The sequence below is a fragment of the Nycticebus coucang genome, chromosome 6, assembly GCF_027406575.1.
Source record: "Nycticebus coucang isolate mNycCou1 chromosome 6, mNycCou1.pri, whole genome shotgun sequence".
Classification (NCBI taxonomy): Eukaryota; Metazoa; Chordata; class Mammalia; order Primates; family Lorisidae; genus Nycticebus; species Nycticebus coucang.
In genome coordinates, this window is record NC_069785.1 from 97,407,023 (window position 1) to 98,560,455 (window position 1,153,433).

The 1,153,433-nt window shown below is 40.7% G+C and overlaps 3 protein-coding genes, 4 non-coding genes and 12 pseudogenes across 7 annotated transcripts; 10 read left to right on the forward strand and 9 right to left on the reverse strand.

Moving 5' to 3' along the window:
- The first annotated feature begins 212,913 nt into the window (after window positions 1-212,913).
- On the forward strand, window positions 212,914-213,020 carry LOC128589370 (U6 spliceosomal RNA). The gene has a single exon (XR_008380962.1). It is a non-coding gene; the product is annotated as a U6 spliceosomal RNA (small nuclear RNA).
- Window positions 213,021-273,531: 60,511 nt separating this feature from the next.
- Window positions 273,532-276,194, reverse strand: LOC128588806 (eukaryotic translation initiation factor 3 subunit E-like; annotated as a pseudogene).
- Window positions 276,195-331,907: 55,713 nt separating this feature from the next.
- Window positions 331,908-838,393, forward strand: LOC128588807 (tolloid-like protein 1; annotated as a pseudogene).
- Window positions 332,737-332,832, reverse strand: LOC128589550 (uncharacterized; annotated as a pseudogene).
- LOC128587696 (serine/threonine-protein kinase RIO2-like) lies at window positions 430,189-462,097 on the reverse strand (annotated as a pseudogene).
- LOC128588460 (mitochondrial Rho GTPase 1-like) lies at window positions 514,337-516,693 on the reverse strand (annotated as a pseudogene).
- Window positions 648,877-650,123, forward strand: LOC128588461 (mortality factor 4-like protein 1; annotated as a pseudogene).
- On the reverse strand, window positions 689,183-689,319 carry LOC128589489 (small nucleolar RNA SNORA2/SNORA34 family). The gene has a single exon (XR_008381055.1). It is a non-coding gene; the product is annotated as a small nucleolar RNA SNORA2/SNORA34 family (small nucleolar RNA).
- Window positions 698,339-699,938, forward strand: LOC128588457 (tripartite motif-containing protein 60-like). The gene has a single exon (XM_053595272.1). It carries the CDS (start codon window positions 698,345-698,347, stop codon window positions 699,758-699,760), a length of 1,416 nt encoding a protein of 471 aa, XP_053451247.1. The 5' UTR covers window positions 698,339-698,344; the 3' UTR covers window positions 699,761-699,938.
- Window positions 737,735-739,140, forward strand: LOC128588458 (tripartite motif-containing protein 75-like; annotated as a pseudogene).
- Window positions 742,650-742,756, forward strand: LOC128589322 (U6 spliceosomal RNA). The gene has a single exon (XR_008380917.1). It is a non-coding gene; the product is annotated as a U6 spliceosomal RNA (small nuclear RNA).
- Window positions 750,498-751,918, forward strand: LOC128588462 (etoposide-induced protein 2.4 homolog; annotated as a pseudogene).
- Window positions 828,269-828,376, reverse strand: LOC128589543 (small nucleolar RNA U13). The gene has a single exon (XR_008381093.1). It is a non-coding gene; the product is annotated as a small nucleolar RNA U13 (small nucleolar RNA).
- Window positions 838,394-909,515: 71,122 nt separating the features above from the next.
- Window positions 909,516-912,640, reverse strand: LOC128588808 (tripartite motif-containing protein 43-like). Its single transcript, XM_053595600.1, has 4 exons — window positions 912,561-912,640; window positions 911,645-911,667; window positions 911,030-911,127; window positions 909,516-910,009 (listed from the first exon to the last, which is right to left on the reverse strand). Exons 1-4 carry the CDS (start codon window positions 912,612-912,614, stop codon window positions 909,516-909,518), a joined length of 669 nt encoding a protein of 222 aa, XP_053451575.1. The 5' UTR covers window positions 912,615-912,640.
- LOC128588809 (tripartite motif-containing protein 43B-like) lies at window positions 912,624-916,493 on the reverse strand. Its single transcript, XM_053595601.1, has 3 exons — window positions 916,083-916,493; window positions 915,349-915,444; window positions 912,624-912,791 (listed from the first exon to the last, which is right to left on the reverse strand). The coding sequence occupies exons 1-3, from the start codon at window positions 916,491-916,493 to the stop codon at window positions 912,624-912,626; spliced, it is 675 nt and encodes a 224-aa protein (XP_053451576.1).
- A 4,101-nt stretch (window positions 916,494-920,594) lies between these two features.
- On the forward strand, window positions 920,595-922,742 carry LOC128588810 (forkhead box protein K2-like; annotated as a pseudogene).
- Window positions 922,743-932,752: 10,010 nt separating this feature from the next.
- On the reverse strand, window positions 932,753-934,248 carry LOC128588459 (serine/threonine-protein kinase RIO2-like; annotated as a pseudogene).
- A 2,057-nt stretch (window positions 934,249-936,305) lies between these two features.
- LOC128588812 (cyclin-dependent kinase 16-like) lies at window positions 936,306-940,267 on the forward strand (annotated as a pseudogene).
- A 121,802-nt stretch (window positions 940,268-1,062,069) lies between these two features.
- On the forward strand, window positions 1,062,070-1,062,345 carry LOC128589119 (ragulator complex protein LAMTOR5-like; annotated as a pseudogene).
- Window positions 1,062,346-1,153,433: the final 91,088 nt, after the last annotated feature.

The window sequence follows — 1,153,433 nt, forward strand, 5'->3', positions numbered from 1 at the left end:
CTCCTTCTTCTACAGCACCTTTGCATGGTACTGCAGGCATCAAACATTAGAGTCACCTGACTGGGCTTTCCTATTTCCCTGGTCTGGACAAGTATATAGATCTTAGGAACTGTGACTTCTCTCAGGTTCTCTATTCAGGCCTTAATTGTACTGTGGTTGGGGAGGGGGGCTAATATACATATGGGTTTTTACTTGGCCCTGTATTACCTATTGAGTACTGTATCTGATTATGAGTGCAAGTTGTCTTCTGGGTGTTTTTGCACTTATAAAAGCTATAAAGGAGTCACCCTTTGTCCTAGCTCAGTGGTGTGGGTGCACTGATCACGTTCCTCCTCCCCTTTTCCCAAAGTCCAAAGTTCACTTAAGACAAGTCCTGCAAGGAGTTTCCTTAGGCTTCAGCCATGCATTGATCAGCCAACTCCAAGTATGTGGCAAGAGCAGGGCATGTTGACTGTCTTAAAATTTACCTTTGCTTCCCATCATCCATCCAGCTGTGAGGAATCCAGGCAAGGATCCCTTCCATCTTCACTGCCATGCGTGTGCTCAGGATGATGGTGTAGAGTCCCTTCTACCTTGGTTTGAGGTGGACTGGGTTCTCATACTTGACCTAGACTTGATCCCCTTGATCTCCCAGAGGGAAAGGATGTACAGACACAAAAAGATTAAACAGAACCCAAGTTCCATTATATACCCAAGTGGAGATCTTCCTTGCTACTCTTCCTAGAGCTTCTAACGTGCCTATTCGATTCAGTATCTTCCAGTTTTTTTAGAAGTCCATGCTAAATTGCAGAGGATTGATGGAGGCCTATTTGAATAAGGTCAGCGGTAAGCCCTGTATCCAATTAAGCTTTGTTTCCTGGCAGAGTTTACTGATTCCTGCTCTTATGGCCCTGTTCATGCACTCCATCCTGCCCAAGCTTGAGGCCTACATGTCACATATAGTTCTAGGTTATATTTAAAGCTTTAGCTATCACTTGCATTATTTCTGTTATGAAGGCTAGTTCATTGTCAAATTTAAAGCAGAGTGGTTAACCTAAATTGTGGGATGATTTCTCTGGGTAACATTTTTGTTACTTCGGGAGTCTTCTTCGTCCTGGTGGGGAAGGCTTCTACCTGTTCTAAGTATGTGCAGACCAGAACTAGTAAGCACTTATTTCCTTTATATCTGGACAAGTCAGTGTAGTCCATTTGCATGTCTTTAAAAGGGGCTTCCCTGTTTTACTGAATTTCAGGTGTCAGGGACAGTCCCTGTCTAGCATTGTGTTGGTTGCATGCCACACAATGATGGCTGACTTTCTTGGCAAGGGTGGCCGACAGGAGAATGTAAAAGCATCTCTTCAGAAGCCTCATAATTTTCTTTTGCCTCTGTCCTAAGTGCATGGCCTCATGCATGCAACCTATATAACCAACCTTGGTAAGCCAACACAGTAAGCTTTGATATTCAGTGAGGCATGAGTTGGTCAACCAGTGATACTCCTTGGTGTTCTTAAGAGTGACCACTGCGTGTGATACCCAGACTCTTAAGTTTTGTCCCAAAGTCAACTTATCAGCCTCTTGCACCAGCATGAGAGTGACTTCAAGTGTTATTAGGCATGGGGGCCAACCTTTCAAGACCCTGCCAAGTTGCTTAGAGAGATAAGCAACTGGTCCTGCCTAGGATGCTATATTCTGGGTGAACACTCCCTAGCTGTTCTATTTCTTACTGATACCTATAGTTCAAAAGGCTTAGCCATGTCAGGGAAGTCTGGTACCAGGGCCTGCCTCCAGTTTTTCCTATACCCTCTTAAAGTCTTTTGGTTTTATGGATTTCTACTCAATTGGTCTGTTTTCACCCTCTGTAGGAACATCATACAATGGTTTGTCCAGTCTGTATATTTCACACAGTCTTTCACAGAAATTCTCAGTACTTTCATCTGGCTTCTGCATGACCTCAGCCACTTTGCATATGTTTCTGGCTTTCTGTCTTCCTTACCCTGACAGGGATGAAGTCAAGGTTGGGGTCAATGTAAGAGAATGAAACCATTTACCAGTAACTTACAAATATCTGCAAGTTCTGGATTTCAAGGCTAACGTTTACACAATGAGAACATTACTATTCCTATTTACAGACTTAGCACAGTTCTTAAGATAGTATCTAGCTTTCAGAGTTTCTACAGAACTCATCCAAAGTTCTGGACAATTCAAGTGAATATTTCTGAACATCAGTTGGGTGTGGGCCCACTTATAAGGCCATGGTGCAGTCATAACATTTACTGGGAAATTCTCATTCAGGTTCCATATCTTTCCTGAGGTATCTATATAGATACAGCAGATAATGTTTAATACTGCACACATTTTTCCAGTGTAGCCAATAGACAATCTTTGTCGAGTCTTAAGGCTTCAGAGCAAATATAACTACTGTATATAATTCTATACTCTTTGGCCAGTCTCCTAGTCTCATTTAACAGATCAGTTTAGTAAAAAAGCTTGTGACATTTTATGAGCTGGAATTGCAGATAAGGCTGACATCTAACACAGATGGGCCACAGTTTTGTTTTTTTTTTTTTTTCCCTTTTGAACTATTTTTCTCTAATTTCTCACTTTACTAAAAACATTTTTTTTTAATTTTGCAACAAGCCATTTATTTGCAGCTATAATCCGCAAGCAATCAACCTATTTAAACAAAATTATTTAATTTCTTTTAAAGGCTTGAAGTATAAAAATTTATTTCATTTATTTTATTTTATTTTTTATTATTAAATCGTAGCTGTGTACATTAATGCAATCATGGGGCACCGTACACTGGTTTTATATACCATTTGACATACTGTCATCACACTGGTTAAAATAGCCTTCCTGGCATTTTCTTAGTTATTCTGTTAAGAAATTTATATTCTATATTTAGTAAGTTTTACATGTACCCTTGTAAGATGCATCATAGGTGTATTCCCACCAATCACCCTTCCTTTCACCCATCCTCCCAACACCCCTCACCTCCCCCTTCCTTTTCCCCATATCCTTACGTTATAACTGGGTTATAGCTTTCATATGAAAGCCATAAAATAGTTTCCTAGTAGGGCTGAGGACATTGGATACTTTTTCTTCCAATCCTGAGATACTTTACTAAGAAGAATATGTTCCAGCTCCATCCATGTAAACATGAAAGAGGTAAAGTCTCCATCTTTCTTTAAAGCTGCATAATATTCCGTGGTGTACATGTACCAAAATTGATTAATCCATTCATGGATCGATGGACACTTGGGCTTTTTCCCTGACTTAGCAATTATGAATTGGGCTGCAGTAAACATGCTGGTACAAATATCTTTGTTATAATGTGATTTTAGGTCTTCTGGGTATATACCTAGTAGAGGAATTATAGGATTGAATGGCAGGTCTATTTTTAGATCTCTAAGTGTTCTCCAAACATCTTTCCAAAAGGAATGTATTACTTTGCATTCCCACCAGCAGTGTAGAAGTGTTCCCTTTTTTCCACGCCGACAACTCTGGTCTTGGGATTTTGTGATATAAGCTAATCTTTCTGGAGTTAGATGATATCTCAAAGTAGTTTTGATTTTCATTTCTCTGATGATTAAGGATGATGATCATTTTTTCATACGTATATAGGCCGTGCACCTGTCTTCTTCAGAGAATTTTCTGTTCAAGTCCCTTGCCCAGCCTGAGATGGGATTACTTGTTCTTTTCTAGCTAATACTTTTGAATTCTCTGTGGATTCTGGTTATTAAAACTCTGTCAGAGACATATCCTGCAAATATTTTCTCCCATTCTGAGGGCTGTCTGCTTGCTTTACTTACTGTGTTCTTGGCTGTGCTGCCAGTAGTGTATTTTTGAAGCTGCTTCAATTGCCCAGGGGGGGTCCTCCTCATAAAATATTCACCCAGATTACTTCAAGAGTTTTCCCTGTGCTTTCTTCTATTATTTTTATAGTTTCATGTCTGAAGTTTAACTCTTTAATCCAGTGAGAGTCTATCTTAGTTAATGGTGAAAGGTGTGGGTCCAGTTTCAGTCTTCTACAGGTTGCCAACAAGTTCACCCAGCACCATTTGTTAAATAGGAAATCATTTCCCCACTGAATGTTTTTAATTGGCTTTTCAAAGATCAAATAATGGTGAGTAGTTGGGTTCATCTCTTGGTTCTCTATTCTGTTCCATACATCTACCTCTCTGTTTTTGTGCCAGTATCACTTTCTATTTACAGTATAGTCTGAGGTCGGGTAGCGTGATTCCTTCTGCTTTGTTCTTATTTCTAAGTAATATCTTGGCTATTCAAGTTTTTTTGTGATTCCATGTAAAACGAATTGTTTTTTCGAGATCTTTAAAGTATGACGGTGGTGCTTTAATAGGGATTGCATTAAAATTGTATATTGCTTTGGGTAGTATGGACATTTTAACAATGCTGATTTTTTCCAGCCATGACCATACTATGTTTTTCCATTTGTTAACATGTTCAACTATTTCTTTTGTTTTAGTTTCATAGTTCTCTTTATAGAGTTCTTTCACGTCCTTTGTTAGATAAACTCCCAAATATTTCATCTTCGTTGGCACTACTGTGAATGAATAGAGTCCTTAACCACTTTTTTCAGCTTGACTATTGTTGGTATATATAAAGGCTACCGATTTATGAATGTTGATTTTGTAACCTGAGACTCTCCCGTATTCCTTGATCTCTTCTAAGAGTTTTTTAGTAGAATCCCTGGTGTTTTACAGATATACAATCATATCATCTGCGGAGAGTGAACGTTTGATCTCTTCTGACCATATATGGATACCCTTGATCGCGTTTTCTTTCCTAATTGCAATGGCTGAAACTTCCATTACAATGTAAAAAAGCAGTGGAGACAATGGGCAACCTTGCCTGGTTCCTGATCTGAGCAGAAATGATTTCAATTTAACTTCATTCAATAGGATATTGGCTGTGGGGTTGCTGTAGATGGCCTGTATCAGTGTAAGAAATGTCTCTTCTATACCAATTTTCTTAAGTGTTCTAATCATGAAGGGATGCTGGATATTATCAAAAGCTTTTCCTGCATCCATTGAGAGAATTGTATGGTCTTTTTTTTTTTTTTAATTAGTTTATGTGCTGAATTATATTTATAGATGTACGTATATTGAACCAGCCTTGAGACCCTGGGATAAAACCGACTTGGTCATGATGCATAATTTGTTTGATGTGTTGCTGGATTCCGTTTGTTAGGATCTTGTTGAATATTTTAGCATCAATATTCATTAGTGATATCGGTCTATAATTTTCTTTTCTTGTTGGGTCTTTTCCTGGTTTGGGGATCAGGGTGATGTTTGCTTCATAGAATGTGTTGGGTAATATTACTTCTTTTTCTATATTTTGGAACAGGTTGAGTAATATAGGTACTAGTTCCTCTGTAAAGGTTTGGTAGAATTCTGACGTGAAGACACCTGGTCCCGGGCTAATCTTTTTAGGAAAATTTCGTATGGTTGATGCTATTTCAGAATTTGATATAGACCTGTTCAGCATTTCCACTTGATTCTGGATAAGTCTTGGAAGGTGACATGCTTCCAAGCAGTGGTCAATTTTCTTCAGATTTTCATATTTCTGAGAATAAAGTTCTTGTAATATTCATTAAGGATTTTTTGAATTTCTGAGGAGTCTGTTGTTATTTCGTCTTTGTCATTTCTGATTGATGAAATTAGAGATTTTACTCTTTTTTTTCTGGTTAGGTTAGCCAAAGGTTTATCTATTTTGTTGACCTTTTCAAGAAAACAACTTTTTGGTTTATTGATCTGTTGTATTATTCTTTTTCTTCAGTTTCATTTAATTCTGCTCTAATTTTGGTTATTTCTTTTCTTCTACTGGGTTTGGCATTGGAATGCTCTTACTTTTCTAGTTGCTTGAGATGTCCCATTGAGTTATTCACTTCATCTCTTTCCGTTCTCTTGAGGAAGGTTTGCAAGTGCTATAAATTTCCCTCTTCGGAATGTCTTTGTAGTATCCCAGAGGTTCTGATAATTCATGTCTTCATTCTCGTTTTGTTCCAAAAATTTGGCATTTTTCTTCTTAATCTCATCTATGACCCAACTATCATTCAGCATAAGGTTATTTAACTTCTATGTTTTTGTATGAGTATGCAGATTACTGTTGTTACTGAATTCAAATTTATTCCATGGTGGTCTGAGAAGATACAAGGAATACTTTCTATTCATTTAAATTTACTGAGGTTAGACTTGTGAACTAAGATGCGATCGATTTTGGAGTATGTTCTGTGGGCTGATGAGAAGTATGTGTATTCAGTTATGTTGGGATGAAATGTTCTGTAGATGTCAGTTAAATACAAATTTTGGATAGTTAGGTTTACATCTGAAATTTCTTTGCTCAGCTTCTTATTGGAGGATCTATCCAACATTGCCAAAGGAGTGTTAAAATCTCTGACTATTATGGAGCTGGAGGAAATCAAGTTGCTCATATCTGTTAGTTTGTCTTATAAATTGAGGCTCACTATGGTTGGGTGCATAAATAGAAATAATTGAAATCTCATCATATTGAGTATTACCCTTAACAAATAATGAGGTGACCATTCTATCCTTCCTTACCTTTGTTGGTTTAAAGCCTATAGTATCTGCAAATAGAACTGCAACACCTGCCTTTTTTCTGATTTCCATTTGCCTGAAATATGGAAGACCATCATTTCACCCTGAGTCTATATTTATCTTTTAAGGTAAGATGAGATTCTTGTATGCAGCAAATATCTGGCCTGAGTTTTTTCTATCTAGTCAGCCAACCTGTGCTTCTTTAGAGAACAGTTTAAGCCATTCACATTAATGTAGAATATTGATAAGTCTGGTAAAATTTTGGGTATCGAGCTTTTAGAAATTCCAGTAGACATTTTTAATCCTTTTGCCACTGTGGAAGTTGGAGTTTGATCAAAAGTTTCTGAGTCAATTTACTTTTGTGGTAGAGGATTGGGCTGGTCATTTTGGAGGCTAGGTCTGAGAATATCCTGAAGACTTGGTTTGGTTATGACAAATTTCGTCAACATGTGAATGTCATTAAATTATTTATTTTCTCCATCATAAATTAAACTCAGTTTAGCTAGATCCAGGATCCAGGATTGAAAGTTATTTTGTTGTGGGAGATTAAATGTCAATGGCCACCATCTTCTAGCTTGAAACGTTTCAGCACAGAGATCTTCATTCATTCTAATATTCTTCCCTTTGTAGGTCATGGTTTTCTTATGTCTGGCTCCTTTCAGAATTTTCCCCTTCATATTAACTTTAGTGAAGTTAATCATGATGTGCCTGGGGGATGTCTTATTCGGGTTGAGTCATGCTGCGGTTCTGAAATTGTCCTGCTATCTAATTTCAGAATTTCTTGGCATGTCTGGAAAATTTCCTTTCATAATTTCATAGAGATGAGGCTCTGTGCCTTGCAAAGCCACTTCATTGCTTTCAGGGATTCCAATGAGGCGGATATTAGCCTTCTTCAAATTATCCTGGAGCTCTCTGAGGGAATGATCCATTTTTGCTCTCCATTTCTCTACATCTTTAAGAGTTTGGGAGCATTCAAAAGCTTTGTCTTCAATGTCAGTAATCCTTTCTTCTACTTGCTCCACTTTTTTATTGAGGGATTCTACTGTATTTTTTATATCTTGGAGGGCTGCAAATGCTTACTTCAATGTGTCAAAATCTTTGGTGGTTTTGCCTTTAAATTCTTTGAATTCTTGAGACAACTTTTGAATTTCTCCTCGAATTTCTAATTTCAACTTTGAATTGCTCCTCGAATTTCTAATTCCAACTTTTCCTATATCCTATTAATCTTGTTTGCAATCCAAATCCTGAATATGATTTCTGACATCTTGGCCATCTGTTTATGAATGGGGTCTTCAGTTACATCTGCCATATCTTTCCTTGAGGGGGGAACTATCTACTCTGGTTATTCATGTTACCAGAGTTTTTCCGCTTATTCTGCTCCATGATTATTTTACACCTTTTGACTAGATGAGTAGATAAAGTAAAGTTGGGTTCAGTGCTCCAGGAGTAGTGATTAGCCACCCCTTTGTCCAAACACTGGTACTAGCATCTGTACCTTTTCCCCTGGAGCTTTGCTAAGGACCCATACAGTGCTATCACCTGAGATACTGGGGACTTACTTGGTGTGGTGGGGCTAAGTGGCTCTGTCTTGTTTTCATCTGGTCTCTGTCCGACTCTAGTGAAACAGTTACTCAGGGTTGAAGTCTCAGCTGTGGAAAAATACCAGCAATTAATTCACCCTGCTCTCCACAGGCAACAATTGGAAAAGGAAAATCAAACATTCCTACATCCACACACCCAGGGTATCACTTGGATAGTCCTCAGGTGATTGTCTCAGTTCAAAAGGTCCAAATCAGTTGTCTCAGTCAGCGCCTGTCTCAGATGGGAGAGTGTAAAAGGTCTCTGGCAACTAGATCGCAGGGGACTGCTGAGAACTCAAGTCAAATATGACTTGCTTTGGTGCTCTGTGAGGTCAGGAGGACCCACCCAGCAAATAGATTAGTCTGGGAAGGTTGATGCCTCCTTTCCCGCCTTGCATCTCTGTCACACCCAGTCACTGATAACCCCACAGGACTGTGACCCAGTTGGCTCCAAAGAGCAGACACTCTAAGGGGTTGCACCTGCCTGAATCACAGGGAGATCTATGTCTCCTAAGACAGGCCACTGCTCTCTGCCACTTCTGCCAGTGGGAGGTCAGGCCTGAGAACCTTGGGCGCTTGATGGAGGTTGGGGCTGTTCACTCGGTTCCAGCCCCGCCCCTGGTTGAGGTTACTGACAGACCAGAACAACTTTGCGGAATTTGTTTCTGTCCCGGCTAAATTCCTGGGGCCTGCATTTCTGTCCCAGATCTGTTCCGCCAGTATTTGCCACCTGAGATGCCCAGCCTCCTCTGGTTGCCCAGAGAAACAGGGGATGTGACTCTGGAATATCCAGGGGTGAGCCCTATTGTCACCAAAAATGGCTGCCGCTATGCACCTCAGGGCACCACTGCTCCCGTGTGGTTCCCTCTCAGCCAACCATCCTCTCCTTATTTCCATGAAGCAGAATCAGCCCTGACCAGCATCAGTCCAGGCCCTGTCCACTCCTCTCGAGAAAACACCCAAAAATCTGGACTCCTTGAGGACAGGCCTCCAGACTAAAAGAACAAATGTTTGAAGCTTGGAGGGCACATTTGAACTTGATTCCAGGATCTGATACCTTAGAAAGTTTAACAATGGGTTTAGCAGACCTTAACCTGTTGAAGTGGGTAAAAACTTTCAAGTGTCACTGGTAGCAATTGTTGCATTGCTCTTGGTATTACTACTTTATTTGTTCTTAGTCTACAGATGCATTCGAAATCTGAAAATAGTATTTTATATATGACACATTTTGCTCATCCATTCATCCATTGATAGACATTGGAGTTATTTCCAAATATGTATTTTCTTAATATTTTGTTGCAGTTGTAAGAAGCACAGGGTCAATGCACAACACTCATAAGATGTGCTACAAGGGATGACTGCATGAAAAAGTACGTGTAACGTGGCACAGAAAATAACCAAATCAGCCGCAAAGTGTGAGATTGTGTCAGTTACGACAATGAGTACATTGTGTGATGCTAAGCAATAATTTCAGCATTAATTTCTTTGGAAATGCACATTTCTCATATATTATTCTTAAAATTTGTCTGTTATTCACACAATGCAGCTACAAAAATGATGTAGTTGGCCAAATCACCTACTTTCAAATATTTAAAAATTTATGTAATTATAACTTCAGATGTGTATTCAGAAATTACATGGTAACTTTAAAATTTGTTGTGATAATATTTATTTTAAAATACACATTTTAGGCTTGAAGAAGAAAATTTCAAGTTGAAAGTCATCATCCGAAACCAAGCAGGCAAAATGGAGCAGCTCCAGGAGAACCCGTCAAGTGCAAGATCAGTACGTCACACTGGAAAGGGGTTTCGTGTCTCTGAGACTCCAGCTTCAGTATCCATCATGCAAAATGCTGGGGACCAGAAGTGTTTCATAGTTTGGAATATTAGAATATACTTCATAAAATATCTTGGGTCTGCTACAGACACCAAGTTCTTATCTTCCTGTTAAATTGGTATTGTGTTACTTAGATGGGAGAATTAGTTCAGTGAATCATTCCCTGGTGAATGTGCAATATTTAACAACCTACCAAAGTCTCAAAAAGAAATTGGGTTTGTGGGTGAGACTGGCAGGGATAAATCCTACACTGTGAAATATCTTCCCTCTTTATTTCTTGCTCCTAGCAGAAGTCTTTGGCATTCACTCTCAGCTTGAAGTTCTTTTACAGAGGCCTGAAATTGGGTCTGGATATCAATCATCGTTTTTTCTTTATTATCAACTTTGTCCTGAGCATGACTGAGTTGCTATTGAAGCAATGTATTTCTGCTTCACAGCTGAGCTAATCGCTCCTCTGCCAGTTCCTCCTTGGCGAGGTACCTATTCATTTCACGTTGTTCATTGTGATATTTTAGCTCCATTTCCTTCTTTTGAAACACTGCTTGGCTGAGATCTCTTTGCATACCTTCTAAGGCCAAAGTCTTTTGTCTGAGAATATCTTTTGTGTTACAGAGCTCAACTTCTAGGCTGTTGAATTTTCTTTCAGGTTCACCAAGTTTTTGGAAGAGAATATTCGAGTAAGATGTCATATTTTCTTTTACAACAGACCACTCATCTCTTTCTTTCTGGTAGGCGAACTCCAAGTCCTTTTGTGACTTCTGGCTTTGGAGGAGATCACTTAGAACAGAAGAAAGTTCGTGAAGGTGTGACTGGACCTTGGTTTTCAGTTTTTCCTTCTCTTGTTTCTCAAAATCCAGTTCATACTTTAGCAGCGTGTTCTCTGATCAGAGCATCCTGAGCTGTCCGCTCTGTTCAGACATTGCTTCTACTGATCTTTCCTTAGTCAGTTTTATGCTATTGCAAAGACATTTTATAGTTTCAATGTCCTCCGAAGTTCTGGTTTCTTTTCCTGAGTCTGTGTTTTTATAATGTCAACTTCCATTCTTAGCCTGTCAATTTCATCCTGCAACAGCGATTTTCATACAACAGATCTTTATCTTTTTTGCTGCTCTGGGAAATATGAATAACTATTCATATTTCGTGAAGGTGTGACTGGACCTTGGTTTTCAGTTTTTCCTTCTCTTGTTTCTCAAAATCCAGTCCATACTTTAGCAGCGTGTTCTCTGATCAGACCATCCTGAGGTGTCTGCTCTGTTCAGACATTGCTTCTACTGATCTTTCCTTAGTCAGTTTTATGCTATTGCAAAGACATTTTATAGTTTCAATATCCTCTGAAGTTCTGGTTTCTTTTCCTGAGTCTGTGTTTTTATAATGTCAACTTCCATTCTTAGCCTGTCAATTTCATCCTGCAACAGGCGATTTTCATACAACAGATCTTTATCATTTTTGCTGCTCTAGGAAATATGAATATTCATATTTTGTGAAGGTGTGACTGGACCTTGGTTTTCAGTTTTTCCTTCTGTTGTTTCTCAAAATCCAGTTCATACTTTAGCAGCATGTTCTCTGATCAGAGCATCCTGAGCTGTCCGCTCTGTTCACACATTGCTTCTACTGATCTTTCCTTAGTCAGTTTTATGCTATTGCAAAGACATTTTATACTTTCAATGTCCACCGAAGTTTTGGTTTCTTTTCCTGAGTCTGTGTTTTTATAATGTCAACTTCCATTCTTAGCCTGTCAATTACATCCTGCAACAGGCGATATACATACAACGGATCTTTATCTTTGTTGCTGCTCTTGGAAATATGAATATTCATATTTTGTGAAGGTGTGACTGGACCTTGGTTTTCAGTTTTTCCTTCTGTTGTTTCTCAAAATCCAGTTCATACTTTAGCAGCGTGTTCTCTGAACAGAGCATCCTGAGCTGTCTGCTCTGTTCAGACATTGTTCTACTGATGTTTCCTTAGTCAGTTTTATGCTATAGCAAAGACATTTTATAGTTTCAATGTCCTCCGACGTTCTGGTTTCTATTCCTGAGTCTGTGTTTTTATAATGTCAACTTCCATTCTTAGCCTGTCAATTTCATCCTGCAACAGGCGATTTTCATACAACAGATCTTTATCTTTTTTGCTGCTCTGGGAAATATGAATAACTATCCATATTTCGTGAAGGTGTGACTGGTCCTTGGTTTTCAGGTTTTCCTTCTCTTGTGCTCAAAATCCAGTTCATACTTTAGCAGCGTGTTCTCTGATCAGAGAATCCTGAGCTGTCCGCTCTGTTCAGACATTGCTTCTACTGATCTTTCCTTAGTCAGTTTTATGCTATTGCAAAGACATTTTATAGTTTCAATGTCCTCCGAAGTTCTGGTTTCTTTTCCTGAGTCTGTGTTTTTATAATGTCAACTTCCATTCTTAGCCTGTCAATTTCATCCTGCAACAGCCGATTTTCATACAATAGACCTTTATCTTTTTTGCTGCTCTGGGAAATATGAATAACTATTCATATTTCGTGGAGGTGTGACTGGACCTTGGTTTTCAGTTTTTCCTTCTCTTGTTTCTCAAAACCCAGTTCATACTTTAGCAGCGTGTTCTCTGATCAGAGCATCCTGAGCTGTCCGCTCTGTTCAGACATTGCTTCTACTGATCTTTCCTTAGTCAGTTTTATGCTATTGCAAAGACATTTTATAGTTTCAATGTCCTCCGAAGTTCTTGTTTCTTTTCCTGAGTCTGTGTTTTTATAATGTCAACTTCCAGTCTTAGCCTGTCATTTTCATCCTGCAACAGGCGATTTTCATACAACAGATCTTTATTTTTTTTGCTGCTCTGGGAAATATGAATAACTATTCATATTTCGTGAAGGTGTGACTGGACCTTGGTTTTCAGTTTTTTCTCTTGTTTCTCAAAATCCAGTTCATACTTTAGCAGCGTGTTCTCTGATAAGAGCATCCTGAGCTCTCCACTCTGTTCACACATTGCTTCTACTGATCTTTCCTTAGTCTGTTTTATGCTATTGCAAAGACATTTTATACTTTCAATGTCCTCCGAAGTTTTGGTTTCTTTTACTGAGTCTGTGTTTTTATAATGTCAACTTCCATTCTTAGCCTGTCAATTTCATCCTGCAACAGGCGATTTTCATACAACAGATCTTTATCTTTTTTGCTACTCTGGGAAATATGAATAACTATTCATATTTGGTGAAGGTGTGACTGGACCTCGGTTTTCAGTTTTTCCTTCTCTTGTTTCTCAAAATCCAGTTCATACTTTAGCAGCGTGTTCCCTGATCAGAGTATCCTGAGCTGTCCGCTCTGTTCAGACATTGCTTCTACTGTTGTTTCCTTAGTCAGTTTTATGCTATTGCAAAGACATTTTATAGTTTCAATGTCCTCCGAAGTTCTGGTTTCTTTTCCTGAGTCTGTGTTTTTATAATGTCAACTTCCATTCTTAGCCTGTCATTTTCATCCTGCAACAGGGGATTTTTATACAACAGATCTTTATCTTTTTTGCTGCTCTGGGAAATATGAATATTCATATTTCGTGAAGGTGTGACTGGACCTTGGTTTTCAGTTTTTCCTTCTCTTGTTTCTCAATATCCAGTTCATACTTAGCAGCGTGTTCTCTGATCAGAGCATCCTGAGCTGTCCGCTCTGTTCAGACATTGCTTCTACTGATCTTTCCTTAGTCAGTTTTATGCTATTGCAAAGACATTTTATAGTTTCAATTTCCTCCGAAGTTCTGGTTTCTTTTCCTGAGTCTGTGTTTTTATAATGTCAACTTCCATTCTTAGCCTGTCAATTTCATCCTGTAACAGGCGATTTTCATACAACAGATCTTTATCTTTTTTGGTGCTCTGGGAAATATGAATAACTATTCATATTTCGTGAAGGTGTGACTGGACCTTGGTTTTCAGTTTTTTCTCTTGTTTCTCAAAATCCAGTTCATACCTTAGCAGCGTGTTCTCTGATAAGAGCATCCTGAGCTGTCCACTCTGTTCACACATTGCTTCTACTGATCTTTCCTTAGTCAGTTTTATGCTATTGCAAAGATATTTTATACTTTCAATGTCCTCCAAAGTTTTGGTTTCTTTTCCTGAGTCTGTGTTTTTATAATGTCAACTTCCATTCTTAGCCTGTCAATTACATCCTGCAACAGGCGATATTCATACAACGGATCTTTATCTTTGTTTCTGCTCTTGGAAATATGAATATTCATATTTTGTGAAGGTGTGACTGGACCTTGGTTTTCAGTTTTTCCTTCTGTTGTTTCTCAAAATGCAGTTCATACTTTAGCAGCGTGTTCTCTGAACAGAGCATCCTGAGCTGTCTGCTCTGTTCAGACATTGTTCTACTGATGTTTCCTTAGTCAGTTTTATGCTATTGCAAAGACATTTTATGGTTTCAATGTCCTCCGAAGTTCCGGTTTCTTTTCCTGAGTCTGTGTTTTTATAATGTCAACTTCCATTCTTAGCCTGTCAATTTCATCCTGCGACAGGCGATTTTCATACAAAAGATCTTTATCTTTTTTGCTGCTCTGGGAAATATGAATAACTATTCATATTTCGTGAAGGTGTGACTGGACCTTGGTTTTCAGTTTTTCCTTCTCTTGTCCTCAAAATCCAGTTCATACTTTAGCAGCGTGTTCTCTGATCAGAGCATCCTGAGCTGTCCGCTCTGTTCAGACATTGCTTCTACTGATCTTTCCTTAGTCAGTTTTATGCTATTGCAAAGACATTTTATAGTTTCAATGTCCTCCGAATTTCTGGTTTCTTTTCCTGAGTGTGTTTTTATAATGTCAACTTCCATTCTAAGCCTGTCAATTTCATCCTGCAACAGGCGATTTTCATACAACAGATCTTTATCTTTTTTGCTGCTCTGGGAAATATGAATAACTATTCATATTTCGTGAAGGCGTGACTGGACCTTGGTTTTCAGTTTTTCCTTCTCTTGTTTCTCAATATCCAGTTCATACTTTAGCAGCGTGTTCTCTGATCAGAGCATCCTGAGCTGTCTGCTCTGTTCAGACATTGCTTCTACTGATCTTTCCTTAGTCAGGTTTATGCTATTGCAAAGACATTTTATAGTTTCAATATCCTCCGAACTTCTGGTTTCTTTTCCTGAGTCTGTGTTTTTAAAATGTCAACTTCCATTCTTAGCCTGTCAATTTCATCCTGCAACAGGCGATTTTCATACAACAGATCTTTATCTTTTTTGCTGCTCTGGGAAATATGAATAACTATTCATATTTCGTGAAGGTGTGACTGGACCTTGGTTTTCAGTTTTTCCGTCTCTTGTTTCTCAAAATCCAGTTCAGACTTTAGCAGCGTGTTCTCTGATCAGAGCATCCTGAGCTGTCCTCTCTGTTCAGACATTGCTTCTACTGATCTTTCCTTAGTCAGTTTTATGCTATTGCAAAGACATTTTATAGTTTAAATGCCCTCCGAAGTTCTGGTTTCTTTCCCTGAGTCTGAGTTTTTATAATGTAAACTTCCATTCTTAGCCTGTCATTTTCATCCTGCAACAGGAGATTTTCATACAACAGATCTTTATCTTTTTTGCTGCTCTGGGAAATATGAATATTCATATTTCGTGAAGGTGTGACTGGACTTTGGTTTTCATTATTTCCTTCTCTTTTTTCTCAAAATCCAGTTCATACTTTAGCAGCGTGTTCCCTGATCAGAGTATGCTGAGCTGTCCGCTCTGTTCAGACATTGCTTCTACTGATGTTTCCTTAGTCAGTTTTATCCTATTGCAAAGACATTTTATAGTTTCAATGTCCTCCGAAGTTCTTGTTTCTTTTCCTGAGTCTGTGTTTTTATAATGTCAACTTCCATTCTTAGCCTGTCATTTTCATCCTGCAACAGGCGATTTTCATACAACAGATCTTTATCTTTTTTGCTGCTCTGGGAAATATGAATAACTGTTCATATTTCGTGAAGGTGTGACTGGACCTTGGTTTTCAGTTTTTCCTTCTCTTGTTTCTCAAAATCCAGTTCATACTTTAGCAGCGTGTTCTCTGATCAGAGCATCCTGAGCTGTCCGCTCTGTTCAGACATTGCTTCTACTGATCTTTCCTTAGTCAGTTTTATGCTATTGCAAAGACGTTTTATAGTTTCAATGTCCTCCGGAGTGTTGGTTTCTTTTCCTGAGTCTGTGTTTTTAGAATGTCAACTTCCATTCTTAGCCTGTCAATTTCATCCTGCGACAGGCGATTTTCATACAACAGATCTTTATCTTTTTTGCTGCTCTGGGAAATATGAATAACTATTCATATTTCGTGAAGGTGTGACTGGACCTTGGTTTTCAGTTTTTCCTTCTCTTGTCCTCAAAATCCAGTTCATACTTTAGCAGCGTGTTCTCTGATCAGAGCATCCTGAGCTGTCCGCTCTGTTCAGACATTGCTTCTACTGATCTTTCCTTAGTCAGTTTTATGCTATTGCAAAGACATTTTATAGTTTCAATGTCCTCCGAATTTCTGGTTTCTTTCCCTGAGTCTGTGTTTTTATAATGTAAACTTCTATTCTTAGCCTGTCATTTTCATCCTGCAACAGGAGATTTTCATACAAGAGATCTTTATCTTTTTTGCTGCTCTGGGAAATATGAATATTCATATTTCGTGAAGGTGTGACTGGACTTTGGTTTTCATTATTTCCTTCTCTTGTTTCTCAAAATCCAGTTCATACTTTAGCAGCGTGTTCCCTGATCAGAGTATCCTGAGCTGTCCGCTCTGTTCAGACATTGCTTCTACTGATGTTTCCTTAGACAGTTTTATCCTATTGCAAAGACATTTTGTAGTTTCAATGTCCTCCGAAGTTCTGGTTTCTTTTCCTGAGTCTGTGTTTTTATAATGTCAACTTCCATTCTTAGCCTGTCAATTTCATCCTGCAACAGGCGATTTTCATACAACAGATCTTTATCTTTTTTGCTGCTCTGGGAAATATGAATAACTGTTCATATTTCGTGAAGGTGTGACTGGACCTTGGTTTTCAGTTTTTCCTTCTCTTGTTTGTCAAAATCCAGTTCATACTTTAGCAGCGTGTTCTCTGATCAGAGCATCCTGAGCTCTCCGTTCTGTTCAGACTTTGCTTCTACTGATCTTTCCTTAGTCAGTTTTATGCTATTGCAAAGACGTTTTATAGTTTCAATGTCCTCCGGAGTGTTGGTTTCTTTTCCTGAGTCTGTGTTTTCAGAATGTCAACTTCCATTCTTAGCCTGTCAATTTCATCCTGCAACAGGCGATTTTCATACAACAGATCTTTATCTTTTTTGCTGCTCTGGGAAATATGAATAATTGTTCATATTTCGTGAAGGTATGACTGGACCTTGGTTTTCAGTTTTTCCTTCTCTTCTTTCTCAAAATCCAGTTCATACTTTAGCAGCGTGTTCTCTGATCAGAGCATCCTGAGCTGTCCGCTCTGTTCTGACATTGCTTCTATTGATCTTTCCTTAGTCAGTTTTATGCTATTGCAAAGACATTTTATAGTTTCAATGTCCTCCGAAGTTCTGGTTTCTTTTCCTGAGTCTGTGTTTTTATAATGTCAACTTCCATTCTTAGCCTGTCATTTTCATCCTGCAACAGGCGATTTTCATACAACAGGTCTTTATTTTTTTTGCTGCCCTGGGAAATATGAATAACTATTCATATTTCGTGAAGGTGTGACTGGACCTTGGTTTTCAGTTTTTTCTCTTGTTTCTCAAAATCCAGTTCATACTTTAGCAGCGTGTTCTCTGATAAGAGCATCCTGAGCTCTCCACTCTGTTCACACATTGCTTCTACTGATCTTTCCTTAGTCTGGTTTATGCTATTGCAAAGACATTTTATAGTTTCAATGTCCTCCGAAGTTCTGGTTTCTTTTCCTGAGTCTGTGTTTTTATAATGTCAACTTCCATTCTTACCCTGTCAATTTCATCCTGCAACAGGCGATTTTCATACAACAGATCTTTATCTTTTTTGCTGCTCTGGGAAATATGAATAACTATTCATATTTCGTGAAGGTGTGACTAGACCTTGGTTTTCAGTTTTTCCTTCTCTTGTTTCTCAAAATCCAGTTCAGACTTTAGCAGCGTGTTCTCTGATCAGAGCATCCTGAGCTGTCTGCTCTGTTCAGACATTGCTTCTACTGTTGTTTCCTTAGTCAGTTTTATGCTATTACAAAGACATTTTATAGTTTCAATGTCCTCCGAAGTTCTGGTTTCTTTTCCTGAGTCTGTGTTTTTATAATGTCAACTTCCATTCTTAGCCTGTCATTTTCATCCTGCAACAGGCGATTTTTATACAACAGATCTTTATCTTTTTTGCTGCTCTGGGAAATATGAATATTCATATTTCGTGAAGGTGTGACTGGACCTTGGTTTTCAGTTTTTCCTTCTCTTGTTTCTCAAAATCCAGTTCATACTTTAGCAGCGTGTTCCCATATCAGAGTATCCTGAGCTCTCCGCTCTGTTCAGACATTGCTTCTACTGATGTTTCCTTAGTCAGTTTTATGCTATTGCAAAGACATTTTATAGTTTCAATGTCCTCCGAAGTTCTGGTTTCTTTTCCTGAGTCTGTGTTTTTATAATGTCAACTTCCATTCTTAGCCTGTCAATTTCATCCTGCAACAGGCGATTTTCATACAACAGCTCTTTATCTTTTTTGCTGCTCTGGGAAATATGAATAACTATTCATGTTTCCTGAAGGTGTGACTGGACCTTGGTTTTCAGTTTTTCTTCTCTTGTCCTCAAAATCCAGTTCATACTTTAGCAGCGTGTTCTCTGATCAGAGCATCCTGAGCTGTCCGCTCTGTTCAGACATTGCTTCTACTGATCTTTCCTTAGTCAGTTTTATGCTTTTGCAAAGACATTTTATAGTTTCAATGTCCTCCGAAGTTCTGGTTTCTTTTCCTGAGTCTGTGTTTTTATAATGTCAACTTCCATTCTTAGCCTGTCAATTTCATCCTGCAAAGGCGATTTTCATACAACAGATCTTTATCTTTTTTGCTGCTCTGGGAAATATGAATAACTATTCATATTTCGTGAAGGTGTGACTGGACCTTGGTTTTCAGTTTTTCCTTCTCTTGTTTCTCAAAATCCAGTTCATACTTTAGCAGCGTGTCTCTGATCAGAGAATCCTGAGCTGTCCGCTCTGTTCAGACATTGCTTCTACTGATGTTGCCTTAGTCAGTTTTTTTTTTTTAATTTTTTTATTAAATCATAACTGTATACAATGATATGATTATGGGGCATCATACACTCACTTCATAAACCATTTACACATTTTTATCACAGTGGTTAACATAGCCTTTCCGGCGTTATCTCAGTTACTGTGCCAAAACATTTATATTCCACATTAACAAGTTTCGCAAATACCCCTGTAATATGCACCACAGGTGTGATCCCACCGATTCCCCTCCCTCTACCCACCCCTCCTTTCCCACTTCCCCCTGTTTTTAAGTTGTAGCTGGGTTATAGCTTTCATGTGAGAGTCCCAAATTAGTTTCATAGTAGGGCTGTGTACATTGGGTATTTTTTCTTCCATTCTTGGGATACTTTACCAAGAAGAATATGTTCCAGCTCCATCCATGTAAACATGAAAGAGGTAAAGTCTCCATCTTTCTTTAAGGCTGCATAGTATTCCATGGTATACTTATACCACAATTTATTAATCCATTCGTGGATCGATGGGCACTTCGGCCTTCTCCATGACTTAGCAATTATGAATTGGGCTGCAATAAACATTCTGGTACAAATATCTTTGTTATGTTGTGATTTTTGGTCTTCTGGGTATATGCCCAGCAGAGGAATTACAGGATTGAATGGCAGATCTATTTTTAGATCTCTGAGTGTTCTCCATATATCCTTCCAAAAGGAATGCATTAATTTGCATTCCCACCAGCAGTGCAGAAGTGTTCCCCCCTCTCCGCATCCACGCCAACATCTCTGGTCTAGAGACTTTGTGATATAGGCCAGTCTCACTGGAGCTTGATGATATCTCAAAGTAGTTTTGATTTGCATTTCTCTGATGATCAAAGATGATGAGCATTTTTTCATATGTCTGAAGGCCGTGCGCCTGTCCTCTTCAGAGAAGTTTCTCCTCAAATCCCCTGCCCAGCCTGCGATGGGATCCCTTGTTTTTTTCTTGCTGATGCGTTTGAGTTCTCTGTGGATTCTGGTCATCAAACCTTTGTCAGAGTTATACCCTGCAAACATCCTCTCCCATTCCGAGGGCTGTCTGCTTGCTCCGCTCACTGTGTTCTTAGCTGTGCAGAAGCTTTTTAGTTTGATCAAGTCCCAGCAGTGCATTTTTGAAGCCGCTTCAATTGCCCGGGGGGTTCTCATGAAATACTCACCCAGACCAATTTCTTCAAGGGTTTTCCTGCATTCTCCTCTAGTATTTTTATAGTTTCATGTCTTAAGTTTAAATCTTTAATCCAATGAGAATCTATCTTAGTTAATGGTGAAAGGTGTGGGTCCAATTTCAGTCTTCTGCAGGTTGCCAGCCAGTTCACCCAGCACCATTTGTTAAATAGGGAATCTTTTCCCCACTGAATGTTTTTAATTGGCTTGTCAAAAATCAAATAGCGGTAAGTAGCTGGATTCATCTCTTGGTTCTCTATTCTATTCCAGATATCTACTTCTCTGTTTTTGTGCCAATACCATGCTGTTTTGATCACTATCGATTTGTAGTAAAGTCTGAGGTCTGGTAGTGTGATTCCTCCTGTTTTGTTTTTATTTCTGAGTAATGTCTTGGCTATTCGAGGTTTTTTCTGATTCCATATAAAACGAAGTAATGTTTTTTCAAGATCTTTAAAATATGACAGTGGAGCTTTAATAGGGAGTGCGTTGAAATTATATATTGCTTTGGGTAGTATGGACATTTTGATAATGTTGATTCTTCCTAGCCATGAGCATGGTATGTTTTTCCATTTGTTAACATTTTCAGCTATTTCTTTTCTTAGAGTTTCATAGTTCTCTTTATAGAGATCTTTCACGTCTTTTGTTAGGTAAATTCCCAAATATTTCATCTTCTTTGGCACTACTGTGAATGGGATAGAGTCCTTAACTGCTTTTTCAATTTGACTGTTGTTGGTGTATATAAAGGCTACCGATTTATGAATGTTGATTTTGTAACCTGAGACGCTGCTGTATTCCTTGATCACTTCTAGGAGTTTTGTAGTAGAGTCCCTAGTGTTTTCCAGATACACAATCATATCATCTGCGAAGAGCGAGAGTTTGATCTCTTCTGACCCTATATGGATACCCTTGATCGCCTTTTCTTCCCTAATTGCGGTGGCTAAAACTTCCATTACAATGTTGAAAAGCAATGGAGACAATGGGCAGCCTTGTCTGGTTCCTGATCTGAGTGGAAATGATTCCAATTTAACTCCATTCAATATGATATTGGCTGTGGGTTTGCTGTAGACAGCCTCTATCAGTTTAAGAAAAGTCCCTTCTAGACCAATTTTCTTGAGTGTTCTGATCATGAAGGGATGCTGGATATTATCAAAAGCTTTTTCTGCATCAATTGAGAGAATCATATGGTCTTTGTTTTTTAATTTGTTTATGTGCTGAATTACATTTATAGATTTACGTATATTGAACCAGCCTTGAGACCCTGGGATAAAACCAACTTGGTCATGATGTATAATTTGTTTGATGTGTTGCTGGATTCTGTTTGTTAGGATCTTGTTGAATATTTTTGCATCTATATTCATTAGTGATATTGGTCTATAATTTTCTTTTCTTGTTGGGTCTTTTCCTGGTTTGGGGATCAGGGTGATATTTGCTTCATAGAACGTGTTGGGTAGTCTTCCTTCTTTTTCTACATTTTGGAACAGGTTGAGTAATATAGGTACTAATTCCTCTTTAAAGGTTTGGTAGAATTCTGACGTGAAACCATCTGGTCCCGGGCTTTTCTTTTTAGGGAGGTTTTGTATAGTTGATGCTATTTCTGAACTTGATATGGGTCTGTTCAACATTTCCACTTGATTCTGGTTAAGTCTTGGAAGGTGGCGTGCTTCCAAGTATCGGTCTATTTCCTTCAGATTTTCATATTTCTGAGAATAAAGTTTCTTGTAATATTCATTAAGGATTTTTTGGATTTCTGATGAGTCTGTGGTTATTTTGTCTTTGTTGTTTCTGATTGATGATATTAGAGATTTTACTCTTTTTTTCCTGATTAGGTTGGCCAGAGGTTTATCTATTTTATTGACTTTTCAAAAAACCAGCTTTTTGATTTATTGATCTGTTGTATTATTCTTTTGTTTTCAATTTCATTTAATTCTGCTCTAATTTTGGTTATTTCTTTTCTTCTACTGGGTTTGGGGTTGGAATGTTCTTCCTTTTCCAGTTGCGTGAGATGTCCCATTAAGTTGTTAACTTCCTCTCTTTCCGTTCTCTTGAGGAAGGCTTGCAGTGCTATAAATTTCCCTCTTAGAACTGCCTTTGCAGTGTCCCAGAGGTTCTGATAGCTTGTGTCTTCATTGTCATTTTGTTCCAAAAAATTGGTGATTTCTTTCTTAATCTCATCTCTGACCCAGCTATCATTCAGCATAAGGTTATTTAACTTCCATGTTTTTGTATGGGTACGCAGATTCCTGTTGTTACTCAATTCAAGTTTTATTCCATGATGGTCCGAGAAGATGCATGGAATAATTTCTATTCCTTTAAATTTACTGAGGTTAGACTTGTGACCTAAAATGTGATCAATTTTGGAGTAAGTTCCGTGGGCTGATGAGAAGTATGTGTATTCAGTTTTGTTGGGATGAAATGTTCTGTAGATGCCTGCTAAATCTAAATATTGGATGGTTAGGTTTAAATCTAAGATTTCTTTGCTCAGCTTCTTTCTGGAGGATCGATCCAACACTGCCAAGGGAGTGTTGAAATCTCCAACGATTATGGAGCTGGAGGAAATCAAGTTACTCATGTCTGTTAGAGTTTCTCTTATAAATTGAGGTGCATTCTGGTTGGGTGCATAGATATTAATAATTGAGATCTCGTCATATTGAGTATTACCCTTAACAAATATGAAGTGACCATTCTTGTCCTTCCTTACTTTTGATGGTTTAAAGCCTACTTTATCTGCAAATAAAATTGCAACACCTGCTTTTTTCTGATTACCATTTGCCTGAAATATGGATGACCATCCTTTCTCCCTGAGTCTGTATTTGTCTTTTAAGTTGAGATGTGACTCTTGTATGCAACAAATATCTGGCTTAAGTTTTTGTATCCAGTCAGCTAACTTATGCCTCTTTAGAGGACAGTTTAAGCCATTCACATTGATGGAGAGTAAGGATAAGTCTGGTGGAATTTTGGGTATCGAGTTTTTCAAAGGTCCAGTGGACATTTTTAATCCTTTCGCCAGTGTGGAAGTTGGAGTTTGATCCGAAGTTTCTGAGTGAGTTTACTTTTGTGGTATAGGATTGGGTTGGTCATTGTGGAGGATAGGTCTGAGAACATCCTGAAGAGCTGGTTTACTTATGGCAAATTTTTTCAACATATGAATGTCATTGAAGTATTTAATTTGTCCATCATAGATGAAACTCAGTTTAGCTGGATACAAGATCCTGGGTTGAAAGTTTTTTTGCTTTAGGAGATTAAAAGTTGATGACCAGCCTCTTCTTGCTTGAAAAGTTTCAGCAGAGAGATCTGCAGTTATTCTAATATTCTTACCTTTGTACGTTATAGTTTTCTTTCGCCGGGCTGCTTTGAGAATCTTCTCTTTCATGTTAACTTTAGTGAAGCTAATTATGATATGTCTGGGAGATGGCTTATTGGGGTTGAATCGTGCTGGGGTTCTGAAGCTGTCTGCTATCTGAATTTCAGATTCTCTAGGCATGTCTGGAAAATTTTCTTTCATAATTTCATGTAGAAGGGCCTCTGTGCCCTTGGCTGCCACTTCATCAGTCTCTGAAATTCCTATAACTCTTATGTTATTTTTTTTTCGAATTATCTGAGAGCTCTCTGAGTGAGTGATCCGTTTTTGCTCTCCATTTCTCTTCCTCTTTGAGAGATTGGGAGCGTTCGAAGACTTTATCTTCAATGTCAGAAATCCTTTCTTCTGCTTGCTCCATTCTGTTACTGAGGGATTCTACTGTATTTTTCATATCTTTGAGGGCTGTAAGTTCTTGTTTCAGTGTGTCTAAGTCTTTGGTGGTTTTGTCTTTAAATTCGTTAAATTCTTGAGACAGTTTTTGAATTTCTCCTCGAATTCCTAATTCCATTTTATTAATCTTGTCTGCAAACCAAATTCTGAATTCGACTTCTGACATCTCAGCCAGTTGTTTATGAATGGGATCTTCAATCACATCTGCCGTATCTTTTCTTGGGGGGGTTGATCTATTCTGGTTATTCATGTTACCAGAGTTTTTCCGCTGATTCCGCCCCATGGTTTACTCCCTTTGGTTTTTCCCCTGGGGTTTTATCAAGGGCCCGTACAGTGTTGTGGCCTGAGAAACTGGGGCCCTGTCTGGTGTGGTGGAGCAAAGTGGTTCTGTCTTGTTTTCAGCTGGTTTCTGTTCGATCCTATTGCAAGTTCTACTCTGGCTTGAAGTCTCAGCTGTGTGGAAAAATCAGCAATTAAGTCACCCCGCCTGCCCACCTCTGGCCCCAGTTGGAAAAGGAGAATCAAACCTTCCTACAATCGCACACCCAGGGCACCACCTGAAAAGTCCTCAGTCTATTAGCCCAGTTCAAAAGGTCCGAATCAACTGTCTCAATCGGCACTTATCTCGGGTGGAAGGGTTCAAGAGGTCTCTGGGAACTGGATCACAGGGGCCTGGTGACTCCTCTGAGACAGCTCACCCCAGTGCAGCGTGGAGTCAGGAGGAGCCACCCTGCAAACAGAGCAGTCTGGGAAGGTTGACGTCTCCTTCCCCACTTTGCCCCTCCGTCGGACCCAGTCACTGGTATCTCTGCAGATGGCTAACCCAGTTGCCTGCAGTGAACAGACACTCCAGGGGTTTGCACCTGCCTGAATCGCGAGGAAGTCTGCCAGGCCCCCGCAGACTGCCGCTATCTAGCAGGAGGAGATGGGGCCTGACATCTTTGAGTGTTTGATGCAGGTGATGGGAAGGAGGTGTTCACTCAGGCTTACCCCGTCCCTGATGGATGCTGCTAACAGAACAGAACAGAACAGACAACTTTGTGAGGTTCTGTCTCTGTTCCTGTCGTCGCCTACAGGAGACGGGCTGTTTTGAGTTCAAACGTCTTTGCTGCTGGAGAATTGCGTCTGAACACCTCTCTGGGTCGGCCCCGCCCTGGAGGCTTCCGGGTTTGTGAGCCGTGTCACCGGTGGCCTCCTCTGGTTGCCCAGGGAGACAGGGGGTGTGGCCTCAGAATATCCAGAAGTGAGCGTTCTGCCGTTAAAGAAAAAATGGCTGTTGATCTACCTCCAGGGAACTGCTGCTCTGTTGTGGGCACTCAGGCGACCCTTTTCTCCTCTGTCCCGCGCCCCAGAGTCAGCATTGAGCGGCCGCAGTTTGTGCTGGGTCCACACCCCTTAAGAGATCCCCCAAGAATCAGAACTCTTGGGGGATGGGCCCCCAGACCCGGATTGGGAGTGGGGCGGGGGGAAGCTAGAGTTTCATTCAGTTTCACGCAATACTACGGTCCGGGGAGGGCTCCTGCACTGCACCGCAGGGAAGTGCCGCCAAGGCTTGATTTCCCCTCAGCAGAGTGCCCTCTCCTCGCTCACGTATCCCAGAGTCAGCGCCGACCTGACGCCACTCAGGCACTGTGCACTCCCCTCGAGAAATCACCCAAGGAGCCGAACTCCTGGGGGATAGGCCCTCAGACCCCGAGTGAGAGTAGGGGCTCTCAGCTCTCAGCGGGGAGGCCAGAGTCTGATTCAGTCTTGGGCCCCGTATGCCCGGGGAGGGTTGCTGCACTGCACCGCAGGGAAGTGCCGCCAAGGCTTGATTTCCCCTCAGCAGAGTGCCCTCTCCTCGCTCACGTATCCCAGAGTCAGCGCTGACCTGACGCAGCTCAGGCACTGTGCACTCCCCTCGAGAAATCACCCAAGGAGCCGAACTCCTGGGGGATAGGCCCTCAGACCCCGAGTGAGAGTAGGGGTTCTCAGCTCTCAGCGGGGAGGCCAGAGTCTGATTCAGTCTTGGGCCCCCTATGCCCGGGGAGGGTTGGTGCACTGCACCGCAGGGAAGTGCCGCGAGGCGTGACTCCCCCTCAGCCCGGCGCCCTCTCCTCACTCGGCGCGCCTCAGAGTCAATGCTGACCAGTCGCAACTCGGGGACTGTCCACTCCCCTTGAGAAATCACCCAAGGATCCGAAGTCCTGGGGGACAGGCCTCCAGACATCAGTGGGCGGGAGGGGAGCGCCGGGGATTCAGGGTTGCCGGCAAAGGATTCCCAAAGTTTTATTCAGCCCTATGTCCGGCAGGAGAACGCCACGGCACCCCAGTAGGGGAGGTAGGTCCAGTTTTTAGAAGGTCTCTCGCGTGGAGTGTAGTGGGAGGGGCTTTAATTTCTGCCGGCTTGTTCAATTGTGGGGCTCATGAGCCGGTCTCATGGGGGAGGGGGACTCCCGTCCGCTTGGTGGTGGATTTTGTACCTTTTGTTTGCGTCCTTGTGATCACAACTTGCCTCAGCGGTGTTGATGTGCGTTCTTCAGCCTTCTCTCTTGGTGAGGCTCAAGTCCACCAGGATACTTACAAAATTCCTGTCCCTTAACTATCCTTATGGACGGGAGCCTTTGTTGAAAGCTGGCTTCAGTCCGCCATCTGGTCTCCCCCCCCCCCCCCCCGCCTTAGTCAGTTTTATGCTATTGCAAAGACATTTTATAGTTTCAATGTCCTCCGAAGTTCTGGATTCCTTTCCTGAGTCTGTGTTTTTATAATGTCAACTTCCATTCTTAGCCTGTCAATTTCATCCTGCAACAGGCGATTTTCATACAACAGATCTTTATCTTTTTTGCTGCTCTGGGAAATATGAATAACTATTCATATTTCGTGAAGGTGTGACTGGACCTTGGTTTTCACTTTCTTCTTCTCTTGTTTCTCAAAATCCAGTTCATACTTTAGCAGCGTTTTCTCTGATCAGAGCATCCTGAGCTGTCCGCTCTGTTCAGACATTGCTTCTAGTGATCTTTCCTTAGTCAGTTTTATACTATTGCAAAGACATTTTATAGTTTCAATGTCCTCCGAAGTTCTGATTTCTTTTCCTGAGTCTGTGTTTTTAGAATGTCAACTTCCATTCTTAGCCTGTCAATTTCATCCTGCAACAGGCGATTTTCATACAACAGATCTTTATCTTTTTTGCTGCTCTGGGAAATATGAATAACTATTCATATTACGAAAAGGTGTGACTGGACCTTGGTTTTCAGTTTTGCCTTCTCTTGTTTCTCAAAATCCAGTTCATACTTTAGCAGCGTGTTCTCTGATCAGAGCATCCTGAGCTGTCCGCTCTGTTCAGACATTGCTTCTACTGATCTTTCCTTAGTCAGTTTATGCTATTGCAAAGACATTTTATAGTTTCAATGTCCTCCGAAGTTCTGGTTTCTTTTCCTGATTCTGTGTTTTTATAATGTCAACTTCCATTCTTAGCCTGTCAATTTCATCCTGCAACAGGCGATTTTCATACAACAGATCTTTATCTTTTTTTCTGCTCTGGGAAATATGAATAACTATTCGTATTTCGTGAAGGTGTGACTGGACCTTGGTTTCCAGTTTTTCCTTCTCTTGTTTCTCAAAATCCAGTTCATACTTTTGCAGCGTGTTCTCTGATCAGAGAATCCTGAGCTGTCCGCTCTGTTCAGACATTGCTTGTACTGAACTTTCCTTACTCAGTTTTATACTATTGCAAAGACATTTTATAGTTTCAATGTCCTCCGATGTTCTGGTTTCTTTTCCTGAATCTGTGTTTTTATAATGTCAACATCCATTCTTAGCCTGTCAATTTCATCCTGCAATAGGCGATTTTCATACAACAGATCTTTATCTTTTTTGCTCCTCTGGGAAATATGAATAACTATACATATTTCGTTAAGGTGTGACTGGACCTAGGTTTTCAGTTTTTCCTTCTCTTGTTTCTCAAAATCCAGTTCATACTTTAGCAGCGTGTTCTCTGATCCGAGCATCCTGAGCTGTCCGCTCTGTTCAGACATTGCTTCTACTGATCTTTCCTTAGTCAGATTTATGCTATTGCAAAGACATTTTAAAGTTTCAATGTCCTGCGAAGTTCTGGTTTCTTTTCCTGAGTCTGTGTTTTTATAATGTCAAATTCCATTCTTAGCCTGTCAATTTCATCCTGCAACAGGCGATTTTCATACAACAGATCTTTATCTTTTTTGCTGCTCTGGGAAATATGAATAACTATTCATATTTCGTGAATGTGTGACTGGAGCTTTGTTTTCAGTTTTTCCTTCTCTTGTTTCTCAAAATCCAGTTCATACTGTAGCAGCGTGTTCTCTGATCATAGCATCCTGAGCTGTCCGCTCTGTTCAGACATTGCTTCTACTGATCTTTCCTTAGTCAGTTTTATGCTATTGCAAAGACATTTCATAGTTTCAATGTCCTCCGAAGTTCTGGTTTCTTTTCCTGAGTCTGTGTTTTTATAATGTCAACTTCCATTCTTAGCCTGTCAATTTCATCCTGCAACAGGCGATTTTCATACAACAGATCTTTATCATTTCTGCTGCTCTGGGAAATATGAATAACTATTCATATTTCGTGAAGGTGTGACTTGACCTAGGTTTTCAATTTTTCCTTCTCATGTTTCTCAAAATCCAGTTCATACTTTAGCAGCGTGTTCTCTGATCCGAGCATCCTGAGCTGTCCGCTCTGTTCAGACATTGCTTCTACTGATCTTTCCTTAGTGAGTTTTATGCTATTGCAAAGACCTTTTATAGTTTCAATATCCTGCGAAGTTCTGGTTTCTTTTCCTGAGTCTGTGTTTTTATAATGTCAAATTCCATTCTTAGCCTGTCAATTTCATCCTGCAACAGGCGATTTTCAAACAAAGGATCTTTATATTTTTTGCTGCTCTGGGAAATATAAATAACTATTCATATTTCGTGAAGGTGTGACTGGACCTTGGTTTTCAGTTTTTTCTTCTCTTCTTTCTCAAAATCCAGTTCATACTTTAGCAGCGTGTTCTCTGATCAGAGCATCCTGAGCTGTCCGCTCTGTTCAGACATTGCTTCTACTGATCTTTCCTTAGTCAGTTTTATGCTATTGCAAAGACATTTTATAGTTTCAATTTCCTCCGAAGTTCTGGTTTCTTTTCCTGAGTCTGTGTTTTTATAATGTCAACTTCCATTCTTAGCCTGTCAATTTCATCGAGCAACAGGCGATTTTCATACAACAGATCTTTATCTTTTTTGCTGCTCTGGGAAATTTGAATAACTAGTAGTATTTCGTGAAGGTGTGACTGGACCTTGGTTTCCAGTTTTTCCTTCTCTTGTTTCTCAAAATCCAGTTCATACTTTAGCAGCGTGTTCTCTGATCAGAGCATCCTGAGCTGTCCTCTCTGTTCAGACATTGCTTCTACTGATCTTTCCTTAGTCTGTTTTATGCTATGGCAAAGACATTTTATAGTTTCAATGTCCTCCGAAGTTCTGGTTTCTTTTCCTGAGTCTGTGTTTTTATAATGTCAACTTCCATTCTTAGCCTGTCAATTTCATCCTGCAACAGGCGATTTTCATACAACAGATCTTTATCTTTTTTGCTGCTCTGGGAAATATAAATAACTATTCATATTTCGTGAAGGTGTGACTGGACCTTGGTTTTCAGTTTTACCTTCTCTTGTTTCTCAAAACCAGTTCATACTTTAGCAGCATGTGCTCTGATCAGAGCATCCTGAGCTGTCAGCTCTGTTCAGACATTGCTTCTACTGATCTTTCCTTAGTCAGTTTTATGCTATTGCAAAGACATTTTATAGTTTCAATGTCCTCCGAAGTTCTGGTTTCTTTTCCTGAGTCTGTGTTTTTATAATGTCAACTTCCATTCTTAGCCTGTCAATTTCATCCTGCAACAGGCGATTTTCATACGACAGATCTTTATCTTTTTTGCTGCTCTGGGAAATATGAAAAACTATTCATATTTCGTGAAGGTGTGACTGGACCTTGGTTTTCAGTTTTTCCTTCTCTTGTTTCTCAAAATCCAGTTCATACTTTAGCAGCGTGTTCTCTGATCCGAGCAACCTGAGCTATCCGCTCTGTTCAGACATTGCTTCTACTGATCTTTCCTTAGTCAGTTTTATGCTATTTCAAAGACATTTTATAGTTTCAATGTCCTCCGAAGTTCTGGTTTCTTTTCCTGAGTCTGTGTTTTTATAATGTCAACTTCCATTCTTAGCCTGTCAATTTCATCCTGCAACAGGCGATTTTCACACAACAGATCTTTATCTTTTTTGCTGGTCTGGGAAATATGAATAACTAGTAGTATTTCGTGAAGGTGTGACTGGACCTTGGTTTCCGGTTTTTCCTTCTCTTGTTTCTCAAAATCCAGTTCATACTTTATCAGCGTGTTCTCTGATCAGAGAATCCTGAGCTGTCCGCTCTGTTCAGACATTGCTTCTACTGATCTTTCCTTAGTCAGTTTTATGCTATTGCAAAGACATTTTATAGTTTCAATGTCCTCCGAAGTTCTGGTTTCTTTTCCTGAGTCTGTGTTTTTATAATGTCAACTTCCATTCTTAGCCTGTCAATTTCAACCTGCAACAGGCGATTTTCACACAACAGATCTTTATCTTTTTTGCTGCTCTGGGAAATATGAATAACTAGTAGTATTTCGTGAAGGTGTGACTGGACCTTGGTTTTAAGTTTTTCCTTCTCTTGTTTCTCAAAATCTAGTTCATACTTTAGCAGCGTGTTCTCCGATCAGAGCATCCTGAGCTGTCCGCTCTGTTCAGACATTGCTTCTACTGATCTTTCCTTACTCAGTTTTATGCTATTGCAAAGACATTTTATAGTTTCAATGTCCTCCGAAGTTCTGGTTTGTTTTCCTGAGTCTGTGTTTTTATAATGTCAACTTCCATTCTTAGCCTGTCAATTTCATCGTGCAACAGGCGATTTTCATACAACAGATCTTTATCTTTTTTGCTGGTCTGGGAAATATGAATAACTAGTAGTATTTCGTGAAGGTGTGACTGGACCTTGGTTTCCAGTTTTTCCTTCTCTTGTTTCTCAAAATCCAGTTCATACTTTAGCAGCGTGTTCTCTGATCAGAGAATCCTGAGCTGTCCGCTCTGTTCAGACATTGCTTCTACTGATCTTTCCTTAGTCAGTTTTATGCTATTGCAAAGACATTTTATAGTTTCAATGTCCTCCGAAGTTCTGGTTTCTTTTCCTGAGTCTGTGTTTTTATAATGTCAACTTCCATTCTTAGCCTGTCAATTTCATCCTGCAACAGGCGATTTTCAGACAACAGATCTTTATCTTTTTTGCTGCTCTGGGAAATATGAATAACTATTCATATTTCGTGAAGGTGTGACTGGACCTTGGTTTTCAGTTTTTCCTTCTCTTTTTTCTCAAAATCCAGTTCATACTTTAGCAGCGTGTTCTCTGATCAGAGCATCCTGAGCTGTCCGCTCTGTTCAGACATTGCTTCTACTGATCTTTCCTTAGTCAGTTTTATGCTATTGCAAAGACATTTTATAGTTTCAATGTCCTCCGAATTTCTGTTTTTTTTTCCTGAGTCTGTGTTTTTGTAATGTCAACTTCCATTCTTAGCCTGTCAATTTCATCGAGCAACAGGCGATTTTCATACAACAGATCTTTATCTTTTTTGCTGCTCAAGGAAATATGAATAACTATTCATATTTCGAGAAGCTGTGACTGGACCTTGGTTTTCAGTTTTTCCCTCTCTTGTTTCTCAAAATCCAGTTCATACTTTAGCAGCGTGTTCTCTGATCAGAGCATCCTGAGCTGTCCGCTCTGTTCAGACATTGCTTCTACTGATCTTTCCTTAGTCAGTTTTATGCTATGGCAAAGACATTTTATAGTTTCAATGTCCTCCGAAGTTCTGGTTTCTTTTCCTGAGTCTGTGTTTTTATAATGTCAACTTCCATTCTTAGCCTGTCAATTTCATCCTGCAACAGGCGATTTTCATACAACAGATCTTTATCTTTTTTGCTGCTCTGGGAAATATGAATATTCATATTTCGTGAAGGTGTGACTGGACCTTGGTTTTCAGTTTTTCCTTCTCTTGTTTCTCAAAATCCAGTTCATACTTTAGCAGCATGTTCTCTGATCAGAGCATCCTGAGCTGTCCGCTCTGTTCAGACATTGCTTCTACTGATCTTTCCTTAGTCAGTTTTATGCTATTGCAAAGACATTTCATAGTTTCAATGTCCTCCGAAGTTCTGGTTTCTTTTCCTGAGTCTGTGTTTTTATAATGTCAACTTCCATTCTTAGCCTGTCAATTTCATCCTGCAACAGGCGATTTTCATACAACAGATCTTTATCTTTTTTGCTCCTCTGGGAAATATGAATAACTATTCATATTTAGTGAAGGTGTGACTGGACCTTGGTTTTCAGTTTTTCCTTCTCTTGTTTCTCAAAATCCGGTTCATACTTTAGCAGCGTTTTCACTGATCAGAGTATCCTGAGCTGTCCGCTCTGTTCAGACATTGCTTCTACAGATCTTTCCTTAGTCAGTTTTATGCTATTGCAAAGACATTTTATAGTTGCAATGTCCTCGAAGTTCTGGTTTCTTTTCCTGAATCTGTGTTTTATAATGTCAACTTCCATTCTTAGCCTGTCAATTTCATCCTGCAACAGGCGATTTTCATACAGCAGATCTTTATCTTTTTTCTGCTCTGGGAAATATGAATAACTATTCATATTTCGTGAAGGTGTGACTGGACCTTGGTTTTCAGTTTTACCTTCTCTTGTTTCCCAAATCCAGTTCATACTTTAGCAGCGTGTTCTCTGATCAGAGCAACCTGAGCTATCCGCTCTGTTCAGACATTGCTTCTACTGATCTTTCCTTAGTCAGTTTTATGCTATTGCAAAGACATTTTATAGTTTCAATGTCCTCCGAAGTTCTGGTTTCTTTTCCTGAGTCTGTGTTTTTATAATGTCAACTTCCTTTCTTAGCCTGTCAATTTCATCGAGCAACAGGCGATTTTCATACAACAGATATTTATCTTTTTTGCTGCTCTGGGAAATATGAAAAACTATTCATATTTCGTGAAGGTGTGACTGGACCTTGGTTTTCAGTTTTTACTTCTCTTGTTTCTCAAAATCCAGTTCATACTTTAGCAGCGTGTTCTCTGATCAGAGCATCCGGAGCTGTCCGCTCTGTTCAGACATTGCTTCTACTGATCTTTCCTTAGTCAGATTTATGCTATTGCAAAGACATTTTATAGTTTCAATGTCCTCCGAAGTTCTGGTTTGTTTTCCTGAGTCTGTGTTTTTATAATGTCAACTTCCATTCTTAGCCTGTCATTTCGTCCTGCAACAGGCGATTTTCATACAACAGATATTTATCTTTTTTGCTGCTCTGGGAAACATGAATATTCATATTTCGTGAAGGTGTGACTGGACCTTGGTTTTCAGTTTTTCCTTCTCTTGTTTCTCAAAATCCAGTTCATACTTTAGCAGAGTGTTCTCTGATCATAGTATCCTGAGCTGTCCGCTCTGTTCAGACATTGCTTCTACTGATCTTTCCTTAGTCAGTTTTATACTATTGCAAACACATTTTATAGTTTCAATGTCCTCCGAAGTTCTGGTTTCTTTTCCTGAGTCTGTGTTTTTATAATGTCAACTTCCATTCTTAGCCTGTCAATTTCATCCTGCAACAGGCGATTTTCAGACAACAGATCTTTATCTTTTTTGCTGCTCTGGGAAATATGAATAACTATTCATATTTCGTGAAGGTGTGACTGGACCTTGGTTTTCAGTTTTTCCTTCTCTTTTTTCTCAAAATCCAGTTCATACTTTAGCAGCGTGTTCTCTGATCAGAGCATCCTGAGCTGTCCGCTCTGTTCAGACATTGCTTCTACTGATCTTTCCTTAGTCAGTTTTATGCTATTGCAAAGACATTTTATAGTTTCAATTTCCTCCGAAGTTCTGGTTTCTTTTCCTGAGTCTGTGTTTTTATAATGTCAACTTCCATTCTTAGCCTGTCAATTTCATCGAGCAACAGGCGATTTTCATACAACAGATCTTTATCTTTTTTGCTGCTCTGGGAAATTTGAATAACTAGTAGTATTTCGTGAAGGTGTGACTGGACCTTGGTTTCTAGTTTTTCCTTCTCTTGTTTCTCAAAATCCAGTTCATACTTTAGCAGCGTGTTCTCTGATCAGAGCATCCTGAGCTGTCCTCTCTGTTCAGACAATGCTTCTACTGATCTTTCCTTAGTCTGTTTTATGCTATGGCAAAGACATTTTATAGTTTCAATGTCCTCCGAAGTTCTGGTTTCTTTTCCTGAGTCTGTGTTTTTATAATGTCAACTTCCATTCTTAGCCTGTCAATTTCATCCTGCAACAGGCGATTTTCATACGACAGATCTTATCTTTTTTGCTGCTCTGGGAAATATGAAAAACTATTCATATTTCGTGAAGGTGTGACTGGACCTTGGTTTTCAGTTTTTCCTTCTCTTGTTTCTCAAAATCCAGTTCATACTTTAGCAGCGTGTTCTCTGATCCGAGCAACCTGAGCTATCCGCTCTGTTCAGACATTGCTTCTACTGATCTTTCCTTAGTCAGTTTTATGCTATTTCAAAGACATTTTATAGTTTCAATGTCCTCCGAAGTTCTGGTTTCTTTTCCTGAGTCTGTGTTTTTATAATGTCAACTTCCATTCTTAGCCTGTCAATTTCATCCTGCAACAGGCGATTTTCACACAACAGATCTTTATCTTTTTTGCTGGTCTGGGAAATATGAATAACTAGTAGTATTTCGTGAAGGTGTGACTGGACCTTGGTTTCCGGTTTTTCCTTCTCTTGTTTCTCAAAATCCAGTTCATACTTTATCAGCGTGTTCTCTGATCAGAGAATCCTGAGCTGTCCGCTCTGTTCAGACATTGCTTCTACTGATCTTTCCTTAGTCAGTTTTATGCTATTGCAAAGACATTTTATAGTTTCAATGTCCTCCGAAGTTCTGGTTTCTTTTCCTGAGTCTGTGTTTTTATAATGTCAACTTCCATTCTTAGCCTGTCAATTTCAACCTGCAACAGGCGATTTTCACACAACAGATCTTTATCTTTTTTGCTGCTCTGGGAAATATGAATAACTAGTAGTATTTCGTGAAGGTGTGACTGGACCTTGGTTTCCGGTTTTTCCTTCTCTTGTTTCTCAAAATCCAGTTCATACTTTAGCAGCGTGTTCTCTGATCAGAGAATCCTGAGCTGTCCGCTCTGTTCAGACATTGCTTCTACTGATCTTTCCTTAGTCAGTTTTATACTATTGCAAAGACATTTTATAGTTTCAATGTCCTCCGAAGTTCTGGTTTCTATTCCTGAGTCTGTGTTTTTATAATGTCAACTTCCATTCTTAGCCTGTCAATTTCATCGAGCAACAGGCGATTTTCATACAACAGATCTTTATCTTTTTTGCTGCTCTGGGAAATATGAAAAACTATTCATATTTCGTGAAGGTGTGACTGGACCTTGGTTTTAAGTTTTTCCTTCTCTTGTTTCTCAAAATCCAGTTCATACTTTAGCAGCGTGTTCTCTGATCAGAGCATCCTGAGCTGTCCGCTCTGTTCAGACATTGCTTCTACTGATCTTTCCTTACTCAGTTTTATGCTATTGCAAAGACATTTTATAGTTTCAATGTCCTCCGAAGTTCTGGTTTGTTTTCCTGAGTCTGTGTTTTTATAATGTCAACTTCCATTCTTAGCCTGTCAATTTCGTCCTGCAACAGGCGATTTTCATACAACAGATCTTTATCTTTTTTGCTCTTCTGGGAAATATGAATATTCATATTTCGTGAAGGTGTGACTGGACCTTGGTTTTCAGTTTTTCCTTCTCTTGTTTCTCAAAATCCAGTTCATACTTTAGCAGCGTGTTCTCTGATCAGAGAATCCTGAGCTGTCCGCTCTGTTCAGACATTGCTTCTACTGAACTTTCCTTACTCAGTTTTATACTATTGCAAAGACATTTTATAGTTTCAATGTCCTCCGACGTTCTGGTTTCTTTTCCTGAATCTGTGTTTTTATAATGTCAACATCCATTCTTAGCCTGTCAATTTCATCGTGCAACAGGCGATTTTCATACAACAGATCTTTATCTTTTTTGCTGGTCTGGGAAATATGAATAACTAGCAGTATTTCGTGAAGGTGTGACTGGACCTTGGTTTCCAGTTTTTCCTTCTCTTGTTTCTCAAAATCCAGTTCATACTTTAGCAGCGTGTTCTCTGATCAGAGAATCCTGAGCTGTCCGCTCTGTTCAGACATTGCTTCTACTGATCTTTCCTTAGTCAGTTTTATGCTATTGCAAAGACATTTTATAGTTTCAATGTCCTCCGAAGTTCTGGTTTCTTTTCCTGAGTCTGTGTTTTTATAATGTCAACTTCCATTCTTAGCCTGTCAATTTCATCCTGCAACAGGCGATTTTCAGACAACAGATCTTTATCTTTTTTGCTGCTCTGGGAAATATGAATAACTATTCATATTTCGTGAAGGTGTGACTGGACCTTGGTTTTCAGTTTTTCCTTCTCTTTTTTCTCAAAATCCAGTTCATACTTTAGCAGCGTGTTCTCAGATCAGAGCATCCTGAGCTGTCCGCTCTGTTCAGACATTGCTTCTACTGATCTTTCCTTAGTCAGTTTTATGCTATTGCAAAGACATTTTATAGTTTCAATGTCCTCCGAATTTCTGGTTTTTTTTCCTGAGTCTGTGTTTTTGTAATGTCAACTTCCATTCTTAGCCTGTCAATTTCATCGAGCAACAGGCGATTTTCATACAACAGATCTTTATCTTTTTTGCTGCTCAAGGAAATATGAATAACTATTCATATTTCGAGAAGCTGTGACTGGACCTTGGTTTTCAGTTTTTCCCTCTCTTGTTTCTCAAAATCCAGTTCATACTTTAGCAGCGTGTTCTCTGATCAGAGCATCCTGAGCTGTCCGCTCTGTTCAGACATTGCTTCTACTGATCTTTCCTTAGTCAGTTTTATGCTATGGCAAAGACATTTTATAGTTTCAATGTCCTCCGAAGTTCTGGTTTCTTTTCCTGAGTCTGTGTTTTTATAATGTCAACTTCCATTCTTAGCCTGTCAATTTCATCCTGCAACAGGCGATTTTCATACAACAGATCTTTATCTTTTTTGCTGCTCTGGGAAATATGAATATTCATATTTCGTGAAGGTGTGACTGGACCTTGGTTTTCAGTTTTTCCTTCTCTTGTTTCTCAAAATCCAGTTCATACTTTAGCAGCATGTTCTCTGATCAGAGCATCCTGAGCTGTCCGTTCTGTTCAGACATTGCTTCTACTGATCTTTCCTTAGTCAGTTTTATGCTATTGCAAAGACATTTTATAGTTTCAATGTCCTCCGAAGTTCTGGTTTCTTTTCCTGAGTCTGTGTTTTTATAATGTCAACTTCCATTCTTAGCCTCTCAATTTCATCCTGCAACAGGCGATTTTCATACAACAGATCTTTATCTTTTTTGCTGCTCTGGGAAATATGAATAACTATTCATATTTCGTGAAGTTGTGACTGGACCTTGGTTTTCAGTTTTTCCTTCTCTTTTTTCTCAAAATCCAGTTCATACTTTAGCAGCGTGTTCTCTGATCACAGCATCCTGAGCTGTCCGCTCTGTTCAGACATTGCTTCTACTGATCTTTCCTTAGTCAGTTTTATGCTATTGCAAAGACATTTTATAGTTTCAATGTCCTCCGAATTTCTGGTTTATTTTCCTGAGTCTGTGTTTTTGTAATGTCAACTTCCATTCTTAGCCTGTCAATTTCATCGAGCAACAGGCGATTTTCATACAACAGATCTTTATCTTTTTTGCTGCTCTGGGAAATATGAAAAACTATTCATATTTCGTGAAGGTGTGACTGGACCTTGGTTTTCAGTTTTTCCTTCTCTTGTTTCTCAAAATCCAGTTCATACTTTAGCAGCATGTTCTCTGATCAAAGCATCCTGAGCTGTCAGCTCTGTTCAGACATTGCTTCCACTGATCTTTCCTTAGTCAGTTTTATGCTATTTCAAAGACATTTTATAGTTTCAATGTCCTCCGAAGTTCTGGTTTCTTTTCCTGAGTCTGTGTTTCTATAATGTCAACTTCCATTCTTAGCCTGTCAATTTCATCCTGCAACAGGCGATTTTCATACAACAGATCTTTATCTTTTTTGCTGCTCTGGGAAATATGAATAGTCATATTATGTGAAGGTGTGACTGGACCTTGGTTTTCAGTTTTTCCTTCTGTTGTTTCTCAAAATCCAGTTCATACTTTAGCAGCGTGTTCTCTAATCAGAGCATCCTGAGCTGTCCGCTCTGTTCAGACATTGCTTCTACTGATCTTTCCTTAGTCAGTTTTATGCTATTGCAAAGACATTTTACAGTTTCAATGTCCTCCGAAGTTCTGGTTTCTATTCCTGAATCTGTGTTTTTATAATGTCAACTTCCATTCTTAGCCTGTCAATTTCATCCTGCAACAGGCGATTTTCATACAACAGATCTTTATCTTTTTTGCTGCTCTGGGAAATATGAAAAACTATTCATATTTCGTGAAGGTGTGACTGGACCTTGGTTTTCAGTTTTTCCTTCTCTTGTTTCTCAAAATCCAGTTCATACTTTAGCAGCGTGTTCTCTGATCAGAGCATCCTGAGCTGTCCGCTCTGTTCAGACATTGCTTCTACTGATCTTTCCTTAGTCAGTTTTATGCTATTGCAAAGACATTTTATAGTTTCAATGTCCTCCGAAGTTCTGGTTTCTTTTCCTGAGTCTGTGTTTTTATAATGTCAACTTCCATTCTTAGCCTGTCAATTTCATCCTGCAACAGGCGATTTTCATACAAAAGATCTTCATCTTTTTTGCTGCTCTGAGAAATATGAATAACTATTCATATTTCGTGAAGGTGTGACTGGAACTTGGTTTTCAGTTTTTCCTTCTCTTGTTTCTCAAAATCTAGTTCATACTTTAGCAGCGTGTTCTCTGATGGAGAATCCTGAGCTGTCCGCTCAGTTCAGACATTGCTTCTACTGATCTTTCGTTAGTCAGGTTTATGCTATTGCAAAGACATTTTATAGTTTCAATGTCCTCCGAAATTCTGGTTTCTTTTCCTTAGTCTGTGTTTTTATAATGTCAACTTCCATTATTAGCCTGTCAATTTCATCCTGCAACAGTCGATTTTCATACAAAAGGTCTTTATCTTTTTTGCTGCACTGGGAAATATGAATATTCATATTTTGTGAAGGTGTGACTGGACCTTGGTTTTCAGTTTTTCCTTCTCTTGTTTCTCAAACTCCAGTTCATACTTTAGCAGTATGTTCTCTGATCAGAGCATACTGAGCTGTCCGCTCTGTTCAGACATTGCTTCTACTGATCTTTCCTTAGTCAGTTTTATGCTATTGCAAAGACATTTTATAGTTTCAATGTCCTCCAAAGTTCTGCTTTCTTTTCCTGAGTCTGTGTTTTTATAATGTCAACTTCCATTCTTAGCCTTTCAATTTCATCCTGCAACAGGCGATTTTCATACAACAGATCTTTATCTTTTTTGCTCTCTGGGAAATATGAATATTCATATATCGTGAAGGTGTGACTGGACCTTGGTTTTCAGTTTTTCCTTCTCTTGTTTCTCAAAATCCAGTTCATACTTTAGCAGCGTGTTCTCTGATCAGAGTATCCTGAGCTGTCCGCTCTGTTCAGACATTGCTTCTACTGATCTTTCCTTAGTCAGTTTTATGCTATGGCAAAGACATTTTATAGTTTCAATGTCCTCCGAAGTTCTGGTTTCTTTTCCTTAGTCTGTGTTTTTATAATGTCAACTTCCATTCTTAGCCTGTCAATTTTATCCTGCAACAGGCTATTTTCATACAACAGATCTTTATCTTTGCTGCTGCTCTGGGAAATATGAATACATTTCGTGAAGGTGTGACTGGACCTTGGTTTTCAGTTTTTCCTTCTCTTGTTTCTCAAAATCCAGTTCATACTTTAGCAGCATGTTCTCTGCTCAGAGCATGCTGAGATGTCCGCTTTGTTCAGACATTGCTTCTTCTGATCTTTCCTTCGTCAGTTTTATACTATTGCAAAGACATTTTATAGTTTCAATGTCCTCCGAAGTTCTGGTTTCTTTTCCTGAGTCTGTGTTTTTAAAATGTCAACTTCCATTCTTAGCCTGTCAATTTCAACCTGCAACAGGCGATTTTCATACAACAGATCTTTATCTTTTTTCCTGCTCCGGGAAATATGAATAACTATTCATATTTCGTGAAGGTGTGACTGGACCTTGGTTTTCAGTTTTTCCTTCTCATGTTTCTCAAAATCCAGTTCATACTTTAGCAGCGTGTTCTCTGATCAGAGCATCCTGAGCTGTCCGCTCTGTCAGACATTGCTTCTACTGATCTTTCCTTAGTCAGTTTTATGCTATTGCAAAGATATTTTATAGTTTCAATGTCCTCCGACGTTCTGGTTTCTTTTCCTGTGTCTGTGTTTTTATACTGTCAACTTCCATTCTTAGCCTGTCAATTTCATCCGGCAACAGGCGATTTTCATACAACAGATCTTTATCTTTTTTGCTGCTCTGGGAAATATGAATACCTATTCACATTTCGTGAAGGTGTGACTGGACCTAGGTGTCAGTTTTTCCTTCTCTTGTTTCTCAAAATCCAGTTCATACTTTAGCAGCGTGTTCTCTGATACGAGCAACCTGAGCTATCCGCTCTGTTCAGACATTGCTTCTACTGATCTTTCCTTAGTCAGTTTTATGCTATTGCAAAGACATTTTATAATTTCAATGTCCTCCGAAGTTCTGGTTTCTTTTCCTGAGTCTGTGTTTTTATAATGTCAACTTGCATTCTTAGCCTGTCAATTTCATCCTGCAACAGGCGATTTTCATACAACAGATCTTTATCTTTTTTGCTGCTCTGGGAAATATGAAAAACTATTCATATTTCGTGAAAGTGTGACTGGACCTTGGTTTTCAGTTTTTCCTTCTCTTTTTTCTCAAAATCAAGTTCATACTTTAGCAGCGTGTTCTCTGATCAGAGCATCCTGAGCTGTCCGCTCTGTTCAGACATTGCTTCTACTGATCTTTCCTTAGTCAGTTTTATGCTATTGCAAAGACATTTTATAGTTTCAATGTCCTCCGAATTTCTGGTTTATTTTCGTGAGTCTGTGTTTTTGTAATGTCAACTTCCATTCTTAGCCTGTCAATTTCATCGAGCAACAGGCGATTTTCATACAACAGATCTTTATCTTTTTTGCTGCTCTGGGAAATATGAAAAACTATTCATATTTCGTGAAGGTGTGACTGGACCTTGGTTTTCAGTTTTTCCTTCTCTTGTTTCTCAAAATCCAGTTCATACTTTAGCAGCGTGTTCTCTGATCAGAGCATCCTGAGCTGTCCGCTCTGTTCAGACATTGCTTCTACTGATCTTTCCTTAGTCAGTTTTATGCTATTGCAAAGACATTTTATAGTTTCAATGTCCTCCGAAGTTCTGGTTTCTGTTCCTGAGTCTGTGTTTTTATAATGTCAACTTCCATTCTTAGCCTGTCAATTTCATCCTGCAACAGGCAATTTTCATACAAAAGATCTTCATCTTTTTTGCTGCTCTGAGAAATATGAATAACTATTCATATTTCGTGAAGGTGTGACTGGAACTTGGTTTTCAGTTTTTCCTTCTCTTGTTTCTCAAAATCTAGTTCATACTTTAGCAGCGTGTTCTCTGATGGAGAATCCTGAGCTGTCCGCTCAGTTCAGACATTGCTTCTACTGATCTTTCGTTAGTCAGGTTTATGCTATTGCAAAGACATTTTATAGTTTCAATGTCCTCCGAAATTCTGGTTTCTTTTCCTTAGTCTGTGTTTTTATAATGTCAACTTCCATTCTTAGCCTGTCAATTTCATACTGCAACAGGCGATTTTCATACAAAAGGGCTTTATCTTTTTTGCTGCACTGGGAAATATGAATATTCATATTTGGTGAAGGTGTGACTGGACCTTGGTTTTCAGTTTTTCCTTCTGTTGTTTCTCAAACTCCAGTTCATACTTTAGCAGTATGTTCTCTGATCAGAGCATACTGAGCTGTCCGCTCTGTTCAGACATTGCTTCTACTGATTTTTCCTTAGTCAGTTTTATGCTATTGCAAAGACATTTTATAGTTTCAATATCCTCCAAAGTTCTGCTTTCTTTTACTGAGTCTGTGTTTTTATAATGTCAACTTCCATTCTTAGCCTGTCAATTTCATCCTGCAACAGGCGATTTTCATACAACAGATCTTTATCTTTTTTGCTGCTCTGGGAAATATGAATATTCATATTTTGTGAAGGTGTGACTGGACCTTGGTTTTCAGTTTTTCCTTCTCTTGTTTCTCATAATCCAGTTCATACTTTAGCAGCGTGTTCTCTGATCAGAGAATCCTGAGCTGTCCGCTCTGTTCAGACATTGCTTCTACTGATCTTTCCTTAGTCAGTTTTATGCTATTGCAAAGACATTTTATAGTTTCAATGTCCTCCGAAGTTCTCGTTTCTTTTCCTGAGTCTGTGTTTTTATAATGTCAACTTCCATTCTTAGCCTGTCAATTTCATCCTGCAACAGGCGATTTTCATACAACAGATCTTTATCTTTTTTCCTCCGCTGGGAAATGTGAATAACTATACATATTTCGTTAAGGTGTGACTGGACCTAGGTGTCAGTTTTTCCTTCTCTTGTTTCTCAAAATCCAGTTCATACTTTAGCAGCGTGTTCTCTGATCCGAGCAACCTGAGCTATCCGCTCTGTTCACACATTGCTTCTACTGATCTTTCCTTATTCAGTTTTATGCTATTGCAAAGACATTTTATAGTTTCAATGTCCTCCGAAGTTCTGGTTTCTTTTACTGAGTCTGTGTTTTTATAATGTCAAATTCCATTCTTAGCCTGTCAATTTCATCCTGCAACAGGCGATTTTCATACAACAGATCTTTATCTTTTTTGCTGCTCTGGGAAATATGAATCACTATTCATATTTCGTGAATGTGTGACTGGAGCTTTGTTTTCAGTTTTTCCTTCACTTGTTTCTCAAAATCCAGTTCATACTGTAGCAGCGTGTTCTCTGATCAGAGCATCCTGAGCTGTCCGCTCTGTTCAGACATTGCTTCTACTGATCTTTGCTTAGTCAGTTTTATGCTATTGCAAAGACATTTTATAGTTTCAATGTCCTCCGAAGTTCTCGTTTCTTTTCCTGAGTCTGTGTTGTTATAATGTCAACTTCCATTCTTAGCCTGTCAATTTCATCTAGCAACAGGCGATTTTCATACAACAGATCTTTGTCTTTTTTGCTGCTCTGGGAAATATGAATAACTATTCATATTTCGTGAAGGTGTGACTGGACCTTGGTTTTCAGTTTTTCCTTCTCTTGTACTCAAAATCCAGTTCATACTTTAGCAGCGTGTTCTCTGATCAGAGCATCCTGAGCTGTCCGCTCTGTTCAGACATTGCTTCTACTGATCTTTCCTTAGTCAGTTTTATGCTATGGCAAAGACATTTTATAGTTTCAATGTCCTCCGAAGTTCTGGTTTCTTTTCCTGAGTCTGTGTTTTTATAATGTCAACTTCCATTCTTAGCCTGTCAATTTCATCCTGCAACAGGCGATTTTCATACAACAGATCTTTATCTTTTTGCTGCTCTTGGAAATATGAATAACTAGTCGTATTTCGTGAAGGTGTGACTGGACCGTGGTTTCCAGTTTTTCCTTCTCTTGTTTCTCAAAATCCAGTTCATACTTTAGCAGCGTGTTCTCTGATCAGAGAATCCTGAGCTGTCCGATGTGTTCAGACATTGCTTTTACTGATCTTTCCTTAGTCAGTTTTATACTATTGCAAAGACATTTTATAGTTTCAATGCCCTCCGACGTTCTTGTTTCTTTTCCTGAATCTGTGTTTTTATAATGTCAACTTCCATTCTTAGCCTGTCAATTTTATCCTGCAACAGGCGATTTCATACAACAGATCTTTATCTTTTTTGCTGCTCTGGGAAATATGAATAACTATTCATATTTCGTGAAGGTGTGACTGGACCTAGGTTCTCAGTTTTTCCTTCTCTTGTTTCTCAAAATCCAGTTCATATTTTAGCAGCGTGTTCTCTGATCCGAGCATCCTGAGCTGTCCGCTCTGTTCAGACATTGCTTCTACTGATCTTTCCTTACTCAGTTTTATGCTATTGCAAAGACATTTTATAGTTTCAATGTCCTCCGACGTTCTGGTTTCTTTTCCTGAGTCTGTGTTTTTATAATGTTAACTTCCATTCTTAGCCTGTCAATTTCGTCCTGCAACAGGCGATTTTCATAGAACAGATCTTTATCTTTTTTGCTCTTCTGGGAAATATGAATATTCATATTTCGTGAAGGTGTGACTGGACCTTGGTTTTCAGTTTTTCCTTCTCTTGTTTCTCAAAATCCAGTTCATACTTTAGCAGCGTGTTCTCTGATCACAGCATCCTGAGCTGTCCGCACTGTTCAGACATTGCTTCTACTGATCTTTCCTTAGTCAGTTTTATGCTATTGCAAAGACATTTTATAGTTTCAATGTCCTGCGAAGTTCTGCTTTCTTTTCCTGAGTCTGTGTTTTTATACTGTCAACTTCCATTCTTAGCCTGTCAATTTCATCCTGCAACAGGCGATTTTCATACAACAGATCTTTATCTTTTTTGCTGCTCTGGGAAATATCAATAACTATTCACATTTCGTGAAGGTGTGACTGGACCTTGGTTTTCAGTTTTTCCTTCTCTTGTTTCTCAAAATCCAGTTCATACTTTAGCACCGTGTTCTCTGATCAGAGCATCCTGAGCTGTCCGCTCTGTTGAGACATTGATTCTACTGATCTTTCCTTAGTCAGTTTTATGCTATTGCAAAGACATTTTATAGTTTCAATGTCCTCCGAAGTTCTGGTTTCTTTTCCTGAGTCTGTGTTTTTATAATGTCAACTTCCATTCTTAGCCTGTCAATTTCGTCCTGCAACACGCGATTTTCATACAACAGATCTTTATCTTTTTTGCTGCTCAAGGAAATATGAATAACTATTCATATTTCGTGAAGGTGTGACTGGACCTTGGTTTTCAGTTTTTCCCTCTCTTGTTTCTCAAAATCCAGTTCATACTTTAGCAACGTGCTCTCTGATCAGAGCATCCTGGGCTGTCCGCTCTGTTCAGACATTGTTTCTACTGATCTTTCCATAGTCAGTTTTATGCTATTGCAAAGCCATTTTATAGTTTCAATGTCCTCCGAAGTTCTGGTTTCCTTTCCTGCGTCTGTGTTTTTATAATGTCAACTTCCATTCTTAGCCTGTCAATTTCATCCTGCAACAGGCGATTTTCATACAACAGATCTTTATCTTTTTTGCTGCTCTGGGAAATATAAATAACTATTCATATTTCGTGAAGGTGTGACTGGACCTTGGTTTTCAGTTATTTCTTCTCTTTTTTCTCAAAATCCAGTTCATACTTTAGCAGCGTGTTCTCTGATCAGAGCATCCTGAGCTGTCCGCTATGTTCAGACATTGCTTCTACTGATCTTTCCTTAGTCAGTTTTATGCTATTGCAAAGACATTTTATAGTTTCAATGTCCTGCGAAGTTCTGGTTTTTTTTCCTGAGTCTGTGTTTTTATAATCTCAACTTCCATTCTTAGCCTGTCAATTTCGTCCTGCAACAGGCGATTTTCATACAACAGATCTTTATCTTTTTTGCTTCTCTGGGAAATATGAATAACTATTCATATTTCGTGAAGGTGTGACTGGTCCTTGGTTTTCAGTTTTTCCTTCTCTTGTTTCTCTAAACTCCAGTTCATACTTTAGCAGCATGTTCTCTGATCAGATCATACTGAGCTTTCCGCTCTGTTCAGACATTGCTTCTTCTGATCTTTCCTTAGTCAGTTTTATGCTATTGCAAAGACATTTTATAGTTTCAATGTCCTCCGAAGTTCTGGTTTCTTTTCCTGAGTCTGTGTTTTTATAATGTCAACTTCCATTCTTAGCCTGTCAATTTCATCCTTCAACAGGCGATTTTCATACAACAGATCTTTGTCTTTTTTGCTGCTCTGGGAAATTTGAATAACTATTCATATTTCGTGAAGGTGTGACTGGACCTTGATTTTCAGTTTTTCCTTCTCTTGTACTCAAAATCCAGTTCATACTTTAGCAGCGTGTTCTCTGATCAGAGCATCCTGAGCTGTCCGCTCTGTTCCGACATTGCTTCTACTGATCTTTCCTTAGTCAGTTTTATGCTATTGCAAAGACATTTTATAGTTTCAATGTCCTCCGAAGTTCTGGTTTCTTTTCCTGAGTCTGTGTTTTTATAATGTCAACTTCCATTCTTAGCCTGTCAATTTCATCCTGCAACAGGCTATTTTCACACAACAGATCTTTATCTTTTTTGCTGCTCTGGGAAATATGAATAACTAGTAGTATTTCGTGAAGGTGTGACTGGACCTTGGTTTCCAGTTTTTCCTTCTCTTGTTTCTCAAAATCCAGTTCATACTTTAGCAGCGTGTTCTCTGATCAGAGAATCCTGAGCTGTCCGCTCTGTTCAGACATTGCTTCTACTGATCTTTCCTTAGTCAGTTTTATGCTATTGCAAAGACATTTTATAGTTTCAATATCCTGCGAAGTTCTGGTTTCTTTTCCTGAGTCTGTGTTTTTATACTGTCAACTTCCATTCTTAGCCTGTCAATTTCATCCTGCAACAGGCGATTTTCATAGAACAGATCTTTATCTTTTTTGCTGCTCTGGGAAATATCAATAACTATTCACATTTCGTGAAGGTGTGACTTGACCTTGGTTTTCAGTTTTTCCTTCTCTTGTTTCTCAAAATCCAGTTCATACTTTAGCACCGTGTTCTCTGATCAGAGCATCCTGAGCTGTCCGCTCTGTTGAGACATTGATTCTACTGATATTTCCTTAGTCAGTTTTTTGCTATTTCAAAGACATTTTATAGTTTCAATGTCCTCCGAAGTTCTGGTTTCTTTTCCTGAGTCTGTGTTTCTATAATGTCAACTTCCATTCTTAGCCTGTCAATTTCATCCTGCAACAGGCGATTTTCATACAACAGATCTTTATCTTTTTTGCTGCTCTGGGAAATATGAATATTCATATTTTGTGAAGGTGTGACTGGACCTTGGTGTTCAGTTTTTCCTTCTCTTGTTTCTCAAAATCCAGTTCATACTTTAGCACCGTGTTCTCTGATCAGAGCATCCTGAGCTGTCCGCTCTGTTCAGACATTGCTTCTACTGATCTTTGCTTAGTCAGTTTTATGCTATTGCAAAGACATTTTATAGTTTCAATGTCCTCCGAAGTTCTCGTTTCTTTTCCTGAGTCTGTGTTTTTATAATGTCAACTTCCATTCTTAGCCTGTCAATTTCATCTAGCAACAGGCGATTTTCATACAACAGATCTTTGTCTTTTTTGCTGCTCTGGGAAATATGAATAACTATTCATATTTCGTGAAGGTGTGACTGGACCTTGGTTTTCAGTTTTTCCTTCTCTTGTACTCAAAATCCAGTTCATACTTTAGCAGCGTGTTCTCTGATCAGAGCATCCTGAGCTGTCCGCTCTGTTCAGACATTGCTTCTACTGATCTTTCCTTAGTCAGTTTTATGCTATTGCAAAGACATTTTATAGTTTCAATGTCCTCCGAAGTTCTGGTTTCTTTTCCTGAGTCTGTGTTTTTATAATGTCAACTTCCATTCTTAGCCTGTCAATTTCATCCTGCAACAGGCGAATTTCATACAACAGATCTTTATCTTTTTGCTGCTCTGGGAAATATGAATAACTAGTCGTATTTCGTGAAGGTGTGACTGGACCGTGGTTTCCAGTTTTTCCTTCTCTTGTTTCTCAAAATCCAGTTCATACTTTAGCAGCGTGTTCTCTGATCAGAGAATCCTGAGCTGTCCGCTGTGTTCAGACATTGCTTTTACTGATCTTTCCTTAGTCAGTTTTATACTATTGCAAAGACATTTTATAGTTTCAATGTCCTCCGACGTTCTGGTTTCTTTTCCTGAATCTGTGTTTTTATAATGTCAACTTCCATTCTTAGCCTGTCAATTTCATCCTGCAACAGGCGATTTTCATACAACAGATCTTCATCTTTTTTGCTGCTCTGGGAAATATGAATAACTATTCATATTTCGTGAAGGTGTGACTGGACCTATGTTCTCAGTTTTTCCTTCTCTTGTTTCTCAAAATCCAGTTCATACTTCAGCAGCGTGTTCTCTGATCCGAGCATCCTGAGCTGTCCGCTCTGTTCAGACATTGCTTCTACTGATCTTTCCTTAGTCAGTTTTATGCTATTGCAAAGACATTTTATAGTTTCAATGTCCTCCGAAGTTCTGGTTTGTTTTCCTGAGTCTGTGTTTTTATAATGTCAACTTCCATTCTTAGCCTGTCAATTTCGTCCTGCAACAGGCGATTTTCATACAACAGATCTTTATCTTTTTTGCTCTTCTGGGAAATATGAATATTCATATTTCGTGAAGGTGTGACTGGACCTTGGTTTTCAGTTTTTCCTTCTCTTGTTTCTCAAAATCCAGTTCATACTTTAGCAGCGTGTTCTCTGATCAGAGAATCCTGAGCTGTCCGCTCTGTTCAGACATTGCTTCTACTGTACTTTCCTTACTCAGTTTTATACTATTGCAAAGACATTTTATAGTTTCATGTCCTCCGACGTTCTGGTTTCTTTTCCTGAATCTGTGTTTTTATAATGTCAACATCCATTCTTAGCCTGTCAATTTCATCCTGCCACAGGCGATTTTCATACAACAGATCTTTATCTTTTTTGCTGCTCTGGGAAATATGAATAACTATTCATATTTCGTGAATGTGTGACTGGAGCTTTGTTTTCAGTTTTTCCTTCTCTTGTTTCTCAAAATCCAGTTCATACTGTAGCAGCGTGTTCTCTGATCAGAGCATCCTGAGCTGTCCGCTCTGTTCAGACATTGCTTCTACTGATCTTTCCTTAGTCAGTTTTATGCTATTGCAAAGACATTTTATAGTTTCAATGTCCTCCGAAGTTCTGGTTTCCTTTCCTGAGTCTGTGTTTTTATAATGTCAACTTCCATTATTAGCCTGTCAATTTCATCCTGCAACAGGCGATTTTCATACAACAGATCTTTATCTTTTTTGCTGCTCTGGGAAATGTAAATAACTATTCATATTTCGTGAAGGTGTGACTGGACCTTGGTTTTCAGTTTTTTCTTCTCTTGTTTCTCAAAATCCAGTTCATACTTTAGCAGCGTGTTCTCTGATCAGAGCATCCTGAGCTGTCCGCTGTGTTCAGACATTGCTTCTACTGATCTTTCCTTAGTCAGTTTTATGCTATTGCAAAGACATTTTATAGTTTCAATGTCCTGCGAAGTTCTGGTTTTTTTTCCTGAGTCTGTGTTTTTATAATGTCAACTTCCATTCTTAGCCTGTCAATTTCGTCCTGCAACAGGCGATTTTCATACAACAGATCTTTATCTTTTTTGCTTCTCTGGGAAATATGAATAACTATTCATATTTCGTGAAGGTGTGACTGGTCCTTGGTTTTCAGTTTTTCCTTCTCTTGTTTCTCTAAACTCCAGTTCATACTTTAGCAGCATGTTCTCTGATCAGATCATACTGAGCTTTCCGCTCTGTTCAGACATTGCTTCTACTGATCTTTCCTTAGTCAGTTTTATGCTATTGCAAAGACATTTTATAGTTTCAATGTCCTCCGAAGTTCTGGTTTCTTTTCCTGAGTCTGTGTTTTTATAATGTCAACTTCCATTCTTAGCCTGTCAATTTCATCCTTCAACAGGCGATTTTCATACAACAGATCTTTGTCTTTTTTGCTGCTCTGGGAAATTTGAATAACTATTCATATTTCGTGAAGGTGTGACTGGACCTTGATTTTCAGTTTTTCCTTCTCTTGTACTCAAAATCCAGTTCATACTTTAGCAGCGTGTTCTCTGATCAGAGCATCCTGAGCTGTCCGCTCGGTTCAGACATTGCTTCTACTGATCTTTCCTTAGTCAGTTTTATGCTATTGCAAAGACATTTTATAGTTTCAATGTCCTCCGACGTTCTGGTTTCTTTTCCTGAATCTGTGTTTTTATAATGTCAACTTCCATTCTTAGCCTGTCAATTTCATCATGCAACAGGCGATTTTCATACAACAGATCTTTATCTTTTTTGCTCCTCTGGGAAATATAAATAACTATTCATATTTCGTGAAGGTGTGACTGGACCTAGGTTCTCAGTTTTTCCTTCTCTTGTTTCTCAAAATCCAGTTCATACTTTAGCAGCGTGTTCTCTGATCCGAGCATCCTGAGTTGTCTGCTCTGTTCAGACATTGCTTCTACTGATCTTTCCTTAGTCAGTTTTATGCTATTGCAAAGACATTTTATAGTTTCAATATCCTGCGAAATTCTGGTTTCTTATCCTGAGTCTGTGTTTTATAATGTCAAGTTCCATTCTTAGCCTGTCAATTTCATCCTGCAACAGGCGATTTTCATACAAGAGATCTTTATCTTTTTTGCTGCTCTGGGAAATATAAATAACTATTCATATTTCGTGAAGGTGTGACTGGACCTTGGTTTTCAGTTTTTCCCTCTCTTGTTTCTCAAAATCCAGTTCATACTTTGGCAGCGTGTTCTCTGATCAGAGCATCCTGAGCAGTCCGCTCTGTTCAGACATTGCTGCTACTGATCTTTCCTTAGTCAGTTTTATGCTATTGAAAAGACATTTTATAGTTTCAATGTCCTCCGAAGTTCTGGTTTCTTTTCCTGAGTCTGTGTTTTTATATTGTCAACTTCCATTCTTAGCCTGTCAATTTCACCCTGCAACAGGCGATTTTCATACAACAGATCTTTATCTTTTTTGCTGCTCTGGGAAATACGAATAACTATTCATATTTTGTGAAGGTGTGACTGGACATTGGTTTTCAGTTTTTACTTCTCTTGTTTCTCAAAATCCAGTTCATACTTTAGCAGCGTGTTCTCTGATCAGAGCAACCGGAGATGTCCGCTCTGTTCAGACATTGCTTCTACTGTTCTTTCCTTAGTTAGTTTTATGCTATTGCAAAGACATTTTATAGTTTCAATGTCCTCCGAAGTTCTGGTTTGTTTTCCTGAGTCTGTCTTTTTATAATGTCAACTTCCATTCTTAGCCTGTCAATTTCATCGAGAAACAGGCGATTTTCATACAACAGATCTTTATCTTTTTTGCTTCTCTGGGAAATATGAATAACTATTCATATTTCGTGAAGGTGTGACTGGACCTTGGTTTTCAGTTTTTCCTTCTCTTGTTTCTCAAAATCCAGTTCATACTTTAGCAGCGTGTTCTCTGATCAGAGCATGCGGAACTGTCCGTCTGTTCAGACATTGCTTCTACTGATCTTTCCTTAGTCAGTTTTATGCTATTGCAAAGACATTTTATAGTTTCAATGTCCTCCGAAGTTCTGGTTTCTTTTCCTGAGTCTGTGTTTTTATAATGTCAACTTCCATTCTTAGCCTGTCAATTTCATCCTGCAACAGGCGATTTTCATACAAAAGATCTTCATCTTTTTTGCTGCTCTGAGAAATATGAATAACTATTCATATTTCGTGAAGGTGTGACTGGACCTTGGTTTTCAGTTTTTCCTTCTCTTGTTTCTCAAAATCTAGTTCATACTTTAGCAGCGTGTTCTCTGATGGAGAATCCTGAGCTGTCCGCTCAGTTCAGACATTGCTTCTACTGATCTTTCGTTAGTCAGGTTTATGCTATTGCAAAGACATTTTATAGTTTCAATGTCCTCCGAAATTCTGGTTTCTTTTCCTTAGTCTGTGTTTTTATAATGTCAACTTCCATTCTTAGCCTGTCAATTTCATCCTGCAACAGACGATTTTCATACAAAAGGTCTTTATCTTTTTTGGTGCACTGGGAAATATGAATATTCATATTTGGTGAAGGTGTGACTGGACCTTGGTTTTCAGTTTTTCCTTCTCTTGTTTCTCAAACTCCAGTTCATACTTTAGCAGTATGTTCTCTGATCAGAGCATCCTGAGCTGTCCGCTCTGTTCAGACATTGCTTCTACTGATCTTTCCTTAGTCAGTTTTATGCTATTGCAAAGACATTTTATAGTTTCAATGTCCTCCAAAGTTCTGCTTTCTTTTCCTGAGTCTGTGTTTTTATAATGTCAACTTCCTTTCTTAGCCTTTCAATTTCATCCTGCAACACGCGATTTCATACAACAGATCTTTATTTTTTTTGCTGCTCAAGGAAATATGAATAACTATTCATATTTCGTGAAGCTGTGACTGGACCTTGGTTTTCAGTTTTTCCCTCTCTTGTTTCTCAAAATCCAGTTCATACTTTAGCAGCGTGTTCTCTGATCAGAGCATCCTGAGCTGTCCGCTCTGTTCAGGCATTGCTTCTACTGATCTTTCCTTAGTCAGTTTTATGCTATTGCAAAGACATTTTATAGTTTCAATGTCCTCCGAAGTTCTGGTTTCTTTTCCTGAGTCTGTGTTTTTATAAAGTCAACTTCCATTCTTAGCCTGTCAATTTCATCCTGCAACAGGCGATTTTCATACAACAGATCTTTATCTTTTTTGCTGCTCTGGGAAATATGAATAACTATTCATATTTCGCGAAGGTGTGACTGGACCTTGGTTTTCAGTTTTTCCCTCTCTTGTTTCTCAAAATCCAGTTCATACTTTAGCAGCGTGTTCTCTGATCAGAGCATCCTGAGCAGTCCGCTCTGTTCAGACATTGCTTCTACTGATCTTTCCTTAGTCAGTTTTATGCTATTGAAAAGACATTTTATAGTTTCAATGTCCTCCGAAGTTCTGGTTTCTTTTCCTGAGTCTGTGTTTTTATATTGTCAACTTCCATTCTTAGCCTGTCAATTTCACCCTGCAACAGGCGATTTTCATACAACAGATCTTTATCTTTTTTGCTGCTCTGGGAAATACGAATAACTATTCATATTTTGTGAAGGTGTGACTGGACCTTGGTTGTCAGTTTTTCCTTCTCTTGTTTCTCAAAATCCAGTTCATACTTTAGCAGAGTGTTCTCTGATCAGAGCATCCGGAGCTGTCCGCTCTGTTCAGACATTGCTTCTACTGATCTTTCCTTAGTCAGTTTTATGCTATTGCAAAGACATTTTATAGTTTCAATATCCTGCGAAGTTCTGGTTTCTTTTCCTGAGTCTGTGTTTTTATACTGTCAACTTCCATTCTTAGCCTGTCAATTTCATCCTGCAACAGGCGATTTTCATAGAACAGATCTTTATCTTTTTTGCTGCTCTGGGAAATATCAATAACTATTCACATTTCGTGAAGGTGTGACTTGACCTTGGTTTTCAGTTTTTCCTTCTCTTGTTTCTCAAAATCCAGTTCATACTTTAGCACCGTGTTCTCTGATCAGAGCATCCTGAGCTGTCCGCTCTGTTGAGACATTGATTCTACTGATATTTCCTTAGTCAGTTTTTTGCTATTTCAAAGACATTTTATAGTTTCAATGTCCTCCGAAGTTCTGGTTTCTTTTCCTGAGTCTGTGTTTCTATAATGTCAACTTCCATTCTTAGCCTGTCAATTTCATCCTGCAACAGGCGATTTTCATACAACAGATCTTTATCTTTTTTGCTGCTCTGGGAAATATGAATATTCATATTTTGTGAAGGTGTGACTGGACCTTGGTGTTCAGTTTTTCCTTCTCTTGTTTCTCAAAATCCAGTTCATACTTTAGCACCGTGTTCTCTGATCAGAGCATCCTGAGCTGTCCGCTCTGTTCAGACATTGCTTCTACTGATCTTTGCTTAGTCAGTTTTATGCTATTGCAAAGACATTTTATAGTTTCAATGTCCTCCGAAGTTCTCGTTTCTTTTCCTGAGTCTGTGTTTTTATAATGTCAACTTCCATTCTTAGCCTGTCAATTTCATCTAGCAACAGGCGATTTTCATACAACAGATCTTTGTCTTTTTTGCTGCTCTGGGAAATATGAATAACTATTCATATTTCGTGAAGGTGTGACTGGACCTTGGTTTTCAGTTTTTCCTTCTCTTGTACTCAAAATCCAGTTCATACTTTAGCAGCGTGTTCTCTGATCAGAGCATCCTGAGCTGTCCGCTCTGTTCAGACATTGCTTCTACTGATCTTTCCTTAGTCAGTTTTATGCTATTGCAAAGACATTTTATAGTTTCAATGTCCTCCGAAGTTCTGGTTTCTTTTCCTGAGTCTGTGTTTTTATAATGTCAACTTCCATTCTTAGCCTGTCAATTTCATCCTGCAACAGGCGAATTTCATACAACAGATCTTTATCTTTTTGCTGCTCTGGGAAATATGAATAACTAGTCGTATTTCGTGAAGGTGTGACTGGACCGTGGTTTCCAGTTTTTCCTTCTCTTGTTTCTCAAAATCCAGTTCATACTTTAGCAGCGTGTTCTCTGATCAGAGAATCCTGAGCTGTCCGCTGTGTTCAGACATTGCTTTTACTGATCTTTCCTTAGTCAGTTTTATACTATTGCAAAGACATTTTATAGTTTCAATGTCCTCCGACGTTCTGGTTTCTTTTCCTGAATCTGTGTTTTTATAATGTCAACTTCCATTCTTAGCCTGTCAATTTCATCCTGCAACAGGCGATTTTCATACAACAGATCTTCATCTTTTTTGCTGCTCTGGGAAATATGAATAACTATTCATATTTCGTGAAGGTGTGACTGGACCTATGTTCTCAGTTTTTCCTTCTCTTGTTTCTCAAAATCCAGTTCATACTTCAGCAGCGTGTTCTCTGATCCGAGCATCCTGAGCTGTCCGCTCTGTTCAGACATTGCTTCTACTGATCTTTCCTTAGTCAGTTTTATGCTATTGCAAAGACATTTTATAGTTTCAATGTCCTCCGAAGTTCTGGTTTGTTTTCCTGAGTCTGTGTTTTTATAATGTCAACTTCCATTCTTAGCCTGTCAATTTCGTCCTGCAACAGGCGATTTTCATACAACAGATCTTTATCTTTTTTGCTCTTCTGGGAAATATGAATATTCATATTTCGTGAAGGTGTGACTGGACCTTGGTTTTCAGTTTTTCCTTCTCTTGTTTCTCAAAATCCAGTTCATACTTTAGCAGCGTGTTCTCTGATCAGAGAATCCTGAGCTGTCCGCTCTGTTCAGACATTGCTTCTACTGTACTTTCCTTACTCAGTTTTATACTATTGCAAAGACATTTTATAGTTTCATGTCCTCCGACGTTCTGGTTTCTTTTCCTGAATCTGTGTTTTTATAATGTCAACATCCATTCTTAGCCTGTCAATTTCATCCTGCCACAGGCGATTTTCATACAACAGATCTTTATCTTTTTTGCTGCTCTGGGAAATATGAATAACTATTCATATTTCGTGAATGTGTGACTGGAGCTTTGTTTTCAGTTTTTCCTTCTCTTGTTTCTCAAAATCCAGTTCATACTGTAGCAGCGTGTTCTCTGATCAGAGCATCCTGAGCTGTCCGCTCTGTTCAGACATTGCTTCTACTGATCTTTCCTTAGTCAGTTTTATGCTATTGCAAAGACATTTTATAGTTTCAATGTCCTCCGAAGTTCTGGTTTCCTTTCCTGAGTCTGTGTTTTTATAATGTCAACTTCCATTATTAGCCTGTCAATTTCATCCTGCAACAGGCGATTTTCATACAACAGATCTTTATCTTTTTTGCTGCTCTGGGAAATGTAAATAACTATTCATATTTCGTGAAGGTGTGACTGGACCTTGGTTTTCAGTTTTTTCTTCTCTTGTTTCTCAAAATCCAGTTCATACTTTAGCAGCGTGTTCTCTGATCAGAGCATCCTGAGCTGTCCGCTGTGTTCAGACATTGCTTCTACTGATCTTTCCTTAGTCAGTTTTATGCTATTGCAAAGACATTTTATAGTTTCAATGTCCTGCGAAGTTCTGGTTTTTTTTCCTGAGTCTGTGTTTTTATAATGTCAACTTCCATTCTTAGCCTGTCAATTTCGTCCTGCAACAGGCGATTTTCATACAACAGATCTTTATCTTTTTTGCTTCTCTGGGAAATATGAATAACTATTCATATTTCGTGAAGGTGTGACTGGTCCTTGGTTTTCAGTTTTTCCTTCTCTTGTTTCTCTAAACTCCAGTTCATACTTTAGCAGCATGTTCTCTGATCAGATCATACTGAGCTTTCCGCTCTGTTCAGACATTGCTTCTACTGATCTTTCCTTAGTCAGTTTTATGCTATTGCAAAGACATTTTATAGTTTCAATGTCCTCCGAAGTTCTGGTTTCTTTTCCTGAGTCTGTGTTTTTATAATGTCAACTTCCATTCTTAGCCTGTCAATTTCATCCTTCAACAGGCGATTTTCATACAACAGATCTTTGTCTTTTTTGCTGCTCTGGGAAATTTGAATAACTATTCATATTTCGTGAAGGTGTGACTGGACCTTGATTTTCAGTTTTTCCTTCTCTTGTACTCAAAATCCAGTTCATACTTTAGCAGCGTGTTCTCTGATCAGAGCATCCTGAGCTGTCCGCTCTGTTCAGACATTGCTTCTACTGATCTTTCCTTAGTCAGTTTTATGCTATTGCAAAGACATTTTATAGTTTCAATGTCCTCCGAAGTTCTGGTTTCTTTTCCTGAGTCTGTGTTTTTATAATGTCAACTTCCATTCTTAGCCTGTCAATTTCATCCTGCAACAGGCTATTTTCACACAACAGATCTTTATCTTTTTTGCTGCTCTGGGAAATATGAATAACTAGTAGTATTTCGTGAAGGTGTGACTGGACCTTGGTTTCCAGTTTTTCCTTCTCTTGTTTCTCAAAATCCAGTTCATACTTTAGCAGCGTGTTCTCTGATCAGAGAATCCTGAGCTGTCCGCTCTGTTCAGACATTGCTTCTACTGATCTTTCCTTAGTCAGTTTTATGCTATTGCAAAGACATTTTATAGTTTCAATATCCTGCGAAATTCTGGTTTCTTTTCCTGAGTCTGTGTTTTTATAATGTCAAATTCCATTCTTAGCCTGTCAATTTCATCCTGCAACAGGCGATTTTCATACAAGAGATCTTTATCTTTTTTGCTGCTCTGGGAAATATAAATAACTATTCATATTTCGTGAAGGTGTGACTGGACCTTGGTTTTCAGTTTTTTCTTCTCTTGTTTCTCAAAATCCAGTTCATACTGTAGCAGCGTGTTCTCTGATCAGAGCATCCTGAGCTGTCCGCTCGGTTCAGACATTGCTTCTACTGATCTTTCCTTAGTCAGTTTTATGCTATTGCAAAGACATTTTATAGTTTCAATGTCCTCCGACGTTCTGGTTTCTTTTCCTGAATCTGTGTTTTTATAATGTCAACTTCCATTCTTAGCCTGTCAATTTCATCATGCAACAGGCGATTTTCATACAACAGATCTTTATCTTTTTTGCTCCTCTGGGAAATATAAATAACTATTCATATTTCGTGAAGGTGTGACTGGACCTAGGTTCTCAGTTTTTCCTTCTCTTGTTTCTCAAAATCCAGTTCATACTTTAGCAGCGTGTTCTCTGATCCGAGCATCCTGAGTTGTCTGCTCTGTTCAGACATTGCTTCTACTGATCTTTCCTTAGTCAGTTTTATGCTATTGCAAAGACATTTTATAGTTTCAATATCCTGCGAAGTTCTGGTTTCTTATCCTGAGTCTGTGTTTTATAATGTCAAGTTCCATTCTTAGCCTGTCAATTTCATCCTGCAACAGGCGATTTTCATACAACAGATCTTTATCTTTTTTGCTGCTCTGGAAAATATAAATAACTATTCATATTTCGTGAAGGTGTGACTGGACCTTGGTTTTCAGTTTTTCCCTCTCTTGTTTCTCAAAATCCAGTTCATACTTTGGCAGCGTGTTCTCTGATCAGAGCATCCTGAGCAGTCCGCTCTGTTCAGACATTGCTGCTACTGATCTTTCCTTAGTCAGTTTTATGCTATTGAAAAGACATTTTATAGTTTCAATGTCCTCCGAAGTTCTGGTTTCTTTTCCTGAGTCTGTGTTTTTATATTGTCAACTTCCATTCTTAGCCTGTCAATTTCACCCTGCAACAGGCGATTTTCATACAACAGATCTTTATCTTTTTTGCTGCTCTGGGAAATACGAATAACTATTCATATTTTGTGAAGGTGTGACTGGACATTGGTTTTCAGTTTTTACTTCTCTTGTTTCTCAAAATCCAGTTCATACTTTAGCAGCGTGTTCTCTGATCAGAGCAACCGGAGATGTCCGCTCTGTTCAGACATTGCTTCTACTGTTCTTTCCTTAGTTAGTTTTATGCTATTGCAAAGACATTTTATAGTTTCAATGTCCTCCGAAGTTCTGGTTTGTTTTCCTGAGTCTGTCTTTTTATAATGTCAACTTCCATTCTTAGCCTGTCAATTTCATCGAGAAACAGGCGATTTTCATACAACAGATCTTTATCTTTTTTGCTTCTCTGGGAAATATGAATAACTATTCATATTTCGTGAAGGTGTGACTGGACCTTGGTTTTCAGTTTTTCCTTCTCTTGTTTCTCAAAATCCAGTTCATACTTTAGCAGCGTGTTCTCTGATCAGAGCATGCGGAACTGTCCGTCTGTTCAGACATTGCTTCTACTGATCTTTCCTTAGTCAGTTTTATGCTATTGCAAAAACATTTTATAGTTTCAATGTCCTCCGAAGTTCTGGTTTCTTTTCCTGAGTCTGTGTTTTTATAATGTCAACTTCCATTCTTAGCCTGTCAATTTCATCCTGCAACAGGCGATTTTCATACAAAAGATCTTCATCTTTTTTGCTGCTCTGAGAAATATGAATAACTATTCATATTTCGTGAAGGTGTGACTGGACCTTGGTTTTCAGTTTTTCCTTCTCTTGTTTCTCAAAATCTAGTTCATACTTTAGCAGCGTGTTCTCTGATGGAGAATCCTGAGCTGTCCGCTCAGTTCAGACATTGCTTCTACTGATCTTTCGTTAGTCAGGTTTATGCTATTGCAAAGACATTTTATAGTTTCAATGTCCTCCGAAATTCTGGTTTCTTTTCCTTAGTCTGTGTTTTTATAATGTCAACTTCCATTCTTAGCCTGTCAATTTCATCCTGCAACAGACGATTTTCATACAAAAGGTCTTTATCTTTTTTGGTGCACTGGGAAATATGAATATTCATATTTGGTGAAGGTGTGACTGGACCTTGGTTTTCAGTTTTTCCTTCTCTTGTTTCTCAAACTCCAGTTCATACTTTAGCAGTATGTTCTCTGATCAGAGCATCCTGAGCTGTCCGCTCTGTTCAGACATTGCTTCTACTGATCTTTCCTTAGTCAGTTTTATGCTATTGCAAAGACATTTTATAGTTTCAATGTCCTCCAAAGTTCTGCTTTCTTTTCCTGAGTCTGTGTTTTTATAATGTCAACTTCCTTTCTTAGCCTTTCAATTTCATCCTGCAACACGCGATTTCATACAACAGATCTTTATTTTTTTTGCTGCTCAAGGAAATATGAATAACTATTCATATTTCGTGAAGCTGTGACTGGACCTTGGTTTTCAGTTTTTCCCTCTCTTGTTTCTCAAAATCCAGTTCATACTTTAGCAGCGTGTTCTCTGATCAGAGCATCCTGAGCTGTCCGCTCTGTTCAGGCATTGCTTCTACTGATCTTTCCTTAGTCAGTTTTATGCTATTGCAAAGACATTTTATAGTTTCAATGTCCTCCGAAGTTCTGGTTTCTTTTCCTGAGTCTGTGTTTTTATAAAGTCAACTTCCATTCTTAGCCTGTCAATTTCATCCTGCAACAGGCGATTTTCATACAACAGATCTTTATCTTTTTTGCTGCTCTGGGAAATATGAATAACTATTCATATTTCGCGAAGGTGTGACTGGACCTTGGTTTTCAGTTTTTCCCTCTCTTGTTTCTCAAAATCCAGTTCATACTTTAGCAGCGTGTTCTCTGATCAGAGCATCCTGAGCAGTCCGCTCTGTTCAGACATTGCTTCTACTGATCTTTCCTTAGTCAGTTTTATGCTATTGAAAAGACATTTTATAGTTTCAATGTCCTCCGAAGTTCTGGTTTCTTTTCCTGAGTCTGTGTTTTTATATTGTCAACTTCCATTCTTAGCCTGTCAATTTCACCCTGCAACAGGCGATTTTCATACAACAGATCTTTATCTTTTTTGCTGCTCTGGGAAATACGAATAACTATTCATATTTTGTGAAGGTGTGACTGGACCTTGGTTGTCAGTTTTTCCTTCTCTTGTTTCTCAAAATCCAGTTCATACTTTAGCAGAGTGTTCTCTGATCAGAGCATCCGGAGCTGTCCGCTCTGTTCAGACATTGCTTCTACTGATCTTTCCTTAGTCAGTTTTATGCTATTTCAAAGACATTTTATAGTTTCAATGTCCTCCGAAGTTCTGGTTTCTTTTCCTGAGTCTGTGTTTCTATAATGTCAACTTCCATTCTTAGCCTGTCAATTTCATCCTGCAACAGGCGATTTTCATACAACAGATCTTTATCTTTTTTGCTGCTCTGGGAAATATGAATAGTCATATTATGTGAAGGTGTGACTGGACCTTGGTTTTCAGTTTTTCCTTCTGTTGTTTCTCAAAATCCAGTTCATACTTTAGCAGCGTGTTCTCTGATCAGAGCATCCTGAGCTGTCCGCTCTGTTCAGACATTGCTTCTACTGATCTTTCCTTAGTCAGTTTTATGCTATTGCAAAGAAATTTTACAGTTTCAATGTCCTCCGAAGTTCTGGTTTCTATTCCTAAATCTGTGTTTTTATAATGTCAACTTCCATTCTTAGCCTGTCAATTTCATCCTGCAACAGGCGATTTTCATACAACAGATCTTTATCTTTTTTGCTGCTCTGGGAAATATGAAAAACTATTCATATTTCGTGAAGGTGTGACTGGACCTTGGTTTTCAGTTTTTCCTTCTCTTGTTTCTCAAAATCCAGTTCATACTTTAGCAGCGTGTTCTCTGATCAGACCATCCTGAGCTGTCCGCTCTGTTCAGACATTGCTTCTACTGATCTTTCCTTAGTCAGTTTTATGCTATTGCAAAGACATTTTGTAGTTTCAATGTCCTCCGAAGTTCTGGTTTCTTTTCCTGAGTCTGTGTTTTTATAATGTCAATTTCCATTTTTAGCCTGTCAATTTCATCCTGCAACAGGCGATTTTCATACAAAAGATCTTCATCTTTTTTGCTGCTCTGAGAAATATGAATAACTATTCATATTTCGTGAAGGTGTGACTGGAACTTGGTTTTCAGTTTTTCCTTCTCTTGTTTCTCAAAATCTAGTTCATACTTTAGCAGCGTGTTCTCTGATGGAGAATCCTGAGCTGTCCGCTCAGTTCAGACATTGCTTCTACTGATCTTTCGTTAGTCAGGTTTATGCTATTGCAAAGACATTTTATAGTTTCAATGTCCTCCGAAATTCTGGTTTCTTTTCCTTAGTCTGTGTTTTTATAATGTCAACTTCCATTCTTAGCCTGTCAATTTCATCCTGCAACAGGCGATTTTCATACAAAAGGTCTTTATCTTTTTTGCTGCACTGGGAAATATGAATGTTCATATTTTGTGAAGGTGTGACTGGACCTTGGTTTTCAGTTTTTCCTTCTCTTGTTTCTCAAACTCCAGTTCATACTTTAGCAGTATGTTCTCTGATCAGAGCATACTGAGCTGTCCGCTCTGTTCAGACATTGCTTCTACTGATCTTTCCTTAGTCAGTTTTATGCTATTGCAAAGACATTTTATAGTTTCAATGTCCTCCAAAGTTCTGCTTTCTTTTCCTGAGTCTGTGTTTTTATAATGTCAACTTCCATTCTTAGCCATTCAATTTCATCCTGCAACAGGCGATTTTCATACAACAGATCTTTATCTTTTTTGCTCTCCGGGAAATATGAATATTCATATATCGTGAAGGTGTGACTGGACCTTGGTTTTCAGTTTTTCCTTCTCTTGTTTCTCAAAATCCAGTTCATACTTTAGCAGCGTGTTCTCTGATCAGAGTATCCTGAGCTGTCCGCTCTGTTCAGACATTGCTTCTACTGATCTTTCCTTAGTCAGTTTTATGCTATGGCAAAGACATTTTATAGTTTCAATGTCCTCCGAAGTTCTGGTTTCTTTTCCTTAGTCTGTGTTTTTATAATGTCAACTTCCATTCTTAGCCTGTCAATTTTATCCTGCAACAGGCTATTTTCATACAACAGATCTTTATCTTTGCTGCTGCTCTGGGAAATATGAATACATTTCGTCAAGGTGTGACTGGACCTTGGTTTTCAGTTTTTCCTTCTCTTGTTTCTCAAAATCCAGTTCATACTTTAGCAGCATGTTCTCTGCTCAGAGCATGCTGAGATGTCCGCTTTGTTCAGACATTGCTTCTTCTGATCTTTCCTTCGTCAGTTTTATACTATTGCAAAGACATTTTATAGTTTCAATGTCCTCCGAAGTTCTGGTTTCTTTTCCTGAGTCTGTGTTTTTAAAATGTCAACTTCCATTCTTAGCCTGTCAATTTCAACCTGCAACAGGCGATTTTCATACAACAGATCTTTATCTTTTTTGCTGCTCCGGGAAATATGAATAACTATTCATATTTCGTGAAGATGTGACTGGACCTTGGTTTTCAGTTTTTCCTTCTCATGTTTCTCAAAATCCAGTTCATACTTTAGCAGCGTTTTCTCTGATCAGAGCATCCTGAGCTGTCCGCTCTGTCAGACATTGCTTCTACTGATCTTTCCTTAGTCAGTTTTATGCTATTGCAAAGATATTTTATAGTTTCAATGTCCTCCGAAGTTCTGGTTTCTTTTCCTGTGTCTGTGTTTTTATACTGTCAACTTCCATTCTTAGCCTGTCAATTTCATCCGGCAACAGGCGATTTTCATACAACAGATCTTTATCTTTTTTGCTGCTCTGGGAAATATGAATACCTATTCACATTTCGTGAAGGTGTGACTGGACCTAGGTGTCAGTTTTTCCTTCTCTTGTTTCTCAAAATCCAGTTCATACTTTAGCAGCGTGTTCTCTGATACGAGCAACCTGAGCTATCCGCTCTGTTCAGACATTGCTTCTACTGATCTTTCCTTAGTCAGTTTTATGCTATTGCAAAGACATTTTATAGTTTCAATGTCCTCCGAAGTTCTCGTTTCTTTTCCTGAGTCTGTGTTTTTATAATGTCAACTTCCATTCTTAGCCTGTCAATTTCATCCTGCAACAGGCGATTTTCATGCAACAGATCTTTGTCTTTTTTGCTGCTCTGGGAAATTTGAATAACTATTCATATTTCGTGAAGGTGTGACTGGACCTTGGTTTTCAGTTTTTCCTTCTCTTTTTTCTCAAAATCCAGTTCATACTTTAGCAGCGTGTTCTCTGATCAGAGCATCCTGAGCTGTCCGCTCTGTTCAGACATTGCTTCTACTGATCTTTCCTTAGTCAGTTTTATGCTATTGCAAAGACATTTTATAGTTTCAATGTCCTCCGAAGTTCTGGTTTCTTTTCCTGAGTCTGTGTTTTTATAATGTCAACTTCCATTCTTAGCCTGTCAATTTCATCCTGCAACAGGCGATTTTCGTACAAAAGATCTTCATCTTTTTTGCTGCTCTGAGAAATATGAATAGCTATTCATATTTCGTGAAGGTGTGACTGGACCTTGGTTTTCAGTTTTTCCTTCTCTTGTTTCTCAAAATCTAGTTCATACTTTAGCAGCGTGTTCTCTGATGGAGAATCCTGAGCTGTCCGCTCAGTTCAGACATTGCTTCTACTGATCTTTCGTTAGTCAGGTTTGTGCTATTGCAAAGACATTTTATAGTTTCAATGTCCTCCGAAATTCTGGTTTCTTTTCCTTAGTCTGTGTTTTTATAATGTCAACTTCCATTCTTAGCCTGTCAATTTCATCCTGCAACAGGCGATTTTCATACAAAAGGTCTTTATCTTTTTTGCTGCACTGGGAAATATGAATATTCATATTTGGTGAAGGTGTGACTGGACCTTGGTTTTCAGTTTTTCCTTCTCTTGTTTCTCAAACTCCAGTTCATACTTTAGCAGTATGTTCTCTGATCAGAGCATCCTGAGCTGTCCGCTCTTTTCAGACATTGCTTCTACTGATCTTTCCTTAGTCAGTTTTATGCTATTGCAAAGACATTTTATAGTTTCAATGTCCTCCGAAGTTCTGGTTTCTTTTCCTGAGTCTGTGTTTTTATACTGTCAACTGCCATTCTTAGCCTATCAATTTCATCCTGCAACAGGCGATTTTCATACAACAGATCTTTATCTTTTTTGCTGCTCAAGGAAATATGAATAACTATTCACATTTCGTGAAGGTGTGACTGGACCTTGGTTGTCAGTTTTTCCTTCTCTTGTTTCTCAAAATCCAGTTCATACTTTAGCAGCGTGTTCTCTGATCAGAGCATCCGGAGCTGTCCGCTCTGTTCAGACATTGCTTCTACTGATCTTTCCTTAGTCAGTTTTATGCTATTGCAAAGACATTTTATAGTTTCAATGTCCTCCGAAGTTCTGGTTTCTTTTCCTGAGTCTGTGTTTTTATAAAGTCAACTTCCATTCTTAGCCTGTCAATTTCATCCTGCAACACGCGATTTTCATACAACAGATCTTTATCTTTTTTGCTGCTCTGGGAAATATGAATAACTATTCTTATTTCGCGAAGGTGTGACTGGACCTTGGTTTTCAGTTTTAACTTCTCTTGTTTCTCAAAATCCAGTTCATACTTTAGCAGCATGTTCTCTGATCAGAGCATCCTGAGCTGTCAGCTCTGTTCAGACATTGCTTCTACTGATCTTTCCTTAGTCAGTTTTATGCTATTGCAAAGACATTTTATAGTTTCAATGTCCTCCGAAGTTCTGGTTTCTTTTCCTGAGTCTGTGTTTCTATAATGTCAACTTCCATTCTTAGCCTGTCAATTTCATCCTGCAACAGGCGATTTTCATACAACAGATCTTTATCTTTTTTGCTGCTCTGGGAAATATGAATATTCATATTTTGTGAAGGTGTGACTGGACCTTGGTTTTCAGTTTTTCCTTCTCTTGTTTCTCAAAATCCAGTTCATACTTTAGCAGCGTGTTCTCTGATCAGAGCATCCTGAGCTGTCCGCTCTGTTCAGACATTGCTTCTACTGATCTTTCCTTAGTCAGTTTTATGCTATTGCAAAGACATTTTATAGTTTCAATGTCCTGCGAAGTTCTGGTTTCTTTTCCTGAGTCTGTGTTTTTATAATGTCAACTTCCATTCTTAGCCTGTCAATTTCATCCTGCAACAGGCGATTTTCATACAACAGATCTTTATCTTTTTTGCTGCTCAAGGAAATATGAATAACTATTCATATTTCGTGAAGGTGTGACTGGACCTTGATTTTCAGTTTTTCCTTCTCTTGTACTCAAAATCCAGTTCATACTTTAGCAGCGTGTTCTCTGATCAGAGCATCCTGAGCTGTCCGCTCTGTTCAGACATTGCTTCTACTGATCTTTCCTTAGTCAGTTTTATGCTATTGCAAAGACATTTTATAGTTTCAATGTCCTCCGAAGTTCTGGTTTCTTTTCCTGAGTCTGTGTTTTTATAATGTCAACTTCCATTCTTAGCCTGTCAATTTCATCCTGCAACAGGCTATTTTCACACAACAGATCTTTATCTTTTTTGCTGCTCTGGGAAATATGAATAACTAGTAGTATTTCGTGAAGGTGTGACTGGACCTTGGTTTCCAGTTTTTCCTTCTCTTGTTTCTCAAAATCCAGTTCATACTTTAGCAGCGTGTTCTCTGATCAGAGAATCCTGAGCTGTCCGCTCTGTTCAGACATTGCTTCTACTGATCTTTCCTTAGTCAGTTTTATGCTATTGCAAAGACATTTTATAGTTTCAATATCCTGCGAAATTCTGGTTTCTTTTCCTGAGTCTGTGTTTTTATAATGTCAAATTCCATTCTTAGCCTGTCAATTTCATCCTGCAACAGCCGATTTTCATACAAGAGATCTTTATCTTTTTTGCTGCTCTGGGAAATATAAATAACTATTCATATTTCGTGAAGGTGTGACTGGACCTTGGTTTTCAGTTTTTTCTTCTCTTGTTTCTCAAAATCCAGTTCATACTGTAGCAGCGTGTTCTCTGATCAGAGCATCCTGAGCTGTCCGCTCGGTTCAGACATTGCTTCTACTGATCTTTCCTTAGTCAGTTTTATGCTATTGCAAAGACATTTTATAGTTTCAATGTCCTCCGACGTTCTGGTTTCTTTTCCTGAATCTGTGTTTTTATAATGTCAACTTCCATTCTTAGCCTGTCAATTTCATCATGCAACAGGCGATTTTCATACAACAGATCTTTATCTTTTTTGCTCCTCTGGGAAATATAAATAACTATTCATATTTCGTGAAGGTGTGACTGGACCTAGGTTCTCAGTTTTTCCTTCTCTTGTTTCTCAAAATCCAGTTCATACTTTAGCAGCGTGTTCTCTGATCCGAGCATCCTGAGCTGTCTGCTCTGTTCAGACATTGCTTCTACTGATCTTTCCTTAGTCAGTTTTATGCTATTGCAAAGACATTTTATAGTTTCAATATCCTGCGAAGTTCTGGTTTCTTATCCTGAGTCTGTGTTTTATAATGTCAAGTTCCATTCTTAGCCTGTCAATTTCATCCTGCAACAGGCGATTTTCATACAACAGATCTTTATCTTTTTTGCTGCTCTGGAAAATATAAATAACTATTCATATTTCGTGAAGGTGTGACTGGACCTTGGTTTTCAGTTTTTCCCTCTCTTGTTTCTCAAAATCCAGTTCATACTTTAGCAGCGTGTTCTCTGATCAGAGCATCCTGAGCAGTCCGCTCTGTTCAGACATTGCTTCTACTGATCTTTCCTTAGTCAGTTTTATGCTATTGAAAAGACATTTTATAGTTTCAATGTCCTCCGAAGTTCTGGTTTCTTTTCCTGAGTCTGTGTTTTTATATTGTCAACTTCCATTCTTAGCCTGTCAATTTCACCCTGCAACAGGCGATTTTCATACAACAGATCTTTATCTTTTTTGCTGCTCTGGGAAATACGAATAACTATTCATATTTTGTGAAGGTGTGACTGGACATTGGTTTTCAGTTTTTACTTCTCTTGTTTCTCAAAATCCAGTTCATACTTTAGCAGCGTGTTCTCTGATCAGAGCAACCGGAGCTGTCCGCTCTGTTCAGACAGTGCTTCTACTGTTCTTTCCTTAGTCAGTTTTATGCTATTGCAAAGACATTTTATAGTTTCAATGTCCTCCGAAGTTCTGGTTTGTTTTCCTGAGTCTGTCTTTTTATAATGTCAACTTCCATTCTTAGCCTGTCAATTTCATCGAGAAACAGGCGATTTTCATACAACAGATCTTTATCTTTTTTGCTTCTCTGGGAAATATGAATAACTATTCATATTTCGTGAAGGTGTGACTGGACCTTGGTTTTCAGTTTTTCCTTCTCTTGTTTCTCAAAATCCAGTTCATACTTTAGCAGCGTGTTCTCTGATCAGAGCATGCGGAACTGTCCGTCTGTTCAGACATTGCTTCTACTGATCTTTCCTTAGTCAGTTTTATGCTATTGCAAAGACATTTTATAGTTTCAATGTCCTCCGAAGTTCTGGTTTCTTTTCCTGAGTCTGTGTTTTTATAATGTCAACTTCCATTCTTAGCCTGTCAATTTCATCCTGCAACAGGCGATTTTCATACAAAAGATCTTCATCTTTTTTGCTGCTCTGAGAAATATGAATAACTATTCATATTTCGTGAAGGTGTGACTGGACCTTGGTTTTCAGTTTTTCCTTCTCTTGTTTCTCAAAATCTAGTTCATACTTTAGCAGCGTGTTCTCTGATGGAGAATCCTGAGCTGTCCGCTCAGTTCAGACATTGCTTCTACTGATCTTTCGTTAGTCAGGTTTATGCTATTGCAAAGACATTTTATAGTTTCAATGTCCTCCGAAATTCTGGTTTCTTTTCCTTAGTCTGTGTTTTTATAATGTCAACTTCCATTCTTAGCCTGTCAATTTCATCCTGCAACAGACGATTTTCATACAAAAGGTCTTTATCTTTTTTGGTGCACTGGGAAATATGAATATTCATATTTGGTGAAGGTGTGACTGGACCTTGGTTTTCAGTTTTTCCTTCTCTTGTTTCTCAAACTCCAGTTCATACTTTAGCAGTATGTTCTCTGATCAGAGCATCCTGAGCTGTCCGCTCTGTTCAGACATTGCTTCTACTGATCTTTCCTTAGTCAGTTTTATGCTATTGCAAAGACATTTTATAGTTTCAATGTCCTCCAAAGTTCTGCTTTCTTTTCCTGAGTCTGTGTTTTTATAATGTCAACTTCCTTTCTTAGCCTTTCAATTTCATCCTGCAACACGCGATTTCATACAACAGATCTTTATTTTTTTTGCTGCTCAAGGAAATATGAATAACTATTCATATTTCGTGAAGCTGTGACTGGACCTTGGTTTTCAGTTTTTCCCTCTCTTGTTTCTCAAAATCCAGTTCATACTTTAGCAGCGTGTTCTCTGATCAGAGCATCCTGAGCTGTCCGCTCTGTTCAGGCATTGCTTCTACTGATCTTTCCTTAGTCAGTTTTATGCTATTGCAAAGACATTTTATAGTTTCAATGTCCTCCGAAGTTCTGGTTTCTTTTCCTGAGTCTGTGTTTTTATAAAGTCAACTTCCATTCTTAGCCTGTCAATTTCATCCTGCAACAGGCGATTTTCATACAACAGATCTTTATCTTTTTTGCTGCTCTGGGAAATATGAATAACTATTCATATTTCGCGAAGGTGTGACTGGACCTTGGTATTCAGTTTTACCTTCTCTTGATTCCCAAAATCCAGTTCATACTTTTGCAGCATGTTCTCTGATCAGAGCATCCTGAGCTGTCCGCTCTGTTCAGACATTGCTTCTACTGATATTTCCTTAGTCAGTTTTATGCTATTTCAAAGACATTTTATAGTTTCAATGTCCTCCGAAGTTCTGGTTTCTTTTCCTGAGTCTGTGTTTCTATAATGTCAACTTCCATTCTTAGCCTGTCAATTTCATCCTGCAACAGGCGATTTTCATACAACGGATCTTTATCTTTTTTGCTGCTCTGGGAAATATGAATATTCATATTTTGTGAAGGTGTGACTGGACCATGGTTTTCAGTTTTTCCTTCTCTTGTTTCTCAAAATCCAGTTCATACTTTAGCAGCATGTTCTCTGATCAGAGAATCCTGAACTTTCCGCTCTGTTCAGACATTGCTTTTACTGATCTTTCCTTAGTCAGTTTTTTGCTATTTCAAAGACATTTTATAGTTTCAATGTCCTCCGAAGTTCTGGTTTCTTTTCCTGAGTCTGTGTTTTATAATGTCAACTTCCATTCTTAGCCTGTCAATTTCATCCTGCAACAGGCGATTTTCATACAACAGATCTTTGTCTTTTTTGCTGCTCTGGGAAATATGAATAACTATTCATATTTCGTGAAGGTGTGACTGGACCTTGGTTTTCAGTTTTTCCTTCTCTTTTTTCTCAAAATCCAGTTCATACTTTAGCAGCGTGTTCTCTGATCAGAGCATCCTGAGCTTTCCGCTCTGTTCAGACATTGCTTCTACTGATCTTTCCTTAGTCAGTTTTATGCTATTGCAAAGACATTTTATAGTTTCAATGTCCTCCGAATTTCTGGTTCATTTTCCTGAGTCTCTGTTTTTATAATGTCAACTTCCATTCTTAGCCTGTCAATTTCATCGAGCACAGGCGATTTTCATACAACAGATCTTTATCTTTTTTGCTGCTCTGGGAAATATGAAAAACTATTCATATTTCGTGAAGGTGTGACTGGACCTTGGTTTTCAGTTTTTCCTTCTCTTGTTTCTCAAAATCCAGTTCATACTTTAGCAGCGTGTTCTCTGATCAGAGCATCCTGAGCTGTCCGCTCTGTTCAGACATTGCTTCTACTGATCTTTCCTTAGTCAGTTTTATGCTATTGCAAAGACATTTTATAGTTTCAATGTCCTCCGAAGTTCTGGTTTGTTTTCCTGAGTCTGTGTTTTTATAATGTCAACTTCCATTCTTAGCCTGTCAATTTCATCCTGCAACAGGCGATTTTCATACAAAAGGTCTTTATCTTTTTTGGTGCACTGGGAAATATGAATATTCATATTTGGTGAAGGTGTGACTGGAACTTGGTTTTCAGTTTTTCCTTCTCTTGTTTCTCAAACTCCAGTTCATACTTTAGCAGTATGTTCTCTGATCAGAGCATCCTGAGCTGTCCGCTCTCTTCAGACATTGCTTCTACTGATCTTTCCTTAGTCAGTTTTATGCTATTGCAAAGACATTTTATAGTTTCAATGTCCTCCGAAGTTCTGGTTTCTTTTCCTGAGTCTGTGTTTTTATAATGTCAACTTCCATTCTTAGCCTTTCAATTTCATCCTGCAACAGGCGATTTTCATACAACAGATCTTTATTTTTTTTGCTGCTCTGGGAAATATGAATATTCATATATCGTGAAGGTGTGACTGTACCTTGGTTTTCAGTTTTTCCTTCTCTTGTTTCTCAAAATCCAGTTCATACTTTAGCAGCATGTTCTCTGCTCAGAGCATGCTGAGCTGTCCGCTTTGTTCAGACATTGCTTCTACTGATCTTTCCTTACTCAGTTTTATGCTATTGCAAAGACATTTTATAGTTTCAATGTCCTCCGAAGTTCTGGTTTCTTTTCCTGAGTCTGTGTTTTTATACTGTCAACTTCCATTCTTAGCCTGTCAATTTCATCCTGCAACAGGCGATTTTCATACAACAGATCTTTATCTTTTTCGCTGCTCTGGGAAATATGAATAACTATTCACATTTCGTGAAGGTGTGACTGGACCTTGGTTTTCAGTTTTTCCTTCTCTTGTTTCTCAAAATCCAGTTCATAATTTAGCAGCATGTTCTCTGATCAGAGCATCCTGAGCTGTCCGCTCTGTTCAGACATTGCTTCTACTTATCTTTCCTTAGTCAGTTTTATGCTATTGCAAAGACATTTTATAGTTTCAATGTCCTCCGAAGTTCTGGTTTCTTTTCCTGAGTCTGTGTTTTTATAATGTCAACTTCCATTCTTAGCCTGTCAATTTCATCCTGCAACACGCGATTTCATACAACAGATCTTTATTTTTTTTGCTGCTCAAGGAAATATGAATAACTATTCATATTTCGTGAAGCTGTGACTGGACCTTGGTTTTCAGTTTTTCCCTCTCTTGTTTCTCAAAATCCAGTTGATACTTTAGCAGCGTGTTCTCTGATCAGAGCATCCTGAGCTGTCCGTTCTGTTCAGACATTGCTTCTACTGATCTTTCCTTAGTCAGTTTTATGCTATTGCAAAGACATTTTATAGTTTCAATGTCCTCCCAATTTCTGGTTTATTTTCCTGAGTCTCTGTTTTTATAATGTCAACTTCCATTCTTAGCCTGTCAATTTCATCGAGCAACAGGCGATTTTCATACAACAGATCTTTATCTTTTTTGGTGCTCTGGGAAATATGAAAAACTATTCATATTTCGTGAAGGTGTGACTGGACCTTGGTTTTCAGTTTTTCCTTCTCTTGTTTCTCAAAATCCAGTTCATACTTTAGCAGCGTGTTCTCTGATCAGAGCATCCTGAGCTGTCCGCTCTGTTCAGACATTGCTTCTACTGATCTTTCCTTAGTCAGTTTTATGCTATTGCAAAGACATTTTATAGTTTCAATGTCCTCCGAAGTTCTGGTTTCTTTTCCTGAGTCTGTGTTTTTATAATGTCAACTTCCATTCTTAGCCTGTCAATTTCATCCTGCAACAGGCGATTTTCGTACAAAAGATCTTCATCTTTTTTGCTGCTCTGAGAAATATGAATAACTATTCATATTTCGTGAAGGTGTGACTGGACCTTGGTTTTCAGTTTTTCCTTCTCTTGTTTCTCAAAATCTAGTTCATACTTTAGCAGCGTGTTCTCTGATGGAGAATCCTGAGCTGTCCGCTCAGTTCAGACATTGCTTCTACTGATCTTTCGTTAGTCAGGTTTATGCTATTGCAAAGACATTTTATAGTTTCAATGTCCTCCGAAATTCTGGTTTCTTTTCCTTAGTCTGTGTTTTTATAATGTCAACTTCCATTCTTAGCCTGTCAATTTCATCCTGCAACAGGCGATTTTCATACAAAAGGTCTTTAACTTTTTTACTGCACTGGGAAATATAAATATTCATATTTGGTGAAGGTGTGACTGGACCTTGATTTTCAGTTTTTCCTTCTCTTGTTTCTCAAACTCCAGTTCATACTTTAGCAGTATGTTCTCTGATCAGAGCATCCTGAGCTGTCCGCTCTGTTCAGACATTGCTTCTACTGATCTTTCCTTAGTCAGTTTTATGCTATTGCAAAGACATTTTATAGTTTCAATGTCCTCCGAAGTTCTGGTTTCTTTTCCTGAGTCTGTGTTTTTATAATGTCAACTGCCATTCTTAGCCTATCAATTTCATCCTGCAACAGGCGATTTTCATACAACAGATCTTTATCTTTTTTGCTGCTCAAGGAAATATGAATAACTATTCACATTTCGTGAAGGTGTGACTGGACGTTGGTTGTCAGTTTTTCCTTCTCTTGTTTCTCAAAATCCAGTTCATACTTTAGCAGCGTGTTCTCTGATCAGAGCATCCGGAGCTGTCCGCTCTGTTCAGACATTGCTTCTACTGATCTTTCCTTAGTCAGTTTTATGCTATTGCAAAGACATTTTATAGTTTCAATGTCCTCCGAAGTTCTGGTTTCTTTTCCTGAGTCTGTGTTTTTATAAAGTCAACTTCCATTCTTAGCCTGTCAATTTCATCCTGCAACACGCGATTTTCATACAACAGATCTTTATCTTTTTTGCTGCTCTGGGAAATATGAATAACTATTCTTATTTCGCGAAGGTGTGACTGGACCTTGGTTTTCAGTTTTACCTTCTCTTGTTTCTCAAAATCCAGTTCATACTTTAGCAGCATGTTCTCTGATCAGAGCATCCTGAGCTGTCAGCTCTGTTCAGACATTGCTTCTACTGATCTTTCCTTAGTCAGTTTTATGCTATTGCAAAGACATTTTATAGTTTCAATGTCCTCCGAAGTTCTGGTTTCTTTTCCTGAGTCTGTGTTTCTATAATGTCAACTTCCATTCTTAGCCTGTCAATTTCATCCTGCAACAGGCGATTTTCATACAACAGATCTTTATCTTTTTTGCTGCTCTGGGAAATATGAATATTCATATTTTGTGAAGGTGTGACTGGACCTTGGTTTTCAGTTTTTCCTTCTCTTGTTTCTCAAAATCCAGTTCATACTTTAGCAGCGTGTTCTCTGATCAGAGCATCCTGAGCTGTCCGCTCTGTTCAGACATTGCTTCTACTGATCTTTCCTTAGTCAGTTTTATGCTATTGCAAAGACATTTTATAGTTTCAATGTCCTGCGAAGTTCTGGTTTCTTTTCCTGAGTCTGTGTTTTTATAATGTCAACTTCCATTCTTAGCCTGTCAATTTCATCCTGCAACACGCGATTTTCATACAACAGATCTTTATCTTTTTTGCTGCTCAAGGAAATATGAATAACTATTCATATTTCGTGAAGGTGTGACTGGACCTTGGTTTTCAGTTTTTCCCTCACTTGTTTCTCAAAATCCAGTTCATACTTTAGCAGCGTGTTCTCTGATCAGAGCATCCTGAGCTGTCCGCTCTGTTCAGACATTGCTTCTACTGATATTTCCTTAGTCAGTTTTTTGCTATTTCAAAGACATTTTATAGTTTCAATGTCCTCCGAAGTTCTGGTTTCTTTTCCTGAGTCTGTGTTTCTATAATGTCAACTTCCATTCTTAGCCTGTCAATTTCATCCTGCTACAGGCGATTTTCATACAACAGATCTTTATCTTTTTTGCTGCTCTGGGAAATATGAATATTCATATTTTGTGAAGGTGTGACTGGACCTTGGTTTTCAGTTTTTCCTTCTCTTGTTTCTCAAATCCAGTTCATACTTTAGCACCGTGTTCTCTGATCAGAGCATCCTGAGCTGTCCGCTCTGTTCAGACATTGCTTCTACTGATCTTTCCTTAGTCAGTTTTATGCTATTGCAAAGACATTTTATAGTTTCAATGTCCTCCGAAGTTCTGGTTTCTTTTCCTGAGTCTGTGTTTTTATAAAGTCAACTTCCATTCTTAGCCTGTCAATTTCATCCTGCAACACGCGATTTTCATACAACAGATCTTTATCTTTTTTGCTGCTCTGGGAAATATGAATAACTATTCTTATTTCGCGAAGGTGTGACTGGACCTTGGTTTTCAGTTTTACCTTCTCTTGTTTCTCAAAATCCAGTTCATACTTTAGCAGCATGTTCTCTGATCAGAGCATCCTGAGCTGTCAGCTCTGTTCAGACATTGCTTCTACTGATCTTTCCTTAGTCAGTTTTATGCTATTGCAAAGACATTTTATAGTTTCAATGTCCTCCGAAGTTCTGGTTTCTTTTCCTGAGTCTGTGTTTCTATAATGTCAACTTCCATTCTTAGCCTGTCAATTTCATCCTGCAACAGGCGATTTTCATACAACAGATCTTTATCTTTTTTGCTGCTCTGGGAAATATGAATATTCATATTTTGTGAAGGTGTGACTGGACCTTGGTTTTCAGTTTTTCCTTCTCTTGTTTCTCAAAATCCAGTTCATACTTTAGCAGCGTGTTCTCTGATCAGAGCATCCTGAGCTGTCCGCTCTGTTCAGACATTGCTTCTACTGATCTTTCCTTAGTCAGTTTTATGCTATTGCAAAGACATTTTATAGTTTCAATGTCCTGCGAAGTTCTGGTTTCTTTTCCTGAGTCTGTGTTTTTATAATGTCAACTTCCATTCTTAGCCTGTCAATTTCATCCTGCAACACGCGATTTTCATACAACAGATCTTTATCTTTTTTGCTGCTCAAGGAAATATGAATAACTATTCATATTTCGTGAAGGTGTGACTGGACCTTGGTTTTCAGTTTTTCCCTCACTTGTTTCTCAAAATCCAGTTCATACTTTAGCAGCGTGTTCTCTGATCAGAGCATCCTGAGCTGTCCGCTCTGTTCAGACATTGCTTCTACTGATATTTCCTTAGTCAGTTTTTTGCTATTTCAAAGACATTTTATAGTTTCAATGTCCTCCGAAGTTCTGGTTTCTTTTCCTGAGTCTGTGTTTCTATAATGTCAACTTCCATTCTTAGCCTGTCAATTTCATCCTGCTACAGGCGATTTTCATACAACAGATCTTTATCTTTTTTGCTGCTCTGGGAAATATGAATATTCATATTTTGTGAAGGTGTGACTGGACCTTGGTTTTCAGTTTTTCCTTCTCTTGTTTCTCAAAATCCAGTTCATACTTTAGCACCGTGTTCTCTGATCAGAGCATCCTGAGCTGTCCGCTCTGTTCAGACATTGCTTCTACTGATCTTTCCTTAGTCAGTTTTATGCTATTGCAAAGACATTTTATAGTTTCAATGTCCTCCGAAGTTCTGGTTTCTTTTCCTGAGTCTGTGTTTTTATACTGTCAACTGCCATTCTTAGCCTATCAATTTCATCCTGCAACAGGCGATTTTCATACAACAGATCTTTATCTTTTTTGCTGCTCAAGGAAATATGAATAACTATTCACATTTCGTGAAGGTGTGACTGGACCTTGGTTGTCAGTTTTTCCTTCTCTTGTTTCTCAAAATCCAGTTCATACTTTAGCAGCGTGTTCTCTGTTCAGAGCATCCGGAGCTGTCCGCTCTGTTCAGACATTGCTTCTACTGATCTTTCCTTAGTCAGTTTTATGCTATTGCAAAGACATTTTATAGTTTCAATGTCCTCCGAAGTTCTGGTTTCTTTTCCTGAGTCTGTGTTTTTATAAAGTCAACTTCCATTCTTAGCCTGTCAATTTCATCCTGCAACACGCGATTTTCATACAACAGATCTTTATCTTTTTTGCTGCTCTGGGAAATATGAATAACTATTCTTATTTCGCGAAGGTGTGACTGGACCTTGGTTTTCAGTTTTACCTTCTCTTGTTTCTCAAAATCCAGTTCATACTTTAGCAGCATGTTCTCTGATCAGAGCATCCTGAGCTGTCAGCTCTGTTCAGACATTGCTTCTACTGATCTTTCCTTAGTCAGTTTTATGCTATTGCAAAGACATTTTATAGTTTCAATGTCCTCCGAAGTTCTGGTTTCTTTTCCTGAGTCTGTGTTTCTATAATGTCAACTTCCATTCTTAGCCTGTCAATTTCATCCTGCAACAGGCGATTTTCATACAACAGATCTTTATCTTTTTTGCTGCTCTGGGAAATATGAATATTCATATTTTGTGAAGGTGTGACTGGACCTTGGTTTTCAGTTTTTCCTTCTCTTGTTTCTCAAAATCCAGTTCATACTTTAGCAGCGTGTTCTCTGATCAGAGCATCCTGAGCTGTCCGCTCTGTTCAGACATTGCTTCTACTGATCTTTCCTTAGTCAGTTTTATGCTATTGCAAAGACATTTTATAGTTTCAATGTCCTGCGAAGTTCTGGTTTCTTTTCCTGAGTCTGTGTTTTTATAATGTCAACTTCCATTCTTAGCCTGTCAATTTCATCCTGCAACACGCGATTTTCATACAACAGATCTTTATCTTTTTTGCTGCTCAAGGAAATATGAATAACTATTCATATTTCGTGAAGGTGTGACTGGACCTTGGTTTTCAGTTTTTCCCTCACTTGTTTCTCAAAATCCAGTTCATACTTTAGCAGCGTGTTCTCTGATCAGAGCATCCTGAGCTGTCCGCTCTGTTCAGACATTGCTTCTACTGATATTTCCTTAGTCAGTTTTTTGCTATTTCAAAGACATTTTATAGTTTCAATGTCCTCCGAAGTTCTGGTTTCTTTTCCTGAGTCTGTGTTTCTATAATGTCAACTTCCATTCTTAGCCTGTCAATTTCATCCTGCTACAGGCGATTTTCATACAACAGATCTTTATCTTTTTTGCTGCTCTGGGAAATATGAATATTCATATTTTGTGAAGGTGTGACTGGACCTTGGTTTTCAGTTTTTCCTTCTCTTGTTTCTCAAAATCCAGTTCATACTTTAGCACCGTGTTCTCTGATCAGAGCATCCTGAGCTGTCCGCTCTGTTCAGACATTGCTTCTACTGATCTTTCCTTAGTCAGTTTTATGCTATTGCAAAGACATTTTATAGTTTCAATGTCCTCCGAAGTTCTGGTTTCTTTTCCTGAGTCTGTGTTTTTATACTGTCAACTGCCATTCTTAGCCTATCAATTTCATCCTGCAACAGGCGATTTTCATACAACAGATCTTTATCTTTTTTGCTGCTCAAGGAAATATGAATAACTATTCATATTTCGTGAAGGTGTGACTGGACCTTGGTTGTCAGTTTTTCCTTCTCTTGTTTCTCAAAATCTAGTTCATACTTTAGCAGCGTGTTCTCTGATGGAGAATCCTGAGCTGTCCGCTCAGTTCAGACATTGCTTCTACTGATCTTTCGTTAGTCAGGTTTATGCTATTGCAAAGACATTTTATAGTTTCAATGTCCTCCGAAATTCTGGTTTCTTTTCCTTAGTCTGTGTTTTTATAATGTCAACTTCCATTCTTAGCCTGTCAATTTCATCCTGCAACAGGCGATTTTCATACAAAAGGTCTTTATCTTTTTTGCTGCACTGGGAAATATGAATGTTCATATTTGGTGAAGATGTGACTGGACCTTGGTTTTCAGTTTTTCCTTCTCTTGTTTCTCAAACTCCAGTTCATACTTTAGCAGTATGTTCTCTGATCAGAGCATCCTGAGCTGTCCGCTCTGTTCAGACATTGCTTCTACTGATCTTTCCTTAGTCAGTTTTATGCTATTGCAAAGACATTTTATAGTTTCAATGTCCTCCGAAGTTCTGGTTTCTTTTCCTGAGTCTGTGTTTTTATAATGTCAACATCCATTCTTAGCCTGTCAATTTCATCCTGCAACAGGCGATTTTCATACAACAGATCTTTATTTTTTTTGCTGCTCTGGGAAATATGAGTATTCATATATCGTGAAGGTGTGACTGGACCTTGGTTTTCAGTTTTTCCTTCTCTTGTTTCTCAAAATCCAGTTCATACTTTAGCAGCATGTTCTCTGCTCAGAGCATGCTGAGCTGTCCGCTTTGTTCAGACATTGCTTCTTCTGATCTTTCCTTCGTCAGTTTTATACTATTGCAAAGACATTTTATAGTTTCAATGTCCTCCGAAGTTCTGGTTTCTTTTCCTGAGTCTGTGTTTTTATAATGTCAACATCCATTCTTAGCCTGTCAATTTCATCCTGCAACAGACGATTTTCATACAACAGATCTTTATCTTTTTTGCTGCTCTGGGAAATATGAATAACTATTCATATTTCGTGAAGTTGTGACTGGACCTTGGTTTTCAGTTTTTCCTTCTCATGTTTCTCAAAATCCAGTTCATACTTTAGTAGCGTGTTCAATGATCAGAGCATCCTGAGCTGTCCGCTCTGTCAGACATTGCTTCTACTGATCTTTCCTTACTCAGTTTTATGCTATTGCAAAGACATTTTATAGTTTCAATGTCCTCCGAAGTTCTGGTTTCTTTTCCTGAGTCTGTGTTTTTATACTGTCAACTGCCATTCTTAGCCTGTCAATTTCATCCTGCAACAGGCGATTTTCATACAACAGATCTTTATCTTTTTTGCTGCTCAAGGAAATATGAATAACTATTCACATTTCGTGAAGGTGTGACTGGACCTTGGTTTTCAGTTTTTCCTTCTCTTGTTTTCATAATCCAGTTCATACTTTAGCAGCGTGTTCTCTGATCAGAGCATCCGGAGCTGTCCGCTCTGTTCAGACATTGCTTCTACTGATCTTTCCTTAGTCAGTTTTATGCTATTGCAAAGACATTTTATAGTTTCAATGTCCTCCGAAGTTCTGGTTTCTTTTCCTGAGTCTGTGTTTTTATAAAGTCAACTTCCATTCTTAGCCTGTCAATTTCATCCTGCAACACGCGATTTTCATACAACAGATCTTTATCTTTTTTGCTGCTCTGGGAAATATGAATAACTATTCTTATTTCGCGAAGGTGTGACTGGACCTTGGTTTTCAGTTTTACTTTCTCTTGTTTCTCAAAATCCAGTTCATACATTAGCAGCATGTTCTCTGATCAGAGCATCCTGAGCTGTCAGCTCTGTTGAGACATTGCTTCTACTGATCTTTCCTTAGTCAGTTTTATGCTATTGCAAAGACATTTTATAGTTTCAATGTCCTCCGAAGTTCTGGTTTCTTTTCCTGAGTCTGTGTTTCTATAATGTCAACTTCCATTCTTAGCCTGTCAATTTCATCCTGCAACAGGCGATTTTCATACAACAGATCTTTATCTTTTTTGCTGCTCTGGGAAATATGAATATTCATATTTTGTGAAGGTGTGACTGGACCTTGGTTTTCAGTTTTTCATTCTCTTGTTTCTCAAAATCCAGTTCATACTTTAGCAGCGTGTTCTCTGATCAGAGCATCCTGAGCTGTCCGCTCTGTTCAGACATTGCTTCTACTGATCTTTCCTTAGTCAGTTTTATGCTATTGCAAAGACATTTTATAGTTTCAATGTCCTCCGAAGTTCTGGTTTCTTTTCCTGAGTCTGTGTTTTTATAATGTCAACTTCCATTCTTAGCCTGTCAATTTCATCCTGCAACAGGCGATTTTCATACAACAGATCTTTATCTTTTTGCTGCTCTGGGAAATATGGATAACTATTCATATTTCGTGAAGGTGTGACTGGACCTTGGTTTTCAGTTTTACCTTCTCTTGTTTCTCAAAATCCAATTCATACTTTAGCAGCATGTTCTCTGATCAGAGCATCCTGAGCTGTCCGCTCTGTTCAGACATTGCTTCTACTGATATTTCCTTAGTCAGTTTTTTGCTATTTCAAAGACATTTTATAGTTTCAATGTCCTGCGAAGTTCTGGTTTCTTTTCCTGAGTCTGTGTTTCTATAATGTCAACTTCCATTCTTAGCCTGTCAATTTCATCCTGCAACAGGCGATTTTCATACAACAGATCTTTATCTTTTTTGCTGCTCTGGGAAATATGAATATTCATATTTTGTGAAGGTGTGACTGGACCTTGGTTTTCAGTTTTTCCTTCTCTTGTTTCTCAAAATCTAGTTCATACTTTAGCAGCGTGTTCTCTGATGGAGAATCCTGAGCTGTCCGCTCTGTTCAGACATTGCTTCTACTGATCTTTCCTTAGTCAGTTTTATGCTATTGCAAAGACATTTTATAGTTTCAATGTCCTCCGAAGTTCTGGTTTCTTTTCCTGAGTCTGTGTTTTATAATGTCAACTTCCATTCTTAGCCTGTCAATTTCATCGAGCAACAGGCGATTTTCATACAACAGATCTTTGTCTTTTTTGCTGCTCTGGGAAATATGAATAACTATTCATATTTCGTGAAGGTGTGACTGGATCTTCGTTTTCAGTTTTTCCTTCTCTTGTACTCAAAATCCAGTTCATACTTTAGCAGCGTGTTCTCTGATCAGAGCATCCTGAGCTGTCCGCTCTGTTCAGACATTGCTTCTACTGATCTTTCCTTAGTCAGTTTTATGCTATTGCAAAGACATTTTATAGTTTCAATGTCCTCCGAAGTTGTGGTTTCTTTTCCTGAGTCTGTGTTTTTATAATGTCAACTTCCATTCTTAGCCTGTCAATTTCATCCTGCAACAGGCGATTTTCATACAACAGATCTTTATCTTTTTGCTGCTCTGGGAAATATGAATAACTAGTCGTATTTCGTGAAGGTGTGACTGGACCTTGGTTTCCAGTTTTTCCTTCTCTTGTTTCTCAAAATCCAGTTCATACTTTAGCAGCGTGTTCTCTGATCAGAGAATCCTGAGCTGTCCGCTGTGTTCAGACATTGCTTTTACTGATCTTTCCTTAGTCAGTTTTATACTATTGCAAAGACATTTTATAGTTTCAATGTCCTCCGACGTTCTGGTTTCTTTTCCTGAATCTGTGTTTTTATAATGTCAACTTCCATTCTTAGCCTGTCAATTTCATCCTGCAACAGGCGATTTTCATACAACATATCTTTATCTTTTTTGCTGCTCTGGGAAATATGAATAACTATTCATATTTAGTGAAGGTGTGACTGGACCTTGGTTTTCAGTTTTTCCTTCTCTTGTTTCTCAAAATCCAGTTCATACTTTAGCAGCGTGTTCTCTGATCAGAGAATCCTGAGCTGTCCGCTCTGTTCAGACATTGCTTCTACTGATCTTTCCTTAGTCAGTTTTATGCTATTGCAAAGACATTTTATAGTTTCAATGTCCTCCGACGTTCTGGTTTCTTTTCCTCAGTCTGTGTTTTTATAATGTCAACTTCCATTCTTAGCCTGTCAATTTCATCCTGCAACAGGCGATTTTCATACAACAGATCTTTATCTTTTTTGCTCCGCTGGGAAATATGAATAACTATACATATTTCGTTAAGGTGTGACTGGACCTAGGTGTCAGTTTTTCCTTCTCTTGTTTCTCAAAATCCAGTTCATACTTTAGCAGCGTGTTCTCTGATCCGAGCAACCTGAGGTATCCGCTCTGTTCAGACATTGCTTCTACTGATCTTTCCTTAGTCAGTTTTATGCTATTGCAAAGATATTTTATAGTTTCAATGTCCTGCGAAGTTCTGGTTTCTTTTCCTGAGTCTGTGTTTTTATAATGTCAACTTCCATTCTTAGCCTGTCAATTTCATCCTGCAACACGCGATTTTCATACAACAGATCTTTATCTTTTTTGCTGCTCAAGGAAATATGAATAACTATTCATATTTCGTGAAGGTGTGACTGGACCTTGGTTTTTAGTTTTTCCCTCACTTGTTTCTCAAAATCCAGTTCATACTTTAGCAGCGTGTTCTCTGATCAGAGCATCCTGAGCTGTCCGCTCTGTTCAGACATTGCTTCTACTGATATTTCCTTAGTCAGTTTTTTGCTATTTCAAGGACATTTTATAGTTTCAATGTCCTCCGAAGTTCTGGTTTCTTTTCCTGAGTCTGTGTTTCTATAATGTCAACTTCCATTCTTAGCCTGTCAATTTCATCCTGCTACAGGCGATTTTCATACAACAGATCTTTATCTTTTTTGCTGCTCTGGGAAATATGAATATTCATATTTTGTGAAGGTGTGACTGGACCTTGGTTTTCAGTTTTTCCTTCTCTTCTTTCTCAAAATCCAGTTCATACTTTAGCACCGTGTTCTCTGATCAGAGCATCCTGAGCTGTCCGCTCTGTTCAGACATTGCTTCTACTGATCTTTCCTTAGTCAGTTTTATGCTATTGCAAAGACATTTTATAGTTTCAATGTCCTCCGAAGTTCTGGTTTCTTTTCCTGAGTCTGTGTTTTTATAATGTCAACTTCCATTCTTAGCCTGTCAATTTCATCCTGCAACAGGCGATTTTCATACAACAGATCTTTATCTTTTTTCTGCTCTGGGAAATATGAATAACTAGTCGTATTTCGTGAAGGTGTGACTGGACCTTGGTTTTCAGTTTTTCCTTCTCATGTTTCTCAAAATCCAGTTCATACTTTAGCAGCGTGTTCTCTGATCAGAGCATCCTGATCTGTCCGCTCTGTCAGACATTGCTTCTACTGATCTTTCCTTAGTCAGTTTTATGCTATTGCAAAGACATTTTATAGTTTCAATGTCCTCCGAAGTTCTGGTTTCTTTTCCTGAGTCTGTGTTTTTATACTGTCAACTTCCATTCTTAGACTGTCAATTTCATCCTGCAACAGGAGATTTTCATACAACACATCTTTATCTTTTTTGCTGCTCTGGGAAATATGAATAACTATTCACATTTCGTGAAGGTGTCACTGGACCTTGGTTTTCATTTTTTCCTTCTCTTGTTTCTCAAAATCCAGTTCATACTTTAGCAGCGTGTTCTCTGATCAGAGCATCCTGAGCTGTCCGCTCTGTTCAGACATTGCTTCTACTGATCTTTCCTTAGTCAGTTTTATGCTATTGCAAAGACATTTTATAGTTTCAATGTCCTCCGAAGTTCTGGTTTCTTTTCCTGAGTCTGTGTTTTTATAATGTCAACATCCATTCTTAGCCTGTCAATTTCATCCTGCAACAGGCGATTTTCATACAACAGATCTTTATCTTTTTTGCTGCTCTGGGAAATATGAAAAACTATTCATATTTCGTGAAGGTGTGACTGGACCTTGGTTTTCAGTTTTTCCTTCTCATGTTTCTCAAAATCCAGTTCATACTTTAGCAGCGTGTTCTCTGATCAGAGCATCCTGAGCTGTCCGCTCTGTTCAGACATTGCTTCTACTGATCTTTCCTTAGTCAGTTTTATGCTATTGCAAAGACATTTTATAGTTTCAATGTCCTCCGAAGTTCTGGTTTCTTTTCCTGAGTCTGTGTTTTTATACTGTCAACTTCCATTCTTAGCCTGTCAATTTCATCCTGCAACAGGCGATTTTCATACAACAGATCTTTATCTTTTTTGCTGCTCTGGGAAATATCAATAACTATTCACATTTCGTGAAGGTGTGACTGGACCTTGGTTTTCAGTTTTTCCTTCTTTGTTTCTCAAAATCCAGTTCATACTTTAGCACCGTGTTCTCTGATCAGAGCATCCTGAGCTGTCCGCTCTGTTCAGACATTGCTTCTACTGATCGTTCCTTAGTCAGTTTTATGCTATTGCAAAGACATTTTATAGTTTCAATGTCCTCCGTAGTTCTGGTTTCTTTTCCTGAGTCTGTGTTTTTATAATGTCAACTTCCATTCTTAGCCTGTCAATTTCATCCTGCAACACGCGATTTTCATACAACAGATCTTTATCTTTTTTGCTGCTCAAGGAAATATGAATAACTATTCATATTTCGTGAAGGTGTGACTGGACCTTGGTTTTCAGTTTTTCCCTGTCTTGTTTCTCAAAATCCAGTTCATACTTTAGCAGCGTGTTCTCTGATCAGAGTATCCTGAGCTGTCCGCTCTGTTCAGACATTGCTTCTACTGATCTTTCCTTAGTCAGTTTTATGCTATTGCAAAGACATTTTATAGTTTCAATGTCCTCCGAAGTTCTGGTTTCTTTTCCTGAGTCTGTGTTTTTATAATGTCAACTTCCATTCTTAGCCTGTCAATTTCATCCTGCAACAGGCGATTTTCATACAACAGATCTTTATCTTTTTTGCTGCTCTGGGAAATATGGATAACTATTCATATTTCGTGAAGGTGTGACTGGACCTTGGTTTTCAGTTTTACCTTCTCTTGTTTCTCAAAATCCAATTCATACTTTAGCAGCATGTTCTCTGATCAGAGCATCCTGAGCTGTCCGCTCTGTTCAGACATTGCTTCTACTGATATTTCCTTAGTCAGTTTTTTGCTATTTCAAAGACATTTTATAGTTTCAATGTCCTGCGAAGTTCTGGTTTCTTTTCCTGAGTCTGTGTTTCTATAATGTCAACTTCCATTCTTAGCCTGTCAATTTCATCCTGCAACAGGCGATTTTCATACAACAGATCTTTATCTTTTTTGCTGCTCTGGGAAATATGAATATTCATATTTTGTGAAGGTGTGACTGGACCTTGGTTTTCAGTTTTTCCTTCTCTTGTTTCTCAAAATCCAGTTCATACTTTAGCTCCGTGTTCTCTGATCAGAGCATCCTCAGCTGTCCGCTCTGTTCAGACATTGCTTCTACTGATCTTTCCTTAGTCAGTTTTATGCTATTGCAAAGACATTTTATAGTTTCAATGTCCTCCGAAGTTCTGGTTTCTTTTCCTGAGTCTGTGTTTTATAATGTCAACTTCCATTCTTAGCCTGTCAATTTCATCGAGCAACAGGCGATTTTCATACAACAGATCTTTGTCTTTTTTGCTGCTCTGGGAAATATGAATAACTATTCATATTTCGTGAAGGTGTGACTGGATCTTCGTTTTCAGTTTTTCCTTCTCTTGTACTCAAAATCCAGTTCATACTTTAGCAGCGTGTTCTCTGATCAGAGCATCCTGAGCTGTCCGCTCTGTTCAGACATTGCTTCTACTGATCTTTCCTTAGTCAGTTTTATGCTATGGCAAAGACATTTTATAGTTTCAATGTCCTCCGAAGTTCTGGTTTCTTTTCCTGAGTCTGTGTTTTTATATTGTCAACTTCCATTCTTAGCCTGTCAATTTCATCCTGCAACAGGCGATTTTCATACAACAGATCTTTATCTTTTTGCTGCTCTGGGAAATATGAATAACTAGTCGTATTTCGTGAAGGTGTGACTGGACCTTGGTTTCCAGTTTTTCCTTCTCTTGTTTCTCAAAATCCAGTTCATACTTTAGCAGCGTGTTCTCTGATCAGAGAATCCTGAGCTGTCCGCTGTGTTCAGACATTGCTTTTACTGATCTTTCCTTAGTCAGTTTTATACTATTGCAAAGACATTTTATAGTTTCAATGTCCTCCGACGTTCTGGTTTCTTTTCCTGAATCTGTGTTTTTATAATGTCAACTTCCATTCTTAGCCTGTCAATTTCATCCTGCAACAGGCGATTTTCATACAACATATCTTTATCTTTTTTGCTGCTCTGGGAAATATGAATAACTATTCATATTTAGTGAAGGTGTGACTGGACCTAGGTTCTCAGTTTTTCCTTCTCTTGTTTCTCAAAATCCAGTTCATACTTTAGCAGCGTGTTCTCTGATCCGAGCATCCTGAGCTGTCCGCTCTGTTCAGACATTGCTTCTACTGATCTTTCCTTAGTCAGTTTTATGCTATTGCAAAGACATTTTATAGTTTCAATATCCTGCGAAGTTCTGGTTTCTTTTCCTGAGTCTGTGTTTTTATAATGTCAAATTCATTCTTAGCCTGTCAATTTCATCCTGCAACAGGCGATTTTCATACAACAGATCTTTATCTTTTTTGCTGCTCTGGGAAATACGAATAACTATTCATATTTCGTGAAGGTGTGACTGGACCTTGGTTTTCAGTTTTTCCTTCTCTTGTTTCTCAAAATCTAGTTGATACTTTAGCAGTGTGTTCTCTGATCAGAGCATCCTGAGCTGTCCGCTCTGTTCAGACATTGCTTCTACTGATCTTTCCTTAGTCAGTTTTATGCTATTGCAAAGACATTTTATAGTTTCAATGTCCTCCGAAGTTCTGGTTTGTTTTCCTGAGTCTGTGTTTTTATAATGTCAACTTCCATTCTTAGCCTGACAATTTCGTCCTGCAACAGGCGATTTTCATACAACAGATCTTTATCTTTTTTGCTCTTCTAGGAAATATGAATATTCATATTTCGTGAAGGTGTGACTGGACCTTGGTTTTCAGTTTTTCCTTCTCTTGTTTCTCAAAATCCAGTTCATACTTTAGCAGCGTGTTCTCTGATCAGAGAATCCTGAGCTGTCCGCTCTGTTCAGACATTGCTTCTACTGATCTTTCCTTAGTCAGTTTTATGCTATTGCAAAGACATTTTATAGTTTCAATGTCCTCCGAAGTTCTGGTTTGTTTTCCTGAATCTGTGTTTTTATAATGTCAACATCCATTCTTAGCCTGTCAATTTCATCCTGCAACAGGCGATTTTCATACAGCAGATCTTTATCTTTTTTGCTCCTCTGGGAAATATGAATAACTATACATATTTCGTTAAGGTGTGACTGGACCTAGGTTTTCAGTTTTTCCTTCTCTTGTTTCTCAAAATCCAGTTCATACTTTAGCAGCGTGTTCTCTGATCCGAGCATCCTGAGCTGTCCGCTCTGTTCAGACATTGCTTCTACTGATCTTTCCTTAGTCAGTTTTATGCTATTGCAAAGACATTTTATAGTTTCAATGTCCTCCGAAGTTCTGGTTTCTTTTCTGAGTCTTTGTTTTTATAATGTCAACTTCCATTCTTAGCCTGTCAATTTTATCCTGCAACAGGCTATTTTCATAAAACAGATCTTTATCTTTGCTGCTGCTCTGGGAAATATGAATAACTATTCATATTTCGTGAAGGTGTGACTGGACCTTGGTTTTCAGTTTTTCCTTCTCTTGTTTCTCAAAATCCAGTTCATACTTTAGCAGCGTGTTCTCTGATCAGAGCATGCTGAGCTGTCCGCTTTGTTCAGACATTGCTTCTTCTGATCTTTCCTTCGTCAGTTTTATACTATTGCAAAGACATTTTATAGTTTCAATGTCCTCCGAAGTTCTGGTTTCTTTTCCTGAGTCTGTGTTTTTATAATGTCAACTTCCATTCTTAGCCTGTCAATTTCATCCTGCAACAGGCGATTTTCATACAACAGATCTTTATCTTTTTTGCTGTTCTGGGAAATATGAATAAAACAAAGGAAATTTTCAGGTACTTCTCAATAAGATGACATATTATTTTCTCTGAAATTAAAGTGTCACATACAGATAATGAAAAGATTGCAGTCAATGGATGTCTAACTGGACAGAAAGTCATATCAAAATCTTAAACCATAAATTCCTAAAAATTCAGACATTTGTAACAAAGAACTCATGAAAGTGAAAAGGGAACCTTTTAAGAATTCTTAAGAATCTCAGAATCAGAATAGCCTTTTTGTGAATTACTACAAACCCAAAGCATAAAAAATTAGTATCTTTGGCTACATTAAAAAGTTGGCTTCCCACTATAATATCTAACCTACACACCATCTCATGGTAAGAGTCTTCGTTCTGCATATGTTTGGACAAATGAAATTTCTCCAAGTTTCTCCAGGGTCACAGCAACCTCAAACCTTGAGGCTCAAGTGATCTTCTTTAATCAGTCTCCCGAGCACCTGGGACTACAGGTACCTGCCATGGTACCTGGCTTTTTTCTTTTTTTTCTTCTTTTAAATTGAGTCTTGCTATTGCTCAGTCTGGTCATGAACTCCCCCAATTTTTTGACTTCCCCTTTTTGCCCTGAGTATAATCTATATATTTTCTAATTGTGTAACATTTTTGTGGTCAGTGATGAGTATTACATTTCTTGATATGTTATAAGTCTGACATGGTATTTAATCATTTCTACATACATACACAAATTTGTTTAGTTATCACAATTCTGAAAAGGAGTGGATAAAAATATAAGCAATCTGAAGATTTCCCCCCAAATCTCCTGACTGTACCTCTGCTAGAGTTTCTCTACTGAATTGCAATTACCCCTGTGGTACAATTACAAATATAAATACAAAAGAGTCCTTATGTTTCAAAACACTAATGATAAATTAAGTTTAATAAGACTCTTCTTACAAAATTATGAGTTTATGAGTTTATTTGATATTGCAATAACTTTCGTTTCTTGTTTGTGTTTCAAACAGTAATAAATGTGAAATATTGCATTATTTTAATAGAAACAAAATAGCTATCATCTGTAAGTATGTATTATGCTATTATTTTCAAAAGTTCTTCATACAAAAATGAAATACAACTTGGAGGCCAAGATTTAGACTGAGTAATTTTTGTGGTAAGTGTCAGTACATTTTAAGATGAAGTAACCTTTCTGGTTTTATTTGAGACATAAATAACACATACAGGTGGTCATAAAGTCTGTGTGCAATTCAAAATCGTGTGCAATCTAAAATCACACATGGACTTTATGGCCAGCCTGTATATGAAATGGAAGAGATATTATACGTGATATTGATGTAATGAAATTAGAAATACAAGATTGTTACCAAAGATTAATTTACCTCATTCAAATTATTTCTGAGACTCTTCACTTCCACATCTTGTGCTCTCAGACTCTGTTTGAGCTGTTGTTTCATTTTAACTTCTTTCATATAACGTTTTTTCATCATTCTTAACCTTCCCCTCAGTTTTTCACAGACTACATCAGCATCTGTTCTCTTTTTCTTCTTTTAAGGATAATCTGCAGTTAAATATACTAATCTTAAACTTATTTTGTTAGAAACTGAATAGTTCCTCTTATCATCTGGCTCTTCTCATATTTTATTACCCTAATAACATTTCTATGTTCTTAAATGTTTTTCCTGAATGATTATCAGGCTTCAATTTCTTTTTGGTCTCCTTCAAGGGACATACCCATTTGAAAAGCAGGCCGGAAAGAACATCCTGCTAATTGGTAAATCTATATTGCTAGTCATGCAGGTAAATATGAAAAATAATAGTGGAAAATATTCAGTAAATTGACAAGTGACCAACTGCAGACAGATAATTTAGAGTTAACCTGTTAAGAAGTCACTGACTATACACAAGATTACAAATTAACTAGAAATAAATTTTCATCTAGGGCAGGTATCCCTAAAAATGAAGTGCTGTGTAAGAGAACACCTTCAGAGGAGTTCCATACAGCATTCATCTGCAGATTGCTACAATCCAAGACTAGGCTAAGTCTAGGGTAGTCTAGTCTTACCCCAAACTTCTTTTCGTTTTTTCTTTTCGATTTCTTTCTTTCTTTCTTTCTTTCTTCCTTCCTTCCTTTCTTTCTTTCTTTCTTTCTTTCTTTCTTTCTTTCTTTCTTTCTTTCTTTCTTTCTTTCTTTCTTTCTTTTCCTTTTTTTGAGACAGACTCTCATTTTTGTTGCCGTTGGTAGAGTGTGGTGGCATCATAGTTCATAGCAACTGCAAATACTGGGGCTCAAGTAATTCTTTTGCCTCAGCCTCCCAAGTAGCTGGAACTACAGGCACCTGCCACAATGCCTGGCTATTTTGAGAGATGAGGTCTCGCTCTGGCTCAGGCTGGTCTCAAACCTGTGAGGTCATGCAATCCACCCACTTCAGCCTCCCAGAGTGCTGGGATTACAAGTGTGAGCTACCATGCCTGACCCTACACTTTCCAAGTTCCTCTCTTTGAATAATACTTTCAAATTATTTTGTTGATCATTATTTGTTTTATGAACAATTTAAAAAACCCTTTTGAAACAATATAGGATAATATAGGCAGTCCCTGTGTTATAAACATCTGACTGACATGTAACTTGCACTTATGAATGGATGCTATTACAGGTATTTCAAATTACATGCAAATTAACCTTAAGAGCAAACCTATAGAACCTCATTCATCACCCGAGGATTTCCTATGTGTGTTTTCATCCATGGGAGAGAGTGGCAAGGTCCTGATCCTCCTACATCAGGCAAGTTCCACTTCTGAGCCAAGTCCCCATCCTGCCTGGTGCAAAAGTGAACAAATATTCTTCCTACAGTCCTAAGCCCCAACCCACCCTTCTGTCTGCTGGGTTGTCTTAGGGACATCCCTTGCCGAGGCCATAGTTCTTGGCGAATTCTCTGACAGGGCGATGCATTGTGTGGGCCACTGAGCGGTGACATGGAAACAGTAGAACTGCACTCTAAATTTGGTATGGGGAGTTATGATATCTCCTGACTCCTTTTCTCACCAGAAGAGACACTTCCTCCCCACCACCTCTATCCTGGGAACTCTTAGTCAGAACTGCACATGGATTCTTGCTCACTGCCTACGTTGCCACCCTCTGAACTTGTTTGAGGGGGTCTCCAGCTGCTGATGTATGAGCTGTTGGTTCATCACTTATTTGTCTTTGTTTGAGTGGTGGTGGGGTATTGGATCAGAGAGGGGTGCATTCAGTGGTCTGTATGTGGATTCTCCTCCTCTAGCTATTGCAGCAGGAGAGAGGGTCCATAGGTGTCTTTAGCCAACAGAGATTCTGGCTAAACACTGAGATGCCTTAGCATCAGTTAGAGGGCTGGCTGACACCAGGACAGAGACAGGTTCTGTTACCTTACCAAACCAGCCCTTACAGACTCCAGCTGCAATTTGAAAGGGAGTTTTGTAAGGCCATAGGGGAAAGTCCACAAGCAAAAGCTCCAGCTCATTGGGGAAGAGATGGTTAGCTTCAGTTTCTGGAGACTTCTGATATGGTTGTAACCTGCCAGTTTTAATCGCCAAATAGGGAAGTGTGGTGTTACCTCAGGGTCCCAAATTAGATTATGTCCAATATTCAAGGACAATCTATCATTTCAACTAAAAAAGAACAAATAATATATATATATTTTTAAATGAAAATCCTCATGGGGTGGAACCAGAAGAAGAAATCTGGCCACATGAAAAATTGGTCAGAGTATGTCAACTCCCCCAAGAGTTTAAAACTCTCCAGTACAAGGGAGATACAGCAGAAAGAAACATGCATAGAGAAATTGGTAAAATGTCAGAAATAGGATACAGAATATGGATGGAAAATAAGATGATTGCAATTGAGGAGAAGATGAAAACACAAATCCAAAATATAGTCCAATATTTTTCTAAAGAAATTAATGAATTTAAAGACAAAGTCACCACAGATATGGACATAATAAGGAAAGATGTAGCCAAGCTTAAGAATTTAAGAAGGCATCCAAGGCGTTTCAAAACACAGTAGATAATAATAGAGTAGCTATATCCCAGTTATAACCTAAGAATAGGGAGAAAGGGGAAAGGGAGCGGAGGGAGGGGTAAGGAGGGGGACTAATGGGATTACACCTGCGGTGCATCTTACAAGGGTATATGTGAATCCTAGTAAATGTGGAATGTAAAGGTCTTAGCAAAATAACTAAGAAAATTCTACAAAAGCTATGTTAACTAATGTGATGAAAATGTGTCAAACGATCTATGAACCAAGTGTATGGTGCCCCACGATCATACTAATGTACACAGCTATGGTTTAATAAAAAAAAAAAAAAAAGAATGTGGAGAGGAAAACATTTCAGAAACTGAAGACAAAACTTTTGAACTATCCAAATCTTTCAAAGAAAGGCAGATAAAAGCACAGAAACAGAATATTCCCTGAGTTAGGAGATCACTACAAAAGATCAAGCATCTATATTATAAGGTGGTCCTAAAGGCACTGATGCCCTACTCCATGACATTATGATGGAGAATTTCCCAAACATTTCAAAATATGCAGAAATTCAAAGAGAAGTTAGTTTCAGAACCTCAGCACAATTCAATCCAAACAAAGCATCTCCTAGACACATAATTAACTTTGCCAAAGTTAATATGAAGAATAAAATTCTGCAAGCAACCAGGCATAACAAAAGTCTTACCCACAAAGGGAAAAAATATCAGGATGACCACAGATCTATTAGCTAAAACTTCCCAAGCCAGAAGAGGATGGTCATTGGTCTTTAACCTTCTTAAACAAAACAATTTTCAGCCCAGGATACTATATCCTCCTAAACCAAGTTTCTTTTGTGATGGAGAAATCAAATATTTTACTGACATGCAAATGTTGAGAAAAATTTGCCATAACTAGACTAGCTCTACAGGAAGTACTCAGACCCCTTCGTCATAATGTCCAGCATGATGGTCCATTGCCAAAGTACACACTCACAGAAATTAAAGAATAAAGCCTAGCTTCCACCGTGGCACAAAGGATAATAGTAATCTCAACCTCTGAAAATCAAGATGAGCAAAACTCCACCACACCTATCAATTCTCCCAATACATGTGAATGCCTTGAGTTCTGTTCTAAAGAGGCACAGGATGGCTGACTGGATGCAAAAACTCAGGCCTGATATCAGTTGTCTCCAAGCAGCACACCTAACCTTACAGGATAAAACAAGACTCAAGATGAAGGGATGAAAAACACTAATGCAGGCAAATGGAAATCAGAAAAATGCAAGGGCTGCAATCTTATTTATAAATACAATTGGATGTAAACCAACAGAAATAAGGAAGGACAAGGATGGACACTATACACTAGTCATGAGAAGCATACAGCATGAAGAGATTTTAATAATTAACATTTACACACCCTACCTGAATGCTCCTGAAAAATATATCTTCCTGCACAATTGATAATAGTTAGAGATTTTAACTCTCCCTTGACAGTACTGGACAGATCTTCCAAGCAGAAACCAAACAAATTAATAACATAAATGCAACCCCCAAACAATTGGACTTAATTCACATATACAGAACGTTTCATCCCAACAAAACGGAATATACATTCTTCTCATCAGCCCATGGATCAATTCAAAACTGATCATCTCTTAGGACACAAGTCTGACATCAAAAAATTGAAAAAAAAAAAATAGAAATTATTCCTTGTATCTTCTTGGACCATCATGGAATAAACGTTAAACTCAACAATAACAGAAATCTTCATGGAAACTGAACAACCTTATGCTGGGCAATAGTTGAGTCAAAGACAAGATTAAGAAGGAAATCAATAGATTTCTTGAACAAAATGATAATGAAGTCACAGCTATCAAAACCTGTTGGATACTGCAAAGGGGGTCTTAAGAGGTAATTTTATAGCATTAAATACCTTCATGAAGAAAACAGAAAAAGAATTAAGTCAATAACCTAGTGGGTCATCTCAAGCATCTGGTAAAGGAAAAACAGTCTAGCTCCAAGCCCAGCAGAAGACAAGAAATAACTATAATGAAAGATGAATTAAATGAAATGAAAGCAAAAGAATCTTTCAGAAAACCATCAAAGCTAAAAGTTGGTTCTTTGAAAAGATTAATAAAATTGACAAACCCTTGGCCAGACTGAGAAGAAGCAGAAAAGTAAGATCCTTAATAACTTCGATCAGAAAACATCCTCAATGATTACTGCAAAAAATCTATTCCCCAAAGTATGAAAATGTAGAGGAAATGGACCAATATTTAGAATCATAACACCTTCCTAAACTCACTCAGGAAGAACTAGAAATGTTGAATAGACTTATATCAAGAACTGAAATAGCATCAACTCTACAAAATCTCCCAAAAAAGAAAAGCCTTGGCCAGATGGGTCACACCAGAATTCCACCAGACCTTCAAAGAGAAGCATAATCTATTCCAAAACATAGAGAAAGAAGGAATCCACCCTGAAATGTCCTATGAAGCAGATGCTACCCTGATTACAAAACTAGGAAAGGACCCAATCAGAAAAGCATAGGCCAATATCATTAACAAATATTGATGCAAAATCATTTAGTAAGATCTTAGCAAGCAGAATACTGCAACACATTAGTAAAGTTCTACATCTAGGGAATGTAAGTTTGGTTCAACATACATGAATCTATAAATGTAATTCACTACATAAATAAAATCACAAAGACCATATGTTTCCCTCAATTGATGCAGACAAGGCTTTTGACAGCAACCTTTCTTTATAAGAAAACTTAATAGGCGTAGGTGGGACATTTCTTAAACTGATAGATGCCATTGACAAAAAGCACACAACCAGTATCATATTGCATGGACTAAAAGCATCTCCACACAGAACTGAAACTAGACAGGGATGCCAACTGTCACCACTGCTATTTACCATAATGCTGGAAGTCCCAGCTGATGCAATCATGCAACAAAAGGAGATGGAGATCAAGGGTATTCAAATGAAAGAAGAGAAGGTCAAATGCTCTCTTTTTGCATATATGATCCTGTTCTTGAACAACCATAGGGACTCACTACGAAGTTCTTAGATGTGATCAAGGACCGTAGCATCATCTCAGGGTATATAATCTATACCCACAAATCAGTAGCCTTCAAATATATCAGTTAACAGTCAAGCTGAGAATCCGATCAAACACTATAGAGTCTTTATAGTGGCACCAAGAAGATGAAAACCTGGGAACATATCTAACAAGGACGTGAAATATCTCTCTAAAAAGAACTATGAAACCCCAAGAAAAGAAATAGCAGAAGATGTTAACAAATGCAAGAACATACCATGTTCTTGGCATTGTTAAAATGTCCGTACTACCCAAAGCAACATACAGATTTAAATGCAATACCCATCCAAGCACCAATGTCAGACTTTGAAGAACTTGAAAACAATAGTACTTCATTTCATTTCAAACCAGAAACAAACCAAATGGCCAGTACAATTCTTAGAAATAAGAACAAATCCAGAGGCATCATGTTATCAGACTTCATAGTGAGCAAGACTACATGATACTGGAAAAAAAATAGACATGTAGATCTATGGAATAGAATAGAGAATCTAGAGATCAATTCAGCCATATGTCATCATTTCATCTTTGATAAACCAAACAAAAGCGTGCACTGCAGAAAAGAATCCCTATTGAACAAACACTGCTGGGAGAACTTGTTAGCCGCATGTAGAAGGCTGAAACTGGACCCGCCCCTCTTACCATTGACAAAAATTGATTCTCACTGAATAAAGGATTTAAATTTAGACACAAAACAATAAAAGTTCTAGAAGAGTGTGTGCGGAAAATACTTGATGAAAGTGTCTTGGGAAAAGACTTTATTAAGATCCCCTTGGCAATTGCAGCAACACTAAAAATAAATAAATGATACATGATCAACCTAATAAGACTTTAAACAGCTAAGGGCACAACTACAAAACAGACAGCCTTCAGAATGGGAGAGGATATTTGCATGCTATGAATCTGACAAAGGACTGGTAATCCTAATCTACAGAGAACTAGAATTAATCAACAAGAAAGTAGCAAGCAATCCCGTTTATGAGTAGGAAAGAGACTTGAACAAAAACTTCTCTGATGATGACAGATGAATGGCCAACAAACATGTGAAAAATGCCCATTGTCCATAATCATCAGAGAAATGCAAATCAAAACCACTCTGAGATATTACCCAACCCCAGTAAGAAGAGCCCACATCACAAAGTCTAATCTACACATGCTGGTGTGAATGTGGAGAGGAGGGAACACTGCTACACTGCTGGTGGGATTGAAAACTAATACAGCCTTTAGGGAAAGAAGTTTAGAGAATTCTTAAAGAGCTAGAAGTCAACCTTCCGTTTGATCCCACAATCCCGTTACTAGGTATCTTCTACCCAGAAGAACAAAAATCATTTTACCACAAAGACATTTGCCCCAGAATGATTGTTGCAGCTTAATTCACAATTGCCAAGTTGTAGAAGCAACCCAAATGCCCATTAAAACATGGACGGATTAACAAACTTTGGTGTATGTAGACCATGGAGTACTATTCAGCCATAAGAAAAGAGGGAGACTTTATGTTTACCTGGATGGAGTTGAAACACATTCTTTTTACTCAAGTATCTCAGGAATGATAAAAAAAAAAGTATCCAATGTGCTCAATATTAATATGAAACCAAGATATAAACAACTATAGGTCCACATGAAAGATAAAATGCAAATATAGTGTAGTAAGGAGAATGGGTGAGAAGGAAGGGGGAAGAGGAAATGTGGTTGGCTGGAGGAGGGAGGGAAATTGGTGGGATCTCACCCAGTGTGCACATGTGAAAATGTTCATCATACACTCTGGGTAAGGGCTCAACTACAAATACAACTTTACCTCTGAAGAGAGAACAGTGCAACATAACAATTTGGACCTTCATATTAATTTGAAATAAGAAAGGCAATTTGTCCAATTTGCCAAACTCAAGCTTTAATAGAAGAATACATTCCTTTCTCTAAATCTGTGAAGACACTTATATTTTGGGCTTTATAGATAAGCATATAAACTATGTAAACTCATAAACCATCTAGAAACATGTTTTGCCTTCATTTAAAAACCACAACAATTTTGAAAATATACTTTTTCTTCTCAAGGAATTTTAGAACTAAATTTAAATTTTTATGGTTAAAAACAAAGCTTTCCAACAGTCCTTACCTTAAAAGTACACTAGCAAGTGCAAGCAAGATTAGAGGCCAATAAAGGAAGGCATCACCATAAATCATCTATTGTGGAAAGAGGAACACATGCACTGTCCAGGCCTGCACATGAACCACTCAGACCCGAACTCCGCTGAGGGCTCTCTGGGCCTGCTGGCTCCAGCAAGGCTCATGGGCTTTCTTAGCCAAGAAGCAAATTTGTATTATGGCCCAATATTATGGTCAGTATTTTCTAAGTTTGTTTTCTAGATGGAATGAGTGGATACAAAATGTTTTATTGAGAATCGGGTTCTGGCAGCTCGAAGCCAAACCCCTGCAGGGGGATATGAGGTGTGTTGCCCATTACAGTAAAAAAGGAAGAAGAACAGCAATATATTTTATGAATTAGAACTTCCAGAGTTAAAAAGAATTTCAACCAAAATAAATACATTTCCAAAATAAAAAAATAAATAAAAATCTGTCTGAAACTCAAGATGCCAATTAACTCTTTACCCTCAATCAGTTTCCTAACTGAATGGTGATAAGTAACTATTCTTTTAACCATTGTTTATTACTCCAAACTCAACCTACTGCTCTGTTGTGCCCTTCTGTCCATCTGATCTTTCCTCTTCTGTCTAATCTGGATTGAATTTATTGCTGGGCTGTTCTCCAACCAGATCCCTGGGCCTTTCTCTATCTGTCTCCCTCATCCATGAAGGGGAATCTACAATCACACCAGGTAGTAAAAGGAAAACCCACAGTTTTAGTATGGTTTACGCCATTACTCTGTAGTATGCTGTTACTGAAAAGGGTAAGTTATAAATGTTGGTTTTTACTGATGAGTATTAAAGCTTAGTGAATGCTAAACAAATTGTCTATTCATATATTCTGGGTCTTCCAGACCGACGTACATATAAGGGATGTCAGGATGAAAAGACTGTAATCCATTCTTTTAAAGTCCCAAGTTCAGTAAGGAAAATAGATACACAAAATATGTACACAAACTGATTAGAGAAGTGTTCTAATGTAGGTATAAAAAAGAAATTTACTAACACTTGACAGCGGGTATTTAATTCTGCCTAGTGGGAGTAGAGATGGAAGGCTTCAAAGGGGGTAAATTGAGATGAGTCCTAAACTTTGAATCAATAGGGCATTCCAGATGGAGGGCACAACATGTGCAAAGGACAGGAATGCCTGGCCACTGGCATAGGCTTAATAGGAGAGTGAATGGAGCTATAAAGATAAAATGGGGACAAAGTGTGAAGAAACTGACTCCTAACATCCAGATAACATGAAGCAAAATGATATGTATATTTTGACACTTAAAATGAATATAGTTTATTGTGCGTTAATTATATGCACATATTTCAGTAAGGTTGATTAAAATTAAATCAATTAAAACATAAAAAAGAAAAAAACACATAAACTTCTGTAAAAATTTTTTTTTGGTGGAGAAAAATGGCCAATTCATGTGTACTGTTTGAGTTTTAAATTCATTTACACTTTCTTAAAAACAATTTAGAAGGATCAAAGTCCCCTCTCACTACATTCCTAGACTTTAGCCAAATAATTTTACATCGAAAAGATTTAGTCAAAGTTAATAATTAGAAATGTACAAAGAGATTTATATAATGTTCCTTGCAACATTAATTATAATACAAAAAATTAAAAATATGGAATTCAATTTTTTAATAAATATTGAGATTACTAAATGCTAGACTTCTATTTAGTCATTAAAATTATGATTTAAAAGAATATTCATGTAATTATTAGTACACATATCGACAGTTAAGAAAGTGTTATATTATAAAAAGTTGTCTACATATTTCAGTTTAAAGGAAAGAGTACAAACTACACTACTTTAAAAGTAGAAAGTCATACCTCAAATTGCGGAGTTCTTGTCCCCATTCAGTGTTTTGGTGTTCTAACTATGATTTTACGTCTTCTGTTACAGAGAGCTCCTTTTGTAGGTCAGAAATTGCATTTTCCAATTTTTTAATTTTTACTTTAAGTTGTTCAGAGTGACTTCCTTGATGTTTTATTATTCTTTCACAGGAAATAAATGCTTGCTGTATTTTCGACACGCTAACAGTATCTAGATCAGGTTGAAAAAAGAGAGAAATAAATAGATGAGTCCTTTTGGAACACAAAGTACTACACATTTCAACATTCTTCATTTATACACTGATTATACACACACACACACACACACACACATCATACAATGTGAAAGACTAAGTCCTGCAGATGAAACAGACAAGATCTCAGCTGGGCGTGGTGGCTCAGGTCTGTAATCGCAGCACTTGGGAAGCTGAGGTGGGAGTATTGCCTGAGCTCATGAGTTCAAGAACAGCCTGAGCAAGAGCAAGACCCTCATCTCTAAAAGTAGCTGAGCATTATGGCAGGCCCCTGTAGTCCCAACTATCTGGGAGGCTGAGGCAAGAGAATCACTTGAACCCAAACGTTTCAGGTTAATGTGAGCTACGACACCACAGCACTCTCTCGAGTGTGACAGAGGGAGACTCTGTCTCAAAAAATAAATAAATAAATACCTAGAAGACCCCTGATCCTAGTTAGCTTAAAAGGTAGTAAAGAACAGACAAAAAAGTGATAATTATAAACCCAGACAGAATCTGTAAGAAAACAGCGTTCTATGGACACACAAGAACATTTGATGCATGCTGAGCCAGGCAGGATTTCTTTGAGGAGGAGATGGCTACACTGGGAAATGAAGCTGAGAAGAAATCAGTTAAGCCCAGGGGGAGAGATGCATTCCAGCCAGTGGGCAGCAGGCACTGCAGCTCTGCTGCCATCTGTGTACAGCCAAAGGGGAGCAACAGGTACTGATTTCCTTCCTACCTGAAACAACCAAAACAAAAACAGATAAAATACATTAAACAATGATTTTCAAGATAGTTGAGTTGAGGCAAGGAAAAGATCGATCCCTGAACAATGATTAATGAAACAATGAATGGAAACAGGAAACAAAATAAACATGAGGAACTCCCTCTGTCCCTTTTTTCTACCCTGACAGAATTTCCAGGCCGTTACACAAGGTGGAAAAACTGAGTTGGAGTTTACCAGACTCCCTGGGTTGCAGCGATAAAGCTGAGAGTCTGGTAAAACCAAATTAGAGATCCCAAGAAAGAACCATGGAGGGGAGAGAGGAGGACAGGGAAAAACAAATGAACAGACAAGCTTGTTGATATGCAAAGATCCACTCAGGTACTTAACAGAGGAATAAACAGTGCTTGTATGCTAAGAAACTATCTGAGACCAAGGGAAGAAACTATCCAAAATGTGAGGAAAAAACTGGACTTCACAAGTCATTAGAAAGGTCTTGCTTAAGGAGTGGGGGATTATTAGTAGTTCAAATCATAAAAGCAAGACCAGAAAGGAGCAAGCTGTTTAAAGTAACTCAACTCTATCTAAATAAAAAGTGCCAGAAGACAAGTAGAGAAATGGAAGACTTTTTGAAAACAAAATTACCCTTAGAGAGATTCACATTATGCTGTGAGAGATAAAAACTGCACTTGATAGAAATACACAGTTACGAGATCACAAAAGAAAACACTCATAAATGTGAAACATCTGTGAATTACAAGAAAACTTAAAGCATCTCATATATAAACCCCCCCAAAGAGGTGGGAAACTAGAAAAAAATTGCTGAAAAAAATTGGCCAAAAATTTCTAAACTTAATGAAAACATAATCCCATATATTCCTAAAGGATCTGGCCAGGGAGGAAATGAAAGTACACTGTCATCATTTTCTTATTGCCTATATGACGTGATATACTAGTCTCTAAAGGCGGACTGTCATTCAGTCAGAATCATATACTGGAAACCCTAAGACAACCACTAAGATAGTAAAATAAGGAGGTATAGCTAGTCAGCCAAAAAAGAGAAATACAAACCTAAATTATAAATATTTACTTGACTAATCCAAACACAGTAGGAAGAAAAGAAGAGAAGAAAAAATTAAAAACAAAAACATGAAAATAAAAGAAGAAAAGCTATGGTGGGGATTTGCACCAAACATCCTAGAAAAAAAGATACAATTTCACACAAATTCTTCCCCTAAAATAAAGAGGACTACATCCCAATTCATTCTACAATGCTAGCATTACCCTGAATCAAAACAAGGCAATGACATTACAAAAAGACATCTCCTCATGAGCATACACATAAAAATCCAAGCATTATGGAAGCAACCAAGATATCACCAACTGGTGGATGGAAGCCTCTGGTGCAGCCACACGGTGGGACATTACTCAGTGCTGACCAGAAATAAGCTGTCGAGTCATGAAAAGACATAAGGAACTTTAAATGCAAGTTAACAAGTGAAAAAAAAAATCTGAAAAGACTACATCTGCTTTGATCTCAATGACAGGACATTTCTGATAAAGGCAAAACTATGGGTAACAGTAACAAAAATTAATGTTTGTCAGGAGCTGGAGGGGAGAGGAAGGGATAAACAGTGGAGTACAGGGGATTTTTAGGGCAGTGAAAAGAATGCATGATACCACAACAATGGATAGGTATAAATATGCCTTTGACCAAACACATGGTATGCGCAGGATCAAGAGTGAACTTCAGGGTGAACTACAGACTTTCGGTGACTGTGATGCTGCAGGGGAGGCCGCACTGCTCCGGTGAGGGGTGCTGCTAGTGGGGTGGCTGTGCATGTGTGAGGACAGCAGGCCTATGGAAAACCTTTGTACCTCCCGCTTGGTTTGGCTGTGAACCAATTTCAATGCAATCACTATTAAAACTCCACTGTCATACTTTAAAGACCTCAGAAAAACAATACTTAGTTTTATATGGAATCACAAAAAACTTTGATTAGCCAAGACATTACTGAGAAATAAAAACAATCAGGAGGAATCATGCTACCAGAACTCAAACTATGCTATAAAATTATAGTGATCAAAAATGCCTCAAAAAGGCACAAAAACAGAGAGTCAGATGAATGGAACAGAAGAGAGGACCAAGAGATGAACCCAGCTACTAACCATCATTTGATCTTTGACAAGGCAATAAAAAACATTCATCGGGGAAAAGACTCCATATTTTACAAATGGTGCTGGGTGAACTGGCTGGCAACCTGTAGAAGAATGAAACTGGACCCACACCTTTAACCATTAACCATGATAGATTCTCACTGGATAAGAGATTTAAACTTAGGACATGAAAATATAAAAATACCAGAAGAAAGTGCAGATAAAACACTTGAAGAAATCAGCCTGGAAGAATATTTCATGAGGAACAACCCCCCAGGCAATTGAAGCAACACCAGAAATACATTACTGGGAACTGATCAACCTAAAAATCTTCTGCACAGCCAAGAACACAGAATATAAAGCAAGCAGATAGCCTTCAGAATGGGAGAAGATAATTGTAGGTTATGTGTCTGACAAAGGTTTGATAACCAGAATCCACAGAGAACTCAAATGTATTAGCAAGAAAAGAAAAAGGGATTCCATGTCACTGTGGGCAATAGACTTGAATAAAAACTTCTCCGAAGAAGACAGGGGCATGGCCTACAGTCACACGAAAAAGTGCTCATCATCCTTATCATCAGAGAAATGCAAATCAAAACCACTTTGAGATATCATCTAACTCCAGTAAGATTAGCCCACATCACAAAATCCCAAAACCATAAATGTTGGTGTGGATGTGGAGAAAAGGGAATACTTCATAACTGTTGGTGGGGATGCAAACGAATACGTTCCTTTTGGAAAGAAGTTTGGAGATCTCTTAGGGATCTAAAAATAGACCTGCCATTTGATCCTTCAATTTCTCTCCTAGGTGTATATCTAGAAGAGCAAAAATCACTATAACAAAGATATTTGCAGCAGAATGTTTTTTTTTTTTTGTAGAGACAGAGTCTCACTTTATGTCCCTCGGTACAGTGCCGTGGCCTCACACAGCTCACAGCAACCTCCAACTCCTGGGCCTAAGCGATTCTCTTGCCACAGCCTCCCGAGTAGCTGGGACTACAGGCGCCCGCCACAACGCCCGGCTATTTTTTGTTGCAGTTTGGCCGGGGCCGGGTTTGAACCCGCCACCCTCGGTATATGGGGCCGGTGCCCTACCGACTGAGCCACAGGCGCTGCCCCTGCAGCAGAATGTTTTTTGCAGCCAAATTCATGATTGCTAAGTGACGGAAGAAGCCCAAGTGCCCATTGATCCACGAATGGGTTGATAAATTCTGGAATACACCATGGAATATAATTCAGCCTTAAAAAAAGATGGAGGCTTTACCTCTTTCATGTTTACATCGATGGAGCTGGAACATATTCTTCTTAGCAAAGTATCTTTAGAATGGAAGAAAAGCTATCCAGTGTACTCAGCCCTACTATAAAACCAATTTATAAGCACCCACACTTCCATATGAAAGCTATAACCCAACTGCAGCCCAAGATGAAGGGGAAAGAGGAGGGGGAGGGGAGGGGGGAGGAAGATTGGAGGGAGGGTAATTGGTGGGACCACACCTATGGTACATTTTACAGGGTACAAGTCAAATATACTAAGTGTAGAGTCTTAACACATTAAGAAAGTGTGCTGAAGGCTATGTTAACCATTCTGATTAAAGTATTTCAAATTGTATATAAAACCAGCACATTGTACCTCATTATTGCATTAATGTACACAGCTATGTTTTAATAAAAATTTAAAAAACTCTAAACAAAAATTTCCACATCAAATCCAATGATACCTTAAAAGAAGAATGCATTATAAGTAAATGGGCTTATCAACCAGGAACACAGGTTGATTTACTAATCACAAAGCCCTATTATTCACCACATTACAAACCGACAGAAAAGAATCATGTAATTGACTCAGTAGTTGCAGGCATTTGAGAAAATCCTGATGAAAGAACACTCTCAGCAAAGGAAGAATACAAGGGAACTTCTTCAGCATGAAAAAAGCACCTCTAATAACCCTACAGCTGGCAGACATTATAAAGGAAATCGGAATCCTTTCCGCAAGGCCAGGAGCAACACAGGAGCGTCTGCTTTCACCGTTGGGATGCAGCGTTGTAGTGCAGATTCCAGCCAGCGCAGTGAGGCAAGAGAAAGAAAGAAAATGTATCCAGCTAGAAAGGAAGAAGTAGAAGTAAAACCGTCTTTATTTGCAACCAAGATCCCATAATAGGGGTGGGTAAACTCCTTCTCCTGTTTCTGTCAATACAGTTTTCCTGGAACCTAGCTCTGTTCACTGACGCAGGCAGCGTCCATGGCTGCTCTCACACTACAATGGCAGAGCTGATTAGCTGCAGCAGGGACTGCTTTGACACAGGTCTGAAAATTTACTGCCTTTAGTAAGAGAGTAGTGGAAGAAGAAAAGGTTTGGTCTATGTAGGAAATCTCACCGAAGCTAACAAACAAGCTACTAGAAGTTTCAGTTAAAAAACCAACATGCAAATATCCACTGTACTTGTATATACTAGCAATAAACCATCAAATCAAAATTTAAAAATATATCATTTACCACTTCATCAAAAAAATGAAATACAATCAAATGTCAGATGACAATATATGGCTAGGTTCATGTCTTGCCCCTCTATTCTGTTCCATAGTTCTACATCTCTATTTTTGTGCAAGTACCTGCCAATCTTGATCACTACAGACTTGGAGTATAGCCTGAAGTCTGGTAGTGTGATGCCTTTAGATTTGTTTTTATTTCTAGAAATTGTATTGGCTACTTGGATATTTTTCTGCTTCCATATGAAACAAAAAAACTATTTTTTTCATATTTACACAAATGGCCAACAAACACAGGAAAAATGCCCATCATTCCTATTCATCCATAATCATCCCTAATGCAAATCAAAACCATTCTGGGATATCACCCAAAGTAATCTATAGATGCAAGGTCATCCCCATTAAAATACCAACATTATTTTTTCACAGAAATCTCCAAAATAGTCCTAAGCTTCATAAAAAAAAAAAAAAAGAAAAGACTCTGAATAGCCAAAGCAACTTTAAGCAATAAGAACAAATCAGAAGGCACCAGTTTATGAGAATTCAAACTTTGCCACAAGGCTATGTAATAAAGAGAATAGCGTGGTAATGGCACAAAAACAGAAACACAGACCTATGGATAAGAAAAGAGAACCCAGAGATAAAACTATTCTCATATGTGCAACACATCTTTAATAAAACAAATAAAAACACACACTGGGTAAAGGAATCTCTCTTCAAAGAATGGTGCTGGGAAAACTGAATAGCCACACGCAGAAGACTGAATCAGGATCAGCACCTCTCATCACTCACAAAAATTCTTTCATCATGGATAACAGACTTAAACCTAAGACATGAAACTGTAAGAATTCTGGAATAAAATGTTGAAAAGCTTTTCTATATATTGGCCTAGGCAAAACTTCATGAAAAAGATCCCAAAGATGGCTGGGCAGAGCTCATGCCTGAAATCCTAGCAGTCTGGGAGGCTGAGACTGGTAGCTTGCCTGAGCTCAGGAGAGTGAGACTCCACCTCTAAAACTAGCTGGGTGTTGTGGCGGGCACCTGTAGTCCCAGCTACTCGGGAGGCTGAGGCAAGAGGATCACTTGAGCCCAAGAGTTTGAGGTTGCTGTGAGCTGTGACACCATGGCATTCTACCTAGAGTTACAGACTCTGTCTTCAAAAAAATCATAAAAAACAAAACCACAGGCAATCACAGTGATAAAAAAAGTATTAACAGAAGGGACTTGATTAAGTTAAAAGCCAAGGAAATAATCAATAGAGTGAACAGAAGACCCACAAAATGGGAGAAAATTTTTGCATATGCTATACTAGGACAAAGGACTAATAACCAGAATATATAAAGAAATAAAATCAGCAAGAAAAATTAAACCACTCTTTAAAAAAGTATGCAAAAGGTAAGAATAGAAGCTTTTTGAAAGACAAACTAAAGACTTATAAACATATGATAAAATGCTGAAAGTCTCCCCATCATCAGGAAAATGAAACTCAAAACCAAAATGAGGTCTCCCCTAACCCCAGTGAAATTGGACATTTTATTTGTGTGCAGTTTACCAAGTGTCAGTTACACCTTGTGAAAGCTACTGCTGGCGGGAGCAAACACCTAAGACAGTGGCTGGGGCACAGAGAGAAGGGCATGATGTGAAGCAGGATAAAGCTAGAGCACTGAGATCTTTAACTTTCTCAGTAGTAGCTCTGGGTTTTAAGGAAAGGGGAAACAAGATCAGATCAGAATTTTTATAAATATAGGCTATGGTTTACACTGTTTGGGGTGGTTGCCTGGCTAACTACTTGGTGCTTAGACCCCTCCAAGTTGTTGATTCCACCCATCTCAAAAATGTCTTCAGAGGCAGGTTTCACAAATTCTCCCTGCAACAGTTCCCCTGAAGTGTGGGGTATCCTGAACCTGCTTTAGGTGCAGGATGGCTGCCTGAAGGCGAGATTCAAATCACCGCACTTGGCCTGTGCGAAAAGGTGCCTGGGGCAGTCGCCATTTCCAAAATTTCAAAATATGTCTGGTTCCTGACTGGTTATGTTTCGAAAAAAGCTCTGATAACTAGAATCCACAGAGAACTCAAACTTATTAATAATAAAAGAACCAGCGAGAGACCTGAACAGAAGCTTCTCTGAAGAAGACAGGTGCATGGTCTACAGACTTGAAAAAATTCTCATCATCTTTAATCATCAGAGAAATGCAAATCAAAACCACTTTGAGATGTCATCTAACTCCAGTAAGAGTGGCCCACATAACAAAATCCCAAAACTACAGATGTTGGCGAGGATGTGGAGAAAAGGGAACACTTCTGCACTGCTGTTGGGAATGCAAGCTAATACGTTCTTTTTGGAAAGAAGTTTGGAGAACACTCGGGTATCTGAAGATTGACCTGCTGTTGGATCCTGCAATTCCTTTACTAAAAATATATCCAAAAGAACAAACATCACTTTGCAAAAAAGATATTTGCACCATATCATTCATTGCAGCTCAATTTGTGATAGCAAAGTCGTGGAAAAAGCCCTAGTGCCCATCGACCCATGAATGGATTAATAAATTGTGGTATATGTATACCATGGAATACTATGCAGCCTTAAAAAAGATGAAGACTTTACCTCTTTTATGTTTACATGGAGGAACCTGGAACATATTCTTCTGAGTAAAGTATCTCAAGGATGGAGGAAAAAGTATCCAATGTACTCAGTACTTCTGAAAAATCAACTTCTATTTACTCACACTTTCTTATGAAAGATGGAACACAACTATAGCCCAGAATGAAGCAAAGAAATGGATTGTGAAGGGGTGGTGGTTGATAGAGGGAGGGTAAACAGCGGGAGGACACCTATGGAGCATATATCCATATGTCAAATATATCAAGTGTAGAACATAAATGTCTTAACACAATAATCGAGTAAGTGAGGTGAAGGCTCTATCAATTAATTTGATGTAAGCATGTCAAATTTTAATCAACACATTGTGCCCCACATATGCATAAATGCATTCACGATCTTTGTGTATATGACTTAATAATAATAAAAAAAGAAGTATAGGATATGATGCACAGGAGACCATGGTTTTAGGAGGTAGGTAGCAGGGAAAACATTTCTTAGGGGACTGCAGTATTCCAGGTGGGACATGAAGGCAAACTGACTGTGGGGAAAGGCATAGGAGGAATGGGGAGTTTAGTAGAAGACCGTAAGTGCCACTTACAGTGAGAAAAGCACAGTGGAATCATCTCAGCTCCTTGGCCAAGAGTGTGCAACATACACTGTAGTTCTCATTCTGTTTTAAAGTGAAGTATATTTGTGAGATGAACGTCATTCTAACGTGTCAGTGCTCTGTGGAAGTGCTAAGCAAAGTGTGCACGCACTACTATCAGATACATGAAAAGGCTGTGGACGGGTCCTACCTTTACAATGCATTGCAAGTTGTTCAATGAGCAAAGCACAAGTCTTGGGATTAAAGGCAGGCAACACCTGATCCTCTGAGGCCATTTCAGATGACCAATTCAAGTCTGCAAGGTGATCCTGGGAATGTAGTTGAGTTTTTCCCTGTGAAATAAGTGACATCATTTCAAAATATCCTTCAAATAATTATAGCATAGGCTAAAGGTAGAAAATTGGTAATTGCCCATTTTTTTGTATGAGCACACAGACGTACTTCTTCAAATAACTGATTTTGTAAAATGGCTATTTATGATTACTATTCCTTAATATTTTTTTCAAAGAAAATTTCTTCAAAAAGAAAGATTCTCTATTTTTTTACTTTATATTTTATACTTTATTTTTACAGTAATATTTCTGATAATTTGTTGTTTAAATAATACCTTGTTCTTTTTTTTTTTATTGTTGGGGATTCATTGAGGGTACAATAAGCCAGGTTACACTGATTGCAATTGTTAGGTAAAGTCCCTCTTGCAATCATGTCTTGCCCCCATAAAGTGTGACACACACTAAGGCCCCACCCCCCTCCCTCCGTCCCTCTTTCTGCTTCCCCACCCCATAACCTTAATTGTCATTAATTGTCCTCATATCAAAATTGAGTACATAGGATTCATGCTTCTCCATTCTTGTGATGTTTTACTAAGAATAATGTCTACCTTGTTCTTTTCATGAGATGTTTTCTTTGCAGGCCTAAGAAAAGAAAAAATTCCTTTCAGAGAAATAGTAAACAGTAATACTAAAATGCAAATACATCTACAACTATTTTTTATATAAAATCTGTGTAGTTCTAATTTCAAAATTAAAAACTCATATTCAAAACAAGAATTTGGGACAGTAGAAGATGGGTTTACGGTATAGTATGACCATTAATTCAAAAACAAATGTTTATACTTCTCAGCCTGTTGCAGATGTGGTTAACTTCTCATTGTCCATGCTTCTGTATAGAAGAGAAAGGTACATTCACATTTCCAGAGTCCTTCAAAAAGCCTTCCTCCACATTTCCATCTCCCGGAATCACAGGCAAGTGTGCTTGGTGTATAGGTAGACCTATGACCTGCCTCTCCGACAACCCTGATCTTTCTCCTAAGACAGGCAGGCAGACAGCCCAGGAATGGAGACACATAATATCCTAAGTCTCTAACAATTTCATCTTCTGTGCTACAGTAGTATTTTTGGTTGCCTTTTGAATTAAATATTATAATTCCTTAGGATTTCAACAGAGACTAAGAATCTTATTATTTCTAGCTGGGCAAGGTGACTCACATGTTATCCTCTGGGATAACACACTAGGAGGCCAAGGTGGTAGTTCACTGGAGCTCAAGGGTATTAGAATAGCCTGAGCGAGAGTGAGATTCCATCTTCACTAAAACAACAACAACAACACTAGCCAGGTGCTGTGGCAGTTTCCTGTAGTCCCAGCTACTTGGGATGCTGCAGCAGGAGGATCACTTGAGCCTAATGTTACAGTGAGCTGTTATGAAACCTCTGGAGTTCAATAAGCCTTTTTTGTTGTTGAGTGATGGCAAAAGGGTTATGTCCATTATTCAAGAATAAAAATCACTGTCATTTAATTTGTCAGTTGAAAATTCCAGCACAAATTATGAAATTAATGTGCATGAGTGATTTTTAACCTGATAAATATGGCTTGACTCGTGTATTGTTCGAACAAGCTATAAACATAAGGCCAGTTACAAGTCCTAGTTGAAAAAGCCCAATTTCATCTAAATACAAACATATAAATGCATATGATAGATTTTTTCATGTTTTCAGAAAGATTTTCCTTCCCATAAATGTTTTGTAAAATTGGTTTGACAAATACTTTTGTGAAAGACTCAAATTTATGATCTTTTTGTTTTATGTACAGAACTCCTTAAAAATATTTTTCTACATACTGAAACATTTTAGTTTTATTATTAGTTGGTAGATTTAAAAAAACTAACTCATGAAAATTTACATAGTAAGCAATAATAAAAATAATCCCACATACAAATATTTAGAAGCAGTGAACTGAAAAGCTAGTATGGCATAAAATAGCTGATCAAATTTAATATGTAATTATAAAATGATTTAACTCATTAAACTTAATTTTTAAGTTTAGTAGGACCATTGTTTCTTAATTCATCATAAAGATTTTGAGTTGGCAGTTTCCATATGTGAAATTATTCTGAGCTGTTTTGAGTTTCAAATATATTTTAATACATATTGTGCCGTGAAATGCAATTGACTATAGAACCCTGTCTACACACACACACACACACACACACACACTCCCTGTAATATATAGTCTATGTAATATATATTCCACATACTGCATAATCTATTTCTTCAATATGCATATATATTGCCTGAAGATATGAATAAATTATGATATACCATTCATATTAGACCTGGAGGTACTAGTTAATGATAGAACTATGAAAAGACTACTAAGTGACTACATATCACTAACATAATAAACGATATAATAAAATGTCAATAATAAAACATGGTAATGCTTTCTGAAAAGAAACTACATACATATTTTCATTACAACAACATATGGAATTAGTGATGTCTTCCATAATACATCACTAATTAATTAGTGATTAATTTTCACTAAAGGTAAAATCTTGATATCCTATGTATACAACTAGATCATTAAAAACTATGAATCTGTCAACATGCAGATATATTGTTGACTTTATTAAACCATTGCTTATTAATGTCATTATTCATCATTGCTGGGTTTTTTTGAGTATGAGAACCAAAAATCAAAGAGATATTAGGAGAAAAGTATGTGGGAGGGAAGATGGGACTTAAAGGGATGTACATTATACAGTTTGTGAAGCACATGGAAAAATGTAAATATTAGTTCTCTAAAAAACCCGTAAATAAACAGAATAGAAATTACAGATTAAAGTCTTGTCCTTCATACAAAATGAAAAATAATAGTTATATTTATAAGTACGTCCTATAACAAATAATCCTAAATTTTATGACAAAAATTGCTTTTGTTAAAAAAGCAAGTTCCCAGGTGGTACCTTTGGCTCAAATGAGTAGGGCGCCGGCCCCATATGCCAGAGGTGGCAGGTTCAAACCCAGCCACGGCCAAAAACTACAAAAAAAAAAAAAAAAAAAAAAAAAAACAAGCAAGTTCCCTGAACTGATGTAATTATAAATAGCTGATGTGCACAAAGACATTTCAAAATGTGGTAGGTGAATGTCTTATTAAAATGATCCTAAATATCCTCTATTGTTTTCTCAAATTTAGAATAAAGTATTTAACATGCTGGCAATTTGATGGAAAACTCTCAGAAAGCTATGAGAATAATTTACTTATCTAAAATATTTTCCTTTTCAGAGAATATGAAAATTAAATGCTTTTAAAAAATATATATTCTCATATAGGATGAGTATCCCTTATCCAAAAGCCTTGGGACCAAAAGTGGTTCAGGCTTTGGATTCTTGCAGATTTTGGAATATTTATATTATACATATACTTACCTGTTGTTCAGCATCTGAAATCTGAAATGCTCCAATGTGCATTTCCTTTGAGGGTCATATCAGTGCCCCCAAATTTCCTATTTTATAGCATTTCAGGTTTTTGGATTAGGGATGCTCAACCAGTATATATGTTTTCAGTACATGTGTGTGTACATATAAAAGGATAGCAATTCTGTAACTTGTTAATGCTATGATTCCTCCTTTCATTCTGAAGTATTCTACACGTGACTACCTTAGACACTCCGAAATTCATTTTTCCTTGATTTTATCTTGAACTAAAGCATATTATGCATATACTAATTGTAAAAAATGTATTGAGATAAAATTATGTAAGTGCTGCCATTTTTTTTGGACATGTGAACAGATTATTGGCTAAAAATCCTTACCCTAATTTTCTGTGAATTGTTTTCAAGTTACTCTTTAAAAAACAGCACTTTTTCATCATGTTTTCAAAAAGATATAATAGAAGTTAAATCAGGAATCCTAGATTCTCCACTAAAAATTCAACTAACTAGATATTGACTCTTAGACTAAACTATCCAGCCCCTCTGGACTTCCGTTTCATTATAAGATTGTCCACCTAAATCATTAACTGTCACTTTCACTGAAATCCTGCTCCTTGTCGCCCAGTCCACAGGCCTAGGGAGCCACCACTTAAACCAGGACGGTTTGTCTCCTTTTTTCCGCCACCACTAAAACCCCAGCGACAGAAACCCACCTGAGCACCCAAACAGGGAAGAGCGCGGTCCCCCAGCAGCCAACTAAGCGTGCACGCACGAACCGGCTGCTCTGCGGGAGCGGGAGGTTGGCGGGCAGGCTGCGCAGTTACGGTTGAAGTGATCCGAGGAGATCTTCCTGCCGGTTGGCGCAGCGGGCGGGGGGCGTTGCGCGCGGGAGGCCCTGGCGGGCGGGAGGCGCTGCCTGCTTGCGATCCTCGCGGTTCTGCCTGGCGGTTGGTGCGGGGGACCGGGGCCGTGGCGCGCGGGAGGCCCTGGCGGGCGGGAGGCGCTGCCTGCGTGAGATCCGCGCAGTTCTGCCTGGCTGTTGGTGCGGGGGGCGGGGGGCGTGGCGAGCAGGAGGCGCTGCCCGCGGTGGTGCTTCCTCCCGGCTGGGCGACATCTCAGCATCTCTACCTCCAGCGTCCAAGTCGTGGCCGCAGTCTTTAGCACACCCTCACGCAGGCTGCCTACGGGAGAAGCGCGTGCATCCAGGTGGCCCTGCAGGCCCACGGCTTGGTCCTCAAACTGGGGACGCCCTGACCGTGTAGCTTCCACCTCCAGCGCTGACCGGGAAGAGGCGCTGCCCCCGTCTCCTCTCGACCCGCTGCTGAAGATGGAGCCGCCCTTAGCGGTTGGTGCTGCCAGGCCTACCTGGGGAGTAGCGTCTCCAGAGCATTTCTTTAAAGTGCCAACTCTCCCTCCCCTACTTCCAAGACTGTGACTGTGTCCCTCAGGGCGAGGTGTGTTTTTACCTTGACCCCGCTGCAGGTGATTCTGAGGCTGCTGGCTGTGTGCAGGACTTTGGGAAGCCCTGTTCTCCACCGGACTAGCTGTAGGTTCTTGGAGAACCAGGCAGGATTTGTGACAGCTAAGGAGAGAGGGAAAGGCTTGCCTGGAGCCTGGATTAATCAGGTGACACGTGGGATGCAAAACCCTTCTTTGATGTCCTCTCACCACAAAATCTGAATTTGGACTTGTCATGAAAGTAACATCCTGCTGCTTCATCTTAATACAAACAAAACAAGCATTTCCTAATGACCCACTTTTTACACTGAGGTGAAATTTGGTGCTGGTTAATGCACTTTGGGATTTTTCTTTTATTGCCACATAATTGCAGGCAGTTTTTTGCTTACAAGCAAGAGTTTAAGGATTTTAAAATCCAGCTTGTACTTACTCTGCTTTCAGCAAAACACACAAACGTGTGTTTAGTCATTTACAACTTTACAGCATTGATGAAACCTTAACCATATCCAAAAATATTTTATTTTCTGGAGTAAAAAAGTGACAATGGATTTTCTATAACATTTGTTTTTGTTTCAGCATTTGGCATCAACAGCATTTTATATCAGCGTGGTATATATCTATCTGAAACCTTTACTGGAGTGCAGAAAAATGATTCACCTTGCTAGTAAGTACTGATTTTGATGTGGCAGAACAACTAAAAGGTATTTAATCATTGGTAAACCATTTGACTTTTGCAGACCCCCTAGGATCCACCTTTTCCAGGATCCCAAATAGTCATTTTTCATCTGTGTACTCAGAAGAGTAAAACATACAACTGTCTCAAATACAGTCATTCTCATGTGGGAGGAAGTAAATAATATATACAGAGTGGCCATAAAGTTCATGTGCAATTTAAAACAGTGTGCTGCACATGAACTTATGGCCCCTTTAATTGTTGTACCCAACTCAAGTGTAATTATAGGGAAAACACCAGCACACTGTTCGAATGGAGTATGGGGTGAGGGTTCACACCTGAAAATTCTTGGCACCTGCATGATGAAAGAAGGGAGTTTTTATACCTTTCTTTCATTTGGGGTTCGGGGGTTTGTTTAGTTACCAGGGGAACTGAGGATAGGAATGTGGTTTTACAAGGGTCTATTGTAACTCTGGGCTAATCTCCTGCCTCCACAAGATATGTTTGCTTAACAGCCCATTTCTGCAAGGCCTATGTGCTGAAGGGGGTGCTGAAAGGGAGGAGGAAAGACAGTGCAAATTGGGGTCCACTTGGCCTTTCATTTCCCCCACGGGTCTTATGCCCAGTCAAATCGTTGATTGATCTTGTGCAGGAATTTGCCTGTACCAAGTTCTTATTATTATGAATTTTACTGTGGCTTATTTGTTGTTTAATGAAATTTATTATCTACTTGAGGATATATGGTCTTATGAGACGTTCTAATAGGAGGAAAGTAACTGGTCAGGTTAGGCTGGTGACTAAAATAGGCACCCAGGGTTTTAATGAAATAAACTTTGGAACCAGGACTGGGAATTATCTCACTCCTTCTTCTACAGCACCTTTGCATGGTACTGCAGGCATCAAACATTAGAGTCACCTGACTGGGCTTTCCTATTTCCCTGGTCTGGACAAGTATATAGATCTTAGGAACTGTGACTTCTCTCAGGTTCTCTATTCAGGCCTTAATTGTACTTTGGTTGGGGAGGGGGGCTAATATACATATGGGTTTTTACTTGGCCCTGTATTACCTATTGAGTACTGTATCTGATTATGAGTGCAAGTTGTCTTCTGGGTGTTTTTGCACTTATAAAAGCTATAAAGGAGTCACCCTTTGTCCTAGCTCAGTGGTGTGGGTGCACTGATCACGTTCCTCCTCCCCTTTTCCCAAAGTCCAAAGTTCACTTAAGACAAGTCCTGCAAGGAGTTTCCTTAGGCTTCAGCCATGCATTGATCAGCCAACTCCAAGTACGTGGCAAGAGCAGGGCATGTTGACTGTCTTAAAATTTACCTTTGCTTCCCATCATCCATCCAGCTGTGAGGAATCCAGGCAAGGATCCCTTCCATCTTCACTGCCATGCGTGTGCTCAGGATGATGGTGTAGAGTCCCTTCTACCTTGGTTTGAGGTGGACTGGGTTTTCATACTTGACCTAGACTTGATCCCCTTGATCTCCCAGAGAGAAAGGATGTACAGACACAAAAAGATTAAACAGAACCCAAGTTCCGTTATATACCCAAGTGGAGATCTTCCTTGCTACTCTTCCTAGAGCTTCTAACGTGCCTATTCGATTCAGTATCTTCCAGTTTTTTTAGAAGTCCATGCTAAATTGCAGAGGATTGATGGAGGCCTATTTGAATAAGGTCAGCGGTAAGCCCTGTATCCAATTAAGCTTTGTTTCCTGGCAGAGTTTACTGATTCCTGCTCTTATGGCCCTGTTCATGCACTCCATCCTGCCCAAGCTTGAGGCCTACATGTCACATATAGTTCTAGGTTATATTTAAAGCTTTAGCTATCACTTGCATTATTTCTGTTATGAAGGCTAGTTCATTGTCAAATTTAAAGCAGAGTGGTTAACCTAAATTGTGGGATGATTTCTCTGGGTAACATTTTTGTTACTTCGGGAGTCTTCTTCGTCCTGGTGGGGAAGGCTTCTACCTGTTCTAAGTATGTGCAGACCAGAACTAGTAAGCACTTATTTCCTTTATATCTGGACAAGTCAGTGTAGTCCATTTGCATGTCTTTAAAAGGGGCTTCCCTGTTTTACTGAATTTCAGGTGTCAGGGACAGTCCCTGTCTAGCATTGTGTTGGTTGCATGCCACACAATGATGGCTGATTTTCTTGGCAAGGGTGGCCGACAGGAGAATGTAAAAGCATCTCTTCAGAAGCCTCATAATTTTCTTTTGCCTCTGTCCTAAGTGCATGGCCTCATGCATGCAACCTATATAACCAACCTTGGTAAGCCAACACAGTAAGCTTTGATATTCAGTGAGGCATGAGTTGGTCAACCAGTGATACTCCTTGGTGTTCTTAAGAGTGACCACTGCGTGTGATACCCAGACTCTTAAGTTTTGTCCCAAAGTCAACTTATCAGCCTCTTGCACCAGCATGAGAGTGACTTCAAGTGTTATTAGGCATGGGGGCCATTCTTTCAAGACCCTGCCAAGTTGCTTAGAGAGATAAGCAACTGGTCCTGCCTAGGATGCTACATTCTGGGTGAACACTCCCTAGCTGTTCTATTTCTTACTGATACCTTTAGTTCAAAAGGCTTAGCCATGTCAGGGAAGTCTGGTACCAGGGCCTGCCTCCAGTTTTTCCTATACCCTCTTAAAGTCTTTTGGTTTTATGGATTTCTACTCAATTGGTCTGTTTTCACCCTCTGTAGGAACATCATACAATGGTTTGTCCAGTCTGTATATTTCACACAGTCTTTCACAGAAATTCTCAGTACTTTCATCTGGCTTCTGCATGACCTCAGCCACTTTGCATATGTTTCTGGCTTTCTGTCTTCCTTACCCTGACAGGGATGAAGTCAAGGTTGGGGTCAATGTAAGAGAATGAAACCATTTACCAGTAACTTACAAATATCTGCAAGTTCTGGATTTCAAGGCTAACGTTTACACAATGAGAACATTACTATTCCTATTTACAGACTTAGCACAGTTCTTAAGATAGTATCTAGCTTTCAGAGTTTCTACAGAACTCATCCAAAGTTCTGGACAATTCAAGTGAATATTTCTGAACATCAGTTGGGTGTGGGCCCACTTATAAGGCCATGGTGCAGTCATAACATTTACTGGGAAATTCTCATTCAGGTTCCATATCTTTCCTGAGGTATCTATATAGATACAGCAGATAATGTTTAATACTGCACACATTTTTCCAGTGTAGCCAATAGACAATCTTTGTCGAGTCTTAAGGCTTCAGAGCAAATATAACTACTGTATATAATTCTATACTCTTTGGCCAGTCTCCTAGTCTCATTTAACAGATCAGTTTAGTAAAAAAGCTATGTGACATTTTATGAGCTGGAATTGCAGATAAGGCTGACATCTAACACAGATGGGCCACAGTTTTTTTTTTTTTTTCCCCCTTTTGAACTATTTTTCTCTAATTTCTCACTTTACTAAACACATTTTTTTTAATTTTGCAACAAGCCATTTATTTGCAGCTATAATCCGCAAGCAATCAACCTATTTAAACAAAATTATTTAATTTCTTTTAAAGGCTTGAAGTATAAAAATTTATTTCATTTATTTTATTTTATTTTTTATTATTAAATCGTAGCTGTGTACATTAATGCAATCATGGGGCACCGTACACTGGTTTTATATACCATTTGACATACTGTCATCACACTGGTTAAAATAGCCTTCCTGGCATTTTCTTAGTTATTCTGTTAAGAAATTTATATTCTATATTTAGTAAGTTTTACATGTACCCTTGTAAGATGCATCATAGGTGTATTCCCACCAATCACCCTTCCTTTCACCCATCCTCCCAACACCCCTCACCTCCCCCTTCCTTTTCCCCATATCCTTACGTTATAACTGGGTTATAGCTTTCATATGAAAGCCATAAAATAGTTTCCTAGTAGGGCTGAGTACATTGGATACTTTTTCTTCCAATCCTGAGATACTTTACTAAGAAGAATATGTTCCAGCTCCATCCATGTAAACATGAAAGAGGTAAAGTCTCCATCTTTCTTTAAAGCTGCATAATATTCCGTGGTGTACATGTACCAAAATTGATTAATCCATTCATGGATCGATGGACACTTGGGCTTTTTCCCTGACTTAGCAATTATGAATTGGGCTGCAGTAAACATGCTGGTACAAATATCTTTGTTATAATGTGATTTTAGGTCTTCTGGGTATATACCTAGTAGAGGAATTATAGGATTGAATGGCAGGTCTATTTTTAGATCTCTAAGTGTTCTCCAAACATCTTTCCAAAAGGAATGTATTACTTTGCATTCCCACCAGCAGTGTAGAAGTGTTCCCTTTTTTCCACGCCGACAACTCTGGTCTTGGGATTTTGTGATATAAGCTAATCTTTCTGGAGTTAGATGATATCTCAAAGTAGTTTTGATTTTCATTTCTCTGATGATTAAAGATGATGATCATTTTTTCATACGTATATAGGCCATGCACCTGTCTTCTTCAGAGAATTTTCTGTTCAAGTCCCTTGCCCAGCCTGAGATGGGATTACTTGTTCTTTTCTAGCTAATACTTTTGAATTCTCTGTGGATTCTGGTTATTAAAACTCTGTCAGAGACATATCCTGCAAATATTTTCTCCCATTCTGAGGGCTGTCTGCTTGCTTTACTTACTGTGTTCTTGGCTGTGCTGCCAGTAGTGTATTTTTGAAGCTGCTTCAATTGCCCAGGGGGGGTCCTCCTCATAAAATATTCACCCAGATTACTTCAAGAGTTTTCCCTGTGCTTTCTTCTATTATTTTTATAGTTTCGTGTCTGAAGTTTAACTCTTTAATCCAGTGAGAGTCTATCTTAGTTAATGGTGAAAGGTGTGGGTCCAGTTTCAGTCTTCTACAGGTTGCCAACCAGTTCACCCAGCACCATTTGTTAAATAGGAAATCATTTCCCCACTGAATGTTTTTAATTGGCTTTTCAAAGATCAAATAATGGTGAGTAGTTGGGTTCATCTCTTGGTTCTCTATTCTGTTCCATACATCTACCTCTCTGTTTTTGTGCCAGTATCACTTTCTATTTACAGTATAGTCTGAGGTCGGGTAGCGTGATTCCTTCTGCTTTGTTCTTATTTCTAAGTAATATCTTGGCTATTCAAGTTTTTTTGTGATTCCATGTAAAACGAATTGTTTTTTCGAGATCTTTAAAGTATGACGGTGGTGCTTTAATAGGGATTGCATTAAAATTGTATATTGCTTTGGGTAGTATGGACATTTTAACAATGCTGATTTTTTCCAGCCATGACCATACTATGTTTTTCCATTTGTTAACATGTTCAACTATTTCTTTTGTTTTAGTTTCATAGTTCTCTTTATAGAGTTCTTTCACGTCCTTTGTTAGATAAACTCCCAAATATTTCATCTTCGTTGGCACTACTGTGAATGAATAGAGTCCTTAACCGCTTTTTTCAGCTTGACTATTGTTGGTATATATAAAGGCTACCGATTTATGAATGTTGATTTTGTAACCTGAGACTCTCCCGTATTCCTTGATCTCTTCTAAGAGTTTTTTAGTAGAATCCCTGGTGTTTTACAGATATACAATCATATCATCTGCAGAGAGTGAACGTTTGATCTCTTCTGACCATATATGGATACCCTTGATCGCGTTTTCTTTCCTAATTGCAATGGCTGAAACTTCCATTACAATGTAAAAAAGCAGTGGAGACAATGGGCAACCTTGCCTGGTTCCTGATCTGAGCAGAAATGATTTCAATTTAACTTCATTCAATAGGATATTGGCTGTGGGGTTACTGTAGATGGCCTGTATCAGTGTAAGAAATGTCTCTTCTATACCAATTTTCTTAAGTGTTCTAATCATGAAGGGATGCTGGATATTATCAAAAGCTTTTCCTGCATCCATTGAGAGAATTGTATGGTCTTTTTTTTTTTTAATTAGTTTATGTGCTGAATTATATTTATAGATGTACGTATATTGAACCAGCCTTGAGACCCTGGGATAAAACCGACTTGGTCATAATGTATAATTTGTTTGATGTGTTGCTGGATTCCGTTTGTTAGGATCTTGTTGAATATTTTAGCATCAATATTCATTAGGGATATCGGTCTATATTTTTCTTTTCTTGTTGGGTCTTTTCCTGGTTTGGGGATCAGGGTGATGTTTGCTTCATAGAATGTGTTGGGTAATATTACTTCTTTTTCTATATTTTGGAACAGGTTGAGTAATATAGGTACTAGTTCCTCTGTAAAGGTTTGGTAGAATTCTGACGTGAAGACACCTGGTCCCGGGCTAACCTTTTTAGGAAAATTTCGTATGGTTGATGCTATTTCAGAATTTGATATAGACCTGTTCAGCATTTCCACTTGATTCTGGATAAGTCTTGGAAGGTGACATGCTTCCAAGCAGTGGTCAATTTTCTTCAGATTTTCATATTTCTGAGAATAAAGTTCTTGTAATATTCATTAAGGATTTTTTGAATTTCTGAGGAGTCTGTTGCTATTTCGTCTTTGTCATTTCTGATTGATGAAATTAGAGATTTTACTCTTTTTTTTTCTGGTTAGGTTAGCCAAAGGTTTCTCTATTTTGTTGACCTTTTCAAGAAAACAACTTTTTGGTTTATTGATCTGTTGTATAATTCTTTTTCTTCAATTTCATTTAATTCTGCTCTAATTTTGGTTATTTCTTTTCTTCTACTGGGTTTGGCGTTGGAATGCTCTTACTTTTCTAGTTGCTTGAGATGTCCCATTGAGTTATTCACTTCATCTCTTTCCGTTCTCTTGAGGAAGGTTTGCAAGTGCTATAAATTTCCCCCTTCGGAATGTCTTTGTACTATCCCAGAGGTTCTGATAATTCATGTCTTCATTCTCGTTTTGTTCCAAAAATTTGGCATTTTTCTTCTTAATCTCATCTATGACCCAACTATCATTCAGCATAAGGTTATTTAACTTCTATGTTTTTGTATGAGTATGCAGATTACTGTTGTTACTGAATTCAAATTTATTCCATGGTGGTCTGAGAAGATACAAGGAATACTTTCTATTCATTTAAATTTACTGAGGTTAGACTTGTGAACTAAGATGCGATCGATTTTGGAGTATGTTCTGTGGGCTGATGAGAAGTATGTGTATTCAGTTATGTTGGGATGAAATGTTCTGTAGATGTCAGTTAAATACAAATTTTGGATAGTTAGGTTTACATCTGAAATTTCTTTGCTCAGCTTCTTATTGGAGGATCTATCCAAAATTGCCAAAGGAGTGTTAAAATCTCTGACTATTATGGAGCTGGAGGAAATCAAGTTGCTCATATCTGTTAGTTTCTCTTATAAATTGAGGCTCCCTATGGTTGGGTGCATAAATAGAAATAATTGAAATCTCATCATATTGAGTATTACCCTTAACAAATAATGAGGTGACCATTCTATCCTTCCTTACCTTTGTTGGTTTAAAGCCTATAGTATCTGCAAATAGAACTGCAACACCTGCTTTTTTTCTGATTTCCATTTGCCTGAAATATGGAAGACCATCATTTCACCCTGAGTCTATATTTATCTTTTAAGGTAAGATGAGATTCTTGTATGCAGCAAATATCTGGCCTGAGTTTTTTCTATCTAGTCAGCCAACCTGTGCTTCTTTAGAGAACAGTTTAAGCCATTCACATTAATGTAGAATATTGATAAGTCTGGTAAAATTTTGGGTATCGAGCTTTTAGAAATTCCAGTAGACATTTTTAATCCTTTTGCCACTGTGGAAGTTGGAGTTTGATCAAAAGTTTCTGAGTCAATTTACTTTTGTGGTAGAGGATTGGGCTGGTCATTTTGGAGGCTAGGTCTGAGAATATCCTGAAGACTTGGTTTGGTTATGACAAATTTCGTCAACATGTGAATGTCATTAAATTATTTATTTTCTCCATCATAAATTAAACTCAGTTTAGCTAGATCCAGGATCCAGGATTGAAAGTTATTTTGTTGTGGGAGATTAAATGTCAATGGCCACCATCTTCTAGCTTGAAACGTTTCAGCACAGAGATCTTCATTCATTCTAATATTCTTCCCTTTGTAGGTCATGGTTTTCTTATGTCTGGCTCCTTTCAGAATTTTCCCCTTCATATTAACTTTACTGAAGTTAATCATGATGTGCCTGGGGGATGTCTTATTCGGGTTGAGTCATGCTGCGGTTCTGAAATTGTCCTGCTATCTAATTTCAGAATTTCTTGGCATGTCTGGAAAATTTCCTTTCATAATTTCATAGAGATGAGGCTCTGTGCCTTGCAAAGCCACTTCATTGCTTTCAGGGATTCCAATGAGGCGGATATTAGCCTTCTTCAAATTATCCTGGAGCTCTCTGAGGGAATGATCCATTTTTGCTCTCCATTTCTCTACATCTTTAAGAGTTTGGGAGCATTCAAAAGCTTTGTCTTCAATGTCAGTAATCCTTTCTTCTACTTGCTCCACTTTTTTATTGAGGGATTCTACTGTATTTTTTATATCTTGCAGGGCTGCAAATTCTTACTTCAATGTGTCAAAATCTTTGGTGGTTTTGCCTTTAAATTCTTTGAATTCTTGAGACAACTTTTGAATTTCTCCTCGAATTTCTAATTTCAACTTTGAATTGCTCCTCGAATTTCTAATTCCAACTTTTCCTATATCCTATTAATCTTGTTTGCAATCCAAATCCTGAATATGATTTCTGACATCTTGGCCATCTGTTTATGAATGGGGTCTTCAGTTACATCTGCCATATCTTTCCTTGAGGGGGGAACTATCTACTCTGGTTATTCATGTTACCAGAGTTTTTCCGCTTATTCTGCTCCATGATTATTTTACACCTTTTGACTAGATGAGTAGATAAAGTAAAGTTGGGTTCAGTGCTCCAGGAGTAGTGATTAGCCACCCCTTTGTCCAAACACTGGTACTAGCATCTGTACCTTTTCCCCTGGAGCTTTGCTAAGGACCCATACAGTGCTATCGCCTTAGATACTGGGGACTTACTTGGTGTGGTGGGGCTAAGTGGCTCTGTCTTGTTTTCATCTGGTCTCTGTCCGACTCTAGTGAAACAGTTACTCAGGGTTGAAGTCTCAGCTGTGGAAAAATACCAGCAATTAATTCACCCTGCTCTCCACAGGCAACAATTGGAAAAGGAAAATCAAACATTCCTACATCCACACACCCAGGGTATCACTTGGATAGTCCTCAGGTGATTGTCTCAGTTCAAAAGGTCCAAATCAGTTGTCTCAGTCAGCGCCTGTCTCAGATGGGAGAGTGTAAAAGGTCTCTGGCTACTAGATCGCAGGGGACTGCTGAGAACTCAAGTCAAATATGACTTGCTTTGGTGCTCTGTGAGGTCAGGAGGACCCACCCAGCAAATAGATTAGTCTGGGAAGGTTGATGCCTCCTTTCCCGCCTTGCATCTCTGTCACACCCAGTCACTGATAACCCCACAGGACTGTGACCCAGTTGGCTCCAAAGAGCAGACACTCTAAGGGGTTGCACCTGCCTGAATCACAGGGAGATCTATGTCTCCTAAGACAGGCCACTGCTCTCTGCCACTTCTGCCAGTGGGAGGTCAGGCCTGAGAACCTTGGGCGCTTGATGGAGGTTGGGGCTGTTCACTCGGTTCCAGCCCCGCCCCTGGTTGAGGTTACTGACAGACCAGAACAACTTTGCGGAATTTGTTTCTGTCCCGGCTAAATTCCTGGGGCCTGCATTTCTGTCCCAGATCTGTTCCGCCAGTATTTGCCACCTGAGATGCCCAGCCTCCTCTGGTTGCCCAGAGAAACAGGGGATGTGACTCTGGAATATCCAGGGGTGAACCCTATTGTCACCAAAAATGGCTGCCGCTATGCACCTCAGGGCACCACTGCTCCTGTGTGGTTCCCTCTCAGCCAACCATCCTCTCCTTATTTCCATGATGCAGAATCAGCCCTGACCAGCATCAGTCCAGGCCCTGTCCACTCCTCTCGAGAAAACACCCAAAAATCTGGACTCCTTGAGGACAGGCCTCCAGACTAAAAGAACAAATGTTTGAAGCTTGGAGGGCACATTTGAACTTGATTCCAGGATCTGATACCTTAGAAAGTTTAACAATGGGTTTAGCAGACCTTAACCTGTTGAAGTGGGTAAAAACTTTCAAGGGTCACTGGTAGCAATTGTTGCATTGCTCTTGGTATTACTACTTTATTTGTTCTTAGTCTACAGATGCATTCGAAATCTGAAAATAGTATTTTATATATGACACATTTTGTTCATCCATTCATCCATTGATAGACATTGGAGTTATTTCCAAATATGTATTTTCTTAATATTTTGTTGCAGTTGTAAGAAGCACAGGGTCAATGCACAACACTCATAAGATGTGCTACAAGGGACGACTGCATGAAAAAGTACGTGTAACGTGGCACAGAAAATAACCAAATCAGCAGCAAAGTGTGAGATTATGTCAGTTACGACAATGAGTACATTGTGTGAAGCTAAGCAATAATTTCAGCATTAATTTCTTTGGAAATGCACATTTCTCATATATTATTCTTAAAATTTGTCTGTTATTCACACAATGCAGCTACAAAAATGATGTAGTTGGCCAAATCACCTACTTTCAAATATTTAAAAATTTATGTAATTATAACTTCAGATGTGTATTCAGAAATTACATGGTAACTTTAAAATTTGTTGTGATAATATTTATTTTAAAATACACATTTTAGGCTTGAAGAAGAAAATTTCAAGTTGAAAGTCATCATCCGAAACCAAGCAGGCAAAATGGAGCAGCTCCAGGAGAACCCGTCAAGTGCAAGATCAGTACGTCACACTGGAAAGGGGTTTCGTGTCTCTGAGACTCCAGCTTCAGTATCCATCATGCAAAATGCTGGGGACCAGAAGTGTTTCATAGTTTGGAATATTAGAATATACTTCATAAAATATCTTGGGTCTGCTACAGACACCAAGTTCTTATCTTCCTGTTAAATTGGTATTGTGTTACTTAGATGGGAGAATTAGTTCAGTGAATCATTCCCTGGTGAATGTGCAATATTTAACAACCTACCAAAGTCTCAAAAAGAAATTGGGTTTGTGGGTGAGACTGGCAGGGATAAATCCTACACTGTGAAATATCTTCCCTCTTTGTTTCTTGCTCCTAGCAGAAGTCTTTGGCATTCACTCTCAGCTTGAAGTTCTTTTACAGAGGCCTGAAATTGGGTCTGGATATCAATCATCATTTTTCCTTTATTATCAACTTTGTCCTGAGCATGACTGAGTTGCTGTTGAAGCAATGTATTTCTGCTTCACAGCTGAGCTAATCGCTCCTCTGCCAGTTCCTCCTTGGCGAGGTACCTATTCATTTCACGTTGTTCATTGTGATACTTTAGCTCCATTTCCTTCTTTTGAAACACTGCTTGGCTGAGATCTCTTTGCACACCTTCTAAGGCCAAAGTCTTTTGGCTGAGAATATCTTTTGTGTTACAGAGCTCAACTTCTAGGCTGTTGAATTTTCTTTCAGCTTCAACAAGTTTTTGGAAGAGAATAATCGAGTAAGATGTCATATTTTCTTTTACAACAGACCACTCATCTCTTTCTTTCTGGTAGGCGAACTCCAAGTCCTTTTGTGACTTCTGGCTTTGGTGGAGATCACTTAGAACAGAAGAAAGTTCGTGAAGGTGTGACTGGACCTTGGTTTTCAGTTTTTCCTTCTCTTGTTTCTCAAAATCCAGTTCATACTTTAGCAGCGTGTTCTCTGGTCAGAGCATCCTGAGCTGTCCGCTCTGTTCAGACATTGTTTCTACTGATCTTTCCTTAGTCAGTTTTATGCTATTGCAAAGACATTTTACAGTTTCAATGTCCTCCAAAGTTCTGGTTTCTTTTCCTGAGTCTGTGTTTTTATAATGTCAACTTCCATTCTTAGCCTGTCAATTTCATCCTGCAACAGGCGATTTTCATACAACAGATCTTTATCTTTTTTGCTGTTCTGGGAAATATGAATAAAACAAAGGAAATTTTCAGGTACTTCTCAATAAGATGACATATTATTTTCTCTGAAATTACAGTGTCACATACAGATAATGAAAAGATTGCAGTCAATGGATGTCTAACTGAACAAAAAGTCATATCAAAAACTTAAACCATAAATTCCTAAAAATTCAGACATTTGTAACAAAGAACTCATGAAAGTGAAAAGGGAACCTTTAAAGAATTTTTAAGAATCTCAGAATCAGCATAGCCTTTTTGTGAATTACTACAAACCCAAAGCATAAAAAATTAGTATCTTTGGCTACATTAAAAAGTTGGCTTCCCACTATAATATCTAACCTACACACCTTCTCATGGTAAGAGCCTTCGTTCTGCATATGTTTGGACAAATGAAATTTCTCCAAGTTTCTCCAGGGTCACAGCAACCTGAAACCTTGAGGCTCAAGTGATCTTCTTGAATCAGTCTCCCGAGCACCTGGGACTACAGGTACCTGCCATGATACCTGGCTTTTTTCTTTTTTTTTCTTTTTTTAAATTGAGTCTTGCTATTGCTCAGTCTGGTCATGAACTCCCCCAATTTTTTGACTTCCCCTTTTTGCCCTGAGAATAATCTATATATTTTCTAATTGTGTAACATTTTTGTGGTCAGTGATGAGTATTACATTTCTTGATATGTTATAAGTCTGACATGGTATTTAATCATTTCTACATACATACACAAATTTGTTTAGTTATCACAATTCTGAAAAGGAGTGGATAAAAATATAAGCAATCTGAAGATTTCCCCCCAAATCTCCTGACTGTACCTCTGCTAGAGTTTCTCTACTGAATTGCAATTACCCCTGTGGTACAATTACAAATATAAATACAAAAGAGTCCTTATGTTTCAAAACACTAATGATAAATTAAGTTTAATAAGACTCTTCTTACAAAATTATGAGTTTATGAGTTTATTTGATATTGCAATAACTTTCGTTTCTTGTTTGTGTTTCAAACAGTAATAAATGTGAAATATTGCATTATTTTAATAGAAACAAAATAGCTATCATCTGTAAGTATGTATTATGCTATTATTTTCAAAAGTTCTTCATACAAAAATGAAATACAACTTGGAGGCCAAGATTTAGACTGAGTAATTTTTGTGGTAAGTGTCAGTACATTTTAAGATGAAGTAACCTTTCTGGTTTTATTTGAGACATAAATAACACATACAGGTGGTCATAAAGTCTGTGTGCAATTCAAAATCGTGTGCAATCTAAAATCACACATGGACTTTATGGCCAGCCTGTATATGAAATGGAAGAGATATTATACGTGATATTGATGTAATGAAATTAGAAATACAAGATTGTTACCAAAGATTAATTTACCTCATTCAAATTATTTCTGAGACTCTTCACTTCCACATCTTGTGCTCTCAGACTCTGTTTGAGCTGTTGTTTCATTTTAACTTCTTTCATATAACGTTTTTTCATCATTCTTAACCTTCCCCTCAGTTTTTCACAGACTACATCAGCATCTGTTCTCTTTTTCTTCTTTTAAGGATAATCTGCAGTTAAATATACTAATCTTAAACTTATTTTGTTAGAAACTGAATAGTTCCTCTTATCATCTGGCTCTTCTCATATTTTATTACCCTAATAACATTTCTATGTTCTTAAATGTTTTTCCTGAATGATTATCAGGCTTCAATTTCTTTTTGGTCTCCTTCAAGGGACATACCCATTTGAAAAGCAGGCCGGAAAGAACATCCTGCTAATTGGTAAATCTATATTGCTAGTCATGCAGGTAAATATGAAAAATAATAGTGGAAAATATTCAGTAAATTGACAAGTGACCAACTGCAGACAGATAATTTAGAGTTAACCTGTTAAGAAGTCACTGACTATACACAAGATTACAAATTAACTAGAAATAAATTTTCATCTAGGGCAGGTATCCCTAAAAATGAAGTGCTGTGTAAGAGAACACCTTCAGAGGAGTTCCATACAGCATTCATCTGCAGATTGCTACAATCCAAGACTAGGCTAAGTCTAGGGTAGTCTAGTCTTACCCCAAACTTCTTTTCGTTTTTTCTTTTCGATTTCTTTCTTTCTTTCTTTCTTTCTTCCTTCCTTTCTTTCTTTCTTTCTTTCTTTCTTTCTTTCTTTCTTTCTTTCTTTCTTTCTTTCTTTCTTTCTTTCTTTTCCTTTTTTTGAGACAGACTCTCATTTTTGTTGCCGTTGGTAGAGTGTGGTGGCATCATAGTTCATAGCAACTGCAAATACTGGGGCTCAAGTAATTCTTTTGCCTCAGCCTCCCAAGTAGCTGGAACTACAGGCACCTGCCACAATGCCTGGCTATTTTGAGAGATGAGGTCTCGCTCTGGCTCAGGCTGGTCTCAAACCTGTGAGGTCATGCAATCCACCCACTTCAGCCTCCCAGAGTGCTGGGATTACAAGTGTGAGCTACCATGCCTGACCCTACACTTTCCAAGTTCCTCTCTTTGAATAATACTTTCAAATTATTTTGTTGATCATTATTTGTTTTATGAACAATTTAAAAAACCCTTTTGAAACAATATAGGATAATATAGGCAGTCCCTGTGTTATAAACATCTGACTGACATGTAACTTGCACTTATGAATGGATGCTATTACAGGTATTTCAAATTACATGCAAATTAACCTTAAGAGCAAACCTATAGAACCTCATTCATCACCCGAGGATTTCCTATGTGTGTTTTCATCCATGGGAGAGAGTGGCAAGGTCCTGATCCTCCTACATCAGGCAAGTTCCACTTCTGAGCCAAGTCCCCATCCTGCCTGGTGCAAAAGTGAACAAATATTCTTCCTACAGTCCTAAGCCCCAACCCACCCTTCTGTCTGCTGGGTTGTCTTAGGGACATCCCTTGCCGAGGCCATAGTTCTTGGCGAATTCTCTGACAGGGCGATGCATTGTGTGGGCCACTGAGCGGTGACATGGAAACAGTAGAACTGCACTCTAAATTTGGTATGGGGAGTTATGATATCTCCTGACTCCTTTTCTCACCAGAAGAGACACTTCCTCCCCACCACCTCTATCCTGGGAACTCTTAGTCAGAACTGCACATGGATTCTTGCTCACTGCCTACGTTGCCACCCTCTGAACTTGTTTGAGGGGGTCTCCAGCTGCTGATGTATGAGCTGTTGGTTCATCACTTATTTGTCTTTGTTTGAGTGGTGGTGGGGTATTGGATCAGAGAGGGGTGCATTCAGTGGTCTGTATGTGGATTCTCCTCCTCTAGCTATTGCAGCAGGAGAGAGGGTCCATAGGTGTCTTTAGCCAACAGAGATTCTGGCTAAACACTGAGATGCCTTAGCATCAGTTAGAGGGCTGGCTGACACCAGGACAGAGACAGGTTCTGTTACCTTACCAAACCAGCCCTTACAGACTCCAGCTGCAATTTGAAAGGGAGTTTTGTAAGGCCATAGGGGAAAGTCCACAAGCAAAAGCTCCAGCTCATTGGGGAAGAGATGGTTAGCTTCAGTTTCTGGAGACTTCTGATATGGTTGTAACCTGCCAGTTTTAATTGCCAAATAGGGAAGTGTGGTGTTACCTCAGGGTCCCAAATTAGATTATGTCCAATATTCAAGGACAATCTATCATTTCAACTAAAAAAGAACAAATAATATATATATTTTTTTAAATGAAAATCCTCATGGGGTGGAACCAGAAGAAGAAATCTGGCCACATGAAAAATTGGTCAGAGTATGTCAACTCCCCCAAGAGTTTAAAACTCTCCAGTACAAGGGAGATACAGCAGAAAGAAACATGCATAGAGAAATTGGTAAAATGTCAGAAATAGGATACAGAATATGGATGGAAAATAAGATGATTGCAATTGAGGAGAAGATGAAAACACAAATCCAAAATATAGTCCAATATTTTAATAAAGAAATTAATGAATTTAAAGACAAAGTCACCACAGATATGGACATAATAAGGAAAGATGTAGCCAAGCTTAAGAATTTAAGAAGGCATCCAAGGCGTTTCAAAACACAGTAGATAATAATAGAGTAGCTATATCCCAGTTATAACCTAAGAATAGGGAGAAAGGGGAAAGGGAGCGGAGGGAGGGGTAAGGAGGGGGACTAATGGGATTACACCTGCGGTGCAACTTACAAGGGTATATGTGAATCCTAGTAAATGTGGAATGTAAAGGTCTTAGCAAAATAACTAAGAAAATGCTACAAAAGCTATGTTAACTAATGTGATGAAAATGTGTCAAACGATCAATGAACCAAGTGTATGGTGCCCCACGATCATACTAATGTACACAGCTATGGTTTAATAAAAAAAAAAAAAAGAATGTGGAGAGGAAAAAATTTCAGAAACTGAAGACAAAACTTTTGAACTATCCAAATCTTTCAAAGAAAGGCAGATAAAAGCACAGAAACAGAATATTCCCTGAGTTAGGAGATCACTACAAAAGATCAAGTATCTATATTATAAGGTGGTCCTAAAGGCACTGATGCCCTACTCCATGACATTATGATGGAGAATTTCCCAAACATTTCAAAATATGCAGAAATTCAAAGAGAAGTTAGTTTCAGAACCTCAGCACAATTCAATCCAAACAAAGCATCTCCTAGACACATAATTAACTTTGCCAAAGTTAATATGAAGAATAAAATTCTGCAAGCAACCAGGCATAACAAAAGTCTTACCCACAAAGGGAAAAAATATCAGGATGACCACAGATCTATTAGCTAAAACTTCCCAAGCCAGAAGAGGATGGTCATTGGTCTTTAACCTTCTTAAACAAAACAATTTTCAGCCCAGGATACTATATCCTCCTAAACCAAGTTTCTTTTGTGATGGAGAAATCAAATATTTTACTGACATGCAAATGTTGAGAAAAATTTGCCATAACTAGACTAGCTCTACAGGAAGTACTCAGACCCCTTCGTCATAATGTCCAGCATGATGGTCCATTGCCAAAGTACACACTCACAGAAATTAAAGAATAAAGCCTAGCTTCCACCGTGGCACAAAGGATAATAGTAATCTCAACCTCTGAAAATCAAGATGAGCAAAACTCCACCACACCTATCAATTCTCCCAATACATGTGAATGCCTTGAGTTCTGTTCTAAAGAGGCACAGGATGGCTGACTGGATGCAAAAACTCAGGCCTGATATCAGTTGTCTCCAAGCAGCACACCTAACCTTACAGGATAAAACAAGACTCAAGATGAAGGGATGAAAAACACTAATGCAGGCAAATGGAAATCAGAAAAATGCAAGGGCTGCAATCTTATTTATAAATACAATTGGATGTAAACCAACAGAAATAAGGAAGGACAAGGATGGACACTATACACTAGTCATGAGAAGCATACAGCATGAAGAGATTTTAATAATTAACATTTACACACCCTACCTGAATGCTCCTGAAAAATATATCTTCCTGCACAATTGATAATAGTTAGAGATTTTAACTCTCCCTTGACAGTACTGGACAGATCTTCCAAGCAGAAACCAAACAAATTAATAACATAAATGCAACCCCCAAACAATTGGACTTAATTCACATATACAGAACGTTTCATCCCAACAAAACGGAATATACATTCTTCTCATCAGCCCATGGATCAATTCAAAACTGATCATCTCTTAGGACACAAGTCTGACATCAAAAAATTGAAAAAAAAAAAATAGAAATTATTCCTTGTATCTTCTTGGACCATCATGGAATAAACGTTAAACTCAACAATAACAGAAATCTTCATGGAAACTGAACAACCTTATGCTGGGCAATAGTTGAGTCAAAGACAAGATTAAGAAGGAAATCAATAGATTTCTTGAACAAAATGATAATGAAGTCACAGCTATCAAAACCTGTTGGATACTGCAAAGGGGGTCTTAAGAGGTAATTTTATAGCATTAAATACCTTCATGAAGAAAACAGAAAAAGAATTAAGTCAATAACCTAGTGGGTCATCTCAAGCATCTGGTAAAGGAAAAACAGTCTAGCTCCAAGCCCAGCAGAAGACAAGAAATAACTATAATGAAAGATGAATTAAATGAAATGAAAGCAAAAGAATCTTTCAGAAAACCATCAAAGCTAAAAGTTGGTTCTTTGAAAAGATTAATAAAATTGACAAACCCTTGGCCAGACTGAGAAGAAGCAGAAAAGTAAGATCCTTAATAACTTCGATCAGAAAACATCCTCAATGATTACTGCAAAAAATCTATTCCCCAAAGTATGAAAATGTAGAGGAAATGGACCAATATTTAGAATCATAACACCTTCCTAAACTCACTCAGGAAGAACTAGAAATGTTGAATAGACTTATATCAAGAACTGAAATAGCATCAACTCTACAAAATCTCCCAAAAAAGAAAAGCCTTGGCCAGATGGGTCACACCAGAATTCCACCAGACCTTCAAAGAGAAGCATAATCTATTCCAAAACATAGAGAAAGAAGGAATCCACCCTGAAATGTCCTATGAAGCAGATGCTACCCTGATTACAAAACTAGGAAAGGACCCAATCAGAAAAGCATAGGCCAATATCATTAACAAATATTGATGCAAAATCATTTAGTAAGATCTTAGCAAGCAGAATACTGCAACACATTAGTAAAGTTCTACATCTAGGGAATGTAAGTTTGGTTCAACATACATGAATCTATAAATGTAATTCACTACATAAATAAAATCACAAAGACCATATGTTTCCCTCAATTGATGCAGACAAGGCTTTTGACAGCAACCTTTCTTTATAAGAAAACTTAATAGGCGTAGGTGGGACATTTCTTAAACTGATAGATGCCATTGACAAAAAGCACACAACCAGTATCATATTGCATGGACTAAAAGCATCTCCACACAGAACTGAAACTAGACAGGGATGCCAACTGTCACCACTGCTATTTACCATAATGCTGGAAGTCCCAGCTGATGCAATCATGCAACAAAAGGAGATGGAGATCAAGGGTATTCAAATGAAAGAAGAGAAGGTCAAATGCTCTCTTTTTGCATATATGATCCTGTTCTTGAACAACCATAGGGACTCACTACGAAGTTCTTAGATGTGATCAAGGACCGTAGCATCATCTCAGGGTATATAATCTATACCCACAAATCAGTAGCCTTCAAATATATCAGTTAACAGTCAAGCTGAGAATCCGATCAAACACTATAGAGTCTTTATAGTGGCACCAAGAAGATGAAAACCTGGGAACATATCTAACAAGGACGTGAAATATCTCTCTAAAAAGAACTATGAAACCCCAAGAAAAGAAATAGCAGAAGATGTTAACAAATGCAAGAACATACCATGTTCTTGGCATTGTTAAAATGTCCGTACTACCCAAAGCAACATACAGATTTAAATGCAATACCCATCCAAGCACCAATGTCAGACTTTGAAGAACTTGAAAACAATAGTACTTCATTTCATTTCAAACCAGAAACAAACCAAATGGCCAGTACAATTCTTAGAAATAAGAACAAATCCAGAGGCATCATGTTACCAGACTTCATAGTGAGCAAGACTACATGATACTGGAAAAAAAATAGACATGTAGATCTATGGAATAGAATAGAGAATCTAGAGATCAATTCAGCCATATGTCATCATTTCATCTTTGATAAACCAAACAAAAGCGTGCACTGCAGAAAAGAATCCCTATTGAACAAACACTGCTGGGAGAACTTGTTAGCCGCATGTAGAAGGCTGAAACTGGACCCGCCCCTCTTACCATTGACAAAAATTGATTCTCACTGAATAAAGGATTTAAATTTAGACACAAAACAATAAAAGTTCTAGAAGAGTGTGTGCGGAAAATACTTGATGAAAGTGTCTTGGGAAAAGACTTTATTAAGATCCCCTTGGCAATTGCAGCAACACTAAAAATAAATAAATGATACATGATCAACCTAATAAGACTTTAAACAGCTAAGGGCACAACTACAAAACAGACAGCCTTCAGAATGGGAGAGGATATTTGCATGCTATGAATCTGACAAAGGACTGGTAATCCTAATCTACAGAGAACTAGAATTAATCAACAAGAAAGTAGCAAGCAATCCCGTTTATGAGTAGGAAAGAGACTTGAACAAAAACTTCTCTGATGATGACAGATGAATGGCCAACAAACACGTGAAAAATGCCCATTGTCCATAATCATCAGAGAAATGCAAATCAAAACCACTCTGAGATATTACCCAACCCCAGTAAGAAGAGCCCACATCACAAAGTCTAATCTACACATGCTGGTGTGAATGTGGAGAGGAGGGAACACTGCTACACTGCTGGTGGGATTGAAAACTAATACAGCCTTTAGGGAAAGAAGTTTAGAGAATTCTTAAAGAGCTAGAAGTCAACCTTCCGTTTGATCCCACAATCCCGTTACTAGGTATCTTCTACCCAGAAGAACAAAAATCATTTTACCACAAAGACATTTGCCCCAGAATGATTGTTGCAGCTTAATTCACAATTGCCAAGTTGTAGAAGCAACCCAAATGCCCATTAAAACATGGACGGATTAACAAACTTTGGTGTATGTAGACCATGGAGTACTATTCAGCCATAAGAAAAGAGGGAGACTTTATGTTTACCTGGATGGAGTTGAAACACATTCTTTTTACTCAAGTATCTCAGGAATGATAAAAAAAAAAGTATCCAATGTGCTCAATATTAATATGAAACCAAGATATAAACAACTATAGGTCCATATGAAAGATAAAATGCAAATATAGTGTAGTAAGGAGAATGGGTGAGAAGGAAGGGGGAAGAGGAAATGTGGTTGGCTGGAGGAGGGAGGGAAATTGGTGGGATCTCACCCAGTGTGCACATGTGAAAATGTTCATCATACACTCTGGGTAAGGGCTCAACTACAAATACAACTTTACCTCTGAAGAGAGAACAGTGCAACATAACAATTTGGACCTTCATATTAATTTGAAATAAGAAAGGCAATTTGTCCAATTTGCCAAACTCAAGCTTTAATAGAAGAATACATTCCTTTCTCTAAATCTGTGAAGACACTTATATTCTGGGCTTTATAGATAAGCATATAAACTATGTAAACTCATAAACCATCTAGAAACATGTTTTGCCTTCATTTAAAAACCACAACAATTTTAAAAATATACTTTTTCTTCTCAAGGAATTTTAGAACTAAATTTAAATTTTTATGGTTAAAAACAAAGCTTTCCAACAGTCCTTACCTTAAAAGTACACTAGCAAGTGCAAGCAAGATTAGAGGCCAATAAAGGAAGGCATCACCATAAATCATCTATTGTGGAAAGAGGAACACATGCACTGTCCAGGCCTGCACATGAACCACTCAGACCCGAACTCCGCTGAGGGCTCTCTGGGCCTGCTGGCTCCAGCAAGGCTCATGGGCTTTCTTAGCCAAGAAGCAAATTTGTATTATGGCCCAATATTATGGTCAGTATTTTCTAAGTTTGTTTTCTAGATGGAATGAGTGGATACAAAATGTTTTATTGAGAATCGGGTTCTGGCAGCTCGAAGCCAAACCCCTGCAGGGGGATATGAGGTGTGTTGCCCATTACAGTAAAAAAGGAAGAAGAACAGCAATATATTTTATGAATTAGAACTTCCAGAGTTAAAAAGAATTTCAACCAAAATAAATACATTTCCAAAATAAAAAAATAAATAAAAATCTGTCTGAAACTCAAGATGCCAATTAACTCTTTACCCTCAATCAGTTTCCTAACTGAATGGTGATAAGTAACTATTCTTTTAACCATTGTTTATTACTCCAAACTCAACCTACTGCTCTGTTGTGCCCTTCTGTCCATCTGATCTTTCCTCTTCTGTCTAATCTGGATTGAATTTATTGCTGGGCTGTTCTCCAACCAGATCCCTGGGCCTTTCTCTATCTGTCTCCCTCATCCATGAAGGGGAATCTACAATCACACCAGGTAGTAAAAGGAAAACCCACAGTTTTAGTATGGTTTACGCCATTACTCTGTAGTATGCTGTTACTGAAAAGGGTAAGTTATAAATGTTGGTTTTTACTGATGAGTATTAAAGCTTAGTGAATGCTAAACAAATTGTCTATTCATATATTCTGGGTCTTCCAGACCGACGTACATATAAGGGATGTCAGGATGAAAAGACTGTAATCCATTCTTTTAAAGTCCCAAGTTCAGTAAGGAAAATAGATACACAAAATATGTACACAAACTGATTAGAGAAGTGTTCTAATGTAGGTATAAAAAAGAAATTTACTAACACTTGACAGCGGGTATTTAATTCTGCCTAGTGGGAGTAGAGATGGAAGGCTTCAAAGGGGGTAAATTGAGATGAGTCCTAAACTTTGAATCAATAGGGCATTCCAGATGGAGGGCACAACATGTGCAAAGGACAGGAATGCCTGGCCACTGGCATAGGCTTAATAGGAGAGTGAATGGAGCTATAAAGATAAAATGGGGACAAAGTGTGAAGAAACTGACTCCTAACATCCAGATAACATGAAGCAAAATGATATGTATATTTTGACACTTAAAATGAATATAGTTTATTGTGCGTTAATTATATGCACATATTTCAGTAAGGTTGATTAAAATTAAATCAATTAAAACATAAAAAAGAAAAAAACACATAAACTTCTGTAAAAATTTTTTTTTGGTGGAGAAAAATGGCCAATTCATGTGTACTGTTTGAGTTTTAAATTCATTTACACTTTCTTAAAAACAATTTAGAAGGATCAAAGTCCCCTCTCACTACATTCCTAGACTTTAGCCAAATAATTTTACATCGAAAAGATTTAGTCAAAGTTAATAATTAGAAATGTACAAAGAGATTTATATAATGTTCCTTGCAACATTAATTATAATACAAAAAATTAAAAATATGGAATTCAATTTTTTAATAAATATTGAGATTACTAAATGCTAGACTTCTATTTAGTCATTAAAATTATGATTTAAAAGAATATTCATGTAATTATTAGTACACATATCGACAGTTAAGAAAGTGTTATATTATAAAAAGTTGTCTACATATTTCAGTTTAAAGGAAAGAGTACAAACTACACTACTTTAAAAGTAGAAAGTCATACCTCAAATTGCGGAGTTCTTGTCCCCATTCAGTGTTTTGGTGTTCTAACTATGATTTTACGTCTTCTGTTACAGAGAGCTCCTTTTGTAGGTCAGAAATTGCATTTTCCAATTTTTTAATTTTTACTTTAAGTTGTTCAGAGTGACTTCCTTGATGTTTTATTATTCTTTCACAGGAAATAAATGCTTGCTGTATTTTCGACACGCTAACAGTATCTAGATCAGGTTGAAAAAAGAGAGAAATAAATAGATGAGTCCTTTTGGAACACAAAGTACTACACATTTCAACATTCTTCATTTATACACTGATTATACACACACACACACACACACACACATCATACAATGTGAAAGACTAAGTCCTGCAGATGAAACAGACAAGATCTCAGCTGGGCGTGGTGGCTCAGGTCTGTAATCGCAGCACTTGGGAAGCTGAGGTGGGAGTATTGCCTGAGCTCATGAGTTCAAGAACAGCCTGAGCAAGAGCAAGACCCTCATCTCTAAAAGTAGCTGAGCATTATGGCAGGCCCCTGTAGTCCCAACTATCTGGGAGGCTGAGGCAAGAGAATCACTTGAACCCAAACGTTTCAGGTTAATGTGAGCTACGACACCACAGCACTCTCTCGAGTGTGACAGAGGGAGACTCTGTCTCAAAAAATAAATAAATAAATACCTAGAAGACCCCTGATCCTAGTTAGCTTAAAAGGTAGTAAAGAACAGACAAAAAAGTGATAATTATAAACCCAGACAGAATCTGTAAGAAAACAGCGTTCTATGGACACACAAGAACATTTGATGCATGCTGAGCCAGGCAGGATTTCTTTGAGGAGGAGATGGCTACACTGGGAAATGAAGCTGAGAAGAAATCAGTTAAGCCCAGGGGGAGAGATGCATTCCAGCCAGTGGGCAGCAGGCACTGCAGCTCTGCTGCCATCTGTGTACAGCCAAAGGGGAGCAACAGGTACTGATTTCCTTCCTACCTGAAACAACCAAAACAAAAACAGATAAAATACATTAAACAATGATTTTCAAGATAGTTGAGTTGAGGCAAGGAAAAGATCGATCCCTGAACAATGATTAATGAAACAATGAATGGAAACAGGAAACAAAATAAACATGAGGAACTCCCTCTGTCCCTTTTTTCTACCCTGACAGAATTTCCAGGCCGTTACACAAGGTGGAAAAACTGAGTTGGAGTTTACCAGACTCCCTGGGTTGCAGCGATAAAGCTGAGAGTCTGGTAAAACCAAATTAGAGATCCCAAGAAAGAACCATGGAGGGGAGAGAGGAGGACAGGGAAAAACAAATGAACAGACAAGCTTGTTGATATGCAAAGATCCACTCAGGTACTTAACAGAGGAATAAACAGTGCTTGTATGCTAAGAAACTATCTGAGACCAAGGGAAGAAACTATCCAAAATGTGAGGAAAAAACTGGACTTCACAAGTCATTAGAAAGGTCTTGCTTAAGGAGTGGGGGATTATTAGTAGTTCAAATCATAAAAGCAAGACCAGAAAGGAGCAAGCTGTTTAAAGTAACTCAACTCTATCTAAATAAAAAGTGCCAGAAGACAAGTAGAGAAATGGAAGACTTTTTGAAAACAAAATTACCCTTAGAGAGATTCACATTATGCTGTGAGAGATAAAAACTGCACTTGATAGAAATACACAGTTACGAGATCACAAAAGAAAACACTCATAAATGTGAAACATCTGTGAATTACAAGAAAACTTAAAGCATCTCATATATAAACCCCCCCAAAGAGGTGGGAAACTAGAAAAAAATTGCTGAAAAAAATTGGCCAAAAATTTCTAAACTTAATGAAAACATAATCCCATATATTCCTAAAGGATCTGGCCAGGGGGGAAATGAAAGTACACTGTCATCATTTTCTTATTGCCTATATGACGTGATATACTAGTCTCTAAAGGCGGACTGTCATTCAGTCAGAATCATATACTGGAAACCCTAAGACAACCACTAAGATAGTAAAATAAGGAGGTATAGCTAGTCAGCCAAAAAAGAGAAATACAAACCTAAATTATAAATATTTACTTGACTAATCCAAACACAGTAGGAAGAAAAGAAGAGAAGAAAAAATTAAAAACAAAAACATGAAAATAAAAGAAGAAAAGCTATGGTGGGGATTTGCACCAAACATCCTAGAAAAAAAGATACAATTTCACACAAATTCTTCCCCTAAAATAAAGAGGACTACATCCCAATTCATTCTACAATGCTAGCATTACCCTGAATCAAAACAAGGCAATGACATTACAAAAAGACATCTCCTCATGAGCATACACATAAAAATCCAAGCATTATGGAAGCAACCAAGATATCACCAACTGGTGGATGGAAGCCTCTGGTGCAGCCACACGGTGGGACATTACTCAGTGCTGACCAGAAATAAGCTGTCGAGTCATGAAAAGACATAAGGAACTTTAAATGCAAGTTAACAAGTGAAAAAAAAAATCTGAAAAGACTACATCTGCTTTGATCTCAATGACAGGACATTTCTGATAAAGGCAAAACTATGGGTAACAGTAACAAAAATTAATGTTTGTCAGGAGCTGGAGGGGAGAGGAAGGGATAAACAGTGGAGTACAGGGGATTTTTAGGGCAGTGAAAAGAATGCATGATACCACAACAATGGATAGGTATAAATATGCCTTTGACCAAACACATGGTATGCGCAGGATCAAGAGTGAACTTCAGGGTGAACTACAGACTTTCGGTGACTGTGATGCTGCAGGGGAGGCCGCACTGCTCCGGTGAGGGGTGCTGCTAGTGGGGTGGCTGTGCATGTGTGAGGACAGCAGGCCTATGGAAAACCTTTGTACCTCCCGCTTGGTTTGGCTGTGAACCAATTTCAATGCAATCACTATTAAAACTCCACTGTCATACTTTAAAGACCTCAGAAAAACAATACTTAGTTTTATATGGAATCACAAAAAACTTTGATTAGCCAAGACATTACTGAGAAATAAAAACAATCAGGAGGAATCATGCTACCAGAACTCAAACTATGCTATAAAATTATAGTGATCAAAAATGCCTCAAAAAGGCACAAAAACAGAGAGTCAGATGAATGGAACAGAAGAGAGGACCAAGAGATGAACCCAGCTACTAACCATCATTTGATCTTTGACAAGGCAATCAAAAACATTCATCGGGGAAAAGACTCCATATTTTACAAATGGTGCTGGGTGAACTGGCTGGCAACCTGTAGAAGAATGAAACTGGACCCACACCTTTAACCATTAACCATGATAGATTCTCACTGGATAAGAGATTTAAACTTAGGACATGAAAATATAAAAATACCAGAAGAAAGTGCAGATAAAACACTTGAAGAAATCAGCCTGGAAGAATATTTCATGAGGAACAACCCCCCAGGCAATTGAAGCAACACCAGAAATACATTACTGGGAACTGATCAACCTAAAAATCTTCTGCACAGCCAAGAACACAGAATATAAAGCAAGCAGATAGCCTTCAGAATGGGAGAAGATAATTGTAGGTTATGTGTCTGACAAAGGTTTGATAACCAGAATCCACAGAGAACTCAAATGTATTAGCAAGAAAAGAAAAAGGGATCCCATGTCACTGTGGGCAATAGACTTGAATAAAAACTTCTCCGAAGAAGACAGGCGTGCGGCCTTCAGACATATGAAAAAATGCTTATCATCTTTAATCATCAGAGAAATGTAAATCAAAACTACTTTGAGATACCATCTAACTCCAGTGAGACTAGCCTATATCACAAAATCCCAAGACCAGAGATGTTGGCGTGGATGTGGAGAAAAGGGAACACTTTTGCACTGCTGGTGGGAATGCAAATTAATACATTCCTTTTGGAAAGCGATATGGAGAACACTTAGAGATCTAAAAATAGATCTGCCATTCAATCCTGTAATCCCTCTACTGGGCATATACCCAGATGACCAAAAATCACATCATAACAAAGATATTTGTGCCAGAATGTTTATTGTAGCCCAATTCATAATTGCTAAGTCATGGAAAAAGCCCAAGTGCCCATCGATCCACGAATGGATTAATAAATTGTGGTGTATGTACACCATGGAATACTATGCAGCCTTAAAGAAAGATGGAGACTTTACCTCTTTCGTGTTTACATGGATGGAGCTGGAACATATTCTTCTTAGTAAAGTATCTCAAGAATGGAAGAAAAAGTACCCAATGTACTCAGCCCTACTATGAAACTAATTTAGGGTTTTCACATGAAAGCTATAACCCAGTTACAACCTAAGAATAGGGGGAAGGGGAAAAGGGAGGGGGGGGAGGTAGGTAGAGGGAAGGGGATTGGTGGGATTACACCTGCAATGCATCTTCCAAGGGTATATGTGAAACTTGGTAAATGTGGAATGTAAGTGTCCATGCACAGTAACTGAGAGAATGCCAGGAAGGCTATGTTAACCAGTGTGATGAAAGTGTGTCAAACGTTCTGTGAAGCTAGTGAATGATGCCCCATGATCATATCAATGTACACAGCTATGATTTAGTAAAAAAAAAAAGTAGAATAGGGATGTTCCCAACACAAATAAATGATAACTGCTTGAGGTAATAGATACTCCAATTACCCTGATCTGATTAATTCACACTGTAGTCCTGTGTCAAAACACTGCATGTAGCCCATAAACATATATAACTATTATGTACCCATAATAATTAAAAATTAAAATTAAAAAAAAAGAATCTGTAGCTAATATGAACTTGTGAAGGAGAAAAATACATACAGAATGGATGAAGCCATGGAATGGAGAAAGCAGAACTGCAGCTCACTAAAATACAGAAGGAAAAGAAAAGAGCTGTCTGATAACGTGAGTGATATTCCTGTGCCAGCCTCCCTCGCATCCCCAGTGTCAACTACGGTATAGACCCTGCCCCGCTCACAGGTTCTCCACTCTCCTCCCTAACCAGGGCGAACGTCCTCACAATCAGCACCCAACACTCAGGACACCTGAGCGGACTCCATTCCTAACCAAAGCCTTACAAATACGTCATCCGACTGGTAATTTACTTTGAAATAACTTGGGATGGATAGCTTGTGCAGCCTAACTTTTGTATAAAAGGTGATTGCCATTTAATTGACATTTGAAGTCTCCCAAACCGGAATCGATATTCTAGGACAAGAGTAGAGTCACTGAAGATTCAGTCATGAAAATCTAACCAGGATAGTTTATTCATTAGTATGAAGCAGTCAAATCACTGGAAGAAAGAACAGGCACCCCACAGCCCCTGTGAGAGCTGTTTGATCTTGTGTCATCTGTTTTCACAGGGAACTATCCATAATGACCAGAGGAGTGACCAGATTTGCCTTTCCACCAAGGTTCTGGAAACCACAGCTGGCCGACATTAACCCACAAAAAATTATCTTCATAAAGTACAGGATATGTGTTCAGTAAATCAATTACTTAATAGGTAAAAATAGTTTACAGTATTCTACCAAATGCAATATTTCAAGAAAACTGTCATTTAACATGGAAGATTACATGTGAGTTTTTTTTATTAGTGTGTCATTAAGACTAATGTTAAAAAACACCTTATAAACACAGACGATCAATCTCAGATTTTAATAAACAAAATAAGATTTATTTTCCTAGATTCCCCTTCCACAAATCTTTCCCAACATTTTAATAGAATTCATCAGGTTTATTTTTCTACATTTTTTCTCTTTCTCATTCTGAAATAATGATTTTACTTTAATGTAGAGTTAATTATTCTCTTTTCCCCTCTAACAAAAATAGGACTTTATACCTCATATCTTTAAAATAAAACCCTTGATTTCTTTGCTTACATTGCATAGTTATTTTTCTTATAAATTGTAGTAGTTTTAATTCCATAAATTAGTTAGAATTTGTAATCCTTATAAACCTTGATTTTTGGTACAAACTAGGAAGCAATTGTGAACTGTCTGTCTCAACCAACGTTCTTGACATGAACTTCACTTAAACATTTCTAAACACATACATTTACTCATAGTACATTTTCTCTTACGTAGTAACAGACTAAATTATCTTTAGTTCCTCTAAACAGCATAAAAACAAGATGTCAAAAGTAGATAAACTATGTTCAGCAATTAATATTTCAGTATTTTATCTTACTTGGAAATAATTTAGGTTTCCAGTGAATATGTCACTTAATTTAACTTATAATAACTTCAGATTTAAGTTACCGAAAAATTCTTGACACTATTTTTAAGTAGTATATTAGTAAAACATAATTATTTTTATTGCAAAAGTTTTTTTATGAACTTATATCCCATTTATATTTGTTTAATTCATAATTTTTAACAATTATTCTAGAATTACTCATTAAAATTACATGAGACACTAAACAAAGGTAGACAACATCTTTTATACATGTTTCACTTCTCTTATTGACAAATGAGGTATGAATAAAAAAAATCATGGGCCAGTGCCTGTGGCTCAACGGAGTAGGGCCCTGGCCCCATATGCCAGAGGTGGTGGGTTCAAACCCAGCCCCGGCCAAAAACTGCAAAAAAAAAAAAAAAAAAAAAAATCACAGAAGCAAAGAAACTAAAAAGTTAAGTAGGATTCTATTTACTTATTTATTTTAATTTCCATGACTGACATGAATCAAGGAATTCATTTGTATTCATTTTATTGCACATTTTGACCTAAGTTAGCTTTGTCTTTTATGATCTTAAACATCTGGTAGACATAGTATAAACTAGGTTGACCTAAGGGAAAAAATTGTATTGCCTGCATCATATTTAATGCAGGCCATTCTGAATAGATTTTAGTTTGTGTTTTACCAACACTTTTTTTTTTTTTTTTTGCAGTTTTTGGTCAGGGCTGGGTTTGAACCTGCCGCTTCTGGTATATGGGGCCAGCACCCTACTCCTTTGAGCCACAGGCACCACCCTGTTTTACCAACACTCAGAAAGCTAGTTTCATTTACCAAGTATTATTTCAGATGAAATACCCTGAAAACAAATCAAGGTTTCTTTTATGCTTTAAGTGTATTGAGACTACTTAATTTATATGAGTGCTCATGTGTAGTGGATAGAATATATAGTTAGCAGGAATTCAAAGAGAGGGGTTTCTGTTGGCTAAGAAGAACCTGTGGGAGAAGCCTGATCCAGTGGAGAGAACAGAGGTTCTTTAGTAAAATCATTAATCTATTTTGAATAGATTCAGCTTTCAATTAAAAAAAAAATCATGGGGCACCATACACTTGGTTCATAGACCGTTTGCCCCACGATCATACTAATGTACACGGCTATGATTTAATAAAATAAATAAATAAATAAATAAAAATCCTTCTTAGCAATGTTGAACTCCCTTTACCCTTTACAAATGTTTTTAAAGCTAAAGGTACCTATCCAGTTATACAACAAATAAACCTTTTATGATTTAAGCACAGAGGTAGAATGTAAATTGTTGCAACCTTCCCCAAAGTCAGAACCATTAACAATGACACCCAAAGGAAAGATGACCTTTGTTGTTAACAGAATACCTGTGTTGTGAAAAGAACAGAGGTTAAGATCACAAAAGCCCCTCATGGACTAGTGTGTTTTTGTTAGAAACTCCCAGGAGAGCTGGCAGGGTTGAACAAAAAGAATGCTTGGGCCACCAGCCTATCCAAATGGCTCCCTAAAACAAAGGGCCAGGGCACCACCCAACTGACAGAGACCAGAGTGAATATTCTCCATGGAAACAAAGAGAAGCTCTCGGGGCACAAACAAGACTAAGAGGAAAAGGTATAACCCAGCTACAACTTAACAATAGGGGGAAGTGGGAAAGGGGGGTGGGTAGAGGGAGGGGAATCGGTGGGATCACACCTGTGGTGCATATTACACGGGTATTTGCGAAACTTGGTAAATGTAGAATGTAAATGTTTTTTCACAGTAACTGAGATAACGCCGGAAAGGCTATGTTAACCACTGTGATAAAAATGTGTCAAATGGTTTATGAAGTGAGTGTATGATGCCCCATAATCATATCATTGTATACAGTTATGATTTAATTAAAAAAAAAAGAGGTAACTGTTCCCGAAAGGAAAGGACTAGTAACAAATGGGTACCTCAAAACCAAATCTGATCAAATTATCCTGTTAATCTGAATTTGGAAAGGAAGATGACAAAGAGAAATTTTTACTTTTGTCTCGAGCAGGCGCTGCAGACAGAAATCCTGGCAAGCTGACCTTGGTGAGAATTTTTACTTTCACCAGCTTTTTGTCAGTTGTCCCAGGGTCTCACCTGCAGACTTCAGAGTGAGTAGAAACTCCCCACATTGGTGCCAGAAACTACAGGGGAGGAAGCTTTCTTTTTTTTTATTCATCACAAGGTTTATGGCTGAGACTTCTACAACAAAAGACAGACTAACAAGGGTAAAATGTTCACTTATTTAAGATAAGTTTAACAAAACTTATTTAGTATAAGTTTAATTCCAATTGTCTAAAACATAATTTGAATACTGCTTTCTTCAGAAATAAAGATCCAAAGAAATGGGGAAATTGGTTTATTTTTAGGGACAGATGGGCTGAAGTGTTATCGGAAGGCATGATGTATTAGATCCTTCTGTATGTCCCAGCAGCTTCATTCTTTTCTAAATGTAGGGATGATCCCTCTGGAATTAGGGTTGTCATGACCTACTTTAGAGGACAGTCAGAAAATTCTTTTTTTTTGTGTGTGTGTGTGTGTTTTTATTTTTTTTTATTTTTTTTATTAAATCATAACTGTATACATTGATATGATCATGGGGCATCATACACTTGCTTCACAGACCATTTGACACACTTTCATCACAGTGGTTAACATAGCCTTTCCGGCGTTATCTCAGTTACTGTGCCATATGGCTTGCTTGAGAGCTAAGAATGAGAGAGGAGAAAAGTGACTTTCTTGCTCCTGCTGTTCTCTCCGATGTGTCACATTTTAGAATAGCATATCCTGAACCCCATTGGTACAAAAATTATCATCTTGAATTGTGACAATGTTGGCATTCACCTTTTTTTATATACTTTCTTTAAGCCTGGACTAGGTTTAAGGTCACAAACTTAAAATCTACTACAAATCAATGCTACATATTTATTTATTTATTTTTTGCAGTTTTTGGCCAGGGCTGGGTTTGATCCCACCATCTCTGGCGTATGGGGCCGGTGCCCTACTCCTCTGAGCCACAGGCACCACCCTACGTATTTATTCTTAAGCTCTTTCTGCTTCGGCTTCTCTGAGTAGGAGGAAAGAATGAAAGCATGAAAAATACGAGGTGACAGAGCACGTGGTGTAAGTCCTAGCCACTGGGTACAACTAGGCTCATAAGATTTGCTGAGAGTGAGACTTTCAATACAGAAAACAGAGATGTTAGCATCAGCAAATTAAGATTACAAGGATGAAACATTATTGTCACTGGTCTTGAGTGTCAGCCCTCCTTATTGATGTGATCTTTCTGCAGTTGATGTGGAGACCATGCAGAATTGATTCAGAGCAGCTCATTATGAGCCAAGCACTACTGTCAAACGTGTCTCTAGTGTATCTTTATCCTGGCAACATCGAATCCTTTTGAAAACTTAAGAGATTTAACACAGTCTCCTCTTCTAGCTATTACTATCGTTCACATTTTGATAAATTAAGTTTCTTGTGATGACTCTCTCATGTGAGTTATGAAGTGGTGATGAGTTATGATCAATTCAAAGACAGATATTTGAAAGGAGAAAATGTTTGACAATAAAGAAGATTTATCTATGGAAATAGATCTTACATAGTGTCACCTACCATTTTTCTTTACACAGGGAGAAGGTATATTTTTAAAGCAAAACAAAAAAGTGAGTAAATATTCTGACACATAAGAATAGTATGAGCATAATTTTATCATAATTTCATATTTATTTATTTTCCATTTTGATTTTTACAAATAATATAACAAATGTGGGGAGTGCTCAGTTTAAGAAAATGGAGATTACAAAAGAAATTTTTAGAGTTGGTTATTTGAAAGGAATAAAACAATGCTTTATTAGAAGATAAGGATAAAACTAATGCTCAGAAATTTGTGAAGCAAATAAAACTTAAGAATGCTATATAATTATCTACTTTATTTGATGAAAGGGAGTGGTGTTTTAAGGTGAAACAAAATACTATTACAGTTAGGTAATAATTTATATAATTCACATTAACTTGTAAAATCTGGCCTGTTATGCTTAATAAGTACCTGACAAACATGTTTGAAACCCATTAAATAGAAAATTAAGATTTATATCTAGGAATATATGTAAAGATTCAATAAATACAGTATATTATGTATACCATAGTTTGTGTCAAGAAATACCATCCTACAAGTTTATATTGTATTGTAGGCTATCCTTCTTTGCAAAGGCTGAAATAATAATTTAAAGAACATGTAATTTACATGTTAGACTCAATATGTATGTAATAGCATATTATAATTACAAAAAGCAGGCCAAAGTACAAAAATACTGATGATTTGATTTTGGCTTTTTGGAACTTCAAGAAGTCAAAAATATACTAACTTATGGAAAGGAAGTTTTGAGACTACAAATAATGTATTAAAGGAAGTTCTATAGTAAGAAAATAGTATATAGAGAGGGTTGATGATGATATTCTGGGATAAATTCAGAGAAGGATACAAGGTTGGGTATCTTATAAGCTGCCACGGGTTGAAAATTTACATTAATGAACGGCGAATCTCTCTGGTGTTAGGAAATTAAGAGTCTTAACTTTAATCTCATATGCTTAGACCTCTGTTATTTCAGTGGTCCTTTTAATCTGACTGCCTTTAGTAACTTATTTTTTGGTTTATGAGGCAGTCAATTCCAAATGACTATAAAGGGAGATATAACTCAATTAACAAAAAAAAAAAATCAACTTTGGGAACAGAAAGTGGAATTAATCATAGGAAATATTCCTTTTTTCCTCTTTAGTTTAGAATAATGTAGAGTTTGAGATGCATTTGTAAAATGTACATAAAAGCTATTGAAGAAACAGAGCAAAATGGGCTATATCCAAACCCTTCAATTATTGTCCCCCAGAGAAATTCCAAACTGAATAACTATTCATACAAAGAAGGACCTTCATAGGGGCCAAAAAAGAAAAAAAAAAAACAAAACCCAAACCAAAAAACTAAGAGAACACTGTCATGTACATTAATTTACATTAATGTAAATTTTCAACCCATGGCAGCTTATAAGATACCCAACCTTGTATCCTTCTCTGAATTTGTCCCAGAATATCATCATCAACCCTCTCTATATACTATTTTCTTACTATAGAACTTCCTTTAATACATTATTTGTAGTCTCAAAACTTCCTTTCCATAAATTAGTATATTTTTGACATCTTAAAGTTCCAAAAAGCCAAAATCAAATCATCACAGTACTCAGCTTTGGCAGAATAACAAGGAAATAGGCATTGAAGAGGGTAACAAGGATATTCTCACATTGTCTCCCCTGACCCAATCCCAGGCAAGTCAGCACTGAGAGAAAATCTGTGTCCCTAAGAGAAAAGGAGGAAAATGACTATGAGGTTTTGCATCAGAACTCACGACTGCCCTTTCACAGTGGAGCACAACATGGTGCAGACTTCAGCCAGTGTCCACAAGGGAAGCATGTGGACCAGCCCCAGGTCAGGCAGGAGTCCTCTCCCCCAGCAGAGGGATGTTGGGTTCTGTCCAGTTTTACCATGTTCAACTACAGTGGCTGTAGTTGGATGGAACATTATTGTCAGTGGTGTGACAGAGTGTCACCTATCATTTTTAGACCTTCAGAAAATTTACTCACCCTTATTATGAAACTAATGTAGGACCTTCACATGAAAGCTATAACCCAGTTACAACCTAAGAATAGGGAGAAGGTGGAAAGGGAGGGGAGGGAGGGGGAAGGTAGGTGGAGGGAGGGGGATTAATGGGATTACACCTGCTGTGCATCTTACAAGGGTATATGTGAATCCTGGTAAATGTGGAATGTAAAGGTCTTAGCAAAATAACTAAGAAAATACCATGAAAGCTATGTTAGCTAGTGTGATGAAAATGTGTCAAGCAGTCTATGAACCAAGTGTATGGTGCCCCATGATCATACTAATGTACACAGCTATGATTTAATAAAAAAATAAATTATAATAATAAAAAAAAGAAAATTTGAGCAGCAGTGGGGCCACAGTGACTACAGGCCTTGGGCAATCCTTGGAGCTATACTGGTCTCAGAAGAAGTGGGCTTGAGGTGTGACTTAGTGAGACACAAGCAGCAGTGACCACAGGAATGCCCATATATCCTCTCCTCCAACCGTAGGCAATATAACTTGGGTAGAGACTCCTTCTGCTTGGGGAAAGGAGGGGAAAGAGTACAAGGCACTTTGTCTTACAACTTGGGTACCAGCTCAGCCACAGTAAAATTAAGCACTAGGCAGATATTTTAAACTTCCAGTTCCAGGCCTTTGCTCTGGCATGGCATTTCTAGACTCTCCCCAGGACAAGAATACCCACATCACCTCTTTCCCAACTTAAGGTAGCTGAAGACAGAGAAAGACTTCTTTCACTTGGCAATAAGAGAGAGAAGATACAGAGAGACATCCTCAAAGCCTAAGGAATACTCCCTTATCTTCCTCAAATCTATTAAGGCTGCATATCTTAATAGTATTACTGGGCTTTGGGAAATCCCTAGTACTGAAAAAGCTGCAGCGACTACAGGCTTAAGTAATACTCAATCTACTTTAAATTCTTGAAAATCTCTCTCCAGAAGGATGATACAAACAATCGAAGATTGCAAACATTGGAATAAATGCCTAATTCATCAATACAGAAATCTTAGAAAATGTCCACCAGTATCAAGAACATCAAGGAAAATTTGATCTCAGCAAATGGACTAAATGACTTATCATTCCTAGAGTGACAGAGATATGTGAGCTCTCAGACAGAGAATTTGAAATAGCTGTCTTGAGAAGGCCCTCCAAAATTTCAAGATAACACAGATAAAGAATTTAAAATTCTATCAGAAACATTTAACAAAGAAATTAAAATAATAAATAAATTCAAACAGAAATTCTGGAATAGAAAAATTTAATGGGCAAAACTAAAAAAGACATTAGAGGCCTTCAATAGCAAAACCAATCAAGCAGAAGAAAGAATTAGTGAGCTTGAAGACAAGATATATAAAAATACACAGACAAGAAAAAATAATAAAAATGCATTAAGTATGTCTATAAGACATAGAAAATAGCCTTGGAAGGGCAAGTCTTAAAATTACTGGCTTAAAGAAGAGGCAGAAAAAATGATTGGGATATAAAGTTTATTTGAAGAAATAATAACAGAGAACATTCCATACCTAGAGAAAGATATGAACATCCAGGTATAAGAAATTCAAAGACCAAGCAAATTCAACCCCAAAAGATTACCTCAAGGTACATAACATTTAGTCTTTCAAAGGTTAAAAACAAAGAAAGACCCCTAAAAGCTGCAAGAGAACATAAACAAATGTCATATAAAGAAGCTTAGACATATGTCCAGGAGTAGACTTGTCAGTGGAAACCTTTCCAGTCAGGAGGGAGTAGAATGACATATTAAAAGTGCTAAAGGGGGTGGGGGACACATTTCCTGTCTTTTCAATATAGAATATTATCTCCAGCAACATTATCCTTCAAACATATCTCTTCCCCAAAAAGTAAAAGATGAGGGATTTCATCAATGTCAGACTTGTCTTACAAAAAATACTCTTAGAGGAAGGTCTTCAACCTGACATATAAGGACACCAATGAGCAAAAAGGAATCATCAGAAGGCATAAAAGTCACTACTGGAAGAAAGTACATAGACAAATACAGAAAACTCTCACACTGCAATTGGTATAAATGAGTGGTATGTAAACCACTCATAACTTTAGGAGGAAGACTAAAAACAAACATAAGAAAAATAATAATGACAACAATTTGGTAAGAGATACGTGATATGAAGCTATGGAGAACAAAAATATAAAAATAGCTGGAAAGAAGTTAATTTGTAGATATTTTTTAGTTTTTTCTTTATTTGTGCATTTTTCTTTTATTTGAGATAAGAATTAACTCGTCACCGATTTAAAATAGTTGGTTGTAAGATTTTTTTTTTTTTTTAAGAGACAGAGTTTCACTTTATTGCCCTTGGTAGTGTGCCGTGGTGTCACAGCTCACAGTAATCTTCAGCTCTTGGGCTTAGGTGATTCTCTTGTCTCAGTCTCCGGAGTAGCTGGGACTACAGGTGCCCATCACAATGCCGGCTAGGTTATAAGATTTTTTTTTTTGTGAGTCACAAAGAAACCACAAAGCAAAAAACAATAATAGATGCACAAAAATTATAAAACAAGAAATTTATGTATACACCCAAAGGAAGGCAGGAAGAAAGGAAAAAAGAAATAATAATAATAAAAAAAAAACAGAAACAAATGACAAAGTGGCAATAGTAAATCCTAACATATTAAAAATAACAATGAATGTAAATGTACTAAATTCTCTAATTAAAAACATAGAGTGGCTAAATGAATAAAAAAAATGAGATTCAACTTCAGGCTGTCTATAGGAAAATCACCTTACATATAAAACAAATATAGACTGAAAATGCAAAAAGTATCCAAAAAGATATTCCAAGCAAAATAAGAGCAGGAGTAACCACACTTACATCAGATAAAATATATTTCAGGACAAATGTAAAAAGAGATGAAGAAAGTCATTATAAAAAGAGAAAGGGGTCAGTTAAGCAAAGGGTATAAAAATAGTAAATATGTATAGACATACAATTAACATTGGAGCACCCAGATATATAAAACAAATATTACAAGAGTTAAAAAATCTGATAGACTCCAATACAACAATATTGGGGATTTCAACACTTCATTTTTCAGTATTGAATAGAGCATCTAAACAGAAAACCAACAAATAAACATAAATTTGCGCTATAAAAGAAATGGACCTAAAAGTTATTTGGACACAGAGCACTTCACCTAATAACTACAAAATAGACAATCTTTTCATAGGCACAAAGATTTTTAATGATAACCTGTATGTTGAGCCACAAAACAAGTCTTAAAAATTCAGAGAAGTTGAAATTATATCAAATATCTTTTTGGCCACAACAGAATAAAAAAAGATATCAATTACATATTAGAAACTGTACAGGATACATGCAAATTAAACTATATGCTTCTAAGTGATGATAGGTCAATGAAAAAAATAAAAAGAAAATGAAATAAACCTTAAAACAAATAAAAATGGAAACACAACATACCAAAACCTATGAGATACAAAAAAGTACTAAGAGAGAAGTTTGTAGCAATTAATGCTGACATCAAAGAAGTAGAGACTTCTGGCTCAGCACCCATAACTCAGTGGTTAGGGCACTGGCCATGTACAGCAAGGCTGGCAGGTTTGAACCCAGCATGGGCCAGCTAAACAACAATGACAACTGCAACAAAAAATATCTGGGTGTTGTGGCAAGTGCCTGTAGTCCCAGCTACTTGGGAGGCTGAGGCAAGAGAATCTCTTAAGCTCAAGAGTTTGAGATTGCTGTGAGCTGTGACATCACGTTGACATAGTGAGATTCTGTCTCAAAAAAAAAAAAAGAAAAGAAAAGAAAAGAAAGAAAGAAATAGAGACTTCAAATAAAACAACTTAATGATTCATCTTACAAACTAGAAAAGCAAGAGTAAATGAAACTCAAAATTAGTAGAAAAAGAAGAAATAATAAAAATCATAGCAAAAGTAAATGAGAACAAAACGAGAATATAAATTAATAAAATGAAAAGTTTTTTAAAAGATAGAGCCAATCAATAAGACTTCATTTTATTTTTAAAAAATTTTAAATTATGAATAAGGTACAGATATTTTGTTACATGTATACATTCTACTATCTATAAAGCTTAAGAAAGGGCATTGTGTGCTTGTCTTGAGAATAGTGTTCATTGTATCCAGTGGGTAGGTTTTTATCACTTATCTCCTTCCCACCCTTCACATTTTTTTTGTTTACAATGTTCCTTCTTTACATGTCTTTGTGTCATGGGTACCCATCATTTAACTTCCACTTATTAGTAAGAACATGTGGTGTTTCTTTCCACTCCTGGGACACTTAGTATAATGGTCTAAAGTTGTGGCTCATTATCATCTTTTTTATGTCTGAAGAGTACTCTGTTGTACATATACCACCTTTTCTTGATCCACTCATGAACTGATGGTCACTCAAACTGCTTTCACCTTTTCACTTGTGCATTGTGACAGAGATTTGAGGGCAGTTGTCTTTTTGATAAAATGATTATTTTCCTTCGAGTAGGTAGACACACCATAGTGGGATTGTTGGATCAAATGTTAAGTCTATACTTATTTTTTTAAGGAATCTCACAGTTCTCCCAGCACCATCTATTGAATATGGCTTCTTTTCCCCAGTGCATGTTTCTGTTTTTTTTTTTTTTTTTTTTTTTTTTGTCTAAAATCAGTTGTTCACGGCTATAGGGTTTATTTCTGTGTTCTCTATTCTGTTTTACTGGGTCTTTGTCTTTAATACTGGTATTATGTTGTTTTGGTTATGATATCCTGTGGTATAATTTGATGTCAGATAATATGATGCCTCCACACTTTTTCTTTGTGCTTAGGGCTGCTTTGGTTATTTCAGCTCTTTTTGATTTCAAATGAAGCTTATTATTATGTTTTCTAGATCTGTGGGATATTTTGCATCCCTTTCCCTTTGAGTCTGTGAGAATCCTTGTGAATTAGATGTGTTTCTTTGAGACAACATATATTTAAATTACATTTTTTTCATCCCTTCAACCAATCTTGTTTTTTAAGCGAGACATTAAGGCCATTCATATTCAGTTTATTGTTGATATGTAGAGTACTGTCCTATTCATCACGTTGGCTGATATCTGTTTTGTTTTCTATTTGTGCTATTCTTTTCTAAGAGATGTGAGCTTCAACTTTTGAACATATATACACTGGTGGGTTATCTATTGTGCTGTTCCATGTATACAGCACTTTTGCACATTTCCCATGGAGACGGTCTAGTAGTGACATATTCCATTAGTGTTTGCTTGTCTGGAAAAGTGTTTCTTTCTCCATCATTTATAAAAATTTACCTGACTGGATTCTTAGCTTGCTGTTGTTTTGTTTAAGAAAGTTAAAAATTAGGCCCCAGTCCCTTCTGTCTAGTAAAGTTTCTGCTGAGAAATCTATTGTTAGGATGATTGATTTTCTTTTGTATGTTAGTTGTTGCTTTCTTCTTGCAACCCGTGAATTTTATCTTTCATTTTGACATTGATCAAGTAAGTGATTATGTGTCTTGGAGATGTGCTATTTGCTATGAATCTTTCTAGTGTTTAGTGACCTAGTGTTCAATACTTATATTTGAGTATCTGAATATCTGAGGATATCATGGAAATTTTCTTTCGTAATTCCCCCCCAAAATATTCTTTTTTGCTTTCCTTCTTCTTTTGGATGTCTATATGTTGTTTATTAACTCATTTAGATAGAGTTTCATACTTCTCTAAGTTATTGTTCATCCTTTCTTCTTCTTTTTTTCCTGCAATTTTGACTGACTGACTTTATTTTGAATGCCTTGTATTAAACTCTGAAATTCTTTTTTTCTGCCTGGACTAGCTTGTTGTTGAAGTTTTCTGCTATGTAGTGAAATTCCCTAAATGATTCTTTTGTTTCAAGTTCTGTTACATCTTCTGTTATGTTATTTGTCTCTTCATTGACTTTTCAATTTTTTTTTTTGTTATTGTTGTTCTGAAAAAATTTTGGCTTCTTTAAGTTAGTTTTCAACTATCTCTTCAATCTCATTCATTGATTTTTCATCCATACTCTGAATTCCATTTTTTTCTTTTCAACAATATCTTTTGGGTTGGGTCTTTTAATGTACATCTATTATGATCCTTTGGGGATATTGAATAAGCTTGCTTTTTTCAAGTGGCCAGGGTTTTTTTGCTAGTTTCTTCACATATTAACCTCTTCTCTTGAGGCAGACAGGTTTGCAGTGTACTTTGTGCCTTTTATGAGAATTCTCCTACACAGTGAGAAAGAGGAAAGGACCCCAGATATCATTTTTGTTATTATTTTTTTTTTTTTGGTCCTACTCTTAAATATATAAAGCAGGAGAGGAGTATATATAATGAGACCTATTATACAGCTGTTCTATGTTATCTCATTCCCCATGATTGTCACTGTCCATGTTGGTGTTGGAGGATCTTTATGTGGAATTGTGGGCTATTCCTCAAGCCACTTTTGGAAGCTCAGGCATAGGGCTGGGTGATTCCTTCTTCATGGATGCTGGCATTGTAGAAGATAGCTCTGCCCAAATCTCCCCAAGGTTGGGGCAGGGGCAGATGAGTGAGCTTAGCTAGAATGTGGTTATGAGTATCAGAGATCTGGGCTTTCACTCCACCTGGGTCCAGGTGCAATGGTGCCCCCTGTGATTAGCAGCCCTATGGCATTTGATTGTGCAGGTGAGTCCTACCAGGTGGTGGCATGTGAGTCAAAGGGGCACAACTGTTGGGCTAAACATTGGTGCCAGAACTTCATGGATGGGACAGAAACCCCAGTGTCTAGGCAGCTGAACTCAGAAGTGGTTCAGGAGCCATGGTGATCAGGCTGTGTGGTGGCATAGGAGCCGTGGAGGTTGGGCCTTAGGGCAGGCCACCTAGTGGCTGAGGTTCTCTTGCTGCATAGGTTATATCAAGACAGTAATCATGGGGCATTTCCTTGCTCTATTTCAATTTGTGGGGTGGAGGAAGTTTTGGTTTCCTGTCACAAGGTTCGCAAGTGTTTCTGCTCTTATTAGTTCCTTCCAGGCTTGACAGGGTGATGTGGAGGTGGCTGAAGCAAAGCAAAGTCCTGTGCAGACAAGGCATGCTGGTCCCAAAAGTTCAAAATCTCATTAGCTGCATTGACCTGGGCATGTAAGGTACTTGGTGTCTACTTTGCTTCCTCATTTCCAACAAAATGTCACTGCACAGTCTCCAAGCAATTCCCTGACAAGTCAGAGGTTTGTGGTGGTTGCAGTGTCTAAGTAGGGGAGACTGGAGTCCTTGGCTTCTCTCTCCCTTTCCTCTACAGTATTTGAACACTTCCTACAGGTGCTTTCTGATCTTCCTGCTTAGATCACCCCCATCTCCCTGCCCTTCACTATGATTTTCTCTCATCACTTCTTTACTAATTTTCAATGCTCTTCCCAAGAAGATCCATCTGAAGGTGGGTATCTACTTACAACATTTGAACATCTTGAGGGCCTTGTGCGTGGGCTGCCATACTGGCCCCTTTATCCCCAAAGGACATAACTTTAGCCAGACCAAGAAAAAAGAGAAAAGACACAAATAAATAAAATTGAAGATAAGAGACATCACATCTGATATCACAGAAATTCAAAGGATAAATGGATACTATTAAAAGCAATTATTTGCCAATACATTGGAAAAACTAGAGGAAATGGTTAAATTCCTAAATACAACCTACTAACATTGAACCATGATAAAATCCAAAATCTAAATAGACCAGTAACAAGTAATGACATAGAGGCATTAATAAAAAGTCTCCCATCAAAGAGCCCCTAGGACCTGATGACTTCCCTACTAGATTCTACCAAACATTTAAAGAATTAATAACAATTCTACTCAAACTATTCCAAAAAATTGAGGAGAAGAAAATACTTTCATAGCATTCTATAAGGCCTGTTTTACCCTGATAGCAAAACCAAAGAGAAAAAAATAAAACTTCAGGCCACTATTTGTAATGAACATGATGCAAAAATCCTTAATAAAACTCTGTCAAACTGAATTCACCAACATTTATCATGATGAAGTAGAATTCATCACAGGGATGCATGGATGGTTCAATATATACAAAACAATAGATATAATACCCCATAGCAAGGAATGAAGGACAAATACCATATGATTATTTGAATTGATGCCAAATAAAGCATCTAATAAAATTCAATATGTCTTCAAAATAAAAACTATCTAAAAATTGAGTAGAGAAGGAGAATACCTCAACAAAATAAAGGCTATATATTACAAACTCAAAGCCAGTAAAATACTGAATGGGAAAAAGTCAAGAGTCTTTTTTTTTTTTTTTTTTTTGGGGTTTTTGGCCGGGGCTGGGTTTGAACCTAGCACCTCCGGCATATGGGACCGGCACCCTACTCCTTGAGCTACAGGCGCCGCCCAGAGTCTTTTTTTTTTTTTTAAAGATCTGTAACAAGACAAAGATGCCTACTTTCACCACTTTTATTCAACATAGTACTAAAAGTCTTGGAGAAATTAGGCAGGAGAAGGAAATAAAGCACATATTTTTTAAAAGGAAGTAGTCAAAATACCCTTGTTTGCAGATAATATGATCTTATATTTAGAAAAATGTAAAGACTGTACCCAAAACTCTCAGAACTAAGCAACAAATTCAGTAAAGTTTCACTATACAAAATCAGCATGCAAAAATCAGTATCACTACTATGGACAATAGCAAACAGCCTGAAAAAAGGAAAAAGAAGAAAGCAATCCATTTACAAATAAAGTAAAATATTTAGGAATAAACTTAACCAAAGAAATAAAAGATTTTTAAAATAAAAACTTTAAAAGTTTGTTTGAAATAAACTGAAAAAGCTGCAGAAATGAAAAGATATTCCATATTCATGAATTTAAAGAAATCAATTTTGTTCAAATGTCCATATTACCCAAAGCAATCTCCATATTTAATGCAATCCCTATCAAAATACTGATGACATTTTCACAAAAATTGAAAAGGAAATCCTAAAGTCCATATAGAACCAAAATATCCAAAGCAACCCTGAGCAAAAAGAACAAAGCTGAAGGCACCACATTACCTGGGTTTAAATTATTTTACAAAGCCATAGTAACCAACCAAGGAAGGATGGTACTGACACAAACGCATAGAACAGTGAGACAGAATAGAAAACCCAGGCATAGGTCCCTGTATTCACAGTTGATTCATTTTTGAGAAAAGTCATTAGAACATGTTTATATGCTGCAGAAAGAAAATCTTTTCAGTAAGTTATGCTGAGAAAACTCAATTTCCATTCTTCCACAGTAAGAATGAAACTAGAGCCCTATCTCACCATATACAAAAGTCAAATGAAAACTAATTAATGAAAGACTTAAATGTTAAGGCCCGAGTCTATAAAACTATTAGAACAATTTAGGGACATGTTTTAGGATATCCATCTGGGAAAAGATTTCTTGAGTAATATCTCAGTGGACAGGTTTCCAAAGAAAAAAATGGACAAATGAAATTGCATCAGGCCAAAAAGCTTCTGCACAGCAAAGGAACCAACTAACAAATTGAAGAGGAAACCTACAAAATGAGAGATAATATTCGTAAACTCTTCAACTGACAAGAAATTAGTAGCCAGAATCTATAAGAAACTCAAACAACTGAATAGCAAAAATCAAATAATCTAATTAAAAATGGAAATAAGATCATTAGAGCTCATAGGCATTTCTTGAGAAAAAAAAAAAGCACCTACAAATGACCAACAAGTATATGATAATATGTTCATCATCACTGGTCATTAGAGAAATGCTAATTAAGCAAAAATGTTATATTATCTCACCCCAGCTAAAATAGCTTTTATGGATGTATCCAAAAGAGAAAAATAATAATTCTGAAGTCTTCTTCAGAAGACATCTTCAGATGTGGAGAAAAAGGAATGGTCCTGTAGCATGGGAGTGTAAAGGAGTATAATTACTTTGAAAATGTGTAGGGTTATTCTTCAAAAATATACTCTACCACATGATTCAGCAACCTGACTTGGGGAATACATCCAAAAGAAAAGAGGTCAGTATAGAGAAGAGATTTCCGCACTCCCGTGTTTATTTCATTACTAACCACTATAGCCAAGAGACAGAATCAACCTAAGTGTCCATCAATAGATGAACAGATAAAAAAAAAATATGTAGTACATATCGCCAGTGGAATGTTATTTATTTTTTATTTTTTTAATCAAATTAGGAACGTTTATATTGCACTGGTTAATATAGGCCTCATCTTGTTTATTAATTATTGTGTTAAGACATTTATACTCTATACTTAATAGATACAACATGTGCCCTTGCAATATGCGCCATAGGTGTGGAATATTATTTAGATGCTAAAAGATTAAAATCCTGTCACTTGCCACAACATGGATGGAACTGGAGGACATTATGTGAAATAATCCATCCACTGCAAGATAAATATCACCTGTTCTCACTTGTGGGGGAGCTGAAAAGTCAATCTCACAGGATACGTAGAGTAGAATTATGGATAGTTGAGGCTAGAAGGGGGTGGGGTGTGTGAGATAAATAGGGGATGCTTAATGGGTACAAAAATACAGTCAGGTAGAAGAAATAATATTTAGGGGTTCATAGAGAGCCATAGAGTGATGACAGTTAGCATTAATTTATCGTATATTTCAAAATAACTACAAGAGTGGAATTGGAATGTTCCTAACAAAAAGAAATTATTATCCCATTTACCCTGTTATGATTATTGCACATTGTAGGCTTGTATTAATATATCACCCATGCCCCATAAACAACAAAAAACTATCAAATAAACATTCTTCATTTGAAATTAAAGAAAAAGAAAATTATAAATATTAAAAACAAACTATGAGACAATGTGTATTAAATTGATAACAAGGGATGAAAGGTATACTAGGAGAAAAACTTTTGACAAATTGAATTTAATGAAGTTTATTGAGCACTGGAGGATTCATGAATTGCGCAGCAATTAACACCCAAAGGGCTTTGCTCAGCAGCAAGGGCAGTGAGGTTTTACAATCTGAATACAAAAGTAAAGTACACAAATTGCTTGATTGGTTACAGTGAGGGCATTTGCCTTATTTGGACAAGTTCTGACCAGTGAGCTGTTCATGATGGACTGAAGCAAGACTGCTCGAGATCGGGGGACCCCACCTTTCTGTTTTAAAAATATACTCCCAAGTTAGGTTTCAGTTTCTTTATGTACTTAGGTGGCTGCCCAGTATGTAGAAACTCAAAGGATAGCAACAGCCCATGAGACCAGCTTCCTGCTTACTCAATATAACAGATGGTTACAGTTGATTGGACTGTATAAGGCAGAAAAAAGTCTTCACCCATCGTGGGGTGTGTGCCTGAGGCCTCTATAACAAAAAGACAGATTAACAAGAGAAAAGTGTATACATTCAATTTAAGTTTTATATGACATGGGAGTCAGGAGTCGTAAGAAAGTAAGACCCAAAGAAATAGGGTAACTAGCATTTTTTCTGGACAGTCGTTCAGAAGAGTGATTGCAGGAGAAAGGGCTTGATCGATAGTAACAAACCTGGGGATACAGCAAGACCCTAATCTGGGTTCTTCTTGGTGTCTCTGAGTGTTTGAGGACAGAAGCAATTCTTTTCTCTGGATCTATGGAGGACCCCACCTGAATGAGGGTTTTACGATCTATGTTCATCAGAAAGTCAGCTAGGTTTTGTGGCCCACCTCAAGGGATAAAAGGTGAGGGGGGTTCTTTCTATTGTGTGTACCCTGCTTCTGCAGTTCCCTCAGGGGCCAAGGTGCCCTGTTGTGGGACAGCGTGTCCTGGACACCATCAGGCCTTATCTATAACATTAGAATGTTGTCAGTAAAAGCGCCTTTGCATATTTGTATGTTAGAAAAGAAAAAGAAAACCAAAGAGTGCTTGTTTCATTGTTCTCTTTTCTGTATTTTTTTCACAGGTTTACATGGCTTAAAGCATCGTATAAATAGCTGTGATTTTTAAAATGCAATTTAAAGTAACAACAATAACGAAGCATTTTAAGATGCTTTTGCTTTATCAGTGCTACAACTGGTATCAAGAGAAGGATAAATGCAATTTTGCTGTCTCCGTTTAGATAACCATTGGGGAGTGGAACACACTGAGAGTGTTTTCTGAACACTGTTGAAGGAAGATTTTACCTTAAAGCTTTTATGAGGGCTTTGTATTGCTAAAGGGTGGAGTGCTACAGTAAATGGATCTTTGCTCAGAAGAACCATTAATGAATCTCTGCATATGTTATAGTATCCCAAGAGCTGAGTCTGTGGTAGGGGAAGAAACTCATGAATTATTCAGCATAATAGAGTATGAGAAATTGTGCACTTCAGAGAAACCAGAGAGCAGGTGGAGGAGGCTTGAGATGGGAGGAAGAGGTCTCTAAAAAAAGATGTCTATTATTATGAAATCGTGTGCTGCTCTGTGCTGGAATTCTCTTTAATACCTTTACATTTTCAGAAAATGTCTGCAGTATACAACTATCTTTTGTGAGGAAATGCTTTTCCCTACCAAAAAAAAAAAAAATACCCACAAATCTTTTGTGAGGAAAATCCAACTAAAAGAGGCTTTGTTTCTTGTTTTGTTCCTTGCAGAGGGGAAAGGCGGGACCAGTCACCAGGGGTGAGCCAAGAGTCATGTCACATACTCATCAGAAGCGGATGATCAGAACACGAGATCATCAGAAGACCTCAGAATAATACCAGTGATATTGGAGTGGAAAGGGACATTGCATGTCCTTCTTTGAAAATAAAAAATGAAAACTGAAGATGGCTATTGTCTTGGTTATGCATCAACACAATGTTTGAGGGTATTTATATATTTATTCCTACAAGAGGAAGAAGATAAAGTGAAAGGACCAAGCTAACTTCATTTTGTTCAAACTAACTCCATTTTGTCTCACAGCCTTCACTGACCCCACTTTGCCCCACAGCCTTCAATTTACAGCTGCAGACCAAAGGTGATAGGCAACCTGCTTGCAGACCAAAGGTGATAGGCAACCTGCTTCCTCCTCCACCCCTGCTCCAGTGTGTTTGCCCCCGAGCGATAACGGCACCCACTCTCAGCCCCAGTAGTAGTAAACCTTTCCCCTAAGCCCCTATTCCTCCCCCCATTTTCTTTTCTGTATCCTTAAAACTGCTCTTCCCTCTGTGGTAGGGGCTTCTCTGCCCTCCTGCTGTGCCAGGAAGGAGAAGCCCAGATTAGAGTCTGTGAATAAACGGCTCTATTGTTTTTGCATTGGACTTGGGCTCCTTAGTGGTCTTTGTGGGGGATTTCAAGATCTGGGCACAACAAAAGGAGCACTACATACCAAGATTTGCTAGTTCACTATACGGAGAATCAGCTTGCCAGCCTTGCCTACACCTGTCAAATAAAATAAATCCAGACTTAGTGAGGGGAGGAGTTTATTGGAAAGGATTACTGCAAAGTGGTAGTTGTTGGTGTAGAGAACTACTAATGTGGAAAGCACTGTGACCATAGGTCTGTCAAAAAGTGAATTTATCTTGTAGGAGGAAAGAACTGCTGTAGAGAAGTAGAATGCAGTAGGGGTGGCAGATCTGAGAGTAGATCAAAGAGCATTTTACCTGGAGGCCAGCTTTTTGCAGAGGAGGAAGTTTTCTTAAGGTGGTTAAGGAAATGCTGCCTCAGGCTGAACCTCAGCCCCAGTTCAGCCGCCCGAGTGAAGGAAAGAAGCTGAGCCAAAGTTGTGTTACCGAGCTTTGTTCCCATCAATCCGTGGGTGCCGACAAAGATTTTGACCTGGAGCAAATGCCATTCAAGCTCCTTCTGAATTCCCTGCTTCACTCAGCCTCACCTCTGCTCTTCCACGTTCATCTCTTCATTATCTGTATCGGCAGGAATCTGGTTGGAACAGTTGAACCAGAACTCCCCACTCTGGGTATCAGATCACTCTCCATACAGGATCTGTTCCTGAATCTCCACCATCCCCAAGGGGAAGCCTGATCACCTTGGCCTGCTTTCAACAAGAATCCCCTTAGGTCAGTTTAGACAAAAAAGCATATTTTGGAGTGGCATATTCTGGTACCCTTCACTGATTTTCTAGAATTGAAATAAGGATAAAAGCAACATAGATAAATTCTTTTTTTAAAGAGTAGATGTGGCCATTTATTTATTTTTATTTTATTTTTTTGTAGAGACAGAGTCTCACTTTATGGCCCTTGGTAAAGTGCTGCGGCATCACACAGCTCACAGCAACCTCCAGCTCCTGGCCTTAAGCCATTCTCTTGCCTCAGCCTCCAGAGTAGCTGGGACTACAACACCCGGCTATTTTTTTGTTGCAGTTTGGCCGGGGCTGGGTTTGAACCCGCCACCCTCGGCATATGGGGCCGGTGCCCCACTCACTGAGCCACAGGCGCCACCCAATGTGGCCATTTATAAGGATACATTATTACCTGTTAGGTATGACTTTTACCTTTGAAGTAGTCAATCCCTCTAAAATATTTTTTTAAATATAAAAAAATGTTCCTGATAATCAATACTACTTATTTATTAGCTAAATTTAGAAGATTATGTGATTCCAAAAGATGTTTGAATCATGTATTGAAGTTATTGTCTCAAAAGTTTAGTATGTAAAAACTACTGAGTTATCTTCACATAACTCTTACAAATAAGTCCTTTAAAAAAGAGGAAAACACCATGGATGTACATGAATAATTCAAGGATAAAAGAAGAAAATTAATAAACAGTAGTTGATAAAATAACTAATAAAATTAAGCATTTTTCGTCTAGAATTTTAGATGTATTTGCCTACTATTCATTTTTACAACCATGTGTGAAATTCAGTAAATTCTTTATAATAATGTGTTGTTTGAAGATGCTACTTTGCTTATTTGAGGAGAATAAGTTTAGAGATATTTTATATTCAGAAAGTTATTTAGGAATTTTATTTTCACTTTTATAAAAGCTGTATATATTATTAAATTTGAGGGTTTTCATCCCCTGTATATAAAATAGGTAAAAGGAAAATGAGGTATTTTTGTTGGAATAAAATCAAACATGTAATCAGGGGAAAGATTAGAGAACATTTTAAAATAAAATGAATGATTACTTTGGAATATTAAAAATAATCATGCTTATAATATCTCTTAATAAAATATTACAGATTATAACAAGATTGTAATATCATTTTATTTATAAACGTCTGGGTCTGTGTGCTATATTATGTATAACAAATTAGCAAATAGCAGAGTAAAATTTAGATATGGGCAGAGGCCATGTTAATTTGCATATTAAATTCAGGTGTGACGAGAATGGGACAGATGATGACTGTTTTCTGTTTTGACTTTAAATGTTTGCAAATGTGTGAGTGCATGTTTGTGATGGATTTAAACTCAGAAATAAATCATCTTATGAAGACATCTAAGGAAGGAAAAATAAAGCCTAATTTCTAAAAATGTCAGCCTATTTATGCAGTAGAAATATTCAACATATTGGAATATGTCTTGTTTTGGCCAAGAAATTCAGATTTGAGATAATATAACCTTGGAATCCCTTTTGCCCTGATCTTAGAATTGATTCTTTTTGTTCAGTTCTGTGGCTCTAATTTGGTGCATTCATTTATCTGTTTAAATAAGTGTTTGCTGGGTTCCTATCATAGTTCAGACCCTGCACCGTATGCTGGGACAACTTACGGAGGCAATGTCTGTATACTCAATATGTTGTTATGAGTGTGTAAGTTACAGGTGGTTGGATGAATGGAGTGATGGGCAGATGAACTGAAGCTGTCGAGCAAACACATTTTCTGTGACTTCCAACATGCCTCCCTCTGCTGTGTTTGTCTTTGTGGTGACAGCATTCTCTGCCCCAGGCCAGATCTCCATATGCCCTCTGTAGGTCACACCCCTTGGCACAGCACTTGAAGCGCCCACAAATTATAACCGCTCAGTGGTACATTAAGTGATCATTTAATGATTTGTATCTTCACTTATTTCATCTTTAAATGTTTATGAATTGATTACTCTGCTCTACGAATCTTGCTGAGCCATGGAATCCACATCTTCATGGACCAGAGTTGAGTAAAGCAATGTGGACTTTGAGCAAATAGTTGAGTGTGAGGAGAATTAAAAAGAAGTTTAGGGAGCCACAAAAGCTCAAGTAACTGTGAGGAAAAAGATACATGAAAAAAAGCTGGACTTACCTAGAGGTTACTGAGGTTATGAGTTGACTGGTGATCAATGTAGAAAGAACTTTTCAATGAACACCAAATGTGAAAGGTCAAAGGTGGGAATAAAAGAATGTTTGTGTATGGGTAGCATTTAGAAAATGGTCATATAGTGCTAGGAAAGTTTAGGGAGGTAAGGCTGACATTTGGTCACAAGAAGCCCAACTCTGCCATCTCTTCCACCATGGAAGCTCCATGAAATTTTGTGATGTAGAGAACCAGGCCTGTCTTGTTTAAGGCTATATTCCTATTTCCAGGTACAGTGCCTGGCAACCTGCAAACACTGTCAAATAAAAAAATAAAGAAAATTTTGATATTATTTCATCTGAGCAACAAATTTTACATTGAAGTAATAAACTGGTACAATTGTATTTGTAGATATAAAAATATATGCCCAGAAGGATAATTACTGACATATAGTTTCTGCTTATTGAGGTTCAATAATCTACCTCCTTCACTTGTAAATTTGTTGTATTGCTATAGTAACTCTTACGTGGAATGAAGATTTATTTAATTTTCTCATTATATAAATATATTAAAATCTGTTACCTATATGTTTCAGAGGCTATTTAAAATATCCCCTATACTTTCTTTATTGTATTTATAAATGATTACCTAATGCTTTGCTCTCATTCACATCCAATTTCAAAGTGAAAAATTATTCTCTTGAAAACAGTCTCCCTCCATATTTTACAGCTGCCAGTGTAATTTCTTGTCCTCCACCACCAAATAAACATAGGCCCTAAATTTTAAATACTAAATTTGTTTTGTGTCTAAATGTTTCATGAATTTTTTTGAGACAACATGCAGCCTTTTACTTGTTTTCACAATTACTTTTATTTACTTTTGCAAAATGTTTACCATTAGAAAAGTGTTATTAGCCTGTAATAGTTTCCAGAACTTAAATGCTTAAAAAATTATGTTCTTAACCCGTGACTCCTTGTTAGGCTGCAGAGTACTCATGGCCCCCAGGATATTGTCTGTAAAATGCTCAAGTTCTGTATGTGCATATCTTTATCACATTTGCTCGCCAATGGGTCTGTCACCCTTCATGAAACAATTAAGAAGCCCTGTTGTAAATAAATATGTTTTTCTCCAAGGTTTCATACATGCAAAAAACTTTGCTTTAGAAAATTGATTTTTTTCCCCTCACCTATTCAGAAAGCTAATTTCTCACTAAGACTGAAGCAACGCAAGAGGTTGAAATGAAGGAAATTCCACATTTGGAAGGTCTCGCTTTTGCTTTGGTAATGTGGGAAAGCATTCATCCCTTCAGTTTTTAATTAATATCATGTTCCAACTTGGTCAGAGATTAGCGATCTTTAACCAGATGTTTTAGACAGGTGACTTGTGTCAGCTTACCCATAATCCCCATGGGACCATAACAAGAAGAATGTTATTAGTAATTAACTGTCAGGTTCACTTAAAGTAGTCTTAAATAATTAACACATTATTGCTTGTTCAGACTTGCCTCTCAGAGACTGGATAACACCCAGTCTGTTCCTTTTCCTTCTCTTGAGTCTCTGAATCACTTTTTGCTTTTCTTTGACAAAATGCTAGGCACCCTGCTAGTATTATTTTTTTGGAAAAAACTTCCATAACCTTTAACAAACTACATGGATGGCCCATTCACCACAGAGCTATTCTCCACATGTAGAAAGTGAGTCTGAGTAATGAGCGTGAGGGAAGACAACAAAGAAGCCTTTGCTCTTCTGTACCGTGTCCTGCCTTAGCTCCTCCCGGGCCAACGGGGAGGAAATTAGGCCGATTATGTACAATACAGCATATCACAAGTTCACATCACTTTCAAATCATTGTATAGCAGTATGCTTTCAGCAATTTTAATTATTTTTATACACAAAAATTACCTGTTGGCATTCAGGATCTGCAAGCCTGCAGTTTGCTTGTCTGGTTTGGGGAGGTTTATGTAGAGATTCTGCAAGGCAGTGAAGTTATGGTAGGTCTTCATTACAAATACTGCTTATAAAGATAAATATTAAACAGTGTTATTTGAATTCCTTGCCATAATTAAAATAGGTGAAAGTGATTCTCAAGACTTTATTTAAAAAAATACTTGAAAAGTGAGAAGAAGAAAAAACAAAAACTCATGCAGTCAAGTGAGAGGAGACTTGACGTGTTCAGGGTGTACAGTAGCATCTCATCCAGCTGGGATGCTTATGATCCAAAAGGCAATGTTTTAATCTCACTAAAGAGCATTTTATTGCATGGCAAAAAGGTCAGGGCACATTCTCTTCTGTTAGTTTAGTCCTAAAACTTCACACTTAAAAAATCCTTGGCATTTTTGAACTTCTGTTTCAACCCTGATATGTTTGTTTGTTTGTTTGTTTGTTTGTTGAGACAGAGTCTCACTGTACCGCCCTCGGGTAGAGTGCCATGACGTCACATGGCTCACAGCAACCTCTAACTCTTGGGCTTACGCGATTCTCCTACCTCAGCCTCCCGAGCAGCTAGAACTACAGGGGCCCGCCACAATGCCCCACTATTTTTTTGTTGCAGTTTGGCTGGGGCTGAGTTTGAACCCACCACCCTCGGCATATGGGGCCAGCGCCCTACTCACTGAGCCACAGGCGCCGCCCTCAATAGAGGGAAGGCAGAAATGGTTAAAATATATATGCAAATATGCTTAACCAGAAATTAGGGAATCACAAAATGAAATAACAAATACAGTGATTCCCTAATTTCTCGTTAAGCATATTTGCATATACATTTTTAACCATTTCTGCCTTCCCTCTATAGATTGCTTATTCATTTTCTCAGTAATTTTTTGATTAGCTGTAGTTTTTGGTATATATGTATATTTATATATAGTCTATACATTGCAAAAACGTTCTTTCTCTTGGTTACTGATGTACATTACTAATTTGTAGCACTTTTGCAAAATTGTAATTTTAATGGAGTAAGATTTAACAAGCTGCTTTCTTTATGTTAGACAATGTATTTGGTAGTGGGGGAATAGGGGTTATTCCCAGAGGTCATGAAATTTATCTTCATTTTTATTAAAAGTTATGAGGCTTTGTTTTTAAAAGGAGTTGTTTACAATATCTTTTAAACTTTTTATGTTTTTCATTATCAGGTGTACATAATAATTGTGGGGTGGGTGTGATGTTTCGATACCAGCCATCCGATGTGTAATCAAATCAGCATAATTAGGGTATCCATGAACTGAAGCATTTATCATTTATTTGTTTTAGAAGCATTCCAATTCTATTATTTTGGTTATTTAAAAAAATACAATAAATTATTGTTAACAATAGTCACCTTATTGTGCCACCGAACACTAGATTTTATTTCTTCTAACTGGATGTTCATACCCTACAGCCACAATTTCCCCCCCTCCCTGCTCTGTATTTACCGTTGCCAGTGAGTTTTATACTGTCTGATTGTTTCGCGTCGTTGTTAACACACTCTTTTTCAGAGTCAAGAACTCCCTTATCTTTCTTGTAGGGACAGATCTAATGTAACAACAATCCCTCAGTTTTTGTTTGTCGAGAAAAGTATTTCTCCTTCATGTTGGAAGGATGTTTCTGTGTGTTATAATATACTAGAATGGAGGATTTTTTTTTCTTCAGCACTTTAAATATGGTATTCCACTCTCTCCTGGCCTGTAAGGTTTTTTTCCTGAGAAGTCTACTGCCAGATATATCGGAGTTTCTTAATATGTTGTTTCTTTTATTTACTTCCTCTTGTACAATACTTTATCCTTGACCTTTGATAATCTGATTATTAAATGCCCTGAGTTGAGTCTGCCTGGTGTGCCATGACATTTTCATGCCTGGATATTGATATTTTTCTCTAGATTTCAAAAATTACTTGTCATTATTTCTTTGAATAATTTTTCTACCTCAGTCACTCTCTCTACCTGCTCTTCAAGGCCAACAACTCTCAGATTTGCAATTTTGAGTTTATTCCCTAGATCTTGAAGGTATTCTTCATTCTTTTTTATTCTGTCATTCATTCTCTTTTGACTATATATTTTCATATATCCTGTGTTCAAGGTCACTGATTCTTTTTTCTGCAAGATCAATTTTGCTGTTGAGAAATTCTGGTCATTTTTCAATTCCTCAATTAAGCTCTAAAGCTCCAAGTTTTCTGCTTTCTTGGTTATTTCCATCTCTCTGTTGAATTTCTTTGTTGGAATTCTGAATTCCTTCTCTGTGTTATCTCCACACTTTCTGAGCTTCCTGAAGATAGCAATTTTAAAGTCTCCGTCTGGAAGATCACATCTCTCTATGCCTCCAGGACTGACTGATCGCACGGTGCCTTACTCGTTCCAGTTGACGACATCAAGTTTTCCTGGACGTTCCTGATGCTTGTGGAAGTTCACTGGGCATTTGAGATTTAGACTTCTTTTTTCCGCTCTGAGCTGTCCCAGCTTGTTTATGGCCTTCTCTGGGAGGCTTTCCTCATGCTCCAGGGGCACAGCGCACAGTGATTCAGGCCTGGGGTCACCCTCGCTTTCTCAGCTCTCGGGGGCATCCCGTGCCCGGTAGCCCTGCGACCCCTGCAGCCTCCTGGGCACTGCCCAGGCCAGCTTGGGCGCAGCGAGGATGCACCCTGGGTGCCCCGGCTTCTTGCTCTCTTCCTTTACTTGGTCCTGATGAGGAAGAGTCTCTGGCTGGGCTGCCTGGAGCTGGTCAGGCAGCCGACGGCGTTGGGCTCACCTGCAGCCCTAGCCCGCTGGGTCTCACCGAGCTTGGGGGGACTTGCCTGACCAGGCCAAGGTGTCCTCAGGAGTGCGCTGCTTCAGGTGGGTCCTTCCCTTTAGGGAAAGTTTCTCCTTCTGGTTCGGGGTGGGTTTAGAAGCACTGTCCAGATGCCTGGAGCTGAGGACTTCAGGCATCTGCCTGGGCTTCACTTCACTGTGGCTGAGGTAGCATCCGAGCTGCCACTAAAATACTTGAACTTATTATTATGTGGTCTCTTCCCTGTCCTTCCCTTGAGCGGGGTCTCCTGCGAGCTGCACTGCCCGGAGTTGGGGGTGGCGGGTTGCAGCCCCCAGGGCTGCATGGCCGGGGTCTCCCGAGGTGGCGGCCCCCGGGCCTGCCTCTGAGCTCAGCGCAAGCTGGGGCTCCCCCGGGGACCTCGGAACCCTACTCCGGGCCTGGGCTGTCTCAGTGAGCTGCCGGGGAGCCCGCTGGGACTGGGGTTTCTGCCTCTTGGGCTGATTTAAATGCTCCCCCATGGGCACACGCACCACTCTGCCCTGTGCTGCGTTCTGCTGTGACCGGGGAGCCCCGAGTTTCAGCACAACATCCCAGAGTCAGGTTCTGGGGTCTCCGTCCCCCAGGCACACAGATTCCGTCCCTGCACAGCCCTGCCAGGGGTCGGGGGGAAACAGGTCAGGCAATGGACGGCTGTCTCCCCTGTTCTCAGAGTCTCCTCTTTGAAATAATGTTAAAACCAGCTGCTGTGATTGTTCACCTAATTTTTTATTTTTATAACGGTGCTCACTTGAATGCACAGAGGTTCAGTTAGCTGCTCCTGTGCAGGAATTCCACTGGACGGTTCTATTCAGCCCTCTTGTTCCACCTCTGCCCTTAAAATATCCTGAACTTATTATTACTATGTATGTACGAGAACTGAATCATATTTTATTTTTTTCAACATGGAAATACAGTTTCAGGGCGGCACCTGTGGCTCAAAGGAGTAGGGCACTGGCCCCATATGCCAGAGGTGGTGGGTTCAAACCCAGCCCTGGCCAAACAAAAAATAGAAAAAGTGCAAAATAAATAAATAAATTAATTAATTAAATTAAATTAAAAAAAAGAAATGCAGTTTCATCATCCTATTTATTTTATAGGGGGTTCTTTCCTTATTTATTGGTATGCTAATTCTGCACATGCCAAATTCCCACACACATATTTATCTGTTTGGGGGCCCTTTCCTGTGCTGTACTATATAGTATAATTTGATATGTATTTCTTTATTGGTCTAATATAGCAATTCAAATTGTTTAGCTTTACCGTATGTCTTGACAACTGGCAGCCTTTCTCCTTTAAATTCCCTTGCCTTTTCCTATCTCTTTACTCTGCTTTTGGAATTCATTTGTCATTTGTCCAGTGCTGTGTGCTTATATGTTTGCATTTTGATTGAAACTCCCACTTCGTGTGAAATTTGAGTAAGAACATTGCTCTTACAATATTGTACTGTAGTACTTTTCTTTTGCGCTATAACCGATCACAACCAACTTTCTTACTTAGAACAACACTCATCACTTTTCTTACCTTGGAGTTCTGTAGACCAGAAATCTAGCCTGGGATGACATAAGACATCAGGATATTTCAAGGCTGATATCAAAGATTTAGTTAACCTGATTTCTTATCTAGAATCTCTAGGGGAAAATATGCTTCCAAGTCTATTTTTTATGGAAGAATGAATTCCTGGTGGTTGCAGCCCTTAAGGCCCCTGCTCTTACTGGCTGTCAGCTGAGTACCGCCTTCACCTCCTTGTGGCTGTCTGCATTCCTTGCTAAATGGGCCCCAGTGTCTTCAAGCCAGTGAGGGCACATCAAATCTTTCTCATGCTTTAGACTTCTTGACTCAAGGTTAGAGGGCTCTTGTGATTAGCTCATTTAGATGACACCCCTCCCTATTTTAAGGTCCGCTGACTCCTGAGTTACATCTGCAAAATTCCTTCACATCCCTAAGTTCTATCTACTCTCCTTGGTTAGTATAGTTTAGGTACATGCTTTTAACTGTGGTCCCCAGGGTGGTTCAAGGCAACTTCCCCGGGACTCCAGACTGCTGAAGTCAGAAGTTATCTTATGACTCACGTTGAGGTGGAGATTCAACTGTGGAAGCGCACACACACACAAACACACACAAACATAAGCACACTGAACCCCTGAGGAGCAAGGCTGATTTCTACTGGGATATGTAGATATCATCCAAAAAGCTTAGGGGAAGTGACCAGTCTGTTTACATCACCCACAACACACAAGTTCAGTGGAACTCTGGACTAGCTATTTCGCAAAGCGTCTGAATTGACCGCAGGTCTGTATCTACTGGTAGACCTGGCTGTTCCACTAGGCTAATACTCCCCATCCTCCCCCCAAAGCTGTCCTCTGCGAGTGTCCCTTTGCCTTCTCTCAGTCTTGGGCTCAGAGGAGTAGGGAAGTAAAGAAATGGCAGAGGTGGCTCCGTGCCCATAGCATCATGTTTATGGCACCAAAGCTGGCATGTTCAAACCCGGCCTGGGCCTGCTAAACAGCAATGACAACTGCAGCAACAACACCAAAATAGCCAGGCTTTGTGGTGGGCATCTGTAGTCCCAACTACTTGGGAGGCTGAGGAAAGAGAATCGGTTAAGCCTGAGAGTTTGAGGTTGCTGTGAGCTGTGACGCCATGGCACTCTACCAAGAACAGTATAGTCATACTCTGTCTCAAAAAAAAAAAAAAAAAAAAAAGAAAGAAAGAAAGAAAAGAAAAGAAATGGGAGAAGTGGCAGAAGTCTGACAGAAATATGTGAGTCTCACTTTTCCTCTTTTCCTTCAACTCTGTTCCCTCCAGCATTTGGGAGTACTAGGCTCCGTCACATGTCAGAGGGGTATTAGAGGCACTGCTTCCTCCCGACTGTTACTGTGGCTCCAGTCCGATGTGACACATCATACTCCTCTGTTGTCTCATCCAGATATTCTGACTCAGGAGTGCCAAGCTGGCTGTCATCACTCCGGTGTGGTACAGAACTAATGAACGTCAACTAAAACAAGACACGTGAGTGAGGAGTTTGACTACAAGTTCCGAGTAATTGCCAATGTGACTGTCCAGGTGTAGGCCAGAAGCTATGATTCTTTCAGACATAAATGTTTTCCAGAAACCACAACAGGCAGGGCATGAAGTTTCTGCATAGTAAGTGTGGCATTGGATCCTTCCAGGAAGAGTGTGAGCCAGGTAGCCCTGTGTTTTTTGTGGACTCACAACAAAAGCTGATGTTTTCTATTATTATTTGAGGCTACTGTGCTTTCCTTGGTACTTCATGAGGCAAGGGAAAGCCTCAGCCATTCCAATACTTTAAAAAAATGCTACCTTGCTTCATAATCCCACCAATCTCCTAGTACCCTCTTTTAGATCATATCACCCTTTATTGGTGAATTAAACCAGTGCCAATAATAAACTCGAGATCTCCAAACTTAACACATCATGCTGGACGAATCTCCCCCTGTATAGGATGAGGAGAATTGCTTAGATTTTGGAGAAGGTTTGAGACATTTTTGCAGACCTTTGTCATTCAACCATTCTGGGTGCCCCTTCCATGTTCTTACATAAGTAATTATCCTTTGGTTCTGAGGTGGGAATGCAAACCTCCCATGGAATGACACTCACAGCATGATGGCATTCCGTGTTATTGGGAGAGCTTTGGATACTAATCACAGTCTCCCATCTTCATCCATGTGTCAACCAATCTGGACTCTTGTGTCTTTTCCAGGGAGTCAGGAACCAGCCTTACCTGTCTAATGGGCTGGGATGATGTCTAACACTGGCAAAGTAGATTATGACATGCAGAATTCACAACTTCAAAGAACAGTACTAAATTTTAAAGCAATTGTTAATTTATCCAAAACAGTTCACTTGCAAACTAGCTTCATGAAAGGAGTTTGGCTTTTTGCATAATAGAATAATTTGTGATTTCAAACTTTCTCTATAAAAATCAGCAAACGTCAAGTGTCAAAGGCAAACAGAACACTGATGTGGTAGATCAGAGCCAGGAGCTACTTGTCCAAGTTCTTTTTTTTTTTTTATTGTTAGATTATACAATACATTATACATTAGTGCAATCAAGGGGTACATTGTGCTGGTTTCATATACAATCTGAAATATTCTCATCAAACTGTTCAACATAGCCTTCATGGCATTTTCTTAGTCATTATATGCAGACATTTGTATTCTGCATTTAGTAAGTTTTGCCTATAGCCATTCTAAAATGCATCATAGGTGTGACCCCACCATTACCTCCACTCTAACCTCCCCCCTCCCTTGGCCCTTTCCCCATATTCTTGTGCTATAGTTGGGTTATAGCCTTCATATGAAAGCCATAAATTAGCTTCATAATAGGGCTGAGTACATTGGATACCTTTTCTTCCATTCTTGAGATACTTTGCTAAGAAGAATATGTTCCTGCTCCATCTATATAAACATGACAGAGGTAAAGTCTCCATCTTTCTATAAGGCTGCATAATATTCCATGGTATACATGACCACAATTTGCTAGTCCATTCGTGGGTCGATGGGCACTTGGGCTTCTTCCATGACTTAGCAATTGTAAATTGGGCTGCAATAAACAATCTGGTACAGATGTCTTTGTTATATTGTGATTTTTAGTCTTCTGGGTATATACCTAGTAAAGGAATTATACGATCAAATGGCAGGTCTATTTTTAGATCTCTAAGTATTCTCCAAACATCCTTCCAAAAGGAAAGTATTAGTGTGCATTCCCATGAGCAGGTAGAAGTGTGCCCTTTTCTCCACATCCACGCTTACATCTCTGGTTTGGGATTTTGTTATGTGGGCTACTCTTACTGGGGTTAGGTGATATCTAAAAGTAGTTTTCATTTGCATTTCTCTGATGATTAAGGATGATGAGCTTTTATTCATGTGTTTGTAGATCGTGCATCTGTCTTCTTTAGAGAAGTTTCTCTTCAAGTCCTTTGCCCACCCTGAGATGGGATCACTTGTTCTTTTCTTGCTAATACGTTTGAGTTCTCTGTGGATTCTGGTTATTAAACCTTTATTGCAGGTATAACCTGCAAATATCTTCTCCCATTCTGAGGGCTGTCTGCTTGCTTTACTTACTAGGTTCTTGGCCATGCAGAAGCTTTTCAGTTTGATCAGGTCCCAATAATATATTTTTGATACTGCTTCAATTGCTTGGGGAGGCCTCCTCATAAAATATTCACCCAGGCCAATTCCTTCAAGAGTTTTCACTGCACTTTCTTCAAGTATTTTTATAGTTTCATGTCTTAAGTTTAAATCTTTGATCCAGTGAGAGTCTATCTTAGTTAATGGTGAAAGGTGTGGGTCCAGTTTCAATCTTCTACAGGTTGCCAGCCAGTTTACCCAGCACCATTTGTTAAATAGGGAATCTTTTCCCCACTGAATGTTTTTAATTGGCTTGTCAAAGATCAAATAATGGTAAGTAGCTGGATTCATCTCTTGATTATCTATTCTGTTCCAGACACCTACTTCTCTGCTTTTGTGCCAGTACCATGCTGTTTTGATCACTATGGATTTATAGTACAGTCTCAGGTCTGGTAGCGTGATTCCTCCTGCTTTGTTTTAATTTCTGAGTAATGTTTTGGCTATTTGAGGTTTTTTCTGATTGTATGTCAAAGAAAGTATTATTTTTTCAAGATCTTTAAAATAAGACAATGGAGCTTTGATAGGAATTGCATTAAAATTATATATTCCTTTGGGTAGTATAGACATTTTAACAATGTTGATTATTCCCAGCCATGAGCATGGTATATTTCTCCATTTGTTAACATCTTCAGCTATTTCTTTTCTTAAAGTTTCATAGTTCTCTTTATAGAGATCTTTCATGTCCTTTGTTAAATAAACTCCCAAGTATTTCATCTTCTTTGGCACTACTGTGAAAGGAATAGAGTCCTTGACTGTTTTTTCAGCTTGGCTATTGTTGGTATATATAAAGCCTTCAGATTTATGGTTGAATTCATAGCCAGAGACATTGCTGTATTCCTTGATAACTTCTGAAAGTTTTGTAGTAGAATCCCTAGTGTTTTCCAGAAATACGATCATGTCATCTGCAAAGAGTGAATGTTTGATCTCTTCTGACCCTATGTGGATACCCTTGATCGCCTTTTCTTCCCTAATTGCAATGGCTAAAACTTCCATTACAATGTTAAAGAGCAATTGATACAATGGGCAACCTTGCCTGGTTCCTGATCTAAGTGGAAATGATTTCAATTTAACTCCATTCAGTACAATGTTGGCTGTGGGTTTGCTGTAGATGGCCTCTATTAGTTTAAGAAATGTCCCTTCTATACCAATTTTCTTAAGTGTTCTGATCATAAAGCGATGCTGGATATTATCAAAAGCTTTTTCTGCGTCAATTGAGAGAATCATATGGTCTTTATTTTTTAGTTTATTTATGTGCTGAATTACATTTACAGATTCACGTATATTGAACCAGCCTTGAGACTCTGGGATAAATCCTACTTGGTCATGGTGTATAATTTTTTTGATGTGTTGTTGGATTCCGTTTGTTAGGATCTTATTGAGTACTTTTGCATCAATATTCATTAGTGATATTGGTCTATAATTTTCTTTTCTTGTTGGGTCTTTCCCTGATTTAGAGATCAAGGTGACATTTGCTTCGTAGAATGTGTTGGGTAGTATTCCTTCTTTTTCTATATTTTGGAAGAGGTTTGTAATAAATATAGGTACTAGTTCTTCTCTAAAGGTTTGGTAGAATTCTTATGTTAAGTCATCTGGTCCTAGGATTTACTTTTTAGGGAGATTTTGTGTAGTTGATGCAATTTCAGAACTTGTTAATAGGCCTGTTCAACATTTCCACTTCGTTTTAGCTAAGTCTTGGAAGGTGGGGTACTTCCAAGTATTGGTCGATTTCTTTCAGATTTTCATATTTCTGAGAGTAAAGTTTCTTGTAATATTCGTTAAGGATTTTTTGAATTTCCGAGGAGTCTGTTGTTATTTCATCTTTACCACTTCTGACTGATGAAATTAGAGATTTTACTCTTTTTTTCCTGGTTATGTTGGCCAAAAGTTTATCTATTTTATTGATATTTCTCAAAAAACCAACTTTTGGATTTATTGATCTGTTGTATAATTCTTTTGTTTTCAATTTCATTTAATTCTGCTCTGATCTTTGTTATTTCTCTTCTTCTCTGGGTTTGGGGTTGGAATGTTCTTCCTTCTCCAGTAGCTTGAGATGTCTCATTAACTTATTAACTTCTTCTCTTTCCATTTTCTTGAGGATGGCTTGCAGTGCTATAAATTTCCCTCTTAGGACTGCCTTTGCAGTATCCCAGAGGTTCTGATAGTTCGTTTCTTCATTATTGTTTTGTTCCAAAAATTTGGTGATTTTTTTCTTAATCTCGTTTATAACCCATCTATCCTTCAACATAAGGTTATTTAGCTTCCATGTTTTTGTATGGGTATGCAGATTCCTGTTGTTATGGAGTTCAACTTTAATTCCACGATGGTCTGAGAAGATGCAAGGAATAATTTCTATTTTTTTAAATTTGCTGAGGTTAGATTTTTGGCCTAGGATTTGGTCAATTTTGGAGTATGTTTCATGGGCTGATGAGAAGAATGCGTATTCAGTTTTGGGGGGATGAAATATTCTGTAGATATCTGTTAAATCCAGATGTTGAATGGTTAAGTTTAAATTTAAAATTTCTTTACTTAGCTTCTTTTTGGAGGATCTATCCAGCACTGCTAAAAGGGTGTTAAAATCTCCAACTACTATGGAACTGGAGGAAATCAAGTTGCTCGTGTCTGTTAGAGTTTCTCTTATAAATTGAGGTGCATTAAGGCTGTATGCATAAACATTAATAATTAAAATCTCATCATACTGAGTATTACCTTTAACAAATATGAAGTGTCCATCCTTATCCTTCCTTATTTTGGTTGGTTTAAAGCCTATTGCATTTGTGAATAGGATTGCTATGCCTGCTTTATTCTGCTTTCCATTTGCCTGGAGTGTAGATGACCAACACTTCACCTTGAGTCTACGTTTGTCTTTTAATGTAAGGTGAGATTCTTGTATGCACCAGATATCTGCCTTGAGTTTTTATATCCAGTCAGTCAACCTGTGCATCTTTAGAGGACAATTTAAACCATTCACATTAACTGAGAATATTGATAAGCCTTTCAAGAGTCTGGTGGACATTTTTCATCCTTTTGTGACTGTGGAAGATGGAATTTGATCAAAATTTTCTGGGTGGGTTTACTTTTGTGGTGGAGGACTATGCTGGTCTTTATGGAGGATAGGTCTGAGAATATCCTGGAGAGCTGGTTTGGTTATGGCACATCTTCAACATGTGAACGGCATTAAAGTATATAATTTATCCATGATAAATGAAACTCAGTTTAGCTGGGTACAGGATCCTGGGTTGAAAGTTATTTTGTTTTAGGAGATTAAAAGTCGATGACCATCCTCTTCTAGCTTGAAAGGTTTAAGCAGAGAGATCTGAAGTTATTCTAATATTCTTCCCCTTGTAAGTAATGGTTTTCTTTCATCTGGCTGCTTTCAGAATTTTCTCCTTCATATTACCTTTAGTGAAATTGATTATGATGTGTCTGGGGGATGTCCTATTTGGGTTGAGTCGTGCTGGGGTTCTGACACTGTCTGCTTTCTGAATTTCAGAATTTCTTGGTATGTCTGGAAAGTTCTCTTTCATAATCTCTTGAAGAAGAGACTCTGTGCCTTGTGAAGCCACGTCACCACTTTCAGGGATCACTAAAAGACAAATATTGATTTTCTTTGAATTATCCCAGAGGTCTCTGAGAGAGTGATCTGTTTTTGACCTCCATTTCTCTTCCTCTTGGAGAGTTTGGAAGCATTCGAAAGCTTTGTCTTCAATGTCAGAAATTTTTTCTTCTGCTTGCTCCATTCTGTTACTGAGGGATTCTACTGTATTTCTCAGATCTTTGTGGGCTGCACCTTCTTGTCTCAATATGTCAAAATCTTTGGTCATTTGGTCTTTGAATTTGTTGAATTCTTGAGACATCTTTAGGGTTACTGCTTGGAATTCTAATTTGGTCTTATTTGCTATCCAGATCCTGAATTTGATTTCTGACATCTCAGCTATTTGTGCATGGGATCTTGTGCTGTGTCTGCCCCATTATTCCTTTGGGGAGTTAATCTAGTCTGATTATTCATATTGCCAGAGTATTTCTGTTGATTTTGCCTCATGATTGTTTTTCACCATTGCCTCTGGCCGTCCTCAGATTTGGGGAGGTGTCTCTCCAAGATTATACCCCAGCACGGTCACTCTATTGCTGCTCGATCTTTGCAGGGAACGGCCAGCTAGGGAGTTCTGGTTGTGGGAGCAGCTCTGGGGTGTGATACACCTGGATCCAGCAACAGGGCGGGGGTGGGGAGTGCACACGGTTCTGGGAGTGCCTGGCACCCAGTGACTTTGGCACAGAGGGCCCAAGGCTCCAGCAGTCTCTGGTGAGGAGAAGAGCTCTGCACAGAGGCAGAGAGGGCTCCAGAGGGCACGTGGCTACCAGAGTCCCTGGCCAGACGAGAGGGCTGGTGTGGAGGCAGGGAGGGTATGGGAAGGAGAACGTGGGGTTGCGCAGCTCCAAGTTCCTGGTCAGGGTGTGCAGAGGCCCTGCAGGCACGGGTCACCGGTCGTGGTGCCGCTGGTATGGATGTCCAGGAAGGTGCCGGTCATGGTCGCTGCATAGCTCTTACAGAGGTCTGGTGGGCGCCGCTACTTGTCCATGTTCTTACACAGCTGTGATAGTTAGACTGGGGCTCTGACCCCAGAAAACCTCAAGAAAGGGCCTAGATCATCCCAAGCATGACTCCTGAAGTGGAGAGCAGCAGTGCAAGACACTCTTCCTTTGTTGCCTGCAGATGTGAGATGAAAGCTCACAGCCAGTACAGAGCAGGGTCAGCCCATGGACGGGCTTATGTCACTCAGAATCATGCAGGTTTTGAAACCCTGTAGCCCAAGGACCAATGTCCTTCTGATGTGGAACCCTGAAAAACTCTGACAGGACCCTAACTGTACTGCCTTGTAGCCACAAACCAGAGCCCTCTAACTGCATTCTCTGGGGCTTTCCTGAGTACAGGTTGAAAGCCGTGCACCTTCTGCTGCTTCAGCTTTCAAAGTTCCTCCTGCTATTAGGTTGCTCCCTCTTGTTTGCTGAGACAATTGATAGGCTGATAATTCATCTAGGATTTTTCATCTATTTTCACACAACAATGCCACTTTCTAATTTTCTTAATCAGAAAGCTTTGTCAGATGTTAATTTTAATATCTTACTAGGTTATTAAAGTGTCTTGAATAGATGTCCTAATTTTTTCAACGTCAGGAAAAATCTGTGGAATAAAAAACAAATCTATACAATATAGGAAAAATACTGGACTTGATATTTTTTCCCAAATGCTTTACAAACCTCATCTAGGCCTTATGACTTGAACTTAAAGTACTATTTTAATTTATAATTAATTTATTAAATAGATTAATAGCTATTTAATTTTTGTCTAATCAGAATTGATTCTATTGAATCCATTTCATCTGCTTTAAAATTATTTTTAATGGCTGAATGGTATGTGTATACCATAGCTTGTTAATCCATTCCTGGGTTGGTGGGCATTTAAGTTGTTTCCACACTTTTGCAATTGTAAATTGAGCTGCAATCAACAGTCTAGTGTAAATGTCCTTATGATAAAAATTTTTTTTTTCTTCTGGGTAGATGTCTAGTAATGGGATTGTGGGATCAAATGGGATATCTAATTTGAGTTCTTTGAGGATTCTTCATACATCCTTCCAAAAAGTTGTATTAGTTTTCAGTCCCACCAGGAGTGTGAAAGTGTTTCCTCCTCTCTGCATCCATGCCAACATCTGCACAACTTTGAGATTTTTTGATGTGGGTCATTCTCACTGGGATTAGGTGATATCTCAGGGTGGTTTTGATTTGCATTTCTCTGATAGACAGGGACAATGAACATTTTTCAAATGTTTTTTAACCATTTATCTTTCTTCATCAGTGAAGGTTCCATTTCTATCTCTTGCTTGGTGGTAGATGGGATTGTTGGATATTTTTTTGTTGATTAATTTGAGTTCTCTGTAGAGTCTAGTTATCAACCCTTTGTCAGATTTGTACACTGCAAATATCTTTTCCAATTCTGAGGCTTGTATTTTTGCTTTACTTGTTGTGTCCTTAGCTGTGCAGAAGCTTTTCAGCTTAATTAAATCCCATTTGTTGCTTTTTGCTGTTGTTGTGATGGCCACTGAAGTCTTTGTCATAAAATTTTTCCCCAGTCCATCATCATCAAGACTTTTCCCACAATTTCTTCTAAGATTTTTGAGGTTTCATGCCTTAGATTTAAATATTTTATCCATCTAGGTCAATTTTTGTAAGTGGTGAAAGATGTGAGTCCATTTTTGGTATTTTACATGTGGTTATCCGGTTCTCCCAGAACCATTTGTTGAACAGGGATTCTTTTCCCCAGTGTATGCTTTTGTTTGGTTTATCAAAAATCAGATGGCAGGTAGAGACTGGTTTCATCTCTAGGGTTTCTATTCAGTTCCAGATGCCTATGTCTCTATTTTTGTGCCAATACCATGCTGTTTTGGTAACTGTGGACTTGTGATGCAGCCTGAAGTCTGGTAGGGCAATTCCTCAGGCTTTATTTTTATTAGTAAGAATAGCCTTGGCTATACAGGCTTTTTTTTTGGGTTTCAGCATCTCAGATTCATTATGACCAAAAGCAGGCCCTTGATACTTGCCATCCCTCCAACTGTTCACATTTCAGTGAAGAACACTTCACATCCAGTTGCTCAAGACAGAATTCTAGGATTCTTCTTTTATTTACCAATCCCTTTCAATTACACCTCCATCTCTCCACTTTCAAGAGCAAGCACCGCTGAGAACATTTCTCTAAAATACAGGTCATGCTTCTGCATTGTTCTCATTCACAGTTCTATCATGCCAGCCCAGATCACAATATTCTTCCTTTGGGACTACTGCGATAGTTTCATAATGGTCTCCTAAATTCTGAAAAAGAAATATTTTATGTGATTTTTTTTTTGTATTTTTAGTTCAGTAGATATAATTTTCTGGTAAACTCCCATAATAATTTTAATAAAACCCAAACTAGTTAAGGTCTAGGTCCTATTGTGGTTTGGCCCCTGGTTACTAGTACATCATCATGGAACTCTGCCCTCGCCCAGCTTTTTCCTCTGTCTCAAGAGTAAACCATGCCAAAAAAAAAAAAGAAAAAAAAGAAATTAGAGTCCTGGGGGGAAAAAAAAAAAGTAAACCATGCAGATCTCCTTTGATTTATTCTTATTTATACTCCTAAAGCCAAAGGCTATCCCAACTACCTGAAATTTATTTTGCTCATAACCTCTGCCTTTCACAACTCCTACCTCCCAATTCTCATCTATCTACGTGGTATACAGTTTTATGCAGTTTTTTCATTAAAACTTTTCCTCTCCCATCGCTACCTCAGTTCTGCCTATTTAACGAAACCGTAGCAACGTGAAATTCCCCTTCATGAAAGTCCTTGCACTTGATTACTTCTTCAATATGTATGATCCTGAAGGCCAAGGATCCTCTAGGTCTAATTCAATTCGCTTTTGTCAATGTCCACCAGAGTTCTGGACAGAGTAGTAATATGAATGAATAAATAAATAAATACAATGAATAAACAACAAGCAGAGTTTTCTTATTTTTGATGGATTGTCTGAAACTTATGAAGGGAAGACAAAGATTTGAGGAGGGTGGAGAGGTATGGTTGCAAGTCACATAAAGTTCATTTACTTACATTTTGTGTATATGTGGATAATACAATATTATATATGTATGTGTATGAACATGTACATATATGTACATGTATTTCAAATATGTAACAATATTCATCTCATGTATTATATATTAATACATACACATACATATATTGTGACCTATCGTGTGTGTCTATATCTATTATGTGTGAACGGAAGGATGGAAGTAGATTGCATGGGTGCAATTTAAAATAGTGTACAATTGGGCGGCACCTGTGGCTCAGTCGGTAGGGTACCAGCCCCATGTACCAAGGGTGGTGGGTTCGAGCCCGACCCCGGCCAAACTGCAACCAAAAAATGGCGGGTGCCTGAAGTCCCAGCTACTCGGGAGGCTGAAGGCAAGATAATCGCTTAAAGCCCAGGAGTTGGAGGTTGCTGTGACCTGTGTGAGAGCACGGCACTCTACGGAGGGCCATAAAGTGAGACTCTGTCTCTACAAAAAAAAAAAAATAGTGTACAAATAAAATTGATCATTTAAACATTTAAATTTTAAGTAAACACTATCTGTATTCCAAATAGTCAAGAATATGACTTTTTTTGATTTTTACTTTAAAAAAATAGCATGTAAATATAAATATCATGTTATTAAAAGAATAAAATTGCACGCAAACTTTATGGTCCCCCTGTACGTGTGTGTTATGTATATGTATATATATGGCAGAAATTAACAAAAGGCAGTTATTTTTCCATGTTTTTTTTAATTTAAATATTAGAATATAAAATTACTGTGTATATCTGTGATTTTCCCTTGAAACTAAATTTGACAAGTGTAATCATTAGACCAAAAGGTAGCAACATCTGACACCTATTGAGAAATCGCCTTTCTGAAAATTTTAACACTATGCAGCTTCTCTTGAGAATCTATGATGGGGTTCTAAATGAATACTTTGTGTTTCAATTTCTACCTTTATACATCTTTACTAAATGAATAAGTAGTATTAGTACTTTCAATTTTATTTCTTTGATAAATTGAAGCTTGAAGATAATTTAATGTGTATTAGAGATCCCTGTTTCTTTTGAGTAGCTTTTCTTTTTCATTACTTTTTTTTGCTCGTGATGTTTATTATTTCTTAATAATATTTAAGAATTCTTTACATATTTGTGTTATTTATAAAAAGTATATTTTGGTGATCATTCATGTTTCAAATTCCTTTATAGTTTTCTGTTAAATTTCATTTGCAGTGTCTAGAAAGTATAGATACTTCCTTTTTACATGAAATCTATTATTTCTTTACGATTTAATTCTTCATGTTTAAGATTATAATGAGCATCCTTAGTTCAAGATTAAATATCATCTTTATTTGTTTCCGGTCCATTTCTTGTTCCTTTCTTGCCATTAATTTACTTTTACACCTTATTAAATAGCATTGAAAGGCAATGGAAAATTCTGGAAGGAATGAGAAGGAGTCAAAATATTTTAAGAGTATAATGATGACTGAGGTAAATTTGAGCTTTTGAACTACATCAAGGAAAAATAATGTGGTATATATTATATAGTCAATTTAAAGATGTAACTAACTTGATCATTCTAAGCTGAAGAATTCTATAGATGTGAAGGTGGATTTATTGCCCTCAAATCTGAAAAATGGCCTACATTCTTCTTGAGATTATTTCTTTCATGATTAAAATACATTTCTCAGCGTTATCACTTGCTCTTAGATGGTAGGCAGTAGAGGCACATATTTGGTAATTTGTAGGCAAATGTGGAAAGAAGTTGCACAGCTTTTGGAATATGATAAAAGTCACTTTAATATTTAAAGACTGAAATGGAAGGTTCAGAAATCCTCCAGATGTCTTTGGATTGAGCTTTACTTTAGCTTTGTTCCTGGAGGCTATGATGTTTAAATATGCAATTTACAATTTCTAAAAATTTGTATAAAAGCAGGTAATTATAATTTTATATACAACATGTAATAAAATTTCATATTCACCTTTCCTCTGTCTTATGACCCTTTTATTTGGCAAACCTTCACAGGGCTGTGAATTATTGTACTTGCCTTATTCAAATAATAAATTCAGTTTATCTGGTAAAAGCAGATGCTAGATTCAGTAATTATCACATAAAACAGAGCTATACATATGTATGACTTTATCAGGTAAAACCAGGTACTGCATATTTATCCCTCAATCCACAATGGCTTCATATTATAAATTTATGACTTCTTGGTATCCACTACGTAAGGTACTCCCAGCATTCTCAAATAGCAAGTCATACTTTTCTCTTTCTTTTGGGGTTATGGTGGATATTTAAATATATATGTGCTTGAACATATATATTTATGTATACTTTCATATTACTTTCAGCTTATAAACCACAAGAACCCAAAAGATGGTAATGGAATAAAGAGAATGAAAGAAAGAAAGAAAAAAGAAAGGAAAAGCCTCTCTAAACCTGCATAAAATTCAAAATGTTCCTGCCAAAGGATCATTTGTGTCTTGAGGTTAACAAACATGGAAATTGAAAATGCTGAATTGAGACACACAGCACCTCTACATAAAATAAGAATGCTTGCTGGTGACCTTGAGGCATAGCATTTTAAATATTTTATGCACTCTTCTTCAGGGGAATCAACATAGGTAAAATTTGTTGAATCTCATGTAAAATCTGCTAGGGTACTTTTAATATTTACAAAAGAAAAAATTGCTTTTCTTTCCTTTATAAAGGAATTAAAAAATAGCAATTTAGTTGCTTTTGCCTTATCATACCTGATTTTGGAAGTATAAGGAATGGCTATTTTTACAGTATAAAAGTAACCCCAGAAACATTTGGAACAAGAGATTTTTCACATTTTCAAGCCATTAGTGGTGCTGACTGGATGAATTCCAAGGTAACTATAGCCAAAGGAAAGAGTGCCACTCACTTTTTTCTTCTGTTCTAAAAAACTCTGACAGTCACCCCCATTCCTTGCTTTCAGATGATGACCTCATTTTGCACTTCCCTGAGAAAGCTGCAGAAAATAGACAAGATGTCCTTGGTCCTCACCACCCGCTCGCTCTGTGCCTGAATAACTTTCCTACGGAACTTGAGTCTCATTCCCTCTGACCACCTAACCCACTCTGCCTTCTGTTTTCTGCATTGAGTTTTTTCTTCCTAATAATTCATATCAAGGTATTTATATTTCTTTGATATTAAAAAACCCTTTTGACTTTCTTTCCCTCACTGGCATCATGTCTTTTTACCTCCTTGTTTTAAAGAAGATAATGAGTTATTCATTTTTACTATTTCCCACATCTCTCACTACATTCTCTCCTGAAGCCACTCTAGCCACCCCAGTTAGGCTTTTGCCCATACCCTGTAACAAAATTCTGACTCCATATTCTGATGTTTTGTGGAAGCTCTTCCCCTTGTGTGGGACAGCTGGTGAGAAAGGCTGCATGCTGCCTTCCGTGGTGTCAATGGAAGCTGGGAAAGTCCCATGTCCAACCCCCTCTACACAGCGTGACCCCCAAACCTGTCTTCTTTCTTTGCTCTCTTAATCCACTCTGAATCAGCCTGGAAGGCCTTCTCTGCTCTACCAAGGAGCCATGTTACAGGAATAAACCTTTCACACCCTCCTGGTCTGTGTGTGGTGTCATGAGGACATTACACTCCTGTGACTCTGTTTTGGTTGGCTTCTAACCTAAGAAAAACCCCAGACCAGATGGATTAACAGCCAAATTTTACCACATTTACAAAGAACAGTTCATTCCCACACTTCAGAAATTAGGCTGAGGTGATGTTGAGAAGGAGAGAACCCTCTCCAGCTCACTCTATGAACCAGTGTTACCTTGCCACCAAAGCCAGGAAAGGGCACAACAACAACAAGAACAGAATTATAGACCAATATCTCTTATCAATATAGATGCAAAAATCCTCAAGAAATGCTAGTAAACTGAATTTAACAACATATCAAAGAAATGATCCACCATGACCAAGTGGGCTTCACCCAGGGATGCAAGGATGGTTCAACATATGTAAATCAATTAATGTGATTCATCAATAAACAAAAGCAAAAACAAAGACGACCTGATCATCTCAATAAATGCAGAAAATGCATTTGATAGAATCCAGCACCCTTTCATAAAATCTTTCAACCAAATAGGCATAGAAGAAACATCTTTCAAAATTACAAAAGCCATATATGTCAAACCCACAGCCTCCTCATGCTGAATGGGGAAAAGTTGAAATCATTCTTACTAAGAACTGAGATGAGACAAAGTGCTCACCTTCACTACTTCTATTCAACATAGTGCTGGAAGTTCTACCCAGAGCAGTCATGCAAGAGAGACAAATAAAAGGCATCTGAACTGGGAAAGAAGTGGTCAAACTATGACTCTCAGCTGACGATATGCTCTTATATCTAGAAAACCTCAAAGACACAACCAAGAGACTCCTGATATTGATAAATAAGTTTAGCAAAGTCTCAGGTTATAAAATAAATGTACACAAATCAGTAACATTCCTATGCACCATTATTTGTCAAGCTGAAAGTCAAATCAAAGACTCAATACCATTGACAGTAGCCCCAAAGAAAATAAAATGCCTAGGACTATACATCGCCAAGGAGATGAAAAATCTTTGCAAAGAGATAGAAGTGTTGAGGAAAGAAATTTCAGATAGGTCAGGTGTGGTGGCTTACACCTGGAATCCCAACATTCTGGAAGGCCAAGGCAGGAGGATCACTTGACCGCAGGCATTTGAGACCAGCCTGAGCAAGAGCAAGACCCATCTCTACTAAAAATAAAAAATTAGCTGGGCATTGTGGTCAGTACCTGTATTCCTAGCCTCTCAGATGCTGAGGCAGAAGGATTCCTTGAGCCCAAGAATTTGAGGTTGCTGTGAGCTATATCACCACACTTCACAGTACTCTACCCTCAGCAACAGAGTGAGACTCTGTCTCTAAAAACAAAAACAAACTAACAAAAAAAAAACCTAGTAAAGGAATTATAGGATCAAATGGCAGGTCTATTTTTAGGTCTGTAAGTATTCTCCAAACATCCTTCCAGAAGGAACGTATTAGTGTGCAAAGACCAAAAATCAAAATACAACAAAGACGTCTGTACCAGAATGTTGATTGCAGCCCAATTCATAATTGCTAAGTCATGGAAGAAGCCCAAGTGCCCATCGACCCACGAATGGACTAGCAAATTGTGGTACATGTATACCATGGAATATTATGCAGCCTTAAAGAAAGATGGAGACTTTACCTCTTTCATGTTTACATGGATGGAGCTGGAACATATTCTTCTTAGCAAAGTATCTCAAAAATGGAAGAAAAAGTATCCAATGTACTCAGCCCTACTATGAAACTAAATTGTAGCTTTCACATGAAGGCTATAACCCAACTATAGCACAAGACTATGGGGAAAGGGCCAAGGAAGGGGAAGGGAGAGGGGAGGTTAAGGTGGAGGGAGGGTGATGGGTGAGGCCACACCTACGGCCCATCTTAGAATGGGTACAGGTGAAATGTACTAAATGCAGAATACAAATGTCTACATACAGTAACTAAGAAAATGCCATGAAGGCTACGTTGAACAGTTTGATGAGAATATTTCAGATTGTATATGAAACCAGCACGTTGTACCCCATGATTGCACTAATGTACACAGCTATGATTTAACAATTAAAAAAAATTGAAGATCACACAAACAAGAGAGTAAACAAACATATCATAGTCATGGATTGGTAGAATCAACATTGTTAAAATGTCCATATTACCCAAGGCAATGGACAGACTCAATGAAATCCCCATCAAAATAATCCACATCAAAATACTGACATCATATTTAACAGATCTAGAAAATATAATTCTGCTCTTCACTGTGAACCAGAAAAAAGCCTGAATAATGAAAGCAATCTTAAGCAAAAAAAAAAAAAAAAAAAAAAAAAAAATCGTAACTCTACCAGATTTCAAATTACAATACAAAACTGAATTTTTCCCCCCTTAGGTATGTGCACAAATTATCTTTTTTTTTATTGTTGGGGATTCATTGAGGGTACAATAAGCCAGGTTACACTGATTGCAATTGTTAGGTAAAGTCCCTCTTGCAATCATGTCTTGCCCCCATAAAGTGTAACACACACCAAGGCCCCACCCCCTTCCCTCTGTCCCTCTTTCTGCTTTTCCCCCCCCCATAACCTTAATTGTCATTAATTGTCCTCATATCAAAATTGAGTACATAGGATTCATGCTTCTCCATTCTTGTGATGCTTTACTAAGAATAATGTCTTCCACTTCCATCCAGGTTAATACGAAGGATGTGAAGTCTCCATTTTTTTTTTAATAGCTGAATAGTATTCCATGGTGTGCATATACCACAGCTTGTTAATCCATTCCTGGGTTGGTGGGCATTTAGGCTGTTTCCACATTTTGGCGATTGTAAATTGAGCTGCAATAAACAGTCTAGTACAAGTGTCCTTATGATAAAAGGATTTTTTTCCTTTTGGGTAGATGCCCAGTAATGGGATTGCAGGATCAAATGGGAGGTCTAGCTTGAGTGCTTTGAGGTTTGTATTTATTCATTTATTTATTTATGTATTTATTTCAGGTTAATGTAAGGGTACAAACAACTAGGTTATAGTATTTGCATTTGTTAGGTAGAGTCCCTCCAAAACTGAATTCTCATTTCCTCAAATATGTTTCTTATAGTTTTCTTCGTCTCTGTAGATGACAACTCCAATTCTGACAATTCTTTTCAATTGTTCAGACCAAAACATTGAGAAACATTTTGTTCTTTTTCTCATGCTCCCTGTCGATCTATCAGTAAATCTTATCAGCTCTACCTTCAAGTAATAGTGGCATCATAAAACTTGAAGCCTTTTCAACTTAGATGGTCACTTCAAGAAAAAAAATGCAATAGCTTAAAAATAAATTTAGTTACAAAAGCAAGTATTTATTTGTAGTAGTGAAGACATCATAATGTACTATAAATTTTTTATGACTGACCAATACAAAACATTATTAAACAAAGAAAAATAAAATAATGCTTTTATTAAGTAATACAATGACAGACCTTTACAACATTTTTCCTGTAACAAATTCTGACTTCATGCTCTTTGCTAACCTTTTCCTATGATGATTCTCAAAATCTTTTTAAGCAGGAGAAAAAGAAAGTTCATTCTTCCACATAGCAATTTATTAAAAGTTTAAAATTATCTTCAGTTTGGGAATAAAGTTTGTGAAATTTCAACTTTACAACACACTTTTGGCAATGCTATATATTTACTAAGTTTATAGAACTGCTTGCCTTCTGGAACAGTCTATATAATTTTCTTCTAATATGACAAAAAAATTCAGGGATTCTCAATTTTTATGTAGTAATGTTTATGTACTTTTTGAAGAGATGATGTTATTATCCAATTGACATTGATGCCCTTATGTTAGTGGTGAGTTATGAATTTTACATTATTCATTGATACAAGTATTTCATGCAGATGCATAAAATATGACTTTGAAGAAAGTTACACTCGATATTTGTAATAATGTTGTAAGTTTCTGACCTACAAATACAGAAATTATGATAAATTCTATAGCATTCTCTTCCTATTGAAAGTTTTTACAGTTTTGTATTCCATAATGTCAAATGCTTTTCTGACAGGCTGAACTTCTTTTTTGGACTACGCATCAATGAGAACAGAATTCTAAACTTAAAAATTTACATGTCTCCATCTTTCCTTAAGTCTGCGTAATAAGACTTTACCTCTTACATGTTTACATGGATAGAGCTAGAACATATTCTCTTAGCAAAGTATCTCAAGAATGGAAGAAAAAGTATCAAATGTACTCAGTCTTACTATGAAACCAATTTATAGCTTTCTTATGAAAGCTAAAACCCAATTATAGTCCAAGAAGAAGGGGAAAGGGGAGAAGAAGGGGAGGGAAGGGGGAGGATGGGTGGATGGAGAGTAATTGGTGGGACCACACCTACCGTGCATCTTACAAGGGTACATGTGAAATTTACTAGGTGTAGAACATAAATGTCTTAACACAATAACTAAGAAAATGCCGTGAAGGCTATGTTAAACAGTTCGATGAGAATATTTCAAATTGTATATAAAACCAGCACATTGTACCCCATGATTGCATTAATGCACACAGGTATGATTCTTTTTTCTTTTTTTTTTTTATTGTTGGGGATTCATTGAGGGTACAATAAGCCAGGTTACACTGATTGCAATTGTTAGGTAAAGTCCCTCTTGCACTCATTCCTTGCCCCCATAAAGTGTGACACACACCAAGGCCCCACCCCCTCCCTCCATCCCTCTTTCTGCTTTCCCCCCATAACCTTAATTGTCATTAATTGTCCTCATATCAAAATTGAGTACATAGGATTCATACTTCTCCATTCTTGTGATGCTTTACTAAGAATAATGTCTTCCACTTCCATCCAGGTTAATACGATTAAGAAAAATGGAGACTTTACATCCTTCGTATTAACCTGGAGGGAAGTGGAACACAGGTATGATTTAATAAAAAAAATTTACACGTCTCATATTTAGAAGAATTTTCTATAGACTGATTTCTAGCTCAAAACTCGTTTTTCCTTCTCCCTGACCCTCCACTACTGTTTTCACCCACTGCCTCCCATGTGAGGAGCCATGAGACAGACTCAGTTCATAAACCAAGCCTCCTGGGGAAGGAGCCTATGAATGGTACAGTCCCTAAACCTAAAGCTTCCTCAGTGTCACAGGAAATGTGCATTTGTGTACTTTACAAACCCAGACTCTTACCAGCTGTGTCACCCCACGGCTGCCAAATAGCATGCTTTCTGGTCATCAGGTTTCCCTCCTGGCCAGTCCACATGCTGCCCCTGCACAGGAATGAGATGAGCCCTGGATAGCCCATTTGGCTCCTAGTGCACCTGCGCTCAGCGTCCTCTTGCCACTTGGCACCACAGTCTGCGCACGCACAAAATTTGCAGTCTGTAGCAGCAAGTTCCAAGATATTTGCCAGTTCCCCGTGCCCTCTCGTCCCCTAGCACAGTCCCTTCCCTCACTCTGCTCCTACCCCAGCCTGCTCGTCAGTCCTGGGATGCAGCCAGGAACAGGCCGTCCTCGGGGTCTTCACACTCCCAGTTCTGGCTGTTGGGAGCTTCAGCCTCTCGCTTCTTTGGCACCTTTATTCTACAGTGGCTTCCTCAAGGACAACTTCCCGCTGACTTCAGTAACCCAGTCCTTGTCCCTCTTTCCTTTCCTGTTTCATCCTTCTCCTTAACACTTATTTCTTTAACATACACATATCTCATTTATTTCACTTGTTTTAGTTATAGATAACCTAATTATTCACAAGTGATTTATAATTAAATTAAAAGTTGACTTATTAGCTTGTTCACTCATTATTTTACTTTCTCTTTTCTTCACAAGAAATTAATTTCCGTGAAACTTAGGACTTTTCCTTTATTTTGCTTTCTATCCTGGAACAGCAAAGTATCCGAAGATGCAATTTAAATTCCAGACCTTGAGTCTAAATCATGGAAAATTTGTTTTATATTACCCATATCTGATCTGACAGTAACATGCCAACCAAAAGGCAGTAAACAGAGTTGCATTTGTCTGGGCCATGATAAATATTCTCATTGTATATTACAGCTGGTAAAGAAAATACACTTTGGCCAACAGGCCTTTTTCAAAACAGCTCTATGTTGATTAGTAAAACCCAAAATATCTCTATAATCTTTGTAGTGTGAATACTGCTTCTATTTCTCAGCAGTACCTTCAGTGAGTGCTTTCTATCTATAACGTGTTGGTTTAGCCCTTCAAAATTCCACCCATCCGTGAAGCCTCATATCTAAGTCAGTTTTCTCAAAAGGCTTTCTCTAACAAGATCATCTTTTTTCCTCTGGATGAACCAGTTATCATACTTAAACAATTTTACTAAACAAATCATCTTCAATGAATTTCTGATGTATTTTATGTTATCATTGTGAACTCTTACCAAGATGTAAAAAACAGGGAAAAATAATAATAAAAATGTCTCCAGGACAAAAACCCATGTTACTTGGAAATAAGTTTTATATTTTTTATATATTAAATTATTTGAATGTCTGTAAATGTTTCATCCTAGATAATTTAGTTATGGGAAACACAAATGATTATTAATAATACTCACTCCAGCGGGACCCTGCCTGGAGTCACAGCCTTCTCTTTGTGTTGGGAGAGAAGCAGAGTGTGCTGGGAAGCTGCAGAGATAACGAGGGAGCCCTGTTAACACCGTCTGCACTTTCTGTGCGGTCATGTGATGTTTCAAGACAAGCTCAAAGGTTTAAACTCTTTTAATAAGAGGTTACATTTTCAATATTATGATATCATATTTATCACCATAAATACAGCAGTTAGCATTGTGTCAGCCATATAATTGGTGCTCAATGAATGTTTCCTGAATATAAATTACATGAACATAAATTCATTCAGTGAATGAATCAATTGCTCTTATCTTCAAAATTTTGTTCCTCATGTTCTTTTAGTCATCATAACAATCCTCACACTGTCACTAATATTTAGGACTATTACTAAAAGGTGTGGATACCCAGTAGTAGTGCTCCAAACACTTATTAATTACCTTTGAGATTTTTTTCTTTCTTCCTTCCCTCCCTCCCTCCCTCTCTCCCTTCCCTCCCTCCCGCCTTCCTGCCTTCCGGCCTTCCCACTTTCCCACCTTCCCCCCTTCCCTTCCCTTGCCTCCCTTTCCTTCCTTCCTAACAGAGTCTCCCTCTGTTGCCCTCTATAGAGTGCCTGTCATAGCTGACAGCAACCTCAAACTCTTGGGTTCAGGAGATCCTCCTGCCTCAACTTCACCAGTAGCTGGGATTATAGGCCCCAACTACCACACCCTGCTAAATTTTCTATTTTTAGTAGAGATAGACTCTGGCTCTTGCTCAGATTGGTCTCAAACTCCTGAACTCAAGTGATTCACCCACCTCAGCTTCCCAGAGGGCTGAGATTACAGGTGTGAGCCACTGCACCCAGACAATCTTTGATATTTTTCTCCCCCCATTCTCTTTCATTCTTTTAAATAGTTAAACTACACCCCCATTGCTACAGGATATAGCCAGGCTATGATATTGTACATACTATGTTCTTTCACTCTTATTATTTTGTCTTAGTTGTACAGATAGCTACAACTTTAAGATTCATCAGCAATGCTCATTTTAATATTCTGGTGTCATCCGTAAGGAGTACCCATAAAAACAAACATTCTTGACTTCTTTCATGTCTATAACATTTCAACTGTGCTTTTTGTACTTAAAAGTCAGTTTTTGGGGGATATAAAATCCTTGGGTTACAATTATTTTCAGTGAGTTTCTTAAATATGCTGCTTCTATAGAGAAGTGTTACGATAATCTAATTTTGATTAGATTATCAATAAAGTCACAATATATTTTTGCTTCATTGTCAAAGGAGCATTTTCTTTCCCTTAAGGTTAATCAACATCCTTTGATGACATTTTGATCTTGACCACTTGGGATCAGTATTCTTAGTTAAAAGATTGTATATCGGAGAAAGCCTTACTTTTGATTATAGTATTTCATGTTTATATATGTTCCTTTGCTTTGATGTTGTGCTCCAGGGATTTATATTATTTTGAATATTCTTTGTCTAGCTTTGATATTTGACACTTTTTCTGAAAGTTATTTTTGAATTTTTATTTTTTTAATTATATCTTTTTAGCTTCTATTTCTCTTAAGTATTTCGCTGTCACTTTTGTTTTCTTTTAATTACTTCTAATTTAGTCTTAATTTCTGTAATGACCATTTTATATTTTTAAATCTTTCTGAGTTCTATTAACTCTGAGTTTTTAAAACCTGTGTCTTTTTTTAGGTCACATATCATTCTTTTGTCATGTCATTTGGCTGATTTCAGAAGAGCAAGCTAACTTTGTGACATGGTTTGTGGGTGAGATTAGGCTTTCTGTGCTTGGCTTATTTCACTTAATGTAAGGACCTCTAGTTCCATCCATGTTACTGCAAATGAAAGAATTTCACTCTTTTCATGACTGATTAATATTCCACCATTTGTAGGTACCACATTTTCTTTATTTAGTAACTCATCCATAGACACATTGACTGACTCCATGTCTTAGGTATTGTGAATAGTTTTGCAATAAACATAGGTGTGCTCATATCTCTTCAATACACTAATTTCCTTTCTTTTGGATATATGCTGAGTAGTGACATTTCTGGATAACATAGCATTTTTATATCAGATTTTTAAATAAGAAACTCTACACTGTTGCACATAACATCTGTAGCACTTTATGTCACCACTTACAGTGCAGTGTTCTCCCCTCACCACTCCCTCTCTAGTATTTGCTGTTTCTTATCTTGATAACAGGCATTTCTAACTGTGGTGATACGCTATTTCATTGTGGGTTTGATTTGCATTTTTCTGATAATTAGTGTTGTGATCATTTTTTTGTATGTGTGGCCATTTATATTTCTTCTTTTGAGAAATGTCTGTTCATATTTTTTGCCCATTTTTAAATCAGATTATTTACCTTTCCCATTGGGTTGTTTGAGCTCCTTATGTATTCTGGTGATTAAGCCATCATCAACGGGCATTTTGTGAATATTTTCTCCTATACTGGAGGTCATTTTTTCACTTTGTTAATTTTTTATTTTGTTTTATTTTGTCATGCAGAAATGTTGCAAAAAACAGTATTCCATTGCTTTCTATGACTGAATAACATTCCATTGTGTGGATATATCATCTTTGTTTATCTAAACATTCCTCAGTTGATAGATGTTTTAGTTGTTTCCAATTTTTGATTGGTATGAGCAATACCTCTATGAGTATTCAGGACAAGATTTTGTGTGAACATGTTTTATCTTCTCTTGGGTATGTATTTAGGAAGGGAATTGCAGGGCATATGGGAAATGTGTGTTTAACTTTTGAAAGAGCTGTCAAACTGTTTTCTACACCAGCTGCACCATTGGGCATCAGACCAGTACTAAGCATTCTCTCTCCATATTCTTGAGAACATTTGTTATTTTCTTTGTTTGTGCCTGTGTGTATGTGTATAAAAATGCTAGCAGATGGGAAAGGGTATCTTGTTATGGTTTTGATTTGTACGTCTCTAACTGCTTATGGCATTGAGTATAATTTCACATCATCTCATATCCATTTCTGTATCTTTTAGAGAAATGTCTATTTCAATATTTTTCTCATTTTAAAATTGGTTAAATGTTTAAGTGTCTTTTTATTGTTGAATTGCAAGAGTTCTTTATATACTGTGAATAGTAAACCCTTCTCAGAAATATGATCTGAAAATACATTCTTCTCTTCTGCAAGCTAGCATTTAGCTTTCTTGCTGGTGTCCCCTAATGCACAAATGTTTTTAATTTTGAGAAAATCCGGTTTGTCCTATTTTTTCCCCTTCGGTTCCTTGTGCTTTTGGCATCATTAAAAAAAAAAAAATGCCTAATCTCGTGTTATATAGATTTAGACCTAAGAGTTTACTAGTTTTAGCTTTTATACTATTTAAGTCTTTTGTCCACTTTCAGTTAATTTCCATATACAGTATGAGTTAAAAATTCAAATCCTTTCAATTACATGTGGATATCCAGTGGTCTCAGCACTATTTATTGAAGAAACTATTCTTTCCCTATGTAATATTCTTGACACTCATGAAAAATCAATTGATCACAGATCTATTGGTGAATTTCTAATTCACTGGTCTTTAATTTATTTCCATATTGGCACTGCACTGTCTTGAATACCAGAGCATTGTAATACATTTTGAAATAATGAAGTTTGAATTCTCCAAATGTGACTCCTTGAAAAACAGTCTTGTCTTTCCATATGATTTTTAAGATCAGCTTCATTTATGTAAACAAATATATAAAAAATAGCAGTTAGAATTTTGATAAGGTTTATACTGAATCTGTATATTAATTTAGTAATATTTTCATCTTAACTGTGTTAAATATTCACCTTCCCTGGGCCTGATTGACAAACAAACAAACAAATAAAAAATACTAAATGTTACTATTCAGGTATGAGAGATGTCTTCATTTATTTAGTTATTCTTTCAGTTTTTACATTATTTTATAGTTTTCAGTGTATAAAATTTAAACTTCTTTTTTTTTTTTTTTTTTTGGTTTTTGGCCGGGGCTGGGTTTGAACCCACCACCTCTGGCATATGGGACCGGCGCCCTACTCCTTGAGCCACAGGTGCCGCCCTAAACTTCTTTTGTTAAATAGATTTTGAAATATTTTGTTTTTTCTTAATGTTTTTGTAAATGGAAGTGTTTTTAAAATTCATTTTTATATTCTTTACTGTTTGTGTATAGATATATAACTCACTTTTGTACATTTACCTTTTCTCCTGCATTTATTAGCTCTTATAGTGTATTTACAGACTCCTTAGGTTTTCTACATATAAAATTTTATTATTTTAAAAGAGAGGTAGTTTTATTTCATCTGTTCCATTCTGAGTGTTTTTCCTTTCTTTTATTCTTTATTAATTTTCCTGGCTGGAACATCCAGTATAATGTAGAATAGATGTGCTACCAGTGAAAGTCCTTGCCTTATTGATTTAGGAGAAACACTTTCAGCATTTATTATTAAGTATAATGTCATCTGTAGGTTTTCTAATATATGTTCTCTATTATGTAGAAAGGTCCCTTTTTTTAAAATTTCAGAATGTTACAGGGGTATGTATGTTTTGTGTACATACTTTGTTTTACAGTACATAGTTTGTTTGACCTTTCAGGTCAAAGTTATAAGTGTGCCCTTCACCCAGAAAGTGTGCATTATACCTGTTAGGTGTGAATTAATCCACTACCACTACTTAATTTCCATTGAGTTTCAAGTGTTGATCAATTATTTCTAATTTAGTATTAAGTACACATGATGTCTGTTTTTTTTTTTGTTTGTTTGTTTGTTTTTGTAGAGACAGTCTCACTTTATGGCCCTCGGTAGAGTGCCATGGCATCACACAGCTCACAGCAACCTCCAGCTCCTGGGCTTAAGCGATTCTTTTGCTTCAGCCTCCCAAGTACTGGGACTACAGGCACCCGCCACAATGCCCAGCTATTTTTTGGTTGCAGTTCAGCCGGGGCCGGGTTTGAACCCGCCACCCTCGGTATATGGGGCCGGCACCTTACCAACTGAGCCACAGGCGCCGCCCGATGTCTGTTTTTTCATTATTGTGATTCTTCACTTAGAAAATAGTCTCCAGGTCCAGGTCCAACCAGGTTGTTACAAAAGATTCTCACACACCACTTTTTTATTGCTGAGTATTACTCCATGGAAAACGTGCCACATTTTATTAATCTACTTGTGTATTGCAGGGCATTTAAATTGTTTCCACATCTTTGGAATTGTGAATTGTGCTACTCTAAACATTCAAGTGAAAGCGTCTTTATGATAAAAAGTCCTATTTTCCTTTGTGTAAATACCTAGTAGTAGAATTGCTGGATTGAATGGTGTTTCTACTTTTAGTTCTTTGACGTATCTCCACACTACTTTCCATAGAGATTGTACTAGTTCTCAGTCCATCTTACTCCTAGTTTGTTGAGTATGTTATGAAAAGACATTGGATTTTGTGAAATGCTTTTTTTTTATACCTATTGAGATGATAATGTGGATTTTTCCTTTTATTTTATTAGTATGGAGTATTATATTGACTTTCATATGCTAAAGTAACCCTTCCATTCCAGGAATAATTTTCACTTGGACATGTTGCTATTCATTTTACATAATCCTTTTCTTATCTTGTTTATAAATGTAGATGTCATTTAAGTTATAATTTCTACTGAGCACTGCTTTTACAGTATCTATACTTTTTTGTATGTTATATTTTGGTTTTTCTTCATCTCTGATATTGTTTAATTTACTTTGTGAGACTTATCATTATTCAGAAATATGTTGCTTAATTTTCATATATTTGTAATTTTTTCCCAAATTTCTTTCTGGTATTAACCTATCGTGTTTATTTCAATTATGGTTAGGAAACTACATTTTAAAAATTTAATATTTTTAAATTTTATTTTATGGCTTAAAAAATGGTTTATCCTGGAGACTGGTCAATGACCACTTGAGAAGAATGTGTAATCTGCTGTTTTGGGGTAGATTGCCCTGCATATATCTGTTATGTCTAGTTGATATTTAGTGAGGTTCAGATCTTTTATTTTGTTCCTGTTCTTCATTCTAATTCCATCATCTGTCCCTGAATAAATAGTATTGATACCTCAAACTATTGTTGTTGAATTATCCCTTTTCCTTCATTACTATTATTTTTTCTTCATGTATTTTAGGACTTCATTTTTAGTTGCATATATGTTTATAATTGTTGTATCTTCTTAATAGATTGACTCTTGCATCGTTATATAATACCTTTCTTTTTCTCCAGTGCAGTAAGCATTTTTGTATTTCTACACTAAAGTTTATTATGTAGTCTATAATTAACATAGGCAGTCCGAAACTTTTTTGTTTGAATGGATTTTCTTTCTCTTTCAATCTTTTTAAATCTCAGTCTACTTGTGTCTTTGAATCTAAAGTGTTTCTTGTTGATAACATATTAGACCTGTTTAAAATCCATTCTGTTATTCTCTGTATTTTAACTGGAAAGTTTAATTCATTTACATTTAATGTGATAATTACTATAGAAGGACCTATTTCTGCTATTTCACTCTTTGCTGCCTCTTAATCTCACATCTTTTGGTTTCTCTTTCCTCCTTTACTGCCTTCTTTTGGAATAAATAGATATTTTCCGGTGTACCAATTCATTTTAATTTTATTATCATTGCTTTCACTATTTTTTAGGTTATTTTCTTGAGAATTGTAAATGTCATCTTAAATTATAACAATCTAGTTGGATTAGTAACAATTTTATTTCAATAGTATATAAATCTTTACTACCATATAGATTGGTCTCCTGCAGTGCTATTATCATCCTTATATACTATGAAGTTACAAACATAGACTCATAATGATTGCATTATATAGTTATCTTTTAATTTAGATAAAATAAAACAAAAATACTTTTATGCAGTCTTTTTTAATTTACCTATGTAGTTACATTTATTCTTATTTTTTCATTATTTGTTCACATTTTATTTTAGATTAATATAAGAGTATATGCAATTAGGTTATATTGTTTACATTTGTTTAGAAAAGTCACTTATTAAAATGTATATTTGAGTTAATTTCTAGTATTCTTACATTCCAACCTGAGTATCTTTCTTTAGTATTTGTTGTAGGGCTGATCTGCTAGTGATAAACTATTTTTATCTGGGAATATTTTATTTTTTCTTCATTTTTGAGAATGGTTTTGTCAGACATGGAGTTCTTGCCTGAAATTTTTTTTTCTTTTGTTTCTTTGAATATTTCATTCATGTTTTCTGTCTCTGTGTTTGTTAATGTAAAATTAGTTATTAATCTTATTGAGGAGTATGTAATGATTAGATTCTTTCATGCTGATTTTAAGATTCTTTAATTATATTTGGATTTTAACAGCTTAATTATGATATATCTAGTTATGCATATCTTTATATTTATTATAATGAGTACATTGAGCTTTTTTGATTTGTAGATTAATATTTTTCATCAAATTTGGAATTCCTTTTAGGCACTATTTTTTCAAATTTTTTTTCTTCCCCTTTCTCTCTCCTCTCCTTCTGGGACTCTCATTATACATAAATAGGTACACAGGTCTTTGAGACTTTGTTTATTTTTTAAATTCTTTTTTAGTTTCTGTTCCTCATCTGGATAATCTCAATTGATCTATTTTCAATATTTTTCTGATTCTTTATGTGTATGCTTGATTCTCCTGTTAACACTCTCTACTAAATTTTTCTTACCAATTCCAATACTACTCAATCCTGTAATTTCTGTTTAAAATTTTCATTATTTTTATATGTTTATTAGCACTCCCTAGTTCTTGAGACACATTGGTCTAATACTTTGTTCTTCTTTAGACATTACTTTCTTAGGTCACTGAACATATTTAAGATACTCAATATAAATTTTTTGTCTTAAAAGTCTAACTTCTGGGTTCCCTCAGTGACAGTTCTACTGACTATTTTTATTCTTCCTCAATATGGGCCACGACTTCTTATTCCTTTACATACCTAATCCTTTTTTGTTGAAAACTGAATATTTTGAATATTATTATTTGGTAACTCTGGAAATTAGCTTCTTTTAAAAAGATTTTCAAAGTATTTATATACATCTCATTTCTCAGTCTTTCCCCTCAAGTTTGAATTAGCCTAGTTTTTTAAATTTTTCCTCAACTGTTGTTTTTATCAAAACAAGCAGAAATAATTAAAGCATTTGCTTATAAATATTTTAAATATATGCAGCCTCCCATTTTCTTCTGGGTAACAGTTTTAGTACTGAGCAAGCTCTGAGTCAAGTGAAATAAAGATAAATCCTCTGGGCCAATTATTCAAGGAACCAATGTACCATGACAAAATGAATAAATACATTTATCTATGAATGAGTTCCATTAACTCCTATGGTACTAGGAATGTGAGCTATTACTTTCGATGCTACTGAACTGGAAAGTGAGTGACAGGAATGCCACATATCTTGTTGTTTATACCAAGATTCAGTTGTTTATCTCGAGCAAGCATTCTTCAGGCTATTGTAAACCTTTAGCTAATCTTTGGTATTCACTCTAATTTATACTGACAGCTGTTCTCAGTTTTTCATTTTTTTTTTTCTGTTTGTTTGCTTGTTTATGTTTTTGTGGAGTACAATTTCAGGATTTCCTAATGATTAAAAATTTCCTAAAGACTAAAGTTTTTTTACTGCTAACTTTTTTTTTTTCTTGTAGAGACAGAGTCTCACCGTACCGCCCTCAGGTAGAGTGCCGTGGCGTCACACGGCTCACAGCAACCTCTTAACTCTTGGGCTTACGCGATTCTCTTGCCTCAGCCTCCCGAGCACCTGGGACTACAGGCTCCCGCCACAACGCCCGGCTATTTTTTGGTTGCAGTTTGGCCGGGGCTGGGCCTGAACCCGCCACCCTTGCCATATGGGGCTGGCGCCCTACTCACTGAGCCACAGGCGCCGCCCTTTACTGCTAACTTTTAAACCATAATTTAAATAAGTTTATAAATGATTATACCATTATTAGCTAGTAATTTATTTGAGAGATATACAGACTTTAAAAAATTAAGGATTAATATACTATAATTAAACTAAACTGATACAAAGCACCTCTTTTTATGTTCTGAAAAAGATATTCTATTTTCATCCTTCTTGAAACATTTGTTTGTAGTATCTTTAAAGATCAAAGACTTCCAGTACTTTGAATTTATATCAAAAATTTTTGGAAAAAGAATTACAAGATCCTAGTTCTTTTCAATATAATAATGAAGTAATAATAAGTATCAGTCGGTCATTAAAATGACCACTGAACAGAAGAATTAATCCTGTTCTGCAAACTTTGAAATATAAGGCACAATAACTCAGTGGACACGTGGATAACCAAAAGAAAAAAAAGATTCAGAGCCAGGGATGAAGAATGATGAGTAATAGCTTTATTATTTGTTTAAATTACTGATTTAAGAGAGGAAAAACATTTGCTAGAAGAGATTGTAAGATGGGTAGTTTCCAATTTGATACTAAAATGAAAAAAAAAAAATTTTCAACGGTGGTGTGTGAGTGTGATGAAGCAGAAACACGCTCCTTGTAATAATAGGTAGCTCCATGGAATTATGATAGTTACAAACAACCAGTGAATAATATTTTAAACAGAAAAAAATAACAAACCCATTGCATTAAAAATAACTATAAAAATCTGATACATGTATTTCTGCTTCTAAGAGTGGAAATAATGAATGTTTGAATAGGTACTATTGAATGCCCTTTTAAAATGAATGTAGCAAATCTTGTGAACACTCCAGAGATTTCTTTTCATTACTAAAAGTCATATAGATATATAGGCAATTTAATTATGTCAGCTCAAGCAGTGTGCATTTTTATATCATGAAAAGAATAATTTAGACTGCATATTTTTATATCATCACCTTTTCATTGTTTGGAAAGACAGCAGAGCAGTACAATTTTATACTTTTCTGTTCAGATTTGCTCTAATTTGATTAGATATTCAGATATTACCTACATGATTAACACAAAACCTGTGAGATGGTATCAATTAACATGTATCAGAAAATAAAGAGACCATAGAATTATTTATGCAATCAGAATAATATAATACTGAACACACACACACACAGACACAAACACACACACACACACACACAAGACATCATAAAGATCCCAAAGGGAACAGAACTGAAGTACATTTAACAGAAATATATTAATGTCTCAAAATGTTTCCTAAAGAAATGTCCTTTGGGAAGAGTATGAAGTAAGCATTTAATACTTGTACTTAACACTTCTTATGTATAAATATATCAACATTACTATCCTAGGAGAAACTGGTTATGGTAAATGAATAACTGAATGTGGTGTTTTTCATAAAATATTAAATATCATTATGAACACAAACTTGTAAATGCAAATAAAATATGCTCTGCATAACAGTGTTTTTTTTTTACATATATTCGGGGATATCAGAAGCTAAATTGCTTCTCTGCAGTGCCTGGTAGCAAGTTGGGGATAACCAGTATTCTACATGCTCTCCACACCTTTCTCTAATTTTGGAGTTATTTGCAGAAAGGAAAATCAGAATCAAAATATGCTAATATGTCTTGTTATGCAGAAATGTTGAAAAACAAGTATTTTTAATAATTAACTTGTTTGTTCTGTGTGATCGATACATGTATATAACTTAGATTATACTGGTCATTGAAAAAGTAGAGAAATCCAGTTATGACAAGATTATAGTATACTCCACTTATGTTAAAAATTGCATATGTGACATATTGGTAACCAATATTAATAATTTTTTCAGAATTAAAGCCTTGAACATTTCTAGTAGTATCTTCTAAGAATGAAAATGCTCTCTTTTAGTTTGAAAATACGAGATTCTAGGCTGGATAAGGTGGCTGATACCTGTAATCCCAGCACTCTGGGAGGCCGCGGAAGCTGAATTGCCTGAGCTCACAGGTTCGAGACCAGGGTGAGTAAGAGTGAGAACCCACTCTATAGGTGAATGCCTATAGCCCCAGCTACTTGGGAAGCTGAGGCAAGAGAATTGCTTGAGCCCAAGAGTTTGAGATTGCTGTGAGCTAAGGTGTCATGGTACCCCACCAAGAGTGACAAAGTGAGACGTTCTCAAAAAATAAAATAAAATAAAATATGAGATTCTAATTTGGGGTGAAAGAAGAATGTGGAGAAATGGTCATATTAAAGGATGGTGACAAAGAAAATAACTTTACTAAAAGATCAGAACAGGTTTTGTAATAAGACTGCTGAGATGAGATTTTGGTGCCCTGAATACTTAAGAAATCTCAACAAACTATTTGTAGAAAATCACTTATCCTGCCTGCAACCACTTTGGATGGATATATTAGTGTTTAGTGAAGATCACATTTTATATGATATCTTGACACTTTTTTTTTTTAGTATTTTTAAAAATGTATTCATTATTAAATCATAGCTGTGTACATTAATGCAATCATGGGGCACCATACACTAGTTTTATATACCATTTGACATATTGTCATCACACTGGTTAACATAGCCTTCCTGGCATTTTCTTTTTTTTTTTTTTTTACATTCTTCCTGATTTCTATCTGCAGTGATTCCTTTTTATTCCTTAATATTCAAAGAGCACTTTAATACACATAGAATGAATTGTTTTTCACTCTTTAGAGGTTAGTGTGTGCATTTTTTTTTTTATTAAATCATAGTGTGTTGATATGATCATGGGGCATCATACACTAGTTTCATAGACCGTTTGACACATTTTTATCACAATGGTTAACATAGCCTTCCTGGCATTTTCTTAATTATTGTGCTAAAACATTTACATTCCACATTTACTAAGTTTCGCTAAGATGCACCAGAGGTGTAATCCCACCAATTTCCCTCCCTCTACCTAGCTGTCCCCTTCCTCTCCTCCCTTTCCCCTTCCCCCTATTCTTAGGTTGTAACTGAGTTATAGCTTTCATGTGAAAGCCCTAAATTAGTTTCATAGTAGGGCTGAGTACATTGGGTACTTTTTCTTCCATTCTTGAGATACTTTCCTAAGAAGAATATGTTCCAGCTCCATCCATGTAAACATGAAAGAGGTAAAGTCTCCATCTATCTTTAAGGCTGCATAATATTTCATGGTGTACATATACCACAATTTGTTAATCCATTCGTGTATCGATGGGCACTTGGGCTTTTTCCATGACTTAGCAATTATGAATAGGGCTGCAATAAACATTCTGGTACAAATATCTTTGTTATCATGTGATTTTTGGTCTTCTGGGTATATGCCCAGCAGAGGAATTACAGGATTGAATGGCAGATCTATTTTTAGAACTCTAAGTGTTCTCCATATAACTTACCAAAAGGAATGTATTAATTTGCATTCCCAACAGCAGTGCAAAAGTGTTCCCTTTTCTCCACATCCACGCCAACATCTCTGATCTTGAGATTTTGTGATATAGGCTAGTCTCACTGGAGTTAGATGATATCTCAAAGTAGTTTTGATTTGCATTTCTCTGATGATTAAAGATGATGAGCATTTTTTCATATGTCTGAAGGCTGCGCGCCTGTCTTCTTCAGAGAAGTTTCTCTTCAAATCCCTTGCCCAGCCTGCGATGGGATCCCTTGTTCTTTTCTTGCTAATGCCTTTGAGTTCTCTGTGGATTCTGGTTATTAAACCTTTGTCGGAGACGTAACCTGCCAATATCTTTTCCCATTCTGAGGGCTGTTTCCTTGCTTTACTTACTGTGTTCTTGGCTGTGCAGAAGCTTTTTAGTTTGATCAAGTCCAAAAGGTGTATTTTTGAAACTGCTTCAATTGCCCGGGGGTCCTCCTCATAAAATACTCACCCAGACCTATTTATTCAAGGGTTTTCCCTGCACTCTCCTCTAGTATTTTTACACTTTCATGTCTTAAGTTTAAATCTTTAATCCAGTGAGAGTCTATCTTAGTTAATGGTGAAAGGTGTGGATCCAGTCTCAGTCTTCTGCAGGTTGCCAGCCAGTTCACCCAGCACCATTTGTTACATAGGGAATCTTTTCCCCACTGAATGTTTTTAATTGGCTTGTCAAAGATCAAATAATGGTAAGTAGCTGGATTCATCTCTTGGTTCTCTATTCTATTCCAGACATCTACTTCTCTGTTTTTGTGCCAATACCATGCTGTTTTGATCACTATTGATTTGTAGTAAAGTCTGAGGTCTGGTAGAGTGATTCCTCCTGCTTTGTTTTTATTTCTGAGTAATGTCTTGGCTATTTGAGGTTTTTTCTGATTCCATATAAAACGAAGTATTGTTTTTTCAAGATCTTTAAAGTATGACAGGGGAGCTTTAATAGGGATTGCATTGAAATTATATATTGCTTTGGGTAGTATGGACATTTTGACAATGTTGAGTCTTCCCAGCCATGAGCATGGTATGTTTTTCCATTTGTTAACATTTTCAGCTATTTCTTTTCTCAGAGTTTCATAGTTCTCTTTATAGAGATCTTTCACGTCCTTTGTTAGATAAATTCCCAAATATTTCATCTTCTTTGGTGCTACTGTGAATGGGATGGAGTCCTCAACTATTTTTTTCAACTTGACTATTGTTGGTATATATAAAGGCTACCGATTTATGAATGTTGATTTTGTACCCTGAGACGCTGCTGTATTCCTTGATCACTTCTAAGAGTTTTGTAGTAGAGTCCTTAGTGTTTTCCAGATATACAATCATATCATCTACGAAGAGTGAAAGTTTGATCGCTTCTGAGCCTATATGGATACCCTTGATCACCTTTTCTTCCCTAATTGCGGTGGCTAATACTTCCATTACAAGCAATGGAGACAATGGGCAGCCTTGCCTGGTTCTTGATCTGAGTGGAAATAATTCCAATTTAACTCCATTCAATATGATATTGGCTGTGGGTTTGCTGTAGATGGTCTGTATCAGTTTAAGATATGCCTGTTCTATACCAATTTTCTTAAGTGTTCTGGTCATGAAGGGATGCTGGATATTATCAAAAGCTTTTTCTGCATCGATTGAGAGAATCATATGGTCTTTGTTTTTTAATTTTTTTATGTGCTGAATTACATTTATAGATTTACGTATATTGAACCAGCCTTGAGACCCTGGGATAAAACCAACTTGGTCATGATGTATAATTTGTTTGATGTGTTGCTGGATTCTGTTTGTTAGGATCTTTTTGAATATTTTTGCATCTATGTTAATTAGTGATATCAGTCTATAATTTTCTTTTTTTGTTGGGTCTTTTCCTGGTTTGGGGATCAGGGTGATGTTTGCTTCATAGAACGTGTTGGGGAGTCTTCCTTCTTTTTCTACATTTTGGAAGAGTTTGAGTAATATAGGTATTACTTCCTCTTTTTTTTTTTTTTGTATTACTTCCTCTTTAAAGGTTTGGTAGAATTCTGATGTGAAACCATCTGGTCCCGGGCTTTTCTTTTTAGGGAGGTTTTGTATGGTTGATGCTATTTCCGAACTTGATATGGGCCTGTTCAACATTTCCACTTGATTCTGGCTAAGACTTGGAAGGTAACGTGCTTCCAAGTATCGGTCAATTTCCTTCAGATTTTCATATTTCTGAGAATAAAGTTTCTTGTAATATTCATTAAGGATTTTTTGGATTTCTGAAGAGTCTGTTGTTATTTCGTCTTTGTTGTTTCTGATTGATGAGATTAGAGATTTTACTCTTTTTTTTCTGATTAGGTTGGCCAGAGGTTTATCTATTTTATTGACCTTTTCAAAAAACCAGCTTTTTGATTTATTGCTCTGTTGTATTATTCTTTTGTTTTCAATTTCATTTAATTCTGCTCTGATTTTGGTTATTTCTTTTCTTCTACTGGGCTTAGGGTTGGAATGTTCTTCCTTTTCTAGTTGCTTGAGATGTCCCATTAAGATGTTAACTTCCTCTCTTTCCGTTCTCTTGAGAAAGGCTTTCAGTGCTATAAATTTCCCTCTTAGAACTGCCTTTGCAGTGTCCCAGAGGTTCTGATAGTTCGTGTCTTCATTGTCGTTTTGTTCCAAAAATTTGGCAATGTCCTTCTTGATCTCATCTCTGACCCAGCTATCATTCAGCATAAGGTTATTTAACTTCCATGTTTTTGTATGAGTATGCAGATTCCTGTTGTTACTCAGCTCAAGTTTTATTCCATGGTGGTCCGAGAAGATGCATGGAATAATTTCTATTCCTTTAAATTTACTGAGGTTAGATTTGTGACCTAAGATGTGTTTGATTTTGGAGTAGGTTCCGTGGGCTGATGAGAAGTATGTATATTCAGTTTTGTTGGGATGAAATGTTCTGTAGATGTTTGCTAAATCCAGATATTTGATGGTTAGATTTAAATCTAAAATTTCTTTGCTCAGCTTCTTATTGGAGGATCGATCCAACATTGTCAAAGGAGTGTTAAAATATCCAACTATTATGGAGCTGGAGGAAATCAAGTTGCTCATGTCTGTTAGAGTTTGTCTTATAAATTGGGGTGTATTCTGGTTGGGTGCATAGGTATTAATAATTGAAGTCTCATCATATTGAGTATTACCCTTAACAAATATGAAGTGACCATTCTTGTCCTTCCTTACTTTTATTGGTTTAAAGCCTATTGTATCTGCAAATAAAATAGCAATGCCTGCTTTTTTCTGGTTGCCATTTGCCTGAAATATGGATGACTATCCTTTCACCCTGAGTCTGTACTTGTCTTTTAAGTTAGGATGTGACTCTTGTATGAAACAAATATCTGGCCTGAGTTTTTGCATCCAGTCAGCCAACCTATGCCTCTTTAGAGGACAGTTTAGGCTGTTCACATTAATGGAGAATATTGATAAGTCTGGTGAAATTTTGGGTATCGAGTTTTTTAAAGGTCCAGTGGACATTTTTAATCCTTTTGCCATTTTGGAAGTTGGAGTTTGATCCAAAGTTTCTGAGTGAGTTTACTTTTGTGATATAGGATTGGATTGGTCATTATGGAGGATAGGTCTGAGAATATCCTGAAGAGCTGGTTTGGTTATGGCAAATTTATTCAACACATAAATGTCATTAAAGTATTTAATTTCTCCATCATAAATGAAACTCAGTTTATCTGGATACAAGATCCTGCGTTGAAAGTTATTTTGCTTTAGGAGATTAAAAGTCGATGACCACCCTCTTCTAGCTTGAAAAGTTTCAGCAGAGAGATGTGCAGTCATTCTAATATTCTTCCCTTTGTACATAATGGCTTTATTTTGCCTAGTAGACTTGAGAGTCTTCTCTTTCTTACTAACTTTAGGGAAGTTAATTATGATATTCCTGGCGGATGTCATATTGGGGTTGAGTCGTGCTGGGGTTCTGAAGCTGTCTGCTATCTGAATTTCAGAATCTCTAGGCATATCTGGAAAATTCTGTTTCATAATTTCATGCAGAAGGGCGTCTGTGCCCAGCGATGCCACTTCATCTGTTTCTGGAACTCCAATGATTCGAATATTGACCTTCTTCAATATATAGCAGCTTAAGAAACATTTGTGGAAAGAATGTATAAATACCCTCCCCCCCACAATGCTGAAGATTAGTTACTACACTCTGCTCTCTGATCCGCAGACATTAGAGGACTTCTGCCATCTTCTTTCTTTCCTGCTATGTCATTTTGTTTTTCCCACTTTTTAATGAAAGACTGACTCTTTGATTAAAAACCCCAACAACTCTTTTAGTCATGCTCCATGAATTTTTTTCTTTTTTTAAATAGTTTAATGTATTTTAACAGCAAACTTATAGGAACAGAACAGAAGACAGACAGCATTAAAAACATGTACTTGTGTGCTGGACAATTCAGAAAAGTAAAGTGAATGGATAGAATCTACCGTATGATAAAAATGCTACAAACACCATTTAGTTGCCATCAGTAAGAAATTTACTTGTTAAAAAAAATCCAAATGCTGGCATTGTCCAGAACAACTTAACAGGTTTATTTATAATTGTTATAAAGTTGAACTGCTGAAACTTATTCACTGAAACATTTTCACTGTCATTAATGCTGCACATTCCTGCATTTATATTAAAAATTGACACACAGATGAAAAGGAAAAACTGCCAATATCTGATTTTCTGTCCCCTATTTTTTTTTCTAGTCACAATCATATACTTAAGTATCTTTTGACCCCATGTGGGGGAAAAAAATCTAACGTTCAGAACTACCAATAACAGAAAGAAGATAATTTTAATTTTTAATAGCTGAATAGTATTCCATGGTATATATACATATACCACAGCTTGTTAATCCATTCCTGGGTTGGTGGGCATTTAGGCTGTTTCCACATTTTGGCGATTGTAAATTGAGCTGCAATAAACAGTCTAGTACAATTGTCCTTATGATAAAAGGATTTTTTTCCTTCTGAGTAGATGCCCAGTAATGGGATTGCAGGATCAAATGGGAGGTATAGCTTGAGTGCTTTGAGGTTTCTCCATACTTCCTTCCAGAAAGGTTGTACTAGTTTGCAGTCCCACCAGCAGTGTAAAAGTGTTCCCTTCTCTCCACATCCATGCCAGCATCTGCAGTTTTGAGATTTTGTGATGTGGGCCATTCTCGCTGGGGTTAGATGGTATCTCCACATCTCAGAAGTTCTAACAGAAAAGAGATTGGAAGGGAAAAGCGGCACCTGTGGCTCAGTGGGCAGGGCGCCGGCCCCATACACCAAGGGTGGCGGGTTTAAACTCTGCCCTGGCTGAACTGCAACAAAAAATAGCTGGACGTTTTGGTGGCCACCTGAGGTTCCAGCTGGGAGGCTGAGGCAAGAGAATCACCTAAGCCCAGGAGTTGGAGGTTTCTGTGAGCTGTGTGAGGCCACGGCACTCTACCAAGGGCCATAAAGTTAGACTCTGTCTCTATTAAAAAAAAAAAAAGGAAAAAAGGAAAAAAGCACCCAAAACCAGCTAACAGTGGTCATCTTTGTGTAGTTTTAAAAAATGTGCTTTGGGAAATGCCCATAGCTCAATGGGTAAGGTGCCAGCCACATACACTGAGGCTGGTGGGTTCAAACCCGGCCCAGGCCAGCTAAAACAACAATGACAAATGCAACAAAAAAATAGCCAGGCGTTGTGGTGGGCGCCTGTAGCCCAGCTACTTGGAGGCTGAAGCAAGAGAAGCAAGAGAATACTTGAGCCCAAGAGTTTGAGGTTGCTGTGAGCTGTGACGCCACAGACTACTCAGGGCGATAGCTTGAGATTTGATCTCAAAAAAAAAAAAAAGTTGCTTTTATTTTTTTTAGTGAGCATACTTTATATTTAATTAGAATTTTTAAATTTTTCAATAAAGTCTTTCAGATCACCCTTCCAAAATAGGAGAAATCAAATATTTCCAGACACAAAATTTTTACTGAGACAGCTATTAGTATAAAAATCATATCAATTACAAAGGACATAGAGAAAGAAAACAGCAAAGATAGTTGATCAATCAGGTAGGTCCTGTAGCCGTTGGCATTTTAATCTCTGCTTAAGGCAGATGGGAACTTGGATTTTCCCTTTAGGTGAGCATTGCCTGCCCTCTGCTGGTAATGCAAAAGTTACCAAAGGCAATGGTTTGCCTTTCCCATCTTGCAAGACAAATGATAAAGAGACAACAAATATAAAATCATCATTCTGATCTCAAAGGCATTTGTTTCATTTCTTTGACTATATTTTCAAATTCTTTAAGCACACTCTGGCATCAGAGAGAAAAGCCATGTGTTCACTTTCCTTCTTAGGCCAAGAGCGCAACCCGTCCTTGGGCTGGGACCACCATCCAAATCAGAGGAGCACTGGTTTGGCTGGCAGGGGGCAGGTGGTTTGGTTTGCAGGGTGCAGGGGACAAGGTGTGGGCACAGTACCTAAACCTGGGGTTGGGTGAGGGAGTTGCCCGAAGTGACATGGAGAGTCCCTGATACAGAAAGGAGTCAGATATGTGTCTTAATTCAAGATCTTTGATCAGGAGTTTTTTTCTTAATTAGGCTACATCTCAACCTCAACACTGCTGACTTTCAGGACTGACCAGTCCTTGGTTGTGGGAGTTACCCTGTGCATTGTAGGATGTTTGGAAACATTCCTGGCCTCTACCCATCAAACACCATAGCACCCTCCCCTCAGCTGTGGCAGCCAAAATTATCTCTAGACATTGCCAGCTTCCCCTCTCATATCTGGACAACATTTCCCCCTGCTGTAGACCCATATTCTTTCCCTTTAAAACCTGGAAATAGGATGGCGCCCGTAGCTCAGTGGGTAGGGCGCCAGCCACACATACCGAGGGTGGCAGGTTCGAGCTTGGCCTGGGCCTGCTAAACATCAATGACAACTGCAACAAAAAAATAGCCAGGTATTGTGGTAGGTGCCTGTAGTCCCAGGTACTTGGGAGGCTGAGGCAAGAGAATCGCTTATGCCAAAGAGTTTGAGATTGCTGTGAGCTGTGACGCCACAGAACTCTACTGAGGGTAACACAGTGAGACTCCGTCTCAAAAAAATAAAAATAAAAATAAATAAATAAAACCTGGGTGTATGTGCAAATCCTCACTCTTACTGTGTGCAAATGAGTAGAGATGACAAAGACTAAGAGCTAGGAGTTAAAGACTGTGTCACCTGTGCCTCACCCGTGAACCTTCTAGCCTTGGGTTCATCAACTATAACTTTTATCTCAAAAGAGGGCTATGTGTTTAGTTAACAAAACTTATTAAGCACCTGCGACACGTGTCAGGCAATGTGCCGAGGACCTCCACGAAGAACGAAGTGGTCTGAAAATGAAATCACTGGGAGGAGCATGAGGATGAGATAAACGTGCTTCTGTCGGAAAATTAATGATGAATCATTGGGAGATAGCACCTTAAAAAAAAAAAAACGAATACAGGCCCAGAACCCCTTATTTATATTTCTGAAATCCAAAACCTCTGAAAACCTTTTTCTCTTCAAATGTATTTGGCATGAAAATAAATTTGGTGGCAAACCTTGACCCGAAGTGAATGAGGCTACTGACAAGTCTCTGTTGGTCCTACTGAGTGTAAATATTTAAATTTTTCTGCACAAATATTAATATGTTGGGTTAAGGGCAGCTTCCCCTGACTGCTCTGTAGGTGTTACATAACATAAGATGGGTACTGTTTTACCTTCCTGAAATCTCCAATAATCTTCTCTCTAAAACACATATGGCCCTGAAGGTTTTGGACAAGGGATTGTGGACCAGTACATGTAACATAGCAGGGAAATGAGCAAAACTGAGCTAACACCCTCACACGAGAAGTAGTCATCACTTCACATTTGCATCTTGGACCATGCCAAGCAGACTGTGAGCTTATAATACAAGATAAATGGGAAAGATGAGAGTGTGAGTTTGCACACAGAGCATGTGAATTTTGTCCCTTGAACCAGCATAAGTGCCCCGTTCAAAGAAACCAGTTGCTACTATGTATATCCCCTAGAAAAAGAAGGGGCAAGACATGGTCACAGATGTGGCCCAGTCCCCCTCGGTAGCCCCCAGGCACTGGAAGCATCCTTCCTGCTGGAAATGATGCTTCCTCCCAGCTCCACCTAGCAGGGACCTGCTTCCACTCGCTCACCAATTTGCCTGTTGTGTTCTCAAATTTTCTTCATGCCCACTCAACCCAGCAGGCTGGGACCAACTCTCTAACCTTGAGTCCAGGCCGTCCACTAAGTGTGACGCAGGGAAGGAGCAGGGGTGGTGCTGTTACCCTGCGGTTTAATGTGCAGAAGACTGGGACACATGGAATAATCTGCTCAAAAAATAAGAAAATGAGATATTTATGGTAAGTTCAGGTTTCACATCACTCAAGTAGTTGTCACTTAAAAGGATTTTGGTTTAAACCAGAGCTTGCTGTCTCAATGACACCAACTTCAATGTTCCAGTCTTCAAAGGATTCCTTGTCCTCTTGACTTGATTCTTCACTTCAATTGATTTATTTGAAAAGGTGTTCCAAACCAATATCACATACCAAATGCTGTGCTAGGTGATGGGAACATACACACACTTAAGACATAGCCCCACCTTGGAAAATCCAGGTCCAGTAAGGGAGACATTCGTAGACAACAGGCTGTCTCCATATAATTTATGAACAAAAGCTATTTTTCTTTTGCATTAAGTTTGTGGACCAAAGCCAAGGTCAGCACACAGGGCCTGGAGACCAGATGCGTGTTCTTATAAAGTTTTACTGGAACATAGCAACACGCATTTGTGTATTGTCTTTGGCTGCTTTTACACTAATAGCAGAGTTGCACTTGCTCTAAGGATGCGATAGAGATCATTAAGTGGTTTGCAAAACCTAAAATATTTACTATATGACCCTTAAAGAATAAGCTTGCTGAAACCCCTGGTAAGCAAGGAAGGAACTTGCTGGCAGTTAAACCCCTGAGAAGAACACCACAATCTTAGTAAATAAGTTAATATTTGGTTCAGCTGCATATAATAGAAAACTCAATTACAGGTACAAACAAAATAATTGTTTCATTTCTCCTGCATAAAAAGTCAAGAGGTTAACAGTCAAAGGTTTGGTGCTCTCTTCGGCAGCACATATAGTAAAATTGGAACAATACAGATAAGATTAGAATGGCCCCTGCGCAAGGATGACACGCAAATTCAGGAAGCATTCCATATAAAAAAAAAAAAAAACAACAATCAAAGGTTTATTTGGTGGCTTCACGGTCATCAGGGACCCAGATCCCTTTTTATCTGTCTGCTCCCCATCATTCTTAGTACAAGTTTTTCTCCCTCTGGGCTGTCTCATGGCCCAATATGGCTGCTGAAGCTCCAGTAATTACATCCAGATGAACAGAAAGAGAAGGGAAAAAGAATCTACCTTCCAGCTGAGTCAGAAATGACTTTAAGAAAGTCCTTTAAGAAAATGACCTAGATGAGTGTCGCCTGTGGCTCAAACGATATGGCGCCAGCCCCATATAGCGGAGGTGGAGGATTCAAACCCGGCCCCAGCCAAAAACTGCAAAAAAAAAAAAAAAAGAAAGAAAATGACCTAGAAATCTCATTGTAAAACTTCCATTTCCAACTCATTGGCCATCCCCAGAGACCTATTTATGATCCCTTCACATTTTTCCCCACTGAATAAAAGAAGGGTGAATAGATGTTAACATGTTCATACCTAGCATGTGAGAACCTCTTACTGAATTCCACAGAAAAATAGAAAAATCCCTTTCCCTTTCTTGTCATTACTATCTTTCTTTATTTCTCTCTTTTTTTTAGACAGAGTCTCACTTTGCCATCCGTTGTACAGTGCAACTTCAATTTCTTGGACTTAAGTGATTCTCTTGCCTCAGCCTCCCAACTAGCTGGGATTAGCTGGGACTACAGGCCCCTGCCACAATGCCCAGCTATTTTTAGAGACTGTGTATTGCTCCTGCTCAGGCTGGTCTCAAACTCCTGAGCTCAAGCTATCCACCCGCTTCAGCCTCCCAGAGTGCTAGGATTACAGACATGAGGCACGGCACCCAGCCTTCTCAAACACGTTTGAGCTTCTACTTGTCAGACACTATGCTTACCATGACAATTTTCTTTCTTTTCTTTCTTCCTTTCTTTTCTTCCTTCCTTCCTTCCTTTTTTCCTTCCTTCCTTCCTTCCTTTCTTCCTTTTTATTGTTTTGCTTTTTTCTTTTCCTTTTCCTTTTTTTTTTTTTGATGTATCAACATTCTTTTTTATTATTTCAGAAAAGAGTGGGATAGAATAAAGCTTTTAAGATATCATCTAAAACAGTGGTCTCCAGCCTTTCTGGCGGCAGGGACCAGTTTCGTGGAAGATAAATTTTTCCACAGATTAGGGGGATGAATAGGTTCAGGATGATTCAAGCACATTACATTTATTGTTCACTTTATTTCTATTATTACATTGTAATATATAATGAAATAATTATGCAACACACCATACTGCAGAATCAGTAGGAGCCCTTAGGTTGTTTTCCTGTAACAAGACAGACCCAGCACTACATCACTGCGTCAGCTCCACCTCAGATCATCAGGCATTAGATTCTCATAAGGACTGCACAAACTAGATCCATCACTTGTGCAGTTTGTAATAGGGTTTATCTCCTGTGAGACTCTAATGCTGCTGCTATCTGACAGGAGGCAGAGGTTAGGAGTGATACCAGTGATGGGAAGTGGCTGTAAACACAGATGAGACTTTGCTTGCTTACCAACCACTCACCTCCCACTTAACAGCCTGGTTCTTAACAGGCCATGCACCAGAAGCAGTCTGCTGCCTAGCAGTTCGGGACCACAGATCTACACCCTACCTAAAGGCATCATCCAAACCACTGAATTATTTTATGATGAATACATGTGGGTTTATTTTCCTTTATATATATAGTTGTTAGCAGATATCATATTATCTTAGCATAGGATGTCTTCCCACGTGATTGAGTTAAAGTGATTTTACGTTGTTGTTAATATAAAGGGAAGTCAATTCTTACAAAAGTCCATTGTTATATTTGTTTATGATTCTCTCTCCTCCACTAGATTGTATGGCTATTAAGAACCTCTTTGTATTTGCTAACTGCCAGTGCTTAATAAATGTTTGATGAGGGAATGAAAGAATGATCTTTCATCCTTCTAGTTGAGTATTCCCTGCCTTTATAACTGAGCTCAGTGATTATTTCCTGTTCTCTTGAGACAGATGACAGATATGCAGGTAATACTTTGATGTGTCAGGCTTCAAAATTTTCTAAGGCCTTTCACATACATTAAAAAATAAATTTTAATTACATTAATCTAAAAAATACATCTTGACCACAGGAGTTTCCCTTTTATACAAATGGAGTCAAAAATGGTCTCCTTCCTTCCAGCTGGTCTACTAAATTTTGGTCTCTAAAGGCAGGATTTAGAAGTGAACATCTCAGATGCCAGAGAGAAGCCTTACAGCCCTCTTCAACCAAAGAAAGCCAAGAAGTAAAGAAGTTAAAATTCAAAAGGAATTCAGGCTGGTACTCTGGAAAATTTCATTGAACACAAAATATAAGAAGCATAAAAATGCTTTCCTAAAAGAGATACAGAATCACCACAAAACTGCCAAACACAATTGCTCCATCGTAGGTGGGGAGTGGAATGGATTCAATTTGGGGGCGGAAAAACTTGCAGGGAAAAAAACTGGCCACCAGAGGGAGCTGTACCCCACTGGGACTCCCTCCAAAACTCCCTGTACTGGGTGCTTGGGTTGAAGACCTACTATGGGCCTGTCTCAAAGCTCTCATGGTGATTTTCCAGCTGATACTCCATAAACTGTGCTGAGTGAAAAAGCAATGTATCTTCTGCTCTAGGCTTCCAGATCAGAACATTATTTCTTAGAGGCAGAGACTGACACGGGATCCACACTGTCCTAGCCTGGAGAGTTCTATCAGCTACAGATGCCAGGAGAAGCATTACTACTACCCTCTTCACCTTACACCATGGGTGCCTATCCTATTCTTGCATCTGTTTATGAATATAGTGATTTACATATGGTTCATTTATGTCTACTTACCTTAACTGATGATGAATAAATTAGAACAATATGAGAACATATGAAATATCAAGTTTAATTTAGTAATTAATAATTAAGATTAAGAGAACTATTTGTCATTTAGAAACATCAGGATTCGTCCTTTTAATTACCATCTGGATTTCTTGTATATTATTTGATTTGTTTAGGCTTTGTTTGTTTTCATTCAAAAGCAGTCAAATTTTTCTAATTTGACATGCCAGACACTCAGCTAATTGCCTTAGCAGAAAATAAAACAAATCATGAAGGAACTGGGCACTTGAACCACTCTGGTGACTAAGAAAGCATGGGGAGGGCAAGGGACACCTGCCTTCTGAGTATATTATCTGCCGGCCAGCTGTGGGGCTGTGGTCAGGTCATTTTGTGCCCCTCAATCTCAGGCAGAGGATTGAGCTGAAGCCGAGAATTTTAGTTTTTAAATGAACACCTTCTTCTTCAATGGAAGGACAATATTCTACCAATGTCCTGGCTCTGGGGAGGTGACAAACAAGTTCCATTTGGTTTTACCCAAGTATAGAAGGTTTTTCTGTCCATTCTGTACCACCTCACCGGGTCTCTAGAGCCATGTCCCCCAGCAACCACAGGGGTGGAGGTCATGAATGTGAGACAGATGCCCCAATACGAGCTGTCTACACAGAGTAAGAGTCACAGGGCCTGTCATAATTGTGTTCAGTTCAGCAGCCAAATAGGGGGTTGAAAGAGGGTTTTATTCCCAAAACCAGGAAACAGCCCTGGGTAAGCCAGCCCTAACATGGCTGCTGCTCTAGCGGCTCCACCTTCCTCCCTGCTCTGCCTTCCTTAGCAAGTGGTTGCAAACTGGCCGGAGCATCTGCAGGCAACATGCCTCCATTTCAGACAGGAAAAGATAGAAAGGAGAAGGCAGAAGGCCCGTGCCAGCTAAGTCTGTCCATTTTTTTTAGGAAAACAATAGCTTTCCTAGAGCCTCTTCCAATGGGAAACATAAACCTTTCACTCACCTCTCATTGGCCAGTCTAGCCACGTGACCTTGAAGGAAGCCCAGGAAATTTTTAGTAGGCACATTGCCACCATGAACCAAATTGAAATATAACAGCAAAGGGAACAAGGTGAATAGAAATTGAATAGACCAGTAGCTGCATATATCGCAGGAAGGAGCAGAGCACTGGGAGGCAGATGGGGTCCTCATGCTAGCTGTCTACAAGGAAGTCATCAATGGACATTTACAAGAAATGCACTAGGGAAGCTCCTCTGTGAGGACGCTGCCTTCCTCCCACAGAGACTGGGCTTCCTGTGACACCCAGCAGAGCCTGGAGGCCTCTAGAGCCCAACTCCACACCCACCAGTCTGGTCCCCCATCTAGGCCCAGCAGACCTGCCTCCCTATTCACTTTCTTTCATCTCTGCCTCTCCTCTAGCTCTGAAAGACCTTTTCCCTTCCCAAACCTGTAACCCACGCAGTGAACTCTGCCCTTTCTGAAGCCCTGGCTTCTATACCATAGAATCCAGCAATGCTTCCCTTTCTTTGTTCCCTGTTCCACCTTTCTCTGCGATAACAAACAGAACACTCACTGAATGGGTAAAAGGTCCAGGGGTATAAGGAAGTCCCAGCCACAAAAAAGCAATTTAGATTTTAAATTTTCATCCCTCTTCTCTTACTCAAAAACATAAAACAGGTAAAACCAGAGTCAGCATGTTTGGGGTAGGTGGATGAGAGGCTCCCGAAGGCCCTCCCTAGAGGCCTGGAAGGAATTGTCCAAAGAAAGTTTGAAAATTCATCAAGTTGGGAAACCTCTATAGTTTCTTCTGGCTTGAAAAGTTCTATGATTCCATCTTAAGAAGCACACATTTGATCTAATTTTCCAAAACTTGAGAACAGCAAGATGTAGTAAGTGTAATAGGTAAAGTGAACCATGATTAAAATGGATGCCCCAGCCTCTCCTTGACCCTGGTCATCCTCTTGGCCTGGTTCAGGCCTATCTGCAGGATATGGAGGTAAGGAATCAATATGGAGAAACAAGAAGAGATACCAGATCAAAAGTTAAACATAGAAATATTATAGGACCTAGCAATTCTACTCCTAGGTATCTACCCAAGGAATTAAAAATAGAGAATCAAACACTTGTACACTCCTGTTTATAGCAGCATTGTCCACAGTAGCCAGAAGGAGGGAACATCCCCAAGGCCTATCCACAGATGAATGACAAACAAATGGTGGAATATTATTTAGCCATCAAAAGAAGTGAAGTACAAGGGGTCCCCAGGTTACGAACAAGATAGGTTCTGTAGGTTTGTTCTTAAGTTGAATTTGTATGTAAGTTGGAACAAGTACATTTACCTGTCACCTATCATAGCCTTTGTAAGTGTGAGTCCTATGTCAGTCAGATTTTGTAACTTGGGGACTTACTGGACATACTGTAATATCATCTGTTCATAAGTGGGAGTTCTACACAAGTTGGATGTTTGTAACTTGGAGACTGCCTGTACTAATACATGCGGGATGAACCTCAGAAACATTATGCTAATTGAAAAAAAAAGTCATGAAAGGCCACATATTGTGTGGCTCTACTTACACGAAATGTCCAGAATAGTTAAATCCATACAAGAGCAAGCAGATGGGTGGTTGTTGGGGTGGGGGAGGGGAGGATGGGGAGTGACTGCTTCATGGGCATGTGGTTTTATTTGGAGAAGGTGATCTGTAAGAGGTGGCACCAGGGAGCATCAGCAGGGAAGAGTGTTCCAGGGCAGTGGCCATGGAAAGAGCCCCTGCAGGTGTGAGGGAGTGAACCCGAGAGGCCCAGCTGACAGTCTGCCGCTCCCAATGGGAAGTCCAAGTAAAGGACTCACACCCTGGCTCGGCGCCTGTAGCTCAAGCGGCTAAGGCACCAGCCACATACACCAGAGCTGGCGGGTTCAAATCCAGCCCAGGCCTGCCAAACAACAATGATAACTACAACCAAAAAATAGTCAGGTGTTGTGGTGGGCCCCTGTAGTCCCAGCTACTTGGGAGGCTGAGGCAAGAGAATTGCTTAAGCCAGGAGTTGGGGGTTTTTGTGAGCCGTGATGTCATTGCACTCTACCCAGGGTGACAGATGGCTTGAGGCTATATCTCAAAAGAAAAATAAAAAGGACTCTGACCCTGCCACAGCTGAGAGCAGAGCTCTGAACCAGACTGCTGGGTTTTCATTTCCAGTCTTGTTACTGTTACTTACCAACTGTAACCCTGAGGAAGTAACGTAACCTTTCTGTACCTTGGTTTCCTCATCTGTAACATGGAGATGATAATACCACCTAACTCATGGAATTGTTTAAAAGGTGAGACTGTTAAAAAGGATTAAATGAATTATTCCTTCTGAAGTTATTGGGGTAGTGTGCATGATTACTTAGCGTTCCCTTCAGCCTTCCGTGAATGTCACCTAGTCTTTGTCCTTTATCATTTGTTCTCATGGAGCCTCCTCTCTGACCAAGCAGTTCCAGAATTGAGCCATATCAGTTGTGCTTTATAAACTTTATATCAAGTGTTTTCTTATTCCGTAAAATTTTTCATGTGAAGTTTGAAACGATTATAAATAACATCACTTTCAAGAAAAGCTACCTTCTATCTCAGGTTCTAGAGAACTTCTGAATGCCCTGCAAGTTTCACTTTCCAACTGTGTTAGTTTCCTAAGGCTGCTGTAACAAGGCACAGCAAACTCAGTGTATTAAAGCAGCATAAATTTATTTTCCCTCATTTCTGTGGGCTAGCAGTCTGAATTCAAAGCGTCAGTAGGGCCATGTCCCCTTCAAAGCCCCACCCCCATCCCTCACCCTACCCCCCCAAACTCCCAACTCCTCGCACCCCAACCCCCTGGTTCCTTGGCTTGTGGCAGCATAATTTCTGCCTCCACCCTCCTATGGCTCTTTTCTTTGTGTCTTCATATCATCTTCCCTCTGTGCCTGTGTCCAAATTTCCCTTGTCTGATAAGGATTCCCGTCGCATTGGACTGGGGCCCACCCTCCATTATTACTGCATCCTAACTTAACTAATTGCATTTGCAATGACCTCACCTCCAAATAGAGTCATTCTGAGGTACGGGGGCTTAAGACTGCCCTGTATCTCCTGGGGACACAGGTTGAGCCTAACACCCAACCGCCCCTGTAGCTCCCCTTGTGCATCAAAAGCCCCACGACCACACTTCCATGAGCCTTCCTGTGCCAACCAGCTGCCGGAACAATCTCAAGGGAGTGGTAAGCACCCCCTTCCGTCACAGCTTCCTGTGATGCACAGTGTTCTGCACTCAAGCTGCAGGACGTGACCACGTGTGGTTGCCATGCTAGTCTGTAAGCCATCTGAGGACGGGGACCACATTGTATCAACACTGAAGGGTGGAAAAGTCCCATGTACATTAAATGGAGACTCCAACCGATGAAAGAAAGGATGGAAGGAAATGCAGAGGGAAGGGAGGAAGTGAACGCAAATACGTTCTCAACAGCCCCACCTGTGAGTGACCCCACGCCCTCAGCTCCCCTTTCCTTTCCCACCTCTTCTTTCTCTCACATGGGCCCCCAATTTTGCTTCTATCAAGGCTCTGCTCTGACCACAGCTGGAGCTGATAAATCCAGCAGCTCTTAAATAGCAAGAACTCCCTGTGGCCACTACACCCAACTCTGTGATGGCCTCACAAGGCCAGAACACAGAGGACACAAACCTCTGCCCTGACTACCCACAGCTCAGCAGAATGCTGGTGTTAATAACACAGCTAAGCCTTACTGAGTACTTACAATGTGCGGGCACTATTCTGTCCTCACATCATCAGCTCACATAGTTCAATGTGGTCGAAACTAGTGTTATTCTCACTTTACATATGAGGACGCCGAAGCTTAGAGAGTTAAGTAACTTGGCCAAGGTCACAGCTAGTGAAAATGGGAACCAGGGTGTGAATCCAAGCACTATCCAGACTTGCAAAAGGACAGCTGCCCTGGTAGACCCACCCCAGCACTATGCCATTCTCTAGGGATGGTGTTCCCCTTATTCACTCATTCTCTACCATTGATTTGGATATTCATCAACTCTTCAAGGGGAGATGTTAACTTATTAACTTACAGGAAACTGTGAGTGAGTCAAATGATCCGTGACTGATGGCAAAGCAGATGAGCTTCTCTCCAGTGAACCAGATAACCCCAAAAGCGAGTTGTATTCTCTTCTAGGAGATTAGCCAGTTTTGTGTATGATTTAACAATCTTATCACAGCATTCTTTCTTTCAAAGATCATAAATACTTCTGTCTCAAATCTAATTCTTTGAACCGGGTTTACCATTCTGCTAATTCTCTTATTGAGTTAATTAAATCTGTTGCACCTTCATTCTATATTTGTACGAGAGGTATATTTTTAAGGTTTTGAAATTTTCACTTGGCACCCTAAAACCCACATGCTTAACCACTGCACTAGATAATAATTGAATGAAAGCCAAATCAGAAAATAACGCTGATTGTGTTTAAGAAAGGAGTAAAATCCCCAACTGAAACCTACCAGTTCCTAAAAGAGTAATAAGGAAATTAGTGCCAATGAGTATACTATAGTTTACGTAGACATTAACTCCACACAGAGGCAGACAACAACAAAAGCTGTTCTGGAGAAACTTTGTCTACTGGTTTCTTTGGGAGTAAGACAGGAAGGGAAAGCAAAAAAGTGTCAAGCCATCCCTACCAGAGTGAACTGTGTATCTTCCACAGGGTGTGACCCCAGGGGAAATAATTAACACTTTTACCCAGGGCCTGGCCCAGAAGAAACCAAGCACCTAACTGAAGACTGCTAATAGACTGCTAATAGAAGTTAATAACTTCTTTCGTTTATTGTTACTTGGACTACACCAAGTACTTAATAAATATTGAATGAATCAACAAAGTGCTTCCCCAAGCAGAGAAGTCACATCTGCAAAAAATAAAACCAAGCTGATCCCATTCAATTGAAGACATCTTTCAGGGCCATTGAAGTTATTTCCTTTATTTTGGGGAAAAATTATAATGCACCTACTTAGTTCCAAATCCTACTAATAACTTGCTAATGGCACTAAGGCAGTTCTCAACTATATAAGAAAGACTATGACTAGCCTAGTTTGTAAGTGTTCAAAATGGAAGCATACATTAAATAATAGCCATCGCCTTCCGCAGCGTTTCTCTTCTCTGGTGGTTATGGATCTCTGTGGTTTCCATGCGTGGAAGGATACTAGAACAATGCGAAACCTGGGGTTGGGGTGGGGAGAATGAAGGGAAGTGAGACAGCACCGTCACGTGATGAAGTTCTCACATATGTCAAAGAAATAAGCAGAAAAACTCATCTAAGGGAGTCCCAGGAAACCCCTCCTCCCCTCACAGCCATGTGGCTCCCCCAGATCTCCTGCCTGTAGCTCTCTCTGCCTCTTGGGCTTTCAAAGAATGGCTTACAAGTGAACCCTTAAGAAAGCGTAATGCACAGGCTACCGATTCACACACTTCGCCATGTATCACAACCACCCGGTAACCAATAAAGAACACACACACCTGGGCTCATTCAAGTAGGATAGGGCTGGGGCCGTGGTCTTCTCGCCAAGTTCCCCCAAGTGATTCTAATCCACACCTAAGTTTGAAAACTACTACTGTAGGCCACCGAAGACCTGGCCCAAAATCCAAACAGAAAATAGTTACCAGTTAACCAGGTGATTCACCACAGGAGTCATATAACTTACAGTTTTCTCACATTTTAAGAATAAATGTGCATCATGTTTTCATATATTTTTAAATGCCTCCTGTGTAACCGGTACTAAGCTGTAAGAGTTTGGAAATCCTCTCTCTTCCCTCAAACAATGTAAGTTTCCTTATATGGTGCTGAAACAATAAGCATTATTTACCATGTGCCAGACATTGAGGATACAAAGATGCAGAAGGCACTGTCTCTGCCCTCAAGATGCTTGTAGAGGAGGTAACAGCAAATCAGGTAATGACAGTGAGAGTTCTCACGTGTCAAGCACTTCCTTTGTGCAGGCTCTGTGCCGAGTAGTTTACCCGAATGAGCGTGGTGACTCTTTGGATGAACCCTGTGAGATAGGATCGTGTGCCCTCAGTTTATATTTAAAGAAACAAAACTTAACAGATGTTAGGAAAAAAAACTTGCACATTCCATCAACTGATGAATGGATAAACAAAATATAGTGCATCCATACACCAGAATATCACTCGGCCACAACAGGAGGGAGCTACTGATACAGAGTCCACAGAGATGAACCCAAATGAAAGAATTCAGATACTCATACGATTACGGTTACATGAAATGGCAAGAATAGGTGAGTCCAGAGAGACAAGGAGTATCAATTGGTAGTTGCCAGAGACTGGGGAAGAGAAATGACCACTCTTGGGAATGGAGTTTCACTGTGGAGATGATGAAAATGTTCTGGCATTAGATAGTAATGATGATTGTACAACCTTGCAAATATACTAAAATCCATCAAACCATATACTTTTAAATGGTGGGTTTGTGGCATGTGGATTATCTCAATTAAAAAAGAAAGGAAGAAAAAATGCTTGCCCAAACCATACAGCCACAGAGCTGGGCCTTGAACCTGGGTCATTCTTCCCTGGGGGCCTGTGCATGTGACCACTGTGTTACACTGCCCCCAGAAAGGAAAACAAGCCAGCAACCATATTCCCATACAGTGATGAGGTTGTGCAAGAGACTGTGGGGGCAAAGGAGGGGCACTCTCAACATTCAGTTGGAACAGAATTCCAACAAGGAAGGATGGCAGGAAAATACTATATAGCATCTGATGTGGGGCTGGGTGGAAGGTGCGGACCACAGGCAGTTTAGAGAGGGGAGAGCTCATCAGGCAACCCCAGGAGCTGAGGAAGTCTTTGGGGAGAATGCTGCCTCTCAGCCAAACTTGGAAGGAGGGGCAGACATGGGTTAAACTGAGGAAGGACCAGAAAACACAAGAAGAAATGCTCTTCTCACACTATTGGGGAGCATATCCCCTCCATGGAGGAAGGAGCAACAGACAGTGATTGATCAGGATAAAATCTCTCTGGAGCTATGGGTCTGATTAACCCCATAGAGGATGGCCTATATCTAACCCCAGCAAGATGGCCTATATCACAAAATCTCAAAACTGCAGATGCTGGTGCAGATGTGGAAAGGAACACTTTTATACTGCTGGTGGGACTGCAAACAAATACAACTTTTTTGGAAGGAAGTATGGAGAACCCTCAAAGAACTCAACCTAGACCTCCCATTTGATCCTACAATCCCATTGCTGGGCATCTATCCAGAAGAAAAAAAAAAACAAAAAACTTCTATTATAAAGACACTTGTACTAGACTGTTTATCACAGCTCAATTTACAATTGCTAAAATGTGGAAACAGCCTAAATGCCCCTCAATCCAGGAATGGATTGGCAAGCTGTGGTATATGTGTACCATGGAATACTGTTCAGCCATTTAAAAAATGGAGATTTTGCAGCATTTGTATTAATCTGGATGGAAGTGGAACACATTATTCTTAGTGAAGCAGCACAGGAATGGAGAAGCATGAATCTGATGTATTCAACTTTGATATGAGGACAATTAATCATAATTAATGATTCGGTGCAGGGTGGGGGAAGGGGAGAGCAGACACAGAGAGAGAAGGAGGGAGGGGGTGAAGGAAAGGAAAAGAAAAAATAATAAAAGGAAAGAAAATAGTGACTAATTCTCACATAAATTGGATTTAATTTTGACCAAAGTATATTATTTGAACAATAATGTTTAATTCAACTTGTTAATATGTTGTTTAGGACATTGCATCCTCATTTATAAGTGAAATATGTTTGTAATTCCCCTTATAATAACATATTTTCTCTAATTTTAATATCAGGTATATCCAGATGAAGTAGAATGATTTTAAAATATTTCTTCTTTTTCTATTGTCTATAAGATTAGGCATGATCTGTTTTTTGAAATTATCTTCTATTCTTATTTATAAATATCAGTTGTCTATATTTTGAGACTTGGGGAAAAAAAATAATGAGAAGTTAACTGATGACTCCATACTGAACCTCAGAGTCAAAGCATTCTATGATAGACATACTTTTCTCTGACAACGTGAATGTTACTTTTTTTGCATTATTATTATTATTTTTGCTCAGTATTTCATTGCAGCAATCATCTGATTTCTGTTCCGAATGTAATTTATCTTCCTTCATTCTTTACAAAGTTTTTGTTTCTAGTTCTTATCTTAAACGTTGTTACTGTTATTAAATTTTAAGCCTCTTTAAAAAGTAAATAAATAAATAAAAATAATAAAGTAGGAATTAAGCAATCCAATGTCCACAGCCTCATCTTTGCCTGAGTGGCAGGGTGGAGAGATACAAAGACCGTGAACTTTCACAATTGTTTTTTGTAAAGACAAGATCTCACTCTGTCACTCAGGCTGGGGGGCAGTGACCCAATCACAGCTCACTGCAAACTTGAATTCCTGGGGCTCAAGTGATTATCCTGCCTCAGTCTCTCAAGTACCTGGGACTGTTGGCACACTCCACCACACCCAGCTAACTTTCTTTTTGGTAGAGATGTCTTACTATGTTGCCCAGGCTGGTCTCAAACTCCTGGCCTCAAGCAATCTGCCTGCTTCAGCCCTCACAAAGTGCTGGGATTCTTTAATCTGAGCACTGTGCCCAGCCATGTTTACAACATTCTGTGTGTGTGCACATGTGTTCATTTTCCAGGAATGGCCCGCTGTTTTCAAAGAGCAACATGACCCCAAAAAAAGATTTAAGAACTTCCTGTTTGGAGAGTGGCTGAGTGTTTTTCATAAGTATTTGTTCCTGGACAAAGACAAAAAGGCTACACAAACGTGCACAGAAGGCATGCAGTGATGTGACTATGGCTGACTCCTAAGGGCCAGTTGTTAAATTTTCAGGAACTTTGTGATATAGTTGTTAAGCACAGCTATTTTTAAAAATTAAATTATAAGGGCAGTGCCTGTGGCTCAGCGGGTAGGGCGCCGGTCCCATATGCCGGAGGTGGCGGGTTCAAACCCAGCCCCGGCCAAATTAAAAAAAAAAAAAATTAAATTATAAGAACTTTAAATTAAATCATGTTACAAACAAAAGTAATAAGTACTTAGAACTCATGACTTACTAATTATTTTACTACTTTTCTATTATCTATGCACTTTTGGTGATTCACATCTGTTGTGTGGTGGCAAAACCACCTAGTGTATTACTGAGCATCTCTTCCCAGCTTCCTATCCAGTGATATCACACTGGAAGCTGAAACTCAGACAACACAGGAGTATTTGTATGTGGAAATTGACCAACATTACACATCTGTGCTCTTCTGTTTTTTTGGAGATTCAAACATTTTCCAGCACAACTCTAGACAAAGTAGGCTCTTGGCAGCATTAAGAAATAACAATGAAGTATTGGTAGACTTCCTGGAACAAGCCACTAGTTAGGCAACACATTTACTGATTCCTTCAAGATATTTTTTCTAAGCAGTAGGGATACAGCAACAAACAAAATGCACCACATTGGAGTCTTTGTTTCTCGGTCTTTAGATTCTAGTGAGGAGAAATAGATGTTAAAAAACATTAAAAAGTAATTCATATAATACAATAAAGGGTGGAACATGGTATGGAGAACAATATTACAGGTAAATGTAGAAGGAGTTATAGGTCAGGGTTGGGGGAGACACTGGCAATTTCAAATAGGATGGTCAGTGCAGGCACAGTGGCTCATGTCTTACCCCAGGACTTTGGAAGGGCAAAGCAGGAGAATCACTTGAGGCCAGGAGTTTAAGACCAGCCTGGGCAACATAGCAAGACCCCATCTCTTAAAAAAAAAATTAAAAATTAACCAGGCATGGTAGCATGTGCCTATAGGCCAGCTACTCAAGAATCTAAGGCAAGAAGATGGTTTCAGCCCAGGAGTTTAAAACTGCAGTGAGCTATGATCTGGCCATTGCACCTCAGCCTAGATAATAGAGTGAGAGCCTGTGTCAATTTAAAAATAATAATAATAATAATAAATAAGGTGGTAAGGAGGGTCTCACTGAGTAGAGGCTTTTTGGACATGAGCGTCCACTTAAGAATCACTTAAGCCCAAGATAATAAAAGCCCAAAAATAAAAACTAACCCCATAATGTGATATCTGGGGGAAGAAAATTCTAGGGTAGAGGACTGATGTTATCCACTAACATCTTAGCAGGATCTCCCTGCCCACTGTATGGAGAACAGATAGGAAAGGGGCCAGGGCAGAGCAGGAAGATGACTTAGGATGCTGGTGTTGCCCTGCTGGAGTAGAAGCCACCCCTCCCACCATCCTTTACCTCCAAAAGCAGGGCTACTTAAATAAGTGTCCACCCCTTGCAATGTCATCTCACAGTGATCCTATTTAATTCCTGCTCTGTAAGAAAATAAAAAAACAGAAAAGAGAAAATCAGGCTTGACATGAGGGTTACAGTTTCCCATGAAATAAGGGGGAAAAAATAAATTGCAATTTGCATTTTTGAAGGTCAGGAAAATTGAATGGACCCAAGCAGCCCTAGGATAAAAAAAGCTAATGTTAGTAAGTTAAAAATAACAATGCACTACAGAGTGTGCTGGAATAATTAGCCCTGAAAAGAGGGTGCCCCAGTGATCCCATTACATTTTCTCGGATGACTTTCCCAAGCCCTGGCAGGTGAGTAATAGGAAACTGCTGGATCACTAGGCACAATGGTCTGGTTTAAAAAGCCTATAATTTAATGTTGAAACAAATGGCAGAGTTCAAAAACACCAAGATCAATTAGATGATAGTTAAGGAAAATGACATGCACTCGTATCCTATAAATAGCTCTTTTGGGATGTCCTATCATGCTGTGCACTTCTCTATATGTCAAGACCATGAGCTGCTAGTAATTCTGGACACCTGCCAAATGCACATGGGTAGGTCTTGTATGCATTTAAATTGTATAGCACCATTCAATTTTGATGACAAAGATTGAAAGAGTTTTTTTCCTAAACTGTGCTTACCAAAACCAAGACCCACTGCTTGGAGAGCTAATGCTTTGCTGCAATCAGTATTTTTTTTTTTTTTTTAACACTGCTGGCTGACTTGGTGAGCTAAAACAAAAACCAATTACTCTCCAAGATCAAAATCTTCAATGCCTCAAGAGCTGTTTTAATTTGGTTTTAGAATTATGGGGTGGCTTTCTCTCTCCCCTATTGGTGTCAGATGTAGCCAAATTAAAAACATTGTCAAGTAATGGAAAGTTACTCAAATTTTTCTCTTATGTCTATTCCCTATTTACATTTTAAATGATCCTTTTCTGACTAGCCACAAACATAACTCTTTTGAAATGGAATGTCCTCTGGCTCATTTTGAGCTGTTTTTCTCACCCTCTTTACTGACTTCCATGCCTTCAATTCATCCCCTTGGAAGCCTGAACCTCAATTCCATAAATACATTAAAAATAAAAACTGATCCCATGTGAAATGAGGTCATAATTGTAGAATTTATTCTCAGATTACATCACGATTTACACAATTCTTGTCTGCTCTATAATATGATTAGAATCCAAGCATGGGCTCGCCACCTGTAGTTCAGTGAGTAGGGCGCCAGCCACATACACCAAGACTGGCAGGTTCGAGCCCGGCCCGGGCCTGCTAAACAACAATGACAACTGCAACCAAAAAATAGCCAGGCACTGTGGCAGGCGCCTGTAGTCCCAGCTACTTGGGTGTCTGAGACAAGAGAATCACTTAAGCCCAAGAGTTTGAGGTTGCTGTGAACTGTGATGCCACAGCACTCTACTGAGGGTGACATAATGAGACTCTGTCTTCAAAAAAATGTATGGCCAGGCTTCAAATTCATGGTGTCCATAGTGGTCAGTAAAGCTCTCAAGCTACCCTGTTCCTTCCCCACCCCAGCTAATTACTGCATTGGCCCTGCCTGTTTTCTGGGCTAGGTAGTCCTGCCATCTGTCAGTGGCTGAACTGGACTATAGTAAACCAAGTATGATGCTGCTCCCTGCCCATAACACTGTCTAACTTATATCTCAGAAATCAGCCTCTGAAGAAAGATGGGCTCCAACATTCATTGACACCTTAGTGTTACCCAAGATTCCTTCCATATGTCTCTACTCGTTAATTCAATTCATTTTCCTGAGAACCTACTATGTGTGGGGCATTATGCCAAACACAAGAGAGTTAATGGTCCGCAAATATCTCCATCTTCTGTTCCTGCTGCAGATATTTCTAACCCAGCTCTTCTGAACCCCCAGTCCCAACACCTTCCTCATTTCTCTAGGTTATTTTAGAGAAGGACTCCTTCAACCTTCTACACTCCCCTTGCACCTACATACTTTTTGCACATTATCTATCTTCCCTCACCTCAGTGGGAAAGGTATGCCCTGGGTCTCATTACTTTTTATTTTCTCAGGCATCTTGCGCCATCAGTTTCCCTCCACTCTCTTTTCTGCCCTCAACTTCTCAACTTCTTTCTTGTTAGTGGTTCTGTCCTAACAATTTTTTTTTCTTTTTTCTGAGATAGGGTCTCACTTTGTCTCCTAGGCTATAGTGCAGTGGCATCATCATAACTCACTGCAACCTCAAACTCCTGGGCTCTTCAGTGACCCTCCCACCTCAGCCACCCAAATAGCTGAGGCTACATACATGCCCCACCATGCCCAGCAAATTTTTCTATTTTTTTGTAGAGACAGGGTCTTGCTCTTGAGCCACCACACCTGGTCTCCTAACAATATTTTTCAATGTTCAGGACTTCCCAAATTAAAAAATTTATAAATAAATGACCTATCCCCACATCCTTCTCTATCATCCAGCTTTCTCTGTTTCCCTATACCAACTTTTAGAAAGAGGAATCTACACATTCTGTCCTCACATTAACCTCTACCTAAATGGTCCCCAAATGTAAATCTCTGTCCTAGTTTCCTTCATATGTGATCAAACACTTACTGGATGTATCAAAGTGAATGGCCCAAGGCACTTAAAACCCCGTATGCTTGAAACGGAACTCATCAATTTCCCCAGACTACAAGAGTTTAGATCTCACCTCTACTTCTTACAAAGCTGAGTGACTGAAAGTTTGGAACGTTTTGTGTTTCGATTTTGTCATTTGTGAGCATCAAGAATGCCAAAGTGTCTCAGCTGTTATCCTACCTGAAGTCTAGCACATTAGCCTGCCACAGTTTCATGAATGCTGGTAGAAGATATGAAACTCCTGGGTCAGAGACAAAAAACAGTTCTTACTGACAACCACTGCAGTAGCCAGAGTACAAGCATATTTTGCATTGGTTCCCTGCATCCCAATCTCCACAAGATGATGCAAAAAAGGCCAGATGGCACCTGCATCTGCAATGTGGTTATAGGAGAATATTCCTGAGCTTAGGAGAACTGCTCTTTGCTCCAAAGGGAGACAATGTATCTTCTAAAGCTGTTTGCTGTACAAATATCTTGACAAAAGGCATTGGTGCCTCACTCACAGATGCTCAATAAAACAAGGAAAATAATATAGTGGTTAACTCACCACATTGTTGTACTAAATATTTTAATAAATAAATGTTTTTAGGAAGGTGCTAGGCACATAGTAAGCCTTATATTATTTCCTGACTCTATCTCCCAATAGCTTGTTGCTCCAAGGTGTATTTATTCACCTCTACAAGCTCATATCCAGCATAATGTATTGAACACAATAGTTGCATGATAAATGTTTACTGAACAATTGGTTGTCAAAAATCTGAAGATCTTGAACTATTACATGTACTATTTTATATTCCAGGCTACTCTAAGTGCTTCAGTGATAGAAATCTTAAATACTGACTCATCTTAACCTTAACAAGTAAATTACAACGTTAAAGCTAATCGCAGAAGCTGTCAAGTTAACATGAGTGGTGCAGGAAAAAAATCACTTAATATTCTACCTTTTTAAAAAAGATTAAATAATGACTAAAGGCTTGTTTTTAAAGTATGCTCCATAAAACTTAAAATTGCTTTAAATAAATCATATATTAATAGGGACAATTTCATACAAAATGTTGCCTTTGTCCTTATGGGTAATTTGACTGGCGCAAGAAGGCTCCAATGAATTCACAACCAAAACTTTAGTGGCTCTTGTATCTTAAAACTTACTTAGTAAACATTTATTGAATATATTCTTTGTGCCAAATATAATCCTTGGCTATAGGGTTATCTTAAACTGAGGAAAAAGCCAACACCATTCCTGCCCTCAAGGACTCATATTCAGAAAGAAAGAGAAGTATCATGAACTCAAACACACAAATGCTGGGGAAGTGAGGGGGATGCCAACCAACAGCATCACCTTTCCCTGCCCAAGTTCTGAACCAATTGAGAATTAAGACATTTGCACTTGAATGTTTATGTAGAATAGCAGCACAATTCACAACTGCAAAAATGAAGAAGCAGCCCAAGTGTCCATCGATATATGAGTTGATAATAACATGTGGTATATGTATACCATGGAATACCATTCATGAAAACAATACTGTATTCATGATATAGATATAGATATGTCATGGAATACTACTCAACTGTAAAAAAGAAATAGGTGATCTAGTATCTTTTATAACAACCTGGATGGAACTGGAGACCATTTTTCTAAATGAAGTATCCCAAGAATGGAAAAAAGAACATTACATGTACTCAGTATCGAGTTAGAACTAGTCAATCAACGTTTGTGTGCACATATGGAAGTATAACTCAATGGGAATCAAGTAGGGGATGGGTTAACTCACACCTAATGGGTACAATGCACACATTCCCAGTGAAGGGCACACTTGTAACCTTGGCCTGAAATGTACATAGGAAAATGATGTAACCAAAATGTATGTACCCCTGTACAATTCTGAAATAATAAAAGAAAGAATGAAGATAAAAGATTTAGTCTAGAGGGCAGCGCCTGTGGCTCAGTGAGTAGGGCGCCAGCCCCATATACCGAGGCTGGTGGGTTCAAACCCAGCCCCAGCCAAACTGCAACAAAAAAATAGCCAGGCGCGTTGTGGCAGGCGCCTGTAGTCCCAGCTGCTCAGGAAACTGAGGCAAGAGAATCACGTAAGCCTAAGAGCTGGAGGTTGCTGTGAGCCGTGTGTGATGCCACGGCACTCTACCAAGGACAGTAAAGTGAGACTCTGTCTCTACAAAAAAAAAAAAAAAAAAAAAGATATATATATATATATATATATATATATATATATATATATATATTTAGTCTAGGGAGACCAAATTATCACCATTACAACTGACAAAGCTGTTACAGAGAATCTGGCCTTCAGTGTAAAAGCCAGGTAAGCTTTCACTTCCCATGAATTGGGCAGACTCATTAATGCAGTTGTAGACCATCCTGGATCCCCACAGGCCTCACACAACTGGGCCACACAACTGGGCCACACCTGCTTATATATGGCTGAAAACAATTGGGAAGACAGATCACAAAAGGAAAAGCAACCAAGGGTCTCTGCTACTCACCATTTCCTCCTTGTGGTTTGAATGTGTGCCCCACAGGCATCTGTTGTTAGCTTGAACACCAGTGCCACGACAGAGTGGGAGGTAAGACCTACTGGGATGTGATTAGGTCATGAGGGCTCCAGCCTAATGAATGGATTAGTGATGTTCATAAAAGGGCTTGAGGCTGCAAGCTTGGTGTCTTTGCTTGTGTGGTTTCTTATCCCACATTTTCCACCACAAGATGACAAAGCAGGCAGGCCCTCACCTTGATGTTGAGCTCCCCAATAGAACAATGAGAAGTAAATTTCATTTTTCATGAAATACTCAGTCCGTGGTATTCAGCTATAGCAACAAACAACAGACTAAGACACTTCCCAAACTCACTGCTCAAATCACCCCTTCCCATTTGTAGGGAACAGAAAAGAGGTCAGGAATGTGGAGGAAAATGCCCTCCTCATGGAAATTGGAGGAGGAGCGGGAAACGTTCTCCTTTAACAATGAATCGGGGCAGTGCCTGTGGCTCAGTCGATAGGGCGCCGGCCCCATATACCGAGCGTGGCGGGTTCAAACCCGGCCCCGGCTAAACTGCAACCAAAAAATAGCTGGGCGTTGTGGCGGGCGCCTGTAGTCCCAGCTACTCGGGAGGCTGAGGCAGGAGAATCGATTAAGCCCAGGAGTTGGAGGTTGCTGTGACTGTGTGATGCCACAGCACTCTACCGAGGGCGATAAAGTGAGACTCTGTCTCTACAAAAAAAAACCAAACAAAAAAAAATAATGAATCGGATATTTTCAGGAATAAATAACAGCTACAAAGAACATAAAATAGAGTAGTATGGGCTTGGTGCGGCTCAAGAGGCTAAAGTGCCAGACACATATACCAGGGCTGGCGAGTTTGAATCCAACCCTGACCTGCCGAACAATGACAACTACAACCAAAAAAAAAAAAAAAAAATAGCCGGCTATTGTGGCAGGTGCCTGTTGTCCCAGCTACTTGGGAGGCTGAGACAAGAGAATAGCTTAAGCCCAGGAGTTGGAGGTTGTTGTGAGCTGTGAGCTGTGAGCTGTGATGCCATGGCACTCTACCCAAGGCAACAGCTTGAGGCTCTGTCTCAAAAAAAAAAAAAAGAAAGAAATAGAGAAGTATGAGAAGGTGGGGGGTCCTCTTTGAGATGTTTGGGATAGGCCTCTTGGAGGAGAAACATTTGACCTGGTGTCAGCTGTACAACAACTGAGAAGAGGAATGCTCTAACCAGAATGAACATTTTTAAGGGTGAAGGCTCTGAGGAAGGAATGAAGTGGGAGGGGTGGAGGACTAAAAGAAGGTGGGAGGGGCCACAGTAGTGGAGTAGGCTGAATGATGCCCCCCCAAAGATATTCATATCCTAACCCTGGGAACTGTCCCTTCGTGGCAAAAGGGACTTTGCAGATGGGATCAAGTTAAGGCTCTTTTTTTTGTTTGTTTTTTGAGACAGAGTGTTAAGCTGTCACCATGGGTAGAGTGCTGTGGTGTCACAGCTCACAGCAACCTCAAACTCTTGGGTTTAAGGAAATCTCTTGCCTCAGCCTCCCAAGTAGCTGAGACTACAGGCGCCCACAACAACGCCCAGCTATTTTTTTGTTGTTGTGGCAGTTGTCATTGTTGTTTTAGCTGGCCTGGGCTGGGTTCCAACCCGCCAGCCTCGGTGGATGTGGCCGGCACCCTAACCACTGAGGTACAGGCGCCACCTAAGTTAAGGATCTTGAGATGAAGGGATTATCCTGCATTATCTGGCTAGACCAAATGTAATCAATCACAAGGGTCCCCAGGGAGACAGAAGAGTCAGAGAGAATAGAAGGGACTACATCACTGGCTTTGAAGACAGAAGATCGGACCACAAGCCAAGGGCTATGATGGCCTTTGAAAGCTAGAAAATGCAAAAAAAAGAAAAAAAAAGAAAAAAGAAAAAGAAAAATGGATTCTCACCTAGTCTCCAAAAAGCACATAGACCTGCTAACACCTTGATGTTAGGACTCCTGACCTCCAGAACTGTGAGAGAATAGATGGATATTGTGAAGGCCACCAAATCTCATGGTAATTTGTCAGAGTAGTAATCAAAAACTCATACAAGCCAGGCGAACCAGAGAGAGTAGAAAACACAAGCTCCAAGAACTTGTAAGGGGTGATTATGTTGCCCCTGTCAGCCGTGGTAAAGAGTTTGGGTTTTATTCTGGTTGTTGTAAGAGGGAGTTACAGGAGTGTTTTAAGTTGAAGTGTGATATTTTCTAACTTTTGCTTCAAAAAGATTACTTAGCCAGGTGTGGCTAATCCCAGCATGCTGGAAGGCCAAGGCAGAGGATTACTTGAGGCCAGGAGTTCAAGACTAGCCTGATCAACAGCGAGACCCCAACTCTACTAACAACAGGAAATACTAGCTGGACGTCGACAGGCACCTATAGTTCTAGCTATTTGGGAGGCTACAGGAGGAGGATCACTTGAGCCCAGGAGTTTGAGGTTGCAAAGAGCTAAGGGAATGCCACTACACTCTAACTTGGGGCAACAGAGCTAGATGCTGTCTCAAAAAAAAAAAAAAATTATGCTGGGTTCTAGGTAGAGAAAGAGCAGAGGCCAGAACACCAGTTAGGAGGCTGTCGCAATAGTCTGGGTCCAGATGTCTTGAACCAAGTTTGTAGTATTGGAAACAGTGAAAAGCAGTCAACTTTAGAGGCAAAGAAGAGAATACTTACTGATGTATTGACTGTGGATTTTAAGGGGAAAACAAGAAGGAAATCAGGTAAGGTGCCAGGGTTTTTAGCCAGAGCTACCAAAATAAAAATGATAGATGTTGGTACTGCTGACTGATGTGAGGGAGATACTATGGAGAGAGAGGATCTGGGGTGAAGTAGAGCCCTCTATTTGTCATACTCAGTTTGCTATAGTTTTCTATGCCTGGTAGTCATCCAAGTGGAGAAGTTACTTCAAACTGTGGATATACGAGTTTAGAGACTAGAGGAGAAACTGAGGTTGGCAATCAATCCTTGAGCACCACGGACAGATAGGTAGTATAAAAAGCCATGAAATGGGAAAGACCCCCACCCCCCAGGTGGGTAGAGGTAGAGAGAAGAGGACGGAGCCCTGGAGCACCCTCACTTTTAATGTTCAGCTGGCGGAGGTGTCAGCAAAATAAATGGAGACCAAGTATTTGTGACTCCTTTCTCTGATAGTGAGAAACACTGTTTTACAACACCCCTCATGTAATGTCCCCACCACCACCGTGACCTGCCTACACAGCCTACACAGACATCCCCTCACCCACTCAGGCCTGAGTTGGGCCTAAAGGTGAAGATCCACTTGGGCAGCTGAGGTGCCCTTGGTGCATAAAGCAGAAGTTGGTGTCCAATAAGCCAAGACTCTTCACTCATTCAACTGACATTCATAAACAATGTCACCTGATTGTATGTACCCTCGTATTAATCCGAAATAATTTTTTTAAAAATGGAGTTGTCCATACCTAATGGCGCAGATGCAAAGACTTTGATCTATCCAATAGGATGTCTTTCTACTTTAGGATGAGGAAAGTGAGGCAATCATATGAATGTTTTCCAGGGAAGGAAGCTATGAGACACTGCTTCCAAATGAGAAATTTCCAAAAGAAGGGGGAAAAATCAGTACAGATGGCATTTTGGGGTGTGTACATATTAGGTATTAAATGAAGATCCGATCATCTTACAAAAGAAAACAAACAAAAAAAAAAAACTGGCCTGCATGGAAGTGGACCATGTTGTAAACCTAGTCTTTCGTTCAATGAAGGCGTTATCTGGTGGGGAAAATAGGCAAAGAAAACCCCAAAAGTAACATGATAAAGGAAATGCAAAATTAGAGCAAAGCAAAATGTATTTTATGAGCATGAAAAGGAGAACCTACCTCACTCTAGGGCTGCACTATCCAATACACTAGCCATTAACCATGTGTGGCTATTTAAATTAATTAAGATTAAACATTCAGTTCCGTGGTCATGCAAGATACATTTTAAGTGCTCAAAAGTCTGTTGTATGCCATTCTCACCACAGACTAAAGAGTGAAAGCGGTTTGTTGATTGTAGCTTATGGTTTATCAGTAGTTCTTTTGTCAGCTGCTTAAAGTCTTTTTCATGGATTTGTGAATCATTTTCAGTATGTAATTTATAGGAACCGGGTTTCTAGTTGCAGTAGACAATGTCCCTCCCTCAGTGATGACATTATTAGAGGTGCTGGCCATGGACCCTATGAAACTCTCTTCTTTACAGTGATGATGCTTCAGTTATAATCTATTTAATTTGTTAAAATTCGGTTTTAGAAGTATATCTTCATGCTTTCATGATTCTATGTAATTTCTAGAAAATATGCATAGAAGCCGAGCCTCTGATCCAATATGTTTTTATTCCTTCTGTCGAATTTATCACATAGATTGGGAAGGCAAGCCAAAGGCTTCACATGTAAAATGCCCTTCATATTTTGAATGATTTTAGAGATAAACACGAGTGTACCATTTGCTGACTCTTCTCAAACAGTGGTAACTAAAGGCATCCTCATATGTTAATTTGTGAAATATTTGTCACTTTTACTGCACAGACTTACTTTTGATCATAACTGGTTAGTTTTTTTTTTGTTTTTAATGAAACTGATACCATCTGTGCTTTAAAGCCAACTTAGATGGACGAATCCAGGTTATTACGCAGGCCTCACAAAATCTCCAAAGCTGTTTTTGAGAACTAACCTAACTAGTCATGTTAACCAGAAGAATCTGTTGGGATGGGAGGGTTCCTTTTTGAAACAGAATGCTATTCGATTATTAACCAAGTTAATTTACTTTGATTTCAAAAGCAGCTGTGTTTCTGATGAGTACTGAACAAATGTGTGTAATTTTCTGTGCCAGACTTTTGACTTTGTTTTCAAGCACTGTAATGTGGGATGGATGGTTAGAAACAATAATATATTAGGGTTTCTATTTAACCCTTTCAGGACTGAACTGTATCTCCTTTTATTAATTTCCCCTGTGTCGTGGTAAATGTTTGCCAGCATTCAGTGCTGTGTCGGTCCAGATGTAGGTTTATATGCTCATTTTTAGCTTATTTCTTGTACCTTGCAGCATGCTCTAAGCATTCAATCCTTAAGGGGTTTATCTTACAAACTGTGCACCTGTAAGGTTTATTAGCAATAAGATTGAAAATTGAGCAAGTTTATACCATAATTTTGTAGAAAAAAAGAATCTGCTCAGTTCCATATTTCATCCATGAAAAACCTGCAATATGGGCAGTTTCGAGGAATAAATAAAAAGGAAATGTAAACCATTGTAACGTCTTCTGTTGGATGTGCCTGATGCATGTATTATCGTCTTTGATTTCAGAATACTTCTTAAAGATAAAATTAAATTCTATATTACAAAAAAAAAAAGTCACATGTGTCTAATGACTACCATATAGGACAAAGCAGATAAAAAATACTTTGATACTGCAAAAAGATTTAGCAGACAACACTTCAATTCTTGGGAACTCAGAGAAGGCCTTTTGACACCAGAGTTGATTCTTTCAAAATGTATGTGGACCATTGGGAGATGCCACTAAATCATGTATGGGTAAAAGAGTCATTCTAAGTAAAGACAGACCAACGGGTTTTATGTAACAGGCTCATTACTCTGTTCAATATTATTTCAGATTTTATATTGCAATTAACTCTTAAGAAGCTTTCACTACTTTTGTCATAGTAGCAAATAGCCACAATTACTTAAAAAGATTATTAAAACACTCAAATCCTTTCCAAATACCTATGTAGTGAGGCTGGGACCATTTTTAAAATGCATAGTATTTAGGCAAGCATAAAACAGAGCCCCCCAAAAGGGGAATGAATATCATTCCAAGAAGAATAAATGAACATGACAGAGGATCAGAAGTGAATTTGGAAGTTCAGGCTGGGCGGCTCATTCAGGCCTGTGTGCCATAGAAATAAGCTTAGGCTTTCATCTGTATGTAGGAGGCCCCCAAATTAACTCTCAGTACAACTCAGAATGCAAAGGAACTGTAGGCTTCTTTTAATTATGACTTACGTAACGTCACAGTGGCAGAGAAAGAGGGTGTCAGGACGATATGCAGGTCCCTTTGCTTCTTTTGGATTCTCCCTGGCCTCTGTGGTGATGGGGCCCTTGCCCCTCAAGCTCCTGCTTTCCCCACTGGCCATGGTGCGCTGAAGTTGGCTCATATCAGCTTTCAAGAGCTGACTGCACATCTTTTCTCAACTCTGTGTTCAGTAACATGTTGATGGCTTGAAATCAACCTTGGTAGGAGTGTTTATACCACAGCAATTAGCAAACACTATGAATCCTATAATTCAGGCTACTGTGTTTCCCCTGGAGAGTTAATTTACCAGCATGTCATCAATTTCCACTTCCACAAGGCCAGGTGGGGTTTCCTGGCTGCTTCAGCTTTGCCTTGGCCTTCACTAACATCTACAGGTCCCCACAAGTCTCTTCCCCTTCTTCCAAACGATCCTTGGCCTAGGACTCAAGGTCTCCTTGAGTTTCCCTGGGGCAGGTCCCCAGGAAACTCCCTTGGTTCTCAGTTCTTCAAACAATGTAACAACAGGACTCCACAGGGAAATAGGGGTGACTTCTATTAGGCCCTCAGCTTAAGAGACGTAGGTTTCAGTCAGTAGCTATTTCAAACTCAGCCCTGTTTTCCTTAGGATGATAATTTTGTGATAGTAACTCACTATTTCCTAGTGTTAAATACTCCCTTTTAGCCTAAAATGTGTCCTTTTTTTTTTCCATTGGCACATAGTTGAAAGGTTTAAGACATGGCATTTTTAGTTTTTCAAATTTAAACAAGATTCACATCCTTGGAGGTGATGTTTTTGGCTCCAAGATTTCTCTGAGGAATTTTGTAGATCCTGCATACCACAGAATGTATAGAACCCAGAAGAGCAGATCGCCAAGGCTATCACTGAGGACAATACCTCATAAAGGGTGTCAAAGGCACAATTTACCAGCCCTCAGGGTCCTCCTTGTTCCTCTTTCCCCATATGGTGATGGAGGGTAGGCTGAAGTAGGAAGTGCCTTTGAAAGATTTGTAATATGCAGTTTACAGTGTATAAATCTATCAGCATTTACTCCCCTCAGCCAGCATGGAAACAGCACATTTCCTGTGGCCATATTTTCAGTGGACACCGTGTGGTCAGTTAAGTGGCCTGGGGTTTGCAGGGCAAACTTCTGTCTGATCTCAGTCCATTGCTCAAGGACCCTGGGAAGGCCATGGTTACACTGTGAAGAGAAGTATCTCAAGCTAATGAGATCTGGTATGGTCCAAGTCATTTTCTCTTCTTGCCAAAAGTCTCTGCATCATTTTAGGTCTTTTTCCAGAAATATCTAACCTTACATCTATAGGAAGAGAGAAGACAGATTGGTTTGAGGTTTGAAGTCTATTAGTGAGTACAGTAGAAGGGTAAGGGTGCAAAGGAATTGGTAGAGCATTTAGGCAAACAACCATAAGATGGCCAGGTGGGGGATAAAGAAAGCCTATGAGGCTGAGAAGACTGAAAGAAAACTGAGTGATCCAGCATCAGAGAAGGTGGAGAAGGAGGTCAAGATGGAGGCACAGTGAGGCCAAGGAGATAGAAGGACAGACGGCTGGGGTGAAAGAACAGAAAAGTTGGGTGAAACTTTTCATAGTTGTTTCCAGTGATAACACAAGTGACAATGTGGCCCAAGAAGCAGGTGGCTATGAAAGATTAGATGTAAAAGTGAGAAGTTCAGGTACTCAAGGCCAATTTCCGGCATGAGAAATCTATAAGACATCAAAGTATCCTAGATGGTGGCAGGCGTCCTTAGCAGAAGGAGTGAGGCCAACCTCAAGTTCTTAGGGAACAAGTGGGATGAGCTCTAGCTTACTAGTGGGTGATCCTAAGCAGATGGTGGGGGAGATCCACCTCAATTTCAGGGCCTCAAAGGAGGATGCTCTTGTATATGAAGATGAACAGTCCACGACAACAAGAGGCTCAGGGGAGCTGGGAGGAAGCCAATATCTCCTTCCTGCCCTCCTCCACCAACAGTCTTTGGGTGGGGAGAGTAAAAGAGCTACAGAAGAATGTTTTGGGGGCAGAGCCAGGTTTCACTTAAGGCCAGGAGGTGGCAACCGGAGTCTGAAAGCACACAGAGGTAGAAGCGTTAGCTAACAACGGAATACTTGTGCAGACTGCACTGTGGGAAGGAGGCTGAGGAAGTGCAGAACAGAAAGGTAAGAAAGGCACAGAGAGCGTGGGGAGTAGAAAAGAGGCGGGAGGGTAGGGAGGGGTAGGAGAGAGAGGAAGATCCTTTCATAAAGGATTAGAGAGGCCCAACTGCAACCACTTGCAGGGCCCTGGTTAATGCCTCACTTGACTGGGGCACAAAATTTAAGAGGGTGTCAGAAAAACTCAATAAACAAAATAAATATTTCAATGCAAACTTTTAAAAGCCCAAGTTAATGCCAAAAAATCCATAATGAACCAAATATCAACATTTTTAATAAAGACAAGCTATCTGTGCTAGTGTTATTGTGCAAGAGGAACAGTCACTTCTAATCAGCCTGCTATTCTCAGATCTGGCTTGTTGAGTCCCCAACTAGTAGGTTTTTGAGAGTTGAAATTGCCATGCAAACAGATTGAGCAACACAGGACTTTATATGTAATCACATTTGGGGACTGTTCAAAATATGAGAGGTTATTTGGATAAGTACATATAGAGGGCCACAATTCTCTTTTTGCTTCTGGCTCCAATATAGCTCAGCAGGGTATTGTGACTGACCTCCAACATTCTAATTTTAACCTAAGTCTCCCTGGGCTGGGAGTGACCAAGGGGCAGGCAGAACTGGCCTGGTCTGACAGAGAAAGGAGGATTTCCTGAGACAGTGAGAGGTCTGAGCTTTGAACAGGCTGATCCACAAGGCACAGAGCAGGGGAGGAGCCACAGCTAGTGGCAGGGGTGCCACCCCTTTGTAGAGCAGGCGGGAGCCATCCACAGACCCCAGAGTGGGGCTCCTAAGCAACTTTACTTGAGGGCAAGGCGCCAAGAAGCACAAAATCCAAATAGATCAATATGTCAGGAGCAGAAACCAGCTACAAAAAAAAATTGTGAGAAACTCATAGGAGATGAACACAGCTGCTAAAAATTTGGGTCCCAAGAAAACATTTAGGACCAGACTACAGAGGACAGAAGCTCTCAAACATTGGACCACCTGGGTCAGGAAACAGACCAATGCAAGGTGACTTGAGACTGGGTCCTTGTCCCAGCCTCCCACAGAAAGGATGGAACTCAGGGCACACAGAGGGGCAGAGACACTGGGCCTGGAGTAGAGGGAGGAAAGAGACTTTTGGCAAGAAGAGAAAAAGACTCAGACCACACAGGATCTCAGGAAGGTAGGTCACCAATTGGTTTGTAAGCCTTATTCAAGTGGAGATGGAATTTCAGAATCCAAGTCTTGGTGTGTGCTTTCACAAGGCAGCTCCGTGGGGGTGGGAAGGACTTCCTTCACGTTAGGAGTCAGGAGACTCGCCATGTTGAAGCATAATCTTGTGCAAATGACTGGGTTCCAATTGCCTCTTCTGATGATGTCCTTTCAGCCACTCACTCAATAGGTGTCAGGATCAAAGATATGATGTAAGTGAAAGAACTTGGAAAAAAACAATCTTCTTCTGAAAGTGTAGTCATTTATCTTTTTGTAAAGCATATTTATTAAGAAATCTGCTCCTGGATAAGTTTTTGTTTGTTTCTTTGTTTGCTTTAGAGACAGGATCTTACTATGTCCCTTAGACTGGTCTCAAACTCCTGGCCTCAAACAATTCTTATGCCTTGGCCTCCCCAACTGCTGTTGTTACAGGCATGAGCCATTGTGCCACATTATTTATATACAATGAGAATTTCAGAAAAGAGGTTCTAAAAGGTAAAAGCCTCAGCCTAGCCTTCTCCCACCCCTCCACAGTCCTCTCACCTTAATCCAGAGAACTCCTGCATGCCCTTCAAATCACAGCTTGCCCATGATTCTTTCCTGAGAGTCTTCTGTCACCACCTTCTCCCAAAACTTGGTTAGGTAACCTTTGTGTGTGTGTCCATGGAAGCCTGTGATGAGGATGATGATATTGGATACAAGCTAGTGTTTACTGAGCACTTACTGTGACCCAGGCACTATGCTAAGTGCTGCGCAGGCTTTATTTCATTACTCAGCCCAGCAACCTCTTATAGGTACCATTATTAGCTGCATTTTCCCAGATGAGGACAAGAGACTCGCGGACACTAAGCAACTTGTCAAGATTGAACAAGGAGTCACTCCCAAAATTGTAGTAATATATTATAGCTGCTGGCTTTTCTGCCTTCCCCCACTGCACTGTAAGCTTCTTCAGCAGTGATTTTCAATTGGTGTGCCATGGCACACTGGTGTGCTGTGAGAAGATCTTAGGTGTGCCATGAAAAATTTTAAAGATTGTTAATTAAATTATTATTGTTTTTTTTTTTTAGACAGAGTCTCACTATGTTGCCCTCGTTAGAGTACTGTGGCATCATAGCTCACAGCAACCTCAAACTCTTGAGTTTAAGTGATTCTCTTGCGTCAGCCTCCCAAGTAGCTGGGACTACAGGTGCCTCACCCTCCCCAACACCCAGCTATTTTTTTGTTGCAGTTGTCATTGTTGTTTAGCAGGCCCGGGCCAGTTCAAACCCACCAGCCCCAGCATATATGGCCGGCGTCCTAACCACTGAGCAGCTATGGCGCCAAACCAATTAAATTATTTTCAAAAGATGTTCAAAGCACAGTAAGTATATTATTTTTTTTTTACTTTCTTTTTCAATCAACATAATTTAAGTATGCCATAGAAGTTTAACTATAGGTTCAAGTATGCTGTGAGATTTTAAAAAGGTTGAAAAACACTGCTCTAGCAGGCAGTCACTGTGTTTGATTCCGGGTTGTCTCTGGAAGGTTTAACTCTTACCCGAAACACAGTAAACATTCATCAAATTACTCGCTCCATCCTTCCCATTGCTCAAGTCAATAACGCTGGGATCAGCCTCTATTCTTCTCTTCCTTTCACAGTCATCTCGTGTCCACTAGCAAATCCTATCACTTCTGCCTTCAATATGAGTATATATTCAGAATCTGACCACTTTCTGTCACTTTCACCACCATCTCCTCTCCTGAAACAGCCTTCTACCTGTCTCTGCACTTTGGGACCAGGTACCCGACTAATGCTATAGAAATTTAAGGCAGATATTATCATTCACTGCCCAGAATCCTCTAGTAGCTTCCTATCCCACCCAAAGGAAAAGCCCAGTGCCCTAAAAGAGCCTGTCTCAGTCCTCTCTTCCAGCCAATGTGCACCTGCCTTGGAGCCTTTGCACTGCTCCCTTTGCCTGGCATATCTGGACTCAGGTATCTGCCCTGCTCGCTCTCTCAACCTTGTTCAAGTATTTAACCAAATGTCACATTCTCTGGGAGGCCCTCCCTAGCCACCTGAGGGATTATGGCAACCCCTCCAATCCCCCACAGCACTTCTGGTTTCAAGTCGCTATGTCAACTTTTATCAAAATTTAACACCGCCATACACTATACAACCTACTCTTGTTATTTTCCTCCCTCCTCCCCTGCTAGAATGTAAGCTCCACGAAGGCCAAAACATTCTTTGTTGTTTTTATTAAAGTATCGCTAACACATAAGTAAAGAACCTATATATCTGGAGTTTTTAATCTTTTGTGGATCCTGGATTATTATAGAAATCTGGTGAAGCAACTGGATCCCTTCCAAGACTAAGGCTTCTTTTTTTTTTTTTTACATTTGTATAACATCATAAAGTACAAGTATAATTTGGTTACCTGGATATATGGCATAGTGGTGAAGCCAGGAATTCAGGGCTACCCATCTCCTGAATAACATACAGTATACCCATTAAGAAATTTCTCATCAGGTGGCACCTGTGGCTCAAAGGAGTGGGGCGCTAGCCCCATATGCCAGAGGTGGCAGGTTCAAACCCAGCCCTGGCCAAAATATGCAAAAAAAAAAAAAAAAAAAACTCAAAGGTTTGGAGTTTTAGGGTGGCAACTGTGGCTCAAAGGGGTAGGGCACTGGCCCCATATGCTGCAGGTGGCAGGTTCAAACCCAGCCCCAGCCAAAAACTGCAAAAAAAAAATAAAAAGAAATAAATAAAAAAGAAATTTCTCATCATCCACCCCCTTATCACCTCTCCACCCTTCCAAGTCTCCATTGTCTTTATTTGCACACTCTATGACCAGTACACATTAACTATCTCCCATTTGTAAGAACATACAGCACTTGTCTGTCTGAGTTGTTTCACTTAAGATAGTGACCTCCCAGTTCTATCCAGGTTGCTGCAAAAGACATGATTTCATTCATTTTTGTGGCTGAATAGTGTTCCATTGTGTATGTATATATCACATTTTCTTTTCTTTTTCTTTTTTTTTAACACAGCCAACTGATTTTAATCAAAGGCACCAAGAAAATTTATTTTCTTCAATAAATGGAGCTGGGGATATATCACATTTTCTTTATCCAATCATCCATCAATGGACACTTATACTGATTCCATATCTTTGCTATTGTGGGAATGGTCCTGTGATATATATATATGTGTGTGTGTGTGTAGGTGTCCTTTTGATATTTCTTTTCCTGTGGGTAGATACCCAGTAGTGGGATTGCCGGATCAGATGATATATGACTAAAGCTTTTAAAGGATAAAATAAATAGAATCACAAGGAAACCTGTGTTATTCAGTTCAGGCTGCTGTAACAAAATTCATAAACTGTGTGGCTTAAATAACAGATACTTATTTCTCATAGTTCTAGAGGCTGCCAGCATGGTAGGGTTCTGTGAGGGCTCCCTGCCTGGTATGCAGATAGGCACCTTTTCTCTGTGTCCTCACCTGGCAGGGAAAGAGCTCTAACATCTCTCCTCTAATAAGGGCACTAACCCCATCATGAAGGCCTCACATTCATGACCTCATCTAACCTTAATCATCTCATGGAAGCCCCATTTCCAAACATCATTATCCTCAGAGATTCAGCATGTGAATTTCAGAGAGATCAAAACATTCACTACACAACAAAATCTATTATGTTGAAATATAGCAATCAAAATACCTTTTTGTCTGAAACAGAGTCTCACTTTGTCACCCTTGTAGTACCCAGCAGAAGGACCCCTAAAAGCCCCTAACTGTCTCAGCCTGAGTCCCCGCACATCTCAAACCCCCCACTTGGGTAATTCTGAGAACAGGTTTCAGGACAAGGAAGTTCCCTAAGTTCCCAGAGACTCCTAGCCACAGGTAAAACAATGATAGAACTTACCCCAAACCCCTAGCAATGGCTAAACAATGGTGAAAAGCTTACTCAAGCAGAATTTCCCAAGCCAACTTTGTCCCCATGCCAGCTGTCATGATGTAACTCCCTGACTCGCTGTAACCCCGCCTTGGTGCCAACCGCCACGCTGTAGCCCCCCTGAGCCAATTCTGTAACCTCACCCCTGGGCTAACTAACTGCCACATTCTGCTTTTGTTTTTGCTTGCTTGCATGGCAACAAAAAAGGTATAACAGGCAACCTGCTTTTCTCTTTGGGGCCGTTTGCCTTTGGGCAGCGGCCCGCGTGCGCAGGCGTAATAAATCCCCATCTGATTTATACCTGAAGTGGGGTCCGAGTTTTTCTTCTAGGTGGCGTGGCTCATGAGCACAACACCCTCAGTAGAGTGCCATGGCATCACAGCTCACAGCAACCTCAAACTTGTGGGCTCAAGCTATCCTCTTGCCTGGGCCTCCCATGTAGCCAGGTCTATAGGTGCCTGCTACAACACCTGGCTATTTTTAGAGATAGGGTCTCAGTCTTAATCAGGCTGGTCTCAAACAAACTTCTGAGCTCAGGCAATCCACCCACCTTGGCCTCCCATAGGGCTAGGATTACAGGTGTGAGCCACTGCACCGAGCCTCAAAATACCATTTTTTTCTGAGACAGAGTCTCACGCTGTGCTCCGACTAGAGTGTCGTGGTGTCATAGCTCACAGCAACTTCAAACTCTTGGACTTGAGCAATCCTCTTGTCTCAGCCTCCGCAGTAGCTGGGACTACAGACATGCGCCACCACACCCTGCTCATTTTTCTGAACTTATTAGAGACCAGGTCTCACTCTTGCTCAAGCTGGTCTCAAACTCCTGAGCTCAAGAAATCCACCTGCCTTCTGAGCCACTGTACCTGGCCAATCAAAATACTTTTTAAACTTGTGACATAGTAATAGTCACAGCCCTACTAACTGCCATGGCTTCGAAGCAGTGAGGGGAGTAAATATTTTGAGATATCTACAATTATCATAACGTGAAACAAGAATATCTATGGTTTCTATTAATCCAAAAGTCTCAGGTAGGACTGGTATAACTGTGGTTTATTGCCTATATTAATAACTGAAGGAAATGCTAAACATCAGTTACAAGTTAGTGTACTAAAGATGTGATTATGAGCCTCCATTATATACCATCTTGATTTGCCCTTTAGAAATAGGAATCTAAGGTGGGGGGACAGAGGTCACACTCAGCTCCTGACTCCCAAACAGGGCATGGAGCATTGGAGGAAACTCAGCAAACAGAGTAGGATCTTGAAGACTCAAAAAAGTCATTTCGCTCATGACTGGGAATGAGTGAAGTAAACGGGAATGTAACTTTTCCATTTTCCCTTAAGGACCGCCTTCATTGTCATCAGAAACCTCTCAGTGTATTGATCCCACCACTGAGACCTAAAGCGCATATTGTATCTTGGTATTGAGTTTCCTCCTCTGTAAAATGAGACCAACAACTGTACTTATTCCACTGAGTTGTTTTGAGCACTATATAAAATAAAACATTGAAAGCTCTTATCATAGCACCTGGTATGTTACGTAAGACCAACAAATAATACTTATTAAATTGCCTTGTGTACCTTACCCCTAAATTCTTCCTGAAGCCAACAAGTAATTAGTCAATTCAGTAAGTAGTCAACTCCGTCAATCAGTCAATTAGAGTTAGATGTCTGGAACTTTGTTAAAAAACAGCAGATTAAACTTAGAAATCATATGTTATTTCTTTGAGTGTTAGTTGAACTTCTAGACTCCCGCTGCCCAGCCTCCACTGCCTCCTCTGTCTATGAAGAATGAACTGCTACAAGTACTTGAAAGAACACCTATGCATTCTCTTAGGGTTTTTTGTATCTGGGAAGACAAAAGAAAACCTCCTGCATGGGGTGAGGATGGAAAGGGTAGACCTCCTCCCACCTCGCCCAAAGTATATGCACTTGAAGGATGTTTTCTGACTTTCCTACCCTGCGGGTGCAGATGTAAGTGTCAGGCAAATTAGACACAAGCCTGCACCTCATTTTATATGTTAAAGTAGAAGTTCTGCTTTATTCACAGAAAAGAAAAAACGAGGGAGGCGGAGCAAGATGGCAGCCGAGTAACAGCTTTCTTGCATCTGGGCACGGTGAGTCTGGGGAGATAGGACTCCAGGCATCTCTGGCTGGTGGGAACTGCCTATCATCACTCCTAAGAAGATACAGGAAGTCAGTGAGAGACTTCTGGACCCCAAGAGGAGGACTAAAACAGTGGAAAACCGGCAAGTGGTCGCGTGTGTTCAATCCGTCTAAACCCGCCCACAACTGTAAGTTCAGTAGCAGCGAGACTGCAAACCAGAAAGGCCTTACCTGTGAACTATTTTGATGTCCTTGGACTTGGCACTGAGTTGAACTGCCTTGGGGAAGGCCTGAGCGGGAGTTTGGCCTGAGTGTGGAGAACTTTGGCCGTTGTCTAGGGCCCCAGTCTGAGCCGCTGAGCCAGACGGAGCTAATAGTGTTTGGCGGTGGGTCACACGGATCCATTGTCAGTGATCTGCCCCGGCAAGCTCCGCCTTCAGGGTCGCAGAGCTACAAACGGGTGGGAGCTGGTAACCCAGCAACCAAGTAGCCTAAGGGTGGGGTTTGAGCCGCCTTGCAGCCCTAACCCTCAGGGGCAGAGTGAGACCGGTTTTGGCACACTGAGTAAGTGGATAGGCACTTCAGCAGCGATTCCAGAGAGAAAGCAGGGAAAGCTTCTGCTCAGCAAGTTTACAAGTTCAAAGTGCCTTTTAAGTAGGCTGAAGAGAGATTTAGGGTGTCTACCTGGTTTGAGAAATCAGCAGCCTCCAGTCGTATCAGAACTGTGACTAACATCTCATACCCCAGAAGACCACGTGTTGCCCAGACAATATTCAATAACATATACAAACTGCTTTGTTTTTGGTTCTGTATTTTTTTCTTTTTTGTTTGGTTGTTTTTTTTGTTTCTTTATTTTGACGTTGCTGATGTTCTTTTGTTTTTTTAATTTCAATCTTTTCCACACAGATCCCTTTTTCTTTCTCAATTTTCCTAGTTTAATTATAATTTCCCATTGCTGCCTTTTTTAATAACTTCAACTTCATTTTTGCTAGTGTTTCTACCGATATAATTTGGTTTTTCACCCAATTTTATCCCCGTAAAGTTTTCTGTTTGCTTCTTTTGGTTTGATTTATAGCATTTTTGTCTTTCCTCTCTACTTGGTGGGGGTGGGGTACTGTGTCTGACGAGGTTATCAAAAAGCTGCTGACCTCAAGGGAACCACGCAACTGGGCATCCCCAGAAGGTGGGGTTTTGTAAGGTTGTGTCAAAGTACCCTACTGTACACCTATATTTCCCTGTCTCCCTCTTACTGTGCCTCTCTTCTTTTTGTCAAAATTCCTTATACCCACCCCCTCTCCTTTCTCTATTTTCTTATCACTCAGTCCTCCTTTCTTTCATCCCCTTTTTTTGCTCTTCAACCTTCTCACCTTTCTGGTCCTGTAACCCTTAGTCCACAGGCACAAGAACTTAAAGAGCAAGAGGAAGTGAAAGGAAAATTAGGGCAAGGAAACAGATAAAAGAAACCACTCATGAGGAAGAATCAGCAGAAAACTCCAGGCAACATGAAGAACCAGTCTAGAACAACCCCACCAAGGGACCATGAGGTAGCTACTGCAGATGATTCCACCAGTATAGAAATGTTAGGAATGACAGAAAGGGAATTTAGAATACACATGTTGAAAACAATGAAAGAAATGATGGAAACAATGAAGGAAATTGCTAATAAAGTGGAAAATAACCAAAAGGAAATCCAAAAACAGAATCAAATAAGAGATGAACGATATGAAGAATATAAAAAGGATATAGCAGAGCTGAAGGAACTGAAACAGTCAATTAGGGAACTTAAAGATACAATGGAAAGTATCAGCAACAGGTTAGACCATGCAGAAGAAAGAATTTCAGAGGTAGAAGACAAAGTTCTTGAGATAACTCAGACAGTAAAAGAGGCAGAAAAGAAGAGAGAGAAAGCAGAACGTTCACTGTCAGAATTATGGGACTTTATGAAGCGTTCCAACATACGAGTTATAGGAATTCCAGAAGGGGAAGAAGAATGCCCCAGAGGAATGGAAGCCATACTAGAGAATATTATAAAAGAAAATTTCCCAAATATCACCAAAGAGTCTGACACACTGCTTTCAGAGGCATATCGGACCCCGGGTCGCCTCAACTCTAACCGAGCTTCTCCAAGACACATTGTGATGAACCTGTCCAAAGTCAAGACAAAAGAAAAGATTCTGCAAGCTGCCAGGAGGAAGCGCCAGTTGACCTACAGGGACAAATCCATCAGAGTTACCGCAGACTTCTCTAATGAAACTTTCCAAGCAAGAAGACAATGGTCATCTACCTTTAATCTACTTAAACAGAACAATTTTCAGCCCAGAATTCTGTACCCTGCTAAGCTAAGCTTCAAAATTGGTGGAGAAATCAAATCATTTACGGATATACAAACATTGAGGAAATTCGCCACAACAAGACCAGTTCTACAGGAAATACTTCAACCTGTTCTGCACACTGACCACCACAATGGATCAGCAGCAAAGTAAGAACTCAGAAATCAAAGGACAGAACCTAACCTCCACACTGATGCAAAAGACAAAACTAAGCAATGGACTCTCACAAAATAAGACGAATAGAATACTACCACACTTATCAATTATCTCAATAAATGTTAATGGCTTGAATTCCCCACTGAAGAGACATAGATTGTGTTGACTGGATTAAAAAACACAAGCCATCCATTTGCTGTCTGCAAGAAACACACCTGGCTTCAAAAGACAAATTAAAGCTCCGAGTCAAGGGTTGGAAGACAATTTTTCAGGCAAATGGAATTCAGAAGAAAAGAGGAGTTGCAATCTTATTTTCAGATACATGTGGATTTCAAGCAACTAAAGTCAAAAAAGACAAAGATGGTCACTTTATATTGGTCAAGGGAAAAATACAACAAGAAGACATTTCAATTCTAAATATTTATGCACCCAATTTAAATGCTCCCAGATTCTTGAAGCAGACCTTACTCAGTCTGAGCAATATGATATCTGATAATACCATCATAACAGGGGACTTTAACACACCTCTTACAGAGCTGGACAGATCCTCTAAACAGAAATTAAACAAAGATGTAAGAGATTTAAATGAGACCCTAGAACAACTATGCTTGATAGACGCATATAGAACACTCCACCCCAAAGATAAAGAATATACATTCTTCTCATCACCCCATGGAACATTCTCCAAAATTGATCATATCCTGGGACACAAAACAAATATCAACAGAATCAAAAGAATTGAAATTTTACCTTGTATCTTTTCAGACCATAAGACATTAAAGGTGGAGCTCAACTCTAACAAAAATGCTCAATCCCACCCAAAGGCATGGAAATTAAACAATCTTCTGTTGAATAACAGATGGGTGAAGGAAGAAATAAAACAGGAAATCATTAACTTCCTTGAGCATAACAACAATGAAGACACAAGCTACCAAAACCTGTGGGATACGGCAAAAGCAGTTTTGAGAGGAAAATTCATCGCTTTAGATGCCTACATTCAAAAAACAGAAAGAGAGCACATCAATAATCTCACAAGAGATCTTATGGAATTGGAAAAAGAAGAACAATCTAAGCCTAAACTCAGTAGAAGAAAAGAAATATCCAAAATCAAATCAGAGATCAAAGAAATTGAAAATAAAAGAATCATTCAGAAAATTAATGAAACAAGGACTTGGTTTTTTGAAAAAATAAATAAAATAGATAAACCATTGGCCAGACTAACGAGAAATAGAAAAGTAAAATCTCTGATAACCTCAATCAGAAACGATAAAGGGGAAATAACAACTGATCCCACAGAGATACAAGACATCATCTCTGAATACTACCAGAAACTCTATGCCGAGAAATTTGACAATGTGAAGGAAATGGATCAATATTTGGAATCACACCCTCTCCCTAGACTTAGCCAGGATGAAATAGACCTTCTGAACAGACCAATTTCAAGCACTGAGATCAAAGAAACAATAAAAAAGCTTCCAACCAAAAAATGCCCTGGTCCAGATGGCTTCACTCCAGAATTCTATCAAACCTTCAAGGAAGAGCTTATTCCTGTACTGCAGAAATTATTCCAAAAAACTGAGGAAGAAGGAATCTTCCCCAACACATTCTATGAAGCAAACATCACCCTGATACCAAAACCAGGAAAAGACCCAAACAAAAAGGAGAATTTCAGACCAATCTCACTCATGAACATAGACGCAAAAATTCTCAACAAAATCCTAGCCAATAGATTACAGCTTATCATCAAAAAAGTCATTCATCATGATCAAGTAGGCTTCATCCCAGGGATGCAAGGCTGGTTTAACATACGCAAGTCTATAAACGTTATCCACCATATTAACAGAGGCAAAAATAAAGATCACATGATCCTCTCAATAGATGCAGAAAAAGCATTTGATAAAATCCAGCATCCTTTTCTAATTAGAACTCTGAAGAGTATAGGCATAGGTGGCACATTTCTAAAACTGATTGAAGCTATCTATGACAAACCCACAGCCAATATTTTACTGAATGGAGTAAAACTGAAAGCTTTTCCTCTTAGAACTGGAACCAGACAAGGTTGTCCTCTGTCACCTTTACTATTCAACATAGTGCTGGAAGTTCTAGCCAATACAATTAGGCAAGACAAGGAAATAAAGGGAATCCAAATGGGAGCAGAGGAGGTCAAACTCTCTCTCTTTGCTGACGACGTGATCTTATACTTAGAGAACCCCAAAGACTCAACCACAAGACTCCTAGAAGTCATCAAAAAATACAGCAATGTTTCAGGATATAAAATCAATGTCCACAAGTCAGTAGCCTTTGTATACACCAATAACAGTCAAGATGAGAAGCTAATTAAGGACACAACTCCCTTCACCATAGTTTCAAAGAAAATGAAATACCTAGGAATATACCTCACGAAGGAGGTGAAGGACCTCTATAAAGAAAACTATGAAATCCTCAGAAAGGAAATAGCAGAGGATATTAACAAATGGAAGAACATACCATGCTCATGGATGGGAAGAATCAACATTGTTAAAATGTCTATACTTCCCAAAGCTATCTACCTATTCAATGCCATTCCTATCAAAGTACCTACATCGTACTTTCAAGATTTGGAAAAAATGATTCTGCGTTTTGTATGGAACCGGAAAAAACCCCGTATAGCTAAGGCAGTTCTTAGTAACAAAAATAAAGCTGGGGGCATCAGCATACCAGATTTTAGTCTGCACTACAAAGCCATAGTGCTCAAGACAGCATGGTACTGGCACAAAAACAGAGACATAGACACTTGGAATCGAATTGAACACCAAGAAATGAAACTAACATCTTACAACCACCTAATCTTTGATAAACCAAACAAGAACTTACCTTGGGGGAAAGACTCCCTATTCAATAAATGGTGTTGGGAGAACTGGATGTCTACATGTAAAAGACTGAAACTGGACCCACACCTTTCCTCACTCACAAAAATTGATTCAAGATGGATAAAGGACTTAAATTTAAGGCATGAAACAATAAAAATCCTCAAAGAAAGCATAGGAAAAACACTGGAAGATATTGGCCTGGGGGAAGACTTCATGAAGAAGACTGCCATGGCAATTGCAACGACAACAAAAATAAACAAATGGGACTTCATTAAACTGAAAAGCTTCTTTACAGCTAAGGACACAATAACCAAAGCAAAGAGACAACCTACACAATGGGAAAGGATATTTGCATATTTTCAATCAGACAAAAGCTTGATAACCAGGATCTATAGAGAACTCAAATTAATCCACATGAAAAAAGCCAACAATCCCTTATATCAATGGGCAAGAGACATGAATAGAACTTTCTCTAAAGATGACAGACGAATGGCTAACAAACACATGAAAAAATGTTCATCATCTCTATATATTAGAGAAATGCAAATTAAAACAACCCTGAGATATCATCTAACCCCAGTGAGAATGGCCCACATCACAAAATCTCAAAACTGCAGATGCTGGCGTGGATGTGGAGAGAAGGGAACACTTTTACACTGCTGGTGGGACTGCAAACTAGTACAGCCTTTCTGGAAGGAAGTATGGAGAAACCTCAAAGCACTCAACCTAGACCTCCCATTCGATCCTGCAATCCCATTACTGGGCATCTACCCAGAAGGAAAAAAATCCTTTTATCATAAGGACACTTGTACTAGACTGTTTATTGCAGCTCAATTTACCATTGCCAAAATGTGGAAAGAGCCTAAATGCCCACCAACCCAGGAATGGATTAACAAGCTGTGGTATATGTATACCATGGAATATTATTCAGCTATTAAAAAAAATGGAGACTTTACATCCTTCGTATTGACCTGGATGGAAGTGGAAGACATTATTCTTAGTAAAGCATCACAAAAATGGAGAAGCATGAATCCTATGTACTCAATCTTGATATGAGGACAATTAATGAAAATTAAGTTTATGGGGGGGGAAGCAGAAAGAGGGATGGAGGGAGGAGGGTTGGGCCTTAGTGTGTGTCACACTTTATGGGGGCAAGACATGATTGCAAGAGGGACTTTACCTAACAATTGCCATCAGTGTAACTGGCTTATTGTACCCTCAATGAATCCCCAACAATAAAAAAAAAAAAAAAAGAAAAGAAAAGAAAAAACGACTCTGAAAGAACCTTTCTGACCCAAAAATTTTCTGTGATAGGGGGAGAACAAAAGAAAAGTAATTTGGGGCTCTGAGGTACATGAGAGGCTGCCGGGGGGTTGCACGAGTCAGGCAATGTGTGGGGCATTTATAGGAGCCAGTAGGTAGAAGTGTCCCGGCCCTTCCTTTTCCTAGTCTGCTCTTTCTCCCATCAGTGGTGAGCCTCTCTCCTCTTCTGTCTCCACACTCCTCTTCCTTACTCCCAACCAAGACCAGCTACATAATCTCAGGGGCCCAGTGAAAAATGAAAATGTAAAGCTCCATGTTAAAAATTATTAAAAATTCCAAGATGGTGGGCGGTGCCTGTGGCTCAGTCGGTGGGGCGCCGGCCCCATATGCCGAGGGTGGCGGGTTCAAACCCGGCCCCGGCCAAACTGCAACCAAGAAATGGCCGGGTGTTGTGGTGGGCACCTGTAGTCCCAGCTACTCTGGAGGCTGAGGCAAGAGAATCGCTTAGGCCCAGGAGTTGGAGGTTGCTGTGAGCTGTGTGAGGCCACGGCACTCTACCAAGGGCCATGAAGTGAGACTCTGTCTCTACAAAAAAAAAAAAAAAAATCCAAGATGGTAAAAGCAGGGCGTAAAACCAAGCTCAGCGCCTGCTGTGACTGTGGGGCCACACTCCCGGGCAGCTGGCCTGCCCCTCCAGCTCCCTACTGGTGCCTCTTTCCCACCAGCCGCCTCTGTCTCTCAGATGACACTTCCCACCCACCCATGACCTGCTTGACTCTGCCCCCTGCAGCCATCAGGATTATAGACTCCCCGACTGATCCAGCTGAAAAGGACCCCACGGACCAGCCCCTTTGTTTCACATACCAAGAAACCAAGGGCGGGTTGAGAGGCAACCATGAGGACATGGGGGTTGAAGCAGTTTCCTGGGCACTATCTAAGGGCTCTTCCCACTAAATCACCTCCCTGCCTCCTTCTCTCCTCCAGCAAGTTTTCTAGTTAAACTCATTGTTGGGGGGGGGCGGCATGTAAGGGGTGTCCTTCTGTCGCTCACCCAGCCTGACTACAGAGAGGAGTAAGGGAAAAGAAAGAGGAGGAAAAACAGAGATAAGAAAAGAGCAGCAAATTAAAACCTTAAAATCATTTTCCCTTAAGGCAGGGCCAAAAGCTGCATAGCCTCAGAGACATACTTTACAAAAACAGAAGAGAAAAAGTAAAGAAAAAGCCTCCACATATTCAGCACTTGGGATTGTGCTCAGTCATGTGTTATTGGGAAAACTTTTTTAAATGTTTGTACTTGTTCTGTCATTAACTCAATGGGCATCTGCCAGCCTCTGTTATAGGTATTAATAATACAACAGTAAATAAGAGAAAGCCTCTGATTTCAAGGGCCCCTTGAGGAAGTCAGATCAGTAAATAAAAAGAGTCACAAAAATAAAAAGATCAAGTTTTTAAAAATGGCTATTAAACAGCTACACCACCAATTTTGGTTTTTGTTAATATTTTAAATATTAAAATAAAATATACCTAAATGACATCTTAAAAATGGTTTTTCTGGCAAATTAAATTACAATTCATTTTATTTTTCTTAGATGTTAATGTAAATTCATTCTGTATTACGTTAGCAATATGCTTTACATATGAGACAAAAAAAAATTTAATGTTTACAGCTTTTGACAATGTGATAGCATTTCTAAGAATTTTTCCCCTAAGAAAATTATCTAAACATAAATATATTTGATAATTACAGTATAATTTATAATAGTGAAAAATTGAGAACATTTCGCTCAAGGCAACTCCCTGAATTGTTTCAGAATGATTCCCAAATACTACTACAATTTGGAGATGATGCCCCTAGGTGGCAATAGGGATTCGCTGCCATTAGAGCCCAACTACAACGTTAGCTTGCAAGCTTTCAGAGCTCAAAGCTGGCAGGGTGTCCCTTGAGAATCTTTATCAAAGTGATCTCCAAATGTTACCCCTAAAAAGGCATTTACCTTGGAAATCCCACTTTTAAAAATAAATTATAAAAATTAATATACTAAATGAACAAAGATGTATATGTGCGTGTTAGTCTGAGTTATTCTGAGAAAAAGAATCAATGGGATATAGATAGAAAGCTAAAAAGAGATTTTTTTATTATAAGGTACTGGCTCACATGATTATAGAGGCTTAGAAATTCCACGATCTGCAGTGAGCAAGCTGGAGTCGCAGGAGAGATGATGGTGTCCAAAGGCCTGAGAACCAGAAAAGTTGATGGTGTAAGCTCCAGTCTGAATCTGAATCTGAAGGCAGGAAAAGACCAATGACTCAACTCAAAGATAACTTCATCCTTATACAAACTTTTTGCTCTATTCAGTCCTCCAACAGATTGGACCTTAGCCACCTACATTGGGGAGGGCATCTGCTTTACTCACACTACCAATTTAAATGTTAATCTCATCCAGAAACACTCTCATTGACATTCCCAGAATAATGTTTAATCACATATCTGGGAACCCATGGCCCACTCAAACTGACATCTAAAATTGACCATCACAATATACAATAGCAAAAAATATAATACAATCTAAATGCCCATTAGTGGAGGATTGAATACCTCCATTATGATACCTTATTACTGACAAAGATCTATACAGTTTTGGAAGGATGTTCATTATATGCTATTTTTAAGTAAATAGAAAGTAGATGACAGAATACTAATATGGAACATAATTTGTTCTAATAGATAAAAGCTCACAATGTAGAGTCACATGGTCTGGGTTCAAATCCTGACTATTAGCTGTGTGACCTAGGACAAGTCTCTTAATCTCTCTGGGACTTATCTATAAGTGAGGATTGAAAGGTTCCAGACCCGAAGATAAAAATCATTCTGAAGCATGAGACGAAAGGAAGGCAGAGATCCAATTCATGCGATCAAGTCGCTTTTATTCCACCTGGAGTGCAGGTGGGGTGAGATTCCTGACTAGGGACAAATCCACACATGGGCTACCACGGACAGGAATTTAAAGGGCTAGGACGACCAGGATTGGTCTGTCTGTGGCTTTACCTGGGCAGGTAGGTGGGACACGGGTAGGGAGGCCTGGACTTTTCTGTTCACTGTTTGCTGGGAGGGACATGCTTCCCAGGAAAGGCATCCTTCCTGGGTGAGTTGGTAACCTAATTCTATCAAGGATGTACTACTACCTCACTAGATTGTTGTAAAGATTAAACAGGGTAAAGCCCCAAGAATAGTGTCCAATGTAGGATAAGCTCTCAGCAGCTGTTAGCTACCATTATTATGTATAATGTGATCCACTGTCTTTTTAAATATCCAAAATATCTATCCATATGTAGACACATGCATTTTCTAGGATACATATGTTAGAATAGTTATATTCCACTGGTGAGATTACAAATACTATTTTAAATCCTAGCACTCTGGGAGACCTAGGCGGGTAAATTGCTTGAGCTCATGAGTTTGAGACCAGCCTGAGCAAAAGCGAGACCCCGTCTCTACTAAAAATAGAAAAAACTGAGGCAAGAGGATTACTTGAGCACGAGTTGGAGGTTGCTGTGAGCTGGGATGCCATAGCACTCTACCCAGGGTGACAGCTTGAGACTCTGTCTAAAAAAAAATAATAATAATATTTTAGTTAAAACTCTTAATAGTTTAGGGGGGAATTCTGATGGTGGTTCTCTATGCTCAGATATACAGAGCTCTATAACTATGATTTCCGTACCATCTTGCTACCAAAAAAAAAGAAAGATTTTTATTCGGAACAAGTGTCTTTAATAACAAAAAATTAGTGTTTTAAAGTAAAGCCTGCAATGTTTCTCTCTAATAGTTTTTCTCCACCCCCCCAAAAAAAATTGTTTTTTCTAATTTCGTCTCTAACCTCACCAAGGCCTCTTTGGAATGTTGATGTATCACCCAAATTCAAGCTTAGCATAGGGCACTCCTCCGCAGCCCAGGACCACTCCTGGCCTCACTGTGGCTGTTCCCATTCCCATTCCCATTCCCAGCTCTCTGGTGGGCTAAAAGGATCCTCCCATCCTACTCCCACTTCTTTTCTTCCTACCACAGAGACCCCAAACCACTCCCTGTTAAAGAAAAATGAATTCCCCGATTAAGTTCCCTCCAGGCAGACCAGATCTTGGCCTCTTTACCAGCATTTCCCTTTGGCTCCCTTTAGATAAAAGAACTGCTCCTCTTCTCCTTTGCTCACTGCACCCACCCTTTCAGATCTCCTTTCTTTGCCATTGTCTAGCCCTGTTGTGTCCCACATCTCAGTGAGGAAACACCTCTAGGCCACTTCCCTTCACAACTTGGCCAGTTCCTTCAGAAACCAAGATTAAATTTTCAAAAGAGGATTAACAGCAAATTGACCGGCTTTCATTACGGCAACTCTTAGTACAACACGAGCTTTAATTGCAACCCCCACACAATTGCTAACATGAACTTGATATTGGTTATTGAATTATTGTAATTAACTTTTTTACCTAAGCCCTAATTCTCATTACTAAGAACAAATAAATGGCCTTCATATATTAGCTTCTACATTTGAAGCTCTGGAGATATAAGTCTCACAATTTCTGTAGAAGGAAACAAAGCTAAAGTCAACTCCCTCTGCTGGTTGTTGTTGTTGTTGTTTTGAGACAGAGTCTCACTATGCCTTGGTGTATGTGGCTGGTGCTGTAACTACTGTGCTCCGGGTGCTGAGCCTCCGAATGTATTTCTTAACTTTTTCCCAAATACGGTGCTCTCAAACCCCCAAAATGAATAAAAATTATAAGAAGCTCCAATACTAGGAAGGTACAGCCAAAAGATGAGTTAGAAATAGTGACTCAGACTAGAAAGTTTTACTTAGAAATAACTTGACCCAATCACAAGATTTCTGTGCAATGAGTATTGTATATGAGGAAATTCTACATACAAATTGTAACAAGGTTTGCCACTAGGGATACTTAAAACTTAGTAATATATAGTATTATTCCTATCAATTTTTTCCTCATAAGTTATATTTTTAATAAAAACTGTAATTAACACATTTATTATACTTGCTTATTACACATTCGGGGACATTTTATGTGTTTGTCTTTATCATGCTTACTTATTTTTGTAATGAACAAGCAACATATACCACATCTTCTCAACATTTCAGGTAATGCAGTAATAACATAAAATTCTACAAAGAAAATAACTGGAAATTGCATTAAATGGTGCTTTAATTCAAAATAATTGCCATAATAAATAACATTGCACATTTTTTTTTCAATGAGCTTCAGTCTGAGAAACTGAACAGTAGAATAGATCTTAAGATTTGATTCATGGTAAACTGGTAGTTCTTGGAAATCTGGAAGATGCATCAGCAAAACCACAGACACAGCAAACCCCTCACCAAAATCCTGGACAGAAGCATTTTATTCATTTGGGGAAATAAGGCTGAACTCTGGCTAAGACAGAATTTGTTGATGTCTGAAGCCACTTGAGAAGCTTGTCCAAGGAATGAAGACAGCCAATGGCACATACTGGTGGCAGAGAAGAAGTGAACTGTGCTTTGGACCAACCAACTGCACATTTTACTAAATGTGGCTTTCAATTAAAAAACTGAAATGCTTCACCGTGTTTTCTCATGAATTCATCAAAAGATTACAGAGTCTCACATAACTAGACACGAAGTAGATACTGAGCAACTAGCAATCACTCCTGGTGAGGAATTTTGGAAAGTTATTCCTTGGAGAAAATAGCAGCAGACATGAAGGAAGGATGCTCTGGAGAGAAGGTAGAGGCATTAGGGCATCAGCCAGTGGATAGAAAAGGGCCCCAGAGGGAGGTGGGGTCTGCAATTCTATGGTTTGTCTTCGACTATGCAGGCCTTTGCCCTCAAATGGTAATTTCAAATCTAAAACCTTGAAGTCCTCTCTCAATAGGATCTGTCAGGAGGAGGTCTTTGGGAAGCATGGATCTTATCCTGCTCTTGAAAGCACTAGAGACTTTCTTTAGAACCTTCTCATCCTGAGCTTCTATGTGTAAGATGGAGTGTGCTGTTAAACAAGCCAAACAGCCTTCTAGATGTGTTTGGCCCCCAGGCTTCTCTGATTCTGCACAGAGGTTATGTAGAGTTCAAACTGCTGCCTATCAATCTGATTCTCAGGCTGAACAGGAACATGGTCTGGAAGAGGCAGCTCACACCACTACTGCAGGCCCGATGCTGACCCAGTGCCACCGCGGCCTCCAGGCAAGTACAGGATAGGCCGCATCATCCACGGATCAGACCCCGAGCCTGGACCCAGAACTCCAGCCCCACCGCCATTCGGCCACCTACCTCCCAAAGCAGCCCAAGGCCTTCTGTGTTCAGCGTCCCTCCACCCACACTGTCACAGCAGGCCTTAAGCCACCACCCTGCCCCTGCAGGCCTCCCCAACAGATGGAGGTTGTTTTCTCTTCAGTAGATAACAAAGCATATTTTGAGGATTTATTCATTCATCTTACATGAACTTAGAACTGGTGGCCAGCATATTTTGGGAGCATTGGGTGGGGAAGGAGGCGGGGAGGACGAGGCTACAAAAAGCAGAAGGCAGTTTCCACTTCCGAGGAGTTTATAATCTACTCAAACAACAAGATATACGCATAAAATCACTCACAGAAAATTTTACAAGGCACATAATAAAGAAGCGTAGCAATGTTTAAGGATTATGTACTTTTCAAAACCTCTAAACTTGAGTTGCCAAGTAAAAGACAGGACCCCCAGTTAATTTCATAAGCAACAACTAATTAGGTTAGGTGCCCCATACTTTAAAAAAAAAAAAAAAAGATATTCATTATTTATCTGAAATTCAGATTTAACTAGGCATCCTGTATTATTGTTTGCTAAATTTGGCAACCCTAAACTAGAGGCATATGGAGTGCAAAAAGGATCCTAGCAGAGTGGAGTTAGTCAGAATAGCTTCCCAGAGAATGCGAGTTTGAAGCCAACTGTTGACGAAAGCAATGGCTGGAAACAGAAGATATTCCCCGTGTGGGCAGAGGATGTCCATGGCACTGAAACTGAGATGAGCAAGTAATTACTGGCTGGGACAGCAACCAGATCAGTTTAGCTGGAGGAAGACAGTTGGATAAGGCAACTGTGAACCACCAATGAGAGCGATCACCCTTAACTAGGTTTCTTTCTAGGGAGTTTGTCTAAGGGAAAATATTCCAATCAATGAGACCTTACACTTTATTATTTCCTCATTTAAGTAAAAACTATAGATTCCAGTGATTTGGACACACAGAATTTAAAAAATAGCTAGGTATTGTGGCGGACACCTGTGGTCCCAGCTACTTGGGAGGCTCAGACAAGAGAATGGCTGAAACCCAAGAGTTGGAAGTTGCTGTGAGCTGTGATGCCACAGCACTCCACCCAGGGCAACAGCTTGAGACTGTCTCAAAAAACAAAAAAAAAAGAAAAAGAAAAAAAGAAATAAAGAAAAGACATGAGGCTTTCCTTTTTTTTTTTTTTTGCAGTTTTTGCCAGGGCTGGGTTTGAACCCGCCACCGCCGGCATATGGGGCTGGCGCCCTACTCCTTAGAGCCACAGGCGCCACCCATGACATGAGGCTTTTCTTTAAATTTCAGAAACATATACTAAAATATTTATGGGTAAAATTATACAAAATATGAGATTTTCTTCAAATGGATACATGGGTAAATTGTCAGAATTAAGATGAAATAAGACTTCCCATAAAGTATTAACAATAACCCTTGAAGCTAGAAGACCAATCCATGCAGGTTTATTGTACTTTTCTCTGTATTTTTATACACAATTTGGAATTTTCCTTAATAAAAAGTTTTTTGATAACAGCGCCCATAGCTCAATGGGTAGGGTGCCGGCCACATACACCCAGGCTGGCGGGTTCAAACCTGACCCGGGCCTGCTGAACAACAATGACAACTGCACCAAACCTTGTGGCAGGCACCTGTAGTCCCAGCTACTTGGGAGGCCAAGGCAAGAGAATCACTTAAACCCAAGAGTTTGAGGTTGCTGTGAGCTGTGACACCATAGTGCTCTATCAAGGGTGACGTAGTGACACTTTGTCTTAAAAAAACAAATTTTCAAAAATCTACATAACAGTCCCTGGGCTACAAACAAGATAGGTTCCACAGGTTTGTTCTTAACTTGAATTTGTATGTACGTTGGAACACCTACATTTATCTGTTGCCTGTAATAGCCTTCATCCATAAGTATGAGTCATAGATCAGTCAGACGTTGGTAACTTGGAGACTGCCTGTGTGGCCCATTAATGAACAGACACAAAGGCTGGGCACCCATAGCACAGTGGTTACAGGGCCAGCCACATACACCAAGGGTGGCAGGTTCGAACCTGGCCCGGGCCAGCTAAACAATAACAACTGCAACAACAAATAGCCGGGTGTTGTGGCCGGTGCCTATCGTCCCAGCCACATAGGAGACAGGCAAGAAAATCACTTAAGCCCAAGAGTTAGAGGTTACTGTGAGGTGTGATGCCACAGCACTCTACCAAGGGCAACAGAGTGAGACTCTGTCTCAAAAAAATAAAAATAAACAGACACAAATTATTGAACAATTAACATGAATTATTATTGTTTAATTCTGACAACAATCTTGGGAGGTAGGTAGTACTACTACCATAATCTCCATTTTAAAGATAAGTAAACTGAGGCTTGGAGAGGTTAATTCACGTATTCAAGGTCACACAGTCAGAGCAAAGGTTCAAACCTTTATTAGCCACATGTAAGTGGGTTTTCTGTGGGTGCATAGTGGTGCCGAGCCATGTGTCTAGGTTTGCATGAAATGAGAACAGAAGCTGTCCTTGGGGACAGCTGGCATCTGGGTTTCAGTCACTGAAAAACTTTAACTCTCCAAAATACATAACAAAAATAATTGGGATAACAATAGCAAGTCCAAGCCATGCCAAGGAAGATGTATCACTACTTCTATTCATAGTAAAAAGCCCATTTAGACCAACACATTACCAAAAAAAGTATCCCTGAGCCTTTCAAGGAATGAAAAAGAAGGCATAATACTTGTAGACAGGCAAGAAGACATATGGTCCTTAAGGGAATATGAATTTGAATAGAAAAATTGAACAATGGAGCACAGTCTGCCTCTCAGAATCCCCTGATGTATGCAGGTTGGTCCACGTCCAACAGCAATCAGCAGTTTCTGGCACTGGCCCAGCTGGCCCACCTGTAAGACCATCTGGAAGAAAGGGAAGTGTCCGCCACACACTGGTCAGGCTGACACCAGCACTGAATTGTTTGTTAATTTCTGCGGTACCTGTGGAACTACTCGATAAGGTTAAAGAGGACTGACATCAACTCCAAATCATCCACCACTCCACAGGACAAGATATTAAAATAGGCTTTTCAGAAACATAATGAATGTTATGGGAATGACTTGGAATGACTTATTACCAAGCTTTAAAAAATTGGTCTGGAGTTCATCCCCGGTCTAATTAAGGACAATGTTATCTTTTCTCCTGCATGTAACTCAAGGAAGCTATCTTTATCATTGCGCTTATATCTTATAACACAGACATTAAGTCTCTGGCATGAATATGCTGCTTTGCGGTTGAAAACTGTTATCTCCCCTATACTCACTGTTGTGGGAGGAAATTGCTTTTTATAAAATAAAAGACCAAATTAATTTTTCTTCTTTTCTAAGAAATAAAGATAAATATTCACAAGGATTCCTCAGACACCAGAGATAAAATACTTGATAAAAAAAAAGTGATTTTAAAAAGTCTTATTAGATTCATAGGGAAAGTGGGATGGATTTGAATAATACACAAACAGAATAGTTTTACCACAAATTTACTGATTCAAAAGACTTTCCCATGGTAATAAGATGTTTTATATATATATATATACACATACACACATATATGTAAAAAATGTAGAATTAACCGTTATTAATGCAAGTTATCTTGCATTAATAAAATAAAGCCTTAGGAGGAAAAAATCTAGATCTTCTAAACATTTCCAAAGGCATTAAAAAAGAGCCCTGAAAATTGAAAAAGCACATAGTAATATAAATGTAAGTAAACTAGAAGATCTAAAATGGCTATGGATTTCCATTTTAGCAATTTTTTCCACTGAAGAGAACATGTTGTGTTGAGATATTTTTATGCAATCAGAGAAACAATAGGTGTTGAATTGCTAAAAAGAAAAGAAAAATAGCTGCAAATCATGTTCACCATCATGCTTTCAGGTCACTTTAAAAGCACTTATTTAGAATTCACGTAACTCTCTGCTATAGAGCAAATGCAGATTATATGTGTATTCATTCATTTAATAAATACAGTAGTAAGCTTAACAAACTACTATATTACATGCTAGGCACTGGGAATACACCTGTGAATAAGACAGATATGGTCCTTGCGTATATGAAGAGAGACAAATAACTAATAACTAAACAATTACAAGAGATGAATAAGACAATAGAAATTAATATAGTGAGAACTATGATTAACTCTTAGGAAGGAGAATGAGTATTGGGTGCAATGAGAGAAAATAAGTGAAACTTAAATTTGAATAAAGTAGAACCTTAACCACCCAAGGACTGTAACAAACTGGTCAACATATGGAGGTGGTCAACATAAGAAACTAAGCCCACTGTACTGATACATACATGTGGTGCATGTCTAGTCTATGAAAATTAGGTCCACCTAAGAAGGTAGTGGATGTACAGAAGTGGTCAACCATGGAGGCTGTACTGTATTTATCTTACCAGAAACCTCAAGGAAATATTTAGAGTCACTGGAATATCCACATGGCCCCCCAATATCCCCCAGACTTCCTTGTCTCATAATTAGGAAGAGTCATGTGATTAGTTTTGGCCAATGGACTGGGGACAGACATGTCTCACTTTTAGGAGGAAGAATTTTTTTTTTTTTGTAGAGACAGAGTCTCACTGTATCGCCCTCGGGTAGAGTGCCATGGCTTCACACGGCTCACAGCAACCTCTTAACTCTTGGGCTTACGCGATTCTCCTGCCTCAGCCTCCTGAGCAGCTGGGACTACAGGCGCCCGCCACAACACCCGGCTATTTTTTTGTTGCAGTTTGGCCGGGGCTGGGTTTGAACCCACCACCCTCGGCATATGGGGCCGGCGCCCTACTCATTGAGCCACAGGTGCCGCCCTAGGAGGAAGAATTTAACAGTCAGAGCAACCCTCCAACTCTTTTTCTCCCCTGCAGTGATAGTCAAGGAGGTCAGGTGTTGAGATGAAAGTTGGTAAGAACCTGGAGCAGCCTGGATTGCTAGGTCATAACAAAAGGGACAAGTACCCTGGAAAGCTGCCAACTTTCACCAAACTTCCTATGAGCAGGAGGTGAACTTTGATATGCTAAGCCAACTGAGATTTAGATCACAACATAGCCTGTTTTTCCTTGGCCATAGTCTCACAGGAATCATTCATTCTCATGCCATCTCTTCATTTTACCAACGGGGAAATGAAGACACAGGAACATTCACTAAGTTGCCTAAAATTAGTCAATAGTGAAATAGGATATCCTGCCTTCTGGGTAAGAGCTATATTCAAAAGGCCAGTGTTTTTCAAAAGCAGCTTAGACTCACTAATTTTAAAATCAGTTTATGAAGTCATAATCTGGAGTTATTAAAAGATAAATTAGGGCGGCGCCTGTGGCTCAGTCGGTAAGGCGCCGGCCCAATATACCGAGGGCAGCGGGTTCAAACCCGGCCCCGGCTGAATTGCGACCAAAAAAAAAAAAAAATAGCCGGGCGTTGTGGCAGGCGCCTGTAGTCCCAGCTACTCCGGAGGCTGAGGCAAGAGAATCGCTTAAGCCCAGGAGTTGGAGGTTGCTGTGAGCTGTGTGATGCCACCGCACTCTACCGAGGGCCATAAAGTGAGACTCTGTCTCTACGAAAAAAAAAAAAAGATAAATTAGGACACATTAGCCTAGGGTAGAAAATATCATTAATCATTGTTTTATAAAGTTTTTGTTGAAAAATACAAGCCTGTGATATTGCATTATGCATACACACCCATGGATGCATTAGAGATTTGTTATGTAAAATGAATTTCTTATGGTGGCACAAACAAAAAGTTTGAAAAATATGACATTAGACTGTAAATAAGTTGTTTAATGAGCCATTTAGATAAAGCAATACAAGAATATTAATGAATGGCTGGGCACAGTAGCTCACATCTGTAATCCTAGCACTCTGGGAGGCCGTGGGGAATGGATTGCTTGAGCTTAGGAGTTCGAGACCACCCGGAGCAAGATTGAGACCCCATCTCTAAAAATAGCCCAGCACTGTGGCAGGCATCCATAGTCTCGGCTGCTCAGGAGGCTGAGGCAAGAGGATCACTTGAGCCCAAGAGTTCGAGGTTGCTATGAGCTGCAGCGCCACGGCACTCAACCCAGGGCAACAAAGTAAAACTATCTCAAAAAATAAAACAAAAACAAAAAACAATATTAATGAAATAGATGCATTATTTTGACACCACTTAATCAGAAGCTCTTATCAGGGGAAAAAATAGTATAGCATACAAAAAAATATTCATTCTAAGATTTTGAAAAAGAAACGTCATTAAATAATAATTAAGATTATATTAAATGTAAGAAAAGTGTAAAAGTATCTTGGGCAATGGGAAAATGAGAGTTAGGGTTAGGATTCACTCATTCATGCATCCGTTCATTCAAAAAATACTTATCAAGCACCGGCCAGACATAGCTAGGCTCTTAGAAAATGGCTGTGGATACAATAGAAAGTTCTCTGCCCTGTGGACCTTATAGTCTAAGCAGGCAAGACAGGCAGTAGACCTTAAAAATACGCCTTTAGTTATTGAGCTATGATTGAGCAGTGAGGCTAAGAAAGAGAAGACAGCCCTGTGATTAACAATCTGATCTCTGAGGAAAAATCTTTTTGTGTTTATGTAGGTACATGTGTTTGTTATAAAACATAAGGGATGTGTAGCACACAATTTTAAAATAATACAATATACAATACTCTCTTGTAAATCCATGCAGACAATTCTTATGAAGCATTGTCACTGATTTTTGATGGACTCATATACCTGTAGCCAAAGCATGGCTGCAACTGAGGCAAGATTGTAGTTCCAAGTGTCAGTGGACATTTACATTTATGATAAAGAGTAAGATGAAAGTGAAACAAAGAAGACTAAGGTCAGAACTTGACTCATTCATCAATGACATCAGTGATTTCTCTGCTAAATCAGATTAATAGCTTCAAACACTAGAAGAATATTTTCTCAATTTTTGTGCTCATCTCAAAGGAACTGTTTTAACACTTTGAAATTAAATCTGCATTATTAACATTTTCTCCATCAGTTTCTTAAGTATAAACAATAGATAAAACAACACATGAGGCTTTGATTTGCAGCATTTGCAGGTTTCCATGGTGGAAATGTCCAGGGGGACAGCATGGTGAATTTCAAGCTACTAAGGTGACATCACAGGTCATGAAAAACAAAGAAGTGGGAAAATCTTCGCAGTAGTATGTCATTATGTTGTATTTGTACCATACAGATAAAAAATATAAAAAATACCTCATGAACTCAAATAATAGTAAAATGCAGTAAAATAATCAGGGAGAGAGGAGCTCTGAGTATTTATATTTTTATATTTTAATACAATTTTTGTTTTTAATATAATTGTAAGTATATATAATTTAATTTTAATTATGGCTGTCCCACAAAATTCTTGGAATTTTACCAATTGATTCATGAGAACACTAAACCCCATAGGATTGAAGCAAGGGAATACTGAAGATGGGAGAGGGTCTCAAGGGAGAAATGCTGCTTTTAGGTGTCCTAGGACAGGAATAGCTTAGCCTGGGTGTCATGGAAGAAGCTGGTGACAGTGGACACAAGCCCATTGGTGCCAAGTGTAGCTCCCAGAAATTATTCACCATCAGTACCAACTCAGGGTAAGCCTCTCCCAGGCTTCTCCTACCAAATAGAGAAAAGATTGCGTTGATGAACAACAAACTATTTTTAAAATCATTTCCTCCCCAGCCTCTTCACATTTTCTCCTTAACATGGCTAAATCAGGTTTTGTAATATGGAGTAAATTTCAGATTACCTTTCTCTTACTTCTTACATCTCTCCACCAGCTTGTTGAAGTCCTTTTTTTTTTTTTGAGACAGAGTCTCACTTTTTCACCCTTGGTAGAGTTCGGTGGTATCGTACCTCACAGCAACCTCCACTCAGTGGTTCTTAACCTGTGGGTCACGACCCCTTTTTAACAATGAAAATACATTGTAGCATTAGGAAGGTTGAGAACCACTGCTCCAACTCTTGGGCTCAAGTGATCCTCTTGTCTCAGCCTCCCAAGTAGCTGGAACTACCAGCGCCCACCACAACACCTGACTATTTTTTTTGTTGCAGTTGCCATTGTTGTTTAGCTGGCCTAGGCTGGCTTTGAACCAGCCAGCCTCGGTCTACGTGGCTGATGCCATAACCACTGTGTTACAGGTGCTGAGCCAAGGACACTGATCCTTAATGTCCCTAAGACAAGACATCAGAGATGTTGTTCACTCTCTCTCCACCATGTGGAGACACAGTGAAAAGGCAGCTGCTTGCAAGCCAGGAAGAGGGCCCTCATCAAGAACCAAATTGGCCAGCACCCTAATCTTGGACTTCCCAGCCCTGAGAACTGTTGTTTAAGGCACCTAATCTGTGGTATTTTGTTATAGCAGCTCACATAGGGCCACATAGTGAGACTCTGTCTCAAAAAATAAAATGAAACAAAATAGAAAATAAAGAAATATGTATATTAATTTGATATGTTTAGAATTATAAGAACTGCTTACATGCTTAGAAAGATTTTGCTTATTTCAAACCTAAGAAGCAAAATGCCTACATTTTAACTATTGAAGATATTCAGATATATAGTACCAATTCCAGATGCACTTTTTTTTTTTTTTTTTTAGCAAACATGCAAAATGGATCTGGATGTATCTTACAATCAATGTGATAAGATAGCAGTGGCAGTGTTTTCCCTTTTTGGTAGTACATAAAATAATCATGTACCTCACGATTGATGGCATCTTAGAGTTGATAATACAGTATTAAACTTGTAAAAGTAGTTTCGAATGTTTAAGAAAACTCAGTAAACTGGTTTTATTTATAAGACTCTAATCTGTTAAATTTATAAATTAATAGAACATTGAAATTTTTAATCAATGTTCTATTAATTATTTTTTTTTATTTTTTATTTTTGTAGAGACAGAGTCTCACTTTATGGCCCTTGGTAGAGTGCCATGGCATCACACAGCTCACAGCAACCTCCAGCTCCAGGGCTTAAGCGATTCTCTTGCCTCAGCCTCCCGAGTAGCTGGGATTACAGGCGCCTGCCACAGCACCCGGCTATTTTTTTGTTGCAGTTTGGCCAGGGCTGGGTTTGAACCCGCCACCCTCGGCATATGGGGCCGGCGCCCTACTCACTGAGCCACAGGCGCCACCTCAAATGTTCTTTTTTTTTTTCTTTTTTTTTTTATTAAATCATAACTGTATACAATGATATGATTATGGGGCATCATACACTCACTTCGTAAACCATTTGACACATTTTTATCACACAGGGTGTCCATAAAATTCATATGCAATTTAAAATAGTTGTAATTTAAAATTTACAACTATTTTAAATTTACACACAAACTTTTTATGGACACCCTGTATAATTCTAATACATTGAACATTAAATAAATATAATTATGTAATCAAATATAGACAGCCCTTTCCATGCACAATACTCAGATATAAGCTCAAAAAACTTCATAAAATTGCATAAAGAATGAGGGTTACAATCTCCTTTGAGAGTTCTTCTCAGTATCCAATGAGTTAAGACATGTATCATTGCTTATATATGTCTGGAATATTTTAGTAACACACAATTTACTTTTCTCAGTGATATTTTTTTTTCCTTTAAGGAAGTATTTATTACATATTATTAGTCATTATATTTTACAATAAAATTAAATTAGATGTACATACTTTTCACAAACATAAGATGAAAATCAAAACATCTAATAAAAAAAAATTTTTTTGAGACAGTCACTTTGTTGCCCTCAGTAGAGCACCATGGGAGTCATAGCTCACAGCTTCCTCAAGTCTTGGGCTTAATCAATTCTCTTGTCTCAGCCTCCCAAGTACCTAGCACTACAGGCACCTGCCACAATACCCAGCTATTTTTTTAGAGACGGGGTCTCACACTTGATCAGGCTGACATCAAACCTGTGAGCTCTGACAATCCACCTGCCTCGGCCTCCTAGAGTGCTAGGATTATAGGTGTGAGCCACCGTGCCCAACCCACATCTATTAAATTTAAATGCTGAAGGTATTGGTTTTCAGAATTCAAGCAATCAATCAAGATTCTTGACCAAGACCACCAGTCCATGATTCCAAATAGCTGAGGATCTTTTCAGTAACTGGAACAAAATCTTCCTTATATGTGGCAATGGTTTCCACATAAAACCCTTTAAAGGGCTCTATTAATTCATTTGTTGAGACATTCTTCTGTTTTTTTCTTCAACACCTGGCAGCTTGCCCTTTTTCCTGCTTAAAGCAAATGTTGAGCCAAACAGGGTCCAGGTGCCTACCACGTAGACCACGGACATCCACTGGTACTAAGATGTGGCCTGGCCGGGAGGCATGACACAGCAGCCACGGCCTGGATCCTCGGCTCAATGATAAGTTTTATTAAGGCTTATTGTGACTGGCCTTACACAAATTTCTGAACTTTTATACCATAACAAAAACATCATATAAAAGGAATCCTACTGCATTGGATAATACGTCGTGTGCGTTCAGAGAGATTATCATAGGAGAACACTCATTGCAAACACGGCTAAAACAGAGGACGATCACCCACTAGAGGAAATGCTCTGATTTAATAGTATTACCTACAAATGCAAGAAGCAGTTGAGTGAAAACATCTCATGTGTAAACCCCTAAATTTGACCATGACAAATAAATATGACCTGTCATTCAAGTAATCAAGTTCACCCCTGGTCTGTGCCCAGTTCAAATCAGTAACCAAACTTTTCTTCCTCCTTTCACATGGCTCATGTTTACTCTTCCTTCCCCATTTTCACATCCTTTTTTCTTTCCCATAAAACACCTTCTAAATAAGGAAACATTCAAAAATTCAAAACTAAGTGTGACAGGCACCTCTGTCTTGATCATTATAGGATTTAATTTAAATATAAAGCTAATTTTGCTTTTCTAAGGTGGTATCTATTTTGTCTTCAGCAGATCTCTACAGTACCATTATGTGAAAATACCAGCATAAGAATTCTGCAATTCTTTTCTCAGTGCCCAATCTTTGGTGTCCTGCAGGAATATCACTCCTCCCAGTGTCCCTCTAAAAGCTATCAGAGTTGACCCTGGGACTGCTCATGCAGTTGCTCTCAGAATGACCAGTTCAGCCTCTCCTTCCAGGGTTAGAACCTTGCAAAGGAGCCTTCACAGCCAATCAGCTGTTTCTTCTGGCTACATTTCAGTTCCAGTTCATACTCTGTTTAAAATTAAAGTTGAGCCAAAGAAATAGCTAGAAGGTGACAGCAGCTAAGCCCCCAAAGCTTTAAATAGAGTAAGACACAGTGTAACAAGAAGTTTCCCAGGAGCGATCCCGCATGCTGAAAGGGATCTTTCATGAAAGTCACACTGAGTGCATGGAGTCAAAGGCTAGGTCACAGCCAGTTTCAAAAAGGGAAATAGAGGGAGCAGTATCTGCCTTGGCCAGGAAACAGATTACTGTCATTATAAAATATGGGAAACATATCATTTTTTTTTTTTTTTTTTAGACAGAGTCTCACTTTATCGCCCTCGGTAGAGTGCCATGGCGTCACAGCTCACAGCAACGTCAAACTCTAAGGCTTAAGTGATTCTCTTGCATTAGCCTCCCCAGTAGCTGGGACTACAGGTGCTCCCCACGATGCCCAGCTATTTTTAGAGACAGGGTCTCACTCTGGCTCAAGCTGTACTCAAACTTGTGAGCTCAAACAATCCACACACCTCGGCCTCCCAAATTGCTAGGATTACAGGTGTGAGCCACAACGCCCAGCCAACATATCATTTTTTATGCCAGGGAAAGGCTGTTTTACACAACAAATGAGAGGGATGTATTTTTTTTTTAATGAGTCACAGACAATTTTATTCAAATACTCCAAATTTATACTCAATATTTAATTGTTTCTGAAATGTATGTCACCCTTTACATACTGATTTTATTTTTTCATCTTTTCTTTACAGTTCTTCAGTAGCAGGAAGAGTCTTCTGTTACTATCTTCTTAAAAATTCTCCTGTTAGGGGAGACGGAGATAGGTGTCGAGTGATAACCAACCATCTCTTCCATTGCCACCCCTTTCTTTTTCAAACAGAAGCAGTCCCATGTGGTTGTGGAGACAAAATCTTCATAGGCTTCTCTGACTTCTGCATCCATATGTAGACAAAGTCAGAGACTGTAACAAATCAGTGTCAGAGGAGGGAAGATCCCAGCTTGATAACATGTGTCAGAATGTCGACCCTAGCATGTTCCTGAAGTTCTATTTGAGTGAAGTGTTGGAAGAGTAGATTATTCTATTGGGCAAAGGAAGACAGTAATATCAAAACTCTATGTACGCGCTCCAGTTGACCAGGTACGAGATGCAGCCTCAGCACAACAATACAGAGAAACTTCAAAGGAAGGGGTCTTAATTTTGGGCCTGAAACAATCTTGTTATACTAGTTGAGACCCTCATTCTAGATTTGTTGGGCGGTGCCTTTACATTAAAGTCTTGTTTTCCAGAAGTACAGACACATTCCAACTGTAATGTCATTATCATGCATCTTGGATGCTACAGTTAGCCCCCAGCCTCCTGCCATCTCCTTCTCCCAGTTAGCCTCCAGCCTCCTGCCATCTCCTTCTCCCAGTTAGCCTCCAGCCTCGAGCCTCCTGCCATCTCCTTCCCCCAGTTAGCCTCCAGCTTCCAGCCTCCAGCCTCCTGCCATCTCCTTCTCCCAGTTAGCCTTCAGCCTCCAGCCTCCAGCCTCCTGCCATCTCCTTCTCCCAGTTAGCCTCCAGCCTCCTGCCATTCCTTCTCCCCATTAGCCTCCAGCCTCCAGCCTCCTGCCATCTCCTTCTCCCAGTTAGCCTCCAGCCTCCTGCCATCTCCTTCTCCCAGTTAGCCTCCAGCCTCCTGCCATCTCCTTCTCCCAGTTAGCCTCCAGCCTCCTGCCATCTCCATCTCCCAGTTAGCCTCCAGCCTCCAGCCTCCTGCCATCTCCTTCTCCCAGTTAGCCTCTAGGGTCCTACCCCTTCTCCTGCAGGGATAGCTAGACCCTGCCAGAGCTACCCGTCGACACCACAGCTTCACTAACACAAGCCCAAAGCCAGAGGCTTAAGTTGCCCAGTTAGGAGCCTTTGGTCTACTATATTCTGATGAAGTTTCTTCTACAGATTCATGGATAACATCTGGCTTCTAAAAGAAAGGCTTTTCAATCACTTGCTGATAGAGTGAAACTGCACTGTTACCCATAACCATATGACCTAATTTAGAATAAATCCTGGCATCAAGACTTGTGTTTCTGATCAAATTCATAATCTGTCTTTCAGCTTCAGAACAAGTCATGTTCAGTTTATCTGATAACAAGTTAATTCTGATACACTAGTGGATGCAACAAAAAGTCTCAGCTATGAAGAGATGGGCATTTCCAATGAAATGCTCAAGAGAAACCACCAAGAAGTCATTCACAAGCACTGATTCACATTCCTTCATCTTTTTTTTAACCCCTCAAAGTCAAAGTTAATATATAAGCATTCATCAAATTCTATAATTGTGTCTTTGTATCTGTAACACTCTTGTTGAATAACTTTTACTAGATCTTTTAGCACTGCCCGCATTTTAGGATATTCTTGTTTGGCTTGGCGCCTGTAGCTCAGCCACCTAGGGTGCCAGTCACTTACACCAGAGCTGGTGGGTTCAAATCCAGCCCAGGCTTGCCAAACAACAACGATGACAACTACAACCAAAAAATAGCCAGACATTGTGGCAGGCGCCTGTAGTCCCAGCTACTTGGGAGGCTGAGGCAAGAGAATCGCTTAAGCCTAAAAAGATTTTGAGGTTGCTGTGAGCTGTGATGGCGAAGAATATGTGGACACTTTGTCTGATTTGCATTAAGATACTGTGGTTGGGCTGGCCAGGTGGCTCACACCTGTAATCCTAGTGCTCCGGGAGGCCGAGGCAAGTGGATTGCTTGAACTCACAAAATCAAGAACAGCCTGAACAAGAGAAAGACCCCGTCTCTAAAAAAAAAAAAAAAAAAAAACTAGCCAGGCATTGTGGCAGGCACCTGTAGTCCCAGCTACTCAGGAAGCTGAGGCAACAGAATCACTTGAGCCCAAGAATTTGAGGTTGCTGTGAGCTATGATGCCACAGAACTCTACCAAGAGTGACAAAGTAACTCTGTCCCTCCACCCCCCCCAAAAGGTACTGTGGTTGGTAAAGGAAGAGATCAATAATATTATCATAACTGGGCAGTGCCTGTGGCTCAGTGAGTAGGGCGCTGGCCCCATAAACCGAGGGTGGTGGGTTCAAACCCGGCCCTATCCAAACTGCAACAAAAAAATAGTTAGGCGTTGTGGCAGGCGCCTATAGTCCCAGCTGCTCAGGAGGCTGAGGCAAGAGAATCACCTAAACCTAAGAGCTGTGAGGTTGCTGTGAGCTGTGACACCACAGCACTCTACCCAGGGCGACAAAGTGAGACTCTGTCTCTAAAAAAAGAAAATAATAATAATAATTATATTATCATGACCTTTGGGGTAGTTGAAGTAAACAAACAGACCAGAGAATGAGCCATGTTCTCTTCTAAGGAGACTGAAGTGGAGAACTCGCAGAATTATCATCTATGGCCTTTTTTTTTTTTTTCTTTTGAGACAGTCTCATTTTGTCACCTTTGGTAGAGTGCCATGGTGTCACAGCTCAGAGTAACCTCAAACTCCTAAGCTTAAGCAATTCTCTTGCCTCAGCCTCCTTAGTAGCTAGGACTACAGGAGTCCACCACAATGCTCAGCTATTTTTAGAAACAAGGTCTCACTCTGACTCAGGCCTATGAGTTCAGGCAATTCACCCGCCTTGGCCTCCCAAGTGCTGGGATTACAGGCGTGATTCACTGTGCCCAGCTCATCTGTGGTCTCTTTTAACCATGGCTGCATCCCAATTCTCCATTAAGATTTCAGATGTCAGTTTTCTGCCATAGTGGATTTAAAGCATTTGTATCTGTTACTGGAACCAACACTCTAAAAAAAAAAAAAAAAAAGATATTCTGCTGCTCCTGAGTAACTCCCACATTCATACTGGAATTTTGCATACTGTGCAGTGTATCTAAATATTCTGGCTAAAACCAAGCTTGTCCATCAGGTAGTCAAACAGCATCCAGCCATCTCTGATTGACTGTACTTCCCTTATAGTTTCTGCATCTTCAAACATCTCCACAATTGGTTCTGTTTCCACCTGTAGCTGTTTCGGGTATGCAACAACTGTGGTTCTTTTTTTCTCTCAAAGCATGAGGAATATCACTGGGATAAAGGTTTTTGTATACATCCATAGCAAAGTCTTTCACGCTGGTATCTCTAAGAAGACCCAATTGCCCTTGTAATAATTCTTTTTCATTCTATAGCTCCTTCACAGACAGAAACTCAAGGGGGGTGGCACCTGTGCCTCAGTGGGTAAGGCGCTGGCCCCATATACCAAGGGTGATGGGTTTGAACCAGAAACTCAAGGGGCAGAAAGACAAGATGCCAATCCCAAAAGAGCACAATTCAAGTAGTGAAGTTGTACTCCACCATCTTGCCAAAGAAAGGGCAGAAGCGTATCTATTGATCAATTATTTTATCTTACTCTAGGAATTAATGAATTTCATATAAGTGATTCTTCACCATAGGAAATATTAGTTCCTAAAAAATCCTCCAAAGACAAGGCCAAGTAAGCCTTTAAATGCGTGAAATTTAAGGGTGGAGAACAGGCTGGAGCACCTCCATCTAAAGGCGTTCAGATTTTGAATTTTTTTTTTTTTTTTTTTTTTTTTGTACAGACAGAGTCTTACTTTACGGCCCTCGGTAGAGTGCCATGGCATCACACAGCTCACAGCAACCTCCAACTCCTGGGCTTAAGCGATTCTCTTGCCTCATCCTCCCGAGTAGCTGGGACTACAGGCGCCTGCCACAACGCCCGGCTATTTTTTGGTTGCAGTTTGGCCGGGGCTGGGTCTGAACCCGCCACCCTCGGTATATGGTGCCGGCACCTTACCGACTGAGCCACAGGCGCCGCCCAGATTTTGAAATATTTTAAAACATTGAACTGGCCTTCCAAAACCAAAACACAGCTGCAGGCCAGTCTGGCACAGCTGTGGCTTTCCTCTCTGGCTCTCAGGTTAAGCAAAGAGATAATAAAAATCATCAAAAGTCTGAAAACATTTTTGTTTTTTTAACCACATGGTTTAAGTTTAGATAGGATGGGTTGACTCCCTGCTATGAAAGATGAGGTGATACAACTTCTTAACAACTTCTCCTCCCTACAATTTTCCCCACTCCTTTTCTCATTAATTATATTTTACTTTGCCAGGTTATAAACTATCACATCATGTTATATAATTATGATAACCTTGTTATTTAGTCTTTGTTCTATTTTAAAATAGATCGACTGCTTGTTTTCAGTTCTTTCACCACTCCTAATTTTTTATCTTGATTCATTTATTTGGCTGAATTTTGATGTCAAAAGTTTTGGTTTGGTTTGGTTTTGGAGAAGGGCTTACAGGTTCTATATCTTTTACACACGGGTTTCTAAATACCACATTCCCTTTGCTTTTTCATGTTTAACAAAGGCTGTTTATTGACTTTATAACCAGACAACAATTTGCTGGGCCACACTTCCTCATCCTCGGAAGTTTGTAGATAGTGCTCCATTGCCTTTGTATAGCAGGCCCGGTTTTCCTCCTCATAGAAATACAAATATTATAAATTTCTTATTATTTTACAGTCTTTGTCCTCTATATTGACTGCCTTCTACTTAATCTCTTTTTCCCTTTTCTCTGTATTCACTGATTACTGTGAGGATGCTGTGCCATTAATTCTGTTTTCAACTATGTCTATCCTGTTCTCTGCACTTCCAAAATTATTTGTGAGATCTGCAGTGGCTGTATTTCTGGTCTCAATTAGTTTCCTTAGCTCTGAAAATTCCCCCATTCATTTCACTCTGTTACTGAATTACCTCATTTTTGAGCCTTAGTGTTCCAGAATAATAGCATGATAAAGTTATTCTGTACCTTAAAGCACTTCCAGGGAATCTTTTCTTGTTTGGAGAAGGCATATTTCCATTATTTTAAAAGCTATTTTTTACTTTGAAACATGTGTGTTTTTACACCATGTTCTTTCTTTTTTCTCTTTTTCTTCTCCTCACTTCTTTTTATTTATTTTTTTTAATCACAGCTGTGTACATTAATGCGATCATGGGGCACCATACACTGGTTTTATAGACCGTTTGACACATTTTCATCACACTGGTTAACAGCCTTCCTGGCATTTTCTTAGTTATTGTGTGAAGACATTTACATTTTACATTTACTAAGTTTCACATATACCCTCGTAAGATGCACCGCAGGTGTAATCCCACCAATCACCCTCCCTCCGTCCACCTCCCCCTTCCCTTCCCTTCCTCTTCCCCTTTCCCATATTCTTAGGTTATAACTGGGTTATAGCTTTCATATGAAAGCCATAAATTAGTTTCATAGTAGGGCTGAGTACATTGGATACTTTTTCTTCCATTCTTGAGATACTTACTAAGAAGAATATGTTCCAGCTCCATCCATGTAAACATGAAAGAGGTAAAGTCTCCATCTTTCTTTAAGGCTGCATAATATTCCATGGTGTACATATTCTCCTCACTTCTTTTCCTCTTTGTTCTCATTCCTCCCACTCTCACATGTTTGCTTACTCGCCCTGTCATTTCTTTTCATTTTTCTCAGTTTAAATTGCATAGCCCTGTCCTGACTTCTCATCTGTTCTGATACACTGTCTCTACTTTATTTAGGACCTGTCTGGCTTCCCTGTTTGGAGCTAGTTCAAGGCCTTGGGTTGCTGCTAATTCACTTATCTTTAGCCGGAGTGCATAGCGGGGGTTGAGTGAGGGGAGGCTTGCACCAGGTCAGAAGGAGCTCTGATTTCTCTTTTGAAGTCCAGTTAAGAATATGCAGCAGTGCACACCTTCACCTAGCTGTGGATCTATCCCTCTTGTTCTTCCAGCTCAGCACAAGGGCCTGGAAGATGGGAAACTATGGAGGCGCCCCTGCCTCTGTCAGGCCCCACGGGGTAAGCAGAGGCTGGTATCCTTGCCACATTTCCTTCTACCTTTCCCAGGACCACCTGTTTTCTTCTTCTGACTGCTGCTTTCCAAACTGGATGACGTTAATAAAACTTAACCATGTTCTCAGCACTATCCCTGCCAGGGGTTGGTGGTGTCAGAAAGTTCTGCCATTTTCCTTGGCCATAGCTTTTTGATACTTATGATGAAAAGTTGTTCTCCTCTGTTTTTTGTTTTTTCACCACTTCTGCTCATTTCATTAGATTTGGAGGCAGAGTACCTAATCTGGCTTTATTTTGGCCTTTGTAGTCAAAGATCTGTTTAGTTTTTCTACTTACAAATCTTATATACTTATAATATTGAATGGACAGAAAATATTCAGAGAATTATTACCAATCTATAACTTGTCAAAAAATAAAAATTCTTGATCATACTGTTTCTTGCTCTTGGGTAAACATTCCTCAAAACTGCCACTGTGTGACAAGTAAGAGCTTGTACAGCACGGACTTCAGCTTCCGAACTCTGGAGTGTGACAGACCCATATCCACAGCCCGTCTCTGCCACTCACTCGCTGTGGGATTACCTAATGCCTAGAAGTCTTGGATTCTTCATCTATAAAAGGGGCATGATAATAATACCTACCTCATCAATTGAAGAACTAATTCACATTAAATGCTCACATAGCAACGGCTACCAAATCCACCTATTTTCTAAGTTTTTTTTGCTGCTTCCCCTTTCCACGACGCAGCCCATGGAATAGGAACTTTTAGAAAGAAAGGAACCTTAAAGGTTATCTTATCCAAACCTCTAACATTACAAAAGAAGAATTAAAATCGTGAGAAATGACATCAGAAATTATATTATATACTGGAATTAGATTCTTGGTCAATGGATATGAACATTCTGATCGTTGGGAAGGGGAATTTCTCTTTGTAAATTATTAACTAGGTGTCCAATTTATTAAAAACACAACCAAATATTTTCAGCAGGACCTATGACAACAATCTAGGACCCCTGAATGTAGGTCCAGTGTACTTTTTTTTAATTTCAGATTAATATGAGGGTACCCATGATTAAGTTACGTTGTTTGGGTGTCTAAGGTAAAGTTCAAGTTGTAGTTGAGCCTTTCATCCAGAGGATGTGCTGTATACCCTTACATTGTGCAACTTAGATGAGAGCTTACCAGTCCCCCCCTCCTTCTCTCATCCCTCTCTCACCTGTTCCCTCCCCCCGACTTGAGTATGCTTGTGTTTTTCTCTCATGTGGGCATATAGCTATTTTTCTATTGGTTTCATATTAGTATTAAATACTTGCATTTCTATTCTTGTGACACTTCACTAAGAAGAATATGTTTCAACTCCATCCAGGTAAACACAAAAGATGTAAAGTCCCCATATTTTTTCTGGCTGAATAGTATTCCGTGGTATACATATACCAGAGTTTATTAATCCATTCATGGGTTGATGGACACTTCGGTTGCTTCCACATCTTGGCAATTTTGAAGTGAGTTGCAGCAAACATACTAGTGCAAATGTCCTTGTGATAAAATGATTTGGTTCTTCTGGGTAGATGCCTTGTAATGGGATGCAGGATCAAATGGAAGATCTACTTTTAGCTCTTTGAGGATTCTCCATACTTCTTTCCATAGAGGCTGTATTAGTTTGCAATCCCCAGCAGTGCAAAAGTGTTCCCTTCTCTCCACATTCAGCTTTGGGATTTGGGGATGTGGGCTATTCTCACTGGGATTAAGTGATATCTCAGAGTGACTTTTTCTTTTTTTTGAGACAGAGCCTCAAGTTGTCACCCTCGGTAGAGTGCCATGGCATCACAGCTTACAGCAACCTCCAACTCCTGAGCTTAAGCTATTCTCTTGTCTCAGCCTCCCCTCTGGCTGGGACTACAGGCACTCTCCACAACACCCAGCTATTTTTTGGTTGTAGTTGTCATTGTTGTTTGGCAGGCCCGGGCTGGATTTGAACCCTTCAGCTCTGGTGTATGTGGCTGGCACCTAAGGCACTTGAGCTACAGGCACCGAGCCTCCGAGTGGTTTTGATTTACATTTCTCTGATGATTAGGAATAATGAGCATTTTTTCATGTGTTTGCTGGCCATTCATCCGTCATCATCCAAGAGGTTTCTGTTCAAGTCTCTTGACCACTTACAAATGGGTTTGCTCTTTTGTTATTGATTATTTTGAGTTCTCTGTAGATTCTAGTTATCAGTCAGATTCATAGGATGCAAATACCCAGTGAACAAGTCCTATACTCAAGGTTCTATAAAATGCTGCCTCCTCATAGAAAACATTAACATAGTCTGTTAGGGGAGTGTGCCTCCACACTGAATTTGGTTCTTAAGCTTTTGCAGCAGTTAGAGTAAAAGCTAGAAGAAAGCCTTCCAATCATTCACGATAAGCAAATAATTTCCTGGTGCTAAATCTTATTAGTGGACATAATCCAATTAAATCTATATTTAACAACTTTTTGAGTTTCAATTTTAAAGTTACCAAGAATAGTTTGCTCAGAAGAGATAATGGGCATGTTCAAAAAGTTTCTGATATTAACTGAGATGTTGTAATTATAAACTCTTTCAGAAAGTAGATTGCTATTGGATGCAAATCCCATTCATAAATAACTCAGCTAGGGAACTGAGAAAGTTACTTTTGAGTCATTTCTTTCAGATTTATTAATACAAAGAAGCAGTCAGGAAAAGAAAATCATCTTGAAATAAGAACACTAGTGCCTAGAAGTTTTATGTCATTGTGATGCCCAACATGACCATAACTTCTATTTCTACTGTGGCTACCACAAATAAAAGGAGTAGCATTATTAGAAGGAGAAAAGAAATGTGTAATTCTAATTCTTATATTTTTCTCCAGACTGCCACAAAAGGTAAGAATGGTGAGAAAATAAGAGCCTTGAATGGTGATGAAAGAGAAAGATATTGTATGTCTTCAGAGGACCCTCAGGAAACATCTGGAGAAGCTAGAGGACTTACAGTTTTTCAAATTCTGTATAAGTCCTAAGAGTAACCTCATTTCAAAGTGAGGATTATTAATAGTGGACTACCTTTCCTCATCTTCTCTATTTTCACTAATGGGACAGTGATCACCATGTCACTCAGTCACAGAGCATTAGTCATCCATGGTTATTCCCTCCCCTTTACCCCACTTATTACTGTCACTGCTCATTGTTACTCGTTGTCACCCTTCCTCTTTATTCCCTCCACCACCGAGTGTAGGCACTTAGTAGCTCACATCTTAAACCATTGAAACAGCCTTCCTCTCACCCAAATTTCCAATTACCACATGCATTAATTCATTAGTTCAATATTTATACTAAAGGGTACTACAGAAAGTGCTAGAAGTACCACAGTGTACAAGTCAGACACCCTTCCTACCCCCATGGAGCTTATGTTCTAGAAAAGGATGTTGGCAAACCAATTTTATGACATACTTGTCTTCAAATCAATAGAATAAACCCAGGTTTTATCCTATGCTATAAACAGAATTGTATTCCCTCCCCTGCAAATTCATATATTGGAGCTGTAACCCCAGTGTGACTGTATTTGGAGATGGAGCCTTAAAGGAGGTAATTAAGGTTAAATGACATTATATGGATGGGTCCCTAAACTAACAAGACTGGTGTCCTTATAAGAAGAGGAAGAGACATCAGAGATCTCTCTCTCTCCAAAGACACACAGAACCAAGGCCATGTGAGGACATGGCAAGAAGGTAGCCATCAACAACCCAAAGAGAGGCCAGAAGAAACTAATTCTGATAGCATTTGATCTTGGTCTTCTAACTTCCAGAACTGTGAGAAAATAAACGTCTGTAGTATTCTGTAATAGCAGCCCGAGTTGTCTAATACATCCTTTTACTCTTATTTCCATCAGACTCAGGCATTCTTCTTTAATACCATCTCTCAGCTCCACTTCAGTAAAATTCTCCAAAGATGCACAACTTCCTTTCTGTTCTAAACCTACCCTCCAGGTGCTTTTCATCATCACTAGACCTAATTCTTTTTTTTTTTTTTTTTTTTTTTTGAGAGAGAGAGTCTTACTATGTCGCCCTCAGTAGAGTACCGTGACATCACAGCTCACAGCAACCTCACACTTTAGGGCTTAAGCGATTCTCTCACCTCAGCCTCCCAAGTAGATGGGACTACAGGCGTCCTCCACAATGCCTGGCCATTTTTTGGTTGCAGTTGTCTTTCTTGTTCAACCCCAAGCTGGGTTTGAACCTCCAGCTCCAGTGTATGTTCTGTGTTCTAGCCGCTGAGCTACAGGCACGGAGCCTAGACCTAACTCTTTTAACAAAGAACTCCATTATTTCTTAGAGCAGTGGTTCTCAACCTGTAGGTCGCTATCCACAGGAACTGTATTAAAGAGCCCCGGCATCAGGAAACTTGAGAACCACTGTCTGAGAGCATAACTTCAGGCAAAGCTTGTTAATATCCTTCTCAGAAATAACTGTCTATTATTGAAGTCTGAGTATTTGGAAGGGGAGGTTATAACTAAAGCATTGATAGGGGAGTTTCTTACTCTACTGTAGAAAAAATAGGGAACAAAACAACTTCTTAGGAATAAGAATCATAAATACAAGATAATTGGTTGTTTGGTAGATTTGCACCTGTCCGGTGCTTTCACTTAAATTTAAGAAATTTAATTTCTTAAATTTATTTCTTTTTGGGGGGCGGAGTTGGTTGTTTCTAGTGGGGGTTATTTTCTAATTTTTTGCAGAAATGGAGTCTCACTGTTGCTCAGGCTATTCTTGAACTCCTGAGCTCCAGTGATCCTCTCACCTCAACCTCCCAGAGTGCTAGGATTACAGGTGTGAGCCACTGTACCCAGACTTAAATTTTATTTGTTACTTATAGAAAAGTAAAAAGCTGACGATTATCTTGGCCAAAACTAGGTATAATTACACATTTTATTTTAAAGTAACTAGATATTTCACATTATAGCTTTTTGTCTTTATTCTTCCAAGAAAGTAATGCCCTAACATATTTATCTAAAAAAAAAAAAAAAAAAACATTACCTATCAGAACTATCTTTTATGGTAATGGTGACAGCTTTGCACTGAAGCTCTCATACATATTTCACAAAATGGCTTATCTGGATTAAAGCTCATAGCAGTGACCAAATGAGTTTCTCCAAATAGTAATCACACTTGCAATTCACTTTCACCAGGTTTCAATGAAAAGAAGAGAAAAAAATGTACTGGGTTCCAGTAATTCATCAAATGTAGGATTTATTAGATTAAGCAAGGCCACGTGCTAAACTTGCTAACTGCCAAAGCTGAGTTTTCAGATTACACTCTCAGCTCTTGCGTCCACTCCAGCCAGCGCATCTGAGGTTACTAATTTACATGAACACTTTTGTCTTTCCCAGGAGGGACAGCTGTTTCTTTCCTTTCTGCTCAGCCACCAGAATAGCTACTCATTTTTTTACAGACCTTAGGTCTCAGATGAGGTTTGAAGTGTTATTTTTTTCCTTTCTGCTGGAGAAACTACTTATTATCTTCTTTATTTTTTGTTTTTTTGTTTTTTTTTTTCACAATTCACACTATTGGAAGTTCACAATATTTATCAACTTCTAAAGAAGTTTTTCCTTTTGGTGATGAAGGTTTCACCATTTTAGAAAAATATTATAAAGAAACTGAAAGCCTTTGGGTATATTAATAAATGACATGGATTGACATATCTTAACACTTAGCGGTAGTAGTGGTATTGTTTGCTAGCCTAGCCTCCATAAAACAGCACACATAAATAAATACTACAACTCTTTTCTTTTTTTAGAGACAGAATCTCACCCTGTCGCCCTCAGTACAGTGCTATAGCGTCACAGCTCACAGCAACCTCCAGCTCTTGGGCTTAGGTGATTCTCTTGCCTGAGACTCCTGAGTAGCTGGGACTATAGGTGCCCGCCACAATGCCCGACTATTTTTTTGTTGCAGTTTGGCCAGGGCCAGGTTTGAACCCGCCACCCTCAGTATATGGCGCCGGCGCCCTACTCACTGAGCCATCGGCGCCGCTCAATATTACAACTCATAAAAAGTGTTTGCAGAGCGGCGCCGATGGCTCAGTGAGTAGGGCGCCGGCCCCTTTTAACGAGGGTGGGGAGTTCAAGTCCCGCCCCGGCCAAACTGCAACAGAAAAATAGCCGGGCGTTGTGGCGGGCACCTGTAGTCCCAGTTACTCAGGAGGATGAGGCAAGAGAATCGCCTAAGCCCAGAAGTAGGAGGTTGCCGTGAGCTGTGACGTCACGGCACTCTACCGAGGGCGATAAAGTGAGACTGTCTCTACAAAAAAAAAAAGAAAAAGAAGAAGAAGTGTCTGCCAGGGAGGCATTTTAAATTTACATCATGCTAACTAATAAATATCAGGGGTACCAAGCAGTGCCTGTGGCTCAAGGAGTAGGGCGCTGGCCCCATATACCAGAGGTGGCGGGTTCAAACCCCACTCCAGCCAAAACCTGTAAATATCAGGGGTACCAAAAAATGTAAACATTTTAAGAGATATTGTCTTTGTATTACTTTTTGAAGTTGAATTGAATTACAATAGTAATGTATAGTATGACGTTAATCAAACGTCATAAGCATAGATAGTGTTAATCAAATGAATGCTAGCGGCACCACATAGCAGAAACACAGTTGTGGGCTGAGGAGCATAAGACCATTTTGAAGTGGATTTAACGTTCTCCTGACTTAAAACCCCTTGACTTCTACCTGTGGGGGACCTTAAAGCATGGGGTGTACCATAGAACACCAGCTACGCTGGCGGGACTTCTGGAAGAAAGTGAAAAGCCTGCGCAGATGCAAGTGGACACGCTGGTCAGCGTTGCCTGAGCAGTAATTAGTTCACCATAATCAGAAGTTTCTGGATGCTGAGAGTAACCACCCCGAGCACCTCCTGTAGTTGCAGAAGTCAAACATGACTTGTCTTAATCTTTTGTTATCAGTACATATTGAGTATTACAGTTTTAATACAGTTTATTCCTTTCTTAAAATGTGTATACATATTTTTGGCACTTTGTTTTTTTGGGGGGAGCAGAGTCTCACTTTATGGCCCTCAGTAGAGTGCTGTGGCATCACAGCTCATGGAAACCTCCAACTCCTGGGCTTAGGTGATTCTCTTGCCTCAGCCTCCCCAAGTAGCTGGGACTACAGGCACCCTCCACAACGCCCGGCTATTTTTATGTTGCAGTTTGGCTGGGGCTGGGTTTGAACCTGCCACCCTCCTCGGTATATGGGGCGGGCTCCTTATCCACTGAGCCACAGGCGCCACCCAGCACTTTCAATACTACTTAACACTAATTATCCTCTTGAGACAAATTTTTCTGTGATCAACAATAAGCTTCTTCCTCAATTTTAAAAGACAAATAAAAACTTCTTTTATTCTGGTTAATTATTTACATAAAATATTCAAACAATTCAGAAAAGTATAAAGTAGCAGTTCTTAACATGTGGGTCGCCACCCCTTTGGGGGTCAAGTGACCCTTTCACAGGGGTTGCCTAAGACAATCCTGCATAGAGATATTTACATTATGATTCATAACAGTAACAAATTTACAGTTATGAAGTAGCAACGAAAATAATTTTCTGACTGGGGTCACTACAACATGAGGAACTGTATTAAAGGGTAGTGGCATTAGGAAGGTTGAGAACCATCGGATAGAGAAAAAACTAAAAACCATTCCAAATCCTAATTCCTAAACATGGCCATTGTAAACTACTGTAAAAATTTTGGGAATGTCTTTCCAAATGTCTCTCAATCCACATATACACCTACACATATTCTACAATGTTAATGAATTTAGGGCCTGGCAAGGCCACTCACCCCTGTAATCCTAGCACTCTGGAAGGTCAAGGCAGGTGGATAGCTTGAGCTTAGGAGTTTGAGACCAGCCTAAACAAAAACAAGATCCCATCTCTAAAAACTAGTGGGCATTGTGGCCGGCACCTATAGTCTCAGTTACTTGGGAGGCTGAGGCAAGAGGACTGCTTGAGCCCAACAGTTTGAAGTTGCTGTGAACTATGATGCCATGGCACTCTACTGAGGGTGACAAAGTGATACTCTGTCTCAAAAATAAATGAATAAATAAAATGTTAATAAACTAATATTTATTAGTGAATAACCTAAGCATGTTATTTTTTAACCTGATTTTTTTTTGGCTTAGCAATGTGGCATTCATTTCATGTCATTGAATAATTTATGTTCATAGATACACTTGTATAGCATATTCCTTAGCGGCTGCCCAATATTTCTATTCTTGTATGTCACAGTATGTTCAAATAAACACTCCTTTAGGTTTCTTCCATTTTTTTTTTTTTTTGAGACACTCTGTTACCCTGGGTAGAGTGCTATGGCAACGTAGCTCACAGCAACCTCAAACTCTTGGGCGCAAGTGATCCTCTTGCCTCAGCCTCCCAATTAGCTGGAATGACAGGCACCTGGCTAGTTTTTCCTATTTTTTAGTAAAGACAGGGTCCCACTCTTCCTCAGGATGGTCTGGAACTCCTGAGTGCAGGTGATCCACCCACGTTAGCTCCCAGAGTGTTAGGATTCTGGTCTTCTTCCAATTTGTTTAAGGTTATAAACTACAAATGTAATAACTATGTGATTTCACAATTTTTCTTTTTTGGATAATTTCCTAGCAGTGGACTTAAGTGGATCAAAAGATATTTACTTTTAGGATTTTGTTTTCTTTCCTTTAAATTGCCTTCAGAAAGCTGTGCTACAATTTGCTCTCACCAACATTGTATGACAATGCCTGTCCCCCAGAATCTTGCAAATACTGAGTATCTTTTCCAACTTTGGCAGTATAATAGGTAAATTCTTCCTATTGCTATGTAACAAATTACCACAAACTTAGCTGCTGAAAACACATTACCTCACAGTTTCTGTGACTCAGGCCTCCAGCACACTTACAACTGTGTCCTCCACTTGAAGGTCTCTCACAAGGCTATAATCAAGGTGTTAGCCAGGTAGGGCTGGGGTCTCATCAGAAGGCTTAACCAAAGGACACACTTCCAAGCTGCTGCATGTGGTTGCTGGCAGGATTCAGTTCCTTGTGAGTTGTTGGCAAGAGGGCCTCAGTTTCCAACTAGCAGCTGGACAGAGGTTGCCCTGAGTCCCTTGACACATGTGCCCCAACATGGCAACTTGCCTCATTAAAGCCATCAGGGAATAAAGTCTGCTTGCCAGATAGGAGTCTGGATCTTTTGTAATCTGATCATAGCAGTGATAATCCCTCAACATTGAGGTATTCTATGGGTTAGAAGCAAGTTACTTAAGAGAAAGGGATTACATAAGGTTGTGAGTATCAAAAGACAGGGATCATTGAGGACCATTTGAGAAAATGCCTACTGCAGTCTACCCCTTGGTCCTCAGTACATTCCCTGAAGCACAACTCCTCTCTATCTGCAGACCTGTGAAACTAGAGACAAGTTTTCCTTCCCTGGACACCCAACGTACAGTGGTGGTACAGGCAAAGGAAAACAGCAAGAGATATTCCCATTGAAAAGTGGAGGCTGCAGGGAATGGGAGGTACAAAGGCAGTGGCCTATAGCAATGCTGAAATGCACCTCAGCAAATGCTGGAAGTTCCTCGATTAGGTTTTCTGTGAGATTTGACGCAACTTCTGCGCTATTGGTTCTACCTTCTGGATCTTCCTTCCTTTTCATGGAAGGTGTACGTGCTTAAAGCTGAGTAGTTTCTTGTGCTGCTTTCCATTAGTAGAATTTTGGAAGTCCAACACCTTTCCATTTTCTACTATTTCTGTCCCTTTTAGTCCAATCTTGCAGTGCTTGAGGTGATAGAATTGTCTCAAAAACTTATGTAGGCCTTCTGTGAATTTCACTGGGGGTTCACCCATCAGATAAAAGCCAGATCCAAAAATGTTATCAAGCTCCAGTGGCAAAATGTGTTAGTTTGGGGTACTTGAAATGTTTTCTAGGTAAGATCTTCTCTACCTTGAGCTCCTGTATGCTGAGGAACAATGTCCTTAAACTGAAATATTCCTTGTAGCATAGTCTTAACATTTTTCAAGGGCTCTTTGTATAACTGAATACTCTGATTCTTTGGTTCTTGTGAGGATGTTGGTTTTGTTTTAAGAAACAGATCTTGGCTTGGTGCCCGTAGCTCAATGAGTAGAAAGCCAGCCACATACACTGAAGCTTGCAGGTTCGAGCCCAGCTCAGGCCTGTTAAACAGCAATGACAACTGCAATCAAAAAATAGCCAGGCATCGTGGCGGGTGCCTGTAGTCCCAGCTGCTTGGGAGGCTGAGGCAAGAGAATCGCTTAAGCCCAAGAGTTTGAGATTACTGTGAGCTGTGATGCCACAACACTCTACCATGGGTGACATAGGGAGACTGTGTCTCAAAACAAAAAAAGAAAAGAAACAAGTCTCTGCTCTGTCACCTAGGCTACCACGTGGTGGCACCACCGAAGCTCACTGCAGCCTTGAACTGAGCTCAAGAGACCCTCCCACTTCAGCTTCCAGTGTTGTGGGGATCACAGGTGTGACCCACCTCACCTGGCTAAACCACAAGTTACACAGTCATGCCCTAAGCTTTCTCTCTTTGCCACTTTTCCTGACAATGCCCGGAAGCCATTTATGTTCTAGCATCTTCTCCCATCTGAGGAGACTGAGAATCTTCAAAATCAACTCCCAGATCTTTTGTTTCACAGTTCTTCTCTCAATTTATTTCTCTCCTCTCACATCTTACTATAAATATCAAGAAACCCAGTGACAGCTTCAACAGTTTGCTCAGAAATGTCCATTACTATGTGAAGGGGGTTGGGGTTACCAAACAGGGGGGCTTGGCACAAGGAATGAAGAGGCTTGACACAGAGTCTATGTCTAGGGGCGGAGGAACTCTGGGTGGAGCCCTCCTGAGTAAACCTCCGGGTCCCTATTTATTATCACAAAGCAGGAAAAAGTAGTTAAAAGTTACTTATCAGACATCAGCGTTATGAAAGTGTCAGAATGTCTCCGATTTGTTTCGCAAGATCTCTGCTTCTAGTCAAGACACCTTTAGAATCTAGAGAATCTTTAGTGTAGCCATTGGACCTGGTATTGCCACACCTCACATATACATTCTCCCTTGGAGGCCAGTTTTTTCATCTTCTGCATACAGACAACTCACATGCCATTCTCGTGATTCTCCAGGTCTCTCAAGCAAGAAGCGAGTCTTATGCTAAAGATCAGGGCTCAGTTTCCTCTTCAACTATATACCCAAACCTATTACTTACATGTTCTGCTTTCCACGTAACTGCAAGAGACAATACAACTAAGTTTCCTGCCATCAGATAGCAAATTCCCTTCCTCCAGTTTCCTAAAACATGTTCCTCATTTCCTTATGAGCTTAGGAATATCTTTAAAGTCCACATTTCTTTTTTTCTTTTAATTCACATAAATTTGAAGGAATAAAGTCCATATTTCTACCAATAACCTGTTCCAGACAATGTGGAGTTTGTCGCCCTCCTCCAAATTCTTTTAGCCTTGGACCGCTCCTTGGTTTCAAAGCCACTTTCACATTATGGAGTATTTGTTAGAGCAGCACCACTACCACATACTAAAATACCAAAATGCCAGAATCAGAAGTCTATCAAGGTGTAACAATATCACCACAAACTTAGCAGCTTAGCACAATTCACATGCACTGTCTCCTAGTTTCTGTGGGTCAGGAACACAGGCATAGCCGTGCCGGCCCCTCTGCTCTGGGATCTCTCCAACAAAGAGATTTGATACTCAATCATGGAGGATCCATTTGCAAGCTCAAGAGTTGCTGGCAGGATTCAATTCTTTCTGGGCTGTCAGGCTGTAGGTCTTGCTTTCTTATTGCCTCTGGAGGAGGCCAACCTCAACCTCAAGCCTCAACCACATGAGGCTCTCCTCACGGATACTTAACTTCACCAAAGCCAGCAAGGTGAAGGGAAGACAGTCTACTAGCAAGATGGAAGCTACACTCTTTTTTTTTTTTGAGACAGAGTCTCACTGAGTAAAGTTCTGTGACATCATAGTTCACAGCAACCTCAAACTCTTGGGCTCAAGTGATCATCTTGCTTCAGCCTCTTGAGTATCATGTGCCATCACACCCAGCTAGTTTTTCTATTTTCAGTAGAGATGAGGTCTCACTCTTGCTCCAATTCCTGAGCTCAAGTGATCCACTCACCTCGGCCTCCCAGAGGAAGCTACAATCTTATGTAACATAATCATGAAGCAACAGACCATCACTTTTTGCCATATTCTGTTAGTTAAAGCAAGTGCGGGTCCTTCTCATACTGAAGGGTATGAATACTAGGAAGTGGAGCTAGGTGAGAGCAATCTCAGAGCGTTTCCTTCACGAAATACTGCCTGATGTCTTCAGCTAGAGATGTACCTTTGTTTGCACCATGTATAAATAGCTATTTTTATTCACATTAACATTAACACAAACTATCCTATAAATATGTTCTGAACACCTATCATGTGAGGTAGGGATTAAATTATGTTAGGCCTGGGTATAGTACAAAGGTGAGCAAGAACAGACACAGTTGTGTCTGAAAGAAAATTACATAAATAAATGTGAAATTATTCTATGATAGACATACTCTTATTTGACAATGTGAATGTTACTTTTTTTGCATTATTATTATTGCTCAATATTTCATTGCAGCAAACGTCTGATTTCTTTTCTGAATGTATTTATCTTTGTTCATTCTTTATGAGGTTTTTGTTTCTAGTCCTTATCTTAAACATTGTTATTGTTATTAAATTTTAAGCCTTTTTGATTTTGTGAAGGCAAAAAGTGGAAACCAAATAAACATGTATATGTTAAACAATTTTTTAATTAAAAAATTAAATGTAAAATTATGATTTTGACAAATACTATAAAAGTTCATGGTGCTATAAAAATAAGTAACATGAGGAAGTGACCTGATTGGTCATAGCTTCTGGGGAAAAATATTTCATTTGAGATATAAAAAATCTGAGCAAGAGCTGGGCACAGTGGCTTGTACCTGTAACCCTAGCATTTTGGGAGACCAATGTGGAAGATCACTTAAGTCCATGAGTTTCGAATCAACCTGGGAAACATAGGGAAATCCTATTTCTGTATACAGTTATGATTTAATAATAAAAAAAAAAACAATTAGCCAGGTGTAGTACCCTCACCTGTAGTCCCAGCTACTCAGGAGGCTGAGCCAGGAGAATACCTTGAGGCCAGGAGTTCAAGGTGGCAGTGAGCTATGATTGGGATATGGCACTCCACCTGGATGATACAGTGTCTTTCTGAAAAAAAAAAAAAAAAAAAAGTAGGAACTAGCAAAAGCAAGAAAATGCATTCCACTCAAAGGGAAGAGTGCGTGCAAGGGGCTGTGACTAAGGAGAATATCAAGTGACTGATGAAAAAAAAGTTGGAGCAAGGAAACCAAGCGGTCCCTCCAACTCTGATCTCTACTTTGGGGTCTATGCCTATAAATCCACTCGCCTATTTGGTATCTTCATCTGCATATTTTTTACTTCTCAAAATCAATGTGTACAAAACCAGTCCTGGCTTATAAAACTTAATTCTTTCCCAACATTCCCTGTTTCAGCAACAGCACCACCACCTGTCCAATTGTGAGAAATCTAGGAGTCATCCTGACAATTCCCTTGTCTTTAATCCCTCACGAAATCCTACAGACTTTATTTCTAGTCTATTTATAATTTCCATTTAATCCTGATATACCATGTTGTCATGTTCCCAGACCTTCCCTTTTTCTTGTCCCCATGCTTGGAAATGCCCCTCCATCTTCATCCTATTTTCTTCTTAGCAATGTCCTAACTTATCCTTCAAGATTTAACCCAAATACATTGCATTTAGTGTTCTGCCATACCTATGCTGAAATAATCTCCTCTCCTCCATGATATCAAATACTTCATAAATACCTCCTCAACCCTGTTACAGGTTGGTTGTCTAAGAAGCACACTTGGAGACAGATCAGCATCTACGACATCGACAAGTACTCTTAGAACCAATGCCAGTGGAAGGAGGAGACAGGACTGGGCAGGGGGAGAACTGAGTTGACATGCAGTACCAACAGTCCTCAGCCACGCCCCTGCAGTGCTCTGAAACTTGTATGGTCCTTGTGATTTTTCCAGGTTTGGGTAAGAAGGCCATTACATTAACCCCCACCCTCCAACCAAGGCTAATGGGTCATTGGATATGGGCTATCCCTGGAAAAGCGACATGACCTTGGCAGAGAGTTTTCTAATTTCCTCAAAGTATAATAACTTAGGGATGTCTTCTGGTAATACTCCCAGGATCAAGGAGTCCTCCACTCTTGAAAAGGAATCTAGGAGATGCATCACAGTACCCATTACAATCCCCAGGTTCAAATCAACTTACTGTAGTCATATTCCTTTGCACTAAGGAAGGCTCCAACATTCTCACTAGGTTTTGAGATTTTTGAAGATACTATGTATGTAAAGCTGAGAGTTAAATTTAGTAGAAATCTGAAGGAATGATTGAGTAAATGACCTGGAGAAGCCAAATGCAGTGGCTCATGCCTGTAATCCTAGCACTCTGGGAGACCAAGACAGGTGTATTGCTTGAGCTCAAGAGCTTAAGACCAGCCTGAGCACGGGCCAGGCTCCCAGCTCTACTAAAAATAGAAAAACTAGCTGGGTGTGGGTGTGATGGTTTGTGTCTGTAGTCCCAGCTACTTGGGAGGTGGAAGCAGGAGGATCACTTGGGCTCAGGAGTTTGATAATGTTGTGAGATATGATGACACCACTGTTGCACTCTACCCAGGGTGACAGAATGAGACTGTCTCAAAAAAAAAAAAAAAAAGTATATATGACCCACAGAGACCGATTAACCAAAAACCCAGGACCCTGACAAAGCAGAGTGCCGTATTCTTCCTTTACACCGGTGTTTCTCACCATTTTTTAAATCATCACCTCCTAAGCCTTTTTTAATTTTTTTCTTGATTGCCCCTCAGGGCAGATTTTAACACCATAGATATATTTTATACCTGTGTATCTACTATATCTGAATTTTATACTTTAAGATTTTTTTCCTCCAAGAACCAATAATTTTCAGCCCCATGGGAGCCATTGTGCTCCACCAAGAATGATGATTTATGCCAGTAATTGCTAAGAGGGTCAGTTTTACTAAAAGTCAGCTCTTCAACCCACTCTCTCTTACGAAGTAAAGTCTACATAAGAAGCCACATTACCTTCTGGGTGTAGTGCATGGGACATGAAATCAGAGCAAAACGAAATACCTATTGAGCTAAGATCCTCCAATCTAGTTTCCCCCACTGTACAATTATAGCAACTCAGCAATTGTGAATCAGGGAGACCCCATTATTTTATCTAGACTCTGTGCAAACTATTGCCTTTGTCACTTAAATTTTTTTCTTTATTAAATCATAAACAGGTAGATCATGTATACATTAATGCATTTATGAGGTACAATGTGCGAATTTCATATACAATTTGGAATGCTTACATTGTACTGGTTAAAATATCTCTCACTACATTTACTTAATTATTGTGTTAAGACATTTATATCCTAAACTTAATAGATCCAACATGTACCCTTGAAATATGCACCACAGGTGTGATCCCACCATTCATCCTCCCTCCATCTGGCCTCCCCCTCCTCCAACCCTCCCCTCCCTCTTTCATCCTGGGCCATAGTTGTGATCTATTCTTCATATGAAAGTGTGAGTGATTGTAAACTGGTTTCATAATAGTACTGAATACATTGGATACTTTTTCCTCCATTATTAAGATACTTTACAAAGTAGGATATGTTCCAGCTCCATCCAAATAAACATAAAAGAGGTAAAGTCTCCATCTTTTTAAGGCTACATAATATTCCATGGTATACATATACCACAATATATTAATCCATTCATGGGTTGATGGGCATTTGGGCTTCTTCCATGACTTGGCTATTATGAATTGAGCTGAAATGAATAATCTGGTGCAAATATCTTTGTTATAAAGTGATTTTTGATCTTTTGGATATACTCCTAGTAAAGGAATTGCAGGATTGAACGGCAGGTCTAAGATATCATCTAACTCCAGTAAGAGTGGCTCACATAACAAAATCCCAAAACTACAAATGTTGGCGTGGATGTGGAGAAAAGGGAACACTTCCGCACCGCTGGTGGGAATGCAACCTAATGCGTCCCTTTTGGAAAGAAGTGTCACTTAAATTTAATTACAAAGTATTTCAGGCATGCAAAAAAAGAGAAATAATATAAGGAGCACCCTTACACCCATTGCCTAGTTTAAGAGACACATTATAAATGTATTTGTAGACCCCTATATTCTTCTTGCCAATCCATCTCTCTCCCACTCTCCCGTCTTTCAAGTTCATTATTCCCATGCATCCATGTATGCTGTTATATTCTTATTATACATGTATTTCACTATGTGAATATATCACAATTTACTTTGGTTATCACTTTCACAGCCTCAGTGCTTCCACTGACCCAAATACTGATGTTCCTGTGAGAAACAATTGATAAAATTCCAGTTTTTAGTTCCATTCAGATTCTTTTTTCTTTTTTTTCTTTGTCACCCTCGGTAGAGTGCTGTAGCATCACAGCTCACAGAAACCTCCAGCTCTTGGGCTTAGGTGATTCTCCTGCCTCAGCCTCCTGAGTAGCTGGGACTACAGGCGCCCACCGCAACACCCGGCTATTTTTTTGTTGCAGTTTGGCCAGGGCCAGGTTTGAACCCGCCACACTCAGTATATGGGGCCAGCACCCTACTCACTGAGCCACAGGTGCCTCCCTCCATTCAGATTCTTAACGCATTTTCTGATCTCTTAAAGGACTTGGAAACATCCTGGCCCTTTCAGTAACACATTTATAAATATTTCAGTTTAACGCTGGTGTGGTTGCTCACACCTGTAATCCCAGCACTTGGGAGGCTGAGGCAGGTGAATTGCCCTGAGCTCACTGGTTCAAAACCAGCCTGAGCCAGGGTGAGATCTTGTCTCAAAAAAAAAAAAAAATCCAGTCATTGTGGTTTGAGATTGCTATGAGCTATGCCACAGTACTCTACCAAGGATGACAAAGTAAGACTCTGTCAAAAAAAAAAAACCAACTTTTTTTAAATAAAATAAATAATAAATATTTCAGATTAGGATTCTGAGGATACTTCCAAGGATAATTTCATTTTTTCCTTTTCTTCTTTTTTTTTGAGACAGAGTCCCACTTTGTTGCCCTGGGTAGAGTGCCATGGGGTCGCAACCTCAAACTCTTGGACTTAAGCAATTCTCTTCCTTCAGCCTCCCAAGTATCTGGGACTACAGGCACCTGACCCAACGCCTGGCTGTTTATTGAGAAAGGTCTCCCTCTGGCTCTGGCTGCTCTTGAACCTGTGAGCTCAGGCAATCCACCCGCCTTGGTCTCCCAGAGTGCTAGGATTACAGGCGTGGGCCACTACTTTTTTTTTTAGACAGTCTCACTTTTTTGCCCTGAGTAGAATACCATGGCATCATAGCTCACAGCAACCTCAAACTCCTGGATTCAAGCTATCCTCTTGCCTTAGCCTTCCAAGTAACTGGGTGCTGTGGATAAGTTAGTTACCCACAACGTCCAGTTAGTTTTTCTATTTTTAGTAAAGACATGGTCTCACTCTTGCTTATGCTGGTCTTGAACTCTTGAGTTCAAGCAATCCACCCGCCTCGGCCTCCTACACTGCTAGGATTTACAGGCATTAGCCATCACACCTGGCCAATTATTTACTAATTCTTACTAGATTTATTCTGAAGATAACCCCTTCCTGACCATATCTCAAAATTCTTGCCATACTCAACTATAGTTTCCTGCCTTACTGTAAAATTATCCCCTTGTGTATGTAACTTAGTGACAATGCAGTTTATGATGGCAAGAATCTACATTGTGAAGACCTGAACCAACATTCTTCTTCACTCCCCCTCAACATAAGCTACTTAAGTGGAAGTCAGCTTCCCATATTGCAATGGTCTGAATGTTTGTCTCTCACAAAACTCATCTGCTGAAACCCTAATCCCCAGTATGCCTATATTTGGAGATAAGACTTTTAAAGAACTAATTAAGGTTTTAGGGGTCCCAAGAATAGGGTCTTGATATGATAACATTAACATGTTCTTTTTCTTTTTTGAGACAGAGTCTCACTTTATCACCCTCAATAGAGTGCCATGGCGGCATAGCTCACAGCAACCTCCAGTTCCTGGGCTTAGGCAATTCTCTTGCCTCAGCCTCCTGAGGAGCTGGGACTACAGATGCCCACCACAACGCCCGGCTATTTTTCTGTTTTGCAGTTTGGCCGGGGCTGGGTTCGAACCCTCCACCCTTGGTATATGGGGCCGGTACCCTACCCACTGAGCCATAGGAGCCGCCCACATTAACGTGTTCTTATGAGAAGGGATATCAGAGACCTCTCTTGCTCTCTCTCTGCCTCATGAGAAAACACAGAGAGAAAGTAGATATTTGCAAGTAGAAAGAGGGCCCTCATTAGAACCCACCCACACTGCCACCCTAACTTGGACTTCCAGGCTCCAAAACCGTTTAAGCCACCCAGTCTGTGGTATTTTGTTATGGCAGCTGGAGGAAACCAATACATGCAGTACTCTAAGAAATGACTACACAGTATACTGACAAGAGTCAACAGCAGTGGGAGGTCTGGGTTCTAGTCTGCGCTCAGCCATCCTGACTCTAGGGTATGACGTTTAACTTTGGAAGCTCAGGAAGCAATCATGGATATTCACAAAGTTACAAGTATGTTCATGACAGATTGCATTTAATAGCAAGAAACAGTATGTTAAAGTACAGTAGAAAAAGACAATAGACTAGCCTGCCATTAGAAATGATACTGTAGGGGTGGGTGCAGTGACTCAAGCCTATAGTCCTAGCACTCTGGGAGGCCAAGGTTGGTGGATTGCCTGCGCTCACTGGTTCGAGACCAACCGGAGCAAGAGTGAGACCCTGTGGCAGGTGACTGTAGTCCCACTTACTCAGGGTGCTGAAGACAGAGAATCCTTCGAACCTAAGAGTTTGAGGTTGCTGTGAGCTGTGACCCCACGGCATTCTACCAAGGGCAACAAAATGAGACTCCTGTCTCAAAAAAAAAAAAAAAAAAAAAGATACTGTATTAATCATGCAAACCTGTAAGAAAAAATTTTGCTAATTAACATCAAGACATGCAGTATCAAAAAATCTTGTTCTGTGAAATCACAGACTGGCAAAAACTTTGTCTGAAATCCCATTAGTGAAAACAGAACTCAGTCATCTCACTTTTGTTAGGATCTGAGCCGTATGAGTTACTTTTTAAAAACTTTTCTGAACTGCTTTACTGGAGTATAACTGACCCTATCTAATTAAACTGCAAAACATAAAGTATACGATTTGGTAAGTTTTGAAATAAATATGTATCTGTAAAACCATCATCACAATAAAAATAATGAATACATCCATCACTCCCCAAAATTTCCTGGTGCCTCTTGGTAATCCCTCCCTCTATATCTCCTTGCTCCCATCCCACATCCTCCAATAAAAACAAATTTGCTTTCTGTTGCCATAGATTAGTTTGCATGTTCTAGTTTTATATAAATGGACTCTTTTGAATATGTACTCCTTTTTTGTCTACCTTCTTTCAGTCAACTAATTACATTGAGATTTACCCATGTTGTTGCATGTATTTATAGTTCATTCCTTTTTATTGAGTGGCATGCCAATGTGTGGGTCACTCCTAGAATAAAGTCCTTATATCCAGCCCAGGTGCAAAACTTCAGTTAAGGGGTTTCGAACACAACATCTTAACTTTGTCACTTACAAGGAATTAGGATTTCCAGTCTGCTTAGGACAAACCTGATATTAACTCCTTTACATTCTTTGCTTTGAGCCTTTCAAAGCATTGCTTCATTTAAATTTTACCTAAACTCCACCCTGCTGTAAATGAATAAAGCTAACTTTGAGGGACTATAGGTGTTCATGGTGGGTTTTATCAGATAGGCTTTGTTAGTTGACATGCGTGTTCAGGACCGTATTAAGTGCAAGTCAGTAAACAGTAAACATGACTCCATTTTGTTTTCAAAATGTAAACACAAGAAAGTTATGTATGAAAAATGAGGGCCCAGTGCCTGTAAGTAAGTAGTTAGGGCGCTGGCCACATACATTGAGGCTGGCAGGTTCAAACTCGGCCTGGGCCTGCTAAACAACAATGACAACCGCAACAAAAAAATAGCCAGGCATTGTGGCAGGCTCCTATAGTCCCTATAGCCCCAGTCCCAATTCTCCTAGAGAAAAGCTTAAGCCTTAGAGTTTGAGGTTGCTGTGAGCTGTTATGCCACAGTGCTCTACTGACAGTCACAGAAAAAAAAGAAAGACGATTAATTTACTGAATCAAGACTTACTAGTCTACCAAAGGGACTGGATATCCGAGTATAATTACTGTAAAAAGTGTAATTCCTAAGTCCACAGGTGTTAATCTAGAATAGTCAGTAGAACTTCATAGAGTATCATGACCCTTCATGTCTCTGGAACCCAAATATACAGGTAGGATTATAAATCTTATTTCACAATTATAAGGATAATTTAGAAACTCTAAGAGTTAAAGTAGGTCCTGATGACATCTTCTAAGTTTTTGGCCTTGTAATTTAGTCTATAATTATAAGCCTGTATAAAACTTAGCAAAAGTAGTTTATTTTTACTATTTATTCTTTACAAAACTCCCTTCCAAGCATTAATCACAGCATGCATTACAACACCGTTGGAAAATAGGTCAAGATACTTCCTAATAGATTTTTGGCATTCAGTGCTAATATTACCCGTGTCATATTCTTTGAGAAAGCCTGTATTTAGTTCGATTAAGACACTTGTTTACGGCTTGGTGCCCGTAGCACAGTGGTTACGGCGCCAGTCACATACACCGAGGCTAGCAGGTTCCAACCCTGCCCAGGCCCGCTAAAAAACAATGACAAATGCAACAAAAAATAACCAGGCTTTGTGGCAGGCACCTAGTCCCAGCTACTTGGGAGGCTCAGGCAAGAGAATCGTTTAAGCCCAAGAGTCGGAGGTTGCTGTGAGCTGTGCCACCAAAGCATGCTACCGAGGGCGACATAGTGAGACTGTCTCAAAAAAAAAAAAAAAAGGACACTTGTTTGCATGCTAATTATCATTTAATGATAAGACAGTTTTCTTACACAAAAATGGAATTTTAAAACCCACCAGCACCCTCCAGACATTTTCTTTGTGATCAAAATCTGAAAAGCAATTCCATTCCTTCTATTGCTGCATCCCACAGATGGTCAACACAGAAAATAAAAATAGGATTTTGTAAAACTCTTTTTGCAGTGTATAAAAGCTTAAAATAAAACACAACGAAAAAGTTACCTCTACATGTAAATACAATCTAATGTGCTTCCTCTTATTTCTTATTAAAGCTACAAAGAATAGAGCCGCCCACCAGCTTTCCAACTTGTGAACAGTGGGGACTAACAACACTGAGGAGAAAGAATGAATGAATGAACGCACCCTAGCCAGGCTGGCAAATGGCAAGTACACAGTAGTCAGTGGGCCCTAATGAGAAATATCCAATTTGTGAATTAAACCTAGGCCCTGCAGTAAGAGTGTCCGGCTTCAGTTCAGACTCCGCTGAGTTCACTCTAGAAGCACCCAGCGGACCAATGTCCCCTGGGAGGAAAAGCCACTTCCATCCCAACACCACTGCGGAAAAAGAACGAAAGCCCTACAACTGCCCGGTGGACTTTGACCTAGACCCGGTGACCTGGTTCCTCACTCTTCACCCTCCTCCCCCCGCCCACCCCCACACTCATTCCGAGCGCCACGTCTCCTAGCTCCGCGCCACCAGCCACCCGGCGGAGGCTTCTCCCACACAACCCCTCCCAGTCCCAGGTCCAGGGTCACTCGTTCCCATGCTCCGCGTCTGAACCAGGCCCAAAGAGCCGACGCCAACCGCAACAACCGCGCCTTTGCTCCAACACCGCCCTGCCCGCCCGACCACGCCCACGGCCACGTGACGGTCATGCCACGCCCATCGGAGTCCACGTGATCCGCGATAGTCCCCCGCGTGCGGCGTGGATCGCGGCCTGAGCCGCCATTGTTCCGCTCGGGGAGGACAGCGGGGCCTGGCGCTGGCGCGGAGACGCCGCTTAGCGGCGGCCGCTGGAGACACTCCCTCCCGCCAGCCCCCCTCCTTCTGGCGGCGGCAGAGTGAGGCTGACTAGGGGAAACCTGGGAGCCCCCTCTCCCCTCCCCACGGCGACAGCGGCCTGTCCCCGGCTCTGGCGCGAGGGGCGGCTGCGATGCGCTCGGCCTGAGGCTGCCCGGCCCAGCCCCTCCTCGCTTCCCTTGACTAGTCCGCGGCTTCTCCGCGCCCCAGCGTCATCCTGTGAGTACCCCTGACAGGAGGGAAGATGGCTGCGCGGAGCTGGCAGGATGAGCTGGCCCAGCAGGCCGAGGAGGGCTTCGCCCGGCTGCGGGAAATGCTCTCAGTTGGCCTAGGCTTTCTGCGCACCGAGCTGGGCCTCGACCTGGGGCTGGAGCCGAAGCGATACCCGGGCTGGGTGATCCTGGTGGGCACGGGCGCGCTCGGGCTGCTCCTGCTGGTACTGCTGGGCTACGGTTGGGCCGCGGCTTGCGCCGGCGCCGCAAGAAACGAAGGAGTCCGCACCGCAAACGGGAGGAGGCGACAGCCGCGCCGGCCGCGACCCCTGATGACCTGGCCTTGCTGAAGAACCTCAGAAGCGAGGAGCAGAAGAAGAACCGGAAGAAACTGCCTGAGAAACCCAATGTGAGTAGAGGAGGAGAAGCGGTAGAATAGGGGCTAGTGCGGCGGGCAGGCTAGGAGAGACCCTCGAGCTAGGGCAGGCCGAGCCTCAGCTGAGAAAGGGAAAGAGAGGGGTTAGTCGAGGGGCACATCTCCCGAAGTGGAGAAGGTGATAGGTGGATGTGTTGTTTTTGGGAATGGGGAAACCCAGGAAATATAGGACGGGTGGCAAAGATCAGTTTTCAGGAAGGAAGTTAGAACATCTGGGGGTCCCCTTAAATAAGTGCCCCGGGGTCAAACCCTTTTCGGAAAACTTGACCGCTGGAGTAACGTCCCAACCTTCCTTAAGATCTGCGAGGTAGTTTGTATATGCAGGGTAGTGGCATCGTAGTAAGGCTGGGAAGTTACAGAAAGACTGCGCTTGGAAGACGATGTCTATCTCAAGTCACATTGAGACGGTAGCCAGTGGAGGAAATACGGTGACCTAAAAACTCCGGGGCTTACAGAGGATTAAAGGTGCCCACGTCTAGACGTGCTTCCGTTTTAGTTGGGACTGTTAGAGGGAAATGGTTGCCCACTCATGTTCTGTGAATGTGGCCAACTGAGACCGGAACAGAAGCAAGGCAAGAAAGAATCGGTTGCCTAATATACTTCGGGGTACATGGCCCTATGAGAAAAAGGTACAGCGAGGTCCGCGAAGTGGTCTGTGGTACCCCCTACCGTGTGGGAGGTTTATGAAGTAGAGTAAAAGGGGATGACAGGGCAGAATGGTGAAAGCTGAGAGGGGAATTCAGGCAGTGATTTACTGAGCCACGTGTGGAAATGCAGAGAGCATCACATCGGTTTTATCAAGCCTTCGTGTTTTACTAATGCATTCTTTATTGCCATTCCCATGATATCTATCATAGGTTTTTATATATATATATATTTTTTGTAGAGACAGAGTCTCACTTTATGGCCCTCGGTAGAGTTTCATGGCCTCACACAGCTCACAGCAACCTCCAACTCCTGGGGCTTAAGCGATTCTCTTGCCTCAGCCTCCCGAGTAGCTGGGACTACAGGGGTTTTTATATTTTTAAAAGACTTTACAATTGAGCAAATTAAGACTGTGGAAGGGTGTGCAGAATTGAAAACAGCTTCTAACCTATTTTTATAACCACTGAATTAAGTGCTTTCCCTTCTCAGTACAGTTCTGTAAGCCATTAGCAGGGCCTTATTGTGTAAGTGTGCTCTGGTGTTTGGTGAGCAGGCAAGGTATACACATAGGAGAGTTAATCATGGGGACAGATTCATAATTACAATTTTACGTAGACTGATAGGTACTATAAAGTTTGAACAAAATGTGTGGAGGTTGGAAGACATTCTGTTGGAGGTCTTCAGGAAAGTTATTGGAGGAAATGGGGATTGAGTTCAAACTAAGAGTACTGTAGGTAATAGTACAAAAAAGTACACTACATTAGAAATGTGACAGGTCACAGTGCGGTATTAGGCCTAGATAAGCATTCACATTTTGTCTGCTGATTAAGAAGTTGTGAGATAAGGGGCAGTGCCTGTGGCTCAAAGGAGTAAGGTGCCGGCCCCATATACCGGAGGTGGCAGGTTCAAACCCAACCCCAGCCAAAAAAACAAAAGATGTAAGATACATTCGAAACCTAGAAAAGGGCACAATTTTGTTAATGAGAATACTCCCTTAAGTTAGGAGAAGAGAAAATAGAAACAATTTGGAGCATACATAATTTAAAAATTTATAGAGAGAGTGGGCAGCGCCTGTGGCTCAGTAGGTAGGGCGCCGGCCCCATATACCGAGGGTGGCGGGTTCAAACCCGGCCCCGGCCAAACTGCAACCAAAAAATAGCCGGCGTTGTGGCGGGCGCCTGTAGTCCCAGCTACTCGGGGGGCTGAGACAAGAGAATCGCTTAAGCCCAGGAGTTGGAGGTTGCTGTGAGCTGTGTGAGGCCGCAGCACTCTACCGAGGGCCATAAAATGAGACTCTGTCTCTACAAAAAAAAAAAAAAAAAAATTATAGAGAGCATCAGGGGTTATCAAACATAATGTTCTGGTGGAAATAGAGATCCTGGCTCCAAAGTAAGGGAAAAGGGCCATGCACAGTGGCTCATGCCTGCAATCCTAGCACTCTGGGAGACCTATGAGGGAGTATCCCTGGAGCTCAGGAGTTTGAGACCAGCCTGAGCAAGAGCAAGACCCCATCTCTACTAAAAGTAGAAAAATTAGTCAGTTGTTGTGACAGATACCTGTAGTCGTAGGTACTCAAGAAGCTGCGGCAGGAGGATGACTTGAACCCAGGACTTCAAATTGGCTGTGAGCTAGGCTGATGTGCTAGCCCAGCAGGCTAGCCCATGACAGAGTGGGACTGTCTCAAAAGAAAAGGGTGGGGGGGAAGAAGGTAATCTTGAAAAACACACCTTAAGCATAAGCCTGTGCCTGAAGCAGGTTGTAAAAATTTCAGAACCCTATTTGGGACATCTAAAATTTCAAATAGACTTGAGTCAAGAAACAGGGGCTCCAAGAGCCCATCTGAAGTGCATCATAACGTCAGATGACTTATCTGAAGAAGGAACACAAACTGGTGAATGCTTATACAGTTTCGTGGAAAATGGTCATTAGACTTCAGACTTACCCTCTCCTTTTCATCTGAATTAAGGAAATGGAAAATGAATAAAGCTAGTGTTACATTTATGTAGTAGAGAATGGGAAGATAATCAAGTGAGAAAGTATCTTTGCCTACATAGTGTTTAAAATGTATTGGAGAAGTTTAGTTTAATCGACATTTACAAAACTGTGGCTTTCTAACTTTTTTGACTGCAATCCACAGTGAGAAATATTTTAACAATACACACCCAAAACTGGGGGGGGGGGTGTTGTTTTTTGTTTTTTGAGACAGAATCTCAAGCTGTCGCCCTGGGTAGAGTGCTCTGGTGTCACATCTCACAGCAACCTCAAACTCTTGGGCTTAAGCAATTCTCTTGCCTCAGCCTCCTGAGTAGTTGGGACTATAGCCACCCGCCACAACGCCCGGCTATTTTTTTGTTGCAGTTGTTTAGCTGCCCTGGGTCGGGTTCAGAACCTCCACCCTCTGTGTATGTGGCTGGTGCTGTAATCACTGTGCTATGGGCACAGAACCAAACTTTTTTTTTTTTAATATTTTTTGTGACCCACAAAATTGGTTTCACATTTAATTGTGAGACATGACCTACAGTTAGAAAAACTACTGTTTTACAAGGCTAAGAAGTATTTTGTAATTTTACTGCCTTCAATCTGTAAGATAGTGCCTACAAATTGAAGGCAATAAAATGGAATACAGTATTAGTATATCTCACTGTGAAGGAGATACAAAAGTAAAGGCTCAGTTTCTCCCTGGGAGGTTTTTTTTTTGTTCTAGTTGTGGGAAAAGATATACTTGAACATTTAACAATACAACCTTAGTGTGGGTCCAGGTGGGCTTGACAGGCCTTATCACAGAAGTGGCTTTCACAGTAGGTAGGAGCAAGACAGTGGGAGGGGGCTGAGAAGCAGCAGAGGGCCAGGGATTGGAGGAAGACTTAGCGCTGTCAGCCTGGCAGAAATGAGGAACTCTCAGGTTGAATAAGGCATTTAACCTTGCTGTGTTTAGCTTATCTTGTTTATAAGTTAGAGGTCTTAGATGATTTAAAATACTATAGGATTCTTCAAGTGTTATCTCTGTGTAATTGCAGTAGAGTCACTTTGAATGCTTGTTAAAATGAATAGATTCCTGAGCTCCACCATAGATCTTGTAAATTCAGCGTCTTTGATGGATGCAGGAAATCTACATTTCTAACAAGTTCTGTTGGTGAATCTTTGCCTATTAGTTTGAAAATCACTAGAATAGGGCTATAAGATTTCTTAAGTGGAGCTATGTATAATCTTATAATCCATCTCTTTATCACTGCATCATCTGATATACATTTTAGGATATATTTTGATTCAAGTGGATTTAGTGATATAAATTGCTACAGTTTCTTTCAAAGGTCATTACATATTGTTTTAAAACATTGCTTAAATATAATTTATACTTTCATCTTTTTATTCCATTATTTTTAGCTTTTTCTTAAATCATTCCAATTTTGCTCCCATTTTCAAAAAAAAAAAAAAAAATTTTTTTTTTCTTTTTGAGACAATCTCAAGCTGTTGCCCTGGCCAGAGTGCTGTGGCATCATAGCTCACGCAACCTCAAACTCTTGGCCTTAAGCAATTCTCTTGCCTCAGCCTCCCAAGTAGCTGGGACAACAGTGCCTGCCACAACACCCAGATATTTTTCTTGTTGCAGTTGTCATTGTTGTTTTTCAGCTGGCCCAGGCCATATTTGAACCCGCCAGCCTTGGTGTTTGTAGCCAGAACCCTACCCATTGAGCTACAGGTGCTGCCTTCTAATTGATTTTTATTTGTAGAGTAGATATAACTTTTTTATTTGAAGAGTAGATTTAACTTTTTTAAATCTGTATTTCAGCCTAAGCATTTTTGGAAATTATTTTATCAATATGGTTTTTATCCCCTAATAAAATCTTGTCATATGTCTTTTAGAGTATAAATTGTGGTTTACTCCCTTATTAAAAGGCGGGGGGGGGAGCATTTTTCATTGGACTTAGTCCTTGCCATTTTTGGAAATCATCGTTGTATGTATTTTTCCATGACACCTAGTTTGGTGCGGGTATTACATAGTCACTCAGCAAATAACTTTCTGCTTGATTTTTTTTTTTTTTTTTTGAGACAGAGTCTCACTATGTCACCCTTGGTAGAGTGCTTTGGTGTCACAGCTCATAGCATCCGCAAACTCTTGGGCTTAAGCACTTCTCTTGCCTCCGCCTCCCAAGTAGCTGGAGCTACAGGCGCCTGCCACAACGACCAGCTATTTTTTGTTTGCAGTTGTCATTGTTGTTTAGCAGGCCCAGTCCAGGCTTCAACACGTCAACCTCAGTTTATGTGGCCGGTGCCCTACCCACTGAGCTACCTGTACCGCCTTTTGCTTGATTTTTTATCTGAATAATGATGAGATGGATGTGAGAGCTCAGATAACTGGTATATAATAATCATTGCTCTATATTTTTGCTCATTTTAGTGAACAAGTAATTCATATATGAGTGTAGGAGTTTTTATAAAGATTAGTATAATTGTCAACGTAGCTTAGCTTGGATAGTAAAAGGAGAGTGTTTCCTCTTGTTTGCTACTATATAACTTTGCACAGTGCTTAGAACTCAAAACAATTACTGAAAGTATAATACACTAAAGTGTCCCACCAAAATATTTATACAGCTTGCTCCTATTCTTTATGCCTGGTAAATAGCCATTTTTTGGGGGGGGGATTCATTGAGGGTACAATACGCCAGGTTACACTGATTGCAATTGTTAGGTAAAGTTCCTCTCGGTAAATAGCCATTTGAGTGAACGTTTTATTTCTGCAATAGAAGATGGCTGTTTGCCTCATCTGGCTATCATTTTGTGAGGTCCATTCTAATAGATGTATTACAGTCATGTGCTCCTAATAATGTTTCAGTCAACAATGGACCCTATGTATGATGTGGCCCCATAAAAGTATAATAATTTTACTGACTTTTTCTGTGGTTAGATACACAAATACTTGTCATTGTGTTACAGCTGCCTACACTATATAGCACAGTAACATGCTATACAGGTTTGTAACCTAGGAGCAAAGGCTGTACCGTATAACCTAGGTGTGTAGTAGACTATACCATCTAGGTTTGTGTAACCACACTCTGTGATATTTGTACAACAATGAAATCACGTAAGTATGAGATTCTCAGAGTATATGCAATGTCTTATGTGGTCATTACTTCTGTTCCAGTTTCAGTGCCACTGCTCTACTTTAGGACTTTTACTACCTTTTGCTTAGACTGGTCTAATGTCCTACCTGGTTTTCCTGCTTCCAGTGTCTTGTTGCTAATCTTTTCTACCCACTCGTGTCAGTTGAATATTTGGAAAACCAGCCCTTATCATATGACTTTCGAAAATGTTCACATCTTTTCATTCTGTGGCCCTCAACACACACCCCCACCTACCATTACTGGTCTGTGGCCTATTAAGAACCAGTAGGAGGTGGGCTGTGGGCAAGTGAGCAAAACTTCATCTGTATGTACAGCTGTTCCCCATCACTTGCATCGCTGCCTGTGCTCCACCTCCTACAGGCGTTAGTAGCTAGAATTCTGCTGTAACCCTGCTTGTGCCTGCAAGGGATCTAAGTTGCACACTCCTTGTGAGATTCTAATCCATTCCCCCACACCCTCCCCATCAAAAAATTCTTCCATGAAGCCAGTTCCTGATACCAAAAAGGTTGGAGACTATTATTGTAGTAGTTCCCCTATCACCTGTTGAATAAAATCCAGAGTCTAGGGTGGCGCCTGTGGCTCAGTGAGCAGGATGCCAGCCCCATATACCAGAGGTGGTGGGTTCAAACCCGGCCCCGGCCAAAAAAACTGCAAAAAAAAAAAAAAATCCATAGTCTGTAATATCACTCAAACCCCTTATATCTCTATACCAATTTCTCCCTGTCCTTCAAGGCTCAGCTGTAGTGCTGCTTCGACCATAAAGCCGCCTTTAGCTCCTGAGCTAGTTATGTTACTTGTAACACCTACCATAGAAACTGTGCAGTTGCTGTATTTTTAGATCAAAATGGTGTAATGTCACCATTTAATGTGGTTCTAATAGTCATTCAGCAAGCATATGAGCATCTGTTAATTTATATTAGTAGCATACAGCACTGTGCTAGTCGTTTACACACATAAAAGGTACTTTATAAATGGTAATGAAAGGCCTTGTATGGTGTTTTACACTTGGAATCCCAACACTTTAGGAGGTCAAGGTGGGAGGATCACCTGAAGAAAAGAATTTGAGACCAGCCTGGGCAATATAGTAAGACCCTGCCACTTAAAAAAAGTAGTCTAACAGATCAATATGGTGAATTTGTTGTTTTAATGTTCTTTTTTCTTTAACCTAGTTATTATTTGCAGTAGTTTTGTAAAGGGGCCACAACTTTTAATTAGTACTGAACTAGTGCTGCAAGGAAAAACCAAGGTTAGGTTCCTATAAGCCTCTGGCCACAGTATTTTCATCAGCCAATCACTACGTGCCCTTATTTTACATTGGTTTATTTTTAAAGACATCTTAATATGCTTGATTGGTTAACATTGAACTCATTACCAGCAGCACTAGAACCATATCTGAACAAAGCTTATTTAATGTACACATTTTCTTTTTTTTTAATGTACACATTTTCTTTGTAAGGTATGTTACAACCTTCATACACTTAGGAACACTAGGCCCAGGGGTCCTCAAACTATGGCCCACAGGCCACCTGCGGTGGTGTGATTGTATTTGTTCCCATTTTGCAAAAAAAAAATAAAAAATAAACTTCTTTCCATGGTCGATGTGGTCTAGCACCTGCTTTTCTTTTTAAGTTTTTTTTTTTTTTTTTTGAGACAGAATCTCACTGTATTGCCCTCAGTAAAGTGCTATGGCGTCACAGCTCACAGCAACCTCAAACTCTTGGGCTCAAGCGATTCTCTTGCCTCAGCCTCCCTAGTAGCTAGACTACAGTCTATGTTCATTTGTTTGTTTAGCAGGCCTGGGCTGGGATCAAACCCACCACCCCTAGTGTGTGTGGCCTGCGCCCTAACCACTGAGTAGCAGCGTTGAGCCTCTAAGTTTGTTTTGAGTTAGTTTCCTTTCATTTGCTACTTCCAGCTACACCGATCTTTTTTCAGTTCTTCCAACTCCTTCAAAACCCAATGCCTTTATATGGGAGCTTTGGTTAATACTTCTGGAGCAACCTCCCCACCACAATTATCATTAGTCTTTTTAGCTCTCATCTTAAAAGTCATTTTCCCAGAAAATCCATTCCTGATCATCCTACATGAAATAGGGATCCCGTTTTGTTTTCTCTCTCAGCCTCTTGTATGTTTCCTTCATAACAGGTATAGTTTGTACATTATTTGTTTACTTATCTGTTTGCTTTTGTGGGGTTTCCCTCCTACCCCCAGATTGTAAGCCAGTGGGAAATAGTATCTGATATGTAAGAACTTTTGGTAATTATTTGTTGAATTAAATGCTGACTGAAGTGGCTAAAATGACATCTCATAGTTTAATTGGATATCTGTTATTGAGCTAAATAAATTTATGTCTTACTATATTTCCAGTAGAATTGTGGGTTTTAAAAAAATTCCTAGGTTAAAAGAAAACAAAAAACAACTTCTTAGGTAATGGTTTTGCTGATCAGTAAATTATATCACTTAACCATCTATAGGATTTTCTTTTTACCTGTAAGTCACCGTCTTTCTGAGTTTAAAAGAATAGTCATTTGATTAAAAAATGCCAAGTGATAGACTAAATAAATATTTGTGATTTTACAGAAGAGTAATCCTAAGATTCAGAGACCTATTCAAAGTCATAGAGCAAAAACGTTTCAAGGCAAAACATTATCCTGATTTCTAATCTAAGAACGTGTTATTTTTACTCTACCTCTCTGGCTTCAGTGGCATGTTCCAGGATATTAAATTGTATTCAAAGAACAAATACAATTTTCACAGTGAGTTATAACTTTTGTTATTGCTTTTAAAATTTACTTTTAGAGTCAGAAGTTTCTGTTAAAAATTATAATGACCGGGCGGTGCCTGTGGCTCAAGGAGTAGGGCACCGGTCCCATATGCCGGAGGTGGCGGGTTCAAACCCAGCCCCGGCCAAAAAAAAAAATATATATAATGACCTTTACAAAAGCACCAGAATTTTGGCTTCATTTGTTTGGTTATGTGGCAGGACTTTTTCATTTTATTCTGCCAGAGGCCTAGCATGAAAGACCTTTAATAGTTCTGATAGAAAAGACCTTTCTTTAATAGTTGTGCTCATCTTAGATATTAAGAATAGCGGTAAACCCTTAGAACATTCATTTTTGTTGTGCTTTGGTATTACTAATGAGTGCATTATTTTTCAAGGTTGTGAAAGCCTTGATGAAAGTATTTTTGAATTATTTAAGCACAATTAAGAGATGTGAAGAATTGGTATTACTTAAAATTTGTTTTCTTTCCAGCCGTGCTAGTAGTTTTCAAACTGTTTTCCTGGAATGCCAGGCTTCCAGAAGGTATCCATCTGTATCTAAGAAAGGAATGGCATGGATGTGTGTCTACTGTATCACTTAAATAGTCTTTATTTCAGTGTCCATCAGATATAAAATCTTGAAAACCCATACTTATATATATACCTACATATGTTTTAGAGGTCAGCTTTAGTATAATTTGGCCACATGACAGGTATTGTCATCTCCCCATCTCATAAAATTAACCCTGAGCATCCCTGATGTAGTCAGCTAAAAGATAGTTTGGGATTCCCAAAAAGAGTTGAATTTTTGGCTGGTTGTATTTTTGATCTTCACCAATAAAGGAAATATCTCAGGGAGTATAGGAGGATTTTGCAAATTTTAAGCATAGGTCACATTTATAAGATTTTTCTCTTAGTTATTGAGAGTTTAAAATTGAGATTAAACTTAAGTAGATAAATTACGATGCCAGGAGCTGTAGTTTATGTGTATGTTTAGTTTATGTGTGACTCCCCCTCAGCCCGGTGCCCTCTCCACACTCGCGTGCCTCAGAGTCAGCGCTGACCAGTTGCAGCTCGGTGACTGTCCACTCCCCTTGAGAAATCACCCAAGAATCCGAACTCCTGGGGGACAGGCCTCCAGACCTCAGTGAGTGGGAGGGGAGTGTTGGGGATTCAGGGTTGTCCGCAAAGGATTTTTAAAGTTTTATACAGTTTTATGCCCGGCAGGAGAACGCCATGGCACCCTAGTAGGGGAGGTAGGTCTAGTTTTTAGAAGGTCTCTCACGTGGAGTGTAGTGGGAGGGCCTTTAATTTCTGCCCGTTTGTTTAATTGTGGGCCTCTTGAGCCGGTCTCATGGGGGAGGGGGACTCCCGTCGGCTTGGTGGTGGATTTTGTACCTTTTGTTTGCGTCCTTGTGATCACAGCTTGCCTCAGCGGTGTTGATGTGCGTTCTTCAACCTTCTCTCTTGGTGCGGCTCAAATCCACCAGGATACTTACTAAATTCCTGTCCCTTAACTCTCCTTCTGGACGGGAGCCTCTGTTGAAAGCTGGCTTCAGTCCGCCATCTTGTCTCTTGCCTGTGTCTTGTTACTTTCATAGAACATGTCTTCAGGGTTTCTCCACTGGTAAACAGTATGTTTTAATTGCATATTTGGACATGGCTAAGGTAGAAGAAAGAAGTGTCATTTGTCTTGAGGGACGAAACCCTGAAGTATTATGTTTTAATCTGAGATGCCAGGAGATTTTGCATTTTGCTCATATCTCCATAAGGGTCACTCATGATGACTCAGCCCTCCTCACAGCTTCTTCATAAAAGATTAACTTCCTGAAACTTTGCTGTAAATCCCACTCATGTTTTGAAACCTCCAATGAGAGACAATATAATAATTCCTTTGTCTGCCTTTCTGGAAACCCTATAAAAGGACAGAGACAAAGCAGGCCAGAGAGGTTGGTCTTCTGGGACACTAGTCTCCAAAACTCCACTGGCTGGAATAAAGCCCCTTCCTCTCACAAACGGAGGTGTTCTGGTGATTTTTTCTCTCCGCTGGGCCTTGTCTTCCTGCAACAGTCTTAGCTTACTGAACAAAAAGGAGAATGTTTATTTTTTCTTCGAGTCTAACACAGATGAACAGATGCAAGTATTGCACAGACTATTTCTCTGAATTCTAACCTTTCTCACATTTTGGCTCAAACACAAAGTTTGTCACTGAAATACTTTCAGACTCTGCAGACCAGGGTGGCTTTCCTGTTACATAGTCTCTGAGCATTTATAATATGTCATCCTAACATTCAACAAACTATAATACTTAGATATTGATGACTACTATATTGAAAATTTCAAGGAGGTAAAGGCAGTGTTTGTCTTATTTGCCACTAACATTATCCAATGCAACACTCAGGACACAGTATGTAATAGCCATGAGGTGAATCAATGGATAAATAAATTAATGAGTTAGTATGAACAAATGCATTAATACTAAAATGTAATATATATGTTGCAACATTAAGAAAGTTTCCCAAATTAGGAAATTCCACGTTAGGAACATTTTCTGAAGACCCAGATAAGTACACGGATATTCTCCAAGGGTTAGGACAAAGTTTTGAACTCTCTTGGAGAGGTGTAATGCTAGTATTAGATTAAACTGTAACTTTTCATGAGAAAAATGAAGTCTCAGATGAGGCTAGAATGTGGGGTGATTTGTGGTTCATGTCCAGTCCTGATAGCAGTATGTCTTTGGAGCAAAGGGACAGATACCCCACAGAAAGACACACAGTTCCCTTTGAGGGTCCTGAATGGGACCTTGAGAAACAGTATGACTGGTGCCGTAAACATTTTCTAACATGTATCCTGAAAGGTTTACGTTGATCCAAGAAAAAGGATTCTCTTTACAGGAGAAAAATAAAAGTCCCTCGGCCTTTTGTTTGTTTGTTTGGATGTTTCATTGTTGAGGATTCATTGAGGGTACAAGAAACCAGGTTAAACTGATTGCATTTGTTAGGCAAAGTCCCTCTTGCAATCGTGTCTTGCCCCCAAGAGGTGTGGCACCACCTCCCTCCCTCCTTCCTTCTCTCTGCTCTCCCCTTCCCCCACCCTCACTGTGTCCTTAATTGTCATTAATTGTCCTCATATCAAAATTGAGTACATAGGATTTATGCTTTTCCATTCTTGTGACGCTTTACTAAGAATAATGTGTTCCCCCTCCATCCAGGTAAATGCAAAGGATGTAAAGTCTCCATTTTTTTTTTTTTTGAATGGCTGAATAGTATTCCATGGTGTATATATACCACAGCTTGTTAATCCATTCCTGGGTTGGTGGGCATTTAGGCTGTTTCCACATTTTGGCAATTGTAAATTGAACTGCTATAAACAGTCTAGTGCAAATGTCATTATGATAAAAGGATTTTTTTTTCCTTCTGGGTAGATGCCCAGTAACGGGATTGCAGGATCAAATGGGAGGTCTAGCTTGAGTTCTTTAAGGGTTCTCCATACTTCAATCCAAAAAGGTTGTGCTAGTTTGCAGTCCCACCAGCAGTGTAAAAGTGTTCCCTTCTCTCCACATCTATGCCAGCATCTGTAGTTTGGAGATTTTGTGATGTGGGCCATTCTTGCTGGGGTTAGATGATATCTCAGGGTGGTTTTCATTTGCATTTCTGTAATAATTAGGGATGATGAGCATTTTTTCATATGTTTGTTGGCCATTTGTCTGTCTTCCTTAGAGAAGGTTCTATTCATGTCTCTTGACCATTGATATACGGGATTGTTGGCTTTTTTCATGTGGATTAATTTGAGTTCTCTATAGATCCTAGTTATCAAGCTTTTGTCTGATTCAAAGTGTGAAAATATCCTTTCCCATTGTGTAGGTTGTCTTTTTGCTTCAGTTGCTGTCTCCTTAGCTGTATAGAAGCTTTTCAGTTTAATGAAGTCCCATTTGTTTATTTTTTGTTGTTGTTGCAATTGCCACAGCAGTCTTCTTCACGAAGTCTTTCCCAAGGTCAGTATCTTCCAGTGTTTTTTTCTATGCTTTCTTTGAGGATTTGTATTGTTTCATGCCTTAAATTTAAGTCCTTTATCCATCTTGAATCAATTTTTGTAAGTGGAGAAAGGTGTGGGTCCAGTTACATTCTTTTACCTGTGGATATCCAATTCTCCCAGCACCATTTATTGAATAGGAAGTCTTTCCCCTGAGGTTTGGTCTTGTTTGGTCTTTATGAAGATTAGGTGGTTGTAAGTTGTTGGTTTCATTTCCTGGTTTTCTATTCGATTCCAAATGTCTATGTCTCTATTTTTGTGCCAGTACCATGCTGTCTTGACCACTATGGCTTTGTAGTATAGCCTAAAATCTGGTATGGTGATGCCCCAAGATTTATTTTTATTACTAAGAACTGCCTTAGCTATATGGGTTTTTTCTGGTTCCATTCAAACTGCAGAATCATTTTTTACAAATCTTGAAAATACAATGTTGGTATTTTAATAGGAATGGCATTGAATAGGTAGATTGCTTTGGGAAGTATAGACATTTTAACAATGTTGATTCTTCCCATCCATGAGCATGGTATGTTCTTCCATTTGTTAATATCCTCTGCTATTTCCTTTCTTAGGATTTCATAATTTTCTTTATAGAGGTTCTTCACCTCCTTTTTTAGTTATATTCCTAGGAATTTCATTTTCTTTGAAACTATGGTGAAGGGAGTTGTGTCCTTAATTACCCTCTCATCTTCACTGTTATTGGTGTATACAAAGGCAACTGATTTGTGCACGAAGTGATTTTTGGTCTTTTAGATATACACCTAATAGAGGAATTGCAGGATCAAATGGCAGGTCTACATTTAGATCCCTGAGTGTTCTCCAAACTTCTTTCCAAAAGGAATGTACTAGCTTGCATTCCCACCAGCAGTGAAAAAGTGTTCCCTTCTCTCCACACCCATGCCAACATCTATAGTTTTGGGATTTTGTGATGTGGGCTACTCTCAATGGAGTTGGATGATATCTCAGAATGGTTTTGATTTGCATTTCTCTGCAATTCTTTACAAATCATGATTTGCATGATTAAAGATGATGAACATTTTTTCATGGGTCTGTAGACTGTGCGCCTATCTTCTTCAGAGAAGCTTCGTTCATGGGTCTTGCCCACAATGAAATGGGATCACTTGTTATTTTCTTATTAATGACTTTGAGTTTTCTGCGAATTCTGGTTATTAGGCCTTTGTCAGAAACATAACCTGCAAATGTCCTCTCCAATTCTGAGGGCTGTCTACTTGCTTTACTCCCGTATTCCTGGCAGTACACAAGGAAGTCAACAACTTAATGGGACATCTCAAGCAACTGGAAAAGGAAGAGCATTCCAACCCCAAACCCAGCAGAAGAAAAGAAATAACTAAAATTAGAGCACAATTAAATGAAATTGAAAGCAAAAGAATTATACAATAGATCAATCAAAAAGTTGGTTTTTGGGAAAGGTCAATGAAATAGATAAACCTTTGGCTAACCTAACCAGAAATAAAAGAGTACAATCCCTAATTTCATCAATCAAAAATGATAATGGCCAAATAAAAACAGACTCCTCAGAAATTCAAGAAATCCTTAATGAATATTACTCAGAAGTATAAAAATCTGTAGGAAATAGACCAATACTTGGAAACATGCCACCTTCCTAGACTTAGCCAGAAAGAAGAGGAAATGTTGAACAGTCCCATATCAAGTTCTAAAACAGCATCAACTATACAAAATCTCCACCAAAAGAAAAGTCCAGGACCAGATGGTTTCACATCAAAATTCTGCCAAACCTTTAAAGAGGAACTAGTACCTATATTACTTAACCTTTTCCAAAATGTATAAAAAGAAGAAATACTTCCCAACACATTCTATAAAGCAAATATCACTCTGATCTCCAAACCAGGAAAAGAACCAACAAGAAAAGAAAATTATATCTATATAATTATTGATATTGATATTCTATAATGAATATCAATATCTATAATGAAAATATCTATAATGAATATTGATGTGAAAATATTCAATAAGATCCTAGCAAACAGAATCCAGCAACACATCAAACAAATAATACATCATGACCAAGTGGGTTTTATCCCAGAGTCCCAAAGATGGTTCAATATACGTAAATCTATAAATATAATACATCACATAAACAAAATAAATAGCAAAGACCATATGATTCTCACAATTTATGCATAAAAAGATTTTAATAATATATCCAACATCCTTTCATGATCAGAATGATTAAGAAAATAGGTATAGAAGGAATGTTTTTTAAACTGATAGAGGCCATCTACAGCAAACCCACAGCCAATATCATATCGAATGGAGTAAAATTGAAATCATTTCCACTCAGACCAGGAACCAGGCAATGTTACCCACTGGCTGTACCTCTTTTTAACATTTTAATGGAAGTCTTAGACATCACAATCAGGCAAGAGAAGGCAATTAAGGGCATCCAAATAGGATCAGAAGAGATCAAACTGTTACTCTTTGGAGATGATATGATTGCATATCTGCCAAACCCCGGGGACTCAGCTACTAAACTCTTAGAATTGATCAAGGAATACAGCAGCATCTCAGGATACAAAGTCAATGTTCACAAATTTGTAACCTTTATATATACCAACAATAGTCAAGCTGAAAAACCACTCAAGGACTCTATTCCATTTACAGTATTGCCAAAGTAGATGAAATATCTGGGAGCATACCTTACAAAGGATGTGAAAGATCTCTATAAAGAGAACTATGAAACTCTGAAAAAAGAAATAGCTGAAGATGTTAACAAATGGAAAAACATACCATGGTCATGGCTGGGAAGAATCAACATTGTTAAAGTGTCCATACTACCCAAAGTAATCTACAGATTTAATGCAATCCCTATTAAAGCACCTCTGTCATACTTTAAAGATCTGGAAAAATTAGTACTTTGTTCTATATGGAAACAGAAACAACCTCGAATAGTCAAGACATTACTCAGAAATAAAAATAAATCAGGAAGAATCACGCTACCAGACTTCACACTATACTATAAATCTATAGTGATCAAAACAGTATGGTACCCGCAGAAAAAATAAAGAAGTAGATGTAAGTAACAGAATTGCAAACCAAGACATGAACCCAGACACTTAACAGTATTTGATCTTTGATAAACCTATCAAAAATATAAATTGGGGGAAAGATTCCCTATTTAACAAATTGTGCTGGGTGAATTGGCTGGCAACTTGTAGAAGACTGAAACTGGACCCACACCTTTTTTCCCTACTAAAAATTGACTCTCACTGGATGAAAGACTTAAACTTAAGACATGAAACTATAAAAATTTTTGAAGAGAGTGCAGGGGAAATACTTGAAAAAATGGCGTGGAAGAATACTTTATGAGGAGGACAACCTGGGCAGTTGAAGCAACACCAAAACTACATTAAAGGGATCTGATCAAACTCAAAACCTTCTGCACTGTCAAGAACACAGTAAGTAAAGCAAAAAGACAGCGCTCAGAATGGGAGAGAATATTTTCAGGTTATGTTTCTGACAATGGTCTAATAACCAGAATCCACAGAGAACACAAACTTATTAATAAGAAAAGAACAATTGATCCCATTTCATTGTGGGCACGACCCACGAACAGAAGCTTCTCCAAAGAAGACAGATGCACAGTCTACAGATACATGAAAAAATACTCATCATATTTAATCATCAGAGAAATGCAAATCAAAACCACTGAGACAACATCTAACTCCAGTAAGAGTAGCCCACATCACAAAATCCCAAAACTACAGATGTTGGCATGGATATGGAGAGAAGGGAACACTTTTTCACTGCTGGTGGGAATGCAAGCTATTACGTTCCTTTTGGAAAGAAGTTTGGAGAACACTGAGGGATCTAAACGTAGACCTGCCATTTGGTCCTGCAATTCCTCTACTAGGTGTATATCCAAAAGACCAAAAATCACTTTGCAACAAAGACACTTGCACCAGATTGTTCATTGCAGCCCAATTCATAATTACCAAGTCATTGAAGAAGCCCAAGTGCCCATTGACCCATGAATGGATTAATAAATTGTGGTATTTTTGTGAGTGGGGAAAGGTGTGGGTCCAGTTTCAGTCTTTTACGTGAAGACATCCAGTTCTCCCAACACCATTTATTGAATAGGAAGTCTTTCCCCCAAGGTATGTTCTTGTTTGGTTTATCGAAGACTAGGTGGTTGTAAGATGTTAGTTTCATTTCTTGGTTTTCAATTGGATTCCAAGTGTCTATGTCTCTGTTTTTGTGCCAATACCATGCTGTCTTGACCACCATGGCTTTGTAGTACAGACTAAAATCTGGTATGCTGATGCCCCCAGCTTTATTTTTATTACTAAGAGCTGCCTTAGCTATACGGGGTTTTTTCCAGTTCCATACAAAACGCAGAATCATTTTTTCCAAATCTTGAAAGTACGATGTTGTTATTTTGATAGGAATGGCATTGAATAGGTAGATTGCTTTGGGAAGTATAGACATTTTAACAATGTTGATTCTTCCCATCCATGAGCATGGTATGTTCTTCCATTTGTTAATATCCTCTGCTATTTCCTTTCTGAGGATTTCATAGTTTTCTTTATAGAGGTCCTTCACCTCCTTCGTTAGGTATATTCCTAGGTATGTCATTTTCTTTGAAACTATGGTGAAGGGAGTTGTGTCCTTAATTAGCTTCTCATCTTCACTGTTATTGGTGTATACAAAGGCTACTGACTTGTGGACATTGATTTTATATCCTGAAACATTACTGTATTTTTTGATGACTTCTAGGAGTCTTGTGCTTGAGTCTTTGGGGTTCTCTAAGTATAAGATCATGTTGTCAACAAAGAGGGAGAGTTTGACCTCCTCTGCTCCCATTTAGATTCCCTTTATTTCCTTGTCTTGCCTGATTGTATTGGCTAGAACTTCCAGAACTATGGATAGCACTTGATATCCATCAAGATGGATAAAGGACTTAAATTTAACGCATGAAACAATAAAAATCCTCAAAGAAAGCATAGGCAAAACACTGGAGGATATTGGCCTGGGGAAAGACTTCATGTAGAAGACTGCCATGGCAATTGCAACAACAACAAAAGTAAACAAATGGGACTTCATTAAACTGAAAAGCTTCTGTACAGCTAAGGAGACAATAACCAAAGCAAAGAGACAACCTACACAATGGGAAAGGATATTTGCATATTTTCAATCAGACAAAAGCTTGATAACTAGGATCTATAGAGAACTCAAATTAATCCACATGAAAAAAGCCAACAATCCCATATATCAATGGGCAAGAGACATGAATAGCACTTTCTCTAAAGATGAAAGATGGATGGCTAACAAACCCGAAAAAATGTTCATCATCTCTATATATTAGAGAAATGCAAATCAAAACAACCGTGAGATATAATGTAACCACAGTGAGAATGGCCCACATCACAAAATCTCAAAACTGCAGATGCTGGCGTGGATGTGGAGAGAAGGGAACACTTTTACACTGCTGGTGGGACTGCAAACTAGTACAACCTTTCTGGAAGGAAGTATGGAGAAACCTCAAAGCACTCAAGCTAGACCTCCCATTTGATCCTGCAATCCCATTACTAGGCATCTAACCAGAAGGAAAAAAATCCTTTTATCATAAGGACACTTGTACTAGACTGTTTATTGTAGCTCAATTTACAATTGCCAAAATGTGGAAACAGCATAAGTGCCCACCAACCCAGGAATGGATTAACAAGCTGTGGTATATGTATACGATGGAATACTATTCATCCATTAAAAAAAATGGAGACTTTACATCCTTCGTATTAACCTGGATGGAAGTGGAAGACATTATTCTTAGTAAAGCATCACAAGAATGGAGAAGCATGAATCCTATGTACTCAATTTTGATATGAGGACAATTAATGACAATTAAGGTTATGGGGGGGAAAGCAGAAAGAGGGATGGAGGGAGGGGTGTGGGGCCTTGGTGTGTGTCACACTTTATGGGGGCAAAACATGATTGCAAGAGGGACTTTACCTAATAATTGCAATCAGTGTAACCTGGCTTATGCTACCCTCAATGAATCACCAACAATAAAAAATAAAAATAAATTGTGGTATATGTATGCCATGGAATACTATGCAGCATTAGAAAAAGATGGAGACTTTACCTCTTTTATGTTTACATAAATAGAGCTGGAAAATATTCTTCTTAGTAAAGTATCTCAGGAATGGAAAATAAAATCCAATGTATTCAATAGTATTATGAAACCAATTCATAATCACTCACACTTTCATATGAAAGATGAATCACAACTATAGCCCAGGATGAAGGAGGAAAAGGGGTTGGGTTGGGATGGGTGGTTTAATAGAGGGAGGGTAAATGGTGAGACTACACCTATGGAGCATATTGCAAGGGTACAAGTCAAATCTATCAAGTATAGAACACAAATATCTTAAAACAGTGATTAAGTAAATGAGATGAAAGCTATCTTAATTAGCTGAATGAAACCACTTCATTTTGTACAAAAAATCAAGACTTAATAAATGGAAAAAATTAAAAATAAATTTAAAAATAAAATAAAAAGATGTCAAAGGTGGATGACCATGCTCTCCTGGCTTGGAAGGTTTCAGTTGAAAAGTCAGCTGTCAAAATAATGGTTCTGCCCTTGTTGGTCAATTGGTGTTTTATTCCTAGCTCCTTGCAGGATCGTCTCCTTTATCTTGAGTTTGGACAGGTTTATTACAATGTGTCTTGGAGAGGTTCTTTTAGAGTTGAGATGACCCAGGGTTCGAGTTCCATCTGAAAGGAGGTTGTCAGGATCGTTAGTAAAACTTGGGAAGTTTTCCTTTACGAGAGTCTCCAATAGGGCATCCATACTTTAGGGACAAAGTTCTTCCCCTTCAGGGATTCCTATTACCTGTATGTTTGAATGCTTCATGGCATCTCATAGTTGTCTAAGTACCTGCTCTGCTTTCTCTCCCTTCTTTTCTGACTCTGTTACTACCTGTGTTAACTCAAAGACTTTATCCTCTAGCTCTGATGTTATTTTTCTCCATGGTCTAATCTATTTTTGATACTTTCTACTGCTTCTTTACATTCCCTGATTATCACCTTCATTTCTTTAAGCTCATCCATATCTTTTCTATATTCTACATATCTCTCGTTAAACTTTTCCTTCTGTCTTTCCATTTTCTCTTCCAATCCCTTGATCATCTTCATCATCCATATTATAAATTCCCTTTCTGTCAAATCCATTAATTCTTTATAGGAGGAGACATCTTTAAGAATTGCCTCGCCATCCACTGGTGGAGTTGCTCTAATTGGGTTATTCATGGTGCCTGGATTTTTCTTTTGGTTCCTCCTCATGTGTGCTTTCTTCTTCTTCACTTCCTTGTACACCTTTTCCCTTCTCACTTCCTCCTTATCCTCAAGTTACCTTGCCTCAGAGTTTAGGTGAGAAAGAGGCCTCTTGATATTGGGTCAAAAGGCAGAGAAGGATTACTGCAAGTAAAAAGAAGGAAAAGGAAAGGGGAAAAAAAGAAGAGAAAAAAATGAAAATGGGGGAAGAGTAGGAAGAATGCAAAAGAAACAGAAGAGAAAGAAAAGCAAAAAAGAGGGGGAAGGGGGATTAACAGAAGAAAATGAAGAACAGGTGAGATGGAGGACATGAAGGAAAGTTGAAAGTGATACAGAGATGTTGTTGTTCTGCAGGGTGCTAAGGCCACATCCATACCTCAACGGTTCTGTGGAGCTGAGCTGTGTGGGTTCCTCAAAATTAGGCACTCCTTACTTGTCTGTCCACAGCCCGACTCTTCCTCTTCCAAAAATAGGAAAAGAGCACACACAAAACCCCAAGAATAATAAATTGAATAAGGAAGAAAAGAAAAGTAAGAAAAGTTCTTCAGCATGATCTTCCCACTACTTTATTCCTGGGGCCAAGAGTAGAAAGTTCTCCTGGCCTCTTTGAGCCAGGCTACTGCTGCAGTCTACCTGCCAGACCACCACTGTGTCACAGCCGCCCTCACCAAAGAAAGGATGGGAAAAGGAAGAAAAGAAGAGGAAAAAGAAAAAAAAAATATATATATATATATACATATATAATCACAGATAAAGGAAAATTAGACATACCATTGAACCAAATGAAGGAGAGGGAGGAAGGAGGGATGAAGAAAGAAGAAAGGCAACAAACCAAGAAAAAGAGAAAGAAAAAACTAGAAACAGCATGAGGGGATTATCTTAGCTGATGCTGAAGGACTTTGTGTGGGACAGAGGAGATGAGTAGAAGAATCTCTATCAACTGAGAGAATGAGAGGAGTATACTAGGGTAAGAGAAAAATTTAAGATAAAATTCTGCAAACCCCCCCAAAATTAAAAAAAACAGAAGTCCTTGCTCTTGTTGAATGTAAAAATGGAAGATAGGAGAAGATCCAACCACACAACTTAGCAAAAAGCAAAGCACATTGAAACAAGATATAAGACAAAAAAAAAAAAATTAAATGATAAGACATCCTGATGTAAGCAATCTCAGCAACCAATTGAGGAAGAAAAGAAGAGAAAGAAAAAATAATAATAATATAAGCTAAAATAAAAAGCAGAGAAAAAGAAAGGCATAACAACCAAAACAAATTTATATACACATATATGAGGTAGGGTTCCGATTTTTGTAGGAATATGTTTATGCCGCAATATACCTCCTGGATAGCAGGTGGCGCTGTGAATTTGCGGGAGAAACAACACAGCTGTTAACCTCTCACTGGTTCCCAGCCTTAGAGCAGTTTGCCAGCTTATGTGTTCCTAGTCGCCTGTTCACCCCAGCACTCAACCCCACAGATCTGGGATTCCACAGTTCTCAAGAATTCTTCAGAGATTACCCCTCCAACTATTCCCATGGACAGCAGGGTATCCCAGGGCCTGTCCCCTGTGGAACACTTCTCCCTGCAGGTGGAACTCAGAGCACCACACCTCAGGCCCTGAGTAAGAGGCCTGCACAGGCTCCTGGTGCCCTTTACCACAGCCGCTTTCCCCTGTCTGGGAACTTTCCCCATGTGGATGCTTCACCGGTTGCCAAACTACTGTAAGCCGCTCCAGCCAGCACTCCAATCTGGCCACTAAATATTGCTCTGAACACCTAGCTTCCCCTATGAACCTCAAACTATGAGAAGTTTCTTCTAGGACCTCCTGCCGCAGCTGCCACTCCGGCCTGGGTATGCTCACAGAAACTTGCCCAAGTGTGTTAGTTCTCACCTTCGGCCAAATCCAGCCGTCTGCTTCCATGCTGCACACTCCAGACCACGACTGTACATCAATACTCCACACTGGAACTGATCTAGCCCTTGCCTCTGTCATTTCACTCTAGGAAGGCTCAGCTAAATGGCCTTCCCATCCACCATCATGCTCCACCCCCCTGCCCTTATCTTTTAATATGCTCACTGGAGTGGTGTCCTCCAGAAATGATGTCATCAAGACAAAGAGTAAAAATGGTTCCAGTCCAAGACCTGATTCTACTGTGGACCTTTAGATCGCCCTCCCTCCAGAGAAATCCTAACTACCCCCTTCTATCATTGCCCAGTTCAGCAGGAAGCAGATTAAGTCAATGTTCTTTTTCTGCTCAGAGAGGGAGAATTGATATAAGGTGGGTGCACTCCGGCTTGGTCAGTGTCATCCACCTGGGAGGACCTTCCCCACCTTCTGCTTCTCCCACAGAAGGAAGAGATGGAGAGGGCTGGAGAGTAATGTACCATGGAGAAAGGCTAGCCCAAAGGAAGGATGACGGGCCTCCTTATTTCAGAGGAATCACCGCACAGCCTGGCATCCCAGGCCCCCTCTACTTTTCCCTTATTTCATGGTGCACTTCTGCCTGTGTGTGGCTGCATTCTGAGTCGCACACAGCATCTGTGGCTGGGAGTGGCCCTTGTACGGATTCTGGCTCAGGGATGAAAGGGAAGCCTTATCAATTTCATGTAAGTTTCCTAGGCCTGGGACATTTCTTCAAGAGAAGGCAGTGACATTTTGAAGGAGCGCTAGGGGAAAGGACTGTATCCATTCATTTGTCAACACTTTCATTAACCTTGCCCTAAGGGAAGGGACTGTATCCATTCGTTTATTAGGATATATATATACACCGCAATGTATATATATACATCCCAAAACAAAGGACCCAGGTAGAGAGGAGATATTTCTACTTGTGTTTTTTCCTCTACCAAAAGCTCTGATACTTTTTCTATATTCTTTTCTGTAAAATAAATCCTAACTTACCACTGATCTGTGTCCATGGATTCATTCTTTTAATCCCTGAGACCAAAGACCTACTGAAGAAGAAAGTCCAGCAAGAATACTATGAGTGAGACGAGATACAGGTGCCTGCAGACTCGGGCATGGTCACCCAGCCCCTGCAAGCCTGGCCCCAGGTCCTAAGAGCTCCAAACTCGCAGCCACAGTGTCCACACCATCCAAAGCCACATCTCAAGGTCTAGAGGGCTGGGTAAGGTGGTCGTGGGGGCTGTTGCCCATCGAGGCTTCAGAGCCCAGATTTCCACTTTGCGCTTTGCCCTCCAAGGCTCAGCCAGAAGTGTGGCCTTGACTCTGGGAGCTGGCCTGGGGACAGTGCTCAGCAAGCGGAGGGGCCTGCGACCCCCAAGTGTGCAGGGAAGCCAGGCTGATGTGGGAATTGTACCTCTCCTGTCCTGTATTTAGTCTCCTGTGATGCCTTTCCTCCACTGTCTGAAAACTATGCTTTCTTATCATATTTCTGGTGTTTACTTGTTTAGGATGGAAGAACAGAGTTGGTCCTTGTTACTCCATCTTTTCACCCACAACAAGTCTGTGGGGGAGATTGTCGAACTTTGGATTCAATTTTTTATTTCACACAGCTATTCATTGTATCTGCTTTTATCTTTATGCAGCTTAGGTAGTGCTTAGAGTTCAACGCATGGATCCATTGTCCTGTCAGCTGTTGAGTTTATCAACATTGGCTTTTGTTAGATGTGTGTTGCTGAATCAATTGTGTAAGCCTGGTGTTTTTGGTGTGAGGGCTTCCAAGAGGGTTTCTACAGGTGAGGCTCTCTAGGCCTGTAGCACTGTGAGGAGTGGCCCCCACTGAGGGTGGCCTCCTCAGCACAGCCCTATGGCATGGAGGGCCAGGTAGAAAGAGAAGCCCCGGGGGACATCACTAAGTGCAAAACCAAGGCAGGAAAGGAGGCAGTGCAAGGGTATGGTCCAGTCATGACCCTCCTTGCCTGGCAACTCCCAGGAGTAGAGAGTCTTTTAATAACCCCTGACCTGGAATCCTCCTCCCCAGTTACTGATTCAATGTTTAAGGGTCCTCCAGCCAAAACTGCCAGGCACCCTCATGCCTAATAGCACTGTCCATATCTGGTGACTCCTGGTGATGACCAATATAAGAAGGAAGTTTAAGGCACTGGATTATTCCCCATGTATCCCAGTATCTGAAGCCACATGCCACCCGGCAACATCCCTTTGAAGACAACGCATGCAGCCTTCGGACTCCCATAGTGCCAGCCACCTGCCCTCCCCCATGTCACTGCCAGGTGTTTCTTTTCCCTGTGGGGTAGGCACAGGGACCCTTGGCCTTGGCCCCGAGCCCAGGACAGTGCTGGGCTACAGGGGGTGGCTAGGGCTTCAGAAAACTCTGTCCAGTATGACTCCTGGAGAAGATACTGTAGTCAAAGCCTCTGAGTTCAGCATAGGAGGAAATTTTCAAGATAGGTAAAAGGAAAGTGGGGCGGTAGAAGGTAATTCCTTCAGTCTTCCCATTGGAGTTTGCCAAATTTTTGGCTAATAAGACTATAGTTGTGAAGCCCTGTGCCCTTCAAGGACCTCACAGCTACGGGGCTCACAGCACAAGTCCTTCTGGAACTAGCAGCATCACCCTGTCCCCAGGCCCTGGTATGTCAGGGAATCCGCCCTTCCCCCATCCTTCTGCTCTGGGAGAAGTTAAAGGAGGCACTTGCCTGGTGATCACCAACCTTGCTCCCAGCCCAGCAATTCTCCACACACATCCTCTGCTCAGTCAGCCAACATCTGGTTCCTGTCCAGGTTCAGCAGCTCCCACCTGTAATCCTAGCACTCCGGGAGACTGAGGCAGGAGAATGTCTGAACTCAGGACTTCAAGACCAGCCTGAGGATGAGTAAGACGCCATTTCCAGTACAAAAAGGAAAAGTAGTCAGGTATTGTAGTGGGTACATGTAATCCCAGCTACTTGGGAGGCCAAGGTAGGAGGATCACTTGAGCCCAGGCCTTGGGGGTGCTGTGGGCTGGGATGATGTAGGCTGATGCCACTGCACTCTAGTGTGGCAACAGTGTGTAACTGTCTCAAAAAACAAACAAACAAAAAAGATCTGGTTTGTAGCATTAGCAGAACCAGGAGCAGACAGGGAACATCAGTGTGCCAGGGCCATACTTTGGTTTATATAGTTTATTGTGGTTATATTCATTGAATACAGGGTTGCTAATTTTGATTTCATATTTAATAAATAGAAAATAATTATGAAATATGTAAATTTTATTTATAAAAAACAGGTTGTCAGATACTGTGGTTCTTATCTCTCAGGTCTAGTGTGTCAGACACCTGTATTCTCCACACATTCAAAAATAAAATGTCCTTATCTCTCAGGTTCAGAGTGTGCCTCTTCCCTGGCCCATGGCCCTCCTGCCCAGGGCATCAGCTCTAAGGCGGCTCATCCTGTACCACACATTTGCTTACCTTCATCAGAGTAGGGTGCATTAGTGTCATAGCTCACAGCAATGTAAAACTCTTGGGCTCAAGTGATTCTCTTGCCTCAGCCTCCCAGGTAGCTGGGACTACAGGTGCCCTCCACAATGCCTGGCTATTTGTAGAGAGGGCGTTTCACTGTCTCTGGCTGATCTTGAACTCCTGAGGTCAGTCAGTCCACTCACCTCATCCTCCCAGAGTGCTGAGATTACAGGCATGAGCCACAGCGTCCAGGCAAAACCTATTATTTGTAAAGCCTTTTAAGTGCTATGCATTAAAATATTCTTACCTCCGGGCGGTGCCTGTGGCTCAAAAGGATAGGGTGCCGGCTCCATATGCTGGAGGTGGTGGGTTCAAACCCAGCCCCGGCCAAAAACTGCAAAGAAAAAAAAAAAAAAATGTTGTATCACTTTCATTGCACTAAGTATATCTGTTGCATAAATGACAATATTTTAAAATTACATTGCAAGTCCCGGCTTTTATTATAGTTAAGTGTATATAAAATTTCCCATCTCAACCATTTTTGACAGTGCCATTCAGTACCATCAGGAATTTTCACATTGTTGTGCAGATGTCTCCAGACTTCTTCTTTGTCCTCCAGACCTGAAGCTCTGCCCGTTACCCCACTCCGCCCACCTCTCCCTGATCCCGGCAGCTCTCTTTCTTTCTCTCTGGGATTCTGACCACACCAGCTGTCTTATACAAGTCAATTCATGCAGTATTTATCTTTTTTGTGACTGGCTTTTTTCACATAGCATAACGTCTTCAAGTTTCATCCATCTTACAGCATATATCAAAATTTCCTTCCTTTTCAAGCCTGAATACTATTTTATTATAGCCCAATACCACATTTTGTTTATCCTTTGCTCTGCCTGTGAACACTTGGGTTACTTCCACCGTTTGGCTTTGTGCATAATGCTGCTGTGAACTCATGTGTGTGAATATCTCTATAAGTCTGTGCTTTCGTTTCTTCTGGGTATTTAACCAGAGTTGGTGTTGCTGGGTCATGGTAATGCTACTTTGGATTTTTCAGGGAGTACCTTTTACTGAACCTGTTATCTAGAAATGTTGGGGTTTTCAGAGCTTTTTATAAATAATTTGGCACTGCAATGGATGTTTGTGCAGTGCTGCATTTATTTGGAAACTGGGTTATGAAATGAAGGCAAAGCATGGAAGGGGTCTACAGTCGCCCCTTCCCCAGGGCTGGGCTTTCTTCAGGGTCAGCGTCCCTCCTCTGTACTCAGGACAAAGCTCTGTGTGGGTGGGCAGTTTAGAATGAGGGGTTGACCATGTTGGATTAAATTTGTTTTAGTTCTTTTAAATAGAAACCACTGACTTTTCTAATGGTTTCTTTCTATTCTGCCATCAAAGATATGAGCCCTTAATGAGTAATGGATCATAATATTGACCCCTCTGGCTGGTGCGTGCTAGTTCCCCCTTCCTTGTGTGTTTGGATCTACACTTGCAGATCAGTTTTCTGAAAAACGCTCAGAGATTGCTCTCGCTCTCACGGTGTTCTTGCTCTGTGCACGTATCAGTTCTGTTTATGTTGTGATAAACTTCAACTTTCATATCTGGTTTATGCTCGGATTACCTTAAACTCCATAATTAATCAGCCTCACCATTATCAAAACATATTTATTATATGTGTAATTCTGCATGACATTGAATTTAGCTCCCAGCTCTTTGAACTGTGTCCATGCTTTAACTCAAGAAGATACTGCTCTTTTTTCCCTTTTACCTCCCTCCCTCCCTGTCCCCCCCTTCCCTTCCCTTTCCTTCCCTTCCTTCCTCTTTTTAGACATCATTGACATTGGTGTTCTTTTTCTCATGGGGCTTACGGCTACTGGCATAGTATCAATAGACTCAGTTCACTTTTTAGCTTCAACCATCTTTATTTCTATCCATTCCTTATATTGTTGGATGAAGCACTTTAATGGAGGTGGAGAAAACAACACAAATAAAATAACTTAAACTTCCACTTGTGCTCACTGTTACTGCTCCTGTGTAGATGTAATTGAAGAAATAGTTATAAATAACTATAGTCAGTAGTTACAATTAACGTGAATAAAGAAGATCCATTGTGCGGGCATTGTGCTTAAGATTAAACTGAAAAATACGTAACAAAAGACCATCCAGGGTCACTGTTGGGAAGGGATAATGTATTTCTGAATGTCATAAATTCACGTGGATGAGACACATATTATTTTCTAAGCAGGTGACAACCATAGCCTTTACTATGTCATTTACTATGTCAGATACAGTGTCTGTTTCTATTGATTCTCAAATAGTATGTGTCTCAGATTTAATTCCACTAGTACGTAAAGATGCACTAGTGGACTTCATCCTAACATTAGTCATTTTTACCCATGAAATATAGTAGGACCTCTGTAGTTGGCCACCTCCTTAACTGACCTGATTTTCATAGACAGACATGTACCTATCAGTACAGTGGGCCTGGTTCCTTATGCTGACCACCTCCGTGTGTTGACCAGTTCGTTACAGTCCTTTGGGTGGTCAGCTTACAGAGATTCTACCATAGTTATACTTTGTGTATCTTATATTTAAACCTCAGTTTCTAATAAATAGTGACTATATTGTGAATTTAAATTTACAGTGATCTATTACATATCTGTTAAAAGAACAGAGTGAGTTTAATGGACCAGGCAATGTAAATTATCCCATTTAAAAAAAAATTCAGATTAATGTGGATTTCATAGTTTGCACTTGCAAGATTAAATTCTGGTTAGAGAGCATGTTGTACACCAAGGTAGCGTGCCATATACATGTACCCATGCTGTGGGCCCTTGGGGTGAGAATTTGCTCAGCACCTTTCTCCCTTCCCCCACCGCAGGCTTGAATTTCATCGAGTGTTTCTCTTTATGTGAGTATGTAGGTATTAATATCCTAGTTCCAGTTTAGTACTGGGTACAGGTACTATTGTTTTCTATTCTTGTGATACTTCACTTATGAAAATGTTTTCCAATTCCATCCAGGTTGTTGCAGACAATACAAAATCTCCTTACTTTATGGCTGAAGGGTACTCTATGGCACACACATATCACAGTTTTTTAATCCATTCATTTGTTGATGGGCATGTGGGTTGTTTCCAGGTCTTTGCAGTTGTGAACTTTCTGCTGTAACATTCGAGGGTTTCTGGTAGGATGCCTGCAGGGCCAAACGTAAAGGCTACTTTTGGTTCTTTGAAGACACTCCATCCTGCTTTGCAACCATTTATTTTTAATCACTAGAAATGTAAAATTTTTGTTTCATTTGCGATAGTGCCTATCTTGTTTTTTCTTTATTAGTATTATAATTTTTAAAAGCAACAATCTTCTTTTTTTTTTTTTTAAGAGACAGAGTCTCACTTTCTCGCCCTTGGCAGAGTTCTGTGGCATCACAGCTCACAGCAATCTCCAGCTCTTGGGCTTAGGCGATTCTCTGGCCTTAGCCACCTGAGTAGCTGGGACTACAGGCGTCTGCCCAGCTATCTTTTTGTTGTTGTTGCAGTTTGGCCAGGGACGGGTTTGAACCTGCCACCCTCAGTATATGGGGCCGGCACCCTACTCACTGAGCCACAGGCGCTGCCCATAAGCAACAATCTTCTTAACATAGTAATTTAAAATTTCTTTTTAATAAACTTAATAGTTTTTGTTCTAATGGTTTCTAATATGGAACAATGTAATTTTGTTTTTATTTGTGGTCTTTCTCCTAAAAGGAGTTTCTTTCTTCACCTTGTATTTTCAGGTCATTCTTTCCCCACTTTTCCAATATGATTCATGAATCTGGAGCTATTCCCTCTGGGCTGCTGACCAGGGGGGACAGGCTGCGTAGATTGGACCTTTGCTTATTTTATTCTCAAGCCCTATAGTTTAAAAGTTTGAGAAATTGTTTTATGTGTACTGTTGACTAAGGAGCCTTTGGCCTTCTGGAAATGTTCTGACACATATAGAGAATCCTGATTTCAATGGAATTACAGTAAAAACTGAGACAAAAGGACACAGACGTAGTTGATCACATCAGCCTCGTCACCACTGGTGACTAATTGAATTAAAAGCCACAGTCTTGGTGCCTGTAGTCCCAGCTACTCGAGAAGCTGAGGCAAGAGGATCACTTGAGCCCAGGGAGTTGAGGTTTCTCTAAGCTATGATGATATGATGGCACTCTACTCCAGGCAAGAGTGAAACTCTGTCTCAAATAAATACATAAATAGATAGATAGATAAAAATAAAAGGAAATAAATAAATAAAATAAAATTTTAACCTTCGCTCTTCCACCCCTACTTCTCATTTTTTTCTTTTTTACTTTATATTTTTTCTGTAGAATTTGTTACTTTCTAATATTTTACTATTTAATTATGTATCTTTTTTTACCGTTCCTTTTTTCTGTGTACCCATAGTAGGATTCAAGCTCCAGGAGGCTAGTTCTGTGCTATTTTGCTGAAGGCAGTGAGGAGAGTGCCCAGCAGAGAGGAGGCTCTGAGCATCCCCGAAGGCAGGAGTCTGTCCATTTCGTGTCGGGGAAGAAGAGGAAGCAAGGGGACTGCTTCATTTCCAGCAAATCTGTACTGCATGATCTAGTTTTTTTTCTTTCTGCCTTTATGCTGCCAAATTTGAAGATGGTCCTTGTTAACATTTTAATAATTGAGAAAAGAGATTTTTCAACCAACTCTGCCAGCCATTTCCAGGATTCAGGTTTCGTAGTTCCGTGGATTCTCTCTGATTCCCACAACCTTCCTTGTATCTTTTAACATTAATAATGGGAACTTTCCTTAATTTAAGGAATTGTGTGTTGAATGATACTTGACCAGATGTGAAATTTTCTATGGTGTAGTTTCTGTGCTTTCTTGATGTAAATATCTAATAAGCAGCTGACTCTATTAATCCTTCAGGGCCTCTGTGAATATGCAAAAACCAAGTATTTATAAATTATCTCACAATTTTTATAAGAATTTATCAGCTTTGGTTCTTTGTTTTTCTTTCTCTCTCTTTTTTTCTGAAGAAGTTCGGAGCCAAAACACAGGTCCATGAATGTGTAGTTCTTCATGAAGTTTCCTAGTTTAATAATATGACCTAATACAGTAGACCTCCACAGCTGACCTCCTCCCTATGCTGACCTCCCCTTCCGTTGACCTAATTTTCATAGCCAGACATGCGCCACGTGTACGTAACAGTACCGCAGCCTCGTTCCTTATGTTGACCACCTCCGTATGTTGACCAGTTTGGTACAGTCCCTTGGATGGTCATCTTACAGAGGTTCTGATGTGTTTTCATTCAGTTATTAAGGAAAGAGATTGAGTTGTCCCAGGCTGAGAGGCTGATTCTACCATTTCGTCTTCCTAGAGGCAGCCATGCAAAGTATGGGTAAAGAACTTCACAGGCAGGCAGGATTTGTAAGCTCGTGTTCTCAGATTTCCCTTTCAAAAATAGATCCATAACCTAAAATTGTGCTATATTTATCAAGAGAAAATTTCAAGTACATCTTTTCTATGAATAAAATAACAGTTTTATTACAGGCAATGAGCAGTTTTTTAAACTATGTTTCAGAGCAACTATGCTTCGCTTGTGGTCTCGTCTGGCTGAGATTCTTTTTTTCCATGAGGAATAAGCTTTTATTTGTAAATAAAACTGCAGGAAAAACAGCTTTTAGATGAGAAGAATAAGTACACATATACTTCTACAAAATTTCAGTAAGGGAATGATATAGAGAGGGCTTGAGATGCAGAAATGGTTAAAATAAAGGCTCTCGTTTGCAGGGTGGAAAGTCCAGAGAGGATGTGGGTGGACAGTGTCCTGCACCCACACACACTCCACAGCACCCGCCCTCACTTCACAGAACAACTGCGGTGTGACTGGCCTGCTTCTTGGTCCACATATTTACTCATAGTTTTAATTCTGGATATTTTTTGGCTCTGCTTACTGAAGAATTATTGATTGCAGTTTCATTTTCTGTCTTTAGTTTTTTCATTTTCTGTCTTTAGTTTTAGCCATCTGACATCTTGACAAGGTTTGAAGGGAGCATGTCTTGCATGTGAGCGTGAAAGCCCAGCCATCACTCTTGTGAACCACACAAGGGTCTAATTTTCTTTTAAAAGACAGTTAGCGTCTGTGGATCCTGATTCCTGTGGATACAGTGTTGCAGTGGCTTCTTTTTTCTTTGCCTCGCTACCAGAACGATCCTCTTCATTCTCGTGCAGTGTGGCTTTCACAGTGTACCTCACGGGAAATGCTCCTGTGTGTTCATTGTATATAAATCACCCTTTATAGTTGACATCACTAGGACATGCATAGCCCTGGAAAACTTGCGTCTTCCTGTGGAAATTACTTTACTAAAAATGAGATAATATGTTCGCATATTTTTATTGTTGCAGATCGAAAGTCACGACAACTGTGCTTATGACTACCTAGAAGTTCGAGATGGAACCAGGGAGAACAGCCCTTTGATAGGGCGTTTCTGTGGCTACGATAAACCTGAAGACGTAAGGTCGACCTCCAACACCTTGTGGATGAAGTTTGTTTCTGACGGGACCGTGAACAAGGCGGGGTTTGCTGCTAACTTTTTTGAAGGTGATGATTGGAAAAAATTTATAAATGTGAGATTTTCCTTGTCAGGAATGAATGGAGTATTTTTCTTTGAGTTAAGGGAGAACTAGAGAAAGTTGCACTAAAAATTGAAGTTTGTACAAGGATATTTTGGTTGGTTTTGATGGCAAAGTTATTAGTAAAATACAAGTGTTGGGAACTTTGTGGCTCAGGATAGGCACTGCCTTAGGGCGCTCTGCCATCTGTGTGTTTTGTTTTTTTGTTTGTTGGTTTTATGAAATAGTCAGAATAGCAAAACCAGGAGAGGGTTATACAAACTAGAAAAAAATGTGTAGTTGATCCGTTATTTCTAGATGCCAGGGCCAGCATTATCCAAAGTTTCCTTTCAGAACAGTATTCAACCATATTAGAAATAATTTGTCATCTCCTCAACAGAGCATCTAAATATGATACCTGAAATGTCTTTTTGACAAAGAATTATTCCTGATCACTTTAATTTTGAATTTTCTAATTACATTGTAGTTTATTCTCATGCCCCATCTTTGGTGGGTGTTCCTAAGGTAATAAGAAGGCAATTTTTGTTCAAAGAATAATATCAGATTTTCATTTAGGAAATTCATAGTCATTTTTGTTTCATTGTAGAAAAAAATTTTTCTACAGTGAGAAATTTTGCATTGCCTTAATTTTTATAGGAGAAATGATATAGAATAGGATAAAGGGTTTGATAGTGTATGTCAAAATTTAGAGTAGATATAGATATCTAGACAATTTCTTCCTGTAAAGAACTCCACTATACTGATTTTCCCTGGGCCTTACAGGAGAAGTTTGGCCTTTTACGACACGTACTGAAAGTGTTCATTAAAAGGTGCGCTTACATGTTCAACAGACTCTGTATGTATCGCACAGTAGAAGGAATTTGGCTCTCAAGATTCTTTCATGTGATATTTATATATTTAATTATCAAAAATGCTTAATGTTTTCCTGGTGCATAATGTCTCCAAAGGATGTTTACTGCTTTCCTGACTCATTTTAGGTTATTCCTCAAGAGTGAGGTTATGAAGCGTACTGCCATCGGCATTTTTAGAAGTAGTATATATCTTTAATATATATTTGTATTTAGTTTCATGTTACTGCATGTAATGAGATTATATAGTATTTATAAAAACATGAGATTATATTTCATGGACCAAAATGCCTATATGAGAAACATAATGTTTTCAACTTAAAAAGAGATAGTTTTCAACTTAAAAAGAGTCCAGTTATTCAGTAACTTCAGAGTTTTTTTTTTAATTTGCATTTGCCACATTCCTTTAAAGCACTTTTTCTATCTGGAAAAGTGTAATGTGAAATCAGGTGATGCTATACATTTTTTAGGAAGGTCTTTTTATTTCAATCCTTAAGACACTCTAGGCTTTAGTATTCCCCACCTGTCCTCAGATTCACAGAAACAGGCAGGGTGTCTGAGCCAGGGCGCCCTGTCGCGCTCCGTGTCTGAGAGGAGGAGCTGCCAGCTGCGCCCGCGGGCCTCTCTCTCTTCCGCCCTCCTGGCCGGCTGGCATGTGCGTCCCCAGGGCTCTGCGTTGTCCCCACGCGTTTGTTGAAGCCACGCATTGTCCCCGTTTACCCAGAGCCATGAAGCATCGTATTTTTCAAAACACTGACACCCTTGTATGCAAACCAAGTCGCTGTTCCGTAACTGTGGCCGTTTTTGCAGAGGAGGACGAGTGTGCCCGGCCTGACCGCGGCGGCTGCGTGCAGCGGTGCCTGAACACCCTGGGCCGCTTCCAGTGCGCCTACGAGCCGGGCTACGAGCTGGGCCCCGACTGCAGGGCCTGCAAAGGTACGGCTGCCCCTCCTGTGTGCTCCGGTCTCTGTGTGTCCTCTTTCCCCCGTAGGGTCACCCTGTCCTCTGCTCAGTTCAGCTGATGCAGAACTGGCCTGGGTTCCTGCTCAAGGTCAGTCCTTTCTGTGGGTAGGCAGTGTCGCTGTGACATCCGGCGGGTGCTGTGATTCCACTATGCCGCAAAATGCCGCCCTTGGAGGGAAACTGGATAACGTATGCCCAGCGCCTTTCTGCTAAACTTAAGAAAAATGGAAAAAACCCAGTCCTTCCCCTGTGGTTACCAGACTACCTTGTTTACACAGATGAGTCCACTAACACATCTCTATCTATTTTGGTTTTAACTCTGTCTAGATCAGTGTTTTTCAACCTTTTTAATCTTTTTAACCTCATGGCACAGTTAAACTTCAGTTCAACTACAGTTAAATTTCTACAGCACCCTTAAATTATGTTGATAAAAAAAAAAACGAGTTAAAAAAAAAGAAAATACTGTGCTCTGAACTTTTTTTGAAAATAGTTTGATTAAAGATCTTTAAAAAAATTTTCATAGTACACCTAAGGTCCTCTCACAGCATACTAGTTGGAAATCACTGACTAGGTTTAAATTTCCATCCACCCATCCATTTGTTCATCCACCCATCCTTCCTTCCAATGATCCATCCATCCGTCCATCTGTCTATCCATCTATCCATCCATCCATCCTTCCTTCCATCGATCCATCAATATATCCATCCATCTATCCGTTCATCCATCAATCCATCCATCCATCCATGTCAATCCATCTATGATACAAGGCCACTATGTTTATATATATATTAATACAAAAACTATGTTTGTATCTATGTAGATCTAGATTTTTATCCATCTATACATCCATCCATCTTTCAACCCCTCCCTCTTTCTGTCTTTCCACCTCTTCACCCATCCCTGGTTTGTATCTTCTTCGTAACATGGTCTGTGTTAAGTGTCTCTTACTGACGTAACCAGTCCTGAGTGGGATTCACCTTTGTATGTCCATCCAGCACAGTCAGGAATGGAATATACTTCATGGATAAATGATTAGTTAAACAGGGACATTTTGTCACCATTCCCTGCGTTTTCTCTTTCTAAAACGAGGTTCCTGGCACACTGTTTATTACCTTTACCTTTGTTCTCTTCTTTCAGAATTTAAGCCTGGCTGTGTTGAATTTCCTCAACTCTGCCCTTTTATAGGCGCCATATCTCAAGTTGCAGACAGAATCAGTTGGGTGATCTTCCTTCCTCCTTTATTTCTACCGAATTCATCGTCACAGAACTTGTAGCAATTTAACATTATTTATATTTGTGTATGAGGTTGACAACTACGTTTGTGAACTCATCCTAGAAAAAGGGCTACATTCCTGTTGCTGAACATCACTTCAGTCACCGTCAAGCACTCCCCGGAAAAGCTCTTCTCTGACACCAGTGCCTGCACCATACTTCACAGCACTGTCTGTAAGATGAGTTTGTGAACTCAATTGCCGTACCATATACAAGAACAACTCTGACGGTCATTCTGGAAAAAGAGTTCCACAATTGCTTTGAAGATTGGACTGGCGTCAGCGCTTAGCTTTTCCAGGGGAGCACATCAGAGTGGCCACAGTGAGCGTCAGCAGCCGGCTGTACAGCACTTTGTCCAGGGCGAGTTCACGCACTTAATTGTCAGCCCTCATATTCATTGGTTTACTTGTGGTGTCTCTCACTACAGTGTGAATCCTCTGGAGATGAGCACCTTGCTCTTTATTGTATCCTAATAAAGGATATAATAAATGACAAAGGTGCCAAAATCATTTGCATGTATGTCACACGCCTGCTCACCTATTACAAACTCTCACTTACATGTATTCTACACATGTACCCAAAGGCAAATAATGGGACCAGTTATCTTAGGAACTTTTGGCCACCTAGGAATTATGAGCCGTGTACAGTTGTGTATAATCTTTTCATGCAGGTTGCTTTTGGAGACCATGATTTTACTAATTTCACTGTCAGTAAGGAAGAAAGGAAATTTAAGAAGATCACCAAAAAGGAGAGAAAATTAGGTGTTGAATAGAGTTTTGGAGTAACAAATATATTCTGTTTACCTTAATTTATTGTGCTTGCTAGTAATACGGTGTTGTCTTGGGGGGAAGAAAAGAGTTTGGGGAAATAAATTAATTTTGTTCTTACTGTATCAGACTACACTGTGCTCTACATGTGTCCTTTTCTTAATTCTTGTAACACTACTATGAATTCTCCCCAAATGAATTTTCTCCTCCTAATTCTTTAGTTGCCGAGGAACTGCAAGATATAATTATACCCATTTGAAAGATAAGAAAACTGAGACCTACTTTTCTTTCTGTTACATACTCAACTTTAAAATGGTTTAAAGTATACCATAGCCATAATATATTTGCCTCCAAAGCTACAAAAACAATAAAGTGGGGCTGACGTGCTTGGTGATAAGAAGGAAGTGACTTTATTAAAAGGACTTTCCCTTCTCTTTTCTTGGCTTTTAGCTGCGTGTGGTGGACTTCTTACCAAGCTCAACGGCACCATCACTACCCCCGGCTGGCCCAAGGAATACCCGCCAAATCAAAACTGTGTGTGGCAAGTGGTCGCTCCAACCCAGTATAGAATTTCTGTGAAATTTGAGTTTTTTGAATTGGAAGGAAATGAGGTAAATGAACAATAAATCGAATTTTTATCATGTTTTGGAAATCTCTTAACGAATTGGCAAACGGGAAAACAGAATGCGATGTAATTGTGCAGGTGGGGTAGGCACCCTTTGCCCTTCTGATCAATTCTGCCCTGCTGTGGTTCTTGTTGGTTGTTGGATGATATTTTAGACTTTTGGGGAGGTTGAAAATTACACGGGGGGAGTTGTTACTCGGTGTATTTAATACGTACCATTTTCTTGATTTATTAAAGAACTGTGGAGTATTTGGGGTCAACTTCATTACACATAGACTTTTCTAGAAAAAATAAACCAAAATCCACTGGCTGAGTCATATCAAAAATATCCATTTGGGAGAACTTTGTATATTTTACTTGTGGAGATGGGTATATTTTCATTGGATAAGTAGTTTTCTATTATGCTTATGTTTTATAAATAATGATTAATTTTTTAACCTCAGCAAAAGATGCATTTAGCCGAAGCTGTTTTTCAGAATAGAGCTTACTACACATGTTTACTTTACAGCACTAAAGGTACAGTTTCTATCAGATAACCACATTTAAACAAATGGAATCATTTATTTGAACATCCCTGTGTGCTAAGTACACACACACCAAATTCAAATGCAATGCCATGCCTGAAATGGGGACTTTTAGAAGAATGTCTTTTGCATGATTGGTCAACTCTGGTTTAATTCCAGAGAAAAGATTACAAACATTTGTTTTATTTAGTCTTTTTTTTTTTGTTGCAGTTTTTGGCTGGGGCCCGGTTTGAACCTGCAACCTCCGGTATGTGGGGCTGGCATCCTACTCCTTTGAGCCACAGGCATCACCCTGTTTTATTTAGCCTTTTGTGCTCTCTTTCCTTTTTCTGACTTATTTTGCATCCTTTCACCACCAACTTTTTCCTGTGTGTTCTTTTAGCATAAACACGATTCAACCCTTCTACAAATGATAAAATTAACTCAAAACTTATGTTGTCTTTCATGTACATCTATTGAACCCTTACAGAGAGGTGTGAGAACAGAAGTGGAAGTGCATCTGTGCCCCTTGGGCACTAATTTTTGGTAATATTTGTGGGTTTTATACCAAAATTTTTCATATCTATCTTTGCGTCTTTTTTGTCCACTTTTCTTTCTTTTACTTACATTTCCCACCCCCTTAATTCTGCCTTTATTAGCCAAGGCACTTCTGTTATTTTTTTTTTAATCTCTTACTATTTTGAAGTAGCTCGCTTTTGTGTTATCTTAAAGGAAATTAAAGTCTGAAATATGATGAACTTACATATATCAGAGAATTGTAAAATCTTAGAGCTCAGGGAGCCTTTTGAATTATTTTGTTATTGTTAACATTCGTAAGTTTTATGATGGGAAAGACAGCAATTTATTCTTTTAGCATAATTTATCCACGTGAAGTATCATTTTCCTTTAATGACTACTTCAAGTTTAAGGAAATATTTACATGAAAATAATAATTTTTATATTTTCAGAAAAAAACTGTTGCATGAGCTACATATTTTGAAAATGATAATTTCCCTACCAGTCCTGTGGTTTGACATGAACTCAGGGCTGTCTGAACTCCACCCCCATAGTTTTCCCTAAAGCTGTGAGTGTGTCCTCATGATTCATTAGTTGGTAGATATTTCTAAGAAGGCCTGAGGTTTGTATTCAGGAAGGAGGAGGGTGACTGGTTCTATATAAATGGGGTGTTGTGTTCTGAAAGCACTACCCTCACAGCGGTTGTCATCATTCGTAGAAGTGCTCTTTACAAACTTGGTTAACACAGCCCAGAATTCTCTGATTTATAATGGTGCTACTTTCCGAAAAGCTGTTGCAGAATTCTGTGAATTTTCATACTTCTATATCTTGGCTGTTTGAAAGTCCCAAGCCAAAATAAAAAAAAAATAAAATAAAAAAAATAATGACTTATAGAATCACCAGGTCAGTTGAAAACTTTACTGCTTTATTTATTATATTGATATCCCAAAGGAAAGTCAAAACAAAAAATCTTTTAGCTTTGGAAACATTGTTTTATACTGCACAGAATCCTCTGTAAGCATAAACGGCAGTGGTAACCAAGCAGATAGAAAGGCGTTTCATTTTTCCTAGAAGCATTTTGCTTATTTATCACCTAATTAATATCACAAGAACCAGTAATTTGAGTTGACATATTTCAAAGTACAGATCATGCCCTAGGGTTCAATAATATGCGTTGTTAAATCCTGCTAAATACACATTTATGTAATAGGGTCATTCATGCAAGATGTGTTCTTTCCAACCTGCCCTCCTGGAACTTTGTGAAAGTGTAGTATAGAAACATCTGTTTGTGGTCATAAAATTGCTTAAGAATACCTGGCATTCATTTAACTTCTTCCATTTTCTTGTTGTTAGCATATCACACATAAATCAGAATCATAATACCTCATTCTAGTATAAATTCCTGCTTCCATCCCCCTAGACAGAGTTCTATGTGTTTGCAGTTCTTCAGCAAGCCCGCAATGTTCACGGTACCTAGAAACTCAGAGAAATCAAGGAATGGCAGTCCTTTTAATAAGTTTGAAAGGCGAAGGACCTTTTTTGTTATATACTAAGTACATGTCTTTCACTTTGAATGTTAGTAATGGCGCTGTTCTGATTAGAATGTAGCTTTTCAGACCAAGCCAAATGCTACATTATTAATCACCACAATGCCATCTATAATTTTGGACAAGTTACATAAAATTTTCTGAACCTCAGTTTTTTTAATCTCTGCAGTGGATGAGATTATTTCTATTGCTAGTGATTTTTTCATAGACTAAATGTACCAATTTCATGTTATTGTTGTCAGTATTAGTAGAACTGGGCCCAGTTGGCTCATGCCTGTAATCTAAGCACTCTGAGAGGAGGAGACGGGTGGATTGCTTGACTTCAGAAGTTCAAGACCAGCCTGAGCAAGAGCTTGACCCCATCTTGACTAAAAATAGAAAAACTAGCTGGGTGCTATGGTGAGTGTGTGTGTCGTCCCAGCTACTCAGGAGGCTGAGGCAGGAGGGTCACTGGAGACCAAGAGTTTGAGGTTGCTGTGAGCTATGTGATGCCGTGGCTACCCAAGATGACAATGAGAGTCTGTCTCAAAAAAAAAAAAAAAAGAAGGCACATGACAAGTGTTTTCATAGTTCCTGATTGTCGGTGTTAAATAAGGCAGCACACCGCAAGTATTTCCATAATTCCTATTGAAAAATAAAAATGCTTTTTTGAAGGGCAGCAGCTGTTGCTTTCCTTGTAACCATCAGCATTATTCTCTCCACAGCATTCATTACAGTTTTCCTCAACTTTTCATATTTTTTTGAAAAGTATGCTTTTAATACATAGAAATGAAGCATACATTTGCATATAAATGTCTCAGACCTATCCAGAGGAAAATTCCCCTCTGATTTATCTTTCTTCAAGCCTTTTGCCTCCTACTTGAACTTTTTTCTTGATTTTTTTTTAAGATGTTAATTCCAGTTACTTCCAGGGGAGTAAAGAGGGATAAATATACATTTTTCAAAAATAAATATCAGTCATCCAGGATTCTCAAATCTGGCAAGTCTGACAGCCGGGCTTTTCCTAGGTGTGCAAATATGATTACGTGGAGATCTGGAGTGGTCTTTCCTCCGAGTCCGAACTACATGGCAAGTTCTGTGGCGCCCAAGTGCCAGAAGTGATCACTTCGCAGTTCAACAACGTGAGAATTGAGTTCAAATCCGACAATACTGTGTCCAAGAAGGGCTTCAAAGCACATTTTTTCTCAGGTATTCACATGTTGTGTGTGTGAGTGTGTGTACCCTGTTTCCCCAAAAATAAGACAGTGTCTTATTTTAAGGTGTTCTCCCAAAGATGGGCTTCGTCTTATTTTCAGGGGACGTTTTATCTTTCCTGTAAGTCGGTCTTACTTTCAGAGGATGTCTTATTTTTGGGGAAACAGGGTATTACAGATTTTCAGTGTGGATGGGCTTAAATTATATATTATCTATTTTTATATATAGATACCTAAAAATGTAAATTGGAAGAACAAAGAATACATGGCAGTTTACCATAGGGGTTAATAATATTTACTTACAAATTAGAATGCTACATATTAATAATAGAGACTCTTGATGAAACGTTGCCTCCAAGCAATTAGATTTTACACAAAATCTAGCCAAACATTATGAAGGTGGATACAAATAACACAAAAATAAGTATAATAATATTTTCTTACAGCTCCTTTACTCATTACAAGTGGATGGGAATAAAAATACCAGGCTTCACACACATGGCAGATTTCTATAAATAACTTTTCTTTGTTTTTATAAAGTGTGGTGCTATTTGAGCAACACGTTAATTCTTATGATTTAGCAGTATGTCTTTTTATTTTATAGTTGTATTGTTAAGCCAGTATTACAGTCATGCTTTGCCTCATCCTATATAAATGATTGCAGTATGAAACTTAAAAATATGGAAATTTTAATTTTACAAAATTTAATATCTCATGAGGTATATTTACTGGTCTGTATTTCTGTGTTTGGAATTTAACAGTTTAACCAACTCGAACTAGATTCCTCTCTTAAAAAGTAGAAATTTGACAAAAAAAGCTCCCCAGATTTTATGAAAACATCAATGAAATTTCCATATTTTCTCAATCTCAGAACTTTGCTGTATTAGAACATTATTCTGAAACTTCAAAACTAGATAAAATTGTAATAAACCTAAGAGTGGCAATGTATTTTGTCTTTTTAACTGGCAAGCAATTTAAAGCCACTGAATACCAATTATATTTTAATATTAGGCAATTTGGGAGTTAATTCAAAGTCCATTTATTCTGGTCCCCATGTGTTTAAAATTAATGAGATTTACAATGTCCTGGTTTGTCTGGGGTTTTCAGTGTAATTGAAGTTAATGGTTCGCAAACTCCATTGAGTTCCAAGTCATACAAAAAGTGCTTCCAAGATACAATGGATTTCAGCTCCCCTGCTCTTGTTCTTTTTCTTTCTCCCAGAGTTAATTACCTTTTAAAAATTTTTCTCAGGCATGCATTTAAGATTTATGTTATTCAAAGTACAATTTCAGTTTCCTATTTTAATGAAAGGGAAACTATTTTAGGCTTCCAAGTTTAAATGATTCAATAGTTAAATAGATACAAAATTACTTATCTTAAAGTCATCTAAATATTTGTTTAAAAAATTAAAATTATGAAATAATTCTGTCGTAATATTCCAAGTATTTGGGGCCCTTTTCATGTTACCTTAGATATATGTTTCATTTTTAAAGTTTTTGGGCGCATGCCCCAAATATTCACTAGGAAATATAATTAAATTTAGCTGCTCTGAAAATTTTAAGTTCACTTTCTGGTATTATTGGTCAGGCAAAAGTTTTCAAATCTTCATAAAATAACACTGTTGCAATATATGATGAAATATACGAAAAAAGAACAGAGAAGAAAGCCCATGCAGAAGATGCCATTCTCTGGCACGTACGCGTGTCCAGGTATAGTCTTTCTTTTCTTTTCTTTTTTTTTATAATCTCTGTGCAGCTGTTTTTTGTGAAATCAACTGAGTGCCTTGGTTTTCCTTGGGGTCATGTCAACTACTGTGCTGTAAATTGTGTTTACTAATATCATCATCTCAAGAAATCATCTGTTTTTAGTATTTATCAGAGCATTTGAAAAATATAGAAATTATTTACATGGCAATATTTAATCTTGAAAACATCTAGCCTAGATTGTTTGATGGAGTGCAGGCAGTTAGCTAAGCTGAACAAGGGAGTCCAAGGGCAAATTAAATCCCAGAATTCATGTCATGTTGCCACGTTCGTTCGTATATGTTTATCCCACAGATGAGGTAGTGAAGGAGCTAAGTGAGATGCTGGGTGGTAAGGACCACCTGAGCCTTGGTGGTCTTGGTACACAGAGCATCTTGTTAGCCATAGAGATAATCGTGAACTTTGCACATGACATTGTCAACATGTTACTCCAGCACCCTTATGACCTGAGAAAACAACTGCAGACACACGATTCACTTCTTTATTGTTGTTCTGTACAGTCAAAGACGATTATCATTAAGTATGAACTCTGTGTTCCCTTTTGAATATATTGAAAAGTCTTAGCAGTTTGTCAGATTCATATTTAAAATATTGTGGTTTGGGGAGAGTGTTTGAATCTATTTCACATTAAATTTCCTGCGAATTTCTGTTAGTGGGAAAGATGTTCGCTCAGGAAAAGAGAAGGTAAAAAATTTGCATTTGTAATAAATTGTTGCAGATTACTAGGAGATAGCAGCAAGTAAGGATTTAGACGCCGTAATAGCCTAAGTATGATGATTTTATAAAGTCACAGTTTATAAAAGATTATTCCTTTTAATAGATGTCTATTCACATTGAAAATATACATCACAGTACTAGTAATGTTTTAAATATTATATAATCACATATTAAAAGCCAGATAATTCACTTTCTTTTCTTGGAAAGGAACTATGTAAATCATAGTGATACTGGATTTTCCAAACAAAATAGAAGGAATTTTCAGTGTCAAAACTCAGTCACTATTGGACTATTAGGGGACTGGATAAAGCACATTACTGGGTTTATTGTCACAAACCCTTTTGAAAGAAATTTAGCATAGGACTATCTGGAGTCATTGTATTGACCATTCTTTTTGCCTCAGAAATAACCATTCTTGGGAATTTTTCTTAAGGATATATTTCAGAATCTAAAAGAATGATTTCACTATCATATGAGTGTGACAGAGATGTGGTGCAACCTAATGTTGGGAAGCAGGAAAATCATGCAGAAGTTATAGCAAATGCTCTCTTTAGGGCTCAACTACAGCTTGAACTTTTTTACCTAAAAAACTCAAACAATGTAACCCAATCTTGTGTACCTTTATATGAATCTGAAACAGAAAAGACGTTTCAAATGATTCCATGGTGTAAAAAATGAACATGATGAAATACATATTAATGGAGTTCCAGTATATGCACTACCATTGTGCAAACAGCCACGCAGGTGGGCAGGAGCAGACCTGAAGGTCGCCATACGAGATACACAGGTCACCGTGTTAAGGTGGAAAGCTGATGCATCGCGGTTTTCTCCAATTTTTCTTGAAGAGATTTCCAGATTTTTTTCTTCTGGAGTTATATAAAAATAACTCCAGAAGAAAAACACTTACGAAATATCGTATTCCATAGCTGGGCATTGTGGTGGGCCCCTGTAGTCCCAGCTACTCGGGAGGCTGAGGCAAGAGAATCGCTTAAGCCCAGGAATTGGAGGTTGCTGTGAGCTGTGTGAGGCCACGGCACTCTACCAAGGGCCATAAAGTGAGACTCCGTCTCTACAAAAAAAAAAATATATATATATCGTATTCCACTTACCTGTTGCCCAAGGTATTCCTACTGGGCAAACATTGCCTAATAGACTTTGATCATCTTTCCAAGTATAGGGATTTTTAAATCCATCTATTTACTCATTAGATAATAAATATTAACATAGGGTAATTTTGGCAAAAGCATATTGAGGCCTGGTGCCTGTATGTCAGTGGTTAGGGCGCCAGCCACATACACCAATGCTGGTGGATTTGAACCCAACCTGCCGGCTAAACAACAATGACAACTTTAACAAAAAATAGCTGTGTGTTGTGGCGGGCACCTGTAGTCCCAGCTACTTGAGAGGCTGAGACAAGACAATCTCCTAAGCCCAGGAGTGGGAGGTTGCTGTGAGCTGTGACACCACAGCACTCTACCAAGGGCGATAAAGTGAGACTCTGTCTCAAGGAAAGAAAAAATAGCTGGGCATTGTGGCAGGCGTCTGTAGTCCCAGCTACTCAGGAGGCTAAGGCAACAGAATCTCTTGAGCCCATGAGTTTGAGGTTGCTGGGCCCTCTACCAAGGGTGACATAGTAAGATTCTGTCTCAAAAAAAAAGAAATTGAATTAAGTTTCTAAGTATCTTGTTACAAGCAAGTTAATATGTTAATGTATTATATATATTAATCAAGAATTAATTTATGAAGACAGTCTTAAATGGTTATGTTTATAGCCAGTGTTATAAAATTTTTAGTAATTAATGGCTTTATGGAAACTTAACAAAGAATGTAATATGTTCAATTAATTTTTGCCATGTTCTTTTTCCAAGAACATCTAACAATTTTCAAATAATTTAATAATAATTAAAACATTTGCTAATAAGTGATTTCATAGTATTTGGGAAGAAAATTTATTTAAAAATAAATTGTAGAGTTGGACACAGTGGCTCATGCCTGTAATCCCAGTACTCTGAGAGGCCAAGGTGAGTGGATCGCCTGAGCTTAGGAAGAGGAAAACAGTGTGAGCAAGAGCAAGACCCCATCTCTAAAAATAAGGCAGGTGTTATGGTGGGTGTCTGTAGTCCCAGCTACTTGGGAGGCTGAGGCAAGAGAATTGCTTGAGCCTAAGAGTCCGAGGTTGCTGTGAGCTGTGATGCCACAGCACTCTATCATGGGCCACAGAGTGAGAATCTGTCACAAAAAATAAATAAATAAAATTTAAAAATAAGTAACTTCTAGTTTTCATGTAGTTAAGTGATATGGCAGGAAAAAAGGTAAAGAAATATATTTAAATCCCTAATCATCAGAGAAATGCAAATTAAGACCACTCTGAGATACCACTTAATTCTAGTGAGAATGGCCCACACCAGGACATCCTGAATATGCAGATGCTGGCGTGGATGTGGAGAGAAGGGAACACTTCTACCCTGCTGGTGGGACTGCAAACTGATACCACCTTTATGAAAAGAAATATGGAGAATTTTCAAAGAACTAAAAGTTGACCTTGCATTTGATCCCACAATCCCATTACTAGGTTTCTGCCCAGAAGAAAAAAAAATGATTTTGCCACAAAGACATTTGCACCAGAACATTGATTGTAGCTCAGTTCACAATTGCCAAGACATGGAAGCAATCCAAGTGCCTATCAACTCATGAATGGATTAATAAAATGTGGTATAATGATTACCGTGAAGTACTACTCAACCGTAAGAAAAGATGGAGACTCTTTATCCTGGATAGAGTTGAAACACATAATTCTCAGTAAAGTTTCACAAGAATGGGGAAAAAAATCCAGTGTACTCAATGCTAACATGAGTTAGCAATATATAAACAATTGCATGCCCACATGAAAGAAAAACACAAGTGTAGTCTAGTAAGGGGGAGGGAGGAGGACAGAAGAGGGAGGAGGGAGGGCGATCGGCGGGATCTCACCTACTGTGCAGACAACGTGAGGGTGTTCAGCACAGCCCCTGGGTGAAGGGCTCAACTAGAACTGGAACTTTACCTTAGAATTGAAAACAGTGTAAACTAAAGATGTGTACCCTCATATTCATCTGAAATGTAAATAAAGACAGATAAATAAATATCAGTGTAGAGAATGAAATAATGTATTTATAGTATTTTGTCTACATAACATCTCATTATCTAATAAAATAATCGCAGAAGAGATTTAGGTGGTTTTGCACATAGCCTCAGATTTTAAATAAGCATTTTCATGGAAAGGATAATTCTAAGAATGTGTTAGCAGAACAATTAACATGATTTCTGTCATTTTAATAGCCATAAAATTAAGAAACACTCATATCAATTCTGATGAAGCATCATAAATTAGTCACAAAAATTGCATAGCTTGAAAATTGGAAGTTATTGTATTTTACAGAAGAAAATTTAGAAGGCCTTGTGCAAAAATCAAAATGAAATGTGCTTTCTTGATTTCGTGGTATATTTAAAGACCAATGCAGTATAATTAAGAAATATTAAAACAAAAAAATTAGAAATGTCAAAGTGGGACTATTTGGACATATGGGAAATCATGTGTCTATTTTTCTTTGTATATTTGAGAATGTAATAACCTACGAATTTCCTGGAAGATTTGTGGTCCAACAATATATTACTGTTATTTTCTTGGACTGAATGAAATTTGTTATATTAACAATAATTATTTACTTAATATGATAGTAAAGCCAAACTTAATTTTATGTAACGTGCTTGAAGTTTCCAAGTCTGCCTGGGCATACAAGATGTAGTTTACTTAATTTAAGTGGTAAAGAAAAGTTAACTGTGTTCTGCTCAGAGCAGAATTACTTTTTTTAATGGGTTAAACATAAAGGAACTATTAGTGGGACTTTATATATGTAAAAACAAAAATATTTGGGAACTTGACACAGTTTTATAAGCTTAATTATAGTATTCATTATTTGGGTGTAATGCAACAAGTGACTTCAGGCCGTGGGCGTTGAAGGCAGGCCTTCCACCTCTTTCAGCAGCCTTGTATTAATGAAAAGACTAGTTCTGACTCCTGCACTAGTGAAAACAGAATTTGAAGAACAAATCCCATTTAATAGCAGTCTCCCTCGGGGATAAATACAGTGGGAATGTGATCTATTACTGATGTGCCTAATGACTGCTCAGTGGCAGAAATGGAATCAAATCCCTGACTCCCCATTTGTTTCTGTCTATAACAGATGTAGGAGTCAGATAAAATAATTTGTGTCTTGCACACATTTACATTATTTCAGATGGTCTGCTTGTCTTATCTGCCTTTCGCTGTGGTGGATTTTTCCTTATAATTGTTCTGTTAGGTCTAGGCTAAAGTAGAAAAATACCAGTTAACTTCTGGCAAATTTCTGGGCTGCAAGCCCTCAACAAAATGGAGTAAGTCTGGTTCACTTCCAAGATAGATGGGAAAGTACTCACTAACTTCTTGCTTGACTAACTCCCCTGAGAAACCGGGAAGTACCAACTATCCCTGGACTGACTTTTAAGAAATACTAGGTGGGGAGGATATTAAAACAAAGAGGTATGACGTATGGCTAACTAATTGCAAAATTCTGATTCTGGACAATGCTTGCTTGGTACTCCACCCGGATGCACTTTGACAGCTTGCGTGTCAACAAGGATGCAGACTAAGCCTAGAAATCTTGACCCCTTAAGCACTTGGGGCTGCTCTCAGAAACACCCTGCTGGGACGCTGAGGCAGTCGCAGGAGGCTCTTCAATGAAAGGACTCTGCTGTGCATTTGGCTTGTTTGGCCGTGTGGTCTTTGCGGAACTCTTAGGCACAATATTTCTTGTATGTGAATTTTCCCATAGAGCTTTTGCTGGTATTTGTAGATGAAATCGAACCCAATATAACTGATAAAACTTTAAATATTAGTGTGATTTAATGACAAATGGTGAAACTACTGCAGCTTTCTCATTTGATTTTTGAATCCTGCTTCCAAGTTTCTGTGACTAGTGGAATTGAAGTATCTGCATGTTTATTGAAAGAGCGAGTTGTCTCTGTTGTAGCTCTTGGAGGAGTTTACTTGTGCCTTTTGAAGGGGATTATTTACACGGCGGTTCTGAGTTGAACCTGTGTGTGCTCTGCTGTGTGCAAGTGTTTATTTCAGATCCTGAACATTCAGCTGGAGCTATCTGCTCGTGTGTGTGTTTCAGTTCTGTTGCATGGACTGTTGACTTCTTTCTCCTACAGATAAGGAGGCTCTCTGCAATGAGAAAATTTTTATTTTTGAATCTTGCAAGAACTTGATGCAAGTTGCCACTTCAGTTCCACCCAGTATGTATTATTCACAATCTGACAGCCTGGGACAGGCTCGGAGGTGCTGCAGGCCCCTGGGAGGTGGGGGGGGACACCCCCTTCATTTTCCCTGATGAGGGACCTTTTTCTGTATCTAACCCAGAGGAATGGAAATCGGATATGTCCATTACAAAGAAAGGACTAATTTCCACATGTTTATTTCTCCCGAACAAAACATTTATTTCTAGCACTAATAAGAACTATGTAATACTGCTTCTTTATTTTGTGTCTAGTGTATGAAAATGCCAGAAAATTTCACATAAATTATTGATAGACTTCTCAATTGTGTAATTTATTATGCAGACACTGTGAGAGACGTTTAAAGCCCTCCATCTGCCTCACTTTTCTCCTTTCTTGGATTCTCATTCTTCAAAACACAAAGTTGTTGCCCTGAGAGCAGAAGAGGAAGTGAAAATGGAAGTCAGTTGTGTTTCCTAACAGTTTTTCCCCTAGTTAGGTGACCTTTCTAGGGGAAAAAGTATAGAATGTGCTAGGCGCGGTGGCCCACGCCTGTAATCCCAGCAGAGGCAGGTGGATTGGTTGAGCTCAGGAGGTGGAGACCAGCCTGAGCAAGAGTGAGATCCCATCTCTAAAACAAGCCAGGCGTGGTGGTGGGTGCCTGTAGTCCCAGCTACTCAGGAGGCTGAGGCTGGAGGGTCACTTGAGTTCAGGCGTTTGAGGTTGCTGTGAGCTGTGACACCAGAAACACCTGGATAATTTCAAGTATCCCAGTGACTTCTTGGGATTCTCTTTCCATGTGACTCTGACACACAGGCAGCTTTAGCATCTTCTGCTCATGTGGGCATGGCAACGTTCCTCTGCTGCTTTCAGTCACTCCTTCATTAGTCTAGCTTTGAACTTGAGCTTAAATTTCAATTAATCCATAAATACATTATAGCACATTCAACTTTCATGTGACTTTGATTAAATTAAATTAGGCAATATCAGATGTGGGGAAGAAGGCAAGAAACAGTGTTAACCTGGGAAAGTAAAAAATAACAGATGCTTAGGCAGATGTGACTATATAAATAATAACAACGCATCTTCTTCCCATCTTTCCTCCCCTACTTCTTCTTTTCTTCCAAAAATTATTGAAATTACTATTTTCCAGCACAACAGAAGTATGATAATGGGCTACAGAGCCCTGGCTTTACTTCAGGTTTTATGCCCCTTTAGTGACCATCACCTTAGTCAGTTTATGTTCTATCAAACCTTCAAACTATTGTACTTTGAAATATCATTTAATGACTTGACAGTTCCACTACAGTGAAGTTTAGACATTGGGAGTATTTTACGTCTTGGCAGAGTTTTCATTATGAAATGATTGTGGATTTAAACACTCAAACAGTAATGCACATGTTACTGAGTAACACATGTGCACAGGTTTGTCTTTTAACCTTTTTGTGTCCCTCATGTATGGCCATTCAGACGCTACTGATAACATGGTGATTCCGGAGATCTCTTTCCTCCAGAGGGCTAGTCTCTGCACAGTCCGTCTCATCACCAGCCAGTTACAGATGTGAACTAGTTTCCTCCAAGCTACTTTACTTACCATTGTTAGGTTTTTAAACAACTCTCAAAAACCTGGCTGAGCTGGAGTTCAACTAAAGCTCATCCTATCAGGTCTTATTTTAAGTACAAAAACCATCATTCTGTAAATATTTTCATAGAGATTACTATTTCAGAGTAATTCTGGCACCATAATTTTTTTAATTGGCTCTTTCCATTTACCAAAGATAAAGTGTATTTCTGCACTCAGAGGGAAGCATTTTTTTCTGATGCTTCTTAAGTAAATAGCCCCAGCAAATCTATAGTAATACAATATATTTAAATAGTTTACTGCTTAACTTTCAGTATTAGAAAATGCAGTCACTCGCACCATTGTGGTAGGAAGTATGGTTTACCAGCCACCCTTTCTGGATAGGTCTCTCAGAATTTATAAACTATTAACATTATTCTCACTGTTGTTATAGTTAAGGAAATAGGGGTTCAAAATTATGATGAATTGCTCTAAAATTGATTTTACAAAACTATTTCTCTATTTAGACTTTGGATTTTTATACATTTTGGCATTTGGTGCTCTTTTAAAGAATAATTTTCTTTCTTTTTTTTAGAGAGAGTCTCACTTTGTCACCCTGGGTAGAGTGCCATCGCGTCATAGCTCACAGCAACCTCAAACTCTTGGGCTTAAGTGATTCTCTTGCCTCAGCCTCCTGAGTAACTAGGACTACAGGTACCTGCCACAACACCGGGCTATTTTTAGAGATGAGGTCTCGCTCTGGCTCAGGCTGGTCTTGAACTCCTGAGCTCAAGCAGTCCACCTGCCTCGGCCTCCCAAGTGGTGTGATTTCAGGCATGAGCCACGGTGCCCGGCCAGAATAATTTTCTTTAGTCTGCTTTTTATGTTGTTTTTTCATAGTACGTGCTAGAAGAGCAGTGGATAAGTCACAAACACACTGATTCTGATGTCTCCTTTAAAACCTGAGATTGCCTGTATGTATTTGAAATATTCTGATACAGCCAGCACTTGAATAGCTCTTTTAAGCATGTATGGTCTATGCCATGTAATCCATCTCCCAAAGGAGAAAAGTAGATGCACTTTTAAAAACTGACGCCAGGTTCTCTAACAAAAACATCTTCCCTACACCTATTTCCATAGAGTAAATAATGATTTGATAAAAAAGGAAAAATAGCAGACTGTGCATGCCACCAGGAGCTCACCAGGAAGAGCAGCTGAGAGAGTAAAACTTGAACCCAGCCTGAGTTCTGTGACTGTCATGTGTCCCTCCTGTTCCTTCTGTGTGGGAGTGGTGGGCGCCTCACGTGCCATCAGACCGTGTGTTAGGAGCAGGCTGCCAGTTTTGACTATAAGGGACGAGCCAGCCGTAGGATGACAGCTGCCGTGATAGCTGACACCTCCCCCTGCACAGACCGCTTGTTAATGTAGCTTGGCTTTTTTCCCTGTAGTGAATTTGTTGGCTGTTTCTTAAAGCTCATATTTCCTAGTCTAACTTCACTTCTAGTGCACTAAAAGCCCTTTTAGGGGATTACGTATTAATGAACTGGAGTGCCAGAGTAGATTAGTTTAAAATATATAAATTAATTTTCTTCTTGAGAGTTGTCTAATGATGCTTTTTCCTGTCTTGGGATGTTATGGAATGTCCAGATTCATTAATGCTAAGCGTAACTGCAAGGTTAATGGGGAAAAAAAATCAACCACAGTAGTTACACTGAATGATTTTTTTGAAGTGATTACATACAAACCTTGGAGCCTTGTTTAGCCTCTGTCTATACACCATGGTAAATATTTGAATGATTTCCCTCTTACTTAAATACTACTCCTTGCCTTTATTCAAACTAGACAGAATTTGAAGTTCCTTTTTCAAAATTAGCAATAAATACTTAGGAGGAATTCGCAAAAAGATCTGTCGATTTCCTCCTCCTTCTCATCAGCATAGGAATGAAAGAGGATTACAAGTTGTCATTGTAGCACAAGTGGTCACGGACACCCAACCCATGGTGCAAGGCTTCAAACTAAACAAGGAAAGGGTAAAACTAAGAAATTATAATTTTTTTTTGTTTTATATTGGGAATGGGAAAAGCTGTAACTTAGTTTACCCTTTGCCAATGTTAACCACAACTAAATGACTCTCCTTCAACATTCTTTGTTTTTAAAATTACTTACTAAACTATGGGGTTTATCTCTCTGCTAGACAAAGATGAATGTTCTAAAGACAATGGCAGGTGTCAGCCCGAATGCCTCAACACGATGGGAAGCTACACGTGTCAGTGTCGTAACGGCTTCGTACTACATGAAAATAATCACGATTGCAAGGAAGGTATGCGAAGGGACACTCTTTTCTTGGTAACACGTAGTATTTCACATTGTCTGGGTAAAGCACTGCTTCTAAGTAAAGTTCATCATTTCAGTGAATGATATCTTGGTTGACTATTCAAATGGCCAAAAAAAAAAAATTGTGTAATGTCCAGACGTACCAGAGGTACTGCTGGACGCGTCCTTCACACGTAGGTGGCATTAGAGTATAACAGATGCAGAAGTTGCAAGGATGCCATCTGGTAGCCAGAGAAGCCCCTATTATCCCGAGTCTCTGTAGAGCAGACTTATAACACTGTCTGTATTCCAACCTAATTCAGTTAAATGTTTAACATTTCATGTAATATCCATCCCCAAAATACTCACATATGTGCTACTTCAGTGACGCCCTTCGAAATACCAGGAGTATCAGACTCAAATGCCGACCAAAGGAAAGACATTTGAAAGTGGTAGAGACTCTGTCATTTGAAGTTTTAAGTCATGGTGTTGGCCCCAAAATGTATACTAGTAGCACAAAGATACCTACCAGATTTTGTCCCCAACACCTTACAAATTCCAAGATCTCTTGAAAATGATGATCTTACTCCCCTCAGCCACTATGATGAAAAGATCACTGACGGGGGTCATGTGGGAACAAGAAATACTCATTCCATTCTTACTTCCCTTGAGGGTCTCATCTTGAATTTTTTACTTGAATTCGATTTATACCTCTTTTGAAAGGAGAATTACCAAGACAAATTTTATAACTTTAGCCAGCAGCATGTAGAATGGCGGTTAGATAACAACCTTGGTGTACCTATTCAAATCATATTCTAATTAATATACTAGTCTAGTAATTTAAGTCATTAGAGATTATTCTGATTGATCTTTGCTCCATTCAGCTCTGTTTAAATACGATCACGTGTCAGTGATCTTTTCTCATTTTCCATTGAGAAATGGCCCGGTGCAGAGTCGTATGCAAGCAGAATTGTGTTTCCTGTATGAGCACTATATTTGTGGCTTAGTAATATATTCTATTAAATTAGTAGGTTGGGCAACAGGCCAGTTATTTTTCCCCAGACATGAAGATAATTCAGAAGAAAAGAATGAGACAAATGAGGCAGCTTTTGCAGATTGTATGGGTAGCCTGTGGCTCACAGGTAGCAAATACATCTCTGGTTGTAGAAGCTAAACTTTCTTTCAGATAAAATGACATCCAGGTACCTCTAAATGATGTTCATCCCTATTGCTAGGAAATGGGTGGGATTTTCTTTAACCTCTGCTATCACACATGCTTTTTGTACAGTTTAGCAGAGAACCTCTGAGCTTTCTCTCAGGCTACTTGCCAAATTCTGCAGAGTTCACATTTCACGTGGCAAGGCAAAGAGGGACAATGGAATAGAAGCCCTGTCAGGACTGGGACCAAAGTTCTGAGACTGTTGTCTTGATACCATTTCTGTAGATAGTTTGACAGGAGCTGAATTTCACCTGTCTCTTTTTCTGTGATGAATTCAGATCTCTGCATGGAAACTTGGCACAATGACGGCAGGTGTAGTCTCAAGGAGTGAACCATGGCCGCAGCCACAGCAGCAAGGACAGAAGCTAAGGCTGGACACGCGTCCCTTGTTTGCAACAGTCTAGAGTAGAGAATCCCAGTCTAAACCAGGTGTAAAGGGTACAGCATCATAAACCACATGGAATGGAAAAAGTCTAAGAATATCAAATATCTTTGAAATTTGATATTAACAATGTGGAATGGTCTCGTCTACAATGACGTTTTCATTCCAAAAAATAAATAAACAAACTAAAAAAAAGTGCTGATTGAATGAGATACTCTTTGAAGTTAGTTCAGAAGTTGTCTCCAGGACTAGTAGCTGTTCACTTATTTTTCCCTGTATTCTTCTTTTTGCTTTGATAAAATTAAGGCTTGTTTATCTTAGTAGCTAAAATTCTGAGTTAGGTATTCAGGTGTACACTTAGCTAAAGGAGAGGGGAAAAGGTAAATATGTGATTCATAACTTGTCTTAAGGATGTTAGCTATGAGTGATGTTTCAGTTAATAGAAAAAAAGAATTGGAAATGGCATGGCCCAAGGTTTTTCTTGGGGTGTTGTGTTAATATCTCACACATACCCAGTGTTGATATTTTTGATTGTCGATATCTCTTGCTCCGGAAAAGTCTGAGCTACAGACTCCTTAGTTGAAAAGCAGGTTCAGTTTTGTTTAGCATTTATTATTTATTGCTAATAATGAGGCAGACAGCAAATGTTGACGGGTGAGGAGCACTGTACTTCCCACAGCAGCGGAGTGTGGCAACAGTGGCGTGACAGCCGGTCAGTCGTTGGGAAACTCTCCAAACAGAGGAGCAGGAACACGGGCCGCTGGCACTCGGCCGATCCCAGGCTGGATTTCTGCACTAACTCGTGTTCCGGTTCTTGGCACAGCTGAGTGTGAGCAGAAGATCCACAGTCCCAGTGGCCTCATCACCAGCCCTAACTGGCCCGACAAGTACCCCAGCAGGAAGCAGTGCACGTGGGGAATCAGCACCGCCCCTGGCCACCGCGTCAAATTAGTAAGTGAGCACAGCCGTTTCCTTTCCAGTACGCTGACTGCCCCTGTCTTTTGTGGCTGGCACTCGGAAATAAAATAAAACGTTTATTCAATCAAATTGAATCACTAGGCAGCTGGAAAAGATGTTCCTTCTTGTGCTTTCCTACCTACACTAAACAAATCCTTGGTTTTGTAGGTCAAGGTGACAGGGTGGATGCTTCACAAGTAATTACTGGAAGTCCCTGCAGTAGGCTACACTTCCCTGTATGTTACTGGTAATGATGTCTCCAAATGTGGAAAATAAATGAAGTAACGAAAAAGAAATCAGAAATTCAGCAGGAAAGTAATAGAATAATAATTCACTTAAACTCGGCGTAGTATGTATGTTCTGCTGGTGGCACCACAGATGCAAAGCATACGTCTTTTGAGTATAATCTAAAGAAATAAAATTAGAGGACTATAGACATTTTAACAATGTCCTGCAATTTGCTGTTCTCAGAAGCAGATCAAGTGGGCTCTCTAGTTGAGGACAAGTGTTGTCTGGGGACTTAGCTCCCTGAAGCAGTCCAGTCCTGACGCTTTTAACACTTCTGTTAGGACCCTTCCCTCCAGTGAATTTTTTTTTTTTTAACAGAAAGGCCTTATTATCAGAGACAGTTGCCACGCCATTCACGTTCCCAGCATGGAGTGGACTTTCCAGACAGAGATTGGGTTCCCATCAGCCCCTCTGCTGAAGGGCGCTGGGTGCTGAGATGACAGCCCCATGGGGATGCAGCTGCTTTTCGGTACTGCCCACGGCCCTGATTGAGAGAGGAGCCCTCTGAACCTTACGGAGAAATACAGAGGCAGCGTCCTTCTCAGCAGTGCAGTTTTTAAGGGAGTTGAGGAAATAGATTTTAACAAAGACATTTCCTTGGGTAGAGTAAAATTTTGTTTGGTTTCATATTCTTTATCTTTAGAGAACTTCCTTTTATAATATATATACGGAATGTGTATAATGGCCCTTTTGAAAGCAGTTTCATGTGTATAGAACTTTAGGGTGACAGTTCACTTTCTTCATTTTTTAAACACCTGACTCCACTATTTCTCACCTTTTATAGATTCTTATAATTGTGTTGTAAAACTTACCTTTATTTATGTGTAAGTAATGATACTTTTTTCTTTGGCTGCCTTACAAATTTTCTGGTCATTAGAGGTTTAGGTAACGTATCCAGGTGTGTGTGTCCGTCTGCGACATGTCTCTGGTCAGGGATGCCCTGGGGTTTATTCTCTGCATTTGTTGAGTTCTTGCATCTGTGTTGCGTCATTAATCTTGAAAGCTCCCGACCTTTATTTCTTCACATAATTCTTCGGCATCACTGACTCTCTTCTTCTGGGATTCAAATTACACCTATGCCAGATTGACAAATCCTGCCAATCTTGGATGTTCTGTTCATTTTTTGTCATTCTTTGTAATTTCTTTTAAACTGTCTTCAAGCTTAGTGACTACTTCCTCGGCCATCCTAAATCTATTGACAGAATTGTCAAAAGCATTCTCTGTCTTTCTTACCATATATATATTTTTTTATTTCTAGCATTTACATTTGACTCGTAATCATAGTTTCCATTGTGTTACTCTGTCTGGGCTGCCTTAACACTATACCACAGACTCCTTGCTTAAATAACAGAAATGTATTTTCTCATAGTTCTGAGGACTAGAAGTCTAGCTTTTCCGAGCTGGTGTCCAGTGCGGTCTCTTATTCCTGGCGTGCGGGTGGCCACCTGCCCCCGAGTCCCCACAGGCCTGGCCTTGTGGTGACACCGTGGGGAGAGAGGACACTCCAGAGTCTGTCCCTTGTCCAATAGGGACACCAGCCCTGTGGCACTAATGCTACCCCCGTGGCTTCATTTGGCCATAATTCCATCCCTAACTATGCTGTCTTTAAATATGTACAGTCACATTGAGGGTTAGGGCTTCAACATACGAATTTTGAAAGAGCACAGTTCAATCATAGCACCATCTTTCTGCTGAGATTTCCCATCTGTTCTGATACATCCCTGCGTTACTCTGTTCAGCCTTGCAACCATAGTCTTTTCACATCCCGTTTGCTATGAGCAGGGCCATGTCTCCAACTGATGTGTCAGGTGCTCTCAGCAGAGTGCTGTGGTGCTGTTGTTGTTGTTGTTTGTTTTTTCCTGGCCTTTTTGTACATCATGTAATTTTTAATTGAATACTAAGCATTGTGTATAACAGTAGACGGACGTTCTCCCTGGAAGTGGCGGCATCTCTTTAGTTAGGCCGTTAGTGGGTGGAAGTGTTCAGGGCATCTACTTGGAGAACTTTTTTTGGCCCTGTCTTTGCCATCAGCATGGCCACTGGCTCCACAGGCCTTTGCTGCAGGGTGGAGGCTGGATCAGAGGTGTCTGCTCAGCCTTCCGCACTCAGTTTCTCTGTTCGTGTCCTCCACACATGGTGTCTCCGTGCTCTCTTCTTTTCCTCTGTGGTGGATGGCAGCTGCTTGTCTCCTGGGGTGTCTGGTGGAGAAGGTGAGGAACTCTCGGCTGTTCCAGGCAGCCCTGGCCCCAGCCCTGCACGGCTGGGTCTCAGGCTGGGCCTCCTCTCTGTGATGGCGCCAGGCTCTGTGTGTGTTCGCTGCACGGCTGGGTCTCAGGCTGGGCCACTTCTCTGGGCCTCCTCTCTGTGATGGCGCCAGGCTCAGTGTGTTCCCTGCATGGCTGGGTCTCGGGCTGGGCCTCCTCTCTGGGCCTCCCCTCCATGCTGGCCCATCTGCATATTCTCTGAATATGAGAATTCTCTGAATGAGAATATGCAGAGGGGAATATGGCTCTGCATATTCTCTGTTGGTCTTCTTTGGAAAGGACTTTCTTTTCCCTGCCCCAGTGACAGAAGATCTCAAGTGTGATTGGTTAGTGTCCCACATCCAGGACTTCCCCAAGGGCAAAAATGTTTTGTTTTTGTTCATTGGTTTTGTCTAGTTTTATTTTTAACCTTTCCAAGGCCTATGGTTGGTCTGCACCATGGTCCTGGAGGTGACAAGGTTTTCTGATGCTCTCTCGGAGGCTTAGACTGATTTGCACAGCAGGACTGCAGCAAGCCTTGTGCCTTCCTCACTGCTGTGGCTGCTCCCCTCCCCAAGCCTGCAGCAGCAGGAAAAACCTCTTGTGGCTCCTGCTCTGTCCATAGTCTGTCTGGGAGAGGGGTCTGCCAACCGGGCCAGCTTCCTCCTGTCTGCAGCTCCCAGGTGGTGTGGCCTACTCTCACTCCACCTGACCTTAGGGATTTGTCATAAGTTTGATCTGAATGCCTTTTACCCGAGTATACGACACCAGCATCTCTTTTTCCTGTGGTCTGCTGGAGAGGGCCCAGCGCACGTCCCATCCTTTTCTGGGAGGAGCCTGACACTGAACAGATTGAGACGGCGAGGCTGGTCTGTGACTGCTGCTCTGGGGTGTGCTCAGGCACGGTGGGGATTCTTCCCAGCCTGCGGGTAGGGTAGAATCAGTGCCAGCTGCAGGGGTCTGTGCCGGGGGACGAGAACTGGTGATGTGTCCCAGTTTCAGACACCACAGCCTTGGTTCATTCCTGAGTGCGCCTATCTCAGCTCAGGCACCTCCTTCCAGCTCCAGGACGGCCTGTTCCTTCACTGATTCCAGGCTTTCTTCACATGCCAGGATTCTGCTTGACATGGGGAAACAAAGCATGTCTGGTCAACAATCCTGCTTGCTGGTATCCTAGGAAGATAGAATAGAAGCTTAATGAGAGCCTTCGTGCCAGTGCTGATCTTTGGGGTGTTTGAATTTGTGGTTTGTGTGGAGGTGGTTACGGTGTAAACCAGGTCATTACCACTCATCAGATTTATCATGTTACTGCCACTTCAAAGTTCCCGAAGCCCTCCTTCCGCGTCACTCAAGTTCATGTGTAAAAACTGACTCTTAGTGTCACCCAGAAGGTCAGGGTCAGTAAAAAGAGTGTTAAACACCTTAGCCGCTAACCCCAAGTGATATTAATATTTTGACTCTATATTTTGTAACTTAACCAGTTCAAATCATTTACTCACCTACTTAAAATACTTTGACGTTTATTATTATTTATTATACAGGAAATTTCATCAAAATGCTACGTAGTATAAAATCAATACTTTTTGCCTGATTTCTTTGTGAACCTTAATTTTCCTGGAAGAACTTCAACCTGAACTGAAGTTTAGAAAATAGATTCCAGTGAAACTTGAAAAATCATGAAATCTTTTAATCTCCCTGGACCAAGAGCAGATACTTACCTACCCACCAGAGCTTTCCTGAGCCAGGGCAGAAAGGAAAAACAAAGGAATTATTCGATATCTCTGGGAATACAATGGACCCTTCTGTACAACTCAGGGTGGGAAAGTGAGGGAACTTCTTTTTTTAATTTGACAGAACAGAATGCATTTACCATGTACAACATGATGTTTTGGTGTTTATGTACTTTCTGCAATGACTAAATCTAGCTAATTAACAAAGTTCATATTTGATTATCTTTGTGGTGAGAGCTCCGAATATCCACTGTCTTAGCATTTTCAAGACTACAATATACATAGTGTGATTAACTATCATAGTGTAACTAACTGTCCTTGCCACACAGTACAGCAGAGCTCCGGAGCTCACTCTTTCTATCCAGCTGCAACTTTGTATCCTGTGCCACTAATGAAGGGATTTTCTTCTTGTCACGGCTGACTGGTATTCCAGTGGGTGTGTATCCAGCCTTGCCTTCATGGCCTCTTCTATCCGTGAACACTCAGGTTGATGCCAGTCTTGCCTGGTGTGAACCGCGCTGCAGTCGGCTCCAGAGTGCGATGTCTCTTTGACACACTGATATCGTTCCTTTGAATATAAATCATTAGTGGGATTCCTGGATTACATGGTAGTTGTATTTTAATTTTTTGAGGAAACTTCAAACATTATTTAAAAATAAAGCCTATACTAACTTACATTTCCACATCCTTGCAACGTTTGTTATCCTTCGTGCTTTTGATAATAGCCATTTTAATGGGCTATTGCAGACAGTATCTTACGGTGGTTTTAATTTGCGTTTCCCCGATGATATGACATTACACATTCCTTCATACACCTGTTGGTCATTTGTACCTGTTTTTTGGAGAAAAGTCTGTTGAGGTCATTATCCCATTTTTAAATTGGCGTTTATGTGTGTTTTCTCACTGCTGACTTACCTGATTTTCTGTTTTTGATATTAACACTTTATCTGATAAATGGCTACAAATATTTTCTCACAGTCTATAGGTCATCTCTTCATTCTGTTGATTGCTGCCTTTGCTATGTAGAAACTTTTTAGTTTAATGTAACCCCATTTGTCTATTTTTGCTTTTGTTACCTGTGCTGTTGGGATACAAAAAGTCATTTTCCAGACCTATGTCATGAAGCTTTTTCTGTGTTTTCTTTAGTGATTTCATAGTTAGGGGTCTTACATTTAAGTCTTTGCTCTATTTAGAGATGATTTTTTTATACTGTGTGACGTAAGGGTCAAAATTCATTCTCCCACATGTGAATAGTCTGTTTTCCTAGCACTATATGAAAACTGTCCTTTCCACATTGCATGTCCTTGGCATCTTTGTCAAAATCAGTTGGCTGTAAATTCATGAATTCTTTTCTAGATTCTATTCTGTTTTACTGGGCTGGGTGTCTGTTTTTATGTCAGTACCAGTACCATGCTGTTTGGTTTACTATAGCTTTGTAGTATATTTTGAACTCATATAATATGCTTCTAAATTTTTCCTTTTTTTTTATTTTTGAAGATTGCTTTGGCTCTTTGGGGTATTGTACAGTTTCATACAGTTTTTAGAATTTTTTTTTTCTATTTTAGTGAAAATGTCATTGCTGTTACCTTTCATTAATGTTTTACAGTTTTCATGGTAGAGATCTTTAACCTCCTTGGTTAAATTTATGTGTAAGTATGTTATTCTTTTTTATTAAATATAAATGGGATTGTTTTCTTGATTTCTTTTCAGAGAGTTTGATGTCACTATACAAGAATGCTGTGAATTTTTGTCTGTTGATATGATATCCTGCAACTGTGTTGAATTTGTTGATTAATTTCTAACAGTTTTTGGTGGAATCTTTAGGGTTTACTCTCATTGGTCTATGATGGTCAAATGCAAAGAGGAACAATCAATTGAACTTCTTCCTTTCCAACTTGGATGATTTTTTCTTTCTTTCTCTTGAGTAATTGCTCCTGCAAAGACCTGAGTACTCTATTGAAAAGAAGTGGTAAGAGTGGACATTTTTGTCTTGTTCTGGATCTTAGAGGAAAAATTGTCAGCTTTTCTGTTGATTATGGGTTTCACATTATGTACTTTCCTTATATGCCTAATTTGTTGAGAGTTTTTATTGTGAAAAGATTGTAAATTTGTCAATTTTTTTTCCATTTGTTGAAAACAGTGTTTTTTCTTTCATTCTGTTAATGCGGATCATGTTTATAGATTTGCATACGTTGAACCACCTTTGCAACTTTGGGAATTCCCACTTGATCATGGTGAACGAGCTATTAAATGTGCCGTTGAATTTGGTTTGCTTGCATTTTGTCTAGAATTTTGCACCTGTGTTCATTTCATAAGTGATACTGTGGCCTGTAGTTTTCCTTTTTTTGTGGAGGTGAGGTAGTGTCCTTAGCTGCCTTGGGTAATAGGGTAAGGAGACATTTCTAAATGGTTTACCCTATTCAGTATAGGGTAAAATTTTGTGATATTATTTTTAAAAAATTAGAGGACCTAGCAGTTACGGTTAACAAGAATTACAATAAAATTCAGTGTCCTTTGTAACCCCTGAGTGCTGTGGTGTGCCGTGTCTGCAGTGCTCACTGGCTGCCGTGTGTTGAGTCCACCATGTGATTGTTCAGCCCTCACATGCAGCAGGACAGCTGAGCCGTCATAGGCCACTATGGCACAGGCTGATGGAATGTGAGACTTGGCGTCACCGTACGGGTATTGTCTTTTGTGCACGGTTAGTGGTACCTATTGCTGAACAGTGAATTAGCCCTGAACTTCTTGCCTTCAAACAGCTGTTACATCTCATGGTTGTCACCTGCCCGAGTGGCACTTTACTGGCAGTTCTTCTGTCACCAGTGGCATTCATGGAGGTTGGTCAGTGACTCTCACCCGAGGCATGGTCTAATTTGAAGGGGAAAGATGGCTTCGGTTGTACATCTGTCACCTTGGGAGGGAGGGCTGGAAAGGCTGACTCGTCCTGGGCCACCAGATCCCTACACTCGACCCCCAGCGTCGTGGTCTCAGAGGAACCAGAGTCTTCATTGGCAGTCCTGGGCCCCAGAGGGTGTTCCAGGAGGGCACAGGAGCCTCAGAAGCCCCTGAACATCACCTGTGAACATTCTGTTGATAAAAGTAACCAGTGAGGCTGACCGGGGCTCAAGGGCAGAAAAGTAAACCTAATTTTTATTGGGAGGAGTAACAAAGAATTATGTAGACATTGTTAATCCCCCACATGGATTTAAAGGCAGCACATAGTCGAGGAAGTGAGGACAACAGAAAGGAGTCACTGCAGTACGCTCTCCTGAAGAGTCTGCCACAGTCCATACGTGTAGCCAGAATACTAGTAGGTGAAAGTCCATCACCTAGTACACAAACAGGAAATGCTTCAAGGTGAATTTTTTTTTAATGCCAGATTAAATACTGTCCAATAATAAAAAGTAATAATTTGAATATGATGACTTAAATTATGTTTATACTGTATAATAAACGTATTAACTTTTGCCCTTACAATAATGCAAAATATGAAAATGAAAAGAATATTGTTGTGTTTAGAAGTGAGCATTTTAATAGTGGAGGATATTTTTGTATTCCCTCACATGTATTTTCTGATACACACTTTCTCTCTCACCTTTGTAAAACCCCAAACCAGGTCAGGTGAGGTGGGTCCCACCTGTAATCCTAGCACTCTGGGAGCCAAGACAGGTGGATTGCCTGAGCTCATGGGTTCAAGAGCAGCCTGACCAGAGCGAGACCTCATCTCTAAAAATAGTCGGGCATTGTGGAGGCCACCTATCGTCCCAGCTACTCGGAGTCTGAGGGAAGAGAGTCACTTGAGCCCAAGAGTTTGAGGTTGCTGGGAGCTATGATGCCAGGGCACTGTACTGTGGGCGACAAAGTGAGACTCTGTCTCAAAAACACAAAAAAAATCCAAACCATTCTCTTCATATAAATGAAGCAAGCTGGGATCCAGAGATGCTGGGAGCATCCTTTAAAACATTAAAAAAAAAAAAGTAGAGCACTCTTGGGCGGCGCTTAGGGCTCAAAGGAGTAGGATGCCGGCCCCATACGCTGGAGGTGGTAGGTTCAAACCCAGCCCTGGCCAAAAACTGCCAAAAAAAAAAAAAAAAAGGAATTGCAATTTTTCTATTTATTGAAAGTGCCCCACAAATAGTAAAATGTAGCTTGACTGGGAATATCTTGTGCCACATAAAAAACTGCCCTTGGGCCAAACAGCACTGGATTCAAGTTGGAGTCAGAAATGAAACGTAGGGAAAGGAAGCAGACCCGGGGGATTTATGTGACTTGGCAAGGGTATAAAGCTCTAGAGTCTGGCCTTCAAACCCAGGCATTCTGTGTCTGCATTTTATGTTATTTCTCATTAAAGATTCCTGCATTTGAAAGGAAAGGGATTCATAATTGCCATGTGTGTGTTCTCAGATAGAATTTACATGGAAAACAATTATAGTCATCCCTCTGCTTCTGTGGGGCTTGGTTGCAAGACCCCACTGGTACCCATATCCACAGATGCTCATATCCCTGACATAAATGGTGCCATATTTACATGTAACCTAAATACACCCTCCCATATTTTTGGAATCATCTCTCGGTTACCTACAAGGCCTAATACAATGTAAATGGTTGTTATACTGTATTTTTCTTTTTTTTGTAGTTTTGGCTGGGGCTGGGCTTGAACCCACCACCCCCGGTATATGGGGCCAGCGCCCTACTCCTTGAGCCACAGGTGCTGCCGGTTGTTATACTGTATTTTTAAATGTATATTGTTTCTTCTTCTTGTATTGTTGTTTCTATTGATATTTTTTAGAATCTGCATGTATGGAGGGCTGATGTAATAACTGTTAAGTAAAACGAACTACAGCAGAGAATAAAGAGAGATCAGGAACATATATTCTGAATTCGGAGAGACTTCTGCATATCCTAGCCATGTTATCCTGAGACAAACACTTATCTTTTTAACCCCTTGATTTCTTCATCTGTAAACTGGAGATATCGTGAATTTTGTGCGTCTATTAAATTATCACGTAAGCGTTTGGCATAGTGCGTATGAAATGCCAGTAAGTATTGACATATGATAGCCCAATGGCCATCATAATGATGATAGTAATTAAGAAGAATTAGATATCTTTTTATTGAATTATTTTTTGAACCACGATCAATGGGAGTTTTTGCATAGTCTTGTGATTTGAAATTGAATCCCAACAATTAAAACTGTAGCTAATAATTACTTTTCAGAAAACATTGTCTTTAAGTGCCAGGGATTAAGTGTTGGAGACCTTAACAACAATTTAATATTAAACAGCCATCCGTGATGCACTGTATTCCAATTCTTAGAATTATTGTGTTGCAATAAAAGTTTTATTTCAAAAAAACAGGCTATAAGCCACCTTTGGCCTGTGGGATGTAGTTTGTTATCCTCAGAGCTAAAAGGGTCTGGGAAAAAAATGAAATCATGATTTCTAAGCGTTAAAGCTCCTTTTCCATGAATGTTACGTGTGCTGAAAGGGTGATGACATTTCACCCTTCCTCTCTGTGGGAGGCAGAATAATGGCTCCCCAAAGATGTCCATGTGTTACTTCCCCAAACCAGTAGATACGTGGCAGGGGACTGTGCAGGTGAAGGTAAGGATCCTGACGGGGGAGATTGTCCAGGATGATCTAGGCGGCCTTATACGGTGCGAACAGGAGGTTGGAGAGGAGAGACGCTCCGTGATGGGTTCTGATGCTGGAGGAAAGGGGCCGAGCTGGGGGAGGCAGTCAGACTGAAGAAGATGAAAACTGCAAGGAAGGAGGTTCTTACCTGGGGCCCCTAGACACAGCACAGCTCTGCCTCAGACCACCGACCTCCACCCCTGTAGGAGAAAGAGTCTGTGATGCTTTAAACTGTTTAGTTTATGGTAATTTGCTACAGCAACAGAAACAGATAAATTTGCTTTGATTTTTATTACGACCGTGTATGTTGGGGGAGCACATTTAATCCTGAGATGCTGACTGTGTGGTTTTAGCTTTAAAGTACAAAGAAATCATAATCAAGAGATGCTTTGGGGGAAAAAGTCTTAATAGAAAAGGGATAAAGTTTTGAGTGAATAAGAACCGGTATCGATTTTCCTGCCTTCCTCCTTTCTTGGTTCTCAGAGTCTCACCTGATCATTGGATTGTTTGGAAACTTTTTTTATATTTTGATTGGATGTTCAGTAAATGCAAAGAAAAAAACAAAACAGAAACAAGAGAAAGTTCTAGACAGAGGGACATACTGTGATAGACTAATGTGTTCATATCATTTTTATTTGATTTATCATGTCTTTCAGCTTTGCCGAGTTATGTACCGTTGCAATTTATGTTTCATGTATTAAATATTTAGGAAACAAAACACCTGTAACTATTAAGTATTGATCATAAATCCATAAAAATATATTTGAGCACAGAGAAGATTCATGGGAAAGAAAGTGTGTTTGGAACCAGAAGACTGGAGTTTGCCTCCCCTCTGCCATTTCTTCCAGTGGGTTTTGATCCTCCAGTCTGTTGTGGGAAACCAGGTGTCACTTCTTACCCCAAACAGGAAACAGTGAAAGATGGTGAGAACAACCCAGGGCACTCTGAAGCTTCTCTCCCTGCTGCGCAAATTGTGTTAGTCTCTTAATTCTCTTGGCTTAAATGTTCACGCCAGCCGAGTTTTGTTTCTGGGCAAAGTGCTATTATTTCATTATCTTGTCCTTTGTGAATATACATCGTCACTCTGCATGGCCTCAAATAACCAATGCCGACATTTGCAATAGAATAACCCCTACAGATGTTCATATGAGGGAACAGCATGGGAAAGCCTGGCCAGTGGCCAGCCAGGTGGATTAGGCTTGCTTGGTTCTCCAGGAACACACAGTTATTTCCACAGCTATTACCGCACTTCAGTTTTATTCCTTTTGAATTAGACTCCTTAATCTCTTAGCTTGCATGTGGGAAAAGCATGAGGATTTCTCACTAGAGGTCATAGTTATTCATAATTTTTCAGCCCTTCTAAAACCTATATTAATAACCCTAAAATCATAGAAACACCAAAGTCCTTATAAAGTCATAGTGTAAATGCTTAAGAAAAATATTTAAGTACAACAAAAGACAGCAGTGTTTTAGCAGAAATCAGAGCTCTTACAGCCTCGTGTGTTAGATCTTGGTTGTCCTGGCCCGATTGTGAATTCGAAGGACTATTTGGAAATCTCAAGTGTCTTCTGAGGACATGTCTATGGCATTAGTTTCTGGTAGCTGGTGATTTTCATATTCTATGAGATTTGGATGTGGAGTTTCATGGCTAAGCTTGTGTCCTAGAGGAAAGTTAAAAATGGCATATAACACTTCATTTTGAATCCTAAAATAATTTGTACCCTAAAAACTGAAACTCATCTTGAACTCTAAAAAAATACTTTAAAAGTTATCCCAGTCTCCCAAGGGTGTCCTGCAACACCTTTGTGTGGCCTCGAAGTATTTTTTGTTGATATAAAGTCACTGTGCTTGGAGGTTTCTCTGTGTGGCATCCTGACGGTGTGAGAGCCACACCCCTGGGACCTCACTGTATGTCAGTCAGGGACACCTTGCTTCTGTGCGATGTGGCTGTTACATCAAGTGCATTTCTGGAAAAAGACCACCCAGTGTGTGCAGCAGACACTGAGGGATTCTAGGAGGGAAATTCATTAATTCCTTAATGAATGAGAGCTTTCTGTATCACATGAGCATGTGTCAAGTCCAGAGCCTCGACTAATTTGACTCTTACCGACCCAGTCTGATTGGTTAGAAATCTGATGAAGAAGTGGAACCAATTGGCTCCAGACCAGGTGTCAGCAGTGCCCCCAGGCCTCTGGCCCAGTGTAACTCTGTGCGGTGGTAGCTATGTTCGGTTAAAAAGACATGACAAGGTGTCAGCAATGCCCCCGGGCCTCCGGCCCAGTTTAACTCTGTGCGGTGGTAGCTCTGTTCCGTTAAACAGACATGACCAGGTGTCAGCAGTGCCCCCGGGCCTCCGGCCTAGTGTAACTCTGTGTGGTGGTAGCTCTGTTCCGTTAAACAGACATGACCAGGTGTCAGCAGTGCCCCCGGGCCTCCGGCTCAGTGTAACTCTGTGCGGTGGTAGCTCTGTTCCGTTAAACAGACATGAGCATGTGTCAGCAGTGCCCCAGGGCCTCCGGTCCAGTGTAACTCTGCGGTGGTAGTTCTGTTCCGTTAAACAGACATTATGATTATGCCAGACGCCCTGCGCTTCTTTCGGGAGTTTAGCGGTCACTTATTTATCTTAGGCACTTATTTTTCAGTGGGCCAGTCAATGCACTGAACATTGTGTGGTCTGTAAATTCTGATCCTGTTTTTAGCTATTATCTGTCGGATGTACTTAGAACATCATTCCCCCACCTTTCTGGCAGTTTTCGGTTCCACACAGGCAAGTTCCCTGGTGTTTGTGTTTATAGAGGGGTGACCATGAAGCACAGTCAGAAGAGGCAGTTTCTCCAGATGTGTTGGTTTTCAGATGCTATTTTCTGAAACAGTATTTTTTTCCTGTTGAAATATCATTATTCTTATAATTTAGAAATTTGGTTTCATATTTATAAAGAACTCTGTGCAGTTAAGCCAATTTTCTCTTAGTGGTTTCTTATCAATGATACACTGATATTAAACAGTGTGCGAGGCGGTGCTGATGGGAGCCGACTGCCATCCTGTGAGAGGCAGGAAACGAGCAGTTTGGGTCGGCCGCGCCCACGGCACTTCACACCTGAGGCTGGTCATGAACTGGAGGTGGGTGGCAGGTAAGTGAGGCTCTGCACCCACACTGCAAGGTGTGTGCTCCCCTGGGCGGCAAAGATGGGCTTCTCCAGCTCACCTGCTGGGGGGCTGTGTGTGCTCCAGACCAAATAAGCTCTGCTGAGACCCCCGTGTTCACTGCTTTCCCTACACTGTCTTTCTGTTTCCAGTGAGATTCTTTGCACTTCATTCAATCTTTTTGGCACTGTCCAGTGTGAATGCAGTGTACATTTTTGCCCATGTGATTATAATAATGGCTCTAATGCTTATGGGCTGTCACACTTTTGTTTCTACTTTTTAAGAAGGTTGCAGTGGAAACAGATGGAAAAGAAATCGGCCCTTTTTTTCTTCAGTTTCTCCTTTTAAGTAACTGTATTTCTTTCTACGATTCCCTAGTTAATATGAATTGCTTCTTTCCTGTCTCCCTTGCTTCTCCAGAGTCTGAAGTGACAGTGAGAGGGAGAGTGTTGTGGGCGAGGTCACAGGTTGGCACTGAGAGCCGTCCTCTGTCATTGCTTGGGTGTCTTCAATTAAAATGAGAAGCAAACACATAACATCGTGAGGATATATTTTGTGCTGCAGGGATTGTAGGAAAATTAATGAAGATTGAAGCATATTTTTTCATGTTTTTTTATAATTTTTCACCTTTGCTCTTCTAACACAAGAAATATATGGTCGAGTCATGACCCTCCTTGCCTGGCAATTCCCAGGAGTAGAGAGTCTTTTAATAACTCAAAAAAAAAAAAATCTTGTTTATAGCATTAGCAGAACCAGGAGCATACTTTGGTTTATGTGGTTTATTGTGGTTATATTCATTGAATATAGGGTTGCTAATTTTGATTTCATATTTAATAAATACAAAATAATTATGAAATATTTAAATTTTTTTTTTTTTTTTGTAGAGACAGAGTCTCACTTTAGGGCCCTCAGTAGAGTGCCGTGGCCTCACACAGCTCACAGCAACCTCCAGCTCCTGGGCTTAAGCGAATCTCTTGCCTCAGCCTCCCGAGCAGCTGAGACTACAGGTGCCTGCCACAACGCCCGGCTATTTTTTGGTTGCAGTTTGGCCAGGGCCGGGTTTGAACCCGCCACCCTCGGTATATGGGGCCAGCGCCTTACCGACTTAGCCACAGGCGCTGACCGAAATATTTAAATTTTATTTATAAAAAACAGGTTGTCAGACACTGTGGTTCTTATCTCTCAGGTCTAGCGTGTCAGACACCTGTATTCTCCACACATTCAAAAATAAAATATCCTTATCTCTCAGGTCCAGAGTGTGCCTCTTCCCTGGCCTATGGCCCTCCTGCCCAGGGCATCAGCTTTCAGGCGGCTCATCCTGTACCACACATTTGCTCACCTTCATTACTCACCATCTGCACTGCTAACCCTCAATGTTAGACTGTACAGTTGTGCAGTTTTGCATGTTTTAAAATTATTGAAAATGCAAATGATGCATTTATTCTACTGTTTCTGTTTTTGTTACATCAAGATTTTGGTTTTTCGATTTATCCAATTTGTAGCAGGTAGCTGTAGTTTGGTCACTGTCACTACACACTGTTTTCTTTAATAGGATTGTACTATGGTTTGTTCATCAATTTCAGCACTGGGGAAATTTATATGGATCTCTGTTTTTCGTTTTTATACTTGTTATTCCTCCCATGACTGTTAATTTTGTTGTTAGAATAAATTTGTACCTGACACACATAGTCTAGTTTAGAGGATTAATTGGGAGTCTAATCGCATACAATGAGCTTTACTAGAGATTAGACCAGGCATCCTCAAACTGCGGCCCATGGGCCACATGAAGCAGTGTGAATTGTATTTGTTCCCATTTTGTTTTTTACTTCAAAGAAAGATATGTGCAGTGTGCATAGAAATTTGTTGATAGTTGTTTTTTTTTTTTAAAACTATAGTCTGGCCCTCGAACGGTCTGAGGGACAGTGAATTGGCCCCCTGTTTAAAAAGTTTGAGGACGCCTGGATTAGGCTCTAAGAGATTTCTACAAAACATAACTCCCATATCGTGACATATTCTGGGTTTCTCCACGTGTCACCAAACCTTTCTATTTTTTCAATATTTATATAAAGGAAGTAATTTTGTATTTCATGGTTTTTATTTATCTGATTGCAGGTGGGTTGGAGCATCTTTTTACATGTATTTCAGACATTTTTCCTGTGAACTCATTACTGTACACTCTTGTACTTAGGAGAGGAGACTGTATATCTTTGTACTGTCAGTCTAGTCTGCAGGCTATATGTTCTGGATATTTATACTTTGTTACACATTTTTTGTGTTATAATATTTTTCCCAGCATTTCTCTTCCATTTTTGTGTCTTAAAGACTTTCTTATTTTTCCAAGTCATGTTAAATTAATCATCATTTGCATTATTTATTATGTAAGTTTTGTTTCTTTATTTAGAAATGTCTTTCTAACATAAGGCTACAATGATAGACACCTATTCACGTTTTTAAAACTCTAAACTTGCCCTTCACATCGAACTAAGTTGATTCATCTAAGGTGATTTTTGAGGCTATGAGGTCAGTATCTCAGCATATTTGCTGTGATCCACTTGCAGTACCTGACCGGTCAGTCATAAGCCAGCACTCACGCATCAGGTGAGCCTGAGCCTTTCTCTGTGGTTTCTGGGGTCTTCATTCTCCATCCCCACACCAAGGGACCATGGCTTAATTGGTACAGTACTCGGAGACTATAGCATCTGCCACTGAGATTTCAGAATACATATTTGATATTTTCACTCATAAAAGAACACTGCTCTAGCATTGCTGCTACTCACATCATGTACAACATTTATATGCATAAAGAAAGCCGTTGGAGTCTTGTCATCATTCAATGGTATTTTTCAGAGAGGTAAGAAAATGCAACCAACTGGCTAAGGATGGTGGCTCACACCTGTAATCCCTCCCTGTGGGAGGCCAAGGCAGGAGAATTGCTTGAGTCCAGAAATTCGAGATAAGCCTAGGCAAACATAGTTAGACCGTCATCTCTACCGAAAGTATGAAAGAAGGAAGGAAGGAAGGAAAGAAAGAAGGAAGAATTCTAACTATGACAGAAATGAATATTTGATTGCAATGTCTTCTCCAACTAATATTTAAGAAAATAGATGGAACTCATGAATTCATTGTTCTGCTTATACCAGGACTGTTTTGGATACTGTGTTTTTCCTGTATTTTCTAAACTAAAGAAAGGAGATTTTCCCTTTATTATATGAAGTGAATGAGTCAAAATGTAAAAGACCATGTGGATGTTCCATGAACATGTGTTTGTTCCATGAACATAATCTTTCACTGAAAATGATGGACTTATTTTCTGATTCCCCCAAATTCTCCCTCAGAAAACTTCATCTTACATCTATATATATATATATATATATATAGATGTATATATATATATATTTTTTTTTTTTTTTTGAGACAGAGTTTACTCCGTTGCCCTCTGTAGAGTGTTGGTGTCACAGATCACAGCAACACAGCAACCTCTGGCTCCTGGGCTGAGGTGATTCTCTTGCCTCAGCCTCCCAGTAGCTGGGACAACTGGCACCTACCACAATGCCGGCTATTTTTTGTTGCAGTTTGGCTGGGCCAGGTTTGAACCCGCCACCCTCAGCTATATGGGGCTGGTGCCCTACTCACTGAGCCACAGCTGCCACCCCTCCTATTATATTCTTTTCACTGAGAAATGCACGATCACTTATATAGAATCAAATTGACTCGATGGATACCTAGGTCCTCAGGTGGAAGAAACGTACTGAGATTTGCCTCTGTACATCAGCCAAATCAATGTTTCTCAAATCATTGTCGTTCATTACAATCGTCTGGAAAATTTGGTAAACCATGGATGGCTGTCCTCACCCATTGAGTGTCTCATTCAAGTGGTCTTGGGAGGAGCCCCGAATTTCCATTTCCAACAAGTTCCAGGTGATACCGATTCTGCTGGAGCTGGCAGCAAACCGCTAGCCACAAACATTTATTCAATCCACGTTGTCCTTAGCATTTTCTAACTGACTGGTTACACTGTATTTTAGCACTGCATGTGCTTTATAGCAATTTTTAATTTACTTTTGGTTTTGATTAATATTCTTGATCAGTATCTACAAACGTTGGGAAGCATGTTTTGTTTGAAATAACCTTTTTCTTGTAATGATGTAATTCCCTGAGGAATTGTGTTCTATGTGACCACTAGGAGAGATGATGGAAAGGCACACTGGGAACTCACACTGTTGGAGGCAGCTTGCTTATACCTTTATTCACCTACACCTATTCACTCATCAAATATTTGTAAGTACTCACTATGTCCTACACAGTATGTTACCTGCTGAGAATGGGGTCTGAATAGGAGATACAACCTGTATGTCTTCTAATTTACACTATTGAAAAACGACCAGCTCTTCTGTGTTTATATACAGAAAGACTGTCCTCCCTCTGAGGGTCAGTCGAAGTTTCACTGTGAAATAATTTTTTCTCCTAAGGTGGACTGATGTATAGAATTTGTTAGACTGACAGGAGTTAATATCAGGCTGATAGGAGCAGTGTGGACAACCAGGTCTGTCCAGAATATAGAAACTGTGTTCATTAAGGTGGAATCACACACCCAAAGATTTTCAGAGCCGCAGGGAGCTCACAAAGCACGTGAGCAAGCTGAGTGCAGTGCACGTTTAGGTAGCAGACCACAAGAGATGATTTCAATGTAAAGAAAATGGGACAACAGAATTTTGCGTTTTATACTGTTTTACTGAATAACAATAAAATGAGATTCCATGACAGTACAAAACCTTCAAGACAATAAAGTAGGGTTGATTTTCTTCAGCTGAGAAGGGCTCTCCAACACATGGAGGTCCCAGACCTGCAGTCAGGTTCCTGCCTCATCCCTGCTCATTTGTGTCCAGTGATAACGAAAGGCCTGACAGGGAAACCCAAGGAGCCAGCGCGACACTTCCATATGAGGGAACTCTTGGCAACGTTCACAAAACTCACACTCCCACTCTGCAAACCAAGATACACACCAACCCGGCCCACAGGTTTCTGTACAAACTGCGGAATCGCTGGGGAGGTTGTCCAGAGAGTGTACTGATTATCCTGCTTCACACATGCAAGAAGAAACATGTCCCCAGATACAAGCACTGTGCCAAGTCTGCGTATTGGGTAATCTCTAGAGACCCCTAGAGCCCAGTCCCGAGAGTCGTGCACATCCAGCTCCCAGTAATACTTCCCAGCAGTGAAGACCTGGTCTCCCCAAGCAGCAAAATAGTTAGATTTCTCGGGATTCAAAGACTGATCTTGACTGTGAGATCTAAATGTGAAGTCTCTCAAATCATCCAACAGCCTGATGTGCTGATTGCTTACTTCATTGTGGAAATAAATCTCCACTGTGGAAAGGAGACAATAGTTCAGTCAACATCTATTTTACAAATAAATTATCTCTGAGATATGAATGTCTGCCTGATGGTCAGTGGAATAAACAGGCCAAGACAACCAAGAAGGCAGTTCTGGCAGAACTGTATCAATTCACATGCTACCCATAAAAATGAAGCAGAAAGAAGGATCTAATCACAGTGGGCAGATTCCTTCAACTTCAGAGACTGTAGAGAAGGAGGCCATGCCTACCACTCCCTGGTTACATTTCATGGCACATGGAATTCTGGAGCTATAATTCCATAGCAATAAACTTCCCTACATTTCCCTTCCTGCTTCCTGCTTTCTCAGAAGGATCTGAGACCTGGAGAAATGGTGATCACCCTGCCCATGTTACTGTAGGCTAGCTCCTGAGCACTTAAGCTAAATATGCCTGTGAGAATGTGACTTCCTACTAGGAATTCTGTGCCTTTCACTCCTAGTTTCATGTTACAGCTAATCTGCCACTCTGCCTCAGGCTTAGCACACTTGCCTTAGCCTTAGATGTGCTGCTGGGCTCTAGGTCCTGCCTCCTTAACCACTGACTTTCTTTCTGTTTATAAAATGCGGTCTGCATTTACTTAATTTATTCATGCATTTTTATGATAATTTCAATTGGAATTCCCAATATATGAAGTCCAATGTTTCAAAATTTTACAGGAAATATATTTTAAAATGAAATGTCAGCATCACTAATTGCATTTAATAAGAGCTCAGAGGTACTGAACACATTCACAGTTCTGCATGATTCCATGCATTGACAAGCTCCCTAAGAATGATTCCAATTCTAATGGAGACCTTTTGCTTGATATTTTTTTCTCATTCTAGTTTTGCACCCGCTTCCTTTTACTGTAGTGCAATAAACACATGTCTATCCTGTTCACGGCATTACTTTCTCTCCTAAAGGAAAGACCAATGAAGAAGGAAACACTGGCTATAGGAAACATGATAAGAGTGGACTTGGGCATTCCCAGTCACACCGCAGGCTGACACTCACCCCGGTAGCGGCTCTGTCTGTCCATCAGTCCAGTGATGGCTCTGACGCCGAGCACTGGACGCACAGGCCGGGGCATGTGCAGCTGCACAGACTCCCTCCTGGAAGAAGAAGGATTCAGATGATACTTTGGCTCCCAACACTTCATCATGGTGCTTAAGAGAGACATAAGTACACAACAGAAAAGACTTTCTCAAAGACTACTTCCCAATTATGCTTACCTCCACAAACGCCTTACAGGATTCTACTATTCATAGGGTACCTTTCTTCCTTTTCTCTTTGCTTAAATACTTTTACCTCATGACTCTCAGAGACACTTGATTTTAACTACAATCCTGGGGAAATCTAGTCCACACCCCTGAAGATTTGTCTGAGTTTGATGCCTTCTGGCCACTTGTGAATTCAACCCATCAACATACCCCTCTGAGCCACCAGGCAGAGATCAAGACTAACTTGTGGTAAAGGGAGTACAGGACATGGTATTCAGAACAGCACACGAATGCTTGGTCACATAAACAATGTAATAGCTATAATGTAATATGTAATGGCTTCAATTGCTAGAAACAGCTTGATCTCTGTCCTAACCAGGTACCTCAGTTCACATTGAAGGTCCAACTTACCTCATCAGTAGGGCTCCCAAATCCTGTAAAGAGGGAAAAAAAGAAAAGTTAGATTCTTCAGACATTGGATGTTGTGCCTATCCAGGCTTAGGTTTTGGGAAAGTAAAGAAAATTACTCATCACAAACATTCCCTAAACCTTCTTATCAACCACGTCTCTTTTTCCTCTTAAAGGATGAGCCCAGTACAACCTGGTAACAGACTGAAGTCTTGATGAATTCATAACCCTGAGGGTGACATGAAGAGAGAGAAACTAATGGATAGGAACCACAGTCACCAGCCTCCTGCCACCATCCAATGTCTGCCAGGGGTTCTTGCTAGGGGTTATCCCCCAAGGCCAATGAATTAGGACAATTCAAATCTAGGACATCCATAGAGAATGAGGAAATCAGTGGGAGCTTGTGCCAGATACTTCTGTATTTTCCCTAACAGACAAAAATGGAGGGTGGCACCTGTGGCTCAGCGAGTAAGGCGCCAGCCCCATACACCGAGGGTGGCGGGTTCAAACGCGACACTGGCCGAACTACAACAACAAAAAAAATACCCGAGTGTTATGGCAGGCGCCTGTGGTCCCAGCTACTCGGGAGGCTGAGGCAAGACAATCGTCTAACCCCAGGAACTGGAGGTTGCTGAGAGGCGTGACGCCCTGGCACTCTACCAAAGGCAATGTAGTGAGACTGTCTAAACAATAATAAACAAAAAATGACTCCCAACAAAGATGTGGAAATAAGGACAATTATTTTGGGGACCAAAGTAATAATGGAGATTAACGTAGTAGCAGGGTGGCGCCTGTGGCTCAAGGAGTAGGGCGCTGGCCCCGTATACCAGAGGTGGTGGGTTCAAACCTGTCCCAGGCAAAGAACTGCAACAACAACAACAAAAAGATGTAGCCAGTGAGCTGAGGGCAAGTCCTGACCTACAGCAGCTCCTCATCTGGTTTGTGGCACATGCCCATCAGTTCCTCGTGCATTTCCTTTAGTTATTTCCGCTTTTGATTTATTTGGGCCACACTTCTCTTGAGTTGCTGAAGGATATTCCAGCTCTCCCTTTCCAGTTCCTCCAAATGTTGTTGTTCTTCCTTATAGAGAACTGGGTGAAGCTCTGTATGTTCGGTCCTGGTCATTTTTCTGACTAGAAGCACATATTCCTGTAAGGAGATAGAAATGGGTTACCCATGTCACATTCCGGGCCACCTTAACTTGCACGCACACCTCGCCTGTTTCTCTTTGGCTCTTGCCCTTCACCCATTAGCAGTGCACAGCTTAAATTCATATTGTCCAGCTGTCACAATCCACAATTCATCTCTTTATTTTTTTCTTCCTTCCTTTTTTTTTCTTTGTTAATCGTGACCAGTTTATTAGCCCACAGCCTAAATAAATCATTTTTAAATCCACCATGTGCTCCTTGGTCACGAGCACTCAGGAAGCATTATTTGTCATAGTAACCTTAGTTATGCTTTCTTTAAAGATGGAGGCTATTTGGAGCACATTGATTTTCATTATTATGTGACCTTTTGACAGGAGTCATCTTTACTCACCTCTGATATTGGTAAAGATATGGGCGTTATTTTTTTTCTCTCCTATCTATAAAGGTGGTTTTATTTCTGCTCCTATTACATTAATTACCATTCAAGATTTCTGTGTCCTCTATCATATCAAATATTATTCAAGGCTTTTATTCATTTTACTATAAAGATATGTCAGTATTATTTACACTGTCCTGTTTTTTGCTATCTAGGAAACAATTGGTGAAGTAATATATTTTAAAAATTTAGAATGTTTTTCTCTTCAATACACAAGATAAGTGCCCTGATTACACAACGTGTGCCTAGATGTAGCATTGTCTTATGATTCAAACCACCACCCTGGACAAAGTATTTCTTTAGATTTTCTTAGTGGAGTTTACATTTAGTACTTGGATAAACATTCTTGGATAAAATTGATACTAATCATATTTACAATCATACTAAATAGCCTGTCATAGGCTTGAGGCAGATCACATATTTTTCAAGTAAACATTACAAATAAAAGTATAGTATCCAGTAATTTGAGAACTGAATTACATCAATATTCACTTTTGAATAAATTAAAATACTTTCAATAGAAAGCATCCATGAGTATATTAACAATTATACCTTTTAACATAAATGTCTAGTTAATTATTCAGTGTAAAATTCTGGGAAAAAGATACCAAAATTTTATTGGATACGCAATCTTTTTCCAATTATTTATTCCTTGGTATTTGATTAAGCAATGATAATTAGATAAACATTTTACCATACTGATCCCGGTTGTAGATTTTGGCATGTAAAGGTAATATTGGTTGGAGGAAATATAACAAAGTTTTAATGAATGATTCATAAAATTGATGGCATTCATCGCTATGCTCTTTGATTTTGTATCTCTGGCCATCAGAAACACTGAGGCTGGGTGTGGTGGCTTACACCTGTAATCCCAGCACTCTGAGTGGGTGGATCTGGAGGTCTCCAGTTCAAGACCTGCCTGAAGGCAGAGCAAGACCTCATCTCTAAAAATAGGCAGGCACTGGAGAGTCACCTTCCCCAGTTACTTTCTTTAATACATATCCTCTCAAATCTGAAATCTGACATTCAAACAGTTGAAATTTAAGGTTTCTTATTAAAACTTTGTATGAGCTATTGTGATCTGTTTAACTCATTAGTCTCCCCACTCTGCAACCTGATTGTTTAAATTAGAAGAAATATTGTATATTACACATAGGATTAGAAGCCATCAGACAAGAACAACATATCTAAAATTTCTGAACCTAACCCCTTAAAAAGATTTCTATTCTCCTAATTTCCATGGTGCTCCTAAATATGACCTTGGGCCTCATATGGCCAGCCATTTTAAAAACAGGAATTCTAATTTCATTGCGTGTCCTCCCAATAATCACGTATTTGTTTTCTAAGTCCGCTGAGTATTTTTGCTTTTGTTCTGTCCTTCTTTGTCAATATCTCCACATGTTCTATGTTCTCCTACCAGTATCACTGTCTAGCTTCTGTGCAAACCGTTTTAACCATGGCAGGCACACTTCTAAAATTGCTGTTCATGCTTTTCCATCCAATGAAAGGCTTACAATACGCAATTACATACTCCGTATTTTCTAGAATTCATCTCCCACATAAATCTTTGCCTGAGGCACCCATGGAATTTTTATCACCTATTTTCCTCTCTGAAATCGGATTGATTTTCAATCAATATTGGGGAATTTGGGAAAGCTCGGTGGTTACTGAATTTCCTCAAACCCTGTGTGTGTGCCTTCTCCACCTCTCTTTGTGTAATTTTTGTGGTTGTTCTTACCTTAGGGTCTAGAAATCCTCAGAAAAATGTGACCCTCCATTGAAAAGCCCAACAGCAGGGTGTCCCAAAGGTCACCATATAAGCAAAATTCATATATTCATATTATATTTTATATTTTTATATTTTATATGACTTATATTTATACATATATGTATCTACACATAGAGAAATGTATTATAAAATTTTGTAACAAATGTTTTGCATATGAAGCTACATTTGGCTAAAATTTCTCATCTTCCCTATGTATGTGTCTTTAAGACAACCTGCATTTTTCCCATAAACCTATCAATTCATTGAATGTAAGAACTCATGGTTTCAGGTCAGGCGTTTAATGGCTAATGTTGTAGCATGTCTGTCCCAAGCCAAATCTGATGGAAACATTTCCTGTACTTACCATCCAATGGTTAATCATTATTTGTTCCTCTCTCATGTTTCTCTGATTTTCCTGGATCTTGTCCCATAAAGATCTCATTTGCTTTTTGAGTTTAGCCTGCCAGAAAGATACAAATGTGAGCAGTAGTAAAACAAACAGTATAGAATTCTGACCTCGACTGATGCAGAGAGTCAAGGGATGTTCAATAAAAGTATGTTGGGAAGAGCGGCAGGATTATTTTGTACTTTTACTCTGCATAACTTTCTATATTAGAAGATTTCAGACTGTAGCACATATATAATGTAACCACTATCAAGGCAAAACAAATAAATATTTGATATATTTGGGGAAGTTTCAGGTAAGCATCCTGCCTCATGATGTCCATCTACAACTGCTTTTCAAATGCCCATTCCAATGTACTTAAAGCTAACGTGTTTGTCAAGTTTTGGTAAATGTGTTTCCAATACAAAATTTTCTTTACATAGTTTTCATAGTCAATGATCTCTGAACATGAGAGCATAATCCTCTTAATGAAAACAATAATCAATTAGCATTATCATCCTTCTATTGGAATGCTAACCTCATGGAGGCGGCTATATGTATAGCTGTTAGGCATGTACCAGTACATGTTAGGCATGGTAAAGAACGGAAAACTCTTCCTCATGATCTTCATCTTCCTTCTACCCTCTTTAATTCTACCACCCTCCAGCTCTCAACATGATCTCAGAAGCATCCCTTACCCGCTGGTCCGCAGCTGCCCCTTCAATGGGACAGTGTTTGTGAGCCCTGTGCTCCTGGGAGTTAGAGCAGAGCGAACACAGCAGGCTCCTGTCCACTTCACAGAACATCTTCTTCTTCTCCTTGTGCGTTCCACACATTTGTTCCTCAGGAATTGCCAGAGACTGGCTTTTCTGGCAACGGACACCAGATTCTTCAGAACAATATTGGTTTTGAACTTTCTCTGCTGTTACGGTTCTCTGCACTCTGGGGAGTGGGCAGGTTGTAGGGCTCCTTCCCAGGAGAGAGAAAGGCAGGGCCTGCAAAAGCTGTGTCCACAGCCTATGGTGACTGGGTCTATAAGGTAGTGCAGGCAGATGGCACAGGTGATTTCCCTCTGGAAGGCTTGCAGTATATCTAGGTCCATGTTACTAAAGAAAGAAAATTAGAATTTATTCTTCTGCCCTAAAGAAGCAAAAGTCTAACCCAAAATACACTCACATGTTGACTGAATAATAAACTCCTATCTAGAGCAGAATAGGTTTTCCTTTGCATGACACAAATGGGAAACTGAGGCACAAACACATTTCTCAAGCTTTGTAGATAACTGGTTGGGTACTTGTCTAACATGTATCTACCTTACCAAACCATTTCTCCTCTAGAAATGTACCAGTTTTCAGCTGGGCGCCGATAACTTAGTGATTAGGGCAGCAGCCACATGCACCAGGGCTGGTGAATCAAATCCAGCCTGGGTCTGTTAAAATTGAATCTGGCCCATGCCTGGTAAAAGAAAAAAAAAAAAATAGCTGGGTATTGTAGCAGGCACGTGTAGCCCCAGCAACTCAGGAGGCTGAGGCAAGAGAATCACTTCAGCCCAAGAGTTGGAGGTTGCTGTAAGCTATGATACCCATAGTTTTATCACCTATTTTCCTCTCTGACATGAGATTGATTTTGAATCAATATTGAGAAATTTGGCAAAACCCAGTGGTTACTGAATTTCCAAAGTGAGACTCTGTCTCAATAAAAAAAAAAAGGAAAGAAAGAAAAAAGGAAAGAAATGTTTTGTGCTGTATTACTTTCCTTTAAGTTGCTCAAACTACAGGAGATTAACCCAATCTGTACCTCAAGGAGTTTGGTCTGGAGGGATCTGAAAATCAGTCAATTCTCATTGCCAGTCATTGACTTGACAATGGAAGTAGGGGCTGAGATTTGATCTCAATTAATTGTTAGAATCCCCCTACCATGACACGTCTCCAACATCACTCTAAAGGAAGTGTTAAGGTTTCAGATATAAATTAAAATTAGCTACCCAAGCACCTGTTATTCTCTAAACAATTTAATTCAATCAACAATTATTTTCTGGTACATTTCCTCTTCCAAGCCCTATGTCTCAATCAACTCAAAGATACGCTGCTGACTACAACGTCCTTATAAATAGATAAGAAATGTTTCACAAAAAGAAAAAAAATTATAAAATGCAGTAATGTAGAGAATGCCACTGTGTCTTGTGTGTCTCACTCATGAGGTAGAAAATACCTTCCAGCTAACCAATTGATAAAAATGAATAAGAAAAATGTATATACAACATGTTTATAAAACAAATTTTCTCCATTGATGTCTTTTGTTGTCTCTAACAGATTCCCTCCCCAAATCAACTTTTGAATACAGGAGACAAACTTAACTTTGTAAAATTGGATCATATTTCGACCAGTCTCTTTTTATATAAATACCCTAAGTGGTTGAATCTGTTCTATCTTTGTTATCTATATCTTGCATACAAATCGAATATCTAGAGCCTGCTTGATGGAGAAAAACCAAAGTGATAATGGTGGGCAACTAAGAATAACAAGAGAAACATAAATATAGGATTGGGAGGAGTGGTGCAGCCATGCTCATCACCAGCCTCAAGCAAAGACATCAGCTTTAGTATATAGGGAAAGTTAAAGTTGTTTGTGCAGAGACAGTGTAACCAAGGAAAAATATCTTCAACTTTATGGGCTTCTGTAGGTGCTAAGGAAAAGGTTACAAAGAAGGTAATGAAAAACAATCTAGTCCATTACAATTGTTTCATCACAAGACTTCTGTCCATTGAAGTAAAAGGTAAAAGCTTCCTGGGAGAGGATGAAAAACAAGGTGAAGAAAAACATGTTGTTCTTGAAGGAAGAGGGCATGTGGCGGTCATTCTTAGAATGTTTCCAAGTCGTGGGGGCCCCCACCACCTCATGACTGTTCTCCACCACAGACCAGTAAATACACTATTGACATTAGATCTTCCAGGTCTTTGAAAAACACCAAGCATACTTTCACATTGAGAAGAAATAATAAATATCATGTAATAAAATTCATTGTACAATAAAACTGGGGTCTGTTTTCTATAGTAGATAAATGCAGATAGCATTCTCATTACTGAGGTTCCTTCATGATCACTAATATCATCTTTTTCAGTGCCTAAACATTTACTCATTTTTAGTATTTAAGTTTATAAATGGAAGCTTCTAAAGTGACAATATTGCCACCGTCAAGAGCAATATTTTCCTAAGAAAGTTAACAGTTATTTGAATATCTCTTCTATGTGTACATGAAGCACCACTTATAAAGTAGTATGTAATGTGTGTATGCATGTATAACATATTTATAGAATAAAATGTTCCTGGCCAGTCTCCAGAAACATAGCTCAGTGTTTAGGGTACTGGCCACATACACCTGGGCAAGTGGGTTTAAACATGGCACGAGCCTACCCGACACATAGCAGAAAATAACACAGCTCTGTTCGGCCCCATAATTACTAGCTTTCCACCCCTGGCCTCCCCCAATTTAACCTGCTTCAATCTCACCAGTACAGGAGGGTTTATAAAGCCTGTTCTCTCTTCCTCCAACTCAACTTTTCCATTAGGTCTAACTCCTTCTGGGAATATGTTTCCTCTGCAGCCACTCAACCTATAGTGCCTGGATGCTAACCATTCTGGTCTTTCCACTTGAGTTTTCCTCACTCCCAGGTCTCTTTTCTCAATGAGTCCTCCCTAACTCAAGCCCTGATGCATCACCCTACTTCCAGACAAAAAATTAGAATTAGCTACCCAAGCACCTGTTATTCTCTAAACAATTTAATTCAATCAACAATTATTTTCTGGTACATTTCCTCTTCCAAGCCCTATGTCTCAATCAACTCAAAGATACGCTGCTGACTACAACGTCCTTATAAATAGATAAGAAATGTTTCACAAAAAGAAAAAAAAAATTATAAAATGCAGTAATGTAGAGAATGCCACTGTTGTGTACAACAATATTATACAATTTTTCCTCCCCGTACTCCTCAGAACAGGCGTAGCAGCTGGACTTGGCATAGGCATTGCAGGCATCGGTACGTCAACTCACTTTTACCACCAACTCTTTTTAGAACTCAACGAAGATATGGTAAAGGTAGCTGAGGCTTTAGTTACCCTACAATCCCAAATTAATTCTGTAGCCGAGTCTTTAGTTACCCTACAATATCAATTAATTCTGTAGCTGCAGTAGTCCTCCAAAATCGCCCAGCCTCAGATTTAATTACAGCAGAAAAAGGAGGCATGTGCATTTTTCTGGGGAGAAGAATGTCATTTCTTTGTTAATCGGTCAGGAATAGTCACCGGCAAAGTAAAAGAAGTCTGAGAAGCAATCAAACAGCCAAACAAATCTTGAGTCATCTACTCTCTTTTCTGTTCACCATCCTCTAACTGACATTTACACCCTGAGGCAGCCGGTAGCAGATATGGGTGCTCCTGTTGCTGCAGGGAAACTGCCCCGTGAAACCAACAGACACTTTTACACCAATGCTGGGGGGAGGAACTTCAATCACGGAGGAAACTCAGCTGCCTTGGGGTGTAAAACAAGTTCTGGGGATCCTTTTCCCCCCTCAAACTCTTTTATACTTTTTTCTCAACTCTGTAACAGTTAAAAAAGTTACAGTTATACAGATATTAGATCATGGGAACATTTTTAGGTAGCAGGGGAAAAAAAATCACAAAGTTAATGATTATATTTCTCAAGAAACCAGGGTGCTGATATTTGTTATGTTGACTCTTTCAAGGTTATTCCTGGTCAGTGTAAAGAGTTTTTGTTGTTGTTGTTGTTGTTTGTTTTGATCTTTGGAGGATGCATTCCTTTGCAGCTGTCTGCTGCATTCTCAGGACCACTAAGAAAAGTAAGATTTATTTCTCCTTCCTCACTATCTCATTCCTAATGTTCTGGGGCTGTGTGGTAGGTTTTGAAGTAAAAGATTGTGGACTAAATGCAGAGGAATAAAGCAGAAGTGAACTGAGATGGGAGAGTGTTGGCAAGGGGAAGAAAGATGGAGAAAAGGGGAGGCAGAGAAGAAAAATCAAAGAGGAGAGACAGTGAGAATGAGAAGGGAGAGGTAAAAAGAATGACAAATGGACAAGAGAGAGGGAGAATAAAAGTAAATAAATGAAATGAATGAATGGTGACCAGGATCACACTGTCTTCAGTCTGTTTGGGTTCTGCCCTGCTGGTCTCCTATAGTGATGGGATGCAGTGGGGGGTGGCTGCCCCTGACCTTCTGGAGTAAAGCAAACCAGGCCACAAGAGCTGGGGCAGGGCCTGGCTCAGAGGCCTCTTCTGTGCTAAGCCTACCTCTGGCTGATTGCAGGGCTAGGGTCAGCTCTGAGAAGAGTGCCTTCTGCCACCTGGGTGGTGACTGATGACCCTTCATGACTGGGCAAGGATTGCCTCCTCTGTCTGCCCAGAACTGGCACTGCTTCTTTCATGGTTCAGCCCATTCTGACCCCAGACTGCCTTTCCTATGGATTGTAAGCTTCTTGAGGATGCTTTAGGTAGCCCGGGGGCCCTTCACTTTGCAGTGCATGGTGCTTTGGGCAAGCCCACTTGGATCCCTTGTCTGAATGATATTTTTAAATGCATGGAGTAAAACACACAGAATTAGCAAAGAAAATGAATTACACTGAAATAGAATTATCAACACATTAAAATGTGATATAACAGATATGCCTCTCTATTACTATAGTATAGCAGTGTATCTGATCGGCATCATAATTTCAAAATAGCGATCAGTGTACCTGATGCATTGTGTTATCTGTAACAATTTTGCTGTGACAGCTAAGTCCCAGGTACTACTAATACTGTTAGAAAATGCTAAATTTCAGTTAGAGGATGGTGAACAGAAAAGAGTAGTTTTTCCTTCCATGCTCACAGACTCACTGGATTCTTCCCATGGACTCCTTGGTGGTGGTGGGGGGTGTGTGTCTTTGGACTCAAGCTCGCTGGTCAGGCCCTTCTGCCTTCCCACCTCATCTCTTGCCGCTCTCTCTGCCACCCTGCCCCAGGCTCCTGGCCTTCGGGCAGTGCCTTCTTGCATGCAACAAATTCTTCCTAAGTAAGGGTCTTCACACCTCTTGTCCCTGCTACCTGGAATTCTCTTTAAGCCCCTCACCTGGTCCCTCACTCCTGTCGTCTCAACTTATTTCCTCAGACAAGCCTTCTCTAATGTCCCAGGCTAGATTGGAGTACTCCTGTTTTTCTTGTGACAAAATTTAGTGTATCATTTTTCCAGTGCTTATTATAATTTAGAACTTATTATCAAGCAAATGGACACATAAACAAGCTATGTTCAGCCATGAAGACTCAAAACTTCATGGGAATAGTGATCACATGTGGTTTGCTCTTTGCTATAAACCAAGAGTTGGCAATGTCTGTTGCCTAACAGTGATCAGTGTATGCTTGAAGAATGGATGAAAGGATGAATGGATGAAGGGTTGGGACAATGTCTGATTTTTCTTTGTACCCTCAGTTTTCAGCCCCACGTCAGTGGATGTTGGTGCTCACTTGCTTATAGCTACATGAATTCAAGTTACCTGGCTGGATCGAAGGTTGATGAAGGTAATGCCTCACAGCTGTGTCTAGGCCCATCCTGGTCCCCAAACCTGCTAAGACAGCACCCAGCCCTGGGACTGCCACTCCTGGGCCCAGCTGTTTAATTCCCTTGATGTTTCTTTATTTATTTTTTAAAATATGTGATGTAACAGATATGCCTGTAGATTTTTTTTAAGTAAATTAATTTCAGGTTAAAGTGAGAGTACAAACATCCAGGTCTAGACATCCAGGACATCAACCAGGTTAGGTACAGTCCCTCTGTGTTTGTGACTCACAGCAAAAGGTGTGCCAAATACCCACACCCCATACCCGTTCAGTAAGAGGACCCCAACCACCTTTCCCTCCCTCTCCTTCACTACCCTGCTCCCCAACTTGAATTGAAATGGATATTCCTTTATTTTTGATTCCGGCTCCCAATTTCTGGTTTTGGATTTGTGTGGCTGACTTTGGGATGAGTTTTGAGCACTGTGTTAGTTGCTGTATAGACCATCCTCATCAGCACCCCTCTCAGTGGGTTTGGTGTCTTGTGGACATGGGGCTGGGCTGGGATGTGAGTCTCTGGCCTAGACAGGAGCAGAGAGATCTGTCTCTACTCTGGAGAGCTCAGTGAGAAACTTAGCTCCCTCCTGGCAACTCGCTCATAGTTTACTTCTGATCTTTGTCGCTGTGCAAATACTCATGCCTTTGATATGTCTTTGCTTCTATTTAGTGAGCAAGCCGCTTAGCCACTTAGTGTCTCAGGACAGTGTGGCAGGGAGGTTGGGTGGAGTGGGGGCAGGAGAGCACTGAGAACAGAGAAAAGAGCCCGAAAAAAGTGGGGGAGAAGGCCCAGTCCTCCACCTGCATCATGACGTCTTCCTGCCCAGGGCAGGGGCTTGTCCTGCTGCTTTTTAGCAGTATTCACCTGATTGAGTCTTGACCTTTCTTGGTCAAGAAAAAAAGGCATACTGGGGAAATTAAGGCAGAAATCTAATACTCATGAAGTGCCACTTATCCACAGATTGGAGGACAGTGTCTTAAAGTATATAATGTCAGAATTGCAAAAGCTTTCAATAAATATGTATGCTTATGGGTCCAGGCAAAAGTGGAATAAAGTCTAATTGCTGAATAATTCCACATGAAGTCATGAAATAGGGCCTGTCACAGCCTACCCATCATCAGGTGTAGGGCTTGGGTAGAGTGTGGTTGTCTAACGTAATGACACGTGGCATGCAGCATTCACCTAGCAGATGTCCTTGCCAGCCCAGCACAGGGAAGGCCTTTAGTTAGAATCACAGCAAACTCTCAAGTTGTTGTTTATCTTTCTATAGTTCAAGTTTGAGCCACTTTTCATAGGTGCTGATTAGTGTTCAGAGAGCCTGCTAAGGTTTGGTTAGGTACTCACTGGAATTAAAAGTTTTTCTTCCAAATGGCAAATGAACAAGATATTATCAGTAAAAATATATATATATATATTAAACATCAGTTATCACTCACACTTAGTTTGCATTTAATTTTCCTTCTTATTCAAGCTTCTTTGGAGGAAGCAACAAGAAAATACATTTGAACAAATCCACCCTGCTCCAAATATTTTCCCCTCATGAAACCAAAGGCATTCTGACAAATCTTTTTCCATTAATTAAAAACATATCTTGTATGATGGAGGGAAAATTTAATCCACAAACTCTGGGTTAATTTCCTCTTCAGATACCTGCATGTAATGTTTCTGAGAGCTGATCTGATCTGATCTGATCTCAGTGATTTTCTTTCAGTGCTCTTTGACCAAGGGCCAGCAAACAAATATGAGAATGGGAGCTGCTCAGATTTTCTTCACTTTTGCTACAAAGCATCCTGTTGAGTTTGCAGAGAGAGAGGGAGAGGAGGACTCCAAGCTTTCCTCCCGGCATGGAGCAGTCTCTGGGCATTCCAATGCACTTCCTCCTCAGAGCCTCCCTCCTGGGTTCCCTGCCTCCAGTATTTACCTCCTTTCGATTAATCCTGTACAGAACTATCATGTAGACTTCTTTTAAAGTGCAGGTCTTGCCATGTTCTTTTCTTGCTTTAAACAAAACTCTTTCTGGAGTCAAGTGTGAACTCTCCAAGGTCCTCATCCTACTTTTTATGATGCTTTGGCCAAGCCCTCTGTTTCTTGTGTAGAAACAGGCCTGGGACCCTCATCCTCGCTGGCTTTGCTTGGACCTTCCACCATCCAAAAGCAGGGAGTCATTGTCTTTGTCCTTCCCCAGATCTCAACGATCTCTGGACCTGCCCTGGCTTCTTGCTACTGTTGGGGAGACAAAACTCTACCTCGACCCTCAGGGGGTCTTCTAGCTGGGCCTGAGTATTATATTGACATTAAGCAAATTGATAGGAGAAAAGCATGCAAATTTATTTAATACAAATTTTACCTGACCACAGGAAATTTCATAAGGAAATGAAGATCTGAAGATGCAGTTGGAGTTCAATATTTAAATACCGAATTGGAGAAAGAGTAGTAAATTTTGAATATAGGACAAGGCAAAAGGGTTTTGGCCAGTATAGTTAATGTCTTGGACAAGTGGCCAGGGGGATAGGGCTCGTCTAACCCGGTTTGTTTGTACAGATTTCCCTTGGACTCAACTTCTCATCTTCAGTGATAAAAATGATACTTTCCTTCTGGTACAGAAAGGACATCTTTCATATGGCGATTTTATCTCCTTTTAAGTTTCCTTTTAAGAAAGTGAAAGAGATTCAGAGTAATCTTCTAGTACTTGCTGTTTTTTTTATGTGTCTTTGACTCAAAATAGTCACTATGCTTATGTGACATTCTGGGGGTAGCACTATGGATTCCATTTCTTCTTAGTATTGGTGCTTCCAGTCAGAGTCTGGCAGGACACACCTGTAGTTGACATGTTGGGTTTATTATTGACTCAGTGAGGGAGAATGTTCACTCAGTAAGAGGACATTAGATCAAACCTTTAATAGCGTTTGGGCTTTGGATAAGTAATTTGGGGAGAGAGTCTAAGGAAGTGGATGCTTGCTATGCACTGAGAGGGCAGGAACTATTTTTTGATTTGATATCTTAATAACTGTTACTGGCAGGCAGGACAGACCTGAGTGAGAACAAAGCAGCAATTAGCAAAGCAGCAGTCACTAACTTTAGCCCAGAGAGGGAGATGTTAAGTAGGCTGCAGGCAGTACTCTTCTCATTGTCTGGTGACCTTGCCTGATGTCAGTGTTCTGGGAGATGCGGTATACGTAACATAAGGACAGCATGGTCTAGCTGTGTCAGAGCAGTTCTCTGATGTCAGGGACCCACACTTTCCTTGGGGACCCTCCACCTCTTGTTTTATGCAACAGTCCTCTAGGGAATGGCTTTTTTCTTCACCTAATTTTATGAGCTCCCTGAGGCCAAGCCTCAGCCTGACCCATGTCTGTCTCTTGCAGTGCAAAACCTGAGGCTTTTCCTATTCAAAAGTAGACACAATGGAATATCAAGTCAGAAAGTTAGCTGAGTGTGGTGGCTCTAGCACTCTGGGAAGCTGAGGTGGGAGGATTGCTTGAGCTCAGGAGTTCAAGACCAGCCAAAGCAACAGTAAGACCCATCTCTACTAAAAACAGAAAAGTTAAAAAACTTTTAAAAAATAACAAAAATAAAAGTAAAATGTTAGCCAGGCTTTGTGGCTACTTGGGAGGCTGGGGCAGGAGGATTACTTGAGTCCAAGAGTTTGAGGTAGCTGTGAGCTATGCTGATCCCACTGTGCTTTGTGGTGGGTGACAAACTGAGATCCTGACTCAAAAAACAAAAATAAAAATAAAAAACCCAAAATCCAAACCAGAAAATGGCTGGGAAACACCTTTTAAAACTTCAAGAGACATAGGCATGAGAACCTCAACTCTCTGACTTGCACATGGCTCCAGAAGCCACATTATTGCTCCTCCCTATGTTGACATCGACAGGGGATGGAGAAGAGGATATTCATTGCCATGGTTTCTCCCTGCCTGGCTGGGGCTGGCAGTGGCTGTGTTTCGAGGGTAGGTCTCTCCAGGTTTTAGTAAACACTCCCTCCACTGCCCTTGGATTTAATGCTGCACACATTCTGCAAACAGTCCCTTTGTTAGATGATCCTTGAGTGCCATCTATTTCCAGTAGGATTCTAATATGTATCAGTATGAATTGATACTATTAGGTTTTCATATTAAGTCACAGCCACTGGTTCCACTTACACAGACCAATAGCAGTGAAGTGTATCGGCATCTCCTGGTTGGTAGTTTCCTGACATTTTCTTTGATCCCCTGACTCAGAGTTGGCTGGTTTATCTAGCTATCAATCTGAGTGGCTTCTTGTATCCTTTAGTGTTTCTCAAACTGTGCGGTCTATGGAATTGATTTAGAGCATCATGACCCAACACTAAAAAAATAAATAAATAAAAAGAACAGAAATCGTTAGAATACATTCCACAAAGTAAAGGTAAGTACTGTTTTATTGAACTTTGGCTTCAGCCGTGTGTTTGTATGTGTGTGGGAATCTGCATAGAGTTGCAACGTATAATGTATTCTTGCTGTACCCCAGCCTGAAGATTCTGAAAGCCCTTGTTCCAAAGACAGCTGCAAAGGTCTCAGGAGACCTGACTGGTTATTGGAGCTGCAGCCTGTGCTGCACCTCCGCATTCACTGTGGGTCTCAAAGAGGGATGTATGCTTCAGACACCTGGGACCAGGAAGCCTAAAGCTCATACTATGGCCCCTCTATTCTGAATGATACAGGGCACCCCCATTCAAGACTGGACAGGGGACCCCAGTTTCCCAGACCTGGGCAAATTCATTGAAGGAAAGCCCTGACCTTTTGCCCCAAACTGGAGGGACTGCACTCATTCATCTGTCGATAATGCTCATTAACTGCAAGTCCTGGCCAAATGTAATTTTCTAGGCCTTGTACACCTAGACAAAGGACCGGCACAGAAACCTCTCACTTGTGTGTTTCCCTCTGCCAGAAGCTCTGATGCTTTTTACTCCTTTTGTATTCCTCCTTTCTGTCTAATAAAGTCCTATCTTACCACTAATCTGTGATCCGTGGGTTCACTCTTCGAATCCCGGAGACCAAAGACCTACTGAAGAAAGAAATTCTGGTAACATGAAGACTGCGCTTTGGGGGACACTGCTTCTAGAAGAGGTGAATTGGAGAGGAAAGCAGTGGTCTTCCCTTTGGGTGACCCTGTGCTGCTGGAGGCAAGTCAGGGTGGTGGGGAGGGGCAGGAGCAGAGCAGGAGGTCCTTTGTTCACTTAGCTCAGTGGTGCTGGCTGCCTTGCAGACTGCTGGAATCCCCCAGAGGCACCTCAGGTTTTAGGCATTCTTATGTCCCAGCACCAGCACGGGACCTAGGCACTCAACATGCATCTGCTGATGTAATGACTCCAGTCCTGCTCCTGACCCTCTAGGGAGGCAGTATGGAAGGAGAAAGGGCTTTGTAGTCAGAACCACGCACCCATGTGTTACTTTGGAATTTGTTCTTTAATCTGTTGAAGCTATACCAAAATGCATTTTTTGGGGGAATAGTTTTACTTCGTCACCCTCCATAGAGTGTGGTGGCATCACAGCTCACAGCAACCTTAGTAGCTGGGACCGTCCCAACCAAGTAGCTGGGACTACAGGCAACCCACCTTAAACCAAGCTATTTTTTTTAGAAACAGGGTCTTGCTCAGGCTGGTCTCGAAACTGTGAGCTCATGAAGTCCACCCGCCTCCGTTCGCCTCAGCCTCCCAGAGTGCTAGGATTACAGGCACCAAGCCCAGATGTAAAATGCATTTTAAATGAAGTCATGACTTCAAGCAGAGGACCTGACACATATTCGATGTCTTGGCAATGTGATTTTTCTTCTCTCCCTGAAACTCCCTCTCTCGCTTACACACCTGCTATAGTTTTACCACCATTTAAATAGTCTATGGTCTGCCTGCCTCCAAGGAGACCACTGCCTTGTATAGCAACTATTTCTAGTTTTGTGGTTAATGTCTATCTCTTTGTAGTGTGCCTTCATTATTCCTGGTTGTATTCACCGTGGCTTCTTTTATTGGAGATTAAATAATTGGAAAGGCAGAAGAGTGAAGAATGAAGCATGGTTTGTTTTGTTTTGTTTTCAGGCCCTCATCTCCGGTTCAGATGAGCCAGGACTGTTTGTCCCTGTACTTCCCTGGGTCTGTTCCTGTGCGTTTCCAAGCTCCCTCTCTAATCCATAGTACTGATGTGCACCACAGACCTGTCCCCATCTCAGAGCAGCGACTTCTTGTTGTAATGTTGCAATCATTGCACAGTCTGTTGGTGGTAATAATGTGAAATTTAGCTTTCTGAGAAATGTAGGGGTTTCTTGAGGACAATAGTTAACAGCGATAATCTTTATGTTCATCTTTTTTTTTTTTTATTTTCCTGGGGGAGTGGAGGGAAAGTCATTAACTGTTTGGTGAGCATCAAGGGGGCTTCAGACTTGGAAAGGGTTTGAGGCAGTATAGTGAATAGTTTTTATGGGAACCAGTGAGTGACTGAATGGACCTGGAGCAGGAAAGAGGTGTTAAGTGGAACAAACAGGCTGAGCGCCCAGATATCCCTGGGCACTGCTTCCTAGTTCCCCTTCCCCAAGGCACTGCCAGTGCTCAGGACAGAGAACAAGACTGGATCCTCCCACAGAGAGGCCAGAGTCAGATGTGGAGACCAAGGCAGGGCACCTTTGCTTGCTATTCCAGGGAAAGTCTGCAGATGCCACCCTGGCCCAGGGGCTCCTAGTAATGACAGGGGTGTTCTAGATCCAAAATCCCATCTCTCATTTCCATCAAGTACCCCCCACACCGTTTACACAAACCTACACCATTAGATGGGGAGATCTTGAAGACCCAGACTCTGGTCGCCGGATTTGGTCTTACTCTGAGCATGGTAAGCAGTATTGGCCAAGTAAACATTTGCTGAAGGACTGACCCAATGAACAACTGAGTGAGTGAAAGAAAATAGGTCTGCATGCCCCAGGTTGTGTTGGGGATCTGAGTCTTTCTGGATCCCATGGTCCCCACCGTGGTCATGCTGGGCTGTGCTGTTCCCTGGAAGGCTGAGCCCCTCCCAAAACAAATGCAATGGAGTTCCTGGACACCACTTGTGCAAAAGACTGAGGGAATTCGTTTTGATGTCTCCCTTTCAGCCAAAAGGAGTGTTAACTCCTGTAATGAAATAGCCTGGGTTACATGGAAAGATGTTTGTGAAGATTCTTGGTCTGTGTGGGGCAGGAGTTGGAGGCGTGATTGAGAGCAGCAGTGACTTCTTCCATAGAACCCTGGTGCAGCTTGTCCTTCGTGTACGGGAGGGATTGGGCACACAGGGCCTTGTGAGTTTTTTTTCTCATTCCTCCTGTAAGCTAATCTCCAACTTGCTGTGCTCCCTATTCTGGTTTCCCCCAGGAGGCTCTAAGCTCCTTGCTAGCAGAGGCCACGTCTACATTTCCTTGCAAGACCCAACGTGTCTCTCATATGGTTGGCGTCCGATCATTCTGCAATTGCCAGATGAATAGGATGTTTAAAGGCAAGTGGTGTTTCAATTATTTTGGCTTTCTAGAAGAGCCAGGGATGGAAATCCTGCAGTCTTTTCCTGTGCTTATCTCTGAAGAGTGAGAAGAGAGGCTCAGCGCCTATAGCTCAAGTGGCTAAGGCACCAACCACGTACACTGGAGGTGGCGGGTTCACATCCAGCCCAGGCCCACAAAACAACAATGACAACTATAACCAAAAATTAGCCAGGCGTTGTGGCGGGCACCTGTAGTCCCAGCTACTTGGGAGGCTGAGGCAAGAGGATCGCTTGAGCCCTAGAGTTTGAGGTTGCTGTGAGCAGAGATGCCATGGCATTCTACCCAGGGTGACAGCTTGAGACTCCATCTCAAAAAAAAAAAATAAAATAAGAGAGAACACATAGTAGCACGCTAAGGCACCAACCACGTACACTGGAGGTGGCGGGTTCACATCCAGCCCAGGCCCACAAAACAACAATGACAACTATAACCAAAAATTAGCTATAGGCGCTGAGCCTCTCTTCTCTGCACGCTCATGGCAGGCCGTTTCTCATTTCCCCAAATGACCAATCCCATTGTGCTATGCCCATGTTAGATTGTTTAGGGAAAACAGAGGAGAGATGTTATAATACTCAATAACCTGAAATTGCACCAGGATGGAGACTAGAGGTGTTTGTTTCTTTTTAAGTGAAGCACGCATGGCATTCAGGAATGACTGACTGGTGAGGAGGGAGGACACGGAGGGGAATGCTGCATGGTTGCTGTAGGCTATGGATTAAAGCAAATGACTGCCCCCAAACAGATGAGTGGCCTCCAACCCCTGTTACCTGAAGGGAGATAAATTGGCCAAAAATTTGGCCAGACAAGGCTTAGTTTCCACAGTAGCCTTTTATTCTTGAGCTTAAAAGAAAACTCACAATGCCCACATTGCGCCCTAGGTGAGTGAAACCAAACTCTGTGGGGACAGAACAAGTGCAAGTGAGGCTGAGCCCCCCGCCAACATTATGGTACAGGTGGTTCAAAACTCTTAACTGGCCAGGTGTGGTGAATCATGCCTGTAATTCTAGCACTCTGGGAGGCTGAGGTGGGTGGATTTCTTAAGCCCAGGAGTTCAAGACCAGCATCATTACTAAGAGCAAGTCCCCATCTCTACTAAAAATAGAAAAAACTAGCCAGGCATCGTGGTGGGTGCCTGCAGTCCCTGCTACTTAGGAGGTGGAGGCAGGATAATCTCGTTTTTTTTTTTTTTTTTTTTCTTTTTGACACAGAGTCTCACTATGTCACCCTTTGGTAGAATCCCGTGGCATCACAGCTCACAGCAACCTCAAACTCCACAACGCCCAGCTATGTTTTGTTTGTAGTTGTCATTGTTGTTTGGCAGGCCCGGGCTGGATTCAAGACCTCCAGCTCCAGTGTATGTGGCTAGCGCCCTAGCCACTGAGCAACAAGCCCCGAACCAGGATAATCTCTTGAGTCCAAGAGTTTGAGGTTGCTTTAAGCTATGTTGCCACAGCACTCTACCCAGGGCAACAGAGTGAGACTCTGTCTCAAAAAAAGAAAACCAAAAACATAACGCCTTAAGCGACCTCTTGGATCTGCCAGAAAATGTGGAATACAGAGGGAGCATGATTATCAAAAAGCGCCCACCAGGCTGGCCACGCATAGCTCAGTGGTTAGGGCTCCGGCCACATACACCAGGGGTTTTTCGGGTTTGTACCCAGCCCAAGCCTGCTAAACAACAGTGACAACAACAACAACAACAAAAACAAACATAGCAGGTGTTGTGGCAGGTGCCTGTAGTCCCAGCTAGTTGGAAGGCTGAGGCAAGAGAATCACTTAAGCCCAGGAGTTTGAGGTTGCTATGAGCTGTGATGCCATTGCATTCTACTCAGGGTGACATAGTGAGAATCCGTCTCAAAAAGAAAAACACCCACCAAACATGCTGTGGGCTCCCTTTGTAGGGAGCCCTTCTGAGCCTGCTGCCCATCTCTGCCCCAAATTTGGGAAAGTCCTGATGTGATGTTCTTTGTTCACCAGTCAGAGAAGAGAAAAGGTCCACAGATCAGACACCTCTGGAATGAGGGCTCCATTTGGAAAGTGATAAAATGTATTATTTGGTGTCAGAGAGAAAGCAGGAGAAGTAGATGCAGTCCCTGAAGTTTGGCACTTTCTGCTGGCATGTGGCAGAGCAGGTAGCAACCTCTGGAACGCAGATTCATTTGGGAATGCCACCATGGGCGGAACGCAGACTTTAAATTCCACTCACTCAAGCATTCACTACCTTTTTATGAAAACTCCACTTCTCATTGAAATTACCAGTTTAAAATTATGGTCTTTTGTCAAGTATATCTAAGAAATGACCTTTCTGCATTTGAAATGCTATAAAAATTAAGTTTTGCTAGGCTGTGGGCTGTACTCTTGGGACAGGTTTTTTTAAAAAGTACTGGATATTGCTTTCAACATTCTCTAATTGCCTAAATTAATAATGGCATTTTTTTCTTTGGCTTCTGTAAGAGACAAATGAATTTGAATCTCTCTCAAAAGACCTGAGTCTTCAGCTCTCTTTCTGATTGCATTTTGCATTCATTATAGATTTTGAAATTATCTGCAAGGTCACTTCTTCTACATATGCCAACCTCCCCCAACCCTACTTTTTCCTTCTAGCCTCTAGTTCCAAAGGTTTTGCTTGGAAAAGGAAATAGAATGAAAGTTTCTGGGCTTTTCTAAAGTCATGTTGGCCACAAATCCCCACAGACCAGATGTTCATTTTGATTTTATTACAGAACAAAAAAATAATTCTCCTTAGGGAAATTACAGAGAGACAAACAGAAACACAAGCACTTTATATTGTACTGTTAAATGAGCTATTCAGCCTGCCTGAAAAGTACTATATACTTATCAAAAAATATCTGCCCCCCCCCTTTTTTTTGAGATAGAGTCTCACTACGTCACCCTGGGTAGAGTGCTGTGACATCACAGCTCACAGCAACCTCAAACTCTTGGGCTCAAGTGATTATCTTGCCTCAGCCGCCTGTGTAGCTGGAACCACAGGTGCCTGTCACAACACCTGGCCATCCTTTTGGGGGGTTGTTGTACTTGTCAGTGTTGTTTAGCAGGCCTGGACTCTGCCACCTTCGGTGTATGTGGCCGGCACCCTACAGTGAGCTACGGGCATGTGGCCCTTTCTTTAATGTGTTTGTTACGACCTTAACTAACACACATAAATATTGCCTTTTAAAAACCCCAAAGATACAAAGGACACGAGAACAACAGCAACAACAAAATGCTGTCTTTGATGTCCTTATGGGAAGGCATAGTAAAGAGGCTGACATTTTCAGATGTCTAAGATGTCCGTGTTAAGGGAAATAAAATACAGTTATTGACTTTGAAATGGATAGCCATTTGCTTAATTCAGAGAATCTTTGCTCAAATGGGCAGTTATGCTGATGAAAGAAATTGATTTGATGAGCTCATTAAATGAGCTCATCTTTTTAGTATAGAAATAACTGGTCCTGGGTGGCGCCTGCAGCTCAAAGGGGTAGGGCACCAGTCCCATATGCCAGAGGTGGCAGGTTCAAACCCAGCCCTGGCCAAAAACTGCAAAATAAAAATAAAAAATTAAAATTAAAAAACTGGTCCTGTGGATAGCCTTTTTATTCGAGAACACTATAACCAAGAAATCTTTCAAATGATCATTATACAATGAATGCCCTGAGGCTTTAAAAAACATTTATTTCAAAATTATCATAAGCGTACAATGATTCACCAATGCAAAAGCAAGAGAGAGAGAAAAAACAACTAAATGCTAAGTGCCATCAAATTTTCCCAGCTGAAAATAACTGGACAGATTTTTTTTTTCCTTTTCTAAAGTAATGGTACCCAAAGATATTTAAAATCTTATTGCTTATGGATATGGAGCTTAAATATGTTTTTCATCTTAAATTTGATATTAGAGTAACAAGATTATAGAAAATGATACAATGTGATTGGAAGAAATATAGTTCCATTAAATTTGTAACATACCAAATTAAATGTCATCTGAAATTTTCTAAAAATCGGCAGTAGTTTCTTAATTTAAGTTTTGCGTTGGTGGGAAAGAATATTTGGAGTAGGCCACACTTGTTAGAGACTTTTCCTGTGCATTTTCTACATTTCCCAGCCTCCTTGCAATCAGGGAGGCCGTATGACTAGTTCTGACGAATGGGCTATAAGCAGAAATACTGAAGCATTTAGGAAGTGATCAGCACTTTCTTGCTGTGGTGAACTGGAAGCCAACTTTTGATGTAGTGGCACTTCAAGCATGAGGTTTCTGGATCACCGAGTCACAGCCTGGAGGACTATGACTCTGCAGAACTGTCTGAGCAGCATCACAACTCGCCTTAGCAAGAAATCAACTCTTAGATTTTTTTTCTTTTTTGCAGTTTTTGGCCAGGGCTGGGTTTCAACCTGCCACTTCTGGCACATGGGGCCAGCGCCCTACCCCTTTGAGCCATAGGTGCCACCCTCAACTCTTAGATTTTTAAGGGGCTGAGATTTCAGGGTTAATTTGTTACTGTGAAATAGCCAAAGCTATTCTGACTCATAATCTCATCATAGGGTTGTTAAGAGGAGCTGATGGAGCCCAAAGTCCTATTTGCAGGTATTCAGCCTGCCTGAAAAGTACTATATGCTTCTCAAAAAGTTTTGTAGTTTTCTATTGTAAAGGAGGAATTGATCTTTCCAAAGGAAGGCTGAACCTGCGTAGTCAGGCAAAATTTACACTTAAGGATTCCTATGGACAGTCCAAATGGTTAATTTAGGAAAACCAGTCCAGAATTTATTTGTTTTAATGGCAGATTTTCCTATTTCCACTGGTCTTAAATAAGGTACTTATTCAGTTTGTGGCGGGCACCCTACAACCCTTTGGTATAGGTTGCCTTTGACACTGAAGAGGATTCTTTAGGAGATATTAGTGGATTTTCAGCAAGAGGCCCTGATCTCTTAGTCCTTGCCCATACTATCCCTCACTTGAACTGCCTCTGCGTCTGTCACAGTTTCAGAGGCCAGAAAACTGTGATGAGACTCCAGCGCACTGCAGTCATCTGCCAACTTGGAGACACCGTGTGTGTACCTGTTCCAACTGATGGCCCTTTCCACCAAAATCTTTCTCAAAATCAACATTTGTTTCCATGTCTAAATAATTTTGTTTTTCTGACCCAATAAGAAACAGAAAATCTGGCTGACTTTACCCCTGGGGTGCAGAAAATAATAAACCTGCCTTCCCAGCCCAGGGCCGTGGCTCATGCCTATAATCCTAGCACTCTGGAAGGCTGACAGGAGGATTACTTGAGCTCAGGAGTTTGAGACCAGCTTGAGCAAGAGCAAGACACTGTCTCTACTAAAAATGAAAAAACTAACCAAAAGTTATGGCGGGCACATATAGTCCTAGCTTCTCAGGAGGCTAAGGCAGGAGGATTGCTTGAGCCTAAGAGTTTGAGGATGCTGTGAGCTACGATGCCAGATCACTCTACCCAGGGTGAAGAAGTGAGACTCTGTCTCCAAAAAAAAAAAAAAAAAAAAAACACAAAAATCTGCTTTCCCTTAGTATCCAAATGGATTTTTGTCCTAATCCTGTGCCAGTATGTATCCTTGTTAACCTTCCCTCCAAGTGACAGGCTTGTAAGGGAGTCTGACCACAGTCACTAGTAACTGTGAGAAAAATTAAAGTTTACATTCTCTAAAGTATTTTAAAATTTTAATACCAGGCTTAACCCTTAATTTAATATGTGGCCATCATTAACACAGATATAAAGTTTTCTAGAACCAAAGCATTCCAAAAGGTAAATCAGTTGTTACAACTACAAATTATATGGTTTTTTCAGTTTCCTGCCTTGTAATTAGTAGCCAAACCTAGAAAAATTTACTAAGCAATGTATTACAGTGAAGAGCCTCGAGTCTGAATGATGTAGGTTCAAAACCAGGCTCCCCCATTTACTGTGTGGTCTTGGCCAAATTACTGAACCTCTTTGAGTCTCCACTCTTTCACTATAGAAAAAGGCTAATGAGAGAGCCTTCCTCAGAGAGATGTCTTTTGGAGACCATCTTTATAATGTACTCAGAACAGTACCTTGAATATGTGTGTTGATAGCTGCTCCTATCATCATTATTATGTTAGGAAGAAAGATAGAAAGAGTTAGAATGCTTAGTTGTGATGAGATAAATAAGAAAGTAAAAAGTCTTCACCTCAATTCATCTTTCATTATTCCTTCATGTTCTAATTGCAATATTGGAGGCAAAAACTTGCAGACACCCCATCTTTGCTATGTTTGTTGTTGTGTGCACTCTGGCACACATGGAGGGTGTGGCAGTGACAGCAGAGGTGCCACCTTTCTAAGCAGTGTCTGCGGCTGCTGCAGGTGTAACAGGCTGCGACTGATCATCCACTCAGCAGCTCATGGGCAGGAAGGAGGGGTGGCAAATAGGTTGTAGTTATCTATCCTGTATTTAGATGAGGGGATTGAGGTCATGCCAGTAACGACAGCAACGCTAGGTGCCACATAGATCACTGTCCCAGAGACCTTGGGGACAGCAGGAGGGACTGGACTGTCCCAGAGACCTTGGGGACAGCAGGAGGGACTGGACTGCTTGCCACTCTGAAGGGGCAGCTAAGGTGAGATCTGCACCTGACAAGAAACCCTGCAAACCTCCTCATGTGTGGTCCTTTGGGGTGTGTGGAGTGGGCTGGTGACCTCGTTGTGGGGGCTCTGCTGGGACCAGTGCTGAGGAGCATGGCAGCCGGGTGTATTCACAGAGCCCACCTGCTCGTGCTGTATTGCAATGCTGGAATGCAAGTTTTGGAAAGTAGAGGCAAAGTGAATTGTAAGGGCATCCCTGGGTGCCCTTGGGCTGGTAGGAAATGGTAAAGTCAGACCAGGGAATCTTGTTTGCTGCATAGAGGAGGAAGCAAGCCGGCCGTGCCTCTTCTCATGTGCTAAATTATTTCTCCACAGACATAAATGACATCATGGGGATAAATTTACAGCCTGGCTCCTGTCAGCAGTGAGAAAACATAGTCAGGCCCCTTATTAATCACGTGGTGATTAGCCAAGTGGTAGGTACGTTGGGTACAGAATTTCTAATGCTGCTCTGACTGTGTGGGAGCTCCAGGCTGTGCAGAGATGCTCCCTTCTGGAGTTTCAGACATAGAGATGTAGTTTTTGGGAAATTACCTGATTCAATACAAGATCTAATAACAAATATTAAGAGTGTGGATTATAAATGCTAACATTTGTGCAGCATGCTGCTGCATTTTCTTTTTTAAATGTCACTCTGTCGCCCTGAGTAGAGTGCCATGGCATCATAGCTCTCGACAACCTCAATCCCAAATAGCTGGGATTATAGGTACCCACCATAATACTCAGCTAGTTTTTCTTTTTTTCTTTTTGTAGAGACAGAGTCTCACTTTATCGCCCTTGGTAGAGTGTCATGGCATCACAGCTCACAGCAACCTCCAGCTCCTGGGCTTAGGTGATTCTCTTGCCTCAGCCTCCCCAGTAGCTGGGACTACAGGTGCCCGCCACAATGCCCGGCTATTTTTTTGTTGCAGTTTGACCGGGGCTGGATTTGAACGTGCCACCCTCGGTATATGGGGTTGGCGCCCTACTCACTGAGCCACAGGTGCCGCCCTAGTTTTTCTATTTTTAGTAGAGATGGGGTCTCTCTTGTTCAGGCTGATCTTGAACCCCTGAGCTTAAGGGATCCTCCTGCCTCAGCCTTGCAGAATGTTGGGATTATAGATGTGAGCCACGATGACTGGCCACAAGCTACATTTTTGAAGGAGTTTTTACTTCAGTGTCTCAGGATGTTCACACACAGACTTATAAGGGCTGCACACAGGTGTTGCTGCCAGTCTTTTAGATGTCGATAGAATTTTGTAGAGTATTGAACTTGTGCTTCGACTGTGCAATCCACAATTCAATTACTGTCCTGTTCCTTGGTTTCCACATCTATTAAGGTCAGGGGTTGGACTATCGACATTTCTGGCAGGTAATTCTTTGTCATCATGGGCTGGCCTGCGAATTGCAGGATGTTTAGCAGTGCCGCTGGCCTCTCTGCAGTAGCCTCCACTAGCAGTGACAACCCAGAATATGTGCAGACATTACAAGATACCCCTGGGGGTGTAGATTTCTGGTCTGGATAATGGCATATTCATGTAGTGGGTGATCTGGATTTTTTTTTTTTTTTTTTTGAGACAGAGTCACACCAGTAATGACAGCAAGGCTAGGTGCCACATAGATGGCTGTCCTGGAGACCTTGAGGACAGGAGGAGGGACTGGACTGTCCTTGTCGGCTGCAGTGCTTGCCACTCTGAAGGGGCAGCTAAGGTGAGATCTGCACCTGACAAGAAACCCTGCAAACCTCGGTAGAGTGCTGTGGTGTCACAGCTCAAAGCAACCTCAAAGTCTTGGGCTTAAGCGATTCTCTTGCCTCGGCCTCCCAAGTAGCTGGGACTGCAGGCGCCCATCACAATGCCCAGCTATTTTTTTTTTGTTGTTGTCGTTGTTTGGCAGGTCTGGGCCAGGTTTGAACCCGCCCGCCTCAGTGTATGTGCTGGCGCCCTAGCCGCTGAGCTACTGGTGCTTGAGCCCATTTTAGTTTTTCTTTTCTAGTTCACACATTTGACAGTGGAAGTTACTGGGCACAGGTAATTTATTGTATAAAAGATTAGCAAGCAATAATCTTTGAGTATTTTTACAATAGCTGGGATTTATCTAGTACTGTTATTCCCTTGGAACCTGCTAGACACATACAGTTATAGATATTTGTGGTTTTTTAGAAAATCCATTTTAAAGATAGGAAAGTGGTGGCTCAAAAATGATATGCAGTCTTATTGATGCAAGCTGAAACTTGGCCCAGTTTGTAAGCCTTCACTCATTTTGTGATGTGGATTTGGGAGCCAGACTGCCTGGGTTCAAAGCCTGGCTAATTACCTCTGTAACCCTAGGTGGGGTAGTTAGTTTCCCTTTAAGCCTATAAAGTAGCTATTATTATTATTATTATTATTATTATTATTTGTAGAGACAGAGTCTCACTTTGTCACCCTCGGTAGAGTGCTGTGGCGTCACGCTGCTCACGCAACCTCCAACTCTTGGGCTTAGGCGATTCTCTTGCCTCAGCCTCCCAAATAGCTGTGAGTACAGGCTCCCGCCACAACAGGCAGCTATTTTTTTGTTGCAATTTGGCCAGGGCCGGGTTTGAACCCACCACCATCAGTATATGGGGCCGGCACCCTACCGACTGAGCCACAGGCCCTGCCCTGAAGTAGCTATTATTGATATTGGAATGTCACTCTTCAGTAGGCCCTTGGTCTTGGGGGTTTGAGGAATGAACACATAGATGGCAGATCAGTGGCAAGACGGGATTTTTATTAGAAGTTAGCAAGGAATACAGAAGAAATAAAAGGCGCCAGAGCTTCTGGCTGGGGAAAAGAGCTACCTGGGGAGTCTCTATGTGGGCTCTTTTATCTAGGGGTATTAGGTCTTGAGAATTATATTTGGCCAGGACTTGGCAAATACAAATACGTTTTCATCTTTAATGAGTATTATTGACAAAGAAATGAACGCAATCCCTCCATCTCAGGGAAAGAGATCAGGGTGTTCCCTTCATGAACTTGCCCAAGCCTAGGAAAACTGGGGTCCCCTGTCCAGTTTTGAATAGGAGAACCCTGTATCAATCGTGGTTTTTTTAGAAAACCCATTTTAAAGATAGGAAAGTGGAGGCTCACAGATGATATGCAGTCTTACTGATGTAAACTGGGACTTGGCCCAGTTTGTAAACCTTCACTCATTTTGTGATGTGGATTTAGGACCCAGACAGCCTGGGTTCAAATTAGCTCTGTAACCTTAGGTGGGCTATTTAGCTTCCCTCTGAGCCTATGAAGTAGCTATTATTATTTGCTTAACTTATGAGAAAATTAAGACATGAAAGGTAACTGGAATTGGAACTTGTAAAATGTTTAGAACATTGCCTGGTGCGTGCACCACCCCAATTTCTTCCAGCCCCTTAGACCCCTTCAGCACCTTGTTCTTCAGCTTTGAATGGTCATACCTGTGTCTCCTTGATGACCAGCCCTTGGGCTTTGCTCACAGGTTCAGAGTGCTGGAAGTGCACTCCTGACTTTTTTTGGAGCATGAAAGCTCAGATGCTTTGGTTCCATTTAGGATAAACACAAATGCTTAGCTCTTGGGTCACACTGGAGGCTCTGGCCAGAGTGGGACTTGTCCTGTTCTTACAAGTCCCAGCCTCTATCCTTCTTTCCCATTCCTTTCTTAGTTCTCCCAGGAGCACCTCCATAGCAAATTCCTGCTTTTGGGGAGCCTGACCTCACACAGACCCCCAGGGCTGGGAATTGGAGATGAGGAATGAGCAGAGGGGCCTTTGTTAACCCACTGTGGTTTACACAGGTAACTTATCTGTCATGGTTGCTTCTGGGCATATGCCCAATGTGATGACAGGCAAGCTCTGGAATACAAGGTGTGGAACTTGGTGTTCTGAGCCTTAAACAATCCCGCTAAGCCAAGGAGCCCCTGGGAGTTTGTGAACTTTGGTGATGCAGAAACCAAAATGTGTGCATCTGATTTTTTTAATCCTCCCTTGGTGCTTGCTTGCTTAAAACACATTGAGCCTGAAGGGAAACCTCAGCAGCTCTCTCAGAAAGAAGTGACCATCGTGGTGAAGCTCTCTCATTCCACTCCATAGCACTTCTGGCCCTGGTACCTGCCTTCTATCCCTTGGTCTCGGCCCTTTTTGCACAGTGACTTCTGAGGATTGAACATGATTAATGTGGCGAGGCTGTGGGTAGTTGAGTATTAGGTTCCCGGCCTCACTGCCAAGCCGGTAAATAAATACTGACAAGTTCCCTTCCAAGGAACCCTGTGGCACGTCCTTAGGAAAGGGAAAATTCTTTCTTCACACCCACAGTGACCTCTGCCACCCCGCCAAGTGCAACTGTTATGGGGTGAGATAAGGACCACAGACTCAAATTAGAATTTCAGAAAGGAGTCTTATTAACCGTGGGGCTGTCTCAGCAAAGTCTAAAGCAGACTAAGTGAGAGAGCATTGGGGGTCTGAAGTTGGGGTTTTTCTAGTCTGAAAGTTGGCAAAGGGACAAACAGGTGGGCTGAAAGTTAGCAATTAGAAGCAAAAAGAAAGTTGGCAAAAGAAGCAAAAAGTGAGCACGGGATCACAATGACCCCTTTTACAGATGTGAACCTTGCAATTTAGCGGTTTAGCCAATAGGTAACATAAGGGGCACTTAGATAACAATAAAGTAACATAACGTAGATCTAGCAACTAATGGGTAAGTAAAACAATTTGTCACAGCACTTAGCTCGTTAACTTTCATCATAACAGTACTTGGCCCATTTGTTCTTATCTTGTCCTGTTCCAGCGGGATCTGGACCGATCTAAGAGTGATGGTGCCTGTCATCATTTCAGAGTTATGGTAGGCTCAGCTTTTTGTCCTTTCATCTTTAATCCTACAATGCCCCCGGGTGCACATCGGTGGCAGGCAGTATCTATCTTATGGGGGTGATGAGGCAGCTGGCACCCTTGAGGCTGCTGGAACCCATCTCACAACTACTTTGTGTCATAGTCAAGGCCACAGACGAGATGGGGAATGAGCTTCAGGGTGTGTTCAAGGTCAGGATTGACATCCAGATCTCTTGACTCTCAAACCATTGCTATCTTCATGGTCTTGGTCTTTTTTATTTACTTAAACTTCTAACATTATGTTTCCTTAAGCGATGACACCACGGGTGCTAAGCACATTTTTATCTCCCTTTTTCTTTTCTGAAGGCACCTGCTATGCACCAGGCACTAGGTGACATGGAGAGAGCTGTGTAAAAGGGACACCCCTTGAGGCTGTATCTGCATTCAAGACTTCCCTGTGAGGCTGGTCTCAGATGTCCCCTGAGAGAAGAAGTTGTAGAAGGCATTCTGGAAATGTAGTGATGATGATAGACTAGCAGCCCCCAGAAAAGCCCCCCTTGAACTTGGTTTAGTCTCATTCAGTGTTTGGAACATTTTGAATTAACTACCAACATTTTCAAGTTGGCAGTGTCACAGAGCATTCAGATTTCTAGTGTCTCTCTCAAAAAAAAAAAAAAACAGGTAACTCCAGTCCCGTATTCCACTCTGGATGTATGTAGAAGCTTCCTCCTGAAGACAGAGCATGTGTGAGCTAGTCTTCCACAGTCTCCACCATTCCCTGACCTACCTCACCCTGCCTGGAGGCTGGTGGCTATACCAGGACCAAGAACATAGGCTCAACCACCAGGTTGCCTGGGATCATGTCCTTGCTGAGTGACCTTGGGCCCATGACTCCTTTCTGTACCACAGATTTTTTTATTTGTAAAATGAGGCTAAGAATAGAGACTATCCATAGGGTTGTTGAGGGGAATAAATGAATTATTTTATACAAACAGCTTAGAACTGAGCCCAGTACATTACTGAGTGACACATAGGAACAGATGATTGATACACGCAATGACTTAGGTAAAACACTAAGAAATTATGATAAACAAAATAAGCCAATCCCAAGTGATTCAATACTGGATGATTCCACTTACATAACATTTTTTAAACAACAACAAAATTTTCCAAATGGAGGGCATATGACTGAGTGACACGGGTAGGTGTTCATGAGGGACGGTGGTAGATATGGTTATAAAAAAGAGGTGGTGGTTATGGAACTGTGTGGTATCCTGTCCATGCTAGTAGAAAGGGAACCTACACACGTGATGAAGTTGTGCGGAACTCACTCCAGCCTGGGCACCACAGTGAGACTCCCTGCTGCTTCTCCAAGGCTTTGAGGGGTGAAACCATTACCTCGCCATTTTCAGCTTCTCATGGTGTCTGTATTCCTTGGGTTGTGGCCTCTTCCGCAGCCTTCAAACTGAATGAAAATTATGAATAAAATGATGAATGAAAGGTAAAGGCATGCTACTAAGTGAAAGAAGACAATCAGAAAAGGCCATATGCTGTTGGAGAGAACCGCTGATGGTGTCAAATAATTGGTGTTTTATTGCAAAGATAAGATACATATCCTAGAATTAAAAGAGAAATCAACACGCAGCAGTTTCTCTTTCTGGATGCAACTGTGTCTAACATAACTCCTCCAAACCAGCAGGTAGGCTGCAGGCTAGACTCACAGGAAAGACACCCGTCCCCGCAGCCTCCTGCACGCGCGTGCCCTTCGGTGTCCAGGCTCTGTTTTGTTTTCTCTGGCCTGGTGTTTTTGAGGCGGTGGGGGGTCGCAGAGTCTGCTTGCTCTTCTAAGGCCAGTACTACAGCACCGGGAAATGGCAGATGAGTCGGAAGAGTTGGGGGGGAGACCCTGGAAGTGCCGGTGTGGTGAGGGAGGGAGGGGGCGATCTCGGGGGTGGGGAGGAGAGTCTATGCACCTCCAGGTGCAGCAGGAGGGCAGCTTTTCCTGAGGACCCCAGGTCTACACGTGGCCAGCCCATGGGTGGTTGGTGCAACCTTGTTTGTGGGGCCGAGGGTGGAAGAGGCAGCGCTGCAGGACGGTAGGTGCACCTGGCTGGGGAGCTTGTGGGCCCACGGCTGGGAATTGGGCGCCCCACGTGGCCGCTGGGACAGACTCCACTCCCTTGTTCTCCTCTGGTTCTGAACTGCTTTCCAGGCATGCCATGACTGCACCTTGGCGTGTGCCGTTCGCAGGAGTTACCTAATTTTGTCCCATTTGCTAGTTGGAAAACTTTCTTTTTGAAGGTTAGTAACTTGCTGAGGATCAGTGTTTGTTAGCAGGAAAGACTAAAAGTCTCATCTCCTTACTTCTAACCAAGTACAGTCTGCCTTTCCAGACGGGTCAAATACAAGTTTCCTATAAAACATCCTTTTCAGAAATAGCAACTGAGTTAGGTAAAGAAACTGAAACAGATTTTTTTTTCCTTGAAGATTTTTATGGCTTTTGGTGGACTCACTACCCAGAAGTAACATTAGTAGAAAATAGCTTAGCTATGACAATTTTAGTGAAATATCAGTGTTCTTTTATTAAATGTGTTCTTAACTTTTAAAGTCAATACTGTCATTTTAAGTGTTTTGTGAACACCAAAGAAGATTCAAGCTGTTAAATTTCTTAGGAAGCAAATATTTAAATTCAGTCTGTGAGAAATTTAGTGTCCAAAAGCCCAGATTATATTAGTGTTAAGTGGTTCATCATTGCCCCTGCTTGTTCTGAGAAGTCAAAAGGTCCTTGCCCATTCTCCTCCCAGGAAGTATTGTATCCATTGTATACAGTTTTCTATTATAAAATAATGCAAGAGATTCCAGGCAGGCCAGATTTTTCATGACCCTATTCTTTTTTCTAACCTGGCTATGTCTGCAAAGTTGTCTGCATCTTCCTAGTAACACAAAATGAGTAAAGTAAGGTGTTTGTTTATTCACTCCCTGTTTTATTTTACAGTGGACGTTGTTAGATTTGTGTGAGTATATTAAGATGAGGAATAAGTAATAGATAAAAATTGAACTTCCTAGATGTTTATCTGGGTAAAGCTTACCAAGACTAAATTGTGTAACTAAATTGAGTAACTGTTGCATTACCCTGCTGACTTCTCTCCCTGAAGTCTTCATCCTTTTCTGATACTACTCTTAGCACAGTTCTTGCTTGACATTTTACTCATTGTGTCCCATAAACCTTGGTCTACTACTCTTCTCATTTTACATGTATATGTACGTTGAAAAACAAGCATCGAAAACCGCCTAATATTGTTTATTGTTTGGGGTGCTTTTAAAAATATGTGAATTGTCTTAAGTATTTGATATACTGTTTTTCCCTTGGTTTGCTGATAGTTTGAGGTCTATGCATATGTAATTTATTCCTTTTAATGCTATGTAGTATTCAATTGTGTGGCTCTACTATATTACAAATAGCATTTTGTTCATAGAAACTTATATAATTTCCATTTCTCAATAAAGTGAATATCAAATAATGCTATGAACATCTTTGTCATTCTTTGTGCACAAATGCAGATTATGTCCATATAAGAGCAGTGCTTCTCAAAGTAAGAACCTGTGACCAGCAGCCTCAGCATTGCTGTGAACTTCTTTGAAATGCAGATTTTCAGTCCCCACCCCAAGCTTCTCTGAAGGGAAACTCTTGAGAGTGAGACTCACCAATCTGTGTTTTACAGAGTGTCCGTATGATGCTAATATCTAAGTTCTGAGTCACTGCCCTTGGGTACATACCTATAATTAATATTTTTGAGTTATAGGATAGTAGCAGGGTTTCTAATTTTTTAGGTACATTATTGTTCACTACAAGACTACTTTCCCGGGTGGTGCCTGTAGCTCAGTTAGTAGGGTGCCAGCCCCATATACCGAGGGTGGCAGATTCAAACCCGGCCCTGGCCGAACTCACAACAACAGCAACAACAACAACAACAAATAGCTGGCATTGTGGCAGGTGCCACAGCTACTTGGGAGGCTGAGGCAAGAGAATCACTTAAGTCCAAGAGTTTGAGGTTGCTGTGAGCTGTGACACCACGGCACTATACCGAGGGCAACATAGCGAGACTCTCTCTCACACATACAAAAAAGACTACTTTCCCTCTGTCCTCTCCAATTATAAAAATTATTTCCATGTTAATGGTTGAAAAACCTCACTTTCAGTTTTCATGAGTGTGATTATTAATGAGGTTGTGCTGCTTTCATAACTATAACTTTTTAAGCTCGGCGCCCATAGCTCAGTGGTTAGGGCACCAGCCACATACACGGGGGCTGGCAGGTTTGAACCTGGCCAGGGCCTGCTAAACAACAATGACAACTACAACAAACAGAATAGCCAGGTGTTAGGGCGGGCATCTATAGTCCCAGCTACTTGGGAGGCTCAGGTCAGAGAATTGCTTAAGCCGAGAGTTTGAGGTTGCTGTGAGCTGTGACGCCTTGGCACTCTACCGAGGGCCACATAGTGAGACTCTTGTCTCAAAAAGTAAATAAATTTTAAAAAATAAAAATAAATTTTTAAAAAACAAAAATATTAAACTTTAAAAAATATTTAATTCTTTAATCCATCTGTGTCTGTTATTGCTATTGCTGTGTTTGCATCCTACTTCTCCTACATGCAGGGGAATCCAAGGCACAGTCCACAGGTCACACCTGGATTATTATGTGAGGACTTTTTTGCTTATTTGTGGTGTTTGCAAAACTTATGAATGGACTTTTTTTTTTTACTCATCAGCTTTTCTTGGTGTTCATATATTTAATGTGAGGCCCAAGAAAACTGTTCTTCCATTGTGGCTTAGAAAAGCCAAAAGGTTGGACATCCATGACTAGTATAAAGGGCACTGTTTTGACCTTTAGCTGTACCTTCCCTTTCTTAAGAGAATGGGTCCTATAAGTAAAGACCATGTAGCACAATTTCAGTATATAGTATGCTCATGTTTCTGCCTTGGCTCTCCTTTTTCACGAGGCATATACCCAGAGGATGTCCAAAGCAATTCAGTTTGATATCTTATCCTGTACACTGGAAATCTTTCTATTTTCTGTATTATTGTCTCTGAATTGAAGGGTTAGAACCTAGAATATATATGGTAATGAAATATGGGCTTTCCACAGTTTTAAATTTAAGCAAGAATTAAAATTTTTAATAAACTTATTGACAGTTTATTTCTATGGTTTATAAATGTACTCTGTAGGGCGGCGCCTGTGGCTCAGTCGGTAAGGCGCCGGCCCCATATACCGAGGGTGGCGGGTTCAAACCTGGCCCTGGCTGAACTGCAACCAAAAAATAGCCAGGCGTTGTGGCTGGCACCTGTAGTCCCAGCTGCTCGGGAGGCTGAGGCAAGAGAATTGCTTAAGCCCAGGAGTTGGAGGTTGCTGTGAGCTGTGTGATGCCATGGCACTCTACCGAGGGCCATAAACTGAGACTCTGTCTCTACAAAAAAAAAATAAATAAATGAAATAAATGTACTCTGTAAATCTGTAGTGCACATGGCATCATAGTAAAAATTCACCCAACAGCTGCATTTCCTCAATGAACCTAAAAACAGAGCTAATTTCTCTTATTTATAGAATAGTACTTATAACATGTTACTGCATATACTTTTTTTTACCAGATTATATGTTCTTCACTTTTTATTATTATTTCCAACTGCAATTGTTCCAGTTATATTGTGGGGACTTGATAAATTTCCTGTATGAGTTAATACCTTAATGGTATGTCAGAATATTTGTTATGATTTCTTTTTCACCCACAGTATGAAGCAATGCAAATAATCTGTAAACCATTTTGGTAAACTGTAAATAATGATCATGGTAAGAATTAGTCTATTCCATCTCCTTCCATGTCAGCTAAATCTGAACAATTTGAGATTGAGAAGTTCCAGGGATCAATATAATTTAATGATGTACCTGTGGGCTTGAGCCAGGAGGTGTAGTATAGTACTTGGACCATAGTCAGGGATCTCTATATAGGGATGTGATGCTGGAGAGCCACAGCAACTAGGTCTCAGTAGGTAAGGCCTACTTGCTACATAATTCTAAATAGCATATTTTATTCTTATGAAGTCAATGGGCCAGCTGTAGTTTAATGATACATAAGGTAAAGAAAATTTGTGTCAGTGGATCACTTTTTTTTTTTTTGAGACAGACTACAAAGCTGTTGCCCTAAGTAGAGTGCTGTAGCATCATAGCTCACAGCAACCTCCAACTAGGGTTCAAGTGGTCCTCTTGCTTCAGGTTTTCTGTTTTTTAGTAGAGACAGGGTCTCGCTTTTGCTCAGGCTGGTCTTGAACTCGTGAGCTCAAGCAATCCACCTGCCTTGGCCTCCCAGAGTGCTAGGATTATAGGCATGAGCCACCACACCTGGCCAGTGAATCACTTTTGACCACCAGAAGATAGTTATATTCACCTATCAATTGAAATGTTCTAATATCTTTGTTGAGCAGCTCGAGAAGCCTCCCACTCCTTCAGTGGCCATGAAGTATAGACTGGTTCAAGTTCTAAATTATTTCTTGTTAACAAGTTATTATGTTGTCAAACCAGAGGTGATCTTTGGCCTAGAGCAAAAATAGGAACCACAAATACTGGAGGAAGAGCCTCTAAGCTAGAGCCATCCAGGTGAGTTAATTAGTGTGCTGCACAGATTAACGTTAGGGGATTTATTATTTTAGTGTAGGTTATTCAAAGGTTGTTGTCTTAGAGGTGTTTTTAAGAGGTGTTTAGCGGTCCTAAACCTCAGAAGTAACTTGAGAATTGATTCCTAAATCAAACCTTCAAATACTACTCTCATAAAAAATGTTCTCCTTTTTGATTTTTTTAAAAAAATATTTACTGTTCTTGCTGATAGTCAGTTTTTGGTCACCATATATTTCTGCTTGTTTTTCTTAGTTACTTTCTGCTTTTCAAAGCAATTCAGTTGTCCACCTTACCTTCATTATTCTGCATTTCTTCTGTTATGAGACATTCTTTTGTACACTTGATTTTTTGACTGAACAACTGAATTTTGAGTAGTTTTTATATTCCACCCATTTTCTAAGAGTTTAGGGTAAAGTAGTGAAAAAATAACTTCTTTAAATGAATACAGGTAGAACTAAATACATAAATTTATATTTGTATTTATATGCATTAATGTTCTGTGGTGTTAAAGACCATTAAAAATTAAACAAGGTTAGATTGATAATGGAGTGTGCTACTTTTATGTTTTTTTTTTTAGAGACAGAGTCTCACTTGTCACCTTTGGTAGAATGCCAGGGAGTCACAGCTTACAGCAATCTCAAACTCTTGAGCTCAAATGATTCTCTTGCCTCAGCCTCCCGAGTAGCTGGGACTACAGGCCCCCGCCACAACACCTGCCTATTTTTAGAGATGGTCTCACTCTGGCTTAGGCTAGTCTCAAACCTGTGAGTTCAGGCAATCCACCCGCCTCGGCCTCCCAAAGTGCTAAGATTACTGTATCTATGAAAATATATTTAAGAAAGAAGGAGAACAAAAGACATTATTAGGAAAACTAAGAGACGTTGTTAGCAAACCCACCTTTGAAGAAAATGGCTAAAGAAAGTTCTCTAAATAGAAAGTAAATAACATAAGAATGCTTGGAATGTGGAAAAGAAAAATACATTGGAAGTTGGCAAAAAATAAGGTTAAATATATAAGAATATTTTCCTCATGAGTTACTGAGATGATATTTGATGGTTAGAGCAAAAGATAAAATACCATGTGATCTGATGCTCTGGTTGTAGAGCAATACAATTATATTAAAAAGTTGGGAGGTAAGGGATCTAAATTAGAGTTAAGCTTGATATATTTCACTTGAGGTCATAAAATGATGATACTAATAGACTGTGATAAGTTACATAAATACATTTTATACCTAGAACAACTACTTAGAAAACTATAAAAAGTAGTATAGTGAGAAACATTATAAGTAAACCAAGATCAACTCTAAAAAATATTTAAGTAACTAAGAGGAAAATAAGAAAAGAGGAACAGGGCGGCGCCTGTGGCTCAGTCGGTGGGGCGCCAGCCCCATATACCGAGGGTGGCGGGTTCAAACCCGACCCCGGCCAAACTGCAACCAAAAAATAGCCGGGTGTTGTGGCGGGCGCCGTAGTCCCAGCTACTCGGGAGGCTGAGGCAAGAGAATCATTTGAGTTCAAGAGTTTGAGATTGCTGTGAGCCGTGTGAGGCCACAGCACTCTACTGAGGGCCATAGGATGAGACTCTGTCTCTACCAAAAAATAAATAAATAAATAAAAGAAAAGAGGAACAGATGAGAAGCTGAGAAAGCAAATAAAATAATATTGCACAGAGCAATACTTACCTTAAATGGGAATGAACAAAATACACCAGTTAAAACACAAAGTGGCAATGTGGATAATGCAGAAAATATAATTCCTGCCAAGCACAGTGGCTGATACCTGTGAATCCTAACACTCTGGGAGGTCAAGGTTGGTGGATTGCTTGAGCTCACGAGTTCAAGACCAGCCTGAGGAAAAATAAGGTTCCATCTCTTCTAAAAATAGATAAACTGAGGCAATAGGATCACTGGAGCTCAAGAGTTGTAGGTTGCTGTGAGCTATGACGTCATAGTATGCTACTCAGGACAACAGCTTGAGGCTCTATCTCAAAGAAAAGAATGGAAAAGCAAATTTCCAACATACTCAATACTAATATGAAGCCAGTAAACAATCCAATTCACACCCACATGGGAAAAAAAACAACTCATTTTAATTCAGGTTGGGGGGAGGGGGTGTTTGGGGTGCTCTCACTGAATGGGCACAATGTGGGGTGTATGGCACACCTTTGGGGTACAGGACATAACTGTAAGAGGGACTCCTGTTTGTACCCTCACATTATCCTGAAATTTAAAAAAAATTGAAGACGATGACTGGAAATTATAACCTATTTTTTCTAGTATTGAGTATAAAACCTGTGTCTTATTTCAGAAATTTCTAACAATTCCCCAGAAGGATTGTTACTCTTCAAGGCCAGTGTTGAGGAAGAAGGACTCTGGCCCTTCGAAGGGTGTTTGTCAGGAATGTCAACACCAAAGCCTCTGTACGTGTCAGTTTTGATGCCATCTTCATGGAAACTGCAAAAGTTGTGAATGTGTGCATGTATGTATTACATCGTCAATTTTTACTATTTAGCTTGTGAAGTAGCTGTGCATTTAGTGGCTTTATTCCAGTATCGTCCTTTGTTAGCTATAAGAGAGCATTGAATGAACTGTACATACCGGGCCCCTGGAGGAATCTGTGTGCAAAAATGAATGCTGTGATTTGTGGAGTTAAATGAAGATGAGATCCTACATAGTTATCTCCCTACGTGTACCTGTTTATACTTATGGAGCAGGTGCAGATGGAAATCTCTTTAGAAGGTAGAAACTACAAAATAATAAGAGTATAAATTCTCTGTGGTTAGTTTGACATTTGTATTTCCTAGCTCACAGCAACCTCAAACTCCTGGGTTCAAGTGATCCTCTTGCCTCAGCTTCCCAAGTAGCTGGGACAACAGGTGCCCAGCACAATGTCTGGCTAATTTTTTTTCTATTTTTAGTAGAGATGGGAGTCTCACTCTTGCTTAGGCTGGTCTTGAACTCCTGAGCTAAAGCAATCTACCATCCTCAGCCTCCCAGAATACTGAGATTACAAGGCATGAGCCACCATGCCTGTCCACTGAAAGACTTCTTTAGGAGAGTTAGAAATTAATCCTGAGGCAATGAAAACATAGTATCAAAATAAATATGAAAAGTGTTATAAATGAAAAGTGTTTTAAAAAAATCCTACAAATGCATAAGGAAATGGCTTAAAAATCAGAGATACAGGCAAAATTAATAAACAGGCCTTTTACAAACAAATATTTAAAAGAGATTATATATGTACACACACACACACATATAAATTTGTTGATTTCATTGATTTTTTTTTTCCAGAGGGCAAATTGGATCTACATAAAGAGACCACCACATGCCTAATAGAATGATGAAACTGAAGCACTCAGGAAATGTTAATTGTTGGTGAGGCTGGGAGCAGCCAAATTCAGCACTTGTGTGTGCCCAAAATTAAAAAGATTGTAATAAGAGGGATCACAGGAGATGAAAAGAAATAGATTCTATAGTCACGGATTTCAGCACTGTGCATTATGACAGTTCATCTCCACTTGATTTACAGATTGAGCACATTGCCAGCTGCATCCCATCAAGGGTTGTCTAGCTGTAGACACAATGATTGGTGATACTTAGGAAACATATTATGGAAAATGGATGTTGGCATTCTTCATAAATTATTCAAAAATTAACTCAAAATGAATGGTAGAATTGTTAAGTAAAAACTGTAACATTTGTAGCCCCAAAGAAAGGTGTACTCTTTGTAACTGTGGGATTAGCAATGAAGTTTTAGATATGACATCAAAAAATGCACCATTTTTGATAAATTAACAAAGTGGACATAATCAGTATTGAAAATGTTCTGTGGCTCGGCACCTGTACCTCAGTGGCTAGGGTGCCGTCCACATACACCAGAGCTGGCGGTTTCAAACCAGCCTGGGACTGCTGAAGAACAATGACAACTACAACCAAAAAAAAAAAAAAAATTGAATGGGCATTTTGGTGGGTGCCTGTAGTCTCAGCTACTTGGGAGGCTGAGGCAAGAGAATTGCTTAAGCCCAAGAGTTTGAGGTTGCTGTGAGCTATGACGCCATGGCACTCTACCAAGGGTAACAAAGTGAGACTCTGTCTCATAAAAAAAAAAAAAAAAAACTCTGTGAAAGACACTCTTCAGAGATTAAAATTCCATGGGAATCATATATGAAAGGTGTAAATGATTGTGCCTAAAGACAAAACTGCAGTAGGAAAGAGGTTTATGTCAGCTCTATTGAAAGCGGAGGGTGACCCACCTGGGCAGTACAAAGATGGTGTCTGCACCTGGGAGCAGTTAGAGACCATATTTATATGTGGCTATCGGGAGGGCACATTCTACATGTTGCCTCTCAGCTAGGGTCTTTTGGTGTGAATTTCTCAGGGCATGGCCTAATTGGATTGTTTGTGTCTTTGTCTTAGGAGGAGACAAGGTGGATGGGGAGGGGAAAAGGGTTTGTGTGTGGCTGCATTAGGCCTCCCACCATTCCCAGCTCTTGTTAAAAGGGGTGATGGGGACAACGATCCATCTTCCAAAATTGCTTTTGGCTACATAGGGCAGTAGCTGTTCTCAGTTGGATGAATGGTAAGAGTCAGGTATTAGTAGGGCTGCATGGGTTTGGGGTACTTTGGGAGAGGTTTGGAGAGTAGTAGAAATTGGATTGCAACTGTGGCTGACACCATTTTTACCCTGTCTTGAATAAATGAGGACAGGAATTAGATGACACAAGGGATAATGGTTATTAAGGGGAGAATCGTGGCTGGGTGAGGTGGCTCATGCCTGTAATCCTAGCACTCTGGGAGACTGAGGCAAGTGGATTGATTCAGGACCAGCCAGAGCAAGAGGGAGATCCCTTCTCTAAAAATAGCTGGATATTGTGGCAGGGGCCTGTAATTCCAGCTACTTGGGATGCTGAAGCAAGAGAATTGCTTGAGGCCAAGAGTTTGAAGTTGCTATGAGCCATGATGCCACAACACTCTACCAAGGATGACAAAGTGAGACTGTCTCAAAAAATATATATAAATACATAAATAATAGGCGAATCACAGCAAAGGGTCCCAAGGGTGGTGAGATCCAGTGTACCTAAATGCTGTCGAATCAGGGTCTTTCATTTTGAGATCACCGGTAGGTAGTTTTTTCTTGGAGCCGGGTGACGCCCTCTAGGACCAGAACAGACTTCTTGGTGTAGAAATAGCATACCTCCTGTAATAAAGTACAAGGGACCCCTTCCCCATCAGTGAGTAGACCCAAGCCTCTGTGATTTTGGAGAACTACTGTTGGTAGGGAATCTACTGATGTTGTATGAGTTCTAACTTATCAGAGACTTAGTAGAGGCTTTTTGCCAGCGCAGCGGACATTAGTCAGAACTGGTGGCTAGCAATCCCCAGGCTGGCAGTTCTGCTAGAAACCCCTGCTGTAATGCCCAGCCCTCCCAGGAGATGGGATCTGTTGGCCTTGTCAAGGTCAGATGGTGAAAGGGTTGGCTTTGTTTTATATTCTTCTGAGCTGCTATCAAACTTTAAGAATTTTCTTTACTTTTTTTTCCTTTTTTTTCTTATAGATTGTGCTTCTTTGTCACACCACACACACTCCCAGTGAGTGTGCCATGGTATTGTGTGGGAAAGGTTGGGCAATATCAAAAGGCCTTGGCTTTAATAAGAGGAGAATTGTTTGAGTTGGCCATAGCACTTGTAGGGATATCTGCTTTCTTGCTTCTAGCCTAACAGGTGGCTGTGGCTTGCTGGGCTGCATTTCTTTTCTCTGTAGTTCTTATTAATGCTGACATACTGGCTGGCCAAACTCACAACTACAAGGTGACATTCAGCCCTTGGAAGCTGAGTTCAGACTCTGGTGGGAGTGGGATGAGGTAGAACAGGATTGAAGAATGAGCATGGGGGAGGGCCCAGCAGGGCCATATCCCTGTTTCTGTCCATTTTCTGTTGCTATAATGGTATACCTAAGACTGGATAACTTATTAGGAACAGAATTTTTTTTTTAGCTCATCATCCTGGGGAGGCTGTGAAGTCCAGGAGTGTGGCACCAGCATCTGGTGAGGGTCATCCCACAGATGAAGGGTGTAATGTAGTAGCAAGCATGCAGGACAGAGATGCGCCGGGCCAGGCTCGCTTTATAGCAACCTGCTCCTGTGAGAACAACACTAACCCATTAAAGAGGTCTCCTCTCTCGTGGTCCAGTCTCTTCTTACCAGGTCTTTCTTCCGAACATGTTGCTTTGGGGATTAATTTTCCAACACATGAACTTTTAGGAGACACCTTCAAACCATAGCACTCCCTCAAAGCAAATGATGTGTGGCTAAACCAAACGTCTGTCACTGTCTTTGTATTGCTATATTCTAGCTTGTTTAGCTGAAGGTCTATCATCATCTCACTGCCCCAAATAAATTATTGTGTAATTGTCAGAGGAGGCCTCTACATAGATTTTTTTAAAAGTAAATCTGTGCACTTTGGAAGTTGAACCTGATACATATCCCTGCTAACACATATTCCAGCACCGTAATCATACACGATGTTACAGCTTTTTCAGTGACTCTCTCCACATATGCTTTTAACAATAAATACAATAAATCTTTCTCCCTACATAACAGATGTGGCTGGGCTGTCCCTGGGTTCCTAGGACCATTCTGCCACACATGGTTAGTAAAGCTTTTGTTGACACAGTGAGTTAGCATAACCAGTCTCTTCTGTCTTCACCTCAGTACTATAGTGTTTGGCATCCATCATGGTATCTTTATTTCTTGACTCTACTGCACTGCCCTCTCACCTCCATATCAGCTGAGTGCATCACAGATGTGTCCTCCATATCAGTGACTGGAGGAAATGTTGTTCCAGGCCTTCACAGGGCAACTGTAGGCCGGTAAAGCTTTGCCAGGTAGGACATGCCCACACTTACACAGGCGAAACTAAACTTGAAGGGATTGGGGGCGCAGTGCCTGTAGCTCAGTGAGTAGGGCGCCAGCCACATACACTGAAGATGGCAGGTTTGAGCCCGGCCCAGGCCTGCTAAACAACAATGACAATTGCAACCAAAACATGGCCAGGCATTGTGGCGGGTGCCTGTAGTCCCAGCTACTTGGGAGGCTGAGGGAAGAGAATCGCTTGAGCTCAAGAGTTTGAGGTTGCTGTGAGCTGTGATGCTACAGCACTCTACCAAGAGTGACATAGTAAGGCTCTGTCTCAAAAATAAAAGAAAGAAAAGAAAGGAGAGGGATATACTCTTTTTAAAGATTTTGCAAGAAAATTCTAGAGGAAATAGAAACAGTATCTAAGACTGAAGCCTCTGAAGCCAGTCTGGGACATCCCATCCTTGTTTTATTCTGTGATCTTGGATAAGGGACTTAACATCTCCTTGTTTCAGTTGTCTTCTGTAGAAAATGGAGTTGATAATAGTACTTGGTGGCCCATGCCTGTCATCCTAGCTCTCTGGGAGGCTGAGGCAGGAGGAGTGATTGAGGTCAGGAGTTTGAGATAATGGTACTTATTCACTTAGTTTGAGTGCATTGATTTTCAGAAATCAAACTGAATCACAGTGTTTTGTTGTTTTCTTACCATGTCAAAGGAACAAGAGGATAAAAGCAATGAACATTCTTTAAAAGCCCAATTGAAGAGTAATATCTCAATCTTACAAATATATATCTTATTTAGGAATAGAAATATGTGAAGTATTATTAAAAGTGGCACAAAATTATGAAGTAAGGAAACAATTAGAACTATAGAGTTGCTTTTGAATGTTATTAAAGGAGCCATGGCAGTAATTTTCAGGTTCTGTACTCTTTCAAAATCCCTTTTTCAAATTTACTTTCAAGGACAAATTTTTATTAATAGGGAATACAATAAGTGGATGACAGTCTAAAATAATTCTACAAGCCTCCATATCACACAGAAAAACAAAATTGGTATTTTTGTGAGTGTTCTCCATTTTATCTCCTATGTAATCAAATTCTTTGACTTATTTTATATCACAGTAAGATCTTTTCTCAGTAGCTCTAGGGAAGAGGAGGTACTCTCTTATAAACTCTTTTATTAATGTGAATTCCATCTGTTAGTGTTATACATTACAGATAGGCCTTTGGATTCTAGCTTAAGGCAGACACAAGCGAGGATTGAGTAGGATTGCTCTGTGCAGCAGCAGAATAGGGAGCACACAGCACTAATCTCTATACCTCAGAGTTAGGATGAGGATGAAGACATCCTTGTAAGACTAGGAACAATGCCTAGTCCATGTGAAGTACTCTGTAAAGGGCAAGAGCCCCTTTACAAACTGGAGAAGGTAACAGGTAACAGCAGAAGAAAAAATTAGAAAGATTAGGCACATGAGCCTCCTCTATGTGCAAGAGGCTCTCTGTAACTGAGAGAGAGGAGTCACTTTCAGGGACCAAATAGCCTGCAGAGCTAAAAGTGGTCCTTGGCCAGCACCCAGGAAGAATAGAAAAGTCCTCAGTCCTACAGTCACAAAGAGAACTGATTTCTTCCCACAACCTGCGTGGAAGCAGATTCTTGCCAGATCTCATGGACAAGAGATGGACCTCATGGAGATCCAGTCCTGGTCCTGGATCTTGACTCTGGGTTTCTGAGAGTCTGTCTACGCAGAGAATCCAGTCCAGCCTGCTTGTACTTCTGGCCTACAGAACTACGATAATGTTGTGTTAAGCCACTAAATTTGTAGTCAGTTGTTGTTCAGCAATCAAAATATACTGTAAGTAAGTAAGTAAAATCAGCAGGTTTCAAAGGAATATGGATACTGTAAGTAAAGTAAGTAAAATCAGCAGGTTTCAAAAGAATATGGACAGTATAATTTCCTCCTTGTTTATATATTCATGTATTAATGAGTCTGCAGAGTAAAATGAGCTGAAGTATGCACACAGTGTTGTTAACATGAATGCTTGGTTGGCAAGTTGAATTAATTGAAAAGAATATAACCAGCAGACAGCTGGTCTCATAACTCATTATTTCCATGGGCTAAGTCTCATGGAATGAACTTGGGCATTCTGTGAGGTCTTCTGGAATGCCACCGGACTGTTGGCATTAATCTCTGTCTCTCTTATTTATTTATTTATTATTTTTTTTTTTTGAGATGGGAGTCTCACTATGTTGCCCTCAGTAGAGTGCTGTGGCGTTACAGCTCACAGGAACCTCAAACTCTTGGGCTTTAAGTGATTCTCTTCCCTTAGCCTCCCAAGTACCTGGGACTACAGGCGCCTGCCGCAATGTCCAGCTGTTTTTTGTTGCAGCTGTCGTTGTTTAGCTGACCCAGGCCAGGTTTGAACCTGCCACCCTTGGTGTGTGTGGCTGGTGCTCACTGTAATCACTGTGCTACGGGCGCCGAGCCACCATTAATCTCTTCTTGCTGTTTGTCCACCAAGTAGTATTGTTCTAGGTTTGAGATCTGAAAAATTGGATTTCAAAACATAACTTCACTACTTAGGAGTTTTGTGAAACTTGGGTAATTTAAATACTTATGGCTTTAGTTTCCTCATGTCTGAAATCTGAAAAAGAATACTCACCAGTTGTGGTCACTGTGAAGCTTCACCCAGATAAATGCAAAGCAAATAATATCACCATTGCTGAGAACCTGGGCCACCCCCAAGGCGAAAGTTCACTGCCTTGTTGTTCTTACATGTTCAGTCAGGTTCAGCTGTGTTAGTAGTTTTCAATCTAGTCTTCCCCATGGTCCTTCTTTGATCATGTCTTGGTATTCTCAAGCCTAGCATGGTGCCTGGCATCTATCATGTGCTTGGTAACTTCTGGTTCAATTAATGCATGAGTGAATAATCTGAATCTTGGTAAAATGAAATGTTTGGTTCCCAAGACGATGCAGACTGCAGTCACATAGCACTGTCATGAGATGTCAGTACAAATAGGAAAACTTTGCATTTCAAGAATATCATGGTCTATATTCCATCCCTCTTGTAGGGCTTCACAGAAAACACACAACTGTAATAGTGTGAAAGCAGAAAGCAAACTTCCAGGAATTTGCTCACCTCCTTACTGTTTTCACTGTGTAGGTTGTGTCTTACAGACACAACCCTGTTTTACAAGGAAAAATTTTCCTGCTGAGCTTGTAGTCCTGAAGACAGACCAAAGAGACCTCATTTGGGGACAATTCGATATGCACAGCCTTTTTCTATTTCTGCTTTAAATCTTTGTCTCCAGGCTTGGGTCAGAAGGCAGCATTGGAAAGAACACAGAGTCGAATGCTAGTCCCTTTGCTGAACACTGGCGCATCTGTGCAAGTTTCTCAACCTTTCTGAGCTTTCTTTTGGCCTGGGGGGGAGGAAGGCACTTACAGAGATCACTAATGTTGCAACTATGGAGATTTAAGCAGAAGATCATTCTCTAAAAGTCTAGTCCCCAGAGTGTCCTGGAATGAAAAGGGAGTATTTTCTTTTTCTTTTTTTTTTGTAGAGACAGAGTCTCACTGTACCACCCTCAGGTAGAGTGCTGTGACATCACACGGCTCACAGCAACTTCTAACTCTTGGGCTTACGCGATTCTCTTGCCTCAGCCTCCCGAGCAGCTGGGAGTACAGGTGCCCACCACAACGCCCGGCTATTTTTTTGTTGCAGTTTGGCCGGGGCTGGGTTTGAACCCGCCATCCTCGGCATATGGGGCTGGCGCCCTACTCACTGAGCCACAGGCGCCGCCCTAAAAAGGGAGTATTTTCTTTGCAGTGCTGAAGGGTTTTGGACAATGAGCCCACAACTACTTGGCCTAAAGCCTTCTAGCTCTATCAGGTGCACAAGCTCTCTGGAAGGCCTTGCTTTGAATGATCCCCAGCTGTAACACCCCCTCACAAACACACTCTCTTGAGTACAAAGATGGTTCTTCACCAGTCTCTAAAAATGGGTATAAATGCCATTGTCGTAACACAATCTCCAAGCTGAGTATTGTGGGTTTATAAAAATGTCTACAGATGTTTCTCATCTGCTTTAATGATGTTTCCTAATGGTTAACACTGACATTGGCATCTTTTCTCTGGGCAAAGTGCTGTGAGACTGGCTTTCCCCTCCCCCAAAGAGTTGGTTTAAACAGCCCATGAGCTGCTGGAATGCAGACCTATGATTTTTCTCTTCCTACAAAGAGATGTATTCTGGAAGGCACGGGGATTCTACCTCATTTCGTGCCACAGCAGGCAAAGTGGCCCCATTGCTATTGGAAAATACTCGATACCCCTGTCCAGGGAGCCCACACACAGTGTGTGCAGCAGCTTCAGGAGGGAATAAAAAATAGATAATACGGTAAATGATGTTTTTTAGCATCTATTATGTCTGAAAGAGGTTTGATGAGCTTTATTTTATTGATAAATTTTATATTATGTTGAAAAAAAGCACATTATTTTGTTTAAAATATGGACTCACTTCACTTAACTAGGCCACTTCAGGGAAGCTAAAATGAAAGCCAGCCAGAGGAAAAATGGCTCTAGCAATACACTTGCTTGCAGCAATCAAATCCCTTTCATATTGCTACTAGGCCTTTCTTATTTTTTTCCTACCTTCCCCGTGATTCAAGACTCACAGAGGCAGGGTTCCTGCTTGCCTTTGTTCTTCCTTTACTATTCCCACTTTATGACAATTTGGTTTTTTCTTTTTTTGAGACAGAGTCTCACTTTGTTGTCCACGTACAGTGCTATGGTATCATAGCTCACAGCAACCTCCAACTCTTGGGCTCAAGTAATTCTCTTGTCTCAGCCACCCAAGTAGCTGAGATTACGGGTGCTCGCCACAATGCCTGACTATTATTAGAGACAGGGTCATGCTCTACTTCAGGTCATGCTCTTCACAGGTCTTGAACTTGTGAGCTCAGGTAATCCACCCTCCTTGGCCTCTCAGAGTGCAGGGATTACAGGCAAGATCCACTGTGCTCAGCCCCCCTTTACCATATAAAGGTATGTTTCTTGTCTTTCTCTCAATCATATTTTCTATTCACTGAGTTCACCACTTTCTCTTTCTGAAAACTTTCCTTTCTACCTCTCTCCTCATATTCACTTTGAATTCTTTCTCCTTTTTTCAATGTGTTTTGTTGCTTTGGCAATACCCATGTATCTTTTTTTAACAACAAAAACTTAGGAGGCATAGACAGGATGAAAATTGTTTGCAGTCAGCTAGAAATAGCTGGGGGAAAACCGCTGAATGAAAATGATCTGTTTGTCTTTCTTCCCTTTGCATTTGTGGAGCCACTTCAATTTTGATAAAGGTCACAAATAGGAAGAACACAGGCTCGGTGCCCGTAGCACAGTGGTTATGGCACCGGCCACATACACCGAAGTTGGTGGGTTGGAACCCAGCCCAGGCCAGCTAACCAACAATGACAGCTGCGCTTTGTGGCGGGCGCCTGTGGTCCCAGCTGCTTGGGAGGCTGAGGCAAGAGAATTGCTTAAGCCCAGGAGTTTGAAGTTGCTATGAGCTTTGACTCCACAGCACTGTACTGAGGGCAACATAGGGAGACTCTGTCTCCATAAAAAAAATAAAATAAAATAAAACACAGAATCAAGTGGGTTGATGTCCTCCTCACCTGCTCATGACTGTTTCTGAAGATGATCACCAATACTGCTTTCTTCTGGAGGTCTTGAGCCTTCAAGAACTCTCATGATAGACAAGTCCTTAAGATGTTGGAAGAGAGATTTGTGCCACCTTGAGTTCCTACAGCCACATGGGTTTGTTACTCTGTCTCGTGGAAGAAAGAACAGACCTAATGAATCAGAAGCTGTATTTTTGCAAGATACCAGAGGATTCATATCCCATTGAAGTTTGAGAAGCACTGATCTGGAGCAGTGGGTTAATGCTGCCCTTCACTTTGGAATCACCTAGATCAGCACACTTGAAACTTTAGTTAAACTTTGATGGCACACTGAACTTATGCTGATAAAATAAAAAGTAAATAAGAAAAAGGACTGCACTTACTGTGCTTTGAACTTCTTTCAAAAATAATTTAATTAATGATCTTTAAAATTGTTATGGCACAACTAAGGTCCTGCCATGGCACACCGGTTGAAAATCACTGACCAATACCAAAAAATTGTTTAAAAATACACAGTAGGTCATACTCATTGGACATTCTGAATTAATTAGGATGGCACCTAAGCATAGTTGTTTTAAAAATCCCTAATGGTGGTTATAATGTTATAATGCACAGCCATGTTTGAAAAACACTGATTGCAGTGAGGAACGAAAAAGCCCACCACACAGCACCAGCAATGGAGGGAAGGTTGCTAGATTGCTATTAAGCACCCTTTAAAAACTGCATTGTAGCCTCAGCACCTATAGCTCAAGCGGCTAAGGTGCTAGCCACATACACCAGAGATAATGGGTTCAAATCTAGCCTGGGCCTGCCATACAACAATGACAACTACAACCTAAAAATAGCCAGGCATTGTGGCAGGTGCCTATAATCCCAGCTGAGGCGAGAGAATCGCTTGAGCCCAGGAGTTAGAGGTTGCCATGAGCTGTGATGCTACGGCACTCTACCCAGGGTGACAGCTTGAGGCTCTGTCTCAAAAAAAGAAAAATAAAACTGCACTGTATGCACATGTGTCTGAAGTCCATCCCATATATTTGAAGGGAATCCAGAAACCCAAGTTGTCCTCCTTGGTTTTTTGGTTCAGTTTTCTGTAGTTTGGTTCAGCTTTCTGTAAGTTTGGTTCAGCTTTCAAATTTCATCAAATGTGCAGCAAAAAGTAAGGATCTCTCCTTTTCCAGTCATTATATTTATGGATTCATTCAATAAAATAGACTTCCCATGTGGGAGGTACTTCTTTAGTGCTTGGACCTTAGAAACCGCCTACAAAGAGTCTGCAATCACTTTGTTATTTAGTGAATTGGGTTCCTGTGTGCACAATGATACAGCACATCGCGAGGAAACTTGATTCATAGGTGAATGAGGGATGTTAAGACAAAGAGGTGAAGCAGTTCATTGCCCAGTATTCCTGGGAGACATCACCCATGTGCACTTAACTCAGTAAATGGTGGCTCACACTTAACTTTAAGCCATAAAAAATTAAAAAGTATTACTATAGTCTTAGTAACTAAGGACAAACATTTATTTGTAAACCTGACAGCTTAAGGAAGTATTTCTAAGGTTTTATAAGTAGGGGAAAATAATTTTTTTTCAATGAACATCAAACCTTGTTAAGTTTTATGATTTCTTTTAAGAAGTAGCTAATACTGCAGGGCCACTCCCTCACTGTGAGAGTCTGTGTCCTCCCTGCCTCCTTGCAGCTGGGAGCTCTTTCTGGGGTGGAGACCCTTTCCTCTGTTTTTTCTCATGCCCAACAGTGGGTCAGGCAGGATGCATAACAATAAATGTTGCTGAAAAAAAAAAGAAGTAGCTAATACTGTAACTGTTTCTTTGTATACCAGAACTCTTATATAAAATGTATATATTTAAAATAACCACTTCTTTTTCCTTTTCTTCCTATGAAGTACATTTTCTTTAGAAGCCAAATTGGTGCTTTGGAAAAGGCAGCCAAATAGGCAAAGAAGTAATTTTATGAAACTACACAAGGCTTTCCTAAGGGTGTCTGACTTCAATACAAACTACTGGAGTATTAATAATTACAATTCAAATATCCGCTTTAATCCAACTCATGCTGTCTCTCTTTTTTTGGGGGGGTGAGGGGCGTATAGAGTCTCAGTGGTCTTGGGGTTGAGTGCCCTGGCATAGGTCACAGCAGTCTCCAAGTCTTCCGCTCAAGAGATTGTCGGTTCAGAAGAGAGAGGCTGCGACTACAGGCACCCGCCATAACGTCCATATATTATTATTGTTATTTTATAGTGAAGGGGTACCGCTCTTAATCAGGCAATCTACCCACCTTCGCCTCCCAGAGTGCTAGGATTATGGGCATCAGCACCACCATCATCCCATCTAAAAATGTGAATGAAAAAGACAAAATGTAAAAGAAAAAGCTCTCACAGACAGATGTGACAAAAACTGACCCGTCAATGGAAAAGAGCCTCAAAACTGTAAAATAGGGCAGCACCTGTGGCTCAAAGGAGTAGGGCACGGGCCCCATATATCGGAGGTGGCAGGTTCAAACCCAGCACCAGCCAAAAACTGCAAAAGAAAAAAAAAATCTGTAAAATAATTTAGAGGGGTTGGTTCTGAGTCCTCAAGTGATCCGGCCACGGTCGGGTTACAGCTTGGCTTTGCACATTTTAGGGAGATGGGAACGACATATAAAATCATCAGTCCGTAGTCATCAACAACATGAGTTTGGCCTGGAAAGGCAGGACCTCTATAAGCAGAGGAGGGAGGGGGTTGACCGGTTGATACAGGACAAGTGGTGTCCCCAGCCAGCTTGTGGAGCTGGGGGGGAGGGGGCGGGCCGGGGTGCGGACTGGCTGCCTCCACCTTGGCAGTGTTGATGCTGCGGTAGGGAGCAGAGGAACCAGCAAGCAGCGGGCTGGAGGGTAGGCAGGGGGGCCCTGCAGGAGGCTCCAGTAGCCCAAGGGGCCAGACAACTGCTGGAGAAACAAACCAGGAGCTTAGGTTTCCCTCCCCTCCCACTTCTGGCTGAACAGGGAGCCCCCATTTTCTAGACCCGGTCAATTTCATGTAAGTTTCCTAGGCCTGGGAATGAAAGGCATTGTAGCCATTCATCCGTGTCCCAGACAGGACCCAGACATGTCCCTGATAAGATGTCCCAGGCACACCAAATGTAACTACCAAGCCTCGCTAAATTTAACTACCGAGGGCCCCATGCGTCTATATATACCGTCTATCTACCCCTAGACAAGGAGCCCGGAGAGAGAGTCTAAAAGTCTAAAGAAAAGCGAAGAGCTTTTCTCTCCTGACTTGGGTTTTCCCTTTCTGCCAGGAGCTCTGGCACTTCTGTATTCTTTTCTGTAAATAAATCCTGTCTTACCCCTGATCTGTGGTCTGGGGATTCATTCTTCGAATCACCCAAGACAGGACCTGAAAGAGGTCTACTGAAGAGCGAAACTCTGTTATCAAGGTTACAGCTGGCTTTAAAGCTGCTTTGATTCTGGGTAAGGGAATGAAGCTCCATCTAAAGGCTTGGAATGTGTTCAGTTAAGATGAGGGTGTCTGGGTGGCGCCTGTGGCTCAGTGAGTAGGATGCAGGCCGCATGTACCGAGGACACAGCCCTGCCAAACTGCAACAACAACAACAAAATAGCCGGGCATTGTGGCGGGTGCCTGTAGTGCCAGCTACTTGGAAGGCTGAGGCAAGAGAGTCGCCTAAGCCCAAGAGCTGGAGGTTGCTGTGAGCTGTAACGCCAAAGCACTCTACTAAGGGCGACAAAATGAGACTCTGTCTCTTAAAAGAAAAAGGTGTGTCTGTTAATGATCAGCAAGCACCCTGGTTGTTTACCCAAAACTCACATGATCAGTGAATTCAATGGATGGCCTGGGTGTCTGCATTAAGGGTTTGTCTCACCTGCTGGCCAGCAACAGGTTGCAAGCATTCCGTATGTTACTGTGAATCAAAAATGACTTCCAAAGGGAAGGGTGTCTTGACTTCCCTTCCCTTCTTCCTTGTGTCCAGAGAAGACTTGGGCTTCAGATTTTATTTTAGTTCACTGACACTAGAAGTGGTGCTTCTGAGGGAAAGATTCTGGAGAAGGTGAAGAGCTGTCATTCAGAAGAGCTTTCACCCATTTGGGTGGTTTCCCTGCCCCCTCCCCTTTCTCCCCTTCCCTAGGACCTGAGCCCAGGAAGAGAGGCAGGCGGAGGAGGTGCTGCTCCCGGAAGGAGGCTCCCGAAGGTCTCACAGTAACTTTGCCACCTTGATAGGTTTGTCGGAGGAACTTCTGAGCCAGCCATGGTTTTGCCCTGAGGGGTTGGCGAGAAGAGGCACAGGTGGGGCGGGCCCCACGGAAGAGAGAAGCCCTAGCCCAGCCGCCCAGATGGACCCTTCCGGGTGAGCTGTGTCACAGCCCCTCATCCGACCACCTCCTACTTCTCCTCACGCCCCGCCCCTGCTCGCGGCCCCGCCCCCTCCGCCCCGCCCCGCCCCCTTCGGCCCTGACTGCGCACGCTCGCAGGCAGCCTCCCGCCCTGCTCTGCTTTCAGCCGGGTCCCGCCCAGCGGGCTCCCGCTTTCCAACCGCTGAAAAGGAGCGGGACGCCTCGCCTGAGAGATGGAGTGCGATTCAGTAACTCGGTGCGTGTGGGCTATAAACGCCAATGCCTTTTGTCCGCTACCTCAGGAAAATCTCCCCAACCCTTTGAGAGCGGCCGCTCCCGCTGCTGTGGGACCTGGCAACCTTTTCTGTCCTCTCTATGGCCCGCGCCAAAGGGGACTGTTAAAGGGCCAGCCATGAGCGGTTTGGATCCCTCAGGCTTGTGTGCGGTGGTGGTGCCCGGAAGCCTCCCCAGCGAGGGGGCCCGTTTGTCTCCCCTCATCTGCGGGTTTCACCAGGGCCTCTGGCTTCTCTCCCTCCCTGTCCCACCCAGACGCCGCCCACCCGCTTTCTTCATTTGGGAACTCCCCAGCCCTGTTCCACACACTTCGACCCGCTGGGCCTGCCCTTAGCTGAAAAGGGGGTAGATGGACAGACAGGGACACACCCCGCCGAGAGCCCCTGAGGATGGAGAGCTGTGGAGGCTGTTGTGGGGCGAGATAAGGACAACCCACTCAAATTAGAATTTCAAAAAGGAGTCTTTTCTTAATCACGGGGCCTTCTTAGCAAAAGTCTAAAGCAGACTAAGTGAGAGAGCATCGAGGGGTCTGCACTTGGGGTTTTTCTAGTCTAAATCTTGGCAACGGGCCAAACAGGTGTTCTGAAAGTTAGCAATTAGAAGTGAAAACAAAATTGGTGAAAGAAGCGGAAAGCAAGCACAGGGTGACTTTTAGAGAAGCGAACTGGCAATGTAGTGGATTAGCCAATAGGTGACATAAAGGACAGGGAACAATAAGGTAACATAATGCATATGTAGCAGTTAGTGGATAAGTAAAACAATTTTTCATAGCACTTAGCTCATTAATTCCTATGATTACAGCACTTCACCCATCTGTTCTTATCTCGTTCTGTTCCCACCGTGATCCAGACTGATCTAAGAGTGATGGTGCCTGTCATCATTTCAGAGTTATTTCTTTCTTTTGTCCTTTCATCTTTTCTCTTGCACAGCCCCCTCCTGCACATCAGTGGAAGGCAGTATCCATCTAATGGGGATGATGAGGCAGCTGGCGCCCATCTCTAGGCCAAACGGGCTTTTCAGGGCAGGGAGGCAGCTGGCTCGAGTTTGAGTCTCTGTCACAAAATAAATAAAATAAAATAAAATAAAAATATGAAGAGAGAGCATCGTGGCTCCATCCTGGGGTCGTGTGATTGTATTTTAGGAAAGGCTCCCCACCTCAGTTTGTCTTTCTGTCAGTCTCTTGACTATGTCACAGGTCTATGCGGAGGCGGATTGGGTACACGATTTGTGTGGTCGGGTTGACCCCTTATTTATTCCCAAACAGCTATGGTGGTGGGGATTGCGGGGTGGGGGTGGGATGGGGGGTGGTGGGTGTCTTCGTTGGAAGCCTCAGAGGGACCTTCCTGACTCTGAAAGGAGGGGATGCAGAGTGTTGCCCGGGTGTTGTCGCGGCGACCTCGGGTGGCCGCACTGGCTGTTGTCGGGTTCCCTCTGGTGGCCGCTTTCCTAGAGTACGCTGGTCCTCGGAAGCTCTGGTGCCGGTGCGACAGGCAAAGGAAGGGACAGTCTCCGATGTGAGCCAGGCCGGCTTCCCGGAGGCGAGCGCCTTGTGCAGCGCCACCTGGTTTGTGGGAGAGGGGGGTGGGGAGGGAGCTGCGGCGCGACAGACAGTGAGTCAGAACTTGGGCCGGCAGGGCTGATGTGGGAGGACTTTTAGGTCCCAGCAAGGCAGCTAGGCGCCTGGGAGGGCTGTGCGGCGGTCGACCAGCGCACTGCGGCTGTGGCGGCCGGGCCAAACCGCGGGACCAACGGACGTGGCACCGGTGAATGGCAGAAGTTGTCCGACGACCAGTCCGCCATCCCTCGCGTGTCCCCGTGCTCAGCCTCGACTTTCCCACGGACTTTTCCCGAGTCCCGCTCCGGAGACGGGGACTGGCCTGTGGCTGGGGGACACTCGGTCGTCCCAGGTTATTTCTCCAGTCCCGCTCTGGAGGCACGGACCAGACCGTGGTGACACTGATGGCCTGGGAGGGAGCCCTGCGCCTGCCCGCGATCTCTCCTGTGTCCCGGTGGTCAGGGAAGCCTTCTCAGGTTTTCTTTTTTTTCCAAGTCCCCAGGCAGGATCCAGGACCTGATGAGTATAAGAAGCACAGCAGTTATTATAATGAATCTACCCAATGTTCAGCAACTGGCCATAGCAAAATCTTCCAATGTAGTACATGTTTGAAAGTCTTAAAAAACTTGTTAAGTCTAAATAGACATGAGACATACTGTAGAGAAATCTTATAAACAATGTTAGATAAACTCCCAAATATTTCATCTTCTTTGGCACTACTGTGAATGGAATAGAGTCCTTGGCTGTTTTTTCAGCTTGACTATTGTTGGTATATATAAAGACTACCGATTTATGGATGTTGATTTTATAATCTGAGACGCTGCCGTATTCCTTGATCACTTCTAAGAGTTTTGTAGTAGAATCCCTGGTGTTTTCCAGATACACAATCATATCATCTGCGAAGAGCGAAAGTTTGATCTCTTCTGACCTCATATGGATACCCTTGATTCCCTTTTCTTCCCTAATTACGATGGCTAAAACTTCCATTACAATGTTAAAGAGCAGTGGAGACAATGGGCAACCTTGCCTGGTTCCTGATCTGAGTGGAAATGTTTTCGATTTAACTCCATTCAATACGATATTAGCTGTAGGTTTGCTATAGATGGCCTCTATCAGTTTAAGAAATGTCCCTTCCATAACAATTTTCATAAGTGTTCTGATCATGAAGGGATGCTGGATATTATCAAAACTTTTTCTGCATCAATTGAGAGAATCGTATGGTCTTCGTCTTTTAATATATTTATGTGCTGAGTTATATTTATAGATTTAAATCTATAAATATAACTCAGCACATAAACATATTAAATATATACAAATTTATATATATACAAATATATATTAAATATAAACAAGCCTTGAGACCCTGGGATAAAACCAACTTGGTCATGATATATAATTTGTTTGCTGTGTTGCTGGATTCTGTTTGTTAGGATCTCGTTGAATATTTTTGCATCTATATTCACTAGTGATATTGGTCTATAATTTTCTTTTCTTTTTGGGTCTTTTCCTGGTTTGGGGATCAGGGTGATGTTTGCTTCATAGAACGTGTTGGATAGTATTCCTTCTTTTTCTATATTTTGGAACAGGTTGAGTAATAATAGGTATTAGTTCCTCTTTAAAGGTTTGGTAGAATTCTGACGTGAAGCCATCTGGTCCAGGGCTTTTCTTTTTACGGAGATTTTGTATGGTTGATGCTATTTCAGAACTTGACATGGGCCTGTTCAACATTTCCACTTGATTCTGGCTAAGTCTTGGAAGGTGACATGCTTCCAAGTATTGGTCGATTTCCTTCAGATTTTCATATTTCTGAGAATAAAGTTTCTTATAATATTCATTAAGGATTTTTTGAATGTCTGAGGAGCCTGTTGTTATTTCATCTTTGTCATTTCTGATTGATGAAATTAGAGATTTTACTCTTTTTTTCCTGGTTACGTTAGCCAAAGGTTTATCTATTGTATTGACCTTTTCAAAATACCAACTTTTTGATTTATTGATCTGTTGTATAATTCTTTTGTTTTCAATTTTATTTAATTCTGCTCTAATTTTGGTTATTTCTTTTCTTCTAGTGGGTTTGGGGTTGGACTGTTCTTCCTTTTCCAGTTGCTTGAGATGTCCCATTAAGTTGTTAACTTCCTCCCTTTCCATTCTCTTTAGGAAGGGTTGCAGTGCCATAAATTTCCCTTTAGGACTGCCTTTGCAGTATCCTAGAGGTTCTGATAATTTGTGTCTTCATTGTTATTTTGTTCCAAAAATTTGACAATTTCCTTTTTAATCTCATCTATGTCTCAGCTATCATTCAGCATAAGGTTATTTAACTTCCATGTTTTTGTATGAGTATGCAGATTCCTGTTACTGAGTTCAACTTTTATTCCATGGTGGTCTGAGAAGATGCAAGGAATAATTTCTATTCCTTTAAATTTACTGGGGTTAGACTTGTGACCTGAGATGTAATCAATTTTGGAGTATGTTCCGTATGCTGATGAGAAGTGTGTGTATTCAGTTTTGTTGGGGTGAAATGTTCTGTAGATGTCTGTTAAATCCAAATGTTGGATGGTTAGGTTTAAATCTAAAAGTTCTTTGCTCAGCTTGTTATTGGAGGATCTATCCAACACTATCAAAGGAGTGTTAAAATTTGCGACTATTATGGAGCTGGAGGAAATCAAGTTTCTCATGTCTGTTAGAGTTTCTCTTATATATCGAGTTGCATTCTGGTTGGCTGTATAAATAATAATTGAAATCTCATCATATTAAGTACTACCCTTAACAAATATGGAGTGGCCATTCTGATCCTTTCTTTTATTGGTTTAAAGCCTGTTGTATCTGCAAATAGAATTGCAACACCTGCTTTTTTCTGATTTCCATTTGCCTGAAATATGGATGACCATCCTTTCACCCTGAGTCTATATTTATCTTTTAAGGTAAGAGGAGATTCTTGTATGCAGCAAATATCTAGCCTGAGTTTTTGTATCCAGTCAACCAACCTGTGCCTCTATAGAGGACAGTTTAAACCATTTACATGAATGGAGAATATTGATAAGCCTGGTAAAATTTGGGGTATCGAGTTTTTCAAAAGTCCAGTGGACATTTTTAATCCTTTCACCACTGTGGAAGTTGGAGTTTGATCAAAAGTTTCTGAGTGAGTTTACTTTTGTGGTAGAGCATTGGGCTGGTCATTATGGAGGCTAGGTCTGAGAATATCCTTAAGAGCTGGTTTGGTTATGGCAAATTTCTTCAACATGTGAATGTCATTAAACTATTTTTTTTTTTTTTTTTTTTTTTTGGTCGGGGCTGGGCTTGAACACGCCACCTCCGGCATATGGGACTGGCGCCCTACACGTTGAGCCACAGGCGCCGCCCAGTCATTAAACTATTTAATTTCTCCATCATAAGTGAAACTAGTTTCACAGGATACAGGATCCTGGGTTGAAAGTTATTTTGTTTTACAAGATTAAAAGTCAATGACCGGGCGGTGCCTGTGGCTCAGTGAGTAGGGCGCCGGCTCCATATGCTGAGGGTGGCAGGTTCGGACCCAGCCCCAGCCAAACTGCAACAAAAAAATAGCTGGGTGTTGTGGCTGGCACCCAACTGCTCGGGAGGCTGAGGCAAGAGAATCGCGTAAGCCCAAGAGTTAGAGGTTGCTGTGAGCCGTGTGACGCCACGGCACTCTACCCAAGGGCGGTACAGTGAGACTCTGTCTCTACAAAAAAAAAAAAAAAAAAAAAAAAGTAGATGACCATCCTCTTCTGGCTTGAAAGTTTCAGCAGAGAGATCTGCAGTCATTCTAATATTCTTCCCTTTGTAGGTTATGGTTTTCTTACGTCTGGCTGCTTTCAGAATTTTCTCCTACTTTAGTGAAGTTAATTATGATGTGCCTGGGGGATATGTTATTGGAATTGAGTCATGGTGGGGTCTGAAACTGTCTGCTATCTGAATTTCAGAATCTCTTGTCATGTCTAGAAAATTCTCTTTCATAATGTCATGGAGAAGAGCCTCTGTGCCTTGTGAAGCCACTTCATCCCTTTGAGGGATTCCGATGAGGCGGATATTAACCTTCTTCGAATTATCCCAGAGCTCTCTGTGAGAATGATTCATTTTGGCTCTCCATTTCTCTTCCTCTTTGAGAGTTTGGGAGCATTCAAAGGCTTTGTCTTCAGTGTCAGAAATCTTTTCTTCTGTTTGCTCCACTCTGTTACTAAGGGATTCTACTGAATTTTTCAGATCTTTGAGGGCTGCAAATTCTTGCTTCAATGTATCAAAATCTTTCATGCTTTTGTCTTTAAATTCATTGAATTTTTGAGACAACTTGTGAATTACTCCTCCAATTTCTAATTCCAACTTTTGAATTGCTCCTCGAATTTCTAATTCCAAATTTTCTTCCATTTTATTAATCTTGTTTGCAATCTAAATTCTGAATTTGATTTCTAACATCTCAGCCATCTGTTTATGAATGGGATCTTCAGTTATGTCTGCCATATCTTTCCTTGGGGGGGGGGTTGATCTACTCTGGTTATTCATGTTACCAGAGTTTTCCCACTGATTACGCCCCATGATTATTTTGCACCATTTGACTAGATGCGTGGATAAAGAAAAGTTGGGTTGGGGGCTCCTGGAGTAGTGATTAACCAGCCCTTTGCCCAAAAGCTGGGACTGGTGTCTGTGCCTTTTCCCCTGGAGCTTTGCCAAGGACCCATACAGTGCTACGGCCTGAGAAACTGGGGCCCTGCTTGGTGTGGTGGGGCTAAGTGGCTCTGTCTTGTTTTCAGCTGGTCTCTGTCTGAGCCTAGTGAATAAGTTCCTCTGGGTTGAAGTCTCAGCTGTGGAGAAATACCAGCAATTAAGTCACCCTGCCCCCCCCCACAGGCAACAATTGGAAAAGGAAAATCAAACCTTCCTATAATCACACACCCAGGGTATCACTTGGATAGTCCTCAGGCGATTGGCCCAGTTCAAGAGGTCCAAATCAATTGTCTAAGTCAGCACCTGTCTCAGGTGGGAGAGTTTAAAAGGTCTCTGGCAACTAGATCGCAGGGGTCTGATGACAACTCCAATATCACTTGGTCTGGTGCTCCGTGAGGTCAGGAGGATGCACTCAGCAAATAGATTAGTCTGGGAAGGTTGATGCCTCCTTCCCCACCTTGCACCTCTGTCATGCCCATTCACTGAAAACCCCACAGGGCTGTGACCCAGTTGCCTCCAATGAGCAGATTCTCCTGTGGTTTGCATCTGCCTGAATCACAAGGAGATCTATGTCTCCTCAGCCAGGCCTCTGCTCTCTGCCACTATCTGGCAAGGGAGTTGAGGCCTGACAACCTTGGGTGTTTGATGGAGGTTGGGGCTGATCACTCAGTCCAGCACCACCCCTGATTGATGTTATTGACAGAACAGAACAACTTTCCAGAATTTGTTTCTGTCCCGGCTGCATTCCCCTGCAGAAGAGAAGCTGTTTCGAGTTCATAGAACCTGCACCTCGGGCCCTGTCTTTGCTGCTGCCTGGTAGTTTGTATTTGTACCACGGTTAGCTATCAGTTCTAGCCTTCTGCCCTTCTTTGTCTAGGCTGATGATCCTCTGAGGGCTGGGTGCATCTTAAGCTCAGTAAAGTGTTCCTCTGCATCAGCCCCACCCTGGGAGTTTGGCAGCACTGCACGTGCATTTTCCAATCCCCGCGCTCCACCCAGGCCGGTATGCCTCAGGCAGACCCTTTACTCACGGGGCCTGCATTTCCATACCAGATTTCTTCCACCAGTGGTTGCCACCTGAGAAGATGCCTGGCCTCCTCTGGTTGCCCAGAGAGACAAGGGGGTGTGACTCCAGAATATCCAGGGGTGAGCCCTATTGTTGCCAAAGACAGCTGCAATGGCTATTTGCTGTGCGCCTTGGTGCACCACCATTCCTTGTGTCATTCTCTCTCAGCCAACTGTCCTCTCCTCACTCCTGTGCCGCAGAATCAGCACTGACCAGCAGCAGTCCAGGCCCTGCTCACACCTCTCAAGAAAATACCCAAGAATCTGGACTCCTGGGGGACAGGCCTCCAGACCTCAGAGTGAGAGTGGAGGGGAGTGCTGGGAGCTCAGAATTGCAGGTAAGGAATATATACAGTTTTATACAGTTTCATGCCTGGCAGGAGAGTGCCATGGCACCCTAGTAGGGGAAGTATATCAAGTTTTTAGAGGGTCTCTCCCATGGAGTATAATGGGAGGATTTTTTAACTCTGCTTGTTTGTTTATGGGGTACTCTGAGCTGTTCTCATCAGGGAGGGGACTCCCGTCCACTTGGTGATGGATTTTGTATCTTTTGTTTATATCCCTGGGGTCGCAGATTGCCTCAGAAGGATTGATTTGCGTTCTTCAAACTTCTCTCTTGGCACAGTTTTAATATGCCAGGTTACTTGCTAAATTTCTGTCCTTTAACACTCCTTCTGGACAGGAGCCTCTGTGGAAAGCTGGCTTCAGTCAGCCATCTTGTCTCTGACACCCATCCATTTTTTTTTTTTTTTTTTTTTGCAGTTTTGGTCAGACTGGGTTTGAACCCACAACCTCAGGCACTCCTCTCCTTTGAGCTACAGGCACTGCCCCATCTTTATTTATTTATTTATTTATTTATTTATTTATTTATTTATTTTGCCAAAGCTGAGGTTTCATTTTGAATGATCGGATCTTTTCACACAAATTGAGGCATGTTGCATTTGGTCCTTGCAGTCATAAATTTAACTCATTCAAGACGGCAAAGATGTCAACCAAGTAAGCTATTTTCTGTAGTTCACATTTATCGCTGAAAAGTGCTTCGAACTGCAGTCTTGCTTTCTGATTAAATAACATTTGAGTTCATCACAAAGCTCAAAAACACGTTTTAAAACTTTTCATCTTGACAACCATCTAATTTCCGTGTGAAATAGCAGAGCATTGTTTGGTGCATCAAACTCATTGCACAATTGCGAAAACAGTCAACGGTTTAAAGTGCTCACCTTTATAAAATTGACAGAACTTATGACGCTTTTCTTTACTTCTTGAAACTCTGTGTCAGCGTCTTCATTGCTAATATTTGCCAATGAATCATAAAGTGAGTTCCAATGACTTTTGGTGACTCATTCAGTACAAAACGTTGATATCCAGATTGACATCCTAGCATAGCCGGAGCACCATCTGTGCAAACACCACAAACCTTTTCCCAAGAGATCTTATGCTCTTTCAGAAATGAACCAACTGTGTCAAATACATCACGTGCAGTAGTTGTCATTTCAAGAGGTTTGCAAAAAAGAAACTCATCTTTAAATTTGCCATCATCACGTAAACCAGTAACTGTGAACAGTTTGCAACGTCCGTAGATTCATCAAGCTGGATACTAAATATTGGAAGTGGAGCAGATTTAATTTCCTGGATTACCTGATCAAGAACATCAGCAGACCTGTCATCTATTCTTCTGCCGACAGTGTTGTTAGATAAGGAAATTGCACTCAATTTCATAGCAAATTCTCCTCTGATCATAACTTGAACAACGCCTTTGGCCACTGGCAACAATAAATCCTCAGCAGTGGTGTGAGGTTTCATAGCTCTGGTGATTCTGAGTGCCACCCAATGTGAAGCTTCAATGGCTGCTATGTTTTGTTTGTGGTACTTGCCACCAGTGTCAAGCCTGGGCTTGAATCCATCAGGTTTGCTTCTAAAATACTTGATATCCTTTCTGGCGAAACTAGGATGCTTGCTATCAAAATGACATTTTAGTTTGTTCGTTTTCATAGATTCGGCTGATAGAACTTCACAACAAATAAACACATTGTGGTTTCTCAATTCTGCTATAATTATTGAGGTAAAACCATACTGTAAAAAATCCTCACTGTATTTTCTTTTCTTAATGTTCTTCTCTACATAATCCATTGTCATGGGATGGTTTGCTAATGAAAATAATATATGACAATAGCTTTAATAATACAAAAGATGATACATGGCATAGTTCAGTCAATACAGTTCATTAAAGTTTCCTATGATTTACATTGTCTGTGTTGTTGTTGTTTTGTTTTTTTTTTTACATACATGTTATCACAAAGGGGCAGTCGTCACATCAACCACAGCTGAATATAAAAACACGGATCAGCATCTAGATTTAAGTTCCCATGGTACAGATATATATATTTTTTGCAGTAGTTGATGATTTTACAGTACATGATTTTACATTTACCCAATGATCATAATTCACGAAGTGTCATTTTACCTCCAATATTGCTGCTTTCTTTCTTTCTTTTTTTTTTTTTTTAAGAGACAGAGTTTTACTTTATTGCCCTCGATAGAGTGCTGTGGTGTCACAGCTCACAGCAATCTCCAACTCCTGGGCTTAGATGATTCTCTTGCCTCAGCCTCCCAATTAGCTGGGACTACAGGCGCCCACCACAAGGCCCGGCTACTTTTTTGTTGCAGTTTGGACAGGGCTGGGTTTGAACCTACCACCCTTGGTATATGGGGCCAGCACCCTACCAACTGAACCACAGGCCACGCCCCAATATTGCTGCTTTCAACACAGCAGCTGCTTTGTACTCAGTAGCTGCTCTGTACACATGTGTGACTGGTCTGCACAAGTACATTATAGCACCAACCCTGTCACGTACACCTGTATTTGTATGGGGTGTTATGTGATGGGGTTGCCAGAATGATATCATCACGTCACATACTCTGTGTGGGCGTATCTGCATGTGGGCGGACCACCTGGAGACAGATAAAGGAGTGGTGTCTTGGTTCTTAAGACCATTGGAAATATGTTTTCCGATGGTCTTAGGTGACCCTCGTGAAGGGCTCGTTCAACCCCCAAAGGAGTGGCGACCCACAGGTCAAGAACCATTGCCTAGCAGCTCTGCCAATGGCCCGATTTGTTTTTGCAATGCTGGCCATCCATTGGGCTCAGTTATGTGGGAAAGGGATCCTCAAACCTTAAATATCCCCTTAGCATAGGCATGACCATTTTAGTGAAGCAGTGCTTAAAGAAACTGGGCTGAGAATTGAGCCAAAGTTCAAACTGCAGAACAGTGGCCATGAAGCAGGCCTACAGGTTGAACCATAGAACAATGGTTCATATACATCTCCAGTATATTCAATTAGGGCAGTTACTCCAGTAAGGTGGCAGAATGTGGACTTTCCACCCTGATAACAGCTTCTCAGCAGGAGATAGTCCCTCCTATGGCTACCCCCTATTCACATTCTTGCTATATCTATAAGCTTGATAAAGATGCCTGAAACCAGGAGTGGGCTGGGTTGACCTTGGTTCAGACTTCATTTCTATTCTTTCCCCTAATAAACTCCCTTTGTCCTGAGACTGGCCGCCTCTCCTTTCCTATAACCACCATCCCATTTCTATCCTATGCCTAACATCTTTTAATCCATGGCCTATATTAGGGCCATTATTTCAGTGGCTTACTTAATATCCTTACTCTCTATCACTAGGAGTTCCTTTTCTTTCCAAATGGCACCACAGACTTGCACAATCATAAAAATATACTTAGAATCTGCCTAATGTTTATTAGTTTCCTCTGGATAACTGAAGAGCTCTGGTTAAGGAATTGGCTCTTTGCTGTTCACAAAGCTGCTTCTGCCAGTAAAGATTCAGACCTGGCTCTGTCAGATTTATACTGTTAGAACCTTAAATCAGTCATGCTTCAAAGGCTCATTCTCTTCAGCTGGTAACAGGGTAGCAGGACTGAGAATAGACAACAGTCTTTAATAACATAACTCACAAGTAGTTGCTATTGCCCAGAGGCAAAGAGGCCAAGAGTTTGAGGTTCCTGTGAGCTGTGACACAACAGCACTCTAATGGGAACAAGAAAGTGAGACTCTGCCTCAAAAAACAAAACAAAACAAACAACAACAACAAAAAAAAAAACAACTTAGGGTTATGGATGCCCTCTTCTGTAGATGCCATTTAGTTTTTCTCAAGTTATCAATGTCATTGACCAATGGGCTCATGTGCAAAGTGGCCATGGAGGATACTCCCGGGCTCAGCAACAGAGACTTTTACTCACCAACTCTGGCCTACCTGTGGCCAGCACAGTGTGCCAATCTGCCAGATTAATACAGAGACTCTAATCTTTTTCCATTCACTGAAGTAATGAGCCAGCACCAGAGTAGCATACTGATTGGTAGGACTGTTTCCATCATGAAAAGAGCGATACTTTGTTCTTACTGGACTAGACACTTATTCTGAATACAGATTTGCCTACCCTGGATGTAATGCTTCTGCCAAAAGTACCATCCTTTGACTTACATAACCCATTTTACACTTGCATCCTATTCCACAAAAATTATTCATGACCAAGGAGCTCAATTTATAGCAAATCAAGTGGGAAAAAGAGACCATACTCATGTAACACACTAGTTTTACTGTATAAGGGAGGAAACCTGGGAAAATTAAAGTCTACAAAAACAAAGGCTTCTCAGTGAAGCCCACGGACACTCAGGCAAGGTCCTTCCCATGGTAACTCAGCCCTTAAGAATTTGTTAAACTTAGCTTCCTAGGTCCTTGACTCTAACATTTGCTGGTTGCTTCCACTTCTGTAAACCTGCACATGATTTGACGCCTCCAATGAGAAATAATATTATACTTCCTCTGTCTACTTGTGAGTCCAATAAAAGGACAAGGGCAGAGTTGATTGGGATCTCAGCCATTTTGGATCTTATTTTAGCTGCTGTGGTTCCACAGCTAAAATGAAATTACTTCCTTTATAACCTTTGGTGAGAGTCTATTGCTTTCCATTCACCTGTCCTGCAACACCACCATTCTGAACCAACTATTTTGATAGAATGTTAAAGGGGCCTTTGTACCACAAGTTGTGTGGCAATACCTTGCAGGACCCTGGCAAATTCATCCAGAAGCTGTTCTGCTTTGAATCAGAATTCATTATGTCATACTGTTTCTCCCGTGTCCAGGACATATGGATCCAGAAATCGACTTGAGGAAATAGGGCTCTGGCACTAGTCTTTGTTAGCTTTATGACCCTTTACAAAATTTTTGCTTCCTAACTCCACAGATTTATACTCTGTTGGCACAGAGGTCTTAGTTTCAAAGTTATAAATGCCTCCATCCAGAGATACAACAATAATTCCATTGAACTGGAAGATAGACATTTTAGGCTCTGTAGCCTTTTAATCAACAGAGATGGGAGGTATGGTGCAGGTTGGGATGATTGACTCTCACAACCATGGGGAAATTAGACTGCTTTTCCACAATAGTGATAAGGAAAAGTACATTTGAAATACATGAGATCCTTTACAGTACCTACTAGTATAACCATGATATATCTTTAATTTTAATGAAAAAAAAATAACATTCCAGGAAGAACTACTAATAACCTCCATCTATCAGGAATGAAGGTTTGAGTTACCCATTAGTAGGAAGAACTACTAATAACCCGGACCTGTCATCAATGAAGGTTTGGGTTACCCCATTAGGTAAAGAACCACACCCAGTTGAGGTAATTGATGAAGGCAAAGAAAATATAATATGAACAGTGGAAGAAGTCAGTTATGAATACCATCTACAAATGTGTGACCAGTTGTAGAAACCAGGAATATAATTTTTCCTTCTTTATTTTAACATGAATGTTTGTGTCAGTATATATGTTAATATACACATATATACACACCTACATGATACAACTGTTCTGTGCAGTATGAAGTAATATACATATGAAATACTCTAAACTTTTTGCTAGATGAAGATTCAAAGTTCTTAGATGATCTTAACTCCATGGTACTCCATCACTTATATGCTATTATTAACAATGTTTAAATAGTATAACATAAAGCTACTATATTTTATGTTTCAGTATGTTGTTTTTGTTTACTTTTTAAGATTTGTGACTGGAATTGTTTATTCACATCATGTGGAGATTATGTGTTGCTAACAGAGAACTAGTAGTGATTTTTAAATATTGATCTTGCATCATGCAACCTTACTGAACTCATTTATTCTAGTGGGCTTTTGTGAATTTCCTAGATACTTCTATAGATAGAATGCCATTTGTATAGGATCCCAAACCTCTTCTGGGGACCATTAGTTTCTCTTTGTTGCATAATATCCCTGCCTTAATACCTCCAGTATAATGTTGAATAAAGTGATAAAAGCAGACATTCTTGCCTTGTTTCTAAACTAAGTTTTCCAAGCCAAAAAAAAAAAATTGTTTTTTGAGACAGAGTCTCACTATATCACCCTGAGGAGAGTGCTGTGGTGGCACAGCTCTCAGAAACCTCAAACTCCTGGGCTTAAGCGATTTTCTTGCCTCAGCCTCCCAAGTAGCTGGGACTACAGGCACCTGCCACAATGCCTGGCTATTTTTTTGTTGCAGTTGTCATTGTTGTTTAGCTGGCCCTGGGCCGGGTTCCAACCTGCCAGCCTCAGTGTATTTGGCAGGCACTCTAATCACGAGGTACGGGCACCAAGCCAACCCAAGATTTTCATCATTGCATGTAATGTCAGCTATAGGTTTTTCATAGATGCCGTTCAGCAGCCCTATCATGTTCCCTTCTGTTGCTATTCAGTTTAGGGTTTATCATAAATGGGTATGGATTTGTCAAATGTTGTTCTGTGTTCATCAAAATAGTTTTTGGTATTCTATTGCTGCATTGACCAATCTTTGGATATTAAGCTACATTTGCATTTGAGTAAAATCCTGAGTAAAAATGGTCAATAATGTTTTTAATGTCGTTTCAATTAGTTTGTTATAAAGTTTCAGTATTTCTGTATCTATATTCATAAAGGATGATGATGTGTAGTTTTATTTTCTTGTAATGATTTTGCCTGGCTTTGTTGTCTGAGAAATACTGTCCTCCTAGAATGAAACTGTAAGTTTCCCTTATTCTATATTTCTAGAAGTGAGTTTAAGAAACCTGCATTAATTTTTAATTACGTATTTGAGTTTCTCAGTGAATTAGCTTGCATCTGGGCTCTGTATATGGAAAAGTTTCAAATGAATTTAATATTTTAATTTTTGCCTGAGTTTATTATATTAATATATAGAGATTGTGTAGGGATTTATTTCTAATTTATTGTATTCCACATTTCTAGATTTTTAAGGCAGTTGAGATCAAATTTTAAAAAGTAATATGCAAAAATAAAGGTTTTTAGCAAAGTTTCCTCAATGTCTCAGGGTCTCCTGTGGGCAGGAGGAAGCCTTTATTGTACTTCTTATATTTAATTCCTATATTTACTACATGGCATATAATCTGTAGTAATTTGAAGAACGTTCTATTTGTACTCAAAATAAAAATCCAAGCCATGGGCGGTGCCTGTGGCTCAAAGGAGTAGGGCACCAGCCCCATATAACAAAGGTGGCGGGTTCAAACCCGGCCACGGCGAAAAAAAAATATATATATCCGAGCTTATCTCTCTTCATCAATATTTAGGTGGACAAATATAAATTTGAATAAAAATAGAAAATGACACAGTAAATAAAGAACAGTACAAAGAGCTAAAACTCTGACAAAGCAGATTTGTTAATACCTAGATTATACCTGTTTTTTGACACAACTCCTATGTGTTTATGTATATATATTTAATGATAATAAGTTTGGCATATAGCTCAGAGTGAGGACATATTTATAATCATTTGGGTGATTTAAAAGCATCATAGAAATCAACTGTTCTGGTACAAAACAAATTAATGAACACAAAAAGTGTTGAGTAATTTTGTTAAAAAGTTTGATTTGGTAATTAGCTACACACATAAACATCATTTTTGATACTAAACAGAAGATAAAATAATTTTTAAACCCTATGGGAAAGATTTTTATAAGTACTGTGAAATGACAGTAGAACCCATCAATTACAGCATAACCCATAAGTAATATGTAAATAACCACATGCACATTTCCTCTAAGATAATTTTAAATAACTACTGGAGAAAATTTAAACCAACTTTACTTTAGGAGACTTCAAGTATTATTTTTTTCTTATTTTGAGAAAGCCTCACTTTGTCACTCTTGGTAGAGTGCCGTGGCGTGACAGCAACCTCAAACTCTTGGGTTCAAATGATTCTGTTGCCTCAGTTGCCCTAGTAGCTGGGACGATAGGTGCCCACCACAATGCACGGCTATATTATTTTGGTTTAGCAGGCCTGGGTGACTACCAACCCACCCACCCCGGAGCATGACGGTGGTGCCCTGAGCTACAGGCAACCCCAGAGTTCAAGTATTGATAAGAAGAAAGCATTTTCACTGGAGCCAAAGGGCCTACATTTATGTAATTAATTCTATGAATACTGAATTTATGGTACTGAAAAACAGTAAGGTTGGCCGTAATCAGGTCTCATACATTAAAGTGGAAGATTGCCACTTTATAGTTCATGTTTTGGGCAAAAAGATATTCATAAATACTATTTGGTGAAGACATCTAAAAATACTCAAATGTTATCATTATTCATAAATTACTTAACAAATTGAATCGGAAAATATGGGCACTTTCGAAGAACACAAGTAAATTGAAAGAAGAATTCATAGGAGTAATCAAACCAAGAAGTCAGTTTTCCTTCAGAAACTTTATAACCATGTGGACCTCCAGGCTTTGGGGACTGCTCAACTTATCCTTTTTGACTAAACAAGGAAAATTACTAAATTTATTCCAAATGTAAATTTTTTCAAATGTGCAAACAAAATTATTTTCAAATTGTAATTTCTTATGAAGTATGAAGCAAGGTGAGAAGATCATCTCTAGAGCCTGTGTAATACAGACAACAGAGAAATAAAGAGTGCTGAGAGAAATTAGTGTTCATGCTATAATTGGATACCTAACTAAAATGTCTTTACAAAATAAGGGTAACATTTTTGGGGGCGGGAAATAAAAAATAAATGAATAATGTAAAACATTGATAAATTCTATTACCAATAGGAGCGTCTTTAGATAGAGAAGTTTTCTGATATGAAGTTCAGGGAAGCAAATTAAAAGAACAAATTTCTTGTTTTTTTTTTTATGATGAAAAGTTATATATTTAGAATGAGCCACCTGGACTTGGTTTAAATGATCCCAATTTTGTTGGCAACATACAGAGCATCATAATCAGAAGCCAGTGGAACATATGACTTCTACTCATCATCATTTCATTTTTTTATAAATTAAATAGGGTTTATTCATCTTTTTATATATTGGCCTTGATGCAAAAAGAAGACTAAAAGTGGCTTAAAAGATGAGTAGAGTAACTTTAAAAAAAATCAAAAATATATATTATTCTCCCCAAAATCTAGCTGCTTCCAACTTGATTTAATACTTTGCATGTTTTCCCTTCATTGCTTGGTAAACACATTTGCTTCTGTTTTCTGTAATCACTGTCTGACTGCTAATTTTTGCTGTTTTGTCAATGACGTTTCACCTTCTGTTTCACGAGTTCGGGAGGAATTGTTGAACAGCTCACAACACTGCCCATAGAAGAAGTAATACTCAGAGTTCTTCTTCTACACCAATTAATTTCTCCCATATGTTTTCTCATCTCTGAGAGGCCTGGATTCTTTACTCAGTGACACAAGGCAGTTAGATGAGAGCATTCATCCACACACTCCTCAGAGCCAGCAGAGGCTTCTCCTTGATGTGTCTGACCACCTTGTCTCAGGTAATTTTCATTTCTGTTTTTCTCCTCAGAAAATTCAGGTATGGAATTTTTGTTTTTTTTTTGTTTTTTTTTTTTTTTAATTTTTTTTATTAAATCATAACTGTATACAATGATATGATTATGGGGCATCATACACTCACTTCATAAACCATTTGACACATTTTTATCACAGTGGTTAACATAGCTTTTCCGGCGTTATCTCAGTTACTGTGCCAAAACATTTACATTCTACATTTACCAAGTTTCGCAAATACCCCTATAATATGCACCACAGGTGTGATCCCACCGATTCCCCTCCCTCTACCCACCCCCCCCTTTCCCACTTCCCCCTATTGGTTAAGTTGTAGCTGGGTTATAGCTTTCATGTGAGAGTCCCAAATTAGTTTCATAGTAGGGCTGTGTACATTGGGTATTTTTTCTTCCATTCTTGGGATACTTTACTAAGAAGAATATGTTTCAGCTCCATCCATGTAAACATGAAAGAGGTAAAGTCTCCATCTTTCTTTAAGGCTGCATAGTATTCCATGGTATACATATACCACAATTTATTAATCCATTCGTGGATCGATGGACACTTGGGCTTTTTCCATGACTTAGCTATTATGAATTGGGCTGCAATAAACATTCTGGTACAAATATCTTTGTTATGTTGTGATTTTTGGTCTTCTGGGTATATGCCCAGCAGAGGAATTACAGGATTGAATGGCAGATCTATTTTTAGATCTCTGAGTGTTCTCCATATATCTTTCCAAAAGGAATGTATTAATTTGCATTCCCACCAGCAGTGCAGAAGTGTTCCCTTTTCTCCGCATCCACGCCAGCATCTCTGGTCTTGAGATTTTGTGATATAGGCTAGTCTCATTGGAGTTAGATGATATCTCAAAGTAGTTTTGATTTGCATTTCTCTGATGATTAAAGATGATGAGCATTTTTTCATATGTCTGAAGGCCTTGCGCCTGTCTTCTTCAGAGAAGTTTCTCTTCAAATCCCTTGCCCAGCCTGCGATGGGATCCCTTGTTTTTTTCTTGCTGATGCGTTTGAGTTCTCTGTGGATTCTGGTTATTAAACCTTTGTCAGAGTTATACCCTGCAAATATCTTCTCCCATTCTGAGGGCTGTCTGCTTGCTCTGCTTACTGTGTTCTTAGCTGTGCAGAAGCTTTTTAGTTTGATCAAGTCCCAGTAGTGTATTTTTGAAGCTGCTTCAATTGCCCGGGGGGTTCTCCTCATGAAATACTCACCCAGACCAATTTCTTCAAGGGTTTTCCCTGCATTCTCCTCTAGTATTTTTATAGTTTCATGTCTTAAGTTTAAATCTTTAATCCAATGAGAGTCTATCTTAGTTAATGGTGAAAGGTGTGGGTCCAATTTCAGTCTTCTGCAGGTTGCCAGCCAGTTCACCCAGCACCATTTGTTAAATAGGGTATCTTTTCCCCACTGAATGTTTTTAATTGGCTTGTCAAAAATCAAATAGCGGTAAGTAGCTGGATTCATCTCTTGGTTCTCTATTCTGTCCCAGATATCTACTTCTCTGTTTTTGTGCCAATACCATGCTGTTTTGATCACTATCGATTTGTAGTAAAGTCTGAGGTCTGGTAGTGTGATTCCTCCTGTTTTGTTTTTATTTCTGAGTAATGTCTTGGCTATTCGAGGTTTTTTCTGATTCCATATAAAACAAAGTAATGTTTTTTCAAGATCTTTAAAATATGACAGTGGAGCTTTAATAGGGAGTGCGTTGAAATTATATATTGCTTTGGGTAGTATGGACATTTTGATAATGTTGATTCTTCCTAGCCATGAGCATGGTATGTTTTTCCATTTGTTAACATTTTCAGCTATTTCTTTTCTTAGAGTTTCATAGTTCTCTTTATAGAGATCTTTCACGTCTTTTGTTAGGTAAATTCCCAAATATTTCATCTTCTTTGGCACTACTGTGAATGGGATAGAGTCCTTAACTGCTTTTTCAATTTGACTGTCGTTGGTGTATATAAAGGCTACTGATTTATGAATGTTGATTTTGTAACCTGAGACGCTGCTGTATTCCTTGATCACTTCTAGGAGTTTTGTAGTAGAGTCCCTAGTGTTTTCCAGATACACAATCATATCATCTGCGAAGAGCGAGAGTTTGATCTCTTCTGACCCTATATGGATACCCTTGATCGCCTTTTCTTCCCTAATTGCGGTGGCTAAAACTTCCATTACAATGTTGAAAAGCAATGGAGACAATGGGCAGCCTTGTCTGGTTCCTGATCTGAGTGGAAATGATTCCAATTTAACTCCATTCAATATGATATTGGCTGTGGGTTTGCTGTAGATAGCCTCTATCAGTTTAAGAAAAGTCCCTTCTAGACCAATTTTCTTGAGTGTTCTGATCATGAAGGGATGCTGGATATTATCAAAAGCTTTTTCTGCATCAATTGAGAGAATCATATGGTCTTTGTTTTTTAATTTGTTTATGTGCTGAATTACATTTATAGATTTACGTATATTGAACCAGCCTTGAGACCCTGGGATAAAACCAACTTGGTCATGATGTATAATTTGTTTGATGTGTTGTTGGATTCTGTTTGTTAGGATCTTGTTGAATATTTTTGCATCTATATTCATTAGTCATATTGGTCTATAATTTTCTTTACTTGTTGGGTCTTTTCCTGGTTTGGGGATCAGGGTGATGTTTGCTTCATAGAACGTGTTGGGTAGTCTTCCTTCTTTTTCTACATTTTGGAACAGGTTGAGTAATATAGGTACTAATTCCTCTTTAAAGGTTTGGTAGAATTCTGATGTGAAACCATCTGGTCCCGGGCTTTTCTTTTTAGGGAGGTTTTGTATAGTTGATGCTATTTCTGAACTTGATATGGGTCTGTTCAACATTTCCACTTGATTCTGGTTAAGTCTTGGAAGGTGGCGTGCTTCCAAGTATTGGTCTATTTCCTTCAGATTTTCATATTTCTGAGAATAAAGTTTCTTGTAATATTCATTAAGGATTTTTTTGATTTCTGATGAGTCTGTGGTTATTTCGTCTTTGTTGTTTCTGATTGATGATATTAGAGATTTTACTCTTTTTTTCCTGATTAGGTTGGCCAGAGGTTTATCTATTTTATTGACCTTTTCAAAAAACCAGCTTTTTGATTTATTGATCTGTTGTATTATTCTTTTGTTTTCAATTTCATTTAATTCTGCTCTAATTTTGGTTATTTCTTTTCTTCTACTGGGTTTGGGGTTGGAATGTTCTTCCTTTTCCAGTTGCGTGAGATGTCCCATTAAGTTGTTAACTTCCTCTCTTTCCGTTCTCTTGAGGAAGGCTTGCAGTGCTATAAATTTCCCTCTTAGAACTGCCTTTGCAGTGTCCCAGAGGTTCTGATAGTTTGTGTCTTCATTGTCATTTTGTTCCAAAAAATTGGTGATTTCTTTCTTAATCTCATCTCTGACCCAGCTATCATTCAGCATAAGGTTATTTAACTTCCATGTTTTTGTATGGGTATGCAGATTCCTGTTGTTACTCAATTCAAGTTTTATTCCATGATGGTCCGAGAAGATGCATGGAATAATTTCTATTCCTTTAAATTTACTGAGGTTAGACTTGTGACCTAAAATGTGATCAATTTTGGAGTAAGTTCCGTGGGCTGATGAGAAGAATGTGTATTCAGTTTTGTTGGGATGAAACGTTCTGTAGATGTCTGCTAAATCTAAATATTGGATGGTTAGGTTTAAATCTAAGATTTCTTTGCTCAGCTTCTTTCTGGAGGATCGATCCAACACTGCCAAGGGAGTGTTGAAATCTCCAACGATTATGGAGCTGGAAGAAATCAAGTTACTGATGTCTGTTAGAGTTTCTCTTATAAATTGAGGTGCATTCTGGTTGGGTGCATAGATATTAATAATTGAGATCTCGTCATATTGAGTATTACCCTTAACAAATATGAAGTGACCATTCTTGTCCTTCCTTACTTTTGATGGTTTAAAGCCTACTGTATCTGCAAATAAAATTGCAACACCTGCTTTTTTCTGATTACCATTTGCCTGAAATATGGATGACCATCCTTTCACCCTGAGTCTGTATTTGTCTTTTAAGTTGAGATGTGACTCTTGTATGCAACAAATATCTGGCTTGAGTTTTTGTATCCAGTCAGCTAACCTATGCCTCTTTAGAGGACAGTTTAAGCCATTCACATTGATGGAGAGTATTGATAAGTCTGGTGGAATTTTGGGTATCGAGTTTTTCAAAGGTCCAGTGGACATTTTTAATCCTTTCGCCAGTGTGGAAGTTGGAGTTTGATCCGAAGATTCTGAGTGAGTTTACTTTTGTGGTATAGGATTGGGTTGGTCATTGTGGAGGATAGGTCTGAGAACATCCTGAAGAGCTGGTTTACTTATGGCAAATTTTTTCAACATATGAATGTCATTGAAGTATTTAATTTCTCCATCATAGATGAAACTCAGTTTAGCTGGATACAAGATCCTGGGTTGAAAGTTTTTTTGCTTTAGGAGATTAAAAGTTGATGACCAGCCTCTTCTTACTTGAAAAGTTTCAGCAGAGAGATCTGCAGTTATTCTAATATTCTTACCTTTGTACGTTATAGTTTTCTTTCGCCGGGCTGCTTTGAGAATCTTCTCTTTCATGTTAACTTTAGTGAAGCTAATTATGATATGTCTGGGAGATGGCTTATTGGGGTTGAATCGTGCTGGGGTTCTGAAGCTGTCTGCTATCTGAATTTCAGATTCTCTAGGCATGTCTGGAAAATTTTCTTTCATAATTTCATGTAGAAGGGCCTCTGTGTCCTTGGCAGCTACTTCATCAGTCTCCGAAATTCCTATAACCCTAATGTTGTTTTTTTTCGAATTATCTGAGAGCTCTCTGAGTGAGTGATCCGTTTTTGCTCTCCATTTCTCTTCCTCTTTGAGAGATTGGGAGCGTTCGAAGACTTTATCTTCAATGTCAGAAATCCTTTCTTCTGCTTGCTCCATTCTGTTACTGAGGGATTCTACTGTATTTTTCATATCTTTGAGGGCTGTAAGTTCTTGTTTCAGTGTGTCTAAGTCTTTGGTGGTTTTGTCTTTAAATTCGTTAAATTCTTGAGACAATTTTTGAATTTCTCCTCGAATTCCTAATTCCATTTTATTAATCTTGTCTGCAAACCAAATTCTGAATTCGACTTCTGACATCTCAGCCAGTTGTTTATGAATGGGATCTTCAATCACATCTGCCGTATCTTTTCTTGGGGGGGTTGATCTATTCTGGTTATTCATGTTACCAGAGTTTTTCCGCTGATTCCGCCCCATGGTTTACTCCCTTTGGTTTTTCCCCTGGGGTTTTATCGAGGGCCCGTACAGTGTTGTGGCCTGAGAAACTGGGGCCCTGTCTGGTGTGGTGGAGCAAAGTGGTTCTGTCTTGTTTTCAGCTGGTTTCTGTTCGATCCCACTGCAACCTCTACTCTGGCTTGAAGTTCCAGCCGTGTGGAAAAATCAGCAACCAAGTCACCCCGCCTGCCCACCTCTGGCCCCAGTTGGGAGAATCAAACCCTCCTACAATCGCACACCCAGGGCACCGCCCGAAGAGTCCTCAGTCTACCAGCCCAGTTCAAAAGTCCGAATCAACCGTCTCAATCGGCACCCGTCTCGGGTGGAAGGGCTCAAGAGGTCTCTGGGAACTGGATCACAGGGGCCCGGTGACTCCCCTGACACGGCCCACCCCAGTGCAGCGTGGAGCCAGGAGGAGCCACCCAGCAAACAGAGCAGTCTGGGAAGGTCGACGTCCCCCTCCCCACCCTGCCCCTCCGTCGGACCCAGTCACTGGCATCTCTGCAGATGGCCAACCCAGTTGCCCGCAGTGAACAGACACTCCAGGGGTCTGCACCTGCCCGAATCGCAAGGAAGTCCGCCAGGCCCCCGCAGACTGCCGCCATCCAGCAGGAGGAGATGGGGACCGACATCCCTGAGTGCTTGATGCAGGTGATGTGAAGGAGGTGTTCACTCAGGCCTATCCCCGTCCCTGATGCATGCTGCCAACAGAACAGAACAGAACAGACAACTTTGTGAGGTTCTGTCTCTGCTCTTGTCGTCGCCCACAGGAGACGGGCTGCCCCGAGTTCAAACGTCTTTGCTGCTGGAGAATTGCGTCTGAACACCTCTCTGGGTCGGCCCCGCCCCGGAGGCCTCCGGGCCTGTGAGCCGTGTCACCGGTGGCCTCCCCTGGTTGCCCAGGGAGACAGGGGGTGTGGCCTCAGAATATCCAGAAGTGAGCGTTCTGCCGCTAAAGAAAAAACGGCTGTTGATCCACCTCCAGGGAACTGCTGCTCTGGTGTGGGCACTCAGGCGACCCTTTTCTCCTCTGTCCCACGCCCCAGAGTCAGCACTGAGCGGCCGCAGTTTGTGCTGGGTCCACACCCCTTAAGAGATCCCCCAAGAATCAGAACTCTTGGGGGATGGGCCCCCAGACCCCGATTGAGAGTGGGGCGGGGGGAAGCTAGAGTTTCATTCAGTTTCACGCAATACTACGGTCCGGGGAGGGCTCCTGCACTGCACCGCAGGGAAGTGCCGCCAAAGCTTGATTTCACCTCAGCAGAGTGCCCTCTCCTCGCTCACGTATCCCAGAGTCAGCGCTGACCTGACGCAGCTCAGGCATTGTGCACTCCCCTCGAGAAATCACCCAAGGAGCCGAACTCCTGGGGGATATGCCCTCACACCCCAAGTGAGAGTAGGGGTTCTCAGCTCTCAGCGGGGAGGCCAGAGTCTGATTCAGTCTTGGGCCCCGTATGCCTGGGGAGGGTTGCTGCACTGCACCGCAGGGAAGTGCCGCGAGTCGTGAATCAGCCCGGTGCCCTCTCCTCACTCGCGCGCCTCAGAGTCAATGCTGACCAGTCGCAACTCGGGGACTGTCCACTCCCCTTGAGAAATCACCCAAGGATCCGAACTCCTGGGGGATAGGCCCTCAGACCCCGAGTGAGAGTAGGGGCTCTCAGCTCTCAGCGGGGAGGCCAGAGTCTGATTCAGTCTTGGGCCCCCTATGCCCGGGGAGGGTTGGTGCACTGCACCGCAGGGAAGTGCCGCGAGGCGTGACTCCCCCTCCGCCCGGTGCCCTCTCCTCACTCGGCGCGCCTCAGAGTCAATGCTGACCAGTCGCACTCAAGGGGACTGTCCACTCCCCTTGAGAAATCACCCAAGGATCCGAAGTCCTGGGGGACAGGCCTCCAGACCTCAGTGGGCGGGAGGGGAGCGCCGGGGATTCAGGGTTGCCGGCAGAGGATTCCCAAAGTTTTATTCAGCCCTATGTCCGGCAGGAGAACGCCACGGCACCCCAGTAGGGGAGGTAGGTCCAGTTTTTAGAAGGTCTCTCCCGTGGAGAGACCGTGGAAATTAAAGGGCTCTAATTTCTGCCCGCTTGTTCAATTTCTGCCCGCTTGTTCAATTATGGGGCTCTAGAGCCGGTCTCATGGGGGAGGGGGACTCCCGTCCGCTTGGTGGTGGATTTTGTACCTTTTGTTTGCGTCCTTGTGATCACAACTTGCCTCAGCGGTGTTGATGTGCGTTCTTCAGCCTTCTCTCTTGGTGAGGCTCAAGTCCACCAGGATACTTACTAAATTCCTGTCCCTTAACTCTCCTTCTGGACGGGAGCCTTTGTTGAAAGCTGGCTTCAGTCCGCCATCTTGTCTCCCCCTCAGGTATGGAATTTTTGTCAACAACCTGCCCTTTCATTTCTTCTAAAGCCTGGCTAAAGTCAGTCATTTCAAAGTGGTGTGCACCAGCACTCTGCTCTGATGAACTGTCCTCCCTGATGTGTTCCAGGTCTTCAAATGATCTGTAGCCACCCGACTGGTCAACACAGTTCTTTTCACTTTTATCTTTGGACCTACAAACCTCTGATTTTTCTGACACTTATTCATCAGAAAATGAAAACTGAGGTCCCTCTTCTATCTGCAGCAGGTGGTCACCAGCCTGTAGCTCCTTTGTGTAGCTGCTGGCAGAAACCTCCACATCAAGAGAGCCTTCCTTCCTGATATCACTAAAGGTTAGATAAAGCTCACTTTCATAGCCAAAACACTTCATGAGGAAATCTCTGATGCACTTGACATCTCTATTGAAATACCCTTTAGCACTGGGATGAGAGGTTGAGATCATCTGTGGGAAATCGATCCATGGTGATACGATCATTTGCATCCAAAATGAGATTGACTTCATTGAAATCTCCGTGAATCAGCCTATGACTCCCAAGTCTTACAATTAGTTCCATAGCTTCGTCATAGACTGAGGCAGGATCTTCAACATGGTGTATCTGACATAGAGTATAACCATTTATGATCTCCATGACCACTGCATAGAGATTGTAATCAACTAGCTTTGGAACTGGAAATTTCCTCTCTTATAACACCTTCATATAAGCAAATTCCTTCACCGCAGAGAGAAGAGATAAATAAAGCTAAGACACATCATGCCTGGGCGGCGCCTGTGGCTCAAGGAGTAGGGCGCCAGTCCCATATGCCAGAGGTGGCGGGTTCAAACCCAGCCCCGGCCAAAAAAACCACAAAAAAAAAAAAAATACACATCATGCCTGTGTTTATTGTAATCACACTTGTTTTTCAGATTTCGAAAGGATGTTCTTCCTAGTCTGTGAAGCTTTAAAGCAAATTGCTGACCTTCTTCATCTGTAACAATGTAAATATCTGATTCTTTGCCAACACCCATATGGTTTCCAACAGACTCAACTACTTGTCTGGAACAAAGTGTTTTCAAAGCCATAATCATAGCCTGCATTTGTCAACTGATAGCCCTGAACAGTCTTGGTACACTCCCAAGCTTTGAGTTTATGTTTCACTAATTCTCTTAAAACTTTATTACAGCCGGCTATAGAGGCGATCAAACTGCAGGGAACTATCACATGGTTCTTCATGCCCATTTCAACCACAGTCAGAACCGTGAAGTCATCCTGGCCACAACTTGGCCAGGATGACCTTCCTGGTGCAACTTGGCCACATTCACCTTCCCCATGGCGGCAGCGGACGAAAGTCCAATTACAAAGTTTTATAACAGCATCAGTTTCCAAATAATTGATATATAATAAGCATATAATTTTTATACATGGTAATTAAATCAAACAAATTATCTTCTACTTGAAAAGGTAACTGAGAAGAGAAAAACCTACTCCACAGAGAATTATTTTTATTTTACGCCACTTATTTTGTAATTTTGGAGAATATTATTCTTTTGTTTGAACTGAGTGGCACCAAAGAATCAAATGTGGCATCTTCTGGACATTCCGTATGACTAAGCCATATGCCCAAAACAAGGTTGAGGAGAATGAAATAATAATATCCACCCACTACATGACCACAAAGCAACTCACTAGCAGCAGGATGGTCTGAGTGGCCCTCTTCTCTGGGGAGGCTTTAGAGGAGAGTCTGGTGCTGTGAAGGTGCTGGGTGCTGGGATCGTCTCTGCTCCCTGAGCAGGAGGAGCACCACATAATCACTTGAGAGCAACATGATTCCTACAAAGGAGACACGCCTGGATAATGACAGAGCAAAGAGAAGTCCCCTGATGATGGGATTCATGGGGGAAAGTGAGAAGTGTTTATCTTCAGTAGATTTGTCTGGTCAAATTATAAGTAGCTATGTTGAAGAAGATCATGCTATGATTAAAAGACAAGGTGCAGGACCACAAAAAGAATAAAACATGGATGATGTAATCTGTGGATTTACGTTTAAATCTGGCCAACCAGGAGGTGCTGGGGCTGACAGTGATGGCCTGCAGCATGCTCAGGAGGCTGATGGTGCAGATGGAGAGGTCCTTGATCCCTCTGCTCAAGTAGAAAAATGCCTCGCATTTAAGGTCATTCTGAAAGTTCGATGACCCAAAGAGTTCTGGAGACCCCAATAATAGCACAGTGAAGAACTTCACACACATGAACAAAGGCCAAGTGACACGTGGTCAGGTCCGTGGGTTTCACCCTGTGATCAGAGGAAGTATGAAGATGCAGAAGAAGAGGAGAAAGGTGTTGGCTGAGATTCCAATACCAGTTTGTAAAAATACGTAGTTTTTCATGGTAGCATAAATGAAAAATAAGTTCATTGTACTAAAGGTGAAATAGTTGTATATCTGAAAATATCAACACATAATCAGTGTTCTTTTTTACTGAAAATTATCACCACCATAAGGTTTTTTTCTCCCCATGATTAACTCTTCCCATGTGATAGAAATGATTAAAAATACAGCTGCACACGGAAGGCTGGATGTGGTATGTACATTTTTATCTCACTTGCACAATGTATTTGATTTCATTAATGGAATTTTCAGTTCCAACAAAATAATTTTATATTTCTATAAATATCTGGTGTGTGATTGCATGAAACAGAAAAATTATTTTTTAAGTATTATTTGAGGTTAGGAACTTATGAAGTTTAAAACCAACTGTTTTCAATTATGAAATAAAAAAGATATAAAAAAATGTAGCTTTTAGTTAAGGGATTCAAGTTTGAAGTCTTTTTCATACATTACAATGGAAATTAAGACCATAAATGGTAGGTATATTTTGACACAAAATATGTCATTTTAAAATTATTACCCACACGTGAAAATAGTCATCAAATAGAATTATCCTAATGTATCAATTTTTATTTTTCTATTTCAAATTTAAAATTTTTATTATCACAGATGTTATTTCACTTGTTTAAATAAATATTCAATAACAAATTGTTTTAAAAATATACAGTTTTAGCATTACATAGGTATTTATTGATATGATGCCTCAGTATACAGGGTGTCTATAAAGTTTGTGTGCAACTACCACCCATGTTTATGGACACCCAATATAATGCCTCAGTGTATATACTCAGTGTATGCAGGCATGCGCACACACACACATACACACTGCATCAGCACTATTTATACTAAATAACAAATATAATGTGTATGCATATATATTAAATTCTTATATGCATATATACACACATGTAGTAAGTCCTCAGTTAATGTCATTGATACGTTCAAAGCAACTATGACTTCAAGCAAAATGATGTACTTACTAAGGAAAGCAATTTTACTGTAGGTGAATTGGAAAAAAGTGCTAAATTTCTATGGAATAAAGAATGTCATTTTGCTTAAAGTTGCAGTTTCCAAGGACCTATCAGTGATAAGTGAGAACTGATGTGCATAAAACACCAGCACCTCCACTGTCACGTTGGTAAGACGCCCCCACCGCGTCTGCTCCTAGAGTTCCTGTCCTTACTCTTTCAACAGGGCTGCTTTACTGCTCTGCGTTCCCTCTTCCATATGCAGCGCAACAATGTACTCAGCCCTACTATGAAACTAATTTATGGCTTTCACATGAAAGCTATAACCCAGTTAGAGCCTAAGAATAGGGGGAAGGGGGAAAGGGAGGGGAGGGAGGGGGATTGGTGGGATTATACCTGTGGTGCATCTTACAAGGGTATATGTGAAACTTAGTAAATGTGGAATGTAAATGTCTCAGCACAATAACTAAGAAAATGCCAAGAAAGCTATGTTAACCAGTGTGATGAAAATGTGTCAAACGGTCTATGAAACTAGTGTATGGTGCCCCATGATCACATTAATGTACACAGCTATGATTTAATAAAAATAAATAAATAAATAAATAAATAAATAAATAAATAAATAAATAAATAAATAAAAGAGTGGAAATGACTCAATAGAATTTATATGGCTGAGCAAAAGTCTATTTCACTCTAATGGTAAGAGAAACAACAAAACAAATTCCTGGAGAACAAATAATGTGAAGGTGAGTCTTTCTACCATCACATCTCCTGTAGTCACACCGTTTCTGTCCCCTCAAAATTTATAACCTTATCAATGGCTGGGTGTGGTGGCCATTGATAAGGTTATAACATAAATTAGTGATGCTAGACTGTGGTCCAGCTGCCAAGGAGAAAGAATACTTCAGCGAAGGAGGCACAAGTTCATGGGGAAGTCAACCTGGGCCAGGGACAGGCCTCTTGTCTCAGCAGCATCAGAGACCACAGAAACCCATGATGTTGTGTCCCAGGGAAAAAGACCCATTTTTTTGAGGGGTATCTTTCACTTCAACTGAGAAAAAGGCATGCTGCAGAGTAAAGTCCTTGCCTGTGCTTCCAGTCCATGGCCAGTTCATTCCAGGCAATGACTGGTGGCCCCACATCCTGGTTCTTCCTGGACTTGTAACGGGGCTACCGCCACCAACGCAGCCTGCGAAGTGGGCAGTGTGCAGGTGGTGAGGGTTGCCTGGCTGGTCGCTCTGGGGCAATTCTGTTGGATCTCCAGCAGAAGAGGGACCGAAGACAATTGCAGGTGGGCAGGGGCTCGGGACTTGGAGAGGGCTGTGGTGGGGCATGGCCCGCCAAGAACAGGGGGCTGGGAGGAGGCTGTGGAGGGGGGTGACCAGGCAGGAACAGGGGGCTGGGAGGGGAGTGGGGAGGGGGCTTACCAGAGAGGAACAGGGGGCTGGGAGGGGGGTGACCAGGCACGAACAGGGGGCTGGGAGGAGGGTGGGGAGGAGGGTTACCAGGCAGGAACAAGGGGCTGGGAGGGGGCTGTGGAGGGCGGTGACCAGGCAGGAACAGGGGGCTGGGAGGGGGCTGTGGAGGGGTCTGACCAGGCAGGAACAGGGGGCTGGGAGGGGGCTGTGGAGGGAGGGCACCAGGCAGGAACAGGGGGCTGGGAGGGGGCTGTGGAGGGAGGGCACCAGGCAGGAACAAGGGGCTGGGAGGGGGCTGAGGAGGGAGTTGACCAGGCAGGAACAGTGGGCTGGGAGGGGGTTGTGGACGGAGATGACCAGGCAGGAACAGGGGGCTGGGAGGGGACTGTGGACGGAGGTGACCAGGCAAAAACAGGAGGCTGGGGAGGGACCGTGCAACAGTGAGTGTGGGCAGGGACCGGGGGCAAGAAAGGGGACATAAAGTGGCAGGGGCAGGCAGGGACCGTGTTCGAGAAGGGGTTGATGACCTAAATAGGTCCAGGGGGCACCAGAGGCGAGGAGGTGGCATGAGTGGGGTCAGGGGAACAGGCTGGGGATAGAGAGGGATGGGTGGGAGACGTGGGACGACTGAAGGACAGCAGGAGCGGGAGAAACATTGCTTTGCTGAAACAAAGGAGATAAAAAGCCAGATGAAATGTTAGATCTACATAAGCCATGACAGAGAGATAAAGGAGCATTCAATATATATGGATGAGTGAAATGTTAGTCTAAAACAGCTCCATTATATATCATTCCAACTACATGACATTCTGGAAACACAAAAATATAAAAACAGTGCAAATCTCAATAGTTGCCAGGGTTTGTGGACCAACAAAGGGTAAGGGGCCTTTGAGAGCAGGGAGAGGGCACCCCGTGAGGACACAATGGGCAACAGGGCTTTGAAGGTGTCACAACTGACAGAAATGCCCAGTGGAAAGAGTGAACCTGAATGGAAATGATTAACTTTAGAGAATCAGATGTCAAGTTTTAGATTAATTGTAACAACTGTATGCCAGTAAGTGAAGATGTTATTGATCATTGCAAATAGGACATGGGGGAGAGAGGAAAGATTGATAGGGGAACATGGATCCATTTTTATGTCAACTCCAAACTCTTCTAGATGAGATGATGCCTTTATTAAAAATCATCATTTAGCACCATTGTTTCAGGCAGATATTTTCAGGGGTGGGGGCAGGACAGGGTCTCACTCTGCCTCCTTGGATTGAAAGATAGAGTGTGGGTGGTGTCATCATAGCTCACTGCAACCTCAAAGTCCTGTGCTCCAGTGATCCTCCTGACTCAGCCTCCCAAAGGGCAAGAATGACAGGCCTCACCCACCAAGCATGGTCCAGTGAGATGTTTTTATGCCAATGGTCAATAACCAGGTAGTCTCTAGACACGAGCTTCAATTATTCTCTGCCATCGAATTTGACCCAATCTTGACTTGAAAATGTATATTGAATTCTGTGGTTGCAGCAGCACTTATGACTAGGAAAATTAAAATATTGCTGCATGAAAAACACAGCTTACACTCTTTATAGGTTTGTCTTACATGTGGGACACCAAGTAATACCCAATCACTATTCTAAATAACCTTCATAGTCACAGTAAATTTTTCAGGTAACCAAAACTGATGCAGTACAATGCTCTGCTCTTGGGGGGTGGCGTGGGGGTCAGCACTGTCAGCAAAGAACATGGTTAGTGCCTTCCCAATAGGGACGAGTGTAAGCATCTTCCAGACCGAAGTCCAGAGAGAACTAGTAAAACTGGATTCTGAGTTTGAACATCTGATCTCATTGTTTACTGAGTTCCAAGCAGAGCCATCTGATGAAAGCTGGGTTTCAGAGAGATCATGGGGTTCAGGGAGCCTGTGTGAGCCAAGCCTTCATGGAGATGAGACCACACAGAAAGGCAGCAGAGCAGAGAGACAGAGAGCAGGGCGCTGGTGGTGCAGAGTTAGGGACGGGGTCCAAGCCCATTGACAGGCACCTACACCTGAGAAGGTCATGAGGTCCCTCTATCCTCAGTTCTCTGCACTGTCATATGACTATGGTAATAGACTTATTTGTTGTTATGACATGAGGCAGCTGAAATGACTCAATCCAGGTGAATCATGAGGAAGAGGACTGGTCCCTTAGTCATCTTCCGTGTTTCCTAAGTGGCAGGGGGAACAAACCGGACACCAGGTAGGGTGCTTGCACCACTGCAGGGCAGTGGGGGTGGAGGGTGATTTCTCATCCCTTCTGTGGGTATGATGCTCTGCAGCTGTCAGGGAACGTCTGGCATTCTGACCTGTGATCCCCACATCAGACCGTGGGTGGGCAGAGGAGGTGCTGTACCTCCTGTTCTCTACTGAATGGTTGTGACATTGAGGGAAGCTAAGTGGCTTTTAGCATCACATCATGAATGAGTGATAGATCTGGCATGGGATGCGTACATGGTTCCATGGGAGGCACAAATCTCTGATGACTGGGACTCTCCACCATATCCTGGACTCCTGATTCAAGAGCTCCCCTGACTCTCTTTCTCCAATATTCCTACCCATTGTTCAAGGGGAAACCAAGTTGATGCCCCGGAGGACATGCCTGGATTAGGAGGTTGCCCTAATCATGACATATCCTCTCTCCTCTACCATACACATCTTCCGTCCCTAATGTGGCCCTGTTTCCTCTGAAGGAAATCCTCTGAGGGTCTTGGCATCACATTTGTGGCCTTTCTCCCCAAGTACTTTCACGCTGCAAGCTGCCCCTCAGGTGACCATACTGAATGACCAGTGTCTGCTTGTCCCCCAAGTGTGCTCAGACTGTAGGACATTGTGAAAAGCTGCCTCATAATGTTTTCACAAACAATAACCCTTCCTACCACTCATTAAACCCAAGTAAGCAGGTAGGGAGAATTCACTGGAAGAGTAGCCATCTGGGCTGGTGCTTTGGTAGTTTATTGAGATAAACTAGTAGCCTCCTGTCTACTTATCTGACCAGCCTCAATAGAATTAAAGTCAATGCGTGTTTTGTTTTATATAGTGACACCAGGGAGCACACATGAGATTTGTTGTTTTTTTTTAAATTTACATATGAACAGAAATGACATGCCAAAAGTTGACTGAACTCAGCACACATTTCAGGAAAAGAAAAGACGTGTGAAACATAGAGTTTAACATGTGAAAACCCACAAAGTCATCTCCTGCTTTCTGGATTTCCTTCAAATTTTTAAAATGAATGGTTTTAGCAGGTACTCAAGTTAAAATAGCATGGAAATAGATGTTCCCATATTTTCCAATTTAGGGGACATCTAATTGAGCAATGTTTGAGGATCACAGGATATAAGAAAAAAGCATCTATTTTTGAAAGGAGGAGATAAACTTTAGGGCAACCTGGCTGACAGGAGTATCAAATATAAATTGGGGAATCAAACAAAACCAGATACACATTGGAAACACACCCATGGGAAAATGCAGAGGATAATTTTGTAATTAAAATATAGTGAGAAATACTCTAGTCACGGTGAAGGAGCAGAGTGTCCCACAGGTCAGTATGAACATACCTTTGAATCGGCTTTTCAGGTTTCCCATGTTGAATGGCAAGTGGCAGCAGGAGGGGCCAGGATATATACTCTCATGTCACCACGGTGATGGGCGTCACAGAACCTTCCCAGTGAAGGCACAATCCACACTGTGAGGTCCAACTGCTGCTCTGCAGGCAAGTGGGCTTTCAGTTTGCAAAAGTGTCATTGAAGTTGAAGTAGTTTATCTGAAAAACTAAACCCCAATCCCCCACATTGTATTCTCTGTTTCTTAAAAATAAGTCATAGCAGAGACACGGTGTACCCCCAAATAGAGTCCACAGTGAGGATTTGAAATGAAAAAGATACAAAACTGACCTATTGACAACAAGCAGAGGTTCCATTCTTGATTTGAAACACATCCCTGGACATTTCTACTGTTCCTGCAGCATCAAATAGCTCTAGAATCAATAAGGCAATATTGTTCAGGATTAGATAAAATACAGTAGTTACAGATATTTAATTATAAAATGTCATAGTTAAGAATATACTTATCAAACTGCACTTTCATCATATTTACATGTATTACTGTGTCCTTAGTTCTAGCTCAAGCTCTGTGAATTCAAGTGTATGTAAATATCTGGGTGTTCATTGAGTAATTTAGTGGGGGTGAGAGGGGCCATATGTTCACCAGAGCATCTTCTGGAGAGTGAAAAGTCGCAATGGATACATGCCTGTAGTCCCAGCTACTTTGTGGTTTTTCTTTTTTTTTGGGGGGTAAGGGGGGACAGAGTCTCCCTTTGTCACTCATAGTAGAGTGCAGTGGTGTCATACCTCACAGCAATGTAAACCTCTTGGGCTCAAGTGATTCTCTTGCCTCAACCTCCCAAGAAGTTGGGACTACAGGTGCCCTCCACAATGCCTGGCCATTTGTAGAGAGGGGGTCTCACTCTGTCTCTGGCTGATCTTAAGCTCCTGAGGTCAGACAGTCCACTCACCTCATCCTCCTAGAGTGCTGAGATTACAGGCATGAGCCACAGCGTACAGGCAAAACCTATTATTTTTAAAGCCTTTAAGTGCTATGCATTAAAATATTCTTACCTGAGGCTTTTATTATTGATTGTAATGTATTTTCTGTAAAATTGTATTTTCATACACCACGTGCCAGTGATTGAAAATATCTGCTCTCTATAGATACATAGGGATCATAGGTCATAGTTGAACCTTCTAGTTATCTAGAAAAACATTCTTTTTTAATGTTATATTAATTTCCATACAGAATTTCATGGGCTAAATTTTCTAATATTCTTGTTTTATAACACCTTATTACTGTGTTTCTTGTTAGGTCAGTTTCCTTAACATCAGTTTATTGTGTATTTGGTTTATCTGTGTCTTATACTGTTAGATAAGAATGTGTAACTCTATATATACACTTTAAGTCAATGTAAGGTTCAATCAAAATATTATGTATATCACAAATAATATATGTATGTGTTTTTCTTAACAGACTTTGTTTATGGTTCATCTTATATAGTTATTTTCTTGTTTAGTTTTTTTTTTTTTTCTTTTCTGAGACAGAGTCTCACTTTGTCGCCTTTGGTAGAGTGTCGTGTACTTATAGCTCACAGCAACTTCAAAATCTTGGGCTCAGGCTATTGTCTTGTCTCAGCCGCCCTAGTTGCTGGGACTATAGGCACCCATTACAATGACTGGCTATGTTTTAGAGACAGGACCTGCACTTGCTCAGGCTGGTCTTGAACCTGTGAGCTCAGGCAATCCACCTGCCTAGGCCTCCCAGACTACTGGAATTACAGGCGTGAGCCACTGAGCCCCACCTCTTCCATAGTTTTTTTGTTGTTGTTTGTTTGTTTTTGTTTTTTTTTTTTATTTTTTTGTAGAGACAGAGTCTCACTTTATAGCCCTCGGTAGAGTGCCGTGGCATCACACAGCTCACAGCAACCTCCAACTCCTGGGCTTCAGTGATTCTCTTGCCTCAGCCTCCCGAGTAGCTGGGACTACAGGCGCCCGCCACAACGCCCGGCTATTTTTTGGTTGCAGTTCAGCAGGGGCCGGGTTTGAACCCGCCACTCTCGGTATATGGAGCCAGCGCCTTACTGACTGAGCCACAGGCACAGCCCTCTTCCGTAGTTTTCTTGTTTGTTTTATCTTATCTAGTTGAATGGTCATAAAAATCGTCTTAATTTCACCATGTGCTTAATGATGGATCTATATTTTTATGTGTATGAGAGAAACACTTGTTATTTGAAGGTAATTTTTGGAAAGATTTATAAACTGTCTCTTTCTGTTATCTGTTTAAAATTATATTATTAAAAGAACACACATGGGTGGCGCCTGTGGCTCAGTGAGTAGGGCACTGGCCCCAAATACCAAGGGTGGAGGGTTCAAACCCAGCTCCGGCTGAAATGCAACCAAAAAATAGCCGGGTGTTGTGGCGGGCGCCTGTAGTCCCAGCTGCTCGGGAGGCTGAGGCAAGAGAATCATGAAAGCCCAAGAGCTGGAGGTTGCTGTGAGTCCTGTGACATCATGGCACTCTACCGAGGGTGGTAAAGTGAGAGTCTGTTTCTACAAAAAAAAAAAAAAAAAACACATAACAAAAGGTATTATCATGCTGGATGATTCACACTTGGAATCCTACCTAGCACTCTGGTAGGCTGAGGTGGATGGATTGCTTAAGCTTAGGAGTTCAAGACCAGCCTGAGCAAGAGGGAGAGAGAGACCCTAGCCAGCTGTGGTGGTTCACGCCTAGAGTCCCCGATACTCAGAAGACAGGCAACAGGATTTCTTTCTTTTTTTTTTTTTTTATTTGGGATCAGTATGAGGTACAATTAGGTTACAATGTTTGCATTTGTTAGATAGAGTCCTTATTGTGATTCTGTCCCACACTGAGAAATCATGCCATCTACCATTACATTGTGCCCATTTAGTGGGAACACACTAATCCCCGCTTCCGAAGAGGATCTCTTGAGCCCAAGAGTTTGAGGCTGCTGTGGGCAATTATGATGCCGTGGCACTCTACCCAACAGAGTGAGTCTCTGTCTCAAAACAAAACACAGCAAAAAGTATTCCTAAAAATACTTTATTTTCAATGCTGAATTTTTTCTTTATTAAAATGAACTTTAATCTTATAAAAAATACCTTTTTTTTTGAGACAGAGTCTCACTTTGTCCACCTTGGCTCAGTAGAGTGCTATGGTATCATAGTTCACAGCAACCTCAAACCCTTGGGCTCAAACAGTTTTCTTGCCTGAAATCCTTCCAAGTAGCTGGGACTTCAGGCAACCACCACAATGACCAGCTATTTTAGAGATGAGGTCTCTCTCTGACTCAGACTGGTCTCAAACCTGTGAGCTCAGGCTATCCACCCACCTTGGCCTCCCAGAGTGCTAGGATTACAGGAGTGAGTCACCGCACCTGAGCTTAAAAATCTTTTTAAGTTTACATTTCAGTAGTGTTAAGTATATTTGTTACTTACTGTTATACAGATCTCTAGAACTTTGAAATCATCCAGATCTACCACGCAATACCCCCTAAGTAAAAACTCATTTTACCTTCTCTTCAACCCTTGAGTAACACCCTTGACAAACACCATTCTATTTTCTCTTCCTATGAGTTTGACTACTTAAGATAGCTTATGTAAGTGAAATTAATGCAATATGCATCATTTTGTTGCCAGCATATTTCAGTTAACATAATATTCTGAAGGTTTGTTGTTATCATATATTATGATGAGGTTTGCTTTTATATTTAATGGAAGACAGAGCCTCAAATAAGAAAACAAAATTTTTTAAGGTGGCAAACCCAGGGAGGGGCACGACTGGTTGGAATACAGACACGTCTGACTGCAGTGTCAATAAGGGCATCCTAATGTTGGGAATGTTCTCCACCCATGTTCTGCTCAGTGAAGTGCTGGGTGACTACCCTCCCGAGGAGACACTGCACTGTGCCTAAAGTGCATTTTTGCATTGTATGTTTTTACACCACCTTGCTAGGTGGGTTTTCCTTGTCCTTTTAGAAAGTTTTTTTTTTTTTTTTCCTTAACAAGTGTGAGAAAATCCAGAGGGCAAGACTCATTTCTGCCTTTCCCCCTCAATACTAGCATCCAAATAAGGGAGGCAATGAACATCTTAACAAGCAAAGAGGTTAGTTTTTTTAGGTGAAGGGATACCAGAGGACTACTCTCCACCCCAGGGCATGTAGCTACTCTCAAGAGAGACTTCACCTCTACCATCTCAGGCTGTTCTCTAGCAGATGACTCAGGGACATGTCTGCTACATGGCTGCTGTAGGCATCTAGACTGTTATGAAATACAGAGCCATGAAAATACAGGAAGGTGGCTGAGAACACATCACACTGCAAAGTTTCCAAGAGGGAATTATAGGCGAAAAGCCTATAAGTAAACCTTTCAATGGTTCCATTTTGTGAAGGCAAGTTTGAAGTCTTTTGTGAGTTGGAAGGGAAAGAACCTGGCTAGAACTACACATGTGGTTTAGGGCCTAATCACGTAGAAGTGATTTAGGGCCGAGCTTTGTGGGGGCAGGCCTGTAGGCAGAGACCTGTATATCTCAGCTGTTTCCAGAAGACTCCCTAAAGATGATTAACTGCCATGGTCGGTTAAAGGTCCAGCATTCAAACATCTTATTTCCCCAGAACCTTGGTTTGTGGTTTTGTTTTTGATTACTTAGTGTAAAAATAGCTTTAGATAATGTTAGTGAAGTGGTTATCAGTTAATCCAGTTAATCTGTAGGCCACTAGGTGATAGGCAGTAAGAGGCCTGGGGCCAAGTTTTAAGCCACATGTTTATTGATTAAGTTATGTGCCTATATAAGCCTTGGTGGAAGAAATAAAATCGCTGTTTGCCTGAGCGAGCTTTCAGGCTTTCTTATTCTCCGACATTTAATCGCAAGCTTAATCTCTGTGGCATCGCCCATGCAACAATCATTCACACAACAGAATTTGAATTCAAAGACATTCTGTACCTGGGAAAAATAAAAGTGGAAGCAGTACAAAAATATTTTTATGGCAGAGTGTTAGGGCATTATTCTCTGTTTTCCTCTTAAGGGAAATGTTCACAGTAGGAAAATATCATTTGAACACACTGACTGCTATACTAGGAAAAAAAATTCCTTGGGGCCATGATGTGTTATTAGATGAAGAAATGTGTGAGTTATATATGCTTCACAAGGCCCCAGGCTCATAACTAGCATATGCTAAATGCGAGTCACATAGTAGTTAATGTGTTACAAATACCTTTCATGGGGGGCTGTGCATGATGGCGGGTGGGAAGGACCTTTAGTGGAGCCGTCCTGGAGCAAAGGGGCAAAGGGAGAGGGCTGGATCTGTCCAAGTGTGGCATATCGAGTACAGTGGTGGCTGGGAGTGTGCAGCGTGGAAGCAGACAGCAGGATTTGGAGAACTATCACATCTGGGCAAGGTTTGGCAGGTTACCCCCGTTCTGCAGTGGCTCTGGGTGGGCAGACACCCGGGGTTATGATGACGCAGGGAGGATGTGGCCTGATCCAGGGGATAATTTCTGCGTTCCTTTTGTGAGACTAAATACTGCTTCTAAGAGCAGAATTTGGTGGTCAGATTAGATTGCTGGCTTGATCCGCTGTGACGAGGGTCACAACCTGTGGATCATACACAGGGGAGGGGTTCCCAGATGGAGGAGAGCCACAGAAGCGAGTGCGAACTAACATGTTGCTGGGCGCCTATCTGGAGGTGAACATGTGCCCTTATCAGGCTCCGGGATTCTGAAAGGAATGAAGTAGGCACTCCCGAGTGGAATTTGGGGGCCAATTTGGGGTGCTGCCTGGTGCAGCCTCGCTGGGGTTTGGCAGTGGGGGAGACATCTGTAAGGGGAGACTGTTTCCTATCAGGATCATACCATTGTTGGAAACACTGTGCCATGGTGCTGGCAGGCTTCTTGCTGGGGACATAGGGCAAGGTGGACAGCATCCTGCCTACAGGAGTGATCCTTCCCTCGGGACAGGCACAGGGACCCCAGCTCCCCATGTAGAGGATCGCAGAGGCCTGTTGCTGAGGAACTGTTCAAAACTGTGGAATCCCAGATCTGTGAGAGCTAAGTGCTGAGATGGACGGGCAACCACCAGGAACAAATAAGCTGGCATACTGCTCTAAGTCTGGGAACCAGAGAGAGGTTAATACCTGTGTTGTTTGTCCCCCAAATTCAGAGCGCCACTTGTTGTTCAGGAACTGTATGACAGCATAGATATACTACCGAAATCTAATCCCTATGTCTTGTATATAATTTTTTTTTTCTTTTGGTTGCTGTTGCTGTTTTCTTTTCCTTTTTTTTTTCTTCTCTTTTGTCTTTAATTTAGCTTCCTCAATTGGTTGCTGAGAGTGCTTATATCAGGATATCTGAGCTTTTTTTATTTTAGTTTGTTTTTCTTTTCTAATATTTTGTTTCAATGCATGTTGCTTTTTAAGGTGGAATTTTTCTCTTGGATCCCATTTTTTACATTCAACAAGAGCAAGGACATCTATATTCTTTTAGTTTTTTCTTTTGTTTTTGGCTTTGGTTGCAGAATTTTAGCTTGAACTATTCCCTCACCCAAGTACACCCCACAGCATTCTCCCAGTTGATAGAGTCCCTTCTACTCACTCCATCTCTCCCACATAAAGTACTTCAGCATCAGCCAAGATATGAACCCCCACCCCGTTTCTAGTATTGTGTTTCTCTTTCTCTTGGTTTGTTGCCTTTCTGTTTTCTTTCTTTATCCCTCCTCCCTCCTTCCCCTTAATTTGATCCAATGGCACATTTTATTTTCCTTGATCTATGCGTATATATATATATATATAGTCTTCTCTTTTTTCTTTCTTCTTTCTCTTTTCACCCTTTCCTTGCTGAGGGCAAGTGGGACACGGTGGTGGCCTAGGAGGTTGACCACAGCAGGAACCTGGCTCAAAGAAGCCAGAACTTTCTAATCTTGGCCTAGGAAGAGAGTAGTAGGAAGATCACATTACAGATCTTTTCTACTTTTTTCTTTACTTTCTTTTTTATCTATTACTTCTTGGGTTTTTTCTTTGCTTTTCTTCTTCTCTTTTTATTTATTTATTTATTTGGGAAAGGAAGAGTCTGACTGTGGTCAGAAAGGTAAGGTGGGCCTGTCTTTGAGAAACCCACCATCTCAGCTCGTCACAACCCTCAAGCTATAGGAGTGGCCGTAGACCAGAGCTGAACAAGATCTCTACCATCACTCTCATCCTCCCTTCCTGTTCTCACCTGCTCCTCAATTTTCTTCTATTGGCCCCCCTTCTCCCTTGTTTTTACCTTTCCTTTTCTTCCTTTTGCTTTTCTCCTACACTTACCCCTTTTTATTTTTTATTTCTTTTTCTGTTCTTCTTTTTCTCGGTTCTCTTTGCTTGCTGTACCCTTCTCTGCCTTCTGACCCTATACCAAGAGGCCTCTTCCTCACCTAAATTCTGAGACAAGGTAACTTGAAGCAAAGGAAGAAGTGTTAAGGAGAAAGGTGCACAAAGAAGTGAACAAGAAGAAAGCACACATGAGGAGGAACCGACAGAAAAACTCAGGCACCACAAATAACCAAATTAGAGCAACTCCTCCAAGGGACCATGAGGCAATTTATAAAGAAGTCTCTTCCTATAAAGAATTCATGGATTCAACAAAAAGAGAATTTAAATAAGATTGATTAAGATAATAAAGGGATTGGAAGAGAAAATGGAAGTACAGAACCAAAAGTCAGACGAGAAATATGTAGAATATAGAAAAGGGAGGGGTGGGGAAAGGAAGAGCAGAGAGAGGGAAGGAGGTGGAGTGGGGTCTTGGTGTGTGACACACCTTTTGGGGGCAAGACACAATTGTAAGAGGAACTTTACCTAACAAATGCAATCAATGTAGCCTGGTTTCTTATACCCTCAATGAATCCCCAACAATTAAAAAAAAAAAAAAAGAAGAAACTTCGAAAAAAAAAAAAAAAGAAGAATATAGAAAAGATATGGATGAGCTTAAAGAAATGAAGGAATCTAAACTCACTCAGAAATTTTTGATCAATTTCCAACTTCCACAGTGGCGAAAGGATTAAAAATGTTCACTGGACTTTTGAAAAACTCAGTACCCAAATTCTGCAAGGCTTATCAATATTTTCAATTAATGTGAAGGGTTTAAATTATCCTCTAAAGAGGCACAAGTTGGCTGAATACAAAAACTCAGGCCAGATATCTGCTGCATAGAAGAATCCCACCTTACCTTAAAAGATAAATATAGACCAGGCATCCCCAAACTTTTTAAACGGGGGCCAGTTTACTGTCCCTCAGACTGTTGGAGGGCCGGACTATAGTTTAAAAAAAAAACTATGAACAAATTCCTATGCACACTGCACATATCTTATTTTGAAGTAAAAACAAACAAACAAACAAAAAAAAAATCAGGAACAAATACAATCACACTGTCTCATGTGGCCTACGGGCGGCAGTTTGAGGACCCCTGAACTAGAGTTTAGGAAACACTATTCTAGAAAAAGAAAGATGGTGACATAAAAAAATCTAGGAGTTAGCAAAGGCCTTTTAAAACACTTTTGTAAAATCAGGAACCCTGAAGGGTCACATTGCCCCAAGTGAGAATTTCATAGATGGTGCCCACGGCCCAGTCCTTCCCATCCCCCACTTACAATAAAGCACATTTGAAAAAAAGTCATTACAAACAGTATCATTACAGAGATAAATTTAAATGTTCTCAAATTTATTTTTTTAATTCTGTTTTTCTTAATGATACATAATAGATGGGCATTTTCCAGGGCACATGTAGCTTTACACATTCATATAATTTGTAAAGGTAAAATGAAGATAACTGAGACACCCATCACCTTAAATATTTGCATTTTTCCTGGTTTACTATTTGATTCCAAATGTCTATGTCTCTATTTTTGTGCCAGTGCCATGTTGTCTTGACCATTATGGCCTTGTAATACAGCCTGAAATCCAGTACGGTGATACCCCCGGCTGTTTTTATTACTAAGAACTGCCTTAGCTATATGAGTTTTTTTTCTGGTTCCATACAAAATGCAGAATCATTTTTTGCAAGTCTTGAAAATAAGATGTTAGTATTTTAACAGGGATGGCGTTGAATTGGTAAATTGCTCTGGGAAGTATAGACATTTTAACAATGTTGATTATTTTTCCCAGCCATGAACATGGTAAGTTCTTCCATTTGTTAAGGTCCTCTGCTATTTCCTTTCTTAAGTTTACATAATTTTCTTTATAGAGGTCCTTCACCTCTTTCGTTAGGTATATTCCTAAGTATTTCATTTTCTTTGGGGCTATGGTGAAGGGAGTTGTGTCTTTAATTAACATTGAAATCAACAACTTACAGCCACCTAATCTTCAATAAACCAAAGAAGAGTGTCCACGGGGGGGAAAGATTCCCTATTCAATAATTGGTGCTGGGAGAATTGGATATCCACATGTAAAAGACTGAAACTGGACCCACACTTTCTCCACTCACAGAAATTGACTCAAGATGGAGAAAGGACTTAAATTTAAGGCAGGAAACAATAAAAATCTTCAAAGAAAGAATAGGAAAAACACTAGAAGATATCGGCCTGGGGAAAGATTTTATGAGGAAGACTGCCATGGCAATAGCAACAACTGCAATAATAAACAAATGGGATTTAATTAAATTGAAAAGTTTCTGTACAGCCAAGGAGAGTTTCTGTACAACCAAGCAAATAGACAACCTACCCAATGGGAAAGAATATTTGCATATTTTGAATCAGGCAAATACTTAATAACCTGGAGCTATACAGAACTTCAGTTAATTCACAAGAAAAAAACCAACAATCCCATATATCAATGGGGAAGAGAGATGAATAGAATCTTCTCCAAAGATGACAGATGAATGGCCAGCAATCATATGAAAAAATGCTCACCATCTCTAATTATTAGAGAAATGGAGATTAAAACCACTCTGAGATATCATCTAACCCCAGCGAGAATGGCCTATATCACAAAATCTCAAAACTGCAGATGCTGGTGCAGTCGCGGAGAGAAAGGAACACTTTTACACTGCTGGTGGGACTGCAAACTAATACAACCTTTTTGGAAGGAAGTATGGAGATACCTCAAAGAACTCAAACTAGACCTCTCGTTTGATCCTACAATCCCATTCCTGGTCATCTATCCAGAAGGAAAAAAAACTTCTATTATAAAGACACTTGTACTAGGCTGTTTATCGCACCCCAATTCACAATCGCCAAAATGTGGAAACAACCTAAATGTCCTTCAACCCAGGAATGGATTGACAAGCTGTGTTACATGTATACAATTGAATATTATTCAGCCATAAAAAAAATGGAGATTTTTCAGCATTTGTACTAACCTGGATGGAGGTGGAACACATTATTCTTAGTGAAGCATCACAGGAGTTGAGAAGTATGAATCCTATGTACTCAATTTTGATTTGAAGACAATTAATGACAATGGTGGGACATGAGGGAAGGGGAGAGCAGACAGAGAAGGAGGAAAGGGCTGAGGGAGAGGAAAAGAAAAAAAAAGAACAATAAAAGAAAAGTAAATAATGACTAATTTTCACATAAATTGGTTTTAATTTTGATCCAAGTATATTACTTAAACATTAATTCTTAACTCAACATGTTAATATGTTTAGGATATTGTATCCTCATTTATAAGTGACATATGTTTGTAATTTCTCCTTATAATAATATATTTTCTCCAACTTTAATATCCAGTGTACCTATATCAAGTAGAATGATTTTGATGTATTTCTTCTTTTTTCTATTGTCTATAAGATTTAGTGTGATCTGTTTTTTGAAGTTATTTTTTACTTTTGTTTAGAAATATTAGTTGTCTATTTTTTGATACAAAAAAAATAAGAAGTTAACTGATAACTCCATACTGAATCTCAGAGTCAAAGCATTCTATAATAGACATACTCTTGTTTGACAATGTGAATGTTACTTTCTTTGCATTATTATTATTATTGCTCAATATTTCAATGAAGCAATTGTCTGATTCCTTTTCTGAATGTATTTATGTTCCTTCGTTCTTTACAAGGTTTTTGTTTCTAATCCTTATCTTAAACATTGTTATTGTTATTAAATTTTAAGTCTTTTTAATTTTGTGAAGGCAAAAGAAAAATGGAAACCTAATTAACACAAGTATATGTAAAAATAAAAATTTTTTAAAAGCCTAAAAAAATTGTATTTTTTTATACTAGAAACATTTGAATTATTCTTGTCTAGCAATTTTGTAATGTACAATAGATTATCATAACCTATAATCATGTTACTGATCTACCAAATACTAGGTGTATTTCTTCTATCAAACTATATATTTGTACCCATTAATCAACTCCTCTTAATAACCCCCCTTCCTTCTACCTTCTGGTAGCCACCAATCTACCCACTATTTTCATGAGATCCACTTTTATATCTTCTGCCTATAAGCAAAACATGTGATATTTGTCTTTCTGTGATTGGACTATTTCAGTGAACATCATTATTTTCAGTTCCATGCTTGTTGCTGCAAATAACAAGATTTCATTGTTTTTTATGGCTGGATAGTATTCCATTGTGTTTATATGCCACATTTCCCTTATCAATCCATCCATTCATCAATCGATTCCATATTTTGGGTATTGGGAATAGTGCTGCAAAGAACATGGAAGTGAAGTTATCTCTTCCATATATCGACTTTTCTTTTGAATGGATACCCAGTAGTGGGGTTGCTGGATAATATGGTAGCTTGATTTTTATTTTCTTGAGGAACCTCCATACCATTTTCCATGGTGGCTGTGCTAATTTAAAATCCCACCAACTACTTTTGAGGGTTTCCCTTCCTCCACATCCTCACCAGCATCCATTACCTCTCTTTTTAATAAAAGCCATTTTTAACTGGAGTGAGATGATACATCATTATGGTTTTTACTGGCATTTCTCTGATGATTAGTGATGTTAAGCATGTTTTCCAGTACCTGTTGCCCATCAGTATGTCTTCTTTTGAGAAACATCTATTCAGATCTTTTGACCACTTTTTAATCACATTATTTGTTTTTTTGCTGTTGAGTTGTTTGGGCTCCTTATATACTCTGGTTATTAATTCCTTGTCAGATGAATAATTTGCTAAAAAGCTCTACACAGCAAAGTAAATAATCAATGAAGTGACAAAGACACCCCACAAAACATTTTCAAATTATTCATCTGACAAGAGATTAATAACCAGAATACAAAAGTTTCCAATTTGTTGGCATATAGTTGTACATAATAGTTTCTAATTATTCTTCATATGTTTGTAGCCTCAATTATTATCTTTCCTTTTTCATTTTATTTATTTTAGTCTTCTCTCTTTTTACTTAGAGTAGACTTGTTGATTTTCTTTATCTTTTTTAAAAACCAACATTTTCTTTTGTTGATCTTTTGTATTTTCTTAGTCTTGATCTGAGCTTCTTTCCTTCTACTAATTATGAATTTAGTTAATTCTTCCTTTTATAATTTCTTGAGGTGCCTCATTAGATGGTTTATTTGAAATATTTGTACTTTTTTGATATGAGCATTTACTGCTATGAACTTCCTTCCCTCTTAATACTGCTTTTTCTATAGTCCACATTTGGTATGTTATACAGTATTTCCATTTTTGCTTATTTTGATAAATTTTCTTCTTAATTTCTTCATTAACCCATTGGTCACTCAGGAGGATTTTGCTTAATTTCCATGTGTTGGTCTAGTTTCCAAGGTTCTTCTTGTTACTGATTTCCAGTTTTATTATATTGTGGTCAGAAAAGATACTTGATATGATTGCTGATTTTTTTAATTTGTTGAGACTTGTTTTGTGACCTAAGATGTGTCTATTCTGGATAAGGTCCCATGTGGTGATGGAAAAAATGTATATTCTGCAACAGTTGGACAAAATATCCTGTGAATGTCAGTTAGGGCTATTTAACACCAATGTCTTTGTGTTGATTTTATGTCTGGATAATCTGTTCATTACAGACAGTGGAACACTGAAGTTCCTTACTAGTATTGTATTGCAATCTGTCTATCCCTTTACATCTATTAATGTTTGCTTTATATGCTTGCAAGCTCCATAGATTTTTAAATGATATACATGTATGTATCCTCTTGCTGAATTAATCCCCTTATCATTACATAGTAACCTTTGTTGCCTCTTTTTGTAGTCTTTAATTTTCAGTCTATTTTATCTGACATAAATACAAGTACTCCTGCTATTTTTTGGTCATCAGTTGAATAGAATATATTTTTCAACACATTCACTTTAAGTCAATGTGTGTTTTTATAGGTGAAGTGTATTTCTTGTAGGCAGTATATAGTTGGATCTAGGATCTGCTACTGCCATTTTGTTGTTGGGTTTCTACTTGTTTTGTAATTCCTCCCTTCCTTTCTCACTGTCTCCCTTTCTGGTTAACGGTTTTCTCTAGTAGTGTGTTTTAATTCATTGCTTTTTATTTTTAGTGAATCTTTTATAAGTTCTTGCATGTGGTTACTAGGATACTTACAAAATAATCTATAGATACAAGTATATTTTAAAGATATATATAACAACTGACATTACATCACAAAGATAGAAACAATGAAAAATGGAAACAAACTCTACACTTTAACTTCATCCATTCACTTTTTTATTTTTTCCCCAATTTGCATATTTTTATATTGCCTATCTCTTAAGAGGTTGCTATAGCTATTATTGTTTTTGATACATTTGTCTTTTGGGCTTCACATAAAAGTTATGAGTAAACTGTACACCACAATTACAATATTAGAATATTCTGGATTTGTCCATATAGTTAATTTTAACAATGGGTTATATATCTTAAAATGTTTTTGTTTTCATACATTATGTTTTATTTTTTTCTTTCAGATTGAAAAGCTCCACTTAGCATTTCTTGTAAGACAGGCAGGTCTGGTGGTGATGAGTTCTCTCAGCTTTTGTTTGCCTCAGGAAGACTTTAATTTTCCTTTATATTTGAAGAATAGCTTTGCTGAATGCAGTATTCTCATATGGCAGTTTTCTTCTTTCAACACTTTGAAAATGTCATTTCACTTCTTTCTGGCCTAAATGGTTTCTGTTGAAAAGTCTGTTGCCAGATGAATTAGCATTTATTTATATGTTATTTGCTTTTTGTTTCTCTTGCTCCTTTTAAAATCCTCTCTTTGTCCTTGACTTTTGATATCGTGATTTTATGTACCTTGGGGTAGTCTTCTTTGGCTTGAATCTCTCTGGTATTCTCTGACCTTCCTGTACCTGAATATTTGTCTCTTTTTCAAGTTTTGGAAAGTTTTCTGTTGTTTCCACCCTTTGCTCTTGCTTCACTCCCTCCTGAACACCAATAATTCTTAGATTTTGTCTTTTGATGTAATTTTCTATACTTTATAGGCAATATTATTTGATTTTCATTATTATTTTTTCTTTTTTTCCTGGTTTGGTTAGCCAAAGGTTTATCTATTTTATTGACCTTTTCAAAAAACCAACTTTTTTTTTCTTTTTTTTTTTTATTAAATCATAACTGTATACATTGATATGATCATTGGGCATCATACACTCGCTTCATAGTAACTGAGATAATGCCAAAAAACCAACTTTTTGATTCATTGATCTGTTGTATAATTCTTTTGTTTTCAATTTCATTTAATTCTGCTCTAATTTTGGTTATTTCTTTTCTTCTACTGAGTTTGGAGCTGGAATTTTCTTCCTTTTCCAGTTGCTTGAGATGTCCCATTAAGTTGTTGACTTCCTCTCTTTCCATTCTCTTGAGGAAGGCTTGCAGTGCTATAAATTTCCCTTAGGACTGCCTTTATGGTATCCCAGAGGTTCTAAAATTCGTGTCTTCATTGTTGTTTTGTTCCAAAAATTTGGCAATTTCCTTCTTGATATCATCTCTGACCCAGCTACCATTCAGCATAAGGTTGTTTAACTTCCATGTTTTTGTATGAGTATGCAGATTCCTGTTGTTACTGAGCTCAACTTTTATTCCATGGTGGTCTGAGAAGATGCAAGGAATAATTTCTATTCCTTTAAATTTACTGAGGTTAGATTTGTGACCTAAGATGTCATCGATTTTGGAGTATGTTCCGTGGGCTGATGAGAAGTACCATGTTTCCCCAAAAATAAGACAGTGTCTTATTTTAAGGTGTGCTCCCAAAGATGCGCTAGGTCTTATTTTCAGGGGATGTCTTATCTTTCCTGTAAGTAGGTCTTATTTTCAGAGGATGTCTTATTTTTGGGGAAACGGGGTATGTGTATTCAGTTTTGTTGGAGATGAAATGTTCTGTAGATGTCTTCTAAATCCAAATGTTGAATGGTTAGGTTTAAATCTAAAATTTCTTTGCTCAGCTTCTTATTGGAGCATCTATCCAACACTGCCAAAGGAGTGTTGAAATCTCCATCTATTATGGAGCTGGAGGAAATCAAGTTGCTCATGTCTGTTATAGTTTCTCTTATAAATTGAGGTGCATTCTGGTTGGGTGCATAGATATTAATAATTGAGATCTCATCATATTGAGTATTACCCTTAACAAATATGAAGTGACCATTCTTATACTTCCTTACTTTTGTTGGTTTAAAGCCTACTGTGTCTGCAAATAGAATTGCAACCCCTTTTTTGCTTTTTTCTGATTACCATTTGCCTGAAATATGAATGACCATCCTTTCACCCTGAGTCTATATTTATCTTTTAAGGTAAGATATGACTCTTGTATGCAGCAAATATCTGGCCTGAGTTTTTGTATCCAATCAGCTATCCTGTGCCTCTTTAGAGGACAGTTTAAGCCATTCACATTAATGGAGAATATTGCTAAATCTGGTAAAATTTTGGGTATCAAGTTTTTTGATAGTCCAGTGGACATTTTTAATCCTTTAGCCACTGTGGAAGTTGGAGTTTGATCAAAAGTTTCTGAGTGAGTTTACTTTTGTGGTAGAGGATTGGGCTGGTCATTATGGAGGATAGGTCTGAAACTATCCTGAAGAGCTGGTTTGGTTATTGCAAATTTGTTCAACATATGAATGTCATTAAAGTATTTAATTTCTCCATCATAAATGAAACTCCGTTTAGCTGGATAAAGGATCTGGGGTTGAAAGTTAGTTTGCTTTAGGAGATTAAAAGTTGATGAGCACCCTCTTCTGGCTTGAAAATTTCAGCAGAGAGATCTGTAGTCATTCAATATCCTTCCCTTTGTAGGTAATGTATTTGTTATGTCTGGATGCTCTCAGAATTTTCTCTTCATATTAACTTTAGTGAAGTTAATTATGATATACCTGGGGGATGTCTTATTCGGATTGAGTTGTGCTGGGGTTCTGAAATGTCATGGATATGGAAGTATCGTCTGATTGGAGTTTTTCATTTCTTTGTGGCCCCAGGAATAGTCTCACCCTCACATTTCAGTTCTGGGATATTGCTGGTGATAATCTTGGCACTATATATTAGTTTTGGGTTTAGTGGTGAGGAACAAAGCCACTTGCTTCTACACTACAACTTACTTTCTACTTTGGAATAGAAAGTCTCCTTTAATTCATTTTTAAATCAAATAATTTTACAACTCTATAATTTAACCAATAGTTCCAATTATATTCCAATATCCTGATAACTAAGGGTCACCCAGCAAGGACACAATGCAGTGGCTGAGAGCTGATGGTCTCCATAACCATGCCATGTGGGTGAATTAAAACACCCCTGGATATCAAGAATCTGAACCCATATATTTAAAAAAGAGTTGGCTCCAGCTTTTTAGTTAGAATGCCAACAGCTAGAAAGTTGCTAAGTCCTTCATCATCTGCTACTCTAATTACAGAGTTCTCTGCTCCCTGGAAGATAAAGCCATTTTAAGCAGGAAACTGTGCAGACAGATAATCTTCTGAAGCAGCAAGCTTGGGGTTTGGTTGGTTGAGGGTGCATCTATTTTTACACAAATTTCTAAAGTTCTCTTATGCACATAGAAAAAAGAAAAGCTATTATGCTTTGGCAAGTGCCAAGGAGCTGAAGGCATTTCAGATTGCCAATGGCAGGAGTTCTCACATAGAACAACTATGAGATCCTACAGAGAGATTCAAGCCATAGAACTGTGGGAATCTCTCTAAGATTCAAGAGATCTTTAGACCCCTAGAAGTTATAAGCAAACCAGTGAAGTGTGTGTGTGTGTGTGTGTCTGCATGCAAAAGTCCATAGCTTTCATCAGATTATCAAAAGTCTAGTTTGGGTTTTGTCAAGTCTTTGGAGCTTTCATGATGTAGAATCTTAAGAGAAATAGGCAAGGAGAAAGTAAAAAGGTGTATGAATTAAGAACATAGGAAAAGGTTTGGCACAAGCCTGGGACCAAGGGATTTGGGAAAAGCTGTGGTATGTGAGGGAAGATGTGACAAAGGAAAAAGGAGATTTAAGAAATATTTCTATGGACTATTAGTCCCCTTCATAGTGTGGAATAATTACAAGTGAATGTGAGTTACTTGGAAATTATTGCCAGGATTGTTAGGCTGTGTTCTTATGATCTTCACAGCTCTCTGGACTGAGCAAAATGGTTCCCCCTACTATAAGTATTAAGTAGACACCTTTTATCAGGTGTCATCTCTCCTACCAGATGCTAACCTCCCAGAGGGTAGGAAATTCAACATCATATCCTCCTCCACCACCAAAGATGACACTCAATAAATACTTGCTGAAGGAATGATTGTGCCTGCCTTCAGCAGGGGCTTTGCATCCACGTGAGCATGGATTCAAACTATTATCTCCATCACACAGTCAGAATGTTATCTTCATCACATAGTCTGAATGTTTTGGGGACAAGTTACTTATAATGTTCATCCTCAGTTTCCCATCTGATAAGTGGGTGTGAGGATTCATTCCGATTTTATATGGTTATTGAGATGATTAAATGAGTTATTGGGTTTCATTTGCTTAATCCTATTCCCAACACATATAAGACATGCAGAAAATCACAGAAATGCAATTTCTTTATTGCTCTTAAAGAAATTTGTTTGCAAAACTAATCCTACATAATTGTTTAAAAATAATTTAGGGTCAGCAACATAAATCTCAAGCTGCCACTAACTTCAACAAAAGACCATTTAGTAAAATATTTTCTGAGAGTGTTGTATGTGATTTCTGATGATATTCTTGCCTTCCTTGGGTTCAAGAAGTGGCAAGTTCAATGCCTGCTACTAAAAGGAAGACCTAGATGCCATGGGAGAGAATAACAAGGAAAATGACCTAGATGTGGGGTCATAGAAGGCTTCCAAGATCAAAAGGCATTGAATAGGGAGCTTTAAAAAAATAATTGCAGTTAGCTAAATAAAGTAGATGAAAGAGTATTGCAGGTGGGAGGCCACCACATCAGAAGCCCTGGGGAAAGAAAGTGCTTGGTGAGTTAGAAGAATAGGTAAGGATCCCAGTGTTGTAGGACTGGACTTCTTCAGTAGTCTCCTACCCAGTCTCCTTATTACTGCTCTTGGACCTCTCTTCTCATTTTCCTGTGGCATTCAGACAGATCACTGAAAAATACTTGGATGCTGTGACTCCATTTTATGGTTCTCTGCTGCCATTAGGATAAAGTTCAAGTTCCTATTCTTGCCCTAACAATACTCTCTACTAAGCCCTGTCCAACCTCTCTGCCCTACCGGATCCCCCAATCCCCTGCCCTGTGTTCACAAGCACTTTACTTCTGCCTCAACTGAATTATTTCTGTTCTTCATCTATGCCTTGCACATGCCCACCCCAGCACTTTCAGCACCTGCTCGTCGGCACCTGGAATTCTCTTCTTCCAAGTGCTGTGCTTGCTACATCCTCCTAACCACAAGCATCTCATCTCTGTGGTCATCTCCTCAGACAGGTATTCCCTGACTATTTTCTCTACACAGATCCCACTGCTGCCCTCTGACATACCACTCACGATTCCTTTATGTTACTTATGATTTCCAAAAATAATTTTTTATTGGTCTCCTTACTTCTTTTATCTCCCTATTAGAATGCAAACTACAGAGGAAGAACATTGGCTAATTCACCATCTTGGGCTTACAACATTGGTTTTCATTGTGGGTTCTCAATAAATCCCAAATGAATGAATGAAAAAATGAATGAATGGTTGCTATGAAAACAAATGAATATTGACCAAATCTGAGGGGTGCCACTGGTGAGGATCTTCAGCTGCACAGTGAGTCTATTACCTTTGACAAGGGCTCAGCTGAATGTGCCCCACCCCACACCTTTCCCCTGCTCTGCTTCCCTCAACAAAGCAGCTCACTTCTCCATTCACATGGGCTATACCGGGGCTAGACCTTGATAAGTTCACCTCTCAATAAAAAGAAATGGGTCTATTGAAACGGGAATGTGGGACCTGTTAACTTAGGTTTACACCCTCATAACCAGCAAAATGCAAGTCAGAGCCCTCACTCTGGAGCAGATAGCACACACAAGTGAAAAATCTTAAAACTCTGGTCATTGGCACATATTCTGGTCTGTTGAGAATTTTGCACTGCACTCATGCATAACACAGAGCTGTTTACTGAAAAGGACATTTATTGTTGATCTAATAATGTTGATCTAAATGTTGATCCCCTTGATATCTCTCCCAAGCAGCTAGAAAAGAAAACCAAAGTCAGAAAGAGGAAGAGAGACAAGGGAGAAATATTTTGCCAATGTTTTGAGGTCATCGATTCCATGCTGGCTCAGGAGTGTGAATGAGCAGTTCACTCCTACTGTGTTTGAGTGAAGTACCTGATTCACATTCACAATTTTTAAAAAGCATGGTATCATTATCCTATTAATAGAAACTTTGCTTTTCTGACTCCTAATAAATAGATGATAGGCAAATACTTAAGAATAATTACATGAAGGATGCCAAAGTATGAGCCTACCCAGGTAACCCACAGGTCTCAGTGGGCTCACTAGGATTACCTGTGACAAGGTCTGAATGACTGTGAGCAGCTATTGTTACTTCAATAGTAGTGATGGTAGTTGTCTGCCCACCCCCACGAGTCTTTCTCTGTATTTAAAATGAATAAGTCCTGTGTCCACAGTTCCAATTTCTTCAGCCCATGTGATCCAATGGAGAAAGTGCAGCAGGGGCACAAATACAGAGGCTGCTTCTCACTAAGCAACTCTTGTCCTGTTTTTAAATTGAAAATACTTAAGTGTTCTGAACCAGACCTTGGTTTAACAACACAGCACAACTTTCTTCTGTAAATTATGGTTGCTTCACTTCTTCAGCAGCATCAGGGAAGCCATGGCACTTGCCCCAGTTGCCATGGAAAACTTGACCTTTCTAATCCAAAAAATCCTTGACTAATCAATCTTAAATTCAAGGAATTGGAGATTCTGAAGAATTGAATTTTCCAGTCAATTACACTCTAATCAGAAAGTCTTTAGTTTCTTAATCCCTTTGGTTGGTTATCTTTCAGGGAGTGTAATGGTTCCCTCTTGTTATGAATCCAGCTCTATCACTGAGGAGTTATACAGCCTTGGGCTAACTACTTAATGTCATAGTTATCTATTGCCACACAACAAGTTGCCTCAAACTTAATAGATTAAAATAATACATAATAATGACCTCATGGTTTCCATGAGTCAGAAGTCTAAGCATGGCTCTGCTGTGTCTTCTCAGTGTCACATAACACCATAACCAAGATGTCAGTGGGTTTCTTCCTGACCTCAGGATCCCCTTTCATGCTCACATGGCTATTAACACTGCACTTCCTTACAGTTGTAAGACCGAGGCTCCCATTGTCTTGTTGGTTGTCAGCTGGGATTGCTCTAGGATGCTAGCAAACATCCACAGTTATTTATTTTTTGTTTTTTTGTTTGTTTGTTTTTTGTTTTCTGTTTTTCTTCTTTTGTTGTTGTTGTTATTTTTGAGACAGAGTCTCACTATGTTGCCCTTGGTAGAGTGCTGTGGCATCACAGCTCAGAGCAACCTCAAATTCTTGGGCTTAAGCAATTCTCTTGCCTCAGTCCCTCCAAGTAGCTGGGACTACAAGCACCCGCCACAATGCCTGGCTATTTTTTTTGTTGTTGCAGTAGTTTAGCTGACCCAGGCTAGGTTCGAACCTGCCACCCTAGGTGTACGTGGCTGGCGCCATAACCAATGTGCTACAGGCACCGAGCCCCAGAGTTCTTTGTTAATGTGCCCCTTCACAAGATGTTAACTTACTTAGCATTAACTTTTGCGTTCACCATGATCTTCTGCAGTAGATGCAATTATGATTGCAACTTAGCAGATGGGGAAGCTGATGCTTAATGAAGTATTGTGAACAGTACAAGGACCTCTGTCTAACAAGTTGCAGAGACCAAATAAAAGTCAAATAGGTCTGGATTCAAAGCACATCTGCATAACCACTATGAGATGCTGCTTCCCATTTGTCAGGTCTTATGAAAACTTTGTTGAGTTTTATTTTGTCTTTATTTCAGAGTATATCACTCATTCACTCTGGACATGAAGGCTCTTGGGAAAAGGAGGAACTTCTTAGGCATGTGTGTTCCAGGTCCATTGCACAAACTCTGGAATGTAATGAGTAATTAGTACATGTTTGCTTAATTGATGAATGGAGGAGATGGGTGGTGAATATTTGAATGAATGGATGTGTAGAGGGGTGCCTGTGTAGAGAATGGTGAATGAATGCTGAGTGGATGGGATTGGAGGTTGAAGGTAAGTGGATGGATGGGTAGAGTGAATGTATGATGTATAAGGAACATGTGGATGTCTGGAAGACTAAGTGGTAGATAGTGAATGGAAATTTGGCATATGGGATAGGTAGATGAATGGATGGAAATGGATGGAATGGAGGTTTCATAGTTGATGTGTAGGTAAGTGAATGGATGGGGTTAGTGGGTGGGTTCAAAGGGGAAGGAGGTGGATTTAAGAATAAATAGATGAAGAATGGGGTGCCAAATAGGGTAGGTGGTGGGTGGAGGCATGAATGAGTAGCTAGCTTGGTGGTGGATAGGGATGGGTGTGAAAAGTGGGTGGAAACAAACACTAGGTCCTCTTCTGTTTGAATACCTTCCTAAAGAGTCTCTACTTTTCTTCTGCAATCATCATATATTGTACACATCATTTATCTGCAAGAATCAGGCATTCTAAATTCACCATTGAATTGATACACACAAATGCACATTCAGATTTAAGAATTCATAAATCTCAGACTATTACAGAGATTGTAAAATATCCTTTTCTCCAGAAGGGAATGAACTGAGTATCCATTTAATAGTTTGATAACACCAGAGCAGAAACCACCAATAGGCTAATCTTAGGATAAATCCCCTCCCCAGTATAGTCCAGTGTCCTAGAAGGCTGAGAGATGGCTTAGTTTCTGCCTGCCTGAGAAGAAGAATTCCACTGACAGAATGATGCACAACCTTCCCAATACCAGGCTGCTGAGGCATCAGCTAGAGCATTCTGAGCCACTCCAGCACCATTCTAGATTCAGTCTTTCCCCTAACCTCATTTGGGAAATGTAAAATAATGAGTTTATTGAACATTAACAAAGAACCATGCTAAGGGCATTAAAGTATACCCCACTTAGTTCTCAAAAGTGGCCCCAGGATCTGGTTCTGAGATTATGTGCACTGGTTAAAGAATTACATAAGGTCATCTGCCCAAGGTCATTCAGCTGCTAAGAGAAAAAGTTGGGCTTTACAACCACTTCAGTCTTGCTTCAAAACTCTTGCTCTATACCTTTGTGCTGAACTGGTCCTGTCCAGATCCCTTGACTAATTATATACAGGTGAGCAAAGAATGGAGCTGGGGTTCTTGTGAACAATACCCTAGAAGATATGGCTTTGCTAAAGGCACTGGGCAACAACAGGAGGAGAAAGTAAAGGGAACAGATTGAAGAGAGTATTCCCTAAATCTCCCTCTCAGCCATGATTATTTTGAGAAGATCTCCAGTTTGGCTGATGGATGGGGGCCAAGGGACAAAACTCTGAAATAATTATCGGGTGACTCAAGGAGGTCCTGCTGGATAACTCCACTGAGCTTCAGACCTGAAAGAATGTTCCCAATGACCAGTGAGAACTAAAGAGAACCAGGAGTTCAAGGCAAGAGTCAGGCAAAAAATGCTGGAGGGCTATTGATGGTGCCCCTGTGCAAAGCTCTTAGTGCAGCGAATTGTTAATACAAAGGTCCCACATACCCTCCTTCCTTCTTAACTGAACTGGTTGATTCCCATTTACCCTTCTGCAACCACTCTCCATCCTTCTCCACCATGTGCTGAGACCCAAGGGGCTGTGTTCATTTTGATCTTAGGGACACTATCAGACTCTCCCTCCTTCAGCTAGTGAAAAGCAGCAACAGCACAGAGAAGGGAGGGAATGAAATATGGGGGAGCTATTTACTCCCCTCCATGGAAGGCCACACCTCCTTTCAAATAGCCCAATGCAGTAACTGCATAGCCCTCCACCTCTTCCCATCTGCCTCTTTTAATTCTCAAAAGTGGCCCTAGGATCTAGCAGGTGTTAGTTTTCACCATTTTACAACCTCGAAATCTCAGTGCCTACAGGAGAAAACATTTGGTATTTTGCTCAAGGATCACTAGCTGGGTTTGGTGTTGTTTGTCTCAGGTGATCTTGTTCAGGGCTGCCAGCTGAGTTCAGATATACCCTGTAGGTTTCCTCATTCTGAGGCCATCAGATACTAGGAATGTTTTTTGCATGGAAAAAATGACAGAAGTACAAAAGGGTGCGCCAAGCCATGCAAACATATTTCTAAACCCTGCTGGGATCATTTCCTAATTCATATCCTATTGACCTAAGGAAGTCACATGGTCAAGCCCCAGACAAATGAGATGGGAATGGGAGATGTTCACTCTTCCTGTTCTACTGGGAGGCATTGCAAGGTCATGTGGTTCAGAAAGAAAGTGCTGAAACAAATATCTACTCCACGTGGTAATGGCTCCCTTCTGACATAGCTCTGACATTCAGCACCATCCATGTTGGTTATACAATGTCCCAGCCACACATTTGTAAACAATTTATGTAACTTCAATTTTCTTGGCTATTTTACTATTTAAATATGTCTTGGCATCATTAATTTTTTATTAAACTCTTCTCAAATTACCCAATTGGGATAGTCATCTGTTTTCTGAAGAACACATTAACCCTGCAGGCATGTGAGTCAATGTTCACCAACAGCCTTCTCTGTGCCCAGCTTGGGACGGGTGAGAATAAGATTGATAAAATAATGCCCTCTTCTTGCTGACACTATGTTCTGTGCACTATGCTAATTTATTTTTATGTGCATTATCTAATTTAATTATAACAACCAACCTGGACAGCAGCTTCTATTATCATCCTACTGTAAGGAAAGTGAGGCTCAAAGTGTTGAACCTTACCCAAGGTTACTCAGCTAGCAGGTGGAAGAGGCAGCATTTGACCCCAGGTCCACCTGACTCCACCACCCTTTTGGATTAAATGGACTTGTCAGCCTCACACTGCAATGAAACAAGGACTTTGCGGATACTGCAGGATCTTCCTCTTTTGCCCATTTTACAGATGAGAAAATAGAATCTCAAGAAATTGAGCTCAATTCCCTATGGTAGAGGTTACTGGAGGCATCAGTGAACAGCATAACCAGCAGATTTCACAGCCTGCCTCTGACGAAAAGGAAGATGAGGAAGAGAAAGATGAAAGTGACTCCACACGTCAAGATGCCCACTGTGAAACAACTGCGGAATCTGGGAAGGATGGCAGTTAAAAACATACAAAAAAAGAAATGTAAGGTTACACCTGTCTCAGTATTTTTAGCAATGTTTGCACTTCTGGTTACCACAGCCAGAGGGAAGGAGTATCATTACTGGACCTGTGTCCCTAATCCACTGTTACTGCTAGGGGTTAGTTCAGGGGTTCTCAAACTACGGCCTGCGGGCCACATGCGGCCAGCTGAGGACATTTATCCAGTCTGCTGGGTGTTTTTACCACAGCTGCCTGTCCTGCTTAGCAGCCGACTTGTCCGGGCCCACTGGGTATTTTTGCCGCCCTGCCTGTCCCACTTAGCACCCAACTCATCAGGGCAGCAGTGCGCATGTGTGGAATGTGTGCCAACTCTCCACCTCTGCTCCTTCTCTCTGTCTCTCCCTGCCCCTTCCTTCTCTCTGTCTCTCCCCACTGGGTGTTTTTGCTGCCCTGCTTAGCAGCCCATTCATCCTCGGTTGCAGTGCGTATGTGTGGAATGTGCCCCGAACTCTCCCACTCCCCTCCTTCTGTATGTCTCTCAACTCCTCCTCTCAGTTTCTGATGTAATCGGAGGAGTCACCAGGTTGCCTTGCAAAGCTTGCTGCTGCCTAAGGACCGAGGTAAGAACAAGTTAGGATTTCTTTTTTTTTTTTTTAAGTTAGGAGGTCTATTTTGTGTGTGTGTGTGTGTGTGTGTGTGTGTGTGTGTGTGTGTGTGTGTGTGTGTGTGTGTGTGTGTTTAAGGGGGGACTTTATTTCCTGAAGTTAGGAGGTCCCTTTTTTTGCAGATGGGGGGGTGACTTTTTTTTTTTTGAAGTTAGAAGAGCCTTTTTTTGAAGTTAGGAGAGCCTTTTTTTTTAAGTTTGTTAGTTGGTTGGGGATGGTTTCTAGGGGAGTTGCATCACAGTGATAATGCAAATAGTGCTCAGTGCTAATGCAAATTGTCAGTGCTCAGAGGTAATGCAAATGGTCAGAGCTCAGAGGTAATGATAATTCTAAGCACTCAGTGTTAAAGCAAATTGTTAGTGCTCAGTGTTAATGCAAATTGTCAGCAGTCAGTGTTACCGCAAATGGTCAGCAATCAGTGTTAATGCAAATGGTCAGTGCTCAGTGTTATCACAAATGGTGAGTGGTCAGTGTTATTGCATGGGGGCTCCAAACTAGTAATCTGCCTAGGGCCCCATGGGAACTTAATCAGGCTCTACAGACAGCTGAGGAATAGGAAACCCAATTTAATTGACAGTAAGTGCATTTATATTCTGATTGCTATTCAGTTGTGTATGATGTTGTATGTTGTGTGCTGTGTAAGCCCCAGTTCACACTGTTATGATCTCTGAGCAGTGCGAGTTCAGCTATGGCCATACTCATACTGCTCAGAGATGGGTGAGAAGACCCATGCAGATTCCACTGCAAGAAAAGGGAAGACACATATGCCTTTTTTCTTCTGAAAAAAAGGAAGTCTTCTCACTCATACGATCAGATTCGTGTGAGAGTTCACAGATTGCAGTGCAGTTCACACAGAGTAGTGTGAACTGGAAAAGTGGTGGAAGAACAGGCTCTGTAATCATGCCTGTTCCCAAACTGCACCAGTGTGAGCCTGAGTTAAAAGTGGAGTTCCACCATATGGGCACTGGCAAGGCTGAAATGATGTGGACTGGCAAGACTGAATTGATGGACACTGATCAGACTGCATTGATGGGCACTGATCAGACTGCATTGATGGGCAGTGCAGTTTATGTGTCTCTGTGTGGGCAAAGTTATTGGTGGTATATTGTTTTTGCAGGGGTGTATATATATATTGGTATTTTACTAATAGCAATTTGGAATCCCTAGGAAACAATGATATCAAGAAAGAGAAAAATTGACTCGGAGTACAGGATATTCAAAGAACAGTGGACTTATGATTACTTTTTCATGCAGTACAAGGAAAGAGCTGTGTGTTTGATATGCCAGAATATAGTGTCTGTGTTCAGAGAATACAATTTGCATCCACACTATCAAACTCAACATAAAGATAAATATGATTGTTTGGTCGGAGAAGTGAGAAAAGATAAAATATTAAAACTGAAATATACATTGACAACTCAGCAAAATACTTTTGTGAAGCAGAAACGGCTAAATACTTCATCACTGAGAGCAAGTTTTCAAGTTGCCAAGCTAATAGCATGCACTGGCAGAACATTCGTGGAGGGAGAATTTGTTAAAGAATGCCTTCTTTCTGTTGCCAAAGAGATGTGTCCAGAGAAGGCCAATTTATTTAGTACAGTGAGTCTTTCAGGACCCTCAATTACATGAAGGATTGAAGAAATGGGAGACAATTTGCATCAGCATTTGCAAAACTCCACAAAAAAACTTTCCTATTTTTCCTTGGCACGCAATGAAAGTAATGATGTTTGTGATTCTGCATAACTTCTAATTTTTATTTGTGGGACAAATGACTATTTTGAAGTCACAGAAGAGCTTGCTGCACTGCAAAGCAGCAAAGGAACAACTACAAGAGAGGATATCTATGAAAAGGTTTGCCAAACTATGAATAGTTTGGAGCTGAACTGGGCAAAACTAGCCAGTGTGACAACTGATGGTGCTCTGAGCATGGTGGGGTCTAAGAAAGGAGTAATTGCTTGCATTAACCAAGAGATGGACAAACATAACCATTCTCATCCAATAGCCATACACTGCCTTATCCACCAACAAACACTGTGTAGTAAATCACTGAAGTGGGACTCAGTTATGAAAACTGTGGTATCTTGTGTTAATTTCATTAGAGGTAATGCACTAAACCACAGACAATTTCAGGAATTTCTGTCTGAGCTAAATGTTACCTGTGAAGATGTCCCATACCACACAGAAGTCTGTTGGCTGAGTCGAGGGAGAGTTTTGAAACATTTCTATGACTTACTTCCACAGATTACAGTTTTTCTGCTTTCAAAAAACAAAGAAGTACCAGAGCTCAATGATGCAGAATGGAAATGGCACCTTGCCTTTCTGACAGAGGTAACAGAGCTACTCAACAGTTTCAATGTGCAACTTCAAGGAAAGGGGAAGCTTATCTGTGATATGCAATCACATATGAAAGCATTTGAAGTAAAATTAGGCCTCCCCATCAAACAAGTGAAGGAGGAAAATTTCTGCCATCTCCCCACAACTCAAAATCTGTTAGCGGAAAATCCATTGGTTACATTCCCAAATAAAACGTGTGGATTCACTGGAAAAGTTGTGAAAGGAGTTACAATTTAGATTTAAAGAGCTTCATCTCCATGAGCAGGACATACAGCTTTTCCATAACCCATTTTCTATTGACACTGAAAATGTGGATATGATTTACCAAATGGAACTGGCTGAACTGCAGAATTGTGACTCTGAAAGATGCATTCAAGTCAAGCAGCCCTCCTAATTTCTATGCATCTCTCCTCTCTGAGACATATCCTAATCTCAGGAACCATGCTTTCAAAATGGCAACCATCTTTGGCAGCATTTATGTCTGTGAACAGACTTTTTCCAGAATGAAACATCTGAAATCTCCAACCAAATCTAGACTAACTGACGCACACTTGCATCACTTGTTATAACTAGCAGTGACAAATACAGAACCAGACATTGACCATCTCATTAGCCAAAAGCAGGCCCATAGTTCCCATTGAAATATTGGTAAGTTTGTCAATTTAACTTTATTTATTCTTCATTTTAAATATTGTATTCATTCGCTTTTTTTTTTTTTTACTTCAAAATAAGATATGTGCAGTGTGCATAGGAATTTGTTCATAGTTTTTTTTTTTAAACTATAGTCTGGCCCTCCAACGGTCTGAGGGACAGTGAACTGGCCCCCTTTTTAAAAGTTTGAGGACCCCTGATCTAGAAACGACAGTTTTAGTACCATCCTTCCAGCCTTTCAGTCCCCCTGGTCTAGGTCCCTGGTTTAAGTCACTCTGGTTTGAATCCCTGGTCTGGGTACCTCTGGTTTAAGTTTCTGGTTTGAGACCCTCTGGTTAATCTGGTTAATTTCTCTGATTATCAGTTTAGCTTTTATTGGTCCATTGTGGTGTTGTAATTGTGCCTTTTTGTGCTTCTCTGTGCTTCACAGATGATTTTTGTCCTTTTAAAAATAAGTTCCTCCTCTTCTAAAGCAAATCCCCCACTGGGTTATTTATTAAGAAATTTTAAAGATATTTTCTCTAATAAAAAAGAAGTTCAGACTGACAATTGAGCAGCATAAGAAATATCCCAAACGAATAGAAAATCTGTGTCAAAGAATAAGCTTACTTTCCCTTTAAAACCTCCCAGCAATTGATTAATAAAAGAAAGAGAAGGTTGAAATTGTGTACATGTGATTACTTAAACACTGACTGAAACAATAATAATAGGTGGGCTTTTGCTCCCTCACCCTTCACAGAGGGTGAAACGATTGTGTTGAGTGGTGCCTGTCTGTATCTCAGTTTTTATCCCAGCTAGAACTTATCTGTTATTTATCTGAGGAAAGAGAATAGAAGACACAGGGAAACTGTACTAAAACATTTTAGAGAAGAGCTTATAGGAAACTGCTGTAACTGTGTCTCCAGAAAAATAGAAAACTTTGAACAGAAATAACTCAAAAAACTTATTGTTCAAGCAACTATAGTTTCTTTTAAAATAAAATTAGTTTTGAGCCTGTTATTAAAATCCAAATGTTTAAAGATTATAAAACTTTCACCTCTGTAATATTTCTAAGGTTACTAGATTCAACTGTGAACTTATCTAAAGAATATGGTCTGCAGGGTACAGCCCACTTATGACTAAAAACAAATTCTTAAAAAGAAACAGAGTCAAATGTCTAAGTTCACCTGAGCCTAAAAATGAGAAAGATCTCTGTCTAGCCCTAAACAAGAAAATACTGATGCCATAAACTGTCCCTCATTTGTAAAATGTAGTAGTTTAATTGTTTAACTTGTTTGAGAAACTCAATCTTTACCCCACCACCCCCCAACCCAAAAGAAAATCATGCCTTTTAAACTTTTAAAATGTTGGTCTGGTCAAGTAAATAAGTAACTTCATAATACATTGTAATCCCCTGTTTTGTAAAAAATGAGTTTTTGAAAATGAAAGAAACTTTGATATTTAACAAACCTTCCATGATCAAAATTCTAAATTCAGTCTTTTTAAAGACATATTAGGCTTATTTAGTATATTTAAAGGTATAGGAAACATTATCAAATATAAAAAAAATTAACTTTATAAAATATTAGTCTGTCTTAGTGTATATTAAGAAAAACTGAAGCAAACTTCTAGAACTTTAATTTAAAAATTAACATGTTTATGAGTATTGCTAACCTAATTTCAAGCAAAATAGAAATCAATGACATAAAAATGAGTTAATTTGTTATGGCTTTTTGTTTGAAATATTGCCAATTCTTTTTATGGTCTGTTTTCTAGAAATTAAGAAAACTATTTTCTATCTTTTAAACTATTTGTAGCTTTTCAAGCAATGTATATACTTACGAGCAGAATTTGAAATATGTATTTTTTTCTCCTTGATCTCTCCAGAATTTGAAAGGCATTTGTAAGTATTCTTAATTTCTAACAATACAGTTATTTGCATAAGTTCAATAAGAATCTGTTTTATTCTATTGGACATGATAAAAGCACTGGTTATGTTACCAAGGCTTTAGCTGGCATAGCATTTGCAGAAGTGTCCAGACTGTGTTAAGGAATTCAGGTTGACTTTATAAAGCCAATAAAAAATCCCTTTGGAAAAACTGGCCAGGAACCCATCAATAATATTTCTTGATCTGTGGTAAGTGACAAAAGTTGCTTTCTGACAGATCTAGGAATTGAAATGTGCTTGGGGACCTCAGGAAGAGAGAAATTTGTCCAATGCATACAGGTACCTAATGGCACAGATGAAACTTGGGCTCATGAAAGACTTAGTCTTAAGTCTTAGAGTTAAACTTAAGTCTAACCTGAAAATTCCTTATAGAAAGTTCCAGCAAGCCAATTTTTTTAAAAAAGAGCCTAAATAACTAATAATTAATCATTCTTACTACACTTTATGCAAATAATTAGGCCCAGTATACTGGCAGTACAGTTTATTTTGGTAACTAAGTTAGTTCTGCTATAATTTATCTTTAGTAACAAGAAAAATTGGAGACAGAAATGATTTAAAAAAAAAAAAAAGACTGTGACTCACCTGTATTAAATTCCAGCCTTGTTTGTAATGTCAACTCATAAAACATAACTATTTTACTAAACTAATCTATTAAATGGAATTAGGAAACTGGCCAAGAAGTATAGAATTATAGACAATAATCATATTTGCTCTGAAACCCTGAAACTCAACAAAAATTACCTACAGGCCACACTAGAAAATTTCTGCAGTATTAAATATTATCAATTATGTAAAAACTCTTAAAATTATATATTATCTTAAAAACTGTGCTAAATTTATAAGAATACTAATATTCTCATTATGTAAACCTTAGCCTCGAAATCTAGAACTTGTAAATATTTGTAAATAACTACTAAATAGTTTCATACTCTTAAAACAATCAACATGCCCTGTTCCCGCCACATACTGGAAACTGGCTTGTCCATGCACAGCTGAACCCTGAGTAAATTCCGCATGGGAGTTATCTTAATTAAATTTTAAACTTTAAGAAAAGAGAAAAAATGTAATCTATGAGTCCACACCACTCCACCGCCTCCTCCTCCTCCCGGCAGTAGGCCCCTGCATTTTACATCAGCTTACTGCTTATGTTGAAAAGCAAATAAACATTGCCAAACTTATGATAATTAAGAAATCAATATGACCTTTTGCCCAACCTTATACCCACCCATCATTCAATGATTTGACTAATTAAGAAGAAAAGAGGGGACTTGTTAGTTCTAGGCTAAAGTAGAAATATACCAGTTAACTCCTGACAAATTCTGAGGCTGCAAGCCCTCAACAAAATGGAGTAAGTCTGGTTCACTCCCCAGGTAGATGAGAAAGTACTCACTAACTTCTTGCTTGACTAACTCCTGGGCCTGGGAAATGAACTTACTATCCCCAGACTGACCTTTAAACAATGCCAGGTGGAGAGACTACTGAGACAAAGATGTATGGAGAAAAGTACTGGAACTAAAATGTATGGGAAAATATTAAAACAAAAAGTGTATGACGTATGGCTAACTAACTGCAAAATTCTGCTTCTGTACAATGCTTACTTTCTGTCCCCCCACCCCACCCCCAAAATGCAACTGGACAGCCTGCATGCCAACCAAGATGCAGACCAAGCCTTAAAAACCTGACTCCTTAAGCACTTGGTGCTGGTCTCAGAAACCCCATGTTGGGACACTGAGCCAGTTGCCAGCTGGCTTTTCAATAAAAGGACTGTCCTATAAATTTGGCTTGTTTAGCAGTGTGGTCTTTGTGGAACTCCTGGGCACTACACCCAGACTTATCTCTAAAAATCCAAAACTTATAAATGTTTGTAAATAACCTAAATTCCTCACAACTGAGTAAAGAGATCTTCACTACCCTATAGAAAGCAAAACAGTCAACATGCCCTGCTCCAGACACACACTGGAAGCTGGCTGCTCCACGCACGGCTGAAGCCTGAGGAAACTCCTTGCAGGACTTGTCTTAATTACTTAAAAAAAAATGTAATCTATGTACCCATACCACTGAAACAGACAGATAACAAGCAACCCACATTCAAATTAAAATTAATGATTTAATTTATATCCTAGACAAGGGGGTAGTTGTTAGGCCCAGTGGGCCCAAGGGAAAGTAGAAAAATACCTGTTAACTCCTGCCAAATGTCTGGCCCTTAACAAAATGGAGTAAGTCTGGTTCACTCCCAAGATGGATGGGAAAGCACTCACTAACTTCTTGCTTGACTAACTCCCCTGAGAAATGAACCAGGAATGCCTTTATCCCCAGACTGACCTTTAAACAATACCAGGCAGGGAAGGTACTGGAACTAAGATGTATGAGAGAAAGTACTGAAAACAACAATGTATGACATATAGATAACTATCCACAAAAGTCTGCTTTTGTACAACGTTTGCTTGCTACGGCCTGCAACCAGGATGTAAACCAATCCTTAAAACCCAACCCCTTAAAAGCACTCAGGCTGCTCTCAGAAACCCCATGTTGGGACACTGAGGCAGTTGCCAGCTGGCACTTCAATAAAAGGACTCTGCTGTAAATGTGGCTTGTTTGGCAGTGTGGTCTTTGTGGAACTGCCAGGCCCAATACCTGGCTACTTCCATTAATCTTATAAACAAATCGACGATAATTCTTACATTTTCCTGCATATAGAGAAGTTATTTCTTTAAAGATTCCAGCAGATAACCTTCAATTTGTTCATACAAAAGGACATATGCCCATCCTGCTAGGAACACATTACAGGAAAACCCCCACTAGTAGCAAAATCCTACTTGGCACATTTGCTGAAATCATTCAGAAGCATCAATTACTCCAGGGCTCAGTAGGCCAAAAATGTTCCCTCAGCCTGCAGCCACCACAGGAAGACTCCAAAATGTCCCACCAGAGAAAGGACATGTTCCATTTAAGTTGCTGCTCTATGGCAGGCACTTTTTAATGTAAAGGAGATCAAATGGGTTATTTAATAGAAAAAGGCAAGTAAGATAGATGAGACAAAAATCCTACAATCAACTATAAATGGCAATTTTAACAACAAAAAAGTTTTCAGTTGGAAATGTAACATAAACCTACATAGAATACAATTTTTTTTTTTTGATACAGTGTCTTGTTCTATGGCACTGGCTACAGTGCAATGGTGTCATCATAGCTCACTGCAACCTCAGAATACTGGGCTTAAGGGATCCTCCTGCCTCAGCCTCCCAATTATCTGAGACTATAGACAGCATTCACCAATTTTTCTGGTTTTTGCTCTTGCTCAGGTTGGTTTCAAACTCCTGGCCTCAATCAATCCTCCCACCTCAGCCTCCCAAAGTGTTTGGATTACTGCATGAGGCACCACACCCAGCTGAGAATGCAGTTTCATAACAAAGTAGATCCCAAAGCAAATATGGAAACTACTCAGATTAAATACAGAAATTAAATATATATCATTTCAAGGTAGGATATGACTGAATGTTTTCTAATTTTCTTAAATGAAAAATCCACCAGTAATACCCTTATATTTTATTTTTTTTAAATCACACATTTCTTACCACATCCACTTCCTCAATTAACAGATTTACACATGTGACATTTCAACAAAGGGGACGACCTGATTTACTTACTTGAAAAGAAGCTATTTAAAAGGAAGAAAATAATACCATATGCAGAAAGTCATATACACAACAAACATCCTCACACACAGCAGCTATGGATACACTGAAATTAGAGAGCTGTTAAAAATTTTTTTTTCTAGAAAACTTGCTGAATAATTGAAATAACAGACTGCAATTATGGCATCACTAGATATTAGTTAAATTTATCTGAACACCAAAGATGGTAAGAGTAAGAAAAAGAATTCATATGCATTATATCCTTCCAAGTAGTTTCATCCCATTATTCATCCAGGTAATAAGTAAAATGCCAAAAATGAGGCACACCAATAAAAAAATGCAATTTGTTTCCTTTCAATAAGCCAATATCATTTAGTTTCAAAATATCTCTAGAATAGGGCGGCACCTGTAGCTCAGTCGGTAGGGCGCCGGCCCCATATACGGAGGGTGGCGGGTTCAAACCTGGCCCTGGCCAAACTGCAACCAAAAAATAGCTGGGCGTTGTGGCAGGCGCCTGTAGTCCCAGCTACTTGGGAGGCTGAGGAAAGAGAATCGCTTGAGCCCAGGAGTTGGAGGTTGCTGTGAGCTGTGTGAGGCCATGGCACTCTACAGAGGGCCATAAAGTGAGACTCTGTCTCTACAAAAAAAAAAATATATGTATCTCTAGAATAAAGAGGAAATACAAATGAGATCTACCAGGAAGCATCCAGGCTTGGGCCTTATGGAAGCCTAGAGTGGAAAAGGTTCCCAAGCTCATCAATTGTAGGCCAGGTTTTTCAGCCTGGAGACATCATCTGACTCCCACAAAGATAAACAACTGACAGAAATGCACTAACCTCCAACCTCAATGTGCAGGGCAGTTCAACTGTCTGCTTCCTGAACGTTCATACTTTTCAAATGACAAATTCCACATCATACATACAATTCAGCTTCCCTGTATCAACCAACGGTACTCAGAGCTCTGCCATGGGGGTGCTAACTCAACAGCACACGAGTCCACCTGGCCAGTTTGCATATTTATTAAATACATAATTGAATTTGCCTATACTTTATAAATGTAAGTTAATAATGAAAGCAAAACATTTTTTAAAGCAGGAACTAGTTGTGAATATTCAAAAATGCTGAGACAAACATTGGAGAGAATTAGTTATTCCAGAGAAAGCAAATCTTTACAGGTTTGAAAACTCTCAGGCTTCAGCCAGAGGGCTAAGTGCTCAATTGTCCCTAAAGAGAACAATATTAAAGAACATGCATAAACACTATATTCAGAGGGTGCAAAATATATGTATACACATATTAGGAGCTGTTATCTATGTATTACTTTTTTTTTTTTTTTGAGACAGAGTCTCAAGCTGTTGCCCTGGGTAGAGTGCATGGTGTCACAGCTCACAGCAACCTCACACTCTTGGGCTTAAGCAATTCTCTTGCCTCAGCCTCCCAAAGTAGCTGGGACTATAGGCACTCACCACAATGCCCGGCTATTTTTTGTTTGTAGTTGTCATTGTTATTTGGTGGGCCTGGGCTGGATTCGAACCCACCAGCTTTGGTGTATGTGTCTGGCGCCCCAGCCACTTGAGCTACAGACGCAGAGCCTACCTATTATTTCTTGAAGTTGAATTCAATTACCACAGCAAGGCATAGTATGAGGTTTGCAGCGCATCTAGTAACTGCAGAAGTCAAACGTGACTTGTATTCATCTTGTGTTATGAGTATATTAAGCATTACAATCTTAATACAGTTTTTCTTTCTTAAAATGTGCATACATTTTTGAGCACCCTCTGTATATATACAAATACATTACTATATACCTTGCTATATATCACAGTCTATGCCATTAGATATTACTAGATATCACAATATATATCACCATCTCTATAAATCACAAATATATATCACAATGTGCAATAGAACCTCCGTAGTTGACCACCTCCTTAAGTTGACTTAATTTTCACAGACCAGACATGCACCCCATGTATGTATCAGTACAGAGAGCCTTGTACCTTCTGTTGACCACCTCTTTATTCTGAGCAGTTTGTTACAGTCCATTGGGGGGGTCAGCTTACAGAGGTTCTACTATATATCAGTCTCTACACAGCGGAGGTATCTCCCTCTCTGTCTCTCTCTCACATGGACATGTCCTCCTCCAGGAAAGAGGTAAGCAGTGACACTGTCCAGTCAGTGCATCAAAGGATGAGGAACAAGAAGCGTCTGGTTCACTCCTTGGCACACCTTACCTCTGGCCCACATCCCTAGGAACCACCTCCTCACTATGTGAAGGTATCTGAGGAGGCAACCTAAGGCCATGGAAAATCATGCCAAGAACACTGCAGGCGCCTTGAAACTGCCGCCACAGGAAAGAATGCTTTGGAAGTCATCACCCCGTCCCCAACAGGGCCAGACGGTGAGAGGTGAACACACCCACTCTCCAGAGGCTGGCAGCACCCCGCCTACCTCCCAACCCTGCCCACAGTGCACCCCCTGGCAGCTCCCTACCTACCCTCAGCCCCGCCCACAGTGGCGCCCTCTGGCAGTGCTGACCTATGCAGGTGAGGGGGGGAAGTAGACGGTGCTCAAGTACGTGCTGCACTCTCAGGTTGTGGGTCTGGTTGAAGGGGCACTCTGGGGGCCGGGAAGGGATACAGCCACACCAACTCCTATAATTTGGCAAAGTTCTTAGAGCACTGCCCATTGAACCACTAGGCTCTGCAGGAGCAAGCTCTCCAGCTTCACAAGGATTCCTCCAGAATTTGTTAGTACCCCTCAAAACTCCAACCCCAGCTCCTCTGAGCCCCGCCCACTGTCCATCCAAGCCCTTAAATCAGGCTCTGGGTCCCCACCTGCTCCTCAGAAAGTACCCACTGGTCCTGCAAAACCCCGCCCTATTCCAGTCGTCCCACACAGGGACCTGCAGTCCTGTTCTCAGTGTCTCAGGGCCAGCTATTGCCCATATAATATCTGTAATTCCACTATTATTGACTCCTCACCTGTGACTCCCAAAAGTTTGTCTTTTCTCCCTTTACACCCTCCTGCCACTTCACCTCCAGGCTGTTCTCTCAAAAGTTCATAACCCCAGTCTACTCACAAGAAAAACCCACACAGAGGCACATTTTACAGCTTACCTGATCAGTAAGTAACCTTCAAAACTGCTAAGGTCTGAAAAAACAAGGAATAGGGAAAACTGTCTCAGATCAGAGGAGACTCAGCAGGCCTGACAATTTATGCAATCTGTTGCACTGGGTTGGACCTAGCCAAAGGAAATCAATTAACATTAATAGAAAATATGGTAAAATCTGAATCAAGCCTGGAGTTTAGTTAATATAAACGTACCCAGTGATGTTTCTTAGTTGTGACAAATATACAACGGTAAAGTGAGATGATGGTAGTAGGGGAAACCAGGTGAGGGGTTCAGGGAAGCTCTCCGTATTATCATGGCAATTTTTCCTGTAATTCTAAAATCATTTGAAAACAAAAAGTTTATTAAAAAGAAAAAAGTAATTATATGCCTTATATTACAAAGATTTTTAATATACTTAAGTCTCTAAAAACACAGAAGAAAGAAACTACCAAAAAGCCCGTGGAAGCTGGTTAGAGACATAAACCAACAGTTAAAAGAGAAAAAAAAAAAAAGACAAACAGCTCTTCATCTCATTCAAAAAAGAAAAATTTAAATTAACTCTACTGAGATACCATATCAGAGACAAAATATCAGAAGTTTCACATCTAACTGCTTCTGTTTGTGCTCAGTGTTGGTAACAAAGTGTGACTCAAACGTTATGAGGACAAACTGGGCAATACTTAAAATACTGAAGAGGCACTTTGACTCGCAACCCAACAGGTCCAATACCATCCCAAAGGCAGACTGCAAACTATGGAAAGGCTCCCCCACAAGGCCATTTGGTACAACATCGGAGATTTAAAGTATACTTCTAAAGTTAAATGTCAATAAAAATGGTAATGAAAAGTAGTCAATACTTACTGATAAGGAACATTGTGCAAATTGACATTTGGGAGATGCAGCAAAGAGCATTATATGAGAACAATCTATGGTAATTGTTGCGTGACCAGAGATGCGAACAAACAGCAGCTTTGCCGTGGGTATAAACTCGCTCCTGTAATTATTAAGTCAATAAACAGACTACACAGTGTGGGATGGCATGTAGCAAAGTTCTTTCTTTAGGGTTTTGATTTTATACCTTTCTAGTCATGTACACACTTAATCTATCATCTGTTAGTTTCACCATTACCTCATTTTACCTATCTGCAATTAACTTGTAAGGAAATATCCTGTTACCATATCAACACAATTACTTCTGCAGTAAACATCCTCTTCTAGACACTGACTAATCTCTGGGCAGGTATCTAAATAAAGATCACAAAGAAGAAAGTAATCACAGGAGAACAGAGTTAATGGAAGAGTATCTTCAAGCAACAAGCCTTCACTCAGTTTACTCAGTATGAAGTAACGACTGTGTCTTTCCTGAGGGCAGAGCACCTATAGACCTCTGACAATATGTTGTTAACATACGTCAACCCTCTGGCCTGTGTCTCTGAGGAAGGGTGGCATGTCCTTTGATCTCAGGCTTCATGGGATGCACAGCTTCAGAGAATTGGCTTGTGGAATTTTTAACTCCAGGCAACCTAACTCTGCATGTGTCCCAGGGGGGCCCAGGTCCCTTAAGCCTCTGGAAGAATAGAAAGTCATTTTAAACTCACCCTGAGTTCACTTTGTGTGCTTGATGTAGGATATGTTTATTTCTAAATATTATCCTACATTTCCCCTTTCTGTTTTTTGACATATATTATTCATATCCGTCATCCTTAAAGCAAACACTTGCGTGTAACGTTCATTTTCTCTTTGGGCATGCTTCATTTTCTTACAAATTAAATACAAAATTAATCCAATAATTAAAAATAATGCTAATGATCCTACTGAACTTCCTACAAGTCCCTGTATTTTTGGAATAGGATTCATTTTTTCAATTCCATCAGCTATGCCTTGTAAAATCTGATCTCCATCTATTTTTTGTAACTTATTTTCAAAAGTAGAATATACCTCATGTTGTAAATTTGCAATTTCCTTAGTCTAATTATCATGGTTTAACACATGTTTTTTAACATTCTCCCAAGGAAATTTACTCTCATTATATTTAACAGGGGTTATACAAAAAGTAGTTACATTCCAATCACATTTTAACTTCATTTATTTCTTTAAACCAACTAACTCATCCCCCAACATAACAACAGCTTGTATTAAATTATCAATTTCATTATATAATTCAGTGTCAGTCTGTTTTTGAGTAGTCCATAATTGTTCAGAGTCCTTATGCCAGTCAGCCACAATATTATGTGTTCTGATTCCTTGAGTTAAAGCCACCCCAGAAGTGGCAGCAGAAGCTGTCACTGCAATAATTCCTAGAATGGCAGCATCAAAAGTCCAATAAATCTCTTGGTTCTTTTCAAGACTCAATCAGCCAGAAGTTGAAGGACTGTCAGGCCAGGAGATTCTTGCCACGGCTTGTTTAAATTCACTGGCATTCACACACCTGTCCTGGCTCTCAACAAATATAGCATATATATATGTAAAGGCCACAATAATTTTAAAAGGACATCAAAGATTTAGACAATTAATTGGTAAAGACCCTGAAAAAATATTTGTGCATCTTACTAATTCTCAATTTAATAATTTATTTATATTCAACATTGAATGGCAAATCGCTCTTTCTGATTACCTAGGACTTATAGGCAACCATTATACTAAAGATAAAAGAATTCAATTTCTTAAAAGAACTAATTGGATATTACCAAAAATTATTAAAGAACATCCTTTAGATAATGCTGTCACTTTTTATACTGATGCTAACAAAAAAGGAATATCAGGATATGGAGGAGAAGAAATACAAAAGGTCAAACAGTCTCCTTATCAATCTGTCCAGAAAGTTGAGTTGTTTGCTATATTAATGCTATTAAGTGATTATCCAGATAGAGAGCTAAACATAATTAGTGATTCAATTTTTAGCACAATGGAAACATTGTCTTGATTTTTGACAGGTGTCAGGGCCAACTTACAATCTGAATTGGCATTCTCGAATGCTAATTGTAATAAAAGCATCTGTCTGGCCTGTTCTCTAGGAACAGACCTTTCAATAGCTGTCTGAAGTCTAGCCACAAATTCAGAATATGGTTCATTCAGAATATGGTTTGCTTGCATGATTCTTGTAAAAAACTGTTTAACCCCATCTTTTTCCTCTAGTCTTTGCCAAGCTCTAATACAAACATCTTTAACCTGCATTAATAAGCCTTGTGTTAATTGCAGCTATTGGTGAATGTCAGCTGCAGGGCCAGTACCCATTAAAGAGTTAACTGGAGTTCCCCGAGCTCAGTTTTGCAAAGCTGCCTCTTCCAGCCACCAAGCCTTAAATTGTAAAAATTGACCAGGGCTCAAGGTAGTATGAGCTAAAGTTTCCCAGTCAGCAGGAATAAAAATATGAATTGTGCAATATGAATTTAAAATGCCAATCACAAAAGGAAAAGTAGGTCCATAAGCGTAAACGGCATCTTTCATTGTTCTTAAATTTTTTTCTTCTGTAGGAGTATGTTGAGCAGCTCCTAATTGACCATTCTCTCGAATTTCCTAGAAAACAGAATATGCTTGTATAACAGGTTCTTTATTATTATCCAGTTCTGAAATTTGAAATGAGTTCTCATTAGATATAGTCAATTCAGAAACATCTAAAGGAAAGTGATACCGTGCAGTGAAGCGAGTATCTGGGGGATTAGGCCACACAGGATAGATTCCTGGTGGAGCATTATGATGTAAGGGACCTTCCCTCCAGACCATAGGACCTGCTGGTGCAGAAGGAGTTAAAGGCTTGTAAGGTGGAAGTACATCTTTATAAGAACCTGCTTTAGAGCTTGCTCTAGAGGAGAGTATTTCAGATCCCTTCTTTTCTTTTCTTTTTTTTTTGTGTGTGATTTTTGGCCGGGGCTGGGTTTGAACCCACCACCTCCGGCATATGGGACCGGTGCCCTACTCCTCGAGCCACAGGCGTTGCCCTCAGCTCCCTTCTTTTCTAAGAAGGCAATTCTTTGATTAATTGTTTGAAATATTCAGCCATAACCTTTTTAAGATGTTCAAACTCAGACTCTTTTTGAGCTGATTCATCAGCCATTTCCACTAATTCCGGACAGCTCTCTTCATCACTCTCTAGACTAATTAAGTCACCCACATATTTCTTTGTAGGCTTATTAGGCTCGGGTTCAGAATAGGACTGTGGCATATCATATTCATGCTCTGATTCTCTGGGACTTTCCGCAGCCTGCTTTGGCTGGTCTAACTGACCCAGCTCGGGAAAAGGAGGCAGGGGTGGCAACTAGTCAGTGCCAATATCCTCAGTCTCAGAGGTTTGCTCAGAACATGTTTGAAATGGTTCCAATGCAATATGAACTAGCTGATATGTTGCCCATATTTCTCTGCATATAAAATTGCCTTTTTGGTGGGCACAATGCAGAGCCTGACCCACTTTATTACAGACTTTCAAATTAAGCTGGAGTTTCTGGTCAGGCATGAACCAGTGGCAATGCTTAACAACCACATGGCAAAGTTCCCACGGATTACTGGTTTTTACCGGAATTTTAGTGGTAGAAATCAGAGTTTTTAAAATGGCAATATACTGGTCCTCCAAAGAGGAAGAGAGCTGAAGACTCATATTATTTCTTCCCATGTTTCTTGCTATGCTGGAGATGTCCCACACACTCTGCATGGCAATTGCACCATCCCAGTTACAGGGTTCTCAAGCTTACCTCTAGATGATTCAGCAAAGATCTCTCCGAGGTGTCCTGGCGAAGATGGCCATCCTCCAGCCCAGTGTCCAGAAAGGCTTTGTGCTCCTTTGCGATCCCCTTATCCTGCCAACTACACCAATATGTTGCATGAGGAAGACATGAACAAACAGCAGCTTTGCTGTGGGTATAAACTCGCTCCTGTAATTATTAAGTCAAGAAAAAGACTACATAGTGTGGGACGGCATGTAGCAAAGTTCTTTCTTCAGGGTTTTGATTTTATACCTTTCTAGTCATGTACACACTTAATCTATCATCTGTTAGTTTCACCATTACCTCATTTTACCTATCTGAAATTAACTTGTAAGGAAATATCCTGTTACCATATCAACATAATCACTTCTGCACAATTAAATGAAATTGAAAGCAAAAGACTTATTCAGAAGATCAGTGAAACAAAAAGTTGGTTCTTTGAAAAGATAAATAAAATTGGTAAAGTCTTGGCTAGACTAACCAGCAATAGAAAAACAAGATCTTTAATAACTACAATCAGAAATGATAAAGGGGAAATAACAACAGATGCCACAGAAATATAAATAATTCTCAACAATTATTATTAAAAACAAACCCTATTTCCAGCAATATGAAAATGTGGAGAAGATGGAACAAATCTGGAAGCACCATACCTTCCAAAACTCAGCCAGAAAGATTTAGAAATCTTGAATAGACAAATATCAAGGACTGAAATAGCATCAGTTGTACAAAGCCTTCCAAAAAACAAAAACCCCTAGACCAGATGGTTTCACACAAGAATTCTATAAAACCTTCAAAGAGGAACTAATTCCTATAATGCATAAACTTTTCCAAAATATAGAGAAAGAAGGAATCCTCCCCCAACACATTCTATGAAGCAAATATCACCCTGATCCCAAAATCACAAAAGGACCCAAAAAAATAATAATAAAGGTATAGACCAATATCGTTAATAAATATCAATGCAAAAATACCCAACAAGACATTAGCAAACAGAATACAATACATTAAAAAGGTTATTTGGGCAGCACCTGTGTCTGAGTGAGTAGGGCGCTGGTCCCATATGCCGAGGGTGGTGGGTTCAAACCCAGCCCTGGCCAAACTGCAACAAAAAAATAGCCAGGTGCTGTGGCGGGCGCCTGTATTCTCAGCTGCTTGGGAGGCTGAGGCAAGAGAATTGCATAAGCCCAAGAGTTAGAGGTTGCTGTGAGCCATGTGACGCCATGGCACTCTACCCAAGGGTGGTACAGTGAGACTCTGTCTCTCCAAGAAAAAAAAAAAAAAGGTTATACACCATGATCAACTGGGTTTTATTCCAGAGACACAAGTTTTGTTCAACATACACAGATCTATAAATATAATATAATACAGCACATAAATAGAATCAAAAACAAAGACCATATGATCCTTTCAATGGATGCAGAAAAGGCTTTTGACAATGTCCAAAGTCTTTTCATGATAAAAATGCTCAAGAAAATAGGCTTAGAAGGAACATTCCTTAAGCTGATGGAGGATATCTACAGCAAACCCACACAGCCAGTATCATAGTGAATGGAGTAAAACTGAATGCATTCCTACTCAAGTCTGGAACCAGACAAAGAAGCCCACTGTCTCCATTGCTATTTAACATAGTGTTGGAAGTCCTAGCCGTTGCAATCAGGCAAGAGAAGGAGATCAAAGGAATCCAAATAGAGCAGAAGAGGTCAAACTCTCCCTCTTTGCAGATAAGGTCAAACTCTTCCTCTTTGCAGATGACATGATCTTATATCTGGAAAACATCAGGAACTCAACTTCAAAGCTCTTAGAAGTGATCAATGCCAGGGTGCTCCCCTGGGGTAGGGTCTGTCAAGACCTGTGGATCAGGTGGCAACTGACTGAAGAAATATAAAGTTACCAAAAAAAATGAGAAAGAAGGAAACAAGACACACAGAATAGAATTTTCAGAGGTGGGAACTGAGGGTACCACCACCCTCGTGTGGGGTTCTAATGGTGGTCCGAAGTGTCAGTTCCACTCAGCTTTTATTGAAGGCTATTTGCTCATTAGCCTAAAGGGTAAGCTGAAGAAGGGAACAAAGATGTGAGCAGTTTCTTTGAGTGAACACATTAGCTCCTATTGTTTGTATAATCATTAACTTTAAGGGTTTGAGTAGTCTTGAAAAATCTGGAACCTGAGTCTTGTGTGAGAACAGCCTCTTGTCTGAAGTCACACATGCATATTTTAGGGGGGTGTTAATAAAGCTAGTTCACTGTGGAGTAAAATGACACTGGTGTCAATCTCCTCTGAAGAATCGGAAGGAGAGAAGAATTATCCTCTCATCACCACCACAGAGGGTCTTCCTCTGCAATAAGGGATATAAGCCCTCCTACCTATATTTCAGGGCTCGAGATGTTATCTTGATCTCTGCCTCAATCTAATACAAATCTCCACAATGGGCATTTGCTTTGACTGTTTATTGGGTGGAAATGGCCTAGTTAATGTATCTTGCTACAGCATCTTCTGTGGCCATTATTTTCTCCAGTGTTTACAGATCCAGCAAGGGTGTTTGAAAGCTGTATCCTTAATAGGCCAAAGTTGTAGGAAAGGTAGGAAACTAGTTCAGATAAAATATTTAGGCTCAGTACCTGTGGCTCAAGTGGCTAGGGCACCAGCCACATACACCTCAGCTGGCGGGTTTGAACCCAGCCTGCTCAGCCCAAACAACAATGACAGCTGCACCGAAAGAATAGCCCAGTGTTGTGGTGGGCACCTGTTGTCCCAGCTACTTGGCAAGTGGAGGCAGGACAATTTCTTGAGCTCAGGAGTTGGAGGTTGCTGTGAGCTGTGATGCCACGGCATGCTACCCAGGGTAAAAGCTTGAGGCTCTGTCTCCAAAAAAATAAATAAATAAATAACAATAGCTGGTTTAAAGGCAAATTAACTGACTTTTCTTTGTTCTGATTCACTAATCTTTCTTTTTTTTTTTTTTTTTAGAGACAGAGTCTCACTTTATCACCCTTGGTAGAGTGCCATAGCATCAAAGCTCACAGCAATCTCCAGCTGTTGGGCTTAGGCAATTCCCTTGCCTCAGCCTCCCCAGTAGCTGGGACTACAGGCACCCACCACAACACCTGGCTATTTTTTTGTTGCAGTTTGGCCAGGGCTGTGTTTGAACCCTTCACTCTCAGTATATGGAGCCAGCAACCTAATCACTGAACCAAAGGCACTGCCCTCACTAAGTTTACTTTTTAATTTTTCCCTTTTTCTGGGGGTGTTTTCTCTTGCCAAGAATGAGGTCTTCAGTCCCCATTCTTCCAACAGATCAAGGAATATAGCAGCATCTCAGGTTACAAAATCAATACCCACAAATCAGTAGCCTTCATATATGCCAACAATGTCAAGCCAAGAACAAAATCAAAGACTCTATTCCTTTTACAATGGCACCAAAGATGATGAAATATCTGAGAATATATCTTTAAAAAGACGTGAAAGATCTCTATAAAGAGAATTATCAAACTATGAGACAGGAAATAGCAGAAAACGTCAACAAATGGAAGAACATATCATGCTCATGGCTGGGAAGAAGTAACATCACTAAAATGTCCATACTACCCTAAATTTAATGCAATCCCCATCAAAGCAACACTGTCATACTTTAAAGATCTTGAAAAAATAGTACTTTTATTTATACACAACTAGAAAAAAACTCAATAGAAAATACAGTTCTTAGAAATAAAAACGAATCTGTAGGTATCATGTTGCCAGACTTCAGGCTATATAACAAAGGTATTGTGATCAAAACTGCATAGTACGGGCACAAAAATAAAGATACAGGTCTATGGAATTGGATATAGAAACTAGAGATGAATCCAGCCACATATCATCATTTAATATTTGATAAGCCTAACAGAAATGTGCAATGGGGAAAAGAATCCTTATTTAATAAATGGTGCTGAGTATACAGGTTATCCGCATGCAGAAGACTGCAACTGGACCCACACCTCTCACCACTGATAAAAATTGATTGTTGTTGGATAAAAGATTTTTTTAAGGGTGACTATTTAAACTAAAAACAATAATATACAAATTGTCTTACTCATTTGATTGAAAGGGCTATGCAATTCAACATACTGACAAAGGAAGCAACATAATCACATAGATAATACCTCTGCTAATTGCTTTTAACCTTACTTCTTCCTTAAAAGACCTGCATATTTAGCTATTCAATTTTCTAGACTGCATGATGGCTTTGAGGCTGGCCTACCATAAGTGACTGAAAGAAAGTCACGTTGGTAAGCTGACACTGGCTTGTGTATTTTTAAAAACGGAGAGAAAGTGGCAAATTGTGCCACATGGAGGGGGGTGGAGACAAGACGGCTGACTGAAGCCAGCTTTCCACAGAGGCTCCCATCCACAAGGAGAGTTGAAGGACAGAAATTTAGCAAGTAACCTGGTGGATTAGAGCTGCAAGAAGAGAGAAGGTTGAAGAACATACATCAACCCTGCTGAGGTGAGCTGCAACCCCAAGGATACAAACAAAAGTACAAAATCCAACACAAAGTGGATGAGAGTCCCCTCCCCCATGAGAATAGCTGGGAGTGCCCCACAAACAAATTAGCAGAGTTCAAAGGTCCTCTCACTACACTCCATGGGACTGACCCTCTAAAAACAGGACCTACCTCCCCTACTAGGGTGCCACGGCCTTCTCCTGCCAGGCATAAAACTGTATATATTCTCTACCTGCAATTCTGACCTCCCAGCACTCCCTGAGGTCTGGAGGCCTGTCCCCCAGGAGTCCAGATTCTTGGGTGATTTCTCGAGGGGTGTGGACAGGGCCTAGACTGCAGCTAGTCAGTGCTGATTCTGTGGCATGGGAGTGAGGAGAGGACAGTCGGCTGAGAGGAAATCACACCGGAACAGCAGTGCCCTGAGGGTCACTCCCAGATATTCTGAAGCCATACCCCCTGTCTCCCTGGGCAACCAGTGTAGGCCGGGCATCTTATCAGGTGGCAACCACCGCGGAACAGACCTGGGATGGAAACTCAGGTCCGTGAGTAAAGGGTTTGCCTGAGGTGGTACCAGCCTGGGTGGAACTCAGGGACTAGAAAACGGACATGCACAGCCAGGAAATTCCCAGGGCAGGGCTGACTCAGAGGACTGCTTTACTGAGCCTAAGATGCACCTGGCCCTCCAAGGATCGTCAGCCTATAGACAAAGGAAGGCAGGAGGCTAGAACTGACAGCTAACAGAATACAAACCTGCAAGAGCAAAACAGGGCCTGAGGCACAGGCTCTGGGAACTCATAACACCTTCTCTTCTGCAGTGGAATTTAGCAGCGACAGAAACAAATTCCCACAAAGTTGTTCTGTTCTGTCAGTAATATCAATCAGGGGTGGGGCTGGAACTGAGTGAACATCCCCCAGCCTCCATCAAGTGCCCAAGGTTGTTGGCCTTACCTCCCCCTGCTGGACAGAGGCAGAGTGCAGCGGCCTGGCTGAGCAGATATAGATTTCCTTGTGATTCAGGCAGGTTCAAACCCCTGGAGTATCTGTTCACTAGAGGCAACTGGGTCACAGCCCTCTAGAGCTACAGTGACTGGGTATGACAGAGGTGCAAGGTGGGGAAGGAGGCATCAACCTTCCCAGACTAATCTATTTTCTGGGTGGATCCTCCTGAATTTACAGAGCACTGGAGCAAGTCATATCTGAGTTGTCACCAGAACCCTGAGATGCAGTTGCCACAGACCTTTTAAACTCTCCCACCTGAGACAGGTAATGACTGAGACAAATGATTTGGACATTTTGAACTGAGCCAGTCGCCTGAGGAATATTCAAGTGGTGCCCTGGGTGTGCGGTTTTAGGACGGTTTGATTTTCCTTTTCCAATTGTTGCCTGTGGGGAGCGGTGTGACTAAATTGCTGGTATTTCTCCATAGCTGAGACTTCAACCCAGAGTAACTCCTTCACTAGGGTTGAACAGAGACCAGGTAAAAACAAGACAGAACCACTTAGCCTCACCACACCAAACAGGTCCCCAGTTTCTCAGGCCATAGCACTGTACAGGTCATCGACAAAGCTCCAGGGGAAAAATCAAATGGTGTAAAATAATCAAAGGGTGGAATCAGCGGAAAAATTCTGGTAACAAGAATAACCAGAATAGATCAACCACCCCAAGAACAGATATGGCAGATGTAACTGAAGATCCCATTCATAAACAGCTGGCTGTAATATCAGAAATCAAATACAGAATTTGGATTGAAAACAAGATTAATAGAATGGTGGAAAATTTGGAATTAGAAATTTGAGGAGCAATTCAAAAGTTGGAATTAGAAATTCGAGGAGAAATTCAAAAGTTGTCTCAAAAATTTAACGAATTTAAAGACAAAACCACCAAAGATTTTGACATACTGAAGCAAGAAGTTGCAGCCCTCAACCATCTGAAAAATACAGTAGAATCCCTCTGTAATAGAGTGGAGCAAGGAAAAGAAAGGCTTTCTGATATTGAAGACAAAGTCTTTGAATGCTCCCAAACACTCAAAGAGGAAGAGAAATGGAGAGCAAAAATGCATCATTCTCTCCAAGAGCTCTGGGATAATTCAAAGAAGGCTAATAGCCACCTCATTGGAATCCCTGAAGTGATCAAGTGGCCTCGCAAGAGAATTTTCCAGACATGCCAAGAGATTCTGAAATTCAGATAGCAGACAGTTTCAGAACCCCAGAATGACTCAATCCGAATAAACATCCCCCAAGCATATTATAATTAACTTCACTAAAGTTAATATGAAGGAGAAAATTCTCAAAGCAGCCAGACGCAAGAAATCCATTACCTACAAAGGGAAGAATATTAGAATGACTGCAGATCTCTCTGCTGAAACTTTTCAAGCTAGAAGAGGGTGGTCATCGACATTTAATCTCCTAAAGCAAAATAACTTTCAACCCCAGACCCGGTATCCAGCTAAGCAGAGTTTCATTTATGATGGAGAAATTAAATACTTTAATGACATTCATATGTTGAAGAAATTTGCCATAACCAAATCAGCTCTTCAGAATATTCTCAAACACATCCTCCACAACGACCAGCCAAATCCTCTACCACAAAAGTAAACTCACTCAGAAACTTTTGATCAAATTCCAACTTCCACAGTGGCAAAAGGACTAAAAATGTCCACTGGACTTTTGAAAAACTCGATACTCAAAATTTTACCAGACTTATCAGTATTATTCATTAATGTGAATGGCTTAAACTGTCCTCTAAGGAGCCACAGATTAGGTAACTGGATACAAAAACTCAGGAGATATTTGCTGCATACAAGAGTCACATCTTACCTTAAAAGATAATATAGACTCAGGGTGAAAGGATGGTCATCCAAAGTTCAGGCAAATGGTAATCAGAAAAAAAGCAGGTGTTGCAAACTATTTCCAGACAGTAGAGTTTAAACCAACAAAAGTAAGGAAGGATAAGAATGGTCACTTCATATTTGTTAAGGGTAATACTCAATATGATGAGATTTCAATTATTAATGTTTATGCACTCAACCAGAATGCACCTCAATTTATAAGAGAAATTCTAACAGACATGAGCAACTTTATTTCCTCCAGCTCCATAATAGTCAGAGATTTCAACACTCATTTGGCAGTGTTGGATAGATCCTCCAATAAGAAGCTGAGCAAACAAATTTTAGATTTATACCTAACCATCCAACGTTTGGATTTAGCAGACATCTACAGAACATTTCATCCCAAGAAAACTGAATACACATACTTCTCATCAGCCCATGGAACATATTCCAAAATTGATCACATCTTAGGTCACAAGTCTAACCTCAGTAAATTAAAAGGAATAGAAATTATTCCTTGCATCTTCTCGGACCACCATGGAATAAAAGTTGAACTCAGTAACAACAGGAATCTGCATATTCATACAAAATCATGGAAGTTAAATAACCTTGTGCTGAATGATAGCTGGGTCAGAGATGAGATTAAGAAGGAAATTGCCAAATTTTCGGAACAAAACCACAATGAAGACACAAATTATAAGAACCGCAGGGATACCGCAAAGGCAGTCCTAAGAGGGAAATTTATAGCACTACAAGCCTTCCTCAAGAGAACAGAAAGAGACAAAGTTAATAACTTAATAGAACATCTCAAGGAACTGGAAAAGGGAAAACATTCCAACCCAAAACCCAGTAGAAAAAAAAAATAAGCAAAATTGGAGCAGAATTAAATGAAATTGAAAACAAAAGAATTATACAGCAGATCAATAAATCAAAAAGTTGGTTTTTTGAAAAGGTCAATAAAATAGATAAAACGTTGGCTAACCTAACCAGGAAAAAAAAAGTAAAATCTCTAATCTCATCAATCAGAAATGACAAAGATGAAATAACAGACTCCTCAGAAATTCAAAAAATAGCTGAAAATGTTAACAAATGGAAAAACATACCATGCTCGTGGCTGGGAAGAATCAACATTGTTAAAATTTCCATACTACCCAAAGCAATATACAATTTTAATGCAATCCCTATTAAAGCTCCACTGTCATACTTTGAAGATCTGGAAAAAATAATACTTCACGTTATATGGAATCAGAAAAAACCTCGAATAACAAAGACATTACTCAGAAATAAAAACAAAGCAAGAGGAACCACGCCACCAGACCTCAGACTATTCTATAAATCGATAGTGATCAAAACAGCATGATACTGGCACAAAAACAGAGAAGTAGATATCTGGAACAGAATAGAGAACCAAGAGATGAATCCAGCTACTTACCGTTATTTGATCTTTGACAAGCCAATTAACAACATTCAGTGGGGAATAGATTCCCTATTTAACAAATGGTGCTGGGTGAACTGGCTGGCAACCTGTAGAAGACTGAAACTGGACCCACACCTTTCACCATTAACTAAGATAGACTCTCACTGGATAAAATATTTGAACTTAAGACATGAAACTTTAGTTTCATGAGTGCAGGGAAAAACCTTGAAGAAATCCGTCTGGGAGAGTATTTTATGAGGAGGACCCCCCCCCAGGCAATTGAAGCAGCTTCCAGTATACATCAAACTAAAAAGCCTCTGCACAGCCAAGAACACAGTAAGTAAAGCAAGCAAACAGCCCTCAGAATGGGAGAAGATATTTGCAGGGTATGTCTCCGACAAAGGTTTAATAACCAGAATCCACAGAGAACTCAAACGTACAAGCAAGAAAAGAACAAGTGATCCCATCACAGGCTGGGCAAGGGACTTGAAGAGAAACTTCTCTGAAGAAGACAGGCTCATGGCCTACAGGCATATGAAAAAATGCTCATCATATGTAATCATCTGAGAAATGCAAATCAAAACTACTTTGAGATATCATCTAACTCCAGTAAGATTAGCCCATATCGCAAAATCCCAAGACCAGAGATGTTGGTGTGGATGTGGAGAAAAGGGAACACTTCTACACTGCTGGTGGAAATGCAAATTAATACATTCCTTTTGGAAAGATGTTTGGAGAACACTTAGAGATCTAAAAATAGATCTGCCATTCAATCCTATAATTCCTCTACTAGGTATATACCCAGAAGACCCAAAATCACATTATAACAAATATATTTGTACCAGAATGTTTATTGCAGCCCAATTCATAATTGGTAAGCCATGGAAAAAGCCCAAGTCTCCATCGATCCATGAATGGATTAATAAATTGTGGTATATGTACACCATGGAATATTATGCATTCTTAACAAAAGATGGAGATTTTTACCTCTTTCATGTTTACATGGATGGAGCTGGAACATATTCTTCTTAGTAAACTATCTCAAGAATGGAAGAAAAAGTATCCAATGTACTCAGCCCCATTATGAAACTAATTTATGGCTTTCACATGAAAGCTATAACCCAGATATAACCTACGAATACGGGGAAGGAGGAGAGGGTGGGGAGGGAGGAGGGAGAAAGGGCAGAGGGAGGGTGATTGGTGGGATTACACCTGTGGTGCACCTTACAAGGGTACATGTGAAACTTTGTAAGTGTTGAATATAGATGTCTTAACACATAAATAGGAGGGTGCCAGGAGGGCTGTGTTGACCAGTGTGATGAAAATGTGTCAAACGGTCTATAGAACAAGTGTATGGTACCGCATGATCTCATTAATGTACACAGCTATGATTTAATAATTAAAAAAAAAAGAAAAAAATGTGCCGCATGTACTTACAGAATCCAAAGGATCATTCTGAGTAAATGTGAAAGAAATAACTGATCCTTGAGTAAATACAATCTCTTGGCTGACTTAAAACTAGGAGAGTGAGTCTGTGAGCACTAACAATGCCACATAGAAATGCCTACACACGTGATTTTTTAGTACTCAGTTTAGTAGACCATATCTTGCCTGAATTTGTTCATTATTTACAAAATATTCCCTTATGGCCTCTGAAATTTACCCATTTTAGTTTGGCTGTTAGCTGTTTCTTTCCATATGCTAGCCAATACTGCAGTTATATCTAATATTAAAATACTCTTACACATGAATTACAAATATTAATAATGTAACTCTGCATGTATAAATATCTCAATATTTCTAGTAGAAATAAAGCATTCAGAATGTACATAAAAGTGGGGTTTTTTTCGTAGGGCTGGTATTTTGTTTTAATTATTGTTGTTTCAAAAGTGCTCTGTACATAGCAAAGCTCCAAACTGTAAAAACAGTAGCACCAAAACTTACTCAAAGCCAAAATGTAGAGCTCTTGAGGTCAGCTTGTGTCAGGTGCGGGTACATGGCCATTGTTGTCAATTTAACAAAGATATCCTTACTGGATGCATCAGTAGTATTGCAAGTGAAGGCTTGTGGTGGAGGCATTTTGTGTTTCCTGCAGAAATCAGTAGGTGAAATACTATATTCTTGCTTAACTTCATGTAGGTCTGACTTTGCAGCTACAATTAAGCAGGGTATTCTGCTGTCCATAAAGTGTTGCTTAAAAAACCTGGCACAGTATTCAAAGGATTTGGGATTACTGACATCATATACCAGGCACACAACATCACAAATGATCTCAGCCTCAGTTAGAAATTCCAATTATGAGATATCATGCAACAACAAGTATTTCTCTTGTCCATATACATAAACAGTGTTAATTGCATAGTAGGATTTATGATCATCATGAATTTTCTTCTGCCTCATTAAGTTTCTTCCAAGAAGAGCCTGAAGAACTCCACTTTTCCCACAGTTTTTCATTCCAATTAAGTTACATCTGAACACCCTTCTTTTTTTTTTATTAGTATTAGATCATAGCTGTGTACATTAATGCAATCATTTGGCACCATGCACTGGTTTTATAAACAGTTTGGCACATTTTCATCACACTGGTTAACATAGCATTTCTGGCATTTTCTTAGTAATTATGTTAAGACAATCACATTCTGCATTCACTAAGTTTCACATGTACCCTTGTAAAAAGGAAGAGAAATGGAGAGCAAAACAGATCATTCCCTCAGAGAGCTTTGGGATAATTCAAAGAAGGGTAATATCCACCTCATTGGAATCCCTGAAAGTGATGAAGTGGCCTTGCAAGGCACAGAGATCCTTCTCCATGAAATGATGAAAGAGAATTTTCCAGACATGCCAAGACATTCTGAAACTTGGATAGCAGACGGTTTCAGAATCCCAGCACAACTCAATCCAAATAAGACATCCCCCAGGCATATTATAATTAACTTCACTAGTGTAAATATGGAAAAGATTAACACACTTCTTCGAGTCTGTTTTTTTCTTTAGGTCGACCTTTTTATCTCTTGTTACTGTAATGGATAAAGCTTGAGACTCTTGTTCAGTCAATATTGAATAGCCTAGGTAGCCCAAATACTACAGGCATGGCTGTACATCTAAATAGGTCGTGAGGATCCACAGGGAAAGGAATCCCTGGTATGTTATCCAGCTTCTTTCCTTGGTACAAACTGTGTTACTCACATCTGGCCCCCAAGGTATATAAGGGAAAACTTTGAATAAATTTTTAAGCTCATCAGGTGACAAAGCATAGTTTCTATCCAAATCATGCTTGTCAAAGGTGCTCTGGAGAAACAAATATGCATGATGATTTAATTCAGTAGGGCAATCAGGATGTATTTTTAGCAGGGGCTATAAACATTCAGGCATTAAATTCAGATTATCATCCTAACTGAATTATCGAAGCACAGTCCAAGTAGTTCTGTGTCTCCTTCTCTGGATAAAAAGTGTGTGTAAAAAGAGAAAACCTTTCAGTGTCAATCCACTGTCAGCCACACCGTCACTTATATGCTTCCTTACTACATTCTTGACATCTTCCAAAGCTTGAGGAGCTAATGAAGTGTTGAAACAAATTCTCTGAAAGAAGTTGAGGTTGAGCTCAGCATCATTGAGGGTACCATCACTATCTTGGTCAGATATTTTAAATATACGAATAAGGGCTTTTATACAAGCTGGTTTCATCTCCTTCTCCTCTGGGAAATACAGGGGTCCGTAGGAAGAAGAACAGCTTTCTGTGCATGATAAAAGAGCTCTGATATGTTCTTCAGGTTTTTTGCTGAAAACTCCACGCAGGTTTCTATTTCTGTATACTGGATCATAATAGGAAGGATGGTCTCCGTACTACTATATTCCACCAGATCAGATTTTTTCCCAACTAACATTAAAGGCAGCCTGCTGCTATCTTTGTCTATTCTCTCATTTATGAGAGGAATTCATCAACTTGACACCTTATCAATAGAATGCTTATTGTTGACAGCATACACTATGCAAATGTCATTAGCCTGTGATATTTCTTGATGAAGTTGTTCATGACTTTGTTCTGCTTCTGAGTAATCTACAATATGTGTTGGAACTCTCTCAGGGGTGACATCAGCTGGAATGGTGATTTCTTCAGCTCAAGGAGGAACCTCTTCTGGGAATTCTTCACTGACCAGAGACATAATCAGTGATGTCTTCCCAACTCTAGGTTCTGGCACCAGCAGGATCCGCAGGTCTTTCTTCATGTGTGCTGCCCACACGCTTGGAGTGGAATCCTTTCACCGGGTGCACCCACTCCACACTGCTGGTCTCCCCACACTACTGGCACCACCTGCCAGCCTCTTCAGCAGCCCAGGCCCACCACATGGCCTCCTCAGTTACTTCAGAGCACCGGAGCAGGGACAGCCCAGCGGGAATGGATAAAAGATTTAAATTTAATACACAAATAAAAATTCTAGAAGAGTGTGGGGAAAACCTTTATGAAGAAGACCACCTACACACCCACCCACCCACACCCAGCAATTGCAGGAACACCAAAAATAAATAACTGGGACTTGATCAAGCTAAAGAGCTTTTGCACAGCTAAGAGTACCACAGAGCAAACAGATAGCCCTCAGAATGGGAGAAGATTTTTGCATGCTACAAATCTGACTAAGGCCTGATAACTAGAATCTACAGAGAACTCAAAATGAACAATAAGAAAAGTGCAAACAACCAGCTCTATATGCAGGCAAGAGATGTGAATAGAAACCTCTCTGAGCATAACAGACAAATAACCAACAAACACATGAAAAAATGCTCATTGTCTTTAATCGTCAGAGAAATGCTAATCAAAACCACTCTATTATATCACCTAACCCCAGCGAGATTAGCCCATGTCACAAAGTCACAAAACACCAGATGCTGGTGTAGATGTGGAAAGAAGGAAATACTGCTCATGGGCCTGCAAACTAATACAGCCCCTTAGGAGAGAAGTATGGAGAATCCTCAAAGATCTAAAAGTAGACCTTCTATTTGACCCTACAATCCCAATACTAGGTATCTACCCAGAAGAACAAAAATCATTTTACCACAAAGACATTTACACTAGCATGTTTATTGCAGCTCAATTCATAATAGCCAAGTCGTGGAAGCAACCTAAGTGCCCATCAACCCATGAATGATCAACAAACTGTGGTATATGTACACCATGGAATGTTATTGAGCCATGAGAAAAGATGGAGACTTTACATCTTTTACATTTACCTGGATGGAGTTGAAATACATTCTTCTTAGTACAGTATCGCAAGAATAGAAAAATAAATATACAATGTATTCCATACTAATATGAAATAAATATATAAACAATTGCATGTTCCTAAGAACAATAAAACACTATTATAGTCCAGTTCAGGGGTAGAGGGAAGTTGGAGGGGGGAGGATGTATGGTGGAAGGAGGGAGGGCATCTGGTGGGATCTCACCTAATGTGCACATTGTGAGGGTACATAACACACCACCTGGGTGATGGGCTCTTCTACAAATGGAACTTTATCCTGGAAGTGACAACAATGTAACCTAAATATTGTACCCTCATATTAATTTGAATAAAATTAAAAAAAAAAGAAATCTTAACAAAACATCAATAAACCAAAGTTAGCAACCCAATAAATGTTGCCATAACCATGCAACATTCATCCTTAGGAGCCAAAGATGGTTCAAAAAATACAAATCATTAGATTTGATATCACATATTAACAGATGGGAAAAAAATGAGGATTCACCTCAATTGATGTGGGAAAAGCAACAGAAGAAATGCAATTCTTTTCATGATAAAAATGTTCAACAGACTAGGTACAGGAGGAATTTACCTTGACACAGCAATGGCCATAAATGAAAAGCCCAGCACTAATGTCAGTCAGTCTTGAAATACTGAAAGTATTAAATCTAAAATCAGGAGTACGGTGATGTAGTCCACGCTTCCAAATTCTACTCAAGATAGTTATGGAAGTCCTAACCAGAACAATTAAACAAGAAAGAAAAAAGTCACCTAGCTTGGAAAGTAAAAGTTAAGATCAAACTAATTGCAGATTGATAAACATGCAAAACACAAGACTACACTTGAAACTATTTCAAAATTCAGTTGTTCACATACCCAGAACAGGATCTCAGGAGACAGGACCCCCATGGAGGTTTCAGAGCCCACTTAGGCAAACAGGGCCATAGGCCCAGGAGGACCATGGGGCTTGAACCTGATGACCCAGCTCATTCCTTAACTCCCTCTCCTCAGGGACCCAGGCTCACAGGGAGCGAGGCCGGGTGTCCTCTCACCTCCTTCGGGGGCAGCTCTCCCAGTCTCAGTGGCCTCCCGGGTCTTTCCGTTGGACTTCCCTGGGGGGTGTGGCTCCAAGAACCTGCCTCACCTCCTGGCCTCCCAGGACTGCTGTCAGTACAATCCCAGCTGGCACCTGCATCCACTGTGTCGCGGACCGCCAGTCGAATGAGTCTCAGTCCGAGGGCTTTCAGGGCGAACGGCTCAGGTTGATTGGAAGGTCGACGCAGGGTGATTTGACAGACTACTACACACCACGAGTGATGATGAAAGTAGCTGTAACTTTACTGAATTTTAAGAGTGTCTTTTATACATTTTTGACAAAGCATTACAAATCACAAAAGACATTTTTATGACTTGCAGGTGGTCACAAGTTCTTATCTTGTCTTACAAATGTAAGCATTCAACCATCTATCTTACACAGTGTCTTGCCCGCGAGGGGGACAAAGGTAGCTGTGAGGTAGCTGATAAGCAGCAGTTACTTTTCAGCTTCCTTTATCTAAAGTTGAATGTGTTTTTTAACATACAACACTACTTTCTTTCATAGTTTTATTTTCATGATTATATATAGTTGTTATGATTAGAGGTGTATTATGAATCATATAAGTGATTAGAGTGTGAAGGAAACATGAGAAATAAAAGGATATTGTATGAAAACTAAACTATATTGAAAGTGAGGTTAGGAAAGACAAGGTTAGAGATAGGGGGAAAGGGTGGGTGGATATCAGGTTGGAAACATCTTGTTTGTGGTATTTACATTCTTTTGATGCACTGTTTCAACTCACTGACTTTTATGGTGGGAACGTGTTCTCTTGGAGACATTAAGCCTCCTTTGGTAAAAAAAGATTATGAATTAGTAAGGCATTGTGTTTATTTTTAGTTCCAGTTCCTCAGAGCAAACAGGCAACAATCAGGCATTCAGCTCACCAAGCAGGTTTCAAACAAGTTTCAGGGTAAAGGTCCTTTAGGCTTTTATGCCGTACCTCGTGAGTTTTTACGTTCACTAAAAGGCATGCTAGGCAACTTATGCGCTGCTGTCGCAAGCCAGGGGGACTGGGGGCAACGCTCCGGGGAGCACTCACCGCCTTACCACAGTTTTTACAACGCGGACAGAGCCATCCCGCCACGACTTGATGCCGGGGGTGCGGCACCACTGGGCATCTCTCGGCCCTGGGCAACCTGAGCCCGCGGAAACAGGCTCACGCCTGTGGAGGTTGTGAAGTGGTGTTCAGGCACTCGGGGACAGCGGCCCTCACAGGTCTCCCCGTGCCCACTGTAGCTGCACTCGGGCTCCGGACAGGGGCTGAGTGGGCTACCCCAGCAACTATGCACCCACCGCCAGCCTCAGCAGAGGCCGTGGGAGGCTCCAGGGCCCATAGCGCGGAAAGACCAGAGCGTAGGGCGGCGTCCTCCGCAGCTGGGAGCTGCCTGGGCCGCCCTGGCCTGGTCCAGGAACCGCCTGGTCCACACATCCCCTAGGGGCCCCCAGCCCCTAGGACACACACCCTTCTCCACGTGCAGAGGATCGGAGTCAGGACTGCTCCCTGATGCCGGCTGACCTTGAGGCAGGACACCGCCTCCCACAGACTCCTGCAGTCGCGATCATCTCCCCTCTCCCCGCCCCAGCCCGCGGCTGACCCGGAGGTCGGCAGAGGCGGCTCTGGGGGGAGCAGATGGTCTGGGCTGGCGGCTGGGGCAGCACATCCACCAGTTCTGAGGGGTCAGAGCTAGTGTAAGAGGGAAGGTACTGGGGGCGGTGCAGGCACCACGGGGTGCACAGAGGACACAGGGACTGCCAGGGGAGCAGACCAGGGATACCCAGCGCCTGGCTCAGAGCTACTGAGGGCTCAGAAGCAGCGGGGCCAGGACCCTGGTGGACAGAAGGTGGCAAAACGGCGCTCACCTCCAAGGCCATGCATGGAGGATACACTGAGAGGTGGTCCAGGCGCCTACGCCCCTGTCACAGAAGGTGTTGGGAGCCAGGGGGGTCGCAGCTAGTATCCTACATGTGCTGGCGGACTACCTGAGGCTCACAGCATAGGAAGTGGCGCTCCCCACACAGGGCAAGAAAAAGAAGCTCACCAGCGCCTGCCGTAGTTGGGTCTCAGGTGGAAGTGACCAGGAACTGCAGGTCAGGGGCTTGAGGGGCAGGGCTGCCCATGGCACTGCGTGCCCAAGACTTCCGGCGCTGGACATACCCAGCACTGGCTCCAGCCGTCCAGGGATCACCCGGCCTCTGAGCTGGGCTCCTGGGAACAAGACAGCCGCCCAGGTGCATTGGTGGCGGGAGTGCGTGTGGGGCAGCTCCAGGACTGCCCTGAAAGAGGGAAGGGGGCCGCATGGCAGTGCCTTTGAAGCAGGTGGTGAAATGCATGTCAGCATCAGCCAGGAAAAGGTGCAGACCCGGGGCAGGCGATGGCGCATTACTCTTAGTGGGCAGGTCGGGGTAGGGAAGCTTGGTTGGTCCCCAGCCCTGGCCCTGTTTAAATCCAGTCAGTGCACACAGTCTGGAGAGGGGTGCGTGGGAGACAAATATGAGGCCTCTGTCTGCCAGCGGCCAGCAGCCAAAGAGGAGCCGGCGAGAGAAGCGCTGGCCCCGGGGAGAGCCCGACTGCGCCCACCTGCAAGCGCAGCTCCTGGACTGGCTGGAAGAGCAGGGGCCATTATGCGCACAGTCGGAGACGCTGTCTGGGGCGCGTGCACTGGAACCCAACGGGTTTGCTCGGCCTGTACCGTCTGGGACCTTGGAGGGCGCGGAGTGTAGATGCTGGCGATTGCGATTGCGGACAAAGCGAGCTGGCTGGGCTCTGGGGGTTGGAGGGGAGGTGAAGCCCAGCGGGGAGTCGAGGTGTGTGTGAGCACATAGCCCCCTCCATGAAGAAGATCTTCAGCCCCTGGAGTAAGCAGCGGCAGCCGGCCCCAGGCTTTGTCACCAGCCTGCGGAAGATCAGGAGCAGCGTCGCCTGTGACACTGGCAGCATTGATGAGACCTTCACGCAGCCCAGGTACCACATCCGAGCCCAAGATCTGGGCAAGATCCACAAAGCTGCCAGCCGGGGTCAAGTGGACAAAGTCCAGCAGCTCCATTTCCTCGGGAAAAGCGACCTGAACGAGAGAGACAAGAGAAGGTGATGGGACAGTGCCCAGAGGTGGGGCGGGCTGGGAGCTGTGGCAGGGGAGCCACCTCCTGGGCAGGCCAGGGGACCCCCAACCCTCCTGTCACTGAGGGCTCCCGGCTTTCTTCCCTCCACAGGCCCCCAGCTCCTGGCAGTGAAAACGTTGGTGAGGAGCCCCCAGGCCACCTGGGAGCAGCCATGCACATCTCTAGCTGGCTTTCCATCCATGTACAATTCCTCTTACAGAGCACTTTGGTGACAATTTTCAAGTGATTTAAGTAACAAAATTGAATATATACAGCTTTTTTTTTTTAATTTCAATAGCTCTAGGGATACAAGTGTTTTCTGGTACGTGGATGAATTGTATAATGCTGAAGACAAAACTTTCACTGTACCTGTGGCCAGAAAGTGTACCCTATACCTGTAGGTAAAGGTTTGTCTATCACCCCCACCACATTCTGTGATTGTAGTGTCCATTACACCACTTTATGACCATATGTACCCCCTGTTTAACTCCCTCCTGCAAGATGAGGTGGTGTTTGTTTTTCCCTTCCTGAGATACTTCACCCAGGATAATAGTCTTGAGTTCCATTTAAGATGCTGAAAAAGACATTATTTCCCTTCTATATAAGGCTGAGTAGATGCCATCATTATACAGAGGATGCAAAAAATGTGTACACATTTTAAGAAAGGAAAAATCTGTATTAAATTGTAATACTCAAGTCACATTAGACTTCTGCAATTACAAGAAGGCCTCAAATGTGATTTTTATTCATCTTTTGTTATCAGTACATATTGGGTATTGCAATTTTAATACAGTTTTTTCCTTTCTTAAAATGCATAAACATTTTTGGGCACCCTTTGTATATAAGATCTGACAACTAATTTCACGGGCTTGCCCTAGAAAAAGTGCTACATACCTCATTGCTGAATATCACTCTGTTCACCTTCAAAGTACTCATCTTGAGAAGCTATGCAGCGACACCACCACACTTCAAAAGAATTGTGGAGCTCTTCTTCTGGAATCACCATCAGAGATGTCCTCATACAAGAGTCTGACAATTAAGTTCACAAACTTGCCGCCATGCACTTACATTGGCAGCACCATCCCAACAACTCATCAAAATTTCATAACTTTGGTATATCAGTGTGTCCCAGCTGTGTTCATGTCTATGTGTGGCAGTGTCTTGCTGAGTGGCATTCATTCTTGTGGGTGCAGGTTTTTATATGCCATACAAAAAACAGCTTTAATTTAATGAAGTCTTCTTTATTCGTTTTTGTTGTTGTCATTACTGTCTTTGGGGTGTTGGTCATAAATTATTTCCCTAGACCAACATTTAAAGGAGCCTTTTCCTACATTTGATGTAGTTGATGCTACTTCAGAACTTGATATAGGCCTGTTCAACATTTCCACTTCGTTCTGGCTAAGTCTTGGTAGGTGGGTACTTCCAAGTATTGGTCGATTTCTTTCAGATTTTCATATTTCTGAGAGTAAAGTTTCTTGTAATATTTGTTAAGAATTTTTTGAATTTCTGAAGGGCCTGTTGTTATTTCATGGTTACCATTTCTGATTAATGAAATTAGAGATTTTACTCCTTTTTTCTTATATACCTTAGGTTGGCCAAAGGTTTATCTATTTTATTGACCTTTTCAAAAAACCAACTTTTGGATTTATTGATCTGTTGTATAATTCTTTTCTTTTCAATTGCATTTAATCATGCTCTGATTTTGGTTATTTCTTTTCTTCTGCTGGGTTTGGGGTTGGAATGTTCTTCCTTCTTCAGTTCCTTGAGATGTCCCATTAAGTTATTAACTTCCTCTCTTTCTCTTTTCTTGAGGAATGCTTGCAGTGCTATAAATTTCCCTCTTAGGACTGCCTTTGCAGTATCCAAGGGGTTCTGATAATTCGTGTATTGATTGTTGTTTTCTTCCAAAAATTTGGTGATTTCCTTCTTAATCTTGTCTATAATACATCTATCCTTCAGCATAAGATTATTTAGCTTCCATGTTCTTGTATGGGTATGCAGATTCCTGTTGTTATTGAGTTCAACTTTTATTCCATGGTGGTCCAAGAAGATGCAAGGGATAATTCCTGTTTTTTTTTTTTAATTTGCTATGGCCCAGGATGTGTTCGATTTTGAAGTATTTTCTGTGGGCTGATGAGAAGAATGCGTATTCAGTTTTGTTGGGATGAAAAGTTCTGTAGATGTCTGTTAAGTCCAGATGTTGAATGGTTAAGTTTAAATCTAAAATTTCTTTGCTTAGCTCCTTTTTGGAGGATCTATCCAGCACTGCTAAAGGGGTGTTAAAATCTCCAACCACTATGGAACTGGAGGAAATCAAGTTGCTCATGTCTGTTAGAATTTCTCTTAGAAATTGAGGTGCGTTCTGGTTGGGTGCATAAATATTAATAATTGAAATCTCATCATATTGAGTATTACCTTTAACAAATATGAAGTGTCCATCCTTATCCTTCCTTATTTTAGTTGGTTTAAAGCCTATTGCATCTGCAAATAGGATTGCAACACCTGCTTTTTTCTGCTTTCCATTTGCCTGGAGTATAGATGACCACCCTTCACCTTGAGTCTATATTTGTCTTTTAATGTAAGATGAGATTCTTGTATGCAGCAGATATCTGGCTTGAGTTTTTGTATCCAGTCAGCCAACCCGTGCCTCTTTAGAGGACAATTTAAACCATTCACATTACTTGAGAATATTGATAAGCCTTTTGAGAATCCAGTGGACATTTTTAATCCTTTTGCAACTATGGAAGTTGGAATTTGATCAAAATTTTCTGGGTGGGTTTACTTTTGTGGTGGAGGATTACGCTGGTCTTTATGGAGGATAGGTCTGAGAATATCTTCGAGAGCTTGTTTAGTTGTGCCAAATTTCTTCAACATGTGCATGTTGTTAAAGTATTTAATTTCTCCATCATAAATGAAACTCATTTTAGCTGGGTGCATGATCCCGGGTCAAAAGTTATTTTGTTTTAGAAGATTAAAAGTCGATGGCCATCCTCTTCTAGCTTGAAAGGTTGCAGCAGAGAGATCTACAGTTATTCTAATATTCTTCCCCTTGTAGGTGATGGTTTTCTTTCATCTGGCTGCTTTCAAAATTTTCTCCTTCATATTAACTTTAGTGAAATTGATTATGATGTGTCTGGGGGATGTCTTATTTGGGTTGAGTCGTGCTGGGGTTCTGACACTGTCTGCTATCTGAATTTCAGAATCTCTTGACATGTCTGGAAAGTTCTCCTAAATAATCTCATGGAGAAGAGACTCTGTGCCATGTGAAGCCACTTCATCACTTTCGGGGATCCCTCTAAGATGAATATATATATATATATTTATTTAATTATCCCAGAGCTCTCTGAGAGAGTGATCTGTTTTTGCCCTCCATTTCTCTAACTCTCTGAGAGTTTGGGAGCATTCAAAAGATTTGTCTTCAATGTCAGGAATCCTTTCTTCTGCTTGCTCCATTCTGTTACTGAGGAATTCTACTGTGTTTCTCAGATCTCTGAGGGCTGCAACTTCTTGTCTCAATGTGTCAAAATCTTTGGTTATTTGGTCTTTGAATTCGTTCAATCCTTGAGACATCTTTTGGGTTACTGCTTGGAATTCTAATTTGATCTTATTTGCTATCCAGATTCTGAATTCGATTTCTGACATCTCAGCTATTTGTTTTTGCATGGGATCTTGTGCTGTATCTGCCCCATTGATCCTTGGGGGAGTTGATCTACTCTGATTATTCATATTGCCAGAGTATTTCCTTTGATTTCATCTCATGATTGTTTTTCACTGTTGCCTCTGGCCATCCTCAGAGTTGGAGTGGTATCTCTCCGAGATTAGACGTGGGGATCACTCTATTGTTGCTGGATCTTTGTAGGGAGTGACCCTGTGTAGCTCTTCTGGGGCTGCCCCAGCCAGGGAGTTCTTGTTGTTGGAGCAGCTCCAGAGTGTGACACCGCTAGATCCAGCAACAGGGCAGGAGGTGACGCACACGGTTCTGGGAGTTTCTGGCACCCAGTGACTTTGGCACAGAGGGCCCAGGGCTCCAGCAGTCTCTGGCCAGGAGAAGGGCTCCATGCAGAGGCAGGGAGGGCTCTGGAGAGCACATGGCTACCAGAGTCCCTGGCCAGATGAGTGGGAGGTGTGGAGGCAGGGAAGGTACAAAAGGGAAGATGCGGGGTTGTGCGGCTCCTGGACTTCCTGGTCAGGCCGTGGGGAGGCCTGGTGGGTGGGATAGCAAGTCCCTGTGCAGCTCTTACCAGGGTCTGGGAGGGTGCCGGCACAGCTCTTACTGGGGTCCGGAAGGGTGCTGATTGTGGGTCCTGGCACAGCTCTTCCAGAGGTCCAAGAGTGTCTCTTTCCTGGCTTTGACATCAAGATGATATTGGCTTCATAGAATGAGTTAGTGACAAGTCCCTCCTTCTTGATGTTATGGAATAATTTCTGCAGTATGGGTGACAGCTCCTCTTGGTAGGTTGGGTATAGTTTGGCTGTGAATCCATCTTGTCTGTGGTTCTTAGTTTTGTGAGATACTCTCCATGGAGGATGGCACTGTGGGGATTGCTCTCCCTGGCTCTCCCCACAGAGTTGGCAGTCTCACCTAGGAAGGGCTATTGATATTTAGGCAGAGTTCATGAGTTCCCAGAGTGTGGGTATTTGCTCAAGCTGGGTCCTGGTGTATTGGTGGCTCAAGTCTAGGGTTCCCTGTGAGGGGCTATACCTTGAAAGCTGCACCAGCTGAACAGCAGTGGTGGAGACTCATGGGTGCGTCATGGGCCCAGGTGCAGTACTAGAATCTCAGTGGTGATGTCCTGTGCCCAAAAGGAGCTCTGGAGCCAGAGGGGCAGAGGCTCTGTCTCTGGCATGAAAGCCTCAGAGCCAGAATGGGGATAACCATTTTTCTCAAAATGTGAAGTCTTCCTATGTTTATTGATTTTACATAAACCAAATAAACATTAACAATTTTCCAATTTTAAAGTTGTATATACTGTCTCTTACTACTGTGATAATATTAAATTAAGAAAATATTTGTAATGGAGTGAAAAAAGATTTTCCCTTCTAAATATCAACATGTGGTATTAATTTTTACAAATTCATCATTTATTAATAGCTGAAAAAAGATGTATGAATGGAACAGAATAGAAAATCCAGACATTCAAATATATGTAAGAATTTTGAATAATGGCAACACTTTGTATTAGTTGGAAAAGATAAACTATTATACTTTGTAGAAAACTACCTAGATTTTTATGTCACAAAACAAGGTCCTAATTGAATATAGATTAAAATTTTTAAGTATACAAAATGAGAAACGTATTAGAAATACACACAAATGCCTATTTATACAGACACATTTTTATGGTGACAAAGACCTTCCTTAGAATGACCTCACAAGCAAGCATTCTCCTGGTTGATCTAGCAAAATTAAAATTAAGGCCTACTGTAAAAGTGTTCCCTTCTCTCCATATCCATGCCAGCATCTGCAGTTTTGAGATTTTGTGATGTGGGTCGTTCTCACTGGAGTTAGATGATATCTCAGAGTGGTTTCTATTTGCATTTCTCTAAAACTTATATAACATTTTTGGAAGGAACCCTCAAAGAACTCAAACTAGACCTCTCATTTGATTCTGCAATCCCATTACTAGGCATCTACCCAGAAGAAAAAAAAATCCTTTTACCATAGGACACTTGCACTAGACTGTTTATCACAGCTCAATTTATAACTGCCAAAATGTGGAAACAGCCTAGATGCTACCAACCTAGGAATGGACTAACAAGCTGTGGTAGGTGTATACTATGGAATACTATTCAGCTGTCGAAAAAGATGGAGACTTTACATCTTTTGTATTAACCTGGATGGAAGTAGAACACATTGTTATTAGTAAAGCATCACAAGAATGGAGAAGCAAGAATCCTATTTACTCAGTTTTGATATGAGGACAATTAATGACCCAGTACACAGTAGAGTGTGGGGGAAAGGGGAGAGCAGAGAGAGGGAAGGAGGTAGGTGAATGGGGGTCACAGTGTGTGACACGCCTTTTGGGGGCAGGACACAATTATATAAAGGGGCTTCACTAACAAAGACAATCAATGTAACCTGGTTCTTTGTACCCTCAAATAATCCCCAACTATGAAAATAAATAAATTAAAATTAAAAAATTAAAACCCACTATTTATTAGAAAAAAATTAACAAAATAAAAGAGACCATAATTGCAAAATATTTATAAATGTATGTATAAATGAAAAATGTGTCTTCATTCTACAGAGAATTCCTTCAAATAAAAACAAATACTAAATTCTAATTTTAAATTATGCAAAGCACCTTTTTTAACATCCACAAGTGACCTATGCCCATAGGAAAAAGTATTTAGTGTTCTCAGTAAGAGAATTTAAATAAAAAGAGGAATGAAATACTGTTTTTTATATACAAAACTTGTGAGGATTCACAGTAATGGTCCTTATAGAGCTGCTAAAAATTTATGACTTTAAACATAAAAAGCTTGGTCATACCATATTTTAAAAATGTGTATGCATTTTACCCATCAATTCCATGACACTAAAGTGTCTTTAGAAAATAATTGGAGATATATGCAATTTATTTTTCTCAGCATTGCTTAAAACAGCAACTTATAAAGAAATACTCACCAGGCACGGTGGCTCACACCAGTAATCCCAGCACTTGGGAGGCTGAGGTGGGTGGATTGGCTGAGCTCACAGGTTAGAGACTAGCCTGAGCAAGAATGAGACTCCATCTCTAAATATACCCAGGCATTATGGTGGGTGCCTGTAGTTCCTGCTACTTGGGAGGCTGAGGCAAGGGAATCGCTTGACCCAAGAGTTTGAGGTTCCTATGAGCTAAGACACCATGGCCTCTACCAAGGGTGACCAAGTGAAACTCTATCTCCAAAAAAAAAAAAAGAGATACTCATACAATGGATTTGAGAAGTAAAATTCAGTACATCCATAGGAGAGAATTGTATGTTACTGTTAAAGGTGGTATTACTTACAGAAGTTTATTAATATGCAAAGAAGTAATTTGGCATTTCAAGTGAGAATAAAAATCTATATTATTATGCATACACACAAAAAGACTATGGTCTTGTGTTAGCAAAAAAAAAAAATGCACAAAATGTGATGAAATTTGTTATTTCCAGGCATTCATATTATACATGAAATTTTTTTCTATTTCTTATCTGTGATTTTTCCAATGGATGTATATAAAAACTTGAACGAAAGGTTTATTACTAATGAAATCATACTTGGGAAGAGGAGGAATGTGAATTCTGTAAAAATTAAAATAAATTTTTACTTTCTTTAAATATTTCTATTCCTTTTTTTTTTTTTTGAGACAGAATCTCAGTTTGTCAGTCTTGGTAGAGTGCTGTAGTGTCATAGCTCACAGTACCCTCAAAATTTAGGGCTCAAGCCATCCTCTTGCCTCAGCCTCTCAAGTAGCTGGTACTATAGGAGCCTGCCACAATACCTGGATATTTTTAGGGACAGGGTTTCACTCTTGTCCAGGCTGGTCTGCACAAGACCAGTTCCATTTTAGTCTTTTAAAAATGGAACTCCTAAGGGCAGGCAATCCACCTTCCTCAATCTCCCAGAGTGCTAGGATTACAGGCATGAGTTGCTGTGCCTGCCACTGTTATCTTTAATATGGATGGTACCTTCTTTCAACTTTTAGCCTCTTCAGAAGTAAAGGGAATCTTTTATCTGTGCTTGTATATTTTAATATATATACTTTTTACTTTATATGTGTTTTTTATTTTATGGATTTAGTATGATGTGCTTTTATAGATTAATCATTTAATTTTCATTCACTGTGTCCATATTAAAATAAAAATAGGAAATATAAATTATTTTTGCAATTGTAAAAGTATTCCTTTTCTTTATGTGTTTTAAGAATATTGAACTTGCCAACTATATTTGTCCATTCTTTTAATCTGTTTATACATTGAACTTCCCTGAATACCTATCATATAGCAGACATATTTTATTTTTTTAGTGATCCTTTCATCCTTAAAAATTTCATGTTTCCTTGACCAGCTAGAGAAAATTCAGAGATTTAAAAGTGGAATATTAGGCTCAGCACCTATAGCCACCTTCAGAGGCTAGGGCACCAGCCACAAACACCAGAGCTGGCGGGTTCAAACCTGGCCCAGGCCTGCCAAACTACAACAACAACAACGACAACAACGCAAAATAGCCAGCCATTGTGGCGGGTGCCTGTAGTGCCAGCTACTTGGGAGGCTGAGGCAAGAGAATCACTTAAGCCCAAGAGTTTGAGGTTGCTGTCAGCTGTGATGCCATAGCACTCTACCGAGGGCAACATAGTGAAAATGTCTCAAAAAAAAGTGGAATAGTAGGAGTTAATCTCAAATGAAACTTTTGCTCCCTCTTGTCAAACTAAAATATGTCTGAAGCTAGAAAATTGTAAAAGATTATCTTGAACTCCCCTTTGAAAGATGTAACAGTCAAATATTAATGATACAAAATATTTGATTTGTTTACATTTGATAAATCAATATATTGAATAGATGAGCCACACTTCTTCATTTGAATCATGAGTTTCTTTTGACTTAAAGTAAGAATTAGTTTGTTTTAAAACTTTTTTTTTTTTTTTTTGTAGAGACAGAGTCTCACTTTACTGCCCTCTGTAGAATGCCGTGGCATCACACGGCTCACAGCAACCTCCAGCTCTTGGGCTTACGTGATTCTCTTGCCTCAGCCTCCTGAGCAGCTGGGACTACAGGCGCCCACCACAACGCCCCTCTATTTTTTTGTTGCAGTTTGGCAGGGGCTGGGTTTGAACCCGCCACCCTCAGTATATGGGGCTGGCACCCTACTCACTGAGCCACAGGCGCTGCCCTGTTTTAAAACTTTTTATTACTTCCTCCCTCTTTCTTCATAGTACTGTTAAGAACTAAAGTTTGTTTAAATGTGAATGATACAACTAGACTGCCATAGACCTATTTTACATACTGTATTCCACTGAACAGAAGGCACAATGGATTGTGTGATGCTCCATTATATTAAGTATTGATAAGAGATTTTTTAAAATACTGCTTATAGTTGTAATAATTTGTGAATTACAAGTGGCATTCCACTATCAGACACGTTAAAATGTGAGAAAATAAGCATCTCAGAATTATTGATATACAATGCTATCTCTGATTATTCAAACATACCACAGGTAGGTATAATTGTATCATTTTACTTGATTTAAATGTTGTCTTTGTTACATAGTAGTAGCTAATAATTACGATATCTAATATTATCAATATGTTATCTGTGTTAGGAATACTTTGCATAGATTCTCATTGGAGCATCAGAGTGGTGACCTGTGAGATAGCTACTACTTTTATGCCTATTTTATTGATAAGGAAATTGAGGTCTAAGCAATAGCTAATAAGGGATAGAGCTTAAAGTAGGATCCAAACCCAAGTTGAACTGAATCCAAGGCCATACTCACTCTGTTCAAATAGGCTGCTCTTTTATTAATGGGAGGGGGTGATACGTGCTAATCAATACTGTACTTTCTTTACAAGAAAATGAAATATGCATTCAAAAGCAGAGGAATAACTTACTATGTAATATGTACAATTTAATAAGTGTATGTTTTGAGATAGTGCACCACAATTTCCTCAAAAATCCTCTTCCTTCCACAGGACTGCTCTGCATTTGGCCTGTGCCAATGGCCATATAGAAGTGGTAAAGTTCCTGCTGAGCAGAAAATGTGAAGTTGACATGGGTGATAATGAAGACAGGACACCTTTGATGAAGGTATATAGTAGCCAACTAGTTCAGCATGAGCTGGATCTGACTTAAATGCATAAAATACATAGAATAAAATTGAAGTTATCTCCTTTAAATATAATGACTTGGTGAAACCTGTGGAATACTTACTTTGAATTCTTAAAAGCTACCATCTATTTCTTGATCTAATACTTACAGGCTATACAACACCAGGAAACGGAATGTGCATTTAATCTGCTAGACTATGGAGCAGATCCAAATGTAACGGATGACTACGGCAACACTGCTCTCCACTATGCTGTGTACAGTGGGAATATAGTTTTAATAACAAAACTGCTTTCATGTGGTGCAAATATCAAAACCAAAAACAAGGTATAGCTCAACTGCCTTTATTTTCAAAATCTGTTGATATGTAAAGGCATTTGTTTTAATATTGTCATATGTAACGGTCAGGTTTCCATAATTGGAAGTTCAGGCATTCCTTGAATGAAAATAAAGAAGGTATCCCAAAAATGGATATGTATTTTAAGAAAGGAAAATACTGTATTAAAATTGTAATGCTCAGGTGAGGTAAAATGACTAACTGGAGCCAGCTTTCAACAGAAGCTCCAATCCAGAGGGAGAGGTAACAGCCAAAATAAACCTAATAAAGCTGAAGGTCAGGAACTGAGCTGAGAGAGATTTTTGTTTTGTTTTGTTTTGTTTTTGTGAAACAGAGTCTCAAGCTGTTGCCCTGGTTAGAGTGCCATGGTATCACAGCTCACAGCAACCTCAAACTCTTGCACCCAAGTGATTCTCCTGCCTCAGCCTCCCAAGTAGCTGGGACTACAGGTGCTCACCACAATGCCCAGCTATTTTTTTGATGCAGTTGTCATTGTTGTTTAGCAGGCCCTGGGCCGGGCTGGAACCTGCCAGCCTCAGTGTATGTGGACGGCACCCTACCCACTGAGGTACGGGCACCACCCATGAGAGAGAAGATTGTTAAGTGCATGTCATCCCTCCTGAGGCAAGCTGCGACCCCAAAGAAGCAAATTTCAGGTACAAAACCATCCCAAAGAGGACAAAAGTCTGTTTCTGCCCCCAAGAGAGTGGCTTGCTGTGTGCTCTGTACAAGCAAGCAGTGAGCAGAAGACCTCATATTTCATCACAGGGGAGACAGCTGCTGAAGGCCAGGACTCCTTCTCCAGAGACATCTTGTTGTGAGCCTTGGCATTCTCTTGTCCAGCATAATAGTTGAAAAAATATTTTCCCTGCCTTTCTGAACTCCTATTCCACCCTTCCCCCCCTCTCCCGGCAGTTGGAAGCTTATCCCCTGCAGAGCCCAGAGTATCTGGCAGTTCCTTGCTAGGGCTGGGCATTGTATGGGCCACAGGACAGCTGTGCTCAAACTATGACTCAAGTAGAAGCAGAGAGACACAAGGGGAGGGGGACTGGCCTGGAGCTATGAAATGCATAGTGGGGACACATGAGGTAGCACCTCCAACCATGGAGGCACCCCCAACTATGGAGGCACCCCCATCCATGGAATCTCTGGTAGCATCTCCAACATGGTGGTGCACTCCTGCTGGGGTCAAATTTGGGACAGACACCTCCCCAATTCTGTGGACCACTGGAGGGAGCCAGACCTTGCCCTGCAGGGGTACCAGAGGATGAGTGCCTCCAGGGCAGAGGAACAGTCTCTGAGGGAAAGAATCATGAGCAGCAACATTCACCCCCAAGTTGGAACAGACTCAGGTGGAACACTCACCAGTTTCCAAAGAGCAGTGGAAGGAGTCAGGCTTCAGCTCCACCTGCCTGCTGGTGGAAGAGTGCAGTGGCCTGGCCAGAGAAGAATTGACTCCCCTTTGACTCTGGCAGGCACAAATTCCTGATGCATTTCATCATTGGAGGGAACTGGGCCACAGCCCCATGGAGTTATCAGTGACTGGGCATGGTGGAGGTGCAAGGTGGGGAAGAAGGTGCCAATCCTCCTGGACTAACTCTTTTGCTGGAGCAAGTCACACTTCAGCTGCCAGTGGACCCCTACTGTCTCATTGCTGGAGACCTTTTGTACTCTTCCACTTGAACAGCAATTATGCTGCCAAGGACAATGGGTTTGGAACTCTTGACCTGGGCTGGCCACCTGTGGACCCTACAAGGTTGAGCCTTGGTTGTGTTGTAGTGATAGAGACTGATCCTCCTCTTCCAGTTGTTGCCAATGGCGAGCAGGGTGTTTTAGTTGCTTGTATCTCTCCCCAGCTGAGATTTCAGCCCTAAGCCACTGATTCACTAGGATTGGACAGAGGCTGGCTGAATACAAGATGGAACCACCTAGCCCCATCACACCAAACAGGTCGCCAGAGTCTCAGGCTGCAGGATTGAAAGGTATCTTTGTAAAGTGGTAGGAGAAAAGCCACAGTCACCAGTCTCAGCTCTTTGGTAAAGTGCTGATTGACTACAACTCTGGGAGTCCTCAAACAATTTTACCTTATCAGCTTCTTTAGCCAAAGGGTGGAACCAAAGAAAAACTATGGCAACACGAATAATCAAAGTAGATCAACTCCCCAAGGAATGACAAAGAAGACACAACAGAAGATACTATTCATTAAAAAAAATGGCTGAAATGTCAGAAATAGAGTTCAGAATATGGATGTCAAATAAGATTAATACAATGGAAGTAAAGTTTGAATTAGAAATTCAAGGAGTAGTTCAAAAGTTGTCTCAAAAAAGAAGTGAACTCACAGACCTTGCCCTGCAGGGGTACCAGAGGATGAGTGCCTCCAGGGCAGAGGAGCAGTCTCTGAGGGATTCAGACAAATGTGAAAATAAATCTCCAAGGATTTAGACAAATGCAAAAATAAATTGCAGACCTCAAAGAATTGAGAAATAGAGTAAAATCCCTCAGTAATAGAATCAAACAGGTAGAAGAGAGTCTCTTGACGTCGAAGACAAAACTTTTTTTTTTTTGAGACAAGAGTCTCACTTTGCACCCTTGGTAGAGGGCCATGGCATCATAGCTCACAGCAAGCTCAAACTCTTGGGCTCAAGCGATTCTCTTGCCTCAGCCTCCCAAGTAGCAGAGACTACAAACGTCTGCCACAACACCCAGCTATATTTTTTTAGAGACAGGGTCTCTCTGTGGCTAAGGCTGATCTTGAACCCGTGATCTCAGGAAATCCACTTGCCTCGGCCTCCCAGAATGCTAGGATTACAGGCATGAGCCATCTTGCCTAGTCTGAAGACAAAACTTTTGGATGCTCCCAAATGCTCAAAGAGGCAGAGAAGTGGAAAGCAAAAATGGATCACTCCCTGTAAGAGTTATGGGGCAACTCCAAAATAGTAAACATTCACCTTATGGGAATTCATGAAGGACAAGAGGATGGTCCTAAAGGCACTGATACTCTACTCCAAAATACAATGGAGGAGAATCTCCCAAGCATGGCAAGAGATACAGAAATTCAGATAGAGGACAGTTTCAGAACCACAGCATGACTCAATCCAAATAAAACATTTCCTAGACACATGTAATTAATTTTGCCAAAGTTAATATGAAGGAGAAAATTCTGCAAGCAGCCAGACAGAAGAAAATCATAACCTACAAGAGGAAGAATATTAGAATGATTGCAGATCTCTCAGCTGAAACTTTTCAAGCCAGAAGAGGATAGTCATCAACCTTCAAGCTCCTATAACAAAAAAACTTCCAGCCCAGGATCCTGTATCCAGCTAAGCTGAGTTTCATTTGTGATGAAGAAATCAAATACTATATGAATTACACATGTTGAAGAAATTTGCCATAACTAAACCAGCTTTCCAGAATACTCTCAGACCCATCCTCCATAATGACCAGCTTAATGGTCTACCACCAAAGTAAACTCACCCAGAAACCCATGAACAAAACCTAACATCTATAATGGTGAAAGGATTAAAAATATCCCCTGGAAACTTGAAAAACATGACAAACAAAACACTACCAGGCTTATCAATATTCTCAATTAATGTGAACGGTTTAAATTGTCCCCTAAAGAGGCACAGGTTGGCTGACTGGATACAAAAACTCAGGCCGGATACTCATTGTTGCATACAAAAATCTCATCTTACCTTAAAGGATAAAAATAGACTAAGGGTGAAGGGATGGACATCTGTAATTCAGGCAAGTAGAAATCAGAAAAAAGCAGATATAATAGGCTTTAAACCAATAAAGGTAAGGAACGATAAGGATGGTCACTTCATATCTCTCAAGGGAAACATTCAAAATGAATAGATTTCAATTATTAACATGTGCCCAACCAGAAGGCTCCTCAATTTATAAAAGAAACCATGATAGGGCGGCGCCTGTGGCTCAGTGAGTAGGGTGCCGGCCCCATATACCGAGGGTGACGGGTTCAAACCCGCCCTGGCCGAACTGCAACCAAAAAAAAAAAAAAATAAAATAACCGGGCATTGTGGCGGGCGCCTGTAGTCCCAGCTACTCGGGAGGCCGAGGCAAGAGAATCGCTTAAGCCTAGGCATTGGAGGTTGCTGTGAGCTGTGTGAGGCCACGGCACCCTACCCAGGGCCATAAAGTGAGACTCTGTCTCTACAAAAAAAAAAAAAAAAAAAAAGGAAACCATGATAGACATGAACAATTTATTTTTTATTTATTTTATATATAATACATATATTATTATTATTTTTTTTTTTTAGAGACAGAGTCTCACTTTATCACCCTTGGTAGGATGCCATGGTGTCACAGCTCACAGCAACCTCCAATTCCTGAGCCTAGGTGATTCTCTTGCCTCAGCCTCCCAAGTAGATGGGACTACAGGCACTTGCCACAGTGTCTGGCTATTTTTGTTGTTGTTGTTCCCGCAGTTGGCCAGAGCCAAGTTTGAACCTGCTACCCTCAGTGTATGGGGCTGGCGCCTTACCCACTGAGCCACAGGCACTGGCCCAGACATGAACAATTTGATATCTTCCTGCACTGTAATAGTTGGAGATTTTATCACCACTTTGGCAGTGCTGGATAGATCCTACAAGAAGAAACTAAACAAAAAAACGTGGACTTAAACTTGACCCTACAACAATATACTTAACAGATATCAACAGAACGTTTCATCCTAATAAAACTGAATGCACATTTTTTTGCATCAGCTCATGGAACATCCTCCAGAATTAATCACATCTTAGGTTACAAGTCTAACCTCACCAAATTTAAAAGAATAGAAATTGTTCTTTGTATTCTCTCGAACCACCATGGAATAAAATTTGAACTCAACAACAACAGGAATCTTCATACTCAAACAAAGTCATGGAAACTTAATAACCTTATGCTGAATGATAGCTGGGTCATAGATGAGATTAAGAAGGAAATTACCAAATTTATGGAAGAAAATGATAATGAAGACATAAATTATCAAAACCTGTGGCATACGGCAAAGGCAGTCCTAAAGAGGGAAATTTATAGCATTGCAAGCCTTCCTCAAAAGAATGGAAAGAGAAGAAGTCAACAACTTAATGGGACATCTCAAGCAACTGGAAAAAGAAGAACATTCCAACCCCAAACCTAGAAGAAGAAAAGAAATAACCAAAATTAGAGCAGAATTAAATGAAATTAAAAACAAAAGAACCATTCAGAAGATTGAAAAATCAAAAACTTGATTTTTTTGAAAAGATTAATAAAATTGACAAAACTTTAGCTAACCTACCCAGAAAAAGAAAAGTAAAATCCCTAATTCATCAATCAAAAATGATAAAGGTGAAACAACAACAGACATGTCAGAAAATCAAAAAATTCTTAATGAACACTATCAAAACCTCTATTCTCAGAAATATGAAAATCTGGAGGAAATAGACCAATACCTGCAATCCTGCCACCTTGCTAGACTCAGCCACAAAGAATTAGAAATGTTGAAGAGACCTATATAAAGTACTGAAATAGCATCAACCATAAGAAATCTCCCCAAAAAGAAAAGTCCAGGACAGATGGCTTCACATCAGAATTCTACCAAAACTTTAAAGAGGAACTAGGGGAGGGTGGAGCAAGATGGGGGCCAAGTAACATCGTCCCTGCAACTGGGCACAGTGAGTCTGGGGAGATAAGACTCCAGGCATCTCTGGCTGGTGGGATCTGCCTATAATAATCCCCTGAGGATATAGGAAGTCAGCAAGGGACTTCTGGATCACAAGAGGAGGACAAAAACAATGGAAAACTGGCAAGTGGTTGCGTGTATTCGATGGACCTAATCCCGCCAGCGACCGTAAGTACAGGAAGCATTGAGTCTACAAACTGGAAAGGCCTTACCTGTGAACTGTTTTGGTGTTTTTGGACTTGGCACTCAGTTGAACTGCCTTAGGGAGAGCTTGAGCAGGAGTGCGGAGAACTTTGAGCATTGTCTAGGGCCCCACACTGAGCCAATGAGCTGGGCCACAGGGAGCCATTGTGAGAGAACTGCCCCAGCAAGCTCCGCCCTCGGGGTCCCAGAGCAAGGATCGGGCGGAAGGTAGTAACCTAGTGACTGAGGAGCCTAAATGGTGGGGACTGAGCTGCCTTACAGCCTTAAGCCTTGGGGCAGAGTGAGACTGGTTTTGGCACACTAGAGCCTCAGGCTGCTGCCCTGGGTAGAGTGCCATGGCGTCACAGCTCATAGCAACCTCAAACTCCCGGGCTAGGCGCCGCCTGGACCTCCATAAAAGCTGTACCGTGACCCCTGACCTGTGATGCGTGCCTGCCAGGCTTCCGCGTACCTGACCGTGCAACCCCATGTCCTCCCTCCTTTATCCTCCCTGCCACCACACTGGCCCACTTGTCTGGCCAGGGATAATGGTAGCCATGTACCCTCTGGAGCCCTCCCTGCCTCTGCGCAGAGCCCTTCTCCTGGCCAGAGACTGCTGGAGCCTTGGGCACTCTGTGCCAAAGTCACTGAGCGCCAGGCACTCCCAAAACCATGCCCATCACCTCCCGCTCTGTTGCTGAATCCAGCTGTGTCATATGCCAGAGGTGCTTCCACAAACAGAACTCCCTAGCAGGGTGAGCCCCAGAGGAACTACACAGGGTCACTCACTACAAAGATCCAGCAAAAATAGAGTGATCCCACTGGGCTCTAATCTTGGAGAGACACCTCCTCAACTTAGGACAGCCAGAGGCAACGGTGAAAAACAATCATGAGGCGAAATCAACAGAAAAGCTCTGGCAATATTAATAATCAGAGTAGATCAACTGCCCCAAGGATCAATGTGGCAGACACAGCACAAGATCCAAAGCACAAACAAATAGCTGAGATGTCAGAAATCAAATTCAGAATCTGGATAGCAAATAAGATCAAATTAGAATTCCAAGCAGTAACCCAAAGATATCTCAAGAATTCAACAAATTCAAAGACCAAATGACCAAAGATTTTGAAACATTGAGACAAGAAGTTGCAGCCCTCAGAGATCTGAGAAACACAGTAGAATCCCTCAGTAACAGAATGGAGCAAGCAGAAGAAAGGATTTTTGATATTAAAGATAAAGCTTTCAAATGCTCCTAAACTCTCAAAGAGGAAGAGAAATGGAAGGCAAAAACAGTTCACTCTCAGAGAGATCTGGGAAAGTTTGAGGAAAACCAATATTTGTCTTATAAGAATCCCCGAGTGTGACAAAGTGGCTTCACAAGGTACAGAGTCTCTTCTCCATGAGATTATGAATGAAAACTTTCCAGACCTGCCAAGAGATTCTGAAATTCAGATAGCAGACAGTTTCAGAACTCCAGCACAACTCAACCCAAATAAGACATCCCCCAGACACATTATAATCAATTTCACTAAAATTAATATGAAGGACAAAATTCTGAAAGCTGCCAGACGAAAGAAAACCATTACCTACAAGGGGAAGAATAATAGAATAACTGCAGATCTCTCAGCTGAAACCTTTCAAGCTAGAAGAGGATGGTCATTGACTTTTAATCTCCTAAAACAAAATAACTTTCAACTCAAGATCCTGTACCTGGCCAAAACGAGTTTCATTTATGATGGAGAAATTAAATACTTCAATGACATTAACATGTTGAAGAAATTTGCCATAACTAAACAGGCTCTCCAGGATATTCTCAGACCTATCCTCCATAAAGACCAGCGTAATCCTCCACCACAAAACTAGAACCACCCAGAAAATTTTGATCAAATTCCAACTTCCATAGTTGCAAAAGGATTAAAAATGTCCACTGGATTCTCAAAAGGCTTATCAATATTCTCAAGTAATGTGAATGGTTTAAATTGTCCTCTAAAGAGGCACGGGTTGGCTGACTGGATACTAAAACTCAAGCCAGATATCTGCTGCATACAAGAATCTCATCTTACATTAAAAGACAAATATAGACTCAAGGTGAAGGGTGGTCATCTATACTCCAGGCAAATGGAAAGCAGAAAAAAGCAGGTGTTGCAATCCTATTTGCAGATGCAATAGGCTTTAAACCAACTAAAATAAGGAAGGATAAGGATGGACACTTCATATTTGTTAAAGGTAATACTCAATATGATGAGATTTCAATTATTAATATTTATGCACCCAACCAGAACGCACCTCAATTTCTAAGAGAAATTCTAACAGACATGAGCAACTTGATTTCCTCCAGTTCCATAGTGGTTGGAGATTTTAACACCCCTTTAGCAGTGCTGGATAGATCCTCCAAAAAGAAGCTAAGCAAAGAAATTTTAGATTTAAACTTAACCATTCAACATCTGGACTTAAAAGACATCTACAGAACATTTCATCCCAACAAAACTGAATACACATTGTTCTCATCAGCCCACGGAACATACTCCAAAATCAAACACTTCCTGGGCCACAAATCTAACCTCAGCAAATTTAAAATATAGAAATTATACCTTGCATCTTCTCAGACCATCATGGAATAAAAGTTGAACTCAATAACAATAGGAACCTGCATACCCATTCAACAACATGGAAGCTAAACAACCTTATGCTGAAGGATAGATGGGTTACAGATGAGATTAAGAAGGAAATCACCAAATTTTTGGAACAAAACAACAATCAAGACACGAATTACCAGAACCTCTGGGATACTGCAAATGCAGTCCTAAGAGGGAAATTTATAGCACTGCAAGCCTTCCTCAAGAAAATAGAAAGAGAGGAAGTTAATAACTTAATGGGACATCTCAAGCAACTGGACAAGGAAGAACACTCCAACCCCAAACCCAGCAGAGGAAAAGAAATAACCAAAATCAGAGCAGAACTAAATGAAATTGAAAACAAAAGATTATATAACAGATCAATAAATCCAAAAGTTGGTTTTTTGAAAAGATCAATAAAATAGATAAACCTTTGGCCAACCTAACCAGGAAAAATGAATATAGAGGCAAAAATATTCAATAAGATCCTAGCAAACAGAATTCAGCAACACATCAAACAAATTATACACTATGACAAAGTTCATTTTATTCCAGGGTCTCAAGGTTGGTTCAACATATGTAAATCTATGAATATAATACATCACATAAACAAAATAAAAAAGGCCATATTATTCTCTCAATTGATGCAGAAAAATATCCAACATCCTTTCTTCATCAGAGCAATTAAGAAAATTGGCTTAGTTCATTTCTTAGACTAATAGAGGCAATCTACAGCAAGTCCACAGATGATATTATATTGAATGGAATAAAATAGAAAACATTTCCACTCAGATCTGTACTAGACAAGGATGCCCATTGTCTCCACTGCTATTCAACATAGTAATGGAAGTCTTAGCCATCACAATCAGGCAAGAGAAGGTGATCAGGGTATCCAATAGGGTCAGAGGAGATCAAAGTCTCACTCTTCACAGATGATATGATTTTATACCTGGAAAACCCCAGGGACTCAACTACAAAACTCTTAGAAGTAATCAAGGAATATAGCAGCATCTCAAGATAAAAAAATGAATATTTACGTATCAGTAGCTTTTATATATACCAACAATAGTCAAGCTGGAAAAAATAGTCAAGGACTCTATTCCTTTTACAATTGCGCCAAAGAAGATGAAATGCCTGAGAATGTATCTAAAAGAAGACATGAAATATCTCTATAAAGGGAATTACAAAACTTTGAGAAAGGAATTGGCAGAAGATAACAAATGGAAGAACATACCATGCTCACAGCTGGGAAGAATCAAAATTATTAAAATGTCCATACTACCCAGATCAATATACAAAATTAATGCAATCCCTATTGAAGCACCATTGTCATACTTTAAAGATCTGGAAAAAACAGTACTTCATTTTATATGGAATCATAAAAAAACTCAAATACCCAAGACATTACTCAGAAATAAAAACAAATCAGGAGGAATCACGCTACCAGACTTGAGGCTATAATATAAATCTATAGTGATCAAAATAGCATGGTACTGGCACAATAATACAGAGGTAGATGTATGGAACAGAATTGGGAATGAAGAGATGAACCCAGCCTCTTGTCATTTGATCTTTGATAAGACTATCAAAAACATAAATTGGGAGAAAGATTCCCTATGTAACAAAAGGTGCTGTGTGAATTGGCAGGTGACTTGTAGAAGACAAACTGGACCCACACCTTTTACCATTAACAGAAATTGATTCTCACTGGATAAAAGATTTAAACTTAAGACATGAAACTATAAACATACTTAGAGAGAGTGCAGGAGAAACACTTGAAGAAATTGTCCTCAGAGAATATTTTATGAAGAGGACCACAACCACCCCCAGCAAGTGAAGCATCACCAAAAATATATTACTGGGATCTGATCAAACTATAAAGCTTCTGTTCAGCAAAGAACACAGTAAGTAAAAAAAGCAGACAGCCCTCAGAATGGAAGATTGCTCAGTGCTCATATCTAAGTGGATAGGGTGCCAGCCACATACATCAAGGCTGGTGGTTCAAACCCAGCCCAGGCCTGCCAAACAACAATGATAACTACAGCAAAAAAAAAAAAAAAAAAAAAAAAAAGGATAGCTGGACATTGTGGTGGCACCTGTAGTTCCAGCTACTTGGGAGACTGAGGCAAGAGAATCACTTAAGCCCAAGAATTTGAGGTTGCTGTGAGTACTCTACTGAGGGTGACATGCTGAGACTTTGTCTTAAAAAAAAAAAAAGTAGAAGAATAGGGGAAGTTATTTGCAGGTTATGTTTCTGACAAAGGTTTGATAACTACAAACCACATAGAACACAAACTAATTAATAAGAAAAGAACAAGTGATCCCATTTCATTGTGGGCAAGAGACTTGAACAGAAGCTTCTCTGAAGAAGACAATTGCATGGCTTACAGACACATGAAAAAATGTTCATCATCTTTAATCATCAGAGAAATGCAAATCAAAACCACTTTGAGATATCATCTAACTCCAGTAATTGTAGCCCACATAACAAAATCCCAAAACACAGATGTTGGTGTGGGTGTGGAGAAAAGGGAACACTTCTGCACTACTGGTGGAAACACAAGTTAATATGTTCCTTTTGGAATGAAGTTTGAAGAATACTTTGGAAACTAAAAATAGACCTACCATGCGATCCTCCAATTCCTCTACTAGGTATGTGTCCAGAAGACCAAAAATCGTTTTACAATGAAGATATCTGCATCAGAATGTTTATTGCAGCCCAATTCATAATTGCCAAGTCATGGAAGAAGCCCAAGTACCCATTGACCCATGAATGGATTAATAAACTGTGGTGTGTGTATACCATGGAATATTTGACAGCCTTAAAGAAGATGGAGATTTTACCTCTTTTATGTTTTCATGGATGGAGCTGGAACATATTCTTCTTAGTAAAGTATCTCAAGAATGGAAGAAAAAGTATCCTATGTACTCAATACTATTATGAAACCAATAACTAATCACCCACACTACCATACGAAAGATAAAACACAACTATAGCCCAGAATGAAGGAGGGAAGAGGAAAGTTGAGGGGAGGGGAGGGGAAGGGGGATGCCAGGTGGAGGAAGGGCAATCAGGGGACCTCACCTATGGTGCCTATTGCAAAGGTACACGTCTAATCTATTAAGGGTAGAGTATAAATGTCTTAGCACAATAATTAAGTAAATGAAGTAAAGGCTATGTTAACCAGTTTGATGTAAGTATTCCAAATTGTATATAAAATCAGCACATTGTACCCTATAAATGCATTAACGTACACAGTTATGATTTAATAAAAAAAATGTTAAGAGAGATGAGAGATTAAAGATGGCAGCCAAGTAACAGTTTCCCTGCAACTGGGAACAGCGAGTCTGGGGAGACAAGACTCCAGGCATCTCTGGCCGGTGGGATCTGCCTATAATCATCCCTTTGAGAATACAAGGAGCCAGCAAGGGACTTCTAGACCCCAAGAGGAGGACAAAAACAGTGGAAAACGGGCAAGTGGTTCCATGTGTTTGATCGACCTAATCACGCCGGCAAACATAAGTACAAGCAGCAGTGAGACTGCAAACCAGAAAGGCCTTACCTGTGAACTGTTTTGGTGTTCTTGGACTTGGCACTCAGTTGAACTGCCTTGGGAAGAACTTGAGCAGGAGTGTGGAGAACTTTGGGCAATGTCTGGGGCCCCAGACTGAGCCACTGAGCTGAGCATGGGAAACCATTGTGAAAGAACTGCCCTGGCAAGCTCCGCCCTCAGGGTCTCAGAGCAAAGATTGGGTGGGTCAAAGTAACCTACTGACTGAGCAGCTTAAAGGCGGGAACTGAGCTGCCTTACAGCCTTAATCCTTAGGGGCAGAGTGAGAAGGTTTTGGCACACTGTAGACTTGGGCTTTTGCCCTGGGTGGAGTGCCGTGACATCACAGCTCATAGCAACCTCAAACTCCTGGGCCTGGTGCCGCCCAGACCTCCACAAGAGCTGTGCAGCGACCCCCAACCGGTGACCCGCCCCCACTGGGCCTCCACATTCCCTGAACAGGAACTGTGGGAGCCACCCAACACTGCATCCTCCCTCCTGTGTCCTCCCAGCTTCCACACTAGCCCGTTCATCTAGACAGGGACTCTGGAAGCTGCATGCCCTTGGGAACCCTCCCTGCCTTGTTCAGGGCTCTTCTCCTGGCCAGAGACTGCTGGAGCCTTGGGGTTTCTGTGCCAAAGTCACTGGGCACCTGGCACTCCCAGAACAATGTGCACCACCCCCAGCCCTGTTGCTGGATACGGGTGTGTCACAAACCGGAGCTGCTTCCACAACCAGAACTCCCCAGCTAGAGCAGCCCCAAAGGAACTACACAGGGTCACTCCCTACAAAGATCCAGCAACAATAGAGTGACCCGCTGGGGTCTAATCTTGGAGAGACACCTCCCCAACTCTGAGGACAGCCAGAGGCAACAGTGAAAAACAATCATGAGGCGAAATCAACAGAAAAACTCTGGCAATATGAATAATCAGAGTAGATCAACTCCCCCAAGGATCAATTGGACAGAAACAGCACAACACCCCATGCACAAACAAATAGCTGAAATGTCAGAAATTGAATTCAGGATCTGGATAGCAAATAAGATCGAATTAGAATTCCAAAAGTTATCTCAAGAATTCAACGTATTCAAAGACCAAATGACCAAAGATTTTGACACATTGAGAGAAGAAGTTGCATCCCTCAAAGATATGAGAAACACAGTAGAATCCCTCAGTAACAGAATTGAGCAAGCAGAAGAAAGGATTTCTGACATTGAAGACAAAGCTTTCAAACGCTCCCAAACCCTCGAAGAAGAAGAAAAATGGAGAGCAAAAACAGACCACTCAGAGAGCTCTCGGATAATTTGAAGAAAACCAATATTCGTCTTATAGGGATCCCCAAAAGTGATGAAGTGGCCTCACAACGCACAGAGTCTCTTCTCCATGAGATTATGAAGGAGAACTTTCCAAACATGCCAAGAGGTTCCGAAATTTAGATAGCAGACAGTTTCAGAACTCCAGCTCGACTCAACCCAAATAAGACATCCCCCAGACACATCATAATCAATTTCACTAAAGTTAATATGAAGGAGAAAATTCTGAAAGCTGCCAGATGAAAGAAAACCATTACCTACAAGGGGAAGAATATCAGAATAACTGCAGATCTCTCTGCTGAAACCTTTCAAGCTACAAGAGGATGGTCATTGACTTTTAATCTCCTAAAACAAAATAACTTTCAACCCAGGATGCTGTACCCAGCTAAACTGAGCTTCATTTATGACGGAGAAATTAAATACTTCAACGACATTCACATGTTGAAGAAATGTGCCACAACTAAACCAGCTCTCCAGGACATTCTTAGACCTATCCTCCATAAAGACTAGCGTAATTCTCCACCACAAAAGTAAACTCACCCCAAAATTTTTTGATCGAATTCCAACTTCCACAGTCGGAAAAAGATTAAAAATGTCCACTGGACTCTCAAAAGGCTTATCAATACTCTCAATTAAAGTGAATGGTTTAAATTGTCCTCGAAAGAGGCATAGGTTGGCTGACTGGATACAAAACTCAAGCCAGATATCTGCTGCATACAAGAATCACATCTTACATTAAAAGACAGATATAGAATCAAGGTGAAGGGATGGTCATCTATATTCCAGGCAAATGGAAAGCAGAAAAAAGCAGGTGTTGCAATCCTGTTCACAGATTCAATAGGCTTTCAACCAACCAAAATAAGAAAGGAGAAGGATGGACACTTCATATTTGTTAAAGGTAATATGATGAGATCTCAATATGATGAGATTTCAATTATTAATATTTATGCACCCAACCAGAATGCACCTCAATTTATAAGAGAGGCTCTAACAGACATGAGCAACTCAATTTCCTCCAGTTCTATAGTAGTTGGAGATTTTAACACCCCTTTAGCAGTCCTGGATAGATCCTCCAAAAAGAAGCTAAGCAAAGAAATTTTAGATTTAGACTCAACCATTCAACATCTGGACTTAACAGACATCTACAGAACATTTCATCCCAAAAAAACGGAATACACATTCTTCTCATCAGCCCACAGAACATACTCCAAAATCGACCACATCCTAGGCCACAAATCTAACTTCAGCAAATTTAAAAAAATAGAAATTATTCCTTGCATCTTCTCAGACCATCATGGAATAAAAGTTGAACTAAATAACAACAGGAACCTGCATACCCATACAAAAACATGGAAGCTAAACAACCTTATGCTGAAGGATACATGGGTTATAGATGAGATTAAGAAGGAAATCACCGTATTTCTGGAACAAAACAACAATCAAGACACGAATTACCAGAACCTCTGGGATACTGCAAAGGCAATCCTAAGAGGGAAATTTATAGCACTGTAAGCCTTCCTCAGGAAAACAGAAAGAGAGGACGTCAATAACTTAATGGAACATCTCAAGCAACTGGAGAAAGAAGAACACTTCAAACCCAAATGCAGCAGAAGAAAAAAAAATAACCAAAATCAGAGCAGAATTAAATGAATTTGAAAACAAAAGAATTATACAACAGATCAATAAATCCAAAAGCTGGTTTTTGAAAAGATCAATAAAATAGATAAAACTTTGGCCAACCTAACCAGGAAAAAAAGACTAAAATCTCTAATTTCATCAATCAGAATGAAATGGTAATGATGAAATAACAACAAACCCCACAGAAATTCAAAAAATCCTCAACGAATACTACAAGAAACTCTACTATCACAAATATGAAAATCTGAAAGAAATCGACCAATACCTGGAAGCATGACACCTACCAAGACTTAACCAGAACGAAGTGGAAATGTTGAACAGGCCTGTATCAAGTTCTGAAATAGCATCAACTATACAAAATGTCCCTAAAAAGAAAAGTCCAGGACCAGATGGCTTCATGTCAGAATTCTACCAAACATTTAAAGAAGAATTAGTTCCTATACTACTAAACCTCTTCCCAAATATAGAAAAAGAAGGAACATTACCCAGCACATTCTACGAAGCAATCATCACCTTGATCCCCAAACCAGGGAAAGACCCAACAAGAAAAGAAAATTATAGACCAATATCACTAATGAATATAGATGCTAAAATACTCAATAAGATCCTAACAAACAGAATCCAACAACACATCAAAAAAATTATACACCATGACCAAGTTGGATTTATCCCAGGGTCTCAAGGTTGGTTCAATATACGTAAATCTATAAATGTAATTCAACACATAAACAAACTTAAAAATAAAGACCATATGATTCTTTCAATTGATGCAGAAAAAGCTTTTGATAATATCTAGCATCCCTTCATGATCAGAGCACTTAAGAAAATTGGTATAGAAGGGACATTTCTTAAACTAATAGAGGCCATCTACAGCAAATCCACAGCCAATATCATATTGAATGGAGTTAAATTGAAATCATTTTCACTTAGATCAGGAACCAGGCAAGGTAGCCCATTGTCTCCTTTGCTCTTTAACATTGTAATGGAAGTTTTAGCCATTGCAATTAGGGAAGAAAAGGCGATCAAGGGTATCTGCATAGGGTCAGAAGAGATCAAACTTTCACTCTTCGCAGATGATATGATCGTATATCTGGAAAACACTAGGGATTCTACTACAAAACTTTTAGAAGTGATCAAGGAATATAGCAATGTCTCAGGCTACAAAATCAACACCCATAAATCTGTAGCCTTTATATATACCAACAATAACCAAGCCGAACAAACAGTCAAGGACTCTATTCCTTTCACAGTAGTGCCAAAGAAGATGAAATATTTGGGAGTATACCTAAAAAAGGACGTGAATGATCTCTACAAAGAGAACTATGAAACTCTAAGAAAAGAAATAGCCGAAGATGTTAACAGATGGAAAAACATACCATGCTCATGGCTGGGAAGAATCAACATTGTTAAAATGTCCATACTGCCCAAAGCAATATATAACTTTAATGCAATTCCTATTAAAGCTCCATTGTCATACTTTAAAGATCTTGAAAAAATAATACTTCGTTTTATATGGAATGAGAAAAAGCCTCGAATAGCCAAAACATTACTGAGCAACAAAAACACAGCAGGAGGAATCACGCTACCAGACCTGAGACTGTACTATAAATCAATAGTGATCAAAACAGCATGGTACTGGCACAAAAGCAGAGAAGTAGATATCTGGAACAGAATAAAGAACCAAGAGATGGATCCAGCTACTTACCATTATTTGATCTTTGACAAGCCAAGTAAAAACAGTCAGTGGGGAAAAGATTCCCTATTTAACAAATGGTGCAGGGTAAACTGGCTGGCAACCTGTAGAAGATTGAAACTGGACCCACACCTTTCACCATTAACTAAGATAGACTCTCACTGGATAAAAGATTTAAATTTATGACATGAAACTATAAAAATACTTGAAGAAAGTGCAGGGAAAACTCTTGAAGGAATCAGCCTGGGTGAATATTTTATGAGGAGGACTCCCCAGGCAATTGAAGCAGTATCAAAAATACACTACTGGGACCTGATCAAACTAAAAAGCTTCTTCACAGCGAAGAACATAGTGACTAAAGCAAGAAGACAGCCCTCAGAATGGGAGAAAATATTTGCAGGTTATACCTCCGATAAAGGTCTAATAACCAGAATCCACAGAGAACTCAAATGTATTAACAAGAAAAGAACATGTGACCCCATCTCAGGGTGGGCAAGGGACTTGAAGAGAAACTTCTCTAAAGAAGACCAATGCAAGATCTACAAACACATGAAAAAAAACTCATCATCCTTAATCATCAGAGAAATGCAAATCAAAACTACTCTGAGATATCACCTAACCCCAGTAAGAGTAGCCCACATAACAAAATCCCAAAACCAGAAATGTTGGCATGGATGTGGAGGAAAGTGCACACTTCTACACTGCTGGTGGGAATGCCCACTAATACGTTCCTTCTCGATGGATGTTTCGAGAATAGTTAGAGACCTAAAAATAGACCTGCCATTCTATCCTATAATTCCTTTACTAGGTTTATACCCAGAAGACCAAAAGTCACAATATAACAAAGACATCTGTACCAGAATGTTTATTGTAGCCCAATTCATAATTGCTAAGTCATGGAAGAAGCCCAAGTGCCCATCGACCCACGAATGGACTAGTAAATTGTGGTACATGTATACCATGGAATACTATGCAGCCTTAAAGGAAGATGGAGACCTTACCTCTTTCATGTTTACATGGATGGAGCTGGAACATATTCTTCTTAGCAAAGTATCTCAGGAATGGAAGAAAAAGTATCCAATGTACTCAGCCCTACTATGAAGCTAAATTACAGCTTCCACATGAAGACTGTAACCCAACTATAGCACAAGACTATGGGGAAAGTGCCAAGGAAGGGGAAGGGAGGGGGGAGGTTTTGGTGGAGGGAGGGTAATGGGTGGGGCCACATCTATGGTGCATCTTAGAATGGGTACAGGCGATTGCACTAATGTACACAGCTATGATTTAACAATAAAAAAATAAAAATAAATAAAAATGTTAAGAGAAAAAATAAAATATACATACGTAAAAAAAGTGTAATACTCAAGTCACATCTGACTTCTGGAATTATAAGAGACACAAGATACAAAATACAGGGTGTCCATAAAGTTTGTGTACAGCTATTGTAAATTGCACATGAACTTTGTGGTCAACCTGTATAAGATAACAAATGTTATCAGTATATGTGTGTACATTGACTATTACAATTTTAATACAGTTTTTCCCTTTCTTTCTTTTTTTTTTGAGACAGCGTCTCAAGCTGTTATCCTGGGTAGAGTACCATGGCGTCATAGCTCACAGCAACCTCCAACTCTTGGGATTAAGCAATTCTCTTGCTTCATACTCCCAAGTAACTGGGACAACAGGCCCCCACCACAATACCTGGCTATTTTCTGGTTGTAGTTGTCATGGTTGTTTGGAAGGCCTGGGCTGGATTCGAACCCGCCAGCTCCGTTGTATGTGGCTGGCCACCTAGCCACTTGAGCAATAAGTACTGAGCCAGTATTTCCCTTTCTTAAAATATGTGCATACATTTTGGGGTACAGTCTACATTTTTAAATAATTACCTATCATTAAACTTTAACTATTGATACTTTTAAAGAAGCAGTAGGGGATACAGCTTTGTTATAAGGATTTATGGTAAACTAAATTTGTTAAATTTAAAACTTTTTCCTTATCAAATATTTTTCGCACCCAAGGTGTTTTTTTTTTAATTAGTGTAAAACACCACAAGAAGGCAAAATTTACTCTCTAAATAGGCTTTATCATAAAACTTTTCTGAAACAAATTTATTCTATCAATACAATAATTGGAAATCTTACTGTTCACAAATTCCTAAAACATAAATCTCTATGAGAAAGAGACTTATCTCAGTGGCAAGGCTTAAGAGGGAAAAATGGAAAGAAAAAGCAAAGTGATTAGAAATATGCAGGTCGGGTGGCGCCTGTGGCTCAGTGGGTAGGGCACCTACCCCATATACTGAGGGTGGCATGTTAAACTCAGCCAGGCTGAACTGCAACAAAAAGATAGCCAGGCAAAGTGCTGGCCCCATATACTGAGGGTGGTGGATTCAAACACCGCCCTGGCCAAACTGCAACAAAAAAAAAGCCAGGCGTTGTGGCCAGCCCCTGTAGTCCCAGCTACTTGGGAGGCTGAGGCAAGAGAATCATCTAACCCCAGAAGTTGGAGGTTGCTGTGAGCGGTGTGACGCCACGGCACTCTACCGAGGGCCATAAAACTCTTTTTTGTAGAGAAACTCTGTCTCTACAAAAAAAAAAAAAAAAAAAAGAAGAAGAAGAAGAAAAGAAAAACGAAATATGCAAGTCATTTGGAAATTAGGTAATTGAGGAAAAATACCAAGATGTCATTTATTGTCTATATTATTTTTTCCTTCTATTGTTTTTCCAGCTTATACGTTTAAACCAGGTTCTCTTCAGTTTGGGGGATGATAATTCTCTATTTTGGAAAGAGAGTTAATGAGTACTAAACTTGCCTAGAGATCAGTTGTAAGAGGACTCTGATGAACCTAGATTGGCAGCAAGTCAGCGGTGATCAATTAGGAAGCAAGAGAGAAGAAGAAATACTTAAACAACTTCTCTTATCCTGGCAGAAATGGCTGCTCACATAAGTCTGGACACTGCTTTCAAATCTGAAATGACTGGGTAGGAAGACAGGAGAAAAGGAGCTTATAAAAAGGAAAATCAGATTGCATTTTGAGTTTGCTAATCACTGCTCTCTGCCTATCTGGAAAATTAAATGTAATTTTCAGTAAATTACTCCACCTCTTATTCTTTCTGGTCAGATTACCCAATAATAATGGGAACCGTCTATATGGATGAGAGATGAGACTGAAGTGATGGTCAGCTCCACTAGACTGCTTAAGCATAGGAATCTGAACTCAATCTGGGGCTGAGTGACAAGCAAGACGTGCCTCTAACAACAATAATAAAAAAACTTCCTTGAGATTCTGCTACACCCCTGGTTAATAACCACTAAATACATAAATGCACTATATGAATTCCCATATCTCAAAAACTTAAGAAGACTCTAGAAGAGTTGGAGTTTAATAGGTGGCACTTGCTTAAAATCTCTCCTTTCCAATAACATTAGCCTGCCTTTTCTTTTCTTTTCTTTCTTTTTTTTTTTTTTTGTTAGAGACAGAGTCTCACTTTATCACCCTTAGTAGAGTGTCGTGGCAGCACACAACTCACAGCAACCTCCAACTCCTGGACTTAGGCGATTCTCTTGCCTCAGCCTCCCAAGAAGCTGAACTACAGGTGCCCATCACAATGCCCAGCTAATTTTTTTTTTTTTTGTACTTATCATTGTTGTTTGGCAGGCCCGGTCTGGATTCAAACCTGCCAGCTCCAGTGTATGTGGCTGGCACTGTGGCCACTGAGTTACAGGTGCTGAGCCATTAGCCTGTCTTTTATGTGTCTTTCTCTACCTCTGTGGTTGAGAAGCTAAAAGGAATATTATTGATAATGTCTGTCAGTTTACAGATAACACTGTGTTCCTTCCAACTACCAATCATTCACTACCATGAAGTGCTTGATTTGAAATTAGATTATGTTCAGTCTTTCAGTAGTAGAGGTTGCATTTTTAAGGGTCTTCTCTCTGTTATTCAGGTACTTAGGTTAACAAATGTTTATTACAAGTAGGGTTACCTCAACTGGAATAAATAGCAAATATTGAACAAGTTTGTTAGTCAAAGCTGAATTATGGACTAACTTAGTATGTTATGTTCATACAGCTTTGGCACAATCAGGATGGCAATTTTTTTTTTTTTTTTTTTTTTTTTGTAGAGACAGAGTCTCACTTTGTGGCCCTCCGTAGAGTGCCATGGCCTCACACAGCTCACAGCAACCTCCAACTCCTGGGCTTAAGCGATTCTCTTGCCTCAGCCTCCCAAATAGCTGGGACTACAGGCGCCCGCCACAACGTCCGGCTATTTTTTGGTTGCAGTTTGGCCAGGGCCGGGTTTGAACCCGTCACCCTCGGTATATGGGGCTGGCACCTTACCGACTGAGCCACAGGCTCATCAGGATGGCAATTTTAAGCATTGAAAACTATGAATTTAGTAAGAATACAGATAGGAATTTCAAGAACAACTTAGTTCCAGCAGTACTATGAACTAACCATCAATTTGGTTAACAACGAGGGAAAATTCAATACCAAAAGCTTATAAATGAATGTTGGAATAATTCTTGAAGTGTTTATTATGAGTTTTAATAGCAATATTTATTACATGTTGGGGCTTGATTTTTTTTTTTTGTTTTAGTAAAACATATGATACCAAAGAAAGGAAAGATTTTACATAGAAATAAATACTTGCTTCACACATAGTGACCAGTTGGAAATCATGGTACATCCATAGCAAATAGGAAAACACAAGGGCTAAGTGTGGCCCATAGGTAGGTTTAGTCTGTGTCCATAAAGTGAGCCAACATGTGACCTTAGGAGACTCATGCAGAAGTCTTGAATTCAGGCTTCTCTTCAGAATGAAACCTGCTATCCCCGAGCCCATAATACTGTTGGGTGTGCTGTGCAGAGATTGCCCCTTTATGTGAAGCACAGGTTCCCCACTGTAATGCTGTGCGTACCTGGGTACTTCACTCAGATCACCTACTTTGTCTCTGTAAGTATTTTAGTTTACAACTCCTACTTTAGGGTGTATTTTGATAAAGATTTGAAAGTTTCAGGACAGTTTACATTTCTTTACAATGGATTATCTATATTTTATATAAATCCTTTATTAATAGAGTTGAGTTGTAGAATTTAAAATTGATTTTTTAACAATTCTTTCTCTTTCTCTCCTTTCTTCCTTTCTTTCTTCCCTTCTTTCTTTCTTCCTTCCTTTCCCACCCTTCTCTCCTTTCCCTCCCTTCTTTCCATTCTTTTCTTTTTTTCTTTTCTACTTCCCTCCCTCCCTTCCTTCCTTCCTTTCTTTTTTTCTTCCTTTTTTTTGGGGGGGGGGAAGTGTCATTCTGTCACCCCAGCTCTAGAGCATGGTGGCATCATTGTAGCTCACTGCAACCCCAAACTCCTGGGCTCAAGCAATCCTCTTGCCCCAGCTTGCTCAGTAACTGGGACTACAGGCATGTGCCCCCAAGCCTGGGTAAATTTTTTATATTTTTGGTAAAGATGGGATCTGCCTCTTCTTTGGGCTGGTCTGAAACTCCTGACCTCAAGCAATCCGCTTCTCTCAGCCTCCAGGGTGCTGGGATTACAGGTGTGAGCCACTGCACCTGCCCTCGTTTTCTTTACATATGCCAGAAATAGTTACCTTCACATTAGAATGTCTTTTTAGGTCCCTTATGGTTATAGTTGCATAGGTTATGCATACTGTAGACAACACTAGATCTTTCTCCTTAGAGAAATACCAGTCATGGGGCGGCGCCTATGGCTCAGTCGGTAAGGCGCCGGCCCCATATACCAAGGGTGGCGGGTTCGAACCCGGCCCCAGCCAAACCGTAACCAAAAAATAGCCGGGCTTTGTGGCGGGTGCCTGTAGTCCCAGCTACTTGGGAGGCTGAGGCAAGAGAATCGCTTAAGCCCAAGAGTTGGAGGTTGCTGTGAGCTGTGTGAGGCCACGGCACACTACCGAGGGTGGTACAGTGAGACTCTGTCTCTACAAAAAAAAAAAAAAAAAGAGAAATACCAGTCATATGTAGTGGCTTTCATTATGCTGAAAAGAAATCCCTATGGATCTGTACTAGAATTTTTGTTGATAAGGCATTTTATTTTTATTTCTAATTTTTATTTTACCTAAAATAAAAAGCAGATTGTAAATGAATTTTAAAAAGGAAATATATATATATCAGGGTCCCAGGATTATCATTACAATTGCAAATAAAATTTCATCCCAAGCTTTCTAACAGCTAAGATAAACTATCATTTATAACAAGAGAAACCCCATAGACCATTTAATAATTGGCTAGAGATCATTAATGCAAGCACTACTTTAATTGGCAATTACAGTTTGTTTCAGCAGGGCGCGGTGGCTCACGCCTGTAATCGCAGCACTGTGGGAGACTAAGGAGGGAGAATCGCTTGAGCTCAGGAGTTCGAGACTCGCCTGAGCGACAGTGAGACCCCGACTCGTGAAAAAAAAAAAAAAAAAAAAAAAAAAACGGAAAAACCCAGCCAGGCGCCGCGGCGAGCGCCTGTAATCCCAGTGGCTTCCGGAGGCTGAGGCAGCGGGGTGCTCGCAGCCCGAGTCTGAGGTTGTGCTGAGCTACCACGCCCACTGCACTCTGCTCAGGGGCATAGGGTGGGACCCTGTCTCAACAACAACAACAACAAAAAGTAAAGAAATAAAAAATAAGCAACAAAATAAAATAAAAAAAACAAAAAAAATAAAAATAAAATGAAAAGCTTGTTTCAAGCCCAGCTCTTCTAATTCAGAGCCCATTTCCTTAGTCATCCGTCTGGAGCAGGAGTGCCTGACTTTGGGATCTAGGATCCTGATGCCACTGACAGAAGAAATCCAGGCAAGTTAGAGAAACCAGGAAGAAAGCTTTGTTGGAAAGCTCTCAAAACTTTATTTCTCAAACTTGAATTCCTCACATGCTAATATCTGTTATAAAAAGGTGTTGTAAATCAGGGATCAGGCAAAGTTTAAGAGATTTCTTGATGCTGGATATATATTGCACAGTTTTGTAATCTTTCTCAAACATGGATTATCCAATCTTTCTCATGGGGTATTCGCGGGTACCGGCCCCAACACGCTATGGGTTCCCTTCCAGTGAAGGCTTGGTGGGGCAGAAGGCCATCGCAAAATTGGAAAATAGGAAGAAATAGACAAGCAAGAGATAAATAAATAGTTTTTAAAGCAGCGGGGATTCGGGAGATCGCATACCTATTTTCGTGAGGCTTCCAGTATGCCACCCCGAATACCAGGCTAGTTCTGTACTTACTTATTACACAAGTGTTTGAAATTATAATGATGTTTCAATCATAAATTTCATGAAAGCAAGACAAACAATCCCGTCATGGTTCTTGCTGCACTTGCATTTCTTTAACTATACTATTTCTTGAACTATGTTAATTGTATGGATTTACTTGTTACTTTTATTGTCTTAAGGTATTTATAATCCTAATACAGAGTTTGGATGGTGAAACAGTCCAGGAGCAGATGTCATAGAAATACCCTAATTAGACCAAGCTTGCAAATCACAAAAGTGATTTTTTAATACCCCCAAATCCTTATGTCCAAACAGACGGACTCCTCTAGCCAAACCAAGGTGACAGAAAGAAAGAGATATTTCATATCCGTCTCTGCTCCAGAGCAATTCTTGCTGTGTTCAACAAAGTTTAAACATCCTACATTCCCAACTCCTTAAAATCACTCTCCCAGAGTGAGCAGCTCTGCCCTGGCAGAAAACCTCTGCAGCAGCTTGCAGTGCAGTGCTGTAGGGGTAGGGGGAAGTTCCAGCAAGACAGCCTTCAGAATCTTTGGTTGTTGTTTTTGTTTGTTTGTTTTTGTTTTTGTTTTTTTTTGAGACAAGAGTCTCACTTTGTCACCCGCGGCAGATTACTGTGACATCACAGCTCACAGCAACCTCCAGCTCTTGGGCTTAGGTGATTCTCTTGCCTCAGCGTCCAGAGTAGCTGGGGCTACAGGCTCCCACCACAACGCCCAGCTATTTTTGTTGTTGTTGTTGCATTTTGGCAGGGGCGGGTTCGAACACGCCGCCCTCGGTATATGGGACTGGTGCCCTACTCACTGAGCCACAAGAGCCACCCCAGCCTTCAGAATTTTAAAGGGTCAGGTCTCCACAGTGCTTTGTACTGAAATCAAGGTTCCTCTCCAATCACTTATCTCCTTTTTCTGTTTTCCTTTTGTCCATCCTCTGTAATCATATTCCTAACTTAATTCCTAATCTACTTACAACTAATAACTGAATATTGGTTTTAAACTTATAAAATCATTATTACTAGTAATGCAAGCACATCAAAATTAAGTATTCCCACATGCACCCTGCGTCTTATAATCTTCAACTTATGGTGGTGTAAATATTCCTTGGGATAGAGTTTATAAACACTACTCTAGAGAAAATGATTTAGATCATTAATTCAATAAAAATATTTAAAGCATTTACTACTGTGTCTTACTGTTTCAGAATATAGGGATAAAAGAGACAGCCCCCAGCTCAGTGCTGGTAGCACAGTGGTTATGGCATTATGGCACCAGCCACATGCACCAAGGCTGCCCCGTTTGAACCCTGCCTAGGTCAGCTAAACAACAATGACAATTGCAACAACAATAACAACAACAAATAGCTGGGCATTGTGGCAGGTGCCTGTAGTCCCAGCTACTTGGGAGGCTGAGGCAAGGGAATCGCTTAAGCCCAAGAGTTTGAGGTTGTTGTGAGCTGTGATGCTACAGCACTCTACTGAGGGCAACATAGTGAGAGACTCTGTCTCAAAAAAAGAGAGAGAGACAGCCCTTGCCCTCAAGGAGCTCCTGATTTCAATGGGAGACAATAAAGTAATTATACTACACCATGATAAATTTCATGATAGAAGCAGAGTCTTCAAAGTGGTAAATGTGTTAAGTGAGCTTTAGAGATGGCCAAAGTTAGTGTGGTGAGGCAGAGGAGGGGTGATTCAAGGTGAAGGAGCAGTGCCTGGAAAGCACAGAAGGAAGGAAGTGCTTTCTATTACTTTCTACATTACATGTGTACGTTCATGAAATCTTATGTGAGGTTTTCACTTGAGTTGAGGAATATGTGATTTTGTGAATTATAAATTGTTTTCCCTGTTTTACAGAAGCAACTTACACCACTGTTACTTGCCATAAATGGAAAAAATCTTAAAATGGTGGAATTTTTGGTAAAGAATAAAGCAGATAAAAATGCAGTTGATAAATATGAAAGGTACAGTAGGTTTTTTTATTCCAGAATATAACAAGGGTACATACGATTTGGTTACATAGTTTGCTTTTATACATTTTAAGTCAAAGTTATATGTGTACCCTTCACCCAGAAAATGTGCAATGTACCCCTGGGGTACAATGTACCCACGGGGTGGGAATCTACACATCTCTTTCTCTCCCCCCTCACTTAAGTTTGTTGATTTTTGCTTTCATATGAGCACATAGATGTTGATCTAGTTCCAGTTTGGAATTGAGTACATGTGGTATTTGTTTTTCCATTCTTGTGATACTCACTTAGAATAATCTCCAATTCCATCCATGTTGTTACAAAAGATGTTCGACCACCATCTTTTTTGTGGCTGAACAGTATCCAATGGTGTACATATGTATGTTTAGGTACACACACATAAAATATATATCACATTTTATTAATCCATCCATGTGTTGATGGTCACTGGGTTGTTTCCACGTCTTTGCAATTGTGAATTGTGCTGCTATCAAGACTCAAGTGAAAGTGTCTTTGTTATAAAATGTCTTTTTTTTTCCTTTGGGTAAATTCCTAGTAGAGGGATTATAAGATCAGATGGCAGGTCTACTTTAGGTTTTCTAAGTAATATCTGTATTTTTCATAGAGGTTGGACTAGTCTGCTGTCCCACCAAGAGTGTAGGACTATTTCTTTCTCTCCACATGCATGCCAGCATCTGCTGCTTTGGGATTTTATGATGTCAGCCATTCTCCCTAAGGGCTAGTTGATATTTTCAATATCATTTTGATTTGCATTTCCCTGATGATTAGGGATGTTCAGCATTTTTTCATGTGTTTGTTAGCCATTAGTCTATCGTCATGAGAAAAGTTTCTGTTCATATCTCTTTCCCAACTTTCAATGATATTGTTTGATCTTTTCTTGTTAATGTACTTGAGTTTTCTGTAGATTCTCATTATCAGTGCTATATTAGATGTGTAGTATGCAAATGTCTTCTTCAAATCTGTGGGTTATCCATTTACTTTGTGGATTATGTCCTTAGCTGTGCAGAAACTATTAAACTTGATCAGATTCCATTTACTTATTTTTGCCATAGGGGTCTTATTTCTTTAGGCTGATATCTATAAGAGTTTTTCCAACACTTCCTTATAGATTTCTTGTAGTTTAGAAATTAAGTTTAAATATTTTATCTATCATGAGTTAATTATTTTTTATTTAGGGATCTAAAATAAAATTTAAATCTTTCATCTATCATGAGTTAATTTTTTATTAAATCATAGCTGTGTACATTAATGTAATTGTGGGGTACAATGTGCTGGTTTTATATACAACTTGAAATACTTTAATCAAACTGGTTAACATAGCCTTCACCACATTTTTTTAGTTATTGTGTTAAGACTTTTATATTCTACACTTAGTCGATTTAACGTGTACCCTTGTAAAATGCACCATAGGTGTGGTCCCACCAATTACCCTCCCTCCACTCATCCTCCCCCCTAGCCTTCCCTCTCCATCCTCTTCCCCATTCATCTTGGGCTGTAGTTGGTTATAGCTTTCATATGGAAGTGTGGGTATTTATAAATTGGTTTCATAGTAGAGCTGAGTACATTGGATACTTTTTCTTCCATTCTTGAGATACTTTACTAAGACTATGTTCCAGCACCATCCATGTAAACATAAAAGAGGTAAAGACTCTGTCCGTTTTTTTTTTTAATGCAATTATGGGGTACAATGTGCTGGTTTTATATACCATTGGAATTATTTTCATTAAACTGGTTAAAATAGCTTTCACTGAATTTTCTTAGTTATTGTGTTAAGACATTTATACTCTACAATTAGTAAATTTAACAGGTACCCTTGTAAAATGCACTGTAGTTGTGTTCCAACCAATTACCCTCCCTCCACTAGCCTTCCCCCCTCCCCTCCCACTCCTCTTTCCCTTTCTTCTTGGGCTATAGTTGGATTATAGCTGGCTATATATAAATTGGTTTCATAGTAGGGCTGAGAACATTGGATACTTTTTCTTCCATTCTTGAGATACTTTGTTAAGAAGAATATGTTCCAGCTCCATCCATGTAATCATGAAAGAGGTAAAGTCTCCATCTTTTTTAAGGCTGCATAATATTCCATGGTGTACATATACCACAATTTATTGATCCATTCATGTGTCAGTGGGCACTTGGCCTTCTTCCATGACTTAGCAATTATGAACTGGGCTGCAATAAACATTCTGGTACAAATGTCTTTGTTATAAAGTTAGTTTTGGTCTTCTGGATATATACCTAATAGAGGAATTGTAGGATCGAATAGCAGGTCTATTTTTAGATCCCTAAGTGATCTCCCAACATCTTTCCAAAAGGAATATAGTTTGCATTCCCACCAGCAGTGCAGAAGTGTTCCCTTTTCTCCACATCCACGCCAACATCTCTGGTCTTGGGATTTTGTGATGTGGGCTAATCTTACTGGGCTTAGATGATATCTCAAAGTACTTTTGATTTGCATTTCTCTGATGATTAAAGATGATGAGCATTTTTTCATGTGTCTGTAGGCCTTGTGTCTGTCTTCTACAGAGAAGTTTCTCTTCAAGTCCCTTGCCCACCCTGAGATGGGATCACTTGTTCTTTTCTTGCTAATACTTTTGAGTTCTCTATGGATTTTGGTTATTAAACCTTTGTTGGAGACATATCCTGCAAATATCTTCTCCCATTCTGAGAGCTGGCTGCTTGCTTTACTTACTGTGTTTTTGGCTGTGCAGAAGTTTTTAGTTTGATCAGATCCCAGTAATGTATTTTTGGTGTTGCTTCAATTGCCCAGGGGCTCTTCCTCATAAAATATTCACCCAGGCTGATTTATTCTAGTGTTTTCCCTGCACTTACTTCTAGTATTTTTATAGTTTCATGTCTTAAGATTAAATCTTTTTTTTTTTTTTTTTTGTAGAGACAGAGTCTCACTTTATGGCCCTCGGTAGAGTGCCATGGCATCACACAGCTCACACCAACCTCCAACTCCTGGGCTTAAGTGATTCTCTTGCCTCAGCCTCCCGAGTAGCTGGGACTACAGGCACCCGCCACAACGCCCAGCTATTTTTTGGTTGCAGTTCAGCCGGGGCAGGGTTTGAACCCGCCACCCTCGGTATATGGGGCTGGCGCCTTACCGACTGAGCCACAGGTGCCGCCCTATGATTAAATCTTTAATCCAGTGAGAGTCTATCTTACTTAATGGTGAAAGGTGTGGGTCCAGTTTCAGTCTTCTACATGTTGCCAGCCAGTTCATCCAGCACCATTTGTTAAATAGGGACTCTTTTCCCCACTGAATGTTTTTAATTGGCTTATCAGAGATCAAATAACGGTAAGTAGCTGGGTTCATCTCGTGGTTCTGTATTCTGTTCCCCACAATCTACCTCTCTGTTTTTGTGCCAGTACCAGGCAGTTTTGATCACTATCAATTTATAGTATAATCTGAGGTCAGGTCTGGTAGCATGACTCCTCCTGCTTTGTTTTTATTTCTGAGTAATGTCTTGTCTATTCGAGGTTTTTTATGATCCCATATAAAATGAAGTATTTTTCTTTTCTTGAGATCTTTAAAGTATGACAGTGGAGCTTTAATAGGGATTGCATTAAAATTGTATATTGCTTTGGTAATATGGACATTTTAACAATGTTGATTCTTCCCTGCCATGAGCTTGGTATGTTTTTCCAATTGTTAACATCTTCAGCTATGTCTTTTCTTAGAGTTTTATAGTTTTCTTTATAGAGATCTTTCACATCCTTTGTTAGGTAAACTCCAAAATATTTCATCTTTTTTGGCACTACTGTAAAAGGTGTTATTTCAGCTTGACTATTGTTGGTATATATAAAGACTACAGAATTATGACTGTTGATTTTGTAACCTGAGATGCTGCTGTATTCCTTGATCACTTCTAAGAGTTTTGTAGTAGAATCCCTGGTGTTTGCAGATACAGAAACATATCATCTGCAAAGAGTGAAAGTTTGATCTCTTCTGTCCCTATATGGATACCCTTGATCGCCTTTTCTTCCCTAATTGCAATGGCTAAGACTTCCATTACAAAGTTGAAAAGCAGTGGAGACAATGGGGAACCTTGCCTGGTTCCTGATCTGAGTGGATGAGTTCAATTTAACGCCATTCAATATGATTTTGGCTATGGGTTTGCTGTACATGGCCTCTATCAGTTTAAGAAATGTTCCTTCTATGCCAACTTTCTTAAGTGTTCTGATCATGAAAGGATGCTGGATATTATCAAAAGCTTTTTCTGCATCAATGAATTATATTTATAGATTTATGTATATTGAACCAGCCTTGAGATCCTGGGATAAAACCCACTTAGTCATGGTGTATAATTTGTTTGATGTGTTGCTGGATTCTGTTTGATAGGATCTTGTTGAATATTTTTGCATCAATATTCATTAGTGATATTGGTCTATAATGTTCTTTTCTTGTTGGGTCTTTTCCTGGTTTGGGGATCAAGGTGATGTTTGCTTCATAGAATGTGTTGGTTAGTATTCCTGCTTTTTCTATATTTTGGAAAAGGTTAAGTAATATAGGTCATAGTACCTCTTTAAAGGTTTGGTAGAATTCTGATGTGAGTCCATCTGGTCCCAGGCTTTTGTTTTTAGGGAGATTTTGTATGGTTGGTGCTATTTCAGAACTTGATATAGGCCTATTCAACATTTCCACTTCTTTCTGGATAAGTCTAGGAAGAGGGCATGCTTCCAAGTATTGGTCCATTTCCTTCAAATTGCCATATTTCTGAGAATAGAGTTTTTTGTAATATTCATTAAGGATTTTTTGAATTTCTGAGGAGTCTGTTGTTATTTCATCTTTGCCATTTTTGATTCATGAAATTAGAGATTTTAATTTTCTTTTTCTGGTTAGGCTAGCCAAACGTTTAACTATTTTACTGACATTTTCAAAAAACAAACTTTTTGATTCATTGATTTGTTGTATGATTCTTTTGTTTTAAATTTCATTTAATTCTGCTCTAATTTTGATTATCTCTTTTCTTCTACTGGGTTTGGGGTTGGAATGTTCTTCCTTTTCCAGTTGCTTGAGATGTCCCATTAAGTTGTTAACTTCCTCTCTTTCTATTCTCTTGAGGAAGGCTTGCAGTGCTATAAAATTCCCTCATAGGATTGTCTTTGTGGTATCTCAGAGGTTCTGGTAATTCGTGTCTTCATTATCATTTTTTTCCAAAAATTTGGTAATTTTCTTCTTAATCTTGTCTATGACCCAGCTATTGTTCAGCATAAGGTTATTTAATTTCCATGTTTTTGTATGAGTATGCAGATTCCTGTTGTTACTGAGTTCAACTTTTATTCCATGATGGTCTGAGAAGATGCAAGGAATAGTTTCTATTCTTTTAAATATGCTGAGGTTAGGCTTGTGACCTAAGATGTGATCAATTTTGGAGGATGTTCCAGGGGCTGATGAGAAGAATGTGTATTCAATTTTGTTAAGATGAAATTTTCTATTGATGTCTGTTAAATCTGATTGTTGAATCATTAAGTTTAAATCTTAAATTTCTCTTCTTAGTTTCTTATTGGAGGATCTATTCAACACTGCCAGAGAAGTGTTAAAATCTCCAACTATAATGGTGCTGGAGGAAATCAAGTTGCTCGTGTCTGCTAGAGTCTCTCTTATAAATTGAGGCATATTCTGGTTGGGTGCATAAATGTTAATAATTGAAATGTCATCATGTTGAGTGTTACCCTTAACAAATATGGGTATCTTTCCTTACTTGTGTTGGTTTAAAACTTATTGTACCTGTGAATAAAATTGCAACACCTGCTTTTTCTGATTTCCATTTGCCTGAAATATAGATTACCATCCCTTCACCCTGAGTCTATATTTATCTTTTAAGGTAAAATGAGATTCTTGTATGCAGCAGACATCTGGTCTGAGTTTTTGTACCAGTCAGCCAACCTCTGCCTCTTTAGAGGACAATTTAAACCATTCACATTATTTGAGAATATTGATAAGCCTGGTAGAATTTTGCGTATTGAGTTTTACAAAAGTCCAGTGGATATTTTTTAACTTTTCACCACTGTGGAAGTTGAAATTTGATCAAAAATTTCTGAGGGAGTTTCCTTTGGTGGTAAAGGATTGCACTGTTCATTATGGGGGATAGGTCTGAGAATATCCTGAAGAGCAGGTTTAGTTATGGCAAATTTCTTCACCATGTGTATGTCATTAAAGTATTTAATTTCTCCATCATAAATGAAACTCAGTTTAGCTGGATACAGAATCCTGGGTTGAAAATTATTTTGTTTTAGGAGATTAAAGGTTGATGACCACCCTCTTCCAGCTTGAAAGGTTTCAGCAGAGAGATCTGTAGTCATTCTAATATTCTTCCCTTTGTAGGTTATGGTTTTTCTTACATCTGGCTGTTTGCAGAATTTTCTCCTTCATATTAACTTTAGTGAAGTTAATTATAAAGTGTCTAGGAGATGCCTTACTCAGATTGAGTCATTCTGGGGTTCTGAAACTGTCTGCTAGCTGAATTTCAGAGTCTCTTGGTGTTTCTGGAAAGTTCTCTTTGATTATTCCATGGAGTAGAGCATCTGAGCCTTTCAAAGCCACCTTGTCTCCTTCAGGAATTCCTCTAAGGCAAATATCAGTTTTCTTCAAATTATCCCAGAGCTCTCTGAGAGAATGATCTGTTTTTGCTCTCCACATCTCTTCCTCTTTGAGCATTTGGGAACCTTCGAAAGCTTTGTCTTCAATGTCAGAAATCCTTTCTTCTGCCTGCTCCATTCTATTACTGAGGGATTCTACTGTATTTCTCAGATATTTGAGGGCTTCAAATTCTTGTCTCAATGTGTCAAAATCTTTGGTGATTTTGTCTTTGAATTCATTGAATTATTGAGACAACTTTTGAATTGTTCCTTGAATTTCTAATTCCAACTTTACCTCCATTCTATTAATCTTATTTGCAATCCAAATTATGAATTCAATTTCTGACATCTCAGCCATTTTTTTATGAATGGGATCTTCTGTGTATCCCCCATGTTGTTCCTTCTGGGAGTTGATCTACTCTGATTATTCATGTTGCCAGAGTTTTTCCACTGATTCTGCCCCATGATTATTTTACACCATTGTCTAGATGAGTAGATAAGGTGAAGTTGGGTTGGGTGCTCTTGGAGTAGGTATTTTATTTTATTATTTTTGTAGAGACACAGTCTCACTTTATGGCCCTCGGTAGAGTGCCGTGGCCTCACACAGCTCACAGCAACCTCCAACTCCTGGGCTTAAGTGATTCTCTTGCCTAAGCCTCCCGAATAGCTGGGGCTACAGGCGCCCACCACAACACCCGGCTATTGGAGTAGGTATTAACCAGCCTTTTGCCCAAGAGCTGGGACTGGTGTCTGTACCTTTTCCCCTAGAGCTTTTTAAAGGACCCATATAGTGCTATGGCCTGAGACACTGGGGACCTGCTTGATGTGGTGGGGCTAAGTGGCTCTGTCTTGTTTTCACCTGGTCTCTGTCCACTCCTAGTGAATCAGTAACTCTGGGTTGAATCTCAGCTGTGGAGAAATACCAGCAATTAAGTCCCCCCAGCCCCCATGGGCAACAATTAGAAAAGGAAAATCAAACCTTCCCACAACCACAAACCTAGGGTATCACTTTGGATAGTCCTCAGGTGATTGGCCGAGTTCAAGAATTCCAAATCAATTGTCCCAGTCAGCACCCAGTCTCAAGTGGGAGAGTTCAAAAGGTCTCCAGCAATTGGAAAGCAGGAATCCGCTGGCAACTTGAGTATGACTCACTCCAGTGTTCCATGGAGTCAGAAGGACCCACCCAGCAAATGAATTAGTCCAGGAAGGTTGATGCCTCCTTTCCCACCTTACATCTCTGTCACACCCAGTCACTGGTAACCCCTCATGGCTGTAACCCAGTTCACTCCAATGAGCAGATGCTCGAGTGGTTTGTGCCTGCCTGAGTCACAGGGAAATCTATGTCTCCTCAGCCAGACCACTACACTCTACCACCAGCCAGCAGGGGGAGCTGAAACCTGACAACCTCCAGTGCTTAATGGAATCTGGGGTGGTTCACTCAGTTCCAGCCTCACCCCAGATTGATGTTGCTGCCACTTATATTCTGCCAGAATTAGCAATTCTGTCCCAGCTGTATTCCCCTGTGGGCCAGGCTCTGTTTGAGTTCACAGAAACTGTGGCTCAGCCCCATCCTGTGCTGGTGCCATTGTGCCAATTCTCACAGGAGCTGGCATCTCTGTGTTGGCTGCACTCTGTGTTGGGGCAGGTGTGATTAGAGCTCACACTCAGCTCTCAATTCTTGCCTCTCCCTGGACTTGTGAAGTTGCCCCACCTACTTTTGTCTCAGCTGTATTCCCCTGGGGGCTGGGTGCTTTTCAGGGTCACTAAAGCAGCACTTCTGACTCAGCTCCACCCTGGGAGTATGCCATCTCTGCACATGCATATTCTAGTCTCCATCCATGCCATGCCCAACCTAGGCAGGTACCTTCTCAGGCATACCCTTTACTTATGGGGCCTGTGTTCCCATCTTAGATCTGTTCTACCAGTGGCTGCCACTGGTTGCCAAGAAAGGCAGGGAGTGTCTCTCCAAAATGTCCCAGGGGTATTGTTCCTGCAGCTGCCACTGCTGCTCTGTGCCACAGGGCACCACTTGTCACTCTCCCTCTCAGTGCATAGTCCTCAATTTACCCCCATGTCACAGAATCAGCACAGACCTGCAACAGCCCATGCCTCTTGAGAAAATGCCCCAGAATCTGGACTCCATGGGGAACAGACTTCCAGACCTTGGGGGTGGTGAGAGTGGAGGGGAATGCTGGGAGTTCAGAACTGCAGGTAGAGAATTTATACAGTTTTATGCCTGGTGGGAGAGTGCCACTAGTGTTAGTGGGTCCTCTCTGGGGTAGGAGTTCTGGTTTTTAGAGGGTCTCTCCCATGGAATAAAATAGGAGGATATCAGAACTCTGCTCACTTGTTTGTAGAAAGTATACTGTGAGCCATTTTCATGGGGGAGGGGACCCCCATCTGCTTGGTGATGGATTTTGTACCTATTGTTTGTTTGTTTCCTTGGGGTTGCAGCTCACCTCAGCAGAGTTGATGTGCATTCTTCAACCTTCTCTCTTGGCTCAGCAACAAACCATCAGCTTACTTGCTAAACTTCTGTCCTTGAACTCTCCTTCTGGATGGGAGCCTCTGTGGAAAGCTGGCTCCAATCAGCCATCTTGCCTCCACCCTCCAAGTCTCCATCTTTCTTAAGGCTGCATAATAGTCCATGGTGTACATATACCACAATTTATTAATCCATTCATGGGTTGATAGGCACTTGGGCTTCTTCCATGACTTAACAATTATAAATTGGGCTGCAATAAACATTCTGGTGCAAATATCTTTGTTATAAAGTTATTTTTTAGGGGATTGGTGGGATTACACCAGCAGTGAATCTCACAAGGGTATATGTGAAACTTGGTAAATGGTCTGTGAAGCTAGTGAATGATGCCCCGTGAATATATCAATGTACACAGCTATGATTTAATAAAAAAAAACAATTAAAAAAATAAAATAAAGTTATTTTTTGTCTTCTAGATATATACCTAGAAGTATATACGTATATATACTATACCTATATAGTATAGTATACTAGTATATAGTATAGTATACACTATATACTATACTATATAGGTATAGTATAACTATACCTATAGGTATAGAAGAGGAATTGAAGGGTCGAATGGCAGGTCTATTTTTTAGATCCCTAAGTGATCTCCCAACATTTTTCCAAAAGGAACGTATTAGTTTGCATTCCTACCAGCAGTGCAGAAGTGTTTCCTTTTCTCCACATCCATGCCAAAATCTCTGGTTTGGGGATTTTGTGATGTGGGCTAATCTTATTGGGCTTAGATGATATCTCAAAGTGGTCTTGATTTGCATTTTTCTTTTTTTTTTTTTTTTGTGGTTTTTGGCCGGGGCTGGGTTTGAACCCGCCACCTCCGGCATATGGGACCGGCGCCCTACTCACTGAGCCACAGGCGCCGGATTTGCATTTTTCTGATGATTAAGGATGATGAGCAATTTTTCATGTGTCTCTAGGCCTTGCACTTGTCTTCTTCAGAGAAGTTTCTCTTCAAGTCCCTTGTCCACCCTGATGGGATCGCTTGTTCTTTTCTTGCTAATACTTTTTAGTTTTCTATGGATTTGGGTTATTAAACCTTTGTTGGAGACATAACCTGCAAATATCTTCTCCCATTCTGAGAGCTGTTTGCTTGCTTTACTTACTGTGTTCTTGGCTGTGCAGAAGCTTTTTTAGTTTTATCAGAGCTAATTTTTGAGGAAGGTGAGAGGTGTGGGTCCTGTTTCCATCTCTTACATGTGTCTATACACTTCTCCCAGTACCATGTATTGAATAGAGATTCTTTTCCCCAGTGTATACTTTTGTTTGCTGTTCAAAGATCAGGTGGAAATATAAGGATGGTTTCACAGCTGGATCCCTTGTTCTGATCCATAGTTCTATATCTTTATATTTTTATGATAATACCATGATGTTTTGATTACTATAGCCTTGTAATATTGCCTGAGTTCTGATAAAGTGATGCTTCCATATTTGTTCTTATTACATAAGATTGCATTGGCTATTCATATATTTTCTGACTTCCATATGAAGTGTAGAACTATTATTTTAGTACTTCAAATTATGGCATTGGTATTTTTAATGGGAATTGCCTTGAGTCCATAAATCACTTTGGGTAGTATAGACATTTTAACAATGTTGATTCTGCCAATCCATGAACATAAAGTGCTTTTCTATCTCTTTAAATCCTCTGTGATGGATTGGTGCCTGTGGCTCAAGTGGCTAAGATGCCGGCCACATACACCTGAGCTGGTGGGTTCGAATCCAGCCCGGCCCACCAAACAACAATGATGGCTGCAACAAAAAAATAGCTGGGCATTGTGGCAGGTGCCTGTAGTCCCAGCTACTTGGGAGGTGGAGGCAGGAGAATCGCTTGAGCCCAGGAGTTTGAGGTTGCTGTGAGCTGGGATGCCATGGCACTCTACTGAGGGTGACAACTTGAGGCTCTGTCTCAAAATAAATAAGTAAGTAAATCCTCTGTGATTTCTTTTCTCGGTGTTTCATAGTTCTCCCTATAGAGAAACTTCACCTTTTTAAAAAAATATATTCTAAAGTATTTCATTTTATTTGATACTACTGTGTCTTTGATTTGATTCAATGGTTCACTCTCATTGGCATATATGAAAGCAACTGTTTTGTGTATATTGATTTTTTTACCTGAGATAGTGCTGTATTTATTTATTAATTCCAGAAGTCTCTTGGTTGAGTCTTTGGGAGGTTCTAGGTATAAGATCATATCATCAGCAAAGAGCAATAGTTTGACTTCTTTTTCTTTTCCATTTGGATACCCTTGATCTTCTGTCTGATTGGTCTGGCCAGAACTTTCAGCACTATGTTGAATAGTAGTGGCAATAGTGGGTATCCATGTCTGGTTCCAGTTCTAAGCAGGAATGCTTCCATATTGTTTGCCATTTAATATGATGTTAGCAGTGATATTGTCATAGACAGACTCTACTATTTTGAGTAATGTCCCATCTAAGCCAATTTTCTTAATGTTCTTATTTTTAAAGGGTGTTGAACTTTGGCAGATATCTTTTCTACATCTATTGCAATGATCATAGGGTCTTTGTTTTTACTTCCATGTGGTAAAATCATTTATATATTTGCATATTTGAACCAACCTTGCATCCCTGAGATGAGGCCTACTGAGTTGTGATGATTTTTATTTGTTTGTTTTGATCTGCAGATGAATTCTGTTTGCTAAAATTTTGTTGAGAGGGCCATGTGCAGTGGCTGATGCCTGTAATACCAGCACTCTGGGAGGCTGAGGTGGGTGAATTGCTTGAGCTCAGGCATTTGAAACTAGCCTGAGCAAGAGGGAGACCCCATCTCAAAAAATAGCTGAACATCATGGCAGATACCTATAGTTCCAACTACAGCTACTTGGGAGGCTGAAGCAAGAGGATTGCTTGAGCCCAAGACTTTGAGGTTTCTATGAGCTATGACACCACAGCACTCTACATAATGACAAAGTGAGACTCTGTCTCAAAAATAAATAAATAAATAAAATTTTATTGAGAACTTTGGCCTCTATATTCATTAGAGATAGTAGTGTATAATTTTCTATTTTTGTTATGTCTTTTTCTAGCTTTGGTACCAGGTGTTAGCCTTTGTTCATACAATGAGTTGAGGGGGATTCCTTTCTTCTCAATGTTGGAATAATTTCTGCAATATAGGTACTAGTTCTTCCTTGAAGATTTGGTAGAATTCTGATATGAAACCCTATGATCGGGACTTTTTTTGTTGGAATATTTTTTGTTGCTTCAATTTCAGTGCTTGATATTGGTCAGCTGAGAAGTTGTGTTTCTTTCTGGTTAAGTCTAAGAAAGTAGTATTATTCTAAGACTTTGTCCATTTTCTTCACATTTTCAAATTTATAGGCATAGAGATGTTTATAGTACTCAATGATGATGTTTTGTATTTTTGTAAAAATCTGTTGTTTTTCATCTTTTTCATTTTTGATTGAGATTATTAGACACCTTACTTTTTTGTGCCTGATTAATCTGGCCAAAACCTTGTCAGATAAAGAACCAACTTTTTGATTCATTGCACCAACTGTATAATGGTTCCTTTGTTCTTGTTTTCATTTAGTTCTGGTCTGATCTGGGTTATTTCTTCTGCTGTGTTTGGGATTGGTTTCATATTAATTTTCACGTTCCTTGAGATGTTCTATTAGATATTTTAATTTATTATCTTTCTGATTTTTGGATGTGGGTGTTTAAGTCAATGAGTTTCCCTCTCAATGAGTTTCCCACTGTTGCACGAATCAGTGCCGCAGAGGAAAAGTCTGCACTGAAATGTCTGTAAGAGGGGAGACTGCCGCTTGCCCAGGAAGACAGCCCCTAACTTTATTTCTTGCAGGCTTATATACTCTTAAAAACACTAAGTTCTGCACGTACACATTCTAATAATAAAACTAATTGGCAGCCAATGGTTTATATTATAAGAGTACAAAGAAACCATACAGAGCAACCACAAAAACTTATTCAGCTGTTTGTCTGAGAAAGCAGGTGCAACTGAGATGTACATTAACTTATCTTGTTTTCCACTTCTAAGGTCCCTTCCAGGACATTCCACAGACAGCCAGACTCTGCCTGCAGAGTCTGCCTCCCCATATGACTAGCTTGCTAATCAGTTCTGAGGGTCTTAAAGGAACATCCCTTCATATGGACTCTTAGAAAGCTTCTTCAAACATAAGTCAATGGCACTTGAAGTTACATTGAGGCTACACAAGACTGCTTTTGCAGTATCCCCAAGATTTTGATAGTTTTTGGCCCCATAGCCATTTAGTTCAAAGAATCTTCTGATTTTTCTATATATATATTCCTTGACCTAATGATCACTCAGCAAATATTGTTTCAGTTTCCAAGATGTTTTGTGGGGATGAGTGTTTCTGTTAGAATTGATTTATAATTTTATTCCACAATAGTGTGTGGACATACATACTACAATTTCTGGATGCAGCCCTGGAGATTTGGGTGTGTTGTCCCAGGTTTGGGGGAGTGTTGGGGAGAGGGCTGAATACCTAGGGGTGGCACAAGTTCTACAGTGAAAGCCTTGGGGCCTGGGCTGTGAAGGGGACTGAGACACAGTGACTAAACAGAACCTATAATCCAGAATTAGATCCATGTGCATGGGTGGGTGGGCCTCTGATCTGGAGCACTGAGTGGGAACCAGCTTGGAGGTGGCTGTTAAGGCCTAGAGGGCAGACTTTTAGCTGGCCACATATTGGGATGTACTGTACGATTTTAGGGATGCTGGGAAGCCATGTCAAGTGAGGCTGACCTGGGTACTTGTAGCTCCAGTGTCATGAAGGCATCTGCACTGTCCCACTGAATTGGAGCGGTGGCTTTTTGTCTCTCCGAATATTGGTAGCCCACTAGGCCCCACCCCCGTCAGTTCACATGCCCAGATTCTTTTGAGCTCCGTGGGGGAAGCTCTTAATTTTAAGTCACGGTCTATGGCTTGGAGGATCCATGAGACAATTTGCTCCCTCCCCATCCCACTGCAGGCTTGATGTAGTGCATCCAATATCACCGGAAGGCCTCAGCTGCTGCCTGTTCCTCTCTGTGCCCTAGTGAGATAGCTCTGGACAGAATCCAGGTTGGGTTCCAGTAGGAGGCTGGGGGATGGTACTGGCCACCTGGCAGCTCCAATCACACAGTGATGCCTGCACACAATCTTTACTTTTGTAACTGTATCTCCCTGTCACCTGTTTCTTTTTTTATCGTTTTTTCTTTGCTGCTTCTGGTGTCCCACGTTGTCTCTCTGTGATTTCACAATTCTGTTTCTGAGCAAAAAGTCAGAATGGTGTCTTCTGCCTGCACTTCTCCCTGCTTTTCCTTGGAGACGCTCTCAGGAGCCTGCTTCTTGCCTGTCATATTCCCCCTTCTCCTTTTGGTGTGTGGGGGGGTTTAAACATGAGTGTTATTCAAGAGTGGTAACAGTCATTGAAATAAAAAGTATTACATTAATAAGAAGATTAACTTATAATATTGGGGATATAATGAAAATATCAACACTAATGATCAGTTAGATTTGAAAAAGTCACAAACAGCAGTATAAGTCATCTTTCCTTATAACATTGACCCATGTTTACTTTTTGTAATCTGATGTTTTTGGACATAGGACCTTGTGTTAGCTAAAGTTTGGGTTCATATTCATTTTGTTAGTTTTGTAATGTGTGGACATAAACTTTTAGTTGACTTTTCACTCAATATTGCATTTCTTAACCATTCTGTAATAGTGTTTTGTCTAACCTCTGCCTACATTATGGTTTTTCTTTTCTTTTTTTTATTTTTTTGAAACAGAGTCTCACTCTGTAGCCCTGGGTAGTGTCATAGCATCATAGCTCACAGCAAAATCAAACTCCTGGGCTCAAGTGATCCTCTTCCTCAGCCTCTCAAGCAGCTGGGATTATAGGCACCCACTACCACACCCAGCTGCTTTTTCCATTTTTGCTGGAGACAGGGTCTCTCTTGCTCCTGCTGGTCTCGAACTTTTGAACTCAAGTGATCTACCCACTTCGGCCTCTCAGAGGGCTACAATTACAGGCATGAGCCACTGCACCCACCCTGGTTTTTCTTTTAAAATAATATATCAAACGCACCTAGGAGTAGAATATCATTTTGACTTTTGAATGACTCTTTGCTTTTAGCTGCTTTCTTTAAAGAATATTAATATTAGGTTACTTCTAAGTACTTTTTAATTGCTATTACCAGATACCATGGGTTAATCAGGTTATTTTCCTGTTTCATTTCTACTGTATTTTGATATTTTAATTTTTATTTGGTGTGGGCAGAGCAAAGAAAGATAGCTTTAATGAGATTAATGTTTCCTTTATTTAAGACAAGCCACAGATGGGTAATAAAGAGAAAAAGGAATAACATTAGATGCTTGCAAGACTGTTGAATTCAGAGCTTCCCCGCTTGGTAGGTGTGTGACTTGGGAACACTCCTTGCCACCAAGTATGTGTTCTGACATGAAAAGTAGGATAACAATAGGTCCTTTAGGGATCATTTTGTGTAAGTAAGATTATGTATGTAACATTTAATTTCTTATCACATGATCATCAGCATCATTAACTGAAACTGCTATGACTATTGTTATTACTATTTTTGCTATTATTGTTTTAAGCCTATGGATAGCGCTTACTTATCTGACCTATAGCTGACTTGGAATTTACAACATATATGATATTAGGGAAGAAACAGAGAATTCCTCACTTAAATCTTTGTGTACTTTAGATAAGTGACCTTAGCATATTTTTTTGCCAATCAAAGAACTTTAAATTAGCAACTGGTACTTTGTAATACCCCAGTGGGATGGGAGGCTTCCTTCTGGGGCTCCTTCCTTATAGCTGTGGTAGCAATTTGCAAAGATGAACACTTGAGTATACACGAAGCTTATGGTTGTTAGTACAGGACGTGGTTAATTCCACACAGAGAAAATGTTATGTTGGTAAAGTGTATCAAATTAATTGTTTAAATAAATTTTTTAAAGTTCATAATACTGAGGTTATCTCTTTGTTATTTTAGAAGTTCCCTCATAGTTGCAGTACGTTCTCAGTCAGAGGATATAGTCCAGTTTCTTCTTCAGCAAAGTATTGATGTCTTTTATCAAGATCTCTTTCAATTGACTGCAGAAGACTATGCCATTAATAGTGGTTATAAAGCGTAAGTGCTTACATTAAAAGATTAGTTAATCCTGGGTGGCGCCTGTGGCTCAAGGAGTAGGGAGCCGGTCCCATATGCTGGAGGTGGTGAGTTCAAACCCAGCCCAGGCCAAAAAAAAAGAAAAGATGTTTAAAAAAAAAAAAAAAAGATTAGTTAATAATATATTGAGGTTTAAAATAAATGTATGTATCTCATCTTTCTTACACATCAGGTGAGATTTCATAGTTTGCTTTATGGTATTTTGGAATGGTTGTGAATTAGTCGATTTCATCAGCCAGAAATCAAGATAAGGCTAGACTAGTTAGAAAGAGCAATGAGTACAGGATTCTTTGTCTCAGGACCTTTAATAGCTTTATCCTTAGAGCTGCCTATGCTGTTCATTTCAATCTGTGTATAACCTTTATGCAGGAGATAAAAGTAGTGTCACATCTCTGATTTTTCTAATTACTTTTTTGGTTCTGAAATGCCCACTTAAGCAGAAAAATCTACAATGTTCCCTGGGGGCTATCTTTTATAAGCTCCTCTTTGAATTTTTCAAGATGGTAAGGGGTTCCAAAGTGCAAGGCATAGATAGGGTCCTCTTTTACAAGTCAGAGGAGGAGGAAAAAGGACATTCTACTCATTCTGTGGTTTCCACTGGTAAGTGTTGCTGTGTTGTTGCTATTGAAAGTGGTCCTGCAATGTGGTAATGACTGACCTTTGCTACCAGGATGCCCTTGTGCTGAACCAGATCCGCCAGTGGTCATGGGCCCATTCTTAGATTTCAAAGTATTTGTTTGTTTGTTTGTTTTGAGTCCACATGCTTATTTGCTCAGTCATTGTTCCCAAGGTGTCACGAACCAGCACGGCAAAGGGGAGTGAACCAGAGTGGAATTGGTGGGGAATGAGGGAAATACAGCACAAGAGAAGACACGGAAACAAAGGATGGGACCGAGAGGAGTGACTGAGCTGATGTCTACAGCCAGCCCCAAAGCACAAAATCAGCTTTATTTTATAGTATCTGTACGGGGTTGTCCAGGGGGGAGAGCATACACAAAATGGGGAAACAGCATAAACAAAGACATAGTTTTGGTCTTAAGGTACAATAGGAAAATGTAAATGACTTTAACAAAGACAAACCATCTTGTTAATGGTTTCTGCTCAACTTCATTAGCACATGACAAGGAGAAAGAAGGAAGAGATCTCAAGGATCTCTACATAGTTAACTAAACAAAGAACGGACCACATGACTTCTGGCAGAGGGAGCATGAAGAAAGGAAAATAGCTGTTTCAGAATCAAGGAGAAGCAGTTGGGGGTTCATTCTCTACACCAAGGCACCATCCCCCTGCTCTGGCAGCTGGGCCTCCTAGGTTCGGCCACACACAGTGTGAGGAAAGTTGCTCTTCTCTACATTGAACACCTTATGAGGACCCTGCTTGGTAGCTTAGACTTTGCCTTGATGTTCATGATAAATTATCCTTTGAGGCCCCTGTTTTTCCTTTCTCAAGTGAATATTAGCTGGAATTGTTCACCATCAGAGAGGGTCAATTAATGTCGCAAGAAGAGATGAGAGTTTCCTTTCTTCTTTGCTAGCAGATCTGTAGCCTGAGGACTCTTTATAAACTGTGTATCACCTTTCTTTACGTGGTGGAAGGTCCTGTATTGTTCTTCCCCAGGGTAGTGGGAAGGAACTTGGGTTTGAGTCCTCAATTGAACTGTGTTGTTAATAATGGAAATCTCCCAAGTTACTTGCATTTCCACCTCAAGTTTTAAAATATTTCCACGTTATACCTCACCAGGAAGCCACTCCACAGAATTCTCTGAATGTAAAGTAGGTTAGTTGGATTTAACAGACCTAAGCCTCATCCATAACATATCAATATACACATGTCAATCAAATAGCTGTTGGTTGCAGGGCCAACACTTCTTTTAAGTTCAAGACACTTCCCATTATGTCAAGCCAGGGCTAGTTAATTTACTGAACTATACTGCCCTATATTCATGGCTACTTCACTTTTCTTTCTTTTTTAATAAGAAGTTTAATAAGTTTGAAGAGCTTACAGTTTTGCAGTGTACATTATAATTAAAATTGTGATGTTAGCTCTGATATTGTCTGGAATACTCTAAGAATTTCAGATATTTCCTAAGTGTTTCTCATGTCAATATTAAAACATTAATTTTATTTATTACTTTTTTTATACATAGCATTCACCAATTACTTTCTGAATATAAACAAAAAAAGAAAGATCCTTCTCAAAATATCAATCCAGGTAAGATTGTTGACAGTGAATTACTTGTGGTATTTGTACCATAGAGAAAAAGGTAAAAATAAGGAAGTTTTTTGTCACAGATGAACACGTAAAAGTCAATGTGCAAATTGTGTATTTTTTCTTAATTTCTTTTTTAGTAGTCTACAACTCAGAATTATTTATATATATAAAATATATATATGAAGTACATATATAAAGTTACTTGTAGGTGATTTGTAATCTCAAATATTAGTGTCTTAAAAAATGTTTACTTACATAATTATGGTCAGAGGAATCTCTTTGGAAACCAGGAAGGAGGTGAGGGGAGGAGAGGAAGGACAGAGACCTACCTAATAGGTACAGTGATCACTAGTTGGGCGATGGATACACTGATAATCCTGACTCAAGAGTTATAAAATCCTTCATGTAACAAAAACATTATACCCTCTTAATATTTGGGGGGGGGAAAGAATGCACAGGTTTTATTCACATTGTGTTAAATCCCTGTTCATAATCATGAAAGAAAGTTAAATGCTCAGTCATTGTTATCATTTGCTTTATTGCCTAGATATGCAATGAAATTTCACTTTGTGTTTAAATCTATGAGAAAATACCCATAATCTATTACTTCATATTTAATTATCTTCAATTTTTAAGGTGACTATAGTCTGCTATAATATAGTATATAGCATGTTCAGTGAATATATTTTTTAAATTAATAACTTTATATTTTAGAATAATTTTAAGTTCACAGCAAAATGTTGTTTTTTTTTTCTTTGAGACAGACTCACTATGTTGCCCTCAGTAGAGTGCTATGGTGTCATAGCTCACAGCAACCTAAAACTCTTGGGCTTATGAGATTCTCTTGCCTCAGCCTCCCAAGTAACTGGGACTACAGGCCCCCACCATAATGCCTGGCTATTTTTTGGTTGCAGTTGTCATTGTTGTTTAGCAAGCCCCAGCGAGGCTTGAACCCCCCATCCTCGGTGTATGTGGCTGGCTCCCTTACTCACTGAGCTACGGGTGCCAAGCCAGGTTCACATCAAAACTGAGAAGAAGGTACAGAGAATCCCCATAAATATACTCCCTGACCCTCCCCCCACATAGGCACAGCCTCCCCCATTATCAACATCCCCACCAGAGTGGGACAATTGCTATGGCTGATGAACTACATTGACACATCAGGGCAGTGCCTGTGGCTCAAGGAGGAGGGTGCCGGCCCCATATACCATTTACTTCTGTGGGAGGTAAAATGGCAGGGGAAATTGAACCTTTTTAGCACCATAGATAGTGCAGAGACAATAGCTGGAACTAAGTAAACACACCAGCATCTTCTCCTGAAGAGGATCAGTGAGAGGAAGTGCACTGATCTCTTGAGAGCTCTTCTCCACTGGCAGCCACAGTGTCTCTCAAAGATCCTTGCCCTTGGCCTGTTCCTTATGTTTGCCCTGAAAACAGAGAGCAGTGCCTAGCTTCCGGTGATGGGAAGTTTTGTACTAAACTGGACACTCTTAACTTAAGAGCTGTTTAAGCTGAGTTGTGTCACAGCAACGTAAGTACAGCTGCCCCCCTCATCTGAGGGGGAGACATTCCAATACCCCCAGTGAATCCCTGAACCTGCAGGTCTAACAAGCCCTGTGTGTACAAGGGTTTTTTATGTACAAATATCTATGATTGAGTTTGATTTATAAATGAGGCACATTGAGAGATTAACAACAACTTATAGTAAAAGAGAATGATTATAACACTATACTGTAAAAAATGTTATGTGAATATTGTCTCTCAAAACATCTCAGTGTGCTGTTCTCACACTACTTCTTATGATGTTGTGAGATGACACAGGCTTCTGGGTGAAAAGAAGTGACAGGAAGGATGTAGGCATTGTGGTGTTGCGTTAGGCTACTGTTGGCCTTCTCACTGCAGTTGATAGGAGATCATCTCCTTCAGCTGCTCTGTGTCACTGAGCCGTGATGATGTTGAGGGCTGGACATGATGGCAGACCATGTTGATGCCTAGGGGGAGTAGCACAGATGGTGTGGGTACACCTGCAAGGGCAGGGTTCACATGCTGGGTGACGTGAGGCTCAAGGTTTTATCACACCATTCAGAACATGCGGAATTTAAAAGTTAGGAATTGTTTATTTCTGAAGTTTTCTATTTAGTAGTTTTGGTCCTTGATTGACCCTAGGTAACCAAGATCCCAGAAAACAAAACCAAAGGTACTTGCTCTTTGGCTTCGCTTCCTGTCATGCAACTCCTAAACTCCTTAGACTCTCCAAAGCGATGTCTTTTTGTGTGGTAATCATTGGCTGATGGCTGGCAACCCCTTAGGTAGCTTCAGGATTGGGGATGGTCACCAGGAAAAACCAAGGCAAGATCCTCCAGAGAGGAAAGAGACTCCATAGGTTTGGTTGAACACCAGTGGTGAATGATTTAATCAGTCATGCCCAGTAATTAAGTTACCAAACCCAAAGGACAGGATTCAGAGAGCCTCCAGGTAGCTGAATATGAGGAGGTTCCTGGCGCTCTGCACCCCTTCCCTATACTGTGCCTTGTGCCTCTCCTCGTCTGTATCGTATGTAATATCCTTCATAATAAGCCAGTTAGCAGAAGTGTTTGCCAGAGTTCTGTGAGATCCTGTAGCAAGTTAACTGAACCCAAACAGTGGGTTGTGGGAAGCTGGTTGGTCAGAACCTCCAACCAGAAGTGTGGGAGGGACGTCTGGTGGATCTGATGCTGGCTCCAGGGAGGACAGCCAGCTGAGGTCTACTGCAGAACTGGCTGCCTGCTTATTGGAGGGAAAAACTCCCCCACATTTAGTCACATAAGCCTTTTGTGTTGATTGTTATCATGTGAGAGGAGAGAAAAAACACACGAAGCTATCTTTCACACCTACACCAGATGAGAAAGGATTACTGTATACTCTGTGCTAACTGCTCCATTCCTACAGAAAACATGCTCTTTAAGTTTGATTCTGTCCTAAAGTGACGCTGAATCTGCTCATGACATCATTTTCTGTCTGTCTAGTAGAGTTTGGTTAGGTTTGTGATTATAGTACACAAAAGTTCACTTATACATATCAAAATATGATGAATCCTGTTCTTCCTTGTATTGATAAATACAAAGGAAGGGAAGTAAAAGTTCTTGATGCATTAATTTTAATAATTATAATGCATTAATAATTAATTCTAGTATATGTACTATCCACGTATGGCCCCAAAAGGATACTTTGTAACAAAGCTTCAGAGACTTATTTTTTTGGCAAGGTTTAAAGCAGGAGTTCTCAACCTGTGGGTTGCAACCCCTTTTAGGGGCGGCACCTGTGGCTCAGCGAGTAGGGCGCCGGCCGGCCCCATATACCAAGGGTGGAGGGTTCAAACCCAGCCCCGGCCAAACTACAACAAAAAACTAGCCGGGCGTTGTGGCGGGCACCTGTAGTTCCAGCTGCTCGGGAGGCTGAGGCAAGAGAATCGCGTAAGCCCAAGAGCTGGAGGTTGCTGTGAGCCCTGTGACATCATGGCACTCTACTGAAGGCGGTAAAGTGAGACTCTGTCTCTACAAAAAAAAAAATAAAAAACAATGAAAATACATTGTGGCATTAGGAAGGTTGCGAACCACTGGTTTAAAGATGCACAAAACTGTGCATGATTTGTTTTTGTGAATGTGGAAGCTATGTTGTTTAAGTTCGTCTCAAACTTCCAGCTCCTCAAGTGATCTTCCCTCTTCATTCTCCTGAGTAGCTAGGATTAAGGCACATGCCACCATGCCCTCTTCTAATACCGAATATTTTTCTATTGGTTTTCGATTACTTCTAATAACCCTATATTTTTCTATTGTTGATTTAAAATGTTTTGCTTTTTTTCTTTAATAGTGGGTGAGACTACTGAACACTCTGTAACCAGGTAGGATTTTATAGGTTTAAAAAATTATATATTAATCAAGAGAATACAGAGCAAAGAAACTGGTGTTTGTTGAGTGCACTCCTCTGGGCTAGACTGTGTGTTGTGTGCTGAGCATCTGTCACCTCCTGGAGTCATGCTAACAGCTCTGTAATGTGTCTGTACTATTATAACTTACTTTTTTACTAACTGGGTGAGTGTGGTTCAGAGAGGTTGATTAATTGGCCCAAGATCCCACAGTTAATAAGTAGCTGACTTACGATTTGACCAGTAACCTGTGTGGCTCCCGAATCCCTGGTGTTGCCTGGCAGCCCAGGTCACTACACCCTACCCTGTCCTGGGAGTGAGAAACCAGGCCCGGGTCTGATCAGGTCAAACAATCACACTTCGTTCCATGTTAATTCTCAGACTTCTCTTCAGAAGTCTGGTTAATCCAAGTTTGTCTTCATGTGTCTGACAGTGGCAGTGGTGATCAGTACCTTGCTTTTATCCTCAAAAGTTTTAGAGCAGATCTCACTTAGCTGTGCCCACAGCACTATAGGTTTTACATAAGCAAGACCAGGCAGGTTCTAGAGAGGAATTATTATTACTGCAAACAAAGGATATCTGTGTATAAATCATGTTATGCTAATTAATATTCAGCATCCATTGAGAGGCTGTTTCTTTTTTTTATTTATTTTATTAAATCATAACTTTGTACATTGATGTATTTATGGGGTTCAGGATACTAATTCAATATACAGTGTGAAATGCTTACATTGAACTAAGTAACACTTCCATCACAATTATACTCATTTCTTAATAGTTTTGAAATGTACCATTGCATCATGCACATTAGATGAGGTCCCCCGGAATACTCTGACTCCTCCTATATCCCCCCTCTCTCTCCTCTTTCCTTCTACTTTCTGGACTATAGTTATGTTTTGCCATTCATATGAGTGTGTAGGTAGTTATAAATTGATTTCATAGTAGTATTGAGTACATTGGATACTTTTTTTTCCATTCTTGAGATAGTTTACTAAGAAGAATGTGTTCCAGCTCTATCCAGGTAAACATAAAAGATGTGAAGTCTCCTTTTTTATGGCTGCATAGTATTCCATGGTGTACATATGCCACAATTTGTTAATCCATTTGTAGGTCGATGGGCACTTGGGCTGTTTCCATGTCTTGGCTATTATGAATTGGGCTGCAATAAACATTCTGGTGCAAATGTCTTTGTTGTAAAATCATTTTTGATCATCTGGGTATTTACCTACTAGAGGAATTGCAGGATTGAACGGTAGGTCTACCTTTAGTTCCTTAATGAGAGGCTGTTTCTAGTTGATTTCACTACTTACTGACTTCCAGTTCGGTTTTCTCTTTAGACTTTTTTACTTTTCCCACATCCATGAAGCCTTTTCTTTTTCATGAGGTCTTTTTTCTTCCTCCATGAGTTCTCTATAATTGTTCTCTCTTTTTCAACTTTCTTCTCTGCTTTATGGGATGTTTCCTTCATTCTATTATTTTTCCCATTTCTGCTCACTGAGTGGGCCCCATTTCTCTATAGACACAATCAAAAGCTCATAGAATTTCAGTGTTTTAAGAAATCTTGGAGACTAATGAAAGTCCCCTCTAGTGCTTCATCTGTGTTTGACATACTAGTCAAGTGCTTGTTCAATGGAGAATCTGAAACTCAAAGAGATTATAATGACTTATTTGGATATAGTAATTATTGGCAGAAATAAAATCTGAACTCAGGTTCCTTAATACATAGCCCAGTGCTCTTCTTCCATCATCCTGGCTATGAGTGTTTTAGGAAAGGGGAGTGGTCTAGTGAAGCCAATGGAATAAGAGAAGAACGGAATCAGCTGGAGACCCCTGTGGAAGTGGACACCCATGGGATTAGCAAGGGAGTGACGGGCTGGAAAAGAAGCAGCAGTGGGTTGTTCAGGAATGAGGGTTTTAGGAAAGAGATCATATTTTGGTTTATGACAAGTTTGGTAAAGATAAATCACAGGAATGAAGGACACAGTATGCTGGGAGCTTATATATCAAATAAGAGGTTCAAGGGAGCCCTGAATAGGTTGCTGCTTTTTTGTTTGGTTAATTGTAGAGACAGACAAACTGGTTGCTATTGAAAGATGGTAAAAGAAATGTGAGCCACTGGGAAGAGTCTCTACAGCAGATAGAATTGTGATGCCAGCTACTTGTATCCCAGCTTACAGAGGGGTGGCTTAGAGCCCCTTGGCTTCTAGGGGACTGGACGCTGCTGAACAACATGGATCCATGGCCTGAGCAGGTGTCCCCTCACCTCTACTCTTTTCCAATTGACTGATGTCCTTGGCATGTACATGGAGTGTAGTTCAGGGTTAGGACTGGCTGCTGAGTCAGTCACGGAGCTTCAGGCGGGATGCTGGTGACACATCTGTGCTGGGGGTGGATGGCCGAGACCCCACGTAGTTTGTTTCCTGGAGCAGCAGAGCAGATAACTCCTACTCTGAGTCAGTTGGGCCCACACCTCAGGGGCTGTGCTTCCCAGGCTGAAGATTTAAATGTTGGACATTGTCCTGGAGACCTACATATGAGGTACCTGGAAGTGGGAGCCCCTAGGGAAGAAGATGATTACATAGTGTAGGGAAGTAGAGGTGCAGCTGCTGAGACTCTGGCCTCCATCAGTCTGTGTTCTTCTGACTCTGAGTGCCTGTGAAGACTTTTAGGGGCTTTCTGGTTCATAGTGACCTGAATAAGGCAGGACTTACCTAGGGAAAATAATTGGATTTTTAATTTTTTTTATTGTTGTGGTGGATTTTTAAATTTTTAATGTTTTGATCTTTCTGGGAGGAGTATCCCTAACAACAACGTATACATTTGCTCTTTGAGTTTTGTACATGTAGCTTTCAGACTTCTCAAATATTTCACAGGATTCCTTGCACTATTTTAGGCCAAGGGGAAGCAGTGGGGCTTTCTTAAGTGGTTTCCATGCTGAAGAACCATCACTGCCATTTTCAAGTGGCACAGATTAGTCTTTGAACCAGAGATAGATAATAAAGGAGGAACACTGTATCTTTCTACCTTATTTGAGCTCATCAGATTTGTTTCCTGTTCAGATAACAAAAATTCTGTCAGTCGTTATTGGGTTTTCAGTTTAGCCTTTAAGACAGGATTTGTGCAGACAGAGTATTCTCAGGTACTGCCAATATATTGCCTGTCATTTTGGGTTGTGGAACTCAGGGTGTCTCATTGAATATTTCATAGATTGGGAGAGATAGAGGCAGAAATAGATAACTGAAATATTTTTTATGAAACAAAAAGCCACCTTTAACTGTATTCAGAGACAGATTCAATGTGTATAGGTGGCCTTTCCCCTGTGTGTTTGGTTTTTGTGTTTTGTTTTGTTTTTGAGGGAGCATCCATATAAGAACTGGAAGATTTTTGTTTTTAAAGAAATGATCTCATTCACTTTTGTGGTCTGTTTCTGCTCTAAAGCATTTCTGGCACTCTGGATGTTGATGACGACTTACGGCATACTCCAGAGCATGAAGACTTTGACTCTGACACCAAGGTAGACTTGTCTCTTATAATACTAATTTTCTCACTCTGAATCGAGTTTTGTGTAGTATTTTCTGTTAAAATTTAAGTGGTCTAACTCTTATTTTATGTTTGCCATGAAATGTTGATTACAGAAAACCATCTAGTAGAAATATGACTAGTTGAATTTTTTTCTATTTGTTCACATAACAAATGATTGATACTTTGAGAAGGTTGAGATGGAACAAATGAATGGGCTGAAAATTTCATAGTGACAGAGCATTTTTTTTTTTTTTTTTGTAGAGACAGAGTCTCACTTTATGGCCCTGGGTAGAGTGCCGTGGCCTCACACAGGACACAGCAACCTCCAACTCCTGGGCTTCAGCCATTCTCTTGCCTCAGCCTCCCAAGTAGCTGGGACTAAAGGCGCCCGCCACAACGCCCGGCTATTTTTTGGTTTCAGTTTGGCCGGGGCCGGGCTTGAACCTGTCATCCTCGGTATATGGGGCCGGCGCCCTACCGACTGAGCCACAGGCGCCGCCCGACAGAGCATTTTTTAATTCCACCAATTTAGTTGATCTTTCAAATATTTACCTTCTTCACAGCATATGCTTTTCCAGAGTAAGGTCACCTGCTTCTATTCCACATGTAATTATCCAGATATGTCTTCTTAGTACTCTGTGCACCTCAAATTTGATAAGTGCCAAACGAAAGACACTGCCCTTGTCCCTTCCCTGCCTCTTTCCTGTCGTCTGGGTTCCCCATCTGAGTAACACCCCCCAGAGAGCACTGACGCGCTGAAGCGTGAAGAACCCTACACTCCAGCCCTCCCTCAAGTCACCACTCCAGTCACTCGCCGAGTTCTGTGTTTTTCCACCTGCCTTCAATTTTCATGTCTTGTTACTGTAATTTACTCTCTGACTTACGATCTTGAAGTCTTCTGTTCCAGTTTTGCCCCTTCTGTGTTTGTCTGTGTTTAATTTGCTGCCAGGGTGACATTTCTGTAATATGTTAGTGATGGTCTAACGCATCTGCTTGTTGAGTACACCCCATTACATGAAGGAGAAAGCTCACATTCTAGCTTGACACACGCAGTTTGTCATTTGGCCTGGTTCTCCCAGTTTCTCTCTTTGTCTCCTGTCCTTTCACTGTCCTGGTGTGACCACATTACTTTGTGGGGTGCTGTTTTGTGCCTCAGCCTTCTGCTCACTCCCGTCTAGACACCCTCCAGCTCTCATGCTGCACATGGTGTCTGTCACGCTTTGGCCCCATCTTTCCTGAGCTGCCCCAGCAGAGCTGACTGTGCTCTCCTTGTGCCTTTGCTCTGCTCACTCACCATGACTGTAGGACCAGGGACTCAGACCCTCCTTACCTGTCCTGTGTGTCTCTCTGCCCACAGAGCACAGCTGCCTTCTATTTCTTTTTTCAGATTCTCCCAGGATAGTGCCAGGGTTGCATAAACACAGTGAATGTTTGTTGTCTCAAAGACCGAATCGGTGTTTGACTGAATAAATACATTTTCTGAAGTTTTATTTATTTATTTTTTTCGAATAGGAGGGAACGAGAAAACAAGCCAAGGGAAAAAAACAAACTAGTATTGGTATTGTTGAATGTGCCTCACACAAGCAAACAAGTAATGACAATTTTATTTTTGTGTATAAAAATAGTAGAGATGGTAAGTTAGAAAATATCTCTGAAAAATGTTTAATGCTAAAATGCTATTGTAAAAAATTAGCAGGTTTAGACACAAATGTATCCATTTCTTTTAAATCTTCTTTTTTCTATCTTTCTTTATGCTACCAACATCTTCCTGAAAATATTTAAACCCTCTGAGATTGGTTTAAGCTATTATTATTATTGCACTGAAATATTTATAAATGGAAATAGAGTTGTATATGTATTTAAATTTCATAGTAAAAAATGTTCTTACTGATATATCTGTAAATAACATTTTATAGATGTGGTGTCTGTGTTCGAATCAGAACAAGTGACAGCTAGAGAACCAAGTTTGCATTTGCAGGTACCATCTCTTGTTATTTTAAAACCTAAATGTTGAAACTTACTAAATGTAGAATATAAATGTCTTAACACAATAACTGAGAAAATGCCAGAAATGGTATGTTAATCAGTGTGATGAAAATATTTGACACAGTAACTGAGACAACGCCGGAAAGGCTATGTTAACCACTGTGATGAAAATGTGTCAAATGGTTTATGAAGCGAGGGTATGATGCCCCACGATCATATCAATGTATACAGTTATGATTTAATTTAAAAAAAAAAGAAAATATTTAAAATTGTATATAAAATCAACGCCTGGTACCCCATGATTGCATTAATGTACACAGCTATGATTTAATAATAAAAAAAGAAATAAATAAAAAAACATAAACGGTGGCGCCCGTGGCTCAAGGTGTAGGGCGCCGGTCCCATATGCTGGAGGTGGTGGGTTCAAACCCAGCCCTGGCCAAAAACCAAAAAAAAAAAAAAAAAAAAAAAAAAACATAAACATTGAGGGGTGTTAAAACATAAAAGTAGCTGTTTTGACTTTATCATCTCTTGATTATGCCCATAGGAATTATTTTCTTGCATTTTTCAGAACATAATTAATTTAAAGTAATTATGTGTGAAGTATGTTACAGCTGCATAGTACAATTCTGCCAATTTTCAAGTTTCATTTAAGAAGCCACAATAGTATAGTACAAAATAATAAGGCTTCATAACTTCCTTTAACTCGTAAGAAATCAGTTTGAGTTCTGAAGTTAAGTTTATTTAAAAACTAAAGAATTCTTTTAGGTCAATCTAGAGCCAAATGTATGATTCTGTGGTATAAATATATTTGGAATGGATGTGTAAAAGTCCTAATGAGATTTGGAGAGAAGCATTTTGGACTATACTTTTTTAATACCTTGGAATTTGAAAGGATAATGCCTGAGACTGGAAGCTATTACCATAGATGAACTGTCAGTATAGACCTGCAAGGAACGTTTCAGGACGAGAAATCACGGGGAATAGTGACTCTGGGACCATAACAGCAATGGTTTAGTGCAGTGGTATTTCAGTCCGCAGCAATCACGGTCGGACACATCCAGCGCCTCGGTGCAGCCTGGGTGCAGCCTCAGTGCAGCCTCAGTGCAGCGGTAACACAGCAAGGAAGGACCAGGACGTATCTGCACTGAAAACCGTGGAAAGAAGCACCAGGTACCTGACCCCTTAGCAACCCCTGCAGCACAGAGGCCCCAGCAGCGGGTGGAGGCAAAAGACGTGTTAGTGGCCTGGCTCTGTCACTCAGGCTCTATGACCTGAAATCAATCCTTGTTAGTGAGTACTGTGGGCTAAGTGCGTGATAGTGAATATACAAGTGGAAGGGCTACGCCATAGCGGCAGGAACAGAAAAGGAAAAGAAGGCTCGGTGGGAAGACAGTACAGAGGACGTTTGAGTTAGGATGGTTGTGGGGCTGGGAGATGTTTCTGAGGGTGACATCAAGCTGCCACCTGAAGGATGAGAAGCAGCAGCACGTGAGCGTCCAGGAGAAGGACCTTCAGGAGAGAGAGCAACAGATGGAGTCTGTTCTTCATGAGATGAACATCCTGGAAAGACCAGAAAACAGGAAGTGGGTAACCATCTTCAGCATCATTTACATTTTTATTGTTACAATGTATAGAAAATGTATTTAAAAGGGCCTGGCCTGGTTAAATGCTTCAAAAATAAATGTTCTGATTCTTCCCTTCTCATGAAGGCTTGCTATACTTGATTGAACTGTTTGTTTTTGTTGTTGTTGTTGTTTGTTTGTTTTTTGAGACAGAGCCTCAAGCTGTCACCCTGGGTAGAGTGCGGTGGCATCACAGCTCACAGCAACCTCCAACTCCTGGGCTCAAGTGATTCTTCTGCCTCCACCTCCTGAGTAGCTGGGACTATAGGCGACTGCCACAAAGCCCAGCTATTTTTTTGTCACAGCCGGCATTGTTGTTTGGCAGGCCCAGGCTGGATTCGAACCTGCCAGCTCAGGTTTATGTGGCTGGCGCCTTACCCACTTGAGCCACAGGCGCCGAGCCTGAACTGATTTATTAATGATGAAGGAGTTGAATACTATGTCTAATATTTGCTTGCTATTATTTAAACATAGCCAAAGGAAAGTTTTTTTTACTACTATGCCATTTTATTTCACCACTTTCCTATCAGTGGAAATTTTATCAAAAATATTTAATATCTTCAAGCCCTTGTTTACCTAAATAAAGCAGCTGTGGCAGTGTTCAGTCTACAGTCAGCGTGATGTACCCCCAAGGTTTCTTATTGTGCTAGGTATAGCATTTTAACACTAAAGATTTCTGTAATTATTTCAGTGATCATTAATAGAACAATTAAATTAATTAATAATTAAACTTTAGATGTTTAATACTTTAGGATTTGCACCACCTATATTGTATATTTTTTAAATGTTCTGTTGTTTTTAGTGGGAAATACAAGACAGAGGTATTTTAAAGTTACTTTTTGTTGAACTATGCCTATAAGGTCATGTTATGTCTGTGAGTGTAATTCTTTGGCCTTCCCTGCTCAGTTTAAAAAATCAGTAGCTACATGCAGATAAAAGATAAACTTGGTATCATGCAAATATATGAAATCATCTTTTGAAATATTTTTATTTTCAATGCATGCTTCTCTTATATATGATACAATTATAATTGTTTTAAATAGGAAATGCAGACATTTTTAAAGAAGGTGATTAGGAAATATTGATGTAACATTATTTTTAACTGAAACTCATCATTGATATGAATATTAACAGAGTTCCTCTGAGGATTTTGATGACCCAGCTAGAGCTGCAGATCCAGAAGGAGAAAGTGCCGTCAATGAAAAAGGAGAAGGTGAGAACTTGATTTTATTTAAAAAGTCATTTTCCCAATATTTATTTTAAAACATGATTACCAATAAATCCTAGTAGCCAAGGAACGTCACTTACAAAATGTATAATAAAAAAGAGAACTGAAGGGGCGGTGCCTGTGGCTCAAGGAGTAGGGCGCCAGCCCCATATACCAGAGGTGGCAGGTTCAAACTCGGCCCCAGCCAAAAATCTGCAAAAAAAAAAAGAAAAAACAGAAGTGAAATAGTGATAAGTTGTACAACTTATTAGATACGAGCAACAGATTAAATGGAGATTAAATCAAAGGTGCTGACCTTTTAATTCCATTTCAAGGTATTCTGTGACCTGAGGAAAGTTAGGAAATTAGGAAAAGGAAAGGAGTAAAGAGAAGCTGCAGAATGAGCGGGGCAGAGAGTACCGGGAGGACGACGTGAAGGGACAGGAAGCAGGTGTCTGTGATGCAGGGTGGTCCAGTGAGATAAGTCCTTAATAAAAGGAAGATCAGGGTGTCAGCACGGTGGGAAGAACATGAAGTGAGCTTTCAGTGCAGAAACATGTCGGAGAAGTAGAGCAGAATTTCTCTTCTCTTCCTGTCCTCCTCACTGCTGGGGCGGCACTGAGGATTGAGGTCCCTAATCCTGCAGAGCTATCTACCATGGAGGAATGTGCACATACAGGGTGAGACATACACAGATAAAATTCAGTATCATCTAAAATGATGTCACTTCAAAGGACAGTCGCATAAAGGCCTGAATAAGGGAAACAGAGTGAAGAGAGTAGGGTTAGTTATAAAGAGATGAGGCAAACTATAGCCTGATAAAAAGTCCAAAAGAAACTTTGTGATTGGCAATGCAGTTTCAAATTAAAATATGTGAAAGGGAGGATCTTGAGACTATATGTCAGAAGGGGAAGTTTAGGTAAGGGAATGTGGAAGCACCCTCGGTATAAAGCAGAGCTTCTCGGATGTTAAGAAATCTGCAGGGAAGCTTGTTAAAAGTGCACATTGTAACTCAACACATCTAGGGAGCTGCACTGCTATGAAACAATCAGGGGATGCCCGTGCTGCCGGTCCCTGGAACACACACTGAGGAGCAAGGGGACAAACTGCCCTGCAGGGAAAGCTGGAAGACGGGCCTTGGGGTTAGTTCAAAGATCCCACATGTTTCTAGCTAGAGAGGGACAAGCAAAGAGAAAAAGAAATCAAAATTACTGGTATATTATTGCTAAATAAAGAGGAAACAATTCTTAGAAATTATTTATCAAAAGAATGCTGAAGTAACAACCATGATCTCAACATGGATTTTGCAAAAGAAGACATACTGTGAGTGGAGTAGACCAGAAAAGAAAAGAAATCGGTGAGGTAATTCTACAGGTAATGATAGGAAACTGGAGAGAAGTTACTGTGATCATGTCAAATACACTTCAGTATTTTTGCACCCATGTGGAAAATTAGATTATTGCCTGCCTAGACATTACCGGGAGAAAAAAGAGCTAAAATTGGGGCAAACCACCCCGATTTTTTCTCTCCATTACTTACAGGTATCACAGGGTTTTCTGTTTTGATAAATATTTAAATACTGACAGCTTAGCAAACATTATTTCTTAGGTGAATATTATATACGTTCTTGAATGAGTGGATGAAGAAACTTTAATATGGCTAAACTATAGGATACAAAATTGTAGGAATTCCAGTAGCTCAAGTAGGTATGGAAAAAAACATGAATATTTTTATTAACTTAATACTCTACAAGTATGTGTGCAAACAGATGGATTCAGACCACTTTCTTTCATAATAAATTGATTACACATCCACCAAAACTGTCTTCACAAATGTGTACACCCCAAATTAGAGGACTAACTGAAAAAAAAATGACAAATATGGTAGTATAACAGTAAGACTGTGATGTGCTGTAGCATTCTGCCATTGGCTTTAACATTGATCCTCTCCGTCATGATTTGCTTCTCAGAATGAGGAACACTGTACTCCTCATCAGTCAGCATCTGCAGATTGGAGGAGGTGCACATTTCTCTTTTATTCACTATAATCATTTGTAACACAACCTCAATTTGGAAATCATAACTGCATATTTTAGAACACAGAAATTCCTATTTTTCTAAATGTTGCTATCCTATTTTCAAAATAACAAAATCATTTTAAAAGCCAAACTTCAGGATTTACCTTGAGACTCACACCCCCATCAATACAGGTTTGAGTTTGTCCTATTGATGTTTATATAATCATTAACATCAATTCGTGTCTCTCTTGCTTTTTTAGGGTCTCCTGGAAAACATCCTCCCTTGAAGGTAATAATGTTTCTCTTTTTGTCTTGAATTATTCACTGCATATTGTATGAAATACACATGATTTGTGAAATATTTTGTTTCCAAGACCACCCAGCCAACCATTGAAATAAAAGGATCCATTCCAGAGAAGGCAGTAAGAATATACAGTCATCCACATCAGGTAATTTTTTTTTTTTTTTTTTTTTTTTTTTTACAGATAGAATCCTCCTCTTTTACCCAAGCTGAAGTGCAGTTGTGTGACCGTAGCTCAATGCAACTATGAAGTCCTGTCCCCAAATGATTATCCTCTCTCTGCCTGCTGAGTAATTGAGAGACAATACAGGCTCTTGCCACCAAACCAAGCTACTTTATATTTATTTTCTTCTGTAGCGACCTGGTCTCACTGTGTTTGTAAGGATGGTAACAAACTCCTGAACTCGAGGGGATTGTTCCCTACTGACTCCCATGGTGCTGGGAGGCCTGAGTCAGGGTGCTGGGCCCCAATCAGATAAATTTTTCTTTTTTTTTTTTTTTTTTCTTTTGTAGAGACAGAGTCCCACTTTATGGCCCTCGGTAGAGTGCCGTGGCCTCACACAGCTCACAGCAACCTCCAACTCCTGGGCTTAAGCGATTCTCTTGCCTCAGCCTCCCGAGTAGCTGGGACCACAGGCGGCCGCCACAACGCCCGGCTATTTTTTGGTTGCAGTTTGGCCGGGGCCGGGTTTGAACCCGCCACCCTCGGTATATGGGGCCGGTGCCCTACCGACTGAGCCACAGGCGCCGCCCCATAGATAAATTTTTCAATACAAAATTTAGTCTGGAAATAATTATACTCAAATAGTTGAAGTGATCTTTTCATTCCTGAAGAGGTTTGGGGTCACCAGATGAGGGAGTCTTGGCATGAAGAGTGAAGAGGCTTGACACAAACTCTGTGTCTGGGGACAGAGGAACTCTGGGAGGAACCCTCCTGAGCTAACCTTGGGTCTATATTTATTATCACAAAGCAGGAAAAAGTAGTTAAAAGTTATTTATCAGACATCAGCACTAAAAGCGGGGAACATGGAAAGTGTCAGACAGAATTTCTTCAATTTGTTTTTGCAAAACCTCAGACCATAAGCAAGAGCTCTGCCTCTAGTGTCAAGAGACCTTTGGAATCCAGACAATCTTTACCATAACCGCTAGGCCTGGCATTGCCACACCTCACATATACATTCTCTTTTGGAAGCCTGTTTTCTTATCTCCTGCATGTTCACGACTCACATGCCATTCTTGGGACTCTCCAGATCTCTCAAGCAGAAAGTGAGTCTTACGCTAAAGATCAGGGCTCAGTTTTCCCTATATATCCCCCTATTTTCTTACTTTAACATCATTAAGTGAACATAAGCAAATATTTTGCCTGTTTCTTCTGTCTTAGGGTCAGATGACATATCTATCATCCAAACGTGATGATGAGGAAGATCAGATCAAAAATACACATTCGTAAATTTAATCCTGAAAACCAATGAGAAGGAGAAAACCATTGACAATCTTTTTCTAAAGTGTCAAAAACAGAGTATTGGCTGGCCTTTTGGATGCTTGCTCATGTAGCTGGCTGGATAAGTCAGCTGTATCTTGAGCCATAGGTCATCCAAGGCACTATGTAAATAATTCTTAACTTGTTACCACGGATAAAGGGAACTGTTATAAGGCACTGCTGTAACATAAATGTTGGTGCTATTAAAGTCACACTGAAGAGCAGTTCTTCTTTGTAAAGCTTGTTGTTTTCTACCAAGCCATTCACAGCAGCCTTGAGGGCATCAAGTCTTTGCATAACTTGATTGTCAATCTTAGCTTGTTTTATGAGCTCTTATGTGTTGTCAACCATCATATTATCAACAAAATGAGCAGTTTGAACAGACTCAGCTAAGGCAGCTACAGCCACTGATGCAAAAGCAGGTAAAACAATAACAAAACTGCAAAAGCAATAAGGCTCACAAGGAACCTTTTTGGTCTTAATTCTTCTAATACACCAGTTAAAATATGTAAAGTGGAATCTGCTTGTCAGAGTCATTTATAAGATAAACTGGAACCCAGGCATCACTTTTCATATTACAATGGTGATGTTCAAACTAGCAACATTGTGATGGGAAAAGCAAGTACTAAACCAAGCAGTAGAGAATGAGAGGGCAGAAGAATAAATTGTGTTATGAAATGAAAAAGAAGGAGCTAATGAGAATACATATGGGCAAAAAAAAAAATTTAAAAAAAAAACAATACATATGGGCTAGTATTATATACGAAGATTTCATCAGACAGAGAGGTTGTTAAATTTACTGTAAACATGCCTATAGCCCTGGTACGGATAACACCATATTTTTAAATTTGGGGTAAAAAGGGGGAGGGTAACTCACCAGAGTTTAGAATAACAGAGGAACATTGATCATTCTGAAGGTTTTGAAGCACAGGACCTCAAAGGGACATGTCATTCCAGACAGGTTTGTTTTGCAAACTTCAGTGGTTTACCTCTTGCAGTTAAATGGCCATGGGTCACCAGTTAAGAAGGCAAACTTGTTAGCCTTACAGGGTTACAGCCTAACAAGATTAGCCCTGTAAGGTTGTTGCGTTGTACAGGGCAAGGGTCCCAACAAGTGTTGTCAGGAGGAGAGGATGAGTAAAGTTGAGGCACAACCATAGCATAGGGTTGAAATGAGTGGAAGGAAAAACCCGGAGAAGTTTTATCAATAAAGAAAGAGACCCTGGGGTAATAAAGCCAGTCAGTCTGGTTTAGCAAGGATCACCCTCAGAGGATAAAAAGACCTCTAGTCCAAGATTCATAATCTCCCCCAAATACAGGCTGGACTAAAGGTGGTTCTATTAAGTGAGCCCAATAAATGTGTTCTGTTTTAGTGGTAGGGAAAAACACAATAAAAAGGAAAAGGACATTTTGACCGCGTTCTGAGTTACCACCGTGAGGTAAGGAGTAGGAGGAGCTGAGCTGTCTCATAAGAGAGTTGGCATCTTGAAATAATTTCTTAAGTGACCCCCGTGTCACCGGAGTGCCCCTTGTCTTCGGGGCAGGGGAACTTGTAGATTCTGCTGAAGACTCATCCATTGAAAGAGATCCTGGATTGGCTGTGGGTTGAAGTGCTCCTTCCAGCCTGTGTTTCGTCCTTTTCCTTGGGAACTACGCAGGTCCTGCTGGTGCACAAACACATACATACTCTCCGCCATGTTAAGACCAAATATAGTCCTTCCTATTGAGTCAAGTCTAAGGATCCAGGAACACGCACTGATCCTTCAGCCATGTTGGATTGAGGCATTTTGAAAGTGCTGTTGAAATGCAGAAAAATTATCAATTCCAATTGAAAAGATTGATAGTTATAAGGACTTTGTTAATAACATCTTTGGGGTGAGCAATACGGGGTCATATCTCCTTTTTGGTTTTTTTGTTTGTTTGTTTTTTTAAGGTGTGATTAGCACATTTGACAATGGCTTGTTTTCTTGGGTTGTGGGGTATTTTTGAAATGTGTTGAATTTGTTAATGAGAAGGAAGTTTTAAAAAGTGTTACTTGTATAACACAAGCCACTGTCTGTTTTAGGTAATTTGAATTGATATGTTAATGTTTTGGCATCTTGATGATGAAAAACATGGGAGACTGAAGTCTATTGTATTGGCACAGTAAATATTTCTTTTTGAGAAACTAGTGGCCATTATCTAAGGCCAGAGTGCCTAGTAGTTTAGTATTTAAGAGAACCTGTCAATATTTTCATTATCTTTTTTGGTTTGTTTGTTTTTTGCTTTTTTTGAGACAGAGTCTCAAGCTGTTGCCCTGGGTAGAATACCATGGTATCGTAGCTCACAGCAACCTCCAACTCTTGGGCTCAAGCAATCCTCTTGCCTCAGTTTTTCTATTTTTAGTACAGACAGGGTCTCGCTTTTGCTCAGACTGGTCTCAAATTCATGAGCTCAAGCAATCCACCCACCTCAGTCTCCCAGAGTACTAGAATTATAGGTATAAGCCACCGCACCCCCCCATTGTATAATTTTTTGGTTTCTTTGGTATTCTATGACTAAAATCTATCCATATGCACAAAAAAAATCTAGCTTAATAAATCAGTTAATTAGAGAGTGAGTCTGGCTGTGTTTGCCAGGTTGAGGTGCAGTGGCTTAAACAAGAAATCCTTGCAACCTTGAAATTCTAGGCTATAGTGGTCCTTCTGTGAAGCTGAGCCACTTGAGGACCTGTGACTGTCGTTGGACACGTCCATGCCACACTAATTTTTTTATTTTTTGTATAGGTGGGATGTTGCTATGTTGCCAAGGCTTGTCTCCATCTGGTTGTAAATGCCATGCCTGCCTTGGCCCCCCACATATGCCAGGAAGAGATGTGTGAGCCTTCATGATTCTTCATCATTTGTGATAAAGAATTCAATATTCAGAGCTTAGTATACATTACTTTTATATATGTTTTACATATGTCCTTATATAAGTAGATGAAGACATTTCAACATGGCTAAACGAGAAGATACAAAATGTAGGCATACCAGTACCCCACTTTGGTATTATTAACTAACAATGTAGTCATGTATGTCATAACTGCTCAAGTCAGGCCACTTTCTTTCAGTATGAATTGATTATACATTCACCTGAGCTGTCTTCACAAGTGTGTACATCCTAAATTACAGTTCTAACTGAAGAAAATGACAAACATTACTAACATAATAATAAAATGGTTCTGATGTGTTGCATAAGATATGCTGTGTCTTTCTGCCTTTGGTTTTGCCATTTAACCCTCAGGGTCATGTGTCCTGTCAGAATAGAGATGACTGTTCTCTTCATCAATCAGAGTGTTCAGATCATCAGAGGTGTACACTTCTATTTTGTCTATTATAGTTATTTGGATTATGATCTCAATTTTCAAATCTTAGCTGTATTCTTATTTTTCTTCAGCATATTTCTGTCATGTTGCTGTCCTAATATAAAAGTCTAATCATTTGAATGCCCCACATGAAGTTTCATGTTGAGACTTACTCTCCATGAATATAAGGTTGGTTTTGCCATATTTACATTTACATAATTTTCAGTATTCATTGCCCTTTTTGCTTTCTAGTGTCTTCTTGGGAACCGTTCTTTAAGGTAATAACATTTCTCTATTTTTCTGGAATTATTCACTGTATATTGTGTGAAATATACAATATTTATGAAATATCTTATTTCTAAACCCATTCAGCCAGCCAGTGATATCAAAGAATCTGTTCCAGAGAAGTCAGTAAGAATGAAGAATATATGGACATCCATAATAAGTAATTTTTTTAAGGGAAAAGATCTCATTTTTTTTTTTGGCCAGGGCTGGGTTTGAACCCACCACCTCTGGCATATGGGACCAGCGCCCTACTCCTTGAGCCACAGGCGCCACCCAAGATCTCATTTTTTATCAATGCTGAAGTGCAATTGTGTGGTCATACCTCACTGCAACTTCAAAGTCCTATGCTCAATGACCTTGGTACTTTACCCTGCCAAGGAGCTGAGATTAGAGTCTCATGTTCCTCAATGAGCTAATTTTTAATTTTTTTTTTTCAATTTCTTCTGGAAAGACCTGCTCTTGCTATGTTACCCAGGCTGATGAGAAATTCCTGCATTCAAGAAATCCTTCCTTGGTGGCCTCCCCAAGTGCTGGTATTGCAAACATAAGCCATGGTTCTGGGCACAGAAATGGTAAATTTTTCAATACAAACTTCAGTAAGTAAAGAATTACTTTAAAATATTTAAAATGCTCTCAGTCTTCTTAATCCTAATTCTTCTTTCCCAAACTTAATCCCATTTGACACCAGGGATCCTTCTCTGCTGATTCCCACAAATCTTATTGTTAGTATATACATTTGAAATGAATTATTGATAAGCATGAGAAAAAGAAATTTTAAAATCCTAAGTTTTCATCCATATCTTCTACTTTTATGTACTAACTCTTGAAACTTCCCATTTTGGAGTCTCTCTACTATTTGCTACAAAGTCACAGAGTAAAATATGAGACTTTGCAATTTTTTCAGGGTTTCTAATGCTTTTTGGAATTCTGATCTTTCCTACAGGAAAGCTTTAATTGTCAGGTACCCACTGTGGCACCCCGTCACTGCACAAATAATAACAACTGGAACACTCTATACATGCTTGCAGAAATATAGATTCAGGGAAGCCTTGAGTAACCTCTGCCTTGGCCTTTTATTGAAACATTATGCAACAGGTGTGGGGGGCCCACATACTAGGATCACATGGTTAATGATCATTAAGTGCTCTTTCCCTATGGGCTCGACTCCCACCCTATTGCACGACAAATGTCCAACGTTCCACACTTGCTCGCTAATGAGTGACCTCATTAATGCCTGCAGTTGCTTGAGGGCTTGTCTCCAGGCTGCAAAACATCTCCTTCCTGGCTCCAAGACTGTCCCACTCCCAGCACCTCCCTCAAGAACCAGTGACCGCTTCTACAAAGCTGGGGCTCCGTCTCCTACATTTAATGTGTTTTAACTTTCTTTGTTTCATCATAGCATTACTATGTTGTTTTAACTTCCATTATTTTAACAACTGTGTTTTAACTTTCATTATTTCATCATAGTGTTCTTATGCTGATGAATTTACTCCAATCAGATATTTTGATTAGGGGTGGGTGTGTGTGTGTGTGTGTGTGTGTTTATTTTGAGGAAATAAATTATTAAATTTGAGGAAAGTATTTAATTTAATTAAATTGATTAAAATTGAGGAAAGTAATTAATCTTCATACCATAATAATGCTTTGTAGACACAGTCAAATGAGTTATTTTGAAATGTTTTGGCTTTTGTGTCCTTTTCTACTATTACAATTTTTCCATAGACATAACCAACATTCAGATTAGGTGTTCATTTTCAGTTACTTTCAATACTTTTTACTACATATATGTATGGTTATAAATATCATGTAGGATTTGTTTTTCTGTCATAATTTTTTCTATAAGTGGTAGTGTAGTGTCCATAACTTCATATAATTTGTTTTGTTTACTCAGCATTGTTTGTTTGTTTTTTGTTGTTTGTTTGTTTTTTTGTTTTTTGTTTTGTAGAGACAGAGTTTACACTTTATCTCCCATGGTAGAGTGCCGTGGCGTCACACAGCTCACAGCAACCTCCAACTCTCAGGCTTAGGCGATTCCCTTGCCTCAGCCTCCTGAGTAGCTGGGACTACAGACGCCCACCACAACACCTGGCTATTTTTTTGTTGCAGTTTGGCCGGAGCTGGGTTTAAACCTGCCACCCTCGGTATGTGGGGCTGACGCCTTGCCCACTGAGCCACAGGAGCCACGCTGTTTGCTCAGCATTATATGACTGAGATCTATCCATATTGACACAAGAAGCTGTTGTTTAATTGATTGATTAATTAATTAGAGACAGGGTCTGTTTCTGTTTAGCAGGTTGGAGTATAGTGGTGCTGGGTTCCTGCCCTGATGTTCTTAAAGGACCCCAGGGTCCTTTAAGGCCTGTGGAGCTGGTTGCCATTGACTGAACAAAAGTAAGGTTAGAAGCAGCAAGAGACAAAGAGAACATAGAATGGAATATCAATGGTGGGAAACACAGGGGGCCATCACCTGTTAGTGGGGTTCCAGCGAATGGCCCTGAGTGTTAGTTCCACTCAGGTTTTATTGAAGACTATTTGCTCATTAGCCCAGAGGGTAAGCTGAAGAAGGGAACAAAGATGTCAGCAGTTTCTTTGAGTAAGCATGTCAGCTCCTATTGTTTCTACAACCATTACCTTTAAGGGTCTGAGCAGTCTTGAGAAATCTGAAACATGAGCCTATGTGGGGGCAGCTTCCTGTCTGTGGTCACACAGATTCCTTGAGGTCAGGTTAATCCCCACTAGTTCACTGTGGAGCAAAATGCCACTGGGGGTGGTGTCAGTCTCCACTGAAGAATCAGTGGGACAGAAGGATTTTCTTCTACCCAGAGGCATCTTCCTCTGTGATAAGGGTACACAACCCTCCTGCCCATATTTCAGTGCTTGAGCCAAAAAAAAAATTTCCTTGATCTCCGCCCTGGCCAATTACAAATCTCCGCAATGGGTGGTATTTGCTTTGTTGACTGGGCAGGAGACGGCCGGGTTAATCTTTCTACTCAGGCTTTGCAAGCAGCTTCCTCTGTGGCCATTGTTTCTTTAGTGTGTTTACAGGCCCAGCAGGGGTGTTTGCTTCTAGGAAAAGCAGGAAACTGCTCAGATAAGAAATTTAGCAGGGGCTGGGCGCCTGTGGCTCAAGCGGCTAAGGCGCTAGCCACATACACGTGAGCTGGTGGGTTCAAATCCAGCCTGGGCTGCCAAACAATAATAATGGCTGCAACCAAGAAAATAGCCAGGCATTGTGGGGGGCACCTGTAGACCCAGCTACTTGGGAGGTGGAGGCAGGAGAATCGCTTGAGCCCAGGAGTTGGAGGTTGCTGTGAGCTGTGATGCCAAGGCTACAGCTTGAGGCTCTGTCTCAAAGAAAAAGAGAAGAAAAGAAAAAGAAATTTACCAGCTGGTTTAGCTGACCTGTTTTTATTCTGCCTTGCTCAGCTTATTTCTCTGTTTATCCCTTTTTCTGAAGATGTTTTCCCTTGCCAAAAATGGGTCCCCATTTTCCCTGCATCTCCCCCTTTATTTTTATTCTGCAAAATGGCAAGGGCCATCATCACTTCTTCATAGCGATTGGCTTCTCTTCAGAGGCTTCAGATGCATCTGCAGTCTAAGAACAAGCAGCACAGTAATACCAAAAGCAATGCAACCATTCCCACTAATGCCCCTCCAAGAGTTTTAACCTACTTCAATGGGTTAAAGTCTGCTAAATTCATTGTTAAACTTTCTAAGGTATTAGATCCTGGAAGCAAGTTCAAATGTGCCCTTCAGGCTTCAAAGATTTGTTCTTTTAGTTTTGAAATATCAAGAAATAAATTATTGTCCAATCCTATTAAATGTCTTTTTATTTTATCCCAGTTATGTTCAATGCAATTAAATTCAAATGGAATAATACAGAAATCTGTAGTGTTCCAATCACATTGTAGCTGGGTATGGTGTTCCAAACTCATTACTCTATCTCCAAGCCAAATTGTGCTTTGTCTGAGATCATTGATGTGATTAACCAGTTTTTTGAATAATTTCAGACTGTGAATTCCATAACTGAGTGGAATTCTTTTGCCATTTATTGACAAAGTATGCTGTTTGAAGGGATTTATGAATGGCAACTTCAGCAATGGCCACAGTAGCTGTGACTGCAATCAATCCCATGATGACTACTATTAAGGTAAAAATAAATCTTTTAGACCTTTTCAAAATAGTTTTGAGCACATCAATAATAATACGAGTAGAAGAGGAAGCTTCCCAGGGGTGTTGGGGATGCCCAGGGATCAAAATACCTTCCCAAGATATGACTGATATATATATATATATATGAGACAAAGTTTCACTTTGTTACCCTTGGTAGAGTGCTATGGCATCATAGCTCACAGCAATCTCAAACTCTTGGGCTTAAGCAATCCTCTTGCCTCATTCTCCTGAGTAATCGCCACAATGCCCAGCTATTTTAGAGATGAGGTCTTGCTCTGGCTCAGGCTGGTCACGAACCTGTGAGCTCAGGCAATCCACCCACCTTGGCCTCCCAGAATACTAGGACTACAGGTGTGAGCCACAGCACCCAGCCCCTAACTAATAAATTATGAATATTTGAATTAAAAGTGGAGTCTATACAAGTAAACAATTTCATAATCAGCTTTGATATATTCTTCATAGTAAACAGAGTGAAAGCAATATTTAGAAGAGATCCTAGTATTATGGCCTTGCCATACTCTCAGTCCAGAAATTGTCATTACTAACTTCCCTAACTCAGGGTGTTTTGGCCCCAGATGAGGATGCAACATTTTTGGTCTTAGGGTGGCTGGACCTGGGTTATTCCACTTTGTTGGGAAGGAAAAGTTACATTTAAGGAACCATGGGTGAGGAGAGGCATGAGGCCTATAAGTCATAATTATTGGTTTCTCCTCACACATTCTTTTCTTTTTTTTGCCATCCTCGGTATATGGGGCCAGCACCATATCCACTGAACCACAGGTGCCACCCTTATTTATTTAAACGTAGTAAACAAATGAAATTCTAACACATGCTACAACATACATGAATCTCGAGAACCCTATGCTAAGTGAAATAAGCCAGTCACAAAAGAACAAATACAGTATCATTCCACCTATTGACATCCGGAGTAGTCAAATTCATAGAGACGAAAAGTAGAATGATGGTTTCTAGGAGATGGGGGAGAGGAAAACAGGAATTTGTTGTTTAATGGGTATAGAGTTTCAATTTTGCAAGATGAAAAAGTTCTAGAGATTGGTTGTCCAACAAAACAAACTGAACTAAACCATACATTCAAAAGTGGTTAAGATGGGGCTCGGAGCATCACCAGAACACAGCAGTTACAGTGCCGGCCACATGCACCAAGGGTGGCGGGTTCAAACCTGGCCAAGGCCAGCTAAACAACAAAGACAATTTCAACAAAAAATAGCTGGGTGTTGTGGTGGGTGCCTGTAGTCCCAGCTACTTTGGAGGCTTAGGCAAAAGAAGCACTTAAGCCAAAGAGTTTGAGGTTGCTATGAGCTGTGATGCATTCTACCCAGGGTAACATAGTAAGACTCTGTCTCCAAAAAAAAAAAAAAAAAGTGGTTAAGATGGGCTGGACTCAGTGGCTCATGTCTATAAGCCTAGCACATTGGGACGCCAAGGCAGGAGTGTTGCCCAATTCCAGGAGTCTGAGACCACCCTGAGCAAGAGACAGACCCCCACCTCCACAAAAAAATAGGAAAACTAGGCAGGTGTGGTGGCCCATGTCTGTAGTCCCAGCCACCCAGAAGGCTGAGGCAGGAGAATCACTTGAGCCCAGGAGTTTGAGGTCGCAGAGAGCTAGGCTAACATCATGTACTCTAGCCCAGGCAACAGAGTAAGAGACCCCACCTCAAAAAAAAAAAAAAAAAAGTGGTTAAGATAGAAATTTTTATGTTATGTGTATTATACCACATAAAAAGATATAAATTTAAATAATGCAAAAACTATAATAATCATAATTGTTCTATAATCAGATATTACTGCAGTTCTGTTTCTGCTATGTATTGTTTCAGACAGTTCTCATACTGCCTTATTCCTTATGTGCTGGGTTATTTTTTTACTAAGTTCTGGTCATTGTCCCTGAAAAATTGCTAATGGAGATACTTTTAGGGTGAGGATCAGCATAAAGGTTCAATCCTCCAGAGATTTGGCTTTTGCTTCTGCCAGGCACTTAGAGACACTTCTATTTAAGACTCACTAAATGAGATTTATGACATAAAGTTTTTTTAATACTTCGTGTAATTTGAGGTATAAATTCACACACACAAAAAAAAAAAGCTAACTGTGGTTGTAATGTCTCAAAGAGAGTTTTCTCCCTATTTACTCAGTGTAGTTAGTACTAAGTCAACTTTCTTTAGAGTCCCCTGGCAGAAAGATGTTGGGACAGGTTTACTTGTGATTCACCATTTCACAATCATAGCCTTTTAGGGATCCATGATTAAGATAGGATGCCACCCTAATAGACTACCCACCTTGAAAGACTCTAAACTCCTCAGACTATACTATAAATTGATAGTGATCAAAACAGCATAGTACTGGCACAAAAACAGAGAAGTAGATGTCTGGAACAGAATAGAGAACCAAGAGATGAATCCAGCTACTTACCGTTACTTGATCTTTGACAAACCAATTAAAAACATTCAGTGGGGAAAAGATTCCCTATTTAACATATGGTGCTGGGTGAACTGATTGGCAACCTGTAGAAGACTGAAACTAGACCCACACCTTTCACCATTAACTAAGATAGACTCTCACTGGATTAAAGATTTAAACTTAAGACATGAAACTATAAAAATACTAGAAGAGAGTGTAGGGAAAACTCTTGAAAAAATCAGTCTGGGTGAGTATTTTATGAGGAAGAATCCCTGGGCAATTGAAGCAGCTTCAAAAATACACTACTGGGACCTGATCAAACTAAAAAGCTTCTGCACAGCCAAGAACACAATAAGTAAAGCAAGCAAACAGCCCTCAGAATGGGAGAAGATATTTGCAGGTTATGTCTCCAACAAAGGTTTAATAACCAGAATCCACAGAGAACTCAAACTTATAAGTAAGAAAAGAACAAGTGATCCCATCTCAGGCTGGGCAAGGGACTTGAAGAGAAACTTTTATGAAGAAGACAGGTGCATGGCCTACAGACATATGAAAAAATGCTCATCATCTTTAATCATCAGAGAAATGCAAATCAAAACTACTTTGAGATATCATCTAACTCCAGTAAGATTAGCCCATATCACAAAATTCCAAGACCAGAGATGTTGGCATGGATGTGGAGAAAAGGGAACACTTCTGCACTGCTGGTGGGAATGCAAATTAATACATTCCTTTTGGAAAGATGTTTGGAGAACACTTAGAGATCTAAAAATAGACCTGCCATTCAATCCTGTAATTCCTTTACTAGGCATATACCCAGAAGACCAAAAATGACATCACAACAAAGATATTTGTACCAGAATGTTTATTGCAGCCCAATTCATAATTGCTAAGTCATGGAAAAAGCCCAAGTGCCCATCGATCCACAAATGGATTAATAAATTGTGGTATATGTACACCATGGAATATTATGCAGCCTTAAAGAAAGATGGAGACTTTACCTCTTTCATGTTTACATGGATGGAGCTGGAACATATTCTTCTTAGTAAAGTATCTCAAGAATGGAAGAAAAAGTATCCAATGTATTCAGCCCTACTACGAAACTAATTTATGGCTTTCACATGAAAGCTATAACCCAGTTATAACCAGAGATGGAGGGGAGGGAGGGGGGAAGATGATTGGTGGGATTACACCTGCGGTGCATCTTACAAGGGTACATGTGAAACTTAGTAAATGTAGAATATAAACGTCTTAACACAATAACTAAGAAAATGCCAGAAAGGGTATGTCAACCAGTGTGATGAAAATGTGTCAAATGGTCTATAAAACCAATGTTTGGTGCCCCATGATTGCATTACTGTACACAGCTATGATTTAATAATAATAATAAAAAGAAAGACCCTAAACTTTGATTTTATTCCTCTTTATCCTACAAGGCTATCAGAATAAAATTTGTGTTTTCCTAGATTGGCAAATACCCCCAGAGCAAAATCAATTTCCTCCCACCTGGTTCTCACACATTTCCTGCCTAGAACAGTCGTTTTATAGATAACTTCTGGGGGCCCAGTCTATAGAAAAATCAGATTTATCCTTGGTGATTACCACTACCCATAAACATTACAATCCTACCATTCCATATTATGCAAGTGACTAGGACCATCAGGCTTTTTAGCAGGACAGGGTCTTAGCCCCTTAGTTCTATTATTAAAATTCTTTGAAGGATAAATATATTTCCCTGTAACAAGGTTATATTGATCACTTAGGTAATTTAAAGTAAGACCAGAGACAACATAGAAACTTTTATAAGTGTCATTAGAGTAAGCAGGGTTTTCAGTTCTCCATGCCTGAGTGCCCATGGGTATGAAGCCTTTAACAGTTCCAAGGCAAATAGGAGGGTACTTATAACCTATGGTTAAGTTAATTTTCATACCCTCTTCTGATGCCTGTGTGGGGTATTGGTCATCGATAGGACCAAGCATCCAAGCACTGTTATTTAAATTAACTTAAACATTTGACTCTACCCAAGAAATAGATCTCACTAATGGTGGAAAAAGGGACATAAGCCAAATAAGTGAAATTTGTCAGACTAGTAGCGGTGGTGAGAACCGTGACTACAGGACTAGTCACTACTAACTACAGTACCACCAGGAACCCCAGAATATAATTTTCTGGAGTCAACTGGAGCTGGGTCTTGCACAGGTACATCTGGGTCTGGTCGGCCAAAGCCTTGATTTGTCCCCATGTTGGTCACTGGGAACCACAGATCTTCTTCAGGGGAGTGGCCATCATTGTGTGCAGTTTTTTGAGCTGCCTTGGAGAGTATGCCTATTGTTGCCCTCAGAACTAGATGCTCGGAGACGCAAAGGAAAGCACTGCAGACAAAATGAATATTATGAAAGGGAGACTGAGGCTCACTTGGGCACTCAGTGACTACCCACATTTATTGGATGTTTTTTATACACAACACTAGTAAAAACAAAAAGAAAGGTATATAAATAGAAAAGGGAACAAATAATGGTGAAATAATAGAGACTGCCAAAAAATTCTTTGTTCAGAACATATGGTGCTGGACACATACATAGTTAATCTAAATCCAGAACACTTTGCTCAACACTTTGCTCAAGGCTTAACTACAAAGGTGCCTTGCTATCTGTTCTGTTTGATTAGTTCCCTATAACTTAAGAAAGGATAATTTGCTAAAAGAAGAATAGAACAGAGCACTTCTTCCTGTAACCTCCGCAGGCGCCCAGCCCCCAGCTGCAACCGTACAAAGCCCTCAGATAACTTTCCTTTTTGTGAACATTTAACTGATTATTCTTACTAGCCCGGCATGTCCACAGAAAAAGAAGATTTTCCATCTTAGGACAATGTTCCTCAGGGAGCACGTGAGGCCATGTCACTTGCTTTGGTTGGTGGGCCAGTACCCCTCCATATGCCAACCTCTTTTTTTCCTGGCAGTCTTCTGCTCTTTCTGATCTGGATTCCTGATTGAGCTTAATAAATCTTTTTTTTTTTTTTTTTTATTTTGGCCAAGGCTAGGTTTGAACCCGCCACCTCTGGCATATGGGACTGGTGCCCTATTCCTTGAGCCACAGGCGCTGCCTGAGCTTAATAAATCTTGATGGAACCCAGTCAGGTCAGGGTCGTCTCCTGTGGAAATACAAGCAAAGCCCCTTCCTCATAGAACAATTTCACCTTTCTTCCATTTCTAAGTTCTAACATCTTTCGACCACACCAAAGATTTTTCCTTTGGCCTCAATTGTTTCCCTGAAAAATGCTGCTCTTCAGCTGTAACTGGCTGAGTTTGCGGGGTAATTTAAGAAATTTAAAGTTAAAAGTGCTTAATTGTATTCGTGGGGAGTCATGTAATTCTTCATTCCTACATCCCCATTTTTTATTTGTTTTTGTTTTTGTAACTGATCTTTTATGGTTCTATTAGCTCTTTCAATAATAGCCTATCCTTGAGAATTGTATGGGATTCCAGTAATGTGGATAATATTCCATTCTTAAAAGAATTTAGCCATAGTTTTGTTACAGTAGCCTGGTCCATTATCTGTTTTAATCTGCAAAGGTTTTTCCATTATCTCAAAACAGGAAAAGAAGTGCCTTTTAAAATAATTGGCACTCTCTCTAGCTTGGCATGTAGCCTAAATGAAGTGAGAGAATGTATCTACTAGCACATGAACATAAAGTTTACCAAAACTAGGTACATGCATAGCATAAATCTGCCACATTTGATCAGCATTCAGTCCTTGAGGATTGACTCCTGCTAGTTGAGTAGACATGACAAACATTTGACATTGGGGGCATTGATGAGCAACACTCTTTGTTTCTCTCAAGGTTAATTAGAATTTATTCTTTAAGCCTTTAGCATTAACATAAGTCAAGGAATGTAGTTGTTTGGCTTCTGTGAAGGCAGAGGCCACTAAGGTATCAACTCTGCTATTGACCTCTATTAAAGGAGCAGGTAGATTTGTATGAGCTCGAAAATGGGTAATATAAAATGGCTGATCTCTAGGTCTAATTAAGGACCAAGTTACTGAAGAGATAATATAATTGAAAATCAGATAGATATTAAGGCTGTTTCAATATGTTTATCACAAAAACTGCATAGGTAGCATCAGAAATTATGTTTAGAAGTCCAGAATAATCTTTAAAAACTTCCATTATGGCAGCCAATTTGCCTCTTTGGACAGAAGTATAAGGAGTATTAATTACCTTTTCCCTAGGACCTGTGTATTATGCTTTCCCCTTGCTAGAAGCATTAGAAAATAATATAATGGCTCCCTCTAGCGGCAGAATCCAGTGAGTGAGCTTTTTTTAATTTTTTTTTTTTTTTTATTAAATCATAGCTGTGTACATTAGTATGATCATGGGGCACCATACACTTGGTTCATAGACCGTTTGACACATTTTCATCACACTAGTTAACATAGCTTTTGTGGCATTTTCTTAGTTATTTTGCTAAGACTTTTACATTCCACATTTATTAGGATTCACATATACCCTTGTAAGATGCACCGCAGGTGTAATCCCATTAATCCCCCCTCCCTCCACCTACCTCCCCCCTACCTCCCCTCCCTTTCCCCCTTCTCCCTATTCTTAGGTTGTAACTACATCACAAAATCCCAAGACCAGAGATGTTGGCGTGGATGTGGAGAAAAGGGAACACTTTTGCACTGTTGGTGGGAATGCAAATTAATACATTCCTTTTGGAAAGAGATATGGAGAACAGTTAGAGATCTAAAAATAGATCTGCCATTCAATCCTATAATTCCTCTACTGGGCATATACCCAGAAGACCAAAAATCACATCATAACAAAGATATTTGTATTAGAATATTTATTGCAGCCCTATTCATAATTGCTAAGTCATGGAAAAAGCCCAAGTGCCCATCGATCCACGAATGGATAATAAATTGTGGTATGTATACTATGGAATATTATGCAGCCTTAAAAAAAGATGGAGACTTCACCTCTTTCATGTTTACATGGATGGACCTAGAACATATTCTTCTTAGTAAAGTGTCTCAAGAATGGAAGAAAAAGTACCCAATGTACTCACCCTTATTATGAAACTAATGTAGGACCTTCACATGAAAGTTAATTTTTATTTTATTGGGCGGCACCTGTGACTCAAAGGAGTAGGGAGCCGGCCCCATATGCCAGAGGTAGCGGGTTCAAACCCTGACCCAGCCAAAAAAATGCAAAAAATAAATAAATAAATAAAATAAAATAAATTTTATTTATATTTTTATTTATTTATTAATTTTGAGGCAGATTCTCACAATACCGCCCTCAGTAGAGTGCTGTGGCGTCACAGCTCACAGCAACCTCAAACTCTTGGGCTTAAGCAACTCTCTTGCCTCAGTGTCCCAAGTAGCTGGGGACACCCAGGCTCCTGCCACAACGCCTGGCTATTTTTTGGTTGCAGTTGCCATTGTCAATTTTAGCTGGCCTGGGCTGGGTTCCAACCCACCAGCCTCGGTGTATGTGGCTGCAGCCTACCCATTGAGCTACAGGTGCTGCCCATTAGTGAACTTTAAGAATTGAAATAGGCATATGGTGCCCCATGATCATACTAATGTACACAGCTATGATTTAATTAAAAAAAAAAAAAGAATTGAAATAGACACCTGTGTGGTGGCTCATGCCTACAATCCTAGCACTCTGGGAGGCTGAGTCAGGTGGATTGCTTGAGCTCACCAGTTTGAGACCAGCCTGAGCCAAAGAGAGACCCTGTCTCTTCTCAAAATAGAAAAACAGAGGCAAGAGTATCACTTGATCCCAAGAATTAGAGGTTGCTGTAAGCTATGACCCTGCAGCACACCACCCAGGGTGACAGCTTGAGACTCTGTCTCAAAAAAAAAAAAAAAAAAGAATTGAAATAGGTTGTTTCATGGATGATGACTATCAATGGTGCTGACAAGGTCAGCTAAATTTATCTGCCACTTGACTGAATTGATAAAAAGCTTTTTGACTTCATCAGAGGTGAGGGGACAATAATATAATTGGGATCAAATTCAGTAAGCTTAACAACCCGTGTTCTGGCTTGACGTTGGGAAATGAGGTCCAATTAAATAGTAAGAGTTTTTGAGGCATTATTTGGAAGAAAAAGCCATTCTAAACTGTGGGTATCCTGCACAATTATTCCTATAGGAAAATGGGAAGTAGGAAAAATAAGAACTATTATAGGTTCATTTAAATTTATTCCACTAAACTCAGCTTCATGAATTTGTTTTTCTTTTTTTTTCTTTTTTTTTTTTTTTTTGTTAAATCATAGCTGTGTACATTAGTGCAATCAAGGGGTACAATGTGCTGGTTTCACATACAATCTGAAATATTCTCATCAAACTGTTCAATGTAGCCTTCATGGCATTTTCTTAGTTATTGTATGTAGACATTTGTATTCTTCCTTTAATAGGTTTCGCCTGTCCCCATTCTAAGATGCACCATAGGTGTGGCCCCACCTATTACCCTCCCTCCACCTTAACCTCCCCCCCTTCCCCTTCCTTGGCCCTTTCCTCATAGTTTTGTGCTATAGTTAGGTTATAGCCTTCATGTGAAAGCTATAATTTAGCTTCATAGTAGGGCTGAGTACATTGGGTACTTTTTCTTCCATTCCTGAGATAAATTGCTATGAAGAATATGTTCCAGCTCCATCCATGTAAACATTAAACAGGTAAAGTCTCCATCTTCCTTTAAGGCTGCATAATATTCCATGGTATACATGTACCACAATTTGCTAGTCCATTCATGGGTCAATGGGCACTTGGGCTTCTTCCATGACTTAGCAATTATGAATTGGGCTGCAATAAACATTCTGGTACATATGTCTTTGTTATATTGTGATTTTGGGTCTTCTGGGTATATACCTAGTAAAGGAATTATAGGATTGAATGGCAGGTCTATTTTTCAGTCTCTAAGTGTTCTCCAAACATCCTTCCAGAAGGAATGTATTAGTGTTCATTCCCACCAGCAGTGTAGAGGTGTGCCCTTTTCTCCACATCCATGCCAACATCTCTGGTTTTGGGATTTTGTTATGTGGGCTACTCTTACTGGGATTAGGTGATATCTCAAAGTAGTTTTGATTTGCATTTTTCTCATGATGAGCTTTTTTTCATGTGTTTGTAGATCGTGCATCTGTCTTCTTTAGAGAAGTTTCTCTTCAAGTCCCTTGCCCACCCTGAGATGGGATCAAGTGTTCTTTTCTTGCTAATACGTTTGAGTTCTCTGTGGAGTCTGGTTATTAGACCTTTATCGGAGGTATAACCTGCAAATATTTTCTCCCATTCTGAGGGCTGTCTGCTTGCTTTACTTACTCTGTTCTTGGCTGTACAGAAGCTTTTTAGTTTGATCAGGTCCCAGTAGTGTATTTTTGATACTGCTTCAATTGCCTGGGGAATCCTCCTCAAAAAATATTCATCCAGGCCGATTCCTTCAAGAGTATTCCCTGCACTTTCTTCAAGTATTTTTATAGTTTCATGTCATAAGTTTAAATCTTTTATCCAGTGAGGGTCTATCTTAGTTTTTTTTTAATTTTTTTTTTTTTTATTGTTGGGGATTCATTGAGGGTACAATAAGCCAGGTTACACTGATTGCAATTGTTAGGTAAAGTCCCTCTTATCTTAGTTAATGGTGAACGGTGTGGGTCCAGTTTCAATCTTCTAAAGGTTGTCAGCCAGTTTACCCAGCAACATTTGTTAAATAGGGAATCTTTTCCCCACTGAATGTTTTTAATTGGCTTGTCAAAGATCAAATAACGGTAGGTAGGTGGATTCATCTCTTGGTTCTCTGTTCTGTTCCAGACATCTACTTCTCTGCTTTTGTGCCAATACCATGCTGTTTTGATCACTACCGATTTATAGTACAGTCTCAGGTCTGGTAGCATGATTCCTCATGCTGTGTTTTTATTGCTGAGCAATGTTTTGGCTATTCGAGGTTTTTTCTGATTCCATATAAAATGAAGTATAATTTTTTCAAGATCTTTAAAATATGACAATGGATCTTTAATAGGAATTGCATTAAAATAATACATTGCTTTGGGTAGTATGGACATTTTAACAATGTTGATTCTTCCCAGCCATGAGCATGGTATGTTTTTCCATTTTTTTACATCTTCAGCTATTTCTTTTCTTAAAGTTTCACAGTTCTCTTTGTAGAGATCTTTCACATCCTTTGTTAGGTATACTCCCAAATATTTCATCTTCTTCAGCACTACTGTGAAAGGAAGAGTCCTTGACTGTTTTTTCAGCTTGATTATTCTTGGTATACATAAAGGCTACAGATTTATGGGTGTTGATTTTGTAGCCTGAGACATTGCTGTATTCCTTTATCACTTCTAAAAGTTTTGTAGTAGAATCCCTAGTGTTTTCCAGATATATGGTCATATCATCTGCAAAGAGTGAAATTTTGATCTCTACTGACCCGATGTGGATACCCTTTATTGCCTTTTCTTCCCTAATTGCAATGTCTAAAACTTCCATTACAATGTTAAAGAGCAATGGAGACAATGGGCAACCTTGTTCCTGAACTAAGTGGAAATGATTTCAATCTAACTCCATTCAATACGATATTGGCTGTGGGATTGCTGTAGATGGCCTCTATTAGTTTAAGAAATGTCCCTTCTGGGCGGTGCCTGTGGCTCAATTGGTAAGGTGCCGGCCCCATATGCCAAGGGTGGCGGGTTCAAACCTGGCCCTGGCTGAACTGCAAGCAAAAAATAGCTGGGCATTGTGGCGGGCGCCAGTAGTCCCAGCTACTTGGGAGGCTGAGGCAAGAGAATCGCTTAAGCCCAGGCGTTTGAGGTTGCTGTGAGCTGTGTGATGCCATGGCACTCTTCTGAGGGCCATAAAGTGAGACTCTGGAGTATAGATGACCATCCCTTCACCCTGAGTCTATATTTGTCTTTTAATGTAAGATGTGATTCTTGTATGCAGCAGATATCTGGCTTGAGTTTTTGTATTCAGTCAGCCAATCTGTACCTCTTTAGAGGACAATGTAAACCATTCACATTAATTAAGAATATCGATAAGGCTTTGAAGACTCCGGTGGACATTTTTAATCCTTTTGCAACTGTGGAAGTTGGAATTTCATCAAAATTTTCTGGGTGGGTTTACTTTTGTGGTGAAGGATTATGCTAGTCTTTATGGTGGATAGATCTGAGAATATCCTGGAGAGCTGGTTTAGTTATGGCAAATTTCGTCAACATGTGAATGTCATTGAAGTATTTAATTTCTCCGTCATAAATGAAACTCAGTTTAGCTGGGTTCAGGATCATGGGTTGAAAGTTATTTTGTTTTAGAAGATTAAAAGTTGATGACCATCCTTTTCTAGCTTGAAAGATTTCAGCAGAGAGATCTGCAGTTACTCTAATATTCTTTCCCTTGTAGGTGATAGTTTTCTTTCGTCTGGCAGCTTTTGGAATTTTCTCTTTCACATTAACTTTAGTGAAATTGATTATGATGTGTCTGGGGGATGTCTTATTTGGGTTGATTCATGCTGGGGTTCTGAAACTGTCTTCTATCTGAATTTCAGAATCTCTTGGCATGTCTGGAAAGTTCTCTTTCATAATCTCATGGAGAAGAGAATCTGTGCCTTGTGAAGCCACTTCATCACTTTCGGGGATCCCTATAAGATGAATATTGATTTTTTTCAAATTATCCCAGAGCTCTCTGAGAGATTGATCTGTTTTTGCCTTCCATTTGTCTTCCTCTTTGAGAGTTTGGGAGCATTCAAAAGCTTTGTTTTCAATGTCACAAATCCTTTCTTCTGCTTGCTCCATTCTGTTATTGAGGGATTCTACTGTGTTTCTCAGATCTTTGAGGGCTGCAACTTCTTGTCTCAATGTGTCAAAATCTTTGGTCATTTGTTCTTTGAATTCATTGAATTCTTGAGATATCTTTTGGGTTACTGCTTAGAATTCTGATTTGATCTTATTTGCTATCCCGATTCTGAATTTGATTTCTGACATCTCAGCTATTTGTTCGTGCATGGGATCTTGTGCTGTGTCTGCCCCATTGATCCTTGGGGGAGTTGATCTACTCAGATTATTCATATTGCCAGAGTTTTTCATTTCACCTCATGATTGTATTTCACCATTGCCACTGGCCGTTCTCAAAGTTGGGGAGGTGTCTCTCCAAGATTAGACCCCAGCGGGATCACTCTACTGTTGCTGGATCTTTGTAGGGAGTGACCCTGTGTAGTTCTTCTGAGACTGCCCCAGCCATGGAGTTCTGGTTGTAGAAGCAGCTCCGGAGTGTGACACACCCGGATCCAGCAACAGGGCGGGAGGTGGTGTGCATGGTTCTGGGAGTGCCTGGCACCCAGTGACTTTGGCACAGAAAGCCCAAGGCTCCAGCAGTCTCTGGCCAGGAGAAGGGCTCTGCACAGAGGCAGGGAGGGCTCTGGAGGGCATGTGGCTACCAGAGTCCCTGGCCAGATTAGCAGGACGGGGGTCATGGCGCAGCTCTTATGGAGGTCTGGGCGGCACCAGGCCCAGAGGTTTCAGGTTGCTATGAGCTGTGATGCCATGGCACTCTACCTAGGGCAATAGCCCAAAGCTCCAGTGTCCCCAAACCAGTCTACCTCTGCCCCTGAGGGTTAAGGCTGTAAGGCAGTTCAGTCCCCGCCTTTAGGCTGCTCAGTTACTAGGTTACTAGCTCCCACCCGATTTTTGCTCTGTGACCCTGAGACAGTCCTCTCACAATGGCACCCTGTGGCCCACAGCCAAACACTATTAGCTCCATCCGGCTCAGCGGCTCAGTCTGGGGCCCTAGACAATGCCCAAAGTTCTCCTCGCTCCTGCTCAAGCTCTTCCCAAGGCAGCTCAACTGAGGGCCAAGTCCAAAAACACCAAAACAGTTCACAGGTAAGGCCTTTCCTGTTTGCAGTCTCACTGCTGCTTGTACTTATGGCTGCCGGCGGGATTAGGTCGATCGAACACACATAACCACTTACCAGTTTTCCACTGTTTTTGTCCTCCTCTTGTGGTCCAGAAGTCCCTTGCTGACTCCCTATATCCTCAAAGGGATGATTATGGGCAGATCCCACCAGCCAGTGATGCCTGGATTCTTATCTCCCCATACTCGCCATGCCCAGTTGCAGGGAAGCATTTACTCAGCCACCATCTTTCTTCACCTCCATGAATTCTTTTTTCTATGAGTTAATAGTTCATTAGCAGCTTCTCGAGTTAATTTACAAGGACTTTTCAAATCAGGAGGTCCCCTTAAGGTAGCATTTAAATGAGTCAAATAATTGGTTGGAATACCTAAGGCTGGACGAATCCAATTTATATCACCTAATAATTTTTTATTTTTTTGGTAGAGACAGTCTCACTTTATTGCCCTTGGTAGAGTGCCATGGCATCACCCTGCTCACAGCAATGTCCAACTCCTGGGCTTAGGCAATTCTCTTGCCTCAGCCTCCTGAGTAGCTGGGACTACAGGCACCTGCCACAACACCTAGCTTTTTTTTTTTTTTTTTTTTTTTTTTGGTTTTTGCAGTTTGACCAGGGCCAGGTTCGAGCTGGGCACCTTTGGTATATGGGGCCAGCGCCCTACTCACTGAGCCACAGGCGCCGCCCAATTTTTGGTTTTTTGGTTTTTTTCACCTAATAATTTTTGAAAATCAGTAAGAGTGGTAAGTTTGACTTTTCAAATTTCTACCTTTTGAGGTCTTACAGAATCATCTTCAAGCCTCATTCCACTGATACAGAGAGGCAGTCTGAATTTTATCACTAGCAATAATCAACCCTACCTGGGTAATAGCTGTTTGTAAGTCCTCAAAACATGCAATTAATTTAGAGCGAGTAGGTGCAGTACAAAGGATGTCATGCATATAGTGACTAATACAACACTGAGTATGCTGCTGTCTGATAGGGGCAAGAATTTGACACACATATAGTTGACAAACAGCAGGACTATTGAGCATCCCTTGTTACATTTAGGACACATTCTGGGTAGTTCTGTGTAGCAGAATTAACTCATTTTTTTCTTTGAAAGAGGATCATTGACACTGCTTTATCGTATGTCCCATTTGGCCACAAGAGTAGTACTTTACTTCAAAGGGCCTCCCACCTTCAAGCCAACTAAGGCTTGGGCAGTAAGTTTTGCATTGTAAAGAGGACTTCCTATATCAGCACATGCTTCTATATACACAGAAATTCTGTCTCTTCCTGGAGGAACTTTATTTTTTACTGGCTAAATGGCTGCCTGGCATTCAGCATTTGCTTGTCCATATGCCATGAATTCCACAATCATTTTCCTGCCTTCCTCATCAGGCATGGACTTTTTGGCCACATCTTGTAGGCATATTATGAAACCTGGATAGGGCCCAGTGACTTTCTGTCTTACTTCCGTAAAGGACAGACAGGTTTCTTTCTCATTTTGGATCTTGCTGCAGGCGTCTAAGCAACGTTGGCATAATTGTTCAATGGCCTAAGAAGTCATTTCAGCTTGGTGGCTAACATTATTAAATTCTCAAGTCCCCAATAGTTCATCCTCAGTGATCAGGATATTTGTCCATTATTATGCACTATGATTTGCACAGCATCTGACCACAAAGTGCAGAATTGCAGAAACTGGGATTTGCTCAAGCTAGTTCTTTTCAGGTTCCCAATCATAAGGCAATGGTCTTTGATCTTTGGTTATAGATCTTAAAGAATTCTGAATGAAAGTGGAATTGAGACCATAGGGTGATACTGCAGGTTCAAGATCTTTAAGAAATTTAAAAGAGGGCTTGGCACCCATAGCACAGTGGTTACGGTGCCAGCCACATACACCAAAGTTGGTGGGTTCTAATCCAGCCCAGGCCAGCTAAAACACAATGACAACTGCTACAAAAAAAATAGCCAGGCATTGTGGCAGATGCCTGTAATCCAGCTACGTGAGAGGTTGAGGCAAGAGAATTGCTTAAGCCCAAGAGTTTGAGGTTGCTGTGAGCTGTGATGCCATGGAACTCTACCAAGGGTGATATAGGAGGACTCTGTGAAAGAAAGAAAGAAAGAAAGAAAGAAAGAAAGAAAGAAAGAAAGAAAGAAAGAAAGAAAGAAAGAAAGAAAGAAAGAAAGAAAGAAAGAAAGAAAAGAAAGAAAGAAAAGAAAGAAAGAAATTTAAAGGAGAAGGCTTCCCACTGTGCCCCACGGGAGTAGGGGAGCCTTCTGGTCCCACCTGATCATCAGGCAATGGGTCAGGATAGATTAAGATACCAGATGATCCCACTCTTTCTCCTCCTCTAAAGCCCTCACTCTCATGATGCCACAGTTGACACAAGAATCCACAAGTGGGTAAGATGCCCAGTCAGGGGAATGTCTGTGTGACTATCCCTGCATGGGGAAATCAGCAGTGCAGGCAGATGAGACCATCAACTAGTAGCTTAGGCTAGAGAAGCTGAGATGTCTGTCTGAGGAGATGAGATTTGCTCTCCCTCCTCTCTCTTCCAGTTGCATTGTTATCTGGGCACCCATTGTTATCTGGGCACCCATTACCCTATGTCCTTGCCTACCCTTTACTCAACCTTCCTGGGGGCTGTAATCTACCCTCTCCTTCTTCTTCTTTTTTTTTTTTTGAGACAGAGTCTCACTTTGTCACCCTTGGTGGTGTGCCGTTGTGTCGAAGCTCACAGCAACCTTAAGACCCTTGGGCTCGGGCGATTCTCTTGCCTCCGCCCCCAGAGTATCTAGGACTACAGGCACCCACCACAATGCCCAGCTATTTTTAATGATGGGGTGGGATGGGGGGTCTCCCTCTTGCTTAGGCTGGTCAGGCAATCCACCTGCCCTCGGCCTCCCAGAGTGCTGTGATTACAGGCATGAGCCATCATGCCTGGCCCTCCATGTCCATCCCTTCTCTCATTCTTACTCTTGAGTGCTGACTACTGACTACTGTGCATTCTTGCATTTATACTCTGTTATGTACCAAATTAAAAGACTCCAGGAAACAGGACAGGTGCTGCATTGTTCTCATGCTGCCACCAGGCACATGAAACAGTGTATTCCCTTACAGGCTTCCAGTTTTATGCACTAAGGAAAAAAAAAAAAAAGAATCCACAAGTGGGTGGTTTCTCAACTTGGGCTGAGAAAGTTGTTGAGGAGCCTGAGGGTCTTTTCTGGGCTTATATTATTTAATCAGATATTTTATGGGGCGTTCAGCTGAAGCACTGTGCAGCTCTGCAGCCAGCGCTCCATCCAAAACAAGTGGGTGAGAAACCAAGGATGGTCTCCTAGAAAGCACCATCTCAGCTTTATCATAATGAATGCCTAGAGACAGGTCCCTTAGGGACATAGTAAGCTCTGGAGGTGGGGGGCTTTGCAGGCAGCAGCTGTGGTGGCCACAAAAGCATCAGGGCCATTTTCTGAAAGGAAGGAGCAGATGGCCCTGAGGGTGGGGGAGGTGCAACTCCTTCAGTATCAAAATCTACGAGTGACTCTGCACAGGGATGAAGGCAGGGGAAATGACTCATGTAACATTCCCTCAACATCCTCAACTGAAACCTTACTAAAAGAATCTTCTGAAGCTCCCAGATTTTCATGAGGGCTATTTACAGATTCTGCAAGGTGAGCAATTCCTCAGCACAAGGCAGTGGCATAAGTACTGCATGAATAGCAGCCCAAACTGACCAAGTTGAAACAGGGAGAGAATGACCCAATTTCTGAGCTTAAACAAGCTCTCTGCCTACCCTTTCCCAAACATTAATGTTTAAACTCCCGCTGTTGTAAACCAGGGACAGAGATTTAAGAGCACATCAAACAGGGAACACAGAATCTCCCAACTGACAGAACACCTCCTTTCTTTAAAAGCAAGCATAGTAGTTCCAAATTTGGGGGGTAATGAGATCTGGAATTTCCCATTGTTACCTTGTAATGTTTTCGGACATCTGGGGACTTACCAAAGCTGAGAAGGCTCATCTTCAGAAACAATCACTGAGAAAAAAAATCCCCCCTCCCAAATGTTGCTCAGGCAAACTTCAGGATCCACAGGAACCCATTGGATGCCAAATGCCAGGGTCCCATCCCAGGGGCAGGGTCCTTTAAGACCTGTGGAGCTGGTGGCCATCAACTGAACAAAAATAAAGTTAGAAGCAGCAAGAGACAAAGAGACAGGACACACAGAATGGAATTTCAATGGTGGGAAACTTGGGGGGCCATCACCTGTTAGTGGGGTTCCAGCAAATGGCCCTGTCAGTTTCACTCAGCTTTTATTGAAGACTACTTGCTCATTAGCCCACAGCAGGGGTCCTCAAACTTTTTAAACAGGGGGCCAATTCACTGTCCCTCAGACTGTTGGAGGGCAGGACTATAGTTTAAAAAAAAACAAAAACTATGAACAAATTCCTATGCACACTGCACATATCTTATTTTGAAGTAAAAAACAAAATGGGAACAAATACAATTCACACCACTTCATGTGGCCCGTGGGCCGCAATTTGAGGACACCTGGCCCAGAGGGTAAGCTGAAGAAGGGAATAAAAACATCATCAGTTTTCTTTGAGTAAGCATGTCAGCTCCTATTGTTAATACAATCTTTAACTTTAAGGGTCTGAGCAGTCTTAAGAAATCTGAAACCTGGGTGACGCCTGTGGCTCAGCTAGTAGGGCCCATATGCCGAGGGTGGCGGGTTCAAACCCAGCCGCGACCAAACTGCAACAACAACAACAACAAAAAAATAGCCGGGCGTTGTGGCAGGCGCCTGTAGTCTCAGCTGCTCTGGAGGCTGAGGCAAGAGAATCGCATAAGCCCAGGAGTTAGAGGTTGCTGTGAGCCGTGTGATGCCACAGCACTCTACCCAAGGGCAATACAGTGAGACTCTGCCTCTACAAAAAAAAAAAAAGAAGAAATCTGAAACCTGAGCCTGTGTGGGGGCAGCCTCCTGTCTGTGGTCACACAAACAGGTTCCTTGAGGTCAGGTTAATCCCCACTAGTTCACTGTGGAGCAAAATGCCACTGGGGGTGGTGTCAGTCTCCTCTGAAGAATAAGTGGGACAGAAGGATTTTCTTCCGCCCAGAGGCATCTTCCTCTGTGATAAGGGTGCATAAGCCCTCCTGCCCATACTTCAGAGCTTGAGCTGTTCCCTTGATCTCTGTCCTAGCCAATTACAAATCTCCACAAAGGGTATTTGCTTTAACTGTTGGCTGGGCAGAGGATGTCCTGGTTCTTCTTTCCATTCAGCCCTTGCAGGCAACTTTCTCTGTAGGCATTGTTTCTTAAGAGTGTTCACAGGAGGCCAGTGCCGATGGCTCAAAGGAGTAGGGCACCAGCCCATATACCGGAGGTGGTGGGTTCAAACCTGGACCCCAGCCAAAATAAAACTGCAAAAAAAAAAAAAAAAAAAAAGAGTGTTCACAGGCCCAGCAGGGTGTTTGCAAACTCTATCCCCTACAGGCCAGGCTTCTAGGAAAAGTAGGAAACTGCTCAGATAAGAAATTTAGCAGTTGATTTAGCTGACCTGTTTTTATTTCACCTTGCTCAGTTTATTTATCTATTTTTTCCTTTTTCTGGAGGTGTTTTCCCTTGCTAAAAATGGGGTCTTCAGTCCAGATTTTCCCCTGCATAGTGGCTTCATCACATATCTTTGCAACCTTGAAATTCTAGGCTATAGACAGCCCTTCCTCAGCCTCTTGAGGACCTGTGACTATAGGCAGAATACTAATACTTATACCAATTTTTTTTTTATTTTTGTAGAGGTGAGGACTTGCTGTGTTGGCCAGGCTTAACTCAACAGCCACTAATGATACTTCTGCTTTGCCCTTCACACATGCCAAAATGACAGGTGTGAGCCACTGCACTTATTATAATTTTACACTGAAGAGCTATTTTGTAAAAGTTCTTTTTTTAATTTTTTAGAGATAAAGTTTCACTATGTCACCCTTGGTAGAGTGCTGTGGTGTCATAGCTCACAGCAACCTCCATCTCAAGGGCTTAGGTGATTCTCTTGCGTCAGCCTCCCAAGTAGCTGGGACTACAGGTGCCCGCCACAACATCCAGCTATTTCTTGGTTGCAATTGCCATTGTTGATTTTAGGTGGCCTGGGCTACATTTGAACCTCCATGTATGTGGCTGGCACCGTAACCACTGTGCTACAGGTGCTATGGCAGGAAGTTCAATTTTTTATAGTGAAACATTGCAATGTTGATTACTTAGCATACGTTATTTCTTACATGTGTTTTATATATATTCTTATATGAGTGGATGCTGAAACTTTAAGATGGCTAAACTAGAGGACACACAAGTGTAGGCACACCTGTACCTACATGTGTATGGAATAAATGAATATTTTTATTAACTAATATTCTACAAGTGTGTGTTCAAACTTATCAAGTCAGATCACTTACTGTCATAAGAAATTGATTATAAGCTCATCACCCGTAACACAGCGGTTACGTCACCAGCCACATATACCGAGCTGGTGGGTTCAAACCCAGCCCCAGCCAGGTAAACAACAATGACAACTGCCACAAAAAATAACTGGGCATTGTGGTGGGCACCTGTAGTCCCAGCTACTTGGGAGGTTGAGGCAAGAGAATCGCTTAAGCCCAAGAGTTTGAGGTTGCTGTGAGCTGTGACACCACAGGACTCTACCCAGGGTGAAATAGTGAGATTCTGTCTCAAAAAAAAAAAAAAAAGAAATTGATTGTATGTACTTTCACCTGAACTGTCTTTACAACAGTGTAGTTCCTAAATTACAGGACTAACTGGACAAATACTTGTAGTATAATGGTAGAAAGACAATTAAGTGTTGCATTAAAAATATGCTATCCCATTCTACCATTGGCTTTGACATTGACCCATTCAGCATCATCATTTGCTTCTCAGAATAAAGATCACTGTTTTCTTCATCAAGCAACAACTTCACTTTCACAGAGAGGTACGCATTTCTACTTTACTCATTGTCATTTAAAACAATTTCACTTTTGAAATCCAAGATGAATGTGGAGAACACCTATATGTTTACTTTTCTTTAGCATATCTATCATGTTCCTGATTAACTTTTTTTTTTAAATGAACCCAAAGCCTAATCACTTTTTTATTGTTGTTGGGGATTCATTGAGGGTACAAGAAACCAGGTTACACTAATTACATTTGTTAGGTAAAGTCCCTCTTGTACTTGTGTCTTGTCACCAAAAGATGTAAGTTGTGGGCGGCACCTGTGGCTCAGTCAGTAAGGCACCAGCCCCATATGCCGAGGGTGGCAGGTTCAAATCCGGCCCCGGCCAAACTGCAACCAAAAAATAGCCGGGCGTTGTGGCGGGCGCCTGTAGTCCCAGCTATTCGGGAGGCTGAGGCAAGAGAATCGCTTAAGCCCAGGAATTGGAGGTTGCTGTGAGCTGTGTGAGGCCACGGCACTCTACCGAGGGCCATAAAGTGAGACTCTGTCTCTACAAAAAAAAAAAAAAAAAAAAGATGTAAGTTGTGTCACACACTGAGATCCTCATCCCCCCTTTCTTCCCACTCTCTGCTCTTCCAGTCTCCACCTCCCACCCTCCTTCTCTCTCCTTCTGTTCTCCCCTTCCCCCACCCCCCATCATGTACTGGTCATTAATTGTCCTTATATCAAAATTGAGTACATAGGATTCATGTTTCTCCATTCTTGTGATGCTTTACTAGGAATAATGTGTTCCACTTCCATCCAGGTTAATACAAAGGATGTAAAGTCTCCATCTTTATTTTTCCTTTTATTTACTCATATACACATAGATCATGAATACATTTATGCATTTGTGGGGTACAATGTGTTGATTTTTTATACAATTTGGAGTGCTTACATCAAACTAATTAATATAGATTTCACCTCATTTACTCAATTATTGTGTTAAGACATTTATGTTCTATACTTGATAGATTTGACTTGTACACTTGCAATATGCTCCATAGGTGTGGTCCCACCATTTACCCTCCCTCTATCAAGCCTCCCCCCTGCCCCTTCCTCCTCCACTTCTCCTCTTAATCCTGGGCTATAGTTGCAATCTATGTTTCATAAGAAATTGTGAGTAATTATACATTGGTTTCATAAAAGTACTGAGTACATTGTATACTTTTTCTTCCATTCTTGAGATACTTTACTAAAAAGAATATGTTCCAGCTCCTGTTGCTGTCCACTGGCTAGTCAGAGACACAGAGGCAGACACTGCAGATGAAATGAATGATTTATTAAGGGATGGCTGGTGCTCGCTCAGGCACAGCAGCAAATGGCCGTTCTCATTTACATTTTTTTTGGGGGGGGCAGTTTTTGGCCGGGGCTGGGTTTGAGCCTGCCATCTCTGGCATATGGGGCCAGTGCCCTACTCCGTTGAGCCACAGGCACTGCTCCCATCATTCACATTCTTATATACCCAAAATCATCAGATAGAAATAATCCAAGAATAAGGAAGACAAAAGGTAAAGATGCCTTATCAGAGTTAATCCAATAAAGTACATGCACACCTTTCTAAACCAAAAATATCCTGTTTAGAGATAAACAATGGAGATGAACCACAAAGGGCTGGGTTGTCTGTTCTGTATGCTTACTTCTATATGTGATTAACTGAAAGTTTTTGTGTAAATAGAGATAGGGGATTAAGTGCAACAGTCCATTGCCCGAGGCAGATGCTCTGTCTCCAGCTACAACCTGGTGAGAGCCCTCCAGGATATTCTTTCCTTTAAGGTGTGACTGCTTGCATTTTTCAGCAAAGCTGCTTATGTGAGCTGGGGAAGAATATCCCCCAAAACTCACATCTAGCCCAAGTACTGGAAATGTCCCTTCTCAGGGTCTTGTAACTTCAAGGAGCACAAATGAGACTGATTCACCTACAAGGCTGCAGTGGACTGTGCTCCTTCAGCTTCATCCATGTAAACATAAACGGGTAAAGTCTCCATCTTTTTTTAATGCTGGGTAGTATTCCATGGAATACATATATCACAATTTATTAATCCATTCATGGGGCACTTGGACTTCTTCCATGACTTGGCAATTATGAATTGAGCTGCAATGAACAATCTGGTGCAAATACCTTTGTTGCAAAGTGATTTTTGGTCTTTTGGATATACACCTAGCAGAGGAATTGCAGGATCAAAAGTCAGGTCTACTTTTAGATTCCTGAGTGTTCTCCTAATTTCTTTCCAAAAGGAATGTATTAGCTTGCATTCCCGCCAGCAGTGCAGAAGTGTTCCCTTTTCACCACAACCACACCAACATCTGTTGTTTGGGGATTTTGTTATGTGGGATACACTTACTGGAGTTAGATGATATCTCAAAGTGGTTTTGGTTTGCATTTCTCTGATGATTAAAGATGATGAGCATTTTTTTCATGTGTCTGTAGACCATTCACCTGTCTTCTTCAAAGACACTTCTATTCAAGTCTCTTGCCCACAATAAAATGGGATCACTTGTTCTTTTTATTTTTGTTTGTTTTGTTTTGTTTTGAGACACAGTCTCACTGTGTCACCCTTGGTAAAGTGCCATGGCATTACAGCTCACAGCAACCTCAAACTCTTGGGCTGAAGCAATTCTCTTGCCTCAGCCTCCCAAGTGGCTGGAACTACAGGCATCTGCCACAACACCCAGTTATTTTTTTGTTGCAGTTGGTTAGCTGGCCCAGGCCAGATTCAAACCCACCACACTTGGTGTATGTGGCTGGCACTGTAACCACTGTGCTTTGGGTACCAAGCCACTTGTTCTGTTCTTATTAATAAGTATGAGTTCTCTGTGGATTCTGGTTATTAGACCTTTGTCAGAAACATAACCTACAAAAATTCTCTCCCATTCTGAGGACTGTCTGTTTGCTTTACTTACTGTGTTCTTGGCTGTGCAGAAGCATTTTATTTTATTTTATTATTATTTTTTTTTAGAGAAATACTGATTTTAATTAAACAGAAGGTAAACTTTAGACGTCTGTCATCTTTCGGCCGAAAAATTAGCAAAAACTGTTGAAACAAGGCACGGTTTTCCCCCCATACTTGTTATATCATGGCTCCAGTTACAAAAAAAAAAAAAAAAAAAAAAACTTTAATGAAAATGTTAAACATAAAAATAGAACCTTGAGACTTTTTTTAAAAGTGTATAAAAAGCCCCACAAAACTTGTCAGATGTTGTTACAAAATAGCACCAGTAAGAAGAGTAAAAGGTGTTAAAAACCATTATGACAGCATTTCTGAAATGCAGCTTGTCTGAATTCCCATTCCCACTAAAAAACAATTTATCGTAGAATAAAAAAGAATTTTTAAATCTGGAGAGGGAGGGAGGATTGAGCTTTTATTGCAGTTTCCCAGCTTCCATCTCTTAGTGTGCAGAAGCATTTTAGTTTGATCAGATCCCAGTCATGTATTTTTGGTATTGCTTCAATTACCAGGAGAGTCCTCCTCATAAAGTATTGTCCCAGGCCAATTTCTTCAAGTGTTTTCCCCTGCGTTCTCTCCAAGAGTCTTTATAGTTTGCTGTCTTAAGTTTAAGTCTTTTATTCAGTGAGAGTGAATTTTTAGAGATGAAAGGTGTAGGTCTAGTTTCAATCTTCTACAAGTCACCAGCCAATTTACACAGCACCATTTGATAAACAGAGAATCTATCCCAAAATTTATATTTTTGATAGGCTTATCAAAGATCAAATGACTGTGTGTGTCTGGGTTCATCTCTTGGTTCTCAATTCTGTTCTACACATCTACCTCTCTATTTTTGTGCTAGTACCGTACTATTTTGATCACTATAGATTTATAGTATAGTCTGAAGTCTGGTAGCATGATTCCTCCTGATTTGTTTTCATTTCTGAGTAATGTCTTGGCTTTTCAAGTTTTTTCTGTTTCCATATAAAACGAAGTACTAATTTTTCCAGATCTTTAAAGTATGACAGATGTGCTTTAATAGGGATTTCATTAAATCTGTAGATTGCTTTGGATAGTATGGACATTTTAACAATGTTGTATCTTCCCATCCGTGAGCATGGTATGTTTTTCCATTTGTTAACATCTTCAGCTATTTCTTTTCTTAGAGTTTCATAGTTCTCTTTATAGAGATCTTGCACGTCCTTTCTTAGCACTCCCAGATATTTCATCTCATCTTCTTTGGCACTACTGTAAAAGGAATAGAGTTCTTGACTGTTTTTTTCAGCTTGACTAAGGTTGGTATATGTAAATGCTACTGATTTGTGAGTATTGATTTTGTATCCTAAGATGCTGCTGTATTCCTTGATCACATCTGAGAGTTTTGTAGTTGAGTCCCTGGGGTTTTCCAGGCAGAAAATCATATCATCTGCAAAGAGTGAAAGTTTGATCTCCTCTGATCCTATATGTATACCTTTGATTGCCTTCTCTTGCCTAATTGCAATGGATAAGACTCCCATTACAATGTTAAAAAACAGTGAAGACAGTGGGCATCCTTGCCTAGTTCCTGATCTGAGTGGAAATCATTTCAATTTTACTCCATTTAATACAATATTGACTGTGGGTTTGCTGTAGATGGCCTTTTCCGTTTACGAAATGTCCCTTCTATCTGTATTTTCTTTAGTGTTCTGATCATGAAAGGATGCTGGATATTATCAAAAGCTTTTTCTGCATTAATTGAGAGAATCATATAGTCTTTTTTTTTTGTTTATGTGATGTATTATATTTATAGATTTATGTATATTGAACCAGCCTTGAGACCCTGGGTTAAAACCCACTTGGTTGTGGGGCATAATTTGTTTGATATGTTGCTAGATTCTGTTTGCCAGGATCTTATTGAACATTTTTGCATGAATATTCATTAAAGTTATTGGTCTATAATATTCTTTTCTTCTTGGGTCTTTTCCTAGTTTGGGGATCAAGGTGATATTTGCTTTATATTTGTTGGGAAGTACTTCTTTTTCTGCTTTGGAAAAGGTTAAGTAATATAGGTACTAGTTCCTCTTTAAAGGTTTGGTAGAATTCTGATGTGAATCCGTTTGGTCCCTGTTCTTTTTAGGGAGATTTTGTATAGTTGATGCTATTTCAGAACTTGATATAGGCCTGTTCAACATTTCCACTTCTTTCTGGCTAAGTCTAGGAAGGTGGTGTGTTTCCAAGTATTGGTCTATTTCCTTCAGATTTTGATATTTCTGAGAGTAGAGTTTTTTTGCAATGTTCATTAAGGATTTTTTGAATTTCTGATGAGTCTGTTATTATTTCACCTCTGTCATTTCTGATTGATGAAATTAGGGATTTCACTCTTTTATTTCTGGTTAGGTTAGTCAAAGGTTTATCTATTTTGTTGACCTTTTCAAAAAACCACCTTCTTGATTCATTGATGTGTTGCACGATTCTTTTGTTTTTAATTTCATTTAATTCTACTCTAATTTTTGTTATTTCCTTTCTTCTGCTGGGTTTGGGGGTGGAATGCTCTTCATTTTCCAGTTGCTTGAGATGTCCCATTAAATTGTTGAATTCCACTGTTTCCATTCTTTTGAGTAAGGCTTGCAACACTATAAATTTCCCTCTTTGAACTGACTTTGCGCTATCCCAGAGGTTCTGGTAATTCATGTCTTCATTATCATTTTGTTTCAAAAATTTCATAATTTCCTTCTTAATCTCATGTATGAACCAGCCATCATTCAAGATAAGGTTATTTAGTTTCCACGTTTTTTATGAGTATGCAGATTCCTGTTGTTACTGGGTTCAAGTTTTATTCCATGATGGTTCGAGAACATACAAGGAATAATTTCTATTCTTTTAAATTTGCTGAACTTAGACTTGTGACCTAAGGTATGACCAGTTTTGAAGGATATTCCATGGGCTGATGAGAAGAATATGTAATCAGTTTTATTAGGATAAAATGCTCTATAGATATCTGTTACATCCAATTGTAGAATGTTTAAGTTTAAGTCTAAAATTTCTTTGCTTAGTTACTTATTGGAAGATTTATCTAACACTGACAAAGGGGTGTTAAAATCCTCAACTATTGGGCGGCGCCTGTGGCTCAGGTGGTGGGGCTCCGGCCCCAGCCAAAGTGCAACAACAAAAAAATAGCCAATCGTTGTGGTGGGCGCCTGTAGTCCCAGCTACTCAGGAGGCTGAGGCAAGAGAATCACTAAAGCCCAGGAGATGGAGGTTGCTGTGAGCTGTGTGATGCCATGGCACTCTACCGAGGGCCATAAAGTGAAACTCTGTCTCTACAAAAAAAAAAAAACCTCAACTATTGGCGGTGCCTGTGGTTCAGTGAGTAGGGCACTGACCACATATACCAAGCCTGGTGCGTTCAAACCTGGCCCTGGCCAAACTGCAACAAAAAAGAGCCAGGCATTGTGGCAGGCACCTGTAGTCCCAGTTACTTGGGAGGCTGAGGCAAGAGAATCGCCTAAGCACAGGAGTTTGCTGTGAGCTGTGTGATGCCACAGCACTCTACCAAGGATGATAAAGTGAGACTCTGTCTCTACAAAAAAAAAAAAAAAAATGCCACACCTGCTTTTTACTGATTTCCATTTGCTTGAGTTATACATGTGCATCCCTTCACCCTGAGTCTAAATTTATCTTTTAAGGTAAGATGAGATCCTTTTCTTTTTTTTTTCCTAGAGACAGAGTCTCAGTTTATCATCCTCAGTAGAGTGACATGGTATCACAGCTTACAGCAACCTCCAACTCCCGAGCTTAAGTGATTCTCTTGCCTCAGCCTTCCAAGTAGCTGGGACTATAAGTACCTGCCAGAATACAGGTACAGGCAATGGTTGCAGTTTGGCCAGGGCCAGGTTCAAACCCACCACCCTCAGAATAGGCGGCCAGAGTCCTACCCACTGAACCACAGGTGCCACCCTATAAGATGAGATTCTTTTGTGCAGCAGATATCTAACCTGAGTTTTTGTATCCAGTCAGCCAACCTTCGCCTCTTTAGGGGACAATTTAAGCCGTTCACATTAATTGAGAGTATTGATAAGCCTGGTAGTATTTTGGGCATCGAGTTTTTCGAAAGTCCAATGGACATTTTTAATCCTTTTGTCACTGTGAAAGTTGAGATTTGAGCAAAAGTTTCTGAGTGAGTTTACATTAGTGGTAAACGTTGCGCTGGTCATTGTGGAGGATGAATCTGAGAATATCCTGGAGAGCTGGTTTAGTTATGGCAAATTTCTTCAACATGTGAATGTCATTGAAGTATTTAATTTCTCCATCATAAATGAAACTCAGTTTAGCTGGATAAAGTATCCTGGGTTGAAAGTTGTTTTGTTTTAGGAGATTGAAGGTCAATGACCATCCTCTTCTGACTTGAAAGTTTTCAGCAGAGATATCTGCAGTCATTCTAATATTCTTCCCCTTGTAGGTTATGGTTTTCTTACATCTGGTTACTTGCAGAATTTTTTCCTTCATATTAACTTTGGCAAAGTTAGTTATAATGTGTCTGGGAGATTCTTCATTTGGATTGAGTCGTGCTGGGGTTCTGAAACTCCCTGCTATATGAATTTCAGTATCTCTTGCCATGTTTGGGAAGTTTTCCTCGATTATCTCTTGGAGTAGAGCATCTGTGCCTTTTGGAAAAAACTCTTCACCTTCAGCAATTCCTATAAGGTGAATATTTGCTTTTTCTTTGGCATTGTCCCACAGCTCTCTCAGAGAATGATCCATTTTGCTCTCCACTTCCTCTTTGAGCATTTTGGAGCATTCAAAAGCTTTGTCTTCAAAGTCAGAAATATTTTCTTCTGCCTGCTCCATTCTGTTACTGAGAGATTCTACTGTATTTCTCCTATCTTGAAGGGCTGAAAATTCTTTTCTCAATTTCTCAAAACCTTTGGTGATTTTGTCTTTGAATTCATTGAATTCATGAGACAACGTTTTAATTATTCCCAGAATTTCTAATTCCAACTTTACTTCCATTCTGTTAATCTTATTTGCCATCCAAATTCTAAACTCAATTTCTGACATCTCAGCCATTTGTTTATGAATGGGATCTTCTAGTGTGTCTGCTTTGTCATTCCTTGGGGGAGTTGATGTACTCTGATTATTCATGTTGCCAGAGCTTTTCAGCTGATTCCACTCCATGATTGTTTTTCACCATTTGGCTAGATGAGAAGGTAAGGTGAAATTGGATTGGGAGCTCCTGGAGTTGTGAATAACCAGCCCTTTGCTGAAGAACTGGGACTGGTGACTTCAGCTTTTCCCCAAAGCTTTGCAAAGGAACCATGCAGTACTACAGCCTGAGACTCTGGGGACCTGCTTGGTGTGGTGGGGCTAGGTGGCTCTGTCTTGTATTCAGCTGGTCTCTGTCCAATTGTAGTGAATCAGTGACTACCCCACCCCCCATGGGCAACAATTGCAAGAGAAAAATCAAATCTTCCCACTACAACACAACCAGGGTACCACCTTGGAGAGTCCTTGGGTGATTGGCCCAGGTCAAGAGTTCCAAACCAATTGTCCCAGTCAACACCAGCACTCAAGTGGGAGAGTTCAAAAGGTCTCCAGCAACTAGATAGCAGGGGTATACTGGCAGCTCAGGTGTGAATCACTCCAGTAGTCTGTGGAATCAGAAGAGTTATACCAGAGGGCCTGATGCCTCTTTCCCCAACTTGCACCTCCTTCACCCCAGTCACTAGTAACCCCACAGGACTGTGGCCCGGTTTCCTCCAATAAGCAAATGTGCCAGTGATTTGCACCTGCCAGAGTTAAATGAAAGTCAATGCTTCCTTGGCCCAGCCACCATCCTCTGCCACCAGCCAGCAGGGTGAGCTGAAGCCTGCCTGCCTCAGGTACTCAATGGCAACTGGAGAGTGTCCCACTTGAGCTCAGTCCAAACCTGAGGATAACAACTCAGCAAATGTTTTTCTCCCTCAGCCACCAGGCCTTTGCCTCAGCCACTCTACAGTTCTGGTATCCCTGTAGGGCAAGGTCTGGCTCCCTCAGGCAGTCCTCACAGTTGGGGAGGCATCTCTCCAAAATTAAACCCCAACAGGATGGCTGTACTCTCGCTGAAGCTTCATGGGAGGTGTCTCTACATGGCTCCGAGGCAGCTCCCATGATGACCGGGTCGCAGCTCTGGCAGCATGGGTCACGCAACGGTCAGCTTGGGCAGTGTGGCGTAGCAGCTCGCTCAGCTCTCAAGCCGCCACCTGCCTCTGATTTGCACTTTTGCAGAGCCAAGCCTGACAGCCTCCCCTCTTTGCCTGTCTACACTACTGCTGGCCTCACTGTTACAGCATAGCTTCAATACCACGACCCTTGCAATGCCCAGTCCTAGCAATAAACCACAGACATTCTGTTCTCTGCATGGGTTAGGCTTCTGGGCCACCAGATGAGAGGAAAGGGGAAAACATTTATTCAACTTTCATGCCTGGCAAGAGAATGCCCAGGCTCACAGCAGGGTCCCTCTGGAGAAGTACTCCAAGCTTCAAGCAACTCTCCTGTTGGGTGAGACAAGAGGTCTTCAGTTCCACACTTGCTTATAGAGATCCCATAGTGAACAAAAAAAAATCTCTTGGGCTAGGGGATGGACACTCTTTTTCTTTGGGATGAGCTTTGTAGCTGAAATTTGCTTCCTTGGAGTCACAGCTTACCTCAGCAGAGGTGACAAGCAGTTATCACTCTTCTCTCTCAGCTCAGGTCCCACTCTTCATCTTTATTGGGTACTTTTAGTCATTATCCTTCCCTCTGGATGGGAGCTTCTATAGAAAGCTGGCTCCAGGCAGCCATTTCCTCCTCCCTCCTCCATCGTTTTTAATGGCTGAATAGTATTCCATGGTTTACATATACCACAGATTGTTAATCCATTCCTGGATTGGTGGGCATTTAGGCTGTTTCCACATTTTGGTGATTGTAAATTGAGCTACAATAAACAGCCTAGTGCAAGTGTCCTTATGATAAAAGGATTTTTTTTTCCTTCTGTGTAGATGCCCAATAATGGGATTGCAGGATCAAATGTGAGGACTAGCTTAAGTTCTTTAGGGTTCTCCATACTTCCTTCCAAAAAGGTTGTATTACTTTGCAGTCCCACCAGCAGTGTAAAAGTGTTCCTTTCTCTCCACATCCACAACAGCATCTGCAGTTTTGGGATTTTATCTCACTGGGATTAGATTGTATCTCAGCGTGGTTTTGATTTGCATTTCTCTATTAGGGACAATGAGCATTTTTTCATATATTTGCTAGCCATTCATCTGTCTTCTTTACAGAAGGTTCTATTCATCTCTCTTGCCCATTGATATATGAGATTGTTGGCTTTCATCATGTAGATTAATTTGAGTTCTCTATAGATCCTAGTTAGTAAGCTTTTGTCTGATTCAAAATATGCAAATATTCTTTCTCATTGTGTAGGTTGTCTATTTGTTTTGGTTGTTGTCTCCTTGGCTTTACAGAAGCTTTTCAGTTTAATTAAGACCCATTTGTTTATTTTTGTTGTTGTTGCAATTGCCACGGTGGTCCTCTTCATGAAATCTTTCCCCAGGCCGATATCTTCCAGTGTTTTTCCATGCTTCCTTTGATGATTTTTATGGTTTCCTGCCTTAAATTTAAGTCCTTTATCCATCTTGAATCAATTTTTGTGTGTGGAGAAAGGTGTGGGTCCAGTTTCAGTCTTTTACATGTGGATATCCAGTTCTCCTAGTACCATTTATTGAATAGGAAGTCTTTCCCTCAGTGTATGTTCTTCTTTGGTTTATCAATGTTTGGTTGTAAGATGTCAGTTTCATTTCCTGGTTTTCTATTTGATTCCAAATGTCTCTATTTTTGTGCCAGTACCATGGTGTCTTGACCACTATGGCCTTGTAGTACAGCCTAAATTCTGGTATGCAGATGCCCTCAGCTTTATTTTTATTACTCAGAACTGCCTTAGCTATAAAGGTTTTATTCTGGTTCCATACAAAATGCAGAATCATTTTTTTCCCCATCTTGAAAGTATGATGTTGGTATTTTAATAGGGATGGCATTGAAATGGCAGATTACTTTGGGAAGTACAGACACTTTAACAATGTTGATTCTTCCCAGCCATGAGCGTGGCATGTTCTTCCATTTATTAATATCTTCTGCTATTTTCTTTCTTGGGGGGTCAATAATTTTCTTTATAGAGGTCCTTTACCTCTTTTGTTGGGTATATTCCAAGGTATTTCATTTTCTTTGAAGCTATGGCGAAGGGAGTTGTGTCCTTAATTAGCCTCTCATCTTGACTGTTACTGGTGTATACAAATGCTACTGACTTGTGGACATTGACTTTATATCCTGAGACATTACTGTATTTTTTTGATGACTTTCAGGAGTCTTGTGGTTGAGTCTTTGGGGTTCTCTAAGTACAAGATTATATTGTCAGCAAAGAGAGAGACTTTGACCTCCTGTGCTACATTTGGATGCCCTTCATTTCCTCTTTTGCCTAACTGTATTGGGTAGAACTTCCAGCACTATGTTGAATAGTAATGGTGACAAAGGACAACCTTGTCTGGTTCCAGTCCTAAGTGGAAAAGCTTTCAGTTTTACTCCATTCTAAAATATTGGCTGTGGTTTTGCCATAGATAGCTTCAATAAGTTTAAGAAATGTGCCAGCTATGCCTACACTCTTCAGTGTTCTAATTAGAAAAGGATGCTGGATTTTATCGAATACTTCTGCATCTATTGAGAGGATCATATGGTCTTTGTTTTTCCTTCTGTTGATATGGTGAATAATGTTCATGGACATGTGTATATTAAACCAGCCTTGAATCTCTGGGATGAGACCTACTCAATCATGATCTTTGACTTTTTATGATAAGCTGTATTCAATTGGCTGGGATCTTTTTGAGAATTTTTGCATCTATATTCATTAGTGAAATTGGTCTGAAGTTCTTTTCAGTTGGGTCTTTTCCTGGTTTTGGTATCAGGGTGATGTTTTCTTTGTAGAATGTATTGGGAAAGATTCCTTCCTCCTCAATTTTTTGGAATAATTTCTGCAGTATGGGAATAAGCTCTTCTTTGAAGGTTTGATAGAATTCTGGTGTGAATCCATCTGGACCAAGGGATTTTTTTGTTGTTGTTGGAATATTTTTTATTGTTTCTTTGATCTCAGTGCTTGAAACTGGTCTATTTCTTCCTGGCTAAGTCAAGGAAGAGGGTATGATTCCAAATATTGATCCATTTCCTTCACATTGTCAAATTTCTGGGCATAGACTTTCTGGTAGTATTCAGAGATAATCTCTGGTATTTCTGTGACATCAGTTGTTTCTTCCCCTTTATCATTACTGATTGAGGTTACTAGAGATTTTACTTTTCTATTTCTAGTGAGTCTGTCCAAAGGTTTATCTATTTTATTTATTTTCTCAAAAAACCAATTCCTTGTTTCATCAATTTTCTGAATGATTCTTTTGTTTTTAATTTCATTAATCTCTGATTTAATTTTGGATATTTCTTTTCTTCTGCTGGGTTTAGGCTTAGATTGTTCTTCTTTTTTCAATTCCATAAGATGACATATGAGTTTGTTGATGTGCTCTCTGTTTTTCGGATGTAGGCATCTAAAGCGATAAATTTTCCTCTCGGGACTGCTTTTGCTGTATCCCACAGGTTTTGGTAGCTTGTGTCTTCACTGTTGTTATGCTCAAGGAAGTTAATGATTTCCTCTGTTATTTCCTCCTGCAGCCAACTCTGATTCAGCATAAGATTATTTAGTTTCCCTGCCTTTGTGTGCAGTTGAACGTTTTTGTTGGAGTTGAGTTCCACCTTTAGTGCCTTGTGGTCTGAGAGGATATAAGGTAAATTTTCTTTTTTTTTTTTTTTTTTAATTTGGCCGGGGCTGGGTTTGAACCCGCCACCTCCGGCATATGGGACCGGCGCCCTATCCGCTGAGCCACAGGCGCCGCCCGATATAAGGTAAATTTTCAATTATTTTGTTTCTGTTCAGGTTTGTTTTGTGTCCTAGGATGTGATCAATCAATTTTAGAGACTGTTCCATGGGCCAATGAGAAGAGTGTATATTCTGTAGCTTTGGGATGGAGTGTTGTACATACACTTTTCTAGGGTTTCATTTAAGCCCTTTATATCTTTAATTTCTGTTTAGAGGATCTGTCCAGCTCTGTAAGAGGAGTGTTAAAGTCCCCTATTATGGTGTTATAGGCTATCATATTGCTCAGACTAATTTAGACAAGTCAAATTTACAGCAGAGTCCTTTTATTGAAGAGCCGGCTGACGACTGCCTCAGTGTCCCAACATGGGGTTTCTGAGAGCAGCCCCGAGTGCTTAAGGGGTCAGAAATTTAAGCCTTGGTCTGCATCCTGGTTGGCACGCAGGCTGTTCGGGTGTATCCAGGTAGGGTAGTAAGCAAGCATTTTACAGAAGCAGAATTTTGAGGTTAGTTAGCCATACATCATACTTTTTTGTTTGTTTGTTTAAGAGACAGACTCTCACTTTGTTGTCCTCGGTAAAGTGCTATGGCATCACAGGTCACAGCAAACTCCAGCTCTTGGAGTTAGGTGATTCTCTTGCCTCAGCCTCCTGAGTAGCTGGGACTACAGGCGCTCATCACAATGCCTGGCTATTGTTGTTGTTGTTGTTGCAGTTTGGCCGTGGCCGGGTTTGAATCCCCCACCCTTGGTATATGGGGCCAGTGCCCTACTCACTGAGCCACAGGCACTGCCCTACATCATACATTTTTGTTTTAATATTTTCCCCCAGTACATCTTAGTTTCTGTACGTTCCCCCACACATCTTAGTCTCAGTATTTTCCCTACCTGTTGTTTAAAGGTCAGTCCAGGGATAGTTTCTGCCTCCCAGTTAATTTCCCAGGCAGTTAGCTAAGCAAGAAACTGGGAGTGAGGTAGAAGCAAGAAATCAATTAGTACTTTCTCATTTATCTTGGGGGTGAACTAGACTTATTTTATTTCTTTTTTTGAAAGTTTGCAGTCTGAAAATTTACCAGGAGCTAGCTGGTATTTTTCCATTATAGCGTAGGCTTGACACTTTTTTTTTTGCTTTGGCCTAGGCTCACTATGCCTAACACCACACCCTGAAGGTGTGCCATGTACCCTTACATTGTGCCAACTAAGTGGAAGCTCACCAATTCCCCTCGTTCCTCCCCCTTCCCTCATTACCCCTCTCCCAAACTTGAATTGATTTTAGTTTTTCTCTTATGTGGCAAGTATTAGATTGTCTACTGGCTTCATATCAGTATCAAGTACTTGCTTGGCATTTGATACTTGCTTTCCTATTCTTGTGATACTTTACTAAGACGAACGTGTTTCAACTCCATTCAGGTTAATATAAAAGATGTAAAGTCTTGGGCGGCGCCTGTGGCTCAGTCGGTAAGGTGCCAGCCCCATATACCGAGGGTGGCGGGTTCAAACCCAGCCCCGGCCAAACTGCAACCAAAAAATAGCCGGGCGTTGTGGCGGGCGCCTGTTTAGTCCCAGCTACTCGGGAGGCTGAGGCAAGAGAATCGCTTAAGCCCAGGAGTTGGAGGTTGCTGTGAGCTGTGTGAGGCCATGGCACTCTACCAAGGGCCATAAAGTGAGACTCTGTCTCTACAAAAAAAAAAAAAAAAGATGTAAAGTCTTAACCATTTTCTTATGGTGAAATACTATTCCATGGTATTCAGATACCACAGTTTGTTAATCCATTCCTAGGTTGACGGGCATTTAGGTTGTTTCCATGTCTTGGTGATTGCAAACTGAGCTGTGATAAACAGTTAAGTGCAAATTATGATAAAGTGATTTTTTTCTTCTAGGTAGATGCCTAGTTAATGGGGATGTGGGATCAAAAGGGAGGTCTAATTTGAAGGACTCTCCATATTTCCTTCTAAAAAGTTTGTATTAGTTTACACTCCTACCAACAGCGTTATTTTTTCAGAAGCCAGATATCACTATGTTCTCTGAGACAGTCAATTCAAGAGATCTTTTCCCACCAGCTTTCCCAAGTGCTGTTATTGCAGATGTTAGCCAAGGTGTTGTGCCCAGATCAGGTAAATTTTCAACACACAATTTAGTCTGGAATGAGATACATTAAAATCTTTGAAATACTCACTGTCTTCTCTCTCCTAATTTTTCTTTCCCAAATTTGATGGAAAGATTTTACGTAGGGCAGCGCCTGTGGCTCAGTGAGTAGGGTGCTCTTCCCATATACCGAGGGTGGAGGGTTCAAACCCAGGCCTGGCCAAACTGCAACCAAAAAAATAGCCAGGAATTGTGGCAGGCTCCTGTAGTCACAGTTACTTGGGAGGTTGAGGCAAGAGAATTGTCTAAGCCTAAAAGCTGGAGGTTGCTGTGAGCTGTGAGGCCATGGCACTCTACTGAAGGCAACAAAGTGAGATTCTGTCTCTACAGAAAAAAAAAAAAGATTTTATGTAAATAATGCAACTGTTATTGGTTGGTATCCATATTTTTCTATTTTTTTGTAGAGACAGAGTCTCATTGTACCGCCCTCCGGTAGAGTGCCGTGGCGTCACATGGCTCACAGCAACCTCTAACTCTTGGGCTTACGCGATTCTCTTGCCTCAGCCTCCCGAGCAGCTGGGACTACAGGTGCCCACCACAATGCCCGGCTATTTTTTTTTTTTGTTGTTGTTGTTGCAGTTTGGCCGGGGCTGGGTTTGAACCCGCCATCCTTGGCATAATGGGCTGGCGCCCTACTCACTGACCCACATGCGCCGCCCATATATTTGTTTTTTTGTTTGTTTGTTTGTTGTTGTTTTTTTCAGTTTTTGCCCAGGGCTGGGTTTGAACCCACCACCTCTGGTATATGGGGCTGGTGCCCTACTCCTTGAGCAACAGGCACCACCCCATGGTATCTATATTTAAAATGAAATACAAGCATGTGAAAAAGGAATTTTGAAAATCTAAGTTTTCATTCATATATTTTCTAATTTTATGTTCTGACCCTCTGAAGATCCCAGTGTGAGACTGTATGATTTTTTCCAGTGTTTTACATGCTTATTATACTTCTCATCTTTGCTTAAAGGAAAGCTTTACTTGCGTGCATATCAATTTTGTTTTAACATCTCTCATTTTATCATATTGCTGTTTTACTGATGACTTTAAGTTAATCAGATGTCTGATTAGGAGGCTTTGTTTGTATGTGTGTGTCTTTGGTTGGAGTTATCCTTGATTATTGCAGTTGAAGAAATAAACTAGTCATTTCTCAGTGATAATTTTCTGGACATGCTTATTTTAAGCAGCAATTCTGAAATGTTTTGGCCTTTGTGGAATATTTTATACTACTAATACTTATTGCATAGCAGTAACTAAACCCTGTAATTTAGTGTTTATCATTCCCATCCCTTTTCCGAGTTTCTTACTACATATGTGTATGATCATTAATTTTATGTAGTGTTTGTTTTCATTTCCTAAAGTTTTAAGAAGGATATTTGTCCATCCATGTTGGGTTATACATCATAAATATCATTCTATAATTTGTTTTGTTTGCTCATCATTGTATTTCTGAGATCTGTCCACACTGACACATAGCTCTGGTTTGATTATTTCCTTAAAACAAGGTCTCAATTTGCTGCCCAGCCTGGAATGCAGTGGTGTCCTCATGAGTCCCTACAATGTAACACTCCTGAGCACCTGCATTCCTCCTGCCTCAGCCTCCTGAGTTTCTGGAGCTACAATGATATCCCTCCCTGTTTTGGTAAGTTTTGAATTTTCTATATGTTCAAGGCCTCACTATAGGTTTCAGGCTAGTCTCAAACTGCTGGCCTGAAGCATTGCTCCTGCTGTGGCCTTCACAATGGTAACATTACAGAAGTGATTCATAGCGTCTTGCCTGATTTAATTTTTTTGAGTTTTTTATATTAATTCATCAAATGAATGTACCACCATTAGTTAAACTTTTCAGATGCCGATAAATTAAGAAATACATGAGTAAAAATGATTATATGAAAACCAAAATAGGATGGCACCTGTAGCTCAAGCGGCTAAGGCACCAGCCACATACACCAGACCTGGTGGGTTCATATCCCACCCAGGCCTTCCAAACAATGACAACTACAACCCAAAAATAGGCATTGTGGTGGGCTCCTATAGTCCCAGCTACTCGGGCAGGTGAGGCAAGAGAATCATTTAAGCCCAAGAGTTAGAGGTTGCTGTGAGCTGTGATGCCATAGCACTCTATCCAGGGTGATAGCGTGAGGCTGTCTCAAAAAAATAAATAAATAAATAAAATAAATAAATAAATAAAGCACAATGTCCAGATTCATGCATATATTTATTCAGTGAAAATTAATTTTAACCTGAACACTGATTTTTTTTTTTTGAGACAGTCTCAAGCTGTCACCCTGGGTAGAGTACCGTGTTGTCACAGCTCACAGCAACCTCCAACTCTCGGGATTAAGCAAGTCTCTTGCCTCAGCCTCCCAAGTAGCTGGGATTACAGGCACTCACACGACACCTGTCTATGAACACTGATTTTTTTTTTTTTTATTCTAAGTATTTCTGGAAACATTCCTTCATTTCAGGCCTACCATCTGTATTTTGCAATATTGCCTCCTAATTCATCTCTATGCATTTATTCATGTGTTCTTTTTTTGAAACAGGGTCTCACTCTATCACCCTGGGTAGAATGTCATGGAGTCATCACAGCTCACAGCAACTTCAAACTCTTACGCTCAAGTGATCCTATTAAATTGAGTAGGTCAGTCTCAATTTATATGATTATACTGTACTTTCTTATTTTGATTTGTTTCTGGTGTTTTGTCTGTTCATGCTGGGTAGATGACTTTCTCAGTGAACCTTTGACATATTTGTTTGCCTTTATTTGTTTCCAGTGTTTTGTCCGTCCATGTTGGGTGGATGAACTTGTCAGTGAACCTTTGATGTATTTCTTTGCCTTGAAACTAATGACATCTAGTGTCTCCCCAAGTGCTTTGTTGAAATTTTGGATAATGAAAAATACTTAATTTTAAATCTCCATTTATAAAATAAAAATAGATGTTATTTTCCTTTTTCTTTTGTGAAGTCTATAGCTTTTATCTGACCATTCCAAGTAGTTTGTTTTGACTAAATATATGGATTTGTCAGCAGAATTGACACTGTAGGAAAAGCAGCAGAGGCTTGAAGGGAATGAAAATAATCAGCCACAGGTATAAAAAGAATTAAATTTAAATTCCTGATTTCATATGATATTCTTTCCATTAAGAATGTAGCATAGTCCAAATGAAATTACCTTTCAGGCAGTGCCCATAGCTCAGTGGGTAGGGGGCTAACATACACCAAGGCTGGCAGGTTCAATCCCAGTCCAGGACAGCTAAACAACAATGACAACTGCAACAACAAAAAAAATAGCTGGCTTCGTGGCAGGCGCCTGTAGTCCCAGCTACTTGGGAGGTTGAGGCAAGAGGATTGTTTATGCCCAAGAGTTTGAAGTTGCTGTGAGCTGTGATGCCATAGCACTCTACTGAGGGTGACATAGTGAGACTCTGTCTCAAAAAAATAAATAAATAAAATAACCTTTTAGAATTGATAGATCATAATATAATATTTAAATAGGGAAAGATTTTAGTAAAACTTAAATAAGTTCTTTACATATATTATAACTTACAGCTAATCTTTACCCTTAAAGTAGAGGCAATCTGGAATTTTATTTGCTCTTTTATTTATTTATTTATTTTTACTTTTTAAAATGTATTTAATTTTTTTTCGTTTTTTTTTGTTTGTTTGTTTGTTAGAGACAGTCTCTCTTTTATCACCCTTGGTACAGTGCCATGGCGTCACAACTCACAGCAACCTCCAACTCCTGGAGGCTTAGGCGATTCCCTTGCCTCAGCCTTGCGAGTAGCTGGGACTACAGGCACCCACCACAACGCCCAGCTATTTTTTGTTTGGCAGGTTCAAACCTGCCACCCTCAGTATATGGGGCTGGCGCCCTACTCGCTGAGCCATAGGCACCGCCCTGCTCTTTTATTTTTATTACTTCTTTACATGATAAGAAGGGAACTGATCATCATAATACTAAGCAATATAAGTGGCAATTTCATAGTAATGGCCACTGAGGTGGATTCATGTTAAAAGAGTAATCATTTTACTTTTTGTTGTTGTTGTTGCAGTCGTCACTGCTGTTTTTAGCCTGCCGGGGGGCCAGGTTTGAACCTGCCACCCTTGGTATTAGTATATGGGGCCGGCGCCCTACCAACTAAGCCACAGGTGCCGCCCTCATTTTACTCTTTTACAGTGGTTCAAAAATTTGCACTTTTATATTGCTGGTCACTAATGCCAAGGTAAAAGATTTACTCTACTCTAAAAGACTTCAGAGTCTACACTCAGGGAGATAAAGAATCATAAAATCCACCCACCTCCCAAAAGGGAATCACACCTTGCAAAGGGACCTTTGGGGTTAGGATAAAAACAGTAACTTCCTTTTTTTTTTTTTTTTGCCTGGAGACAAAGTCTCACTTTGTCATCCTTGGTAAAGTGCCATGGCATCATCCTTCACAGCAACCTCAAACTCCTGGGCTCAAGCAATTCTCTTGCCTCAGCCTCCCAAGTAGCTGGGACTACAGGCGCCAGCCACAGTGCTCAGTAATTTTCAGAGACAAAATCTCACTCTGGCTCAGGCTGGTCTCAAACCTGTGAGCTCAGGCAATCCACCCGCCTCAGCCTCCCAGAATGCTAGAATTACAGGCATGAGCCACGACACCTGGCCCTCAAAACAACAACTTTCTAATTTATTTAAATGTAGGAAAATGTTAAATAGTATCAAAATTAGTCTATCCATTCTCATTAGAGGACATTAGACTATATTAGAGCTGGACCTAAGATTGTCTTTCTAGATACATATCACTATCAAATTGCATTATATACTTTGAGTTAAAGTTTAAGAATTAACTTTTCTGGGCGGTGCCTGTGGCTCAGTGAGTAGGGCACCAGCCCCGTATACCAAGGGTGGCAGGTTCATACCCAGCCCTGGCCAAACTGCAACAAAAACAGCTGGGCATTGTGGCAGGTGCCTGTGGTCCCAGCTACTCAGGAGGCTGAGGCAAGAGAATCACCTAAGCCCAAGAGCTGGAGGTTGCTGTGAACTGTGATGCCAGAGCACTCTACCAAGGGCAACTCTGTCTCTAAAAAAAAAAAAAAGAATTAACTTTTATTTCTGATTGGTACTGATTTTGTCTCCTACTAATGTGAATTTTGCCTGATCTCTAGTTAGTAATCTCAGAAAGAGTATTGAAATGTACTGCATCTCACTGTTAAAGGTGTGGTGAGCTAAAATCTGTTGTTTTTTGTTTGAGATGCATTGAGGACACAAATAATTAGGTTACCCTGGTTGCATTTGCTAGATAAAGTCCCTCTTATAATTTTGTCCCACCTCTAAGAGGTGTGCCATACACCATGACCCCCCCATCCTCCATCCTCCCCTCTCCCCACTTGCTCATTCCCCTATCCACCCCCCTTGTATTAGCTCATCTACTGGCTTCATATTAGAATCAAGTACATTGGATTCTTGCTTCTCCATTCTTGTGATGCTTTACTAAGAAGAATGTGTTTCCACCTGCATCTCAGATATTACAAAAGATGTAGTCTCCATCTTTTTAAACAGCTGATTAGTATTCCCTGGTAAACATATACCACAGCTTGTTAATCCATTACTGGTTTGGTGGGCATTTAGGTTGTTTCTACAGTTCAGTGCTGGCTGCAGTCCTAGCTGCTCCAGCCCTCCTGATCCCATCTTTTTCTCTTGTGTGTTTTATTTCCTCATTCCCCACCTTTCTCCCTCTGGTTCTTTATTCCCCACCATTCTCCCTCTGGTTCCTCACTCACAATTCCCACTCTTGTGCTGATTCTCCATAAAACTGGACAGTCTGGCTCGGCACCTGTGGCTCAAGCAGCTAAAGCGCCAGCCACACACACCTCAGCTGGCGGGTTTGAATCCAGCCCGGGCCTACCAAACAGCAATGATGGCTGCAACCAAAAAATAGTCAGGCATTGTGGTGGGCACCTGTAGTCCCAGCTACTTGGGAGGTGGAGGAAGAAGAATCACTTGAGCCCAGGAGTTGGAGGTTGTTGTGAGCTGTGATGCCACAGCACTCTACCCAGAGTGACAGCTTAAGCTATGTTAACTAAAATGATGAAAATGTGTCAAACGATCTATGATCCAGGTGTATGGCGCCCCACGATCATACTAATGTACACAGCTATGGTTTAATAAAAAAAAAAAAAAGAACAAAAAACTGGACAGTCTATGGCCAGGCACTGCGAGGCACCTCCCTTTGCAGGCACATCATTGATATTCACACCACTCCTTTTGCACATTTAAGCTCACACCAGTCACCAAGGTCCTGCCTCTCAATGAGGAACAGGCAGATGGCCTCTGAAGATATCCACCTTCACAGTCAAGACTATGCTTCCTGGACCTGCTTTAACTGCTGAGCATACCTGCCTTGGCACATCCCAGACTGGTCTGACCATCAGCATGGATATGATTTGGGGGCTTCCCTCTTCTATCCAGCTCAGTTGCTTAAGTCATTCAGGACTGGTTGCCTTGCTGATGAGATTTGCCTCCTTTCTCTGTCCCCCATAGTCATGTACAGAGAGGTGATTATCCTTGTGTCAACTGGCAAGTGAATTTTATTGGTCTGCTCCAGCAAAGGGCAGGCCTCACCAAATATGCCCTCCCTATGGGTGACACCCACACCAAATGGCTCTGTACACTTTGCTGTTCATGTTTCACAGCCCAAAGCATCAAGGTGTGACTGCCTCAATCCTGGCCCCTTTTGGGAACCCCCATGTTATTTAGGTCAGCCAAGGCACCTATTTTATACATCTAAAGTCACCCAACTGTGGACACTGGGTAGTGGCATCACCTGGGAATGTCACCTTCCATGCAGTAAGTGGCAGGCAGCTAATGGCTGCTGAGGAAATCCCTCCTTTCCAACACGGTGGGCATCACAACCTTGGCATGAGTGCCTCTTCCTGCTGCTGGCCCATGTTAATAACAGCAGCCCATTCCAGTGTTCCTCCCCTCCATGCCAGGATTTGGGAGAAAACTGGGACAGCTTTGACTCCTGGGAACATCTGCATCTTTGCATCTCTCTTCTTCATGCTTCAGGCCACCCTGCTGACATCTGACATGGGATGGCTGGACTTTGACATTGCCATAGCTGCTCTCCTGGCCCAGCACAGCAACACTCGAATCATGGTTTCCTATTGTCCACACTCTCATGGATGCTACCCACAACCTTGGGCCACCCCTTGGGCCTTGGTGTCTCCTCAGGGTCTCCTCACCTGTCCCTCTTCCACTACTGTGACAGGAGTGAACAACACCCTACATTTGATCCCTTCCCCAGACACGGCAGCCACCACGTTGTTGGAAATTGATGTCAGAATCAACCCTCACTGAGAGTGAAGCAGGGACTAACAGACTAGGAAGCGCACTCTGGCTGAGGTCCTGGGTGGGGGGCATCACCCCACCTTGGTTTCCAGTGATAAGTTCCTTTGGTTGAGTAAATTTCCTGAGCAACATGTGGACATGCCCCACTCTTATCACTGCCTGTCTGCCTGCTGCTGCTTCTCCTTCAGGGCCTTGTCTTCTACAGACTGTGCCAGCCCCTGATGCTAGCTCCCATCCAAGCTCCCTGCCGGGCCTCCCTGTGGGAGCCTTTGCTGCACAGCCTTGTTACTGCTAACTCCACTCACCTGCCACAAACACCCACCTTAAAGGTGCTCCTGGGTTGCCAACAAGCCCTCCTGGGGCTGCTCCTGTGGCAGCTAATCAATGAGGACAGGAGTCTTCTCATCCTGCTACGATAGAGACACGATCACCATCTCTACTCCTTCAGTCTCCTGCAGGAAGGTCCCTGAGCTAAAATACAAATAAGATCACCATCTCCAGTCCCACAGGAAGGTCCCTGACCTACAATTGAACACCATCTCCAGTCCCACAGGAAGCTCCCTGACCTACAACACAGACATTATCAGCATCACCAGCCCCGGAGGAAGGTCCCTGACCAACAATACAGACATGATCACCATCCCCAGCCCCACAGGAAGTACCCTGACCTACAATACAGATAGGATCACCATCTCCAGTCCCACAGGAAGATCTCTGAACTACAATACAAACATGATCACCATCTCCAGTCCCACAGAAAGGTCCCTGACCTACAGTACAGACATGAGCACCATCTCCAGCCCCACAGGCATGTCCCTGACCTACAATACAGACATGATCACCATGTCCAGCCCAGCAGGAATGTCTGTGACCTACAATAAAGACATGAGCACTATCTCCAGCCCCGCAGGAAGGTCCCTGACCTACAATACAGACATGATAACAATCTCCAGTCCCGCTGGAAGGTCCCTGACCTACAATACAAACAAGATCACCATCTAAAGTCCTGCAGGAAGGTCCCTGACCTACAATAAAGACATGATCACCATCTCCAGTCCACAGGAAGGTCCCTGACCTCCAATACAGACATGATCACCATCTCCGGTCCTGCAGGAAGGTCCCTGACCTACAATACAGACATGAGCACCATCTCCAGTCCCGCAGGAAGGTCCCTGACCTACAATACAGACATGATCACCATCTCCAGTCCTGCAGGAAGGTCCCTGACCTACAACACAGACATGAGCACCATCTCCAGCCCCGCAGGAAGGTCCCTGACTTACAACACAGACATGAGCACCATCTCCAGCCCCACAGGAATGTCCCTGACCTACAATACAGACATGAGCAACATCTCCAGACCTGCAGGAAGGTCCCTGACCTACAATACAGACATGAACACCATCTCCAGTCCTGCAGGAAGGTCCCTGACCTACAATACAGACATGATCACCATTTCCAGCGCAGCAGAAAGGTCCCTGACCTACAATACAGACATGAGTACCATCTCCAGCCCCGCAGGAAGGTCTCTGACCTACAATACAGACATGAGTACCATCTCCAGCCCCGCAGGAAGGTCCCTGACCTACAATACAGACATGATCACCATCTCCAGTCCTGCAGGAAGCTCCCTGACCTATAATACAGATATGAGCAACCATCTCCAGGCCCGCAGGAATGTCCCTGACCTACAATACAGACATGATCACCACCTCCAGCCCCGGAGGAAGGACCCTGACCTACAATACAGACATGAGCAACATCTCCAGCTTTGCAAAAAGTTACCTGACCTACAATACAGACATGATCACCATCTCCGCCCCACAGGAAGGTCCCTGAACTACAATACAGACATGTGCACCATCTCCAGTCCTGCAGGAAGGTCCCTGACCTACATTACAGACATGATCACCATCTCCAGCGCAGCAGAAAGGTCCCTGACCTACAATACAGAGATGATCACCATCTCCAGCCCCGCAGGAAGGTCTCTGAGCTACAATACAGACATGATCACAACCTGTAGTCTCATAGGGAGGTCGCTGACCTATAATACAGACATGAGCACCATCTCCAGCCCTTCAGGAAGGTCTCTGACCTACAATATAGATATGATCACCATCTCCAGTCCCACAGGAAGGTCCTTGACCTACAATACAGACATGATCATCATCTCCAGTCCCGCAGGAAGGTCCCTGACCTGCAATACAGACATGAGTACCATCTCCAGCCCCGCAGGAAGGTCCCTGACCTACAATACAGACATCAGCACCATCTCCAGTCCCGCAGGAAAGTCTCTGACCTAAAATACAGACATGAGCACCATTTCCAGTCCCGCAGGAAAGTCCCTGACCTAAAATACAGACATGAGCACCATCTCCAGACCCACAGGAAGGTCGCTGACCTACTATGCAGACATGATCACCATCTCCAGTCCCACAGGAAGGTCAGTGACATTTGCTCTGCTGCTATTGTCAGGAGCTTGTGCTGCACTTCCACCGGTGTTGTTTTGGAGAGACTCCTGACTCACCACCCTCACACAGGGGAACATCCCCTGGACCCACATACCCAAGTCAGTGCCATTTCCAGACAGAACTCAGGGCCATTGTCTGCCATCCCTTAACTGTTCCTTACTGTGCTACTCCCAATAGCTGCTCTCAGAGGCACTGGTCTTTTTCACTGTGATTCTTACCCTGCATTGCTGCCACTGCCCAACTGGCAGAACCCCAACTATCAGCAGCACAGGATCCTGCTACAACGTGATCTTATGGCCCTTTGGCAATCACAGCTTTTCCATGACAAACGTAAATGGGGACTTCACTACTTGATTCCTACCTCTCAGACTTTGCTCTTTTGCCATGTAACAATGCTGCTATGTGATAGGCAGTGACAAGCCATCACCTCCTTATTTATAAGAGCCCGCTTCTTTCCAGTACCCAGCACAGGTTCCTGACTCTGTCTCTAAAAAAAAAAAAAAATGTTTAGACATATTTAGACATATTAAATTTAATAGAGTTTAACTGAGAAAATAATAATTCACACATTAGGCAACCTTCAGGACTAGGAGAGGTCAGAGATCAATGCCACCCTGTGCCCAGGGAGAAATTATAGACAGAAAACAGAAATGAGGTACAAGAGGGCGGCGCCTGTGGCTCAAGGATTAGGGCGCCAGTCCATATGCCACAGGTGGTGGGTTCAAACCTAGCGCAGGCCAAAAACCAAAAAAAAAAAGAAATGAGGTACAGGAAATGGCATGCTAGTGGCGCCTGTGGCTCAGTGAGTAGGGCGCCGGCCCCATATGCTGAGGGTGGTGGGTTCAAACCCAGCCCCGGCCAAATTGCAACAACAACAAAAAAAAAAAAATAGCCGGGCGTTGTGGCAGGTGCCTGTAGTCCCAGCTGCTCGGGAGGCTGAGGCAAGAGAATCGCGTAAGCCCAAGAGGTAGAGGTTGCTGTGAGCCATGTGACGCCACGGCACTCTACCTGAGGGCGGTATGTGAGACTCTGTCTCTACAAAAAAAAAAAAAAAAAGAAATGGCATGCTAGTTATACTCTGGCACTTTCTTTTTGGGAACCTGTCTGATGTGTGAGTAGCCTGTGATCTACTGAACCTTGGCTGTCGTGAACCAGCGCAGGGAAGGGAAGCGAACCAGAGTGGAATTGGTGGGGACTGACAAAAATACAGCACAAGAGAAGACACAGAAATGAAAGATGGGATCAGGAGGACTGACTGAGCTGATGGCTCAGCCAGCCCCAAAGCACAAAATCAGCTTTGTTTTATAGTATCTGAACAGGGTTCTCTACAAAGAAGTAACATAAACAAAAGACATATTTCTGGTATTACAATATGATTGGAAACTGTAAATGACTCCGATAGAGACAAATCACCTTGTTAATGGTTTCTACTCAACTTCATTAATATATGACAAGAAGGGAGAGTTCATGAGGATCTCTGCATAGTTAACAAAACAAAGGAAAAGCTATGTGACTTCATGGCTTCTACTCAACTTTGTTATCATATGACAAGGAGAAAGGAGAGATCTCAAGGATCTCTAGTTAATTAGACAAAGAATGGACCACGTGACTTCTGGCAGAGGGAGCATGAAGAAAGGAATATGGCTGTTTGGGGATAGGAGGAGAAGCAGCTGGGAGCTCATTCCCTGAGTGTTCCCCAGGCTGTGAGGGCCCTGCCGTCTTACAGCCCGCTCTCCACATCTCGTCCTTTCCTTAAACTTATGAACACATTGCCTTTCATTGGAGGAATCCTTTGGCTCCAACTCTGCAGAACACTGGGAGAATGTAAAATAAAAATAGTATTTAAGTTCCTACACCTAGGGTGCATCTTACATGGGTACATGTGAAATTTACTAGATGTAGAATACAAATTTCTTAACACAATAACTAAGAAAATGTCCTGAAGGCTGTGTTAACCAGTGTAATAAAAATATTTCAAATTGTATATAAAACCAGCACATTGTATCCCACAATTGCGTTGATGTACACAGCTATGACTTAATAAAAAAAAAGAGAGAAAAAATAGTATTAAAGTTCCTAATTAAATAATGTTATTTTAAAATGCTCCAATTTTTCTAAAGGATTAAAAGACTGTAATTTATCAAAAATATCTTTAGTAAGTTGAGTAGGACCATAAACATTTACATGAGCTTTATGCATACTTTGAATTTCTTTTTTTTTTTTTTCTTTTGTAGACACAGAGTCTCACTTTATCATCCTCAGTAAAGTGTGGCGGCGTCACATAGCTCACAGCAACCTCCAACTCCTGGGCTTAGGTGATCCTCTTGTTTCAGCCTTCTGAGTAGCTGGGACTACAGGCACCAGCCACAATGCCCGGCTATTTTTTTTTTTCTAGAGACAGAGTCTCACTTTACGGCCCTCGGTAGAGTGCCATGGCCTCACACAGCTCACAGCAACCTCCAACTCCTGGGCTTAAGCGATTCTCTTGCCTCAGCCTCCCAAGTAGCTGGGACTACAGGCGCCTGCCACAACGCCCGGCTATTTTTTTTTTTTTTTTGGTTGCAGTTTGGCCGGGGCCGGATTTGAACCCGCCACCCTCGGTATATGGGGCCGGCGCCTTACCGACTGAGCCACAGGCGCCGCCCAACTGAGCCACAGGCGCCGCCCTGCCCGGCTATTTTTTTTGTTGCAGTTTGGCCGGGGCTGGGTTTGAACCCACCACCCTCGGTATATGGGGCCAGCACCCTACCCACGGAGCCACAGGCGCCGCCCAATACTTTGAATTTCTTAATGAAGTTTTGCTATATTCAGGTTATTATTATTATTAGTTTTTTTTTTTTTTTTTTGTAGAGACAGAGTCTCACTTTATGGCCCTCGGTAGAGTGCCATGGCATCACACAGCTCACAGCAACCTCCAACTCCTGGGCTTGAGCGATTCTCTTGCCTCAGCCTCCTGAGTAGCTGGGACTACAGGCGCCCGCCACAATGCTCGGCTATTTTTTGGTTGCAGTTCAGCGGGGGCCGGGTTTGAACCCACCATCCTCGGTATATGGGGCGGGCGCCTTACCGACTGAGCCACAGGCGTGCCCTATTCAGGTTATTATTATTGTGGGTAACATCATGGTGTAAATACTTATTAAATTCAATTAAAGTTTGCATGCCTGATTTGTGGCTGAGTCACATAACAAAAGATGGCTGGTCAATTACAGTAATAGCATTAAATGGATTAATATGGTTAACACAATTAGATAAATTACAATTTAAAGAGAATCCATGTTCAATTTTGGTTATAGAAATATCTCCAGGATGTAGAGCTGGCGGTTCCTGAGGGCACGTCTGAGGCGGAGTTGGGTGGGGTAGGGAGTAGGAGGGGGGAGTCGGGGGTAGTGGGAGAAGGAGGCGGCAGCCAATCACTTATAAACGGCGCCCAAGCAGGAACTGAAGCCTGAATTCCAGGAGGGTGAGCGAGTACTGTGCTTTCATGGGCCTCTTCTTCATGAAACAAAGTGTGTAAAGGTTGCCATAAAGGACAAACAAGTGAAATACTTTATACATTACAGGGGTTGGAATAAAAATTGGGATGAATGGGTTCCAGAGAGCAGAGTACTCAAATATGTGGACACCAATCTGCAGAAACAGCAAGAACTTCAAAAAGCCAATCAGGAGCAGTTTGCAGAGGGGAAGATGAGAGGGGCCGCCCCAGGAAAGAAGACATCTGGTCTGCAACAGAAAAATGTTGAAGTGAAAACAAAGAAGAATAAGCAGAAAACACCTGGAGATGGAGACGGTGGCAGTACCAGTGAGAGACCTCAGCCTCCTCGGAAGAAAAGGGCCCGGGTAGACCCTACTGTTGAAAATGAAGACACATGGGCAGCGCCTGTGGCTCAAGGAGTAGGGCGCCGGTCCCATATGCCGGAGGTGGCGGGTTCAAACCTAGCCCCGGCCAAAACCCACAAAAAAACAAACAAACAAAAAAAAATAAAAACTGGGCCTCAGTTAAAAAAAAAAAAAAAAAAAGAAAATGAAGACACATTCATGAACAGAGTTGAAGTTAAAGGAAAGATTGCTGAAGAGCTAAAACTTTGGCTTGTTGATGAATGGGACTTAATTACCAGGCAAAAACAGCTCTTATCTTCCCTGCTAAGAAGAATGTGGATTCCATTCTGGAGGATTATGCAAATTACCAGAAATCCCGTGGAAACACAGATAATAAGGAGTATGCTGTTAATGAAGTTGTGGTGGGGATAAAAGAATACTTCAATGTAATGCTGGGCACTCAGCTCCTGTACCAATTTGAGAGAGGGCAGTATGCTGAAATTCTTGCAGATCACCCTGATGCACCCAGGTCCCAAGTATATGGAGCACCACATCCACTGAGATTATTTGTACCAATTGGAGTGATGTTGGCCTGTACACCTTTGGATGAGAAAAGCCTTTTTTTTTTTTTTTTTTTTGTAGAGACAGAGTCTCACTTTATGGCCCTTGGTAGAGTGCCATGGCCTCACACAGCTCACAGCAACCTCCAACTCCTGGGCTTAAGGCGATTCTCTTGCCTCAGCCTCCCGAATAGCTGGGACTACAGGCACCCGCCACAACGCCCAGCTATTTTTTGGTTGCAGTTTGGCTGGGGCCAGGTTTGAACCGGCCACCCTCGGCATATGGGGCCGGCGCCTTACCGACTGAGCCATAGGTGCCGCCTGAGAAAAGCCTTGCTTTATTACTGAACTATCTTCATGATTTCCTGAAGTATCTGGCAAAGAATTCTGCAACCTTCTTTAGTGCCAGTGATTATGAAGTGGCTCCTCCTGAGTACCATCGGAAAGCTGTGTGAGAGATGGTCTCACCCATATATGTTTGGAACTCTGTAAACACATTTTTGTTTAGTCTTTCCCTTATACAAATGATGTACTTTGAAGATGTTAGTGTATAACAGAATTGATTTTAAACAGAGAAAATAAAAGGGGTTATAGCTCAAAAAAAGAAAAAAAAAAGAAGTATTACCAATTAGTAAAAGTCTGGGAGGTGGAACATAAGTCATAACATAAAGTTTGAGCGTTATTTTTGTATCAATTCCCTGGTGGGCTCCAGGACTTCCACCGGCGGAAGGGTTGCTGCAGGGTGCCAGAGGTCTTTCTGCATAACTCCTGATTGTGTTTTTAAAGTATTTAGAATCTATTCTCTAGCAGTGATACAATCATTAATGTTACAAGAAGCAAGTAGTCTTCTAGATTAGTCCCGTAGTTTCTGATCATCTCCTTTCATAGGGATGCAAACTGGAGAGTTATAAGGTGATGTTGAAAGACTTAGGGCAGGACCCCCCACTCTGCCCTGAGCGATGATGACCCCAATCAACCGCAAGAGATGGCGCTTGATGCAAACAGCAAGAGGATTTTATTCCAGCATGCTGGGGTTTGACTCGCAACTCTTTTAGGAGCCGAGGAATCAAGCCCTGAACAGCAGGTTTTACAAGCTTATAAAGGCAAAAAACACAAAGTAGGGAGTAGCAGACATAGCAGGGGCTTTAGGGAGGGGTAGCAGACATAGCAGGGGCTTTAGGGAGGGGTAGCAGACATAGCAGGGGCTTTAGGGAGGGGTAGCAGACATAGGGGCTTTTCCAGATAAGAAGAACTCTGGTTCTTTACTCATCTGTCTTAAGACAAGATCAGCAGTTAAACATTTGCTTAGCTTTTTTCTTTCAGAACCAGTTACCGGTTATCTGCTTCAGCTAGGGCTATTTCCTAGGACAGTTACAAAAGGTCACATTCTTATGGTAGGGGGCGAGGGGTGCTGCTACATATCTGGTCCCCCCCCTTTTTGGATTTGGTAGTACTTTCCTTCAATGTCACTTCATAATTTATAAATTCCCATTCAGAAACCCAAGGAGGACTGTTAGCTGTTTTAGGAAAGACACAACATGTCCTCCTCTCCATATTAACACAGGATCAGGTCCTTGCCAGGTACCAGTTAAGGGGAACTTCACAGGACCTCAGAGTATGTAGAGTATGGAGGATTCCAAAAGCATTCTGCTGCTTTTGGAATCCTCCTAAAGTATCTGTGACCTAAAGTATCAACTTTTAAAAATTTTCAAGTGAAAAGTAAAAAATTCCAAGTAAAAAGAGTGTGAGAAAGGTTATGTGGCGTTCCAGGATGTACCTCCCTCTTTTGTAACTTCAGTAATTAAAGTTTAAGGGTATGATGAGCACGTTTAACAATGTCGTGGCTTAGAGGGTTGTAAGGTGCACCTGTTTTAAGGGTAATAGAAAAAGTTCACGGCGGCGCCTGTGGCTGAAGGAGTAAGGGCGCCAGCCCCATATGCCGGAGGTGGCCCGTTCAAACCCAGCCCTGGCCACAAAAAAAAAAAGAAAAAAAAAGAAAGAAAAAGTTGGGCTGGCGCCTGTGGCTCAGTGGGTAGGGCGCCGGCCCCATATACCAAGGGTGGTGGGTTCAAACCCAACCCCAGGCAAACTGCAACAACAACAACAAAAATAGTTGGGTGTTGTGGCAGGCACCTGTAGTCCCAGCTACTCGGGAAGCTGAGGCAAGAGAATCGCCTAAGCCCAGGAATTGAAGGTTGCTGTGAGCTGTGTGATGCCACAGCACTCTACTGAGGGTGAGCAAGTGAGACTCTGTCTCTACAAAAAAAAAAAAAAAAAAAGGAAAGAAAAAGTTGAAAAAAAGGAAGAGAAAATTTTGTTAGTGTAAGCAGGATCACTGTTTTGGTAAATTGTGGGATTCTTAAAATAGTAAAAGCTGTTAAACAATGAACAATAACATTTAAGAAAGCTTTAATGGGTGGGCGCCTATGGCTCAAGCAGCTAAGGCGCCAGCCACATACACCTGAGCTGGTGGGTTCAAATCCAGCCCTGGGCCTGCCAAACAACAATGATGGCTGCAATAAAAAAAAAAAAGAAAGCTTTGGGCGGTGCCTGTGGCTCAAGGAGTAGGGCGCTGGTCCCACATGCCGGAGGTGGCGGGTTCAATCCCAGCCCCGGCCAAAAACCACAAAAAAAAAAAAAAAAAAAAAGAAAGCTTTAATGAAGGACAAAGCCAATCACTATCTCCTGGTAACTGCTGAAAATTATTTAAGGTAGTGAGTTTGTTATTGCAGATTTGAAGTTTTTGCTGTTGAATTTGTCTGTCCTTAATAAGTTGACCTAAATAAGAGAAAGGAGGAACACTTTGTATTTTTTCTGGAGTTATACATAACCTATAAACTGTTGATGAGTCCTATAAATGACAGAGGATGATTGTCTCTAAAAAAAAAACAGCTGGGCACTCCAGCCACATACACCTGAGCTGGTGAGTTCAAATCCAGCCCAGGCCAAACAATGACAGCTGCAACCAAAAAATAGTCAGGCATTGTGGCAGGTGCCTGTAGTCCCAGCTACTTGAGAGGCAGAGGCAGGAGAATCACTTGAGCCCAGGAGTTGGATGTTGCTCTGAGCTGTGATGCCACAGCACTCTACCCTGGGCAACAGCTTGAGGCTCTGTCTCAAAAACAAACAAACAGGGGTGGTGCCTGTGGCTCAGTAGGTAAGGCGCTGGCCCCATATACCGAGGGTGGCGGGTTCAAACCGGGCCCCGGCCAAACTGCAACCAAAAAATAGCCGGCCGTTGTGGCGGGTGCTTGTAGTCCCAGCTACTCGGGAGGCTGAGGCAAGAGAATCGCTTAAGCCCAGGAGTTGGAGGTTGCTGTGAGCTGTGTGAGGCCTTGGCACTCTACCGAGGGCCATAAAGTGAGACTCTGTCTCTACAAAAAAAAAAAAAAAAGTCACTGCCAAAAAAAAAACACAAAAAACAAACAGAGAACAGGGTCTCACTTTATCACCCTCAGTAGAGTGCAGTGACATTCCAGCTCACAGCAACCTTCAACTCCTGGGCTTAAGTGCTCTTGCTCAGCCTCTGGAGTAGCTGGGACTACAGCCGCCCACCACAACGTCCAACTATTTTTGTTGTTGTTGTTGTTGCAGTTTGCCTGGGGTTGGGTTTGAACCCACCACCCTTGGTATATGGGGCTGGCGCCCTACCCAGTAAGCCACAGGCACTGTCCAAGGATGATTGTTAATATAGAAGAATCAGAGTGAGAAAGGAGTATATCATTCACATAATGGATAATGTAAGCAGTAGGAAATTGTATACGAACTGGAAATATTGCAGCAGCAACACATTTTTGACATAAGGCGGGGCTATTAGCTATCCCTTATGGAAGGATTGTCCACTGATACTATGCAGAAGTTCTCAAATTAATAGAAGGTAAAATGAAAGCAAAATATTAAAAATCATTAGGATGAAGTGGGATAGTTAAAAAAGCAATCTTTTAAATCTATAATTACTAAGGAATAGTGCTATGGAACAGCTGTTAGAGATGGAATTTCTGGTTGAAAAGGCCCCATAATTTCCATGATTTTATTAATAGCTCTAAGGTTTTTGTAAACAAAAATGGTAGAGAGAAGTAAAAATTGGGCAATTTTCATATCAGAAGAAACAGTGCTGATATTTTGAGTATTATAAGTCATAACTCTTATCTCTTTTACATAATCAGAGTTAATTACTCCTGGCAAAATAAAAAGACCTTTCATAGTTAGACTTAAACCTTTTCTTAAAAGAAGTCCGATAGTATTTTTAGGTGAAGAGCCATAAAAATGGGATAGTCTGAGAGCCCAGTCCTGGTGGGATTGAGGTCTAATCCTGTGCTGCTTTGGTGGCTCAGAACAGTTGAGAAACAATACAGGGGCCAACCGAGCTGGAAGTGGTAGAAGAAATTTATTTGGAGTAAATAGATATTGCCTTTTCTGTGTCGACCCTGTTTCCCTAAATAGGATTTTCAAGTAATTGATTTTTGTTCTGTTTGAAGTTAGGTTAGTAATACTCATGGACATGTTAACTTTCCAATTAAAGTCCTAAAAGTTTGTTTTAATTTTCTTTTTTTTTTTTTTTTTTTTTTGTAGAGACAGAGTCTCACTGTACCGCCCTTGGGTAGAGTGCCGTGGTGTCACACAGCTCACAGCAACCTCCAACTCCTGGGCTTAAGCGATTCTCTTGCCTCAGCCTCCCGAGCAGCTGGGACTACAGGCGCCCGCCACAACGCCCGGCTATTTTTTGGTTGCAGTTTGGCCGGGGCTGGGTTTGAACCCGCCACCCTCGGCATATGGGGCCGGCGCCCTACTCACTGAGCCACAGGCGCCGCCCAGTTTGTTTTAATTTTCAAAGTTATTTCTTTTGTAGGATAAGCTTTGCATTCAGTTACAAAGATGCTTTTTGAGATGTACTGAAATCATTACTGATAATATATACCAAGACAGGCCAATATTGGGAAATACAAATATAATTTATAGAAAATAAATTATAACTTCACATTTGACATTTTTTTTTTGTAGAGACAGAGTCTCACTTTATGGCCCCCGGTAGAGTGCCATGGCCTCACACAGCTCACAGCAACCTCCAACTCCTGGGTTTAAGCGATTCTCTTGCCTCAGCCTCCCGAGTAGCTGGGACTACAGGCGCCCGCCACAACACCTGGCTATTTTTTGGTTGCAGTTTGGCCAGGTCTGGGTTTGAACTCACCACCCTCAGTATATGGGGCTGGCGCCTTACCAACTGAACCACAGGCGCCACCCATATATTCTTAACATATTAAATGAACTTAATATGTCTTTCTGAGATTTTCAGTGGTCTAAATATTTCAAAAGGACTAAATTTAGAGTTTTTATTTTGGAAGTTTCTTTTTTTTTGGCCGGGGCTGGGTTTGAACCCGCCATCTCCGGCATATGGGACCGGCGCCCTACCCGCTGAGCCACAGGCGCCGCCCTATTTTGGAAGTTTTGTTAAACAGTAAAGGCTTAAAACATTTGTTCAAACAAGTTTATAAGTTAAAAGATTTTAAGGACAATATATAATCAACTGGATTACATACAAATTCTTTCATAAATTTCTTATTGTGAACCCATTCAATCCTATACAGATAATTTATAAACATTCTAAACTTTTTGGATTGCCCTGCCTATCTCTTTTTAAAATAACTATTTTTTTTAGGACAAAATTTGTTACACAAGATTTTTTTCTTACAGAATGCCATTTTCTTTTCTATCTAATTTTTCTTACTTTTAAAAAATCATTTTTCATAAAATAGGATTACAATTTACTATGAAGTTAATTATTTAATTGACTAAACTGATAATTAGAAGGTTTAAAAGGCAAGCATTTTATTTTTTGATAATGAGTCATTTTTCCAAACAATCTGAACAATCAAATTATTACCAATTACAAGTAAAAGACATTGTATGGAATATAACATTGATACAGGATTTTCTCACTTAGAGCTAGACCGGGACCCCCCATATTTCAGGTTTAGGTTGCTTACAAATCAGACTTCCACCTCTAGGTACAAACAGATGATAGCCTGCAGGCCACACCTTCTGTACTCCAGCAAGGGTATGAATAAAGCAGCCTTAAACGTTTCTTATGGCTCCACTCTGAGTAGGGAGTACAGACCCTAATCCTTTCCCTACATCCAAAATTGTAAAGAACTAATAAGCTTACCCTAAGGGTGAGGCTGCATTCATTTATTTGTTAAAATACTTGTTTAGTTTGTAAAGGTATTTTTCTATTTACCAAGTTCTGGATAAAATTTCTTTTAAAGCTAATATTCACCCCTAGGGAAAGGACTCATGCAGGAAATCTCCAAGTCGGGCCTTTTTTCCCCTGCCAAAAGCTCTGGCACTTTCCACTCCCTCTGCCTATTCCTCTGCCCAGGAAAATGTCATTTTATTACTGATCTGTGGCCGGTGGACTCAATTCTCAAATCTCTGAGACCAAGGACTCACTGAAGAAAGAAATGTCAATAACAAAATCACAATACAATCATCTTTTCTGATGTTTTTTCATTGTCTCACTAAGTCCCACATGGCCACGTGGCTGCCAAGGACAGGACCTGTGTCCTGAGACAGAAAGCAGAAAACTTGGAACACTTAGTTTCTTTAACAACAGCCAGAGGGTAAAGCGGGAACTGAGAGAAAGGGGCCATGTGGGCTAGAATGTGCGCTCTACAGCTCTTAGCCCAAGTGTGGGAACACATCCTTAGGCCTTACCATAGTCATCTTTCTAAATGTCGGAATTCAGAAACTCAGTATCAAGAACATAAGTTCATGGTTCGGTGTCTGTAGCTCAGTGGTAAGGGCGCTAGCTACATACACCAAAGCTGGCAGGTTCGAGCCCACCACAGGACTGCTAAACAATGACAACTACAACCAAAAAATAGCTGGGCATTGTGGTGGGTGCCTGTAGTTCCAGCTACTCAGGAGGCTGAGGCAAAAAAAATAGCTTAAGCCCAAGAGTTTGAGGTTGCTGTGAGCTGTGATACCACAGCGCCCTACCAAGGACAACATAGTGAAACTCTGTCTCAAAAAAGAAAGAACGTAAGTTCACCGTTAAATTCAGCAAAATCTAGAAATACTAAAGAAGTGGCAGTTCTATAATCTTTAAACATTTGGACTTTAATAACAGGTTTAAGATTAATTTTATCTATCAGAGAATAGTAAAGTCACCTGAACAAGAAGGGATTTGAGTTTTTTTGTTTTTTGATAAGATACTTAATGTAAGTGCTGACATCCATTTCTTTATTAGTCAGAGCTCTTTTGTATATTTTGATACTGAAATACTATAGGTACCTAACATGTACAGACACACAAATATAGAAACAGACATACAGACTTTGTTTGCTGGCTTTTATTTTTTTTTACTTTTTTATTTATTTATTTATTTTTTTTGAGTCTCAATCTGTCACCCTCGGTAGAGTGCTATGGCATCCCAGCTCACAGCAACCTCCAGCTCCTGGGCTTAGGCGATTCTCTTGCCTCAGCCTCCCGTGTAGCTGGGGCTACAGGCATCCACCACAACACCCAGCTATTTTTTGTTGCAGTTTGGCCAGGGCCAGGTTCGAACTCACCATCCTCAGTATATGGGACCAGTGCCCTACTCACAGAGGCAGAGGCGCCGCCCTATTTTTTTATTTTTATTTTTTTAGCTACAAAGTCTCACTTTATCACCCTCGATAGAGCACTATGGTGTCACAGCTCACAGCAACCTCCAACTCCTGGGCTTAGGTGATTCTCTTGCCTCAGCCTCCCAAGTAGCTGGGACTACAAGCGCTGGCCAGAACACGCGGTTATTTTTTTGTTGCAGTTTGGCTCAGGTCGGGTTGGAATCCGCCACCCTCGGTATATGGGGCCGGCACCCTACTCACTGAGCCACAGGGGCCGCCCTGTTTGTAATTTTTCTTTTTCTTTTTTTTTTTTTTGTAGAGACAGAGTCTCACTTTATGGCCCTCGGTAGAGTGCCGTGGCCTCACACAGCTCACAGCAACCTCCAACTCCTGGGCTTAAGCAATTCTCTTGCCTCAGCCTCCCGAGTAGCTGGGACTACAGGCGCCCGCCACAACGCCCGGCTATTTTTTGGTTGCAGTTTGGCTGGGGCCGGGTTCGAACCTGCCACCCTCGGTATATGGTGCTGGCACCTTACCGACTGAGCCACAGGCGCCGCCCTGTTTGTAATTTTTCAAACGTGTTTATGGGCATGAAGAACAGTTTAGGCCTCCTTGCCAGGTACTGAAGATGCCACAGAGGCAAATTCTTTGAACTCTGGCAAAGGAGGGCATGAAGAGAAGCAAGACAAAACAGGTTTAGGTAGATTAGAAATCTAGTTACCGGCTGGAAGGATCTGTGTCTGCTTCTGAGATGGAAGAGGAACGTTCCTTTTCATCAACTCATTCCTCATCTTGTAACTCTAGTTGAAATTCAGGGGAAGGGGTTCTTCTGCCGGAGCAGAAGGGGATAGACCCAATACAGATTGGAGAGGGGGCTCTAATTGATCAATATGAATATGACAGCCACCAGTTTTTAATGTAGATTTAAGCATTTGAATAAAAAATTCTCACTCCAGAACGGCGCTTGTGGCTTTTAGGGCACCGGCCCCATATACCGAGGGTGGTGGGTTCAAACCCAGCCCCGGCCGAACTGCAACAACAACAAAAAAAACAGCCGGGTGTTGTGGGGGGCGCCTGTAGTCCAAGCAACTCAGGAGGCTGAGGCAAGAGAATCGCCTAAGCCCAAGAGCGGGAGGTTGCTGTGAGTAGCATGACACCACGGCACCCTGACAAGGGTGATAAAGTGAGACTCTGTCTCTACAAAAAAGAAAAGAATTCTCACTCCAATGAGCCAGACTGTCCCATAATTTATTACTCCCGACTATGATTACCCCCGAACACACAAAAATTACTTACCAACTGAGCGGTTTCACTTCTTGGTTCTCAGGGGGGACTCCCTCACCTGCGTATACATCTACTATTCTGTACTCTGTCCCTGTCCAGACGCCACCTGTCATTAACCAGCACCGGGAAGGGGAGTGAAATTGGTGGGGACTGAGAAAAATACAACACAAGAGAAGACACAAAAATGAAAGATGGGATCAGGAGGACTGACTGAGCTGATGGCTGCAGCCAGCCCCAAAGCACAAAATCGGCTTTATTTTATAGTATCTGTACAGGGTTCTCTACAGGGAAGTAGCATAAACAAAAGACGTATTTATGGTCTTGCAATATGATTGGAAACTGTAAATGACTCGAATAGAGACAAATTATCTTGTTAATGGTTTCTACTCAACTTCATTAACATATGACAAAAAGAGCAGCCCCTGTGGTTCAGTGAGTAGGGCACCCGCCCCATATAGCAAGGGTAGCACGTTCGAACCCAGCCCTGGCCAAACTGCCACAAAAATAGCCAGGCATTGTGGTGGGTGCCTGTAGTCCCAGTTACTTGGGAGGCTGAGGGAAGAGAATTGCTTAAGTCCAAGAGTTTGAGGTTTCTTGTGGCGGGCACCTGTAGTCCCAGCTACTCGGAAGGCTGAGGCAAGAGAATTGCTTAAGCCCAGGAGTTGGAGGTTGCTGTGAGCTGTGTGAGGCCATGGCACTGTACCGAGGGCCATAAAGTGAGACTCTGTCTCTACAAAAAAAAAAAAAAAAAAAAAGAGTTTGAGGTTTCTGTGAGCTGTGATGCCACAGCACTCTATCCAGGGCAACAGAGTCTCTAAAAAAAAAAAAAAATATATATATATATATATATATACACATACATACATACACACACACACACACACACATACACACATACATATATGATAAGAAGAAGGGAGAGGTCACGAGGACGTAGTTAACAAAACAAAGGAAGAACTATGTGACTTAGTGGTTTCTACTCAACTTTGTTAGCCTAGGACAAGGATAAAGAAGGGAGAGATCTCAAGGATCTCTGCATAGTTAACTAGACAAAGAATGGACTACGTGACTTCTGGCAGAGGGAGCATGAAGAAAGGAATATGGCTGTTTTGGGATAGGAGGAGAAGCAGCTGGGAGCTCATTCCCTGAATGTTCCCCAGGCTGTGAGGGTCTTGCTGTCTTACAGCCCACTCTCCACACTCGGCTACTGTGGCTGCATGAGTCTCAGTTACCACCCCTAAGTTCAGCCTTCAATTTGTCTGCATACCAAGTTAGGCTACATAGAGATTCCTAGTGCAGAGCCAGACTCAGACTACACAAAGCTGGCCTGTTGCTCAGGCCTCCTCCTTCTCTCTTTCCACAGCCCTTGGGAACTCAGCTGCACTTGGTAGCCATTTTGGGTGAGCAGGACTCAACATGTAGTCTGGACTGGGCCCCTGTGCATGGTCCTGTGCCTATGACGTCACTGTCAGCACACATGGTCTCTAGACCTGATGTCTAGCTCTAAGTCCTGCTCCTGTCCCATCACAGCCTGCAATCTCTCACAACCCAGCAAGTTCATTTAGAACTAGAGCCAGGATTGGGGTGGTGGTGTATGGATTGCTTGAGCTCAGGAGCTCGAGACCAGCCTGAGCAAGAGCCAAATCCCATCTCCCTTAAAAATCGAAAAACTAGCTGGACATTGTAGCAGATTCCTGGAGTCCCAGCTACTCTGGCAGCTGAGGCAAGACTCACTCAAACCCCGGGTGAGTTTGGCTTTGACTGTGAACTATGACACCATGGCAGTCTATCCAGGGCAACAGAGTGAGAGTCTGTCTCAAAAAAAAAAAAAAAAAAGGCTGCGCTCAGTAACTCATGCCTGTAATCCTAGCTCTCTGGGAGGCTGAGGCTGGTCTATTGCCCTGAGCTCACAGGTTTGATACCAGCCTGAGCAAGAGCAAGACACTGTCTCTAAAAAAATAGCTGGGTGTTGTGGCAGATGCCTGTAGTCCCAGCTACGTGGGAGGCTGAGGCAGGAGAAAGACCACTTGAGCCTGAGAGTTTGAGGTTGCAGTGAGCTGTGACCCTAAGGCACTCTACCAAGGGTGACAAAGTGAGACTCTGTCTCAAAAAAAATAAAAAATAAAAAACTTGGAATCAGACAAGGATGCCCACTATCACTGCTGCTATTCAACATAGTTCCAGAAGTTCTAGCCAGTGCAATCAGGTAAGAGAAGGATATCAAAGACATTCAAATAAGAACAGAGGAGGTCAAACTCTCACTCTTTGCTGATGATATGATCTTATACTTAGAAAATCCCAGAGACTCAAACACAAGTCTCCTGGAAATTATCAAGGAACACAGTAATGTCTTCAAATACAAAATCAATGTCCACAAATCAGTAGCCTTCACATACTCCATAACAGCGAAGCTGAGAATAAATTCAAAGATTCTATACCCTTCACAATAGCTTCAAAGAAAATTAAATACCTAGGAAAAGACATGAAGAATCGCTACAGAGAGAACTATGTAACTCTGAGAAAAGAAATAGCAGAAGATATTAACGAATGGAACCACGCTCATGGCTGTGAAGAATCAACATTGTTGAAATGTCGCTAGTACCCAAAGCAATCTACAGTATTAAGCCAATCCCCATAAAAGCACCAATGTCATACTTTGAAGAACTTGAAAAAATAGTTCTTTATTTCATATGGAACCAGAAAAAAAAACCTAATAGCCGAAGCAATTCTAAGAAATAAAAACAAATCTTGAGGCATTTTCAGACTTCAGGTCACATTTTCAGACTTCAGGTTTTACTATAAGTCTACAGTGATCAAAATGGCCTGGTACTAGAAAAAAAATAGAGATGTAGGTATATAGAATAGAACAGAAAACCTAGAGATGAGCCCAGCCACATACTGGCATCTGATATTTAATACACCAAACAAGAGCACACACTGGGGAAAGGAATCCCTATTTAATATTGCTGCTGATAGAACTGGTTAGCCACATGTAGAAAACTGAAACTGGATCCACACCTCTCACCAGTTACAAAATTTGACTCTTGCTGGATAAAAGATTTAAATTTAAGACACAAAATAATAAAAATTCTAGAAGAAAGTATGGGAAAAACTCTTAACAATATTGGCCTAGAAAAAGATTTAATGAAGAAGACACCCTGGCAATTGCAGCAACACCAAAACTAAATGATTGGGACATAATCAAGCTAAAAAGCCTCTGCATAGCTAATGGCAACAACAAGCAAAACAGAATTCCTTAACCTTCAGAATGGGAGAAGATATTCACATGCCATGAATCTGACAAAGGACTGATAACTAGAATCTCCAGATAACTCAAACTAATCAATAATAAAAGAACAACAATCTAGTTACTTTTTTTTAAAGAGATAGAATCTCACTTTATCACCCTCACTAGAGTGCTGTGGCGTCACAGCTCACAGCAACCTCCAAATTCTGGGCTTAGGCGATCCTCTTGCCTCAGCCTCCTGAGTAGCTGGGACTACAGGTGCCTGCCACAATGCCTGGCTCTTTTTGTTGCAGTTTGGCCGGGGCCAGGTTCAAACCATCCAACCTCAGTATGTGGAGCCAGTGCCCTACTCACTAAGCTACAGGCACTGCCCTAGTTTATTTTTTATTCCAAATTATTATGAGGGTACAGATGTTTAGGTTACATTGTTTTCAATCCTAAGGTAAAGTTCAAGTAGTTGAGTCTTTTACCTAGGGGGTGTGCTGAACACCCTCACATCGTGCACATTAGGTGAGATCCCACCAGTCACCCTACCTTTTTCCCTCTCCCTACTCTCCCCTCCTCCTTCTAGACTCTATTTGTGTTTTATTTGTCTGATGGGCATGTAGATATTTATATGTTGGTGTCATATTTGTATTGAGTACATTGGATACTTTTTCCCCCATTCTTGAGATACCTTACTGAGAAGAATGTGTTTCAACTCCATCCAGATAAACAGAAAAGACGTAAAGTCTCCATCTTTTCTTATGGCTGAATAGTACCCCATGGTCTACATATACCACATTTTCTTTTTTTTTTTTTTTTTGTAGAGACAGAGTCTCACTGTACCGCCCTCGGGTAGAGTGCCGTGGCGTCACACGGCTCACAGCAACCTCTAACTCTTGGGCTTACGCAATTCTCTTGCCTCAGCCTCCCGAGCAGCTGGGACTACAGGCGCCCGCCACAACGGCCGGCTATTTTTTTGTTGCAGTTTGGCCGGGGCTGGGTTTGAACCCACCACCCTCGGCATATGGGGCTGGCGCCCCACTCACTGAGCCACAGGTGCCGCCCACCAAATTTTCTTTAATCCATTCATGGGTTGATGGGCACTTGGGTTGCTTCCATTACTTAGCAATTGTGAATTGAGTTCAAATAAACATTCTGGTGCAAATGTCTTTGTGGTAAAATGATTTTTGTTCTTCTGAATAGATACCAATAATGAATAATCCTATTTATAATCCTTGCTTATGTGAGCAAGAGACATGAACAGAACCTTCTCCGAAAAAGACAGAAGAATTGCCAAGAAAGACATGAAAAAATGCTCATCCATCCTAATCATAAGAGAAATGTAAATCAAGACCACCCTAAGATATCACCTAACCCAATCCCAAAGCTGAAGATGCTGTCATGATGTGGAGAGAGACAGGAACAGTTTTACACTGCTGGTGGCACTGCAAACTAATACGGCCTCTATGGCAAGAAGTATGGAGAATCCTCAAAGAGCCAAAGTTGACCATTTGATCCCACCATCCCTTTATGGATGCTAGATATCTACCCAGAAAAAAAGAAAAATATTTTCACTGGATTGTTCATTAAAGATCAATTCACAATTGCCAAGATGTAGAAACAAATGTCAGGACACCAACAAATGCCAGGCTGTGAAATAGTTCTCCCAGCACTAAAGACAAAATAACAATAATGTAGTTTTCCTCATACATGTAAGTAATTGCCATTATTCTGAGATTGGCCTAATTTTTCTTTTCTTTGCTTTTAAAATATCCCTTTCTTCTTTTATTTTTTAGAGACAGAGTCTCACTTTGTTGCCCTTGGTAGAGTACTGTGGCATCAGAGCTCGCAGCAACCTCCAGCTCTTGGGCTTAGGCGATTCTCTTACCTCAGCCTCCCGAGTGGCTGGGATTATAGGTGCCCACCACAATACCCGGCTATTTTCTGTTGTTGTTGCTGTTTGGCCGGGGCTGGATTTGAAACCGCCACCCTCGGTATATGGGGCCGGCGCCCTACTCACTGAACCACAGGCGCCACCCTCCCTTTCTTCTATTTAAAAACGCCAAGGATGACGATAATGATCAAGATAATAGGCTTTGTTTTTGTTAATGTCCTTTTTTCAAAATAAAAAATGGTGATATTATGTTTACCTCACAATTTTAAAAACTTGCATTAAGTCTGTAAAAGCTCCAGTTCTCTATGCCTCAGTCAGCCTCCTCTGATGTCAAGGAGTTGAGGATAGGGCCACACTCTCCAGTGATTCAGCCAACTTCCTGCTGAATGTCTCAGTGGCTCCTCATTGCTATGGGGAGAATATTTATTTCTTTTTCTTTTTATTTTTTTGTAGTTGCAGTTTGGCCAGGGCCGTGATTGAACCTGCCATCCTCAGTATATGGGGCAAGCACCCCACCCACTGAGCCACAGGCGCCACCCTAGGGAGAATATTTAAAGTACTCTCTGAGCAGCTTCTGGTCTGGTTTCTGTCTCTGTTGCCTGTGTCCCTCTGGCCTGGACCACCTGGACCATAACCTCGGCCCACCGAGCTCTACCACATGGCTGTCCCTCACTCCCTTTGAGAGAGGATACTCAAGAAGGGTAAGGTCTAGGAGAATAGGTCTTCTCAAGGAGACCACAAAGATACACCTGCAGGGTCCTCTCCATGGTGACTCAGCTCTTGGGAATTTGTAAACTTCATTTCCTGGAACTTGGAAATTTCCACTTCTGTGAAATCCTGTAGTCCTGTGGGGGCTGGAATAGTATCTCCCGCAGGATTCAAACTGGCCAGTGAGAAGGGTACCTATGCGTTGGTACTTTTTGACTGTGGATAAAAAGGGAAAGACCAATCCAGTTGCGGAGGGTAGCCATTTTGAATTCTTCTATGCTATAAGCTCCTGGCCGGTAAATAAAGCCCTTCCTCTCATAAACATGGTGTTTGGGTGCTCTTTCTCTCCGTTGGGCCTCGTCTTCCTGCCAACACCTTCACTGCTTGGGTCTCCTTTCTCTCAGAGCCTTCACAACAGCCGTAGCTCTGCCTGGCGCACCTCTCCCTCTCCACCTGCTGTCCCTGCCCCTTCCCCTGCCTAATGTGGACTCCTCCTTCCTTCAGGCCCAGCTTAAATGTCACACTCTCTGCTTTTCTTTTCTTTTTTTTTTAAAGACAGAGTCTCACTTTATCACTCTTGGTAGAGTGCCGTGGCTTCACAGCTCACGGCAACCTCCAACTCCCGGGCTTAAGCAATTCTCTTGCCTCAGCCTCCAGAGTAGCTGGGACTACAGGCGCCCACCACAACGCCCAACTATTTTTGTTGTTGTTGTTGTTGCCATTTGTCCAGGGCCAGGTTGAAATCCGCCACCCTTGGTATATGGGGCTGGCACCCTACCCAGCCCGCTTAGAGTAAGTTTTTACTATATAAGTTAGAGGTGTTCCTGGAGAGGGCTTAGAGGAGGCAATTCCCATGATTTCCAAACTTCACTCAGAAATAGACTTATGTTAGAACAGACAATGACCAAACCTCAGAGTTTGACACGTTAGGCACACACAGTGTACTGCTTAGAATCTTAAGTGTCTCGGACTTCCAGTCTGGAAGACCACCTGATGTGTTCCCAACAAAACACGCCCTTTGGATGGTGGAGACTGAGGAGAGAATTCCCACTCAGTTACAAAGTCAAGCTCAGAGACATAGGACAGGACAAGAGGGAAACCTCATATGGCTTTTGTTTCAGGGACCCACAACACAGTTTGTCTTAAGAGACACCAGACCAGCAGAACTGTACAGCTGCTGGTATGCAGGGCAGTTTGAATGTCAGGCTGGTGTCAGGCTAAGCCCAAGTTCCTTCCTATGGTAACCCTCTTTAGACAAACAACACAGAAAGACAAGTGACAAGACAAAAAAATGACAATAACAATAAAATCTATTTATGAAAGGAGATGTAATCAAACAATATGAATATTCATACACCACAAAGTACCTAAAATATACCAATACCAGAGTCACTTATAAGACTAGTCACCGGGCGGCACCTGTGGCTCAGTGAGTAGGGCACTGGCCCCATATGCCGAGGGTGGCGGGTTCAAACCCAGCCCCAGCCAAACTGCAACAAAAAAATAGCCAGGCATTGTGGCGGGCGCCTGTAGTCCCAGCTGCTCGGGAGGCTGAATCAAGAGAATCGCATAAGCCCAAGAGCTGGGGGTTGCTGTGAGCCATGTGATGCCACGGCACTCTACCCTAGGGTGGTACAGTGAGACTCTGTCTCTACAGAAAAAAAAAAAAAAAAAGACTAGTCACCAACAAAAACATTTCTCTTATCAATCTTAAATATGGATAGAACAAAAGATGTTTTACTCTCTGCTCAACCAGAGCCCAGGGAGGAAGCCTGGGAGCCCTACTGGTAAGTAAAATATCTCACCACGTGCTGGCTGGTGTCGGGGTTCCAATCCTCCCACTCCAACCTTCCAGGAGAGTAGTCTGATTTTGAGGATCCTGTTTGTGCCATCGAACTGGAGGCCCTGGGCATACTCGCCTTTTCCCATAAGTTGGTTCGTTAAAAAGATCAACTCACAGTTATTGTAGATTAATAAGAGAAAGGTTCATTTCCAAATACCATGCGCATGGGAGAACCACAGAACGATTTCCCAAAGTCTCACTGATAGTCGGTGGCCTTTAAAGATGCATTTTAGAAGGGAGGCAGGAGAGAAACTGGAAAGTATACGTGTAGCAAGTGGTTGCTGGGGGGTGGGTAGATGGAAGAAACAGATTGATTAGTAAACTAACCTGGGAGATACTGGGAGTTACTGTGCTTCAAATGACCTTAGGGCCAGGTCTATTAGTATGTGCTAAGGAGTCTAGCAGCTCTTTAAGATTTTAGGTAGATAGAGGATAGTCTTCATTTAGAGTTCCCTGATTATGAATAGCCTTTAATTCAAAAATAATCTTTATACCAGGCGGTGCCTGTGGCTCAAGGAGTAGGGCACCAGCCCCATACACTGGAGGAGGTGGGTTCAAAACCCAGCCCCAGCCAAAAACTGCCAAAAACAAAACAAAACAAAAAACAACCCTTTATAACAAGGAATTATATATATATATGTATATAATATACACATATATATATATAATTTTTTCGTTTTTTTGTTTTTTGTTTTTAGAGACAGAGTCTCACTCTGTCACCCTCAGTAGAGTGATATGGTATCACAGCTCACAGCAAACTCCAGCTTTTGAGCTTAGGCGATTCTCTTGCCTCAGCCTCCAAAGTAGCTGGGACTACAGTCCCTCACCACAACACTTGGCTATTTTTTGTTGCAGTTTAGCCGGGGCCAGGTTCAAACCCGCCACCCTCGGTATACGGGGCTGGTGCCCTACTCAATGAACCACAGGCACCGCCCTTTTTTTTTTTTTTTTTTTTTTGGCAGAGTCTCACTATGTTGCCCTCGGTAGAATGCCTTGGCATCACACCTCACAGCAACCTCTAACTTTTGGGCTTAAGCAATTCTCTTGCCTCAGCCTCCCAAGTAGCTGGGACTACAGGCACCTGACACAACGCTCAGCTATTTTTTGGTTGTAGTTGTCATTGTTTGGCAGGCCTGGGCTGGATTCAAACCTGCCAGCTCTGGTGTATGTGGCTGGCACCCTAGCCACTGAGCTACAGACGCTGAGCTGGGGTGAAATTTTCTTAGCTTCTTCATTCTACTATATGTGCTTTCAGTATTCCATAGGTCTTTTAAGTTCTATTAATTTTTCTTCTTTTTTAATAACTATTTTTAAAATTTCTACTCTTTAGGCAATTTCAACAATCTATCTGCAAGTTTGCAGATTCTTTCTTCTGCTTGTTCATTGAACAAAACTAAGGTAATTAAAATATTTGTCTGATAAGTACAATATCTGTGCTTTAGCAGAAATAGTTTCTGGTAATTTCTTGCCAATGCACAACTTTCTTTTTTTTTTTTTTTTTTGTAGAGACAGAGTCTCACTTTATGGCCCTCGGTAGAGTGCCGTGGCCTCACACAGCTCACAGCAACCTCCAACTCCTGGGCTTAAGCGATCCTCTTGCCTCAGCATCCCAAGTAGCTGGGACTACAGGCGCCCGCCACAACGCCCGGCTATTTTTTGGTTGCAGTTCGGCCGGGTTTGAACCCGCCACCCTCGGTATATGGGGCCGGCGCCTTACCGACTGAGCCACAGGCGCCGCCCGCACAACTTTCTTATTTCTTTTTGAGAGAGGATATCCAAGAAGGGAGAGGTCTAAGGGAACAGGTCTTCTCAAGGAGAGAACAAGGATACACCTGCAGGGTCCTCTGCACGGTGACTCAGCTATTAGGAATTTGTAGACTTAACTTCCTAGAAGTTGGAAATTTCCACTTCTGTGAAATCCTACAGTTCTGTGGGGGCTGGAACAGAATCTCCCACTTGATTCGAGCTGGCCAGTGAAAAAGGTACCTCTGGGTTGGAACTTTTGGACTGGAGACAAAAAGGGAAAGACCAAGCCAGTCACAGAACACGGCCATTTGGAATTCTTCTATGCCTTAAGCTCCCTGCTAGTGAATAAAGCCCTTCCTCTCACAAACTTGGTGTTTGGGTGATCTTTCTCTCCATTGTGCTTTGTCTTCCTGCAACATTTTCATGCTTTATGAATTTTTGTTGAAAACTGTACATTTTGTTAGATGGGCGTCCTAGTGGGGGCCTGTAGTCCCAGCTACTTGGGAGGCTGAGGCAAGAGAATCACTTAAACCCAGGCATTTGAGGTTGCTGTGAGCTGTGATGCCATAGCACTCTACTGAGGACAACATATTGAAAAGTCTGTCTAAAAAAAATTTTTTTTCTTAAGAAAGAAAACTGCAGGACACTGTAGCGCTATGACTGGAGGATTGCTTGAGTCTAGGAGTTCTGGGCTGTTGTTCACTATGCCAATTGGGGGTCTGCACTAAGTTTGGCATCAGTATGGTACCTCTCGGGAAAGGGGGGAGCACAGGTTGCCTAAAGAGGGGTGAACCAGCCCAGGTCAGAAACGGAGGAGATCAAACTCCCATGCTGATCAGTAGTGGGATCATACCTGTGAACAGCCACTGCACTCCAGCCTGGGCAACATAGCGAGACTCCATCTCTAAAAATAAATAAATAAATAATAAAAATTTAAAAAAGGAAAACTGTACATTTTGAATATTACAATGAGGAAATTCTAAAAGTCTTATTTTTCTCCAGAGTTTGCTTTTGTTCCTGCTTACTATAGCTGTTGTTTAGTAACTTTTCTGAACTATTTTTTTGAACTATTTTTATAAAGTCTGTATTCTTTGTCAAGGGGGTTTTCTGGAGTCCTTATTTTTTTAGTTTGTGTTTGGCTACTGTTTTGACAGATATTTCTCAGAGCACAAGAAAAAAAGAGAAGGAGGAGGAGGAGGAAGACAAATAAAAAAAAAAAACTCTCTTATTTTTTGTAGATTGGCTTTGTGCTGGGGCACAGCTTTCAGCATTAGGCCATTTACAACGCTGCCTTACCCCTTACTTCTTGTTTGCACTATGGCTAGAGACCAGCTAGAGGTGAGAAATTAGGGTGTGTCTGTAGCTCAGTGGGTAGGGCACTGGCCCCATAAACCAAAGGTGGTGGGTTCAAACCCAGCCCCAGCCAGCCAAAACAGCAGTGGCAACTGCAACAAAAATAGCCAGGTGTTTTGGTGGTCCCCTGTGGTCCCAGCTACTTGGGAGGCTGAGGAAAGAGAATCGCCTAAGCCCAAGAGCTGGAGGTTGCTGTAAGCTGTGATGCCACGGCACTCTACCCAGGGCAACAAAGTAAGACTCTGTCTCTAAAAAAAAAAGAAAAAAAAAGAGAGAGGAAAATTAAGAGTCTTCTCAGGTCTTTTCTGAGCATGAGTTCAGCCTTAAGCATATGCAGAGATTTTTTTAATTCCCCCATACACACTGGTGTTTTCTAATGACTTTTATTCTCAAATAAACTGTCAATAGAAAAGAAGCCCTACTCTGTAAAACAAAATTTTTTTTTTGGTAGTTTTTGGCCGGGGCTGGGTTTGAACCTGCCACCTCCAGCATATGGGGCTGGCACCTACTCCTCTGAGCCACAGGCACCACCCCTGTAAAAAAAAAAAAAAATTTAGTAAAGTTTATTCTGAACCAAATTTGAGGACCATGACCCAGACCCATAACCAAGAAGCCTTGAGCAAATGGACACATGGTATTGGGGTTACAACTTGGTTTTATACATTTCAGAGAGACAAGAATTACAGAAAAAGTCATAAGTCAATAAATGGAAAACATAAATTGGTTTGGCCTAAAAGGGTGGGACATCCAGAAGGGGGGAGTTACAGGCTATCAATGAGTTTAAAGATTCTGTAGCTGAGGGCACTGGCCATACACACCAGGCTGGCGGGTTCAAACCTGGCCCAGGCCAGCTAAACAACAACAACAGGTGTTGTGCCCAGGAGTTCCCCAAAGACCACACCACTAGACAAGTCATTAAAGAAGACTCCTTTATTGAAGAGCAGGCTGGTGACTGCCTCAGTGTCCCAACATGGGGTTTCTGAGAGCAGCCCTGAGTTGTCTAAGGCTCTGACTTTTATAGGGCAAAAATTTTCCAGGGGGCAAATAAGCATACTTACAGAAGTGAAAAACAGCAGTTAAGGAAATCACAAGGGTAAGGCAGCTTAGTCAATTTACCCAATGCTAATCATGAGAGCAATTAGTAATTTTTCTTTACAAAACAGGCACAATCTACAATGTCCTAAGGTAAAGTAGGGAGGGGGACTCACAGGTCTTAAACAACCTGATCATAACAAATGATAATCACAAGGGATATAATCACGAGTACAGTCAGTAACTTACATCACTAACAATTTTAGTTGAATGCATTCATAGTTATACGAATGGAGGGAAAACGAGAGGAATGTAATAGAAAAGGAGTAAACAGTAAAGTGAAATCAAACTTGCTCTTTTAACATTACTATGTCATTTATAGATGGCAAGAAGACCACCTTAACACTGCAACAACAACAAAAAAAAAAAAATCCAGGCATTATAGTGGGTGCCTGTAGTCCCAGCTACTTGGGAGGCTGAGGCAAAAGAATCACTTTAGCCCAAGAGTCTGAGGTTGCTGTGAGCTGTGACAGCACAGCACTCTACCAAGGTGACATAATGAGACTCTGTCTCAAAAAAAAAAAATAAATAAATAAAAAGAGGTGGCACCTGTGGCTCAAAGGAGTAGGGTGCTGGCCCCATATACCAGAGGTGGTGGGTTCAAACCCAGCCCCAGCCCCGGCCAAAAACTGGAAAAAAAAAAAAAAAAGATTCTGTAGCTGACAATTGGCTGAAGTAGGTTTTGTCTAAAAGACCAGTAGTCCCATGAAAGGGAATGCTGAGTTAATATAAAGGGTATGTTAATCAGACACAAAGTACCCAACACCACATGTGCCCAAACTCAAGTGCTTTGTTGTGTATATTGAGGGCCTACAAGTGTTGTTGCGGTCCACTGGCCTAGTCAGAGACACAGAGGCAGACACTGCAGACGAAATGAATGATTTATTAAGGGATGGCTGCTGCACAGCAGCAATCAGCCATCTTTATTCACTTTATTACAGACCCAAACTCATCAGATAAAAATAATCCAAGAACAAGGAAGACAAAAAGTAAAGATTCCTTATCAGTGTGAATATAGCAAAGTACATACACACCTTTCTAAAACAAGAATATCTTGTTTGGAGATAAATAACAATAGAGATGAACCACAAAGGGCTGGGTTGTCTGTTCTGTTTGCCTACTTCCCTATATGACTAACTGAAAGTTATTGTGTAAATAGAGGTAGGGAATTAAGTGCAATGGTCCATTGCCCCAGGCAAATGATTTGTCTCCAGCTACGACTTGGCGAGGGTCTCTGGCACATTCTTTCCTTTAAGGCATGACTGCAGCCCAAGTACTGGAAATGTTCCTTCTCAGAGCCTCATGGCCTCAAGGAGCACAAATGAGACTGATTCACCTTACAAGGGTGCAGTGGACTGTGCCCCTTCAAAGTGTGTCTTGTATAGCCTTAGGCCAGTTAATGAGTTACAGGGACATTTTCATTTTTTTTTTTTTTTTGAGACAGAGCCTCAAGCTGTCATCCTGGTAGAGTGCAGTGGAATCACAGCTCACACCAACCTCCAACTCCTGGGCTCAAGCGATTCTCCTGCCTCCACCTCCCAAGTAGCTAGGACTACAGGTGCCTGCCACAACGCCCAGCTATTTCTTGGTTGTAGCCATCATTGTTGTTTGGCGGGCCCAGGCTGGTTTCAAACCTGCCAGCTCTGGTGTATGTGGCTGGTGCCTTAGCCACTTGAGCCACAGCCGCCGAACCTACAGAGACATTTCTAAGAGAGGAGGCGGCATGATGAGGCATGTCTGATCTTTCTCCTCCTTTCTTAAGGTGGCAACTCAGTTTTAGGACTTTTGCTCAAGAGGAGGTACAGTCAGTCAGTCACTGAGGGAGGTGCCTTAAGATTTTATTTTAAGGGGTGGCACATGTGGCTCAGTGAGTAGGGCGCTGGCCCCATATACCAAGGGTGGTGGGTTCAAACCCAGCCCCAGTCAAACTGCAACAAAAGATAGCTGGGCATTGTGGCGGGTGCCTATAATCCCAGCTACTTGGGAGGCTGAGGCAAGAGAATTGCCTAAGCCCAAGAGCTTGAGGTTGCTGTAAGCTAAGCTATGATGCCACAGCACTCTACAGAGGGCAACAGAGTGAAACTCTGTCTCTAAAAAAAACAAAAAAAATATTTTATTTTAGGGCCAGGCATGGTGCCTTACAACTGTAATCCTAGTACTCTAGGAGGCCAAGGCAGGTGAACTGCCTGAACTCAAGGGTTCAAGATCAGCCTGAACCAGAGCAAGTCCCTGTCTCTAAAAATAGCCGGGTGTTGTGTCCGGCACCTGTAGTCCCAGCTTACTTGGGAGGCTGATGGAAGAGAATGGCTTGAGCCCAAGAGTTTGAGGTTGCTGTGAACTACGGTGCCACAGCACTCTACCAAGGGCAATAAAGTGAGACTCTGTCTCAAAAAAAAAAAAAAAAAAAAGATTTTATTATAGTTCACAAAATGAAGGAGCTAAGGAAATTTCATCCCAAAATATGACTCCTTGGTATAAAGAACGATTTGAATTAAAGGCCATTTATGATCTGGAAGTATTGGAAGAGGCCTTTCCTCTATTTACATAAAACCCTAGTGACCAGATTGGGAATTAAAAGGGGCTACTGACTTCCTTATTACATGCTAATAGACCTGGCCCTTTAAAACACAATTCCTGGAGGGAGACAAGATGGCGGACTGAAGCCAGCTTTCAACAGAGGCTCCCGTCCAGAAGGAGAGTTAAGGGACAGGAATTTAGTAAGTATCCTGGTGGACTTGAGCCACACCAAGAGAGAAGGTTGAAGAACGCACATCAACACCGCTGAGGCAAGCTGTGATCACAAGGACGCAAACAAAAGGTACAAAATGCACCACCAAGCCGACGGGAGTCCCCCTCCCCCATGAGACCGGCTCAAGAGCCCCACAATTAAACAAACGGGCAGAAATTAAAGGCCCTCCCACTACACTCCACGGGAGAGACCTTCTAAAAACTGGACCTACCTCCCCTACTGGGGTGCCGTGGCGTTCTCCTGCTGGGCATAAAACTGAATAAAACTTTAAAAATCCTTTGCCGGCAACCCTGAATCCCCAACACTCCCCTCCCGCCCACTGAGGTCTGGAGGCCTGTCCCCCAGGAGTTCGGATCCTTGAGTAATTTCTCAAGGGGAGTGGACAGTCCCCGAGTTGCGACTGGTCAGCATTGACTCTGAGGCATGCGAGTGAGGAGAGGGCACCGGGCTGAGGGGGAGTCATGCCTCGGCGGCACTTCCCTGTGGTGCGGTGGATCAATACGGCCAGGCATAAAACTGAATGAAACTCTAGCTTCCCCCCCACTCTTACTCGGGATCTGGGGGCCTGTCCCCCAGCAGTTCGGATCCTTGGGTGATTTCTCGAGGGGAGCGCACAGTGCCCGAGCCGCGACTGGTCAATGCAGACTCTGAGACACACGAGCGAGGAGAGGGCACCGGGCTGAGGGGGAGTCACGCCTTGGCGGCACTTCCCTGCAGTGCGGAGCAGCAGCCCTCCCCGGGCAACATTACTACACAAAACTGAATAAAACTCTAGCTTCCCTGCTGAGCGCCCCTACTCTCACTCGGGATCTGGAGGCCTATCCCCCAGGAGTTCAGATCTTTGGGTGATTTCTCAAGGGGAGTGCACAGTGCCCGAGCTGCGTCAGGTCAGCGCTGACTCTGAGACACGTGAGCGAGGAGAGGGCACTCTGCTGAGGGGAAATCAAGCCCTTTTGGCACTTCCCTGCTGTGCGGTGCAGCAGCCTTCCCCGGGCGGGCAACAGTACGGCCAGGCATAAAAACGAATGAAACTCTAGCTTCCCCCCCACTCCCACTTGGGGTCTGGGGGCCTGTCCCACAAGAGTTCGGATTCTTGGGGAATCTCTTGAGGGGTGTGGACCCAGCATAAACTGCAGCTGCTCAGTGCTGACTCTGGGGCACGAGACAGAGGAGAAAAGGGTCGGCTCAGTGCCCACACCAGAGCGGCAGTTCCCTGGAGGCAGAGCAACAACCGTTTTTTTCTTTAACAGCAGAACGGCTCACGTCTGGATATTCTGAGGCCACACCCCCTGTCTCCCTGGGCAACCAGAGGAGGCCACTGGTGAGCGGGGGATTGCCTGACACTGCTCACAAACCCAGGAAGCTTCCAGGGCGGGGCAGACCCAGGGAGGTGATCGGACGCAAGCCTTCAGCAGCGAAGAGGACACAAACCTCCAGCAGCAAAGACGTTTGAACTCAGAACAACCCCTCTTCTGTAGGCGATTTTGGCAGGAACAGAGACAGAACCCTGCAAAGTTGTCTGTTCTGTTCTGTTAACAGCACCCATCAGGGATGGGGCTAAGCCCAAGTGAACACCTCCTTCCCATCACCTGCATCAAGCACTCAAAGATGTCAGGCCCCATCTCCTCCAGCTAAATAGTGGCAGTCTGTGGGGGCCTGGCAGACTTCCTTGCGATTCAGGCAGATGCAAAAGCTTGGAGTGTCTGTTCACTGCAGGCAACTGGGTTAGCCATCTGCAGAGATACCAGTGACTGGGTCCGACGGAGGGGCAAAGTGGGGAAAGAGACGTCAACCTTCCCAGACTGCTCTGTTTGCTGGGTGGCTTCTCCAGACTCCACGCTGCACTGGGGTGAGCCGTGTCAGAGGAGTCACCAGGCCCTGTGATCCAGTTCCCAGAGACCTCTTGAACTCTCCCACCCGAGACAGGTGCCGATTGAGACAGTTGATTTGGAGCCTTTGAACTGGGCTAATAGACTGAGGACTTTTCAGGCGGTCCCCTGGGTGTGCGGTTGTAGGAAGGTTTGATTCTCCTTTTCCAACTGGGGCCAGAGGGGGGCAGGCGGGGTGACTTAACTGCTGATTTTTCCACACAGCTGAGACTTCAAGCCAGAGTAGAAGTTGCAATAGGATCGAACAGAAACCAGCTGAAAACAAGACAGAACCACTTAACTCCACCAAACAAGACAGGGACCCAGTTTCTCAGACCACAACACTGTATGGGCCCTTGATAAAGCCCCAGGGGAAAAATCAAGGGAGTAAAATAACCATGGGGTGGAATCAGCGGAAAAACTCTGGTAACATGAATAACCAGAATAGATCAACCCCCCCAAGAAAAGATACGGCAATGTGATTGAAGATCCCATTCATAAACAACTGGCTGAGATGTCAGAAATCAAATTCAGAATTTGGATTGCAGACAAGATTAATAAAATGGAATTAGGAATTCAAGGAGAAATTCAAAAGTTGTCTCAAGAATTTAACGAATTTAAAGATAAAACCACCAAAGACTTAGACACACTGAAGCAAGACTTTAGAGCCCTCAAAGATATGAAAAATACAGTAGATTCCCTCAGCAACAGAATGGAGCAAGCAGAAGAAAGGATTTCTGACATTGAAGATAAAGTCTTTGAACGCTCCCAATCTCTCTAAGAGGAAGAGAAACGGAGAGCAAAAACGGATCACTCACTCAGAGAACTCTCAGATAATTCGAAAAAAAGCAATTTACGAATTATTGGGATTTCTGAGAATGATGAAGTGGCCTTGAAGGGCACAGAGGCACTTCTGCATGAAATTATGAAAGAAAATTTTCCAGACATGCCTAGAGAATCTGAAATTCAGATAGCAGACAGCTTCAGAACCCCAGCACGATTCAACCCCAATAATTCATCCCCAGACATATCATAATTAGCTTCACTAAAGTTAACATGAAAGAGAAGATTCTCAAAGCAGCACGACGAAAGAAAACTATTACGTACAAAGGCAAGAATATTAGAATAACTGCAGATCTCTGCTGAAACTTTTCAAGCCAGAAGAGAGTGGTCATCAACTTTTAATCTCCTAAAGCAAAATAACTTTCAACCCAGGATCTTGTATGCAGCTAAACTGAGTTTCATCTATGATGGAGAAATTAAATACTTCAATGACATTCATATGTTGAAAAAATATGCCATAAGTAAACCAGCTCTTCAGGATATTCTCAGACCTATCCTCCACAATGACCAACCCAATCCTATACCAAAAAAGTAAACTCACTCAGAAACTTCGGATCAAACTCCAACTTCCACACTGGCGAAAGGATTAAAAACGTCCACTGGACCTTTGAAAAACTCAATACCCAAAATTCCACCAGACTTATCAATACTCTCCATCAATGTGAATGGCTTAAACTGTCCTCTAAAGAGCCATAAGTTAGCTGACTGGATACAAAAACTCAAGCCAGATATTTGTTGCATACAAGAGTCACATCTCAACTTAAAAGACAAATACAGACTCAGGGTGAAAGGATGGTCATCCATATTTCAGGCAAATGGTAATCAGAAAAAAGCAGGTGTTGCAATTTTATTTGCAGATACAGTAGGCTTTAAACCATCAAAAGTAAGGAAGGACAAGAATGGTCACTTCATATTTGTTAAGGGTAATACTCAATATGATGAGATCTCAATTATTAATATCTATACACCCAACCAGAATGCACCTCAGTTTATAACAGAAACTCTAACAGACATGAGCAACTTGATTTCCTCCAGCTCCATAATCGTTGGAGATTTCAACACTCCCTTGGCAGTGTTGGATCGATCCTCCAGAAAGAAGCTGAGCAAAGAAATCTTAGATTTAAACCTAACCATCCAATATTTAGATTTAGCAGACATCTACAGAACATTTCATCCCAACAAAACTGAATACACATACTTCTCATCAGCCCACGGAACTTACTCCAAAATTGACCACATTTGAGGTCACAAGTCTAACCTCAGTAAATTTAAAGGAATAGAAATTATTCCATGCATCTTCTCGGACCATCATGGAATAAAACTTGAATTGAGTAACAACAGGAATCTGCATACTCATACAAAAACATGGAAGTTAAATAACCTTATGCTGAATGATAGCGGGGTCAGAGATGAGATTAAGAAAGAAATCGCCAATTTTTTGGAACAAAACGACAATGAAGACACAAACTATCAGAACCTCTGGGACACCGCTAAGGCAGTTCTAAGAGGGAAATTTATAGCACTGCAAGCCTTCCTCAAGAGAACGGAAAGAGAGGAAGTTAACAACTTAATGGGACATCTCAAGCAACTGGAAAAGGAAGAACATTCCAACCCCAAACCCAGTAGAAGAAAAGAAATAACCAAAATTAGAGCAGAACTAAATGAAATTGAAAACAAAAGAATAATACAACAGATCAATAAATCAAAAAGCTGTTTTTTTGATAAGGTCAATAAAATAGATAAACCTCTGGCCAACCTAATCAGGAAAAAAAGAGTAAAATCTCTAATATCATCAATCAGAAACAACAAAGACGAAATAACCACAGACTCATCAGAAATCCAAAAAATCCTTAATGAATATTACAAGAAACTTTATTCTCAGAAATATGAAAATCTGAAGGAAATTGACCGATACTTGGAAGTGCGCCACCTTCCAAGACTTAACCAGAATCAAGTGGAAATGTTGAACAGACCCATATCAAGTTCACAAATAGCATCAACTATACAAAACCTCCCAAAAAGAAAAGCCCGGGACCAGATGGTTTCACATCAGAATTCTACCAAACCTTTAAAGAGGAATTAGTACCTATATTACTCAACCTGTTCCAAAATGTAGAAAACAAAGAAAGAGTAACCAACACGTTCTATGAAGCAAACATCACCCTGATCCCCAAACCAGGAGAAGACCCAACAAGAAAAGAAAATTATAGACCAATATCACTAATGAATATAGATGCAAAAATATTCAGCAAGATCCTAACAAACAGAATCCAGCAACACATCAAACAAATTATACATCATGACCAAGTTGGTTTTATCCCAGGGTCTCAAGGCTGGTTCAATATCCGTAAATCTATAAATGTAATTTAGCACATAAACAAATTAAAAAACAAAGACCATATGATTCTCTCAATTGATGCAGAAAAAGCTTTTGATAATATCCAGCATCCCTTCATGATCATAACACTCAAGAAAATTGGTCTAGAAGGGACTTTTCTTAAACTGATAGAGGCCATCTACAGCAAACCCACATCCAATATCATATGGAATGGAGTTAAATTGGAATCATTTCCACTCAGATCAGGAACCAGACAAGGCTGCCCATTGTCTCCATTGCTTTTCAACATTGTAATGTAAGTTTTAGCCACGGCAATTCGGGAAGAAAAGGCGATCAAGGGTATCCATATAGGATCAGAAGAGATCAAACTTTCGCTCTTCGCAGATGATATGATTGTGTATCTGGAAAACACTAGGGACTCTACTACAAAACTCCTAGAAGTGATCAAGGAATACAGCAGCGTCTCAGGTTACAAAATCAATGTCCATAAATCGGTAGTCTTTATATACACCAACAACAGTCAAGTTGAAAAAGCAGTTAAGGACTCTATCCCATTCACAGTAGTGCCAAAGAAGATGAAATATTTGGGAATTTACCTAACAAAAGACGTGAGAGATCTCTATAAAGAGAACTATGAAACTCTAAGAAAAGAAATAGCTGAAAATATTAAGAAATGGAAAAACATACCATGCTCATGGCTGCGAAGAATCAACATTGTCAAAATGTCCATCCTACCCAAAGCAATATATAATTTCAATGCACTCCCTATTAAAGTTCCACTGTCATATTTTAAAGATCTTGAAGAATCAATACTTCATTTTATACGGAATCAGAAAAATCCTCGAATAGCCAAGACATTACTCAAAAATAAAAACGAAACAGGAGGAATCACACTACCAGACCTCAGACTTCACTACAAATCGATAGTGATCAAAACAGCATGGTATTGGCACAAAAACAGAGAAGTAGATATCTGGAACAGAATAGAGAACCAAGAGATGAATCCAGCTACTTACCGCTATTTGATTTTTGATAAGCCAATTAAAAACATTCAGTGGGGAAAAGATTCCCTATTTAACAAATGGTGCTGGGTGAACTGGCTGGCAACCTGCAGAAGACTGAAATTGGACCCACACCTTTCACCATTAACTAAGATAGACTCTCATTGGATTAAAGATTTAAACTTAAGACATGAAACTATAAAAATACTAGAGGAGAGTGCAGGGAAAACCCTTGAAGAAATCGGTCTGGGTGAGTATTTCATGAGGAGAACCCTCCGGGCAATTGAAGCAGCTTCAAAAATACACTACTGGGACTTGATCAAACTAAAAAGCTTCTGCACAGCTAAGAACACTGTAAGTAAAGCAAGCAAACAGCCCTCAGAATGGGAGAAGATATTTGCAGGGTATATCTCTGACAAAGGTTTAGTAACCAGAATCCACAGAGAACTCAAACGCATCAACAAGAAAAAAACAAGGGATCCCATCGCAGGCTGGGCAAGGGATTTGAAGAGAAACTTCTCTGAAGAAGACAGGCGCACGGCCTTCAGACATATGAAAAAATGCTCATCATCTTTAATCATCAGAGAAATGCAAATCAGAACTACTTTGAGATATCATCTAACTCCAATAAGACTAGCCTATATCACAAAATCTCAAGACCAGAGATGTTGGCGTGGATGCGGAGAAAAGGGAACACTTCTGCACTGCTGGTGGGAATGCAAATTAATACATTCCTTTTGGAAAGATATATGGAGAACACTCAGAGATCTAAAAATAGATCTGCCATTCAATCCTGTAATCCCTCTGTTGGGCATATACCCAGAAGACCAAAAATCACAACATAACAAAGATATTTGTACCAGAATGTTTATCGCAGCTCAATTCATAATTGCTAAGTCATGGAAAAAGCTCAAGTGCCCATCGATCCATGAATGGATTAATAAATTGTGGTATATGTACACCATGGAATACTATGCAGCCTTAAAGAAAGATGGAGACTTTACCTCTTTGATGTTTACATGGATGGAGCTGGAACATATTCTTCTTAGTAAAGTATCTCAAGAATAGAAGAAAAAGTACCCAATGTACTCAGCCCTACCATGAAACTAATTTGGGGCTCTCACATGAAAGCTATAACCCAGTTACAACCTAACAATAGGGGGAAGTGGGGAAGGGGGGGTGGTGGGTAGAGGGAGGGGCATCGGTGGGATCACACCTGTGGTGCATCTTACAGGGGTATTTGCGAAACTTGGTAAATATAGAATGTAAATGATTTGGCACAGTAACTGAGATAACGCCGGAAAGGCTATGTTAACCATTGTGATAAAAAATGTGTCAAATGGTCTATGAAGCGAGTGTATGATGCCCCATGATCATATCAATGTATACAGTTATGATTTAATAAAAAAAAATATATGTATAGATCCTTTGAAGTTTTGTGCTCTAAAATGGAAATATCTCTGTTAGATATACAGTAATGGCTCTTCACCTAGTCTCTCCAGAGAGCGTGGTGTGCCTCAAAGTAAAACATTCAACTAAGTGAATGTTATCTCTTTAATCTCTAAAAAAATAAAAAATAAAAAATAAAAAAATAAATAGTAAAACACAATTCCTGTCTCTCAGGTTAGTTTACTAATCAATCTGTTTCCTCCTAATCTACATATCGCCCCTCACCCAGCAACCACTAGTTACACCTATACTTTCCACATTCTCCCCACTCCCTTCTAAAAGGCATCTATAAAGGTCTCTGACCATCACTGAGACTTTGGTAATCATTCTTGTGGATCCCCCCATGTGCATGGTATTTGGAAATTAACCTTTCTCTTATTAATCTACCCCTGGTCCCTACACAATCATGTTTTCCACAGCGTTTCAGCACTCTATTTTATACGCCTTTGTGTGGTTTGCCCTATAACATTTTTTTTTTTTTCTTCTGAGACAGTCTCACTTTGTTGCCCTTGGTAGACTGCCGTGGTGTCACAGCTTACAGCAACCTCAATCTCTTGGGCTTAAGTATTTCTCTTGTCTCAGCCTCCAGAGTAGCTTGGCCTACAGGTGCCCACCACAACACACAACTATTTTTTTTTTTTTTGAGACAGAGCCTCAAGCTGTCACCCTGGATAGAGTGCTGTGGCATCACAGCTCACAGCAACCTCCAACTCCTGGGCTTAAGCAATTCTCCTGCCTCAGCCTCCCAAGTAGCTGGGACTACAGGTGCCCACCACAATGCCCAGCTATTTTTCGGTTGCAGCCGTTATTGTTGTTTGGTGGGCTGGATTCGAACCCGCCAGCTCAGGTGTATGTGGCTGGCAAATTAGCTGCTTGAGCCACAGGAGCCAAGCCTGCACCTGGCTATTTTTTTTAGAGACAGGGTCTCCCTCTGGCTCAGGCTGGTCTCCAACCTGTGAGCTCAGACAATCCACCCACCTCGGCCTCCCAGAGTGCTGGGATTATAGACTTGAGCCACGGTGCCTGGCAACAATGACAATTTAAACACTTAATTTTTTGCAGGATTTTCACTAAGTAAATTACATAATGAAAATGATGCTGTGTTGTTATTTAAACAACTCAGTGAAGCCTTCAAGAGAAAACTTTGTGGAAAACATAGACATTGACATTGTTAAACTCCACCCAAGTACTGTGTTCTTAGAAAACTGAGGCAGTCAAGAATTCCCCACTGTAAGAACCACCTTTCTCATATTTTTAGCTGAGACTCACATACCACTGCATTATCTTCTTGACACAGCCACCAAATTTCTACTCTGTGCCTCGTAAGTGATTAGCCAAACTCTTTCTCCCCACTGACTTGGCGAATGTTCACTTTGCCAGTGAACTTGACCAAACTTTGGTCAGGCTTCTACTTCCCTCCACACTCCTCAACTTTGACCCACCTTAGAAAAAGCCCCTGCTCAAGCTTCTCCTGCATCCATGCTCCCTAAGATCAATAGTCCCCGAGTAACCATCCATCTCTGATAGGCTGTAACTTGGAATATGAACCAAAGACATTCCCAAGTCAACCATCCAGTCACACTGTTAGGTAGTAAGCTAGGAAGGAGAACAAGGGAAGACCCCCCACCTTGGTGCCATACACATTCTGTCCCAAGTCATTCTCACAGCTGGGAAAGAGGGACCACCCTACAATCTACCAGTCAGAACTTAGCTGCCAACTGCAGAAGGATGTAGAAGACCTGCTAGCCCAGCAACAAGTGCAACAGAGTCTGGAAGGTGACCTGGAACAGGGTTAAAGTGAATTATCACATAATTGGCCTTATCTACATTGTGGCTCACACACCTCGATGGGCTCTCAGAGAGGCTCATGGAAGACCCATGTGCAGTAAGACTTGTTCCAAGGTGACAAGAGAACCCCCAGGCATTTTCAAGGCCTCTTTGCCTACTTCCCATGGCAACAAGTCCACTAATGTGCTATGGCAAACATATCTTGCTTTGTAAACTTTCCTACTCTGTAAACCCATCTTTCTCTTCCTCAGTAAACTTTGTTTCACACTTGCCTTACTTTGGGGTGACTTGTCAGTTTTTGACCCAGAATGGAGGATGCAAGCAGATGCCGGAAAACTTGAAATTTTTGGAGACAGATAGCTGCCTTGAAACCCCAACAGGCTGACCTTAAAAACACCTTATAAGGGGCAGAAAAATTAAGACTGCCTGAAGAGGAAAAGGCCAAGACTAGCCAGCAAAATCCTGCATCTGTCTCGTTAGGCCTAAGCCATAATGGAAAAATACCAGTTAACTCCTGACAAATTTCTGGGCTGCAAGCCCTCAGCAAAATGGAGTAAGTTTAGTTCACTCCCAATATAGAAGGGAAAGTACTCCCTAACTTCTGGCTTGACTAACTCCCTGGGAAACAAACTGACTATCCCCAGACTGATGGTTAAACAATACCAAGTGGAAAGAATACTGAAACAAAGATGTATGGAGGAAAATATTAAAACAAAAATGTATGATTCTGCAAAATTCTGCTTCTGTACAATGCTTGCTTGCTATCCCACCCGAATGCATCTGGACAGCCTGCATGCCAACCAGGATGCAGACCAAGCCTTAAAAACCCGACTCCTTAAGCACTAGGGGCTGCTCTCAGAAACCCCCTATTGGGACGCTGAGGCAGTCGCCAGCCGGCTCTTCAATAAAAGGACTCTACTGTACATTTCTTTTTTCTTTTTTTTTTTGTGGTTTTTGGCCAGGGCTGGGCTTGAACCCACCACCTCTGGCATATGGGAGAGGCGCCCTACCCCGTTGAGCCACAGGCACCGCCCACTACTGTACATTTCACTTGCTTGGAAGTGTGGTCTTTGTGGAACTCCTGGGTACAACAGTCTGCCCGACCAAAACAAAATGGAAACTTTTTTTTTGAGACACAGTCTCTCACTTTGTTGCCCTTGGTAGAGTGCTGTGGCATCAAAGCTCATGGTAACCTCAAACTCTTGGGCTCAAGCAATTCTCTTGCCTCAGCCTCCCAATTAGCTGGGACTACATGTACTCACCACAACCCCTGCCTATTTTTAGAGTCGGGGTCTCAGTGTTGCTCAGGCTGGTCTCAAATTGGTGAGCTCAGGCAATCCATCCATCTCAGCCTCCCAGAGTGCTAGGATTACAGGAGTGAGCCACCTCACACAGCCAAAATGAGAACTTCTTAAATATTTAATCAACCCAGACATAATTTACTAATTAAGTTAAAGGAGTTTCACTGGTGAAATAATGGGAGAACCAAGGACCATAGAACAAATCTTATATCCCCATCACTCACATCACTCCCAAACCAACTCCCAGGCAGAAGTCAACAGAAAATGCCCACAGCAGGAAGTTATTGAACTGACACTATCAGGAATTTGCCCAATAAAGTGACAGAAAGTAGACTCTAAAGGCTTATCAGGTGTGAAGGAGCCAAATGCAGAAGTCCTCGGTGAAAGGACAGTTTGTGCTGTTTGTCTGTTCTAACCCAGACCAAGAGGGACATGATTGAGCTACAAGGGACAGGAGGAGCCGTTAGTCCATGCTGGTGTGGAGGGAACCACCACAGACATTTCTGAATACCTTCAGAGCCTGGGCCCAAGGAGAGTGTTGGTGTCAGGGGGCCACCTGGGATCACATGTGCAGGTGATCTGGGACCCAGGCAAAGACTGGAGCCTTGGAAAGGATGGGGGTTGAAACTTCACAGGTCCAGGCTGGAAATGGGTTGATCCTGCAACGGTGCCTCACCATAGTCCATAAGGATGAAAATAGGAAGGCTGCCCTAACCAGGGTAGTGTGGCATATCAATATTTCATGGCTACATTTAAGAGGTAAAACTATTGGATCTTGGCTCAGCGCCTGTAGCTCAAGCGGCTAAGGTGCCAGCCACATACACCTGAGTTGGCGGGTTCGAATCCAGCCCGGGCCTGCCAAACAATAATGACAACTACAACTAAAAAATAGCCAGGCGTTGTGGCGGGTGCCTGTAGTCCCAGCTACTTTGGAGGCTGAGGCAAGAGAATTGCTTAAGCCCAGAAGTTGGAGGTTGCTGTGAGCTGTGATGCTACAGCACTCTACCCAGGGTGAGAGCTTGAGGCTCTGTCTCAAAAAGAAACAAAACACTATTGGATCTTTGTTTGCAAGCATAAGTATATATTTGTTTAGGTGTATTTTATGTATATACATGTATTGTGTTATATCTTGTTTCTACATGTTACCAAATGTTCTTATAAATTAAGAAGCACTCTGGGGCGGTGCCTGTTGGTCAGTGGGTAGGGCGCCAGCCCCATATGGTGAGGGTGGCGTGTTCAAACCCAGCCCCGGCCAAACTGCAACAAAAAAATAGCCGGCCGTTGTGGTGGGCACCTGTAGTCCGAGCTACTTGGGAGGCTGAGTCAAGAGAATCGCCTAAGCCCAAGGATTTGGAGGTTGCTGTGAGCTTTGTGACGCCACGCACTCTACCAAGGGTGATGAGGTGAGACTCTGTCTCTACAAAAAAAAAAGAAGCACTCATAAATTAAATAAGTCTAAATGCTTTTCAAGTTCACATGAATTTATCAATCTTTTGTAAATAAGCTGGTTTTCAAAAACATTATTGATAAAATAAAAAATAATACTATCTTCAAAGTTGTCAGCATACATATTTACCTTTTCGCACTGATGGTAATTTTTTTTTTTGCAGTTTTTGGCGGGGACCGGCACCCTACTCCTTGAGCCACAGGCACCAGCCCGTAATTTTTTTTTTTTTTTTAATACTGCTCCTTGGTTTGAATGCTAGATTATTTAAGGTATCAGAGTTGGTAACATGACATAAAGATATCAATCACTATTTTGATATAAGTATAAAAACAAAATATAGCTATATTACTTAGAAAACTGCCTTTCTTTTTTTTTGAGACAGAGCCTCAAGTTGTCGCCCTCCGTAGAGTACTGTAGCGTTACAGCTCACAGCAACCTCCAACTCATGAAGGTTGAGCGATCCTCTTGCCTCAGCCTCCCAAGTAGCTGGGACTATAGGTGCCCGCTACAATGCCTGGCTATATTTTGGTTGTAGTTGTCATTGTTGTTTGGCAGGCCCAGGCTGGATTCGAAGCAGCCAGCTCTGGTGTATGTGGCTGGCGCCTTAGCCGCTTGAGCTATAAGCGCCAAGCCGAAAACTGCTTTTTCTTTTTTTTTGGTAGAGACAGAGTCTCTATCGCCCTCGGTTAGGGTTAGGGTTAGGGTTAGGTTAGGTGCCGCCCTGAAAACTGCTTATTTTAATAATAGGAATTGGTGTGGCACAGAATTCAAGATATTCCAAAGATCATTTTGTTTCTCATCCTTCTGTTGTCATAGGTAATCTTTTTTAGGTGTTTCCAATGAATAATTATAGGTATTCTGATTATACAGAACACTTTGAAAAAACAGCAGATGAGCTATAGGCAACTTAGCATGAGGCTCCTTCCAAGAAGTAAAATTCTGTAATTTTCTTTATTTTTTTTTTGTAGAGACGGAGTCTCACTTTACCACCCTCGTTAGAGTGCCATGATGTCACAGGACTCACAGCAACCTACAGCTCTTGGGCTTTCGTGTTCTCCTGCCTCAGCTTCTCGAGCAGCTGGTACTACAGGTGCCTGCCACAACGCCTGGCTAGTTTTTGGTTGCAGTTCAGCCAGGGCTGGGTTTGAACCCGCCACCCTCAGTATACGGGGCCGGCGCCCTACTCACTGAGCCACAGGCACCACCCGAAATTCTGTAATTTTCACATGATATAAAAAAGAACTTCCATCAGGATGGCACCTGTGGCTCAGTGGGTACAACACAGGCCCCATATATTGAAGGTGGCGGGTTCGAACCCAACCCCAGCCAAAGGGCAACAAAAAAATAGCAGGGCATTGTAGCGGGTGCCTGTAGTCCCAGCTACTCAGGAGGCTGAGGCAAGGGAATCGCCTAAGCCCAGGAGTTGGAGGTTGCTGTAAGCTGTGACACCACAGCACTCTACCAAGGCCAATGAAGTGAGACTCTGTCTCTAAAAAAAAAAAAAGGACGGCGCCTGTGGCTCAGTGAGTAGGGTGCCGGCCCCATATGCCGAGGGTGGTGGGTTCAAACCCAGCCCTGGCCAAACTGCAACAAAAAAATATCTGGGCATTGTGGCGGGTGCCTGTAGTCCCAGCTACTCGGGAGGCTGAGGCAAGAGAATCGCGTAAGCCCAAGAGTTAGAGGTTGCTGTGAGCCGTGTGACGCCACAGCACTCTACCCGAGGGAGGTACAGTGAGACTCTGTCTCTACAAAAAAAAAAAAAGAAAAAACTTTCGTCAGCAATGAAGACTTGGGAACAATTCACCAGATGTGGGAAGCACCCTCCAGCCTGCATCTCTTTTCTTGATTCCCCTCCTACCCTCTTCTACTCCTGCTAGTCTGGCACAGGCCCACATTCTTGTCATGCCATCCTGGGCCTCACGCTGCCTGGAAAGGGGATGCTCACATTTCTACAAGCTCCATAGACTGGTTGGCGCAAGTCCAGAACTCTTGACATCTCACAACCTGTTCCCATAAGGGATGGACAGAGAGTCTGGGGTCCCTGCTTTCAGCAGAAACAGTATGACTAAGTGGGAATGATGGAGTGTCCCCTGTAGCCAGGCTCTTATGAAGTAGTGTGAACAGGCTGATGGGGCTCCTGCTAGCACAGCCTTCCCCACTACCTGTTGTGTGGAGTCCAACCAAGAAGTTCCAGGGCCTGAACAGAGAGAATTGGAAAGGACCCAGGTAAGCTTTCCACCCTCTTAGAAAGGGATGACAGGTGGTAGAGGTGACAAGTGGTAGAGGAGCTTCAGCCACAGACTTTTCAAGCCTATCTACCCCTCCACCCCATCAGCACTTTGGCCAGAAACTTTTCTCTCTGGACCCTTCTAGGACCTAGAAATGGGGTCTGGCAGAAGGGAGAGCTGGATCAAGACATTTTAGAGGATCTGGCCCCAGGGATCTTCAAAGAGCATTCTCCAGGTGCTGTGTGGGAATGGCCCCACTCCCACCACCTGCCACCTGCCAGTGGTGACCCAACATCCCTTCTCAGGAGAAGCCACCTGAGGGATTCTGCTCAGTGACTGTCATGCCATCCTATGACCTGAGAGTAAGTGTGCTTCAGTTGTTGTATGCTCTATATCCCACCCAAGAACCTATGTGTATCAAGAACTGACCCCTGGCTCGGCACCTGTGGTTCAAGCGGCTAAGGCGCCAGCCATATACACCTGAACTGGCGGGTTTGAATCCAACCTGGGCCTGCCAAACAACAATGATGGCTGCAACCAAAAAATAGCCAGGCATTGTGGCAGGTGCCTATAGTCCCATCTCCTTGGGAGGTGTAGGCAGGAGACTCACTTGAGCCCAGGAGTTGGAGGTTGCTGTGAGCTATGATGCCATAGCACTCTTGCCTAGGGAGACAGCTTGAGGTTCTGTCTCAAAAAAAAAAAAAAAAAAAAAGAACTGACCCCTGGCTTCTAGTGGGCCATGGCTATTGACGTTCTGAATCTGTTACATCAGGCATTGGGAAGTAATAAGAAACATGAACTAAAAAAAAAAAAAATCCCAATACTAGGTTTAAGAGTCAAAAGTGGGCCAGGCACAGTGGCTCACGCCTGTAATCCTAGCATTCTGGGAGGTTGAGGTGGGTGGAGCTTGAGCTCAGGAGTTCAAAACCACCCTGAGCAAGAGTGAGACCGAGACCACATCTCTCAAAAATAGCCTGGCATTGTGGCGGGCACTTGCAGTCCCAGCTACTTGGGAGGCTGAGGCAAGATCACTTGAGCCCAAGAGCTTGAGGTTGCTGTGAGCTATAACACCACAACACTCCACCAAGGGCAGCAAAATGACTCTGTCCCCCCCAAGAAAAATAAAATTAATTAAGATAAAATAAAAAACCTGAGCTCTGCAAGGTTCCTCCCACATGGATACTGTCCTCAGTTCAAGCCCAGCCAAAGGCTCCAGGCCTCAACTAGTCTTGATCATCTGTGGCCCCTGGTGGGCTCCTGGGTCAGCTATTCTGCTCTCTGTAATGGCTCAGTGTGGGCTGGGCCACTGCCCTGGGTGCACTGGTCGGGGGTAATTGGGAACTCTCAGCTCCTTCTGTCCTTGCAGAGCAGAACCTAGTTTCACTTCTTTTTTTTTTTTTTTTTTTTTTGAAGTTCATACTGTAGAATTATCTTTTTATTTTGGGTAAAAACCCACAGTCATTTTGGGGAGCTGTAATTAAGATTTAACAGTATTATAATTCTAACAAGTAACTTAAATATCCTTGTGAGATAAATATAATAATACTTTCTGGGTATTTTGGAACCCCAGTATTAAGACTACAAATCACACTAGCCTACATCTATCACCAATGACTCATACTGTTTCTTTCTTTGCAATTTTTTTTTTTTTTTTTTTTGTGGTTTTTGGCCGGGGCTGGGTTTGAACCCGCCACCTCCGACATATGGGACCAGCGCCCTACTACTTGAGCCACAGGTGCCATCCCATACTGTTTCTTTCTAATAAATTAACCATTACATTTCCAAAGTTCTGAAATGGCCAACAGACCATAGAAAGATAATTCTTTAGGCTCCCGCTTGAAACCAACAGCTTCAGCAAACTGCTGGCCTTGATTCAGGGCCAACGCTAGTTCCACTTCTTGACTCACCAACAGGGTAACGTCAAGCCCTATTCAGAATTAGAAGTTTTTAGGGAGTCTCCTTTCCTGTGTTTCACTTGACTGACTCCAGATGCTGTCAGCAGGGGAAAACAACAGGCCCCTATGGACTGTACTCACCCTCTTCTCTGCCTCTTCAGTACCAAAGACAGGGAAGCTCTGACTCATTGGTCCTTGTTCCCACTCCCCACTCTTCCATCAGATCCCAAACCTCACCACAGTTGGCTATACTTCTGGGAAACTAGTCTCAAGTTGTCAATAGAAAAGTGATAGGTGACCAGCAAGGTAGCTCATACCTGTAGTCACAGGTACTGTGGAGGCCAAGGTAGGAGGATCGCTTGAACCCAGGACTTTGAGGCTGCTGAAAGCTAGGCTGACACCACAGCACTCTAGCCTGGGCAACAAAGTGAAACTCTGTCTTAAAAAAAGAAAAAAAGGGCGGTGCCTGTGGCTCAGTGAGTAGGGTGTCAGCCCCATATACCGAGGGCAGCGGGTTTGAACCCAGCCCTGGCCAAACTGCAACAAAAAATAGCAGGGCGTTGTGGCAGGTGCTTGTAGTCCCAGCTACTTGGGAGGCTGAGGTAAGAGAATTGCTTGAGCCCAAGAGTTGGAGCTGTGCCACAGCACTCTACAGAAGGCAACAAAGTGAGACTCGTTTCAAAAAAAAAGAAAGAAAATAAGGGAAAGGAAGGAATAAAAAGAAAGGCCGGGCCTGGGGAGGTGGTTCACTCCTGTAATCCGAGCACTCAGGCAGGCCGAGGCGGGCGGATAGCTTGAGCTCATGAGTTCCAGACCAGTCTGAGTAAAAAGAGAGCCTCGCGCTACTAAAAATAGAAATACTGAGGGAAGAGGATCACTTGAGCCCAAGAGTTGGAGGTCGTTGTGAGCTATAATGCCACAGCACTCAACCCTCAACATCTTGAGACACTGTCTCAGAAAAAAAAAAAAAAAAGGAAAGAAGAAAGGAAAAGTAAAAGAAAAGCAATATGCCAACTGTATGATTTCCTTTGCAAACATTAGCCTCTTTCAGCGCTTCATGTACCAAGCTGGAAAAATTAAGGAGGGCCTACAATAATAATAATTATTATTATTATTACAGAGTCTCACTTTGTCACCCTCGGTAGAGTGCTGTGGCATCACACTTCACAGCAACCTCAATCTTATGTGCTTAAGCAATTCTATTGCCTCAGCCTCCCAAGTAGCTGAGACTACAGGCACTGGCCACAACGCTATTTTTAGTGATGAGGTCTGGCTCTGGCTCAAGTTGGTCTCAAACCTGTGAGCTCAAGCAATCCACCTGCCTCTGTCTCCCAGAGTGCTAGTGGTACAGAACAAGTGGCATCCCAGCCAGTTCGTGCATCTGGGTGCCGTGGACCCACTGCCTCTGCCTTGGTGATGTTGGCGCGATGGCAGTAAGCAGCAGAACCAACGGGGTGGAAGGTGGGCAGGGGGTCCCTATTTCCTAGGGCTGGGAATGAAAGGGATTTTAGCCATTCATTTGCCACCCAGACATGTTGTTCCAGACATGTCCCAGACACCCTAAATGTAACTATCAAGCCCCACTAAATGTAACTACAGAGGCCCCCATGCGACTATATATACCCCTAGACAAAGAGCCTACAGACAGACAGACAGGGAGAGAAAGAGCTTTTCTCTCCTGACTCGACTTTTCTCTCTCTACCAGGAGCTCTGGCACTTCTGTATTCTTTCCTGTAAATAAATCCTGTCTTACCACTGATCTGTGGTCCGCGGATTCATTCTTCGAATCACCAAGACCAAGAACCTACTGAAGAGCGAAATTCCGGTATCACTAGGATTATAGGTGTGAGCCACAGCACCCGGCCAAAGGGCGTACAATTATTAATCAGCCTTAAAGATTGCGAAATCACATTTGTCCAACAAACTCATATTCATCCCCTGACATCCACTCAAAAGCCACATCTTCAGAGGAGACCTTGGTGAGCCCAAGGCCGTGGGCATAATCCACAGGGAGGGCCCAACCCAGCAACTCAATATAAATGCAATCTGACCCAAGGAGACCACCCTTCCTCTTGCATTTGAAAACCACTCCCTCTTCTGCTCCACCTGGTGATCCCCGACAAGGGAGGCAGCTCCTTTGCAGAGGTCTCCACTCTCTTACCCATCAGAAGACGTGGTCACAAAGCTTTTAAAACCAGCCTGAGGCTCAGCGCCTGTGGCTCAAGCGGCTAAGGCTCCAGCCACATACACCTGAGCTGGCGGGTTTGAATCCAGCCCGGGCCCGCCAAACAACAATGACGGTTGCAACCAAGAAATAGCCAGGCCGTTGCGGCGAGCGCCTGTGGTCCTAGCTACTTGGGAGACGGAGGCAGGAGAATCGCTTGAGCCCAGGAGTTGGAGGTTGCTGTGAGCTGTGATGCCAGGGCGACAGCTTGAGGCTCTGTCTCAAAATAAATAAATAAATAAATAAAACCAGTCTGAATCTAGAATCTAAAGAGGACTAAAAAACAAAACCAGCTTGAAATCAATATGCCCGGCCTTACTTCGACCCTCAAGTAGTTCATAGGAATAAAAACTGAAAAGCTAGCCATTGGGATTCGTAGCGTCAGTTGAAGCCGCCTTCAGCCCGGGGCAAGGTTTGGCGCCACCACCACCCCGCGCTGCGGGTCACTGAGCATGCGCGGACCGTTCCGGCCCAGTCCAGGGACCCCGCCCATCGCCACGCCTACTCAGTGCGCATCTCAGAACTGCGCAGCGCGGGGACTCCACGTCTCAGTCCTGCGCCACTGCTGTTCTCTGAGTCCTGTGCAACCTCAGGCCTGAGCCCCTGACCCACTTGCTCCTGGTAAGCTGCGAAGGCCGCAGGACTGGTCCAGGAGGGCCTTTACGGGACAGGGGCCTCCTGAACGTTGGCTGTGCCCAAACTTCGGGGTCGCGGCGGCCCCCAGCGGCCTCCTCAGGCTCTGCGGCGGTTCGCCCCTGTGGTCCCAGCGTTCGGTGTGGAGGCCAGGGCGGGAGGCTCCCTTGAGGCCAGGATTTGGAGACCAGCTTGGGCTGGTCTCCACCCAGCCCAAGCTGGTCTCCACCAAAAATGCTTAAAAGTTAGCCGGGCGTGGGAGGCGCCTGTGGCTCAGTCGGTGAGGCGCCAGCCCCATATACCGAGGGTGGCGGGTTCAAACCCGGCCCCGGTCAAACTGCAACCAAAAAATAGCCGGGCGTTGTGGCGGGCGCCTGTAGTCCCAGCTACTCGGGAGGCTGAGGCAAGAGAATCGCTTAAGCCCAGGAGTTGGAGGTTGCTGTGAGCTGTGTGAGGCCACGGCACTCTACCAAGGGCCATAAAGTGAGACTCTGTCTCTACAAAAAAAAAAAGTTAGCCGGGCGTTTTGGTGACGGTCCGAGGTCCTGGCTGCTCGGGAGGCCGAGGCGGAAGGGTGGCTGGAGCTCTGAAGGCAGAGAGGAGGTGGGACCCGGTGAGGTCGCCGCCGACCTCAGCTCCGGTGTAGAAAGCAGCCGCGCAGCCACGGAAGGATCACGGTGAGTGTGTGAGTGAAGGGTCTCCGCCCTACTGCGCTGGCGCCTGCCTGTCGGATTTAAGCTCCTTTTGTCCTCAGGAGGATCCTGCGGGTAGGAAATGACTATGTACTTAAGGTTTTCTGATGAGAAAGTCTAAGGCCCAGTTATGTAAAGAATTATCTAAAGTAGGTTCGAATGGACCTGAGCCTGCCTAATGAATTATCTAAAGTAATAGAGGGACAAGGCTTGGTAACTCAGGCCTGTAATTGCTGCACTTTGGGAGGCGGAGTGGGGAGGATCACTTAAGACCAGCACCTCTAGAACAGCCTGGGCAACACAGTGAGAGAAATTAGCCAGGTGAGCCTGGTGGTGGCAGCCTGTGTTCCCAGTTAAGGAAGAGATTTAGCTTGGAATATCTCCAGCCCATGAGTTCAAGGTCATAGTGAGCTGTGATTGTGCCAGTGCCCCTCAACCTGGGCTACAGAAGGAAATGAAAAATAAGTATTTTTGACAGCGAGATGTCTACCACAGATCTCCATTAATAGTAACATTTATAATGCTAAGTACTAATTTTTATGGAACTCAACATTAACCTACATAGAACAAGAGTAGGTAATACACAATTTTGAGAAAAATGGGAAAGTATTCACACCATGAGCCTTACACTCTACAGTCTTTAACCAAAGGTTGACAAAAGAAACGTAAAATGGTAGCTATGATCTTCGATGTGATAGAAAAGTGGAGCCAGGAAAAGATAGTTTAGTCAAGATGTTGGTTGTTAGCCACATCCAGTGGCTCACGACTGTAATCCCAGCACTCTGGGAGCCTGAGGTGGGTGGATCCCTTGAGTTTAGGAGGCCAGAGCAAGAGCCAGATCCAGTCTCTACTAAAAATAGAAAAACTAACTAGGTATTCTGGCACCTGTAGTCCCAGATACTCAGAAGGCTGAGGCGGGAGGATCACTTCAACCCAGGAATTTGAGGTTGCTGTGAGCTATGATGCTACAACACTACCCAGGGCAAGGAAAAAAAAAAAGGTCGGTTGGTCTAGTAATTGTTCAAGTAAGACAAGTTGTTGTTGCAAAGTAGGAAATTGCAAGGCAGTGGGATTAGGTTTGTGTTTCCAAAGCCATAGAATTATGGAATTGATTGAGGTGATGGGAGTCCATGAAAGATAAGCAATGCCAGACACTAGGTAAACTGTTAAGGATGGATTTTAACTAGTAATATGTTTTTGAGACAAAGCCTCAAGCTGTCACCCTGCGTAGAGGACCATGGCATCACAGCTCACAGCAACCTCTAACTCCTAGGCTCAAGCAATTCTCCTGCCTCTGCCTCCCAAGTAACTGGGACTACAGGCGCCCACAACGCCCGGCTGTCTTTTTTTTTTTTAAAGATATATGTGAGGTGTTTAACGCCCGGCTATTTTTTGTTGCAGCCATTGTTGTTTGGTGGGCCCAGGCTAGATGCAAACCCACCAGCTTAGGTGTATGTGGCTGGCGCCTTAGCCACTTGAGCCATAGGTAGGGAGCCAAGAGCTCAGTTTTGATTTATACAGAAGTGACTGAGTGTTTTAAAGGGAGAATGAGGACACAGAGGAGGTGAGCAGAAGCTCAGTAGAGTCAGGAAAGTGGAAAATTAGAAAAAGTGAGAAAGCGAAACCTAGTGTAAAACATCTAGGTTTCCTCACCAGCTTATAAGTTAAACTCCTACCCTCCCACAGAGGCTGGAGGCAGAGGCCCCATCTTCAGATGTTAGCTGGAATAAACAATTGTTTTGGCACCTTGAATTTTCTCAGCTAGGCACTTTAAAGGGGGCTGATGTCATCCTAGGAATGTAGGCTTAAGTTGATAGGACTTAATCAACTGTGTTAGTATTTTGTTCAAGACTTTATAGACCAAGGTTGAGGTCTAGTTTAGAAAAGGCTTCAGAAGAGCCTAGCTAGAGTTTAGAGAAATTCTTTGTCAAGAGCAAGAAGGTAGTTACAATAGAAGGGCTGATGTTTGTAGCTTGGACTATGAAAATGGCCTGAGCTTGGAAGGTGGGTTAGGGAAATTAGAGTCTATGGGAAAAAGGCAAACTACTGGCTGTATTGCTTTGTCCACAATTTTTTTTTTTTTTTTGCAGTTTTTGGCTGGGGCTGGGTTTCAAACCACCACCTCCGGCATATGGGGCTGGTGCCCTACTCCTTTGAGCCACAGGCACCACCCTGTACACAATTTTTTAAGACTTCCCCATTTACGCAGCCCAAACATTAGATAAGGTATTTTAAAACAAGAATTAGTGAGCGGCACCTGTGGCTTAGTTGGTAAGGCGCCGGCCCCATATACCAAGGGTGGTGGGTTCAAGCCCGGCCCAGGCTGACCTGCAACCAAAACATAGCTGGGCGTTGTGGCGGGCGCCTGTAGTCCCAGCTACTTGGGAGGCTGAGGCAAGAGAATCGCTTAACCCCAGGAGTTGGAGGTTGCTGGGAGCTGTGTGATTCCATGGCCCTTTACCCAAGGGGCATAAAGTGACACTCTGTCTCTACAAAAAAAAAAAATAATAATAAAAATAAAACAAGAATTAGAACCTCATGCAGAGACATTGCTACCTATGAAAAGTTACATTGAAAGAGTTGAAGGGCACTATCATTTATTTTGTATAATTCCTCACTATTGAAAAACAGAAGCCTGTCAACTTTTTTTTTTTTGAGACAGTCTCATTTTGTCACCCTCCATAGAGTGCTGTGACATCAGAGCTCACAGCAATCTCAGACTCTTGGGGTTAATGATTTTTTTTGCCTTAGCCTCCTACTATAGGACTTCAGGTACTCACCACAATGCCTAGCTATTTTTAGAGATGGGGTCTCACTCTTGCTCAGGCTGGTCTCAAACTCCTGAGCACAAGTGATCCACCCACTTTGTCCTCCCAGAGTGCTACAATTACAGTTGGGAGCCATCTCACTCAGCCTCCTCAAATTTTTATAAATTGAAATTCCACACTTAAAATTGAAGATAATAATTGTCAGGGTTTGAGATTTTACTCTATTTGCAGGCTTGTAAGTCATACTTAAAATTGAAGATAATTGTCAGGGCTTGAGATTTTACTCTTATTTGCAGGCTTATAAGTTAGTCTGTCAATATTTCTTTTTTTTTTTGAGACAGAGTCTCAAGCTGTCACCCTAGGTAGAGTGCTGTGGCATCACAGCTCACAGCAACCTCAATTCTTGGGCTTAAGCGATTCTCTTGCCTCAGCCTCCCAAGTACCTGGGACTACTGACATCCGCCACAACGCCCGGCTAGCCTGTTAATATTTCATGGATGCTTCTAGGAGACACAGCACTCTTGGGTCACAGACAAAGAGTTTTTTTTATTTGTTACTCCTGGCACAGCCAACAGCGTGAACATCATATTTGTGTTGGTTCCCTATACCTTCTGCATCCCACAGGTGATATGCAGAGACCAGACCATGTTAGATCCTATGCACAATGAGGGTTTTCATCAAGGCAGTGAACCCAGAGGGTGGGAGTCCATTTATATAGCGAGCCTTGTCTTTGTCCTACAGTGACACCCTTTCTGTTCTCTCAAGGCACGTGCTGCAAACACAAACTTGAGAAATGTCCTGTGTAGGACTCATGCCTATAATCCTAGTACTCTGAGAGGCCAAGATGGGAGGATCCCTGGAGCTCAGGAGTTCAAGATCAGCCTAAGCAAGAGCAAGATCCCATCACTACTAAAAAAAAAAAAATTAGCAGGCTCGGTGCCTGTGGCTCAAACAGCTAAGGCACCAGCCACATACACCTAAGATGCTGGGTTTGAATCCAGCCCGGGCCTGCCAAACAAAAATGATGGCTGCAACCAAAAAATAGCCAGACATTGTGGTGGGGGCTTGTAGTCCCAGCTACTGGGGAGGTGGAGGCAGGAGAATCGCTTGAGCCCAGGAGTTGGAGGTTACTGTAAGCTATGATGCCATGGCTCTCCACCCAGGGCGACAGCTTGAAGCTCTGTCTCACAAAAAAAAAAGAAAAAAATTAGCAGGGCCTGGTGATGCATGCCTGTAGTCCTAGCTGTTTGGGAGGGGAGGCAGGAGGATTGCTTAAGCCCAGGAGTTAAGAGGTTGTGGTGAGCTATGATCAGGCCACTGCACTCTAGCATGGCTGACAGAGCAAGACTCTTTAAGAAAGAAAAGAAAAAACGAGGGTGGCACCTGTGGCTCAAGGAGTAGGGTGCTGGCCCCATATACTGGAGGTGGTGGGTTCCAACCCAGCCCCGGCCAAAAACTGAAAAAAAAAAAAAGAAAAGAGGGGCGGCGCCTGTGGCTCAGTGAGTAGGGCGCTGGCCCCATATACCGAGGGTGGCGGGTTCAAACCCAGCCCCGGCCAAACTGCAACAGAAAAATAGCCGGGCGTTGTGGCCGGCGCCTGTAGTCCCAGCTGCTCGGGAGGCTGAGGCAAGAGAATCGCTTAAGCCCAAGAGTTAGAGGTTGCTGTGAGCCGTGTGAGGCCACGGCACTCTACCCGAGGGCGGTACAGTGAGACTGTCTCTAAAAAAAAAAAAAAAAAAAAAAGAAAAGAGGATGGCGCCTGTGGCTCAGTGAGTATGGCGCTGGCCCCATATGCCGAGGGTGGCGGGTTCAAACCCAGCCCCGGCCAAACTGCAACAAAAAAATAGCCGGGTGCTGTGGCGGGCACCTGTAGTCCCAGCTACTCGGGAGGCTGAGGCGAGAGAATGGCCTAAGCCCAGGAGTTCGAGGTTGCTGTGAGCTGTGTGATGCCATAGCACTCTACCGAGGGCCATAAAGTGAGACTCTGTCTCTACAAAAAAAAAAAAAAAAATTAGACAGGCATTATGGTGTACACCTATAGTCCCAGTTACTCAAGAGGCTGAGGTAAGAAGATTGCTTGAGGCCAGGAGTTGGAGACCAGCCTGAGGAAAAGTGAGGCCCATCTTTACTAAAAATAGAAAACTTAGGCAGGCATTGTGGTAGGCACCTGTAGTCCCAGCTGCTTGGGAGGCTGAGGCAGACAGGAATTTGAGGTTGCTGTGAGCTAAGCTGACACTGTCACTCTAGCCTGGGTGACAGAGTGAGACTCTGTCTCAAAAAAAAAAAAAAGAAAGAAAGAAAAATTGTTTCTCACCCTCAGGAATAATTGTTCCATTACATCTGTCGCTTGTTTCTTCAAGAAATTTAGGTTCTGATGGGCTAATCTGATAAGTTTTGAATTTTTTTTTTTTTTTTGCAGTTTTTTGGCCGGGGCTGGGTTTGAACAGGGCCAGTACCCTACTCCTTTGAGCCATAGGCGCCGCCCAAGTTTGAATTATTATTGTTCTCCAAGTTAAGGATCAGGGGATAATGAAGACAAGTAAGTGAGTGTCCTCAGCATGCCAGGAAAGTGCAACTGAAACCTGGTTGATTTGCAAGGTCTAGGAGGGATACCCACTTCTCACTGGGATTGAGCTCTACAGGGGCAGGCCTTGCCAAGGGAGTTTACCTTATCCACTGCCTTTGTTCACAGCTCCATGGAATTTGAGACAGCCCTGGTGGACCTCCAAGAGGAATCTACCTGTCCCATCTGTCTGGAGTACTTGAAAGACCCAGTGACCATCAACTGTGGGCACAACTTCTGTCGCTCCTGCCTCAGTATATCCTGGAAGGATCTAGACGATGCCTTTCCCTGTCCTGTCTGCCGTTTTTGCTTTCCATATGGGAACTTCAGGAGGAACCCTCAGCTCCGTAATTTGACTGAAATTGCTAAGGAACTGCAGATCAGAAGGAGCAAGAGGAAGAGGCAGAAAGAGCAGGCTGTGTGTGAAAAGCATAACCAGTTTCGGACCCTTTTCTGTGTGAAGGATCTAGAGATCTTATGTACACAGTGCAGTTTTTCCACTAAACATCAGAAGCACTACATTAGCTCCATTAGCAAAGCTGCCTCTTACCACAGAAAAAATCTAGAATGTAGCATTGAGCCTCTGAAGACTAATATAGAACGAATTGAAAAAGTGATTGTTCTGCAAGGCAGCAAGGCAGTGGAGCTGGAAAAGAAGGTAGAATGTAGGAAAGAAGAAATCAATTCTGAGTTTGAGGAAATTAAACTGTTTTTACAGGATGAACAAGAGGCTATTCTTAAACAGATGCAAGATGAAGAGATGGACATTTTAACAAAACTAAATGAGAACATTGTAACATTTTCAAATGAGGTTTCCTCATTAAAACATCTTCTGAGGGAGATAAACGGCAAATGTGTGCAGTCAGACCTGGAATTACTGACACACATTAAGACTATCAACCACAGGTATCAAAAGCTAAAATATCCTGAACTCTTTTCATTTAGGTTAATGAAACATGGCCTTAGCCTTCCTCCCCAGTATTCTGGCTTATACAGAATTATCAAGCCATTTCAAGCAGATGTGATTCTAGATGTTGACACTGCACATCCTCAACTTACTGTCTCTGAGGATCGAAAAGTTGTGCGATATGGAAGAATGAAGCAAAAAGGTAGTTGTAGCCCAAGGAGATTTGATCTTTGCCCTGCTGTCCTGGCTTCTCAGAGATTTAGTTCTGGCAGACATTACTGGGAGGTAGATGTGGGAAAGAAGCCTAAATGGATACTGGGCATACATCAAGACTACGTTGTTAGGAACTGGCAGGAACAGCCATCAGTTCTGGGTGGATTCTGGGCAATTGGGCGATACATGAGGAGTGGCTATGTAGTATCAGGCCCTAAGAGAGCCCACATCCTGCCTGTGGTAAGACCCAATAGGATTGGAATTTTTCTGGACTATGATTTGGGTGAGGTCTCTTTTTACAACATGAATAACAGGTCTGTTCTCTATACTTTTAATGATTCTTTCACAGAACCCGTTTGGCCTTATTTCTACGCTGGAACAGATTCAGAACCTCTTAAAATCTGTTCAGTATCAGATTATGAAAGATAACGAACCTGGTTCAGTTTTTATGGATAGCTTGGCTAATAATTTTAATCTTATTTCTGTAATCTTTTTAAGTTTTACCACTGAAAACCAGAATAGAATTTCTTCTTCATTTTTAGCAACTGTGAAAACATGTTCATAATAACACCTTCATAGATCTGAATATCAATTGTCAGGTGTTTTGCATTTTATTTAATTAATTAATTAATTTATTTATTTTTTGTAGAGACAGAGTTTCACTTTATCGCCCTCGGTAGAGTGCCATGGCATCACACAGCTCACAGCAACCTCCAACTCCTGGGCTGAAGCGATTCTCTTGCCTCAGCCTCCTGAGTAGCTGGGACTACAGGCTCCCGCCACAATGCCCAGCTATTTTTTGGTTTGCAGTTCAGCCGGGGCCGGGTTTGAACCCGCCACCCTCGGTATATGGGGCCGGCGCCTTACCGACTGAGCCACAGGCACCGCCCTGTTTTGCATTTTAACACAAAATATTTTTTGAGAATTATATTACTTAACATGTCTGATAACATATTTTAAAATTGCCGGGCGGCGCCTGTGGCTCAGCGGGTAGGGCGCCGGCCCCACATGCCGAGGGTGGTGGGTTCAAACCCGGCCCCGGCCAAACTGCAACAAAAAAATAGCCGGGCGTTGTGGCGGGCGCCTGTAATCCCAGCTACTTGGGAGGTTGAGGCAAGAGAATCACTTAAGCCCTAGAGTTGGAGGTTGCTGTGAGCTGTGACACCACAGGACTCTACCAAGGGCAATAAAGTGAGACTGTCTCTTTGGGGGAAAAAAGAAATAGATGGTGGCATCTGTACTGAACATGTGCAGACTTTTTCTTGTCATAATTCTCTATTAATGCAGTGTATCAACTCTTTACAAAGCATTTACATCATATTAAGCATTGTAAGTAGTCTAGAGGTGATATAAAGTATATGGGAGAGTGTACAAAGTCCAGGAACTTTGATGCATATGTAAAATTACCTCCCCTTCAGAATATTTGTACCATTTGTACTTTAATAATATTATGTATGGATTATTTATGCCAATCTGATAAGTAATATGGTAATTCATCTTGATTTTTCTTCAAGTTTCTGTTTCCTTCAGCGATATCTTTTCATCTTCCTGTCAAATATTCTATTTATCACTGTTCTTATAATGCAGTCTCCTATGTACTTACTTTATGCACACACATATGCATATGCTACATGAAATCACACAAACAGACTGGGCACGGTGTAATCCCAGTACTCTGGGACGCCAAGGTAGGTGGATTGCTTAAGCTTAGGAGTCCAGCCTGAGCAAGAGTGAGACCCCGTCTCTACTAAAAATAGGAAAACCAGACTCAGTGCCCGTAGTACAGTGGTACGGCACCAGCCACGCACACCAGGGATGGCGGGTTCGAACCTGGCCCAGGCCAGCAAGGACAATGACAACTGCAACAAAAAATAGCCAGGCCTTGTGGCGGGCGCCTGTAATCCCAGCTACTTGAATTGCTTAAGCCCAAGAGTTTGAGGTTGCTCTGAGCTGTGACGCCATTGCATTCTACTGAGGTGAAAACAAACAAAAGTGAAACTCTGTCTCAAAAAAATAAAATAAAAATAGGAAAACCAGCCAGGCATTGTACTGCATTGACTACATGCACCTGCCACGAATCCCAGCTGCTTTTTCTATTTTTTTTTTTTTTTTTTTAGTATAGATGGGGGTTTCACTCTTGCTCAGGCTGGTCTCAAACTCCTGAGCTTAAACAATCCTCCTGCCTTGGCCTCCCAGAGTGCTAGGATTATAGGCATGAGGCACCATGACTGGCCAATTTTTCTGTTTTTAATAGAGACAGGATCTTGTTATTTCTCAGGATCAGTTATTTCTCCAACTCCAGAGCTCAGGCAATCTACCTGCCTTTGCCTCCCAGAGTGCTGGGATTGCAGGTGTGAGCCATGATGCCTGGCCTATAGTTGCTTCTTTTAAATATACATCAACCTCCAGGTATGTTTAAAATTTTCTCCACATTTTATCAAACTTTTTGGTCAACATTTTTCTTTTCTCTTAAAATAGAATCTCACCCTGTTTCCCAGACTAGAGTGCAGTCTCTGGTCTGAAGTTCCTAAACTCAAGTGATTCTCCCACCTTGGCCTCCTTAGTGCTAGGATTACAGGTATGAGTCACTGTGCCCAGCCTTGGTCAACTTTTTTTTTTTTTTTTTTGAGACAGAGTCTCCCTTTGTTGCCCTTGGTCGAGTCCCATGGCATCACAGCTCACAGCAACCTCAAACTCTTGGGCTCAAGCGATTCTCTTGTCTCAGCCTTCTGAATAGCTGGGACTACAGGCACCCGCCACAGCACCCAGCTTGTTTTGGGGCTGAGGGTGGGAGAGTCTTGCTTGGGCTCAGGCTGGTCTCAAACTTGTAAGCTGAAGCAATCCATCTACCTCAGCCTCCCAGAGTACTAGGATTACAGGCATGAGCCACCACGCCCTGTCTCCTTGACAACTTTTAATATTGGAAGACTGAAATATGCTTTCTGTTCCAAGAAATTGAGTATTTTATCAACATATAACAAATTGTAAGTCTCTTATAATTTCTATGTTGTTGACTGACAGTTGAGTTGACAGTTTGTGTAAAATATTCTTTTCAGATTGATTTTCTCTTGTCACACACATAAGATTTGTTTTTATCTTCTTTGAAAACTCTGTTTTGTGCATGTAGTATTCTCATGTTAAGGTCGCTAACTTTATATGTATCATTCTTTTCCTTTATGGTATTTCTTTTTTGGGTTTTCTTTTTTTTTTTTTTTTTTGAGACAGAGCCTCAAGCTGTCAACCTGGGTAGAGTGCTGTCGCATCACAGCTCACAGCAACCTCCAACTCTTGGGCTCAAGCCATTCTCCTGCCTCCACCTGCCAAGTAGCTGGGACTACAGGCGCCCGCCACAACACCTGGCTATTTTTTGGTTGCAGCCATTGTTGTTGTTTGGCGGGCCCGGGCTGGATTCGAACCCACCAGCTTAGGTGTATGTGGCTGGCGCCTTAGCCACTTGAGCCACAGGCGCCGAGCCTCCTTTATGGTATTTCTTTGATGACTTTAGCATCTTCTTTTTTTTTTTTTTTTTTTTGTAGAGACAGAGTGTCACTGTACCGCCCTCAGTTAGAGTGCCGTGGCGTCACTCGGCTCACAGCAACTTCTAACTCTTGGGCTTACGCGATTCTCTTGCCTCAGCCTCCCGAGCAGCTGGGACTACAAGCGCCCGCCACAACGCCCGACTGTTTTTTTTTATTGTTTCAGTTTGGCAGGGGCTGGGTTTGAACCCACCACCCTTGGCATATGGGGCCGGCGCCCTACTCACTGAGCCACAGGCGCCGCCCGACTTTAGCATCTTCTATAAGTAATTCCCACACACAAAGTTGGTTAATAAATTCTCCTTTGTTGGTGGCGCTCGTAGCTCAGTGGGTAGGGTGCTGGCCATATACAGCAAAGCTGGCAGGTTCTAACCCAGCCCGGGCCAGCTAAAACAACAATGACAATTGCAAGAACAACAAAAAATAGCTGGGCATTGTGGCAGGTGTCTTGTAGTCTCACCTACTTGGGAGGCTGAGGCAAGAGAATCACTTAAGCCTATGAGTTTGAGGTTGCTGTGAGCTGTGACACCACTGCACTCTACCCAGGGTGACAGCTTGAGACTCTGTCTAAAAAAAAAAAAAAAAAAAGAAAAGTCTCCTTTGTTGACATCAAAATGTTTATAGCTTAATATCCTATACTTAAATTTTTTTTTTTTTTTAACTCACAGGGCATAGGAAGGTGTGAGTGACCAGGTGAGGGGGCTCAGGACACAGGCATTCAGTGCTCACCCCAGTAACCCCTCAAGCCCAGGGGAGGCTCTGGCCAGTGGACAGTGGAGTCTGGGAGGAGAGGTGGCTACACTGAAGTACCAACAGTCTCTGCCTGTCAGCCCAGGATTAAGGAAGAAGGTTCACCTCCAGCATTAGTTACTTATCAGCAGTGGGAATCTTGAGTTTGAAAGGATCAGTCCTCCCTAAATTAAGATAAATATTTGATGTGTTTTCTTTTTCTTTTTTTTTTTGTAGAGACAGAGTCTCACTTTAAGGCCCTAGGTAGAGTGCCATGGCCTCACACAGCTCACAGCAACCTCCAACTCCTGGGCTTAAGCGATACTCCTGCCTCAGCCTCCCAAGTAGCTGGGACTACAGGCGCCCGCCACAACGCCCGGCTATTTTTTGGTTGCAGTTTGGCCAGGGCCAGGTTTGAACCCGCCACCCTCGGTATATGGGGCCGGCGCCTTCCTGACTGAGCCACAGGCGCCGCCCTTTTTTTTTTTTTTTTTTTGGTTGCAGTTCAGCCGGGGTCGGGTTTGAACCTGCTACCCTCGGGCCAGCACCTTACCGACTGAGCCACAGGCACCACCCACCTGGCTATTTTTTTGTTGCAGTTCGCCCGGGCCGGGTTTGAACCCGCCCTCAGTATATGGGGCCAGCACCTTACCGACTGAGCCACAGGTGCCGCCCACTTGCTATCCTCTTAAACAAACTTCTGGGGCAATTTTACAGTTCACTAAAAAATCATGAACATACTCCTAACCTTAGACACTACAAAACAGAGAAAGGAAAAATTGCTTCAAAACTACCATCTTAGAAATTTTACTATAATTAAGAGCAGCTCTATATTAACTCCTTTTATAATTTTTTTTTAATTTTTTTATTAAATCATAACTATACAATGATATGATTATGACTCACTTCATAAACCGTTTGACACATTTTTATCACAGTGGTTAACATAGCCTTTCCGGCGTTATCTCAGTTACTGTGCCAAAACATTTACATTCTACATTTACCAAGTTTCGCAAATACCCCTGTAATATGCACCACAGGTGTGATCCCACCGATTCCCCTCCCTCTACCCACCCACCCCCTTTCCCACTTCCCCCTATTGTTAAGTTGTAGCTGGGTTATAGCTTTCATGTGAGAGTCCCAAATTAGTTTCATAGTAGGGCTGTGTACATTGGGTATTTTTTCTTCCATTCTTGGGATACTTTACTAAGAAGAATATGTTCCAGCTCCATCCATGTAAACATGAAAGAGGTAAAGTCTCCATCTTTCTTTAAGGCTGCATAGTATTCCATGGTATACATATACCACAATTTAACCAGTGTGTCTTCGATTGCCACATTGGTCTTGACTTGATTGTGACATGCAAATGGATTCTTGCTTTGCAAATTTGCTAATTGGCGTGCAGATTTCTGCAGAGATCCATAATCTCACGAGCAAGAAGCACTATCTGGCCAGCTTCGACTATGCGTACTGGGTGGGGCTTGCAGAAGGAAGTCACGGTGGTGGACTTGTGGAAAGAGGACAAGAAACACAGGTGGCTCAACGTGGTGGCCCTTGCCTGTAGTCCCAGCTACTCAGGAGGCTGAAGCAGGAGGATGGCTTGAGTCCAGCAGTTCTAGGCTGGGGTTCACTATGCTGATCAGGTGTCCACACTAAGTCCATCATCCATGTGGTGACCACCTGGAGGTGGGGGGAACCAGATTGCCTAAGGAGGGGTGCACTGGCCCCTGTCAGAGATTGAGCAGGTCAGGACCACTTGCTGATCAGTAGTAGGATTGCTCCTGTGAATAGTCACTGCACTCCAGCCTGGGCAACAAAGCAAGACGCCATTTCTATTTTATTTTATTTATTTATTTATTTATTTTGGAGACAGAGTCTCACTATGTCGCCCTCGATAGTATTGTGGTGTCACAGCTCACAGCAATCTCCAATTCTTGGGCTTAAGGAATTCTCTTGCCTCAGCTTCCCAAGTAGCTGGGACTACAGGTGCCCACCACAATGCCCAGCTATTTTTCTGTTGTAGTTGTCATTGTTTAGCTGGCCTGGGCTGGGTTCAAACCCGCCAGCCTCGTTGTATGTAGTATGTGGCTGGTGTGCTACCCCCTGAACTATAGGTGCCACCAAAACTTTTTATTTATTCATTTATTTTTTATTTTTTTATTAATATTTTTTTGGGACAGAGTCTCACTATGTTGCCCTTGGTAGAGTGCTGTGGCCTCACAGCTCACAGCAACCTCAAACTCTTGGGCTTAATCGATTCTCTGGCCTCTGCCTCCCAAGTAGCTGAGACTACAGGTGCCTGCTACAATGCCCAGCTAGTTTTTGGTTGCAGTCGTCATTATTCTTTAGCAGATCTGGGCCAGGCTTGAAGCCGCCAGCCATTGTGTGTGTGGCCGGCGCCCTACTCACTGAGCTACGGGTGCCAAGCCAAGACCCCATTTCTGAAAAATAAAACAAAAAAGAAAGAGGGGCAGCGCCTGTGGTCAAAGGAGTAGGGTGCCGGCCCCATATGCCGGACATGGCGGGTTCAAACCCTGCCCCGGCCAAAAAACCACAAAAAATAAAAAATAAATGAACACCAAAAAAGAAAGAAAGAAATCAAGATGCTCAGACCCCACACCTGCCAGCACCCCTCACAGTCACCGCCTTCCATACATGACAAGACACATTTTCTTTTTTTTTTTTTTTCAGAGACAGAGTCTCACTTTATGGCCCTCGGTAGAGTGCCATGGCATCACATAGCTCACAGCAACCTCCAACTCCTGGGCTTAAGCGATTCTCTTGCCTCAGCCTCCCGAGTAGCTGGGACTACAGGCGCCCGCCACAACGCCCGGTTTTTTTTTTTTTTTTGCAGTTCAGCCGGGGCCGGGTTTGAACCCGCCACCCTCGGTATATGGGGCTGGCGCCTTACTGACTGAGCCACAGGCGCCACCCGACAAGACACATTTTCAAAGCAGGAAAATTATTAGAGATTTATTCAGACCGTCTGTTACTACCAGACTCTACATGAGTGGTTCTCAACCTGTGGGTTGCAACCCCTCTGGGGGTTGAACAACCCTTTTCACAGGAGTCTCCTAAAACCATCACATACACCCCGTGCAAATTCAGGTGTATGAAAATAATTTTATGGTTGGGGGTCACCACAACATGAGGAACTATATTAAAGGGTCGCGTGAAGGAGCACAATCCACTGCACCCTTGTAGGTGAATCAGTCTCATTTGTGCTCCTTGAAGTCACGAGACCCTGAGAAAGGATATTTCCAGTACTTGGGCTAGATGTGAGTTTTGGGGGATATTCTCCCCCAGCTCACATAAGCGGCTTTGCTGAAAAATGCAGGCAGTCATGCCTTAAAGGAAAGAATATCCTGGAGGGCTCTCGCCAAGTTGTAGCTGGAGACAGAGCATCTGCCTGGGGCAATGGACCATTGCACTTAATCCCCTACCTCTATTTACACAAAAACTTTCAGTTAATCATATAGAGAAGTAGGCATACAGAACAGACAACCTGGCCCTTTGTGGTTCATCTCCATTGTTGTTTATCTCTAAACAAGGTATTCTTGGTTTAGAAAGGTGTGTACGTACTTTGTGGATTAACTCGGATAAGGCATCTTTACCGATTGTCTTCCTTGTTCTTGAATTATTTCTATCTGATGATTTTGGGTATATGAGAATGTGAATGAGAACGGCCATTTGCTGCTGTGCCTGAGTGAGCACCACCCATCCCTTAATAAATCATTCATTTCGTCTGCAGTGTCTACCTCCATGTCTCTGACGAGGCCAGTGGACAGCAACAGTTGTGGCACTAGGAAGGTTGAGAACCACTGCTGTACATGGTTTTAGCGTAATTGAACTTAATCTCCTTTAGCCATTTAAAATTTTTGACTAAATTCTAAGGTAGTAGCTTATTTCAAAGCCATTTTAATGATCACACACACATGCACTGATTGTGTGTCTGTGTTCTCCACTTGTCTTTTTAAACTTTAATTTTTTTATTTTTTTGAGACAGTCTCAAGCTGTCCCCCTGGGTAGAGTGCTATGGCATCACAGCTCACAGCAATCTCAAACTGGAGCTCAAGCAATCCTCTTGCCTCAGTTTTTCTATTTTTAGTAGAGACGGGGATCTCACCTTTGCTCAGGTTGATCTAGAACTCTGAGCTCCAACAATCCACCCACCATGGCCTCTCAAGGTGCTAGGATTACAGGCATGAAATTTTGATTTTTTTAAGAGATAAGTCTTTTTCTGTCACCCAGCCGGTACCAGTGGAAGGGAGGTGAACACAACTAGCCCCATTTTGCTTCTGACCCCCTGCAGTAATATCCTCCAGGTTAAAAGGTACATTGGCTTTGAGCAAGGAGACAACCACCTCTTTTCCAAAATTAACTCCCAGGGAGATAAGATAAGCTTTCATAAAGTAACAGTGCTGGTTAAAGATTCGTAGGATACCCTGATCTGGTCCTCCTCCAAAATTAACTGATCAGGATCAGAGAAGTTTTACAACCTCCTTAGACCCTTGCTGACACCCAGATGTCTGAAATCCTCGATTACCTCTTGCAACCCAACCCCCTTTTTCCTTTCCCGTAACAAAAAAGGAGCTGAACGTTTATGCTAACTTAAGATGGTTCTTTGAGATATTAGTCCGCCTTCTTCTCTGTTTGCTGGCTCTCTGAATAAGTCACTATGCTTGCCCTAATGCCTTACCTCTCCACTGACAGGCTGTCCTGTGCCTGGTACAAGCTTGAACTCAGTTCTAAGGCTGAAGTGCAGTGGCACAATCATAGCTCACTGTAACTTCAAATGCCTGGGCTCAAGTGATCCTCCTGGCTCAGCCTTCAGAGAAGCTGTGACTATAGGCAGGTGCCATCACACCTGGCTAATTTTTTACATTTTATAGAGATGGGGCCTCACTATGTTGCCCCAGGCTGGTCTCCTGCTCTTGGGCTCAAGCAATTTCCTGCTTTGTCCTCTCAAAGTACAGAGGTTACAGGTTTGAGCCACCATACCCAGCAATTTTAACTATCTTTGATAATTAAAATAGAGTAGCCATGTTGAAATTAATAAATTTAGCTGGGCGCAGTGGCTCACACCTATAATCTTAGCACTCTAGGAGCCAAGCCTCGTGGATTGCCTAAGCTCACAGGTTTCAGACCAGCATAAATAAGAGCAAGGAACCATCTCTTAAAAAAAAAAAAAATTGCTCTATGTTGTGGTGGGTGCCTGTATTTCCAGCTACTCGGGAGGCTGACATAAGAAACTCACTGGAGTCCAAGAGTCTGAGGTTGCTGTGAGCTATGACACCACAGCATTCTACTGAGGGTGACAAAGTAAGACTGTCTCAAAAAAAAAAAAAGATTAATTGATTAATTTAGATAATCTGTCACTGACTTTAGTATACTAATGACTAAGAAAAAGTAGATGAAAGCTTTCCTTTTTTTTTTTTTTTTTTTGGCCGGGGCTGGGTTTGAACCCGCCACCTCCGGCATGTGGGACCGGCGCCCTACCCGCTGAGCCACAGGCGCCGCCCGAAAGCTTTAACTTTGAATGAGCTCGATTAAAAACATTTCAGGGTTTCAAGGCATGCTTGAAAAATTTGTTATATTATAAAAGTAACTAAAACATTGTTTCTTTCCTTTTTTTATTTTTTTTTTTTGAGACAGAGTCTCGCTATGGCACCCTCAGTAGAGTGCTGTTACATTACAGCTCACAGCAACCCCAAACTCTTTGGGCTTAAGCGATTCTCTTGCCTCAGCTTCCCAAGTAGCTGGGACTACAGATGCCAGCCACAATGTACAGCTATTTTTTTTTGTTGTTTGTTTGTTGTTGTTGTTTACAGCCATCATTGTTGTTTGGCAGGCCTGGGCTGGATTTGAACCCACCAGCTCAGGTGTATGTGGCTGGTGCCTTAGCCGCTTGAGCTACAGGCGCTGAGCTGGCATTGAGCAACTTATTCCAATTTAGGATGCAGTGCAAGTGGTGTTTGTTTTTTTTTTTTTTGTTTGTAGAGACAGAGTCTCACTTTACCACCCTCGGTAGAGTGCCATGACGTCACAGGACTCAGCAATCTCCAGCTCTTGGGCTTCTGCTATTCTCCTGCCTCAGCCTCCCGAGTAGCTGGGACTACAGGCGCCTGCCACAACGCCCAGCTATTTTTTGGTTGCAGTTCAGCCGGGGCTGGGTTTGAACCCACCGCCCTCAGCATATGGGGCTGGCGCCCTACTCACTGAGCCACAGGTGCCACCCGCAAGTGGTGTTTGTTTCTCCATTCTTTTTTTTTTTTTTGTAGAGACAGAGTCTCACTTTATCACCCTTGGTAGAGTGCCGTGGCGTCACACAGCTCACAGCAACCTCCAACTCCTAGGCTTAGGCGATTCTCTTGCCTCAGCCTCCCAAATAGCTGGGATTACAGGCACCCGCCACAACGCCCGGCTATTTTTTTGTTGCAGTTTGGCCGGGGCCAGGTTTGAACCCACCACCCTCGGCATGTGGGGCTGGCGCCCTACCCGCTGAGCCACAGGCGCCGCCCATTCTTTTTTTTTTTTTTTGTGGTTTTTGGCCAGGGCTGGGTTTGAACCTGCCACCTCCGGCATATGGGACCAGCGCCCTACTCCTTGAGCCACAGGCGCTGCCCCTGTTTCTCCATTCTTACAATACTTCTCTTAGGAGAGTGGTCTCCAATTCCATCCAGGTTGTTATGAAAGATACTAAGTCATGTTTTTATGGCTGGGTAGTACTCCATGGTGTACGTATATACGGCATTGTATTTATCTACTCATGTATTGATGAGTGCGTAGGTTGTTTCTATGTCCCTGCAATTGTGAATCATGCTGCTATGAACATTTGAGTGCAAGTGTCTTTTTTTTTTTGCAGTTTTTGGCCGGGGCTGGGTTTGAACCTGCCATCCCCGGCATATGGGACTGGCGCCCTACTCCTTTGAGCCACAGGCACCGCCCAAAGTGCAAGTGTCTTTTTAATAAAATGTCTTTTTTTCAGGTTGGGCAAGGTGGCTGATGACTGTAATCCTAGCACTCTGGGAGGCCAAGGCAGGTGGATTGCCTGAGCTCACAGGTTTGAGACCACTCTGAGCAAAAGCAAGACCCCCATCTCTACTAAGAGTAGAAAAGCTGAGGCAAGAGTATTACTTGAGCCCAAGAGTTGGAAGTTGGAGCCAAGAGTTGGAGGTTGCTCTGTTTCAAAAATAAATAAATAAATAAATAAATAAATAAATAAATAAATAAATAAATAAATAAATGTGTGATCACTTTTTTTTTTTTTTGAGACAGCCTCAAGCTGTCATCCTGGGTAGAGTGCCATGGCATCACACCTCACAGCAACCTCCCATTCCTGGGCTTAAGCAATTCTTTTGCCTCAGCCTCCCAAGTAGCTGGAACTACAGGCGCCCGCCACAATGCCCGGCTATTTTTTTCGTTGCAGCCCTCATTGTTGTTTGGCGGGCCTAGGCTGGATTCGAACCCGCCAGCTCAGGTGTATGTGGCTGGTGCCTTAGCTGCTTGAGCCACAGGGGCCGAGCCTGTAAACACTTTTAATTTATTTTCTAAGTCAATTACTCAACATAGCCTGATACTGGTAATATTAGCAGTGGATTTTGTGTGCCCAGGGGCCATGATGAACAAAGCAACACAAGGTTACATCAGCTCCATCCAGTGCTAGGATTACAGGCATGAGCCACCTCGCCCAACCTGAAGAAAAGACATTTTATTAAAAAGACACTTGCACTCAGATGTTCACAGCAGCACGATTCACAATTGCAGGGACATAGAAACAACCTACGCACCCATCAATACATGAGTAGATAGATAAATATAATGCCATATACTATGGAGCTGATGTGTATATGTATGGAGCGCTAACGAGGCCATGTCCTAATGTGCTGCATGACTGTATTCTCCAAGCTAAATTTATTACCCCTGGTGGGGCTGGTTAATCCCACTGTCTATAATATTGGTTACAGTAAGAATGTGTATGAATCTAATAGAAAAACAGCGACATGCCCATACTAGAGAATAACTCAAGGAGAGGGAGGAGAGAGGAGGAAAAAGGGAAAGGAGAGAAGGGAGAGTGATTGTTAAACTCTCACCTGAAGGACACAGTGTGAGGGTGTACAGCACACCTGCAGGATTAAGGGCTCACCTGCCTCAACCACAACTTCAGCTTTACCTTAGAAACACAAACAACATAACCTGTCGGGAGGAGTATGGTGGTGGATGGGAAAGATGTTTAGCTGAGCTCTCCTGGAACAACAGGTAAGAGAGAGTGGGCTAGATCATACCCGGCGTGGAATATTGGCATGGAGTGACAGTTTGGGGTGTGCAGTGGAGGTGGCGGATTACTGGACTTAGAGTATAACCTGGAGCTTTGGAGTCTGCCAGGCAAGTTTCTATGAACCCGCCCTGGCTGTAGCCATGGCGGTGGCAGCTGCAGCCAGCCCCTCAACAGAGGTCCCAGGAGAAGCCTATTGGAGTTTTCGGTTTGGGGGAGAAGCTAGGCACTGAGTGGAGAGATTGGTGAAGTGTGGACTCCTGAGCAGAATTTGGTGGGCAGAGTGGGGTGCGGCTGGAGTGGCTCTGCTGTGGTTTGGTAGCGCGTGAGATACCCATGTGGGGAAAGTTCCCATATAGGAGGCAGCCACTGTTAACAAAATTCGTCAGATGGTTGTGTGGGCAGGCCTCTTGCTGCAGGCCTAAGGCACGGGGGTCTGAGTACCACCTCCTGGGTGCCATCCTACACTCAGGACAGGCCCAGGTTTTCCTGCACTCCAGGAGAACTGTTGCAGGGGGGAATCTGTGAGATCTGCCTCTGAAGATTTTTTGAGAACTGTGAAATCACAGATCAGCAGGGACTGAATGCCAAGCAGGTAAACAGGAGATCACCAAGAACAATCAACCTGGGAAACAGGTATAAGCCTGGAACCATTCATAGCCACCTAGTGTCCAAAAAGTATATTGCAACATAAATATATTCCTACTAAAGTTGGATACCTTTGGCATATATATACTGTATGTGTATGCTTTCATATTTGTTGTTGTTGCTTTTTCTTTCTTTTTTTTTTTTTTTTGTAGAGACAGAGTCTCACTTTATGGCCCACAGTAGAGTGCCATGGCCTCGCACAGCTCACAGCAACCTCCAACTCCTGGGCTTCAGCGATTCTCTTGCCTCAGCCTCCCGAGTAGCTGGGACTACAGGCGCCCCCACAACGCCCGGCTATTTTTTGGTTGCAGTTTGGCCGGGGCTGGGTTTGAACCTGCCACCTCCGGCATATGGGACCAGCGCCCTCCTCCTTGAGCCACAGGCGCTGCCCCTGTTGTTGTTGCTTTTTATTTTCTTTATTATTTTTTTTTTTTGTGGTTTTTGGCTGGGGCTGGGTTTGAACCTGCCACCTCCGGCATATGGGACCAGCGCCCTCCTCCTTGAGCCACAGGCGCTGCCCATGCTTTTTATTTTCTTTATTGTAGGACTTGTAGTTAATTTTTTTCTCTCTCTTCGTCCCTTCCTCTTTTGGTTGCTAAGATTGCTTATATCAGGCTGTTTGAGCTTTTTTTTTTTTTTTTTTTTTTTTGTAGAGACAGAGTCTCACTTTATGGCCCTTGGTAGAGTGCTGTGGCCTCACACAGCTCACAGAAACCTCCAACTCCTGGGCTGAAGCGATTCTCTTGCCTTCCGCCTCCCGAGTAGCTGGGACTACAGGCGCCCGCCACAACGCCCGGCTATTTTTTTTTTTTTTTTTTTTGGTTGCAGTTTGGCCGGGGCCGGGTTTGAACCCGTCACCCTCGGCATATGGGGCCGGCGCCTCACCGACTGAGCCACAGTGTGTCTTGTTTTCTGCTAAGTCATCCAGTTGGCTCTTTTCCTAAATCCCATTTTTACATTCAACAAGAGCAAGGGTTCCTGTATTTTTTTCTTTTGTTGATTGATTGAAGAATTTTGGCTTGAAATAATCTCTCTCCCTACTTCACTCCTCAACATTCTATCAGATGATAGAGACTCTTCTCTTCTGATCTTTCCCACATAAAGTGCTTCTGCATCAGCGAAGATATTCCCTTCCCCCCTTCTGTTTCTCTTTCTTTTTTTTTTTTTTTTGTAGAGTCTTACTGTACCGCCCTCAGTAGAGTGCCGTGGCGTCACCCGTCTCACAGCAACCTCTAACTCTTGGGCTTACGCGATTCTCTTGCCTCAGCCTCCCAAGCAGCTGGGACTACAGGCGCTCGCCACAACAACCGGCTATTTTTTGTTGCAGTTTGGCCGGGGCTGGTTTTGAACCCGCCATCCTCTGCATATGGGGCCGGCGCCCTACTCACTGAGCCACAGGCGCCGCCCTTGTTTCTCTTTCTTATTGGACTGTTCTCTCTCTTTTCTTTCTTTATTCTTTTCCCCTTCCCCTCCTTTATTTGATTAAATGATACGTGTAATTTCCTTTGACTATTCTTGTTTTTGATATTTTTTCTTTCAACCCCCCTTTTTATTTTTATTTTATTTTTTGATTTCTTCTTGATTTTCCACCCTTTATTTGCTGAGGGCAGGTGTGACACAGTAGTGGTCTGGCAGGTAGAACGCAGCAGTAATCTGGCTCAAGTACACCAGGAGACTCCATACCATTGGCCGCAGGAAGGAAATATTAGGAACACCATGCTGCAGAACTTTTCTGTTTTTCCTTCCCCCCCACTTTTTTTTCTTTATCTGTACTCAAGTTTCCTTTCTTCTCTTTTGTGTTTCCTCTTTTTCTTCTCTTCCTAATTTTGGGCAGAGGAAGAGTCGGAATGTGTTCAGGGTGGTAGGAGGGCCTGATTTAGAGGAACCCACCTAGCCCAGCTCCTCAAAACCCTTGAGCTATAGATGTGGCCTTAGCACTGGGCTGAACAGTAACATTTCTTGTATCACTCTCATCTCTCCTTTCCATCCTCTTTCTCTCCTGTTCTTCAATTTTCTTCTGTCAGTCCCCCTTCCCCCTTTTTCTTTACTTTTGCTTCTTTTTCTTTCTTTTTCATTTCACTTATGCTTTCCTTCTTTTTTCCCCTCCCTTTTTTACCTTTCCCCTTGCTTCTCCTTGCTTGCTCCAACCCTTCTCCACCTTCTGACCCCATACCAAGAAGGCTCTTTTGTTTTGTTTTGTTTTGTTTTGTTCTCTTTTAAACAAGACCAGAGCTTGCTAGGGGTCATTTCTTTCTTTCTTCTTTTTTTTTTAATTGTTGAGGATTCATTAAGGGTACAGGAAACTAGGTTACACTGATTGCATTTGTTAGGCAAAGTCCCTCTTACCATTGTGTCTTGCCCCCAAAACGTGTGGCACACATCATGACCCCACCTCCTCCCTCCTTCCCTCTCTCTGCTCTTCCTTTCCACCACCCCTCCCTCCTTCTCTCTCTCTGCTCTCCCCTTACCCCACCCCCACCATGACATTGTCATTAATTGTCCTCATATCAAAATCGAGTACATAGGATTCATGCTTCTCCTCCACTCTTGTGATGCTTTACTAAGAATAATGTCTTCCACTTCCATCCAGGTTAATATAAAAGATGTAAAGTCTCCATTTTTTTTTTTAATGGCTGAATAGTTTTCCATGGTGTACATATACCACAGCTTGTTAATCCATTCCTAGGTTAGTGGGCATTTAGGCTGTTTCCACATTTTTGGCGATTGTAAATTGAGCTGCAATAAACAGTCTAGTGCAAGTGTCTGTATGATAAAAGGATTTTTTTTTCCTTCTGGGAAGATACCCAGTAATGGGATTGCAGGATCAAACGGGAGCTCTAACTTGAGTTCTTTGAGGGTTCTCCATACTTCCTTCCAAAAAGGTTGTATTAGTTTGCAGTCCCACCAGCAGGGTGAAAGTGTTCCCTTCTCTCCACATCCATGCCAGCATTTGCAGTTTTGAGATTTTGTGATGTGGGCCTTTCTCAATGGGGTTAGATGGTATCTCAGGGTGGTTTTGGTTTGCATTTCTCTAATAATTAGTGATGACGAGGATCTTTCATATGTTTAGCCATTCGTCTGTCTTCTTTAGAGAAGGTTCTATTCATGTCTCTTGTCCATTGATATACGAGACTGTTGGCTTTTTTCACGTGCATTAATTTGAGTTCCCTATAGATCCTAGTTATCAAGCTTTTGTCTGATTCAAAATATGCAAATATCCTTTCTCATTGTGTGGATTGTCTATTTGCTTTAGTTGTTATCTCCTTAGCTATACAGAAGCTTTACAGTTTAATTAAGACCCATTTATTTATTTTTGTTGTTGTTGCAATTGCCATGACTGTCCTCTTCATGAAGTCTTTCCCCAGGCCGATATCTTGCAGTGTTTTTCCTATGCTTTCTTTGAGGATTTTTTATTGATTCATGCCTTAAGTCTTTTATCCATCTTGAATCAATTTTTGTGAATGGAGAAAGGTGTGGGTCCAGTTTCAGTCTCTCTTTTTTTTTTTTTTTTGTAGAGACAGAGTCTCACTTTATCGCCCTTGGTAACGTGTCATGGCATCACAGCTCATGGCAACCTCAAACTCTTGGGCTAAAGTAATTCTCTTGCCTCAGTCTCCCAAGTAGCTGGGATACAGTGCCCACCACAACACCTGGCTATATTTTGGTTGTAGTTGTCGGGCTGGATTTGAACCCGCCTGCTCCGTTGTATGTGGCTGGTGCCATAGCCACTGAGCTATAGGCACTGAACCCCAAGAGGCTTCTTTATCACCTAAACTCTGAGACAAGGTAACTTGAAGCAAAGGAGGAAGTGAGAAGGAAAAAGGTGCACAAGAAAGCGAATAAGAAGAAAGCACACATGAGGAAGAAACAAAAGAACAATTCAGGCAACATAAAGAACCAAAATAGACCAACTCCTTCAAGGGACCATGAAATGATTTTTTAAAAAGCCTCCTCCTATAAAGGATGAATGGATCTGGGGCAGCACCTGTGGCTCAGTGAGTAGGGCAGCAGCCGCATATACTAAGGGTGGTGGGTTCAAACCTGGCCCTGGCCAAACTGCAACAAAAAATAGCTGGGTGTTATGGTGGGAGCCTGTGGTCCCAGCTACTCGGGAGTCTGAGGCAAGAGAATCGCCTAAGCCCAAGAGCTGGGGGTTGCTATGAGCTGTGACACCATGGCACTCTACTGTGGGTGACAGAGTGAAACTCTGTCTCAAAAAATAAAATAAAATAAAATAAAATATGGATGATTAAGACTGTCAGAAGAGGGCGGCGCCTGTGGCTCAGTGAGTAGGGTGCCGGTCCCATATCCGGAGGTGGCGGGTTCAAACCCAGCCCCGGCCAAAAACCACAAAAAAAAAAAAAAAAAAAGACTGTCAGAAGAGGGGTGGCACCTGTAGCTCAGTGAGTAGGGCACCAGCCCCATATACCGAGGGTGGTAGGTTCAAACCTGGCCCTGGCCAAACTGCAACAAAAAAATAGCAGGGTGTTGTGGTGGGCACCTGTAGTCCCAGCCACTCGGGAGGCTGAGGCAAGGGGATTGCTTAAACGCAAGAGTTAGAGGTTGCTGTGAGCTGTGATGTCATGGCACTCTACCAAGGGTAACAAAGTAAGACTCTGTCTCAAAAAAAAAAAAAAAAAGACTATCAGAAGAGAGATATGTAGAGTATAGAAAAGATATTGATGAGCTTAACAAAAGGAAGGAGACAATCAGGGAATGTAAAAAAGCTGTAGAAAGTATCAAAAATAGATTAGACCATGGAGAAGAAAGAACATCAGAGTTAGAGGATAAAGTCTTTTTTTTTTTTTTTTTGGCCGGGGCTGGGTTTGAACCCACCACCTCCGGCATATGGGACTGGCACCCTATTCCTTGAGCCACAGGTGCCGCCCAAGGATAAAGTCTTTGAGTTAACACAGTTAGTTACCGAGTCAGAAAAGAAGAAAGAGAAAGCAGAGCAGATGCCTAGAGAACTGCGAGATGCCATGAAGCATTCAAACATACGGAAAATAGGAATCCCTGAAGGGGAAGAAAATTGTCCCAAAGGTATGGAAGGCCTACTGGAGACTGTCATAAATGAAAATTTCCCAAGTTTTACTAAGGATCCTGACACACTCCTTTCAAACTCTGGGCCATCTCATCTCTAACAAAGCCTCTCCAAGGCACATTGTAATAAGCCTGTCTAAAGTCAGATAGAGAAAATCCTACAAGCAGTTAGACATAACCACCAATTAACTGACAAGGGCAGAGCCATTAGGATGACAGCAGACTTTTTTTTTTTTTTTTGAGACAGACTCTCACCATGTCACCCTTGTGCCATGACGGAACAGCTCACATCAACCTCCAACTCTTGGGCTTCAGTGATGCTCTTGTCTTAGCCTCCCAGGTAGCTGGGACTACAGGCATCCACCACAATGCTTGGCTATTTTTTTGTTGCAGTTTGGCTGGGGCTGGGTTCAAACCTGCCACTCTCGGTATATGGGGCCGGTGCCCTACTCACTGAGCTACAGGCGCCGCCCCAGACAGGAGACTTTTCTTTTTTTTTTTTTTTTGTGGAGACAGAGTCTCACTTTATCACCCTCGGTAGAGTGCCGTGGCATCACACAGCTCACAGCAACCTCTAACTCTTGGGCTTAGGCGATTCTCTTGCCTCAGCCTCCCGAGCAGCTGGGACTACAGGCGCCCACCACAACGCCCGGCTATTTTTTTTGTTGCAATTTTGGCCGGGGCTGGGCTTGAACCCACCACCCTCGGCATATGGGGCCGGCGCCTTACTCACTGAGCCACAGGCGCCGCCCAAAATCTGCATTTTTTTTTACCAGGTGTCCTAGGTAATTCCTTCTCTTTTTTTTTTTTTTGGTTTTTGGCTGGGGCTGGGTTTGAACCCAGCACCTCCAGCATATGGGACCGGCGCCCTACCCCTTGAGCCACAGGCGCCGCCCGACAGGAGACTTTGCAACCAAAACTTGCCAAGCCAGAAGAGCATGATCATCCACCTTCTACACCCTTAAACAAAATAATTTTCAACTCAGAATCCTGTATGCTGCTAAACTTAACTTCAAAATTGATGGAGAAATCAAATCTTTTGCAGATATGCAAGCACTGAGGAAATTCATCATAACAAGACCAGATCTACAAGAAATACTTAGACCAATTCTCAATTCTGAACACCACAATGGACCACCATGAAATTAAACACCTAGAAGCCAAATGCCAGAGCTTAGCTTTCACAATGGCACAAAGGACAAAATCACACAACAAACTATCTCATACTAAGATGAACAGAATCCCACCATACTTATCGATATCTCAAAAAATGTCAATGGACTGAATTCTCCAGTGAAGAGGCACAGGCTGGCCAATTGGATAAAAAAGCACGTGCCATTCATATTTTGTCTCCAGGAGACACACCTTGCCCTGAAATAAAAATCAAGACTCAGGGTGAGAGGATGGAAAAGTGTTTCAAGCAAATGGAAATCAGAAGAAAGGAGGGTTTGCACTCTTATTCTCAAATACAAGCAAATACAAAGCAACTTTAGTTAAGAAAGACAATGATGATGGCTCGGCGCCTATACCTCAGTGAGTACGATGCTGACCATATACACCCAGGATGTCAGGTTCAAACCCAGCATGGAGCCTGCTAAACAACAATGACAACTGCAACAACAACAACAACAAAAAATAGCCAGTCATTGTGATGGGTACCTGTAGTCCCAGCTACTTGAGAGGCTGAGGCAAGAGAATCGCTTCAGCCCAAGAGTTTGAGGTTTCTGTGAGCTGTGACGCCACGGCACTCTACTGAGGGTGATATAGTGAGACTGTCTCAAAAAGAAAGAAGGAAGGAAGGAAGGAAGGAAGGAAGGAAGGAAGGAAGGAAGGAAGGAAGGAAGGAAGGAAGAAAAACAATGATGGACACTTCATACTGGTCAAAGGAACAATACAACAAGAAGACATCTCAATTTTATTTATTATTTTATTTTTGTTTTTTTTTTTTTTTGAGACAGACCCTCAAGCTGCTTCCCTGGGTAGTGTGCCATGGCATCATAGTTCACAGCAACCTCCAACTCCTGGGCTTAAGTGATTCTCCTGCCTCAGCCTCCCAACTACTGGGACTACAGGCACCCGCCACAACGCCCAGCTATTTTTTGGTTGCAGCCGTCACTGTTGTTTGGTGGGCCCGGGCTGGATTCAAACCCACCAGCACAGGTGTATGTGGCTGGCGCCTTAGCCACTTGAGCCACAGGCGCAGGGCCAACATCTCAATTTTAAACCTAACATAAATGCTCCCAGATTATGAAACAGACCTTGAGGAGTCTCAGCAATAGGATATCCTATAACACCTTAATAGCTGGGGATTTCAACATCCTCCTGACAAAACTGGACAGATACTCTAAACAGAAACTAAATAAGGATGCAAAGGACTTAAATGTACCATAGAACAAATGAGATTAATAGACATATACAAAATACAGCATCCCAACGCAAAAGAATATACTTTTTTCTCATCAGCTCATGGCATATACTCCAAAATACATCACATCCTAGCATACAAATCAAACCTCAGCAAAATTAAAGGAACAGAAATTATTTCATGTTTCATAAAAGAAAAATTATTCCATGTTTCTTCTCAGACCACAAGGCTATAATGGTGAAGCTCAACTCCAACAATAATGTTCATCCCGGCTCAGTGCCTGTAGCACAGTGGTTACAGCACCAGCCACATACACTGAGGCCGGCAGATTTGAACCTGGCCTGGGCCAGCTAAACAACAATCACAACTGCAACAAAAAATAGGCAGGCAGGTGGCATCTGTGGCTCAGTGAGTAGGGCGCCAGCCCCATATATGGAGGGTGGCACCTTCAAACCTGGCCCCAGCCAAACTGCAACAAAAAATAGCTGGGCATTGTGGGGGGGCACCTGTAGTTCCAGCTACTTAGGAGGCTGAGGCAAGAGAATCAGCTAAGCCCAAGAGCTGGAGGTTGCTGTGAGCTACGATGTCACAGTACTCTACAGAGGGCAACAGAGTGAAACTCTGTCTCAAAAAAAAAAAAAAGATTTTATTTTAGGGCCAGGCGTTGAGGCAAGAGAATCGCTTATGCCCTACAGTTGGAGGTTGCTGTGATGCCATAGCACTCTACCGAGAGTGACATAGTAAGACTCTGTCTCAAAAATAAATAAATAAATAAAATAATGTTCATCCCCACACGAAGTCTTGAAAACTAAATAACATTATGCTAAATGATAGTTTGGTTCAAGAAGAAATAAAAAAAGAATTTGTTAATTTCCTCAAACATAACAACAATGAAGACACATGTTACCAAAACCTCTGGGATACAGCAAAAGCAGTCCTGAGAGAAAAATTTAGAGTGCTAGATGCCTACCTTCAAAAAACAGAAAGAGAGTGCATCAGCGCCCTCACAAACCATCTTAGGTTAGAAAAAGAACATCAACCTCACAATAAACCCAGCATAAGAAAGGAAATACCCAAAATTAAATCAGAGCTTAATTAAATTGAAAAAAAAATCGTTCAAAAAATTAATGAAACAAAAAGTTGAGTTTTGGGCCATGCGTGTGGTTCAGTGTGTAGGACGCCAGCCCCATATACCAAGGGTGGTGGGTTCAAACCCGGCACTGGCCCCAGCCCCAGCCAAACTGCAACAAAAAATAGCCAGGCGTTGTGGCGGGCACCTGTAATCCCAGATGCCATGGCACTCTACCCAGGGCAATAGAATGAGACTCTGTCTCTACAAAAACAATTTTTTTTTTTTTTTTGTAGAGACAGAGTCTCACTGTACCGCCCTCCGGTAGAGTGCCGTGGCGTCACACAGCTCACAGCAACCTCTAACTCTCGGGCTTATGCGATTCTCTTGTCTCAGCCTCCCGAGTAGCTGGGACTACAGGCGCCCGCCACAACGCCCGGCTATTTTTTTGTTGCAGTTTGGCCGGGGCCGGGTTTGAACCCGCCACCCTCAGCATATGGGGCCGGTGCCCTACTCACTGAGCCACGGGCACCGCCCTACAAAAACAATTTTTAAAAAAAAGTTAGATGGGTGGTGCCTGTGGCTCAGTGAGTAGGGCGCCGGCCCCATATGCCGAGGGTGGCAGGTTCAAACCCAGCCCCAGCCAAACTGCAACAACAACAAAAAATAATAAATAGCTGGGCATTGTGGCGGGCGCCTGTAGTCCCACCTACTCGGGAGGCTGAGGCAGGAGAATCGCTTAGGCCCAGGACTTTGAGGTTACTATGAGCTGTGTGAGGCCACGGCACTCTACCGAGGGCCATAAAGTGAGACTCTGTCTCTACAAAAAACAAAAAAATAAAATAGCCAGGCGTTGTGGCGGGCGCCTGTAGTCCCAACTACTCAGGAGGCTGAGGCAAGACAATCGCTTAAGCCCAGGAGTTGGAGGTTGCTGTAAGCTGTGTGAGGCCACGGCACTCTACCGAGGGCCATAAAGTGAGACTCTGTCTCTACAAAAAAAAAAAAAAAAGAAAGAAAGAAAAGAAACAGCAAAAAAAAAAAAAAAAAGTTAGATTTTTTTAAAAAGTAAATAAAATAGGTAACCTCTTGGCCAGATTAACTAGAAACAGAAAAGTAAAAGCTCTAGTAACCTCAACTTGGCGCCTGTAGCTTAAGCGGACAGGGCACCAGCCACATGCACCAAGACTGGTGGGCTCAGACCTGGCCTGGGCCAGCTAACCAACAATGACAACTGCAACAAAAAAAATAACCAGGTATTGTGGTAGGCACCTGCAGTCCCACCTAGTTGGGAAGCTGAGGCAAGATCATCACTTAAGCCCAAGAGTTTGGGGTTGCTGTGAGCTGTGACGCCATGGCACTTTACTCAGGATGACAGCTTGAGACTGTGTCTAAAAAAAAAAAAAAAATCTCTTGGCTTGGCGCCTGTGGCTCAAGCAGCTAAGGCACAAGCCACATACACCTGAGCTGGCGGGTTCGAATCCAACTTGGATTGCATTGATGCCAAATCATTGATGCCAAACAACAATGATGGCTGCAACCAAAAAATAGCCAGGCGTTGTGGCGGGTGCCTGTTGTCCCAGCTACTTGGGAGGCGAAGGCAAGAGAATTGCTTGAGCCCAGGAGTTGGAAGTTGTTGTGAGCGGTGATGCCACGGCACTCTACCCAGGGCAACAGCTTGAGGCTCTGTCTGAAAAAAAAAAAAAAAAAGTCTGGGCAGGGCCTGTGGCTTAGTGGGTAGGGTACGAGCCCCATACACCAAGTGTCGCGGGTTCAAACCCAGCCTCAGCCAAACTGCAACAATAAAATAAAATAGCCAGACCTTGTGGTGGGCTGAGGCAAGAGAATCTCCTGAGCCCAGGAGTTGGAGGTTGCTGTGTGCTGTGTGATGTCACGGCACTCTACCGAGGGCCATAAAGTGAGACTCTGTCTCTACAAAAAAAAAAAAAAAAAAATGTCGTACACCATGATTAAGTAGGTTTCATCCTAGGGATGCAAGTCTGGTTTAACATACACAAATCCACAAACATAATTCACCATATCAACAGAAGCAAAAACAAAGACCATATGATCCTCTAAATGGATTCAGAAAAAACATTTTTTTTTTTTTTGTGGTTTTTGGCTGGGGCTGGGTTTGAACACCGCACCTCTGGCATATGGGACCGGCGCCCTACTCCTTGAGCTACAGGCGCCACCCCAGAAAAAACATTTGATAAAATTCAACATCCCTTTCTAATTAAGACTCTGAAGAATATAGGCAATAGTGGCACATTTCTTTTTCTCTCTATCTCTCTATCTTTTTTTTTTTTTAGAGACAGAGTCTCATATGTCACCCTCAGTAGAGTGCTGTCGCATCACAGCTCACAGCAACCTCCAGCTCTTGGGCTTAGGCGATTCTCTTGCCTCAGCCTCCCGAGTAGCTGGGACTACAGACACCTGCCACAACGTCTGGCTATTTTTTGTTGCAGTTTGGCTGGGGCCGGGTTTGAACCCATCACCCTCAGTATATGGGGCCTGCGCCCTACTCACTGAGTCACAGGCACTGCCTGGAGCACGTTTCTTAAACTGATCAAAGCCATTTATGATAAACCCACAGCTAATATTTTACTGAATGGAGTAAAACTGAAAGCTTTTCCACTTGGAAGTGGAACCAGACAAGGTTGCCCTCTATCCCCACTACTATTCAACATAGTGCTGGAACTTCTAGCCAATACAATCAGGCAAGAGAAGGAAATAAATGGTATCCATATGGGAGCAGAGGAGATCAAATCCTTACTCTTTGCTGACAATATGATCTTATACTTACAGAACCCCAAAGATTCCACCTCAAGGCTCATGGAAGTGATCAAAAAATACAGTAATGTTGGCTCAGTGCCTGTACCACAGTGCTTATGGCTCCAGCCACATACACTGAAGGTGGCAGGTTCAAACCTGGGGCCAGCTAAACAACGACAATGGCAACAAAAAATAACCGGGTATTGTGGCAGGCTCCTGTAGTCCAGCTACTTGGGAGGCTGAGGCAAAGGAATCACTTAAGCCCAAGAGTTTGAGGTTGCTGTGAGCTGTGACACCACAGCACTCTACCAAAGGTGACGTAGTGATACTCTGTGTCAAAAAAAAAATACAGTAATGTCTCAGAATATAAAATCAGTTTCCACTGGCTCGGCGCCTGTGGCTCAAGCAGCTAAGGCGCCTGCCACATACACCTGAGCTGGCTGGTTCGAATCCAGCCCGGGCCTGCCAAACAACAATGACGGCTGCAACCAAAAAATAGCCAGGCATTGTGACAGATGCCTGTAGTCCCAGCTACTTGAGAGGCTGAGGCAAGAGAATTGCTTGAGCCCAGGAGTTGGAGGTAGCTGTGAGCTGTGATGCCACCGCACTCTACCCAGGGCGAAAGCTTGAGGCTCTGTCTCAAAAAGAAAAAAAAAAAAAGAAAAGAAAATCAGTGTCCACAAGTCAGTAGCCTTTGTATATGCCAATAATAGCCAAGATGAGACCCTAATTAAGGATACATACCCCTTCACCATAGCTTCAAAGAAAATGACATACCTAGGAATATACCTAACAAAAGAGGTAAAGGACTTCTGTAAAGAAAATTATGGGGCAGCGCCTGTGGCTCAATGAGTACGGCGCTGGCCCCAAATACCGACCGTGGCAGGCATTGTGGCCAGCGCCTGTAGTCCCAGCTACCCGGGAGGCTGAGGCAAGAGAATCACCTAAGCACGAGACCTGGAGGTTGCTGTGAGCTGTGACTCCACAGCACTCTACTGAGGGCGACAAAGTGAGACTCTGTCTCAGAAAAAAAAAATTACTCAATAGGGAAAAACAGAATACTGATAAAATTAATTTAAAAGTATCATTTTCGATACTGATTGAATTTCCTAAAATTTCAAGAATAGATATCTTTGTCTCTTCACTTCCACTGAAAGTAATACTCAATGAAGCCTGAGCTTATCACTTCACTGAGAGTGGTCAAGGTGGCTCATGCCTGTAATCCTAGCACTCTGGGAGGCCAAGGTAGGTGGATTGTCTGAGCTCACTGGTTCAAGACCAGCCTGAGTAAGAGTGAAACCCTGTCTTTAAAAGTAGCCAGGCGTAGTGGCGGGTGCCTGTAGTCCCAGTTGAGGCAAGAGGATTGCTTAAGCCCAAGAGCTTGAGGTTATTGGCTCAGCGCCTATAGCACAATGGTTACAGTGCCATCCACATACACTCAGGCTGGTGGGTTTGAACCCTGGGCCAGAAAAACAACAATGACAACTGCAACAAAAAATAGCCAGACGTTGTGGCTGGCGCCTGTAGTGCCAGCTACTTGGGAGGCTGAGGCAAGAGAATTGCTTCAGCCCAAGTGTTTGAGGTTGCTGTGAGCTATGATGTCACAGCAACCTAGCCAGGGTGACAGCTTGAGACTCTGTCTCAAAAAAAAAAAAGAAAAGAAAAAAAAAAAGGAGCTTGAGGTTGCTGTGAGCTGTGATGCCAAAGCACTCTACCAAGGGCAACAAAGTGAGACTCAGTCTCAAAAAAAAAAAAATAGTGCAATGTGCCTTAGGTAACCATTAACAATCACAAGAAGGGAAACAAAGGAGGGGAAAATCATGCAGGCACACCACATGATTACAACTTAAACTTTACAAATTGGGGATAAACTTTCCTAACTCACTTCAGTGATTCTTATCTATGCCTGGTCAGGACTCAGGCAATAGTAACTTTTGGTTGCTAGGTATTCTGTTCTCAGCCACCAGGTAACAATAGGGCTATCTGCAGCCCAGGACAAAGGTGGGCATTGGATCTTAGACTGTGGTCAACAAGACCCCCAGAATCCTAGCCCTTAGCCTACCCAGTGCTGAATATCCTGTGTAGACCACCAGACTGTTGGTAGCCTTGAGGGCTTTGAGGAACTTGGACTTTGGTCAACAAGCTCTCCAGAAATGCCTAGCTAAACTACACTACAAGCCTGATTCCCAGAGATTTGTTCTGTAAAATTTGGATCCAGTCAAAAGGCCACACTCAAGGATCCAACATGTGGCCTCAAGCTCCCCAGGTCTTAGTGCCTTTATAAGGCACTAAGGCTCCCCACAGCCTCCCCAGCAATTAGTGCCTTTATAAGAAGAAACATGTAGCTGGGCATTGTGGCAGGCGCCTGTAGTCCCAGCTACTCAGGAAGCTGAGACAAGAGAACCGCCTAAGCCCAGAGTTAGAGTTGCTGTGAGCTGTCACACCAAGGGTGATAAAGTGAGACTCTGTCTCAAAAAAAAAAAAAAAAGAAGAAGAAGGGAAGGAAGAAATATACATTCACACTTAGACACCCAGAGATGAGGCAGATGTGGATAAAATAGTGGAGTTGTTAAGTGTAGTGGAATAGTGTTAATTTCAACTTTTCCCTATGCATTAATATTTTCAAAAGAAAAAGTTGGGAAAAGGAATTTAATCTTTATGCTTCCAGCCCTGTGGTTTACTTAATTCCTGGCATAGAACAGACACCCAGGAAACCTTTGTTAATGAATGAAGCTCAAGTCAGAGCCTAGCTCTCTTCCTCCTGTTTTCCTTTCTTTCTTTTTTCTTTTTTGTTTTTTTGAGACAGAGTCTCACTATACCACCCTTGCTAGAGTGCCATGGCTTCACGGCCCACAGCAACTTCAAATCTTGGGCTTAAGTGATTTTCTTGCCTCAGCCTCCCAAGTTAGTGGGACTACAGGCACCTGCCACAACACCCAGCTATTTTTGTTGTTGCAGTTGTCATTGTTGTTTAGCTGACCCAGCCGGGTTCCAACACGCCAGCTGGGTGCATTTGGTCAGTGCTGTAACCACTGTGCTACGGGTGCTGAGCCTTATTTTATTTTAATTTATTTATTTTTTTTTTAATTAATGTTTTTTTTTTTTTTTTTTTTTGTAGAGACAGAGTCTCACTGTACCGCCCTCGGGTAGAGTGCCGTGGCGTCACACGGCTCACAGCAACCTCTTAACCCTTGGGCTTACGCGATTCTCTTGCCTCAGCCTCCGGAGCAGCTGGGACTACAGGCGCCCGCCACAACGCCCGGCTATTTTTTGGTTGCAGTTTGGCCGGGGCTGGGTTTGAACCCGCCACCCTCGGCATATGGGGCCGGCGCCCTACTCACTGAGCCACAGGCGCCGCCCCTTATTTTATTTTTTTGAGACAGTCTCACTTTGTTTCCCTGAGTAGACTACCATGGTGTCATAGCTCACAGCAACCTCAAACTCTCGGACTCAAACGATTCTTTTGCCTCAGCCTCCAGAGTAGCTGGTACTACAGGTACCTGCCACAACACTGGCTATTTTGTATTTAATTTTTATTTATTTATTTTTGTTTATTTGCTGACTATTTTTTAGAAACAGGGTCTTGCTCTTGCTCAGGCTGGTCTTCAGCCAGTAAGCTTAGGCAATCTACCTGTCTTGGCCTCCCAGAGTGCTAGGAACACTGGCATGAACCACCACGCCTGGCCAGCCTGAAATTGTATTTATTTATTTATTTAGACAGAGTCTCACTATGTTGCCCTCAGTAGAGTGCTGTGGCGTCACAGCTCACAGCAACCTCAAACTCTTGGGCTTAAGCAATTCTCTTCTTTCAGCTTCCCAAGTAGCTGAGACTACAGGCACCTGCGGCAATGCCCAGCTATATTTTGGCTCAAACCTGTCACTTCCGTGTATGTGGCCAGCACTCTACTCACTGAGCTATGGGCACCGAGCCAAGCCTAAAATTTTATTTTATTTTTTATTTATTTATTTATTTTTCTTGAACAGAGCCTCAAGCTGTCTCCCTGGGTAGAGTGCCATGGCATCACAGCTCACAGCAACTCTAATTCCTGGGCTTAAGCGATTCTCTTGCCTCAGCTTCACAAATAGCTGGGTCTACAGGTGCCCATCACAACACCCGGCTATTTTTTTTTTTTTTTTTGGCTGTAGTTGTCATTGTTGTTTGACAGGCCTGGGCTGGATTCCAACCCACCAGCTCTGGTGCATGTGGCTGGCGCCTTAGCCGCTTGAGCTACAGGCGCCGAGCCAAGCCTAAAACTTTAAATAGAGAAAATTGAAAACAGAAGCCTCACCCAGTTTGGCATTAAAACCCTTTCAGGGGAAAGAATTACTGTAGCTTTATTTCTTTTTAACCTTAGGGTGGGGACAAAAACTAAATGGAATCCACCTTGATAGGGAGGGGACAGAATTGAGAAAATATTACGTACCCCCAGAGATGCAAATTAACCCAATCTATCCTTGAACTTTGATTTCTTGTTCTGGGTTAACGAACTTTAAGAATTATAATTAGTGTTTCTCTTTCATATCTCCCACCACAGCCCTTCCTGGCTCTGCCCTGACCATGCCACTGAAACTGCCTCCTCCCCCCAGCCAGTCCCTCTACACTCATCCTGGTTCCTCAGGGAGGGCCCCTGCCCTCCAGCTCCTGCCAGCTGCCTCTCAATTTCTGAGGCAGATGGCTCCTTCCCAGGCTTCCCCTTAGGACTCATTGCTTCCTAAGAGTCACTGGCCAGTGTCTCCCATGTGTGTTCTGCCCTCTCCGGAGCCATGTGAAGCCAAACACACTTCTCAAAATAATATCCCACATGATAACACTGATCTTGAGGGTGAGGAATGAGAGAGGATGGCCAATCACAGGTAACCCAGGGCCCAGACCTCTCCACCCCCGTGTCCCAGGGACACAGTGTGGGAAGAGGGCACCAGGACTGCTGGTGACAAAGGAAGGAGGGAAATTGAGGTGGAAGGTGGGAGGATCATTTGAGGCCAGCCTGGGCAATACAGAAAGACCCCTTTCTACAAAAAAGTTGAAAATTAGCCAGGCATGGTGACACCTGCATGTGATCCCAACTACTTGGGAGACAGAGGCAAAGAGGATCTCTTGAGGATCTCCAGAGTTGGAGTTGTAGTGACCTCTGATGACATTGCTGCTTCCTAGCCCTGGTGACAAATTAAAACTCTATCTCAAAAAAAAAACAAAAAACAAACAAACCAAGGAGGCCTCCTAGGTTTGTGGCTTCAATACAAATGAATGGAAGGTCCATTGACTGACATGGTGAAGACTGGGGGCAGGGCACATTCCTGGCAGAGAGCTGAGGCAAAATCAAGATTCTTGTCTGAGATCTGACAGTGTGGAGATGCCAGCTACATAAGCAAGTGAAGTAGTAACCGTCTACTACTATCAAGTGATCCACCCGCCTCAGCCTCCTGGAGTGCTAGGATTATAGGCGTGAGCCCCACCTAATTTTTCTATTTTTAGTAGAGACAGGGGTCTTGCTTTGCTCAAGCTAGTCTCCAACTCCTGAGCTCAAGGGATCCTCAGTTTCTCAGAGTGCTGGGATTATAGGCATGAGCCACCACACCTGGTCTCAAATGATACTATGGAAATTTTTTTTGAAGAAATATCATGGAAATTTTAAAACTTACACAAAGAAGTTCGGGCTCGGTGGCTCACGCCTATAATCCAGCGCTCTGGGAGGCCGAGATGGGTGGATTGCCTGAGCTCACAGGTTCAGATCAGCCTGAGTAAGGGAGAGACCCTGTCTCTAAAATTAGCTGGGCGTGGTGGTAGTGCCTGTAGTCAGAGATACTTGGGAGGCTGAGGCAAGACTTTGAGGTTTCTGTGAGCTATGATGCCACAGTACTCTACCCAGGGCGACGGCTTGAGACTCTGTCACAAAAAATAAAAATAAAATAAATAAAAAATACACTCTCTCTTTACACAAAGTAGAGAGAAAAAGGTAATCACTCTCCATGCAACCAACACCCAGCATTATCAATATTCTGATTTAAAAGTCACTTTAGGGTGGCACCTGTGGCTCAATGAGTAGGGCGCCACCCCATATGCCAAGGGTGGTGCGGGTTCGAACCTGGCCCAGACCAAACTGCAACAAAAAAATAGCCGAGCTTTGTGGCAGGTGCCTGTAGTCCCAGCTGTTGGGAGGCTGAGGCAAGAGAATTGCCCAAGCCCAAGAGCTGGAGATTGCTGTGAGCTGTGATGTCACGGCACTCTACCGGGGCAACAAAGTAAGACTCTACCTCTAAAAATAAATAAATAAATACATGTCACTTTAATCTTGTTCACCAATCAGCATTATATTTCTTTCTCTTTCTTTCTTTTTTTTGGAGACAGAATTTCACTTTGTCATCCTAGGTAGAGTGCTGTGCTATCGCAGCTCACAGCAACCTCCAGCTCTTGGGCTTAGGCGATTACCTTGCTTCCGCCTCCCAAGTAGCTGGGACTACAGGCCCCTGCCACAACACCTGGCTATTTTTTGTTGTTATAGTTTGGCTGGGGATGGATTTGAACCCGCCACCCTTGGATATGGGGCCGGCGCCCTACTCACTGAGCCACAGGTGCCACCCCAGCATTATATTTCGTTGTAAAATTTATTCGTTGAGAACAATAAAAGTCACTTTAAGCCTAGGTGTTGGCACCCGCCCGTAATCTCAGAGCCTAAGGTGGGACCAGGACTTCAAGATTACAGTGGGTGACTGAGGGACACCCTGTCTTCTTTTTTTTTTTTTTTGAGACAGAGCCTCAAGCTATCTAATTGGGTAGAGTGCTGTACCATCACAGCTCACAGCAATCTCCAATTCCTGGGCTTAAACGATTCTTGACTCAGCCTCCCAAGTAGCTGGTACTATAGGCACCCTCCACAATGCCCAGCTATTATTTGGTGGTAGTTGTCATTGTTTGGCAGGCCCAGGCTGGATTCAAACCCCACCCTGGCTGTGGTGTATGTGGCTGGCACCTTAGCCGCTTGAGCTACAGGCCTCGAGCCCTGTCTCTTAAAAAAAAAAAAGAGAGAGAGAGAGAGAGAGATAGGAAAGAATGAAATTCATTTTAGTATTACTTGTTTTATACAACAGACAAAAATGGCAGATAATTTTTGAACATTTCCTTACTTTTTTAGGATATAAAAGTATAAGTTTATTTTATATTAGAGTGAGGGGAAGAGGTGAGAAGACGCAGAAAGCCAGGAGTGAGGGGGGGAGAGGAAAAAGGAAGGGAACAATCCTGTGGCATCCCAGAGAAAGGAAGAGCAGAAAACTCCCTTCTGAAGCAGGCGCGGGTGTGGCTTGTGGGCTGGCTCGCTCTTTTTAACTCTTCTACAAGAAGCACCTGCAGCAGGTAGCCAGGTGCAGGCTTTGGGCGGAAATCTCCCCTCATCTTTCTCAACTTTTCTTTTTTTTTTTTTTTGTAGAGACAGAGTCTCACTTTATGTCCCTCGGTAGAGTGCCGTGGCCTCACACAGCTCACAGCAACCTCCAACTCCTGGGCTTAAGCGATTCTCTTGCCTCAGCCTCCCGAGCAGCTGGGACTACAGGCGCCCGCCACAACGCCCGGCTATTTTTTTTTTGTTGCAGTTTGGCCGGGGCCGGGTTTGAACCCGCCACCCTCGGTATATGGGGCCGGCGCCTTACCGACTGAGCCACAGGCGCCGCCCTTTCTCAACTTTTCTGTTCCTCAGTTGGCTCATCTAAAAAATGCAACTGTAGAACATGCCCTACTCCGTTTTTACAAAAAAAAAAAAAAAAAAAACTCTCCAAAGTTCCTAGACCAAGGCCAAGGCCCCTGAGCACTTACAGGGAGAGGCCCCCGCCCAGCCTCCCTGCCCCTCCCCCTCCCACTTGCAGGTGGGAGCTCCACGCTGTTGGGCCTCAGCTGCCCAGGGTGCAGGACCAGCGCGGCTGCCTGCCTGATCGCGGACCAGAGACCCCCTGCCCAGGTAAGCGGGGAGGCCGAGCACAGGGACACCAGGGCCTGTGCCCCCAGTCTGCGCACCTCGCAAGGGAACCTCCACTTGAGACCAGGTTATTTTTAAGCATGCTGTTTATTCATTGTGGTTCCCAGTTTCTCTAGTAGTCTTGTCCTGAGTCACCTCCATGCTTGCTAAAAATATATAAAATCAGATCCCACCCTGTCCTAAGGAGTCAGAAAAGGAGGTGATGACTAGTAGCTGTGTTTGGTATGGTGCCCCCCTGGAGATGCTGGGCTGCTGCAGCTGTGGAGTCGCGTTTGGGAAAGTCCCAGTGAGGGACAGTTTGGTACACAGGTGGGCAGTCTGGAGGGATTAGAGCCCTGGTGTCCCTGGCACTCTGCCCTTTGTGGACTTGTCCTCCTTAGTCTAGCCAGTGTGCTTGCTTACTGGGAACAGTCCAAGGCCCAGAGATGTTAAGTAGCTCACCCAAGGCTGCACCAGGAATTGAACTCAACAGGTATTAAGGTTAGGCAGCAGGCACTGAGTGGGGTGCTTAGGGACCCAGTTGTAAGAAAGGACATTTCCGTGGATCGGTGCCCATAGCACAGTGGTTATGGCGCCAGCCACATAAACACCAAGCCTGGAGGGTTCAAAACCCACCCGGCCTGCTAAACAACGACAACTGCAATAAAAAAATAGCCGGGCATTGTGGTGGGTGCCTGTAGTCCCAGCTACTTGGGAGGCTGAGACAGAGAATCGCTTCAGCCTAAGAGTTTGAGATTGCTGTGAGCTGTGATGCTAGGGCAATCTACTTAGGGCAACATAGTGGGACTCTGTCTCAAACAAAAAAAAGGACATTTCCCTTCTGTTTTGGTAGTTAACAAGGAAGACCACTGTGGACCTCAAAGATGATTACATTTTACAAAGGAGAGGTGTTTGAAACTGGACCATGAGTCTGGGTGGGGTCGTTCACACCTGTGATCCTAACACTCTGGGAGGCCAAGGCGGGTGAATTGTTTGAGCTCAAGAGTTCGCAGCGGCTCACGCCTGTAATCCCAGCACATGGGAGGCTGAGGCGGGTGGATTGCCTGAGCTCACAGATTCAAGACCAGTTTGAGCAAGAACAAGACCCGGTTTCTAATGGGAGTTTTGGTGGGCATCCTGTAGTCCCAGCTACTTGGGAGGCCGCGACAAGAGAATTGCTTAAGCCCAGGAGTTGGAGGTTGCTTTGAGCTGTAACACCACAGCACTCTACTGAGGGCAACAAAGTGAAACTCTGTCTTACAAAAACAAAAAACATAGCTGGGCAATGTGGCTGGCGCCTGTAGTCCCAGCTACTCTGGAGGCTGAGGCAAGAGAATCGCCTAAGCCCAGGAGTTGGAGGTTGCTGTGAGCTGTGTGACACCATGGCACTCTACCTCTAGGTATGGTAGCAGGGGTGATAAAGTGAGACTCTGACTCTACACACAAAAAAAATCAGCCTGAGCAAGAGCAAGACTCCATCTGTAAATTTAGCTGGGCGTAGTGGCAGGTGCTTGACCCAACTACTCAGGTGGCTGAGGCAGGAGGATCCCTTGCACCCAGAATTTTGAGGTTGTTGTGAGCTATGATGCCACAATACTCTACCTGGGGTGTCAGAGTGAGACTCTGTCTCAAAAGAAAAACTAAAAAGAAAAAAAAAAGAAACTGGACAATGAAGGTGCGGGAAGTGTGACATCTGAAGGAAGGGGAGACTCTAAGGAAGGAACCTGGTGGCAGGACCAGCTTTGTAGGACTTGAGGTCAGTAATACAAAAACTGCTGGGGCCAAAGGAATGCACATGCACTCTGCCCCAGCAAGTTTTGTTTTTGTTTTAGAGATGGAGTCTGACTCTGTTACCCATGCTATTGCATTAGCCGACCTCACAGCACCTCAGACTCTGGGGCTTAAGTGATCCCACTGCCTCGACCTCCCAACTAGCCAGGAGTAGAGACAAATTCTCACTGCATTGTTCAGACTGTAGCCACTTTTGTGAAGCTCAAACTAGAGCTTCTAAGAGAGTATCTTTGTATATATTTCTAAATATTTGCTTAAATTATGTGTTTTTATAGGATTAGTGTTGTAGCATTACAAAAACATAGGGAAGACTTTAATTTTGGATAGTTAACTGTTGATTTCTTTCCTTTTTTTTTTTTTTTTTTTTTTGAGACAGTCTCAAGCTGTAACCCTGGATAGACTGCCATGGCATGATAGCTCATAGCAACCTCCAACTCTTGGGCTCAAGTGATCCTCCTGCCTCAGTTTTTCTATTTTTAGTAGAGATGGTGGTCTCGATTTTTGCTCAGGCTGGTCTTGAACTTGTGAGTTCAAGCAATCCACCCGCCTCAGCCTCCCAGAGTGCTGGGATTACAGATGTGAGCCACCGTGCCTGCTACCCTGTTGTTTTCTTTTTCTTTTTCTTTTTTTTTTTTTTTTTGAGACAGTCTTTCTATGTCACCCTCGGTAGAGTGCCATGGCATCACAGCTTACAGCAACCTCAAACTCTTGGGCTTAGGTGATTCTCTTGGCTCAGTCTCCCACGTAGCTGGGACTACAGGCACCGGCCACAATGCCTGGCTATTTTTTTGTTGCAGTTGTCCTTGTTTGGCAGGCCCAGGCCGGGTTCGAACCCGCCAGCTCTGATGTATGTGGCTGGCACCCTAGCCTCTGAGCTACAGGTGCCACAACTATGCTGTTTTTCCACATTAGAAATATGCAATGTGTTCAGGGTATTTTAGATTGGGTTTTTTTTGTTTTGTTTTGAGACAGTCTCAAGCTGTTGCCCTGAGTAGAATGCGGTAGCATCATAGTTCGCAACAACCTCCAATTCTTGGGCTCAAGCGATCCTCTTGCCTCATTTTTTCTGTTTTTAGTAGAGACAGGGTCTCACTTTTGCTCAGGCTGGTCTCAAACTAGTAAGCTCAAGCTCAATCCACCCGCTTCTGCCTACCAGAGTGCTAGGATCATAGGAGTGAGCCACCGTGCCCAGCCTGGTTTTTTCTTTTGGAGACAGTCTCCCTCTGTTGCCCAGGCTAAAGTGCAATGGCATCATCATAGCTTACAGCAACCTCAAACTCCTGGGCTCAAGGGATCCTCCTGGCTCAGGCTCCCAGGCACCTGTCACAATGTCCAGCTATTTTTTTTTTTTATTTTTTTAGTAGAGATGAGGTTCCCATTTTTTGCTCATGCTGGTCTTGGAATTCCTGACTTCAAGAGATCCTCACACCTCAGCTTCCTAAAGTGCTAGGATTACAGGTATGAGCCACCTCACCTGGCCTCTGAGGTTTTTTTTTTTTTTTTTTGAATTTCAGTGTGCTTGTTCATCTTTGTTTGAAGTACTCCTTTTTTGTTGATTTTCTTCTTTCTCCTGCGGTGCTGGCTGTTTTTGATGTTGTTAGTAGAGACGGGGTGCTCATATGGGTTTTGAACCTCTGAGCTCAGGCAATCCACCCACCTCAGCCTCCCACAGCGCTGGGACTACAGGCGTGAGCCACCACGCCCGGCCTGGCCTCTGAGTTTTGATCAATTAATTTTTTTCCTGGTAAAGCAGGGAGAACTTTTGGATACCAGGGAAGAGAGACAGATCTAATTTATTTTCAAGACAGAGTCTCACTGTTCTACCCAGGCGGGAATATGGTAGCACAATCATAGCTCACTACATCCTTAAGCAAACCTCCTGTTTCACCCTCCAGATAGCTTTTTTTTGAGACAGAGCCTCAAGCTGTCACCCTGGGTAGAGTTCGTGGCATCATAGCTCACAGCAACCTCCATCCTGGGCTCAAGCTATTCTCTTGCCTCCACCTCCTAAGTAGTTGGGACTACAGGCGCCCACCACAATGCCCGGCTATTTTTTGGTTACAGCCGTCATTGTTGTTTAGTGGGTCTGGGCTGGATTTGAACCCACCAGCTCAGGTATACGTGGCTGGCACCTTAGCCACTTGAGCCACAGGTGCCGAGCCCAGCTTTTTTTTTTAAGACAGAGTCTTACTTTGTTGCCCTTGGTAGAGTGCTGTGGCATCACAGCTCACAGCAACCTCAAACTCTTGGGCTCAAGTGATTCTTTTGCCTCAGCCTCCCAAGTAGCTGGGACTACAGGCGCCCGGCACAGCCCAGTTATTTATAGAGACAGGTCTCACTCTGGCTCAGGCTGGTCTTGAACCTGTGAGTTCAGGCAGTCCACCCACCTCGGCCTCCCAGAATGCTAAGATTACAGGTGTGAGCCACCGCACCTGGCCTCCAGATACCTTTTAAATATTTTGTAGAGGACGGCGCCTGTGGCTCAAAGAAATAGGGCACTGGTCCCATATACCGGAGGTGGTGGGTTTAAACCTGGCCCTGGCCAAAAACAGGGTCTCGCTGTGTTGCCCGGGCTGGTCTCCAACTCCTGGCCTGAAGCAGTCTCCAACCTTGGCTCTGAAAGTGCTGAGATTATAGGAATGAGCCATGGCACCAAATGGCAAATTTTCTCCTTTTTTGCAGTTTTTGGCTGGGGCTGAGTTGGAGCCCACCACCTCTGGCAAATGAGGCCGGCGCCCTACTCTTTTGAGCCACAGGCGCCGCCCTCAAATTTTCTTTATATTATTCTAGATGTATGTTCTATCAGTGGTGTCCAACCTTTTTTTCTGTGTGTGTGTGTGCCATATAATGGAAGAAGAGTTTTCTGGGGCCATGCATGAAAAACACAAACACTAATGAAAGCTGATGAGCAAAAAGAGGTTCAGGGGCCAGGCTCAGTGACTCACACCTGTAATCCCAGCACTTGGTGAGGCCAAGGCAGGTGGATAGCTTCAGCTCAGGAGTTCAAGACCAGCCTGAGCAAGAGTGACACCCTATCTCTAAAAGATAGCTGGATGTCAGCTCAGTGCCTACAGCTCAGTGGCTAGGGCGCCAGCCACATACACGGGAGCTGGTGGGTTCGATCCAGCCCAGGCCTGCCAAACAACAATGACAATTACAATCAAAAAATAGCCAGGCATTGTGGCAGGCATCTATCCCTGCTACTTGGGAGGCTGAGACAAGAGAATCAGTTAAGCCCAAGAGTTTGAAGTTGCTGTGAGCTGTGACTTCATGGCACTCTACTGAGGGCAACATAGTGAGACTCTGTCTCAAAAAGAAAAGAAAAATGTTTGTGTTTAATTTTTGCAATATCTGACACTACAGATAACAGTCCTCAGAAAATCTGCATGAGGCCCTTGGGCCACAGTTTGGACACCCCTGTTTTACCTCCTGAGTTTCTTTTCACAAATATATCTTCAATGCCATATTCAGCTATGTAGAGAAGCAAGGCTGAAGGTAACAAACCAAAGTTGGTAAATGCAAATTTTGAGCTGTCAAGAAATAGCTTATTTTAAGCCCCCAAACTAATGAGGGCATTCCTTAAGTTCTCCTATATTCTCATAAGATCAAAGTTTAAAGGGAGATTATTGTCCTTATTTACCTGGTTACAAGAATTTGGGATATAAAGTGAATTTCTCCAAGTGACATAGGTAGGTAACAAAGGCTGTGTTCTAGTAGGCATGTGGTGTGTGCCCAGAGCCCAGCCAGTCCCAGCCCCTGGGTGGGGTGCCCAGCGGGTGGCCAGGATGTGGGGCTGTGGTGTCAGGTGGTGGAGGGTGGGCATGAGAGATGAGGGAGAGTAATCCATGCTTTACTGCAATATAGTACAGGGGAGGACCAAGTTTGCAACAAATTTGGGACTTGGCTTCATTTTGTTTTGTTTTAAGGAAAGATCTTACCCCCAGCAACTAATGACTGAGGCACGGGCTGTGCTCCTTAGATGCTGTTCATGCTGCTCATTGTGGCTTGATTTTCCAGGAACAGCCCTGGGCTAGACAGGCAGCTGGAATTGAAGGGTGTGAAGACTCAAAGGACTTCTCACTACCCCAAATGTGAGAAACTGGAGGGCCTGTGGTGAGGTCTTCAGCTGTCTCCAGGAAGGATGGTGTGATGTGAGGCCATTTCTGCTGCTCACTGTAGAGCCCCAGCTCCTGAGAAAGCCCCTTTCCATCCAGACCTTTACTCACAGCCCAATGGCGGTGGCGGCAGCTGTGGCAGGATTCCAAGCAGAAGCCAAGTGTCCAATCTGTCTGGATTACCTGAGAGACCCAGTTACCATCGAATGTGGGCACAACTTCTGTCGCTCCTGCATCCAACAGTCCTGGGCAGATCTACAGGACAGTTTCCCTTGCCCTGTCTGTCGTCACCAATGCCAAGAGGGGCACTTCTGGAGCAACACCCAGCTGGGGAGGATGATTGAAATTGCCAAGCTGCTGCACACACCTCAAAGCGATAAAAAGAGGCAGGAAGAAACACCTTTGTGTGAGAAGCACAGACAGGTCCTGAATGTTTTCTGTGAGGAGGACCTGGTGGTGTTGTGTCCCCTGTGCACTGAGGCCCCTGAGCACCAGGGCCACCACATGAGGCCCATCGAGGAGGCCGCCTCTCATCACAAGAGAAGATTCCACAGTTATATCCCATCCTTGAAGAAGCAATTGGTAGACCTTCAAAAATTAATAAGCAGTCAAAGAAAAAAACCCTTAGAACTGAGAGCAATGGTAGAAAACCAAAGGCAAGAATTATCCTCTGAATTTGAGCACCTGAACCAGTTTTTAGGCCGTGAACAACATGCAGTTTTCTCCAGGTTAGCTGAAGAAGAGAAGGGCATTCGACAGAAACTTGATGCAAACATAACAGAATTCACAAACTATGTTGCCACACTCAAGAGTCAATTAAGCAATGTAGTAGAGCTCAGTATGCTGTCTGAAGTGGAACTGCTCTCACAAATCAAAACTTTTTACAGGTCTGAAAATGAGGTCAGCCCATCAGTCTTCTCAATTCACTTAAAGAGAGAAGGCTGCAGTTTCCCCCCCAGTATTCTGCTCTTCAGAGAATTATAAAGAAATTTAAAGTAGATGTAATTCTAGACCCTGAAACAGCACACCCTAACCTGATTATCTCTGAAGATAAAAAATGTGTGAGATTTACAAAGAGAAAACAAAAGGTCCCTCATTTTCCCAAAAGATTTATGGTCAAACCGGTTGTCCTGGGTTTTCCATATTTCTATTCTGGCAGGCATTTCTGGGAAGTGGAAGTGGGAGACCAGTCTGAATGGGCTATTGGGGTTTGTAAGGACTCTCTTCCCACAAAGACAAGGAAACCACCATCACCCCGGCAGGGATGCTGGAGCATTCAGCTGCAGGATGGTGGCTATGATGCTCCAGGAGCTGTTCCAACCCCGTTACAGTTAGGAGTGGAAGCCAGAGGCATTGGCATTTTCTTAGACTGTGAGCTGGGTGAGATCTCATTCTACAACATGACTGAGAAATCTCACATCTGTACTTACAGTGACACTTTTATTGAACCTCTTCGGCCTTATTTCCGTGTAGGACCTACTTCAAAACCTTTCAAAATCTGTACAGAAACAGACTGTGAATGAAAACTCTCCTGAGAGGCTGAACCATTTTACTAGTTGTTGGTTTGGTTTTTTTTTTTCCCCAACAGAAGGTACATAGACTACAGTATTAATACATCTGTAAATCTGATCCCTACAATTTTTTCTTTTGCAGTTTCAACACTCCAAGAACATTTTTTTTTTTTTTTTTTTAGAGACAGAGTCTCATTTTGTCACCCTCGGTAGGGTGCAGGGGTGTCACAGCTCACAGCCACCTCCATCCAGCTCTTGGGCTTAGGCAATTCTCTTGCCTTGCCTCCCGAGGAGCTGGGACTATAGTGCCCACCACAAGGCTCCGCTATATTTTTGTTGCATTTTGGCCAGGGCTGGGTTTGAACCCGCCACCCTCGGTATATGGGGCTGGCACCCTACTCACTGAGCCACAGGTGCCACCCAACACTCCAAGAACTTTTTGTTTTGTTTTTGTCCTGTTTTTTTGTTTGTTTGTTTGTTTTGAGACAGTCCTACTGTGTTGCACTTGCTAGAGTGCTGTGGCGTCACATCAACCTGAAACTCTTGGGATCAAACAATTCTCTTGTCTTAGCCTTCCAAGTAGCTGGGACTACAGGTACCCACAACAATGCCCAGCTATTTTTAGAGACGAGGTCTCTCACTGGCTCAGGCTTGTCTTGAACCTATAAGCTCAGGAAATCCACCTGCCTTGGCCTCCCAGTGTACTAGGATTACAGGTGTGAGCCACCTCACTGAGCCTTGTTTTTTTTTTTTTTTTTGAGACGGGATCTTGCTCTGTCACCCCAGCTAGAGTGTAATGGTGTCATCATAGCTCACAGCAACCTCAAACTCCTGGGCTCAGATGATTCTTCTGCCTCAGTCATTGGAGCTGCTGGGATTACAGGTATGCACCACCATGACCAACCCCAAGAAGAAAGTTTTATCTGTTCCAGCAACTATCATGGGGGTTACCTATCACGCGTGGCATTGGCACAAGGCATTGCTAAGTTTGATCGTAATTTGGTTCTGTTTGTGAGAATGTGCAGATGCAGTTTGCAAGGGATTGACCAAATAGAATTGGTCAGCTTTCCTCCTTTCTATAAAAGGAGGTTGGCTTGTTCTATTCCTGACACAAAGCTGTCTACTAGGAAGAGAGCAGGTTGTAACCCTTAGTTATACCAGAGAGAAAGGGTGGGCATTTTTAGCCTTTAACATGATCAGGCTTTGGGCGGCGCCTGTGGCTCAGTGGGTAGGGCGCCAGTCCCATATACCGAGGGTGGCGGGTTCAAGCCCGGCCCCGGCCAAACTGCAACCAAAAAATAGCCGGGCGTTGTGGCGGGCACCTGTGGTCCCAGCTACTCGGGAAGCTGAGGCAGGAGAATCGCTTGGGCCCAGGAGTTGGAGGTTGCTGTGAGCTGTGTGAGGCCACGGCACTCTACCGAGGGCCATAATGTGAGACTCTGTCTCTACAAAAAAAAAAAAAAACATGATCAGGCTTTGGCAGCTTTTTGTCCCCCAGAAGCCACCTACTGGCAGCACTTGCCACATTAACTCTTAGAAAACTGCTCCACGTAATTCTCATGTCAGCCTGTATTCTTTGCAATTGTATATAGTATTTTGTAGCATGGTGACTTGTTCTGACACCAAAGTGAATTGGTAAATCTTATTAGTAACAGACATTACAGTTAGGTACTAAAGGAGTTCATGGTGTACCCAAAGGGAAGACCAGGAGAGGTTCAGGCCAGGTTTAAGGAAAGGGACAGAGGCCCCCCCTGGGCACTGCAAAGATGGTGTCTGCACCGAGAGTAGTTGGAGGCCTCTTTTTGTACTGGGCATAGGACGAGGAAGATTCCACAGCTTTCTGGAAGGTTCTGGTGAGCTAGGGTCTCTTGGGGTGGGGCCAGATAGGTCTTTCAGTGTAGGAGGAGGGGAAAGGGGTTGAGTGGGTCCACATTAGGCTCCCAATAAGTACAAGGTCAGTGAGTAAAACAAATCACTGGGTAGCAAAAATTACTTGGCCATAACAAATTTTCTTTTTTTTTTTATTTTTCCTCTTACAAACCCTTGTGTCGAGGGCTGATTTTCAATAGATCGCAGCGAGGGAGCTGCTCTGCTAAGTACAAAACCCCGACCCAGAAGCAGGTCGTCTACGAATGGTTTAGCACCAGGTTCTCCACGAACGTGCGTTGCATGACGGGCGAGGGGGCTGCCGCCTTTCCGGCCGCTCATGAATTTTCTTATAAACATACCTAACATTTATTGAGCCCTAACTACATTTCAGGAGTTGCAGTATTTTCAAAACAACTCTGATAAACGCAGTAGGCCATTAAAAGAAATGAGTGTAAAATTAAGAAAACAGCCTTAGGCAACGCACACTTGTGGAGATGACATAGCCAGTGGTAAGGTGACATCAAGGTGCACTTGACTCAGTGGTGAGACAGCACCATACGTGGTTCGTCAGTGTTAAGTGCTTTACACACAAACAAGAAATAGGCCAGGTGCGGTGGTTCACACCTGTGATCCTAGTACGCTGGGAGGAGGTCACTTGAGTTCACAAGTTCAAGACCAGCCTAAGCAAGAGTGAGGACCCCCACCCCATCTCTACTGAAAATGAAAAACCGAGGCAAGAGGATCACTGGAGTCCAAGAGTTTAAAGTTGCTGTGAGCTATGATGATGCCATGGTGCTCTATGAAGGGTGACAGAGTGTGACTATAAGGAGGTGTGATTTTTTACTCTGGCTATTAAAAAGGAGACATCCACAGGTACATGTTTAAACTCTGGGATACGATGCTGATTTAACCAGAGGACCTGGGTTTCTATGCAGGTTCTGCTGATTTCTGCTAGTGGGCTTAAACGTATGCCAAATATGTGTCTGATCTTCTGCTACTTCAAACAAGACTTTATACATTAGCCCTTTTTCCCCATGATGTTGACATGTGTTAATGTCGTTTTCCTTTGTTTTTCTTCCCCAACCAAAAATCTATATTTTAAAATAGTTTTTTTATCTGGGTGTTGTGGTGGGCACCTATAATGCCAGCTACTTGGGAGGCTCAGGCAAGAGAATCGCTTGAGCCTAAGAGTTTGAGGTTTCTGTGAGCTGTGACACCACGGTACTCTACCACGAGCAACATAGTAAAACTCTGTCTACAAAAAATAAAAAATAAAAAACTAAAATAAAATAGTCTTTTCTTGGATCCTGATTTTAACAACTGAAAAAGACATTTCTGACTTAGAAATGTTAGTGTGGCAGTGTGTCCCTTGATAGTAAGGAACAAACTTAATTCTGTTAGGTGTGACACCATGATTCTGGAAATGCATGATTCCAGCAATTCATGGTAAAATACATGTGGGTGAAATTGTATTTCTGTGATTTAGGGGGTTATTTTTCCTATGATTTTTGTTAAGGAACTCTAGCAAAAACAAATGGGGATAAATGAAGCAAATGGGACAAAATATTGATTGTTGAATCTAGGTAATGGTGCATGAACATTCACTTCATGTCCTATTCTTTTGCCTTACATTAAATAAAACAAGCAAAAGTGTGCTCGCTTCGGCAGCACATATACTAAAATTGGAACGATACAGAGAAGATTAGCATGGCCCCTGCGCAAGGATGACACGCAAATTCGTGAAGCGTTCCATATTTAAAAAAAAAAAAAAAAAACAAGCAAAAGTGTATTTTTATTTATGTGCTCTGAATTAGAGTTTTTCTTTCTTTTTTTTAGAGACAGAATCTCACTTTATTGCCCTCGGTAGAGTGTTATGGCATCACAGCTCACAGCAACAGCCCACTCCTGGGATTAGGTGATTCTCTTGCCTCAGGCTCCTGAGCAGCAGGGACCACAGGAGCCCACCACAATGTCCAGCTATTTTTTGTTGCAGTTTGGTGGCGGCCAGGTTCGAACCTGCCACCCTCGGTATAGGGGGCTGGCGCCCTACCCACTGAGCCCCAGGTGCCACCCTGAATTAGAGTTACTGTACAGACTCACTCTGCCATCTCTACCTGAAGTTTGGTGCATTTACAGCTGAATGGATATGTGTATTTATCCCCATCCCCATGGTTCAATCTGAAATTTGTTGAAATTGTGTTTTAGCTAGGTCAAATTTTTTTTGGGAAACTAGCTATTGAGCTATAAATATTAACTGTCCATTGACTTAGAATTGAGTGCAAACTGAACCTCCTTTGAACAGTTATCAAGTGGGCACTATACTGGCTTTATATTTATAAATTTTTAAATAAGATAGTGTAAGGATCGTTTTTTTTTTTTGTTTGTTTGGTTGCAGTTTGGCAGGGAGTGGGTTTGAACCCGCCACCTTCAGTATATGGGGCCAGTGCCCTGCTCACTGAGCCACAGGCGCTGCCCTAGGATCGGTTTTTTTTTTTTTTTTCATTAAATCATAGCTATGTACATTAGTGCAATCAAGGGGTACAATGTGGTTTCACATACAATCTGAAACATTCCCTCAGACTTCAACGCACCCTTCATGGTATTTTCCTAGTTATTGTATGTAGATATTTGTATTCTGCCTTTAGTAAGTTTTGCCTGTACCCATTCCAAGATACACTGTAGGTGTGGCCCCACCCATCACCCTCCCTCCACCCTAACCTCCCCCCTCCTTTCCCCTTCCTTGGCCCCTTCCCATAGTCTTGTGCCATAGTTGGGCTATAGCCTTCATGTGAAAGCCACAATTTAGCTTCATAGTTGGGCTGAGTACATTGGATACTTTTTCTTCCATTCCTGAGATACTTTGCTAAGAAGAATATGTTCCAGCTCCATCCATGTAAACAGGAAAGAGGTAAAGTCTCCATCTTTCTTTAAGGCTGCATAATATTCCATGGTATACATGTACCACAATTTGCTAGTCCATTCATGGGTCGATGGGCGCTTGGGCTTCTTCCATGACTTAGCAATTATGAATTGGGCTGCAATGAACATTCTGGTACAGATGTCTTTGTTATATTGTGATTTTTGGTCTTCTGGGTATAAACCTAGTAAAGGAATTATAGGATCGAATGGCAGGTCTACTTTTAGGTCCTAACTATTCTCCAAACATCCTTCCAGAAGGAACGTATTAGTGTGCATTCCCACCAACATTGTAGAAGGGTGCCCTTTTCTCCACATCCACGCCAACATCTCTGGTTTTGGGATTTTGTTATGTGGGCTACTGTTACTGGGGTTAGGTGATATCTCAAAGTAGTTTTGATTTGCATTTCTCTGATGATTAAGGATGATGAGCTTTTTTTCATGTGTTTGTAGATTGTGCGTCTGTCTTCTTTAGAGAAGAAGTCTTCTTCTTGAAGAAGTTTCTCTTCAAGTCACTTGGGCAACTAGCTATTGATCTTTTCTTGCTAATACGTTTGAGTTCTCTGTGGATTCTGGTTATTAGACCTTTATCGGAGGTATAACCTGCAAATATTTTCTCCCATTCTGAGGGCTGTCTGCTTGCTTTACTTACTCTGTTCTTGGCTGTACAGAAGCTTTTTAGTTTGATAAGGTCCCAGTATTTTTGATACTGCTTCAATTGCCTGGGAAGTTCTCCTTATAAAATATTCACCCAAGCCGATTCCTTCTAGAGTTTTCCCTGCATCTCCTTCAAGTATTTTTATAGTTTCATGTCTTAAGTTTAAATCTTTTACCCAGTGAGAGTCTATCTTAGTTAATGGCGAAAGATGTGGGTCCAGTTTCAGTCTTCTACAGGTTGCCAGCCAGTTCACCCAGCACCATTTGTTAAATAGGGAATCTTTTCCCCACTGAATCTTTTTAACTGGCTTGTCAAAGATCAAATAACGGTAAGTAGCTGGATTCATCTCTTGGTTCTCTGTTCTGTTCCAGACATCTATTTCTCTGTTTTTGTGCCAATACAATGCTGTTTTGATTACTATTGATTATAGTACAGTCTCAGGTCTGGTAGCGTGATTCCTCCTGCTGTGTTTTTATTACTGAGTAATGTTTTGGTTATTCGAGGTTTTTTCTGATTCCATATAAAATGAAGTATTATTTTTTCAAGTTCTTTAAAATATGACAATGGGGCTTTAATAGGAATTGCATTAAAATTATATATTGCTTTGGGTAGTATAGACATTTTAACAATGTTGATTCTTCCCAGCCATGAGCATGGTATGTTTTTCCATTTGTTAACATCTTCAGCTATTTCTTAAAGTTTTATAGTTCTCTTTGTAGAGATCTTTCACGTCCTTTGTTAGGTATACTCCCAAATATTTCATCTTCTTTGGCACTACTGTGAAAGGAATAGGGTCCTTGACTGTTTTTTCGGCTTGGTTATTGTTGGTATATATAAAGACTACAGATTTAAGGGTGTTGATTTTGTAGCCCGAGACATTGCTGTATTCCTGATCACTTCTAAAAGTTTTGTAGTAGAATCCCTGGTGTTTTCCAGATATACGATCACATCATCTGCGAAGAGTGAAAGTTTTTTTTTTTTTTTTTTGAGATAGAGTCTCAAGCTGTTGCCCTGGGTAGAGTGCCATGGCATCATAGCTCACAGCAACCTCCAACTCCTTGGGCTTAAGAAATTCACTTGCCTCAGCCTTCCAAGTAGCTGGGACTACAGGCACCTGCCACAATGCCTGGCTATTTTTTGGTTGTAGTTGTCATTGTTTAGCAGGCCCAGGTTGCATTCCAACCTGCCAACTCAGGTGTATGTGACTGGTGCCCTAGCCACTTGAGCTACAGGCGCTGAGCCACTAACTAGTTTTCTGTAGCAATTATGATAGTAGGGTGAGCTGGCTCACACCTGTAATCCCAGCACTCTGGAAGGCCAAGGCAGGTGGATTGCTTGCTCTCGTGGATTTTAGACCAGGCTGAGCAAGAGCAAAACCTCATCTCTACTAAAAATAGAGAAAACTGAGGCAAGAGGATTGCTTGAGCCCGGGAGTTTGAGGTTGCTGTGAGCTATGATGATGCCACAGCATTCTACCCAGGGTAACAGCTTGAGACTCTGTCTCAAAAAAAAAAAATTATTTATGATAAATTTTTATTTTTATATGTATCCATAGAGATTTATCAGCATTCATAAACTAGAATGCATAAGTTCTTTTTATATGAACTAATCTATAGTAAGGCCAATATTCAGGATAGAAAGATAGAAAACACAACACATCATAAAGAACCTTGAAAGATTCTGGACCTTGGCTCAGCGCCTATGGCTCAAGCGGTTAAGGCGCAAGCCACATACACCTGAGCTGGTGGGTTTGAATCCAGCCCGGGCCTGCCAAACAACAATGATGGCTGCAACCAAAAAATAGCCAGGCATTGTGGCAGGCGCCTATAGTCCCAGCTACTTGGGAGGCAGAGGAAGGAGAATCCCTTAAGCCCAGGAGTTAGAGGTTGCTGTGAGCTATGATGCCACGGCATTCTACCCAGGGCAACAGCTTGAGGCTCTATCTCAAAAAAGATGCTGGACCTTAAGAAGCCACCCAGGAGCTTGAAGCAGGGAGCTGAGTATTATCAGACTTTTCTGTCTCATTGACTGTATCACTCAGATTCAAGTTATTTGTCTGAGCTAAAGACAGAAATTTAGGAGTCACCAGCAAATTAATAGAAATGAAGCATTGGGGTCTCGGCACCCGTAGCACAGTGGTTACGGTGTCAACCACATACACCGAAGCTGGTGGGTTCGAACCCAGCCTGGGCCAGCTAGGCAATAACAACTGTAGCAAAAAATAGCCAGGAGTTGTGGCAGGCACCTGTAGTCCTAGTTGCTTGGGAGTCTGAGGCAAGAGAATCACTTAAGCCCAAGAATTTGAGGTTGCTATGAGCTCTGATGCCACAGCACTCTACTGAGGGTGACATAGTGAGACTCTGTCTCAAAAAAACAAAAAGAAATGAAGTATTGGGGATAGATAATACCTAGCAAATGAATATAGAGTGAAAAGCAGGCTATTCAGAAAAGACCAAGGAGTGGTGCCTGGAGCAGTGGGAAGAAAACCACCCATTGTGGTGTTGAAAGCAGCGAGTTAAGAAGAGGGGAAAGTGAGAACTTCCCATTACATTTGGGAGAAGCTCAGGCTTAGGGGAGCCTCTGAAAAGGAGGGAGTAACCCTCTCAAGTATGGCTGTAAAATGCAGATGTGCTCACTGCAGCAGCACATAGTCTAAACTTGGAATGATACGGGGATTAGCATGGCCCCTGGCAAATTTAAGTAACAAAATAACTATAATAGGGCAGTGCCTGTGGCTCAAAGGAGTAGGGCACCAGCCCTGGCCAAAAACTGCCAAAAAAAAAATAATAATAAATAAACACTATGCTAATAAAATGCAGGCACGGTGCCTAAAGCTCAGTTAGCAGGGCACCAGCCACATATGCCAAGGCTGGTGGGTTCAACACCTGCCAGGGCCTGCTAAACAACAATGACAACTGCAACCAAAAAATAGCCAGACATCGTAGCGGGCTCCTGTAGTCCCAGCTACTCAGGAGGCTGAGGCAAAAGAATTGCTTAAACCCAAGAGTTTGAAGTTGCTGTGAGCTGTGATGCCACAGCACTCTACCGAGGGTGACATAGTGAGACTCTGTCTCAGATAATAATAAAATGCAGGAGAAAGGGCAAAAGCTGTACACAGTAAAGTTTTTGTATTTTTTTTAAGCCAGTCAAATTTAGCCGTAGGGGGTTGTGTATCAACTTTAGTAACACTAATGTTAATAAACCCCACTGCCATTGGACCAGTCGTGTTTTTATAGTTTTTAAAAAATTCCTAGATGGTGATTACAGGAAGGAGAGGTGGTAACCTCTCCCAGAAAACAGGTTCTCGAACTGTGACTGGAGGGCCTGGGAAGGTTGAAACTATTCTCGTAATACCAGTGAGAGGTTACTTGCCTTTTTCCTCATTCACAAGTGCACAGTGGAGTTTGCCAGGACTCCACACTAGCACAGCAGGTCGAAGGCAGAAGCAAATGTGAGAGGCACAGCAATTCTGTGAAGCCAGACGTTGAAGACATTTGCAAGAATGTAAAACATCACTCTTTTTACAGAGAGAGTATGTGCATACATGTGTTTTTTTAAATATAGCTATTTTTCATAAAAATATTTCTCATGCTTATATGTAATGGTTTTTGTTTACGTTTTGGAGACAGAGTCTCATTTTGTCACCCTCAGTACACTGCCGTGGTGTCATAGCTCACCACAACCTCAAACTCTTGGGCTCAAGCGATCCTCCTGCCTCAGCTTCCCAAGTAGCTGGGATTACAGGTGCCTGCCACAATGCCTGGCTATTTTTTGACGAGGTCTTACAGCTCAGGCTGGTCTGGAACTCATGAGCTCAGTCAATCCACCTGCCTCGGCTTCCCAGAGTGCTGGGATTACAGACATGAGTCTGGCCATATGTAATAGGTTTATTGCTTCTAAGTGACTTAAGTATTTTTAAATCACTTAAAAGTTTTCTAAGTTTTAATTTCTTACAGCAATTATCAAATATTACCCATGCAAGCAAAAAGTTTAGGGGCCTCAGTAATTTTCTTTTTTTTTTTTTTTTTTTTTTGTAGAGACAGAGTCTCACTGTACCGCCCTTGGTAGAGTGCCGTGGCGTCACCCGGCTCACAGCAACCTCTAACTCCTGGGCTTACGCGATTCTCTTGCCTCAGCCTCCTGAGTAGCTGGGACTACAGGCGCCTGCCACAACGCCCGGCTATTTTTTTGTTGCAGTTTGGCCGGGGCTGGGCTTGAACCCGCCACCCTCGGCATATGGGGCCGGCGCCCTACCCGCTGAGCCACAGGTGCCGCCCAGTAATTTTCTTTTTTTAATTTTGCAGTTTTTGGACAGGGCCAAGTTTGAATCCGCCACCTCCAGTATATGGTGGGACTGGCACCCTACTCCTTTGAGCTATAGGTGCCACACAGGCCTCAGTATTTTTTTTTTTTTTTTTTGTAGAGACAGAGTTTCACTGTACCGCCCTCAGGTAGAGTGCCATGGCATCACCCGGCTCACAGCAACCTCTATCTCTTGGGCTTCCGCGATTCTCTTGCCTCAGCCTCCCGAGCAGCTGGGACTACAGGCGCCCGCCACAACGCCCGGCTATTTTTTTGTTGCAGTTTGGCCGGGGCTGGGTTTGAACCCGCCACCCTTGGCATATGGGGACGGCGCCCTACTCACTGAGCCACAGGCGCCGCCCGACCTCAGTAATTTTTAAGAGTGTAAAAGTGTTCTGAGGTCAAAAAGTGAATGCCGGCCAGTTAGATTAACTAAGTAATCATGGCCAGTTATAGACTCTCTGTTCTTTCTCCACTCCCACTGCTTCACTTAACTTAGCCTTAAAAAAAGAAAAGGAGGCTAAGTGAGTTGGGTTCGAGCCCGGCCTGGGCCTGCTAAACAACGACAACTGCAACCAAAAAATAGCCCAGTGTTGTGGCGGGCGCCTGTAGTCCCAGCTGCTCAGGAGGCTGAGGCAAGAGAATCGATTAAGTCCAAGAGTTTGACATTGCTGTGAGGCTATGGCGCTCCACCGAGGGTGACATAGTGAGACTGTCAACAAAAACAAAAAAAGAAAGAAAAGGAAAGGAAAGTGAGGTGAGAATGAGAACCACCACTTTAAAGTTCCAAGAGGAATGAAGCTGTTATACAGACCATAAGAAGGTCTGACGTATGACCTGAGGAGAGGTAATTCCTTTAGTTCGTTAATTCACTCACTAAGTTTGCTTATGCCTGGTTCTCCTTGAGTGTTTTTTGATTTTTTTTTGGAGGCAGTGTTTCACTATGTCACTCTTAGTAGAGTGCTGTGGCATCACAGCTCACTGCAACCTCCAACTCCTGGGCTTAGACAATTCTCTTGCCTTAATCTCCCGAGTAGCTGGGACTACAGGATATTTTTTGTTGCAGTTTGGCTGGGGCCAGGTTTGAACCCACCACCTCTGGTATTTGGGACCGGCACCCTAACCAATGAACCACAGGCGCCACCCTCTCCCTGAGTGTTTTTAGTGAGCTCCTTTCTTCCTTGATTTTAAAAAGAGGTATGTCTTGGCACAGAGGGGAGCCCAGTGCCTGTGGCTCAAACGAGTAGAGGGGAGCCCAGTGCCTGTGGCTCAAAGGAGTAGGGCACCAGCCCCATATACCAGAGGTGGTGGGTTCAAACCCAGCCCTGGCCAAAAACCAAAAAAAAAAAAAAAAAAAAAAAAAAAGAGGTATGGAGCAGTGAATGGGATGAGATAAGGATCTCACAAACCTCTCGTTGAAGGTTGAGGGATTTCCCACTAGATGACCTCTTTTTGTTTATCCTGATACATACAAATGTATTAAAATTTGGTAGGCACAGCAGCCCCAGCCCTGGGAGTGCTGGGCAGATCCTGTGGCTAGCCAGGAGCCGAGCTGCCCACAGAGGGCGGGGCAGGTCCTATGTGATGAGAGCTTTTGGGGTGCTTCTCTTTCTGTGCGGTTGATAGTCTGGGTGGTGAAGAGATGGCTGACAGTGTCAAAACCTTTCTCTAGGACCTTACCAGGGGAATCAAAGACTCTATATGGGGTATTTACACCTTCTCAAAGTTAGATGCTCCAATTCAGCAAAAGAGAGAGGAGCAGCGCCAAAGAAGGGCAAGCAGTGTCTTGGTACAGAGGGGAGCCCAGAGCAGGGAGCAGAAGCAAGAGAGTGAGCCACGTATTGTTAGCAGAATTTTCCAGGATTGTGCTTGGAATGCTGGAGTATCCTGGTTTTTTTTTTTTTTTTTTTGTAGAGACAGAGTCCCACTTTATGGCCCTCGGTAGAGTGCCGTGGCCTCACACAGCTCACAGCAACCTCCAACTCCTGGGCTTAAGCGATTCTCTTGCCTCAGCCTCCCGAGTAGCTGGGACTACAGGGGCTCGCCACAACGCCCGGCTATTTTTTGGTTGCAGTTTGGCCGGGGCCGGGTTTGAACCCGCCACCCTCGGTATATGGGGCCGGCGCCTTACTGACTGAGCCACAGGGGCCGCCCAGTATCCTGGTTTTATCCCCTCTAGTTCTTTCGGCTGTTTATTCCTGGGCGGCGCCTGTGGCTCAAGGAGTAGGGCGCCGGTCCCATATGCGGGAGGTGGCGGGTTCAAACCCAGCCCCAGCCCAAAACCACAAAAAAAAAAAAAAAAAAAAAAAAACCGGATGTTTATTCCTATGCTTCAGTGAGTAACAGCCCCAATTATTGGTGATCCATCACTGCACGGAGATGTCTGGTCCTGGCTGGAATAGCCTCACATCAATTTTCAGTGCCTTCTGGGTGTTCCCCGTTTGTGCTCAGTGGAGTTGTGAATGCCATTTGGTTTCAGGATATGGCTGACCTGGCACCTGAGGTATCAGGGAGGAAGGCTCATCCATTCCCTCGTGTCAGCAGAACAGTTGCTGACATGCTTTTCAAGCTCTTGTTGCAGGCTCCTTTCCTTACCCAGGGAATGTTCCTGAGCCTCTTTCCCATCCATCTTGTTGGTCAGCTAGTTAGTCTCCTTCACATGTCCCTTCTGTACTCACTGTGTTGCTTCAAACATCGTAAGTTCAATAAAGGAATTGAAATGCACCAACCGTTGTCAAACACAGAAAAGAACTGGCCTTACTACTTTGGGGTTGGTTTGCCCTTGGCTTTTCTCACGGCAGATCAGCGGCTGCCTCTTTTCCATCCTCTTTATTCATTATCAGCACCAGTGAAGCACCAACCCCTAAAAAGTGTACTTCTTCCAGTTGTGACTCTTCTCCTTGGAGGTCACCTTAGGCAACCAACTCTCCCAACTCTCCCACAAGACAGTGGACCTGCAGTCTGCCCTTAGCAGCTCAACTTCTGCAGAGAAGTTCCCTTCACCACACCCATCTCCTGCCAAAGAAGGCTGCTGCAGGCCACTGAGTTGCCTGCCCCACAAAGGGAATGGGTGGGAGTTGAGGGAGGCTGCCAAGGGCCCTGTGCTTATTCACTTCTCTCTGACGAACTGGAAGATCCGTCTCTGGTGCACATAAGGCGGAATCTTCCTGATGCCAGTGTGGATTCTTAACACCACCTGAGTCTGAAAGGACCACAGGTATTTCTACCCTTGCCATCCACTGTGCCTGGGGCCACAGGCGCCACCTGATGGGATTTGTAATTCTAGCTGTTGGATTTTGTTTTCTCCCTGTGCTTTTACTCTCCTACTTTCCTGCCTCCCACCACACCCTTGGATGGTGGGTTTTGTAAATTTTTTTTTTTTTAGAGACAGAGTCTCATTTTGTCACACTCTGTAGAGTGCAATGGTGTCACAGCTCACAGCAACCTCCAACTCCTCGGCTTAAGCGATTCTCTTGCCTCAGTCTCCCGAGGTGGGACTACAGGTGCCCACCACAACGCCCGGCTATTTTTTGTTGCAGTTTGGCCAGGGCCAGGTTTGAACCTGCCACCCTCGATATAGGGGGCTGGCACCATATTCACTGAGCCACAGGCACCACCTGTATTAAAATTTTTTTATTGGAATAAATTACCATAAAATATTGAAAACATTGTGAGTTCTGGGGCAGCGCAAGTGGCTCAGTGGGTAGGGCACCGGCTCCATATACCAAGGATGGCAGTAAAAACCCAGCCCCAGCCAAAGTGCAACAAAAAACAGCCGGGCATTGTGGCGGGCACCTGTGGTCCCAGCTGCTCGGGAGGCTGAGGCAGGAGAATGGCCTGAGCCCAGTAGTTGGAGGTTAATGTGACCTGTAACACCATGACACTCTACTGAGGGCGATAAAGTGAGATTCAGTCTCTCTCTTTTTTTTTTTTTGTAGAGACAGAGTCTCACTTTATGGCCCTCGGTAGAGTGCCGTGGCCTCACACAGCTCACAGTAACCTCCAACTCCTGGGCTTAAACAATTCTCTTGCTTCAGCCTCCCGATTAGCTGGGACTACAGGCACCCGCCACAACGCCCGGCTATTTTTTGGTTGCAGTTCAGCCGGGGCAGGGTTTGAACCCACCACCCTCGGTATATGGGGCCAGCGCCTTACCGACTGAGCCACAGGTGCCTCCTGAGACTCAGTCTCTTAACAAAAAAAAAAAAAAAAAAAGTGAGTTCGGGCTTGAAGTCCTATTTATTTCTTTATTATTATTGTTATTATTATTTGAGACAGAGCCTCAAGCTGTTGCCTTGGGTAAAGTGCTGTACCATCACAGCTCACAGCAACCTCCAACTCCTGGGCTCAAATGATTCTCCTGCCTCCGCCTCCCAAGTAGCTGGGACCACAGGCACCTGCCACAATGCTGGCTATTTTTTGGTTGCAGTCGTCATTGTTTAGTGGGCCCAGCCTGGATTCGAACCTGCCAGCTCAGGTGTATGCAGCTAGCGCCTTAACCGCTTGAGCCACAGGCAGGCAGCCTATTTCTTTTTTTTTTTTTTTTTTTTTTTTGAGACAGGGTCTCACTTTATGGCCCTCGGTAGAGTGCCGTGGCCTCACACAGCTCACAGCAACCTCCAATTCCTGGGCCCAAGCGATTCTCTTGCCTCAGCCTCCCGAGTAGCTGGGACTACAGGCGCCCGCCACAACGCCCGGCCATTTTTGGGTTGCAGTTCGGCCGGGGCCGGGTTTGAACCCGCCACCCTCGGTATATGGGGCCGGCGCCCTACCGACTGAGCCACAGGCGCCGCCCGAGCCTATTTCTTTATTTATAGACTGAGTCCCACACTACTGCCCAAGCTGGAATGCTGTGAAGTCCACCCAGCTCACAGTAACCTCAAATCCCTGGGCTCAGGCAACCCTCCTGTCTCAGCCTCCTGAATAGCTGGAACTACAGGCACCTGCCACAACATCTTACTAATGTTTCCATTTTTAGTAGAGTGGAGGTCTTGCTCTTACTCAGGCTCGTCTGGAACTTCTGAGCTCAAGAGATCTTCCTGCCTGGACCTCCCAGGGTGCTGGGAAGGCAGGTGGGAGCCACTTCTCTCACCCAGTCTCATCTCTTTTTTTTCTGGTATTTTGTTATTTTTTACTGTGCCCCAGAGGTGAACTTCTAAACAAGGTCTCTGAGTTTAGCATTTCATAAATAAAAAGTGAGAACTGAGGGTAGGTTGGGGGGATGACAAAGACAGCCTCTGAGCTTGTGTGAGAGTTTTTCTACTGCATATTCTGCTGTGAAATTACTGAAGTTAGTGACATTACATCATCCACAAATATTTGAGTGCCTACTCAGTTCTAGGTAAGGGGCATACAGTAATGAACCAAAGATGGACTTTACACTGTAGTCAGGGTAGAGAGACAGTAAATTATAGCAATCTGTCCCATCAAGGGTATCCATATAGGGTCAGAAGAGATCAAACTTTCACTCTTCGCAGATGATATGATTATATATCTGGAAAACACCAGGGATTCTACTACAGAACTCTTAGAAATGATCAAGGAATACAGCAGAATCTCAGGTTACAAAATCAACATTCATAAATCGGTAGCCTTTATATATACCAACAATAGTCAAGCTGAAAAAACAGTTAAGGACTATTCCATTCACAGTAGTGCCAAAGAAGATGAAATATTTGGGAGTTTATCTAACAAAGGACATGAAAGATCTCTATAAAGAGAACTATGAAACTCTAAGAAAAGAAATAGCTAAAAATGTTAACAAATGGAAAAACACTCCATGCTCATGGCTGGGAAGAATCAACATTGTTAAAATGTCCATACTACCCAAAGCAATATACAATTTTAATGCAATCCTTATTAAAGTTCCACTGTCATACTTTAAAAATCTTGAAAAAATAATACTTTGTTTTATATGGAATCAGAAAAAATCTCAAATAGCCAAGACATTACTCAGAAATAAAAACAAAGCAGGAGGAATCACTCTACCAGACCTCAGACTATACTATAAATTGGTAGTGATCAAAACAGCATGGTACTGGCACAAAAACAGAGAAGTAGATGTCTGGAACAGAACAGAGAACCAAGAGATGAATCCAGCTACTTACCATTATTTGATCTTTGACAAGCCAATTAAAAACATTCAGTGGGGAAAATATTCCCTATTCAACAAATCGTGCCAGGTGAACTGGCTGGCAACCTGTAGAAGATTGAAACTGGATCCACACCTTTCACCATTATCTAAGATAGACTCTCACTGGATAAAAGATTTAAACTTAAGACATGAAACTATAAAAATACTAGAAGAGATTGTGGGGAAACCCTTTGTGTAATTGGTCTAGGTGAGTATTTTATGAGGAGGACCTCCCCCCGCCCCGGCAATTGAAGCAGTTTCAAAAATACACTACTGGGACCTGATCAAACTAAAAAGCTTCTGCACAGCCAAGAGCATAGTAAGTAAAGCAAGCAAACAGCCCTCAGAATGGGAGAAGATATTTGCAGGTTATGTCTCTGATAAAGGTTTAATAACCAGAATCTACAGAGAACTCAAACGTATAAGCAACAAAAGAACAAGTGATCCTATCGCAGGCTGGGCAAGGGACTTGAAGAGAAACTTCTCTGAAGACAGGCACACAGCCTACAGACATGAAAAAATGCTCATCATCTTTAATCATCAGAGAAATGCAAATCAAAACTACTTTGAGATATCATCTAACTCCAGTAAGATTAGCCCATATCACAAAATCCCAAGACCAGAGACATTGGTGTAGATGTGGAGAAAAGGGAACACTTCTACACTGCTGGTGGAATGCAAATTAATAGTTCCTTTTGGAAAGATGTTGGGAGAACACAAAGATCTAAAAATAGATCTGCCATTCAATCCTATAATTCCTCTACTAGGTATAGACCCAGAAGACCAAAAATCACATTATAACAAAGATATTTGTACCAGAATGTTTATTGCAACCCAATTCATCATTGCTAAGTCATGGAAAAAGCCCAAGTGCCCATTGATCCATGAATGGATTAATAAATTGTGGTATATGTACACCATGGAATATTATGCAGCCTTAAAGAAAGATGGAGACTTTACCCCTTTAATGTTTACATGGATGGAGCTGGAACATATTCTTCTTAGTAAAGTATCTCAAGAATGGAAGAAAAAGTATCCAATGTATTCAGCCCTACTATGAAACTAATTTATGGCTTTCATATGAAAGCTATAACCCAGTTATAACCTAAGAATATGGGGAAGGGGGAGAGGAAGGGAAAGGGCGGAGGATGGGCAGAGGGAGGGTGATTGGTGGGATTACACCTGTGGTGCATCTTACAAGGGTACATGTGAAACCCAGTAAATGTAGAATATAAATGTCTTAACACAGTAACTAAGAAAATGCCAGGAAGGCTATGTTAACCAGTGTGATGAAAATGTGTCAAACGGTCTATAAAACCAGTGTATGGTGCTCCATGATCGCATTAATGTACACAGCTATGATTTAATAAAAAAAAATAAAGTCAACCTTAATTCCTTAACACTGTCTGGACACTTCTGGAAATGCTATTCTGGCCAAAGCCTTGGTAAAATAACCAGTGCCTTCATCACATCCTATAGAACAAAACAGATTCTTATTGAACTTATGCAAATAACTGTATTGTCAGAAACTAAGAATACTTACAAATGGCTTTCAAATTCTGGGGAAATCAAGGAGAGAGAAAAAATACATATTTCAAATTCTGTTCATAAGTATGTACATTGCTTGAAAAGCTACAAATAGCTTAAAGGATAGAAAATGGTTTTCTTGACTTACAGAAAACAACACAAAAAGAATTAGCAATATTTCTTTTTTGTGTTTGTTTTTTTTTTTTGGCCAGGGCTAGGTTTGAATCTGCCATCTCTGGCATATGGGACCGGTGCCCTACTCCTTGAGCTACAGGTACTGCCCAGAATTAGCAATATTTCAAACAAAACGCCATAACAAATTAACTCAGTTTCATGTAATTGATTTCTGTTTTGTTTGACATTAGGTTAGCAATACTCATAAACATGTTAATTTTTCTTTCTTTTTTTTTTTTTTTCTCACCCTCAGTAGAGTGCTATGGCGTCACAACTCACAGCAACCTCCAGCTCTTGGGCTGAGGTGATTCTCTTGCCTCAGCCTCCCGGCCTCCCCAGTACTTGGGACTACAGGCACCCGCCACAATGCCCAGGTATTTTTGTTGCAATTGCCACTGCTGTTTTAGCTGGCCCAGGCTGGGTTCGGACCCGTCTCCCTCGATATATAGGGCCAGTGCCCTACCCACTGAGCCACAGGCGCCACCCAACATGTTAATTTTTCAATCAAAGTTCTAAAAGTCTGCTTTTAGTCCAAAGGTACTTAATTTTTTTTTTTTTTTTTTTTTTGTGGTTTTTGGCCGGGGCTGGGTTTGAACCCGCCACCTCCGGCATATGGGACCTGCGCCCTACTCACTGAGCCACAGGCGCTGCCCCCAAAGGTACTTAATTTTTAAAGACATCAGGAATTTGAATTCGAGAGAATTTGTCAGCCTCTCTTAACATTTCTTTTTTCTTTTTCTTTAGGGTAAACTTTGTATTCAGCCAGTTACAAAAAAAAAAAAGAAAAATAGTTTCTATTTAATTTCTTTCACATTCAAAAATTCACATTTTATAAAACAGGATTATAGTATATCATGGAGTTAATTATTTACTTGGCCAGACTAACAATTAGAAAGTTTAAAAGGGGGCGGTGCCTGTGGCTCAATGGGTAAGGTGCTGGCCCCATATACTGAGGATGGCAGGCTCAAACTCAGCTCCAGCCAAACTGCAACAAAAAATAGCCAGTTGTTGTGGCAGACACCTGTAGTCCCAGCTACTCAGGAGGCTAAGGCAAGAGAATAGCCTAAGCTCAGGAGCTGGAGGTTGCTGTGAGCTGTGTGATGCCACTGCACTCTACTGAGGGTGATAAATGAGACTCTGTCGCTACAAAACAAAACAAAACAAAACACTGAGATACAGACAGGGGCCAGTCACACAATTGTTTCACCCTCTGTGGAGGGGAGGGGCACGAATGCCCACCTATTGTTATTGTTTCTGTCAGTCTCTAAGTACTCACACATACACAATTTCAAACTTTTTTTTTTTTTCTTTTTTTAATTTGGCCGGGGCTGGGTTTGAACCCGCCACCTCCGGCATATGGGACCGGCGCCCTACCCGCTGAGCCACAGGCACCACCCTCAAACTTTTTTTTTAAAACCAATTGCTGGGAGGTTTTAAAGGGACCTTAAGATTATTCTTTGGCACAGATTTTTCACTGGTTTTTGGGTAGACTTCTCACGCCACCCAATTGGAAGTTTGGACTTTTTTTTTTCTTTTATAACATACCATTGGTTTTGTTTGGTTTTATTAAGTCATTTGTACATAGATCATAAGTACATTTATGCCATTATGGGATTCAGTGTGTTGATTATTTGTACAAATTGGAGTGCTTACACCCTACTAATCAACGTAGACTTCACCTCGTTTACCCAATTATAGCATTAAGACATTTGTGTTCTACACCTGATAGATCCAATTTGTACTTGCAATATGCTCCATAGGTGTGGTCCCCCTACTAACCCTCCCTGTATTAACCTGCCCCTTCCCTTCTCTTCTCCCTCCTCTTCCCTCCTTCATCCTAGGCTATAGTTGTGTTTCATTTTTCATATGCAAGTGTGAGTGATTATAAATTGGTTTCACAGTAGTACTGAGTACATTGGATATTTTTTTCTTCCATTCCTGAGATACTTTACTAAGAACAATATTTTCCAGCTCCATCCATGTAAACATAAAAGAGGTAAAGTCTCCATTTTTTTACTGCTGCATAGTATTCCATGGTATACATATACCACAATTTATTAATCCATTCATGGGTCAGTGGGCACTTGGGCTTCTTCCATGACTTGGCAATTATGAATTGAGCTGCAATTAACAATCTGGTGCAAATATCTTTATTGCCAAATGATTTTTGGTCCTTTGGATATATACCTAGAAGAGGAATTGCAGGTTCAAACGGCTGGTCTACATTTAGATCCCTGAGTGTTCTCCAAACTTCCTTCCAAAAGGAATCTACTAGCTTAAATTCCCACCAGCAGTGCAGAAGTGTTCCCTTTTCTCCAAATCCATGCCAACATCTGTAGTTGGGGGATTTTGTGATGTGGGCTACTCTTACTGGAGTTAGATGGTATCTCAGAATGGTTTTGGTTTGCATTTCTCTGATGATGAAAGATGATGAGCATGTTTTCATGTGTCTGTAGACCATGCGCCTGTCTTCTTCAAAGAAGCTTCTGTTCATGTCTCTTGCCAACAATGAAATGGGATCACTTGTTTTTTGCTTAGTAATAAGTTTGAGTTCTCTGTGGATTCTGGTTATTAGACCTTTGTCGGAAATATAACTTGCAAAAATCCTCTCCCATTCTGAGGGATGGCTACTTGCTTTATTTAGTGTGTTTTTGGCAGTGCAGAAGCTTAATTTGATCAGATCCCAGTAATGTATTTTTGATGTTGCTTCAATTGCCCAGGGTGTCCTCCTCATAAAGTATTCTCCCAGGCCAATTTTTTCAAGTGTTCCCCTGCACTCTCTCTAAGAATTTTTATAGTTTCATGTCTTAAGTTTAAGTCCAGTTAAGCCAGTGAGAGTCAATTTTTGTTAAGAGGAGAAAGGTGTGGGTCCAGTTTCAGTCTTCTACAGGTCACCAGCCAATTCACCCAGCACCATTTGTTGAATAGGGAATCTTTCCCCCAATTTATATTTTTGATAGGCTTATCAAAAATCAAATGACGATAAGTGTCCAGGGACACCTGTTGGTCTTCAATTCTATTCCATACATCTATCTCTCTATTTTTGTGCCAGTACCATGCTGTCTTGATCACTATCAATTTATAGTATAGTCTTAAGTCTGGTACCATGATTCCTCCTGATTTGTTTTTATTTCTGAGTAATGTCTTGGCTAATCGAGGTTTTTTCTGTTTCCATATAAAACAAAGCACTAATTTTTCCAGGCCTTTAAAGTATGACAGAGGTGCTTTAATAGGGATTGCATTAAATCTGTAGATTGCTTTAAGTAGTATAGACATTTTAACAATGTTGATTCTTCCCAGCCATGAGCATTGTATATTTTTCCATTTGGTAACATTGTAAGCTACTTCTTTTCTCAGAGCTTCATAGTTCTCTTTTCTTTTTCTTTTTTTTTTTTTTTTTTGTAGAGACAGAGTCTCACTTTATGGCCCTCGGTAGAATGCCGTGGCCTCACACAGCTCATAGCAACCTCCAACTCCTGGGCTAAAGCGATTCTCTTGCCTCAGCCTCCTGATTAGCTGGGACTACAGGTGCCCGCCACAATGCCCAGCTATTTTTTGGTTGCAGCTTGGCCGGGGCCGGGTTTGAACCCGCCAACCTTGGTATATGGGGCCGGCGCCTTACCGACTGAGCCACAGGTGCCGCCCTTCATAGTTCTCTTTATAGAGATTTTTCGCATCCTAAGTTAAATACACTCCCAAATATTTCATCTTCTTTGGTGCTATAGTAAAGGGAATAGAGTCCTTTATTTTTTTTTTCCCCTTGACTATTATTAGTATCTATAAAGGCTACAGATTGTGAGTGTTAATTTTGTATCCTGAGGCATTGCTGTATTCCTTGATCACTTCTAGGAGTTTTGTAGTTGATTCCCTGGGGTTTTCCAGATATATAATCATACCGTTTGCAAAAAGTGACTTTTTGATCTCTTCTGGTCCTATTTGGATCCCCTTGATTGCCTTCTCTTGCCTGATTGCGGTGGCTAAGACTTCCATCACAATGTTAAAAAGCAGTGGAGACAGTGGGCATCCTTGCCTGGTTCCTGATCTGAGTGGAAGTGATTTCAACTTTACTCCATTCAATACGATGTTGGCTGTGGATTTGCTGTAGATGGCCTCTATTAGTTTAAGAAATGTTCCTTCTGGGCAGTGCCTGTGGCTCAGTGAGTAGGGCGCTGGCCCCATATACCGAGGGTGGCGGGTTTAAACCTGGTCCCTGCCAAACTGCAACAAAAAAATAGCCGGGCATTGTGGCGGGTGCCTGTAGTCCCAGCTACTTGGGAGGCTGAGGCAAGAGAATTGCCTGAGCCCAGGAACTGGAGGTGGCAGTGAGCTGTGTGACATCATGGCATTCTACCAAAGGCGATAAAGTAAGACTCTGTCTCTACAAAAAAAAAAAAAAAGAAGATGAAGAAGAAGAAGAAGAAAGAAAAATGAAATGTTCCTTCTATACCTATTTTCTTAAGCATTCTTATCATGAAAGGATGTTGGATATTATCAAAAGCTTTTTCTGCATCAATTGAGAGAATCATATGGTCTTTGTTTTTTAATTTTTTTATGTGATGTGTTATATTTATGAATTTATTTATACTGAACCATCCTTGGGACCCTGGGATGAAACCCAGGGTCATGATGTATAATTTGTTTGATGTGTTTTGGATTCTGTTTGCTAGGATCTGATTGAATATTTTTGCATCAATATTCATTAGAGATATTGGTCTGTAATTTTCTTCTCTTGTTGGTCTTTTCCTGGTTTGGGGATCAGGGTAATATTTGCCTCATAGAATGTGTTGGGAAGTATTCCTTCTTTTTCTATGTTTTGGAAAAGGTTAAGTAATGTAGGTACTAGTTCCTCTTTAAAGGTTTGGTAGAATTCTGATGTGAAGCCATCTGGTCCCGAGGTTTTCTTTTTGGGGAGATTTCTTATAGTTGATGCTATTTCACAGCTTGTTATAGGCTTGTTCAACATTTCCACTTCTTTCTGGCTAAGTCTAGGATAGTGGCATGTTTCCAAGTATTGATCTATTTCCTTCAGATTTTCATACTTCTGAGAATAAAGTTTTATGTAATATTCATTATGATTTGTTGAATTTCTGAGGAGTCTGTTGTTATTTGTCCTTTATCATTTCTGATTGATGAAATTAGGGATTTTACTCTTGTACTTCTGGTTAGGTTAGCCAAAAGTTTATCTATTTTATTGACCTTTTCAAAAAACCAACTCTTTGGTTGATCTGTTGTATGATTCTTTTGTTTTCAATTTCATTTAGTTCTGCTCTAATTTTAGTTATTTCTTTTCTTCTGCTGGGTTTAGGGTTAGAATGTTCTTCCTTTTCCAATTGCTTGAGATGTTCCATTAAGTTGTTGACTTCCTCTCTTTCCGCTCTTTTGAGGAAGGCTTGCAACGCTATAAATTTCCCTCCTAGGACTGCCTTTGCAGTATCTCAGAGGTTCTGATAGTTCATGTCTTCATTATTGTTTTGTTCCAAAAATTTGGTAATTTCCTTCTTACTCTCATCTGTGACCCAGCTATGATTCAGCATGAGGTTATTTAGTTTCCATGTTTTTTTTATGCATATGCAGATTCCTGTTGTTACTGAGTTCAACTTTTATTCCACGATGGTCTGAGAAAATACAAGGAATGATTTTTTATTCTTTTAAATTTGCTGAGGTTAGACTTGTGACCTAAGATGTGATCAGTTTTGGAGGATGATCCATGGGCTGATGAGAAGAATGTATATTCAGTTTTGTTAGGATGAAATGTTCTGTAGATGTTTGTTAAATGCAAATGTTGAATGATTAAGTTTGAGTCTAAAGTTTCTTGGCTTAGCTTCTTTTTGGAGGATCTATCCAACACTGCCAAAGGAGTATTAAAATCTCCGACTATTGGGCAGCGCCTGTGGCTCAGTGAGTAGGGCGCCGGCCCCATATGCCGAGGGTGGCAGGTTCAAACCCAGCCCCGGCCAAACCGCAACAACAACAACAAAAAATAGCCAGGCGTTGTGGCGGGCGCCTGTAGTCCCAGCTGCTCGGGAGGCTGAGGCAAGAGAATCGTGTGAGCCCAAGAGTTAGAGGTTGCTGTGAGCCGTGTGACGCCACGGCACTCTACCCGAGGGTGGTACAGTGAGACTCTGTCTCTACAAAAAAAAAAAAAAATCTCCGACTATTATGGTGCTGGAAGAAATCAAGTTGCTCATGTATGTTAGAGTCTCTCTTATAAATTGAGGTGCATTCTGGTTGGGTGCATAAATGTTAATAATTGAAATCTCATCATGTTGAGTGTTGCCCTTAACAAATATGAAGTGACTATTCTTATCTTTCCTTACTTTTGTTGGTTTAAAGCCTATTGTATCTGTGAATAAAATTGCAACACCTGCTTTTCTCTGATTTCCATTTGCCTGAATTATAGATGACCATCCCCTCACCTGAGGCTATGTTTATCTTTTAAGGTAAGGTGAGATTCTTGAATGCAACAGATGTCTGGCCTGAGCTTTTGTATCCAGTCAGCCAACCTGTGCCTCTTTAGAGGGCAATTTAAGCCATTCACATTAATTGAGAGTATTGATAAGCCAGATAGTATTTTGGGTATCAAGTTGTTTGAAAGTCTAGTGGACATTTTTAATCCTTTTGCCACTGTGGAAGTTGGAATTTGATCAAAACTTTCTGAGTGAGTTTACTTTGGTGGTGGAGGATTGTGCTGTTCATAATGGAGGATAGGTCTGAGAATATCCTGGAGAGCTGGTTTAGTTGTGGCAAATTTCTTCAAGTATGTCATTAAAGTATTTAATTTCCCCATCATAGATGAAACTCAGTTTAGCTGGATACAGGATCCTGGGTTGAAAGTTATTTTGTTTAAGGAGATTAAAAGTCAATGACCACCCTCTTCTAGCTTGAAATGTTTCAGCAGAGAGATGTGCAGTCATTCTAATGTTCTTTCCCTTGTAGGTTGTGGTTTTCTTACATCTTGGTGCTTGCAGAATTTTCTCCTTCATATTACCTTTGGTGAAGCTAATTATAATGTGTCTATCAGCATTTTTATTGGGGTTAAGTCATGCCAGTGTTCTGAAACTGTCTGCTATCTGAACTTCAGAATCTCTTGGCATGTCTGGAAAATTCTCTTGGATTATTTCATGAAGTAAAGCATCTGTATCCTATGCAGCAACCTCATCACCTTCAGGTATTCCTATAAGGCGAATATTAGATCTCTTTGAATTATTCCAGGGCTCTCTGAGAGAATGATCCATTTTTGTTCTTCACTTTTTTTCTCTTTGAGCATTTGGGAGCCATCAAAAGCTTTGTCTTCAATGTCAGAGATCCTTTCTTCTTCCTGCTCCATTCTATTACTGAGTGATTTACTGTATTTCTCAGATCTTTGAGGGCTGCAAGTTCTTGCCTTGTCAATGTGTCAAAATCTTTGGTGATTTTGTCTTTGAATTCGTTGAATTCTTGAGACATCTTGAATTACTCCTTGAAATTCCAATTCCATCTTTACCTCCATTCTGTTGATCTTATTTGCTATCCAAATTCCGTACTCAATTTCTGACATCTCAGCCATTTGTTTACAAATGGGATCTTGTGCTGTGTCTGCCATATCATTCCTTGGGGGAGTTAATCTACTCTGATTATTCATGTTGCCAGAATTTTTCCACTAATTCTGCCTCATGATTGTTTTTCACCATTGGCTAGATGGGCAGGTAAGGTGAAATTGGATTGGGAGTTCCTGGACTTGTGGTTAACCAGCCCTTTGTCAAGGATCTGGGACTGATGACTACAGCTTTTTCCTCTATAGCTTTGCAAAGGACTTGTACAGTATTACAGTCTGAGGCCGGGGAAACCTGCTTGGTGTGGTGGAGTTAGGTGACTCTGCCTTATATTCAGTTGGTTCTTTTCCAATTCTAGTGGATCAGTGACTCTGGTGAAGTCTTATCTGTGGAGAAATACAAGCAACTAAGACACTCCACCCTCCAGGGACAATAACTGGAAAAAGAAAATCAACCCTTCCCGTTACCACACAACCAGGGTACCACCTGAGAGGGTCCTTGGGTGATTGGCTCAGGTGAGGAGTTCCAAATCAACTCAACATGAACTCTCAAGTGGGAGAGTTCAAAATGTCTCCATCAACTAGATGGTGGAGGTCTACTGGCTGCTCAAATTTTGGCTCGCTCTGGTGCTCTGTGGAATCAGAAAGGCCCTCCCCATAGCAGATTTGGACCAGGGGGCTGAGTATCTTTCTCCACTTTGCTCCTCTTTCATGCCCAGTCACTGGTGACCCCACCAGGCTGAGGTCCTACTCCCTCCAATAAGCAGATGTGCCAGGGATTTGCGCCTGTCAGAATCAAAAGGAAGGTCAATGCTCCCATGGCCTGACCACTACCCTCTGCCACCAGCCAGCTGGGAGAGCTGAGGCCTACCTGCCTTGGGTACTCAATAGCCACTGGCGAGTGTTCCACTTGGACTCAGTCTAATCCTGAGGGTAACAAGTCAGCAAATTCTTTTCTCCCTCAGCCACCACACCTTTGCCCCTGCCTCTCTACAGCACCAATATCCCTATAGAGCGAGTTCTGGTTTCCTCTGGCAGTCCTCAGAGTTGGGGAGGTGTCTCCCCAAGATTAGACCCTGGCAGGATCGCTCTATTGTTGCTGGATCTTTGTGGGAAGCAACCCTGTGTGGCTCACAGCCAGGGAGTTCTGGCTGTAGGAGCAGCTCCTGGAGCGCGAGGCACATGGATCCAGCAGCAGGGTGGTTCTGGTAGTGTCTAGTGCTGGGTGACTTCAGCAAGGAGAACGCTGAGCTCATGAATCTGGCTGGGCAGGGCTCGGTGCAGAGGCAGGGCTGACACAGGGGGGCAGTGCCCTGACATGCAGCTCTGGCAGGCTCTGGCCAGGAGGAGGACAGGGCTCTTGGTCTGGTGGAGGAGGGGCGCACTGCTCATGAGCCTCCTCCCACAGTCTCTGCAGGGGCTAGGCTTCTGGTTCATCAGGTGAGGGGGGAAGGGTGGACTGGAAGTTCAGAATGGCAAGGAAAATGTTAGTTCGATTTTTCTGCCTGGCAAGTGAGTGCTCAGGCTCACAGCAGGGTCCCTCTGGGGAAGTAGACCCCACTTCCTACAGCTCTCACCCATGGGGTAAGACAAGAGGTCCTCAGTTCATCACTCACCTGTAGAAAACCTACAGGAGCAAACAAAGAGAAGAAAAAAAAAAACTTTCTTGGGGGAGGTGACAGACACTTTTCCGTTGGAATGAATTTTGTACCTGAAGTTTGCTTTCTTGGAGTTGCAGTTTGCCTCAGCAGAGGTGACATGCAGTTATCACTCTTCTCTCTCAGCTCAGCTCCCAGTCTTCAACTTAATTGGGTACTTTCTGGACATTATCCTTCCCTCTGGACAGGAGCTTCTGTCAGAGGCTGGCTCTAGTCGGCCATCTTGCCCCTCCCCCTCTGGCCTTTTTTTTTTTTATTAGAGAAAATCTTAATAAACAACCTAATGGGGTATTTGCTTTAAAAGAGGAAGAATTTTCTTTTCTTTTCTTTATTTATTTATATTTTGGAGACAGAGCCTCAAGCCATCACCCTAGGTAGAATGCCGTGGCTTTTACAGCTCACAGCAACCTCCAACTCCTCGGCTCAAGCAATTCTCCTGCCTCAGCCTCCCAAGTAGCCAGGACTACAGGTGCCTGCCACAATGCCCAGCTATTTTTGGTTGCAGCCGTCATTGTTGTTTGGCAGGCCTGGGCTGGATTCGAACCCACCAGCTCAGGTGTATGTGGCTGGCACCTTAGCCACTTGAGCCACAGGCGCTGAGCCAGAAGAATTTATTTTAAAAAGGACAAAAAGCATCTGTGAAGCACATAGAAGTGCAAAAAGGCACAATGACAACACAATGGACCAATAAAAACTAAACTGATAACCAGAGAAATTAACTAGATTAACTAGAGGGACTCAAACCAGGGACTTAAACCAGAGATACTGAAGGGCTGGAAGAATGATATTAAAATTGTAGTTTTTAGATGGCGAGAACAGGTGCAGAGCAAAGCTGGGGGGCTACTCACTAACTTGGTTCATACATCAATGTCAGGATGGCCGAGCTTTTCTGTGTGACTGCTTTCTAAACCTGTCAGCATAAGAGGGGATCAAAGAAACCTGTAGGGGGGCCAGCCCACACTAAAGGCTGGCACCAGAGCAGAAGTACAAACTATAATACTGAACAGTAAAAGCACAAACCACAATAGACAAACAACACAGAATACAAACGAACAAAAGTACATGAATGTAAATTGTGCATTTGAGGACGGAGATTCCTACTGGCATCCCAGTCTCTGGGAACCCCCCCAACAGGCTGATAGCACAGTAACACAGAGTTCCTGTTTCTGACAGGCCAATAGGTTGGGAGTCCGAGGTTCCTGTCTTACAGGTTTACAGGACTAACTTCAGATGTAACTCTTGAGGTTAGAAATCAACGTCCCTTGTCACCTGCCCTCTGCACCCTAACTTCCCCAAGGCCTGAGGCCAAAGCACTGACGTCTCAGTGGCAATAACATCTTACTATCTTTGACAGGGCTGAGGTTCCCCACCAGAATTCTAGCAACAGGTCGCCCTACCGCCTCTGAGAGCCTCTGACAGGCCAATAGGCTGGCAATTCGAGGTTCCTGTCCAAAATTCCTGTCCCTATGGCCTTCCATTGGAGGTCCCTAAGGGCCCTACACAATTCACAACACATGAATACAACAAACAGTTATATATTTCCACAATAGTCCACAACAAAAAATAAGCACAACAAAAAAATGAACACAATAGTTACACTAAATGTCTGCAGACACTAGCCAAAAATAGATGTTTAAATGGACTACCTCCAGAGGTGGACTCACAGGTGAATTTAGGGGTGATCTTCAGCCACTCTCCTGAGGGCTCTGGGTCCTCCAGGGGCCCTGGAATGTTTCCAGAGGATGCCTCCCCTCAGAGGGACCACGGCCTGTCTTGGAGACTGGCTGAAAGATTGGCAGTGCCAGGGTCTGGAGGATCTCGCTGAGGCCTCCAGATTTGTAGTGCCTAGGAGTTCCACCAAAAACACACTGCCCAAAAAGGCAAATTTACAGAAGAGTCCTTTTATTGATGAGCCAGTGGACAATTGCCTCAGTGTCCCAACACGGGGGTTTCTGAGAGCAGCTCTGAATGCTGAAGGAGTCAGGTTTTCAAGGCTTAGTCTGCAACCTGGTTGGCACGCAGGCTGTCCAGGTGCATTGTGAGTCGGGGTGGGAGCAGCAAGCAAGCATTGTACAGAAGCAGAAGTTTTCGGTTAGTTAGCCATACGTCATACATCTTTGGTTTTTTTTTTTTAACTTTATTTTATTTGCAGTTTTTGGCCGGAGCCGGGTTTGAACCTGCCACCTACAGTATATGGGGCCAGCGCCCTACTCACCGAGCTACAGGCGCTGCCCTGTACATCTTTGTCTCAGTATTCTTTCTACCCGGCATTGTTTAAAGGTCAGTCTGGGGATAGTCAGTTCATTTCCCAGGCCCAGGAGTTAGTCAAGCAAGAAGTAGTGAGTACTTTCCCATCTATCTTGGGAGTGAATCAGACTTACTCCATTTTGTTGAGGAATTTGTCAGGAGTTAACTGGTATTTTTCTACTTTAGCCTAGACCTAACAATTGGAAATTGCGAACACCACTTCAGTGCCGCCACATGCGCTTGAGGCCATGTTGACCCCACCCTCAAGGAGCTGCTTGGAAGTACAATGTTCACCCCACGCACATCCACAGGATGTGGAAGTCCAGGTAGTTCCTGGACACCACCAAGGTCAGTGAATCAGGAAGGCGGTCCAAGGGTACAGGGAAATGTGTCACCTACAGAGTGTATCCAGCCTGAGAAGGCTAATGGCACAGCTGTCCTGTGTCATTCACCCACCTGGTGGGCATTACCAGGCTAAAACTGCACAAAGATCAGAATAAACAATGTTTTCTTCTGTTTGGCAGCCCAGGCTGGATTCAAACCCACCAGCTCAGGTGTATGTGGCTGGCGCCTTAGCCGCTTGAGCCACAGGTGCCGAGCCTCTTTTTTTTTTTTTTTTTTTTTGTAGAGACAGAGTCTTACTTTATGGCCCTCGATAGAGTGTCATGGCATCACACAGCTCACAGCAACCTCCAACTCCTGGGCTTAAGCGATTCTCTTGCCTCAGCCTCCCAAGTAGCTGGGACTACAGGCGCCCACCACAACACTTGGCTATTTTTGGTTGCAATTTGGCCAGGGCTGGGTTCGAACCCACCACCCTTAGTATATGGGGCCCAAGCGCCCTACTCACTCAGCCATGGGTGCCTCCCCTATTTTAAATTTAAATGACAGGCTTGGTGCCTGTAGCTCTGCCAATAGGGCACTGGCCACATACACCAGGGCTGGCCAGTTTGAACCTATCCTGGGCCTGCCAAAACAACAATGACAACTACAACAAAAAAATAGCCAGGTGTGTGGCAGGTGCCTGTTGTCCCAGCTACGTGGGAGGCTGAGGCAAGAGAATCGCTTCAGCCCAAGAGTTTGAGGTTGCTGTGAGCTGTGATGTCACAGCACTCTACTGAGGAAGACTTAGTGAGACTGTCTCAAAAAAAAATTTTTTTAATGGCAAACTTAGGGCCAGGTGCAATGCCTCATGCCTATGATGGGAGGCCAACGAGGGTGGATTGCCTGAGATCATGAGTTCAAGACCATCCTGAGCTAGGGTGAGACCCATCTCTACTAAAAATAGAAACACTAGCTGGATATTGTGGCAGGTGCCTGTAGTTCCAGCCATTAAGGAGGCTGAGGCAGGATTGCTCAAGTCCAGGAGTCTAGGTCGCCCAGGGCGATGGAGTGAGACTCTGTCTCCTAAAAATAAAATAGACGTGGAGCAACATCACATCAGATAACCAGCTATGCTTCACCCTGGGACAGAACAGCCTGCTTGTGATTCTCACCTGTGTAAATGAGCAGACACACGAGGGAACAGATCAGTTCCAGGGCCAGGACAGCAAAAATGAGGTCCAGGTACAGTCTGCTGGGCTCGGGAAAGGAGTGCTGCACACACAGGATGAGCAGAAGCGCCGTGTTGCCTAAGGGAGGGAAACAGAAACATGGGGTGTGAGGACAAATACGTACACGGTCTCTGTGTGATACACAGTGTGGCTGTAAAGTTCCTATGCAAAAATTGAACTTGGCGGCCACTCTGCGTATTTGCCCTTTGGTGCTTCACAGAGATCCAGAAGCCTCTGCAACTTACAGAGTGATATGAGCAACAGCAGGGTGTTTTGTCATGCAGGGACTGAAAGGGTGTGAGATCTTTCTTCCCCATCTTCAAGGTCACTACTGACACTCCCATAACGAAGTACAGGTTAACAAGAGGAAAGCATAACATCCTTCATTCAGTCCAAGTTTTACCTGACTTGGGAGCCTTCGAAAATGAATAACCAAAGATCTAGGGAAAACTGTCTATTTTTATTCTTAGGTTCAGTGGAGAATGGACATCTGTGTGGAATGTGCCTGGACAAAGTACAGGGGGTTAGGGGGCAGCAAGGCCTGTCTCTTTAGATTCTTCTTAGTCCTCTGTGTAGCATCCCCCCTCAACCCACCCCCACATGGGGCAGGGAGGGTGAAAGTGGCCTTTCTAGGTTTTATGGCTTGCTTTGGGAGAAAGTTCTAGTTTCTTTCCCTCTTCCGCCATCCCTTCCTCCCTTCCATTCATTTGCTTTTAAGAAGGGGTTTCAAAAAGTGTTATAATTACAAGTGTGAGCTACTGCACTTGGCCACAGAGGAGTTCTAGTTTCTGTGACCCACTTTTGGGAAGAGGAATTCTGGTGTCCATGACTCACTGGAGGAGAAAGATAAGAGGCAGGAAGTCAGGAGGTAAAGGTCAAGGGGAACTGGCCTCTGAGGCCCTTCCCATCTTTTTGAGGTAAAGGTATAGAACCTGCCAACGCGCCACAGTTGGGGTATCGTGTTTTGAATTCCAACAGTTACAATATTTGATTTTTAGGAGGTGTGGTGGCTTATGCCTGTGATCTCAACATTTTAGGAGTCTAAGGCAGGAAGATCATTAGAGGCCAGGAGTTTTAGACCAGCCTGGGCAACATAGCAAGATGCCTTCTCTATAAAAAAACAACAACAAAGAAATTAGCTAGGCATGGTGGTGTGTCTATAGTCTCCACTACTCAGGAGGCTGAGGCAAAAGAGCTGCTCGAGGCCCAGACTTTGAAGTTATAGTGAATTATTATTATTATTATTTTTTTGTAGAGACAGAGTCTCACTTTATGGCCCTTGGTAGAGAGCCATGGCATCACACAGCTCACAGTAACCTCCAACTCCTGGGCTTAAGCGATTCTCTTGCCTCAGCCTCCCAAGTAGCTGGGACTACAGGCGCCCACCACAACGCCCAGCTATTTTTTGGTTGCAGTTCAGCCGGGGCCGGGTTTGAACCCGCCACCCTCGGTATATAGGGCCGGCGCCTTACCAACTGAGCCACAGGCGCCGCCCAGTTATAGTGAATTATGATCACACCACTGCACTCCAACCTGGACAACAGAGCAAGACTCGTCTCTTAAAAAAAAAAATGTTGGGCGGTGCCTGTGGCTCAGTGAGCAGGGCGCCGGCCCCATATACCTAGGGTGGCGGGTTCAAACGCAGCCCCAGCCAAACTGCAACAAAAAAATAGCCGGGCGTTGTGGCGGGCGTCTGTAGTCCCAGCTCCTTGGGAGGCTGAGGCAGGAGAATCGCCTAAGCCCAGGAGTTGGAGGTTGCTGTGAGCTGTGTGACGCCATGGCACTCTACTGAGGGCAATAAAGTGAAACTCTGTCTCTACAAAAAAAAAAAAAAATTAAAATAAATGTTTTTGGTTTTTGTACAGAGCTCCTAAAACCCCTGGAATTTCTCACATACGATGGTTCATGCTAATGAGATGACTTAGGGCTGCACCCCAACAGCCTCAGGATGGGGCTGGTCACCCGAAACACCACTGATTAGGGGATTGGCAACTTCAGCCCCACCCACCAACCTCAAGCAAGAGAGGTAGGCTAGAATTTAAAGTTCCATAAAAGGCCGGGTGTGGTAGCTCACGCTTGTAATCCCAGCACTTGGGAGGCTGAGGCAGGTGGATTGCCCAAGCTCATAAGTTCAAAACCAGCCACAGTGAGACCCCGTCTCTAAAAATAGTTGGGCATTGTAGTGGGCACCTGTAGTCCCAGCTACTTGGGAGGCTGAAGCAAGAGGGTAATTTGAACCCAAGAGTTTGAGGTTGCTGTGAGCTAAGACACCACAGTGCTCTACTGAGGGTGAGCAAGTGAGGCTCTGTCTCAAACAAACCAAAAAAAAGAATTACATAAATAAATAAAGTTCCATAAAAATGCTCAATGAGATCTAACAAGCTTTCAGGTTGCCAGGGGGGTGGTATACCCCAACTCCTGTGAACAGAAGCTGCTACACCAGGGCCTCTTCCAGACCTCGCCCCACATTCCTGTCTGTCTGTGTCCTTCATAATACTCTTTTGTAATAAATGTAAACATGAGGGAAGTGTTTCCCTGAGTTCTGTGAGCCATTCTAGCAAATTATGAACTGCTGGTTTACATCAGTCGAGGCCTGGTCTTTCCACCAGCATCTGAATCGGGCAGTCTTGTAGGACTGCACCCTTTTACTTGTGAGATCCAACACTTACGTGCAGGTAGAACCATCAGAATCGAATTAAGTTGTAGAACACCCACTTTTTGTGCACTGGAGAAGTTGCAGAGTGTTGACTTGGCGCCTTGTGGCTCAGCAGCTGGGGTGTCAGCCACATATACGGGAGCTGGCAGGTTCAAATCTGGCCCGTGCCTGCCAAACAACAATGACAACTACAACCAAAAAATAAAAATAGCCGAGCATTGTGGCAGACACCTATAGTTCCAGCTACTTAAGAGGCCAAGGCAGGAGAATCACTTAAGCCCACGAGGTTGCAGTGAGCTGTCATGCCATGGCACTCTACCCAGGGCAGCAAAGTTAAACTCTGTCTCATAAAAAAAAAAAAAAAAAGTTACAGAGTGTTGTGTGTGAGAGTGCCAAACCCAGGTTGGCCACAGCCTTGCACTGCCACCCCCAGGGTACAGGTGCACCCAGAACTGTTTCTGCTGAGCAGCAAAGGGAGTGAAAGGGTAAAAACGAGGGGCAAACTTGGAGGAAATGGAAAAATTTCTCACACACCTAAGAGTTAACAATGTCTCATAATATTAACGTATATATAAAAATCTGAACTTTCCCTCCCCCAACCCCCCCAACCCCCCGCCAACTGCAACAAAAAATAGCTGAGCATCGTGGTGGGCGCCTGTAGTCCCAGCTACTCGGGAGGCTGAGGCAAGAGAATGGCCTAAGCCCAGGATTTAAAGGTTGCTGTGAGCTGTGACACCACAGCACTCTACCGTGGATGATAAAAGTGAGATTCTGTCTAAAAAAAAAAAACCAGAATGTGGCAATGGGCCGGACGCTTTGAGAGGCCAAGGTGGAAGTATTGCTTGACGCCACGAGTTTGAGACTAGCCTTGGTAACATAACAAGATTCCATCTTTACAGAAAATTTAAACATTTGCCAAGTGTGGGGGCAGGCGCCTGCAGTCCTAGTTACTGGGGAGTCTGAGTCAGGAAGATCACTTGAGAGCTCAGGAAGTCAAGGGCCCAGTAAGCTGGGATCCCACCACTGTACTCCTGCCTGGGCGACAAAGCAACACCTTGTTTCTATAAAAAATAAGATTAAGAATAACCTATCTGTCAAAGTCTGATCTCAGGAGGGGATGGAATGCTACTTTATTCACCTTCTATTTCTTTTTTTTCTTTTTTTGCAGTTTTTGGCCGGGGCTGGGTTTGAACCTGCCACCTCTGGCATATGGGGCCGGCACCCTACTCCTTTGAGCCACAGGCGCCGCCCTCACCTTCTATTTCTTTTTCCTTTTTTTCTTTTTCTTTTTGGTAGAGAAAGAGTTCACTTTATCGCCCACAGTAGAGTGCCATGGCGTCACACAACTCAAAGCAACCTCCAATTCCTGGACTTAGGCGATTCTCCTGCCTCAGCCTCCCAAGGAGCTGGGACTACAGGTGCCCCCCACAACGCCCAGCTATTTTTTTGTTGCAGTTTGGCCAGGGCCGGGTTTGAACCCGCCACCTTCGGTATATGGGGCCAGTGCCCTGCCCACTGAGCCATAGGTGCCACCCATTTTTTCTTTTCTTTTTTTTTTTTTTTTTGAGACAGAGCCTCAAGCTGTTGCCCTGGGTAGAGTGCCATGGCATGACAGCTCACAGCAACGTCCAACTCCTGGGCTCAAGCGATTCTCTTGCCTCAGCCTCCCAAATAGCTGGGACTACCGGCATCCGCCACAACACCTGGCTATATTTTGGTTGTAGTTGTCATTGTTGTTTGGCAGGCCTGGGCTGGGTTCCAATCCGCCAGCTCTGGTGTATGTGGCTGGCACCTTAGCTGCTTGAGCTACAGTCACCAAGCCTTCTATTTCTTTTTCTTCCCCCTTATCCTGTCAATAAGCTGATTACCTTCCTTTTTTTTTCCCCCCATTTCTTAACAAAAAGGAATGATTGTGAGCCCAACAGCCTTCTTGAAATGACCTATCCAAACTAACCACAGAAAGCAACGTCCCAATAAGCCCTGAGCCCTCCCCATACATTCACCAATGACGGGTCACAGCACATTAGCATGTTGACACGTTCTTTGTAAATTAGTTTTATAAATACAGCAAATGCAGTTTTAAAACATTTGGGGAAGGAAAAAACTTCTGCAAAGAAACGAAACAGATTTTAGAGGATTTTCAATCTATTGAGCAGCGCTGTGTGCCAGTGCTCGGGGTGGGGGGGCAGGCACAGGAGGTCTGTGGACACACATGAAGTTAGTGGTAAAGGGTCTGTCCTGTGGACATTACGTAAGGCCCTCCTGAGGATGCACTGCCCAGCACACTGTCTTGGGTCAGACAAAGGTCATCTCACCTCTGGGCTCTGGTGGCAACTTCCTTAGCAGTTTTGCTGACAATGGCACACAAAACCCATCCCCAAAAAAGTGCTGCACACCTTGCTGCTGAGTATCACTAGAGCCACCTGTGAAGTGCTCCCCTTGGGAAGCCACGTGGCTGTGAAGTGCTCCCCTTGGGAAGCCATGCACTGTGGCCGGCACCTAGTCTACCTTTCAGAGCAATTTTGGAACTCTTTTTCTGGAATGGTCATCAGAGCTGTCATTGTACAAAGGTCTGACAATTAAGCTTGCAAACTTGCCAACGTGCACTTATTTTGGCAGTGCTGTACGAACAGCTCCATAAGGTTTTATGATCTTGGTATATCAGTGTCTCACAGCTGTGCTCGTGTCAACGTGTGGCACTGTCTTGCTGAGTGGTGTTCATTATTGTTGCCTTGTGTTTTTGTGTGCTGGAGGATGACCGCTCTGAAGGTCATTCCAGAAAAGGCATTCTAAAATTGCTGTAAAAGGTGGACTAGATGCTGGCATCGGTGCACAGCTTCCCAAGGGAAGGACTTAGAAGATGAACATGGTGACATTCTGCATTATTGTTGCCTTGTGTTTTTCTGTGCTGGAGGATGACCGCTCTGAAGGTCATTCCAGAAAAGGCATTCTAAAATTGCTGTAAAAGGTGGACTAGGTGCTGGCATCGGTGCACAGCTTCCCAAGGGAAGGACTTAGAAGATGAACATGGTGACATTCTGCAATGAGGTGTGTGGCATTTTTTCTAGGGTGAGTTCAAGAACTTCACTGCCAGCCCTTGCATACTCTCCAGCTAGAGTTAGACCAATCTTTCTAAATCTCACAGAGATCAGCAAACCCCTCTGCTTCAGTGGCCGCCTGCTGTGCCACCGTCTGGTGTCCCTCCTGCCGGCCCTGGCCAGCTCTCGGCAGCACTCTGTGGGCAGGCTCCATGCTCCTGCCACTTCTCACCCACTGCCTTGCTCGCTCACTCACTCAGAAACTGCCTGCATGACAATATGTGACCAGTTTTGGCATTTTTTTTTTTTTTATAGAGACAGAGTCTCACTTTATGGCCCTCGGTAGAGTGCCGTGGCGTCACACAGCTCACAGCAACCTCCAACTCCTGGGCTTAAGCGATTCTCTTGCCGCAGCCTCCCGAGTAGCTGAGACTACAGGCGCCCGCCACAACGCCGGCTACAGTTTTGGCATTTTAAAAGTGGTTTTATTACTTTAGACATAGCCTACATGTTTGTTCTTTACTCCATTTGCCATTTTAAAAAGATTCTAAGAGTTGATGGAATCCTCACTGTACATTAAAAATACAAAACTTGGAAGAGACACGTTCCTAGGGGCTGTGTGAGCCTGGAGAGCCAGTAGGGCCCCAGAGCAGGGTCTATGCCTCTTCTTTTTTTTTTTTTTTTTTTTGTAGTTTTTGGCCGGGGCTGGGTTTGAACCCACCACCTCCGGCATATGGGACTGGCGCCCTACTCCTTGAGCCACAGGTGCCACCCAAACCCAGGTATCTCACCCACAGCCCAGGCTCTTCTGCTATAGAACAGGAAACATACTTGCCACAAAGGGTTGTTGCAGAAAAAAATGAACTAGCAATGCCTAAATAGATACGCAGTAAGTGGTAAGTATTATAACAATAACCCTGGTTTTATGGAACCTGTTGCAATTCTAGGCACATGCTGTGTAGCTCCTCCTCCAAGCAACATACTGACCTGCAGTCAGATGCTCTATTCCAGCCAGACACCAGACCCCGCTTTACTACACCCAGAAGCACCAGGCCCTGGCACCTGCAGGTACCACAGGAGGCGTTTCTACAAGTCGACTAAGACAGACACAGGCCTTCGAAGGAATTACAGGTCAGTGAGAGAGAGCTAAGGGCACGTAGAACACACTCACTATGTCCTCAGGTCCTACAATCTCCACTACAACCTGCTTTTATAAGTTAAGTATAACTTAACTTCTTGGCCAAGCACAGTGACTCACGCTTCTAATCCCAGCACTCCGGGAGGCCGAGGCAGGTGGATTGCTTGAGCTCAGGAGTTTAAGACCAGCCTGAGCAACAGTGAGACCTCATCTCTACTAAAAATAGAAAAACTAGCCGGGTGTTGTGTCAGGTGCCTATAGTCTCAGTTACTCGGGAGGCTGAGGTAAAAGGATCGCTTGAGCCTAAGAGTTTGAAGTTACTATGAGCCAAGCTGACACCATGAGACTCTGTCTCAAAAAGAAAAAAAAAAAAAAGAAAGAAAGAAATTACTGGTTTTGGTGGAAAGCCAATTTTTCATTTCAATGGGAAAAGAAGACCAAATATGTAAAGATATTTCATAGAGTTCAAAATGTGCATTTTCTCCTTGCAGCTCCTAAAAAAACAGTAAGAAGGACAAAGAAATTATAAAGAGAGAAATCAAAATTATTTAGAACTAAGGAAGAAGAACGGATGAATTAAATATATAAATAAAAACTTTTTCCCCCTCCTCTAAGAAGTAATGAAAAGTATCAGGCTAAAGAAGTTAGTATCATCATTATTACCATATGTGAGAAAAGAATGGCTAAATTCTTCAGATTAGCTGGAAGTTCTATTTCCAAAAAAATTTACCCTTTTTTTTTTTTCAAATATGAGGTCTGACAATAAAGTTTGCAAACACATCCTAGAAAATGCTACATATCTCACTGCTGAACAACACTATGGTCATCTTCAAAGTACTCCCCTCAGCCATCTCGTGACTGTAGTGATACTTAACAATGAGATGTACAACTTTTTCTAGGGTGTGTTCAAGAACTTAATTGTCAGACTTTGTAAGAAAAAATTTCTTAAAGAAAATAGAAACAAGGTGGGCTGGGTGTGGTGGCTCACACCTGTAATCCCAGCACTCTGGGTGGCTGAGGCAGATGGACTGCCTGAGCTCATGGGTTCGAGACCAGCCTGAGTCACAGAGAGATCTCGTCTCTAGAAATAGCCAGGTGTTGTGGCAGGCACCTGGAGTACCAGCTACTTGGGAGGCTGAGCACAAGAATCACTTGAACCCAAGAATTTGAGGTTGCTGTGAGCTGTGACAGACACCGCGGCACTCTACCGAGGGTGACAAAGTGAGACTCTATCTCAAAAAAAAAAAGAAAAGAAAGAAAGAAAATAGAAACAAGGTAAATCTCTGCCCCATTACCTTTGATTTTCTGGTCCCTACATGAACAACATAAAAGTGTTATCAACTGTGATGAAAACTAAGAGTCCCCTTGCTCTTAGTTTTCAGATCAAGATAGATTTGGAAAGGTAAAGATCAGCCTATCTCTTTGTGAGCCTCAAAAATACTATTTCCAGACTACCACTTAAGAAGCTGAATATTATTTTGGTCACAAACCATATAAGATGGTTTAAATAAATAAGTTTCTGTTCTACCTTTGTGTTGTACTGACATCTTCTGGCCAAATGAGAGTGCTACATCTTAACGCTGAGCATCTTTAAACCAAGCTCATCCTCTAAGGCAGCGGTTCTAACCTGTGTGTTGTAACCCACAGGAACTATATTAAAGGGCCGCGGCTTTAGGAAGGTTGAGAACCACTACCTCTCCTTAGACTCTAAGGAGCAACACGTGTTCCCCTTCAATCTCAGTCGAGAGATAAAACACTTCTCTGTGCTATAGCGTGGCTCTTCAGCTTCCACCGAGAACTTCAGTGCATGGATAAACTTGCAGCATGTACTTTAAAAAAAAATGCACTTAGGGCGGCGCTTGTGGCTCAGTAGATAGGGCGCCAGCCCCATATACCGAGGGTGGTGGGTTCAAACCCGGCCCTAGCCAAACTGCAACAAAAAAATAGCCACAGGGCATTGTGGCAGGCACCTGTAGTCCCAGCTGCTCAGGAGGCTGAGGCAGGAGAATCACCTAAGCCCAAGAATTGGAGGTTGCTGTGAGCTGTGTGACACCACGGCCCTCTACCAAGGGCGACAAAGTGAGACTTTGTCTCTACAAAAAAATAAAAAATAAAATGCACTTAATAGAACATACAAGGAAAAGAAAAATGAAAATTTTTTAATTTTTAAAGTAAAAATAAAAATTTAGAGACAGAGTCTCACTGTGTTGGCCAGGCTAGAGTGCAGTGTTTTTTCACAGGCAAGATCATAGAACACTGCAGGCTAGAAGGCCTAGCCTCAAGCATCAGCCAATCTTCTCACCTAAGCAGCTGAGACTAAGGTGCATGCTACCTCAAAAATTAAATTCTGTAGAGCTGTTTTTCTGGAGAAAAAAAAAATTCAAATCTGGACATTAGGTTTTTTTTTTTTTTGAGACAGTGTTACTATGTTGCCCCCCAGTAGAGTGCCTTGGAGTCACAGCTCACGGCAACCTCAAACTCTTGGGCTTAAGTGATTCTCTTGCCTCGGCCTCCCAAGTAGCTGTAACTACAGGCACCCACCACAACGCCCAGCTATTTTTTTGTTGTAGTTGTCATTGTTGTTTGGCAGGCACGGGCAGCATTCAAACCTACCAGCCCCAGTGTATGTGGCTGGCACCCTAGCCACTGAGTATAGACACAGAGCCTGGACATTAATTTTTTAAAGTAGAAACTTTGATGCTAAGTTATAAATAAGTTAATGCCAAATTTACCTTCTTCATACAAGTTCAATTTAATTCCATGAAGCCTTTAAAATGTTGGTAACAAGAAACAATAATAAAGAAAAGCAGGCACTTGTTTATACATTCTTGAACTTCTGGCCTCCATTTGGCCTCCCAAAGTGCTAGGATCACCAGCATGAGCCACTGCACCTGGCCTTGTTCACATACCCTAAGTCTGTCCTGGACCTTCTGAGATCTTGCCTTCATAAATTAAGGCCTGTATGTTTTCCAAGTTTTTGGTTTTGGATAATTCATTTCATTATGAAACTATCCCTATTTCTTAAGAACTTACTCTCATTATCTCCCACTGCAAGAAAAACAGTGAACTCTGTTTAAAAAATTCCCTCTTCCTATCCTCAGAAATACCAAATAGGATGGATAAAAAGAGGAGAAAACACATTTCACACAGGCACACAAGCATATCATGTTCATAATAAATAGTGTTCAAATGAAAATCTGTATTATTTTGTATGAAAAGCTCACAACATTTATAAAAATGAGAGAATATATTTGATTATAAAAATATATTTGATTATTATAAAATCAAACTTCAGGCAGCACCTGTAGCTCAGTGGGTAGGATACTGGCCACATACACTGAAGCTGGTGGATTCAAGCCCAGCTTGGGCCTGCTAAACAACAATGACAACTGCAGGCAGTGCCTGTGGCTCAGTGAGTAGGGCGCCAGCCCCATATGCCGAGGGTGGCAGGTTCAAACCCAGCCCCGGCCAAACTGCAACAACAAAAAAATAGCCGGGCGTTGTGGCGGGTGCCTGTAGTCCCAGCTACTGGGGAGGCTGAGGCAAGAGAATCCCGTAAGCCCTAGAGTTAGAGGTTGCTGTGAGCCGTGTGACGCCACGGCACTCTACCCGAGGGCGGTACAGTGAGACTCTGTCTCTACAAAAAAAAAAAAAAAATTTATTAGACTATAGGTCCAGATACCTAGTGAGAAATTTTTCCATTTCCCAAGAATTGGGATTGGTCTATTTGGGACAGTTGTCTCTAGTAGAACTAGGTCATTGATGTTAACTTAGACTTCAAAGGTAAGAAGAATGGAAGAGAGTTCCTGGAAGGAGATTTGGGCAATCAAATAGATTTTCACTGTAGTGATTTTTGTAGTCTCAGCCGTCTAAATAAAATTGTTACTGTGTGAAATTCCTATGGTTCCCCACTTCAGACAGAGCATCATCTCTTGATGTGATTGCATTACTAGATATAGTGATTTAATAAGTTTGAAATTACTTCTTAATCATTTACTATAAGTAAGTTAGGAATCGAATTAATAAAATGACTGCTGGGCAGCGCCTGTGGCTCAGTCGGTAAGGCACCAGCCCCATATACCGAGGGTGGTGGGTTCAAACCCGGCCCCAGCCAAACTGCAACCAAAAAATAGTTGGGCGTTGTGGCAGGCGCCTGTAGTCCCAGCTACTCGGGAGGCTGAGGCAAGAGAATCGCTTAAGCCCAGGAGTTGGAGGTTGCTGTGAGCTGTGTGAGGCCACAGCACTCTACCGAGGGCCATAAAGTGAGACTCTGTCTCTACAAAAAAAAAAAAAAAAGAAAGAAAATGACTGCTGATGATGGGCAAAAGGAAGAGGGACAGGAGAAAAGTAGATCAGAGGAAAGCAGGTGCCATTCAGACTACAGGATCAATACCAAGAAATCCAAAGTCTGCTGCAAGATTGACAGCTTGAAGCCTGGCCCTTTACAACTCAGAGACTGTCTTGCCAGAGCTTCACCCCTCCCCCAAGCTCCAAGGTCTCTGAGCATTGAGAGGCCAGGTGGGACTGCTCTCTGGGAGGGAGTGAGCCCAGGGGCCTGGGAAGATTTACAAGAGAAGGAGAAACGGGCAGGTGAGGGGAAAGTGCCCCTCCCTTCCCATTTCTCAATATGGCACAGCACCAGACAGCTCACAAGACTTGTGTTCATGGTCTAATTGGGTGTTAGCCTTGACATCCTGCTCCTGGAACATTTTCCTGTTGCAGGCTGTTTGTGTTAGGATCAAAAATAACATAGAGTGATAAAAGTAAGAAGTAAATCAGCACAATTAAGGTAGTTAATTAAAGAAATAGTTTGGTTAGAAAATGGAAGCCCAGCAAGAACCATGACATAAGGGTTTAGCCTCCCCAACCCTCATTTAATATATGTAATAAAAATGCAGCTAGCCCAGGAGCTAGAGGCTGCCACCAGTCCTCACGCTTGGAGGTAGACAGCCCCCGGGGCCAAGCCTTTAAAGCTTTCTCTTTGTGTCTTGACTCTTCGTTTTCCCTTATCCTCTCATCACCAGTCACTGGGAAAGAACTCACGGTGTAGTTTGGGGCTGGTCCCCAACATCCTCCCCTTACTACCACCACTAGCCAGGAAAAAAGGAATATACTATCTATGTTTTTTATTTTTTATTTTTGTTTTTATTAAATCATAGCTGTGTACATTGATATGATCATGGGGCATCATTCACTAGCTTCACAGACCGTTTACCAAGTTTCACATATACCTGTCTATGTTTTAAAAATGATTCCAATCAACACTTCTTTTTTTGTGTTCGTGTGTGTTTTTCTTTTGGCCGGGGCTGGGTTTGAACCCGCCACCTCTGGCATATGGGACCAGCACCCTACTCCTTGAGCCACAGGCGCTGCCCCCAATCAACACTTCTAAACTACAATGTCTTCTTTAAACTTGAAGAAAGTTGTGGAGCTTAATCATACATGATAGAAAAATATACATTAAATAATATATAGTCTATTCAAACTAGCCTTTGGATGAACTGTGATAAAAATGATAAGGAAATAATAGTCAGGAGAAGACAACAAAGGCTCTGTTACTGATAGAGTCTCAAATATCCACTGAAGTTTTCCATCTGAGCATTTAAATAATGTAGAGGTACTGGGTGTTGAAGCCAAATGCGTCCATTACCCAGCTATAAGCTTGAAAGTAAAGAGAATAAATCTCTCTTTTGTAAAAGCATGATTTCTGAAGTTCTACTAATGGTCCTTAAAAATAGGCTGCTAGCCAGGCACTGTGGTCATGCCTGCATTCCAGCATGTTGGCACCCAGGGCTGGAGGATGGATCACTTGAAGCCAGGAGTTTAAGATCATCTTGGGCAACACAATGAGACCCTGTCCCTATAAAAACTTTTTTTTTTTTTTTTTAATTTGGCCGGGGCTGGGTTTGAACCCGCCACCTCCAGCATATGGGACCGGCGCCCTACCCGCTGAGCCACAGGCGCCACCCTAAAAACTTTTTTTAAAAGCAGCTGGGCAGGCTCGGCAACTGCAGCACAGTGGTTATGGTGCCCACTGTGGGCTGGCAGGTTTGAACCCGGCCAACTAAACAACAACAACAACTGCAACAAAAAAATTGCTAGGTGTTGTGGTCCCAACTACTTGGGAGGCTGAGGCAAGAGAATAGCTTAAGCCCAAGAGTTTGAGATTGCTGTGAGCTGTGACATCAGGGCACTCTACCAAGGGCGACATAGTGAGACTCTGTCTCACAAACAAACAAACAACAACAAAAAAAAAAAAAAAACAACAGCTGGGCATGGTTGTGTATACCTGCAATACCAACTACTGCAGAAGCTAAGGCAAGAAGAAGATTTCAGCTCAGGATTTCGAAGCTGCAGGGAGCTATGATTGTGTCACTGTCCCCCAGACTGGGCAACAGAGAAAGACTCTGTCTCAAAAAAAACATAAAATCTCTGTGTTTGGCATATTTTACCTTAAGAAAGTATATGAAAAGTACATGAAGGGCAGCGCCTGTAGCTCAGTGGGTAGGGCGCCGGCTCCATATACCGAGAGTGGTGGGTTCAAACCCAGCTCCGGCCAAACTACAACAAAAGAATAGCCAGGCATTGTGGCAGGCACCTGTAGTCCCAGCTACTGGGGAGGCTGAGGCCAGAGAATCTCCTAAGCCCAGGAGTTGGAGGTTGCTGTGAGCTGTGTGATGCCACAGCACTCTACCAAGGGCAATAAAGTGAGACTCTGTCTCAACAAAAAAAATAAGTACATGAAAAACAAATACACGTAGCCAATAAAAAATTTAAGTGTGCAGCAACAATAGTAATCAAATAAGTTAAAAGTAAAGCAAAACCCATTTTGCTTTGGTCAGCAATTTGACAATAATTTAAGAAAATGACCATTATTTTTATTTATTGAGGCAGTCTCACTTTGTCACCCTGGGTAGAGTGCCAAGGCATCAAAGCTCACAGCAACCTCAAACTCCTGGGCTTAAGTGATTATTTTGCCCCAGCCTCCTGAGTAGCTGAGACTACAGGCACCTGCCACACAACCTCCCGGCTAGATTGGGTTTCCTTCTTGTTCAGCCTGGTCTCCGATTTCCTGAGCTCAGGCAATCCACCTGACGAGGCCTCCCAGAGTGCTGGGATTACAGGTGTGAGCCACCATGCCCAGCCCAATTATTCATTATTGATGCAGAAGTATTAAAATGAGCATTTTCATGCTCTGCTGATGAGAGTAAAAATTAGCACAAATTTTTTAGCAGTAAACTTGCCGTCTTTCAGTACCAAGTGTTTTTTTTTAAATAGGAATTTATCTGAATAAAACACACACAAATATGTACAAGGATGTTTATTAAAATAGTTTCAATAACAAAGTTCAAGGAAAGAATAATCAAAATTTCAAATATGAAAGGATTAAATGGCTGAGTAAATTAAGACCTATCGACGCAACAGAATACAGTGCAACTATTCTAAATAATGCAAAGCTATTAATATCACCCCAGCATTTATGCAAGAGAGACGTGAAAACCCTCAAATATTCAACAGTAAAGGATTTTATATATAAGATGTAGTGGGTATATCCATGTCCTGGAACATGTGGAAAAGCTATGTTATAATAAAAAAAAAATTGGATTGGATTTGTTAACCCAATGCACACATGTATAAAACAAAACTAAGGAATTACCTCACATTTTATTTTATTTTATTTATTTATTTGCAGTTTTTGGCCAGGGCTGGGTTTGAACCCGCCATCTCTGGCATATGGGGCCGGTGCCCTCCTCCTTTGAGCCACAGGCACCGCCCTTATTTTATTTATTTATTTATTTATTTTTGTGACAGAGTCTCACTATGTTGCCCTTAATAGAGTACCATGGCATCACGTGGCATCACAGCTCACAGGAACCTCGAACTCTTGGATTTAAGCAATTCTCTTGCTTCAGCCTCCCAACTAGCTGGGACTACAGGTGCCTGCCACAGCACTTGGCTATTTTTTTTATTGCAGTTATTGTTGTTTTAGCTGGCCCAGGCCGGGTCGAACTCGCCAGCTTTGGGGCATGTGGCAGGCGCCATAACCACTACGCTATGGGAGCCAAGCCTTACCTCAGAATTTTAATGTCCACATATATGGAATTACATATTTTTTAGTTCATTCTTTATATTTTCTTATCTTTTATGTAGATATGTATTGGCTTTACAATAAATATAGTAATGTAAAAAATTTAAAAATAAATAAATATGATAATAAAAGAGAAATGGCATTCAGCTGCTCTGCAAGGGCAGATAATACTGATGGTATCTTCGAGAAGTATTAAAGTCCCTCTCTCCAGCCCCTTCTGCCTGAATGCTGGATTCTGGATCTTCATTCTTCCTTTCCTCACCCCATTCAGAGAGCCCAGAACTTATCCAGCCCTCTGCCTCTATGCCCAAGTTTCAGTCCAGGCACTTGCTTTCTACAGCTTTTATCCCATATAGTTATTAGACTAACACCGTCATAGAGCGATTTATGGAGGGGAGAACTGGAGCTCCAAGAAGCTAAATAACTTTCCCAACATCACACAACTGAAGGGTGACAGGGCAAATTTCCCATCCAGGTCTGTTTTGACTTCAGAACAAAGGCTGTTGTTGGCGGAATTTTGCTCTGCAGTAGTATCCTTGGTCTCAGAGATTCAAAGAATGAACACATGGACCATAGATCAGTGGTAAGATAGGATTTATTAGATAGAAAAGAATACAGAAGGAGTAAAAAGCAGCAGAGCTCTGGCAGAGGGAAAGACCCAAGTGGGAAATCTCGCCAGGGGTCCTTGTTCTAGGGGTTACATACTGTTTTGTTAAAAAAGGAAGGTCTTGAGAGTTACATTTGGCCAGGACTTGGCAGACTTCACTGCTGATGAGTGTATTAACAAATGAATGCAGTCCCTCCAGGTTCAGGCAAAATGGCACAGCATCCACTTCAGAAGAGGACTGTCTTAGAGGAAACTGCTCAGGCCTAGGAAACTGTCCAGCCCTGAATGGGGAAGCCTGTGTTACTACTATCAATGTCCTGGGCTGCCCCTGACATCTGTCCCTTTCTTGCACTTTCCTTGTACAGACCCTTCAGATGAGTGCTTTTCCCCAAATCTCCCCGATGCCCACATTTACCTATAATAATTTTGACCTGAGTGGCCAGTTTTGTGTACTTGGTTAGTAATTACTGGTCCCCATTTAACACCACATTTCCACCTGACTTGTCTCTGACCCTGCTCCTTATTTATCCACTTGCCCTCTGCCTTACCCCTCCATACCCCAGCAGCAGGGGCCACCTGCTCATCCCCTTTCCCTGTCCTTTCTTACTCTCTTTTGATTCTTTACATCAAACATTTTTTTGCACCTAAAGTGATAACATACACATCATGAATGTTCCTGAAATGTTTCTTCAATTAAATTCAATTTTCCTTCCCTCGGAATTTGCATTCCATTATCTTCTTTCTTTCTTTCTTTCTTTCTTTCTTTCTTTCTTTCTTTCTTTCTTTCTTTCTTTCTTTCTTTCTTTCTTTCTTTCTTTCTTTCTTTCTTTCTTTCTTTCAGACAGAGCCTCAAGCTGTCACCCTGGGTAGAGTGCTGTGGCATCACAGCTCACAGCAACCTCCAACTCCTGGGCTCAAGCGATTCTCCTGCCTCTGCCTCCCAAGTAGGTGGGACTACAGGCGCCTACCACAACGCCCAGCTATTTTTTGGTTGCAGCTGTCATTGTTGTTTGATGGGGGGTGGGGGGGCAGGCTGGATTCGAACCTGCCAGCTCAGGTGTATGTGGCTGGCGCCTTAGTCGCTTGAGCCACAGGTGCTGAACCTATTTTGCATCTTTCAGGGTTATTCTTTCTCTCTGGCCTTCTCCATGTACTTACTTAGTGAGGATCTTTTCTTCCCAGCAATTTGGCAGCCCTCTTTACATCTTCACTAAAATTACCCTTTCTCATCACCAATGATTTCCTGATTATCCAATAATTGAAATCTTTTTTGTGCAAATTCTCATCCTTTTTGATCTTTTAGCTAGCACTAATAACACTTTAATCTTTTCATTTTACCTCAGCCTGAGGTCTGGAATACTATTATTTTCTCTTTTCCTTCTTTCTCTTCCTTCCTCTTTCTCCGCTGAAATTTCTCCTGTTCTTTAATTGTGGGTTGTTTCTTAGTTTTTGGCTTTGATCCCTTCAATAATCACCTTTAGAATGAGTTCATCCCAACACATTGCCTCTCTCTAATAACTTCTTCACAGCTGCAATGGGTACTTTGAAGCATTGGATTGCCTCCACCCAGTGAGAAGTCAGCAAAAGCAGAGAGAATGCTTGTTTGTTTGTTACAGCCTCTGTTGTGATACCAGAGCTTACCACGGCCCCGGGGACAGTGTCTGCAAACGTGCAGATGTTTTGGGGTAGATGGACGGTGCCTCTGTCACCTTCCTGCTGGGGCTCTGCTTGCTGTCCCCTGCCAGGTTGGAATTCCCTTTCTGGATGCTTCTGTGTGGACCTCTGCAGTGCTTCTCATGCACAGACAGCTCTCTAGTCTATATTCTGGTCTCCATCAACACTCTGTTCTCTAGTGATCACCCAGTTAAATGAATGACTTTCAGATACAAAGGTCACTTTTCTCCAGATTTATACCATCAACTCCTTATGAACACTTCCCTTGGCTTCTGACACCTGAGCTGTACACTTGACTGGTAGGGTGGGCCATCCTCTACCAGGCTCCCAGCATCCCCCAGGTCCAGCATTTCTGTCAGTCTGCAGCACACCTGCAGACTGACAGGTGTTCGAGGCCCCAATTGTTCTCCTTCTGGGGTCCTGAGAGTCTTCTTGACATCTCCAATCTCATCACAAGTCTGTTTCTGCTACCCCATCTTCCCCTTTTTTCTTATGCTGAATTCCTTGATTTCCCTTAGCCACGGTTCTCACTGTGGCACTTTCCTGAATTCTGCACTGAACTTCGGTGTGCCAAATCTAACAGAGAGAAAACCCCCAACTCAATGGGGACTGCTCACTCACACCCTCCCCAACATGCTTCCCATGCTTATTTCATATCATTTTCTATCCACTTCATCTAAAAGTATCTACTTTCCTTCTCTTTCACTAATGACACAAATATTATTCAAGTAAAGACCAAATAAATTAGCCACCTCTGCCTGGGCACTTACTATGGCAGCAGTCAGCTGACACAGGCTTGTGTCCCAGCCGTGACATTCACCTCCGTGACCTTGCTGACCTGACTCCTTTGGTTCTTGTGCTCAGATTATTCACTAGGAAAAGGTCAACAGTACTATGACTAGGCTTGTTATTTAGTGACAAAGTGTACCATAAACTGTTAGACAATCTCCAAGGATAAGGGGATTCTGTGAAATGGACAGCTAAATATTCCGAAAGCTGTTAGGTATGATCTGATTTTGTCCGAGGAAGCATGCACCAAAATTTTTCTTAATTTAAATTTTTTTAATTAAAAAATTGCTTTTTTGGGCGGCGCCTGTGGCTCAGTGAGTAGGGCACCGGCCCCATATGCTGAGGGTGGCGGGTTCAAACCCGGCCCTGGCCAAACTGCAACAACAAAAAAATAGCCAGGCGTTGTGGCGGGCGCCTGTAGTCCCAGCTGCTTGGGAGGCTGAGGCAAGAGAATCGCGTAAGCCCAAGAGTTAGAGGTTGCTATGAGCCGTGTGACGTCATGGCACTCTACCTGAGGGTGGTTAAGTGAGACTCTGTCTCTACAAAAAAAAAAAAATTGCTTTTTCATGAAATCATCTGACATGCAGATGCCGTTCAGCTTGGTCCTTGCCTTTTTTCTTGAGAATCTTTTCTCTGCTCAGCATCTTGGTTCATCATGACAAGTAAATCCCTGCTTTGCTTCCTAAAAGTTGGCAAGCAAAACTCTTGTCTCTGAGGATATTTAAATCTTTCTTGGCTCAGGATGGCTTCCTCTTGGGTGTTGAAAGAAATAATGCCTTCCAGCCTCTCTGAAATAGAGCTGTAAGAAAGACTCGTGATGCTCTGATTTTGACAAAATGATCTTCATAAACCACTGAAGTAATGGGCTGTGGTCACAGTTAACAATTGGTCAAGATCTCTAGATCGCCTCCTCTAGTTTTAGATTCTAATTATTGAGATTATTTTCTACCTCTCTCTTCCTTTTCTTCCTTAGTTTTAATTAACTGAGGCTATCGACCTAATGTTCTTTCTCTGTTACTTTCCCAGTGCTTGTATTTTTCCCCCTGATAGTTCTGACAGACCATCTGTCAAAATTTTGTTTGGTTTCACAGCAGTTTCACATGCTATTTTCCCCCTTCTCTCTCTTTAAAATTATACAAACGGCTCGGCGCCTGTAGCTCAAGAGCTAAGGCACCAGCCACATACACCAGAGCTGGCGGGTTTGAATCCAGCCAGGGCCTGCCAAACAACAATGACAACTACAAACAAACAAACAAAATAGCCGGGCATTGTAGTGGGCTCCTGTAGTCCCAGCTATTTGGGAGGCTGACGCAAGAGAATCACTTAAGCCCAGGAGTTGGAGGTTGCTGTGAGCTGTGATAGCATAGTACTCTACCCAGGGCGACAGCTGGAGGCTCTGCCTCAAAAAAAAAAAAAAATTATACAAACAATATGCAAATAAATTCTCATTGCAAATGCTTGAACTGAAACAAAAATTTATAGACTGACATATTGGGACTCCTGCTCACCCCACACCCATTACTAATTCCCTCCCCATATTTACCCACCACTGTTACAGTTCGATTCACAGTCATTAATTCTTTTTCTATAAACTATATTATGGAGTTATATATATTTTATGGATCTTTGATGTGTGCTTTTTTAATTTAGTGCATCTTAAACTTTTCTTTGTTTTTTTTTTTGAGACAGAGTCTCACTCTGTCACCCTCAGTAGGGTGCCATGGTGTCACAGCTCACAGCAACCTCAAACTCTTGGGCTCGAGTGATTCTCTTGCCTCAGCCTCCCAAGAAGCTAGAACTACAGGTGCCCACCATAACGCCTGGCTATTTTTTTTAGAGACGGTGTCTCGCTCTTGCCAGTATCGAACCTGTGAGCTCAGACAATCCATCCAGCTCGGCCTCCCAGAGTGCTGGGATTACAGGCATGAGCCACCGTGCCCAGCCCCCTTATAGAACTTTTCACATGCAAATACATGTTATCAGCCTCTATCCTTTTAGTATTTGTGCTGCCAAAGCAAGCACCAGCCTCGATCTTTTTTTTTTTTTTTTTTTTTGTAGAGACAGAGTCTCACTTTTATGGCCCTCGGTAGAGTGCCATGGCATCACACAGCTCACAGCAACCTCCACCTCCTGGGCTTAAGTGATTCTCTTGCCTCACCCTCCCAAGTAGCTGGGACTACAGGCGCCCACCACAACACCCAGCTATTTTTTGGTTGCTGTTCAGCCAGGGCTGGGTTTGAACCCACCACCCTCGGTATATGGGGCCGGCGCCTTACTGACTGAGCCACAGGCGCTGCCCCAGCCTCAATCTTTTAATGGCTGCACAGTTCTGTATTTAAAGGCGTCATTGGGCAGTGCCTGTGGCTCAGCGGGTAGGGCACCGGCCCCATATGCTGAGGGTGGCGGGTTCAAACCCAGCCCCAGCCAAACTGCAACAAAAAAATAGCCAGGCATTGTGGCGGGCGCCTGTAGTCCCAGCTGCTTGGGAGGCTGAGTCAAGAGAATCGCCTAAGCCCAAGGATTTGGAGGTTGCTGTGAGCTGTGTGACGCCACGGCACTCTACCGAGGGCAATAAGGTGAGACTCTGTCTCTACAAAAATAAATAAATAAATAAATAAAGGCATGATCATTCCTTTATTTTTTTTGCAGTTTTTGTCCGGGGCTGGGTTTGAACCCACCACCTCCGGCATATGGGGCTGGCGCCCTACCCCTTTGAGCCACAGGCGCCGCCCATCATTCCTTTATTACTCATCTTTTGTTGAATGGTCTCCAACATAGAACTCTGTTCCAGCAAATACTCTTGTGCCTGTGTATGTTTAAACACACATCTGTGGAATAAATCCCTTCAAGCAGAAGTGCTGGGTTAGACGGATCCATTAGAATGTAAATGTGATGAAGGCATAAATTTTAAAAATATATGTTTCACTTATTGATAATATCCAGTATCTAAATTAGGGCCTGGCATATAGCAAGTACTCAGAATTTAGTTGCTGAATTGCATAGAATAATATTGGCTTTTTTTTTTTTTTTTGAGACAGAGCCTCAAGCTATCTCCCTGGATTAGAGTGCTGTGGCATCACAGCTCGTAGCAACCTCCAACTCCTGGGCCCAAGCGAGTCTCCTGCCGCTGTCTCCCAAGTAGCTGGGACCACAGGTGCCCACCACAACGCCTAGCTATTTTTTGTTGTTGTTGTTGTTGTTGTTGCAGCCATCATTGTTGTTTGGCGGGTCCAGGCTGGATTTGAACCTGCCAGCTCAGGTGTATGTGGCTGACACCTTAGCCACTTGAGCGCTGAGCCCATTTTTTTTGTTTGTTTGTTTTTTGAGACAGAGTCTTACTCTGCCACCCTGGGTAGAGTGCTGTGGCATCATAGCTCACAGTAACCTCAAACTCTTGGGCTCAAGCGATCATCCTACCTCAGCCTCACCAATATCTAGGACTCAGTTTTCCACCACAATGCCTAGCTAGCTTTTCTATTTTTAGTAGAGACAGGATCTCCCTCTTGCTTAGGCTAGTCTTGAACTCCTGAGCTCAAACAACTGCCCACCTCAGCCTCCCCAATTGTTGTGATTACAGGCATGAGCCACCCCACCTGGTAATATTGGCATTTTTAATATAATATCCATTATAGTAAGAGATTTAGAAAGAAAAATGTTTTTTTAATAAGTGATGAAAAGCATTTGATAAAATGTAATATGCATTCCTTATTTCAAAGCAAGAACTAAAACAAAACCTTAAAACTCTGGAAGTAGCAGAAAGCTCCTGAGTTTGATAAAGAGGATACATGGCTTGCTGGAAAAGCTCAGCCAGCTCCACAAGTACTGGCGAAACCACAGAAGTGTTCCAGTTAAAGTTGGGAGCTAAAGTGGACCTGGGAAATCACCAGCACTAGTTCACATTTGACTGGACATTCTAGCTACTTCAGTAAGACAAGAAGAGTAAGTGAGGGTGGCTAGGCATGGTGGCTCACGCCTGTAATCCCAGCACGCTGAGAGGCTGAAGCTGGAGGAAGATCCCTTGGGCTCGGGGGTTGCAGATCAGCCTGAGCAAGAGTGAGTCCTCAGCTCTATTAAGAATAGAAAAACTGGGCAGCGCCTGTGGGTCAGTGAGTAGGGCGCCGGCCCCACATACGAAGGGTGGTGGGTTCAAACCTGGCCCTGGCCAAACTGCAACTAAAAAAAAACAAAAAAGTGGGGCATTGTGGCGGGCACCTGTAGTCTCAGCTACCTGGGAGGCTGAAGCAAGAGAATTACTTAAGCCCAAGAGTTTGAGGTTGCTGTGAGCTGTGATGGCAGGGCACTCTACCGAGGGCAGCATGGTGAAACTCTGTCTCAAAAAAAAAAGACAATTGGCATATCTGATACAAAAAAACTCAAGGTTGGTGTCCACACTGTAGTGTTTATCATGTGCAGCTCATACAATAAAACTGAAGACATCCTTATTTCTTAGTTAAGCGATTTCCCTATCTATACTCCAATTGAAATGGAAATCATTTTTCTTCTTTTTCCTCTTTTTCTTTAAAATTTTTATAGTGTTACTGGATTTTTCGTGGGGACTGGGATCTTTGTAGATAAATCTGTGTCTTATTTCTGTGGTGACCGGGCAATTAGCATAGACTGCAGCGTTGGTGCATAGCTGCTGGGCATTTTAATCTATGAAGAATCTGAATATGTTGCCCTAAAACTTTCTGTGGCCATAATTTGTTGAGTTAAAAAAAATCTTGGACTATAAGCGTCTTAGATGGGCCAAGGTGTCCGGGAATTACATGTATTGTTACTGGAGAAATATCTAAAACTAATTTAAATATGGAAACATGATGTAATTCAGCTGAGCTTTTATATTTTATAAAATGATTCTACGGAATACCACAGAGTCAGTAAAAAATAAAAGAGATTCAAAATAAACTTTCTGGGAAGGGAATTCCCTATTCCATTTACATAGTTTTCTGATGAATCTGGCTATAATTTAGTTTCCTTTTTTTTTCCAACTCACCACTATACTAACGAGGATATAATTTAGTTTTATTTTCAGATTATTTTTGCCTGGATTGGATAATTGGAGTTGCACAACACCAAGACAATAGTTCTGCATCCAAGGACTTCTGAAATCGGAATTCAGCCCTGGGAGACAGCCTTAAAATAAATGAATATGCAAACAAACAAGCATAAGGAAATAAAAAGGGAAAATCAGCTTCAAAAAAGGAAGTCTAGTCCTTGGGGGAAAGATTCCCTATTCAATAAATGGTGCTGGGAGAATTGGATATCCACAGGTAAAAGAATGTAACTGGATCCACACCTTTCTCCACTCACAAAAATTGATTCAAGATGGATAAAGGACTTAAATTTAAGGCATGAAACAATACAAATCCTCAAAGAAAGCATAGAAAAAAACACTGGAAGATATTGACCTTAGGAAAGACTTCATGAAGAAGACTGCTGTGGCAATTGCAACAACAACAAAAAATAAACAAATGGGACTTAATGAAACTGAAAAGCTTCTGTAAAGCTAAGGGGACAGCAACTGAAGCAAAAAGACAACCTACACAATGGGAAAGGATATTTTCACACTTTGAATCAGACAAAAGCTTGATAACTAGGATCTATAGAGAACTCAAATTAATCCACATGAAAAAAGCCAACAATGCCATATATGAATAGAACCTTCTCTAAAGAAGACAGACAAATGGCCAACAAACATATGAAAAAATGCTCATCATCCCTAATTATTACAGAAATGCAAATGAAAACCACCCTGAGATATCATCTAACCCCAGCAAGAATGGCCCACATCACAAAATCTCAAAACTACAGATGCTGGCGTAGATGTGGAGAGAAGGGAACACTTTTACACTGCTGGTGGGACTGCAAACTAATGCAACCTTTTTGGATTGAAGTGTGGAGAACCCTTAAAGAACTCAAGCTAGACCTCCCATTTGATCCTGCAATCCCGTTACTGGGCATCTACCCAGAAGGAAAAAATCCTTTTATCATAATGGCATTTGCACTAGACTGTTTATAGCAGTTCAATTTACAATCGCCAAAATGTGGAAACAGCCTAAATGCCCACCAACCCAGGAATGGATTAACAAGCTGTGGTATATATACACCATGGAATACTATTCAGCCATTCAAAAAAAAAATGGAGACTTTACATCCTTTGTATTTACCTGGATGGAGGGGGAACACATTATTCTTAGTAAAGCATCACAAGAATGGAAAAGCATAAATCCTATGTACTCAATTTTGATATGAGGACAATTAATGACAATTAAGGACACAGTGAGGGTGGGGGAAAGGGAGAGCAGAGAGAAGGAAGGAGGGAGGGGTGGGGCCTTGGTGTGTGCCACACCTTTTGGGGGCAAGACACGATTGCAAGAGGGACTTTGCCTAACAAATGCAATCAGTTTAACCTGGTTTCTTGTACCCTCAATGAATCCCCAACAATGAAACAAACATACAAACAAACAAACAAAAGGCTGAGGGACTTTTATTTTTCTCCTGTAAAGAGAATCCTTTTTCTTGGATCAACGTAAACCTTTCAGGATACATGTTAGAAAATGTTTACGGCACCAGTCATACTGTTTCTCAAGGTCCCATTCAGGACCCTCAAAGGGAACTGTGTGTCTTTCCATGAGGTATCTGTCCCTTCGCTCCAAAGACATACTGCTATCAGGACTGGACATGAACCACAAATCACCCCACATTCTAGCCTCATCTGAGACTTCATTTTTCTCATGAAAAGTTACAGTTTGATCTAGTAGTAGCATTACATCTCTCCAAGAGAGTTCAAAACTTTGTCCTAACCCTTGGAGAACATCGGTGTACTTATCTGGGTCTTCAGAAAATGTTCCTAATGTGGAATTTCCTAATTTGGGAAACTTTGTTAATGTTGCAACATATATATTACATTTTAGTATTAATGCATTTGTTCATACTAACTCATTAATTTATTTATCCATTGATTCACCTCATGGCTATTACATACTGTGTCCTGAGTGTTGCATTGGATAATGTTAGTAGCAAATAAGACAAACACTGCCTTTACCTCCTTGAAATTTTCAATATAGTAGTCATCAATATCTAAGTATTATAGTTTGTTGAATGTTAGGATGACATATTATAAATGCTCAGAGAGTATGTAACAGGAAAGCCACCCTGGTCTGCAGAGTCTGAAAGTATTTCAGTGACAAACTTTGTGTTTGAACCAAAATGTGAGAAAGGTTAGAATTCAGAGAAATAATAGTCTGTGCAATACTTGCATCTGTTCATCTGTGTTAGACTTGAAGAAAAAATAAACACTCTCCTTTTTGTTCAGTAAGCTAAGACTGTTGCAGGAAGACAAGGCCCAATGGAGAGAAAAAAATCACCAGAACACCTCCGTTTGTGAGAGGAAGGCTCTTTATTCCAGCCAGTGGAGCTTTGGAGACTAGTGTCCCAGAAGACCAACCTCTCTGGCCTGCTTTGTCTCTGTCCTTCTATAGGGTTTCCAGAAAGGCAGACAAAGGAATTATTATATTGTCTCTCATTGGAGGTTTCAAAACATGAGTGGGATTTACAGCAAAGTTTCAGGAAGTTAATCTTTTATGAAGAAGCTGTGAGGAGGGCTGAGTCATCATGAGTGACCCTTATGGAGATATCAGCAAAATGCAAAATCTCCTGGCATCTCAGATTAAAACATAATACTTCAGGGTTTCGTCCCTCAAGACAAATGACACTTCTTTCTTCTACCTTAGCCATGTCCAAATATGCAATTAAAACATACTGTTTACCAGTGGAGAAACCCTGAAGACATGTTCTATGAAAGTAACAAGATACAGAAAAGCCATGTATTATATGATTCCATTTATATAAATCTATAAAGATGAAAAGTAGATTAAAGGTTGCCTGGGTATGAAGAGTAAATGTTGACAGGTAGTGAGTTCCTCGTGGTGGTGATGAAAATGCCTTGTGGAAATGATGGCTACACTGCTCTGGATGTACTAAAAAGAAGTCACTGAATGAAATAATTTAGAAAGCAATTTTCAGATCATGTGAATTTATCTCATTAAGCCTGTTATTTACAAAAAGGAATTAAAGGCAATGCTGATAAATAGTTTTATTGCAATAAAACTAAAAAAAGTATACACACTCACTGGGGGGGATCTCATTTTATAGCATACATTAATTATGTTTCCTAAAGTTACAATGAGCTCAAACAGAGTCCTAAACAGTCCTGTTGCCTCACATGAGGTCTCAGAAATGCAGTTTCATCAGACTCAAAAATTCCCCAATAAATTATCATGAAAACTTAATTTTCACAGGGAGCATAGGTAAAGGAAAGGCCTCAGAGAGTAAGAGAGGGGGGAAGGGAGAAAACTATATATAGAGGACACTTTATGAACATCATAGAAGCTCACTGTTCCACTGTCATACTCCACAAACACCCTAACCCTACTCACGGCCTTTGCACATAATGAATTAAGGGTGGGGAGTTGGTGGCAAGACTATAATCATTTTTCTTCTTTAAAGAAAAGAGCAAAAATGCATCCTTGGAATCAACAATGACATTGGTGTCTTGTGGCCAAGAATCTTTGCAGACACCTAGAAACCAGCGGGAGAGTGTGTCACGTCCACTTCCCAGTAATGCTTGTCAGAGGTGAAGGCCTGAGCTCCCCAGACAGCAAGGGTCTGGCCTGTCTGGGCCTCCCACGGGGTGCCATGATCCTCACCTCTGAATAGGACACTTCTCATGTCCTCAGTAAGTCTGATATAGCAAGTGGCCATTTCCACACTCAGAGGATCCTCCACTGAAAAAAAGGAAAAAAACAGATCAGCAATTGCTTTGACAGGCAGAGCATTTCTACACAATTTATTACTTCATTTACTTCTCCTTCAAGAAAATATGAAATAAAGACAGCAAAAGAAGTTGAGACTTGCTGACCTGTGAAGATCGAGAGGGATTGCAACCTCTACAAGACACATATTTTCTTTCTGCAGTTTTTGCCCGGGGCTGGCGCCCTACTCCTGCAGCCACAGGTGCCCCCCGAGACACATATTTTCTTTATATAAAGAGAGAAACCTGGCTATATCACTGAGGTGAACCAATGACTTAATGAGTACCTGGGAATAGTTTGTAAAAGTTTGTTTCAGGACACTCCTATAACTTGCTTTTTCTTTATTAGAAACTCCTCTTGTGTCGTCTTGAATTGTGTTAAGAAACAGCAATGTCGTACGATTCAGGTATTTACTGAGATATAAATTTATGTTTATTATGTTTCCAGACATCAAAAAATTACTTGGAAATCCACATGAGCAACGTGGATGTTTCTGAAAAGAATGTTCTGGCTTTACACCATCTGTTCAGACCCTGCCTCCTTCAGTCTCCTCCTCGTTCAGCCTCTGCTGCCTGGTATGTGCCTGGTATCATTCAGCCATGTTCACGGATCATTTCTCTTTCCCTTGTCTTGAGCTGTAGCTTTTTAGTCTTTTTTTCTCATTGTTCTAAACATTTCGATTTTATTTTATTTATTTATTTATTTATTTATTTTTTATTAAATCCTAGCTGTGTACATCAATATGATCATGGGGCATCATACACTTGTTTCATAGAATATTTGACACATTTTCATCTCATTAGTTGACATAGCCCTCCTGGCATCATCCTAGTTACTTTGTCAAGACATTTACATTCCACATTTGCCAAGGCTCACATGTACCTTTGTAAGATGCACCACATGTGTGATCCTTTCAATCCCCCTCCCTCTACCCACATCCCCCCTCCCTCCCCACACTTTCCCCCTTCCCCCTGTTCTTAGGTTGAAACTTGGTTATAGCTTCATGTAAAGGTCCTAAGTTAGTTTCATAGTAGGGGTGAATACATTGGATATTTTTTCTTCCATGCTTGAGACACTTTACTGAGAAGAATATGTTGGCGTGGATGTGGAGAAAAGGGAACACTTTTGCACTGCTGGTGGGAATGCAAACTAATACATTCCTTTTGGAAAGATATATGGAGAACACTTAGAGATCTACAAATAGATCTCCCATTCAATCCTGTAATTCCTCTGCTGGGCATATACCCAGAAGACCAAAAACCACATCATAACAAAGATATTTGTACCAGAATCTTTATTGCAGCCCTATTCATAATTGCTAAGTCATGGAAGAAACCCAAGTGCCCATCCATCCACGAATGGATTAATAAATTGTGGTATATGTACACCATGGAATACTATGCAGCCTTAAAGAAAGATGGGACCTCACCTCCTTCATGTTTACATGGATGGAGCTGGAACATATTCTTCTCAGTAAAGTGTCTCAAGCATGGAAGAAAAAACATTTCAATTTTATAACTATATGTTCTTTGGACGATATGTGATAAATGCAGTGTAGAAGAAATTATAAATGGCCAGTGCCAAATCTAAACCTGTAAAACTGAATCAACAAAAATATTGATTTCTAGACTGAGAACTAACCTTTGTGTCTCTTCACAACCACATGACCTGAGTACACTTTCTTCTCTTACTCTGCCTGTGTCAGATATGACTAACAGGAGTATCTTGCTTTGCATTTTCCAAGAACTTGAAGGCAAAGACTTCAGTCTTGGTCATAATATGACTAATCAGAGTGAAAAGATAGAAATGTTTTGAGAAATCATGTGCAAACCTCATGTCATAAAAAGATAAAATTTAAATTAGACAGAGCTTATCCCTAAAAACCCACTAAAGAAGGAAATAGAGGCCTGACTGCCAAACAGCTGACTCTCACCTCTGAAGTTGTTGAGCGTGTCTCGGATTCCAGTGATGCCCCAAGATGTGAGCTCTGGACTCACTGGCTGGGTCTTTAGCATCTGCAACAACTCAGTCCTGTTAAGACTGACATCAGTTACACTCCAGGCCCAGGGTTAATCATGCAGTTATTAGAAAGACTAATATATTTCTTTTTTTTTTTTTTTTTTTTGTGGTTTTTGGCCGGGGCTGGGTTTGAACCTGCCACCTCCGGCATATGGGACCGGCGCCCTACTCACTGAGCCACAGGCGCCGCCCGGAAAGACTAATATATTTCATCAGAATTCACCTTTTGTTTCATTAATTGGATGTACATTTTATTTGACACTCTTGAGGATTTAGTAAATGCTAACATTTTCCTGAATTTAACTTATATCACATTCCAACTTCCCTATTTTTTTTCTGACAATATTCAACTTCTAAAATTTATTGTGGGTGATTCCGTCCTTCTACCTCTCACAATGCCTCACATTATGAAAAGATCCTGTGTATCTTACAAAGAACAGAAAACTCAGGCATAGCTCTTGGGACTTCTGTCAGCAGAAGTCACCCATGACAAAGCCAGTGTCTACAAGGGAAAGTCCAGTGATTCAGAAGATTTTGCTCTTTCATGAAAAACAAGAGAATCTAATCAGAGCCTGACAGCCCTGGTCCTGGGGGTCTGAGGCAGTCACTGTCCTTTGAGGTCCTGCCTAGGGCTGGGGGTGCTGTGACAGAGAAGGGTCTGCCAAGGCTACTCAGGGGAGCAAAGACCCCTCCCCTTCTCACCCTGAAGGCATGTTCCCCTTTCCTCTGTCCTTTCACCTTCCACCTTCTTAGAAGAGGGGGCTCCTCTGTGGCACCTTAGCATAGTCTCCCTATTAAGGTTTGTTGGACCATGGCTGAAGATGATCAGGGAAGTGGGTAGAAGGAAGCCCAGAATAGCCAAATGTTTTTATATGTATTTGAATTTATCCACTTAAGAAGGAAACTTCCGAGACCTAGGAGAAGAAGGCTTCAGAGACTCTTTTGAAACAAAATAGAAAATAGCCCCAGAGAACAATGTTAATAGCTTGAAACATATACAGTCACTTCATTAACAAGAGAACGACTTTCTCAGATATAGCAGACCTTAGTGCAAACTCACCGTTCCAATATGTTCCTCAAGTCCTGCAAAGGAAGGAAAAAGTCATTAGTCAGGAGAATATGTTCTTATGCATCTTCTCTGCTATTTTATTTTTGTGTCTTCATATTATTTTGCATTATTCCCCTCTAAGCAATAATTCCATGCTTTGTTAAAATTAGAATCTACACTGAACCAGGAGGGGCTTCCTCCGTGTGCATTAAGAAGGGGGCAGGAACATGTAGAAGGAGATGTAGGTTCCCAGGGTCACTCATCTCCCAGTCTGGTTCCCAAAGAGAGGACTGACCACTTATGACAATTAAAACAAAACAAACAACCATATAAAAAAACAGAGTTCTTTAAATTAGGTACCAAATTTTACAAATTTTTCCTGGGAAAAAGGCAGAGCCTCAATGCCTTCACACGCTGTTTTTATGTGGGCCAACTCAGAGTGGTGACAGATTAGGGAACATGAATTGAGTATCACCTCAACAAAGTTCACTTTCCCCGGCCTACAGCTTCACTGCTTTTGTATAACCTTTCTGTATGAACGTTACTCCTGAAACTAAAGAGAATTTTGTCTTATGCTAGCCACTGGAGTGATGAGAATCTCCCAAAGATGACAAGAATCTGCAGAAATAAGTGATAGGGCAAAAAACGGTGGGAGTCCGAGAGCTAAGTCCAGGTGTCAGCAGGTAACATTTCAATGTCCAGGCAACACCGCCCAGCACAGGATTCCTGTCTCAGGGTGGACCCTCCCCTCACCTGCAGCAGCTCCAGGTCAGGCTTGTGACACGTGTCAGTCAGCTCTCTGTACATGTGCCTCAGCCTTTCTTTCTGTTGGGTCATTCTCACTTCACTGTCTTGGAGTTGTTGGAAATTCTCCTCTGTTTCCCTGTCCACTAACTCTAGATGTAGTTTCTCCTCCTCTTGGAGAAACAGATGCATCTTCTCATAGTGCTGCCTAATCATCACTTTCCTCAAAGCCACATTGTCCTGGAATGATATTCAGATAAAGGATTACATGTTCCTACTCTCAACAGAAAACAGAAGATTTTAAATAATTGTTTCTTAACTATCATTATGCAAATAATTAATGAGCATTTTGCCTCATCTCTGCAAAACATCTTATATTTGCTAGTTCCTGCTGTCCTTTCTTTTTTCCATGGCCCTATTCTCTCTCCCTGTTTAAATCAAAGTGTCTGAAGGGTCCTGGTTTCTCTCCCTCTGATACTTCTCCACCATTCTTACTGCATCAATATTTCCTCTCTGACCTGGATCTTCCTTCTTGTCTATGGTTCCTTTGCCTGATTTTCTGAAATATCAAAAAATATTTAGGTACACACAATATTATGCATATTTTTAAAGCTTACTATATTTTTAGTCTACATAGTATAAATATTGCTTTTCTCACCTCTGCTTCCAACTCAAACTTAGCTTAATGTTGTCTTTAGGCAATTTATTATAAAAACACCCAGCATACCTTGTTTATACTAACTTTCTTAGCTCTAGCTTATATTGACCGAAATATTTTTTGTGAATTTTTTGTTTTATGAGATCCTGATACCCTTCCTATATGCCTATTTATTTTTTATTTATAATTTATCATTTGAAATAACAACTTTTCCCTGGGGAGGGGAAGGATAAAACTAGGAATTTCAATTGAGTTGAAAAATATAAGCCAGCCACATGTCAATCTGCATAGAAACAAAGAAAACCTTTTCATACTTACCATGAATGAGTTTTGCCAGTTTCCTCATTTAGATGGTTTTGCACTTCCTGAGTCATTGTCCATAAAGAGTCCATTTTTTTCACAAGTTCCTCCTGCAAAAAAAAAAAAAAACAAGATCTTTAACAATAATGAGAATAGTACAGATTTTATCCCTTCATCTAGGAGATAAGACTATACTTCAGAGAATAGTCATCTTGTTTTAAATGGAATGGTTGGAATTATCCATGTTAACCAAATTGGCTTCTTGTATTTGGGAGATCAATCATAATAGATCCCTTAAGAGAGAATTGGAAAAAACACTACAGATAATGCAACCCACTTCCTGAGAAATTGACATTTTTCTTTCCTGGCTATGGGGTAGCCAGGCTTAAAACAGAAACCAGGTCCACGGTCCTGCCCCCTGCTCCATAGCTGCACCAAATCCACACATTTGACAATTTGTGGAGTCTAAGGAAAGTCCCCTTAGCACAGGTTCAGCACAGCTGTCATGGGAGTGCTCAACATCGGGAGGACACATTTCTATCTTGGGATTTACATTCAAAAATTACTGTCTCGACCATCTCCATTCTTACCTTCATGGTCATAATCCTGCATATTTCTCTCTGATTTAGGATCCTACAGGTTCCAAATAGCATCTGAGGCATCACTTACCCTGCACTGCTCAACAGCCCATTCTACTGGACGGTGGCTGTGAATCACACACTCTGGGCCTCGGAGCAGGACTCACAGAGCAGTGTCTGGTCTGCCTCACAGAAGAGCCCCTTCACCTCCAGGTGTGCCCCACAGAGCTGTTCCTCTGAGATGTGGAACTGCTGAGGTCTGGCCTGCCTGGCAAGGTAAACTAGCTTCAAGAGTAGGACCCTGGTTTTGAATCCTGCCTTCTGTGATATTTCCCTGCACTGAGGACAGCACATGGGGACTCCTCCGAGCAGAGGTAGAGGCAGGGTATAGGTGAAAAGCCTATATGCCTCTGTGTCCACCATTCTGAGTGAGCATGGAGAAAGTCTTTCTTTGTCCAAAGTCTTTCTTCACAGCCAGGAAGAAAACAGGCAGAACTCTATTGAAGCTGTTAAGCCTAATCACTGAGGAGGTGAAATTCCTGTGGTCAGAAGCTGGCCCCAGAGCTGAGGCGTGCAAGCATGTCATTGGTATGTCATAGGAATCACCAAGCAGTGTCTAGCGAGATAGTGTTAACTGCCTCTGGATGGTGAAAGGCCCAGAGGGCAGGTGAACAATCAACCTTTTCCCACACAGCAATCTTCTGACTTATCGGTTTGTGGGAAAATGGCTAACAGCATGTTTTTCCAAGATTACTATTTTAAAATATAATAGAAAGTTTAGAAGAATGAGTATCAGTTGATCAGTAGATTAGCAGTCTCCAGGGAAAGGTTAATTTGTTTGTACAATATACCTATGAAGTGATTGTGTGATTATTAATTGACAGTGTGTACATGCATAACTGGCTATATAAACCAGGTAGAAATAAAGAAGTTTGCTACTTGCCACCATAAGAATGTGTAGTCCCCTTTATTCCATACTATTTCAATAAGCAGGTCTATACTCTGCATCATCAACCACCTGAAAGAACTTTGCTCAACACAGGGTCAGCAAAAGTTGTGCCCAGAGTCTATGGTGACAGGGTCTAGAAAGTAGTTCATGCAGATGGGGCAGGTGACTTTATTCTGGAAGGCTTGCAAGGTGTGTGAATCCATTTTTCACAAATAAAATCTAAAAAATGAGAGAGAGAGTTATTCTGTCCTGATACAGTTTTTTCGTAAAAAAAGAAAACTATTTTGGCAGTTCTGGTTCTCTGCCTGAGCTCTGTTTAATCTACCTGTTAATTTACTCCCCACCTACTCCAGTACAAACCTACACATGGTAAATACAGACAAGCTGGATTCATACAGCTGTCCCTCAGTAGCCCTGGAAGGTTGATTCCAGGACTCCCTGATTCCACATCTGGTAAACAAAATGGCATAGTATTGCAAATAACCTTGACCCATCCTCCCAGGAACTTGGGACATCCTCTCTAGATGAGTGGTAACACTTAGTACAATGTAAATGCTATGTAAATTGTTATATGGTATTGTTTGGGACAATGACAAGGAAAAAAAATTATACGTGCTCAATAGAGAAAAAATTTTTCTCCCCAATATCTTTGATCTGTGGTTCATTGAATCCATTTCTGTGGAACCTACTGATACAAATAGTTGACTTTTCTATAATATAGCCAGGCCCACTGGCTCCTGCCTGTACTACTAGAACTTTGAGAGGCCAAGGTAGGAGATTGCTTGAGGCCCATGTGAGACTGAGCAAGAGTGAAACCCCATCTCTACAAAATCAGAAAAATTAGCTGAGTATAATGGTATGTGCTTGTGGTCCTGCCACTTAGGAGGCTGAGTCAGGAGGTTTCATGGAGCCCAGGAGTTTGGGGTTGCAGTGAGTTATGATGATATCACTGCATTCTAGCCCAAACATCAGAGATACAATCAGGACTAAAAAAAAAAAACAAGAATAACCTGAAATGGATAACAAAGCCCTGAAATTTTAGCAATAGAGAAAGTAGCCAAATAAAAATGCTCCAAAACGATATAATACAAACAAATATATGATATATGCTCTAGTTACAGATACTTTATTTTTACATCATTTTAAATTTAGAGTGGGGAGAGAGGGAAAACTACTTGTTTTTATGTGGGCCAAAACTACTTGTTTGCTTGAGTAAAACGAGTGAGGTGATGCATCAATTTAAAGTACAATGTAATTTTTATTATAGAAAGTGAGCAAGAAGAGTTTCCTTTAAATTCTACACACACCTGAATCGTCTCTCAGTGCTCTAATTCCTGGAAACTTCAACAGATCTGTCGATATCCAGGTCAGCAGTAGTTCTTGGCTCTGCAATGCCCGGCAGCCACTAGTTCAGTGGGTCATCTCTGGAGAAGTCCTGCTGAGGACTGACAAGTAGGCTTTTTATGTGGTTTGGCTCACCTAAAACCACACCTACTTCCCATGAATCACTGTTTTGTCTTCCAGGAAGAAATGCAAATGCATGATTAGGTTGATTGGATTCTCAAAGGGTAGAAAACCACACCCAGGGGAATTACACAGATGGAGTTGAGTCTGATGCCGGAAGGTTCACCTGACAAATGAGTAGAGAGAAACTTGCTGACACAATATTCTTGCAACAATTTTTATTTTATTTTATTCTTTTTGTAGAGACAGAGTCTCACTTTATTGCCCTTGGTAGAGTGCTGTATCATCGCAGCTCACAGCAACCTCCAGCTCCTGAGCTTAGGCCATTCTCTTGCCTCAGCCTCCCCAGTAGCTGGGACCACAGGCGCCCGCCACAACACCTGGGCTATTTTTTGTTGCAGTTTGGCCGGGGCTGGGTTTGAACCCACCACCCTCAGTATATGGGATTGGCACCCTACTCACTGAGCCACAGGTGCCGCCCAATAATTTTTAATCTACATTGACCTCACAATTTTAAAAGTTTAGTTTCTTATTCTAGTATTTGAATTCATGATTGCTTGTTAAATCCTTACCCATTATTTATCTGAATATGTCCAACAATAAAACATTCACTAGGATAACCAACACGTCTGATGCCACATAACTCTCTCTTTGAAAAAAGGCTACCAAGGAGCCCAATTGTATTTGGAATCACTGTATGCGTAAGAGTTGGTGAAATTGCTTGTACAAGGAGTTTTCTCTTTTTTATTTGCCTTCTGTATTTCATGACTATTTTGTTTTGATTGGTTTATATAAAACTAGAATCTAGTTTTTGGACTTATATACCTTCGTACATAATTTTAAACTGGGCATTTTAAATGCATATGTATGTGTGTATATGATATCTAGAACAATGTGTATATTTATATCAATATAGCATATGATATGTAATTATTTAAACACTATTAAATTTATAACTGTCTTTTATATTTGTTTTTTTTTTTTTTTTTTTTGCAGTTTTTGGCTGGGGCTGGGCCTGAACCCACCACCGCCAGCATATGGAGCCGGCGCCCTACTCCTTGAGCCACAGGTGCCGCCCTAAATGTCTTTAATAAATAGCTTATAAAATTGTGTTAACAGGTTTGCCATGCCACCTGAATTTTTTTTTTTTTTTTTTATTGTTGGGGGTTCATTGAAGGTACAAGAAACCAGGTTACACTGATACCATTTTTTAGGTAAAGTCCCTCTTACAATCGTGTCTTACCCCCATGCCACCTGAATTTTGTTGTCATTTACCACAGTTTAATAAATCCACATCGTTATTATATAAGGAGTATCAAGCAATTATCTAATGTTTGGGAATTTAGGCCCTTTCTATCAACTTTAGAAAATAATCTAAACCTCCTATAAAAGTAAAAATATAAATATTTACCATTTAAATCTTATTGCAGTTGAAAAAAAGTATGAAAGGCGTAAAAGCCAGCATATCTTAGAAAGAGGTGAAGAGGTTTTCCATTTACTCAGTACATAGAGTTATAAATAAATATGTGTTGTGAGGTGTCATTTGACTTCAAAAGTATATCCTAAGGAGATTAAGGAGAGGTTACCATAGACTCAGATGTGAAGATTTCTCTAGAAATTTCATTGCTCAAAAACTGTCTCAAACATTTCTTACCATGCTGTGTGTCCTCTTCACCCTTTCTGGTATTCTCACATGTTAGTAACAAGCCGATGAGCAGATGAGTGAGACGCTCTCCTTTAGTGCTGTTAAACGGTGGTCTTGGATCAGAGGGACTCCTCCGACATTGGCTTGCACAATCACTTCCTGGATTTGGGATTTCTTTTTTTTTTTTTTTTTGTAGAGACAGAGTCTCACTTTACTGCCTTCCGTAGAGTGCCGTGACGTTACACAGCTCACAACAACCTCCAGCTCTTGGGCTTACGGGATTCTCCTGCCTCAGCCTCCCAAGTAGCTGGGACTACAGGCGCCCGCCACAACGCCCGGCTATTTTTTTTGTTGCAGTTTGGCCAGGGCTGGGTTTGAACCCACCACAGGAGCCACCCTGGATTTGGGAATTCTTCATACATTATTTGAAAGTTGTATAAGCCAGGTTATGTCACCTCATCTTTCCTGAAAATAATAAAAGTAGTGACAATTTTCGGTATTTGACAATTAAGTGATTTCTATTTTCACTAAGTTTTACTAAGTGTCATACTAACTTTTCACTCTCCTCCCATAAAACTCAGTCTTCAAAGCTAAGTAAGTAGAGACAGAGTCTCACTTTATTGCCCTTGGTAGAGTGATGTGCCATCACAGCTCACAGCAACCTCCAGCTCCTGAGCTTAGGCGATTCTCTTGCCTCAGCCTCCCCAGTGGCTGGGACCACAGGTGCCCGCCACAACACCTGGGCTATTTTTTGTTGCAGTTTGGCCGGGTCTGGATTTGAACCCACCACCATTCTAAATGTTTAGAACCTGGTGCTTATAGGTTGGTAGGGAAGTTAAACACATATGCAAAAACCTGAAAAATGTATAACATTTTAATGAGGAAGAAGTGTCTGCTATGTACAACTGGGGAACACCAAGTAACCAAATAAACTTGAGATTCTCCCTCTCTCCCCATTCTTCGGATAGCAAACAACCCATGAAGAAAATTGATTACAAAGCCTTGCATCCCTGCGATGGCACCACTGAGTCTATCAAAAATAAACAAATAAACAAGTTTTATCCTTTTGCCATGTGCTGATTTTCGGATATTTGACAGATGGAAATTCACCAAAGTATATCATTTTTGCTTGACAACAAACCTAATATAAACATAAATCGAAACATGGATAGTTGAAAACACATATCTTTTAGGCTAAGAAAATATTGATGTTATAAATATCAGGCAATTAGGAAACAAACTACACACTGGCCATGGTGGTTCCCACATGTAATCCTAGAAGTCTGGGAGTATGAGGTGGGTGAACTGTGTGAGTTCAAAAGTTTGAGGCTAGCCTAAGCAAGAGGAAAACCTCATCTCTACTACAAATAATAATAATTAAAAAAACTAGCTGAGCATCATAGCAGACGTCTGTAGTCCCAGCTACTCAGGAGGCTTAGGCAAGAGGATCTCTTGAATCCAGGAGATTAAGGTTCTGTGAGCTATGATGCCAGAGCCCTTTACCTAGGGCAATAGAGTGAGAGTCTATCTCAAAGAAAAGAAAGTAGAAGAAAAAGAAAAGAGAAGAGTAAAGAAAGAAAAGAAAAGAGAAAAGAAAAGAAAAACTGCCGATGAACTAAACAGTATTTCAAAAGAATGTGGCCTCTCTGGGAGGACTTGAGATTCCCATGGAAGGTTAGCTTGCATCCAATAGGTGATAAAGGATCAGCAGTTTACTAACCTCACTAACAGGGCTTGAAACAGGTGGAGGATGATAGGAGAAGCTAGGGCACTAGCAGTAACAGCGTTCTGGACTATTACATGAATTTTGCATGTGTCAGGCTATTTTGGGGATCCCATCAAATGCTAACATCACAAAGTCCTGTGTGGTGAAGTTTTCTACTGAAACGCAGTGATGAATTTCAGGATTCCTATCAGTGTGGTTGGTGGGATAGGACTGTTGAGTCTCTTTACCAGAATTTGAATAAAATGTTTTAAAATTGCTGTCAGTGCTACTTAGAAATTTAGAAACATTTACTTAGGAAAAGCACCAAAATCAGGCTCACTTCTTCATCTGCTTCTTGTCTAACTTTCAAACAGAAAATTTAGGATGAGAAACAGACCTTAAAGCCATTTATGAACTTGACATTATTAATATGCTGGACAGCAAGATCCTGAATGCAGAAGCCACAATTTTGCTAGAAAAAGATTTCAAAGTTACATATGACAGTCTTTTAAAAGGCAAGGTGGTTCACACCTGTAATCCCAGCATTCTGGGAGGCTGAGATGGGGAAGGATATCTTGAGATCAGGCATTCCAGACCACCTTAAACAAAGCAAGACCCTGTCTCTACTAAAAGGTGAGAACTTAGCTACACACTGTGACATGTACTTATAGTCCTGGTACTCTGGAGCCTGAGACAGGAGGATCCTTTGTACCCAGGAGTTTGAGGTTGCTGAATGAAAGTACTCCATTTTGTACAAAAAAATCAACACATTGAATCCCACAAAGGCATAAATGTATTCATGATCTATGTATATATGACTTAATAAATGGAAAAAAATAAAATAAAAAGATGTTGAAGGTGGATGACCGTGTTCTCTTGGCTTGGAAGGTTTCAATTGAAAAGTCAGCTGTCAAAATAATGGTTCTTCCCTTGTAGGTCAATTGGTGTTTTATTCCTAGCTCCTTGCAGGATCGTCTCCTTCATCTTGACCTTGGACAGGTTTATTACAATGTGTCTTGGAGAGGTTCTTTTAGAGTTGAGATGACCCAGGGTTCGAGTTCCATCTGAAAGGAGTGTGTCAGGATCTTTAGTAAAACTTGGGAAGTTTTCCTTTATGAGAGTCTCCAATAGGGCATCCATACTTTAGGGACAAAGTTCTTCCCCTTCAGGGATTCCCATTATCTGTATGTTTGAATATTTCATGGCATCTCCTAGTTGTCTAAGCACCTGCTCTGTTTTCTCTCCCTTCTTTTCTGACTCTGTTACTACCTGTGTTAAAGACTTTATCCTCTAGCTCTGATGTTATTTTTCTCCACGGTCTAATCTATTTTTGATACTTTCTACTGCTTCTTTACATTCCCTGATGATCTCCTTCATTTCTTTAAGCTCATCCATATCTTTTCTATATTCTACATATCTCTCGTTAGACTTTTGTTTCTGTCTTTCCGTTTTCTCTTCCAATCCCTTGATCATCTTCATCATCCATATTATAAATTCCCTTTCTGTCAAATCCATTAATTCTTTATAGGAGGGGACATCTTTAAGAATTGCCTCGCCGTCCCCTGGTGGAGTTGCTCTAATTGGGTTATTCATGGTGCCTGGATTTTTCTTTTGGTTCCTCCTCATGTGTGCTTTCTTCTTCTTCACTTCTTTGTACACCTTTTCCCTTCTCACTTCCTCCTTATCCTCAAGTTACCTTGCCTCAGAGTTTAGGTGAGAAAGAGGCCTCTTCATATTGGGTCAGAAGGCAGAGAAGGGTTACTGCAAGTAACAAGAAGGAAAAGGAAAGGGGAAAACAAAGAAGAGAAAAAATGAAAATGAAAAGGGGGGAAGAGTAGGAAGAATGCAAAAGAAAGAAACAGAAGAGAAAGAAAAGCAAAAAAAAGAGGGGGAAGGGGGATTAACAGAAGAAAATGAAGAACAGGTGAGATGGAGGACAGGAAGGAAAGTTGAAAGTGATACAGAGATGTTGTTGTTCTGCAAGGTGCTAAGGCCAAGTCTATACCTCAAGGGTTCTGCGGAGCTGAGCTGGGTGGGTTCCTCAAAATTAGGCACTCCTTACTTGTCTGTCCACAGCCAGACTCTTCCTCTCCCAAAAATAGGAAAAGAGCAGACACAAAAAACCAAGAATAATAAATTGAATAAGGAAGAAAAGAAAAGTAAGAAAAGTTCTTCAGCATGATCTTCCCACTACTTTATTCCTGGGGTCAATAGTAGAAAGTTCTCCTGGCCTCTTTGAGCCAGGCTACTGCTGCGGTCTACCTGCCAGACCACCACTGTGTCACAGCCGCCCTCACCAAACAAAGGATGGGAAAAGGAAGAAAAGAAGAGGAAAAAGAAAAAAAAAAATATATATATATATATACACATATATAATCACAGATAAAGGAAAATTAAACATACCATTGAACCAAATGAAGGAGAGGGAGGGAGGAGGGATGAAGAAAGAAGAAAGGCAACAAACCAAGAAAAAGAGAAAGAAAAAACTAGAAACAGCATGAGGGGAATATCTTAGCTGATGCTGAAAGACTTTGTGTGGGACAGAGGAGATGAGTAGAAGAATCTCTGTCAACTGAGAGAATGAGAGGAGTGTACTAGGGTAAGAGAAAAATTTAAGATAAAATTCTGCAAACACCCCCAAAATTAAAAAAACAGAAGTCCTTGCTCTTGTTGAATGTAAAAATGGAAGATAGGAGAAGATCCAACCACACAACTTAGCAAAAAGCAAAGCACATTGAAACAAGACATAAGACAAAAACATAAAAATAAATTAAATGATAAGACAGTCTGATGTAAGCAATCTCAGCAACAAATTAAGGAAGGAAAGAAGAGAAAGAAAAAATAATAATAATATAAGCTAAAATAAAAAGCAGAGAAAAAGAAAGACATAACAACCAAAACAAATTTATATACACATATATGAGGTAGGGATCCAATTTTTGTAGGAATATATTTATGCCGCAATATACCTCCTGGATAGCAGGTGGTGCTGTGAATTGCGGGAGAAACAACACAGCTGTTAACCTCTCTCTGGTTCCCAGCCTTAGAGCAGTTTGCCAGCTTGTGTGTTCCTGGTCGCCTGTTCACCCCAGCACTCAGCCCCCACAGATCTGGGATTCCACAGTTCTCAAGAATTCTTCAGAGATTACCCCTCCAACTATTCCCATGGACAGCAGGGTGTCCCTGGGCCTGTCCCCTGTGGAAGACTTCTCCCTGCAGGTGGAACTCAGAGCACCACACCTCAAGCCCTGAGTAAGAGGCCTGCACAGGCTCCTGTGCCCTTTACCACAGCCGCTTTCCCCTGTCTGGGAACTTTCCCCATGTGGATGCTTCATCGGTTGCCAAACTACTGTAAGCCGCTCCAGCCAGCACTCCAATCTGGCCACCAAATATTGCTCTGAACACCTAGCTTCCCCTATGAACCTCAAACTATGAGAAGTTTCTTCTAGGACCTCCTGCCGCAGCTGCCACTCTGGCCTAGGCATGCTCACAGAAACTTGCCCAAGTGTGTTAGTTCTCACCTTCGGCCAAATCCAGCCATCTGCTTCCATGCTGCACACTCCAGACCACCACTGTACATCAATACTCCACACTGGGACTGATCTAGCCCTTGCCTCTGTCATTTCACTCTAGGAAGGCTCAGCTAAATGTCCTTCCCATCCACCATCATGCTCCACCCCCCTGCCCTTATCTTTTAATATGCTCACTGGAGTGGTGTCCTCCAGAAATGATGTCATCAAGACAAAGAGTAAAAATGGTTCCAGTCCAAGACCTGATTCTACTGTGGACCTTTAGATCGCCCTCCCTCCAGAGAAATCCTAACTACCCCCTTCTATCATTGCCCAGTTCAGCAGGAAGCAGATTAAGTCAATGTTCTTTTTCTGCTCAGAGAGGGAGAATTGATATAAGGTGGGTGCACTCCGGCTTGGTCAGTGTCATCCACCTGGGAGGACCTTCCCCACCTTCTGCTTCTCCCACAGAAGGAAGAGATGGAGAGGGCTGGAGAGTAATGTACCATGGAGAAAGGCTAGCCCAAGGGAAGGCTGACGGGCCTCCTTATTTCAGAGGAACCACCGCGCGGCCTGGCATCCCAGGCCCCCTCTACTTTTCCCTTATTTCATGGTGCACTTCTGCCTGTGTGTGGCTGCCCTCTGAGTCGCACACAGCATTTGTGGCAGGGAGTGGCCCTGGTGGGGGATTCTGGCTCAGGGATGAAAGGGAAGCTTTATCAATTTCATGTAAGTTTCCTAGGCCTGGGACATTTCTTCAAGAGAAGGCAGTGATATTTTGAAGGAGCCCTAGGGGAAAAGACTGTATCCATTCATTTCTCAACGCTTCATTAACCTTGCCATAAGGGAAGGGTTGTATCCATTCATTTATTAGGATATATATCTCCCAAGACAAAGGACCCAGGTAGAGAGAAGATATTTCTACTTTGGTTTTTCCTTCTACCAGAAGCTCTAATGCTTTTTATTTTTCTTTTTCTTTCTTTCTTTTTTTTTTTTTATTGTTGGGGATTCATTGAGGGTACAATAAGCCAGGTTACACTGATTGCAATTGTTAGGTAAAGTCCCTCTTGCAATCATGTCTTGCCCCCATACAGTGTGACACACACCAAGGCCCTACCCCCCTCCCTCCGTCCCTCTTTCTGTCCCCCCCCCATAACCATAATTGTCATTAATTGTCCTCAGATCAAAATTGAGTACATAGGATTCATGCTTCTCCATTCTTGTGATGCTTTACTAAGAATAATGTCTTCCACGTCCATCCAGGTTAATACGAAGGATGTAAAGTCTCCATTTTTTTTAATAGCTGAATAGTATTCCATGGTATACATATACCACAGATTGTTAATCCATTCCTGGGTTGGAGGGCATTTAGGCTGTTTCCACATTTTGGCGATTGTCAATTGAGCTGCAATAAACAGTCTAGTACAAGTGTCCTTATGATAAAAGGATTTCTTTCCTTCTGGGTAGATGCCCAGTAATGGGATTGCAGGATCAAATGGGAGGTCTAGCTTGAGTGCTTTGAGGTTTCTCCATACTTCCTTCCAGAAAGGTTGTACTAGTTTGCAGTCCCACCAGCAGTGTAAAAATGTTCCCTTCTCTCCACATCCACGCCAGCATCTGCAGTTTTGAGATTTTATGATGTGGGCCATTCTCACTGGGGTTAGATGATATCTCAGGGTTGTTTTGATTTGCATTTCTCTAATATATAGAGATGATGAACATTTTTTCATGTGTTTGTTAGCCATTCATCTGTCGTCTTTAGAGAAAGTTCTATTCATGTCTCTTGCCCATTGATATAAGGGATTGTTGGCTTTTTTCATGTGGATTAATTTGAGTTCTCTATAGATCCTAGTTATCAAGCTTTTGTCGGATTGAAAATATGCAAATATCCTTTCCCATTGTGTACGTTGTCTCTTTGCTTTGGTTATTGTCTCCTTAGCTGTACAGAAGCTTTTCAGTTTAAGGAAGTCCCATTTTTTTTGTTGTTGTTGTTGTTGCAATTGCCATGGCAGTCTTCTTCATGAAGTCTTCCCCCAGGCCAATATCTTCCAGTGTTTTTCTTATGCTTTCTTGGAGGATTTGTATTGTTTCATGCCTTAAATTTAAGTCCTTTATCCATCTTGAATCAATTTTTGTGAGTGGGGAAAGGTCTGGGTCCAGTTTCAGTCTTTTACATGTAGACATCCAGTTCTCCCAACACCATTTATTGAATAGGGAGTCTTTCCCCCAAGGTATGTTCTTGTTTGGTTTATCAAAGATTAGGTGGTTGTAAAGTGTTAGTTTCATTTCTTGGTTTTCAATTCGATTCCAAGTGTCTATGTCTCTGTTTTTGTGCCAGTACCATGCTGTCTTGAGCACTATGGCTTTGTAGTACAGACTAAAATCTGGTATGCTGATGCCCCCAGCTTTATTTTTGTTACAGAGAACTGCCTTAGCTATACGGGTTTTTTTCCGGTTCCATACAAAATGCAGAATCATTTTTTCCAAATCTTGAAAGTACAATGTTGGTATTTTGATAGGAATGGCATTGAATAGGTAGATTGCTTTGGGAAGTATAGACATTTTAACAATGTTGATTCTTCCCATCCATGAGCATGGTATGTTCTTCCATTTGTTAATAACCTCTGCTATTTCCTTTCTGAGGAGTTCATAGTTTTCTTTATAGAGGTCCTTCACCTCCTTTGTTAGGTATACTCCTAGGTATTTCATTTTCTTTGAAACTAAGGTGAAGGGAGTTGTGTCCTTAATTAGCTTCTCATCTTGACTGTTATTGGTGTACACAAAGGCGACTGACTTGTGGACATTGATTTTATATCCTGAAACATTACTGTATTTTTTGATGAATTCTAGGAGTCTTGTGGTTGAGTCTTTGGGGTTCTCTAAGTATAAGATCATGTCGTCAGCAAAGAGGGAGTGTTTGACCTCCTCTGCTCCCATTTGGATTCCCTTTATTTCCTTGTCTTGCCTAATTGTATTGGCTAGAACTTCCAGCACTACGTTGAATAGTAAAGGTGACAGAGGACAACCTTGTCTGGTTCCAGTTCTAAGAGGGAAAGCTTTCAGTTTTACTCCATTCAGTAAAATATTGGCTGTGGGTTTGTCATAGATAGCTTCAATCAGTTTTAGAAATGTGCCACCTATGCCTATACTCTTCAGTGTTCTAATTAGAAAAGGATGCTGGATTTTATCAAATGCTTTTTCTGCATTTGAGAGGATCATGTGATCTTTATTTTTGCCTCTGTTAATATGGTGGATAACGTTTATAGACTTGCATATGTTAAACCAGCTTTGCATCCCTGGGATGAAGCCTACTTGATCATGATGAATGACTTTTTTGATGATAAGCTGTAATCTTTTGGCTAGGATTTTGTTGAGAATTTTTGCGTCTATATTCATGAGTGAGATGGGTCTGAAATTCTCCTTTTTGTTTGGGTCTTTTCCTGGTTTTGGTATCAGGGTGATGTTTGCTTCATAGAATGTGTTGGGGAAGATTCCTCAATTTTTTGGAATAATTTCTGCAGTACAGGAATAAGCTCTTCCTTGAAGGTTTGATAGAACTCTGGAGTGAAGCCATCTGGACCAGGGCATTTTTTGGTTGGAAGCTTTTTTATGGTTTCTTTGATCTCAGTGCTTGAAATTGGTCTGTTCAGGAGCTCTATTTCTTCCTGGCTGAGTCTAGGGAGAGGGTGTGATTCCAAATATTAATCCATTTCTTTCACATTGTCAAATTTCTGGGCATAGAGTTTCTGGTAGTATTCAGAGATGATCTCTTGTATCTCTGTGGGATCAGTTGTTATTTCCCCTTTATCATTTCTGATTGAGGTTACAAGAGATTTTGCTTTTCTATTCCTCGTTAGTCTGGCCAATGGTTTATCTATTTTATTTATTTTCTCAAAAAACCAACTCCTTGTTTCATTAATTTTCTGAATGATTCTTTTGTTTTCAATTTCATTGATCTCTGATTTGATTTTGGAGATTTCTTTTCTTCTACTGAGTTTAGGCTTAGATTGTTCTTCTTTTTCCAATTCCATAAGATCTCTTGTGAGATTGTTGATGTGCTCTCTTTCTGTTTTTCAAATGTAGGCATCTAAAGGTTTGAATTTTCCTCTCAAAAATTCTTTTGCAGTATCCCACAGGTTTTGGTAGCTTGTGTCTTCATTGTTGTTATGCTCAAGAAAGTTAATGATTTCCTGTTTTATTTCTTCCTGCACCCATCTGTTATTCAACAGAAGATTGTTTAGTTTCCATGCCTTTGGGTGGGGTCGAGCATTTTTGTTAGAGTTGAGTTCCACCTTTAGTGCCTTATGGTCTGAGAAGATACAAGGTAAAATTTCAATTCTTTTGATTCTGCTGATATTTGTCTTGTGTCCCAGGATATGATCAATTTTGGAGAATGTTCCATGGGGTGATGAGAAGAATGTATTTTCTTTATCTTTGGGATGGAGTGTTCTATATGCGTCTATCAAGCACAGATGTTCTAGGGTCTCATTTAAATCTCTTATATCCTTGTTTAATTTCTGTTTAGAGGATCTGTCCAGCTCTGTAAGAGGAGTGTTAAGGTCCCCTGTTATTATGGTATTATCAGATATCATATTGCTCAGACTGAGTAAGGTCTGTTTCAAGAATCTGGGAGCATTTAAATTGGGTGCATAAATATTTAGAACTGAAATGTCTTCTTGTTGTATTTTTCCCTTGACCAATATAAAGTGACCATCTTTGTCTTTTTTGACTTTAGTTGCTTTAAATCCACATGTATCTGAAAATAAGATTGCAACTCCTCTTTTCTTCTGAATTCCATTTGCCTGAAAAATTGTCTTCCAACCCTTGACTCGGAGCTTTAATTTGTCTTTTGAAGCCAGGTGTGTTTCTTTCAGACAGCAAATGGATGGCTTGTGTTTTTTAATCCAGTCAACCAATCTATGTCTCTTCAGTGGGGAATTCAAGCCATTAACATTTATTGAGATAATTGATAAGTGTGGTAGTATTCTATTCGTCTTATTTTGTGAGAGTCCATTGCTTTGTTTTATCTTTTGCAACAGTGTGGAGGTTAGGTTCTGTCCTTTAATTTCTAAGTTCTTACTTTGCTGCTGATCCATTGTGGTGGTCAGTGTGCAGAACAGGTTGAAGTATTTCCTGTAGAGCTGGTCTTGTGGTGGTGAATTTCCTTAATGTTTGTATATCCGTAAATGATTTGATTTCTCCGTCAAGTTTTAAGCTTAGCTTAGCAGGGTACAGAGTTCTGGGCTGGAAATTGTTCTGTTGAAGTAGATTAAAGGTAGATGACCATTGTCTTCTTGCTTGGAAAGTTTCATTAGAGAAGTCTGCGGTCACTCTGATGGATTTGCCCCTGTAGGTCAACTGGCGCTTACTCCTGGCAGCTTGCAGAATCTTTTCTTTTGTCTTGACTTTGGACAGTTTCATCACAATGTGTCTTGGAGAAGCTCGGTTAGAGTTGAGGCGACCTGGGGTCCGATAGCCCTCTGAAAGCAGTGTGTCAGAATCTTTGGTGATATTTGGGAAATTTTCTTTTATAATATTCTCTAGTGTGGCTTCCATTCCTCTGGGGCATTCTTCTTCCCCTTCTGGAATTCCTATAACTCGTATGTTGGAACGCTTCATAAAGTCCCATAATTCTGAAAGTGAACATTCTGCTTTCTCTCTCTTCTTTTCTGCCTCTTTTAGTATCTGAGTTATCTCAAAAACTTTGTTTTCTACCTCTGAAATTCTTTCTTCTGCATGGTCTAACCTGTTGGTGATATTTTCCATTGCGTCTTTAAGTTCCCTGATTGACTGTTTCATTTCCTTCAGCTCTGCTATATTCTTTTTATATTCTTCATATCATTCATCTCTTATTTGATTCTGTTTTTGAATTTCCTTTTGGTTAATTTCCACTTTATTAGCAGTTTCCTTCATTGTTTCCATCATTTCTTTCATTGTTTTCAACATGTGTATTCTAAATTCCCTTTCTGTCATTCCTAACATTTCTGTATAGGTGGAATCCTCTGCAGTAGCTACCTCCTGGTCCCTTGGCGGGGTTGTTCTGGACTGGTTCTTCATGTTGCCTATAGTTTTCTGCTGATTCTTCCTCATGAGTGATTTCTTTTATCTGTTTCCTTGCCCTAATTTTCCTTTCACTTCCTCTTGCTCTTTAAGTTCTCGTGCCTGTGGACTAAGGGTTACAGGACCAGAAGGGTGAGAAGGTTGAAGAGCAAAAAAGGGATGAAAGAAAGGAGGACCGAGTGATAAGAAAAAAAAAAAAAGAAAAATAGAGAAAGGAGAGGGGGTGGGTAAAAGGAATATTGACAAAAAGAAGAGAGGCACAGAAAGAGGGAGACAGAACAATATAGGTGTACAGTAGGGTACTTTGATACAACCTTAAAAAAAAAAAGCACCTTCTGGGGGTGGCCAGTTGGGTGGTTCCCTTGAGGTCAGCAGCTCTTTGCCAACCTGATCAGACACAGTACCCCACCTCCACCAAGTAGAGAGGAAAGACAAAAATGGTATAAATCAAACCAAAACAAGCAAACAGAAAACTGTACGGGATAGAATTGGCTGGAAAAACCAAATAATAGCGGTAGAAACACTAACAAAAGACATGATTGCAAGAGGGACTTTACCTAACAATTGCAATCAGTGTAACCTGGCTTATTGTACCCTCAATGAATCCCCAACAACAACAACAACAACAAAAAAATGAAGTTCTAATTATTGAAATAGGCAGCAATGGGAAATTACAATTAAACTAGAAAAATTGAGAAAGAAAAAGGATCTGTATGGAAAAGGTTGAACTTAAAAAACAAAACAACAATCAACAACATCAAAATAAACAAAAAAAAAACAACCAAACCAAAAAAAACAAACAAACAAACAAAAAAAACACAACCAAAAACAAAGCAGTGTGTATATGTTATTGAATATTGTCTGGGCAACACGTGGTCTTCTGGGGTATGATATGTTAATTACAGTTCTGATAGGACTGGAGGCTGCTAGTTTCTCAGACCCCAGCAGGTAGACACCCTAAATCTCTCTTCAGCCCACTTAAAAGGCACTTTGAACTTCTTCACTTGCTGAGCAGAAGCTTTCCCAGGGGAAGTGCTTGTTGCAGGAATCACTGCTGAAGTGGCTATCCACTTATCCTGTGTGCCAAAACTGGTCTCCCTCTGCCCCCAAGGGTTAGGGCTGCAAGGTGGCTCAGACCCCGCTCTTAGGCTACTTGGTCGCTGGATTACCAGCTCCCACCCAATTCTAACTCTGCGACCCTGAGGGCGGAGCTTTCCGGGGCAGATGGCTCACAATGGCTGCCTGTGACCCAGAGCCAAACACTATTAACTCCGTCTGGCTCAGCGGCTCAGACTGGGGCCCTAGACAACGGCCAAAGTTCTCCGCACTCCTGCTCAGGCTCTCCCCAAGGCAGTTCAGCTGAGTGCCAAGTCCAAAGACACCAAAACAGTTCACAGGTAAAGTCTTTCTGGTTTGCAGTCTCGCTGCTACTGAACTTACAGTTGCGGGCGGGTTTAGACGGATTGAACACACGCGACCACTTGCCGGTTTTCCACTGTTTTAGTCCTCCTCTTGGGGTCCAGAAGTCTCTCGCTGACTCCCTGTATCCTCTCAGGGGTGATGATAGGCAGATCCCACCAGCCAGAGATGCCTGGAGTCCTATCTCCCCAGACTCACGGTGCCCAGATGCAAGGAAGCTGTTACTCGGCTGCCATCTTCTACCCAGCTTCTAATGCTTTTTCTATATTCTTTTCCGTAAAATAAATCCTAACTTACCACTGATCTGTGGTCCATGGATTCATTCTTTTAACCAGGGATGAAAGGGAAGCCCCCTGCCAGCCGCATTCTTCTGTAGGCCTTGTCAATTTCATGTAAGTTTCCTAGGCCTGGGACATTTCTTCAAGAGAAGGCAGTGACATTTTGAAGGAGCCCTAGGGGGAAAGGACTGTATCCATTCATTTGTCAGCACTTTCGTTAACCTTGCCCTAAGGGAAGGGACTGTATCCATTCGTTTATTAGGATATATATATATATATACTCCGCAATGTATATATATACATCCCAAAACAAAGGACCCAGGTAGAGAGGAGATATTTCTACTTGTGTTTTTTCCTCTACCAGAAGCTCTGATACTTTTTCTATATTCTTTTCTGTAAAATAAATCCTAACTTACCACTGATCTGTGTCCATGGATTCATTCTTTTAATCCGTGAGACCAAAGACCTACTGAAGAAGAAAGTCCAGCAAGAATACTATGAGTGAGACGAGATACAGGTACCTGCAGACTCGGGCATGGTCACCCAGCCCCTGCAAGCCTGGCCCCAGGTCCTAAGAGCTCCAAACTCGCAGCCACAGTGTCCACACCATCCAAAGCCACATCTCAAGGTCTAGAGGGCTGGGTAAGGTGGTCGTGGGGGCTGTTGCCCATCTAGGCTTCAGAGCCCAGATTTCCACTTTGCGCTTTGCCCTCCAAGGCTCAGCCAGAAGTGTGGCCTTGACTCTGGGAGCTGGCCTGGGGACAGTGCTCAGCAAGCGGAGGGGCCTGCAACCCCCAAGTGTGCAGGGAAGCCAGGCTGATGTGGGAATTGCACCTCTCCTGTCCTGTATTTAGTCTCCTGTGATGCCTTTGACCACTGTCTGAAAACTATTCTTTCTTATCATATTTCTGGTTTTTACTTGTTTACAATAGAAGAACAAAGTTGGTCCTTGTTACTCCATCTTTGCCCACAACAAGTCTGTGGGGGAGATTGTCAAACTTTGGATTCAATTTTTTACTTCACACAGCTATTCATTGTATCTGCTTTTATCTTTATGCAGCTTAGGTAGTGCTTAGAGTTCAACGCATGGATCCATTGTCCTGTCAGTTGTTGAGTTTATCAACATTGGCTTTTGTTAGATGTGTGTTGCTGAATCGATTGTGTAAGCCTGGTGTTTTTGGTGTGAGGGCTTCCAAGAGGGTTTCTACAGGTGAGGCTGTCTAGGCCTGTAGCACTGTGAGGAGTGGCCCCCACTGAGGGTGGCCTCCTCAGCACAGCCCTATGGCAGGGAGGGCCAGGTAGAAAGAGAAGCCCCGGGGGACATCACTAAGTGTAAAACCAAGGCAGGAAAGGAGGCAGTGCAAGGGTATGGTCCAGTCATGACCCTCCTTGCCTGGCAACTCCCAGGAGTAGAGAGTCTTTTAATAACCCCTAACCTGGAGTCCTTCTCCCCAGTTACTGATTCAATGTTTAAGGGTCCTCCAGCCAAAACTGCCAGGTACCCTCATGCCTAATAGCACTGTCCATATCTGGTGACTCCTGGTGATGACCAATATACGAAGGAAGTTTAAGGCACTGGATTATTCCCCATGTATCCCAGTATGTGAAGCCACATGCCACCAGGCAACATCCCTTTGAAGACAACGCATGCAGCCTTCGGACTCCCATAGTGCCAGCCACCTGCCCTCCCCCATGTCACTGCCAGGTGTTTCTTTTCCCTGTGGGGTAATCACAGGGACCCTTGGCCTTGGCCCCGAGCCCAGCACAGTGCTGGGCTACAGGGGGTGGCTAGGGCTTCAGAAAACTCTGTCCAGTATGAATCCTGGAGAAGATACTGTAGTCAAAGCCTCTGAGTTCAGGACAGGAAGAAATTTTCAAGATAGGTAAAAGGAAAGTGGGGCGGTAGAAGGTAATTCCTTCAGTCTTCCCATTGGAGTTTGCCAAATTTTTGGCTAATAAGACTATAGTTGTGAAGCCCTGTGCCCTTCAAGGACCTCACAGCTACGGGGCTCACAGCACAAGTCCTTCTGGAACTAGCAGCATCACCCTGTCCCCAGGCCCTGGTATGTCAGGGAATCCGCCCTTCCCCCATCCTTCTGCTCTGGGAGAAGTTAAAGGAGGCACCTGCCTGGTGATCACCAACCTTGCTCCCACCCCAGCAATCCTCCACACACATCCTCTGCTCAGTCAGCCAACATCTGGTTTCTGGCCGGGTGCAGCAGCTCCCACCTGTAATCCTAGCACTCTGGGAGACTGAGGCAGGAGAATGTCTGAACTCAGGACTTCAAGACCAGCCTGAGGATGAGTAAGACCCCATTTCCAGTACAAAAAGGAAAAGTAGTAAGGTATTGTAGTGGGTACATGTAATCCCAGCTACTTGGGAGGCCAAGGTAGGAGGATCACTTGAGCCCAGGGCTTGGGGATGCTGTGGGCTGGGATGATGTAGGCTGATGCCACTGCACTCTAGTGTTTCAACAGTGTGTAACTGTCTCAAAAAAAAAAAAATTCTTGTTTGTAGCATTAGCAGAACCAGGAGCAGAGAGGGAACACCAGTGTGTCAGGACCATACTTTGGTTTATATAGTTTATAGTGGTTATATTCATTGAATACAGGGTTGCTAATTTTGATTTCATATTTAATAAATACAAAATAATTATGAAATATGTAAATTTTATTTATAAAAAACAGGTTGTCAGACTCTGTGGTTCTTATCTCTCAGGTCTAGCGTGTCAGACACCTGTCTTCTCCACACATTCAAAAATAAAATGTCCTTATCTCTCAGGTCCAGAGTGTGCCTCTTCCCTGGCCCATGGCCCTCCTGCCCAGGGCATCAGCTCTCAGGCGGCTCATCCTGTACCACACATTTGCTTACCTTCATCACAGGAGGGTGCATTAGTGTCATAGCTCACAGCAATGTAAAACTCTTGGGCTCAAGTGATTCTCTTGCCTCAGCCTCCCAAGTAGCTGGGACTACAGGTGCCCTCCACAATGCCTGGCCATTTGTAGAGAGGGCGTCTCACTCTGTCTCTGGCTGATCTTGAACTCCTGAGGTCAGTCAGTCCACTCACCTCATCCTCCCAGAGTGCTGAGATTACAGGCATGAGCCACAGCGTCCAGGCAAAACCTATTATTTGTAAAGCCTTTTAAGTGCTATGCATTAAAATATTCTTACCTGAGGGCGGTGCCTGTGACTCAAAAGGGTAGGGTGCTGGCTCCATATGCTGGAGGTGGTGGGTTCAAACCCAGTCCCTGCCAAAAACTGCAAAAAAAAAAAAAAAGTTGTATCACTTTCATTGCACTAAGTATATCTGTTGCATAAATGACAATATTTTAAAATTACATTGCAAGTCACGGCTTTTATTATAGTTAAGTGTATATAAAATTTCCCATCTCAACCATTTTTGACAGTGCCGTTCAGTACCATTAGGAATTTTCAGATTGTTGTGCAGATGTCTCCAGACCTCTTCTTTGTCCTCCAGACCTGAAGCTCTGCCCGTTACCCCACACCGCCCACCTCTCCCTGATCCCGGCAGCTCTCTTTCTTTCTCTCTGGGATTCTGACCACACCAGCTGTCTTATACAAGTCAATTCATGCAGTATTTATCTTTTTTGTGACTGGCTTTTTTCACATAGCATAACGTCTTCAAGTTTCATCCATCTTACAGCATATATCAAAATTTCCTTCCTTTTCAAGCCTGAATAGTATTTTTTTTTTTTTTTTTTGGCCAGGGCTGGGTTTGAACCCGCCACCTCCGGCATATGGGACCGGCACCCTACCCGCTGAGCCACAGGCGCCGCCCTTGAATAGTATTTTATTATAGCCCAATACCACATTTTGTTTATCCTTTGCTCTGCCTGTGAACACTTGGGTTACTTCCACCGTTTGGCTTTGTGCATAATGCTGCTGTGAACTCATGTGTGTGAATATCTCTATAAGTCTGTGCTTTCGTTTCTTCTGGGTATTTAACCAGAGGTGGTGTTGCTGAGTCATATGGTAATGCTACTTTGGATTTTTCAGGGAGTACCTTTTACTGAACCTGTTATCTAGAAATGTTGGGGTTTTCAGAGCTTTTTATAAATAATTTGGCACTGCAATGGATGTTTGTGCAGTGCTGCATTTATTTGGAAACTGGGTTATGAAATGAAGGCAAAGCATGGAAGGGGTCTACAGTCGCCCCTTCCCCAGGGCTGGGCTTTCTTCAGGGTCAGCACCCCTCCCCTGTACTCAGGACAAAGCTCTGTGCGGGTGGGCAGTTTAGAATGTGGGGTTGACCATGTTGGATTAAATTTGTTTTAGTTCTTTTAAAAAGAAACCACTGACTTTTCTAATGGTTTCTTTCTATTCTGCCATCAAAGATATGAGCCCTTAATGAGTAATGGATCATAACATTAACCCCTCTGGCTGGTGCGTGCTAGTTCCCCCTTCCGTGTGTGTTTGGATCTACACTTGCAGATCAGTTTTCTGAAAAACGCTCAGAGCTTGCTCTCGCTCTCACGGTGTTCTTGCTCTGTGCACATATCAGTTCTGTTTATGTTGTGATAAACTTCAACTTTCATATCTGGTTTATGCTCGGATTACCTTAAACTCCATAATTAATCAGCCTCATCATTATCAAAACATATTTATTATATGTGTAATTCTGCATGACACTGAATTGAGCTCCCAGCTCTTTGAACTGTGTCCATGCTTTATCTCAAGAAGATACTGCTCTTTTTTTCCCTTTTACTTCCCTCCCTCCCTCCTTCTCTCCCCCTTCCCTTCCTTTTCCTTCCCTTCCTTCCTCTTTTTAGACATCATTGACATTGGTGTTCTTTTTCTCATGGAGCTTACGGCTACTGGCATAGTATCAATGGACTCAGTTCACTTCTTAGCTTCAACCATCTTTATTTCTATCCATTCCTTATATTGTTGGATGAAGCACTTTAATGGAGGTGGAGAAAACAACACAAATAAAATAACTTAAACTTCCACTTGTGCTCACTGTTACTGCTCCTGTGTAGATGTACTTGAAGAAATAGTTATAAATAACTATAGTAAATAGTTATAATTAACGTGAATAGAGAAGATCCATTGTGCGGGCATTGTGCTTAAGATTAAACCGAAAAATACGTAACAAAAGACCATCCAGGGTCACTGTTGGGAAGGGATAATGTGTTTCTGAATGTCATAAATTCATGTGGATGAGACACATGTTATTTTCTTTTTTTTTGTTGTTGTTGTTGTTTTTGGCCGGGACGGGGTTTGAACCCGCCACCTCCGGCATATGGGACCAGCGCCCTACTCCTTGAGCTACAGGCGCCGCCCCACATGTTATTTTCTAAGCAGGCGACAACCATAGCCTTTACTATGTCATTTACTATGTCAGATACAGTTTCTGTTTCTATTGATACTCCAATAGCATGTGTCTCAGATTTAATTCCACTAGTACGTAAAGATGCACTAGTGGACTTCATCCTAACATTAGTCATTTTTACCCATGAAATATAGTAGGACCTCTGTAGTTGGCCACCTCCTTAACTGACCTGATTTTCATAGTCAGACATGTACCTATCAGTACAGCGGGCCTGGTTCCTTATGCTGACCACCTCCGTGTGTTGACCAGTTTGTTACAGTCCTTTGGGTGGTCAGCTTACAGAGATTCTACCATAGTTATACTTTGTGCATCTTATATTTAAACCTCAGTTTTTAATAAATAGTGACTATATTGTGAATTTAAATTTAAAGTGATCTATTACATATCTGTTAAAAGAACAGAGTGAGTTTAATGACCAGGCAATGTAAATTATCCCATTTAAAAAAAAAAAATTCAGATTAATGTGGATTTCATAGTTTGCACTTGCAAGATTAAATGCTGGTTAGAGGGCATGTTGTACACCAAGGTTGCGTGCCATATACATGTACCCATGCGGTGGGCCCTTGGGGTGAGAATTTGCCCAGCACTTTTCTCCCTTCCCCCACCGCAGGCTTGAATTTCATCGACTGTTTCTCTCTATGTGAGTATGTATGTATTAATCTCCTAGTTCCAGTTTAGTACTGGGTACAGATACTATTGTTTTCTATTCTTGTGATACTTCACTTAGGAAAATGTTTTCCAATTCCATCCAGGTTGTTGCAGACAATACAAAATCTCCTTACTTTATGGCTGAAGGGTACTCTATGGCAAACACATATCACAGTTTTTTAATTCATTCATTTGTTGATGGGCATGTGGGTTGTTTCCAGGTCTTTGCAGTTGTGAACTTCTGCTGTAACATTCGAGGGTTTCTGGTAGGATGCCTACAGGGCCAAACGTAAAGGCTATTTTTGGTTCTTTGAAGACACTCCATCCTGCTTTGTAACCATTTATTTATTTATTTTATTTTTTTGTTTGTTTGTTTGTTTTTTTGTAGAGACAGAGTTTCACTTTATTGCCCTCGGTAGAGTGCCATGGCATCACACAGCTCACAGCAACCTCCAACTCCTGGGCTTAGGCGATTCTCCTGCCTCAGCCTCCCGAGTAGCTGGGACTACAGGCACTCGCCACAATGCCCGGCTATTTTTTTTTTTGCAGCAGTTTGGCTGGGGCTGGGTTTGAACCCGCCACCCTCGGTATATGGGGCTGGCGCCCTGCTCACTGAGCCACAGGCACCGCCCTGTAACCATTTATTTTTAATCACTAAAGAAATCTAAAATTTTTGTTTCATTTGCGATAGTGCCTATCTTGTTTTTTCTTTATTAGTATTATAATTTTTAAAAGCAACAATCTTCTTTTTTTTTTTTTAAGAGACAGAGTCTCACTTTCTCGCCCTTGGCAGAGTTCTGTGGCATCACAGCTCACAGCAATCTCCAGCTCTTGGGCTTAGGCGATTCTCTGGCCTTAGCCACCTGAGTAGCTGGGACTACAGGCGTCTGCCCAGCTATCTTTTTGTTGTTGTTGCAGTTTGGCCAGGGATGGGTTTGAACCTGCCACCCTCAGTATATGGGGCCGGCACCCTACTCACTGAGCCACAGGCGCTGCCCATAAGCAACAATTATCTTAACATAGTAATTTAAAATTTCTTTTTAATTAAACTTAATAATGTTTGTTCTAATTTGGTTTCTAATATGGAACAATGTAATTTTGTTTTCATTTGTGGTCTTTCTCCTAGAAGGAGTTTCTTTCTTCACCTTATATTTTCAGGTCATTCTTTCCCCACTTTTCCAATATGATTCATGAATCTGGAGCTATTCCCTCTGGGCTGCTGACCAGGGGGGACAGGCTGCCTAGCTGAGACCTTTGCTTATTTTATTCTCAAGCCCTATAGTTTAAAAGTTTGAGAAATTGTTTTATGTGTACTGTTGACTAAGGAGCCTTTGGCCTTCTGGAAATGTTCTGACACATATACAGAATCCTGATTTCAATGGAATTACAGTAAAAACTGAGACAAAAGGACACAGACGTAGTTGATCAGATCAGCCTTGTCACCACTGGTGACTAATTGAATTACTAGTGCCTTAAAAGCCACAGTCTTGGTGCCTGTAGTCCCAGCTACTCGAGAAGCTGAGGCAAGAGGATCACTTGAGCCCAGGGAGTTGAGGTTTCTCTAAGCTATGATGATATGATGGCACTCTACTCCAGGCAACAGAGTGAAACTCTGTCTCAAATAAATACATAAATAGATAGATAGATAAAAATAAAAGTAAATAAATAAGTAAAATAAAATTTTAACCTTCGCTCTTCCACCCCTACTTCTCATTTTTTTTCTTTTTCACTTTGTTTTTTCTGTAGAATTTGTTACTTTCTAATATTTTACGATTTAATTATTTATCTTTTTTTACCGTTCCTTTTTTCTGTGTAACCATAGTAGGATTCAAGCTCCAGGAGGCTAATTCTGTGCTATTTTGCTGAAGGCAGTGAGGAGAGTGCCCAGCACAGAGGAGGCTCTGAGCATCCCCGAAGGCAGGAGTCTGTCCATTTCGTGTCGGGGAAGAGGAGGAAGCAAGGGGACTGCTTCATTTCCAGCAAATCTGTACTGCATGATCTAGTTTTTTTCTTTCTGCCTTTATGCTGCCAAATTTGAAGATGGTCCTTGTTAACATTTTAATAATTGAGAAAAGAGATTTTTCAACCAACTCTGCCAGCCATTGCCAGGATTCAGGTTTCGTAGTTCCGTGGATGTTCTCTGATTCCCACAACCTTCCTTGTATCTTTTAACATTAATAACGGGAACTTTCCTTAATTTAAGGAATTGTGTGTTGAATGATACTTGACAAGATGTGAAATTTTCTATGGTGTAGTTTCTGTGCTTTCTTGATGTAAATATCTAATAAGCAGCTGACTCTATTAATCCTTCAGGGCCTCTGTGAATATGCAAAAACCAAGTATTTATAAATTATCTCACAATTTTTGTAAGAATTTATCAGCTTTTGTTCTTTGTTTTTCTTTCTCTCTTTTTTTCTGAAGAAGTTCGGAGCCAAAACACAGGTCCATGAATGTGTAGTTCTTCATGAAGTTTCCTAGTTTAATAATATGACCTAATACAGTAGACCTCCACAGCTGACCTCCTCCCTACGCTGACCACCCCTTCCGCTGACCTCATTTTCATAGCCAGACATGCGCCACGTGTACATAACAGTACCGCAGCCTCGTTCCTTATATTGACCACCTCCGTATGTTGACCAGTTTGGTACAGTGTCTTGGATGGTCATCTTACAGAGGTTCTGATGTGTTTTCATTCAGTTATTAAGGAAAGAGATTGAGTTGTCCCAGGCTGAGAGGCTGATTCTACCATTTCGTCTTCCTAGAGGCAGCCATGCAAAGTATGGGTAAAGAACTTCACAGGCAGGCAGGATTTGTAATCTCGTGTTCTCAGATTTCCCTTTCAAAAATAGATTCATAACCTAAAATTGTGCTATATTTATCAAGAGAAAATTTCAAGTACATCTTTTCTATGAATAAAATAACAGTTTTATTACAGGCAATGAGCAGTTTTTTAAACTATGTTTCAGAGCAACTATGCTTCGCTTGTGGTCTTGTCTGGCTGAGATTCTTTTTTTCCATGAGGAATAAGCTTTTATCTGTAAATAAAACTGCAGGAAAAACAGCTTTTAGATGAGAAGAATAAGTACACATATACTTCTACAAAATTTCAGTAAGGGAATGATATAGAGAGGGCTTGAGATGCAGAACTGGTTAAAATAAAGGCTCTCGTTTGCAGGGTGGAAAGTCCAGAGAGGGGGTGGGTGGACAGACAGTGTCCAGCACCCACACACACTCCACAGCACCCGCCCTCACTTCACAGAACAACTGCGGTGTGACTGGCCTGCTTCTTGGTCCACATGTTTACTCATAGTTTTAATTCTGGATATTTTTTGGCTCTGCTTACTGAAGAATTATTGATTGCAGTTTCATTTTCTGTCTTTATTTTTTTCATTTCAGATGGCTAATGTGCCATCTGACATCTTGACAAGGTTTGAAGGGAGCATGTCTTGCATGTGAGCGTGAAAGCCCAGCCATCACTCTTGTGAACCACACAAGGGGCTAATTTTCTTTTTCTTTTTTTTTTTTTTTTTTTTGTAGAGACGGAGTCTCACTGTACCGCCCTCAGTAGAGTGCCGTGGCGTCACACGGCTCACAGCAACCTCTAACTCTTGGGCTTACGCGATTCTCTTGCCTCAGCCTCTCGAGCAGCTGGGACTACAGGCGCCCGCCACAACGCCCGGCTATTTTTTTGTTGCAGTTTGGCCGGAGCTGGGTTTGAACCCGCCACCCTCGGCATATGGAGCCGGCGCCCTACTCACTGAGCCACAGGCGCCGCCCAAGACAGTTAACGTCTGTGGATCCTGACTCCTGTGGATACAGTGTTCCAGTGGCTTGTTTTTTCTTTGCCTCGCTACCAGAACGATCCTCTTCATTCTCATGCAGTGTGGCTTTCACAGTGTACCTCACGGGAAATGCTCCTGTGTGTTCATTGTATATAAATCACCCTTTATAGTTGACGTCACTAGGACATGCATAGCCCTGGAAAACTTGCATCTTCCTGTGGAAATTACTTTACTAAAAATGAAATAATATGTTTGCATATTTTTATTGTTGCAGATGGAAAGACACGACAACTGTGCTTATGACTACCTAGAAGTTCGAGATGGAACCAGTGAGAACAGCCCTTTGATAGGGCGTTTCTGTGGCTACGATAAACCTGAAGACGTAAGGTCGACCTCCAACACCTTGTGGATGAAGTTTGTTTCTGACGGGACCGTGAACAAGGCGGGGTTTGCTGCTAACTTTTTTGAAGGTGATGATTGGAAATAATTTATAAATGTGAGATTTTCCTTGTCAGGAATGAATGGAGTATTTTTCTTTGAGTTAAGGGAGAACTAGAGAAAGTTGCACTAAAAATTGAAGTTTGTACAAGGATATTTTGGTTGGTTTTGATGGCAAAGTTATTAGTAAAATACGAGTGTTGGGGACTTTGTGGCTCAGGATAGGCACTGCCTTAAGGCGCTCTGCCATCTGTGTGTTTTGTTTTTTTGTTTGTTGGTTTTATGAAATAGTCAGAATAGCAAAACCAGGAGAGGGTTATACAAACTAGAAAAAAATGTGTAGTTGATCCGTTATTTCTAGATGCCAGGGCCAGCATTGTCCAAAGTTTCCTTTCAGAACAGTATTCAACCATATTAGAAATAATTTGTCATCTCCTCAGCGGAGCATCTAAATAGGATACCTGAAATGTCTTTTGACAAAGAATTATTCCTGATCACTTTAATTTTGAATTTTCTAATTACATTGTAGTTTATTCTCATGCCCCATCTTTGGTGGGTGTTACTAAGGTAATAAGAAGGCAATTTTTGTTCAAAGAATAATATCAGATTTTCATTTAGGAAATTCATAGTCATTTTTGTTTCAGTATAGAAAAAATTTTTCTACAGTAAGAAATTTTGCATTGCATTAATTTTTATAGGAGAAATGATATAGAATAGGATAAAGGGTTTGATAGTGTATGTCAAAATTTAGAGTAGATATAGATACCTAGAAAATTTCTTCCTGTAAAGAACTCCACTATACTGTTTTTCCCTGGGCCTTACAGGAGGAAAAGCTTGGCCTTTTACGACACGTACTGAAAGTGTTCATTAAAATGTGCGCCTACATGTTCAACAGACTCTGTATGTATCGCACAGTAGAAGGAATTTGGCTCTCAAGATTCTTTCATGTGATATTTATATATTTAATTATCAAAAATGCTTAATGTTTTCCTGATGCATAATGTCTCCAAAGGATGTTTACTGCTTTCCTGACTCATTTTAGGTTATTCCTGAAGAGTGCGGTTATGAAGTGTACTGCCACCGGCATTTTTAGAAGTAGTATATATCTTTAATATATATTTGTATTTAGTTTCATGTTACTGCATGTAATGAGATTATATAGTATTTATAAAAACATGAGATTATATTTCATGGACCAAAATGCCTATATGAGAAACATAATGTTTTCAACTTAAAAAGAATCCAGTTATTCAGTAATTTCAGAGTTTTATTTTAATTTGCATCTGCCACATTCCTTTAAAGCACTTTTTCTATCTGGAAAACTGTAATGTGAAATCAGGTGACGCTATGCATTTTTTAGGAAGGTCTTTTTATTTCAATCCTTAAGACACTCTAGGCTTTAGTATTCCCCACCTGTCCTCAGATTCACAGAAACAGGCAGGGTGTCTGAGCCAGGGCGCCCTGTTGCGCTCCGTGTCTGAGAGGAGGAGCTGCCACTGTGCCCGCGGGCTTCTCTCTCTTCCGCCCTCCCTGCCCGGCTGGCAGGTGCGTCCCCAGGGCTCTGCGTTGTCCCCACGCGTTTGTTGAAGCCACGCATTGTCCCCGTTTACCCAGAGCCATGAAGCATCGTATTTTTCAAAACACTGACACCCTTGTATGCGAACCAAGTCGCTGTTCCGTAACTGTGGCCGTTTTTGCAGAGGAGTACGAGTGTGCCCGGCCGACCGCGGCGGCTGCGCGCAGCGGTGCCTGAACACCCTGGGCAGCTTCCAGTGCGCCTGCGAGCCGGGCTACGAGCTGGGCCCCGACCGCAGGGCCTGCGAAGGTACGGCTGCCCCTCCTGTGTGCTCTGGTCTCTGTCTGTCCTCTTTCCCCCGTAGGGTCACCCTGTCCTCTGCTCAGTTCAGCTGATGCGGAACTGGCCTGGGTTCCTGCTGAAGGTCAGTCCTTTCTGTGGGTGGGCAGTGTCGCTGTCACATCCTGCGGGTGCTGTGATTCCACTATGCGGCAAAATGCTGCCCTTGGAGGGAAACTGGATAACGTGTACACAGCGCCTTTCTGCTAAACTTAAGAAAAATGGAAAAAAACCAGTCCTTCCCCTATGGTCACCAGACCACCTTGTTTACACAGATGAGTCCACTAACACATCTCTATCTATTTTGGTTTTATCTCTGTCTAGATCAGTGTTTTTCAACCTTTTTAATCTTTTTAACCTCATGGCACAGTTAAACTTCAGTTCAACTACAGTTAAACTTCTACAGCACCCTTAAATTATGTTGATCAAAAAAAAAAAGAGTTAAAAAAAAAGAAAATACTGTGCTCTGAACTTTTTTTGAAAATAGCTTGATTAATGATCTTTAAAAAAATTTTCACAGTACACCTAAGATCCTCTCACAGCATACTGGTTGGAAATCACTGACTAGGTCTAAATTTCCATCCACCCATCCATTTGTTCATCCATCCATCCTTCCATCTGTCTATCCATCTGTCCATCCATCCATCCATCCTTCCTTCCGTTGATCCATCAATATATCCATCCATCTATCCGTTCATCCATCAATCCATCCATCCATCGTCAATCCATCTATGATACAAGGCCACTATGTTTATATATATATTAATACAAAAACTATGTTTCTATCTATGTAGATCTAGATTTTTATCCATCTATCCATCCATCCATCCTTCCACCCCTCCCTCTTTTCGTCTGTCCACCTGTTCACCCATCCCTGGTTTGTATCTTCTTCGTAACATGGTCTGTGTTAAGTGTCTCTTACTGACGTAACCAGTCCTGAGTGGGATTCACCTTTGTATGTCCATCCAGCACAGTCAGGAATGGAATATACGTTCATGGATAAATGATTAGTTAAACAGGGACATTTTGTCACGGTTCCCTGCATTTTCTCTTTCTCAAACGAGGTTCCTGGCACACTGTTTATTACCTTTACCTGTGGTCTCTTCTTTCAGAATTTAAGCCTGGCTGGGTTGAATTTCCCCAACTCTGCCCTTTTATAGGCACCATATCTCAAGTTGCAGACAGAATCAGTTGGGTGATCTTCCTTCCTCCTTTATTTCTACTGAATTCATCTTCACAGAACTTGTAGCGATTTAACATTATTTATATTTATGTATGAGGTTGACAACTACGTTTGTGAACTCATCCTAGAAAAAGGGCTACATTCCTGTTGCTGAACATCACTTCAGTCACTGTCAAGCACTCCCCGGAGAAGCTCTTCACTGACACCAGTGCCTGCACCATACTTCACAGCACTGTCTGTAAGATGAGTTTGTGAACTCAATTGCCGTACCATATACAAGAACAACTCTGACGGTCATTCTGGAAAAAGAGTTCCACAATTGCTTTGAAGATTGGACTGGCGTCAGTGCTTAGCTTTTCCAGGGGAGCACATCAGAGTGGCCACAGTGAGCGTCAGCAGCCGGCTGTACAGCACTTTGTCCAGGGCAAGTTCACGCACTTAATTGTCAGCCCTCATATTCATTGGTTTACTTGTGGTGTCTCTCACTACAGTGTGAATCCTCTGGAGATGAGCACCTTGCTCTTTATTGTATCCTAATAAAGGATATAATAAATGCCAAAGGTGCCAAAATCATTTGCACGTATGTCACACGCCTAATCACCTATTACAAACTCACAGACTCCTTGTTTCTCCTCAAAGTCTGAACTCAGGTTTGCCTTTCAGACATCTTCATCTCACCTGTTAGACGACCAATCTTCTGCCTATACCAGGATACAAAAAGACACAGTTATACAGAAAATGTGGCGTATTTTTAATAGAGGACATTGTATGCCAGACAGTAAAAAAGTAACATGACTATTATTTCTCTGTGGCAACTAGAAATATTTTAATTTATAGTAATTTACCAAAAAGTGCTGAAAGTAAAGGTAGGATTAATATTTTATGCAGTTATGAACATCACATATATACACTCACTTACATATATTCTACACATGTACCCAAAGGCAAATAATGGGACCAGTTATCTTAGGAACTTTTAGCCACCTAGGAATTATGAGCCGTGTACAGTTGTGTATAATCTTTTCATGCAGGTTGCTTTTGGAGACCATGATTTTACTAATTTCACTGTCAGTAAGGAAGAAAGGAAATTTAAGAAGATCACCAAAAGGGAGAGAAAATTAGGTGTTGAATAGAGTTTTGGAATAACAAATATATTCTGTTTACCTTAATTTATTGTGCTTGCTAGTAATATGGTGTTGTCTTGGGGGGAAGAAAAGAGTTTGGGGAAATAAATTAATTTTGTTCTACTGTATCAGACTACACTGTGCTCTACATGTGTCCTTTTCTTAATTCTCGTAACACTACTATGAATTCTCCCCAAATGAATTTTTTCCTCCTAATTCTTTAGTTGCCGAGGAACTGCAAGATATAATTATACCCATTTGAAAGATAAGAAAACTGAGACCTACTTTTATTTCTGTTACTCAACTTTAAAATGGTTTAAAGTATAGCATAGCCATAATATATTTGCCTCCAAAGCTACAAAAGCATATAAGTGGGGCTGACGTGCTTGGTGATAAGAAGGAAGTGACTTTATTAAAAAGACTTATACCCTTCTCTTTTCTTGGCTTTTAGCTGCGTGTGGTGGACTTCTTACCAAGCTCAACGGCATCATCACTACCCCCGGCTGGCCCAAGGAGTACCGCCAAATAAAAACTGTGTGTGGCAAGTGGTCGCTCCAACCCAGTATAGATTTTCTGTGAAATTTGAGTTTTTTGAATTGGAAGGAAATGAGGTAAATGAACAATAAATCGAATTTTTATCATGTTTTGGAAATCTCTTAACGAATTGGCAAACGGGAAGATAGAATGCGATGTAATTGTGCAGGTGGGGTAGGCACCCTTTGCCCTTCTGATCCTTTCTGCCCTGCTGTGGTTCTTGTTGGTTGTTGGATGATATTTTAGACTTTTGGGGAGGTTGAAAATTACACGGGGGGAGTTGTTACTCGGTGTATTTAATACGTACCATTTTCTTGATTTATTAAAGAACTGTGGAGTATTTGGGGTCAACTTCATTACACATAGACTTTTCTAGAAAAAAATAAACCAAAATCCACTGGCTGAGTCATATCAAAAATATCCATTTGGGAGAACTTTGTATATTTTACTTGTAGAGATGGGTATATTTTCATTGGATAAGTAGTTTTCTATTATGCTTATGTTTTATAAATAATGATTAATTTTTTAACCTCAGCAAAAGATGCATTTAGCCGAAGCTGTTTTTCAGAATAGAGCTTACTACACGTTTACTTTATAGCACTAAAGGTACAGTTTCTATCAGATAACCACATTTAAACAAATGGAATCATTTATTTGAACATCCCTGTGTGCTAAGTACACACACACCAAATTCAAATGCAATGCCACGCCTGCAATGGGGACTTTTAGAAGAATGTCTTTTGCATGATTGGTCAACTCTGGTTTAATTCCAGAGTTGCAGACATTTGTTTTATTTAGTCTTTTTTTGTTGTTGTTGCAGTTTTTGGCTGGGGTCGGGTTTGAACCTGCAACCTCCGGTATGTGGAGCCGGTATCCTACTCCTTTCAGCCACAGGCGTCACCCTGTTTTATTTAGCCTTTTGGGCTTTCTTTCCTTTTTCTGACTTATTTTGCATCCTTTCACTACCAACTTTTTCCTGTGTGTACTTTTAGCATAAACACGATTCAACCCTTCTACAAATGATAAAATTAACTCAAAACTTATGTTGTCTTTCATGTATATCTATTGAACCCTTACAGAGAGGTGTGAGAACAGAAGTGGAAGTGCATCCGTGCCCCTTGGGCACTAATTTTTGGTAATATTTGTGGGTTTTATACCAAAATTTTACGTATCTTTGCTTCTTTTTTGTCCACTTTTCTTTTACTTACATTTCCCATCCCCTTAATTCTGCCTTTAGGAGACAAGGCACTTCTGTTATTTTTTTTTGATCTCTTGTTATTCTGAAGTAGCTCGCGTTTGTGTTATCTTAAGGGAAATTAAAGTCCGAAATGTGATGAACTTACATATATCAGAGAATTGTAAAATCTTAGAGCTCAAGGAGCCTTTTGAATTATTTTGTTATTATTAACATTGGTTAAGAGTTTTATGATGGGAAAGACAGCAATTTATTCTTTTAGCATAATTTATCCACGTGAAGTATCATTTTCCTTTAATGACTACTTCAAGTTTAAGGAAATATTTACATGAAAATAATTTTTATAACATTTTCAGAAAAAAACTGTTGCATGAGCTACATATTTTGAAAATGATAATTTCCCTACCAGTCCTGTGGTTTGACATGAACTCAGGGCTATCTGACCTCCACCCCCATAGTTTTCCCTAAAGCTGGGAGTGTGTCCTCATGATTCATTAGTTGGTAGATATTTCTAAGGCGGCCTGAGATTTGTATTCAGGAAGGAGGAGGGTGAATGGTTCCATATATGGGGTGTTGTGTTCTGAAAGCACTACCCTCACTGCAGTTGTCATCATTCGTAGAAGTGCTCTTTACAAACTTGGTTAACACAGCCCAGAATTCTCTGATTTATAATGGTGCTACTTTTCGAAAAGCTGTTGTAGAATTCTGTGAATTTTCATAGTTCTGTATCTTGGCTGTTTGAAAGTCCCAAGCCAAAAAAAAAAAAAAAAAGAATGACTTATAGAATCACCAGGTCAGTTGAAAACTTTACTGCTTTATTATATTGATATCCCAAAGTAAAGTCAAAACAAAAAATCTTTTAGCTTTGGAAACATTGTTTTATACTGCACAGAATCCTCCGTAAGCATAAATGGCAGTGGTAACCAAGCAGATAGAAAGACGTTTCATTTTTCCTAGAAGCATTTTGCTTATTTATCACCTAATATCACAAGAACCAGTAATTTGAGTTGACATATTTGAAAGTACAGATCATGCCCTAGGGTTCAATCATATGCGTTGTTAAATCCTGCTAATTACACATTTATGTATAGGGTCATTCATGCAAGATGTGTTCTTTCCAACCTGCCCTCCTGGAACTTTGTGAAAGTGTAGTATAGAAACATCTGTTTCTGGTCATAAAATTGCTTAAGAATACCTGGCATTCATTTAGCTTCCTCCATTTTATTGTTGATAGCATATCACACATAAATCAGAATCAGAATACCTCATTCTAGTATAAATTCCTGCCTCCATCCCCCTAGACAGAGTTCTATGTGTTTGCAGTTCTTCAGCAAGCCCGCAATGTTCACGGTACCTAGAAACTCAGAGAAATCAAGGAATGGCAGTCCTTTTAATAAGTTTGAAAGGCAAAGGACCTTTTTTGTTATATACTAAGTACATGTCTTTCGCTTTGAATGTTAGTAATGGTGCTGTTCTGATTAGAATGTAGCTTTTCAGACCAAGCCAAATGCTACATTATTAATCACCACAATGCCATCTATAATTTTGGACAAGTTACATAAAATTTTCTGAACCTCAGTTTTTTTAATCTCTGCAGTGGATGAGATTATTTCTATCGCTAGTGATTTTTTCATAGACTAAACGTACCAATTTCATGTTATTGTTGTCAGTATTAGTAGAACTGGGCCCAGTTGGCTCATGCCTGTAATCTAAGCACTCTGAGAGGTGGAGATGGGTGGATTGCTTGATTTCAGAAGTTCAAGACCAGCCTGAGCAAGAGCTTGACCCCATCTTGACTATAAGTAGAAAAACTAGCTGGGTGCTATGGTGAGTGTGTGTGTCGTCCCAGCTACTCAGGAGGCTGAGGCAGGAGGGTCACTGGAGACCAAGAGTTTGAGGTTGCTGTGAGCTATGTGATGCCATGGCTACCCAAGATGACAGTGAGACTCTGCCTCAAGAAAAAAAAAAAAAAAAAAAAAAGCACATGACAAGTGTTTTCATAGTTCCTGATTGTCAGTGTTAAGTAAGGCAGCACACCACAAGTATTTCCATAATTCCTATTGAAAAATAAAAATGCTTTTTTAAAGGGCAGCAGCTGTTGCTTTCCTTGTAACCATCAGCATTATTCTCTCCACAGCATTCATTACAGTTTTCCTCAACTTTTCATATTTTTTTGAAAAGTATGCTTTTAATACATAGAAATGAAGCATACATTTGCATATAAATGTCTCAGACCTATCCAGAGGAAAATTCCCCTCTGATTTATCTTTCTTCAAGCCTTTTGCCTCCTACTTGAACTTTTTTCTTGATTTTTTTTTTTTTAAGATATTAATTCCAGTTACTTCCAGGGGAGTAAAGAGGGATAAATATACATTTTTCAAAAATATCAGTCATCCAGGATTCTCAAATCTGGCAAGTCTGACAGCCGGGCTTTTCCTAGGTGTGCAAGTATGATTACGTGGAGATCTGGAGTGGTCTTTCCTCCGAGTCCAAACTACATGGCAAGTTCTGTGGCGCCGAAGTGCCAGAAGTGATCACATCGCAGTTCAACAACATGAGAATTGAGTTCAAATCCAACAATACTGTGTCCAAGAAGGGCTTCAAAGCACATTTTTTTCTCACGTATTCACATGTTGTGTGTGTGTGTGTACCCTGTTTCCCCGAAAATAAGACAGTGTCTTATTTTAAGGTGTTCTCCCAAAGATGGGCTAGGTCTTATTTTCAGGGGACGTCTTATCTTTCCTGTAAGTAGGTCTTATTTTCAGAGGATGTCTTATTTTTGGGGAAACAGGGTATTACAGATTTTCAGTGTGGATGGGCTTAAATTATACATTATCTATTTTTATATATAGATACCTAAAAATGTAAATTGGAAGTACAAAGAATACATGGCAGTTTACATAGGGGTTAATAATATTTACTTACAAATTAGAATGCTACATATTAATAATAGAGACTCTTGATGAAACGTTGCCTCCAAACAATTAGATTTTACACAAAATCTAATCAAACATTATAAAGGTGGATACAAATAACACAAAAATAAGTATAATAATATTTTCTTACAGCTACTTTACTCATTACAAGTGGATGGGAATAAAAATACCAGGCTTCACACACATGGCAGATTTCTAAAAATAACTTTTCTTTGTTTTTAGAAAGTGTGGTGCTATTTGAGCAACATGTTTTTAATTCTTATGATTTAGCAGTATGTCTTTTTATTTTATAGTTGTATTGTTAAGCCAGTATTAGTCATCCTTTGCCTCATCTCTATATAAATGATTGCAGTATGAAACTTAAAAATATGGAAATTTTAATTTTACAGAATTTAATATCTCATGAGGTATATTTACTGGTCTGTATTTCTGTGTTTGGAATTTAACAGTTTAACCAACTTAAACTAGGTTGCTCTCTTAAAAAGTAGAAATTTGACCAAAAAAACTCCCCAGATTTTATGAAAATATATGAAAACATCAATGAAATTTCCATATTTTCTCAATCTCAGAACTTTGCTGTATTAGAACATTATTTTGAAACTTCAAAACTAGATAAAATTGTAATAAACCTAAGAGTGGCAATATATTTTGTCTTTTTAACTGGCAAGCAATTTAAAGCCACTAAATACCAATTGTATTTTAATATTAGGAAATTTGGATTGAGTTAATTCAAAGTCCATTTATTCTGGTCCCCATGTGTTTAAAATTAATGAGATTTACAATATCCTGGTTTGTCTGGGGTTTTCAGTGTAATTGAAGTTAATGGTTCGCAAACTCCATTGAGTTCCAAGTCATACAAAAAGTGCTTCCAAGATACAATGGATTTCAGCTCCCCTGCTCTTGTTCTTTTTCTTTCTCCCAGAGTTAATTACCTTTTAAAAATTTTTCTCAGGCATGCATTTAAGATTTATGTTATTCAAAGTACAATTTCAGTTTCCTATTTTAATGAAAGGGAAACTTTTTTAGGCTTCAAAGTTTAAATGATTCAATAGTTAGAGACAAAATTACTTATCTTAAAGTCATCTAAATATTTGTTTGAAAAATTAAAATTATGAAATAATTCTGTCATAATATTCCAAGTATTTGGGGCCCTTTTCATGTTACCTTAGATATATGTTTCATTTTAAACGATTTTGGGCACATGCCCCAAATATTCACAAGGAAATATAATTAAATTTAGCTGCTCTGAAAATTTTAAGTCCACTTTCTGGTATTATTGGTCAGGCAAAAGTTTTCAAATCTTCATAAAATAACACTGTTGCCATATATGATGAAATATATGAAAAAAAGAACAGAGAAGAAAGCCCATGCAGAAGACGCCATTCTCTGGCACGTACGCGTGTCCAGGTATAGTCTTTCTTTTCTTTTCCTTTTTTTTATAATCTCTGTGCAGCTGTTTTTTGTGAAATCAACTGAGTGCCTTGGTTTTCCTTGGGGTCATGTCAACTACTGTGCTGTAAATTGTGTTTACTAATATAATCATCTCAAGAAATCATCTGTTTTTAGTATTTATCAGAGCATTTGAAAAATATAGAAATTATTTACATGGCAATATTTAATCTTGAAAACATCTAGCCTAGATTGTTTGATGGAGTGCAGGCAGTTAGCTAAGCTGAACAAGGGAGTCCAAGGGCAAATTAAATCCCAGAATTCATGTTATGTTGCCACGTTCGTTCGTATATGTTTATCCCACAGATGAGGTAGTGAAGGAGCTAAGTGAGATGCTGGGTGGTAAGGACCACCTGAGCCTTCGTGGTCTTGGTACACAGAGCATCTTGTTAGCCGTAGAGCTAATCGTGAACTTTGCACATGACATCAGCAACATGTTACGCCAACACCCTTATGACCTGAGAAACAAATGCAGACACACGATTCACTTCTTTATTGTTGTTCTGTACAGTCAAAGACGATTATCATTAAGTATGAACTCTGTGTTCCCTTTTGAATACATTGAAAAGTCTTAGCAGTTTGTCAGATTCATATTTAAAATATTGTGGTTTGGGGAGAGTGTTTGAAACTATTTCATATTAAATTTCCTGCGAATTTCTGTTAGTGGGAAAGATGTTCGCTCAGGAAAAGAGAAGGTAAAAAATTTGCATTTGTAATAAATTGTTGCAGATTACTAGGAGATAGCAGCAAGTAAGGATTTAGACGCCGTAATAGCCTAAGTATGATGATTTTATGAAGTCACAGTTTATAAAAGATTATTCCTTTTAATAGATATCTATTCACATTGAAAATATACATCACAGTACTAGTAATGTTTTAAATATTATATAATCACATATTAAAAGCCAGATAATTCACTGTAGCTGTATTTCTTGGAAAGGAACTATGTAAATCATAGTGATACTGGATTTTCCAAACAAAATAGAAGGAATTTTCAGTGTCAAAACTCAGTCACTATTGGACTATTAGGGGACTGGATAAAGCACATTACTGGGTTTATTGTCACAAACCCTTTTGAAAGAAATTTAGCATAGGACTATCTGGAGTCATTGTATTGACCATTCTGTTTGCCTCAGAAATAACCATTCTTGGGAATTTTTCTTAAAGAAATATTTCAGAATCTAAAAGAATGATTTCACTATCATGAGTGTGACAGAGATGTGGTGCAACCTAATGTTGGGAAGCAGGAAAATCGTGCAGAAGTTATAGCAAATGCTCTCTGTGGACTCTTCTTTAGGGCTCAACTACAGCTTGAACTTTTTTACCTAAAAAACTCAAACAATGTAACCCAATCGTGTGTACCTTTATATGAATCTGAAACAGAAAAGATGTTTCAAATGATTCCATGGTGTAAAAAATGAACATGATGAAATACATATTAATGGAGTTCCAGTCTACGCACTACCATTGTGCAAACAGCCATGCACGTGGGCAGGAGCAGACCTGAAGGTCACCATACGAGATACACAGGTCACCGTGTTAAGGTGGAAAGCTGATGCATCGCAGTTTTCTTCAATTTTTCTTGAAGATATTTCCAGATTTTTTTCTTCTGGAGTTATTTTTATATAACTTACGTATTCCATAGCCGGGCGTTGTGGCGGGCGCCTGTAGTCCCAGATACTCGGGAGGCTGAGGCAAGAGAATCACTTAAGCCCAGGAATTGGAGGTTGCTGTGAGCTGTGTGAGGCCACAGCACTCTACCGAGGGCCATAAAGTGAGACTCTGTCTCTACAAAAAACGATATATATATATATATATATATATATATATATATATACACATCGATATATATATATCGTATTCCACTTACCTGTTGCCCAAGGTATTCCTACTGGGCAAACATTGCCTAATAGACTTTGATCATCTTTCCAAGTATAGGAAATTTTAAATCCATCTATTTACTCATTAGATAATAAATATTAAAATACAGTAATTTTGACAAAAGCATATTGAGGCCTGGTGCCTGTATGTCAGTGGTTAGGGCGCCAGCCACATACACCAATGCTAGTGGATTTGAACCCAACCTTCCAGCTAAACAACAATGACAACTTTAACAAAAAATAGCCGGGTGTTGTGGCGGGCACCTGTAGTCCCAGCTACTTGAGAGGCTGAGACAAGAGAATCTCTTAAGCCAAGGAGTTGGAGGTTGCTGTGAGCTGTGACGTCACGGCACTCTACCAAGGGCGATAAAGTGAGACTCTGTCTCAAAGAAAAAAGAAATCACCAAATTTCTGGAACAAAACAACAATCAAGACACAAATTACCAGAACCTCTGGGATACTGCAAAGGCAGTCCTAAGAGGGAAATTTATAGCACTGCAAGCCTTCCTCAAGAAAATGGAAAGAGAGGAAGTTAATAACTTAATGGGACATCTCAAGCCACTGGAGAAGGAAGAACACTCCAACCCCAAACTCAGCAGAATCAAAGAAATAACCAAAATCAGAGCAGAATTAAATGAAATTGAAAACAAAAGAATTATAGAACAGATCAATAAATCCAAAAGTTGGTTTTTTGAAAAGATCAATAAAATAGATAAACTTTTGCCCAACCTAACCAGGAAAAAAAAGAGTAAAATCTCTAATTTCATCAATCAGAAATGGTAACAATGAAATAATAGACCCCTCAGAAATTCAAAAAATCCTTAATGAATACTACAAGAAACTACTCTCAGAAATATGAAAATCTGAAAGAAATCGACCAATACCTGGATGTACGCCACCTACCAAGACTTAGCCAGAATGAAGTGGAAATGTTGAACAGGCGCATATCAAGTTCGGAAATAGCATCAACTATACAAAATCTCCCTAAAAAGTAAAGCCCAGGACCAGATGGCTTTACGTTAGAATTCTACCAAACCTTTAAAGAAGAACTAGTATCTATATTACTAAAACGCTTCCAAAATATAGAAAAAGAAGGAATATTACCCAACACATTCTACGAAGCAAACATCACCTTGATCCCCAAACCAGGCAAAGACCCAACAAGAAAAGAAAATTACAGACCAATATCACTAATGAATATAGATGCTAAAGTACTCAATAAGATCCTAAGAAACCAAATCCAACAACACATCAAAAAAATTATACACCATAACCAATAGGGATTTATCCCAGGGTCTCAAGTCTGGTTCAATATACGTAAATCTATAAATGTAATTCAGCACATAAACTAAAAAATAAGGACCATATGATTCTTTCAATTGATACAATAAAAGCTTTTGATAATATCCAGCATCCCTTCATGATCAGAACACTTAAGAAAACTGGTATAGAAAGGACATTTCTTAAACTAATAGAGGCCATCTATAGCAAACCCAGCCAATATCGTATTGAATGGAGTTAAATTGAAATCATTTCCACTTAGATCAGGAACCAGACAAGGTTGCCCATTGTCTCCAATGCTCTTTAACATTGCAATGGAAGTTTTAGCCATTGCAATTAGGGAAGAAAAGGCGATCAAGGGTATCCACATAGGGTCAGAAGAGATCAAACTTTCACTCTTCGCAGATGATATGATCATATATCTGGAAAACACTAGGGATTCTACTATAAAACTTTTAGAAGTGATCAAGGACTACAGCAATGCCTCGGGCTACAAAATCAACACCCATATATCTGTAGCCTTTATATATACCAACAATAACCAAGCTGAAAAAACAGTCAAGGACTCTATTCCTTTCACAGTAGTGCCAAAGAAGATGAAACATTTGGGAGTATACCTAACGAAGGATGTGAAAGATCTCTACAAAGAGAACTATGAAACTTTAAGAAAAGAAATAGCTGAGGATGTTAACAAATGGAAAAACATACCATGCTCATGGCTGGGAAGAATCAACATTGTTAAAATGTCTATACTACCCAAAGAAATATATAATTTTAATGCAATTCCTATTAAAGCTCCATTGTCATATTTTAAAGATGTTGAAAAAATAATACTTCGTTTTATATGGAATCAGAAAAAAACTCGAATAGCCAAAACATTACTCAGTAATAAAAACACAGCAGGAGGAATCATGCTACCAGACCTGAGACTGTACTATAAATCAATACTGATCAAAACAGCATGGTACTGGCACAAAAACAGAAGTAGATGTCTGGAACAGAATAGAGAACCAAGAGACAAACTCAGCTACTTACCGTTATTTGATCTTTGACAAGCCAATTAAAAACATTCAGTGGGGAAAAGATTCCCTATTTAACAAATGGTGCTGGATGAACTGGCTGGCAACCTGTAGAAGATTGAAACTGGACCCATACCTTTCACCATTAACTAAGATAGACTCTCACTGAATAAAAGATTTAAACTTAAGACATGAAACTATAAAAATACTTGCTAAGTCATGGAAAAAGCCCAAGTGCCCATCGATTCACGAATGGATTAATAAATTGTGGTATATGCATACCATGGAATACTATGCAGCCTTAAAGAAAGATGGAGACTTTACCTCTTTCATGTTTACATGGATGGAGCTGGAACATATTCTTCTTAGTAAAGTATCCCAAGAATGGAAGAAAAAGTACCCAATGTACACAGCCCTACTATGAAACTAATTTGGGACTCTCACATGAAAGCTATAACCCAACTACAACTTAACAATAGGGGGAAGTGGGAAGTGGGGGTGGGTAAAGGGAGGGGGATCGGAGGGATCACACCTGTGGTGCATATTACAGGGGTATTTGCGAAACTTGGTAAATGTAGAATGTAAATGTTTTGGCACAGTAACTGAGATAACGCCAGAAAGGCTATGTTAACCACTGTGATAAAAATGTGTCAAATGGTTTATGAAGCGAGTGTATGATGCCCCATGATCATATCACTGTATACAGTTATGATTTAATAAAAAAATAAATAAATAAATAAATAAAAAATACTTGAAGAAAGTTCAGGGAAAACTCTTGAAGGAATAGGCCTGGGTGAATATTTTAAGAGGAGGACTCCCCAGGCAATTGAAGCAGTATCAAAAACACACTACTGGGACCTGATCAAACTAAAAAGCTTCTGCACAACCAAGAACACAGTAAGTAAAGCAAGCAGACAGCCCTCAGAATGGAAGAAAATATTTGCAGGTTATACCTCTGATAAAGGTCTAATCACCAAAATCTACAGAGAACTCAAACGTATTAGAAAGAAAAGAACACTTGACCCCATCTCAGGGTGGGCAAGGGACTTGAAGAGAAACTTCTCTGAATAAGACAGGCGCATGGCCTACAGACTTATGAAAAAAAGCTCATCATCCTTAATCAGAGAAATGCAAATCAAAACTACTTTGAGATATCATCTAACCCCAGTAAGAGTAGCCCACATAACAAAATCCCAAAACCAGAGATGTTGGCGTGGATGTGGAGAAAAGGGCACACTTCTACACTGCTGGTGGGATTGCACACTAATACGTTCCTTCTGGAAGGATGTTTGGAGAATACTGAGAGACCTAAAAATAGACCTGCCATTCGATCCTATAATTCCTTTACTAGGTATATACCCAGAAGACCAAAAATCACAATATAACAAAGACATCTGTACCAGAATGTTTATTGTGGCCCAATTCATAATTGCTAAGTCATGGAAGAAACCCAAGTGTCCATTGACCCACGAATGGACTAGCAAATTGTGGTACATGTATACCATGGAATATTATGCAGCCTTCAAGAAAGATGGAGACTTTACCACATTCATGTTTACATGGATGGAGCTGGAACATATTCTTCTTAGCAAAGTATCTCAGGAATGGAAGAAAAAGTATCCAATGTACTCAGCCCTACTATGAAGCTAAATTATAGCTTTCACATGAAGGCTATAACCCAACTATAGCACAAGACTATGAGGAAAGGGCCAAGGAAGGGGAAGGGAGTGGGGAGGTTAGGGTGGAGGGAGGGTAATGGGTGGAGCCACACCTACAGTGCATCTTAGAATGGGTACAGGTGAAACTTACTAAAGGCAGAATACAAATGTCTACATACAATAACTAAGAAAATGCCATGAAGGCTATGTTGAACAGTCTGATGAGAATATTTCAGATTATATATGAAACCAGCACATTGTACCCTTTGATTGCACTAATGTACACAGCTGTCATTTAACAATTAAAAAAAAAGTAAGAAACACTGCTCTATTTCATGAGACTCACGTCTGTGTGATTCAAACCTATTCTGCTCACGGAAGTGAGAATTTCCTGGATACGGTGACTCAGGGGAGTCGCTGTACGAAGGTCTGAAGGACCTGGAAGTTGACTCCCCTCCAAAATTCAGTACAGGAAAGGTAGAATTTAAGTTTTGACTGGGTTTGACTCAACCCATATAAATTATTTGAGGAGTCACCACCCCTATAAACATCAAGGATGAACTCTGGAGTTGCTACTAGAGAAGTTATCTGGAAGCCCCTGAGAATTCCGGACTATTGCTTCAACTGATACCCTCCTTCCTGTGAGAGCTCTTCAGGGCCACACCCTGCAGGTGCCATCCCTATTTACCCTGAGTCATCACCAAAAGCCTAATCCCCCCAGGCCATCCAGCCCCAGACCCTCATTCCCAGCAACCCGTTCATACTTATCCTACCCCCTTTCAGTGAACCTTCTGGAATTCCCAAGCTATGACAGGCAAATGTCCCCATAGACCCCACATTTTTGAAAGTTTCTTTACCTCTCTGCTTTACCTGGAGACCTGACTATCCCTCAAGAAGCTCTCTCTCAGCGTGTTTGCCCTCCATCTCCCACTTGCTCCTTCCAAATAAGTTCTCTTTCCTTCCAACCTGCCCTGCTGAAACCTGTGCTATCCTGTTCTACCAGCTCCTCCGGCTAATAGCTGTGTCTGTGCTCTCCCCACTCCTGTTTCCATTGCTTTCCCTTTTAGCATTTTCCTGTCCTGTCTCAGTGAGTTCACATCCATACCGATGGCCCATCCAACACCCTGCCCCAGAGCTTCTCAACTAGGTCTCTGTTGTCATTTGGGGTGGGACAAGTGATTGTGTTGGACAATCCTGCACATCACAACTCATATGGCATTGCTACACCCTGCCAGACTGCCACCATATTGTCCTCCCCGAAGTCACCACAGCATCAAATGTCCCCACATCACCACACATTTCACCCTCCAGGGATGAGCTGTCTGGACCTCGGTTGAGGACCACTGTTGGCGTCTCTCCATCTCCTCACGCCCACCTTGCATGGAAACCTTTGAGTTGTCATCACTAGAAATGGTCTGAACCACTTCCACTACCTTAATTTCAAGCATCTCTAACCATCAACTTCCCAGCTCACCCTAGCACCTTACACCACAAGAATTTGACCCTTATGAAGATGCCAAATCCACTAAACCCAGCATTTGTCTCACTATTGTCACCTTCCCCCATCTCCGTTTTTCTCCTCACCCAATCTGAATTCCGGGGCAAAAATTAAATCAGTACCCTCCACTTCTGTGCCCCTGCCTCCACTACTGTTGGGACCCAGATGTCTCTGACTCTGCCCCTGATGAGCTGATGTCGCTGGAGAAGAATCATGAGAGGGACCTGCCTGGCCTGAGTTCCACATTCCTGTTCACACACCTCCCCAGGGCACTCCATGCCGCTCCATGTCTTACCACAACTCCCTCACAGGTCAGCTCTGCTACTCTACAGAGGATGCCTGACCACCTCCTCCCTCCACAAACTTCCACGTGTTCCACGTGCCTTCCAGCTGAGAGCCTCACTTGATGTTTCAGTGAAAAGACACAGCAGTTTAGACAGCTGGCCTCCAGTCCCTCAGCCTGCAAATTCACCCAGCTTGTGCCCAGAGTCACGGTCCCTGCTGTCAAAGGCCAGCCCCTCCCTTGTCACCAGATTCCCCCCACTAGGACATAGCTGCAACAGTGATCCCTTCTCTCCACAGGATCATTCCTATCCATGTTTTATCATTTCTAATCTAAAAACTAAACCCTCCCCAGACTTCCTTCACTCCAGCAACATTCTCTATTTCCCTGCACAACAAAAGTTCTTGCCATTCATGTCTCATCTGCTATTTTAAAACACATTTTGGTTGTGAAATATGTGCACAAAAGATGTATAGAAGGTACGTGTACAGTTTAAAGAATGATGAGCACGTCCCTGTACCCCGCACTCAGCTTCAAAACATTAGCAGGACCAGAGAGGCAGATCTAGGCCCCCGCCCTGTCACCTCCTTTTCTCTTCACTGCAAGGGTAACCACTACTCTGAGTTTGGGTTAATTGTTCCTTTGCTTCCCTCCTCTCCCTCCCCAGACAATACTGTATTATTTAGTTATGCCTATTTTGAACTTTATATAAATGGAGTCTCATTGTATATGTTTTATAATTTTTTTAATTCTGTATTTTTGTAACATGTATATTAATATATGTAATTTTGGTTCATTTATTTTCACTGCTGTCTACCTTTCTGTTGCATAAATATAGCATATTTCACACCATATTTTATCTATACATTCGAACTTTAATGGGCATTTGGACTACTACCTCTATGATTAGAATGCATATCTCCTACTGCAAGTGTGAGAATTACTCTAGGAAGAGAATCATCTACGTTGTGTAACAGAAAAACAGTACATTCTTATTACATTTTTATTAAATAAAGTCATATTCAGCCATCTCTCCATTACTCCATCAAATAGAGCACCACAGCTAGTTATTCTCCTATAATGTCATGTAATAAATTCTAGAGCCTGGCCTTAAACATATTATTATTATTTTCTTTTTTTTAATTAATTAATTTATTTATTTTTATTAAATCATAACTGTATACATTGATATGATCATGGGGCATCATACACTCGCTCCATAAACCATTTGACACATTTTTATCACAGTGGTTAACATAGCCTTTCTGGCGTTATCTCAGTTACTGTGCCAAAACATTTACATTCTACATTTACCAAGTTTCGCAAATACCCCTGTAAGATGCACCACAGGTGTGATCCCTCCGATCCCCCTCCCTCTACCTACCCCCCATTCCTACTTCCCCCAATTGTTAAGTTGTAGCTGGGTTATAGCTTTCATGTGAGAGTCTCGAATTAGTTTCATAGTAGGGCTGTGTACATTGGGTACTTTTAATTCCATTCTTGGGATACTTTACTAAGAAGAATATGTTCCAGCTCCATTTATGTAAACATGAAAGAGGTAAAGTCTCCATCCTTCTTTAAGGCTGCATAGTATTCCATGGTATACATATACCACAATTTATTAATCCATTCGTGGATTGATGGGCACTTGGGCTTTTTCCATGACTTAGCTACTACGAATTGGGCTGCAATAAACATTCTGGTACAAATATCTTTGTTATGTTGTGATTTTTGGTCTTCTGGGTATATGCCCAGCAGAAGAATTACAGGATTGAATGGCAGATCTATTTTTAGATCTCTGAGTGTTCTCCATATATCTTTCCAAAAGGAATGTATTAATTTGCATTCCCACCAGCAGTGCAGAAGTGTTCCCTTTTCTCCGCATCCACACCAACATCTCTGGTCTTGAGATTTTGTGATATAGGCTAGTCTCATTGCAGTTAGATGATATCTCCAAGTAGTATTGATTTGCATTTCACTGATGATTAAAGATGATGAGCATTTTTTCATATGTCTGAAGGCCTTGCGCCTGTCTTCTTCAGAGAAGTTTCTCTTCAAATCCCTTGCCCAGCCTGCGATGGGATCCCTTGTTTTTTTCTTACTGATGCGTTTGAGTTCTCTGTGGATTCTGGTTATTAAACCTTTGTCAGAGATATACCCTGCAAATATCTTCTCCCATTCTGAGGGCTGTCTGCTTGCTCTGCTTACTGTGTTCTTAGCTGTGCAGAAGCTTTTTAGTTTGATCAAGTCCCAGTAGTGTATTTTTGAAGCTGCTTCAATTGCCCGGGGGGTTCTCCTCAGGAAATACTCACCCAGACAAATTTCTTCAAGGGTTTTCCCCGCATTCTCCTCTAGTATTTTTATAGTTTCATGTTTTAAGTTTAAATCTTTAATCCAGTGAGAGTCTATCTTAGTTAATGGTGAAAGGTGTGGGTCCAATTTCAGTCTTCTGCAGGTTGCCAGCCAGTTCACCCAGCACCATCTGTTAAATAGGGAATCTTTTCCCCACTGAATGTTTTTAATTGGCTTGTCAAAAATCAAATAGCGGTAAGTAGCTGGATTCATCTCTTGGTTCTCTATTCTGTTCCAGATATCTACTTCTCTGTTTTTGTGCCAATACAATGCTGTTTTGATCACTATCGATTTGTAGTAAAGTCTGAGGTCTGGTAGTGTGATTCCTCCTGTTTTGTTTTTATTTTTGAGTAATGTCTTGGCTATTCGAGGTTTTTTCTGATTCCATATAAAACGAAGTAATGTGTTTTCAAGATCTTTAAAATATGACAGTGGAGCTTTAATAGGGAGTGCGTTGAAATTATATATTGCTTTGGGTAGTATGGACATTTTGATAATGTTGATTCTTCCCAGCCATGAGCATGGTATGTTTTTCCATTTGTTAACATTTTCAGCTATTTCTTTTCTTAGAGTTTCATAGATCTCTTTATAAAGATCTTTCACGTCTTTTGTTAGGTAAATTCCCAAATATTTCATCTTCTTTGGCACTACTGTGAATGGGATAGAGTCCTTAACTGCTTTTTCAATTTGACTGTTGTTGGTGTATATAAAGGCTACCGATTTATGAATGTTGATTTTGTAACCTGAGACGCTGCTGTATTCCTTGATCACTTCTAGGAGTTTTGTAGTAGAGTCCTTAGTGTTTTCCAGATACACAATCATATCATCTGCGAAGAGCGAGAGTTTGATCTCTTCTGACCCTATGTGGATACCCTTGATCGCCTTTTCTTCCCTAATTGCGGTGGCTAAAACTTCCATTAAAATGTTGAAAAGCAATGGAGACAATGGGCAGCTTTGTCTGGTTCCTGATCTGAGTGGAAATGATTCCAATTTAACTCCATTCGATATGATATTGGCTGTGGGTTTGCTGTAGATAGCCTCTATCAGTTTAAGAAAATTCCCTTCTAGACCAATTTTCTTGAGTGTTCTGATCATGAAGGGATGCTGGATATTATCAAAAGCTTTTTCTGCATCAATTGAGAGAATCATATGGTCTTTGTTTTTTAATTTGTTTATGTGCTGAATTACATTTATAGATTTATGTATATTGAACCAGACTTGAGACCCTGGGATAAAACCAACTTGGTCATGATGTATAATTTTTGTTTGATGTGTTGCTGGATTCTGTTTGTTAGGATCTTGTTGAATATTTTTGCATCTATATTCATTAGTGATATTGGTCTATAATTTTCTTTTCTTGTTGGGTCTTTTCCTGGTTTGGGGATCAGGGTGATGTTTGCTTCATAGAACGTGTTGGGTAGTCTTCCTTCTTTTTCTACATTTTGGAACAGGTTGAGTAATATAGGTACTAATTCCTCTTTAAAGGTTTGGTAGAATTCTGACGTGAAACCATCTGGTCCCGGGCTTTTCCTTTTAGGGAGGTTTTGTATAGTTGATGCTATTTCTGAACTTGATATGGGTCTATTCATCATTTCCACTTGATTCTGGTTAAGTCTTGGAAGGTGGCGCGCTTCCAAGTATCGGTCAATTTCCTTCAGATTTTCATATTTCTGAGAATAAAGTTTCTTGTAATATTCATTAAGGATTTTTTGGATTTCTGATGAGTCTGTGGTTATTTCGTCTTTGTTGTTTCTGATTGATGATATTAGAGATTTTACTCTTTTTTTCCTGATTAGGTTGGCCAGAGGTTTATCTATTTTATTCACCTTTTCAAAAAACCAGCTTTTTGATTTATTGATCTGTTGTATTATTCTTTTGTTTTCAATTTCATTTAATTCTGCTCTAATTTTGGTTATTTCTTTTCTTCTACTGGGTTTGGGGTTGGAATGTTCTTCCTTTTCCAGTTGTGTGAGATGTCCCATTAAGTTGTTAACTTCTTCTCTTTCTGTTCTCTTGAGGAAGGCTTGCAGTGCTATAAATTTCCCTCTTAGAACTGCCTTTGCAGTGTCCCAGAGGTTCTGATAGTTTGTGTCTTCATTGTCGTTTTGTTCCAAAAAATTGGTGATTTCTTTCTTAATCTCATCTCTGACCCAGCTATCATTCAGCATAAGGTTATTTAACTTCCATGTTTTTGTATGGGTATGCAGATTCCTGTTGTTACTCAATTCAAGTTTTATTCCATGATGGTCCGAGAAGATGCATGGAATAATTTCTATTCCTTTAAATTTACTGAGGTTAGACTTGTGACCTAAAATGTGGTCAATTTTGGAGTAAGTTCCGTGGGCTGATGAGAAGTATGTGTATTCAGTTTTGTTGGGATGAAATGTTCTGTAGATGTCTGCTAAATCTAAATATTGGATGGTTAGGTTTAAATCTAAGATTTCTTTGCTCAGCTTCTTTCTGGAGGATCGATCCAACACTGCCAAAGGAGTGTTGAAATCTCCGACGATTATGGAGCTGGAGGAAATCAAGTTGCTCATGTCTGTTAGAGTTTCTGTTATAAACTGAGGTGCATTCTGGTTGGGTGTATAGATATTAATAATTGAGATCTCATCATATTGAGTATTACCCTTAACAAATATGAAGTGACCATTCTTGTCCTTCCTTACTTTTGATGGTTTAAAGCCTACTGTATCTGCAAATAAAATTGCAACACCTGCTTTTTTCTGATTACCATTTGCCTGAAATATGGATGACCATCCTTTCACCCTGAGTCTGTATTTGTCTTTTAAGTTGAGATGTGACTCTTGTATGCAACAAATATCTGGCTTGAGTTTTTGTATCCAGTCAGCTAACCTATGTCTCTTTAGAGGACAGTTTAAGCCATTCACATTGATGGAGAGTATTGATAAGTCTGGTGGAATTTTGGGTATCGAGTTTTTCAAAGGTCCAGTGGACGTTTTTAATCCTTTCGCCAGTGTGGAAGTTGGAGTTTGATCCGAAGTTTCTGAGTGAGTTTACTTTTGTGGTATAGGATTGGGTTGGTCATTGTGGAGGATATGTCTGAGAACATCCTGAAGAGCTGGTTTACTTATGGCAAATTTTTTCAACATATGAATGTCATTGAAGTATTTAATTTCTCCATCATAGATGAAACTCAGTTTAGCTGGATACAAGATCCTGGGTTGAAAGTTTTTTTGCTTTAGGAGATTAAAAGTTGATGACTAGCCTCTTCTGGCTTGAAAAGTTTCAGCAGAGAGATCTGCAGTTATTCTAATATTCTTACCTTTGTACGTTATAGTTTTCTTTCGCCGGGCTGCTTTGAGAATCTTCTCTTTCATGTTAACTTTAGTGAAGCTAATTATGATATGTCTGGGGGATGACTTATTGGGGTTAAATCGTGCTGGGGTTCTGAAACTGTCTGCTATCTGAATTTCAGATTCTCTAGGCATGTCTGGAAAATTTTCTTTCATAATTTCATGCAGAAGGGCCTCTGTGCCCTTGGAGGCGACTTCATCATTCTCAGAAATTCCTATAATCCTTATGTTGCTTTTTTTCGAATTATCTGAGAGTTCTCTGAGTGAGTGATCCGTTTTTGCTCTCCATTTCTCTTCCTCTTTGGAGATTGGGAGCGTTCGAAGACTTTATCTTCAATGTCAGAAATCCTTTCTTCTGCTTGCTCCATTCTGTTACTGAGGGATTCTACTGTATTTTTCATATCTTTGAGGGCTGTTAAGTTCTTGCTTCAGTGTGTCTAAGTCTTTGGTGGTTTTGTCTTTAAATTCGTTAAATTCTTGAGACAATTTTTGAATTTCTCCTCGAATTCCTAATTCCATTTTATTAATCTTGTCTTCAATCCAAATTCTGAATTCGATTTCTGACATGTCAGCCAGTTGTTTATGAATGGGATCTTCAATCATATCTGCCGTATCTTTTCTTGGCGGGGTTGATCTATTCTGGTTATTCATGTTACCAGAGTTTTTCCGCTGATTCCACCCCATGATTATTTTACTCCCTTTGGTTTTTCCCCTGGGGTTTTATTTAGGGCCCGTACAGTGTTGTGCCTGAGAAACTGGGGCCCTGTCTGGTGTGGTGGAGTAAAGTGGTTCTGTCTTGCTTTCAGCTGGTTTCTGTTCGATCCTATTGCAACTTCTACTCTGGCTTGAAGTCTCAGCTGTGTGGAAAAATCAGCAATTAAGTCACCCTGCCTGCCCACCTCTGGCCCCAGTTGGAAAAGGAGAATCAAACCTTCCTACAATCGCACACCCAGGGCACCGCCTGAAAAGTCCTCAGTCTATTAGCCCAGTTCAAAAGGTCCAAATCCGCTGTCTCAATCGGCACTTGTCTCGGGTGGGAGAGTTCAAGAGGTCTCTGGGAACTGGATCACAGGGGCCTGGTGACTCCTCTGACACGGCTCACCCCAGTGCAGCGTGGAGTCAGGAGGAGCCACCCAGCAAACAGAGCAGTCTAGGAAGGTTGACGTCTCCTTCCCCACTTTGCCCCTCCGTTGGACCCAGTCACTGGTATCTCTGCAGATGGCTAACCCAGTTGCCTGCAGTGAACAGACACTCCAGGGGTTTGCACCTGCCTGAATCACAAGGAAGTCTGCCAGGCCCCCGCAGACTGCCGCTATCTAGCAGGAGGAGATGGGGCCTGACATCTTTGAGTGTTTGATGCAGGTGATGGGAAGGAGGTGTTCACTCAGGCTTAGCCCCGTCCCTGATGGATGCTGCTAACAGAACAGAACAGAACAGAACAGAACAGACAACTTTGCGGGGTTCTGTCTCTGTTCCTGTCGAAATCGCCTACAGAAGATGGGCTTTTTGAGTTCAAATGTCTTTGCTGCTGGAGATTTGCATTCGAACACCTCTCTGGGTCGGCCCGCCCTGGAAGTTTCCTGGGTTTGTGAGCCGTGTCAGGAAATCCCCCGCTCAGCTCACCGGTGGCCTCCTCTGGTTGCCCAGGGAGACAGGGGGTGTGGCCTCAGAATATCCAGAAGTGAGTGTTCTGCCGTTAAAGAAAAAACGGCTGTTGATCTACCTCCAGGGAAATGCTGCTCTGGTGTGGGCACTCAGGCGACCCTTTTCTCCTCTGTCCCGCGCCCCAGAGTCAGCACTGAGCGGCCGCAGTTTGTGCTGGGTCCACACCCCTCAAGAGATCCCCCAAGAATCAGAACTGTTGGGGGATGGGCCCCCAGACCCCGATTGGGAGTGGGGGGGGAAGCTAGAGTTTCATTCAGTTTTACGCAACACTACTGCCCGGGGAGGGCTCCTGCACTGCACCGCAGGGAAGTGCTGCCAAGGCTTGATTTCCCCTCAGCAGAGTGCCCTCTCCTTGCTCACGTGTCCCAGAGTCAGCGCTGACCTGACGCAGCTCAGGCACTGTGCACTCCCCTCGAGAAATCACCCAAGGATCCGAACTCTGGGGGGATAGGCCCTCAGACCCTGAGTGAGAGTAGGGGCTCTCAGCTCTCAGCGGGGAAGCTAGAGTCTTATTCAGTCTTGTGCCCTGTAATGTTGCCCGGGGAGGGTTGGTGCACTGCACCGTAGGGAAGTGCCGCCGAGGCGTGACTCCCCTTCAGCCCGGTACCCTCTCCTCACTCGCGCGCCTCAGAGTCAATGCTGACCAGTCGCAACTCGGGGACTGTCCACTCCCCTTGAGAAATCACCCAAGGATCCGAAGTCCTGGGGGACAGGCCTCCAGACCTCAGTGGGCGGGAGGGGAGTGCCGGGGATTCAGGGTTGCCGGCAAAGGATTCCCAAAGTTTTATTCAGCCCTATGTCCGGCAGGAGAACGCCACGGCACCCCAGTAGGGGAGGTAGGTCCAGTTTTTAGAAGGTCTCTCCCTGGAGTGTAGTGGGAGGACCTTTAATTTCTGCCCGCTTGTTCAATTGTGGGGCTCTTGAGCCGGTCTCATGGGGGGGGGGGACTCCCGTCCGCTTGGTGGTGGATTTTGTACCTTTTGTTTGCGTCCTTGTGATCATAGCTTGCCTCAGCGGTGTTGATGTACGTTCTTCAACCTTCTCTTGGTGAGGCTCAAGTCCACCAGGACACCTACTAAATTCCTGTCCCTTAACTCTCCTTCTGGACGGGAGCCTCTGTTGAAAGCTGGCTTCAGTCCGCCATCTTGTCTCGATCCCAAATATTATTTTTTTTTGAGACAGAGTCTCAAGCTGTCACCCTGGGTAGAGTGTCGTGGCATCGCAGCTCACAGCAACCTCAAACTCTTGGGCTTAAGCGATTCTCTTGCCTCAGCCTCCCAAGTAGCTGGGACCACAGGCACCTGCCACAACACCTGTTTATTTTCTGGTTGCAGTTGTCATTGTTGCTTAGCAGGCCCGGGCCAGATTCTAACCCACCACCCTAGGTGTATGTGGCTGGCGCCCTGCCAACTGAGCTACAGGTGCACCCTTAAAAATATTTTTTATAATTAAAAGAATCAAAGAGATGAAAAAGGTGCCCTACTCCAGTGCATACAGCCACTGAGAAAGATAATTCTCAGCATCACAAAAGTAGTTCAAAGAATCTGATTTGGTTAAGAACTTTCAGTAGAATATCTTATTCTCCTAAATAGAGTGGACACATAAATATTCATCACTATTTACAACTCTGGGTCTCATTAGACTCCTAAAACTTAAGAAATTTAAACAAATTAAAATATTTGTAAACATAATCACCACATAAACATAACCTCCCAAAGGAAACTATGTTTGGCTCCTTGTCTTGATCAATCACTGCCTTTTATCTCAGTCTGTTTGATGGTTAGAACGTTGTAAGTGACATCTCAGTTTTCCCAAATGTTATACAGACTTGAAACACTCCTCTGACAGATCGGAAGAGCGCTGTACACTTTTCATCTGCACACATGATGGGAAAAGCAAAGCCCCTGACACCCTGCTGGATATATTATTTAACAGATCATCAGTGCCTGTGTTTCAAACACCAGCTAATCAAAGTTGTTGTCCAAAGTGACTGTAACCCTCTACACTCCCACCAGCCAATCTTAGTTCCCGTCTCTCCACATCCCTGCCACTTGATTCTGATCAAGTCTTTGATGTTTGCTAACCTGGTAAGCCAAAGTTGGCATCTAGCTGTGCTTCTGATGTCCATTTTCCTGATTATTAATAAGGCTTAGGATCTGTATATATTTCTGGGCAATTTATGTTTTGTGTGAAATGTCTGTCCTATACTTTGCCCCAAATAATAATTGGATTATTTTTCTTGCTGATCTGTAGGAACTCCTCACATATCTGGCTACAATTCTTTGACAGTTCTGCCAGAAGGTAGAACATTGTTCTAATGTTTTCTCCTACCAATGTTTTCTCCCAGTTGGAGATTTTTCACTGTAAGGTATTTTGATAAACAGAAGTGGATTTTAAAGTAGTGAAAAAATATCAGTATTTTTTCTTTATGGGAAATAATTTTTGTATTTTAAGAAATCTCATCCCCTAAGTCATATATTCTCCTATATTTTCCTCCAAGTATTGTGATATTTGTCTTTTGCATTTAAGTCTTTTACCCAACCAGAACTGATTGTGTGTGTGTGAGGTAGGGGTCCAATCCAATTGAATAACTATTTTTCCCCCCCACAATACATGCAACACAATATCCTTTCCCTTTTGTTGTACCATTGCTACTTCCTATACACGTGACTGTCTTCCTGGGCTTTGTTTTGTTTACTGTCTCCAGAACAATGACGATCTTAATTACTAAAGCTTTATAAGTTTTAATATGCGGTAGAGCAAGTTCCCTAAATCTCTTCCGGAGTGCCTTTGTTATTCTGGGCCTTTTATCCTCTACATAAATTGAGAATCAGCTTCCCAAGTTCAACACCCATCTACAAACACTCTATTGGAATTGCATTGAATGTACAAGTTGACTTGTAAAAAATCAACATCTTTGAGTCCTTATCCAAGAACATGACATGTCACTTCATGTAAACAGATTTGGTATCTTTCAATAAAATTGCATAGATTTTTCCATAAAGAGCTTTCATATATTTTGTTAGATTTGTCCCAACATTCCTTATACAGAGGGTACCAAAAAATATATATACACAGGTTAAGAAAAGAGAATCTTGTATTAAAATTATAATGTTCAGGGTGGCGCCTGTGGCTCAAAGGAGTAGGGCACCAACCAGCCCCATATACCAGAGGTGGGGGGTTCAAACCCAGCCCCGGCCAAAAACTGCAAAAAATAAATAAATAAAATAAAATTGTAATGTTCAATATGTACCAATGACAAGATAACTACCAGTCATGTTCGAACACCTCCTATAGTTGCAGATGTCAAATGTGACTTGAATGTTACAATTTTAATAGTTTTTTCCTTTCTTAAAAGCTGTATCCTTTTCTTTTATAATATCCTGTATGTATTTTCTGTATTATATTCTTTTATAATAACCTGTATGTATTTTCTGTTGCTAGTGTAAATGGTATCTTTTACTTCTTAATTATATTTTTTGGCTCAATGTTCCTTTATGGACTTTTTTTAGAGGGAGTCTCACTTTGTCGCCCCTGGACTTTTAATTTTTTTGAGACAAAGTCGCTCTCTTTCCCTAGGCTAGAGTACAGAGGCGTGATCACAGCTCACTACAATCTCGAACTCCTGGGCTCAAGTAATCCTCCCACCTCAGCCTCCTGAGTAGCTGGGACTACAGGCACACACCAATGTACTTGGCTAATTTTATATTTTTGGTAGAGATAGGATCTCACTATTGCCCAGGCTGGTCTTGAACTCCTGAGCTCAAGCAATCCTCCTGCCTTGAAAGATGTAAACGATGGCACCCAGAGATGCTTCAGGGGAGATGTTCAGGTCAGGTTTATTAAAAGGGGAGGGTGACCCACCTGGGCAGTGCAAAGGTGGTATCTACACTCAGGGGCAGTTAGAGACCCCTTTTATATGGGGCCCTAGGGAGTGGGCAAATTAAAGTGAAGGTCTTTTGGCTAGAACTTCTCAGGGGGTGGCCAGATCCTTTGTGTCTTTGTCTTAAGAGGAAAGGAGGAGGGGAAGGGGTAAAGGTTTGTGTGTTGCTGTCTTAGGCCTAGGTTTCCCATAGTGCTGGGGTTACAGGAGTGAGCCACTAAGCCCAGCTGACACTTTTTATTATGAAAATCCTGATCTCTACTTTGCCTCATACTACAGCCATATCAACTTCCCTATGATTTGTGGGGTTTTAAGATCTTATTTATTTATTTATTGAGACAGCCTTACTCTGCCACCCAGGCTGGAATACAGTGGCATCATCATAGCTCACAGCAACCTCAAACTCCTGGGCTCAAGGGATCCTCCTGCTTCAGCCTCCTGTGTAGCTGGGACTACCATTATGCACCACCACACCCAGCTAATAATCTTCAACAATCTGTGTCATTAAAGTATCTTTCATATACAGCATATTTGGATCTTGCATTTTTATCACAGTCTAACAATCTCTGCCTCCTTTAGTTGGAGTTCTTGGACATTTATATTGAATGTAATTATCAATACATGTGTGTCTAAATCTATGGCTTCACTTTTTCCCCCATTTGTCCCAAATTTGTTATTCTTCCTGCATTCCTTTAGATTAATGTAGTATATTTCAGTATTCTATTGTTATATATCTTTGTTGCTTTATTTTTTGGTGGTAGCTCATGGTTTACACTATGTATCTTTAGCTTATCTTTGTCTACTTGCAAATAATAAACCACTTAACTTACATTGTTGGAAACTTAAAAAGGTACACTTCAATTTCCTCTCCATTCTTTTCACAATTATTGTCATCAATTCTCTTCTACACATATTATAAACACATGACACTTAGCCATTGGTTTTTGCTATTTAAGGCGTACTTTTTTGTTGTTTTTTACTTACCACTATACGAATAAAGATAGTAGACTATCTTTTAAATAAATTGTCAAATGTTAAATTTTGTTTGGAAGACAAAAAAAAGTCTTTTATATCTGCCCACATATTTACCATTCCCATTTTTCTTTATTCTAGTTAGTTTTCTGCACTGGTCCCCCTCCACGTCTCCTCTCCTGTGATTCCAGTCACATGCACATTAGACTGTGGATATTGTCTGAAGGCTCACAGCTCACTGAAGCTTTGTTGCCTTTTGTTTGTGTGCTCCAGTAGGGATAGCTTCCATTACTATGGTTACAAGTCCTGTTTTTTTCCCCTTATTGACATGTGTAGTAATTTCTTAATTGGATGCTACATACTTCAAATGTTACACTGCAGAGTGTCTGGATTTTAAAAAGATAATGGGCTCTCCAATGATGTTCAGACCACAAGCAGCAGTACAGACTGTAATAAAAGGAGGGAGTTTGTGGGGAAAAAAAAATAAAAATAAAAAAATGGGGATTTCTTCTGGTTTTCAGTTAAATTACTTGCAGATCAGCTTGATCTTTCCGAAGCTTATTTGTAAGCTTCGAGGTAACTGCAAGTAGCCTTTGCTCCAGGGATGGGTTAGCCCTGCTCTTAAGGTATGACCCTTGAACTGCTACTGAGTAAGTCATGGGACCTAAGAGGCCTGTCTAGTCAGAGTTTGAACATCCCTGTCCTGTGGAGCTCTGGAAATAGTTCAGCTTAAAGCTGCCAGGTCACCCTTTACACAGACTCACAAAGTCTCACCCTATCCTTTCAGAGCTGAGTAGTCAACAAAATTTCTTTTTTCTTTTTTTTTGTAGAGACAGAGTCTCACTTTCTGGCCCTCGGTAGAGTGCTGTGGCTTCACACAGCTCACAGTAACCTCCAACTCCTGGGCTCAAGCGACTCTCCTGCCTCAGCCTCCCGAGAAGCTGGGACTACAGGCACCCACCACAACGCCCAGCTATTTTTTGGTTGCAGTTCAGCCGAGGCCGGGTTTTAACCCGTCACCCTCGGTATATGGGGCCGGCGCCCTACTGACTGAGCCACAGGCGCCGCCCTAGTCAACAAAATTTCAAGGGGACCCCTATGGGGAATGCTAGAGCTCTTTCTATATAGCTCACTCTCCCCTGCGGGGCCCCGCCCTACAATTTGCAGCCTCCTATCTTTCTGAACGTGGATCTCTCTCATCAACGTAGTGACACCACTGTTCTCAGCTGAGGTCTGTCTCTTGCACGTGGTCTAGAAAGCGCCTCTGGGCAGCAAGCCAAGACAACTGTAGGGTTTACCCACTTGTTGCTTCCCCTCTCTCAGCAATCACAGTCCTGCACCACCCATTGTCCAGTGTCTGAGTATGTTCAGTTCTTTATAGCAAGGGAACAAGTCAGGACCCTATTATTCCCATCATGGCCAGAATCAGAAGTCTCTTTTTCTCTCTTAATATGGTAAATGACATTCACTGATTTTCTAAATAATTTTCAACTTTGCATTCCCTGCATACTGGCATAAACCCAATTATCAACTTGGTCATAATATCTTTTAACATACTGCTGGGATTTAACACAGCAAAGAGATAGTCTAAGATTCGTAGTAAAAGTTGGTTGGCCTGTAATTTTCCTTTCTTGAAATGTCCTTGTCTGATTTTGAATTTAAGCTTGTGCTGCCTTATAAAAGGAATCAGAGAGTTTGTGTAGGATTGGAATGATGTGTTCCTTAAATGTTCTGTAGAACTAGGCTGTCAAACTGACTGGGCCTGATGATTTCTTTGTGTCATATTTTTAAACACTGATGAAATTACATTAATAGTTACAAGATTATTCAGATAGTCATCTCAAGTATTTTATAAGTTGTATGCTATAGAATTTATCCATTTTATCTTATTTTTCAAATATATCGCATTAAAAATTTGTTCATAATATTCTTTTGCTACCACTTTAACTTCTGTTAGATATGTAGTTATGTCCTCTTTTTCATTATTCATTTTTTTATCCATTTTTCTCTCCCTCGCTCTCTGACAGAATTGTGTCTGTTCTGGTAAGGTTTTTTTTAATGATCAAATTTGCATTTTATTATACTCTACAGCAGTATTTTTCAACCTTTTTTTTTTTTTTATCTCACAGCACACTTGGACCTATAATTAAACTTCTATGGCACACTTAAATTATGTTCATTAAAAAATATGTACTATGCTTTGAACTTCTTTTGAAAATAAATTAATGATCTTTAAACATTTTCACTGCACACCCAAGATCCTCTCATGGCACATTGGTTGAATAATCACTGCTCTGTGGGGTGATTATCTTCTGTCATTAATTTCTGGTTTTAACTTTATTTTTCTTTTTTTGTTTTGAGAATCTCACTTTGTCACCCTCTGTAGAGTGGCGTCACAGCTCACAGCAACCTCAAACTCTTGGGCTCAAGCTATTTTCTTGCCTCAGCCTCCTACGCAGCAGGGACTGCAGGTGCCCAGCCATTTTTAGAGACAGGATCTCACTCATGCTCAGGCTGTTCTCAAACCTCTGAGCTTAGGCAATCCACACGCCTCAGCCTCCCAGAGTGCTAGGATTACAAGTGTGAGCCACTAAGCCCAGTCCTATTTTTCTAAAGATCTTTTTAAGCAATTTACCAGAAATGTCGCCATGGACAAGATTCCTGATGGCCACCTGGGTCCCCTTCCCCACCTGGACCACCAGAGCCCCAGAATTCACACTTCATCAGCTGTGATGACAGCCCCATTTGGTAGTGAGCTGGAAGAATACAGGAACTGTCTCCTGCAGTCTCAGACCTGACAGTTTGGACAAGTTTGCTTCCCCTCTCTGAGTTCATGTTTCCTCCTTTGTAAAAGGAGCTCCTGTTGGTCCCTATGGTCACTTGCTACTGATCCTCTGCGGAGATGCCCTAGCAGCTCGCAGGGTTTTGGCATAGCCTTGGGGAGAAGTCCCACCTGGCCCAGGAGGTAGACCTGCGAGAGACAAGCTTGCCAGTGGTCCATTGAGGCTTTTCTCCCATAACTCCTTCCCCTCCAAGATGCTCCCCCAGCTGTGTGCCTGAGAATTATGAGGGAAGCTTCTTAAAACACACATTCTCATAGGCACCTCCTCCTGATGGCCAGAGTCAGAGGCCTGGGTGGAGCCCAGGAATATGCATTTCTAACCAAGACCCTGGGCAATTGTCACTCAGATGGCTGGAAGAAACATAAGAAAGACTGGAGAGGAAGGGCTTTGTGAGCAGACACTGGAAACTTCCTCCTCTGGGCACATTTACATCTCTGTTTGCGTTCGTTCTTTTTCTTTTTCTGAAAAAGTCTCACTGTCGCCCACAGTACAGTGCCGTGACATCAAACTCCTGGGCTTAAGCGATTCTCTTGCCTCAGCCTCCCAAGTAGCTCGGACTACAGGCACCTACCACAACACCCAGCTGTTATTGTTGTTTAGCAGGCCAAGGCTGGGTTCGAACCTGCCAGCCCCGGTGTATGTGGCTGATGCCCTAACCACTGAACTACAGGTGCCGAGCCAAATAACTCTCCTGCAATCAAATATCCCACAAGATGCAAGCATCATACACACCCTGGTGTATATGGCCCCACTCTGTCATTTCTTCACAGGCTGCCTTACTCTCTGGCTAGTTGTATTCACTGTCCCCAAGGCTGCATGGCACAGCCTGGCAAAAAGCACAACTCTCTACTTCCCACTGTCTGACGTGGCTGCACTGCCCTGCCAGGGAGTAGAAATTGGTCAGGAGATTCTCCTACCACCAGTGGATCTGATACTCACTGGCACAACACCATTAGCAAGTGGACAGTTGCTAACAGGTGACATGGGTATGTGCCAGGGACCTACTAGACTGGAGATCTCAGTTGTATCATTCCAATTTTATGGAATTTTGTCATTTATCTTTCCACAGTGCTTACTAAATTCATCCCCAATTCCTCTGTCAGGCAGTCTATAAAAATGTTTGGCTTGAATGAAATTAAACCAATCAAGATCACTCTTATAGGTTCAAGTTGGTGTTTGAATAAAAAACAAAGATCTGGGCGGTGCCTGTGGCTCAGTCGGTGAGGCGCCGGCCCCATAGACCGAGGGTGGTGGGTTCAAACCCGGCCCCGGCCAAACTGCAACCAAAAAAATAGCCGGGTGTTGTGGTGGGTGCCTGTAGTCCCAGCTACTTGGGAGGCTGAGGCAAGAGAATCGCTTAAGCCCAGGAGTTGGAGGTTTCTGTGAGCTGTGTGAGGCCACGGCACTCTACCAAGGGCCATAAAGTGAGACTCTGTCTCTACAAAAAAAAAAAAAAAAAAAAAAAAAACAAAGATCGCTCTGTACCTATACATCATCCTCCCCTCATCCTTCTCTAAGAGTCTCTTTCAGAGAATCATAATTCTCTAAAGCCCCAATTTTATTCAGCTATTCCACTGCCTGAGAAGTTGACCTTATCCCCAGACTGGAGGAAATCCTTGTTAGTTTTAGGCACTAATGGTAATCTCCTTTCCTTGCTGGGTTTGGTTTAGAGGTTCTAGCCACTGAGACCTAAGCAGAGCCCACTGGAGGGATTCTGAGAGAGACGTCCTTCTCTTAGGAGGAGATCAAAAGATATGCAATACCTATAAAGGACATAGGAACTGCAGTAGCCATCTTTCAGCCTTTTGAGGGACTAGTGACCTAAAGATAGAGCCACCACACCAGGCATGGAAAAGAATAAGATGGAAAAACCTGGGTCTTTGTTGCTTTAGTGAGCTGATCACCCAGACTGGAGCTGGCCCCCTATGGATTTCATACAATGTGAGATAACATCCTTATTTATAAGCTACTTTCAGTGAGTCTCTATTACCCACAGCCCAAAGCATCCCAAGTCATACATCTAAGCTGTCCCAGAGATCTGGTTTCAGGCAAGTGATGTGTTGGGGCAGGCTTTTCTCCATTGCTGAGCTCTACCTCTTCAGTCCTGGCTCCAGCCTCAGGTAGGCAGGCCTCTCCTTGAGGCTACAGGCATTCTCATTTGGGACCAGCAGGAAACAGCCTCTATGTTCTAACAGTTTGGTGTGACTAGGCCCAATGGGGAAAGTTGACCATCCCTGAAATAAAGTAGCTATGAAAAGGAAAATGCCAACTGGTTTACTAGGTCTGACAATTAAGTTTGCAAACTCGTCACCATGCGTTTATATTGGCAGCACCATACAAACAACTCTGTAAGGTATCAGAACCTTGGTATATTAGGGCCTCACAGTTGTGTTCACATCAACACGTAGCAGGGTGTTGCTTAGTGGCAATATTATTGTTGTAATTTTTTTGTGTTTCAATCTCTGAGAATGCTAGAGATTAAATTAAGGCAACAAATATTCATAAGTTTCTTGTTAAATTCAGCAAGAGTGGAAATGAAATCAGGGGCATGTTAGTCCAAGTTTATGGGTGGAGAGAAAGCATCACTGATGTAGGGAGGGCTGGGCATCTAGTAACAAGCAGAACTGACAAAAACATAGCAAAAACTTGAATTGTGCATCAAAATCATCAGCTGACCATAAGAAGTATAGCAGACCAAGTAAACATCAGTACATTAAACAGTTAAGAAAATTTTGGCATGAGAAAGCGTGGCTCTTGCATCACAACAATGCACCAGCTCACATGGCACTGTCTTTGAGGGAATTTTTAGCCAAACTATTTTCTTTACCCAGAGATAAAGGAAATATTGAAAGGAAGACATTTTGATGACATTCAGGACACCAAGGGTAATACAATAACAGCTTTTATGGTCATTCCAGAAAAAGAGTTCAAAAACTGCATTCCAGAAAAAGTTTCACTCCTTTGAAGGGTGGATTAGGCACTGGAGTTGGTGCATAACTTCCCAAGAGGAGTAAGTAATGATATTCAGCAATGAGGTGTCTGTAATGATATTCAGCATTGAGGCAGGTAACACTTTTTCTAGGATGAGTTTGCAAACTTAATTGACTTCGCAAGATAGGCTCTCATACAGGGCTGCATATTAGAAAAAACACTAACATTTTTAAAAAGCATATTACTAAATGAGAGAAGACCATCTGAAAAGGCTATAGATGAATAATTTCAACTATATGACATTGTGAAAAAGACAAAGCTATGCAGAGAATAAAAATACTAGTGGTTGCCAGGGATTAGGAGGAGGGAGGACTGGATATGCAGAGCACAGAGGATGTTTAGGGCAGTGAAACTACTCTCTATGATGCTATGATGGCATGTACATCTATGCACTCTATAGAATGCACAACGCCAAGAGTGAACCCGAATATAGACAAACTATGGGTGATAATGAGTGTCAAACCAGGTACATCAATTGTAACAAATTTATCACTTTGATAGTGGGAAGTTGTGGGTGGGTGGGAAGTAGGGATATATGGAAACTCTGTGCTTTCCACTTAGTTTTGACATGAATCTAAAACTGCTCTAAAAATTTAAGTCTATTAAAAAATAAACTAACTTGGGCAGTACCTGTTGCTCAAAGAACCTGCCACTGGAGGTGGCAGGTTCAAACCAGCCCTGGCCAAACCCCCCCCCCAAAATAAAAATAAACTAACCAACCTATATTCAGGCCCTACCCATAACAATTAAACCAGTAAACTCTGGGGATGGAGCCCAGAGTATTTTAACCCCTCAGATGATTCTGTTCTGGAGCCAAGATAGAGAACCACTGGTAAAAAGCAATTGTAGCAAATCCCTGAATCTGGAGGTCAGGGCAATTTTTAAAAACCTAATGTCTGAGGTTAGAGAAAAATAGAGTTCCAAATACTTGTGTAGTTCTCTTATCAAGCAGGATGCAAAATGAATGCTGAACAGCAAACAAGCGTGTCCCTGTGAGAGACGAGTCTAATTGTCAAGGACAAAACACCCAGCTGGATTCTTATCCCAATAGCTGACAGCTCCATAATTAAACACGACCTTGTCCCCCCTTCACAGTGTTGCTGACAAGCTTTCCTTTTGACTAGGACCTCCCAGTGTTCTCAGAAGGGCCAAATGAGATGTACAGGAAGGCATTCTGTAAATCCTGAGCTCCTATGCAAAAATAGAACATTACTTTAGAATAGATATGAAGGCATGCATTCAAAAAAATTGGGAAGTACTTGCCACATGAAAGGATTCCTCACTTTCTAAAAGTATTTATGCAATTGTCTTTTTTTTTTTTTAAGAGACAGAATCTCATTTTGTTGCCCTCGGTAGAGTGCCATGGTGTCACAGCTCACAGCAACCTCCGGCTCTGGCCTCAGCCTCCCCAAGTAGTGGGGACCACAGATGCCCACTCCAATGCCCAGCTATTTTTTTGTTGCAGTTTGGCCGGGGCTGGATTTGAACCCACCACCCTCAGTATATAGGGCCAGTGCCCTAGTCACTGAGCCACAGGCGCCACCTGTCTTTTTTTTTCTTTTAGACACAGTCATGCTCTGTTGCCCAGGCTAAAGTGCCGTGACATCAGACTAGCTTGTGGCAAACTCAAACTCCTAAGCTCAAGAGATCCTACTGCCTTACCCTCCTGAGCAGCTGGAGTTGTACACATCTTAAAGGGACACAGGAAGAATTCACAATTGTAAGCCCTTCTTACAATTGCTCTAAGAAAGGGAGACCAGGAGCCTATCTTCAGGTGTTAGCTAGGACAAACAGTAAATTCTTTTGAGAACTCTGACCTTTTTCAGACTGGAATACAAAAAGGGAATGGACTGTCTCAGGGACTTGACTGGTGTCGGGCTGCTGGAAACCATGTTAAGGTTGGGTCAAGTCTGTTAGGTTTAAATCAAATATTCATGCCAAGATTGTTTGTAGTTCTTGCCATACACAAAAATGAACTCAAAATGGATTAAAGACCTAAAAGTAAGAGCTAAAATTATAAAAACTTTGAGAAGAAAACACAGGGGAAAAGCTTCATGACACTGGATTTGGCAATAGTTTCTTGGATATGTCAAAAGCATGAGCAACAAAAGAAAAATAGAGATAAATAGGACTATACTGAAACTTTAAACTTCTGTGTGCAAAGGACACAATCAATAGAATAAAAAAAAGTCAACCTATGGAATAGAAAATATTTGCAAATATATATCTGATAAAGATTAAGATTCAGAATATATAAAACTGGATTTCAAAAAGACAAAGAACCTGATTTTTAAATGGGCAAAGACATAAGACTCAAGATGGATAACTGGAGATGTTGAACACAGAATCTCAGAAAGAAGAACAAAAGTTACAAGTGAATAATTATCACTCAAATAGATCTTCAAAGGGAGAGCACAGCAGAGAACTTACAGGAAGAAGCTGGGCACAGAAGAAAAACCAAGGACGGCGCCTGTGGCTCAGTCAGTAAGGAGCCGGCCCCATATACCGAGGGTGGCGGGTTCAAACCCGGCCCTGGCCAAACTGCAACCAAAAAATAGCCGGGTGTTGTGGCGGGCGCCTGTAGTCCCAGCTACTCGGGAGGCTGAGGCAAGAGAATCGCTTAAGCCCAGGAGTTGGAGGTTGCTGTGAGCTGTGTGAGGCCACGGAACTCTACCGAGGGCCATAAAGTGAGACTCTGTCTCTACAAAAAAAAAAAAAAAAGAAGAAGAAGAAAAACCAAGAAGTTTACAGAGGTTGGCTAGGAACCCTGAGGACATGGCATTGTATAGAAAGGGCAGGTGAGGTGTTTTGTTCCCCTTACCCCTGTAGCAGATGATCAGTATCTAATTGGTCAGGGAGCTCCTCTGCCCCCACAAAATTAAATACTGGTGTGGGCAGTGATCTGGGGGACATCTTAAGGGCATTGTATCAGACTTGAACTCATACTAGGTTGCTCATTTTCTCACTGGACGATAATGGTGGGAGGAGGGCAACATACTTGGAACACAGCCATCAGGAGACTGTCCTACCCAGGGAACCTCAATTTCCACGTCTGTACATTGCAAGAGCCCCCCACTGACATTCTTGCTGGCAAGGCAGCAAGCACAGAGCTGGTTGGACCCAGGGAAACTGCAAGAAGTACTGCTACTAAGGGAAGGGGAAGTGTAGCGCACCAAAGAGGCATCCCCTGCAACAAAGGAAACCAAAACACATGCTTTCCTGAGCCAAGAGCGTACTAGGAATTGTCACACCCCTTCCAGCAGACACAAATGCTGTGCTGGCTCTGCAAGGGAGATATGTAATTCCATCCCACCAGCTGAGCAGCCTTGTTGCTTGGGCCCAGGCATGGAGAGGTAACTTCCTCCTCGCTTCTCCACTCACTGCTGCAAACACAGCCATGGCTACTCTCTTGCAAAACTAGCAAAAGACTATCTGTCTTTCTGGAGCTGTTGAGGGTGACTGTATCCCCAACCGGCAGTGTGGCCACTGGGGCCCAGCTTGTATGAAATATGAGCCCATCTCCCACACCAAGTGGCAGTGAAGAGCCAGTGAGCCAGAGAGCCAGAGAACTGTGTGTTTTGGGCATCAAAGCCATGCCAGTAGTGAGCCACAGGACAGCCACCTTATATGACTTTCACCTACATTGCAGCAAATCTATAAGCAACATTTGAGAAAGCCACCAAGCTAAGACTATCTATAATCACAGAATTCATACAGAGGCTTTGCCACTGAAAGCAACCAGAAGTAAAGCCAAAGGACCCTACACAATATACATTATAGGGATATCTTTAAGGGAAAATAAAATAAAACAAATCCCATCCAAATGAAAGTAAATTAAAAAGTAAGAAGAAAAAGTTTCTTCAGATGAGATAGAACCAGCATGACAATTCTGGAAGTATGAAAGAAACAGTGTTATGACACCCTCAAAGGATCATATTAATTTAACACACTTAAATTATGTTGATTAAAAAATGAGTTAAAAAAAAGGGTATACTTACTGTGCTTCGAATTTACAGAAGTTTAACTGTAGGTTCAAGCGTGCTGTAAGATAAAAAAAGTTGAAATACACTGGACTAGACCAAGCAGAAGAAAGAATACCAGAACTTGAAGACAGATCTTTCAAATTAGTTCAATCAGACAAAAATAAAGACACCTTGTGATGAACCTGTCCAAAGTCAATACAAAAGAAAAGATTATGCAAGCTGCCAGGAGTAAGCGCCAGTTGACCTACAGGGGCAAATCCATCAGAGTGACTGCAGACTTTTCTAATGAAACTTTCCAAGCAAGATGACAATGGTCATCTACCTTTAATCTACTTAAACAGAACAATTTCCAGCCCAGAATTCTATATCCTGCTAAGCTAAAGCTTTAAATTGACAGAGAAATCAAAGCATTTACTGATATACAAACATTGAGGAAATTCACCACCACAAGACCAGCTCTACAGGAAATACTTCAACCTGTTCTGCACACTGACCACCACAATGGATCAGCAGCAAAGTAAGAACTCAGAAATTAAAGGACAGAACCTAACTTCCACACTGTTGCAAAAGATAAAACTAAGCAATGGACTCTCACAAAATAAGACGAATAGAATACTACCACACTTATCAATTATCTCAATAAATGTTAATGGCTTGAATTCTCCACTGAAGAGACACAGATTGGTTGACTGGATTAAAAAAAGCAAGCCATCTATTTGCTGTCTGCAGGAAACACACCTAGCTTCAAAAGACAAATTAAAACTCTGTGTTAAGGGTTGGAAGACAATTTTTCAGGCAAACGGAATTCAGAAGAAAAGAGGAGTTGCAATCTTATTTTCAGATACATGTGGATTTAAAGCAACCTAAGTCAAAAGAGACAAAGATGGTCACTTTATATTAGTCAAGGGAAAAATACAGCAAGAAGACATTTCAGTTCTAAATATTTATGCACCCAATTTAAATGCTTCCAGATTCTTGAAACAGACCTTACTCAGTCTGAGCAATATGATATCCGATAATACCATCATAACAGGGGATTTTAACACTCCTCTTACAGAGCTGGACAGATCCTCTAAACAGAAATTAAAGATATAAGGGACTTAAATAAGACCCTAGAACAACTGTGCTTGATAGACACATATAGAACACTCCATCTCAAAGAAAGATTATACATTCTTCTCATCGCCCATGGAACATTCTCCAAAATTGATCATATCCTAGGACACAAAACAAACCTCAAAAGAATCAAAAGAATTGAAATTTTTGGGCGGCGCCAGTGGCTCAAGGAGTAGGGCGCCGGTCCCATATGCCGGAGGTGGCGGGTTCAAAGCCAGCCACGGCCAAAAAAAAAAAAATACCATTTAAAAGAATTGAAATTTTACCTTGTATCTTCTCAGACCATAAGGCACTAAAGGTGGAACTCAACTCTAGCAAAAACGTTCAACCCCACACAAAGGCATGGAAATTAAACAACCTTCTATTGAATGACAGTTGGGTGCAGGAAGAAATAAAACAGGAAATCACTAACTTCCTTGAGCATAACAATGAAGACACAAGCTACCAAAACCTGTGGGATACTGCACAAGCACTTTTGAGAGGAAAATTTATCACTTTAGATGCCTACATTTGAAAAGAGAAAGAGAGAACAACAAACTTACAAGCCATCTTATGAAATTGGAAAAGAACAATCTAAGCCTAAACCCAGTAGAAGAAAAGAAATATCCAAAATTAAATCAGAGATCAATGAAATTGAAAAGAAAAGAATCATTCAGAAAAATAATGAAACAAGGAGTTGTTTTTATTTTTTGAAAAAATAAATAACATAGATAAACCTTTGGTCAGACTAACTAGAAATAGAAAAAATCTCTAGTAACCTCAATCAGAAATGATGAAGGGGAAATAACAACTGATGCCACAGAGATACAAGAGATCATCTCTGAATACTACCAGAAACTCTATGCCCAGAAATTTGAAAATATGAAGGAAATGGATCAATATTTGGAATCACACCCTCTCCCTAGACTTAGCCAGGAAGAAATATTGCTCCTGAATAGACCAATTTCAAGTACTGACATTAAAGAAACAAAAAATTTTCAAACAAAATAATGCCCCGGTCCAGATGGCTTCACACCAGAATTCTATCAAACCTTCAAGGAAGAGCTTATTCTCGTGCTGTAGAAATTATTCAAAAAAATTGAGGAGGAAGGAATTTTCCCAAAGACATTCTACAAAGCAAACATCACCCTGATACCAGAACCAGGAAAAGACCCACCTAAAATGGAGAATTTCAGACCAATTTCACTAATGAACATAGATGCAAAATTTTTCAACAAAATCCTAGCCAATAGATTACACCTTAACATCAAAAAAGTCACACATCATGATCAAGTAGGTTTCATCCCAGGGATGTAAGGCTGGTTTAACGTACACAAGTCCATAAACGTTCTCCATCGTATTAACAGAAGCAAAAACAAAGACCATATGATCCTCTCCATAGATGCAGAAAAAGCATTTGATAAAAACCAGCATCCTTTTCTAATTAGAACACTGAAGTGTATAGACATATGTGGCACATTTCTGAAATGACTTCTCATCAAAACTATCTATGACAAACCCACAGCTAATATTTTATTGAATGGAGTAAAACTGAAAGCTTTTCATCTTAGAACTGGAACCAGACAAGGTTGTCCTCTGTCACCATTACTATTCAACATAGTGCTGGAAGTTCTAGACAATACAATTAGGCAAGACAAGGAAATAAAGGGCATCCAGATGGGAGCAGAGGAGGTCAAACTCTCCCTCTTTGCTGATGACATGATCTTATACTTGGAGAATCCCAAAGACTCAACCACAAGACTCCTGGAAGTCATCAAAAAATACAGTAATGTCTCAGGATATAAAATCAGTGTCCACAAGTCAGTTGCTTTTGTATATGCCAATAACAGTCAAGAAGCTAATTAAGGACACAACTCCCCTCACCACAGCTTCAAAGAAAATGAAATACCTAAGAATATACCTAACAAAGGAGGTGAAGGACCTCTATAAAGAATGTTAAGAAATCCTAAGAAAGGAAATAGCAGAGGATATTAACAAATGGAAGAACATACCATGCTCATGGCTAGGAAGAATCAACATTGTTAAAATGTCTGTACTTCCCAAGGCAATCTATCTATTCAATGCCATCCCTATTAAAATACCAACATGGTACTTTCAAGATTTGGAAAAAATGATTCTGCATTTTGTATGGAGCCTGAAAAAAATCCATACAGCTAAGGCAGTTATTAGTAAAAAACAAAGCTGGGGGCATCACCATACCAGATTTTAGGCTGTACTACAAAGCCACAGTGGTCAAGATGGCATGGTGCTGGCACAAAAATAGAGACATAGATACTTGGAATCGAATAGAAAACCTGGAAATGAAACTAACATCTTACTATCACCTTATCTTTGATAAACCAAACAAGAACATACACTGGAGGAAAGACTCCCTATTCAAGAAATGGTGCTGGAAGAACTGGATGTCCACATGTAAAAGACTGAAACTGGACCCACACCTTTCTCCACTCACAAAAATTGACTCAAGATGGATAAAGGACTTAAATTTAAGGCACAAAACAATAAAAATCCTCAAAGAAAGCATAGGAAAAACACTGGAAGATACTGGCCTAGTGAAAGACTTCATGAAGAAGACTACCATGGCAATTGCAACAACAAAAATAAACAAATGGGACTTCATTAATCTGAAAAGCTTCTGTACTGCTAAAGATACAACAACCAAAGCAAATACACAACCTATACAATGGGAAAGGATATTTGCATATTTTGAATCAAACAAGAGCTTGATAACAAGGATGTATAAAGAACTCAAATTAATCCACATGAAAAAAAGCCAACAATCCCATATATCAATGGGCAAGAGACAGGAATAAAACCTTCTCTAAATGGCTATCAAACATGAAAAAATGATCAACCCTAATTATTAGAGAAATGCAAATCAAAACCACCCTGAGATACCATCTAACCCCAGCGACAATGGCCACGTCACAAAATCTCAAAACAATAGATACCCAGAAGAAAAAAAAATCCTCTTATCATAAGGACACTTGCACTAGACTGTTTATTGCCACTCAATTTACAATCACCAAAATGTGGAAACAGCCCAAATGCCCACCAACCCAGGAATGGATTAACAAGCTGTGGCATATGTACATCATAAAATACTATTCAACTATTTTAAAAAATGGAGACTTTACATCCTTTGTATTAACCTGGATGGAAGTGGAATACATTTTTCTTAGTAAAGCATCACAAGAATGGAGAAGCATGAATCCTATGTACTCAATTTTGATATGAGGATAATTAATGACACAGTTGAGGTGGGAGAAGGGGAGAGCAGACAGAGAAAGAAGGAGGTGGGATGGGGAAAGGAAGAGCAGAGAGAGGGAAAGAGGGAGGGGGGATGGGGTCTTGGTGTGTGCCACACCTTTTGGGCAAGACACAATTGTAAGAGGGACTTTACCTAACAAATGCAATCAGTGTAACCTGGTTTCTTGTACCCTCAATGAATCCTCAGCAAAAAAAAAAAAAAAAAAAGGAAAAAGCCAAGTTATCTCTATTTGCCAACAATATGATTCATTGGATAAACAGTAAAGTTTCAGGATACAAAGACAACATACAAAAAAATAAATAAATAAAAACCAGTAACATTTCTATAGACCAATAACAATCAAGTTGAAAAACAAATTAAAAAATCAATTCCGGGCGACGCCTGTGGCTCAGTCGGTAGGGTGCCGGCCCCATATACTGAGGGTGGCGGGTTCAAACCCAGCCCCGGCTGAACTGCAAACCAAACAATAGCTGGGCGTTGTGGAGGGTGCTTGGAGTCCCAGCTACTCGGGAGGCTGAGGCAAGAGAATTGCTTAAGCCCAGGAGTTGGAGGTTGCTGTGAGCTGTGTGATACCATGGCACTCTACCGAGGGTGATAAAGTGAGACTCTGTCTCTACAAAAAAAAAAAAAAAAAAAAAAAGAAAAAAATCAATTCCATTTATAATAGCTATAAAAAAAACCCCTAGGAATACATTTAACTATGGAGGTGAAAGATCTTTAGAAGAAAAACTATAAAACACTGAAAGAAATTGTAAATGACACAAATGGAAAAATATCCCATGCTCATGAATCAGAACAATATTATAAAAATACTTATCTATGGCTTGGCACCTGTAGCTCAAGCAGCTAAGGTGCCAGCCACATACACCTGAGCTGATGGGTTCAAATCCAGGCCGGATCTGCCAAACAACAATGACGGCTGCAATCAAAAAATAGCTGGGCACTGTGGCAGGCGCCTGTAGTCCCAGCTATTTGGGAGGCAGAGGCAGGAAAAATTGCTTGAGTCCGGGAGTTGGAGGTTGCTGTGAACTGTGATGCCACAGCTCTCTACCCAGGGCGACAGCCTGAGAACTCTGTCCCCACCCCCCAAAAAAACAAACAAAAAAACCACTTATCTACCCAAAGTAATCTACAGATTCAATGCAATCCCTATCAAATAATCAATGTCAGTTTTCATAGAATGAGAAACAATCCTAAAATACATATGAAACCAAAAAAGAGCCCAAATAACCAAAACAATCCTATGCATAAAGAAAAAAGCATCACATTACAACACTTCAAATTACACTATTAAGGCTATGATAACCAAAACAGTGTTATAATGATATAAAAACAGGCATGTAAATCAGTGGGATAGCAGAGAACCCAGAAATAAAGCTACATACCTACTCATCTTCAACAAAGTCAACAAAAACATACACTGGGGAAAGGACACTCTATCGAATACATGGTGCTAGAAAGACAGAATAGCCATATGCAAAAGAATGAAACCAGATACTTACCTCTCACTATATACAAAAATCAACTCAAGGGGAAAGGAAGAGCAGATTAAAGGTAGATTAAAGACTTCAATGTAAGACCTAAAACTGTAAACACTCTACAATAAAACCTATGAAAAACTCTTCTGGACATTGGCCTAGGCAAAAAATTAATGGCTAAAACCTCAAAAGCAAATGCAACAGGGCAGCACATGTGGCTCAAAGGAGTAGGGCGCTGGCCCCATATGCCGAAGGTGGTGGGTTCAAACCCAGCCGCAGCCAAAATGTGCAAAAAAATAAAATAAAGAGTTTCAAATAAAAAAAAAATAAGAAAAAAAAAGCAAATGCAACAAAAATAGGAAAAAGGGACTTAATTAAACTAAAAAGTATCTGTATAGCAAAAGAACTCATGGAGTGAATAGACAACTTACAGAAAGGGAGAAATCATTTGCAGATTATGTATACAACAAAGGACTAATATCCAGAATCTATAAGGAACTCAACAAAAAAACCCAAACAGCCCCACTAAAAAGTGGGCAAAGGACATGAACATTTTTTAAAAGATGACATGTAAATCACCAAATAAGCATATAAAAAAATGTTCAACATCACTAATCAGAGAAATACAAACTACCCTGTTTCCTAAGACAGTGTTTTATTTTAAGGTGTACTCCCAAAGATGCGCTAGGTCTTATTTTCAGGGGACGTCTTACCTTTCCTGTAAGTAGGTCTTATTTTCGGAGGATGTCTTATTTTTAGGGAAACAGGGTAAAAGCACAATGAGATACTGTCTTACATAAGTCAGAATGTCTATTATAAAAAAATCAAAAACTATAATCCTAGCACTCTGGAAGGCCTAAAGCAGTGGATTGCCTGAGCTCATAAGTTCAAGATCAGCCTGAGCCAGACTGAGACCTCATCTCTAAAGACAGCCACTCATTGTGGCAGGCACCTGTAGTCCCAGCTATTTGGGAGGCTGAGGGAAAAGAATCGCTTAAGCCCAAGAGTTTGAGGTTGCTGTGAACTGTGATGTCATAGCACTGTACAGAGGGGGACAAAAATCAGACTCTAAATAGCAGACATTGGTAAGAATGTGGAGAAAAGGGACTACTTGTATACTGCTGGTAGGAATATAAATTAATACAGCCTCTGTAGAAAACGTGTGGAGATTTCTCAAAGAACTAAAAATAGAACCACCATTCCATCCAGTGATCCTGCTACTGAATATCTATCCAAAGGAAAAGAAATTAGTATATCAAAAAGATACCTTCAGGCCAGGTGCAGTGGCTTACACCTAGCACTCTGGGAGACTGAGGTGCACGGATCACCTGAGCTCAGGAGATCAAGACCAGCCTAAGCAAGAGTGAGACCCTGTCTCTACTAAATATAGAAAAACTAGTTGGGCATTGTGGTGGGTGCCTGTAGTCCCAGCTACTTGTGAGGTTGAGGCATGAGGACGGCTTAAGCCCAGGATTTAGAGGTTGTTGTGAGCTATGATGTCACAGCACTCTATCCAGGGTGACAATGTGAGACTCCGTCTCAAAAAAAAAAAAAAAAAAATACCTGCACTTGAATGTTTATCACAGCACTATTCACATAGCAAAGATAACCAACCTAATTGTCTATCAATAGATGACTGAATAAAGAAATATGTTCTGGGCACAGTATTTCATGCCTGTAAACTTAGTGCTTTAAGAGGCCAAGGCAGGAGGATTACCTGATGCTATGAGTTTGAGATCAACCTGGGAAAGACAGACTCCTATGTCAGTAAAATCTGGGTTTTTTTTTTTTAATTGAATGAGCATGATGGCATATAGCTGTAGTCCCAGCTACTCAGGAGGCTGAGGCAGAGACACAGCTTGAGCCCAGGAATTCAAGGTTACAGAGCAAGACCCTATCTCTTAAAGAAAGAAAAAAAAAATATGGTGTATATCTGGAATACTACTCAGCCATATAAAAGAATGAAATCATGTCTTAAGGATGAACTGGAAGCCATTATTTTAAGTGAAATAACTCAGAAACAGAAAGTCAAATACTATGTGTGAAAGACTTGGGGCAGGACCCCCCACTCTGCCCTGAGCGATGACGACCCCCATCAACCGCAAGAGACGGCGCTTGATGCAAACAGCAAGAGGATTTTATTCCAGCATGCTGGGGCTTGACTCACAACTCTTTTAGGAGCCGAGGAGTCAAGCCCTGAACAGCAGGTTTTACAAGCTTATAAAGGCAAAAACCATAAAGTAGGGAGGAGTAGCAGACATAGCAGGGGCTTTAGGGAGGGGTAGCAGACATAGGGGCTTTTCCAGATAAGAAGAACTCTGGTTCATTACTCATCTGTCTTAAGACAAGATCAGCAGTTAAACATTTGCTTAGCTTTTTTCTTTCAGAACCAGTTACCGGTTATCTGCTTCAGCTTGGGGCTATTTCCTAAGACAGTTACAAAAGGTCACATTCTTATGGTAGGGGGCGAGGGGTGCTGCTACATATCTGGTCCCCCCCCCTTTTGGATTTGGTAGTACTTTCCTTCACGTGTTCTCTAAGTGGGAGCTAAATAATGTGCACACATGAACTTAAAGAGTAGAATAGTAGACATGGAAACACAAAAGGGTGAGAGGGAGAGAGGACAGGATGAAAAAATTAGCACAATGTAAACTATTTGGGTAATAGTTACACTAAAAGCCCAGACTTCATCACCACACAAAAGAGCCACACAAAACATCCATGTAACAAAACTGCACCTGTACCTCCTAGATCTACAGGAACAAATTTTTTTTCTTAAGAATGGGCATTGAGGGCGGCGCCTGTGGCTCAGTGGGTGAGGCGCCAGCCCCATATATGAAGGGTGGCGGGTTCAAACCCAGCCCCAGCCAAACTGCAACCAAAAAATAGCCGGGCGTTGTGGCAGGCGCCTGTGGTCCCAGTTACTTGGGAGGCTGAGGCAAGAGAATCGCTTAAGCCCAGGAGTTGGAGGTTGCTGTGAGCTGTGTGATGCCACGGCATTCTACCGAGGGCCATAAAGTGAGACTCTGTCTCTACAAAAAAAAAAAGAATGGGCATCGAATAGATGTTCTTCTGAGAACACAGACAAATGACCAATAAGCACATGAAAAGATTTTCAACATCAGGAATCATCAGGGAAATGTAAAACCCATAATATGATACCATCTCACACCCATTAGGATGGCTACTAAAAAAAAATAATAATAATGATAAGTGTTGAAAATACCAAGTGTTGGTGAGGATATGGACATACTAGAACCTTTGAGCCCTGTTGGTGGGAATGTAAAATGGTGCAGTGTGGAGAGTGGGCTGTGAGACTGACAGAGCCCTCACAGCCTGGGGAACATTCAGAGAATGAACCCCCAACTGCTTTGCTTCTGTTCACAAAACAGCCATATTCCTTCCTTCATGCTCCCTCTGCCAGAAGTCACATAGCCCTTTCTTTGTGTAGTTAACTACGCAGAGATCTTTGAGATCTCTCCCATCTTTCTCCTTGTCATATGCTAATAAAGTTAAGTAGTAACCACTAAGTCACACAGTTCTTTGTTTTGTTAACTATGCTGGGATCCTAGTGATCTTTCCCTTCTTGCTTCTTGTCATATGTTAACAAAGTTGAGTAGAAACCATTAACAAGATGGTTTGTCTTTGTTAAAGTTATTTACATTTTCCTATTGTACTGTAAGACCAAAACTATGTCTTTTGTTTATGCTACTTCCCCTTGTTGTCTATGCTACCTCCCCCTGGACAACCCTGTAGAGAATCTATAAAATAAAGCTGATTTTGTGCTTTGGTGCTGGCTGCAGCCATCAGCTCAGTCAGACCTTCTGATCCCATCCTTTCATTCTGTCTCTTCTCTTACGCTGTATTTTTCTCAGTCCCCACCAATTCCATTCCGGTTCGCTCCCCTTCACTACGCTAGTTCACAACAGTGCAGCTTCTATGGAAAACAGTTTAGCAATTTCTCAAAAAAATTAAAAATGGCATTACCACATGCTCTGGCAATCCCACTTCTGGGTATACACCCAAAAGCAAGCAGGGTCTGTACACACGCCCATGTTTATAGTGGCATTATTTACACAAGTCCAAAGGTAGAAGAAACTCAGGTGTCCAATAGTGGATGAAAGATGAACAAAATTTGGCATATACATATTGTGGAATACTATCAAAGGAAATTCTGGCACATGCTACAGCATGAACCTTGAGGACATTATGACTAAGTAAGGCTGCCACAAGAAGTAGCGTACTATAGGATCCCACTCACAGGAAGTACCCAGAGCAGTCACATTCATGGGGACTGAAAAGTAGAATGATGGCTGATGGGGGTAGAGAAGAGGGAACCAGGAAATTATTGTTTAATGGGCACGGACTTTCAGTTTGGGAAGACGAGTTCGAGAGATGGAGTGTGGGGATAGTTGCACAACAGTGTGGATTACTTTCTGTCCCCATGAATGTGATTGTATGTAATGCCACTGAACCACACACTTAAAAATGGCTAAAATTACAGATTTTCTTGTGTGTATTTTACAATTAAAAATTTTATTTTAAAAATCATTCAATATAGGAATATAGATTTGTATAACATTTTTAAGAAAACTTTGGCTATCTTAAATCTTCATGCTTTCCCCTGGGGGCAGAAGACTGCCTCACCACTTGGATCTAGCCCTAAGGACATACCTCTCCACGCACCAGCAGTAACCCAGATGTACTGCCCCCCTCCCCTTCTCTTTCAGACGGTGGTGCCCTAACCCACTAGCGAGGCGATGTATCTCTTGAATTTTCTTCTCAAAATGAAGCCCCAGCATCACGCACCTTTCCCACCACGTCCACCCCCCTCTGCTGGCAGTCACCCACCACCCAGATCTCAGAGTACTAGCCTGCACCAATGTCACTGCTCAAAGCTGACATCCCTCCCCATGGAGACACTGGTGGGTTAAGGTGGGACAGGTTTCCCTGTTCCTCACCAGCACCTTCATCCAGGCCCCTGGCCCATGGTCAGCACAGAGCCGGAATCCCGCTGGTAAGAGCTTCTCTATTTATCCTCAGCCACAGACTCACCAGATCTATTTCATTAAGTTTTTCTCTTCCTTCAAGATCAGTTTAAACCATATTGAGAAGGGAAATAATTCCCCTTATAACAGTTTGCCTCATTCTCTTGTCTGTGGAGCCCATAGGCTCCCCAAATTGTACAGAAGCCTTTGGTATCTTCCCTGCTCTACATGGTATAGAACAAGAGCTGCCTTCATGGGGCACGGTGGTGAGTGCCGGTAATCCCAGCCAGTTGGAGGCTAAGGCAGGAAGATTGAGCTCAGGAGTTTGAGACTAGCCTGAATGACACTGAGACCCTGTCTCATTAAAGAAAAAAAAAGAAAGAAAAAAAAACTGCCTTCAATGTCAGATCTGTTATTTGAGGAAAAGCTCTGAAGTTCATAACATTCTAACTTTGGAAAGAGATTTTCCACAGGAAAGAAGGTTTAGCATTTTCCCTAAGGTTCTTTTGTTTAGTTCATTCACTTAATAAGCATATCTACTATGTACCAGAAATATACAATTTTCTATTTATAAAGCCCCTTCAGCATCACAGCATTTCAGATCTACAAACTGCACTGGACTTGAAATAAGAAATACCTTCAAATCCTTGTTTTGCTGTTAGAAGTTAATACAATCTCTCTGAGCCTCATAGTCCGTATTTTAAAATGCAGTAAGACTCCCTGCCAAGTTTACAAGACTATATACTGATCACCTGAGAACTACAGAAGTGGGGAGTAGGGCGGCGCCTGTGGCTCAGTCGGTAAGGTGCCGGCCCCATATACCGAGGGTGGCGGGTTCAAACCTGGCCCCGGCTGAACTGCAAACCAAAAAATAGCTGGGCGTTGTGGCAGGCGCCTGTAGTCCCAGCTACTCAGGAGACTGAGGCAAGAGAATCACTTAAGCCCAGGAGTTGGAGGTTGCTGTGAACTGTGTGATGCCACAGCACTCTACCCAGGGACATAAAGTGAGACTGTCTCTACAAAAAAAAAAAAAAAAAAAAAAAAGAAGTGGGGAGTAATGTTGTCATTGTTATAGTTAGGGCGGGGTAAAAGATCTACTGTTAAGAAGATGGAAAGGTTGGGTGGTGCCTGTGGCTCAGTCGGTAAGGCGCCAGCCCCATATATATGAGGGTGGTGGGTTCGAGCCCGGCCCCGGCCAAACCGCAACCAAAAAATAGCCGGGTGTTGTGGCGGACACCTGTAGTCCCAGCTACTCGGGAGGCTGAGGCAAGAGAATCACTTAAGCCCGGGAGTTGGAGGTTGCTGTGAGCTGTGTGAGGCCACAGCACTCTACCGAGGGCCATAAAGTGAGACTCTGTCTCTACAAAAAAAAAAAAGAAAAAAAGATGGAAAGGTTAAGCCACCTGTCAGGGCAGAAGCAGTTCTAGAAACCTGTTCTCATAGAATCCTGGGTACAGAATTGGTGCAGACATCCTTCCTCTCCTCCTCTCTGGGTCTTCCCTCAGAGATTAAACACAATGCCAGCCACAAGTTTCATTAACTCAAATTGAACCATCAATTTTAGTGCCTGCCTTACCAAAAAGTTTAGTCTAATGATAACTATGCAGTCCCGGGTGGCACCCGTGACTCAGTGAGTAGGGTGCCGGCCCCATATACAGGGAGTGGTGGGTTCAAACCCAGCCCCGGCCAAACTGCAACAAAAAAATAGCTGGGCATTGTGATGGGTGCCTGTAGCCCCAGCTACTCAGGAGGCTGAGGCAAGAGAATCGCCTAAGCCCAAGAGCTGGAGGTTGCTGTGAGCTGTGATGTCACAGTACTCTACCATGAGCAACAAAGTGAGACTCTGTCTCTTAAAAAAAAAAAAAAAAAAAAAAAAAAAACATGCAGTCCCTAGCCCACCTTCACTGCCTTTTCGGAGAAGCAATTCTCGGCTTAACTAGGTGTTTGGAACAGGGGTAGGGCCTCCTATCCAAAGATAGCTAGACCCCAGGCTAGCTGTCCACTCACAAAGTAGCCTGGCATCACTAAATGGCAATGATGGTTATTTCTGAAGTCGATCAGACCACATCCCTCATATCTGGCTGGGAGGATACTGAGCTATCGCCTATCACATGAATGGTGATTGACAAAAAGGACCTATGGGTGGGGCTTGGGAGAGGTTCAGCAGAGGTAGAGGGAGGAGCCTGCCCCAGAGCTGCCTCAAGGCCTATGGTCTAGCTCCCCTTCCTGAGTTCCCTAACAGCAAATGTTTCTCCCCTTGAAGTAGTCTGAGGTGGAGTTACCATAAAGGGATTATGACGCTAGATAGAAACGCCTCTAAAAGGCTGGGCACAGTTGCTCACACCTGTATGATCCTAGCACTCCGGGAGGCCGAGGGTGAATTGCTTTAGCTCACAGGTTCGAGACCAGCCTAAGCAAAGCAAGACCCCTGTCTCTACTAAAAACAGAAAAACTGAGGCAAGAGGATCACTTGAGCCCCAAGAGTTGGAGGTTGCTGTGAGCTATGACGCCACAGCACTCTAGCCAGGGCAAAAGCTTGTGGGAAAAAAGCCTCTAAAAGAGACAATTAGAAAAAGCTCCACCAACACAAAAACTCAACCTGACTTATGTGCCCAAGAGTCATGTTTCTGGAATACCTATACCAAAAACACTCAACAAAAAAATGGCTGAACAATGAGGCACCAAAAAAAAAAAAAAAAAAAGATAGATATAGGAGAAGAAACCAGTTGCATGTTGGTGCTACTCTAGGCTAGGATGATCAGAGATAAAAGTTGTCAACATGAAATACTGTAAAATTCCTAGCTTTGAGGTGGGGGTTGGGGGGTTGGGGAGTTGGGGAGAACAGCAGGGGAGGCCGCCACCAGCAGGTACTCAATCCCAGCACTCTGACAGTGTCTGCACCCAAGGATCACGCTTCTGCTGGATCCGGACACTAGTGGGAGACATTTGTTGGTGTATCTCCCACCAAATCTAGTAGAAGCTACCACTCTCTTCTTCGCCTGGGAGGGATCCGTTATAATCAATAAGCAAGACAAACCAATCAAAACCTGGTAGCAGTGCTAAAAATAGCCAGGATACAAAAGTGAAACTAGGAGGACAGAAAACACACATTAAACCACTTCATAAATCCCCTCAGTTAAGCATTTCCATGAGGTCATGTGCTTATACATGTGATGACAGAGGTGGGTCCACGCAGACCAACACACAATCTTAGGCCCATTTCCTTAGCCTAGTGAACAGAAGTTTTGTGGACACAAGGCTCAGCTACATTCAAATTAAGGGTCAGAGAATTAATTGTGCTTTAGTTCGGCTCTTTACTTTGTGAAAGAAACCAACCCAAGAAACATTGAATAGTTGGAATCTTTTATGCATTATTGAACACACCTCTATCCTAGAATTTAAATATTCAGCAATTTGGTATTCTACTGGTGTCTTTCCTTTTGGCCTCTTACCTCCAACCTCTCCAGGCAGAGAGGATTCAACTGGGGCTACAGCTCAGCTTTTAATCCAGGCATCACACGATCCCTGGCCCAATTATCTATAGGCACATTTGATTTATGAAGATAGGGCTAGCTATGAGATTTAACGGCTTTTCTGGCAAAACTGCCTTCCTCTGTCAGAGACCTACAGAATAATTTAATCTACCTGGGCAATGGCAAGAATAAAGCAGTTTAGTGAAAATACATCTAACCAACCCTAAATCACAGAGTTACAGAGAATTCTGCCCTGTAGGGCTTCCATTCTGGCCCCAGCTTTCTAGCCTTGCCTTTGTTCTGCTTTTCTTAACTTCCTAGGTTCTTGCCCCGGGATCAGTCATCACTCGCACACCATTCACTGAACCTTGCTTAACTTCCTTCCCCGGTGATTGACTGAAAGGCATCGGGAAGCCAAGGCCACTTCAGTAGCAGCAGCGCCAAGCGGAGACCTAGAGCTAGGCCCAAGTTCAGCGTCCCTGCCTTGCTGGTTCGAAGGGCACCGATCTCGGGCAGTAAGGGGAAGCCGCAGGTGTGGCCTGGGAATCGCCTGAGGAAAGACTCTTGAAACAGTTTAATATCTACCTCTCAGGTGCACAGCTCTTTCAGAGTACTTAGGGCACTTTCACTTCTATTTTTCTTTACTTTCATCCTCAGGAGTCTGTAGAGGCTGTGTGTCATTTGCCTGCCAGGTTTACTGGATGAGGAAAGCGAAGTTAAGGACCCACCCAGGAATTCCTTAGAGTCCTCTCCCTTTGTTAACTCATACTAGTTTTCAAACTCCTCACAGGTGTCCCTTTTAAACCACAAGATTCATAAACACCAGAAAACAAGCTAAAAATACCCCGTTCTCTTCGACGTGGGAGAGTTCAGCGTCCTGCTTTGACATTTTTAGAAGCTTGAGCCAGCGCGCTGCACAGATCGAAGACCCCTGCGGCGCCCACCTTCTTCCTCCGGGAGCGACACGCGGCCGGACTCGGCCATTCGCGGCCCGGCCGCCGCCGGCTGCCCCTCCCCACCGCCCGGGAGCGGGTTCCTTCCCTACCGCCCACAGCGCGCCACCCCGGCTCCCTGCGCGTCCCCCACATCGGTGTTCTTTCACTCATGCAGTGCTGGGTTTATTTTCAATTTTTTACCTTTCTTTACAAAACAGAACCCCAAAGCGCAGCGCGCAGGGGGCGTGTAGGTCCGGCTCCACGCGGCCGCCGAGGCGGCCTAGTCTCCGAACCGCGCACGGTCCAGCACCAGCAGCGGGATCTTCTCCAGCCTCTCCGGCCGCTCCCCGCGCCGCAGATAGCGCCGCCGCCACGTCGCCAGCCTGTGCAGCAGCCGCCGCAGGCTCGAGCGGCCCCACAGGCCCCGCTCCTGCGCAGCCTTGCACGGCCGCGCGAACTTGGCCTTCTTCCTGCGAGAGCCGCGCGCCGCGCTCCACCGGAAGAGCCGCCGCCAGCACCAGCAGCCAGAGCAGGAGCCTCCGTCGGGGGCGCCCGCGCGCCGCCACGCCGCGTCCGCCTCCGCGCGCTGCGCGCCGCCACGCTGCGTGCGTGCCGCGTCCTCCCGCGCCTCGTGCTGCGCGCCGCCGCGCCGCGCGTCCGCCATGCCGGGCCCGGGCCTCGTCTCGGGCCGCGCTGGGCGAAGGGCCGGGGCCCAAGTCTAAGGAACTGCCGGGCTCGGGAAGCCCGCGGCGGTCTCCAGGATTCAGAAAGGCCCTGGCGACCTCCTTTGCGGCCTCCCCGGGGGATGTGCCTGAAGGCCGCCCTCACAGGTTTAGGCTGCCAGGGAAACCCGAACGATGACCCCACAGTGCCCAACAGAACCTCCCACCCTGTGCCACTGACAGAGTCACCAGCCTCCAGGGACGCCGGACTTGCTGAGTGATTTTCAGACGTGGCCTTAGGAGGACAAGAAAGGGCCTTACCTGCTTTACTGAATACCAGGCTTCTAGCCGGGAGAGGCTACGCGGCCTTCCCCGGATTGAGGTGCAGCTTTGGGCCTCAGGCTTGTGTTGCCCCGGTGATTTATATATTTTATGAAGTGGTTGCAGGTGTTCCGTACTTTTCTGCCTATAGGGAACCAGAGTTTCCGGAAGACTCTCAAAACCTGATTTTCTTCATCCGCCTTTACCCAAACGTCTCTTGTCTTCTTGTGGGATTATGAGTGATATTTTTCCCAACATTTTTTGTCTTGATTGCAAATGTAAGATTTGTGAAGAAAAATGGAAAATACAAATACAGTAAAAAAAAGATAACACCTTTTTTCCTGCTTTCTGTTTTTGCACCTATTTTCTCAAGTTCAAGTAAAGTTAAAATAATAGCTGCTATGAGTAGACCTTCCATTTGATCTTCTGTCCCATTACTACGTATCTACCCAAAAGAACCAGAAGTATGTGTGCACTACAATGTTTAGCAGCCCAATTTACAATCGCAAAGACGTGGAAACAACCCAAATACTCTTCCACACATGAATGGATTAATAAACTGTGGCATATGTATACCATAATACTATTCAGCCATTTAAAAAAAAAGAGATTTTTTATTTTTTTGTGAGATCCTAGATGGATTTGGAGAACACTCTCCTAAGTATCACAGGAATGGAAAAATAAGCATGCCTGTGCTCAATACTAAATGGAAACTAGATTAACAACTACGTGCTCACTTGAGAGAAAAACTCAATTAAATCCAAGAAGGGAGTAGAGTTCAAGTTCCCACCACGGGGGATGGAACACTTTCTGGGTGAAAGGAAACAACTAGAACATGGACTTAATCTTACAAATGCAAACAATGTAACCTAATTGTGCATACCGTCATATTAATCTGAAATTTAAAAAATAATTGTAAAAAGTAGCTGTTATGTATCATACCTATTATGCACTGTGCATTCTACTTAACATTTTGCTTAACATCTATAATTTTGTAGCCCTCTGACAAGTGAGCAGGCTATGAAGTGTGTCACCTTGAATTTGAATTCTGACTCCACTGTTTACTAGTTATAAATTTGGGCAAATTACTTAACCTCTTAGTGTCTGTTTATCCATCTGTAAAACTGAGATCACAGCCTACCTCAGAGGCTTCTTGTGAAAATTAGATAACGTATGCAAAGCCTTGAGCATGTGATTGGCACATAGTAAGTGCCCAATGAATAAATTATTGCACAATCTTTACAACTTGGATAAAGTGGTTCCTAAGAAAAGTGATAGTCTCATTTTGCTGACTGAGAAAACAACCCCACGGGTAAAATCATTTACCTGAGATAACATAGCTTTTAAAAGTTAATGAAAGGTGGGCTGTGCCTGTGGCTCACTGGGTAGGGTGCTAGCCCCATGTACCGAGGGTGGCGGGTTCAAACCCGGCCCTGGCCAGGCATTGTGGTGGGAGCCTGAGGCCCGGCTACTCCAGAGGCTGGGGCAGGAGAATCACCTAAGCCCAAGAACTGGCGGTTGCTGTGAGCTATGACGCTACAGCACTCTACCGAGGGTGATAAAGTGAAATTCTATCTCTCCAAAAAAAAAAAAAAAAGTTCACGAAAGGGTTCAAAATGTCACCTCAAAATATGCCATTATGGTATGCTGACTATTTGGTACTAAAAGAAATTAAGAACCATCCAATTCAATAAAAGCTCTTTGCCTCCTCCCAGTTTCCTAAAATAAAGTACAAATTCCCTCTTTTATAAAGGAAATTTACATTTATAAAGGAAGTTTTCATTAGCGAAGTATCTGCACCAGGAAGAAAGCTACTCCAAGATTTTAATCACCTGAAAAACTTTTTTTTTTAGACAGAGCCTCAAGCTGTCACCCTGGGTAGAGTGCCTGGCATCACAGCTCACAGCAACCTCCAACTCCTGGGCTCCAGTGATTTTCCTGTCTCCGCCTCCCAAGTAGCTGGGACTACAGGTGCCCACCACAACTCCCTGCTCCTTTTTTTTTTTTTTTTTGGTTGCAGCCATCATTGGTGAGCCTGGGCTGGATTTGAACCCACCACCTCAGGTATATGTGGCTGGCGCCTTCGCTGCTTGAGCCAGCTTTTATCTGCATACCTTTATTCACCATAAAGTTTCTCCTCTCACCTTCCCATAACTGTCTCCTCTTCCACCCCCTAGAAATCCCAATCCTCTACGGACCAAAAAAGAAGAGGCTGAGGCACAAAGTCTAATTTAAAGGGTTTACTTGAGACAAAGTGAGGTCAACTGCCAGGACGACTCAGACCCGGGTATTGTCAATTAAAACTGAGGCCTTATGAGCAGATTTTTAACGGTCACAAGAGGTGGCGGAAGAAGTGGACTTAATGCAAAGTTGTTTGTTTAGAGCAGTGATTTTCAACCAGTGTGCCATCAGAGGATCTTGGTTGTGCCAGGAAATTTTTTAAAGATCATTAACTAAATTATTTTTGAAAGAAGTTCAATGCACAGTAAGTATTTTCTTTCTGATACTCTTTTTGTATTTGATCAACATTATTTATTTATTTATTTTTTATTTTTGCAGTTTTGGGCTGGGACTGGGTTTGATCCCGCAATTTCCAGCATATGGGGCCGGCACCCTACTCTGTTGAGCCTCCCTGATCAACATAATTTAAGTGTGCCTCAGAAGTTTAACTATACGTTCAAGTGTGCCGTGAGATTTAAAAAAGGTTGAAAAACACTGGTTTAGAGTAATAACATTGATTAGTGATTGGCTAAACATTGCTAAGCTCTAGGATATAGGTTATGGTGTCCAGGTATGGCATTGGTAGGTTAATTTTAGGTTAGTGAGGCAGTTGTCCTCACTCTGTCTCAAGTAAACCCTTTAAATTAAACATTGAGCCTCAGCCTCTTCCTTGTAGGTCCACAGATTATTAGATTTCTAGCAGTCATGGTGGAGACAATTATGGGAAGGTGAGGGGAGAAACTTTATGGTGAACAAAGGTATGCAGATAAAAGTCTTCCAATTGATTAAAGTCTTGGAGGCTACTTGTGGCAATAGCAGTTTCAAAACATGATTGCGTACTCAAGGGAGAAGTAAGACCAGATTGCTACCTAATTTTTTTTTTAAGACAGTCTAACTTTGTGGCCCTCAGTAGAGCGCTGTGGCATCACAGCTCACAGCAACCTCCAACTCTTGGGCTTAAGTGATTCTCTTGCCTCAGCCTCCCAGGTAGCTGGGACTGCAGATGCCTACCACAACACCTGGCTATTTTTAAAGATGAGGTCTCGCTGTGGCTCAGGCTGGTCTCCAACCTGTGAGCTTAGTCAATACCCCCTCAGCCTCTCAGAAGGCTAGAATTACAGGTGAGATTGCTATCTCATTTTAATGTCTCTCTGGGCCTGATAATTTAAAAGGATTCATTCATTAGATAAAAGCTTCCCCCCCCCCTTATACCTATTTCTTTCTGTAACTCAGGATGATATTGAAGTCTCAGTCATCTGGCCCCTTCCTAGAAACTCACATTTTTGTGGGGTTCCCATGGGTACTTATATATTAAAATTGGTTTTCTCCTCTTAACCTGTCTTAGGTCCATTTAATTCATAGGCCAGCCAAAGAACCAAGATGAGTAGAGGCAATTTTTCCTGTCATACATTAAGGACACATGATTGGAACCCCAGATTCTTTAAAACTGAGGATATCAGGGCGGGGCCTGTGGCTCAAAAGAGTAGGGTGCCGGCCCCGTACGCCGGAGGTGACGGGTTCAAACTCAGCCCTGGACAGAAATTGCAAAAAAAAAAAAAAAAAAACCTAAGACTATCAAATACTATACTGCTGTTGAGCTTTTTTTTTTTTTTTTTTTTTTTTTTATTGTTGGGGATTCATTGAGGGTACAATAAGCCAGGTTGCTGTTGAGCTTTTAGTTATCCACCTCACCAGTATAGTGACCCTTCTAGGAGTTTTTATTTTCTGTAATTCTCTTCTGATTCAAGTTCCTAGCCCTGTAACAATTGCTGAACAGAACTTTGTAACTTTCTGTTGTGCTGATGTGTTTTGAGTTTCTTTCCCAGGAACAGTGGAACCTCCTTGCAGCCCTCAAATAACTACGGAGCCCTGTATCACCTGTTTGTCTAGAAAAGCCAAGATAAACAATATGCCAGGACAGATTATGCTCAAGGATCCAAGGACTCACTGAGCCTGTGCACAAGACTGAAAAGAATGACCAATATTAACCCTTGGCTCCTTATAATACTAAAATCCCCTCTCTGGTCAGCAGTTGTTAACTGGAATAGTAACAGGAATGTATCAAACCAAACTGTAACCTGGTTAGCTCAGGCACATTTTCTCAAGCCATGTTTCCCTGGGCTGTGGTCACACACACTTGGCATGGAATGAACTTTATTTTATGGAGTTGGGTTTTTTTTCCATTAATGGTCTTATACATCACCAGAACCTGTCAACCTAGAGGGAAGAGGCTGGAACACAAAATATTAGAGTTTATTTGAGCTAAAGTAAAGAAAGGTGCCTGAGACACACTTAGAAGTTGCTTTGGGGGGTCCTGTCAGCCTTTGTTACAAGCAGGTTTTTAAGGCAATGGGTCCAAAGAGTGAGCTGATACAATGTTGTTTCACAAGAATTCTCACTGGTTTATAGAGATAACATGCATTAGCGACTGGCTACACATTCTTGAACTATAGGGTATGATTTACAGTGTCCAGCAGATGGTGTTTTATAGCTACTTGATGTCAGTCTAGAGCCCACATAGCAAGTGGCTTCCAAAGATAATTATTTAGATCTAGGGGATGTGAGGGTTACTGCTGTGAACATTTTAAATGCTTCTCTGGGACTGATCATTTAAATGGGCTCACATTCCTTAGATAAAAAATATGTTTTCTCTTTCTCAAAACTGACTAACTCATGATCTCCTCCCAGGAAAATAGAGACAAGTGGGAAATGATCTTATAGCGCCTCACAAGCTTTCTGGGCCCTCATGTTCCCAGGGGATTGGAGGGTGATTAAGTTACATCCAGACTTAGATTCAGCTGCAATTCAAGCCTGGCCTATGTGGGTTTGTACAAGGTCCCCAGGGTTCTATTTTCCTGCACAAACCACTTCACCTGTTCCTCAAATCTTTCTCTGGCTATTGTCGGCTAACTTGTACCCTCCTTCTCCAATTCCTATATATATAAATAGATAGTTATATATATATATATATATATATATAAGAGGAAGGGCTTTATTCACCAGCCGGGAGCTTACGGCATAGAAGAATTCCAAATGGTTGCGCTCTCCAACTGGCTTGGTCTTTCCCATTTTATCGACAGTCAAAAAGTTCCACCCCACAGGTACCCTTCTTATTGGCCAGTTTGAATCAAGCGGGAGATGCTTTTCCCGCCCCTACAGAACTACAGGATTTCACAGAATTTGGAAATTTCCAAGTTCCAGGAAGTTAAATTTATAAATTCCCAAGAGCTGAGTCACCATGGAGAGGACCCTGCAGGTGTATCCTTGTGGTCTCCTTGGGAAGACCTTTCCAATTCATATATTGACCCCAAGAACCTCAGTATTTGGCTGTATTTGGAAATAGGGCCTTTAAAGAGGTAATTAAGTTAAAATGAGGTTTTGCCAGGCATTGTGGTGGGCACCTGTAGACTCAGCTACTCAGGTGGCTGAGGCAAGAGAATCGCCTAAGCCCAGGAGTTGGAGGTTGCTGTGAGCTGTGACACCACAGCACTCTACCAAGGTTGATAAAGTAAGACTCTTTCTCTAATAAAAAAAAAAAAAGTTAAAATGAGGGTGTGAGGGTGAGCCCTAATTCGGTATTACTAATCTTTTTTTTTTTTTTTTTTTTTGTAGAGACAGAGTCTCACTTATGGCCCTCGGTAGAGTGCCGTGGCATCACGCAGCTCACAGCAACCTCCAACTCCTGGGCTTAAGCGATTCTTTTGCCTCAGCCTCCCGAGTAGCTGGGACTACAGGCGCCCGCCACAATGCCCAGCTATTTTTTGGTTGCAGTTCAGCCGGGGCTGGGTTTGAACCTGTCACCCTTGGTATATGGGGCCAGCGCCTATAAGAGGTGATTAGTATATAAACACAGAGTGGGAGAGTATAAGAGAACACCATGAAAAGATAGCTATTTACAAATCAAGGCTTCAGAACAAACCCACCCTGTTGACACCTTGATCTTGAACTTCCAGCCTCCAGAATTGTGAGCAAATAAAATGTCAGTTGTTTCAGACACCTATTCTGTGGTATTTTACGGTGCTGGCCCTAGAAATTAAATACCCTGACTGACTGGCATTTGCCATTTTGTTTTGCCTCAAGCCCCTCTTTTGTTCCATACTAAAGATCTCAGGAGACAGTTCCTTGAACCCCCATGCTCAGGCTCTTCCATGCAAAGTTCCATCTGTGGATCCTCCCTGTGCAACTCCTGACGGGCCTGGGCATTGGCTGCTCCTCTCAGGCCACCCACTGTCCCCACCAGTGAAGGCCTGTGAAGCTTCATTCATAGCCTTAGGCCTGACTCAGAGATTTGAGCTTTTAGACACCTGTCACCATCCACAGCAGCTCAGCCTAGTGCCAGAGGACCTTGAGTCTAAGACTGCCGGAAAAATACAGGATTCTCTGCTGAAATCAAATATTAGATAAACAAGAAGTGATCTTTTAATGTAAGTACATCCCAACTATTGCATAGGCATACTAAAAAGGAATATTTGTTTACCTGAAATTCAAATTTGACTAGGCATCTTATATTTTTATTTGTTACCCTACCAGGGTCATGGGGAGAGTCCAGTGCCCACCCTATAAATGCCCTTTGGGAGAATTTTCCTTCACTTTCCTCAGAAGATATCCTGGGCCAAAAGCTGCCTAGATGGTGGAGACCTCTCTACGTTGATTAACCTCAGGCCAGGGGCAGGCTCCTTAGGCCCGTGGTGTCTTAACTCGGGTGCCTAGAATAGCACCAGAGATCCAACATCGAGAAGAACGACTCACTCTACAAGGGGTATAGGAACCCCATTCCTCCTCCCCAGGGTCTTAAAGAAGTGACAGCAGATTTGGACACAGCTCATGATACCCCAAAATCCAGAAAAAAGAGGCAGAATAGTACATTTTAAAGGTGTAAATTTTGAAGTTATACAGACCTGATTCCATATTACCAGTATGGCCTTGCAATCAATTATAGACCTTGTCTAACCCCGGTTGTCTCATCAGAATATGGTGCTACTATTCCTACCTTTCTTTTTTTTTGGCCGAGGCTGGGTTTGAACCCGCCACCTCTGACATATGGGGCCGGTGCCCTACCCCTTTGAGCCACAGGCTTTTCCTACCTTTCTTACAGTGTTGCTGTGAGGAGCAAATAAGACAAGGCACAGAGGGCTGAAGACAGTGGCTGGCACAGGGAAATGCTTAGTGACAGTGGCCTCTGCAGCTCTGGAATCCTCTCCATTTTTCCCTGTTCTCATAACGTGAGTTCCAGCAGTGCCTTTGTTTCTGAAGGCTAATGCCAAGCTCTGTGAGCTCGAACTCCTGGAAACTCTCCCAGGAAAACGTGGGCCATGGAGATATGTTCTGGAAAAGAACAGATGGCTTCTGTATTTTCAGTAGCATGGACTGCAAAAGGTCAGTGAGCTCTGCAGGGGGGAGCATGGTGCCAAGGGGACCCAGCTCATGGGACAGTCTTCCTCCCCTCTGCATCCTGACCCTGCCCTGTCTCAGCCTCCTACTGACCCTCCACCAGGAACAAGTGGAACAGTGCCAGCCAAGCCGTGGGGTTAGGGGATTAAACAACCATGCTCCGTCCCAGCAAGGCTGGGTCAGTGACATGTCGATATGTGAACAGGGACACAAAGTGAGAGAATGAGATCACCCACAGCGACACCTGCCATTACCCAGAGAACTGGGCCAGAAGTGGGCTGTGGAATTGGAACCAAAAAGGACATATTTTGCTGCTTCTCTTTATAGATTTTGCCCTCCTTCTATTGTATAGACTTAGCAAGATTAACATTTTAAAATTGCTCTTTATCATAAGAACCAAATATTTCCTCTGGATATCTTGACATAAAATTTTGATGAAATGAATGCATCACAGGGAAGGCCTGTTTCCCATAATAGGAAAGTCAATTCTACACCCGAGGATGTTGGGTAACTACACCCTTGACTGCTGGTACGCTATAATGACTATTATGAGCAAAACTGATTCTCTCACGCTTACTGTGTGAGGTGTGGGTAGATGTTTTCATCAGTGTATCAAGCCTATTGAAAGGTTCGTGTAACCTTGATCTCAGACGTGGTCTTTGGAAGCCTCCCAAAGCCTTGGCCTATGGACATCCAAAGCATTCCCCCCAAGATTTCTACAAATCCTGTCTCTTGATTCCTCCTTCTATACATACTCTTCTTTCTCTCTGCCCACCTCTCTTTCACAAACCACCCTCCAATGTGAAGCATAAAGTGTTCTGAAATTCATACATTTTCATGGAAGGGGAATGGATACGATTTCCCAGGTAACAATTTACAGTGCTAAAGGTGCCCTTGATTTCAGTGGCTAAACCCCAGCCTCTCTCTCTCCTCCTTGCTCTTCTTAACCTGCCCCTTCCCACTATTCTTCTCTTCCCTCTTTTCACGAAGAAGGAAAAAAACCACCATTTCTTTCCCTCGTCCATGGTCAAGCAGTTTCCCCTTGCCACGGTGATCTTTCCAACTGGTGATGGCTGACTTCAGTTTATAAGCCTCAAGTATGACTGATGTTTTGTTAGAGATAAATATTTCTATCTAAGAAGAGTTCTTTTTCTTTTTTTTTTTTTTTTTGTGGTTTTTGGCGGGTTTGAACCCGCCACCTCCGGCATATGGGACCGGTGCCCTACTCACTGAGCCACAAGCGCCGCCCAGAAGAGTTCTTTTTCATCCCCACCCTTACATTAAGTCTGCTTCTATTGTGATCATATAGACCTTGGCAAGATTACTTACTTCCCTGTAAGATTGGAGAAGGTGGGGTGAGTGAGAGAGGGAGAAATATTCCTGACTCAGCGTCAGTGGCATCATCACCACCACTCCCACCGTCACCATCATCCCTACCTCCATTAACTTGCTCTTTTATGTGATATGAGGGCATCAACATGCATGATCTCATTTCAGCCTCACAGCAGGCCCAGGAGGTGGATAGAAACAGACTCTCATTTCACAGGTGAAGATACTAACACTTCAATTGCAAAGGTAAATTGACACTGAATTCTCTACAGCTAAGCAGAGATGATGGCTCAGCTTGGAAAGGCTGGTGGATTTCATCCCTCTCAGATGGACCACCAGGAACTACCAGGGTGGGGTAAAGAGAGATCTGTAAGATTTGAATCAGGCAAAAATGTGAAATTTGTATGAGAGAAGCAGCTGTGATACGGTTCTTAGGGAAAGACATTTGCACAATGAGATGCTGTCTTATCTCAGAACGAGGAACGCCCTGACCTCGTGAAGATAGGGACCTGGGAGGAAAGGGACCCAGACCAAACTGTACTAGGTTCCTGGGAATAGAACCTAGTTCTGTTAAACCAGGGCACACAAGGGTACCAGCTCTATTTGCTTGTTAATGACGTAAGCCATTATAGGGTCATTAACCCCTAGTTTGTAAACAATGATATTCTCTTGAGTTCTTTCTGTGCCTTATTAACTTCAATTTTTCTCTTGCTGTCTTTGTAATATTCTCTTAGATGATGCCAGCCTTCCTCATTTGTTATTAGGTAGATACAGAAAGAGTGAATTTTTTCAGATTAATATGAGGGTAGAAACAATTAGGTTACATTGTGTTTATCAGGAAAAGTCCAAGTTGTAGTTAAGCCCTTTACCCAGAAGGTGTGCTATATACCCTTACATTGTGCCATTAGATGAGAGCTTACTAATCCCTCTTCCTCTTCCCCTCTCTGTTCTTTCCCCTCCCCCTACTTAAATTTAATTGTGTATTTCTCTCATGTGGGCATGTATTTGTCTACTGGCTTCATATTAGTATTGCATACACTGGATTCTTGCTTTTCCATTCTTGTGATACTTTACGAAGAAGAATAGACTTCAACTCCATTCAGGTTAATACAAAAGATACAACGTCTCCATGTTTTTTTGTGGCTGAAGCGTATTCCATGGTATACATACACCACAGTTTATTCATTCATTCATGTGTTGATGGGCACTTGGGGTGATTCCACCACATCTTTGCAATTGTAAATTGAGCTGTGATAAATGTTCCAGTGCAAATGTCCTTATGATAAAATGATTTTTTGTCTTCTGGTTAGATACCTAGTAATGGGATTGAGGGATCAAATGAAAGGTCTACCTTTAGCTTTTTGAGGATTCTCCGTACTTCTCTCCAAAGAGGCTGTATTAGTTTGCACCCCACCAACAGTGTAAAAGTGTTCCCTTCTCTCCACATTCACACCAAGGGGGAATTTTTTTTAATAGTCACTGGGACAAAGTTTTAAATAGGACCTGTGAATTTGTATCCAGGTAAGGTAGTAGCAGAGGGAATCCAGAGAGTATCTCTAAAAGAAAGGTGAAGTTCAGAGGAGAGGAGGCTGGGATGTGAAGGCAACCACACTCCTCTGCCCTGATTCTCTGCCCAGACTTTGAGATATGACAAGCCTTATAAGGTTATTGATTTAAGTAAATCAGCTGTGAAAGGGGGAATTTGAATACAGACTTGGTATTACATGGTACTAAGGAATTATTAATAATTTTGTTAGATATGATAATGGAATTATAATTTTCCAATAAAACACATCACCCTCAGTAGAGTGCTGTGGCATCACAGCTCACAGCAATTTCAAATTTTTGGGCTTAAGCCACTGGTTCTCAACCTTCCTAATGCTGTGACCCTTTAATACAGTTCCTCATGTTGTGGTGACCCCCAACCATAAAATTATTTTCACTGCTACTTCAAAATTACTTTGTAATTTTGCTACTGTTATGAATCATAATGTAAATATCTGATATGCATGAGACCCCCAAAGGGGTCATGACCCACAGGTTGAGAACTGCTGGCTTAAGCGATTCTCTTGCCTCAGCCTCCCAAGTAGCTGGGACTACAGGCACCCACCACAATGCCCGGCTATTTTTTGGTTGCAGTTGTCATTGTTTAGCTAGGCCAGGCTGGGTTCGAACCCACCAGCCTCAGTGCATTTGGCCGGCACCGTAACCACTGTGCTAGGGGCGGCGAGTCCCAATAGAACATTTTTAAGTGCATACTCAAGAATTTAAACCTGAAACATCCTGGTATCTGGACTTTACTTTGAAAGATCCAGGAAAAACAGGAGAGGAAATTGATGGGTGAAACAAACCTGACAAACATAGATGTTTGTTAAAGTGGAGTGATAGGTACAAGGGGATTGTTGCTTTCCCTATTGTTACGCATATTTGAGAGTTTTCCCAAAAAAAGACCTTTGGAGAATCTTCCAGAAAGAGGGTTTGCCATTGGGTCCCTTTCATGTGGTGTAAAGTGGAAAACAGACATGCTGGTCCCAGTGATTTGACAGAGGATTGAAACTACCTTCCTCAACTCTGAGCCATTTCAGAAGAAAGAGATTTGGTCGGGTCATTGACCGAGGTTTCCACCTAATTTGGCAACATCTGGGGCCCAAAGGAAATACAAGAGGCAAGATCTGAGGAGGGAGGATATGTCCCCACGTTCTACCACAGGAGTCCTAGGGGCTGGGAAGGCCACACCAGCTTACTTCTAGATACACAGGGGACGATTGTCTCACTCTTCTTGGGAGTTCCCACATCACAAAGTTAAAGTGATTACCATAGACTCAAATGACTTTCCTCCTGAGGTCTCAGTTTCTACTTGTGGAAAAAGGGTGAAATAGCAACGAAGACAGAGATAGGCAGATTTGACCCCTCTGGAGGGCGACTGTGAGGCTCTCTGTAGCCATAAGTCCAAATCAGTGAGCTGAACAAGGACGTGACCCCACTCAGGTCCCTGGTGTTTCAGTGGGCCATGCCAGGCCAGGGCCTCTGCTACCAAAGTCAAGTAGAGGATTAAGGCAGTTTGCTGTGCATGGAAGCAGCCTGAGCTTTTGTTTTTGTTTTGCAGTTTTTGGCCGGGGCTGGGTTTGAACCCCCTACCTCTGGCATATGGGGCCGGCGCCCTACTCCTCTGAGCCACAGGCGCCATGAGCCTGAGTTTTTAAGGCACATACTGAGGAGATACCATCCTGAAGTAGCTGGGCATAAAATCCGGATGATTCAATAAACTGGGGCTGAGCTCTGGAAGGCTGGGATAAGTGGCTGTACTCCAATCTCAGCTTCCTTGAGAGAGACTTGGCCAAGGGCTGCATTTATTTTAGCAAATGTTTTCTAAAATAAAACCCAAAACATTTGGCTTAGTTAACCAATTCCCTATTGAACACTCAACAATCATCACAGCGTCAGAAGAAGATGCTTGGGTAGATAATGTTTCTAAAAAGAACCAAAGGCTCGAATCTCTGTGGTTTAGACAATGGCCACCAAGCTATTAGGGGCAGGTAGATGTTCAAGGCACTCCTGCCTGGGGAGGTGTGGGGAGATGGTAAGATATTGGAAGACCCCATCTAATGATGACTTTCTCTTGCCCTGTTCCCTCTCTTCTCCAGGAACATTCTCCAGGAGAAGAGAAATGGAAAAGGGTGCTTGCCCAGCCCCCGCCCCTCCTCTGAGAATCCTCCCACACCCTCATCCTTCCTGTCAAGTGACCTCACTCCTCCCGGGCCAGAGGATAGAAACCAAAGTGTCTCAGAGACAGTCTGTCATCCAGGAACTGGGAATTAGGACAGAGAGTCTGGCCTGGCCAGTGTGGGAGCAGGAGCCAGAAAGTCATGTTGATTTGGGGGTCTGTGCACCATTGCACCCACCTTTGTGCCTGCCCCTGCATCTGCTAGAAGTCAAAAAAACAGTTCCCCGGGACAAGGGCCTCAGAAGCAAACATTTCTCTCTGACCTTCTGTCCTCCTGATTCTCAGCCCCACACTCCCCTGCAGCCATGGAAACTAAAGCCCCTCCTCCCCAGGCTGGGTCTTCAAGGCCAAAACCCTTTTTCCTGACAGTCAGCTATAACATATAAAATTATTCTGTCTAAAAACTGGCCATAAAAAAAGTTATCTGACCTACTTTGTTTTACAGTAGGGCCTTGCCTCATCCCTAGAAGATAAGAATGCATGTTCCAGGACCCCAAGAAGAATCTAGACAGACCGGCCTTGCTGAGTTTCCCCACTCAGTCTGTTAACTTTAAATCATACACTTTTTGTCCCTTTGTATTTCTAGATGGCTGTCCATACTGTTGAAACTAAACCTAAAAATGGACAATTTCCCTAAAATGTGGGTCTTCATTCCGAAAGTTCCTGTGTACACGCATTAGTTAAATGTATATGTCTTTTCTCCTGTTATTCAGTCGGCCTCATATCAGTGATTTTTCATTAAACACTTAGGGGACCAAGAGCCTTGGTCTCTACATGACCAAACTTTACAGATGGGGAGATTTATGTTATATTATACATATATAGAAAACACAGAGGTAGCTATCCCTTCCATGTACTCAAAACCCATTCAACCAAGAAACATTCATTCTATGGGATAAAACAGACTAAAACTTTACAACAGACACATGAGGCAATTTCTCAAGGTCATTCAATAACTCACTAGAGGGCCAGGCATGGTAGCTCATGCCTGTAATCCTAGCACTCTTGGAGGCCAAGGCTGGAGGATCACTTGAGGCCAGGAGCTCTAGACTAGCCCAAGCAAGAGTGAGACCCCCCCCATCTCTACAAAAAATCTTAGAAAAGTATCCAGGCATTGTGGCATGTGCCTGTGGCCCCAGCTATTCTGGAGGCTGAGGCAGGAGGATCACTTGAATCCAGGAGTTTGAGGTTGCTGCTGTGAGCTATGACATGCTGACACTGAACTCTAGCCCAGGCAACAGAAGGAGACCCTCTCTCAAAATAAAAAAATGAAAATCACCAGAAAATCCAACAGGAATTTAAGTTTTACAAATCCAGACTCAGCTTATACCCTGTGAATGAGAACTGCTTCCCCCCTTTGGAATGCTGGATATTCACATAGCTTCAATTATCCAGATAACATGAATGAAAATGACAGTGCTAAATGCCAAACAGCATTGTAACCTGAAAGATCTAGGGGATTATCAAAATAGCTAGCATTCTGCAGAAGATTGCTCTGAAATTGCTGTATGCAGCAGACTTTTCGAATGGTTTGTATTTTAGGTGATGAATGTCACCTTCAGCTCTATTTTTAGCTTTCTAATCCTACAAAATCATTTGCAAGAACAGAGAAAAATCTCTGTGACAGAATCTATCAAGTGTGAACTGCTCACCTTTGATATCAGAGTACAATTTCTCAGGTTGCACTTTTTAAAAAACATTTCTGGAAGGTGACACAAATAGATTTAAAAATGTTTGCTTCTATCTAGTAGAATATTTAAGATGTGCAAACACTTAGTCTTTTCAGGCACAAAGCTGTTTGAGAAGTCTGAAAAAATAGGATTTGGTTTTCCTTGACATCCAGATTTTAAAATCACCACCAGAATCTTTAATTATTTTCACGACAAAGTATAGAGTTATGGGCTAGAGTTTCTTTCTTTTTTTTTTGTAGAGACAGAGTCTCACTTTACCACCCTAGGTAGAGTGCCATGACATGACAGGACTCACACAGCAACCTCCAACTCCTGGGCTTATGCGATTCTCTTGCCTCAGCCTCCCGAGCAGCTGGGACTACAGGCGCCCACCACAATGCCTGGCTATTTTTTTGTTGTTGCAGTTTGGCCGGGGCTGGGTTCGAACTGGCCACCCTCAGTATATGGGGCCGGTGCCCTGCTCACTGAGCCACAGGCGCCGCCCCTGGGCTAGAGTTTCTATAAGGAATGTCCTACATTTCTATTTCCATGCAGTGTGACAGAGTCCATCTCACAACTGGACAATCCACTTGGGAGTCTCCTTAAACTCAACATGACCAGGGATGAATTCATTATCTTCCAATCCAGCAACACCAGGGCAGATAATCCATCTACAGCAGTCGATGGAAAGGTGTTAACATTCAGGTGTCAACAAAAACTGCAATTAGATGGTTAATTGAGAAGCAAAAGAAATAAGGGGATCATGTGGGATATTTGCCCCAGACTGGGGCAGAGCCTGAAAAGCGTTCACACTTTCTGGAGGCTGAGGCTACTTCCCTGGACCCTAAGTTTCTAATGGGAACTGGGCTAGGATAGCAGCTTCCTATGTGTATTGCAGATTTATTTCTGCAGAGGTTATGAAGAGGGCTGGCTCAGGAGCACAGGGGAGGAAATACCTCCTGGGCCACCCTCATGTGACTACTTAGGGAATCCAGGGCCCTCATGAGGCCACAAACCACACCCATCCCCCAGCCACATGTCAGGGTATGCCACTGGTTACGGGGGTGGGGGGTGCATTTATCAGAGAACTTGGTCCCAGTGGTGGGAGAGAGGGGTCATCCCCACACCAAGGCCTAGGTCAAAACCCCAAACCCTCAGAAGCAGCATGTAGGGCTTGTTCTCAAGCCCAGGCTCTGCCACTTGCCAAGGGAAGTTTCTTCCCTTTTCTGAGCCTCAGTTTCTTCATTTGTAAACAAGGATGGTTACACTATCAATTTCAAAGGTGTGAGAATTCAACAGGAGGTATGAAAGTAAAAGTGAGATATTAGCATGAATTCGTGAGGAAACTGAGGCTCATTGTAATAGATTAGCACCCAGTATGAGGCCCTTTAAGGAAATACTTAATAAATATTTGAGAACAAGGAGGATTAATATGATTATTTCAAAGTGTGTTGATTCCCCATCCTCCCCTACCTCCAGCAGCAGACCACAACACGCAGGAAAGGAAAGAGTAATCTCTGACTTCTGGTGGGAGATGGAGATTCCCAGGGATGATCTTTTGAGGTACCTGGGAGCAAAGAGATCCGTGTCAGCCTTCTACAGACATTCAATGCTTTCTTCCCTAAAAAAAAATGAAAGAAAGAAAGAAGGAAGGAAGGAGAAAGAGAGAGAAGGAATAAAAGAAAAGAGAGAAAGGAAGAAAGGAAGGAAGGGAGAGAAAGAAAGAAAGAGAAAAAAGAGAGAGAAAGAAAGAAAGAAAACAAAAATGAATGAAGGAAGGGAGGGAGGGAGGGCGGGAGGGAGGGAGGGAAGGAAGGAGAGAAAGTAACAATCTGTCAGGGCTTTAGTTTCCAGGCAACCATGTTCCATTGAGTCTCATGTTTTGACATTTCTTTGATGTGTGAGTCATATCTGTCATGAACTGTAGCAACTTCATCTGCAGAAACATAGCTTAGTCCCAAACTGATGAGACCTTAGCCAGTTTTTGTATCTTTGCCAGCCTGGTGAAGTCCGTAAACCTTTTCTAAGAATGTTTCCAGATGCATTAAAAGTAAAATATATGGCATTATCAAAGGAATGAATCATATCAAATATTGGAAATTGGTGATAAATTAACACATTCAATAACAAGATTGAGCAGCAGGTCTAATATAATTATCAAAGTTCTGAAGGGGGACGTGGTGACTCACACCTGTAATCCCAGCACTCAGAGGCTGTGAGGTGGGAAGACTGCTTGAGCCCAGGAATTCAAGACCTGTGTGGGCAACACAGAAAGACCCTATCTCTACAAAGAGGAAAAAGAAAAAACAATGTTTAAACTTTAAAAAAATTATTTAGTAGTAATGAGTGCAAAAAAATAGCTTACGATATTTGAAAAAACTGTTACATGATTTCTGCTGGTAACCAGCACAGGGACTTAGTGCTACCGTGGCTTGCTGTTGGCGTTTATTTCATCGCTGGCCCCAAGGTGCATGTCTTTGACTTTCAACACCCTTTATAATTTTACTCCATCCTGCCAGCCAGGTTTATTTCTCATCAAGACTTGACAAGTGCTTGGGCGGTGCCTGTGGCTCAAGGAGTAGGGCGCCAGCCCCATATACCAGAGGTGGTGGGTTCAAACCCAGCCCCGGCCAAAAACTGCAAAAAAAAAAAACGTGACAAGTGTCCAATCTCCTCCCAGGGGACACACACACTCCTTGCCATATTCATGACTCTGCTGATGTTATGTCCCTCTCCTGAACCCTTTTCCTCCCACCACTGAACCCCCCAAAATTCAGCCCATCCTCCGACCTGCACCGGGAGATCCTTTTCCCCCAGCTGCGTTGAGCTGACCCAGCCCTTCTCTCAGCTCTTATTGCACAGATATTACCACTCAGCTTGGCACCAAAATATTTCCTACCTATTTCATGTATAGTAATTCTCTCTCTAAATCAATTCTAAATGCCTTGAGGATGGAAATTATGTCTTTTATTCCCCTATATTTCTCCATGGGCCTCCACTAATGCTGAACATATAGAAGTCATGTTATCCATCAAGTTACAGTGAGATGAGGATTTATTTTATTTTATTTGATTAGCTCTCTCTGGGAAAGTGCTATGTGTGTTTGGAAGAAACACTTTGACAAGCTTACCAGGATAAGAGTGAGGCCACCTAGGGTATTCTCAAGAAACAAAAGAGGTTTGCTAAATTACTGTCCATGAGATGAAAAGAGTAATTTATGGAGTGTCTGAGAAAATGGGAAAGCGAGATGGGATGGGGAATGAGATGAGGACCCTGTACTGTATTACAATGACCACTCCTTGCCACATAAATATTAAGATTCTACTAAAACTCACAAGACAGCTGGTATGGGTAGATTACTGGTGGAAATAAATAAATTTTATTTATTATAAAATAATAATAAGGGACCAAGTTTTATATGGAGGGTAATGTGAGATTTTGAGACATATGTATGCAGGAGCCAGATGGACTGGGAGGCCCTGGTTGGCATTTGGATTACAGTCCAATCAGTGATTGATTGCCTAATGCAGAGGATCAGCATGGAAATGTTTGTGATGGCTCTCTGGCCTCCGATGCACATTCCTCCTGCCTCCTCCACTCACTGCTATCTATATGAGGAAGAATTAAAGTGAAGGCCAAGTGGGAACATGGTAGGAAGACAGGTAGTCACATCTCTTGTATTTGCTGGTTGGGACTCTCTGCATAGTCCTAAGGCAGCAGAGGATATCACATGGCGAGAGGGCTGAGCATGCCAGCTCAGGAACCATGATAACCCAGTAATCCATGATCTGTGAATGGATTAGTCCATTCATGAGAGCACAGCCCTCCCAACCAAATCACGTCTTAAATGCCTCTCAATTCTGTTGCCACATTGGGGATTAAATTTCAACATGAGTTTTGGAGGAGACAAATATTCAAACCATAGCAATAGATATAGGAAGAGATTTATATTTAAATTTATACTTATATTTATATTATAATATAATTTATTATATTTCCTTATAATAAAGGAAATATTTACACGATCATAGAGGCTGAGAAGTCCCAAGATTTGCAGTTGGCAAACTGAAGACCCAAGAGAGCTGATGGTGTAGTTTCAGTCCAAAGGTCAATAGGCTCAAGACCTGGGTAGAGCCACTGTTTGAGTTCAGAGGCAGAAAAAAATCAATTATACCAGCTTAAAGGCAGTCAGGCCAAGGAATTCTCTTTTACTCTCAGGAGGGCCAGCCTCTTGCTCTACTCAGGCCTTCGACTGATTGGATGAGGCCTGTGCACGATGGAGAGAGCACCTGCTTTTCTCAGGCGACCAGTTCAAAATGTTAATCTCCTGCAGAAACACCCTCACAGACCCCCCAAGATGGCACTTAAACAAGTGTCTGGCCACCCAGTCAAGTGGACACGAGATTAACCATCATATGGTACAACATGATACAACACAACCTCCATAGTTGATGACTTGCCTAAATTGACCTAATTTTCATAAATCAGACATGTACTCGATTGAAGTTCTTTATGTTCACCTTATTGATCAACTGGTTACGGTCCCTTGGGTGGTCAACGACTACAGGTTTTGCTGTATTCCAGTGACAAAGTATAAGAACAGGTAAAATAAATCTATTCTGGAACAAAGTCAGGAGAATGAATGTCTATTCTGGAGGGGCAGGGGAAGGGCTTCTGGTTAATGGCAGTATCTCATTTCCAGATCCGATGTTGGTTACACAGGTATGTTCACATTGTGAAAATTTATTGAGATTGACGCCCTTTTCTAGATGTGTTTTATGCTTCAATTCAACATATTTTAAAGGGGGTGATGGGGATGTGTCCCAGTTTCAGACATCACAGCCTTGGTTCATTCCTGAGTGCACCTATCTCAGCTCAGGCACCTCCTTCCAGCTCCAGGATGGCCTGTTCCTTCACTGATTCCAGGCTTTCTTCACATGCCAGGATTCTGCTTGACATGGGGAAACAAAGCATGTCTGGTCAACAATCCTGCTTGCTGGTATCCTAGGAAGATAATATTCAGAAGCTTAATGAGAGCCTTCGTGCCAGTGCTGATGTTTGTCTGGGGTGTTTGAATTTGTGGTTTGTGTGGAGGTGATTACGGTGTAAACCAGGTCATTACCACGCATCAGATTTATCATGTTACTGCCACTTCAAAGTTCCCGAAGCCCTCCTGCTGCGTCACTCAAGTTCATGTAAAAACTGACTCTTAGTGTCACCCAGAAGGTCAGGGTCAGTAGAAAGAGTGTTAAACACCTTAGCCGCTAACCCCAAGTGATATTAATATTTTGACTCTATATTTTGTAACTTAACCAGTTCAAATCATTTACTCACCTACTTAAAATACTTTGACGTTTATTATTATTTATTATACAGGAAATTTCATAAAAATGCTACGTTGTATAAAATGAATACGTTTTGCCTGATTTCTTTGTGAACCTTAATTTTCCTGGAAGAACTTCAACCTGAACTGAAGTTTAGAAAATAGATTCCAGTGAAACTTGAAAAATCATGAAATCTTTTAATCTCCCTAGACCAAGAGCAGATACTTACCTACCCACCAGAGCTCTCCTGAGCCAGGGCAGAAATGAAAAACAAAGAAAATACTCGATGTCTCTGGGAATACAATGGACCCTTCTGTACAACTCGGGGTGGGAAAGTGAGGGAACTTCTTTTTTTAACATTTTTTTTTTTTGAATTTGACAGAACAGCATGCATTTACCATGTACAACATGATGTTTTGATGTTTATGTACTTTCTGCAATGACTAAATCTAGCTAATTAACAAAGTTCATATTTGATTATCTTTGTGGTGAGAGCTCCGAATATCCACTGTCTTAGCATTTTCAGGACTACAATATACATAGTGTGATTAACTATCATAGTGTAACTAACTGTCCTTGCCACACAGTACAGCAGAGCTCCGGAGCTCACTCTTTCTGTCCAGCTGCAACTTTGTATCCTGTGCCACTAATGAAGGGATTTTCTTCTTGTCACGGCTGACTGGTATTCCAGTGGGTGTGTATCCAGCCTTGCCTTCATTGCCTCTTCTATCTGTGGACACTTCAGGTTGATGCCAGTCTTGCCTGGTGTGAGCGCGCTGCAGTCGGCTCCAGAGTGCGACGTCTCTTTGACACACTGATATAGTTCCTTTGGATATAAATCATTAGTGGGATTCCTGGATTACATGGTAGTTGTATTTTAATTTTTTGAGGAAACTTCAAACATTATTTAAAAATAAAGCCTATACTAATTTACATTTCCACATCCTTGCAACGTTTGTTATCCTTCATGCTTTTGATAATAGTCATTTTAATGGGCTATTGCAGACAGTATCTTACGGTGGTTTTAATTTGCGTTTCCCCGATCATCGTGACATTACACATTCCTTCATACACCTGTTGGTCATTTGTACCTGTTCTTTGCAGAAAAGTCTGTTGAGGTCATTATCCCATTTTTAAATTGGCATGTGTGTTTTCTCACTGCTGACTTATCTGATTTTCTGTTTTTGATATTAACACTTCATCTGATAAACGGCTACAAATATTTTCTCACAGTCTATAGGTCATCTCTTCATTCTGTTGATTGCTTCCTTTGCTATGTAGAAACTTTTTAGTTTAATGTAACCCCATTTGTCTATTTTTGCTTTTGTTACCTGTGCTGTTGGGATACAAAAAGTCATTTTCCAGACCAATGTCATGAAGCTTTTTCTGTGTTTTCTTTAGTGATTTCATAGTTAGGGGTCTTACATTTAAGTCTTTGCTCTATTTAGAGCTGATTTTTTTATACTGTGTGACGTAAGGGTCAAACTTCATTCTCCCACATGTGAATAGTCTGTTTTCCCAGCACTATATGAAAACTGTCCTTTCCACATTGCACGTCCTTGGCATCTTTGTCAAAATCAGTTGGCTGTAAATTCATGAATTCTTTTCTAGACTCTATTCTGTTTTACTGGGCTGGGTGTCTGTTTTTATGTCAGTACCAGTACCATGCTGTTTGGTTTACTATAGCTTTTTAGTATATTTCGAACTCATATAATATGCTTCTAAATTTTTCCCTTTTTTTTTATTTTTGAAGATTGCTTTGGCTCTTTGGGGTATTGTACAGTTTCATACAGTTTTTAGAATTTTTTTTTCTATTTTACTGAAAATGTCATTGCTGTTACCTTTCATTAATGTTTTACAGTTTTCATGGTAGAGATCTTTAACCTCCTTGGTTAAATTTATGTGTAAGTATGTTATTCTTTTTTATTAAATATAAATGGGATTGTTTTCTTGACTTCTTTTCAGAGAGTTTGATGTCACTATACAAGAATGCTGTGAATTTTTGTCTGTTGATATGATATCCTGCAACTGTATTGAATTTGTTGATTAATTTCTAACAGTTTTTGGTGGAATCTTTAGGGTTTACTCTCATTGGTCTATGATGGTCAAATGCAAAGAGGAACAATCAATTGAACTTCTTCCTTTCCAACTTGGATGATTTTTTCTTTCTTTCTCTTGAGTAATTGCTCCTGCAAAGACCTGAGTACTCTATTGAAAAGAAGTGGTAAGAGTGGACATTTTTGTCTTGTTCTGGATCTTAGAGGAAAAATTGTCACCTTTTCTGTTGATTATGGGTTTCACATTATGTACTTTCCTTATATGCCTAATTTGTTGAGAGTTTTTATTGTGAAGAGATTGTAAATTTGTCAATTTTTTTTCCATTTGTTGAAAACAGTGTTTTTTCTTTCATTCTGTTAATGTGGATCATGTTAATCATGTGGATCAGTGAAATAGATTTGCATACTTTGAACCACCTTTGCAACTTTGGGAATTCCCACTTGATCATGGTGAATGAGCTATTAAATGTGCCATTGAATTTGTTTTGCTTGAATTTTGTCTAGAATTTTGCACCTGTGTTCATTTCATAAGTGATATTGTGGCCTGTAGTTTTCCTTTTTTTGTGGAGGTGAGGTAGTGTGCTTAGCTGCCTTGGGTAATAGGGTAAGGAGACATTTCTAAATGGTTTACCCTATTCAGTATAGGGTAAAATTTTGTGATACTATTTTTAAAAAATTAGAGGACCTAGCAGTTACGGTTAACAAGAATTACAATAAAATTCAGTGTCCTTTGTAACCCCTGAGCGCTGGGGTGTGCCGTGTCTGCAGTGCTCACTGGCTGCGGTGTGTTGAGTCCACTGTGTGATTGTTCAGCCCGCACACGGCAGCAGGACAGCTGAGCCGTCATTGGCCACTATGGCCACTATGGCACAGGCTGATGGAATGTGAGACTTGGCATCACCGTGCGCCTATTGTCTTTTGTGCACGGTTAGTGGTACCTATTGCTGAACAGTGAATTAGCCCTGAACTTCTTGCCTTCAAACAGCTGTTACATCTCATGGTTGTCACCTGCCTGAGTGGCACTTTACTGGCAGTTCTTCTGTCACCAGTGGCATTCATGGAGGTTGGTCAGTGACTCTCACCCGAGGCATGGTCTAATTTGAAGGGGAAAGATGGCTTTGGTTGTACATCTGTCACCTTGGGAGGGAGGGCTGGAAAGGCTGACTCGTCCTGGGCCACTAGATCCCTACACTCAACCCCCAGCGTTGTGGTCTCAGAGGAACCAGAATCTTCACTGGCAGTCCTGGGCCCTAGAGGGTGTTCCAGGAGGGCACAGGAGCCTCAGAAGCCCCTGAACATCACCTGTGAACATTCTGTTGATAAAAGTAACCAGTGAGGCTGACCGGGGCTCAAGGGTGGAAAAGTAAACCTAATTTTTACTGGGAATCAAATTGACTTGATGGATACCTAGGTCCTCAGGTGGAAGAAACGTACTGAGAGTTGCCTCTGTACATCAGCCAAATCAGTGTTTCTCAAATCATTATCATTCATTACAATCCTATGGAAGATTTGCTAAACCATGGATGGCTGTCCTCACCCATTGAGTGTCTCATTCAAGTGGTCTTGGGAGGAGCCCCGAATTTCCATTTCCAACAAGTTCCAGGTGATACCGATTCTACTGGAGCTGGCAGCAAACCACGAGCCACAAACATTTATTCAATCCAGGTTGTCCTTAGCATTTTCTAACTGACTGGTTACACTGTATTTTAGCACTGCATGTGCTTTATAGCAATTTTTAATTTACTTTTGGTTTTGATTAATATTCTTGATCAGTATCTACAAACTTTGGGAACCACGTTTTGTCTGAAATAACCTTTTTCTTGTAATGATGTAATTCCCTGAGGAATTGTATTCTATGTGACCACTAGCAGAGATGATGGAACAGCACACTGGGAACTCACACTGTTGGAGGCAGCTTGCTTATACCTTTATTCACCTACACCTATTCACTCATCAAATATTTGTAAGTACTCACTATGTCCTGCACAGTATGTTACCTGCTGAGAATGGGGTCTGAATATGAGATACAACCTGTATGTCTTCTAATTTACACTATTGAAAAACGACCAGCTCTTCTGTGTTTATATACAGAAAGACCGTCCTCCCTCTGAGGGTCAGTTGAAGTTTCACTGTGAAATAAATTTTTCTCCTAAGGTGGACTGATGTATAGAATTTGTTAGACTGACAGGAGTTAATATCAGGCTGATAGGAGCAGTGTGGCCAACCAGGTCTGTCCAGAATATAGAAACTGTGTTCATTAAGGTGGAATCACACACCCAAAGATTTTCAGAACCGCAGGGAGCTCACAAAGCACAAGAGCAAGTTGAGTGCAGTGCACGTTTAGGTAGGAGACCACAAGAGATGATTTCAATGTAAAGAAAATGGGACAACAGAATTTTGCGTTTTATACTGTTTTACTGAATAACAATAAAATGAGATTCCATGACAGTACAAAACCTTCAAGACAATAAAGTAGGGTTGATTTTCTTCAGCTGAGAAGGGCTCTCCAGCACATGGAGGTCCCAGACCTGCAGTCAGGTTCCTGCCTCATCCCTGTTCATTTGTGTCCAATGATAACGAAAGGCCTGACAGGGAAACACAAGGAGCCAGCGCGGCACTTCCATATGAGGGAACTCTTGGCAACCTTCACAAAACTCACACTTCCACTCTGCAAATCAAGATACACACCATCCCAGCCCACAGATTTCTCTACAAACTGAGGAATCGCTGGGGAGGTTGTCCAGAGAGTGTACTGATTATCCTGCCTCACACATGCAAGAAGAAACATGTCCCCAGATACAAGCGTTGTGCCAAGTCTGCGTATCGGGTAATCTCTAGAGACCCCTAGAGCCCAGTCCCGAGAGTCGTCCATATCCAGCTCCCAGTAATACTTCCCAGCAGTGAAGACCTGGTCTCCCCAAGCAGCAAAATAGTTAGATTTCTCAGGATTCAAAGACTGATCTTGACTGTGAGATCTAAATGTGAAGTCTCTCAAATCGTCAAACAGCCTGATGTGCTGATTGCTTACTTCATTGTGGAAATAAATCTCCACTGTGGAAAGAAGACAATAGTTCAGTCAACATCTATTTTACAAATAAATTATCTCTGAGATATGAATGTCTGCCTGATGGTCAGTGGAATAAATAGGCCAAGACAACCAAGAAGGCAGTTCTGGCAGAACTGTATCAATTCACATGCTACCCATAAAAATGAAGCAGAAAGAAGGATCTAATCACAGTGGGGAGATTCCTTCAACTTCAGAGACTGTAGAGAAGGAGGCCATGCCTACCACTCCCTGGTTACATTTCATGGCACATGGAATTCTGGAGCTATAATTCCATAGCAATAAACTTTCCTACATTTCCCTTCCTGCTTCCTGCTTTCTCAAAAGGATCTGAGACCTACAGAAATGGTGATCACCCTGCCCATGTTACTGTAGGCTAGCTCCTGAGCACTTAAGCTAAATATGCCTGTGAGAACGTGACTTCCTACTAGGAATTCTGTGCCTTTCACTCCTACTTTCCTGTTACAGCTAATCTGCCACTCTGCCTCAGGCTTAGTACCTGCCTTAGCCTTAGATGTGCCGCTGGGCTCTAGGTCCTGCCTCCTTAACCACTGACTTTCTTTCTGTTTATAAAATGCGGTCTGCATTTACTTAATTTATTCATGCATTTTTATGATAATTTCAATTGAAATTCCCATTATATGAAGTCCAATGTTTCAAAATTTTACAGGAAATATATTTTAAAATGAAACGTCAGCATCACTAATTGCATTTAATAAGAGCTCAGAGGTAATGAACACATTCACAGTTCTGCACGATTCCATGCATTGACAAGCTCCCTAAGAATGATTCCAATTCTAATAGAGACCTTTTGCTTGATATTTTTTTCTCATTCTAGATTTGCACCAGCTTCCTTTTATTGTAGTGCAATAAACACATTTCTATCCTGTTCACGGCATTACTTTCTCTCCTAAAGGAAAGACCAATGAAGAAGGAAATGCTGGCTATAGGAAACATGATCAGAGTGGACTTGGGCATTCCCAGTCACACCGCAGGCTGACACTCACCCCGGTAGCGGCTGTATCTGTCCATCAGTCCAGTGATGGCTCTGACGCTGAGCTCTGGACGCACAGGCCGGGGCATGTGCAGCTGCACAGACTCCCTCCTGAAAGAAGAAGGATTCAGATGATACTTTGGCTCCCAACACTTCATCATGATGCTTAAGAGAGACATAAGTACACAACAGAAAAGACTTTCTCAAAGACTACTTCCCAATTATGCTTACCTCCACAAACTCCTTACAGGATTCTACTATTCATAGGGTCCTTTCTTACTTTTCTCTTTGCTTAAATACTTTCACCTCATGATTCTCAGAGACACTTGCTTTTAACTACAATCCTGGGGAAATCTAGTCCACACCCCTGAAGATTTCTCTGAGTTTGATGCCTTCCGCCACTTGTGAATTCAGCCCTTCAACATACCCCTCTGAGCCACCAGGCAGAGATCAAGACTAACTTGTGGTAAAGGGAGTACAGGACATGGTATTCAGAACAGCACACGAATGCTTGGTCACATGAACAATGTAATAGCTATAATGTAATATGTAATGGCTTCAATTGCTAGAAACAGCTTGATCTCTGTCCTAACCAGGTACCCCAGTTCACACTGAAGGTCCAACTTACCTCATCAGTAGGGCTCCCAAATCCTGTAAAGAGGGAAAAAAGGAAAAGTTAGATTCCTCAGACATTGGATGTTGTGCCTATCCAGGCCTAGGGTTTGGGAAAGTAAAGAAAATTACTCATCACAAACATTCCCTAAACCTTCTTATCAACCACGTCTCTTTTTCCTCTTAAAGGATGAGCCCAGTACAACCTAGTAACAGACTGAACTCTTGATGAATTCATAACCCTGAGGGTGACATGAAGAGAGAGAAGCTAATGGATAGGAACCACAGTCACCAGCCTCCTGCCACCATCCAATGTCTGCCAGGGGTTCTTGCTAGGGGTTATCCCCCAAGGCCAATGAATTAGGACAATTCAAATCTAGGACATCCACAGAGAATGAGGAAATCAGTGGGAGCTTGTGCCAGATATTTCTGTATTTTCCCTAACAGACAAAAATGGAGGGTGAAACCTGTGGCTCAGTGAGTAAGGCGCCAGCCCCATATACCGAGGGTGGCGGGTTCAAACCCGACCTTGGCCGAACTACAACAACAACAAAAATAGCCGAGTGTTATGGCAGGTGCCTGTGGTCCCAGCTACTCGGGAGGCTGAGGCAAGAGAATCGTCTAAGCCCAGGAAAGGAGGTTGCTGAGAGGTGTGACGCCCTGGCACTCTACCGAAGGCAACGTAGTGAGACTCTGTCTAAACAAAAATAAACAAAAAATGACTCCCAACAAAGATGTGGAAATAAGGAGAAATATTTTGGGGACCAAAGTAATAATGGAGATTAATGTAGTAGCAGGGTGGCGCCTGTGGCTCAAGGAGTAGGGCGCTGGCCCCGTATACCAGAGGTGGTGGGTTCAAACCCGTCCCAGGCCAAAAACTGCAACAACAACAGCAAAAAGATGTAGCCAATGAGCTGAGGGCAAGTCCTGACCTGCAGCAGCTCCTCATCTGGTTTGTGGCACATGCCCATCAGTTCCTCGTGCATTTCCTTTAGTTATTTCCGCTTTTGATTTATTTGGGCCACACTTCTCTTGAGTTGCTGAAGGATATTCCAGCTCTCCCTTTCCAGTTCCTCCAAATGTTGTTGTTCTTCCTTATAGAGAACTGGGTGAAGCTCTGCATATTCGGTCCTGGTCATTTTTCTCACTAGAAGCACATATTCCTGTAAGGAGATAGAAATGGGTTACCCATGTCACATTCCAGGCCACCTTAACTTGCATGCACACCTCGCCTGTTTCTCTTTGGCTCTTGCCCTTCACCCATTAGCAGTGCACAGCTTAAATTCATATTGTCCAGCTGTCACAATCCACAATTCATCTCTTTATTTCCTTTCTTCCTTCCTTTTTTTTTCTTCGTTAATCGTGACCAGTTTATTAGCGCACAGCCTAAATAAATCATTTTTAAATCCACCATGTGCTCCTTGGTCACGAGCACTCAGGAAGCATTATTTCTCATAGTAACCTTAGTGATGCTTTCTTTAAAGATGGAGGCTATTTGGAGCACATTGATTTTCATTGTTATGTGACTTTTTGACAGGAGTCATCTTTGCTGACCTCTGATATTGGTAAAGATATGGGCGTTATTTTTTTTCTCTCCTATCTATAAAGGTGTTTTTATTTCTGCTCCTGTTACATTAATTACCATTCAAGATTTCTATGTCCTCTATCATACCAAATATTATTCAAGGCTTTTATTCATTTTACTATAAAGATATGTCAGTATTATTTACACTGTCCTGTTTTTTGCTATCTAAGAAACAATTGGTGAAGTAATATATTTTAAAAATTTAGAATGTTTTTCTCTTCAATACACAAGATAAGTGCCCTGATTACACAACGTGTGCCTGGATGTAGCATCGTCTTATGATTCAAAACACCACCCTCGACAAAGTATTTCTTTAGATTTTCTTAGTGGAGTTTACATTTAGTACTAAATATTCTTGGATAAAATTGATACTAATCATATTTACGATCATACTAAATAGCCTGTCATAGGCTTGAGGCAGATCCCATATTTTTGAAGTAAACATTACGAATAAAAGTATAGCATCCAGTAATTTGAGAACTGAATTACATCAATATTCACTTTTGAATATTAAAATACTTTCAGTAGAAAGCATCCATGAATATATTAACAATTATACCTTTTAACATAAATGTCTAGTTAATTATTCAGTGTAAAATTCTGGGAAAAAGATACCAAAATTTTATTGGATACGCAATCTTTTTCCAATTATTTATTCCTTATTATTTGATTAAGCAATGATAATTAGATAAACATTTTACCATACTGATCCCGGTTGTAGATTTTGGCATGTAAAGGTAATTGGTTGGGGGAAATACAACAAAGTTTTAATGAATGATTCATAAAATTGATGGCATTCATAGCTATGCTCTTTGATTTTATATCTCTGGTTGTCAGAAACACTGAGGCTGGGTGTGTGGCTTACACCTGTAATGCCAGCACTCTGAGTGGGTGGATTTCTGGAGGTCTCCAGTTCAAGACCTGCCTGAGGCAGAGCAAGACCTCATCTCTAAAAATAGACAGGCACTGGAGAGTCACCTTCCCCAGTTACTTTCTTTAATACATATCCTCTCAAATCTGAAATCCCACATTCAAACTGTTGAAATTTAAGGTGTCTTATTAAAACTTTGTATGAGCTATTGTGATCTGTTCAACTCATTAGTCTCCCCACTCTGCAACCTGATTGTTTAAATTAGAAGAAATATTGTATATTACATATAGGATTAGAAGCCATCAGACAAGAACAACATATCTAAAATGTCTGAACCTAACCCCTTAAAAAGATTTCTATTCTCCTAATTTCCATGGTGCTCCTAAATATGACCTTGGGCCTCATATGGCCAGCCATTTTAAAAACAGGAATTCTAATTTCATTGCGTCTCCTCCCAATAATCACCTATTTGTTTTCTAAGTCCGCTGAGTATTTTTGTTTTTGTTCTGTCCTTCTTTGTCAGTATCTCCACATGTTCTATGTTCTCCTACCAGTATCACTGTCTAGCTTCTGTGCAAACCGTTTTAACCATGGCAGGCACACTTCTAAAATTGCTGTTCATGCTTTTCCATCCCCAATGAAAGGCTTACAATATGCAATTACATACTCTGTATTTTCTAGAATTCTCCCACATAAATCTTTGCCTGAGGCACCCATGGAATTTTTATCACCTATTTTCCTCTCTGAAATCGGATTGATTTTAAATCAATATTGGGGAATTTGGGAAAGCTCGGTGGTTACTGAATTTCCTCAAACCCTGTGTGTGTGCCTTCTCCACCTCTCTTTGTGTAATTTTTGTGGTTGTTCTTACCTTAGGGTCTAGAAATCCTCAGAAAAATGTGATCCTCCGTTGAAAAGCCAAACAGCAGGGTGTCCCAAAGGTCACCATATAAGCAAAATTCATATATTCATATTATATTTTATATTTTATATTTCATATGACTTATATTTATACATATATGTATCTACACATAGAGAAATGTATTATAAAATTTTGTAACAAATGTTTTGCATATGAAGCTACATTTGGCTAAAATTTCTCATCTTCCCTATGTATGTGTCTTTAAGACAACCTGCATTTTTCCCATAAATCTATCAATTCATTGAATGTAAGAACTCATGATTTCAGGTCAGGCGTTTAATGGCTAATGTTGTAGAATGTCTGTCCCAAGGTGAATCTGATGGAAACATTTCTTGTACTTACCATGAATTGGTTAATCATTATTTGTTCCTCTCTCAGGTTTCTCTGATTTTCCTGGATCTTGTCCCATAAAGATCTCATTTGCTTTTTGAGTTTAGCCTGCCAGAAAGATACAAATGTGAGCAGTAGAAAAACAAACAGTATAGAATTCTGACCCCGACTGATGCAGAGAGTCAAGGGATGTTCAATAAAAGTATGTTGGGAAGAGTGGCAGGATTATTTTGTACTTCTACTCTGCATAACTTTCTATATTAGAAGATTTCAGACTGTAGCCCACATGTAATGTAACCACTATCAAGGCAAAACAAATAAATATTTGATATATTTGGGGAAGTTTCAGGTAAGCATCCTGCCGCATGATGTCCATCTACAACTGCTTCTCGAATGCCCCTTCCAATGTACTTAAAGCTAACATGTTTGTCAAGTTTTGGTAAATGTGTTTCCAATACAAAATTTTCTTTACGTAGTTTTCATAGTCAATGATCTCTGAACATGAGAGCTTTCTGTTGATGTTTGCATAATCCTCTTAATGAAAACAATAATCAGTTCACATTATCATCCTTCTATTGGAATGCTAACCTCATGGAGGCGGCTATATGTATAGCTGTTAGGCATATACCAGTACATGTTAGGCATAGTAAAGAACGGAAAACTCTTCCTCATGATCTTCATCTTCCCCCACCTCTTTAATTCCACCAGCCTCCAGCTCTCAACGTGATCTCAGAAGCATCCCTTACCCGCTGGTCCACAGCTGCCCCTTCAATGGGACAGTGTCTGTGAGTCCTGTGCTCCTGGGAGTTAGAGCAGAGCGAACACAGCAGGCTCCTGTCCACTTCACAGAACATCTTCTTCTTCTCCTTGTGGGTTCCACACATTTGTTCCTCAGAGCTCAGGAATTGCCAGAGACTGGCTTTTCTGGCAACGGACACGAGATTCTTCAGAACAATATTGGTTTTGAACTTTCTCTGCTGTGATGGTTCTCTGCACTCTGGGCAGTGGGCAGGATTTGGGGCTCCTTCCCAGGAGAGAGAAAGGCAGGGCCTGCAAAAGCTGTGTCCACAGCCTATGGTGACTGGGTCTGTAAGGTAGTGGAGGCAGATGGCACAGGTGATTTCCCTCTGGAAGGCTTGCAGTATACCTAGGTCCATGTTACTAAAGAAAGAAAATTAGAATTTATTCTTCTGCCCTAAAGAAGCAACAGTCTAACCAAAAATACACTCACATGTTGACTGAATAATAAACTCCTATCTAGAGCAGAATAGGCTTTCCTTTGCATGACACAAATGGGAAACTGAGGCACAAACAGATTTCTCAAGCTTTGTAGATAACTGGTTGCGTACTTATCTAACATGTATCTACCTTACCAAACCGTTTGTCCTCTAGAAATATACCAGTTTTCAGCTGGGTGCCAATAACTTAGTGATTAGGGCACCAGCCACATGCACCAGGGCTGGTGAATCGAATCCAGCCTGGGTCTGTTAAAATTGAATCTGACCCATGCCTGGTAAAAGAAAAAAAAAAATAGCTGGGCTTTGTAGCAGGCACGTGTAGCCCCAACAACTCAGGGGGCTGAGGCAAGAGAATCACTTCAGCCCAAGAGTTGGAGGTTGCTGGATAAAACTATGATGCCCATAGTTTTATCACCTATTTTCCTCTCTGACATCAGATTGATTTTGAATCAATATTGAGAAATTTGGCAAAGCCCAGTGGTTACTGAATTTCCAAAGTCAATTTAAAAAAAAAGAAAGAGAAAAGAAAAGAAATGTGCATGTTTTGTGTTGTATTACTTTCCTTTAAGTTGCTCAAACTACAGGAGCTTAACCCAATCTGTACCTCCAGGAGTTTGGTCTGGAGGGATCTGAAAATCAGTCAATTCTCATTGCCAGTCATTGACTTGACAATGGAAGTAGGGGCTGAGATTTGATCTCAATTAATTGTTAGAATCCCCCTACCATGACACGTCTCCAACATCACTCTAAAGTAAGTGTTAAGGTTTCAGATCTAAATTAAAATCAGCTAACCAAGCACCTGTTATTCTCTAAACAACAATTTAATTCAATCAACAATTATTTTCTGGTACATTTCCTCTTCCAAGCCCTATGTCTCTATCAACTCAAAGATATGCTGCTGACTACAACGTCCTTATCAATAGATAAGAAATGTTTCACAAAAAGAAAAAAAATTATAAAATGCGGTAATGTAGAGAATGCCACTGTGTCTTGTGTGTCTCACTCATGAGGTAGAAAATACTTTCCAGCTAACCAATTGATAAAAACGAATAAGAAAAATGTATATACAACATGTTTATAGAACAAATTTTCTCCATTGATGTCTTTTGTTGTCTCTAACAGATTCCCTCCCAAAATCAACTTTTGAATACAGGAGACAAACTTAACTTTGTAAAATTGGATCATATTTCGACCAGTCTCTTTTTATATAAATACCCTAAGTTGTTGAATCTGTTCTATCTTTATTATCTATATCTTGCATACAAATCGAATATCTAGAGCCTGTTTGATGGAGAAAAACCAAAGTGATAATGGTGGGCAACTAAGAATAACAAGAGAAACATAAATACAGGATTGGGAGGAGTGGTGCAGCCATGCTCATCACCAGCCTCAAGCAAAGAAATCAGCTTTACTATATAGGGAAAGTTAAAGTTGTTTGTGCAGAGACAGTGTAACCAAGGAAAAATATCTTCAACTTTATGGGCTTCTGTAGGTGCTAAGGAAAAGGTTACAAAGAAGGTAATGAAAAACAATCTAGTCCATTACAATTGTTTCATCACAAGACTTCTGTAGAGTGAAGTAAAAGGTAAAAGCTTCCTGGGAGAGGATGAAAAACAAGGTGAAGAAAAACATGTTGTTCTTGAAGGAAGAGGGCAGGTGGTGGTCATTCTTAGAATGTTTCCAAGTCGTGGGGGCCCCCACCACCTCATGACTGTTCTCCACCACAGACCAGTAAATACACCATTGAAATGAGATCTTTCAGATCTTTGAAAAACACCAGGCATACTTTCATATTGTGAAGAAATAATAAATATCATGTAATAAAATTCATTGTACAATAAAACTGGGGTTCTCTTTTCTATAGTAGATAAATACAGATAGCATTCTCATTACTGAGGTTCCTTCATGATCACTAATATCTTTTTCAGTGCCTAAACATTTACTCATTTTTAGTATTTAAGTTTATAAATGGAAGCTTCTAAAGTGACAATATTGCCACCGTCAAGAGCAATATTTTCCTAAGAAAGTTATCAGTTATTTGAATATCTCTTCTATGTGTACATGAAGCACCACTTATAAAGTAGTATGTAATGTATGTATGCATGTATAACATATTTCTAGAATAAAATGTTCCTGGCCAGTGTCTGCAAACATAGCTCAGAGTTTAGGGTACTGGCCACATGCACCTGGGCAAGTGGGTTTAAACATGGCCCGAGCCTACTAAAACAAAAATGACAAAAGCAGCGGGAAAAAAAAAAAAAAGAAAGAAAGAAAAGAAAAAAAAAGGCAGGTGCCTGTAGTCCCAGCTACTTGGGAGGCTGAAGCAAGAGAATCGCTTAAGCCCAAGAGTTTGAGGTTTCTGTGAGCTGCAACACCACAGAACTCTACCAAGGGTGACATAGTGAGAGTCTTTCTCAAAAAAAAAAAAAAAAAAAAAACAAGAAAGAAAGAAAAAGAAAAAAGAAAATAATATTCCTAGCCAATTTGTAGAATCTACAAAAAGCACAAAATTATAAGTCATCTGGCAACCGATCTTTGAATATTACCAGGTAAACAATGAAGACATACATAAAATAATACAGAAAAATCATCATATGAATTAAAAATTAGTAAGATGACTTTATAAAATAGTTTATCTTTCAACTAGAGTATAGGAGTCATTTTTACTAACTGAGCAAAAGCACTGCATAAAAACAATTTCAATTGACTGATCTGCAAATTAAAATTACACTATTTATTTCAGTGATAGAAAGTAGTAGGGACTCATGCAGATCGGGTACTCACCTAATGACTCTATCTGTGACCTCAGCAGTGCTTGCTGGAGCAGTATGAAGTCAGGTTAGGATCAGGACCTCACAGGGTAGGGGTAGTAGCTTTCAGAAGTGTGCCAGGCCAAGTGAGCTCCCAACTCAACTCTGCCTGTTATGGAGAGAATGAGCTTGACTCCTTGACAGTCTCTAATTTATAGGACCTCTGAGGACCACACCCATAATGTCAAAGTGATTATCAAAGTGATTACTACTCATCAGATGGGTGGGTGTTAGTATGGGCGATTAGGTTTCCCGGAGACAAAAGGGAAGATTGATTTATCACCTTGGATATCTCTGGAAACAAATTTCTACCAACATCATCTCATCAAGAATCACATATTTTTGCAACAAATAAACTCCCTACTGGTGATTTAGTATCTAAAAAATGATTTCTGGATTGGTAGCTTTAATTATTAACTTAAAAAACGGTAAAAAAATTTTTTCAAAAGTTAGTAATTTTGTCAAATGTCTAAGAAATATTGTCAATGATGTGCCTGAGGGTGACTTCACATGTATTTGTTACTGTAGGAAGTGTTTTATTTTTTATATTGATTTATTTTTGTATTGGAATGTAAAAATGTAATGTGAGAACAATTTTGGCCCTTACTTCAGAACACAGATTTCTCCTGCTCCTGAAACTCCAGATAATGTTGCCTAAGGGTTTCTCCCCAGACCATAATACAGAATTCTTTGCCAGGCACCCCCCAACCCCATGTCAGAGGGAAGGAAAGCCAGGAAATTGCTGGGAAGCCAGAAGCAGGGTGCCCCTGGGTCTGAGCAGGGAAGAGAAGTTATGTGGAGGTTAATCAGAATTTATTTCTACCCCAGAATATAATATGATGGGAGCCTTTTCCCCAACTCATTTAGTTCACTGCTTATGGGGCGGCAAGAGATGACACATTGGAGCCTTAAGGAAAACCCTTCTCCTGACAATTCCCTCCAAACATCTTCCATGTTGTCTGAGAGAGCCAAACTGGATTCTGAAGCAGCATCTCAGATCTGTGCACAAGAGTTTTTAGGCAACTGCCTTGGCTTCACAGAGAAAATTGGGACAGTGGGATGATACACCAAAGCTCTGAGGACCTAGAAGAAGGAAGGCCTGGCTCTGCCTCGCTGACCTGAGGCCTCGCTGTGGAGCTCGGACAGGCGCCTGGGCCTCCACCTCCCACCCGCACCCTCACCAAGCAATGGCGCGCCCTCACAAAGGCCAATGGCTGCGGCAGCCATGGCGCTCTTGGGCGTGGGTCCCCCACTGGCGGGCAGCGCGGCCGGGGCAGCGGGTCCCCACAGGCAGCTGGGCCGTGGCACGACTGGAGGGCCGCGAGTTCGAGTATCTGATGAAGGAGCGCTCCGTGACCCTCCGGTGCAACTCGTGGCAGGGCTCGGTGGACGTGAGTATGGGGCGCTGGAGCTTCATCTCCCTGTGCCACCTCGAGATCTTCACGCCCAGAGTTGCTGGCCTCACAGCCCAGGCTGGACACTGGCGGCTACTTCTACCTGCACTGCCTCTGCAAGAACAGCCTGTGCGTGGACTGCTGTTCCAGAGGCACAGGGCGCCTGGCGGCAGCTGCCTCCCATGTGCAGGTTCAGGTTGCCGAGCACAAAGGTCAAGATCACATTCACCGCCCTGTGCAGTGACAAGAGGGAGAAGCAGGAAGTGCTGAGACACCATTGAAGGCCGGTGAGCCGCCCATCTTGCCCCTGACCATCAACATTCCAGACACCGTGGCCCCTCCCCTCCCCCAAGGGGGCCATCGTTGCTGCCAACTCCTGCCCATCCAGCCCACGGAGCAGGGTGTTCAGGGTACAAAGTGGGCCAAGTGATGCCACCTGACCTCAATTTAATGGCCGAAAACTCTCAGCCAGAACATGAGAAGGAAGCTTCCAGAGAAGAAAGCCCAAAGGGTGGCTCAAAGCCACCTTATTCCTGTGCACAGTTAATAGTACAAGCAATTAGAATGGCTCCTGATAAAAAACTTACCCTAAATGGAATTACATGCACATCACAAAAATTTACCCCCAGTACAGGACTGCGGGCAAGGGCTGCCAGAATTCAATTCGCTACAATCTCTCTCTGAATCATTACTTCATCAAAGAAGCATGTTCCCAGGAAGAACCAGGCAAAAGCTCATTCTGGAGGATAGATCCTGCCTCTGAAAGCAAATCAATAGAGCAGACTTTTAGGAAAAGACGGCCTAGGGGCGTGCCTTGCTTTAGAACCCCCCTGGCACTTCTCTCTTCCAGGAGCACCCGGCTTCTCCCAGTCACACTGGGGCGCCTGTGCTCACTCCAGTAGCACCCAGACCCCCGCAGCCTGTCCAGGGAAGGTTCGCCAACACCCTGGAGCATGAGTCTGGTGCCTCACAGCCCAAACTCACTGACATCCAGGAAGCTCGGTGTGCCCAGAGCCACCATGGTCACCTCTGCCCAGCCAGCCAGTCCTCATTGCTGTTCAGCGACAGCTGCCACAGACCATTTAAGGCTGTCCCTTACACGGTTGCAGCCCCAGTGACCACTCCGACCTCCCAGCCGCCCATTGTGTGGACAGTTCACGTGGTCCACCAGTTACCAGCAGTGTTGGTCACCAGTGTGGCTGGACTGGCCCCAGCAAACACTTACACTGTTGCAGTACAAGCTGTGGTCACTCAGGTGGCTGTGCTGCCCCCCACGACATCCGAGCCGGGGGGAGAACGGCCATGACAGGGAAGTGAAAGTAGAACCTATTCCCGCAACTAGCCATGCCACACTAGGCGCTGCCAGCCAGATCATTCAGCCCTCACAGACCACCCGTGTCCAGCCAGATCATTCAGCCCTCACAGACCACCCGTGTCCAGCCAGATCATTCAGCCCTCACAGACCACCCGTGTCCAGCCAGATCATTCAGCCCTCACAGACCACCCGTGTCCAGCCAGATCATTCAGCCCTCACAGACCACCCGTGTTCAGACGGTCAACAAAGTACAACAGGAGCCTCTAGGTCAACACCAGCAACCAATAAAATCTGTAACACAAAATGGTACTCACGTGGTACCAATCCCCAGCGCAGTCCACGGTCAGGTGGACCATGGGGCAGCGAGCCCTCCGCTTGCTGGCAGAACATGGTCAACATCAGCCTCCCCGCCCCGTCCACAAAGCACCAGAATGGCGACCAGCCAGAGCAGCCAGAGCACCAGTGGCTGAAAATGGAGGACAGCGAGAGTATGGTCATGGCGCTGAGCATGGCCACCCCACCGGCAGCTGCGAGGGAGAAGGGCATCCAAAACTGGTGGCTGGGAGAGTTTTCTGACTTCAAAGATACCAACTTTGTGGTGCCAAAAGGAGACATTGCCTCTCACCTACGCTCAGAGTGCATCCCCTAGCCTAGCCCAGCCCATGGAATGATTTACTTTTGTCTGTCTTGTTAAAGTTCAGAGGGAGCTACTCTGTGACAGCTGCAGATGTCCCCTGGTGGAGCGGTTGCCTGAAGGATTTCAGCACCTCGGTCTCCGTGGGTGGGACAGACCAGCGGTGCCACAGCCACACGTGCAGGCCCAGGTGCGTGAGGCACATGTGAGGGCCCAGGGATGAGCCTGTTGTGCAAAAGAGCTGCCGGCACTCGTGAGCTGCACTTAACTGTTCTCTTTCTTGGTATTTTTTATTGTTTGTTTCTTTGTGTTAACTTTGTCCCTGGCAAAATATTTTCACTCTAAGTAAAACCAGTCTCCTAAAAAAAGAAAATGATAATGATAGCAAGGAAGGAAAATGAAGTTGAGGAAGCCCCTGTCTTCTAGGATGCCTCATTTTGAGCATGGGCAACATGGATGATTTCACCTTGAGGTCTTTCCTGGTCTCCTCTGAGATCTGGGTTTTCTTCTGGATGAGGCCATCCAGGGATGTGACAAGAGGTTTGATTCTAGGGGTCTAAAGCAGGGACTTGGGATGGAGAACCCCTAAGGGAAGGGGACCCTGCTGAGCAGATTCCTGGATGCTTGGGGCACAGTGGAGGTAGAGTAGGGATAATTTTGCAGAACCTGGAAGTTTCAGAACCCCCCTGTCCCCATCACCAGTGGATGGATCCAGTGATAGTGGAAGCCTGGGGAAACATGGGAGAATGTGTCATAAAGAGCAGCCCCCTAAAAGACCCAGGTTTGTCTCAGCCTGTTTCAGCCTTAGTCCCCAGCACGTTCCCCAGTTTAATCTGAAAGGCAGGTTTCAGAATAAAACTGAATTTCTCCCAGTTCCTCCAACCCCCTAGCAACAGCTAAACAATGGTGGAAAAATTACCTACACGAAGTTCCCAAGCTACTGTATCTCCCACGCCGTCTCCGTGCCAACCATCACAATGTAGGCCATGCATCACCAGGCTATAGCCCCCTGACTGTAACTCTGCCTCTAGCTAACTGCCACGTTCTGCTTTTGTTTCTGCTTGCTTCTATGGCGCAAATGGTATAAGAGTCCACCTGCCCCTCACTTCGGGCCTTTGCTATCCCAGGTATAGCCCCCTGCACAGGTGTAATAAATCACCATCTGATTTATACCTGAAGTGGGGTCCAAGTCTTTCTAACAGGTGGCTGTGGGTCCTACACTGCTTACAACAAAGGGAAGTGAAATACTACTGTAGTTTTTACTGTTCACTGGACTGAGCATCCTCTTAGTTTCAGAAACAAGGACTGCAGGTGCTCTGGGGCCTACAGAGCAGAGCACTTTTCTCTGGTTCCTCCAAGACCACCCAGCGTCACCCAACTGACAGAGACGTCTGTGAGGACTTCTGGTTCCTAGAGTCTCTCTAGGATTTCTAAATCCAAAACTGACTGTGTGAACCAGGAGCTGCTCTGATCATTCTCCCGGTTTGTTTTTCCAGAGCAGACAGCACAACATTGGCTCCATACATAGGTCTGACCATTCTAAATTCCAATTCAGCCTTCTATGTTATGAAAGTATAAAATATTTCTCAGAAGGATAGAAGATGTGTATTGACAGTTTGATAGCTATAGTTACACATTTTGAACATTTGGGCATTTGGTGTGTGTGCCTCAATTTGTTATCTTGCTCCGGTTTCACAAATATGAGAAGATATCTGTGAAAAAGTCTCACTGAGAGGTTCTTTTATCACCACCTCTTCCCAGCCTGGGGCTTGTTCCCAAGCCAGTTTCCTTGAAAATTGCTTTCTATGTCTTCTTTTACTACTTAGTTCATAAATCATTGTAACAGAAAATCTACTATAGTGGAAAAGTGATAGAGCTCATTTTTTTGTTAATATTAAATCATAGCTGTGTACATCAATGTGATCATGGGGCACCATACACTGGTTTTTTAGACCGTTTGACACATTTTCATCACACTGTTTAACATAGCCTTCCTGGCATTGTCTTAGTTATTTTGTTAAGACAATTATATTCTACATTTACTAAGTTTCACATGTACCCTTGTAAGATGCACCGCAGGTGTAATCCCACCAAAACCCCTCCCTCTGCCCATCCTCCCTCCTCCCTCCCCTCCCTCTCCCTCTTTCCCATATTCTTAGGTTATAACTGGTTATAGCTTTCATATGAAAGCCATACATTAGTTTCATAGTAGGGCTGAGTACATTGGATACTTTTTCTTCCTTTCTTGAGATACTTTACTAAGAACAAGGATAGACCTTATTTTTAATGAATTATTTCTATCCAAACTCCAGTAAAATTTAATAATTGAATCTGCATGTCTCCCTTTCCTGAAGCATTCCCCACCTAAGGATTCAGGTGATCATAAAGAGTTGATGATAGGTATGCGATGTTTTGCTTAAAGAAAAAAAATTGTCTTTAAAGGAACAAGAATTATTACCTGGTCTTAGACCTCCCATAGCACACTCATATAGGTAGGTTGAAACTTTTGAGAGACACAAAAATCACAACACATGCAATCCATGCAGACAAAAACAGATGAAGCCCTCCCCGCAACACCAATGAACCTAGCAAGTTGAATCTGGCAGGGTGAATGTGAAAAGACACTGTTGACTGTGTTACGTATACATGAAATAATGGACCACAACACAGTCTGTCTCAAAACTTCTATAGTGATCCATGTATAGTTTATGTTCAGAAGGTGATTAAGCTTCAGCCATCGTGTTCTGAGAAATGATCTTGAATTTCAAAAGCATGATTATTCTCTCCTGAGACCCATGATTTTACAAAGACTCCCAAAGCCTTTTGTTCATTCCTTGGTTTACAATAATTTTAGGAGCATCTCTTCCTAAATGAGGTACAGAAATATATACTTGTTAATAAAGCAATATGTATTATTCAGAACTAATCAGAAGTATCCTCCAGGAGGATGGGTAGAATACACAGAAAAGATTTGCATCAGCAGTGGGGAATAATTATCTTCACATTGAATCTTTCTCCAGTTTAGGCTATTCTATCTTAAAAGGAAGATCTTAAAACATTCAACTATTTACAAACTATTTAACAGTGATTCCAAATAGCACTGAAAAATATGACTAAGAATATAAAACTATGCAACACCCCCCACAAGGTTCACAATATCTGGAATACAATAAAAAGTATCAATAATGCAAGGGGGCAGAAAAAGAAGGCCAGTCAAAAGGAGGAAAAGTGGTCATTCAAAACCAGAACTGACACAGGTATTAGAACTAGCAGATAAGGACATTAGAGCATTTAAACTAAGCATACTTCATCTGTTCAGATAAAGTAAGTAGGAATATGGAAAGCATAAAAAAAAATTTAAATTACAGAGATAAAATCTACAACTTCTGAAAGGAAAAATGCATTGACTGGGATTAATGAGAGATTAGACACTCCAGAAGATTAGATCAGTAAATGTTAACACTACAAAACGAAACAGAACGAAGAATTTTGTCAATAATAATCCTATTCTTATACTCTTATTGTCTGTCTGCTCTGTTGTGATGTTAAATTTTATGCATTAATTTGGCTAGGTCACATGTTTTAGTCTGTTTAATGAAGCCATAACAGAACACAAGAGTCTCAACAATTTATAAGGAAATTAATTTGCTCCCAATTCTAATGGCTGGAAAGTCCAGGATTGGGCAGTGGCATCTAGTGAGGCCACCAGGCTGCTTCTACTCACACAGGCAGTGAGCATGTCCTAAGAGATCACGTGGCCACAGAGGAAGCAAGAGAGGGAAACCGAGGGAACTAGCCTCTTCTTAACAACCCACTTTCTCTGGAGGGAGTCCATTCTCAAAAGAGCTACACCTCACTCACCCCTGATGGAGGTACTAATCTATTAATGTGGATTTCACTCGAGGATCAGAGCACCCAGCACTAGCTTCACCTTCCAACTTTGTCTCCTATTTTGACATAGTATTGCCAGGGATGAGCCACACCAGGTTTTCATCGGCACCCAGGTTTTCATCGAAAGCCAGTCTAAATGTCCCTGTGCAGACAGTTTTTAAGATGCGATTAACATTTCAATAGACTTGAGCTAATCAGATTCTTTTCCATGAGGTGGTTGGGCTTTGTCCAATCCACTAAATGTTTTAGAGTGCAGACTACCCTACCTTGAGGAGGAATTATTTCTGCCTCCAGTCAGCCTTCACACTGGAGATTGCAACATCAGCTCATCCCTGAGTTGACAGCCTACTAGTCTACCTTTCAGATTTTAGAATTGTCAGTCTCTAAAATCATGTAAGTCAATTCCTAATACTCCAGTTTGATAGATCAAGATATATATGTGTTTGCATGTAGATTTATGCCTATAGGGTCATGCCTTGCTCAATGATGAAACTACATTCTGAGAAAAGCATTCCTAGGTAATGGTATCATTGTGAGACTGCTACTGAGTATGCTAACACAAACCTAGTGTAAAAGCCTGTTAGCTCCCAAAACTTCAGCATGTTCCCCCAACCCCCGTAGATTCTGAGAAAGGGCTTCAGAACAAGAAAGCACAAAGTCCCCAAGTTCCCAAAACCTCCCCTAGTTCCCAGGGAACAAACAATAGTGAAAACTTGCTCAAGCTGTGTTTCTCAAGCTATAGGTTCTCGTGAACAAACAATGGTAGAAACTTACTCAAGCTGTGTTTCTCAAGCTCTAACCCCGCCCTGAGCTAGCCACAATATTCTGCTTCTGTGTAACTTGCTTGCCACGTGGCACAAAAAAGGTATAAAAGTCAACCTGCCTTCCACTTCAGGGCCGCCTGCCTTTGAGAGCAGCGGTCCCCTGCACAGGTGTAATAAAATCACCATCTGATTTTACCAAAGTGGGGTCCGAGTCTATCTTTACAGGCTGTGATGGATACAACACTAGACGGGTTAGCCTATTATATACCTAGGCTATGTGGTATAGCCTATTGCTTCTAGGCTACAAATTTGTACAGTATGTTACTGTACTGAACACTCTAGGAAATCATAGCACAGAGGTAAGTATTTGTATATCTAGATATAGAAAAAATGCCATGAAATTACAGTAGACAAGATTTTAAAAATTGGCTGGACATAGAGTTTCATGCCTATAATCCCAGCATTTTGGGAGTCCAAGACAGGAGAACTGCTTTGAGTCCAAGAGTTTGAGAACAGCCTGGGAAACATAGGGAGGACCTGTCTCTACAAAAACAAAAACAAACAAAAAATTATCTACACATGGTGGTGGGTATCTGTAGTCCCAGTTTCTTGGGAAGCTAACCAGGAAGATTACTTGAACTCAGGAGTTCAAGGTTACAATGATCTGTGATCACGCCACTGAACTCCTGCCTGTACAACATAATGAGAACTTGCCTTAAAAAAAAAAATAAAATAAAAAATAAAAGAATTGCATCGCTATACTGGGCAGCTCCAGTACAGTCTTTTGAGACTATATTTGGTCTGTTGTTAACTGAAACACCATTATTCAGCACATAGATGGCCCCAAAGATTACAGTGGAACTATGTATACAGGTAAACTGTTTTTCCCACCTCTAGAGAACCTGACCAGTACACCCATTTCACAGTCAGAGCATTCAGGAAAAGTTGGCCAGTTTTTCCTGTTCGTTTGTTCATTATTGATTTCCTTTGATTCACTAATGCACAAAACAGTTCCTGAGACATAGAGTGCTACCTTCCCTGAGAAATTTAAACCATATAATTTCCCAGGTGTCTCTGGAAGGAAAATATCAATGTAATGAAAGTGACTTTCTCTTGAATTTTGCTTTCTTTTGACATGTTTTTCCAAATATCAATAGTACTATTTGGCAGACCACAACGTGGCCTGCCCCTCATCTCTGCATCGTTCATAATAAACCTCTGAACTGTTTTGGGGGGGTTTTTGTTTGTTTTTTTGCAGTTTTGGGCTGGGGCTGTGTTCGAACCCTCCACCTCTGGCATATGGGGCTGGTGCCCTACCCCTTTGAGACCCAGGCACCATCCTCTGAACTGTTATTTTTAAACCAGATTCTACTCAAGTACATTTGTGTCTTGAAAATTGTTGAAGATATCTGTTCCTGCATTATGTTTGCAAGAGTGCTCAAAGTAAGTAACTCTTGGTAGCAAAGAAAATCTTCCCTTTTGAACATAATGAAGGGTACGCCTATGCTGAGTTGGCAGTATCAGTTAATTCATCCAAATAGTTGATTAACATATATATTTGCTTTTGCCTTATAGCTTTGATTTCTGCAATACAACCTTTCATGTCTCTCCCTCTAATTTAAGATACTTGTGGTCCTTATGAGTGTTATGATGCTGACAAACAATGAATTTCTTTGAAAGTTGTCATCATCACGTAAACCAGTAACTGTGAACAGTTTGCAACATCCATAGATTCATTAAGCTGGATACTAAATATTGGAAGTGGAGCAGATTTAATTTCCTGGATTACCTGATCAAGAACATCAGCAGACCTGTCGTCTATTCTTCTGCCGACAGTGTTGTTAGATAAGGAAGTTGCACTCGATTTCATAGCAAATTCTCCTCTGATCATAACTTGAACAACGCCTTTGGCTACTGGCAACAATAAATCCTCAGCAGTGGTGTGAGGTATCATAGCTCTGGTGATTCTGAGTGCCACCCAATGTGAAGCTTCAATGGCTGCTATGTTTTGTTTGTGGTACTTGCCACCAGTGTCAAGCCTGGCTTGAATCCATTAGGTTTGCTTCTAAAATACTTGGTATCCTTGCTGGCAAAGCTAGGATGCTTGCTATCAAAATGGCATTTTAGTTTGTTCGGTTTCATAGATTCGGCTGATACAACTTCACAACAAATAACACATTGTGGTTTCTCAATTCCTGCTATAATTATTGAGGTAAAACCATATTGTAAAACATCCTCACTATATTTTCTTCTCTTAATGTTCTTCTCTACACAATCCATTGTCATGGGATGGTTTGCTAATGAAAATAATATATGACAATAGCTTTAATAATACAAAAGATGATACATGGCATACTTCCGTCAATACAGTTCATTAAGTTTCCTATGATTTACATTCTCTGTGTTGTTGGTTTTTTTTTTTTTTGAACATACATGTTATTATCACAAAGGGGCAGTCTTCACGTCAACCACAGCGGAATATAAAAAGACCGATCAGCATCTAGATTTAAGTTCCCATGGTACAGATATATATATTTTTTGCAGTAGTTGATGATTTTACAGTACATGATTTTACATTTACCCAATGATCATAATTCACGAAGTGTCATTTTACCTCCAATACTGCTGATTTTTTTCTTTCTTTCTTTCTTTGTTTCTTTCTTTCTTTCTTTCTTTTGTTTTAGAGACAGAGTCTTACTTTATTGCCCTTGGTAGAGTGCTATGGTGTCACAGCTCACAGCAACCTCCAACTCCTGGGCTTAGGCAATTCTCTTGCCTCAGCCTCCCAAGTAGCTGGGACTACAGGTGCCCGCAACAATGCCTGGCTATTTTTTTGTTGCATTAAGTATTTGATAGTGTTTCTCAGTGAATTAGCTTGCATCTGGGCTCTGTATATGGAAAAGTTTCAAATGAATTTAATATTTTAATTTTTGCCTGAGTTTATTATATTAATTTGTAGAGAGTGTATAGGGATTTATTTCTAATGTATCATATTGCACATTTCTAGATTTTGAGGCAGTTGAGATCAAAATTTTAAAAAGTAATATGCAAAAATACAGGTTTTTAGCAAAGTTTCCTCAATGTCTCAGGGTCTCCTGTGGGCAGGAGGAGGCCATTATTGTACTTCTTGTATTTAATTCCTGTATTTACTACATGGAATAAATGGCGGTATATAATCTATAGAAATTTGAAGAATGTTCTAATTGTACTCAAAATAAAAATCCGAGCCATGGGCGGTGCCTGTGTCTCAAGGGAGTAGGGCACCAGCCACATATAACGAAGGTGGTGGGTTTAAACACGACGGCGGCCAAAAAAAAAAAATAAATAAATAAATAAAATATATATATATCCATATTGCCCTATATATATATATATATATATATATATATATATATATATATATATATCCGAGCCTATCTCTCCTCATCAATATTTAGGTGGACAAATATAAATTTGAATAAAAATAGAAAATTACACAGAAAATAAAGAACGGTACAAAGAGATAAAACTCTGACAAAGTAGATTTGTTAATACCTAGATTATACCTGTTTTTTGACACAACTCCTATGTGTTTATGTATATATATTTAATGATAATAAATTTGGCATATAGCTCAGAGGGAGGACATATTTATAATCATTTGGGTGATTTAAAAGCATCATAGAAATCAACTGTTCCGGTACAAAACAAATTAATGAACACAAAAAGTGTTAAGTAATTTTGTTAAAAAGTTTGATTTGGTAATTAGGTACACACATAAACATCATTTTTGATACTAAACAGAAGATAAAATACTTTTTAAACCCTATGGGAAAGATTTTTATAAGTACTGTGAAATGACAGTAGAAACCATCAATTACAGCATAACCCATAAGTAATATGTAAATAACCACATGCACATTTCCTCTAAGATAATTTTAAATAACTACTGGAGAAAATTTAAACCAACATCACTTTAGGAGACTTCAAGTATTATTTTTTCTTATTTTGAGACAGCCCCACTTTGTCACTCTTGGTAGAGTGTCGTGGCATGACAGCAACCTCAAACTCTTGGGCTCAAATGATTCTGTTGCCTCGTCTGCCCTAGTAGCTGGGATGATAGGTGCCCATCACAATGCTCGGCTATATTATTTTGGTTTAGCAGGCCTGGGTGGCTTCCAAACCACCCACCCCGGAGCATGTGGCTGGTGCCCTAACCACTGAGCTACGGGCAACCCCAGAGTTCAAGTATTGATAAGAAGAAAGCATTTTCACTGAAGCCAAAGGGCCTACATTTACATAATTGATTCTATCAATACTGAATTTATGGGACTGAAAAACATAAGTCTGGCTGTAATCAGGTCTCATACATTAAGGTGGAAGATTGCCACTTTATAGTTCATGTTTTGGACAAAGGGATATTCATAAATACTATTTGGTGAAGACATCTAAAAATACTCAAATGTTATCATTATTCACACATTACTTAACAAATTGAATCGGAAAATATGGGCACTTTCGAAGAGCACAAGTAAATTAAAAGAAGAATTCATAGGAGTAATCAAACCAAGAAGTCAGTTTTCCTTCAGAAACTTTATAACCATGTGGACCTCAAGGCTTTGGGGACTTCTCAACTTATCCTTTTTGACTAAATGAGGAAAATTGCTAAATGAACTTATCCCAAATGTAAATTTTTTCAAATGTACAAACCAAATTATTTTCAAATTGTAATTTCTTATGGAGTATGAAGCAAGGTGAGAAGGTCATCTCTAGAGCCTGCATAGTACAGAAAACAGGGAAATAAAGAGTGCTGAGAGAACTTAGTGTCCATGCTATAATTGGATACCTAACTAAAATGTCTTTACAAAATAAGGGTAACATTTTTTTTTGGAAATAAATTTAATTACTAATAGGAGCTTCTTTAGATAGTGAAGTTTTCTGATATGAACTTCAGGGAAGCAAATTAAAAGATAACAAATGTCTTGGGTTTTTTTATGATGAAAAGTTATATATTTAGAATGAGCCACCTCGACTTGGTTTAAATGATCTCAACTTTGTTGGCAACATACAGAGCATCATAATCAGAAGCCAGTGGAACATATGCCTTCTACTCACTGTCATTTCATTTTTTTATAAATGAAATCAGATTTATTCATCTTTTTATATATTGGTCTTGATGCAAAAGAAGACTAAAAGTGACTTAAAAGGTGAGTAGAGTAACTTTAAAAATATATCAAAAATATATATTGTTCTCCCCAAAAGCTAGCTGCTTCCAACTTGATTTAATACTTTGCATGTTTTCCCTTCATTGCTCGGTAAACCCATTTGCTTCTGTTTTCTGTAATCACCGACTGCTGAGTTTTGCTGTTTTGTCAAATGACGTTTCACCTTCTGTTTCACGAGTTCGGGAAGAATTGTTGAACAGCTCACAACACTGCCCGTAGAAGAAGTAATACTCAGAGTTCTTGTTCTACACCAATTAATGTCTCCCATATGCTTTTCATCTCTGAGAGGCCTGGATTCTTTACTCAGTGACACAAGGCAGTTAGATGAGAGCATTCGTCCACACACTCCTCAGAGCCAGCAGAGGCTTCTCCTTGATGTGTCTGACCACCTTGTCTCAGGTAATTTTCATTTCTGTTTTTCTCCTCAGAAAATTCAGGTATGGAATTTTTGTCAACAACCTGCCCTTCCATTTCTTCTAAACCTGGCTGAAGTCAGTCATTTCAAAGTGGTGTGCGCCAACACTCTGCTCTGATGAACTGTCCTCCCTGATGTGTTCCAGGTCTTCGAATGATGTGTAGCCACCCGACTGGTCCACACAGTTCTGTTCTCTTTCATCTTTGGAACTACAAACCTCTGATTTTTCTGACACTTCTCCATTAGAAAATGAAAACTGAGGTCCCTCTTCTGTCTCAGTGGCCCTCTCATCTGGGCCCACTGGCTGCAGCAGGTGGTCACCAGCCTGTAGCTCCTTTGTGTAGCTGCTGGAAGAAACCTCCACATCAAGAGAGCCTTCCGTCCTGACATCACTAAAGGTTGGATAAAGCTCACTTTCATAGCCAAAACACTTCATGAAGAAATCTCTGATGCACTTGACATCTCTGTCGAAATACCCTTCAGCACTGGGATGAGAAGTTGAGATCATCTGTGGGAAATCGATCCATGGTGATACGATCATTTCCATCCAAAATGCGATTGAATGCATTGAAATCTCCGTGAATCAGCCCATGATTCCCAAGTCTTAAAATTAGTTCCATAGCTTCATCATAGACTGAGGCAGGATCTTCAACATGGTGTATCTGACATAGAGGATAACCATTTATGCTCTCCATGACCACTGCATGGCGATTGTAATCAACTAGCTTTGGAACTGGAAATTTCCTCCCATATAACACCTTCATATAAGCAAATTCCTTCACCGCAGAGAGAGAAGATAAATAAAGCTAAGACACATCATGCCTGTGTTTATGGTAATGAGGCTTGTTTTTTAGATTTCGAAAGGAGGTTCTTCCTAGTCTGTGAAGTGTTAATGCAAATTGCTGTCCTTCTTCATTTGCAACAATGTAAATATCTGATTCTTTGCCAACACCCATCTGGTTTCCAACAGACTCAACTAGTTGTCTGGAACAAAGTGTTTTCAAAGCCATAATCATAGCCTGCATTTGTCAATAAATAGACAGTCTTTTATTGACAGTCTTGGGACGCTCCCAAGCTATGAGTTTATGTTTCACTAATTCTCTTAAAACTTTATTACAGCCAGCTATAGAGGTGATCAAACTGCAGGGAACTATTTCATGGTTCTTCATGGTCATTTTAACACCGGTCAAAACCCTGAAGCCATCCCGGCTCAGGTAGTGCAACTTGGCCACATTCACCTTCCCCATGGAGGCAGCAGACGAAAGTCCAATCATGAAGCTTTTAAGTAGCATCAGTTCTTAAATAACTGATATATAATAAGAGTATAATTTTTATACATGGTAATTAAATCAAACAAATTATCTTCTAAGTGAAAGGTAACTGAGGAGAGAAAAGCCTACTCTTCAGAGAATTAATTTTATTTTATGCCACTTATTTTGTATATTTTAGAGAACATTATTCTTTTGTTTGAACTGAGTAGCACCAAAGGATCAAATGTGGCATCTTCTGGACATTCCGATGACTGAGCCATATGCCCAAAACAAGGTTGAGGAGAATGAAATAATAAAATCCACCCACTACATGACCACAAAGCAACTCACTAGCAGCAGGATAGTCTGGGTGGCCATCTTCTCCGGGGAGGCATTAGAAGAAAGTCTGGTGCTGTGAAGGTGCTGGGATCGTCTCTGCTCCCTGAGCAGGAGGATCACCATGTAAGCACTTGAGAGCAACATGATTCCTACAGAGGAGACACACCTGGATAATGACAGAGCAAAAAGAAGTCCCCTGATGATGGGATTCATGGGAGAAAGTGAGAAGTGTTTATCTTCAGTAGATTTGTCTGATCAAATTATAAGTAGATACGGTGTAGAATATCATGCTATGATTAAAAGACAAGGTGCAGGACCACAAAAAGAATAAAACATGGATAATGTAATCTGTGGACTTACGTTTAAATCTGGCCAACCAGGAGGTGCTGGGGCTGACAGTGATGGCCTGAAGCATGCTCAGGAGGCTGGTGGTGCATATGGAGAGATCCTTGATCCCTCTGCTCAAATAGAAAAATGCCTTGCATGTAAGGTCATTCTGAAAGTTCAATGACCCAAAGAGTTCTGGAGACCCCAATAATAGTACGGTGAAGAACTTCACACATGAAGGAAGGCCAAGTGTCAGATGGTCAGGTCCGTGGCTTTCACCCTGTGATCAGAGGAAGTATGAAAATGCAGAAGAGGAGGAGAAAGGTGTTGGCTGAGATTCCAATACCAGTTTGTAAAATTATGCAGTTTTAGACGGTAGCATAAATGAAAAATAAGTTCATTGTTGTACTAAAAGTGAAATAGTTGTATATCTGAAAACATCAACAGACATTATCAGTGTTTTTTTATAGTCAAAATTATCACCACCATAAGGCTTTTTTCTCCCCATGATTAACTCTTCCTATGTGATAGAAAAGATTAAAAATACAGCTGCACAGGGAAGGCTGGATGTGGTATGTACATTTTTATCTCACTTGCACAATGTATTTGATTTCATTAATGGAATTTTCAGTTCCAAAAAAATAAGTTTATATTTCTATAAATATCCAGTGTGTGATTGCATGAAATAGAAAAACTATTTTTTAAGTATTATTTAGGGTTAGGGACTTATGAAATTTAAAACCAGCTATTTTCAATTATGAAATAAAAAAGAATATAAAAAAATGGCCTTTAATTAAGGGATTCAAGTTTGAACACTTTTCTATACATTACGATGGAAATTAGAACCATAAATGGTATGTATATTTTGACACAAAATGTGTCATTTTAAAATTATTACCCACACGTGAAAATAGTCATCAAATAGAATTTTCCTAATGCATTAATTTTTATTTTTCTATTTCAAATTTAAAATCCTTATTATCACAGATGTTTATTTCACTTCTTTAAATAAATATTCAATAACATTGTTTTAAAAATATACAGTTTTAGCATTATATAGGTATTTATTCATATGATGCCTCAGTATACAGGGTGTCTATAAATTTTGTACGCAATTACAGCCAAACTTTATGGACACCCGATATAATGCGTCAGTGTATATACTCAGTATATGCAGGCATGCGCACACACATATATACACTGCATCAGCATTATTTAAGCCAAATAACAAATATAATGTGTATGCATATATATTAAATTCTTCTATGCATATATACACACACGTAGTAAGTCCTCAGTTAATGTCATTGATACGTTCAAAGCAACTGTGACTTCAAGCAACATGATGTACTTATTAAGGAAAGTGCTAAATTTCTATGGAATAAAGAATGTCATTTCGCTTAAAGCTGCAGTTTCCAAGGACCTATCAATGGTAAGTGAGAACTGATGTGCACAAAACACGAGCACCTCCACTGTCACGTTGGTAAGATGCCCCCACGACGTCTGCTCCTAGAGTTCCTGTCCTTACTCTTTCAACAGCGCTGCTTTACTGCTCTGCGTTCCCTCTTCCATATGCAGCACAGAAAATGCTAAAGAGAATGGAAATGACTCCATAGCATTTGTAGGGCTGAGCAAAAGTCAATTTCACACTAATGGTGAGAGAAACACCAAAACAAATTCCTGGAGAACCAATAATGTGAAGGTGAGTCTTTCTACCATTACTTCTCCTATAGTCACACTGTTTCTGTCCCCTCAAAATTTATATTATAACCTTATCAATGGCTGGGTGTGGTGGCCATTGACAAGGTTATCACATAAACAATGTAGTGACGCTAGCCTGCAGTCCACCTTCCAAGGAGAAAAAATACCTCAGAGGAGGAGGCACAAGTTCATGGGGAAGTCGACCTGGGCTAGGGACAGGCCTCTTGTCACAGCAGCATCAGAGGCCACAGAAACCCATGATGTTGGGTCCCAGGGAAAAAGACCCATTTTGTTGAGGGTTATCTTTCACTTCAACTGAGAAAAAGGCATGCTGCAGAGTAAAGTCCTTGCCTGTGCTTCCAGTCCATGGCCAGTCCATTCCAGGCAATGACTGGTGGCCCCACATCCTGGTTCTTCCTGGACTTGTAACGGGGCTACCGCCACCAACGCAGCCTGCAAAGTGGGCAGTGTGCAGGTGGAGAGGGTTGCCTGGCTGGTCGCTCTGGGGCAATTCTGTTGGATCTCCAGCAGAAGAGGGACCGAAGACAATTGCAGGTGGGCAGGGGCTCGGGACTTGGAGAGGGCTGTGGTGGGGCATGGCCCGCCAAGAACAGGGGGCTGGGAGGAGGCTGTGGAGGGGGGTGACCAGGCAGGAACAGGGGGCTGGGAGGGGGCTGTGTAGGGGGGTGACCAGGCAGGAACAGGGGGCTGGGAGGAGGCTGTGGAGGGGGGTGACCAGGCAGGAACAGGGGGCTGGGAGGAGGCTGTGTAGGGGGGTGACCAGGCAGGAACAGGGGGCTGGGAGGGGAGTGGGGAGGGGGGTTACCAGGCAGGAATAGGGGGCTGGGAGGGGGCTGTGGAGGGGGGTGACCAGGCAGGAACAGAGGGCTGGGAGGGGCGTGCGGAGGGGGGTTACCAGGCAGGAACAGGGGGCTGGGAGGGGGCTGAGGAGGGGGATTACCAGGCAGAAACAGGGGGCTGGGAGGGGGCTGTGGAGGGAGGTGACCAGGCAGGAACAGGGGGCTGGGAGGGGCGTGGGGAGGGGGTTACCAGGCAGGAACAAGGGGCTGGGAGGGGGCTGTGGAGGGGGGTTACCAGGCAGAAACAGGGGGCTGGGAGGGGGCTGTGGAGGGAGGGCACCAGGCAGGAACAAGGGGCTGGGAGGGGGCTGTGGAGCAGGGTGACCAGGCAGGAACAGGGGTCTGGGAGGGGGTTGTGGACAGAGGTGACCAGGCAGGAAAAGGGGGCTGGGAGGGGGTTGTGGACAGAGGTGACCAGGCAGGAACAGGGGGCTGGGAGGGGGCTGTGGAGGGAGGTGACCAGGCAGGAACAGGGGGCTGGGAGGGGCGTGGGGAGGGGAGTTGCCAGGCAGGAACAGGGGGCTGGGAGGGGCGTGGGGAGGGGGGTTGCCAGGCAGGAACAGGGGGCTGGGAGGGGCGTGGGGAGGGGGGTTGCCAGGCAGGAACAGGGGGCTGGGAGGGGGCTGTGGAGGGGGGTTACCAGGCAGGAACAGGGGGCTGGGAGGGGGCTGTGGAGGGAGGGCACCAGACAGGAACAAGGGGCTGGGAGGGGGCTGTGGAGGGGGGTGACCAGGCAGGAACAGGGGGCTGGGAGGGGGTTGTGGACAGAGGTGACCAGGCAGGAATAGGGGGCTGGGAGGGGGTTGTGGACGGAGATGACCACGCAAAAACAGGGGGCTGGGGAGGGACCTTGCAACAGTGAGGGTGGGCAGGGACCAAGGGCGAGAAAGGGCACATGAAGTGGCAGGGGCAGGCAGGGACCTTGTTCGAGAAAGGGTTGATGACCTAAATAGGTCCAGGGGGCACCAGAGGCGAGGAGGTGGCATGAGTGGGGTCAGGGGAACAGGCTGGGGATAGAGAGGGATGGGTGGGAGACGTGGGACGACTGAAGGGCAGCAGGAGCGGGAGAAACATTGCTTTGCTGAAACAAAGGAGATAAAAAGCCAGATGAAATGTTAGATCTACACAAGCCATGACAGAGAGATGAAGGAACATTCAATATATATGGATGAGTGAAATGTTAGTCTAAAACAACTCCATTTTCAAGTCCTCATGCACAATCTCTGGTGAGAGCTGAGTGGGCTGCATATAGATGGAGGTTCCCCAAGGGCACTACCACCACCACAGCCACTCTCATCCAGGCCTATCTGCTCAGAGGCACCTTTGGTCTTATCTATGCCTCGGCCACTTCCGAGTGTCATGGACATCTGCCGTTTGCTCTTCTTCATTCGATCCATGGCCCCCGGCGGGGCTGCGAGCAGCCTCAGAGCCGCGGGGCTGACGCGGTGGCGCCTGGGGCAACGGCCCGGGCTCAGGCCGCGCGACCTCCTTCTCCTCCTGTTGGCCGCAGGCGCTGGTCCCAGCAGTCCTTGAAGATTGGGTCTGATGGGGAGAGTGACCAGGCTTTGGCCACATCCTAGGATGAGGTGCAGGCTCCAGTGAGGGTGTGCATGCGCAACCATCCCCCACTCCAGATCTCCACTGAGGACATTAACAAGTGCCTGTCACTACCAGCTGACATCCGGCTGCCTGAGGGTTACCTTGAGAAGCTGACTCTAAATAGTCCCATTTTTGACAAGCCCCTCAGCCGCTGTGTCCGTCATGTCAGCCTGTCCGAGATTGGCTTTGGAAAACTAGAGACCTACATCAAGCTGGACAAACTGGGCGAGGGTACCTATGCCACGGTATACAAAGGCAAAAGCAAGCTTACAACCTTGTAGCACTCAAGGAGATCAGACTGGAACACGAAGAGGGGGCACCCTGCACCGCCATGCGGGAAGTGTCTCTGCTCAAGGACCTCAAACATGCCAACATTGTTAGGCTACGTGACATTATCTACACGGAGAAATCCCTCACCCTTGTCTTTGAGTACCTGGACAAGGACCTGAAGCAGTACCTGGATGACTGTGGGAACCTAATCAACATGCACAAGGTGAAACTGTTCCTGTTCCAGCTGCTCCATGGCCTGGCCTACTGCCACGGCAGAAGGTGCTACACCGAGACCTCAAGCCCCAGAACCTGCTTATCAACGAGAGGGGAGAGCTCAAGCTAGCTGACTTTGGCTTGGCCCGGGCCAAGTCAATCCCAACAAAGACATACTCTAACGAGGTGGTGACACTGTGGTACCGGCCACCTGACATCCTGCTTGGGTCCACAGACTACTCCACTCAGATTGACATGTGGGGTGTGGGCTGCATCTTCTATGAGATGGCAGACCCCTCTTCACGGGCTCCGCAGTGGAAGAACAGCTGCCCTTCATCTTTGGCATCTTAGGAACCCCAACTGAGGACACGTGGCCAGGCATCCCGTCCAATGAGGAGTTTAAAACATACAACTATCCCAAGTACCCAGCCGAGGCCCTTTTAAGCCGTGCACCCCGACTTGATGGCGATGGGGCTCACCTCCTCTCTAAGCTGCTACAGTTTGAGGGTCAAAATTGCATCTCTGCAGAGGATGCCATGAAACATCCATTCTTCTTCAGTCTGGGGGAGCAGATCCACAAACTTCCTGACACTACTTCCATATTTGCACTAAAGGAGATTCAGCTACAAAAGGAGGCCAGTCTTCAGTCTTCATCAATGCCTGACTCAGGCAGGCCAGCTTTCCACGTGGTGGACACCGAGTTCTGAGTTCTAAGCCGCAGACCGAGGCCCCAGCAGGCAGCAGCTGGAGGGATGCCACACCCCTCACAGGGCAGCCCCCAACTGCATCCTCCCTGCTTGCTACCTGCCTACCTGCCTGAGCCATGTTCACCTGCCCACTGGTCCCCTGCTGCCCACCTGAACACCCGACCATTGGCCTGTCAACCCACCCATTGACCTGTCTGCTGGTGCTAACAAAGCTCTCATCACTCCTTCAAAAAAAAAATAATAATAAAACAACTCCATTATTTATCATTCCAATTACATGACATTCTGGAAATGCAAAAAATATAAAAACAGTGCAAATCTCAATAGTTGCCAGGGTTTGTGGACCAACAAAGGGTAAGGGGCCTTTGAGGGCAGGGAGAGGGCACCGCATGAGGACACAATGGGCAACGGGGCTTTGAAGGTGTCACAACTGACAGAAATGCCAAGTGGAAAGAGTGAACCTGAATGGAAATGGTTAACTTTAGAGAATCAGATGTCAAGTTTTAGATTAATTGTAACAAATGTATCCCAGTAAGTGAAGATGTCATTGATCATTCCCAATAGGACATAGGGGAGAGAGGAAAGATTGATAGGGGAACATGGATCCATTTTTATGTCAACCCCAAACTCTTCTAGATGATATGATGCCTTTATTAAAAATCATCATTTAGCACCATTCTTTCAGGCAGATATTTTCAGGGGTCGGGGCAGGACAGGGTCTCACTCTGCCTCCCTGGATTGAAAGCTAGAGTGTGGGTGGTGTCATCATAGCTCAATGCAACCTCAAAGTCCTGGGCTCCAGTGATCCTCCTGCCTCAGCCTCCCAAAGGGCAAGGATGACAGGCCTCACCCACCAAGCATGGTCCAGTGAGATGTTTTTATGCCAATGGTCAATAACCAGGTAGTATCTAGACACGAGCTTCAATTATTATCTGCCATCGAATGTGAACCAATCTTGACTTGAAAATGTATATTGAATTCTGTGGTTGCAGCAGCACTTATGACTTGGAAAATTAAAATATTGCTTCATGAAAAACACAGCTTACACTCTTCATAGGGTTGTATTACATCTGGGACACCAAGTAATACCCAGTCACTATTCTAAATAAACTTCATGGTCACAGTAAGTTTTTCAGGTGACCAAAACTGATGCAGTACAATGCTCTGCTCTTTGGGGTGGCATGGGGGTCAGTGCTGTCAGCAAAGAACATGGTTAGTGCCTTCCCAATAGGGATGACTGTAAGCATCTTCCTGACAGAAGTCCAGAGAGAACTAGTAAAATTGGATTCTGAGTTTGAACATGTGATCCCATTGATTACTGAGTTCCAAGCAGAGCCATCTGATGAAAGCTGGGTTTTAGGGAGATCGTGGGGTTCAGGGAGCCTGTGTGGGCCAAGCCTTCATGGAGATGAGACCACACAGAAAGGCAGCAGAGCAGAGAGACAGAGAGCAGGGCGCTGGTGGTGCAGAGTTAGGGACGGGGTCCAAGCCCATTGACAGGCACCTACACCTGAGAAGGTCATGAGGTCCCTCTGTCCTCAGTTCTCTGCACTGTCATATGACTACGGTAATAGGCTTATTTGTTCTTACGACATGAGGCAGCTGAAATGACTCAATCCAGGTGAATCGTGAGGAAGAGGACTGGTCCCTTAGTAGTCTTCTGTGTTTCCTAAATGGCAGGGGGAACAAACCAGACACCAGGTAGTGTGCTCGGACCACTGCAGGGCAGTGGGGGTGGAGGGTGATTTCTCATCCCTTCTGTGGGTATGATGCTCTGCGGCTGTCAGGGAACGTCTGGCATTCTGACCTGTGATCCCCACATCAGACCGTGGGTGGGCAGAGCAGGTGCTGTACCTCCTGTTCTCTACTGAGTGGTTGTGACATTGAGGTAAGCTAAGTGGCTTTTAGCATCACATCATGAATGAGTGATGGATCTGACATGGGAAGTGTACATGGTCCCATGGGAGGCGCAGAACTCTGATGACTGGGACCTCTCCACCATATCCTGGACTCCTGATTCAAGAGCTCCCCTGACTCTTTCTCCAACATTCCTACCCGTTGTTCAAGGGGAATCCAAGTTGATGCCCCGGAGGACATGCCTGGATAAGGAGGGCCCTGATCACGACACATCCTCTCTCCTCTACCATACACATCTCCCGTCCCTAATGTCGCCCTGTTTCCACTGAAGGAAATCCTCTTAGGGTCTTGGCATCACATCTGTGGCCTTTCTCCCCCAGTACTATCATGCTGTGAGATGCCCCTCATGTGACCACACTGAATGACCAGTGTCTGCTTCTCCCCCAAGTGTGCTCAGAATGTAGGACCTTGTGAAAAGCTGCCTCATAATGTTTTCACAAACAATAACCTTTCCTACCACTCATTAAACCCGAGTTAGCAGGCAGGGAGAATTCACTGGAAGAGTAGCCATCTGGGCTGGTGCTTTGGTAGTTTATTGAGATAAACTAGTAGCCTCCTTGTCTACTTATCTGACAAGCCTCTATAGAATTAAAGTCAATGTGTGTTTTGTTTTATATAGTGACACCAGGGAGCACACACTGAGATTTTTTTTTTTTTAATTTACATATGAACAGAAATGACATGCCAAAAGTTGACTGAACTCAGCACACATTTCAGGAAAAAGAAAAGACGTGTGAAACATAGAGTTTAACATGTGAAAACCCACAAAGTCATCTCCTGCTTTCTGGATTTCCTTCAAAGTTTTAAAATGAATGGTTTTAGCAGGTACTCAGTTAAGTTAAAATGACATGGAAATAGATGTTCCCATATTTTCCAATTTAGGGGACATCTAATTGAGCAATGTTCGAGGATCACAGGACATAAGAAAAAAGAATATATTTTTGAAAGGAGGAGATAAACTTTAGGGCAACCTCTTGACAGGAGTATCAACTATAAATTAGGGAATCAAACAAAACCAGAAACACATTATAACCACCCATGGGAAAATGCCAAGGATAATTTTGTAAGTAAAATATTGTGAGAAATACTCTAGTCACTGTGAAGGAGCAGGGCGTCCCACAAGTCAGTATGAACATACCTTTGAATTGGCTTTTCAGGTTTCCCATGTTGAATGGCAAGTGGCAGCAGGAGGGGCCAAGATATATACTCTCACGTCACCACGGTGATGGGCGTCACAGAACCTTCCCAGTGAAGGCACAAGCCACACTGTGAGGTCCAACTGCTGCTCTGCAGGCAAATGGGCTTTCAGTGTGCAAAAGTGTCATCGAAGTTGAAGTAGTTTATCTGAAAAACTAAACCCAATCCCCCACATTGTATCCTCTGTTTTTTAAAATAAGTCATAGCAGAGACACGGTGTACCCCCAAATAGAGTCTACAGTGAGGATTTGAAATAAAAAGATACAAAACTGACCTGTTGACAACAAGCAGAGGTTCCATTCTTGATTTGAAACACATCCCTGGACATTTCTACTGTTCCTGCAGCATCAAATAGTTCTAGAATCAAGAAGGCCATATTGTTCAGGATTAGATAAAATACAGTAGTTACAGATATTTAATTATAAAATGTCATAGTTAAGAATATACTTACCAAACTGCACTTTCATGATATTTACATGTATTACTGTGCCCTTAGTTCTAGCTCTAGCTCAAGCTCTGTGAATTCAAGGAGGAATTTCTCTTTCCAAGTGTATGTAAATAACTGGGTGTTCATTGAGTAATTTAGTGGTGGTGAGAGGGGCCATATGTTCACCAGAGCATCTTCTGGAGAGTGAAAAGTCTCAAAGGATACATGCCTGTAGTCCCAGCTACTTTGTGGTTTTTCTTTTTTTTGAGACAGTCTCCCTTTGTCACTCACAGTAGGGTGCAGTAGTGTCATAGCTCACAGCAATGTAAAACTCTTTGGCTCAAGCGATTCTCTTGTCTCAGCCTCCCAAGTAGCTGGGACTACAGGTGCCCTCCACAATGCCTGGCCATTTGTAGAGAGGGCGTCTCACTCTGTCTCTGGCTGATCTTGAACTCCTGAGGTCAGTCAGTCCACTCACCTCATCCTCCCAGAGTGCTGAGATTACAGGCATGAGCCACAGCGTCCAGGCAAAACCTATTATTTGTAAAGCCTTTTAAGTGCTATGCATTAAAATATTCTTACCTGAGGGAGGCACCTGTGGCTCAAAAGGATAGGGCGCCGGCCCCATATGCTGGAGGTGGCGGGTTCAAACCCAGCCCCGGCCAAAAACTTCAAAGAAAAAAACAATTCTTACCTGAGGTTCTTTAGTATTGATTATGGTGTATTTTCTGTGAAATTGTATTTTCATACACCACGTGCCAGTGATTGAAAATATCTGCTCTCTATAGATACATAGGGATCACAGGTCATAGTTGAACCTGCTAGTTATCTAGAAAAACATTCTTTTTTAATGTCATATTAATTTCCATACAGAATTTCATAAGCTAAAGTTTCTAATATTCTTGTTTTATAACACCTTATGACTGTGTTTCTTGGTAGGCCAGTTACCTTAACATCAGTTTATTGTGTGTTTGGTTTGTCTATGTCTTATATTCTTAGATAAGAGTGTGTAACTCTATATATACACTTTAAGTCAAGGTGAGGTTCAATCAAAATATTAGGCATATGTATATCACTAATAATATATGTATGTGTTTTTCTTAACAGACTTCCTTTATGATTATCTTATATATTTATTTTCTTGTTTAGTTTTTTTTTTTTTTCCTTTTCTGAGGCAGAGTCTCACATCGTCACCTTTGGTAGAGTGTCGTGTACTTATAGCTCACAGCAACTTCGAAGTCTTGAAATCAGGCTATTGTCTTGTTTCAGCCACCCTAGTTGCTGGGACTACAGGCACCTGTTACAATGTCCAGCTATGTTTTAGAGACGGGGTGCTGCACTTGCTCAGGCTGGTCTTGAACCTGTGAGCTCAGGCAATCCACCTGCCTAGGCCTCCAAGCTATTCTGAGTATTTCTCACAGATTTTGATCATAAAAAACAGACTGAGTGTTTTCGGCGTTCCATGTCCTAAATATTTTTAAAGAATCAGAAAAAAATTAAATTTCCTTATATGTTCAGAAGACTATGGAATACTCCCAACTCAAACAGCCTCAGATGACATTTCATTTTATATTTTTATTCTTGCTAGTGTAACCTCAACTCCTGTCTTCTGCAGGAAAAGTCCACCTTGACATTCTGTAGTCTTTCATATCTTTATTTAGAATACTACAGTCACATTACAAAGAAATAGTCATCAGTAATTCTACAAACAGGTACAAAAATTAATATTCACAGTACTTAAACTTGAATTGTGAAAAAAATTATTTCAAGTATGGTAGGAGGGTGGCGCCTGTGGCTCAAAGCAGTAGGGTACCAGCCCTATATGCCGGAGGTGGCAGGTTCAAACCCAGCCCCTGCCAAAAAAAAAAAAAAAAAAAAAAGGTAGAAATTTCAGGAGTGTAATCCCTTTGCCATTGTGTGAACCCACAGTGTTTTTTAGTTAAAATGAGGGTATTAATATTCGTCTTTCACCAACTGCCATTGGCAATTCCTAATTATGACACCTGATTTAAGAGCTGAGATTTCTTTCCATACATGCCTTGAAATTCCATATAATTATCTTGAGTCAAACTTCATTTCTCTATAAAAAACACTTTTGGGTGAATAAATACTTCTGCAATAAATCGCCAAATTAGAGAGAATGGTATTGCCTTTATTATGAGGAGGAGAGCATTAAATAAAAATCATTAGTATCTTTTTGTATTTCTTAGCCTCAAATAAAACCCCACTGTTGATGATAAAGGATCAGCAGTGAAAACACACAGCAGGATCAAATCAAGTCTAACCAATAAACACAAGATCATTTGATTTGAATCAAACAATTCAAAGAAGGAAAACTGTTCCAATATCATGTAGTTGAGAAAATTCCATATAGTTTATCAATAAACAGTTTCAATTTTGTATATATATCCATAAATATACTAACACATGCACTGGTCCCCTTAACACAATTAACTTTAATTTGTAATATAATAAATAGTAGTAGAATAGTGTTAAAATTCCAGAAAACCAATTTTCCAGTAATTTTTCATGTTTATGCCCAGGGTCGTCATTTGTGAAAGCTACTGGTTCAATATTACTAATATAAACAAATGATATTATCTAGTTGATTTGTTGCACATAAAATGCTGGAAAAAAAAAATCAACCTGAATTTTACCACTTCTGAGATAGTTTTCAAATGCCTCATATTGCCAAGGAACTCAAAGCTCTGACTGTGCAGCAGATCCTGATGGTAGACAGATGAAGGACACCATTCATTCAGCTTGTTACATAACTTAATCCTACAGAAATTTTTAACATTTACAGACTCCTGATATCAGAATAATGTTTAAATACATTTTTATTTTTGTTCAAAGAGATATGATAATGTAATGAGCAAAAGATTTTCAAAAACCTTAAAGTATAATTTAGGAAATTAGTGCAATTTAAGAAAGTAAATGAGAGATGTGATTTCAAAGAAACAAAAGACAATATAAAGTAAAATATATATATAACTTAAATAAAAGGCAGGACAGATATTTCGAATTGCTTTATTTTTATACCCCTTAAGATGTTTTTAAGGGAAGTGTTTAATAATTTTTAAAAGGCCAATCTTTTTAAAATTTTTGTAATTGTGACCTATCTAATTAAGCTTGATGAAAATATTTCCATGTCAATTTAAAAATTTTGCAAGAAGTTATTTATTTTCCAGAATTGTTTTAGGAATTACCTTAGCACAATTTTTTGTTTAAATGACTGATTCATGTCACTGGTTAACTGCACAGGATGGCTTTTCTGGAAGTCTACCAAGAAGGAAATGGAAGGCAGCCAGGGTAACAACTCTTTTGCTGATGACAGGCCCTGATTAGATGCAATTACGTTTCATTCCATTATTACAACAACCCATTTTCCTTAGTTCCTTCTCTAAAAGCCAAGACAGAAAATTTACAGGCTGAGATTCCACACTGCTGTGTGTGAACTGACTGTGCCACTCTGCTCTGGAGCCTATGCCCAGCTCACAATCTCCTAAACACACACAGACAAGCACGAAAAACTCATCCAAGCAGGCACGTCAGAGCCAATTAATTTCCTTTCCACTCTCTTCCTGAGTTGTTCTGGTCTCAAAAACCTCCTTGAATTGCTAAAATGTTTCCCAGAGCAAACATTTTTTATTTATAAGCAAGCAATGTTTATTCCTTCATGGGCATTCTATTTTCTTTATCTAATTTGTTATGTATGGATTTCTTACAATATTTAAATAAAACTTTGATGAAAAACCATTATAATTTATATTGATTTCTTCTGCTATATGCTAACCTTCAAAAGAAGTGGACACTGAACATTCCGTTACTTGCAGATCAGAATGAAGGCACATTGTACCGTAATGGAGATGGGTTTGTTCAAAGGGCAGGTGTCTCAGCTGTGCCAGAAGTAAATTTCACGCATTTCACTTGGAAGCAAGGAGACGCATCTCAGCCTGCATTTACAATTTATTTGTATCTACTGGTTGGCTTGGAAGCTTGTAAGTTTTCTTTGAATAAAACTCAAAATATCATGGCAATAATTAAATAACTCACAGAATGGCAAATAAACTAGGATCAGTATGTGGCAGGCTGCGGAGTGAAGCTAATGCCCAAGAAAGGTATATTGCAAAAAGGGCCCATGGCTTTCCTGGGAGCAAGTCCACCCCTGGAAAGGGGTGCGGTTCCTGAGCTGCACCCAGGGACAGAGCTGGAGGGTCTGAGAGAGGTCCTGCTTCAGAGTAAAACTGTCACAGTTATTTCAACTCAGTCCAGTCTTCCCTAGTGCCTTGGGAGAAAAGAGCCAAGTGAAACTTGCAGTATCAGTAACCTTGTTCTTCAACGCTCCTGAGGAGGGGCGTGTGCGAGGGAGGCTGACCCTGACCTGAAGACACCACAGTTCACAGGGAGCAGTCCCTGCTACGGTCACCCTGAACACCGAGGGCAGCCCACAGGGCAGACGCTACAGAGCCCAGGAGGACAGGGGCCCAGTCAGTGTTCAACCACCATCAGGGGCTCAAGTTTCATGACCCCTGAGAAAATGTGAGATAAAGAGAATGCTGACAGATAGGGATACGCGCAGGTTCTATTAAGGAAGAAATACTGAGGCCCATGGCTGCATTTGTATGCTCAGAATGAGGAGTCATGGTGACAGTTTAGTGTTTGTATTTTAAACACTAATTACCTGCTAGTTTTACGTATATATTAGCCACTGGAAAAATGGCTAAGATTATGACTGTGAGTCCAATCATTCTAAGAGAAGCTAAACTCAAATGAAAAAGACATGGCTTCAAGTTTTTAGAATAAGAGCATCCATATAAAAGACAATATTTTGCGTTCAAAAGCATATGTTACAGGTAAATTTTCAGCCTGCTGAGGACTTTATGAATGGATATATTGCCTTACATCAAAATTGATAAATATGAAAGTTCTTTAAATTAAAATTGTTTTGGTGTCACTTAAATTTTAATAATAACTTGGGCGCCATACTGAATCCTCATCCAGTGAGTCCTGCTTGCTTCAGGAATTAAAGGAAGACCACAACTACACCACTGCTAAAAGCAAACTGTAGGCCGACAACCCTCAGTTTCCACCACTGTTTCCCTTCGCCCTCAGTACTCCAGACTCTCAAAATCTAAACCACTTCTCACAGATGTCTACAGAAGTTTTAAAGTGAGTATGCACACTTAAATATCTCTGTAAGCCTGGTCTTCCAACCATCTTCTCTTTTTAAAAGACAACTCTATTGTTAAAATGCAAAAAGCCCTGGGCTATCCCTGACTGCTCTCTCCCAAGGATTCCTCAGCAAATCTTGGAACACCTTCTCCAAAATATATGCCCAGTCTGACCACTTCTCACTCTCTGTGTGGCTACCAGGACATCATCTCAGACACTGCTACCAGAATTCCCTAACTTGGTTACCGGGTCGTCTCCAAGACTGCTGCAAGAATTCCCTTACTTGCCCACCAGGTCATTATCTACAAGACTGCTGCAAGAATTCCCCAACTTGGTTGGTAGGTCATTGTCTCTAAGACTCCTGCAAGAATTCCCTAACTTAACTACCAGGTCATCGTCCCCAAGACTGCTGCAAGAATTCCCCAACTTGACTCCAGATTTCTACTCATCGGTCCAGGTAATTTGATCAAATTACTGCTGTTTAAAACTTTCCAATAACTTCCCCTCTCTCCAAAACATGGTCTTGCTTTATGTTTGTCCTTTTTACCACCGTTCTTGATACAGCGTTCCCCCCATTCAAGGCTGGCCAGGGGACCCCAGTTTTCCTATGCTTGGGCAAGTTCATGAAGGGAACACCCTGACCTTTATGCCCTGAGCTTCATTCCTTTGTCAATAATACTCATTAACATGAAAACATGTTTCTATTTGCCAAGTCCTGGCCAAGTGTAATTCTCAAGACCTAACACCCCTAGATAAAGAGCCCATGTAGAGACTCCTCAGTTCAGTTCTCTCCCCCTTCCAGAAGCTCTGTGGTTTTTACTTCTTCTGTATTCCTTTCCAACTTCTAATAAAAATCCTGTCTTACCACTGATCTGTGGGCCATGGGTTCAGGTTCATTCTTCGAATCCCAGAGACTAAGGACCTACTGAAGAGTGAAATTCTGCTATCATTCTGATTTTATCTTCTATAACTTCCCCTTCAGCTTCCTCAATGCAGCCACAGAGGCCTCCCTTATATAATTCAGACCCCACTCTCCAAACTCAGGGCCTTTCCACTTCCTCTGTCTTCTAATTAGAAAGCTCTTCAATGAAATACAGAGAGGGCCCTTATGCTCCTTTTATTGGCATGCTATAGTCAAAAGTTGCATTTGCAGAGAGGTGTTTTGTGATCATCCAGTACATTAAGGCTTACTTCATTTTCTTCCCATTGACTTTTCTGCCCTATTTTCCTCAATGCAGTGGTCACTGAGGTTATACTCCTTTTGGATTACATTTGTCTCCTCTCACCAGACTGGAAGTACCCTGAAACTGTGGAGGGGAGTCATATCACCTCTTGTTTGGGGCTGACTTCTCCTTAACAAGGTCAGCCCTTGTGTTTTAGGGACATAATATTAATGAACAGTAACAACTCTCAACCCACCTACAACATTTGAAACCCCCTTAAAACATCTAATACACACTTCTAAAAAACCAGAATACCCTTACAACATTAAACATATAAACAATACTTACCTACATTCAAATAAAGCATATTTACTATCAAGGGGAAAGCGAATGAGAAGAGGTCTACAGAAATAGAAAAAAAATTGGGACCATGGAAGAGAAGAGAAGATAAGAAAAGCTGGGAGAGCACAAGTTTTCCAAGGCCCTCCCAAGTCCAGGGGTCAGAACCATTGCTGGGGACCCCAGGGCCTCTGGGTGCTACGTCTTTACTCGGCTCTCGACCAGGGAAAAGGAATAAACAGAGAATAGGTTCAACATTCTTTCAACAGACCCTCTGCCTCCTTTCTGAAGCCAAGGAGAATGAGAAAGTTTGCCCATGACCTGGAAGTCAACATCTACTCTATGCCTAGTTACATGCTGGGGGGCATTGAATTTATTAATCTCCAGTAGGATAGTAGCTATAGAGAAAAACATGATAGAGGTAAGCGGTCCCATTACTTACCACAGATGTTTTCTTTCCGTCCCAATACGGGCCACCAAATATGTTACCAGAATTTTGTCTTCTCTCCTGGCTGGATCGCCAAATATGATACCGGAATTTCAGGTTCTTGGTCTCCGCAATAGGAAGAATGAATCTGCGGACCACAGGATCAGTGCTAAGTCAGGATTTATTTACAGAAAAAAAACTTACAACAACTACAAAAACCAAACCTCCTAGCAGAGAGAACCCAGGAGGGGAACAAGCTCTCCTGCTCCCTCTCTGAGGTCTGTCTTTGGGCTCTCTGCTCAGGGGTTTATATAGTGGCAGGGTGGTTATTCTTCTAGGGTGTGAGTCCTGTCAGTTACAGCCAGCTGTCCAATGAACTCTCAAGCTGACAGGAAATCCACCAGTCAGAAGTGCACGTGGAGGAGACAGCAAGGTGCCATCTGCTCAGAAGTCCACATGGAGGAGACAGCAAGGTGCCAGCATCTCCCTGCAGGTGTCCAGCCCTTGCAGCAAGCTGGTTCCTCCATCCGCAGGAGCATCAACACCTCCAGGGCTAAGGCAGCAGGTCATGGTGCTGCCTTGTCCTGCATCAGTAATACCTTCTGCTGTGTCACCTTGATTCTCCAGCAGCCTCTGAGAATCAAGTTTTGGAATTTCATTCTTACATTATCGAACTTCAAAAGACTTACAACTTGGAGCTGTCGCAAATAACCAATGCAGCCTGCTCGCATTTGATGTGGCATCCAACAGATCTATGGATGTCAAAGCAGCAAAGATCATGACTATTAAAACTCGTGGACATGAGAAAACACATTTTACTGTTGTTATAGCCTGTTGTGCAGATGAGGCAAAGCTACCACATATGATCATCTTTAAAGGAGAAACATTTCCAAACAAAAAGATTCCAAATGTAATTACTTCTATGTGACTAAAAAAGGACGGATGAAGAAGGCATGAAAATCTGGTTTAACAAAGTCTGGTCAAGAAGGCCTGTGCTTGTTTTTGTTCACTTCAAATCCCACGTTACACAATGTACAAAAGTACTCATAGCAGATTTGAAAACCCCACTTGCTGTGATACCTAGTGGTCTAAAAATCCAAAGGCAGCCTCTTGATGTATCCGTAAACAAGCTCTTTGTTCTAATAAAGAAAATATGGACATTGTGGATGCCATCAGGTGGTAATGATTTACCACCTACAGGCAGAATCAAGAAATAATCTATTGCCCAGGTTTGTGATTGGGTCCTAAGATCCCGGAATGGTGTCAAGATGGGAGTGGTTGTAAAATCATTTTAAAAACAGGGCATAGGCAATGCTATGGGTCAAACTGAGGATGAGGAAATATGACAGGATGAGGAAAGTGAGTCTTCAGAAGATACTCATAAAGTAGAAATTGAAGAATATGATTATTATGATACTGACAGTGACCAAGAGCTCTTGGTTTTCTATGGTGCATTAACATTGTATTGCTGGTACATAAAATTTCTTGCATCTTGTTATCTGTTCTTGTGTTCTGGAATTATCTGTTACATAGAAATTCTTATACCATATGTTAAAAAATAAATGCTAAAATTCCTTTATAATACAGGAAACAAGTATCTGAATATAAAAAAAATGAAAATTTGAATGAAAACACTAAAACCAAAGATTTCTTTTCTGAAATTTTGGGCCAAAAATGTGGGTGCACATTACACATGGTAAAATACTGTACATATTTTTTACTGTTATGTCTTATTGAATTGCTCTCTTTACCATTATGTAATGATCATCTGTGTCCTTTCTTACCATCATTGACTTGAAGTATATTTTATCTATTATCTACTCACTTTTGTTTCCATTTGCATACCTTTACCTTGAGTTGATGTATGTCCTTATGGGGTTTTGATGGGTTTCCTCTAGACAGCAGATACTTAGGTTGTGTTTGTTCATAGATTCAGCCAGTCGATGTCTTCTAGTGGGGCATTCAGACCATTCACACTGGGTGTCAGTATTGCTGTTTTGGATGTTGTTCTGTTCATAATGCTGTGTGTTACTTTATTATTTTGTTGTCCTTCTTGTGCTACTGGTTTTTAACAGCTTTGAACTTTAACTTTTGGGTGTTTTCACACTGATCATTATCTATTGGCTGTTCCACATACAAGGTATTTTTGAGCATTTCCCACATGGCAGGCCTAGTAGTGACAAATACCTTTAGTGTTTGCTTGGCTGGAAAAGTCTTTACTTATCCATTCTTTGAGAACCTTAATTTTTTGAAATAAAAATTTCTTGGTTGGAAGTTGTTCTGTTTAACAAGATTAAAAATGGCACACCAATCTTTTCTAGAGCATAAGGTCTCTACTAAGAAGTCTGCTGTTAGCCTGATGGTTTTTCCTTTGCAGGTTAATTGTTGCTTTTGTACTATGGCTTGTAGAATTTTCTCCCTCATTTTGGCTTTGGCCAGGTTGACAGCTATGGGTCTTGGGAATGTCCCGTGTGCTCTGAATCTTCTCAGTGTTTGATGACCATCTTGTATCTGGACATCTGAATCTCTGGCTATACTGGAGAAGTTCTTCTCAATAATTCTCATTTTTTGCTTTTTCTTCTTCTCCTTCCGGGTCATCTATCTGTAAATTGTATACGGGCTCACTTCACACAGTATCATATTTTTCTGAGTGACTGTTCATTCATGTATATTATTTTTTCTTTATTTTTGATGACCCGGCCCATGGGTCAGTCGACAGGGATACCTGGAGGAGGGGGTGAGAATGAAAAAGGGGTAAGGGGCGCGAAGAATGGAGACAAGACAGGAGTCTGATCAAGTCTCGTTTATTGCAAAGTTCTTCCAGGGTATATAAGGGTAGGTGAAAGAGGAGGTTTACGTCACCAGGTATCCAAGCAACCTGGCCTTGGTATAGATAAGTTCCTGGCCTTGGTGGAGATAAGTTCCAACAGCAAGCTTCAAAGTTTCGCTCACGTGATTTATGAGAAGAGGCCTGGCGTTAGCAAGGAAATAGAAACTTAGGCCTAGCATTTGCAGGGAAATAGAAACTTAAGTCTGTTAGTACTGGAAATAGCACTTGGCCTACAAAATAGATGCTGTGGTGTCAGCCTTCCACATTTTGACTGACTGGATTAGCTCAAAAGCCTTGTCTTTAAGTTCTGAAGATTCTTTTTTCTCCTAGGTCTAGCCTGTTGTTGAAGCTTTCTGCTAGATTTTGTATTCCCCTAAATGAATCTTTCTTCAAGTTCAATTATATTCTTTCTTATATTGTGTGTCTCTTCAGTGAGTTTTTCATTTTTTGTTTGTTTGTTTGTTTGTTTCATTCATGGCCTGGAGAACATTTTTGATTTCTTTGTGCTGGTTTTCAATTTTCTCTTCAATTCCATTCATCTTATTTGCCATCCATATTCTAAATTCCATGTCCGATATATCAATAATTTCTTTCTGTTTAGGGTCTATTTCTGCGGATCTATTATGATCCTTTGGGGGTGCTGAACTAGCTTCTTTTGCTCATATGAAACCTATTTTTCTCAGTTCAGGACTAAAGGTTTGCAGTGCATCTGTTATTCTTTGCTGGTAACTCTCCTAATCAGTGAGAAAAATGAGTCCCTAGACAGTGCTCTTCTGTCCTACTCTGGAGTGCTGGCCTAGCAGAAGAGGGGCAGATCCACTGAGAGCTTGTCTCCTGTGCCATCTCCTTTGCCTGTGGTTGTCACAGCTTAAGCTGATCCTGGGGCATATTCATTCAGATTTGTGTACTGGTCCCCAGGTCACTGCTGGAAGCTTGGACAGGAGACTTTCTTTGCAAGTCTCTCTCCAAAGAGGTGCATGTCATAAATCTAAGTAGTGCCTGAATGGTCTTCAGGACCTTGGTGGACGCCTATGTGCATCACGGGTCTTTGCCAGTGTCTGAGCATGTAATTGGATCTGCAGTGCTGGGGCATTCCTGTGTGGAGCTGTGAGGTTGTTCCTATGCTGCACCTGGAGGCACAGGCAGGGGAAGAGGTGAGTCTGTCTCCACTAAGGTGGGCAACACATCGTGTAGTTCTGCTCATTGCTTTCCACTGTGGCATTGGTGGCTCCTGGCGAGGCTATATAGACAGTGGCCTTAGATGTCAGGGCTGTGGGCATTTGCTCCATCCAGGGCTAGGTGTAATGACTATATGTGGCAGCAGGTGGCTTGTAGCTAGCAGGTCCACAGTGGAGAGGTGGACCATGAGCATGGCACCACAGGGGTGTTGCCTTGCAGGCAACACCAGGGTGTGTTGTCCTGTGGGTCAGTGCCTGTCCAAGTGCCTCTGCTCTCCCTGTTCCCTTTCCAGCTTGGCCAAGGACAATGTTGGGGCAGTTGCAGAAAAATCACTCCCTTTTTAGATCAGGAGCTTCAACCTAAAAGCTCAGAGTGGCTTCGACTGCAGCAACCTAGGAACCACGGCCAGAGGGTCCCTGTTAAGCTTACTCTCCAATGCAGTTCCATTATATAGCATCCACACATGGAGGCTGGCATTCTCTTTTATCCCTTCTCCTTCTGCAAAGTTTCCCCCCAGGGACTTTCTGATCCTGGTGAGTATAACCCCCATCCCCATATCCATCACTCTGAGTGTCTCTCATCAGTGCTCTGATAACACACCATGCTCCCTCCAGGAGGATCCATCTGCAGGACATCTTTTTGTAGTTTTTGACCCTCTCTAAGACACCAGAGTGTCCAGACTGCTTCTTGTCTTCTCATTTGCCCTCTGCTCAATCAAGGACATTTAAGAAAAGTCAAAAGTGAATAAGAAAAATTCTATAATCACAGAAACATATCAGAGAAGTACTCAGGAGGGAAAGTCCTTGTCCTTTGATAGATTGTATTAGTGACCTCAATCTTCTACACGTCTTATACCCACATACCTCCCATGGACTCATCATTGACAAAGAGCAGGTACCCTTCCCTTAACTCTGGGCTTTGCCTTGTGATCTGTTGTGAAGGGAGAAGTGGCAATGAGCTGGCTCTGAGCACAGAGTTCAGGGGACTGTGCAGGTTTCTGACAGTCCTTCCTCCTTTGTCATCACGATTAGAGCAGGTCCTACCGGTACAAGGACAATGAAAGTCACATGGAACAGAGGACCTCCAACTAGCCAACAGAGCCTCAAAAATAGCACAGACTCAGCTGCAACATCCTAAAGAAAGCACTCAGCTCAGCCCTGCCCAGCCCAGCTGCAGACTTTTCATGGCTAAGAAATGATCATTCTTTTAGGCCACTGGGTTTTTAGGTAGTTATGCACAACAGCAAACCAGTATAATCTTCTTTCTAAAATATATTTATAAACTTCTAAAAAAGGTATTTTCTAAGTCAGAAAAAAATTCAACCACATACAAAATTATGAAATGACTACCAATGAAATTTTAGGTTGAGACATTCAGCATAAAAAAATGACACTTCTTTAAAACAAAATGCTTAGAAAGAATTTCCAATGAATTGTCTTCTTACAGAAATATGAATAAAATGTGATACTGGATTGCTTTCATGATTTAGAAAAATGTCCGAACAAAACAAATAGGAAAAAAGAGAATAAAAGACTTGATGTTTATTTACATTAGCATTTTACTATTCCACAAAGAATCTCAGTGTACAATAGACATGTAAAACTATAATTTGCCTAAAAACAATGCATTCCCAGAATAATAAAAGCTACCCCTTAAAAAATAGATTGAAGAGAAGCCTACAGTTTATCAGATTGTAAATAAGATTGTCTAAAAGCCCATGAGAACAATGCCAGCAAACTGCGTTCAGCCATGAGAGCTTACCAGGATCAGCCTAGCACCACCCTCGGGGCGGCTCAGTAAAGAAAAATGGGAGAAACATCTAGACGTGGCAACTTTTATAAGAGATGGTCATAAAATACTAATTGGAAAACCTTTTTGAATATAATAGTAGGATCATTTATTTGAAGCCCAAAGAGTTCATGAGCTGTCAAGATACTAACAAATCAAGATATAGTTGTGAAGGTAATTTGTTTAACTTCCCATCCCCTCTTGCTGAATGTGTGTGCTCTGAAAGAAACGGTCCTCTCTATGGCTACGCTGAACTTGTCTCTTAAAGAGAAGCTTCAATGTGAACAGACTTTGGAGTTAATCATCTTTCACTCTCATGCCTGTTTTCCCAAAAGAATCGTCATATATACAATTTGGGCATTAGCTACTCCTTTGGTCCGACAAAAGAATGTTTCAGTAAATTTAATTTGGAAACAACCAATTCTGTTTTGGGTGTCACATTTCAACCCAGAGGAATTCAGAAGGCCAATGACACGGACATCTGTTTATGTATGTCTCCTATGAGCCTAATTTACTATGAATATGTATCACTCTTTCCCACAGTAACTGACGCTTTCTTTACCCAGCAGAAGGATTTAGCAGCAGGTATGTTTTACTAAACACTCACGTGGAGCCAGGCACTTTCTCTTGAGCCTCACACCTCACCTATGAAATAGTCTATTACTGTCTTTACACTAGAAGGCAGAGAAATGAGAATTAAAGATTTGCTGAACTGAGTTGGAACCAGGATAGTACACCAGGCAAAATGACTCTTAGTCTTTATACCCCAACTCTTAAAAATCAGAAAATCAAGCTGTTGTCAACAGAGTTGCTTCTAGTGAGAGAGCAGTCTGATTTTTAAAATACTTCTTAAAATGTTTTGATTTGGAAGCTTAGAACCTGTTAGAATTTGTTTCTCAGTAGCAGTTCTACGAAAGAAAACAGCTATCATTAGTTTTTTTTAAAAATATGAAACGTATGTTGTAGATGACCCTGAGTTATCTCAATGAAAGCAGAACCTAAAATACAGCAATAACCATGATCATGTTAGGTTCTGGAAAAGTCACAGAAATCCTTAAATTCATCTTAAGGCATGACAATCTCCTCAGGGCATGAAATATGGGAGGAGCAGCTGTAATCACTTCTTACTAAATATCAAACTTGTGCCTAAACCCAGCTAGTAACACATCACACGTTTATCTTTTCTATAATATTCTTAACCATTGGTGTAAATCTAGCAGTGTCTCACCCCCGGCCAGCAGGTGCCCAGACCCTTGGCACGATCTGTCTGGTTTTCAGCCTTAACTCTTTCCCCATTCCTCTGCCTTCTCTCGTCCTGTTCTCTTTCTCCACTATACAACCAACCCGAAATTGCCCAGAGCTCTGCCATGGCCACCAGTCAAGGCTCCCTTTATAAACACGATCTGCTGTGTGGGTTCTTCTCCCACAAACAACTGAGTTGCTTAGGAAAATACAGCACTCAGTGAAGTCGTAGCTATGACAAGAAGCATGAAAACAGAACAGCTTGGAGCTCTGCATATTTCAAAACAAACCAGTGGTGTGGGAGGGGCGTTCCTCACTAGTAACAGGCGTCCCTTTCAGGAAACTGGACCTTAGATCCTGACAACATATTGATAGGAAAAATTTTTAAGTGCTGGCTGCAGGTAAATCTAAATAAATTAATTTTCACTGAGTTCAGTGACGAATGAAAGCAAGATTATTTTAAAACAGTGTTTTTATCCATTTTTAACCCAATGACTTTTTAAAATAAAAATGTTATTTCATTCCTTGCCCTCACTTTCTTCCAAAAAGCTTTATACTATTTCAGAATGACGTACATATGTACTCCAACATAGCCTATGCCTCAGACTCCTCCCATGGGTTGAGATTTATTTTACAGAAGAACTCTAAAGATACAAAATAGATGTTACTGATAGAGGACGAAGAGGCAGTTTGAAGATTCTCGTAATATGCAGTTGCTATTTAAGATGAATACTCTTCAGAAAAGGAAAATCAAATTAAATAGTTAATTATAAAATATTTTACCTACATAGTACATCTTAACTGTTAAACACAAATGCAAAACTAAAATATAATACATAATACAAAAAAAAATTCAAAAGATTAAGTTTAAAAATATTTCACCTTTTGGCTCAGTGCTTGTAGCAGTGGTTACAGCACCAGCCACATACACCAAGGCTGAGGTGTTCGAACCCAGCCCGGGCCAGCTAAACAACAATGACAACTGCAACAAAAATTAAAAAATAGCCCAGCGTTGTGGCAGGCACCTGTAGTCACAGCTACTCGGGAGGCTGAGACAAGAGAATTGCTTAAGCCCAGGTTTTTAAGGTTGCTGGGAGCTGTGATGCCAAAGCACTCTACTGAGGGTGACATAATGAGACTCTGTCTCACAAAAATAATAATAATAATAAAATGCTCCACCTTTATCTTTCTCTTGTTCCATCAACAATCGTTCATACTGAAACAAACCTCCACTCAATACAGGAGTCTGCATATAAGATATAAAACATGAAATTTACAAGGCACATAAACAAATTATAACTTTATATTGATTGAGAAAACCCACACGCAGAGTTAATGGAGTTTCAGGGATCATTCCACTCCCAAAAGCACCCATCATGCGCTGCCCCACCAAACGTGGTCAAGCTGCAACTATTCCTTCACCTGCAATGTCTCGTTGGCATGGAGTTTTATCTCTTTTTTCTAGAAGCAACTTTAGGATTCCAGGGTTTTTTCCCTTCACAATAACAATTTACCAGTTTCTCCCCTTTTTCTCAGCAAGCTTTGATTTTCAATCTGCTCTTTCTTAAATGTTCTGATCATGGTGTCACTTCCCTGGTCATGAACCCATCATGTCTTCTAATTTACCAACAATCCAACACCCTACATGATGGTTTTCTCCCCACTCATTTACAATAGCCCACTCCACTCCGTAAGTGAACTACTGTTGGGCATTACAGATTTTTCTGTATTCTTTCTTTTTCTATTATAAACAGTGATATGATTAATTTTTTATGTTTTCTTTAATATTTTTTCCTTGGACAGTAAAACATTATACAAGATATTGTATTGATTTTTCATTTAAAAATCTCTCAGTTATGAACTTTCATTTCTGTATAAATAATCTTCTGGTCAGTAATTTCAGAAAAATGCATTTCTTTATTATCAGACGATGCATCCAATAAAATGGGTCTGAGTTATACATAAATGCACTTTCCAGGGGTAGTACTCAATCACAGCTTGGAATTTGACCTTACAGCAGCAAACTATGTAAACTAATCGTATGTGTCTTCACATTAATCTGAAATTAAAAAAAAAAAATCATCCCTGGCTTGGCACCTGTAGCTCAAGCAGCTAAGATGCCAACCACATACACCAGAGGTAGCGGGTTCGAATCCAGCCCGGGACCACCAAACAACAATGACGGCTACAACACAAAAATAGCCAGGCCTTGTGGTGGGCACCTGTGGTCCCAGCTACTTGGGAGGCAGAGGTAGGAGAATCACTTGAGCCCAGGAGTTGGAGGTTGCCGTGAGCTGTGATGTCACAGCACTCTACTCATGGTGACGGCTTGAGGCTCTGTCTCAACAATAAAATTAAATTTAAAAAAATACCCACACTAAACACCTGACAGAGAAAAGACATAATCCCCCATTTTAGTTATAAATATTCTTTAACTCATTCTCTACTATTCATTATACATCTGCCCATAAAATATGGCATCAGTAATAAATTACAGCATCTAAAAAGAGGGAAAAAAATCACTATTTTTTTTTATTTATTTATTTATTTTTTATTAAATCATAACTGTATACAATGATATGATTATGGGGCATTATACACTCACTTCATAAACCATTTGACACATTTTTATCCCAGTGGTTAACATAGCCTTTCCGGCGTTATCTCAGTTACTGTGCCAAAACATTTACATTCTACATTTACCAAGTTTCGCAAATACCCCTGTAATATGCACCACAGGTGTGATCCCACCGATTCCCCTCCCTCTACCCACCCACCCCCTTTCCCACTTCCCCCTATTGTTAAGTTGTAGCTGGGTTATAGCTTTCATGTGAGAGCCCCAAATTAGTTTCATAGTAGGGCTGTGTACATTGGGTATTTTTTCTTCCATTCTTGGGATACTTTACTAAGAAGAATATGTTCCAGCTCCATCCATGTAAACATGAAAGAGGTAAAGTCTCCATCTTTCTTTAAGGCTGCATAGTATTCCATGGTATACATATACCACAATTTATTAATCCATTCGTGGATCGATGGGCACTTGGGCTTTTTCCATGACTTAGCTATTATGAATTGGGCTGCAATAAACATTCTGGTACAAATATCTTTGTTATGTTGTGATTTTTGGTCTTCTGGGTATATGCCCAGCAGAGGAATTACAGGATTGAATGGCAGATCTATTTTTAGATCTCTGAGTGTTCTCCATATATCTTTCCAAAAGGAATGTATTAATTTGCATTCCCACCAGCAGTGCAGAAGTGTTCCCTTTTCTCCGCATCCACGCCAACATCTCTGGTCTTGAGATTTTGTGATATAGGCTAGTCTCATTGGAGTTAGATGATATCTCAGAGTAGTTCTGATTTGCATTTCTCTGATGATTAAAGATGATGAGCATTTTTTCATATGTCTGAAGGCCGTGCGCCTGTCTTCTTCAGAGAAGTTTCTCTTCAAATCCCTTGCCCAGCCTGCGATGGGATCCCTTGTTTTTTTCTTGCTGATGTGTTTGAGTTCTCTGTGGATTCTGGTTATTAAACCTTTGTCAGAGTTATACCCTGCAAATATCTTCTCCCATTCTGAGGGCTGTCTGCTTGCTCTGCTTACTGTGTTCTTAGCTGTGCAGAAGCTTTTTAGTTTGATCAAGTCCCAGTAGTGTATTTTTGAAGCTGCTTCAATTGCCCGGGGGGTTCTCCTCATGAAATACTCACCCAGACCAATTTCTTCAAGGGTTTTCCCTGCATTCTCCTCTAGTATTTTTATAGTTTCATGTCTTAAGTTTAAATCTTTAATCCAATGAGAGTCTATCTTAGTTAATGGTGAAAGGTGTGGGTCCAATTTCAGTCTTCTGCAGGTTGCCAGCCAGTTCACCCAGCACCATTTGTTAAATAGGGAATCTTTTCCCCACTGAATGTTTTTAATTGGCTTGTCAAACATCAAATAGCGGTAAGTAGCTGGATTCATCTCTTGGTTCTCTATTCTATTCCAGATATCTACTTCTCTGTTTTTGTGCCAATACCATGCTGTTTTGATCACTATCGATTTGTAGTAAAGTCTGAGGTCTGGTAGTGTGATTCCTCCTGTTTTGTTTTTATTTCTGAGTAATGTCTTGGCTATTCGAGGTTTTTTCTGATTCCATATAAAACGAAGTAATGTTTTTTCAAGATCTTTAAAATATGACAGTGGAGCTTTAATAGGGAGTGCGTTGAAATTATATATTGCTTTGGGTAGTATGGACATTTTGATAATGTTGATTCTTCCCAGCCATGAGCATGGTATGTTTTTCCATTTGTTAACATTTTCAGCTATTTCTTTTCTTAGAGTTTCATAGTTCTCTTTATAGAGATCTTTCACGTCTTTTGTTAGGTAAATTCCCAAATATTTCATCTTCTTTGGCACTACTGTGAATGGGATAGAGTCCTTAACTGTTTTTTCAATTTGACAGTTGTTGGTGTATATAAAGGCTACCGATTTATGAATGTTGATTTTGTAACCTGAGATGCTGCTGTATTCCTTGATCACTTCTAGGAGTTTTGTAGTAGAGTCCCTAGTGTTTTCCAGATACACAATCATATCATCTGCGAAGAGCGAGAGTTTGATCTCTTCTGACCCTATACGGATACCCTTGATCGCCTTTTCTTCCCTAATTGCGGTGGCTAAAACTTCCATTACAATGTTGAAAAGCAATGGAGACAATGGGCAGCCTTGTCTGGTTCCTGATCTGAGTGGAAATGATTCCAATTTAACTCCATTCAATATGATATTGGCTGTGGGTTTGCTGTAGATAGCCTCTATCAGTTTAAGAAAAGTCCCTTCTAGACCAATTTTCTTGAGTGTTCTGATCATGAAGGGATGCTGGATATTATCAAAAGCTTTTTCTGCATCAATTGAGAGAATCATATGGTCTTTGTTTTTTAATTTGTTTATGTGCTGAATTACATTTATAGATTTACGTATATTGAACCAGCCTTGAGACCCTGGGATAAAACCAACTTGGTCATGATGTATAATTTGTTTGATGTGTTGCTGGATTCTGTTTGTTAGGATCTTGTTGAATATTTTTGCATCTATATTCATTAGTGATATTGGTCTATAATTTTCTTTTCTTGTTGGGTCTTTTCCTGGTTTGGGGATCAGGGTGTTATTTGCTTCATAGAACGTGTTGGGTAGTCTTCCTTCTTTTTCTACATTTTGGAACAGGTTGAGTAATATAGGTACTAATTCCTCTTTAAAGGTTTGGTAGAATTCTGACGTGAAACCATCTGGTCCCGGGCTTTTCTTTTTTGGGAGGTTTTGTATAGTTGATGCTATTTCTGAACTTGATATGGGTCTGTTCAACATTTCCACTTGATTCTGGTTAAGTCTTGGAAGGTGGCGTGCTTCCAAGTATCGGTCTATTTCCTTCGGATTTTCATATTTCTGAGAATAAAGTTTCTTGTAATATTCATGAAGGATTTTTTGGATTTCTGATGAGTCTGTGGTTATTTCGTCTTTGTTGTTTCTGATTGATGATATTAGAGATTTTACTCTTTTTTTCCTGATTAGGTTGGCCAGAGGTTTATCTATTTTATTGACCTTTTCAAAAAACCAGCTTTTTGATTTATTGATCTGTTGTATTATTCTTTTGTTTTCAATTTCATTTAATTCTGCTCTAATTTTGGTTATTTCTTTTCTTCTACTGGGTTTGGGGTTGGAATGTTCTTCCTTTTCCAGTTGCTTGAGATGACCCATTAAGTTGTTAACTTCCTCTCTTTCCGTTCTCTTGAGGAAGGCTTGCAGTGCTATAAATTTCCCTCTTAGAACTGCCTTTTCAGTGTCCCAGAGGTTCTGATAGTTTGTGTCTTCATTGTCATTTTGTTCCAAAAAATTGGTGATTTCTTTCTTAATCTCATCTCTGACCCAGCTATCATTCAGCATAAGGTTATTTAACTTCCATGTTTTTGTATGGGTATGCAGATTCCTGTTGTTACTCAATTCAAGTTTTATTCCATGATGGTCCGAGAAGATGCATGGAATAATTTCTATTCCTTTAAATTTACTGAGGTTAGACTTGTGACCTAAAATGTGATCAATTTTGGAGTAAGTTCCGTGGGCTGATGAGAAGTATGTGTATTCAGTTTTGTTGGGATGAAATGTTCTGTAGATGTCTGCTAAATCTAAATATTGGATGGTTAGGTTTAAATCTAAGATTTCTTTGCTCAGCTTCTTTCTGGAGGATCGATCCAACACTGCCAAGGGAGTGTTGAAATCTCCAACGATTATGGAGCTGGAGGAAATCAAGTTACTCATGTCTGTTAGAGTTTCTCTTATAAATTGAGGTGCATTCTGGTTGGGTGCATAGATGTTAATAATTGAGATCTCGTCATATTGAGTATTACCCTTAACAAATATGAAGTGACCATTCTTGTCCTTCCTTACTTTTGATGGTTTAAAGCCTACTGTATCTGCAAATAAAATTGCAACACCTGCTTTTTTCTGATTAACATTTGCCTGAAATATGGATGACCATCCTTTGACCCTGAGTCTGTATTTGTCTTTTAAGTTGAGATGTGACTCTTGTATGCAACAAATATCTGGCTTGAGTTTTTGTATCCAGTCAGCTAACCTATGCCTCTTTAGAGGACAGTTTAAGCCATTCACATTGATGGAGAGTAAGGATAAGTCTGGTGGAATTTTGGGTATCGAGTTTTTCAAAGGTCCAGTGGACATTTTTAATCCTTTCGCCAGTGTGGAAGTTGGAGTTTGATCCGAAGTTTCTGAGTGAGTTTACTTTTGTGGTATAGGATTGGGTTGGTCATTGTGGAGGATAGGTCTGAGAACATCCTGAAGAGCTGGTTTACTTATGGCAAATTTTTTCAACATATGAATGTCATTGAAGTATTTAATTTCTCCATCATAGATGAAACTCAGTTTAGCTGGATACAAGATCCTGGGTTGAAAGTTTTTTTGCTTTAGGAGATTAAAAGTTGATGACCAGCCTCTTCTTGCTTGAAAAGTTTCAGCAGAGAGATCTGCAGTTATTCTAATATTCTTACCTTTGTACGTTATAGTTTTCTTTCGCCGGGCTGCTTTGAGAATCTTCTCTTTCATGTTAACTTTAGTGAAGCTAATTATGATATGTCTGGGAGATGGCTTATTGGGGTTGAATCGTGCTGGGGTTCTGAAGCTGTCTGCTATCTGAATTTCAGATTCTCTAGGCATGTCTGGAAAATTTTCTTTCATAATTTCATGTAGAAGGGCCTCTGTGCCCTTGGCTGCCATTTCATCAGTCTCCGAAATTCCTATAACCCTTATGTTATTTTTTTTCGAATTATCTGAGAGCTCTCTGAGTGAGTGATCCGTTTTTGCTCTCCATTTCTCTTCCTCTTTGAGAGATTGGGAGCGTTTGAAGACTTTATCTTCAATGTCAGAAATCCTTTCTTCTGCTTGCTCCATTCTGTTACTGAGGGATTCTACTGTATTTTTCATATATTTGAGGGCTGTAAGTTCTTGTTTCAGTGTGTCTAAGTCTTTGGTGGTTTTGTCTTTAAATTCATTAAATTCTTGAGACAATTTTTGAATTTCTCCTCGAATTCCTAATTCCATTTTATTGATCTTGTCTGCAAACCAAATTCTGAATTCGATTTCTGACATCTCAGCCAGTTGTTTATGAATGGGATCTTCAATCACATCTGCCGTATCTTTTCCTGGGGGCGTTGATCTATTCTGGTTATTCATGTTACCAGAGTTTTTCTGCTGATTCCGCCCCATGGTTTACTCCCTTTGGTTTTTCCCCTGGGGTTTTATCGAGGGCCCGTACAGTGTTGTGGCCTGAGAAACTGGGGCCCTGTCTGGTGTGGTGGAGCAAAGTGGTTCTGTCTTGTTTTCAGCTGGTTTCTGTTCGATCCTATTGCAACTTCTACTCTGGCTTGAAGTCTCAGCTGTGTGGAAAAATCAGCTATTAAGTCACCCCGCCTGCCCACCTCTGGCCCCAGTTGGAAAAGGAGAATCAAACCTTCCTACAATCGCACACCCAGGGCACCGCCTGAAAAGTCCTCAGTCTATTAGCCCAGTTCAAAAGGTCCGAATCAACTGTCTCAATCGGCACTTGTCTCGGGTGGAAGGGTTCAAGAGGTCTCTGGGAACTGGATCACAGGGGCCTGGTGACTCCTCTGACACAGCTCACCCCAGTGCAGCATGGAGTCAGGAGGAGCCACCCCGCAAACAGAGCAGTCTGGGAAGGTTGACGTCTCCTTCCCCACTTTGCCCCTCCGTCGGACCCAGTCACTGGTATCTCTGCAGATGGCTAACCCAGTTGCCTGCAGTGAACAGATACTCCAGGGGTTTGCACCTGCCTGAATCGCAAGGAAGTCTGCCAGGCCCCCGCAGACTGCCGCTATCTAGCAGGAGGAGATGGGGCCTGACATCTTTGAGTGTTTGATGCAGGTGATGGGAAGGAGGTGTTCACTCAGGCTTAGCCCCGTCCCTGATGGATGCTGCTAACAGAACAGAACAGAACAGAACAGAACAGAACAGACAACTTTGTGAGGTTCTGTCTCTGTTCCTGTCGTCGCCTACAGGAGACGGGCTGTTTTGAGTTCAAACGTCTTTGCTGCTGGAGAATTGCGTCTGAACACCTCTCTGGGTCAGCCCCGCCCTGGAGGCTTCTGGGTTAGTGAGCGGTGGCCTCCTCTGGTTGCCCAGGGAGACAGGGGGTGTGGCCTCAGAATATCCAGAAGTGAGCGTTCTGCCGTTAAAGAAAAAACGGCTGTTGATCTACCTCCAGGGAACTGCTGCTCTGGTGTGGGCACTCAGGCGACCCTTTTCTCCTCTGTCCCGCGCCCCAGAGTCAGCACTGAGTGGCCGCAGTTTGTGCTGGGTCCACACCCCTTAAGAGATCCCCCAAGAATCAGAACTCTTGGGGGATGGGCCCCCAGACCCGGATTGGGAGTGGGGCGGGGGGAAGCTAGAGTTTCATTCAGTTTCACGCAATACTACGGTCCGGGGAGGGCTCCTGCACTGCACCGCAGGGAAGTGCCGCCAAGGCTTGATTTCCCCTCAGCAGAGTGCGCTCTCCTCGCTCACGTATCCCGGAGTCAGCGCTGACCTGACGCAGCTCAGGCACTGTGCACTCCCCTCGAGAAATCACCCAAGGAGCCGAACTCCGGGGGGATAGGCCCTCAGACCCCGAGTGAGAGTAGGGGTTCTCAGCTCTCAGCGGGGAGGCCAGAGTCTGATTCAGTCTTGGACCCCGTATGCCCGGGGAGGGTTGCTGCACTGCACCGCAGGGAAGTGCCGCCAAGGCTTGATTTCCCCTCAGCAGAGTGCCCTCTCGTCGCTCACGTGTCCCAGAGTCAGCGCTGACCTGACGCAGCTCAGGCACTGTGCACTCCCCTCGAGAAATCACCCAAGGAGCCGAACTCCTGGGGGATAGGCCCTCAGACCCCGAGTGAGAGTAGGGGTTCTCAGCTCTCAGCGGGGAGGCCAGAGTCTGATTCAGTCTTGGGCCCCCTATGCCCGGGGAGGGTTGGTGCACTGCATCGCAGGGAAGTGCCGCGAGGCGTGACTCCCCCTCAGCCCGGTGCCCTCTCCTCACTTGGTGCGCCTCAGAGTCAATGCTGACCAGTCGCAACTCGGGGACTGTCCACTCCCCTTGAGAAATCACCCAAGGATCCGAAGTTCTGGGGGACAGGCGTCCAGACCTCAGTGGGCGGGAGGGGAGCCCCGGGGATTCAGGGTTGCCGGCAAAGGATTCCCAAAGTTTTATTCAGCCCTATGTCCGGCAGGAGAACGCCACGGCACCCCAGTAGGGGAGGTAGGTCCAGTTTTTAGAAGGTCTCTCCTGTGGAGTGTAGTGGGAGGGGCTTTAATTTCTGCCCGCTTGTTCAATTGTGGGGCTCTTGAGCCGGTCTCATGGGGGAGGGGGACTCCCGTCCACTTGGTGGTGGATTTTGTACCTTTTGTTTGCGTCCTTGTGATCACAACTTGCCTCAGCGGTGTTGATGTGCGTTCTTCAGCCTTCTCTCTTGGTGAGGCTCAAGTCCACCAGGATACTTACTAAATTCCTGTCCCTTAACTCTCCTTCTGGACGGGAGCCTTTGTTGAAAGCTGGCTTCAGTCCGCCATCTTGTCTCCCCCTCAAAAAATAACTATTAATAAATGAAATAGTTGACAAGAACTTTAAAATTTTTGGTTATTTTATCATACAATAGGGGAAGTGGATAGAATATGAAAGATGGGAAATTTTAAGAGCAAAATGAAAGCAATGCAATGGCAGAAATGAAAATGACAGATTAAAAGTAACAGTCTAAAATAAGTTATCTAACTTGATAAACTAGGGGGAAAGATAAATCTGAGCCCAAATAACCAGAAAGAAAAAATAATAAAGAGCAAAAATATTTACCATAGATGAAAAAAAATTAAAATCAATAAAACTAAACTGAGTCTTTAGAGGTATTGTTGCATTTGTCCAACATCCCACTAGCCTTGTTTTTTTAAGCCAGGATTGTTAATATAAGGAAGAGAGGGAGCATTATTTTACAGTATTAAAATGATAATAAGGAAGTATTAAGAACAGTTGGTTGCCAGTAAATTCATCAGCTTAAATGAAATTGACAAGAAACCTTTACAAAGGTTTCCTAGTAAATCACTCTTTAAAGGACACCAACATCCAAAGCTCCAACAAGAACAAAGAGATAAACTGCACAGCACCAGATTTACCAAAGTCATCACATCTGCAGTTAAAATTCTTCTCACAGAGAAAACTCCAGTCCAGAGGCTTCACTGTTGAAGAATGAAGAATAACAACCCCACAGAAATTCTTTCCAAATAGAGAAAAGAAGGAAGCACTTCCAACTCATCAGTTGAGGTCACCCTGACCCCACTACCAAAACTAAATACATTACAAGAGAACCACAGAGGTCAGAGTCTCCATGTACCTGGACGAAGGGGCAAAGAAACCTTTACAAACGTGAGTAAATCAAATCCAGCAACAGAGAATAAAAATGCATCACACAGTATCAAGTCTGGAGTTCACCTAAGTGTGTAAAACGTGCAACATTTCTTCAACATTCAAAAATCACGGTTAGAAAGAGTTTGCCAGTTTCTTACAGTTTATCACACACTTGCCATCTGATGCAGCAATCTTATTCTCAACTATTTACCCATGGAACAAGCTTAATGCATAAACTTTAAAAAGCAGAAGTCCAAACAATTTTATTTTTTTTTTAGCATTACTGGGGTAAAAGTGATAAACGAAAGTTATGTGCATTTCTAAGGCGTACAATGTGATGACTGACATTATCATCTTAAATTCCACAATGAAATTAATTAGCACATCACTCACCTCCCACAGCTAACATTTTGTATGTAATAATTATAGTTAAAATCTACTCTTGAAAAATGTCCAGTATCTGATACAGAGTTTCATCTCATAATTTAAATTCTGTACTCTTTGATCAACATATCTCCATTTCCCCACCAACTAGCCTTGACAACCACCATTCTACTCTTTTCCTTGGTGAATTTGACTTCTGTAGATTCCACAGTATCATGCAGTATTTTTCTTTCTGTCTGGCTTATTCCATTTAGTAGAACATTTTCCAGCCTCATTCATGTTATCACAAATAAAAAGAATTTGTCTTCTTCATAACTACATATTATTTCACTGAGTAAATACATCACAATTTCTTTATACGTTCATTTACTAATTAAACACTTGGGTTGTTTCTGAATTGGGGGCTAGTGTGAATAATTCTGCATTAAAAATGGGAGTGCAGATATCTTTAAGATACTGAGTTCATTTATGCTGGATATCAAGAGTGAGATTTCTGGGTCCTATGGGAATTCTATTTCTAATTTTCCGAGGGGCATCCTTACTATTTTATATATTGGCTGTACCAATGTCCAGGTGTACACCACCAGTAGTGTACAGTGGTCCCACTTTTTATACACTCACCAACACCCCTCTTTGTCATTTTGGTAACAGCCTCCCTAGCCATCTTCATGAGCGTGACACCAAGTCCCACTGTAGTTTTCATTTGTTTTTTTTCCCAGATCATTAGTGATCGTGTGCAGCTTTTCATGCACCTTTTGAACATATGGGTGCCTTCTTTGGAAAAGTGTCTATTCTGGTCCTTTGCCAATTTCTTAATTCAGTGTTGTTTGTTTTTGCTATTGAGTTGTATGAGTTCTTTACGTATTTTGAATATTAAGCCATTATCAGATTTATGATTTGCAAGTATTTCTCCCATTCCACAGGTTGCCCTTTCATTGTATTGTTTTCTTTCCTCTGCAGAAGCTTTCTATTTGGTATAGTTCCAATTGTTTATTTTTGTTTCTGTAGCCTTGTTTTATGTGTTATATCTAAAAGATCGTTGCCAAGATCAATGTTGATAACTTTTTACCTGTATTTACTTTTGGGAGTTTTACAGTTTTATAATTTACATTTGTGTCTTTAATCCATTTTGAGTTAATTTTTTGTGTATGCGGTAAGATAAAGGACCAATTTCATTCTTTTGCATTTTAATATCCAATTTTAATAATATGGTTCAGAGTAGAGAATATCCTTTCCTCGTTCTGTGTCCTTGGCACCTTCTCAAACTTAAACTAAGTTTGCTAGTTGACCATAAGTGTGTGATTTCTTTCTGAGTTCTTCATTCTGTTTCATGGTCTATGTGTCTAATTTTTTTTTTTTTTTTCTTTTGGAGCATGTGAGAAAAGCTAAGAACCTGGGCATTCCGCCCCCTCATTTCTAGCTTGTTCCAACAGTGGGTCAAGAAAATAATAAGAACAATGATTTAATTACAGCCAGTATTGACTGAGTACATTGTCATGAGCTGTAGAGTCACAGTTTTGGCCTACTTTTTTTTTTCTTTTTTTTTTTTGAGACAGAGCCTCAAGCTGTCACCCTTGGTAGAGTGCGGTGGCATCACCACTCACAGCAACTTCCAACTCCTGGGCTTAAGTGATTCTCTTGCCTCAGTCTCCCAAGTAGCTGAGACCACAGGTGCCCACCACAACACCTGGCTATTTTTTTTGGTTATAGTTTTCATTGTTGTTTGGTGGCCCGGGCTAGATTCGAACCCACTAGCTCCGGTGTATGTGGCTGGCACTATAGCCGCTTGAACCACAGGCGCTGAGCCTATGTGTCTGCTTTTATATCAGACCATCTGTTTTGATTATACCTTTGAAACAGATTTTAAAATCACGAAATGTATTGCTTCCAGCTTTATCCACATTCTCATGATTCTTTTGGCTGTTAGAGATATTTTGTGGTTTCAAATATATTTTAATAGTGTTTGATCTATTTCTGTGAAAAATACTGTTGGAATTTTATAGCAATTGCATGTATTTCATACAGATTATATTTGTAATTAGCTCTAAATAGTATGAACATTTTAATAATAGTAATTCTAATCCATGAATATCAAGGGGATTTTTTTTCATAATTTTTGTCTTCTTCAAATTCTTACATCAGTATCTCACGATTTTCAGCGTACAAATTTTACACATCCTTGTTAAATGTGTTCCTAATTCTTTTTAATGCTATTGTAAATAGGAATGTTTGCTTATTTTTCAGACTGTTAATGAAACTATTATATATTGATTTTGTAATCTATACCTTTTCCACGTATTAGTTCCAATAGTTTTTTAGTGACGTCATTAGGCTTCTGTATATGCAAGATTTGTCATCTACAAACAGGTCATTTAACTTCCTTATTTCAGATTTTGATGCCCATTATTTCTTTCTCTTGTTCAACTGTTGTGGCTGATTTCCAGTAATATATAGGATGTAAATGGTAATAGTGGGCATCCTTGATCCTGATTTCAGCAGAAAAGCCTTTCATCTTTCACCACTGATTATATCATACATGGCCTTTGTAATGTTGAGGGACACCCCTTCTTTACCTAATTTGCCAAGAGCTTTTATTATAAAGGATATTGAATTTTGTCAAATGTTTTTTCTGCATCTATTAGGAGGGTCATTTTGTTTTTATCTTTCTGTCGATGTAGTGTATCATATTTACTGATTTGCTACTGAACGATCCCTACATTGCAGAGATAGATCTCATTTGTTCATTGTGATCCCTACATTGCAGAGATAGATCTCATTTGTTCATTGTGATCCCTACATTGCAGAGATAGATCTCATTTGTTCATTGTGATCCTTACATTGCAGAGATAGATCTCATTTGTTCATTGTGATCCCTACATTGCAGAGATAGATCTCATTTGTTCATTGTGATCCTTACATTGCAGAGATAGATCTCATTTGTTCATTGTGATCCTTACATTGCAGAGATAGATCTCATTTGTTCATTGTGTATGGGCTTCTCACTTGCTATTAAATTAAGTTTGGTAGTATTTTTTGAGGATTTTGGCATTTACATTCCTCAAGAATACTGACTTGTAATTTTATCTTCTTGTAGTTTCCTTCTCTGGTTTTGATATGAGAGTGATGTGGCCTTGCAATATGAATTTGGAAGTGTTCCTTTTTCTCCGGTTTTTTTGGAAGAGTTTGAGAAAGACTGGCATTAATTCCTTTTTAGAATGCTTTGCAGAATTCACCTCAGGAAGTGATGCATTCCTCAACTTTTCTTTGTTGAGAGATTTTTTGATTGCTATTGCAATCTCCATACTTGTTATTAGCCTGTTTAAATTCTCTATTTCTTCCTGATTCAGAATGGGTAAGTTTTATGTTTCTCTGTAAATTTTATCTTTAAAAAAAAAAACAACTCTTAGTTTTCCTGGTCTTTTCTATTACCTTTAAAGTTTCTATTAATAGTTCACTTATTTCTGCTCTAATCTTTATTCTTTTCCTTCCTTCTACTAACTTTGGTCTTAGTTTCATTTATTTTCTTTCTTTATTGTGTCTCAAGGTGTAAAAATACATTGTTTACTTGAGATTTTTTATTTCCTCAACATAGTCATTTATCACAATAAACTTTTAGATCTGCTTTTGTTGCATGCCGTTAAGTTTTAATGTATTGTTTCAATTTTCATATGACTCAAGACACATTTTTATTTCCCTTTTAATTTCTTCTTCAACCCACTGGTTATCCATGAGCATCTTGTTTATCCACATAATGTAAATTTCCCAATTTTCTCCTATGATTAATCTCTAGTTTTATACCACTAAGGTACACAGATAAGGTCAGTCTTCTTAAATTTGTTAACACTTAATTTGTGACCTAACCTGTGGTCTGCTCTGGAAAATCTTCTTTGTCAGCTTGAGGAGAACGTGCATTCTGCTGTTGTTGGATGTAATGTTCTGTGTCTGCTAGTCCCTCTGGCCTATATTGTTATTCAAGCCCCATGTCACCTAATTGGTCGATGTGCTAGTCACTGCTGAAATCAAGTGTATTGTTATTGCATTGCTGTCTATTTCTCCCTTCAGTTCTGTTGATAAACTGCTTTATACATTAAAGTGCTCCCATATCAAGTGCGTATTAAATTACATTTTTTTTTTTTTGAGACACAGACTCAAGCTGTTGCCCTGGGTAGAGTGCCATGGCATCACAGCTCACAGCAACCTCCAACACCCGGGCTTAAGCGATTCTCCTGCCTCCGTCTCCCGAGTAGCTGGGACCACAGTCACCCACCACAACATCTGGCTATTTTTTGGTTGTAGCCATCATTGGTGTTTGGTGGGGCTGGGCTGGATTCCAACCCGCCAGCTCAGGTGTATATGGCTGGCGCTTTAGCCGCTTGAGCCACAGGTGCCGAGCCACAATTATTATATTCACTTGACAAACTGATTCCTTTATCAGTAAACCTACTCTGTCTCTTGTGACAGATTTTGACTCAGTATCTACTGCCTCTTAAAAATACATATTTGTAGCCACTCCTGCTCCTTTGCGACTAACATTTCCTTTACTATCCCTTTATTTTCAGCCTATATGTATCCCTAAAGATAAAATGAGTCTCTGGTAAGCAGCACAGTGTTGGATTGTGTGGGTTTTTTCAAACCTCTTTCCACTTTGTGTCTTTTGATTGGAGAATATAATCCATTTATATTCAAATTATTGATTTGCAAAAACTTACCACTGCCATTGTGTTGTTTTCTGATTGTTTTGTAGTTTCTTTGTTCCCTTCTTCCTCCTCCTTTCTATGTGATTAGTTGATATACATATATATATATATATATATAAACAAATATATATTTGTTTTTTCCCCCATGGTCTGCTTTCATTTTTCCCTTATCTTTTCAGTATGTGTCAATGCTTATCTAATGCATCTTATTTTAACGTGACAACAGTCCATTCACAGTGATGATGTCTTAATTTCAATTGCATATAAAAATCACCCTTTAACTCTTCCCCTTTGCCTGTATTTTATGCCACTGATGTCCCACTTCACAACTTTTTATATCCTCTATCTTTATTATAGCTATACTTAATTTTTAAAACTTGTCTTTTAAATTTTTAATAGCGTTAAAGTGATTTACGTAGCACCATTTGCTCCTCACCTTTGTAGTATCAGAATACTCTGACTTAACTATTTATTCACCTTACCAGTGATCTTTACACTTCCAGTTTTATCAGATATAGTATTTCAGGTTGACAGTTTTATCTTTCTTTCAATACTTTTAATAGATTAAGCCATGCCCCTCAGGTCTGTAAGGTTTTTTCCTGACACCTCACAGATAAACTTTTGAGAGTTGTGTTATAGGTTGTGAGTCACGTTCCTCATACTTCTTTTAAACTTTTCCTTTTGTCTTCAACTTCTGACAATTCCATCATATATGTCTCGAAGCAACCATCTTTGCATTGACTTTGCCTATGATTATTTGAGCTTCATGAAAATGGATGTCCAGATCCTTCCCCAAACCTGGGAAGTTTTAATCCATCATTTTTTATTTTTTTTTAATCCATCATTTTTTAAATGAGCCTTCTGTCCCTTTCTCTCTCTGCTCTCCTTCTGGGCATATATCATATAATGCATATATTTATCTGCTCTTTGTATACCACAGACCCAGTAAATTTCTTCACTCTTCTTTCATTACTTTTTGTTTGTGCTTCCAATTGTCTGATTTTGAATTCCCTGTCAGTGTGTTTGCTGATTTTATTTTTCTCCAAATAACTAAGTTTGGTGTCAAAGCTCTACTGAATTTTTCAGTTCTGTCATTATACATTTGTTCTATAATTTCCGGTTAGTTCTTTTTATGGTTCATATTTCTGTATTAAAATTCTCTTTTGGTTCATGTGTTGTTCTCTTGACTTTTGCTTATTTTCTGCTTTTTCTTACATCTCATTGAGGTTCCTTAAGATGATTAGTTTGAATTGTCAGTTAATAAGCAGATCTCCATTTCTTTGAGGTCTGTTACTACAGCTTTATTAGTTTCCCTTTTTGGGGTCATGTTTGCATAAACCATTGTGATCAGTGTAGTTTTGCACTGGTATTTGTGCGTTTGAAGGAGATAAAACCTCTTCCAGTTTTCACAGACTAGTTTCAGCAGATAAAAACCTTCTCCTGTTGAGTCTCATGGCTGATGGGACTGCCACCAGGACTGCAGTTATCACTGTTACCACCAATTCATTGTTTTGCTGTAGGGTCCACTGTGGGGTCCCTGGCTGGCGGGACTGCTACCAAGGGGCTTGGATGGTTGTGGACCTTGTCTGGTCTTGGGAATGATTAGAGTGTCTCCAGGACTTTGGAGGTGCTAAAACAAGGTCCAATCTAAGATTCACAGTAAGGTCCAGAGACAGGGCCTAGTATGGATATAGCTGCCACCAGGTCCCTTGGAGGTCTCTCCCTGGGTCACTGAGCAGATCCCTGGGAGGGTAGCTGACAGGGTATGGAACTGAGTCACAGGGTTGCTTCAAGGTTGAGAACTGAGACTGAAGTCTGCAAGTCTGCTTTCAGAGGCAGAGATGAGCATACCTCCTTCCAGAGTCAGGTTCTAGACAGGCTCGATCCCACGGGTAAGCAGGGCTAGAGCCAGGTGACATGGCTGCTTGAAGATCTATGATCAGATCAAGTTCAGTGGATCTCCTCTAGGGGTATGGGCAGGTGCGCTGTCCAGCGGGAACTTAAGCAGGTAGGGCAGATTTCAGATTGCAGCTGCCAGGAACTGAAACCAAATTAGAGGGCCAACTGAAGACTTTTACTCAATTGGAAAACAGTAGGCCCATCTTTGAGGGCTAAGACAAGTGTGCCTCTTTTTGGGTCACTCCTGGTCCTACTCCTGGACCACAACTGAGAGGGATTTAAGACAAGTCACAGGGTCACTTAGGGATCTGAAGGTGGACTGAGGTAAATGGGCCTTCCTCTGGGGTCACAGTGGGCATATTTCCTGGCAGGTCCTTTGGTGAGTAGAAATGCTCCCAGAACTCGTCTGAGAGAGACTGGAGCCAAGTTAAAGGCTATTTCAGAATTGTCCATGGGACACGGTTAGCGGGCCTGCCTCAAGGAGCACAGACAGGCACGTCACCCAGTGGGTCCCTGGCTGGGCCAGCCCCTCTACTGTTTTGGGATTTGCTATGGGCTAAAAGTGAGCAGGCCTGTTACCTTGGCATAGGTGGGTGTGAACTACCTTGGGAGATGTGCTGGTGACAGGACCAAGGATGAACTGGCTGACGGTGAGTCGACAGCAGGGCAGGACAGCGTGTGGGTCTGTGGCAAGGTCCACAGAAAGTGAACCTGCCTCCTGGGTGCAGGCCTTACTTTTCAAGATGTCCCTCATTGTTTGGAGGATGACCAGGGTTTCACAACCGCTAGTGTACCCCAAAGCTGCCATAAAGGCACTTTTGTTTATGGATGGCTGCCAAATTATTCGTTGTTGCTGTGGGGAATGGGGGCAACAGGGAAGGAGCTCCTCTTCTGCTGTATTGCTGATGTCACTCTCAAAAGAATATTTTATACCATAAACCGATTCCCCACATTTACTGCACATTCTATCAGTTCTGTGTTCACTACATATGTATCTACTCTTCAGTCCTTAAAAGGAATTATCATACTGAGTCTACTATAACCACTATGCTTGCAGAGAGTATAATTTCCAATGACTTTGTAATCATTTAAAAATACACCAAAAGCTACGATATCATTTTTAATTTAAGAACATGTTGATATACAGGTACACCAAAATATCCCTATTATTTTACATTGTTTGCATTTGGAGTTATTTCATTTTCCTTTCTAAACAATACAAAAATTGTATCATTAACATCTTCAGTGTATTAGTTCCCTATCTGTAAAACATTCTCCACAAACATAGCAGCTTAAAATAACAGGTATCTATTAATCTCACAGGAGCCACTTGTCACAAGTGTACAAATAATTAGTTCTTCAAGTTAGGGTTTCAAAGGGCAGCAATTAAGGTGCTGAACAGCTTCGCTCCTTTCTGGAGCTCAGGGTCCTCTTTCCAGGTGTGATGGTGAAAGAAAGTACTACCATGAGAATGTGACCACCTCTCGCCCCCTACCATAAGAATGTGACCACCTCTCACCCCCTACCATAAGAATGTGACCACCTCTCACCCCCTACCATGAGAATGTGACCTTTTTTAACTGTTCCAGGAGATAGCCCTGAGCTGAAGCAGATAAAAGGGCTAAGCAAATGTTTAACTGTTAAGCAAATGTTAAACTGTTAATCTTGTCTTAAGACAGTTGAGTAATGAACCAGAATTCTTCTTATCTAGAAAGCCCCTGCTATGTCTGCTCCCCCTTCCTACTTTATGGTTAAAGCCCCTGCTATGTCTACTACCCCTGCCTACTTTGTGGTTTTTGCCTTTATAAGCTTGTAAAATCTGCTGTTCGGGGCTTAACTCCTCTGCTCCTGAGAGAGTCATGAGCTAAGCCCCAGCATGCTGGAATAAAACCCTTTTGCTGATTGCATTCAGTGTTGTCTCTTGCGGTTGATTGGGGGTCGCTGTAGCCCAGGACAGAGTGGGGGTCTTGTCCCAAGTCTTTCAATGGTTGTTGGCAGAATTCAGTTCCCTGCCTCTGTACGATTGAGGCCTTCGTTTTCTTGCCAAGGTCACTCTTGACCCCTGGAGGCTACTCAAGAGTTGTAAGAGGGTCTCTCTCCTGCCCTTGCTGTGTCACACCCAGCAGGGGACTCTCACCCTGGGGTCGGCTAATATGGAGTCTTACATAATGTAATTATTATTCCCATGAGAGACCAGACTGTTACTTTTGCCATATGATGTAACCTAATCCCAGGAATGACATAACACAACCTTTGTCAAATTTTATTGTTAAGAAGCACATAAAAGTTTCCACCTCCCCTCAGGGGTAGAGGTTTACAAGAGGGTATGGCTCATTGGGGGTTACTTTTAGGATGCCTCTACCACACTTGATTAATTTACAAATTTTGAACTTCCAATCTGTGATACACACATTTTTAAGGCTTTTATGCATGTTGCCAAATTTACCCTGATGGAATTTGAATTAAGTTTCAAATCTAGCTGACGTGCAGAATTGTGTACCACTCTGTAAGTTCACTGATTACACTGTCACAGATCTAGGACTATTTTCAAGGCTATTGAAAAAAATGATACCACAGGCAAAACTGAAGTGACCAGCACTTAAAACACTCATAATTTAATTTAGAATTAAATGCTTTAATTTATGGCAGGTGAGAACTGAGGCTATTCATTACAATGTAAGTAAAACAGTGGAGAGTGGGCTGTAAGGCGGCAGGGGAACAGCCTGGGGAACATGCAGGGAATGAATCAACTGCTTTTCCTCCTTCCCCAAATCAACCATATTCCTTTCTTCATGCTCCCTCTGCCAAAAGTCACGTAGCTCTTTCTTTGTCTAGTTAACTATTCAGAGATCCTCATGATCTTTCCCTTCTTACTTCTTGTCATACGTTAACAAAGTTGAGTAGAAACCATTAACAAGATGACATCTTCCTATCATATTCTAAGACCAAAAATGTGTCTTTTGTTTATGCTACTTCCCCACATTGTCTATGTGTCTTTTGTTTATGCTACTTCCCCCTAGACAACCCTGTACAGATACTATAAAATAACGCTGATTTTGAGCTCTGGTGCTGGCTGCAGCCATCAGCTCAGTCACACCTCCTGATTCCCATCTTTTGTCTCTGCGTCTTCTCTTGTGCTGTATTTTTCTCAGTCCCCACCAATTCCACTCTGGTTCACTCCCCATCCCCGCGCTGGTTCGCAACGTAAAATTATAACAAGGTTTTGTAAATTTAAGAATCAGAAATCTACAGTTGGTTAATTTGAAATCTGTGCACAAGTACTCAAAAAAGTTAAATCTCCCTAAAATTAACATAAGGCTGTACTCTAATGTCTTAATTAATTTCAATCAGAAGGAAAAAGAAACATCAAACCAAAGTGTCAATAAATTTTTATAAGTTAAAGTTAAAATAATTAAGAAACATAATAAATATAAGGTTTTGTCCAACTTAGCCACTTCCATTCCCAAGCTCGTCAAATATACATGTTTAAAGTGTTCCAAAAACAAACGTGACAAAATGAAGGGAACCTCCAAATGGCCTTTGCAAAGAAGCACCTTGACCTCTAAAACAAACATTACTTCTGTCATTACTACATGCAAAGGGCTGACCCTGAACCACAGAAAACCCAAGTCTGCAGCTGGCCCCTGGTTCTCAGACTGCGGGAAGAGCAGTGGATGGCTACGCTGGATTCTTGACAACAATCTCACTGAGTTGCCCATGTAGCTTGTATGAAAAAAAACATGCCTTATATTCATTCTCCTTTGACTCATCTTCATTTTACATTACACATAAAAAGTCTTTGTGCATGGTTTTATGTAACTCCAATATACCTGGGACTAGATAGATCATGAATATCTGTAGCCAACTATAGATTTATGACCCTAGAAAAACATACTTTACTATTGAAAATAAGAATGTCAAAATGGGTCTATGATGAGGGAGATCCATTTGGTCTTATTAATGCTATATAAACTCCTTGGTATTGAGCATTAAACACCAACAGCAGCAGCAAGTCTTTCTGTGAGGATGTCATCGTAATCCCAAAGCCAGACTGTGTGCTCAGCAGGACCAGGGCCCCGTTAATCAACACCCCTATCTGGGAGCTTGTTACAGATGTCTCAGAGGTTTGTGGAGTACAGGTTTCTGGTTATAGATGTCTAAACAGTAGTAATAGCTAATAATGTTCACCACTTTTTATGGAATACTCAGGAGGCTGAAGAAGTGGAGACAGACCCGGGCAACACAGCAAGACCCCCGTCTCAAAAAAAGAAAAATGAAGATTAATGGATGTTTCTGTGGAAACCAGTCTATACCCATCCCTAAAAATAACCAAATTTCTAACTAGATGCAAAAGTATTAAAATCTACATTTAGTTGAAATAATTGCAGAATATACAATTTACTATTAATACATTGCTCATAATAGTTGAAATCAGTAATTAGGAAAGACTGTAGTTTTTGTGTTTGCTTTTAATTGTTTCTGTTTTTTCTTTTTTGGATCTCTAATGGTCCATGCTTTGGAGTCTGACCTCATCTCTTAGGCTAACTCAATTTCCCAGCACTACAGTTGAAATCTCCAATTTCAGAGTGCAGCTCACTGAAGTGCAAATGTTTACAGCAAACTACTCAGGTTACAAAATTAAACTCAACCAGTTAGTGACTCTGATGTAATAAACTGAAGAAAAAGTAATAGATTTAAATCTTATCTAATTAGACCTATAGTATATGGCCTTAAAGCTTCAGCTATTAATTTAAGATGGCCCAGGAAATAGTAGTAGCTAAAAATGTTCACTTTTCATGGAAAAGATCTCATAATTTGTACTGTGTTGGTACACAAGTATATTTTTGCACATACAGAATAATCATATTTGTATAGAATCCTCAGAAAAACTAATCAGAAAAGTTAAAATTGCATTCAAGTTACATCAGAGAAGCATGGGATTTACTGCAACCTGAAACTTCTAATAAATAAAGTCACAGAATCTATTGTTAAGTGCCAAAATGTTTCAAAGAAGGTTATCGGTTGTGATTCTCAGTATGCTAAGTATTTCCGTGAGCATGTCCAATGGATCTGGTGCTGCCCAGATGCATCTTCAGGTAAGACACCTGTCCAAAGGCATATTCCCACCCCAAAGGTACACTTGGTCTGTTGGGCACCCTGTATCCAAAGACTGGCCTCCTATCTCAAATTATTCATTTCAAAGGGTCATATTAGCTCCACAGATACATTTGTGGTTGGCTAAGGCATTTGTTGTGAGTTCAATAACTACAAATGCCAATATAAATAGCTATGATTATCACTGGGTGACGAAATCATAAAGAAAAATTTCTGCACTTTTCTGTACTTACTGTATATGCTCTTCCAAACCCTGAACATTTTGTATAAATTTACTTTAAAAAGTAATTTTTTTAGCAAACTCCTACAAATAAGCAGCACAGTGAATCTGTAATTATTAAAAATGAAAACAAAGCCCAGGAACTGAAGATAAAAATAATGCTTAAAATATCTGTGTGATTATCACATATGAAAAAAGTATTTTTTCTTTTCTAGATTTCTCCAGAAAGCAAACTCAACACTAAGACTTCATATTTATTAAGTATTAGTTAAAATATAATGACCTGTTTTCCAGTAACCACTATTTGTCTGAAAATTTAGGATGCAGAAGAGAAATTGTGAAAGGGATTCATCCACTTGATGGACTGAGATCCTGTTTAAAGCCAATGATGAGCTTAGAAATTTCTATGTATCCAAAGAAATACAATGGTTTCAACTCCTTGCCTAAACCCACAGAACAATGCAAAAAAAAATCTAGTAAAGTTCACTGTAATGGGCATAGTATCACTACAAAACATGTTCTCCGGGTTGCCTAAGGCTGCCATGGCAGATTCCGTTAGTAACTAAATTCACAGCTGGGAACCTAACTTTGACATAACAAAGGAAAGAACGCTGTACTGAAAAGGCCAAGGGCTCCCTAGATACACCCAGAACACTCTCCACAAACATCCTTTTCCTGTATTTTGTACTTAACCATTTTTGTAATAACATAATATCACATCTAATGACAGTTATAATAGCAAAGTCATCTGATAATGAGCAGGTACCAAAAGGTGGAATGACACAAGCCGCCTCCCTAGAGTTGCTGATTTCACCACTACCAGGACCCCCTAAGAGAAACCGAATTTCTAACCTTGGGAGGTAAGCAAACAATGTGTAAACCTGCTCAGTTGTAACGTATTTATTAAAAATAAAAGGTTAAAATATTTTATTAAAAACAAAATATATATCCCCTTGGCATGGCATTCTGCATAGCAATTCATCCAGAACACAGCCCCGCAGCAGAAGCCACCCACTGCGGTGTACACAGCCTCACCACCTATAATTAAGCAACTTAATTTTAACTCTTGCTGCATAGTTTATTAAAGCTTCTTATCAAACTTTGTTTATTTATTTATTTATTTTATTTTTTGCAGTTTTTGGCCGGGGCTGGTTTGAACCTGCCACCTCCGGCATATGGGACCGGCATCCTACTCCTTTGAGCCATAGGCGCCGCCCAGCTATTTTTATTTTATTTATTTATTTTTAATTTTTTTCTCCTTGCTTATCAAACTTTGAAACAACTGAGCTGAATAAAATTTCTTCATATGATATTGGCAATTTTTCCTTGGTGGCATAATGGATTGAGCAGCAGGGATTGAGAGGGAAAGAGAAGAAAGAGAATGCAATTTTTAGAAGAAAAAGATTTAAAAAAATCAGAAGAAAAAAATATGGGGGCAAGACATGATTACAAGAGGGACTTTACCTAACAATTGCAATCAGTGTAACCTGGCTTATTGTACCCTCAATGAATCCCCAACAATAAAAAAAAAAAAAAAATCAGAAGAAAAAAATAAAATGCATTCCTTTAATAATTATATAAGAATATTAAAGGTTTAAAAATAAAAACTATACTGCAATCAATCTCTCTTTCCTAATATGGTTACCAATACAATTTAACCATACATTGTTGCAGAATATAGTAGATTAAATGTTATTTCACTTTTAACAATAGTGAAATAACAATGATGATGGTGGTGGTGATATTTTAAAAGAACAAGAAACAACCCACACCCCAAAAGTTTGCAAAATACATGGGAATTAAAAAGACAATAAATATGAATGTAATGCTCGCAGGATCTGTCCTGTTTCCTTAATATGCCTGATGCGCTTCTTAAATTGAAACTGGATTTATTATTAGGCATAAATATCTCAAAATGAATGCATGCCTCTTTTTGCAAGTGTGATACTATAACCCTTAGTAGATAAATTTGTATAAATGTAAAACTTTGTAAAACTATGCAGCAAAATTATTAAAATTAATAATTTTAACTCTTAGATCTATTGATCAACTCAATATATTTTGGCTTCAAAAAGTCAATGTAATTATTAAATTATAAAGTATAAAAGTTTTATAATTTTATAACCGTTATCAGAACTTGCTTCTTGGAATAATCCAAATGTATCATTGCATTAAGTGTTCAACTTTACTCGAAATGCTATGTCCTGCCTGCACACTTGTGACAACCTAACTTCAATCAAATTTTTTCTAATAATGCAGTTCTGTAGAAAATGACTGCAATCTGTTATTTATTCTAATCAAATGATTTTGACTGAAGTGATGCCAAGTTGTAATTTGCACTTTGTAATTCTGGTACATTTTCAACAGGCACAAATAGATACAGATGTGAACAGAAAAATAGATGGTGCACATGACATTTTATGCAAAGCACATACAATAGAGTCTAATTTGTGAACGTGACCGTTTTGACTAGTTGGCAGATATCCAAAATCACACTTGACAAATATACATGAGGTTTTTTCAAACTAATGCACTGGGATATTGGGGATACCATATTAAACCAAGCATTGATGCCACAACTAGTTCAAATAATACAATCACTATTAGTTGTGATGGAATCAATTTCTGAATGCTTCCTCTCTGATATTTTTATACATCTCTTAAAAAAACAAGCTATCCATGTCAACCGTGAAATTAGAGATATGTACGTGTGTCTTCTCAGCGAGCTATCCCCAAATAATCTTAGGGCACAGTCAATGAACAAGGGACAGTTTTTTCCTTTTTTTTTTTTTTATTAAATCATAGCTGTGTACATAGATATGATCATGGGGCATTGTACACTAGCTTCATAGACCGTTTGACATATTTTCATCATAATGGTTAACACAGCCTTCCTGGCATTTTCTTAGTTATTGTGCTAAGACATTTACATTCCACACTTACTAAGTTTCACATATACCCTTGTAAGATGCACCACAGGTGTAATCCCACCAAACCTCCTCCCTCTACCCCCTACCCGCTCCCTCCCCTCCCTTTCCCCCTTCCCTATATTCTTAGGTTGTAACTGGGTTATAGCTTTCATGTAAAAGCCCTAAATTAGTTTCATAGTAGGGCTGAGTACATTGGGTACTATTTCTTCCATTCTTGAGATACTTTACTAAGAAGAAGATGTTCCAGCTCCATCCATGTAAACATGAAAGAGGTAAGGTCTCCATCTTTCTTTAAGGCTGCATAATATTCCATGGCGTACATATACTACAATTTATTAATCCATTCGTGGATCGATGGGCACTTGGGTTTTTTCCATGACTTAGCAATTATGAATTGGGCTGCAATAAACATTCTGGTACAAATATCTTGGTTGTGATGTGATTTTTGGTCTTCTGGGTATATGCCCAGTAGAGGAATTGCAGGATTGAATGGCAGATCTATTTTTAGATCTCTAAGTGTTCTCCATATCTCTTTCCAAAAGGAATGTATTAATTTGCATTCCCACCAGCAGTGCAAAAGTGTTCCCTTTTCTCCACATCCACGCCAACATCTCTGGTTTTCAGATTTTGTGATATAGGCTAGTCTCACTGGAGTTAGATGATATCTCAAAGTAGTTTTGATTTGCATTTCTCTGATGATTAAAGATGATGAGCATTTTTTCGTATGTCTGGAGGCCGCGCACCTGTCTTCTTCAGAGAAGTTTCTCTTCAAATCCCTTGCCCAGCCTGCGATGGGATCCCTTGTTGTTTTCTTGCTAATGCGTTTGAGTTCTCTGTGGATTCTGGTTATTAAACCTTTGTCGGAGACATAACCTGCACATATCTTCTCCCATTCTGAGGGCTGTTTTCTTGCTTTACTTACTGTGTTCTTGGCTGTGCAGAAGCTTTTTAGTTTGATCAAGTCCCAGCTGTGTATTTTTGAAGCTGCTTCAATTGCCCGGGGCGGTCCTCCTCATAAAATACTCGCCCAAATTTCTTCAAGGGTTTTCCCTGCACTCTCCTCTAGTATTTTTATAGTTTAATGTCTTAAGTTTAAATTTTTAATCCAGTGGGAGTCTATCTTAGTTAATGGTGAAAGGTGTGGGTCCAGTTTTAGTGTTCTGCAGGCTGCCAGCCAGTTCACCCAGCACCATTTGTTAAATAGGAAATATTTTCCCAACTGAATGTTTTTAATTGGCTTGTCAAAGATTAAATAACGGTAAGTAGCTGGATTCATCTCTTGGTTCTCTATTCTGTTCCAGACATCTGCTTCTCTTTGTGCCAGTACCATGCTGTTTTGATCACTATCGATTTGTAGTAAAGTCTGACGTCTGATACCGTGATTCTTCCTGCTTTGTTTTTATTTCTGAGTAATGTCTTGGCTATTCAAGGTTTTTTCTGATTCTATATAAAAAGAAGTATTGTGTTTTCAAGATTTTTGAAGTATGACAGTGGAGCTTTAATAGGGATTGCGTTGAAATTATATATTGCATTAGGTAGTATGGACATTTTAACGATGTTGATTCTTCCCAGCCATGAGCATGGTATGTTTTTCCATTTGTTGACATTTTCAGCTATTTCTTTTCTTAGAGTTTCATAGTTCTCTTTATAGAGATCTTTCACGTCCTTTGTTAGGTAAATTCCCAAATATTTCATCTTCTTTGGCATTACTGTTAATGGGATAGAGTCCTTAACTGGTTTTTCAACTTGACTGTTGTTGGTATATATAAAAGCTACTGATTTATGAATTTTGATTTTGTAACCTGAGATGCTGCTGTATTCCTTGATCACTTCTAGGAGTTTTGTAGTAGAGTCCCTAGTGTTTTCCAGATACACAATCATATCATCTGTGAAGAGCGAAAGTTTGATCTCTTCTGACCCTATATGGATACCCTTGATCGCCTTTTCTTCCCTAATTGCGGTGCTTAAAACTTCCATTACAATGTTAAAAAGCAATGGAGACAATGGGCAGCCTTGTCTAGTTCCTGATCTGAGTTGAAATGATTCTAATTTAACTCCGTTCAATATGATATTGGCTGTGGGTTTGCTACAGATGGCCTCTATCAGTTTAAGAAATGTCCCTTCTATACTGATTTTCTTAAGTGTTCTGATCATGAAGGGATGCTGGATATTATCAAAAGCTTTTTCTGCATCGATTGAGAGAATCATATGGTTTTTGTTTTTTAATTTGTTTACGTGCTGAATTACATTTATAGATTTACGTATACTGAACCAGCCTTGACACCCTGGGATAAAACTGACTTGGTCATGATGTATAATTTGTTTGATGTGTTGCTGGATTCTGTTTGTTAGGATCTTGTTGAATATTTTTGCATCTATATTCATTAGTGATATTGGTCTATAATTTTCTTTTCTTGTTGGGTCTTTTCCTGGTTTGGGGATCAGGGTGATGTTTGCTTCATACAACGTGTTGGGTACTCTTCCTTCTTTTTCTACCTTTTGGAACAGGTTGAGTAGTATAGGTACTAATTCCTCTTTAAAGGTTTGGTAGAATTCTGATGTGAAACCATCTGGTCCCGGGCTTTTCTCTTTAGGGAGGTTTTGTATGTTTGATGCTATTTCCGAACTTGATATGGGCCTGTTCAGCATTTCCACTTGATTCTGGCTAAGTATTGTAAAGTGACGTGCTTCCAAGTATCAGTCAACTTCCTTCAGATTTTCATATTTCTGAGAATAAAGTTTCTTGTAATATTCATTAAGGATTTTTTGGATTTCTGAAGAGTCTGTTGTTATTTCGTCTTTGTTGTTTCTGATGGATGAGATTAGAGATTTTCCTCTTTTTTTTCTGATTAGATTGGCCAAAGGTTTATCTATTTTATTGACCTTTTCAAAAAACAAGCTTTTTGATTCATTGATCTGTTGTATTACTCTTTTGTTTTCAATTTCATTGAATTCTGCTCTAATTTTGGTTATTTCTTTTCTTCTACTGGCTTTAGGGTTGGAATGTTCTTCCTTTTCCAGTTGCTTGAGATGTCCCATTAAGTTGTTAACTTCCTCTCTTTCCGTTCTCTTGAGGAAGGCTTGCAGTGCTATAAATTTCCGTCTTAGAACTGCCTTTGCGGGGGACACTTTTTTTCTTCCCTATTCAAGCCTTCTTAGTCCAAAACCAGTGGTCAGCAATATTAAGACATGTAATGATCTTGATATTTTACTCTCCTCTTATGTATTCTTTTGTAATGTTTAAGTCTCTTGTATTTGGACATTTTCAAAATAAATATCACATAATTTTGTTAATTTAATATTTTATTGATGCTTATATGTAGTATAATTTAAAATGTAATTATTCCTAATACGAAAAAATCAAAATATTTAATCAGATTAGTGATTTGGCACTCAAATTCTTTCAATTATTACGGATTTTTTGTTTTGTGTATACCACTATAATGTGAAAATATGTAGTATGAAATATGTGTAGTATGAAAATACTACATACTGCCAGTTTTTACTAAGATTTGGAAATAGTATTACTACAACAAAGACACAAAGAAATTTTCTGTGTTAGAAATTCAATGTTAAGTAATACACTTCTATTTTTCAAAATTAACTTCCACATGAGTTTTCTAGAAGCATATATATATTTTTTTCTTTTACACCTGCCGGGCATCTTACAAGGGTATATGTGAAACTTAGTAAATGTCTTAGCACAATAACTAAGAAAATGCCAGGAAGCCTATGTTAAACAGTGTGATGAAAATGTGTCAAATGGTCTTTGAAACTAATGTATGGTGCCCCATGATCACATTAATGTACACAGCTATGATTTAATAAAAAAAAAAATAGAACAATATTTGTGAAATTAATAAGTAAACATCATTTATATTTTTTTTTAGATTATGTAACCTAGTTATGGTTTGAGTAAGAGACTCTTGGATATAACCCAAGCAGAATTTTGCAGGTATCTTTTTTTCTGGTAGAAGTGCTAAAAATGACCAATAGAAATATTCCCTGAAACCAAGCAAAACATACATGACCCAATATTCACCCAATATTCGTTACTCAACTCTGAGGAAAGTCTGCTTAGGAGATCACAAAGGAAGATTTTCCTGTGGATTAAAAAAAATGAAAGGAGGGAAAGATAAAAATGAGATAAAGCAAAGAGGAACTGCCCACCCACCTGTGGACACTGCTTTCTGTGTTCTAATGCCCGGAGCTACAATAGACATTTGTACCAGGAAGACAAAACTGTAACTGACAATCTCAGCGATGATGGGGAGGGAAAATAAAGAAAAAGCATGTCGTCCCTGTAAAATCTCTGAGCACTAAAATAACTTATCTTGTCAAAGCTCTTCCTATGTGAGATACAATAATAATCTTCTAATGCAAGCCACTTTTAGTTGATTTCCTGGTAGCTGCAGTTGAAAATGTTCTAAATGGTATTATAATATAGATGCAAGCAATGTATGTTTGTATATTTCTAAAATGAATATATTCAAATATTTATGTAGCAGAAGCTTTTCTCCTAATACTCATTCTTCCTTCGTGTTAGTAACAGTCTCTGATTTTAATGTACATACAGCCTAAGACTTCATTTTCCAACCTCTCGGTAGCTACGCGAACGCATGCCACTTAGTCCCAACCAGATATGAGTGATACTGTTGTGCACAGCTTCTAGGAGTCTTAGGAATAATCTTCCTCCTTGTCCATGTGCTGGCAGAGGTGGAGAAGCCACCACAAAACACTGGATGTCATGAGAGAAGGGAAGAACCAAACAAGAAAGAAAAGGCTATCGTGTTACCATAACTGTCCTGCATCTATTAAGGCTATCATGTTACCATAACTGTCCTTCCTCTATTACAACAAAGAGTAATCATCTTCTAACTTTGTAAAGTCACTGATTTTTAGGGGGTCTTTGTTATAGCAACTTAGTATATATCCTAATAAAAAGAAGTCTTACATAAGGATTTGTCAGCTTACATTTGTTTAAATACTTCAGAAAAAGGTTTTCATTTTTCAACTTATTTAAGGAGATTATGCATCAGAAATTTATGTTACTCACCTACAATTCTATAAAGATTTTTCTCTAAAAGTATGTGTATGTACCCTAAATACACAGAATAAACTCTCAAAACAGTAAGAGAAAATAACATGTATCTGCAAACAAAATTTAATTGTTTTCATTAAATGATAGCTGATTTGAAGTATGTCAACATTACATAAAAAATAAAATTATTATATTTAAAAAGTTCAATGGGAGGGCGGCGCCTGTGGCTCAGTGAGTAGGGTGCGGGCCCCATATGCCGAGGGTGGCAGGTTCAAACCCAGCCCCGGCCAAACTGCAACAAAAAAATAGCCGGGCGTTGTGGCGGGCGCCTGTAGTCCCAGCTACTTGGGAGGCTGAGGCAAGAGAATCGCGTAAGCCCAAGAGTTAGAGGTTGCTGTGAGCCGTGTAACGCCATGGCACTCTACCCGAGGGCAGACAGTGAGACTCTGTCTCTACAAAAAAAAAAAAAAAAAAAAACTTCAACGGGAATCAGTCATGGCACTTTTTTCAACAAAAACTCATGTCTGCTAACTAAGGAGTCTTGAGGAAAGAAAGGAATATTCAGAAGATATAGGATTCAAATGGAATACTGTATCAACTGAATATAAATAAGCTTGAGTGAAACTTTTCTGTGAATAAATACCACTTTAGTTTTCTTTTGAATGTCACAATATATATGTTTGACTTTTTGGCAGGTTTTTAGTCTAATGAGCCAGTCATGTAGCTGATGATGTTTATTAAGGTAAATAACTGAGAGGCCAGCTATGAATCTGAAAATAACCCACAGATTTTGTCATTAAGATGTTTTCACTTATCTGAAATAAAATTATGTGACAACAGATAAGTAATAAATCTTGACAGACTTTTGCGATTCACTATTTTGTTATGTATTGTAATTTATTCACAATTTCTGACATTCATCTATTACTTTGACAAAAGAAATTAAGAATTTAGAGGATAATACACTGTCAGAGTCATGCCATTATAAATGTATTTCAGAAAAATTACTTATTAATAGAATACTGTCTTGCTTTCTAATGTAGAAAACTAAAAAAAGTAGAAAATAACATTAAAATAACATTTTCAATGACTACAACGTATGTATTTGTTGTAAAACACTATTCCTATATACAATTTTTAAATATGAAACTTTAAATATTTTAATCAATGAAGAGCATAATATAAAAAACCATGTTGATTACTCACTTAGCACATGCAAACCCACAATAGCCCTATTTCAGAAATATTTATCTTAATATGCCATTTTAAAATGTTGTGAAGCATATTAGACATTTTTCAAGCAATGACTAATATAAATCTATTTCAGTAAGTTCAAATGTAAGTTTTAGATCACTCGATTTTTAAACTATACATTCAAAATTAAATTCCAGATTGCTCCTGCTAGTCAGCAAAATAGAGCCACACTGCCTCCCCTAGTTCATGATCAAGGAAGGCAAATGCACCTTAACAGGAAGGCAGAGGAAGCTTGACCATGCAAATGATCTCAGAGTTTCCCTGGGCCTTTGTGTTTTTACTCACTGATCCTCTGACTTCAAGGCCATCCCACCTCTCCAAGCCATACCCATTAGGCACACACTTTCCCAATCCTCAGCACACATGCCAATGAACTTTGTTCTGTGAGAAATTTCCTGACTGAGAAAATGAAGACAGGACTCTTCAAACATGTATCTTTTAATCACCATTGTCTAATATTGGAGGGAGGGAAAAATTGGAGAGGGGAATAATGTCATAGAGATTCATTAAATGAGAAGTAAAATTAAAATGGTATAACACAACAACACAGTGACTTACTTTTTCAGTTATTTACCTGTTACTATAATATTTATAGTTGTCCCTATGAGCAGGGATATTAGAAAATTAAGTGCTTTCTATTTTTTTAGATTATTATGCCACTCCAATAGTTAAGAACTCAAATCACTTACTTTTAGGAAAATTTATCCTGATTTGGGGAGTCAGTAGGAACAATGACTGAGATACTGGCTTTAGTGTCACACATGCCATCTCGAAGATTTGTCAGCTAAGTAAACCTGGCCAAAGACCTTACGTTCCCAATTTAAGATTACAAATTTCAGTGGCATTTATATTTTTTTCTTCTTTATCTTCTTATATTTTTTGAAGTAATTTTTGGTACTGGGAACATATAATTACCTCTTGCTGGTAGAAAAGTTACATTTGATTTAGATTTTTGTTTATATAAGCAGGTCTACTAAATATATGAGAAAATATTTCTATAAATGAAGAGTAACTTGTACCTAGTGATTATTTTATTAATAGCTTGTCAGGAAACTTTCCTCCCCTATATGAGTTAAAACTAATAAAGGAATCTTAATATTCTACTAAGGAAAACACTGTAATATTATAAATGTTAAATACAGCAGCCTATATGTAGGTAGTTCATAATCATTCTCTTAAAAATTACGTATTAGTTAGTAATTATTTGTATTCCTCATATAAACTGCTAGAAGTTAAATTTCTTCTTTAATATTCTAATATACAAATAACAATGGATGAACGTAAGTATCATAATCAGATTATTCTTTCATTTGCTATAAAACAACCACAGCTGCTATTGCCGCAACTTAAACCAGAAGATCATCAAAATTTAGTTTCATAAAATAGCTTTTGTTAACATTGTGCTTCTGATATGAAGACATTTGGAGACATGCCATCCTCTGGTCAATGTCACAGGAGAATTAAGTGTTTATTCTGACCTCCTAAGGCATGAGTTTTCTAAGTAGTATTAGAAATATTATTTTTAAATTGAATAAAAGATGAGAGTATTGATGCTTAATCTGAGTTTTGATGATGGAGTAGAATGTCATTTATACTAGAATGTACTGCAACATGAAGGGAATATGAATTTAAAGGAAAAAAGTTATTTCATGCAAACAACAAAAAGTATTTCAATCTAATCTAGCATGAAAATTAGTCATGCTTCCAGTTTGGAGGCTAGAGGGAAAACTTTCATGTCTTTATGAATCCTTATGTTAAAAATACCTCTGCTTTTCTTAGGGATTTCTTGTCCTATGTCCTGTATTTCAGTCCTCATTTGTCGCTTAAATAGACAGATTACAAAATATAAGTGGGTTTACCACCAATTACACAAAAGACTAACAATTTAGTGTTGTGTTACTGTTAGGATATTAGAACTAGGCCAACCCCCTCCTCACTAAGATGACTCAACTATCCACAGACAGTTGGATAACTGCCCCACCTGCGTGTGGGCTAGGCTATGTCTTCCGGAACGCTGTAACCGCTGAAACTGCCCAACTGCTCCACCTGCGCGTGGGCTATGCGGTTGGTTTGTTCCTTTAAAAGGGGCCTGAAACCCCAAACCGGCGCGGACTCTTGTAAAACAGTCCGTCCGGGTGCTGCACTCGAATACATTCCTCCTGCTTTTGCATCAAGGATCGGCTCCGCGTTTGATTGGGTGTTCTTCTCAATCACGAGGGGTCTTTGAGACCCTTACATTTGGGGGTTCCACCGAGATCGAGACGACCACCCCGTCAGGCGCTGGACCCGCTATCCTTGGAGGTAAGAGGCCTCTGTGAGTCTGTGTGGTCTGTCCGTGTCTGTGAGTCTGTGTGGTCTGTCCGTGTCTGTAAGCCTCTGTGAGTCTGTGTGGTCTGTCCATGTCTGTAAGCCTCTGTGAGTCTGTGTGGTCTGTCAGTGTCTGTAAGCCTCTGTGAGTCTGTGTGGTCTGTCCATGTCTGTAAGTCTTGTATCAGGTGCCGGCGTCAGGTTTATCAGAGCGGTGCCGCTGTCAGGCTGAGGGACGCCTCAAATCAGGCTGGGGGACGCCTCAGAATCAGGCTGAGGGACGCTTCAGAATCAGGCTGGGGGACGCCTCAGAATCAGGAGGGGACCAACTACTGTTGGTCACCGTCAGTACGGCGACGGGCCCTTTAGGGTCCGGCCGTGTCCGGTCAGGAGGGCTTAGCCCTTTTGAAGCTGTAAGGTTAACGTGTCGGCCCTGGTGGATTCGGTGTCTGTGTTTTCTGATTGTCTTCCTCTTTGTCTGTGTGTTGTCCTACGTTCATTTGTTGTCTCTTAAAATGGGTCATGGGATGAGTACGCCTCTATCTCTCACCTTAGATCACTGGAAGGAGGTTAAGAAACGGGGGTGTAATCTCTCGGTCCTCATAAAGAAGGGACCGTGGCAAAATTTCTGCACCTCTGAATGGCCCACCTTCAATGTGGGCTGGCCCCCTGAAGGTACCTTTAACCTCTCCCTTATCTTTACCGTTAAAAGTATTGTCTTCCAAGCAGGTCCTGGCTCGCACCCGGACCAACAGCCATATATTATCGTTTGGCAAGATCTGGTACAGAACCCACCCCCCTGGGTCCGTCCATGGCTAATACCAGCCACCTCACAGGTCTTAGCCCTCCACTCGCCAGGAGCTAAGAAACCTTTGGAAGACCCCCAAAATGACCAGCTCCTCCTAGAGGATGTTCCACCTCCTTATCCTCGCCCCCCGCCGCCTCCAGGCGCCCCACAGGAGGAGGTCATACTACCCTCCGCGCCGACCCTTCCTCCCCCAGGAAGGCCAGTACGCGGAACCAGAAGCGCCCGCGGACGACGAGGAGAGTTTCCCTCCCCAGATTCCATTATTACTTGCCCCCTCAGAGCCTACGGACCCCCTCCTCCTCCCCCTGAAGATGAGGGTCCCGCTCCCCTCCAGCCCCTCCAGTACTGGCCTTTTTCGTCCGCCGACCTATACAATTGGAAAACTAACCATCCCCCTTTTTCCGAGGAACCCCAGCGTTTGACTGGGCTGGTGGAGTGGCTGATGTTCTCGCACCAGCCCACATGGGATGACTGTCAGCAATTGTTGCAAACCCTCTTCACTACAGAGGAAAGGGAGCGGATCCTCCTTGAGGCATGGAAAAACGTGCCCGGGGTGGACGGGAGACCAACGCAACTCCCAAACCACATCGAGGAGGCTTTTCCCCTTTCCCGACCAGACTGGGACTACAACACGGCTGACGGTAGGGAGCGACTGACAGTCTATCGCCAGACTCTAGTGGCAGGCCTCCGGGGGGCAGCAAGGCGCCCTACTAATTTGGCTAAGGTAAGGGAAGTGACCCAGGGAATCACGGAGTCCCCCTCCGTCTTCCTTGAGCGTCTCATGGATGCTTTTCGCCGCTATACCCCTTTCGACCCAACGTCAGAGGGGCAAAGGGCCTCTGTTGCTATGGCATTCATAGGGCAATCCGCCTCAGATATTAGGAAGAAGCTCCAGAGAATAGAGGGCTTGCAGGATTATACCTTGCAAGACCTAGTTAAGGAAGCCGAGAGAGTCTACCATAAGAGGGAAACTGAGGAGGAGAAGGAGCAGCGTAAACTAAAAGAAGAAGAAGATAGGGAAGTCAGGAAGGAGCCCAGACAGGAAAAGAATTTAACTCGCATTTTGGCCACAGTAATAGGTGAGTCAGGTCAAACTACGTTTAGGAGAAGGCAGGCAGGGAACCTGGGCAACTCAGGAAGACAGACTAGCCAACCACCACTGGATAGAGACCAATGTGCATTCTGCAAGGAAAAAGGACATTGGAAGAATGAGTGTCCCAAGCGAAGGGGCAAAGGAGACCCAGTTATCCTGACCCTCGGAGGGCATAACGCCTAGGGACAACGGGGCTCGGAACACCTCGCCGAGCCCAGGGTAACCTTATGTGTGGAGGGGAAGCCCATTGACTTTTTAGTAGACACAGGAGCTCAACATTCTGTCCTGACTACACCAGTTGGGCCAGTAATGGGAAAAAAATCTTGGGTCATAGGGGCAACGGGACACCAACAATATCCATGGACCACCCATAGGACAGTTGACCTGGGTAGGGGAACAGTAACCCACTCCTGAGTTACTGATTCCTGAGTGCCCGATGCCACTCTTGGGACGAGATCTCTTGACCAAAATGGGAGCCCAAATCAGCTTTACCTCCGAGGGGCCCCAAGTAACTACAGCTTTAACCATCCAACTAAGTGATGAGCACCGGCTTTTTGAAGACACCAGGCCGAGCACCCAATCCCCGCCTGACTTACTGGCCAAGTACCCCCAGGTCTGGGCTGAAACAGCTGGGATGGGACTGGCGATAAATCGCCCCCCCATAGTGGTGGAACTGAAGGCAACTTCTACCCCTATTGCGGTCCGCCAGTATCCTATGCCCCGAGAGGCATGCGAAGGGATATGGCCCCACATCCAACGCCTTCTTCAACAAGGTATCCTACGAGCATGCAAATCCCCTTGGAACACTCCCCTCCTCCCTGTCAAGAAACCAGGCACCCAAGATTATCGTCCAGTCCAGGATCTAAGAGAAGTGAACAGGAGAGTGCAAGACCTACACCCCACAGTGCCAAACCCCTATAATCTGCTTAGCTTCCTCCCCCCAGATAAAATCTGGTATACCGTCCTAGACCTCAAGGATGCCTTCTTTTGTTTACGCTTACACCCTTCCTGCCAGGACATCTTCGCTTTTGAATGGACAGATCCGGATAGCGGCAGCACGGAGCAACTCACCTGGACCCGACTACTGCAGGGCTTCAAGAACTCTCCCACCCTCTTCGATGAGGCACTTCATCAAGACTTAGCCTGCTTTTGTGTCCGCAACCCAGAGGTAACCCTCCTACAGTATGTAGATGACTTACTACTTGCAGGGGATACCGAGGAAGACTGCCAACAAGGCACAGAACGTCTACTTCAGGAACTAGCAGCCCTAGGCTACCGAGTGTCCGCTAAAAAGGCCCAAATATGCCAGAAAGAAGTCACATACCTCGGTTACCAGCTCAAAGAAGGGAAAAGATGGCTGACGACGGCAAGGAAGTATGCAGTAACGCAGATTCCACCCCCCCGGACACCTCGTCAAGTACGTGAGTATCTGGGAACCGCAGGGTTTTGCCGTCTCTGGATCCCTGGTTTCGCTGCTCTTGCTGCTCCTCTTTATCCCCTTACTAAAGAGGCGACCCCATTTCTATGGGGTCCCCAACAACAGCAAGCCTTTGAGAGTATTAAAAAGGCGCTACTATCTGCTCCAGCCTTAGCTCTGCCTGATGTAACTAAACCTTTCACCTTGTATATTGATGAAAGGAACAGGATAGCCAAAGGAGTTTTGACCCAGTCTCTAGGACCATGGCAGAGGCCAGTTGCTTACCTCTCAAAAAAGCTCGACCCAGTCGCCAGTGGCTGGCCAATGTGCCTGAGAGCAATAGCGGCAGCCGCCGTGCTGATCAAGGATGCTGACAAGCTAACCATGGGGCAAATCTTGACAATAATTGCCCCACACGCTCTCGAAAGCATTGTCCGCCAACTCCCTGACCGATGGATGTCCAATGCCCGCATGACTCATTATCAAAGCCTCCTGTTAGACCAAGACAGGATTCGCTTTGGCCCTCCTGTCACCCTTAACCCGGCTACTTTACTACCGGAGACTGGGGCCTCAGGAGAGGTCCTGCACTCCTGCTCTGACATTCTCGCCGAAGAAACAGGCACATGGCAAGATCTCCGTGATCAACCTCTACCAGACGCACACCTCACCTGGTTCACGGATGGAAACAGCTACCTCCTAGAAGGTAAGCGAGTCGCCGGGGCTGCCATAGTGGACACTGAACGAACTATATGGGCCGAGCATCTACCCGGAAACATTTCAGCCCAGAGGGCCAAACTAGTTGCTCTGACTTAGGCCCTCCGGTTGGCAGCAGGCAAAAACGTAAACATCTACACTGATAGTAGATATGCCTTTTCCACGGCCACCATACATGGGGCTATTTACAGGCAACGGGGGCTGCTCACCTCAGCGGGAAAAGACATTAAGAACAAGAAGGAAATTTTAGACTTACTGGAGGCCATACACCTCCCAAAGAAGGTAGCCATAATTCACTGCCCCGGACACCAAAAAGGGGCCTCCAGCATAGCCACCGGGAACCGCTGTGCAGACCTCGCAGCCAAGCAGGCTGCCCAAGGCATTCCCACCTTCTCAGTGTATCTGCACCCCCCCATCGCAGCACCTCCCACCTTAACTTTTAACTATGCGGAAGCAGACTTCCAGAGGATGGAGGATTTGGGACTCAGACAAGAGACCCCTGAAGGAGTCAGACGAACCCCTTCGGAAGAAAAAATCCTACCGGAAGAACAAGCCCGGTCCTTCATCACCTACCTACACAAGCTCACTCACTTGGGACCCAAGCACCTCCGAGCTCTAGTTCGATCCTCCCCTTACTATGTCTTTAACCTGAATAAATTAACTGAAGAAATAACCAAGACCTGTCAACCCTGCCAGCTAGTAAATGCCCACCCCAGTACAGCAACCTACAACAAACGCCTCAGGGGAGACCGCCCTGGCAGCTACTGGGAAGTAGACTTTACTGAAATAAGACCTGCCAAATACGGGTACAAATATTTACTAGTGTTTATAGACACCTTTTCAGGATGGGTGGAAGCTTTTCCAACAAAGACAGAAACCGCCCAGATCGTGGCCAAGAAAATTTTAGAAGATATCATCCCGCGGTATGGCATACCTAAGGTACTTGGCTCAGATAATGGCCCAGCATTCGTTGCCCAGGTAAGTCAGGGACTGGCCAAAATCCTGGGGTACAAATGGAAATTACATTGTGCATATAGACCCCAAAGCTCAGGACAGGTAGAAAGAATGAACAGAACTTTAAAAGAGGTCCTGACTAAATTATCCGTAGAGACTGGCATAACAGACTGGACAGTCCTCCTCCCCTATGCCCTCTTTCGGGTACGAAACACTCCTACCCCTTTCAAGCTGACCCCTTTTGAACTACTATATGGTGCCCCCCCTCCTTTAACTGCCTCTTGTACCCCTATACCCGATTCTCATTCTTATCCGTTTCTACACACCAGACTAAAAGCCCTAGAAACAATACAGAAAGAAATCTGGAGCCAAGTAGCTGAAGCATACATCCCCGGTGATCTCCAAGTGCCACACCAGTTCCGAGTTGGGGACTCAGTCTACGTCAGACGACATCGAGCCGCCACTCTGGAACCCAGGTGGAAGGGACCATACATAGTCCTTCTCACCACCCCAACTGCAGTCAGAGTCGACGGCATCTCATCTTGGATCCATGCATCCCACATCAAACCCGCCCCGCCGTCTGCAGGCCAGCAATGGACGGTGGAGAAGATGGAGAATCCCCTCAAGCTCCGCGTCAAACGGACTTTTCCTCCTGTTTCTAGGCCTCCCTCTGATAAGTACCCAAAGCTATAACCCACATGAGCCCAAACGCTTGACCTGGCAAGTCCTTACCAGCCGAGGTCAGGTAGCCTGGGAAACCAAGGGGCAACACCCCTTACATACCTGGTGGCCTCCCCTCACCCCGAATGTGTGTGCCTTAGTCGCAGGTTCAAACACTTGGGACATCCCTGAACTAAGCATTGAACAGGCTTTAGCTCGTGCCTCCAGACCCCCGGCACGCATCCAGTATTTCCTGGGGTCAGTAGGCAATTTCCCCCAATGGCACTTGGTGGGCCTGTACAACAGGGCTCACACCTTGCCTCTCTATATCAGTCTTCAACACCTCCCGAGATGCTTGTGTTTTAGTCCAAATACTCCCACACATCTCATATTACACTGCTGAAAACTTCCAATCCTCTTTCTCAGACCTACCACCCAGAAGAATTAAGAGAGCGCCTATCTCCCTCACCCTAGCCGCTCTCTTAGGCATAGGGGCCGCCGCCGGTCTTGCTACTGGCACCGCTACCCTAGTCCATACCCCCACTCTCGTCACAGAATTACAAACAGCCATAGATGAAGATTTAAAATCCATTGAACTCTCCATAACGAAACTAGAAGAATCCCTGACCTCACTTTCTGAAGTGGTTCTCCAGAACCGACGAGGATTGGAACTCCTCCTTCTCAAGGAGGGTGGACTTTGTGCAGCTCTTAGAGAAGAATGTTGCTTTTATGCAGACCACTCAGGAGTAATTCGAGATTCTATGTCCAAACTTAGAGAGCGTCTCGACACCCGTAAACGGGAACGAGAAGCCACACAAAGCTGGTTTGAAAGTTGGTTCAACCGATCCCCTTGGCTCACCACTCTTCTGTCCACACTCACAGGCCCCCTTGTCCTCTTATTTCTCCTGCTCACTTTTGGCCCTTGCATCCTAAACAGGCTAATCAACTTTGTAAGAGAACGCATCAGTGCGGTCCAAGTATTGGTACTTTAGCAGAGGTGTCAACCACTCCCCCAAGATTCCTCTCAGTTTCAGGATTGAAACTCCCAACAAGACAAAGGGGGGAATGTTAGGATATTAGAACTAGGCCAACCCCTTCCTCACTAAGATGACTCAACTATCCACAGACAGTTGGATAACTGCCCCACCTGCGTGTGGGCTAGGCTATGTCTTCCGGAACGCTGTAACCGCTGAAACTGCCCAACTGCCCCACCTGCGCGTGGGCTATGCGTTTGGTTTGTTCCTTTAAAAGGGGCCTGAAACTCCAAACCAGCGCGGACTCTTGTAAAACAGTCCGTCCGGGTGCTGCACTCGAATACATTCCTCCTGCTTTTGCATCAAGGATCGGCTCCGCGTTTGATTGGGTGTTCTTCTCAATCCCGAGGGGTCTTTGAGATCCTTACATTACCATGGACGTAGCAGGTGCAAATTAGAAATACCTAAACAATTAAAAAAAAAAACTGATTTCTGTAGCTTTCATATAGCTAAAACAATCAAGCTAAGAATCAAATAAAAGATGCCTTTAATGGGTGATGCCTATGGCTCAAAGGAGTAGGGTGTTAGCACTATGTAGCAGAGGTGGCGAGTTCAAACCCGGCCCCAGCCAAAAAAATAAAATAAAATAAAATGCCTTTAATTTGAAAATTAAAAGTACCTTTCTTGCTAGCAACAAAGAAAATAAAATACCTAAAAATATATTTAACAAAGGAGGGGAAAGACCTCTACAGGGAGAATTATGGAACACTAAGGAAAGAAATTGTAGAGAACATAAACAGATGGAACAATAAACACAGATCAGCAGCATCAACACTGTTAAAATTGCTGTAGAACCAAAGTGTGTACACAATCAATGAAATTTTCATTAAAATACTGATGCCATTTTTTGCAGATATAGAAAATTAGTTCTACTCTTCATATGGAACCAGAAGAGAACCTGGATAACCAATGCAACCTTACTCAGTAAAAACAAAGCAGAGGCATCACTTTATCAGACTTCCAGCTACACTATAAGCTACAGTAATCATAGCAGCATGATACTGGCCCAAAACAGAGACACAGACTTATGCATAGACGTATGGGTCAGAACAGAACACCCAGAAAGAAATCACCTCACATTCTCATCTGATTTTTATAAACCAAATAAAAACATGCACTGGGGAAAAGAATCCTTGTTCAATTAATGGTGCTGGAAAAACTGGATAGCCCCATGTAAAAGACTGAACCACATCTCTCGCCATTCACAAAAACTGTCTCACAGTGGATAAAAATTCAAACTTATGGCAGGAAACGGTAATAATACTGTAATAATACGTTGGAAAAACTCTTATAGGTATCATCCTAAGCAAAGAATTTATAAAGAGGCCCTCAAAAGCAATCACAGTGGCATCAAAAATAAATGAATGGGACCTGATCACATTAAAAAGCTTCTGCACGGACAAGCACACAATCAAAACAGCAAATTGACAACCCACAGAATGGGAGAAAATATTCACATGCTGTCCATCTGATAAAGAACTGATAGCTAAAATCTACAACAAACTCAAGCAACTCAACAACGACAACAATAAAAAACAAATAATCCCATTAAGCAAGTGGGCAGAAGACACAAACAAACTTTTCAAATGAAGATAGACTAATACCCAACAAAATCATGAAAAAAACACTCACACTGCTAATCACTAGGGAAATGCAAGTCAAAATAACAATGGGATATCACCTAACCAATGAGAATGGGTCATATTAAAAAAATTCCCAAATAACAGGTGCTGGGGTGGGTGTAGAGAGAAAGGAGTTCATACCATCGGTAGGACTGTCAACTGGTAAAACCTCTATGGAAAACTATATAAAGATACTGCAAAGAACTAAAAGTAGATCTACTTTCCATCAATCCCACCACTGGGTATATACCCAAAGGGGGGAAAAGGCACTTTATAGAAAGGACACCTTCACTTGAAAGTTTATAGCAGCAGAATTCACCATTAGAAAGATACAGAAACAACCCATATGACCAAAGTGCACGAACGGATTGATAGAAAGTGGTGTGTGCACCCCATGGAGCTCTACTCACCCATGATAAATGGCCATCCAGTATCTTTTGTGACAACCTAGAGGGAACTGGAGACCATTCGTCTAAGTAAAACATCCCAAGAATGGAGAAACAAACCCATGTACTCAATGCCAGATTGGAAACAACTAATCATCACTTAAGCGCACGTATGAACATAAATCTCAATGAAAATCAAACTTGGTAAATGTGGAATGTAAATGTCTTGGCACAGTAACTGAGATAATACCAGGAAGGCTATGTTAACCATTGTGATGAAAATGTGTCAAACGGTCTATGAAGCTAGTGTATGGTGTCCCAGGATCATATCAATGTACACAGCTATGATTTAATTAAAAATAAATAAATAAATAAATAAATAAATAAATAAATAAAAAGAAAAAAATCAAGCTGGGGGAGGGGGGAGGAGGGTCTGGGTAAATTCACACCTGGGGGGGGGACTGTGACCACTGGGTGAAGGTACACTTGTAAGAGTGACTCAATCTGTACAAAAACAAAGTACATACACAAAACATGTGTCCCTCCTAGTATTCTGAAATAAACAATAAAATAAATTTAAAAACTGAAAGAATTTTGTCATTTTTAATTTTTCTGAAAGAATCCAAGCAAATTAGCAAGTAGGGAGAAAAGGACAGAACTTCTTTGAAATTCCTTATACTAATGTCACACTCTCATTTTTACTCTGAATCCCAGGTGAGCAGTGAAGAGGGCACTGAGAGCTGCTCAGGGAGTAGGGTCTGGCCCCTGTGGGCATCTATCAGAATCCATCAGGCAGCTGCCAAAAAAAGTTAATAGTACAAACTACGATGTTTACAGAGTACAATCTGCTCAGCAGGTTTTAAAAATACCTTCAAGCTCTAGTCCTAGTATTTTTCAGTCTTATTACAGGATTCCTTATCATTCACTCTTCATTTCAGTTAATTTCTTAACAGCCATGGGACCCCTTTCACACCTCTGCACTTCCGCACAGGCACACCCAGTCACCCAGCTTTCTTCCACTATCCAAGAGGCAAATTCCGCTCATCCATCAAAGCACAGATTAAGCGTCATGGACTCCATGAGGCCATCACTGAATCGCCTCCCTCCAGATGTGATTTGCATGGACTTACCTGACCTTCCTTGTCACCATGCATCCGAATCATCACTCAACATGTCAATCCCGTCAGCTACTACAAAGATTCTTACCAGAGGGCTAATGGTGGCAAACATGATGATTTAAAAACAAAACAGCCTTTTCCTTTGTTATATATATATTTTTTTCATTGTCAATGGTTTTTTATGATACATTTTAAAAATATTAAAAGGTAAATGTGTATATGTAACAAAGAGGGCCTAAGATTTATAAACAGGTAAAGAATGTTTGTTTTTGAAATGTTATTATATTTTAGCAATTCACTATTCACCACAGTGTTTTTTCATCTATTTGATCATTTGATTTCATAAAAAGACCTCTAATTTTCTGAAAGAGTTAAGTATTATGGGGCGGTGCCTGTGACTCAAAGAAGTAGGGAGGTGTCTGGTTCAAGGCAGCCCGGCCAAAAACTACAAAAAAAAAAAAAAAGAATAAGTATTGTTTTCATTTCACGGCTAGGTAACACAGCCATACAAATGTACGTGAGCAATTAAGTAGACAATGTTCTCTGTGTTTTTTTTTTTTTAATTTCATATCTGATAATCTTTCTCAGCTATTGTATATATATATATATATACTTCTTTTTTTTTTTTTTTTAGAGACAGAGTCTCATTCTATCACCCTCAGTGGAGTGCTGTGGTACCACAGATCACAGCAACCTCCAACATCTGAGCTTAGGTAATTGTCTTGCCTTAGCCTCCTGGGTAGCTGGGACGACAGGGGCCCACCACAACACTCAGCTATTTTTTTGTTGCAGTTTGGCCAGGGTTGGGTTTGAACCCACCACCCTCCATATATGGGGCCGGCGCCCGACCCACTGAGCCACAAGTACTGCCTCAATTCTTTTTTTTTTGAGACAAAGTCTTACCTTGTTGGTCTCAGTAGAGTGTCATGGCATCATCCCTCATAGCCACATGAAACTCTTGGGCTCAAACGATGCTCCTGCCTCAGCCTTCTGAGTAGTTGAGATTACAGGTCTCTACCATAATGCCCAGCTATTTAGTGACCCTGGTCTTACTCTTGTTCAAGCTGCTCTCGAACTCCTGAGCTCAGGCAATCCACCCTCCTTGGCCTCCCAGAGTGCTGGGATTACAGGTGTGAGCCACCACGCCAGCCTCATGCATAGATACTTTTAATTTATTGGAAAATGGCAGACTTTATATATTTCAGACAACATGCTTAATCTAAATGTAGTTTAAATGGTCAAACAATAAATGATTTCTTTAAAATTCAATTTAAGTTATATTAAAATAAAATGTTAATAATGATAGAAATAATGTCAGGAACAACGATGGTTAACATATATTACGAACTTCGTATGTGTTAATCCATAACCCTCCTACCCACTATGAGGCAGGCACTAATCTCATCTTCCTTTGATAAAGCCAGAAAACATGGACAGAAGATAACTTGTCCCAAGTCACTTAGTAGCAAGGTGCAGAAATTGTTTTTTTCCTGATACACAGAATTATTTGTAGTCAAAGATTCTAAGAGCCCCGCTCCAGAATAACATGCCAGCAATGGAGACATTTCACTCCTAATGCTGACTGCCTCTTCATGTGAAATAGATAATGATTTGAGGTAGTGAGAGAACAATTACGCTTTTTCCATATAGGATAGCTAATTTTAAATCCTCTTTCTGTAAATAAAATGTAAATATTTGTTCATATGATCTTTTTTATTTTTTTCTTGAGACAGAGTCTTACTCTGTCACCTTTACTAGAGTGCCCTGGTTTCATCACAGCTCACAGCAATCTCAACCTCTTGGGCTCAAGATCCTCCTGTCTCAGCCTCCTCAGTAGCTGGGACTACTGGCGCCTACCACGATGCCCAGCTAGTTTTTCTATTTCTAGTAAAAATGGGGTCTCACTCTTGCTCAGACTGGTCTCATACTCCTGAGCTCAAATAATCCACTCATCTTGGCCTCCCAGAATGCTGGGATCATAGGCGTGAGACACTGCCCCGGCCTTGTTCATATAATGTAATGGGTAAATTATTAATATTTTATTAGATCAGCAGTTCTCAACCTGGGTCTCGACCCCTTTGTAACAATGAAAATACACTGCAGCATTAGGAAGGCTAAGAAGCACTGTATTAGATAATATCAGTGTCCAAGTATATGCAGGGCAGTTCTTTACTACTCTGAATGGACTGTGGATGGTTAATGAAGACAAGTTCAACTGTAAATCCTAACTGGCAACTTTGCACAGTTAAATCAGTTTCATACAGTTAAGACAGATTAAATAGTTGTCTATTTTCAAGTCATATTAACAATGTTCTTATATTCCCATTTATTAGCAGTTTTGTTTTTTTTGGGGGGGGGGAGGTGTTGAGACAGAGTCTCACTCTGTCACCCTTGGTAGAGTGCTAGGGTATCATCATAACTCATGGCAACCTCAAACTCTTGGGCTCAAGAGCCTTCTGCCTCAGCCTCCCACACAGCTGGGACTACAGGCACTGTCACAATTCCTGGTTAGTTTTCCAATTTTTGGTTGAGACAGGGTCTCACTCTAGCTTTGGTTGGTCTCAAACTCTTGAGCTCAAGCAATCCACCTGCCTCGGCCTCCCAGAGTGCTGGGATGACAGGGGTGAGGCATTGCACCCACCCTTATTAATTGTTTCCTGAAACCAAAGTAAAACCAAAAATACACTGCCATTAGTATACCTACAGAACATTTTAAGAAAAGCATACAGTTTGAGGAACGTCCTTTAAAAAGTTATAAAATGTACATACTAGAATGTCATAGAGGTGGAACTTTTCTTTGTTATAACGAACAGCAGCAGCAGCTGTGTCTGATCCGTGGCTCCCGAGCAGGATGTGAGGTGACCACATAAAGCAGAGGCATCATGATCCAACTGCACCTCCGTCCAGCTGCTCAAGGCACCAAAAGGAAAGAAGGCCCAGGGGAATAAGGTGGCCCCAGCTCCTGCCATCATGAAGGAGCAGGCAGCCAGGAAGGTGGTGAATCCCATTTGAAAAAAGTCCAAAGAACTCTGGCAATGGACACAACATCCAGTCCAAAAGGGACCTCACCCACTTTGTCATATGGCCCTATGTCCTGGGCAGCAAGAAAGCCGCCAGCAAAGGGGACGTCCCCACTAGGAGACCACCTGTCCCTCCAGTAGGGGTTAACACTGTCCCCCACTTGGTGGAGAACAGGAAGGCTCTGCTGGTGGTGACTGCACACAATGTGCACCCCACTGAGCTGGTCATCTTCCTGCCTGCCCCAGATGGGAAGAGCAAAGTCCCTGAGTGCATTAGTGAGGGGAACGCCAGGCCGGGGGTTCTCGTCCACAGGAAGACCTGAACCAGTGTCACCATCACACAGGTTAACTTGGAAGACAGAGCAGCTCTGGCTAAGCTGGTGGGAGGTCTCAGGACCAGTTACAACAGTCACAACAAGATCTGTCCTCACTGGGAAGGCAACGCCCTAGATCTGAAATATGAGGCTCACATTGTCAAGCTGGAAAAGATAAAAGTCAGAGACACTGCTGCTAAACGGGGCTACATGTGCACTGTTGAGTTGTCTGTGCATAAAAATAATAAAAATTATTCCTGCGATAGGAAAAACAGAGATCTAGTTGCATTATTATACACCAGATTGTTCAAGCAGCTATAAAATGGAAACGCTGACTCACCATCATCACATAAATCTGCCCACTCTTTCCCATTCACCTGTTCACTTTAGTTGTCTATGAAATAACTCACATTGCAGAGTTGTTATAAGCAAATAAAATATAGCAAAATCAGAACCAATGCATGCTTTTGTGATCCTACATACTATGTTCCAGGTCATGCTCACTTTTGGACCTTCAAAGATTTAACTCCAAAACAAATCCTTTAAATGACAATAACGCTACCAAGTAAAAGTTAGCATGTTTAATCAGTAAGAAATTCTGGGAGTAATATGTTAACTGTGTTGATCTATGTAAAAATATTACCATGGAATACTATTCAGCCATTAAAAAAAATGGAGACTTTACATCCTTCGTATTAACTTGGATGGACGTGGAAGACATTATTCTTAGTAAAGCATCACAAGAATGGAGAAGCATGAATCCTATGTACTCAATTTTGATATGAGCACAATTAATGACAATTATGGTTATGGGGGGGAAACAGAAGGAGGGAAGGAGGGAGGTGGGTGGGGCCTTGGTGTGTGTCACACTTTATGGGGGCAAGACATGATTGCAAGAGGAACTTTACCTAACAATGGCAATCAGTGTAACCTGGCTTATTGTACCCTCAATGAATCCCCAACAATAAAAAAAAAAAAAATATATATATATATATATATATTACTATGCCTAGGGTTACCTAGGCATGCTTTTAATTCACATGGTTTCAGTTAAGTGCAATAGTTCTTTTAAACTATATAGTTTTTAACATCTCAACTCCAAGAAATTATATTTTATGTCAAGGAAAAATTTCTCTGTTAACACTAGGTTAATGCTGTTGATACAATGTTCTAGAAAAGTTTTGCCTCAGGGAATGTTCATTCTAGATGAATGTGACTGCCTCAAGGACATTTGTGGAGAGTATCAGATGATGCCAAGGGCACCTTAGGCAGCCTTACTGGAATACTAGGCAGTTGCCTACAATTTCATACTACACTGTATGCCTTGGAAGGCCTATAAATACTCTCCTGATATTCTAAAACTTGTTCTTCAGCAGATGCTAATACCATGTGCCAAGGCAATTAGCAAGCTCATATTTCATAGTACCCTGCATATAGTATCCTATGTAAATATTCTGAAAGCCACAAAGTAGACGGGTGATAGGAAAGTAAAAGGGAGCTGTGATTAAGGGACTCTCACAGTACTATTTTTAGGAGCTACATATAGCAAGTATTTTACCATATTCAGGCTGACAATGCAGAGTGATGTTTTATGTATCTGGAGAAATGTGAATTAAATTGTTGCATTTTTGGTCCTTCCCCTTTCATCCCTGCTAAATGAGCTTCTCCTTATGCTAAGAATCAGAAACTCACAGAATGATCTGGAACTCTCAACACAAAGATTTCTCGACATAAAGAACTCTCAACAATAAGATTTATTTTAATTGTATCAGAGACTATCCTAAATAAGCATTTATCTTATATAAATTCTTAGTGTAAAATTTATGATTATGTAAGTTCGGTATAACATTAATAAGAATATAATACAGAAATCACTGACTTTTAATTTACTCTGTATGTTTTTCAGTATGGCAGCTAATTAATTTTGCTCTTTTGCTATAAAATTCCAAATGAAAGACTCCATGTAGAATGATACAGTTTATACTTTATACCTTACATGAAATTATAAATGAAGAAGTCTTCAAAATATACAGGGTAGCCATAAAATTGAGCACCGTTTTAAATTGCACATAAACCTATGGCCACCCTGTAGCTAGACAACAGAATTATTTAAAAAACTTGAATATATTTCAACCTGTCTTACGTAGTCATTTTAAAATATAAAGATGATAGTATTCCACAGTTCTTTGACATTCAGCCTGGAGAACATAGAAAAGTGATTAACGAACAGAGAGGGGTGGGTTTTCTTCAGAACTTTGCTTGCTGCTATTATTTTCTTTCTTTTTTTTTTTTTTTTTGTAGAGACAGAGTCTCACTGTACCGCCCTCAGGTAGAGTGCCGTGGCGTCACACGGCTCACAGCAACCTCTAACTCTTGGGCTTACGCGATTTTCTTGCCTTAGCCTCCTGAGCAGCTGGGACTACAGGCGCCCGCCACAACGCCCGGCTATTTTTTTGTTGCAGTTTGGCCGGGGCTGGGTTTGAACCCGCCACCCTTGGCATATGGGGCCGGTGCCCTACTCACTGAGCCACAGGCGCCGCCCTGCTGCTATTATTTTCATTTAAAATCATTTATTCTGGAACTAGAAGTTTCCTCTCCCTCTTTTTTAATTCTACATTACCCTCAGAATTTCCTGTTGATGAAACCGGCTAACTGATCACGCTTCTATTTCATTTGCATGTCTTGATGATATATGATAATAATTTGTGAATTCCCAGTGTTAAATGGAAGCAAATAATTCCTTATCTTTCTCCATTTTTGCCCACTTTAAACATGTGGGGAAGAAATAAAAATTGCATTATCAAACAGATATCTATCCACAACTGTAACACTTGGGAGCCAGGCACACTGGTACCTGAGTAACAGTTTTCAAAGACCTTAAACTTCTAAGCCAAACACCACCTGTTATCAGAACATATTCATATTTCTTTTAACAGCCATTCTTGCCCACTTAAGGTATTTAGAACTACACTGTGACATAAAAAAATAACTCGCAAAGAAAAATGTTAAGTACATGCTATTGACAAATGGAGTAACTCTATATGGACAGACATTATTCTGTGAACAGTACGTCATATGCAACTACTAGCATTTGTAACACCCATGAAGGACAAGGGAGTCGAAGTTTTCTGTTGTAGCTTCAAGATACACTGACCATAGCAAGATCATTATGATTCTGTATAAAAGGCAAATTCTAACAAAAATTCCAAATCTTAAGGCCAGGTGCAGAGGCTCACAGCTGTGATCCTAACACTCTGGGAGGCCAAGACGGGTGGATTGCCTAAGCTCACAGGTTCAAGACCAGTCTGAGCAACAGTGAGGGGTTGTAGCAGGTGCCTGTGGTCCCAGCTACTGGGGAGGCTGAGGCAAGAGTATCCCTTCAGCCCAAGAGTTTGGGTTGCTGTGAGCTATGATGCCACTGTACTCTATTAGGGCAAGAAAGTGAGACTCCTTCTCAAAAAAAAAAAAAAATCCAAATCTTCATTAATTTCTTAATGAAGAAAATTTCTTGGTCTACTAAATAAGAAAATAAAGATAGTCAATGTGACCATTTAAAAGGATCAAACATAACCTTTCAAATGATAGAAAACCAGTCTGAGCAGCCCATGATAAGTCATTTAAATGGTCAACTGTTAGTGAATAAAAAAAGAAATACACAGTCTTTGGAGTTTAAGAGAAAGCTGAAATTTAACTAATTGTGAGCAAGTTAATTAACCTTGTAACAATTCAATTTCTTCTTTTGTGAAAGAGGATTAATAATCTCTACTTTTGAGGCCAGGCACAATGGCTCACGCCTGTAATCCTAGCCTGAGCTCAGGAGTTTGAGACCAGCCTGAGCAAGAGGGAGACCCCCATTTCTAAAAATACCCTGGAGTCCCTGCTACTAGGGAGACTGAGGCAAGAGAATCGCTTAACCCCAAGAGTTTGAGGTTGCTGCGATCTGTGATGCCACAGCATTCTACTGAGGTCAAAAAAAAGAGACTCTGTCTCAAAAAACTTAATAATAATAATAATCTCTACTTCTTAAGTTGTTAAACACTTAACTAAAAAGAAAAACGTTTAAAAATAGACCAAGTACCTGAGCAGAGATTTATTTCCTCAGAGAAGATACACAAACGGCCAAAACAAGCACATAAGATGCTCAACATTACTAATTAATAACAAAATGCAAATCGAAACCACAATGAGATATTGCCTCTCACCCAGAATGGTGAGTACAAAAAAACAAAAAAAACAGTAAGTATAGTAAGTGTTGGCAAAGACGTGGAGAAACTGGAATGCTCGTACGATGACAGTGGCAATGTAAAATAGTGTAGCCACTAGGGACAGCAGTATGACAGGTCCCAAAAAATATTAAAAACAGAGCTACCACAGGATATAGCAATTCTTTCCTGAGTATCCATCCTAAAGATTCGAAAGCAGGTGTTTGAAGACATTATTTGCACACCCCTGTTCATAGCAATACTATTCACAACAGCCAAGTGATAGAAGCAACTCAGTATCTACTGGCAAGTAAGTGGAGAATAAAGTGTGGAATCCGCATACAATGGAACATTACTCAGTCTTCAAAAAGAAGGAAATCCTGTCATGGACCACAATGTGCATGAAACCTGAGGACAGCAACCTAACTGAATTAAGCCCGTCCCAAAACACAAATACAGTACAACTGATACCATTTACACATCTACAGTAGGAAAATTCACAGAAACACAAACTAGAATGGTGGTTACCGGGGCTGGGGGAAGGGCGAAATGGGGAGTTGTTCAATGGGATTAAAGTTTCAGTTTTATTATTAAAAAGTTATAGAAATTGGTTACATGACAATATGAATATATGATCTACTGAACTGTACTCTTAAAAATGGCTAAGTTACATTTTGTGTAAGATGATTTTTTTTACAATTTAAAATTATATATATATATATATATATATATATATATATGATAATAAGTAGGGTAATGTACTTAAAGAGCCTACTATATAACAGACACCCAAATAGCATTTATTGGCCAAGAAGTATCACCCTTCTAATATTTAAGGATAAGGACTCTGGAGAAAGAGGCCAGTGTCAGAGCAAGCTTTGACCCACCCGGCCGTGTGGTCTTGGCCCACGGTTTTCTCACCTATGTAGTGAGTTAGTAACTGTACATCATTACATACTGCAGAGACATTGCTAAATAATACATAAAAATTGACTTTCAGCGTATAGTAAGTTCCATGAAAATGCTTGTTGTTATTATTATGTCATTTTAAATTTCTAGACTAGAGTCTGTTTTTACTTTCTATTTTACTGTTATGTTTAGGCTTACGTCATTTGACATTTTGAGTGAGTACAGTGTTACCATCATCCTCTCTAACCATAATGAGTCAAATCAGTACCATATCATATACAAAATCATGCATTTAACTTATTTTAAAAATCATTTGCTTAGAGGAACAGATATTAATTAAATTAAAATCTGCTCATCATTAATAGTTAAAATATCTAATAAAATTGCATTTACTTTTTAACTCTTGAGTCCATAGTTTCCCTATAATCTTTTTCATTTTTTTGTTATTTTGCATTTTTATTATACGTATTTGTGCTGCACAATGAAAGATATTTTATTTTGACATAATTACCATAGGTATTTGGATTTTTCCAAGAATTAAATAAGACAAATAGAAAACATCCATTATAAAAGGAAAGAGTTTTAAAAAGTTGTAATACAGTTTATTTTACTTTGCATATTCATAAAACAAAAAGAAGTGGCGTGGTTTGTTGATGAAATGCCATAGCAACTACCTGAGAATAAGAATATTAACACACACTTGATTCCTAAATTCACAAAAACAGTGCTATAGAAAAAGAAGCAATTCACATATTGCTATTTTATTGTGTATAAAAAAACCTTATGTGCCAAATTTAAGTTCCTTTTCTAAATTATATTAATAATAAATCAAACTTCTAAATATTCAAACCTAACAAAATGATGTAATTTTAGATTGCTGCAATAGAATAGCTAACTACTTAAAACTTTGTCATATTGAGATAAGTAATGTAATTAAAATAACTTTTTCTCATTAAACAGTTATGATAACAGAATACTGAAATTACCCTATTTTATAGTGACAATTTTTTTTATCTACCTCTTTACCTTGTATACCTGTGAACTGTATTATTTAAATATAAAAAATATTATGGAAACATCATATAATAACCCCTTACAAAATACCCATACCAAAAATATGCGCCAAAAAAATGAATACTGAAGTATGGAGAAAGGAAAAATCCAGGGTCTCTTCGGAGGGGAAAAAAAAGAGAACCTGAGAGACAAAAGTGCAATCAGCCACCTCAGCTTACTGTGGAGCAATCTCCCACAGCAAGAGACAGAACTGGACAGGGAAAGCCAGCCTGGCAGGTCTCACAAATCTGACGTGCTCCCGTTCCTTTTTCTTAATTGTCCCAGAGATGTTAGTTCCAACATGACCTTTCTCTTTGCTTCCTTGCTTGAGAGCTACATAAACCCAACACATATTGCTTGTGGTCTGATTCCAGGGACAGGAACTTTGTATCAATGGTACTTTCCTTTTTCTGAATCAGAGGAGACACAATGCAGGCTGCAGGATGGAATCCCATTCTTCAACAAAGGGGCGTGAGAAGGGAATTCTAATTCCTCCTATGAATGACATCAATGCCTCACACAAGAACACTTCTGACCCATGACGGATAATCTATATTAAAAAGGTTTCACAGAGTATTTGCTAAATGATTTCAACAAAGCAGAAGAAGACTGGCCATCAGAGGCAGGCTCCTGGACAAGAAAACTTGTTCAGAAGAAGACTGGCCATAGGAGGCGGGCTCCTGGAAAGGAGGACCTGTTCAGAGGACAACAAGGTGGGCTCCTGAACGGGAGAACTTGTTCAGAAGAAGACTGGCTTTCTGAGGTGAGCTCCGCAACAGGAGGACTTATTCAGAAGAAGACTGGCCATTGGCGGTGGGCTCCTGAACAGGAGAACTTGTTCAGAAGAAGACTGGCCATCAGAGGCAGGCTTCTTGATGGGAGAACTTATTGGATGCTGTTCCTTGGTCCTGACATCAAACATTTCCTCTTAGAAATCGGAACACTGCTACTTGCGCCAAACTTCTACACGCTGAACCTTGGATACCAGGTGTCCTACTTCTTCCCTGGCCAACAAACTCCACCGGTCCCTTGTGGCTAAGATAGCGGAATAGTCTGGAATTAGGGAGGAAAAGATTGAAGACAAAACAAGCATTCACAGCATTGATAAAAGTCCATCAGAGGGCATAGGGGTGGAGAATGAGAATTTCTTCAGGAGATACTTAGGTGGCTGACAAAGCATTAATAGATGCAGCAGTTGCCAATATTTTGCTCCAGCACCAGTTACCGGCTTCTTTCTCTTCATGTTAATCCTTCCCACTACAGGTTAAATCTACATGGTCGACAGAGGCAGCCATGTAACTGCACTCAGGCCTATGAATTCCAGGTGGAAGTCACGAGTGACTGCTTTTTGGTCAACTCTAGGACCAGTGCTTGCCCTGGTCTTTCTCTGAAGTTAAGAGAGGTCAATGCTTAAACCTTCCCATGGGACAGGTGCAACCCTGGGAGACCAGGCCTGGACAGCCACTTCTTGATGGAAATAAAACTCTCTCTTAATTGAGGTATTCTGACTCAGGGTTTCCTTTTTTGCAGGAACTTAGCCTGTCTCTAAATAACACATCACAAATTATAAGTGAGGCAAAAATGACAGACATAAACCTGGACAGTCTGTGAACTATCTGGATTCAGCCGTACAACCAGTAATTGTGGTGCGGTGTTTGGAGAAGAGAGGGAAGGTATCGATGTTTGATAGCAATTACAAGAAAGCAAAACAAAGACTTTTAGTGCAAATTACCTGGTCAAAGCAAAACTTAGAGAAGTTTCCTCCATAAGGGGTTAAAAATTGTAAGAGAAAAAAGAAAGGCAAAGCTTTGGATGCCCTGGCAGAGGGAGGCCAGGATGCCCGGTGCTGCCATCTACTGTTGGCCATTCTAAAACTGAGCACAACAGTATTAGCACAGCATTACCATTTTGGTGCATTTGGAACTCAAATGGCTAAAGCAGTTCAGCACTTGAAACTTTATAAAACCACGTAAATTACCAAACTGGGATTGACATGTCTAGAAACGGAATTGTTCAATAAAAGACAAGGCAGTACTAAAAACCTGTAGGTAAGGCCTTTCCAATTGGCTGTGTAATTTGAATATAATGTCCCTTCATTTAGTAAATATTTTCTGATGCCAACTCTGAGCCAGTTATTGTGCTAATGCCAGGTGAACTGTAGGATTTTTGGAGGGAGGGAACTCTACCCTATACCTAGCTGTCCAGGGAGTTCAATGTCTAGTGGGTTATCCAAATCTAGAAAAGGTATAGAAGATGAAATGAGTTTCATAAATGAGAGAAGACGTAAGCAGATTCCATTAACTTAAAGGACTGGATTAGTTTGTACAGAAGTCAAAGATCAGTCTTTTAAAGTAAGTACCTAAAATAAAATTCTGACCCAGATCACGAAATCCTGAAAACTAAAGTTGTGTAAGAATAGAAACTGTCTTTTGGAGTCAGAATCCTGAGATCTAAAAGCATCCAACCCAGGAGTCTTGAGAGTAGGAAAGTATAGGAAAAGAAATGCTTTCTAGCAGTACAAGATGTTCCCTTTGTGCATCTAGCCAAAAAGTTTAAATATATAACCCCAAAGAGGCTGATTCCCGTACGAAGTATCAAGGCACACTGTGTCCACAGATGAAGCAGCAAATGAGATCATCTCCTCAAGTCATAAGAGGCATAAGACCCAACCAGGAGAAACAAACAAAAAGCTAACACAGCTTAACATTTTGGGGGTGGACGGATACTGGCTTTCTACTTAGCACGTTATGTATAGTAACTACATATACATTTATATATATATACACACATATATTTATATTATATATTATATATTTTCTATATAAATATATGTATTTTATACATATATAAATATATAATTATAAATAATTATATATCCGCCTGTAGAACAAAATATAATTGCCTTGATTTGATCTGTTGCATATTTAAACACACACATGTGCATTCATATAAAGTAAATAAACGAAGCATATATATTTTTGCACTGATCTACATGTAAGTATGTATAAACATCTATAATAGACATAGGGTACTTCACCTCTCAGTGCACTAGGGCCTGAGGTCTGCAGAGCGAGAGAGTGAGCAGCATTGTTTGAGACCCTAGATTTCTGACAGGGTGAACTCACAGGAGACCTGCCACATTCTGTAACCTGTGCAGGCCTCCTGACAGAGTCTGTTAATGTTTAGGCAGCTCTCCTACAGATTCTTTCTCTGGAAACCATGAGATCAGTGGGGATCATTCTCTGACCGGCTTCCTTCACTGTGTTGTGCCTGACTTGAGAAAACCAATCTTAAATCCTGACCAGGGAGCATGGCAGTGGGGGAACAGCAGGGTTAAGAAATAGGAACGTGGCATCTGGGCCACAATCCTGGCTTAACTAGGACCCAGAGTCGAAGGACAGGAGTCAGGGAGCTCCACAAGGCCTCTCCGCTGCTGTGAGTACTCAATGGTCCCAGAATGGTCAGAGGCTGACTATGGTTTCTCTTAAGAAGTCAATGGCTTCTCTCTGGATTAAATCTCAGGATATAAATGGTATGAGTAAGACTCCACTGTAAATGCTGCTCTATGCTGCACCCTTCAGTGCAGACCTACAGATACATACACTATAGTCAAAAGCTTGTACGAACTAGACACAGTGCCCGTAATAAAAAGAAAAGAGAGAGAAAAACTTAACTCTGAAGAATTTCCGAGAAAAGCCTATATCCTCAGTTGTGATTATAGAGATGATTACCACAGTTACAAATACTGCTTCCTAGTGAGAAACACTGAAAATGCACATTTCTAAGAACTGGATATCCATTGAGAAAGTATTCCTGAACAGAAAGAACAATAGTGTACTGTGTTACACTTATCTGAGTTATTAAGTACTCCTTAATTTTATTTATTGTACATATTGCTGAGAGAAGTAAAACAGTAAAACTCTTCTGCCCACCATTAAGGTATCACCAAGGGGGGGGGAACTCTCAAGAAAAACAAAACCATACATCAGAAACTTAAAAATACACCTACAGCTGGGTGGCGCCTGTGGCTCAAGGAGTAGGGCACTGGTCCCATATGCCGGAGGTGGCAGGTTCAAACCCAGCCCCGGCAAAAAACCACAAAAAAAAAAAAAAAATACACCCACAGCATCCTGTAAAGATGCTCATTGTTTGAATTCTAGTGCTTTAAAAAGCCATGGAGCATGTATTTCGAGTAGGTATAGAAGACAATTGTTTACTTGCTTCACTCCTCTGCACGCCACTAAGTTTTAGGAAATACCTCTGTCAGTCACTATATCTTAATAATCTGTATACTGTACTCAACAATCTCAGCTCCGATGAAAAAGGGAAATGAAAAAAAAAAGCAATTAAGAAAAGTTTATTTATTATTCAATATCCCCAAATCAGGCATTTTGAAAAAAGCCAACTTATAACTTGAGAGCCTCTGAGACACTTCCACCTGTGTTTTACATTTCCCCAATATTTTGCATGCCCTTTATCTATTATTATGGGTAAATTTTAAACAGTAAGCCTTTACTATTGCTTTCAACATATTTAAAGCGCATCAACAAACACTCAGGGAACAAATGTGAACTGAAGTTGACCGTGGTTTTTGCAACACAACCGGTAACCATTTCTTAAACCTAAGTCCAAAATGAGCTCCAGTACTTTTACTGAAAAACAAATCTGCTTTAAAACTATTTAAATTTCAATTTAAGGGTATATTCCTCATTTTATTACATAATATACTGAACATTAGCATAGCCATCATTCCTCCTTTTTCTAGATTTGATTATGTTGCTTCCACCATAACAATATTTGGATGTTTCTCATATTTTATCTTCCTGTCCTTAATTACTACGTGAGCTTCAGTGAAATCAATAAGTAAGTTAATAATGGTATTCTATCATGTATTACTACTTAATTAGATTTCAAATCCTAAAGCCATTTATTGCATGTAAACGGTATGCTTTAATTGAATTCATAAAACACAAATGTTTGAAATATCCTATAATACAGGACACATTTGGGTTAGTAATTCAGTTTCCTCATAATGATCCAGTTTTTTAATTCTCCTAACATACATGTACATATACATATACATATATGTAAGAGTGAGGTCAGGGAACCCTTTACACAGGTACTGGTACTCCCACAATTCTCACAGCGAGGAACCTCATGTGCTTGATTTTATCACCGCCCAGCAGAGCCAAAAAAATACAAAACAGCATGCAATTCGTGTATCTGCTAAACATATCCTATTATTGAGAGAGTTTTTTACTTCCATTATTAAAATCACATTATTTATAACCTGAGAATAACATGCTAGTTCCATCTGTGGTACTTATTTCTAAGTGTAGTGACTTACATACGGATTAAAATTTCTACTAGAATTTTTATACTAATAAGCAAATATATTAGTAATTTTTAAAATAGTTATAGCTCTTTATGTCCATAAAATCACACATTTTGTGCACTTTGAAGAACAACAAAAGTAACAAAACTTTATTCAATGGACCGTTGCTACTATGGGAAGTCAAAATTACTTGACGTTTCTTCTGTGTTAATACTCATTGTAAGTTTTTCTTTGGTTTCAATAGTTCTCTGTGATTTACACTGAGAACATTGAGAAAATGAGCCAACGTATTTTCATCTGCTCTCACATAACGCTTCCTTATCCATGCTTCTTATTCCTAAAGCTTTATCACAAATAAAATGTATGTACGTGTTTATATTGCATTTGAAATGTATAAATGGTATATTTATTTTTAAAATCATTCAACTACAATGTAATGCAAAATGTATTTTTAAATACTAGTCCATATAATTTTTTAGTATCATTCAAAAGGAGGCAAAGTTCAAACTTTCATTAGGGAGTTTCTCATAAATTAATATTAATTATGTAAAATAGTCACTTACAAGAAGGTAAGGATTACCTCTAATAATAATTATACTGTGGCTTCCCAAAGTTTTGTGTTTTTTTTTCCGTTCTAAATTAGAAGTGTACCTAAAGATTTCCATGATTTTGTAGTGACTCAGAAGTCATAATTTTGTTTTAATGACCTATACTATATGAATATATTGCTCTAAAAATTTGGGGCAGACAGGAGGCGCCTGTGGCTCAAAGGAGTAGGGTGCCGGCCCCATATGCCAGAGGTGACAGGTTCAGACCCAGCCCCTGCCAGAAACTGGAAAAAAAAAATTGGGGGCAGACTCTCTTCTGGGCCCAAGGAAGTGCCTGTATCTATAGTCAAATGAGAATAAAGTTAAAAAGTAATTTACATGCTTAAATGACTACCCCTACAGCCTAGCCTATGGAAAGGATTACTGCCAGTCCAGCTGCTTCTCACCATAGAACAAATTAAAGTTAAGGGGTCCCTAGGGGATAGGACTCCTTGGGTTTCTTCCCCTTTGGTATCTACAAGCCATGTTAAAAACAGATCAAGTTCCACAAAAAGACCAAAGTCATCCTGGATACAGAGAACAGTGAAAAAACAGCTTAACTCTCCACTGAATCAACCTCTAGTCCTAGTCTTTCCCTCAACCTTCTCAAATACATCAGTTTTCACTGGCCAGACTGAAAGAGAACCACTCTACCATGGAGTAAATTACCACAGGCCAGCTTGCAGCCTATTCCACAAAAAAAAAAAAAAAATGATTACCTACATCACCTACCCTTTTACTTATCAGTGTTTTGTTTTGGGCCCAAGCATTAAATATAATGCCTTCCTCTAAGTTTTCGTATTAAGAACACAGTGAAACACAAATGAAAACCGCAAGGAAAGTCACTTTTCCTGCTTAAATCCACTTATCTTCTCTGTGCAGATATAAACAGATGATTACTTGGTTAAGGTCCTGGAAAAGGTGTGAAATGTGAAAGTTAATTGTGCTACAAGGCTGTGAAAGATGAGGAATAGATCAATCAATATAGCCCCAAACTGAGTGCATTTGCTGCTCAACTAGATGGAAAAGGAGTTGGGAATTATAAAAGCACAAGGATAAGATTAATCATTAATCTATTATGGTTATGAGACTTTTTAAAAGACATTTGGGAAAGACAAAAGAATAAGATGATTAAAGACAGTGACATAATTTTCAAGGGAATTAATAAAAGTCTTAGAAGAATAAGACCATCTCATTTAATTGATGTAGGACACGTATCAGTTACTTGCCCCAATAACAAAGTAATCTCTGAAATAAGTCAGAGATTAAAAAAATCCATTTAAAAAATCCACACAATTCATTTTGATTAATGTAGGAAAATAACTACACAGGTAAATTTCTAAATAGAAACTGGTAAACTTCTAACTAGGATTGACCAACAACGCATCAACTTTTCTTCCCTCATTGGGTCGTTTCTGGTTAAAAACCAACTGCATTCCTCTGAATCCCCTTTAGTGTCAATGAAGTGTGCCGTTCTTGTCATTCCTAGGTTCTCATTTTAAAATATTAAGCTATCTTTCTGTGTTAATTCAAAGTCAACTGTAGCTCCTTTTTCTATATCTTGGTGTGGAAAATACAGTGGCTGATTATTATTCACCTTTTACGGTCTGCTGACTCTAAAATTAAAAAATACGTTGCTAAGAGTCGCCAAGGTTTCTTAAAGTAACTAATAATGTAATAAGAGTTATGCCAAGAAAAACATTCATACACAATTTTGATTTTTAAATAAACGTGTTACTTATATACCTCCTGAAAGCGGCAGAATGTTCACTTCAAAATTAATATTTACGTAAGTTTGAGAAGGTGACAACTAGCAATTAACCAATCTTATTAGCAGTGATGTGCATTCTTACTAGTGCTCTAATCAAGAATGGATTTTTTTTTTTTTTTTTTGAGACAGAATCTCAAGCTGTTGCCCTGGGTAGAGTGCCCTGGCATCACAGCTCACAGCAACCTCCAACTCCTAGGCTCAAGTGATTCTCTTCCCTCCACCTTCCAAGTAACGGGGACCACAGGTGCCCATCACAAGGCCCAGCTATTTTTTGGTTGCAGCCGTCATTGTTGTTTGGCAGGCCCAGGCTGGATTCGAACCCACCAGTTCAGGTGTGTGTGGCTGGCGCCTTAGCTGCTTGAGCCTCAAGAATGGATTTTAATATACTTTATCTCCTTCTAAAACTTAAGATTCTACCTGATTTTAGTAACAGGTTTCTCAAAAATTCTTCAGGAAATATTTAATTATGAAATGTCTAAAACACTGAAATCAACCTGGTGGGGATTACACTAAGACCATTAAGGATTAAAACAGAACAAACAAAAACAAACTTGTAGGCAAAACTTGGATTATTATTGAGTACCCAGGAGAACAGTAACTGGAGTACTGGTCATAGCACCCTAGGCAGAGAAATAAGATCATTTTTCTTGACTCTTGTGATGCTATGCTTTCGTCAGACTAAAATTTTAGTCTTACTTTTGGACTGTAATTTAAATATAACATGATAAAAAACAATTTTCAGACTCAGCAAATTTGTAACAAGCAAATAATTTTCCTCTAAAAATTAGCCCAAGTAATTCACATAAGTTGTTCTTAAAAGAAAATTATCTAACCTATTCATGTCATAGATAAAAGGTAGTAATTTTGGTGGCAGTTTGGTGAAGTCAGACCACCTGGTTCCTAATCCTGTCTGCCCCATACCGTGTGTGCAACTCAGAACCAGTTCAGTTCAGGATCTAATTTCTCTGTGCCTTGGTTTCTTTATATATAAAATAGAAAAAAAAAATTACTGAAGGTTAATTCAGCGAACAGACACTATCCTGCTATATTGAGTGAATTAATACATGCAACACAGAACAATGACTATGGTAAAGTGCTAAGTAAGTGTTGGGTATTATTATTAGCGCATTAAGTTTAATGAAATAAAGAGCTGTAATGTTTTAATCCCTACAGTTTCTTCGATTCTTCTTCAAATAGTTGTATTATTTGTTGACCTGTGAACCCTGCTTCTCTGTTTTAGTCTTGAGAGAGAGTAAGCACAAATATAGTGCTTGTACTTGTATGGGCTAAATACCTCAGCTAAGCAAGCACTTAACACATTTGGAAAAACTAAAATACTAGATTTAATTGCTGGGAATGGGATTGAAAGACATGTGAAAGACAGTTAATTCCACAACAGAGTGTAAATTAACTGAATTAAAGCTAATTCAGTTACAGGTTAAAATTTTTAGTCTCACAAAGGCATAGTATCACAAGTCAAGAAAAACAATCCACGTTCATTTCTCTGTCTAGGGTTACTATAATAAAGACGTCAACTTTCCCATTTCACATGTGAAGAAACAGAGGCACTGAAAGACAGCAGGTTTAACTGATTGGCATGGGCTTGAAAGACAAAACAATTAGGTTTTCTAGAGAGAAAGGATTTGTGGGACTTTTCTCTAAATTTTGTTCTTTTGCTCTTCACTTGTTTCCTATTCCTTGGCCAAATGTGACTTCATACAAAACATACCACATAGGATGCGAAGGATGTATAAATTTAGGAATATCATTCTAAGCTCAAAGGGTTTATACATTTTCCTGTCCACCATACCCTATGTAATTTACATCAGGTAAAGAATTTGTTACCAATTTTATAAAAGTCTCCTCTCATTTTGATTCGCTCTATTTCTGGCACAAAATTATAGTAATGTTTTCATCTATATATATAGAACCTCTGTAAGCTGACCACCTGAAGAACTGTAACAAACTGGTCAACATATGGAGGTGGTCAACGTAAGGAAATGCACTAATACATATTGGGGTGCATGCTCCGTCTATAAAAATTAGGTCAATTTAAGGTGGTCAGTGTAGGGAGGTGGTCAACTATGGAGGTTCTACTGTACTTAGAAAATATTTGCCTTCATTTCTCCTTTACAAATGAACAATTCATTTTTTGCTCATAATTCTTGCTAAGACCCTACATTAAAACGATTATGTGAACTGGAAATCTCTCTCTCAACAAGGTTTTACTTATAAACCACAGAGTGGACAATGGTGCTCCTACCCAAAAAGAGGTCACTACGAACTGCAAAAAATGTGGACTACAGGAGGAAGCAAAGAATTGGCAGTCAAAAACCTAGATTTGAGTCCCAGTTCTGCTACTATCGAGCTGTTTCAGCTTATAAAATGCTCTCAATTTTATTACTGGATGGAGAAGTCTCTTACATTTTTTAAAGAATGTGATGAAGCCATGTATGTTTTCCCCAACAAAAATTAACACACATCACACATTTTACTAAAAATTAGGGGCTTCAAATAATCACTGAAGTCCATTTACCTTAAGAAACCTACAAAAAAGTCGCACGTAATCGCTCACACCTACACTCCTAGCGCTTTGGGAGGTTGAGGCAGGTGAATTGCTTGAGCTCACAAGTTACAAGACCAGCCAGAACAAGAGCAAGACCTGGTTCTCTATTACAAATAGAAAAACTAGTTCGGTGCTGTAGCAGACGCCTGTAGTCATGGCTACTCGGGAGACTGAGGCAGGAGGATCACTTGAGCCCAACAGACTAAGGTTTCTGTGAGCTATGACACAAAGGCATTCTACTCAGGGTAACAGAGAAAGACTGCCTCAAAAACAAACACACTCAGAACCCTGCTAAAGGATTACAATAGTTCCTGATGATTTAATATAAAAAAATTCCATTTACTCATATTCTCTTTTATGCACATACTTTATAGTCTTGCTGTTCAACTGTAAATGTGTTGGTGCTAATGAACTTATGGTTTTAAAAATGTAAAAAAAAAAAAAGTTTCATCTTCATTGGCAAAAGAGAAGGATTTCTCCCCTTGAGGTATGTAAGAGTATGTGTGTATTTTAGATTTGTTACCCTGACAGGCTACAATATTCAGATCAGTAATTTTCTCTGTCAGATTACAGTCCTGGAGCAGTATAAACCTCCTACAGAAACCAAATAACAATAATAATCAGAATACCTTTTGAGTATGTGGAGTCCAAGAGGCACTAACAAAGCTACCCAAAATGAAAATTAGATATGGATAAGGATTTAATTGTCCACATATATTCACAGTCCCACTGATTGAAGTAGTAGCGGGGTCTGCGCCAGTCTCAGCTGTTGTAATTAAAGACAGACCCTTTAGGAGCAACTAGCTATCATTAGTTTCAAAGGGCAGTAATTACAAAGGCTTTGTATTATGTGGATTATACATTCCAAGTATACAGAATTGCTACCGGACTTCAGGGGCCTCTCATTATAATAAGTAAAGTTGCTCATTAAAGCAATCATCAAATTTACCTAAGAGTTTAAAGTTTTCTGAACACTGCTTAGTTTATAATGCACTTTTACCTCACCCTGTAAAATAGAGCTATTTCTAAAAAGTTAATTTCTGACAATCGATTCCGACTACTGTATTAGCTTTGCAAAACAGAGTATTAGAAAGCAATACTCTGAGCACCCAAAAACTCTTTTATGTATTTCAATTAAACATGAATATAGCTCATACATAGCTTATGTTTAATTGCACAAAAGTTCCTTTTTGATAAAGAAAAAGTAACACAATATAAATGGAAAAAAGATAAGGCTATTTTTCATTTCTGGATTGGTGAAAATATATTGATTTTATAGACCTAGAGGAAAACTAATTGCCTGTTTCTTAGTGCAACAGTTTCAGGAGTTAATCAGATTCCACGAGACCTAACAGAGTAGCACAGGTACTTAGAACCCCTAAAACATCCTTCTTCAAGGCAAGGATTTTGAAATAAATAAAAAAGGCAGTAAGATCACAGCAGAAGGCCAGGCTCCATGGCTCACATCTGTAATCCTAGCACTCTGGGAGGCTGAGGCAGGTGGATTGCTTGTGCTCAAGAGTTCAAAGACCTGGCTCAGCAGGAGCAAGACACCTCATCTCTAATAAAAATAGAAAAATTGGTGGGACTCGCACCTGTAGTCTCCAGCTGCCAGGGAAGGAGGATCTCTTGAGCCCTAGAGAGTGGAGTGAGCTCTGATGACGCAATACTCAGGGCAACAGAGTTGAGAGGGTCTCAAACAAATGAAACGAACAATAAAACACAACACAGCAGAAGCAGAACAAAGTAGTACATCTACCAAAAATCATAATTGCAAATTTTGTAAAATTTATCTTTGAGTATTTGAAAATAGTAGTTGTTTCTCCTAATTAAAAAAATTTTGCGAAACAGATACAGTATATCATCCTTCAGTAGTACAATAAAACCTAACTTTATAATTGAAACATGTCCAAGTACACTAGCTGGTGTGCTGAGAGAAAAAGTGGTCCTCAGGTCTCTTGAAACTGAGTAGAAGTCCTAGAGTAATATTTTACTGGCTCTGCAAAACATTTTTTAACATTAAACTACAAAAATAAAACATGGCTAAAAAAATATACTAAATTGAAATTATGACTAGCCAGGAGGGTTAAAATTTCAAAGTATAAACAGAAATTCTTACGCTCTTCTTCCAATTAGTCAGGAGGACCACTACAGATAATTCTGGCGGTTTGGCTGTTGTAAGGACTTAGTTCACCCAGTTCTATGAATTCCTTAATATATTTTTTAAAAAGAAGACGTGCATGGGTATTCAAGATACTCAGGCACTTTCCTCCAAATTTTGACATTGTTATGATCAGGTTAGGTTCACATTTCTAAATATGTATGCAATAAAGAAAGTTTTTTGTTTTAAAAGCTCATAAGAAAATAAGCAATAACAAATCACTCTAAATATCACCAAATACCACTCTAAGTAATAACTCTAAATATTGATTTCATTCCTCCAGTTCCCTTAAGCTCAAATGTGAAAATGTACTCTCCTTTCCAAGCAGCAATGAAAACTTTTTAGAACATTCAATAAATAAATTTACCTATTTTCTAAATGTGAATTCAATCACACTTTAACCTTGTACTGTTTCTATTCCTTCTCCACATACACTTGAAGGTACCAGAAGGAAATTCAAAAATATAAATATCCCAATTACAATTTCGTATCACTTCTACTTTGTACTTTGAACAAGTCCCAAATTCACCCATCATCCAAAAGCAAACAATGCACTTACGGGGCTGGAGTGCTTCACATTGCACCTGGAGACCAAATCTTTTAAAACTTGAGAGGATCTGTGGTATATTTTCCAAGCCTTGAAATTACTAATAACCGCAACCTTTCCACTTCCACATCATCACTTAATTTTTTTTTCCCCATACAGACACCACGGCGGCCCTGTGTTATATATAATCTGAGCATTCCAAATGGGGAAATTCAATCACAAAAGTGGAAAAGATGGAAACTGCCTTAAAAGATCTGGGTAGGAATGGGCTTAGGAAGCGTCTCAACTATCTGATAGTCAATAGCTTTTCTGCACCCACACCACTCCGGGACCGGAAAAGTTTCGATTCATTTAAAGAGTTGAACAAGTGAACAACTACCAGGTCGAAGCGGTCTCGCAAACCTCCACTGAATCCTTACAACGGCCAAAGAGCCGGGACACGCAGCAGCCACATCCCCGGGCGCGAAAGTCCTCCCGCCCGCGGGGTGGGCAGTCGGGGGACGCTCACCTCGGGCACCCGGGTCTGGCCGCACGGCCCCCCACAGCTCCCGGAGCCGCCCTCACCTACGGGAGATTCCCCAGGAACACGGGCTCCAGCAGCAAGACAGCAGGCTCGCGCAGGCGGGCATCGTCCGAGCGCGGGCTCTATCAGCGAGGACGCGGCGCGCAGAGGGCCCTGGCGGCTCGCGGCGATGCGGAAGCTGCAGTCACCCTGTAGTGTTCCTCGCCACCTCGCTCAGGAGCCGCGGGTCCAGCTAGGCGAGGCTGAAAGGTCGGTCTCCGCCTGGCGGGGGAGGGGAGGGGGGGAGTGGGTCTGGGAGCCCAGCACCCAGGACCCCACGTGGCGCCCGCGGCCCAGAATGAACACGAGTGGAAAGCTTGACACGACCCTCTCCGAACGGAAGCCTAGGGGGAAAGATGGGGGGCCAAATGTGCTCTCCTCCGTTCAGCCAACTGAGGCTGAACTGAGGCTGAGGGTGGCCAGGGTGGACGCCACGTTGGAGCTGTGGGGTTTGCTCCCAAAAAGGGTCATCGCGCTACCTCCAGGGCCCTTCGCACGGGGGCAGAGGGCGCCAGTAGGGTACAGCCCATCTGAACCCAGGTCCCGATCCACGCTCTGCACCAGGGTGCTGGGGACCCTCAGGGGCCACCTCTGAGCCCAAGCGAAGAGTCCCCAAACTTTACAACATTCCTCCCTCTCCACTATCTGGAACCGTGCTAGCTTCTAAACCTCCTTGCCTCTTTCCCCACTAACCTTGAGCTGTCTTCTTTGCCTGGTTGGTTCTTCAAAATCTAAATCTCACCACTGGACAGAACTCCCTGCAGCTCCGGAGAAAACTTCTGGAACAAACCTCTGCTAGCCAGGCCACGTGTGCACGTGGAGGGGCAGGGCTGAGAGGAGAGTGCACATGCGCTGTGGGCCGGGCAAGAGGCTTTGCAGGGAGACTCGCAGCTGGGAAGCTGGGGGCAGGGTAGGAACAGACTTGTATCGGGGAACTGTTCCGTGCCTACTTCAGTTGCCCGTAGTCACCCTGTGTAGAGTGCTGTGACATCGTTATGGCTCATAGCAACCTCAGTCTCTGGTGCTTAGGTGATCCTCTTGCCTCGGCCTCTCAGTAGCTGGGATTGTAGGCACCAGCCATGATGGCAGCTAGTTTTTCTACTTTTGGTAAAGTTGGGGGTCTAGCTTTTGAATTCATGTGTTTGGGTAATCCAAGTCTTTCTATCTTCCAGCCTTCCAGGATTATAGAGGTGTGAACCACTGCACCTGGCTTTTTTTTTTTTTCTTTTTTTTTTTGCTATTTAAATTTTTTTTTTTTATATTGGCTGCCAGGAATACTGTGTTGAGAAAGCTCTCTTTTAAACTTAAAAAGTAGAGTATCCAGCAATTGTACTTTTAGGAATTTAGACACAAAGGACATGTGTAAGAATTTCATAGTAACAGGATTCATGAGAGCAAAATACTTGAAACTACTGAAATATCCATCAATAAAAATGATGGCATATTTATCCACTGGAATATTTAACAACAATGAAAACAGAATAAATTACAGTTGGATGCAACATGCTTGGATTTCCCAAACAATAATGAGGTAAAGAAGTTAGAAAAGAATGCATATTGTAAAAAAAAAAAAAATGCATATTGTGAGTTTCCACTTACATGTAGTTTAAAAATAGGCAAAACTAAACTTATATTTAGGGATGCATACTTGCGTGGCTAAGTATAGACAAAAGCAAAGAAGTTATTTTTCATGAAAGTCAGGATAGTGATAAAGAGGGAGGAAGTTGTCGTTAATGTGTTACAGGATTTTAGGTGACTTTATTTTCTTATTTGTGCTTTTTTACAACTTCTAAATTTTCTACATTGAACATTGTTGAACTTTGTAACCATCAAGGAAAAATTAGATGTTATTTTCAAAAGTCAATAAAAAGGACCAAGGTCAAATCCTGTAACAAAAGTGAAAAAAAAAAAAAAAGATGTGGACATTATTTTAAAAACTATACTAGGCTGGGCATGGTGGCTTACACCTGTAATCCTGGCACTCTGGGAGGACAAGGTGGGTGGATTGTTTGAGCTCAGGAGTTTGAGACTAGCCTCAGTAAAAGTGAGACCTGTCTCTACCAAAATAGAAAAACGGAGGCAAGAGGATCACTTGAACCTAAGAGTTGGAGGTTGCTGTGAGCTATGATGACACCACACTCTACCCAGGGCGATAGCTTGAGACTCTGTCTCAAAAAATAATAACAATAAATACAAATAAAAAACTATACTAAATTTACCAGCTTCAGTTTAGTCCTATTTCTCTTATCCCCATTTTTTCCTTTTGAAATTCCAAACAAAACAAAAAATATTCTAATCTGCCATTTATTTTCTAAAACATTTATTATTCCTATTGTTTTCTTAGATTTGTTTTATTCCCTTATTACCTTCTTGAATTGAATGTTCATATTCTTTTTCAGTCTTTTCTTGAATTGATTGGTTAGTGTATTTCCTTTCCTTTTTTATTCCTTAAAAAAAAAAAATTTGCAGTTTTTGGCTGGGACTGGGCTTGAACCTACCACCTCTGGCATGTGGGGCTGGCGCCCTACTCCTTTGAGCCACAGACACCTCCCTTTTTTCTTTTTCTTTTTCTTTTCTTTTCTTTCTTTTTTTTTTTTTTGAGACACCCTGTGTGGAGTGCCAGGGTGTCAGAGTTTCACAGTTCACAGCAACCTCAAACTTTTGGGCTCAAGAGATCCTCTTGCCTCAGCCTCCCAACCAGCAGGGACTATAGGTGTGTGCCACCATGCCTAGCTAATTTTTCTATTTTTAGTAGAGACAGGGGTCTCACTCTTGCTCAAGCTTATATTGAACTCTTGAGCTCAAGCAGTCCAGAGTGCTAGAATTAACATGCATCAGCTTGCATGCCCAGCTTGACAAACATTTTTCAAAACTCAGAAAGTCTTCTACCCTAATTCTGACTAGTAGAAAAAAAAAAAAAGAAAAAAAAAACTCAGAAAGTCTCAAAAAAATAAAAACTGATCAATAAATACAATAAAATAAATAAAATTCTATTCCAATCTTTGTATTTATTTTTATTATTTTTTTAGACAGAGTCTCACTATGTTGCCCTCTGTAGAGTGCTGTAGTGTCACAGCTCACAACAATCTCAAACTCTTGGGTCAAACGATTCTCTTGCCTCAGCCTCCCAAGTAGCTGGGACTACACGTACCCGCTACAATACCCAGGTGTTTTCTTGTTGCAGTTGTCATTGTCCGGGTCAGGCTTGAACCCACCAGCCTCGGTGCATATGGCTGGCGCCGTAACCACTGTGCTATGGGAGCCAAGCCTCCAATCTTAAATATGAAATTCAAAACGTAATTTCCAAAGTTAACTCTGATTCATTTCTCTAGGTATGACTAGCCTCCAGATGCCAACAATATAAATTAATATTTTTATTATTTAATTAATTTTTTTTTTTTTGAGACAGTCTTACTCTGTCACTCTGGGTAAAGCGTCAATGCTATCATAGCTCAAAGCAACCTCAGACTCTTGGACTTGAGCAATCCTCTTGACTCACCCTCCCAAGTAGCTGAGACTACAGGTGTGTGCCACTATGCCCAGCTAATTTTTTTAAATTTTTACTAGAGATGGGTCTCACTCTTGCACAGGCTGGTCTTAAACTCCTGAGAGCAAGCAATCCACCCACCTGAACCTTCCAGAGTGCTAGGATTACAGGCGTAAGCCACCATGCTCAGCTTAAATTAATATTTTTAAACAAAAATTTGTAGGGTTAGCAAAAACGACAGAATTTTAGTTAGGTAATGGTAAATTGTAAGTTTGATTTATAACCCAGACACTAAAAGTCTCATGTTGATTTGATAAGAACCTTAAAGATTCTGGAAATTGAGGTCCAGAGATGTTAAATTACTTGCCCACATAGGTATTACTTCATTAAATATTTGTCTTTCTGTGTGTGTGTGTGTGACAGAGTCTCACTCCCTATGTCGCCCTTTGTAGAGTGCCCAGACATCATAGCTCACTGCAACCTCAAACTCTTGGGCTTAAGCGAGTCTATTGCTTCATTCTGCCGAGTAGCTGAGACTACAGGCACCTGCCACAATGCCCGGCTGTTTTTTTGTTGTGGTTGTCATTGTTGTTCGGCAGGCCCGGGTCGAGTTCGTACCCGCCAGCCCCAGTGTATGTGGCAGGTGACCTAGCCACTGAGCTACAGGCCCTGAGCCTTTCTTCTTCTTTCTCTTTCTTTCTTTCTTTTTTTTTTTTTTTTTGAGACAGTCTCATTCTGTTGCCCCAGGCTAGAGTGCCATGGTATCCTATCTCACAGCAGCCTCAAACTTCTGGGTTCAAGCAATACTCTTGCTACAGCCTCCCGAGTAGCCTGGACTACAGGCATGCCACCAGGCCTGGCTAATTTTCGTTTTTAGTAGAGATGGGGGTCTCACTCTTGTCAAGGCTGGTCTTGAACTCCTGAGCTCAAGCAATCAACCCACCTTGGCCTCCCAGAGTGCTAGGATTGAGGAGTGAGTCATCAAGCCTGGCCCTCAGTGTCCTTTCTATACAGAAAGGTAAGTATCAGTTTCTGGGCATATTTCATGATTAGTTTCCCTAACTGGGCTTTTTTGTTTGTTTGTTTTGGGGTTTTTTGAGACAGAGTTTCACTTTGTTGCCCTCGGTACAGGTACAGTGCCGTGGTGTCATAGCTCACAGCAACCTCACACTCTGGGGCTGAAGTGATCCCCTTGCCTCAGCCTCCCAAACAGCTGGGACTACAGACACCCACTACAATACCTGGCTATTTTTTTTATTTTTATTTTTTTAGAGATGGGGTCTTGCTCTTGCTCAGGCTGGTCTCAAACTCATAAGCTCAGGTGATCCACCCGCGTCAACCTCCAAGAGTGCTAGGACTACAGGCGTGAGCAACTGGGCCTGGCCTCTAACTAGGTTTTAACCCAAAGCATCCTTGTTCTGTTCTGCTTCTGTCTGTCTCTCGCTCTCTCTTCCTCTCCTATTTTTATAGAAACAAGACTGAACTAACTTATGATACTTTGAAAAGGTTGGATCAAATTGATTTGCTGTTGAAAATTCTCCAGTTCTTTACGGCTTCAGTGTATGTTTTTGGAGGGATCCTACCACTTCGTATGTGTTCTCATTGTATTCTTTACCTATATTATCTCAATCCTCACAATGATCCCAAAGAATAGCATTAATCTCATTTTACAATTGAAGATCTGATGCACAGATAAAATAATTTCCTAAGCATTATACAGATAATAAGTGATAGAGCAAGAACATAAACCTCAGTGGCTATGTCACAAACATAAGCAAGGGCGCAGAAGTAATGCAGGAACTGCTGTTTCTAAAATGAAGTAAAAAGAGTGGAAGTGGCGGTAACAGGCGCATCAGCTGTGCAGAGGGCTGCTCTCTCCCTTTCTTTCTCCATATAGCTTTTGGAAAGCACAACTGACCCCTGCGTACTTACTAAGCCCACCTGGAGTTCTTTGACAATTCAGGGTTGGGGAAGCAGACTTCAACCCGGTCTGCCAGAGTGAGCAATAAATAAATAAAAATACAACAGTTTTCCACTTTAAGTATGTTCTGTGGAATGTGTATCTGAAAGGCAAATATTACTGAGTGCTTGTATTTTATCTGTTACACTCACCTCCATGGTAAAATTAATTAATATTAATTATCTTGATAATTTTGTCAAGTGAAGTCTCAAATAGTATTCCTACCAGTTAATTAGCCAAAGTAGACTATAAATATTAATAGTATTTTCTCCATAATCTGTGCCTACCACTGTTACACCATTTAACACTCTATATTGCAACCAGTGCTTTTCTTATTTGTCTTCCTCAATTTTCTGTGAGCTATTTGAGGATAGGCAATATGTTTTCCCCATCTCTTTGTCCCTGAAGCTCAACACAGTCCCCGAGATAGTCATAAATATTTGTTGAAAGCTAAATGAATGCTTGAGTGGGTTAATTCCACTTTCAACAAACGGGCAAATTGTCATTTGATCCAGTAGAGGGCAGCTGTGCACCCAGTACTGTAGAGAGCTGAGTAAAACAGCCTTTTCAACTTGAAACAAATCTATACCTAAGACTTAAGAGCAGTGCTGCCCAGAGCCGCCCCCACCCACACACACACACCCATGCTTGCACCAATAGATGCAGAATCTGTGACAGTGTGAAAGATTCTTACTGTTCTATTGAAAAGCTCAATTAAATTCCAACCTATCCCTTCTTCTCTTTAGAAATGCAAATCTCTGGCTTGGCACCCATTACACAGTGGTTATGGCGTTGGCCGCATACACTGATGCTGGCCTAGCGGGTTCGAACCCAGCCTGGGCCAGTTAAACAGCAATGACAACTACAACAAAAAAAAGCCAGGTGTTGTGGCAGGTGCCTGCAATCCCAGCTACTTTGGGAGGCTGAGGCAACAGAATCTCTTAATCCCAAGAGTTTGAGGTTGCTGAGAGCTGTCTACTGAGGGTGCACTGTACTGAGGGTGAAATAGTGAGACTCTGTCTCAAAAAAAAAAAAAAAGAAAAGGAAAGGAAACACACACAAAAAAAGAAATGCAAATCTCTGTTACCTGAAAACTATTATCCAATCTGGAATTCTCTGAGCCTTCCAAAGGATGCCATGTAAGACAGGGATTTGAAGAAATTCCATTCCCCTATAATGACATCAGTTCCCTATAATAACATCATTCATAGCAACTTCAGGAAGTCATTCCCCAACTTTCCTATCTAGTAAACCTGTTAAGAATAACAGGGATATGGGCTGGGTGCCCGTACGCTGGCAGTGGTTAGGGTGCTGGCCACATGCACCACCACTAGTGGGTTCAAATCCGGACTGGGCCTGCTAAAACACACAAACATAAATAGCCAGGCATTGTGGCAGGTGCCTGTAGTCCCAGCAACTCGGGAGGCTGAGGCAAGAGAATCACTTGAGCCCTAGTTTGAGGTTGCTATGAGCTATGATGCCACGGCCCTCTACTGAGGGCAACAAAATGAGACTCTGTCTCAAATAAATAAATAAATAAATAAATAAATAAATAAAAGAATGACAGAGATGTGAATTATATGTCAAGTTTTAAAAATCCTTCTAAAAAATTAGTGACTTTGTGTTTGAATACATGCACCATATTCAAATAATATGTAAGAGGTCAAATTCTGTAACACCAACACCACAGAAAAGACATTGTTAAGATATTAATGTGCATAGAGCCATAATGATCTCTGTATCTATATTAGCAGTTCTCCACCTAGGGCAATTTTGTCTCTGTGGGACATGTGGCAATGTCTGGAAACATTTTTGGTTGCTACAACCTTGGGGAACAGGGCACTACTGGTGGTAGTAATGGCATCTAATGTGTTGGTACCAGGGATAGAACTGAACATCCTATGACACACAGGCCCACAAAGAATTACTACAACAAAGAATTAACCAGTTCCAAATGTCTCCAATGCTGAGATTGAGAAACCCTTATCCGTGTAACCATATTTTATACTCAGTTTTGTAATCTTACTTAACAATGTATCATGGATGTTTTCTCTTGTCAAAGCTTACAGTTTTATCTTATGTCTTTGTATTCTTTTCTCTCTCTCTTTTTTATTATTTTTTTTTCTGAGACAGTCTCACTCTGTCGCTTTGGGAGTGCTGTGGCATCATCATAGTTCATAGCAACTTCAAACTCTTGGGCTCAAGCAATCCTCTTGCCTCAGCCTCCCAAGTAGCTTGGACTGCAGGCGCCGCCACAACACCCAGCTAGAGTTTCTATTTTTAGTAGAGACGGGTCTCACTCTTGGCTAAGGCAGGTCTTTTTTTTTTTAATTTTATTTTATTTTAATTTTTTAAATTAAATCATAGCTGTGTACATTAATGCGATCATGGGGCATCATACACTGGTTTTAGAGACCGTTTGACAAAAGGCAGGTCTTGAACTCCTGAGCCCAAGCAGTCCACCCACCTAGACCTCTCTGAGTGCTAGAATTACAGGAGTAAACCACTGTGCAGAGGTCAAATTCTGTAACACCAACACCATTCAATGTTTTTAGAAGGTCTGTTCTTGAAATATCTCTTTCTTTGGGAATTAGGTTGGAGATTGTTCTACTTGTTTGACCTAAAGGTTTTCTTCATGTTCTTATTTTGCTTTGGATGTCTGAGAACTCTAGATTGATCATGGATATGTTTCAGTGACAGATGAAATTGCCCGAAGTATCTTCACAACAGCAAAAATCTGTTCCGTGATAGCTTTTCTTGTGTCTAGGAGGGTAAATGGTACTCTATAGGAGAGTAGACAGGGATTTGCTGACAGCCAGGGTTCCTTTCAGAGTGAGTGCAGATTGCACAGGTATAAAAAGGCCAGCTAAGCTCTGGGCCCTCATTTGTTGCAGTAACACAGACTCACCATGGAGGCAGAGAGTAGACTGTATTCACCATGCATATTGCTTCACTTTCTTTTTACTTTTGTCTGTGTAGAGTTGCAAAGCCACACTGGGCTTCACTTCCCTTCCTTCTTGGACGCTAGTTCTTTCCCTGTTGCTCTTCCAATTCATTTGGATATTTGTTTGCATCGTACTTAACCTGGGTGCAAATGCCTCCACCAGGTAGTGTTTTGGGCCATGTACAATGTGCTCGAATGTATAATGCACACCCGTGGTTTTGGCTCAAGCTTTCAGGAAAAAAATATTTCGTTTTAATTTTTTAATTTAAATTTGTATTTGTTTGTATTTAGGTACTTTGTTTTGGTATTGTAAAAGAATTTTGTAAAAATATCAGCTAGAGGGCGGCACCTGTGGCTCAGTGAGTAGGGCGCTGGCCCCATATGACGAGGGTGGCGGGTTCAAACCCAGCCCCGGCCAAACTGCAACAAAAAAATAGCCGGGCGTTGTGGCAGGCCCCTGTAGTCCCAGCTGCTCGGGAGGCTGAGGCAGGAGAATCGTGTAAGCCCAAGAGTTAGAGGTTGCTGTGAGCCGTGTGACGCCACGTCACTCTACCTGAGGGCGGTACAGTGAGACTCTGTCTCTACAAAAAAATATATATATATCAGCTAGATTACTACCTCCTGCCTAAAGTGTACAAAGAGAAATATGTCGCTCTTTTTTTGGCCAGAAATGCTTTTATTGCAAGTTTGTTGTAAGTTCAACAAAACTGATTACCGTATTCTAGGGTATTATTTTGCATACAGATATCATTATTGCCTTCTGGAGTTACACTTTTATGCATAAGCATAAATAAAAATTTAAAACATTTATATAGATACAGAATTAGCACTACCCATGTATAATGTACATCTTTATTTTCCCCTCAAAAATTCGAAAAGTATCTCAAGAATGGAAGAAAAAGTATCCAATGTACTCAGCTCTACTATGAAACCAATTTATAGCTTTCATATGAAAGCTATAACCCAATTATAGCCCAAGAAGAAGGGGAAAGGGGAGAGGGAGGTAGGGGAAGGACGAGGATGGGTGGAGGGAGTGTAATTGGTGGAACCACACCTACAGTGCATCTTACAAGGGTACATGTGAAATTTACTAAGTGTTGAATATAAATGTATTTTTCTTTTTTTGCAGTTTTTGGCCAGGGCTGGGTTTGAACCTGCCACCTCTGGTATATGGGGCCGGAACCCTACTCCTTGAGCCACAGGCACCATGGAATATAAATGTATTAACACAATAACTAAAATGTGGTGAAGGCTATGTTAATCAGTTTAAAGAAAATATTTCAAATTGTATATAAAACCAGCACATTGTACCCCATGATTGCATTAATGTACACAGTTATGACTTAATAAAAAAAAAAATTCAGGCAAAAAGTGCACATTATACATGGCAAAATACAGTATTCTATACACAAACAGTACAATTGATTGTCTTATTTTGTGGCTCCAGCGTCAACTCACTAGGAACGTGGAGTCCCTCCTAGAAACCTTGGTGGGGAATGGTGCCAAGCTGTGTACTAGGGGTTGCCAGTTTCTTAGTTATAGTTCATCCATCAGTCATGGAACTTACTTTTATGTATTTTCTATCGTTTCAGTGAGATTTGGGCAGATTCGAGAGCTAAACACATTTGCTTAAGCTACCATCTTGAATGAGTTAATGTGCAAGTTTTAAGTTTTAAAACATATTGTCAAAATCAAACTTCCAAAATGAAATTTACATTTGTTTACTCTTCCATAAACAGCAGAGGAGAGTGCCAATTTCTGCTTCCCATACGAGCTCTGGTTGAAATCTCTCCTTTAAATCTTTCTCAGCTTTGTGGATTAAGAGATGTTACTTTTATTTATATTTCTTTGATTGTTACTGAAGTTGAGTGTCTTTTCGTCCGTGCAATTGCTTCCTAGTGTCTGTCCCTGTAAACGTTCTCTACTTATTTTTCTAATCTGTCTATGAGGGTAATCTGTCTTTGATTGTTACTGAAGTTGAGTGTCATTTCGTCCTTGCAATTGCTTCCTAGTGTCTGTCCCTGTAAACTAATCTCTACTTCTTTTTCTACTGAAGTGTTTGTTCATTTTTATTGATTTCAGAGATATTTGTACATACTAAGTATATTATTATATTTATGCCATATATTACTTGCTTTTTTCCCAGTTTGTCATTCATATTTTATTTTTATTTATAAGACATTTTGCTCTGGAGTTTAGAAATAAGTTTTATGGTGAAATCTGTTAATATTTTCCCTTATGGTTTCATATTTTACTTTAATACTTATAACATTCTTTATTATTATTATTATTAAATCATAGCTGTGTACATTAATGTGATCATGGGGCACCATACACTGGTTTGATAGACCGTTTGACACATTTTCATCACACTGGTTAACATAGCCTTCCTGACATTTTCTTAGTTATTTTGCTAAGACATTTATATTCTACATTTACTAAGTTTCACATGTACCCTTGTAAGACGCACAGTAGGTGTAATCCCACCAATCACCCTCCCTCCGCCCATCCTCCCGGCTCCCTCCCCTACCTCTCCCCCATCCCCATATTCTTAGGTTATAAATGGGTTATAGCTTTCATGTGAAAGCCATAATTTAGTTTCATAGTAGGGCTGAGTACATTGGATACTTTTTCTTCAATTCTTGAGATACTTTACTAAGAAGAATATGTTCCAGCTCCATCCATGTAAACATGAAAGAGGTAAACTCTCCATCCTTCTTTAAGACTGCATAATATTCCATGGTGTACATATGCCACAATTTATTAATCCATTCGTGGATCGATGAGCACTTGGGCCTCTTCCATGACTTAGCAATTATGAATTGGGCTGCAATAAACATTCTACTACAAATATCTTTGTTATAATGTGATTTTTGGTTTTCTGGCTATATACCTAGTAGAGGAATTATAGGATTGAATGGCAGATCTATTTTTAGATCTCTAAGTGTTCTCCAAACATCTTTCCAAAAGGAGTGTATTAATTTGCATTTCCGCCAGAAGTGTAGAAGTGTTCTCATTTCTCTACATCCTGGTCTTGGGATTTTGTGATATGGGCTAAACTTACTAGAGTTAGATGATATCTCAAAGTAGTTTTTATTTGAATTTCTCTGATGATTAAGGATGATGAGCATTTTTTCATATGTCTATAGGCCATGCGCCTGTCTTCTTCAGAGATTTCTCTTCAAGTCCTTTGCCAAGCCTGAGATGGGATCACTTGTTCTTTTCTTGCTTATACATTTGAATTCTCTGTGGATTCTGGTTATTAAATCTTTCTTGGAGACATAACCTACGAATATCTTCTCCCATTCTGAGGGCTGTCTGCTTGCATTACTTTCTGTCCTCTTGGCTGTGCAGAAGCTTTTTAGTTTGATCATATCCCAGTAGTGTATTTTTGAAGCTGCTTCAATTGCCCGGGGGGTTTCCTCCTCATAAAATACTCACCCAAACCGATTTCTTCAAGGCTTTTCCCTGCACTCTCTTCTAGTATTTTTTTTTTAATTTTTTTATTAAATCATAACTGTATACAATGATATGATTATGGGGCATCATACACTCACTTCATAAACCATTTGACACATTTTTATCACAGTGGTTAACATAGCCTTTCCGGCGTTATCTCAGTTACTGTGCCAAAACATTTATATTCTACATTTACCAAGTTTCGCAAATACCCCTGTAATATGCACCACAGGTGTGATCCCACCGATTCCCCTCCCTCTACCCACCCCCCCCTTTCCCACTTCCCCCTATTGTTAAGTTGTAGCTGGGTTATAGCTTTCATGTGAGAGTCCCAAATTAGTTTCATAGTAGGGCTGTGTACATTGGGTATTTTTTCTTCCATTCTTGGGATACTTTACTAAGAAGAATATGTTCCAGCTCCATCCATGTAAACATGAAAGAGGTAAAGTCTCCATCTTTCTTTAAGGCTGCATAGTATTCCATGGTATACATATACCACAATTTATTAATCCATTCGTGGATCGATGGGCACTTGGGCTTTTTCCATGACTTAGCAATTATGAATTGGGCTGCAATAAACATTCTGGTACAAATATCTTTGTTATGTTGTGATTTTTGGTCTTCTGGGTATATGCCCAGCAGAGGAATTACAGGATTGAATGGCAGATCTATTTTTAGATCTCTGAGTGTTCTCCATATATCTTTCCAAAAGGAATGTATTAATTTGCATTCCCACCAGCAGTGCAGAAGTGTTCCCTTTTCTCCACATCCACGCCAACATCTCTGGTCTTGAGATTTTGTGATATAGGCTAGTCTCATTGGAGTTAGATGATATCTCAAAGTAGTTTTGATTTGCATTTCTCTGATGATTAAAGATGATGAGCATTTTTTCATATGTCTGAAGGCCGTGCGCCTGTCTTCTTCAGAGAAGTTTCTCTTCAAATCCCTTGCCCAGCCTGCGATGGGATCCCTTGTTTTTTTCTTGCTGATGCGTTTGAGTTCTCTGTGGATTCTGGTTATTAAACCTTTGTCAGAGATATACCCTGCAAATATCTTCTACCATTCTGAGGGCTGTCTGCTTGCTCTGCTTACTGTGTTCTTAGCTGTGCAGAAGCTTTTTAGTTTGATCAAGTCCCAGTAGTGTATTTTTGAAGCTGCTTCAATTGCCCGGGGGGTTCTCCTCATGAAATACTCACCCAGACCAATTTCTTCAAGGGTTTTCCCTGCATTCTCCTCTAGTATTTTTATAGTTTCATGTCTTAAGTTTAAATCTTTAATCCAATGAGAGTCTCTCTTAGTTAATGGTGAAAGGTGTGGGTCCAATTTCAGTCTTCTGCAGGTTGCCAGCCAGTTCAGCCAGCACCATTTGTTAAATAGGGAATCTTTTCCCCACTGAATGTTTTTAATTGGCTTGTCAAAAATCAAATAGCGGTAAGTAGCTGGATTCATCTCTTGGTTCTCTATTCTATTCCAGATATCTACTTCTCTGTTTTTGTGCCAATACCATGCTGTTTTGATCACTATCGATTTGTAGTAAAGTCTGAGGTCTGGTAGTGTGATTCCTCCTGTTTTGTTTTTATTTCTGAGTAATGTCTTGGCTATTCGAGGTTTTTTCTGATTCCATACAAAACGAAGTAATGTTTTTTCAAGATCTTTAAAATATGACAGTGGAGCTTTAATAGGGAGTGCGTTGAAATTATATATTGCTTTGGGTAGTATGGACATTTTGATAATGTTGATTCTTCCTAGCCATGAGCATGGTATGTTTTTCCATTTGTTAACATTTTCAGCTATTTCTTTTCTTAGAGTTTCATAGTTCTCTTTATAGAGATCTTTCACGTCTTTTGTTAGGTAAATTCCCAAATATTTCATCTTCTTTGGCACTACTGTGAATGGGATAGAGTCCTTAACTGCTTTTTCAATTTGACTGTTGTTGGTGTATATAAAGGCTACTGATTTATGAATGTTGATTTTGTAACCTGAGACGCTGCTGTATTCCTTGATCACTTCTAGGAGTTTTGTAGTAGAGTCCCTAGTGTTTTCCAGATACACAATCATATCATCTGCGAAGAGCGAGAGTTTGATCTCTTCTGACCCTATATGGATACCCTTGATCGCCTTTTCTTCCCTAATTGCGGTGGCTAAAACTTCCATTACAATGTTGAAAAGCAATGGAGACAATGGGCAGCCTTGTCTGGTTCCTGATCTGAGTGGAAATGATTCCAATTTAACTCCATTCAATATGATATTGGCTGTGGGTTTGCTGTAGATAGCCTCTATCAGTTTAAGAATAGTCCCTTCTAGACCAATTTTCTTGAGTGTTCTGATCATGAAGGGATGCTGGATATTATCAAAAGCTTTTTCTGCATCAATTGAGAGAATCATATGGTCTTTGTTTTTTAATTTGTTTATGTGCTGAATTACATTTATAGATTTACGTATATTGAACCAGCCTTGAGACCCTGGGATAAAACCAACTTGGTCATGATGTATAATTTGTTTGATGTGTTGTTGGATTCTGTTTGTTAGGATCTTGTTGAATATTTTTGCATCTATATTCATTAGTGATATTGGTCTATAATTTTCTTTTCTTGTTGGGTCTTTTCCTGGTTTGGGGATCAGGGTGATATTTGCTTCATAGAACGTGTTGGGTAGTCTTCCTTCTTTTTCTACATTTTGGAACAGGTTGAGTAATATAGGTACTAATTCCTCTTTAAAGGTTTGGTAGAATTCTGACGTGAAACCATCTGGTCCCGGGCTTTTCTTTTTAGGGAGGTTTTGTATAGTTGATGCTATTTCTGAACTTGATATGGGTCTGTTCAACATTTCCTCTTGATTCTGGTTAAGTCTTGGAAGGTGGCGTGCTTCCAAGTATTGGTCTATTTCCTTCAGATTTTCATATTTCTGAGAATAAAGTTTCTTGTAATATTCATTAAGGATTTTTTAGATTTCTGATGAGTCTGTGGTTATTTTGTCTTTGTTGTTTCTGATTGATGATATTAGAGATTTTACTCTTTTTTTCCTGATTAGGTTGGCCAGAGGTTTATCTATTTTATTGACCTTTTCAAAAAACCAGCTTTTTGATTTATTGATCTGTTGTATTATTCTTTTGTTTTCAATTTCATTTAATTCTGCTCTAATTTTGGTTGTTTCTTTTCTTCTACTGGGTTTGGGGTTGGAATGTTCTTCCTTTTCCAGTTGCGTGAGATGTCCCATTAAGTTGTTAACTTCCTCTCTTTCCGTTCTCTTGAGGAAGGCTTGCAGTGCTATAAATTTCCCTCTCAGAACTGCCTTTGCAGTGTCCCAGAGGTTCTGATAGCTTGTGTCTTCATTGTCATTTTGTTCCAAAAAATTGGTGATTTCTTTCTTAATCTCATCTCTGACCCAGCTATCATTCAGCATAAGGTTATTTAACTTCCATGTTTTTGTATGGGTATGCAGATTCCTGTTGTTACTCAATTCAAGTTTTATTCCATGATGGTCCGAGAAGATGCATGGAATAATTTCTATTCCTTTAAATTTACTGAGGTTAGACTTGTGACCTAAAATGTGATCAATTTTGGAGTAAGTTCCGTGGGCTGATGAGAAGTATGTGTATTCAGTTTTGTTGGGATGAAATGTTCTGTAGATGTCTGCTAAATCTAAATATTGGATGGTTAGGTTTAAATCTAAGATTTCTTTGCTCAGCTTCTTTCTGGAGGATCGATCCAACACTGCCAAGGGAGTGTTGAAATCTCCAACGATTATGGAGCTGGAGGAAATCAAGTTACTCATGTCTGTTAGAGTTTCTCTTATAAATTGAGGTGCATTCTGGTTGGGTGCATAGATATTAATAATTGAGATCTCGTCATATTGAGTATTACCCTTAACAAATATGAAGTGACCATTCTTGTCCTTCCTTACTTTTGATGGTTTAAAGCCTACTGTATCTGCAAATAAAATTGCAACACCTGCTTTTTTCTGATTACCATTTGCCTGAAATATGGATGACCATCCTTTCACCCTGAGTCTGTATTTGTCTTTTAAGTTGAGATGTGACTCTTGTATGCAACAAATATCTGGCTTGAGTTTTTGTATCCAGTCAGCTAACCTATGCCTCTTTAGAGGACAGTTTAAGCCATTCACATTGATGGAGAGTAAGGATAAGTCTGGTGGAATTTTGGGTATTGAGTTTTTCAAAGGTCCAGTGGACATTTTTAATCCTTTCGCCAGTGTGGAAGTTGGAGTTTGATCCGAAGTTTCTGAGTGATTTTACTTTTGTGGTATAGGATTGGGTTGGTCATTGTGGAGGATAGGTCTGAGAACATCCTGAAGAGCTGGTTTACTTATGGCAAATTTTTTCAACATATGAATGTCATTGAAGTATTTAATTTCTCCATCATAGATGAAACTCAGTTTAGCTGGATACAAGATCCTGGGTTGAAAGTTTTTTTGCTTTAGGAGATTAAAAGTTGATGACCAGCCTCTTCTTGCTTGAAAAGTTTCAGCAGAGAGATCTGCAGTTATTCTAATATTCTTACCTTTGTACGTTATAGTTTTCTTTCGCCGGGCTGCTTTGAGAATCTTCTCTTTCATGTTAACTTTAGTGAAGCTAATTATGATATGTCTGGGAGATGGCTTATTGGGGTTGAATCGTACTGGGGTTCTGAAGCTGTCTGCTATCTGAATTTCAGATTCTCTAGGCATGTCTGGAAAATTTTCTTTCATAATTTCATGTAGAAGGGCCTCTGTGCCCTTGGCTGCAACTTCATCAGTCTCCGAAATTCCTATAACCCTTATGTTATTTTGTTTAGAATTATCTGAGAGCTCTCTGAGTGAGTGATCCGTTTTTGCTCTCCATTTCTCTTCCTCTTTGAGAGATTGGGAGCGTTCGAAGACTTTATCTTCAATGTCAGAATTCCTTTCTTCTGCTTGCTCCATTCTGTTACTGAGGGATTCTACTGTATTTTTCATATCTTTGAGGGCTGTAAGTTCTTGTTTCAGTGTGTCTAAGTCTTTGGTGGTTTTGTCTTTAAATTCGTTAAATTCTTGAGACAGTTTTTGAATTTCTCCTCGAATTCCTAATTCCATTTTATTAATCTTGTCTGCAAACCAAATTCTGAATTCGACTTCTGACATCTCAGCCAGTTGTTTATGAATGGGATCTTCAATCATATCTGCCGTATCTTTTCTTGGGGGGGTTGATCTATTCTGGTTATTCATGTTACCAGAGTTTTTCCGCTGATTCAGCCCCATGGTTTACTCCCTTTGGTTTTTCCCCTGGGGTTTTATCGAGGGCCCGTACAGTGTTGTGGCCTGAGAAACTGGGGCCCTGTCTGGTGTGGTGGAGCAAAGTGGTTCTGTCTTGTTTTCAGCTGGTTTCTGTTCGATCCTATTGCAACTTCTACTCTGGCTTGAAGTCTCAGCTGTGTGGAAAAATCAGCAATTAAGTCACCCCGCCTGCCCACCTCTGGCCCCAGTTGGAAAAGGAGAATCAAACCTTCCTACAATCGCACACCCAAGGCACCACCTGAAAAGTCCTCAGTCTATTAGCCCAGTTCAAAAGGTCCGAATCAACTGTCTCAATTGGCACTTGTCTCAGGTGGAAGGGTTCAAGAGGTCTCTGGGAACTGGATCACAGGGGCCTGGTGACTCCTCTGAGACAGCTCACCCCAGTGCAGCGTGGAGTCAGGAGGAGCCACCCCGCAAACAGAGCAGTCTGGGAAGGTTGACGTCTCCTTCCCCACTTTGCCCCTCCGTCGGACCCAGTCACTGGTATCTCTGCAGATGGCTAACCCAGTTGCCTGGAGTGAACAGACACTCCAAGGGTTTGCACCTGCCTGAATCGCGAGGAAGTCTGCCAGGCCCCTGCAGACTGCCGCTATCTAGCAGGAGGAGATGGGGCCTGACATCTTTGAGTGTTTGATGCAGGTGATGGGAAGGAGGTGTTCACTCAGGCTTAGCCCCGTCCCTGATGGATGCTGCTAACAGAACAGAACAGAACAGACAACTTTGTGAGGTTCTGTCTCTGTTCCTGTCGTCGCCTACAGGAGACGGGCTGTTTTGAGTTCAAACGTCTTTGCTGCTGGAGAATTGCGTCTGAACACCTCTCTGGGTCGGCCCCGCCCTGGAGGCTTCTGGGTTTGTGAGCCGTGTCACCGGTGGCCTCCTCTGGTTGCCCAGGGAGACAGGGGGTGTGGCCTCAGAGTATCCAGAAGTGAGCGTTCTTTCGTTAAAGAAAAAACGGCTGTTGATCTACCTCCAGGGAACTGCTGCTCTGGTGTGGGCACTCAGGCGACCCTTTTCTCCTCTGTCCCGCGCCCCAGAGTCAGCACTGAGCGGCCGCAGTTTGTGCTGGGTCCACACCCCTTAAGAGATCCCCCAAGAATCAGAACTCTTGGGGGATGGGCCCCCAGACCCTGATTGGGAGTGGGGCGGGGGGAAGCTAGAGTTTCATTCAGTTTCACGCAATACTACGGTCCGGGGAGGGCTCCTGCACTGCACCGCAGGGAAGTGCCGCCAAGGCTTGATTTCTCCTCAGCAGAGTGCCCTCTCCTCGCTCACGTGTCCCAGAGTTAGCGCTGACCTGACGCAGCTCAGGCACTGTGCACTCCCCTCGAGAAATCACCCAAGGAGCCGAACTCCGGGGGGATAGGCCCTCAGACCCCGAGTGAGAGTAGGGGCTCTCAGCTCTCAGCGGGGAAGCTAGAGTCTTATTCAGTCTTGGGCCCCGTATGCCCGGGGAGGGTTGGTGCACTGCACCGCAGGGAAGTGTCGCCAAGGCTTGATTTCCCCTCAGTAGAGTGCCCTCTCCTCGCTCACGTGTCCCAGAGTCAGCGCTGACCTGACGCAGCTCAGGCACTGTGCACTCCCCTCGAGAAATCACCCAAGGAGCCGAACTCCTGGGGGATAGGCCCTCAGACCCCGAGTGAGAGTAGGGGGTTCTCAGCTCTCAGCGGGGAGGCCAGAGTCTGATTCAGTCTTGGGCCCCCTATGCCCGGGGAGGGTTGGTGCACTGCACCGCAGGGAAGTGCCGCGAGGCGTGACTCCCCCTCAGCCCGGTGCCCTCTCCTCACTCGGCGCGCCTCAGAGTCAATGCTGACCAGTCGCAACTCGGGGACTGTCCACTCCCCTTGAGAAATCACCCAAGGATCTGAAGTCCTGGGGGACAGGCCTCCAGACCTCAGTGGGCGGGAGGGGAGCGCCGGGAATTCAGGGTTGCCGGCAAAGGATTCCCAAAGTTTTATTCAGCCCTATGTCCGGCAGGAGAACGCCACGGCACCCCAGTAGGGGAGGTAGGTCCAGTTTTTAGAAGGTCTCTCCCGTGGAGTGTAGTGGGAGGGGCTTTAATTTCTGCCCGCTTGTTCAATTGTGGGGCTCCAGAGCCGGTCTCATGGGGGAGGGGGACTCCCGTCTGCTTGGTGGTGGATTTTGTACCTTTTGTTTGCGTCCTTGTGATCACAACTTGCCTCAGCGGTGTTGATGTGCGTTCTTCAGCCTTCTCTCTTGGTGAGGCTCAAGTCCACCAGGATACTTACTAAATTCCTGTCCCTTAACTCTCCTTCTGGACGGGAGCCTTTGTTGAAAGCTGGCTTCAGTCCGCCATCTTGTCTCCCCCTCTTCTAGTATTTTTTATAGTTTCATATCTTAAGTTTAAATTTTTAATCCAGTGACAGTCTGTCTTAGTTAATAGTAAAAGGTGTGGGTCCAGTTTTAGTCTTCTAGAGGTTGCCAGCCAGTTCACCCAGCACCATTTGTTAAACAGAGAATCTTTTCCCCACTGAATGTTTTTAATTGGCATGTCAAAGATCAAATAACGGTAAGTAGCTGGGTTCATCTCTTGGTTCTCTATTCTGTTCCATACATCTACCTCTCTATTTTTGTGCCAGTACCATGCTGTTTTGTTCACTATCAATTTTTAGTGTAGCCTGAGGTCAGGTAGCATGATTCCTCTGGCTTTGTTTTTATTTCTGAGTAATGTCTTGGCTATTCGAGGTTTTTTTCTGATTCCATATAAAACGAAGCATAATTTTTTTTGAGATCTTTGAAGTATGGAGCTTTAATAGGGATTGCATTAAAATTGTATATTGCTTTGAGTAATATGGACATTTTAACAATGTTGATTCTTCCAAGCCATGAGCATGATACCTTTTCAGCTATTTCTTTTCTTAGAGTTTCATAGTTCTCTTTATAGAGATCTTTCATGTCCTTTGTTAGGTAAACTCCCAAATATTTCATCTTGTTTGGCACTACTGTGAATGAAATAGAGTCCTTAACTGTTTTATCAGCTTGACTATTGTTGGTACATATAAAGACTATCAATTTATGAATGTTGATTTTGTAACCTGAGATGCTGCTGTATTCCTTGATCACTTCTAAGAGTTTTGTAGTAGAATCCCTGGTGTTTTCCATATATACAATCATATCATCTGTTTGTATGATTTGATTTCTTCTGACCCTATATGGATACCCTTGATCACCTTTTCTTCCCTAATTGCGATGACTAAAACTTTCATTACAATGTTAAAGAGCAGTAGAGACAATGGGCAACCTTGTCTGGTTCCTGATCTGAGTGAAAATGACTTCAATTTAACTCCATTCGATACGATATTGGCTGTGGGTTTGCTGTAGATGGCCTCTATCAGTTTAAGAAATGTCCCTTCTATACCAATTTTCTTAAGTGTTCTGATCATGAAGGGATGCTGGATATTATCAAAGTATTTTTCTCCATCAATTGAGAGAATCATATGGTCTTTGTTTTTTTTAATTTGTTTATGTGCTGAATTATATTTATAGATTTACGTATATTGAACCAGCCTTGAGATGCTGTGGTAAAACCGACTTGGTCATGATGTAAAATTTGTTTGATGTTTGCTGGATTCTATTTGTTATTATCTTGTTGAATATTTTTGCATCTATATTCATTAGTGATATTGGTCTATAATTTTCTTTTCTTGTTGGGTCTTTTCCTGCTTTGTTGATCAGGGTGATGTTTGCTTGATAGAATGTGTTGGGTAGTATTCCTTCTTTTTCTATACTTTGGAACAGGTTGAGTAATATAGGTACTAGTTCCTCTTTAAAAGTTTGGTAGAATTCTGACCTGAAGCCATCTGGTCCCGGGCTTTTCGTTTTAGGGAGATTTTGTATGTTTGATGCTATTTCAGAACTTGATATAGGCCTGTTCAACATTTCCACTTGATTCTGGCTAAATCTTGGAGGGTGACGTGCTTCCAAGTATTGGTCAATTTCCTTCAGATTTTTATATTTCTGAGAATAAAGTTTCTTATAATGTTCATTAAGGATTGTTTGAGTTTGTGAGGAGTCTGTTGTTATTTCGTCTTTGTCATTTCTGATTGATGAAATTAGAAATTTTACTCTTTTTCTCTTGGTTAGGTTAGCCCCTTTTCAAAAAAACAACTTTTTGATTTATTAATCTGTTGTATAATTCTTTTGTTTTCAATTTTATATAATTTTGCTCTAATTTTGGTTATTTCTTTTCTTTTGTTATTGTTAAATCATAGCTGTGTGCATTAGTGCAATCGAGGGGTACAATGTGCTGGTTTCATATACAATTTGAAATATTCTCATCAAACTGTTCAACGTAGCCTTCGTGGCATTTTCTTAGTTATTGTATGTAGACATTTGTATTCTGCCTTTAGTAAGTTTTGCCTGTACCCATTCTAAGATGCACCATAGGTGTGAGCCACCCATTACCCTCCCTCCATCCTAACCTCCCCCCTCCCTTCCCATTCCTTGGCCCTTTCCTCATAGTCTTGTACTATAGTTGGGTTATAGCCTTCATGTGAAAGCTATAATTTAGCTTCATAGTAGGGCTGAGTACGTTGGATACTTTTTCTTCCATTCCTGAGATACTTTGCTAAGAAGAATATGTTCCAGCTCCATCCATGTAAACATGAAAGAGGTAAAGTCTCCATCTTTCTTTAAGGCTGCATAATATTCCATAGTATACATGTACCACAATTTGCTAGTCCATTCGTGGGTCGATGGGCACTTGGGATTCTTCCATGACTTAGTAATTATGAATTGGGCTACAATAAACATTCTGGTAAAGATGTCTTTGTTATATTGTGATTTTTGGTCTTCTGGGTATAAACCTAGTAAAGAAATTATAGGATCGAATGGCAGGTCTATTTTTAGGTCTCTAAATAGTCTCCAAACGTCCTTCCAGAAGGAACGTATTAGTGTGCATTCCCACCAGCACTGTAGAAGTGTGCCCTTTTCTCCACATTCACACCAACATCTCTGGGATTTTGTTATGTGGGCTACTCTTATTGGGGTTAGGTGATATCTCAAAGTAGTTTTGATTTGCATTTCTCTGATGATTAAGGATGATGAGCTTTTTTTCATGTGTTTGTAGATTGTGCATCTGTCTTCTTTAGAGAAGGTTCTCTTCAAGTCCCTTGGCCCAACCTGAGATGGGATCACATGTTCTTTTCTTGCTAATACATTTGAGTTCTCTGTGGGTTCTGGTTATTAGACCTTTATTGGAGTAATAACCTGCAAACATTTTCTCCCATTCTGAGGGCTGCCTGCTTACTTTACTTACTATGTTCTTGGCTATGCAGATGGTTTTTAGTTTGATCAGGTCCCAGTAGTGTATTTTTGATACTGCTTCAATTGCCTGGGGAGTCCTCCTCATAAAATATTCACACAGGCTGATTCGTTCAAGAGTTTTCCTGGCACTTTCCTCAAGTATTTTTATAGTTTCATGTCTTAAGTTTAAATTTTTCATCCAGTGAGAGTCTGTCTTAGTTAATGATAAAGGTGTGGGTCCAGTTTCAATCTTCTACAGGTTGCCAGACAGTTCACCCAGCACCATTTGATAAATAGAGAATCTTTTCCCCACTGAATGTTTTTCATTGGCTTGTCAAAGATCAAATAACGGTGAGTAGCTGGGTTCATCTCTTGGTTCTCTATTCTATTCCAGACATCTACTTCTCTGTTTTTGTGCCAATACCATGCTGTTTGGATCACTATGGATTTATAGTACAGTCTTAGGTCTGGTTGCATGATTACTTCTGCTGTGTTTGTATTTCTGAGTAATGTTTTGGCTATTCGAGTTTTTTTCTGATTCCATATAAAACGAAGTATTATTTTTTCAAGATCTTTAAAAGATGACAAGGGAGCTTTAATAAGAATTGCATTAAAATTATATATTGCTTTGGGTAGTATAGGCATTTTAACAATGTTGATTCTTCCCAGCCATGAGCATGGTATGCTTTTCCATTTGTTAACATCTTCAGCTATTTATTTTCTTAAAGTGTCATAGTTCTCTTTGCAGACATCATTCACGTCCTTTGTTAGGTATACTCCCAAATATTTCATCTTCAAAGAAATAGAGTCCTTGACTGTTTTTTCATCTTAGTTATTGTTGGTATATATAAAGGCTACAGATTTATGGGTGTGATTTTGTAGCCTGAGACATTGCTGTATTCCTTGATCACTTCTAAAAGTTTTGTAGTAGAATCCCTAGTGTTTTCTAGATATACGATCATATCATCTACAAAGAGTGAAAGTTTGATCTCTTCTGACCCTATGTGGATACCCTTGATCACCTTTTCTTCCCTAATTGCAAGGCTAAAACTTCCATTACAATGTTAAAGAGCAATGGACAATGGGCAACCTTGCCTGATTCCTGATCTGAGTGGAAATGATTTCAATTTAACTCCATTCAATACGATATTGGCTGTGGGTTTGCTGTAGATGTCCTTTATTAGTTTAATAAATGTCCATTCTATTCCAATTTTCTTAAATGTTCTGATCATGAAGGGATGTTGGATATTATCAAAAGCTTTTTCTGCATCAATTGAAAGAATCATATGGTCCTTATATTTTAGTTTGTTTATGTGTTGAATTACATTTATAGATTTACGTATATTGAACCAGCCTTAAGACCCTGGGATAAATCTGACTTGGTCATGGTGTATAAGATTTTTGATGTGTTGTTGGATTCTGTTTGTTAGGATCTTATTGAGTATTTTAGCATCAATATTCATTAGTGATATTGGTCTATAATTTTCTTTTCTTGTTGGGTCTTTCCCTCATTTGGGGATCAAGGTGATGTTTGCTTCGTAGAATGTGTTGGGTCATATTCCTTCTTTTTCTATATTTTGAAAGACGTTTAGTAATATAGGTACAAGTTCTTCTTTAAAGGTTTGCTAGATTTCTGACATAAAGCCATCTGGTCCTGGGCTTCTCTTTTTAGGGAGATTTTGTATAGTTGATGCTATTTCAGAACTTGATATAGGCCTGTTCAACATTTCCACTTAATTCTGGCTAATTTTTTGTAGGTGGCGTACTTCCAGGTATTGGTCAATTTCTTTCACATTTTCATATTTCTGAGAGTAGACTTTGTTGTAGTATACATTAAGGATTTTTTGAATTTCTGAGGGGTCTGTTGTTATTTCATCCTTACCATTTCTGATTGATGAAATTAGAGATTTTACTCTTTTTTTTCCTGATTAGTTTGGCCAATGGTTTATCTATTTTATTGATCTTTTCAAAAACCAACTTTTAGATTTATTGATTTGCTGTATAATTCTTTTGTTTCCATTTTCATTTCATTCTGCTCTGATTTCAGTTATTTCTTTTCTTCTGCTGGGATTGGGGTTGGAGTGTTCCTCTTTCTCCAGTTGCTTGAGATGTCCCATTAAGTTATTAACTATCTCTCTTTCCATTTTCTTGAGGAAGGCTTGCAGTGGTATAAATTTTCCTCTTGGGTGGCGCCTGTGGCTCAGTAAGCAGGGCACCAGCCCCATATACCGAGGGTGGCGGGTTCAAACCCAGCCCCGGCCAAACTGCAACAACAGCAACAAAAAATATAGCCGGGTATTGTGGCGGGCGCCTGTAGTCCCAGCTACTCAGGAGGCTGAGGCAAGAGAATCGCTTAAGCCCAGGAGTTAGAGGTTGCTGTGAGCTGTGTGATGCCACGGCACTCTACTAAGGGCAATAAAAAGTGAAACTCTGTCTCTACAAAAAAATAAAAAAATAAATAAATTTTCCTTTTAGGACTGCCTTTGCAGTATCCCAGAGGTTCTGATAATTCATGTCTTCATTATTGTTTTGTTTCAAAAATTTGTTAATTTCCTTCTTAATCTCATCTATAACTGATCTATCCTTCAGCATAAGGTTGTTTAGCTTCCATGTTTTTGTATGGATATGCAGGTTCTTATTGTTATTGAGTTCAACTTTTATTCCATGATGGTCTGAGAAGATGCAAGGATTAATTTCTATTTTTTTCTTTTTTTTTTTTAATTTGCTGAGGTTAGATTTGTGGCCTAGGATGTGGTCGATTTTGGAGTATGTTCCGTGGGCTGATGAGAAGAATGTGTATTCAGTTATTGTTGGGATGAAATGTTCTGTAGATGTCTGTTAAGTCCAGATGTTGAATGGTTGAGATTTAATCTAAAATTTCTTTGCTTAGCTTCTTTTTGGAGGCTATATCCAGCACTGCTAAAGGGTTGTTAAAATCTCCAACTACTATGGAACTGGTGGAAATTGAGTTGCTCATGTCTGTTAGAGATTCACTTATAAATTGAGGTGTGTTCTGGTTGGGTGCATAAATATTAATCATTGAGATGTCATCATATTGAGGATTACCTTTAACAGATATGAAGTGTCCATCCTTATCCCTCCTTATTTTGGTTGGTTTAAAGCCTATTGCATCTGCAAATAGGAGTGCAATGCCTGCTTTTTTCTGCTTTCCATTTGCCTGGAATATAGATGACCATCTCTTCACCTTGAGTCTATATTTGTATTTTAATGTAAGATGCAATTCTTGTATGCAGCAGATATCTGGATTGAGTTTTTGTATCCAGTCAGCCAACCTGTGCCTCTTTAGAGGACAGTTTAAACCATTCACATTAATTGAGAATATTGATAAGCCTTTAGAGAGTCCGGTGGACATTTTTAATCCTTTTAAATTAAATCCTTTTAATTTTGAATTTGATCAAAATTTAGAGTTAGAGGTGTCATTTAATATTTTCAAGGAATTACTTTTTTTTTTTTTTTTTGAAACGGCCAACAGGTTTGACTGTAGCAGTGTCCTCATAGCTCACTCCAACCTCAAACTCCCAGGCTCAAGTGATTCTCCTGCCCCCGCTGCCTGAGTAGTTGGGACAGTCAGTGCTCACCATCATACCATTGCTCAGGCTAGTCTGAAACTAAGCCTCAGTCAGTCCTCCCACTCAGCCTTCCAAAGTGCCAGGATTACAGGCATGAGCCACTATGCCCTGCTGCAATTATATTTTTTAAATCTATGTTTGTTGTATTCGTTGTTGAGATAGTCTCAATTTGTTGCCCTTAGTAGAGAGTGTTGTGGCATCACAGTTCACGGCAACCTCAAACTCTTGAGGTTGGGTTCAAGCAATTCTCTTGCCACAGCCTCACAAGGAGCTGTGACAATAGTTGCCCACCACAGCGCCCGGCTTTTTAGAGATGAGGTCTTGCTCTGGCTCAGGCTGGTCTTGAACCTGTGAGCTCAAGCATTCCACCCGTCTTGGCCTCCCAATTACTGGGATTAAGCATGAGGCATCATGCCCGATGTTAAAAAAGAAATTTTGTAAAATTTTATTTTGGTCAGGGATTTCTAACTTGTAGAATTTATTAACAACACCATTCCTTACTCTCTATGCAATCACAGTTATTCTGGGATGCTCTTATTATATATATAATAAGCATCCCATATATAATATATGTGTGTGTGTATATATATATATATAGAGAGAGAGAGAGAGAGAGTCTCAGTTTGTCGACCCTAGTAGACTGAGTGCTGTGGTGTCATAGCTCACAGCAACCTCAAACTCTTGGGCTCAAGTGATTCTCTTGCATTAGTGTCCTGAGTATCTGGGACTACAGATGCCACCCACGATGCCTGGCTGTTTTTAGAGATGAAGTCTCACTCTTGCTCAGGCTGGTCTTGAACTCCTGAGCTCAGGAGTTCCTGAGCTTACCTTGGCCCCCTGGGATTACAGGCAAGAGCCACCATAGCCAGCCTGGAAAGCAGTTCTTAAACTATCTTTATGAGATCACTCACATCTGTCATTAACTATATTTAGATCAGGTCTTTCCCAACCTCACCTGAAATACTGTCATTTAATTCTTATTGGCTTCTCTCCCTTTAGAATAATTTTCACATTTTCTTTCCATTTGTAGAAACATGAATGCATTTTTTTTGGTATGTAGTGAATGATCTTTTGGGCATTTTTAGAGTGTTTTTATGAATCCAGACCACAGCTACATGAGCGGTTATACAGACCTAGAACTAGACCTCCAAGGTAATACATGTGCTGCAAAAACAGCTGCAACAGCATTGCTGGGAGGGTGAGAAGTCCAGACCAGATGGCAAAACAAAGTTTTAATGGATTAAGAGATCTGGAAAAGACAACAAGATTGATCTAGGGTAGTCTAAAAGCAGAGTAATCTGCACTTTAAGAGGCTTGTGGGGCCAGATAACAGTGGCTCATATCTGTATTTCCAGCACTTTGGGAGGCTGAGGAGGAGGATTGCTTGAGGCCAGGAGTTTGAGACCAGCCTGGGCAACATAGCAAGACCCCACCTCTACAATGTTTTTTTAATTAGCCTGGTATAGTGGCACACACCTGTACTAGCTACTGATGAGACTGAGGGGGGAGGATTGCATAAGCCCAGGAGGGAATTCAAGTTACAGTTGGCTATGATGAGCTGCTGTACTCCAGCAAGATGACAGAGACTCTGTCACTGAAAGGGGGAAAAAATGGGGGGGGGGGCGCTTGTGGAGTAAATACAGGTGAATTCTGGAGGCAATGGAAATTCACATCAGTATGCATCCAGAGAGACCAACCACTGGAGGGCAATTGTTACCCAACAATTGAGGATAATTCAGCCATTCAAATCTAAAATGATTGTTGCCTAGAAAGGTAACAAAGATTAGAATCTGGAATCTGGAATGAAATAGAAGAACAGCAGTCAACTTAGGTAAATATCAGGGGATCAGTATGGTAGACGTGATGATACCAAGTCCAGTGTTCTTGGATAGAATCATTTCAATACCTTCTTCCTGAATTAGAATTGACCTAGTAGTGAAGTATCTTTTGATTTAGGGTAGGGAGTTGGTAGGAGGAGAAAAGGATTGTGGGCATAATCTAGTATAACATATGGAAAACTCACTTGTTCCACTGTAAGTTTTCCTCTGTAGATGGTGTTATATTATGAAAACTTTTTTCTGTTAAAAAGAATTAAATTTTCAGGTGGTGCCTGTGGCTCAAAGGACTAGGGCATTGGCCCCATATGCCAGAAGTGGTGGGTTCAAACCCAGCCCCGGCCAAAAACTGCAGCTCCAGCAACAGAGTGAGACTTTGTCTCAAAAAAATAAAATATGATAAACATCCTTCAATGTGAGTGAACACAAAAAGGCTTGCTTGATTGTTTTTAACATTATCAAACATCATTACATAGCATGACTACATCATACTTCCTATTCCTCTTCTAATGAATGTCTAGTTTTCTAGATATTATTATTTAATTATTATTATTATAAGTGAATTTTTAACAAAAACCTTAGAGTCCAGAAAAAAATGAGATGGCATATTCAAAATCCTGAAAGAAAAAACTCAACCAAGAGTACTATACTCGTTACTAAAATGAACTTATTAATAATAAAAATTAAATTTTCAGTTTACATATATAAATAAATTGATAACAGAACTGATAAATTTTTCTACTATTGCATTAAAATATAATGTGAACATTAACATAGTTCCTACTTTGCTGAGTAAAGACTATAATATTTTAATGCGCATATAGAAAGACATAAATGAAAATCTCAGAGCCTAACCCACTGTAAGCACCAAATAAATATTTTTGAATTAACATATGAATAAATGAATAAGTGAATTACAGGGTAATTTGTAAAAGAAAAAATGTTGGGAGAGGAAAACTAGACATTCATTAGAAGAGGAATAGGAAGTATGATGTAGTCATGCTATCTAATGATGTATGATCACGTTAAAAACAATCAAGCCTTTTTGTGTTCACTCACATTGAAGGATGTTTATCATATTTAATTTTTTTGAGACTAAGTCTCACTCTGTTGCTGGAGCTAGATTACAGTGATGTCATCAAAGCTCCCTGCAATCTCAAAGTCCTGGGCTCAAACAACCCTGCCTCGGCCTCCTAAAGTGCTGGGATTACAGCTCTGCGCCACTGTGCCAGGCTGGTTTATGATATTTTTAAACTGAGAAATAAAGAGAATGATATGTCTCTAATAGTCTACTATCCAGCCTCTACAATTTTATCATTCTGTTATTCTCATTTCATCTATCTTTCTGTCTTGTTCACGATATATTTGAGGAGTGATACACTCACACATACACATAGTGTCATCCAATTTTTGTTTATGTTTAAAAGATAACAAATTCCGTGTGTGTGAGAGAGAGAGAGAGAGATTAGTAGATCTGGAAGAAAACACATCATACTGTTAACAGAGAGATCCACAGCATATGAGAGTGATTTTTTTTTAATTTTTTTTTAATTATTTTTAGAGACAGAGTCTCACTTTGTTGCCCTCGGAAGAGTGCCGTGGCCTCACAACTCACAGCAACCTCCAGCTCTTGGGCTTAGGCGATTCTCTGCCCTCAGCCTCCCAAATAGCTGGGACTATAGGCACCCACCACAACACCTGGCTACTTTTTTGTTGACGTTTGGCCGGGGCCGGGTTCGAACCTGCCACCCTTGGTTTATGGGTCGGTGCTCCACTCACTGAGCCACAGATGCTGCCTGAGAGTTATTTAGATAAGGGTGGGGAATATAGTAAGATTTTAATTTTTTACTTTAAACTGGGTCGTTGGAATTTTACTAAAGTTTTTTCCTTTATATTTACCCTGAAGCTAATGTATAATATCTTATCCTATTTTAAGCTAATAACAACTTAACTTAGACCACATACACAATCTCTACACTTTTATTATCCCTCCTCCCACATTTTGTGTTTTGGTGTCACCATACACATTTTTAATGGTTTAACAAATTTTTGCAGCTTTAGTTATTTTTAATAGTTTTTGACTTTTAGCCTTTAATTAGAGATATAATTGATTTTCCTGTAGCCATTATAGTATTTTAGTGTTTTGGAGTTGACAGTGTACTTTTTACCAGAGAATTTTATACTTTGTTAGTGTTCTTGTTGTTTTTAAGAGGCAGAATCTCACTCTGTTGCCAAGGCTATAGTGCAGGATGCAGTCTTAGCTCCCTGTAACCTTGGACTCCTGGCCCCAACAATTCTTCAGCCTTAGCCTCCCAAGCAGCAGGAGCTACAGGCATGCATGCATCACCGTGTCAGGCTAATTTTTTAAAGTTTATTTTTATTTTATTAGTGATGAGGTTTTGCTGTATTATCCGGGCTGGTCTCAAACTCCTGGTGTCCTCTTCCATAAGCTCAAAAACTCACTTTAACATTTCTTTTAAGGCAGATAGTGGTGATAAACAGTTTTTGTTTGTTTGACAAAATGTTTATCACCTCTTTGTTGTTGTTGTTGAGACAGAATCTCACTCTGTTGCCCTGGGTCGAGTGCCCTGGTGTCATAGTTCGTAGTGACCTCAAATTCTTGGGAGCAAGAGATTCTCTTGCCTCATCCTCCCAGGTACCTGGGACTAAAGGGGCCTGCTGCCACAATGCCCAGCTAGTTTTTCTATTTTTTGTACAGGCAAGGTCTCACTCTCGCTCAGGCTGGTCTCCAACTTCTGAGCTCAAGCAATCCACGTGCCTTGGCCTCCCAGAGTGCTAGGATTACAGGCTTGAGCCACCGCCCCCAGTCTTCATTTTTGTAACAAGTATAGTACTCTTGGTTGAGTTTTTTTCTTTTAGGATTTTGAATATGTCATCACATTTCCTTCTGGACTGTAAGGTTTCCGTGAAAAATTCACTTATAATCTTATGCAAGTTTCCTTGGATGTAACAATTTTCTCTTCTCTTGCTGCTTTCAAAGCTGTCTTTAATTTTTTTGTCTTTTTTTTTTTTTTTTGAGACAGACCCTCAAGCTGTCGTCCTGGGTAGAGTGCCGTGGCCCAACTCCTGGGCTTGAGCGATTCTCTTGCCTCAGCCTCCCGAGTAGCTGGGACTACAGGCACCCGCCACAACGCCCAGCTATTTTTTGGTTGTAGTTGTCATTGTTGTTTGGCAAGCCTGGGCTGGATTTGAACCTGTCAGCTCTGGTATATGTGGCTGGTGCCTTAGCTGCTTGAGCTGCTTGAGCTACAGGTGCCAAGCCACTGTCTTTAACTTTTAATAATTTGATCATAAGATGTCTCAGTGTGGGTCTCTTTGGTTCTTTTTTTTCTTTTTTCTAGTGTGGGTCTCCTTGGGTTCTTCTTATTTGGTGTCCTTTGGGCTTCTTGAGTCTGGATGTCCCATTATCTCTTTCTTCTCCTTCTGGTACACTGATAATGCATATGTTGTTGAGTTTGATAGGATCCCATGAGTCTGTTAAATTATCCTCACTTTTCAAAATTCTTTCGTCTGTTTTCTCCTCCGATGGTATGGTTTCCAATAATCTGTATTCAAGGTCACTAATTCTTCCTTTGCTTGACCTAGTCTGCTGTTGAATACCTCTACTGAATTTTTCAGTTTGATTATAATACTCTTCAGTCCTATGATTTCTGTTTCATACTTTTAAATATTTTCTATCTCTTTGTTGAAATTCTCAGTTTTTCTTGCATTGCTCTCTTGACCCTAGTGAGCATCTTTATAAACATGATTTTAAATTCCCTGTGGGGTACATGCAAAATAAATTCACTTATCACCACTTCACTCTGGATAGTTTCTGGAGATTTTCTTTTTTACTTGAAATATATTTCCCTATGGCTTCATTTTCCTTGACTCTTAGTATTGGTTTCTGCACATCAGGTAAGACAGTAACCTCTCCCCATCTTGTCAAATTGGCTTTGTGTAGATTGTAAGGTGCCAGAGATTTTAGAGTGCCTCTCAAATATTTCTGTTTGTCCAGACTGCTGTCTCTGTTTTTGGTGGCACCCTGAAGCTTAGGATGTGCCATGTCCTGTCATTTCCCAAGACGGTTAAAATAGAAAGCAGACTCCCTAGATCAGCGGTTCTCAACCTGTGGGTCGCAACCCACAGGAACTGTATTAAAGGGCCACGGCATTAGGAAGGTTGAGAACCACTGCTGTAAATGGAGCTGGGAAGGTTGAGGTGTTGAATGTGTGTCCCAGCTCCTTCTATCTTCATAGTGAAGCCAAGCATAGGCATGTATCTCTTATTCTCTCTGCACTAACATGGGAAGATAATCTGTGGCAAAGGCCTATACTCATGTTCAGGCTGCACCCCCTGACCCCACAGAGATAGGAAGTGTGTCCATTGTACATCCACCTCTTTGTCTTCTGTGGTCTAGGGCCACTCAAAAATGCAAAGCAACATTGACTCCCAGAACTAGGTTGTTAAGGAGTAGGTCCCTTGGGTGGAAGCTTCAGAAGCGGTGGGACTTGGTATGTGGTCAAACTCCTTCCAGGCAGAATGAGTAGGCCTAGACTTTTTACGCGGGTGGGCCAAGAAGGCTTGTGTAATACCAAGATCTGGCTGCCTACAGGCTGCTGTTTCTTGCCCTGTTAGCTTCCTGATACAAGTTAATTAGGAGTCTGGCCATCAAGTAGCCACTAGAAGTGTATGCTGTAAGACCCTTCTGAAGAGAAAATGGGACTTGCACATTTACAACCTTTTCTTGCACTGCTGTAAGGGGGGTGTAGTCCTTGAAGGTGTTTGCACACCTGTGTAAAACCACATTGTTGTCCTGTGGTCTAGGGAGACTTGCATATGCCTTGTCCCTTCTGCTCCTAGATCTAATAGGTTTAGGATAAAGTCCTCTAGGAGGTAACTGTCAAAGTTTGGGTGCTCAAGCCATGGCATAAACCCTTTCCTGCAAGAAACAGGGAGCTGCATTTTTAAAGCCCCTTCTCTGCCCTGTTCCTGAGGGATGAACCCTACCTACATGCCCATATAAAACTGCCACTTTTTTCTGCAGGCTAGAGAAACTCATGTGTGTCTAATTCTCTCTGCTTCCAGAGCTGGTGAAAAAAGTCAAGCCCTTGGGAGCCTTAAGGTTAGGGCACTCTATTTGCGGTACCTTCGTCTCCCCAAGGAGAAGCTGGATGTTGGGAGTTTCCTTTCCCAGTGTTATGGCACAGTGCCCAGGGTGGGGTCTGTGCCGAATGTGCCTCGGCTTTTCCTATCCGTTCCATGTGGATATTTATCTTAGTTACCAAGTGGGTAGGGATCTCTCAACTCATCTCTGACTTCCCCCAGTGGGAACAGATCCATAAATAGATGTTTATTTGGAATTTCTGTAGGAGAGAGAGAGTTAAGATCTTGCTATTCTAGGCCACACCTGTAATCCTAGCACTCTGGGAGGCCGAGGTGGGGCGATTGCTTGAGCTCACAAGTTTGAGACCAGCCTAAGAAAAAGTAAGACTTTGTCTCTACTAAAAATAGAGAAACTGAGGCAAGAGGATTGCTTGAGCCTTAGAGTTGGTGGTTGCTGTGAGCTATGACTCCATGGCACTCAACCTAGGGCAACAGCTTGAGACTCTGTCTCAAAAAAAAAAAAAAAAAAGGATCTTGCTATTCTGCCAAGTTTCTGATATCACCTAGAAATTTCTTTAAACAAATTATGTATTAACTCTCAAAACTTTACCTCAGCCCTCTTAGGGGCAGAGAATTAAGTTGACATAAGATAGAAAACAAGAGAAAAGTATACAGATTTTATTTTACATGGACATGGAAGTTCTCACAGTTGTCACGGGAAAATGAAAACCCAAAGAAAGTGGAAAAGCCCAAATGTTTATGTAGTAGATTGAACAAGAGTGGTAATGGTGGAAAAACTAAAAGGTATGGGGAGAAAAAGGAAGGTAAAGGTTACACTGGCCAGGCGTGGTGGCACACACCTGTAATTCCAGCACCTTGGGAGGCCAAAGCAGGAGGATCACTTGAGACCAGTTCAAGATTGGCCTGAGCAACATAAAGAGATCTGACTCTACAAAAGTTATAAAAATTAGCTGGGCATGGTCGCATGTACCTATAATCCCAGCTGGGGCAGAAGGTGCACTTGAGCCTGGGTGTTTGAGTTGATTGTGAGCTATGATGCCACTACACTCTATCCCAGGTGACAGAGCAAGACCCTGTCTAGAAAAAAAAAAAAAAAAAAAAGATTATTTTAACAAGTTCTGTTTGTACAGATTTTTCTTGGCATCAACTCCCCAACTCTGTTAATGTTTCTTTTTTCCTGGTACAGAGAGAAAGGAGGAGTTCAGAGTATCACTTTTTTTATCTAGTGTTTTTCAAATGCCTTTTGCTGGAAATAATTCTTACACTTTAGTGACATATTTTGAACTGACATATTCTGCCACCTTTCCCAACTCAAATGTTTAATGAAAAAGAAGGAACATATTTTATCTAAGGAGCTTAACACAATCAACTAACATAATTATTGCTATTTACTTGAGTGCCCAAAACAGAAATGTAGTCCAGCATTTATGAACAGCCTTCATAATATTTTTTATTTTTCTCTCCTATCAACAATATAATTGTTGATTGTATCAACAGTCCATTGCTCTAGTTTTAATATATAGGCTGTTGATGAAACCATATACAGAAAACTTCCAGTATTGCCAAAAAAGGGAATAAAAGCCAATTTCTCCAGTGACAGCAAGGCAAGACCTGAACAAAATTATGAAGAAGGTTGGGAGTTGTTAATCATTGATTTAACGATGTAGAGTGAGTTGTCACACAAGATGAAGAGTGGCCAAGTCCTCTGCACTGCATTTATGTAGAATTGGAGGTGAATTCAGGTACTTTGTGATCTTGGGATGCTGAAAAGCCCAATAATTACATGAAACACATTGTATCACAGTGGCACAGCTGTTGCCCTAACAAACATTGATTCTTCTTTGTTTCTTTCTCCTGAACACACAAGACAATTTTTTTTTTTTTTAACAGGACAGTTTTTAAGAAAGGAAGTGCAGACAGTGCATACTATTGAAAAAACCACAGTGAATGCCTGTTATGGCTGTATCTCCCCACACCTCTTTGGTATGTTTAAGCCCTAACCCCAAATGTGTGTCTATATTTAGAGATAGAGAGTGAGAGTTTAAGGAGATAAAGCTAAATGAGGTGGTAAGCCGGGTGTGGTGGCTCGTACCTGTAATCCCAGCAATTGGGAAGCTAGGTGGGGTGGGGGCCGGTAGATTGCTTGAGCTCAGGAGTTTGAGACCAGCCCCAGCAAGAGTGAGATGCGAATTCTATAAAAAGCAGGAGAACTAGCCGGGCGTTGTGGGAGAGTCCTATAGTCCCAGCTACTCGGAGACTGAGGCAAGAGGGTAGCTTGAGCCCAAGAATTGAAGTTGCTGTGAGCTGTGACGCTCTGCCCAGGGCAACAGAGTGAGACTCGGTCTCCAAAAAAAAAAAAATAAATAAAACTTAAAAATATATAAATAAGGTCATAAGAGTAGTATCCTTACTGGTGTCTATGAGACGAGGAAGAGACACCGTACGACTCTCCCTCCACGTGAGCGCAGAGGAAAGGCCTCCTGGACACACAGTGAGAAGGTGGTCATCTGCCAGCCAGAAAGAGAAGCCTCACCACAAATCAGCCCCACAGGCACCTGGGATTGGATTTTTAGTCTCTAGAACTATGAGACAATAAATGTCTGTTGTGAAGCCACCCAGCCTGTGAAGCCACCAAGCCTGTGTTTTTTTTTTTTTTGTAGAGACTGAGTCTCACTTTACTGCTCTCGGTAAAGTGCCATGACGTCACACGGCTCACAGCAACCTCCAGATCTTGGGCTTCCGAGATTCTCCTGCCTCAGCCTACGGAGCACAGCAACCTCCAGATCTTGGGCTTCCGAGATTCTCCTGCCTCAGCCTACGGAGCACAGCAACCTCCAGATCTTGGGCTTCTGCGATTCTCCTGCCTCAGCCTCCGGAGCAGCTGGGACTATAGGCGCCCCCCACAACGCACGGCTTTTTTTTTTGGTTGCAGTTTGGTCGAGGCCGGGTTTGAACCGCTACCCTCAGTATATGGGGCCAGCGCCCTACTCACTGAGCCACAGGCGCCACCCCAGCCTGGGGTATTTTTTTATAGCAGCCCTAGTAGACTGATACAGTGCCTTAGCATCTTTCGTTAAGACCCTCTTTTTTTTTTTTTTCTTGAGACAGGGTTTCTCTCTGTTGTCCAGGGTAGAGTGCAGTGGCATCATCATAGCTGACCGCAACCTTAAACTCCTAGGCTCAAGTAATCTTGCTTCAGTTTCCCAAGTAGCTGGGACTACAAGCACCCACCATGACATCCAGCTAATTTTTCTACTTTAGTAGAAATAGGGTCTCTAATTCTCTGGGTTCAAGCAATCCACCTGCCTCAGCCTCCTGAGGATGCTCTTTTTATTCAACTTCTTAGTTATCCTGAGAAGATAACTGAAGTTTACCTGTTACCTTTTTTCAAGGAATGCTACTCAACCTTCCGGTCTCATTTCTCTTTCTCAGTAACTTCTGGTCATTTTGCATTGCTAGCTTGTATTGAAATACAACTTTGTGCTCTTTAGATAAGAAATTGAGGACATGACTGAGGTCTGTGGCAGAGAAGGACGCGCTACGTGGGAGAGATTTAGGCCAAAGTGGATGGCGGGCGGGATGGAGGCGACCTTGTAGCAGCACTTGGAGGACACAATGAAGAATCCGTCCATTATTGGAGTCCTGTGCACAGATTCACAATGACTTAATCTGGACTGCCGTGGGACCCTGTCAGGTGAACATGCTGGAGTGATACCTGTTCTAGCCCAGCAAGCAGCTAAGCTAACCTCTGACCCCACTGATATTCCTGTGGTCCACCTAGAATCAGATAAAGGGAACATTATGATCCAGAAACATGATGGCATCACAGTGGCAGTGCATGAAATGGCCTCCTGACATCTCACATCAGCTCTCTAGTAGCCTTTCGTTGGGACTCAATGCTAACGATGTTGATGATCTTATAGAATTACTGAAGTTCCAGCAGTTAGGCTATTTATTTAATGGACATTGGGCACTTTTCTATTTATTCTGGGCTAAGTTGCTTCTTAACTAACTCTATGGCCTGACTAACCTATCAAGATACTAAATATTAGTAAGAAAGGATCATGTTTTTAAGCAGCAGGTCCAGGTCACTTCGTATATAGAATTTTGTTATGTTTAATAAATCTGTTTAGAAGAAAAAAAAGGAAATTGAGGAAAATGTAATACAATATAATTTTGCTCCTTGAAAAGACTTGTTAAAGAAAATACAGCTGGCCAGTTCCAGTGGCTGACGCCTATAATCCTAGCCCTTTGGGAGGCTGAGGTGGGTGGATCTTCTAAGCCCAGGAGTTCAAGACCAGCCTAAGCAAGAGCAAGACGCGTTTCTAAAAAATAATCAAGCATTGTGGTGGACGCCTACATCCCACCTACTTGGGAGGCTGAGGCTAGATCGCTTGAACCTAAGAGTTGGAGGTTATTGTGAGTTGTGATGCCACTGCACTCTACTGAGGATGACAAAGTGAGACTCTTTCTTGATAAAAGAAAAAAAGAAAAGGAAAAAATCGAAAAATACAGCTTATAACTCAGGTTTAGAATCAAATTGCCAAAATTAGTTTCTGTATGGACTTGCATTATTTTTTTCTTTGTATTATATGTATTAACCTAAGTTAATAGAAAAAAATGCATATAAATGCTACACAAAATGCTACACTGTATGCCATATGATTTTTATTTTATTTATTAATTATTATTATTATTTTAATGACGCAGTCTCACTTTGTTGTCCTTGGTAGAGTGCCATGGTGTAATAGCTCACAGCAACCTCAAACTCTTGGGCTCAAGTGATCCTCTTGTCTCAGCCTCCCAAGCAGCTAGGACTACAGGTGCCTGCCACAATGCCCAAATAGCTGGGGTCTTGCTCTAGGTCAGGCTGGTCTCAAACTCCTGAGCTCAGGCAATCCACCTGCCTCAGCCTCCCAAGGTGCTAAGATTACAGATGTGAGCCATGGTGACCAGCCTTTATGTTAATTTTTGAGGACAGGGTTTCACTCCATAGAAGACAGGGCTAGAGTTCAGTGGTGTCATCATACCTCACTACAATCTCAGACTCCTGGGCTCAATCGATCTTCCTCCTTCAGCCTCTGGAGTAGCTGGGATTACAGGTATGCACCACCATATCTGCCTAATTTTTCCTTTTAATTTTGGTAGAAATAGTCTCACTGTGTTGCTCAGGCTGGTCTTAACCTCCTGAACTCAAAGGATGTTCCCATCCCAGCCTCCTAAAGTGCTAGGATTATAGGCATGAGGCATTGTGCCCAGCCTAATTAGTTTTTAAGACCTTTTGTCAGGGCAGTTAAGCTCTGGGTTTGTTTTCTTGTCTTATTTTGAGATTGTTTGTGTTTTTCCTTGAGTTGTGTGGTTGAAAACCAATGGATAAGACGGTCTTTAAGATTCCTTCGAGTTCTAACATTCTCTCACTCCTATGTCATAAACTCACAATCTGAGCTTCAGGGCATGCTGGGACATTCCAAACAGCAGGATCTAGGAGCCAGAGCCAGAGAGAGGCATTGCCGAGGAGAAGCCAGCAGACGCATCAACTCCCACTGGGGAGAAGGTGTGCAGACAAATCAGCAAGTCCAGGGGGGTGCAGCGAACTCCAGGTGGATCTGGGTCAGTAATGCTCTCCAAGAGGGGAAACTTGATTCCAGAACATGGCCCCATGTGTGGGATTTCTGGGCAGTGGTGATTTTCAGCCATCAGATGCTTTTCCAGGAACATAATTCAGGGAGGGCTGTCACAATAGAGTCATTGTGAGAGTTGTAAAGGGAAGAAGGTGGACTAAATTGGGTGAAGGAAATTTGGATTATGGTCTACCAAGCTGGGGTGCAGGAAGCTTTGTTGCCTGAAGGGAAGCTGCATAGGGAGAGAGAACCCTGCTAGCTCAGTTAGACAGACTGCCCATCCCAGGAAGCTGTAAGTTTGAGTGAGTAAATGTGTCTGTCGCTGGGGGTAAGGAGTAGAGGGGAGCCTCTGCTCAACATTCACATAGACATTCAGGGCTCTCTTTGATTTTGGCATAATGATTTTTTCCAAGCCCTTTGTGAGAGGGGAGAGCTTCTCCATTTTTGGCAGGCTGGATTTCAGAAATGGGCAAGGCTGAGCCAACAGCAATGACTGGCACTCAGCAAGTAGAAGAGAGAACAGACTTCTCCGTGGCCTTTTCAGAGATGGAATGCGGGCTAACTGGTAGTCATAGGAGGAAGACTTGGCCTGAGCTGCCCTGAAATGAAATTTTTATCACTTAAGTATTAAATTAGAGTTGTCTGAAGATCTATGGGGGATACTGTGGAAGGGATTCCTGTGTTGAGTGGGAAATTGAACCAGAAAATAAGAGTCAAGTCAACTGTATTTTCACTTTTTACCCCATTATAGGTTCTTTTAATGAATCATATTAAATCACATAGGATATACCAGGAGTAGGTATGATCCAGCTTTAGGTGTTGTCCTCCTCTATTACAAATATAATTCACACAGTTAACTTCATTTTTGCTCAGTCAATTTGGATCTGGGGTTCCTCAAGCTCCCCTTTAGTGGTTTCTGCCTTCTTTGCTCAGTTCCTGGAACTCTGATTTTGCACAAGTATGACTGACTTGATGTACCATTTTATTATATTTTTTATATTTATTTATTTATTTATTTTGAGACAGAGTCTCACTATGTCATCCTCAGTAGAGTGCCATGGTGTCACAGGTCACAGCAACCTCATACACTTGGGCTTAAGCAATTCTCTTGCCTCAGCCTCCCCAGCATCTGGGACTACAGGCGCCTGCCATAATGCCCGGCTATTTGTTATTGTTGTTGCTGTTGTCATTGTTGGTTAGCTGGCCTGGGCTGGGTTCGAACCCACCAACTTTGGTGTATGTGGCTGGTGCTGTAACCACTGTGCTACAGATGCTGAACCTGTTTTGTTTTGTTTTTTTGACACAGTCTCACCCTGGCTAGAGTGCCATAACATCATTGCTCACAGCAACCTCAAACTCTAGGGCTAAAATGATCCTCTTGCCTCAGCCTCCCGAGTAGCTGGGACCACAAGCATCTGCCACCATGCCTGGCTAATTTTTCTAGTTTTAGTAGAGATGAGGTCTCACTCTTGCTCAGGTTAGTATGGAACTCCTGAGTTCAAGCAGTCCACCTGCCTTGGCCTCCCAGAGTGCTAGGATTATAGGCATGATCCCCTGTGTCCGGCCTGATGTCCAATTTTAGATGTAAAACACAGCCCAACCTGGAAGTGTCCCTGGACAGAAACAGATTAGATGGGCTCTTTTTACTTTTCTTTTCTTTTCTTCATTCCTTTTTTTTCATTCTTTCAGAGATTGGTCCTTTCCTAGGCTGACCTTGAGCTCATGGGCTCAAAGGATTCTCCTGCCTCCACCTCCTGAGTAGTTGGGACTATAGACATGTGTTATTGTCCTTGGCTTACATGGGTCTGTTTTCAGTTCAGCCATGCTGCTGAGAGAGGGGAATTGTATAGCATTCACCATTGTTATTTCCTTCTTTTATGCAGTGACCTGAGCTAACTGTGCTTCCAAAGCTATACTTTTCAAGAAGAGAGCATTTGAGGACAAAATTAAATTAAAGGAATGGAGACAGGAAAATGAGATGAGGCTATTTTTGAGCAGTGGCTATAAATGTACTTGGGAAGAGAAGTGACTGCCATAGGTCTGAATTTCTAGCAGCAGACTATGTGTCAAGGCTTCATGTATAAGCAATTTATTATAGAAGTGCTTCCAGAAGAAATGGATAAGGGAATGGGGGGTGTAGGACAAAGAAAGAAAAGGAGCTGAACAGAGGTGAGAATACAAGTACTTGGTTCATTTCTTATTGCTGTGCACCTTAAACTTAGTGGCTTACCCAGTGATTTATAATCTCATAGTTTCTGAAGGTGAGAATTCCAGGCACACCATAACTGAGTCTGCATAACTGTAGGGTCTCACAAGGCTGCAATCAAGGTGTCATCCAGGACTGTGGTCTCATTTGAGGCTTGGGGTCTTCTTCTAAGCTCATGTAGTCATTAGCAGAATTCATTTCCATGAAGCTGTGGGATTCATAGTGGTTTCCTCCTTCAAGGAAGACAGGAGAATATCTCTCTGATCTTAGGATTAAAGAGCCCTCTTTTAAAAACTCACCTGAATAGGGAGGCGGAGCAAGATGGCAGCCAAGTAACAGCTTCCTTGCATCTGGGCACCGTGAGTCTGGGGATATAGGACTCCAGGCATCTCTGGCTGGTGGGATCTGACTATCATCACCCCTGAGAGGATATAGGGAGTCAGCGAGAGACTTTCGGACCCCAAGAGGAGGACTAAAACAGTGAAAAACCGGCAAGTGGTCGTGTGTGTTCAATCCGTCTAAACACTCCCGCAACTTCCACAGGCACAAGAACTTAAAGAGCAAGAGGAAGTGAAAGGAAAATTAGGGCAAGGAAACAGATAAAAGAAATAACCCATGAGGAAGAATCAGCAGAAAACTCCAGGCAACATGAAGAACCAATCCAGAACAACCCATCCAAGGGACCATGAGGTAGCTACTGCAGAGGATTCCACCTATACAGAAATGTTAGGAATGACAGAAAGGGAATTTAGAATACACTTGTTGAAAACAATGAAAGAAATGATGGAAACAATGAAGGAAACTGCTAATAAAGTGGAAAATAACCAAAAGGAAATCCAAAAACAGAATCAAATCAGAGATGAACAATATGAAGAATATAAAAAGGATATAGCAGAGCTGAAGGAAATGAAACAGTCAATCAGGGAACTTAAAGATGCAATGGAAAGTATCAGCAACAGGTTAGACCATGCAGAAGAAAGAATTTCAGAGGTAGAAGACAAAGTTTTTGAGATAACTCAGTAAAAGAGGCAGAAAAGAAGAGAGAGAAAGCAGAACGTTCACTGTCAGAATTATGGGACTTTATGAAGCGTTCCAACATACGAGCTATAGGAATTCCAGAAGGGGAAGAAGAATGCCCCAGAGGAATGGAAGCCATACTAGAGAATATTATAAAAGAAAATTTCCCAAATATCACCAAAGATTCTGACACACTGCTTTCAGAGGGCTATCGGACCCCAGGTCGCCTCAACTCTAACCAAGCTTCTCCAAGACACATTGTGATGAACCAGTCCAAAGTCAAGACAAAAGAAAAGATTCTGCAAGCTGCCAGGAGTAAGTGCCAGTTGACCTACAGGGGCAAATCCATCAGACTTCTCTAATGAAACTTTCCAAGCAAGAAGACAATAGTCATCTACCTTTAATCTACTTAAACAGAACAATTTCCAGCCCAGAATTCTGCCCTGCTAAGCTAAGCTTCAAAATTGACGGAGAAATCAAATCATTTACGGATATACAAACATTGAGGAAATTCGCCACAACAAGACCAGCTCTACAGGAAATACTTCAACCTGTTCTGCACACTGACCACCACAATGGATCAGCAGCAAAGTAAGAACTCAGAAATTAAAGGACAGAACCTAACCTCCACACTGATGCAAAAGATAAAACTAAGCAATGGACTCTCACAAAATAAGACAAATAGACTACTACCACACTTATCAATTATCTCAATAAATGTTAATGGCTTGAATTCCCCACTGAAGAGACATAGATTGGTTGACTGGATTAAAAAACACAAGCCATCCATCTGCTGTCTGCAAGAAACACACCTGGCTTTAAAAGGCAAATTAAAGCTCCTAGTGAAGGGTTGGAAGACAATTTTTCAGGCAAATGGAATTCAGAAGAAAAGAGGAGTTGCAATCTTATTTTCAGATACATGTGGATTTAAAGCAACTAATGTCAAAAAAGACAAAGATGGTCACTTTATATTGGTCAAGGGAAAAATACAACAAGAAGACATTTCAATTCTAAATATCTATGCACCCAATTTAAATGCTCCCAGATTCTTGAAACAGACCTTAATCAGTCTGAGCAATATGATATCTGAGAATACCATCATAACAGGGGACCTTAACACTCCTCTTGCAAAGCTGGACAGATCCTCTAAACAAAAATTAAACAAGGATATAAGAGACTTAAATGAGACCCTAGAACAACTGTGCTTGATAGACGCATATAGAACACTCCATCCCAAAGATAAAGAATATACATTCTTCTCATCACCCCATGGAACATTCTCCAAAATTGATCATATCCTGGGACACAAAACAAATATCAACAGAATCAAAAGAATTGAAATTTTACCTTGTATCTTCTCAGACCATAAGGCACTAAAGGTGGAACTCAACTCTAACAAAAATGCTCGACCCCACGCAAAGGCATGGAAACTAAACAATCTTCTGTTGAATAACAGACGGGTGAAGGAATAAATAAAACAGGAAATCATTAACTTCCTTGAGCATAACAACAATGAAGACACAAGCTACCAAAACCTGTGGGATACTGCAAAAGCAGTTTTGAGAGGAAAATTCATCGCTTTAGATGCCTACATTCGAAAAACAGAAAGAGAGCACATCAACAATCTCACAAGAGATCTTATGGAATTGGAAAAAGAAGAACAATCTAAGCCTAAACTCAGTAGAAGAAAAGAAATCTCCAAAATCAAATCAGAGATCAATGAAATTGAAAACAAAAGAATCATTCAGAAAATTAATGAAACAAGGAGTTGGTTTTTTGAAAAAATAAATAAAATAGATAAAACATTGGCCAGACTAACTAGAAATAGAAAAGTAAAATCTCTAGTAACCTCAATCAGAAACGATAAAGGGGAAATAACAACTGATCCCACAGAGATACAAGAGATCATCTCTGAATACCACCAGAAACTCTATGCCCAGAAATTTGACAATGTGAAGGAAATGGATCAATATTTGGAATCACACCCTCTCCCTAGACTCAGCCAGGAAGAAATAGAGCTCCTGAACAGACCAATTTCAAGCACTGAGATCAAAGAAACAATAAAAAAGCTTCCAACTAAAAAATGCCCTGGTCCAGATGGCTTCACTCCAGAATTCTATCAAACCTTCAAGGAAGAGCTTATTTCTGTACTGCAGAAATTATTCCAAAAAACTGAGGAAGAAGGAATCTTCCCCAACACATTCTATGAAGCAAACATCACCCTGATACCAAAACCAGGAAAAGACCCAAACAAAAAGGAGAATTTCAGACCAATCTCACTCATGAATATAGATGGAAAAATTCTCAACAAAATCCTAGCCAATAGATTACAGCTTATCATCAAAAAAGTCATTCATCATGATCAAGTAGGCTTCATCCCAGGGATGCAAGGCTGGTTTAACATACGCAAGTCCATAAACGTTATCCACCATATTAACAGAGGCAAAAATAAAGATCACATGATCCTCTCAATAGATGCAGAAAAAGCATTTGATAAAATCCAGCATCCTTTTCTAATGAGAACACTGAAGAGTATAGGCATAGGTGGCACATTTCTAAAACTGATGGAAGCTATTTATGACAAAGCCACAGCCAATATTTTACTGACTGGAGAAAAACTGAAAGCTTTACCTCTGAGAACTGAAACCAGACAAGGTTGTCCTCTGTCACCTTTACTATTCAACATAGTGCTGGAAGTTCTAGCCAATACAATTAGGCAAGACGAGGAAATAAAGGGAATCCAAATGGGAGCAGAGGAGGTCAAACTCTCCCTCTTTTCTGATGATATGATCTTATACTTAGAGAACCCCAAAGACTCAACCACAAGACTCCTAGAAGTCAGCAAAAAATACAGTAATGTATCAGGATATAAAATCAATGTCCACAAGTCAGTAGCCTTTGTATACACCAATAACAGTCAAGATGAGAAGCTAATTAAGGACACAACTCCCTACACCATAGTTTCAAAGAAAATGAAATACCTAGGAATATACCTAACGAAGGAGGTGAAGGACCTCTATAAAGAAAACTATGAAATCCTCAGAAAGGAAATAGCAGAGGATATTAACAAATGGAAGAACATACCATGCTCATGGATGGGAAGAATCAACATTGTTAAAATGTCTATACTTCCCAAAGCAATCTACCTATTCAATGCCATTCCCATCAAAGTACCTACATCGTACTTTCAAGATTTGAAAATAATGATTCTGCGTTTTGTATGGAACCAGAAAAAACCCCGAATAGCTAAGGCAGTTCTTAGTAATAAAAATAAAGCTGGGGGCATCAGCATACCAGATTTTAGTCTGTACTACAAAGCCATAGTGGTCAAGACAGCATGGTACTGGCACAAAAACAGAGACATAGACACTTGGAATCGAATTGAAAACCAAGAAATGAAACTAACATCTTACAACCACCTAATCTTCGATAAACCAAACAAGAACTTACCTTGGGGGAAAGACTCCCTATTCAATAAATGGTGTTGGGAGAACTGGATGTCTACATGTAAAAGACTGAAACTGGACCCACACCTCTCCCGACTCACAAAAATTGATTCATGATGGATAAAGGACTTAAATTTAAGGCATGAAACAATAAAAGTCCTCAAAGAAAGCATAGGAAAAACACTGGAAGATATTGGCCTGGGGGAAGACTTCATGAAGAAGACCGCCATGGCAATTGCAACAACATCAAAAATAAACAAATGGGACTTCATTAAACTGAAAAGCTTCTGTACAGCTAAGGACACAATAACCAAAGCAAAGAGACAACCTACACAATGGGAAAGGATATTTGCATATTTTCAATCAGACAAAAGCTTGATAACTAGGATCTATAGAGAACTCAAATTAATCCACATGAAAAAAGCCAACAATCCCATAGATCAATGGGCAAGAGACATGAATAGAACTTTCTCTAAAGATGACAGATGAATGGCTAACAAACACATGAAAAAATGTTCATCATCTCTAAATATTAGAGAAATGCAAATCAAAACAACCCTGAGATATCATGTAACCCCAGTGAGAATGGCGCACATCACAAAATCTCAATACTGCAGATGCTGGCGTGGATGTGGAGAGAAGGGAACACTTTTACACTGCGGGTGGGACTGCAAACTAGTACAACCTTTCTGGAAGGAAGTATGGAGAAACCTCAAAGCACTCAAGCTAGACCTCCCATTTGATCCTGCAATCCCATTACTGGGCATCTACCCAGAAGGAAAAAAATCCTTTTATCATAAGGACACTTGTACTAGACTGTTTATTGCAGCTCAATTTACAATCACCAAAATGTGGAAACAGCCTAAATGCCCACCAACCCAGGAATAGATTAACAAGCTGTGGTATATGTATACCATGGAATACTATTCAGCCATTAAAAAAAATGGAGACTTTACATCCTTCGTATTAACCTGGATGGAAGTGGAAGACATTATTCTTAGTAAAGCATCACAAGAATGAAGAAGCATGAATCCTATGTACTCAATTTTGATATGAGGACAATTAATGACAATTAAGGTTATGGGGGGGGAGCAGAAAGAGGGATGGAGGGAAGGGGGTGGGGCCTTAGTGTGTGTCACACTTTATGGGGGCAAGACATGATTGCAAGAGGGACTTTACCTAACAATTGCAATCAGTGTAACTGGCTTATTGTACCCTCAATGAATCCCCAACAATAAAATAAAAAAAGAATGATACCCCAACCCCAAGTAACAAAAGATTATGGAGGAGAGATTTTTTTTTTCCCCATTCGGTCACATATTGCTGATAGGTTCAATACAAATGGGGTCTATGAAATCATATCTAGATTTATCAAAGTGAAAATCAGTGGTAACCTTGAGACAAGCCATTTGGGAGTAGTGGAAGGAGTATTACTAGCAAGAGCTCAAGACTAGATTAATCATTACACTTCTTTTTTGAAGCATAGTCATACATAATATATGGTCTTTGTTTTTTAATTTCTTTATGTGCTGAATTATACTTATAGATTTACGGATATTGAACCAGCCTTGAGACCCTGGGATAAAACTGACTTGGTCGTGATGTATAATTTGTTTGATGTGTTGCTGGATTCTGTTTGTTAGGATCTTGTTGAATATTTTTGCATCTATATTCATTAGTGATATTGGTCTATAATTTTCTTTTCTTGTTGGGTCTTTTCCTGGTTTGGGGATCAGGATGATGTTTGCTTCATAGAATGTGTTGGGTAGTCTTCCTTCTTTTTCTACCTTTTGGAAGAGGTTGTGTAGTGTAGGTACTAAATCCTCTGTAAAGGTTTGGTAAAATTCCGATGTGAAACCGTCTGGTCCTGAGCTTTTCTTTTTAGGGAGGTTTTGTATGGTTGATGCTATTTCAGAACTTGATACGGGCCTGTTCAACATTTCAACTTGATTCTGGCTAAGTATTGTAAAGTGACGTGCTTCCAAGTATTGGTCAATTTCCTTCAGATTTTCATATTTCTGAGAATAAACTTTCTTGTAATATTCATTAAGGATTTTTTTTTTTTTTTTGTAGAGACAGAGTCTCACGTACCACCCTCGGGTAGAGTGCCGTGGCATCACATGGCTCACAGCAACCTCTATTTTTGGGCTTACGCGATTCTCTTGCCTCAGCCTCCCGAGCAGCTGGGACTACAGGTGCCCGCCACAACGCCCGGCTATTTTTTTATTGCAGTTTGGCCGAGTCTGAGTTTGAACCCACCACCCTTGGCATATGGGGCCGGCGCCCTACTCACTGAGCCACAGGCACCGCCCTCATTAAGGATTTTTTTAATTTCTGAGGAGCCTGTTGTTATTTCATCTTTGTCATTTCTGATTGATGAGATTAGAGATTTTCCTCTTTTTTTCCTGATTAGGTTGGCCAAAGGTTTATCTATTTTATTGACCTTTTCAAAAAACCAACTTTTTGATTTATTGATCTGTTGTATAATTCTTTTGTTTTCAAATTCATTTAATTCTGCTCTAATTTTGGTTATTTCTTTTCTTCTACTGGGTTTGGGGTTTGAATGTTCTTCCTTTTCCAGTTGCTTGCAATGTCCCATTAAGTTGTTAACTTCCTTTCTTTCCGTTCTCTTGAGCAAGGCTTGCAGTGCTATACATTTCCCTCTTAGGACTGCCTTTGCGGTATCCCAGAGGTTCTGATAATTCGTGTCTTCATTGTCATTTTGTTCCAAAAATTTAGCAATTTCCTTGTTAATCTCATCTCTGACCCAGCTATCATTCAGCATGAGGTTATTTAACTTCCATGTTTTTGTATGAGTACGCAGATTCCTCTTGTTACTGAGCTCAACTTTTATTCCATGGTGGTCTGAGAGGATTGAAGGAATAATTTCTATTCCTTTAAATTTACTGAGGTTACACTTGTGACCTAAGATGTGATTGATTTTGGAGTAAGTTCTGTGGGCTGATGAGAAGTATGTGTATTCAGTTTTGTTGGGATGAAATGTTCTGTAGAGTCTGCTAAATCTAAATGTTGGATGGTTAGGTTTAAATCTAAAATTTCTTTGCTCAGCTTCTTATTGGAGGATGAATCCAGCACTGCCAAAGGAGTGTTAAAATCTCCGACTATTATGGAGTTGGAGGAAATCAAGTTGCTCACGTCTGTTAGATTTTCTCTTATAAATTGAGGTGCATTGTGGTTGGGTTCATAGATATTCATAACTGAAATCTCATCATATTGAGTCTTACCCTTAACAAATACGAAGTGACCATTTTTATCCTTCCTTACTTTTGTTGGTTTAAAACCTATTCTATCTGCAAATAAAATTGCAACACCTGCTTTTTCTGATTACCATTAGCCTGAAATATGGATGACCATCCTTTCACCCTGAGTCTAAATTTGTCTTTTAAGTTAAGATGTGATTCTTGTATGCAATAAATATCTGGCATGAGTTTTTGTATCCAGTCAGTCTCTTTAGAGGACAGTTTAAGGTATTCATATTAATGGAAAATATTGATAAGTGTTGTAATATTTGGGGTATTGAGTTTTTCAAAAGTCCAGTGGACATTTTTAATCCTTTTGCCAGTGTGGAAGTTGGAGTTTGATCAAAAGTTTCTGAGTGAGTTTCCTTTTGTAGTAGAGGATTGGGTTTGTCATTATGGAGGATAGGTCTGAGAATATCCTGAAGAGCTGGTTTGCTTATGGCAAATTTCTTCAACATATAAATGTCATTAAAGTATTTAATTTCTCCATCATAAATAAAATTCAGTTTAGCTGTATACAGCTTCCAGGGTTGAAAGTTATTTTGCTTTAGGAGCTTAAAAGTCGATGACCACCCTCTTCTGGCTTGAAAAGTTTCAGCAGACAAATCTGCAGTCATTCTAATATTCCTCCATTTTTATGTAATGGCTTTCTTTCATCTGGCTGCTTTGAGAATATTCTCCTTCATATTAACTTTAGTGAAGTTAATTATGATATGCCTGGGGGATGTCTTATTGGGGTCGAGTCGTGCTGGGGTTCTGAAACTGTCTGTTATGTGAATTTAAGAATCTTTAGGCATGTCTGGAAAATTATCTTTCATAATTTCATGGAGAAGGGCCTCTGTGCCTAGCGAGGCCACTTCATCGGTTTCAGGGATTCCAATAAGTCAGATATTACCCTTCTTCAAATTATCCCAGAGCTCTCTGAGAGAATGATCTGTTTTTGCTCTCCATTTCTCTTCCTCTTTGAGAGTTTGGGAGCATTCAAAGGCTTTGTCTTCAATGTCAGGATTCCTTTCTTATGCTTGCTCCACTCTGTTACTGAGGGATTCTACTGTATTTTTCAGATCTTTGAGGGCTGCAAATTCTTGCTTCAATGTGTCTAAGTCTTTGGTGGTTTTGTCTCTAAATTTGTTAAATTCTTGAGAGAACTTTTGAATCTCTCCTCGAATTCCTAATTCCGACTTTCGAATTGCTGCTTGAAGTTTTAATTCCAAATTTTCCTCTACTTTATTAATCTTGTTTGCAATCCAAATTCTGAATTCGATTTCTGACATCTCAGCCAGTTGTTTATGAATGGGATCTTCAATTATATCTGCCATATCTTTCCTTGGGGGGGGGGAGTTGATCTATTCTGGTTATTCATGTTACCAGAGTTTTTCTGCTGATTCTGCCCCATGATTGTTTTACTCACTTTGACTTTTCCCCTGGAGCTTTGACGAGGCCCCATACAGTGCTGTGGCCTGTGAAACTGGGGCCCTGTCCGATGTGGTGGGGCTAAGTGGTTCTGTCTATTTTTCAGCTGGTTTTTGTTCAACCCTAGTGAAACAGTTACTCTCAGTTGAGGTCTCAGCTGTGGAGAAAAATCAGCAATTAAGTCACCCTACCCACCACCGGCAAAACTTGGAAAAGGAAAATCAAACCTTCTTGCAACCACACACCCAGGGCACCCCCTGAATAATCCTCAGGCGATTGGCTCAGGTGAAAAGGTCCAAATCAATTGTCTCAGTCAGCACCTGTCTTGGGTGGGAGAGTTTAAGAGGTCTCTGGGAACTGGATCAAAGGGGTCTGGTGACTACTCTGATATGGCTTGCTCCACTGCTACGTGGAGTCAGGAGGAGCCACCCAGCCAATAGATCAGTCTGAGAAGGTTGATGCCTCCTTTCCCACCTTGCACCACTGTCACACCTAGTCACTGATAGCCCTGCAGTTGGCTGACCCAGTTGCCTGTAGTGAACAGATACTCCAGGGGATTGCACCTGACTGAATCACAAGGAAATCTGCCAGGCCACTGCGCTCTGCCTCTATTTAGCAGGAGGAGGTGAGGCCTGACAACCTCGGGTGCTTGATGAAGGTTGGGGGATGTTCACTCATGTCCAGCCCCACCCCTGATTGAAGTTACTATCAGTTCTATCCTGCTGCCTTCCTTTGCTATAGGCTGACGATCCCCTGAGGGCCAGGTGCTTCTTAGGCTTAGTAAAGCTGTCCTCTGGGTCAGCTCCGCTCTGGGAGCTTCCCGGGTCTGTGAGTCAGTAAGGCAAATCCTTTACTCATGGTTGGTTGCTGGCCTTCTCTGGTTGCTCAGGGAGACAGGGGGTGTGGCTTCAGAATATCCGGGTGTGAGCTGTATTGCTGCTAAAAGACGGCTGCTGGATTGTGCCACCGGGAAGTGCTGCTCTGGTGTGATTTCCTCTCAGCCAACCGTCCTCTCCTTGCTCCTGTGCCCCAGAGTCAGTGCTGACCAGCTGATGCGTAGGTGCTGTCCATACCCCTTGAGAAATCACCCAAGGTTCTGGACTCCTGGGGGACAGGTCTCCAGATTTTAGAGTGAGAGTGGAGGGGAGTGCTGTGAGCTCAGGGTTGCATGTGGAGAATATATACAGTTTTATGCCTGACCATATTGCTGCTAAAAGACGTGCCTCAGATAACTGCTGCGGCTCGATGTGGTTCCCTCTCAGCTGACCATCCTCTCCTCGCTCCTGTGCCCCAGAGTCAGCGCTGACCAGCTGCAGTTTAGGAACTGTCCACACCCCTTGTGAAATCACCCAAGAATCTGAACTCCTGGGGGATAGTCCTCCAGACCTCAGAGTGAGAGTGGAGGGGAGTACTGGGAGCTCAGAGTTGCAGGTAGAGAGTATATACAGTTTATACAGTTTTATTCTCGGCAAGAGAACGCCAAGGCTCCCTAGTAGAGGAGGCAGGTCCAATTCTTAGAGGGTCTCTCCCGTGGAGTGTAGTGAGAGGATCTTTGAACTCTGCCCGTTTGTTTGTGGGGCACTCCGAGCCGTTCTCATGGGGGAGGGGAGCTCGCCTCAGCAGGGTTGATGTGCGTTCTTCAGCCTTCTCTCTTGGTGCAGCTCAAATCCACCAGGTTACTTGCTAAATTTTTGTCCTTTAACTCTCCTTCTGGATGGGAGCCTCTGTGGAAAGCTGGTTTCAGTCAGCCATCTTGTCTCCGCCCCCCTGAAATGTTTTCATCCCACTGGTTAACATAGACTTCATGGCATTTTCTTAGTTATTGTGTTAAGACATTTATTCTACACCTAGTAAATTTCACATGTATCCTTGTAAGATGCACCGTAGGTGTGGTCCCATCAATTACCCTCCATCCACCCATCTTCCCACCTCTCCTCCCTCCCCTTCCTCTCTCCTTTCCCCTTCTTTTTCAGCCATAATTGTGTTTTAGCTTTCATAAGAAAGCTATAAATTGGTTTCATAGTAAGACTGAGTACATTGGATACTTTTTCTTCCATTCTTTAGATACTTTGCCAAGAAGAATACATTCCAGCTCCATCCATGTACACATGTAAGAGGTAAAGTCTCCATCTTTCTTTAAGGCTGCATAGTATTCCATGGTATACCACAATTTATTTTTATTTTCTGTTTTCTTCTTTCTCCTGGATCATAGTCATGCTGGTCAATCTTTTCAAAGAATTAACACTTATCTGTGTTAAAATGCACATGCACGTGCACACACACGTATTTCATTGAAGTTTGCTAACATTTTGATCATTTCCAACTCTGTGTTTCTTTGAATAGCACTTGCTACTTTTGATAACTTCTTAAGAAAAATGTTTTCCAAATAGATTTGTTCCCTTTCTATTTTAATATATTCAGTGTACTAAGTTATTTCCAGATATGCTTTGGCTATATTCTGAAACCATATCTATACAGGAGGTGCCAAAAAGTCTACACAGTTTAAGAAAGAAAAATGTATGTTAAAATTGTAATACTAAATAGATGCCAGTAACATTTGTTATTGTGAACGTTGTATCTTGTGTGTCTAGAAATTACAGAAGACAAATGTGACTTGAGTGTTACAATTTACAATTTTGATACAGTTTTTTCCTTTCTTAAAGTGTGTTTACATTTTTTGGCACCCTCTGTGTGTGCAATAATTTTGCTCAAATATTTTCTAATGCCCCTCTGTTTTTTGGACCTCCTAAGATTAAATTTCTAAATAAGCATTACGTTAATGTTTTTGATTTCTAGCATAAACTTTTTACTGTCACATAACATAGAATATGTGAATTTACATCTTTGAAATTAATTGAGGTTACGTAATATACTATGATCAGTTCTGTAAAGTGTGTTCTGTGTTTTAGAAAAATATGTTTGTTCTTTAGTTACTTTGTACACTATTGCATACATATCAATGAGGAAAGTCTGTTATTCATTTTGTTCATATGTGTATATCTTTATTAAATAACTTGCTTATTTTTTGCAAATATATGAAATTGGTAAAAATCTTGCCATTGATTATCAATATTTCTATTTCTTATTTTAGTTTTGTCAGTTTGTGCTTTTGTATATTGTAAGGCATGTAAAAGTAAAATCATGACATTGTTTAGGTAGACTGAGACTCTTACATTATGACATGTACCTCTTTCTCTGTAGTAATTTTCTTATACTGATGTCTACTTTTCCTGCATTTATAACCAAGTCAACTTTCCTTAATGAATGCTTGCACAGGATAGCTTCTTTTTACACGTTTCCTCTTATTTTTTTCTATTTCCTTATATTTTAGTTGTGTCTCCCATCACATAATTGTTTCTTGATATGTTTAATGTAACATCTGATATATTTATATTTAAGCTTTAGATTTCTATTTTTAATTATTTCCTTTCTTGATTTCTTTTGGATTGGGTGACTGTTTTAATCATTTATTCTTTAGAATTAAGTTGGCCCAGTGTGGTGGTTTACGCTTGTAATCCCAGCATTCTGGGAGGCCAATGCAGGTGGATTGCTTGAGCTCATGGGTTGGAGACCAGCCTAAGCCAGAGTAAGACCCCGTCTCTAAAAATAGCCAGTCCTTGTGGTGGGCATCTATAGTCCCAGCTACTCTGGAGGCTGAGAAAAGAGACTCACTTAAGCCCAAGAGTTTGAGGTGGCTGTCAGCTGTGATGCCATAGCATTCTATTGAGGGTGACAAAGTGACACTCTGTCTCAAAAAATAAAAAAAAAGTTTGTTGTTAAATATTTTCCATTTTCAGTTATAAAATTTTACATTCTTCAGTTATTAAAGACTAAAATACATTAAACTTCTACTACTTTGTAGACCTCCACTGCCCAATGTCTCCATGTGTATATGCAAATTCAAATTTAAATTCACTAAAATTAAGTTAAATTAAAAATTCAGTGTCTCAGTTGCAATGAACACCTTCCAGTCCCTCAAGAGCCCTGGGGCGAGTGGCTGCTATGTGAGAAAGTGCAGACACAGAGCATTTCCATGTCATAATGCTCTCTTGGATGGTGCTGTTATAGGCAATGCATGGGCCCTAGACCACTTGAAATCCATTTATGCCATCCCAACTTATATCCATTTGTTTGTATATTTTAATCTCTACACACAAGGTCTGGTGATTGAGTTTACAAACATGCCCAAGAAAAAGTACTACTTACCTCATTGCTGAATATCACTACAGTCACCTTCAAAGTGCTTCCCTTGGGAATCTAGGCACCGACACCAAACCTAGTTCACCTTCAAGGTAATTTTGGAACTCCTTTTCTGGAATTCAGAGTTGTTGTTCTTGATGTCCTAAAGGTCACCAAAATGTCTTCCTTTCAATATTTCCTTTATCTTCAGATAAAAGAAAAGTCATCAGGGGCCAGATCACATGAGCAGGGAGGGTGTTACAATGCAGTTTTTTGTTTACTGGCTAAAATATCCCTCACAGACAGTGCCATGTGAGCTGGTGCATTGTTGTGATGCAAGAGCCATGAGTTATTGGCTAAGATTTTCAGGTACTGTTTTCCTATTTCTCTATCATTTTACAATGCTTCTCACAGTCAGATGACAGTTTTGACACCCAGATCAAAAAATTTTTGCAAGATTTTTGTTAGTTTGGCTTGCTATTGGCTGCCCTGGCCTCTATTGATCAGTGACACTTTCTTCCCTCAGTTTGTACACTGCTGTTTTCTTTATGGCTTTGGTCGTTGGCCCAGCGTGGTGGTTAATGCTCGTAATCCCAGCATTACGTAATTGGACTACATGTTAGTCCATAAATTTGGACTAACATGTCCCTGTTTTCATTTCCACTCTTTCTAACCTTAACAAGAAATTTATGAATGTTTGTTTGTTGCTCTAATTTTAGTTCCTGCTTTATTGAGGGCACATAAAACACAACAGCAACAATAATGAACACCACTTAGCAAGACCCTGCCATGTGTCAACAGGAACACAATGGTGAGATGCTGATGCACTGAGGGTGTGAACCTCACCGGGTTTTTCGCACAGTGCTTACAATGTAAGTGCAGGGTGGCGAGTTTGCAAACTTACTGTCAGGCCTTGTATTTTAAATATCAAACCAGTAAAAGGAGGTAAATTCAGTAATTTAATTTAAACATCCCTTCACACATTCATTCTGGTAGCTGTACACCTGTGGTACTGCAATACTACACTGCAGGAATTGTAGTAGTTTGTTTGGAGACTTAAAAGGACCTGTATCAAGTCAATATTTGTTATTTGCTATATGAATATAATGTTTGGGACACAAGTAAAATAATATATTCAGGTTCTTAGAATTCTTCATTGATACAATATAAATTATTATAAAATGTGTATAAATATATATATATAATATTACTTCAGATTTTAAATTGTTAATAAAGTTACCATTTACTGTATATAAAACAGGGCTTTTTAAAATTTCTTGTTCCCTCTAGTGAAAAAATGCATGAAATTCAATTCAATTAAAATATCATTCAAGCTATTAAAATGTATCAGATATGTGACTTAGAACATAAGTCACATATCTGATATAATAAAACATTACTCCCACTCTTGCACATAAAAAAGCTATATAATTTATAAAAATGGTATTATTTGGAATTAGTAAAAGAGCTGGTTGACAAGACAACCATCTAGCCTATATTTTAAACATAGTTAAGTGTCTCCAGGACATAGGATAGGATAGTTACTGGTAATAAGAAAAAATTGTATAAAGCTTCTTAACAAATTGGTAAAGATCAAGTGTGAATAAATCTGAGAATATAGAAACCCTGGGAACTACAGACAAAAAAAAGGAATTTATACCTGCTGGCGTATTCTTCTCCATGGACATATTAAATCATTAAATCTAAAATGTCTAATTTCAAATCAAAAGTTTAGTTTATTATATCTCAAACAAGTACACACTAAACTATCCATAAGATAGTTTTGCCATCTTAATGGTAGCTTGTTCATTGCCAGCAACAAGGAAGCCTGGAGAATGAGTATCAGAAAAATATACAGAGAAGAAAAAATGCAACATAATAAAATAAAAGAAAATGATGTCAACCCCATATCATAAATTTAGCGCAAATATTTTTCAAAAATTTAGTAAAAATGAAGACCTTTATAGGCAATCTAGAAGAATTCTTTGGTAGTAGAACTGCACCAAAAGAAATAGCAAATGATGGGAAACTCTTTATGATAGTGACCTCGGAAGGATTTTTATGAAGAGGATCACAGGGGCAATCAGAACAACACCAAATATAAATAAACGAGACTTAATTAAGATAAAAATCTTCTGCACAGCCAGCAATGCAATGATTAAATAAAAAAAAAAAAAACTTCTGAGTGAGAAAAGATATTTGCATATTACAAAGCTAACAAAAGATTGATAACCAGAAACTACAGAGAACTCAAACTAATCAACAAAAAAGGAGCAAACAATCACATATATCATTGAGCAAGAGACACGAACAGAACCTTTTCCCAAGAAGACAAATGGCCAACAAACCCATGAAAAAAATGCTCATCATTCCTAATCATCAGATGAATGCAAATGAAAACCACCCTGAGATATCACCTAACCTTGGTGAGAATAGCCCACATCACGAAGTCCCAAAGCTTCAGATGCTGGTGTGGGTGTGAAGAGAAGGGAACACTTCTACACTGCTGGTGGGATGGCAAACTAATATAGAAAGAAGTATGGAGATTACTCATAGAGCTAAAAGTAGACCTTCCATTTGATCCCACAATCCTATTACTAGTTTATCTACTCAGAAGAATAAAAACATCATTTTATCACAAGGACATTTGGACTAGATTGTTTACCTTAGCTCAATTTACAATCACCAAGATATGGCATCAACCCGAGTGACCATCAACCCATGAATGGATTAATAAACTGTGGAAAAATGTATACTATGGAATACTATTCAGTCATAAAAAGATCGGGACTTTATACCTGTTAACCTATTTACACTATTAACCTAGATAGAGTTAGAGAAAATTCTACTTACTGAAGTATTGCCAGAATGGAAAAGCAAGTATCTGATATATTTAATACCAATATGAAGACAGTAGATGAACAACTACATGCCCACACAAGAGAAAAACACAATTAAACCGAAGGAAGGAAGGGAGGGAGGGAAAGGCTGTGGTGAGCTCTCACCTAATGTGCATAATGTAAGGGTATATGGCACACCTCCTGAGTGAGGGACACAAATACATCTTGGACTTTACCTAACAAATGCAAACAGTGTAACCTAATCATCTATACACTCATATTAATCTGAAAAAAAAAAAAGAAATCACAGAGGAATTTCTTCAAATAGAAAATATATGATACTAGGCAGAGAAAGATTTACACACACACACACAGAGGTTAGCTGTGAATAAATACAGGTAAAGTATTTTTATTTAAATTTTTAAAAAGGTAATTGTCTAAATGAAAACAGTTGTAATGCATTTTGTAAAAACAGTAGCACAGAGAATGAAAGACAGTTGTTGGAACAATGTTTTTGTAAGATGTTATAGCGTAATAATAGAATTGAAAGTAGATTGAGATTAAAGATGCATATTTTAAACTCAGGACAACAGCTTAAAGATATGAAAAAGTCATAGATAAAAACCAAATAGTGCAGAGAAAATCTTAACTTATGGAAATTTAATATGAGATAAAGCCTACCTAACAATTTGTAAGGATGAAGATGTTGCCTATATTAAAAAAGACATTGCTCTTAAAAGTATACACTCTTAAGAACAGAGCTTCAAAATGTGAAAAAATGGTTAGAGCTAAAAGTACAGATGATTATTTAACAATTATAATTGGATATTTCAGCAATCCTTTCTCAATACCAATTAAGCAAATAAATAGAAAATCAGTTAGTGTTTTCAATCTGGAAAGTCCTAAAACATTGAAAATTAATCAGTGCACTTCTATGTGTGAACAGGTCAAAGAGGAAATCATAAGAAAAATGAGAAAATATTTTAATTGATGTACATTCAAAACTTGAGGGAGATGCATAAATCAGGGCTTAGAGGGAAATGTGCAGCATTAAATGATTACGTTAGGACATCAGAAATGTTATAATTTTGCCTTCCAGCTTAAGAACATAAAAGCAAAAAATAACAAAAGTGTTGAGGCAATCATTGTGGATGTCTTGGCATTCTTGAACATAAAAACAAAAAAAAATTAGAAATAGAAAATTTAAAAACCTTGTAATTTTAAAATAGTATATCAGACATAAAATAGATATAAAATCCAAAAAATATGTGCACTATCTTTGTACTGAAAATGATACAATCCATTGGTGAAGAAAATAAAAGAGAATCTAATAAATCAGAGTTTATTTGTGATCACAAATTAGAAGACTAAATAATATTGTTCATTTGCTCCAAATTAAAGAATTAATGCAATTCAGTCAAAATCTCAGAAATTAATAAGCTAAATAAACACTTTTAATAAAAAAGCAAAATTCTACATTTGAAATAAAAGTACAAAATTGCAAAACTGACACAATCTAGCTTTAATGTTTTCTGTAAAGGTATAATGACCAAGCCAGTATAGAGTGGGTCAGGGTAATGCCATACATGTTCCTTATTCTACCCACAGTCTTGCGAGCTACTTTTTTTTAATTTTTTAAAGGAAATTAAAAGGAAAACAAAAGGACAAAGAAATGTCTAAGATCCGCAAAGACCAGGCAACTCAAAGAGGTCATAGGTGGTCCGGCCAAGGAGTGCATCTAAGATCTCAGTCAACATCCAGAGTTGTCCACAAAGTCTGCGTGTGAAGGAGCCTCTTGACTGTCCCGGCCCAGTCACTATGTCACTCTGCTAGTCCAGGCTTCCCACATGAGGATAGAGAAATCGTGGACCACCTGTCCAGAGAATTCTGGACCTGTAGAATCCATAAACATAATAAAATAGAATTTTATGCTATTTTATTAGGGTATTTTTCTTTCATTCAGCAACGGTAGCTAGAAGAGTGCATTAACTGTCCATGCTGAAGGTAGGCAAAGGCCATGAAATAGAATGCTATATAAAAACAAGCAAAACAAACTTCATTTCAAAAAAATACACACTAACATCACTGAAAGGGGAAAAAGTGCACTAACCAAGTAATACCTTTTCCAAAGCAAAGATAGATAGAACTGAAAATAAATGCTGACCTCTAGTTAACGGGTATCTCTTTCACAGTGTGGGACGACATTTCTGAATATCTCCTATATATTTCTGTGGAACCAACCCCATCAGTAAACATTTTGGAATTATGGTGCCATATTTCTCACTCTTAGAGAAATGAGTTACAAGCACAGAAAAGGTAGAACTAGAATCAATTATAAGGTATTGAATTGGAAATGAAAATATGAAAGTAACTCTTTTTAAATTTATACCTAGATTTTTTACAGATGTTATATAATTTCCCAATACTGTCTGCTAAGAAAGGCTAGAAGCAAAGATACCCTGGTAGCCCTACATGGAGCAGGGTCTTTGGAGCATTGGCTGATTGGAAGTCCCAGCAAAGCAAATGCAAGAGGAGTATGAATGAATACTTTGTGGCTTAAAGTAAGGAAGCTATAAAAAATGATGGGGAATTATCTCAAGGGTACAGGACTCAGATTCAGGGGCTCCTTCTGGTCAAATCTGAAAGAATTGGTCCATCAAAATAAATAAAATTTGAATAAAATAATCTATGAGTTCATAGTTAAATAAATAAACCACAAAATTTTAAAAATGGGAGAGACGAGTCCTTTCTTGCTATTAAAATGCCAACTAATAAATGCAGAATGGATGATGGAGTTAGAAAGTAACCGTTTGGCCGTGCTAGTAGTAGTTTCAGGGAACACAGTAGATTCTACGGGATGAGTGTTTGATGAAGAACCAGTTATTCACACAGCTTCAGACTCATGTCCTCACAAATTGCAGATTGATCACAAAAATAACAAAATAATAACTTGGCAATGAATAAAGCTGGCAAAAACCCACCAGGAGATCAAATTTAACAACACATACATTGGAACAAACTGAAACCATGCACATACTGACACCGTGCGGTTTGAAGAAGACAGTATCACTTCTACATTTCTAACAAAGGTGACTGAAGGGTGCGGTGGCTCACACCTGTAATCCCAGCTCTTTGGGAGGCCAAGGTGGGCGGATTGCATGCAGTCATGAGTTCAAGACCAGCCTGAACTAGAGCGAGACCCCCATCTCTAAAAATAGCTGGGTGTTGTGTGCCTGTAGTCCCAGTTACTCAGGAGGCTGAGATAAGAGAATCCTTTGAGCCCAAGAGTCTGAGGTTGCTGTGAGCTGTGAAGCCAGCGCACTCTACTGAGGATGACAAAGTGAGACTCTGTCTCAAAAAAACAAGCAAACAACAACAACCAAAAAAGGTGATTGACTTCCATATAACCATGACAAATTCTCAAACACATAGTTTAAATTATTATATATTTAAAATAACTGGCCGATACCTTCAAAACTCTTAAAACATGAAGAAAATCTCAAGGATGTTTTCAGGTTAAAAGAAAGTAAGAAGGCATTCATTATAACTGAAATCAGTGTTTGTCCTTCATTAGATCCTGAGCTGGGAACAAAATGGCCATAATGGCACTAGGTGGGCCAATGGGCCAAATTTTTACATGGACTGTGGATTACACAGCAGCCTTGTATAATATGAAATTCCCTAGTTATGTACTTGTACTGTGGTTCAGAAAGAAAATTCTCTCTGTCCTTGGGTAATATAGAACTAAATGTTTAGAGATAAATGAGCGTGTCTTGATGCCTGCAAGGTAATGTGCATGTGTGCATGTGTGCCTGTGTGTATGTAAAAACAGAAAGTACAAGAGAAAGAGAACATGAGAGAAAGAGATTAAGAAAGGGAACGGGAGAGTGAGCACGAGTGATCAAAGGGAAAGGGAACGGGAGAGTGAGCACGAGTGATAAAAGGGAAAGCGAACGGAAAGCGTAAAAAGGTAACAAGGAATGATTCTGAGGAAATGTTTGGTGGAAATTCTTTGTACTGTTCTTGTAAATTTGAAATTATATTAATAATAAAAACTACCCCCCTCACACACACAAAAATGTATCAGTGACCACTTGGAATTTTCCAGTCTTTCAGGCTGAATGCATTGCAAGCTTATGTGAATAAATTCCTCAATATTATATCTTATTATAAGAAAATAATATTTTCCCCTAGTATCTACAATATGATATTATAAGCTTATATGTTCTCAAAAATACTGTTTTTCTATAGAATTTTAATCATTTTAAAATGAAGCGATCAAGTTAAAACTAAGGTATAAAAAAGTTCCTGCTTTTAAAAACATTCTACATGAAACCTTAAATTATTAAAAGAAATGTCTCTGTATGATCACTGTAAGCATGGTAGAAAATATGATGCATTCTCATTGACATGCTGCCAAGAGAGTAAAATTCCAGTTTACAGAGCACACACTATTATATAGTTTTTCATTTTCAAAATGCTCTATCTCCAATAATTTAAGTCCAAGCAGCAACTTTAATGTATTTCATTATCTATATCACTTTGAAATATAATGCTAAGCTGAGAGTGAAACACTGAAAATTGCTAATTAGATATTGCATCATTCAGAAATAAATGATCTTGAGAATTATAGAATATAAATTTAATGATATACTTCTAAGTAGGATAATCATATTAATTGGCATTATTAAAGATATATATTGGGATTTTTTTTCTTTCTCTTTTCAGCCGTAATTGACACCTGCTATCTCCCTGACAGTGGTATCTATTAGTTTGGGGATGTTTGTGACATTTGCTATGTGCACTCTCCTGTACCTGGGACCATCACTCCACTTTTGTCTCATGCTGGAGACTACATTTTACGGAGAACAGGACATACTTCATCGATTGAATCACAAGGTTCCTGAAAGGCATTGTTTACTTCAGAGCCCTTTTTCACTTTCTTATCTAGGAGGCCAGACTTTTTCTTACTTCCCAGCAGCCCCTTTCTATCCCTAGTCAACTTGGTCCCCCTGCCATGGTTTGAATGTCCTATGCCAATGTCCACCCTTTCCTGTCACCACATTTTGGGCTACCAAGGTCTGCAACACTGATCTCCCCCTGAGACATAACATCATTTACTGGCTTCCAGAAATGATGTCCCATAACTGAATCTTCACAAAAGGCTCTGATGAACAAGTCTCTTCTTCCACTGCCCATCAGCACTTTCATTTGGTTTTTGAATCTTAAATTCCACATTTTCCTGGGCCTTCTATTGGATAGCCTTCTATTTATCCAAAGTCATCTCTTTTGGATCCTTTTTATTTTTTCTTTCTTTTATTTTTTATTATTTTATTTTTTTGTAGAGATAGAGTCTCATTTTGTTCCCCTTAGTAGAGTGCTGTGGCGTCTCAGCTCACAGCAACCTCCAACTCTTGGGCTTAGGTGATTCTCTTGCCTCAGCCTCCGGAGTAGCTGGGACTATAGGAGCCTGCCACAATGCCCAGGTATGGATCCTTTTTCTTCATGTTTCCAACTTTGTTCTTAATTTTAGCGTGTGGCACTGTATGTTCTTCCCATTCCAGCGTTTCCTCAGTCATATTTGACTGATTCAAGTCAGTTAATTCATTTTTGCCAGTTCCCCAGTTGTGAGGGCTACCACCTCCACACTTGTCTTGTAGTTTAGGCCAGATCTATCACTTCCACTGTGCCTATCAAATTCACATTTGCCATGAGAATCAAATCCATCTCCTCAGCTTATTCCATATCCAAGGTCTCTTTAGTCTTTCATGAAAATTACCACAGCTTTGGGGTGGATAGCCAATAATTGGTGTATCAGCTGAATTTTACCTCTTCACTCTTTTCTTGAAATGGCTTTTCAAATCTTCCCTTTCAAAGAGGCTGCCTTTTTGGTCTTCTATCAATTACTTTCTCTACATCCTGAAGTTGTCGATCAGGTCTTTTTCTAATATCTTATTCCTTTTGTCTTAAGTGCGATGAGTGACTGCTGCTCCAATTTTTCATTGATTACATCAACATTGGAACTAGCAGGTTCTTACGGTCTCCCTGGGACTGTTCATACAGCCACCTCTTTGCTGCACTGGTACCAGTCTGGGCTGCAGCCAGTGCTGTGACTTAGTGCTCTGATATTGCCTTCTCAAGTATTACAAGCTCCTAAACAACAGTCATAAGAAGGAGGCTATAAATAGAACAATTTTTATTCAATTAGACAATGACCTTCAAATTATTTTCTGGTCATATTCCCTAAAGAATTTTTGAAAACCATGACCTCTCTATTCTCTTTTAAAGGTGTCATATAAAATATTTTCACTGAAGTTTAGACAGTTGCAATTTTTATTACTCTCCTAAAAACAACCAGATGGATAAAACTACCCTAGAAATTGAGTGTCCATATCATTTATTTAAAATTAAAAGGTCTGACAATTAATTTTGTGAACTTGGTACCATGCACTTATGTTGGTAGCACTGTACAAACAACTTGGTAATGTTTCACAACCTTGGTATATCAGCATCTCACAGCTGTGTTCATGTAGATGTGTGACAGCATCTTGCTGAGTGGTGTTCATTGTGTGCTTTTGTGCGCAGTTGTGAGAATGACAGAGCTTGAATTAGAGCAACTGACAAACATTTCTAAACTTCTTGTGAAACTTGGTAATAGCATAAGTGAAATTATGGACATGTTGGTTCAAATTTATGGGGATAATCCCATGAGGAAAACAGTAGTGTACAAATGGACTAGAGACTTTTGTGAAAGGAGAGAAAGCATAGCTTATAAAGAGAGTTCAGAACAGCCAGTAACTGTCCTGGGGTGGGAGTTTGCACATAAATTCTGACCTGGTTTGAATGCTGACTGGGAAAAGACTCTAAAAAAACATGAGCTTAAAACAAAGTCTGAAAGTGCCTGGAGAAGGCTTGCATTAACTCAGGCTGTGTAAACCAGAGAAAATGCAGCCCTTCTCTATCCTCTTCAGAAGGATTTTATTGATTTCCAACAAATCAATAAAAGGTGCATATACAAAAGATAGGGCTGAAAGAATCCCAAATTCCCAGGAAGACTTGATAGAGGATAGACAGAGAGACTGGGTAAGGGGTAGGGAGTTGTAAACAGCTGATGGCTGTATATCAATAAAGGGGGAAGAAGCTAGTTCTATTCATGCAGGGGACAGGGGACAGAAAACCAGGTTTCCTAATCTAATTACATATTCAAAGTGTTTAATCCCTCCCATCTGTTGACGCTCCAACATATAGGCCTAATTCAGCCTGTCTGGGTGCTTCCAGGTTCTTTTCATCTTCTGTGGTTTTTAGGAACCCCCCAGGGATTGTCCATCAGCAACAATCCCCTCCCTCCCAGGATTGAGGCAGGGAGCCCCCTCAAGAAGTCAATCTATCTACCTCCCCAAGGAACAAACAGGGCTGATGAAAACCTTGCAAAAATTCACCAAATTGTGTGTCAAAATTTCTCATAGCTGACTGTGAGAAACATAGTAAACGAAGTGAACATTGACAGAGAAATGGGAAAATCTTAAGCGAAAATCCTGGCCACAACTCATGGCTCTTTCATCATGTCAGTGCATCAGATCACAGCACTGAGGTGGAGCTTTTATCCAGTAAACAAAAAGCAGTATTAGTACACCTTCCCCACTCACCTGATCTGGCCCTCAATGACTTTTTTCTTTACCTGAAGATAAAGGAAATATTGAAAGGAAAATATTTTGATGACTTTTAGGACACCAAGTGTAATATAATGACAGCTCTGATGGCCATTCCAGAAAATAAGTTCCAAAATGGCTCTGAAGGGTGGACTAGGCAATGGCATTGATGCGTAGCTTCCCACGGGGAGCACTTTAAAGGTGATCATAGTGACATTCAGCAGTGAGGTATGTAGCATTTTTTCTGAGATGAGTTCACAAACTAAATTGCCAGTCCTCATGTATACAATAAGCTCTTATTTAACAGGGGGGTATTTTGCATTGCTTCTCTATTTCTCTGAATTTCTATTTCCACTCTACTTCATCTGTATTTATCATGAAGTAATTTATGTTTGAATATCTTTTGGGAGTTCACTTTGTCATGTATTTGTAAATTATATTTATAATTTTTTTCTCTAATCTTGGCTGCAATGATATGAAAGCCAAGGCTCTTCTCATTATTCTTTTTCATTTAGAAACCACTTTAATAAAGTATATATTGTCTAAAATTTACTACTTCCAGTTTTGAATGTATATAATCTGTGCCAGTAATACCACATTAAAGATTAACACTTTCCATCACCCACAGAAGGTTTTCAAAATTTTTTTTATTTTTCATTTTTTTCCCTAGTTTTACATTGAGGACGATAAGTTCCCACTTTCCTTTTAATGTATTCCTCCTTTCACTTCTTGTCCCAGGCAACCACTGATTTATATTCTCTATCTATAGATTAATTCACTTAGAACTTCATTAAAAATTGAATCATTTTCAGTTTTCTACATAGGAATACTCAGTTGTCACAGCACCATTTATTTTAAACTTTCTTTTTCCTCATTGATTTACTTTCATACGTTAGTCAAAACTTATTTTACCACCTGCATGCATGGCTATGTCACAATCTACATATGCAGCATTGATCTAGCTGTTCTTTCTTTCCTCAGTACCACACTGTCTTCCCTGTAGATTTATAATGAGTGAAGAAATCAAGCAATGTGAATCCTGCAACGTTGCTTGTATTCTTTCCTCTTTTTTTTTCTTTTATTAATCGCTTTGGCTAATGTAAGTCATGTACTTTAATTTTTGACTTTTTACAAACTTGTCAATTTCTTTTTTTAAAAAAAAGCTTTTGCTGGGAATTTAATTAGGATTGCACTGAATACATAGGTTTACTTGCGGGTATGAATGTCAATATCTAATCTTATGATCTATGAACATAGTATATCTCCCAATTTAGTTAAGTCTCCTTTCTTCAATATTTTGTTCCTCTCAGTACATTTATTTCAATCAGAAAATGCTTTATATTTTTGATCCATTGAAAATCATATTATATTTATTATTTATTTTTTAATTATTTTATGCGAATGAGTAAATATTGAATTCTACATATTTATGTTGTATTCCTGGAGAAAGCTCCTTTTGGTCATTTTATCTTAGATTTTTTGTATATTGTTCAATTAAATTTGCTAATATTTTCTTTAAATTTTTGCATCTAATATTCACAAATGATATTAGTCAGAAGCATTTTTTTCTTTTTATTTTATAATAACTTTGTTCTGATTTATTGTTAGGGTAATCTTCAGCTCATAAAATGACTTGTGAAATATTTTCTTTATTGTGTATGTTAGTGCTAGTTATTTCTTTAATATTTGATAGAGTTCACCAGTGACAACACATTTATCCAGAGTTCTTTGTGAAAAGGTTTATTTTATTATGGATTCAATTTCTATAGCTATTCACATTCCTATTTCATGTTGTGTTCAAATATTTTTAATAGGTATTTTCAAGTTTTGTCTCCTAAATTCAAATGTAGACCCTCTTAGAATCAGTTTCTATGGCTACTTTTCTTCCCTAATAGGTGTTACAGTTGACTATTTTGTGAAATGTCTAGTAATTTTTATTTTAAAGCTGACCATTTGAAATAAATAAGCATTTTTTTAAAGTTCTGTCTCCAGGTTGGAGTACAGCTCATTGTAACTTCATATTTCTGTGTTTGAGCAGTCCTCCCTCCTCAAGTCTCCTGAATAGCTAAGTCTACAAGACATGTGCTAATTCTTAATTTAATTTTTTTTTTTTTTTTTTAAAGACAGGGTCTCCCTGTGTTGCGCAGATTGGGTTAGAACTTCTGAGCACAAGTATTCCTCCCTCCCAGGTTACAAGTAGCCTGGCCCAGGAAATAATCTGTTCAATAAACTCGGGCTACTGCTTCATTCTTGGGAGGGTAGCTTGATTTTGTTCTAATAGAGAATTAACTTGCCTAAGCTCAAACAGAAGACTTTATCTTCCCTGTGATTACAGTCCTGGTTCTTGGCTTTGTTCTTACCACTTCCAGCTGCTGCTTTTGTTACTTGGTTCCTGGGAGATTGTTTCCATTTGTCTGCATTCAGTAGACAAGGTTTTGGCCAGAGGTTATTTTTAGATACGTGGTCCTCCATATCTGTGACTTACTTATTTCTAGAAATTTACACCTAATGTTCTACTATTGTTCTGGCCTCAAGCTGTCTTCTGATAATTTTTTGGCTTCTTATTATGTCACTTAAGTGACAGAGTCAGTTACAGTCAAAGAAAGCACTCAGTTAAATAAGCGGCAGAATCACAAATCTTGAAAGAGTGGATTTCTTTCTGAGTTACTTGTCTCTTATTCCCATACTACTGGTCTTCCTTGTTGAAAGTACTCAGGACCAGCCAGTGATTAGATTTTGGTTCTCATTTCTTTGGCAGTCCTTTTGCTGCCAGGATTTTACCTCTAAATTTCTAGCTGGTCTTTCAAACTTGAGGCCTCAGTTCTGGACTTTGACCATGTAGGATTATGGGGTTTCCTACTGCCTGTCTGCGTTGCCACAGCCGTGGGCACTGAGAGGGTCCTTAGTGCAAAAGGTCCACATTCAGGCCTGAAGGCCCAAACTCGCATTTCTCAGTCTTTTTAAAGATTTTTTTTTTAAGGGTAAAATTTTCTACTATTTCTATCTTATTTTAGACAACTTTTAGTGCTTTTATATAATTGATTTTTTATTTTATGCAGTTTTAATAATTGTTACCTGTGGGAAGGTTTACGTGATTTTACTTAAGTACCTTTACTGAAAATTATTCCTTTATAAATTGTGATTTAATTTTTAAAAATATCTGTAAAGATAAGCCTCTTATAAAATTGTTTTTTTCCTGATAGAGATTTTCTTGGGTTAATAGTGCACAATTTGCCAAAAAAGTCATAATATCTTTAAAATGCATTATAAATGTAATGAGATGCCTAAAATGTTTTCTCAATGAGTACATAAATACATGAATGCCTATAATGAGAGAAAACTACAGCATGTATTCTGGTTTACTTTTTTAGTATTCATAAGCTCTGAAAAGCATATTCAATTAAGTATTTTGATAGATACAGAAGCAATTACATGGCAGAAACATGACTCAATTCTGTGATGTCTTGAGTGATAGAAACATTTTAATTTATCATTAAAATATTTATTAATTTATTAGTTGAACAAATAAACCTGGTTCAGAAGGATCTGTTATTCAGTTGTTATAACCAACAATTATCAGAGTTAAAAATAGGCATAAATAGGAAAAAAAACCTTATAATAGAAATCGTGTTGGTCAAATTGTTTCCATCATCTACTAATGCAAATGTTCCATTCTTTGTTTATTTTAAAGTCCCTTTAAAAGGATAGAAGCACAGATACTTTAGAAATATATAGGTATACTAGTAACTTCCTATCACATTTGTAAATAAAGTGGCCCCTTAAACAATGTGAGAGTTGGATTAACACTTATTTTGCGTGTTACATTATATACACTTCATTCTTACAGCTAAGTAAGCTACAGCAAAGAAAAGTTATTAGGAAAATAATAAAGCGGAGGAAATATATTTAATATTCATTAAGTGGAGGCAGGTCATCAGAAAGGTATTCTCATTGGTCTTAACATTGAGGAGGCTGAAGAGGCTGAGGAGGCGGAGGAAAGAGGATGGTTGGTCTTGCCATCTCAGGGTGCAGAAACAGAAGAAACTCTGCTAATGAACAGACATGCAGGGTTCAGATCCACGTTGTTCAAAGTCAGCTGTGATTCAATTTATAAGTTTGACTGACAGAAGGACAGCCGCACACCAACACGGGAGAGAAAGTGATTGATCCTGATTAAATGGAGCTGGCTTCCACAAACCCTGTATCACGTCATTTCAGAATGCAGCAGAGGGCATTTTGCCCCCCACATGCACACGAGTCAGTGCCCTTTATAGAATGCATGTTCGTTTACTTTGTGAATATTAATGGTAATGAAGAGAGTAAGCATTAGGCTGCCAAAAGTTCAGGGCTTACAAAGTACATTAATAATTTCTGGTGAGTGAATCACGTACTGTGAAGTTCACACTTCTGTTACACAAATCTAAATCTAATCAGCAGATGATTGAAATGCCCATGACCAGAGAATGTGTATGATAAAGTCACAATAAAAATGGAAAACATGCAGTAAAAACATTTCACGTGGTGCAGTTTTAATGTGTGATGTGACAGCAGATTCTGAGTGTGTGATAATCGGTTCTGACAATCCTTGTCAGTTTTTATTTTATTCTTTTGAATGCGTATTTTACATTTTTATTTTTTATCAAACTCCAAACCCCTATATTCTTCTACCCATCTATTTTTCATCTGACACTTTTCTTGTTGTTTCATTGAGGACATATCTATTAATACAAACACTGTAACTGGACATTTTTTATCCTTCTGCAATGTTTGCCTATATCCTTACATGTTTTGCCCTTCCCCTCTCCTACCCCAAGTGACAATCCACACTGCTCCTAGCTTAGAGCCCTTTCCCACATAGAGACAGGCACTTGCCTGGTGCATTCTTCTAACCCAATGATTTCAGTCCCCAGACAATCCCATTTCTATACAACATTACCATTTTCTTCCCTTATCATTTCCAGTAGTCTAAAATCATGCTATATTATTTCTCATTTTGAAAAGAAAATAACCAAACAGAAACAAATTCCCTTGACTACACATTCTCCACCTGCTACAACCTAATTTTTCTTTTCCTTTTCATAGGGAAAGCTTCCTCAGATGGTTATCTACACCCTTCACTCCACTTTGACTGTTCTTGCTCGTAAGGAAAATTGAGCCCTGATACTTAGTGTAGACTCGCTTCCTGCTTGAAAGATCTGGAGAATCATGAGAATGGTGTGTAAGTTGTGTGTGTGCAGGAAAAAAGACATTCAAGTGAGAATGTCTACGTGAGGTGTGGCAATAGCAGGCCTAACAGTTATGGTAAAGATTCTCTAGACTCCACAAGCCTCTGGATGCTGGAGGCAGAGGTTGTGCTCAAGGTCTGCGGTTTTGCAAAACTGAATGTGGAGACATTCTGTCTGACCGTCTCCCTGTCCTCCCCAATCAGTGCTGATGTTGGACAAGCAGGTTTTGTCCGCTTCCTCCCATTTCATAATAAATATGGACCCCAATGTTCCATATGCCAGGGAAGGCTCCCCCCAGAGTTCCTCAGGCCCCTGGCACAGACTCCATGTCAAGCCTTTTTATTCCTCACATAGAAATCTCACCTGGTGACCCAAACCCCTTCACTTGCACCATCCCCTTTCAGGGGAGTTTTTCCCCACAACTCTGAAACTGACATGGTCATGCATAATGGTCATCTTTGCAGATCTAGTAGCTTGTTTGTTCTCTCTGTTGACATAGCTATCTTGTCCCTCCCTCTTCGGACACATTTTCCAGAACACCACATTCCCTGGGCTTTACTTTGACTTCACTGGTCCTATCTTCTCAGTCATCTTTACTGTGAATGTCACTTACCCTACTCTCTCTACCTTATTCTCTTTTTTAAGTTTACCTTTTTAATAATGGAAATTATATTTTTTCTTTATATTGTTAATGTGTCTCTAGGAATATAGGAAAAATTTTAGTCTTGTTTACCACTGTAATTACAATACATAAAATAGTGCATAAAATATATTTAAAAAACCAAATAAATATTTTTTGAATTAACAAATTTGTTTTTTTAAGAATTTAGAACTGAGGGCAAGACCATGCACCATATTTGTGAGGCTGTTCTGCGTTCCCTGGTGACCACTTTCTGTGACATTTCTCTTGATCTCCAGCTTACATGCAGAGCATCTGCAATCTTAAGAAGCAACGTTACATGTCACCAAAATCTATGCACTTCTCTGAATTTAGAACTTAAAAAAAATTATTGATCATCCTTGCTAGCAATATGTGTACCCTCATTCTTTATATACTTCAAGATTTCTTCTAAATCAAAGAGCAAAATTACCTTTCCTGAATTATACTGCTTATCATTTACAACAATAGACTGGTATCGCATTTATCACATTTGTTTTACTCAAAATGCCACTTTTTTAATGGATCATTAAAGAGAATTGATGCTGCAATTTAAAGCAATTTTTCAGGCAAATCTATATATGATACACTTTAAATATCCATGTTTAGGTAAATAAACAAAATATGATTTAAAAATTATTTTTATTTCTGCATCTTGTACATATTCTGATATTCTGAAATCTGCTTAAGATTTACTCTAATTGGAAATTTGCACTGACCCTTCCCATTTTGCAGTGCTAGAAGTCATGAATAAATATTATTCAATTTTAATTATTTTTCAAATTATATATCCTAATCCTAGAAGAAATTTAATTAAAAGTCAAAGAAAAAGGTAATTTAATGTCAAATTATTTTCATCACTTTGAAAATTAAATTCTAGTATATTAGTCATGTATATTAATATGAAACAAAATTCCCATTCCTAGAATAATAAATTTCATATATCCCACACACAGACTAGACATCAGAGTATCATTATCATTAAAGAAAAAAAAAACTGTGCTGCTCAACTGATCTCATCTGAATATTATTGATAGATAATACGGAAATTAAAAGGAAAATCTATTTAAAAACAGTGCCAAACGTCTCTGAAATACATATAGTTTTGATTTATAAATACTTTTTAAAAGCACATCTTATTTATCTTCCACATGATTAACCTGTAATAGAGAAGAGTGTTTTTATGGAACAAATGTGGCCATAAGTAGAGGCTTAATCTTTATTGAACTTTTCTTAGAATCAGTAAATAAAGTTTTTATCATAATATGAAAATATTTTTCTTTTTACATATGGTAATTTGTTAAGGTATTTTATGTTATGGACTATTTTATAGTCACACTTTATAATGAAATTCAATATTTTACTGAAAATATATCTGACATCTATGGAAATCAGATATATTTTCAGTAAAATATTGAATTTCATTATGATGTGTGACTATAAAATAATAAAAAAGATTAAATATATATATATAGGCAGGTATCGTACTCTCCTTTACTCTGAACGATTATACTTAAACTACTGTACTGAAGTTACTGTTCCATTGCTAAGAGGGAATCTTTTTAAGCACTAGATGTGCCAGTTCTGTCCTAAACACTGTGATGTTTTAGTTTGTTCCTCAACACAACTCTCAGAAGTAGGCATTATTATTACTCCATGATACAGATGGGAACTGCACAAACTGAAAATTCGGTTCAGATAATTGAAAGGACTCACAAGACTCCAGAGAACCCCAAGAGGAATGTTGCTTTTTGATACCCAACTCCAGTTTCATACCAAATTTAATAACACAGAATCCTGCCACTTATCTCTGGCCCGTTTATGGACCATCTTTCAACTCTTTTGGCTTCTATCCAAGAATTGGAAAAATTTACTTTTGCTGTTATCTAGTTCCTCTGACGCAGCAGGGAACACAACCCGGTTCTGCCTCATGAGCGGATACGGGGATACAGTGGCGGGCTGCTCTGTGGACTAGAGTCCAGATGGGTCGGTCTGTCACCTCCAGGGAAATCTAAAAATCATGCTTCTTGCTTCACATCCTTTGGTGACATGTCCTCGGGAGGGGACCATTTGATTATGCCCTTCCGCAATGCCACAGAGAGACTATATAAATTTTCATTCCCTGAGGAAGTTCTTCTCTTCATTCTCTTCATGTAGGAGTAACAATATGACTTAACACAGGACAGTGCGTGCCTCATGTTTCCAAATAAATTTATGTCCTTCTACAAAAGAAACAATTTCTATTAAAGTTTCAATAACAATTCACCAAGAATTTCCTTAAGTTTTAATAGGTTACTTTCTAGGTCAAAGTACCAGTAAATTTCCACTGGATGGCAGTCAAGAGCTTTTGTCAGATACTCCACTCAGCTCGGCTGCTTTCCCCTGGTGGTGATCACTGGAGCGTGGGCTCTTACAGAGACCCCAAGAGCAGTGGGTTCACAAAGGGCTGTATTGCACTGTGGTTCTCTGCAACTCTAAAAATCTAACCAACTAACCAGCTAAACAAACAAAAGACTTACCATTGCTCAAAGCCCCACTCAAATTCAGGTTGTTTTCTTGGTAATTTCGTGGCTAAGGGCTCATACATTTCCCAGGTATTGCAGGTGGATTCTCTAGACCAAACAATCTAATCAATCTCCGTGCTTCTTGCTTTCATGCTGGAGTTAGCAGAGAAAACAATTTATTTTTTGGCTGTCTGGGGGATGCCCTAGTCACCTCTGTCCAAATGAAGGCATATAGACAGGAATTTCACCACTTTTCTGAGCCTGGTACTCTATTGAGTTAATCAGCCATCGGCTAAGATCATATGATTAGCAACAACTGAAAGACAGTTTGGGTTAATTTTTCAGATTGATATATAAACACTATGTCATTAATACAGCGAATGACAGTACTTCCCAATTGCCTCAAGTCTAATTCTCATCCTAACAGGCAAAGCAGTCAAGGAAATGTCCACATCTGTGAGGGTGCAGTGACATGCGCCGTCCTGTCCAGCTCATGAGAATGTGAATTGGCTTTGGTTTCTTCATAAGCGTAAGTGGAAAAAGAGAGCGCATAAGCCCAGTGGGTCACAGCGTTTAACAGTCTCAGTTTGCTGCACGGCTTAGAGAGTTAATACAGTACTGTGCACAACTCCTGGAATGGGGGATATTATTTATTATTATTTCTATAATCTACAGTGAATCTCTAGGATTCATCAGTTTTTCTCATGGGCCATTAAACAAAGAACCTGCAGGTATTAATATGCCTGCATCTAAAAGATCTTTCATTAAATGAGAACTTCCTTATGCACCTAGGTATCCAACCCTAGTATATCCTAATTGTTTTAAATTAGCCACTTGAATGGGCTTAGATGATTTTAAAATTTCCCATCTACCATGCTCCATTAAAAGAAAATAAAAAACAGATTTGCAGGACAGCCTTTTCCCTAACAATGCAGGTGAGGTGAGAGCTCTCCATTGGAGCATTAGATTCATTCTACTCACATCTCTGTCAGGGAGAGATGACCACTGTACATGACTTTGGTTAATAAACCCCTGCATTTTAGCCATGCTTTCATCTGCTATCCTCTGCAATGGCTCACCGTATCTCCCCAATTTAATTATATTGCCTGTTAATTTTTCATTCTCAGGCTTGTAGGACATTGTATTGGATGCCAGTATCCAGCATTTTGATTAAAATTCCTTCACCAACCTCAGGCCATTTTACTCACACTATCATGGGCAGCCATGAAGCCCTTGCTGAGAGTCAAGGCAAAGTGCCCAAGCCCTCCTGGCACGCTGAGTCAGAGCCTTCTCCTTTACCCCATACAATTCAAATGGGCATATGCTCTGAGGGGATTATAATTTCTTTTTATACCTGATCAGATTTTTTTTTAAAGAAAAACATTAAGATTATGGTAAATTGAGCAACTATGTCACAGTCTTGGTACAGTTTGGAAAAGTGGTGAGGCACCTAATCTTCCTGTTGTTATTCATTACAATTCCAATAGTTATACCACCTATATCCTCCTAGAAATTATATTTTTAATGAACCTTATGACACATTCAATTTAATTTCTCTGAGTTTTTACCACTTTATATATATATAATTATAACATATATAATTATATATATTATTATTTTTTTTCCGAATCAAATCATCATTTTCTCTTTAGCAGTAGCTGGGCAGTGAGTCTCCTTTTGTTTCCTTTATCTTGTCCCTTCAATTATAAGGCATAAAACAAGTCCCAGAGGTGGAAGCATCCTCCACATGGTGACCAAAAATACTAAATCAGGAGAATTATTAGAACCCGTAGAACTAATAAAAGTTACTTGCATTCTCAACATTTCAGCAGGCTTGGAAATATAATATTTAAAATGTAAGGGTGAACTTGGACTTTTTTTTTTTTTTTGCAGTTTTTGGCCAGGGCTGGGTTTGAACCCTCTGCCTCCGGCATATGGGGCCAGCGCCCCATAGTGAAGGATTAGTGAATCCCTCCTCCTTTGAGCCACAGGTGCTGCCCCGAATTTGGAAAATTTTTAAAAAGATTCGTGTTATTTGCCTTTGATTTTAGTCAGGGTAACAGATTTGGAGTTTGCCCCTGTAACCACCTTGCCACAAAAGCTGCCGTTACTGAGGGTCCGGCCAATTTGCTTGTGCCTGGACAGGCCTGACCCCAGGGAAAGGGCCCCACGACCTCCCACGCGCAAGGCTGATTTCAGCAGAGGCTCAGAGTGAATCCTGGGTCACCTGCAAAGTGGTGCAGCCAATTAACTGAGTATCCTTCTGTTTGTGTGGTTTCCCGATTCCTCCCTCATGAGATCTGTGCACACGTGATATGGGGACCATATTTTGATTAAAACAGGTATCTTCCGCCTCCCTTGGGAATTAATTACCATCTGAACCACGTGTCTGACTCTGGGGCCCTGGAGGCCACCAGCTGGTTTTCTACCCCTATCAATTTCTCTGGAAGAGGAAAGAGCAGCCAAGGCGCAGTGTTGCTGGCTGGCGTCCTCTAGATTTGAATTTCTTTAGCTTCCGGATTCCCCAGCCAGGTACTTACTGTTCCAGCACTCACTCGGCCTTTCTTCCCACTCGCACGCCACCACACGTCGGGTACCAGGCAGCAACGTGCCTTCCTCGTCTTCAAATCTCCGGGACAGAGCCTTCGCCACTGCGGAAATTACAGAGCACGCTGAGCCAGCTGCACAGGTTACAACAGACACAACAACTGGAAGGAGTCACAGATTCCCGGGAAGTATACAGAGAGAGAGTCTGGCTAACAGCAGAAACAGAGCAGGGAAAGAGCTGACACCAGAGGGTGGGAAGGTCCCAGAGAAGCTTCAGGTCCCCGTTCTCCAGGACTCCCCCAGGTGCGCAGGACACACCTTATCTCCACACTGAGCCACCAGGATTTGTGTAATAAATACTGTCTCTTCCTCAGTTTCCAGCAGGATCGTTTGTGCTTCTTATCATGTAATTTCCTAAGGCTATCTGAATGGAAATGCCAGGTATGAGCCATGAACAGTTTTACCAGTTTAGGGGCTTTGGGAGCATCAAGGAAGGTTTTTTGTTGTTTGTTTTGTTTTGTTTTGAGACAGAGTCTTACTTTGCTGTAGAGGACATCGTCATAGCTCACAGTGATACAGGACAAGGCAGCACCATGACCTCCATCTTTTTCTTCCTCCTCAGTCTTCCCCATTCCCTGAGACACAGGAAGATTAAAACCAGACCATGAGCTAACCCTACAATGACTGATCTCTCAGTGTTCAAGTGAAAAGACGAATTGCATGCCTACCACTTTTAAATAAAATATAGAAATGATTGTGCTTAGTGCAAGCCATGTCCAAAGCCAAGATAGGCCAAAAGGTTGCCTCTTGTGCCAAACAGTCACACTATGAATGCAAAGGGAAAGTTTTTGAAAGAAAGTCAAGTGCTACTCCATGAAACGCATTAATGATAAGAAAGTCAAACAGTCTATTGATGAAATGCAGAAAGTTTTGGTGGTCTGGATATCAAACAGCCATAGCATTTCCTCAATCCTAAATCTAAGCCAGAGTTTCTCTCAGCCTTTAAAGAATTGAGGAAACTACAAAAGAAAAGGTAGAAGCTAGAAGAGGTTCGTGAAGATTAAAGAAAGAAGCTGTCTCCATAACATTAAAAGTGCAAAGTAAAGCAACAAGTGCTGATGGAGAAGCTGCAGCAAATTCTCTAGAAGATTGAGCACAAGTGAAAGTGGCTTCATTAAACAAGGTATTTTCAATGTCAATGAAACAGCCTTTCATTAGAAGAAGATGTCATATTAAGTCATTCACAGCTAGAGAAAAGTCCATGCCTGGCTTCAAAGCTTCAAAGGACAGGCCGACTGGCTGACAGCAGTTCTGTTTACAGTATGATTTACCGAATATTTTAATACGATTGTGGAGACCACCTGCCACTTATACAAAATAAAATATGAGTCTGGGTAGCTTATTCGCAGTGCTTTCTCTAAACTACTATGCTGTACTTCTTAAGTGGAGTTAGTGCTATTATTATTATTACTTATTTTTATTCCTAGAACAGTGTTAATAAACATTGAAATACTTTATGACAAGTGATTTGTTGCAAGGATCTTAATGGGTTTGAACATCTTATACAGATTCTAAGACACTGACAATTCCAACTTTCAGTGAACTCATAGCAGAGGAGAGTCAGAAAGATGTGGGCCTTGTAGGGCCCCTTTGCTGTGTGCTATTGTTTAAAGTGGCACCAGATTCATGGGCTAATCCCTGCACCCGAGGTGGTGGGGCTTCTTGCTACTTGGAGTAGATCCCTTGGAATTATCACCTGTAGCTCCTTTTTAGTACATCAGCAAAGGCAAATAGTTGCCTGGATTCAAACAAAAAGTGAATCTGACAATTGAAGTCTCCCAATAAACAAGATCTATTGTCTTTGAATTTCAGGCACACTTTGTTTTTGAGTAAAGCTTTCTGATTAGTTCCTAATTTCCTTTCATCTTCTGTGTAGGTCTAGTCCTGTAGCTAAGTTTAAGTTTATTTAAACTGTTAAAACAACTTTGGTGTGTTGGCATCTTCTATTCCTCAACAGAATTATTATTTTCTAATCCTATTATTTTAGTGTGATGAGATATAAATGCATGATCATAGTCATTAGTAATCATGACAATTTGATAAACTTTTTGAGGCTATGTCATTTATAATGCAGGTTTATCTTATTGCAATGTACTTTTGTGCTTTAAAAGAAAACCCATGATGTAAAGACATGTTATTTTAAATAAGTATAAAGGCAGGAACAGGGCTGTAGCTTTTGGTTACGATGTATGATCACATATTTCCTCCTAATAATTTCTAGCTGCAATGGAAGTAAATTTCCTAAGAGAATATAGAAAACATATAATAAAGCAAAACCAACAATAAGGTATTTATTTCTCACCCATTGTACATCTAAGTTTGTTTAGAAGATGCCTTATAGGTACACAAATCACTAACAAATAAATATCACCTTAAGATGTTGGCTCTAAAAAAAAATTGAACCAGCAGCAGCAGCAACACCTGAGAAATTGTTAGAAATGCAAATTTCCTCATCTTTCCCCAGAGCTATTGAATTAAAGCTGCTGTGGGAGGGACCTGGTCACATCTCTGCTTGCCAGCACTCCCAGGGATTTGGCTGTACACTGAAGTTGGAGAACCACAACTTTAAAGGACTGGTATTCTTTCCAAAATAATCACTAAAAGTAGTGATTTGTAATGTGAGAGAACTTCCTGTTGGTTTCTCTTTTCTACTATTCTCCCAATGTTGTAGCTGTTGGAATATTCGTCTTCTCATCTTGAACTTGGCCATCAGAGGGTGGTGCAGGTGTCATTGTGGGCGCTGAGAACTGGAGTTGGATTAAATGTTCTGGACTGAGTGAGGAGGGCTGGAAAAGCTGATAAACAAGAGTGACGTCTCTACACTGGCAATGCTTTCGTGAAGCAGCTTTAGTTTTCAAGCAAGACCTGTGAAAATAGGATGAATAAAGAATGAGAAATTTAAGTTTATCTTACTCTTACTATTTTCAACTTCACCTGGGCATCCCAGACACTCCAAGAAGCACTCGATGAGAGGGATGGCAAAGTCCCGGCACTGAAGACTGTGCAAACCCGCAGCCTCTTACTGGTTGCATATTTTTGTTCATGTAATGTAACATCTCTAGATTTAGTAATCTAATGCTTTATGATGTACAATTGTGTATCTCTTGAGGTGATTTATTGAAGGCTCATTAACCTTATGTAAATAATCATGTAGTTTCATTTATTTAATCCATTGTAAATTACAGAGCTTATTTAAAATATAAAGCTCCCACATTTTTATGTATTTTTTATTACCATATATGCTAACATCTATTTATGCAGCACTTTATTATTTGCCAAGCATTTTTGCGTCTATCTTTCCTCACTGGGCCCACAAAGCAACATGTGTTAAGCTGAGAGGAATGGTGCAAAGTGTACAGAGCTGGGTGAATCCTGGGAGCTGCCTACCCTGGTTACTCTGTGTGGCTGTGCTAAAGATGAAGCCAAGAGTTGAACAGTGTACTATTAAATCTAAGATAATCATTATTTTCTTTTTCTTTCAGGCTTTTTTATTTTTTAACTTTACTTGATTTTTTTGTTTTGTTTTGTTTTTGTTTTTTAATTTATTTATTTTTATTGTTAAATCATAGCTGTGTACATTAGTGCAATCAAGGGGTACAAGGTGTGGGTTTCATATACAATCTGAAATATTCTCATCAAACTGTTCCATGTAGCCTTCATGGAATTTTCTTAGTTACTGTATGTAGACATTTGTATTCTGCATTTAGTAAGTTTCACCTGCATCCATTCTAAGATGCACCGTAGATGTGGCCCCACTCCATTACCCTCCCTCCACTGAAACCTCCCCCCTCCCTTCCCCTTCCTTGGCCCTTTCCCCATAGTCTTGTGCTATAGCTGGGTTATAGCCTTCATATGAAAGCTATAATTTAGCTTCATAGTAGAGCTGAGTACATTGGATATTTTTTCTTCCATTCCTGAGATACTTTACTAAGAAGAATATGTTCCAGCTCCATCCATGTAAACATGAAAGAGGTAAAGTCTCCATCTTTCTTTAAGGCTGCATAATATTCCATGGTATACATGTACCACAATTTGCTAGTCCATTCGTGCGTCGATGGACACTTGGGCTTCTTCCATGACTTAGCAATTATGAATTGGGCTGCAATAAACATTCTGGTACAGATGTCTTTGTTATATTGTGACTTTTGGTCTTCTGGGTATAAAGCTAATAAAGGAATTATAGGATCGAATGGCAGGTCTATTTTTAGGTCTGTAAGTATTCTCAAAGCATCCTTCCAGAAGGAACGTATTAGTGTGCATTCCCACCAGCAGTGTAGAAGTGTGCCCTTTTCTCCACATCCACGCCAACATCTCTGGTTTTGAGATTTTGTTATGTGGGCTACTCTTACTGGGGTTAGGTGATATCTCAAAGTAGTTTTGATTTGCATTTATCTGATGATTAAGGATGATGAGCTTCTTTTCATGTGTTTGTAGATTGTGCATCTGTCTTCTTTAGAGAAGTTTCTCTTCAAGTCTCTTGCCAAGCCTGAGATGGGGTTACTTGTTCTTTTCTTGCTAATACGTTTGATTTCTCTGTGAATTCTGGTTATTAGACCTTTATTGGAGGTATAACCTGAAAATATTTTCTCCCACTCTCAGGGCTGTCTGCTTGCTTTACTTACTATGTTCTTGGCTGTGCAGAAGATTTTTAGTTTGATCAGGTCCCAGTAGTGTATTTTTGATACTGCTTCAATTGCCTGGGGAGTCCTCCTCATAAATTCACCCAGGCTGATTCCTTCAAGAGTTTTCCCTGCACTTTCTTCAAGTATTTTTATGGTTTCATGTCTTAAGTTTAAATCGTTTATCCAGTGAGAGTCTATCTTAGTTAATGGTGAAAGGTGTGGTTCCAGTTTCAATCTTCTACAAGTTGCCAGTTTGCCCAGCCCATTTGTTAAATAGGGAATCTTTTCCCCACTGAATGTTTTTAATTGGTTTGTCAAAGATCAAATAATGGTAAGTAGCTGGGTTCATCTCTTGGTCCTCTGTTCTGTTCCAGACATCTACTTCTCTTCTTTTGTGCCAATACCATGCTGTTTTGATCACTATGGATTTATAGTACAGTCTCAGGTCTGGTAGCATGATTCCTCCTGCTTTGTTTTTATTGCTGAGTAATGTTTTGGCTATTCAAGGTTTTTTCTGATTCCATATAAAACGAAATATTATTTTTTCAAGATCTTTAAAATATGACAATGGAGCTTTAATGAGAATTGCATTAAAATTATATATTGCTTTGGGTAGTATGGACATTTTAACAATGTTGATTCTTCCCAGCCATGAGCATGGTATGTTTTTCCATCTGTTAACATCTTCAGCTATTTCTTTTCTTAAAGTTTCATAGTTCTCTTTGTAGAGATCTTTCACATCCTTTGTTAGGTATACTCCCAAATATTTCATCTTCTTTGGCACTACTGTGAAAGGAATAGAGTCCTTGACTATTTTTTCAGCTTGGTTATTGTTGGTATATGTAAAGGCTACAGATTTATGGGTGTTGATTTTGTGGCCTGAGACATTGCTATATTCCTTGATCACTTCTAAAAGTTTTGTAGTAAAATCCCTAGTGTTTTCCAGATATACGATTATATCATCTGTGAAGAGTGAAAGTTTGATCTCTTCTGACCCTATGTGGATACCCTTGATCACCTTTTCTTCCCTAATTGCAATGGCTAAAACTTCCATTACAATGTTAAAGAGCAATGGAGACAATGGGCAACCTTGCCTGGTTTCTGATCTAAGTGGAAATGATTTCAGTTTAACTCCATTCAATGCGATATTGGCTGTGGGTTTGCTGTAGATGGCCTCTATGAGTTTAAGAAATGTCCCTTCTACACCAATTTTCTTAAGTGTTCTGATCATGAAGCGATGCTGGATATTATCAAAAGCTTTTTCTGCATCAATTGAAAGAATCATATGGTCCTTATTTTTTAGTTTGTTTATGTGTTGAATTACATTTACGGATTTACGTATATTGAACCATCCTTGAGACCCTGGGATAAATTCGACCTGGGCATGGTGTATAATTTTTTTGATCTGTTGTTGGATTCTGTTTGATAGGATCTTATTGAGTATTTTAGCATCAATATTCATTAGTGATATTGGTCTATAATTTTCTTTTGTTGTTGGGTCTTTCTCTGCTTTGGGGATCAAGGTGATGTTTGCTTTCTAGAATGTGTTGGGTAATATTCCTTCTTTTTCTATATTTTGGAAGAGGTTTAGTAGTATAGGTACTAGTTCTTCTTTAAAGGTTTGGTAGAATTCTGACGTGAAGTCATCTGGTCCTGGGCTTTTCTTTTTAGGGAGATTTTGTATAGTTTATGCTATTTCAGAACTTGATATAGGCCTGTTCAACATTTCCACTCCGTTCTGGCTAAGTCTTGGTAGGTGACGTACTTCCAGGTATTGGTCTATTTCTTTCAGATTTTCATATTTGTGAGAGTAGAGTTTCTTGTAGTATTCGTTAAGGATTTCTTTTACTCTATTTTCCTGGTTAGGTTGGCCAGAGGTTTATGTATTTTACTGATCGTTTCAAAAAACCAACTTTTGGATTTATTGATCTGTTGTATAATTCTTTTGTTTTCAATTTCTTTTAGTTCTACTCTGATTTAGGTTATTTCTTTTCTTCTGCTGAGTTTGGGGTTAAAGTGTTCTTAATTCTCCAGTTCCTTGAGATGTCCTTTAAATTATTAATTTCCTCTCTTTCTGTTTTCTTCAGGAAGGCTTGTAGTGCTATAAATTTCCCTCTTAGGACTGCCTTTGCAGTATCCCAGAGGTTCTCGTAATTCATGTCTTGATTGTTGTTTTGTTCCAAAAATTTGGTGATTTTCCTCTTAATCTCATCTATAACACATCTATCATACAGCATAAGGTTGTTAGGTTGTTCCATGTTTTTTTATGGGTATGCAGGTTCCTGTTGTTATTGAGTTCAACTTTTATTCCTTGATGGTCTGAGAAGGTGCAGGGAATAATTTCTATTTTTTTAAATTTAATGAGGTTAGATTTTTGGCCTAGGATGTGGTCAATTTTGGAGTATGTTTCATGGGCTGATGAGAAGAATGTGTATTCAGTTTTGTTGGGATGAAATGTTCTGTAGATGTCTGTTAAGTCCAGATGTTGAATGGTTAAGTTTAAATCGAAGATTGCTTTGCTTAGTTTCTTTTTGGAGGATCTATCCAGCACAGCTAAAGGGGTATTAAAATTTCCAACTACTATGGAAGTGAAGGAAATTGAGTTACTCATGTCTGTTAGAGTTTCTGTTATAAATTGAGGTGCATTGTGGTTGGGTGCATAAATATTAATAATAGAGATCTCATCATATTGAGTATTACCTTTAACAGCTATGAAGTGTCCATCCTTATCCTTAATTATTTTGGTTGGTTTAAAGCCTACTGTGTCTGTGAACAGGATTGCAACACCTGCTTTTTTCTGCTTTCCATTTGCCTGGAATATAGATGACCATCCCTTCACCTTGAGTCTATATTTGTCTTTTAATGTAAGATGCGATTCTTGTATACAGCAGTTATCTGGCTTGAGTTTTTGTATCCATTCAGCTAACCTGTGCCTCTTTAAAGGACAGTTTAAACCATACACATTAATTGAGAATATTGATAAGCCTTTCGAGAGTCTGGTGGACATTTTTAATCCTTTCACGACTGTGGAAGTTGGGATTTGATCAAAAATTTTCTGGGTGAGTTTACTTTTGTGGTGGAGGATTACGCTGATCTTTATGGAAGATAGGTCTGAGGATATCCTGGAGAGCTGGTTTAGTTATGTCAAATTTCTTCAACATGTGAATATCATTGAAGTATTTAATTTCTCCATCATAAATGAAACTCAGTTTAGCTGGGTATAGGATCCTGGGTTGAAAATTATTTTGTTTTAGGAGATTAAAAGTCAATGACCATCTTCTTCTAGCTTTAAAGGTTTCAGCAGAGAGATGTGCAGTTATTCTAATATTCTTCCCCTTGTAGGTAATGGTTTTCTTTCATCTGGCAGCTTTCAGAATTTTCTCCTTCATATTAACTTTAGTGAAATTGATTATGATGTGTCTGGGGGATGTCTCATTTGGGTTGAGTCATGCTGGAGTTCTGAAACTGTCTGCTATCTGAATTTCAGAATCTCTTGGCATATCTGGAAAGTTCTCCTTCATAATCTCATGGAGAAGATACTCTGTGCCTTGTGAAGCCACTTCATCACTTTCAGGGATCCCTATAAGATTAATATTAGTTTTCTTCAAATTATCCCAGAGCTCTCTGAGAGAGTGATCTGTTTTTGCCCTCAATTTCTCAGCCTCTCTGAGAGTTTGGGAGCATTCGAAAACTTTGTCTTCAATGTCAGAAATCCTTTCCTCTGCTTGTTCTAGTCTGTTACTGAGGGATTCTACTGTGTTTCTCAGATCTTTAGGGATGCAACTTCTTGTCTCAATGTGTCAAAATCTTTGGTCATCTGGTCTTTGAATTTGTTGAATTCTTGAGGTATATTTTGGGTTACTGCTTTGAATTCTAATTCAATCTTCGTTGCTATCCAGATTCCAAATTCGATTTCTGACATCTCAGCTATTTGTTTGTGCATGGGATCTTGTGCTGTGTCTGCCCCGTTGATCCTTTGGGGAGTTGATCTACTCTGATTATTCATATTGCCAGAGTTTTCTGTTGATTTTGTCTCATGATTGTTTTCACCATTGCCTCTGGCCATCCTCAGAGTTGGGGAGGTGTCTCTCCAAGATTAGAACCCAGAAGGATCACTCTACTGTTGCTTGATCTTTGTAGGGAGTGACCTGTGCAGTTCCTCTGGGGCTGCTCCAGCTAGGGAGTTATGGTTGTGGAAGCAGCTCTGGCGTGTGACACACCTGGATCCAGCAACAGGGCGGGAGATGGTGCACACGGGTTCTGGGAGTGCCTGGCACCCAGTGACTTTGGCACAGAGAGCTCAGTCACTAGGTTACTAGGTCCTGCCCGATACTTGCTCTGGGATCCTGAGGTTGGAGCTTGCCGGGGCAGTTCTCTCATATAATGGCTCCCTGCAGCCCAGCTCAGTGGCTCTGTCTGGGGCCCAAGACAAGGCCCAAAGTTCTCCACACTTCTGCTCAAGATGTCCCCAAGGCAGTTCAACTGAGCGCCAAATCCAAAAATACTGAAACAGTTCATAGGCAAGGCCTTTCTGGTTTGCATTCTCACTGCTGCTTGTACTTACGGTTGCCGGTGTGATTAGGTTGATCAAACACACGCAACCACTTGCCAGTTTCCCAAAGTTTTTGTCCTCCTCTTGGGGTCCAGAAGTCCCTTGCTGACTCCCTGTATCCTCAAAGGGATGATTATAGGCAGATCCCACCAGCCATACATGTCTGGAGTCTTATCTCCCCAGACTCACCATGCCCAGTTACAGGGAAGCTGTTACTCGGCCACCATCTTTAATCCCACCAACCCCATTATTTTCTTTCTTTCCTTCCTTCTTTCTTTTTTTTCCCACTGAGCCCAGAGACACGATCAGCCAGAGGGCAGCAGGAGCCCAGCTGTGGCTGACAAGCTCAGAACCCCAGCCCTAGGATAATCATTTTTAAGAAAAAGGAATTTGGTTATGTGTTGAATTCAGGTTTTTTTTTTCTTTGAGGGTAGAGATAAAATAAACAACAATCTTCTTTCTCTGCATGAAGATAATCTGGCTGCAACTTTGAGCTCAAATCAACCTAAATTGACTTTCTGTACATCAATTTGTATGTCGGTTAACTCTTCCTGTGAAATTCATAGGCACATAGAGTTTCATTATTTAAGCATCCACTTAATCTTTTTATCATCATTACATCTGTTTAAAAGAAGACTTTTAAAATGTGAAAAAGCTTCTTTTAATCTGGTTAAATTTGGAACCTTGGAGAAAATCTGGAAAACACATTAACCCTTTTATACTCACTAATTCAATTGAAACCAAATGGGCACAGCAATAAAACAAGAAAACAATCTTGATGAATAAAGTGCCCTACCTTACTCACAGAAACTCTGCATGAAAATGCCTTATGTTGTTTCCAAATCAGTCTCAATCCTGAGGATTTTCCAAGTTTGTGTTTGCAGTTATTCCTTAGTCATAATAAAATGTTTGACATTACAGGTTGATGGATGCTTTGTAATTGCTATAGACCAGGCATCCTCAAACTTTTTCAACAGGGGACCAATTCGCTGTCCCTCAGACCGTTGGAGGGCCGGACTATAGTTTAAAAAAAAAAAAAACAAAAAACTATGAACAAATTCCTATGCACACTGCACATATCTTACTTTGAAGTAAAAAACAAAACGGGAACAAATACAATTCACACCGCTTCATGTGGCCTGCGGGCTGCAGTTTGAGGATGCCTGCTATAGACTAACTTTTCAAATTGGAAGTGACATTCTTGTTTCACTGATCACTAACTGTTCTAAAATAAACAAAAAGGAGACGAATAATGAAGAATGGCATGTGAATCATGATGTGCTTTCATTGGGAGGCAGAAATTTTCTGCACATTATATTTTTATTTTTTTCTTACAGAAATATGGACATCTAGATTTTTAAAACCTTTTCAGAAACACTGTGCTAAGTATTTAAGTAAACATAGTAAATATTACATATTGAAATATGTTTTTATGTACAGTAATAGACCTATCACCTGATGCACAGTAAATCAAATATAATGCCTCGGTGTTTTCTGTTCATTTGTTTAGCTTTTTGAATATATACATTTGTAGTTTTCATCAAATTAAAACAGTTTAGGCCACTGTGCTTCAAATATATTTTTCTAGTATTTGGCTTATTTTCTCATTTTTTCTCAAATTTCAATTACATGTTTGTTATCCAGCCTGATATTGCCCCATAAATTACTCAGACTTTGGTGGCTGCTTTTTCTCTTTATCTGCTTCAATTTGTATAGTTAATATCACTGTATCCTACAGTTCACTGACCCTTCTTTCTTCCAGGCTTTATTTGCTTTTAATCTCAACAAATGTATTTTTAATTCTATATTGAAAATTTCAAGTTCTATTTGCTTTTATAGTTGGAGATGTGTGGTTTTGGATACATTTTTTCTTATCTTTTTCTCTTTATTTTTATTAATATTTTCAAATTCTTGAGTTTTTGCCATAGCTATAGGGATATACTGTTATGTTCCTCTCCATCTGACTTACTGTGAGCTCTTTAGCTTTATTTTAATAATCATGTAGTTTAATGTATTTAATCTATTATAAATTGCAAAACTTATTCAAAGTAAAAAGCTCCAACTGATTCTGATATTTCTGTCATTTTTTGGTTTTAGTAAAAAATTTTCATCCAGTTTGAGTTCACAATTTCTGTTTGCATTATTTTTATTTTTGGCAGTGCTCGTATCACAGTGGTTACAGCACCAGCCACATACATGGAAGCTGATGGGTTTTAACCTGGCCTGGGCCAGCAAAACAACAGTGACAACTGTAACAACAACAAAAAAGTAGCCAGGCATTGTGGCCGGTGCCTGTAGTCCCTTAAGACTCTCTTAAGCCCAAGGGATTGAGGTTGTTGTGAGTTGTGACACCACAGAACTCTACCGGGGGCAAAATAGTGAAACTCTGTCTCAAAATACTACTACTAATAATAATAATAGTAATAATAATAATAATATTCAAATGACCCCATGAATAATACAATTAGATAAGGAATAAGGGATAAGGAATAAGTTCTAGAATTCAATAGTATGGTAGCTAATAAGAATTTATTGTACATTTCAAAATATCTAGAAAAGAATTAAAATCTTTCCAACACAGAGAAAAGATGCACACTGGAGATGATGGATACCCCAACTACTGTACTTCCCAACTACCTGTATACTTTATGTTGTCTGTGGGTATCAAAACATAACATGTATTCCCAAAGGGTACAACTATTATATCTCAATTAAAAATTCAGTTACAATAAAAAAGGAGATTAGTACATACAAAGAGATACCAAATGCATATCCACAGAGGACAGGCTCTGTGTAAGGACACAGTGTGAAGGTCTTCAGGCCAATGAGAGAGCCCTCGGAATAAATCAAACCTGCTGACGTGTCGATCTTGGACTTCTAGACCCCAGAACTATGAGTACATAAATTCTGCACTTGAAACCATTTAGTCTGTGATATTTTGTTACGACAGCCCTAGCAAATACAGGGAGTCTATTGCAAATTGCACAAGAAGCTATTTATTAGGCTATTAAGAGCAGCCCATGAAGGGTCAATCAAAAATTAAATTGAACTTGAAGTTCTAAATACTGATACCTTCTAAAAAGGGCTCATCTTCAATGGCTTCCACTATTTACAAATCAAAGCTGTGGTAGTAAATACGAGGAGACGTCAAGAATTCTGGCTCACAGAGAGCTGAGAGCCTGACTGATGTAACAATTCTGTCACAGATGGCAACCACTTCAAGTTAAATTGCAGTGGACTCCCTGTGGGAAAAGTGTCCACAATGCATCTCAAAGAAGGCGTTTAGGGACAAGAGGAATAATGTTGCCTATTGGAGGGATCATTGAAAAGACGTCTTAGTACATATGTCTAATCTTGTCTTAAAAGGCCCTCTGAGGAAGTAAGGGAGAGAGCAAAAGAGAAAGAAAAGTGTCTTAGCTAAGGCATCAGCCACATACACCTGAGCTGGCGGGTTTAAATGCAGCCCAGGCCCGCCAAACAACAACGACGGCTGCAACCAAAAAATAGTCAGGTGTTGTGGTGGGTGCCTATAGTCCCAGTTACTTGGGAGGCGGAGGCAGGAGAATCACTTGAGCCCAGTAGTTGGAGGTTGCTGTGAGCTGTGATGCCACAGCCCTCTACCCATGGCAACAGCTTGAGGCTCTGTCTCAAAAACAAAATAATTAAAGAAAAGAAAAGAAAAGAAAAGTGTCTTTATACAGAGACAGTTGTGAATGGACCGTTTTACTGACCAAATGTTAATGGAAAGAAACTGAAATGATGCTTCATGTATGAAGGGTCAATTGTATTTATAGGATTTTAAATGAACTTTGCATAGGGATTCTTTTTTTTTTAAGAAACAGAGTAACACTTTATTGCCCTCGGTAGAGTGCTGTAGAATCACAGCTTACAGCAACCTCCAGCTCCTGGGCTTCTGCAATTCTCTTGCCTCAGCCTCCTGAGTAGCTGGGACTACAGGCCCCCACCAGAACACCCGGCTGTTTTTTTGTTGCAGTTTGGCCGGGGCAGGGTTCAAATCCGCCACCCTCGGTATATGGGGCCCACAACATACCCACTAAGCCACAGGCACCAATCTAAATAGGAATTCTTGATGTCACTTGTCAAAATATCCATTCTCTAAGGTGAAAGGTTGGAGCGAGAGGAAAGCCACAGAGAGACAAGCTGATGCTCAGCCTTTGAGTGGAGCTGCAGAAGGACTTTTCCTTCTTCATTCTTTCCAAGGCAGATTGCCAGAAGAATTATTCTTCCACAGAAAAATCTTGATAATTCATTCAATAATTGATTCGAAAAACATCATCAACACTTCCTGTACACGGGTGTTGAAGAAGGATACAGCTGTGGTTAAAGCATTCAAGTCACCAGCTTCATAAGGTTAAATTTTGGAAGAGGAAGATTGACAATGAAATAAACTTACAAATATAAACAATGAGAGAAACACATAGCAGGAAAGGGAAGCTGGGGACCAGGGGTGAAGAAAGTTTCTGTTAACATTAGAGTAGGCTGAGTGAGTACTTGGAAGAAGGGAGAGCTCACTGAGTAAACAACTTTCAGGCAAAGACTTAGAGAAGGTGAGGAAGTGTGCTGTAAGGGTATTTGGGGGAAATGTGTGTTATGCTTAGCAAAGGGTAAGGTCAGAGTCTGTAAACTTAATGTGCACAGCAAGTTCAGAAAAGTAGCGGCAGGCTGATCTGCACACAGGTGAGACTGAAAAGCAGCAGGTGAGTGGGTCAGGGTGCAAGGCAAGCTCCACACACATCCAGGGAACGGTAGGAGAGGATTAAGCCTTTGGGTTTTGTTCTGGGAGGGTTTGGGCAACGGAAGTAACATGATCTGACTTATGTTTTAATTGAATGACTGTCACTGTTGGGTTAATGACAGGCCAAAAGGAGGTAAAAGAGCCAGCAGGCAGACTTGTCAAGAGACTAGAGCTGTAGGACAAGACAGGGAAATGGTGGAGGTGGTGAGAGATACTCACATTTGGAAGGTAGCGTCAGCGTGATTTCCAAAAAATTAAATGTGAGGTGTAGAGAAAAGATGAATTAAAGATAGATGTCTAGTGTATCATCTTCTAATAACTTAGATAGAAAAAATGGGAGGAGTTAATTTAGGCAAGGAATGAGAGTTGCATTTTTTTGGCCTCTATAGAGCTGTGAGGAATATAGTCTATTCAACTTGTTCAACTAATCTTTGATTTTTACAATATGTGCTTGAGCACCACCCTTAGAAAAGATTTCAGTATACTTTGGGTTTGAATAAGTCTATTATGTTAATATGGTAGGTCAGTTGATACTATTTACTGAAAATCATAGTTTTTTTAAGCAGGGCCTGTAATAGGCATTGTCTTGCTAAGCATGAAGTAATTATACCCATGTTATGTAATCTTTTCTAGTAATTAGTGCTTTTTACATATAGGGAGATATTCTCCTGTCTTACCTAACTATGGGTTGGCTGCAATTTAAGTCTGTGGTGTCTCCTGTTGGTCAGGTTATATGCAACATTACATTCTGAGAACCACAAAAAGAACATCGCTTTAGTTTGTGAAGGGGAAGAAATTCAGCCACAAACAACCATAAAGCAAAAGTACTGTGAATGGATGTCATCTTTTGTTCCTCACTTTATTTACTACTGTTATCTCTGCTTCAGTCTTAATTTCACTGTAGTACATCAAACTCAGTCTTCACTAATAAAAATTCTGTTCACTTAAGAAAATTTATTGAATTAAATGTAAAACAAAGCCCTAATTTGTTGTTTTGAACCAGCTAGTTAGCTGTGATCATCCTCCCCTCTCTCCTTTATATCTTCCTATCCCATGACTCAAAATCAGATTTTCATATATCCACAATTTGGTTAACTGACATTAGCTATGGTCAACTATATCTCAACCTTATGTGAAATTTAGCCTGACTTACAGGAGTATAAAAAAAATAGCATTTCACATAAATATTATGTATTTTGTTAGCACAATGTGCATAAAAAGAGAGTTTAAATCTCAAAAATACAACATTGTATTGAAGGTATATGAGAGTGTCCAAGCAGTTTTATCATTTCTGGTGTATTATCTGGCATTGCCCTGTTAGATCCTTGAGAACTTGCCAACCCCTCTAATCCTTTTTTTCCTGATCAAAAATCTTCTGTTACTTTATGGATTATTTGTCACTTCTGCTTCGTCATAGGTCCTGGTATGTCTTTTTCAAACTCCTGTCAAACTGTGTAAATTCAGTCTTGCCATCTGTGGCCCTATAGAAAGAACATAATACAGTGGCACAAGATTCCACAATGGACAGATCTGGGGTTGGGGGGTTGTCCAGCTCTACATATGGATATTTGACTTAAAGAAGTTCACTTAATCTTTCTGAGTCAGTTCCCCAATTACAAATAAAGGGAGCTGATAAAGCCCGGTAGTTTACTCACTACCACACAATGGCCTCCCACTCCCATCTCTGCATACAAAGGAAATACTGAGAATGAATGTAGAGTTGCAGACTTTAACTTTTGCTAAAAAAAGACCTTAAAAAGAGACTTAGTATAATCATCATTTTAATAAGGAGAAGTAAATTTTTATTCTGAAAGGTGCCAGTATGATATCATTTTAGAGAAAAAATTTCATATTTTATCTTAATTTTCTTCCTTGATATTAACTGGTATTACTTTTGCCATGAATCAGCATTAGTCTCGACAGTGTTTGGGAATAACTAGTCTAGCCCAGTGACTCTTCCAAGTGCATGTGTCAGCACAACCAGTGACAGAAGCTAGTGAATGATGCCCCATGAATATATCAATGTACACAGATATGATTTAATAAAAAAAAAAAAGCAAATAAACTACAAGGTCCGTCCACCACATCTCCCATCCAACTGGTCTACCTGCAGCCTGAGAATCTGCATCTCTAACATCATGCTGGGTGAAACTGATACTGCTTGTTCAGGACCACACATGGGTCTAGGTAAGTTCTAATATCCTTACCGTACAAACTTTTGTGATTATACAGATTTTTCTATAACTAGTTTTAGGCAAGTCATAGCAAAAAGAGTTATAAATATATACTTTCCACCTACTAAAGATTTTTGATTGTCAAGATTTTAGAAGTCAATTTATATAATGTATTCAACATATAGTAAATATGAGAAAATGAGTATTGCTACATAAGAGCTAGAAAGTATTCCGTATTTTGTACAATTAAAATTTAAGACTATATAAAAGGAAGAACATCATACCTAAGGAAAAGTGGGTTGCACACAAATTCTCCTACAAATATATTTTTAAAGTTCAGAAAATCAGAAATCAGAAAAAATTACCATAAAGTGATTGTCTTAAGCTTTTGCATAGAAGGTTGGTTTTGGCTTTTGAACTTTGCATATGTAAGATTTATATGAAAGGGAAATGGTTGCACAGAACCCTCTATTTATTTTTAAATGAAGTGACGTCTTTTGAAAGGAGAAGAAATCTCACAGTATTGAAAAGCACATTTTTTAAACTAGTAATATAAAAATGTTTCAGCACATAAACACTCTGTAATTATTTGTTTTCAAAACTATACAAGGAGATAATCACGCATAATTAATAGCATTGCAATGCAATTTTAATGGTAGTGAATAAATGCTAAGGGGAGGATATGTGACCTCAGTATTATATTCTCAGAAATGTTTCACTTCATACCCTGTGACCCCATTTAGAAAGCAGACTGAGCAACCCAAAGAAGCAATCCACCATTAAGCAGTTACCTTGACAACTGGTAATTGGTATTACCTCTAATTTCATTTGTAAAAAGAACAGATTTTTTTTTTTAAAAACAGGTATTTTTTATTAACAGCAGTTAGTTTATATAATTGTGGGCATCTCAGCACATTTGTTATTGTACATGCAAATAGATGAAAATGTCTCTGTAATTGCTTTTTATGATGTTAACTACAAGATCTGTTCATCAAGCAAATGTATTTCACTTAACTTTCTTAAGGTTAAGAGTTGGAAAATAATTTCTTTTTCTTACTTGTCATCTTTGTATTTCCCCAATTTTACCATTTATGTACATTTATACTTTTTTATGTTTTCTTTTAAAACTATTTGTTTTAGCAGATTGTATTTTAGGAAAATGGAAAGATAGACATTCTAATGAACAAATAAAAGAAAATTATGATACAAAGGTTACTTACAATTTATGTTTCTGACATTAGTATGTGTAACATTTCTTATGGATCTAAGGCTTTGGATGAACAGTTTGTAAGTTTTACAACAACCTCATAGGAAATAACCCAGCATTATGCATCTTAATGGGCAAAAGCACAGTGTTAACTTAAGTCAGAGTATTTGCATTATCAAAGGATAGGAAAATAACAAAAGTAAATACTGATAGGGGACATGTCATTATTCTTCATGACTCTGACACACAGCTGTAAAAGCCAGGTTGCATTGAAGGATATTGCTTTTCTAATGATGAAAGATTTCACCCAGAAATTAAAGGATATTCTTGTTATCAATTCTAATATTTCAAATGTTTCTTCCTGGTCAAAATATTTACTTGGAACTGGCCCAAAATAGGAACAACAACAAAAAAATTAGTTGAATCATCTTCCTGGTTAAAATACTTACTTGGAACTGGCCCAAAATAGGAACAACAACAAAAAAATTAGTTGAATCAATAGTGTAATCTAAGTAAGAAATAGTGACTATGTAAAAGGAGAAGTAAAAAAAAAAAAAAAACATTCCAGAGAAATTTTGGAGGTAGTGTTTATGAGATTGGTAATCATCAAATACATGGTGGTGCAAAGTCAGTGTAATTTGGTGGTTCTGGCTACTACTAGGTTGTACTGAATTAACACAGGATAATTTTGGTATTTGAACATTTTCTAACAAATAACCTGGAGGCATGTAGGAAGAGAACTACAGAATTCAAGAGGAAAATTTGGATTGGTGATACAAATTTGGATGTCATCAGCATACAAATTGTAAGTGGATAGTTTGGGTGTAGATTAAATTATTGAAGAAGAGTATATAAAATAACACGAGAACAAAATTATCTTTGGGCAACGTGGAAATTTGAGAGGACTTAAAAGAGAAACAATTCTATTAGATCTTTAAAGAAGAAATAATACTATAACTTTGCAAATCTTCCAGAAAATAGAAAGAGAGAGACCACTTCTCAACTTAATTTATAATATCAGTACTACTAAAAGTCAATCACAAGAAAACCATAGGCTAATATGAATATAGATGCAAAATCTCTTAAAAATATGTAAGCAAATCAAAGTCAGCAACATACAAAAAATATTATATATCATAACCAGATAGAATTTATCCCAGAAATTCAAGATTGGTTTATCATCAGAACATTAATTAATGTATTACACTATATTAATAAAGGAAAAATGGCATATTCTCTCAATAGAAATGAAAAAATCACTTGAAAATATCTAATACCTATTTATTACTAAATCTGTTAACAAATTAGCAACAAAAAGGAACTTTCTCAACTTGACAATTGGCATCTATGAAAAACTACAGTTGACATCATACTTAATGCTAACAGACTATGTGCTTTTCTCTTAACATTGGGAAAAAAGGAAAGATACGTGCTCTCACCTTTACTATGAAACATTGAATTTGAGGTTCTATCTCACACTAAAAAAACAAAAGGCAAAGAAACTAAAGATACCTAGATTGGAAGGAAAAAGTAAAACTTTCTTTATTAAGAGATAACATTGCTATATATATATATATATATATATATATATATATATATAAATTCCTAGGAAAGCCACAAAATTATTTCTACAGCTAATGAACAAGTTCAGTAAGTTCACAGCATGTAAGAACAATGTTTAAAAAATCAATGGCATTTCTAACATAGCAATGAACAATAACAGAATAAAAGTCAGAATTCAATTCACATTAGCAACAAAAAGAATAAAACGTGTAGAAATAAATTTTGAAAAGTGTAAGACTTGCACACTGAAATCTAAAAATATTGATGAAGGGCTCAACTACAACTTAGACTTTACCTAACAAATGCAAACAATGTAACCTAATTGTGCCTCATATTAATCTGAAATTTAAAAAATAAAAAATAAAATCATGATTGAGAGACAGTGAAGAAAACTGAAATAAATTGAGAGACATTCCATGTTCATGGATTTGAAGATTCGATTGTTACAAACAGATATCTTGGGTGGCACCTGTAGCTCAAAGGAGTAGGACACTGACCCCATATACCAGAGGTGGTGGGTTCAAACCTGGCCCCAGCAAAAAAAAAAAAAAAAAAATGTACAAAGAACAGCTATCTCCATATAAATCCCAGTAGGAATTTTGCACAAATTGACATGCTAATTCTGAAATTTAATGAAAATGAGAAGGATCCAGAATAGCCACAACAATTTTTAAAGGAAAGAATGAGTAGAAAGACTTACAGTACCTTGTTTCAAAATGTATTATGAAGCTACAGTAATCAAGGCACTGTGCTATTAGAATAAGCATAAACATGTTGGTCTATGAAATGGAATTGTCCATAAAAATATTTATGTTTATAGTCAGCTGTTTTCTAAGAAAAGAAATAAATGAGCACCATGACAAATGGTAGGTTTTTTTTAACAAGTAGTGATAGGATAATGGCATGTTCACAGACATGAATGAATTTAGACTCTATTTCCTACCAAAAATTTCAGTTATAAATTTTAAAAACTGGACTAAGCAGGGTGGCACCTGTGGCTCAAAGGGGTAGGGCGCCAGCCCCATATGCTGGAGGTGGTGGGCTCAAACCCAGCCCCGGCAAAACAAACAAACAAACAAACAAAAAAAAAAAAAAAACTGGATTAAGCAAAGAGTTCTAAATTTGGACACCAAAGCATAATTAAATGAAATGAATTAACTTAATCAAACTTGATATTTAACTTTCAAAATGTACTATTAAGAAAATGAAAAGAAAACCACAACTTACAGAGAAAAAAATTATAATCCAACATAGGACTTGCATATAGAATGTGATAAGGCTCAGAGAACTCAATAGTAAGAAAGTGAACAACCCATTTTAAAAATAAGCAAAAGATTTAAATAGCCTTTTTACCAAGGAAGACATACCAGTGGCCAGTAAGCAAATGAAAACCTATTTGTCATTATTACTGAGAATAATGCAAAATTAAAACCACAGTGAGGTACCACTGCATAACCATGAAGACAGCCATAATAATAATTTAAAAACTAGTAAAATAACAAATATTGGCAAGAATGTGGAGAAATTGGAACTTTTTTACATTGCTCTTGGGAATGTAAAATGGGACAACCATTTTGTAAGCAGTTCAGTGATCTTTGAAAAATGCTTAATGTACACTCACTTTGCAACCCAGCAATTCTATAGCCGTTTCTACCTGAAACTAATGAAACCATGTATCTAAACAAAAGCTTGTACTTGAATGTTTATAATAGAATTGTTCATGATAACAAAACAGTAAAAACAGTCAAAATGTCCATCAACTCATGTTGGCCCCAGCATCCATTTTCAGCAATAAAATAAAAACATATAAACTACTTGTACATGTTACAAATGGAATATCCCCCAAATTATTATGAACCAGATTCAAAGAAACCTACATTGCATGATCCATTTATACAGAGACAGAAAAAAGATCAGTTTTTTTCCCAGGGTGGGTGGGGAGGATGGGACATGGATGAAAAATCAGCTGGGCATGGGCTCTTTTTGTAGAGATACCAACTTTCAAAACCTGGGTTGTGTTGATGGTTGCACAGATCTGTCAGCTTACTAAAAAGCATTCAATTGTATATATTATTTTTTGTCTGAAATGCAATTCAAAACAAGACACAATAAAAATCAAGGGAAATGTGTTCTCTTTGTCTTTATCATATTCCACAGGCAAGCAGCTCTCATGTTCTGTGAGCATGATTACTGTACAAATAATTTTTTCCATTAAATTTTTTTATTATTATGGACACATAATAGTTGCATATCTTTATAGGGTGCTTGTGATGTTCTGAAACAGGCTACAATGTGAATTCATCAAATCAGGGTAATTGTAGAATCCTGCACTCCAGACATGTATCATTTCTTTGTGTTAGGGACATTCCAGGCCTACTCTTTTAGTTCTTTTAAGGTATATTCTAACTTATTGTTGATTATAAAAATGTATGAAGGAAAAATAATTTTGTTAGACACAGCTGAAGGCTCATTTAACACATTAAAATATATTTAAAATGCAAAATATATTTAAAATGTAAATGCAAATAACTTAAAGAGTTTCTCTTCACTGAATGTGTAAAGTGGATGAATCTAGTTGGTGTACATATACATGGAATATGTTGGACCACAGACAACTTAAAAATCCTACTGAGCAGGGATGAACTTAGTATTTAAAAAAATCCAGGAGATATTTGTTTTTAGTATAACTTTAAGTAAAAATGACACAAACTTTATTTGGCTCTAGATATCCATGAACTCAAAACTACCTTAAAGGATATTTAGGCCCCTTGGTTATTCCTAGACATATAAAAGATGAATTCATGTGTCTGAATACTATATTTTATTTTGTGTGGCATTTTTTAAGGTTTTAAATTTTATCATTAATTATTATGGGTACATAATAGTTGTATTATATATTCAAAAAATTCAGATACCAAGAGTGGATATGATGGCCCTCCCCAGTAAAGATATAAAGAAGAAAGCTGTTGGCATTTAGACCATTACACAAGCAAGTGGCATGGTTTTACATCTGTTTAAACTAAAACTCAGTTTTACAGGACCAAATGCTTTCTTTTTCCCCCCTGAAATTTCTGAGGGGGAAAGAGTTAGTTATTATAAATGTGTGTATGTGTGTGTGCGTGCACTGTGGTGAGAGAGGGCTTGAGGGCAGAATTGGGCAGGGGGGTAGAATTACACTATTTTCTCTAAGTGATTTGTCTGAAAGGTTGTGTTGAGTACATTTTTCTCAGTTATTGCCTGTGTGAGAAGCATGAGCTCACCAGAGGGGGTGATAGCCATTGGAAAACCTGCAGAGGTCATTATGGCAAAACCTTGAAAAATGGTTTTTTGGGGGGCGGAGACAAGATGGCTGACTGAAGCCAGCTTTCCACAGAGGGTCCCGTCCAGAAGAAGAGTTAAAGGACAGAAATTTAGCAAGTAACCTGGCAGATCAGAGCTGTGCCAAGAGAAAAGGTTGAAGAACACACATCAACCCTCATGAGGTGGGCTGTGACACCAAGGTTACAAACAAAAGGTACAAAATCCATCACCAAGCAGACAGGAGTGCCCTCCCCCATGAGAATGGCTCGGAGTACCCTTTAAACAAATGAGCAGAGTTCAAAAGTCCTCCCATTATACTCCACGGGAGAGACCCTCTAAAAACTGGACCTACTTCACCTACTAGGGTGCCATGGCACTCTCCTGCCAGGCACAAAACTGTGTAAATCTGCAAAAAATTGCAAATTTTTGCAATAGATATTCTCTATCTGCAATTCTGAGCTCCCAATCCCCTCCACTCTCACTCTGAGGTCTGGAGGCCTGTCCCCCAGGAGTCCAGATTCATGGGTGATTTCTCGAGGGGTATGGACAGGCCTGGACTGCAGGTAGTCAGTGCTAATTCTGTGACACAGGAGTAAGGAGAGGACAGTCTGCTGAGAGGGAACTATGCCAGAGCGGTGGTGCCCTGAGGGGCAGAGCAACAGCTGTTTTTGGCAACAATATGGCTCACCCCTGGATGTTCTGGAGTCACACCCCCTGTCTCTCTGGGCAATCAGAGGAAGCCAGGCATCTTCTCAGGTGGCAACCACCAGGGGATGGATCAGGGACGGAGATGCACATTCCATGAGTATAGGGTTGGCCTGAGGCGGTGCCAGCCTGGGTGGAGCGTGGGGACTAGAAAACTTAAGTGCTGTGCCAGAAAAATCCCAGGGCAGAGCTGACCCAGAGGATCATGTTACTGAGCCTAAAATGCACTCGGCCCTCCGGGGATCATCAGACTACTCAAAAAAGGGCAGGAGGCTAGATCTGACAGCCAACCATCCTGCGAATACAAAATACCAGGTTAACAGAAATGACCAGGGCACAGGTTCTGTGAATGCAAAACAGCTTCTCTTCTGGAGGGGAATTTAGCCAGGACAGAAACAAATTCTGCAAAGTTGTTTTGTTCTGTCAGTAACATCAATCAGGGGCAGGGCTGGAACTGAGTGAACACACCCAGCCTCCATCAAGCCACACCTCCCCATGCTGGACAGTAGCAGAGAAGTGGCCTGGCTGAGGAAACATAGATTTCCTTGTGATTCAGGCAGGTGCAATCCCCCCGGAGTATCTGCTCATTGGAGGTAACTGGGTCACAGCCCTGTGTGGTTATCAGTGACTGGGTATGATAGAGGTACAAGGTGGGGAAGGAGGCATCAACCTTCCCAGACTAAGCTATTTGCTAGGTGGGTCCTCCTGACCCCATGGAGTACCGGAGCAAGTCATATTTGAGTTGTCAGCAGACCCCTGCGATCTAGTTGCAAGAGACCTTTTAAACTCTTCCACACTGAGACAATAGATTTGGATCTTTTGAACTGTGCCAATTGCCTGAGGACTATGCAAATGGTTCCGTGGGTGTGTGGTTGTAGGAAGGTTTGATTTTCCTTTTCCAATTGTTGCCTGCAATGGGCACGGTGACATAATTGCTGGTATTTCTCCACAGCTGAGACTTCAACCCAGAGTAACTGTTTCACTAGGGTAGGACAGAGACCAAATGAAAACAAGACAGAGTCACTTAGCCCCACCACACCAAACAGGGCCCCAGTTTCTCAGGCAGTAGCACTGTACAGGTCCTGGGCAAAGCTAAAGGGGAAAATTCAAACGGTGTAATATAATCATGGGGCAGAACCAGTGTAAACACTCTGGTAATATGAATAACCAGAGTATATCAACCCCAAACTCCAAGGAAAGATATGGCAGATGTCACTGAAGATCCTATTCATGAACAGATGGCAGAGATATCAGAAATCAAATTCAGAATTAGGATCGCAAACAAGATTAATAGAAGGAGGAAATTTTTCAATTAGAAACTCAAGGAGCAATTCAAAAGTTGGAATTACAACTTCAAGGAGAAATTCATAAGTTGTCTCAAGAATTCAAGGAATTTAAAGAAAAACCACCAAAGATTTTGACACATTGAAGTAAGAATTTGCAGTCCTGAAAGATATGAAAAATATAGTAGAATCCCTCAGTAACAGAGTGGAACAAGCAGAAGAAAGGATTTCTGACATTGAATAAAAAGCTTTCTAATGCTCCCAAACTCTCAAAGAGGAATAGACAAGGCGACCAAAAACGGATCATTCAGAGAGCTCTGGAATAATTCAAAGGAGGCTAATATCCACCTCATTGGAATCCCTGAAACTGATGAAGTAGCTTTGCAAGGCACAGAGGCCGTTCTCCACGAAATTATGACAGAGAATTTTCCAGACATGGCAAGAGATACTGAAATTCAGATAGCAGAGAGTTTCAGAACCCCAGGAGGACTCAACCCGAACAACACATCTCCCAGACACATCATAATTAACTTCACTAAAGTTAATATGAAGGAGAAAATTCTGGAAATAGCCAGATATAAGAAAAGCATTACCTACAAAGGGAAGAATATTAGAATGACTGCAGATCTCTCTGTTGAAAACTTTCAAGCCAGAAGAGAGTGGTCATCAACTTTTAATCTCCAAACACAAAATAACTTTCAACCCCGGATCCTGTACCCAGCTAAACTGAGTTTCATTTCTGATTGAGAAATTAAATACTTTAATGACATTCACGTGTTGAAGAAATTTGCCATAACCAAACCAGCTCTTCAGGATATTCTCAGACCTATCCTCCATAATGACCAGCCCAATCCTCTACAACAAAAGAAAACTCATTCAGAAACTTTTGATCAAACTCCAACTTCCACAGTGGCAGAAGGATTAAAAAAGTCCACTGGACTTTCAAAAAAACTTGATACCCAAAATTTTACCAGACTTATCTATATTCTCCATTAATGTGAATGGCTTAAACTGACCTCTAAAGAGACACAGGTTGGCTGACTGGATACGAAAACTCAGGTCAGATATTTGCTGTATACAAGAATCACACCTTACCTTAAAAAATGAATATAGACTCAGGGTGAAATGATGGTGGGCCATATTTCAGGGAAATGGTAATCAGAAAAGATCAGGTGTTGCAATTCTATTTGTAGACACAATAGGCTTTGAAGGAACAAAAGTAAGGAAGGATAAGAATGGTCACTTCATATTCGTTAAGGGTAATACTCAATATGATGAGATTTCAATTATAAATATTTATGCACCCAACCAGAATGCACGTTAATTTATAAGAGAGACTCTAACAGATATGAGCAACATAATTTCCTCCAGCTCCATAATAGTTGGAGATTTCAAAACTCCTTGGCAGTGTTGGATAGATCCTCCAATAAGAAGCTGAGCAAAGAAATTTTAGATTTAAACCTAACCATCCAACATTTGGATATAGCAGACATCTACAGAACATTTCATACCAATAAAACTGAATATACATAATTCTCATCAGCCGACGGAACATACTGCAAAATCAATCACATCTTAGGTCACAAGTCTAACCTCAGCAAATTTAAAGGAATAGAAATTATTACTTGCATCTTCTGGGAGCACCATGGAATAAAAGTTGAACTCAGTAACAACAGGAATCTGCATACTCATACAAAAACATGGAAGTTAAATAACTTTATGCTGAATGATAGCTGGGTCAGAGAAGAGATTAAGAAGAAACTTGCTGGGAGCAAGATGGCAGCCGAGTAACAGCTTCCTTGCATCTGGGCACCGTGAGTCTGGGGAGATAGGACTCCAGGCATCTCTGGCTGGTGGGATCTGCCTATCATCACCCCTGAGAGGATACAGGGAGTCAGCGAGAGACTTCTGGACCCCAAGAGGAGGACTAAAACAGTGGAAAACCAGCAAGTGGTCGCGTGTGTTCAATCCGCCTAAACCCGCCCGCAACTGTAAGTTCAGTAGCAGCGAGACTGCAAACCAGAAAGGCCTTACCTGTGAACTGTTTTGGTGTCTTTGGACTTGGCACTCAGCTGAACTGCCTTGGGGAGAGCCTGAGCGGGAGTGCGGAGAACTTTGGCCTTTGTCTAGGGCCCCAGTCTGAGCCGCTGAGCCAGACGGAGCTAATAGAGTTTGGCTCTGGGTCACAGGCAGACATTGTGAGCGATCTGCCCTGGCAAGCTCCGCCCTCAGGGTCGCAGAGCTGGAATTGGGTGGGAGCTGGTAACCCAGCGACCAAGTAGCCTAAGGGCGGGGTCTGAGCCGCCTTGCAGCCCTAACCCTCGGGGGCAGAGGGAGACCAGTTTTGACACACAGGGTAAGTGGATAGCCACTTCAGCAGTGATTCCAGCAACAAGCACTTCCCTGAGAAAGCTTCTGCTCAGTAAGTGAACAAGTTCAAAGTGCCTTTTAAGTGGGCTGAAGAGAGATTTAGGGTGTGTCTACCTGCTGGGGTTCGAGAAACTAGCAGCCTCCAGTCGTATCAGAACTGTGATTAACATCTCATACCCCAGAAGACCACGTGTTGCCCAGACAATATTCAATAACATATACATACTGCTTTGTTTTTGGTTGCGTGTGTGTTTTTTTTTTGATTGTTTGTTTGTTTGTTTTTTTTTGGTTTGGTTGTTTTTTTTGTTTATTTTGACGTTCTAGATTGTTGTTTTGTTTTTTAAGTTCAACCTTTTCCATACAGATCCTTTTTCTTTCTCAATTTTTCTAGTTTAATTATAATTTCCCATTGCTGCCTATTTCAATAATCAGAACTTCGTTTTTGTTAGTGTTTCTACCACTATTATTTGGTTTTTCCAGCCAATTTTATCCCGTAAAGTTTTCTGTTGGCTTGTTTTGGTTTGATTTATAGCATTTTTGTCTTTCCTCTCTACTTGGTGGAGGTGGGGTACTGTGTCTGATCAGGTTAGCAAAGAGCTGCTGACCTCAAGGGAACCACCCAACTGGGCACCCCCAGAAGGTGTTTTTTTTTTTTTTAAGGTTGTATCAAAGTACCCTACTGTACACCTATATTGCTCTGTCTCCCTCTTTCTGTGCCTCTCTTCTTTTTGTCAATATTCCTTTCACCCAACCACTCTCCTTTCTCTATTTTTCTTTATTTTCTTTCTTTTTTTTTTCTTATCATTCAGTCCTCCTTTCTTTCATCGCTTTTTTGCTCTTAAACCTTCTCACCCTTCTGGTCCTGTAACCCTTAGTCCACAGGCACAAGAACTTAAAGAGCAAGAGGAATTGAAAGGAAAATTAGGGCAAGTAAACAGATAAAAGAAATCACCCATGAGGAAGAATCAGCAGAAAACTCCAGGCAACATGAAGAACCAGTCCAGAACTACCCCGCCAAGGGACCATGAGGTAGCTACTGCAGAGGATTCCACCTATACAGAAATGTTAGGAATGACAGAAAGGGAATTTAGAATACACATGTTGAAAACAATGAAGGAAATGATGGAAACAATGAAGGAAACTGCTAATAAAGTGGAAAATAACCAAAAGGAAATCCAAAAACAGAATCAAATCAGAGATGAACGATATGAAGAATATAAAAAGGATATAGCAGAGCTGAAGGAAATGAAACAGTCAATCAGGGAACTAAAAGACGCAATGGAAAGTATCAGCAACAGGTTAGACCATGCAGAAGAAAGAATTTCAGAGGTAGAAGACAAAGTTCTTGAGATAACTCAGATAGTAAAAGAGGCAGAAAAGAAGAGAGAGAAAGCAGAACGTTCACTGTCAGAATTATGGGACTTTATGAAGCGTTCCAACATACGAGTTATAGGAATCCCAGAAGGGGAAGAAGAATGCCCCAGAGGAATGGAAGCCATACTAGAGAATATTATAAAAGAAAATTTCCCAAATATCACCAAAGATTCTGACACACTGCTTTCAGAGGGATATCGGACCCAAGGTCCCCTCAACTCTAACCGAGCTTCTCCAAGACACATTGTGATGAAACTGTCCAAAGTCAAGACAAAAGAAAAGATTCTGCGAGCTGCCAGGAGTAAGCGCCAGTTGACCTACAGGGGCAAATCCATCAGATTGACCGCAGACTTCTCTAATGAAACTTTCCAAGCAAGAAGACAATAGTCATCTTCCTTTAATCTACTTAAACAGAACAATTTTCAGCCCAGAATTCTGTACCCTGCTAAGCTAAGCTTCAAAATTGACGGAGAAATCAAATCATTTACGGATATACAAACATTGAGGAAATTCGCCACAACAAGACCAGCTCTACAGGAAATACTTCAACCTGTTCTGCACACTGACCACCACAATGGATCAGCAGCAAAGTAAGAACTCAGAAATTAAAGGACAGAACCTAACCTCCACACTGATGCAAAAGATAAAACTAAGCAATGGACTCTCACAAAATAAGACGAATAGAATACTACCACACTTATCAATTATCTCAATAAATGTTAATGGCTTGAATTCCCCACTGAAGAGACATAGATTGGTTGACTGGATTAAAAAACACAAGCCATCCATTTGCTGTCTGCAAGAAACACACCTGGCTTCAAAAGACAAATTAAAGCTCCGAGTCAAGGGTTGGAAGACAATTTTTCAGGCAAATGGAATTCAGAAGAAAAGAGGAGTTGCAATCTTATTTTCAGACACATGTGGATTTAAAGCAACTAAAGTCAAAAAAGACAAAGATGGTCACTTTATATTGGTCAAGGGAAAACTACAACAAGAAGACATTTCAATTCTAAATATTTATGCACCCAATTTAAATGCTCCCAGATTCTTGAAGCAGACCTTACTCAGTCTCAGCAATATGATATCTGATAATACCATCATAACAGGGGACTTTAACACACCTCTTACAGAGCTGGACAGATCATCTAAACAGAAATTAAACAAGGATATAAGAGACTTAAATGAGACTCTAGAACAACTGTGCTTGATAGACGCATATAGAACACTCCATCCCAAAGATAAAGAATATACATTCTTCTCATCACCCCATGGAACATTCTCCAAAATTGATCATATCCTGGGACACAAAACAAATATCAACAGAATCAAAAGAATTGAAATTTTACCTTGTATCTTCTCAGACCATAAGGCACTAAAGGTGGAACTCAACTCTAACAAAAATGCTCGACCCCACCCAAAGGCATGGAAATTAAACAATCTTCTGTTGAACAACAGATGGGTGCAGGAAGAAATAAAACAGGAAATCATTAACTTCCTTGAGCATAACAACAATGAAGACACAAGCTACCAAAACCTGTGGGATATTGCAAAAGCAGTTTTGAGAGGAAAATTCATCGCTTTAGATGCCTACATTCGAAAAACTGAAAGAGAGCACATCAACAATCTCACAAGAGATCTTATGGAATTAGAAAAAGAAGAACAATCTAAGCCTAAACTCAGTAGAAGAAAAGAAATATCCAAAATCAAATCAGAGATCAATGAAATTGAAAACAAAAGAATCATTCAGAAAATTAATGAAACAAGGAGTTGGTTTTTTGAAAAAATAAATAAAATAGATAAACCATTGGCCAGACTAACGAGGAATAGAAAAGTAAAATCTCTAGTAACCTCAATCAGAAATGATAAAGGGGAAATAACAACTGATCCCACAGAGATACAAGAGATCATCTCTGAATACTACCAGAAACTCTATGCCCAGAAATTTGACAATGTGAAAGAAATGGATCAATATTTGGAATCACACCCTCTCCCTAGACTCAGCCAGCAAGAAATAGAGCTCCTGAACAGACCAATTTCAAGCACTGAGATCAAGGAAACAATAAAAAAGCTTCCAACCAAAAAATGCCCTGGTCCAGATGGCTTCACTCCAGAATTCTATCAAACCTTCAAGGAAGAGCTTATTCCTGTACTGCAGAAATTATTCCAAAAAATTGAGGAAGAAGGAATCTTCCCCAACACATTCTATGAAGCAAACATCACCCTGATACCAAAACCAGGAAAAGACCCAAACAAAAAGGAGAATTTCAGACCAATCTCACTCATGAACATAGACGCAAAAATTCTCAACAAAATCCTAGCCAATAGATTACAGCTTATCATCAAAAAAGTCATTCATCATGATCAAGTAGGCTTCATCCCAGGGATGCAAGGCTGGTTTAACATACGCAAGTCTATAAACGTTATCCACCATATTCACAGAGGCAAAAATAAAGATCACATGATCCTCTCAATAGATGCAGAAAAAGCATTTGATAAAATCCAGCATCCTTTTCTAATTAGAACTCTGAAGAGTATAGGCATAGGTGGCACATTTCTAAAACTGATTGAAGTTATCTATGACAAACCCACAGCCAAGATTTTACTGAATGGAGTAAAACTGAAAGCTTTCCCTCTTAGAACTGGAACCAGACAAGGTTGTCCTCTGTCACCTTTACTATTCAACATAGTGCTGGAAGTTCTAGCCAATACAATTAGGCAAGACAAGGAAATAAAGGGAATCCAAATGGGAGCAGAGGAGGTCAAACTCTCCCTCTTTGCTGACGACATGATCTTATACTTAGAGAACCCCAAAGACTCAACCACAAGACTCGTAGAAGTCATCAAAAAATACAGTAATGTTTCAGGATATAAAATCAATGTCCACAAGTCAGTAGCCTTTGTATACACCAATAACAGTCAAGATGAGAAGCTAATTAAGGACACAACTCCCTTCACCATAGTCTCAAAGAAAATGAAATACCTGGGAATATACCTAACGAAGGAGGTGAAGGACCTCTATAAAGAAAACTATGAAATCCTCAGAAAGGAAATAGCAGAGGATATTAACAAATGGAAGAACATACCATGCTCATGGATGGGTAGAATCAACATTGTTAAAATGTCCATACTTCCCAAAGCAATCTACCTATTCAATGCCATTCCTATCAAAATACCAACATCGTACTTTCAAGATTTGGAAAAAATGATTCTGCGTTTTGTATGGAACTGGAAAAAACCCCGTATAGCTAAGGAAGTTCTCTGTAATAAAAATAAAGCTGGGGGCATCAGCATACCATATTTTAGTCTGTACTACAAAGCCATAGTGCTCAAGACAGCATGGTACTGGCACAAAAACAGAGACATAGACACTTGGAATCGAATGGAAAACCAAGAAATGAAACTAACATTTTACAACCACCTAATCTTTGATAAACCAAACAAGAACATACCTTGGGGGAACGACTCCCTATTCAATAAATGGTGTTGGGAGAACTGGATGTCTACTTGTAAAAGACTGAAACTGGACCCACACCTTTCCCCACTCACAAAAATTGATTCAAGATGGATAAAGACTTAAACTTAAGGCATGAAACAATAAAAATCCTCCAAGAAAGCATAGGAAAAACACTGGAAGATATTGGCCTGGGGAAAGACTTCATGAAGAAGACTGCCATGGCAATTGCAACAACAACAAAAATAAACAAATGGGACTTCATTAAACTGAAAAGCTTCTGTACAGCTAAGGAGACAATAACCAAAGCAAAGAGACAACCTACACAATGGGAAAGGATATTTGCATATTTTCAATCAGACAAAAGCTTGATAACTAGGATCTATAGAGAACTCAAATTAATCCACATGAAAAAAGCCAACAATCCCTTATATCAATGGGCAAGAGACATGAATAGAACTTTCTCTAAAGACGACAGACGAATGGCTAACATACACATGAAAAAATGTTCATCATCTCTATATATTAGAGAAATGCAAATCAAAACAACCCTGAGATATCATCTAACCCCAGTGAGAATGGCCCACATCACAAAATCTCAAAACTGCAGATGCTGGCGTGGATGTGGAGAGAAGGGAACACTTTTACACTGCTGGTGGGACTGCAAACTAGTACAACCTTTCTGGAAGGAAGTATGGAGAATCCTCAAAGCACTCAAGCTAGACCTCCCATTTGATCCTGCAATCCCATTACTGGGCATCTACCCAGAAGGAAAGAAATCCTTTTATCATAAGGACACTTGTACTAGACTGTTTATTGCAGCTCAATTTACAGTCGCCAAAATGTGGAAACAGCCTAAATGCCCACCAACCCAGGAATGGATTAACAAGCTGTGGTATATGTATACCATGGAATACTATTCAGCCATTAAAAAAAATGGAGACTTTACATCCGTCGTATTAACCTGGATGGACGTGGAAGACATTATTCTTAGTAAAGCATCACAAGAATGGAGAAGCATGAATCCTATGTACTCAATTTTGATATGAGGACAATTAATGACAATTATGGTTATGGGGGGGATACAGAAAGAGGGAAAGAGGGAGGTGGGTGGGGCCTTGGTGTTTGTCACACTTTATGGGGGCAAGACATGATTGCAAGAGGGACTTTACCTAACAATTGCAATCAGTGTAACCTGGCTTATTGTACCCTCAATGAATCCCCAACAATAAAAAAAAAAAAAAGAATCAATGTGAAATAAGCCGAAGCATTGATACCTGAAAATCAGATGAATCTAAAAAAAAAAAAAAAGAAGAAACTTGCCAAATTTTTGGAACAAAATGACAATGAAGACAGGAACTATCAGAACCTCTGGCATACCACAAAGGCATTCCTAAGAGGGAAATTTATAGCACTGCAAGCCTTCCTCAAGAGAACGGAAAGACAGGAAGTTAACAACTTAATGGGACATCACAAGCAACTGGAAAAGGAAGAACATTCCAACCCTAAATCCAGTAGAAGAAAAGAAGTAACCAAAATTAGAGCAGAATTAAATGAAATTGAAAACAAAAGAATTATACAACAAATCAATAAATCAAAAGTTGGTTTTTTGGAAAAGGTCAATAAAATAGATAACCCTTTGGCCAACCTAACCAGGAAAAAAAGAGTAAAATCTCTAATCTCATTAATCAGAAACAACAAAGATGAAATAACAACAGATTCCTCAGAAATTAAAAAAATCCTTAATGAATATTATAAGAAACTTTATTCTCGGGCGGCACCTGTGGCTCAGTCGGTGGGGCGCCGGCCCCATATACTGAGGGTGACGGGTTCGGGCCCGGCCCGGCCAAACTGCAACCAAAAAAAAAAAAAATAGCCGGGCATTGTGGCGGGCGCCTGTAGTCCCAGGTACTCGGGAGGCTGAGGCAAGAGAATCGCTTAAGCCCAGGAGTTGGAGGCTGCTGTGAGCTGTGTGAGGCCACGGCACTCTACCAAGGGCCATAAAGTGAGTCTATGTCTCTACAAAAAAAAAAGAAAGAAAGAAAGAAACTTTATTCTCAGAAAAATGAAAATCTGAAGGAAATTGACCAATACTTGGAAGCACATCACCTTCTAAGACTTAGACAGAATCAAGTGGAAATGTTGAACAGGCCTCTATCAAGTTCTGAAATAGCATCAACCATACAAAATCTCCCTAAAAAGAAAAGGCCGGAATCAGATGGCGTCAGAATTCTACCAAACCTTTAAAGAGGAACTAGTACCTATATTACTCAACCTATCCAAAATATAGAAAAAGAAGGAAGACTACCCAACATGTTCTATGAAGCAAACATCAGCCTGATCCCAAAAGCAGTAAAAGACCCAACAAGAAAAGAAAATTATAGACCAATATCACTAATGAATGTAGATGCAAAAAAATTCAACAAGATCCTAAAAAACAGAATCCAGCAACACATAAAACAAATTACACATCATGACCAACTCGGTTTTATCCCAGGGTCTCAAGGCTGGTTCAATATACGTAAATCTATAAATATAATTTAGCACATAAACAAATTAAAAAACAAAGACCATATAATTCTCTCAATTGACACAGAAAAAGAAATTGATAATATCCAGCATCCCTTCATGATCAGAACACTTAAGGAAATTGGTATAGAAGGGGCATTTTGTAAACTGATAGAGGCCATATACAGCAAACCCACAGCCAATATCGTATTGAATGGAGTTAAATTGAAATCATTTCCACTCAGATCAGGAACCAGACAAGGTTGGCTATTGTCTCCGCTGCTCTTTAACATTGTAATGGAAGTTTTAGCCATTGGAAGAAAATGCGATCAAGAGTATCCATATAGGGTCAGAAGAGATAATCGCTCTTCACAGATGATATGATTGCATATCTGGAAAACACCAGGGATTCTACTACAAAACTCTTAGAAGTGATCAAGGAATACAGTAGTCTCAGGTTACAAAATCATCATTCATAAATATGCAACCTTTATATATAGCAACAATAGTCAAGCTGAAAAAACATTGTAGACTGTATTCCATTCACAGTAGTGCCAAAGAAGATGAAATATTTGGGAGTTTATCTCACAAAGAACATGAAAGATCTCTATAAAGAGAACTACAAAACTCTAAGAAAAGAAATAGCTGAAAATGTCAACAAATGGAAAAACATACCATGCTCATTGCTGGGAAGAATCAACATTGTCAAAAATGTCCATACTACCTAAAGCAATATACAATTTTTAATGCAATCCATATTAAAGCTCCACTGTCATACTTTAAAGATCTTGAAAAAATAATGCTTCGTTTTATATGGAATCAGAAAAAAACTTGAATAGCCAAGACATTACTCAGCAATAAAAACAAAGCAGGAGGAATCACACTACCAGACCTCAGACTATACTATAAATCAATAGTGATTAAAACAGCATGGTACTGGCACAATAACAGAGAAATAGATGTCTGGAACAGAATAGAGAACCAAGAGATGAACCCAGCTACTTACCATTATTTGATCTTTGACAAGCCAATTAAAAACATTTAATGGGGAAAAGATTCCCTATTTAACAAATGGTGCTGCATGAACTGGCTAGCGACCTGTAGAAGACTGAAACTGGACCCACACCTTTCACCATTAACTAAGATAGGCTCTCACTGGATTAAAGATTTAAACTTAAGACATGAAACTATAAAAATACTAGAAGAGAGTGCAGGGAAAACTCTTGAAGAAATCGGTCTGTACAAAAATTTTATGAGGAGGACCATTTGGGCAATTGAAGCAGCTTCAAAAATATAGTATTGTGACCTGATCAAACTAAAAACTTCTGCACAGCCAAGAACACAGTAAGTAAAGGAAGCAGACAGCCCTCAGAATGGGAGAAGATATTTGCTGGTTATGTCTCGACAAAGGTTTAACCAGAATCCACAGAGAACTCAAACATATTAGCAAGAAAAGAACAAGTGATCCCATCTCAGGCTAGGCAAGGAACTTGAACAGAAACTTCTCTGAAGAAGACAGGCGCACGGCCTACAGACATATGAAAAAATGCTCATCATTCTTTTTTTTTTTTTTTGTAGAGACAGAGTCTCACTGTACCGCCCTCGATTAGAGTGCCATGGCGTCACACGGCTCACAGCAACCTCTAACTCTTGGGCTTACGCGATTCTCTTGCCTCAGCCTCCTGAGTAGCTGGGAATCAGGCGCCCGCCACAACGCCCGGCTATTTTTTTGTTGTTGTTGTTGTTGCAGTTTGGCCGGGGCTGGGTTTGAACCCGCCACCCTCGGCATATGGGGCCGGCGCCCTACTCACTGAGCCACAGGCGCTGCCCAATGCTCATCATTCTTAATCATCAGAGAAATGCAAATCAAAACTACTTTGAAATATCATCTAACTCCAATAAGATTAGCCCATATCACAAAATCCCAAGATCAGAGATGTAGGCGTCTATGTGGAGAAAAGGGAACACTTCTACACTGCTTGTGGGAATGCAAATTAATACATTCCTTTTAGAAAGATGTATGGAGAACACTTAGAGATCTAAAAATAGATCTGCCATTCAATCATATAATTCTTCTACTAGTTATATACCCAGAAGACCAAAAATCACATTATAACAAAGATATTTGTACCAGAATGCTTATTGCAGCCCAATTCATAATTGGTAAGTCATGGAAAAAGCCCAAGTGCCCATCAATCCACGAATGGATTAATAAATTGTGGTATATGTACACCATGGAATATTATACAGCCTTAAAGAAAGATGGATACTTTACCTCTTTTGTGTTTACGTGGATGGAGCTTGAACATATTCTTCCTAGTAAAGTATCTCAAGAATGGAAGAAAAAGTATCCAATGTACTTAGCCCTACTATGAAACTAATTTATGGCTTTCATATGAAAGCTATAACCCAGTTATAACCTAAGAATATGGGAAGGGATAGAGGGAGGAGAGGGTGGGAGAGGATGGGCAGAGGGAGGGTGATTGGTGGGATTACACCTACGGTGCATCTTACAAGAGTACATGTGAAACTTGGTAAATGTAGAATATAAATGTCTTAACACAATAACTAAGAAAATGCCAGGAAGGCTATGTTTACCAGAGTGATGAAAATACGTCAAATGATCAATAAAACCAATGTATGGTGCCCCATGATCATATTAATGTATACAGCTGTGATTTAATAAAAAAAAATAAAGAAAGAAAAGAAAAATGCTTTTTCCTTGATCATTACTGAGGTAGAAGTTAGTAGGTTTAGTCATTACTTCTTTTTGCAGAAATTTGTCATCAGTTGAAACAAAAATATACATAATTGCCAAACCAGCAAACAATTAATTGAATACTTAGAGCATTTATTGGTACATTGTTTGGTTTTACACAAAGGGCTTTTGCCTTTCTTTCTTTATCTCTCTCTCTCACTTTCTCTCTTTCTTTTTTCAGAGATAGATTCTCACTTTGTTTCCCTGGATAGAGGGCCATAGCATCACAGCTGACAGCAACCTCCAGCTCTTGGGCTTAGGCGATTCTCTTGCTTCAGCCTCCCAAGTAGCTGGGATTACAGGCACCTGCCACAAAGCCCGGCTTTTGTTGTTGTTGTTGTTGTTGTTATTGTTGTTGTTGTTGCAGTTTGGCTGGAGCCAGCACCTTACTCACTGAGCCACAGGTGCCACTCGTTTGCCATTATTTCAAATGTAAGTTTTTCTTTCAAATTTAATAGTATAGGAATTTTTCATTGTAACACTGATTGTCAGTCACGTAAAGTGCAAAGGATGGATGGATGTCCACAACTTAATTAAATTGAATCCAATGGAAGTTGTTATGCCCAGATCAAGTCCCAAAAACCACTAGGGAGCTGAGTCTGATGCAAAAGGAAAAGAGCCTTTATTGCTGCAAGCTCGAGCCTGGAATTTCAGGGGCTCCAACACAGCAGGTCCTGGCTAAGAGCCCCAAGCTATTGGGACAGGAGGGTTTTATTCTGATTACAGCGAAGAAGGGTGTTTCCAACAAGGTCACTCTGGGATTGGCTTATTCATCTAAGGCAGGCTTGGCACTTAGCTCATTGGCTGGGCCCGGGGTACCTTCCTAACTAGGGCAGCTTGTGGTTAGGTAACTGGCAGGCTGTGGTTCTTCTTAATATTTGCAGGTGGCTCACACAAGGAAAAAATGGCAGCCTTTGTACAAAATGGAGTCACTCTTGTCCTCTCAAAGTAACACAAAACTTTTTTATTATATGAATATTTTATTTTTGATTTTGGTGACATTCTGGTGCAATTTTGTATGAAGTTGATACCGGAATTTTATTCTTCAGTAGGTCCTTGATCTCGGGTATTTGAAGAATGAACCCACGGACAATAGATCAGTGGTAAGATAGGATTTTTAGACTTTACCTCTTTTACGTATACACGGATGGGGGTTGAACATATCCTACTTAGTAAAGTATCTCCAGAATGGAAGAAAAAATATCCAATGTACTCAGTACTATTATGAAGCCAATTTACAATCACTCACACCTTCATATGAAGAATAGATCACAACTATGGCCCAGGATGAAGGAGGGAGGAGGGGGGGAGAGGAAGGGAAGAGGGAAGTCAGATTGAGGGAGGGTGAATGGTGGGATCACACCTATGGTGCATAATGGGAGGGTACTTGTTGGATTTATTAAGTATAGAGTATAAATGTCTTACAATAATTAAGTAAACGAGATGAGGTTTATATTAACCAGTGTGATGTAAACGCTCCTAATTCTATATGAAATCAGCACATTATACCCCAAACATGCATTAATGTATACATGATCTATGCATTTATGATTTAATAAAAAAAAAAGAAGAAGAAGAAGACGTTAGAAAGGAATACAGAAGATGTAAAATGCACTAGAGGTGGAAGGGTGAAAGAACTAAAATTAACTGGAGATTCTCTTTGTGGGTTCTTTTATCTAGGGCAGTGGTTCTCAACTTCCCTAATGCCGCAATGTATTTTCATTGTTAAAAAGAGGTCACGACCCACAGGTTGACAAGAGCTGATTTAGGGGTCTTGGGTCTTGAGAATTACACTTGGCCAGGACTTGCCAAATAGAAACATGTTTTCATCCTGTATGAGTGTTATCCACAAAGTAATGAATGCAGTCCCTCCAGCTCAGGGCAAAAGGTCAGGGTGTTCCCTTCATGAACTTGCCCAAGCCTAGGAAAACTGGGGTCCCCTGTCCAGCCTTGAATGGGGGGGAATCCTGTATCATAGTGATTTTTACCTTTCAATAGAAAATGGAATTAATTAGCATCTGTTTTCCAATAATAACATTCAGAAAATATGGCTTATAAAAGTAAAGGTTTTTTGTGTGTATGCATGTTTTGAGATAGGGTCTCATTCTGTCTCCTGGGCAACCTCAAATAACTGGACTCAGTGATGCTTCCACTCCAGGGTCCCTAGCTGTTGGGACTCCAGACACGCACCACCATACCTCATAAATTTTTCTATTGTTTTGTAGAGACAGCTCTTGCCATGTTGCCCAGGCTGGTCTTGAACTCCAGGTCTCAAGCCATCCTCCCATCTCAGCCAGATTACAGGCATGGGCCACCATGCCCACCCTATAATTAAAGTGTTTTTAAAAAGAGAAATAAGGGAGGGTGCTTTGTCTACACAGACTCAAAAATTGGTCATTGCATTAGATTAATTGCTAAACCCTGTTTGTAACTGTGAGATTAAAAGCAATAACCATTGTACAGTATATCACAGAAATATATTCATAAATGTATTGTAATTTTTATCATTCCCTCCTGATGGCAACTTCTGCTGAAATCACAAAATATTACATTTATCTTTGAGAATTTACCTTCTCAAGTTGCTGGTATCTGCTAAATATTATAAAATATTTATTTTACATATAACAACTATAAATTTTTATTTTTATGATTTGAATATAATCTTAGATGATTTAAAATTGTCTTAAATTTTTGCTTTAATTGGCATGTGTGTGTACATATGCAGTCGACTGTCCATAGTGGACTCCCTCCCTACGCTGACCTTCTCCTTAAATTGACCTAATTGTCACAGACCCAACATGCACCATGTGTACCTATTAACATTGTAATATTCAATATGTACGGATAGAAAAGAAGCATGCAAATCACAGCGAGCACCTCTTGCAATTGCAGAAGTCACATGTGATGTAAACGCTCCTAATTCTATATGAAATCAGCACATTATACCCCATGTGACATGAATATCACAAATTTAATACAGTTTTTTCCTTTCTGACAATGTGTATACATTTTTGGCACCTTCTGTATATTTATAAATGGACCAAAATTACACCATAAAATTTGGATTTTAATTTTTTGATATCAGTATAAAACACTTTCTGTGTGTAAATTTCATTTGAAGTGTTCTTCATTCATGAGCAATTCACCTGTGTCTTTGGGCAGTTAATTTCATGCTCCAATTCTGGGCCGGCTCGCCACGTTCCTCCGCCTGCAGCCCCCTGGCTGTGCGCCTTCTTTTGTAGGGTTTTCAGCGACTCATGAGCAGAGCTCTTAACACCAGGTCAGAAAGAAAGGGTTCGGCTTCCTCCACGCGGACGGCACAGTTAACTGAGATAGTGCAGTTTTCGTGGCTTGGCTTCTGCGGGAGGAGATGTGAACACGGCCTCTCTGCCGAGTTCCTGCTGTGCTTAGCCAGGCGTCCAACTCCCCAACGCCACGAATACTCATTTAAGGCAGGCGTATTGTTGGTGCTGATATTAACCTGGTGCCCTAGTTTATTCTGTTGTTTTCAAAGAATACCTACGACTGAGTAATTTATAAAGAAAGGAGGTTTTCCAGCGAGCTGAGGAGCTGAAAGGCACTGCCCTGGCTGCTTCACAACACCAGGAGGAAGGGGCAGGGAAAGCAAGGGGCGCCAGGCTCGCTCCGGGAAGGCGGGGCCGCGCTAAGAGCCGCGCTGTTTCCCAAGCAGCTCCCATTGGCCTTCACCGCTGAATACCCACCAGGGGGATCAGAGTTTAACATGACCCCGAGCAGGGGGGGGGGGTGCAAACTGCATCTGAATCGTGGCACTTGGTCTCCAAAGCCAGACACAGTGTCATGTGTCCGACGTTGAACCCTTGACCCAAAGCTGGAGATTCTACTCTCTGTTACTTTACTGGAGTTATGCCTTTGACAGCACTTGCTCCCTCTGTCTCAAAACCATCTCTTCACTGCCCTCATCACTAAGTTCCTGGTTTTAGCTAATATATTCCCTCCATTTTCATATTGCTGCAGGATTTTGTTCCCCCAATTTTTTTCTACCAAAAAAATAAGTCAGTTTTTAGCATACTACAGCAAATACCTTTCTTGCCTATAGGATAAAACCTAAATTTCTTATTCTTCAATTTTGTAAAGCCAATTATAATCTAACATTAACTCATTACTCCAGGCTTGTGTCTAGCCATGATCCAAAATCCTCTCCTTCGGACTTGTAAGTTTTCTGCTACTGACACATTCGTTGTCTAAGGGTGGCAAGTGCCTGTACACTGTACTCTCCAAGGGCGTTTTCCTTTCTCTTTCCCTTCACCAGGACCTGCTCATTCTTCACCACTTTGCTCATATGCCCCTTCCCGTGTGGCAGGTTGAGCATCAAAATGGAAAATTTCTCAAATGAATGGATTTAGCCTATTATTGAAAAATAAGAAACAAATTTAAATTATTAAGTTTCAAAATCATGTCATGTAAAATAATATACATATTTTAAAGTTCTTATTAAAGTCATTATCATTAAATAAAACATTAAGTATGCCACCTGGATAATATGAATTTTTTGTCATAATATTCATTTCCTATCATATTTTATCACTGTTTCTGCTTGTGTTCTTTGTATCTATTATAAAAATTCCCAATATTTTTTAATAATGCCAATTAATATGATTATCCTACTTAGAAGTATATCATTAAATTTATATTCTATAATTCTCAAGATCATTTATTTCTGAATGATGCAATATCTAATTAGCAATTTTCAGTGTTTCACTCTCAGCTTAGCATTATATTTCAAAGTGATATAGATAATGAAATACATTAAAGTTGCTGCTTGGACTTAAATTATTGGAGATAGAGCATTTTGAAAATGAAAAACTATATAATAGTGTGTGCTCTGTAAACTGGAATTTTACTCTCTTGGCAGCATGTCAATGAGAATGCATCATATTTTCTACCATGCTTACAGTGATCATACAGAGACATTTCTTTTAATAATTTAAGGTTTCATGTAGAATGTTTTTAAAAGCAGGAACTTTTTTATACCTTAGTTTTAACTTGATCGCTTCATTTTAAAATGATTAAAATTCTATAGAAAAACAGTATTTTTGAGAACATATAAGCTTATAATATCATATTGTAGATACTAGGGGAAAATATTATTTTCTTATAATAAGATATAATATTGAGGAATTTATTCACATAAGCTTGCAATGCATTCAGCCTGAAAGACTGGAAAATTCCAAGTGGTCACTGATACATTTTTGTGTGTGTGAGGGGGGTAGTTTTTATTATTAATATAATTTCAAATTTACAAGAACAGTACAAAGAATTTCCACCAAACATTTCCTCAGAATCATTCCTTGTTACCTTTTTACGCTTTCCGTTCGCTTTCCCTTTTATCACTCGTGCTCACTCTCCCGTTCCCTTTCCCTTTGATCACTCGTGCTCACTCTCCCGTTCCCTTTCTTAATCTCTTTCTCTCATGTTCTCTTTCTCTTGTACTTTCTGTTTTTACATACACACAGGCACACATGCACACATGCACATTACCTTGCAGGCATCAAGACACGCTCATTTATCTCTAAACATTTAGTTCTATATTACCCAAGGACAGAGAGAATTTTCTTTCTGAACCACAGTACAAGTACATAACTAGGGAATTTCATATTATACAAGGCTGCTGTGTAATCCACAGTCCATGTAAAAATTTGGCCCATTGGCCCACCTAGTGCCATTATGGCCATTTTGTTCCCAGCTCAGGATCTAATGAAGGACAAACACTGATTTCAGTTATAATGAATGCCTTCTTACTTTCTTTTAACCTGAAAACATCCTTGAGATTTTCTTCATGTTTTAAGAGTTTTGAAGGTATCGGCCAGTTATTTTAAATATATAATAATTTAAACTATGTGTTTGAGAATTTGTCATGGTTATATGGAAGTCAATCACCTTTTTTGGTTGTTGTTGTTTGCTTGTTTTTTTGAGACAGAGTCTCACTTTGTCATCCTCAGTAGAGTGCGCTGGCTTCACAGCTCACAGCAACCTCAGACTCTTGGGCTCAAAGGATTCTCTTATCTCAGCCTCCTGAGTAACTGGGACTACAGGCACACAACACCCAGCTATTTTTAGAGATGGGGGTCTCGCTCTAGTTCAGGCTGGTCTTGAACTCATGACTGCATGCAATCCGCCCACCTTGGCCTCCCAAAGAGCTGGGATTACAGGTGTGAGCCACCGCACCCTTCAGTCACCTTTGTTAGAAATGTAGAAGTGATACTGTCTTCTTCAAACCGCACGGTGTCAGTATGTGCATGGTTTCAGTTTGTTCCAATGTATGTGTTGTTAAATTTGATCTCCTGGTGGGTTTTTGCCAGCTTTATTCATTGCCAAGTTATTATTTTGTTATTTTTGTGATCAATCTGCAATTTGTGAGGACATGAGTCTGAAGCTGTGTGAATAACTGGTTCTTCATCAAACACTCATCCCGTAGAATCTACTGTGTTCCCTGAAACTACTACTAGCACGGCCAAACGGTTACTTTCTAACTCCATCATCCATTCTGCATTTATTAGTTGGCATTTTAATAGCAAGAAAGGACTCGTCTCTCCCATTTTTAAAATTTTGTGGTTTATTTATTTAACTATGAACTCATAGATTATTTTATTCAAATTTTATTTATTTTGATGGACCAATTCTTTCAGATTTGACCAGAAGGAGCCCCTGAATCTGAGTCCTGTACCCTTGAGATAATTCCCCATCATTTTTTATAGCTTCCTTACTTTAAGCCACAAAGTATTCATTCATACTCCTCTTGCATTTGCTTTGCTGGGACTTCCAATCAGCCAATGCTCCAAAGACCCTGCTCCATGTAGGGCTACCAGGGTATCTTTGCTTCTAGCCTTTCTTAGCAGACAGTATTGGGAAATTATATAACATCTGTAAAAAATCTAGGTATAAATTTAAAAAGAGTTACTTTCATATTTTCATTTCCAATTCAATACCTTATAATTGATTCTAGTTCTACCTTTTCTGTGCTTGTAACTCATTTCTCTAAGAGTGAGAAATATGGCACCATAATTCCAAAATGTTTACTGATGGGGTTGGTTCCACAGAAATATATAGGAGATATTCAGAAATGTCGTCCCACACTGTGAAAGAGATACCCGTTAACTAGAGGTCAGCATTTATTTTCAGTTCTATCTATCTTTGCTTTGGAAAAGGTATTACTTGGTTAGTGCACTTTTTCCCCTTTCAGTGATGTTAGTGTGTATTTTTTTGAAATGAAGTTTGTTTTGCTTGTTTTTATATAGCATTCTATTTCATGGCCTTTGCCTACCTTCAGCATGGACAGTTAATGCACTCTTCTAGCTACCGTTGCTGAATGAAAGAAAAATACCCTAATAAAATAGCATAAAATTCTATTTTATTATGTTTATGGATTCTACAGGTCCAGAATTCTCTGGACAGGTGGTCCACGATTTCTCTATCCTCATGTGGGAAGCCTGGACTAGCAGAGTGACATAGTGACTGGGCCGGGACAGTCAAGAGGCTCCTTCACACGCAGACTTTGTGGACAACTCTGGATGTTGACTGAGATCTTAGATGCACTCCTTGGCCGGACCACCTATGACCTCTTTGAGTTGCCTGGTCTTTGCGGATCTTAGACATTTCTTTGTCCTTTTGTTTTCCTTTTAATTTCCTTTAAAAAATTAAAAAAAAGTAGCTCGCAAGACTGTGGGTAGAATAAGGAACATGTATGGCATTACCCTGACCCACTCTATACTGGCTTGGTCATTATACCTTTACAGAAAACATTAAAGCTAGATTGTGTCAGTTTTGCAATTTTGTACTTTTATTTCAAATGTAGAATTTTGCTTTTTTATTAAAAGTGTTTATTTAGCTTATTAATTTCTGAGATTTTGACTGAATTGCATTAATTCTTTAATTTGGAGCAAATGAACAATATTATTTAGTCTTCTAATTTGTGATCACAAATAAACTCTGATTTATTAGATTCTCTTTTATTTTCTTCACCAATGGATTGTATCATTTTCAGTACAAAGATAGTGCACATATTTTTTGGATTTTATATCTATTTTATGTCTGATATACTATTTTAAAATTACAAGGTTTTTAAATTTTCTATTTCTAATTTTTTTTTGTTTTTATGTTCAAGAATGCCAAGACATCCACAATGATTGCCTCAACACTTTTGTTATTTTTTGCTTTTATGTTCTTAAGCTGGAAGGCAAAATTATAACATTTCTGATGTCCTAACGTAATCATTTAATGCTGCACATTTCCCTCTAAGCCCTGATTTATGCATCTCCCTCAAGTTTTGAATGTACATCAATTAAAATATTTTCTCATTTTTCTTATGATTTCCTCTTTGACCTGTTCACACATAGAAGTGCACTGATTAATTTTCAATGTTTTAGGACTTTCCAGATTGAAAACACTAACTGATTTTCTATTTATTTGCTTAATTGGTATTGAGAAAGGATTGCTGAAATATCCAATTATAATTGTTAAATAATCATCTGTACTTTTAGCTCTAACCATTTTTTCACATTTTGAAGCTCTGTTCTTAAGAGTGTATACTTTTAAGAGCAATGTCTTTTTTAATATAGGCAACATCTTCATCCTTACAAATTGTTAGGTAGGCTTTATCTCATATTAAATTTCCATAAGTTAAGATTTTCTCTGCACTATTTGGTTTTTATCTATGACTTTTTCATATCTTTAAGCTGTTGTCCTGAGTTTAAAATATGCATCTTTAATCTCAATCTACTTTCAATTCTATTATTACGCTATAACATCTTACAAAAACATTGTTCCAACAACTGTCTTTCATTCTCTGTGCTACTGTTTTTACAAAATGCATTACAACTGTTTTCATTTAGACAATTACCTTTTTAAAAATTTAAATAAAAATACTTTACCTGTATTTATTCACAGCTAACCTCTGTGTGTGTGTGTGTAAATCTTTCTCTGCCTAGTATCATATATTTTCTATTTGAAGAAATTCCTCTGTGATTTCTTTTTTTTTTTTCAGATTAATATGAGTGTATAGATGATTAGGTTACACTGTTTGCATTTGTTAGGTAAAGTCCAAGATGTATTTGTGTCCCTCACTCAGGAGGTGTGCCATATACCCTTACATTATGCACATTAGGTGAGAGCTCACCACAGCCTTTCCCTCCCTCCCTTCCTTCCTTCGGTTTAATTGTGTTTTTCTCTTGTGTGGGCATGTAGTTGTTCATCTACTGTCTTCATATTGGTATTAAATATATCAGATACTTGCTTTTCCATTCTGGCAATACTTCAGTAAGTAGAATTTTCTCTAACTCTATCTAGGTTAATAGTGTAAATAGGTTAACAGGTATAAAGTCCCGATCTTTTTATGACTGAATAGTATTCCATAGTATACATTTTTCCACAGTTTATTAATCCATTCATGGGTTGATGGTCACTCGGGTTGATGCCATATCTTGGTGATTGTAAATTGAGCTAAGGTAAACAATCTAGTCCAAATGTCCTTGTGATAAAATGATGTTTTTATTCTTCTGAGTAGATAAACTAGTAATAGGATTGTGGGATCAAATGGAAGGTCTACTTTTAGCTCTATGAGTAATCTCCATACTTCTTTCTATATTAGTTTGCCATCCCACCAGCAGTGTAGAAGTGTTCCCTTCTCTTCACACCCACACCAGCATCTGAAGCTTTGGGACTTCGTGATGTGGGCTATTCTCACCAAGGTTAGGTGATATCTCAGGGTGGTTTTCATTTGCATTCATCTGATGATTAGGAATGATGAGCATTTTTTTCATGGGTTTGTTGGCCATTTGTCTTCTTGGGAAAAGGTTCTGTTCGTGTCTCTTGCTCAATGATATATGTGATTGTTTGCTCCTTTTTTGTTGATTAGTTTGAGTTCTCTGTAGTTTCTGGTTATCAATCTTTTGTTAGCTTTGTAATATGCAAATATCTTTTCTCACTCAGAAGTTTTTTTTTTTTTTATTTAATCATTGCATTGCTGGCTGTGCAGAAGATTTTTATCTTAATTAAGTCTCGTTTATTTATATTTGGTGTTGTTCTGATTGCCCCTGTGATCCTCTTCATAAAAATCCTTCCGAGGTCACTATCATAAAGAGTTTCCCATCATTTGCTATTTCTTTTGGTGCAGTTCTACTACCAAAGAATTCTTCTAGATTGCCTATAAAGGTCTTCATTTTTACTAAATTTTTGAAAAATATTTGCGCTAAATTTATGATATGGGGTTGACATCATTTTCTTTTATTTTATTATGTTGCATTTTTTCTTCTCTGTATATTTTTCTGATACTCATTCTCCAGGCTTCCTTGTTGCTGGCAATGAACAAGCTACCATTAAGATGGCAAAACTATCTTATGGATAGTTTAGTGTGTACTTGTTTGAGATATAATAAACTAAACTTTTGATTTGAAATTAGACATTTTAGATTTAATGATTTAATATGTCCATGGAGAAGAATACGCCAGCAGGTATAAATTCCTTTTTTTTGTCTGTAGTTCCCAGGGTTTCTATATTCTCAGATTTATTCACACTTGATCTTTACCAATTTGTTAAGAAGCTTTATACAATTTTTTCTTATTACCAGTAACTATCCTATCCTATGTCCTGGAGACACTTAACTATGTTTAAAATATAGGCTAGATGGTTGTCTTGTCAACCAGCTCTTTTACTAATTCCAAATAATACCATTTTTATAAATTATATAGCTTTTTTATGTGCAAGAGTGGGAGTAATGTTTTATTATATCAGATATGTGACTTATGTTCTAAGTCACATATCTGATACATTTTAATAGCTTGAATGATATTTTAATTGAATTGAATTTCATGCATTTTTTCACTAGAGGGAACAAGAAATTTTAAAAAGCCCTGTTTTATATACAGTAAATGGTAACTTTATTAACAATTTAAAATCTGAAGTAATATTATATATATATATTTATACACATTTTATAATAATTTATATTGTATCAATGAAGAATTCTAAGAACCTGAATATATTATTTTACTTGTGTCCCAAACATTATATTCATATAGCAAATAACAAATATTGACTTGATACAGGTCCTTTTAAGTCTCCAAACAAACTACTACAATTCCTGCAGTGTAGTATTGCAGTACCACAGGTGTACAGCTACCAGAATGAATGTGTGAAGGGATGTTTAAATTAAATTACTGAATTTACCTCCTTTTACTGGTTTGATATTTAAAATACAAGGCCTGACAGTAAGTTTGCAAACTCGCCACCCTGCACTTACATTGTAAGCACTGTGCGAAAAACCCGGTGAGGTTCACACCCTCAGTGCATCAGCATCTCACCATTGTGTTCCTGTTGACACATGGCAGGGTCTTGCTAAGTGGTGTTCATTATTGTTGCTGTTGTGTTTTATGTGCCCTCAATAAAGCAGGAACTAAAATTAGAGCAACAAACAAACATTCATAAATTTCTTGTTAAGGTTAGAAAGAGTGGAAATGAAAACAGGGACATGTTAGTCCAAATTTATGGACTAACATGTAGTCCAATTACGTAATGCTGGGATTACGAGCATTAACCACCACGCTGGGCCAACGACCAAAGCCATAAAGAAAACAGCAGTGTACAAACTGAGGGAAGAAAGTGTCACTGATCAATAGAGGCCAGGGCAGCCAATAGCAAGCCAAACTAACAAAAATCTTGCAAAAATTTTTTGATCTGGGTGTCAAAACTGTCATCTGACTGTGAGAAGCATTGTAAAATGATAGAGAAATAGGAAAACAGTACCTGAAAATCTTAGCCAATAACTCATGGCTCTTGCATCACAACAATGCACCAGCTCACATGGCACTGTCTGTGAGGGATATTTTAGCCAGTAAACAAAAAACTGCATTGTAACACCCTCCCTGCTCATGTGATCTGGCCCCTGATGACTTTTCTTTTATCTGAAGATAAAGGAAATATTGAAAGGAAGACATTTTGGTGACCTTTAGGACATCAAGAACAACAACTCTGAATTCCAGAAAAGGAGTTCCAAAATTACCTTGAAGGTGAACTAGGTTTGGTGTCGGTGCCTAGATTCCCAAGGGAAGCACTTTGAAGGTGACTGTAGTGATATTCAGCAATGAGGTAAGTAGTACTTTTTCTTGGGCATGTTTGTAAACTCAATCACCAGACCTTGTGTGTAGAGATTAAAATATACAAACAAATGGATATAAGTTGGGATGGCATAAATGGATTTCAAGTGGTCTAGGGCCCATGCATTGCCTATAACAGCACCATCCAAGAGAGCATTATGACATGGAAATGCTCTGTGTCTGCACTTTCTCACATAGCAGCCACTCGCCCCAGGGCTCTTGAGGGACTGGAAGGTGTTCATTGCAACTGAGACACTGAATTTTTAATTTAACTTAATTTTAGTGAATTTAAATTTGAATTTGCATATACACATGGAGACATTGGGCAGTGGAGGTCTACAAAGTAGTAGAAGTTTAATGTATTTTAGTCTTTAATAACTGAAGAATGTAAAATTTTATAACTGAAAATGGAAAATATTTAACAACAAACTTTTTTTTTATTTTTTGAGACAGAGTGTCACTTTGTCACCCTCAATAGAATGCTATGGCATCACAGCTGACAGCCACCTCAAACTCTTGGGCTTAAGTGAGTCTCTTTTCTCAGCCTCCAGAGTAGCTGGGACTATAGATGCCCACTACAAGGACTGGCTATTTTTAGAGACGGGGTCTTACTCTGGCTTAGGCTGGTCTCCAACCCATGAGCTCAAGCAATCCACCTGCATTGGCCTCCCAGAATGCTGGGATTACAAGCGTAAACCACCACACTGGGCCAACTTAATTCTAAAGAATAAGTGATTAAAACAGTCACCCAATCCAAAAGAAATCAAGAAAGGAAATAATTAAAAATAGAAATCTAAAGCTTAAATATAAATATATCAGATGTTACATTAAACATATCAAGAAACAATTATGTGATGGGAGACACAACTAAAATATAAGGAAATAGAAAAAAATAAGAGGAAACGTGTAAAAAGAAGCTATCCTGTGCAAGCATTCATTAAGGAAAGTTGACTTGGTTATAAATGCAGGAAAAGTAGACATCAGTATAAGAAAATTACTACAGAGAAAGAGGTACATGTCATAATGTAAGAGTCTCAGTCTACCTAAACAATGTCATGATTTTACTTTTACATGCCTTACAATATACAAAAGCACAAACTGACAAAACTAAAATAAGAAATAGAAATATTGATAATCAATGGCAAGATTTTTACCAATTTCATATATTTGCAAAAAATAAGCAAGTTAATTAATAAAGATATACACATATGAACAAAATGAATAACAGACTTTCCTCATTGATATGTACGCAATAGTGTACAAAGTAACTAAAGAACAAACATATTTTTCTAAAACACAGAACACACTTTACAGAACTGATCATAGTATATTACGTAACCTCAGTTAATTTCAAAGATGTAAATTCACATATTCTATGTTATGTGACAGTAAAAAGTTTATGCTAGAAATCAAAAACATTAACGTAATGCTTATTTAGAAATTTAATCTTAGGAGGTCCAAAAAACAGAGGGGCATTAGAAAATATTTGAGCAAAATTATTGCACACACAGAGGGTGCCAAAAAATGTAAACACACTTTAAGAAAGGAAAAAACTGTATCAAAATTGTAAATTGTAACACTCAAGTCACATTTGTCTTCTGTAATTTCTAGACACACAAGATACAACGTTCACAATAACAAATGTTACTGGCATCTATTTAGTATTACAATTTTAACATACATTTTTCTTTCTTAAACTGTGTAGACTTTTTGGCACCTCCTGTATAGATATGGTTTCAGAATATAGCCAAAGCATATCTGGAAATAATTTAGTACACTGAATATATTAAAATAGAAAGGGAACAAATCTATTTGGAAAACATTTTTCTTAAGAAGTTATCAAAAGTAGCAAGTGCTATTCAAAGAAACACAGAGTTGGAAATGATCAAAATGTTAGCAAACTTCAATGAAATACGTGTGTGTGCACGTGCATGTGCATTTTAACACAGATAAGTGTTAATTCTTTGAAAAGATTGACCAGCATGACTATGATCCAGGAGAAAGAAGAAAACAGAAAATAAAAATAAATTGTGGTATACCATGGAATACTATGCAGCCTTAAAGAAAGATGGAGACTTTACCTCTTACATGTGTACATGGATGGAATGTATTCTTCTTGGCAAAGTATCTAAAGAATGGAAGAAAAAGTATCCAATGTACTCAGTCTTACTATGAAACCAATTTATAGCTTTCTTATGAAAGCTAAAACACAATTATGGCCGAAAAAGAAGGGGAAAGGAGAGAGGAAGGGGAGGGAGGAGAGGTGGGAAGATGGGTGGATGGAGGGTAATTGATGGGACCACACCTACGGTGCATCTTACAAGGATACATGTGAAATTTACTAGGTGTAGAATAAATGTCTTAACACAATAACTAAGAAAATGCCATGAAGTCTATGTTAACCAGTGGGATGAAAACATTTCAGGGGGGCGGAGACAAGATGGCTGACTGAAACCAGCTTTCCACAGAGGCTCCCATCCAGAAGGAGAGTTAAAGGACAAAAATTTAGCAAGTAACCTGGTGGATTTGAGCTGCACCAAGAGAGAAGGCTGAAGAACGCACATCAACCCTGCTAAGGCGAGCTCCCCTCCCCCATGAGAACGGCTCGGAGTGCCCCACAAACAAACGGGCAGAGTTCAAAGATCCTCTCACTACACTCCACGGGAGAGACCCTCTAAAAACTGGACCTGCCTCCTCTACTAGGGAGCCTTGGCGTTCTCCTGCCAAGAATAAAACTGTATAAACTGTATATACTCTCTACCTGCAACTCTGAGCTCCCAGTACTCCCCTCCACTCTCACTCTGAGGTCTGGAGGACTATCCCCCAGGAGTTCAGATTCTTGGGTGATTTCACAAGGGGTGTGGACAGTTCCTAAACTGCAGCTGGTCAGCGCTGACTCTGGGGCACAGGAGCGAGGAGAGGATGGTCAGCTGAGAGGGAACCACATCGAGCCGCAGCAGTTATCTGAGGCACGTCTTTTAGCAGCAATATGGTCAGGCATAAAACTGTATATATTCTCCACATGCAACCCTGAGCTCACAGCACTCCCCTCCACTCTCACTCTAAAATCTGGAGACCTGTCCCCCAGGAGTCCAGAACCTTGGGTGATTTCTCAAGGGGTGTGGACAGCACCTAAGCATCAGCTGGTCAGCACTGACTCTGGGGCACAAGAGCAAGGAGAGGACGGTCGGCTGAGAGGAAATCACACCAGAGCAGCACTTCCCGGTGGCACAATCCAGCAGCCGTCTTTTAGCAGCAATACAGCTCACACCCGGATATTCTGAAGCCACACCCCCTGTCTCCCTGAGCAACCAGAGAAGGCCAGCAACCACCCATGAGTAAAGGATTTGCCTTACTGACTCACAGACCCGGGAAGCTCCCAGAGCGGGGCTGACCCAGAGGACAGCTTTACTAAGCCTAAGACGCACCTGGCCCTCAGGGGATCGTCAGCCTATAGCAAAGGAAGGCAGCAGGATAGAACTGATAGTAACTTCAATCAGGGGTGGGGCTGGACATGAGTGAACATCCCCCAACCTTCATCAAGCACCCGAGGTTGTCAGGCCTCAC

What these genes read in the sequence shown, in the direction of transcription:
- LOC128588808 (XM_053595600.1), bottom strand. Translation starts at nt 912,614, where the DNA reads ATGCACGAGGAACTGATGGGCATGTGCCACAAACCAGATGAGGAGCTG. An exon ending in CAGATGAGGAGCTGCTGCAG is followed by an intron (nt 911,668 to 912,560) that starts GTCAGGACTTGC and finishes CCCTCTTTACAG; the next exon opens with GATTTGGGAGCCCTACTGAT. An exon ending in TTGGGAGCCCTACTGATGAG is followed by an intron (nt 911,128 to 911,644) that starts GTAAGTTGGACC and finishes TTCTTCTTTCAG; the next exon opens with GAGGGAGTCTGTGCAGCTGC.
- LOC128588809 (XM_053595601.1), bottom strand. Translation starts at nt 916,493, where the DNA reads ATGGACCTAGGTATACTGCAAGCCTTCCAGAGGGAAATCACCTGTGCC. An exon ending in GGGCAGCTGTGGACCAGCGG is followed by an intron (nt 915,445 to 916,082) that starts GTAAGGGATGCT and finishes TCTTTCTGGCAG; the next exon opens with GCTAAACTCAAAAAGCAAAT. An exon ending in TAATGATTAACCAATTCATG is followed by an intron (nt 912,792 to 915,348) that starts GTAAGTACAAGA and finishes ATCTCCTTACAG; the next exon opens with GAATATGTGCTTCTAGTGAG.
- LOC128588457 (XM_053595272.1), top strand. Translation starts at nt 698,345, where the DNA reads ATGGAATTTGAGACAGCCCTGGTGGACCTCCAAGAGGAATCTACCTGT.